The sequence below is a fragment of the Hemitrygon akajei genome, chromosome 8 (genome assembly GCF_048418815.1).
Source record: "Hemitrygon akajei chromosome 8, sHemAka1.3, whole genome shotgun sequence".
Classification (NCBI taxonomy): domain Eukaryota; kingdom Metazoa; phylum Chordata; class Chondrichthyes; order Myliobatiformes; family Dasyatidae; genus Hemitrygon; species Hemitrygon akajei.
The window spans coordinates 174,441,020-175,540,891 of NC_133131.1; the positions used below are offsets into that span (position 1 = coordinate 174,441,020).

At 46.9% G+C, this 1,099,872-nt stretch overlaps 8 protein-coding genes and 1 long non-coding RNA gene across 30 annotated transcripts; 5 read left to right on the forward strand and 4 right to left on the reverse strand.

Annotated features, from left to right (window-relative positions):
- Positions 1-1,820: 1,820 nt before the first annotated feature.
- LOC140732456 (NFX1-type zinc finger-containing protein 1-like) lies at positions 1,821-64,147 on the reverse strand. 3 transcript variants are annotated; one of them, XM_073055134.1, is made up of 15 exons: positions 64,041-64,147; positions 62,404-62,557; positions 54,745-56,126; positions 52,103-52,613; positions 43,475-43,615; positions 40,342-40,487; positions 37,187-37,327; positions 32,894-33,071; positions 22,598-22,712; positions 20,432-20,554; positions 16,817-16,971; positions 13,116-13,258; positions 10,869-10,979; positions 4,327-4,398; positions 1,821-2,201 (listed from the first exon to the last, which is right to left on the reverse strand). In XM_073055134.1, the coding sequence occupies exons 3-14, from the start codon at positions 56,101-56,103 to the stop codon at positions 4,354-4,356; spliced, it is 3,168 nt and encodes a 1,055-aa protein (XP_072911235.1). In that variant the 5' UTR covers positions 56,104-56,126; positions 62,404-62,557; positions 64,041-64,147; the 3' UTR covers positions 1,821-2,201; positions 4,327-4,353. The 3 variants fall into 3 exon arrangements, with proteins under 3 accessions (XP_072911235.1, XP_072911232.1, XP_072911233.1); XM_073055131.1 differs by having other exon boundaries at positions 1,821-2,282; XM_073055132.1 differs by lacking the exon at positions 64,041-64,147 and adding an exon at positions 63,997-64,013 and having other exon boundaries at positions 1,821-2,282.
- A 30,241-nt stretch (positions 64,148-94,388) lies between these two features.
- On the reverse strand, positions 94,389-99,734 carry LOC140732458 (uncharacterized). The gene is made up of 2 exons (XR_012100081.1): positions 99,648-99,734; positions 94,389-96,060 (listed from the first exon to the last, which is right to left on the reverse strand). It is a non-coding gene; the product is annotated as an uncharacterized lncRNA (long non-coding RNA).
- hgh1 (HGH1 homolog (S. cerevisiae)) lies at positions 99,689-126,010 on the forward strand. Of its 2 annotated transcripts, none has more exons than XM_073055136.1 (7): positions 99,689-99,918; positions 102,667-103,241; positions 104,805-104,905; positions 106,128-106,226; positions 113,493-113,584; positions 117,622-117,744; positions 125,613-126,010. In XM_073055136.1, exons 2-7 carry the CDS (start codon positions 102,700-102,702, stop codon positions 125,790-125,792), a joined length of 1,137 nt encoding a protein of 378 aa, XP_072911237.1. In that variant the 5' UTR covers positions 99,689-99,918; positions 102,667-102,699; the 3' UTR covers positions 125,793-126,010. The 2 variants fall into 2 exon arrangements, with proteins under 2 accessions (XP_072911237.1, XP_072911236.1); XM_073055135.1 differs by having other exon boundaries at positions 99,690-99,889.
- Positions 126,011-127,317: 1,307 nt separating this feature from the next.
- LOC140732547 (testis-specific serine/threonine-protein kinase 5-like) lies at positions 127,318-171,424 on the reverse strand. The gene is made up of 8 exons (XM_073055316.1): positions 171,239-171,424; positions 161,815-161,922; positions 158,456-158,658; positions 157,280-157,335; positions 156,506-156,635; positions 146,909-147,024; positions 145,269-145,445; positions 127,318-127,865 (listed from the first exon to the last, which is right to left on the reverse strand). Exons 1-8 carry the CDS (start codon positions 171,422-171,424, stop codon positions 127,459-127,461), a joined length of 1,383 nt encoding a protein of 460 aa, XP_072911417.1. The 3' UTR covers positions 127,318-127,458.
- An 11,741-nt stretch (positions 171,425-183,165) lies between these two features.
- On the forward strand, positions 183,166-342,557 carry mroh1 (maestro heat-like repeat family member 1). 5 transcript variants are annotated; one of them, XM_073055142.1, is made up of 43 exons: positions 183,166-183,233; positions 184,306-184,516; positions 212,108-212,253; positions 215,002-215,133; positions 217,090-217,252; positions 220,880-220,978; positions 222,116-222,267; positions 224,908-225,048; positions 226,856-226,948; positions 230,274-230,352; positions 232,601-232,714; positions 236,736-236,812; positions 243,225-243,347; positions 244,555-244,668; positions 246,925-247,069; positions 248,269-248,306; positions 255,776-255,917; positions 259,660-259,712; positions 261,603-261,716; positions 265,757-265,876; positions 266,481-266,603; positions 271,213-271,359; positions 284,213-284,239; positions 286,754-286,876; positions 289,968-290,047; positions 290,735-290,870; positions 292,817-292,912; positions 293,767-293,871; positions 295,086-295,221; positions 297,273-297,385; positions 301,696-301,848; positions 318,503-318,657; positions 321,501-321,666; positions 322,033-322,235; positions 324,323-324,460; positions 324,709-324,823; positions 329,017-329,163; positions 331,462-331,650; positions 332,292-332,447; positions 334,431-334,565; positions 336,346-336,448; positions 339,382-339,447; positions 341,163-342,557. In XM_073055142.1, exons 2-43 carry the CDS (start codon positions 184,495-184,497, stop codon positions 341,243-341,245), a joined length of 4,962 nt encoding a protein of 1,653 aa, XP_072911243.1. In that variant the 5' UTR covers positions 183,166-183,233; positions 184,306-184,494; the 3' UTR covers positions 341,246-342,557. The 5 variants fall into 5 exon arrangements, with proteins under 5 accessions (XP_072911243.1, XP_072911246.1, XP_072911247.1 ...); XM_073055145.1 differs by having other exon boundaries at positions 244,558-244,668; XM_073055143.1 differs by having other exon boundaries at positions 183,210-183,246.
- Positions 342,558-343,180: 623 nt separating this feature from the next.
- bop1 (BOP1 ribosomal biogenesis factor) lies at positions 343,181-581,865 on the reverse strand. The gene is made up of 16 exons (XM_073055147.1): positions 581,749-581,865; positions 554,331-554,522; positions 552,584-552,706; positions 416,363-416,517; positions 415,540-415,657; positions 397,288-397,389; positions 392,442-392,654; positions 391,699-391,860; positions 390,900-390,980; positions 388,036-388,105; positions 384,440-384,572; positions 369,217-369,397; positions 358,801-359,089; positions 357,690-357,774; positions 350,021-350,128; positions 343,181-343,661 (listed from the first exon to the last, which is right to left on the reverse strand). The coding sequence occupies exons 1-16, from the start codon at positions 581,839-581,841 to the stop codon at positions 343,508-343,510; spliced, it is 2,259 nt and encodes a 752-aa protein (XP_072911248.1). The 5' UTR covers positions 581,842-581,865; the 3' UTR covers positions 343,181-343,507.
- Positions 463,861-488,634, forward strand: scxa (scleraxis bHLH transcription factor a). The gene is made up of 2 exons (XM_073055160.1): positions 463,861-464,562; positions 488,116-488,634. The coding sequence occupies exons 1-2, from the start codon at positions 464,071-464,073 to the stop codon at positions 488,152-488,154; spliced, it is 531 nt and encodes a 176-aa protein (XP_072911261.1). The 5' UTR covers positions 463,861-464,070; the 3' UTR covers positions 488,155-488,634.
- Positions 581,866-582,189: 324 nt separating the features above from the next.
- hsf1 (heat shock transcription factor 1) lies at positions 582,190-759,954 on the forward strand. Of its 12 annotated transcripts, none has more exons than XR_012100083.1 (15): positions 582,190-582,545; positions 644,126-644,234; positions 645,479-645,615; positions 660,035-660,159; positions 663,654-663,729; positions 676,879-676,940; positions 683,315-683,411; positions 684,336-684,469; positions 698,328-698,528; positions 714,928-715,011; positions 726,632-726,737; positions 739,509-739,574; positions 743,576-743,642; positions 750,852-756,870; positions 757,136-759,954. XR_012100083.1 is itself a non-coding variant. In XM_073055148.1 (14 exons), the coding sequence occupies exons 1-14, from the start codon at positions 582,450-582,452 to the stop codon at positions 751,061-751,063; spliced, it is 1,572 nt and encodes a 523-aa protein (XP_072911249.1). In that variant the 5' UTR covers positions 582,190-582,449; the 3' UTR covers positions 751,064-759,954. The 12 variants fall into 12 exon arrangements, 10 of the variants coding, with proteins under 10 accessions (XP_072911249.1, XP_072911252.1, XP_072911253.1 ...); XR_012100082.1 differs by having other exon boundaries at positions 750,852-756,834; positions 756,887-759,954; XM_073055148.1 differs by having other exon boundaries at positions 750,852-759,954.
- Positions 759,955-893,329: 133,375 nt separating this feature from the next.
- LOC140732460 (uncharacterized) lies at positions 893,330-1,057,770 on the forward strand. 4 transcript variants are annotated; one of them, XM_073055138.1, is made up of 25 exons: positions 893,330-901,724; positions 902,988-904,040; positions 908,749-908,911; positions 922,080-922,305; positions 926,686-926,898; positions 929,822-930,025; positions 932,412-932,593; positions 938,151-938,283; positions 939,724-939,777; positions 960,419-960,538; positions 974,297-974,540; positions 977,320-977,453; positions 978,082-978,279; positions 981,194-981,345; positions 988,864-989,023; positions 1,000,028-1,000,136; positions 1,003,224-1,003,357; positions 1,015,060-1,015,171; positions 1,027,495-1,027,721; positions 1,032,522-1,032,555; positions 1,041,757-1,041,852; positions 1,043,601-1,043,776; positions 1,048,237-1,048,472; positions 1,052,531-1,052,588; positions 1,057,259-1,057,770. In XM_073055138.1, the coding sequence occupies exons 1-24, from the start codon at positions 893,354-893,356 to the stop codon at positions 1,052,586-1,052,588; spliced, it is 12,789 nt and encodes a 4,262-aa protein (XP_072911239.1). In that variant the 5' UTR covers positions 893,330-893,353; the 3' UTR covers positions 1,057,259-1,057,770. The 4 variants fall into 4 exon arrangements, with proteins under 4 accessions (XP_072911239.1, XP_072911238.1, XP_072911241.1 ...); XM_073055137.1 differs by having other exon boundaries at positions 1,052,531-1,052,584; XM_073055140.1 differs by lacking the exon at positions 1,048,237-1,048,472.
- Positions 1,057,771-1,099,872: the final 42,102 nt, after the last annotated feature.

Below are 1,099,872 nucleotides of genomic sequence, written 5' to 3' on the forward strand. Positions count from 1 at the left end.
CCATCTATGGAAATGATGTTTCAGCCTCTGACCCTTCATCAGGGCAGAAAGGAAGGGGGAAGAAGCCAGAATAAGGAGGTGGGAGGAGGGGAAGGAGGACAAGCTAGAAAGTGAAGCCAGGTGAGTAGGGGAGGGGGAATGAAGAAAGAAGCTGGAATGTGATTGGTGGAAAAGTTTAAAGGGCTAAATAAGAAGGAATCTGATAGATGAGGACAGTCGGTCATGGAAGAAAGAGGTAGAGGTGGGTAACCAGGGGGAGGTGATAGGCAGGTGAGGAGAAGAGGCAGGGGACCTCTTAAATAGACATATTGAAAAGGTTATGAGCTTGAATGGAGAATCTTGATTGGCACTAGGTAAGAGGAGTGGCACCAGGGGGAGGTGATGGTTAGGTGACAGCTCCCAGTGCCCCTCCTCCTTCCCTTTCTCCTATGGTCCACTCTCCTCTCCTGTCAGATTCTTTCTTCTCCAATCCTTTACCCTTCCCACCCACTTGGCTTCCCCATCACCTATCTTCCTCCCCTTCCCAACTTCTTATTCTGGTGTCTTCTCACTTCCTTTCCAGTCATGAAGAATCTTGGCCCAAATGTCAACAGTTTAATCATTTCCATAGATGCTATCTGACCTGCTGAGTTCCTCCAGCATTTTGTGTGTGTTGCTCTGGATTTCCAGTGTCTGCAGGATCTTGTGTTTATTTCTTCTTGTCCTGATGCAGGGTTCGACCTGAAATGACAACAGTTTCTTTCCTCCCACAGAGGCTGCTCAAACCGTTGAGTTCATCCAGATTCCAGCATATGCACTTTCCTGTGTCTCCCTCGTCCTTTCCTTCTTCTACTCTGACGCTGCCTGACCGGCTGAGTCTTTCAGCAGATGTGGTGTTTTGCTCTTCACCCGGATTGCTTCATCAGGAGAAGGCGTCATCATCGCGTGAACACAATTCCAACACGATCAGGTCCACCAGGTGGAAGTCTTGTTGGGAAATCTTTGGATGACGTAACCCAGGCTGTAGGATAACGTACTGAGCAGTGGATCAGGATCAGAATCACTGGCATGTCGCAAAGTTTGTTGTTTTGCAACAGCAGTATAGTGCAATACACAAAAACAAAAAATTACAATTTAAAAAAATATATACGTATATATAAATTAAGTAGTGCAAAAGAGAAGGGAAAAATACTGAGACGGTGTTCATGGGTTCACTGTCCATTCAGAAATCTGATGGTGGAGGGGAAGAATCAGTGAGTGTGTGTCTTCAAGCTCCTGTACCTCCTCCCTGATGGCAACAATGAGAAGAGGGCATGTTCTGGGTGATGGGGTCCTTAATGATGGATGCTGCCTTTTTGAGGCATTGCCTTTTGAAGGTTCCCTGGATGCTGGGGAGGTTGGTGTCCGTTGTGGAGCTAGCTGAGTTTACAACTTTCTGCCGCTTTTTCCGATCCTGTGCAGCCACTGGATGGGCTGCTGCGGGAAAAGGACTACAGCCACCACTCAACACAGATGGTCTGGGCCCTGTAAACAGGCCCCAAAACATTCCACAGGTACTTTATAAAGCCTTTGACACAGGGCATAGAGGATAATATCAGAAAAGGCTGCAGAAAGTTTCAAAGTAAGCCAGCTCAGCTCCACCACGGGCACTCGCCTCCCCAGGATCCAGGACACCTTGAAAAACTGATGTCTGATAAAGGGGACCCCATCACCCAGGACATGCCCTCTCCTCATTGTTGCCATCAGGGAGGAGGTACAGGAGCCTGAAGATTCACACTCAATGTTTCAGGAACAGCTTCTACTCCTCTGCCAGCAGATTTCTGAATGGACAGTGAACACTTGAACACTGCCTCGCTATTTTCTGCCCCTCATTTGCACTACTTACTTCATTATCTACATCTACACACACTATTCCTTAATCAATGGTTTTTATTACCATGTATCGCAATGTACCGCTGCTGCAAAGCTCCAGAACCTGAGCCGGTGATATTAAACCTGATTCTGAGTATGGAGATGAAGGACGCAGAACATAAAAACATCTACTGATTGTATTTCCTGTACAATGAATAAAGTATACTTGTATATTCAGGAAAAAAAATGGACCCCGTCCACAGTGGGGATGAGATCACCGGCCGTTGATAAGGAAGGAGTGCAGAGCGGTAACTGAGCAAGGCACAACGCCCCTGTAAACTTCAGTATCAGCGTCCGATCGTCTTCTGAATCTTCCGAGAGAAGAGAGTTGGAGAGATTGAAAGCACAGAACACAATGCAGTGGAAGCTCCCAGCGAAGCGACATATCTAAACTGTATAGGGTGCAAAAAAAATAAAAATTATGTGGACTGGGGAGGAGAGGCTTGACAGGCTAGAACTGTTTTCCCTAGAGTGAGGGAGGCTGAGGGATGACTCTATAGATGGTTATAAAAATACAAGGGCCCGCCCTCATGGACACCTCCCAGTCTCCACCCGGCTAATAGGATTCGCCTGCCGCTCACTCCAGACTCGTCACCAGCAGCCTATTTAACCCCAGTTCTCATCCACAGTCCTCGTTCACTCATCGAACCAGCTGGCTCCAGGGTTTGACCTAGCGTCACTCTCTCTGTGTAAAGTTTACCTTGTTCCCTGTCGTGTTTAGTTCCTGTTCTCTCTCGTTCCGTGGCCTCCTGTGGCTTGTTGTTTTGCGATCTATTATTGACGCTATCACTCACCGCTGAATCGTCTCCACTGCTCTGCTTTTGGGTCAAGCCTCCTCTACCTTTCCTGACAGACTGCAGGTTGTCATTGTTTTACAACCCCCACCACCCCCCGGGGAGGAGGGGTGCAGAACTGGAGGGCACAGTTCTAAGGTGAGGTGGGAGGTGGTTAACAAGGAGCAACTTTTTCTACACGGGCTGTCTCTCACAACCCCATTCTCTTGCATTCTCCCCGTAGCCTTTGACACCCTGACCAATCAGGGACCTGACAACCTCCTCTTTAAATACACCCAGTGACTCGGCCTCCACAGCCGTCTGTGTCAACGAATTCCACAGGTTCACCACTCTCTGGCTAAAGAAATAATGGATGCCCACCTACTTTGACTCCCCCATGACTGGAAACATCCTTTCTAAGTCCACTCTATATAGGCCTTTCAATATTCAATGAGATCCTCTCTCATTCTTCTAAACTCCAGCAGGTATGGGCCAGAGCCATCAAACATTCCTCACACACTGACCCTTTCATTCCCAGAATCTTGTAACTGTCCTCGTACCTGCAAATGTACCTGCCTCAACCACTTCCTCTGGCAACTCCTTCCACAATTAACCGCCCTCTAAGCGGAAAAGTTCCCCTGTTAAATTCTCCCCTGTTTAGTTCCTGTTAAATTTCTGCCCTCTGGTTCTTGATCCTCCGAGCCTGGGAAACAGACTGTGTCCATTTACACCCAAGATCAACTTGCACTCTGCTGAATAAGATCCCAGCACCCTCAACATCCTTGTGGATCTCTGCCCTCTGTCCGGTCTAAAGGCACCGTTCCTACAGCAGGGGGAACTAAACTGCAACACAACATGCTGTACTCAGTACCCTGAAGACCAAGGTGCCAAACACCTTCTTTGCCTCCCTGTCTCTCTGCAACAGTTATTTCAAGGAGTCATGTAATTCACACTGGTCCGTTAGGGGGTCAGGAGCAGGGCTGGCTACACTCCTTGCCCCCTCCCCCACCCCAGTTCACGTACAGGCAGCACCAGGTGCACAGAAGCCAGTGCCTGTGCCTCATTGCCGTGTTCCCTGGCCCACCCCCATGCCCCTGCTTTCTCCACTCCCTCCAAACTGTTCCCTAGTTCCGTCCCCCGTGCTCACACCCTCGTGGGAACCCCTGCCACTGTGCCCCCTGTGAGCAGCCCCAGAAAGCACCAGGCAGGGCAGCCCACCTCCCCCTCCCCACTGCCGCGCACCGGCGTGAACCTCACCCCTGCGGACATGGCCAATGGCTTTGACAATCGACTGCCCAGCTGGGCTGTGTCGGGAACGAGCGGATGGTGGGGCCGAGCCGACCAGGGTTGCAGCCTTGATTTGGCTGCAGGAGTCCACAACGGGAGATTTGCAGCACCAGGAGAGCAGGGACAAGGTTCTGGTCAGCATTCCGGGGGCAGAATGGGAATAAGGGAAATACCTGTGCCAAATACAACAGTAAATTAAACTATATTCACGGGTACTGTCTGACTTGCTGAGCTCCTCCGGTATTTTGTCCATTGCTCTGGATCCAGCATCTGCAGAACCTCGTGCCTATTATAAACCTAATTCCGATTCTGCGTGGTTGGACAGTCATGCCATCTTCTGGTGTACTAAACTAATAAGAATAACGTCTCCACTTACCCTGACCTCCTCAATCCTCGTAGCGGATCACAGGCCAGTGGGCACCTGGGAGATCTCGGTCTGCATTTGCTGCTAGAAAAGGTTCAACATACAGAGAAATTTAATCCGAACAGTTTACAGGGTCATGGGCAACACACGTGTGGTGAACTACATATACCTGTCTGGACACGCCCCCCCGCTGACTGCTCCTGTGGTTCCTCCCACAGACCCCGGTATAAAGGCGATTGGAGACACAGCCCCGGCCTCAGTCTCCAGGATGTTGTGTGGTGGTCATTTGCTGCTTGTGCTTTCTTCCAGCCAATAAAAGCCTATATCTCGCCTCACGTCTCCGAGAGTTATTGATGGTGCATCAACACGCAAAACGCCTGAGGAACTTGGCAATTCAGGCGGTATCTATGGAAATGATTAAGCAGCTGAGGTATAGGTAAAGGGCTGGAGAAGGAATCTGATAAGAGAAAGTGGGTCATGGGAGGAAGGGAAGGAGGAGGGAAAGAGGCCACAGGATCAGGAGATAGTTCCTGCTCTTTGTTGCTGGTTTGAAATGTTTAAGAAAATTTCTGGTCAGGCCAATGGCTTAATCATGGCTAATACCAGGGGGATGATGTTAAGGTGTTTGGAGCGGAGGAAAGCATAGGGGGCAGATGTCAGAGGTAGTTTTTTCCTCTTTTTTTAAACACACAGAGTGGTAGCTGCACGGAACGCCCTGCCAGACTTGTGGTAAAGGCAGATACATCAGAGACATTTACGACACTCTTAGTCACATGGATGATAGAAAAATGGAGGGAAGGGTTAGATTGATCTTGGATCATATTAAAAGGTCAGCATAATGTTGTTCTAAGCTGTTAGACAGCACCAGACCACGGGAGTCCTCCCCTTTACACTAGAGACCTGCTGTGGAGGGTGTTGCACAAAGCGATGTATTGCAGAATACCAGTCCACCAGCTGCTTCTGTATTCAGCAGGAGTCCATGTGAGCCCACACACACAGGCTGAGTGTGAGAGGTTACAGCCCACCCGCGCGTGACTGAAGGGGGCTGCTCCTCACATCCAGCTCCGTTTCAGCCCCACATTCCCGATTTCTGGTCGCCCAGTGCACAGAGAGTGGGTCAGTGGAGAATGCCATATCAAACTATTCTTGGGCCAGGACAGGGTCACTGTTCACAGGTTTGCATAATGACCCTGGAGGTTCCACCCGAGCTGACTGCCTACCCCCTCTTTGGGGTCCTCCCAGGGCTGCTGGATGCCTCATCCTGATCAAGAAATCTCTCACTTAGAGCAAAGTACATACATGTCATCACATACAACCCTGAGATCTGTTTTCTTGTGGGCACTCACAGTAAGTACAATAGAATCAATGAAAAGATGGACGAAAAACCAATGTGCAAAGGGCAACAAACTGTGCAGATACAAATAATAATAAGCAAGCAAGCAATAAATATCAAGAACACGTGATGGAGAATCCTTGAAAGTGAGTCCACAAGATGTGGAATCAGTTCAGTGATGGGGCGAGTGAAGTTATCCCCTCTGGCTCAGGAGCCTGATGGTTGAGCTGTAATAACTGTTCCTGAGCCTGGCAGCTTGGGCCCTGAGACTCCTGTGCCTCCTTCCTGGTGACGTACACACAATATGCTGGGGGAACTCAGCGGGCCAGACAGCATCTATGTAAACAGTCGATGTTTCTGGGCAAGAGCCTTCATCAGGACTGGATAAAAAGATGAGCAGTCAGAGTAAAAAGCTGGGAGGAGGGGAGGAAGAGGTACAATGTGGTAGGTGAAGGTGAAACTGGGGGGGGGGGGTGTAGATAAAGAGCTGGGAAGTTGATTGGAGGAAGAGATACAGGGCTGGAGAAGGTGATTTTGATAGGAGAGGACAGAAGGCCGTGGAAGAAAGAAGGAGGAGGAAGAGGAGGAGTACCAGAGGGAGGGGATGGGCAGGTAAGAAGAAAAGGTGAGAGAAGGAAGCAGGAATGGGGAATGGTGAAGTGGGAGGAGAGGCAATTACTGGAAGTTCAAGAAATCGATGTTCATGCTATCAGGTTGGAGGCTACCCAGATGAAAAATAAGGTGCTGCTTCTCCAACCTGAGTGTGGCCTCATCGTGGCAGTGGAGAAGACCGTGGACTGACATGTCGGAATGGGAATGGCAGTAGAGTCAAAATTGGTGGCCACCAGGAGAACCCACTTACTTTGGCAGATGGAGTTTAGCTGCAGAGCAAAGTGGTCTCCAATACATTAGATCTCACTAATATACAGGAGGCCATACCAGGAGGACTAGAAGACCCCAAAAGACTAACAGGTGCAGTGTCGCCTCACCTGGAAGGACTGTTTGGGATGCTGAATGGTAGTGAGGGAGGTGGTGTAGGAGCAGGTGTCGCTCTTACAAGTACCAGGATCGAGTGGGGAGGCTTGAATGGACAAGAAAGTCATTTAGGGAACGATCCCTGTGGAAAACAGAAAGTGGGGGGTGGGAAAGCTGTGCTTGGTGGGATCCTGTTGGAGGTGGCAGAAGTTGGAAGTTTCGGAGAATTATGTACTGGATGCAGAGTCTGATGGGGTGGTAGGTGAGGACAAGAGGAACCCTACCCCTCGTGGGGTGAGGGCAGACGTAAGCATAATGGAAGAGATGTGGTTGATGGTGGAGGAAGGAAAACCCCTTTCTTTGAAGGAGGAGGACTTCTCATTAGCTCTGGAATGAAAGGCCTCATTCTGAGAGCAGATAGAGCAGAGACAGAGGAATTGAGAGAATGGGATGGTACAAGTGACAGGATGGGAAGAGGTATAGTCCAGTTAGCTGTGTGAATCAGTGGGTTTATAGAAGATATCTATAGAAAGACTGTCTCTAGAGATAAAGACAGAGAAAGAAGTGTCGGAAATGGACCAGGTAAACTTGAGGGCAGGGTGGAAGTTGGAGGCAAAGTCAATGAAGTTGATGAGCTCAGCATGGGTGCAGGAAGCAGCACTAAAGCAATTGTTGATGTAGCGATGGAAAAGTGGGAGAGTGATACCGGTGTAGGCTTGGAACATAGACTGTTCCACATATCCAACAAAAAGGCAGGCATAGCTGGGACCCACACGAGTGCCCATGGTGACATCTTCTGTTTGAAGGAAGTAGGAGGAGCCAAAAGAGAAGTTAGTGACAGTGAGGACAAGTTCCAAGACCAAGGAGATGGTGGTGGACTTTAGGAGATCTAGGCCTCATATGGAGCCAGTGATCATTAATGGAGAATGTGTGGAGCAGGTTAAGACCTACAAGTATCTGGGAGTACAGTTAGACGAGAAGCTAGACTGGACTGCCAACACAGATGCCTTGTGCAGGAAGGCACAGAGTCGACTGTACTTCCTAAGAAGGTTGGCGTCATTCAATGTCTGTAGTGAGATGCTGAAGATGTTCTATAGGTCAGTTGTGGAGAGCGCCCTCTTCTTTGTGGTGGCGTGTTGGGGAGGAAGCATTAAGAAGAGGGATGCCTCACGTCTTAATAAGCTGGTAAGGAAGGCGGGCTCTGTCGTGGGCAAAGTACTGGAGAGTTTAACATTGGTAGCTGAGCGAAGGGCGCTGAGTAGGCTACGGTCAATTATGGATAACTCTGAACATCCTCTACATAGCACCATCCAGAGACAGAGAAGCAGTTTCAGCGACAGGTTACTATCGATACAATGCTCCTCAGACAGGATGAAGAGGTCAATACTCCCCAATGCCATTAGGCTTTACAATTCTACCGCCAGGACTTAAGAACTTTTTAAAAGCTATTATTAATGCTTTTTGAGATAGTGATTTAGATGCATATCATATTTTTTACTGAGTTAAGTATTGTATGTAATTAGTTTTGCTACAACAAGTGTATGGGACATTGGAAAAAAAGTTGAATATCCCCATGGGGATGAATAAAGTATCTATCTATCTATCTAGATGGAGGAGAGTGGTGCCGGAGGGAAGATGATTGGGTCTGGTGTCCAGAAAGAAGCGGAGAACTTTGCAGCCTCGCTGGAGGGATGGAGGTATCCAGAAGGATGTGGAGAGCTTTATGGCCCCCCGATGGGGGAGGCAGGTGGAACCTGGCCTGCTGAGTTCCTCCAACATTTTGTGAGTCGCTTTGGATTTCCATCACCTGCAGATTTTCTTGCTTGTGAAGAGAGCACAGCCTGGGTTGTGTGTGCACGTGTGTCCTCGGAGATCTTGACACCCGGGAACCTGAAACTGCTCACTCTCTCCACTTTTGAGTCTTCGACCTACCCTTCCTGAAGTCCACAATCAGCTCTTTTGTCTTACTGACGTTGAGTGCTACGTTGCTGATGTGCCACCACTCCACTAGCTGACATATCTCACTCCTGTACGCCCTCTCGTCACCACCTGAGATTATACCAACAATAGTTCTATCATCAACAAATTTACAGATGGTATTTGGGCTATGCCTAGCCACACAGTCATGTGTATATAGAAAGTAGAGCAGTGGGCTAAGCACATTCCCAAGGTGCACCAGAGTTGATTGTAAGCTAGGAGGATATGTTATCACCAATCCGCACAGATTGTGGTCTTCCAGTTAAGAAGTCGAGGATCCAATTGCAGAAGGAGGTACAGAGGCCGAGGTTCTGCAACTTCTCAATCAGGAATGTGGGAATGATGGTATTAAATGCTGAGCTATAGTCGATGAACAGCATCTTGACGTTGGTGTTTGTGTTGTCTAGGTGGTCTAAAGTCACGTGGAGAGCCATTGAGATTGCATCTGCCATTGACCTATTGTGGCGATAAGCAAAATGCAATGGGTCCAGGTCCTTGCTGAGGCAGGAGTTCAGTCTCATCACGACCAACCTCTCAAAGCATTTCATCACTGTCGATGTGAGTGTTACCAGGCAATAGTCATTAAGGCAGCTCACATTATTCTTCTTAGCTGGTAAGAAGAATACTGGGATAATTGTTGTTGTCATTGCTTTGCTGCTGCTTGTGCATGGGAGGGGGGAGGGGGGATTTGGGGATTCTAACATTTAACTGTCATTCATTCTTTGGGCACTCCTCCATTTTCATGGATGTTTGCAAAGAAAAAAGAATTTCAGGATGTATATTGTATACATTTCTCTGACATTAAATGTACCTATTGAACCCAAAGATCCCTTTGTTCTCCCACACTGCTAAGAATCCTGCCATTAACCCTGTATTCTGCCTTTAAATTCGACCTTTCAAAATGAATTCCTTCACGCTTTTCCAGGTTGAATTCTATCTGCTGGTTCTCGGGCTGTCAATGTCCTGCTGTAATCTAGGCCAACGTCCTAAATTTCTCTACATCGCCACACAGCCTCTTCTCTGTGGAAAACAAGCCCTGCCTGTCCAGTCTCTATCTCCTCAGAACTAAAGTCCTCCGCTCCAGGATACCCAAGCTTGGCCCATTTGCCTATACCCTATGCACTTACCTGTTGTCTTTGAAATGCCTCAACCAGCATCTCGGGGCAGCACTGTTCCATAGCAGTTAGTGTAGCACTTCACAGCACCAGCAATCGCGATCAGGGTTCAATTCCCGCCGCTGTCTGTAAGGAGTTTGTATATTTTCCCCGTGACCAAGGGTGATTCCTTCCACATTCCAAAGGCGTATGCCTTAGGGTTAGTAAGCTGTGGGCATGCTATGTTTGTGACAGGCCACAGCAGGTCCGCAGACTGTGCTGGTCTCTGACATGAACAACACATTTCACCATATGTTTTGATGTACAGCATCTGTAACAAATTAAACTAATCTAATCTAGTCTTTGTTCCACGCACCGACCACACTGAGGGTGAAAATGTTACCCTTCAGGTGCTTTTTAAATCTGTCCTCTCTCACCTTGTGCATTTCAGTTTCAACCCTGGAGAAAAGATTGTGACCATCCACCTTATCTGTGCCCATCTCAATTTTATAAATCTCTATCGGGTCGCCCCTCAGCCTCCTTCACTGACTGTCCAATCTCAAACCTTCCAGTCCTGGGAACATCCATTTGAATTTTTTTCCATCTTAGTATCATCCTTCCCATATGAAGGTGAGCAGAACTGTACACAATACTCCACCGTCTGAGTACTAGAATGGTAGCACGACGTCCCAACTCCAGTACCCACTTCCCTGTCTGACAAAGGTAAGTGTGCCAAGCACCTCCTTCATCTTCCCACCAATGAGCACCCTGACAAGGAGCGCAGACACAAGACCTCCCACCATAAAAGGCCAAACTCTCTTCTTGCTGCTGCCATTGGGCAAGAGGTGCAGGAGTCTCAGGACTCACACCACCGGGTTCAGAAACAGTCATTACCCTACAGCCATCAGGCTCTTGAACCAGAGTAGGTAACTACTCCGAAACTGATTCCCATAGACTCACTTCCAAGGATTTTTACAACTCATGTTCTCAGTATTTTTACTTTGCACTATTTGTCATCTTTTGTACATTTCTAGTCAATGCTGCCACTGATACAGGCAGCGGACGAGGAATCTCCCCCGATACTGGAGTCAGGTGCAGCTCCCTCAAACCTTTCAAACCCACCATCCTCCACCTCCACCCCCACCTCACCGGGGAAGCCTGCCCACTGCTCGTACCTGCTCAACCAGCTGCACAGAGGGAATCTGGTTTCCGATCATCCTCTCAAACAACGAGACATTCAGACCCATCTTGGTTGCGTTCTCATAATCCACCACCTTTGGTTTCAGCTATAAGATGATTCAAGGTTAATTAATGTCATTTCCAGAACACAAGTACACAGCATAACAAAATAATTGTTACTCTGGATCTAATGCAGCATGGAACAAGAAAACACAATAAGATAAAAAACACGATTTTTAAAAAAAACTCAGTTAAGTACACAAGATAGCTTATTTACATAGGCTGATTGTATGTCCATAAAGTGACACTAGGCACAGGAGTGTCTGTACTTAAGGTGACTGACAGGAAATGATAAAGTGGTGGTGGTTGGGGGTGTGGAGGGGTGGGTTAGTGGGTGGAGGTGTTGAACAGCCTTACTGCTCGGGGAAAGTAACTGTTTTTGAGTCTGGTGGTCCTGGTGTGGATGCTACGTAGCCTCCTCCCTGATGGGAGTGAGATAGATAGTCCATGAGCAAGGTGGGTGGGATCCTTCGTGATGGTATTGACCCTGTTCCAGCACCTTTCGGTATACATGTCCTTGATGGTGGGTAGGCCGGTGCCAGTGATGTGTTGGGCCATTTTACAAACCCGCTACAGAGCCTTCCTGCCCACTCCAGTGCAGTTTCCATACCAAGCAGTGATGCAGTTTGTTAGGATGCCCTCCACTGCAAATCTGTGGAATGATGTGAGTACAGATGTGCATCATCCAGCTCTCTTCAGCCTCCTCAGAAAGTAGGGGTGTTGGTGAGCTTTCCTGACTTTGTTCTGGGACCATGAGAGGTTGTGTGTGACGTGCGCTCCCAGGAGTTTGAAACTGCTTGTTGGGCAAGACCAGAAGACCATAAAACATAGGAGCATAATTAGACTATTGAGTCTGCTCTGCCATTTGATCGTGACTGATTTATTTTCCACCTCAAACCCATTCTCCTGCCTTTTCTATACTAATCCAGAACCCATCAACCTCTATCTGAAATTCTTCCAGTGACTTGGCCTCCACAGCCACCTGTGGTAATGAATTCCACAGATTCAACACCTTCAGGTTAAAGAAATTCCCCCTCATCCTTGTTCTAAATGGATGTCCCACTATTCTGAGGCTCTGCCCTTTGGTCCTAGACTCTCCCATACTACTCAGAACGTCCTCTGCACCTTTAGGCCTTTCAATATTCAAAAGGCTTCAATGAGATTCACCCCGTGCTTCCAAACTCCAGTGAATGGAAGCAGCAGAAATGAGTGGGACACCAACTTTGGGACCGCCACCTCGTCCACTGCCCTGTCCCACCTTAGTGTAGCCGGCTTCCCAGGGGTGACTCTCAGTCTTAATGGACTGTTCCACTGTCCTCTGTGACAAGCTTAGGAGTGCCCTTCCACAAACTACGGGAGTTTGGCCCAAGCTATGAGGTTAAATAGGTGAAGGCAGCATGTGGCATGTTGGCTTTCATTAGTCAAGCCATTGAGTTACGGGGCGTTTATTTCATAAAACAACACAAATTAGGCACTTCTGGCTCTTCGAGCTGCACCTCCACTCCCCAGCAACCCCAGAACACCGATTAACCCTAACCTAATCACGGGACCATCTAACCTCCCCAGTATGTCTTTGGAGGGAACTGCAGCACCAGAGGAAAACCCACACATCCCACAGATAGGATGTACGGAGGACTCCTTGTGGAGGAATCCGGGATTGAACTCTTGACAACCCGAGCAGTAATAACATCGCACCAACTTTCCAATAATTTTCAGATGACATGAAAGCTAGCGGTGTGGCTAATGTAGAAGGTCGTCGTAGCTTACTACGGGCCATTGACAGGATGCAGAGCCGGGATGAGAAATGACAGATGGAGTTCAACCCAGGTAAGTGTGAAGTGATTCACTTTGGAAGGTCAAATTTGAAAGCAGTTTACAGGGTTAATGGCAGGATTCTAACCAGTGTGGAGGAACAGAGGGATCTTGGGGTCCATGTCTCTATGGCTCTTGGTACCCTAATCCCAAGTCTATCCCCCAATACAAAATTCTCCACGCTCTCCCCCCTCTGACACACCAACAAGCCTCACACGGGGAGCCTCTCCAGTTCTAGCAGTGAACAGTGTTCAGTCCTTCGAATCCATCCTGTTTTCCAGTAGAATGCTCCACATCTCAGCCCCCATCACTCTTTACCCCCTTGGCAGACCCATGCTATCCCAGATTCCAATCGTCCCCAACACCATTACCTGTCGATCACCAATCATAATGAGGTGTTGGCAGGCTGGAGTGAGGGTGGTCACTACTTGGGCCTCCAGAACCTTGGACACTTCATCGAAGATCACAATGCGCGGCTTAATATGCTGCAGCAGGGTCCTGTGTCTCGCCGTACCTGTGGCACAGAAGGGGTATGGATTTATTTCTTCCACACACTCAGAGTGTATTCAAATCAAAAGTTTCAAAATTAAAGATTCAAGATTATTCATCCTCGTTCTTCAGTACACGAGTTTAAAGGAGAACCAAATGGTTGTTACCCTGGATCCGACACAGCATTAAAAACTACACAATTAGCATAAAAATATAATAATAAAAAGCAAAAATAAAAAACAGAATAAATACACTGGATTCCTGTTAATTGGCCCATTTGTTAATTTTAACTGCCACATTAAGATAATTACAAAGTCAGCTTAGTACCATCTTGAAAATATAGTGAGAGCTAAAGAGCTAATGTCTCAGAAGAACTCGTTCGTGCATTTATTTTTAATTGGCTTGACGACTGTAATGGTGTTTTCACAGGTCTCTGAAAAATCCCTCATTCAGAACGCTGCTGCCAGAGTCCTCACAAAGACCAAGAAAGTAGAACACACCACTCCAGTTCTCAGATCGCTAACTGGCTTCCTGTCCATCAGAGGACTGACTGTAAAATATTACTACTGGTTTATCTGAATGGTCTCGGGCTAAAACACACCTCCCAGCTCTTGCTGCATTATGAGCCTTCCCCATCTCTCAGGTCGCCTGGGGAGGTTCTGCTTACTGTCCCCAGCGTCAAAACTAAACATGGTGAAGCAGTTTTTAGTTACCATTCTCCACATGTCTGGAATAACCTTCCAGAGGATCGCAAGTCTGCCCCCAGTTAAGCTCTTAAATCCAGCCTTAAAACTTTTCACTGTGGCTTTTAGTTAGAATCATTCCATTTATCATATCTACTGTATTTTTGTGTGATTTTATTCTCGTATATATTGTCTGAAATTTGATGTTTGACTTTTATACCTTATTCTATGTAAAGTACTTTGAACTGCCTTGTGTTTGAAAACAGTCATACAAAATTTCCTGTGCTATCTCTGCTAGAATTTTTTGAGGAGATTACAAGTAGGATAGATAAAGGGGATGCAATGGATGTTGTATATTTGGACTTTCAGAAGGCCCTTGACAAGGTGCCACACATGAGGTTGCTTACCAAGTTAAGAGCCCATGGTATTACAGGACAGTTATTGACATGTTTAGAGCATTGACTGATTGGTAGGAGGCAGCAGGTGAGAATAAAAGGATCCTTTTCTGGTTGGCCGACAGTGACTAGTGGTGTTCTGCAAGGGTCAGTGTTGCGACTGCTTCTTTTTATGCTGTATATCAATGATTTAGATGATGGAATAGATGGCTTTGTTGCCAAGTTTGCAGATGATACAAAGATTGGTGGAGGAGCAGGTAGTGTTGAGGAAACAGGAAGGCTGAAGAAGGACTTAGACAGATTAGGAGAATGGGCAAGAAAGTGGCAAATGAAATACAATGTTGGAAAATGCATGGGCCATGCATTTTGGTAGTAGAAATAAATGTGCAGGCTATTTTCCAAATGGGGAGAAAATCCAAGAATCTGAGATGCAAAGGGACTTGAGAGTCCTTGTGCAGAACACCCTTGTTCTATAAGGGTATCTATGGGGTTTGGAGGGATATGGCCCAGCTGCAGGTCAGTGGGACTAGGCAGAAAAATGGTTCAGCACAGCCAAGAAGGGCCAAAAGGCCTGTTTCTGTGCTGTAATGTTCTATGGTTCTAAAGGTTAACTTGCAGGTTGAGACAGTGGTAAGGAAGGCAAATGCCACGTTAACATTCATTTCAAGAGGTCTTAAATACAGAGCAGGGAAGTGGTGCTGAGACTTGGGTATTGTGTATTGGGTATTATGAATAGTCTGGGCTCCTCATCTTAGAAAAGATGTGCTGGCATTGGAGAGGGTTCAGAAAGATGATTCTGGGAATTTAAGGGCTATCATATAAGGAACATTTGATAGTTCTGGGCTTGTACTTGCTGGAACTCAGAAGGATGAGGGGGGATCTCATTGAAACCTTTCGAATGTTGAAAGGCCTTAACAGAGTAGATGTGGAAAGGATATTTCCTATTGTAGGAGAGTCTACAGCAAGAAGGCACAGCCTCAGGATAGGGGGGCATCCATTTAAAACAGAGGTGCAGAGAAATTTCTTTACCCAGAGGGTGGTGAATTTGCAGCTGTGGAGGCCAGGTTGTCGGGTTTATTCAAGGCCGAGTTTGATAGGTTCTTGATTGGACATGGCATCAAAGGTTTCTGGGAGGAGGCCGGGGAGTTGGGCTGAGGTGGAAAAAAAAGGATCAGCCACAATTAAATGTTGGAGCAGACTCGATGGGCCAAATGGTCTAATTTTGCTCTGGGTGCAGAGGAGATTCACCGGGATGCTGCCTGGATTAGAGGCCATAGAAATATAGTAAACCTACAGCACAATACAGGCCCTTCGGCCCACGACGTTGTGCCGAACACGTCCCTACCTTAGAAATTACTAGGCTTACCCATAGCCCTCTACTTTACTAAGCTCCGTGTACCTATCTAAAAGTCTCTTAAAAGACCCTATCGTATCCGCCTCCACACTCGTTGCCAGCAGCCCATTCCACACACTCACCACTCTCTGCGTAAAAAACTTACCCCTGACATCTCCTCTGTACCTACTCCCCAGCACATTAAACCTGTGTCCTCTCATACTAGCCATTTCAGCCTTATGGAAAAAGCCTCTGACTATCCACACAGTCAATGCCTCTCATCATCTTGTACACCTCTATCAGGTCACCTCTCATCATCCCTCGCTCCAAGGAGAAAAGGCCGAGTTCACTCAACCTGTTCTCATAAGGCATGCTCCCCAATCCAGGCAACATCCTTGTAATGCTCCTCTGCACCCTTTCTATGGTTTCCACATCCTTCCAGTAGTGAGGCAACCCGAACTGAGCACAGTACTCCAAGTGGGATCTGACCAGGGTCCTATATAGCTGCAACATTACCTCTCGGCTCCTAAATTCAATTCCACAATTGATGAAGGCCAACACACCAAACGCTTTCTTAACCACAGAGTCAACCTGTGCAGCTGCTTTGAGCATCCTATGGACTCGGACCCCAAGATCCCTCTGATCCTCCACACTGCCAAGAGTCTTACCATTAATACTATATTCTGCCATCGTATTTGACCTACCAAAATGAACCACCTCACACTTACCTGGGTATGAGGATGTCTTATGAGGATGGGCTGAGGGTTTCTCTCTTTGCAGTGAAGGAGGTTGGATAGAGGTGTAACAAGATGTTAAGAGGCACAGATCGAGTGAACAGTCAGAGACTTTGTCCCCAGGGCAAAAATGGCTAATGCGATGGGACATAATTTCAAGGTGATTGGAGGGAAGTATCGGGGGCCCTTCAGAAAAGGCTGTTTCTGTTTTTGCACAAGGGTTGGAGCTGGATCACGCTGCCAAGGGTGGCATCGAGGCAAACACTCCTGAGGCATTTAAGGGACTTTAAGATAGGTATGGATGACAGAAAACTGGAGGGCTATGAGGGAGGGAAGTGTTAAAGATTGATCTTTGAGTAGGTTCAAAGGGCTGCACACTTTTTGGCAGAAGGGTCTGCACTCTGCTGTAATGGTCTAAGGTCTACAGTCTGCTTGTACCTAGAGCCGTCATGCCAAGCACTGCAACCTCGCTCAAGAGCATCACCGTTTCCTCCAGGTCCAGTACAGAGAGGTCCTGTGCCATACTGTCATACAGCTCCAGGTTGTCATTCATGGAGGCATTCAGTTTATCCTGGTAGGCTGTTCTCCATCTCCTGAACAAATAACAGACAGCAAGCTCAGTGAGCACGCAGGAAGAACGATGTTACAGTCTTTGTGCTCATGTTAGTTAGAGTATTAGACCTCACTCACTCAGGGCAGCTCCAGCATCTGTTCGGATGTCCTATCACACACCCAGTGAGGGGTGGAGGCGGTACACAGCTTCCCCAGAATTGCCCCATTATGCACTCCCCGAGTTAGACACAATGTGAAACTCCCTCTGCATCATCCCGTTCAGCATTCCTGGGATTACACACAGAGTGAAACTCCCTCCACACCATCCCATCACACAGTCCCAGGGTCAGACACAGAATGAAACTCCCTCCACACCGTCCCATCACACACTCCCAGGGTCAGACACAGAGTGAAACTCCCTCCACACCGTCCCATCACACACTCCCGGGGTCAGACACAGAGTGAAACTCCCTCCACATGTTCCCGTCACACACTCCCGGGGTCAGACACAGAGTGAAACCCCCTCCACACCGTCCCATCACACACTCCCGGGGTCAGACACAGAGTGAAACTCCCTCCACACTGTCCCATCACACACTCCCAGGGTCAGACACAGAGTGAAACTCCCTCCACACCGTCCCATCACACACTCCCGGGGTCAGACACAGTGAAACTCCCTCCACATCATCCCATCACACAGTCCCAGGGTCAGACACAGAGTGAAACTCCCTCCACACCGTCCCATCACGCACTCCCAGGGTCAGACACAGAGTGAAACTCCCTCCACACCATCCCATCACACACTCCCGGGGTCAGACACACAGTGAAACTCCCTCCACACCGTCCCATCACACACTCCCGGGGTCAGACACACAGTGAAACTCCCTCCACACCGTCCCATCACACACTCCCGGGGTCAGACACAGAGTGAAACTCCCTCCACATTGTCAAAAGGCAGTGCCTCAAAAGGTGGCTTCCATTATTAAGGACACTCACTATCCAGGACGTGCCCTCCTTTCATTGTTACCTTCGGGGAGGAGGTACAGGAGTCTGAAGACACACACTCAATGATTCAGGAACAGCTTCTTTCCCTCTGCTTTCCGATTTCTGAATGGACATTGAACCCGTGAACGCTACCTCACTACTTTGCTCTCTTTTTGCACTAATTTATCCTTCTAAATACAGTTCTTATTGCAATTTTTAGGACTGTACTGCTGCCACAAAACAACAAGTTTCATGACATATGTCAGTGATATCATAGTCTAAAGTTCGGTATGAGGCCCCAAATACCAAGAACTTTCTACAGGGGCATGATCGAACGCATCCTGACTGGCCGAATCACTGCCTGGTATAGGAACTGTACCTCCCTTAGCTGCAGCATAAAAGCCAGGACAGCTTCTTTCACCAGGCCATCAGACTGATTAATTCACGCTGATACAATTGTATTTCTATGTTATCTTGACTGTCCTGTTGTACATACTATTTATTATAAATTTCTATAATTGCACATTTAGAAAGAGACGTAACGTAAAGATCTTTACTCCTCATGTATATGAAGGATGTAAGAAATAAAGTCAATTCAATTCAAGGCATTCCAGTTAGTAGGTTAATTGGTCATTGTAAGTTGTCCTGTGATCAGGTAAGAGTTAAATCGGTGGTTGCCGGGCACCGCGGCCTATTGGCTGGAAGAGCCTGTTCCCTGTTGCATCTCTGAATAAATACTTAATACACCTGACTGTGACCGTTCTGATCCTGCCTGGTAGAGATTCCCAGGCCATCAGTGGCCTCACTGTGACCACGTCAGTGGAAGTAGGGTGGATCGGGTGACCATTTTCCAAGCACCTGTGCTCCAGTGTTATGGTCTTCGCACCTCTTTCCATTCACATACTGACCTGTCTGTCCTCAAGCGCCTCCTATGCCAGGGTGAGGTTAAACACAAGCTGGAGGACTGGCACCTGTATTCTGCCTGGGATGGGCCGGGTTACAGTGGCAGTGGGCGGGGTTCAATTCCCGGCACTGTCTGCAGGGAGTCTGTACATTTTCTCTGTGACCACGTGGGTTTCCTCCGGGGGCTCTGGTTTCCTCCCACATTCCTAAGACGTAGCGGCTAGGGTTAGTGAGTTGTGGGCATGCTATGTTGGCACTGGAAACATGGCAACACTGGCAGGCTGCCCAATGCATCCTCGGACTGCACTGGATGCAGGTGGCACATTTCACTGCACGTTTTGATGGTACGTAACAAATAAAGTTCATCTTTGATTTTTAATCCATAACCTGATGGCGTTCTCCATTTTCAGGCGCCCTTGCCCACTCTGTCCTCCCTCTCTCTCCCCTCCTGGTCTACCCAGTTCTGCCTCCACCCACTCCAGCCCCTATCACACCGTTTCTTTGTTCCTCCACCTGCACCCACTCTCACCTCCCTCACTTGGTCCAACCTCCCGTCCTATAGATTCCACCATTTGCAGCACTCTCTTGCCTCCATCCATCACCTGCCAGCCTCTACTTTCCCCTCCTCTATCTGCCCATCGCCTCCCCTCACCTGGATCCACCCATCACCTGTTTACCCCTCACCTCATTATAGCTTCCACCTCCCAGTCCTGAAGCAGGGTCTCAGTCTGAAACATCACCTATCCATTTCGCTCCCTGAAGCAGGGTCTCAGTCTGAAACATCACCTATCCATTTCCCTCCCTGAAGCAGGGTCTCAGTCTGAAACATCACCTATCCATTTCCCTCCCTGAAGCAGGGTCTCAGTCTGAAACATCACCTATCCATTTCGCTCCCTGAAGCAAGGTCTCAGTCTGAAACATCACCTATCCATTTCCCTCCCTGAAGCAGGGTCTCAGTCTGAAACATCACCTATCCATTTCCCTCCCTGAAGCAGGGTCTCAGTCTGAAACATCACCTATCCATTTCCCTCCCTGAAGCAGGGTCTCAGTCTGAAACATCACCTATCCATTTCGCTCCCTGAAGCAGGGTCTCAGTCTGAAACATCACCTATCCATTTCCCTCCCTGAAGCAGGGTCTCAGTCTGAAACATCACCTATCCATTTCGCTCCCTGAAGCAGGGTCTCAGTCTGAAACATCACCTATCCATTTCCCTCCCTGAAGCAGGGACTCAGTCTGAAACATCACCTATCCATTTCGCTCCCTGAAGCAGGGTCTCAGTCTGAAACATCACCTATCCATTTCGCTCCCTGAAGCAGGGTCTCAGTCTGAAACATCACCTATCCATTTCCCTCCACACAAACTGCCTGATCCATTGAGCTCATCCAGCATTCTGTTTCTTCAGATGAACTGTTGGCCGACTGCACAATGAATTAGCCAATCAGGGGCTAATATGCCTGCTTGAAACTGGGATTGCACTGTGCACTAAAGCAATAGCGAAAATGCTGAGCAAGGAGAATTGGGCAACATCTTGGGAGGATCTAAAATCAGTACTCCTACAGATCTTCCCTTCAGCCCATCAACAGGGCTGCTTTCCCAGTTGCAGTTGCAGGTACCTGTAGAGGCGCCAGCGGTGATCCAGGGACAGATCCCACACGCTTTCGATCTTCTGCACTTCCTCTGCGCTCATGATGCTCTGATCAGTCAAGTGTCTTTGAATGGCCAACTCCTGCTGGTCCCTGCAGGTCGGGAGAGGGGGTGATCAGTGGGGCACCACGCACACCCTTCCCCACCGACGGCCCCTCCCCTCCCGACCAGCCCCAGTCACAGTGGGGCACCACGCACACCCTTCCCCACCGACGGCCCCTCCCCTCCCGACCAGCCCCAGTCACAGTGGGGCACCACGCACACCCTTCCCCACCGACGGCCCCTCCCCTCCCGACCAGCCCCAGTCACAGTGGGGCACCACGCACACCCTTCCCCACCGACGGCCCCTCCCCTCCCGACCAGCCCCAGTGGGGCACCACGCACACCCTTCCCCACCGACGGCCCCTCCCCTCCCGATCAGCCCCAGTCACAGTGGGGCACCACGCACACCCTTCCCCACCGACGGCCCCTCCCCTCCCGACCAGCCCCAGTGGGGCACCACGCACACCCTTCCCCACCGACGGCCCCTCCCCTCCCGACCAGCCCCAGTGGGGCACCACGCACACCCTTCCCCATCGACGGCCCCTCCCCTCCCAACCAGCCCCAGTCACAGTGGGGCACCACGCACACCCTTCCCCACCGACGGCCCCTCCCCTCCCGACCAGCCCCAGTGGGGCACCACGCACACCCTTCCCCACCGACGGCCCCTCCCCTCCCGACCAGCCCCAGCCCCAGTGGGGCACCATGCACACCCTTCCCCATCGACGGCCCCTCCCCTCCCGACCAGCCCCAGTCACAGTGGGGCACCACGCACACCCTTCCCCATCGACGGCCCCTCCCCTCCCGACCAGCCCCAGTCACAGTGGGGCACCACGCACACCCTTCCCCACCGACGGCTCCTCCCCTCCCGACCAGCCCCAGTCACAGTGGGGCACCACGCACACCCTTCCCCACCGACGGCCCCTCCCCTCCCGACCAGCCCCAGTCACAGTGGGGCACCACGCACACCCTTCCCCACCGACGGCCCCTCCCCTCCCGACCAGCCCCAGTCACAGTGGGGCACCACGCACACCCTTCCCCACCGACGGCTCCTCCCACCCACAGAAAAGGTTAGGGAAGATGTCAGGTGTAGTTTTTTAAAAATTACACACAGTGAGAGTGGTGTGTGTGCATTGCCCTACCAAGGGTGGTGGTAGAGGCAGATACATTAGGTACGTTTAAGAGACTCTTAGATAGGCACATGGGTGATAGAAAAAGGGAGGAGTATGTGGGAAGGAAGGGGTAGATTGATCTTGGAGTAGGTTAAAAGGTTGGCACAACATTGCATGCTGAAAGCCCTGTACTGTGCTGTAATGTTCTGCTTCACCCTCTAGAAACAGTGAGGACAATTCCCTGGATTGGGAGATCTATAACTGGAGGGCAGAAATCTTAGAATTAACACCTGGATGAAAGGAGGATCGAGGAACAGGTGAGGTCAATCGAAGTAGGCTTATCTAGGTTGGCACAACACTGGGAACAGAATGGTCGATACCATTCTAGAGTCATAGAACAATACAGCACAGAAACAGTCCTTCAGCCCATCTAATCAGAGCCAGACTACTAACCTGCCTAATCCCATTGGCCTGCACCCAGATCAGAACCCTCCATACCACACCTATCCACATACCCATCCAAATTTCTCTTCAAAGTTAAAATCAAACCAGCATCGATTATTTCCGCTGGCAGCCTGTTCCACACATCACCATCCTCTGAGTGAAGTTTCACCTCACGTTCCCCTCAAACAATTCACCTTTTACCCTTAACCTATGACCTCTAGTTCTAGTCTCATCCAACCTCAGTGGAAAAAGCCTGCTTGCATTTACCCTATCTATACCCCTGATAATTTTGTATACTCCTAGAGAATCTCCCTCATTCTTCTACGCTCTAAGGAATAAAATCCCAACCTATCCAACCTTTCCCTAAATCTCGGGTCCTCAGCAGGTTTGTAAATTCTACTGTTCTAGGCTCCTACTTGCCCATTAAGAAACTTCAGGCACTGGGAGCTGAACACAGACAGGACACCGGTTCGAAGCTGGTGTACCCCAGAGACATTTCGCTACGTTGCGAGCAGCCTCCATGAGCCACGGGCACCGTACCTTGTGTTGGCGTCGATGATGCAGGCAAACTTCTCGCTGGCCCACTGCTCTGCACTGCACGGAGGCGGCTCCCACTCTCCCTCCTCTTCATCAGAGGCCGCAAAGTCGAAGTTAGCTGCAGTGGGAGAGGGAAAGGCTGCGATTGGTTCATCGTTGTGAGAAGCTCATTTTGCATGCTGTTCATGCAGACCAGATCAGTACACGGCGCAATCAGGTAAAACAGTATCAGAATGCAGAAGGAAGTGTCACGGCTACAGAGAAAGAGCAGTGCAGGTAAACAGTAAGGTGCAAGACCATAATAAGGTAGATTGGGAGGCCAGGAGTACATCTCATTATACCAGGAGACAGATCAATAGTCTCATAACAGCTGGATAGAGGCTGTCCTCAAGCCTCGAGGTGCGTATCTTCTGCCTGATGAGGGGGGAAAGGGTGAATGACTGGGTCTGGGTGTTTTTTTTAAAAAGAAGTCCCCCTCTTGGTTTGGGCAATAATTTTATTAGGCGGGTGAAAGTTCTTTATAATGACCCTTTGGCTGCGATTCTCACTAATGGTATTAGGTCGGATAATTTTGGTATTCTGAGGGGTAGCCAGCAGGGCTGCCCTTTATCACCACTAGTGATCGAGCCATTGGCTGAGGCTACTCAGCGAGACCCCAAAATAACTGCTCCAGACATAGGACTAAAGTCACATAAAATTACATTGTATGCGGATGATATTCTAATTTTCTTATCAAACCCTGCTATATCAGTGCACCACCTTAAACAATGCATCAATTCATTTAGCACCTTTTCAGGTTATAAAGTCAACTTTACTAAATCAGAGGCTATGCCTCTGGGGAATCTGCAGCAGGTACCTGACACTCAGGGTGTTTTCCCCTTTAAATGGTCGCAGACAGGTTTTGTTTACTTAGGTATATTTATCACACCTACGTTTGATCAATTGTTCAAAGCTAACTTTACACAGTTATTTGACAAAATCAAACAGGATCTTGAGCGACGGAGCACTCTTCCCATTTTTTGGCTAGGCCGAATATCCTTGCTCAAAATGAACATTCTTCCTCGTCTGCTCTGCCCAATACGAATGATTCTAGTCATTTTTACCCAACAAATACTGAAAAAAAAATTAAATGGCTGGTTTGTTCCTTTCATCTGGAACAAAAAAAATGACCCTGTATTAAAATGTCTAAGTTACAGCTTCCCAGTAGTCTCGGGGGTCTGGATTTTCCAGACATCAAAAAATATCAATTCAGTTCCTTTTTATCTTATGTGGTTGACTGGGTTTGCAGGGACCCCTCCTCAATTTGGCTAGACATTGAAGCTTCACAAGCAAAATGCCCTCTTATTAATTTGCGTTTCTTCAACAAGATGAAATTAGTTAAGGAATATTGTCGCAATCCAATAACAATTAATACAGTCAGGGCTTGGAGGGCGGTGCGACAAATTGAGGGCAACGCAGCAAAAATATCACCCTTCACTCCAATAACCGGCAGTCCAGATTTTCAGCCTGGCATAATGGATTCTGGATTTAAACTTTGGATTTCTAAGTATTTTCCATCTAGGAGATTTGTTTGATGAAGGAACGATGATGTCTTTTAGTCAAAAAGTACAGAAATTTAACATACCCAACAAGGATCTTTTTCGTTTCTTTCAGATAAGAGATTATATACAGAAAAAAACATCATTGTTAACTGATTTCTGTAGTTCTGACATAGAAAAGAGGGTGTTTTGTTCTAAGGGTGAAGTCTCCATCCGTACTTTTTACAGCATCCTGAGGGAATGTTCTTGTGGAGAGGCTGAGCAGCTGGGAAGGATCTGGGAGGAAGAGCTGGGAGTGGAAATTACAGCTGAAACATGGGAAGACATCTGTGATAATGCAAAGAAGATTTCAGTTTATAATAGAACTAAAGCATTGCAACTCAAAATTCTGCATAGAGCCCATCTGACTCCAGATCGTTTCTCAAAATTTAAGACGGGGGTTTCTGCAATGTGTTCTAAATGTGAAGTAAATACTGGAACTCTCACCCACTGTTTTTGGACTTGTCCCAAACTTCAGGCATACTGTTGTGATATTTTGGGTGAAATGGAAAAGATTCTGAAGATGGAGCTTGAACTGGACCCAGTGTCTTTTCTCTTAGGCTTACCCAGCAGTCGTATTATTAACGTACATCAGAAAAAACTTTTTAACATCCTGACTGTTTGTGCGAGGAAGAACATTTTACTTTGTTGGATATCCAATAAGGCCCCTGGACTTTTTGGTTGGCGTAAATTAATCATGGAATGCATTCCCTTGGACTTTTTGACATGTATGGTACACTGAAAAACAAATAATTTTCATAAAACATAGCAACCTTTTCTGCAGTATGTGGATGTAAACCTGTCTGCTATACTAATAAGGGCTTTTGTATAGGATGTTGTGGTGCTGTCTATATTTTGATATTTTGTTCTGACCGCGATTATCTGTGAGGGGAAGAAATATAAATGTATCTGGAAATTGAAAGTTTTGTTATGCTGAGCAAAAAAAAATTAAATTAAAAAAAAGTTCCTCTCTCATATCCTTTCGAAACTGTCTTCCTTTTATCTGAAACCTTATGCCTTCTTGTTTTTGATACCCCCAAGAGAGAGGAATTGGGTGGTGAGGTAGAGATACGTCTCTACCAAAGGAGGTGTAAGGCACTGCCTCCATTCGCTAGCCTCCCTTGGGCAATATGTAGCACCTGCTTAGCTTCCCCCCACCCCCACATCATCCCGCATGGCTGTGGTGAACTACGTATACCTGTCTGGACACCCCCCCGCTGACTGCTCCTGTGGCCCCTCCCACAGACCCCGGTATAAAGGCGATTGAGGCCTGAGCCCTGCCCTCAGTCTTCAGGATGTAGCATGGTGGTCAACTACTGCTTGTTCTTTCTTCCAGTCAATAAAAGCCGATATCTCGCCTCACGTCTCAGAGAGTTATTGATGGTGCATCAATGGCAGTAATGCACACACAGAGGGAAAAGATTCCTACTATCAGTCCAGGTTATTTCTTGAGCGGTTTGATTGGGGCATGACTACACAAGCGCATGCACATCAGCCAGTGAGAACAGCGAGAAGAGTTTAAAAGAAAAGCAGGCAAGAAAGTAAGGAGGCATGGGATCCAAGGGGAAATTGCTTTATGGATCCAGAACTAGCTTGGCCAGAGAAAGCAAAGAGTGGTTGTAGACAGGTCATATTCTACATCGAGGTTGATTACCAGTGGGGTGCCTCAGAGATCTGTTCTGGGACCCCAAAGCTGTGCCAAACGTGTCTGTACCTCAGAAATAACCTAGGGTTACCCATAACCCTCTATTTTTCTGAGCTCCTGCACATCTTCTTTCTTAATATCTCATGCTCAAGCTTTTCAGTCCACTGTAAGTCATCTCTACAATTGCAAGATCCTTTTCTGAAGTGAATACTGAAGCAAAATACTCATTAAGTACCTCTGCTATCTCCTCCGGTTCCATACACACTTTTCCACTGTCACATTTGATTTGTCCTATTCGCTCACGTCTTAATCCTCTTGCTTTTCACATACTTGTAGAATGCCTTAGGATTTTCCTTCATCCTGGCCGCTAAGGCCTTCTCATGGTCCCTTCTGGTTCTCTTAATTTCTTTCTTAAGCTCCTTCCTTTCTTAGCTAAGGGGACCAGAACTGCTCACAATACTCCGTGTGGTTTGACCAATGCCTCAGCATAACATCCTTGCCTACCCACTGCCCTCTGATTCCTGAAGAGTAGTTCCTTATTTTACCCCACCTCTCCTGATATGAATCATACAGTTCTACAGCAAGGAGAAAGGCCCTTCAGCCCATCTGTATCCATGCTGACCAAGATGTATATTCAAGCTAATCCCATTTCCCAGCACCTTGCTCATAATCCTCTAACCTCGTAACATGCAAAAGTCTTACACGCATATATATAGCTAGAGTGCTTAAGACTTTTGTACAGCGCTGTAGTAATTTTATGTTTGGCACTGAACTGCCGTCTCAAAATAAAACAAACTTCATGACCTACGTGCATGACAACAAACCTGATTCTGATATGGGTCCTTTTCGTGGACTGAGAGTTGGGAAGGGGGCAGGGAGAGGGGAATCATGGTCAGGAAAAGGGGAAAGGAGAGGGGAGGGAGCGGGAAGCACCAGTTAGACATTCTGTAATGGTCAACAAACCAATTGTTTGGAATCAAATGACCTTTCCTGGTGTTTCAGGGTTGGATGTATCTGCATCCGCCCCACCTCCAGCACTCTTCCTCTACCACCTGTCCCACAACCCTCCCATAACACTCTACCCTCGCCATTCCCAACATCCTCTGCCCCAGCCAGATTTACAACTCTCTCTCTGCTCCACGTTGACAAATACAGCACTGTGCAAAGGTCTTAGGCACTCTTGCTATATATGTGTACCTAAAACTTCTGCACCGTACTCTACCTGTCCATGTACTACTTAATTGTATCTAATGTAGCTGCCTCTGATCCACCACCCACTGTGTATTTTAAAAAAATGCTCCTCGGGTCTTTATTAAACATTTCACCTCAAATCTATGCCCTCTAATTTTCAATTTCCCAACCTTGTAAAAAAAAAGACGATTCATTCCATCCAAGTCCCTCAAGTTTTTTCTGCCTACGGGATCAGCACTCAGTTTCCTACGCTCCAATGAGCAAAGCTCAAGCTAACCACTCCCTATAACTCAGTTCCTCTATCTTGGCATCATCTTCGTAAAGCCCTTTTTTTCTTGCACTCTTTCAACTTTAAACACATCCTTTTTATTAACAGAGTAACCGAAGTGGAACACTGTGCTCCACTGCACAAGGCAAGAACAAGCTGGAACATTGGAAACTGGAAAATAAACTCAAATGAATAGTCAAAAGTTGCACGCGATTATTCCCAGTTTAGATAGGAACTGTGATTGATTTATTACTGTCACATCTGCCAAGTACAATGAAAAGCTTTCTGCAGGCTGTTCTCACAGATCAGATTATTGCACTCTGCATCCAGGTAGAACAATGCAGAATAAAGTGTAACAGCTGCAGAGAGCGCGCAGTGCAGGCAGGCAATAAGGTACAATATCATATCGAGGTAGACGGTAAGATAAAGAGTCCAACTTGTCATATGAGTAACTATTTAATAGTGATAACAGTGGGATAGAAGCTGTCTATTTGAAGATGCCCTCAATGGTGGGGAAGTCTGACCCCTTCCTTTGCACATTAGAAACACAGAAAACCTACAGCACAATACAGGCCCTTCGGCCCACAATGCTGTGCAGAACATGTACTTACTTTAGAAATTACTAGTGTTACCCGTAGCCCTCTATTTTTCTAATCTCCATGTACCTATTAAGAGTCTCTTAAAAGACCCTATCGTATCCACCTCCACCACCGTCACCAGAATCCATTCCATGCACTTACGACTCTCTGCATATAAAACCTACTCCCCAGCACCTTCAAATTCTGCCCGCTCTCTCGTGATAGCCATTTCAGCCCTGGGAAAAACCCTCTGACTATCCACACGATCAATGCCTCTCATCATCTTATACACCTCTATCAGGTCACCTCTCATCCTCCGTCGTTCCAAGGAGAAAAGGCCAAGTTCACTCAACCTATTCTCATAAGGCATGCTCCCCAATCCAGGCAACATCCTTGTAAATCTCCTCTGCACCCTTTCTATGGCTTCCACATCCTTCCTGTAGTGAGGCAACCAGAACTGAGCACAGTACTCCAAGTGGGGTCTGACCAGGATCCTATATAGCTGTAACATTACCTCTCTGTAACTCTTACCTAGTTTTTTGAACCTTTTATAAGGTCTTCTTCTTGACTAGATTTACAAGTCTTTGTACACCACCGTTCCTGAACCCTACCATTCTTTCCCTGTCTCATTGAAACGTACCTATGCAGAACCCCCACGCAAATATCTCCTGAACATTTGCCACATTTCTTCCATACATTTCCCCGAGAACCTCTGTTCCCAATTAATGCTTCCAAGTTCTGGCATGATAGCCTCATATTTCCCTTTACTCCAATTAAACACTTTCCTAACTTGTCTGTTCATGTCCCTCTCCAGCACTACAGTAATGGAGATAAAATTGTGATCACTATCTCCAAAATGTTCTCCCACTGAGAGATCTGACACCTGACCAGGTTCATTTCACAATACCAGATCAAGTACAGCCTCTCCTCTTGTAGGCTTATCTACATGTTGTGTCAAGAAACTTACTTGAATGCACCTAACAAACTCCACCCCATCTAAATCCTTCGCTCTAGGGACATGCCAATCCATATTTGGGAAATTAAAATCTCCCACCACACCAACCCTGTTATTATTACACCTTTCCAGAATCTGTCTCTCTATCTGCTCCTCGATGTCCCTGTTACTATCGGGTGGTCTATAAAAAATACCCAGTTGAGGTATTGACCCCTTTCTGTTCCTAACTTCCACCCACAGAGACTCCATAGACAATCCCTCCATGTCTTCCTCCTTTTCTGCAGCCGTGACACTATCTCTGATCAGCAGTGCCATGTCCCCACCTCTTTTCCCCCCCTCCCTGTCCTTTCTTAAACATCTAAAGCCTGGCATTCGAAGTAACCATTCCTGCAACACACACAAAATGCTGGTGTGTCCTGACGAAGGGTCTTGGCCCGAAACGTCGACAGTGCATCTCCCTATAGATGCTGCCTGGCCTGCTGTGTCCCACCAGCATTTTGTGAGTGTTGTTTGAATTTCCAGCATCTGCAGATCTCCTCATGTTAACCATTTCTGCTCTTGAGCCATCCAAGTCTCTGCAATGGCCACAACATTCGGAGCAAGAAGGCTCCGAGTGAACTGCTGATTTGTCAGAGCGAAGGGAGTTTTTTTTACTATTTGGGTTAAAGAGAGGCGAGACTGCGCAGGTGCATGACGTCAGCCAGTAGAGTGCGAAAGGTTTAAAAGGAAGACAGCCATATCCAGCGGGCAGCACAGTGAGTGGCAGCAGAGTGGTAGGGCTTTGGCTCAACGGGCTTAGGCAGTAACGGGTTGAGGCGAGGTAGGAAGTATGTGCGTGAGGCCGGTTTTCTGTGCTCAGTGTCAGATGTGGGAGATCCTGGAGTCTCCCAACCTCCCAGACAGCCATATATGCACCAGCTGTGTCGAGCTGCAGCTCCTGAGGGGCCGTTAGGGAACTGGAGATGCAGCTCGATGAAGATGGAGAGGAGTTACAGGCAGGTGGTCACACCGGGGCCATGGGAGACAGACAAGTGGGTCACAGTCAGGAGGGGGAAGGGGAAGAGTCAGGTATTAGAGAGTACTCCTGTGGCTGTTCCCCCTTGACAGTAAGTACTCCTTTTTGAGCCCTGTTGGGAGGGACAGCCTACCTGGTGGAAGCAGCAGTGGCCGTGCCTCTGGCACAGAGTCTGGCCCTGTGGCTCAGAAGGGTAGGGAAGGGAAGAGGAAGGCATTTGATAAGGTACCCCATGCAAGGCTTATTGAGAAAGTAAGGAGGCATGGGATCCAAGGGGACATTGCTTTGTGGATCCAGAACTGGCTTGCTCACAGAAGGCAAAGAGTGGTTGTAGACGGGTCATATTCTGCATGGAGGTCGGTCACCAGTGGTGTGCCTCAGGCATCTGTTCTGGGACCCTTACCCTTCGTGATTTTTATAAATGACCTGGATGAGGATGTGGAGGGATGGGTTAGTAAGTTTGCTGATGACACAAAGGTTGGGGTATTGTGGATAGCGTGGAGGACTGTCAGAGGTTACAGTGGGACATTGATAGGATGCAAAACTGGGCTAAGAAGTGGCAGATGGAGTTCAACCCAGATAAGTGTGAAGTGGTTCATCTTGGTAGGTCAAATATGATGGCAGAATATAGTATTAATGGTAATACTCTTGGCAGTGTGGAGGATCAGTGGGATCTTGGGGGTCCAAGTCCACAGACGTTCAAAGCAGCTGTGCAGGTTGACTCTGTGGTTAAGAAGGCGTATGGTGTATTGGCCTTCATCAATCGTGGAGTTAATTTAGGAGCCAAGAGGTAATATTGCAGCTATATAGGACACTGGTCAGATCCCACTTGGAGTACTGGGCTCAGTTCTGGTCGCCTCACTAAAGGAATGATATGGAAGCCATAGAAAGGGAGCAGAGGAGATTTACAAGGATGTTGCCTGGATTGGGGAGTATGCCTTATGAGAATAGGTTGAGTGAACTTGGCCTTTTCTCCTTGGAGCGACAGAGGATGAGAGGTGACCTGATAGAGGTGTACAAGATGATGAGGGGCATTGATTGTGTGGATAGTCAGAGGCTTTTTCCCAGGGTTGAAATGTTGCCACAAGAGGACACAGGTTTAAGGTGCTGGGGAGTAGGTACAGAGGAGATGTCAGAGGTAAGTTTTTGTACTCAGAGAGTGGTGAGTATGTGGCTGCCGGCAACGGTGGTGGAGGCAGATATAATATGGTCTTTTAAGAGGCTTTTAGATAGGTACATGGAGCTTAGTAAAATAAGACTAGTAATTTCTAAGGTAGCGATGTGTTCAGTACAACTGCTGTAGGTTTTCTAAGTTTCTATGTTCCTAACATCATAGCTCCAAGTACTGATCCACGCTGTAAGCTCATCCGCTTTGTTCATAATACTCTTTGCATTAAAATAGACACATCTCAAACCATCGGTCCGAGCACGTCCCTTCTCTATCACCTGCCTATTCTCCCTCTCACACTGTTTCCAAGCTCACTCTATTTGTGAGCCAACCACCCCTTCCTCGGTCTCATCAGTTTGGTTCTCAGCCCCCGGCAATTCTAGTTTAAAAACTCTCCCCAATAGCATTAGCAAACCTCCCCACCAGGATATTGTTCTCCCTGGGATTCAAGTGCAACCCGTCCTCTTTGTACAGGTCACACCTGCCCCAAAAGAGGTCCCAATGATCCAGAAATCTGAATCCCTGCCCCCTGCTCCAATCCCTCAGCCACGCATTTATCCTCCAGCTCACACTATTCCTATACTCACTGTTGTGTGACACAGGCGGTAATCCCGAGATTACTACGTTTGAGGTCCTGCTTCTCAGCTTCCTCCCTAACTCCCTGTAGTCTGCTTTCAGGATCTCCTCCTTTTTTCTGCCTATGTCGTTGGTACCAAAATGTATCATGACCTCTGGCTGTTGTCATTCCCACTTCATGATATCTTGGACGCAATCAGATACATCCTGGACCCTGGCACCTGGGAGGCAAACTACCATCCGTGTTTCGTTCCTGCATCCACAGAATTGCCTGTCTGACCCAATAACTATCGAGTCCCCTATCACTGCTGCCATCCTCTTCCTTTCCCTACCCTTCTGAGCCACAGGGCCAGACTCTGTGCCAGAGGCACGGCCACTGTTGCTTCCCCCAGGTAGGCTGTCTCCCCCAACAGTACTCAAACAGGAGTACTTATTGTCAAGAGGTACAGCCACAGGAGTGCTCTCTAGCCTCTGACTCCTGCCCTTCCCTCTCCTGACTGTTACCCACTTATCTATCTCCCCAGGCCCCAGTGTGACTACCTGCCTATAGCTCTATCACATCCTCACTCTCCCTGACCAAAGGTCATCGAGCTGCATCTCCAGTTCCCTCACCCGGTCCCTAAGGAGCTTCAGCAGAAGTGGCCGTCCAGGAGGCTGGGAATCTCCCAGACATCCCATATCTGATACCCAGTACAGAATACAGGCCTCACACACATTCCTCCTGTCTGTATTCAACACAGGCAACCTACCTCGCCTCGACCTGTTATCGCCTAAACCCCGTTGAGCCACAGCCTTCCTACTCTACTCTGTGCCCACTCTGTAAACTCTTCTCGCTGTTCGCACGGACCGACGTCCACGCACTTGCGCATTTGTGCTCTGATTAAAGCGCTGAAGAAATAACCAACAACATCCCATGCACCATTGGTCCACAGGACGTGACACACAGGGACTTGGGGGCTTGACTATATTTTTTGTGTGTTTGCTGCTGTCGTATATGTGCTTTTTGTGCTTTGTGCTGTGTATGGCTATTGGTACTGTGTTTTGTACATTGGCCGCAGAGTAATGCCGCTTCATTTGGCTGTATTCATGTCTGGTGAAATGACAATTAATCTTGAACTTGATTCCAGAGTCCTGATGTAGTTTACTCCTCTCCATAGATGCTGCGTGACCTGCTGAGAGACTGGGAGTGGGGTAGGAGTAACCCCTGGGAAATCCAGCCCCTACCCTCAGTAACCCACCGAATAGCCTTGAGGAGGGTTTGAAGACTGGCCAGGTTCCAGACTCCCAGCAGGCATGAGGTCCGCTGGGATGGTGAAGCAGACTTGCCTGATGTGGCTGCCTCTGGCACTGGGTCCGTCAGGTAGTGGTGGATGGGACTGGCCCTTCCCTGTGCCTGTTCTCTGTCCGCATCAGGGTTCCAGTCCGTGTCCATTGGAGGCCAGAGGTGAAAGGGTATCTTCAGCCAATCCAGAATAACCCCGCTCTTCGAGTCACTGAGGGGAATCTGTAGCGTGGGGAAAAGTGCCAGAGAATGTGTGTGTAACTGCCTGTCCAAGGGCTCCTAGTCAAACCCTAACCTTGTCCATGCACCTTCTGTTCTCTCTCCCCATGACCATCCCCTCCCTCGTCATCAAACCTCCTACATTCTCCCCTTAATCTCTCTTCACCATCTTCCCCTCAATTCCTGCAACCATGACCCTCATCTCCCTATCTCCAGACTTCCATCGCCCTTTGTCCATCCCTGGGATCCCTCCTTCCCTCCCCCGAATCCCTGGAACCCCTTACCTCCCTCCCTCTCTCCCTTGAGTCTCCCTTCCCTCCCACCACACCACCAAACCTCCACTATCTTCCCCACCCTCCCTGGGACCTCTCACATCTCTCCGCACCACCTGCCCCTCCCTCCACAGGACCCCACCACTCGCTTGTCCCTCACACAAATCCCCCACCTCCCAATCTTCCTCAGAAATTGCCCATCACTAACCTCCACTCCCTCTTGGGAACAGCTCCCACCCACTTAGCTCCCCACCAATTCTTCCTCCATGAAACATCCCTTCCTACGCACACCGTTCACTTTCCCACGCCAACCTACAAAAGGTGATGCCTAAGGAATGCAGCATCCATCATTAAGGACCCTCATCACTCAGGTCATGCCCTCTTCTCATTGCTACCATCAAAGAGGAGATACAGGAGCCTGAAAACACACTCAATGATTCAGGAACAGCTTCTTCCCACCACCATCAGATTTTTGAATGGACATTGAACCTATGAATGCTACCTCAGTTTTTGCTATTTTTGCACTACTTATTTAACATACAGAAATCTACAGCACATTACAGGCCCTTCAGCCCAAAATGTTGTGCTGACCATGTAACCTACTCTAGAAGCTGCCTAGAATTTCCCTACCACATAGCCCTCTATTTTTCTAAGCTCCATGTACCTTTCTAAGAGTCTCCTAAAAGGCGTTATTGTATCCACTTCTATCAGCATTGCTGGCAGTGCATTCCACGCACCCACCACTCTCTGTGTGATAAACTTGCCTCTAATCCCCCTTGTACCTACTTCCAAGCATCTTAAAACTATGTCCCCTCTTGTTAGCTATTTCAACCCTGGGATAAAGCCGTTGGCTATCTGCACAATCAATGCCTTTCATCATCTTATACACCTCTATCACGTCACCTCTTATCCTCCATCACTCTGAGCAGAAAAGGCCAAGTTCACTCAACCTATTCTCCTAAGGCATGCTCGCCAATCCAGGCAACATCTTTGTAAATCTCCTCTGCTCTATATATAGTATCCACATCCTTCCTGTCGTGAGGTGACCAGAAATGAACACAGTACTCCAAGTGGGGTCTAACCAAGGTCTTATATAGCTGTAACATTACCTCACGGCTCTTGAACTCATTCCCATGGTTGATGAAGGCCAACACACCATATGCCTTCTTAACCACACCGTCAGCATGCACAGCAGCTTTGAGTGTCCTATGGACTCGGACCCCAAGATCCCGCTGATCCTCCACACTGCCAAGAGTTGTACCATTAATATTATATTCTGCCTTCAAATTTGACCTACCAAAATGAACCACTTCACACTTATCTGGGTTGAACTCCCATCTGCCACTTCTCAGCCCAGTTCTGCATCCTACCGATGTCCCGCTGTAACCTCTAACAACCCTTCAGACTATCCACAACACCCCTAACTTACTAACCCACCCTTCTACTTCTTCATCCAGATCATTTATAAAAAAATCACAAAGAGGAGCGGTCCCAGAACAGATCCCTGTGGAACACCACTGGTCACCGACCTCCATGGAGAATACGAACCATCCTTTTCCTTCTGTGGGCAAGCTAATTCTGGATCCACAAAGCAAGGATATCGTTGGACCCCTTGCTTCCTTACTTTCTGAATGAACCTTGCATTGGGTTCCTTATCAAATACCTTACTGAAATCCATGTACATTACATTCACTGCTCTACCTTCATCAATTTGTTTTGTTACTTCCTCAAAGAATTCAATCAGGTGTATAAGGCACAACTTGCCCTTGACGAAGCCACGTTGACAATCCCTAATCAGATTATGTCTCTCCAAATGCTCATAATCCTGCCTCTCAGGATCTTTTCCAACAACTTGCCCACAACTGAAGTAAGAGTCACTGGTATATAATTTCCTGAGTTATCCTTACTCCCTTTTTTGAACAAGGGAACAACATTTCAAAAGCTTTTCTCTTAACTAGATTTTGTACATCCTTTGTACACAATGGTTCTTTTACCCTACACATCCTTTGTACACAATGGTTCTTTTACCTTACACATCCTTTGTACATGTACAATGTCCTGTGCATGTTACTAAAAAGGGCTTCTTTGGTTTGTTACGAGTAGGAATGCTTCTTTGTCTGTTAAAAGTTTCTCTTGCCGTTGTTTCGCTTTAGAATGGCTGATATGGTAATTGTATTCATTTGTTAATCAATGGGGAATGTTATTGTGTTTTGTGAGGCTGGGAACTTGGGGGAGGGGTTGCGCGGGCTTGGGGTGTGAGGAGAGTCCGGAGGGAGACGCCGAGGAAGGAGGACGTGCGCTCGGACGACCACCGGGGAGTCCGAAGTGGGAGTTTTGGGAGGACGACCACCGAGGAGTCGAATGGTTCGCTGGATGAGCTCCACCAATGTGCACTAAACTGACTGAACTTTGATAAGTTGGCGCCTTTTGTTTTTTTCTTGTGTATATATATATATATATTGTATTGCCTAATACTCTTTTAATTTTAGTAAACTCTTTAAAGTGTATTTCATAACGGTATTTGTTGTGGGTTTGATACTATTGGCGGGCGCGAGGCATAAACGCGATTCTCACAGCACCTGCGTGTACGGAAGGTGGGTTGGTGTGTGGCTGGATCTCCTTTTCCCCTAGACATATACCAGCCTGTTGGGTAAGTGTTACATACACAATGGTTCTTTTACCCTACACATCCTTTGTACACAATGGTTCTTTTACCCTACACATCCTTTGTACACAATGGTTCTTTTACCCTACACATCCTTTGTACACAATGGTTCTTTTACCCTACACATCCTTTGTATACAATGGTTCTTTTACCCTACACATCCTTTGTATACAATGGTTCTTTTATCTGCCTCAGTGGAACATACCTATGCAGAACTCCATGCAAATGCTCCCTGAACATTTGCCACATTTCTGCTGTGCACTTCCCTGAGAGCATCTGCTCGCAATTTACGTTCGCAAGTTCCTGCCTAATAGCATACTTCCCCCTACCTCAATTAACTACTTTCCCAAATTGTCTGTCTCTATCCCTCTCCAGCACTATGGTAAAGGAGATAGAATCGTGATCACTATCTCCAAGAGATCTGACGCCTGAGCAGGTTCACTTCCCAATACCAGATCAAGTACAGCCTCTCCTCTAGTTGGCTTATCTACATATTGTGTCGGGAAACCTTCCTGAACACACCTAACAAACTCCACCCCATCTAAACAAACCCCTTGTGCTAAGGAGGTGCCAATCAACATAAGTTAAAATCACCCTTCACAACAACTCTATTATTATTGCACCATTCCAGAATCTGCCTCCTAATCTGCTCCTCGATGTCTGTTACTATTCGGGGTGGGGCTATATAAAAAAATAACACCCAGTAGAGTTATTGCCCCCTTCCTGTTTCTGACTTCCACCCACAATGACTCAGCAGACAATCCCTCCATAACTTCCGCTTTTCTGCAGCCGTGATACTGATCAGCAGTGCCACGCCCCTCCTCTTTTTCCTCCCTCCATGTCCCTTTTGAAACATCTAAAGCCCTGCATATTCAGCTGCCATTCCTGTCCCTGAGACATAAATATATTTAGTTTTGTAATTTATAGTTTTTAAAAGATTAATATGAATTGCAATGTACTGCTGCCACTAAACAAAATTCAAAACAGATGCCAGCGGTATTATGCCTGGTTGTAATTCTGATTCTGAACCCACCATCTTCCCTTTCCTATCCCCATCTTCCCCCCTTTTCCTACCTCCCCAAGACCCAGGCATGCCCTCCTGTCCCCACCCAGCTGTAACAACCCTGAACCGACCCACTGACACACCGTCCCCTGACCAAGGATTCCCCAGCATCACTTACAGAGGGCAACCCCAGTTCCTTTGCATCTGTCTTCATTTCGGGGGCCAGCTCATCGTCCCGTAGGATTCCCAACTGGAGCATCTCCAGGACCTTGGAGCAGTAAGCAATGTCAGCCTTGGTGACTTCAATCTTCTCTTTAATCTGCAACGAGTCAGAGCTGTCACAGGGACCTGGCCTCTTGACGGTTAATGATACATTGTAATTCTACCTGCCTCTAGCATTTCAAAACTGCCCACACCCTGCTCTCTGGAATCTCCTCAAAGTCCTTCCCTCCCTCGCTGGAACAGCTCCTCGCCCACTTCCACTTCCTTCATGAAACAGCACCATGTATAGAGAATTCCTGTTAATTGGGCCATCAATCAGTTGAGGCAGCTTCTTATTTGGGACAACTCTAAATGAATAAAAACTAATCGAGAAAAGAGCCACGATTTGGGACACTATGCTATTTAATTACAAAGGGAGAAGGTTGTTAAAGTTTCTAATTAATGTCAATCGCGTGCTGTCGTCTAGCCGTTAGACACTGCACCTTGCTTAGAGCGATCAGCTTCTGAAATAGTGATCAGTGTGTTCAAAAAGCAGTGATTTTTGTCACTGATAGCAGTAAGACAATTCAGAACAGTTTTGCTCACTTTGGTTTCAAGGAGATGCCAGAAACTACTGGGAGTGAAAATGAAATGATTTCACTACTTCAGCCAGTTAGGAACTACAAAGAATCTGAAGGGATCAGCAATCATCTTGGAATGTCACTATGAAAATGGAGGATACGATCCTCAAAAGCATCATATGAAGGCAATCCATTACCTGCGCTGATTTTGTTCATTTACGGTCAATCAAAAGAATAGGGCTGCATACACCGATGAATTCCTCTGTCAACAACTATTAGAGATCAATACAGTTTCATAGTGTTGTAGTGGTATTGATAGTGTTCTAATTTAAATGCATAATTTGTTACTTAAACGGTAGTTTGTCCTTTTTATATGTTTTTAACCATTTCCAGGAAGCTTAAACTAACTGGGGCAACCGTTTAATTGGGCCAAATTGTACTGGTCTTGTGTCCCAATTAACCAGAATCTACTGTATTGTAAAGGGTTAATCCCCCTCCAGTACATTACAGGGAGTATTGTATATAAATGGCCCGAACATTGTTGAGGATCCCTACCACCCATCCCACAATCTCTCTGACCCACCACCGTCAGGAGCATCAGGACTAGGACTGGGAAACGGCTTCTTCCCTCAGGCTGTGAAGCTAATGAAAACCCTGTCACCACCGAGGTCCCATCACTAGGGCAGTGAGCTGTTTACTGTTTACCTATGTTGAATGCATTTGAATTATATTGTATTAACTGTTTATGATTAATGGTGGCAGGGTGGAAATAAGTCTCTACCAAAAGAGGTGTTAGGTGCTGCTTCCCTCCGCGAGCCTGCAGGTCACCCTTGGATAAGGTGTAGCACCTGCTTAGCCCCCCCGATCAGGGTCACGTGAAGCCTTGGGAGCAGGTGGTGGACAGTCATACGAGCAGCTGGTTATGTGACCACCGACTCCAGGCAATCTCTGAAGAGTATTGCTAATGGCTGGAGTCACCCACCCCTCTTGTAAAGACACTGCCCAGAAGGCAGTGTCGGGAAACCACTTCTGTAGAAAAATTTCCCAAGTACAATCCTGATGAAAGGTCTCAGCCCGAAATGCCACTGTTTATTCACATTAATAGATGCTGCCTGGCCACGTGGCAAAATGAGCCACTGATTCGGATCTTGATAAGTCTTTTATGTAGCACCTTATCAAAGGCCTTCTGGAGATCCAGAAGTAACACATCTACCTGTTGCCCTCTAGCCACTGAATGAATTACATTCTACAAGCTTGTCAAACCGGTCTTTCATGACATCATGCGGAGTCTGCCTGAAGAAAAACCACACACTTCATGCATTTTTGCAGCGATTGACTAAGCTAACTGGCTTGCAGTTACCACAAGACCACATAGGAGCAGAATTAGGACATTCGGTCCATCAAATCTGCTCTGCTACTCCATCATGATTGATTTATTATCTCTCTCAAGCCCATTCTCTTGCCGGAGCAGAGGAGTTTCAGAGGCCGTCCATCGAAACTGGGAGCAAGGTTGGATTGGTCTAAGTGCCGAGCTGGTTTAGAAAGGTCGGGCATGGGCCAGAGCATTGCAGCGGCCACCAGCTGAGGCTCGCTGTATTGCTGTGGCGGGGCTTGGGTCCTGGCGCGGGGTTTGGACAGTCCAGCTAGACCGATAAGGCAGGGTGTCAGGACCGGAGGCGAGGGTTTGGCTCCCTGACGCTTGCTCTCCTCTCCGCTAAGGCTGCTCCAGGCTTCGTGTCTGTCAACTTCATGGTCTGCTGTTCGATGAACCCAGACCGAGGCTGAGGCTGTGGGCCTACTCCGGGCTCCAGTTCTATGGACTCAGCTTGGTTCTGAATGCTGTTGCTTGCTTTTATTGTTTGTGCTATTGTGTTTTTTTTCCATCTCTCTCTGCACATTGGGTGTTGGCCTCTTCTTCTTTAAAATTGTTTTTCTGTAAGCAGATGAATCTCAAGGTTGTATAATTTATACATACCTGTACTTGAATAATAAATGTACCTTGAACTTTGAATTGGCTGTCTGTGACAAACATCTTTCTATGGCAATGAATTCCAAAGTGTCACCACCCCATTCCAAAGGTACGTTCTTGCATTCTGAGACTGCGTCCTCTGGTCATAGGCACCACTACTACCCTCTCAACGTCCACTCCGTACCTGACCAGAGGCTCTCTGTCGGTCAGGGTCGACCATGGATGTAACGTCCTAGCTGTCCAGACACACAAGCCAGGGCGGTACGATATGGAGAGGAAGCTGTTGCCCGTGTAGCAGGCTCCCCCTCTTCATCAGAGACCCACACCGTTTGGTGCCAGCAGTATGGCAGGAGTTGCCAATTGGCATTGAACTCAATGTAGGGACTCCAGTTTCAGATTTTCCCCTCAGGGTTTACTCCTGAAGCCTTTCCCATAAGTGGGAATAGCAGAACAAATGATTTTAAAATGTGATTGTTCCTGCCTCTATCACTTCGCCTGGCAGCTCTCTCCATAAATGACAAGGAGTATGAGAGAGACATTGCCCGATACCCGCAAAAAATTGAGGTGATAAGACAGACCCACCTCTTTGAATCGGCGTCTCTGTAGGGGCGTCAACGTTGCCTGCAGCCTCTTCTTGCGAATGTTCTCCAGCGTGAACTTCTGCAGTTTCTGGCTTTTGCAAACCCCGCCAATCCGCACAATACTGCAGCAGTTAGACTCAAGGAGCCCTGAAGGATTTAAAGAGCGAAAATCAGTGTGGTTCCAAGGAAAGGTGTCCCTCCCTAATGTGGTTGAATTTGGCATGGCTTCATTATTAATCATCGACTCATACAACTACTATGCCAAACCATTAATCTGTCTCTTCCTACCGGGACCACAGTGTGATGAACTACATATAACTGTCTGGACATGCTCCCCCTGCTGACTGCTCCTGTGGCTCCTCCCACAGACTCCGGTATAAAGGCGATTGGAGGCACAGACCCTCCCTCAGTCTCCAGGATGTTGTGTGATGGTCACTTGCTGCTTGTGCTTTCTTCCAGCCAATAAAAGCCTACCTTAACCCACGTCTCAGAGTTATTGATGGTGCATCACACAGCCCACCCACTCCCCCACACCCCTCCCATCCACCTACCTATCCAAACCTCTCTTCAATGTTGAAATCGTCACACATCTACCACCTGCACTGGCGGCTCTCACTCTCCACACCACCACCACCCACTGAGTAAAGATGTTCCCCTTAAACGTTTCACCTTTCACCGAGCCCACGGCCTCCAGTTCTCATCTCACCCAGCCCGAGGGGGAAAAGTCTGCTTGCGTTTGCCACATCTATACCCCTCAGAATCTTGAATAGTTCTATCAAATTTCCAAGGGATAAATTCCAACCTTTCCCTATAACTCAGGTCCTGGCAACACCCTTTGAATTTTTTCTGTACTCTTCCAATGTCATTTGCTTCTTTCCTGTAGGTAGGTGACTAAAACAGCACACAATACTCCAAATTAGGCCTCACCAGTGTCTTATACGATTTCAACATAACATCTCAACTCCTGTACTTCATACTTTGATTTAAGAAGGACCATGTGCCAGAAACTTTCTTCATGACCCTATCAACCTGTGACGATACTTCCAAGAAATTATGTACCTGCATGCCCAGATCTGTCTGTTCTACCACATGCCTCAGTGCCCTACCGCTCACCATGCAAGATCTACCCTGTTGGTCCTCTCAAAGTGCAACACTTCACACCTGTCTGCATTAGATTCCACCTGCCGTTTTTCAGCCCATTTTCTAGCTGGTCTAGATCCCACCTCAAGCTCTGATTGCCTTCGCTGTCCACTACAGCCCCAGTCCTGGTGTTATCTTGTCATAATGTACTGAGACACAGAGAAGCTTTGCTCACCTGCCATCCTGACAGATCATTCCATACCCATCATTGTATGAGGCACAAGGAATTAAGACATACAGATCGAGAGGACAGCCGGAGTCTTTTTCACAGGGTGGAAATGAGTCATATGAGGGGGTATCACTTTAAGCTGATTGGATGAAAGTGTAAGGATTGAGATCAGAGGTTGTTTTTTAGACAGAGTTGTGAGTACATGTAATGCATTGCCAGGGGTGGTGGTAGAGGCAGATACATTATGAATGTTTAAGATACTCTTAGATAGGCACGTGGATGATAGAATTTATTTTGTTTTAATTTAGAGATACAGAGTGGACCAGGCCCTTCGTGCCCTTCAAGCCACATCACCCAGCACCCCAGCGATTTAACACCAGCCTAATCACAAGTGAGTTTACAATGACCAATTAATCTGTTAACCAATGTGCCTTTGGAATGTGGGAGGAAACCAAAGCACCCGGAGGAAACCCCCGCGGTCATTTGGAGAATGTATAAACTGCTTACAGACGGCTGCTGGCACCAAACGGTGTGGGTCGCTGATGGAGAGGGGGAGCCTGCTACACGGGCGACAGCTTCCTCTCCATATCATACCGCCCAGAGAAACCTGTCAAATACTGAAAGGCCTGTAAAGAGTAGATGTGGAGAGGATGTTTCCTATAGTGTGAGAGTCTATGACCAGAGGGCACGGACTCAGATTAGAAGAACATCATTTAGAATAGAGATGAGGAGGAATCTCTTTGGCCAAAAGATGGTGAATCTGTGGAATTCATTGCCACAAATGGCTGTGGATGTGCAGTCATTGAATGTATTTAAAGCAGAGGTTGATAATTTCTTGATTAGTCAGGATGTCAAAGATTACGAGGAGAGGGCAGGAGAATGGGGTTCAGATGGAAAATAAATCAGCCATGATGGAATGGCAAAGCAGACTCGATGGGCTGAATGGCCTAATTCTGCTCCTCTATTTTATGGTCTTATAGGTGTCCCAGGGAGGAAGGTGGGGGGGGGGGGGGGGGTGGGTGTGTGTGTGTGTGTGTGTGTGTGTGTGTGTGTGTGTGTGTGTGTGTGTGTGTGTGTGTGTGTGTGTGTGTGTGTGTGTGTGTGTGTGTGTGTGTGTGTGTGTGTGTGTGTGTAAGATGGTGGGGTTGGGTGGCTGAGTGGGATGAAGAGAGAGTGACTGGGCTGGGAGTCTTGCAGCGTCAGGCAGGATCGGTTATCTGGACACGAGGCCCTTCTGCGGTGGGCAGATAATGACAAAGGTGGATGAGGTCAGTGTGTCTGATGGTGGATATTACTGAATCTTGAAGACAACCTGTACAAGTAAGCACCAGGGTTAGTTGGCTGGTGAAATTGAACTGAAAGGCAAAGCTCCGGAGAAGCTCTCACGGAAGTGAGGTTATGTTGATTGGTTAATTGCTAAATACAAGCTATTCTGCAGATGCTGGAAATCCAAAGCAACACAGATGAGACAGCATCAAACAGTTGATGGTTCGGTTCGAGACTGGTCATCAGGACAGAAAAGGCAGAGGAGAAAAGCCGGGGGAGGGAGGGGAAGAGGGGAAGGAAGACAAGCTGGAACTGACGGGTGAAGCCAGGTGGGTGGGGAGGGTTTAATGGACTAAGAAGCTGGGAGGTGACAGGTGGAAAAGGAAATGGTCTGAAGAAGGAATCAGATAGAAGAAATAAGAGAAGGGTGGACCTGGCGGGAAAGGGAAGGAGGAGCACCGGGGGGAGGTGACAGGCAGGTGAGGAGACAAGAAGTTAATTGATATTGGCTTTATCATTCCCACGTATACCAAGATGGTAAAGAACAGGGGCACCTCACCTTCCAAAAAAAGGTCCAGCTCATGGTCCGTGTGGCAGACGACGAGGATAGGGTTATCCTGCCCCAACCTCTCGGAGTTCTGCCACAGTCCCCGATTGTGAAGAAGCAGTTGCACCAGCTTCAGTTTAACAAAGGTCTTCCCTGGAGAATCAGAATTAGGTTTAAAATCACTGGCGTATGTCATAAAATTTGTTGTTTTGCGGCAGTAGCACATTGTAATACACAATAAAAACAACTTAGTTACAGGTATACAGTATACACTAAACAAGTAAGTACTGCAAAGGGGGGGGAAATAAGATAGTGAGGTAGCGTTCATGGGTTCAGTGTTCATTCAGAAACCTGATGGCTGCGAGGAAGGAGCTGTTCCTGAATCGGTGAGTGTGTCTTCAGGCTCCTGTATCTCCTCCCTGATGAGAAGAGAGCGTGTCCTGGGTGATGGGGGTCTTTAATGATGGATGCCGTCTTTTTAAGGCATCACCTTTTGAAGGTGTTCTAGATGCAGGGGAGGCTAGTGCCTACGATGGAGCTGGATAGGTTACAATTTTCTGCAGATTTTACAATCCTCAGAGGTACTGACACCCAGAAACCACACAGAGAGGCACCATAGAGGTCAGTGCCCCCACCTCTGTCACTGGGATCTTCCCTCCCTAACCACTCCACTGTTCAGCACTCCTCTATTGTCCAGCATGGGAACAAGCCAAACACAAACAAGAGAAAATCTGCAGATGCTGGAAATCCAAGCAACATACACAAAATGCTGGAGGAACTTGGCAGGTCAGGCAGCATCTGTGGAAAAGAGTAAAGTCTATGTTTCGGGCTGAGACTCTTCATCAAGACTGGAGGAAAAAAGATGAGGGTGAAGATGAGGGGAAAGGGAGGAAGAAACTTGAGATGATAGGTGAAACCAGGAGAGAAGAGAGGGGTGAAGTAAAGATCCTGGGAAGTTGATTGATTTAAGAGATACAGAGCTGGAGAAGGGGAAATCTAATAGGAGATGACAGAAGGCCATGGAAGAAAGAAAAGGTGGGAGGAATACCAGAGGGAGGTGATGAGCAGGTGAGGAGTTAAGGTGAGAGAGGGAAATGGGAATGGTGAAGGGGGTGGGGCATTACTGAAAGTTTGAGAAACCAATGTTCATGCCAACAGGTTGGAAGCTACCCAAACGGACTATAAGGGGCTGCTTCTCCAACACGAGTGTGGCCTCTTCACAACAGTAGAGGAGGCCATGAACTGACATGTTAGAATGGGAATGGGAAGTGGAATTAAAATGGGTGGCTAATGGGAGATCCCGCTTGTTCCTCCAGCCATCCTACCAGGGATAGAGCTCCTGTAGTCCTCACCTACCATCTCACCAGGAATAGGGTTCCTCTTGTCCTCACTTACCACCACACCAGCTGCCGCATCCAGCACATAATTTGTCATAACTTCCACCATCTCCAATGGGAGCCCACCACCAAGCACATCTTTCCCTCCCTCTCAATTAATGCCTTCTGCAGGGATCGCTCCCTACATGACTCCCTTGTCCATTCGTCCCTCCCCACCGATCTCCCTCCTGGCACTTATCCTTGCAAATGGAACAAGTGCTACACCTGCTCCTACACCTCCTCCCTCACTACCATTCAGGGCCCTAAGCAGTCCTTCAGATGAGGCAAAACTTCATCTGTGAGTCTGTTGGGGTCCCGGTGCTCCCGGTGTGGCCTCCTGTATATCGGTGAGACCTGACGTAGACTGGGAGACCACTTTGCCGACCTACAGAACAAGCGGGATCTCCCAGTGGCCACCCAATTTAATTCCTCTTCCCATTCCAATATGTCAATCTATGGCCTCCTCTACTGTCACGATGAATCCACACTCAGGTTGGAGGAACACCACCTTATATTCTGTCTGGATAGCCATTAACCTGCTGGCATAAACATTGATTTCCTTGCACTCCCAATAATGGCCTGTCTTCTCCTATCAGATTCCCCCTTCTCCAGCCCCTTATCTCTTTCACCAATCAACTTCCCAGTTCTTTTCTTCACCTCTCTCCTGGTTTCACCCATCACCTTGTATTTCTTCCTCCCCCCCCCCCCCCCCCCCACCTTCTTACTATGACTTCTCATCTTTTTTCTCCAGTCCTGATGAAGGGTTTCAACCAAAAGGATTGCCTGTTTACTCTTTTCTATAGATGCTGCCTGGCCTGCTAACTTCCTCCAGGATTTTGTGTGTGTTGCCTTATCATCTCGTACACTCCTCGAGTTCGAATCCAAGTCGAGCCCCCCGAGCACGCTTTCCATCTTTGCCAGGTTGAGCATCGAGCTTGCCACTCGGCCTTTGTAAAAAATACAAGGGTCGGGTCAGGAACGTTCATACCATGACCCGGTTAATCTGAAAGGAGACCAATCCTGACACCACACGCCAGACAAGAACAGCTGACTGTCGGGTGCAATATGCTTAAAGAAAAAGTTCATTCGTCTCCACCACATCTGTTCCCTGTTCCCAGGACGAGGCTTTCCTTTCAGGATATCAGAGATGTCCTCCTCCTTCACAGGGCAGGGCTTCCCTTTATCCACCACTGATGTTGCCCTCAGCCACATCTCCACGATTTCCAGGACATCCACTCCCACCTCACCTTCCCGACACCTTAACAGTAACAGAGTTCTTCTTGTCCTTACATAACACCCCACGACCCTCCACATTTGAAGTTAGAAACAGGGAGGGAGGAATAACTCCATTGTGTTTTTAATAGACCCCACCCCCCCAAATGGAAACAGAGAAATTGAGGAGCAGATAGGGAGGCAGATTTTGGAACAGTGCAAAAATAATAGGGTTGTTGTGATGGGTGATTTTAACTTTCTGAATATTGACTGGCATCTCCTTAGCACAAGAGATTTAGATGGGATGGAGTTTTTTTTTCAGGTGTGCTCAGGAAGGTTCCAGACACCATATGTAGATAAGCCAACTTGGAGCTATGATGTTGTGGCCATTACAGAGACCTGGATGGTGCAGGGGCAGGAATGGTTACTTAGAGTGCCAGGCTTTAGATGTTTCAGAAACTATAGGGAGGGAGGCAAAAGAGGTGGGGGCGTGACACTGTTGATCAGAGATAGTGTCACGTCTGCAGAAAAGGAGGAAGTCATGGAGGGGTTGTCAACGGAGTCTCCGTGGGTGGAAGTCAGGAATAACTCTACTGGGTGTTTTTTATAGACCACCCAATAGTAAAAGGGACATCGAGGAGCAGATAGGAAGACAGATTCTGGAAAGGAATAATGATAACAGGGTTGTTGTGATGGGAGATTTTAAATTCCCAAATATTGATTGGCATTTCCCTAGAGCAAGGTGTTTAGATAGGGTGGAGTTTGTTAGGTATGTTCACTGAGGTTTCTCGACACAAAATGGAGATAAACCTACAAGAGGCTGTACTTGATCTGGTATTGGGAAATGAACCTGGTCAGGTGTCAGGTCTCACAGTGGGAGAGCATTTTGGAGATAGCGATCACAATTCTGTCTCCTTTACAATAGCATTGGAGAGGGATAGGAACAGACAAGTTAGCGAAATGTTTAATTGGAGTAAGGGGAAATATGAGACCATCAGGCAGGAACTTGGAAGCATAAATTGGGAACAGATGTTCTCAAGTAAATGTATGAAGAAATGTGGCAAATGTTCAGCGATATTTGTATGAGTTTCTGAGTAGGTACGTTCCAATGAGACATGGAAAGGATGGTAGAGTACAGGAACCGTGGTGTACAAAGGCTGTTGTAAATCTAGTCAAGAACAAAAGAAGAGCTTACAAAAGGTTCAAAAAACTAGGTAATGATAGGAATCTAGAAAATGATAAGGTTAGCAAGAAGGAGCTTAAGACTGAAATCAGGAGAGCCAGAAGGGGCCATGAGAAGGCCTTGGCAGACAGGATTAAGGAAAACCCCAAGGCATTCTATAAGATGTGAGAGAATAGGACCAATCAAGTGTGACACTGGAAAAGTGTGTATGGAACCAAAGGAAATACCAGAGGAACTTAATGAATACTTTGCTTCAGTATTCACTACAGAAAAGGATCTTGGCAATTGTAGGGATGACTTACAGTGGCCTGAAAAGCTTGAGAATGTAGATATTAAGGAAGAGGATGTGCTGGAGATTTTGGAAAGCATCAAGTTGGATAAGTCACTGGGACCGGACGGGATGTACTGCAGGCTACCGTGGGAAGCAAGAGGGGAGATTGCTGAGCCTCTGGCAATGATCTTTTCATCATCAATGAGGACAGGAGAGGTTCCTGAGGATTGGAGGGTTACGGATGTTATTCCCCTATTCAAGAAAGGGAGTAGAGATAGCCCAGGAAATTATAGACCAGTGAGTCTTACTTCAGTGATTGGTAAGTTGATGGAGAAGATCCTGACAGGCAGGATTTATGAACTTTTGGAGAGGTATAATATGATTAGGAATAATCAGCATGGCTTTGTCAAAGGCAGGTCGTGCCTTACCAGCCTGATTGGATTTTTTGAGGATGTGACTAAACACATTGATGATAGTAGAGCATTACATATAATGTATATGGATCTTAGCAAGGCATTTGATACCCCATGCAAGGCTTATTGAGAAAGTAAGGAGGCTTGGGGTCAAGGGGACATTGCTTTGTAGATCTATAACTGGTTTTCCCACAGAAGGCAAAGAGTGGTTGTAGACGGGTCATATTCTGCATGGAGGATGGTGACCAGTAGTGTGCCTCAGGGATCTGTTCTGGGACCTCTACTCTTCTTGATTTGTATAAATGACCTGGATGAGGAAGTGGAGGGATGGGTTAGTAAATTTGAGGATGACACAAAGGTTGGGGGTGTTGTGGATAGTGTGGAGGCCTGTCAGAGGTTACAGCAGTACATTGATAGGATGCAAAACTGGGCTGAGAAGTGGCAGAGGGAGTTCAACCCAGGTAAATGTGAGGTGGTTCATTTTGGTAGGTCAAATATGATGGCAGAATATAGTATTAATGGTAAGACTCTCAGCAGTGTGGAGGATCAGAGGGATCTTGGGGTCCAAGTCCATAGGACACTCAAAGCTGCTACGCAGGTTGACTATGTGGTTAAGAAGGCATACGGTGCATTGGCCTTCATCAATTGTGGGATAGAGTTTAAGAGCCGAGAGGTAATGTTGCAGCTATATAAGTCCCTGGTCAGACCCCACTTGGAGTACTGTGCTCAGTTCTGGTCGCATCACTACTGGAAGGATGTGGAAAAGGGTGCAGAGGAGATTTACAAGGATGTTGTCTGTATTGGGGAGCATGTCTTATGAGGGTCGGCTGAGTGAACTCGGCCTTTTATCCTTGGAGTGAAGGGTGATGAGCGGTGACCTGATGGAGGTGTATAAGATGACAAGAGACATTGATGATATGGATAGTAAGAGGCTTTTTCCCAGGGCTGAAATGGCTAGCACGAGGGGACATAGTTTTAAGGTGCTTGGAAGTAGGTATAGAGGAGATGCCAGGGGAATGGGCTGCCGGCGGTGGTGGAGGCGAAAATGATAGGGTCTTGAAGAGACTGCTGGATGGCCATATGGAGCTTAGAAAAACAGGGCTATGGATAAAGCCTCAGTAGTTCTAAGGTAGGGACCTGTTTGGCACAGCTTTGTGGGCTGAAGGGCCTGTATTGTGCTGTATGTTTTTCATGTTTCTATGTTTCTAACTAGAGGAGATGCTGTACTTGACCTGGTCTTGGAAAATGAACCTGGTCAAGTGTCAGTTCGCTCGGTGGGAGAGCATTTTGGAGGTAGTGACCACAAATATATTTTCTTTGTCATAGTGCTGGAGAGGGATAGGAGCAGTCAATTTGGGAAAACATTTAATTGGGATAATATGATGCTATTAAGCAGGAACTTGGGAACATAAATTGGGAGCAGATATTCTCAGGGAAATGCATGGCAGAAAGGTGGCAAATGTTCAGGGAACACTTGCGCTGTGTTCTGCAGAGGTATATTCCATTGAGGCAGGGAAAGGATGGTAGGGTAAAAGAACCATGGTGTACACAGGATGTAAAAAATCTGCTTAAGAAGAGAAAAGCTTTTGAAAGGTTCTAGAAACTAGGAACTGCTAGAGCTCTAGAAAATTGCAAGTGTGCTAGGAAGGAGTTGAAGAATGAAATTAAGAGAGCTAGAAGTGGCCATGAGAAAGCCTTGGTGAACAGGGTTAAGGAAAAACCCCAAGGCATTCTACAAGTATGTGAAGAGCAAGAGGATGAGCCATGTGAGAATAGGACCAATCAGGAGTGAGAGTGCATGGAGCCAGAGGAGATAGCGAAGGTACTTAATGAATACTTTGCTTCAGAATTCACCAGGGAAAAAGACCTTGACAATTGTGCAGATGACTTACAGTGGACTGAAACGCTTGAGTGTATAGACATTGAGAAAGAGGATGTGCTGGAGGTTTTGAAAAGCATTAAGTTAGATAAGATGCCTGGACCAGATGAGGTATACCCCAGGCTACTGTGCAAAGTGAGGGAGGACATTGCTGAGCCGCTGGCAATGACCTTTGCATCATCAAGAGGGACGGGAGAAGTACCAGAGGATTGGAAGGTTGCAAATGTTGTCCAATCACGAACAAAAGAAAATCTGCAGATGCTGTCCTGCCAAAGGGTTTCAGCCCGAAGTGTCAACTGTACTCTTTTCCTAGATGCTGTCTGGCCTGCTGAGCTCCTCCAGCATTTTGTGTGTTGCAAATGTTGTTCCCTTGTTCAAGAAAGGGAGAAAGGATAACTCAGGAAATTATAGACCAGTGAGTCTTACTTCAGTGCTGGGCAAGTTTTTGGAGAAGATCCTGACAGGCAGGATTTATGAGCATTTGGAGAGACATAATTTGATTATGGATAGTCAGCATGGCTTTGTCAAGGGCAAGTTGTGCCTTACGAGCCTGATTGAATTCTTTGAGGAGGTAACAAAACACATCAATGAAGATAAAGGAGTGGGTGTAGTATATATGGATTTCAGTAAGGCTTTTGATAAGGTTCCCCATGCAAGTCTTATTGAGAAAGTAAGGAGGCATGGGATGCAAGGAGAGCTTGCTTTGTGGATCCAGAACTGGCTTGCCCACAGGGTGGTTGTATATGGTTTGTATTCTCCATGGAGGTTGGTGACCAGTGGTGTTCCACAGGGATCTGTTGTGAGACCCCTCCTCTTTGTGATGTTTACAAATTACCTGGATGAAGAAGTAGGTAGTAAGTAGCAGCAAGTTAGTAAGTTTATTGATGACACAAAGGTTGGGAGTGTTGTGGATAGTCTGAAGGGTTGTCAGATGTTATAGCAGGACATTGATAGGATGCAGAACTGGGCTGGGAAGTGGCAGATGGAATTCAACCCAGGTAAATGTGAGGTGGTTCATTTTGGTAGGTCAAATATAATGACAGAATATAATATTAATGGTAAGACTCTTGGCAGTGTGGAGGATCAGTGAGATCTTGAGGTCCGTGTCCATAGGACACTCAAAGCTGATGTGCATGCTGACGGTGTGGTTAAGAAGGCATATGGTGTGTTGGCCTTCATCAACCGTGGGATTGAGTTCATGAGCCGTGAGGTAATGTTACAGCTTTATAAGACCTTGGTTAGACCCCACTTGGAGAACTGTGTTCAGTTCTGGTCACCTCACTACAAGGATATGGATACTATAGAGAGAGTGCAGAGGAGATTTACAAGAATGTTGCTTGGATTGGAGAGCAAGGCTTATGAGAATAGGTTGAGTGAACTTGGCCTTTTCTCCCTGGAGAAGAGGAGGATGAGTGGTGACCTGACGGAGGTGTATAAGATGATGAGAGGCATTGATCGTGTGGATAGTCAGAGGCTTTTTCCCAGGGCTGAAATGGCTAACATGAGGGGGCATAGTTTTAAGATGCTTGGAAGTAGGTACAAGGGGGATGTCAGAGGTAAGTAATCACACAAAGAGTGGTGGGTTTGCGAAATGCACTGCCAGCGATGGTGGTAGAGGTGGATACAGTATGGTCTTGAAAGAGACTTTTAGAAAGGTACAAGCTTAGTAAAATAGGGGGCTATGCAGTAGGGTAATCCCAGGCAGATTCTAGGGTAGGTTACATGGTTGGCACAACATTGTGGGCTGAAGGGGCTGTAATGTGTTGTAGACTTCTATGTTCAACACATCATACTTCAGTTTCTACCATCTGCAAGGGGATCCTACCACCAAACACATCTTTATCTGCCCCCCCCCCACTCTCTGCTTTCTACAGGGATCACTCCCTCTGTAATTCCCTTGTCCATTCATCCCTCCCAACTATCTCCTTCTTAGCACTTATCTGTACAAGTGGCCAAACTGCTACACCTGCCCATTCACCTCCTCCCTCACTTCCATTCTGGGCCTCAAACAGACCTTCCAGGTGAGGCAACACTTCACCTGCGAAACTGCTGGAATTGTCTGTTGTGTCCAGTGCTCCTGATGTGGCCTCCTCTACTTTGTTGAGACCCGCCGCAACGTGGGGGGCTGCCACACCGAGCACCTCCGCTCCATCCGCCGAAAGCGCAGCATCCCAGTGGCCGGCCATTTTAATTCTGATTCCCATTCCCACATCAGTCCATGGCCACCCCCAGCACCACCCCACCCAGAAACACTATGCATAGTGTTAATACTCTGCACACATGCCACCCTGACTGCACCCACGCACCTGTGCCAGGCAAGCCCTCGATGATGGCAAACTCCCGAGTCAGGGCTTTCTGGAGAGCCTTGAGCTGCGACCTGTCAAAGTGCTTCAGCCATGGCACGGTGCGGAGGTCCTGTCTGAAGGGGTTGACCACGTACTTGTTCCCTTCCGAGGGGCTTCCCGCTGGACTGGGTGTGACCCCGCTGTGCTGGACGGGAGGCCTGCTCTTTGTTCCCGACTGCTGCTCTGTCTTGCTGCTTCCCTCCTTCACGATGCTGATAAACTCTTCCAATGCATCCCACGTGCTGTCCCCTTTGGTGACCTCCTCCTCTTCCTCCTGCCTACCAGTCTCTGCAGCAGGGTGACCCACCTCATCCTCTGCACACTCTGCCACCTCTGTGGGAGACTCCCTCAAACCTGTAGCCTCAGAGTCATCCTCAGCAGGGCAGTCGTGCCCCTCCGACGTGCTGATGTGATCCAACTCCGTCCCCTCCTCCTGCACCAGCCCCATGTCCTCATCCAGTCCATCCCACGTCTAGGGGAAAAGGGCAAGATTGTCAATATTAAAGTCAAGTTTATTGTCATACGTACGTATGAAACATAGAATACTACAGCATAGTATAGGCCCTTTGGCCTATGATGTTGTGCCAAATTTTTAACTAAAAATCAATCTAACCCTTCCCTCCCACATATTTAGTTCTATTTTTCTATCCTAAAATGGTCCTGAGAGTCTATTAAATGCCTCCAATATATTTACCTCTACCACCACCCCGGCAGGGCATTGCACACACCCACCACCCTGTGTAAAGTATCTATCTATCTATCTATCTAAACTAACACTACTTGACAGCCCCACCCCACTATTTTAAAATGACACTTCCTTGTATTAGAAATTTCCACCATGGGGGAGAAAAGTCACTCGAGCTACAGTCAGTGGCTACGGTATCGGATACCACCTGTACCTAATAAAGCGGACACTGAGTACTTTTGCAGTCTTCTGCTACTGTAGCCCATCCCCTTCATAGTTCAACACGTTGTATGTTTAGAGATGCTCTTCTGCACACCACTGTTGTAACGTCTGGTTATTTGAGTTACTGTCACATTTCTCTCAGCTTGAACCAGTCCGGCCATTCCCCTCTGACCTCTCTCATTAACAAGGCATTTTTTTGCCAACTGAACCGCCGCCCACTGGATGATTTTCTGTTTCTTGCACCATTCTCTGTAAACTCTAAAGACTGTTGTGCATGAAAACCTCAGGGAATCAGCAGTTTCTGAAATACTCAAACCACCCTGTCTGGCACCATCATTCATTCCACGGTCAAAGTCACTTAGATCACATTTCTTCCCCATTCAGATGTTTGGTCTGAACAACAACTGGCCAAGCGCCAAATAAACAGCGTCACAAGAGGTAAACATTTAATCAAAATCTTTTTGACAAAAACAGTTACACTTTATTCTGCATTATTGTTTTCCTTTGTACTATGTCAATGATCTGATCTGTATGAACAGGTTTTTCCACTGTACACAGAACAATAGTAAACCAAATCCAATCAAAACAAAAGGTGACGATGTTCCGTCAGTGGACAGGGTTCAGAGGAGTTTCACAAGCCCCACCTGCCTGAAGCAACTGGTTTTCACCTGCATTCACCACGTCTGCCAGTAGAAAGGGTTCCACCCACCTTCACCCCTCCCCTTGTCAGTAGAATCATAGAAAATAACACAGACACCAGCCCTTTGGCCTATCTAGTCTGTACCAAACCATTTAAACGGCCTACTCCCATCAACCTGCACCAGGCCCAAAGTCCTCCATACCCCCACTATCCGTGTACTTATCCTAATGTCTCTTAAACTTTGAAATCAAACTTGCATGGACCACTTGTGTTGGTAGTTCGTTCCACACTCTCATGACCTTCTGGGTGAAGAGGTTCCCCTCGTGTCCTTTAAGTTTTTCACCTTTCACCCTTAACCCATGACCTCGAGGTGTAGTCCCAGCCAACCTCAGTGGAAAAAGCCTGCTTGCATTTACCCTATCTATATCCCTCATAATTCTGTAGCCTTCTATCAAATCTACCCTCAATCTTCAACATTCCAAAGAATAAAGTGCTGACCTATTCAATCGTTCCCTATAACTTCAACATCCTTGTACATTTTCTCTGTACTCCTTCAACCTTAATTACATCCTTCGTGAAGGCAGGTGACCAAAACTACACCCAATTCTCCAAATTAGACCCCACCAACATCTTATGTAACATCCCATCTCCTGTACTCAAATACTTTGATTTATGAAGTCCAATGTGCCAAGAGCTTTCTTTACGACCCGATCTACCTGTGATGCCACTTTCAATGAATTATGTACCTGTATCCCCAGATCCCACAGTAGAAAGGGCTCTGCCCACCTCTGCCCCTTCTCCTGTCAGTAGAAAGGGCTCTGCCCACCTCTGCCCCTTCTCCTGTCAGTAGAAAGGGCTCTGCCCACCTTTGCCCCTTCTCCTGTCAGTAGAAAGGGCTCTGCCCACCTCTGCCCCTTCTCCTGTCAGTAGAAAGGGTTCCACATCCCTTTGTTTCATGGTCTCCTGCCCTCTTGTAGCCAATTTCTTCTTCAGCCCTTTGCACCTTCAACTTATCACTTCCCAACTTCTCGCAACTGACGCCCGCAGTCCACCTACCTGGGGTACGCTGCTGCTCCCGAGCAGAGGTTGCATGTCCAAATGGGCGGTGTGCGGTTGGAGATACTGCGGCGGGCGGATGTGGCGTCGGCACCTCACGAGGTACCGCTGGAAGGGGAGGTAGGCAGGCTTCGTCTCCTGCAAACCCCGCAGGACGTGGCGGTAGAGCTCAAAGAAGGCTGGGGACTCCACCATGCAGAAGGTGTGCCGGTAGAGATGGTGGGACAGCTCCCGGTGGCTGGCAGGGAAGCGAAGCCACAGGAAGCCCCGGGCATCTCCTTTGACCACAGTGGCGGGGAAGATCTGCTCGCAGTCGGTGGCGAAGAGGCAGACCAGGGAGCCCTTGGCCAGACGCTTCGGGGGTAAGCCGAGTCTCAGAGTAGCCTTGTACGCGACTCCTTCCCACTGGCAGTCCGGGCCCAGGAGCCGGAGCCTCCGGAAGGCCTTGAGGGCACCGGGCAGTTTGCGGCGCAGGGCAGGTGCGATCAGGCAAGCTGCCAGCCCATCCCTCAGTGGCCTCAACACGTCCTCGCGCAGCAGGCGATAGTGGGCGTCCAGGTAAGCCTGGGTACTGGTGTGGGGTCCCTGCACTATGTTGGGCTGCAGCCAGGGGTCCGGGCCACCCAGCAGTTCTTCAGGTGTGGGGACGATGGGGAGCTGGCTGATGTCCCGGGGACGTGACTCGCTGAAGGTGGCCTCCTCCAGGAACAGATGAGCGGCAGGGGGGAATTGAGCATTGACAGTCTTCCGCAGGTCGCACAGCCGCCACCGGGTGGGCCAGGGGAGGCAGAGTCCCTGGCTCCGGAGCCGCTGCAGCCGAGCGTGCAGCAAGTCAGCCGGCACGTGGACGAGGGGCCGAATGGCCTCGGGGTCGACCAGGATCAGCTTCCGCAGGACGGTCTCTACGGCATCCACCTCCACCTCTACTGCCGCTGCCGTGGCCTCCCCGATCCCAGCCACGAACCGGAGCAGGTGCCGGAGCAGGAAGGAGGAGTGGAGTACTGGCTGGAAGATGGCCAGCAATAGCTCCTCGCTCCCCCCCTCCTCCTCCTGCCCCCCCTCGGGGATCTCCGCCGCCGCCTCCCCCAGTGCCTGGATCAGCAGCAGCACGTCTACCCGCCTCAGCTCCGACGAACCGACGGCTTTCTCCAGCTCGTCCTGGCGCTCCAACAGCAGTGGCAAGATGGGTAACCGCTTCCTCCGGCGGCTCTCCAGCGAGTCCAGCAGAGACCAGTGCTCCGGGGAGGAGCGAGGGTAGCCAGCGCCCCGCTTCGCATCAGATCGGCGGGGGGACTTCTCCGAGGGGTGCCCAAAGCCATTCTCCGGCAGGTCAGTGTGTCCCCGCTTCCGGCTGCCCATCTCAGGCCAGAGGCAGTGCCACTCTGGAAGACAGAAATCAACAAATTGGTTTGTTATTGTTAGATGTACCTCTGAGCTGAGGCCTCCGTCCGCCAGAGTTGACCATGGATATTGTGTCCTAGCTGTCTAGATACACAAGCCTGGGCAGTACGATATGGAGAGCAAGCTGTTGCCCATGTAGCAAGCTCCCCCTCTCCGTGCATCTGATGAACCCAAAGGAACAGCAGAGACCAATACAGTTTGGTACTAGCAGCATTGCATGAGTTGCCAGTCAATTTTGAACTCAATGTAGGACTCCAGCTCAGGATTTTTCCCTCTCAGGGTTTACTCCCAGAGCCTTCCCCATGAGTGGATATGGCCGCGGGGCAGCAGAGGTTTGAGATCAGAGTTTTCCTCCTTCTGGATGAGCTGCCCAAAGCGACTGGCTTTAAGGCGCCAGTAAGCTTCCTTTACCCTTTCTCCTGTCTGTAGAAATGGTTCTGCTGGGCTTAGTAGCTGAGCCACACGTGAAGGCCAGGAGCTAGACTTGGTTGTCAGAAGCTATTTGAGATGCTCGCCATTGAGAGCATTTGATAGGCAGTGAAAGCTTGTCCCCATTACCACCCCCGGCTGTATCAGCCTTAAGGAACCATGTACCAAGGTACAGTGAAGGGCTTTTATGCATCTCTACAATAAAGCAGAGAGTACATTTGGATAAAACAATACAAGAAATTTTAAATTCATCGTCATTATTGGGGTGCCACGACAGCAGGGCAGTTAGCATGACACATTACAGCTTGGGGCGTCAGTGTTCAATTCTGGTGTCCTGTGCAAGGACGTTTGTACATGAGTGCATGGGGTTTCCTCCGGGTGCTCTAGTTTCCTCCCACAGTCCAAAGTAGGTTAATTGTTTAGGTTCTACTGCCATGTCAAAGCCAAACTTGGGTTGGAGGTGCAAGTCCTCAATCTGTCTGGATGGTCTCCAATCTGATGGCATGAATATCAATTTCTCTACCTTCTGGTTCCCCCCTCCGTCTTCTTTTCCCATTGCCCATTCTGGCTCCCCTCTCACTTCACCTGCCCATCACCTCCCACTATTGCCTCTCCTCCTTCCCCTCTCCCCGGTCCAAAATCCTCTCCTATCAGATTCCCTCTTTTCCAGCTCTTCATCTCTTCTACCCATCACCTCCCAGCTTCTCAAATCATCTCCTTCTCCACCCACTCACCTTCCCCTCGCCTGGCCTAACTATTGCCTGCCAGCTTGTCCTCCTCCCCCCAACTTTACTCTGGCTTCTTCTCTCTTCCATTCCAGTCCTGATAAAGGGTCTTGACTGAAAACATTTCTGTTCTGTGCTATGGACTCAGTAGCCCTCCAAAAGGCATCCACAACCAGCAATAATTATTATCCAGGAGAACTGGTATGTCACCAAAGACACTCTAAATTTCTACGGTATACCATGGAGAGCATTCTAACTGGCTGCATCACTGTCTGATATGGAGGGGGGCACTGCAGAGGAACAAAATAACCTGCAGACAGTGGTGAACTTGGTCAGCTCCATCATGGACAATAGCCTCCCTAGCATTCAGACATCTTCAATGAACGATGCCTGAAAAAGGAAGCATCCATCATTAAGGACCCCCAACACTCAGGACATGCCATCTCTCATTGCTATCATCAGTGAGGGAGTACAGGAGCCTGAAGACAACCTCACACAGTAAGTATGCCTGAGCACATACTTCACTATTTTCCTACTATCTACAATATTGTGTAACTCTCAGTTCGGCTAGTGGCTTAATCTAGGGGAAGACAGCCCATGGCACAGCCAAACTTGAGAAATCTTGTTTGGGTGGATGTGTCTCCTGTTCCAAACAGTACTCAATATGAAATTACATGATCGAGCGTTATAATTCTTTATTTGACTATATGGTTAGTAAAGCAACAACAACAAAAAAGGGCCCATTCTCATGAAACAGTCTAACACACAACGTTGGAGCTCACGGTTCAGTCCACTGGTTTCCCATCGACCTCCTCCGAGTATAGCAAACCCTGGGATCCTCGCTCCAAGTCCACTATATCCAGCGGTCTACCAACTCTCGCCATTCCTGTCTTCTCTCCTCATCTCTCCCCGGCAAAAGACCACGAAATCCCTGCTCCCAGACCCACATGCCAAAGCCCTATTACCTCTAGACATAACCCAAACATTGCTGCTACAGAGAAACCATTACCTTAGCAGTGGAACATAAAAGTGCATGGCAATTGCAAAGTACTACTGCAGCAAAGTCAGATTTCATGACATCTGCCACCAATATTAAACCCGATTCTGATCAGATAAGGAACATTAACTAGAAAACATGAATTAACCAAAACAAAAGCCTTTCTTTTTTCAATAAATTAAACAGAACAAATAAAAAAGTCCCTTTTAGCGCAAGGTAGTCATACTGTAGCTGTACTAAGGCGGTGATTAGAGCTGTGCTGGTCGGTCAAAGAACCTGATGGTATGAGACTTCAGGCTTCTGTACCGCCTGCTCGAAGGGAGCTGTGAGAAGCCAGCATGGCCCGGATGCTGGGGATCTTTGATGATGGATGTTGCCAGGGCCTCCTGTAGATACTACTGATGGTGGGGAGGGATGTGCCCCGATGTATTGGGAACATGAACAGGAAAGGCATGGAGGGATGTGGATCATCTGCAGACAGATGGGATTAGTTTATTTTGGTATCATGGTCCGCCAAATGGCCTGTTCCTGTGCCTTAAACTATAAGACATAGGAGCAGAATTAGGCTATCCAGCCAAATCTCTACTTTAGATACCCCCAGTAACTTGGCCTCTCCAGGCGTCTGTGGCAATGAATTCCACAGATTCATCACCTTTGGCCAAAGTATTTCCTCCTCCCCTCTGTTCTAAAGGGTTGCCCTTCTACTGGGAGGCTATGCCTTCTAGTCCTAAACTCCCCCACTATTGGAAACATTCTCTCCTCATTTACTCTATCTAGGCCTTTCAATATTTATAGGTTTCAATGAGAACCACTCCCCCCATTGTTTTCCTAAATTCCAGAGCCATTAAATACTCCTCACATGTTAACCCTTTCCTTCCAGGGATCATTGTCGTGAACCCCCTTTGAACCCTCTCCAATGCCAGCACATCCTTTCAGTTCCAGGTATTTATACAGATGGCATGGAGAGCCACCTATGCAAGCTACACTATTACGGTGGGCCACAATCTAGTTTTTTGGGCAGTTCCAGGAAGTATGTGGTTGACGGAGGGTGCAGACTTATTAATAGACCGAACTGCAATGATCCTGACATTCTCTCTTCGACCTCCTCCCTTTGGGCAGAAGGTACAAAACCCAGAAAGCCCACACCACCAGGCTCAAGGACAGCTTCTACCCTGCAAACTCCACTCAGAAATGTCATTCCTACTGTTTGACCCTCACCAATTCTTATTGCTGGTTCATACAAGCAACCCGTCTGGGCAACTGCTCTGCCCGTGACCACAAGGAACTGCAGAAAGTTGTGTAGACGGCTCAGCACATCACGGAAACCAGCCTCCCTTCCACGGACTCTGTCCACACTTCTCACTGACTCATTAAAGCAGCCAGCATAACCAGTCTCCGCCCACCCCAGACATTCTCTCTTCTCCTTCCTCCCATCGGGCAGAAGATACAAAAGTCTGAAAGCTCGTACCACCAGGCTCAGGGACAGCTTCTATCCCGCTGTTATCAGAATCTTGAACAGACCTCTTCTACAGTAAGTTGGACTGTTGCCTTCACAATAAGTAAAATCTGTTAGAGGGATCACCAGGGTCTCCCTCCCCCCCTATTTGTGAAATTTTCTGGGAACATTGTACATGAAGGGCCTGAAGCACTGTTGAGGATCCCCACCACCCATCCCACAATCTCTCTGACCCAATACTGTCATGAAAGAGGTACAGGAGGATCAGGACTAAGACTGCCAGACTGGGTAACAGCTTCTTCCCTCAGGCTGTGAGACTTATGAATACCAAGGTCTTGTCAATAGGACAGCGAGCTGTTTACTTGTGTTGAGCACTACATACATTTTGAAACACATTTTATTAGCTTGTTTGTGGTAATATTTTGTTCTATGCACCATGTGATATACGTTGTGAAGGTGCGCCAATGTCTGTAGGAACACTCATTTGGTTGTGCTTTATCTATGTATTACGAGGGGTTTGATAGGGTGGATTGAATCTTTTCCCTGTGGAGGGGTGTTCAGGGCAAGAAGGCATGGATTCGAGGTGGGAGGTGTAAAGTGAATGGGAAGGGGGTGAGTTCCCACACAGGGCGTGCTTGGTCTGTGTGGAATGAGCTTCCTGTAGAAGTAGTAGAGGCCAGTTCAGTTGTGTCATTTAAGGTAAAATTGGATAGGTATATGGACAGGAAAGGAGTGGAGGGTTATGGGCTGAGTGCGGGTAGGTGGGACTAGGTGAGATTAGGAGTTCGGCACGGACTAGGAGGGCCGGAATGGCCTGTTTCCGTGCTGCGATTGTTATATGGTTATATGGTCTGTGGAACACACTGTATGAAGCGAGGGTGTGTGAAGGCAGAGACCCTCATAACATTTAAAAGTTTACAGATGTGATTAAATTGTCAAGATCCAGAAGGCTACAGATACGAAGTGGGTAAATAGGATTTGTATGTATACACTCAGAGCCACTTTATTCTGTATCGCCTGTACATGGTCTTCTGCTGCTTAAAAGTCCGATGTGTTGTGCATTCAGAGATGCTCTTCTGCACACCAGTGTTGTAATGTGTGGTTATTTGAGTTACTGTCGCCTCCCTGTCAGCTTGAAGCAGTCTAGCCATTCTCCTCTGATCTCTCTCAATTACAAGACATTTCCACTAATAGATCTTCCAGTCACTAGATGTTTTTTGTTTCTCACACCATTCTGTGTAAACTCTAGAGACTGTTGTATGTGAAAACCCCAGGAGATCAGCAGTTTCTGAGATACTCAAACCACCCCATCTAGCACCAACAATTATTCCACGGAAAAGTCACCTAGATCACATTTCTTCCCCATTCTGATGACTGATTGGCTGATTAGATATTTGCATTAACGAGCAAGTGTACGGGTGTACCTAATAAAGTGGCCACTGTATAGGTGCAAGAGGTAGAAGGAATGGGGTGGGCCGAAAGGCCTGTCTGTCTGCTGTGGAACTTCATGACAGAGCGTTAACGGAAGCAGTCTTGCACGAAGACTCTAATGAACGAAGCAACAAGCAAGGTGCTAGAGGAGACACGCGAGGCTGCAGACGCTGGAGTCCAGAGCAACTCTCAAAATGCTGGAGAGTGGATCAGGCAGCATCCAAACAGGGAAATGGACAGTCGGCATTTCTGGTCGAGACCCTTCTATACTTTTAGATTCAAAGTTAAACATTTAAGGTACATTTATTATCAAACTACATATATGTCAGCATATAGTACCCTCGGATTTATTTCCCTGCGGGCTTTCACAGCAAATCAAAAGAAACATAACAAAATCAAATCATCAAATACCCATCGGGTGAAAAAAAGAACAAATTGCACAAGGGGATAACTCAAAGAACACAACGGACAAGTTCAGTTCAGCATCGTGCTGCTAGCCCAGACCTCATCGGCCGCCCCGATCAAATCGCTCAAAAACAGTAAAAAAGTAACCAGAATCCAGGAACACATCCAACATCACCCCTCCCAAAACAAGTCCACTGCATCACCCATCAATCCCAGGCTCCTGCACTTTCCTCCGACAGTAGCTAGCGAGGCGGGGAGAGGAAGACCGATTGAAACAAGGGCAGGCAGCTCTGAACACCCGCCCAACCAGTGTGCAAAATGCACCAAACTGTGCAAATACAATAATCAAAATAACCAAGCAATAAATATCGAGAAGATGAGATGAAGAGTCCTTGAAAAAGAGTCCATGGGCTGTGGGAACATTTCAGTGACAGAGCGAATAAAGTTCAGTGAATTTATGCCCTTTGGTTCAATAACCTGATGGTTGAGGGGTAATAACTGTTCCTGAACCTAGTGGCGAAAGTTCTGAGGCTCCTGTCTGTACCTTCCTGTTGTCTACAGCGGGAAGACAGCATGGCCCTGGCTGACTGGAGTCCTTGATGATGGATGCTGCTTTCCTGCGATCACAAACAAGAGAAATCCAAGCAACACACACAAAATGCTGGAGGAACTCAGCAGGGCAGATAGTATGGAAAAGAGTACAGTTAACATTTCGGACCGAGATCCTTGGAGAGTTGCGAGGTTGTACAGAGTAGGAACAATTGTTCAAAAAGAGAGAATTTGCAGATGCTGGAAATGGAACTTTTTGCACTCACCTCTACAGCACCAGCACGAACAGTGACTTGGCGTTATTAGCTCTGTGTAACGCCGCCGCCCCTATAAGTACAGATCCCGACTGACGGGCTGCCTCCTGGGTCCTGCTGCCCGACGGCGTCCTGAACAGAATCCTTTTATTCCATTTCTGGTTATCTGTATTTAAAAGGCGAAAAGTTCCCTTTGCAAATATCGTGTTTTCTGTTCTGTTTCGCGTTTAAAACTCTCGGTTTGCAGATTCCCACAGGTGTTTACGCGTGTAAACAACAAAATAGAGAGAGTACGGAGAAGATTTACAAGAATGTTACCTGGGTTTCAGCACTGAAGTTACAGGGAAAGATTGAACAAGTTAGGTCTTTATTCTTTGAAGCGTAGAAGGTTGAGGGGGGACTTGATAGAGGTATTTAAAATTATGAGGGGGATAGATAGAGTTGATGTGGATAGGCTTTTTCCATTGAGAGTAGGGGAGATTCAAACAAGAGGACATGAGTTGAGAGTTAGGGGGCAAAAGTTTAAGGGTAACACGAGGGGGAATTTCTTTACACAGAGTGGTAGCTGTGTGGAATGCGCTTCCAGTAGAAGTGGTAGAGGCAGGTTCGGTATTGTCATTTAAAGTAAAATTGGGTAGGTATATGGACAGGAAAGGAATGGAGGGTTATGGGCTGAGTGCGGGTCAGTGGGACTAGGTGAGTGTAAGCATCGGCACGGACTAGAAGGGCCGAGATGGCCAGTTTCCGTGCTGTGATTGTTATATGGTTATTAGACTGTGGGAGTATGTTTCACTTTTCCTGGGTACTGGGTGCAAGGACCAAGAACCAGGTAAGGTAAGAACTGGAAAAGTCCTCTTCAGCCGGCATATCATTGTGATGTGGAGTTTACCCTGTGTGGGACGGTGCGAGCAAATACAAGCAGGACTGGATAAATCTAAACGGGCAAACTCCCCAAAGGTTATCATGCAGATTAACGGTGGTGAGGGAGGCAAATGCCTCGACAGAGTGGATGTGGGCAGGATGTTCCCTATCGTCTAGGAGCAGAGGGCTCAGCCTCAGAATAGAGGGACGTCCATTTAGAACAGAGAGAAGGAGGACTTTCTTTGGAGAATCTGTGAAATTCATTACCACAGACAGCTGCGGAGGCCAAATAATTGAGTATATTTAAAGCGGAGGTGGATAAGTTTTTAATTAGACAGGGTGTCAAAGCTCGGGGGAGGGGGGGGAAGAAATGAGAATGGAGGTGACCTGTAATCGCGTTGGTTTCCTCCTACAGTTGTACCGGCTGGTAGGTTAATTGGCCACTGTAAATTGTCTCGTGATTAGGCTGGGGATAGGAGATCGCTGGGCGGCGCGGCTCGAATGGTCAGTTCTGTGCTGTATCTCGATAAATACATAAATCGGCCATGATTTGTGGATCCCTCCCAATACGCCGAATGGTCCGATTCTGCTCCTAATGTTCAACAGCAGGAGACAAAGGGAGCTGCGGGCACTAGGACCCAAAGAGAGCAGGGCGTGAAGTAAACACTGAACTCGTGCGAGTTGGAAATGACAAAAATGCGAACCCTCGAGAAATCGAAACGCTTCAGCAAAACAGAAACATACTTGTAAAAATTTCCTGTTACCAAACACCAACCCCGCTCATTTACCTAGTAACTTCTTGGCCGCGTCGATGTTGACATAGTTACCGTGCTCTGTAAGAGGGCTCTGACAGACAAAACTCGGTTTAAAAAAAGCTAACACAATCACCGTTAAAACTCAAACAGTAGTGACAATCGAATAATCAAGAAGTTAGAAGATTAGATTCAAGAATTACAAGGGTATGACAAACCGGATGAGCAAAGTTGCAGCTGATACCAAGATTGGGGGCGTGGTGGATCAAGAATCGAGGTTCCCGATTGCTTAATGTCATTTCCAGTACAACATGTGCAAAGCAGAAAGGAAACACGAGAGATTCTGCAATCCTAGCAACACACACAACATGCTGGAGGGCCCAAAACGTCCACTGCCTGGTCTGCTGAGTTCCCCCAGCATTTTGAGTGTGTTGCGTAGATTTCAAAGGTGGAGGTGGGGGAAACACAAAATGATGGGTGAACGTGGGGCGGGGTGGGATGGCCTAATCTCAAACAATAACGAGGTGGCCTACAGGGAAGAAGCCATCACCCTGACACAGTGGTGTCAAGAAAACAACCTCTCCCTCAACGTCACAAAAACAAAACAGCTGGTTGTGGATTACAGGAGGAATGGAGACAGGCTCACCCCTATTGACATCAATGGATCTGGGGTTGAGAGGGTGAACAGCTTTAAGTTCCTCGGCATAAACATCACCGAGGATCTCACGTGGTCTGTACATGCCAGCTGTGTGGTGAAAAAAGCACAACAGTGCCTCTTTCACTTCAGACGGTTGAGGAAGTTTGGTATGGACCCCAAATCCCAAGAACTTTATACAGGGGCACAATTGCGAGCATTCTGACTGGCTGCATCACTGCCCGGTATGGGAACTGTACTTCCCTCAATCGCAGGTCTCTGAAGAGAGTGGTGCAGACAGCCCAGCGCATCTGTAGATGTGAATTTCCCACTATTCAGGACATTTACAGAGACAGGTGTATAAAAAGGGCCTGAAGGATCATTGGGGACCTGAGTCACCCCAACCACAAACTGTTCCAGCCGCTACCCTCTGGGAAACAGTACCACAGCATAAAAGCCAGGACCAACAGGCTCCAGGACAGCTTCTTCCACCAGACCATCAAACTGATTAACTTGTGCTGACACAACAGTATTTCTATATTATATTGACTGTCCTGTTGTACATAAATTTATTATAAATTACTATAATTGCACATTTAGCTGTAACATAAAGATTTTTACTCCTCATGTATGTGAAGGATGTAAGAAATAAAGTCAATTCAATGAAGTGAAGAGTGGGATGTTGATTGGTGAAAGCGATAAAGGGCTGGAGGAGGGGGAGTCTGATAGGAGAGGACAGAAAGCCATGGAAGAAAGAAAAGGGGGAGGAGCACCAGAGGGAGGCGATGGGAGGGCCAGGAGATGAGGTGAGAGAGGGAAAAGGGGATGGGGAATTGTTACTCCAGATTCAATGTAGCAAAAAGACCCACAATAAGATAATGAACACAATAATAATAATGGTGGCATCCGTTAGTCTCACGAGACCATGGATCTGCGCCTGGAATGGTCTCCAGGGTGCAGGCCTGGGCAAGGTTGTATGGAAGACCGGAAGTTGCCCAAGCAGCAAGTCTCCCCTCTCCACGACACTGATGTTGTCCAAGGGAAGGGCAAGGCCGATACAGCTTGGCACCGGTGACGTCGAGGGAGTTACCAGAACGAGGCTGAAGGCAACGTCGGACTGCCTTAGGGACTCCAGCTCCGGATTTGTCCTCGTTTTCTCCCGGTCTTTCCCATGAGTGGGTATGGCCGCAAGGTTTTAAATCAGAGTTTTCCCTCTCTTAGATGGACTGCCTTCCCAGGCTGATGAGCTCCATCTACCTGAAACAATAATAATAAAAATACAATAAATATAAAAACATAAGCTAGCTTATTTATTGTTTGTACATCCATAAAGTGGTGCTAGGCTGTACAAAGTTGGAGTTTCTTTCAAGGACTCTTTATCTCATATTCTATATATTTATCGCTGTTTATTTATATTTCCAGTTGCCTTTTTCACTCTGGTTGATATTTCATTGATCCAGTTATAGAAGCTATGCTATAGATTTGCTGAGTATGTCCACAGGAAAATGAATCTCGGGGTTGCATGTGGCGACATATATGTATTTTGATAATAAAATTTACTTTGAACTTTGAGTTAATGGGTGGATCAGCCTTACTGCTTGGATAAGTAACTGTTTTTGAGTCTGGTGGTCCTGGCGTGGATGCTGTGTGGCCTCAGCAGGTCAGGCAGGATCTATGGAGAAGAATAAGCAGTTCCGTTTTGGGTCAAGACCCTTCATCAGGACTGGAAAGGAAGATGAAGAAGCCAGAATAACAGTTCAGCACAGACGAGGTGTGCTGAGAAACCTGTTTCTGTGCCGTAGTACAGAAAAAGTGGAGAACAGCAGGTAGAGAATGAACAATGAGTTTAAGGAAATGAAAATTTGTAGCTGTGTCGAATGGGAGGAATTGAAATTGAAACTGAAACTGAAACATGATAGGCAAGACTCAAAACATTCTGCAGGTGTACCATGGAGAGCATTCTAACTGGAGGCAGATGAGAAAAATCTGCAGAAACTTATAAACTCAGCCAGCTCCATCATGTGCACTCACCTCCCCAACATTGAGAACACCCTGAAAAGGTAATGCCTCAAAAATGCAGCATCCATCATTGAGGACCCGCATCACCTGGACATGCCCTCTTCTCATTATCACCATCAAGGAAGAGGTACAGGAGCCTGAAGACGTACACTCAATGTTTCAGGAGCTGCTTCTTCCCCTCCACCATCAGATTTCTGAACACACGAACACTTCTTTGATGTTTCCCCCTCTCTTTTTGCACCACCTATTTAATTTATTTTTATATATACTTTCTGTATTTTACAGTTTTATTATTAATTATTACAATGTGCTGCTGCTGCTGCTGCAAAACAACAAATTTCACGCAGTATGCCAGTGATATTACACCTGATTCAGATTCTGCTATGCTCAAGTTATTCAGTGCACCAAGCAGCTTTTAGGAAGGAGAAGAGAATTAATGTTTCAGATTAAAAACTTTACCGCAGGTTTTGGCATTTTTATTTTGAAACATAGGACAGAAAGACATGATATCCCTGAGACTTTGTGACCAGCACAGACTGTTATTTTCCAAAGTTCCATAGATCACTGGCATCTTTGTATTACTGACTGAAATTTGGGGCAGCCTAGTAGCAGCGCGATTAGCACAACATGGGGTGTCTGAGTTCAAAGTTCAATTCCAGCACTGTCTGTAAGGAGTTTGTATGTTCTCCCTGTGACTGCATGGATTTCCTCCAGGTGCTCCGGTTTCCTCCCACAGTCCAAAGACATACTGTTTAGTTGGTTGGTCATTGTCAATTGTCCTGTAATCAGGCCAGGGTTAAATCAGGGGGTTGCCAAAAGTCAATTGGAATGTGGCACTTAGACCTTAAGATATAGGAGCAGAATTAGGCCATACAGAATCTGAGGCCACAAACCAGGCACGCCCGGGATCCGCTTCAGTTTGCGTATAAGGAGAAGGTGGGAGTGGAGGATGCTATCACGTATTTGCTGCACAAATCACTCTCTCACCTAGATGGGGTCAGTTGTGCTGTGAGGATTACATTCCTTGACTTCTCTAGTGCCTTTAACACCATCCAGCCCAAGATCTTAAAGCACAAACTAACGGAGATGGGAGTAGACTCTCACATGGTGGATTGGATAGTGGACTACTTGACAGATAGACCTCAGTATGTGCGGTTGGGAGACTGTAGGTCTGACACAGTGGTCAGCAGCACAGGAGCGCCACAGGGAACCGTACTCTCTCCGGTCCTGTTCACCCTGTACACATCTGACTTCCAATATAACTCGGAGTCCTGCCATGTGCAGAAGTTCGCTGATGACACGGCCATAGTGGGGTGTGTCAGGAATGGACAGGAGGAGGAGTATAGGAAACTGATACAGGACTTTGTGATATGGTGCAACTCAAACTACCTGCGTCTCAATGTCACCAAGACCAAGGAGATGGTGGTGGACTTTAGGAGATCTAGGCCTCATATGGAGCCAGTGATCATTAATGGAGAATGTGTGGAGCAGGTTAAGACCTACAAGTATCTGGGAGTACAGTTGGACGAGAAGCTAGACTGGACTGCCAACACAGATGCCTTGTGCAGGAAGGCACAGAGTCGACTGTACTTCCTTAGAAGGTTGGCGTCATTCAATGTCTGCAGTGAGATGCTGAAGATGTTCTATAGGTCAGTTGTTGAGAGCGCCCTCTTCTTTGTGGTGGCGTGTTGGGGAGGAAGCATTAAGAAGAAGGACGCCTCACGTCTTAATAAGCTGATAAGGAAGGCGGGCTCTGTCGTGGGCAAAGTACTGGAGAGTTTAACATCGGTAGCTGAGCGAAGGGCGCTGAGTAGGCTACGGTCAATTATGGAAAACCCTGAACATCCTCTACATAGCACCATCCAGAGACAGAGAAGCAGTTTCAGCGACAGGTTACTGTCGATGCAATGCTCCTCAGACAGGATGAAGAGGTCAATACTCCCCAATGCCATTAGGCTTTACAATTCAACTGCCAGGACTTAAGAACTTTTTTTTTAAAGCTATTATTAATGCTTTTTGAGTTAGTGATTTAGATGCATATCATATTATTACTGAGTTAAGTATTGTATGTAATGAGTTTTTGCTACAACAAGTGTATGGGACATTGGAAAAAATGTTGAATTTCCCCATGGGGATGAATAAAGTATCTATCTATCTATCTATCTATTTGGCCCATCAGGTCTGCTCCGTCATTTCATCATGGCTGATCCAATTTTCCTCTCAGCCCCAATCTCCCGCTTTCTCACTGTATCCCTTCACACCCTGACCAATCAAGGATCTATCAACCTCTGCCTTAAATATACATAAAGACTTTGCCTTCACAGCTGCCCATGGCAAGGAATTCCACAGATTCACCACTCTATGGCTAAAGAAATTCCTCCTCATTTCTGTCCTAAAAGGATGCCCCTGTATTCTGAGGCTGTGTCCTCTGGTCTTAGACTCTCCCACCATTTCAAACATCCTCGCTGCATCCACTGTATCAAGACCTTTCACTATTCGATAGGTTTCAATGAGGCCACCCCTCATTCTTCTGAATTCCAGTGAATACTGGCCCAGAGCCATCAAACGCACTTCATACGACAAGTGACTCAATCCTGGAATCATTTTTGTGAACCTCCTTTGAACCCTCTCTAATTTCAGCATATATTTTCTAAGTGGTACAAAACTGCTCACAATACTCTAAGTGAGGCCTCACCAGTGCTTTATAAAGTCTCAGCATTAGATCCTTGCTTTTATATTCTAGTCTTCTTGAACTGAATGTTAACATTGAATTTGCCTTCCTCACCACAGGAGTAACCTGCAAATTAACCTTCAGGAAATCCTGCACAAGGACTCCCAAATCCCTTTGCACCTCCATTTTATTTTTGTATTTTCTCTTCATTTAGAAAATGGGTAACCCTTTCATTTTTTCTACCAAAGTCATGACCATACACTGGTATTCCATCTGCCATTTCTTTGCCCATTCTCCTAATCTGCCTAAGTCATACTGTAGCCTCTCCACTTCCTCAAATCTACCTGTCCCTCCACCTACCTTCATATCATAGAACCATAGAAGATTACAGCACAGAAACAGGCCCTTTGGCCCTTCTTGGCTGTGCCGAACCATTTTTCTGCCTAGTCCCACTGACCTGCACCCGGCCCATATCCCTCCATACACCTCTCATCCATGTACCTGTCCAAGTTTTCTTAAATGTTAAAAGTGAGCCCGCATTCACCACTTCATCTGGCAGCTCATTCCACACTCCCACCACTCTCTGCGTGAAGAAGCCCCCCCCCCAATGTTCCCTTTAAACGTTTCCCCCTTCACCCTTAACCCATGTCCTCTGGTTTTTTTCTCCCCTAGCCACAGTAGAAAAAGCCTGCTTGCACTCACTCTATCTATACCCTTCATTATTTTATATACCTCTATCAAATCTCCCCTCATTCTTCTACACTCCAGGGAATAAAATGCTAATTTATTCAACCTTTCTCCGTAACTCAGTTTCTCAAGTCCCAGCAACATCCTTGTAAACCTTCTCTGCACTCTTTCAACCTTATTAATATCCTTCCTGTAATTCGGTGACCAAAACTGCACACAATACTCCAAATTCGGTCTCACCAATGTCTTATACAACCTCACCATTACATTCCAACTCTTATACTCAATACTTTGATTTATAAAGGCCAATGTACCAAAAGCTCTCTTTACGACCCTATCCACCTGTGGCGCCACTTTTAGGGAATTATGTATCTGTTCTCCCAGATCCCTCTGCTCTACTGCACTCCTCAGTGTCCTACCATTTACCTTGTATGTTCTATCTTGGTTTGACCTTCCGAAGTACAATACCTCACACTTGTCCATAAACAGGGTGAACAAAACTGTACACAGTACTTCAGGGGCTGGCCTCTCCTGTCAGTGCTGCCCTCCAGTGTTCACTCAGTGAAAGACATGTTGGATTGCGCTCGTCTGTGGCTGCACCAGCATGTGATGTGGACTGCTGCACCGTCAGTCTACCGGCCATGACACTCAGGGACTTGTTTTAGTGACCGTATGTTCTTCTATCATAACTATATGTGCTTTGTGCTGTGTGTGACAGTTGGTACTGTGTTTTGCACTTTGGTCCCAGAAGAAAAAAGTCTCACTTGACTGTATTCATGTATGGTTGAATGACAATTGAACTTGAACTTGAAGTGCAGTGTCAATGATATCTAGGACAAGTGCATCACGTCTTCACTCATCTTCACTTGCCCCATCATTGAAATGTTCCCACAACCAATGGACTCACTTTCAAGGACTCTTCATCTCACATTCTTGATAGTTATAGCTTATTTATTTATTGTTATTATTAATTATTTCTTTTTGATGCTGCACAGTTTATTGTCTTCTGCACTCTGGTTGAATGCCCAAGTTGGGCAGTCTTCCATTGACTCTGTGATGGTTATTGGATTTATTGAGAATGCCCACAAGAAAATGAATCTCAAGGTTGTATATGTATATAGGGAAAAATGTAAGCAGACTTTTTCCATTGATCGCAGTTGGGTGAGACTAGAGCTAGAGGTCATGGGTTAAGGGTGAAAGGTGAAATGTTTAAAGGGAACTACTTCACTCAGAGGGTGGTGAGATGTAGAACGAGCTGCCAGTGGAGGTAATGGATACAGGCAACACACAAGAAATGCTGGAGGAACTCAGCAGGCCAGGCAGCATCTGTGGAAAAGAGTACAGTCAATGGTTCGGGCCAAAACCCTTCGGCAGGACTGGAGAAAAAAAGGCTGAGGCCTTGTCCCTCCCTCATAGAACCCTAGAAGATTACAGCACAGAAACAGGCCCTTTGGCCCTTCTTGGCTGTGCCAAACCATTTTTCTGCCTAGTCCCACTGACCTGCACCTGGACCATATCCCTCCATACACCTCTCATCCATGTACCTGTCCAAGTTTTCTTAAATGTTAAAAGTGACCCCGCATTTACCACTTCATCTGGCAGCTCATTCCACACTCCCACCACTCTCTGGGTGAAGAAGTCCCCCCTAATGTTCCCTTTAAACTTTTCCCCCTTCACCCTTAACCCATGTCCTCTGTTTTTTTTTTCTCCCCTAGCCTCAGTGGAAAAAGCCTGCTTGCATTCACTCTATCTATACCCATCATAATTTTATACACCTCTATCAAATCTCCCCTCATTCTTCTACGCTCCTGGGAATAAAGTCCTAACCTATTCAACCTTTCTCTGTAACTCAGTTTCTCAAGTCCCGGCAACATCCTTGTAAACCTTCTCTGCACTCTTTCAACCTTATTAATATCCTTCCTGTAATTCGGTGACCGAAACTGCACACAATACTCCAAATTCGGCCTCACCAATGCCTTATACAACCTCAACATAACATTCCAACTCTTACACTCAATACTTTGATTTATAAAGGCCAATGTACCAAAAACTCTCATTGCGACCCTATCTTCCTGTGACGCCACTTTTAGGGAATTTTGTATCTGTATTCTCAGATCCCTCTGTTCTACTGCACTCCTCAGTGCCCTACCATTTACCTTGTATGTTCTACCTTGGTTTATCCTTCCAAAGTGCAATACAAATAGCTTCCAAAGAGAAGCTAGACTGGACTGCCAACACAGATGCCTTGTGCAGGAAGGCACAGATTCGACTGTACTTCCTTAGAAGGTTGGCGTCATTCAATGTCTGTAGTGAGATGCTGAAGATGTTCTATAGGTCAGTTGTGGAGAGCGCCCTCTTCTTTGTGGTGGCGTGTTGGGGAGGAAGCATTAAGAAGAGGGACGCCTCATGTCTTAATAAGCTGGTAAGGAAGGCGGGCTCTGTCGTGGGCAAAGTACTGGAGAGTTTAACATCGGTAGCGAAGGGCGCTGAGTAGGCTACGGTCAATTATGGATAACTCTGAACATCCTCTACATAGCACCATCCAGAGACAGAGAAGCAGTTTCAGCGACAGGTTACTATCGATGCAATGCTCCTCAGACAGGATGAAGAGGTCAATACTCCCCAATGCCATTAGGCTTTACAATTCTACCGCCAGGACTTAAGAACTTTTTAAAAGCTATTATTAATGCTTTTTGAGATAGTGATTTAGATGTATATCATATTTTTTACTGAGTTAAGTATTGTATGTAATTAGTTTTGCTACAACAAGTGTATGGGACATTGGAAAAAAGTTGAATTTCCCCATGGGGATGAATAAAGTATCTATCTATCTATCTATCTATCTATCTACCTCACACTTGTCTGTATTAAACTCCATCTGCCATTTGTCAGCCCATTTTTCCAGCTGGTCCAAATCCCTCTGCAAGCTTTGAAAACCTTCCTCACTGTCCACTACACCTCCAATCTTTGTGTCATCAGCAAATTTGCTGATCCAATTTACCACATTATCATCCAGATCATTGATATAGATGACAAATAACAATGGACCCAGCACTGATCCCTGTGGCACACCACTAGTCACAGGCCTTCACTCAGAGAAACAATCCTCCACTACCACTCTCTGGCTTCTCCCATTGAGCCAATGTCTAATCCAATTTACTACCTCACCATGTATACCTAGCGACTGAATCTTCCTAACCTCCCATGCGGGACTTTGTCAAAGGCCTTACTGAAGTCCATGTAGACAACATCCACTGCCTTCCCTTCATCCACTCTCCTTGTAACCGCCTCGAAAAACTCTAATAGATTTGTTAAACATGACCTACCATGCACAAAGCCATGTTGACTCTCCCTAATAAGTCCCTGTCTATCTACATACTTGTAAATCCTATCTCTTAACACGCCTTCCAAAATTTACCTACTACTGACATCAAATTTACCGGCCTATAATTTTCCGGATCATCTGCAAAGTTTGGAACAAAACCATCAATTCTATCATCAAAATCACTGATATATAATGTAAAAATAATTAGTCTTCAAAACATAACATAAAAAGAACCCTGTGGAACACCACTGGTTACTGGTAGTCAGTCAGGAAACCCACCCTTTATTCCCACTCTTTGCCTCCTGCCTATCAGCCACTGCTTTATCCATGCTAGAATATTTCCTGTAATACTATGGGCTTGTAGCTTGTTAAGCAACTTTATGTGTGGCACCTTGTCATAGGCCTTCCGAAAATCAGAAGATTTTCCTTTGTCTATCCTGCTTGCTACTTCTTCAAAGAATTCCGACAGATCTGTCATGCAAGACTTTCCCTTGAAGAAACCATGCTGACTATGGCCTATTTTATCATGTGCCTCCAAGTACCCTGAGACCTCATCCTTAATGATCATCTCCAACATCTTCCCAACCACTGAGGTCATACTAACTGGCCTATAGTTCCCTTTTTTCTGCCTCTCTCCCTTCTTGAAGAGTGGAGTGACATTTCTGATTTTCCAGTCTTCCAGAGCATTCCAAAATCTAGTGATTCTTGAAAGGTTATTACTAATACCTCCATGATCTCTTTAGCCACCTTTTTCTAAAACCCTGGGGTGTACACCATCTAGTGCAGGTGATCTACCTACCTTCAGACCTTTCAGTTTCATAAGAACCTTCTCTCAAGATATGGTAACTTCACATACTTCATGCCCCCGACACCTGGAACTTCCACCACACTGCTACTGTCTTCCACCATGAAGACTGATGCAAAATACTTATTCAGTTCATCTGCTATTTCCTTGTCCCCCATTACTACCTCTCCTGCATCGTTTTCCAGTCGTCTGATATCCACTCTCACTTCTCTTTTACACTTTATGTATCTGAAGAAACTTTTGGTATCCTCTTTAATATTATTGACTAGCTTATTTTCATATTTACCTTCTTAATGACTTTTTTAGTTGCCTTCTGTTGGTTTTCAAAAGTCCCCTAATCCTCTAACTTTCCGTTAATCTTTGCTCTATTGCTCTAGCAGTGTGCCAGAGGTCCATGAGTGTCAGGGATCAAGAGTGAGTGCCATTGCTATTACAAAGGAAAAAGTACTAGGCAAACTCAAAGGTCTTAAGGTGGATAAATCATCAGGACCAGATGGACTACATCCCAGAGTCCTGAGAGAGGTTACACGAGGAAATCTGCAGATGCTGGAAATTCAAACAACAACACACACAAAATGCTGGTGGAACACAGCAGGCCAGGCAGCATCTATAGGGAGAAGCACTGTCGACGTTTCTGGCCGAGACCCTTTGTCAGGACTAACCGAAAGGAAAGATAGTAAGAGATTTGAAAGTAGTGGGGGGAGGGGGAAATGTGAAATGATAGGAGAAGGCCGGGGGTGGGGGGGATGAAGTAAGAGCTGGAAAAGTGATTGGTGAAAGTGATACAGAGCTGGAGAAGGGAAAGGATCATGGGACGGGAGGCCTCGGGAGAAAGAAAGGGGGGGGGGGAGCACCAGAGGGAGATGGAGAACAGGCAAACAACTAAATATGTCAGGGATGGGGTAAGAAGGGGAGGAGAGGCATTAACGGAAGTTAGAGAAGTCAATGTTCATGCCATCAGGTTGGAGGCTACCCAGATGGAATATACGGTGTTGTTCCTCCAACCTGAGTGTGGCTTCATCTTGACAGTAGAGGAGGCCATGGATAGACATATCAGAATGGGAATGGGACATGGAATTAAAATGTGTGGCCACTGGGAGATCCTGCTTTCTCTGGCGGACTGAGCGTAGGTGTTCCACGAAACGGTCTCCCAGTCTGCATCGGGTCTCACCAATATATAAAAGGCCACACCGGGAGCACTGGATGCAGTATACCATACCAGCCGACTCACAGGTGAAGTGTCGCCTCACCTGGAAGGACTGTATGGGGCCCTGAATGGTGGTGAGGGAGGAAGTGTAAGGGCAGGTGTAGCACTTGTTCTGCTTACAAGGATAAGTGCCAGGAGGGAGATTGGTGGGAAGGGATGGGGGGGGGGACGAGTGGACAAGGGAGTCGCGTAGGGAGCGATCCCTGCGGAAAGCAGAAAGGGGGGGGAGGGAAAGATGTGCTTGGTAGTGGGATCCTGTTGGAGGTGACGGAAGTTACGGAGAATTATATGTTGGACCTGGAGGCTGGTGGGTCTCCTCGTGTTTGACCTTCTAGCTAGTCCTCCTTCCCCTCTTCACACCTTTTTATTCTGGAATCTTCTGCCTTCCTTTCCAGTCCTGATGAAGGGTCTTGATCCAAAATGTCGACTGTTTACTCCTCTCTGTAGACGCTGCCTGGCCTGCTGAGTTTCTCCAGCACTCTGTGTGTGTGGTTGATGTGCTGGGCAGTTGACTTCTGACTGTTGTTGATTGTATTTATTTCTGACTTCCTCAATCTTTCACTAATGTTGTTGTGTTGTGTAAATTACGTAGGATTTGTTAATTTATGTCAGTCATGTCTGTGATGTTCTCTGTGGCGCTGGTGAAGAGGCATGTTTTCATGGTGATTATACCCTGGGTGCACGTGTTTGGTAGTGGGGTCCCGTTGGAGGTGGCGGAAGTTACGGTGAATTATAAGTTGGACCTGGAGGCTGGTGGGGTGGTAGGTGAGGACAAGGGGAACCCTATCCCGAGTGGGGTGGCGGGCGGATGGGGTGAGGGCAGATGTGTGGGAAATGGGAGAGATGCGTTTGAGAGCAGAGTTGATGGTGGACGAAGGGAAGCTCCTTTGTTTAAAAAAGGAAGACATCTCCTTCATCCTGGAATGAAAAGCCTCATCCTGAGAGCAGATGCGGCGGAGTCGGAGGAACTGTGAGAAGGGGATAGCATTTTTGCAAGAGACAGGGTGGGAAGAGGAATAGTCCAGGTAGCTGTGAGAGTCTGTAGGCTTATGGTAGATATCAGTAGATAGGCCGTCTCCAGAGATGGAGACAGAAAGATCAAGAAAGGGGGAGGGAGGTGTCGGAAATGGACCAGGTAAATTTGAGGGCAGGGTGAAAGTTGGAGGCAAAGTTAATGAAGTCGACGAGCTCAGCATGCGTGCAGGAGGCAGCGCCAATGCAGTCGTCGATGTAGCGAAGGAAAAGAGGGGGATGGATACCGGTATAGACTTGGAACATGGACTGTTCCACAAAGCCAACAAAAAGGCAGGCATAACTGGGATCCATACGGGTGCCCATGGCTACACCCTTGGTTTGGAGGAAGTGGGAGGAGCCAAAGGAGAAATTATTGAGAGTAAGAACTAATTCCGCTAGACGAAGGAGAGTGGTGGTAGAGGGGAATTGGTTAGGTCTGGAATCCAAAAAAAAGTGAAGAGCTTTGAGACCATCTCGATGGGGGGTGGAGGTATATAGGGACTGGATGTCCATGGTGAAAATAAGATGGTGGGGGCCAGGGAACTTACAATCATTGAAAAAATTCAAAGCATGAGAAGTGTCACAAACATAGGTGGGAAGAGATTGAACAAAGGGGGATAAGACAGTGTCAAGGTATGCAGAAATGAGTTCAGTGGGGCAGGAGCAAGCTGAGACAATAGGTCTACCTGGACAGGCAGGTTTGTGGATCTTGGGTAGGAGGTAGAAACTGGAAGTGTGGGGTGTGGGAACTATGAGGTTGGTGGCAGTGGATGGGAGATCCCCAGAGCTGATAAGGTTGGTGATGGTATAGGAGACAATGGCCTGGTGCTCCTTAGTGGGGTCATGATCAAGGGGTAAATAAGAGGAGGTATCAGAGAGTTGTCGCTGTGCCTCGGCCAGGTAGAGGTCAGTTCCTGAGAGAGGTTGCTGAAGAGATAATGGATGCATTGGTCATGATCTTCCAAGAATCACTTGATTCTGGCATGGTCCCAGAGGACTGGAAAATTGCAAATGTCACTCCACTCTTTAAGAAGGGAGGAATACAAAAGAAAGTAAATTATAGGCTAGTTGATCTAACCTCAGTGGTTGGGAAGGTGTTGAAAACTATCATTAAGGATGAAGTTTCAAGGTACTTGGAGACTAATGATAAAATAAATCAAATTTAACATGGTTTTGTAAAAGGAAATCTTGCCTGACAAATCTGTTACAGTTCTTCAACAAAGTAACAAGCAGGGTGGACAAAGGAAAGGCAGTGGATGTCATTTACTTGGATTTTCAGAAGGTATTTGATAAGGTGCCACACAAGGCCGCTTAACAAGATAAAATTCTTTGGCATTACGGGAAAGATACTGGCATGGATAGAGGAATGGCTGACAGGCAGGAGGCAGCGAGTGAGAATAAAAGGGGCCTTTTCTGGTTGGCTGCCGGTGACTAGTGGTGTTCCTCAAGTGTCATCATTGGGACTGCGACTTTTCACATTGTTTGTCAATGATTTGGATAATGGAATAGTTGCCTTTGTGGCAAAGTTTATGGATGATAAGTGGAGGGGTAGGTAGTGCTGAGGAAGCAATGTGATAGCAGTAGGACTTAGACAAATTGGAAGAATGGGCAAACAAGTGGCCAATGGAATACAGTTTTGGGAAATGTATGATAATGCATTTTGGTAAAAGGAACAATAGTGCAGACCATCAACTGAATGGGGAGAAGGTTCAAACATCAGAGGTGCAGAGGGACTTAGGAGTCCTCATGCAAGACTCCCTGAAGGTTGATTTACAGTGAGTCTGTGGTAAAGAGGGCAAATACAATATTAGCACTCATTTCAAGGGGAATAGAATATAAAAACAAGGAGATGATGCTGAGGCTTTATAAGACACTAGTCAGGCCAAACTTGGAGTATTGTCAACAGTTTTGGGCCCCATATCTCAGAAAGGATGTGTTGCCTTTGGAGAGTCCAGGGGAGGTTCACGAGGAAGATTCTAGGAATGAAGGGAGCATTTGAGGAGCATATGAGGAGCATTTGGCATCTTTGGGCCTGTACTTACTGAAATTCAGAAGAATGCAGGGTATCTCATTGAAACTTACCGAATGTTAAAAAGACTAGAAATGATGGATATGGAGAGGATGTTTTCTATGGCGGGAGTATCCTGAACTGAAGGGCACAGTCTCAAATTTGAGGGGCGACCTTTTAGAATGGAGGTAAGGAGGAATTTTTTTAGCCAGAGAGTAGTGAATCTGGGATTGCTCTGCCACAGACTGCAGTGGAGGCTGAGTCATGGGTATGTTTAAGGTGGAAGTTGTTTGTTTCCTGATCAGTCAGGGTATAGAAGAAGGCAGGTATATGGAGTTGACTCGATCTGGAAAAAAAACCATGATGGAATGATGGAGCAGACTCGATGGGCTGAATGGCCTAATTCTGTTACTATGTTTTATGGTCTAATCCATGACCTCTGGTTTTAGTCCTACCCAACCTCAGTAGAAAAAGCCTTCATAATTTTGTATACCTCTATCAAATCTCCTCTCAATCTTCTACTTTCTAAAGAATACATCCCTACCTATTTTATCTTTCCTTGTAACTCAGGTCCTTCAGACACAGCAACATCCTTGTAAATTTTCTCTGCTCTCTTTCAACTTTGTTTACATCTTTCCTGTAGATAGGTGACTAAAACTGCACACAGTACTCCAAAGTAGGCCTCACCAATGTCTGATGCAAGTTCAACATAACATCCCATCTCTGTACAGTACTCAATATTTTGATTTATGAAGGCCAATGTGCCAAAAGCTTTCTTAACATCGCTATCTAACTGTGATGTCACTTTCAACGATCCCAGATCCCTTTGTTCTACCACATCCTCAGTGCCCTACCATTCACTGTGTAAGAACTATCCCGGTTGATTCTACCAAAGTTCAAAACTTCGCACTAGTCTGCATTAAATTCTATCTCCCATTTTTCAGCCCAGTTTTCCAGCTGATGCAGATCCCTCTGTAAGCTATGAAAGCCTTCCTCATTGCCCACTAAACCACCAATTTTGATGTGACCCACAAATTTGCTGATCCAGTTAACCACATTATCATCCAGCTCATCGATATAGATGACAAACAACAAGACCCAGCTCCAATCCTTGCAGCACACCACTAGTCACAGGCCTCCAGTCAGAGAGACAACCCTCTACTACCACTCTCCAGCTTCCCCCACAAAGCCAATGTCTAATTACTACCTCCTCCTGAATGCCCAGTGACTGAACCTTCTTGACCAACCTCCCAGGTGGGACCTTGTCAAGTGCCTTGATTAAGTCCATGTAGACAACATCCACTGCATTGCCTTCATCCGCTATCCTGGTAACTTCCTCAAACTACTCTAAAGGATTAGTTACACACAAAGCCATGCTGACTATCCTTAACCAGTCCATGTCTGTGAGGCCAAATTTGGAGTATTGTGAGCAGTTTTGGTCACCGAATTACAGGAAGGATATTAATAAGGTTGTAAGACTGCAGAGAAGGTTTACAAGGATGTTGCCGGGACTTGAGAAACTGAGTTACAGAGAAAGGTTAAATAGGTTAGGACTTTATTCCCCGGAGTGTAGAAGAATGAGGGGAGATTTGATAGAGGTATAAAAAATTATGATGGGTATAGATAGGGTAAATGCAAGCAGGCTTTTTCCACTGTGGCTAGGGGAGAAAAAAACCAGAGGACATGGGTTAAGGGTGAAGGGGGAAAAGTTTAAAGGGAACATTGGGAGGGAGGCTTCTTCACACAGTGAGTGGTGGGAGTGTGGAATGAGCTGCCAGATGAAGTGGTAAATGTGGGCTCACTTTTAACATTTAAGAAAAACTTGGACAGGTACATGGATGAGAGGTGTATGCAGGGATATGGTCCAGGTGCAGGTCAGTGGGACTAGGCAGAAAAACTGGTTCGGCACAGCCAAGAAGGGCCAAAAGTCCCGTTTCTGTGCTGTAATCTTCTATGGTCTATCAAAATACTTGTATATCTATTTCCTTAGAATACCTTCCAATAACTTCTGACAGCTAATAACCATATAACAAGTACAGCACGGAAACAGGCCATCTCGGCCCTTCTAGTCCGTGCTGGACGCTTACTCTTACCTAGTCCCACTAGCCCACACTCAGCCCATAACCCTCCATTCCTTTCCTGTCCATATACCTATCTAATTTTACTTTAAATGACAATACCGAACCTGCCTCTACCACTTCTACTGGAAGCTCATTCCACACAGCTACCACTCTCTGAGTAAAGAAATTCCCCCTTGTGTTACCCTTAACCTTTTTCCCCCTAACTCTCAATTCATGTCCTCTTGTTTGAATCTCCCCTACTCTCAATGGAAAAAGCCTATCCACGTCAACTCTATCCATCCCCCTCATAATTTTAAGTACCTCTATCAAGTCCCCCCTCAACCTTCTACGCTCCAAAGAATAATGACCTAACTTGTTCAACCTTTCCCTTTAACTTAGGTGCTGAAACCCAGGTAACATTCTAGTAAATCTCCTCTGTACTCTCTCTATTTTGTTGACATCTTTCCTATAATTCGGTGACCAGAACTGTACACAATACTCCAAATTCGGCCTTACCGATGCCTCGTACAATTTTAACATTACATCCCAACTCCTATTCTCAATACTCTGATTTATAAAGGCCAGCATACCAAAAGCCTTCTTCACCACCCTATCCACATGAGATTCCACCTTAAGGGAACTATGCACCATTATTCCTCGATCACTCTGTTCTACTGCATTCCTCAAGCCCTACCATTTACCATGTATGTCCTATTTTGATCAGTCCTACCAAAATGTAGCACCTCACACTTATCAGCATTAAACTCCATCTGCTATCGTTCAGCCCACTCTTCTAAATGGCCTAAATCTCTCTGCAAGCTTTGAAAACCTACTTCATTATCCACAATGCCACCTACCTTAGTATCATCTGCATACTTACTAATCCAATTTACCACCTCATTATCCAGATCATTAACGTATATGACAAACAACAATGGACCCAGTACAGATCCCTGAGGCACACCACTAGTCACCAGCCTCCAACCTGACAAACAGTTATCCACCACTACTCTCTGGCATCTCCCATCCAACCACTGTTAAATCCATTTTACTACTTCAGTATTAATACCTAACGATTGAACCTTCCTAACTAACCTGCTGTGTGGAACCTCGTCAAAGGCCTTACTGACGTCCATATACACTACATTCACTGCTTTACCCTCATTAACTTTCCTTGTAACCTCTTGAAAAAATTCAATAATATTTTTCAAACATGACCTTCCACGCACAAATCCATGCTGACTGTTTCTAATCAGACCCTGTCTATTCAGATAATTATATATACCAGAGTCAGAGTCATTAGCCTGTAATTTCCTGGTTCCTGTTTAGAGCCTTTTTAAACAGTGGAACAACATTAGCTATCCTCCAATCCTCTGGTACCTCATTTGTCGTGAAGGATGTTTTAAATATTTCTGCTAAGGCCCCAGCAATTTCTGCACTTGCCTCCTGTAGGGTCCATGTGATCACCTTATCAGGCCTTGGGGATTTATTTACCCTGATTTGCCTCAGGGTAGCAAACACCACCTCCTCTGTAACCTGTACAGGCTCCAAGAAGTTGATGCCAAGTACAGATGCAATGAATCCTTTTGCTCTTAACATACCTGTAAAATCCCTTAGGATTCTCCTTCATGTTGTCTGCCAGAGCGACTTCATGCCTTCTTTTAGCCTTCTTGATTTCTGTAAGTGTTCTCTTGCATAAGCACCACATTTGTTCCTACCTGTCTGTACCTGCTATGCACCTCCATTGTTCTCTTAACCAGGGCCTCAATATCTCTTGAAAACCAAAGTTCCCTATACCTGTTCTCTTTACCTTTTATTCTTACAGGAACATACAAGCTTTGTCCTCTCAAAATTTCATTTTTGAAGGCGTCCCACTTTCCAAGTACACCTTTGCTAGAAAAAAAATCCACACTTGCCAGATCATTTCTGATACCATCAGAATTGGCCTTTCTCCAATTTAGATAGATAGCTAGATACTTTATTCATCCCCATGGGGAAATTCAACATTTTTTCCAATGTCCCATACACTTGTTGTAGCAAAACTAATTACATACAATACTTAACTCAGTAAAAAAATATGATATACATCTAAATCACTATCTCAAAAAGCATTAATAATAGCTTTTAAAAAGTTCTTAAGTCCTGGCGGTAGAATTGTAAAGCCTAATGGCATTGGGGAGTATTGACCTCTTCATCCTGTCTGAGGAGCATTGCATCGATAGTAACCTGTCGCTGAAACTGCTTCTCTGTCTCTGGATGGTGCTATGTAGAGGATGTTCAGAGTTATCCATAATTGACCGTGGCCTACTCAGCGCCCTTCGCTCAGCTACCGATGTTAAACTCTCCAGTACTTTGCCCACGACAGAGCCCGCCTTCCTTACCAGCTTATTAAGATGTGAGGTGTCCCTCTTCTTAATGCTTCCTCTCCAACACGCCACCACAAAGAAGAGGGCGCTCTCCACAACTGACCTATAGAACATCTTCAGCATCTCACTACAGACATTGACTGACGCCGACCTTCTTAGGAAGTACAGTCGACTCTGTGCCTTCCTGCACAAGGCATCTGTGTTGGCAGTCCAGTCTAGCTTCTCGTCTAACTGTACTCCCAGATACTTGTAGGTCTTAACCTGCTCCACACATTCTCCATTAATGATCACTGGCTCCATATGAGGCCTAGATCTCCTAAAGTCCACCACCATCTCCTTGGTCTTGGTGATATTGAGACGCAGGTAGTTTGAGTTGCACCATATCACAAAGTCCTGTATCAGTTTCCTATACTCCTCCTCCTGTCCATTCCTGACACACCCCACTATGGCCGTGTCATCAGCGAACTTCTGCACATGGCAGGACTCCGAGTTATATTGGAAGTCTGATGTGTACAGGGTGAACAGGACTGGAGAGAGTACGGTTCCCTGCGGCGCCCCTGTGCTGCTGACCACCATGTCAGACCTACAGTCTCCCAACCGCACATACTGAGGTCTATCTGTCAAGTAGTCCACTATCCAATCCACCATGTGAGAGTCTACTCCCATCTCCGTTAGTTTCTCAACCTGCAGACTAGACCTCTGTCTTTGCATATTTACTTTGAAACTATTGGCATTGTGGTCACTGGATGCAAAGTGTTCCCCTACACACACTTCTGTCACCCGTCCTGTCTCATTCCCTAACAGCAAATCCAGTATTGCATGCTGGGACTTTTACATACTGATGAAGGAAACTTTCCTGAACACTTTTGACAAACTCTATCCACCTAGTCCTTTTCCCAGTCAACTTGTGCAAAGTTAAAATCACCTACTATAACAACCTTATGTTTCTTGGAACAGTCTGTGATCTCTCTACAAATTTGTTCTTCTAAATCCCTTGGATCATTGGGTGGTCTATAATATGGCCCCATTAACATGGTCATATCCTTTCTTATTTCTCAGATCTACCTATACCGCCTCACTAGTCAAGTTTGCCAGTCTGTCCTGATGGAGCACTGTTGTGGCATTTTCCCTAACTAGTAATGCCACCCCTCCTCCTTTAATCTCTCCCACTCTGTCATGTCCGAAACAACAGAACCCTGGAATATTGAGCTACCAGTCTTGCCCCTCCTATGACCAAGTCTCACTAATGGCTACAACATCATAATTCCCGGTGTTGATCCATGCCCTGAGCACATCCGCCTTTCCTATGATACTTCCTGCATTGAACTTTGCATATGTACTTGCATAATAAATTTACTTTGAACTATGAACAGCCGCCACTCACTCTTGCACATACTGCACCAGAATAAGTGGATCCCAAATCTACAGCCATCTGAGCACCCACCAAAAGGCAAATCCTTAGGAGAATATCACACCTGATTCATGTGATTGCACTACAATGGACCATTCAGAAATCTGATGATGGAAAATCTGCTATAAATTGGTAAGGGTCAATGGGGACATTCCAAATATCTTTCGCCTCCTGAGGAAGCAAAGGTGTTGGTGCGCATTCTTGGTGGGGACATTAATGTGATTGGACCAAAACAGGCTACTGGTGATGTTCACACCTAGGAACCTGAAGCTCTCAACCTCAACACCATTATAAGGAGCAAACACGAGGAAATCTGCAGATGCTGGAAATTCAAACAACATCACACACAAAATCCTGGTGGAACACAGCAGGCCAGGCAGCATCTATAGGGAGAATCGCTGTCGACGTTTCAGGCCGAGACCCTTCCCGAGACCATTATAAGGATCTGTTATGTTGCATTAAGTCACCCTCATTCAAAGCTTCAAAGGTTAACTGGCTTAAACTGTCTAATCTGTCTTGACAGGATAACCCCCTCATCCCTGGTGAATTTTCTTTGGAGCGACTTCAATGCCAGAATATCCTTTTGTTGACAGTTAAAAGTAAGTTTATTATCAAAGCACTGTATATATGTCACCATATGTAACCCTGGGATTCATTTTATTACGGGCATAGAGTAAATACAAAGAAACACAATAGAATCAATGAAAGACCACACCCAACAGGATGTGACGGTAGGCAAATTGGAGCATATCCAAGTTGCTTCTCAGGTAGGTGCATCAGGTAAGGGGATTATAACTGCACAGTAGTCCAGGTCGGCCTCAACAACACCCGTTCAACTGGAATAGATCCTCATATTCTTAAAATCCAACATCTATTCAATAAATCTGCCCAATGCATCACAGGCACATTCCTCCCCGTTATCGGTAGGATCTGCAGGAAGTGCTGCTTCAAGAAGGCAATATCTATCACCAAAGATCCCATCACCCAGGCGTTGACATCCTCTCCCAGCTACCATTGGGGAGGAGGTACAGAAGCCTGAAGTCCCACACCACCAGGTTCAGGAACAACTCCTTCCCTCCAACCATTCAGTTCTTGAACTAACCGGCACAACCCCAATCACTACCTCAGTAGTAGCAACTCTATGACCACACTAACCACTTTGCACTAAAATTGACGTTTTCTGTTCTCATGGTGTGCTTTCTTGTACTTGTTTTTAGAATTTATACATAATATAGACTTTTCTTGTGATTGTATACTGTACCTCTGATGCTTCATGACAATGATGCATCTGTGCATATGACAATGAACTGAACTTTGACTCAACAGGTCCAAACATTGTTTGCCTTCTTAACTACCTGTTGGACCTACCTGCTAACTTTGAGTGAGTCATACACTAGACATAGAACTATCTGAATACTCATTTCTGGTTTCTGTCCTTTTAGCTAAAATCTGTAACTCCTGGTGGCCACCTATTTCAATTCTCCTCCCCCTCCCATTCTGACACATTGGTCGTTGGCCTCTTCTTCTGCCGCAACGATGCCACACTCAGATTGGAGGAGCAACGCCTCATATTCCATTTGGATAGCCTCCAACCTGATGGCATAAATATTGATTTCTCCAACAACTTCTGTCCTTCTCTCCTTTTCCATTCCCCATTCTGGCTCCTTCTTACTCCTTTTCTTCTCACTTGCCCATCACCTCCCTGTAGTTCCATCCCTTCTTCCCTTTCTCCCATAATTCAATCTCTTCTCTTGTCAGATTCCTTCTTCGTCAGCCCTTTACCTCTTCCACCTATCACCTCCCAGCTTCTTCAATCTTTCCTTCTCCCCCACCCATCCACCTTCCACTCTCACTTGGTCTTACCTATCACCTGTCAGTTTGTACTCCTTCTCTTATGCTGGCTTCTGCCCCCTTCCTTTTCAGTCCTGATGTCCAGCATCCAGGGTCTCGGTTGAAACGCTGAATTTTTATTCCTCTCCATAGATGCTGCCTGACCTGTTGGGTTCTTCCTGCATTTGTGAGTGTTGCTGAAGATAAAATCCACCTCTTGTTCTCAAAGTACAAGGCCTCAGACTACTGAAGTGTCTTCCTTCTTCAGGATGTCTCCTCTTCTGCCATAGATGGTGGAGCCCTGCATACTTTTTCTTCATTTCCTGCACATCTTTCCCTCCCTATTCTGAGGCAGAATAAGGATAGTTTCCTTGGACTTCACCTTTTACCCCACTAACCTCCATATCATTCTTTGCCATTTCTGCCAGTTCCAATGAACCCCAACTGTTATGTTTGTTCTTAATAAGGACTAACTTAGCATGGGTAAACACTAGGTTATTTTACTTACAGAACAGCTTCAGCTCAACATTGAGTGTGTGTGACTAACTCACCATCAAAGCTTCTGATTCCAGTGTGAACCTTCCACATCGCCCACTGGTAACTGAAATTCTTTATTCCGTACCACATCAATACACACCTTCCCCCTTTAAAGAAAAACAAACACAACACTATGTCCTCATAAACCTGCAAGAAATAATAATTCTTTCCAACAAAGATATCTACATTAACTTCAATTGCAATAAGCAAATACAGACCCTTATTCACTCACAACGTTCAATCAGTCTCAGAGGTGGTTTTATGATCCTTTTTGGTAGGCTGTTTGTTTCCACAGATGTATTGCTTTCATTTGCTGCATTGATATTTGTGTCTTTCTGAGAACTCTGATCAACAAGTTCATTTTTACATTTGCTGCTCCCTTTGGTGCACTGACAGGTGACGTGTCACAGCAATGGGTTTGAGTTTGTGGTCATCAATTCACTGGGTTCCTTCTCAGAGGCATCCCTTGCTCCATCTAGATCTAGTAAGAATGTGGAGCCACTTCCTCTTGCACATATCCTTGCATGAACCGTGATTTCAGATTCACAGTTGATCCCCAGGCTTCAGGACTGGTAAGTTTTTTTTGCAGTCTTGTCATGATACTGTTTCTGTTCATCTTCCTCTTTCACTTTAGCCGATTTGATCTTACGGGCTCCTTTAGGTGTCAGCAGGTTTTCATGCACTGGAAGGTTAGTGCATTTGCGCCCATTAGCATTTGGACTGGTGAAAGGCCATTCTGGAGTGGCATACTTCTGTAAATCTTTAGACTTCTGTAGAAACCCTTTCATCCATCTTGTGCTTTCTTCATTACCCTGACTGAAGTATCTGCTAGGCCATTAGATTTTGGGTGATGTGGGCTTGAAATGATATGTTGAAACCCCCAATCGCTGGCGAAGGACTCAAATGCACAGCTCAGCTTGTGGACCATTGTCTGATACCACCTCACATGGAACTCCATGCCTCACAAACACAACTTTCAGGAAGGTGATGACCATTCTGCTGGATGTTAATTGCAGTGTTACAGCCTCTGGGTAATTGGAAAAGTAGTCCATTACAACAACATGACTCTTCCCATTACAATCAGTCAAATACAACTTTGAAGTACAGCCTGTCTGGTACAAGGTATGATGTAAGTGAGTCTGCTTGCTGCTTTGGTCTGTAGGTAAGGCATATTTCACATGAAACAAAGATCTGGCTGATATCCAGTTTCATTCTTGGCCGGAATATCACTTCATGAGTTCTACATTTACATTTTTCATCACCAAGATGCCCTTCTTTTATCTTCTGTAGCATTTTCTTGCATAGCGACACTGGAATCATAAACCTGTTCCCTTTGAAGACCATATCTTCCACCACTGACAGTTCAGTTCTGCATCCCAAATACACATTGGATAGTCATTCTTAGTTGCTGGCCATTCTTTCTGTATTGTATCTTTGAGTACATTCATTCTTTCATCTGTCCCTGTTGTTTTTCTAATCTTCTCTAGTCTATCAGGAGGTGAGAATCATGTCAACATAGGCCTGTATATCTGTGTGAATCTCTTGGTCACTCTTTTCTTTCTTGATGACTGCTCGAGACAAAGCATCGTCATATTTCTGCAGTCTTATCAGCAGGTGCTGTATCCTCAAGGGACAGTCATTCAGTGGTTTGGACATAATTGAGACCAGTGGTTTATGGTCTGTCTCCACTTCAAAGTTTGCCCATAGATGCACTGATGGAACATTTTGGCAAGAAGCTCTTTCTCTATCTGTGCATAATTGACTTTCACACTTGTTAAAGCCCTTGATGCATAGGCCACATGGGTCATCATGCTGCTGCAGTTGTACCGCTCCAAAGCCATGCTGAGACGCATCAGCCAAGATCCTAGTACACCTTTCTAGATCATAAAATTTCAGCACAGGTTCTTCAGTTAGGACTCTTTTCAGCATTTGGAAGCACTCTTCTTGCTCATGAGACCAAATCCACTCATTTTGCTGCCAAAGGAGTGACCTAAGTGGTGCTGACATAGTAGACATTTGAGAGGTGAACTTAACCAGGTAAGTCACCATCCCCAAGAAATATCTCACCTCCTCCTTGTTTTGGGGCCTCTCTATGTTTTCAATGGCTGATGTCTTTCTTAGGTCAGGCTTCACTCTCTCTTCCGATGTGCTATCTCCTATGAAATTCAATGTCTTAACCCCAAACTCACATTTCTCTTTATTTAATTTCAACTTGGCATTCCGTGTCTTGTCAAGCATCTGTCTCGGTCGTGCATCAGGTTCATCCTTGGCGAACCCCCAGACAATGATGTCATGCCTCATGGTCTCGATACCAGGTATATTCTCAAAGGTCATGTTTTATGGTAGACTTCTGGTGTGGACAGAATCCTATACAGTAGCCTAAGAAAGCGATATCTTCCCTGTGGGATGTTAAAAGTACATAGTCTCGAACTTGCCTCATCAATCTTCATCTGCCAAACCCAATCAATGCATTGAGTTTGCTAAGCCACCTGGAACCTGCAATCCAGGACATGATCTCCTCCTGCGCTGGTAAACTAAGATGCTCTTTTTCTTTTGCACCACGACCAGCGAGCTCATCCGATCAGATTCCTCTTCCCACAATTATTGCAGGGCTTTCCATAAGCAGGACACATCTTTGGAATGTGCCTACCTCCACATTTACTGTTTGAGCATACCTCTTTGCTATGCTTTTGCTTTGGGAAACACCCTGTGCACTGCTCCTCTGTTTTCAAAGCATGTATCGGTGTGTCTGCCTTGTGTAACACCTTAGACTGTGCTCATGTGGGTTCTGCTGTCCCACACATATCCACAGAATTTTCCAGTGTCAAATCTTTTTCACAAAGCAATCTTTCTCTGAACCCAATATTTGGGATTCTGCAAACTCTCTTGTGTCTAACTAGTGAGTCTCACAAATCTCCAAACTCACAGCACCCACTCAGTGGGTGAAGCTCAGCTAAATATTGGTCAAAGCTAACAACAGGAAAAGAACTTGTATCTCTCAAATGTGATGTTGTTACTTGAGACACAATATTCCTCAAATTTTCTCATCAGAGTATCCACTGTAAAGGCTGTTTGATCAAGTTGAAAGCTGTCATAAATGTCCAAAGCATCCTCGCCAATTACATGTAGAAAAATAGACGCTCTCGATCTTTCATCGGCCCCTCACACTCTGCTAGCCGCTAACTGTATATTAAATCTCTGTTTGAAGCGATCCCAGTTATCAGTTAGATTGCCAATAAACTGCATAGGTGTGGGAGGACTTAGCTTATCCACGACAGGAACTTTTGGCCTGTTACCAGAATTTCTTGGTGATTATGGTGAACTTTGTAACACTACGTACTCTGTCGCCTCGCTGGTCAGCCTCTCTCCATCACTAGTGTCTCTTTCTCAGTATCTATGTTTAGACCTCGCACTGACTTCTGACACCATGTTAAGTTTGTTCTTAATAAAGACAAACTGAACACAGGTAAATGCTAGAACACTTCATTTACAGAACAGCTTCAGCTCAACACTACATGTGTGTGACTAGCTCACCATCGAAGCTTCTGGTCCCGGGGTGAATCACCCTCATTGCCCACTGGGAACTGAAGTTCTTTATTATGTACACACCTGCCAACAGTTATAAAATAAAGTGAAATATTAAATCGTAAATTTAATTTATATCCTGAGAACTGACTAAAATTAGTCAGTAGACAGAACAAAAATGGTAAAGAAGTTGTAACATTAGATATAAAAAGCAATAAGTCATCAGCATAGAGCGACTCTTTATGGATAGTACCTCTTCTTAAAATACCAGTAATCTCTTTAGACTCTCGAGAAGCAATTTCTAAGGGTTCTAATGCCAAATCAAAAAGCAGAGGGCTCAAAGGACAACCGTGTCTAGTTCCACATTGCAGTTTAAAGGGTTTAGAATTCTGAAGATTAGTAAGAACCTGAGCGGAGGGAAATAAATAAAGTAACTTAATCCAATTAATAAAATTAGGTCCAAAATTAAAATTTTCTAAGGATGTAAAAAGATAATTCCATTCAACTCTGTCAAAGGCCTTGTCTGCATCCAAAGATATCACACATTCCAATATTTCCTTAGATGGACAATGCATAACATTTAATAACGCCATATATTAAAATGGGAATATCAATTTTTATTAAATCCTGTCTGATCATCCAAAACTATAGAAGATATAATATTTTCAAGTCTACAAGCCAACACTTTAGATAAAATTTTAGTATCAAAATTAAGTAAAGAGATAGGTCTATACGAAGAACATTCAGTAGGATTCTTATTCTTTTTGAGAATAAGCGAAATGGAAGCTTTGTAAAAAGATTGCGGTAATCTTCCTACCTTGAAGGAACCTGTAAGGGTAGAACATAAGTGTGGTATAAGCAAGGAGGAAAAAGCCTTATAAAACTCTCCAGAGAATCCATTGGGTCCTGGGGATTTCCCAGAATGCAATTCTCAAATAGCCTGAGCAATTTCCTCCTGAGAAATAGGTTGACCCAATTGCCTAAGTTCATCTATCGAAAGATTAAAATTTTTTTTAAAAATTGTAATATTATCATTAACAGAGTCAGAACTATACAATTCGGAATAAAATTCCCAAAAAGTTTCATTAATTTCAAAGTGATCAGTTGTCATATCCCCATTAATTTTACGTATTTCTTTAATTTGCTGCTTGGCTATAAATGGTTTCAATTGATTAGCCAGTAGCTTACCAGTTCTATCTCCGTGAATATAAAATTGACTTCTATTTTTAATAGCTGTCTTTCAATTGGATACATTAAAAGGAGATCATATTTAGTTTTGGTACCAATACGTCTCTTATATGTTTCAGGATCAGGTAACAAAGCATATTTACAATTCAGTTAGCTAGTTCGTTTCTCTCTTTGTTAGCTTTTTTAATATTTGCAGTATAAGAAATAATTTGACCCCGGATATATGCTTCAAAAGTATCCCATATAATAAGACTAGATGTCTCTTCCAACATGTTTACTTCAAAAAGAAGAGTAATTTGATTCTTCATAAATTTTTAAAAGTCCTCATCAGATAACAGAGTTAAATCGCCAAAAATCTACTTCTAGGGATAGGACCAGGGTGATTTAGAGATTGAAGTACAGAAGAGTGGTCAGAAATAGCAGTCTCTTTATATGCGATTGATCGAATCAATGGAATCATTCGACTGTCAATAAAAAAATAATCAATCCTGGTATAAGAATGATGGACATGAGAGAAAAAAGAACACTCCCTGTCCGTCGGATGAAGAAAAGGCCAAGCATCAAATATACCACATTTAGTTAGAAAGGATTGGATAAACAAAGCTGATTTATTATGTGTGGCTGTCAAAATGATTTATTATGTGTGGCTCGTTTGACAGATGAGCAATCTAATTCTGGATCTAACCAGCAGTTAAAATCTCCTCCCATTACAAGAGAGTAAGTACACAAATCTGGCAGAAATGAAACAAGGCGTTCAAAAAATCCTGGATTGTCTGTGTTGAGGGCATATACATTGGCAAAAACAATCAATTTACTGTCTAAACTCCCTGATACAATAACAAATCGACCATTAGGATCTGAAACAACTTTATGCTGAACAAAGGAAACTGTATGATCTACAAAAATTGTAACTCCACGTGATTTTGCATTAAACGAAAAATGGAATTCCATACTCCTCCACCGAGTAAAAAAACGTAAACTATCACAGCTGTGTATGTGTGTTTCTTGTAAGAAAATAACGGGTGCTTTTAATTTTTTAATAAAAGCAAACACTTTGTTCCGTTTAATGGGGTGATTCAGCCCTTTCACATTCAAACTAAATAAGTTAATATTTCGAACCATTTTAAATACAAATCATCATGTAATTAAAAGATCTGGCCATATGTTATTAAATCTAGAGAGCAAATCGTAAGGTAAGGAAGTCAAACAGGCAATCATATAATTAACCCAACACAGCTCCCAGAAAGAAATAGGCCCTAGCCCCTCCCCCACCCAAAGCCAGATGGCTGACCAATAGACAGTCAGCGAGCTAACAACTAAGTTCCCTCTGTAATGATACCAGCCCCCTCCTTTGTGAGAATTGCAAGAGCCCTAGTGAAAGGGGGGTCAATGACCCGAGAGAGAGCAAGAGAGAGAGAGAAACATGCCGAATGGACACAGGAAATGGAAAGACAGCGACGTGCTGGATACCGCATTCCACTGGGACAAAAGCTGGCGACTGTGGCATTGTTCTCAGGAGACACCTGGGAACTGCAGACGTGCCAACTCGCAGGGACATTGTAAAGCCCTCGGGCAAAGTGGGCTGGTTGAGAGAGAGATTGCATCACCTGCAACCTGATTGACACCTGAGAACCCGTGAGGCAGTATAAAGAAGGGTCTGAAAGAGGACGACCCTCAGACGCACCAAGGAGACACCGAGAAGCACGATACCGCTTCCCGTGGGAACGGGAAGCCATTTTGAAGGAAGCCACGTGCGTTAAATTCCGAATGCGGAGTTTGTGGCTAGAACCAACGGAAAACCGCTTTTATTTAACACCAGGGAAGCCAAATCCTCTGAGGCTGAGGATTTGATTCATAAAGACAACGGCAAGTGTTCTCTTTTCCTAACAATCTCTCTCTCTCTCTCCAACACGTGAAACCAAAAGGGAAAAGCCTGCAGACTTCAGAGTGACTCTTTATATTTCCAATTGGACTCAGTATTATACCCTAGACAACGAAAGAGCTTATTTCTGAGTGATTATTAATGTACCTGCGTTTTAGATTGAGTATTGACGCATGTTATCTGAATGTTTGTATTAACCTTAATTTTTGTGCCCCTTTATTAATAAAACTTTTGAAAATAGTACCATTGGACTTCAACTGACATATCTATCTTTGCTGGTAAGTGAAACCAGTTACTGGTTTCATAACACCTCCCCAAAAGATCCTGTTGACAGAAACCCCGGTCCTTCAAGGTCAATAAAGTCCCTACCAAGACACAACATAAAAAGACAAATAACTCAGTATGCAAAAATACAAAAGGGTCAATTTAAACAAATTCAAAGAAAATTTGGTTATATGGTTAAAACTATATTAAAATAAAGCCTCAAAAAGGGATATAATAAAGACACATAAAAAAGTATATGATCAGCCAAAATGTAAGCTTATTGAAACCTTGTTTCAGATTCATATTAACAGAAGAAAAATTTAATCAAATATGAAATATAAGTTTTAGACTTCAGCCTTCAGAAACTCCTTTGCATCTTCAACTGACTTTATTCTTCTTAACAATCCTTTCTTCAAAACAATACTCAGACAGGTAGGAAACCAAAGGGATGGTTTAAATGCTTTATTGTAAAGTTCTGACATAACTTCTTTATATTTCATACATTAAGCCATAACTTCAGGCGAATAGTCTTCCACAAATCTGACCTAGTAACCATGGAAATCGATCATTCTTAGTTGACGGGTAAGGCGAATTAAAAAGTCCTTAATACGAAATTCATGAAAACTTAGAATGACTGACCTGGGTCTCGCAGCCGACGACAATGGCTTCGAAGTCAGTGAACGATATGCTCAATCGAGCTTTGGCTCAGAAGTGAATAAAACAGGGAATAACTGTTTCAGAAAGTTTCCAAAGAACTTCGTAGGGTCAGTGCCTTTAATTGATTCTTCAAGACCCAGAATTCACAAGTTATTTCTCCTGTTTCTATTTTCTAGACTGATAATCCTTTTCATCATTTTTTCATTGGTAAGGATAACTCCTTGTAGAGTTTAATTGTATCTTCAACACCCTCTTCAAGTGTGATGCACCATCAATAACTCTCGGAGATGGGAGGCGAACGATAGGCTTTTATTAGCAGCAAAACGGAGCACAGCATCTCGGAGACTGAGGGGGGAGCAGTGCCTCCAATCGCCTTTATACAGGGGTCTGTGGGAAGAGCCACAGGAGCAGTCAGCAGAGGGGCATGTCCAGACAGGTATACATAGTTTACCACAAAGTGTCACCAACTTTGCAGTATTTTCCTGAATTCGGTTCTCATGCTCAGTTAAAGTTTGTTGGATTGTATCCAATTTGACAATAAGCCATTGAAACTCCTCAGAAAATTCTGATTTTTGCCGTTTAAGGAAGTCACTGTTGCATCCAGAGTGACTGGGGATTCATCTTGTGTTTCTCTTTCTTTTGCAAAAGCTTTTGTTCTTTTCCCAGCCATAGCAGAACAGTATTAAAGTATTATAATAAGATTTCAAAAAAAAAACAAACTGGTAGGAGACAATAAAGTAAGTAGGGTGGAAGCAATCTAAAACAATGTTAGTCCATCGGCTGGCAACAGGGCTCTGCTGTTCTCCGATTCATCTGCGATATAGGTGCATTCCTGTCCTATAATGGCACATGCACCTCCTTTTTCAGCCAGAACAAAATCGGGGGTCATTCAGTTCTGTAAAACTGTCTGTCGCAGCGCCATCATTTCAGCAGTGATGGCCCTCACCTGATCCTGGATGCCATCCATGGCCTTAGCGGTACTACTGGTCATCTCCTCTAAAACTGCAGCCAGGCTGATGATTTCCCTTGAATTGCTGGTCGCCCCGTAGAAGGGGAAAGCTATCATCCAAAAGCACTCTGGTTGTGAGATTCCTCGCTTTTGCCGTAGGAGGGATGGGTGCTGGTCCAGGGTTTTCAGCATTCCCATGTGGGGTACAAGGTAAGCCAGGAAGCAGCATCCCATCCAATGTCTGCTCTTTTGTTGGGTGTCCCATCGGCTAGCTGTCTCTCCTGGGAGCCACAGGTCGGGTGTCCCCGCAAATCCATTGAGTTCCGTTCTGGGGCACAGTGGTTTGGCCGTTGTATAAATGGCACAAGTGCTATTGCCCAGAAAGCAAGTCCCCTTACCTTCAAAATTACTGTAGCAGATATTACTCGCTGGTTGGTCAAATCTGACAATGGTGGTGGGCCACGATGTCTGACCTCCCCATCGGATGGCTTTTTCCGAGGGGGGGGGAACCATCAAAGCAGAGCACCCACAGTCTCCAATTGCATCACTGGTGCAATTTTGGGCCTCACTAGTCTGTGTCATTAGAAAAGGCCCTGACTGACCATTATTCACTGCTGTTCAGCGGAATGGCTACCCCTATTTTCCCATGGGGAGGAATCACTGCACACACCCAGCAGGCAGGTGAGTTCGTTTCCCCAGAATAACTATAGCAAAGCGGCAGGAAGGTGTTTGGCTTGGTTACTACAATACAAGTACGGAAGATTACAAGTATAGGCAGTAATAGCTTAGTCATGAATGCACACCTTTGACATGTCTTAGATATGTCCATTTTGGAAGTCCTTGTAGTTTGACTGCCGTCCTAGTGGTCAGTAACACTTGGTAGGGTCCTTTCCAGTGAGGTTCAAGCTTCTTTCTAAGATGGTTCTTTACAAGAACAAAGTCTCCTGGGCAAACTTGATGTTCATTTTCCAGTTCCTCTCCTCCCCAGTGGGCCTCCTTCACCTGCGAATGCAAGACCTGGAGAGATTTGGTTAGTGCCAGGGTTCCTCTCCTCCCCAGAGTGCCTCCGAGATGGATTCTTAGAACTGCTTGTACTGGAGCCTACCAGGGAGAAGGCAATTCTAGATCTAAAGTTGTGCAATGAACCGGATTTGATCAGGGACCTCGAGGTAAAGGAACCATTAGGAGGTAGTGACCATAATATGATATGTTTTAACCTACAATTTGAGAAGGAGAAGGGAAAATCGGATGTGTCAGTATTACAGTTGAACAAAGGGAACTATGGAGCTGAGGGAAGAGCTGGCCAAAGTTCAATGGAACAATACCCTAGCAGGGAAGACAGTGGAACAAAAATGGCAGGTATTTCTGGGAATAGTGCAGAAGGTGCAGGATCGGTTCATTCCAAAGAGGAAGGAAGATCCTAAGGGGGAGCAAGGGGCGGCCGTGGCTGACGAGGGAAGCAAAGGGCAGTATAAAAATAAAAGAGAAATATAACATAGCAAAGATGAGCGGGAAACCGGAGGACTGGGAAGCTTTTAAAGAGCAACAGAAGATAACAAAAAAGGCAATACGCCAAGAAAAAATGAGGTACGAAGGTGAATTTATTATGGGGAACCAGGAAATGGCAGATGAGTTGAACAGGTACTTTGGATCTGTCTTCACTAGGGAAGACACAAACAATCTCCCAGATGTAATAGTAGCCAAAGGAACTAGGGTAAAGGATGAACTGAAGGAAATTTATATTAGGCAAGAAACGTTGTTGGATAGACTGTTGAGTCTGAAGGCTGATAAGTCCCCGGGACCTAATGGTCTGCATCCCAGGGTACTTAAACAGGTGGCTCTAGAAATCATGGACGCATTGGTAATCATTTTCCAATGTTCTATAGATTCAGGAACAGTTTCTGCTGATTGGAGGGTGGCTAATGTTGTCCCACTTTTCAAGAAAGGAGGGAGAGAGAAAATAGGGAATTATAGACCAGTTAGCCTGACGTCAGTGGTGGGAAAGATGCTGGAGTCAATTATAAAAGAGGAAATTACAACACATTTTGATAGCAGTAGAAAGATCAGTCCGAGTCAGCATGGATTTATGAAGGGAAAATCATGCTTGACTAATCTGGAGTTTTTTGAGGATGTAACTATGAAAATGGACAAGGGAGAGCCAGTGGATGTAGTGTACCTGTACTTCCTGAAAGCTTTTGATAAAGTCCCACATAGGAGATTAGTGGGAAAAATTAGGGCACATGGTATTGGGGGCAAAGTACTGACATGGATTGAAAATTGGCTGGCTGACAGGAAACAAAGAGTAGCGATTAACGGGTCCCTTTCGGAATGGCAGGCTGTGACCAGTGGGGTACCGCAAGGTTCAGTGCTGGGACCGCAGCTGTTTACAATATACATTAATGATTTAGATGAAGGGATTAAAAGTAACATTAGCAAATTTGCTGATGACACAAAGCTGGGTGGCAGTGTGAAATGTCAGGAGGATGTTATGACAATGCAGGGTGACTTGGACAGGTTGGGTGAGTGGGCAAATGTATGGCAGATGCAGTTTAATGTGGATAAATGTGAGGTTATCCACTTTGGTGGCAAGAACAGGAAGGCAGATTACTATCTAAATGGAGTCAAGTTAGGAAAAGGGGAAGTACAACGAGATCTAGGTGTTCTTGTACATCAGTCAATGAAACCAAGCATGCAGGTATAGCAGGCAGTGAAGAAAGCTAATGGCATACTGGCCTTTATAACAAGAGGAATTGAGTATAGGAGTAAAGAGGTCCTTCTGCAGCTGTACAGGGCCCTGGTGAGACCCCACCTGGAGTATTGTGTGCAGTTTTGGTCTCCAAATTTGAGGAAGGACATTCTTGCTATTGAGGGAGTGCAGCGTAGGTTCACAAGGTTAATTCCTGGAATGGCGGGACTGTCATATGTTGAAAGATTGGAGTGACTGGGCTTGTATACACTGGAATTTAGAAGGATGAGAGGGGATCTGATTGAAACATACAAGATTATTAAGGGATTGGACACTCTGGAGGCAGGAAGCATGTTCCCGCTGATGGGTGAGTCCAGAACTAGAGGCCACAGTTTAAGAATAACGGGTAGGCCATTTAGAACAGAGATGCGGAAAAACTTTTTCACCCAGAGAGTGGTGGATATGTGGAATGCTCTGCCCCAGAAGGCAGTGGAGGCCAAGCCTCTGGATGCATTCAAGAGAAAGTTTGATAGAGCTCTTATAGATAGCGGGGTCAAGGGATATGGGGAGAGGACAGGAACGGGGTACTGATTGTGTATGATCAGCCATGATCACAGCGAATGGCGGTGCTGGCTAGAAGGGCCAAATGGCCTACTCCTGCACCTACTGTCTATTGTCTATTGAAAGGGGGAGGGGGGAGCACCGGAGGGAGATGAAGAACAGGCAGAGTGATGGGCAGAGAGAGAGAAAAAAAAACAAACAACTAAGTATGTCAGGGATGGGGTAAGAAGGGAAGAAGGGGCATTAACAGAAGTTAGAGAAGTCAATGTTCATGCCATCAGGTTGGAGGCTACCCAGCCGGTATATAAAGTGTTGTTACTCCAACATGAGTGTGGATTCATCTTGACAGTAGAGGAGGCCATAGATAGACATATCAGAATGGGAATGGGACAGGGAATTAAAATGTGTGGCCACTGAGAGATCCTGCTTTCTCTGGCGAACCGAGCGTAGATGTTCAGCAAAATGGTCTCCCAGTCTGCGTCGGGTCTCACCAATATATAAAAGGCCACACCGGCAGCACCGAACGCAGTATACCACACCAGCCGACTCACAGGTCTCTCCAATTAAACATCCTATTTTGATTCTTGTTCCTGAAGAGCATGTCCTCATACTTCCCAACATCAAACTCCATTTAGTGAGGGTTATCCCAATCACTCAATCTGTCCATTTCTCCTTGCAAATCGTCCGACACTCCCTCACCACCCCTCCTACAGAGTGACCCTACCTCAGTACCACACCTCCAACAGTGTGACTCTCCCTCAGAACCATCCCTCCCAGTGTGACCCTCCCTCAGTACCACCCCCCAGTGTGAATCTCCCTCAGTAGCACCCCTCCCAATGTGTCACCCTCCCTCAGTATAGTCCCTCTTACAGTGTGACCCTCCCTCAGTACCACTCCCCATGGTGTGACCCTCCCTCAGTACCTCCCCTCCCACAGTGTGACTCTCCTTCAGAACTGCCCCTCCCATGGTGTGACCATCCCACAGTACCTCCCCTCCCACGGTGTGACCATCCCTCAGTACCTCCCCTTCCACAGTGACCCTCCTTCAGAACCGCCCCTCCCACAGTGTGACCATCCCTCAGTACCGCCCTTCCCACAGTGACCCTCCTTCAGAACCGCCCCTCCCACAGTGACTCTCCCTCAGTACTACCCCTCCCACAGTGACTCTCCCTCAGTACTACCCCTCCCACAGTGTGACCATCCCTCAGTACCGCCCCCCCACAGTGACCCTCCCTCAGTACCGCCCCTCCCACAGTGACCCTCCCTCAGTACCTCCCCTCCCACAATGACCCTCCTTTAGTACTGACCCTCCTTCAGAACCGCCCCCCCACAGTGTGACCCTCCTTTAGTACTGCACCTTCGTCAGCGTGACGCTCCCTCAATATTGGTACCCAGCGAAGCGCTCCCTCACGGAAGAACCCACCTACATCCATGTAGAAAGAATACAAATCCCAGAAGACACAGCGGTTACTACTGCGCTTCACTTCCGTCTGAACGCCCGCGCAAATAATTCCATTGGTGAAGGTGGCTATCGATCAGTGCGAATGGGCGGAAATTCCTGTCTGTTGTCGAGTGGTCGCGCGTGTGTGGAGTGAGTGGGTAAGGAAGTGAGGGACTGAGTGGCAACGGTGAGGCGGGGAAATAGGGGTCTGTTAGTCCTTCACCCCGTCTGCTAGTCCGTCTCTCTCTCTATCCCCCCCCCGTCTGCTGAACCCTCTCCCTCCACCCCCCCCCCCCCCCCGTCTGCTGGACCCTCTCCCTCCCTTTACCCTGTGTGCTGAACCCTCTCCCTCCCTTTACCCTGTGTGCTGAACCCTCTCCCTCCACCCCCCCCCCGTCTGCTGGACCCTCTCCCTCCACCCCCCCCCCCCCCCGTCTGCTGGACCCTCTCCCTCCCCTTACCCTGTGTGCTGGACCCTCTCCCTCCCCTTACCCTGTGTGCTGGACCCTCTCCCTCCCTTTACCCTGTGTGCTGAACCCTCTCCCTCCCTTTACCCTGTGTGCTGAACCCTCTCCCTCCCTTTACCCTGTGTGCTGAACCCTCTCCCTCCCCTTACCCTGTGTGCTGGACCCTCTCCCTCCCTTTACCCTGTGTGCTGGACCCTCTCCCTCCCCTTACCCTGTGTGCTGAACCCTCTCCCTCCCTTTACCCTGTGTGCTGAACCCTCTCCCTCCACCCCCCCCCCGTCTGCTGGACCCTCTCCCTCCACCCCCCCCCCCCGTCTGCTGGACCCTCTCCCTCCCCTTACCCTGTGTGCTGGACCCTCTCCCTCCCCTTACCCTGTGTGCTGGACCCTCTCCCTCCCTTTACCCTGTGTGCTGGACCCTCTTCCCCCCTCCCATCTGCTGGTCCCTACCCTTCCCCACTCACCCCATCAGTTGGACCCTCTCCCTCCCCTTACCCTGTGTGCTGGACCCTCTTCCCCCCTCCCCATCTGCTGGTCCCTACCCTTCCCCACTCACCCCATCAGTTGGACCCTCTCCCTCCCTTTACCCTGTGTGCTGGACCCTCTTCCCCCCTCCCCATCTGCTGGTCCCTACCCTTCCCCATTCACCCCATCAGTTGGACCCTCTCCCTCCCCTTACCCTGTGTGCTGGACCCTCTCCCTCCCCTTACCTTGTGTGCTGGACCCTCTTCCCCCCTCCCCATCTGCTGGTCCCTACCCTTCCCCACTCACCCCATCAGTTGGACCCTCTCCCTCCCCTTACCCTGTGTGCTGGACCCTCTCCCTCCCCTTACCCTGTGTGCTGGACCCTCTCCCTCCCTTTACCCTGTGTGCTGGACCCTCTTCCCCCCTCCCATCTGCTGGTCCCTACCCTTCCCCACTCACCCCATCAGTTGGACCCTCTCCCTCCCCTTACCCTGTGTGCTGGACCCTCTTCCCCCCTCCCCATCTGCTGGTCCCTACCCTTCCCCACTCACCCCATCAGTTGGACCCTCTCCCTCCCTTTACCCTGTGTGCTGGACCCTCTTCCCCCCTCCCCATCTGCTGGTCCCTACCCTTCCCCATTCACCCCATCAGTTGGACCCTCTCCCTCCCCTTACCCTGTGTGCTGGACCCTCTCCCTCCCCTTACCTTGTGTGCTGGACCCTCTTCCCCCCTCCCCATCTGCTGGTCCCTACCCTTCCCCACTCACCCCATCAGTTGGACCCTCTCCCTCCCCTTACCCTGTGTGCTGGACCCTCTCCCTCCCTTTACCCTGTGTGCTGGACCCTCTCCCTCCCCTTACCCTGTCTGCTGGACCTTCTCCCTCCCTCCCCTCGTCTGCTGGACCCTCTCCCCCCCCCCATCTGCTGGTCCCTACCCTTCCCCACACCCCATCAGTTGGTCCCTCTCCCCCCCCTCCCCTGTCTACTGGACCCTCTCCCTCCCCCCCCCAATCTGATGGACCCTCTCCCTCCCCCCCCCATCTGCTGGTCCCTCTCGCTCCTCACTCACCCTGTCGGTTGGTCCCTCTCCCACCCCTTCCCCGTCTGCTGGTCTCTATCCATAAGATTATAAAACATGGGAGCAGAATTAGACCATTCGTCCCATCAAGGCTGCTCCAACATTCCATCCCGGCTGATTTATTACCCCTCTCAACCTCATTCTCCTGCTTTCTCCCTGTAACCTTTGATGCCCTGACTAATCAAGAACCTGTCAACCACCACTTTAAAAACACCCAGTGACTTGGCCTCCACAGCCGTTCGTAGTAATGAATTCCACAGATTCACCACCCTCTGGCTAAAGAAATTCCTCATCTCTGTTCTCTCAACCTGCTGGTCCCTCTTTTCCCCCTCATCCCCTGTTGTCCCCTCCCTTCTCAGCCCTGCCTACAGATGCCTTCAAGCCCCAGTCCTTGTCTGCAGGTTTCTCTGCACCCCACCTCCCTACCCCTTGTGCTTGTCATATCTTCATGCATTGCTTCTTCTCGCAAGAGTGTTGGCAACTAAGGGCAGACATGATGGAGATCTGTAAATTTATAAGATACATAGTGGAGTCGTGAATCCGAGTCTCTTCCCCAGGATAGAAACCCCAGAGAACATGATTTTAAAGTTGGGGGTAGTTTAAAGAGCATGTCTTGAGGTACTTCACATCGTGAGTGTAGTTGTGCCTGAAATGGGTTTGGTAGAGTTTAAGAGCCTTGGGTTCCTTAAGGTTGTCATGGCCGTGGGGGTAGTGGTGGTGAGGGGGTGGGGATAAGCTCCACTGTGTCTATAAAAAGTATTTTTATATTATTTAAGCATATTAATTTTTTGATGTATTGCAATGTACTGCTGAAATAACAAATTTCATGGCGTATGTCACTGAAAATAAACCTGATTCTCAGAGAGTCCGTAGGCTGATTGGCCTGTGGCAGTGCAGTAATGTTCTATGCTCCTGGATCTGCCGCAGGTAGACCGACAGCCTTTGGTCGACGGGAGCGCTATGCTGGAAGATTCACAGGCCCAGGAGCTGCTGGGCTTCCTGACGTTGGACACGCGGCCGGACGTGAAGAGCCAGGCCACCCAATATGCGCTGGGTCTGACGGGGAGTGCGGACGGCCGGCGGTTCTTGGCGAGCAATGCTGAAGTACTGAGGGCCCTGCTGACCCTGAGGCGGGACATTTCCCCGGCCGTGGCGAAGGACTGCCACTGTGCTCTTGTCAACCTGTCTGCGGACGAGAGCGTCCATGCGCCCCTGCTGCTTCAGGCCGACCTCCTCCCCTCCCTGCTGAGCAGCCTCTGTGACCCCGACCACGACTTCGCAGACCAGGTCTGCTCCATCCTGTCCAACCTGTCGCGGAGGGAGGACACCGGCAGGGAAGTGCTCCGCGCCATCCAGAGCGAAGAGGTGGGCCTGGCCAAGATCGTGGAGATCTTCTGCACGGACCGCTACAACAAGAAGGGGACACTTCACTACCTCGGGCCTCTGCTCTCCAACCTGACCCAACTCCCAGAAGCCAGGCGGTTCATACTGGATAAGGACAGGTCTGTTGCTTTTCTACGTACTTGTGACAGCATGGTGGCACAGTAGTGTAGTGGTTAGCATGGCGCTGTTAGAGTGTCTGCGATCGCTGATCGGAGCCGATTCCTGTCACTGCCTGTACGTTCTCCCCATGACCACATGGGTCTCTTCCAGATGTTCTGGTTTCCTCCCGCGTTCCAAAGATGTATGGGTTAGGGTTACTGATGTGTGGGCATGCTATGTTGGCATTGGAAGTGTGGCGGCACTCGTAGGCTGCCCCCAGCACATCCTGGCTGCTTTGCTTTGATGTAAACGACACTTTTCGCTGTATGTGATTTAAGAGTTTTTAAAAGGTAACCAAGGATTAGCTAATCTTTCTTTTATCTGTAAATGCCTCTTAAACATAACTATAATGTCCACCGTTTTTACACTGGCAGCTCATTCCACACTGAGTGAAGAAGTTTCCCCTCATGCTCCCCTTAAACTTTCACCCTTAACCCATGACCTCCAGTCTCACACAAACTCAGTGGAAATAGCCTGCTTGCATTTACCCTTTCTATACCCTGCATAGTTTTGTATACCTCTATCAAAACTCCTCTCATTCTCCTGCACGCCAGGAGATGGTAAGGTCCAGCTACGGAAGTCAAAAACAGCTTAGGTTGCCACGGACACATAGCGGTTAGTTCGACGCTATCACAGCTTAGGGCGTTGGAGTCTGGAGTTCGATTCCAACACTGCCTAAAAGAAATTTGTACATACTTCCTGTGAGTTTTCTCTGGATGCTCCGGTTTCCTCTCTCAGTCCAAATATGAACCACTTAATTGGACATTGTAAATTGTCCCATGATTCGGCTGGGGTTATGTAGGTGAGTTGCTGGGCGGTCAGTTGTTGGGCCGAAAGGCTCTGTTCTGTACCTGTAAATAAAACAATACCTGCTTGTACCACTATCATTGACAGGACATTCCAAGTGCCCACACCTCTGTGGGTTTAAATCAAAAGCTTGCCTTGTAATCTCCCTTAAGCTTCTTCAAATGGCAGCAGCGAGAAGAGAGCATGTCTCACCACTCAGGGCAAGTTCTCTTCTCATTGCTGCCATCAGGTAGAAGGTTCAGGAGCCTCAGGGCCCACACCACCTGGTTCATGAACAGGTATTACCCCTCAACCATCAGGCTCTTGAACCAAAAGAGGATAACTTCACTCACCCCAGCACAACTGTTACCACAACCCATGGACTCACTTTCAATGACTCTTCATTTCGTTCTCATTATTTACTGCTTATTTATTATTACTATTATTGCTTTATTTTTGTATTTGCACAGTCTGTTGGCTTTTGCATACTGGTTGAATGTCCAGTTGGTGTGGTCTTTCGTTGGCTTTGTTATTGTTATTATTCTATAGATTTATTGAGTATGCCCATTAGCAAATTAATCTCGGGGTTGTATATGGTGATGTGCATAAACGTCGATAATACATTTGCTTTGAACTTTAAGCTTTCACATCTCACTTTAACTGGGTGCACTGCATTGTGCTGCCATCCTCACCGAGTGTGGTTCCCTCTCCTTCAGCCAGTGTGTTTTGTTCCACAGGTGCGTTGTGCAGCGATTGCTCCCTTACACTCAGTATGAGGGGTCCGGCGTGCGACGAGGTGGTGTGGTGGGCACACTACGAAACTGCTGCTTTGACTATGGTGAGTGTCTCATCTCGCCTTCGTTTCAGAGTGGTCATTGCTCCCGGTCGTCCTGTGAGGAACCTTTTTGAAGATTCCTTTTGTGTACACCTTTGACGTTGATTTTACAGCAGTTTGTGTGACTATAGTCAACTCCTTTTCAATATGTGTACATCAAACATAGACCACTACAGCACAGTACAGGCCCTTCAGCCCACAAAGTTGTGCTGACTTTTTAACCTACGTTAAGATCAGTCCCTCCCACAAGGCTGATCATTTTTCTGACATCTATGAGTCTGTCTAAGAGTTTCTTGCATGTCCTTAATGTATCTGTCTCTACCACCATCCCTGGCAGCACATTCCACACACCCACTGCTCCCCGTGTGTATATATATAAAAAAGCAGCTTACCTCTGATATCCCCCTCTAAACTTTTCTCCAATCAGCTTAAAATTATACCCCCTCGAATTAACCATTTCTGTCCTGGAAAAATAGTTTTTAATTTTAAAAACTATTGCACAGCCCCCAGTGTGTACTCCAAGTGCGGTGCTAAATTAAGCTAAATCTCTTCTGCCTGAATATGATGCACGTTCACATGTCTTAACAGGCTCAATCACCACTCTCCATCACTAACCCCTGGCTCATTAAGGATTTCATAGCTGGGGCAGATCGTGAGGCTCAGCTCCCAATAGCCTCCGACAACCAAGTTCAAATCCTGAGCTTCGCATGTAGCCTAGTTGCTAAGCCTTGTGGAACTGTTGCTACTGACAGGAGAAGGGGCAAAGGTGGGTTACTGGCACGGTAAAACCAGTCACTTTGGCAGATGCTGCTCAGTGGATGGTTTTTGTTTTTCACACTGTTCTTGGGAAATTGTAGAGATTGTTTTGTGTAAAAATCCCAAGGGATCAGCAGTTTCTGAGATACTCATACCACCCCGTCTGGCACCATTGACTGTCAAATAATCACATTTCTTTCCCCCATTCTGGTGTTTGGTCTGAACAACAACCGAACCTCTTGACCATGTCTGCATGCTTTTGTTATTACGTTGCTGTCATGTGATTGACTGATTAGCTAATTGCATTGGCGAGCTGGTGTACCTATTAAAGTGGCCACTGAGTGTATCACTCCACACTCCCTTCGTTCTGTTTCCCACTAAGGCGTTCGTCCCCTGGCCTACTGCTCTAAGTACCATGTCCTCACCAAACCATTCGGCAATTCCTGCCTGTGTTTATCTCCGTTCATAGCCTGTCACGAGTGGTTGCTTGGCAGTGACGTCGACATCCTTCCCTTCTTGCTGCTGCCTCTGGCCGGCCCTGAGGAGCTAAGTGAAGACGAAATGGAAGGTAGGACGTGACAGAAAGCACTGGGAGTTAACAGGGTCTGACCGTGGCACTGTAACTGTTTGGTGTGACGTTATTACAGGTTGCCGTGTCGGAGCTCAAAGTTCAATTCCAGCATCCTCTGTAAGGAAGCTTGTACATTCCTTCACGTCACAGTCCAAAGCTGTACCAGCTAGTGGATTAATTGGAGCAGTAGGTTAGCCTAGGAATAGAAAAATAAAGATGTATTGTTGAGACTCTATAAGGCCCTGGTGAGGCCTCACGGAGTATCATAAGCAGTTTTGGGCCCCTGATCTAAGAAAGAATGTGCTTTCATTGGAGAGGGTTCAAAGGAGGTTCACTAAAATGATTCTGTGATTGAAAGGCTTATGATATGAGGAGTGTTTGATGGCTCTGGGCCTGTATTGACTAGAATTCAGAAGAATATGGAAGCGGGGTGGAGATCTCATTGAAAATTATCGAATGGTGAAAGGCCTTGTAGGGAGGATGTGGAGAGGATGTTTCCTCTGGTGGGAACGTCGGAGGCCCGAGGACACAGCCTCAGAATAGAGGGATGTCCGTTTAGGACAGAGATGAGGAAAGCTAGAGAGTGGTGAATCTGTGGAAGTCGTTGCCACTGGCACCTGTGGAGGCCAGGTCATTGAGTACATTTAAGGCAGAGGTTGATAGGTTCTTGATTAGTCAGGCCATGAAGGAATACAGGGAGAAGACAGGAGATTGGAGCGGAGAGGAAAATTGGATCAGCCATGTGGAGCAGACTCGATGGACCAAATGGCCTCAATCTGCTCCTATATCTTATGGTATTAATTGATCATTGTAAATTGTCCTGTGATTGGGCTGGGGTTAAATCGGTGAGTTGCTGGGCGGCACAACTCAAAGGGGCAGAAAGGCCTTTCCATATTATATCTTGAAATAAAATAAATAGAGAGATTAGAGATTAGTTTTATTTGTCACATATATATCAAATAGAGTGAAATACGTCAACGACCAGTGCAGTCTGTGAAGTGTTGGGAGCAGTCCACAAGTGTCACCAAACTTTCAGCACCAGCATAGTATACCCACAGTTTACTAACTCAGACCCATACATCTTTCAGTGTGGGAGGGATCGGGAGCACCCAGAGGAAACCTGTGTGATTAGAGGGAGAACGTACAGCTTCCTTACAGACAGCGGAGGAATGAACACGTCATAGCACTGTAAAGCGTTATGCTAGCCTGACACTACCGTGCTGCCTCCTTCTATTCTCATTGTCCGTCAGTCACGTCACTGACCCTAACCTGTACGTGTTTGGAATGTGGGAGGAAACTGGAGGACACAGGTCACAGGGAGAAGGTACAAACTCCTCACAGACAGCATTGGGAACTGAACTCTGGTCTTACAGGTGGTTCTGTAATGTGTTTCGCTAGTCACTATGCAACGGTGCCAAAATGTCAAGTGCTGGAGTCCATCAAACATACTGCAGCATTTGAAATTGGGTCCCCTTTTCCTCCATTCTCCCTGAAACATTGAAATCTATGGCCATTAGAGTGGTGAAGCAAAACTGGTTGACTATTTAGATAGTCAGCCAATTTTAGAGAGTTAGATAGAGCTCTTATAGATAGCGGAGTCAAGGGATATTGGGAGAGGGCAGGAACGGGGTACTGATTGTGTATGATCAGCCATGATCACAGTGAATGGCGGTGCTGGCTAGAAGGGCAGAATGGCCTACTCCTGCACCTATTGTCTATTGTCACATATTTCATCGTACAGTGAAAGGGAAGAAGGAGGAGGAGCACCAGAGGGAAGTGATGGGCAGGTAAGGAGATGAGTGATAGAGGAAACAGGAATGGTGAAGTGGGGGGGGGGGGGGGGGCAATCACCAGAAGTTCAAGAAATCGATGTTCATGCCATCAGGTTGGAGGCTACTCAGGCGGAATATAAGGTGTTGCTCCTCCAACCTGAGTGTGGCATCGTTGCGACATTAGAGGAGGCCATGGATTGACGTGTCAGAATGGGAATGGCAGTAGAATTGAAATGGGCAGCCTCCAGGAGAACCCACTTTTTCTGGCAGATGTAGCCCAGTGCTTGATGAAACAGTCTCTCAAAATATGCACTGGTTCTCTCCAATATACAGGAGACCCACCGGGCGCACCAGACACAGTATATGACCCCAACAGACTCACAGTTGAAGTGTCACCTCACCAGGAAGGACTGTTTGGGGCCCTGAATGGTAGTGAGGGAGGAGATGTGGGTTAGGTGTAGCACTTGTTCCACTTGCAGGTGGGGAGGGTTGAACAGACAAGGGAGTCGCTTAGGGAGTGATCTCTGTGGGGGGGGGGGGGGATGGATGAGAGAAGGATGTGCTTGGTGGTGGGTCCAGTTGGAGATGGTAGAAAATATGGAGAATTATGTGTTGTACGTGGAGGCTGGTGGGGTGAGGGCAAGAGGAACCCTATCCCCAGTGGGGTGGCAGGAGTATGGGGTGAGGGCAAACGTGCGCAAAATGGAAGAGATGTGAGTGAGGGCAGCGTTGATATTGGAAGAGGAGAAACCCCTTTCTTTGAAGAAGGAGGGCATCTTATTAGTTCTGGAATGAAAAGCCTCATCCTGAGAGCAGTTGCGGTGGAGACGGAGTAACTGAGAGAAGGGAGTGGCATTTTTACAAGTGACAGGCTGGGAAGAGGTATAGTCTAAGTAGCCATGAGAATCAATGGATTTATAAAAGAAAAAGATGTTCATGTCATCAGTTTGGAGGCTACCCAGACAAAATATAAAGTGTTGCTCCTCCAATCTGAATGTGGCCTCATCGTAGCAAGGAGGATGCCGCGGATAAACATGTCAGAATGGGAATAGACAATAGGTGCAGGAGTAGGCCATTCGGCCCTTTGAGCCAGCACTGCCATTCAATGTGATCATGGCTGATCATCCACAATCAGTACCCCGTTCCTGCCTTCTCCCCATATCCCTTGACTCCAATATCTTTAAGAGCTCTTAATGGAATAGGAAATAGAATTGAAATGAGTGGCCACTGAGAGTAAATTTATTATCAAAGTACAGATAAGTCACCATATATAACCCTGAGATTCATTTATTTGTGGGAATTCACAATGGATACAAAGAAATTGTCCAGAATTCATTGAAAATAGCGGTACAAATAGATGGGGCTGTAAAGAAAGCTTTTGGCACAATGACCTTCATGAATCAAAGTTTTGAGTACAGGAGTGGGGATGTTATGTTGAAGTTGTATTAGACATTGGTGAGGCCTAATTTGGAGTATTGTGTGCAATTTTGGGCCCCTACAAACAGAAAACAGAAACCTAGAAAATCTACAGCACAATACAGGCCCTTCAGCCCACAAAGTTGTGCTGAACACGTCCCTACCTTAGAAATTACTAGGCTTACCTGTAGCCCTCTATTTTACTAAGCTCCATGTACCTATTTAAAAGTATCTTAAAAGACCCTATCATATCCGCCTCCACCACTGTTGCTGGCAGCCCATTCCACTCACCACTCTCTGAGTAAAAAAACTTATCCCTGACATCTCCTCTGTACCTACTCCCCAGCACCTTAGACCTGTGTCCTCTTGTGGGAACCATTTCAGCCCTGGGAAAAAGCCTCTGACTATCCACACGATCAATGCCTCTCATCATCTTATACACCTCTATCAGGTCACCTCTCATCCTCTGTCGCTCCAAGGAGAAAAGGCCGAGTTCACTCAACCTATTCTCATAACACATGCTCCCCAATCCAGGCAACATCCTTGTAAATCTCCTCTGCACCCTTTCTATGGTTTCCACATCCTTCCTGTAGTGAGGCGACCAGAACTGTGCACAGTACTGCAAGTGGGGTCTGACCAGGGTCCTCTAGAGCTGTGAAAAGATTTAACTAAGTTTGAAAGAACATAGAAAAAAATTAAAAGGATGGAGGACCTGAATTATAAGGAAAGATTGAATAGGTTAGGATTTTATTCCTTGGAAAGTAGAAAATTGAGGGGAGATTTTATAAAGGTATACAAAATTGTGAAGGGTATAGATAGAGTAAATGCTAGTAGGCTTTTTTCACCAAGGTTCGGTGAGATTAGAACTAGAGGTTAAGAGTGAAAAGAGTTAAGGGGAAAATGAGGGTAAATATCTTCACTCGGGGCCGTGAGAGTGTGGAATAAATTGCCAGCGCAGGTGTGCACACGAGCTCAATTTTAACATTTAAGGGATAGATACTTAGATGGTAGGGATATGGAGGGCGATGGTTCAGGTTGATGAGACTAGGGCAGTTTAAATGGTTCAGCACAGACTAGATGGGCTGAAGGGCCTGTTTCTGTGCAGTACTTGGACTGCAAACAACAAAGAATCAATGAAAAACTGCATACAAGATGGACAATGTGAAAGACAAACTACTGGGCAAATTCAAAATGATTAATAACGACCATAAGATATAGGAGCAGAATGAGGCCATTTGGCCCATCAAGTTTGCTCCACCATTTCATCATGGCTGATCCAATTTTCCTCTCAGCCCCAATCTCCTGCTTTGTCTCTGTATCCCTTCATGCCCTGACTAATCAAGAATCTATTCACTATGCCTTAAATATACATAAAGACTTTGCCTGTACAGCTGCCTTTGGCAAAGAATCCTACAGATTCGCCACTCTCTGGCTAAAGAAATTCCTCCTCATCTCCATTCTACAAAGACGCCCTTCTATTCTGAGTCTCTCACCATAGGAAACATCTCCAGTTCCACTCTATCAAGGCCTTTCATCATCTGAGAGGTTTCAGTGAGGTCACCCCTTGTTCTTCTGAATTCCAGCACATACAGGCCCAGAGCTTTCAAATGCTCCTCATATGAGAAGCCATTCAATCCTGGAATCATTTTCTTCTTTGAACCCTCTCCAGTTTCAGCACATCCTTTCGAAGATAAGGGACCCAAAACTGTTCACGATACTCCAAGTGTGGCCTCACCAGTGCTTTGTAAATTCTCACCATTACATTCTTGCTTTTATATTCTAGTCCTCTTGAAATGAATGCTAACATTGCATTTGCCTTCCTCACCACAGACTCAACCTGCAAGTTAACCTTTAGGGAATCTTGCACAAGAACTCCCAAGTCCCTTTGCACCTCTTTTTTTTTGTATTTTTTTTCTCCATTTAGAAAATGGTCAGCCTTTCATTTCTTCTGCCACTGTATTCCTGACACTGTATTCCATCTGCTATTTCTTTGTCTATTCGCCTAATCTAAGTCTATCTTAAGCCTCTCTACTTCCTCAAAACTACCTGCCCCTCCACCTATCTTCATATCGCCGCAAACTTGGCCACAAAGCCATCTATTTCAGTATCCCAGTCATTGACATATGACATAAAATAATCGGTTTCAACATGGACCCCTGTGGAACACCAGTCACCGGCAGCCAGCCAGAAAAGTCTCCCTTTATTCTCAATCTTTGCCACCTGTCAATCAGCCACTGCTTTATCCATGCTAGAATCTTTCCTGTAATACCGTGGGTTCGTAGCTTGTTAAGCAGCCTCATGTGTGGCACCTTGTCAAAGGCCTTCTGAAAATCCAAGTATACAACATCAACTGATTCTCCATTGTCTATCCTGCTTGCTATTTCTTCAAAGAATTCCGACAGATCTGTCAGACAAGATTTTCTCTTGCGGAAACCATGCTGACTACGGCCTATTTTATCATCTGCCTCCAAGTACCCTCAGACCTCATCCTTAATTATCGACTCCAACATCTTCCCAACCACTGAGGTCAGACTAACTGGCCTATAGTTTCCTTTCTTCTGCTTCTCTCCCTTCTTGAAGAATGGAGTGACATTTTCCAGTCTTCCAGAATCTAGTGATTCTTGAAAGATCATTACTAATGCCTTCATGATCTCTTCAGCCACCTCTTCCAGAACCCTGGGGAACACACCATCTGGTTCAGGTGACTTATCTACCTTCAGACCATTCAGTTTCCCAAGAACCTTCTCTCTTGTTATGGTAACTTCACACACTTCCTGTCCCTCGACACCTGGAACTTCCACCATACTGCTAATGTCTTTCACCATGACGACTAATGCAAAATACTTATAATAATGGATAAATAAGCAATAAACAGAGAACATGAGCTGAAGAGTTCTGTAGGGTTGGCTGCCTGTGGGAGGACAAATCTCAATTGTATGCATACTTTGATAACCTTGCAGACTATTAGTAGCTCGGGTGGCTATTGGGAAGTTTGATTGATTGCCAAGCTTGACAGAATGTTTACAGACATTGCGGTTCCAATCGAGAAACTAGCATCAGTGCACAGTTCAGGGTGTTGTCTCAGAATGGCAGCTTGTGTACTCCTCTGGGGTCTGGATGGATATTGATTAGACACCGTGATCTGGTTGGCTGGTTGGAAACACTGTGAACGGTTTAGCAGTAGAAGATTCTGATTGGCTAGCTTCGAGAGAGGTCCATTGGAAATGTTTGATTCACTGTCCAGATCCCGAGATTACTGGCGATTCACTGATCGTTGATGCCGTTGTTTCTCTTTTCTCCAGAAGGGTTCTATACTGGATCTGTGTGGACATGTTTGTTGATCTCAGGATTTCGCCAGTAATGTTGGGATGTGGACAGTGTATCACCAGATAAAACCCTGAGATTCGTTGTCTTGTGGGCATACTCGATAAATACAAAGACCACAACAGAACCAGTGAAAGTCTGCACCCAAACAACCAATGTGCAAAAGATAAATTTGTGCAAATACAAAAAAAACTATAATAAATGAGCAATAAATATCGGGACGAGTCCACAAAAGTGAGTTCATAGGTTTTGGGAAGGTTCAGTGTTGGGATGAGTGAAGTTATCTACTCTGGTTCAAGAGGCTGATGGGTCAAGGGGTAATAACCGTTCCTGAACCTGGTGGTGTGAGTCCTGGGGCTCCTGTACCTCCTTCCTGAAGGCAGTAGTGAGAAGAGAGCATGACATGGGCAATGGGAATCCCTGATGATGGATGCTTTTATTCTGGAATCTTCTCTTTCCTCCCACCCCACCCCTACCCCCGCCACTTTCCTGTCTAGTTCCATTGAAGGGCCTTGGCCCAAAACGTCAGTTGTCCATTTCCCTCCAGAGATGTTGCCTGACCTCAGTCTCCCAGTGTTTTGTGTGAGCACTGAGGGTGGGTTGGGACATCAGACCTCATCTTCTGACAGAGGCCACTCTTTGGCCCCACTCGATCTGTTTGCCTGTCTTCACTTTCTGGGAGTAACGAATGTCTGTTAATGATGCCCGTAGACACCCCTGACCTCTGGCCTCTCTCTAACCTGTGACCCAGGGCTGCCCGTGGACCTACAGTATTTGCCCGAGGACAAGCGGCGTGAGGAGGACCCAGATATCCGCAGGATGCTGCTTGAGGCCATTAACCTGGTGCGTATCAGTGGGAGGGGGCAGAGATGTGGGCAGTGACCCCTCACTCACACTGGCTTTCAGCACAACACGTGGAGTGTGTGTGTGTGTGTGAGACGCAGACACACGGGGAGAGGGAGACAAACTATCTCGGTCGGGGGGGGGGGGGGGGGTGGGGAGAGATATCCAACGTCCCAATGCGATGACTGCTTTTGGAGACATTGTACCAGCTCCTGCACAGCAAGATGCCATGTCCCAATGCAATGACTGCTTTTGGAGACGTAGCCAGCTCCTGCACAACAAGATGCCGTGATATACCACACGAGCTGATCTGTGGTAAAATGCAGCGCAGCAACGCAAGCGATTTGAGCAACACCCAGTCAGAGAGCAGAAGCCTGAGAAGACGTTATTCACTCAAGTTCATCGACTGAGTAGAAAAGGCAACGACTCGTGGCAGTTTGGAGTATTAAGCAGTGCCCAATCAGCATTCAGAATTGATAGGCAAGAACAAATTAAAGTAAGGCGGGGGTAAGCAAAGCGCTGTTGTCAGAGTGGACAGAGTTACAGTCTTGAGCTCTTCAAGGTTTCAACAAGGAGAGGCTTCAGTGAGATGAGGCCAAAAAAAAAACTGTAGGTAGAATTTTCTCCCTCTCCCATACACACAATTTCTTGTTTTTCCTTCTTTATACAGTATTTGCTCAGTTAGGACAGTAGAGATGACAGGCAGGATAGTGGAATGCACCCCTTGCAGGATGGGGGAAGGCAGGGAGATCTCCAGTGTCCCTGACCACTACAACTGTGAGAAGTGCATCCAGCTGCAGCTTCCAATAATCCACATTAAGGCGTTGGAGCTGGAACTGGATGAACTCCAAGGCTGAAGGGGTGACAAGTAGGGTATAGAGAGGTAGTTACACCCAAGGTCCAGGACACAGGAAACTGGGTGACAGTCAGGAAGCGGAAAGGGGTTAAATGGCCAGTGCAAGAGTACTGACTCAGAAGAGAAGGTGGGCGAGCCGTGGTGATGGGCAATTCATTTGGGGAACAGAAAGGAGGTTCGGTGGATGAGAACAAGATTCCAAGATGTTGCCTCCCGATGCCATGGTCTGGGTCATCTCCAATCTAGTCCTCAACATTCTTAAGTGTGAGGGTAAACAGCCTGAGGCTGTGGTTCATGTAAGTACCAATGACAGAGATAGGAATTGTGACGAGGTTCTGCAAAGTGAGTTTGGGGAATTAGCTGCCAAGTTAAAGGGTAAGGTTGTGATCTCAGGATTGCTACTCATACCATGTGCTAGTGTGGCCAGAAACAGAAAGATCATAAAGTTTAGCAAGTGTTGAAGGAGTTGGTGTAGGAGGGAGGGCGTAAGATTTTTGGATCATTGGGCTCTCTTCCAGGGAAGGTGAGACCTGTACAGTTGGGACAGTTTGCACCTGAACTGGAGGGGGATTAGCAGGAAGGTTTGCTAATGCTCCACGGTGGGGTTTAAACTAGAACTGCACCTCTACTGCTTTCTCTGGCAGTTTGTTCTGTATATGTAGACCAGCCACTTGGCGAATAAGTTGCCCCTCAGGTTCCCTATTAATTATCTCCCCTCTCACCTTCAACCTGTGCCCTCTGGTTCTTGATTTTCCAATCCTGGGGTAAAGCATGTCTCTGCCACTCATTATTTTATGTGCCTATAAGATCAGCCATCATTCTCCCAAACTCTGATGGAGCAAATTCCAACCTGCTCAACCTGCTGAGGGCCAGTTTGCCAAAAGCCTTTTTCACCACTTTGAGACGTGTGGGTTAGGGTTAGTAAGTTGTGGACCTGCTACGTTGGCGCCAGAAACACAGTGACGCTTGCGAGCTGCCTCCAGCACATCCTCGGACTGCTTTGGTCGGTGACACAAATGTTCACTCCTTATTAAATCTAACCCTAGGTCTTTAGAATGAGGGGAGAAACAGGTGGTAGAGGAGCCTGAAGATACATTCTCAATGTTTTAGGAACAGCTTCTGCCATCAGATTTACAAATGGACTATGAATGCATGAACACTACCTCCTATTCCTTTGTTCTCTTTTGCACTACTTATTTAATTTTAAAAAATGTATTTCTTACAGTAATTTATAGTTTTTTTTATTATGTATTGTGGGAGCAGGCAGCAGTGGAGCTACGTGGCCTCAGTCATAGCAAGGACTAGGCCTCAGGCTGTGGTGTTGCCTGTTTGCAGCTGTCTGGGGAGGTGCACAGTCAGGCACTCTACCAGAGTGCTGGAGTCGGTGTTCCCCCCCCACCCCCACAAGTGTTTGCTTGAAAGAAGATGAGCTGCATTGGTGTTCGCCTGCTGCAACATTCATGGACTTGGGTTCTATATCTGTGTGTGACTGTATTACATTGGCTTGCTGTCCACCGTCTCCGTCAGCACAGGTGCACTGCAAGACCATGCTCTACTCACATTGAACATGCCAGTGTGGCTAAGCACGGCTCCGGCGCCGTATTTAAGTTTGCTGACGACACCACTGTCGTAGGCCGAATCAAAGGTGGTGACAAATCAGCACGTGGGCAGGAGACTGAAAATCCGGCTGAGTCGTGCCATGACAACAATCTCTCATTCGATGTCAGCAAAACTGATTATTGACTCCAGGATGAGGAAACCAGGGGAACATGAGCCAGTCCTCATCGGAGGATCAGAGGTGGAGAGGGTCCGCAGCTTTCAATTCCTCAGTGTTATTTCAGAGGACCTCTTCAGGGCCCAGCAGGTAAGTGCAATTATGAAGAAAGCGCAGCAGCGCCTCTACTTCCTTAGGAGCTTGTGAAGGTTCGATGTGACATCTAAAACTTTGAGAAACTTCCTTAGATGTCTGGTGTAGAGCGTATTGACTGGCTGCATCACAGACTGGTATGGAACGCCAGTGGCCTTGAATGGAAAATTCTAGAAAAGGTGGTGGATACAGCCCAGTCCATCACGGGTAAAACCCTCCCACTATTGAGAGCATCTACATGAAGTGTTGTCACAGGAAAGCAAGGACCCCCACCACCCAAGATGGGCTCTCTTTGCCATCAGAAGGAAAGTACAGGAGCATCAGGACTCTCACCACCTGGTTCAGGAACAGTTAGTACCCCTCAACCATCAGGCTCTTGAACCAAAGGGATTAACTTTGCTCAACTTCACTTACCCCATCTTTGAAATGTTCCCCACAACCTCTGGACTCACTTTCAAGGACTCTTCATCTCATGTTCTCCTTATTGCTTGCTTGTTTGCTAATTTATTTACTTACTATTATTTCTTTATTTTTGTACCGGCATAGTTTCTTGTCTTGTGCATATTGGTGAATGCCCAAGTTCGTGAGTCTTTCATCGATTCTATTATTCTGTAATGGATTTATTGAGTATGCCTGCAGGAAAAGTAATTTTGGTTGATTATGGTGACACATATGTACTTTGATAATAAAACTTACTTTGGACTTGTATATGACCTATGTGCCTTGTGCTTTGTGTGAATGTTGGTGCTGTGTTCTGCACCATGGCCCCAGAGTAACACTGTCTTGTTTGGCGGTATTCATGTATAGTTGAATGATAGTTAAAATTGTCCTTGAATTTGCAATGTACTGTCACAAAACAAATTTCACAACGTATGTCACATCAGAAACTTGATTCTGATGTGTTTGCACATCTAGTTCCCTCGGGTCTGTAACATTCCCCAGAACCCTACCGTTCACTGAACACCCTATCTGGCTTCTTGTAGCCTCGTGGGAAGCTGGCACTAGTCCTGTGTAACTTTGCGTACAGCACCCACGATCAGTTCAATTCCCGCCTCTGTCTGTGGAGTTTGTACGTGCTCCCTGTGACCGCATGGGTTTCCTCCGGCCGTTCCGGTCTCAAAGACCCACAGGTTAGCGTTGATGACCTGTGGGTAAGCTATGTTGGTGCTGGAAGTGTGGTGACACTTAGGAGCTGCCCCCAGCGCATCCTCAGGCTGTGTTGGTTGTTGATGCAAATGGCGCATTTCCCTGCAGGCCTTGATGTACGTGTGACGAAGCTAATCTGTATATTTATCTCTGCTGACTCTGTCGTAGCTTGTGGCGACGAAGAACGGGCGTAAGGTGGTGAGGGACAGAAACACCTACGTGATCCTACGGGAACTACACAAGTGGGAGAAGGAGCCGGACGTTGTGGCTGCTTGCGAGAAGTTGATTGAGGTGAGTTGTTTTGATTCGGCAGTAATATGGTTCAGTGGGTCGCGTTTACCAGGCCTCTGTTACCTACTATGTACGTTATCTGTAACAGCTACTCCCTCAGCCTCTCCCCAGACCCCAGAGTAGACCCCAGCTCTCCTCGTAACTGAAGCGTCCCATTCCAGCCAACATCATTAAGCACAGAAGTGGGCGGTTTGGCCGTCTAGTCTGTGCAAATCTGCCTTGTTCCATCGACCCACACCTGGACCATAGCCCTTCATACCTCTCCTATCCAGGTACTTATGCAATCATCTGGTTGATAGTGTCATAAACTGAATCATCCAATTTGTGGATAACTCTAAGATTGGCTAGCCATTTTAATTCCTCTTCCCATTCCCACATTACGTCTCCCCACGGCCTACCCTACTGCAAATTTAAAGCTAGATGCAGATTAGAGGAAGAGGACCTCGTATTCCATCTTGGCTGCCCCCAACCTGCCTACATCAACGGTGTTGTACTTTATCGTTTATCTGCACTGCACTTTCTTGGTAGCTTTTACACTTTATTCTGCATTGTAATTCTACCTCAATGCACTGTGTGATGATTTGATCTGCATGAACAGTATGAAGACAAGCTTTTCACTCTGGTGGAACGTGACAATAATAAACCAATACTAATACCATTATCAATCATGAGCATGAATGTCGATTTCTCCAACTTCTGGTAACAACTCCCCTCAGCCACCCCACCCCATGCCTTTTTTTTCCTTCTCCCACTGGCATCCGGCACCCATCATCCATCCCTTTCCTTTCCCCAGCCTTCTGAATCTGCCCGTCACCAGCACATTCCTTCCTATGGTTCCCTTTATCCCATGCTTAACCATCCTCTCTTAACAGATTTCACCTTCTTCAGCCCTTTGTCATTTCCACCCATCACCTCCAGTTTCTTACCACTCCCCTACCCTCACCTAGATCCACCTATCACCTCCAGCTTCTTACCACTCCCCTACCCTCACCTAGATCCACCTATCACCTCCAGTTTCTTACCACTCCCCTACCCTCACCTAGATCCACCTATCACCTCCAGCTTCTTACCACTCCCCTACCCTCACCTAGATCCACCTATCACCTCCAGCTTCTCACCACTCCCCTACCCTCACCTAGATCCACCTATCACCTCCAGCTTCTTACCACTCCCCTTCCCTCACCTAGATCCACCTATCACCTCCAGCTTCATACCACTCCCCTACCCTCACCTAGATCCACCCATCACCTCCAGTTTCTTACCACTCCCCTACCCTCACCTAGATCCACCTATCACCTCCAGCTTCATACCACTCCCCTACCCTCACCTAGATCCACCTATCACCTCCAGCTTCTTACCACTCCCCTACCCTCACCTAGATCCACCTATCACCTCCAGCTTCATACCACTCCCCTACCCTCACCTAGATCCACCCATCACCTCCAGTTTCTTACCACTCCCCTACCCTCACCTAGATCCACCTATCACCTCCAGCTTCTTACCACTCCCCTACCCTCACCTAGATCCACCTATCACCTCCAGTTTCTTACCACTCCCCTACCCTCACCTAGATCCACCTATCACCTCCAGCTTCTTACCACTCCCCTACCCTCACCTAGATCCACCTATCACCTCCAGCTTCTCACCACTCCCCTACCCTCACCTAGATCCACCTATCACCTCCAGCTTCTTACCACTCCCCTTCCCTCACCTAGATCCACCTATCACCTCCAGCTTCTTACCACTCCCCTACCCTCACCTAGATCCACCTGTCACCTCCTGCTTCTAACCACTCCCCTACCCTCACCTAGATCCACCTATCACCTCCAGTTTCTTACCACTCCCCTACCCTCACCTAGATCCACCTGTCACCTCCTGCTTCTTACCACTCCCCTACCCTCACCTAGATCCACCTATCTCCTCCAGCTTCTTACCACTCCCCTACCCTCACCTAGATCCACCTATCTCCTCCAGTTTCTTACCACTCCCCTACCCTCACCTAGATCCACCTATCACCTCCAGCTTCTTACCACTCCCCTACCCTCACCTAGATCCACCTATCACCTCCAGCTTCTTACCACTCCCCTACCCTCACCTAGATCCACCTATCACCTCCAGCTTCTTACCACTCCCCTACCCTCACCTAGATCCACCTATCACCTCCAGCTTCATACCACTCCCCTACCCTCACCCCTCACCTAGATCCACCTATCACCTCCAGCTTCTTACCACTCCCCTACCCTCACCTAGATCCACCTATCACCTCCAGCTTCTCACCACTCCCCTACCCTCACCTAGATCCACCTATCACCTCCAGCTTCTTACCACTCCCCTACCCTCACCTAGATCCACCTATCACCAGCTTCTTACCATTCCCCTACCCTCACCTACATCCACCCATCACCTCCAGCTTCTTACCACTCCCCTACCCTCACCTAGATCCACCTATCACCTCCAGCTTCTTACCACTCCCCTACCCTCACCTAGATCCACCTGTCACCTCCTGCTTCTTACCACTCCCCTACCCTCACCTAGATCCACCTATCTCCTCCAGCTTCTTACCACTCCCCTACCCTCACCTAGATCCACCTATCTCCTCCAGCTTCTTACCACTCCCCTACCCTCACCCCTCACCTAGATCCACCTATCACCTCCAGCTTCTTACCACTCCCCTACCCTCACCTAGATCCACCTATCACCTCCAGCTTCATACCACTCCCCTACCCTCACCCCTCACCTAGATCCACCTATCTCCTCCAGCTTCTTACCACTCCCCTACCCTCACCTAGATCCACCTATCACCTCCAGCTTCTTACCACTCCCCTACCCTCACCTAGATCCACCTATCACCTCCAACTTCTCACCACTCCCCTACCCTCACCTACATCCACCTATCACCAGCTTCTTACCACTCCCCTACCCTCACCTAGATCCACCTATCACCTCCAGCTTCATACCACTCCCCTACCCTCACCTAGATCCACCTATCACCTCCAGCTTCTTACCATTCCCCTACCCTCACCTAGATCCACCTATCACCTCCAGCTTCTTACCACTCCCCTACCCTCACCTAGATCCACCTATCACCAGCTTCTTACCACTCCCCTACCCTCACCTACATCCACCTATCACCTCCAGCTTCTTACCACTCCCCTACCCTCACCTACATCCACCTATCACCAGCTTCTTACCACTCCCCTACCCTCACCTAGATCCACCTTTCACCTCCAGTTTCTTATACTTCCCTACCCTCACCTAGATCCACCTATCACCTCCAGTTTCTTACCACTCCCCTACCCTCACCTAGATCCACCTATCACCTCCAGCTTCTTACCACTCCCCTACCCTCACATAGATCCACCTATCACCTCCAGTTTCTTACCACTCCCCTACCCTCACCTAGATCCACCTATCACCTCCAGCTTCTTACCACTCCCCTACCCTCACCTAGATCCACCTATCACCTCCAGCTTCTCACCACTCCCCTACCCTCACCTAGATCCACCTATCACCTCCAGCTTCTTACCACTCCCCTTCCCTCACCTAGATCCACCTATCACCTCCAGCTTCTTACCACTCCCCTACCCTCACCTAGATCCACCTGTCACCTCCTGCTTCTAACCACTCCCCTACCCTCACCTAGATCCACCTATCACCTCCAGTTTCTTACCACTCCCCTACCCTCACCTAGATCCACCTGTCACCTCCTGCTTCTTACCACTCCCCTACCCTCACCTAGATCCACCTGTCACCTCCTGCTTCTTACCACTCCCCTACCCTCACCTAGATCCACCTATCTCCTCCAGTTTCTTACCACTCCCCTACCCTCACCTAGATCCACCTATCACCTCCAGCTTCTTACCACTCCCCTACCCTCACCTAGATCCACCTATCACCTCCAGCTTCTTACCACTCCCCTACCCTCACCTAGATCCACCTATCACCTCCAGCTTCATACCACTCCCCTACCCTCACCCCTCACCTAGATCCACCTATCACCTCCAGCTTCTTACCACTCCCCTACCCTCACCTAGATCCACCTATCACCAGCTTCTTACCATTCCCCTACCCTCACCTACATCCACCCATCACCTCCAGCTTCTTACCACTCCCCTACCCTCACCTAGATCCACCTATCACCTCCAGCTTCTTACCACTCCCCTACCCTCACCTAGATCCACCTGTCACCTCCTGCTTCTTACCACTCCCCTACCCTCACCTAGATCCACCTATCTCCTCCAGCTTCTTACCACTCCCCTACCCTCACCTAGATCCACCTATCTCCTCCAGCTTCTTACCACTCCCCTACCCTCACCCCTCACCTAGATCCACCTATCACCTCCAGCTTCTTACCACTCCCCTACCCTCACCTAGATCCACCTATCACCTCCAGCTTCATACCACTCCCCTACCCTCACCCCTCACCTAGATCCACCTATCTCCTCCAGCTTCTTACCACTCCCCTACCCTCACCTAGATCCACCTATCACCTCCAGCTTCTTACCACTCCCCTTCCCTCACCTAGATCCACCTATCACCTCCAACTTCTCACCACTCCCCTACCCTCACCTACATCCACCTATCACCAGCTTCTTACCACTCCCCTACCCTCACCTAGATCCACCTATCACCTCCAGCTTCATACCACTCCCCTACCCTCACCTAGATCCACCTATCACCTCCAGCTTCTTACCATTCCCCTACCCTCACCTAGATCCACCTATCACCTCCAGCTTCTTACCACTCCCCTACCCTCACCTACATCCACCTATCACCTCCAGCTTCTTACCACTCCCCTACCCTCACCTACATCCACCTATCACCAGCTTCTTACCACTCCCCTACCCTCACCTAGATCCACCTTTCACCTCCAGTTTCTTATACTTCCCTACCCTCACCTAGATCCACCTATCACCTCCAGTTTCTTACCACTCCCCTACCCTCACCTAGATCCACCTATCACCTCCAGCTTCTTACCATTCCTCTACCCTCACCTAGATCCACCTATCACCTCCAGCTTCTTACCACTCCCCTACCCTCACCTACATCCGCCTATCACCTCCAGCTTCTTACCACTCCCCTACCCTCTCCTAGATCCACCTATCACCAGCTTCTTACCACTCCCCTACCCTCATCTAGATCCACCTATCACCTCCAGCTTCTTACCATTCCCCTACCCTCCCCTAGATCCACCTATCACCTCCAGCTTCTTACCACTCCCCTACCCTCACCTAGATCCACCTATCACCTCCAGCTTCTTACCACTCCCCTACCCTCACCTAGATCCACCTATCACCTCCAGCTTCTTACCACTCCCCTACCCTCACCTAGATCCACCTATCACCTCCAGCTTCTTACCACTCCCCTACCCTCACCTACATCCACCTATCACCTCCAGCTTCTTACCACTCCCCTACCCTCACCTACATCCACCTATCACCTCCAGCTTCTTACCACTCCCCTACCCTCACCTAGATCCACCTATCACCTCCAGCTTCATACCACTCCCCTACCCTCACCCCTCACCTAGATCCACCTATCACCTCCGGCTTCTTACCACTCCCCTACCCTCACCTAGATCCACCTATCACCTCCGGCTTCTTACCACTCCCCTACCCTCACCTAGATCCACCTATCACCTCCAGCTTCTTACCACTCCCCTACCATCACCCCCTCACCTAGATCCACCTTTCCCCTGCCAGCTCTTCCTCCACTTTTCTCCCTAACCTTTTTATTCTGGCAAACTCCCCACTCTCCAGTCCTTGATGAAGGGTCTCGAGCTGAAAAGTCGACTGTCCATTTCCCTCCACAGACGTTGCATGGCCTGTTGCTGAGGCCTCTCGTGATCCTTTTCTGTTGAGAATCACTAGCACTAAACCACACGGAGGTTGTAACTGGGAAATGAAGAAGTCTTTATTCACACAGTAAACCTCCAGAAGGGAGAGAGTCCTGACACGATGTTATAACTTTTTCAACTGAAAGAGAACAATAACCGATTAACTACATTTTCACCTGCTAAAGTCACAGACTGAACCTTAACAACTTGAATTAACTCATTAGGTAGATGAGTGGAACCTGCTGTGGTCTGCTGCTGTAGCCCATCCTCTTCAAATATCAATGTGTTATGCATTCAGAGATGCTCTTCTGCACGCCACTGGTGTAATGGGTGGTTATTTGAATTGGTGTTGCCTTCCTGTCAGCTTTAACTAATCTGACAATTCTCCTCTGACCCATCTCATTAACAAGGCATTTTTGCCCACAGAACTGCTGCTTACTTGATGTTTTATTTCTCCCCCTCACAATTCTCTGTAATGTCTAGACCAGGGGTCCATGACATAAAGTAGGGTGGGAAACCCTGCTCTAGAGACTGTTGTGCAGGAGATCAGCAGTTTCTCACTGACTGATCTGGTGCCACCTCGTCTGGCACCAACAAGCACTCCACGGTCAAGGATACTTGGATCCCATTTCTTCCCCACTCTGATGTTTGGTCTGAAAAAACAACTGAACCTCTTGACCATATCTGCATGCTTTCATGCATTGAGTTGCTGTCACACGATTGGCTGGTTAGATATTTACATTAGTGGCCACTGAGTGTAGTCAGGTACATCTACAGAATTTCTTCAATGGCAGCATGTCCCTTTGAATATTCAACGCTGGTATCTGTTCCGAAAGCCAGATACCCAAAATGTACCCCCTTTGTAACAGTTTTGAAGGCTGTCTCCGTGAGTATACAACTTACCGGAAGGTTAAGTGACAAATCAGAACTGTGCCTTAAATGTGCGAATGGCAGGAGCACACAAGAGATTCTGCAGATGCTGGAGATCTAAAGTAACACGTACAAAATGTTAGAGGAATCCAGCAGGTTCGGCAGCATCCATGGAGAGAAATAAACAGTTGACGTTTCGGGCTGGGACCCTTCATCAGGATGTTCAGATGAAGGGTCTTGGCCTGAAATGTCAGCTGTTAATTCCTGTCCATAGATGCTGCCTGACCTGCTGAATTGCTCTGGCATTTGTGCAGGAACATTCATCTGTTGTCTCCCCCTACCAATCGTACAGAGCTGCAATGTTCCACACCCAATGATTGGTTTTCAGTAGCTACTAAGTTTCAGTTGGAAGTTAAATTGTGTACCAGTTTTCTTCCTTAAAGACTGGTTCTTATTTTGGTTCACCCATAATTAGTCATAATTCCAGAACCCCCGACTGTTTTGTAAGACATTCCAGTGTTGTGGGACTGAGGGTGCTGCCCTGTGGGGAGGGCAGTGTCGAGCGAATGCAGCCTTGTTGAATGTGTTGGGAGAGAATCGGTACCAAGGGTAGCAAATGCTGGTGGAACTTAGCAAGTCAGGCAGCATCCATGGACAGGAATCAACAGCTGATCTTTCATCTGGACTCGTCAATGCTGAGGGAGAGAATTGGGGGGTGGGTTATGGGTTGGCCAGTGCTGTGGAAGTACCATCCTGCCAGTGGGATTATCAAATGCAGTCACCAAGGGAGGACAGCAGCAGGTAAAATTAGTATTGCTTTATTGTTGTTACGTGTACCAAAACCCAGTAAAATGCTTGTCTTGCACGCTCTCTCAGACCTCTCCTGGACCCTCTGCAATGCCAGTGCATGCTTTCTTAAATACATGGCCTATCCTTTTGTAGATATGGGGATTAGATGGGCTGAAAGTCCTGTTTTGTGTTGTAGTACTCTATGACTGTGAGGTACGTTATGAAGTCAAGAGTTCATCTTCTTGCACCAGTAAACCATTTTGATCTGCTCCCCATCAGACTGGGCAAGGACCCACTTGTAGAGGTGGGAGATGGCTGCCATCGGTGTCACTGATTTGTCCACAGTCTCCTGGTACCTCCTCCACCCCCCCAGGTGCTGATCTCTGACGAGCCCGAGGCTGGGATGGAGAACCTGCTGGAGGTGAAGATCCCCGAGGACGTGGAGAGGACATTGAGGCGGCAGGACGAGGAGGAGCAGAGGCGCCTCGAGGGCGAGCCTCTTAAGACTGGAGAGGGTGCGCCAGGAGAAATGCCAGAGGTTCTGGAGAGATGACGGTATGCCTGTGTGGAGACCTGCGATAACTTCATGTTCAGAGTGGCAGGTTGGTAGAAGACCTTGGTTTTGTGGATGTTGGGAGGTGACGGTTACCACCCCTGTGTCACAAGCCCCCATCGCTGAAGTTCAGATCCAGCCTAATGTCCCTGGAGCAAGCGGAGATCTCATTTTCCCAAGCTTTGCTGACTGATATAAATAAAATCATTTCCAAACTCTCCTGCCTTCTGTGCTCCTTTCTTCTGTTGATACAGTTCTGGTCACCCCATTATAGGAAAGGTGTGAAAGTTTGGGAGGGTGCAGAAGAGGCTCACCAGGATTATGCCAGGATCAGAGGGCATGAGCTATAATGAGAGGTTCAACAGGATTGGGTTTTCTCTGGAGCAGCAGGGGCCTGATAGAAGGTTAGAAAATTCTGAGAGATGTAAATAGGGTAGGCAGTCAGAATCGTCTTTCCTCAGCTTTCTAAACGAGGAGCAAATTCAGAAAGCAGAGGTGCAAAAGGGACTTTGGCGTCCTAGTGCAGGATTCATTAAAGGTTAATCTGCAGTTTGAGTTGGTGGTGAGGAAGGCAAATGCAATGTTAGCATTCATTTCAAGAGGTCTAGAATACAAAAGCAAAGATGTAATGCTGAGGCTTTAGAAGGCATTGGTCAGACTGCACTTGGAATATTGTGAGTGGTTTTGGGTACTGTATCTAAGAAAAGATGTGCTGGCATTGGAGATGGTCCAGAGGAAGGTTTACAAAAATGATCCTGGGAATTAAAAGGTTAACATATGAAGAACGTTTGATGACTCTGGGCCTGTACGTGCTGAGGTTTAGAAGATTGGGCCGGGGGCGGGGGGGGTCTCATTGAATAACAAAAATTCAAAAGGCCTATATAGAGTGGATGTGGAGAGAATGTTTCCCCTTCTGGGGGAGCCAAAAACCAGAGGGCACAGCCACAGAACATAGTTGAGGAATTTCTTTATCCAGGGGATGGTGAATCTGTGGAATTCATTGCTACAGATGGCTGTGGAGGCCAAGTCATTGGATACATTTAAAGTGGAGGTTGATAGGTTCTTGATTAGTAAGGGTGTCAAACACTGTTCTCTCTAACCTGCACAGCCACGCAGTAGCTGAAATGCTCCCGTGCACATAGCCTTTGATGCTGCGCTCTGGAATTTGAACACAGCTACAAAAAGTCTACGAAATGTGAAAGATTTTCTTTGTTGTACAGTTTGCATTATACTCTTCAATTAATAAAATCAAAAGTATGTTATTTTCCATTTTCATTCTCAATATTCATTGTATATAACAAAAAAAATCTCAAGTGTTGCACAGTCTTCAGGCTGTGCTCAGAACAATGGTTGGTCCACACAGCTGTGAAAATAAGTTATAGGGAACATTACTGTCAAAGGTTACAGAGAGAAGGCAGGAGAATGTCATATGTCTGTGGTGCTACAAGTAAGTCACTCATTGCACCTGGTCATACGTGTACAGTACTTGTGCATATGACAGTGAACTTGAGACACAGAACCCCTATTGGCTGCCAGTTATGCTTTTCTTTATTGGTTAATGTCTCTTGATATAAGAACTGCTGAACAATAACAGATCCATTTCAGACACAGAGGAAGGATCATTAGGGAAGACAGCAATGAGGGGTGGGGGTATGAATTTTCTGATTTAAAACCCTTTCAAGCAGTGGGGTAGGTAATGGGCTAGTGGGACAATGTGGTGGGAGGACTTGGAGAGATCCAGTTGCTGGGTCCATTCCTGGGAACCTGGGACCCTGCCACCCAGTTCCACCTTCCTCACGCAGGCCGACACCGGCCGCTTCCGAGCGCTGGGACAGGTGGGGGTCTTGGAGGCTGCTGGAGGTCTGGGCACCCGGGTGAAGAGTTCACCTGGGCGGCTGGCAGGCGGCTGTCCTCTGGGCACAGGTTGGTGCCGTTCTCCAGGCTGTGCCAGTGGTGTGAAAGGGCCTGGAACCATCTTCCGCAGCGATGCCAACTTCTCCTTCTGTCTGCCAGAGCTGCAAATGACAAGGTCCCTCTTCGCGATTGTGGCCCCTGCCGATGGAAGACTCCCCCCTGTAGCGAGAAGACACCGTCTGTTACTGCTGTGGCCTCGATCGCCATTGAACTGACTGCACAGGTGGATGGGCTGGTACAAAAGCTTTGTAGCACACTTGCCTGAAGTCTACTTTGTCATGTACCTTTGCTGTGTCTGCCACGGGCTTTTCCAGTGGCCACCCCTCACACTCAAATCCATTTCCCATTCCAACACGTCTGTCCATGGCCTCCCCTATTGCCATGATGAGGCCACGCTTAAATTACAGGAGAACACCTCTTATTCCTTGTGGATGGTCTCCAAACTGATGACATGGACAGTGACTTCTGTAACTTCTCCCCGTTCCCCCTTCACTCTTTTAACATTCCCCACTCAGGTTCCTCTCACCCCTTCTTTTCTCCTCCCCTCCCTCTGGTGCCCTTCCTCCTTCCCTTTCTTCCATGGTCCACTCTCCTCTCCTGTCAGATTCCTTCTTCTCCAGCCCTTTACCTCTTCCGCCTTTCCCCTCACAGCTTCTCACTTCACCCCACCCACCCAGCTCTCCCCTCATCTGGTCTCACCCATCACCTGCCAGTTTGCACTTTTACTCCTCCCCACCACATTCTTGTTCTGGCCAGTCCGAAATGTTGACTCTTATTGCCTTCTAAAAATGCCTGAACTGCTGAGTTCCTCCAGGATTTTGCTCAAGAGTGGGGAAGTTCAGCACTGACTAGATGGGCTGAGTGGCCTGTTTCAGTGCTAAATTGCTCTACAAGTCTAAGACTCTATGTTATGTTGCAGCAAATCATAAACAGGAGATTCTGCAGACGCTAGAAACCCAGAGCAACACACACAAAACGCGGGAGGAACTCAGCAGGCCAGGCATCATCTATAGACAGGAATAAACATCCAACATTTTGGGCTGAGATGCTTCATTCGTACTCATAACTGCAACAGATCATTTCAGTACAACAGAACGTCAAGGTAGTACAAGGGAAAGCAAAAACAGAATGCAGAATAAAGGGTTACAGTTACGCAGGAAGTGCAGTGCAGTTGGACAATAAGCTGCAAGATCATAATGAGGTAAATTGTGAGATCAAGAATCCATTTTCTTGTTGCAAGTTGCGCCAGTGTACCACAGCATATTCCTAACATGTAAATATAAATGCAGTGGCCACTTTATCAGGTCTTTGATCCTCGATCTTCTCGTATAGTGGTCTTATAACAGGGAGATAGAAAGTGTCCTTGAGCCTGGTGAATCCTCTGCCCAGTGGAAGGAGAATGTCTGGGGTGGGAGGGGTCTTTGATTATGCTGGGGCAGTTGGAGCTGGGAAGGAGCAGCGCTGTTGTATTATCCCAGCTCAGCCGTCTATTATTATCGTGGTGTTTTTCTCCCTACACACGCTGTCTGATCTGCTGTGCATTTCGAGCACTCTCTGTTTGATTTCCACTTTCATCCACATCTCTGGCCCGCCTTTGGCAGCTTTTACGTCAATCTCTTTACTGTATCTTTAAATCCGGAGTTCCCAATCTTTTTCTGCCATGTAGACTTACCATTAACCGAGGGGTCCATGGACCCCATGTTGGGAAACCCTGCTTGAAGTCAAAGCAGTTCACTCAACTTCACTCACCCCATCACTGAACTGTTTCCATAACCTATGGACTCACTTTCAATGACTCTTCGTCTCATGTTTTCGATATTTTTTATTATTGTTTCTTTTTGTTTTTTGCACACTGGGTGAATGACCAGCAGTCTTTCATTGATTCTGTTATGGTTGTCATCTATAGATTTATTGAGTACATTTGCAAGGAAATGAATCTCAGTTGTATATGGTGGCATGTATGTACTTTGATATTAGCTTTATTTTGAACTTCTACTCTATCCTTTCCCACATCATTGTTTTATTAGATATCTCAGCTGTCGCCTGTTTCCTTTTCCACAGACACCAACTAGTTCCTACAATTTTGGGTTTGTTTCAGATTTCCAGCATCTGCAGGTTTAGATCTTTCAATTACTATCAAAGTGTGCGTTGCGTTCACAAGCCTGCTGTGAGGACTTGCCTTTGAGTGCTCAGACAGAATAATTGTTTTAATGCGGAGAGGCGGGGCAGGACAAAACCTAGCACCCTTCAACTCGTCAGCATCTGGGAAAACTCACCCGGTCAGACAGCATCTGAGGAAGGAAAAGGACACTCAGTGTTTTGGGTCTGAAGTCTCTGGACTCGGACTACACATTCCGCTGTCTCGGTGAAGCAGCCAATGTAAGACCATCAGACACAGGAGCAGAATTAGGCCACCCGGCCCATCGAGTCTGCTCCGCCATTCCATCACGGCTGATCCGTTTTCCCTCTCAACCCCAAATTCCTACTCATCTTCGTTCTAGAAGGATGTCCGTCTTTTGAAACTGTGTCCTCTTGGTCTTGGAACCTCCACCATAAGAAACATCCTCTCCACATCCACTCTTATTTATCAAGGCCTATCACTATTGGATAGGTTTCAGTGAGGTCACCCCTCATTCTTCTGAATTCCAGTGAATACAGGCCCAGAGCCATCAAACGCTCTTCATATGACAAGCCGTTCAAACTTAGAATCATTTTTGTGAACCTCCTTTGAACCCTCTCCAGTTTCAGCTCATTTTCTAAGATAAGGGGCCCAAAACTGCTCACATCACTCTAAGTGAGGCCTCACCAGTGCTTTATAAAGTCTCAACTTTACATCCTTGCTTTTTTATTCTAGTCTTCTTGAAATGAATGCTAACGTTGCATTTGCCTTCCTCACCACAGACTCAACCTGCAAATTAACCTGAAGGGAATCCTGCCCTAGTACCCCAAGACCCTTTGTGCCTCATATTTTTGTATTTTCTCTCCATTTAGGTAATCAAAGATAAAATGAAAAGACTAAAGAAAATCAAGCATACTCAAAGACACCATGCGCCCAGAATATTCTCTCTTATCTCCTCTCCCACTGAGCAGAAAGATACAAAAGCTTGAAAGTTCAAGTTCACGTTTATTGTCATCTGATGTGTGTGTAACACACACACACACACACACACACTTCCCCTCTGCCATCAGATTGAATGGACAATGAACCCATGAACACTAACTACCTCAGTATTATTCCTCTTTTTGCTCTAATCTAATATTTATACCGAATATACTTGCTGTAAGTTATTGCCAGAAAACGACAAATTTCACAACACACACAAAATGCTGGAGGAACTCAGCAGGTCAGGTAGCATCGATGGAGACGAGTACAATCGACCTTTCGGGCCAAGACCCTCTGGCAGGACTGAAACATCAACTGTACATAGATGCTGCCTGGCCTGCTGAGTTCCTCCAAGCAACACGCACAACGTGCTGGATTTCCAGCATCTGCAGATTTTCTCTTGTTTGAAATTTCACAACATATGGCAGTGATATTTAACCTGATTCTGATGCAACAAAGCGAAACAATGTTCCTGCGGACCAAGGTGCACCCACAAAACATATCACACACAGCACCTAAAGCAAAATATTACCACAAATAAATTAAAAATGCATGTACTGTGCAGCACAGGTAAACGGTAAACAGCTTACTGTGCTAGTGGCAAGACCTCGTTGGTGACGGTATTCTGAATACCCACTCAGCGGCAGGAACAGGCCACAGTGACAAGGTTTCCCGCAGGTCGGTGATGCTTGTTTAAGCGCGCAGAAGGGATAAGCGGGGTGGTCATCGTCAGGAATAGGCTCGTGGTGGGAGTAGAAGTGTCAGACTGGCTCACAGCTGTGCAGATTGGTGATAATATCTCCTCTTCGCTGACAACCAACACTGGTGCACCTCGGGTGTGTGCTTAGCCCACTGCTCTACTCTCTATATACACATGACTGTGTGGCTACGCATAGCTCAAATACCGTCTATAAATTTGTTGACGATACAACCATTACTAGTAGAATCACAGGTGGTGATGAGAGGGCGTACAGGAGTGTGATATACCACTAGTGGAATAGTGCCGCAGCAACAACCTGGCACTCAACGTCAGTAAGACAAAAGAGCTGATTGTGGACTTCAGGAAGGGTAAGACGAAGGAACACATACCAATCCTCATAGAGGGATCAGAAATGGAGAGAGTGAGCAGCTTCAAGTTCCTGGGTGTCAAGATCTCTCAGGATCTAACCTAGTCCCAACAGTTATAAAGAAGGCAAGACAATGGCTATACTTCATTAGGAGTTTGAAGAGATTTGGCATGTCAAAGATACACTCGAAAACTTCTATAGTACTGTGGAGAGCATTCTGACAGGCTGCATCACTGGTATGGAGGAGCTACTGCACAGGACTGAAAGAAGCTGCAGAAGGTTGTAAATCTAGTCAGCTCCATCTTGGGTACTAGCCTACAAAGTACCCAGGACATCTTTAGGGAGCGGTGTCTCAGAAAGGCAGCGTCCATTATTAAGGACCTCCAGCACCCAGGGCATGCCCTTTTCTCACTGTTACCATCAGGTAGGAGGTACAGAAGCCTGAAGGCACACACTCAGTGATTCAGGAACAGCTTCTTCCCCTCAGCCATCCAATTCCTGAATGGACATTGAACCCTTGGACACTACCTCACATTTTTTAATACATAGTATTTCTGTTTTTTGCATGATTTTTAATCTATTCAATATATGTATACTGTAACTGATTTATTTATTATTTTATTTTGGTTTTTTATCTTCTAGATTATGTATTGCATTGAACTGCTGCTGCTAAGTTAACACATTTCACGTCACATGCCGGTGATAATATCCTGATTCTGAATCTGAGTCTGAAGGAGGCTTTGGCTCCAGGTAAGCTTCTGTTAGGGTTCATTTTCTCTCTCTCTTGCTGTACCTAGTGTAGTGATTGGCTGTTGTGTGTTCTCCACACTGGATATTGGAGTCCCGGAGACCCAGTCTCCCAGGGGACTAAATCTGCGTGAAATCCATCCGGCTGCAGCTCCTTGAAGACCGTGTTAGGGATCTGGAGCAGCAGCTGGATGACCTTCGGGCTGTACGGAAGAGTGAGGAGATAATCAATCAGAGTTACAGGGAAGTAGTCACCCCGAAATTACAGGAGCTGAGTAGCTGGGTGACTGTCAGGAGAAATGGAAATGTGAATTGGCAGTTAGAGCAAAGCATCCGGTGGCCATTCCACTCAATAATAAGTATACTGTTTTGGATACTGTTGTGGGGGTGACCTCCCAGGGGAATGCCATGGAGACTGGGTTACTGGGACTGAGCGTGGGTCCATGGTACAGAACGGAAAGAGAGAGAAGAAGGGAGTGGTAGTGATAGGGTTTTTTGTGGATGTGAACGGGACACCCGAGTGGTATGTTGTCTCCTAGGTGCCAGGGCCAGGATCCCTAGAGGGAGGGAGAGCAGCCAGATGTCTCGGTACATATTGGTATCAATGACAAAGGAAGGAAAAGCAATGAGGTCCTGGAAAGAGAATTTAGAGAATTAGGCAGAAAGCTGAGAAGCAGGACCTCCCGGGTAGTAATTTCTGGATTGCTGCCTGTGCCACACACCAGTGAGGGTAGAAACAGGATGATTTGGCAGATAAATGTGTAGCTGAGAAGCTGGTGCAGGGGACAGAGCTTCAAGTTCTTGGATCATTGGGGTCTCTTCTAGGGGAGGTATGACCTGTACAAAAGTGACAGGTTGCACCTGAACCCAAGGGGAACTAATATTCTCGTGGGCAAGCTGTTGGGGAGGATTTAAACAAATTTGGCAGGGGTGTGGGAACCAGTGTGAAAGGACTCGGGATAGGATACATGGTAAAAAAGCAAAGATAGTGTGCAGTCAGACTGTCAGATCATGCAGGTAGATGACAGGACAAAATTTCAGCCAGCAGGGTGAGTATTGATGCATTAGGGATGCAGAGTCAAAAAGGGTAGCAAATACAGTACTCAAAGTGTTATCTCAATGCACGGAGTATAAGAAATAAGGTGGGATGATCATGTTGCATTATTGCAGGTTGTCAGATATGATGTTGTGGTCATCACTGAATCGTGGCTGAGGGATGATTGTATTGGGAGCTGAGTGTCCAAGGTTACACATTGTATCGGAGGGGTAGGAAGGTAGGCAGAGGGGGTGGTGTGGCTCTGCTGGTAAAGAATGGCATCAAATCAGAAAGATGTGACATAGGATCGGAAGATGTTGAATCCTTATGGATTGAGTTAAGAGACTGCAAGGGTAAAAGGACCCTGATGGCAGTTATACACAGGCCTCCCAAAAATAGCTGGGATGTGGATCACAGATGACAACAGGAAATAGAGTGGCATGTGAAAAGGGCAATGTTATGATAGTCAAGGCAGATTTTAACATGCAGGTCAATTGGGAAAATCAGGTTGGAAATGGATCCCAAGAAAGTGAAATTGTTGAATGCCTACAAGATGGCTTTTTATAGCAGTTTGTCATTGAGCCTACTAGGGGATCAGCTATACTGGATTGGATGTTATGTAATGAACTGGAGGTGATTAGGGAGCTTAAGGTAAAAGAACCCTTAGGAACCAGTGATCACAATATGATTGAATTCAACTTGAAATTTGATAGGGAGAAAGTAAAGTCTGATGTAGCAGTATTTAAGCAGAGTAAGGGAAATTCCAGTGGTATGAGAGAGGAGTTGGTCAAAGTAAATTGGAAGGAGCTGCTGGCTGGGATGTCAGCAGAGCAGCAATGGTGTGAGTTTCTGGGAAAAATGAGGAAGGTGCAGGATAGATGCAGAATGAATCTGCCATGACTATCATAACATTTCCCTTTTCACATGCCACTCTATTTCCTGTTGTCATCTGTGATCCACATCCCAGCTATTTTTGGGAGGCCTGTATATAACTGCCATCAAGGTCCTTTTACCCTTGCAGTCTCTTAACTCAGCCCATAAGGATTCAACATCTTCTGATTCTATGTCACATCTTTCTACTGATTTGATGCCATTCTTTACCAGTAGAGCCACACCACCCCCTCTGCCAACCTTCCTATCCCTCCGATACAACGTGTAACCTTGGACACTCAGCTCCCAAATACAATCATCCCTCAGCCACGATTCAGTGATGGCCATATCATACCTGACAACATCCCTGTAAGTTTTCTCTGGGTAGTCTCCAGTCCCTTGGCATGAACATTGAATTCTCCAACATCCGGTAATTCCCTCATCCCAGTTTCACTCTGCCTCCTCCTCCAGCTGCCTATCACCTCTCTCATGGTTCTGCCTCCTTCTACTAACCATAGTGCTTTCCCCTTACATTCCTTCTTCACCTTTCCTGCCTATCCCCTCCCTGCTTCCCTTCCCCCACCGCTTGATCTTTCCCCTTACTGGTTTTTCACCTGGCACCTACCAGCCTTCTCCTTCCCACCCTCCCCCCACCTTCTTTATAGGGCCCCTGCCCCTCCCTCTTCAGTCCTGACGAAGGGTCTTGGCCCAAAACGTTCACTGTTCGTTTCCACGGATGCTGCCCGACCTGCTGAGTTCCTCCAGCGTGTTGTGCGTGTTGCCTTGACCCCAGCATCTGAAGAGTACTTTGTGTTTAGTAAATGTGGTATATTTGGACATTCAAAAGGCCTTTGACAAGGTGCCACACATGAGGTTGCTTACCAAGTTACTGGCATGGTTCAGCATTGGCTGATTGGCAGGAGGCAGTGAGTGGGAATAAAGGGATCCTCTTCTGGTTGGTTGCCAGTGACTAGTGGTGTTTCGTAGGGGTTGGTGTTGGGACCACTTCTTTTTATGCTGAATATCAGTGATTTAGGTGATGGAATAGATGGCTTTGTTGCCAAGTTTGCAGATGATACAAAGGTTGGTGGAGGAGCAGGTAGTGTTGAGGAAACAGGAAGGCTGCAGAAGGACTTAGACAGATTAGGAGAATGAGCAAGAGAGTGGCAAATGAAATACAATGTTGGAAAATACAATGTTGTGAAGAGTTTTGGGCTCCTCATCTAAGAAAAGATGTGCTAGCGTTTAAGAGGGTTTAGAGGAGGTTCACAAAGATAGTTGCGGGAATGAAAGGGTTATCATACAAGGAAGGATCTTTACTTACTGGAATTTAGAAGGATGAGGGAATCTCATTGAAACCTTTTGAATGTTGAAAGGCCTGGACAGAGTAGATGTGGAAAGGATGTTCCCCATGGTGGAGGAGTCTAGGACTAGAGGGACTTCCATTTGAAACAGAGATGTGGAGAAATTTCTTTAGCCAGAGGGTGGTGAATTTGTGAAATTTGTTATCACAGGCTGCTGTGGAGGCCAGGTCGTTGGGTGTATTTAAGGCAGAGATTGATAGGATCTTGATTGGACATGGCATCAAAGGTTATGGGGAGAAGGTCGGGGAGTGGGGTTGAGGAGAGGTAAAAAGGATCAGCCATGATGGAATGGCAGAACAGAATCAATGGGCCAAATGGGCTGATTCTGCTCCTATGTCTTATGGTATTCAAAGTCTCACGCCTGAGGGAAGAAGTTATTAGCCAGTCTGACAGTCCTAGTCCTGATGCTCCAATACCTCCTTTCTGACAGTAGTGGGTCAAAGAGATTGAGATGTGTGGAAGGGATCCATGTACCACCAGGCTCAAGAATATCAGTCATCCTGCTGTCATAAGACCATTGAATGGTCCCTGAGTACCACACAAATGGAGCCTTGCACTTTGTAGCTGTAACATTTTATACTGCTTTCTGTTACTGTTTTCCCTTAATGCAATGTTATAATGAATTGATCTGTATGGATGTTAGGCAAGACAAATTTTTCATTTTACCTGGGCACATGTGACAATAATAAACCAATTTGACCTTCATCTGGACAGGAAAGAAAGGGGGAGATTGTCACAACACAGACAGGCCAGCTGCAGAACGGGTAGACACGTTCCAGCAAATTAGTGTTTCATTGTTCTAATGCCGGTTATCCCGGTTTCCTAGCGTGAAGCGACTGAGAATATGAGACTCCCTCCCCCGGATGGGATGCCAGTCTATCGCAAGGTCAATCCCCAGCATTTTGCCGGTACACATTTTCAGCTGAGTGGACTGGAGCAATGTGTGGTTAAGTGCCTTGCTCAAGGACACAACACGCTGCCTCGGCTGGGGCTCAAACTCACGACCTTCAGATCGCTAGTCCAACGCCTTAACCACATGGTCACGCGCCAAGTGGTTAATCCCAGCTATTGAGGAGAAAAGGCAGAAGAAATATGAAGCAGGTCATGAACGCAGACATTCAGTGCTAGACCAGTCAAATCACAAATGTAACCGATATGGGAGACAGTGCCAATCCAGTGCTGGTCTTGTGGCCCATAAACATGCCTGCAGAGACTAAACTCTCAGCACAGTCAACATTGAAATCGATGGGCAGCCGAAGAGGAAGAAGAATTTCACTGTGGTGGTATTTAACAGCTGGATACAACTGAATGGTTTGCTGGGACATTTCGGAGGGCACTTAAGAGTCACTCACATTGCTGTGGGTCTGGAGTCATAGACCAGACCAGGTAAGGACAGCAGGATTCCTCTTCTAAAGGACATTAGTGAACCAGATGGGTTTTTACGACTATCGATATGGTTTCACGATTATCAGATCTTTTTATCAAATTCAAATTCACCATCTGCCATGATGGGATTCAAGCTGATCCCCAGCATGATCCAGTGGTACTTACCACTGCGCCGTATCTCCCCTGTCATCAGCAGTGCTACCATGCAGCACCTGCTCAGCAATAAACTGCTTACGGATGCCCAGTTTGGGTTCCATCTGTTACGAATGTGCCACAACTCTGAGGAGCCGAAGGGTACAAAGTAGCCCCCTCCTTCTTGAGAATCGCAAGATCGCTATTAATTTGGGTCTGGGACCCAGGAAATGAGAGAGAATCCACAAGGTTTTGGAATGTGTCCTGGCCTCAGCGGAAACAAAGCCCCTGATAACGGCCATTGTCTCTTGGAGACAGAATTGTGTATTGAGTACTGTACTATTCATTGAAGCCCTCAGGGGATGACCAGAGTGGGCTGGTTGAGGGATTGCATCATCCCAACCTGATTGACATCTGAGACCCCGTGAGTAAGGATAAAAGAGGGTCTGGGGAACAACCCCTTTAGACGCACCAGGAGAAACGCTAGAAATCCCGTGACAGCGTTTAATAGCGACAGCCGGTGGGGGGCTCGTGTGCGTCCTTTCCCTTTTGCCTGGGATTGGCGGGACTGACCACGGAAGAACGGCTTTAGCTAAAGGAGAGGCCACAAGTGAACGGCCACACCGACGGGACTCCCGAAGGATCGAAGTTATAAAGGTTGGAAAACCCGTAGCGGTACCTGTTCCCATTCTATTCCTATTTCTCTCTCTCTCCAACAAAGTGCAACACAGCGACAACCAAAAGGCTGCAGCCTGTATGAACTGAGTGACTTTTATATTTCCATCGGACAATACAGTATCCCCTAGACAACGATAGAGCTTATTTCTTATTATTATTCTACCCGCACTTCTAGATTTAGTATTGACGATGTATATTATCTGTATGGTTGCACTGATAATAGTCTTGTGTATTTTTACTAATAAATACTGTTAAAAATAGTACCATCAGACTTCAACGGACCTCTCTATCTTTGCTGGTAAGTGACCCAGTTACGGGGTTCATAACAAAGTGGGGATCTCATCTCGGGATTTGATACCAAATTGGAGGGCCAGTGAATCGGGCTTAAGTCCAAACATGGGTCTGGTTGCGCGGGTAGCCAGATGGGAAACTAGCAAAGATGGACGTGGATGAATTTATAGAAAACCCGACTCTGGAGGCGCTAGAGGCGGCCACAAAGTCGGAATTGATAAATATTGCGAAAGGACTAAACCTCGCAGAGGTGAGGTTGTCAATGAAAAAGCGGGAGGTGCGGAGGGCCATAACTCAGTATTATATTGTGAAGAATGTGTTTTCAGCTGAGGTATTGGAAAATATCCCTGAAAAGGCACCAGCTAGTGGGACGGCTCAGTTAGAGTTGGAGAAATTAAGGTTGGAACATGAAATTAAGTTAAAGCAGCTGGAAGCAGCTGAAAAGGAAAAAGAAAGGGCCGAAAAGCAATGGGAGCATGCGCTCCAGCTAAAGGAGTTAGAGGTGAAGAGGGAGCAGGAAAGAGCTGAAAGGGAGCATGAAATTCAGTTAAAACAGCTGGAAGCAGCTGAAAAAGAGAAGGAGAGAGCCAAGAAGGAGAGAGAGTATAGGGAGAAGGAGAAACAGAGGCAACATGACTTGGACATGGAGAAGTTAAGGCAAGAGCGAAGAGCTCAAGGGCCAGACCGAGAGGAGCGGTCTAATGTTAGTCGGGAGTTTAGGTTAGTACCTCCGTTCGAGGAGACGGATGTTGATAGTTATTTCTTGCATTTTGAAAAGGTGGCAGTGAGTCAGAAGTGGCCCAAAGAGCAGTGGGTGGTGTTGTTACAAAGTGTGTTAAAAGGGAAGGCACAACGGGCATATGCGGCATTGTCCATGGAGGAGGAAGAGGCGGAGAATTATGAGAAAGTAAAGGAGGCCATTCTCCGGAGTTATGAGCTAGTACCTGAAGCGTATAGACAAAAGTTCAGAAATTTAAAGAAAGGGTGGAATCAGATGTATACCGATTTTGCCTATGAGAAGGGTGTGCTCTTGGATCGCTGGTGTGCAGCAGAAATAGTGGAAGAAGATTTTTGGCATCTCAGGGAGTTAATTCTGATTGAGGAATTTAAAGGTTGTGTTTCGGATGATATCTGGATGTATTTGAATGAGAAGCCAAATAAGTCCATCTCCGAATTTGCTAGGTTCGCAGATGAATATGCCCTATCCCACAAGACAAAGTTTTCCTCGAATAAAAATTACCAGAGAGACCATGGGAAAGGTAGAGAAAGCCCGCCGGCTGAGGCAGAGATCCCGCCAGGAGCTAGAGGTAAAATTGAGGAGGAGAGGCAAGACGGCAGGAGAGGTCCTGGCTTGACCTGTTTTAATTGTGGAAAGGTGGGTCATATTGCATCTAAGTGCCTTGCTCCGAGGAAGGAGACAGGAAAATGGAAAGCAGCAGTCCCTATAGGATGTGCTGTGGTGATCAGTAAATCGACGAGAGAGCCCCAGGTAGACAGAGTACGAGAAGGGTCTGAGAAATGTATTTCAGAAGGAACCGTGTCTGTGAGAGAGGGAGACCCACCAGTTCCAGTGCGGATCTGGAGAGACACGGGAGCTGAGCTGTCATTGATTAGCAGTAAGGTACTGGATTTTGGTCGCAAGACTGGAGAGGTGGCTTTGAGAGGCATAGGAAAAGGGACAGAAGCGGTGCCCTTGCATAGGATCATTATAAATTGTGAGCTGGTATCTGGACCAGTTGAAATAGGGGTGCGATCAGAATTCCCGAGAACTGATGTAGACATCCTTCTGGGTAACGATTTAGCTGGTGGTGAAGTCTGGTTGGCCATGGAGCTGCCGAGCCAGCCTGTAAGTGTTGAGGTCCCGCCCCTAGGTTCCAAGATCTATCCCGCATGCGCGATCACTCGCAGCATGTCGAGAAAGGCAGCTGAGAACGAGACCAGTTTAAATCCGGCCAGTATCGATTTGGCCGAGACGTTTTTACCGACCCTGTACCAAGAGGGTTTAGAGGGTGGAAAAACGGAGAATAGGAAAGTGAAAGAGAGTAAGGGAGAGGAGGTAGACCTACCCTTAGCCAGGAGGAAATTTATAGAGGCACAAAGTAAAGATGAAAAACAGATAAGGCTGTTAAAAGGTCCAGAGTTGGACATGGATGATCTGTCTGGTTTGGCAGAACTGTTTGAAGAAGTTGAAAATTCTAAAGGTGTTCCTGATAATGAAATGAGGACAGTCCTAGATGAAAAGGATGCCATTACCTTGAAGAAGTCTGCTGGGTTGGCAGATGAGGTTGTTTCAGCCCGCGGGGTTGAGTTTACTCCGGAAGGGAGTTGCCCAGAGAGTAACTGGGAGGATCAGGGAATTTAGAATTTGAAAAGGATATGGGTATTGAAAGCCTGGAAGAGGCAAATGTCCCGTTTGAGTGTGTTCAAGATGTGAACGCACGTGGTACTGAACCTAGTAATGGAGCTCAGAAAAAGTCTGGGGTATTTGATTCAGTTGAAAAGGAATGCAATCCTTGTGGGTCAGATGGACTTGGTTCAGTGAAGAAAGGGTTAACCTTGGTAATAGTGGGAAGTGAGAATTCCCAGTTGTTTGTGTTCGAAGGTGTGTTAAAAGTTAGTGAGGAGATAAAAGGTGGTGATGTGAATCTTATTATTGAAGGAAAAGGGAAAAGTGTAGTTCCTAAATTGAATGAAGAAAATTTAAAGTCTGGATTGATGTCAGAAGCAGCCACCAGGCTACAGAGACAATGGCTTGTTAACACGGTGCCTGCGAATCAATTACAGGTTGAGTTGGAATGTAAAGGTGCCCCACACGCTATTGTTATTCAACAGTGTGCTGTGAAAAAGCAGAATTTGAAATGCTGTTTGAACAAAGAGTTTAAATTGAAAACTAATAGCATGAAGGGTCCTGAAGAGAAAACTAGCAACTTGCTTAAAATTAAAGATTTGTGTGGAAATTTGGAAAATGGTCTAAGTTTGGAACACATTGTTGATAAAATAACTCCTATGAAAGGAGCATGTGAAAGCTTATTCCACACTAGTATACAAGTTAACCAAATGGGAGTTAACTGGAAAAGGGGCGAGGGTTTATGGGATGGCATTTTAAATAACAGGATCCGGTTTTAAGGGATTTTGACAAAGCATGTGAATAATAAAGACAACCCCCATGGAAGATTGACTGTTAAGTTTGAAAGTAAAATAAAGATTAATATTTGCATGAACTTTTGTAGTATACACGTAAGCTAAGATCACAACTCTTTAGTTTTTGTTTGCTGAAGAAAAGGAATAAAAATAGGTAGTTATTAAATTGGAGTCTGATGCTACAAGAATTTATTAAGGCACAAGATGTTAAGATATTAAAGGAAGTGACAATGTAATCGTTAACTGTTTAGATGCTGAATTGAATGTATAACTGTATTACTCTGTAGTGAAAAAAAACTCTTTTGTATTGTGTTAGATTCTAAAATCCTGTAAGACTCTGTATTAATTCATTTTTACTGATGGTAAAAATCTTTGAAGGAAGGGGGTGTTACGAATGTGCCACAATTCTGAGGGGCCGAAGGGTACAAAGTAACCCCCTCCTTCTTGAGAATCGCAAGATCGCTATTAATTCGGGTCTGGGACCCAGGAAATGAGAGAGAATCCTCAAGGTTTTGGAATGTGTCCTGGCCTCAGCGGAAACAAAGCCCCTGATAACGGCCATTGTCTCTTGGAGATGGAATTGTGTATTGAGTACTGTACTATTCATTGAAGCCCTCAGGGGATGACCAGAGTGGGCTGGTTGAGGGATTGCATCATCCCAACCTGATTGACATCTGAGACCCCGTGAGTAAGGATAAAAGAGGGTCTGGGGAACAACCCCTTTAGACGCACCAGGAGAAACGCTAGAAATCCCGTGACAGCATTTAATAGTGACAGCCTGTGGGGGGCTCGTGTGCGTCCTTTCCCTTTTGCCTGGGATTGGCGGCCTCACCACGGAAGAACGGCTTTAGCTAAAGGAAAGGCCACAAGTGAACGGCCACCCCAACGGGACTCCCGAAGGATCGAAATCATAAAAGGAAAGCCGGCAAGTTTCTAAAAAATCTCTCTCTCTCCAACCAAAGGCTGCAGCCTGAATGAACTGAGTGACTTTTATATTTCCATCGGACAATACAGTATCCCCTAGACAACGATAGAGCTTATTTCTTATTGATTATTATTCTACCCGCGCTTCTAGATTTAGTATTGACGACGTATATTATCTGTATGGTTGCACTGATAATATTTTTGTGTATTTTTACTAATAAATACTGTTAAAAATAGTACCATCAGACTTCAACGGACCTCTCTATCTTTGCTGGTAAGTGACCCAGTTACGGGGTTCGTAACACATCAAGGCCACTCAGCTCCTGACCTCATCACCTCCTTGGTCCAAACATGGACCAAAGAGCTAAATACCAGAGGTCAGGTGAGGCAGCATTTGACTGAATATTACATCAAGGTGCCCTAGCTAAAATGGAGTCAATGGGAATTGGGGGGGAAACACTCCGCTGATTGGAATCATACCTGACACAAAGGAAGATGGTTGTGGTGGTTGGAGGTCAATCATCTCATCCTCAGGACATCACTGCAGGAGTTCCTCAGGGAAATGTTCGGGGACCAACCATCTTCAGCTGCTTCATCAATGACCTTTCTTCCATCATAAGGTCAGAAGTGGGGATGTTTGTCTCTCATGACTGCACAATGTTCTGCACCATTTGTGACTCCTCTGATAGTGAAGCAGTTCATACCCAAATGCGGCAGGACTTGGACAAGACCCAGGCTTGGCTTGACAAGTGGCAAGTAACATTCGAGCCACGCAAGTGCCAGGCAATGGACATCTCCAACAAGAGAGTCTCTAACCATTGTCCCTTAACATTCAGTGGCATCACCATCACTGAATCCCTTACTATCAACATCCTAGGGGTTACCATAGACAGGAAACTGAACTGGTCTAGTCATATAAACACTGTGGCTACCAGAGCAGGTCAAAGGCTGGGAATCCTGCAGCAGGTAATTCACCTCCTGACTCCCCAATGCCTGTCCACCATCTACAAGACTCAGGTCAGGAGTGTAGTAGAAAACCCACCACTCACCTGGACGAGTGCAGCTCCATCAACACTCAAGAAGCTCGACACCATCCAGTACAAGGCAGCTCACTTGATTGGTACCCCTTCCTCAAGCATCCAATCCCTCCACCATCGACCAAGAGTCTCAGCAGTGTGTACTATCTACAAGATGCACAGAAACAACACACCAAAGTTCCTAAGGCAGCACCTTCCAGACCCACAACCACAACCATCCAGAAGGACAAGAACAGCGGATACCTGGAAATACCACCACTTGGAAATCCCCCTCCAGGTCACTCACCATCCTGACTTGGAAACATATCGCCGTTCCTTCATTGTCGCTGGGTCAAAATCATGGAATTTCCTCCTAACAGCACCATGGGTGTACCTACACCTCGGGGACTGCAGCGGCTCAAGAAGGCAGCTCATCACCACCTTCTCAAGGGCAACTAGGGATGGGCAATAAATGCCGGCTTGGCTGGCGATATCCACATCCCGTAAATGAATAGATTTTTAACAAGTCTCTTCCTCTCATTTCAGTCTTGTCGAGACTTGACCAAAAGCCCAACAACATCTGAGCTCCTGCTTACCATTGTCCAGGTCCTGGGAAAGAAGACTACTGTTTAACCTGATGAGTCCTGACCAAGGGTCTTGGCCCGAAACATTGACTGCTCCTTTCAACGGATGCTGCCCGACTTGCTGAGTTCATCCAGCCTGTTTGTCCGTGTTTACTGTTTAACCTGATGTTGTTAGGGAATGCTACTGTATGAAGAGGAGAAGAAAGCCCGTAACTCTGAGTGGAGCCATCGGGACGCCGTTGTGACTCGGTTTTTTAGCAGTTGTCATTTTCTTTTGGCAGTTTGTCATTTAGCAGCTGACGGCTTCTTCTTATTTTTATGAGGCCGAGTTGCTAGCTCGACGTTCGACCCAGTGTAGATGGAAAGCGTGTAAGGGGGCCGGCTGGATTCGAACTTGGGAGCCTTCGCTCCGAAGTCCAGTGCTGATGTCAGTATGCCACCAGCCGGCAATGCCACTGTATGGGTGCTAGCTTTAGTTTGACAGTTCTAGTCAGCAGCCCTGTTGGCCTCGTGTTTGTTTTCTCTCTGCACAGTTCCCATTAAAGTCAGTGAAATGTTGACCTACTCAAGTCTCTCACTCTTTCTTTCTTGCTCTCACTCTCTGCACTTGGGCCATCACCGCACAGCTTGTCAGAGGTAACCTGGAGATTGAGGTGGATTGAAGGGGTGGAGCAGGTGATAGGTGGATCCAGCTGAGGAGGGTGTTACATAGATGAGGGTGTGTTGACCTACAGAATATCCATTTACAGCGGCCAGTTAACCCACTGACGCCGTGCGTCTTTGGGACGTGGGAGGACCCTGAAGCACCCGGAGGAAGCCCATGGTTATTTTCTTCATCGTTACAGCGCACGTAGGCCATCCAAGCCCTTCAATTCTCGCACCTAAGCAACCCTGGACAAACCCGATTAACCCTAACCTAATCACAGGACAACTTACCAACCCAGCAGGTCTTTGGACTGTGGGAGGAAACTGGAACACCCGGAGAAAACCCATGCATTCCCTGGGGAGGACGTACAGAATGGCACTGGAACTGATCTCTGGATTCTGGAACGGCCCCAGCTGCAATAGTCATTCTAATGAGATGTCTCATTGAGACTGTGCAGACTCCACACAGACGGCGCTGGGGTCGGGATCCAACCAGGGCTGTCTAGACCGCTGTGCTGCCCTGTTGGGAGGAGTGGCGAGAATGGGCAGTGCAGATGGAGCAGCCCCACCACACTAACCTTTGTTGGCTGCTGCCTTCTCCTGTTTCTTTGGCGGCGACTCAGCCAAGAAGACCCGGACTTTCTGGAAGAGGAAGGATGCGGCCGGGAGCATCCAAGGATGGATGAGGATGTCACTGAGTGTGAGACGGGCTGAGGGTGTCCATTGGAGCATCTTGTTGATGAGATCCTGGCAGGCTTCGAAAGACAGAAAAGGAGTCAGATCGTACCCCGGCAGTGCGGGTGTGGATAATGTTAACACCAAGATGATGTTCGAAAGGACCCTGGTGTCCAAAAACACTGACGTACAGAGGGACCTTGGTGTCCAAACCCACTGACGTACAGAGGGACCCTGGTGTCCAAACCCACTGACATACAGAGGGACCCTGGTGTCCAAACCCACTGACGTACAGAGGGACCCTGGTGTCCAAACCCACTGACATACAGAGGGACCCTGGTGTCCAAACCCAAGCAAATGCTATTTGCTTGTTTATTTTTTTGTTGGCACAATTTGAGTTTTCTTTGTAAATTGGGTGTTTGATTGTGTTCTTTTTTATTGAGTTCTTTTGAGTTTCTCTGGAAAAAAGTACAGTCGACATTTCAGGCCAAGACCCTTCAGCAGGACTGGAGAAGAAAAGATGAGGAGTAAATTTTAAAGGTGGGGGTCGGGAGAGAGAAACACATGGTGATAGGTGAAACCGGGCGGGGAGGGGTGAAGTGAAGAGTGGGATGTTGATTGGTGAGAGAGATACAGGGCTGGAGAATGGGGAGTATGACAGGGAGGACAGAAGACCATGGAACAAAGAAAAGGGGGAGGAGCACCAGAGGGAGGTGGTGGGCAGGTAAGGAGATAAGGTGAGAGAGGGAAATGGGAATGGTGAAGGGGGGGGGGGGGAGAAATCGATGGTATTGCCATCAGGTTGGAGGCTAACCAGATGGAATATAAGTTGTTGCTCCTCCAACCTGAGTGAGGGCTTATCGTGACATTAGAGGAGGCCATGGATTGACATGTAGGAATGGGAATGGGAAGTGGAATTAAAATAGGTGGCCACTGAGAGATCCCGTTTGTTCTGGCGGACGGAGCATAGATGCTCAGCAAAGCGGTCCTCAGTTTACGTCAGGTCTCTCTGATAAACAGGAGGACACACTGGGAGCACTGGACACAGTAAATGGCCCCAACAGATTCACAGGTGAAGTGTCACCCCACCTGGAAGGACCATTTGTGGCCCTGAATGGTGGTGAGGGAGGAGGTGTAGGGGCAGGTGTAGCACTTGTTAGGCACATCGCTGTAATGAGATGAGTGCAATTACAATGTTTTATGTTTAAATTTGCCAATAGGATTAGTGCAGATGGAAGTAAGGTTAGCATGGACTGGATGGGCTGAATGGTCTGCTTTGTGCTGTACTACTCTATGAACTGAAACTTAACATCTCTGTATCATCATCTATGTAATAAACGAAAACGTTCTGTTAGCTTCAACAGTTGCCTGTGCACTGGTCTTCGGTGAATGGCAGTTAAGACACCCCTTGGAAAATGAGGTGTGAAGGTCTAATACAGGAGTTCACAACTCTTTTTTTATGACGTGGAGCCCAGGTTGGGGACTCCTGGTCTAACACCTGCAGGGTGATAGGAGTGACGGGCCTCTTTTCGGAGTGACCTACCTGGTGAAAGTCGATCGTGGTACAGCACACCTCCTTTTATCTCCTCCAATAGTTTGCCAGGCTGAAGTTTGTTGAAGGGAAGTTTACCTGTAACCATGGCATAGAGAATGATTCCCCTGTGGAGAGAGGGTATGATGGGTTAAAAAACACTCCAAATGCAGGGCAAATCCATGGATCAACAAGAGACCATCCCTCCTCTATCTCGATATTTACTTGTTCCATTTCTGATACCTCCTTCCCTTTTCCCGACCTCTCTCTCTCCATCTGTGGAGATGTACGGTTGACGGACATCTTTTATCCCACAGCTATCTTGACGATACCTCTTCCCACCCCGCCTCGTGTAAAATGCTACTCCCTTTCCTCAGTTTTGTCACTCTGCCACATCTGTTCCCAGGATGTTGCGTTCTGTTCCAGGAGAAAACGTCCTCCTCTTTTAAAGAACAGGGTTTCACTTTCCTTCACCAACAATGCTGCCCTCACCTGCAACTCCTCCATTTCCCAAACATCCACACTCACCCCATCTTCCTGCCACCCTAACAGTGATAAGAGTTCCTCTTGACCTCACCCACCACCCCATGAGCCTCTGCATTCAACGCATCATGTTCTGCAACTTCTGCCATCTCCAAAGGAATCCTACCACCAGACACATCTTTACATTCATCCCCACCTCTGTCTCGTCAGCGATCGCTCCCTCCGTGACCCCCTTTGTCCATTGGTCCCTCCCCACTGACCTCCCTCCAAGTACTTATCTCTGCAAGCGGCCCAAGTGTTCCACCCACCTGTTCACCTCCTCCCTCACCTCCCATCAGCCCTTCCACTTCACTGTGAATCTGCTGGGGCTGTTGCTGCCAATCCAGCCTCCTCTACAGAGGTGAGATCAGTCATAAATTGGGGTACTTCTCTGCTTCATTCGCCAAAAGTGAAACTTACTGGTGGTCAAGCATTTTAATTCCCAATCCCATTCCGACATGCTGGTCCGTGGCCTCCTCTCGTGCCACGATGAGGTCACCCTCAGGGTGGGGGAGCAACACTTCATATTGTTTGGGTAACTTCCAGCCTGATGGCATGAACATCGATTTCTCCTTCCTCTCCCCTCCTCTTCTATTCCCCACTCTGACCTCTTGCCTCTTCTCACCTGCCTATCACCTCTCCCTACCTTCCCTCCTCCTTCCCTTTCTCCCATGGTCCACTCTCCTCTCCTATCAGATTCCTTCCTCTCCAGCCCTTTACCTACCCACCCAGCTGGCTTCACCCATCACCTTCTGGCTATCCTTCTGCCCCTCCCTCCACCTCTTTATTCTGGCATCTTCCCCCTTCCTACCCTGTGCTGGTGAAGGGTCTCAGCCTGAAATGTTGACTGGTTATTCCTTTCTCTGAACGCTGCCTGACCTGCTGCCTTTTGCATCTGTTGCTCTGGGTTTTCAGCCTCTGCAGACTTTGTGTTTACATAGCGTGGACTGTTTTAAGCCACACTGAATGCGTATGTGCCGATTGATTTGTCTGGGTGACATACAAATGAATGATTTATCTATGGCAGTAAAAATTTTAAAGAAACATAAAATCCCCACCCTCACCTTATAAGGTCATACAGAACAGAAACAGGTTTACAGAGTCATAGAGCATGACAGCATAGAAACAGGCCTGTCTAGTCTGTGCTGAACAGTTGTAATACTTCCACCAGCCCACATCTGGACCATAGCCCTCTGTACACCTACCATCCATGTATTTACCCAAACTCTCTTATGCGTTACAATCGGATCTGCATGCACCATTTCCGCTGGCAGCTCGTTCCACACTCTCACCACCCTCTGAGTGAAGAAATTTCCCTTCAGGTTCCAGTTAAATATTTCACCTTTCACCCTTAACCTATGACCTCTAGTTGTAGTCTCACCCAACCTTGGTGGAAAAAGCCTGCTTGCATTTACAGTGCCCTATCTATACCACTCAGAAATTTGTATACCTTGATCATTCATTCGCCCACGCTCCAGAGAATGAAGTTCTAACTTACCCAGTCCTTCCCTATAACTCAGCTCCTCAAAATACAGCAATATCCTTGTGAATTTTCTCTGTATTCTTTCAATTTTGTTGATATCTTTCCTTTGGGTAGGTGACCAGAACCACACACAATACTCCAAATTAGGCCTCACCATGAAACATGACATTTCAACTGCCGTACTCATTACTTTGATTTACAAAGACCAATGTACCAAAAGCTCTCTTTACGACCCTATCTACCTGTGATGCCACTTTCAAAAAACTATGGACCTGTATTCCTAGACCACTGTTTTCTACCGCTGTCTTACCCTGGTTTGTCCTCGCAAGAGGGTGACACATCACATATGACAATAAAATTGAAAAAAGCAGCAATCAATCTCTGCCCTCTCCACTAAACAGGCCCTTCAGCCCATCAAGTCTGCTCTGACCATCAGTAGCTTTTTACACCAATCTGACACAAATTTTACTTCATCCTGACTTTGTTCTTAATAACTGCCCCGGATTCCACTCCTCACCCACACACGAGGGGCAACGTACAGTGGTCAATTAAACCACCGACCTGCACGCTGTTGTGATGTGGACGGACACCAGAGCGGTGGGGAAAACCCGCGTGGTCAAAGGGAAAACATACAAACTCCGCGCGGAACACCGGAGGCCGGGATTGAATCCGTGTCTCTGAGATCGTGAGGTAGCAGCTCTCCCCACTGTGCTGACCTCAAGCGCTAGTCCAGAACCAGTGGGAAACTGTGAGAGACTCTGTGATGCCGGAGATTAGATCCAACCGAAATCTGTCTCCTCACACTGAACTGTGTGAGGGAAAGGCCCTTTGGCCCACCATGACTGTGCTGAACCAAATCAGATAATGATCATTAATTCCTGCTGCCTGGACGTGGACAATAACCCTCCACTCTCTGCACAACGTGAGCAACACACAAAATGCTGGAGGAACTCAGCAGATTAGGCAGAGGAAGAAAAGGGTCAACTTTTTGGGTCGAGACCCTTCATCTGGACTGGAAAGGAAAGGGGGTAGAAGTGGGGAGGAACAGAAGGAGTTCCCGGTGACGGGTGAGCCCGAGCTGCTGAGCTCCACCAGCATTTTGTGTGAATTGTCTGGATTTCCAGCTTCTGCAGCGTGGAGAGCATCACTCTCTGGTATGGAGGGGCCACTGCCCAGGATCAAAAAAAGCTGCAGAAAGTTGTAAACTCAGCCGGCTCCGTCGTGGGCACTAGCCTCCCCAGCATCACGGACATCTTCAAAAGGCGGAACCATCATTAAGGATCCCAACGCCAAGGTCCTGTCATTTGTAATGACCAATGTGGGCAGAAATCCTGTGCTGTGCAATTTTTTGCCCAGTGACAACAACAACAACACGTGGACACTGAATAATTTATTCGATAAAAGAGTATAAGTAAGCCAGTTCTAAAATCTGCAGGCAAGTCATCGCAAATTCCACATTGTCAACACCATCCACATCAGAAAACGGAAAAGGAAATGTGATAGTGAAAAATACTTAACATGCCAACGAGGTAGAGGGTGGCAATGTTTTGTGTGCAGTTTAAATCCTTTTGAGCTCTAGCAGCCCCCTTCTCATTGCTACCATCAGGGAGGGGGTACAGGAGCCTGAAGACACACACCCAGTGATTCAGGAACAGCATCTTCCCCTCTGCCATCTGATTTCTGAACACCACCTCACTGTGGTTTCCTCTTTTTCTGAACTACTTATTGAATTTATTTTTTATATATATACTGACAAATTTCACAACTTATGGCAGCGATACTAAACCTGATTTTTATTCTGAATCTCTTGTATTTATGAGTTTTGCCGCACACTCGTGCACCTTTCTGATCGTCTTTTAAATGCCTTTATTGCACCTCTCTCCAGCAGCACCTCTGCACTCTGTGTTACAAAAACTTGCCCCACACCTCAACCCTGAACCCTCCCACCCTAAAGCCCTCTGGTGTCAGACATTTCAAGCCATTTGGTGCCAGCTGACTCCTATATCTAACCTTGTAAACTCGTATCAGGTCTTCCATCAATCAATTGAGAAAAGAACACAAGTTTGTCCATTGTCTCCTTAAAGCACACACCCTCTAATCCAGGCACCATCCCGGTGATCCTCCCCTGCACCCTCTCCAAAGCATCAGCATCCTTCCTGTAATGTGGTGACCAGAACTGTAAGCAATACTCCAGATGCTGCCTAACCAGAGTTACACAAACTGCAACGTAACTCCCCGACTCTGGAGTAACACAGACAAAATGATGGAGGAGCTCACCCTGGGCTTGCCCGGTGAGGAGGGGGGGCTAGACACCCTGCATAACGATAAACAAGACCTGTCAAAGGGCGATGAACCCTCTCGTAGGGTCAATGGCCATCTAGCAAACACGTGCCGTGAAGCGTGGAAGGGCATCCCTTGCATCGAAGCTTGGTCTGGCCATTCACTGCAACAGAACTTCCCGCAGCCGTCTTGGACCCCAGCATGCCGCTGGAAACGGGAGGGGATGTCGAGAGGGTGGGTCTGGACAATAGACAGTAGGTGCAGGAGTAGGCCATTCAGCCCTTCTAGCCAGCACCACCATTCCCTGTGATCATGGCTGATCATACACAATCAGTACCCTGTTCCTGCCCTCTCCCCATATCCCTTGACCCCGCTATCTATAAGAGCTCTATCTAACTCTCTCTTGAATGCATCCAGAGACTTGGCCTCCACTGCCTTCTGGAGCAGAGCATTCCACATAACCACCACTCTCTGGGTGAAATCCAGAGAGTGACAAAGCCTGGCAGCAGAGCTACCAACCCTGCCTGTTGCTGTAAATGACTGAATCCAGACCTTGCGTACACCTCTGTAAGGAAAGCACCACCTCACCATAGTCAATGTTTACGCCCCAACTCTGACTAATCCCAGTGGAGTCAAGGAGGCATTCTACAGTGAGCTGAAAACCACCATCAGTAGCGTGGCAACTTCCGATAAGCTGCTGTTGCTGTGCTCGGGTTGGCAAGGAGTCCACTGTGTAGCCTGGTGTGATTGGACACCAAGGGGTTGGCAACAGTAACGGTAACGGTCTACTGCTCCTCGCGATGTGCACAGAATTCAAACTGTGCATTACTAACACACTGGTCAGATTGCCAGACAAGCTCAAATGCACATGGATGCATCCACGATCTAAAAGCTGGCATCTCATTGACTGTGTCATCACCCGACAACGAAACATTTCTGACGTTCGTATCACCAGAGTTAAGCGTGGAGTTGAGTGCTCAACTGATCATCAAATGGTGTGATTGGGTCTATGTCTATCGATCAAACCTCCATGCAGACTGAATGCTGCCAAGCCACCCAAACAGCTGAACACCACCAAAGTGAAACACAGTGAGATGCTGATGCTCTGAAATCCTCTCTGGAAACTGCTGTAAGCAGACTGGTTGAGAATCCACCGGACGATATTACTGAGCACTGGAATGCCTTCAAAGAAACGGTCTACAGGCTGCCCAGGACACCTTTGGGAAAGTCAAGCGCAAGCACCAGGACTGGTTTGATGAGAGCGACCAATCTGTGCAGGACCTTCTAAGAGCCAAGGCAGCTGCACACCAGGCTCTTCATCAACACCCAAACTCAAGTTCCAATAAACGTGCCTTTTTGAGTGAAAAATCAACTTTGCAGAGGCAGCTCAGAGCTGTGAAAGACCAGTGAACAAGGCCAAGGAGTTACAAGCCTTCACTGACTGTAATGACTCAAGAAACTTCTATGAAGCAATCAAGGTTGTGTATGGTCTATCAAAACAAGGCACCTGACAACTCCTGAGCAAGGACAGTACATCCATCTTCACTGAGAAGTCAGAGCACATGAAAAGATGGCAAGAACACTTCCACGAGCTGCTGAACAGACCAGGAACCATCACCGATGAAGCACTGGGCAGAGTACACCCTCGACTCACCCTCGAGCTAGATGCTCCCCCTACTCTTCACGAGGTCATCAAAGCCATCAAAAGCACCAGCGTCTGACGGTATCACAGCCGAGATCTACCAGAATGGTGGTAACACACTGACATCATGCCTGCACCGGCTGTTCACAAAGTTGTGGGGAGCTGCAGAACTACCACAAGACTTCAAAGACGCATCAATCGTGACCATCTACAAGAACAAGAGAGACAAGAGAGACTGCAACAATTGCCGTGGCATCTCCCTTCTGTCAGTTGCGGAAAAATGCCTCGCGGAGATCATTCTTAGACACTTGGTGTCCAACATCAGTGACAACATCCTTCCAGAAAGCCAGCGTGGTTTTCAAACAGGCCGCAGTACAGTGGACATGATCTTCTCACTGAGGCAGCTCCAAGAGAAATGTGCTGAGCAGCAGAGAAGTCTCTGTCACATTTGTTGATCTAACCAAAAGCGTTTGATACTGTTGGTAGAGATGGCCTGTGGAAGCTCCTACCAAAATTCGGTTGCCCCCCCCACACCTAACCAACATCATCCATCAGTTCCACGAAGGCATGGAAGGCGGCACCAACACGTGTGGTGAGTTGTCAGGCCCATTTCCCGTCAGCAACGGTGTAAAACAAGGTTGTGTTTTGGCTCCGACTCTGTTTGCACTATTCTTCACTGCCGTTCTTCAGGATGCCACACCAGACCTGAAGTCAGAGGGTTGAGTGGGGTCTGGGATCACCTCCCTTTTACCCTTTATATAACTGAAAAAACTTATAGAATCCTGCTTCATATTATTGGCTAGTTTGCTCTCATAGTTCATCTTTTCCCTTCTTAAAACTTTTTTAGTAGCCTTTTGATGGATTTTAAAAGCTTCCCAATCATCCAACTTCCCACTCACTTTTGCTACCTTATATGCCCTTTCCTTGGCTTTTACACAGTCCTTAATGTTCCTTGTCAGTCAATAGACAACAGACAATAGGTGCAGGAGTAGGCCATTCGGCCCTGCAAACCATCACCGCCATTCACTGTGGCTGATCATCCACAATCAGCACTCCGTTCCTGCCCTCTCCCCATATCCCTTGACTCCACTATCTTTAAGAGCTCTATCTAACTCTTTCTTGAAAGCATCCAGAGAATTGGCCTCCACTGCCTTCTGAGGCAGAGAATTCCATAGATCCACAACTCTCTGGGTGAAAAAGTTTTTCCTCATATCCATCCTAAATGGCCTACCCCTTATTCTTAAACTGTGGCCTCTGGTTCTGGACTCCCCCAACATCGGGAACATGTTTCCTGCCTCTAGCGTGTCCAATCCCTTAATAATCTTATATGTTTCAATCAGATCCCCTCTCATCCTTCTAAATTCCAGTGTATACAAGCCCAGTCGCTCCAATCTTTCAACATATGACAGTCCCGCCATCCCGGGAATTAACCTTGTGAACCTATGCTGCACTCCCTCAATAGCAAGAATGCCCTTCCTCAAATTTGGAGACCAAAACTGAACACAATACTCCAGGTGTGGTCTCACCAGGGCCCTGTACAACTGCAGAAGGACCTCTTTGTTCCTATATTCAACTCCCCTTGTTATGAAGGCCAACATGCCATTAGCTTTCTTCACTGCCTGCTGTACCTGCATGCTTACTTTCAGTGACTGACGAACAAGGACACCTAGATCTCATTGTACTTTCCCTTTTCCTAACTTGACACCATTCAGGTAGTAATCTGCCTTCCTGTTCTTGCCACCAAAGTGGATAACCTCACATTTATCCACATTAAACTGCATCTGCCATGCATCTGCCCACTTGCCCAACCTGTCCAAGTCACCCTGCATTCTCATAACATCCTCCTCATATTTCACACTGTCACCCAGCTTTATGTCATCTGCAAATTTGCTAATGTTACTTTTAATCCCTTCATGTAAATCCATAATGTATATTGTAAATAGCTATGGTCCCAGGACCGAGCCTTGCGGTACCCCACTAGTCATTGCAGTCATGGTTGCCTACTCCTGCCATTTGAGAACTTCTTCCTCTTTGGGACATATCTATCCTGCGCCTTGTGAACTACTCCCAGAAATTTCAGCCATCTCTGCTCGGCTGTCATCCCTGCCTGTATCCTTCTCCAATCCACCTGGGCAAGCTCCTCTCTCATGCCTCCATTTTTATTCCATTGCGATTCCATGTGACTTGTGCTTCTCCCTCTCAAATTGTAGTATGAATTCAATCATATGATCACTGTCTCCTAAGGATTCCTTTACATTAAGCTCCCTAATAAGATCTGGATTATTACACAACACCCAATCTAAGACAGCCCTTCCCACAGTAGGATCAAGCACAAGCTGCTCTAAAAAGCCATCTCGTAGGCATTCAACAATTTCCATCTCTTGCCATCCGACGCCAACCTGATTTTCCCAATCCCCTTGTATTTTGAAGTTCCCTGTTACAATTGTGTCATTACCCTTATCACACGCCTTTTCCAGCTCCCTCTGCAATCTCAACCCCACATCTTGGCTACTATTTGGAGGCCTATATGATTCCCATATTTGCAGTTTCTTAACTCCACCCTCAAAGATTCAACATTCTCTGACCCTATGTCACCTCTTTTCAGAGATGTAATTCCATCTCTTACCGACAGAGCCACACACTGCCTATGCCTTCCTGCCTGTCCTTTCAATACAAAGTATATCCTTTGATATTAAACTCCCAACTATGGCCTTCTTTCAGCCACGACTCAGTGATGCCTACAACGTCATACCAACCAATCTGTAATTGTGCCACAACTTTATCCACATTATTCCAAATGCTACGCGCATTTAAATACAGCACCTTCAGACCTGCATTCTTCGCCCTTATGAATTCTACCTCTGTGGTACAATTTAATTCTTTGTTCTGTCTGCACTTGTACCCAATTATTGGCTTGTACTTCATATTTCATCATCTGCTTGTAAACTGCTGAATCATCCTCGGCTCTATCATACAGCTTCCCATCCCCCTGCCATATTAGTTTAAACCACTCCCAACTGCTCTAGAAAATCTGCCTGCAAGAATATTGGTCCCCCCCCAGATTCAAGTGCAACCCGTCCCTTTTGTACAGGTCCCACCCCCCCCCCCCCCCGAGTAGGTCCCAATTATCCAGAAATCTGAATCCCTCCCCCCTGCTCCAATTTTTCAGCCACGCATTTATCTTCCACCTCATTCTATTCCTATTCTCACTGTCGCGTGGCACAGGCAGTAATCCCGAGATTACTACCCTTGGGGTCCTGGTTTTCAGCTTCCTTCCTAACACCCTGTATTCTTTTTTCAGGACCCCGTCCCTTCTTCTGTCTCTATTGTTGGAACCAATACGTACCACTTCTTCTGGCTGCTCACCCTCCCTTCTCAGGATATCGTGGACAGGTCAGAAACGTCTCGTACCTTGGCACCTGGGAGGCAAACTACCATCCGTGTTTCCTTTTTACATCCACAGAATCGCCCGTCTGTCTCCCTGACTATAGAGTCTGCCATCCTCTTCAGTTCCCTACCCTTCTGAGCCACAGGGCCGGACTCAGTGCCAGAGGCACGGCCAATGTTGCTTATATATATATATCTCTATATCTATCTATCTATATATATATAGAGAGAGAGAGAGAGAGGAGAGGAGAGATCTGGGGCTGAGACCCCATCGTTGAGGGCTGGGCAATCTTACATGCTCCAGATGTCGGCCTGGTCCCCTCTGTACCTCAGGCCCTGCAGTATCTCGGGGGCGGTGTAGGGCAAGGAGCCACAGAAGGTGCTCATCAGGCTGTTCCTGCTGCATTTGCTGGCCAGGCCAAAGTCTGGGGGAAGAGGAGGATGTTAACATAGATAGGAGAGGGTTAACCAGGACAAGAGAGGATATGGGAAAGGAGAGGGTTAATAGCAGAGAGGAGTGGGATAACAAGGATTGAAGAGGGTTAATGAGCAGGAGAGGGTAATGAGGAGAGGAGATGGTCAGCGGGGAGAGGAGTTAATGGAGAGGTTAACTCTCCAACTGCCCTTCTCTCTCGCTTGCTATTTCCTCCCTCCCTCTCTCTCTCTGTCCCTCTTTCTCTCCTCCCTCATCCCTTTCCCCCGCATCCATCTCTCACATTCACACATCTGTCAGGCCTGGGCAGCCCTGATTAATCAGTTCCCCACTCCCCGCTGCGCCCGCTCCACCACCCCTCAGTCTGGTCCAGTTCTCTTTGGCGCCTCACCTCTCCCAGACCACCCCTCGCTCCCGTCTGCAGCTCACAGACACTCTTGGAAGCTCGCGCAAACCCTGTTTTTCTCTCTGCAGATGCTGCCTGGCCACTGCATATTTCAGCTCCTGTTCTGGACCCTGGGGCGTGATTCCAGGCACGCGGTTGTCAGGACCACCCCCCTCCCCGATACCTAACCCCACCACGTGGTCTCCAGATGACATGGTGGTGGGGGGGGGAGATGGTCTTTGCTCACTCACCTGACAGTTTGATGAATCCTCGCTCATCCAGCAGGATATTCTCACATTTCAGGTCTCTGGGGACAGAGGTTTCAGCTATAGTTCCATCAGCTCCTCAAACACGCACGCCGTCCAACCCGGCTCAGACAGTCAGCGGGAATGGGGAGCGGCAGCGGGTGTGGGACGCGGGCACCGAATGTCTGTTCCATGGGTATGAAATGTGGGCTCTACTGGCATTATGTGTATGTGTGGTATGACTATACAGGGATGTGTGATTGTACTGGGATTGTGTGCGTGATTGTACTGGGATGTGTGTGTGTGTGTGATTGTACTGGGATTTGTGTGTGTGATTGTACTGGGATTGTGTGCGTGATTGTACTGGGATGTGTGTGTGATTGTACTGGGATTGTGTGCGTGATTGTACTGGGATTGTGTGTGTGATTGTACTGGGATTTGTGTGTGATTGTACTGGTATTGTGTGGGTGTGATTGTGAACTCGGCCTTTTCTTTTTGGAACGACGGAGGATGAGAGGTGACCTGATAGAGGTGTACAAGATGATCATTGATCATGTGGATAGTCAGGCTTTTTCCCAGGGCTGAAATAGCTAGCACGAGAGAGCACAGGTTTAAGGTGCTTGGGAGTAGTACAGAGGAGATGTCAGGGATAAGTTTTTTTTACGCAGAGTAGTGAGTGGGTGGAATGGGCTGCCAGCGATGGTGGTGGAGGTGGATACGATAGGGTCTTTTAAGAGACTCCTGGACAGGAACATGGAGCTCAGAAAAATAGAGGGCTATGGGTAACCCTAGGTAATTAAAGTAAGTACATGTTCTGCACAGCATTGTGGGCCAAAGGGCCTGTATTGTGCTGTAGGTTTTCTATGTTTCTATGTTATTGTACAGGGATATTTGTGTGTGGTTGTACTGGGATTGTGGAAGTGAGAAACTGAGAGTGTACTGTGGATGTGTCTGTGATTGTACTGGGCTAGTGTGTGTGAGATTGTACTAGGTTTGTGTACGAGACTGTACTGGGATGATGAATGTGTTGTGGTCTGTACTGGGATGGGCAGTACCTGCTGGTCTGTACTGGGATGGGCAGTACCTGCTGGTCTGTACTGGGATGGGCAGTACCTGCTGGTCTGTGCTGGGACGAGAGCGTTCAGGAATGACGTGTGGTGATCACGCTGCGTGTGCTGGTACCTGTGGGCAATGTGCTTGGTGTGGCAGTGGGACACGGCCCCCACCAGCTGCTGGAACATCTGCTGGGCCTCGGCCTCACACAGCCCTCGGAGCCGCGAGCGCTCGGCCCTGCGGTTGATGTGTTCCAGCAGGTCTCCCCTGGATGCCAGCTCCAGCACCAGGTACAGACGGCTCGGTGAACGGAAACTCTCGTACAGCTGGATCTGTGGGGATGCGGGGAGAGTCAGTGGGTCCCTCCCCCTCACTGGATCTGTGGGGATGCGGGGAGAGTCAGTGGGTCCCTCCCCCCCTCACTGGATCTGTGGGGATGCGGGGAGAGTCAGTGGGTCCCTCCCCCTCACTGGATCTGTGGGGATGCGGGGAGAGTCAGTGGGTCCCTCCCCCTCACTGGATCTGTGGGGATGCGGGGAGAGTCAGTGGGTCCCTCCCCCTCACTGGATCTGTGGGGATGCGGGGAGAGTCAGTGGGTCCCTCCCCCCCTCACTGGATCTGTGGGGATGCGGGGAGAGTCAGTGGGTCCCTCCCCCTCACTGGATCTGTGGGGATGCGGGGAGAGTCAGTGGGTCCCTCCCCCCCTCACTGGATCTGTGGGGATGCGGGGAGAGTCAGTGGGTCCCTCCCCCTCACTGGATCTGTGGGGATGCGGGGAGAGTCAGTGGGTCCCTCCCCCCCTCACTGGATCTGTGGGGATGCGGGGAGAGTCAGTGGGTCCCTCCCCCCTCACTGGATCTGTGGGGATGCGGGGAGAGTCAGTGGGTCCCTCCCCCCTCACTGGATCTGTGGGGATGCGGGGAGAGTCAGTGGGTCCCTCCCCCCTCACTGGATCTGTGGGGATGCGGGGAGAGTCAGTGGGTCCCTCCCCCCCCCTCACTGGATCTGTGGGGATGCGGGGAGAGTCAGTGGGTCCCTCCCCCCCCCTCACTGGATCTGTGGGGATGCGGGGAGAGTCAGTGGGTCCCTCCCCCCCTCACTGGATCTGTGGGGATGCGGGGAGAGTCAGTGGGTCCCTCCCCCCCTCACTGGATCTGTGGGGATGCGGGGAGAGTCAGTGGGTCCCTCCCCCCCCTCACTGGATCTGTGGGGATGCGGGGAGAGTCAGTGGGTCCCTCCCCCTCACTGGATCTGTGGGGATGCGGGGAGAGTCAGTGGGTTCCTCCCCCCTCACTGGATCTGTGGGGATGCGGGGAGAGTCAGTGGGTCCCTCCCCCCCCTCACTGGATCTGTGGGGATGCGGGGAGAGTCAGTGGGTCCCTCCCCCTCACTGGATCTGTGGGGATGCGGGGAGAGTCAGTGGGTCCCTCCCCCCCCCTCACTGGATCTGTGGGGATGCGGGGAGAGTCAGTGGGTCCCCCCCCCCTCACTGGATCTGTGGGGATGCGGGGAGAGTCAGTGGGTCCCTCCCCCCCCCTCACTGGATCTGTGGGGATGCGGGGAGAGTCAGTGGGTCCCTCCCCCCCCCTCACTGGATCTGTGGGGATGCGGGGGAGAGTCAGTGGGTCCCCCCCCCTCACTGGATCTGTGGGGATGCGGGGAGAGTCAGTGGGTCCCTCCCCCCCCCTCACTGGATCTGTGGGGATGCGGGGAGAGTCAGTGGGTCCCTCCCCCCCCCTCACTGGATCTGTGGGGATGCGGGGAGAGTCAGTGGGTCCCTCCCCCCCCCTCACTGGATCTGTGGGGATGCGGGGAGAGTCAGTGGGTCCCCCCCCCTCACTGGATCTGTGGGGATGCGGGGAGAGTCAGTGGGTCCCTCCCCCCCCCTCACTGGATCTGTGGGGATGCGGGGAGAGTCAGTGGGTCCCTCCCTCCCTCACTGGATCTGTGGGGATGCGGGGAGAGTCAGTGGGTCCCTCTCCCCCTCACTGGATCTGTGGGGATGCGGGGAGAGTCAGTGGGTCCCTCCCCCTCACTGGATCTGTGGGGATGCGGGGAGAGTCAGTGGGTCCCTCTCCCCCTCACTGGATCTGTGGGGATGCGGGGAGAGTCAGTGGGTCCCTCCCCCCCCCCTCACTGGATCTGTGGGGATGCGGGGAGAGTCAGTGGGTTCCTCCCCCCTCACCACTGCCCCTCCCACCCGGTAGAGGAGCCTCAGTGGGACCTTGTACCCCCCCCCACCTCACCCACACAAGAGGGCAAGGAAATGGCAGAAGTGAGTGTTGTTGCTGTTATTAAGGAGGAGGTTCTTGGGAAGCTGAAAGGTCTGAAGGAAAACATTGACAGTCCAGAGTGAAGATGGATGCAAAATACTTATGCCGTTTGACTGCCATTTCCCTGTCCCCCATTACTACCTCTCCAACTGATGGTTTTGTGACCAAGTTGAAGATACGCGGAGGGGCAGTTAGTGTCGAGGAAGCCGAAAGGCCGAGGCAGATTAGGGGAATGGGCAGAGTGGCTGAGAATATAGTGTGGCCATGCACTTTGGTAAATAAAGGCTTGGACTGTTCTTAAATGGCGAGAAAATTCAAAAATCGGACGTGCAGAAGAACCTGGGAATCGGCGTGCAGGATCCCCCAAGGGTTAATTTGCAGACTGAGCGAGGAAGCAGTGACGGCATTCCTTTCTGGGGGACTGTCATCTCACAGCAAGGATGTAATCCTGGAGCTTTATAAGGAATCGATGGGACTGCACGGGGTACTGTCAGCACGCTGGCATTGGAGAGGATGTTCACGAGAATGATCCCAGGAATGAAGGGGTTGTCATATGAGGGCTTTGGATGGCTCTGGGCCTGTCCTCACTGGAGTTTAGGAGAACAAGGGAGGATTTCATTGAAACCTATTGAGTATTGAAAGATAGAGTGGATATGGAGAGGATGTTTCTGAAAGTGAGGGAGTCTAGGAGCAGAGGGCACAGCCACAGAATAGAGGGATGTCCATTTAGAACAGAGATGAGGAGGAACTTCTTTAGCCAGTGGGTAGTGAATCTGTGGAATTTGTTGCCACAGATGGCTCTGGAGACCAAGTCATTGGATATATATAAAGCAGAGTTTGATAGGTTTTTGATTTAGTTAGAGTGTCAAAGGTTGCGGGGAGGGAAAATAAATCAGAGGGAGAGGGGGGCAGAGGAGGGGAGAAGGAGAGAGGGACAGCAAGGGGAAGAGGGAGAGGGAAAACGTCATGGAGAGGCATGGTGGGATAGGAACATATCCCAGAAGCCTCGGCCTCTATCCACAGCACTGAAGTGTGGGCCAATTCTCATCAACAAGGCTGAACGATCAGGCAGAGAGAGAGCAGCTCCTCCAGCGCCTGTGTACACACCTGCCCTGGGCCTAGTCCAGGCTCTGTGACTGTCCCCCATGTCACTTTGCCCAGGGCTGGATGTGGGTGGGGGTGAGGGCAGCGACAGGACAGGCTGGGGATTCCTACCACGTTCGGGTGTTTGTACGTCGTCTGCAGAGCGTTGACCTCCCTGGAGAGGCTATGGCGAGACTGCTGCTGTAGGCTGTGCGAAATGGGCACGACCTTGATGGCCACCTGCCAGTGGGAACGTGCACAGGTTAGGAGGAGCGAGACCACCCCTCCCCACCCCAGCCATCTGGGCTGCAATGCAGAGACGTCGAGCTCTTCTGCACAGAAACAGGCCCCATCAACACACACTCAATGTTTCAGGAACAGCTTCTTCCTCTCTGCCATCAGACTTCTGAATGGACACTGAACTCATCAACACCACCTCAATATTTTGCTCTTATTTTCATTTAATTTTTAAATATATTATTGTAATTTGTGGGGTTTTTTCTGTATACACAGTCCTGCCGCAAAACAGCAAGTTGAATCATTGAACATCGGTGATCATAAACCTGATTCCGATTCCATCCAGACAGAGTCATACAGCACGGAAACAGATCTTTCGGCCCATCTGGGTCATGCCGACCAACATTCCCATCCAACCTCGTCCCACTTACCCATTTTTGTCCCATATCCCTCGAATATTGAAAGGCCTGGATAGAGTGGATGTGGAGAGGATGTTTCTCATAGTGAGGAGTCTGGGACCAGACGGCACAGCCTCAGAATAGAGCAGGGGTTCCCAACCTTTTTTATGCCGTGGCCCCCTACCGTTAGCTGTGGGGTCCGAGGAGCCAGGTTAGAAACCCTGGGAACAGAGGAATGACCCGTTAGCTGCGGGGTCCGAGGAGCCCAGGTTAGAAACCCCGGGAACAGAGGGATGACCCGTTAGCTGCGGGGTCCGAGGAGCCCAGGTTAGAAACCCCGGGAACAGAGGAATGACCCGTTAGCTGCAGGGTCCGAGGAGCCCAGGTTAGAAACCCCGGGAACAGAGGGATGACCCGTTAGCTGCGGGGTCCGAGGAGCCAGGTTAGAAACCCCGGGAACAGAGGGATGACCCGTTAGCTGCGGGGTCCGAGGAGCCAGGTTAGAAACCCCGGGAACAGAGGGATGACCCGTTAGCTGCGGGGTCCGAGGAGCCCAGGTTAGAAACCCCGGGAACAGAGGGATGACCCGTTAGCTGCGGGGTCCGAGGAGCCAGGTTAGAAACCCCGGGAACAGAGGGATGACCCGTTAGCTGCGGGGTCCGAGGAGCCCAGGTTAGAAACCCCGGGAACAGAGGGATGACCCGTTAGCTGCGGGGTCCGAGGAGCCCAGGTTAGAAACCCCGGGAACAGAGGGATGACCCGTTAGCTGCGGGGTCCGAGGAGCCCAGGTTAGAAACCCCGGGAACAGAGGGATGACCCGTTAGCTGCGGGGTCCGAGGAGCCAGGTTAGAAACCCCGGGAACAGAGGGATGACCCGTTAGCTGCGGGGTCCGAGGAGCCCAGGTTAGAAACCCCGGGAACAGAGGGATGACCCGTTAGCTGCGGGGTCCGAGGAGCCCAGGTTAGAAACCCCGGGAACAGAGGGATGACCCGTTAGCTGCGGGGTCCGAGGAGCCCAGGTTAGAAACCCCGGGAACAGAGGGATGACCCGTTAGCTGCGGGGTCCGAGGAGCCAGGTTAGAAACCCCGGGAACAGAGGGATGACCCGTTAGCTGCGGGGTCCGAGGAGCCAGGTTAGAAACCCCGGGAACAGAGGGATGACCCGTTAGCTGCGGGGTCCGAGGAGCCCAGGTTAGAAACCCCGGGAACAGAGGGATGACCCGTTAGCTGCGGGGTCCGAGGAGCCCAGGTTAGAAACCCCGGGAACAGAGGGATGACCCGTTAGCTGCGGGGTCCGAGGAGCCAGGTTAGAAACCCCGGGAACAGAGGGATGACCCGTTAGCTGCGGGGTCCGAGGAGCCCAGGTTAGAAACCCCGGGAACAGAGGGATGACCCGTTAGCTGCGGGGTCCGAGGAGCCCAGGTTAGAAACCCCGGGAACAGAGGGATGACCCGTTAAATGCGGGGTCCGAGGAGACAGGTTAGAAACCCCGGGAACAGAGGGATGACCCGTTAGCTGCGGGGTCCGAGGAGCCCAGGTTAGAAACCCCGGGAACAGAGGGATGACCCGTTAGCTGCGGGGTCCGAGGAGCCCAGGTTAGAAACCCCGGGAACAGAGGGATGACCCGTTAGCTGCGGGGTCCGAGGAGCCAGGTTAGAAACCCCGGGAACAGAGGGATGACCCGTTAGCTGCGGGGTCCGAGGAGCCAGGTTAGAAACCCCGGGAACAGAGGGATGACCCGTTAGCTGCGGGGTCCGAGGAGCCCAGGTTAGAAACCCCGGGAACAGAGGGATGACCCGTTAGCTGCGGGGTCCGAGGAGCCAGGTTAGAAACCCCGGGAACAGAGGGATGACCCGTTAGCTGCGGGGTCCGAGGAGCCCAGGTTAGAAACCCCGGGAACAGAGGGATGACCCGTTAGCTGCGGGGTCCGAGGAGCCCAGGTTAGAAACCCCGGGAACAGAGGGATGACCCGTTAGCTGCGGGGTCCGAGGAGCCCAGGTTAGAAACCCCGGGAACAGAGGGATGACCCGTTAGCTGCGGGGTCCGAGGAGCCAGGTTAGAAACCCCGGGAACAGAGGGATGACCCGTTAGCTGCGGGGTCCGAGGAGCCCAGGTTAGAAACCCCGGGAACAGAGGGATGACCCGTTAGCTGCGGGGTCCGAGGAGCCAGGTTAGAAACCCCGGGAACAGAGGGATGACCCGTTAGCTGCGGGGTCCGAGGAGCCCAGGTTAGAAACCCCGGGAACAGAGGGATGACCCGTTAGCTGCGGGGTTGAAGGAGCCCAGGTTAGAAACCCCGGGAACAGAGGGATGACCCGTTAGCTGCGGGGTCCGAGGAGCCCAGGTTAGAAACCCCGGGAACAGAGGGATGACCCGTTAGAATAGAGGTGAGGAGGAATTTCTTTAGTCAGAGATGGTGAATCTGTGGAATTCATTACCACAGGCAGCTGGGAACGCCAAGTCACTGGGTGCGTTAGTCAGAGCGTCAAAGGTTACGGGGAGAAGGTGGGAGAATGGGGTTGAGAGGGATAATAAATCAGCCATGAGGGAATGGCGGAGCAGACTCGTAGAGTGATAGAAAAGTTCAGCACAGAAACACCCTGTGGCCCATCTGGTCCATACCAAAACCATTTAACCTGCACTGGGACCATCACCCTCCGCATTCCTGCTATCAAACTTCTCAAACGCCGAAATTGAGCTTGCATGCAAAGCCTGCTTGCATTTACCCTATCTATACCCCTGATAATTCTGTATCCCTCTATTAAATCTCCCCTCAATCTTCGACATTCTAAAGAATACTGTCCAAACCTGTGCAATATTTCCTTACAACTCAGGTCCTCCAGGCCTGGCAACATCCTGTAAATTTTCTCTGAAACTGCACACTTGATGGACTGAATTATTCTCCTATGCCTAAACCTTCCCTGTCCGAGTGTCTTTTAAACATTCTTAATGTACTTACCTCAACCACTTCTTCTTTCCATATACTGACCACTTACCGGGTGACAAAGTTGACCCTCAGGTGCCTTTTAAGTCTTGTCCCTGACATGTTAAACCTGTGCCCTCTTGTTCTTCATTCCCCAACCCTGCGGATAAATGCTGTGTGCATTCTCCACGGTCAAAACATAGAGAAATATTGATTAGGAACCTCAACCATCTCCTGTAGCTCCACACAGTGGTGTCTCCTCGGGTCTCTGGGAATGTCTTCTCTGTGTGGTAGAGCTGATAGACCTGGTACCTTCCAGCTTCTGAACCGGGGTTTAATCCCGACCCACAGTGCTGACTGTGTGGTGTGTGAATGTTCAACGTGTGACCACACGTGGGTCCCCCAACATTCTCTCATTACAGCACAGTCCAGGCCCTTCAGCCCACAGTGTTGTACCACGATCAGTCTAACCTTTCCCTCCTACACAGCCCTTCGTTTTTCTTTCATTCATTTGTCTATCTAAGAATCTCTTAAATGTCCCTAATGTATCTGCCTCTGCCACCACCCCAGGCATCATCCCTATACTTTCTTCCAATCACCTTAAAGTTATGCCTCCCTCAGATGAGCCACTTCTGCCCTGGGAAAAGGTCTCTGGCTCTCCACTCAGCTTATGCCTTTTATCATCTTGTACACCTTGATCAAGTCACATCTCATCCTCCTTTGCTCCAAAGAGAAAAGCCCCAGCTCACTCAACCCATCCTCATAAGACACACTCTCTAATCCAGGCAGCGTCCTGGTGAATCTCCTCTGCACCCTCTCTAATCCAGGCAGCATCCTGGTGAATCTCCTCTGCACTCTCTCTAATCCAGGCAGCGTCCTGGTGAATCTCCTCTGCACACTCTCTGATCCAGGCAGCATCCTGGTGAATCTCCTCTGCACCCTCTCTAATCCAGGCAGCATCCTGGTGAATCTCCTCTGCACCCTCTCTGATCCAGGCAGCATCCTGGTGAATCTCCTCTGCACCCTCTCTAATCCAGGCAGCATCCCGGTGAATCTCCTCTGCACCTTCTCTGATCCAGGCAGCGTCCTGGTGAATCTCCTCTGCACCCTTTCTGATCCAGGCAGCGTCCTGGTGAATCTCCTCTGCACCCTCTCTGATCCAGGCAGTGTCCCGGTGAATCTCCTCTGCACCCTCTCTGATCCAGGCAGCATCCCGGTGAATCTCCTCTGCACCCTCTCTGATCCAGGCAGCATCCTGGTGAATCTCCTCTGCACCCTTTCTGATCCAGGCAGTGTCCTGGTGAATCTCCTCTGCACCCTCTCTAATCCAGGCAGCATCTCGGTGAATCTTCTCTGCACTCTCTCTAATCCAGGCAGCGTCCTGGTGAATCTCCTCTGAACTCCCTCTCTGATCCAGACTGCATCCTGGTGAATCTCCTCTGCACCCTCTCTAATCCAGGCAGCGTCCTGGTGAATCTCCTCTGAACTCCCTCTCTAATCCAGGCAGCGTCCTAATGAATCTCCTCTGCACCCTCTCTCATCCAGACAGCATCCTGGTGAATCTCCTCTGCTCCCTCTCTAATCCAGGCAGCATCCTGGTGAATCTCCTCAGAACTCCCTCTCTAATCCAGGCAGCGTCCTGGTGAATCTCCTGTGCACCCTCTCTAATCCAGACAGCATCCTGGTGAATCTCCTCTGCACCCTCTCTAATCCAGGCAGCGTCCTGGTGAATCTCCTCTGCACCCTCTCTAATCCAGGCAGCGTCCTGGTGAATCTCCTCTGTACCCTCTCTAATCCAGGCAGCGTCCTGGTGAATCTCCTCTGCACCCTCTCTAATACAGGTAGCGTCCTGGTGAATCTCCTCTGCACCCTCTCTAATCCAGGCAGCGTCCTGGTGAATCTCCTCTGCACCCTCTCTAATCCAGGCAGCGTTCTGGTGAATCTCCTCTGCACCCTCTCTAATCCAGGCAGCATCCTGGTGAATCTCCTCTGCACCCTCTCTAATCCAGGCAGCATCCTGGTGAATCTCCTCTGCACCCTCTCTAATCCAGGCAGCATCCCGGTGAATCTCCTCTGCACCCTCTCTAATCCAGGCAGCATCCTGGTGAATCTCCTCTGCACCCTCTCTGATCCAGGCAGCGTCCTGGTGAATCTCCTCTGCACCCTCTCTGATCCAGGCAGCGTCCTGGTGAATCTCCTCTGCACCCTCTCTAATCCAGACAGCGTCCTGGTGAATCTCCTCTGCACCCTCTCTGATCCAGGCAGCATCCTGGTGAATCTCCTCTGCACCCTCTCTAATCCAGGCAGCGTCCTGGTGAATCTCCTCTGCACCCTCTCTAATCCAGGCAGCGTCCTGGTGAATCTCCTCTGCACCCTCTCTAATCCAGGCAGCGTCCTGGTGAATCTCCTCTGCACCCTCTCTAATCCAGGCAGCGTCCTGGTGAATCTCCTCTGCACCCTCTCTGATCCAGGCAGCATCCTGGTGAATCTCCTCTGCACCCTCTCTAATCCAGGCAGCGTCCTGGTGAATCTCCTCTGCACCCTCTCTAATCCAGGCAGCGTCCTGGTGAATCTCCTCTGCACCCTCTCTAATCCAGGCAGCGTCCTGGTGAATCTCCTCTGCACCCTCTCTAATCCAGGCAGCGTCCTGGTGAATCTCCTCTGCACCCTCTCTGATCCAGGCAGCGTCCTGGTGAATCTCCTCTGCACCCTCTCTGATCCAGGCAGCGTCCTGGTGAATCTCCTCTGCACCCTCTCTGATCCAGGCAGCATCCTGGTGAATCTCCTCTGCACCCTTTCTGATCCAGGCAGTGTCCTGGTGAATCTCCTCTGCACCCTTTCTGATCCAGGCAGTGTCCTGGTGAATCTCCTCTGCACCCTCTCTAATCCAGGCAGCGTCCCGGTGAATCTCCTCTGCACCCTCTCTGATCCAGGCAGCGTCCTGGTGAATCTCCTCTGCACCCTCTCTAATCCAGGCAGCATCCCGGTAAATCTCCTCAGCACCCTCTCTAATCCAGGCAGCGTCCTGGTGAATCTCCTCTGCACCCTCTCTAATCCAGGCAGCATCCCGGTGAATCTCCTCTGCACCCTCTCTAATCCAGGCAGCATCCTGGTGAATCTCCTCTGCACCCTCTCTAATCCAGGCAGCATCCCGGTGAATCTCCTCTGCACCCTCTCTAATCCAGGCAGCATCCTGGTGAATCTCCTCTGAACTCCCTCTAAAGCTTCCACTTCCTTCCTATAACGAGGCGACCAGAACTGAGCACAATACTCGGTGTGGTCTAGCCAGAGTTCTACACAATATTCCAGTTTCCTCCCACACTTCACATGTGGGTGGGGGGGAGGAACCTGGGGGGAGGTGTTGATGAGAATTAGTAATTCAATTATTATTGCCACGTGTACTGATAATCAGACAAATCATTCCATTCATCAGTACATCGAGGTAACACTAAGGCCAGCAGGAAGCAGAATAAAGTTACAGTTCTGGAGGGAGTGCAGTGCAGGCTGACAATGAAATACAAGGTTAGACGGAGATTAAGAGTTCGCATATTGATGCAATTTCAAAGAAAACAAGACAGTGGCTGTATATCATTAGGAGTTTGAGGAGATTTGGAATGTCACTAAAGACTCCAGCAAATTTCTACTGATGTACCGTGGAGAATGTTCTGACTGGTTGCCTCACCATCTGTATGGAGCTTCCCGTCATGGTCAGATGTGAAGGATAACCAGTCACTTTTATGTGTTGTACCATACTGCTGCAGCAAAACAACCGATTTCACAACATATGCCGATGGTTAAACCTGATTTTGCTGCAAGGGGTCCATTCACAGAGAGGTTGGTATAGGTACATGGATGGGAGGGGTACAGAGGGCTATGGTCCCGGTCGGTGCAGGTCGATGGGATTTAGCCTCTGGGAAATACTGCTTCTTGCAAATGGTGCAGAGGTAGAATGGTTCAGCAGGAACCAGATGGGCCAAAGGGCCTGTTTCTGTGCTGTAGATTTCTGTGACTCAGAGTGGGTTAGAAGCTGTCCTTGAGCCTGGTAGTGTGTGATTTCAGGCTTCTGTACCTGCTGCCCTTTGTATGCAGAGGGAGAGTCTGCATTCCACTGAGGCAGCACAAGGGACAACAATAACAGAGTGGTACGTCTGCAGAGAGAGTGCCGTGCAGGCAGACAATAAGGTGCAAGGGCTGTGACGAGATAGAGGGGGAGATCCAGAGTTCAGCTTCAGAAAACACAAGGTCCGTTCAGAAGCTGGATAATGGCGGGCCAGAAGCTAGCCTGCAGCCGAGTGGGACGTGACCGGAGAGAGAAAAGGGCAGGTTAAAACCGTAAGACACAGGAGCAGAATTAGACCATTTGGCCCATCGAGTCTGCTCTACCATTTCATCATGGCTGATCCAATTTCCCTCTCAGCCCCAATCTCCTGCCTTCTCCCTGTATCCCTTCATTCTGACTAATTAAGAATCTATCAACCCCTGCCTTAAGTATACTCAATGACTTGGTCTCCACAGCCACTTGTGGCAACGAATTCCACAGATTCACCACCCTCTGACTAAAGAATTTCCTCCTTATCTCTGTTCTAAAAGGACGCCCCTCTATTCTGAGGTTGTGTCCTCTGGTCTTAGACTCTCCCACCATAGGAAACATCCTCTTCACATGCACTCAATCAAGGCCTTCCAACATTTGATAGGTTTCAATGAGATCCCCCTCATTCTCCTGAATTCCAGTGAGTACAGGACCAGAGCCACCAAACGCTCCTCATGTGACAAGCCTGGAATCATTTTCGTGAAGCTCCTTTGAACCCTCTCCAATGTCAGCACATCCTGGGGCCCAAAACTGCTCACAATACTCCAAGTGAGGCCTCACCAAGGGCACTGGGGGAATGGTCTCCCTATGACTCCTCACCTTACTGTCTACCTGCACGCTACTTGCTCAGTCACGTTACACGTTATTCTGCAGATGCTGGAAATCTTGAGCAACACACACACAAAATGCTGGAGAACTCAGCAGGTCAGGCAGCATCTATAGAAATGAAGGAACAGTCAACATTTTGTCCCAAGAGGCTTCACAATGCTGCCTGACTTGCTGAGTTCCTGCAGCATTTTGTGATTGTTACACTTTGTACTGCACTGGAAGGCACTCTACGACGATTCGATCTGTATGAACAGCGTGCAAGACAAGGTGTTCCCTGTTAACTCGGAACGTGTGACAATTTTGAACCAATTCCAGGTCTTGATCTGGGAAATGGCAGAGACTAGATGGGCTGAATGGCTATCCAGGTGGGTGGGCTGCTGTCTTCCAGTCCCAGCCTGAACTCTTCCACACTATCCCCCCCTCCCCCTCCAACAGGTGTTCCCAATGTGGCCTGGACTACACTGGAGGGAGCCAGTGGAAACTGGGAGACCACTTCGTTGAACACCTCCACTCCTTTCACAAGAGTTCGCGTTTCCCAATGGCCAACCATTTAATTCCTATCCCCATTCCCACTCCGACATGTCAGTACGTGGCCTCTTCTTCTATCGTGATGTGGCCACTTTCAGGCTGGAAGAGCAATGCTCATATTCCGTCTAGGTAGCCTCTAACCTGATGGCAGGAATATCGGTTTCTCCAACTTCCGGTAATTTCTTTCCCTCCTCTCCCTTCCCTTCTATTCCCTGCTCTGGCCCCCGTTTACCTCTTCTCCTCACCTGCCTATCATCCCCCCTCCCTTCCCTTTCTCCTATGGTCCACTCTCCTTTCCTATCAGATTTCTTCTTCTCTAACCCTTTACCTTTTTCACCCGTCACCGCCCAGCTTCTTACTTCATCTCCCCTCACCCACCCACCTGGCTTCACCTATCACCCCCTAGCTTGTCCTCCTTCCCCTCTTCACCCCCACCTTCTTATTCTGTCATCTCCCCCCTTCCTTTCCTGTGCTAATGAAACACCTCGTTCTGAAATGTTGACTGTTTGTCCTTTTCCATGGCTGCTGCCTGACCTGCTGAATTCCACTCACCCAGTTTCCTTTCCTGTTCTTCAGCCCACTGGCCAGCCGGCCGTTGGATCTGACCTTCTGCAGGGTGGGCGCACCCAGGTAAACCTTGGAGAAAGACCCGGAACCTATCTTCTTCCGGCTCAGCAAGTAGCCCCTCTTTCGGCACTCGCCCACCTCGTCTATCCCAACCTCTGCCGCCTCCGTCATGCCCAGGCCAGTGGGCGGGAGAGGAGGGTTTGAGACGAGGGTGATGGGAGCGTGGCTCGTTCAGCTGACAGTGGCTCCCGGCCACTCGCTCCAGACGGCTAGGTTTAACTGTCACTCTGGTCCAAATGTCTCCACTCACATCGAGGTCCTGCTCGCTGCCTCGTAGCAACCGTTTCCTAGGAGTCCACTTTCCACATTCCCTCACTCTCTGAGGGAAAACAAGAAGATTCCAGAATGTGTGTGTGTTTTTTTTTCTCTCACTGAGGGAACACATTTTAGAATCAGAATCAGGTTTATTATCACCGATATACAGTTAGCAGTGAAATACGTCGTTTTAGAATTGATTCCCCACAGAAATTCTACATTCCATCCTTTGTTGGGACCTTAGACACCCGGCTGTCCCAGGCTGAATCTGTACCGGCCACCACCTTGTGGACGAAGTTCGGCTTGTCACCCAACGAAGCACGCGTACTCAGTGGCCACTTTATTAGGTACACGTGCTCGTTGATGCAAATGTCTAATCGGCCAATCATGTGCCAACAACTCAGTGCATAAAAGCATGCTGATGTGGTCAAGAGGCTTAGTTGTTGTTCAGACCATCTGAATGGGGAAGAAATGTAATCCAAGTGACTTTGGCCACGGAATGATTGTTGGTGCCAGATGAGGTGGTTTGAGTATCTGCTGATCTCCTGGGATTTTCATGCACAACAGTCTCTAGTCCACAATGTTGTGCCGACCCTTAAACCCTGCCTCCCATATAACCCCTCCACCTTAAATTCCTCTATATACCTGATAGAAGGGTGCGAAAAACAAAGTAATTCCGGTGTGTGGCAGTTCTCTGGGTGAAAATACCTTGCTAACAAGAAAGATCAGAGGAGAATGGCCAGACTGGTTCAAGCTGACAGGAAGGTGACAGTAACTCAAATAACCACACGTTACAGCAGTGGTGTGCAGAAGAGCATCTCTGAATGCACAACACATCGAATCTTGAAATGGATGGGCTACAGCAGCTAAACACCATAAACATACACTCAGTAGCCTCTTCATGAGGTACAGGAGCTGCCTAATAACGTGGCCTCTGAATGTAAAACAGCCTTTCCTTCCTTGTGATCACTCGAGTCTAGTGTGGTGTTCCCCTGAGGGATTGTGTATTGGTGGGTCCTCAGGTGATCCAGGATCCACACATTCTAAAGGGCTTCCAGACCTCACAATCCAACACTCGCCACGGGACTTATTCTAGGAGTAACTCCATTAATGATTCCCATCTTCCGGCAGCTCCACTGCTGAGATCCTGATTGGATCACTGGTAGACTAGATCCTCCTGCTTGACCTTACCCCATGGGTGACCCTACCAGGAGCCAAGCTCCAGACGGTATCACTCTCAGGATCTCAGGAACTCTCAAGCCTCTCCACCTCGGAGAAAAGTTCAGCACAGTACAGGCCCATCAGTCCACATTTTCCACCTAAATCGCTCCCGTTTTCTTGCCTTTGAACATTTTCTGTCCATGTACTTACCAAATAATGCAAGCAGGCTTTTTCCATTGAGGTTGGGTGAAACTAAAACTGGAGGTCATGGGTAAAGGGTGAAAGGTGAAATATGGGGCAGGTCAGCGGGAATTTCTTCACTCAGAGGGTGGTGTGGGTGTGGAAGTGATGGATGCAGGTTCAATTTCATCATTTCAGAGAAGCTTGCATAGGTACATGGATGGGAAGGATAAAGAGGGCTATGGCCCAGGTGCAGACCGATGGGACTAAACAGAATAACAGTTCAGCACTGACTAGATGGGCTGAAAAGCCTGTTTCTGTGCTGTACTGCCCTCTGTAGCAGCTTGTCCACCAGCCTCGGCGGGAAACAGCCCCTCAGGACCCTTTTAAATCGATCACTCTGTAGGCCGATAGGTTCTTGATTTGTCAGGGAGTCAAAGGTTACAGGGAGATGGCAGGATGATGGAGTTGAGAGGGATAAATCAGCCATGATGGATGGCAGACCAGACTTGATGGGCCAAATGGCCTAATTCTACACATGTATTATGGTCTAAACCTATGCCCCCAAGATGCTGGTTCTTGGAAAAAAGACCGTGTGCATCACCCTACCTCTGCCCTCATGGTTTTATACACCTCCGTAAGGTCACCCCTTGGTCTCTTATAGTCCGAGTAATAAAATCCCAGCCTGCCCAATGTCTCCCTATACTCAGGCCCTCACATCCGGGCAACGCGCTCGTAAATCTTCTTTCCACCCTTTTCGGCTTAATTTTGCCTTTACTGTGACAGTGTAGGTGGCAGGATGCAGATATGTCTCTACCAAAGGAGGTGTAAGGCGCTCTTTCCCTCCGCTCGCCTGCAGGTCACCCTTGGGCAAGGTGTAGCACCTGCTTAGCCCCCGATCAGGGTCATACGAAGCCATGGGAGCAGGTGGTGGATGGTCATATGAGCAGCTGGTTATGTGATCACCGACGCCAGGCAGACCATCTCTGAAGTGTATTGATAATGGTTGGGATCACCCGTCTTGTAAAGACACTGCCCAGAAGAAGGCAATGGCAAACCATTTCAGTAGAAACATTTGCCAAGAGCAATCATGGTCACTGAGGCCCTGATTGCCCACGTCATATGACACGGCACATAACGATGGTGTCATACGACACGGCATGTAACAATGATGTCATACAACACGGCACATAACGATGATGTCATATGACGCGGCACATAACGATGGTGTCATACGACACGGCATGTAACAATGATGTCATACGACACGGCACATAACGATTACTATAACAGTGTAATGAAAGCTGACAACACTCCCAGTGTGGCCTCAGCAACATCCTATACAACTGCAACATGACATCACAAGTCCTGTGCTCCATGCCCTTTACACTGTTCATGGCACGTCTTTGAGGAAGTTTGGCATGTCACCCAAAACTCTTACAAATTTCGACAGTTGTAAGGTGGAGAGCATCCCAACTGGTTACCTCCCTACTTGGTCTGGAGGGTCCAAAGCACAGGATCGCAAGGTTCGTTGACACAGCCAGCTCATCACGGGCATGACTCTCTCCACCACCAAGAGCATGGCATTCCTCATTAAGGACCCTCACCTCCCAGGTCATGCCCACTTCTCATTATTACCATCCAGTAGGAGGTGCAGGAGCCTGAAGATCCACACTCAATCGCTCAGAGTCAGGTTTCGTATCACTGGCATGTGGCATGAAACAAGTTGCTTTGCAGCAACAGGACACTACACTACAAGTCATAAAAACTGTAAATTACAATTAGCATATATAAAAAATAAACTAGTACACAAAGAGAGGGGAAGCTAGAGATGTAGTAATCGTGGGTTCATTGTCCATTCAGAAATCTGATGGCAGAGGGAAAGAAACTGATGGTGGGGCAAAATTGCCGTCAACGGCATGAGTTGCAATGTAAAAGGCAGACAGAATCGAAAAGGGTGAATACAGGACTGAAGGTGTCGATTCTGAATGCACGCAGTATACAGAATACGGTAGATGAACTTGTAGCACAGTTGCAGATTGGCTGGCGTGATGTTGTAGGCATCACTGAATCCTGGCTGAAAGATCATATCTGGGAGCTTAATGTCCAAGGATACACATTGTATTGAAAGGACAGGCAGGAAGGCAGAGGGAGTAGCGATGCTCTGTTGGTAAAAAACACAATCAAATCATTAGAAAGAGGTAACATAGGATCAGAAGGTGTTGGATCATTGTGGATAGCCCTAGGGAACTGCAAGGGTATAAAGACCCTGATGGGAGTTGTATACAGACCCCCAAACAGTAGTAAGGATGTGGTCTCCAAGTTACAACGGGAGATAGAAAATGCATGTCAAAAGGGCAATGTTACAATGGTCATGGGGGATTTCAAAATGCAGGTAGTTTGGGAAGATCAGGGTGGTGCTGGATCCCAAGAGGGAGAATTTCTAGAGTGCCGAGGAGATGGCTTTTTAGAGCAGCTTGTGGTTGAGCCCAAAGCTTGTGGTTGAGCCCATGAGGGGATCAGGTGTTCTGGATTGGGTGTTGTGCAATGAACCAGAATTAATTAGAGAGCTCAAGGTAAAAGAACCCTGAGGGACAAATCATAATATGATCAAATTCACCCTAAGATTTGAGAAGGAGAAGCTAAAGTCAGATGTATCAGTGTTACAGTGGAGTAAAGGGAATTACAGAGGCATAAAGGAGCTGGCCAGAATTGATTGGAAATGAACACTGTCAGGGATGACGGCAGAGCAGCAATGGCTGGAATTTCTGGAAGCAATTCGGAAGGCACAGGATATATACATCCCAAAGAGGAAGAACTAAAGGTGAGATGACAAACCGTGCCTAACAAGAGAAGTTAAAGCCAACATAAAAGCCAAAGTGTGGGCGTATAAGATTAGTAGGAGGCAAAGATTAGTGGGAAGTTAGAGGATTGGGAAGCTTTTATAAAACAACAGGAGGCAACTAAAAAAGTCATTAAGAAGGTAAACAAATGACAAACAAGAGAAAATCTGCAGATGGTGGTGGAATCTGAAAGTAAGCTAGCCAATAATATTAAAGAGGATACCAAAAGTTTCTTCAGAGACATAAAGTGTAAAAGAGAGGTGAGAGTGGATATCGGACCGCTGGAAAACGATGCTGGAGAGGTAGTAATGGGGGACAAGGAAATGGCTGACAAACTGAATAAGTATTTTGCATCGGTCTTCACTGTGGAAGCCACTAGCAGTATGCCAGAAGTTCGAGAGGGTCAGCGGTCATGAAATATGTGAAGCTGCCATTACTAGAGAGAAGGCTCTTGGGAAACTGAAAGGTCTGAAGGTGGATAAGTCACCTGGACCAGCTGGTGTACGTCCCAGGGTTCTGGAAGAGGTGGCTGAAGAGATTGTGGAGGCACTAGTAATGATCTTTCAAGAACTACTAGATTCTGGAAGACTGGAAAATTGCAAATGTCATTCCACTCTTCAAGAAGAAGGAGATGCAGAAGAAGATAATTACAGGCCGGTTAGTCTGACCTCACTGGTTAGGAAGGCATTGGAGTCGATTGTTAAGGATTTGGTTTTGGGCTACTTGGAGGCACATGATAAAATAGGCCGTAGTGAGCATGGTTTCCTCAAGGGAAGATCTTGCCTGACAAGTCTGTAGGAATTCTTCGAAGAAATAGCAAGCATGACAGACAAAGGAGATTCAATTGATGTTGTGTATTTGGACTTTCAGAAGGTCTTTGACAAGGTGCCACACATGGGGCTGCTTAACTAGCTACGAGCCCGTGGTATTACAGGAAAGAATTTAGCATGGATAAAGCAGTGGCTGATTGGCAGGATGCAAAAAGTGGGAATGAAGGGAGACTTTTCTGGTCGGCTGCTGGAGTCCAGTGGTGTTCCATAGGGGTCTGTGTTGGGACCAATTCCTTTTACATTATATGTCAATGATTTGGATGATGGAATTGATGGCTTTGTTGCAAAGTTTGCAGTTGATACAAAGATAGCTGGAGGAGCTGGTAGTTTTGAGGAAGTAGACTATTGAAGGACAGACAGATTAGGAGAATGGGCAAAGAAGTGGCAGATGGAATTCAGTGTCGGGAAGTGTATGATCATGCACTTTGGTAGAAGAAATGAAAGGGTTGACTTTTCTAAATGGAGAGAAAATATAATGAAATTGAGGTGCAAAGGGACTTGGGAGTCGTTGTGCAGGATTCCCTAAAGATTAATTTGCAGGTTGAGTCAGTGGTGAAGAAGGCAAATTCATTTCAAGAGGACTTGAATATAAAAACAAGAATGTAATGTTCAGACCTTATAAAGCACTGGTGAGGCTTCACATGGAGTATTGTGAGCAGTTGTGGCACCTTCTCTTAGAAAAGACATGCTGAAACTGGAGACGGTTCAAAGGAGGTTCACGAAAATGATTCCAGGATTGAACGGCTTGTCATATGAAGAGTGTTTGATGGTTCTGGGCCTGTATTCAAAGGTTCAATTTAATGTCAGAGAAATGTATACAATATACATCCTGAAATGTATTTTCTTCACAAAACATCCACGAAAACAGAGAAGTGCCCCAAAGAATGAACAACAGATAAACGTGAGAACTCCAAAGTCCCCCCCCCCAAGCTCCCCCCTCCTGCACGTAAGCGGCGACGATCAACAATCCCCCCTCCCCCCTCTGGCAAAACAAAAAGTGCACCCGCTACAGAGCACCAGTGTGAGCTGGGCGACAGCAAAGACACAGGCCTTGCAGTTACCCCAAAGACTATCGCAATTCATCTGGCATTCGGCAGCCCACGGCTTCTCTCCCTCCCTAACAAAGGAGAGGGAGGTGTCCCCCATTTTCACAGCGAGCGGAAGACATAACAACAACCCGCTGGTTTATGATGTTAAAAGGTTTGTTTCGTCGCTTTTTACGAGCTCTGTGCCCAAAGATTGCGAAGGTCTTGGGTTTTTGGGCCCGCGGCGAAAGATTTTCCAGGCGCCTCGACGGCACACGAGTCTCCTGCCGTGACACCGACCCTCGACCCGCCCGTCTCCACAGCCCTGAGATCTGAGGCTTCAAACACTGGGCCGACTCTCAGGCCGACCCCTTGGCGTACTGAACAACGGCTCAGTCTGAGTCCCGAGGACGGGTCCCGTTCCCGCAAAGAACCGAAGTCAGCGTGTAACTCCAGCTCAGGGTCTTCAAAAGAACCCTGAAAGGGAAAAATAGAGATATTAAAGATGGAAACAGAGCTGTTTCTGAAGATGTAAGCAAAGGCAACGCCGTTTGGCATCTGTATTCACTGGAATTCAGAAGAATGAGGGCAATGTCTTTCAAGGCCTTGTTAGAGTGGACGTGGAGAACATGTTTCCAAAGGTGGGAGAGTGTAAGACCAGAGGTCAGAGCCTCAGAATAGAGGGGTGCCCTTTTAGAACGGAGGTGAGGGGGAATTTCTTTAGCCAGAGAGTGGTGAATCTTTGCCACAGGCAGCTGTGGAGGCCAAGTCTATGTATATTTAAGACAGAGGTTGATGGGTTCTCGATTGGTCAGGGCATGAAGGGATTCGGCGAGAGGGCAGGAGATTGGGGCTGAGAGGAAAATTGGATCAGCCAAGATGAAATGGCAGAGCAGACTCGATGGGCCAAATGGCCTAAATCTACTCCTGTGTCTTATGCTCTAAGCTGTTTCTAACATGTTGAGTGTGTGTCTCAGGCTCCTGTACCTCCTCCTTGGTGGTAGCAATGAGAAGAGGGCATGTCCTGGGTGATGAGAGGCCCTTATTGACACATATGACTTTATTGAGGCATCGTGCTGGGGAGGCTAGTGCCCATGATGGAGCTGGCTGAATTTACAACTTTCTGCAGCCTTTTCTGATCCTGTGCTCTGGCCCCTCCATACCAGACAGTGATGCAACCAGCTAGGATGCTCTCCATGGTACATCTGTAGAGATTTGCGAGTGTCCTTGGTGACGTACCAAATCTCCTCAAATTCTTAATGAAATATAGCTGCTGCTGTGCCTTCTTTGTAATTGCAACAATATGTTGGGCCCAGGATAGATCCTCAGAGATGTTAACACCAAGGAACTTGAAACTGCACACCCTTTCCACTGCTGATCCCTCGATGAGGACTGGTGTGTGTTCCCTCAACTTCCCCTTCCTGAAGTTCCTTGGTCTTTACTAATGTTGAGTGCCAGGTTGTTTTGACATCAGTTAACCAGCTGACCTATCTCACTCCTGTTCATCTCCTCATCATCTTCCCGCCATTACAGACATTTACACTACATGCTGCATCCGCAAAGCAAACAGTGTTATGAAGGACCCCAAGCATCCCTCATACAATCTCTTCTCCCTCCTGCCATCTGGGAAAAGGCACTGAAGCATTCGGGCTTTCACGACCAGACTATGTAACAGTTTCTTCCCCAAAGCTATCAGACTCCTCAATACCCAGAGCCTGGACTGACACTAACTTACTGCCCTCTACTGTGCCTATTGTCTTGTTTATTATTTATTGTAATGCCTGCACTGTTTTGTGCACTTTATGCAGTCCTGGGTAGGTCTGTAGTTTAGTTTTTTTTCTGTGTTGTTTTTACGTAGTTTTTGTACTGTGTCATGTAACACTATGGTCCTGAAAAACATTATCTCATTTTTACTGTGTACTGTACCAGCAGTTATGGTCAAAATGACAATAAAAGTGACTTGACTTGAACCCTTGTACCCTACCTTGCTATTCCTTTTCAAATTACTTACTTATTTTGTAATTTATAGTTATTTTATATCTCGACACTGTACTGCTGCCACAAATCGAAAACAATTCACAACAAAGAACATAGAACAGTTCAGCCCAGGAACAGGCCATTCGGCCCACAATGCTGTGCTGAACCAGCTAAAAAGCAAATGAAAAACACTCAAAACGAATCCCTCCTACCTACACCATGTCCCCATCCATCCATCTTCCGCACATCCATGTCTAAATGTCTCCGAAAAGCCTCCGATGTATTTGTCTCTACACCATCCCCAGGCTGCACGTTCCAGGCATCCACCACTCTCCGAGTAAAAAACTTTACTCTCATGTCCCCCTTGAACCTACCTCCTCTCCCTTCAATGCAGGCCCTCTGGTATTAGACATTTCCACCCTGGGAAACAGGTTGTCTCTGTCCACTCTGTCCATGCCTCTCAATCTGGTAAACCTCTATCAGATCCCCCCTCAGCCTCCACCGATCCAGAGAAAACAACCCTCATGATAGCACACGCCCTCTAAACCAGGCAGCGTCCTGGTAAATGTCTTCTGCAGCCTCTCCATCCTTCCTATAGTGGGGCGACCAGAACTACGCAATACTGCAGATGTAGCTTAACCAGAGTTTTACAGAGTTGCAGCACGACCTCTTGATTTTTGAACTCAATGCCTCAGCTAACAAAATAAGCCTTCTGAATCACCTTGTTGATCTGTGTTGCCTCTTTCATGGAGCTGTGAACTTGGACCCCAGGATCTCTCTGCTCTGCAATACTATTAAGGGTCTTGACCTTAACTGTGTCCTGTCTCCTTGCATTTGCCCTACTGAGGTGCAACACCTCACATTTGACTGGGTTAAACTCCACCTGCCATTTCTCAGCCCACTCTGCAGCTGATCTATATTGCACTGTATTCTTTATCAGCCGCCTACACTAGCCACAACTCCACCAATCTTGCAAATTTACTAACCCACCCATTTACATTTTCATCCAGGTCATCACAAACAGCAGGGGTCCCAACACAGATCCCTGCGGAACTCCACTAATTACAGACCTCCAGCTCGATAAGTCCCTTCAATCACTACCCTTCATACAGAAGCCAGTTCTGAAACCGAACAGCCAATTCACAACAGGCACCATGCATCTTCATCTTCTGGATTAGCCTCTCGTGAGGGGCCTTGTCAAACGCCTTACTAAAATCCACGTAGACAACATCCACTGCCCTATCCTCATCAATCTCTCTCCTTCCTCACCTTGTCAAAAAACTCAATCAAGTTGGTAGGATACGACCTGCCACATGTTGGCTCTCCCTAATTAGGCAACGGATTTCCAATGCTCATATATTCTATTCCTAAGAATTTTCTCCAGCAATTTCCCTACAACTGACGTGAGACTCACTGGGCTATAGTTCCCAGGATCTTCTCTTGGTCCCTTCTTAAATAGAGGTACAACAGTAGCCACTCGCCAGTCCTCCGGGACCTTGCCTGTGCCTAGAGAGGGCATGAAGTCATGTGTCAAGGGCCTAACAATCTCATCTCTTGCCTCCTTCAATACCCTGGGGTAAATCCTACCAGGCCCTGGGGACTTATCCACCTTAATACACATTAGGAGGCCCAACACTTGTTCCTCCTTAACCTCTAAATGCCTAAACGTACTTACACACTCAGCATGGATCCCCTCGTCCTCCATATCCTTCTCCTTGGTAAATACTGAAGCTAAATCTCATTAGGTACTTTTCTCACATTCTCTGCATCCAAGCAGATAATCTCCCTTTATCCCTGAGTGGTCCTGTCCTCTCCTTAGTTATCCCCTTACTCTTGATGTGTGTATAGAATGCCTCAGGATTCACCTTAATCTTACTTGCCAAGGACTTTCCATGGCCCCTCCTGGCTCTCCTAATTCCCTTCTTTTCTGGCTCCTTTAAAGACTTTATGTGTTTCATTTGATCCTGACTTCTGCAGCTTTACATACTTCTCCATTTTTCTTCCTGACTAAATTCATCACCTCTCTGGATATCCAAGGTTTTCATCCCCGTCCTTCCTTCTAACAGGAATGTACCGATCCTGTACTCTGTGCAATTGATAGTTAAACACCCTCCACGTGAAAAATACTGTTCCCAATTCTTAGCCCCTGCCTAATGCCCTGTAATTTGCCGTACTGCAATTTAAAACTGTCCCACAAGGACCTGATGCACCATCAATAACTCTCGGAGATGGGAGGCGAACGACAGGATTTTATTAGCTGCAAGAAACGACCACACAACATTTCGGAGACTGAGGGAGGCACAGGCCTCAACCGCCTTTATACAGGGGTCTGTGGGAGGAGCCACAGGAGCAGTCAGCAGAGGGGCGTGTCCAGACAGGTATATGTAGTTCACCACAGGACCATACCTATCCCTATCTACAGTTATCCTGAAAGTTAAGTTGCTGTGGTCACTGTTCCCTCACGCACTGAGAGGTCAATCACTTGGCCAGGCCCCAGTACGCCCCTCCGCAATATGTGGACCGTCCATGTATTGATTTATGAAACCTTCCTGGACACACTTAACAAAATTCAGCCCCATCTAAAGATGGTCCCAGTTTATATCAGGGAAGCTGAAATCCCCCGTGACAACAACCCCGGTATTTTTTACACATTTCCGGGGGGATCTGTGGTATAATCCCAGTGCACCCTTCCTATTCCTGAGTTGTACCCAAATGGACTCAGTGTCTGACCCCTCCATTATGCCTCCTCTGAGTGTAGCTGTGATATTGTCGCTGGTTAATAGGGCAACTCCCCCTCTTTTACCTCCTCCTCTATCTTTTCTAAAACTTCGAAAACCTGGTACATTACTCACCCATTCCTGCCCTTCTCTCAACCAAGTCTCAGAAATGGCCCTAACATCGTAGTTCCATGGACTGATCCATGCTCCAAGTTCAACTCCTTTACCCATAAAACTCCTAGCATTAAAATATACACATCATACCCGCTATCTTGATCTCGCCCTCCGCCACTTTCCCTGACATCTACCTTCCAATCCGACGCTGCCCAGTCAGTAAGACCTGGGGCTCCGGTTCCCAGCCCCTGCAAAATTAGTTTCAACTCTCCCGAGTGGAAAACCTCGCAGCCAGGATACCGGTTCCCCTCCAGTTCAGGTGCAACCCGTCCCTCTCGCACAGGTCACCCCTTCCCCAGTAAAGCTTCCGATGAACCCTCCACCCTCTTCGCAGCCACTCATTCAGGCGTGCCATCACCCCATTCCTACAGTCAGCCGCAGATTACAACGTTACGTATAAATCAGTAATATAATAAATCGGATTCAGGGTAGGGTTAGTAGGGGGATGAAGACGGAGAATTCGCCAGCCTGACTGATGCGGCGCAGCTTGCCTCCGTTCCGTGACCGAGATCCCTCCGGAGCCGGAGCTGGAGCGAAGCCCATAGCCGGAGTCGGAGCCCGGACGTCGTCACCCCTCCGCCACGCTAGGTGGCGCCAGTCGGCGCCTCTCCCGCCAGCATCAAAGATGGCGAGGCTATGACAGTGCGCGAAAGGAGTATGCGCGGGTGCCGGTGCCGCGCCCGTCTCCCCATGATCCCTCACGTGACCCAGGCGATCATGTGACTTCCCTCAGACGCGCTTGCGACCAGACAGAGAAGGTGAGGGTGCAGGGTGAGTGGGGAGAGTGGTTGGAGTGTAGCAGGAGGTGTGGCGGCACAGGGGAGAATGGCTGTGGGGAGCGGGATGATGGGGAGAAACAGACCCAATGGGGGAGAAGCCCATTTGCATTGGACAAACAAGGTAGCGGTTGACAGACAGACACGGACAGGATGGGTGAGCAGGGGGCAAGTACAAAGATAGGTGGTGGTGTGGGGTGCAAACTGCTGGTGAACCAGAGACTGCACCAATAACAGATGAAGATAGAACCAGAGCCGGAGAATGCAAAGGCGTAGAACCTGAGAAGGCACAAACTGTTTTCTAAACAGGGAGAAAATTCAAAAAATCTGAGGTGCAAAGGGACTTGGGAGTCCTTGTGCAGGATTCCTTAAAAGTGAGTTTGCAGGTTGAGTCGTTGTCAGGAAGGCATTCATTTCGAGAGGACTAGACTATAAATGCAAAGATGTGATGCTCTTTAAGGCATTGGTCTTGGAGTATCTGTGAGCAGTTATCCAGGAAAGGTTGTGCTTATGTTGGAGAGGGTCCAGAGGAGTTTCATGGAAATGAAGGGGTTTGATGGCTTTGAGCTGGAGTTTAGAAGAATGGTGGGGGGGGGGGGAGTAAAATATCGTTGAAACTTATGTATGGGAAGGCCCATTAGACATGGAGAGGATGTTTCTTATAGTAGGTGAGTGGAGGACCAGAGACTACAGCCTCAATATAGAGGGACGTCCATTTATAACAGAGATGAGGAGGGATTTATTTTGCCAGAGGGTGGTGGAATTCATTGCCACAGGCAGCTGTGGAGGCCAAGTCATTGGGTATATTTAAGGCAGAAGTTGATAGGTTCTTGATTAGTCAGGGCATTAAAGGTCACGGGGAGAAGGCAGGAGAATAGGGTTGTGAGGGAACCATATCATCAGTCATGGTGGAACAAAATCGATGGGCTGAATGGCTTAATTCTGATCTGATGTCTATGGGATGTGTGGTGTTCAGTGGCTGCAGTATGTGAGCAGAATCCGATGAAACTGGTTGTATTTAACTCTGAATAATTTCAAACCCTTTGCTTTGCAGACGCAGGTGGCAAGAAATGTCCATGTGTGCCCACATGGATGCCCAGTCCTGGCATCTGTCTAAGCATCACGACTCCACCTAACCGTGGGTAAGAGAGTCGGTGCAGCCAGGAGAGAGGATTGGATTGGGGTCAACAGCCAGTGGCGACTGGGAGCAGAAGTCAGAAGCTCGATCGGCGATGTGGGAACAATGAGTAACAGCTACACAGAAAGTGAGTTAGTGTGACAGTGTCACTGTGTGTAATCCCCGTGAAATCAGCTTCCCCTGGGTGTGAGTGTGTGTGACAGTGTCACCGTCTGTACTCCTGTTGAAATCAGCTTCCCCCGGGTGTGAGTTAGTGTGACAGTGTCACTGTCTGTAATCCCGGTGAAATCAGCTTCCCCCGGGTGTGAGTTTGTGTGACAGTGTCACCGTGTGTACTCCTGTTGAAATCAGCTTCCCCCAGGTGTGAGTTTGTGTGACAGTGTCACTGTCTGTAATCCCGGTGAAATCAGCTTCCCCCGGGTGTGAGTTTGTGTGACAGTGTCACTGTTTGTAATCCCGGTGAAATCAGCTTCCCCCGGGTGTGAGTTTGTGTGAAAATTTCACCGTGTGTACTCCTGTTGAAATCAGCTTCCCCCGGGTGTGAGTTTGTGTGACAGTGTCACTGTCTGTAATCCCGGTGAAATCAGCTTCCCCCGGGTGTGAGTTTGTGTGACAGTGTCACTGTTTGTAATCCCGGTGAAATCAGCTTCCCCCGGGTGTGAGTTTGTGTGAAAATTTCACCGTGTGTACTCCCGGTGAAATCAGCTTCCCCCTGATGTGAGTTAGTGTGACAGTGTCACCGTCTGTACTCCCGGTGCTATCAGCTTCCCCTGGGTGTGAGTGTGTGTGTGACAGTATCACTGCCTGTAATCCCGGTGAAATCAGCTTCCCCGGGTGTGAGTTTGTGTGACAGTATCACTGTCTGTAATCCCGGTGAAATCAGCTTCCCCCTGATGTGAGTTAGTGTGACAGTGTCACCGTCTGTACTCCCGGTGATATCAGCTTCCCCCAGGTGTGAGTTTGTGTGACAGTGTCACTGTCTGTAATCCCGGTGATATCAGCTTCCCCCGGGTGTGAGTTTGTGTGACAGTGTCACCGTCTGTACTCCCGGTGATATCAGCTTCCCCCGGGTGTGAGTTTGTGTGACAGTGTCACTGTTTGTAATCCCGGTGAAATCAGCTTCCCCCGGGTGTGAGTTTGTGTGAAAATTTCACCGTGTGTACTCCCGGTGAAATCAGCTTCCCCCTGATGTGAGTTAGTGTGACAGTGTCACCGTCTGTACTCCCAGTGCTATCAGCTTCCCCTGGGTGTGAGTGTGTGTGACAGTGTCACTGTTTGTAATCCCGGTGAAATCAGCTTCCCCCTGATGTGAGTTAGTGTGACAGTGTCACCGTCTGTACTCCCGGTGATATCAGCTTCCCCCGGGTGTGAGTTAGTGTGACAGTGTCACCGTCTGTACTCCCGGTGATATCAGCTTCTTCTTTTGGTGTGAGACTGTGCTTCAATCTGGTATGTTTTTTCTGTCAGGAGCAATATCATAGTACTGTTGTGTATTGAGCTTTGTGTTGCATGTGCACTTTATGTCAGCTTGTGCATACAGTGTGTAGAATACATTTTGTTATTGGGTAGTATTGTTCTTCGTGCCCAGCCGCTGCCAGTAGCTGGCCAGGGCCTGTGCTCTGGATATCGTTCCCTCTCAACTGCGCGGTTGCGTGGTAATTGAACGGCTGCCACGCACATATCTTTCGTTGCCGCACAGCAAAGCAGTTTTATTTTGTGCCTCTATAAAGTGCCATGCAGTTTTCAGGCTGTCTTAATAATTTCTTCTCAGAGCAATGGTTGGTGTGTGCAATTTGAGGGAACGTTGGTTCTGGGCCGCTCTTTCACATTGTGTCCAGGCATCACCCATCTTCTTTGAGTCTCCTCCCTCTCCTAGGGGTGAGGTCTTTGAAGCTTCAGTTGGTGTCTTCGTTGGGATAGCTAGCCCCACGGCCAACTCCTTTCATTTTGCCGCTGTGTTTGGGACTGTCCGTGGCAGGGTTATCTGTTAATGTTACTGTACATTCCCCGTGGGAATTATGTACTGTCTTTTGCACCTTGGTCCTCGAGGGGCAATGTCTTGTTTGGCTCTCTACATTCTGTACATGTATACGGCTGAATGATAACTTGAACTTGATAAGACATAAGATCAGAATCAGGCCTTCTGATCCGTCGTTTCTGCCCCACCATTCCATCATGGCTGATTTATTATCTCGTGCCTTCTCCCTGTAACCTTTGATGCTCTGACTAATCAAGAATTCATCAACCTCTGCCTTGAATATACCCAGAGAATTCTCCTCACACAGCCACCCGTGGCAACGAATTCCACAGATTCGCTCCTCTCTGGCTAAGGAAATTCCCCTTCTTGTCCGTTCTAACTGGATGTTCCTCTATTCCCAGGCTATTCTGTCCGGTCCTTGACTCCCCCCACCATAGGAAGCATCCTCTCCAATCCACTCTAACGAGGCCTTTCAGCATTCGATCGGTTTTGCAGTGTAATCACTGTGATTATTCTGTATGTCAGTATATGAACAAAGAGCAGGACAGGATATTTGGTCCACGATGGAAGTGCCAACCATAATGGCAATTTAAAGCCGTCTCCTCTGCCTGTTCATGATATGTTAGTGTTACAAAGTCATACAACAGGAAGACAGGCCCTTTGGCCCATTCCTCCATGCTGACTGTGTTTATTTTTATTTAGAGATACAGTGCGGTTAGCCTTTCTGCCCCAGAGAGCAGCGCCACCCAGCAACCCTCCAATTTAACCCTCGCCTAATCGCAGGACAATTTACAATGACCAGTTAATCTACTGGTACGTCTTTGGACGGTGGGAGGAAACCGGAGCACCCGGTGGAAACCCACACACTTATGGGGAGGACGCACAAATGTGACCCATTAACTTACTAACCCACGTAGTGGGCTTTTCCCATTGGACAGCCTCCCGGCCCGAGCTCCAGCCTCTAATCCTCTCCTGTCGTTATCGTTGCACCTTCCCCCTTGCATGGTTTCACCTATCACCTGCCAGCTTTCCCCTCCGTGTCACTCTGGATTTCCAGCACCTGCAGAATCTCTTTGGTCCATTGAGAAGGCTTTTAAACATTTGTAATGTTCCCGCCTCAATCGCTGTTTCTGGCAGCTCGTTTCAAACACGCACTGTCCTCTGTATGCAGAAGCCGCTGCCCCTGATGTCCTTTTTAAATCTCTTGCCCTGTCTGTACCCTCATGATCTTCTCTCCCTCGATCAGGTCACCTTTCAATTTCCCAAGTTCTGGAGAATGAAGTCCTGCTCTACCCGACCTCTCCTTGTAACCCAGGGCCCCGAGTCCTGTCAACATCCGTTTTGGCTCTCGTTCTAGTTGAATAACGTCACTCCGATAACAGGGTGCCCAAAACTGTACCCTAGTGGTCACCAACCTTTTTAAGCCCAAGATCTTCTACCTCGGCACTAGTAAAAGGCAAGATCGACCCCAGATCGATTAGTTACATGCATGTGCACCGGGGCAGAAAGGACTGGAAGTAAAACCCCGCAGCCCGGAAGTAGAAATGATGTATAAACACTAGGGGTACCCACCCTTTATTGCACTGCAGACCGGTTTAATATTGACAATATTCTTGTGGATCGGCCGACGGTGGGGGGGAGGTCGGGGTGGGGTGTTAAACACGACGGGAATACACCGATACTCGAAGCAGGTTCCTTGTGTCCAGTCTATTCCGCAATTTCGTTTTTGCGGCTCTCAGCACTTAGCTTCTGTCCCACTTGCTCACGTTTTTCCTGCTGAAAAAACTCAGCGGGTTCGTCTTTAAGTGCAGGGTACTTGGACTCAGGGTACCGAAGCAGTTTTGAGGGCTTCATTGCCTCATTGGACAGCCTCCCGGCCCGAGCTCCAGCCTCTGCCTGCCTGCTACCAGACGCCCTGGCCAGGTGCGACTGGTCGTGGGTGGGGTGAGAGGACAAGGTCAGGGCCGGAGGTCCCCGTACCGGGGCCGCAGTGGTCGCAGTCCGGAGACAGCGACCCAGTGAGCGAGGGGTGCGACAGGGTGCGCACCCGCCCCCCCCTTGTAGAATGTATCGGCCGACAAAAGTTTGTTTCAGCCGATTGTAGCGAGGTAGCTGCTCTGATACTTACGAAACCTTGAACCCGAATTAGGTCGGCTGTGAATATTTTAGCACCAGGTTCTCCACGAACATTCGGTGTGGTGAACAGGTTCAGAGGTGGCGCCCATCTGTCTGCGCTCTGGGCCAGTAGCATCGGTGGTTCTCGCCGGCCGCGCTCCAGGCCAGTTGCATCGGCGGTTCTCACCGGCCGCGCTCCGGGCCAGTAGCATCGGCACTTCCGGCCGGCCGCGCAAGGCGAACACTGGCGCGAGGGTATCACTGCGTTTAGGTGACTGATGACCTCACATGGGTTCAAGTTCAACAGTGGCCATGACGGGAAATGAGGAAAATTTGCAGCTGACTCCTATCGTTTCCTCGCGGCCCGGTGGTTGGGGACCACTGAAGTACACTGTGTAGTGCGTGGCGGGGGAGCTACACGCATGCGCACTGGGCAGAAAGAACGGAATTAAAACTCTGTAACCCGGAAATGATCTCTCAACAGTATTTGAGTATTTATTTTTCTTTTTTTTTGGGATCTACTTGGAAAGTCTCAAAGATCGACCAGTCGATCGCTACTGTACACAGTGGGGCAGCACAGCGGTGTAGCGGTTAATGTAAGGCTTTACCGCTCTGGAGATCGCTGTCTGTAAGGAGTTTGCATGTTCTCCCCGTGACTGTGTCAGTTCTTCTGGTGATCCGGTTTCCTCCGATGTTCCAAAGACGTGCGGGTTGGGGTTACTGAGTTGTGGGTATGCTCTGTGGGTGCCGGAATTGTGCCCCCCCAGCACAATTCTTGCTGGTGTAATTGGCGTTAAGCGAGACATGTCTCTGTATGTTTCAGTGCTGTACTTGGGACAAATAAAAGCTCTTCTCTTGTGCCAAGTTGAGGTCACCCTCAGAGTGGAAGAGCAACACCTTGTATTCCATCAGGGTACCCTCCAGCCTGGTGGCATGAATATCGATTTCCCCTTCTGGTGAACAGAATCCCACCCCCACCCCTATTCCCCACTCTGACATTTTACTTCAACCTGCGCGGGGTCCCCTCCCCCATCCCTTTCTCCTTCTGTCCACTCTCCTCTCCTCTCAGATTCCTTCTTCTCCAGCCCTTTACCTTGTCCAACCCACCTGGCTTCACCCACCACCCAGCTATCCTCCACCCCCTTCCTTTCCAGTCCTGAAACGTTGACTGTTCATTCGTTTCCATACACGCTGCCTGGTCTTCAGAGTTCTTCAGTCCAGCCTTGTACAGCTGCAGTTGCTGTCCTCCGCCTCTATTGGTGATGACCAGGGTGCCGGGTCTGTGGTGGGGAGGGTCTCGGTCTGGAACGTCGACTGTTTATTCCTCTCCATAGACGCTGCCTGACCTGCCGAGCTACTCCAGCATTTTGTGTGTGTTGCTCTGGACTTCCAGCATCTGCAGAATCTCGTGTGTTTGCAGCTTGCCAAATGTCGTTTTCACCTGTGGAGCTTCTTCCAGAGTGTGGGGTAAATTTATTACCAGAGTACATGTACGTCCCCATCTACAATGCTGATGATCATTTCACGTGCGAAGGGGTCCAAACGACTCACTGAAGGGTGCCCAGGAGCTGGAGCTGCCACCACCTCCTACAGAGTGAACCCAGCGATGTGGGTGACAACTCCCAAATGAGCTCAATGCCTTCGATGCTGCTTTGACTGTCAAAACATGAAGGCAGCTTCACGATTTCCCAGGGCCCCCACTGACTGAGATTTCAGTCGGCTGAGGCTGCAGTGAGAAGGGTGAACCCACAGAGAGCGGCCATCCCCGACCCTCGCTGGCGGGCCGTCCCCGACCCTCGCTGGCGGGCCGTCCCCGACCCGCGCTGGTCGGCTGGCTGGGGAGAGTGATTCTTTCTCTCGACCCCTCCCCTCCCTGGCAAACGGCTGTGCAGGCCAAGTCATATTTAAATAGAGATTGACAGGTGCTTAAGGGCAGATAAGGTTTCGAGAAGATTGGGGTTGAGAGGGAAAATAAATCGGCTGTGATGGAATGGCGGAGCAGACTCGATGGACCAAGTGGCCTAGTTCTGCTCCTGTGTCTGATGATCCAAAGATGTAAATTCATTAAACGTGATGCCCTTGCCCATTGTCGGACATAAGCACGAGATTCTGCAGATACAGGAAATCTGGAGCAACGCACACAAAATACTGGTGGAACGCAGCAGGCCAGGCAGCATCTATAGGAAGAGGTACAGTCAACGTTTTGGGCCGAGATCCTTCGTCAGGACTAACTGAAAGAAGAGATAGTAAGAGATTTGAGAGGGGGGAGGGGAAAATCTGAAATGATAGGAGAAGACTGGAGGGGGCGGAGTGAAGCTAAGAGCTGGAAAGTTGATTGGCAAAAGGGATACAGAGCTGGAGAAGGGAAAGGATCATGGGGCGGGAGGCCTCGGGAGAAAGAAAGGGGGGAGGGGAGCACCAGAGGGAGATGGAGAACAGGTAAGGAGTGATTGTGAGAGGGACAGAGACAGAAAAAAGAGAGGGGAAAAAAGGGAATGAATGAATAAATAAATAAGGGATGGGTAAAAAGGGGAGGGGGGCATTAACGGACGTTAGAGAAATCAATGTTCATGCCATCAGGTTGGAGGCTACCCAGCCGGTATATAAGGTGTTGTTCCTCCAACATGAGTGTGGCTTCATCTTGACAGTAGAGGAGGCCATGGATAGACATATCAGAATGGGAATGGGACGTGGAATTAAAATGTGTGGCCACTGGGAGATCCTGCTTTTTCTGGCGGACTGAGCGTAGGTGTTCAGCGAAACGGTCTCCCAGTCTGCGTCGGGTCTCACCAATATATAAAAGGCCACACCGGGAGCACCAGACGCAGTATACCACACCAGCCGACTCACAGGTGAAGTGTCGCCTCACCTGGAAAGACTGTCTGGGGCCCTGAATGGTGGTGAGGGAGGAAGTGTAAGGGCAGGTGTAGCACTTGTTCCGCTTACAAGGATAAGTGCCGGGAGGGAGATCGGTGGGAAGGGATGGGGGGGGACGAATGGACAAGGGAGTCGCATAGGGAGCGATCCCTGCGGAAAGCAGAGTGGAGGGATTCCACGTTTTAATTCCACATCTCATTCCCATTCTGATATGTCTATCCATGGCCTTCCTCTACTGTCAAGATGAAGCTACACTCAGGTTGGAGGAACAACACCTTATATACTGGCTGGGTAGCCTCCAACCTGATGGCATGAACATTGATTTCTCTAACTTCGTTAATGCCCCCCTCCCCTTCTTACCCCATCCCATCCCTTATTTATTTATCTATCTATCCCCTGCTCTCCATCTCCCTCTGGTGCTCCCCTCCCCCTTTCTTTCTCCCTAGGCCTCCCATCCCATGATCCTTTCCCTTCTCCAGCTCTGTATCCCTTTTGCCAATCACCTTTCCAGCTCTTAGCTTCACCCCACCCCTTCTGGTCTTCTATCATTTTGGATCTCCCCCTCCCCCTCCCCCTCCCACTTTCAAATCTCTTACTATCTCACCTTTCAGTTAGTCCTGACGAAGGGTCTCGGCCCAAAACGTCGACAGTGCTTCTCCTATAGATGCTGCCTGGCCTGCTGTGTTCCACCAGCATTTTGTGTGTGTTGTTTGAATTTACAGCATCTGCAGATTTCCTCGTGTTTGAGTAAACATTTTAGGTTCTGCAATCCTTTGTCAGGACTGTGTCAGATTTTGTGCGCGTGTGTCAGATGTCGTTCTGCGCTGGCTACTGCAGCTTGCTGATTCATTAAGAGCGGAATGTGTGTCCTGGTTGGATGGGAGCCTTGAGTAATTAGTGTGGGCGGACTGGATTGTGTCTGCCTGCTTCACTGGGTGTGTGACTGTTGACTTTGTTTTGAGTGCATTGTCACAAGGCTGGGAACAAACAGAGAGCCTGAACCTTCAGCACACACCAAGATTCAAGAGTGTTGAATGTCATTTCCAGTACACAAGTGTAAAGAGGAATGGAATAATTGTTACTCTGGATCCGATGTAGCATGAAAAAACCATTAAGATAAAGAACACAATAATAATGAACCACTGTAAACATAAATACACAAGAGCTTGTATACACAGATTGATTGTCTGTATGTCCATAAAGTGACACTAGGCACAGGAGTGTCTGTACATAAGGTGACACAGGAAATGATAAAGTAGTGGTGGTTGGGGTGGGTTTGTGGGTGGAGGTGTTGATCAGCCTTACTGCTTGGGGAAAGTCACTAGTTGTGAGTCTGGAGGACCCAGCATGGATGCTATGTCACCTCCTCCCTAATGGGAGTGGGACAAACAGTCCATGCGCAGGGTGGGTGAGTGGGATCCTTCATGATGTTACTGACCCCTTTCCAAGTCCTTATACATGTCCTTGGTGGCTGGTATCAGGTCTGCAGTCCTTGTTGAACTGAGCATCGCCTCCTATTTCTCCTTTACCATGCAGATGAAGACCTTTCGGCCCACTGAACCTATACTCGCCCTGGGTGTACACAGAGCTAGGAGGAGGATGAGAGGTGACTTGATAGAGGTATAGAAGATGATCGAGTGGACAGTCAAAGACTTTTTCTCCCAGGGCAGAAATGCCTAATAGCAGAGGGCATAATTTTAAGATGATTGGAGGAAAGCAAAGGTGGGGACGTCAGAGGCAGGTTTTTACACACACAGAGTGGTGTGTGCATGGAACGTGCTGCCGGGGTGGTGAGAGAGGCAGATAGATTAAAGAGACTCTTAGATAGGTTCAAGGATGATAGAAAGATGGAGGGCTATGTGGGAGGGAAGGGTTAGACTGATCTCAGAGTGGGTTAAAAGGTTGGCACAACATCTTGGGCTGAAGGGCCTGTGCTGTGCTATACTGTTTGATGTTCCAGTTGACCTTTCGGCCCACTGTCTATACTAGCTCCTGGTGCATTCTCGGTGGCTCTCTGCATGTAGGTCATTCTCTATCTGAGTGCCAAACAACTCTCCTAGATGCCAGGGGTCAATTAACTCAGCAACTCATGGACATGCAGACTCCACACAGACAGCACTGGAATGCAGAACTGAACAAGTCCACGTGGTTACGGGGAGGACGAGCAGACTCCACACAGACAGCAGTGGAGTTCGGGACTGAACATGGGTTGAACTTGAGTTCGTTGTCATCTACACAGGTCCACGTGGTCACGGGTGAAAAGAAACACTTACTTGCAGCATCACAAACACAGACACGTGGTATAAGCAGCGTTCTCAAGGAAATCAGTTACAACGTATACACATTTTTTACATGAAGAAACACAATTAGAACAATAAAAGATTTTGTTTTAGTGCAAAATGGTTCTAGTGTTGCTAAATGGCAGTGATTCTGGTTGTCAAATCACAGACAGGAGAAAATCTGCAGATGCTGGAAATCCAAGCAACACACACAAAATGCTGCAGGAACTCAGTGGGTCAGTCAACGTCAGTGGAAAAAGGTACAGTCGGCATTTCGGGCTGAGACCCTTCGGTAGAACTTGCCAAAGGGTTTCAGCCCAAAACATCGACTTTCCATAGATGCTGCCTGACCTGCTGAGTTCCTTCAGCATTTTATGTGTGATTTGGGTTGTGATGGTTTTCAAGAACCAGTTGGTTGAAGGGAAGTGGCTGATGCTGAACGTGGTGGTGTGGGACTTCAGGCTTCTGTACCTCCTGCCTGGTGGGAGCTGTGAAGTGGGGGTCTTTGATGATGGATATTGCCTCCTGGTGATACTCCCAATGGTGGGGGGGACTCGTGCCTGTGAAGTTTTGGGCCCTGTCCTCTACTCTGTGCAGCTTCTGACGTTCCTGTTCATTCAAATTGCCAGACAAGACTGTGCTGCAACCAGTCCACGTGCGTTCAACAGCATACAGGGACGCCCATTTATTACAGAGAAGAGGAGGAATTTCTTCAGCCAGAGGGTGGTGAATCTGTGGAATTCATTGACTCCCCACAGTCAGCTGGGGAGGCCAAGTCATTGGATATATTTAAAGAGGAGGCTGATAGGTTCTTGATTAGTCAGGGCATCAAAGTTTGTGAGGAGAGGGCAGAAGAATGGGGTTGAGAGGGATAATAAATCAGCTATGGTGGAATGGACTGGATGGGCCAAATGGCCTAGTTCTGTTCTTTTGTCCTATGGGCTTGTGATTTGCTGGGTGCAGGTTATCTTTGATGTTAACACCCATCCAATGTAGACCGGCACATGGTCACCCTCCTTCCCCTTTCTGGAGTCAATAAACAATTCTTTATTTTTACTGACAATGAGTGAGAGGCTGGTTCCTTAATGTTGTTTTAGTCTAGGGGGGCTAGTGGGGAAAAGCCCCCACTACTAGTTAAATGCTCCCAATGGCGTGCACCTCAATTAGCCACTGACAACCATGTCTCACTCCTGGCCTTCACGTGTGACTCAGCTGCTAAACCCAGCAGAACTGTTTCTACTGACGGGGGAAAGGTGGGTTACTGGTGTCTTAAAACCAGTCACTTTGGGCAGATGGGACTTGGCAGCTCATCTAGGGGAAGGAAATCTCTGCTACCTTGCAGCGATACCCACTCACAGTGAAGGCTTTGGGAGTGAACCCTAACGGAAAAATCTGGAGCTGGGGTCCCTAAGGCAGTCCTACGTTGTTGAATGTTGACTGGCAGCTCCTGAGGCGCCACTGGTCCCAATCTGTATCGGTCTCTGCCATTCCTGTGGATTCGTCCACCGCGTGGAGAGGGGAGCTGCTGAACGGGCAACAGTCTCCTCTTCATATTGTACGGCCCTGGCTGGCATATTGTGTTGGCAGCTCGGATGCACCTCCATGGGTGACTCCGACCAACGGAGGGCCTGAGTGAGAGGTTGTTTTTGTGACACCACTCATCCAGCTGCCCTACCTGAGTGGCGGCAGGTGTAACCACACTGTACCCCACCTGGGGAGCTGCCTCCAGCTGCACACGCACTTGGCATTTGCTGTGCCCATGGCTGCAGAGCAGCCTCCGCTGTGGGAGCTGGGGCGCTTTCAGATCAGCTGAGGATGCCCGCCATTTTCACACATTGCTGAAGACTTGGAACACGAGATTTGTCACGTGCAAAAGTCTTAGCGTATGTAAAAAAAATTATGTAAAGCGAAGACGGTTTCAAAAATAAATGGGAAATTTCTAAATATCAAAAAATTACTATAAAGAGCAGCAAACATTAAGAAAAAGCAAATCAAATCCATGTTTGGTGTGACCACTCTTTGCCTCTAAAACTGCATCAATTCTCTTGGGTACACTGTCGTGCAGATTTGAACAAAAACGGGTTGGTAAATTGTTCAAAGCATCTTGGAGAACTTGCTACAGTTCTTCTGCAGACTTTAGCCGTCTTGCTCGCTTCTGTGTCCAAGTAATCCCAGACAGCGTCGAAGATGTTGCGATTAGGGCTCTGTGGAGGCCATACATCTGAAACTATATAAATGAGGGTGCCTCAGACTTGCATGGTACTGAACATCAAAATGTACAGCAAAATGTATTGTTCAGCTCGATGACCAACGCAGTCCGAGGATGTGCAGGTTTCACCGTACCAACCGAACATGCCCACAACTCACTAACCCAGAGCCGTAGGTACTTGGAGCATCTGGAGGAAACCCACATGGTCACAGGAAAGACGTAGAGACTCAGAGGTGGGAATTGAACCCAACACCCAGTTGGTGTTGCGAAGCGTTCTGCTAACCGCGACGCTACCGTGGCTGGGTTCCTGAGGTTTGAAGTGTTGCATTCAGTTCAGACTCTGTTGGCAGAGCTTGTGAACAGAACAGCACAATACAGGAATAGGCAGTGTTGTGCAGAGCCAATTAACTTAGTAGCTACACTTCTGCCTGCAGATGGTCCATATCCATCCATTTTCCTCACATCCGTGTGCCCGTCTAAGAGCCTGTGCAAAGTCTCTATGGTAGCTGTCTCTACCATCCCCCTGGCTCCCACCTCTCTGACAAAAGAATCTCCTTTGAATTTCCCCCTCAAACCTTTAACGTATTAGATATTTCCAACCTGGGAAAAAGACGCTGGCTACTCCAGGGTTTCTCAACCGGGGTTCCGCAGGAGTCTGTGATTTTTAAAAAAGGAAACACTGTTTTTTGAACTTTGCACCATGGGTGATGATAGTGGTGGGCAGTGACCAGGCAGTCCCGTCAGCGATCTCACTAGAGGTCTCTCAGCCCAGTGTGGCAGTACGCAGTCGTCTGTTTATTTGGTTGAGTCCACTCTCAGTTTTTGACATGAGATAGGAGAGGCCATTGATAATTGGTGAGCGCTGTATTGTACAGAGGGGAGGACAGTAGGCTGATGATTGGTGAGCGCTGTATTGTACAGAGGGGAGGACAGTAGGCTGATGATTGGTGAGCGCTGTATTGTACAGAGGGGAGGACGGTAGACTGATAATTGGTGAGCGTTGTATTGCACAGAGGGGAGGACGGTAGGCTGATAATTGATGAGCGCTGTATTGTACAGAGGGGTGGACGGTAGGCTGATAATTGGTGAGCGCTGTATTGTATGGAGGGGAGGATGGTAGGCTGATAATTGGTGAGCACTGTATTGTACAGAGGGGAGGACGGTAGGCTGGTAATTGGTGAGCACTGTATTGTACAGAGGGGAGGACGGTAGGCTGGTAATTGGTGAGCACTGTATTGTACAGAGGGGAGGACGGTAGGCTGGTAATTGGTGAGCACTGTATTGTACAGAGGGGAGGACGGTAGGCTGGTAATTGGTGAGCACTGTATTGTACAGAGGGGAGGACGGTAGGCTGATAATTGGTGAGTGCTGTATTGTACAGAGGGGAGGACGGTAGGCTGATAATTGGTGAGTGCTGTATTGTACAGAGGGGAGGACGGTAGGCTGATAATTGGTGAGTGTTGTATTGTACAGAGGGGAGGACGGTAGGCTGATAATTGGTGAGCGTTGTATTGTACAGAGGGGAGGACGGTAGGCTGATAATTGGTGAGCGCTGTATTGTACAGAGGGGAGGACGGTAGGCTGATAATTGGTGAGCGCTGTATTGTACAGAGGGGAGGACGGTAGGCTGATAATTGGTGAGTGCTGTATTGTACAGAGGGGAGGACGGTAGGCTGATAATTGGTGAGTGTTGTATTGTACAGAGGGGAGGACGGTAGGCTGATAATTGGTGAGCGTTGTATTGTACAGAGGGGAGGACGGTAGGCTGATAATTGGTGAGCGCTGTATTGTACAGAGGGGAGGACGGTAGGCTGATAATTGGTGAGCGTTGTATTGTACAAGAGGGGTGGACGGTAGGCTGATAATTGATGAGTGTTGTATTGTACAGAGGGGAGGACGGTAGGCTGATAATTGATGAGTGTTGTATTGTACAGAGGGGAGGACGGTAGGCTGATAATTGGTGAGCGCTGTATTGTACAGAGGGGTGGACGGTAGGCTAGTAATTGGTGAGTGTTGTATTGTACAGAGGGGAGGACGGTAGGCTGATAATTGGTGAGCATCGTATTGGATAGGGGAGGACAGTAGGCTGATAATTGGTGAGCACCGTATTGGATAGGGGAGGACAGTAGGCTGATAATTGGTGAGTGTTGTTTTGCACAGGGGAGGACGATAGGCTGATGAGTGTGAAGTGCATTATCCGAGCATCGAATGGACTCCCCTAGCTTGGCCTTTGACGCCAGCATCTCCTTCCCGAATGACCTCCCTCAATTTCCTCTTACGCGCTGCCGATTGACTTATGGGAGCGAACAAACTCTACCAGGGTGTAGAAAATTGGAGGGAAAGTTTCATTCTAAAGATGGTCCAGTGTGGCTATTTTTTAAGAGGAGGTGTGAGATGGAAGTAGAGGGTTCTTCACCTAGGGCTAGGGACAATTCTCATCAGGTTACAATCTCCTGAGTCATTTCACTGCACGAGTGACACAGAAAAGTCTGTCTTTACAATGAAAGCTACTTATCAATAGGTTTTACGTGGACTGGTGATGCAAGTAAAAAAGCTCGGGAAACAAGTTATTTATTAGCAGAACGTATTACCCAGAAAAGGAAAAGTCACACAGTTGGTGAGAACCAGCAGGTAAAATTATAGTGGGTAAAACGCTAGGACAAGATGCAAAACGAGAAATTGAAAAGTTTTCACTCTCAAACAGTACAATAAGTCAACAAATTGATGACATGCCACATGATGTTGAAGAGGTTTTGTGGGATAAACTGAAAAAATGACCGCTTCTCTGTCCAGGTTGATGTGTCAACAGATTTCACCAGAAAATGTCACGTTGCAGCATTTGTAAGATTTGTGTGTGTGTGTGTGTGTCTGTGTGTGTGAGATTCAAGAAACTTTCTCTGTTGCAAAGAGCTGCCTTAAACAAGCCAAAACCAAGATATATTTAATGTCACACAAAATGCTGGTGGAACGCAGCTGGCCAGGCAGCATCTATAAGGAGAAGCACTGTTGACGTTTTGGGCCGAGACCCTTCGTCAGGACTAACCGAAAGGAAAGATAGTAAAAGATTTGAAAGTAGGAGGGGGAGGGGGAAATGCGAAATAATAGAAGACTGGAGGGGGTGGGGTGAAGCTAAGAGCTGGAAAGGTGATTGGCAAAAGGGATACAGAGCTGGAGAAGGGAAAGGATCATGGGATGGGAGGCCTAGGGAGAAAGAAAGGGGGAGGGGAGCACCAGAGGGAGATGGAGAACAGGCAGAATGATGTGCAGAGAGAGAGGAAAAAAAAGTGGGGAGGAACTAAATATATCAGGGATGGGGTAAGAAGGGGAGGGGGGTTCCCTGATCAGTCAGGGTGTCAAAGGTAACAGGGGCAAAGCAGGAGAATGGGGTTGAGGGGGATAATAAATCAGCCATGATGGAATGGCAGAGCAGACTTGATGGGCTGAATGGCCTAATTCTGCTCCTTTGCCTTATGGTCTTATGATCAGTAAGTCTGGTGATGAAAATTAGTGGATAGTGGGGTATTGATCATTATATAGACTAGGGTAGATGGCTACAGGGCAGGGGAGACTAAAATCAGGGAGTGTGGGTATGGGTATGAGGAATCAGATTTAGGTGTATGAGACTATAAGACATCAGAGCAGAATTAACCCATTCGGCCTATCGAGTTTGTTCTGTCATTCCATTATGGCTGATTTATTAACCCTCTCAACCATATTTTCCTACCTTTTCCCCGTAACCTTTAACACCCTGATTGATGAAAAACCCATCAACCTCTGCCTTAAATAAACCCAATGACTTGGCCTCCACAGCTGCCTGTGGCGATGAATTCCACAGATCCACCACCCTCTGGATAAAGAAATTCCTCCTCATCTCTGTTCTGAAGGGATGTTCTTGTATTCTGAAGCTGTGTCCTCCGGTTCTAGACTCCCCCATCATAGGAAACATTCTCTCCACATCTACTGAAATATGTCGTGAAATTTGTTCTGACTTGGCAAGATGAAAAGATTATCATAGGCTACTGTTATGTGCACTCCCCCCGCAGGTAATTTGGTTCACTACTTTATCTCTACCTACTCGGTCTCATTGCTTACAGCTGTTCCTGATAACTTATACCTGCATTGTTCAGCAATTAGCCTTCCACGTCAGGTTGGCCATTACATAATCGCCTGTATATTTATTCATCAGTCGTCAGAAGCACCGTGTTCCCCTCAGAGGAGTTTTAATCAATATCTGAATCCACCTCTCCTGAGAATGCTTGTCAGTACTGTCTGTTTGCTCAGCTCCTGACGTACAGTAACGTGTTGTTGAACAATAAAATCGCCCTTAAGCTCCAGCTACACCAGGACTGGAGTTTACTTGTCTGCATAGCTTAAGGAAACGGGGAAAACTTGTGATCGAGGGCAGAATAGTTACTAACAAAAGTGATCACTGTGAAGCATAATGAGGTAGTGCCCATTCTCCATTCAGAAATCTGATGGCCGAGGGGAAGAAGCTGTTCCTGAAACAGTGAGTGTGTGTCTTCCGGCTCCTGTACCTCCTCCCTGATTAAAGTAATTAGAAGAGGGCATGCCCTAGATGGGGAGGATCCTTCACGACGGATGCCGCCTTCAGGCACTGCCTTTTGACGATGTCCTCGATGCTGAGGAGGCGAGTATCCGTCATGGAGCTGGTTGAATTTGCAACCTTTTCCGATCCTGTGCAGTGGCCTCTCGAAACCAGGCCGGGATGCAACCAGTTAGAATGCTTTTCACAGTGCACCTGTAGAAAGCTACCAGAGTTTTTGGTGACATATCAAATGAAGTATAGCTGCTGTTGTGCTTTCTTTGTGATTGGCTCAGAATGTTGACACCTAGCAATTTAAAACTGCTCAGAATTTCAGCTACTGATATCTCGATGAGGACTGGTGTGTGTGTTTGTGTGATCTGACTTCCCCTTACTGAAGTTCACAATCAGTTCATTCATCTGGCTGATGATGAGTGTGAGCTTGTTGTTAAGAGAAGAAAGATTTATAGTGGACCTGGGCGACAACTTCTTCCAAAACGAGGTTGGTGGGTGTATAGAACAATCTTCCCAGAGGAAGTAGTAGAGGTAGTTGGACAGAAAAGACAAGAGGGATATTTTCATAAGAAATAGAAAGAGATTAGGTATCATTTTTAAAGAGACCAGCCTTATTTGTCACGTGTACATCGATCCAGACAGTGAAATGTGTACCCCACAGTGACCCAGACAGGCTCCTCACTGACCGTATCCCACAGTGACCCAGACAGGCACCTCACTGACGGTATCCCACAGTGACCCAGACAGTTTCCTCACTGACCGTATCCCACTGTGACCCAGACGGGCCCCTCACTGACCGTATCCCACAGTGACCCAGACAGGCTCCTCACTGACCGTACCCCACGGTGACCCAGACGGGCTCCTCACTGACCGTATCCCACAGTGACCCAGACAGGCTCCTCACTGACCGTATCCCACAGTGACCCAGACGGGCTCCTCACTGACCGTATCCCACGGTGACCCAGACAGGCTCCTCACTGACCGTACCCCACGGTGACCCAGACGGGCTCCTCACTGACCCTATCCCACAGTGACCCAGACGGGCTCCTCACTGACCGTCTCCAACAGTGACCCAGACGGGCTCCTGACTGACCGTATCCCACAGTGACCCAGACGGGCTCCTGACTGACCGTATCCCACAGGGACCCAGACGGGCTCCTGACTGACCGTATCCCACAGTGACCCAGACGGGCTCCTCACTGACCGTACCCCACAGTGACCCAGACGGGCTCCTCACTGACCGTATCCCACAGTGACCCAGACAGGCTCCTCGCTGACCGTATCCCACAGTGACCCAGACGGGCTCCTCACTGACCGTACCCCACAGTGACCCAGACGGGCTCCTCACTGACCGTACCCCACAGTGACCCAGACGGGCTCCTCACTGACCGTATCCCACAGTGACCCAGACAGGCTCCTCACTGACCCTATCCCACAGTGACCCAGACGGGCTCCTCACTGACCGTCTCCAACAGTGACCCAGACGGGCTCCTCACTGACCGTCTCCAACAGTGACCCAGACGGGCTCCTCACTGACCGTACCCCACAGTGACCCAGACGGGCTCCTCACTGACCGTACCCCACAGTGACCCAGACGGGCTCCTCACTGACCGTATCCCACAGTGACCCAGACAGGCTCCTCGCTGACCGTATCCCACAGTGACTCACCCAACCTCACTGGAAAAAGCCTGCTTGCATTTACCCTCTCTGTACCCCTCATCATTTTGTATACCTCGATTAAATTTCCCCTCGTTCTTCGACGCTCCAGGGAATAAAGTCCTCACCTGTTGAACCTTTCCCTATGGGTCAGGTCAATCCGGAGCAGAACTCGGTGATGGGTAGCTGATGGCTAATGGGTGCCACAGCGGTTAGCCTGCCACTGCTGCAGCTTGAGTTCAGTTCCGGTGTCCTCTGAGTGGTGTGAGAGGGTTTTCTCCTTCCGCGTACCAGTTAGTTGGCTGTTTGGTCATTGTACGTTATCCTGTAGTTAGGCTCGGGTCAGATCGGGCTGCTGGGCGGCATGGCTCAAAATGCTGCAAGGGCCTATTCCTAGCTCTATCCCCCGGAGTTTAGTCACCTCTTTCTAATGATTATTTAGCGATACAGTGCAGAACAGAACAGGCCCTTTTGTCCCATCGAGCCACACCGTCCTGCTACACACTGTTTTAACCCCAGCCTGATCACAGGATGGTGTTCAAGGACCAGTTAGCCTACTAACCGGTGTGTCTTTGGACTGTGGGAGGAAACGCACGCAGTCACCGGGAGGGCGTACAAACTCCTTACAGAGGCCGCTGGAATTGAGCTCTGAACTCCAACACCCAAGCTGGGATAGGGTCGTGCCAACTGCACTGTTACCATGGTGAAGTACAATACAATGCAGGAAAAAAATCTTAAATTACAATTATAAATATATTATTAAAAAAATAAATGCGTAGTGCAAAAAGAACAAAAATAGTGAGGTGTACTTGGGTATATTGTCCGCTCAGATATCTGCCGGCGGAGGGATGTAGTATCATAGTGTCAAGTGTACAGCACCAAAACAGGCCCTTCGGCCCATCTAGTCTGTGCCGAACTGTTTAAACTGCCTATTCTCATTGACTTGTCCCGGGACCAGAGGCCTCCGTACCCCTACCATCCATGTACCTATCCAAACTTCTCTTTCACATTGAGATTGAGCTCACATGCACCACTTCCACTGGCAGCTCGTTCCACACTCTCACCACCCTCTGAGTGAAGAAGTTTCCCCTCATGTTTCCCTTAGACTTCTCACCTTCCACCCTTAACCCATGACCTCTAGTTGTAGTTCGGTGGGAGCTCCCCTCCCCTCTTTTATTCCCTCACCCTCCCCTCTTTTATTCCCTCACCCTCCCCTCTTTTATTCCCTCACCCTCCCCTCTTTTATTCCCTCACCCTCCCCTCTTTTATTCCCTCACCCTCCCCTCTTCTATTCTCTCCCTCTCCCCTCTTCTATTCCCTCACCCTCCCCTCTCCTCACTTGACTATCATCTCCCACTGGCATCTCTCCTCCTTCCCTTTCTCCTATGTTCCACTCTCCTCTCCTATCAGATTCCTTGTTCTTCAGCCCTTCACCTTTCCCACCCACTTGGCTTCAGCCATCACCTTCCGGCCGGCCTCCTTCCCTTCCCCCACCTTTTTACTTTCCCCCTTCCATTCCAGTCCTGACAGGGGACTCGGCCTGAAAAGTCGACTGTTCGTTTCCATAGACGCTGCCTAACTGCTGAGCTCCTCCAGCATTTTGTACGCGTTGTGGTGGATTTCCAGTGTCTGCAGAATCTCTTGTGTTTAGGATGTACAGAGACTCCTTATAGACAGCGACGGAATTGAACTCTGACGACGCCCCGAGCTGTAATAGTGTTGCACCAACCACTACGCTACCGTGTTGCCCATGGTTTCTGCTCTGTGAATGCCTCTGCATGTCTATATTTAGAACTATAGGTTAATCTGTAACCAGTATCTTGCTCAGGCTAAGCAGAGGGAAGTTGGGGAGGAATTGGGGAAGTACCGGTAACTACAATTTATTTTTAACGTACTGAGAATCTGAGAAGTTTTAATATCCAAAGGCAGCTTGGTTTTCTTGTACATGAGTCATTGAAAGTTTAATGTGCCGGAAGGGGTAAGAGGTCCTACGCGGAGGTTGGAGGGTAGGCAAGAGGCTGAAGTAATTTCTAGGTTACTTCTGGTGCCATGTGCTGGTCAGGGCAGGAACAGGATGATAGTGCAGATGAATCAATGGCTGAGGAGAGTTCTGATAGAGAGGCATAGGTCGAGTGGACAGACTGTATCTCTTTCCCAGAGTTGAAATGTCGAATACCAGAGGGCATGCAATTAAGATGGAGTGGGTAATTTCAAAGGAGATGTGAGGGGCAAGTTGTTTTTACACAGAGAGTGGTGGGTGTCTGGAATGCACTGTCTGGGTGGTGGAGGAGGTAGATACATCAGGGACTTTTAAGAGATGTTTAGTTAGGCACAAGAACGTGAGGGAGGTGGAAGGATGGGGACATTGTGTAGGCAGAAGGGATTAATTAGCTATTTCATTACATATATGATAGGTTTGCCGCAATGTTATGGGCTGAAGGGCTGCTCTCTGCAGAGCTCTGTCTGTGAGACCGCTCTGGGCTTCGTGCCTGCGAGCTCCGTGTGATTTGCCCCGCTGTGTGATGAACTGAGGCTGTGGGGCCTGCTCCAGGCTTCGTGCCTGCGGGCTCCGTGTGATTTGCCCCGCTGTGTGATGAACTGAGGCTGTGGGGCCTGCTCCAGGCTTCGTGCCTCTGGGCTCCATTTTGTTCTGAATGCTGTTGCTTGCTTTTATTGGTTCTATGAATTGTGTGTTTTTCTGTCTCTGCGCATTGGGTGTTGGTCTTTTTTTTAAAAAGCGAAGTATGTGGTAACACATGCGTAGTTTTGGACATGGAGACCTTTCCTATCCAAATGTCTTGGAGTCATACAGAATGAAAGTCCTTTCAGCCCACCTGGCCCCTGCCGACTGAGATTCCCATTGAAGATAGTCCCGTCTACTCTCGTTTGGCCGACGTCACTCTAACGCAGTCTAAACCTTTCCTATCCGTGGACCTGTCAAAATGTTGTTTAAAGCATTGTGACTTTTTTTACACCAAGTGGCGGGTGCATGGAATGCCCTGCCAGGGGTGGCGGCAGAGGCAGATGTAAAAAACATTTCAGAGACTCTTGCATCGGGAAATGGGTGGGAGAAAAATGGAGGGTTATGTAGAACGGAAGGATTGGATTGATCTTGGAGTAGGTTATTGTGGGCCAAAGGGCCTGTTAGGTTCTACATTATATCAGCTTGTTCCATACACTACCACCCTCCATCTGGAAAAACTTAACAAAGCATAAACTGATTAGAACAGGAATAAAAAGGTGTCATGTTGTAATTATATATGGCTTTAGCAACATCCCATCAGGAGTATTGTGTTAAGCAGGAATTCCCAACCTGAGGTCCACGATCTCCTCAGTTAATGGTATTAAAAAAGGTTGGGAACATCTGTCAGCACACACACACACACACACCCCCCCCCCCCCCCCCGGAGGAACTCAGCAGGCCAGACAGCATCTGTGGAAGAGAGAATAGTCGATGTTTTCAGCCGAGACCCTTCATCAGGACTGGAAAAACAAGGCTGAGGTGTCAGAGTGAGAATGTGTGGGGGAGGAGGGGGGAAGAGAAAAACACAAGGTGACGATGGGTGAACACGAGGAAATCTGCAGATGCTGGAAATTCAAACTACAACACACACAAAATGCTGGTGGAACACAGCAGGCCAGGCAGCATCTATAGGGAGAAGCGCTGTTGACATTTCGGGCCGAGACCCTTCGTCAGGACTAACCGAAAGGAAAGATCGGCAGCAGGCCAGTCAAACACACGCACTCTTGTGTCTACAAAGCCACACTGTCGTAGCCCGTGCAGAATGTGGTCTGGCATTGTCCTGCTGAAATAAGCATGGACGTCCCAGGAAGAGACGTCGCCTTGATGGCAACATATGTCTCTCTAAAATCCTAATATACGCCTCAGAGTCAATGGTACCTTCACATACATGTATCTCACCCATGCCGTGGGCACTGATTCACCCCCATACCATCACAGATGTTGGCTTTTGCACCTTTCGCTGATAACAATCAGGATGGTCGTTTTCATCTTTGGCACGGAGAACTCGACGCCTGTTTTTTCCGAAATCTAGCTGAAATGTGGACTCATCTGACCACAGCACAGGATTCCACAGTCTTTCGGTCCATTTGAGATGAGCTCGGGCCCAGAGAACTCGCCGGTGTTTCTGCGTAGAGTTGATGTATGGCTTCCTCCTTGCGTGATACAGTTTCAAGTTGCATTTCTGGATGCAACGACGGACTGTGTTAAGTGACAATGGTTTTCCGAAGTACTCCCGAGCCCAGGTGGCTATAATTGTCACAGTAGCATGACGGTTTCTTAGGCAGTGCCGCCTGAGGGCTCGAAGATCACGCGCATTCAACAGTGGTTTCCGACCTTGCCCTTTACGCACTGAGATGTCTCTGAATTCTCAATCTTTTCACAATATTATGTACTGTAGATGTTGAAAGACCTAAATTCTTTGCAATCTTGTGTTGGGAAATGTTCCTTTTGAACTGACTAACAATTCTCTCACGAATTTTGGCACAAAGGAGTGAGCCATGACCCATCCTTGCTTGCAAAGACTGAGCCTTTGATGAACACTACTTTTATACCCAGTCATGATACCTCACCTGCTACCAATTAGCCTGCTTAATGTGGAGTCTTCCAAACCGGTGTTACTTGAATATTCTGTGCACTTTTCAATCTTATTTTAACTCTGGCCCAACTTTTGTTGAGTGTGTTGCAGCCATCAAATTCTAAATTTGTGTATATTTACAAAATACAATTAAGTTGGTCAGTAAAACTATTGAAAATCTTTTCTTTGTACTTTTGTCAGTTAAATAAAGGTTCACATGAATTAACATGACAGATTTTTGTTTTTATTGCATTTTGGAAAATATCCCAACTTTTCCGGAAATGGAGTTTGTACTTCGGGTCTCACTGATATACAGGAGGCCACACCAGGAGAACCGGGTACAGTAGATGAACACAACAGGGTCACAGGTACAGTGTCGCCTCACCTGGAAGGACTGTTCCAGGAAACTGGCAGCTTCGTTCTCAAAGACAGTGGTGTCTGTCTGGTTAGTGCAGGACTGTTACACACAAGCCTTTTCTTATAAAAATCTAGCTGTCCTTTGATTTAATTAGCTGCTCTTCCATTTCATAACTGCTGAAGATGTTTGTGTTTGTAATTATAATGCTTTAAAAATCTGTGTGATGTTGGAGTTTCATAGGTTAGGTGTTCAGTAACCTGGGGAGACACTTGGCCTAATTCTACTCCTGTGTCTTGTGGAATCTCTGCTTGTCGAGCTGTGCTGTATATGCGGTGGTCGCATGTGGGATCTGATACACGAGCAATGGGGCTTTCCAGGAGAGGGTCCCGCGTGGCTGGTTGTGGGAGGTGGGTGATCTGGCTGTGTTGTCCCCTCTCCTCACTGTCCCCTGCAGCTTCCTCCGTGGCCCCGATTCCGGGCACCCACCACTTTCTGTGTGAAACAGCTTGCCCCGCACATCTATTTACTGCTCTTCTTAAATGCATGTTCTGTAGTTGCTGGCCTGTCTACCCCGGGAGAAAGACAAAACTAGCTTTCGAAACTGTTGATACTGCCTGTAATTTTATAACCTCTACCAGGCTCACAGTAAACTTATTATCCACGCACATATGTCTAACTTCAAAGTAGAATTTATTACCAGAGTACATAAATGTAACCACATCCACCCCTGAGGTTCTTTTACCCAAGGGCATACTTAGCAAGTCTATGGAACAATAACTATAAACATCAGGGACTGTTAACTGTAATCAATCTCTGCAAATGCAAATATAAATAAATAGCCAAAAATAACAAGCATGAATTAACATGTTGTTAACATCCTGTCAGCCTAACATCAGTAGTGGGGAAGATGCTAGAGTCCATTATTAAGGATGAAATAGTGGCATATCTAGATAGCAGTGATAGGATTGGGCTGAGCCAGCATGGATTTACCAAGGGCAAATCATGCTTGACTAATCTATTGGGAGTTTTTCGAGGATGTAACCAGGAAGTTAGACAAGGGAGATCCAGTGGATGTAGTGTACCTTGATTTTCAGAAGGCATTTGATAAGGTCCCACATAGAAGATTGGTGGGTAAAATCAGAGCTCATGGCATTGGGGGGGAAGATATTGACATGGATAGAAAACTGGTTGGCAGATAGAAAGCAAAGGGTAACGGTGAATGGGTGTTTCTCGGTATGGCAGGTGGTGACTAGTGGGGTGCCACAGGGCTCGGTATTGGGACCACAGCTGTTTACGATTTACATCAACGATTTAGATGAAGGCATTGAGAATAACATCAGCGAGTTTGCTAATGATACTAAGCTGGGTGGCAGTGTGACATGTGATGAGGATGTTAGGAGAATTTAGGGTGACTTGGATAGGCTGGGTGAGTGGGCAGATACTTGGCAGATGATGTTTAATGTGAATAAGTGTGAGATTATCCACTTTGGGAGTAAGAACAGGAAGGCAGATTATTATCTGAACAGTGTAGAGTTCGGTAAGGGAGAAATACAAAGAGATCTAGGAGTCCTTGTTCATCAGTCACTGAAGGTGAATGAGCAAGTGCAGCAGGCAGTGAAGAAGGCTAGTAGAATGTTGGCCTTTATTACAAAGGGAATTGAGTGCAAGAGCAAGGAAATCCTTTTGCATTTGTATAGGGCCCTGGTGAGACCACACCTGGAGTATTGTGTACAGTTTTGGTCTCCAGGGTTAAGGAAGGACATCCTGGCTGTAGAGGAAGTGCAGTGTAGATTCACAAGGTTAATTCCTGGGATGTCTGGACTGTCTTACGCAGAGAGGTTAGAGAGACTGGGCTTGTACACGCTGGAATTAAGGAGATTGAGAGGGGATCTGATTGCAACATATAAGATTATTAAGGGATTGGACAAGATAGAGGCAGGAAATATGTTCCAGATGCTGGGAGAGTCCAGTACCAGAGGGCATGGTTTGAGAATAAGGGGTAGGTCATTTAGGACAGAGTTAAGGAAAAACTTCTTCTCCCAGAGAGTTGTGGGAGTCTGGAATGCACTGCCTCGGAAGGTAGTGGAGGCCAATTCTCTGGATGCTTTCAAGAAGGAGCTAGATAGGTATCTTATGGATAGGGGAATCAAGGGATATGGGGACAAGGCAGGAACCGGGTATTGATAGTAGATGATCAGCCATGATCTCAGAATGGCGGGGCAGGCTTGAAGGGCCAAATGGTCTACTTCTGCACCTATTGTCTATAACAAGAGTCTTTAAATGAATGTAGTTATCCCCTTTTGTTCAGGAGCCTGATGGTTGGGGGGTGGGAGCTGTTCTTGAACCTTTGGTGCGAGTCCAGAGGCTCCTGTACCTTCTACCTGATGGCAGCAGTGAGAAAAGAGCATGGCCTGGGTGGTGAGGGTCTCTGATGGTGGATGCTGCTTTTCTACGGCCGTGTTTCATGTAGATGTGCTCAATGATTGGAGGGTTTACCCGTGATGTACTGGGCCAAATCCATTAGCTTTTGTAGGATTTTTTGCTGAAAGGCATTGGTGTTCCCATACCGGGCTGTAACGCAGCCAGTTGGCACACTTTCCACCACACACCTATAGAAGTTTGTCAAGGTTTTTGATGACATTGTCAAAACCCCACAGACTCCTGAGGAAGTAGAGGACTGTAAGGCTTTCTTTGCAATTATATTTATACGATGGGTCTAGGACAAGTCCTTTGAGATAGTGACACCCAGAAATTTAAAGTCACTGACCCTCTCCACCTCTGATCCTCTGATAAGTACTAGCTCATGGACCTTTGGTTTCCCTCTCCTGAATTCTACAATCAGTTCCTTGGTCTTATTGACATTGGCAGCAGTGGGAAGGAGCATGGCCAGGGTGGTGATGGAAGCTGCTCTTCTACAGCAACGTTTCATGTAGCTCTGCTCAATGGTTCGGAGGGTTTTTCCCATGATGTACTGAGCCAAATCCATTAGCTTTTGTAGGATTTTCCACTCAAAGGCATTGGTGTTCCTGTACCAGGCCGTACTGTACCATACAGGAAAGTAATAGAAATACAATAAACTTATGAAAAGTTCGAAATAACAAGTGCTGACAAACCACCAACATGTAAAAGGCAAATCGTGCAAATTGTAGAGTCCTTATAAGTAAGTCTACAGATTGTGTTAATCAGCTCAGAGTTGAGGTGAGTGAAGTTATCCATGTTGGTTCAAAATCCTGATGGTTGAAGGGTAATAACTGTTCTTGAACCTGGTGGTGTGGGACCTTCTTCCCAATGGTGGCAAGAAGAGTAGAGCGTGGCCTAGTCGGCCAGGTTACCCCTTCAGCCTCTGATGCGCCAAAGAAAACAACCCAGGTTTGTCCAGCCTCTCCTCATAGTGAATACTCTCTAAATCAGGCAGCATCCTGGGAGTTTTAAGCAATATTTACACAGGCTGGGAGAGGAGGGATATGGACTGTATGCAGGGGAGGTACCTCATGGGGCAAGCCTTCTTCCACTAGCCCATCAGTGCAATTATGAGGCATTGGTCAGATCCACGGAGCACTGTGAGCACGTTTGGGTCTCTTGTTTTTATTCACTTATTGAGATACAGTTGGGCCACGCCACCCAGCAACTGCTGATTTAACCCTAGCTTAGTCACGGTACCGTTTACAATGAACAATTAACCTACCAACTGGTACATCTTGGACTGTGGGAGGAAACCGGAGCACCCGGAGGAAACCCACACAGTCACAGGGAGAATGTACAAACTCTTTACAGACATTGGCGGGAATTGAACCTCGGTCACTGGTACTGTAAAGCATTGCGTTAACTACTGCATTACCCTGCTGGTCAAGGAAGGTTTGTCTAAGAAAGGTTGTGCTGAGGTTAGAGAGGGTCCAGAGACATTCCAAGAGAATGGTCCTGGAAATGAAAGGGTTAAGGCATGGGGAGCGTTTGTTGGATCTGGGCCTGTACTCTCTGGAGTTTAGAATTGGGGAGGGTGGGAATCTCATTGAAACCTATTGAATATTGAAAGGTCAAGATAGAGTGGACATGAAAAGGATGTTTCCTATAGTGGAGGAGTCTAGGACCAGAGGGCACAGTCTTAGAATAAAAGGACGTCTTAGAACAGAATTAAGAGGAATTTCTTTAGCCAGAGCATGGTGAATTTTTGTAATTCATTGCCAGAGACAGTTTTGGAGGCCAAGTTACTGGGTGCATTTAAAGCAGAGGTTGATAGGTTCTTGATTAGTCAGGGTGTCAAAGGTTATGGGGAGAAGGCTGGTGAATGGGGTTGAGGGGGATAATGAATCAGCCATGATGGGCTAAATGGCCTAATTCTACTCCTGTGTCTTATGGAATCTCTGCTTGTCAAGCTGTGCTGTATACAGGTGTCCCTGGTTTTTCGAACATTCGCTTTACGACAACTTGCTGTTACGAAAGACCTTCATTAGTACCTGTTTTTGCTAACCAGGGGATTTTTGCTTTCATGAAAAAAAGACGCCCGCTTTGTACGTGTGTATACCCCGAGAAAGACTACAATGACCGTGAAGCCTTGTGCGGGCAGTTGTTTGCGCATGCGTGTACGTGCGTATGTGTGTACGTGTGTAGGCGTGTACCTCCCGATTTTTCTCCCCCCCCCCTCCCCCCAAAAATCGATTTTGGCTCGCTGTCTTCCCGATATTAATAAGTGAAACTACACTATCTACAATATTTCTACTTTATATAGGGTATATATTTATCATATCATTCCTGCTTTTACTATACGTTAGTGTTATTTTAGGTTTTATGTGTTATTTGGTTTGATTTGGTAGGTTTTTTTTGGGTCTGGGAATGCTCAAAAATTTTTCCCATATAAATTAATGGTAATTGCTTTTTCGCTTTACGACATTTCAGTTTACAATCGGTTTCATAGGAACGCTCTACCCTCAGGTTGCGGGGGAAACCTGTCTGCGGTGGTTGCTATATAAATGTGGGACCTGACATAGGCGATGGGGCTTTCCAGAAGAGGGTCCTGCGTGGCTGGTTGTTGGAGGTTGTGATCTGACTCTGTTTATCCCTGTGTTGTCCCCTCTCCTCACCGTCCCCTGCAGATTTCTCCGTGGCCCTGATTGACGCCGCCTCCGACAAGGATGAGAGGGTGCGGCAGGAGATCGCCCAGGCCCTGCGGGTGTTGGGGGGACGACACCCCACCCTAGTCCTGCTCACCTGTCACGACTACCTCAGCAAGCACCCGAAGGTAAGGGAGGGGTTGAGGGAGGGGTGGGGGCAGTGTCATCGAAATTAGAATCGGGTGTATCAGGAATGAGAGGGTTAACATATGAGGAATGTTTGACCGCCTTGGACCGTACTCCTTGGAGTTCAGAAGAATGACGGGGGACCTCAGAAACATTTCGAATGTTGAAAGGCATGGACAGAGTGGATGTGGCAAAGTTGTTTCCCATGGTGGGGGAGTCTAGTACGAGAGGACATGACTTGAGGATTGCAGGGCGCCCATTCAGAACAGAGATACGAAAAATATTTTTTAGCCAGAGGGTGGTGAATCTATGGAATTTGTTGCCACGGGCGGCAGTGGAGGCCAAGTCATTGGGTGTATTTAAGGCAGAGATTGATAGGTATCTGAGTAGTCGGGGCATCAAAGGGTATGGTGAGAAGGCGGGGGAATGGGACTAAAGGGGAGGTTGGATCAGCTCATGATGAAATGGTGTAGCAAACTCGATGGGCCGAATGGCCGACTTTTGCTCCTTTATCTTATGGTCTTATTATGGTATTACCACTGACGTATGTCGTTGTTTTGAGGCAACAGTACCATGCAAAATATATTTTGAAAAATAGTGGGCAAAATTAGTGAGGTTGTGATCATTGTCCATTTGTGAATCTGATGGTGGTGGGAACAAAGCGGTTCCTGAAACACTGAGAGTTCCTTCAGCCTCTGGTACCTCCTCCCTGACGGTTGTAATGGGAAGAGGGCATGGCCTGGGTGGTGAGGGTCCTTCGAGATGGATGGCAGCTTCTTGAGTCACAGACTTTTGAAGACGTCCCTTAATGGAACTGACTGAGTTCACAACTTCCTGCTTTTTCGGACCCCCTCCATATCAGACAGTGAAATAACCGGTCAGGATGCTCCCCACTGTACATCTGTAGAAATCTCCTAGAGTCTAAGGAGACATAACAACCGCCTCGGTGGGGGTAGACAAATGAGGGACTTTGGGAACCCTTTTGCCAGCCACCCTCCACTAATGGCAAGATTATAGAAGAAGGCCCATCAAGTCTGCACTGTCTTTCATCTCCATGCAGCCGATTACTAATCAACAACCTATCAGTCTTTACCGTAGTTCAGGGCCTGTTTCTGTTCTGCAGATGATTTTAAAATGGAGATAATTAAGTTGGATGATCAGTCATTTTCCTGGGATAGGGGAGGTTAGCATGAGAGCATATAGGTTTAAGGCCATAAGGCATAAGTGCAAGATTAGGCCATTCAGCCTGTCGAGTCTGCTCCACCATTCCATAATGGCTGATTAGTTATCCCTCTCAACACTATACTCCTGCCTTTTCCCCGTAACCCCCGACACCCTGACAAAGGAAGAACCTATCAACTTCCACCTTAATCTCCATAGCCGTCAGTGGTAATGAATTCCACAGATTCACCACCCTCTGACTAAAGAAATTCCTCCTCATCTCTGTTCTAAATGGACGTCCCTCTATTCTGAGGCTGTGTGATTATGATCAGGGCAAATTGGCTTTGCGGCCTGCCGCCAGTGAACAACGCTGTGTGAACTGAACATTCCTAGACTGTTTCGAGGACTCTGTGCTTTGATGTTTTATCTTCGATATGTTATTTGTCATTGGCGTTATTTGTTTTTTTTGCGTTTTGGGTGTTCGGTGTTTCTTTGGTTCAGGGCTGTCTATGGGAAGTCAGATTTATAAGGGACTCGAGGGCAAGTGTTTTTTTCCCAAAGAGTGTGGTCCGTATATGAAATGAGCTGCCAGAAAAAGTGGTTGAGGCAGGTAAAACTATAACATTTAATAGACAGTTGGGGAAGGTGTGTGGATGGGAAGAGTTTAGAATAGGGGTTCCGAGGCCCATGTACCCCTCAGTAAATGGTAGGGGTCCATGGCATAAAAATGGTTGTGAGCCTCTGGTTTAAAGGGATCCCTGCCAAACACAGGTTAAGTGAGATTAACTCGGGTAGGTAGAACGACATGGTAGTGGATCAGTCTGCATTACGCTTTACAGCGCCAGCAGTTGGAAGGTCAGGTTTCAATTCCCGCTGCTGTCTGTAAGAAGCTTCGATGTTTTTCCTGTGGTCACGTGGGTTTCCTCCGCGTGCTCCGGTTTCCTCCCACATTCCAAAGGCGTATGGTTGGAATTAGAAAGTTGTGGCATGCTATACTGGCACTGGAAGCATGGCGACACTTGTGGGCTGCCCCAGCACATCCTCGGACTCTGTTGGCCATTGACACAAACCGTGCATCTGACTGTAAGATTGATGGGCACACATTTAAGGTGAGGGGGTAATTTCAAAGGAGATGTGAGGGGCAAGTTATTTTACACAGAGTGAGTGGTGGGTGTCTGGAATGCGCTGTATGGGGTGGTGGTAGAGGCAGATACATTAGGGATTTCTAAGTGCTGTTTAGCTAGACGTGGGAAGTGTGAGGGAAATGGAAGGATAGAGACATCGTGTGGCAGAAGAGATTTGTTTAGTTGTGCATTTGATTACTAACTGGTTCGGCACAACATTGTGGGCTGAAGGGCCTGTTCCTGTGCGGTACTGGTCTGTGTTCTAATGTACATGTGACAAATAAAACTAAGCTTGGTCAGTACAAATGAGTTGGGCTGATGGGCTTTTTTCTGCGCTGTATAACTCCGTGATCCACAAGAAAGTTTGGGTCCATCCCTCCTCCACCCTCATGTTTTGACTCTCTGCCCACCCAAACGTCACCACTCCTGGGCTTGGCGTCTCACATCTGCCCGGTCTGTCTCTAGCTGGTCCAGCTTCACCGCATCGTTATCCTGAACGACATGGAGGCCATCGTCAAAGAGACCATAGATCAGTTGGACCAGCCCTTGGCCAGGAAGATCATCTCGCTTGCCTCAGAGGAGATGACCCGATCTAAGGTATGAGTGCCTGTTGGCGTTAATTTCTTGTCACGTGTACCGAGCTATCACAGTCAGGTTCATTATCATTGATGTATCTCATGAAATTTTAAACACAAGAGGTTCTGCGGATGCTGGAAATGTAGACCAACACACACAAAATGCTGGAGGAACTCTACAGGTCAGACAGTATCTGTGAACATGAATAAACTGTTGATGTTTCAGGCCAAAACCTTTCATCAGGACTGCAAAGAAAGGGGGAGGATGCCAGAATAAGAAGGTGGGGGTGGGGAAGGAGAATAGCTGGAAGGTGATGGGTGAAGAGCACACCATCAGAGAGTCGGAGGGTAGCAGATGTCACAGAGGGGCAGTGTGAGAGAGGGTTTCACTGATCCTTTGTCAAAGAGAAGATTTAAATTTCTTCAGGGTAGGCAAACCTTGAGGAGGGTGTTTTGCAACAGCAGGACAGTGCAATACAGAAGACATTACTGTAGGTTACAATAAGAAATGTTAAAAATAATGCAGTGACCTGTGACCTCTGCTCTTTGTGATTTTATAAATGACTTGGATGAGGAAGTGGAAGGGTGGGAGTGCAGATGACGTGAAAGTTTGTGGCAATGTAGATAGTTAGCATAAATATTGGATTCTGATAATTTAATCCAAGCTTCTTTCAGAAGTCAGGAAAAAGGCACAAAACGTGTTGCTTCATGATCATTTTATTATGCGTTGAAAGAACAAAGAGAGTTACAAATGAACAGTGATAGAGATGTAATTGAAGAGCGGGAAAGTCAAAAAGATCATGTCCAGCATGGAGCAAGTCTTTTTATTATACTTAGATCTGAAAACTTTTCAAATTTGTAGATAAGAGTTAAATAATTCGACACCAAGAGAAGCTTCCAGAACCATATCAGTGTAACCACCACGGGACATATTAAACAGCTCATGACATATGTGAGTGACGATAGACCTGACTCTGATATGGGTCTCTGTTGTGGACTGAGAGTTGGAAGGGGACAGGGAGAGGGGAATCATGGTTGGGAAAAGGGGAATGGAGAGGGGAAGAGAGCAGGTAGAGAGACGTTCTGTAATGATCAATAAACCAATTGTTTGGAAGCAAATGACCTTTCCTGTTGTTTCAGGGGTGGGTGTGTCTGCACATGCACCACCCCCCGGCACTTCTCTCCCACCTGTCTCTTATCCCTCCCGCTTCACTCCACCCTCACCACTCCCAACATCCTTTACTTCACCAGGTTTACCAACTTGCTCTCCGCTCCATGTTGACAAATACAGTACAGTGCGGATGTCTTAGACATTATATGTGTGTGTAGGTTTATATATATGTGCTTAATCTTTTGCAGTACTGTACATACTATGAGGACTAGGAAGCATACTAAGCAGTTAGAAAGCGTACTAGGCAGCTACTTGTATACAGGTAATGATGTAAAATACAAGCAGATAATTTTCATTGTTAAGGTGCGAGGAGAATATCAATTAAACAATCAGACCCAACACAGGTTACAGAAGATCACTGAAAGGATGCAGAGCAATGGTAGATAGAGACCAGAGAGGTGAGAGGGTGAGGGGTGAGGATAGATACTCTGTGCAGTGGTGTGGGTCAGTGGGAATGCGAGTTAAAGGGGGAGGGTGTGAGGGTGGGTGGAAGGGGTGAGGCAGGAGGGTGGTTTGTCCAATGGAGACATGAGGGGTGGGGGTTTGCCCTGTGGAGGGATGAAGGGGGAGTGGGTGTGTTGCCCCGCAGATGAGGGGAGGGGTGGGTGGGAAGGGGAGTGGCTGGGAAGGAGACGTGAGGGAGCGGAGGAGGTTGTGAGAATGAGTGGGAAAGGGTGGGAGTTTTGTCCCGCGGATGGAGTGAGGGTGTAGTCATTGGGTGTGAGGGTTGGGCTGGAGACGAGGGGGAAGGTTGGAAGAGTGAGTGGGGTGGGTGAAAATGCTGACCAGTCCCCTCTCTGTGTTCAGGAAGTGGTTCCCGAGTGGCAGGCCTCGGCCAGCCGGCTGCTGGTGGCCCTGGGCTGCAGGTTCATCAACGAGGTGATGGAGGAAGTTCTGCACAAGTTCCAGCCCGGAGTTCTGCCCCACCCCTACGTGGTGCACACTCTGGGCAGCCTGTCCACCGCCAACGGTAAGGCCGTGTTCCCCTCCCCACCTCAGTCACACTCTTGCTCCCGAGTTTCCAGTGTGGTGGTTTGCGAAACGTTTTACGGCATCACCGCTTGGGGTTCAATTCCCGCCACTGTCTGTCAGGAGTTTGTACGTTCTCCCCGTAACCGCGTGGGCTTTCTGCGGGTGCTTCAGTAAAGACGTATCGGATAGTTGTTAATTGTTTCGGGATAAGGACGGGATTAAATGGGGGGTGCTGTCTGGCGTGATTCACTGTGCCGGAAGTGCCAGTTTGGTGCTGTATCCCAATAAATAAATAAATTATACTCCTGTTTAGACCCGGGGTTCCCAACCATTGTTAGGCCACGGACCGGTACCAGTGTTAGGCCAAGGACCGGTGTCATTGTTAGGCCAAGGACCGGTGTCATTGTTAGGCCAAGGACTGGTACCAGTGTTGGGCCAAGGACCGGTACCAGTGTTAGGCCACGGACCGGTACCAGTGTTAGGCCAAGGACCGGTGTCATTGTTAGGCCAAGGACCGGTACCAGTGTTAGGCCAAGGACCGGTACCAGTGTTAGGCCAAGGACCAGTGTCATTGTTAGGCCACGGACCGGTACCATTGTTAGGCCAAGGACCGGTACCATTGTTAGGCCACGGACCGGTACCAATGTTAGGCCACGGACCGGTACCATTGTTAGGCCACGGACCGGTACCAGTGTTAGGCCACGGACCGGTACCAGTGTTAGGCCACGGACCGGTACCAGTGTTAGGCCACGGACCGGTACCAGTGTTAGGCCACGGACCGGTACCATTGTTAGGCCAAGGACCGGTACCAGTGTTAGGCCACGGACCGGTGTCATTGTTAGGCCACGGACCGGTACCAGTGTTAGGCCACGGACCGGTACCAGTGTTAGGCCAAGGACCGGTGTCATTGTTAGGCCAAGGACCGGTGTCATTGTTAGGCCAAGGACCGGTGTCATTGTTAGGCCACGGACCGGTACCAGTGTTAGGCCAAGGACCGGTGTCATTGTTAGGCCAAGGACAGGTACCAGTGTTAGGCCAAGGACCGGTACCAGTGTTAGGCCAAGGACCGGTGTCATTGTTAGGCCAAGGACCGGTGTCATTGTTAGGCCAAGGACCGGTGTCATTGTTAGGCCAAGGACCGGTACCAGTGTTAGGCCAAGGACCGGTGTCATTGTTAGGCCAAGGACCGGTGTCATTGTTAGGCCAAGGACCGGTACCAGTGTTAGGCCAAGGACCGGTGTCATTGTTAGGCCAAGGACCGGTATCAGTGTTAGGCCAAGGACCGGTGTCATTGTTAGGCCAAGGACCGGTACCAGTGTTGGGCCAAGGACCGGTACCAGTGTTAGGCCAAGGACCGGTACCAGTGTTAGGCCACGGACCGGTACCAGTGTTAGGCCACGGACCGGTACCATTGTTAGGCCAAGGACCGGTACCATTGTTAGGCCACGGACCGGTACCAATGTTAGGCCACGGACCGGTACCATTGTTAGGCCACGGACCGGTACCAGTGTTAGGCCACGGACCGGTACCAGTGTTAGGCCACGGACCGGTACCAGTGTTAGGCCACGGACCGGTACCATTGTTAGGCCAAGGACCGGTACCAGTGTTAGGCCACGGACCGGTACCAGTGTTAGGCCAAGGACCGGTACCAGTGTTAGGCCAAGGACCGGTGTCATTGTTAGGCCAAGGACCGGTGTCATTGTTAGGCCAAGGACCGGTGTCATTGTTAGGCCACGGACCGGTACCAGTGTTAGGCCAAGGACCGGTGTCATTGTTAGGCCAAGGACCGGTGTCATTGTTAGGCCAAGGACCGGTGTCATTGTTAGGCCAAGGACCGGTACCAGTGTTAGGCCAAGGACCGGTGTCATTGTTAGGCCAAGGACCGGTGTCATTGTTAGGCCAAGGACCGGTGTCATTGTTAGGCCAAGGACCGGTACCAGTGTTAGGCCAAGGACCGGTGTCATTGTTAGGCCAAGGACCGGTATCAGTGTTAGGCCAAGGACCGGTGTCATTGTTAGGCCAAGGACCGGTACCAGTGTTGGGCCAAGGACCGGTACCAGTGTTAGGCCAAGGACCGGTACCAGTGTTAGGCCACGGACCGGTACCAGTGTTAGGCCACGGACCGGTACCAGTGTTAGGCCACGGACCGGTACCAGTGTTAGGCCACGGACCAGTGTCATTGTTAGGCCACGGACCGGTACCAGTGTTAGGCCAAGGACCGGTACCAGTGTTAGGCCAAGGACCGGTGTCATTGTTAGGCCAAGGACCGGTACCAGTGTTAGGCCAAGGACCGGTACCAGTGTTAGGCCACGGACCGGTACCATTGTTAGGCCAAGGACCGGTACCATTGTTAGGCCAAGGACCGGTACCAATGTTAGGCCACGGACCGGTACCATTGTTAGGCCACGGACCGGTACCATTGTTAGGCCACGGACCGGTACCATTGTTAGGCCAAGGACCGGTACCAGTGTTAGGCCAAGGACCGGTACCATTGTTAGGCCAAGGACCGGTGTCATTGTTAGGCCAAGGACCGGTACCAGTGTTAGGCCAAGGACCGGTGTCAGTGTTAGGCCAAGGACCGGTGTCATTGTTAGGCCAAGGACCGGTACCAGTGTTGGGCCAAGGACCGGTACCAGTGTTAGGCCAAGGACCGGTACCAGTGTTAGGCCATGGACCGGTACCAGTGTTAGGCCACGGACCGGTACCAGTGTTAGGCCACGGACCGGTACCAGTGTTAGGCCACGGACCGGTGTCATTGTTAGGCCACGGACCGGTACCAGTGTTAGGCCAAGGACCGGTACCAGTGTTAGGCCAAGGACCGGTGTCATTGTTAGGCCAAGGACCGGTACCAGTGTTAGGCCAAGGACCGGTACCAGTGTTAGGCCACGGACCGGTACCATTGTTAGGCCAAGGACCGGTACCATTGTTAGGCCAAGGACCGGTACCAATGTTAGGCCATGGACCGGTACCATTGTTAGGCCACGGACCGGTACCATTGTTAGGCCACGGACCGGTACCATTGTTAGGCCAAGGACCGGTACCAGTGTTAGGCCAAGGACCGGTACCATTGTTAGGCCACGGACCGGTACCAATGTTAGGCCACGGACCAGTACCAGTGTTAGGCCACGGACCGGTGTCATTGTTAGGCCAAGGACCGGTACCATTGTTAGTCCACGGACAGGTACCATTGTTAGGCCACGGACAGGTACCATTGTTAGGCCACGGACCAGTACCAGTGTTAGGCCACAGATCGGTGTCATTGTTAGGCCACGGACCGGTACCATTGTTAGGCCACGGACAGGTACCATTGTTAGGCCACGGACCGGTACCAATGTTAGGCCACGGACCGGTACCATCAAGCAGAGAGTCCGTGGGCCCCAGGTTTGAGTGAACCCTAGCCCAGAACAGGCCTTTCCAGCCCTTCTTGCTGCACCACCCAAAAACCCCTTCTGCTCCTCTGGGATGGGAATTAAATGGCCTCCCTGCTCACCCAACATCTCCTTCAATATTCAGTCATCTGCTAGGTGTGTTTTAGTTCTGAAAACACTGACTGCTCTTTCTCTCTCCTCTACACGGTCCAAACAAAGACATCTGACTGTGTGCTGACCTGTTGTTTGATTCCTAGTGTACGGCATGGTGCCCTTCCTGACTGCCATCCTGGGAACGATGCTGCCCATGCTGGGAATGGCAAAGCAAGACTCCATGAAATTGGTCTTCACCATTGGTGAGTGATGGGACAGGCCATAGGGCATTTCCCTCAGGGTGTGACTCTGGGAGAGGGTAATGGGACAGTGTATAGGGCATTTCCCTCAGGGTCTGACATTGGAATTGTGTAATGGGACAGTGTTTGGGCCATTTAGCTGAGGGTCTGACCCGGGAGAGTGTAATGGGATGGTGTGGAGGGAGCTTCATTCTGTGTCAGACCCCAGGAGTGTGTGGTCAGATGGTGTAGAGGGCATTTCCCCCAGGGTTTGACCCCAGGAGTGTGTAATGAGACAGTGTATGAGGCATTTCCCTCAGGGTCTGACCCTGGAAGTGGGTAGTGGGACAGTGCATAGGGGATTTCCCTCAGAGTCAGACACTGGGATTGTGTAATGGGACAGTGTTTAGGGCATTTACCTCTGTCTGATCCTAAGTGTTCATGATGGAATGATGTAGAGGGAGCTTCACTGTGTGTCTGACCCCGGGAGTGTGTGATGGGATGGTGTGGAGGGAGTTTCACTCTGTGTCTGACCCCGGGAGTGTGTGATGGGACGGTGTGGAGGGAGATTCACTCTGTGTCTGACCCTGGGAGTGTGTGATGGGACGGTGTGGAGGGAGTTTCACTCTGTGTCTGACCCCGGGAGTGTGTGATGGGACGGGGTGGAGGGAGTTTCACTCTGTGTCTGACCCGGGAGTGTGTGATGGGACGGTGTGGAGGGAGTTTCACTCTGTGTCTGACCCCGGGAGTGTGTGATGGGACGGGGTGGAGGGAGTTTCACTCTGTGTCTGACCCGGGAGTGTGTGATGGGACGGTGTGGAGGGAGTTTCACTCTGTGTTTGACCCCGGGAGTGTGTGATGGGACGGTGTGGAGGGAGATTCACTCTGTGTCTGACCCTGGGAGTGTGTGATGGGACGGTGTGGAGGGAGTTTCACTGTGTGTATGACCCTGGGAGTGTGTGATGGGACGGTGTGGAGGGAGCTTCACTCTGTGCCTGACCCAGAGAATGTGTGATGGGATGGTGCAGAGGGGACATGGGGATGGGTAAGCAGGACGTGCTGTCTCAGAGAAGGGTTGTTCATCCTTTCCCCACTGCAAGTCTTGTCCTGGTGATCTATGGCCCCCACCAATGCCTTTCTTCCTGACTCACCCCCTCGTAGCCCTGGGCCACTTCAGCGAGAGCATCCTGGAGTACTTGGCAAACCTGGACAAGGCTCCAGACCCGACAGTGAGGAAAGATGCCTTCTCTTCGGAGATCTACACTTCCTACGATGTGCTCTTCAACTTCTGGCTACAGACCAAAGACCCCAAGGTGAGAATCGAACTAATAAAGTAAATAATCATAGGAAATCGTTCAAGTTTATCATCATCTGATGGTAAATATATACCACCAAACGAAATACTCTTCTTCCAGACCATCAAAGGTTCCTCATACGTTAACCCTTTCTTTCCAGAATCATTCTCATGATCCTCCTCTGGGCCCTCCACTCTTTCTTCCCTCCCACATAGCTCTCCATTTGTCTTCCACTCTTTTGCTCTCTCTATCTGTTGGTTGTCTGGCGTTTCTGACGATGACGCAACCTGTGCGGGAGAAGTTTTATAGTAAAAAAGCTTTTGCACTGTGACAGTTCCTCTCTCTCGGCCTCAAAACTATTGGTCCAGTGGTACGAAAAATCATCACAACTGGAGACTTCCTCGGCTGCAGTGGATAGCCATGATGCCTTCTGTGCCTTTCACGCTCCACGAAGCGTTGTAGGACCGCCTTGGCCATTGGATCTGGTCGTTGATCTCATCCGCCCGGTCCGCCGGAACTGGCTTCGCGTGCTGGGGTAGGAGTAGCCCTATCTCACTGGGGTTGGGGGTTCCTGGCTACCCTCACCGGGTTTACCCGCCTGTCGACATGTGGCCACCGTCACATGCAAACAGTTACTTGGGGCCACAGGTGAGAGCTGGGTGGCAGGTGGGGACTATAGGTGGACGAGCTGCCCCTAGGTGGAGCACAAGCCCACCACCAGAGGTGCTACCTCTCCCTGGGCACCCCACACACCTCTACTGATGTATCCACATACCCATCACAGCTGCTGCCACAAAATAACAAATTTCACAACGTATCTCTGTGACAGTGAACCTGATTCTGAAACGCCAAACTGCCCCCGTCAAGGTTAACTTCTTATCAAACCACAGATATGTCACCGTATACAACTGTGAGATTCATTTTCCTGTGGGCAGACTCAATAAATCTATTAACAAAGTAAGTGAAAGACCTGTCCAACTGGGCATCCAACCAAAGTGTAGAAGACAACAAGCTGTGCAAATGCAGAAGAAAGAAATAATAATAATAATAAATAAATAAACAATAAATATCACAAGCAGGATGACAGGAAGCCTGTGAGAGAGTTTCTGAAGCCATTGCAGTGGTGGATTTCCACTCTCTCGATCTCGGAAGTCCGGGTGCTGTGATATGAACAAGCGTCACAGTCTGGGGTCTTCCTTGGTTGCAGTGGGTGACCATGACATCCTCTGAGCCTTGTCGTGCCCTTCGCTCTCCACGGAGAGTTGCAGAGCCGCCTTCCTGGCTGTTGGATCTCACTGTAGATCTCATCCGCTCTGTCCTACCCGACCTCAGTGCCACATCCTTGTGAATCTTCTCTGCACTCTTCCAACCTTATTTACATCTTTCCTGTAGGTAGCTGACCAAAACTCCATATTAGGCTTCTTCAACATCTTGCATAGCGTCCCATCTCCTGTACTCAGTACATAGATTTATAAGGGCCAATGTGCCAGAAGCTTTCTTTACGACCCTGTCTACCTGAGTCTGGAATCTGGATCTTGAATTTCATCTCCTTTCTGATGTGAAGCTGCTGCTTCGAAGCGTACGCAGCACTCGAGGGAGTGTAAGTGTCAACGGACAAGGGTCTGTGGAGAACAGGATTCTCTGGGTGGATTGCTCATAGAGCCAGTATGGACTCGATGGTATCTGAATTGCCTCCTGCACTCTCACCTGTGATTCTGTGCGTACCTGTCCTTGCTCTCTCTGCAGTGATGTTGTGGAGTTATATGGTGCACTAACAGACCCTTTGGGCCAACTGGTCCATTCCAACCAAATTCCCATGCATTGTCTGAGTTTGGCCTGTACCCCTCTAAACTGTTCATGGTCATAGAACAGAAACAGGCCCTTTGGCCCATCTAGTCCATGCTGAACTATTAATATGCTGAGACCATCGACCTGTACCCAGATCATCGCCCTCCATACCTCTCCCATCTATGTACCCGTCCAGACTTCTCTTAAATGCTGAAATCAGCCCCACATTCACCACTTCTACTGGCAGCTCATTCCACACTCTCACCACCCTCTGAGTGAAGAAGTTCCCTCCATTTCCCATTAAACATTTCACACTTCCTGTCCAAGTGCCTTTCAGATGTTGTTGGTGTTCAGTCCTTACCAACGATGGAGCCCACCCAGCAACTTCCAATTCCCTGTGTTCGGCCCACGTCCGTCCACACCTGTCCCTTCCAGTGCTTAGGTGTTTCTTAAATGATACTGATCCACCTGTCTCAACCACTTCCTCTGGTGCCTCATTCCATACGCCTTCCATCCCCTGTATGAAAATGTTGTCACTTAAATCTCTCCTCTCTTACCTTCAGCTTGTGGCCCTGTGGTTCTTTATTCATCAGCCCTGAGAAGCAGACTGTGTCTGTTCACCCTATCTCTGTCCCTCATGATTTAATCCACCTCGGTAAGATCAGCCCTTGGCCTCCTGCACTCCAATGAAAGAAGTCCCAGCGTGGAGCCTCTCTCCATAACTCAGTCTGTCAAGCCCTGGAGCTTCTTCGTAAATCTCCTCTGCACTCTTTTCCTCTCCTGTAGCAGGGTGGGGTTGACAGAGTTTACTGGCCGAAAGGTTGAGATGGTTCCCTAACCTCCCCCCACCCCGTGCATTTGCCTCTCCAGCTGCGGACCAGTGTGGTGGAGGCAGTCGGTCAGATGTCTCACCTGATGCCTCACGACAAGCTGGAGGATCAGCTTCCCAAGCTGATTCCTGGGATCCTCGGCCTATACCGCAAGCATTCCGACTATTTCCACATCACTCAGGTAAGTGCCGGACTGGATCTGCTACCTCCTCAAGTTCTCCAACCCTGACCTGGGTCACCCCCTGTTCTCGATACCCTTCTCCCACCCGCTACTCCTGACCACCAGCAAAACCTCCACCTCATCCTGCCCAAGCACAACCCCATCCAATACCAAGACATGCCCTCCTTCAATTCGCCTTCTCCCTCTCACATTGTTCCCCTGACCATCACTGTCTCCTTGTCCTGTCAAACCCCAATCCTGCCCAACTGCAGGTCACTCCTCCAATTCCCATTCTCCCATCTGCTATTCCTGACCACCCGCTAAACCTTCACCTGCTCCTGTCCAAGCCCAAACCTTCCCAACACCAGGTCCCTCTCTTCTTCTCCTCTTACCACCCACTTCTGACCACCACCTCCTCCATCTTCCTCCCTCCCCACCCATCCTAGATCTTCTCATCCCCTCACTTCCTTTCCAATCCCACCCCCTTCCACCATGACATTGCCTCTCTGGTTTTCTCCCCTCCCTCCCTAATGCCCACTCTGACCTCCTCCAGACCTTCCTTAGTAACCCTAAACCCCTGCTAACAGCATATTACCCTTACTGAAATCCCCTTCTACCAGTCCCCCACCCTCTCCTGAGGACCACAATCCTTTGTCCTGTCCAACCCCAATCTTCCCCAACTGCAGGTCATCCCACCTCCAGCTCCCCTTTCCCTCCCACAAAGCCCAGACCTACTGCAGCTGCAACCTCTCCCAACACCAGGTCACTCCAGCTCCTCTCCCACCCACTGCTGATTTACTCCAGCCCTTCCACTGCTTCCAACATGAGATCAACAACAGTTCTCCCTCCTCCCTCGCTGCTGCTCATCCTGTCCTCCGCCCGCCCATCTTCCTCAACTCCATCAGATCACCCCTCCTTGCTCCCTGGCCAGATTTCCTGCAGTAGCCACGCTTTTCCAAACCAGATAGAGTGGACGTGGAGAGGACGTTTCCTACGGTGGGAGAGTCCAGGACCAGAGGGCACAGCCTCAGAATAGAGGGATGTCCCTTCAGAGTAGAGATGAGGAAATTCTTTAGCTAGAAGATAGTGAATCTGTGGAATTCACTGCCACAGATGGCTGTGGAGGCCAAGTCATTGAATGTATTAAAGCAGAGGTTGATAGGTTCTTGGTTAGTCAGGGCATCAAAGGTTACAGGGAGAAAGAAGGACAATGGTGTTGAGAGGGTTAATAAATCAGCCATGATTGAATGACGGAGCAGACTCGATGGGACGAATGGACTAATTCTGCTCCGATGTCCAGCGGTCACGTCTCCCTTTCCGACACAATACTATTAGAGAGAAAGAGGTTTGTGGGCCTCTGTGTTGACCCTTGCCAACCTGCTTAAAGAAGTTTAAAGGTTAATTTTATTCAGGATTGTCAGGGTAGGGGCAGAGGTGACGGCATGGGGCAGGGGAGGCATGTGTGGGAGGGGGGAGGTGATGGAATGGGAAGGAGGTTGTGGGGAGGTAGGACGGGTAGATGATGTGGACAGGGGCTGCAGGGGACGGAGAGGAAGTGGACAGGAGGAGTGTGGGGAGAGGGGAGGGGGCAGGTGACGGTGATTGCGGGTGGAGAGCGATGCAGAAAGAGGCAGCAGTGTGGGTGGGGACGAGGTGTCGGGGTGTGGGAGGAGAAGGTTGGCAGTGGGGATGTGCGGGGCTGGAGGAGCAATGGTGCAGGCTGGAGATGGGAGGGAGGGGGTGGGCAGAGTGGTGAGATGAATGTGTGGGATTTTCTCAATTGGTCCCTCCCACCCTAACGTTCTCTCGCTGCGTGTTTGCCTCACAGAGCCTGTGCCACGTGCTGGACTCCGCGGTGGAGATGGGCAGCCGCCTGCTGGAGACGCAGATCGACACCCTCCTCAACGCACTGCACCCCCAGGTAAGAGCAGGGCTGTCGTGGGTGGAGCGCAGGGGTGGGGAACAATAACAAGGGGAGGGGTTAACTTTTTCAGGTTGAGTTGGTGGTAAGGAAGACAAAAGTATTGTCATTTCGAGAGGATTAGAATATAAAAGCAAGGCTGTATGTTGAGATTTTATAATCCATAAAACCATAAGATATAGGAGCACTATTCGGCCATTTGGCCCATCAAGTCTGCTCTGTCATTTCATCATGGCCGATCCAATTTTTCTCTCCGCTCCAATCTCCTGCCTTCTCCCCATATCCCTTCATACACTGACCAATCAAAAATCTATCAACCTCTGCCTTAAATATATGTGTAGTTTCTGCAGCAGAGGCAGGCAGAGAATGAGAATGATAGATGGATCAACATCACGGTTAGAAACAGGGGAGGCAACAACCACAATTCGGAGGGTCAGGGACCGTGATGAGTGGAGAGACCTGATTGCCCATGCCGAACGGCAAGGCACCTGAACACACAGTTCCCACAACTGTCTGTGACAATGAATTCCACAGATTCACCACTCTCTGGCTAAAGAAATTCCTTTCATTTCTGTCCTAAAAGGACACCCCTATATTCTGCAGCTGTGTCCTTTGCTCTTAGACTCCCCCACCGTAGGAAACATCCTCTCCACATCCACTCTATCAGGGCCTTTCAGCATTCAATGGGTTTCAATGAGTTCACCCCTCATTCTTCTGAATTCTAGTGAATACAGACCCAGAGCTATCAAACACTCTTAATATAACAAGCCTTTCAATCCCAGAATCAGGAGTCCAAACACAGACTCCTGTGGAACACCACTAGTCACTGGCAGCCAGCCAGAAAAGGCTCCCTTTATTCCCACTCTTTGCCTCCTGCCAATCAGCCACTGCTTTATCCATGCTAGAATCTTTCCTGTAATACTGTGAGCCCATAGCTTGTTAAGCAGCCTCAAAAGCACCTTGTCAAAAGCTTTCTGAAAGTCTAAATGCACAACGTCAACCGATTCACCTTTGACTTTCCTGCTTGTTACTTCTTCAAAGACTTCCAACAGATTTATCAGCCAAGACTTTCCCTTGAGGAAACCATGCTGACTATGGCCCATTTTATCATGTGCCTCCAAGTACCCTCAGACCTCATCCTTAATAGTCAACTCCACCATCTTCCCAATCACTGAGGTCAGACTGACTGGCCTATAGTTTCATTTCCTCTGCCTCTCTCCCTTCTTGAAGAGTGTAGTGACATTTGCAATTTTCCAGTCTTTTGGAACCATTCCAGGATCTGGTGATTCTTGAAAGATCATTGCCAATGCCTCCACAATCTCTTCACCCAACCCTTTCAGAACTCTGGGGAATACACCATCTGGTCCAGGTGACTTATCTACCGTCAGACCTTTCAGTTTCCCAAGAACCTTCTCTCTTGTTATGGTAACTTCACACACTTAATGACCCCTGACACCTGGAACTTCCACCATACGCTAGTGTCTTCCACAGTGAAGACTGTTGCAAAATACTTATTCAGATCATTTGCCTTTTCATTGTCCCCCATTACTAGCTCTCCAACATTGTTTTCCAGCGGTCCAATATCCATTCTCGCCTCTCTTTTACACTTTATGTCTCTAAAGAAACTTTTTGTATCCTCTTCAATATTATTAGCTAGCTCAATTTCACGTTCCATCTTAATGACTTTTTAGTCAGTTTCTGTTGTTTTTTAAAAGCTTCCTAATCTAATTTCCCACTAATTTTTGCCCTCTCTTTGGCTTTTACATTGGCTTTGACTCTCTTGTTAACCGTGTTTGTGTCATCTTTCCTTTAGAATACTTCTTCCTCTTTGGGATGTATATATCCTGTGCCTTCCAAATTGTTTTCAGAAATTCCCACCAGTGCTGCTCTTCTGTCATCCCTGTCGGTGTTATTTTCCAATCAATTCTGGCCAACTCCTCTCTCTTGCCTCTGTAATTCCCTTTACTCCACTGTAATACTGATGCATCTGACTTTAGCTTCTCCTTCTCAAAGTTCAGGGTGAATTTGATATTATTATGACCACAGCCCCTAAGGGTTGTTTTACCTTAAACTCTCAAATCAATTCTGGATCATTGCACAACACCCAATCCAGAATAGCTGGACCCCCAATGGGCTCAATCACAAGCTGCTCTAAAAAGCCATTTCGCAGGCACTCTACAAACTCCCCTCCTGTTACCCAGCACCCACCTGATTTTCCCAATCTATCTGCGTATTGAAATCCCCCATGACATTGCCCTTTTGACATGCATTTTCCGTCCACACGTTCTAAGTTTGCATTGATCAGACTGCATTTGGAGCACTGTGAGCAGTTTCAGGGCCACAGGAAAAGTTGTGCTGCCACGGGAGAGAGTTCAACGGAGGTTCACAAGGAATGAAAGGGTTAACATACGAGGCGTGTTTGATGCGTCTGGGCCTGTACTGATTGGAGTTTAGGAGAATGAGGGGAGGGGGATCTCAATGAAACCTATGGAAATTTGAAAGGTCTGGATAGAGTAGATGTGGAGAGGATGTGTTACTCAGGATATTTGGCATCTGCAGAATCTCTTGTGTGTTAATACAGGTCCATAGTTCCTTGAAAGGTAGGTAGGGTGTTAAAGAAAGCATTTGGCATATTGCCCTTCATAAATCAGGGCATTGAGTACAGCAGTTGGGATAATATTTTGAAGTTTTAAAGCGTTGGTCAGAGTATTGTGTTCAGTTCTGGTCACCTACCTACAGGAAAGATGTCAATAAGATTGAAAGAGTACAGAGAAAGATCACAAGGATGTTGCTGGGACTTGAGGCCTGAGTTGTAGGGAAAGGTTGAATAGGTTAGGACTTTATTCCCCAGAGTGTAGGAGAATGAGGGGAGATTTGATAGAGGTATAGATAGAGTAAATGCAAGCAGGCTTTTCCACTGAGGTCATGTGAGACGAGAACTAGAGGTCATGAGTTAAGGGTGAAAGGTGAAATATTGAAGGGGAACTTCTCCACTCAGAGGGTGGTGAGAGCTGCCAGTGGAAGTGGTGGATGCGGGTTCAATTAGAAGTTTGGATGGGCGTGGATAGGGGTATGGGCCAAGTGTGGGTCGATGGGACTAATCACAGTAACAATTTGGCTCATGTTATATGTGCTGAAGGGCCTGTTTCTATGCAAGTTCAATCCCAGCTTCACCTGGAGTCGCAGAGAGAGCATTCTCTCTGATTCCGGGGAAGTCAGGATTGAACCTGCGACTCTGGGGCAGAGAAGCAGCAGCTCTACCTCCTGTGGCAATATTCCGCCCTCGTTCTATAACTCTGTGATGCGTCTTGTCTCCCCTCCACAGATTTGCACTCCCTTGGAGTACACCAATCACCTGGCTGTCAAGAACCACAATGAAGTCCTTCGCTGTTTCACTGTCCTGGGTAAGAGAATTCTTCAGTGGTTGTCCCCTGGGTAAAAGGGGTCAGGAGCCAAGACCGTAAGACACAGGAGCAGAAGTAGCTGTTTGGCCCATCGAGTCTGCTCCTCCATTCCATCACGGCTGATTTATTGTCCCTCTCAACCCCATTCTCCTCCCTTCTTCCCGAAACCTTTGACAATCTTACTGATAAAGAACCAATCAACCTTTATTTGAAATAAACCCAATGACTTGCCTTCCACAGCTGTCTGTGGCAATGAATTCCACAGATTTCCCCCACCCCCGGCTAAAGAAATTCCCCCTCATCTCTGTTCTAAAGGAACCTCCTTGTATTCTGAGTCTGTAATTCTGATCCTTGACTCTCCCACTATGGGAAACATAATTTCCACGTCCACCCTTACTAGGCCTCTCATTATTTGATTATTTAATAGGCTTTAGTGAGAACCTCCCCCCCCCCCCCCAAAAAAAAAACCTCTTTTAAACTTGGCAAATACAAGCCCAAGCCATCAAACTCTCCTCATAGGTGAACCATTTCATCCCTCAAGCCTGAAGGGGCATCTTTGTGTTGGGCACGTAATTGAGACTGACAGTCCAGTGTAGATTCACCTTCAGGGATGGGATTGGAGGAGATGCTGTCGTCTGCTCCACCATTTTGTAAGATCATGACTGATCTTTAACCTCACTTTCCAGCACTGTCTCCTTAATGTCCAGTTGATCTGCCTTGCCTTCTTCGGAAGAGAATCCCAAAGATTCACTGCTGTCCAGGACGTACCCTCTTCTCATTGCTACCATCGGGAAGGAGGAACAGGAGCCTGAAGACCCACACTGAATGATTCAGGAACAGCTTAGAACATAAAACACAGAACACTACAGGCCCTTCGACACAGTGTTGTGCTGACCTTTTAAACTTTTACCATCAATCAAACCCTCCATTTTTCATGCCTATAGAAGAGTCTCTTAAATGTCCCGAATGTGCACTCTGTGGCCACTTGTGCACCTGCTATCTAATCAGCCAATCGTGTGGCAGCAACTCAATGCATAAAAGCATGCAGACGAGGTCAAGAGGTTCAGCTGTTGTTCAGACCAAACATCACAATGGGGACGAAAAGTGTTTTAAGTGACTCTGACTGCAGAACTGGACTCTCTGACGGTGGTGTCTGAAAAGAGGATGCTGTTCAAGTTGCATGCCATCTTGGACAATGTCTCCCATCCACTCCATAATGTACTGGTTAGGCACAGGAGTACATTCAGCCAGAGACTCATTCTACCGAGATGTAACACTGTGCGTCATAGGAAGTCATTCCTGCCTGTGGCCATCAAACTTTACAATTCCTCCCTCGGAGTGTCAGACACCCTGAGCCAATAGGCTGGTCCTGGACTTATTTCCACTTGGAATAATTTACTTATTATTATTTAATTATTTATGGTTTTATATTGCTATATTTCCACACTATTCTTGGTTGGTGCGACTGTAACGAAACCCAGTTTCCCTTGGGATCAATAAAGTATGTCTGTCTGTCTGAATGATTGTTCGTGCCAGTTGGGATGGCATGAGTAACTCAGAAACTGCTAATCTGTTGGGATTTTAATGAACAACAGTTCCGGAGAATGGTGTAGAAAAACCAAAAGCATCCAGTGAGTGGTGGTCCAGTCGGCAGAGAGGTCGTGTTAGAGAGGTCAGAGGAGAACGACCAGACTGGTTCAAGCTGACAGGAAGACGACCACACTTTACAACAGTGGTGTGCAGAAAGTGAATAGTACAAGATGGCAGGTGAGAGGGAAGGTGGGTGAATGAAGTAAGAAGCTGGGAGGTGATAGATGGAAAAGGTGAAGGGCTGAAGAAGAAAGAATCTGATAGGAGAGGAGAGTGGACCATGGAGGAAAGGGAAAGGGGAGGTGGTGGGCAGGTGAGGGGGAGAGGAGAGGTGAGAGTGTAACCGGAATGGGGAATGGGAAAAGAGAAAAGGGAGGGGAGAGGAATTACTGAAAGTTCAATAAGTTGACTGTTTATTCCCCGCTATAGATGCTGCCTGAACTGGTGTGGTCTTCCAGCATTTTGTATGTGTTTTTCGGGATTTCCAGCATCTACAGAATGTTTGTCTTTACTCTGTGCTGCACTGTGCATGTTCTGTACTTGCATCCGATGGTGAGGTAGGGCCCTGCCCAGAGGTCCTGAACTTGCTTACCCAGTGAAGAGGGCACTTGCAGTGAGCCAGCGGTAACCCCTCTTCTCTGTTCTTCCTGATCTGCAGCCTGTGCCTACACGGACAGACTCATCGCCTTCCTCCTACAGAAGCTGGAGGTCCACAGCGAGCGGGTCCGCATTGGGACGTTGACCGTACTGAAACACCTCATCAACTCTGCCTGTACGTACCTCTGGGCAAGCGGGGCTGGGAGAGGGCTGTGGGGTGTGGTCGGTGCCGATGGATTGCTGCGTCCGGGTGAAGGGGCCTTGCTGGTGGAGCACCATGCCTGGGAAAGGACACTAGGGGAAGAAGTGGTGGTGCTGCTGAGGGAGTACCACGTTCAGCGGGGGAGAGGGGTGTTACTGACAGAGCACCGTGTCCGGGAGGCACGTTGTGAAGGAAGTGCCACTTCCCGATGGGCGGTGCCGAGAAAGCGCCTTGTCCAGACAGGGGTGCCTGAGAGAGAAGGGCCGTTGCCAAAGGAATGCTGTGACTGGGGGAAGATCCTGGGTGAGGACCATATCTGGGTGGAGAGGTGGTGTTGAGGAAGCACTGTGTCCAGGGAGGGGTATCAGGGAGAGAGTGGGCGTTGCCAAGGAAGCACCACGTCTGTCAGGAGCAGAGTAGCTGACAGAGCAACATCTCCAGGGAGTGGGCGGGGCACCATCTACAGGGAGTGGGCGGGGCGCCATCTCCAGGGAGTGGGCAGACAACCATCTCCAGGGAGTGGGCAGACAACCATCTCCAGGGAGTTGGCGGGGCGCCATCTCCAGGGAGTGGGCAGACAACCATCTCCAGGGAGTTGGCGGGGCGCCATCTCCAGGGAGTGAGCAGACAACCATCTCCAGGGAGTTGGCGGGGCGCCATCTCCAGGGAGTGGGCAGACAACCATCTCCAGGGAGTGGGCAGACAACCATCTCCAGGGAGTTGGCGGGGCGCCATCTCCAGGGAGTGGGCAGACAACCATCTCCAGGGAGTTGGCGGGGCGCCATCTCCAGGGAGTGGGCAGACAACCATCTCCAGGGAGTTGGCGGGGCGCCATCTCCAGGGAGTGGGCAGACAACCATCTCCAGGGAGTGGGCGGGGCACCATCTCCAGGGAGTGGTGTCTTGGGGAAAAGGGGTATTGTCGAGAGAGTGCCTCGTTTGGGGAGGGACTTTCCTGAGGTTCTGAGCATACCTGTAGTACATTGGATTCCGGTTAATAAGGCCACATTGGGCCAGTACATTTTGGCTCAAATAAGTGAATGCCCAATTTGCTGAAGTATCATGGAAATAGTTAAAAAGGCATAAAAAAGACAAACTGAGTACAAAATTACATACTTAAATGAAATACAGAATAAATTAGAACACAATCAATACCACTTGGTACTATAAACCTGTAGATTAGTTCCTAATAGTTATTGACAGAGGAATTCACACAGTGTTTGCTGCCGTGTGCTTTTGATTGACTGTAAATGAACACAGTCAGCACTGGCACCAAGTGCAGATGATAGACTGTCTTCATACAATACTGTCAACAATTACATCCTCCAAATCTTCATTTACATTGTAACATTCAAGATGATTCTGGATACCTTCAAATTCTTTAAAGTTCCTATCTTGTTGAAGTAGTGAAATCGTTTCATTTTCACTCTTGGCCATTTCTGGCATCTCCAAACCTGAGTGCTTGAAACCTCGGTGAGCAATTGTCTTGCTGCTTATTTCTCAGCAACTATCAGTGACAGAAATCACTGCTTTTTGAGCACAAGCACAGGTAACTGATGCTATTTTAACACCTATTCTCTAAGTGCGGTGTAGTTTCTAATGGCCACACAAGTGCACGTGACAGTCACTAGTTAGAAATTGTTCGGCAACAGTCTCCTGTGTCAATTAAGCATCATAGTGTCCCAATTAAAAGAAGAGAATCTGGCTATTTTCTTGATTTGTTTTTATTCTTAAGAGTTATCAAGAATAAGCGGCTTCCCTGATTAACTGATGGCTCAATTAACTGGAATCCTCTGTATTATGCTTCAGATCACAGCAGGTAGTTGCCTGATTTGTCCCTTTGAGTTCACAGGTCAAGCCACGTTGGGAGGGAGACAGGAGTGGGGCAATTTATCTGTTGACCCCCGTGACAGCAGTATTGGAGATATGGCTTAGAAGTGAGTGGACCTAAGACCATTGGGCCCGTTGTCTGACCACCATTCATTTATGGCTGATTTTTAAAATTTCATCCCCATTCTTCTTCCCTCTCACTGTAACCTCTGATGCCCTGACTAATCAAGAACCTGCCAATCTCTGCTTTAAATTACCCAATGTCTTGGCATTCACAACTGTCCGTGGCAATGAATGTGGCAGATTCATCGCCCTCTGGCTAAAGAAAATTCCTCCTCAAGCCCATTCTAAAAGGAGGTCCCTCTGTTGTAAGGCTGTGCCCTCTGGCCCTGGGCTCTCCCACCACAGGAAACATCTCTCTACATCCACTCCACCTGGGCCTTTCAGTGTCTGGTTTCCTTGCTGTTTGTCCAACACTGCAGCAACATCTGACTGACTGCAGAAAGATTTCGACAGATAGGAGAATGGGCAAGTAAGTGGCAGATGGAATACAGTGTTGGGAAGCATACGGTCATGCACTCTGGTAGAAGGAATAAAGGCATAGATGATTTTCTAAACAGATAAAGTTCAAAAATCTGAGGTGCAAAGGGACTTGGGAGTCCTTGTGCAGGATTCGCTAAAGGTTAACTTGCAGGTTGAGTCTGTGGTGAGGAGAGCAAACATGATGTTGGCATTCATTTCAAGAGGAGTGGGATGTGATGCTGAGGCTTTATAAGGTATTGGTCAGACCACACTACAGGAATGTGAACAGGTTTGAGCCCCTTATCTAAAGATGTGCTGGCACTGGAGAAGGTCCAGAGGAGGTTCATGATAATTCTGGAAATGATGTATGAGAAATATTTGATGTCTCTGGGCCTGCACTTGCTGGAGTTTAGAAGAATGAGGGGAGACCTACAAACATTGAAAGGCCTAGATAGAGTGGATGTGGAGAGGATGACCACAAAGCACGGGACAATCTGCAGATGCTGGAAATCCAAAGCAACACACACAAAATGCTGGAGGAACTCAGCAGGTCAGGGAGTAAAGTCGACGTTTCAGGCCGAGACCTTTCATCGGGGTGAAGGTTCCTGATGAAGGGTCTCGGCCTGAAATGTTGACTGTACTCTTTTCCATAGGTGCTGCCTGGCCTGCTGAGTTCCTCCAGAATCTTCTGTGTGGAGAGGATGTTTCCTCTGCTGGGTGAGTCTAGGACCAGAGGGCACCACTTTAGAATAGAAGGGCGTCCCTTCAGAACAGAGGCAAGGAGGAATTTCTTTAGCCAGAGGGTGGCGAATCTGTGGAATTCATTGCCAGAGACGGCTGTTGAGCCCAAGCCATTGGGTATATTTAAAGTGGTGAGTTTGATAGCCTCTTGATTAGTCAGGGCGTCAGAAGTTCTGGGTAGGAAAATGGGGTTAAGAAGGGCAATACATCAGCCATGATGGAATGGCAGAGCAGACTCGATGGGCTGAATGGCCTAATTCTGTTCCTCTGTCTTTTGGTTCATTTATCCATGTTTTTAGCTTACTAAATAGATTGATAGGAAAGGCTTAGAGCTGGAGTTCCCAACCTGGGGTTCACAGACCCCTTGATTAATGGTAGGGTCCGTTGGCATAAGAATGGTTGGGAGCCCCTGGTGGGCTGGTGTGAGTTGGGCATCATGGTTGGTGTGGCTGAAGGGCCTGTTGTGTACTGAGTGACTCTGGAAGGCAGAAGTTTTTGGTATAGGGTTAGTGCAGCTGGGTCCTTCGTGGTAAGCATGGACACGATAAGCAGAAGGGCCTGATTCCGTCTCGTGTGACTGTGAAGAAGCAGCCCGCCTGTGGACGTGGGGACAGGCCATTCAGCCCTACTCTACTGTGTTGGCCAGTGGTGCCCATCTAAGCTAGTCCCATTTGCCTCCAAACCAGGGGTTTCTGACATTTTGTTTCATGCCATGGACCATTACCATTAAGGTTGGGAACCCTTGCTCCTATCCATGTCCCCGACCAAGTCATGTGGAGGCTGGCTACTGAAGGGAACTGGTGGCTGGACATCTCAGTCTGTGACAGACTAGGAGATGATTGGATTCTTCTGGTGTTGGCAAGAAGTGGAGTGTTCAATACTGTGTGTATCCAACTCTGCAGCAACTCAACTGGAGGGCAAGAAAATCCTGGTACTGATGGCCATGAAGCTCATAATCCAAGACAACAACAACAACAAGGTAATTGGCATCCCACCCGTGTCCTCTGAGAACTTAGAGCTCTAATCGGACCTGGACTTCCGGTGGCATGGGTCAGGTCAGCGTCCCAGAGCTCTAATCGGACCAGGACTTCCGGGGGCATTGGTCAGATCAGTGCCCTGAGCCCATTTACCTAGCCTGACTCCACAGTGATGTCCTCGGCCAAAAGAGGTCTATACACCTCCAGCTCTATTGTCCCCACAGTTCTGTGGTTTCCACCAATCTACCGAAAGGCAGCATGGTAGCGAAGAGATTAGCGCGACACTATCACTGCTTGAGGCATCAGAGTTCGGCACTCAACCACGGCTTCCTCTGTATGGAGTTTCTGTACGTCCTCCCTGTGGGATGCCTGGGCTCCCTCCCACAGCTAAAGTAGGTTAATTGGTCATTGGAAATTGTCCCATGATTAAGTTAGGGTTAAATCAGGGTTGTTGGGGGCTGCTGGAAGGACCGGCAGGCCTTTTCCATGGTGTATCTCTAAATAAAATAAATTGTAAATAAATAAATATCCTCTTTGTGTGGTAATCCAACCACAAACGAGAAAATCATTGTGTGGGCTCTGATGAGTTTGAGGTGGTTCCCCCACCGACAGTGAGGGGTGTGGAGGAATACTTACTCTCCATCTCCCCGTTCTGAGCATCTCTACAGCACGGTAACAGCCTGGGTGAGTGTGTTTTGTAGGTGACACGCATTGTGAAGGACGGTTAGGGCAGTTGATGGGACCCCGTCAACCTGCTGCTTTGTCCTGCAAGGTGTTGAACTTTTTACAGTCACACTCATCCAGATGTGGGGAGGGCGGGGGATGAGTTCCAACACTGAATAAACTGGTGAAAGGGTCTGGAGGTAGGTTTCATGGACCTTCCTTCCTTCCTCCTTGTTTTATGGCGGTTGGCACCCAGCTTAATGGTTCATTACCGTCACCTTCTGCTCCGGAGTGTGGATCAGACGATAGACTCACATTCTAAATCCCTTCACCCATTCTCTCTCTCTCACCCCCCCCCCCCCCCCCAATCTACACTTTATCCTTTCCTCTTTGGCCATCGTAGTACCCTATTCCTGCTTATCCATCATGTCCTATAAAAAAAACCCTTGTATCCCTTAAGAAAGCTAAATGCACCCTGACCTGTGCCCTCTCACCCATGCTCAGTAACCCTTTTAATGTGAATTCCTGCAGCCCCAATTCCCTTACATTAATTCTCATCATCTCTCCGTATCCCATCCAGAGGGAAGGTTGACAAGGTCTGCACAGACAATAGTTTAAACTTCCAGCCCCTTGAATCTGAACTTCTCCAGTAAGCTGCCATTGAGTTTACAAATGGAGAGGAACAAGTACAATGAAGCATTGCAGGAACATAGTGTCGTATCAAGAGCATTCACAAGAAAACAGAACGGGAAGTTGGTGGTGTTGTGGAAGGTGTTGAAGGTTGTGATTGACGGGATGCAGAGCTGGGCTGACAATTGGCAGATGGAGTTCATTCGGGAAAGTTTGAAGTGATCCACTTTGGAAGGTTGAATTTGAAGGCAGGTCATCAACACTACGTGCCACGAGTGACGTAGGTGATCATGGTCTTGGCAAAGAGCCATCACGAGAAGTAGCTTGTCATTGCCGCCTTCTGGGTAGTGTCTTTAACAAGACGGGTGACCCCAGCCATTATCAGTACTCTTCAGAGATTGTCTGGTGTCAGTGGTCACATAACCAGAACTTGTGATCTGCACCGGCTGCTCATTCGACCGTCCACCAGCTGCTCCCATGGCTTCACGTCACCCTGATCGGGGAGGCTGAGCAGGTGCTACACCTTGTCCAAGGGTGACCTGGAGGCTAGTGGAGGGAAGGAGTGCCTTACCCCTCCTTTGGTGGAGACGAATCTCCATCCTGCCACCCATTGGGTTAATGGCAGAAATCTTAGCAGTGTTGAGGGACCTTGGTGTCTGTGTTCCTTGATCCCTCAAAGTTACCACGCAAGTTAGAAACATAGAAAACCTACAGCACAATACAGGCCCTTTGGCCCACAATGCTGTGCCAAACATGTCCCTACCTTAGAAATTACTAGGCCCTCTATTTTCCTAAGCTCCATGTACCTATCCAAAAATCTTTTTTCCTCCCAATCTTTTTTAATTTTGTCTAAAGGAGCCATTCTCAATCCCAACAACAGACCATAAATATAAGATATTGAACCATTATCAAAAGGTTTCAAATTAAAAATTACATCTATTATGTTCTTATCTGGGCTGGTAGGAAATATATGTAGTTTAGATCTTAAAAAATCTCTAATCTGTAGATATCAAAAAAAAGTGGGTATTTGATAAGTTATATTTCACTGAGAGCTGCTTGAAAGAAGCAAGATTCCCTCCAACAAACAGATCCTGGAATTGTTTAATGCCTAATCTATCCCATTCTCTGAAAAACAGATCGGTCGTAGATGGTTTAAAAAAAATTAGAAAAAATAGGACTAGAAAGGGAAAATCTCAGTAAACTGCAATGTTTTCCAAACTGTAGCCAGATCCTCACAGTGTGTTTAACCACCGAACTGTCAGTTAATTTATTTAAAGATAAAGGAAGAGAGGATCCAAGAAGAGAAATCATAGAAAATTTCGTAACAGAATTGGCTTCCAAAAAGACCCATATTGGACAATCCTCGCGATTAATATAATATAACCAGAAAGTAACATTTCATATGTTAATTGCCCAATAATATAACCTAAAATTGGGTAGAGCAAGGCCTCCAAAAAAGTCTTTTAAAAGACCCTATCGTATCCGCCTCCACCACCGTTGCCGGCAGCCCATTCCACACACTTGCCACTCTCTGCGTAAAAAAACTTAACCCTGACATCTCCTCTGTACCTACTCCCCAGCACCTTAAACCTGTGTCCTCTTGTGGCAACATTTCAGCCCTGGGAAAAAACCTCTGACTATCCACACGATCAATGCCTCTCATCATCTTATACTGTACACCTAAGTTGATAGGGTGTAAAGATGGGGTACAGTGTGTTGGACTTCATTCATCAGGGGAATGAGTTCCAGAGCCGTGAGGTAATGTTGCAGCTCTATAAAACCCTGGTTAGGCCACACTTGGAATATTGTGTTCAGTTATGGTCAACTCATAGGAAGGATGTGGAAGCGTTAGGGAAGGTGCAGAGGAGATTCACCAGGATGCTGCCTGGATTAGAGAGCACGTCTTATGAAGTTAGGTTGAGTGAGCTCGGGCTTTTCTCGTTGGAGTGTAGGAGGGTGAGATGTGATCTTGATAGAGGCGTACAGGTGATAAGGGGCATAAATAGAGTGGGCAGCCAGAAATGTTTTCCTAGGGCAGAGATAGCTAATCCGAGGGGGCATAATTTTAAGGCATTTGGAGGAAAGTATGCGGGGGAATATCAGAGGTAAGTTTTGTACACAGAGTGGTGGGTGCATGAAACGCCCTGCAGGGGTGGTGGTGGAGGCCGATATATTTGGTACACTTTAGAGACTCCTGGGCTCACGGATGATAGAAAAATGAAGGGCTAAGTAGGAGGGGAGGACTGTATTGATCTTAGAGTAGGTTAAGAGGTCAGCACAACATAGTGGGCCAAAGGCCCTGGCCTGTGCTGTATGATTAACGTTTTGCTGGTTGGTTCAAGACTGTACCTCAGGAACAGGTCACTGTAGGTCTCATCTTGCACTGCTCTGGGTTCCGCTTGTGCCTTTGGTTCTTGTTTGCTTTTTCTGGCTTTTGCTGTCTTTGTATCCCTATTGCGTGGTGTAATTTTATGTGAATTTATGATGTGTTGTCTGTACCACGTGCAAGTAAGTTCATTGCATCTGAGCCTACCTGTACTGTGCGTCTGACAATAAACTCTGGCTTTCACCCGTGTCGTGCAGACAAAGCAGACCAGACATTCCCCTGTAAATCCATCGATTGCAAGGCGTTGCCGAACTGCCCCTCAGCTGAGGGTGCCAGTGGGTCAGGCATTGAGTGCCTGCCTGATTCAGTGTAAAGTTATTATCAACGTACTTGTATGTCACAATGTCCAACCCTGAGATTCATGTCCTTGTGGGCATTCACAGTAAATATAAAACATGCAACAGAAGCAATGAAAGACCACACACAACTAGAAAAGCAGCCAGTGTGCAAATACAAAAAGAAAAATGAAATACTATTGACAACAATAGATAAAGAAGCAATAGGCATTGAGAACACGTGATGAAGAGTCCTTGAAAGTGAGTCCACAGGTTGTGGAAATATTTCAGTGATGGGACAAGTGAAGTTGAGTGAAGTTATCCCGTCTGGTTCAAGATCCTGATGGTTGAGGGGTAATAACTGTTCCTGAACTTGATGGTGTGGATCCTGCGGCTCCTGTACCTTCTTTCTGATGGCAGCAGCGAGAAGAGAGTATGGCCTGGGTGGTGGGAGTCTCTGATGATGGACGCTGCTTTCCTGTGACAATGTTTTGTGTGGATCTGCTCGATGGCTGAGAGGGCTTTAACCATGATGGACTGGTATCTAAAGTTCCTCAAAGTTCATAGTAAGTTTATTATCAAAGTATCTATGTCATACAGGTTTCCCCCGCTATTCGAAGGCAGAGCATTCCTATGAAATGGTTCGTAAGCCAGAATGTCGTAAAGTGAAGAAGCAATTAGCATTAATTTATATGGAAAGAATTTGTGAGCGTTCACAGACCCAAAAAATAACCTACCAAATCATGTCAAATAACACATAAAACCTAAAATAACAGTAACATATAGTAAAAGCAGGAATGATCTGATAAATACACAGCCTATAAAATGTAGGAATACTTTTCTGCAATTATTGCAGCACTGTCCACAGTAGCGAAAATCTCACGCAACAACTCACGGCAAAAACTCTCGGCGCAAGCACTCTTGGCAGAAACACACGGCACAAGCGTTCCCGGCAGAAGCACTCTTTCCAGTAACCGCTGCCAAATAATACCAAATAACACATAAAATGCACAGCCTATATAAAGTAGAAATAATGTATGTACAGTGTGGTTTCACTTACTGGAATCGGGAAGACAGTGAGGACACTGATGATGGTGTGTTAGGCTGAGTCGGAGATTGGGGTGGTGGGACACTGGGGTGTCATCTCATCGTCTGTTTCCATCAGGGCAGGCAGGTCATCATCTATGTCTGCCTGCCTCGATGTCGAAGGTTGAGTTTTGTCGTCTGCTGTGGCTGATGTGGAAGGCTTGAAAAACGACAGTATGCTTGACTGCTTAGCCTTGCGCATTTTTCTATCATACAGTTCTTTGTAAACTCAAACCATCCTGCAAATATGCCCTAAACCTACGTACCCTTTCAAAATTAAAGTCATACTTTTCTGCAATCATTGCAACGTTGTCAATCGCAGCGAAAATCTCACGCAATTGCTTCATGTTCAGTTCTTGGATGTCTTCACTTTCAGGCCGTTCGCTACTGCGTTCAGCTTCAATTGCTATCCTTTCCTCTTCATCAGCTCTTCATCTGTCAGTTCTTGGTCATGGGATGCCAAAACCTCTTCAACATCATCTTCGTCAACTTCCACAAGCCAAACTCACTATATCCTTACTTCGTTCACCACAATTGAAACGCTTAATTATGTCTAGTTTTACACTAAGTGTAACACCCTTACGAGCTCTTTTAGGCTTTTCCGATACCTTAGAACTCACCTTGCTAATGGATGCACAAAATAAATCGACATAAAGCGCAGATGCTCACAGGCACATGTTTAAGCAATGCAGTTCTGGGGGAGGAGATGGGATGCTCGGCACACGCTGCCTTTTTTCATAACAGTGAAAACAGGTAACTAATGTAGGTCTTTCGTAACAGCAAGGTGCTGTAAAGTGAATGTTCGAAAAATGGGGGACGCCTGTATATGGGAAGGAGAATGGGGGGAAAAGCTGCTGGTTTATTTATTTAGAGATGCAGTGTGGAACAGGCCCTCGAGCCACGGCACCTCAGCAGTCCCACATTCCTGATTAACAATTTACAATGACCAATTAACCTACCTGGTGCAGCTTTCGACTGTGGGGGATAATCTACATCCAGCAACTCCTTACAGAACGGTGCCGCAGTTGAACTCTGAACTGTGGAACGCCTGGAGCTGTAATAGTTGACCCTAACTACCACGCTGCCAAGGTGTCACATCTTACATTTGACAATAACAGACCAATTCCAATTCCGACATCCTACCTGGTGACCCATTGCTGTTTCTGCTCCTCGGGGCCCTCTGACCTGTTACCCCATGTATCTCCTTCCAGTCCGGTGCTCTGAACCAACCCTCCCCTCAAAGCCCTGTGGTTGATGATGGGGTCCATCTTTCTTAATTTGGGGCATCCTGCCTGGAGCTTGAAGGGACGACAGCACCCCCCCCCCCCCCCATGTGTGTGATGGGAGGGTCGGTTAACGTTCATGTCTCGGCAGGTGAAACGGATGATCGCCCAGGTGATCAGCGCCATGGCCCACCACGACTACCTGGAACTGGAGGGAGGCGAGGCGATGGTCGAGTTTATTATCCAGCAGTGTGCCCTGCCCTGCAGTCCGGGGGTAAGACCTGTTCAACACATCTGGGTGGGGGGTGGCTGGAATCTGTGGCACAATGTGTCCAAGGAATGGCCTTGAGTGAAATTTGTGGAAGCATGGGGGATCACAGAAACAAGGGATTCTGCAGATGCTGGAAATCCAGAGTAATAACACACAAAATGCTGGAGGAACACAGAGGGCTGAGCAGCCTCTATGGAGAAGAATTCCTCCTCTCCTCAGTTATAAAGGGATATTCCTCCATTCTGAGGCTGTGCCCTCTGGTCCTACACTCCCCCATGATAGGAAAGGTCCTCTAAGTCAACTATCTGACAGGTTTCAATGAGATTCTCTCCCCCACCCCCCCCATTCTCTCCACTCCAAGTACAGGCCCAGATGATCAAATGTTCCTCATACGATAACCCTTTCATTCTTGGAATGATTCTCGTGAACCTCTGGTCTCTCTCCAGTGCCAGCACATCCACTCTGAACGAGCCCAAAACTTCTCGCAGTGCTCTGGGTGCGACCTGACCGATACTTTATAAAGCTAAATAACATGTAAATATTCAGTATACGGCGGGTAAAGTTTGTCCCATCTCTCCTCGTAGCTCCCATACACTAAAGGAGGCAACGTGTGTACCTGCTCCACACCCTTCATGTAACTGGGACAACCAGAGCCCCCACACTTGACCAAGGATTAACGCTCTGTCGATCACTGTGACTGAGAACGTAGAGCAGGAACAGACCCTTTGGCCCACAATGTTGTGCCAACCCAATTAAATTAGTAATCAAATGGCCAATTAAATGAATCCCTTATTCCTGCACAATCTGCGTATCCTTCCATTTTCCTCACATTTAATGCCCACTACTCTCCCCTCACATCTCCTTTGAAATTACACCCTCGCATCTGCCCTCTGGTACAGTATTAGACATTTCAACTGCCTGTCTACTCTATCTATGCCTCTCATAATCTTATAAACCCCTATCAGATCCCCCCCCCAGCCTCCTCCAGCACTCCAGAGAGAACAGCCCATGTTTATACAACCTCTCGTTGACCTCTAAACCAGCCAGCATCCCGGTGATCCTCTTCTGCTCCCTCTCCAAAGCCCCGACATCCTTCCTATAGTGGGGTGACCAGATCTGTTTGCAATACTCCAGACGAGGCCTAACCAGGGTTTTATAAAGCTGTCACTTCCTGACTTTTGAACTAACCTTTGGCCTTGCTGGCCCTTAGCAGACGCCGAAACCCCGCACGTACGATCCCGAGGAGGTGACTGAGGAGAACCTGAGGGACATGTGTGACAACATCCTGAACCTGCTCACCACCACCGTGAAGAGGATGCAGGAGGTTAGAGCGCTGACACTGCCCGGCACCCACCTCGTCCCCGGCACCCGCCTCGTCCCCGGCACCCGCCTCGTCCCCGGCACCCACCTCGTCCCCGGCACCCGCCTCGTCCCGTCACCCCCTCCATCACCCGCCTCGATTCGACACTCGCCTCGTTCCCGTCACCTGCCTCGTCCCCGTCACCCGCCTCGTCCCTGATACCCGCCTCGTTCCTGACCCCCCCATCACCCGCCTCGTCCCTGATCCCCCCCATCACCCGCCTCATCCCTGATCCCCCCCGTCACCTGCCTCGTCCCGACACCCACCTCGTCCCCGTCACCTGCCTCGTCCCGACACCCACCTCGTCCCGACACCCGCCTCGTCCCCGGCACCGGCCTCGTCCCCAGCACCCACCTCGTCCCCGGCACCCGCCTCGTCCCGTCACCCCCTCCATCACCCGCCTCGATTCGACACTCGCCTCGTTCCCGTCACCTGCCTCGTCCCCGTCACCTGCCTCGTCCCTGATACCCGCCTCGTCCCTGACCCCCCCCGTCACCCGCCTCGTCCCTGACCCCCCCCGTCACCCGCCTCGTCCCTGATCCCCCCCGTCACCCGCCTCATCCCTGATCCCCCCCGTCACCTGCCTCGTCCCGACACCCACCTCGTCCCCGTCACCTGCCTCGTCCCGACACCCACCTCGTCCCCGTCACCTGCCTCGTCCCCGTCACCCGCCTCGTCCCCGATACCCGCCTCGTCCCTGACCCCCCCGTCACCCGCCTCGTCCCAACACCCACCTCGTCCCTGTCACCTGCCTCGTCCCGACACCCACCTTGTCCCCGTCACCTGCCTTGTCCCCGTCACCCACCTCGTCCCTGACACCCGCCTCGTCCCCGATACCCCCCGCCTTCTCAAGCCAGTGTACTCAGGTGATCTGCTTCCTCCAACGATCGGATGAACGAAGAAATACGAGAAAGTACAAGCAGGAGCAGGCCATTCAGCCCATCAAGCCTGGCCCACTGTTCAACGCGGTGATGGTGATCTGCCCCAGGCCTCAGCCCCTGCGCTTGTTCTACATTGCCCTCGTACCCCTTAGTCCGGACACCCTCCCTGGCCTGGCTCCTCCCTATTTGATCTCTCCTGCCCCATCTGTCTGTGTCTGCCTCACCTGCCCCGTCCATCTGTACCTGACTCATCCCTTGCCCACAACCTACCAGCGCCTGGAATCCACCTGGCCCCTCCCATTCACCCCAGGTGTTTGCCTCGATTCTGTTGCCTCCGTCTGGGCCATGCTACTTTTGCCTACCCTTCTGTCTGCACCCAGTCCCTCCTGCCCCCTCTGTCTGTAAATGGCTCATCTCACGCTCTCCGTCCTGCCATAAGACTATAAGACACAAATCAGCCACGATGGAAAGGTGGAGCAGATGATGGGCTGAATGGCCTGGCCTGCTCCACCATTTCCTCACGGCTGATTTACTATTCTTCTCAACCCCATTCTTCCACCTGCTCTCTCCCCAAACCCTTTAGAGTCCTGACTAAGCAAACCCATCACCCTCCATTTTGAATAAACCCAATGACCTGGCATCTGGGGCGATGAATTCCACAGATTCACCACCCTCTGCTAAAGAAATTCCTCCTAATCTCTGCTGTAAATGGACATCCCTGTATTCTAAGGCTGTGTCGTCTGGTCCTAGACTCCCTCACTATTGGAAACATCCTCTCCACATCCACTCTGTCTGTGTCGTCTGGTTATAGACTCCCCCACTATGGGAAACATCCTCTCCACATCCACTCTATCTGTGTCCTCTGGTCATAGACTCCCCCACTATGGGAAACATCCTCTCCACACCCACTCTATCTGTGTCCTCTGGTCATAGACTCCCTCACTATGGGAAACTTCCTCTCCACATCCACTCTATCTGTTTCCTCTGGTCATAAACTCCCCCACTATGGGAAACATCCTCTCCACATCCACTCTATCTAAGCCTTTCAACAATTGATGGATTTCAACAAGATCTCCTGCTCAATCTTCTGAACTCCACTAAGTGCAGGCCCAGAGCCTTCAAACGCTCTTCATATGTTTGGCCCCTCTTAAGCCCCCAAATCTCTATCTGGATTCCTGCTCCTTATTTGCCTCTGAGGTCAACTGGGTTAAAAGTGCCCACCGTGTACCCAGGCAATGGGGTGGGGGGGTTAGCGATCCTGCGTTGCATGGACTGAAGCCCCTCCCACTGGGCTGGCAGGGCTACACCTCGCTTCCTGCTGACTGTTGTCCTGCTACAGGTGTTGTGGCCGTTCCTCTTGGAGTTTCTGATGCCGGTGCAGTACCTCCAGGCCCTCGGCCCCGTCTGCCACAGCCTGGCCTTCCTGGGAAGCAAGGCTGTGCAAGCCCAGGGCACAAAGCTCTCACCCAGCCACAGGGGACGAGGTAGGTGATGTTAGCCACGGCTCAGCTCTCCAACAGTTTTCTTCCACAGCTCTTTACAGTAGATTCCAACCTCTGGACTCCATGGCAACTGTGGAGGGAGCTTCACACTGTGTCTGACCCCGGGAGAGTGTGATGAGACAGTGCAGAAGGAGCCTCACTCTGTGTCTAGCCGTGTCCCTGTGCTGGGTGTGAGTGAGTGTGTAGATGGAGCCTCACTCTGTGTCTAGCCGTGTCCCTGTGCTGGGTGTGAGTGACAGTGTAGATGGAACCTCACTCTGTGTCTAGCCATGTCCCTGTGCTGGGTGTGAGTGAGTGTGTAGATGGAACCTCACTCTGTGTCTAGCCGTGTCCCTGTGCTGGGTGTGAGTGACAGTGTAGATGGAACCTCACTCTGTGTCTAGCCGTGTCCCTGTGCTGGGCGTGAGTGAGTGTGTAGATGGAGCCTCACTCTGTGTCTGGCCGTGTCCCTGTGCTGGGTGTGAGTGACATTGTAGATGGAACCTTACTCTGTGTCTGAGTTGTGTCCCTGTGCTGGGTGTGAGTGAGTGTGTAGATGGAACCTCACTCTGTGTCTAGCCGTGTCCCTGTGCTGGGTGTGAGTGAGTGTGTAGATGGAGCCTCTGTGTCTAGCCGTGTCCCTCTGCTGGGTGTGAGTGACAGTGTAGATGGAGCCTCACTCTGTGTCTAGCCGTGTCCCTGTGCTGGGTGTGAGTGAGTGTGTAGATGGAACCTCACTTTGTGTCTGAGCCGTGTCCCTGACATCGGAGTTGTTCTGACATCATCTGTAAGGAATCTGTACGTCCTCTCGGTGAAATGCATTGGTTTTCTCCAGATGCTCTGGTGCTCCCACGGTGCAAAGATGTACCAGTTGGTGGGTTAATCATTGTAAGTTGCCCTGTGATTCGATTCGGGTTAAATCGGGAGTTAATGGGCAGCAAGGGCCTATTCCATGTTGTATCTCTGAATAAACAGATGGGGGTCTTCCTTACCCAGAGTTTCTCTCCTTTGAACGTTCGATAGTTTTGGTTTGTTTTTTTTTTGGTTTTGAGTGAGAGACAGATTGATGAATTCTTGTTGGGAAATATTGCTGTAATGGGGCGGTACTGTCGTTTGGTGTGAAATGGGGTTGTTAGTACGATCATTACGACTGAACGTGCTGTGCCTCCTCTTACCTTTCTGTGCTCTCCCTCCCTCTGCAGACCTGCCCACACCTCATGCCTTGTTGACGCGACTTCTGGTGAGTACGTTTTAAAGTTGGGAGTGGGTTGGAAACCCGTGTTTCGGTGGGGGTGGTTGCAGAGTTTCGGAGGGCACAGGAAAGAATGGATTTTTCTTGGATTTCAGAGTCAGGTTTGATATTGTCGGCATATCTAGTGAAATATGTTGATCTGTGGCAGCAGCACAGAGCAGTACACAAAGTAATTATAAAAATATATAAATGACAATAATAAATTATATACCTATAATTAATTGTAGTTGTTTGTATATATAGTATATGGTTTTCTGCCTGAGTAGATATTTGTATTACTGAGCAGGTGTACCTAATAAAGTGGTCACTCTGGGGAAGACAAAGCTGGCTCGAGGTTCAAGGCTGGTTCATTCTGTCCTACAGACATTTGTGTAGAAATGTTAGTGAAAGGAAATCTGTTGGAAAGATTAGCAGAAGGTCGGAGGTTTGGGAACGAAGTAGGTTTACAAAGCACGAACAGATGACTTCAAACAGAAATGGGGGAAGAGTAGACGAGGATAAACTAACATTTAAAAAACACGCAGTAAGTCTCTTCCTTTTCATATCCTTCTATTAATTGAATGCTCCTTAGAGAATGGGAGTGGGAAATTAATCATGTAAGAGAGTGTTGAACAAACGTTTTCTTTCGAGTCAAAGGCTCTGAGGGAATGAACTCTTGGGAGAGGTTGGATAAACGTGGGTTGTTTTCTCTGGAGTGTTGGAGGCTGAGGGGAGATTTGATAGAGGTTTATAAAGTGATGAAAGATATAGAGAGGCAGTCAGAATCATTATTTCCGAGGGTGGAATGGTTAAGTACTAGAAGACGTGCATTTATGGTGAGAGGAAGTTTTAGTTTTACACACAGCAGGCTGCCCCGGATGGCAGCTGAGCAGAATACTGTACAACTGTGGCGACCCACTTTCTGCACAGGCGAACCGGCTCACAAATAGCCAGCGCACGGGGGGAGACTTTGGTAATGCACCTCCGACGTCATTTCCGCCCGGAGAGGGCGGGCGCTAGGGATTTAAATGCCAGCACCGCGAAGTTTGAATAAACTAGTCTCAAAACGACTTACTGACTGCATGTCGTTATTTCAGCACTGTGTGTACATCGCTACACAACGGTCATTTATTCATTGTGGGCCATGTCCTATAACTTGGACAATCGTGGTCTTTCCATGAATGTGATTGTTCTTGGCAAATTTTTCTACAGAAGTAGTTTGCTATTGCCTTCTTCTGGGCAGTGTCTTTACAAGATGGGTGACCCCAGTCATTATCGATACTCTTCAGAGATTGTCTGTCTGGCGTCAGTGGTCACGTAACCAGGACTTGTGATCGGCACCGGCTGCTCGTATGGCCGTCCACCAGCTGTTCCCATGGCTTTACGTGACCCTGACCGGGGGCTAAGCAGGTTCTACCCCTTGTCCAAGGGTGACCTGTAAGCTGGCAGAGGGGAGGAGCACCTTACACCTCCTTTGGTGGAGACGTATCTCCACCCCATCACTCAGACAGTGGGGGCTGTTTTGTGTGGGCAGTTGAGGGACATGGATCCTATTGTAGACAGAATAAATTTGACATTGAATTGAATTGACTTTATTTCTTACATCCTTCACATACATGAGGAGTAAAAATCTTTACGTTATTCTCAGTCTAAATGTGCAACGTGTTTAGTACAGACACTGTGTTCCTGCCTTGCTCTGTGTACACACAACAGTACGACACTGTACGGGCCCTTCAGCCCACGTTATCATGCCGACCCCTTAACCTACTCCAAGATTATTCCAACGCTTCCCTCCCACATTGCCTTCATTGCCCAGCTACAAACCTGCCCGTCCGCTGCTAGTTCCCCTCTCCCCCTTCCCCCCACCCCTGGCTACATCCGCATCAGTGTGGAGAGGTGCCAGGGGTCTCTTCAATCATTAAGGGGTTTGCATAAGGTATCAAATACCACACCCCATTTCCTCATCCTCTGACTCCATACCACATTCAGTGGTTAAGTCCCCTTCAGGTCTCTCCACTGATTATTATTCTGTTCTCCCATTTTGCTGCAGTCCTCCTACTAGTTGTAGGGTCCATGTCAGGCTCTGGGTCAATCTCTTCTACTTTCAATCAGATACCTCTGCTAGTTTATAAGCCTTTTGCAATCCCCTCCTCATGTCAGACACATACTTGAGATCGGTCTTCCGTGGCAAGTCTTTCCCAAAACAGTCTTCAGGCAATCTTGTTTCTTGCCCAAACATCAAACAGTGGACCAAAAGCCCAAAGTGCTGACTCCACTTGTTCCTCTTGCTGATATCCGAGCATGTCTAGCAATGTCCGGTTGAACCTCTCGGGCTGGGGATCACCCTGCGGGTGATGAGGTGAAGTTCTCGACTTCTTGACTCGGAGCGTGCTCAGTAACTGATGTACGAGCCTACTCTCGAAATCCTGTCCCTGATCACTGTGTATCCGTCTGGGGAGACCGTAACGAACAAAATACTGTGGCTGTGGCTGCCCTCTGATCCTTTGTAGGGAAGGCTTAAGCATATCTGGTGTAACGATCAGTAATTCCCAAGACATTTGCCATGTTGTGGAATCAAGCTCTGTGGTAGGAAATCCATATACACCAGATCAAGTGGCCCCACACTCTGCAAGTGGGACAAAGGAACGGCCCTCGTAGGCAGCCTCTTCCTCCGTATGCATCAAATGTGCGACTCGCAGTACTCTTCGACCTTCGGCTTCATTCAGGGCCAGTAGAACCGATCTCTGATTAATCCATAGGTCTTGTCAGCCCCAAATTACTAGAATCATCATGAAGTGATTTCAACACAATCCTCCGATGCTTCTCAGGCAGAACCGGCTGGGAATGCCAAGGCCTGTCTGGAGGGGACGTGACAAGGGTGGCGACCACTTCCCCTGGACTCAACGCAGGCAACTGTTTCGTATTCAGAGCGGGTCAGGTTGCAGTCAGCCGGTGGAATGGCACAACCAGATGATCCACAGCTCCATCCTGCCCAGGCCTTGCGTGATGGAAAACTGGCACATGGCTTTAACTCCAGGGGCAGGAACGCTCTCCCGCTCTCTGTCCAAATCCAGCCCTTCATGCGTATGTCGGGATAACACGTCCGCATCAATGGTCCAACTCCCTGGCCGGTATTTCAGGCTGAAATCATAGGCAGACAACGTTGCCAACCACCGATGGCCTGTGGCATCTAATTTCGCCGAGGTCAGGATATAAGTTAGGGGATTGTTGTCCGTCCTCACCTCAAATTTGGTACCTTAGAGATAGTCACTTAGCTTATTCACCGCAGCCCACTTCAATGGCAGAAACTCCAACTTGTGCATGGGGTAGTTTCACTAGGAGGGAGACAGACTCCGGCTGACAAAAGCAACAGGCCATGATCCTGATACCCCTCGAGCCCCCTCGTGGCATCTGTATGTGCATACGGCCACTGGGATCTGCAAAGCCAGCACTGGCGCTTTCGTCAGCAGCTCCTTCAGCGACTAAAGAGGCCTGTTCACATTTCGCATCCCATCTTGCTCCAAAAGGCTCTGAAGGGCTAAGATAAATTTTACCATCTCTTTTCGTCCTCCTCTCTTTTGACCCCAAGGGAGGTAACTGCACAGAAGCTGATTCAAAGGGTGACTCACTTTGGAGTAGTCCTTCATGAATCTCCAATAGTACCCACAGAATCCAAGGAACGAGCACAGGGCACTCACAGCCTTGGGCTTTGTGTTCACCACTTCTGTCTTAGACAGATCCTTCGCTAGTCCATCCCATGAGACTATGTGCCCAACATAGTGGACAGATGTCTTGTAGAAGTGGCATTTGTCCAGTGACAGTTTTAACCATTCAGCTTTCAGCTGCCTAACACCTTCAGTAGCCTCGCCTGATGCTCCTCCAGGGTGCACACAGCACCTCAAACAAGTTCATATCCCCAACAGTTTTCTCCATGACACATTGGAAAGTTGCCGGTGCTCCTGATATGTCCTGGGGCATTCTATCAAATTGAAGGAATCCAAGGGACTTATGAATTCTGTCTTCTCCTTGTCAGCCTCACTTATGGGTATCTGATAACGCCCTTCCCTTAGGTCCAGCAGACCGAACCACTTTGCACCACTCAAGCCAACCAACACGTCCTCGATTCTTGTGACCATATACTGGTTGGGCACTGTGTGTCGGTTCAGAGCCCATCAATAGTCAACACATCTTCATACCTCCCATTTTCTCTTTCTCAACACCTCAGTGGGGGATGTGTAGAGGGGCTCCCGGACTCAGTGATAGTCCCAGCTCCCTTCAGCTTCTGCAGATGCTGCTGAATATCTTCCATCTATGCTGGTGCTAATCGCCGAGACCTTTCTCTGAAACTCGGATGGTGTGGCGAGTACTCTCGAAACAACCCACATCAAACTCGTCTGTAGAAAGGACATCTTTGAACTTTAACGTCTTCTCTGTCAATCTCCTTTTCCAACCCCTGGGTACCGGGAAGTCACCAAAGTTGAAGACTTGGCTGTCAACTTTCCCGTTCTGGGAGATGATCTTTCTCCTGCTTTTCTCACAGGAAGACTAGACGTTGGAGTCACTGGAAGAAGTTCCTGGTTTGTGCCCATCATCTGGCCTAGGACGGGCTTGCACTTCCTCAGGGTGAATGGACAAGGTTTTCAGAAAGCTCGCTGCAATTCTCTCCTGGCAGGCTCCCACTAGCCTCCTCACAATCAAAGTATTTGTCCCCACAAGAATTAAAGTTTCACCCTTCTCGACCAGGTCCAGACAGACCAACAATAATGTATCAAGGACCTCAACTCCTCCTATATCTGCCCCCAGAATCTCCACATCATACGGGTAGTCATCATTACTCAGGCCCCAGAGCTCTGGGGCACTGTGGTGTCAAATACCAGTTGTTGAAGACACAAAGTACACTGCAGATGCTGTGGTCAAATCAAGACGTACAGACAAGCTGGATGAACTATTTACTAGGATGTTACCTGGGTTTCAGCACTTAAGTTACAGAGAAAGGTTGAACAAGTTAGGTCTCTATTCATTGGAGCGTAGAAGGTTGAGGGGGGATTTGATCGAGGTATTTAAAATTTTGAGAGGGATAGATAGAGTTGACGTGAATAGGCTGTTTCCATTGAGAGTAGGGGAGATTCAAACGAGAGGACATGATTTGAGAGTTAGGGGGCAAAAGTTTAAGGGAAACACGAGGGGGTATTTCTTTACTCAGAGAGTGATAGCTGTGTGGAATGAGCTTCCTGTAGAAGTAGTAGAGGCCAGTTCAGTTGTGTCATTTAAGGTAAAATTGGATAGGTATATGGACAGGAAAGGAGTGGAGGGTTATGGACTGAGTGCGGGTAGGTGGGACTAGGTGAGATTAAGAGTTCGGCACGGACTAGGAGGGCCGGAATGGCCTGTTTCCGTGCTGTGATTGTTATATGGTTATATAACTCAGCAGGTCGGGCAGCATCCGTTGAAGTGAGATCTCAACAAGATGAAGACGGAAATCTCATTTCAACGGATTTGTACCAGTTGTAGAAGGATCTGAACAGTGGAGTAACCTGTGCAAAGTATGGCTCCAGCATAAATACCCTTGATCCACATGGATACACTGGAGCTAGGCTCCACCAAGCCGTCAAGAATGGGGTTTTGCAATTTAGTGTTTTTCTTGATACATTGATTGGAATGTGTCTTCCCCCCCGTAGACGCCAGGCCATTCCCTGACTGGATCTCTCTGAGGTTTCCCAACTTCCTCTTCTTTTTAAGTAACCATCAGTTCACTTTCCAAAGTTTTTCCCATCCTTCACCCTTGAAATGTCCCTCCTCACCCCAGTTGTAACAGACAATACTGGTCGCTCCTCTTTTGAAGGGACCTCGTTCAGTAACAGCCTTCTGCTTAGTCTGTCCCGTCAGGCTCCCTATCGGCTTTGTCATGCTTGGTGACAGCACCAGCCGATATCAACCGAGATACCTCGGCTTTCGATTCTTTCATGAACGCCTGCAAATCCCACTCCTCCGTCGTGTTTTCCTCCTCATGGTGTATGTAGTCCTGACGAAGGGTCTCGGCCCGAAACGTTCCACCAGCATTTTGTGTGTGTTGGTGTTTTCCTCCTCTCTTACTTCTCTGATCAGCTCAACAAACGAGGGAGGGGCACGTCTGACGGGACATTTGGAGGCTGAAAGCAATCGTGTCACGTGACTGTGCGCCCTTCACCACTTGGTCCATCCTTAATTGACTCATAACAGCCTGTGGACGGCCCCTTTACGGCACAAGCAAAGCAGTTACCTCTCTAGCTGAAAAATGCAGGCAGGAAGTTTCTCCTCTTTCTCCTCAAACATGTTCCTAAACCCCACCATTAACTCCATTGGGCTTCCCGTCATGCCAAAAATGCTTTCTAACACTCGCATGTAGCCAGCGGAAGTAGCAAAGGGGTTGTCTGTCTTCAAGGGCTTCACTAACTCAGCAGCCGGACCTTCTCAACTCTCTAGCTGTCGCTGTCTTTTCACATTATCAGAGCACGGCCGCTCAACCAGCGTCTGAGAGGTCCGCTCTGCCCTCGTCTCATATTCCTCCTCCCCCTTGAGAACATCCTCAGCCTACGATAACCGATTCTCCGCCGGTGCACTGTGCCATTAATCCGCCCGGCTCCTAATTGCCGACACCAACTCAGAATTTCCACCCCTTCCTGAAGGACTCCTCAGACAACTCCTTCCCCTCGCTCCGTAGAAACAAGAGCAACTTGTCTTTAAAGTCAGCTGCGGGAAACTCCGCTTCCAACTCGGCACCCTCGCCTACACTTCCCTCTTCTCTGGAAGCATGGACCGCCCATGGCCCCACGCCCCTCTCCCGGGTCCCCGGTAGTGACAGGCAGATCCACACCCATCATGTCATCACTGGTCTGAACTAAAGCGATATCTTTGCCCTCCATTTGGTCAAACTGCCGTTCCACGATCGCTACTTTCCCTAATACTTCAGCGGTACGTAAAACCTTTATCAACAATTCATCTGGGCTGCGAATATCCACCCCGCTCAGAACACAGGACTTAGTTGCAGGCAATCTCATTGAAACTTACCGAATATTGAAAGGCCTAGATAGAGTGGACATGGTGAGGTTGTTTCCTATAGTGGGGGTGTCTAGGACCAGAGGCACAGTCTCAGAACAGAGCATCTCCATTTAGAACAGGGATGAAAAGGAATTTCTTTACCTAGATGGTGGTGAACCTGTGGAATTCATTACCACAGTCGTCTCTGGAGGCCAAGTCATTGAGTATATTTAAAGTGGGGGGGGGGGGATAGATTTTTGATTAGTCTGGGCATCAAAGATTACGGGGAGAAGGCAGGAGAATGGGTTTGAGAGGGACAATAAATCAGCCGTGATGGAATGGCGAGGAGCAGGCTCGATGGGCCAGTTCTTGTGTATTACGGTCAAAGGGTTCTAGACTCTTGCCTGTGTGTTACAGATGCACTGGGTCACCCTCACCTGTGTCTCTCTTTGCCTGCTCAGGTGGTGTCTTCATTCCCCTACCGCGGGAGAGGCCGAGGGGTCCCTGCACTCAGGCTACTGCAAGTACTGGCGCCAATCATTCACCCCCAGCTGGTGGAGGTCTGGAACCAGCAGGTGCCCCCCCTTGTCCAGCACCTGGAAGGTACGAGAATCCGCGGCGGGAGAGGGCTCCAGGAGTCAGAGTCGGAGGGCAGTGATAGGCCCTTTGGCCCATCTATTTTCTGTTGAACTGTAATTCTGCCATCCCATTGACCCACACCTGGACCATAGCCCATCCATGCACCTATATAACTTCTCTTAACCATGCCAATGGAACCCAGATCCTCCAGTTCCACCCTCGGAGTCAGGACAGCGACTCCCAGCCTTTTTTATGCCATGGATCCCTACCACTAACCGAAAGGCCTGTGGACGCCCGTTCTGGGAAGCCCTGTTCAACATTCCGGTGGAGTGGCAGAGTCCGGGGTGAATACCCACTCGTCAGAGACACGATGCACGTCTAGAGGGCATGTCTGACTTCCGGGGGCCTTTACCCTGCCCCACCAGCTCCAGCAGTGTCCACCCTCAAACAGCAGGGAAACCAGCCCAACTCACCCATCCTGGCCAAGATCCCGATTGGCATTCAGCCCGTGTCCCTCTGAATCTTCCCTCTCCAAGCATATTATAAGTGTTGTTGTCGTACCTGCCTCACCCAGTTCCCCTGGTTCCACGTTCCCACCACCCTTCAGCCCTCAGGTTTTAACAGGTGAAGGTGAGCTTCATTTGTCACACATACAGAGAAACAAACACACAGCAAAATGCTTTGTTTGCGTCAACAACCAACAGTCTGAGGGTTTGCTGGGGGCCATGCGCCCAGCGCCCACGTAGCATGCCCGCGACTCACTCACCCTCACTCTGTCTTTGGACTGTGGGAGGAAACCGACGGGGTCATGGGAGAACGTACAAACTCCGGTGGGAATTGAAACCCGGTTAATTCTGGCGCTGTAAAGTGTTATGCTAACCACTGTGCTGTCCCTCTCACCTTAAACCTCCAGCCTCCACTTTTGGATTTGTCTTCTCTGTGGAGAAGACTGCATTCACTATTCCTTTCCCCCTCAATTTTATATCCCTCTATAAGCTCGTCACTCATTCTTCTACATTCTGAGGAAGGAGCCATAGAAAAGTACAGCACATAAACTGGCCCTTTGACCCATCTAGTCCATGCTAAACCATTTAAACTACTTACTCCTATCGGCCTGCCGGACCGGGACCATATTCCCCATCCATGTGCCTATCCAAACTTCTCTTCAACATTGACATTGAGCTCGCATGGACCACTTGTGCTGGCAGCTCATTCCACACTCTCACGATCCTCTGAATGAAGAAGTTTCCCCATCTTTCACCGTTAACCCATGACCTCTGTTTGTAGTCCCACCCAACCTCAGTGGAAAGAGCCTGCTTGCATTTACCCTATCTATACCCCTCATAATTCTGTACACCGCTATCAAATCTCCTGTCAGTCTTCAACATTCCAAGGAATCAAATCTGAACCTATTCAGTTTTCCTCTATAGCTCAGGTCATCCAGACCCGACAACATACTTGTAAATTTTCTCTGTATTCGTTCTTTTTCAATATTTTTATTAATTTTCACTTAGAAGAATACAGAGTACATGAGTATATATATTATGAATCAAAAAGAAGACAGTGTCAACCTGAAATTATTAACCTGCTCAGTTGAGGAAAAACACCAGAGACACGAAATTACCTCTGAAACGGTTTTTATTCAGAGAGGAGTTTCGCAGCCCCACGCACTTCGGGCGTAAGGTAGCCAACTCCCAATTTGTCGGTTTACAAAGGTCATACTTATACCCAAAAGCAGGGCACTACATTCACAAATATGGTTACCGATTCAAATTCATCAATTGATTGGCTATTGCATGGCTAAGCACGCAAAATACTCGGAATAAGACGCAAGCGTAATACTTGGAATAGGAGTGGACGCAAGCAAAACACTCGAAATAGGTATATAGCTCAAAATACTTTGCCGAACACATTGTCTTGTGGTCGCAAGGTTCCTCTTCTTTGTGGTGGCCACATGCTGTCTGGCACCTTAATTTAGCTACCTCTTCCCTGTTCTCCTACACTTCCCCAATGACGTATCCTCTCCCTGGTCCTGTCTACATATTTTGCTACACTTACCCCTTGCCCACCCCTTCTACACGTACACCTTGCCCTCTTCACATTCTCAACAGAATAGTACTGAATACATTATATTTAAATCACACTTGCAATCTCAGTACCCTGTATTCATAATCAAACCCGTACATTAATTAAATTGTAATTTGAATTGCAATAATTTTATTATAAAAAAAGAATCTAAACCCACTACCAAGATCAAAGCTGTTTGGTAAAGAAAGAAAGATGGAAAAAAATCCTTATCACATAGTGATTTACATTATTAGCCAACATCTGTACTTTAACACCAAATCAAAGGTTTTGAAAGTAGTTCAGAAATGGTCCCTGCAATGTTTGAAAGTGTTGGTTAGAATCATGTATTCTTTCAACCTTGTTTATATCTTTCCTGCAGGTAGGTGACCAAACTGCAAAGAGATTCACCTCTCCCTATAACTCAGTCCCACAAAATCCTTGTCAGCTTTTCTCTCTTTCCAGTTAAATGATTTTTTGTTTTTAAATCTGGGTGACTGAAACACTACCTGATACTCCAAGTGCAGTCTTGAACACAAAAAATTCTGCGGTTGCTGGAAATCTACAGCAACAGTGGAGGAACTCATCAGGTCAGGCAGCATCTATGGAGGGGACTGAACAGTCAATGTTTGGGCTGAAGCCCTTCGTCGGATCCTGATGAATGATCTCGGCCTGAAACGCTGAATATTTACTTTTTTCCATAGACACTGCCTGGCCTGCTGAGTTCTTCCAGCAGTTTATCATTGTTGCTCACCAAAATATCGTACCGGCACAGCCATCACTTACTCGTGTACACATTTCACCAGAAAATGTGGGTCCTGGGTCAGCCTCTACAATCACTAATGGACCCAGAAACTGAGGAAAACGTCATACTTGGCTTGAGTCATCACACTGCAACAATAACGTCCCAACTCCTATACCAGCAGTTCACCACCCTCTGCGTGAAGACAGTTCGACCATTGCTGTTATAACTGACCAGCTCTGTACCCTCTGTTAAGACTCTCCCACGAGTATGCCCGACAACTTGTTCAGTACTGAGTCGAAACCAGACTCGCAGGGAGTGCACGTGAGGGATCCGTGTAGCCCACTCCAAAGACGCACGGCTGAGGTGGTCTCATTGAAACTTGAAAAATTCCCTTAAGGGGTTTGGAGTGAGGGATTGTCGCATTGTGGTTAGCATAAGGCTTCAGAGCACCAGCAACCTGGGTTCAATTCCCATCACTGCCTGTAAGGAGTTTGTACATTCTCCCTGTGGGTTTGCTCCGGGTGCTCTAGTTACCTCCCACAATACAAAGATGGATGGGTTATCAGGCTAATTGGTCACACGGTGTAATTGGGTTGGTGTGGGCTTGTGGGCTGGGAATGCCTGTTACCGAGATGTGTCTCTAAATAGAAATAAAGCAAACACTGAATCAGAGTCTAGAACGTGGGCAGTGGTGTCGGAATTGGGGTAGGGCCATTTCGGGTTGAGGGCCTTGGGAATATTTACCTTGGAGGGCTCAGCCAGTGGCAGATTAAGGGATCATTGGGGATTAGAGGATGGAGTGACAGAGGGAAGCGAGGGAGATTGGGATGGGGGGACGATAGTGCTGGGGTGGACAGAGGTGGTGATGAGTGGCGGGTTGGACGTCTGCTTGTCTTTATCCCATTGGTGTGACCTTTCTGCTCCTGGTCTGTGAACCCCGTCCCTTTCTTCCCACAGAGAATTCGGAGGAATCCTTGCCCCAGCGACAATGGGAGGACAAATTGCTGCTGGTGAGTTGGACTGGACCCTGTGCGGCCTGAGCCCATTCCTTCCCCACCCCCCATGCAGGGTCTTCTACCCTCCCTCCCTCTCACTCAGCCCAACCCGTATTTCTCCAGCCCCTTCTGCCCCTCGTCCTCCTCCATGGATCTCCTTTGCTCTTGACCCTCCCGTTTCCCACACCTCTCACCCTCCCCCCCGCTCTCGCTTACCCTTCCGCGAGCACTCACCACTCCGCCATCTCTCTTCTCAGCTCCCTCTCCCCCATGTGAACCCTGTCCCAATTTACCCAGCTCTTTAGACCTTGCCCTCTCCTGCACCCATCTCCGTGACTTGTCTCCCATCTCACCCAGATCTGTAGACCTTATCCTCTCCTGCACCCATCTCCGTGACCCGTCTCCCATCTCACCCAGATCTGTAGGCCTTACCCTCCCCTGTACCCATCTCTAGTGATCCTCTCCCATCTCACCCAGCTCTGTAGACCTTATCCTCCCCTGCACCCATCTCCATGACCCGTCTCCCATCTCACCCAGATCTGTAGGCCTTATCCTCTCCTGCACCCATCTCCAGTGATCCTCTCCCATCTCACCCAGCTCTGTAGGCCTTATCCTCCCCTGCACCCATCTCCGTGACCCGTCTCCCATCTCACCCAGATCTGTAGGCCTTACTCTCCCCTGTACCCATCTCCGTGACCCGTCTCCCATCTCACCCAGCTCTGTAGGCCTTATCCTCCCCTGCACCCATCTCCGTGACCCGTCTCCCATCTCACCCAGATCTGTAGGCCTTACCCTCCCCTGTACCCATCTCCAGTGATCCTCTCCCATCTCACCCAGCTCTGTAGACCTTATCCTCCCCTGCACCCATCTCCATGACCCGTCTCCCATCTCACCCAGATCTGTAGGCCTTATCCTCCCCTGCACCCATCTCCATGAACCGTCTCCCATCTCACCCAGATCTGTAGACCTTATCCTCCCCTGCACCCATCTCCATGACCCGTCTCCCATCTCACCCAGATCTGTAGACCTTATCCTCCCCTGCACCCATCTCCAGTGATCCTCTCCCATCTCACCCAGCTCTGTAGGCCTTATCCTCTCCTTCACCCATCTCCAGTGATCCTCTCCCATCTCACCCAGCTCTGTAGACCTTATCCTCCCCTGTACCCATCTCCATGAACCGTCTCCCATCTCACCCAGATCTGTAGGCCTTGCCCTCTCCTGCACCCATCTCTGGTGATCCTCTCCCATCTCACCCAGCTCTGTAGGCCTTGCCCTCTCCTGCACCCATCTCCGTGACCCGTCTCTCATCTCACCCAGATCTGTAGGCCTTGCCCTCCCCTGCACCCATCTCCGTGACCCGTCCCCCATCTCACCCAGATCTGTAGGCCTTGCCCTCTCCTGCACCCATCTCCATGACCCGTCCCCCATCTCACCCAGATCTGTAGGCCTTGCCCTCTCCTGCACCCATCTCCATGACCCGTCCCCCATCTCACCCAGATCTGTAGGCCTTGCCCTCTCCTGCACCCATCTCCAGTGATCCTCTCCCATCTCACCCAGCTCTGTAGACCTTATCCTCCCCTGCACCCATCTCCATGACCCGTCTCCCATCTCACCCAGATCTGTAGGCCTTATCCTCTCCTGCACCCATCTCTGTGACCCGTCCCCCATCTCACCCGGATCTGTAGACCTTATCCTCCCCTGCACCCATCTCCATGACCCGTCTCCCATCTCACCCAGCTGTGTAGGCCTTGCCCTCTCCTGCACCCATCTCTGGTGATCCTCTCCCATCTTGCCCCCTCGGTGTACCAGGGTTCCTCACCCTCCTTACTGCCTTTCCATCTGGGGTCCCTGATCTCTCTCATGCTGCTCCCTCTCCAGCCCACGCTTGCCTCTTTGCCCCCACAGCTGCTGTCCAGGAGCTTGGAGGCAGTGACTCCTGGCGATGAGGCCTGGTGCTGTCAGCTGAGTGAGGAGATGAGCCGACATCTTCACCAGTACAACGGCTTCCCCCAGGAGAAGGTGAGTGGGAAGCCCTGACATTGGAGCAGGGTGGGGTACTTAACACAGAACAGTACAGGCCCTTCAGCCCACAATGTTGATCGATCTAACCCTTCCCTCCCACACTGCCCTCCCGTTTTCTGTCATCCATGTGATGTCCCTAATGTATCTGCCTCTACCACCACCCCGATATGGCATTCCACGCACCCAGCGTGGAAAATAATCTGCACCCAGCTTGGCAAAATAAACTACTGTGTTTAAAAAAAAAAACCAGTACTTCCCCCCCCATTTTTTCCTCCAATCACCTTAAAATGATGCTCTCTCGTGTTAGCCCTGGGAAAAAATCTCCATCTGGCCACAGATCAGTGATGGGGTGAGTGACGACATCTCCTTGGGTTCAGGAGCCTGATGGTCAAGGAATAATAACTGTTCCTAAAGCTGGTGGCGAGAATCCTGAGGCTCCTGTACCTTCTTCCTGATGGCAGCAGCGAGAAGAGAGCATGTTCTGGGTGGTGGGGGTCATTGATGATGGATGCTGCTTTCCTGCGACAGCCCTCCATGTAGACATGCTCTGTGGTGGGGAGGGCTTTACCCGTGATGGACTGGGCTGTATCACTACTTTTGGTAGGATTTTCCATTCAAGGGCATTGGTTTTTCCGTACCAGGCCGTGATCCGTCCAGTCAGTTTACACATCTATTAAAGTTTGTCAGAGTTTTAGATGTTAACGGAGAAGAAAGCTGTGCTTTCTTTGTAATGGCATTTGTGTGCTGGGCCCAGGACAGGTCCTCTGAAATGGTAATGCCGAGGAATTTAAACTTGCTGACCCTCTCCCCCTCTGATCCTCCAATGAGGATTGGCTTGTGGACTTTTGGTTTCATTTTCTTAAAGTCAATAATCAGCTCCTTGGTCTTGCTGGTATTGAGTGAGAGTTTGTTGTTGTGGCACCACTCAGCCGGATTTTCAATCTCCCTCCTACATGCTGACTCATCACCATCTTTGATTCGGCTAATGGCAGTGGTGTCATCAGCAAACTGGAATATGGCATTGGAGCTGTGCTTGGCCACACAGTCAAAGTGTAAAGCGAGTAGAACAGGGCCTTGCGGTGCACCTGTGTTGATGGAGATTGTGGAGGAGATGTTGCTGGCAATCCGTTCTGACTGGGGTCTGCAGGTGAGGAGACTGCACAAGGAGGTATTGAGCCAAGGTCTTGCTGTTTAATTCCATAAGACATTAGAGCAGAATTAGACCATTCAGCCCATCGAGTCTGCTCTGCTATTTCATCATGGCTGATTTATCATTGGGTGTATTTAAAGTGAAGGTTGATAGATTCTTGATTAGTCAGAACATCAAAGGTTACGAAGAGAAGGCAGGAGAATGAGGTTGAGAGGGATAATAGTTCAGCCGTGATGGAATGGTGGAGCAGACTCAATAGGCTTAGTGGACTAATTCTGTTCCTGTTTTATATAACCATATAACCATATAACAATCACAGCACGGAAACAGGCCATTCCGGCCCTCCTAGTCCGTGCCGAACTCTTAATCTCACCTAGTCCCACCTACCCGCACTCAGCCCATAACCCTCCACTCCTTTCCTATCCATATACCTATCCAATTTTACCTTAAATGACACAACTGATCTGGCCTCTACTACTTCTACAGGAAGCTCATTCCACACAGCTATCACTCTCTGAGTAAAGAAATACCCCCTCGTGTTTCCCTTAAACTTTTGCCCCCTAACTCTCAAATCATGTCCTCTCGTTTGAATCTCCCCTACTCTCAATGGAAACAGCCTATTCACGTCAACTCTATCTATCCCTCTCAACATTTTAAATACCTCGATCAAATCCCCCCTCAACCTTCTACGCTCCAATGAATAGAGACCTAACTTGTTCAACCTTTCTCTGTAACTTAAGTGCTGAAACCCTGGTAACATCCTAGTAAATCGTCTCTGCACTCTCTCTAATTTATTGATATCTTTCCTATAATTCGGTGACCAGAACTGTACACAATATTCCAAATTTGGCCTTACCAATGCCTTGTACAATTTTAACATTACATCCCAACTTCTGTACTCAATGCTCTGATTTATAAAGGCCAGCGTTCCAAAAGCCTTCTTCACCACCCTATCTACATGAGACTCCACCTTCAGGGAACTATGCACTGTTATTCCTAGATCTCTCTGTTCCACTGCATTCCTCAATGCCCTACCATTTACCCTGTATGTTCTATTTGGATTATTCCTGCCAAAATGTAGAACCTCACACTTCTCAGCATTAAACTCCATCTGCCAACGTTCAGCCCATTCTTCTAACCGGCATAAATCTCCCTGCAAGCTTTGAAAACCCACCTCATTATCCACAACACCTCCTACCTTAGTATCATCAGCATACTTACTAATCCAATTTACCACCCCATCATCCAGATCATTTATGTATATTACAAACAACATTGGGCCCAAAACAGATCCCTGAGGCACCCCGCTAGTCACCGGCCTCCATCCCGATAAACAATTATCCACCACTACTCTCTGGCATCTCCCATCTAGCCACTGTTGAATCCATTTTATTACTCCAGCACTAATACCTAACGACTGAACCTTCTTAACTAACCTTCCATGTGGAACTTTGTCAAAGGCCTTGCTGAAGTCCATATAGACTACATCCACTGCCTTACCCTCGTCAACATTCCTCGTAACTACTTCAAAAAACTAAAACTGTTTTGTGATCTAAAACTGCTCACAATACTCCAAATACATCCTGACCAATGCTTCGTAAAGCCTGAGCATTATCTGAAACACAGTGCCCGCCCGAGGGGCTACTGGAATCAGATACAATGCCTACATTGAAGAAGACAGACACAAATAGGAAAGCAGAGGAGGATATGGTAGTAATGTGTGTAAATGGGATAGATTTTAGGGTGAGCATGGATGTGATTGGCCAAAGGGCCTGTTTCTGTACTGTTCCGGCTCTGATCCCTGTTGGGTGGGAATAATTGACGTCCCTGTGCAGGAGGAACTGCTGTATGAAACATTATGTTACACGTTGAATAAGAAATACAGTGGGTTCCGGTTATTTGAGGCACATCGGGACCAGTACATTTTGGCCCAATTGAGCAGCTGCCCCAGTTACCCAAAGTTTCTTGGAAAAAACTAAAAGGTATAAAAAAGACAAACTACCATTTAAGAGTAGCAAATTGTGTATTTAAATGAAATGCAGAATGAATTAGACACTACCAATACTTCACAGTACTACGGAACTGTGTATTAGTTCCTAATAGTTACTGACGGAGGAACTCATCCAGTGTGTACACTGCTGCGTTCTTTAGATTGAACAAAATCAGCACAGGCACCCGGTGAAGATAGTGGACTGCCTTCATACGGTGCTTTTGACAGTTGCACCCTCCAAGTCTTCAATTCCATTGTACCGGTCAAGGTGATGCTCGATACCTTCAAATTCTTTGCACTTCCTAGCTTGCTGAAGCAGTAAAATTGTTCCGTTTTCACTCCTGGCCGATCCTGGCATCTCCAAGCCTGAATGCTTGAAACCGCAGAGAGCAAAACAGTTCTGAATTATCTTACTGCTTATTTCTTGCCAACTATCAATGACAGAAGTCATTGCTGTTTGAACACAAACACACACAACTGGTGCTGTTTTTAAACTGTTCGCACTGAGCACACTGTAGTGTCTAACAGCCACGCAAGTGCACGTGACTGACGCTAGTTAGAAACTGCTCAGCCACAGTCCCCTGTCCCAATTAAGTGGCAGAGTGTCCCAAGTAAAGGAAGGGAATCCCAGCAATTTTCTGGATTAGTTTTTGTTCTTGAAGAGTTGTCCCAAATGAGCCGCTGCCCTAATGAACCGATGGCCCAAGCCACTGTATAAATTAATTTTGCATGAATATTTTGTGTATGAACTTTACTGTTGTTTATAGTATATTGCATTTTACTGCTGCCACGACATGTGTAAACCTGATAGTAATTCTGAGTGCCTGAGCTGTGTGTCAGCATGGGAACGGTGGCTTGTTGACGTTGTCTCCTCACCCCTCACCCTCCCATGCCCAGGGGTTCCTGTACAAATGTGCCGGCGTGGTGCTGCGGCAGAGCGCCAACACCGATCTGGTGAGGAGGCAGCTGATGGAGTTACTGCAGAGTGTGCGGCACGTCGAGGTGTTGGAGAGGGAGGTGAGAGAGGGGAGAAGGGTCCTGTGACCAGGAATGGGGGGGGGGGGGAGAGGAGTGCTGAGGGAGGGAGCGCAGCAGGACAATGTGCAGAGGGGACAGGGAGAGCCGAGGAAAGGGCAGTGGGGAACAAGGGGGCGTTGACGGGTGCGGTGGGGAGGGAGAGGGAGCTCCGCGGGAGGGATAACGAAGGGAGAGGGAGCCCTGTGCTTCAGCTGTTGCATGAGGGAGCTCACTTGCGGAGGGACAGTGAGGGAGCTCTGTGTCGCAGAGGAGGGAGCACCCTGCCTTGTGAAGGAATAGTGAGGGAGCGCCCGGCCTCGAGAAGGGCAGTGAGGGAGCTCTGTGTCGCAGAGAAGGGATCACAATGCCTTGGGGAGGGGCAGTGAGGGAGCTCTGCTGCAGAGGAGTGGTGAGGAGGGAGCACCCAGCCTTGGGTAGGGGCAGTGAGCGAGTTCTGTGCCATGGGAGGGCCAGTGAGGAAAGAGACTGAATTTCCCAGCCGATCTTATTGAGAACTCCTGAGTGATGTTTTCCCAGTCTGCGGGCTCCCGGATGTCCGCATTGACTCCTCACCGGACTAACGCGCTTGACCTGTACCACACAGGGCGTGGCTGTCTGCGTGGGCTTCTGTGCCACCACACACCTGGACGATACCCTCTCCAAACTGGAGGACTTTGGCAAGTCTGACATCTTCAAGAAATCTGCCAGTCTCTTCAACATCCTTAAGGTAGGAGAAGGCAGAAAAGCTTGAAAGCACTTAACCCTGGGCTGAAGGATAGCTTCTACCCCATTGTTACGGCATTTTTGAACTGTCTTAAAGATGAATTCTTGACCGTGCAGTTCTTATCCGTTATTTATTTACCCGCACTGCACTCTCTCTGTAACCGTAACACTTTATTCTGCATTCTGTTTTCCTTTTATACTACCTCAATGTACTTATAAAGCCACAAAACCATAAAATGTAAGAGCATAATTAGGCCATTTGGCCCATCGAGTCTGCTCTGCCATTTCATCATGGCTGATCCATTTTCGCTGTCAGCCCCAATCTTCTGTTTCTTCCCATATCCCTTCAAGCCCTGACCAATCACGAACCTGTAAACCTCTGCGTTAAGTATACATAAAGACAAGGCCTCCACAGCTGCCCGTGGCAACGGATTTCACAGATTCACCACTCTCTGGCTAAATAAGTTCCTCCTCATCTCCATTCCAAAAGGATGCCCCTCTATTCTGAGGCTGTGGCCCCTGGTCTGAAACTCCCCCTCCGTAGGAAACATCCACTCTGTCGAGGCCTTTCAACATTCAGTAAGTTTCAATAAGGTCGCCCCTCCTTCTTCTGAATTCCAATGAGCACAGGCCCAGAGCCATTCAATCCTGGAATCATTTCTGTGAACCTCCTTTGAACCCTCTCCAATATCAGCACATCCTTCCTTAGATGTGGAGCCCAAAACTCCTCTCTAATACTCCAACTGAGGCCTCACCACTGCTTTATTAAGTTTCAACATTAGACCTTGCTTTTATATTCTAGTCCTCTTGAAATGAATGCCAACATTGCATTTGCCTTCCTCACCAGGCTCAACCTGCAAATGAGCCTTTAGAGCATCCAAGTCCCTTTGAGTTTTGAATTTTCTCCCTGTTTAGAAAACAGTTCATGCATTTACTTCTTCTACCAAAGTGCATGACTTCCCGACACAGTATTCCATCTGCCACTTGGTTCCTATTCTCCTGATGTGTTTTAAGTCCTTCTGCAATCCCTTTACCTCTTCAAAATTACCTGCCCCTCCACCTATCTTCATATTGTCTGCAAATGTTGCAACAAAGCCATCAATTCCATCATCCAAATCATTGATGTATAAGGTCAAAAGAATTGGTACCGACACAGACCCCTGTAGAACACTCCTAGTCACCAGCAGTCAGGCAGAAAAGGCTCCCTTTTTTCCCGCTCTTTGCCTTCTGCCGATCAACTGCTGCTTTATCCCTGTAATACCACGGGCTCTTGTTGAACAGGCTCATTTGTGGCACCTTGATTAAGGCTTTCTGAAAATCCAAGTGCACAACATCCACTGATTCTCCTTTGTCTATCCTGCTTGTTATTTCCTCAAAGAATTCCAACAGATTTGTCAGGCAAGATTTTCCCTTGAGGAAACCATGCTGACTACGGCCTATTTTATCATGTGCCCCAAATCTACGTCCTTTCCTTTCTTCTGCCTCTCTCCCTTTCTGAAGAGTGGAGTGACATTAGCGATTTTATAGTCCTGCGGAACCATTCCAGAATCTAGTGATCCTTGAAAGATTATTACTAATGCCTCCACAAATTCCAGACATTGCTGCTCTGCTGTCATCCCTTCCAGTGTTTTTTTCCAATCAATTCCGGTCAACTCCTCTCTCATGCCCCTGTAATTCCCTTTACTCCACTGTAATAATGACACATATAACCATATAACAATCACAGCATGGAAACAGGCCATCTCGGCCCTTCTAGTCCGTGCCGAACGCTTACTCTCACCTAGTCCCACTGACATACACTCAGCCCATAACCCTCTATTCCTTTCCTGTCCATATAACTCTCCAATTTTTAAAAAAATGACAAAATCGAACCTGCCTCTGCCACTTCTACTGGAAGCTCGTTCCACACAGCTACCACTCTCTGAGTAAAGAAGTTCCCCCTCATGTTACCCCTAAACTTTTGCCCCCTAACTCTCAACTCAGGTCCTCTTGTTTGAATCTCCCCTACTCTCAATGGAAAAAGCCTATCCACGTCAACTCTATCTATCCCCCTCATAATTTTAAATACCTCTATCAAGTCCCCCCTCAACCTTCTACGCTCCAAAGAATAAAGACCTAACTTGTTTAACCTTTCCCTGTAACTTAGGTGCTGAAACCCAGGTAACATTCTAGTAAATCTCCTCTGCACTCTCTCTATTTTGTTGACATCTTTGCTATAATTCGGTGACCAGAACTGTACACAAAACCCCAAATTCGGCCTTACCAATGCCTTGTACAATTTTAACATTACATCCCAACTCCTATACTCAATGCTCTGATTTATAAAGGCCAGCATACCAAAAGCTTTCTTCACCACCCTATCCACATGAGATTCCACCTTCAAGGAACTATGCACCATTATTCCTAGATCACTCTGTTCTACTGCATTCTTCAATGCCCTACCATTTACCATGTATGTCCTATTTTGATTATTCCTACCAAAATGTAGCACCTCACACTTATCAGCACTAAACTCCATCTTTCAGCCCACTCTTCCAACTGGCCTAAATCTCTGTGCAAGCTTTGAAAACCTACTTCATTATCCACAACGCCACCTACCTTAGTATCATCTGCATACTTACTAATCCAATTTACCACCTCATCATCCAGATCATTAATGTATATGACAAACAACATTGGACCCAGTACAGATCCCTGAGGCACAACACTAGTCACCGGCCTCCAACCTGACAAACAGTTATCCACCACTACTCTCTGGCATCTCCCATCCAGCCACTGTTGAATCCATTTTACTACTTCAATATTAATACCTAACGATTGAACCTTCCTAACTAATCTTCCGTGTGGAACCTTGTCAAGGGCCTTACTGAAGTCCATATAGACAACATCCACTGCTTTACCCTTGTCAACTTTCCTAGTAACCTCGTCAAAAAATTCAATAAGATTTGTCAAAAATGACCTTCCACACACATCTGACTTTAGCTTCTCCCTCTCAAATTAGAGGGGGAGCTCTATCATATTATGATCACTCCTCAGGGTTCTTTTACCTTAAGCTCTTTAATCAAATCTGGTTAATTACACAACACCCAATCCAGAAGAGCTGATGCCCTACTGGGCTCAACCATGAGCTGCTCTGAAAAGCCATCTTGTAGGTATTCTACAAATTCTGTCTCTTGGGATCCAGTACCAACTTGATTTTCCCAATCTACCTTTATATTTAAATCTCCCATGATTATCGTAACATTGCCCTTTTTACAACACGCACAAAGTGCTGGTGGAACACAGCAGGCCAGGCAGCATCTATAGGGAGAAGCACTGTAAACGTTTCGGGCCGAGACCCTTCGTCAGGACCCTTTGTCCTGACGAAGGGTCTCGGCCCGAAGCGTCGACAGTGCTTCTCCTTATAGATGCTGCCTGGCCTGCTGTGTTCCACCAGCACTTTGTGCGTGTTGTTTGAATTTCCAGCATCTGCAGATTTCTTCGTGTTTGCCCTTTTTACAAGCTTTTTCTATCTTCTGTTGTGATTTGTGACCCACATCCTGGCTACTGTTTGAGGGCCTGTATATAACTCCTATTAGAGTCTTTTTACCCTTGCTGTTTCTGAAGTCTACCCACAAGGATTCTACATCTCCCAATCCTATGTCACCTCTTCTGAAGGATTTGATTTAATCTTTTAGCAACAGAGCCTCCCAACCCCCTCTACCTACCTGCCTGTCGTTTCAGTACAATATGCATCTCAGGATGTTAAACTCCCAACTATGATTTTCTTTCAGCCGCAGCTCAGTGATGTTCACGTCATACCTGCCAACCTCTAACTGCACTACAAGATCATCTACTTTGTTCTGTATACTGCTTGCATTCAAATATAATGCTTTAGTCCCTTTTTGATGTTGTCCCCCGTTAGACTGCAACTCATCCCACTGACTGCCATTTTGCCCTGTCCTTCCTCACAGTCTCAGAACATGCTGCCTCTGCTTGTAAACCAACAGCTCTATCACTCCCATTCCCCTCCCCCTGCCAAACTAGTTTAAACCCTCCCCGACAGCTCCAGCAAACCTGCCTGCAAGGATATTGGCCCCCTTGGGTTCAGGTGTAACCTGTCCCTTTTGTACCGGTGGAACCTTCCCCAGAAGAGATCCCTGCTCCCTGCCCCAGTTCCTCACCTATCAAATCAACCTGTTCTTGCCCTCACTGGCACGTGGCACAGATGGCAATCCAGAGATTACTGCCCTGGAGCTTCTGTTTCTCAGCTTTCTACCTCGCTCCCTAAGTTCTCTCTTCAGGACCTCCCCCTTTTCCTGCCCATATCATTGGTATCAATACGTACCAAGACTTCTGGCTGCTCACCCTCCCTCCTTTAGAATGTCATGGGCCCGATCCGAGATGCCCCTGGGAGGCAACACACCAGCCGGGCGTCTGGAATGATCTTTCTGGTTGGCACGCAAACAGAGCTTGGTACATGTAACAATAATAAACCGCTATCTCTGACAATGTGGTAACCCCAGACAATTGCCCTCCTGCTGGGCCCTCCTGCCCTTACGGTTGGACTGGGACGCCTGAGCACAGGGACGTAGCTGACTGATCCAACTTCTGTGTGCGTGGCCCCTCCGCAGGACAAGTCAGACCTGGACGTGGAGAAGGCGAAGAGTACACTGATCCTGTGTTACGGCTACCTGACATTGCACGCTCCCCAGGACCGGATCCTGTACAGGGTGCAGAGAGACGTCATCAAAAACGTCCTCGGCCACTTCAACACCAAGGTATGAGCTTGCTGTTTCCCAGCTCTCTCCATGAACATCCCAGTCCATCCGGCAGCGTTCCACCAGAAGGCAACTTCTTCATGGGTGCTTGGTGTATGGAACGAGTTGACAGGGAAGCAGTCAAGGCAGATATACTTACAGTGGCAGCTTCACTCTGTGTCTGACCCCGGGAGTGTGTGATGGGACAGTGTGGAGGGAGCTTCACTCTGTGTCTGACCCCGGGAGTGTGTGATGGGATGGTGTGGAGGGAGTTTCGCTCTGTGTCTGACCCCGGGAGTGTGTGATGGGACGGTGTGGAGGGAGTTTCACTCCGTGTCTGACCCCGGGAGTGTGTGATGGGACGGTGTGGAGGGAGTTTCGCTCTGTGTCTGACCCCGGGAGTGTGTGATGGGACAGAGTGCAGGGAGTTTCACTCTGTGTCTGACCCCAGGAGTATGTGATGGGACGGTGTGGAGGGAGTTTCGCTCTGTGTCTGACCCCGGGAGTGTGTGATGGGACGATGTGGAGGGAGTTTCACTCTGTGTCAAACCCCGGGAGTGTGTGATGGGACAGTGTGGAGGGAGTTTCACTCTGTGTCTGACCCCGGGAGTGTGTGATGGGACGGTGTGGAGGGAGTTTCACTCTGTGTCTGACCCCGGGAGTGTGTGATGGGACGGTGTGGAGGGAGTTTCACTCTGTGTCTGACCCCAGGTCTGTGTGATGGGACGGTGTGGAGGGAGTTTCACACTGTGTCTGACCCCGGGAGCGTGTGATGGGATGGTGTGGAGGGAGATTCGCTCTGTGTCTGACCCCGGGAGTGTGTGAAGGGGCGGTGTGGAGGGAGATTCGCTCTGTGTCTGACCCCGGGAGTGTGTGATGGGACGGTGTGGAGGGAGTTTCACTCTGTGTCTGACCCCAGGTCTGTGTGATGGGACGGTGTGGAGGGAGTTTCACACTGTGTTTGACCCTGGGTCTGTGTGATGGGACGGTGTGGAGGGAGTTTCACACTGTGTCTGACCCCGGGAGTGTGTGATGGGATGGTGTGGAGTGAGTTTCACTCTGTGTCTGACCCTGGGAGTGTGTGATGGGACAGTGTGGAGGGAGTTTCACTCTGTGTCTGACCCCGGGAGTGTGTGATGGGATGGTGTGGAGGGAGTTTCACTCTGTGTCTGACCCTGGGAGTGTGTGATGGGACAGTGTGGAGGGAGTTTCACTCTGTGTCTGACCCCGGGAGTGTGTGATGGGATGGTGTGGAGGGAGTTTCACTCTGTGTCTGACCCTGGGAGTGTGTGATGGGACAGTGTGGAGGGAGTTTCACTCTGTGTCTGACCCCACGTCTGTGTGATGGGACGGTGTGGAGGGAGTTTCACACTGTGTCTGACCCTGGGACTGTGTGATGGGACGGTGTGGAGGGAGTTTCACTCTGTGTCTGACCCTGGGAGCGTGTGATGGGATGGTGTGGAGGGAGATTCGCTCTGTGTCTGACCCCGGGAGTGTGTGAAGGGGCGGTGTGGAGGGAGATTCGCTCTGTGTCTGACCCCGGGAGTGTGTGATGGGACGGTGTGGGGAGAGTTTCACTATTTGTCTGACCCCGGAAGTGTGTGATGGGACAGTGTGGAGTGAGTTTCACTGTGTGCCTGACCCCGGGAGTGTGTGATGGGACGGTGTGGAGGGAGTTTCACTCTGTGTCTGACCCTGGGAGTTTGTGTTGGGACGGTGTGGAGGGAGCTTCACTTTGTGTCTGACCCCGAGAGTGTGTGATAGGATGGTGTGGAGGGAGTTTCACTCTGTTTCTGACCCTGGGAGTTTGTGATGGGACGGTGTGGAGTGAGCTTCACTCTGTTTCTGACCCGGGGAGTGTGTGAAGGGACAGTGTGGAGGGAGTTTCACTCTGTTTCTGACCCCAGGAGTGTGTGATGGGACAGTGTGGAAGGAGTTTCATGGGAGTGTGTAATGGGACAGTGTGGAGGGAGTTTCACTCTGTATCTGACCCTAGGAGTGTGTGATGGGGCAGTGTGGAGGGAGTTTCACTCTGTTTCTGACCCCGGGAGTGTGTGATGGGACAGTGTGGAGGGAGTTTCACTCTGTGTCTGTCCCTGGGAGTGTGTGATGGGACGGTGTGGAGGGAGTTTCACTCTGTGTCTGACCCTGGAAGTGTGTGATGGGACGGTGTGGAGGGAGCTTCACTCTGTGTCTGACCCCGGAAGTGTGTGATGGGACAGTGTGGAAGGAGTTTCATGGGAGTGTGTAATGGGACAGTGTGGAGAGAGTTTCACTCTGTATCTGACCCTAGGAGTGTGTGATGGGGCAGTGTGGAGGGAGTTTCACTCTGTTTCTGACCCCGGGAGTGTGTGATGGGACAGTGTGGAGGGAGTTTCACTCTGTGTCTGTCCCTGGGAGTGTGTGATGGGACGGTGTGGAGGGAGTTTCACTCTGTGTCTGACCCTGGAAGTGTGTGATGGGACGGTGTGGAGGGAGCTTCACTCTGTGTCTGACCCCGGAAGTGTGTGATGGGACAGTGTGGAAGGAGTTTCATGGGAGTGTGTAATGGGACAGTGTGGAGAGAGTTTCACTCTGTATCTGACCCTAGGAGTGTGTGATGGGGCAGTGTGGAGGGAGTTTCACTCTGTTTCTGACCCCGGGAGTGTGTGATGGGACAGTGTGGAGGGAGTTTCACTCTGTGTCTGACCCTGGGAGTGTGTGATGGGACGGTGTGGAGGGAGTTTCACTCTGTGTCTGACCCTGGGAGTGTGTGATGGGACGGTGTGGAGGGAGCTTCACTCTGTGTCTGACCCCGGAAGTGTGTGATGGGACAGTGTGGAAGGAGTTTCATGGGAGTGTGTGATGGGACAGTGTGGAAGGAGTTTCATGGGAGTGTGTAATGGGACAGTGTGGAGGGAGTTTCACTCTGTATCTGACCCTTTTTTAAATTTTTAAAATTTTTAAAATTTTTTTTATTACAAAATCCTTTATTACAAATATCGGTGCTATACAATATATACAAAACAGTGGCAAACACAATAACTAAACTACAAATAGACAATAGACATTACACTAAAATGTTGCCATCTTTATCCACGATGGCATTTACACCCCGCGGAGCCCAACGGTCTCGAAACTCCTCTAAGGTCGCCGTGGACTGCGCATGTTCTTTTTCAATATTTACCCGGGCACGAACATACCCTCTAAACATTGCCAGGCAGTCTGCCCGGGGAGATCCTCCCGCCACCCGTTTCCAAGACCCTCGGATGGCGGATTTCACCAGCCCCAGGAGCAAGTTGACTAGGACATCCTCATCCCTCCATGCCCCCTTCCTTACTGGATGACCATATATAAATAGGTTGGGGCTAAAATGCAGCCAGAAGGCGAGAAGCAGCCCACGCAAATATGTAAAAAGGGGCTGCAGCCTCGCACACTCCATGTACATGTGGTACACGGTCTCCTCCAGCCCGCAGAAGTGGCATGCGGGTGGGAGATCCATGTACAAACTAAAAAACTTACTGCAGGGCACCGCTCTATGCAGCACCCTCCAGCCGAGATCCCCCAGGTACATGGGAAGAACCCCCTCGTAAAGGGACTTCCAGTGGGGACTTTCTTCACCTCCGGGTGGAAAGACGGACCGCCATGGTGTGTCGGGATGGTGGACAAGGGCAAGGAAGTCGAGGGTGTGGAGCAGCAACCCATACAAATACCTCTTACTTGCATCCCTGAATGGGACAGTGGGTATCGATGAGAGACGGCTCAAGTTGTGTGGACACGGCTCCCGGAGAAGATTGCGGGGCCTGGGCCCGACAAGCAGCTCGGCCTGAGTCGGTTCACACACCTGAGCCACACTGAAATCCGTTGAGGTAGGGCAAGGTACGGCCAGGACCCCGCCCTCCGCCTGAGGAAGGGATTCCCAGCCTGAGGCGACCATGTTCCAGACTCTCAGTAGGTCCTGATAGAAGCCGGGCAGACTCCGCAAAGCAGTACGGCTGACGCCCGCTGGTGGTAGCCGCATGTCTTCGTGAAGACAGCAGCCCCTCCGGAGGAAGAAAGTCGCCAATACGTGCCACCTGGGAGGGTGCTCGGCGTCCAGGAATCTCTGCAGAGTCCTGAGGCGGAGAGCCACCAGTCGCGTTCGAACGCACACCAGCGACTGTCCGCCCTCTCCCACTGGGAGACTCAAGACCGCTGCAGAGACCCAGTGTTTCCTGTTGCCCCAGAAGAAGTCCACTAACTTCCTCTGCATTCTCGCAACAAACGTGGCAGGAGGGGCCAAGGTGACCATCCAATACCACAACATGGAGGCCACCAGCTGGTTTATGACCACCACCCTGCCTCGATAGGAAAGTACCCTGAGAAGGCCTGACCAGCACCCCAGCCGGGCCAAGACTTTCGTCTCCAGGTCCTGCCAGTTCGCCAGCCAGGTCTCCCCAGAAGGACTCAGGTAGACTCCCAGATAGAGGAGACGTCTAGTGCTCCACTCGAAAGCTCTCATCTCCTCCGGCAGGGAGTCCACCTGCCACTGACCCACTAAGAGTCCGGAACATTTCGCCCAGTTGATCCTAGCGGAGGATGCTGCCGAGAAAACTTCTTGGCACTCGCGCATCCTCCGCAGGTCATTGGGATCTGTCATCATGAGGAGTACATCATCGGCGTAGGCCGACAGGACGACCTCCATGTCTGGTTCACGCAGAACCAGACCCGTCAGCCTTCTCCGTAGGAGGCTCAGGAATGGCTCGACACAGATCGCGTACAATTGACCGGACATGGGGCATCCCTGACGTACTCCTCTCCTGAAGGGAGATCCATTGACCTTAACAACGCACTCCGCGGCAGAGTATAGGAGCCGAACTCGGGCCACAAAATGTGGTCCGAGCCCAAAGGCCTGCAGAGTGCCCACCAGGAAACTGTGGTCTACCCGGTCAAACGCCTTCTCCTGGTCAAGAGAGAGAAACACTGCCCGGGACCCAGTCTCCTGCTGCAGGTGGATCAGGTCCCGTACTAGGTGGACGTTGTCCTGGATGGAGCGGCCCGGGACCATGTAAGATTGGTCAGGTGAATCACCTGTCTCAGTACTGAACCAAGACGGTTGGCCATTGCCCGGGCGAAGATCTTGTAGTCCGCGCACAAGAGGGAGACCGGGCGCCAGTTCTTTAGCAGGCGAAGGTCTCCCTTCTTGGGCAGCAGGACCACAACAGCTCTCCGCCATGAGAGGGACATTTCCCCGGTGGCTAGGCTCTCCCCTAGAACAAGGCTGTAATCGACCCCCAGGACATCCCAAAAAGCCTGATAAAACTCTACACTCAGACCATCTAAGCCAGGGGATTTACCCCTCTGGAGTTGCCGAAGGGCAGTAGACAGCTCCTCCCGAGTCAGGGGAGCATTCAGACGCGCTGCGTCTTCTGGGCTGACCTTTGCTAAATCTTCCCAGACCTCACTGCACGCCCCCGCATTTGACGGATCTGGTGAGAATAAGGACCGATAGAAAGTGCGGACTTCTTTGATAATTTCGCCAGGATCCGTGATGGAGGAGCCATCAGCAGACAGTAGCTCCACCAGCTGCTTTTGAACTCCCCGCCACTTCTCTAACGAGTTGAAGAAGGGTGAGCCGCGGTCCAAATCTTGCAGCATTTGGATCCGCGACCTCACATATGCACCTCGGGACTGCTGAAGCTGCAGATGCCTGAGTGCGTCCTTCTTCTCCTGGTATTCCTGCCACATTTGATGGTCTCCACCGGTCGGACCAAGACGGGACTCTAGGTCAAGCAACGCTCTCTCAAGCCGCTCAATTTCAGAGCCCCGCCTCTTTGTCGACCCCCTAGTGTACTCCCGACATAAAAACCGGATGTGGGCCTTGCCCACATCCCACCACAGCCGTAGGGAGCTGAACTCTCTCCGTCTCTCTCTCCAGGTGGCCCAGAACGCTCGGAATGAATCCCGGAATCGGCTGTCCTCCAGCAGCCGGTTGTTAAAGTGCCAATACCCGGATCCCACCCGAGGGTGCAGAGGAGTAAATTCCATCCACACAAGGTGATGATCCGAGCACGACACCGGCCGCATGGAGGACGCCGACACGCGGGAGACATAAGCCCGAGAGATATACAGGCAGTCTATCCGGGAACCCCCCTCTCTAGATCTTCTGGAGAAGGCGCTAGAGTCGGGTTGAAGATTCCGCCAGCTGTCCACCAAGCCAAAGGAGCCGACTAGCTCCTTTAACCTTTTCGCCGATGCTGGGTCGCGTTGGAGGCCCGAGCGGTCCTCCACCTCGAGGGTACAGTTGAAGTCTCCCCCGAGGATTACGCAGTCCCCAGGATCGATGGAACTCAGCAAGGTGGACAGCTGACAGAATAGGCGCGTCTGCATCACCCCGCGCCTCGGAGCATACACGTTGACAAAATGCAGCGGTACTCCATCAGGTACTCCACAGCCAGGTGGAGCAGACAGCCAGGCACAACATCTTGGACTCCTACGATTTCTGGCCGGAAGGTTGGGGCCAACAGGATCGCCACTGTGCTTGAGTCGGAGCTAAGGTGACTCATGTAGACGCCGCCCTGCCACTCCAGGAGCCAAGCGGACTCATCCCCCGGGGTGGTATGGGTTTCCTGCAGGAAACTCACTGCGTATCTCCCATCCCTGAGGACTGAGAGATTGTTATATCTGCGGAGACAGCCCCTGCTACCGTTTACATTAAGACTAGCTATGGTAAGTTTCATGTCGGGAGCACACTAGGCCTCAGCACCGGTACCCTTCCCGTTGAGAGCGGTGGCGCCCTCAGCCGCACTATCCCGAAGAAAACCAAGAACGTTCTTTGCCTTCCGGGCCCGACTGCTACCATCACTACCCTGTGACCCACCATCTCCCGAAGGACGAGGCTGCTTTCCACCCTGATGTCCCTCACCAGGTCATCCAGAAAGAATTTCAGCTGCCGTCTGTCATTCCCTGACACAGCATTCTTCTTCCCCTTCCCCTTCCCCTTCTGTCCGAGGATGACTCGCAGGGACTTCACCAGCCTCGGCATGCTAGGCCAGCAAAGCGAGGCTAGTTTAGGCCGATGCTTTGCACCCACGGAGGAGTGAATAAACTCTCTGATCTCCTCCACAGGTATCAATGGGGATTTTTCAGGAGGGGTGAGGATGTCCATTGTCTCACTATCAATAGAATCTCCCTCCAACCCCTCACTGCAGACAGATCCCCCGTCTTCCTCCTCATGTGGTGTATAAGGTGGCTGCCCCTGTAACCCACACTGCACAGCGGGTACCTCCCTCATACCTTCCCGCTCCACCGTCGCATCAGTCTTATCCACAGTTGCGACGATGGAGGGAAAATCCCCAGGGACTCCCTGCAGGCCATTAGTTGATGGGGTCGGCATGCAGGTTATATCACCCTCCCCAGGAGACAGGCATGAAGGGGACCCCAGCAGCTCTGGTCCAATGGATTCACCGGCTGCCTGATGCTGACAGTGAGAGAGCTTGGTCTCCTCTCCGCTTGTCCTATTTGATACATTTGCCTCCAGGGAGGCGCTTACTGCTAAGTCCTGGGTGGAGGGCTCCAGGTCTGTTTTAGTTGTACAAACAGGCCCAGCACTAGCTTCCTGCACAACCACACCACCCACCACAGGACTGGTGGCTACATCTGGGGATTCAGGGTTAGACACAACTTCCACCCGGATTCCCACCCCTTTCTGGGATTCCCCCTCATCTACACTCTCTGCCCTCTTGGGGGAACATTCCCTTCTCCTCTTCAAGCCGGAGGAGCACACAGGTGCGAGATTCACCGATGGAGCGTTACTCTCCGCTTCCATCACCCCGCCTGACTGTGCACTTCCCCGAGCCTCCCGCTCCACTTTAGGGCAAATGGGCATGAGCTCTGCGGTCTCGGGGGCCGACTTCTTCATGTGTTTCGATTTCTTCCTCACTTCCCCGCACAGGCTCCACCCCATCCCTCGCCTGAACCTCCCTGCACGTAGCCTCAGGAACAGTCGCCTGAACCACAGGGGTAGGAGCAGAGACTGGAACAGACGTAGGAACAGGGACAGGGTTAGAGACAGGGTCAGGGGCAGGAGCAGGGGCCGGCACAGGTGTAGGAGCAGGAATGGGATCAGGGGCAGAGGTAGCTGGGGCACTAGTTCCCGAAGTGGACTCCCTGGGTTTTTGGGTGTTCGGACAATCCCTCCGAAAGTGCCCCACCTCCCTGCACGCATGGCACCGTGGGCGCTCAGAGCTCCAATACACCTGATAATCTACCCCCTCATGCCGGACAGTAAACCGGCCCTCAACTTCGTCCTCCTTTTCCAGCTTCATGAATACCTGTCGCCGGAAAGAGATTACCGTACGTCTCCTGAATTTGTGCCTGATGGCAGTTATTTCTGACCGTACTTGCCCCAAACGGGCTAGTGCGGGAAGCAGGTCCTCGTTGGGGATGAAAGGCTTTACGTGACCAAGGACGATGCGTTGTGTGGGAGCTGTCACTAGCTCCATCTGTAAAAAGATGTTCTCCACCGTGATCCCTCTACTGAGGGCCCGATGCACCAACTCATTATTCCTCAGATAAAACACTGCCTTCCCGAACTCTTTCTCAGCGGCTAAAACACCATCTTTCCCCAACAAGTCCTCCATAGCCTCCGCGCACTTTTCCAGGGTAGTTCCAGTTCGCAAAATACATTGCACCCCGCGTTCCACCTTCACCGACTGAAACAGGGCGTTGTCCGAGGCTGGAGAGGAAGCCGCCTTTGCATAACTCCCCGAAGGCCTGCGACTCCCTGTAGACTGGTCCGGCATGTTGCTTCTGTGTCCGAATCGAGAATTATATGCTGGTGTTGGTTATAAAGTCTTGGAGCGAGTTGAGTAACTGGCGGGAAAAGTTTGTACTCGACAGTACCTTGCTGGCTCCGTGCCAGAAATTCCAACGCCGGGAAAGGCTCCGTTAGTCCTGCAGAACTTCCAGGCCGTGAGAGGTCGAGACGGCTCAAACGATGTTTTGGCTCCTACACCGAACGAGAATCCCGACGATAGAGATAGAAGGAGGTTGTCCCAATGTCAGTGGGGAGAAACAACGGCGTTTGTCTCCGGTATTTGGAGCGACCTGGCTTCCTGGCGAGTTGCCAGCGGCCACAGCTGGGAGCTACGCAGTTCGCAGCCGTCAACGAACCCCGTCCAAACTGGCAGAAAAACTCCAAACGAAGCTTCCACTCTAAACCAGCCGCTCACTTAGATGTTCAAGAGACGTTTCAAACCAATTTCCAAGAAAATCACGACCTTCATAAAGCAGTTTTTCCTCGATTTCTCCCAGCGCAATCAGAACAGCTCCTCTCTGTATCTGACCCTGGGAGTGTGTGATGGGACGCTGTGGAGGGAGTTTCACTCTGTTTCTGACCCTGGGAGTGTGCGATGGGACACTGTGGAGGGAGTTTCACTCTGTGTCTGACCCCGGGAGTGTGTGATGGGACAGTGTGGAGGGGGCTTCACTCTGTCTGACCCGGGGAGTGTGTGATGGGACGGTGTGGAGGGAGTTTCATACTTTGTCTGACCTGGGAGTGTGTGATGGGACGGTGTGGAGGGAGTTTCACTCTGTTTCTGACCCGGGGAGTGTGTGATGGGACAGTGTGGAGGGAGTTTCACTCTGTGTCTGACCCCGGGAGTGTGTGATGGGACGGTGTGGAGGGAGCTTCACTCTATGTCTGACCCCAGGAGCGTGTGATGGGACAGTGTGGAGGGAGTTTCACTCTGTGTCTGACCCCGGGAGTGTGTGATGGGACGGTGTGGAGGGAGTTTCACTCTGTGTCTGACCCCGGGAGTGTGTGATGGGACGGTGTGGAGGGAGTTTCACTCTATGTCTGACCCCAGGAGCGTGTGATGGGACAGTGTGGAGGGAGTTTCACTCTGTGTCTGACCCCGGGAGTGTGTGATGGGACGGTGTGGAGGGAGTTTCACTCTGTGTCTGACCCCAGGAGTGTGTGATGGGACGGTGTGGAGGGAGCTTCACTCTATGTCTGACCCCAGGAGCGTGTGATGGGACAGTGTGGAGGGAGTTTCACTCTGTCTGACCCGGGGAGTGTGTGATGGGACGGTGTGGAGGGAGCTTCACTCTGTGTCTGACCCCGGGAGTGTGTGATGGGATGGTGTGGAGGGAGTTTCACTCTGTGTCTGACCCCGGGAGTGTGTGATGGGACGGTGTGGAGGGAGCTTCACTCTATGTCTGACCCCAGGAGCGTGTGATGGGACAGTGTGGAGGGAGTTTCACTCTGTCTGACCCGGGGAGTGTGTGATGGGACGGTGTGGAGGGAGCTTCACTCTATGTCTGACCCCAGGAGCGTGTGATGGGACAGTGTGGAGGGAGTTTCACTCTGTGTCTGACCCCGGGAGTGTGTGATGGGACGGTGTGGAGGGAGTTTCACTCTATGTCTGACCCCGGGAGTGTGTGATGGGACGGTGTGGAGGGAGTTTCATACTTTGTCTGACCTGGGAGTGTGTGATGGGACGGTGTGGAGGGAGTTTCACTCTGTCTGACCCGGGGAGTGTGTGATGGGACGGTGTGGAGGGAGTTTCACTCTGTCTGACCCGGGGAGTGTGTGATGGGACGGTGTGGAGGGAGTTTCACTCTGTGTCTGACCCCGGGAGTGTGTGATGGGACAGTGTGGAGGGAGTTTCACTCTGTGTCTGACCCCGGGAGTTTGTGATGGGACGGTGTAGTGGGCAGTTTCACTCTGTTTCTGACCCTCTGAGTATGTGATGGGACAGTGTAGGGGGCAGTTTCACTCTGTTTCTGACCCCGGGAGTATGTGGAGGGACGGTGTGGAGGGAGTTTCATATTGTGTCTGACTCGGGAGTTTGTGATGGGATGGTGTGGAGGGAGTTTCACTCTGTGTCTGACCCCCGGGAGTGTGTGATGGGACAGTGTGGAGGGAGTTTCACTCTGTTTCTGACCCCGGGAGTGTGTGATGGGACGGTGTGGAGGGAGTTTCACTCTGTATGTGACCCTGGGAGTGTGTGATGGGACGGTGTGGAGGGAGCTTCACTCTATGTCTGACCCCAGGAGCGTGTGATGGGACAGTGTGGAGGGAGTTTCACTCTGTGTCTGACCCCGGGAGTGTGTGATGGGACGGTGTGGAGGGAGTTTCACTCTATGTCTGTGTGTGGAGGGAGTTTCACTCTGTCTGACCCGGGGAGTGTGTGATGGGACGGTGTGGAGGGAGTTTCACTCAGTGTCTGACCCCGGGAGTGTGTGATGGGACAGTGTGGAGGGAGTTTCACTCTGTGTCTGACCCCGGGAGTTTGTGATGGGACGGTGTAGTGGGCAGTTTCACTCTGTTTCTGACCCTCTGAGTATGTGGTGGGACGGTGTAGTGGGCAGTTTCACTCTGTTTCTGACCCTCTGAGTATGTGGTGGGATGGTGTGGAGGGAGTTTCATACTGTGTCTGAACTGGGAGTTTGTGATGGGACAGTGTAGGGGGCAGTTTCACTCTGTTTCTGACCCCGGGAGTATGTGGAGGGACGGTGTGGAGGGAGTTTCATATTGTGTCTGACTCGGGAGTTTGTGATGGGATGGTGTGGAGGGAGTTTCACTCTGTGTTTGACCCCCGGGAGTGTGTGATGGGACAGTGTGGAGGGAGTTTCACTCTGTTTCTGACCCCGGGAGTGTGTGATGGGACGGTGTGGAGGGAGTTTCACTCTGTATGTGACCCTGGGAGCGTGTGATGGGACAGTGTGGAGGGAGTTTCACTCTGTATGTGACCCTGGGAGTGTGTGATGGGACAGTGTGGAGGGAGTTTCACTCTGTATGTGACCCTGGGAGTGTGTGATGGGACGGTGTGGAGGGAGTTTCACTCTGTATGTGACCCTGGGAGTGTGTGATGGGACGGTGTGGAGGGAGTTTCACTCTGTATGTGACCCTGGGAGTGTGTGATGGGACAGTGTGGAGGGAGTTTCACTCTGTATGTGACCCTGGGAGTGTGTGATGGGACGGTGTGGAGGGAGTTTCACTCTGTGTCTGACCCCGGGAGTGTGTGATGGGACGGTGTGGAGGGAGTTTCAGTCTGTCTGACCCCGGGAGTGTGTGATGGGACGGTGTGGAGGGAGTTTCACTCTGTATCTGACCCCGGGAGTGTGTGATGGGACGGTGTGGAGGGAGTTTCACTCTGTCTGACCCGGGGAATGTGTGATGGGACGGTGTGGAGGGAGTTTCAGTCTGTCTGACCCGGGGAGTGTGTGATGGGACGGTGTGGAGGGAGTTTCACTCTGTCTGACCCGGGGAATGTGTGATGGGACGGTGTGGAGGGAGTTTCAGTCTGTGTCTGACCCCGGGAGTGTGTGATGGGACAGTGTGGAGGGAGTTTCACTCTGTGTCTGACCCCGGGAGTTTGTGATGGGACGGTGTAGTGGGCAGTTTCACTCTGTTTCTGACCCTCTGAGTATGTGGTGGGACGGTGTGGAGGGAGTTTCATACTGTGTCTGAACTGGGAGTTTGTGATGGGACGGTGTAGGGGGCAGTTTCACTCTGTTTCTGACCCCGGGAGTATGTGGAGGGACGGTGTGGAGGGAGTTTCATATTGTGTCTGACTCGGGAGTTTGTGATGGGATGGTGTGGAGGGAGTTTCACTCTGTGTCTGACCCCCGGGAGTGTGTGATGGGACAGTGTGGAGGGAGTTTCACTCTGTTTCTGACCCCGGGACTTTGTGATGGGATGGTGTGGAGGGAGTTTCTCTCTGTTTTGGACCCCGGGAGTATGTTGAGGGAGTTTCACTCTGTTTCGGACCCCGGGAGTTTGTGATGGGACAGCGTAGGGGGCAGTTTCACCGTCCTGGGAGTACCAGCTGCCTTGGTGGAGTTGTGTGGGAATTTTCTGGTTACATTAACTCTGGGATTTGCTGATTTCCTCTCACTTGTCTCACAGGTTCTGGGCATTAAAGTTGAAACCAAGGTAGAGTGTGACCCCTCAACTCCATCCGTACTGGTTTGTCCTGTGCCTCTCCTCCGGAGGAGATTAATCCTTCCCTCACTCACATCCTGAGCTTCACCCTCTATCTAACCTCTGAACTCTGTCCTGGGATTGTTGTTGGCTCTGCGTTCGAGTTCCCAGCCCATCAGTACTGCCCCACTCCCGCCACATCACTGTCACCCGCCTTGGAATCCGGGCCAGGGCAGAACATTCTGGACATCAATTTAGTCTGAAGTAGGAACACCTGGAGTCAGTGTGGACGGGTGGAGGAGTTCACTCTGGCAGTCCCATTGAGAAAGGAAGACCCGTCTCAGTGGTCTGTTGTGCTTGGAGGAGGCCACTCAATCCATCCTGCCTGTGCTGGCCCTGTGTGAAATTTCCCATCCCAGTCCCATGGTTCTGTAACCCCTCCCTCCCTCCCTCCGCGGCCCACACGCCAGAGCACCGCAAACCCTCCAAGGCTCTCCCCTCTCCCCGTGCCTTCATCCTACCAAAAACCCCTCCCTCCCTTCTCGGCCCACAGGCCAGAGCACCGCAAACCCTCCAAGGCTCTCCCCTCTCCCCGTGCCTTCATCCTACCAAAAACCCCTCCCTCCCTCCTCGGCCCACAGGCCAGAGCACCGCAAACCCTCCAAGGCTCTCCCCTCTCCCCGTGCCTTCATCTACCAAAAACCCCTCCCTCCCTCCTCGGCCCACAGGCCAGAGCACTGCAAACCCTCCAAGGCTCTCCCCTCTCCCCGTGCCTTCATCCTACCAAAAACCCCTCCCTCCCTCCTCGGCCCACAGGCCAGAGCACTGCAAACCCTCCAAGGCTCTACCCTCGCCCCTCGCCTTCATCCTACCAAAAACTCCTCCCTCCCTCCTCGGCCCACAGGCCAGAGCACCGCAAACCCTCCAAGGCTCTCCCCTCTCCCTGTGCCTTCATCCTACCAAAAACCCCTCCCTCCCTCCTCGGCCCACAGGCCAGAGCACCGCAAACCCTCCAAGGCTCTACCCTCGCCCCTCGCCTTCATCCTACCAAAAACCCCTCCCTCCCTCCTCAAGCTCCTGCTCCCAGACAGAGACTCAAGGAGCCGCAGATGCTGGAATCAGGAACGACACAGACCTACTTGTGGAACTCAGGGGGCCTGCGCAGGACGGGCACCATTTCAGGTTGTGCATGGAGAGAATAGACGGGGAGATGACTGGTGCAGTCCGGAGCAGGGAGGAAATCTGCCTGTCTCACCCTCCTCGGGAAAGGCGTGATTGATTTGGAAAACGTGCATAGATGCAGCCAGCAATTGAGGCCCTGAGTTATGGGGGAGGGTTGGGCAGGCTAGGACTTTATTTACTGGTGTAGGAGACTGAGGAGGCCACAGTAAAAAAAATTACCATAAATTAGGATCGGAAGTTGAGCAACAGGGGAGGTGATGTTCATGATCCATTGAGAAATCAGACGGTAGAGGGGAAGAAGCTGTTTCTAAAACATAGTGTGTGTCTTCAGGTTCCTGTACCTCCTCCCTGACTATAGCAATGAGAAGAGGGCATGCTGGCGCTGGGTGATGAGGGTCCTCAGTGACGATTACCACCTTCTTGAAGGTGACCGCGATGCTGGGGAGGCCGGTGCCCATGATGGAAATGACTGAGTTTACAATTCCTGCAGCTTTTTCCCGATCCTGTGCAGTGCCCCCCCTCCCCCTCCATTCCAGACGGTGATACAACCATTTCGAATGCTCTCCACGGTACATTTGCAGGAATTTACGTACTGATTCTCCTCAAACCCTGAATGAAGTACAGCTGCTGGCACGGCTGCATCCAGGGTAGATCCTCAGATGTTGACACCCATAAAGTTGAAACTGCGCACCCTATCCACGGCTGACCGCTCGATGAGGACTGGCACTCTCCCTCGACTTCCCCTTCCTGAGTTCCACAGTGAATTCCTTCAGATCGGATTGCAGTCACAATCATATCGGATGCCACTGGAGCTGCTGAGCTTCCCCAGCAGCCTGTGTGCTTCTCCCTCTCCCGAACATCCTGGATTCGAGGCGGTGAGCCTGGCGTTACCTGCGTCCATCCTGTGAATCCAGGTGGATTGTGCCTCTCCCTGAGGGAGCAGGCTCAATGAAGTCAGCCAAAGAATGCAAGGGTTTAAGGAGCTGACCTACCAGTCCAGACTGGTAACCCTGCCCCACAGCCCACTTCTAACCCAACCCCACCCTTCTCCTGTCAAATGCCCTCTCCAACTGATCCCTGCCCAGGCACTGTTAGAACTCGGCTGAAGTGCCTGGCATGGAACAGGAATGTCCCACACTCCAGAGGAAGGGGTTTGGGGACACCCGATTTATGCAATTACCACTTCTGGGTTCTTTCTCTCCACATCTCTCCAAAGCTTCTTCCTGGACTGTAACCTCTGATGTCTGTTTGCAACTAATTCTCTGCCTGCTTTTCTGTGCTCTGACCTGTTTTGTTGGTTTTGCCGTTGCCTGGGTTGTGATCTCTCCCTCCCGCCCCCCCCAGGATTTGACCATTAAGCTCAGTCTGATGAAGACCCTCACCCTGATAGCCAGGGCAGTGCACGCCTGCGAGAAGACCCACCCCTACACCTTCTCACAGAAGGGGGAGCTGTTGCTCTATATGCAGGTATGTTAGATTGGGATGTAGAGTTGTTACTTTTCACGTTGTTTAACTGTACTGTGCTTGCTTTTATTTTTATATAATCATCATCATTATGTGCTGTCATATGACATCATCATTATGTGCTGTATCATATGACATCATTATATGCTGTACCATATGACATCATTATGTGCTGTGTCATATGACATCATTATATGCTGTGTCATGACACTATCATTATGTGCTGTGTCATATGACATCATCATCATGTGCTGTGTCATATGACATCATCATTATGTGCTATGCTGTACGCGATCGTGGGCTCCATGACCATGATTGTTCTTGGCAACTTTTTCTACAGAAGTGGTTTGCCTTTGCCTTCTTCTGGTTAGTGTCTGTACAGGACGGGTGACCCCAGCCATTATCAATACTCTGCAGAGATTGTCTGTCTGGCGTCAGTGGTCACATAACCAGGACTTGTGATCGGCACCGGCTGCTCCCATGATTTCACCTGACCGTGATCAGGGGGCTGAGCGGGTGCTACACATTGTCCAAGGGTGACCTGCAGGCTAGCGGAAGGAAGGAGTGCCTTACACCCCGTTTGGTAGAGACATATCACCACCCCGCCAGGCTATTTTTATATAATCACCTACACGAGATATAAAATTTGTGTCCTATGGCCACTTTATTAAGTTTTACAAGAACAAAGAATAACAAGAAGCAGGGGTCGAAAAAGGAAAGACCTGACTGAAGAGTAGCTGTGGCTGTCTCATACTCAGACGAGAGATAACACGAATTCCAGTGAGAACAATTCATTATAGAATAGTCAGATTCCCCTGGCGTGAGGCCTCAAGAAGCTTCCTGAAAAAACTATAGAAGCAACTATACCGTTATACATTGGAAAACTCTGCTGAAGAAACTTACTGATTTTCTATAAACATATTACTTCTCAGTAGGAGGTGTCACGCTGCATGAATCTGGCAATTTTGTACTTCCAGTTTATTGTCATTTAACCGTACACGTGTGTATCACCAAATGCAACACTGTCCCTCACACACAACTGTACATGTGTGTCACTAAACGAAACAGTGTCCCTCACACACAACTGTACACGTGTGTCACTAAACGAAACAGTGTCCCTCACACACAACTGTACACGTGTGTCACTAAACGAAACAGTGTCCCTCACACACAACTGTACACGTGTGTCACTAAACGAAACAGTGTCCCTCACACACAACTGTACACGTGTGTTACTAAACGAAACAGTGTCCCTCACACACAACTGTACACGTGTGTCACTAAACGAAACAGTGTCCCTCACACACAACTGTACACGTGTGTCACTAAATGAAACAGTGTCCCTCACACACAACTGTACACGTGTGTCACTAAACGAAACAGTGTCCCTCACACACAACTGTACACGTGTGTCACTAAACGAAACAGTGTCCCTCACACACAACTGTACACGTGTGTCACCAAACGAAACAGTGTCCCTCACACACAACTGTACACGTGTGTCACCAAACGAAACAGTGTCCCTCACACACAACTGTACACGTGTGTCACCAAACGAAACAGTGTCCCTCACACACAACTGTACATGTGTGTCACCAAACGAAACAGTGTCCCTCACACACAACTGTACACGTGTGTCACTAAACGAAACAGTGTCCCTCACACACAACTGTACACGTGTGTCACTAAACGAAACAGTGTTCCTCAGACACAACTGTACACGTGTGTCACTAAACGAAACAGTGTCCCTCACACACAACTGTACACGTGTGTCACTAAACGAAACAGTGTCCCTCACACACAACTGTACACGTGTGTCACTAAACGAAACACTGTCCCTCACACACAACTGTACACGTGTGTCACTAAACGAAACAGTGTCCCTCACACACAACTGTACACGTGTGTCACTAAACGAAACAGTGTCCCTCACACACAACTGTACACGTGTGTCACTAAACGAAACAGTGTCCCTCACACACAACTGTACACGTGTGTCACTAAACGAAAAGGTGTCCCTCACACACAACTGTACACGTGTGTCACTAAACGAAACAGTGTCCCTCACACACAACTGTACACGTGTGTCACCAAACGAAACAGTGTCCCTCACACATAACTGTACACGTGTGTCACCAAACGAAACAGTGTCCCTCACACACAACTGTACACGTGTGTCACTAAACGAAACTGTGTCCCTCACACACAACTGTACACGTGTGTCACTAAACGAAACAGTGTCCCTCACACACAACTGTACACGTGTGTCACTAAACGAAACAGTGTCCCTCACACACAACTGTACACGTGTGTCACTAAACGAAACAGTGTCCCTCACACACAACTGTACACGTGTGTCACCAAACGAAACAGTGTCCCTCACACACAACTGTACACGTGTGTCACCAAACGAAACAGTGTCCCTCACACACAACTGTACACGTGTGTCACTAAACGAAACTGTGTCCCTCACACACAACTGTACACGTGTGTCACTAAACGAAACAGTGTCCCTCACACACAACTGTACACGTGTGTTACTAAACGAAACAGTGTCCCTCACACACAACTGTACACGTGTGTCACTAAACGAAACAGTGTTCCTCACACACAACTGTACACGTGTGTCACTAAACGAAACAGTGTTCCTCAGACCAAGGGGCACAATGCATAAAATAATCAAAGTTAAAAGTAAACTTCAAAGTAAAATTTATTATCAGAGTCCGTGCATGTCACCACATCCAACCCAGAGATTCTTTCTCCTGCAGGCATACTTAGCAAATCTATAGAATAATAACTATAAACTGTAATCATCTTGAACTGTTAATTATAAACAGATATAAATAAATAATGAGCATGAAATAACAGTGTACCAGAGTTCTTAAATGAATGAAATTATCCCCTCTGGTTCAAGGGCCTGATGGTTGAGGGGTAGTAACTGTTCCTGAATCTGGTGGTTCAAGAAGGGCCTGTACTGTGCTGTAGTGTTCTGTGGTTCTATACAGTGGCTATGCCACATTATATAGGGTAGCACTCCAAGATGGTGTAGGGACATAGTCCACTAATCTTCTTCCCGTTCCTTCCTCGGAGGCAGGATTTGATCAGGGCGGAACCAGCGGACAGCCTGAGGACCCCCATCAGACAGCAAGCTATCACCACCTGCACACATCTGCTGTATCCTGCAAAGTGCACCTGTAGGCGTGGGAACCACACGCTGTGGGTGGGGCGGTACCGAGGGAGGGTCGCGCTGTGGGAGGGGCGGGTACCGAGGCAGGGTCGCGCTGTGGGTGGGGGCGGTACCGAGGGAGGGTCGCGCTGTGGGTGGGGCGGTACCGAGGCAGGGTCGCGCTGTGAGAGGGGCGGTACCGAGGGAGGGTCGCGCTGTGGGAGGGGCGGTACCGAGGCAGGGTCGCGCTGTGGGAGGGGCGCGGTACCGAGGGAGGGTCGCGCTGTGGGAGGGGCGGTACCGAGGCAGGGTCGCGCTGTGGGAGGGGCGGTACCGAGGGAGGGTCGCGCTGTGGGAGGGGCGGTACCGAGGGAGGGTCGCGCTGTGGGAGGGGCGGTACCGAGGGAGGGTCACGCTGTGGGAGGGGCGGGTACCGAGGCAGGGTCGCGCTGTGAGAGGGGCGGGTACCGAGGGAGGGTCGCGCTGTGGGTGGGGCGGGTACCGAGGGAGGGTCGCGCTGTGGGTGGGGGCGGTACCGAGGGAGGGTCACGCTGTGGGAGGGGCGGTCAGTACTGAGGCAGAGCGGTGAGAAGGTTGTGTTTTGTCCCTAGTAACAGTAGGTCACCCACTACTCCAGACAGAAGATTGTTTCTCCCTGGCATGTGTAAATCTGTTCTCCTTGACGCTGTCTGCAGTAAGCTGGACCCGCCTCTGGGCGAGGTGGAGACCTTCGAACTGATCAAAACCTGCATGAACAGTGTGTTTGGGTTGCTGCCCCCTGCCATGGAGAAAGGCAAGGACGAGAGTGGACCCGGCCTGAAGGAGAGAGAGGTGAGGAATGGTGGGCAGGGGCTATGAGGGATCCCTACACCATGGGAGGGGGTGGTCACTCTGTGAGAGGGGTGGTTCTGAGGGAGGGTCACACTGTGGGAGGGGAGGTACCGAGGGAGGGTCACACTGTCGGAAGGGTGGTAACGAGGGAGGGTCACACTGTCAGAGGGGTGGTAACAAGGGAGGGTCACACTGTGGGAAGGGTAGTACTGAGGGAGTGTCACACTGGGAGGGGTGGCACCGAGGGAGGGTCACATTGTGGGAGGGGCAGTCCTGAGGGAGGGTCACACTGTGGGAGGGGAGGTACCGAGGGAGGGTCACACTGAGGGAGGGTCACACTGTCGGAGGGGAGGTACCGAGGGAGGGTCACACTGTCAGAGGGGTGGTACTGAGGGAGGGTCAGATTGTGGAACGGGTGGTATTGAGGGAGGGTCACACTGTGGGAGAGGCAGTCCTGAGGGAGGGTCACACTGTGGGGGGGTGGTACTGAGGGAGGGTCAGATTGTGGAACGGGTGGTATTGAGGGAGGGTCACACTGTGGGAGAGGCAGTCCTGAGGGAGGGTCACACTGTGGGAGGGGAGGTACTGAGGGAGGGTCACACAGTGGGAGGGGTGGCACCGAGGGAGGGTCACACTATGGGAGGGGCAGTACTGAGGGAGGGTCAGATTGTGGAACGGGTGGTACTGAGGGAGGGTCACACTGTGGGAGAGGCAGTCCTGAGGGAGGGTCACACTGTTGGGGGGGTGGTACTGAGGGAGGGTCACACTGTGGGGGGTGGTACTGAGGGAGGGTCAGATTGTGGAACGGGGTGGTACTGAGGGAGGGTCACACTGTGGGAGAGGCAGTCCTGAGGGAGGGTCACACTGTTGGGGGGGTGGTACTGAAGGAAGCTCGTTTAGGAAAGTAGCTGTACTGACAACAGCAAAACTGGCCACTTTTTCACCTTTCCACCCTTTCAAACACACGCACACAGACACGTGTACACACACCTCGCCGGTCCTTGGCCCCAAATCTCAGACTCGCAGACATCGGACCTCCAATCTGTTGTCCTTGGCCTGGACTTGGCGCCATCGGGACGATGCGAAGACAAACATTTTGTACACGTTATATATTGCTGCTGCAGTTCTACACTGCAGTCATTGAGTCTGTCCTGTGCACCTCCATCATTGTGTGGTTTGGAGCCGCCACCAAGCAGGATAGAACCAGACTACAGCGCACAGTGAGGACTGCCGAGTGCATTATTGGAGCCTCCCTGCCCTCTATTGTGGACCTGTACTGTTCCAGGTTGAAGAAGAGGGCGGGGAACATCATAAAGGAACTCCTCCCATCCTGCGCACGGACTGTTTGATCTGCTTCCGTCTGGTAGGCACTTCAGATCCCTCCAGACTAAGACTAATAGGCACTGGAGAAGATTTTTCCCTACTGCGGTCACTTTGCTGAACAGTTAACTGTCGGCTAACTATTACTTGGATTGCACTACCTGTATGTATAATCTATATTTTCATTTATATTTATCATTATTATTGTTATGAGCAGAGAGACAACATCTGCCGGAAGTAAATTACTTGTATGTGCATAGGTACTTGGCGATTAAATTCTGATTCTGATTAATCGACTGGAGCCTTTACACTGGGGGGACACTGACCAGTGCAGCAACGGGCAGGCCCTTCGGCCCACAATTAAATTACTGAACCAAATAAATCAGCAGTCAAATGACTAACTGAACTAATTCCTACACAATGTCTGTATTCTTCCATTTTCCTCACGTCGACGAGTCTGTCTAAACAACTAAAACTCCCTAACGTATCTGGGAAGTTGCCTTTACCGCTGGGGCCCATGGTGAGCACCTCCCCTCCCCTCCCCACGTTTGAGGGCTGATGGAGCAGCTCTCCCCGGCAGGGCAAGTGTTTGTCTTGAGCTCTGACGAAGCTGCTGTCACTTGCAGGTCCTCTTTGCCGAAACGTTGACCGCCCTGCAGGACCTCCTGAAGCAAGTCCTCCTGCAGGACCTGAGCCCCGATGGGCTGCAGGCTGTCTTTAAGGTACGGGGAGCCCGAGGAGAGGGGTGGAGTGGTCGAGGGAAGGGGGTCTTCAAGAAAAGAAGGTGACCTGTCTTGGGGTTCCCGCTTGACACCGAACGGGCATTCAGGAGAAGGGTTACAGAGGTCTGGGAGCAGTGAAAATGGGCGGGTTAAGGTGTATCCGCGCCACGCCATTGAGTCAGAGCCTTCGTGTTCAATTTCCATGGCACTGAGGTGGGACACGGCAACAGTTTCTCAAACCTTACCCTCCCCCTCACTTACTGGTCAGCGTACTGGTGGGGAGGGACAGTGATGTGCTGGGAGCAGGGCGAAGGGGAAGGGTATGTATGCTTACCCCTCTCATCCCCTCTCTCCTCCCTCCTCCCTCTCCGTCCTCTCCCTCCCTGTCCTCTCCCTCTTCCCTCCCGTCCTCTCCTCCCTCTCCATCCCTTCTCTTCGCCCTCCCACCTCCCCTCTCTCCTCCTTCCCTCCACCCTTATAACTTCCTTCCCTTCCTCCCTCCCTGTCTCCCCTCTCCCTGTCTCCCCTCTCCCCGTCTCCCCTCTCCCCGTCTCCCCTCTCCCCGTCTCCCCTCTCCCCGTCTCCCCTCTCCCCGTCTCCCCTCTCCCCGTCTCCCTCTCCCCTCCCCCTCCCCCTCTCCCCCTCCCCTCTCTCCCCTTCCCCTCTCTCCCCCTCCCCTCTCACCCCCCACTCCCCCCAGTGTTAGGGTATTGTGGCTGTGCCTTGTTGGATGGACACTTGCGGGCTGCTGGCGGTACAATCCTCACTGATCAGATTTGACACAAACGACCCGTTTCAATGTAGAGGTGACAAAATCTAATCTTCACCTCCTCTCGTCCCTCTGCTCCCCTCAGCACCTCGAGGGTTGGATCATCTCCGCTAGGGACTGGGAGCGGGATCGCGCTGTACTCATCCTCTCCAATCTGCTGGCCTTTTACCTGGAGAAACTCAACGTCCGGGTGAGTGTGACCCATCAGCCCCCTGCGGGACGGCGGTGAGAGGCCGAGCCGAACACCCGAACCCCTCCATCTCCGGGGTCTCAAACCTAGATGTGTCTACTAAAGATGGTGCCTCGGACCGCCGTGTGGGAAAGGTTCAATATGTTAGGAGAATCGAGGGATTTGATGGAAGTGGACAAAACAAGAAGGGGTATAGATAGGGTCAATGCAAGCAGGCTTTCCCCCCTGAGGTTGGGCGGGACTACAACCAGAGGTGATGGGTGAAAGGTGAAATGTTGAAGGGGAACCTGAGGGGGAACTTCTTCACTCAGAGGGCGGTGAGAGTGTGGGACGAGCTGCCCTCAGAGGGTGGGGAGAGTGTGGAACGAGATTCACTCAGAGGGTGGGGAGAGTGTGGAACGAGCTTCACTCAGAGGGTGGTGAGAGTGTGGGACGAGCTGCCCTCAGAGGGTGGGGAGAGTGTGGAACGAGATTCACTCAGAGGGTGGGGAGAGTGTGGAACGAGATTCACTCAGAGGGTGGGGAGAGTGTGGAACGAGCTGCCCTCAGAGGGTGGTGTGGGTGTGGGACGAGCTGCCCTCAGAGGTTGAGAGTGTGGAACGAGCTTCACTCAGAGGGTGGGGAGAGTGTGGAACGAGCTTCACTCAGAGGGTGGGGAGAGTGGGACGAGCTTCACTCAGAGGGTGGGGAGAGTGGGACGAGCTGCCCTCAGAGGGTGGGGAGAGTGTGGAACGAGCTGCCCTCAGAGGGTGGGGAGAGTGGGACGAGCTGCCAGTAGAAGTGCTGGATGCAGGTTCGACTGCAATGTTTAAGTACATGGGTGGGAGGGGTATGGAGGGTGCAAGTGCAGGTCGATAGGACTAAGCAGAATAAGCTTTGAGACAGACTAGATGGGCTGAAGGGCAGTTTCTGTGCTGTAGTGCTTTATAACATTGGGCACACACTCCCAGGGTATAAACACCATGAACATTTGCTCTTGGCAGTACTACCTCAGTGCACTGTTGTAATGAAAGATCGGTATGCTGGACAGGTTTTCCACTCTATATCGTACATAATTTCCCAGTTGAGAACCTCTAAACTCCAAGCTAGTCTTTCTTACGGTTCGTAAGCACAATAGGATGAACTCTTGACCTGACAATCTAGCTTTTCGAGGCCTTTGTACCTTGGTGCACGTGACAACATTAAACTGATACCCCCTCCCACTGTTCCCCAAGGCCATGGTGACCTTCCACAACCTGGGTACAATCATCGGCCGCCTGGTCCCCCGGAGCACCGACCCACTGGTGACGGTACGGCGGAACGCGGTGGAGGGGGTTCACACCCTTCTCTGCATCCAGCAGCGATACGCCGGTGAGTGGGGGGGGGGAAGCAAGGTGGAGTGTTAGTGATTGGAGGGGAGCTATGCGATGGAGGGCGAGGAGGAGGGGGGAGTGGAGGCAGGTGATGCATGGGGAGATCACTGCAACCATCAAGAATTGCAAGTCCCACACCAGCAGGTTCAGGGAGTTGTTACCATCAGGCTGCTAAACCAGCGAGGATAACTTCACTCACCACAACACAGAACTGATACGTCAGCCTACAGACCCCACTATAGAGTCCAATCCACGGCAACGTTTGGCCACTCACATCTGTGTTTCAAACCCAAACTCTCAGCAGGATCAACGAAAGGTTGTTACTTACCACAATCTGCTCCAGCCTCGTGCTTCCAGATTCCCAGACGCTGGTGTTCAGCCAATATGTGGCAGCAAGAGCAAATCCAAGAATTGCCAGTAACCTGGGACCGCCATGGGGTTGTGGTACTTCCCTGATGCACCCCCAGCTCCAAAGGGTCAAATCCATTAGACCATAAGATATAGGAGCAAGGTTTGCTCCGCCATTTCATCATGGCTGATCCATTATTCCTCTCAGCCTCAATCTCCTGCCTTCTCCCCATATCCCTTCATGCCCTGACCAATCAGAATCTATCAACTTTGCCTTAACTGTACCCAATGACGTGGCCTCCATAGCTGCCTGTGGCAATGAATTCCACAGATTCACCACCCTCTGGCTAAGGAAATTCCTCCTCATCTCTGTTCTAAAAGGACACCCCTCTATTCTGAGGCTGTGTCCTCTGGTCTTAGACTCTCCCATCATAGGAAACATTCTCTCCACATCCACTCTATCAAGGCCTTTCACCATTCAACTGCAAATCAACCTTTAGGGAGCCCTGCACAAGGACTCCCAAGTTCCTGTGCACCTCCGCGTTTTGTATTTTCTCTCCATTTAGAAAATAGTCAACCCATTCATTTCCTCTACCAAAGTGTATGACCGTACACTTCCCAACACTGTATTCCATCTGCCACTTCTTTGCCCATTCTCCTTGTCCCCCATTACTCCTTCTGTAGCCTCCCTATTCCCTCAAACTACCTCCCCCTCCACCTTTCTTCGAATCATCTGCAGGGATAATAAATGGTGATGTATATGTACTTGGATAATAAATTCACTGTCTCCTGGTCACAGAAGGGACAGGTGGAGTGCAGGAGATGGTACATTATGTATTCAGACAGTCACTGAATGTCTTCAGACAGGAAAAGAGGTGGAAGAGGCCATTCGGCCCTCTGTGACTGTGCTATTCAGTCCCACCTCATTCCACTTTCCAGCAGAGGCTGACGGCAGGTTTGTACCCAGTCTGGGTCGGGGGGGGGGGGGGGGGTGGGGTCCTGCCTCTCCTCACTCCTTAGATAGAGATCTGGACACTCATCACGGTCCTCATGTAAATCCATGATCCTTGGTGTATCCTTCCTCTCCCAGGAACTCCTGTGTTTCTGTAGCTCTGGGTTTTTACAGGATGGGGTTGCTAGTTCCATGTCCAACCCTCCTCCTCTCACAAACTTATGGACTTGGATAGCAAATTTACTTTCAGCTTTGAGTAGATAAGAAGAGGGCAAGTGTTAAGCATTGAAGTGGGGGACAGTGGGCGATGGAGGGGTGGGAATTGGGAGGGGGAGGTGGTGATGGGGTTGTGGAGGGAATGGGGAAGGGGTAGGTCAGGGGAAGTGGAGAGGAAACGGGCAAGTATTCGTGACTGGAGGGGCAGAGTGGGGAGACGGGAAGAGGGAGATGGAAGGTGGGGTTGCATGGGTGTGGGCAGAGGGCGAGACTGGAGTGGAGCGAGATAGGGGAGGATGCGAAGATGGAGATTTAGGAGCAGGACGGGGGAAACAGCTGAAGAGGGAGAACTGAATGGGGAGGGAGAAACAGGAGTGAGAAGGGCGAGGATAGGAAATGGTGGGGAAGAGGGAAACTTTGGGGAGGCTAACAGGACACGAAGCAATGAATGGGATTGGTCTTTACTTGCAGTCTGAAACCCTCCAACCTCTAACTCCCTCTTTGACACCCCCCCCCCACCTCACTGCCCGCAGGGTTTGCCTCCGACCATCGAGACCAAGATCTGGAACGTCTCCGGACTCTCCGAGACTCCTTGGATTCCTCAGAGGGTGGGGCTCTCTTCTCTACCTGCTCCGAGATTGGGCAGGTGAGACGGGGTGGGGCAGCATGAGGGAGGGTGTCTCAGGTGGCTCTGGGAGGGATCGGGATCCTGCCCGTAGACAAGGTCACAGGTCTGAAGTGACTGGTCGACAATGAGCGGGGAGAGCTTATTGGTGATACAGAGCTCGGTGGCAGTGTGAGACCAGGAGATACTGAGAGGGTATGTTTGAGCTGATTTCATCGACATGGATATAGCAGATGAAAGATCATGTGGAAAACTATAAGAAATGTGGCTAAAAAATAACAAAAAGGGAGTGAGAACTTGAGTTTTAAAGTGGGAGGGGGAGAAATTTAAAGGGAATCTGAGGGGTAAGTTTTTTGACACTGAGGTTAATGGTATAAGAGGAAGATTAAACTCTATTTAGTGCTACAGTACAGAACAGATCCGTCTGGCCCAACCAGCAGCCCCTGATTTAACTCTAGCCTAATCACAGGATTAATTAACCTGATATCTGAGATCATTGCCTCTGGGCCTGTACTGATTGGAGTTTAGAAGAATCAGGTGGAGGAGATCTCGATTTTATCATGGATAAAGCAGAGGCTGATTAGCAGGAGGCAAAGAGTGGGAATGGAGGGAGCCTTTTCTGGTCGGCTGCTGGAGTCCAGTGGTGTTCCCCAGGGGTCTGTGTTGGGACCGATTCTTTTTACGTTATATGTCAATGATTTGGATGATGGAATTGATGGCTTTGTTGCAAAGTTTGCAGTTGATATGAAGGTAGGTGGAGGGGCAGGTAGTGTTGAGGAAGTAGAGAGGCTACAGAAGAACCTCGACAAATTAGGAGAATGGGCAAAAAAAGTGGCAGATGGAATACAGTGTTGGGAAGTGTATGGTCATGCACTTTGGTAGAAGACATGAAAGGGTAGACTATTTTCTAAACGGAGAGAAAATACAAAAAACTGAGGCTTAAAGGGTCTTGGGAGTCCTTGTGCAGGATTCTCAAAAGGTTGCAGGTTGAGTCTGTGGTGAGGAAGGCAAATACAACGTTTGCATTCATTTCAAGAGGACTAGAATAGAAAAAACGATGTAATGAACAGGATTTGATAAGCGATCTTGAAGTAAAGGAGCCATTAGGAGATAGTGACCATAATATGATAAGTTTTTATCTGCAATTTGAGAAGGATAAGGGCAGATCGGAGGTGTCAGTGTTGCAGTTGAACAAAGGAGACTATGGAGCCATGAGGGAGGAGCTGGCCAAAGTTAACTGGACAGATATCCTAGCAGAAAAGACAGTGGAACAGCAATGGCAGGTATTCTTGGGAATAATGCACAAGGTGCAAAATCAGTTCATCCCCCGGAGAAGGAAGGATTCAAAGGGGGGAAAGGGGCCACAGTGGTTGACAAAGGAAGTCAGAGATTGCATAGCATTAAAAAAAAGGAAGTATGACAGAGCTAAGGTGAGTGGGAGGACAGATGATTGGGAAATTTTTAAGGAACAACAGAACTTAACTAAAAAGGCAATACGGGGAGAAAATTGAGGTACAAACGCAAGCTAGCCAGGAATATAAAGGAGGATAGCAAAAGCTTTTTTAGGTATGTGAAGAGAAAGAAGATAGTTAAGAACAATGTTGGGCCCTTGAAGAATGAATTGGGTGAAATTGTTATGGGAAACAGAGAAATGGCAGAAGAATTTAATAAGTACTTTAGATCTGTCTTCACTAGGGAAGACACAAACAATCTCCCAGATGTATGGATGGGCCAAGGGCATAGGGTAACAGAGGAAATGAAACAGATTGACATTAGGAAGGAAACGGTGATGAGTAGACTGATGAGACTGAAGGCTGACAAATCCCCAGGTTCAGGTGGTCTGCATCCTAGGGTACTAAAGGAGGTGGCTCTGGAAATTGTGGATGCATTGGTAATAATTTTCCAATGTTCCTTAGATTCAGGATCAGTTCCTGAGGATTGGAGAATGGCTAACGTTATCCCACTTTTTAAGAAAGGAGGGAGGAAGAAAACAGAGAACTATCGTCCTGTCAGCCTAACATCAGTAGTGGGGAAGATGCTAGAGTCCATTATTAAAGATGAAATAGTGGCATATCTAGATAGCAGTGATAGGATTGGGCCGAGCCAGCATGGATTTACCAAGGGCAAATCATGCTTGACTAATCTATTGGGAGTTTTTCGAGGATGTAACCAGGAAGTTAGACAAGGGAGATCCAGTGGATGTAGTGTACCTTGATTTTCAGAAGGCATTTGATAAGGTCCCACATAGGAGATTGGTGGGTAAAATCAGAGCTCATGGCATTGGGGGGGAAGTTATTGACATGGATAGAAAACTGGTTGGCAGATAGAAAGCAAAGGGTAACGGTGAATGGGTGTTTCTCGGAATGGCAGGCGGTGACTAGTGGGGTGCTACAGGGCTCGGTATTGGGACCACAGCTGTTTACGATTTACATCAACGATTTAGATGAAGGCATTGAGAATAACATCAGCAAGTTTGCTGATGATACTAAGCTGGGTGGCAGTGTGACATGTGATGAGGATGTTAGGAGAATTCAGGGTGACTTGGATAGGCTGGGTGAGTGGGCAGATACTTGGCAGATGACATTTAATGTGAATAAGTGTGAGGTTATCCACTTTGGGAGTAAGAACAGGAAGGCAGATTATTATCTGAACGGTGTAGAGTTAGGTAAGGGAGAAATACAAAGAGATCTAGGAGTCCTTGTTCATCAGTCACTGAAGGTGAATGAGCAAGTGCAGCAGGCAGTGAAGAAGGCTAATGGAATGTTGGCCTTTATTACAAAGGGAATTGAGTACAAGAGCAAGGAAATCCTCTTGCATTTGTACAGGGCCCTGGTGAGACCACACCTGGAGTATTGTGTACAGTTTTGGTCTCCAGGGTTAAGGAAGGATATCCTGGCTGTAGAGGAAGTGCAGCGTAAATTCACAGGGTTAATTCCTGGGATGTCCAGACTGTTTTACGCAGAGAGGTTAGAGAGACTGGGCTTGTACACGCTGGAATTAAGGAGATTGAGAGGGGATCTGATTGCAACATATAAGATTATTAAGGGATTGGACAAGATAGAGGCAGGAAATATGTTCCAGATGCTGGGAGAGTCCAGTACCAGAGGGCATGGTTTGAGAATAAGGGGTAGGTCATTTAGGACAGAGTTAAGGAAAAACTTCTCTCAAAGAGTTGTGGGGGTCTGGAATGCACTGCCTCAGAAGGTAGTGGAGGCCAATTCTCTGGATGCTTTCAAGAAGGAGCTAGATAGGTATTTTATGGATAGGGGAATCAAGGGATATGGGGACAAGGCAGGAACCGGGTATTGATAGTAGCTGATCAGCCATGATCTTAGAATGGCGGTGCAGGCTCAAAGGGCCGAATGGTCTACTTCTGCACCTATTGTCTATTGAGATTTTATAAATCACTGGTGAGGCCGCACTTGGAGTACTGTGAGCAGTTTTGTGCCGCTCATCTTCGAAAGGATGTGCTGAAACTGGAGAGGGTTCAAAGGAGGTTCACAAAAACTTTCCAGGTTTGAATGGCTTGTCATATGAAGAGTGTTTGATGGCTCTGGTCCTGTATTCACTAGAATTCAGAAGAATGAGGGGTGAACTCATTGAAACCCTTTGAATGGTGAAAAGTTTGATGGAGTGGATGTGAAGAGGGAGTTTCCTTGATGGGATAGTCTGGGATCAGAGGACACGGCCTCAGAATAGAGGGGATCCTTTTAGAACAGAGGAGATGAGGAGTTTCTTTAGTCAGAGGTTGGTGAATCTGTGGAATTCATTGCCAAAGACGACTGTGGAGGCCAAGTCGTTGGGTGTTTTTAAAATGGAGGTTGATAGGTTCCTGATTAGTCAGGGTGTCAAAAGTTACTGGGAAAAGGCTGGAGAATGGGGTTGAGAGAGGTAATAAATCAGCCATGATGGAACAGCAGAGCAGACTCGATGGGCTGAATGGCCCAATTCTACTCCTATGACTTATGGAAGTGGCAGATGGAAAATAATGCAGCGGACTGAGAAATGTGGAAAAAATGTAAAAAGAGTCTCGAACTCAAGGGCTTGGGTTTATGGTGAGGGGAGATGTGAGGGGTAAGGTTTTCACACAGGGGTTAACGGAACAGGATGCCAGAGGGCGAGTGGATTAGCTCTATTTGCCTCAGGTACATCACAACATCAGCGCTCGCGGGCTGCACCCAGCACAACCCTCCGATTGTGTTGGTTATTGACGCAGTCGCTGTACATTATGTACATATGACAAATAAAGCTAATGTAAACACGGGTAAAGCATGGATGAAGTGGGCCGAGTGGCCTGTTTCTTTGATTCTGACTCTTTACCTTGTTCCCAGGTGATTGCGAAGACCATTCCCCAGGGACAGCTGCATCCTCTACTCCGCTTGCTCTTCGAGGGTCTGCTAGATCCCCACCCCAACTGCTCCAGCGCAGCCTCTGTCATCATCAATACCATCGTCAGGATCAGGGGCAGCAGCCTCGGTGACCAGGTTAGTGATCAGTGGCCGATGCCAGCTACCAGTAACCGGTTCAGTGAAGGACCAGAACTGTCGGCAAGGTGAAGCAGTGACCGAGAAACCTGGCTGCCGGTAACACGGCAGGACCTTCTCTGTAAGCCCATTGTCCGGCAGGGGCTCGGGCTGCCCAGAACAGCAGGGGGCGCAGCCTCGGAGTGGAGGGACGTCCATTGAGAACAGAGGTGGAAGAGAGGGTGGTGAATGTGTGAAATTGATTGCCACAAACAGCTGTGGAGGCCATTGGGTATATTTAAAGTGCTGGTTGCTGGGTTCTTCGTTAGTCAGGGTGTGAAGGGTTAAGGGAAGAAGGCAGAAGAATGGGTTTGAGGGAAATGGATCGGCCATGATGGAATAGACGAACAGACTGGATGAGCTGAATGGCCTAATTCTGCTCCTGTATCTACTGCTCTCTGCCCTCTGTCTGCTTTTCAAGTTGTCTCCAGGTGTAGCCCATCTGTGAAGACCCTTCCTCTCCCAGGGATGAGGTCTTTGGAGCTTCTTTCGGTGTTTCTGTAGCTCTGGGTTTCTTTGCGATGAGGTTGTGAGCCCCGTGCCTGACCCTCCTCCTCCCACAACTGGGTGAGGACCGTCCACGGGATTTCATGTTCGATGTTTCAGGGTGCAGAACACACTGTAACAGCTACAGAGAGGGTGCAGGCAGGCAGACGGACGAGGGCCACGGAGATGGAGAGTTCACTTCTGTCATTCTAGGGCCTGATAACAGTGACCCTGACCCTCTTGGAAAATCTGCAAACATCGCCCTGTGTTAACCACACTCCCATACTGTGGTAACGTCCAGTGTTCCGTGTACGTAAAACTGATGAGAAAGGCTAATTAGATTCAGATTCCAATTTATCTATTATGTGCATGTTGAAACGTGTAGTTGGCATTAACAGCTCTCACAACCATTTATTCCTTGGAATACTGAAGACTGAGGGGAGATTCAATAGAGGGATATAAAATTGAGGGGTATAGATAGGGTAAATGCAAGCAGGCTTTTTCCACTGAGGTTGGCTGGGACGACAACCAGAGGTCATGGGTTAAGGGTGAAAGGTGAGAAATTTAAGGGGAACCTGAGGGGAAACTTCTTCACTCAGAGGGTGGTGAGAGTGTGGAAGGAGCTGCCAGTGGAAGTGGTGGATACGGGCTGGATCTCAACGTTTGAATCGTTTGTATAGGTACGTGGATGGGAGGGCTATGGTTTGGGTACAGGTAGGCAGTTTAAATGATTTGCCACAGACTAAGTAGAGCGAGGGGCCTGTTTCTGTGCCGTGCATCTCTGTGACTGACCTAAGGGTGTGCTGGGGCAGCCAGCAAGTGTCGTCACTAATTCCAGCACCAAACTAATGTGCCCAGAACATTCAGCAGATCAACACCAGCCGTGACAAAACAATGACAGCACAAACCCCTTTCCACACACACTCACACTCACCCCCACGAGCATTCACACACACACTCACACTCACCCCCACACACCCACGTACATTCACACACACTCACACTCACCCCCACACACCCACGTACATTCACACACCTTCACACTCAGCCCCACACACTCACGTACATTCACACACACTCACACTCACCCCCACACACCCACGTAAATTCACACACACTCACACTCACCCCCACACACCCACATACATTCACACACACACTCACCCCACACACCCACATACATTCACACACACACTCACCCCACACACCCACATACATTCACACACACTCACACTCACCCCCACACACCCACGTACATTCACACACACTCACACTCACCCCCACACACCCACGTACATTCACACACACTCACACTCACCCCCACACACCCACGTACATTCACACACCTTCACACTCACCCCCACACACCCACGTACATTCACACACACTCTCACTCACCCCCACACACCCACGTACATTCACACACACTCACACTCACCCCCACACACCCACGTACATTCACACACCTTCACACTCAGCCCCACACACTCACGTACATTCACACACACTCACACTCACCCCCACACTCACCCCCACACACCCACGTACATTCACACACACTCACACTCACCCCCACACACCCACGTACATTCACACACACTCACACTCACCCCCACACACCCACATACATTCACACACACACTCACCCCACACACCCACATACATTCACACACACACTCACCCCACACACCCACATACATTCACACACACTCACACTCACCCCCACACACCCACGTACATTCACACACACTCACACTCACCCCCACACACCCACGTACATTCACACACACTCACACTCACCCCACACACCCACATACATTCACACACACTCACACTCACCCCACACACCCACATACATTCACACACACACTCACCCCACACACCCACATACATTCACACACACTCACACTCACCCCCACACACCCACGTACATTCACACACACTCACACTCACCCCCACACACCCACATACATTCACACACACACTCACCCCACACACCCACATACATTCACACACACTCACATTCACCCCCACACACCCACATACATTCACACACGCTCACATTCACCCCCACACACCCACGTACATTCACACACACTCACACTCACCCCCACACACCCACATACATTCACACACACACTCACACTCACCCCACACACCCACGTACATTCACACACACTCACACTCACCCCCCACACACCCACGTACATTCACACACACTCACCCCCACACACCCACGTACATTCACACACACTCACACTCACCCCCACACACCCACATACATTCACACACACTCACACTCAGCCCCACACACCCACGTACATTCACATACGCTCACACTCACCCCCACACACCCACGTACATTCACACACATTCACACTCACCCCCACACACCCACATACATTCACACACCCTCACACTCAGCCCCACACACCCACGTACATTCACACACACTCACACTCACCCCCACACACCTACGTACATTCACACACACTCACACTCACCCTCACACACCCACATACATTCACACACACTCACATTCACCCCCACACACCCACGTACATTCACACACACTCACACTCACCCTCACACACCCACATACATTCACACACACACTCACACTCACCCCACACACCCACGTACATTCACACACACTCACACTCACCCCCACACACCCATGTACATTCACACACACTCACACTCACCCCCACACACCCACATACATTCACACACACTCACACTCAGCCCCACACACCCACGTACATTCACATACGCTCACACTCACCCCCACACACCCACGTACATTCACACACATTCACACTCACCCCCACACACCCACGTACATTCACACACCCTCACACTCAGCCCCACACACCCACGTACATTCACACACTCACCCCCACACACCTACGTACATTCACACACACTCACACTCACCCCCACACACCCACATACATTCACACACACTCACACTCACCCCCACACACCCACATACATTCACACACACACTCACCCCACACACCCACATACATTCACACACACACTCACACTCACCCCCACACACCCACATACATTCACACACCCTCACACTCAGCCCCACACACCTACGTACATTCACACACACTCACACTCACCCCCACACACCCACGTACATTCACACACACACTCACCCCACACACCCACATACATTCACACACACTCACATTCACCCCCACACACCCACATACATTCACACACACTCACATTCACCCCCACACACCCACATACATTCACACACACTCACACTCACCCCCACACACCCACATACATTCACACACACTCACATTCACCCCCACACACCCACGTACATTCACACACACACTCATCCCACACACCCACATACATTCACACACACTCACATTCACCCCCACACACCCACATACATTCACACACTCACATTCACCCCCACACACCCACGTACATTCACACACACACTCACACTCACCCCACACACCCACGTACATTCACACACACTCACACTCACCCCCACACACCCACGTACATTCACACACACTCACACTCACCCCCACACACCCACGTACATTCACACACACTCACACTCACCCCCACACACCCACATACATTCACACACACTCACACTCAGCCCCACACACCCACGTACATTCACACACACTCACACTCACCCCCACACACCCACGCACATTCACATACGCTCACACTCACCCCCACACACCCACGTACATTCACACACACTCTCACACTGGCACAGTCACACCCACGTACATTCACACACACTCACACTCACCCCCACACACCCACGTACATTCACACACACAGTCACCCCACACACCCACATACATTCACACACACTCACACTCACCCCCACACACCCACATACATTCTCACACCCTCACATTCACCCCCACACACCCATGTACATTCACACACACTCACACTAGCACAGTCACACCCACGTACATTCACACACACTCACACTCATCCCCACACACCCACGTACATTCACACACACTCACCCCCACACACCCACGTACATTCACATACACTCACACTCATCCCCACACACCCACGTACATTCACACACACTCACACTCACCCCCACACACCCATGTACATTCACACACACTCACACTCACCCCCACACACCCACGTACATTCACACACACTCACACTCACCCCCACACACCCATGTACATTCACACACACTCACACTCACCCCCACACACCCACATACATTCACACACACTCACACTCACCCCCACACACCCACGTACATTCTCACACACACACACACACACACACACACACACACACACACACACACACACACACACACACGCACATTCACATACGCTCACACTCACCCCCACACACCCACGTACATTCACACACACTCTCACACTGGCACAGTCACACCCACGTACATTCACACACACTCACACTCACCCCCACACACCCACGTACATTCACACACACAGTCACCCCACACACCCACATACATTCACACACACTCACACTCACCCCCACACACCCACATACATTCTCACACCCTCACATTCACCCCCACACACCCATGTACATTCACACACACTCACACTAGCACAGTCACACCCACGTACATTCACACACACTCACACTCATCCCCACACACCCACGTACATTCACATACACTCACACTCATCCCCACACACCCACGTACATTCACACACACTCACACTCACCCCCACACACCCATGTACATTCACACACACTCACACTCACCCCCACACACCCACGTACATTCACACACACTCACACTCACCCCACACACCCACGTACATTCACACACACTCACACTCAGCCCCACACACCCACGTACATTCACACACATTCACACTCACCCCCACACACCCACATACATTCACACACCCTCACACTCAGCCCCACACACCTACGTACATTCACACACACTCACACTCACCCCCACACACCCACGTACATTCCCACACACACACACTCACCCCCACACACCCACGTACATTCACACACACTCTCACACTGGCACAGTCACACCCACGTACATTCACACACACTCACACTCACCCCCACACACCCACGTACATTCACACACACAGTCACCCCACACACCCACATACATTCACACACACTCACACTCACCCCCACACACCCACATACATTCTCACACCCTCACATTCACCCCCACACACCCATGTACATTCACACACACTCACACTAGCACAGTCACACCCACGTACATTCACACACACTCACACTCATCCCCACACACCCACGTACATTCACATACACTCACACTCATCCCCACACACCCACGTACATTCACACACACTCACACTCACCCCCACACACCCATGTACATTCACACACACTCACACTCACCCCCACACACCCACGTACATTCACACACACTCACACTCACCCCACACACCCACGTACATTCACACACACTCACACTCAGCCCCACACACCCACGTACATTCACACACATTCACACTCACCCCCACACACCCACATACATTCACACACCCTCACACTCAGCCCCACACACCCACGTACATTCACACACTCACCCCCACACACCTACGTACATTCACACACACTCACACTCACCCCCACACACCCACATACATTCACACACACTCACACTCACCCCCACACACCCACATACATTCACACACACACTCACCCCACACACCCACATACATTCACACACACACTCACACTCACCCCCACACACCCACATACATTCACACACCCTCACACTCAGCCCCACACACCTACGTACATTCACACACACTCACACTCACCCCCACACACCCACGTACATTCACACACACACTCACCCCACACACCCACATACATTCACACACACTCACATTCACCCCCACACACCCACATACATTCACACACACTCACATTCACCCCCACACACCCACATACATTCACACACACTCACACTCACCCCCACACACCCACATACATTCACACACACTCACATTCACCCCCACACACCCACGTACATTCACACACACACTCATCCCACACACCCACATACATTCACACACACTCACATTCACCCCCACACACCCACATACATTCACACACTCACATTCACCCCCACACACCCACGTACATTCACACACACACTCACACTCACCCCACACACCCACGTACATTCACACACACTCACACTCACCCCCACACACCCACGTACATTCACACACACTCACACTCACCCCCACACACCCACGTACATTCACACACACTCACACTCACCCCCACACACCCACATACATTCACACACACTCACACTCAGCCCCACACACCCACGTACATTCACACACACTCACACTCACCCCCACACACCCACGCACATTCACATACGCTCACACTCACCCCCACACACCCACGTACATTCACACACACTCTCACACTGGCACAGTCACACCCACGTACATTCACACACACTCACACTCACCCCCACACACCCACGTACATTCACACACACAGTCACCCCACACACCCACATACATTCACACACACTCACACTCACCCCCACACACCCACATAAATTCTCACACCCTCACATTCACCCCCACACACCCATGTACATTCACACACACTCACACTAGCACAGTCACACCCACGTACATTCACACACACTCACACTCATCCCCACACACCCACGTACATTCACACACACTCACCCCCACACACCCACGTACATTCACATACACTCACACTCATCCCCACACACCCACGTACATTCACACACACTCACACTCACCCCCACACACCCATGTACATTCACACACACTCACACTCACCCCCACACACCCACGTACATTCACACACACTCACACTCACCCCCACACACCCATGTACATTCACACACACTCACACTCACCCCCACACACCCACATACATTCACACACACTCACACTCACCCCCACACACCCACGTACATTCTCACACACACACACACACACACACACACACACACACACACACACACACACACACACACACACACACACACACACACACACACACGCACATTCACATACGCTCACACTCACCCCCACACACCCACGTACATTCACACACACTCTCACACTGGCACAGTCACACCCACGTACATTCACACACACTCACACTCACCCCCACACACCCACGTACATTCACACACACAGTCACCCCACACACCCACATACATTCACACACACTCACACTCACCCCCACACACCCACATACATTCTCACACCCTCACATTCACCCCCACACACCCATGTACATTCACACACACTCACACTAGCACAGTCACACCCACGTACATTCACACACACTCACACTCATCCCCACACACCCACGTACATTCACACACACTCACCCCCACACACCCACGTACATTCACATACACTCACACTCATCCCCACACACCCACGTACATTCACACACACTCACACTCACCCCCACACACCCATGTACATTCACACACACTCACACTCACCCCCACACACCCACGTACATTCACACACACTCACACTCACCCCCACACACCCATGTACATTCACACACACTCACACTCACCCCCACACACCCACATACATTCACACACACTCACACTCACCCCCACACACCCACGTACATTCTCACACACACACACACACACACACACACACACACACACACACACACACACACACACACACACACACACACACACACACACACACACACACACACACACACACACACTCACCCCACACACTCACGTACATTCACACGCTCACCCCCACACACCCAGGTACGTTCACACACACACTCACACTCACCCTCACACACCCACGTACATTCACACACGCACACACACACACGAATATACCCACACACGTGCACACACTCTCACTCCCCTTTCTCTCTCACTCACTCACTCACGCGCATGCTCTCCCTCTCCCTCTCACTCCACCCACAGCTCTACACATCATCATTCCACATCTGGAGAAGGGAGATGCTTATGTGAGAATGCTGTTCTTGGACTACAGTTCAGCATTCAACACCATAATTCCACCCAGGCTCAACAAGAGACCTCGGCCTTCACCCTGCCTTGTGTAGCTGGATCCTCGACTTCCTGTCAGATCACCAGCAGGTTGTAAGAGTGGGCTCCCTCACCTCTGTCCCTCTGATTCTCGATACAGGACACCCTCAAGGCTGTGTACTGTCCCTTCCTTTACTCCCTGTCTACCCATGACTGTATCGTCTCCCACAGCTCCAATCTGCTGATTAAATTTGCTGATGACACTACATTGATAGGCCAAATCTCAAACAATAAACGAGGTGGCCTACAGGGAAGAAGTCATCTCTCTGACACAGTGGTGTCAAGAAAACAACCTCTCCCTCAATGTCACAAAAACAAAGGAGCTGGTTGTGGATTACAGGAGGAATGGAGACAGGCTAACCCCTATTGACATCAGTGGATCTGGGGTTGAGAGAGTGAACAGCTTTAAGTTCTCCTGTGGTCTCTACACACCAGCTGTGTGGTGAAAAAAGCACAACAGTGCCTCTTGCACCTCAGACGGTTGAAGAAGTTTGGTATGGGTCCCCAGATCATAAGAACTTTCTATAGGGGCACAATTGAGAGCATCCTGACTGGCTGCATCACTACCTGGTATGGGAACTGTGCTTCCCTCAATCGCAGGACTCTGCAGAGAGTGGTGCGGACAGCCCAGCGCATCTGTAGATGTGAACTTCCCATGATTCAGGACATTTACAAAGACAGGTGTGTAAAAAGGGCCCTAAGGATCATTGGGGATCTGTGTCACTCAAACCACAATCTATTCCAGTTGCTACCATCCGGGAAACAGTACTGGAGCATAAAAGCCAGAACCAACAGGCTCTGGGACAGCTTCTTCCACCAGGCCATCAGACTGATTGATTCATGCTGATACAATTGTATTCCTATGTTATATTGACTGTCCTGTTGTACATACTATCTATTATAAATTACTAGAAATTGCACATTACACGTTTAGACTGAGATTTTAACTCCTCTTTACTGAGGGATGTAGGGAATAAAGTCAATTCAATTCATTGCCTCTCACTCTCCATCCCCCTCTCTACCCCTCACAGCCTCCCCCCTCCAACCACTCCCCTCTGACCCCCCTCTGCTGCCCCACTCTCTGCCGCCCCTCCCTCTTTCCCCCCTACCCCTCCCTCCTGCCACTCCTGCTCTCTGTCCGGCTCACTCTCTCACTCACTGACAGATCTCTATTCCCTGGCCTGGAAAGGTCAGCAGCCAGACTCGGGGAAATAGAGGGAGGAGGCTCTGTTGTAGGAGTGGACGTTTGGACGTTGATTGGAAATTGCTACGGAGCTTGTTGGTCTGTACTGGTGTCCATCATACCATTCAGGGATCTTGGGCTAATGTTTTTTGTGACTGACTGTATGTGCAATCGTGACTTTTTGTGTGCTCTGTGTGACTGTACGTGGTGTGGGTGTTTTGCACTGTTGCCTCAGAGGAACACTGTTTTGTTTAGCTGTATGCACGCACATCATTGAACTTGACATTCGTAGAGAATCTCAGTCCTTGCTGCAGTTTTGCTTTCCGGACAGCAGGCGGCAATGTTGCTTCAGTTCTCTGGACAAGCATAAGACAGGAGCAGAATTGGGCTATTCAAGCCATTGAGTCTGCTCCGCCATTCCATCATAGCTGATCCTGGATCCCGCTCAACCCTCTACACCGGCCTTCTCACCAAATCTTTTGACCCCTGACCAATCAGGAAACTATCAACTTCCGCCTTAAATCTACGCACGGACTCGGCCTCCACTGCAGTCTGTGGCAGAATATTCCACAGATTCACTACTCTCTGGCTAAAAAAATTCCTCCTTACCTCTGTTATAGTTCTAGATATCCCCGCCATAGGAAACATCCTCTCCACATCCACCCTATCCAGTCCTTTCAATATTCAGTAGGTTTCAATGAGATCCCCCTCTCATTCTTCCAAATTCCAGTGAGTACAGGCCCAAAGCTGCCAAACACTCCTCATATGTTAACCCCTTCACTCCCGGAATCATCCTCGTGAACCTCCTCTGGACTCTCTCCAATGACACCACATCCTTTCTGAGATATGGGGCCCAAAACTGTTGACTATTCTCCAAGTGCAGCCTGACTAGTGTCTTATAAAGCCTCAGCATTATCTCCTTGCTTTTATATTCTATTCCCCTTGAAATAAATGCCAACACTGCATTTGCCTTTTTTACCACAGACTCACCCTGTAAATTAACCTTCTGGGAGTCTTGCACGAGAAATCCTAAGTCCCTCTGCACCTCTGATGTTTGAACCTTCTCCCCATTTACAAACCCCATTTCCAGAAAAGTTGGGATATTTTCCAAAATGCAATAAAAACAAAAATCTGTGATATGTTAATTCACGTGAACCCTTATTTAACTGACAAAAGTACAAAGAAAAGATTTTCAATAGTTTTACTGACCAACTTAATTGTATTTTGTAAATATACACAAATTTAGAATTTGATGGCTGCAACACACTCAACAAAAGTTGGGACAGAGTTAAAATAAGATTGAAAAGTGCACAGAATATTCAAGTATCACCGGTTTGGAAGACTCCACATTAAGCAGGCTAATTGGTAGCAGGTGAGGTATCATGACTGGGTATAAAAGTAGTGTTCATCAAAGGCTCAGTCTTTGCAAGCAAGGATGGGTCATGGCTCACCCCTTTGTGCCAAAATTCGTGAGAGAATTGTTAGTCAGTTCAAAAGGAACATTTCCCAACGCAAGATTGCAAAGAATTTAGGTCTTTCAACATCTACAGTACATAATATTGTGAAAAGATTCAGAGAATTCAGAGACATCTCAGTGCGTAAAGGGCAAGGTTGGAAACCACTGTTGACTGTGCGTGATCTTCGAGCCCTCAGGCGGCACTGCCTAAGAAACTGTCATGCTACTGTGACAATTATAGCCACCTGGGCTCGGGAGTACTTCGGAAAACCATTGTCACTTAACACAGTCTGTCGCTGCATCCAGAAATGCAACTTGAAACTGTATCACGCAAGGAGGAAGCCATACATCAACTCTACGCAGAAACACCGGCGAGTTCTCTGGGCCCGAGCTCATCTCAAATGGACCGAAAGACTGTGGAACCCTGTGCTGTGGTCAGATGAGTCCACATTTCAGCTAGTTTTTGGAAAAACAGGTGTCGAGTTCTCCGTGCCAAAGATGAAAACGACCATCCTGATTGTTATCAGCGAAAGGTGCAAAAGCCAGCATCTGTGATGGTATGGGAGTGCATCAGTGCCCATGGCATGGGTGAGTTGCATGTATGTGAAGGTACCATTGACTCTGAGGTGTGTATTAGGATTTTAGAGAGACATATGTTGCCATCAGGGCCACGTCTCTTCCCGGGACGTCCATGCTTATTTCAGCAGGACAATGCCAGACCACATTCTGCACGGGCTACAATAGCGTGGCTTTGTAGACACAGAGTGCATGTGCTTGACTGGCCTGCTGCCTGTCCAGATCTATCTCCTATTGAAAATGTATGGCGCATCATGAAGAGGAGAATCAGACAACGGAGACCACGGACTGTTGGGCAGCTGAAAGTCTTATATCAAGCAAGAATGGACAAAATTTCCAATTGCAAATCTACTACAATTAGTATCTTCAGTTCTAAAACGATTAAAAAGTGCTATTAAAAGGAAAGGTGATGTAACACAATGGTAAACGTGCCTCTGTCCCAACTTTTGTTGAGTGTGTTGCAGCCATCAAATTCTAAATTTGTGTATATTTACAAAATACAATTAAGTTGGTCAGTAAAACTATTGAAAATCTTTTCTTTGTACTTTTGTCAGTTAAATAATGGTTCACGTGAATTAACATATCACAGATCTTTGTTTTTATTGTATTTTGGAAAATATCCCAACTTTTCTGGAAATGGGGTTTGTAGATAATAGTCTGCACTATTGTTCCTTTTACCAAAATACATTATCATACATTTCCCAGAACTGTATTCCATCTGCCACTTTTTTGCCCATTCTTTCAATTTGTCTAAGTCCTGCTGAAATCACATTGCTTCCTCAGCACTACCAACGTCTCCACCTATCTTCATATCATCTACAAACTTTGCCACAAAGCCATCAATTCCATTATCCAAATAACTGATAAACAACGTGAAAAGTAACAGTCCCAATACTGACCCCTGAGGAACATCACTAATCATTGGCAGCCAACCGGAAAAGGCCCCTTTTATTCCCTTTCACTGCCTCCTGCCCGTCAGCCATTCCTCTATCCATGCCAGTGTCTTTCCTGTAACGCCATAGGATTTTATCTTGTTAAGCAGCCTCTTGTGTGGCACCTTGTCAAATGCTTTCTGTAAATGCAAATAAATGACATCCACTGCCTCTCCTTCATCCACCATGTGTGTTACTTCCTTGAAGAATTCTGTCAGATTTGTCAGGCAAGATTTCCCTTTACAGAAACCGTGCTGACTTTGACTTATTTTATCATTAGTCTCCAAGTACCCTGAAACCTCATCCTTGATAATAGATTCCAACACTTTCCCAACCACTGAGGTTAGGCTAACTTGGCCTATAATTTCCTTTCTTTTGCCTTCCTCCCTTCTGAAATAGTGGAGTGACATTTGCAATCTTCCAGTCCTCCGGGACCATGCCAGAATCAAGTGATCCTTGAAAGATCATGACCAATGCATCTGTTATCTCTTCAGCAACCTCTCACAGGACTCTGGGATGTAGTTCATCTGGTCCAGGTGACTTATACACCTGAAAACCTTTGGGTTTGCCAGCACTATTTCCTTTGTAATAGCAATGACAATCACTCCTGCTCCCTGACACTCACAGATCTCTGGCACACTACTATTGTCTTCCACAGTGAAGACTTTGCAAAGTACTCATATATAACCATATAACAATCACAGCATGGAAACAGGCCATCTCGGCCCTTCTAGTCCGTGCCGAACATTTACTCTCACCTTGTCCCACTGACCCGCACTCAGCCCATAACCCTCCATTCCTTTCCTGTCCATATAACTCTCCAATTTTACTTTAAATGACAATATCGAACCTGCCTCTACCACTTCTACTGGAAGCTCATTCCACACAGCTACCACTCTCTGAGTAAAGAAGTTCCCCCTTATGTTACCCCTAAACTTTTGCCCCTTAACTCTTAACTCCTGTCCTCTTGTTTGAATCTCCCCTACTCTCAATGGAAAAAGCCTATTCACGTCAACTCTATCTATCTCCCTCATAATTTTAAATACCTCTATCAAGTCCCTCCTCAACCTTCTATGCTCCAAAGAATAAAGACCTAACTTGTTCAACCTTTCTCTGTAACTTAGGTGCTGAAACCCAGGTAACATTCTAGTAAATCTCCTCTGTACTCTCTCTATTTTGTTGACATCTTTCCTATAATTTGGTGACCAGAACTGTACGCAATACTCCAAATTAGGCCTTACCAATGCCTTGTACAATTTTAACATTACATCCCAACTCCTATACTCAATGCTCTGATTTATAAAGGCCAGCATACCAAAAGCTTTCATCACCACCCTATCCACATGAGATTCCACCTTCAGGGAACTATGCACCATTATTCCTAGATCATCACCCATTAAGTTCATCTGCCATTTCTTTGTTCCCCCATTACTACCTCACCAGCATCATTTTCCTGTGGTCCAATATCAGCTCTCACCTTTTTACTCTTCATGTAACTGAAAAAACTTTTAGAATCCTGCTTTATATTATTGGCTGGTTTGCCCTCATATTTCACCTTTTCCCTTCTTACAGCTTTTCTGGTTGCCTTTTGTTTGATTTTAAATGCTTCCCAATCATCCAACTTCCTGCTCACTTTTGCTGCCTTATATGCCCTTTCCTTGGCTTTTATGCTGTCCTTAACTTTCCTTGTTGGCCACGGTTGCCTAGCCCTGCCACTTGAGAACTTCTTCTGTGGGACAGATCGTTCCTGTGTGGTGTGAACTATTCCCAGAAACTTCAGTCACCTGTCTGCTGTTGTCCATGCCAGTAGCCTCCTCCAATCCACCTGGGCAAGCTCCTCTCTCATGCCTCTGTAATTCCCTTTATTCCATTGCGATACTGATACATGTGAGTTATCCTTCTCCCTCTCAAACTGCAGTATGAATTCAATCATATTACGATCATACGTTAAGCTGACTAATAAAATCAGGGTTATTACACAACACTCAATGTAAGATGGCCTTTTCCCGAGAGGTTCATGCACAAGCTGCTCTAAAAAGCTTCCAATCATCTCGTAGGCATTCAACAAATTCCCGCTCTTGCGATCCGAAACCAGCCTGATTTCCCCAGTTACAATTGTGACATTGCCCTTATCACATGCCTTTTCCAGCTTCATTTGCAATCTCAACCCCACATCTTGACTACTATTTGGGAGGCCTTTATAAGAGTCCCATAATGTTTTTTTACCCTTGCAATTCCTTAACTCCACACACAAGGATTCAACAATCTCTGACTCTGTGTCACCTGGTACTAAAGATGTTATTCCATCTCTTACCAACATCTCCTAAACATTCCTGCCTGTCCTTTCAGTTCAAAGTATATTCCCTAATGTTAAGCTCCCAACTGTAACCCCACCACTGTTGGGTCAAAACCAAGAGAAGGTAACTTGTTATTGAGAGCAATACGTGGAAAACAGGTGGAACTCAGCAGGCCAGGCAGCACCTGAGGAGGGAAATGTGCAGTTGACGTTTCAGTTTGAAATTCGTCATCTGTCCTGATGACTTGAAATGTTGACTGTCCGTTTCCCTGCACAGATGCTGTCTGACCAGCTGAGTTCAGGATCGGCTCTATCATCAATAATGTGACATTTGTTTTTCTGTGTCAGTAGGACAAAACTCCCTGGAAATGACAAAAGTAAGTAGCGCAGAAAAGAAATGGGTTCAGATATCTGGTGGTGGAGAGGCAGAAGCTGTTCCCAGCTTGTGGTGTCTTCACCATTACACCACTTTCATTCTCCCGTATCTCCAGCATTCTCACTGAGAGCCTGTGTTCAGCAACGGCTCTGCGATCCTCCAGAGTATCCCCGGCACGTAGGGGGACTGAGAGAAAGGCAAGGACGTGGCGCTGAGATGTCACAAGGCATTGCTTAGACCGCACAGAGTGTCGAGGGCTGTTTGGGCTCGGCATTGGAGAAGGGCTGGAAGAGAATGATTCTGGGAACTAAAGAGGTTAGATGTGGGTGTTTGATGGCTTTGGGCTTGGTACTCACTGGCGTTCAGAAAAATGAGAGGGATCTCATTGAAAGCCATCGAATGTTGAAAGTCCTAGTTAGATGTGGGGAGAATGTTTCCCATGGTTGGGAGCCTAGTTCCAGAGGGCACAGCCTCAGTATAAAAGGACGTCCCTTTAGAACAGGGAGGAGGAAGCTTTTTAATGAGAGGGTGGTGAATCTGAAATTCATTGCCACAGATGGCAGGAGAGGCCAAGTCATTGAGTATATTTTAAAGTGGAGGTTGATAGGTTCTTGAGTTGAAGATTACGGGGAGAAGGCAGGACAATGGGGGTTTGGGGGTTGAGAGGGATAGCAAGTGATTGATGGGCTGAATGGACTGGTTCATTTCTGACGCCTTTTGGCTTTGTGGAGGATTTGACTGGACTAAAGGGGAGAAGCCACTCCTTTTGGTAACTCTGTGCAGCTTCTCACGGTCTCACACAGGGCACTTGCCGCCCCAAATCTGTGACACATTGGTTCAGGGCTGGGTGGGGCGAGGAGGGGAGGGGTGAGGGAAGGTGAAGAAGGATGGTGGGAAGTTGGGAAGGAGGGGTTCAGAAAGGAGGGTGTAAGGCTGAGGGAGGTGGGAGGGAAGGAAAGCGGGGTAGGGAGGGGAGGTGAGGCAGAAGGAAGTTGGAAAGGTGAGGGGGAGGGGAGTTTGGAGGATGGGGAGAGGGCGGGGAGGTGAGGTGGAGGGAAGTTGGGAAGGGGAGGGAGGGGAGTTTGGAGGGTGGGGAGGTGGTGTTGGACATTAGCGCCCCTGACCCAGCTCACTCACCCCTGAGGGACGGTCCCTGACTCTGCCGGTTGCCCACAGGTGCCGGACATGATGGTGCGGTTACACTCCCGCCTGGAGTGCATCAGCTCGGAGCAGGTACGGACATCCATTCTACAGACAGTCTCCCTCCTCGCCTCGCAAAACCTGGCGGCCGTGATCTCCTGTCTCCTCACCCACCCGCTGCCTTTCGACAGGTAGGTAACCACGTCCCGTCCTGACCTGGCGTCCTGGGGGGAGAACCAGGTCATGGGGGAAAGGGGGGTGATTGTGGAACTTGGGGCAGGTCAGAAACACAGAAACAATCCCTTCAGCCTAACTCACCCATACAGGGCAGCATAAAAGATTAATTTTATTTGTCACATGTACATCAAAACGCTCAGTGAAATGTAAAAACGCAAACACGAGGAAATCTGCAGATGCTGGAAATTCAAGCAACACACACAAAATGCTGGTGGAACACAGCAGGCCAGGCAGCTTCTATAAGGAGAAGCACAGTCGACGTTTCGGGCCGAGACCCTTCATCAAGACTAACTGAAAGAAGAGATAGTAAGAGATTTGAAAGTGGGAGGGGGGATCCGAAATGATAGGAGAAGACAGGAGGGGGAGGGATGAAGTTAAGAGCTGGAAAGTTGATTGGCAAAAGGGATACAGAGCTGGAGAAGGGGAAGGATCATGGGACGGGAGGCCTAGGGAGAAAGAAAGGGGGAGGGGAGCACCAGAGGGAGATGGAGAACAGGCAAGGAGTGATTGTGAGAGGGACAGAGAGAAAAAAGGAACAAAAAAATAGGGATAAGGTAAGGAGAGGAGGGGCATTAATGGAAGTCAGAGAAATCAATGTTCACGCCATCAGGTTGGAGGCTACCCAGACAGAATATAAGGCGTTGTTCCTCCAACCTGAGTGTGGCCTCATCTTGTCCACTCATCCCCCCCATCCCTTCCCACCGATCTCCCTCCTGGCACTTACCCTTGCAAGTGGAACAAGTGCTACACCTGCCCTTACACTTCCTCCCTCACCACCATTCAGGGCCCCAGACAGTCCTTCCAGGTGAGGCGACACTTCACCTGTGAGTTGGCTGGTGTGGTATACTGCGTCCGGTGCTCCCGGTGTGGCCTTTTATATATTGGTGAGACCTGATGCAGACTGGGAGACCGTTTCACTGAACACCTACGCTCGATTCACCAGAGAAAGCAGGATCTCCCAGTGGCCACACATTTTAATTCCACGTCCCATTCCCATTCTGATATGTCTATCCATGGCCTCCTCTACTGTCAAGATGAAGCCACACTCAGGTTGGAGAAACAACACCTTATATACCGGCTGGGTAGCCTCCAACCTGATGGCGTGAACATTGATTTCTCTGACTTCCATTAATGCCCCTCCTCTCCTTACCCTATCCCTATTTTTTTGTTCCTTTTTTCTTTCTCTGTCCCTCTCACAATCACTCCTTGCCTGTTCTCCATCTCCCTCTGGTGCTCCCCTCCCCCTTTCTTTCTCCCTAGGCCTCCCATCCCATGATCCTCCCCCTTATCCAGCTCTGTATCCTTTTTGCCAATCACCTGCCCTGCTCTCAGCTCCACCCCAGTCTTCTCCTATCATTTTGGATCTTCCCCCTCCCACTTTCAAATCTCTTACTATCTCTTGTTTCAGTTAGTCCTGACGAAGGGTCTCGGCCCGAAACGTCGACTGTACCTCTCCCTATAGATGCTGCCTGGCCTGCTGCGTTCCACCAGCATTTTGTGTGTGAAATGTGTTGTTTGTGTAAACGACAAACACAGTCCCAGGATGAGCTGCACAGCATGCCCACAACTCACCAACCATAACCCGTACGTCTTCGGTCTGTGGGAGGAAACCCACACAGTCACGGGCAGAGTGTGGACAGTGCCACGGCAGGAATTGAACCCTGTCCTTCGATTGCTGGTGCTCTGCAATGTTACGTAACCGTTACACTGGCTTCTCAGCAAGTCCCATTTGGGGCGTCACAGTGGTTAGCACCACGGTTACAGGAGACACGGGTTCAATTCCCGACACTGCCTGGAAAGGGTTTGTACGTCCTTTCTGTGACCGTGTGGGATTTCTCCGGGTGCTCTGCTTTCCTCTCACAGTCCAAAGATGAACCGATTGGCAGGTTCATTGGTCTTTGTAAGTTGTGCTGAGACCAGGCTGGGGTTAAATCGGGGTGGGGGGGGGGGGGGGTTGCACAGATCAAAGGGTCAGAAGGTCCTGTTCCACACTGTAAGTAAGAAATAGACAGACAGACAGACTCCAGTTCAGCCCAGATCCCCCTCAACCCTTCTTCTCCATGGACCTCACAAACAGAAAATCTGCAGATGCTGGAAATCCGAGCAACACACACAAAATGCTGGAGGAACTCAGCAGGTCAGGCAGCATCTATGGAAAAGAGTACAGTCAAAGTTTTGGGCCGAAACCCGTCAACAAGACCAAATAAAGGGTCTCAGCCTGAAATGTCGTCTGTACTTTTTTCCATAGATGTCGCCTGGCCTGCTGAGTTCCTCCAGCATTTTGTGTGCGTTTCTCTCCATGGACCTGTAACTGGCTTTTAAACGTGGGAATTGAACCCACCTTAATCAATTCTGGCAGCTCGATCCACTCTGTGTGGAAGTGTCAGCACTCTTTAAAGTTTACATCTTTCCCCTCTCATCTTAAACCTAGTTTTAGACTCTGCTACTTCAGCAAAAACACGGAGACCATCCACCTTCTCTCTGCCCATCGTGATCTTATAATCTTTTGAAAGGTCGCCCCTCAGCCTCCTTCACTCCCGTCCTGTCCGGTCTCTCCATACAACTCGAACCCTCCAGTCCCGGGAACATCCTGCTGAATCTTTGCTGAGCGACGTCTTTCTTACAACTGGGTGAGCAGAGTTGCACACGATACTCCCGAGTGTGGCCTCACCACAGCGTGCTGTAACATCCCAACCCAGCCCTGGTACTCACTGCCCTGTCGATCTGCCACCCGTTTTCAGGGACAGATGTCCTGGTGTTGAAGCTAACCGCAGTCTCTCTCCCTCTCTTCCCACAGACCCACGGGCGAGATGTGGCGGTCTCTGGCGGTGGACACGAGCCTGACTCGAGCCACGCTGGAGCTGCTGACCGAGCGGCTGGATAAGCATCTGCCGTACGAGGAACGCAGTGAGTCGTTTCTGCGAAAGGATGTGGCCCGCGTGGCCACTCTCCAGCCGCTGGCTGTAAGTCCCCAACTGCCCTCTCTAACCCCCCCCCCCCCCCCAGGGGTTGGAATGGGGTTTGGTGAAGAGGTTAGGATCGGGGTCGTTTGGGGGTCCCATTGGTGTCGTGGGTCAGAGGTCATGGGGCTAGGGTCAGCAGTGGGATCACCGTTGGGTTTTGGAGTCATGCTTAGGTCAGAGGTTGGGTTGGGGTCACAGTCAGATTTGGGCTCATGGTTAGGGTGGGGCCACAGTCAGGTTCAGGGTCATGTTAAGGTCAGAGATTACAGTTGAGGTCGGGTGGGGTTGGGGTCAGGGGTCACTGCAGTTGAGGGTGGCGGTAGGGCTCCCCCTGCACTGAACCCCTGTCATACCACGTCTCCACAGATCACCTGTGCTCTGACCGAGCTCCTGTCCCAGCCTGAGATGCGCGAGGCCGTCGGTCTCCTCTACCCGCTGCTGTTCACCTCCACCCTCCTCCGCGTTGGCTCCACCCTGGGGGTCCGGCTGCCCAAAGACTCACCGAACCAGGCGAAGGAGGGGCGGGGGTCTGTACAGATCCGCTTCCCCAGGACCCTCAATGTCTGCAGGTAAGTGAGAGGGGAGGGTCACGGAGGGAGGCTTGTTGTGTTGACCATCCCGAGGGCTGGTGGGTTCTCTGAGGGTGGGGACGGGTGACAGAGGTGATGTCATCAGCCCAGTGACCCACGAGGTATCCCTGGTATACATTGTCAACGTACCGATACAGTGAAAAGCTTGTCTTGCAAACTGTTCTACAGATCAGATCATTACACAGTGCACTGAGGAGGTAAACCAGAAACGGGGTGTAGCATGGAGTGTAACATTTACAGAGAAAACACAGTGCTGGCAGCCGGTGAGCAAGGTCATAGTGAGGTCAGGAGCCCATCTTCAGCTTTGAATTTATTTGTGTGACCTTCAGGTTCCGTCGGCTGTGTAAGTCTGGGGGAGACAATCCCTGGCCCCACCAAACATGTCAGATCGAGGTGCAAAACCTCCTGCTCGTGTGGATGCTGTGTGATCTGTTCCCCCGTTACAAATCAGTACCACAAAATAACAGACAGTACACCATACGCAATTAAACGATTTAGCTTTATAATTCTTCATTTGACTTAAGGCTTATTAAAGAAAACAAAATGAAAAGGGTCCATTTTAATGAGACAGTCTAGTGTGCACAAGTTGGAGCTCACGGTTTCTCTTCCGCTGGTCCTCCATCGATCTCCCCGGGCTTCGTTGACTTTCGGCCCCACTCCAAGTCCACTCCGTCCTGCTGTCTACGACCTCTCCATTCTGGCATCTTCTCCCTTCATCTCTCACTGAACACAAGACCCAGATCACCTCGGTCTCAGGCACACACAAGAAAAAACTCACTTCCTTTCATTAGACGACAAACAATCCAGAGTCCGCGTTATCTCTAGTCACGACTGAACACTGCTGCTACAGAGAAACCCTACATTACAGTGAAACCTTTACCAGGGTTACATTGGCCACACCTACATTGAAGCACTTAGTGACGACGTCGCTGTATGATACCCTGGGGTGACGGGGCCTGTACTGTGCGATACCCTGGGGTGACGGGGCCCGTACTGTGCGATACCCTGGGGTGACGGGGCCTGTGCTGTACTGTTCAGTGTTTAACAACTTGGATGGGAATGTGGTCGACACGGTTTGGGAATGACAAATGAAACTGGTGGTACAGAGAGAATGAAGTTTGTTAGATTATAACAGCATCCTGATCAACTGGGCCAAGGGATGGCAGATGGAGTTTAGTTTAGATCATTGTATTTTAGGAAAACAAATCAGATCAGGGCAGGACTTGCACAGAGAATTGACGGGACCCTACACAGGGTCTAGAACAGCCTATCCATCTCTATCTGTCTCTCTTTACCGCTAGCTCTCTGTCTATCCAGTGAAACTATGTACTTGCATCTCTGGGTGTCAGTACACAGTGGTGCAGGTGGACCGGGTGCTGAGGAAGGAGTTCAGCTCACTGGCCTTCGGTCAGGATACTGAGCCAGGAGGTGGGACATCATGTAGAAAGCATGGTCCAGATTTGGAGAACTCCAAAGATTCTGCTCTCCCTGCTGGGAAGGGTTGGGGGAGAGCATGATGTGGAGAGCACAAAGATAGACAGCTCGTGTTACAAGGACAGGCTGAGGGGACCTTGTAGCAGAATTTCATAAAGTCCTGAGGGGTACAGGTGATCACGGTCTCTCCCCAGGTAGAGGAGCATTAAACCGAGTTTGGGGGGGGGGGGGGTGTAGGTTTACGGTGAAAGGGGAAAGATTTTAAAGGGACCTGAGGGGCAACTTTGATCAGCCAGAGGATGGTGGGGACATGGAACGAGCTGCATTAGGGACAGGCAGATTAGCAGTACATAAAAGACACGTCCATAGGTGAAACAACACGCACAAAATGCTGGAGGAACTCAGCAGGTCAGGCAGCATCTCTGGAAATGAATGAACAGTTGTTGCCGATTTGGACTGGAAAAGAAGGGGGAAGCTGCCGAATTCAGAAGGTGGGGCAGGGGAGATAGGAAAGGATGTGGGCGAAATGCAGGCAAGTGAATCGGTATGGAGGAGGTGTTAACTCTGTGGGGTCTCCTGGTGAACGCAGTCGTTGCTGAGGGTATTGTGAGTGAGTCCGCTTCGTCTTGCAGCTGTTCAGTGGACGCTCTCCGGGCGGTGATGGTCCAGAGTCAGAATGAGGGGTTACTCCGGATCATGAAGGATGAGGAAGGCTGGGAACAGCTGAAGAGCCCCGACACACACCACCAGGGGGTGGCCATTTTGGCCAGGTAAGTGTCTCTCTCCCACCCCTATACGGCAACTGTGAACCACTCTCCACATAGTCAGTGGTCAGGTAATAGATCAGATGTGATAGAATGGTGGAGCAGATGGGCTGAATGGCCTCATTCTGCTCCAGAGTCTTTACTGAGAGGGACCATGGGGAGGGGCCCTTCCCATCAGCTGGGCTGGGGGCAGTGTTTCAGCACCTGAGGGAGGGAGGATTGGTGTCTAACTGGGGTTTCTGACTCTCCTGCAGGGCCATGGCGAGACACAGCACATCGCACCTGAGCAGCATCGTGGAGAGGCTGGAACCCTTCCTGAACGCACCCTACGAGGGCCAGAGGGTCACCGTGGCTGCCTTCTTCGGAGAGGTGAGTGGGGAATCGGTGGCACGGTCACGGTTTTCGGCGCCAGCGACTGGGTTTGGTCTGTACATCCTCCCTGTGACGGCGTGGCTTTCCTCCGCGGCCGCGCGGGTTGGGGTCTGTGAATTGTGGGGTGTGCTACGTTGGTGCTGGAAGCTTGGGGACACGTGCGGGCTGCCCCCAGCACAACCAGCGAACCTGATTTGATTTAACGCGATTGACTGCGTGTTTCGATATACGCGTGATAAATGAAGGCAAGCATTAAAACCTCTTCTGGGGCTTCAGAGTCGCAATCAGATTTATCATCACTGACATATGTCTTAAGATTTGTTGTTTTGCAGCAGCAGTACATTGCAAGAAATAAAAATTACTATAAATTACAATAAGAAATGGTGCCAAAAGAGAGTGAAATGGTGAGGTAGTGTTTATGGGGTCACAGTCTGTTCAGAAAGCTGATGGCAGAGGGAGGGAGTTACTCCTGACTGGTTGAGTGTGTGTCTTTGGGCTCCTGTTCCTCCTCCCCGATGGCAGCGACGAGACGAGGGCACGTCCTGGGCGGTGGGGGTCCGTGATGATGCATGCTGTCTTCTTGAGGCACCACGTACTTGCTGATCCTCGAGAGGCCTTTTGAGGATGGTGGGGTGGGTGTAGGGGGTGAGGGGGGTTGTGAGTCGGGCGATTGGAATCAGTCCAGTGCTGAGGAAGACGTGAAACTGGATCCCCGGCGAGGACATCTCGGAGTCTCTTGGCCGTGCGGCTGGAAAACTCCACTTGACATTTTCTTGGACACGCTTTCCCCCCTGGATGTTCGGAACCCCGGCCTCTCAGATTTTCCATCTCTTATTAAATACTGCTAGCTAATGCTTTCATCGCTCAGATGTGCTGACTACTCCTCACTGGAGAGTTTAACCCTTTCCAGCCAGGACTTGCTGGGCTGTTGCCGATCATAGCCCCGACCCTCCCCCCTCCCTCCGCATTCCCCGTCGGATCTGCTGCCTCGTTTCTGCCCCACCTGTGGCTTCCGTGGCCCTCCTCACACCTACCACAACCCTCCTCCATTGCCTCCCTCATTGCCACCTGCCCCACCTCTGCTGCCATACAGCGCAGAAGCAGGCCCTTCGGCCCAACTGCTCTGTGCTATTCCCATCTAAGCCAGTCCCATTTGCCTGTGCTCGGCCCATATTGCACTCACCCTTAGTCCCTGTCCAAGTCCCGTTGTGAATGCACCTGGCTCAACCACTCCCTCTGGCAGCTCGTTCCATAGACTGATCACCCTCTGGGCGAACAAGTTAACCTCAGGTTCCTATTAAATCACTCCCCTCCTACTCTAAACCTCTGGTTCTTGACTTCCCAACCCTAGGGTAAAAACTATGCACATTCACCCTGTCTGCCCCTCTTGATTTCATATACCTCGTAAGTCAGCGATGAAGGGTCTCGCCCTGAAACATCCACCATAGATGCTGCCTGACCAGCTGTGCTCCTCAGGCATTTTAACCCAATAAGATAGGAGCAGAATTAGGCCATTTGGCCCATCGAGTCTGCTCCGCCATTTCATCAAAGCTGATCCATTTTTCCTCTCAGGCCCAATCCCCTACGTGCTCCCCGTATCCCTTCACACCCTGACCAATCAAGAATCTGTCAACTTCTGTCTTAAATGTACAGAAAGACTTGGCCTCCAGGACTGCCTGGTGGCATCCATTAGTCTCGCGAGACCATGGATCTGCGCCTGGAATGTTGTCCAAGGACCGATACAGCTTGGCACCAGTGTTGTCGCGGGAGTTGCCAGAACGAGGTTGAAGGCAAAGTCGGACTGCCTTAGGGACTCCAGCTCCAGATTTGTCCTCGGGGTTTACTCCCGAAACCTTTTCCATGAGTGGGTATGGCCTCAAGGCAGCGGAGGTTTGAAATCAGAGTTTTCCTTCTCTTAGGTGGACTGCCTTCCCAGGCTGATGATCTCCATCTACCCGAAGCACTGGTTTTAAGGCACCAGGACCCACCTTTGCCCCTTCTCCTATCAGTAGAAACAGTTCCGCTGAGCTTAGAGGCTAAGCCACACGAGAAGGCCAGGAGTTGACTTGGTTGTCAGAGGCTATTTGAGGCGCCGCTGTGAGGAGCTTGTCCCCACTACCACTCCTCGGCTTGACAACCTTGGAACCACCAGGACTGCCTGTAGCAAAGAATTCCACAGATTTACCATCTTCTGGGTAAAGAAATTCCTCTTCATCTCTGTTCTAAGAGGATGTCCCTCTACTCTGAGGCTGTCCCCTTTGGTCTTAGATTCTCCCACCAGAAGAAACATCCATTCTATCAAGGCCTTTCACGATTCAATAGGTTTCAGGGAGATCACCCTTCATTCTTCTGAATTCCAGTGAATACAGGCCCAGAGCCATCAAACACTCTTCATATGACAAGCCATTCAATCCTGGAATCATTTTCGTGAACCTCCTTTGAACCCTCTCCAGTTTCAGCATGTCTTTTCTAAGAGAAGGTGCCACAACTGCTCACAATACTCCATGTGAAGCCTCACCAGTGCTTTATAAAGTCTCAACATTACATCCTTTCTTTTCTATTCTAGTTCTCTTGAAATGAATGCTAACATTGTATTTACCTCCCTCACCACAGACTCAACCTGCAAATTAACCTTCGGAATTCTTCACAAGCACTCCCAAGTCCTTTTGCAGCTCAGATTTTTGTGCTTTCTCACTATTTAGAAAATAGTCTATCGTGCAAAGTGTGTGACCATACACTTCCCGACACTGTATTCCATCTGCCATTTCATTCTCCCAATCTAAATACTTCTGTAGCCTCTTACTTCCTCAGAACTACCTGCCCCCCACCTATCTTCATATCATCTGCAAACTTTGTAACAAAGCCATCGATTCCATCATCCAAACCATTGACATATAATGTAAGAAGAATTGGTCCCAACACAAACTCCTGTGAAACACCACTAGTCACTGGCAGCCAACCAGAAAAGGCTCCCTTTATTCCCACTCTTTGCCTCCTGCCAATCAGCCACTGCTTTATCCATGCTAGAATCTTTCCTGTAGTACCATGGACTCATAGTTTGTTTAGCAGCCTCATATATGGCACCTGTCTGACACTGTGTCAGCAGCACTGGGGCTCCACAGGGGACTGTCCTGTCTCCCTTTCTCTTCACCATCTACACCTCAGACTTCAACTACTGCACAGAGTCTTGCCATCTTCAGAAGTTTTCTGATGACTCTGCCATAGTTGGATGCATCAGCAAGGGAGATGAGGCGGAGTACAGGGCTATGGTGGGAAACTTTGTCACATGGTGTGAGCAGAATCATCTACAGCTTAATGTGAAAAAGACTAAGGAGCTGGTGGTGGACCTGAGGAGGGCTAAGGCACCGGTAACCCCTGTTTCCATCCAAGGGGTCAGTGTGGACATGGTGGAGGATTACAAATACCTGGGGATACGAATGGACAATAAACTGGACTGGTCAAAGAACACTGAGGCTGTCTACAAGAAGGGTCAGAGCCGTCTCTACTTCCTGAGGAGACTGAGGTCCTTTAACATCTGCCGGACGATGCTGAGGATGTTCTACGAGTCTGTGGTGGCCAGTACTATCATGTTTGCTGTTGTGTGCTGGGGCAGCTGGCTGAGGGTAGTAGACACCAACAGAATTAACAAACTCATTCGTAAGGCCAGTGATGTTGTGGGGGTGGAACTGGACTCTCTGACGGTGGTGTCTGAAAAGAGGATGCTGTCCAAGTTGCATGCCATCTTGGACAATGTCTCCCATCCACTCCATAATGTACTGGTTAGGCACAGGAGTACATTCAGCCAGAGACTCATTCCACCGAGATGTAACACTGAGCGTCATAGGAAGTCATTCCTGCCTGTGGCCATCAAACTTTACAACTCCTTATTTCCACTTGGCGTGATTAACTTATTATTATTTAATTATTAATGGTTTTATATTGCTATATTTCTACACTATTCTTGGTTGGTGCGGCTGTAACGAAACCCAATTTCCCTCGGGATCAATAAAGTATGTCTGTCTGTTGTCAAAGGCCTTCTGAAAATCCAAATACACAACATCAACTGAATCTCGTCTTGCATGTTACTTCTTCAAATAATTCCACCAGATTTGCCAGGCAAGAAGTTCCCTTGAGGAAGCCATGTTGACTATGGCCTATTCTCAGCTGACTCCTTGCCTTCTCGTTGACAGTTACTGAACCATCATGTGACCTGTGATCTGCTCCTGACCGATGCGCTGGTCAGCAGCCTCCTGCGGTGCCTGGTCGATCCTTCCGCTCTGGTCCGGAGGTTATCAATCCGCGGGCTGGGCAACGCCACGGTCGGGGCCCCTGGCAAGGTAGGTTCAGTCACCCCAAACCAAGGCCCTCTGCTATACCCACGCACCAACCTCCACCCACACACAAAAACCCTTTGCTCTGTCCACGCACCAACCCCCTCCCACATACACGCACGCACGCACCAGACACATGGATATGTACACTAAACCCCTCCCCTGACACACCAACCCCTAAACTCTCCCAGCCACACTCCACTCTCCCTCATGCACACCCCCTTGGGGTCACCTCCTCCCACCCTCCCTCACCCATATCGTCCCGTCCTCTGTGGGACCGATGGGGAGCAGTAGAGGGAGTTGGGCTGGGCTTCTGGTTGGGTGGGGTTGAGGGGAGGCCGAAGGATGATCTCGAAGTTTGGGAAGATGTGGGATGGTGGTGAGGCGTAGGGAGTAGTTCTGGACGGAGGCAGTTGCAGTACTGGAGCTGAAGGGGGTTCAGGATGGGGAGGTGAGGGGGGTTCAGGATAGAAGTGAAGGGGGGGTCAGGATGGGGAGGTGAGGGGGGTTCAGGATAGAAGTGAAGGGCGGGTCAGGATGGGGAGGTGAGGGGGGTCAGGATGGAAGTGAAGGGGGGGTCAGGATGGGGAGGTGAAGGGGGGTTCAGGACGGGGAGGTGAAGGGGGGTTCAGGACGGGGAGGTGAAGGGGGGTCAGGACGGGGAGGTGAAGGGGGGTCAGGACGGGGAGGTGAAGGGGGGTTCAGGATGGGGAGGTGAGGGGGGGTCAGGATGGAAGTGAAGGGGGGTTCAGGACGGGGAGGTGAAGGGGGGTTCAGGACGGGGAGGTGAAGGGGGTTCAGGACGGGGAGGTGACGGGGGGGTCAGGACGGGGAGGTGAAGGGGGTCAGGACGGGGAGGTGAGGGGGGGTCAGGACGGGGAGGTGAAGGGGGGGGTCAGGACGGGGAGGTGAAGGGGGGTTCAGGACGGGGAGGTGAAGGGGGGGTCAGGACGGGGAGGACGGGGAGGTGAAGGGGGGGTTCAGGACGGGGAGGTGAGGGGGGTTCAGGACAGGGAGGTGAAGGGGGGGTCAGGACGGGGAGGTGAAGGGGGTCAGGACGGGGAGGTGGAGGGGGGGTCAGGACGGGGAGGTGAAGGGGGGGTTTCAGGACGGGGAGGTGAAGGGGGGGTTTCAGGACGGGGAGGTGAAGGGGGGGTCAGGACGGGGAGGTGAGGTGGGGTCAGGACGGGGAGGTGAGGGGGGTTCAGGACGGGGAGGTGGAGGGGGGGTCAGGACGGGGAGGTGAAGGGGGTTCAGGACGGGGAGGTGAAGGGTGGGTCAGGACGGGGAGGTGAAGGGGGGTCAGGACGGGGAGGTGAAGGGGGGTTCAGGACGGGGAGGTGAAGGGGGGTTCAGGACGGGGAGGTGAAGGGTGGGTCAGGACGGGGAGGTGAAGGGGGGTTCAGGACGGGGAGGTGAAGGGGGGATTCAGGACGGGGAGGTGAAGGGGGGATTCAGGACGGGGAGGTGAAGGGGGGTTCAGGACGGGGAGGTGAGGGGGGTTCAGGACGGGGAGGTGGAGGGGGGTCAGGACGGGGAGGTGGAGGGGGGGTTCAGGACGGGGAGGTGAAGGGGGGTTCAGGACGGGGAGGTGAAGGGTGGGTCAGGACGGGGAGGAGAAGGGGGGATTCAGGACGGGGAGGTGAAGGGGGGTTCAGGACGGGGAGGTGAAGGGGGGTTCAGGACGGGGAGGTGAGGGGGGTTCAGGACGGGGAGGTGAAGGGTGGGTCAGGACGGGGAGGTGAAGGGGGTTCAGGACGGGGAGGTGAAGGGTGGGTCAGGACGGGGAGGTGAAGGGGGGTTCAGGACGGGGAGGTGAAGGGGGGATTCAGGACGGGGAGGTGAAGGGGGGTTCAGGACGGGGAGGTGAGGGGGGTTCAGGACGGGGAGGTGAAGGGTGGGTCAGGACGGGGAGGTGAAGGGGGGTTCAGGACGGGGAGGTGGAGGGGGGTTCAGGACGGGGAGGTGGAGGGGGGTCAGGACGGGGAGGTGAAGGGGGGTCAGGACGGGGAGGTGAAGGGGGTCAGGGTGGGGAGGTGGAGGGGGGTCAGGACGGGGAGGTGAGGGGGGTCAGGACGGGGAGGTGGAGGGGGGGGTCAGGACGGGGAGGTGAAGGGGGTCAGGACGGGGAGGTGGAGGGTGGTCAAGGTGGGAGATCAGACAACGGGATGGTTGGTGGAGCAGTTGGATGGGGGTTTTTGGTGGGGAAGGTGGGGGGGATGTGGAAGTGGGAGGGGTGGTGTGTGTTTGGATGGGGAGGGGGCAGTCAGCATTACCCCAGACCTGTTATTGCCCTCCCCACAGGTGCAGCGGTTCTCCCCCCGGCTGCTGTCGGCCATGGTGGCTGGTCTGGACGAGAAGGACGACCCCGATGACCACATCACCCTGGAGGCCATGTCTGGTCTGTCGAAGGTGCTGAGCCAGCTCCAGGAAACCAGCGTTCAGCCCATCCTCATCAACATCGCCCTCCGCATCCGGCCCTTCTTCGAGAAGGTGGGTGTGGGGTACAGGGCGGGAGACAGACCAGGGTAGGGTGTTCAGGGCCCTGGGGAAGGTGTGCTACTAAGGGATCGAGGAGTGGGGAAGAAGTGCTGGTTTCATCGGTCAGGGTTGGCATGTTATGTTGGTGAAACGCCAGTTGGGATATTGTGATCACCTTTGGTCAGCCCACGATAGGAAAGATGGAAAGAGCACAGAGTACATAACGAGGATATTGAGGGAGGCTGATCAGGCTGAGTGGAGGATATTCCAAACACTCGGGACTGAGTTCTGGAGAGTGGGTTGAGCAAGTTGGGACATTTTTCACGCGTGCAGGAGACTGAGGGTGGATCTTATAGAGGTGGATAAAATCATGAGGGGCAGAGATGGGGGGGTTGAACAGTCTTTCTCCACATGGTTGAGGAATCAAGAGAGAGAGCACAGATCGAAAGTGAGAGGGGAGAGATTTAATAGGAACCTGAGGGGCAAGAGGAAGTGGTTGATGCATGTATGTTAGCTCCTTTCAAAGGGAACTTGGACAAGGTTTAGAGGAAGGGGCCAGTTGGGATCAGCTTGGATGCGAGTCTTGGTCAGCATGGGCAAGATGGGCTGAAGGGCCTGTTGACTGTTGTTTATGGTGACTTCGTTCTCCACAGGACGAGGACCGAGTGCGGGCTGCCGCCTTCGCGGTTTTTGGGAACCTGTCCCGATTCGGGAAGGGAGAGTCGGAGGCCGACTTCCTGGAACAGGTCCACTCCAGCCTGGTCAGCCTGTTGCTGCACCTCAATGACAGCAGCACGGAGGTGGTGAAGGTACTGGTGTCCTGCAGCTGACGGGGATATGCGTGGGGAATGCAGGAGGGACAGGACAGCCTTCCTTTCCCTCTGCAAATGGGAGCTGGGCCACTCTGAAATCTTTGGGTCCTGTATCTAGGGAAGGATGTGTTGGCATTGGAGAGTCCAGCAGAGATTCACGAGAATGATCCCAGGAATGAAACGGTTGCAAATGAGGAGTGTTTGATTGCTCAGGGCCTGTACTCACTGAAGATCAGAAGAATAGGGGGGAGCTGGAGGGAATCTCATTGAAACCTATTGAATATTGAAGTTTCACTCTGTGTCTAACCCCGAGAGTGTGTGATGGGACGGTGCGGAGGGAGTTTCACTCTGTGTCTGACCCCGGGTGTGTGTGATGGGACGGTGTGGAGGGAGTTTCACTCTGTGTCTGACCCCGGGTGTGTGTGATGGGACGGTGTGGAGGGAGTTTCACTCTGTGTCTGACCCCGGGAGTGTGTGATGGGACGGTGTGGAGGGATTTTCACTCTGTGTCTGACCCCGGGAGTGTGTGATGGGACGGTGTGGAGGGAGTTTCACTCTGTCTGACCCCGGGAGTGTGTGATGGGACGGTGTGGAGGGAGCTTCACTCTGTGTCTGACCCCGGGAGTGTGTGATGGGACGGTGTGGAGGGAGTTTCACTCTGTGTCTGACCCGGGGAGTGTGTGATGGGACGGTGTGGAGGGAGTTTCACTCTGTGTCTGACCCCGGGAGTGTGTGATGGGACGGTGTGGAGGGAGTTTCACTCTGTGTCTGACCCCGGGAGTGTGTGATGGGACGGTGTGGAGGGAGTTTCACTCTGTGTCTGACCCCGGGAGTGTGTGATGGGACGGTGTGGAGGGAGTTTCACTCTGTGTCTGACCTCGGGAGTGTGTGATGGGACAGTGGGGAGGTAGTTTCACACTGTGTCTGACCCGGGAGTGTGTGTTGGGACGGGGTGGAGGGAGTTTCACTCTGTGTCTGACCCCGGGAGTGTGTGATGGGATGGGGTGGAGGGAGTTTCACTCCGTGTCTGACCTCGGGAGTGTGTGATGGGACTGTGTGGAGGGAGTTTCACTCTGTCTGACCCCGGGAGTGTGTGATGGGACGGTGTGGAGGGAGCTTCACTCTGTGTATGACCCCGGGAGTGTGTGATGGGACGGTGTGGAGGGAGTTTCACTCTGTGTCTGACCCCGGGAGTGTGTGATGGGACGGTGTGGAGGGAGTTTCACTCTGTGTCTGACCCCGGGAGTGTGTGATGGGACGGTGTGGAGGGAGTTTCACTCTGTGTCTGACCCCGGGAGTGTGTGATGGGACGGTGTGGAGGGAGTTTCACTCTGTGTCTGACCCGGGAGTGTGTGACGGGACGGTGTGGAGGGAGCTTCACTCTGTGTCTGACCCCGGGAGTGTGTGATGGGACGGGGTGGAGGGAGCTTCACTCTGTGTCTTGACTCCTGCAGTCACTATTGAATGAAATACACAGCACTTTGAGGTCTGCGATGTAATGCCAGCTCTGCCATTGATCCCCTTCTTGGAGAGTGTTTCTGGGAATGAAGCCTATGAGGTGTGTTTGATGGCTCTGGGCCTGTTCTCACCGGAGGTGAATCTCACTGAAACCTATTGAATAGTGAAATCGCAGATAGAGCGGATGTTTCCTTTCAGGGGGGAGACAGGGACCAGAGGGCCCAGCCTTATAATAGAGGGATGTCCATTTAGAACAGAGATGGGGAGGAATTTCTTTAGCCAGAGTGTGGTGAGTCTGTGGATGGCTGTAGAGGCCAAGTCATTGTGTATATTTAAAGTGGAGGTTGACAGATTATTGATTAATCAGGGCTTCAAAGGTTAAGGGAAAAAAGCTGGAGATTTGGGTTGAGAGGGATAATAAATCAGCCATGATGGAATGTCAGAGCGGATCTAAAGGTCTGGAAGTCCCATTTGTACTCCTGTGTCTTATGGTCTGTGGTCTCTCCCTCTGTCTCTCAACAGGCCTGTAAATTTGCCCTGCGTTTGATTGGCCCCATCATGGGCTCGGACAACGTCAGTCTAATGTTTCAGAAGCACCTACTGGAGGAGGCACATCTTCACTACGGAGAGTTCGTCAACGATCTGTCCAAGCACATCGTGAGTCGTCTGTTCAGGGGATAATGGAGGAGGGTGCCAACATCCACCCTTGGGTCCTGTGCAACCTTCGTCCCTCAGTCGCACAGACCCCAGGGGCCACTGACTCCATCTCGATGGCAACGTGCTGGTCTTGACAGCAACCCCTTCTCCTGGAGCGGCAGACATTGAGAGGAGATCTGATGGAGGTTTATAAGAGGCATAGATAGAGTAGACAGACAGTATCTTTTTCTCAAAGATGAAATGTTTAATACCAAAGGGCATGCATTTAAGGTGAGAGGGAGTAATTTCAAAGGAGATGTGGGGGGCATTTTTTTAATATAAAGAGAGGTAGTGGATGTGTGGAATGCTCTGCCTGGGGTGCTGGGAGAGGCAGATACATCAGGGACTTTTAAGAGCTGTTTAGATGGGCACATGAATGTGAAGAAAATGGAAGGATATGGTCATTGTGTAGTCAGAAGGGATTTGATGACCAATTTAATTGGATCAGCAGAACATTGTGGGCCGAAGGGCCTGTTCCTGTGCTGTTTGTTTATTTGTACAACTTTGGCCTGAGAAGTTATATCCAATAGTATCACAAACTCCAACTAAACTACTGTTTGCAGAGCAAACTGCCTACATGAGGCCTCCGTTGATCAGGGTCAACCATAGATGTTGCGTCCTCGCTGTCCAGATACACAAGCCTGGGCAGTACGATATGGAGAGCAAGCTGTTGCCCATGGAGCAAGCTCCCTCTACGGCAGAGACCGATGCAGTTTGGCATCAGCAGCATCGCAGGAGTTGTCAGTCAGCGTTGAACTCAACGTAGGACTGCCTTAGGGACTCTAGCTCCAGATATTTCCCTCGGGGTTTACTCCCGAATGGTTTCCCCCTTGAGTGGATATAGCCTCAAGGTAGCAGAGGTTTGAGACCTGATGAGCTCTCAGCCACGGCTGGTGGGCCCCCTCTCCCCGAAGCAACTTGTTAACCCGCCTTTGCCCCTTCTCCTGTCAGTGGAAACGGTTTGCTGCACTTAGTTGTCAGAGGCTATTTGAGACGCACGCCATTGGGAGCATTTACTAACTCCCATTACCACCCTGCCACCCTTAGAGAACCAAACTGCCTATGACTGCCACGCAGAAACCTGATGCAAACTATCTTATTTTATGTATTTTGTGGCGCATCTGTTGGCTTTAGGCCTGTACTTGCTGGACTTTGGAAGAATGAGGGTGGATCACATTTGAACTTATTGAATATTGAAAGATAGAGTGGACATGGAGAGGATGGCCCCTATTGTGGAGGAGTCTAGCACCAGAGGAGACAGCCTCAAAATTGACAGACACCCATTCATAACAGAAATGAGGAATTTCTTTAGCCAGAGGAGGTGGATCTGTGGAATTCATTTCCCCTGTAAACCCCATTCTCGTGCCTTCTTCCCCTAACCTTTCACACCCTGACCAATCAAAAACCTATCAACCTCTGCTTTAAAGATACCCAATGACTTGGCCTCCACAGCCATCCATGGCAATGAGTTCCACAGATTCACCACCCTGCAGCTAAAGAAATTCCTCCTCATCTCCGTTCTAAATGGATGTCCCTCTATCCTGAGGCTGTGCCCTCTGGTCCCAGACTCACTCACTACCGGATACATCCACCATCTCGGCCTTTCAGTGTTCGATAGGTTTTGGTGAGATCCCCCCCGTCGTTCTAACGCAATTGAACCCGGACCCAATCACACAGCCACAGGTGGTCTACGTGAAAACAAAACCACAGGACTGCTTTTGATGCTGTTTTCCCTCCGCAGATCAGTGATTTCCCGGAGAAAATTAACTTCTACGTCATGGGTAATGTCTCATTCTTCAAAAGCAACAGGCCTGAGATCCGAGGAAACGCAGTGATGTTCACAGGTAAACCACCTTAGAGAGAAGGTGGCCATGATAAAGATACGCTGGTACAAAAACACCACACAGCAGTATTCGGAGAGAAGAGGCTTCCATTTGGAGCTAGTCATCTGGGAACTGTGTAAAGGCTGGAATCTGATCAGAGGGTTTGGGTGATTTTTCTGTGCAGTGTTACAGCCGGGAGGGGTATATGGGGTGTCCGGGGAGGGGTGGCACCTCTGGGGCAGCTCACTCCCCTTTGGGCCACACGGGACACTCAGTCTGACCTGTGGCTCCAAGGAGCTGTTTGGATGCGACACTGGCCACGCCCTGCTACACTGCTTTGCCAGGTACAGGTCAGGTCGCTCCCTGGTGAGTTAGGGATGTGCCTATCCTAACGTGCAAAATCAGCTCTGGTGGCCTGGCGGGATGAGACCTCCAACGATTCTGGAAAGCGAAGGACGTGACGAGGCATCAAAGAAGTCGTGGTCATTCACTGTGACCGAGGAAGAGCCAGTTTGTGACGACCGCTCATACCACTGGACACAGACTTCCGAGGTTGAGAGAGTGGAACTGCCCCGTGCAACAGCTTTACAGCTTTACAAATTCTCCCGCACAGGTGTCACTGTCGTCGTTAGATACAATAGGTGCAGAAGTAGACCATTCGGCCCTTCGAGCCTGCACCGCCATTTTGAGAGATCATGGCTGATCATCTACTATCAATACCCGGTTCCTGCCTTGTCCCCATATCCCTTGATTCCCCTATCCATAAGATACCTATCTAGCTCCTTCTTGAAAGCATCCAGAGAATTGGCCTCCACTACCTTCCGAGGCAGTGCATTCCAGACTCCCACAACTCTCTGGGAGAAGAAGTTTTTCCTTAACTCTGTCCTAAATGACCTACCCCTTATTCTCAAACCATGCCCTCTGGTACTGGACTCTCCCAGCATCTGGAACATATTTCCTGCCTCTATCTTGTCCAATCCCTTAATAATCTTATATGTTGCAATCAGATCCCCTCTCAATCTCCTTAATTCCAGCATGTACAAGCAACAACATTACAGTTGGGATCACAAACAGGAGAAAATCTGTAGATGCTGGAAACTCAGAGCACCACACACAGAATGCTGGAGGAACTCAGCAGGCCAGGCAAAGAGAATCAAGACCCGTCCTGGTAAAGGTCTCGGTCTGTAGATGCTCCCTGGCCTGCTGAGTCCCTCCAGCACTGTGTGTATTACATTACCGCTGGGAGTGAGTTGTGTTGGAATTGAGGGGTAACAAATACCCACGTGTGAGGTGCAGGCTGGAATCTAATTGTGGGAGCAGAAGGTTCGAATAGAGGACATCAGATATTCAGGGTTTTGTATGTTGATCTCATCCCGGGGATCTGTATCTCACAGGGGGGTGGGGGAATGTGAGAAAGGACAGGTAATGATACAGAAAGTCAGCAATGAAACATCAAATACCACAGGGCAGAGCTTTAAGGTGAACTCCACATGGACAGTCCCAAGCCTGGCTGGACATGGGGCTGGAAACCCCATCCTGGGAAAACCCACAGCTACAGAAGCTCCACAGAATTTATCCCTGAGAGAGGAAGGATTTTTCATGACACCTGGAATTGAAAGACTGGGTCAGGACGGAGGACTCTGGCGAGATGTTGTTGGTGGCATATGCCCCAGTAGGGGTAATAGGCTTGAGGAGGAGGATACCTTTAAGATGTGGGGTTATTTTTTTTAACACACAGAAAACAGTAGGTGCCTGGAATGTGCTGTCCAGGGTGTGTGGTGGATGCAGATGGGATTGAGGCTGTTCGACAGAGAGGTGACAGGCATGGCATGTAGGGATATGGATTATAGGCAGGTAGATGGGATGAGATTAGACTGGTATTGTGATCGGCACACTCTGTATGTAACCATCAGGTTCCAGCCTGTATCTCCCTCACTTCCGTAACTGGATGAGAAGCACCTGCAGATTTTCTCTTGTTTGGGGTGAGAAGTAGGGTTTTGCATAGACCTCCAACAGTTCAGGCGTTTTGCTTCGTGAACTGAACTGACCCTTTAACCGACTTTAAAATCAATCTAACCCTTCCCTTCCACACAGCCCTCCATTTTTCTATCATCCATGTGCCTATCTCGGTCTCTAATGTGTCTGTCTCTACCATCACCCCCGGCAGGGTGTTCCACACACTCACCATTCCACGTGTAAAGAAATCCTACTTTAACCCCCGGCAGGGTGTTCCACACGCTCGCCATTCCACGTGTAAAGAAATCCTACTTTAACCCCCGGCAGGGTGTTCCACACGCTCGCCATTCCACGTGTAAAGAAATCCTACCTTCACCCCCGGCAGGGTGTTCCACACGCTCGCCATTCCACGTGTACAGAAATCCTACCTTGTGACATTCCCCTCTATACTTCCCTCCTATCACCTCAAAAATCTCGCCCCTTTGTATTAGCTATTTCCACCCTGGGAAAAAGTCTCTGGTTATCCACTTGATCTATGGCTCTTTTCATCTTGTACACCTGTCATCCTCCTTTGCACCAGAGAAAAGCTCTAGCTGCTCCAACTATCTTCGTAAGACATGCTGTCTAATCCAGGCAAATCATAGACGCTGCCTGGCCTGCTGTGTTCCACCAGCATTTTGTGTGTGTTGTTTGAATTTCCAGCATCTGCAGATTTCCTCGTGTTTGATCCTGGTAAATCCCCTCTGTGCCCTCTCTCTAAAGTTTCAAATGAGTTTTATAATGAGGTGACCAGATCTGAACACAGTATCGAATATGCTTTATCAAACTGTAACAATTACCTTGCAGCTTTTGAACTCAATCCCCTGTGTAACCATCAGCATAGACCAATATTGTATAGATGCCCTGGAGTGGAGTGGATGCCTGTGAGATGTAGAGAGCAGTAGATATGTTTCCTCACTGGGTGGTATTTGAGGCTTTTTAACTTTGTGTTTTCCCAGGATTTCTTCTAGGGAATATGTCACAGACCGAGCTTCAGTCAGTGTCCCTGGAGCACGTGTGTGGAGGTGAGTGGTCTCAGCTGCTTTCCTCCCTGGCAAGATCATCTGGTGATTGGGTATATCGTGTACACAGTGGGTATCGGTGGTGAGATTGCCCCGTTTCTCTCCCTCCCCCCTCCCAGGAGGTGTGAGTGGATGGTGATCGTGTACACAGTGGGTATCGGTGGTGAGATTGCCCCAGTTCACCCAGAGGTGTGAGTGCTGAGGTTGCCCCGGAGCAGTGAGTGAGTCACTGACTCTGTGTCTGACCCCGGGAGTGTGTGAGTGTGTGTCCCATCACACACTCCCGGGGTCAGACACAGAGTGAAACTCCCTCCACTCTGTCCCATCACACACTCCCGGGGTCAGATACAGAGTGAAACTCCCTCCACACTGTCCCATCACACACTCCCATGAAACTCCTTCCACACTGTCCCATCACACACTCCTGGGGTCAGACACAGAGTGAAACTCCATCCACACCGTCCCATCACACACTCCCGGGGTCAGACACAGAGTGAAACTCCCTCCACTCTGTCCCATCACACACTCCCGGGGTCAGACACAGAGTGAAACTCCCTCCACACTGTCCCATCACACACTCCCAGGGTCAGACACAGAGTGAAACTCCCTCCACACAGTCCCATCACACACTCCCATGGTCAGACACAGAGTGAAACTCCCTCCACACAGTCCCATCACACACTCCCGGGGTCAGACACAGAGTGAAGCTCCCTCCACACTGTCCTATCACACACTCTCAGGGTCAGACACAGAGTGAAGCTCCCTCCACACCGTCCCATCACATACTCCCGGGGTCAGACACAGAGTGAAACTCCCTCCACACCGTCCCATCACATACTCCCGGGGTCAGACACAGAGTGAAACTCCCTCCACTCTGTCCCATCACACACTCCCGGGGTCAGACACAGAGTGAAACTCCCTCCACTCTGTCCCATCACACACTCCCGGGGTCAGACACAGAGTGAAGCTCTCTCAGCACCAGCCCATCACACATGGATTATGCAGTGAAACTCCCTTCACACGGTCCTGGGCTGGGGTGTAAAGCACCCCATTGGAATGGTACAGGTGAACAAACAGAAGCGGGATTGGCCTACGTGTCGACCTGGGGCTGCGGAGGGATGCAGGGCTGTTGGAGTGAGAGCACAGACCTGTCTTGGGGCAGCTGAGTGAACCTGTGTCTTTGATGAGCGAGTCCAGGCAGTTGCTAGCCGGCTAATGGAGAAGTGCCTGGGGAGGAGGAGGAAGGGCCGATGGTTTATGGGACAGCCGCGACTCCGGGAGCTGTTGTAGGGAGACATGCAGGCACGATTTGTCAAATAAATCTCTCAGAACAAATTAGGTTTTCTCTAATTCATTATAAGCTACCAAAAACATTGTAGGAGGTGGCTAGAAGCAGTCTCAGCGTTTAAACTTCAGTCCTTCTCCTACCCCACTTTCTCCTTTGCTTCTTCTTCATTCCCAGTTTCCTGGGCTCTGTCTTCACCTCCCTCCCTTGCTCTTCCCACCTCCTTTCTCTCCCTATCGCCCACATGTAATCCCTCTTTCCCACTCTCCACTCCTTTCCTTCACCCTACAGCGCTGAGAGGGTGTGTGTGGGAGGGACTGCTTCCATCGCTGATTGATCCTCTGAGCCACCTCACAGTGGAGGTAGCTGAGGCACGAACGGTCACTGGCCACAGTCGGTGAGTAACACTATTGTCTCCCTCTCTCTTCACCAGCCATCGTCATGCTGCTACAGGACGGGGAGCCCAGTGTTCGGATCAAGGCCGCCGAAGCTCTCAGCCTCCTCCACGAACTCTGAAGGCTTATTAGATGGGTCGAGACCACCTCCTGTCTCCCTCTCTCTCCCCCCCCCCCCCCACCCCACCACCTTCGCCTGGAGGTGATGTGTTTGCGGGGAAGGTTGGACAATCCTATGGCCCAGAACCAAAGATTTGACTGAAGCTTCAGAGAATGACCCACTATTGTAATTCTGCCAGTTTCCAGTGTGCCCCAAGTGAGTGTTGTTGGGGATTGGGGGGTCTGTAAATGCTCCAGGCCTCTGCTTGCCCGGTGTCGTGTGCCCACAGTTGTGAATTGACCCACCGAATCTGTCTGTGCCACCTCCTGAGATGGCCTTTCCTTCCCTGACACAGGGCGTGGGACCAGGACTGCCTTTCCCAGTGAGGAGGCCTGGTGGCAGTGATAACAGCCTGGCAGAGGCCTGGCCCCTCGTCCACGGAGACAGTCACCGTTAACATCCGAGTGGTAAACAGTGGCCCCTGCCACCTGGAATCTGAGGAAGAGAGGGGAGTGGGTTCAGCTGCCCCCGTTACCTGTGGAGAGTGGGACTGGATGCTTCAATTGGGCATACCACTGCAGCTGGTCTGAGAGTAGCATGGAGCAGGGAGGGAACAAGTGTTTATCTTCACTGGGGGTGGGGGGGAGAGCACAGTAAGGTGGAAAGATGGGGAATTATTCCCTGTGCCTTCATGTGTGTTACAGGTGAAGGGGGCTTCCACAGAACCTGCAAAGACCATTTTGTGAATTATTCCGAGTCCCTGCCCCACATACCTGCTGTGTTTTACACGTGGGCGAGGCTGCCGACAGGAGCTCCAGAGGCCATTTCACTCATGGGAGAGAGACTGGCGAATTATTCCGAGTCCCTGCCCCACATACCTGCTGTGGACAGGAGCTCCAGAGGCCATTTCACTCATGGGAGAGAGACTGGCGAATTATTCCGAGTCCCTGCCCCACATACCTGCTGTGGACAGGAGCTCCAGAGGCCATTTCACTCATGGGAGAGAGACTGGCCCACATACCTGCTGTGGACAGGAGCTCCAGAGACCATTTCACTCACTGGAGATAGTACCCGTTACTGCCAGGCCTTTTGCGTGCAGGCTTCCCCCCTCGGTGACCTCCAGGCAGCTGTTCCACATGAGATGCCTCCACTTACACCTGGTGTGGGTTTTAAATATTTGAATCTACTAGGGATCAAAGGATGGTACAGAAATAATCTTTAATAATAAAAGAGCTGATTGCAGGATCAATGTAAATCGGAGAAAGTATATGGGTCAAATTATACAAAGATTTAAAATGTATATCTGCTCCAAATATATTCATTTCACAAACAGTGTCTGGCTCAGCTGATATTTCAGGCAGGGTTGTGACCCTCATACCTCTATTGTCGGAGATTGGTCTGAGCGAGGCTCACCCCACCTTACAGTCAGAGGCTTGGCTGAATTTCAGTTACTTATTTAGAGAGATAGTGTGGAACAGGCCCTGCCGTGCTACCAGCAAACTCCAGTTTAACCCTAGCCTAATCATGGGACAAGCTATAATCATCAATTAACCTACTAACCAGTGCGTTTTGGACTGTGGGAGGAAACGCCTGCGTACACAGGAAGGGGGTTTGAACTCGGAACTCCTATGCCCTGAGTTGTAATAGCTCCTGTGGCTGTAACATGAATGTGCTCTCTACTTAGCTGATGAATTGGAAATTTATTGAATTGGCTATGAGCAAGTGATCATGAGAGACTGGAGTAACTCTAGCACAAAGGTTAGCCATTTATTCCTTTAAGTCAGAGATTCTCAGTTCCCTTCATCCTCCGATCCTGGCCTGAGGCAAGGAGGGGAAAAGGGATTTGCAGTTTGCCTGCGAATCTTCCAACCTGAAGAGCTCAGGCCCGTTGGGAATCCAGCACCGACCCTGCTGATTTAAACAGACACCAGCTCGAGAAAGTGTTCAACAGAAACATTTCAGTGGAATCAATCACAGCAGTTTAATAAGAACCACATTTTGGCAATGCAGAGTCCTGCTGTGTTGTGTGGGAAGTCCTGTTCCAGAGAGGGGCAGCACCCGGCACGGGTTGGAGGACAGTAGAGTGAAGCAGCGTCTGCCGGAGGCAGAGGTGTGATTGTGGGCCTGCGTCCAAATGATGATTCCGTTCGTGGGACTGTATCCAGAGGCAGTACGTAACAGATTAGATCCATCTGTCTCCAGGTAACCCTGAAGAAAGGGCTGTCTTCTACTCCCCCCACCCCCCAGAGCAACATCGTGAAGCAGAAGGCTGCGGGGCAAGCACTAGGTGTAGAGGCGGATGGTGCTGTCTGCTCCTGCGGAGAAAACCCACGGCTGGGTGGGATGGAAGATGACGTCCAGCACGCCCAGGTCCCGGGTGATTTCATGGCCCCTCAGCAGCTTCACGGGTGCAATCAGCGGGTTCTGGAGCAGGTCGCTGTAAGCAACAGAGACACTACTCAACACAATATCCCAAGTGTGGTCTGATCAGAGTTTAATGGAGCTACAGAATTAGCTCACGGCTCTTGAACCCAGTCTCCTGACAACTACACCATATACCTTCTTTATCAACTTTGAGGACATGGACCCCAAAGATTCCTCTGTTAGTTACAGTAAAGTACAGCACAGAAACAGGGCATTTGACCCATCTAGTCCATTGCAAGCCATTTAAACTGTCTCCTCCCATCAACCTGCACTGGGATCATAGCCCTCCATATCCCTACCATCTATCCACCCTCACCTTGATAAAATCGAGCTCACATGCACCACTTGTGCTGGTAGCTCACTCTCACAACCCTCTGACTTAAGAAGTTTCCCCTCCTGTTCCCTTAAACTTTTCACCTTTAACCCACCTAGCTATAGTCCTACCCAACCTCAGCGAGAAAAGCATGCATGTATTTACCCTATCTATACCCCTCATAATTGTCTGTACCTCTATCAAATCTCCCCTCAATCTTCTAAGTACCAAAGTAAAAAGTCCTAACCTAGTCAATCTTTCCTTCTAATTTAGGTCCTCCAGTCCAGCTCTTATTTCCACCTTTCTTGTAGGTAGGTGACTAAAACTGCACACAATATTCCCAATTAGACCTCACCGATATCCTATAGAATTTCAACATCCCATCTCCTGTACTCAGTGCTTTTGATTTATGAAGGCCAATGTGCCAAAAGCTTTTGTTACGAACTTATCTACCTGTGCTGCCACTTTCAATGAATTATGGACCTGTATTCCCGGATCCCTTTGTTCTACACACTCCTCAGTGTCCCCCCATTCACTATGTAAGACCTACCCTGGTTGGTCCTACCAAAATGCAAAACCTCACACCTGACTGCGTTAAATTCCATCCGCAGACTCTGTGTCCCTCTCCCAAGTAATACAAAAAGTGCATTTAAGAACTTCCCCATTTCTTTTGGCATCATGCAGAGGGCCAACTTGTCCCTTGCTCTTAACATATCTGTAGGCCCTGAGGATCCTCCTTCACCTTACCTGCTAGGGCAACCTCACGCCTTCTTTAAGTGTTTTCTTGCAATTCTTATACTACACAAGCACCTCATTTGTTCCTACCTGTTTACCTACTATGCACCACTTTATTTCTTAACCAGGGCCTCAGTATCTCTTCAAAACCAAGCTTCCCTACCTATTATCTTTACCTTTTATTCTGACAGGCACGTACAAGCATTGTACTCTTCACAAATTCACTTACCAAGTACACCTTTTCCAGAAAACAGCCTGTCCCAATCCACACTTGCCAGCTCTTTTTCGATACCATTAAAATTGGCCTTCCCTCAATTTACAATCAAAACCCATGGACTCGACCTATCTTTTCCCACATTTACTTTAAATTTAATAGCATTATGATCGCTAAATGCAAAATGTTCTGGCACACAAATATTTTCAACCTTTCCACTATCTGTTCTGAAGTCCCCTGCAACTCTAGCAAGCTCCCCACTTGGACAATAGTCCTCCTCCAGTTCAGATGCAAACTGTCTCTTTTGTAGCAATTCTGAGATCACAATCCTGGAGGTCCTGCCCTTTAACTTATCACCAAGCTCCCTGAATTCACTTTGCAAAAGCTAATCCCTCTGACTACCCATGTCATTGGTACCTACGTGGACCATGACTGTTCACCCTCCCATTTAAAAATACTGAGGACTCGATCTGACATGTAAGACCATAAGATATAGGAGCAGAATTAGGCCACTTGGCTCATCGAGTCTGCTCCACCATTTCATCGTGAGTGATCCAATTTTCCTCTCGGCCCCAATCTCCTGCCTTCTCCCCTTATCCCTTCACGCCCTGACTAATCTAGAAACTTACAACCTCTGCCACAAATATATATAAAGACTTGGCCTCCAAAGCTGCCTGTGGTAAAGAATTCCACAGATTCACCACTCTGGGTAAAGAAATTCCTCTTTATTGCCATTCCATGAAGACGGCCCTGTATTCTGAGGCTGTGTCCACTGGTCTTAGAGTCTCCCACCATCGGAAACATCCTCTCTACATCCACTCTATCAAGGCCTTCCACCATTCAATAGGTTTCAATGAGGTCACCCTCGATTCTCCTGAATTCCAGCGCATACAGGCCTAAGGCTATCAAACACGCTTCATGTGACAAGCCATTCAACCCTGGAATTATTTTCGTTAATCTCCTTTGAACCCTGTTCAATTTCAGCACATGCTTTCTAAGACAAGGGGCCCAAAACTGCTGACAATACTCCAAGTGAGGTTTCACCAGCGCTTCACAAGCCTCAGCATCCTGGTTTTTATATTCTAGTCTCCTTGAAATGAATGCTAACATTGCATTTACCTTCCCCACTATAGACTTAACCTCCAGAGTATTCTGCACAAGGACTCCCAAGTGCCTCTGTAATTCAGATTTTTGTATTTTCTCTCCATTTAGAAAACAACCCTTCCATTCCTTCTACCCAAGTGAATGACCATATACTTCCTGACACTGAATTCCACCTGCCATTTCTTGTAATCTGTCCCAAGTCCTTCTGCAGCCTTTCTACTTCCTCAAAACTACCTGCCCCTCTGCCTATCTTCACATCATCTGCAAAGTGCAACAAAGCCATCAACTGCATTATCCAAATTATTGACATATAACGTAAAAAGAATCTACCGCAACACAGTCCCCTGTGAACAATACTAGTCACTGGCAGCCAGACGGAAAAGCCTCCCTTTATTCTGACTCTTGGCCTCCTGTCATCTTTATCCATGCTGGTATCTTCCCATAATACCCTGGGCTCGTAGCTTAAGCAGCCTCATGTGTGGCACCTTGTCAAAGGCCTTCTGAAAATCCAAGCACACAACATCAACTGATTCTCCTTTGTCTATCCTGCTTGATATTTCTTCAGAGAATTTCAACAGCTTTGTCAGGCAAGATTTTCCCTTGAGGAAACCATGCTGACTGCAGTCTATTTGACCATGTGTCTCTAAGTACCCTGAGACCTCATCCTTAATAACTGACTCCAACACCTTCGCAACCAGAGGTCAGACTGACTGGCCTATGGTTTCTTTTGGTTCTCTCCTTTCTTGAAGAGTGGAATGACATTTGCAATTTTCCAGTCATCTGGAACTATTCCAATATCTAGTGATTTAAAAAAAACATAGAAAACCTTTGGCCCACAATGCTGTGCCGAACATGTACTTACTTTAGAAATTACCTCGGGTTACCCATAGCCTTCTATTTTTCTATGCTCCATGTATCTATCCAGGAGTCTCTTAAAAGACCCTATCGTATCCACCTCCACCACTGTCGCTGGCAGCCCATTCCATGCACTCACCACTCTGTGTAAAAAAACTTACCCGACATCTCCTCTGTGCTACTTCCAAGCACCTTAAACCGGTGCCCTCTCATACTAGCTATTTCAGCCCTGGGAAAAAGCCTCTGACTATCCACATGATCAATGCCTCTCATCATCTTATACACCTCTATTAGGTCACCTCTCATCCTCCGTCGCTCCAAGGAGAAAGGGCTGAGTTCACTCAACGTAATCTCATAAGGCATGCTCCCCAATTCAAGCAACGTCCTTGTAAATCTCCTCTGCACCCTTTCTATAGTTTCCACATCCTTCCCGTAGTGAGGTGACCAGAACTGAGCACAGTACTCCAAGTGGGGTCTGACCAGGGTCCTATATAGCTGCAACATTACCTCTCGGCTCTTAAACTCAATCCCATGGTTGATTAAGGCCAATGCACTTGTACGCCTTCTTAACCAGAGTCAACCTGCGCAGCTGCTTTGAGTGTCCTACGGACTCGGACCCCAAGATCCCTCTGATCCTCCACACTGCCAAGAGTCTTACCATTAATACTATATCCTGCCATCATATTTGACCTAACTAAATGAACCACTTCACACTTATCTGGGTTGAACTCCATCTACCACTTCTCAGCCCAGTTTTGCATCCTATCAATGTCCCGCTGTAACCTCCGACAGCCCACCGCACTATCCACAACACCTCCAATCTTTGTGTCATCAGCAAATTTACTAACAGATCCCTGAGGCACACCACTGGTCACTGACCTCCATGCAGAATATGTCTCGTCTACAACCACACTTTGCCTTCTGTGGGCAAGCCAATTCTAGATCCACAAAGCAAGATCTCATTGGATCCCATGCCTCCTTACTTCCTCAATAAGCCCTGCATGGAGAACCTTATCAAATGCCTTGCTGAAATCCATATACATTACATCTACAGCTGTACCTTCATCAATGTGTTTAGTCACATCCTCAAAAAATTCAATCAGGCTCATAAGGCACGACCTGCCTTTGACAAAGCCATGCTGCCTATTCCTAATCATATTATGCCTCTCCAAATGTTCACTAATTCTGCCTCTCAGGATCTTTTCCATAAAATTACCAACCACTGAAGTAAGACTCATTGGTCTATAATTTCCTGGGCTATCTCTACTCCCTTTCTTGAATAAGGGAACAAGATCTGCAACCCTCCAATCCTCTGGAACCTCTCCTGTCTTCATTGATGATGCAAGGATCATTGCCAGAGGCTCAGCAATCTCCTTCCTCGCCTCCCACAGTAGCCTAGCGTACATCTCGTCCAGTCCCAGAGACCAACTCAATGCTTTCCAAAAGCTCCAGCACATTCTCTTTCTTAATGTCTATATGCTCAAACTTTTCAATCCGCTGTAAATCATTCCTACAGTCATAGAAACATAGAAAACCTACAGCACAATACAGACCCTTTGGCCCACAAGGTCCTTACCTGAGAAATTGCCCAGGGTTACCCATAGCCCTCTGTTTTTCTCAGCTCCATGTACCTGTCCAGGAGTCTCTTAAAAGACCCCATCGTATCCAAGAACCTTTTCCATAGTGAATACTGAAGCAGAGTATTCATTAAGTACCTCTGCTATCTCCTCCAGTTCCATACACACTTTTCCACTGACATTCTTGATTGGTCCTTTTCTCTCACGTCTTCTTGCTCTTCACATACTTGTAGAAGGGTTTTCCTTAATCCTGCTCGCCAAGGCCTTCTCATGGCCCCTTCTGGCTCTCCTAATTTCCTTCCTGCTAGCCTTATAATCTTCGAAATCTCTATCATTACTTAGTTTTTTGAACCTTTCCTAAGCTTTTTTTCTTTATTAGATTTTCAACAGCATTTGTGCACCATGTGTCTGTACCCAACCATCCTTTCCCTGTCTCATTGGAACATACCTATGTAGAATTCCATGCAAATATCCCCTGAACATTTGCCACATTTCTGCCATACATTTCCCTGAGAACATCTGTTACCAATTTATGCTTCCAAGTTCCTGTCTGATAGCTTCATATTTCCCCTTACTCCAATTAAACGCTTTCGTAACTTGTCTGTTCCTATCCCTGTCCAATGCTATGGTAAAGGAGATAGAATTGTGAACCCTATCCAACTCCTTAATGTGGAGTGTTAGATGCTGGAGCTGGATGCACTTCTCACAATTACAGTCGTCAGGGACACTGGCGGTCTCTCTACTTCCCCACATCCCATAAGAAGAGCTATCAGCTATCCTCCTGGCATCCCTATTGTGCTAACTGTGCAAATATAAGGAAAGAAACATTAAATAAACTGGGGAAAAATAAAATCTACTTGCAGTTTTTGCACTCTCTTTCACTAAAGCCTCTAATAAGCACTCTTAACACTGTCCACTCCAACTGTGGCTGCTCCACTTGCCCCTGCCAATCAATCCCAATCGCTAATTGGCTGTTGTCGTGAATCATTACTCAGTTGGCAATCCTGAGTGAGCTATGTCTTCTCACATCTCCTGCCACTGTTCAATAAAAACCCCTGCACCGCAAAGAATCCTGCCGTTAAACTGGTATTCTGCCTTCAGATTTGACGTTCCGAAAATGAACCATTTCACACATTTCCAGATTGAACTCCATCTGCCACTTCTCACCCCAACTCTGCATCTTACCAACGTCCTGTTGTAATTTACAACAGCCTGCTCCACTATCCACATCTCCACCAAACTTTAATATTAGCTTCCACTTTGTTCTCAGACTTGTCTCCATACTGTTCTTCAGCAAACCTCACCATCATTTCAGCCTCTACACCTCCCGCTACCTTGGCAGCTTTAGGTTTTAGACTACCTGTCCTCTGCCTCAGCTCTCCCCTGAACTTCAGATTGTTCACTAAACTTCATCTAGTTTGATTCCAACCTGTCTGGTCCAAACTCCCCGAATTGAGGCCTCTTCCACTCTGTGTGAGACGCACAATTGAACGGGAAGTAGCGGGGAGGGGTAAGAGAGGGACCCACACACACGATACAGAAACTGAGACTAGCATGGAAGAAAAGCGATGTACCTGTACACCATTCCATGGCAGACAATGACCGTGCCATCGTCAGATGCCGAGGCAAAAAGCGGATAATGCCTGTGGAAAGCTACACCTCGCAGAGCTCTCTTGTGATGCCTGTAAAGAAAACAACAAAAATACTGATTTGAGATTGTTTAATGTCATTTCCAATACACAAGCGTTACTCTGGATAATAAATAATTGTTACTCTGGATCCGATACAGCACACAAAAAATATTAAAAAAACACAATAAATATATCCCTTAAATTGAAGCAAGAGGTGGAGAGGGAAGAGGTAAAAGAAGCTCGGAGAGCAGCTGTTTTTTTTAACTGATCGGGGCAAAGAGGCTAGACTGCACAGGCGCGTGACGTAGCGCGCCAAAGGTTTAAAAGAAAGACCGCCATATACAGCGGCCATCGTCGTAGCAGCAATTGTCGGAGTGGACTGAGGCAGAGTGGGACAGCTTGGCTCAATCAAGCTTCGGCAAGAAGAGACAGGTGAGGTTGAATGGGGCACGACTGCGCAAGCGCGTGAAAGTCGGCCTCTGAGATTAGTGGGGGAATTTAAATAGCGAGCAGAGACTGAGGACGAGCTTCACTCCAGGTGAGGTAAGGCCGGGTAAGCTCCTTTAATTAATCTAATTAGATTAGGAGTAGGTAATGGAGGCAGCAGTTAGGGCAGTTGAGTGCTCCATTTGCAGTATGTGGGAAGTCAGGGTGAGCACAGCTGTCCCCGATGACTATACCTGCAAAAGGTGCATCCAGCTGCAGCTCCTGACAAACCGTGTTAGGGAACTGGAGCTGGAACTGGATGACCTTCGGATCATTCGGGAGGCAGGGGCAGAAATAGACAGGAGTTTCAGGGAGATAGTCACCCCTAGGAGTCAGGAGACAGGTAGTTGGGTGACTGTCAGGAGAGGGAAGGGGAATAGACAGGAAGAGCAGAGCACCCCTGTGGCCGTTCCCATCAACAATAAGTATACCGTTTTGGATACTGTTGATGGGGACGACCTACCATGGACAAGTTGCAGTGGTTGCATCTCTGGCACCGAGACTGGACCCTCAGCTCAGAAGGGAAGGAGGGAAAAGAGGAGAGCAGTAGTGATAGGGGATTAGATAGTTAGGGGGACAGATAGGAGGTTCTGTGGAAGAGATCGAGAATCCCGGATGGTCTGTTGCCAGGGTCCGCGATATCTCGGATCGAGTTCATAGTATTCTCAAGAGGGAGGGTGAGCAGCCGGATGTCGTGGTCCATGTAGGAACCAATGATGTGGATAGGAAGAGTGAGGAGGTCCTGAAAGGTGAGTATAGGGAGCTAGGTGCCAAGTTAAAAGACAGGGCATCCAGGATAGCAATCTCAGGATTGCTACCAGTGCCACGTGCAGGTGGGTTTAGAAATAGTAAAGTAGTGCACATCAACATGTGGCTGAAGACATGGTGCAGGAGGGAGGGCTTCAGATTTATAGATAATTGGGCAGTTTTCCAGGGAAGGTGGGACCTGTTCCGGTGGGACGGTTTACATCTGAACTGGAGGGGGACAAATATTCTTGCAGGTAGGTTTGCTAGAGAGGCTCCAGTGGATTTAAACTAGAATGAGGGGGAAGGGGAACCAGAGTGTAGGAACAGATGTATGGGAGAAGGAAGAAAAAGAAGACAGTAAAGTTCTTTGTACTATTAGAGATAAACAGAGAGGAAGAGGTGGAGAATTTCTTAAATGCATTTATTTTAATGCTAGGAGCATTGTAAGATAGATGGATGAGCTTAGAGCATGGATTGATACCTGGAAATATGATGTTGTAGCTATTAGTGAAACATGGTTGCAGGAAGGGTGTGATTGGCAACTAAATATTCCTGGATTTCGTTGCTTCAGGTGTGATAGAGTTGGTGGGACAAGAGGGGAAGGTGTTGCTTTGCTTGTCAGAGAAAATATTACAGTGGTGCTCTGGCAGGATAGATTAGAGGGCTCGTCTAGGGAGGCTATTTGGGTGGAATTGAGGCATGGGAAAGGTGTAGTAACACTTATAGGGGTGTATTATAGACCACCTAATGGGGACCGAGAATTGGAGGAGCAAATTTGCAAGGAGATAGCAGATATTTGTAGTAAGCACAGGGTTGTGATTGTGAGAGATTTTAATTTTTCACACATAGACTGGGAAGCCCATACTGTAAAAGGGATGGATGGTTTAGAGTTTGTAAAATGTGTGCAGGATAGTTTTTTGCAGCAATACATAGAGGTACCGACTAGAGAAGGGGCAGTGTTGGATCTTCTGTTAGGGAATGAAATAGGTCAGGTGACAGAGGTATGTGTTGGGGAGCATTTCGGGTCCAGTGATCACAATGTCATTAGTTTCAATATAATTATGGAGAAGGATAGGACTGGACCCAGGGCTGAGATTTTTGATTGGAGAAAGGCTAACTTTGAGGAGATGCGAAAGGATTTAGAAGTTGATTGGGACAATTTGTTTTATGGGAAGGATGTAATAGAGAAATGGAGGTCATTTAAAGGTGAAGTTTTGAGGGTACAGAATCTTTATGTTCCTGTTAGGTTGAAAGGAAAGGTTAAAATTTTGAGAGAGTCATGGTTTTCAAGGGATATTGGAAACTTGGTTAGGAAAAAGAGAGATATCTACAATAAATATAGGCAACATGGAGTAAATGAGGTGCTCGAGGAATATAAAGAATGTAAGAAGAATCTTAAGAAAGAAATTAGAAAAGCTAAAAGAAGATATGAGGTTGCTTTGGCAAGTAAGGTGAAAATAAAACCAAAGGGTTTCTACAGTTATATTAATAGCAAAAGGATAGTGAGGGATAAAATTGGTCCCTTAGAGAATCAGAGTGGACAGCTATGTGTCGAGCCGAAAGAGATGGGGGAGATTTTGAACAATTTCTTTTCTTCGGTATTCACTAAGGAGAAGGATATTGAATTGTGTAAGGTAAGGGAAACAAGTAGGGAAGTTATGGAAACTATGACGATTAAAGAGGAGCAAGTACTGGCGCTTTTAAAGAATATAAAAGTGGATAAATCTCCGGATCCTCGCAGGATATTCCCTAGGACCTTGAGGGAAGTTAGTGTAGAAATAGCAGGGGCTCTGACAGAAATATTTCAAATGTTATTAGAAATGGGGATGGTGCCGGAGGATTGGCGTATTGCTCATGTGGTTCCATTGTTTAAAAAGGGTTCTAAGAGTAAACCTAGCAATTATCGGCCTGTATGACGTCAGTGTTGGGTAAATTAATGGAAAGTATTCTTAGAGATGGTATATATAATTATCTGGATAGACAGGGTCTGATTAGGAACAGTCAGCATGGATTTGTGTGTGGAAGGTCATGTTTGACAAATCTTATTTAGTTTTTTGAACAGGATGAGGAAAGTTGACGAGGGTAAAGCAGTGGATGTTGTCTATGTGGACTTCAGTAAGGTTTTTGATAAGGTTCTGCACGAAAGGTTAGTTAGGAAGGTTCAATCGTTAGGTATTACTATTGAAGTAGTAAAATGGGAGATGCCAGAGAGTAGTGGTGGATAACTGTTTGTCAGGTTGGAGGCCGGTGACTAGTGGTGTGTGCCTCAGGGATCTGTACTGAGTCCAATGTTGTTTGCCATATACATTAATGATCTGGATGATGGAGTGGTAAATTGGATTAGTAAGTATGCAGATGATACTAAGGTAGGTGGCGTTGTGGATAATGAAGTAGGTTCTCAAAGCTTGCAGAGAGATTTAGGCCAGTTAGAAGAGTGGGCTGAACGATGGCAGATGGAGTTTAATGCTGATAAGTGTGAGGTGCTACATTTTGGTAGGAATAATCCAAATAGGACATACATGTTAAGTGGTGGGGCATTGAAGAATGCAGTAGAACAGAGTGATCTAGGAATAATGGTGCATAGTTCCCTGAAGGTGGGATCTCATGTGGATAGGGTGGTGGTGAAAGCTTTTGGTATGCTGGCCTTTATAAAATCAGAGCACTGAGTATAGGAGTTGGGATGTAATGTTAAAATTTTACAAGGCATTGGTAAGGCCGAATTTGGAGTATTGTGTACAGTTCTGGTCACCAAATTATAGGAAAGATGTCAACAAAATAGAGAGAGTACAGAGAAGATTTACTCGAATGTTACCTGGGTTTCAGCACCTAAGTTACAGGGAAAGATTGAACAAGTTAGGTCTTTATTCTTCGGAGCGTAGAAAGTTAAGGGGGGACTTGATAGAGGTATTTAAAATTATGAGGGGGATAGATAGAGTTGACGTGGATAGGCTTTTTCCATTGAGAGTAGGGGAGATTCAAACAAGAGGACATGAGTTGAGAGTTGGGGGCAAAAGTTTAAGGGTAACATGGGGGAAATTTCTTTACTCAGAGAGTGGTAGCTGTGTGGAACGAACTTCCAGTAGAAGTGGTAGAGGCAGGTTTGGTATTGTCATTTAAAGTAAAATTGGATAGGTATATGGACAGGAAAGGAATGGAAGGTTATGGGCTGAGTGCGGGCCAGAGGGACTAGGTGAGTGTAAGCGTTTGGCACGGACTAGAAGGGCCGAGATGGCCTGTTTCCGTGCTGTAATTGTTATATGGTTATGTGGTTAAGATTTTCTTAAAGGAATATTCCCTGATGAACCTGTTGAAATTCTGTGAGGCGATTTAAGTAGGATGCAGTGGAAGTTGCCACACATGAGGCTGCTTACCAAGTTAAGAGCCCATGGTATTACAGGAAAGTTACTAACACAGTTAGGGCATTGGTTGATTGGTAGGAGGCAGTGAGTGGGAATAAAAGGATCCTTTTCTGGTTGGCTGCCAGTGACTAATGGTGTTCCGCGGGGTCAGTGTTGGGATCACTTCTTTTTATGCTGTATATCAATGATTTAGATGATGGAATAGATGGCTTTGTTGCCAAGTTTGCAGATGATATGAAGATTGGTGGAGGGGCAGGTAGTGTTGAGGAAACAGGTGGGATGCAGAAGGACAGACAGATTAGGAGAATGGGCAAGAAAGTGGCAAATGAAATACAATATTGAAAAATGCACGATCATGCACTTTGGAAGTAGAAATAAATGTGCAGACTATTTTCTAAACAGGGAGAAAATCAAAAATTCTGAGATGCAAAGGGATTTCAGAGTTCTTGTGCAGAACACCCTAAAGGTTAACTTTCAGGTAGTCACTGGTGAAGAAGGCAAATGCAATGTTAGCATTCATTTCAGAGGTCACGAATACAAGAACAGGAATGTGATGCTGAGGCTTTATAAGGCACTAGTGAGGCCTCACCTTGAGTATTGTGAACAGTTTTGGGCTCCTCATCTAAGAAAAGATGTGCTGGCATTGGAGAGGGTCCAGAGGAGGTTCACAAGGATGATTCCGGGAATGAAAGTGTTATCATATGAGGAACGTTTCATGGTTCTGGGTCTGTACTCACTAGAATTTAGAAGGATGGGGGGGGGGGGGGGGGGGGAATCTCATTGAAACTTTTTGAATGTTGAAAGGGCTAGAATGAGTAGATGTGGAAAGGATGTTTCCCATGGTGGAGGAGTCTGGGACAAGAGGGCACAGCCTCAGGATAGAGGGGCATCCATTTAAAACAGATGTGGGGGCATTTCTTTCGCCAGAATGGTGAATTTGTGGAATCTGTTGTCACAGGCAGCTGTGGAGGCCAGGCCAATGGGTGTATTAGGTGGATATTGATAGGTTCTTGATTGGCCATGGCATCAAAGGTTGCGGGGGGGGGGGGGGGTAGGCCAGGGAGTGGGGTTAAGGAGAGGGAAAAATGTATCAGCCATGATTGAATGGCGGAGCAGACTTGATGGGCCAAATGGCCTAATTCTACTCCTATGTCTTATGATCTTATAAATACGTAAGATAGCTAATCTACATAGATTGATTGTATGTCCATAAAGTGACGTTAGCCACAGGAAATGATAAAGTAGTGGTGGGTGGGGGTGTTGATCGGCTTTACTGCTTGGGGAAAGTAACTGTTTTTGAGGCTGGTGGTCCTGGCGTGGATGCTACGGAACCTCACTCCCTGATGGGAGTGGGACAAACAGTCCATGAGCAGGGTGGATGAGATCCACTAGTCCAATACAGAACTGAGTCTGGTGCACTCGAGGGAGAATAAAGCATCGTCTGCCCAGCAGGGTTACAGCAAGCTGGTCCATTACCAGTCCCTCAAAGGTGAGATTAGCTTTATTTGGCATACGTACACTGAAGTGAGTTGTTTGTGTCAATCATCAGCAGTCTGAGGACGTGCTGGAGACAGCTCACAAGTATCACCATGCTTCTGGCACCAACGCAACATCCCCACAACTCACTACCCATCCCACAACTCACTACCCACCCCACAACTCACTACCCTCCCCACAACTCACTACCCACCCCACAACTCACTACCCATCCCACAACTCACTACCCACCCCACAATTCACTACCCATCCCCACAACTCACTACCCACCCCACAACTCACTACCCACCCCACAACTCACTACCCACCCCACAACTCACTACCCTCCCCACAACTCACTACCCACCCCACAACTCACTACCCATCCCACAACTCACTACCCTCCCCACAACTCACTACCCACCCCACAACTCACTACCCACCCCACAACTCACTACCCATCCCACAACTCACTACCCATCCCACAACTCACTACCCTCCCCACAACTCACTACCCATCCCACAACTCACTACCCACCCCACAACTCACTACCCTCCCCACAACTCACTACCCATCCCACAACTCACTACCCTCCCCACAACTCACTACCCTCCCCACAACTCACTACCCACCCCACAACTCACTACCCTACCCACAACTCACTACCCACCCCACAACTCACTACCCACCCCACAACTCACTACCCTCCCCACAACTCACTACCCACCCCACAACTCACTACCCTCCCCACAACTCACTACCCACCCCACAACTCACTACCCTCCCCACAACTCACTACCCACCCCACAACTCACTACCCACCCCACAACTCACTACCCTCCCCACAACTCACTACCCACCCCACAACTCACTACCCTCCCCACAACTCACTACCCACCCCACAACTCACTACCCTCCCCACAACTCACTACCCTCCCCACAACTCCCTACCCATCCCACAACTCACTACCCACCCCACAACTCACTACCCTCCCCACATCTCACTACCCATCCCACAACTCACTACCCTCCCCACAACTCACTACCCATCCCACAACTCACTACCCTCCCCACAACTCACTACCCACCCCACAACTCACTACCCACCCCACAATTCACTACCCACCCCACAATTCACTACCCACCCCACAACTCACTACCCTCCCTACAACTCACTACCCTCCCTACAACTCACTACCCACCCCACAACTCACTACCCACCCCACAACTCACTACCCACCCCACAATTCACTACCCTCCCTACAATTCACTACCCACCCCACAACTCACTACCCACCCCACAACTCACTACCCATCCCACAACTCACTACCCATCCCACAACTCACTACCCACCCCACAACTCACTACCCACCCCACAGCTTTGGAATGTGGGAGGGCACTGAGCCCTTGGAGGAAACTGGCAGTCACAGGGAGAACATGTAAAGACAGCAGCAGCAATCAAACCCAGGCTGCCGGTGATGTATGTGGCGTGCTACCATGCCAGACAGGACAATAAACCGCTTTGCAGAGAGTGGCACTGACCTGAGCACTTTGTAAGGCTTGGTGGAGAGATCCAGGTCGAACCAGGCCAGGCGGCTGTCATAACTTCCACAGATCACATTATCTCCTGTTGAACACATTCAACACTGACTGTTAACTCTTGGCGCATGAGGCTGGGAAAGCTGACACTGACGCAGGTAGAGGGGAGATTAGAAAAGCAAGGCGGCAGCAGCCAAGCAGAGAGGAATAGCCCTGCTGGGGCACAGCGGATGTTAACTGAACAGCCAACATCACTGCAAGTGAGCTTCTTACTACGGGGAAGGAATGCAGGATCAGGAGGCGATTAAGCCCCTCTCATTTATAGAGCCACAGCACAGAAATGGAGCTGCAAATTCTCCAGAAATGGAGTCCAAGATTCTGTAGATGTTGGAAAACCAGAGCAATACACACAAAAAGCAAAATTTCCTAGAAGTCAACCATTTTAATTCCTATCCCCATTCCCATGTTGGTCCACGGCCTCCTCTTCTGCACGATGAGGCCTCTCTCAGATTGAAGGAGCAACATCTCATATTCTGTCTGGATGGCCTCCAACCCAATGGCAGGAGCATCAATTTCTCCTTCCAGTAATTTCCCCTCCTTTTCTTCTATTCTCCACTTCTGGACACTTAGCTCTCCTCCTCACCTGTCTATGGTCTCTCTCTGGGTCCCCTCCTCCTTCTCTTTCTCTCCTATAGATCCACTCTTCTCTCCTATCAGATTCGTTCATCTCCAGCCTTTCGCCTTTTCCAACTATCACCTCCCAGATTCTTACTTCATTTGCCCTCCTCCACCCATCCGGCTTCACCTTCTAGCTGGTCCTCCTTCCCTCCCCCCATCTTTTTATTCTGACATCTTCTCCTTTCCTTTCCAGTCCCGATGAAGGGTCTCAGTCCACAACATCAATTGTTTATTCATTTCCATAAATGCTGCCTGACCTGTAGAATTGCTCCAGCTTTTTGTGTTACACAACGGCTACCATTCTATGTTGGTTGAGGTGGAGTGGGGGATGTACGAGGGACTGCCGGATTTACAGAAGGATGTGAACGAGGAGCAGGAGATGCAGCCCTGCCCCAGCTCAAGGACCGGGAAGGGTCAGTACCATGGAGCCACTTACCCCCAGGGTGGACGGCCATGCTGGACACCCACTTGCAGTTGGTCATCAGTTTCTTGGTGAGTTCCTGCTTGAGGAGGTTGTACACACGGACGTAGCGCTGTGTGGCCACGAAGAAGAAGGGCCGGACAGGGTGGAAACGGACACACTGCACCATTCCTTTGTTCCTGCGGAAAGGGTTCTGACTGCGCCGCCGGCTCAACTGGTGGATGAGGACCTGGGCGTTGCCATTCTCCGGGATAACTGAGGCAAAGTAGTCGCCCTTGCCGTGCCACGTTACCTGCTTCACCAGCTGTGGAGGGAAAGAGAGAGTCACTCTGGGGGCAGCTTACCACCTGCTTATGAGGATAGTCACAAAGCACAGACCGTGCCATCCAATACATCATCTATGCTAATTCCATTTGGTCCACATCCCTATGAACCTTTCCTATCCATGTACTTTAAAGAATTATTTTACACGTTTTTAAAAATGGGGAGAAAGTTCAGAAATCAGAGGTGCAAGGGGACCTTGTGCGGGATTCCCTGAAGGACAATTTACAGGTTGAGTCAGTGGTGAGGAAGGCAAATGCAATGTTAGCATTCATTTCGAGAGGACTAGAATATAAAAGCAAGGATGTAATGCTGAGGCTTTATAAGGCATTGGACGGACCACATTTAGACTACTGTGAGCAGTTTTGGGCCCTTTATCTAAGAAAGGATGTGCTAGCATTAGAGAGGATCCAGAGGAGGTTCATGAGAATGATTCTGGGAGTGAAAGGATTAACGTATTTGGAGCACTTAATGCCTCTCGGCCTGTACTCACTGGAATCTAGAAGAATGGGGGTGGGGGGAAATCTCCCTGAAATCTATCCAATATTGAAAGGCGTTGATACAGTTACTGCGGAGAGGATGTTTCCTTTAGTGTTGGAGTCTAGGACCTCAGAATGTACGGATGTCCATTTAGAACAAAGATGAGGAAGAATTTCTTTAGCCAGAGGGTGTTGAATCTGTGGAATTTACTGCCAAAGATGGCTGTGGAGGCCAAGTCATTGGATATATCTAAAGCAGAAGTTGATCGGTTCTTGATTAGTCAGGGTGTGAAAAGTTATGGGGAGAAGGCAGGAGAGTGGGGTTGAGAGTGAAATGGATCAGCCATGATGAAATAGCAGAGCAGATTTGATGGGCCAAATGGCCTAATTCTACTCTAATTCCGGATGATTGGAAAATTGCAAATGTTACTCCGTTATTTAAGAAGGGTGGGCGGCAGCAGAAAGGAAACTATAGACTTGTCAGCCTGACATCAGTGGTTGAGAAGTTATTAGAATCGATTGTTAGGGATGAGATTAGAGAGTATTTGGAGGCACATGACAAGATAGGCCAAAGCCAGCGTGGTTTCCTAACAAACCTACTACAATTCTTTGAGGAAATTACAAGCAGGGTAGACAAAGGAGATGCAGTAGATGTGGTGTACTTGGATTTTCAGAAGGCCTTTGACAAGGCGCCGGGCATGAGGCTGCTTATCAAGATAAGAGCCCATGGAATTACAGGGAAGTTACTGGCACGGGTGGAGCATTGGCTGATCAGCAGAAAACAGAGCAGGAATAAAGGGATCCTATTCTGGCTGGCTGTTGGTTACCAGTGGAGTTCCACAGGGGTCAGTGTTGGGTCCGCTGATTTTTACGATGTATGTCAATGATTTGGACTATGGTATTAATGGATTTGTGGCTAAATTTGCTGATGATACAAAGATAGGCGGAGGAGTGGGTAGTGTAGAGGAAACAGTGAGCCTGCAAAGAGATTTAGATCGTTTAGGGGAATAGGCAAAGAAGTGGCAAATAAAATACAATGTTGGAAAGTATATGGTCATGCAATTTGGTGGAAGAAATAAACAGGAAGGCTATTATTTAGATGGGGAGAGAATTCAAAATGCAGAGATGCAAAGGGACTTGGGAGTCCTTGTGCAAGATATCCTAAAGGTTAACCTCCAGGTTGATTCTGTTGTGAAGAAGGTGAATGCAATGTTGGCACTCATTTCTAGAGATATAAAATATAAAATCAGGGATGTGGTGTTGAGGCTCTATAAGGCACTCGTGAGACCACACTTGGAGTGTTGTGTGCAGTTTTGGGCTCCTTATTTTAGAAAGGATATACTGACATTGGAGAGGGTTCAGAGAAAATTCACAGGAATGATTCCAGGAATGAAAAGGTTACCGTATGAGGAACATCTGGCAGCTCATGGGCTGCATTCCCTGGAGTTCAGGGGAATGGGGGGGGGGGGGGTGGAATCTCAGAGAAACATTCCGAATGTTAAAAGGCCTGAACAGATTAGAAATGGCAAAGTTATTTCCCATGGTAGGGGATTCTAGGACAAGAGGGCACGACTTCAGGATTGAAGGACGTCCATTTAGAACTGAGATGCAGAGAAATTACTTTAGTCAGAGGTGGTAAATCTGTGGAATTTGTTGCCACGAGCAACTGTGAAGCCAAGTCATTGAGAGTATTTAAGGCAGAGATAGATAGGTTCTTGATTAGCCAGGGCATCAAAGGGTATGGGGATGACTGGAAGAACTGGATCAGCCCATGATTGAATGGCGGAGCAGACTCGATGGGCCGAATGGCCAATTTCTGCTCCTATATGGTCTAATGTCTCATGCTGTTAGTTTACCTGCCTCAGCTATTTCCTCTGATTGGTCTGGAGGTGGAACAAGTCCTTCTCTGCCCCTCAGTTTCCTATTAACTCTTTCCCCTCTCACCCTTTATGCCCTGTAGTTCCTGATTCTCCAATTCTGTGGGAAAGATGGAAGAAACCAGGGCACACAGGGAAAAGCAAGTAGTTGCATGCAAACCCACAGAGACAGTTTTTAGATTTCGAAATGCAACCCAATGAACCCATATGTCCGATTACCACAGCTCGAATACCATATTGATGACACCACGCCTATTGGCCAAGTAGTGATGAATCAGCATTTTGGAGGGAGACTACAAATCTGGCCGAATGATGCCACAACAATAACCGCTCTTTCAAAGTCAGCCAGACCAAGGGCTGAAGAAAACGGGAGGTCCATGAGCCAGTCCTCATTGGGGACTCGGCAGTGGAGGGGGCCAGCAGCCTTAACGTGCTCACTATTATCAGTCCTGGCTCCAGCACGTAAGTGCCATTACGAAGAAAGCACAGCAGCACCTCTACTTTTTTTTTTAGATGTTTGCAAAGAGTTGGTGTGTCACATAAAACTTAGGTAAACTTATATAGATGTGTGGTGGAGAATATACTGACTGGTTGCACCTTGGCGTGGTATAGAAAAACTAACGCTCTTGACCAGAAAACCCTGTAAGTAATAGTGGATATGGCCCAGTGGAACATGGGTGAAGCCCACCACATTACTGAGCACATCTATAGAAAGCAGCACCCATCATCAGGGACCCCCAGCATCCAGGCAATGCTACAACAAGTGTATGGGACATTGGAAAAAAGTTGAATTTCCCCATGGGGATGAATAAAGTATCTATCTATCTATCTATCTATTACTTAACTGCTGCCATCGAGAAGGTTGTGCAGGAGCCACAGGACTCACACCACCAGGATCAGGAACAGTTATAACCCCTCAACTAGCAAGCTCTTTAACCACAGGGGATAACTTCATTCAAATTCACTTGAGAAATCACTGAACTGTTCCCACAACCTATGGGCTCGCTTTCAAAGACTCTTCAACTCATGTCCTTGATGTGTTATTATTTATTTATTATTATTTCTTGTTTTTGTGGTTGTAGATGTTGTGCTTTGCACATTGGTTATTTGTCCATCCTGCTGGGTGCAGAGTCTTTCATTGATTCTGTTGTGTTTCTTGTACTTACTGTGATTGCCCGCAAGAAAAGGTATCTCAGGTTTGTATATCGTACTTTGAAATTTTTACCCTACATCTTAGGAATGTGGGAGGAAACTGGAGCATGTGGAGGATCGCAACGTGGGCATGGGAGAACGTACAAACTCCAGAGGGAACTGAATCCAGATCACTGGTGCCGTAATGGGATTACATTACTGTGCTGCCTCCTGGGTTACTGCACTTCCCCTGCTCCCACTGGGCAGAAGATATAAAAGTCTGAAAGCTTGTACCACCAGTCTCAAGGACAAGTATACACAAGGAACATATGGGGAAGTTACCAGGAAAATTGATGAAGGCAAGGAAGTGTATGTTGTCTACGTGAACTTTACTAAGGCATCTGGCAAGGCCCCGCATGGGAGGTTGGTCAAGAAGGTTCAGTTGCTCGGCATTCAAGATGAGGTACGAAACTGGAGTAGACATTGGCTTCGTGGGAGATGCCAGAGAGTGGTAGTAGATGGTTGCCTCTCTGACTGAAGGTCTGTGACTGGTAGAGCGCTACAGGGATTGGTGCTGTGTCCATTGTTTGTCATCTATAGCAACGATCTAGATGATAATGTGGTTAACTGGATCAGCAAATTTCCAAATGACACCAAGATTGGGGGTGTAGTGGACAATGAGGAAGGCTATCATTCCTCACAGAGAGATCTGGACCGGCTGGAAAAAAAGAGCTGAAAAATAGCAGATGGAATTTAATGCAGACAAGTGCAAAGTGCCGCACTTTGGTCTGACCAAACAAGGGCAGGTCTTACACAGAGAACGGTAGGGCATTGACTAGCGTGGAAGAACAAGGGGATCTGGATATATAGACCCATAATTCATTGAAAGTGGTGTCACAGGTAGATAAGGTCGTAAAGAAAGATTTTGGCACATTGGCCTTCAAAAAGTGATAGTAAACAAGAGATTATCTGCAGATGCTGGAAATCCGAGCAACACACACAAAATGCTGGAGGAACTCAGCAGGCTAGGCAGCATCTATGGAAAAGAGTAAACACGTTTCAGGCCAAGACCCTTCATTGGGACTGGAATAAAAGATGCAGTCAGACTAAGAAGGTGGGGGGAGGGGAGGAAGAAGTACCTGGTGGTAGGTGATAGGTAAAACTGGGAGGGGTGAAGTAAAGAGCTAGGAAGTTGATTGGTGAAAAAGATATAGGGCTGGAGAAGGGGAATCTGATAGGAGAGGGTAGAAGACCATGGAAGAAAGAAAAGGGGGCGGAGCACCAGAGGGAGGCGATGGACGGGCAAGGAGATAAGGTGAGAGGGAATAGGAGATGGGGACTGGTGAAGGAGGGAGGAAGGTGGACCATTACTGGAAATTCAAGGAATCGATGTTCATGCCATCAAGTTGGAAGCTACACAGATGAAATACAAGGTGTTGGTCCTCCAACCTGAGTGTGGCCTCATCGCGACAGTTAAGGCCTTGGATTGACATGTTGAAATGGGAATGGGAAGTGGAATTAAAATGCTTGCCCAGGTAGACCCATTGTTTCAGCTTGTTCCTGCCCCACTGAACTCATATCGGCATACCTCGACTCTGTTTTATCCCCCCGGTTCAGTCTGGAACTTTTCAAGGATTTCAAGTTCCCTCATCCCCATCATCTTAATCTTACTATGGATGTCCAGCCCCTATACACCTCCTCCACCACCAGGAAGGCCTCAGAACACTCCCTTTCTTTCTGGACATCAGACTCAACCAGTTTCTCCAGAACCACCACTCTCCTCCATCCGGTGGAACTTGTCCTCACTCTTAATAATTTCTCCTTTGGCTCCTCTCACTTCCTTCAAACAAAAGGCAGGGCTACACTGGTGGCCATCTCCCACTTTTCCTACACTACATGGTTGACTGCACTGGTGCTGCTTCCTGCACCTATGTGGAGCTTGTCGACTTCATCAACTTTGCCTTCAACGTCCACCCTGCCCTCAAATTTACTCGGTCCATTTCCGACACCTCCCTTCCCTTTATTTATCTCTGTCTCTATCCCTGGAGACAGCTTATCTACTGATGTCTATTATAAACCCACGGACTCTCACATATACCTGGACTTATAACTCTTCCCACTCTGTTTCTTGTAAAACACCATCCCCTTTGCTACTGCATCTGCTCTCAGGATGAGGCTTTTTCATTCTAGAATGAAGGAGATGGGCTTCCCTTTCTCCACCATCAATCTCATCTCTTCCAATTCATGGCCGTCTGCACTCAGCCCATCCTCTCGCCACCCTACAAGGATCCTCACCACCCCATCAGCCTCCGCCCCCAGCACATCATTCTCTGTCATTCCTGCCATCTCCAATGGGAAGCCACCACTAAGCACATCATTCCCTCCACCCACTTCCTGCACGGATCGCTCCCGACACGACTCCCTTGTCCAATCATCTCTCCCCACTGATCTCCCTCTTGGCACTTATCCTTGCAAGTGGAATAAGTGCTACACCTGCTCCTACACCTCCTCCCTCACTACCATTCAAGGCCCTAAACACACCTTCCAGGTGAGGCGACACTTCATCTGTGAGCCTTTTGGGGTCATATACTGTGTCAGCCCATGGTGTCCTCTACTGTCAAGATGAGGCCACACTCAGGTTGGAGGAACAACACCTTATATTCTGTCTGGGTAGCCTCCAACCTGATGGCATGAACATCACTTTCTCGAACTTCTGGCAATGATCCCTCTCCCCCTCCTTCACCATTCCCCTATCCCCTTTTCCCTCTCTCACCTCATCTCCTTGCCCGTCCATCGCCTCCCTCTGGTGCTCCTCCCCCTTTTCTTTCTTCCATGGCCTTCTGTCCTCTCCTATCAGACTCCCCCTTCTCCAGCCCTGTATCTCTCTCACCAATCAACTTCCCACTCTTCAGTTCACCCCTGCCCTCCCGGTTTCACCTATCACCTCGTGGTTTCTCCCTCCCCCCCCCCCCCCCCCCCCCCACCACCTTTCAACTCTGCTCATCTTTTTTTCTCCAGTCCTGATGAAGGGTTTCAGCCCAAAACATTGACTGTACACTTTTCCATCGATGCTGCCCAACCTGCTGAGTTCTTCCAGCATTTTCTGTGTGTAGCCTGGATTTCTAGCATCTGCAGATTTTCTCGTTTCTAATCCTAACCTGCGTATCTTTGGAATGTGGGGGGAAATCAGAGCACCTGGAAGAAAGCCATAGTCATGGGGAGAACATACAAACTTCCTGCAAGCAGAGATGGGGATCAAACCCCAATCAGTAATTACTGGCGGGGTAAAGCATGGCGGTACCATGTCATTAAACCGAAAGGTCAGAACTTTAGATAGCAGGATCAGTGAGGAGGGAGTCAGCAGCCTACGTTCCAGGGGGTTAATATAGCAGACATTTTAGCCCTGGGCCCAGCACATAAATTCTTTAACCAGAGGGTGTTCCACTCTCCAACCTAGCTCTCTCAACCTTTCCTCATAAGACATGTTCTCTAATCCAGGCAGCATCCTCTGCACCCCCTCTGAAGCTTCCTATAATGAGGTAACATGATGCTATTTGGATGTGTTGGAAGATAAGAACCTGAAGAGTAGTGAACTCAGCCCAGTACGTCATGGACACATCCTTCCTCAGCATCTACAGGAGGCACCACCTCCACAAGGCAACATCCAGACCATGTCATGTTCTCACAGCTACCACTGAGCAGGAGGTATAGAAGCCTGAAGTCTCACACCACCACGTTCAGCAATAGCTGCTTCTAGAAGAACCAAAATTGGTTCTTGAACCATTTTGCACAATCCTAACCACTACAGTTTAGCAACACAATGATCACTGATCTAAGATGGACTTGTTTTTTTTTGTTTTAATTGTGTTCTTTCAGCCAATGATGCAGCTGCAAGTAAGTTTTCACTGCACCCATGCATATGTGTACTTGTGCAGATGAGAAAGAAATTCCTTCGCAGCTTTGTTTTAAATATCTGGCTGCTTGCCTTGTAACACCTACCTACAGGAAAGAGGTCAATAAGTTTGAAAGAGAACAGAGAAAATTTATGAGGATGTTGCCAGGTCTGGAGGACTGAATAGGTTAGGACTGAATGCTTTAGAACATAGAAGATGGAGAGGAGACTTGATAGAGGAATACAAAATTATGAGGGGTATAGATAGGGTAAGTGCAAGCAGGTTTTTTCCCCTGAAGTTGGGCAGGACTAAGTGGGAAAGGTGAAAGGCTTAAGAGGAACATGAGGGGGAAACTGCTTCACTCAGAGGGTGGTGAGAGTGTGGTCCACACGAGCTCGATGTCAATGTTTAGGAGGTTTGGATATGTCATGGATAGGAGGGTATGGAGGGTTATGGCCCCAGCGCAGTTCGATGGGAGTAGGCAGTTTAAATTGTGAAGTGGGGGGGGGGGGGGCAATTACCCAAGTTCGAGGCTACCCAGACAGAATATAAGGTGTTGCTTCTCCAACCTGAGTGTGAGAAGATGAGATCATGGACTGACATGTTAGAATGGGAATGGGAAGTAGAATTGAAACGGGTGGCAGCCAGGAGATCCTGCCTTTTCAGGCAGACGGAGCATAGGTGCGATCTTCCAGTCAGACTTTCCCTTCTCGAAGATGAGCTGATAAACCCCATCTGCCTGAAGAGACAGGTTTTAAGGTGCAGTAACCCTGCTTTGCCCCTCTCCTGTCAGTGGAAACGTAAGCCACAGGTGAAAGCAAGAATCTGGACTTGGTTGTCAAGCTATATGAGATGCACACCATCTCAACTAGAGAACATTTAATAGGTAGTGTGAGCTTATCCCCTCATCCCCAGCTAAAACAATCACATAATGTTCTATGTTAAGGCCATGTTGGACGAGGGGGGGCGATGTCGTGAGGCAAGGTACTTTGGACGAGGGAGGGCGATGTCGTGAGGCACGGTACCTTGGAGGGTGAGGTCGTGAGGCACGGTACCTTGGACGAGGGAGGGTGAGGTCGCGAGGCACGGTACCTTGGAGGGTGAGGTCGTGAGGCACGGTACCTTGGAGGGTGAGGTCGTGAGGCACGGTACCTTGGACGAGGGAGGGTGAGGTCGCGAGGCACGGTACCTTGGACGAGGGAGGGCGAGGTCGCGAGGCACGGTACTTTGGCCAGGGAGGGCGAGGTCGCGAGGCACGGTACATTGGACGAGGGAGGGCGATGTCGTGAGGCACGGTACCTTGGACGAGGGAGGGCGAGGCCGCGAGGCACGGTACTTTGGCCAGGGAGGGCGAGGTCGCGAGGCACGGTACATTGGACGAGGGAGGGCGAGGTCGCGAGGCACGGTACTTTGGCCAGGGAGGGCGAGGTCGCGAGGCACGGTACATTGGACGAGGGAGGGCGATGTCGTGAGGCACGGTACCTTGGACGAGGGAGGGCGATGTCGTGAGGCACGGTACCTTGGACGAGGGAGGGTGAGGTCGCGAGGCACGGTACCTTGGACGAGGGAGGGCGAGGTCGCGAGGCACGGTACCTTGGACGAGGGAGGGCGAGGTCGCGAGGCACGGTACCTTGGACGAGGGAGGGCGAGGTCGCGAGGCACGGTACATTGGACGAGGGAGGGCGAGGTCGCGAGGCACGGTACTTTGGCCAGGGAGGGCGAGGTCGCGAGGCACGGTACATTGGACGAGGGAGGGCGATGTCGTGAGGCACGGTACCTTGGACGAGGGAGGGCGATGTCGTGAGGCACGGTACCTTGGACGAGGGAGGGTGAGGTCGCGAGGCACGGTACCTTGGACGAGGGAGGGCGAGGTTGCGAGGCACGGTACCTTGGACGAGGGAGGGCGAGGTCGCGAGGCACGGTACTTTGGACGAGGGAGGGCGAGGTTGCGAGGCACGGTACTTTGGACGAGGGAGGGCGAGGTCGCGAGGCACGGTACTTTGGCCAGGGAGGGCGAGGTCGCGAGGCACGGTACTTTGGCCAGGGAGGGCGAGGTCGCGAGGCACAGTACTTTGGCCAGGGAGGGCGAGGTCGCGAGGCACGGTACTTTGGACGAGGGAGGGCGAGGTTGCGAGGCACGGTACTTTGGACGAGGGAGGGCGAGGTCGCGAGGCACGGTACTTTGGCCAGGGAGGGCGAGGTCGCGAGGCACGGTACTTTGGCCAGGGAGGGCGAGGTCGCGAGGCACGGTACCTTGGACGAGGGAGGGCGAGGTCGCGAGGCACGGTACCTTGGACGAGGAAGGGCGAGGTCGCGAGGCACGGTACATTGGACGAGGGAGGGCGAGGTCGCGAGGCACGGTACCTTGGACGAGGAAGGGCGAGGTCGCGAGGCACGGTACATTGGACGAGGGAGGGCGAGGTCGCGAGGCACGGTACCTTGGACGAGGGAGGGCGAGGTCGCGAGGCACGGTACCTTGGACGAGGGAGGGCGAGGTCGCGAGGCACGGTACCTTGGACGAGGAAGGGCGAGGTCGCGAGGCACGGTACATTGGACGAGGGAGGGCGAAGTCGCGAGGCACGGTACATTGGACGAGGGAGGGCGAGGTCGCGAGGCACGGTACTTTGGCCAGGGAGGGCGAGGTCGCGAGGCACAGTACTTTGGCCAGGGAGGGCGAGGTCGCACGGCACGGTACTCAGGGACAGGACAGCAGCGGATAAGAGTGGAGACCTTGTTGTGCTTGATGATCAGTCGGAATCCTGCATCAAAAGTCTCTCCCTCAGCCACTGTCCACTCCACGGGCTGGGGCGGCTCCTCGTCAGGCTTCTCGAACGATGCGATTAGCTGGTCGGTGGTGTTGTACAATAACTTATCACCCAGACAGGGATTGATGATGATGACAGAGTGTTCACTGCAAAAACAGACAAAACACATACACTCGGTGAAGGCAGCATTCATATACTGCTGGCTCACATTCCCAATGTACGCTCAACACTATTGAGGGATAGTCTACATAGCTTGTCTCTAACCAATGCCGGAGTTTTTTGAGGAAGTTACCAGGAAAGTTGATGAAGGCAAGGCGGTGGATGTTGGATATGTGGATTTTAGCAAGGCCTTTGACAAGGTTTCACATGGGAGGCTGGTCAAGAAGGTTCAACTGCTCAGCATTTAGGAAGAGGAAGTAAACGGGATTAGACATTGGCTCTGTGGGAGAAACCAGAGAGTGGTAGTAGAGGGTTGCCTCTCTGACTGAAGGCCTGTGACTAGTGGTGTGCCACAGGAATTGGTGCTGTGTCCATTGTTTGTCATCTATAGCAACGGTCTGGATGATAATGTGGTTAACTGGATCAGCAAATTTCCAAAAGACACCAAGATTGGGGGGGTGCGTGGACAGCGAGGAACACTATCGCGGCTGGCAGAGGGATCTGGACCAGCTGGAAAAAAGGAAATGAAAATTAGCAGATGGAATTTAATGCAGACTAGTGCGAGGTATGGAGGGGTATGGTCCAGCTGTGGGCTGAAGGGACCAGATGAGCCAAAAGGCCTATTTCTGGCTGTAGTTCTTTACAAGCAACCTCTTCCAGTTCTATCCCCAACACTTCAGCCTTTCAGCAGATGTTTCTGTTGCCCAGTGCTCGTGAATTTTTTTTTGGGTTAGAGAATTCCATATATTGACAAATCCTATGTTCGGTTCCATACACCTTCCCTCCTCATCTGCCTGCAACAGAGGGCAGGGATAAATGAGTCACATTCAAAACGGCATTAAATAAGAGACCATAAGACATAGGAGCAGTATTAGGCTGTTTGGCTCATCGAGAATGCTCTGCCACTCCATCATGGCTGATCCAATTTTCCTCTCAGTTCCAATTTCCTGCCACCTCCCCGTGTTCCTTCATGTCCTGACCAGTCATGAATCTATCAACTTCTGCCTTAAATATACATAAAGACAGCCTCCACAGCTGACTGTGGCAAAGAATTCCACAGATTCACCACTCTCTGGCTAAAGAAATCCCTCATCACCTCTATTCTACAAGGACACCCCTCTATTCTGAGGCTGTATTGTCAGACCTTAGATTCTCCCACCATAGGAAACATCCTCTCCACATCCACTCTATCAAGGCCTTTCAACGTTCGATAGATTTCAATGAGGTCACCCCTGAAATCTAGTGAAAACAGGCCCAGTGACATCAGACGCTCTTCATATGACAAGATATTCAATCCTGGGAACAGTTTTGTGAACCTCCTTTGAACCCTCTCCAGTTTCAGCACATCCTTTCTAAGATAAGAGGCCCAAAACAGCTCACAATCCTGCAGGTGAGGCCTCACCGGTGCTCCTCATTACACCGGTGCTCCTCATTACACCCTTGCTCCTCATTACACCCTTGCTCCTCATTACACCCTTGCTTTTATAGTCAAGTCCTCTTGAAATGAATGCCAACATTGTATTTGCCTTCCTCACCACAGACTCAACATGAAGAAAATGGTCACTTCTTCTACCAAAGTACAAGACCATACACTTTCCAGCACTGTATCCCATCTCCCATTTCTTTGCCCATTCTCACAATCTGTCTAAGTCCTTCTGTAGCCTCTCTACTTCCTCAGAACTACCTGCCCCTCCACCTATCATCATATCGTCAACAAATTTTGCAATAAAGCCATCAATTCTATCATCCAAATCACTGACATATAACATGAAAGGAATCGGTCCCAACACAGATGCCAGTGGAACCCCACTAGTCACCAGCAGCCAGACAGAAAAGGCTCCCTTCATTCTCGCTCTTTGCCTCCTGCCTATCAGCCATTGCTTTATCTATGCTAGAATCTTTCCTGTAATACCATGGACTCAGAGGTTGTTAAGCAGCCTCATGTGTGGCACCTTGTCAAAGGCCTTCTGAAAATCCCAGAACACAACAACAACCGATTCCCCATTGTCTATCTTAGAAACATAGAAAACCTACAGCACAATACAGACCCTTCAGCCCACAAAGTTGTGCTGAACATGTCCTTACCGTAGAAATTACTAGGCTTACCTATAGGCTCGTAAGGCATGACCAGCCCTTGACAAAGCCATGCTGACTGTTCCTAATCATATTATACCTCTCCAAATGTTCATAAATCCTGCCTCTCAGGATCTTCTCAATCAACTTACCAACCACTGAAGTAAGACTCACTGGTCTATAATTTCCTGGGCTATCTCTACTCCCTTTCTTGAATAAGGGAACAACATCCGCAACCCTCCAATCCTCCGGAACCTATCACGTCCCCATTGATGATGCAAAGATCATTGCCAGAGGCTCAGCAATCTCCTCCCTTGCCTCCCATAGTAGCCTGGGGTACACTTCATCCGGTCCCAGTGACTTATCCAACTTGATGCTTTCCAAAAGCTCCAGCACATCCTCTTTCTTAATATCTACATGCTCAAGCTTTTCAGCCTGCTGCAAGTCATCACTACAATCAGCAAGGTCCTGTTCCATAGTAAATACTGAGGTAAAGTATTCATTAAGTACCACTGCTATTTCCTCTGGTTCCATACACACTTCCCCATTGTCACACTTGATAGGTCCTATTCTTTCATGTCTTATCCTCTTGCTCTTCACATACCTGTAGAATGCCTTAGGGTTTTCATTAATCCTGCTTGCCAAGGCCTTCTAATGGCCCCTTCTGACTTTCCTAATTTCCTTCTTAAGCTCCTTCCTGTTAGCCTTATAATCTTCTAGATCCCTAACATTACCTAGCTCTCTGAACCTCTTGTAAGCTTTTCTTTTCTTCTTGACTAGATTTATTACAGCCTTTGTACACCACAGTTCCTGTACCCTACCATAACTTCCCTATCTCATTGGAATGTATCTATACAGAACTCCACACAAATATCCCTTGAACATTTGCTACATTTCTTCCGTTCTTTTCCCTGAGAACATCTGTTTCCAATTTAAGCTTCCAATTTCCTGCCTGACAGCCTCATAATTCCCCTTACACCAATTAAACGCTTTTCTAACATGTCTGTTCCTATCTCTCTCAAATGCTATGTATGGTAAAGGAGATAGAATTGTGATAGCTATCTCCAAAATGCTCTCCCACTGAAAGATTTGACACCTGACCAGGTTCATTTCCCAATACCAGATCAAGTACAGTCTCTCCTCTTGTAGGCTTATCTACGTATTGTGTCAGGAAACCTTCCAGAACACACCTAACAAACTCCACCCCATCTAAACCCCTTGCTCTAGGGAGATGCCAATCGATATTTAGGAAATTAATATCTCCAATCATGACAACTAGAAACATAGAAAACCTACAGCACAATACAGGCCCTTCGGCCCACAAAGTTGTGCTGAAAATGTCTCTACCTTAGAAATGACTAGACTTACCCATAGCCCTCTATATTTAAGCTCCACGTACCTATCTAAAAAGCTCTTAAAAGACCCTATCGTATCCGCCTCCACCACCGTTGCCGACAGCCTGTTCCACGCACTCACCACTCACCACCTGACATCTCCTCTGTACCTACTCCCCAGCACCTTAAACCTGTGTCCTCTTGTGGCAACATTTCAACCCTGGGAAAAAGCCTCTGACTATCCAAATGATCAATGCCACATAATAACACGATTAATGTAATAACTTTGTTACTATTATACCTTTCCAGGATCTGCTTCCCTATCTGCTCCTCAATATCCCTGTTACTATTAGGCAGCCTATAAAAAACACCCAGTAAAGTTATTGACCCCTTCCTGTTCCTAACCTCCACCAACAGAGACTCTGTAGACAATCCCCCCATGGCGTCCACCTTTTCTGCAGCCGTGACACTATCTCTGATCAACAGTGCCACACCCCCACCTCTTTTGCTTCCCTCCCTGTCCTTTCTGAAACATCTAAAACCCAGCACTTGAAGTAACCATTCCTGTCCCTGAGCCATCCAAGTCACTGTAATGGCCACCATATCATAGCTCCAAGTACTGATCCACGCTCTAAGCTCATCCACTTTGTTCACAACACTCCTTGCATTAAAATAGACACATCTCAAACCGTCTGTCTGAGCGTGTCCCTTCTCTATCTCCTGCCTATCCTCCCTCACACGCTGTCTCCCAGCTTTCTCTATTTGTGAGCCAATCGCCTCCTCGCCAGTCTCTTCAGTTCGGTTCCCACCCCTGAACAACTCTAGCTTAAACTCTCCCCAGTAGCCTTAGCAAACTCCCCCCAGTAGGATATTGGTCCCCCTAGGATTCAAGTGCAACCCGTCCTTTTTGTACAGGTCCAGAAATCTGAATCCCTGCCCCCTGCTCCAATCCCTCAGCTCACTGTCACGTGGCACAAGCAGTTATCCCGAGATTATTGCCTTTGCAGTCCTGCTTCTCAACTGCCTTCCTAACTCCCTGTATTCTGTTTTCAGGACCTCCTCCCTTTTCCTACCTATGTCATTGGTACCAATATGTACCACGACCTCTGGCTGTTCTCCCTCCCATCGCAGGATATCTTGGACACATTCAGAAACATCCTGGACTTGGGAGGCAAACAACCATCTGAGTTTATTTCCTGCGTCCACAGAATTGCCTGTCTGACCCCCTAACTATAGAGTCCCCTATCACTACTGCCTTCGTTAAGAACAATGCTGGGCCTTTGAAGAATGAATTGGGTGAAATTGTTATGGGAAACAGAGAAATGGCAGAAGAATTTAATGAGTACTTTAGATCTGTTTTCACTAGGAAGACACAAGCAATCTCCCAGATGTATGGATGGGCCAAGGACATAGGGTAACAGAAGAAATGAAACAGATTGACATTAGGAAGGAAACGGTGATGAGAAGACTGATGGGATTGAAGGCTGACAAATCCCCAGGTCCAGATGGTCTGCATCCTAGGGTACTAAAGGAGGTGGCCCTGGAAATTGCAGATGCATTGGTAATCATTTTCCAATGTTCCTTCGATTCAGGATCAGTTCCTGAGGATTGGAGAATGGCTAATGTTATCCCACTTTTTAAGAAAGGAGGGAGGGAGAAAACAGAGAACTATCGACCTGTCAGCCTGACATCGGTGGTGGGGAAGATGCTAGAGTCCATTATTAAGGATGAAATAGTGGCATATCTAGATAGCAGTGATAGGATTGGGCCGAGCCAGCATGGATTTACCAAGGGCAAATCATGCTTGACTAATCTATTGGAGTTTTTCGAGGATGTAACCAGGAAGTTAGACGGGGGAGATCCAGTGGATGTAGTGTACCTCGATTTTCAGAAGGCATTTGATAAGGTCCCACATAGGAGATTGGTGGGTAAAATCAAAGCTCAGGGCATCGGGGGGAAGACATTGACATAGATAGAAAGCAAAGGGTAGCGGTGAATGGGTGTTTCTCGGAATGGCAGGAGGTGACTAGTGGGGTGCCACAGGGCTCGGTATTGGGACCACAGCTGTTTACCATTTACATTAACGATTTGGATGAAGGCATTGAAAATAACATCAGCAAATTTGTTGATGATACTAAGCTGGGTGGCAGTGTGACATGTGATGAGGATGTTAGGAGAATTCAGGGTGACTTGGATAGGCTGGGTGAGTGGGCAGATACTTGGCAGATTACGTTTAATGTGAATAAGTGTGAGGTTATCCACTTTGGGAGTAAGAACAGGAAGGCAGATTATTATCTGAACGGTGTAGAGTTGGGTAAGGGAGAAATACAAAGCAATCTCGGAGTCCTTGTTCATCAGTCACTGAAGGTGAATGAGCAAGTGCAGCAGGCAGTGAAGAAGGCTAATGGAATGTTGGCCTTTATTACAAAGGAAATTGAGTACAAGAGCAAGGAAATCCTCTTGCATTTGTACAGAGCCCTGGTGAGACCACCCCTGGAGTATTGTGTACAGTTTTGGTCTCCAGGGTTAAGGAAGGACATCCTGGCTGTAGAGGAAGTGCAGCGTAGATTCACGAGGTTAATTCCTGGGATGTCTGGACTGTCTTACACAGAGAGGTTAGAGAGACTGGGCTTGTACATGCTGGAATTAAGGAGATTGAGAGGGGATCTGATTGAAAGATGTAAGATTATTAAGGGATTGGACAAGATAGAGGCAGGAAATATGTTCCAGATGCTGGGAGAGTCCAGTACCAGAGGGCATGGTTTGAGAATAAGGGGTAGGTCATTTAGGACAGAGTTAAGGAAGAACTTCTTCTCCCAGAGAGTTGTGGGGGTCTGGAATGCACTGCCTCAGAAGGTAGTGGAGGCCAATTCTCTGGATGCTTTCAAGAAGGAGCTAGATAGGTATCTTATGGATAGGGGAATCAAGGGATATGGGGACAAGGCAGGAACCGGGTATTGATAGTAGTTGATCAGCCATGATCTCAAAATGGAGGTGCAGGCTCGAGGGGCTGAATGGTCTACTTCTGCACCTATTGTCTTCCTTTCCCTAATCTTCTGAGCCACAGGGCTGGACTCTACCCCAGGTAGGCTGTCCCCCCAACAGTACTCAAGCAGGAGTACAGGCAGTCCCCGGGTTACGTACGAGTTCCGTTCCTGAGTCCGTCTTTAAGTCGGATTTGTACGTAAGTCAGAACAAGTACATTCAGTATTATTTAGCATCAGTTCGTCAAACGTTTGTCTTAATATATAGTATATATTTTACCTTTCCATACATATAAAACGTATGTATTCCAATAATTAAACCACTATGTTGCTTAGTAATAATTGTAGCTTTCATCGGGGCAGGGCGTTTCACATGCTCCATTATTCTCACTTTATCCGTTATCCTTTAAAGTTGTTCCGATCGTTGACCGACTGTAGCCTAACACTTTTCCAATGACCGATGACATTTCACCTCTTTCCAAACGCTTTATTATTTCCACTTTATTTTCAAGTGCAATCGCTCCCCGTCAATGGAACAGAAAAACTGTGGGCGGAGGGTCCCGAGCTACACCGGCTCCCGAGGTCCGCTGGGTCCTAAGGACCACCACACTGAGACAGGATAACTGGGACAAGTGGGGGCTGTGCTGGGTTTGGGTATTTGATCCTCCACAATATTCTGCGTGGGTATTTAAACTGGAGGTGGCAGTGTTTTTTTTACAATGTAGAGTTGTGAGCTTGACATCAACCTGGCACGGATGATACGGGAGTCACTGGATCGACATCAACCCGGCACCGGAGTGGACTGTCACTGGATCGAACCTCTGTTCTCGAGCCTAGCGCTGATCTCACTGCACCACCAGCCGACTGGAACGGGGGGGGGCTGGGTCAGGGTGAATCTTACCAAGAAAAATTTAAGCCAAATACAAAGTTAAACACTCAACACAGTGTCAACGGCAACAACTTAAAATCGCGTACAGCTTCGTGATCCGACTTAAAATGGCAGACAGCGTCCTCCTTCCTCGGTTCGTAAGTACGAGTTGTCTGTAAGTCGGACGTTCGTAACTCAGGGACTACCTGTACTTATTATCAAGGGGTACAGCCACAGGGGTACTCTCTAGTACCTGACTCTTCCCCTTCCCTCTCTTGACTGTGACCTACTTGTCTGCCTCCCGTGACCCCGGTGTGACTATAACTCCTCTCTCTCCCTGACCAGGCGAAGGTCATCAAGCTGCATCTCCAGTTCCCTAACTCGGTTCCTCAGGAGCTGCAGCTCAACACACCGGGTGCAGATATGGCTGTCCAGGAGGCTGGGAGACTCCAGGACCTCCCACATCTGACACCGAGCACAGAAAACTGGCCTCACACACATATATCCTTTCCGCAATTAACACAGGTGAACCTACCTCGCCTCATTACCGTCTAAGCCCCATCACCTCTCACTCCGCTGCCCGCTGGATATGGCAGTCTCCTTTTAAAACTTTTCCTGCTCTACTGGCTGATGTCATGTGCCTGCGCAGTCTTGCCTCTCTTTAGCCCGAGTAGAAAAATGCCGTTGCTCTGGAAATCCTTAGCCGTTCCACTCACAGCCTTCTTGCTCCAAATCTTGCTTGTTATTTCTTCGAAGAATTCCAACACATTTATCAGGCAAGATTTTCCATTGAGGAAAGCAAGCTGACTATGGCCTTTTCTTATCATGTGCCTCCAAGTACCCTGAGATCTCATCCAATAGTCAACTGCCCATCTTTCCAACCACTGAGGTCAGATTAACTGGCTTATAGTTTCCTTTCTTCCGCCCTCTCCCTTCCTGAAGAGTGGAGTGACATTTCCAATTTTCTGGAACCATTCCAGATTCTAGTGATTCTTTAAAGATCAGTACTAATGCCTCCATGATCTCTTCAGCTACGTCTTTCAGAACCCTGGGGTGTACACCATCTGGTCCAGGTGACTTATCTACCGTCAGACCTTTCAGTTTCCCAAGAACCTTCTCTCTAGTTATGGTAACTTCACATATTTCCCTGCCCCTGACAACTGGAACTTCCATCATATGCTAGTATCTTCCACAGTGAAGACATGCAAAGTATTTAGTTTGTCTGTTATTTCCTTGTCTCCCATTACTACCTCTCCATACACAGAATGCTGGAGGAACTCAGCAGGCCAGGCAGTATCCATGGAAAAAAGTACAGTTGACATTTTGGGCTGAGACGCTTGGCAGGACCTCCAGTGGTCCGATTCCCACTCTTGCTTCTCTTTTACACTTTACATATCTGAAGAAACATTTGGTATCCTTTTTAATATTAGTGGCTAGCTTACTTTCGTATTCCATCTTGACCTTCTATGACTTTTTAGTTGCCTTCTGATGGTCTCCCCAATACCCTAACTTCCCACTCACTTTATATGTCCTCTCTTTGGTTTATGTGTTGTCTTTCACTTCTCTTGTTAGCCAGGGTTATGTCATCTTTCCTTTAGAATACTTCTTCCTCTTTGGAATGTATATATTCTGTGCCTTCTGAATTGCTTCCAGAAATTCCAGCCATTACTGCTCTGTCATCATCACGCCAGTGTTCTTTTCCAATCATTTCTGGCCAGCTCCTCTCTCACGCCACTGTAATTCCCTTTACTCCTCTCTAATACTGAAACATTTGACTTTAGCTTCTGCTCTGCAAATTTCAGGGTGAATTTGGTTCTTTTACCTTAAACTCTCTAATCAATTCTGGTTCATTGCACAACACTCAATCCAGAATAGCTGATCCCCTAATAGGCTCAACCAATAGCTGCTCTAAAAAACTATCTCATAGGCACTCTAGAAATTCCCCCTCTTGGAATCCAGCCCCAACCTGATTTCCCCAATCTACCTGCATAATGGCTATTGTAACACTGGCCTTTTGGCATGCATGTTCTATCTCTCGTTGTAATTTGTAGGACACATCCTTACTACTGTCTGGGGGTCTGAAAGCAACTCCCATCAGGGTCCTTATACAATCTCTTCTCCCTCCTGCCGTCTGGGAAACGGCTCCGAAGCATTCGGGCTCTCACGACCAGACTATGTAACAGTTTCTTCCCCCAAGCCATCAGACTCTTCAATACCCGAAGCCTGGACTGACACCTTACTGCCCTACTGTCCTGCTTATTATTTATTGTAATGCCTGCACTGTTTTGTGCACTTTATGCAGTCCTGTGTAGGTCTGTAGTCTAGTGTAGCTTTCTGTGTGTTGTTTTTTTTTACGTAGTTCAGTCTAGTTTTTGTACTGTGTCATATAACACCATGGTCCTGAAAAACGTTGTCTCATTTTCACTATGTACTGTACCAGCAGTTATGGTCAAAATGACAATAAAAGTGACTTGACTTGACTTTTACCCCTGCACTTCTTTAGCTCTATATCCGCGAGGATACAACACCTTCCGATCCTATGTCACCTCTTTCTAATGATCTGATTTTACATTTTACCAACAAAAGAACATCGCCCCCTCTGCCTTCCTGCCTGTCTTTCAATACAACGTGAATCCTTGGACATTAAGCTCCCAGCTATAATCTTCATTCAGCCATCTTTCAGTGATGCTTACAACATCATACCTGCCAATCTGCAAATGTGCATCAAGTTCACCTACATTATTCCATATACTACGTGTATTCAAATACAACACCTTCAGTCCTGTAATCACCTTTTTTTATTTTCTCCGCCTTTTACGTTGCAACTCATCCTGTTGACTGAAATTTTGCCCTATCAACAGCCGCTCCTCTCTACACATTACCTCTGTTTGTAAACCAGCTACCTCATCTTCAGCACTATTACAAACAAGAGAAAATTTGCAGATGCTGGAATCCAAGCAACACACACACAAAATGCTGGAGGAACTCAGCAGGCCAGGCAGCATCTATGGAAAAGTGTATAGTCAATGTTTCGGGCCAAGACCCTCCATCAGCACTATCATCCACCTTCTCTACTATATTTCTTGCATTGAAATATATGCAGCTCATGACACTAGTTGCACTATGATCAACTTTTTGATTCCTAACTTTGTCTGAGGTTTTACCAACATCTACCTCCACTGATTCTGGCATTCTGGTTCCCATCCCCTGCAATTCTAATTTAAACCCCACTGCGCAGCATTAACAAACCTTCCTGCCAGGCCCCAGCTTCCCTGGAAGACAGCCCAATGATCCAAAAAACGTATGCCCTCCCTCCTACACCAACTCCTTAGCGATCTAGGGCTGAGTGCTGGGACACAAGCTATTTACAATCCTGATGACCAATCTTCTAATTTTTCAATCGTTATGGATGAGGATAAACCTGGAGCTGGGGGGGGGCGGGGGAGGATGTTAAATTAGGGAAAAGCTAATTCAATGAAATGCCTAGATAAAGTGGACATTGAGAGGATGTTTCCAATAGTGGGAGAGTCGAGGACCAAAGGGCACAGCCTCAGAACACAAGGTTGTCTATTTAGAACAGAGATGAGGAGGGATTTCTTTAGCCAGAAGATGATGAGTCTGTTGTATTCATTGCCACAGGTAACTGTGGAGTCCAAGTCATTGGGTATATTTAAAGCTGACATCGATAGGCTCTTGATTAGTCAGTGTGTCAAAGGTTATGGGGAGAAGGTAGAAGAATGGGGTAGAGAGAGATAATAAATCAGCCATGATAGAATGGCAGAGCAGACTCGAGGGGCTGAATGGCCTAATTCTGCTTTTATGTCTTATAGTTCAATTACAACAACATCAAGGCCAGTGTTGTAAGCAAATGTTATTGTGTTCACATCTGACATGTGGGAGTTGTTTAAAAACCATCTGGTCAGGATTCAGAAGCTACAGGCTGCTGTAAGACAGACTAGAATGGCGAGGTTCAGGAACTTTGGATAATGAACAACTTTACAAATTATTCACAAAGAGGAAGCAGACGCAAGGTTCAGGAAGCCAAAATCAGACAGGGCCCTTGAGGAATGCAAAGGAAGGGAAGCATTTAAACAGGAAATCAGGAAGGCTAAAGGGGGCCACAAACTGTCCTTGGCAAGCAGGATTAAAGAAAATCCATAGGAATTTTATGCATACATTAAAAATGTGGGTAACTAGCTAGAGGATGGGTCCACTGTGGGGCAAAGGAGGGAATTTAAGCCCAAAGCCAGAGGAAGGGGGCAAAGTACTAAATATGCACTTCGCATCAGTATTCCCCAAGGAGATCACAGAGGACAGCAAGAGCAGAGAGGGTCTGTAGATAGTTGAGGATATGTTAATTAATATCATGCTGGTTGTGGTGTTAGGGGTCCTGAAGAACAGAATAGTAGAGAGGTCTTCCGGGCCTGATGTGAACTGTGTCGAAGGAGGAGTGCATTAGAACAGAGGGATCTGGGAATACAAATCCATAATTCTTTGAAAGTGGCATCACGGGTAGATAAGGTCATAAAGAGAGCGTTTGGCACATTGGCCTTCATAAATCAAAGTAATGAGTACAGAAGTTGGGATGTTATGTTGAAGATGTATAAGACATTAGTAAGGCCTAATTTGGGGTATTGTGAGCAGTTTTGGTCACCTACTACAGGAAAGAGGTAAATGAGATTGAAAGAGCACACAGATAAATTTGCAAGGATGTTACCAGGTCTTGAGGACCTGAGTTCTCAGGAAAGATTGAGTAGGTTATTCCCTGGAGCAGAGGAGAATGTGGGGAGATTTGACAGAGATGCAAGTAGACTTTTTCCACTGAGGTTGTGAGAGACTAGAACTGGCAGTCATGAGTTAAGGGTGAAAGGAGAAACGTTTAAGGGGAACATGAGGTGAAACTTCTTGGGTGGTGAGAGAGTATGGAACAAGCTGCCCGCCAACTGGTAGATGAGATTTTGATTTCAACACTTAAGAGAAATTTGAACAGGTACAGTACATGGATGGGAGAGGTATGGTCTGGGTTCAGGTTGATGGGACAAGGCAGTTTAAATGGTTTGGCACAGACTAGATGGGCCAAAAGGACTGCTTCTGTGCTGTAGTGTTCTATGACTCTGAGAGAGTGGAAGAAGGGGGTGGGACTGGTGGGGGTAGTGCTGGCAGCATACAGGATAGAATCAGCTTAGAGGCATTGAGACAAACCTGGGAAGAGGCAGGGAGTGTACATACACCATCGACAGGGTTTAAACTGCCATCACAGGCAGTGCCAACATCATGGACCACAGGATCTGTTCCTGTGCTGTAGTGTTGTGCAATAAGAGTGAACAGCCTCTCATTTTCTCCATCTGGCATGCCACTTTGCATTGTTTCACTTTGCCTGTTTGTAGCCCTCAAAGCTTCTGTTCTCTCCCAACCCACAGCTCCCCCAGCCTTGGGGTAAATCACAAATAGCTGGGGCTAGTAATTCTTTGAACGTCAGCCAATCTCTTCATGCCTGTATAGCCTGAAGAAGGGTTTCAGGTCTGAAATGTCGTCCGTTATTCACTTCCATGGATACTGCCTGACCTGCTGAGTTCCTCCAACACTTTGTATCTGTTGGTAGCTCAGACAGTGTGCAATGTGTGATTCACGTATAGTTTCTCCCTACATCTTAGCCAACTTATGTCCATTGTCTGCTATGTTTAGATGCATGACCTTCATTTAGGACCAAACTAAAATCATTTTGAATCATAAATTTATTTCATATTATGATCTCTCTTCCCAAAAGACTCCTAAACCAGTTTGACATTGCACTGTGCCAGACCTTACGTAGCCTCTTCTTTCCTCAGCAGACTGATTTAAAAACCATTACACATACACTCCATGAATTCAACCTCCACACATACAGGTTACAATGGTTATTGTATTATCCTTGTTAAATGCATTTTTAATTTCCTGATTTTGTATGCCCTGCATTACCTAAAGGGTGTGGGAATGGACACATGACTCCCACCAAAGTTTCCTGTCCCTGCTGGCTTTTAGCTGCACCAAAATCTATTCCCCTTCTTCATGTTCCGACCCATGATCCTTCCCATTGACTGTCTTTGCCCCATAACTGGGGAAACCAAGCCCACTTTCGCTTATTTCTTCTAAATGTTCATGGAAGGACAGAGTAACAAATAAGGAAGTTTTGCAAAAAGCCGGAATAAGAAGAGAGCTGATATCATCAATCAGGAAACAACAGCTGGGATGTCTCGGACATGTACTGAGGAAAGAGAAGCTCAAACATCTTTCAGTGACGGGAAAAATTTATAAAAGAAAAAGTCTTGTCAACAGTGAATGACATTTGTGAGTCACAGAGGGATGGGCAGGCAAAAGTTTTGAAGAGTTTATTGGAACTTCTTGGTTTAAAGACAGACGGGAGGCCATGATTGCCCACATCACGGCACAGAATAACGATGATTCTAAATGTTATCTTGAAACATTTAATCCCTTTATAGGACTCTTTGCAACTAGGTCTCCATAACAAAGGTTAGATTGCACCCATTTAGTTCCATTGTCTACCTCATGTTAAACACTGCATAAATGCTGTAATGAGCTGTTAATATTGTCACAATGTTGTGCCAATCCTTCAAACTACTTTGAGATCAATCTAACTATGCATAGCTCTCCATTTTACTATCATTCATGTCCCTATAAAAGAGTCTCTTAAATATCCCTAATGAATCTGCCTCTATCACCACCCCGGCACCACCCACCACTCTCTGTGTAAAACCTGCATCTGACAACCTCCTTTGCTTTCCTCCAATCATCTTAAAATTATTTCCACTTTAGGGAAAATCTCTCTGGCTGTCTACTTGATCTCTGCCTCCCATTTTATAAATGTTATTTTTTGACATTAGCTGTGGCTGCAGAAAATACCCAGAGTGAAGCAAGGTCAGTAACTTTCCCCCATTTTTCACTGGCGCTCATTGAAGAGACACTCTTCTCACCAAGGCCACTAACACATATTCTTCCCGGGCAACCTTCAACCTGACGGCATGAACAGTGATTTCTCCAGCTTCCCCGTTACTTCTCCTCACTCCCCTCTGGTATCCCCCCTCCCCTTCCCTTTCCCCTAAAGTCCACTCTCCTCTCCAATCAGATCCCTTTACTTCTTTCACCTATCACCTCTCCTCCCTCACCCACCCTCCCCTCTCCCCCTCACCTGTCACCTTCCAGCTTATACTCCCTCCCCTCCACCCATCATCTTATTCTGACTTCTTCCCCACTTCCTTTCCAGTCCTGAAGAAGGATGTCAGTCCAAAACTGTTCCATTTCTCTCCATAGGTGCTGCCTGACATGCTGAGCTCCCCCAGCATTTTGTGTGTGTTGCTCTAGATTTCCAGCACTGATTTAGTCTGGTCCATCTAGTCCATACCAAATTGTTACTCTGTTAGTCCCATCGACCTGCACCCAGGCCATAGCCTTCCGTACCCCTCCCATCTGTGTAATTATCCAAACTTGCTCTTAATTGAGATCACACCCACCACTTCACACATCTACAAACTCTGTTGTGCTTTTGATGGAGCTGTCCCATTTCAGAATCCCAAAGTAAGGTTAGCACCGTAGGATAGAGAGTAAAGCTCCCTCTGCAGTGTCCCAGGACTGGTACAAACCTTGTCCGAGTGTAATCAATCCACCATTACATTCAATCTCAGATCATTACCCCAAGTTCAGCGACAGGTGAATTTTGCAACCCCCATGAACATGCTCTCTAATGGTTTATTGGAGTGCCATGTCAGTACTTACACAGCCAACGCCACAAGACAGTGAACAGGGTTAGGGTTCCAAGCAATGCTCTTCACAGCTCCTTCCACCTCAATGGTCTTCAAGCAGCGGGCTGTGGCAACCTCCCAGAAGCGAACTGTGTAGTCATCTGAACCTATGAAATGAGGGCAAAATGGTCAGTGCTGAACGTTGGCTCCACCTGTGTGCCAACATCACCAGATTAAAGACACTTACAGCACAGAAAGTAGTCACTGAGCCTCTCTGGCAGCCGAAAATAAACGCTATCTAGCCTCGTTCCACCTGAGCAGTCCTGGTTTATAACCCTGCCCTCATTGGAGCAAAAGAGGCTGAGAGGTGACTTGATCGAGGTGTACAAACTGACAAGAGGCACAGATTGAGTGGACAGCCAGAGATATTTTCCCAGGGTGGAAATGGCTAATACCAGAGGACATACCTTTAAGATGATTGGAAGAAAGTTTACGGTGGATGTCAGAAGTAGGGTTTTTTCCTCAAAACTCAGACAGTGGTGGGTGTTTCTTAAAATTCACTAATATTTCAACCACTCCAGGCAACACATTTCAGTAACCTACTACTGTGTAAGAAACACTTGTCCCTCACATCTCCTTTGAAATGACGCCCTCTCACCTTAAATGCATGCCCTCTGCTATTGGACATTTCAACACTTGGAAACAGATATGGTCTGTCTACTCCACCTATGTCTCTCACAATCTTGTAAACCTCTATCAGATCTCCCCTCAGCTTCCAGCACTCCAGAGAAAACAACACAAGTTTGTTCAAACTCTCCTACTAACACATGCCCTTTGATGTCGGGACCACCCTGGTAAACAACCTCTGTACCCCAACTATCCTCTGTAAAATTGAGCCCACCCTTCTCAACTTAAACCTGTGCCCTCTGGGTGACAGGAGCAAGAACCAGAGAGCACAGTTTAAGGTAAGAGGGGCAGTAAAGTGGAAGGAGCTTAATGGCGCCTAATGGCAACTCCTTTGCTTGCATCTTCGGAAACAGCTCTATTTCTGTCTTTAATATCTCTTTTTTTCCCTTTCAGGGTTCTTTTGAAGCCCCTGACCTGGAGTTACACGCTGACTTTGGTTCTTTGCGGGAATGGGTCCTGCTCTTGGGGTTTCACAACTGGCCGTTATTCGACAGGCCAAGGGTGTGGCCTGAGCTTCCCTTGCCAACGAATGTCCGAGATTTTGTGGCTCTCCGCGGAGGCAGGCGGATCGAACGTCAGTGTCACGGCAGGAGATGAGTGCGTCGTCGTGGGAGTCGGAATATCTATGGCTGTGTGCTTAGGGACCTGAGATCTCGGCACAGAGCTCGGAAAAAGCAACGCAACGGAATTATAACATCGTAAGCCAGCAAATCGTTTGTTATGTCTTCCCTCTTGCTGTGAAATGGAGACACCCCTTATTAGGGAGAGAGAGAGAGAGAGAGCCTGTGGCATGTTGAATACTGGGTGAACGAGTTGCTTTGCTCATGCTTGAGAGCTCGTTGGTGGGGGGGGGATCATTGCTTGCTGCCGCTTATCTGCGGGAGGGAGGGGAGCTGGGGGGGACTTTGGGGTTCTAACATTTAACTGTCATTCATTCTTTGGGGGCACTCCTCTGTTTTTTTGTGGATGGTTGCAAAGAAAAAGCATTTCAGGATATATATTGTATACATTTCTCCGACATTAAATGTACCTTTGAAACATTTAATAGGAGCTTGCTGGAGTGTGCTGCTGGGGAGGTGGTAGAGGCAAACAGGGCAAATACGTTAGTAACATATGGTTAGATTGATCTTAAAGAGTAGGTTAAAGGGGCAGCACAACATAGTGGGCCGAAGGGCCTGCACTGAGCTAAACAGTTCTATGTTCTAGCTTGAGGAGCAGGGATGAGGTGGACAATCCCAGCATAGGAAAGTCTAAAACTAGACAGCATATAGATTTATGATGAGTGTTAAGATTTAATGAGTAACTTTTTCCACACAGAGGGTGGTAGGTATGTGGTTAAGAAAAGTTGAGAAGGATAAGGGCCAAATGCAGGTAAATGGGAGTAACAGACTGGCATGGATGGGCTGATGGGCTGAAGGGCCTGTTTTTGTGCTGTATAACTTAATGAGTCCAATAGCTCATTGCTGAAACTGCAGTTTTATGCAGCTGAAAATCATCACATCAAAAATACATTGTTTAATTTCACAGAAGGGCAATGGTTTGAAAATCTGAATTGAAAACAGAGTAAGTGCAAAGTGTTTGCAGCCAGGCAGGCTGAACTCGAGACACGATGCCATCTGTACTCATTCAAGTGAGATGTTTATCCCAGCTCCCCCTTGCTCCTGATCTTCGACCCCACCCCTGGAGCAGTCGGGTCACCTCCCAGCCTGTTCTCACTCCTGGCACTGGGCGCTGTGCCAGCTGGCACACCAGACATGCTGTCCTCAGCAGGGAAAATGGGGACACTTGCCCCTAAAAGATTAAACACACAACATCATCATTATATGCCAAGTTGTATGACGTGAGCAATTATGGTCTTGACCATGATCATTCTTGGCAAATTTACTACAGAAGTGGTTTGCCATTGCAATTCTTCTGGGCAGTGTCTTCGCAAGATGGGTGACCCCAGCCATTATCAATACTCTTCAGAGATTGTCTGCCTGGCATCAGTGGTCACATAACCAGGACTTGTGATGTGCACCGGCTGCTCATACGACCATCCACCTCACCTCAACCTGATCGAGGGGCTAGGCAAGTGCTACACCTTGTCCAAGGGTGACCTGCTGTCTAGTGCAGGGAAGGAGCACCTTACACCTCCTTGGTAGAAACATACCTCCACCCTGCCATCCAAACAGAAACAAAGGTTTTAATGGGAAGCAAATGATGCACTATGTTTTGATATTATAGTACAATCATTCAAGTATGATGTTCCCCCCAAGGTCAGAACTCTATTGCTGTAGAGGCTGATTGGGGATCCACATAAGCTGGATGTTAGAGTGTTAATGGAGAACACCTGTGTGTGACTTTGCTCAACATGGTGGTTGGGGGGAGGTGGGGCTAAAGCACGGCCAGTCCTTGACGGATCGGGTTCGGGGTCCAGTGACGCGGTGTGCAAGATGATTGGGGACCCTTTACTGCCGTGGTCTTCCTCTGCCTTCACTGTCATTGTGATGCGGCATCATCTTCTGCCAGCTCCACCGCCGAGGTTGTGGTTGGATCGCTTTGTCTGACCTTACCGCCATGGGTGACCCAACCAGGAGCCAAGCTCCACTCTCGGGATCTCAGGAACTCACCACAACAAGGTGAAATTCCGATGTACATGTGACAATAAAGTTAGTCTTTTTAACCTTTATTACAAGTGAACAGATTGTGTTTGAAGAGAACTGGAGGACTCTCTTCTCCAGTTATGCACAGACACACACGACCTTGTGCTGAAGCACTGTTGAATAAAGAACATTACCTCAGACCCCTCAGGATGATTTCAGCGGCTGGAAAGCTGCTGATCCGAGCAGCAGTAGCCACAGAAATGTTCCAACTTCCCTTTCAACACCGTTACTTCCCTGAGCTTGTTGTTTTTACAGCGCTAACTACACAAACGTGGAGGGGAAAGGAATGTGCTGCTACCTGACGCCAGCCACTGGCCGCTGGGAGAGACACTGATGCACCGTACCAGGTTCGTGTGGCCTGTGTAAACCTGTAAGACAGAGAGAGGGCAGGTTCAGTAGGTGAAGGGATACTGAGCACTGGAGGTCCACAACCTGAAAATGAATACATCAAATAAAACCTTGGAGACACAAGAGACTGGAGGTGTGGTGTGCGGAGCAAGAAATAATCTGCTGGAGGACTCAGTGGGTCAGAGGGAAAGCAACAGTAGAGAGAGGTGAGACCCCAGGTCCAGATGAAGGGCCTTGACCTTGAGGTCTATTTTCACCATCAGATGTCCATTTCCTTCCACCGACACTGCCTGACTGACTGTATTCCTCCAGAAGTTCTGCAAAAAAGCCTCAGAATAAAAGGATGCCCCTTTAGAACAGAGACAAGGACGAGTTTCTTAAGCCAGAGGGTCATGAATCTGTGGAATTCATGGCACAGACGACTGTGGTGGCCACGTGATCGGGTATATTTAAAGTGGAGGTTGATAGTTTCTCGGTTAGTCAGGTTACAGGGAGAAGGCGGGAGAATGGGGTTGAGAGCTGACTCTGTTAGCGAATGGCCTAATTCTGCTCATATGTCTTATGGTCTGATGTCTTATTCTTAATCATTTTAAAAATCCAGTTAAAATTCATTTCAAAAAATGAAGAACAGGAACTATTAAAACTGAAGAAGTCAACAAGAGCAGCCTATTGGCTGAGCAGAGTGCTGCAGTCTCTCTGCTCCAAGGACACTGAACATCGCTGTTTGCAGTTTGTATATTCTCCTTGTGACCACACAGGTTTCCTGCCACAGCCCACAGTGAGGCTGACTGACCACTATAGTTACTTCTTCATGTAGATATGGGGCAAAAGGCAGCTGATGGAATAACGTGCATGGATACGGGGTAAGGGGACTGCTCTAGGCAGATTTACAGCTGTGCCATATTCTTTCCATTTCTTGATGACGGACTTAACTGCACTCCAAGGGATATTCAGTGAGTTGGAAATATTCTTGTATCCATCTTCTGACTTGTGCTTTTCAATAACCTTTTCGTGGAGTTGCTTGGAGAGTTCTTTTGTCTTCGTGGTGTGGTTTTTGCCAGGATACTGACTCACCACTTCCAGAGACAGGTGAAATTTTACTACAGTCAAGCACATTGACTGCATACGGTGATCTCCATTTTACTAATTATGAGATTTCTAAAGCCATTTGGCTGCTCCAGTGATGATTTGGTGTGTCATATTAAAGGTGGTGAATACTTGTGCAATCAATTATTTTGTGTTTTATATTTGTAATTAATTTAGATAACTGTAGAGATCCGTTGCTCAGTGTCAAAAAAGCCAAATTTAATATCACCGTGATTCAATGTTGTAGAACAATAAAACATGAAAATTTTCAAGGGAGTGTGAATACTTTTTATAGGCACTGTTGATAGGGAGCTATAGATAGATAAAGAGATCGATAGAGAGATATGGTGGGGAGAGAGAGAGGTAGATAAAGAGAGTGAGAGACAAAGAGATATATAAATAGATACATGTAGATAAAGAGGGTGATAGAGGGACAAAGAGATATATAAATAGATACACGTAGATAAAGAGAGTCAGAGAAATACAGATAGATATACGTAGATAGAGAGATAAAGATAGAGACAGGTAGATAGATAGATAGATAGATGGATAGAGAGAAAGAAGACTGTGCTGACAGTGGACAGACAAGCACCCGGGAGTCTTTGGATGGGTTTTGCAGGATGCAGCAGAAACAGTAGCAGTCAGCCACTGTCCCACATCGCTACAGTCATGTAGTGGTTACAACACAACTGTAGCTTGTCCAGGCACCTCAGAGGGCATTTAACAGTACAACAGGTCACACAGAAGTAAGAGGGAATCACTCAAGAAAGTGAATCGGATTCACAACATTCTGCTACTCTCAGAGCCACTACCACCAACATTAAGAGTCTGATCTACTTTTAACATTGTGATTCTTTTTTAAACAAATAATTTAAACCCCACGGCCATCAAGGTGGGGTTAGAGCTTGCGTCTCTGAATTATCAGTGCAGGCTACTGGAATGCTCCAATGGATAACTCTGCCCTTTAGTGAATTATCTTGCAAGTCTTCACAACATAAGCAGATGCCAACAAGACAACATGAATCCATCTTGTCCAATGACAGAAAGGGTTGTCTGTTACTAATTGTCCATGCCATCCATTCCGAAAGGGACAGCCACTGATAATTGCTCTGGCAGGGTGGAGTCGGGATCTTCTGGGTTTCTTTGAGTTGTCATAAGTCTCCAATCAGCAGCGCTATAGGAAGCTTGACGCAGAGAAAGTTGAAGGTAATCAAAGCCCACCATGCTGCCGAGCTGTCCTGAGGAGGGAGATGTGGCTGTCTCTGGACTGACAGGGTAAAGGCAAGAGGATCGATTGCGTATCAGCCCATGTTTCACCCCTCCCTGATGAACTGTAGCAGAGTGATTGCGAGAATGTGGCAGACATACAAGCAGCTTCCTCTGTGCAGGGGGCTCTCTCTCCCTCTCTTCGAGTGCTTGTGTTTTCATCTCGGTCCCACACTGTCAGCTGCCCAGTGTGCACCATTACCAACATGATCATACTACTCCGACTCCGGTATTGTGGTACATGTAACACCCATCACTTCCAGATTCTGCCTATCTCCCCCTTACACTCTTATACCTGATGCACAGTCTCAACCTGAAATGATGCTGCTTGACCTATTGAGTTCTTCCAACAGTTTATTTTTTCACTTCTGATTCCAGCATCTACAGTCACTTGTTACCTCATCGTGTCACCTTGTCCTCTCTGATGAAGAGAAACCCACTATCATCCATGAAAGTACTCACCAGAGCTTGAGTGGTTGGGAATGGCTGCAGGTCTTTCGGCTTGGGAAGCTTTGGTATCAGATCGTCTGGGTCCACATTCACCTAAGGAAAACCAAGAAAGTTAGTATTCACTCCGGGCTTGGGCAGAGGGTTTCAGTGTGATAATCTTGCTCTGTAAACCTGGGCAGAGAATGCCACAGCAGAGCGGGTGAGCAGCTCTAAGTTGCTGGGTGTCAATGTCTCTGAAGATCTATCCTAGGTCCAACATATTGATGCAATCACAAACAATGTGAGCTGCTGTATTTCGTTAGGAGTTTGAGGAGATTTGGTACGTCACCAAAGACCCTTGCAAATTTCTATCCATGCACTGTGGGGAGTATTCAGATTGCAACACCAGTGGTATGTCGGTGCCAGTGCACAGGATTGGAAAGAGCTGCATAAAGTTACAAACTCAGTCAGCTCCATCACGGGCACTTGCCTTCCTAGCACCGCGGACACCATAATGAAGAACCCCCATCACACTGGACATGCCCTCTTCTCATTGCTACCATCAGGGAGGAGGTACAGGAGCCTGAAGACACACACTCAACATTTCAGGAACAGCTTCTCCCCCTCAGCTGTCAGATTTCTGAATGGACACTGAACTCATGTACACTACCCCACCATTTTGCTCGTTTTGCACTACTTGTGTGGGGACACGTGCGGGTTGCGCCCAGCACACCCATAGAGTGTGTTGGTTGTTAAAGAAAATGACACATTTCAGGGTCCGTTTCCGTGTACTGTACAAGTGATAAATAAACGACTCTACCACCGAACCTACCCGCATCTTCCGCTGTCGCGGACAGAGGTAGAGATCGAGGCACCGCTCGAAGCGCTCGTGGATGAAACGTGAGAACGCCGGCACAGCACGCAAAGATGGAAACTTCTGCGGGAGGAAGTTAAGTTTCCGTTCCTCAGGCTCCTGCTGTTCCCAGGCAAGTCTCTGCAAAAACAGGAGAGTCAGTGAAGGACAGTGACATGGTAGCACAACATTACTACAGAACCAGCGACCGGGGCTCAATCCCCACCACTGTCTGTAAACTCTCCCCGGGTCCATGTGAATTTCCTCCGGGCAATCTGGCTTCCTCCCGTTCCATGAATGCTTGTCAGTGGGTTAACTGGTCACATAGGTGGCAGTGTGGGCTCATTGGGCTGGGAGAGAGGATAGGGAGATGGAGATGGAGTGTGGGAAGGGTGGGAATCAGTGAGGAAGGGGAGAGGAGGAGGAGGAAGGAGAGGGAGGGACGGGAAGAGGAAGGAGATGGAAGAAGCGGGAAGTGGAAGGTGGGGGATGGAATCTCTAACAGAACTGATTCCACAAACTACAGACTCACTTTCAAGGACTCCACAACTCGTGTTCTCAGTATTGGTTAATTTTTATTTGCACAAATATCCCTCAATAATACAGGTGATAAAGAGCTAATATGCCATGGACTAGTTCCTCCATCGGCCTAACTGTAAGGATCATGGAAGTGAAAAAAGTTCCCAATCATTAAGTATTGAATTGGTCCACAATTTCCTTACCTCTTCCTCTGTTAATAAATATTCAGGTGGGGGGTTATAAGACTCTTCGTGCCCTGGAAGCTTCAGCTTTGGAGCAGGAACATGCATCTTATGCCGACCTAGGATTGCATTGGGGTCTTCCTTCGCCCACAGGTCATAGTACCGTGGTGTGTCATCGCGAGGCTTGCGCGGTTTGATCCAGCCCATTTTGATTGCATGCACGAGCTTTGACACCTGTGACGTGGGGAAAAATAAAAACGTTCAATGCATTCACAACTGAAGCTCAGAAGGGAAGAACTGGCAAGTCTGCCGATGTCTCCAGGCCATGAGCTTAGATACTTTTAAAACCAGACAGGCCCAAATTCTCAGTCTACACTAAAATGGCCACTGAGTGTATGTTCATGGTCCTCTGCTGCCGTAGCCCATCTACTTCAGTTCAGTGTGTTGTGCATCAGAGATGCTCTCTGCACACCACTGGTGTAGTGCGTGGTCATTTGAGTTGCAGTTGCCTTCCCGTCAGCTTGAGCCGGTCTGTGTATTCCTCTCTGGCCTCTCTCGTTCACAAGGCTTTTCACCCACAGAAATGCTCACTGGACTTTCATTGCACCGTTCCCTGTAAATTCCAGACACTACTGTGCGTGAAAATCCCAGGAGATCAGCAGTTTCTGGGATATTCAAACCACTCCTTCTGGCACCAACACTCATTCCACAGTCAAAGTCACTTAGATCATATTTCTTCCCCATTGTGATGTTTGGTCAGAACAACAACCGAACCTCTTGATTGCCTGCGTGCTTTTCTGCATTGAGTTGCTGCCACACGACTGGCTGATTAGATGACTGGTGGCCGGCTTCACCTATCACCTGAAATGCGAACTCTTTATTCATTTCCATTGAGGCTGCCTGACCTGCAGCATTTTGAGTGTGTTGGCTGATTAGATACTTGTATTAATGAGCAAGTGTACATGTATACATGTGTAACCTACCAAATGTTCAAAGGACCAGACAGGGTAGATGTGGAGAGAATGTTTCCTATGGTGGAGGTATCAGAACTAGAGGACACAGTCTCAAAATTGAGGGACTACCTGTTAGAGCAGAGGTAAGGAGGAAGTTTTTTAGCCAGAGAGTAGTGAATCTGTGGAATGCTCTGCCACAGACTGCGGTGGAGGCCAAATCCGTGGGTATATTTAAGTTGGAAGTTGATCGTTTCCTGATTGGTCAAGGCTTCAAAGGATATGGCGAGAAAGCAGGAGTATGGTGTATGGAGTGAGATCCGGGATCAGCCATGATGGGATGGCAGAGCACACTGAATGACCTGAACGACCTAATTCTGCGCCTGTGTCTTATACCTAATAATGTGGCCACTGAGTGTATGGTAACCATTGCATACCCCATTCCTTACTTAGACAGAAGGCAGGCTACCTGTTACTCACCTGGGCCGATAACAAGAACTCAAATACCAAATTCCATCCTTGGAAAGACATGAACTGGATCAGAAGATGTGCAATGACAGTAGCAAAATGACAAGAAGCCAATGAAAGTCAAAGTAAATTTACTGTCAAAGTAGTCCCAATAAGAGACTACTAGACAGGTATTTGGAGGAATTTAAGGTGGGGGGGGGGTTATATGGGAGGCAGGGTTTGAGGGTCGGCACAACATTGTGGGCCGAAGGGCCTGTAATGTGCTCTACTATTCTATGTCTATTCTATGTATATGTCATTATACACTACTCTGAGATTCATTTTCACGCAAGCATTTGCAGGAAACAAAAAAAAACAGTAGAATTTATGAAAAGCTATACATAAGCAAAGACTGACAAACATACATAAAACACTGACTGTCTCAGCACTGGCCTCCAGGGACATTCAAGATTCAAGATTGTTTAATGTCATTTCCAGTGTAAAGGAGAACAAAATAATTGCAGCACAAAACAAAAACACATAGGATAAAAACACAATAAATATAAATACATAAGAATGCTTCTATACGTGGATTGACTGTATGTCCATAAGGTGATGCCAGGCCATACATAAGGTGACTGGTGGGAAATAATAAAGTAGTGGTGGAGTTAGTGGGTGGAGATGTTGATCAGCCTTACTGCTTGGGGAAAGTAACTGCTTTTGACCTGGTGGTCCTGGCGTGGATGCTACGTAGCCTCCTTCCTGTTGGGATGGGACAAACAGTCCATGAGCAGGGTGGGTGGGATCCTTCCTGATATTACTGGCCCTTTTCTGATCAGGTTTCACAATGCTGAATGTCTTCAGGGCAAATAGAGATTGAAAATAACTGCATTCTTGGCAGAACAACTTACATCCTGAGTAGTAGATCAGAAAGAGCCTCTTCTCAAATCCCCACTGATGTTTTCACCAGATAACTCAGAGAGGTCAAGGATGAACAAGACAAAGACATCATTTTACAGTAACTAAAATCCTGATCTAAACACTGCCATGCAAGCCTCTTTCTTAATGTCATCAAGACACAGGAGATGATTATCGACTTCAAGAGAACTCGTCCCACTCATACCCCTCTTTGGCACAGCAGTTTCAAACTCCCTGGAGGGCACATCACACACAACCTCTCATGGTCCCAGAACACATCATACACAGTCAAGAGAGAGAGCTCACTAATGGCTCTACTTTCTGAGGAGGCTGAAGGAAGCTGGACAAAGCACATCTACACTCACATCATTGTACAGATTCACACTAGAGAGTACCCTAGCAAGCGGCATCACTGCCTGGTTCTCCTTCACCCTTGTAAACATTAAATAATCTCGAATGGCCACCACCTCAGTCACTGTGTTTATGTCAATGTGATTGATTTAGTTCAGTGCACATTGCAGAGTTTAACTCTGGTGTACGACGGCTGGTCAGCATACAATTGGCAGTGTGCTAAGTTGCATGAAGTCATTTGAGAATCCGTTGATGTGAACTGCAGTTTTCCATACAACTAGTAAAACATAGAGCAGTTGGGCATCTACAGATGGCTATCGCACCATGCTTTTGGCCCAGAGATTCTAACAGCTCATAGCTCACTCTCTCACATAAACGAGGACTAGTAATGGGTGTGTATTGCTACATTAGAGCTAATAATTCCAAAACAATGGGAAAAAAGCCATGAAATCCAAATGTACAGGAGCGTAAAAACAGCAGAGAGTAGTGGACGATGTCGAATGCACCACAGGTCTAATACATCTGTCCTCATGACCGGGAGTATCTACAGGAGGCAACACCCTTCATCAAAGATCCCACCACCCGGCCCATGCCATCTTGCAACTCCCATCGGGCACGAGGTACAGAAGCCTGACTTCCCACACCACCAGGTTCAAGAACAGCTCACTGCAAACATTGGTTCTTGAACCAACCAGCACAACTCCACAGCTCAGCAACGCTGAGACCACTTTGCACTGAATGGGCGTGTTTTTTCTAATTGGATTCTTTTTTTTAAATATAAAAATTGTGTAGGATTTATGTTTAATTTATGCTTTATAATTGTGTTCCTTCTCAGATAATTTTATATAATGTATTTTAAATTTATGTTCTTTCTTGTGAATATTGCTCATCTGATGTTATGTGCCCATGATGCTGCTACAAATAAGGTTTTCATTGAACCTGAGCGGATGATTCTGGGAATGAAAGAGTTAACACGAGGAGCGTTTGTTGGCTCTGGGGACCTCATTGAAGCCTATCGAATACTGAAAGGCCGAGATAGAGTGGACGTGGAGAGGATGTTTCCTATAGTGGGAGAGTCTAGGACTAGAGGGCACAGCCTCAGAATAAAGGGACATCCATTTAGAACAGACCCAGAGATGAGGAGGAATTTCTTTAGCCAGAGGGTGATGAATCTGTGGAATTCATTGCCACAAACAGCTGTGGCGGCCAGGTCATTGGGTGTATTTAAAATAAAAGTTGAATGGTTCTTGATTAGTCAGGTTGTTAAAGGTTTCAGGGAGAAGGCAGGAGAACGGGAATGAGACGATTAATAAATCAGCCACGATGGCATGGTGGAGAGATCTGATGGGCTGAAAGGCCTAACTCTGCTCCGTCTTACATATTCAGCCTTTGAAAGCCAAAGCTGAGCGGCTCACTTGTGCTCCTAATTTGTATGCTTGTACATTTGTAGAAAGCAAGCATATTTACTTGCAATGTTAATGGGTCAAAACCTGTCGTTCTCCCTGGCTGATCAGAAACCTGGAATTTGAGGCCTGATATGATAGCCAGAGCTCTGAGTCTGTGACTCCACTGGGGAAGTCAAAGGCCCAAAGTCTGCAAATCCGCAAGTCCGCAGGAGGCTGGGATTGGAGTACTGGGTGTATGTGAGGGCGGAACAGGGCTTGTTTTGCTGTCCATAAACACAAGTCCACAGGAGGCTGGCATTGGAGTACTGGGTGTATGTGGGGGGGGGGGGGGAACAGGGCTTGTTTTGCTGTCCATAAACACAAGTCCGCAGGAGGCTGGCATTGGAGTACTGGGTGTATGTGGGGGGGGGGGGGGAACACGGCTTGTTTTGCTGTCCATAAACACAAGATTCTGCAGAAGCTGGAAACCCAGCGCAACATACACAAAATGATGGAGGAGCTCAGCAGGCCAGACAGGAATGGAATAAATGGTCAGCATTTCAGGCCGAGACCATTCTCAACCTGAAATGTTGACTGCTTATTCCTCTCCATAAATGCTGTCTGAACTGCCGAGAACCTCCAGCATTTTGTGCTTGGAACAATGGCAGGGCAGAAGCCTTGTCCAATAGTGCTTGCATTCCACCCCCCGCCCCCCAGCTCTTTCAGGAAATGGGCAAGGACAGAACAGGAGGAATCACATAAAAGTTGCTCCTTGACTGCAAAAAAGAAAACAAAAATGGAATTGCTGGATCTTACCTTTTCCTTCTCAATGAGTGATGGAACGAAGCTGCGTTTGTGAGCTGGATGGTTGGTCACAGGGTGAATCATCGTCTCATGGGTAAAGAAATCAATGGAGGGCTACACAAAGAGAAAGTATGAGTGGTATTAGTACAAAACATATTTTCGTGATGACATGACACAGTTTAGAGCATAAACATGAGCAAGTATGCATGCACACTCACCAAAGCCTTTCATTTACCACCAAGAGCTGATGAACAGATGCCCAAATCAGGTTTATTAAGAGAAGAAATGAGGTCACAAGAGAAAGGTGCAGGTGGAATTAGCTGGAAAAGATTTTATTTGACATGTGTGAAAAGTGAGGGAGGATAGAATGAGCTTGAGAAGGAATGAAGAAAGGAAATGGAAATCATAGAGCGGTTTAGTGCAGAAACAGGCCTTTTGGTCCGATACACCCATACCAATTTTTTTTTATCATTTGGAACATAGCACAGTACAGGTCCTTTGTCCACCAAGTTTCCCAACCTTTTAACCTACTCTAAGATCAATCTAACCCATCCCTCCACTTTACTTTCATCCATGTGCCCATCCAAGAGTCTCTTAAATGTGTCTAACGTACTTGCATCTACCATCATCCTGGCAACACATTCCACGCACCCACCACTCTGAGTTAGTAACCTACTTCTGATATCTCCCCTATACTTTCCAATCATCTTAAAAGTTTGAAATATGAACTTTGAAAATTAGCCATTTCTGTCCTGGGAAAAAGTTTCTGGCTGTCTATTCGAGTTATGCCTCTTAATATCTCATACACCTCTATCAGGTCACATCTCACCCTTCTTCGCTCCAAAGGGAAAAGCCCGAGCTCACTCAACCTGTCCTCATAAGATGCTCTCTAATCCAGGCAGCATCCTGGTGAATCTCCTCTGAACCCTCTCTAAAGCTTCTACATCCTTCCTATAATGAGGCGACCAAAACTGAACACAATATTCTCAGTGTGATCTAACCTCACAGCTCTAACTCAGCTCCCTGGCCAATGACGGCCAACACATCACACACCTTCTTAAACACCGTATCACCTTGCGTGACAACTTTGAGGGATCTATGGATGTGGACCCCAAGATCCCTCTGTTCCTTCACACCAAGAAAAATCCTGCCATTAACCCTTTTTTTTTGCACTATCTTACTTTCCCTTTTCTATTTTTTATTTATGATTTATAATTTAAATTTTTATTATATTTAATATCGATTTGTATTCCAGGGAGTGTGAAGCGCAGAATCAAATATCTGTACGCTCTGGTATCAATTGTTTGGCAACAATAAAGTAAAGTATTCTGCCTTCATATTCAAATGACTCAAACCCAGTTCTCAGAGGGCAGTGAAGATTTACCTGCAAGGTTGGTGGGAGCATCAAACAAGCAGAATTGGGAATATTTTTAGTCAGCTTATACCTTCCTCAAAGCGCGCGCACGCGCGCACACACACACACACACACACACACACACACACACACACACACACACACACACACACACACACACACACACACACACACACACACACACACACACACACACACACACACACACACACAGGAAAAAAAGGGACTGGGTGAAGGAGTTGGAAATATCCATTGCCAGCACCGACATCCTTTACTCTATTAAGCACTGAGAGAAATAATTCCTTTCAAAGGTCACCTGCCTCAAGACATTTAGTCTGTCCCCAGGGACCGATGGTTAGACACATTTCACCATCTCCTGGCTATCCTGAGCATTTTTGAAAGAGCAGACTACAAGCATAGGGATGAAGTATGTTCAGAGGAATTCAGTGTAAATTCTTTGGATGGAAATTTTGAACTTCAGCCCAAGTTAAGAGACTATTAAAAAAATGTTGGAGTAACTCTTTAAATTCAGAACTGTTATATGCTCCAAAATTTCAGACATTCAAAGAGAAGCTCTGTAGCCTAACCCACTCCGCTCCTGGTCTGCAGTACTGTAAGCTTTTGCACACTCAGTTATATTTGTAGTGGTTCCTCAAGGCTGTCAAAGCCAGGGTGGTAATGGGGATAAGCTCCCAATACCTACTAAATGCTCTCAATGGTGTGCATCTCAAATAGTCTGGACAACCAAGTCCAGATCCTGGCCTTCACAAGCGGCTGAGCTTTTAAACCCGGCAGTACCATTTCTACTGACAGAAGAACGGTCAAAGGCAGATTATTGGCGCCTTAAAAACAGTTGTTTTGGGCAGATGGGGCTCATCAGCCAATGCTGGCAGCTCATTTAGAAGGAAAACTGATGTCAAACCTCCACTGCCTTGTGGCTATACCCATTCATGGGGAAGGCTTCGGGAGTAAACTCCAAGGGAGAAATCTGGAACTCAAGTCCCCAAGGCAGTCCTACGCTGTGTTCAACGCTGACTGGCAATTCCTGTGATGCTGCTGGTGCCAAACAGTATCAGTCTCTGTCATTCCTTTGGATTCATCAGCTGCGTGGAGAAGGAAAGCCTACTCTCCATAATGCACTGCCCAGGCTTGAGCATCTACACAGCTATGACACAGCATCCATAGTTGAGTCTCATCACTAATGTGATGGAATCTTCTGTCTACACCATCATTTCCAGACTCTTATTTCTCTTTATGTGACAAGATTTCTCCTCTCTTCTAATCGTTTTCAGAGATAGATTTACATTTATTTATCACATGCACATCAAAACATACAGTGAAAAATGTCATTTGCATTAACAACCAACACACAGTAAGTGTCGCCACACATTTCAAATATTTCTAACCATTAACCTAAATTTGTTCCAAGCCCTTGACCTCTTGAAGTCCTTCCCTTTCCCACTCACCTGGGCCTTCAAATCTCTACACACTTGACTTTAAAGAAGGAGGGGCCAAGCGGAGATTTATCAATCTCAGCTATGACTCTTACATGCCAGGAACACCTTTTTAGATCTTCTCGTGCTGTCATTGTTCCTATGACAACCAGTGCCACAATCCTTACTCTAGCTGAGGCTATCAACTCTAGACCACCTTCACCACTTGTACATTCCGTACCTCGGCTAATAAGGGAAAATACCCCATGTTCTTTGACCACATTACCTGTATGGACAGGCACTTTTGAGTGTTCCTCTATATTCATAGAATGGAGTCTACAGCACAAAGCCAGGCCCTTCAGCCCATCTAGTCTGTGCCAAACCATTAATTTGCCTAGTCTCATCCACCTGCACGTAGACCACAGTCTTCCATATCCCTTGCATCCATGTACCTATCCAAATTATTTTTAACTGTTGAAATGTAACTCATATCCATCAGCTGCGCTGGCAGCTCATTCCACACTCTCACCAGCCTCTGAGTGAAGTTATTCCCCTTCACGTTCCCCTTAAACATTTCACCTTTCACCCTTAACTCATGAACTCTGGTAGTAGTCCCATCCAACCTCAGTGTAAAATGCCTGTTTGCATTTACCCTATCTATACCCCTCATAATTTTGTTCACCTCTATCAAATCTCCCTCAATTTTCTATATTCTAGAGAATAAAGTTCATCTTCTATATTCTCTGGGCGATTTCCAGCAATTTTATCCTGTCTTCCCAGTGTTTTCCTTTTGTTAATTTAATTCAATTCTGTCATTTTGCTTCCCATCTACTGAGAAGAACTTAAGAACTAGGAGCAGGAGCTGAGGTTGGCCACCTGGCCCGTCGAGCCCACTGCACCACAAGATCTGGCTGTGGACTCGGCTCTGCCTACTTGTCTTTCTCTCCCTACGATAAGCAGCTTTCCTCCTTGCTGTCTTGCTCGGTATCAAACACCGAGTTGCCACCTTGTAACCTGTGACTGCCTAGCCACAATAGGTGCCTGAGAATTGACATAGAAACATAGAAAATAGGTGCAGGAGTAGGCCATTCGGCCCTTCGAGCCTGCACCGCCATTCAGTATGATCATGGCTGATCATCCAACTCAGAACCCTGTACCTGATTTCTCTCCATACCCCCTGATCCCTTTAGCCACAAGGGCCATATCTAACTTCCTCTTAAATATAGCCAATGAACTGGCCTCAACTGTTTCCTGTGGCAGAGAATTCCACAGATTCACCACTCTCTCATTTTTCCTCATTTGCTCAGTCTCAAACACCAATATAGTCGCCACCTTGTACCCTGTGACTTCTCTGCTCTGCGGAAAACAATCCCAGCGGCTCCGGCCCTCATCCTTGGTCTTGATATGGAAACTTCCCTCCCACATTTCTTTTCTTTCATCCAATTGCCTATCTAAGGGTTATTTTAAATGTCTCTAATGTATCTGCCTCTACCACCACCCCTGGCAATCCGTTACACAGTTATCATGCTGTGTATAAAATCCTACCTCTGATATTCCCCCTGTATTTTCCTAAAATCACCTTAAAGTTATGCCACATACACAAAATGCTAGAGGGACTCAGCAGGCCAGGCAGCATCTATGGAAGAGAGTACAGTCAACGTTTCCGGTCAAGACCCTTCATCAGGACATCAGGGCCCTGATGCAGGGCCTCGGCCTGAAACACTGACCATTCACTCTTTTCCATAAATGCTACCTGACATGCTGAGTTCCTCCAGCATTTTGTGTGCGCTGCCAGAGCTTGGGTGCTGGTGCTTGAACCAGGACCCATGTCTATTCCTCCCTCACCTCCACAGCTGCAAGGTTCCCCACGGCCTTACATTTGAAATTCTCATCTAGCTGTTGAAATTCCCGAATAGCATTGCTTCTTTTTGTCTGTGGAGTCTCCTGCAGCCCCACAAGCCTCCCCAAACCCAGCACATGTCCATATCTTGCCTTCCTTACATACTCCCCACCCAGCGGCCATGCCTCTCTCCCTATATGTAAAACCTACCTCTTTGAACAAGATCAGCAACTGTGATTTATCTCAACCTTCAGTCTCAATGTTCTAACAACATAAAGCACCGTCATTTTTATCTTTATTTATTTTTAGAGGTACAGTGTGGAACTGGCTATCCTGGCCCAACAAGCCACTCCATCGAGCAGCCCACCTATTTAACTCTAGCCGAATTACAGCACAATTCACAATGACCAAAACCCTACTAACCCATAAATCTTTGGACTATGGGAAGAAACCAGAGCACTCGGAGGAAACCCACATGGTTCACATGGAGATGGTAAACTTCTTACAGACAGCACGGGATTGAACTCTGATTAAAGGTCAAGATAATGTCCAGGCAAGAAAGGTCTGCGAAGAGTATAGCTTCCCTTTGCACAGCAGGGAACCAGAGCCATTTTGCATACAGAAACAAGATAAGAATATACCAGAAAGAGTTCAGGGCACACATACCAACTAAGGGACAATTACTGCACTAATTTCAAAGTATTTAGTAGTTTCGTGAGCTGGTGCCAACTTGGAAATAGTCTGCGACTGTGGCATGTAGCCACTTTTGGGGACTCTGCAGTTCGATGTTCAATGTTCTGTGTGTTGTTTGCTCATTTTTCGTTGTTTGCACAATTTGTTCCTTTTTTGGGTGTTTGATGGGCTTTATTGTGTGGGGTTATAATGTTTCTTTGTTTTGTGGCTGCCTGCGGGAAGACAAGGCTCAGGATTGGACACTCTATACTTTGATAATAAATGTACTTTGAAACTTCAACTTTCAAGTACCTTCAGTTGTTGTTAGCTTGTAGTGTCTATTGACTTTTAACACCGGAATTGTGAATGAAGATGGATCTTGCAAGTAAACAATTCAAACATACACAGTTTACCAAACGGTCAATATCCATAACTCCTATCCAATTCTGTATAAAAATGGCATTTCTTTGTTCAGACTTCAGAACAGTGTGGTGATAGGTTCCATGCTGTCCTCCTTGTGCACCAGATTGAGGAATGAGTGAGTCCAATTAATTGACGACGGCACCAGCATATGAAGTTCAAGTCCCAGCACTGACGGAAAGATAGGGATGGAACAGAGGAGGCTAGTTACTTGGGTGGAAGGCCATTGTTGTAGAGAGACGGTGAGTAGGCACAATCATAATTCCACCCCAAGTACAGTACAATTATGGAGAGACACTAACTCCCAGTTAGAGGAAGACTGACAGTGAGAGTGGAAGATTAATGGGAGGCAGTTTTGGACGGGAAGTCAGGAGCGAACACAACAGAGGAAAGCCTCTGCATGTTGAGCTGAGAATAAGTGAACTTGCTAATGTTACCAAAGCTGAGGATGTCACCTTGTACTTTCAAAGCTCTCCAACAGCCTCTAGTGACAGACATCTGCACTGCAACAGCAGAGTGAACGAACTCACCCCAAGTGTCAGGCATGAAAAACAGTACACAATGAAAATTACTGAGCTGAGAGAAGTCAGAGCAAGGAAATATTCCTAAATAGTCAACTGGAAACATTCTTTCCATCAGTTAATTAGTCAACAGGTACGTGCCTGGCAATAAACTTAAGATAAACTATCAGAATTAAGCAGCAAAGGAAGAGACACAAAACGCTAGTGGAACTCAGCAGGTCAGTCAGCGTCTATGGAAGGCAATGAACAGACACAAAACGCTAGTGGAACTCAGCAGGTCAGTCAGCGTCGATGGAAGGCAATGAACAGACACAAAACACTAGTGGAACTCAGCAGGTCAGTCAGCGTCTATGGAAGGCAATGAACAGACACAAAACGCTAGTGGAAATCAGCAGGTCAGTCAGCGTCTATGGAAGGCAATGAACAGACACAAAACACTAGTGGAACTCAGCAGGTCAGTCAGCGTCTATGGAAGGCAATGAACAGACACAAAACGCTAGTGGAAATCAGCAGGTCAGTCAGCGTCTATGGAAGGCAATGAACAGACACAAAACGCTAGTGGAACTCAGCAGGTCAGTCAGCGTCTATGGAAGGCAATGAACAGTTGAAGTTTCAGTTCAGGACTGTAAAGAAAAAGGGGAGAGATGCCAGAAAAGAAGGTGGGAGGAGGGGAAGGAGTACAAGCTGGCAGTGATAGGAGAGAGGGAGGGTGGTAGGGTAGAGGATGAAGGAATTAGCTACACAGTGTTAGGTGGAAGAGGCAAAGGGCTGAAGGAGGAATCTAAAAGGAGAGGACAGTGGACCTCAGGAGACCGGGAAGGAGGAGGGGCACCAGAGAAAAGTGATGGGCAGGCAAGTGCTGGAGAGTATATTGGCTGGACGCATCACAGCCTGGTATGGAAGCAGCAATGTCCTTGAATGACAAACCCTACAAATACCAGTGGATACAGCCCAGTCCATCGTAGGTAAAACCTCTCCCCCAATCACTAAGCACATCAACGTGAAATGCTGCTGTAGGAAAGCAGCATCTATCACCAGGGACCCCTCAACCCCAGGCCACGCTCTCTTTTCGCTGCTGTCATCAGGAAGGTGGTCAGGAGACTCAGAACTCACATCAACAGGTTCAGGAACTGTTATTAACTTTCAACCATCAGGCTCAGGAACCGGAGGGGACAACTTCACATATCCATCACTGAAATGTTCCCACAACCCATGGATTCACTTTAAGGACTCTTCATCTCATGTTCATGATTTATTGATTGATTGATTGATTGATTATTGTTGTCTCTTGCACACTGGTTGAATGCCCAAGTGGGTCCTGTCTTTCATTGATTCTGTTATGGTTATTATTCTGTGGATTTATTGAGTCGGCCCACAAGACAATCAATCTCAGGGTTATACATGGTTACTTATATGTACTTTGATAATAAAAATACTTTGAGCTTTGAGGGAGAGAGGATGGCGCCTTCCAAGCTGCGCAATTAAAATCAGGGAACAGTTCAAACAGGAAGCAATCCACTCTGGCCACTGCTTCGATGCTGGTTGCTGGGTCGAGAAGTAACCAAAACTGATCCACATTCTCGTACTGGTAAGTAGATCACAGGTGAAGTAAACTTGAGCTGTGACCTGCAAATGCTGGGCCTGTGTTTGTCAGGGTTTAGAAGAATGAGGGGGAATCTCATTGAAACCTATTTAATATTGAAAAGCCTGGATAGAGTGCATGTGGAGAGGATGTTTCCTTTAGTGGGAGAGTCTAGAGCAGCCTTTCTCAATGCTTTTGCCTTGGAGGAACCTTTGAAATAATTTTCAGGTCTCAGGGAGACCCTGCGTAAAAATGATTCGACAGCTCACAGTCCACTAGCGAGATCAGTAAGCTGTAGATATAATCCAAAAGTAATTGTCAATGCTCTTTTGAGTAGAGAATGAATTTGTAGCCAACTTTTCTTGAAAAATAAACAGGTAGTTAGGCTTAGCTTACCTTTCTTGAAATTAATCTTTTTCTTTCCCTTTCATAAATCTTAAAAATTCATAAGCTAAGCATAATAAATTTCTGTTAAATAACTAGCTTAACCCAAATTGAGATTTAATTTTTCTAAAGTTAGGCTTAGTAGATTTAATTTAAATAAAGGTTGTAAATTGATTTTAAACATGAAAATTTATTGGCAATGTTGAATAGCAAAGTTACTAGAAACCATAAGCCAAAGTAATATGAATAAAAACATAGCCTAAGACACACTTTTACACAAGACTTTGAACAAAACATTTTCTCACTAAGTGACGTGATCAGGCTCAAATATAGACCTAGCATGTGAAACCTGTGCTTGTTTTTTTGACGTTGATTAAACAAGAAAACAGCACAAAATATGAAAACTTCACAATGTAACTCACTTCTAATCTACACAATCCACCTTTTGTAAGACTTACAATAACAGCATAGTGGGACACCAGCAGCTGAGTAGCGGCATGTCAAAGTTTCTTCTTTAGAATGAAAATTTCCCTCCAATTTTCTACCACACCAGTGGAGTTTGTTCACTCCCATAAGTCAGTCAGTGGTGTGTCAAAGGAAGATGAGGGAGGTAATTCAGGAGGGAGAGGCTGACGTCACAGCCCAAGTTGTGCGAGTCCATTCAATGCTTGGAAAACCCCCTTCATGCTCCTCGTCAGCCTACCGTCCACCCCTCTGTACAATACAGCGCTCACCAATTATCAGCCTACCGTCCTCCCCTCTGTACAATACAGAGCTCACCAATTATCAGCCTACCATCCACCCCTCTGTACAATACAACGCTCACCAATTATCAGCCTACTGTCCACCCCTCTGTACAATACAACACTCACCAATTATTAGCCTACCGTCCACCCCTCTGTACAATACAGTGGTCACCAATTACCAGCCTACCGTCCACCCCTCTGTACAATACAGCGCTCACCAATTATCAGCCTACCGTCCTCCCCTCTGTACAATACAGAGCTCACCAATTATCAGCCTACTGTCCACCCCTCTGTACAATACAGTGGTCACCAATTACCAGCCTACCGTCCACCCCTCTGTACAATACAGCGCTCACCAATTATCAGCCTACCGTCCACCCCTCTGTACAATACAGCGCTCACCAATTATCAGCCTACCGTCCACCCCTCTGTACAATACAGTGCTCACCAATTACCAGCCTACCGTCCTCCCCTCTGTATAATACAGTGCTCACCAATTACCAGCCTACCGTCCACCCCTCTGTACAATACAGTGCTCACCAATTACCAGCCTAGCGTCCTCCCCTCTGTACAATAGAGTGCTCACTGATTATCAGCCTACCGTCCTCCCCTGTACAATACAGTGTTCATCAATTATCAGTCTACCATCCTCTCCTCTGTGTAATACAGCACTCACCATCAGCCTACCTACCGTCCTCCCCTTCGTGCAATATAGCGCTCACCAAATATAAACGGCCTCCCCTACCTCACGTCAAAAACTCAGAATGGACTCAATGAAATAAACACAGTTCTACTGTGCACTGCCACACTGGGCTGAAAGAGCTCTAATGAAATGATAACGGGGCTGCTCGGTCACTGCGAGTGCTAGCATTGTACATCCCGCGGTTCAAAAACCAACATCTATTTTTTAAAATCATTTTCTCTCGCAGAACCCTTGTCAAGAACCAGAGAGCACAGCCTCAGAGTTGAAGGATGTCCATTTTCAAAAAGCGATTATGAGGAATTTCTTTAGCCAGAGGATGGTGAATCTGTGGAATTCATTGTCACAGCTGGCTGTTGAGGCCATGTCATTGAGTTTATTTAAAGTCGAGGTCGATAGGTTCTTGCTTAGTGTGTCAAAGGTTACAGGAAGAAGGCAAGAGAATAGAATTGAGAGGAATAATAAATCAGCCACGATGGAACATGGAGCAGACTCGATAGGCCAAGTGGCTTAATTCTGCTCCTATGCCTTGTGCTCTAAAGATCCCACTAGTGTTTAACCATGATGAGTTCAATCCTAGAAACACAGAAAGCCTACAGCACAATACCACAAAACCGTGCCGAACATGTCCCTACCTTAGAAATTACCTAGTATTACCCATAGTCCTCTATTTTTCTGAGCTCCATGTAGCCATCCAGGGGTCTCTTAAAGACGCCATAGTATCTGCCTCCACCACCATTGCTGGCAGCCCATTCCACGCACTCACCACTCCTTGTGTAAAAAAAAACTTATCCCTGACATCGACTCTGTACCTAATTCCAAGCACCTTAAAACTATGCCCTCTCATGCTGGCCATTTCAGCCCTGGGAAAAAGCCTCTGACTATCCACATCATTCAATGCCTCTCATCATCTTATACACCTCCATCAGGTCACCTCTCATCCTCCGTCGCTCCAAGGAGAAAAGGCCGAGTTCAATCAACCTATTCTCATAAGGCATGCTCCCTAATCCAGGCAATGTCCTTGTAAATCTCCTCTGCACCCTTTCTATGGCTTCCTAATCCTTCCTGTAGTGAGACGACCAGAGCTGAGCACAGTACTCCAAGTGGGGTCTGAGCAGGGTCCTATATAGTTGCAACATTACCTCTTGGCTCCTAAACTCAATCCCACAATTGATGAAGGCCAATGCACTGTATGCTTTCTTAACCACAGAGTCCATCTGCATAGCAGCTTTGAGTGTCCTATGGACTCGGACCCCAAGATCCCGCTGATCCTCCACACTGCCAAGAGTCTTAACATTAATATTATATTCTGCCATCATATTTGACCTACCAAAATGAACCACCTCACACTTATCTGGGTTGAACTCCATCTGCCATTTCTCAGCCCAGATTTGCATCCTATCAATGTCCCGCTGTAACATCTGACAGCCCTCCACACTATCCACAACACCTCCAACCTTTGTGTCATCAGCAAACTTACTAACCCATCCCTCCACTTCCTCATCCAGGTCATCTATAAAAATCACGAAGAGTAGGGGTCCCAGAACAGATCCTTGAGGCACATCACTGGTCACCGGCCTCCATGCAGAATATGACCCGTCTACAATCACTCTTTGCCTTCTGTGGCAAGCTAGTTCTGGATCCACAAAGCAAGGTCCCCTTGGATCTCATGCCTCCTTATTTTCACTATAAGCTTTGCATGGGGTTCCTTGCAATCCTCCACCACTTTTTAGGCAGCAAGTTTCAGACGCCCAACTAAATGCTTTTGTTATCCCCCACTCATCCTTCTACCACTTACTTTAAATCTACCTTCCTGGTTACTGAGGTCTCTGAAGAAAGAAATCTTCCTATTTGACTTGTCTGGGCCCCTCAATTTTACACACCTCAATTACGTCTTGTCTCCAACTCCACTGTTCCAAAGAAAACAGGCATAGCTTATCCAATCTTACCTTGTTGCTGCAATTTTCCAGTCCCGGTAACATTCCTCTAAATCTCCCCTGCACCCTCTCCAGTTCAATCACCCAGTTCAATCCCTGTAATATGGTGGCTAGAGCTACACACAGAACAAAAACTGTGGCGTAACTCACCCTGCATGCAGTTCCAGTATAATTGTCCAGTTCTATACTTCTATTAATAATAGAAAAGCACCCCAAATAATTTTATTTTGAGGTGATTGGAGGAATTTTTAAGGTGACTGGGCATAATTTTTGTGTGACTGGATTCAACGCCTCAGCTAACAAATGCCAAAACACATATGGCTTCTGAATAACTCAGTCAACTTGCACTGCAACCCTGAGGGATCTATGGACATGGAGCCCAAGATCCCTCTGTTCCTGCACACTGATAAGAATCCTATTAACCCTGTGTTCTGGCTTTATCAAAGCCATAAACGAAGAAAATTTAGTATAAAGAATGTATTATTCATTGATTCTGTCATGGTTATGAGATTTAATGAGTATGCCCACAAAAAACAAATCTCAAGGTTCGTATACATAAAGGAGCTTCAATAAAATTTCGATTAAACTTACTTTGAACGTTGAGTCCTCATAGTCCACCACTGTCCTCATACTCGGTGTCTACATTCCCCCCAGTGCTAATGTTAAGGAGGCGTTCTGTGAATTGTATGAGGCTATTAGCGAACTGCAGAACGCACACCCTGATGGTCTGTTTATTGCCGCCAGATATTTTAACCACGTGAACCTTAAGTCAGTGCTCCCCAAATTCCATCAGTATGTGGACTTTGCAATGAGGGGGGAGAACATGTTGGACCCGGTTTACACAAACATCCCGACGTGTACCGGGCGGAGCCCCGCCCCCACCTCGGTTACTCAGACCACATCTCTGTTATGCTAATCCCAGCATACAGACCGCTTGTCAGACGCTCCAGATCAATTCAGAAGCAGGTGAAAAGCTGGCCAGCAGGAGCCATCTCTGCTCTTCAAGATTGCTTTGAGCACACTGACTGGCACATGTTCAGGGAGGCTGCAACCGATGGCGACTCTACCAACTTAGAGGAGTACACGGCATCAGTCACTAGCTACATCAGCAAATGCATCGATGATGCCACTATGGCCAAGATCATCACTACACTCGCTAACCAGAAGCCATGGATGACCGTGGAGGTGCGTGTGCTGCTGAGGACCCGTGACTCTGCCTTCAGAGCAGGCGACAAGGCAGCCCTACCAACAGCAAGGGCCAAACTGTCCCGAGCCATCAGAGAGGCAAAGCGTGCACACGCCCAGTGAATCTACAGCCACTACCAGGATAGCAGCGATACGCGGCGCATGTGGAAGGGCATCCAGGACATCACCAATTACAGGACAACATCACCTGACTGTGCGAGTGATGCCTCCTTCCCAGATGCACTGAACAACTTCTACGCCTGTTTTGAGGTGGAAAATGACGTGGCGGCGAGGAAATCCACCCCTCTTACAAATGACCATAGCCGATGTGAGAAGAACCCTGTGCAGGGTCAACGCACGGAAGGCTGCTGGACTAGACAATATTCCTGGTAGAGTGCTCAGAGGATGTGCAGACCAGCTAGCAGATGTTCTCACTGACATCTTCAACATCTCCCTGAGCAGCGCCACCGTTCCAACGTGCTTCAAGGCCGCCACCATCATCCCCGTGCCGAAGTCTTCACTGTCCTGCCTCAATGACTACTGTCCCGTTGCACTCACATCCATCATTATGAAGTGTTTCGAAAGGCTCGTCATGAGGCATATCAAGACCCTGCCGCCCCCCTCACTAGACACCCTGCAGTTTGCGTACCGTCCCAACCATTCAACAGACGATGCCATTGCCATCACCCTCCACCTGGCCCTAACCACCTGGACAAAAAAGACAGCATCCGTACGTTCGGATGCTGTTCATAGACTTGAGTTCAGCATTCAACACAATCATCCCTCAGAAACTGATTGGAAAGCTGGGCCTACTGGGCCTGAACACCTCCCTCTGCAACTGGATTCTAGACTTCCTGACTGGGAGACCTCAGTCAGTCCGGATCGGGAGCAGCATCTCCAACACCATCACACTGAGCACGGGGGCTCCCCAGCGTTGTGTGCTCAGTCCACTGCTGTTCACTCTGCTGACCCACGACTGTGCTGCAACACACAGCTCGAACCACATCATCAAGTTCACCGATGACACGACCGTGGTGGGTCTCATCAGCAAGAACGAGTCAGCTTACAGAGAGGAGGTGCAGCAGCTAACGGACTGGTGCAGAGCCAACAACCTGTCTCTGAATGTGAACAAACGAGATGGTTGTTGACTTCAGGAGGGCACGGAGTGACCACTCCCCGCTGAACATCGACGGCTCCTCGGTAGAGATCGTTAAGAGCACCAAATTTCTTGGGGTTCACCTGGTGGAGAATCTCATCTGGTCCCTCAACACCAGCTCCATAGCAAAGAAAGCCCATCTCCTACCCCCCATCCTCATCACATTCTACAGGGGTTGTATTGAGAGCATCCTGAGCAGCTGCATCACTGCCTGGTTCAGAAATTGCACCATCTCGGATCGCAAGACCCTGCAGCGGATAGTGAGGTCAGCTGAGACGATCATCAGGGTCTGTCTTCCCGCCATCATGGACATTTACACCACACACTGCATCCGCAAAGCAAACAGCATTATGAAGGACCCCACGCACCCCTCATACAAACTCTTCTCCCTCCTGCCGTCTGAGAAAAGGCACTGAAGCATTCGGGCTCTCACGACCAGACTATGTAATAGTTTCTTCCCCCAAGCCATCAGACTCCTCAATACCCAGAGCCTGGACTGACACCAACTTACTGCCCTCTATTGTGCCTATTGTCTTGTTTATTATTTATTGTCATGCCTGCACTTTATGCAGTCCTGAGTAGGTCTGTAGTCTAGTCTAGGTTTTGTACTGTTTCATGTAACACCATGGTCCTGAAAAACGTTGTCTCATTTTTACTGTGTACTGTACCAGCAGTTATGGTCAAAATGACGATAAAAAGTGACTTGACTTGACTTGAGTGTATACGTCACCCTATACTAACTTGAGATTCATTTTCTTGCAGGCATTTACATAAACAAAAACTGATAAATAAACAACGTGCGAAAGAAGACAAATTGTACAAATAAAAGCAATAAATAATACCGAGAACATGAGTTGAAGAGTCCTTGAAAGTGAGTTTGCAGCTCGTGTGATCAGTTTGGGTGTCACAGGTAGTTTATTTTACACGGTGAACAGTGGATGTGTGGATACCCTGCCAGGGGTGGTGATAGAGGCAGGTACATTAACGAGATTCTGAGATATGCACATGGACGATAGAAAAACAGAGGCCAATGTGGGAGCCGGGTGACAGGGTCAAGATATGTTTCTACTGAAGGTGTAAGGTGCTCCTTCCCTCTGCTAGCTTGCAGGTCACCCTTGTATGAGGTGTAGCACTTGCTTAGCCCCAGATCAGGGTCACGTGAAGCCATGGGACCAGCTGCTGGATGGTTATGTGACCACTGGCACCAGGCAGACAACCTCTGAAGAGTATCGATGTCAATAATGGCTGGGGACCCATCTTACATAGACACGGCCCAGAAGGCGGCAATGGCAAACCACTTCTGCAGAAAAATTAGCCAAGAGCAATCTCGGTAGTGGACTGTGATCACCAACGTCATGGCACATAATGATGACGATGATGATGTGGAAGTAGGTTAAAAGGTCGGCACAGCACTGTGGCTGATGGGCCAGTGCTGTATTGTACTATTCTATGTTCTAAATGTTTTCTTAACCCCCTTATTGATCAGTCTGCTACCTTTAAAACGCCTACCGACAAGTTCCCTCTTTTCCCTGCCTTACTACACCTCACCAAATCCATCTTCCGAATACATCAGTACAGCCCCTTCAGCCCACAATGTGCCGGCCATGAAACTAAACCTATCTAGCTGAATGTGATCCATATCCCTCCATTCCCTGCATGTTCATGCACCAGTGTAAATGCCTTTATCGTCTCTGCTTTCACCACCACCCTTGGAAACACATTTCAGGTGCCCACCACTCTCAGCAAGGGGGCAGACAAAAGTTATCAGAGGCAGAAAGTGCGCTGGACAACCTTGATGTTCCGGTGGGGCTGGGTATGTCAGGGAGGGAGTAGAAAGTCTCTGCGTTGACAAGGCCCCGGTTCTTGACATCAATGAGGAGGCTGTGGGTGCCGAGGAAGTTGGCTCCCAGCAGGGGTGTAGACACCACTGCCAACACAAAATTCCCGCTGAACTTCTGTCTGTCATTGCCATCTCACGCTACCAAAAGTCCGGATGGTGCTGCCGTTTGCAGCCTTGAGAGACGGCCCATGTGCCCCAGTGAGTATGTCCAATTTAGCTGTGAGCAGGCTGCTCACCTGCGTGCCTGTGTCACAGAGGAAACAGAGTCTGTAATGAACAACAAACTGCCTGATCTGCCAACGACCACAGCAGCTAACGGGTGCTGGCCATTCTGTTTCCCGACTCCATAAACCCACAGGGTGGGCGGCACTTCTTAGTTCTCGGCCCAAACCTTGCATGGTAGAGGCACAGGGTGGGAGACCATTGTTGAGCTGTGGCAATCATGTCATGATAAGGTGACGGCTAGGCAGCAAAGTCGTCCAGCCATGTGGTCACACAGGCCCTCTTGGATGATGGAAAACACCTCGCCAGCCTCTCTCGCTAGAGCCTGGAGGTCTTTGAGGGGAGAGCCTGCCAGAGCCAACTGCACCTCGCCTGGTAGTTGTTGCAGGAAAAGCTCTCTGTAGATGAAACACGGCTGTTGGAGGGACAACATGTGGTCCATCAACTCCGACAGCTTGGAGTCGCCAAAGCCAGGCAGAAAGTTTGGAAGTCTCCAGAAGGAGTTGCTTCTCATACCTGCTGACTTCTGGAGGTGCTGTAGAATGCTCATCACCCTGGTCGCTGTACAGCTGTCTCACGCTGTGACAACGTAATATTTTGTGTCAGCGTGCGAGATTCCCTGCACTGCTAAAGTGAACCAAACGGCAACATGTTCCGGCCAGAGTTCAGGGAGCTTAAGAGCAAAGGCGTTTGCAGTCATGATTGTAAAATGAGCGAAATCACTCCGGAATGTCCAGAGGAGCATCAGGGTCACAAAGTAGGAGTGTCGACAAAAATTGACACAAGTGCAATTACTTCTAATGTACACTTAATCGAAACCGTCAACAATTGGTGACTTCATATATATATGAAAATGTCCCATCCCCAAAACATAACAACACACAACGTAACACTTTACAGGGCAACCTTAACCCTTAAGAATTCTGCCTAATGAAATTAAGGAGTCCCGACACTGCCTGTTTATCTTCTCTGGCGAACACAACATTTTATAAACTTCTATCAGGTTGCCCCAGTCTCTGACTCCAGAGAAAACCTTTCCTTATAGCTAATACTCTATAATCCTGGAAAAACCCTAGTGAACCTCTCCAAAGCCTCCACATCCTTCCTGTAATGGGGCGATCAGAACTGCACACTGCACTCCAGATGTGGGCTAACCAAAGATTTATATAGCTGCAAATGACTTCCTGACTCTCATACTCAGTGACGGGGCCAACGAAGGCAAGAATGTCATTAACCACCTTAACCATTTCTGTTACTACTTCAAGAAGCTCTGGACTTGCATCCCAGGATTCTTCTGTACTCAATACTCCCAAGGATCTTGCCATTTATTGCATACTTTCCCTTACACTTCACTTACCAAGTTGCAATACTTTACAGTTTATTTTCTTTGTAATTTGGAGATACAGCTTGGTAGCAGGTCTTTCTGGCCCAACGAGCCCACGACACCCAATTATAGCCATGTGACAAATTAACCTACTACTAGCCAGCAGGTCTTTGGAACGAGAGCACCCGGAGGAAATCCACGTAGGAACGGAGAGAACATACAAACTCCTTACAGATAACAGTGGGAATTGAACCTGGGTCACTGGCGTTGGAAAGTTATGCTAACCTTGTTACTGTGCCACCTGGATAAACTCCATCTGCCATTTTTCTACTCACATCTACAACTAACCCCTCTCCTGTAGTGTCCTTTTACAAGCTTCTTCACTGTCTGTCACATAATTAACTCACTTCATGCAAGGTCCTTGCAGAGACTCAAAAGTTGAACAATACTTCATAGTGTTTGCAACAATGGTCCCATCATAGAGTCACAGAACACTACAGCACAGAAACAGGCCCTCTGTCCTATCTAGTCCATGCTGAACTATTACCCTGCCTAATCCCTTCAACCTGTACCAAGGCCATGTCACTCCATCCATGTACTTACCCAAACTTCTCTTCAATGTTGCAATCAAACCTGCATCCACTGGCAGCTCATTCCACACACTCACCACCCAATCAGTGAAAATACCTCCCCCCCCAAGATTCCCTTAAATATTTCACCTTTCACCTTTAACCCATGACCTCTAGTTCTAGCCTCACCCAACCTCAGCGGAAAAAGCCTGTTTCCATTTACCCTACCTATACCCCTCATAATTTTGTACACCGCTCAGCCCCAGTGCTTTGTTCTAACCTCTGGGTTCCGATATGCAGGCAGGTATCAGGGTCTCACAACCATTTAGAAACATAACTCAAAAAGATTAATTCACACCTGATGTGGGTCAAACTTGGCATCTCCAAACTGTCCCTTCTGAATCCTGTGAACAAGGTCTATTTGTTCATCTGTAAGCCGGATGTCAGTGCCAGTCATCTTATCTGGAACGGTACGCCTGTGGACAAGAAGCAAGCGATAATAGGACCATAGGACATAGGAGCAGAAACAGACCATCGACTCTACTCCGACATGCAGAGTACAAAGTACATTTATTATCAAAGTGTGTATACATTATACAGCCTTGAGATTTGCCTCCTTACAGGCAGCCACAAAACAAGAAACCCAAAAGAACCCATAAAAAAAGACCCAAAGTGCAGAGAGAAAAAAACCACAAATTGTGCAAACAATAAAAGCAAGCAAACAGCATTTAGAATGAAAGTGAGTCCTCAGACACGGACCCCGGAGCAGGCCCGCAACATCAGCCTCAGTTCAGTGCACCGCGGAGTAAACACTGTGGGGCCTGCACACACGAAGCCTGAAGCAGGCCACAGCCTCAGCACAGTGCATCACAGAGTAAACTTCATGGAGCAGCAGGCAGAACAACTGTGGGTTTATTACCCTCTCAACCCCACTCTCCTGTCTTCTCTCCATAACATTTGATACCCTGACTATCAAGAACCTATCAACCTCTGCTTTAAATATATCCAATATACAAATTGCCACCTGTTGCAATGAATTTCACGATTCACCAGCCTCTGGCTAAAGAACTTCCTCTGCATCCCTGTTCTAAAGGGATGTCCTTCTATTCTGCAGCTGTGCCCTCTGGTCCTAGACTGCCCCACTAAAGGAAACAGAATATAAATTTATTCATTATCCATACCAGTAATCCGGATTCTCCATTTTATCCAGAAATTCATCCAGTTCATCCTTATTTCGGATTGGTTTGTAGATCTTTTTCCCATCTAAGTCATATCCAATGTGTGGATAGTCTTTGTACCATTCCATAGGGATATTACCCACAGTATTCCGGATATCCTACGAAAGTGTTGGGAAAATAAAAGACATTTAATTTCATCCAAATAAAAATATATTACTGACACATACAAAATGCTGGAGGAGCTCAGCAGGTCAGGCAGCATCTATGGAAAGGAATAAACAGTTGGCGTTTACATTACAGACTAATAATCATAATTAAAGGCCAAGATCAAAAGTTATTATTCCATCAAATATCATCAACAGTGCCAAGGTTTCCAGCTTCAAGTTCCCAGGAATGAACATCCTGTTCTGGTTCAACCCCGTACATGACACAGCCAAGAACGCTCTCCACGTCCTACAGAGGCTAAATAAATACCTCCTTTCACCCTCACCACATTTTAATTGGCACAACAACTTAAAGCATCGCATCCAGATGCATTACGGTTTGGTGCGGCAATTGCTCTGCCCAAGTTTCCAAGAAACTGCAAAGAATCTTGCACACACAGCTCAGCACGTCACGGAAAGCAGCCTCCCTCTGTGGACTGTCTACACTTCTTGCTGCCTCAGTAAAGAAGCCAACATAATTAAAGACTTCATCCATCCCAGACATTCTCCCTTCTCCCCCCTCCCATCGGGCAGAGATACAAAAGCCTGAAAGCATGCCCCACCAGGCTCAATGACAGATTCTATTCCCATGTTACAAGACCATTGAACGGTTTCCTAGTACGATACGATGGACTCCTGATCTCAATCTGCCTGTACGGCACTTCCCCTGTAACTGTAACACTACATTCTGCATTGTTATTGTTCTCCCCGTACTACCTCAACACACTGTTGATCGGCAAGGCTGGCATGCAAAGCAAAGCTTTTCCCTCTACCTCAGAGCAGTGAAAATAATCGATCAATTTACCAAACTTCCATTAACAGAACAACACCCACAAAGAGCTGGAGGAACTCAGCAGGTCAGGCAGCACCTACAGTGAGGAATGAACAGTCAATATGTCAAGCATTGGCCAGTGTCAGAATTTCTTGTTTGTACAACGTGGACATTGGTCAAGGAGTCTTAATAAGAAATCAGATTTTGTGTTGTTAGACATGGCACTCAAGACGCAAGAACACTGAATCCCTGGCAGAGAATTTATTATATTTACCTATTAGTGACATTTACCGGGAGCTTAGCAGACAAAGGGCCGGAAGCATTGTTGAGGATCCCTAACACCCACCACACAATCTCTCTGACCCACCACCGTCAGGAAGGAGGTTCAGGAGCATCAGGACTAGGGCTGGCAGACTGGGTGACAGCTTCTTCCCTCAGGCTGGTGAATACCCTGTCACCACCGAGATCTCGTCACTGGGACAGTGAGCTGTTTGCTGCTTATCCATGCTGTGCACTACATGCATTTTGAATTATATTTTATTTCATTAACTTTTCATGGTAATATTTTGTTTTATGTGCTACGTCTGATATGTTTTGTGGGTGGACTGTGGTCCAGAGGAACAATTTTTCCTTTGGCTGTATACATGTATGCAGATGCCTTTTGAAAGTTCTGATTGAATCTGCTTCTGCTACCATAATTCTTCAGCAAAATATTATCTACTCTCTCTGCTTTCCTCCAGCAGAATCATCTTAAAACCTGCTGCTCCACCCTTCCTGGTGACAAGCCATCTTGTCACCACCTTCAGCACCCTTGCCTCCACCCAAGCCAACAGGCAATGCCTCTTTTGTATTACCGGCTGCAATTTTACTGAGAACTCTAGACGGTGCTAAATAATGTATTTCACCACACAATTACCTGAGCAGTGTGGCTGGATATTCAACATTCAATTACATGCAACTGAAGCTGAATTCCTCTCAGCCACTGTCAGGTCGATTTTCAATACTCAGAACATGGTGAAGGAAAGCGATTTCTGAAGTGGAACGATGATGCAGTTAACACTCTGTGATGCAAAGCTCAAGAAAATATAGCTGAAAGTAGCTGCAAATGCAGTCTGAGCAAGAGCCGCTGCGGCAGAGGACTAGTCTACACTTGCTATCGGCTGAGGGTGCTCATAACTAGTAGGCAATTAGTGCAACCAGATCCAAAAATACAAAGCAGGAGTGAAGATTCAACTCTCAATGGGTCAGAAGGTGTAAAAGCTTTTGAAATGCAGCTCTTACATCTTACAGGGTTGCTGTAGCACTGTGGAAACTCCCACTTTGATGGTGGCAACGTGCTACATTGCTCAGAGCAGGTGACTAAATTCAGTGGCCACTTTATTAAGTACCTCCTGTACCTAATAACACGGCCACGAGTGTATGTTTGTGGTCTTCTGCTGACCACTGTTGTATTATACGATGCTGCCCCCAGTCTGGCCATTCTCCTTATTAACAAGGCCATTTTCACTGAGAGAACTGCCACTCACTGGATGCTTTTTGTTTTTCCACACCATTCTCTGTAAAGTCCAGAGAGTGTTGTGCCTGAAAATCGCAGGAGATCAGCAGCTTCTGAGTTACTCAAACCACCCCATCTGGCACCAAAGATCACTCCATGGTCAGTCACCTAGATCACATTTCTTCCCCACTCTGATGTTTGGTCTGAACAACAACTGAACCTCTTGACCACTTTTGCATGTTTTTATGCATTGAGTTGCTGCCACACGATTGGCTGATTAGATATTTGCACTAACGAGCAGGTGTACAGGTATACCTAATAAAGTGGCCAAGGAACTCAGCCAGGACCCTTGTCAGAAAAAATGGCTGCAACACACCAAACGTATCGGCACTCCACGAGCTGATACTCTCAAGGGAGAAATATAGCCAATTCCCTCCAAATCATTTCAACAGGATTATTTGAAAGCTCTGGCTTTCCCATAAAGGCAAAATAGAGTGGTGGCTCAGGGCAAACCATAATTTCCCATCCCACTGTCTGATGTAACTTAGGAGAGGCACCATAGTGTAGTAGATAGTGTAAGGCTACTGCAGTGCCAATGTGGGTTCAATTCCCGCCACTGTCTATCAGGAGTTTGAACTTTCTCCCCTTGACCGCATGGTCTTATGGTCTTTTTACACTAGTTATTCTTTATACAAAACCAGTTTAATGCGGTGTATAATTGTACGAAACACCACCAAGACTGACTGCGGAGGGGGGAGGGCTGGGAGTGGGTCTAGCAACCCCCGAGCGATGGAAACACCCGAAGTTCCAAAGACCTCATCCCTGGGACAGGAAGGATCTTCACCTGGAAGACATACAAAGTCACGTGGTAAAAGCAGAAGCCAGAGGGCTGATCGAACTTCGGCCCAGGATAGAGGACTCTGGCGAGCTGTGGGCAGCGGCCTATGCTCCAGGAGGGGCGATGGGCTTAAGAAGTGCAACACAAAATCAGGGTGAGATTGGTTATCAAAGGATTCCTGGTAAATTTATTATCAAAGTATATATCTGTGTCACATAAACAACCATGAGATTCATTTTCCTGTGGATAATACTTAATGGAAGGTATTCTTTCAGATGGTATATATAATTGTCTGGATAGACAGGGTCTGATTAGGAACAGTCAGCATGGATTTGTGTGTGGAAGGTCATGTTTGACAAATCTTATTGAATTTTTTGAAGAGGTTACAAGGAAAATTGATGAGGGTAAAGCAGTGGATGTTGTCCATATGGATTTCAGTAAGGCCTTTGACAAGGTTCCACACGGAAGGTTAGTTAGGAAGGTTCAATCGTTAGGTATTAATATTGAAGTAGTAAAATGGATTCAACAGTGGCTGGATGGGAGATGCCAGAGAGTGTTGGTGGACAACTGTTTGTCAGGTTGGAGGCCGGTGACTAGTGGTGTGCCTCAGGGATCTGAACTGGGTCCAATGTTGTTTGTCATATACATTAATGATCTGGATGATGGGGTGGTAAATTGGATTAGTAAGTATGCAGATGATACTAAGATAGGTGGCGTTGTTGATAATGAAGTAGGTTTTCAAAGCTTGCAGAGAGATTTAGGCTAGTTGGAAGAGTGGGCTGAACGATGGCAGATGGAGTTTAATGCTGATAAGTGTGAAGTGCTACATTTTGGTAGGACTAATCAAAATAGGACATACATGGTAAATAGTAGGGCATGCAGTAGAACAGAGTGATCTAGGAATAATGGTGCATAGTTCCCTGAAGGTGAAATCTCATGTGGATAGGGTGGTGATGAAAGCTTTTGGTATGCTGTCCTTTATAAATCAGAGCATTGAGTATAGGAGTTGGGATGTAATGTTAAAATTGTACAAGGCATTGGTGAGGCCAAATTTGGAGTATTGTGTACAGTTCTGGTCACCGAATTATAGGAAAGATGTCGACAAAATAGAGAGAGTACAGAGGAGATTTACTAGAATGTTACCTGGGTTTCAGCATTTAAGTTACAGAGAAAGGTTGAACAAGTTAAGTCTTTATTCTTTGGAGCATAGAAGGTTGAGGGGGGACTTGATAGAGGTATTTAAAATTATGAGGGGGATAGATAGAGTTGACATGGATAGGCTTTTTCCATTGAGAGTAGGGGAGATTCAAACAAGAGGACATGAGAGTTAGGGCGCAAAAGTTTAGGGGTAACACGAGGGGAAACTTCTTTATTTAGAGAGTGGTAGCTGTGTGGAATGAGCTTCCAGTAGAAGTGGTAGAGGCAGGTTTGATATTGTCATTTAAAAAAAAAAATTGGACAGGTATATGGACAGGAAAGGAATGGAGGGTTATGGGCTGTGTGCAGGTAGGTAGGACTAGGTAAGAGTAAGCGTTCGGCATGAACTAGAAAGGCTGAGATGGCCTGTTTTCGTGCTGTAATTGTTATAAAGTTATATAATCACAGTAAATGTATCCTGCGGTGGGAGGGAGAACAGCCAGAGCTCGTGGTACATATCGGTACCAATGACATAGGTCGGAAAAGGGAAGAGGTCCTGAAAACAGACTACAGGGAGTTAGGAAGGAAATTGAAAAGCAGGACGGCAAAGGTAGTAATCTTGGGATTACTGCCTGTGCTACACATTAGTGAGTATAGGAATAGAATGAGGTGGAGGATAAATGCGTGGCTGAGGGATTGGAGCAGGGGGCAGGGATTCAGATTTCTGGATCATTGGGACCTCTTCTGGCACAGGTGTGATCTGTACAAAAAGGACGGGTTGCACTTGAATCCCAGGGGGACCAATATCCTGGTGGGGAGGTTTGCTAAAGCTACTGGAGAGAGTTGAAACTAGAATTGTTGGGGGGTAGGAACCGAACTGAAGAGACTGGGGAAGAAGAGGTTAGCTCACAAATAGAGAAAGCTTATAGACAGTGCAAGAGGGAGGTTAGGCAGGTGATAGAGAAGGGATGCACTCAGACCAAAGGTTTGAGATGTGTCTATTTTAACGCAAGGAGCGTTGTGAACAAAGCAGATGAGCTTAGAGCGTGGATCAGTACTTGGAGATATGATGTGGTGGCCATTACAGAGACTCAGGAACAGGAATGGTTACTTCAAGTGCTGGGTTTTAGATGTTTCAGAAAGGACAGGGAGGGAGGCAAAAGAGGTGGGGGCGTGGCACTGTGATCAAAGATAGTGCCACGGCTGAAGAAAAGGTGGACGCCATGGGGGGATTGTCTACAGAGTCTCTGTGGGTGCAGGTTAGGAACAGGAAGGGGTCAATAACTTTACTGGGTGTTCTTTTATAGGCTGCCCAATAGTAACAGGGATATCGAGGAGCAGATAGGGAAACAGATCCTGGAAAAGAGTAATAATAACAGAGTTGTCGTGATGAGAGATTTAAATTTTCCAAATATCGATTGGCATCTCCCTAGAGTAATGGGTTTAGATGGGGTGGAGTTTGTCAGGTGTGTTGAGGAAGGTTTTAGTATTGGGAAATGAACCTGGTCAGGTGTCAGATCTCTCGGTGGGAGAGCATTTTGGAGATAGTGATCATAATTCTATCTCCTTTACAATAGCATTGGAGAGAGATAGGAACAGACAAGTTAGAAAAGCGTTTAATTGGAGTAAGGGGAATTATGAGGCTATCAGGCAGAAAATTGAAGGCTTAAATTGGAAACATGTTCTCAGGGAAAAGTACGGAAGGAATGTGGCAAACATTCAAGGAATATTTGTGTGGAGTTCTGTATAGGTACATTCCAATGAGATAGGGAAGTTATGGTAGGGTACAGGAACCGTGGTGTACAACGGCTGTAATAAATCTAGTCAAGAAGAAAAGAAAAGCTTACAAAAGGTTCAGAGAGCTAGGTAACTTTAGAGATCTGGAAGATTATAAGGCTACTAGGAAGGAACTTAAGAATGAAATTAGGAGAGCCAGAAGGTGCCATGAGAAGGCCTTGGCGGGCAGAATTAAGGAAATCACCAAGGCATTCTACAAGTATGTGAAGAGCAAGAGGATAAGACGTGAAAGAATAGGACCTATCAAGTGTGACAGTGGGAAAGTGTGTATGGAACTGGAGGAAATAGCACAGGTACTTAATGAATACTTTACTTCAGGATTCACTATGGAAAAGGATCTTAGTTATTGTAGGGATGACTTGCAGCAGACTGAAAAGCTTGAGCATGTAGATATTAAGAAAGAGGATGTGCTGGAGCTTTTGGAAAGCATCAAGCTGGATAAGTCGCTGGGACCGGATGGGATGTACCCCAGGCTACAGTGGGAGGAGATTGCTGAGCCTCTGGCGATGATCTCTGCATCATCAATGGGGACGAGAGAGGTTCCGGAGGATTGGAGGGTTGCGGATGTTGTTTATTTATTCAAGAAAGGGAGTAGAGATGACTCAGGAAATTATAGACCAGTGAGTCTAACCTCAGTGGTTGGTAAGTTGATGGAGAAGATCCTGAGAGGCAGGATTTATGTACATTTGGAGAGGTATAATATGATTAGGAGTTGTCAGCATGGCTTTGTCAAGGGCAGGTCATGCCTTACGAGCCTGATTGAATTTTTGAGGATCTGACTAAACACATTGATGAAGGAAGAGCAGCAGATGTAGTGTATATGGATTTCAGCAAAGCATTTGATAAGGTAACCTGTGCAATGCTTATTGAGAAAGTAAGGAGGCATGGGATCCAAGGGGACATTGCTTTGTGGATCCAGAACTGGCTTGCCCACAGAAGGCAGTGTGGTTGTAGACAGGTCCTATTCTGCATGGAGGTTGGTGACTAGTGGAGTGCCTCAGGATCTGTTCTGGGACCCTTACTCTTCGTGATTTTTATAAATGACCTGGATGAGGAATTAGAGGGATACGTTGGTAAGTTTGCTGATGACACAAAGGTTGGGGTGTTGTGGATAGTGTGGAGGGCTGTCAGAAGTTACAACGGGACATTGATTGGATGCAAAACTGGGCTGAGAAGTGGCAGATGGAGTTCAACCCAGATAAGTGTGAAGTGGTTCATTTTGGTAGGTCAAATATGATGGCAGAATATAGTATTAATGGTAAGACTCTTGGCAGTGTGGAGGATCAGAGGGATCTTGGGGTCCGAGTCCATAGGACGCTCAAAACAACTGCGCAGATTGACGCTGTGGTTAAGAAGGCATACAGTGTATCGGCCTTCATCAATTGTGGAATTGAATTTAGGAGTGAGAGGTACTGTTGCAGCTATATAGGACCCTGGTCAGACCCCACTTGGAGTACTGTGCTCAGTTCTGGTTGCCTCACTACAGGAAGGATGTGGAAACCACAGAAAGGGTGCAGAGGAGATTTACAAGGATATTGCCTGGACTGGGGACCATGCCTTATGAAAATAGGTTGAGTGAACTCGGCCTTTTCTCCTTGGAGTGACGGAGGATGAGAGGTGACCTGATGGAGGTGTATAAGATGATGAGAGGCATTGATCGTGTGCATAGTCAGAGGCTTTTTCCCAGGGCTGAAATGGTTGCCACAAGAGGACACAGGTTTAAGGTGCTGGGGAGTAGGTACAGAGGAGATGTCAGGTGGTGAGTGGTGAGTGCGTGGAACAGGCTGTCGGCAACGGTGGTGGAGGCGGATACAATAGGGTCTTTTAAGAGACTTTTAGATAGGTACATGGAGCTTACTAAAATAGAGGGCTATAGGTAAGCCTAGTAATTTCTATGGTAGGGACATGTTCGGCACAACCTTCTGGGCCGAAGGGCCTGTAGTGTGCTGTAGGTTTTCTATGTTTCTAAATTTAAGAAATACAATAGAATCACTGAAAGGCCACACCCACCAGGACAGAAAATAGCCAATGTGCAAAAAAACCTAACAAATTGTGCAAATACAAATAGAGAGAAAAAGATGAAATATTAATAATAATTAAATAAGAAATAAATAGTGAGAACATGAGATGAAGAGTCCTTGAAAGTGAGTTTATAGGTTGTAGGAACAGTTCAGTGAAGTTGAGTGAAGTTCTCCCCTCTGAACCCGGTGGCGAGGTCCTGATGACGGATGCTGCTTTCCTACGACAGCACTCTGAGTTGATGTGCTCAGTGGTGGGGAGGGCTTTACCTGTGATGGCCTAGGGCGTATCCACTACCTTTTTGTAGGCTTTTCTGTACAAGGGCACTGAAATATGACATGAAATTTGCAGGTTTGTGACATTACAGTGCAAAGGGATATGCAAAAAATGTGAAAGGCATGACCTCACTGCAAACATTTTTCTTTTGTCCTGCAGGATACCTTTTCTGAGGTAAATTGTGTTAGTTATCACCACAAACAGTGAAGGGGTGAGCGATGGTGAGGGAGTTTGGGGGATGAGCAGAGATGGTGCGCTGCAGGATCATTAGTTAGTGTTCCGATGCCCATACAGTTGGCCCAATAGCGAGGTTGGTTCCGCTCTGGGCACCGAAAGGAGATGTCGGGGACTGAGCAGAGGAGATTTGGTACCCAGACAACCAGCCCTGGTATGAGGTTAGACCGCTCTGGGCACTATGCTGATTTGAATGAGAGTGACTTTGGGCTGGCTGACAAAATCTGGGCCCAGAGCGAGTCGCTGGTCCAGGCCCAGATCCTTTTGCCATAGCCAGGCCACGCTGTTAGACAATTTAAACACTGGCCCAGACAGACTGAAAAGGCAGGGTGTCAGTTGAGACAAGAGTCAATTTTGCTCATTTTCTGCACTGGTCATCTCCATGGTGCTGAGGTTATGAAGACTGCCCTAGCTGCTGTGCTCCATAAGCGAGGCTTTGGGCCTACTCTGGGCTGCGGATCTGAAGACTCAATTTGATTTGGAATGCTGTTGTTCGCTTCAATTCTTTGCATGATTTGTATTTTTTTTCTTTCTCTTGCACATCAAATGTTGGTCTTTTATTTTTATTTTTTTTCTTTAGTTGGGTTCTTTCAGGTTTCTTGCTTTTTGGCTACCTGTGAGCAAATAAATCTCAAGGCTGTATAATTTATAAATGTAATTGAATCTTGAATGTCCAGGCACTGGGTAGAAACAAAACAGGAAAAGCCTCTGCACTCTCTCTGAAGCTTTCAAATCCTTCCTTTAATGAACTAGAATTGAACATACTGTTCTAAGTGTGGCGACACTTGCGATCTGCCCCTAGCACATCCTCAGACTACGTTGGTCGCTGATACAAATGCCACATTTCACTCTTGTGTCGATGTACAGTAGATTGATAAGTCAGTCATTTATTTTTTTAAACATACATACTTAATTACCACTTAATGATTATTACTTGAGAAATATAAATATAAAATTCAGTGGTTAGAATGCTTGTGGAGGTCTAATATGTTCCACAATTCATCAAGAGGAGGCATTTAAACCTTTTCCAATCCTGTGGTTAGTTAATGACCTTTCATTATTTTTAGAAGGAACAATGAAGGGGGAAGTGCCAGAATCAATGGCAATATATTTTTGTGAAAATTCTTTCCGGTCAACACATTTTGATTGACATTGTCAGCTGTCTGGTGGAGAGGTGAAGCAAGTTTAACATGGGTCTTCAGCTCTGCACCACAACGAAATCAGAAATTAGCTTGCCTGCCTGCCCATGTGCACGTGCTCGTAGCAGGGCACTGACCCTAATTCGGCCCCGGCTTCAGCGGGCATTGGACAAAGGGGAAAAGTGTAGTACTGGTGTTCTGCGGTGGAGAGGGTGGGCAGTAGGAATGCATTGGAGCCAAGACATGTTTTTGGCACAGAACAGAACGAGGTTTAATATGAATCCAGCTGTAGACAGGTGTGCTTGATCCAGAGTTGAAATCAAAAGACTGAGCCCTCCAGGTCTGGGCTGTCAATTTGAAAGAAAAGAACATGAATTTTTATAGCAGTGTTCATACACAAATACATTTAGCACACACAGGTGCTTTCTGGAGAGTAGGCACTAAAGTAAAGTAGGAACACAGCAGGTAGTTTAAACTCAAACTTCGATGTTAAAGGTATTAAAATGATCGAATGGGTAACAACAGCCAGAACACCAGGTATACAGATTACCAGGTGAGGTGTCTCAGCCTGAAGCAATGATTATTTGTTCCTCTCCATGACCTGCTGAGTTGCTCCAGCATGGTGCATGTCTCTACGTGTCTGAATTCTGGAGCATCTGCAGAATCTCATGTTTAAGGTGTACAGATTCCCTGGTCCTCGTCAAATAGTGCAATGGAGATTTTTAAGCCCACGTGAAATGGCAGCTAAGAACTGTGGTTAACTTTTCAAGTTGGTGGTCTGCACCTCCAATAATGCAGTGCTTACTCAGTCTCACACAAGCCTGGATTATGGAGTCTGGTTTCTGAAGCGAGACTTGAAAGCAGGAACATTAAAGCTGACCTCAAGGAACACACAGTGCTCTTGGTTCCAACTTTAGAATCATGGTGTGTGTAAATTGCTGAAGGTGGTTAAGAATTTGTGCAACCTGCTATTGGTAGTTATCTCACCAAGCACTGCCATCAGCATGGTCTGCAAGGAGCTCATTCATTGCAGGGAAAAGGAAGCTGACCCTGCCAAGTGGTCACATCCCCTCACGGTACCAGAACCGCGTTATGGCGCGCGGTCCTTTCGGCCTGCCAAATGCCATTAGGTTTGACTGATCTTTCGCCAGCTTCCACACCATTAACACACCTCATTCAGTTTTCCATCTGTAACTACTGCACAAAAACAGTAGAGGAAAATAACTGGAGCTGAAATACAGAGGAAGAATGCAATGAGAATAGTTAGTTAAAGGAATGCCGTACTAAAAGTCAGGAATGATTCATAGTCCTTTGTTAAGCAATGACCTCAACCAAATATTCTTTTAATTATCGTACATGTGGTCTTTTATTCCCTATTCTTGCACTCTAGGTATTCCCATGCCCACCCCCAATAATCTGACCCAAATACTTGGCACAATACCAAACAGAAGAGGGAAAATGTTTCCAGTGCTCACTTGGACACTGCATTAAGAGCAGACGTTGACATTTAACAGTGATGTCATTTAAGTAAGATCTACTGTCCTCTGCAGTAGAACAGTCCTAGAGAAGTGTGAAATGGTTACCAATAGCCAACCAGGGATTAGAAAGTGAGGTTGATTGTTTTAAAAGGACGAGACGGCAACACAGTGAGCAGAGCAGCTGCCTCACCGCTCCAGTGACCTGGGTTCAATCCCAACCTCGGGCTTTGTTTACAGAGAAATATTATCCCTCACATTACCCCCTTTAAATTAACCCAGAAAATAATTTAACCCCACCATGTCTCCTCGGTCTCTGCCTCAACACTTGGTTTGCCCAACACACTGGAAAATGAATTAGCTTTAAGAGTCCCCAGCATGGAAAGAACAGAAAGTGGTGGACACAACAAAGCCCTCCCCACCATTGAGCATATCAAGGAGCGCTGTCACAAGACAGCAGCATCCATCATCAAGGAGCACCACCACGCAGTCAAGCTCACTTGTTGCTGTGGCCATCAGGAAGGTGGTACAGGAGCTTAGGTCCAACATACCAGGTTCAGGAACAGTCATTACCCCTCAACCACCAGGCTCCTGAGCCACCTTCACTCACCACAACACTGATCTCACAATCTATGGACTCACTTTCAAGAACACAACAACTCATTATTTATTCACCTTATTTATTAATTATTTTTGCATTTTGCCTTCCTTTGCACATTGTTTGTCACTCTGTGTTTTCGTTTGTTGTTCTGATGAAACCAAAATTGGGCTTTTTGGCTATCAGACTAAACGTTATGCTTGGGTTAAGCCAAACACTGCACATCATCAAAAACACACCACCATCCCTCCTGTGAAGCATGCTTGTGTCTGCATCGTGCTGTGGGAATGCTTCACTGCAGCAGGCCCTGGAAGGCTTGTGAAGGTAGAGGGCAAAATGAATGCAACAAAATACAGGGAAATCCTGGAGGAAAACCTGATGCAGTCTGCAAGAGAATTGCGACATGGGCGATTTGCTTTCCAGCAAGACAATGACTCCAAAAATAAAGCCAAAGCTACACAGGAATGGCTTAAAAGCAACAAAGTTAATGTCCTGGAGTGGCCAAGTCAGAGTCCAGACCTCAATCCGATTGAGAATTTGTGGCTGGACTTGAAAAGGACTGTTCACTCATGATCCCCATGCAATCTGACAGAGCTTAAGCAGTTTTGTAAAGAAGAATGGGAAAAAATTGCAGAGTCCAGATGTGCAAAGCTGGTAGAGACCTATCCACACAGACTCAAGGCTGCAATTGCAGCCAAAGGTGCTTCTTCTAAATGCTGACTTGAGGCAGGTGAGTAATTATGTAATCCATTATTTTGTGTTTAATAATTGTAATAAATTTAGACCAATTTGTAGAAATTTGTTTTCACTTTGTCTTTTCTGTTGATCAGTATCAAAAAAGCAAATTAAATCCACTGTGATTCATTGTTGTAAAACAATAAAACATGAAATTTCCAAGGAAGGTGAATAGTATTTCTAGGCACTGCGTATGTCACAGTGATTTGTTTTTGAAAACTACGGCACAGAAACAGGCCCTTCAGTCCATATGGTCTGTATTGGACCATTTAACCTGCCCAGTCCCATCAACCTGTACCCAAATTTCTTCTATATATTGAAATCTGGAATTTAGAAGATTGAGGGGGGATCTTATTGAAACGTATAAAATTCTAAAGGGATTGGACAGGCTAGATGCAGGAAGATTGTTTCTGATGTTGGGGAAGTCCAGAACGAGAGGTCACAGTTTAAGGATAAAGGGGAAGCTTTTTAGGACCGAGATGAGGAAAAACTTCTTCACACAGAGAGTGGTGAATCTGTGGAATTCTCTGCCACAGGAAACAGTTGAAGCCGGTTCATTGGCTATATTTAAGAGGAAGTTAGATATGGCCCTTGTGGCTAAAGGGATCAGGGGGTATGGAGAGAAAGCAGGTACAGGGTTCTGAGTTGGATGATCAGCCATGATCATACTGAATGGCGGTGCAGGCTCGAAGGGCCGAATGGCCTACTCCTGCACCTATTTTCTATGTTTCTAAATCAAAATTGCACTTGTGCTGGCAGCTTGTTCCACACTCTCACCACCATCGAATGAAGAAGCTACCAGTCATATTCCCCTTAAACATTTCACCTTTCACCCTTAACCCATGACTTCTAGTTGTAGTCTCACCCAACCTCAGTGGAAAAATCTTGCTTACATTTACTCTATCTATACACCTAATAGTTTTGTATCCCTCTATCAAGTCTGCTCTCAATCTTGTACATTCCAAGGAATAAAAACCTGTTTAATCTTTCCTTGTAACTCAGGTCCTTTGTAAACATCTTTGTAACTTTTCTCTGTACTTTCAATCTTATTTACATTTTTTCTGTTGGTGGGTGATCAAAACTGTATACAATACTCCAACGTATTAGGCCTCACCAACGTCTTGTACAAATTCAACATAACATCCCATCTCCTGATCTCTGAAGGCCAACGTGCTAAAAGCTTTACCTGGGGAATAGCGGCCATACCTCTGGCACCGAGTCTGGCTAAGAAAGGTAGGGAATCAAAGAGGATGGTGGCAGTAATGGGAGACTCAATAGTTACGGGGACAGACAGGCGATCTGTGGATCTGAAAAGGAAATACAGTTGGCAGTTTGCCTCCCAAGTGTCAGGGTCCATGATGCTTCTGAACACATCCACGATACCCTGAAATGGGAGGGTGAGCAGCCAGAGGTCGTGGTACACATTGGTACCATCAACACAAGTAGAAAAAGGGAGGAGGTTCTGAAAACAGAACACAGGGAGCTAGGAAGGAAGCTGAGAAGCAAGACCCCAAGGGTAGTAATCTCAGGATTGCTGCCTATGACACGTTACAGTGAGGATAGGAATAGAATGAGGTGACAGATAAACATCTGGCTGGAGAATTGGAGCCAGGGGCAAGGATTCAGATTTCTGGATAATTGAGACCTCTTCCGGGGCAGGTGTGCCCTGTACAAAACGGCCGGTTGCACTTGATTCTGAGGGAGATCAAAATTCTTGCAGGCAGGTTTACCAGAGCTGAGGATGAACCAGCAGGTTTACAAGTAGATGGGTGTAACGTGAATGTAAGGAGGGACAAGCCAATGACTGGATACAAATCCAGACAGAGAAAAGAGTTAAGTTGTACCACAGAAGCAAATGAAAGGGTGAAGAATGCAGGACTGAAGATGCTGTATTTAAATGTATAAGGTGGGTGATCTCATGGCGCAATTATATGACGCTGTGGGCATCACTGAGTCATGGCTGAAAGGAGGTCACGGTTGGTCGGTTACATCAATTTTCTTGCAGGCATATACAGTAAACACAAAAAACACAATAGACAATCAACGTGCAATAAAAGCCAACGAAAACACCAACAATAAATAAACAGAAAGATAAATAAATATCAAAAACATGAGATGTAGAGTCCTTGGAAGTGAGTCGATAGGTTGTGGGAACAGTTCAGCAATGGGGTGAGTGAAGTCATCCCCTCTGGTTCAAGTGGCTGATGGTTGAGGGGTATTACCTGTTCCTGAATCTGGTGGTGTGTGTCCAAAGGCTCCTGCACCTCCTTCCTGATGGTAGCAGTGAGTAGACAGAATGGCCTGGGTGGTGGGAGTCCTTACTGATGGATGCTGCTTTCCTGCAACAGTGTGACCTCAACCTTTTGAATATCACATGACCCTCGATACACTTTTACAGCACAATACAATTCTGAATCTCAGTAACCAAACCTAAAGGAGGAAAGAAGGCAAAAGAAAGGAAATTATAGGCCAGTTAGCCTAACCTCAGTGGTTGGGAGAGTGTTGGAGTCTATTAGTAAGGATGAGGTTTTGAGGTACTTGGAGACTAATGATGAAATAAATCAAAGTCACCATGGTTTCGAGGAAGTAACAAGCAGGGTGGACAAAGGAGAGGGAGTGGATGTCATTTACTTGCATTTTCAAGAGGGTGTTTGATAAGGTGCCACACATGAGGCTGCTTAACTATGGCATTACAGGAAAGATACTGGCATGGATAGAGGAATGGCTGCTGGGCAGGAGGCAGCGAGTGAAAAGATTCACGAGAATGATTCCAGGAATGGAAAGGTTACCGTATGAGGAATGTCTGGCAGCTCTTGGACTGTATTCCCTGGATTCAGGAGAATGAAGGGCGATCTCATAGAAACATCCCAAATGTTAAAAGGCCTCAACAGATTAGATATGGCAAAGTTATTTCCCATGGTAAGGGATTCTAGGACAAGAGGACATGACTTCAGGATTGAAGGACGTCCTTTTAGAACAGAGGTGGAGATAAATTACTTTAGTCAGAGGGTGGTAAATCTGTCGAATTTGTTGCCATGAGCAGCTGTGGAGGCGAAGTAATTGGGTGCATTTAGGGCAGAGATAGATAGGTTCTTGATTAGCCAGGGCATCAAAGGGTATGGGGTGAAAACAGGGGAGTGGGGTTGACTGGAAGAATTGGATCAGCCCATGATTGAACGGCAGTAAAGACTCAATGGGCCAAATGGCCTACTTCTGCTCCTCTATCTTATGGTCTTATTGTCTAGCTGCATCATGGCTTGGTATGGAAATGCCAAAGTCCTTTAACAGAAAAGCCTCCAAATAGTAGAAGATACGGCCCAGTCCATCACGGGTGAAGCCCTCCCTACCACTGAGCACATCTACACAGAGCGCTGTCACAGGAAAGCAGCATCCGTCATCAGGGGGCCCTCACCACCCACCACCCAGGTCATGCTCTCCTCTAACTGCTGCTACCAGCCCCAGGACCCTCACCACCCACCACCCAGGTCATGCTCTCCTCTAACTGCTGCTACCAGCCCCAGGACCCTCACCACCCAGGTCATGCTCTCCTCTAACTGCTGCTACCAGCCCCAGGACCCTCACCACCCACCACCCAGGTCATGCTCTCCTCTAACTGCTGCTACCAGCCCCAGGACCCTCACCACCCACCACCCAGGTCATGCTCTCCTCTAACTGCTGCTACCAGCCCCAGGACCCTCACCACCCAGGTCATGCTCTCCTCTAACTGCTGCTACCAGCCCCAGGACCATCACCACCCAGGTCATGCTCTCCTTTAACTGCGGCTACCAGCCCCAGGACCATCACCACCCAGGTCATGCTCTCCTCTAACTGCTGCTACCAGCCCCAGGACCATCACCACCCACCACCCAGGTCATGCTCTCCTTTAACTGCTGCTACCAGCCCCAGGACCCTCACCACCCACTACCCAGGTCATGCTCTCCTCTAACTGCTGCTACCAGCCCCAGGACCATCACCACCCAGGTCCTGCTCTCCTCTAACTGCTGCTACCAGCCCCAGGACCCTCACCACCCACTACCCAGGTCATGCTCTCCTCTAACTGCTGCTACCAGCCCCAGGACCATCACCACCCAGGTCCTGCTCTCCTCTAACTGCTGCTACCAGCCCCAGGACCCTCACCACCCATCACCCAGGTCATGCTCTCCTCTAACTGCTGCTACCAGCCCCAGGACCCTCACCACCCACCACCCAGGTCATGCTCTCCTCTAACTGCTGCTACCAGCCCCAGGACCCTCACCACCCAGGTCCTGCTCTCCTCTAACTGCTGCTACCAGCCCCAGGACCCTCACCACCCACCACCCAGGTCATGCTCTCCTCTAACTGCTGCTATCAGCCCCAGGACCCTCACCACCCACCACCCAGGTCCTGCTCTCCTCTAACTGCTGCTATCAGCCCCAGGACCCTCACCACCCACCACCCAGGTCATGCTCTCCTCTAACTGCTGCTATCAGCCCCAGGACCCTCACCACCCACCACCCAGGTCCTGCTCTCCTCTAACTGTTGCTATCAGCCCCAGGACCCTCACCACCCACCACCCAGGTCCTGCTCTCCTCTAACTGCTGCTACCAGCCCCAGGACCCTCACCACCCACCACCCAGGTCATGCTCTCCTCTAACTGCTGCTACCAGCCCCAGGTCCCTCACCACCCAGGTCATGCTCTCCTCTAACTGCTGCTATCAGCCCCAGGACCCTCACCACCCACCACCCAGGTCATGCTCTCCTCTAACTGCTGCTATCAGCCCCAGGACCCTCACCACCCACCACCCAGGTCATGCTCTCCTCTAACTGCTGCTATCAGCCCCAGGACCCTCACCACCCACCACCCAGGTCATGCTCTCCTCTAACTGCTGCTATCAGCCCCAGGACCCTCACCACCCACCACCCAGGTCATGCTCTCCTCTAACTGCTGCTATCAGCCCCAGGTTCAAGAACTGTTATTACCCCTCAACTATCAGCATCTTGAACCAAAGGGAATAATTTCACTCCACTTGCCCTATCATTTAAAATGTTCCCACAACCTGCAGACTTATGTTGAAGGACTCTTCACCTTATGTTCTTGATATTTATTGCTTGCTTATTTATTATTTTGTTTTGAATTTGTACAGTTTGGTGGTTTGTTTCTGCACATCAGTTGATTGACCTGTTGGGTGTGGGCATTCATTAATTCCATTGTGTTTCGTGCATTTACTGTGAATGCCTACAGGAAAATGAATCTCGTGGTGGTATACATGTACTTTGAACTTTGAGGATAAGGCTAGGCAAGTGTTCTTTTCTGCTGTACTACCACCAGCAGCCCACTTGCCATCAAGGACATTGATACAGAAAGGGGCCAGTAACATCATGAAGGATCCCACCCACCCTGCTCATGGACTGTTTGCCCATTCCCATCAGGGAGGAAGCTACGTAGCATTGACACCAGGACCAGCAGATTCACAAAGTTAAGTTTCCCCAGCAGTAAGACTAATCAACACCTTCACTCACTAACCCACCCTGCCACACCCCCAATCACCACTACACAATCATTTCCTGTCACGTCACCTTGTGTATAGACAGTCCTGTGCCTCACATCACTCTATGGACAGACAATCAATTTATGTATACGTCCATTAGACAGTAGGAGCAGAATTAGGCCAATTGTCCCATATGACTGCTCCATTATTCCATCAGTCAATTTATTATCTCTCTCAACCTCATTCTCCTGCCTTCTCACTGTAATTTTTGACATCCTGACTAATCAACAACATATCCACCTCCACTTTAAATATATCCAATGACTTGGTCGCCACAGCTTTCTATGGCAATGAATTCCAGATTCACCACCCTCTGACTAAAGAAATTTCTCCTCATCTGTTCTAAAAAGATGTCCCTCTATTCTGAGGCAGTGTTCTCTGGTCCTGGATTCCTCCTCTATGGACAATATCTTCTCCACATCCACTACATTGAGGCTATTCAATAGGTTTCAATGAGATCTCCCCCTTATTGTGTTTTTTAAAAAAAATTATGTTTTTTTTATCTTATTGTGTTTTCTTTGTGTTGCATTGGATCTGGAGTAATAATTATTTGTTCTCCTTTATATTTGTGTATTAGAAATAACATTAAACAATCTTGAATATCTTGGCTCAGTGATGGGCATTGTTGACATCATATTCAGGACGTGGTCTTGAGGAGAGAAGGGAGGGAAGAAAGATGGGAATAATAAACCAACTAGATTCCAAATTTGATTGCAAGCAATACCCAATTTCCTCTATCCACAGATATTTAATCCAGAACTCTAATGTAAACTGTGCCACAGTCCACCACCTTCATCTAGCCACCATCCCCTCCACCATTTCCTCAGCCAGAAATGTCAAGATTCAATGAAAGCATACAAAGTGTAACAAGTGTTTGCAAACCCTACTCTTATTAAAGTCAGGTGGAATATCTGTGTTAAATTAGCTTGAGTCAGGCTGAAAAATAATCACTGCCATGCAGACATTTCCCTCAAACACCTGGAAAGAAAAATTGATAAAATGCTAAGATCGTTTTTTTCTCCCCCTAATCGACACTGAGGCCGTCTAGACAGCCAGTAACTCAGGCAAAGCTAGTATGCTGATATCTTCAACTTTTGACATCTTTGACAGCTTGACAGGTCGTACGAAGCTGAGGAAGTACCACGAAAAGAAGTTTGTTCGGAGGTCAAGAGAAGCAAAGGGAGGACCCAGGAGTGAAGAGAACAGAGAGTGGCAGATGTCATTGCCACAGACTGCTGCAGAGGCCAAGTCATTAGGTATATTTAAAGCAGAGATTGATAGGTTCTTGATTAGTCAGGGAACCACAAGTTATAGAGAAGGCAGGAGAACGGAGCCGAGGGATAATAAATCACCCATGATAGAATGAAGGAGCAGAATTGATGGGCTGAGTGGCCTAATTCTACTCCTGTCTCATGGTCTTCTAAAAATCCATACGTACAACTTCTGCAGCAATTTCATCCATCACTTTCAAGGACTCTACAGTCATGTTCTCAAAAATTACTTATTTATTATTTGTCGTTTTTTGTTTTTGCACACTGGTTGTTTGCCAATCATTGATTCATTTGCATTTCTTTGCTCTACTTAGAATGCCTGCAAGAAAATGAATCTTTGGGTAGCATATGCTGATACTTACATATCTGATAATAAGCCTACGTTGAACTTGAATGTACAAAGTGAGGAATAGGCATAGGATCGATCATTCCTCCTCAGCAACTACCGTAGTTTCTGTGCAGTATGACTTGATTTGCCATCTTAGTATTCACCACTCATCTGGACCTCATTGCAAACTATGATTCCTCAAAACTAGATTTTCTTACCAACATGTTCATTATTAACAAAGCTGAGCACAGCTTACCAACTTGAAAATCATAGTTCAAAGTAAATTTATTATTAAAGCGCATACATGTCACCATATAAACCCTGAGATTTGTTTTCTAGCGGGCATTCACAATAATACGAAGAAGAAACACAGTAGGATTAATGTAAAACCACACAAAACAACCAATGTGAAAAAGGCAACAAACTGTGCACATACAAAAGAAAATAATAATAAACTAAAAGCAATAAATATCGAGAACCTGAGATGAAGAGACTTTGAAAGTGAGTCTGTAGGTTGTGGCAACACACACAAAATGCTGAAGGAACTCAGCAGCCCAGTCAATATCTATGGAAAAGACCTTTCAGTAGGACTGGGGGGAGAAAAAGATGAATAGATTTAAAAGGTGGGGGGAGGGAAGTGAGAAACACGAGGTAGGTGAAACCGGGAGGAGGAGGGATGAAGTCAAGAGCTGGGAAGTTGATTGGTGAAAGAGATACAGGGCTGGAGGGCGATCAACACTGTTGCACCTCAGGGGTGTGTGCTTAGCCCACTGCTCTGCTCTCTATATACACATGACTGTGTGGCCAGGCATAGCTCAAATACCATCTACAAGTTTGCTAATGATACAACCATTGTTGGTAGAATCTCAGGTGGTGACGAGAGGGCGTACAGGAGTGAAATATGCCAACTAGTGGAATGGTGCCGCAGCAACAACCTGGCACTCAGCATCAGTAAGACAAGAGAGCTGATTGTGGACTTCAGTAAGGGTAAGACGAAGGAGCACATACCAATCCTCATAGAGGGATCAGAAGTGGAGGGAGTGAGCAGTTTCAAGTTCCTGGGTGTCAAGATCTCTGAGGATCTAACCTGGTCCCAACATATCGATGTAGTCATAAAGAAGGCAAGACAGTGGCTATACTTCATTAGGAGTTTGAAGAGATGTGGCGTGTCAACAGATACGCTCAAAAACTTCTATAGTTATACCACGGAGAGCATTCTGACAGGCTGCATCACTGTCTGGTATGGAGGGGCTACTGCACAGGACCGAAAGAAACTGCAGAAGGTTGTAAATCTAGTCAGCTCCATCTTGGGCACTAGCCTACAAAGTACCCAGGACATCTTTAGGGAACAGTGTCAGAAAGGTAGCGTCCATTATTAAGGACCTCCAGCACCCAGAGCATGTCCTTTTCTCACTGTTACCATCAGGTACAGGGTACAGAAGCCTGAAGGCACACACTCAGCAATTCAGGAACAGCTTCTTCCCCTCTGCCATCCGATTCCTAAATGGACATTGAAGCTTTGGACACTACCTCACTTTTTTTTAATATACAGTATTTCTGTTTTTGCAGATTTTTAAAAATCTATTCAATATATGCAATTGATTTACTTGTTTATTTATTGTTTTATTTATTTTTATTATTACTTTTTTCTCTCTCTGCTAGATGATATATTGCATTGAACTGCTGCTGCTACGTTAACAAATTTCACGTCACATGCCAGTGATAATAAACCTGATTCTGAGTCCAATAGGAGAGGACAGAAGGCCATGGAAGAAAGTGGGGGGGGGGGGGGGGGGAAGCACCAGAGTGATAGGCAGGCAAAGAGACAAGGTGGGAGGGCAAAAAGGGGATGGGGAATGGTGAAGGGAGGTTTGGGAAGGGACCATTACCAGAAGTTTGAGAAATTGATGTTCATGCCATCAGGTTGGAGGCCATCCAGATGGAATATGGGGGTGTTGTTCCTCCAACCTGAGTGTGGCTTCATCACCACAGTAGAGGAGGTCATGGATAGACATATTGGAAAGCCCTGTATCTCTTACACCATATATGTCAAACTCAAGGCCCGCGGGCCAAATCCGGCCCGCGGTGGAATTATCTTTGGCCCGCGAGATAATATCTAATTACTATTAAAGCTGGCCCCAGTAATCGAAGCGCCTATGACATATGATATGGCTAATGCTGAGTTTATTCAGGTACCAGGTTTTCAGGGTTTTTAGTGTTTATTCGGCAGTCTTGCTCGGCAGTCTTCTTCATAAGAAACGGAATTTGTAAAGTGAAACACTTTGTAGTTATAGCAGAGACTGAGACACATGAGAGCAGGCTGAAAAAACGGAGGCAACGAAAGCTGTGTTCGCACACGTCCGACTGATCCGGCCCGCATGAAGCTGCATTTTGCTCAATCCGGCCCGTGACCTAAAATGAGTTTGACACCCCTGTCTTACACCAATCAACTTCCCAGCTCTTTGCTTCGCCCCTCTCCCTCCCAGTTTCATCTATTACCATGTGTTTCTTTCTCCTCTACCCCCACTTTTTAAACTCTACTCATCTTTTTTAATTCAGTCCTGCTGAAGAATCTCGGCCCGAAATGTCAACTGTACTCTCTTCCATAGATGTTGCCTGGCCTGCTGAGTTCCTTCAGCATTTTGTTAGTGTTGTTTGGATTACCAGCACCTGCAAATGTTCTCTTGTTTGTCATAGGTTGTGGGAATAGTTCATTGTTGTGCTGAGTGAAGTTATCCCCTCTGGTTCAAGAGAGTGATGGTTGCGGGGTATTAACTATTCCCGAACCCAGTGGTGTGGGCCCTTAATGATGGATGCAGCTTTCCCGCAACAGCGCTCCACTGGATGATCTGAATAAGTCAAGTTCTCCACCCTCCAATCCTCTATCCATGTTAACCACATTACTGGCTCTTGATGCCAGTAGCCCACCTTGAATATCAGAGGTCTAATAAATTTGTTGAACTCATCCTTTCTTTGCTAACATGACTGGACAGACTTGAATTGGTTCAGGTTTCCTGGAGTGCTCTGTTAACACTTTGTTCCAATGATTCCATAAGACCACAAGTCATAGGAGCAGAATCAGGCCATTTGGCCCACCGAGAAACCACCACCATTTCATCATGATTGATTCATTATCCCCCTCAATCCCATGCTCCTGCCTTCTCCCCACGCCCTTTGACATCCTGACAACAGATGATACTGGCATGCAATTCCCAGTTTCCTCTCTCTCTCTCCCCCTCTATCCACTTTCCAATCTAGAGGACACTTCCCAGGACCTAGGAAATTTTGGAATGTAACAACTATGAGCTCAGGCAGCAAGTCTAAGGTCTTCCCTCAAGTCTGCCTCGCCCTTTTTCTTTAATTATATTAACCAATTCAAGGTTTCCACTTTCTCTTTCTCTAGGAATGCTTCTGTTGTGAAGACAGGTAAACAATATTCGGTTAACATCTCTGCTAATTCCTTATCCCTCATTCTCTCTTCATATTTATTAATATTTCACCTTAAAATCCATTCTTTATTCCTTTAACTTCCTTCCGCCTGTATCTTGTTTCTCCATCTATTGATTTCTGCTTTTGAAAATCCACTCAAACCTACTGTTATTCTTCACTATTCTTTTTCATTCAATATAATATCATTAATTTCTTTAGTGAGCCACGGATGGATCATTTTTCCCAACCAGTCTTTATTTCCCAGTGGAATATACATTCAAGAGAATTATAATAGAACTCTTTAAACATGTGCCACTGCTAATCTACCATACCTTTTAATCTAATTTTCCAATCTAGTTTAGCCAAGTCTCCCTCATTCCTCTGTAATTGCCTTTTTTTAAAGACTCCAAGATTTGATGTTGAATTTGTCACTCTAACTGAATGTGAAATTACATCACAATAAGATTACTTTTTCCCAGAGGGCCTTTTACTGAGATTTCTAATTAATTCAGTCTCATTTTCCCATTACCAGATCCAAAATAGTCTGCTGTTTTAATGCATTGTTCTAGGAAAATATCTCGAATGCATTTCTTGAAGATACCTTCAAGTATTCCAGAACTATTGGACAAACTTGGGCTGTTTTCTCCGGAGCGGCAAACACTAAGAGGAGATCTGATGGAGGTTAATAAGATTATGAGAGGCATAGACAGAGTAGACAGACAGCATATTTTTTCTAAGGTTGAAATGTCTCATACCAGAGGGCATCCATTTAAGATGAGAGGGGGTAATTTCAAAGGAGATGTGAGGGGCAAGTATTTTTAAAAATACAGAGTAATGAGTGCCTGGAATGATGGTAGAGGTAGAAACGTTAGGGTCTTTTAGATAGACACATCAATGTGAGAAAAATAGAAGGGTATGGACATTTTGTAGGCAGAAGAGATTAGTTAGCCATTTGATTACTAATTTAATTGGTTGGCACAACATTGTGGGCAGAAAGGTCTGTCCCTGTGCTTCTATGGAACTGTTCTTTATGACTGTTTTCTCCAATTTGATTCACTTAATCCATTCCCCGGTGGTTTACAAGCCCCTCATTATTCCTCAGCTTACAGTCTGACCAACAATACAGCTGTTTAACAATTGACAGACTATTCCCAACCACATTTTCTACCCTATTATATTCCTCCATCTCACCAAAGATGACTCTACTTCCTGAACTGTTGGGTAACTGTCCTGAAGGTCAGCTTTTGTCATTACACCTATCGTCCGCCAATGATAAGGCACCTGCCTCTCCTGAATCCCAACACCCTTCACCCCCCCAAAAAAAAAATCCTTTTCTCCTTTTTCCATTTGGCTATCTTTCAAAAATGTCACTACTGTAGAATATGCAGCTTCCAGCCGAAGCCATTTTATAGGCATGCCAAGATCCAACATATTCCCCCCCCCCCCCCCGTTAACACCATGAATTCATCTACCATTGTTGTCATAAAGACAGAACCTAATACCCACTCTGTCCATACTGATCAGTAAGTACCTAACTAGAGGAATCCTATATACCAGTACCTGGTCTGCAGTATTCTATACTCTGGTCATTCCAATGCTCAGCCAACTTCCACTGCTGCAAGAGTGCCTGTCTCCACCACCCAGTAAGGGAATGCAACTACCTTCTACTGGAAAAGATCTTCGTGCTCCTCAACACCTTTGCTATGGGGGAAATTTTCCTCATATCAACTCAATCTATTCCCCTCCTAATGTTGAAATTAAAGATTAGCTTTATTTGTCATGGAAACAAAGTGAAATGCATTGTTTTGCGTCAACAATCAACACAGTCCAAACATGTGCTGGGAGCAGCCTGCAAGTGTAGCCGTGCTTCCTGGTGTAAATATCCATGACTTACTAACCCTAACGTGTACGTCTTTGAAATGGATGTAAGAGGAAACCCACGAGGTCACAGGGAGAGCGTACACATTCCTTACAGACAGTGAAGGGAACTGAACCCTGTTCTTGCAGCTGGCAGTGTAAAGTGTTATGCTAACTGCTACACTACTGTCTCCCTCAGCCTACCCAGTTCGTCCTTCTGCCATCCTAGGCAACATCCTAGCAAATATCCTTTGCACACTCTCCACGTGTATCACATCTTTACCACAGTACAGCTTACCACAACCTTCCTGTTCTTACATTCAAATGCCTTTTCACCAGTCTTATTTACCTGCACTGCCACCTTCAGGATGTGCATACAAAGATTTCTCTGTTCCTCAGTGTAAGGTCCCACAATTCATTGTGTCGGTCATACCATGATTAATCCTCATGAAGTCAAGACCTCACATTTATCAGAATTAACTCTCTTTGTCACTTACCTTCCCATATTATCAATTGGTCGATATTATTATGTAGCCCACAATTAACATCCTCACTGTCCACAACCCTCGTTTTCATGTCATTTGTAAGCTTATTAATTTACACACCTAACCTTTGCATACAAATTGTGTCACAAATAAGACTGTAAGACACTGGAGCAGAATTAGGCTGTTTGGTCCATCGATTCTGCTCTGTCATTCCATCATGGGTGATTTATTGTCCATCTCAACCCCATTCTCCTATGCAGAACTTTTGATGCACTGACTAATCAAGAACCTATTAACCTCCACCTTAAACTCAATGACTTGGCCTCCACAGCTGTCTGTGGCAATTTACCACTCTCTGATTAAATTCTTTCTCATCTATGTTCTAAGTGGACATCTCTCTATCTGAGGCTGTGCCCTCTGGTCCTGGACTCTCCCACTATAGGAAACATCCTCTCCACATACACTCTATCTAGGGCTTTCAATATTTGACAGGTTTCAATGAAAACCCCCTTATTCTCAATGATTGATGTGTTCAGATAAACCGACAATTAATTCTTACTTTATAAAACATTTTTCCTACTTGGATCCCATTTGCTGCTGCACTATTTCAGTCATATCTTTGGTTTGCTTGTCACATTCTATTGTTCTCTTCAACACAAAGATTCTGCAGATGCTGGAAATCCAGAGTAACTCATGCAAACAGTCGATGTTTCGGGCCAAGACCCTTCTTCAGATCCTGAAATTCCTCTCCATAGATGTTGCCTGAGTTGAATTCTGTTACTATTTTTGCTTTTTTTTAAAAAAAAAAAAGATTTTCACTCATCTGAACCTCTCTCACCTTCAGTTCAAACATTAGGAATCACTAACAAGGGTGTCTGGCGTGTCCTGGAAGGGGTAGCTCCTCTGGTGAAGGGAGTTGTCGTGCTCAATATGGGGCAGCGCACTCACCTTGGGTCCCCACCAGGCACTCTGATGTTATCAACGGGTGGGTATGAGACCGCTGACTCCAAGTACCTGTTTGCATGTGACAGCAGCCACACCCTGGTACACCGCATTGACACTCAGGCTAAACCAGGTGAGGGTAACCCACTGTCTCATACCCCAGTGAGATAGGGACATGCCTGTCCTAACATGTGAAGTCAGCTCCAGAGGACTGGGCGGATGACATCTACAGTGAGATCCAATGGCCAGAAAGGCCACTGTGCAGAGGGAAGGACATGACAAGGCACAGAAGTAGTCATGGTCACCCACCGCAACCAAGGAAGACCCCAGCTGTGATGACTACTTGTACCACAAAACTCGGACTTCCAAGATTGAGAGAATTGAACTGCTCCAATGCAATGGCTTTTTCCACTTTAAAAACTCTCTCACAGGTTTTACCGTCACTGTTCAATACAATGGACAGATCGATCACCCATTAACATCACACCTCAAAACAAAAGTGTTATTCACTGAGCCAAACAATTACAGTATGGATATAAGAGGTAAATAGAACTATTCCTCTTGGCTCCATCAATCACCTAGCCTCTCGTACGTACACTGTCAACACCAATTTTAACATTCCGAACGTCCATCAGCTCCCAAGACCTCTCAAAGCACATGCCTCACATTCACCAACAGCTACAGAGTTCCAGCCCCCTGTACACTCCCCCTTTGGCTTCTCCTGGTTTGGAAGAACATCAATCTTCAGCATGTCAAGGTTCAAGTTCAATCTCCCTCTATTCAAAGCTGAGCACTTGCCTCGGTCTCAGTTTACAAAGAGCAACACCTTATTCCACTTCCTGCAGCTTCATCCACAGAGAACAGTCAGTGGAGCCGAATTTGCAGCAGCTCTGAAACTTCCCACATTCAGTGCACGTATACGCGAGAAGTGAAGTGATGTTAAGCTCCAACCCACTGCCACTTGTTGTAGATCAGAAACTTGCCTTCTAGATAACGCTGAAAAGGATTGAATAATCAGAGGGTGCAGATTAAAGATTAGCTATATTTTGTCACCTATACACCAAAACACACAATGAAAGGTGCTGTTTTGTAATAACGGCCAACACTGTCTCAGGACGTGCTGGGGGCATCTCATGTTGCCATGATTCTGGCACCAACATAGCATGCCCACAACTTAGTTACCCTAACCCTTCGGAATGTGGGAGGAAACTGGATCACCTGGAAGAAACCCACAGGTTACGACTGATGGGAACGTAGCGGTAAGCATGACGCTATGACAACTCAGGGTGTCTGAGTTCAGAGTTCATCTAACTTAACATCTCTTCCAAGGGCCAAACAGCCTCCTTCTATGTGATTTTATGGAATTTATAGTAATTTATGCTAGTGGCATCCCGGTAGCACAGAGGTTAGTATAGCTCTTCACAGCAGCCAGCTGTAAGATCGAGTTCAATTCCTGCCACGCTCTGTACGGAATTTGTACATTCCTCCTGGGCCCGTATGGGTTTCCTCTGGGTACTGAAGAGACCATTTCTACGCTGTATCTCTCTGTGACTCAAGTTTCTCAACCTCAGCCGAGATTGGAGATCAGAATGCTAGCCAGAATTAAAATTCAAAATGCGCCTTACAAATCTCTATAGCTTTGTACTTGTGCTTATTGTTGGACTGCAATTAATTGCATTTCATTTTAAATTGATGAGCTTGATTTTCCAGGTTGGGATGTGAGCCACTTGGCCCCAAAGTGTATGTGAGCTCCTTGCACTTTTCCCCAGAAACACATTCTCTCTTTTCCCACGCCAGCCCTCATCGAGTTGAAGCCAACTCCCCACACACTGCACACCTATGAACCGGAATGAGTGAATACACACTTCAAGGAGAAAAATGTTTGTGTTTTATAATTTAATTAAAAATAAGACAGCCTTCAGGAAGAAATTCCTTTCCTCTGGTAAAAATCAATTGCCTATATTTAGGTCAGAAGTGAACAACGTAGAACTGAGCTCATGGAGAACCAGAGAAATGAAAGGTGTTATGACATCATAACAGATTGCTCTTGCTTTACTGAGACAATAAGCGGAGTAGATTCAGTCCGTAGAGGGGAGATGGGTTCCTGTGATGAGCTGACCCTCGGCACATGGAGAGCAGTCATTATGCATCCAGACAGAATGGTGTATCAATAAAGAATCACTGGGAGGATGCTAATATCTTTCATAGCAACATGTTACCTGGGTCACAAGGTAACAACTACTGACCTCGTCAACTTACAGTACCACGCACTTTTCCTTCATCACCTGCCACCATTCCAACCCCCCACAACAACAGAGAGCACAGAGAGTGGTGGGCAAGCAGCCAGAGGAAGAGGTGGAGACAGGTACAGTTTTGACCTTTAAAATGTACAAGAATAGGAAAGGCTCGGAGGGACATGGGTTAAATGCAGTCAAACACAGTTAGACAACATGGTCAGCACAAGGTTGTACAAGTTTATGTCTTTATAATCAGTTAAATCCACAGCCATTCACATAGAACACTTAAGAGAACAGGACAGGAATATGAGCATTGTGAATGGTTTTGGGCTCCACTTCTAAAAGATGTGCTGGCATTGGAGAGGGTCCAGAGGTGGTTCACAAGGATGATTTCGGAAATGAAAGGGTTATCATATAAGGAACACTTAATGGCTCTGGATCTGTCCTCACTAGAATTTAGAAGGATAAGGGGGGGATCTCACTGAAACCTTTTGAATGCTGAAAGGCCTAGACAGAGTAAATGTGGAAAGGATGTTTCCCATGGTGGGGGAGTCTAGGACAAGAGGGCACAGCCTCAGAATAGAGGGGCATCCATTTAAAACAGATGTGGAGAAATTTCTTTAGCCAGAGGTTGGTGAATTTACAGAATTTGTTACCACAGGCAGCTGTGGAGGCCAGGTCATTGGGTATATTTAAGGCAAAGATTGATAGGTTCTTGATTGGCCATGGCATCAAAGGTTATGGGGAGAAGGCCGGGGAGTGGGGTAGAGGAGGGGAGGGAAGGTTCAGCCATGATTGAATGGCACAGCTGACTCAATGGGCCAAATGGTCTAATTTTGCTCCTTCGTCTTATGCCCTTTGACGTTGATGTCTGTTCTAAACTAAATTACCTGCACATGATCCATATACCTCAATTCCCTGCATAAAAGTGTCTTGAGCACAGTATCCTATCAACTTACCCCATCACTATCAAGGGTCCTTGAGCACCTAACCTATCTGCTATCCATCCTGTCCTACCTACCATTATCCTATCTGCTTCCGCTGCTGTCCCAGCAACCTGTTCCAGTCACTCACCATTCTCTGCAAAATAATTCTTGCTACCTCATTTAAATTCCCCCCTCATCTTACATGCAGTCCTCTTAAAATCGCCTTGCTATCTTGTTTAAACTTTCCCCTCTCACCTTAAGTGCATGTCCTCTAAGTCTTGACAGCACACACTCATACTTACACACCACCAGCAGCAGCATTGATAACATGAACTACTATTCTTGGTCCTGTTCACCGCCCTTCCTTCTCTACCTCCAGTACAGACAGTGCCAAATTTCCCATTACTCCATGTCCATTTTAATAGCTACCTCTGAAAGGGAACTGACAAATTCCATCTGTCTATAGGGGGTCCGACAAACCCAATGCTCATTCAACCCAGATCGAGCAGCAAGACCAAAGAGTACCACGATGATGGCGGTGCGCTCTGCCTCTCTGGGTTCAACCAAAGGTGAAATTGTTCGTCTTTTATATCTTTTTCCACAATTGCATGATTCTGCTGGTTATCAAGAACATCAGTTACTGCAGGTTCTAACCCACTGGTGAGCTGCTGAATCGCGGTGGAGCTGAACTCGTTGCGCACCATTTTGCGGCCTGTTTCAGCTACCCAGTGTCTTGGATGTTTTTCTTGTTGGACATTGGCAATATGGACTACTGCAAGTCTGGTTCACTGCCAAGATGACAGCAGGTTTGCTGAGCAGCCTTGGTTGTAGCACAGACCAGGGGAGGATACACAGGACATGGAAGAGTGTGGTGTCCATGATGGGTTGGGAGTTGGCCCCTTCCATCGGTGCTACCCTCCAGCGTTCGCTCGGTGGAAGAAAAGCTGGACTGCGTTACCTTCTACAGTATGTGCTTTGTGTTGTATATGGCTGTGGGTACTGCGTTCTGCACCTTGGCCCTGGAGGAAAGCTGTTTCGTCAAGAATAAAGGCTTTTGGATGCTTATTGAAAGAAACTTTCGTGAATTCTGCTTTGAAGGCAAGTAACAATAGGAAAAAATAAATCTAATTTCCCCTCACTACTGACTTTCCTGACAAAGGAAATAGGCTTTTCCTGTTCACTCAGCTTAGGCCTCATAATTTTATCCACCTCCATTAAATTTCCCCTCAGCCACCTCTGTTCCAAAGAAAACAACCCTAGCCTAGCTAGTCTTTCTTCAGAACTCTTACTTTCCAGTCCCAGCAACATCTCAGTAAATCTCAACACCCCCTCCACTACTAACACTTTTCCTGTAGATTGGGATATCACTACACATTATTCAAACAGTGGTTTAAATCAACATAATGTCCTTCTTCTTATTCTGTACCTCAGTCTATCCACACAAGGGTCCCAGTTTTTTTTTAACCACTTATACATTCGGTGGCCACTTTATTAAGTATAGGAGTTGAACCTAGTGTGGTCTTCTCTGACTGAAGCCCATCCACTCCAAGGTTCGATGCGTTGTGCATTCTGCACACCACTGCTGTAATAGGTGGTTATTTGAGATACTGTGGCTTTCCTGTCAGTGTGAACAACTCTGGCCACTTTCCTCTGACCTCTCTCATTAGCATGGCGTTTTCACCCACAGAGCTGGATGCTTTTTTTTGTCTTTCACACCATTCTCTGTAAACTCAACAGACTATTGTGCATGAAAATCCCAGGTCAGCAGTTTCTCAGATACTCAAACCACCCCATCAAGCACCAACAATTATTCCACACTTGGATCACATTTCTTCTGCATACTGATGTTTGGTCTGAACAACAACTGGACCACAGCTGCATGCTTTCATACACTGAACTGCTACCACATGACTGGCTGATTAGATGTTTGCATTGATGAGGTGCAGAGGTGGACCAAACAAAGTAGCCACTGAGTGCATATCTATTCCGATACCTTCAGGATGTGGGTGGACACTTCAAGATCTCTCTGTTACTCTGCAGTTTTCAGAGTGTTACATTTTACCTTGCTCTGAAGTGAGGTAACTCTTTGCAGATCCATTAAATTTATTACAATCATTTTTAAAGCTCAATTCTGACTGTCAAAATTCTCTTAGGCAAAAAACCAAATCTCTTCCTCTGCTTTGTCTGCTCTTCCTGTATGTATTACACCACGATTCTTATGATCGAATTCCACTTACCACCTTTCCTAGGATGGAAATGGCTATTATGAGGAGGCATAACTTTAAGGTGACTGGAGAAAAGTATGGGGGGGGGAAGGTAAATGTCAGAGCTAAGTTTATTTTTTTAAACATAGTCAGTGGTGTATATGTAGAACACATTGCCAGTAGAGGCACATACAATAGAGACATTTAAGACTCTTAGATAAGCACATGAATGGTAGAAAAATGGAAGGCTATGTGGGAGGGATGGGTGACAGGGTGGTGATACGTCTCTACCAAAGGAGGTGTAAGATGCTCCTTCCCTCCACAAGCTTGCAGGTCACCCTCAGACAAAGTGTAGCACCTAATGGCCTGGGTCACCCATCTTGTAAAGACACTGCCCAGGTAGAAAAAGTTGCCAAGAACGATCATGGTCACTGAGGCCATGACCGCCCGTGTCATATGACACGGCACATCATGAATGAACGATGTGGGAGGGAAGGGTTGAAGGGCCTGTACTGTGCTGTAGTGGTCTGTGTTTTATGTTCTTACACTCATTTAAGCAAGTACCGGTACCTCAGACAGCACTTTCCCTAAGCACCATGGCCGCCACATTTACAATAACACAAAACCCAACGGATTTGTCTCTGGACAACCTCACCGACTAGCCTTCGGTCTGCAGAACTTGTGTTGTCAAGGGCCAATTCTGGATGTAACTCTTGGGACCCCCGTGTCTTTTGACCTTTCTGAAAGCCACTAATCATTCTGATTAAATTAAATCCCTTTATACTGTCCCGTCACACACTCACAAGGCAGGGACAGCTCTAGTTTGATGCAGAAGGAAGCTCCCTCCACACTGTTCCAATACTTGCATGACAGAAAATGAAGAGATTTGATTTCCTTAATTTTGTGGCAACAATCTATCTCTGCTCCCAACTAAAATAAAGAATTCTCTACAGTAGTGGTCACCAACCTTTTCAAGCCCAAGATCCCCTACCTCGGCACTAGTAAAAGGCAAGATCGACCCCAGATCGATTAGTTACATTCTTGTGCACCGGGGCAGAAAAGACTGGAAGTAAAACCCCGCGACCCGGAAGTAGAAATAATGTATAAACATCAGGGGTACCTACCCTTTATTGCACTGCAGACCTGTTTAATATTGACAATCTTCTTGCGGACCGGCCGACGGCGGGGGGGAGGGGGAGGGTGTGTGTTAAACACGATGGGAATACACCGATACTCGAAGCAGGTTCCTTATGTCCAGTCTATTCCGCAATTTAGTTTTCACGGCTCTCGGCACTTAGCTTCTGTCCTGTGCTGCTCACGTTTTTTCCGCTGAAAAAACTCAACGGGTTTGTCTTTAAGTGCAGGGTGCTTGGACTCGGGGTACCGGAGCAGTTTTGAGGGCTTCATTGCCTCATTAGACAACCTCCGGGCCCGAACTCCAGCCTCCTGCCCATCCGCCACCAGATGCCTTGGCCACATGTGGGGCGAGAGGACAAGGTAGGGGCCTGAGGCCCCTGTGCCAGGGCTGCGGCAGTCGCAGTTCCGGAGAGCGACCGACCGAGCGAGGAGTACGACAGGGAGCAGGCCCGCCCCCCCCTTGTAGGATCTATCTGCCGACAAAAGTTTGTTTCAGTAGATCGCAGTGAGGTAGCGGCTCTGCTACTTACGAAACCCGGAGCTCGAATTAGGTCGTATGCGAATATTTTAGCACCGGCTTCCCCACGAACATTCGGTGTGCTAAACAGGCTCAGAGACGGAGACCATCTGTCCGTGCTCCAGGCCAGCAGCAACAGCACTTCCCGCTGGCCGCACGAGGCGGCCAGTGATCCCTGACACAAGCGTATCACTGAGTTTAGGCAACCAATGCCCTCGCATGGGTTTAAGTTCAACAGTGGGCTGGACAGGAAAGGTGCAGCTGACTCATATTGTTTCCTCGCGGCCCGGTGGTTGGGGACCACTGAATTACACTGTGTAGTGCGTGGTGGGGGAGCTACACACATGCGCACTGGGCAGAAAGAACGGAACTAAAACCCCGCAACCCAGAAACAATCTCTCAACAGTATTTGTGTATTTATTTTTCAAATTTTTTTGGGATCAACCGGGAAAGTCTCAAAGATCGACCAGTCGATCATGATCGACGGGTTGGCGACCACTACTCTACAGTATTGTTATTCTTCTCTGTCCAAGCAACTATGGCCTCTGATAAAGATGGCCTGTGATGAATTAGTAGCAAAAAACTACATAGAGCAGTTAGTTCAATGAGTTCTGAATGAACTAGCGACTCAGAATATAAGGACATCCCTTTAGAACAGAGATGAAGATAAATTTCTTTAGCTAGAGAGTGGTGAATCTGTGGAATTTATTGCGTCAGGCAGCTGTAGAGGCCAAAGTCATTGGGTATATTTAAAGCAGAGGATGATAAGTACTTGATTAGTCAGGGTATGGGGAGATAGCAGGAGAGTGGGGTTAAGAGGGGTAATAAATCAGCCTTGATGGAATGGCGGAGTAGACTATGGGCCGAATGGCCTAATTCTACTCCTATGTCTTATGTACAATAACCATGTCACAAGCACTTGAGTCTTTTGCCATTTGTTCAGGTTCAGAGACCTGACTGAGATACAAGTTGACAAAGACAGTGAGTGGACAGAAACAGAAATTACATTGGAAATCAGCAATTGGAGGAAAACAAAGCCAGTGTGCCAGTAATACCCTGAATGATTGCCTGAGCCTTCATGTCATTCCGAAGTTCAAGCAAGTTGGAAATGCTCCAAAAAGGCTTTAACAGCGAGACAGGGTAAGCTGTGGAAAGAGTAGAAAATCTCTGCCAAGCAGCCACACTAACTAGAGGGCCACTAAGGACTGACACAGAAAGGCAACCAAAACCTTATGAATCTGCGTGATTGTGTACAAAAGAAAAATGAGCACAGAAGCAGTGCAGACAGTCCTTTCAAACCTGGGGCACATTGGCAAGATCCTACATCAAACACACACCATTCAATAATTGTGCTCCTGTAGAGATTAAATTGCCGTTATGGAAGTAGGCAGTAAATAGCGGCAATTCACTTCAGGTCCCTGCATTCCAGAATATTATATAACCAAAAAGCATGTCTTAATAATTGCAGGAAAAACTGTAAGGAAAATTCCTGGCTTCTGTACTTGGTCTGTCCTTGAGAGATGTACTAATTGAAATATGTGCAGTGTGCCTTAATAGAGGCAAAGATATTTAAGCACAATTGCCTGTAAACTCCTTTGGTCAATCAGAGAGCAATTGTAGGTGTTTGTAAACTGCAAACCCAGAGTCAATGACTGCTTTTCCTTCTCCATAGATTGCATCAGATAGAATGAGTAAGCATCACCAGACTCAAAAACAGTTACTTCCCCCAAGCAGTAAGGCTGATCAACACCTCCACCCACCAACCCACCCCTCCACGCCCCCAACCATATCATTTCCCGTCAGTCACTTTATGTACAGACACTCAAAGTATATAAGCAATCTTATTTATTGTGTCCTTTATTGTATTTTTTTGTGCTGCATCAGATCCAGAGTAACAATTATTCCATTTTCCTTTACACGTGTACTGGAAATGACATTAAACAATCTTGAATTTAGAAAGATACGCCCTTCTCTCCCTCACATGCACATGCAGATCATAAGACCAAAAGACATAGGAGCAGAACAAGGCCATTCAGCCCATCGAGTTTACTCTGCTATTTTATCATGACTGATTTATTATCCCTCTCAACCCTTGCTCGGAACATGAAAGGTTCTGTCCTAAACATAACTTCACTATCTCTGCCCAGTCAGTAATGATACAATGACCATTCCAAAACATATAATTATACATAGAAAAAAATTTAAACCACAACCACTTCCTAACCTTCACCTGACAAACAAACCCTCTTTGGATTTCATTCCCTGAATGAGCACGTTTACCAGCAATACACTCTCCCAGAATACTCGCTCTTAAATTGACATGAACAAAAAGGAAAAGCACAATCGTCTCCAGAAGGCCTCGTGATTAGCTACAGTTTTCTCTACACGAGGCAGTAAAGAAATAATATTGGTTTAACTTCACTGAACATCTGCACTTGTGATTAGTATAGGCCGTGTGTATGAGAGCTTCAGACACACGTACTCAAAGAGCAACAGTCCACAAAACAGAAGGAAAGGTTTCTTTGGGGAGCCGAGGGAGGTTAGTTAGCGTAAAATCAAACTTATCCTATTTCCAAAACTCTGGAGTAAAGGTTCCGAGGATTGCTTTCCAAAACCAGGATCTACTAAAGTGACAGAATTAAACCAAGATAATCTGCTAAAAGAAACCCCAATAATAACCAGCAGAGAAATACTAGATGTCGTCATGGCCAAGTACAAGTGATATTGACTGAGAAATGGTGCTGAAAGGTATTAAGACTTCAGAAAAATAGCACTGATGTGTAGAGGAAAAACTAAGTGTTAAAGGCATCACAAAAATGGATGGATACAGTAACTGAAGTCAGAAAGAAACAGAAGGGGAAAAAACCCAAAAATGTCTGCACACAAAGAAAAACCAAAGAGCTTTTTAGAACAGGTTAAAGGGATTTTAAAAGGTGCCAAGAGGGCCCCCGAGCCGAGTGTTTCCCAAGATTTTAAACAAACAATGGCACATTCTTCCCAAATTCTGACAGTAGAAGAGTTGTCAGAGAGGAAATTAGAAACTAATCAAAAAACAGCAATGAATTTGAAGATAAAATAGGTTGTGGTTCCAATAGTGAGCATGCCCTCTGATCAGGTTATGAATACTGTATCTGACATCAGCTTAAAATCGGCCACGGACAGATCACAGAGGCTAAAACAAACCGAATTATACCAAGGGCTGTTAATGCTTTGCTACAAAGTCATTGAGACAATTAATATTTAACACAGCTGAAGTTGTAGGGATACAGGAAAGAAACAGTATCTAATGTGGATTGCTCAAGCAAAAGAGAAGCCAATATTTTTTTTCCAAAATAGATGACAAAGGGTTGCAGAAGCAACATGCAAAGTACAGGTAGTCCCCAAGTTACGAACCGAGGAAGGAGAACGCCGTCCGCCATTTTAAGTCGGATCATGACGCCATCCGCCATTTTAAATTGGATCGCAACACCGTCCACCATTTTAAGTTGTTGCCCTTGACACTGTGTTGAGTGTGTAACTTTGTATTTGGCTTAAATTTTTCTTAGCAAGATTCACCTTGACACCCCCCCCCCCCACCCCACTTTTCCGGTCGGCTGGTGGTGCAGTGAGATCAGTGTCGAGCTCGAGAACCGAGGTTCCCGAGTTCGATCCAGTGACAGACCGCTCCTGAGAGCATTCTCCATCCATACCGGGTTGATGTCGAGCTCGCACTGCCACAGTTTAAATTTCCACATGGAATATTGTGGAGGATCAAATACCCAAACCCAAACCCAGCACAGCCCCCACTTGTCCCATTTAACCTGTCTCAGTGCAGTGGTCTTTAGAACCTGGCTGAGCTCGGGACCTGCCACCCGCAGTGATTCTGTTCCATTGACAGGAAACAATCATGATTGAAAATAAAGTGGAAATAATAAAGCGTTTGGAAAGAGGTGAAACATCATCTGTCGTTGGAAAAGTGAGAATAATGGAGCATGTGAAAGGCCCTTCCCCGATGAAAGCTACAATTATTACTAAGCAACGCAGTGGTTTAATTATTGGAATACATACATTTCTTAAGTGTTTTATATGCATAGAAAGGTAAAATACATACTATATACTAAGACAAACGTTTGACTAACTGACGCTAAATAACACCAGATGTACTTGTTCTGACTTACTTACAAATCCGACTTAAAGACGGACTTAGGAATGAAACTCGTTCGTAACCTGGGGACTGCCTGTATTACACAAGAGGATTCTTAGAGTGTCAGAGCCACGAAATTATCTCACCAATCCTCCCCAAAAGTCATATTGTGCACATCTAAAGTGTTAATCGTGGTAAGACACATCTGTGATGCACTGAACAAGAAAGAATTATAATTATAAACTTAAAGGACAATACATTAATCTGAGGCTCTCTACTGGTCAGGGTTGACCATGGACGTTGCGTCCCAGCTATCTATGTGATACACAAGCCAGGGCGGTACGATATGGAGAGCAGGATGTTTCCCATGCAGCAGGCTCCCCCTCTCCACGCAGCTGATGAATCCAAAAGAATGACAGAGATCATCAGCATCGCAGGAGCTGCCAGTCAGCGTCCTACTCAATGTAGGATGCCTTAGGGATTTCAACTCTGGATTTTTCCTCATGGTTTACTCCTGAAGCCTTCCCCATGAGTGGGTATAGCCACAAAACAGCAGAGATTTGACAGCAGAGTTTTCCTTCTCCAAGATGAACTGCCAACCAAGCCCCATCCGCTCAAAGTGACAGGCACCAGTAACCTGCCTTTGCCCCTTCTCCTGTCAGTAGAAATGGTTCTGCTGGGCTTAGCAGCTAAACCACAAGTGATGAACTTCGCTGTCAGAGGCTATTTGAGACACACACCATTGGGAGCATTTAACAGGCAGTGTGAGCTTACCCCCACTACCTCCCCCGACCATAACAATCTTAAGAATTTTCGGCACGGACTAGAAGGGCCGAGATGGCCTGCTTCCATGCTGTAATTGTTATGTGGTTATAAGCAACTCTTAAGTTGTCAGATAGGGTTGTTATTGCCATTCCAAGAAAAGGAAGCATTAAGGAGTACAAAATAATCTGGTTATACATATCTGTATTATTCTAATTCAAGAAAAGCACTAAATTATCACAGGTAAGCATATAAGGAAGTGGGATGCTCACTAGCTGGGATATACAATGTAGACTACAAGACCATAGGTTCCGATTCAGTGTTATTTATCACATCTACATCAAAACAGACAATGAAATGCATCTTTTTTGTTAACAACCAACACACACAAGGGTATGCTGGGGGCAGCATGCAAGTGTCCACTGCACTATAAGTGGAAGATCCCAAAACCAATAACAGAAGAAATAATAAGTGTTTGTTTAGGAGAGGGGCTTGTGTAATTATAATGCAGAAAATATTGTATAGCTTTACAATGATGAAGGCAATGAAAATTGCAGAGCATATTGAAAGTCCTGATTTAAGGTAAACAAGGCAGGACAGACAAATTCATTCAGGGCTAAAGGAAGACCAACACGAGAAAACCTGCAGACACTGGAGATCCAAAGCAACAGACACAAGATGCTGGCCAGGCAGCATCTATGGAAAATAGTAAACAGTTGATTTTTTGGGTCAAGAACCTTCATCAGGACTCACTTAGGGCTAGAGGATGATTTGTACAGAGGTCAAGTGCTAAGAACAAACTGAAAGAGCTGCCAGCGAAAAGGCGGATGCGGGTTCAATTTCAACAATCAAGAAACATTTGTTTAGGTATGTGGGCAGGAGAGGAATGGAGGGTTATGGGTGCAGGTTGATGGGACTAGCAGAATAATAGCATGGAAAAGATGGGCTGATGGGCCTGGTTTCTGTGCTGTAGTGTTCTATGACTCTGACTCTATGTTTATTGACCTTTTAACCTACTCTTAGATTGGTCTAACCTTTTCCTCCCACACAGCCTTCCAGTTTTCTTTCATCCATGTGTCTATCTAAGAGTCTTTAAAATGTCCCTTATGTATCTGCCTCTCCCACCACTGCCAGCAGGGTGTCCTAAGCACAAACAACTGAGATGCCCCCTAAACTTTCCTCCAAACACACTCTAGGTATCCTCTTTCTACTCCCCCATCTTTTTACTCTGGCTCCTTCCCCCCTTCCTTTCCAGTCCTGACGAAGGGTCTCAGTCCAAAATGTCAACTGTTCAATTCCATAGATGCTGTGAGTTCCTCCAGCACTTTGTGTGTTTTACCTTAAAATGATGTTCCCCGGTATTAGCCAATTCCGCCCTGGGGAAAGAGTCTATGGCTGTCTACTCTTTTGATAGGTGAATGACTAATGTTGCATTGCTTTGGAGATTTCTTGTTCCTAATCTAGAGTAAGACTGAATTCCAACCAGCTACTTAAAATACAGAGAACTCTCATCAAGTATTTGACAGACTAGTACATATCACTGCTTTACAAACCCCTTCAGTCTAAATACACACCTTTCAAGACTGTACAGATAATGGGGAAAGTCTGGAAATAACTAAGATAAATCAAAATTTAAGATTATTTAATGTCATTTCCTGTACACAAGTGTAAAGGAGAACAAAATAATTGTTACACCGGATCTGATGCAGCACATCACCAGAATAAGATGAAGAACACAATAATAATAAAAAACACAATAGATATAAATACTTATCAATTGTATGTCCATAAAATGATGTCAGGCACAGAAGTGTCTGTACATAAGGTGACTCTGACATGAAATGATTGTGTAGTGGTAATTGGGGATGTGGAGGGGTGGGTTAGAGGGTGGAGGTGTTGATCAGCCTTACTGCTCTGGGAAAGTAACTTTTTGAGTGTGATGACTCTGGTGTTGGTGCTATGTAGCCTCCTCCCCGTTGAGAGTGGGACAAACAGTCCATGAGCAGGGTGGGTGGGATCCTTCATGATTTTGCTGGGGGTTTTTTCGGCACCATTCTTGTACATAATAATACAAATTCAAGAACAAATAGTTTTCTTTGGTAGCTTCATACTAAAATATTAATGTGTGAAACTGTTTTCCACTGTTGAATTTTTCAGGCCATTAAGATGTTGAGATGAAGCACACGAAGATATTTAACCACTTTCCAGCACCGAATCAGCGTGTTTGCCACAATCATTGCTAAAATGTTATTATTTAGCTTTGGGAGAACAGGACAGATATCCATTTTAACAGAGTCAGAGATGAGGGAGCGTGGCGCATGGAGAAGCCTTAAAGGAGTCACGGACTGAGCAAGGCACTCCAGACGTCTTCCAAAAGCCTGCAATATCGCTTAAAAATTCAGCTCCTTTGGAAATGCTGCGTTCAGCCCAGGATGAGAGTGTGCGTGCTTAGCCAACAGCTTGGAACTTAAGTTATTCCAAGTAGCTGGGAAAGTTTGTCCAGCCTCTCAGCCTTGACGGCCAGTTGAAAAGCACTCAGGCCCTCTCCATCTTGGAAAGTGAAAAGAATGAGTATCCCTGAACTGGCGCCATGCCACAATGAAAATTCATTAGCATCAGTGCTGTTTGATAACTTGACAACATCACCCTGATAACACAGAATATAGAACACAACAGCACAGTACAGGCCTTTACACCACAACGTTGTGCTGCCTTTGATTCTACTCTAAAATCAATCTAACTCTTCCCTCCCACACAGCTCTCCATTTTTCTATCATCCATGTGTCTATCTAAGAGTCTTTAAAATGTCCCTAATGTATCTGCTTCTCACCACCCCTGGCAGGGCATTCCACACACCCATCACTCTTGTAAAAAGAATCTACCTGTGACATCCCACCCTACACCTTTCTTGTCTAGGAAATTAATTTTGTCTCTGAAAACCCTTTAATCAATGACATGGTGAATCTTTTAACCCAAGCCAGAGAAAACAGTTTGCTCCTGGTCGTCTGTCAAGTCAAGGTTTGAAGATCCAATATTTACCGGGTATAAAAATCTGAATGTAATCTGGCATCGAACAATCATCTATTTACCATGTATTAAGATAATTGGACTATCTTTCTGATCTTAATTAGTCAGGGCATCAAGGTTACAGGGAGAAGACAGTAGAATGGAGTTTAGAGAGATTAAAAATCAGCCATGATTGAATAATGGAGCAGACTCAAAGGGCCAAATGGCCTAATTCCAATTATATGTCTTAAGGTTTTGTTCATGTACTTAAACCAGGTTACTGACCCAGTTACTGAGGTCGTGCATTTTCTGGACACAAAACTGAACACATATTCTGTTAAGACCATAAGATATAGGAGTAGCATCAGGCCATTCAGCACGAGTCTGTTCCTCCATTCCTTCGTAGCTGCTTATTATCACTAGCAATGCTGTTCTCCTGCCATCTCCCCATAACCTTTGATGGCTTTACTAATCACAAACCTATCAACCTCTGCTTTAAATATACACAATGACATGGCCTCAACAGCCATCTGTGGCAATGAATTCCACAGATTCACCACCCTCTGGCTAAAGAAATTAGATAGATAGATAGATACTTTATTCATCCCCATGGGGAAATTCAACATTTTTTCCAATGTCCCATACACTTGTTGTAGCAAAACTAATTACATACAATGCTTAACTCAGTAAAAATATGATATGCATCTAAATCACTCTCTCAAAAAGCATTAATAATAGCTTTTAAAAAGTTCTTAAGTAGTTTTACCCTTGAACTACATTAATACGCTGTTGTAATGAAAGGATCGTTTTGATGGTGTGCGTTACACAATTTTCCACTGTAGCATCATATATGCTGTGTTTTATGATGCAGGCAATCACGTTCTCATGAAGTGGTTTGCCATTGCCTTCCTCTGAACAGTGTCTTTACAACAGGGGTTAGAGGGGTCGCCATGCTTCCAATACCAAACATAATATGCCCACAACAACAAGGTTGAGCTCCCCAATTACACCCATCACCATTACCACTATGTACCATGCCTTATGGCATCATTACACGCCATGTTATATGACATCATCATCATATGACATGGGCGATCGTGGTCTCATGACCATGATTGTTCTTGACAAAATTTTTCTACTGAAGTGGTTTGCCATTGCCTTCTTCTGGGCAGTGTCTTTACAAGACGGGTGATCCCAACCATTATCAATACACTTCAGAGATTGTCTGCTGGCGTCGGTGATCGCGTAACCAGGACATGATCTGCACCAGCTGCTCGTACGACCGTCCACCAGCTGCTGACCCTGACTGGGGGCTGAGCAGGTGCTACACCTTGCCCTAGTGGAGGGAAGGAGTGCCTTACACCAAGGCAGTACCTCAATGCTGTCACTCAGTACATGCAACAATAATAAACTAATTTACCAATTTACACAAGGACATTCCATGCATCTGTCAGTTCCTTCTATCACCACTAACCACTCAACTGACATCACCAAAATCAAACTTATTTATTCCCCTCCAAAGATGCTGCCTAACCTTCTGAGCATCTTGGTCGAAATTATACTGAAGCTTTCAATAAATGCAAAACTCTGCTGGTTACTTAGCACAGCTCAAGCAGGCATATGGAACTTATTTATTTATTTGTGTGGCGGGGTACAGATACATCTCTACCAAGGAGAGTGCAAGATGCTCCTTCCCTCCTCTATCCTGCAGGTCGCCCTTGGGTAAGGTTTAGCACCTGCTTCATCCCCTGCTCAGTGTCATGTGAAGCCATGCGAGCAGCTGGTGGATGGTTGACCGAGCTGCTGATGTCACAATTTCTGGTAATGTGACCACTGATGGCAGGCAGGCAATCTTTGAAGAGTATTGATAATAGTTGGGGTCACCCATCTTGTAAAGACACTACCCAGAAAAAGGCCGAAAAAATTGCCAAGAATGATCATGGTCACTGAGATCATGATTGCCCACGTCATAGGACACTGCGCATACTATGATGGTGATGATTTATTTGTTGATTGATAATAGATACAGTGCAAAACAGACCATTCTGGCCTTTTGAGCTGTGGCACCCAGCAACCCACCAATTTAACTCCAGCCTAATCACAGGACAATTGACAATGTCCAATTAACCTAGTAACTGGCATGTCTTTGGACTGTGGAAAGACACCAGAGCACCTGGTGGAAAGCCACACAGTCACAGGGAAAGGAATGTACAAACTTGCTTACAGAGGATGCTGGAACTTAACTCTGAACTCCATCGCCCCGACCTGTAATAGCATTGCGCTATCTGCTACGGTACCATAGCGTGCAAAAATATGGCTGATGGATAGAATTCTTAAAATTTTATTTATAGATCAATTCATTTATTAATGTTAACAACATCCATTACACTAGTTATTATATCCCTGCAGACGCTATTGCAATGTTTAAAACTGAACAGAAGTAAACAAGAGAATTGGGAGAGGACATAAACACAACAAGGAAGACATAAATCACAAGATCAAATGTGAAAACCGAGCCTTAGAGGAAGAAAGTCTGCATCGTAGCCTCTTGAGCCTATTTAAACTGAATGTAGCCCCTCCTGAGGGGCACCATGGTGAATCGTAGAGGACAGGTGCTGATGTGGAACCTACAGTTCACTACCAAAAACCGGTCCTTTCAAACACATCATATTTCAGGTCAGTTTATGCAACCCACCAGAGAGACCACTTCAAATGAAGTGCGGAGGTTACACAAGCTTTTTTTTCCATTTTACATGTCTTTTGAAGAAGTGTCAGCCACTGAATAACACCATGCTGTTAACAATATCAAAATGGCAGAGAGAAAGAGACAGCTCCATACTGTCCAGCTCCCAGTGTGGATATCAAATCGAACGCTTACCATTTCATTTATTCCAACGACTTTCCCAGATGCAAAGTCTCCATTGTTTTGCAAATGCGACGCAGAGCAGCTTTGCTGCTGATTTCCCTGCTCCCCTGGCCATCACTCTCAAGGAATCAGAACTGATCCCCAATTACAAGCCCTACTACCATCAGCAGTGAAGGATAATTAGAGCAGGAACAAATTTGCTCATAGAATCAGAATCCAACAGAGAGTAGACTTTGCGTATAGTAATTTCTAAGCATAAACTATTCTCCAAACAGTGAAAAAAAATTCAGAAATCAGAGGTGCAAAAGGACTTGGCACAATTCCCTGAAGGTTATCTTGCAGGTTAAGTCGGTGGTAAGGAAGGCAAATGTAACATTAGCATTCATTTTGAGAGGACTAGAATACAAGAGCAAAGGTGTAATGCTGAGGCTTTATAAGGCATTGGTTAGATCACATTTGGAATATTGAGAGCAGTTTTGGGCCCCTTATCTAGGAAAGGATTTACAGGCATTGGAGAGAGTCCAGAGGAGGTTCACAAGAATGAAAGGGCTATTGCATGAGGATGGAGAGGATTTTTCCTGTAGTGGGGGAGTGTAGGACCAGAGAGCACAGCCTCAGAATATAAGGATGTCCCTAGAGGTGAGGAGAAATTTCTTTAACTAGAGGGTGGTGAATCTGTGGAATTTATCAGTTGTGGAGGCAAAGTAATTTATACTTAAAGTAGAGGTTGATAGGCTCTTGATTAGTCAGGGTGTCAAAGATTATGGGGAGAAGACTTGGTGGGTCAAATGGCCTATTCTGCCCCTACATCTTATGGTCTTATCTATGCCTTGCTCAACTACCCCTCAACTCCCTTTATCCCATCCTGCTGACACCTTGATAGGCCACGCTCAGTCCATTCCAATACTTTTCTGAGGCAATTATTCATTTTAACCATGATTCCCAAAGGAAATGCTAGCAGTCGGGTGGGCTCTGTAGCATAACACTTCACAGCACCAGAGGTCAGGATTCACATTCAATTCCAGCCACTGTCTGTACATTCTCCCCATGGCTGCTTGGCTTTCCTCAGCGTGCACATGGGTTAGTAAACTGTCAGCATGCTATGCTGGCGCCAGAAGCTCAGCAGCACTTGCGGGCTGCCCCGGCACATCTCAGGCCCTGATGGTCATTGACATAAAACAATGCATTGCACTGTCTGTTTCGGTGTTACTGTGACAAATAAAACTAATCTTTTGTATCCATTTGACCACATGAGCCATCATGCAAGACCACTGTTTGGTGCCTGCTTAAAACCTTGGACACTGGTTTTAAAATAGAGGGCTATGCGGTAGGGAAATTCTAGGCAGTTTCTAGAGTAGGTTACATGGTTTGCACAACATTGTGGGCCAGAGGGCTTGTAATGTGCTGTAGATTTCTATGTTTCTATCTCCCAGTGGACACCCATTTTAATTCCACTTCCCATTCTGACATGCCAGTCCATGCCCTCCTCTACTGTCATGATGAGGCCACACTCGGGTTGGACAAACACCACCTTATATTCCATCTGGAAAGCTTCCAACCTGATAGCACGAACATCGATTTCTCAAACTTCTGCTGATGCCCCCCTCCTACATCATTCCCTTTACCCTCTCTCAACCTTACCTCCTTATCTGCCCATCATCTCCCTCTGGTGTTCCTCCCCCTTTTCTTTCCATCTTCTATCAGATTCCCCCTTTTCCAGCCCTGTATCTCTTTCCCAGCACTTTACCCCTTCCCCCCACATTCCCGGTCTCACCTATCCCCTAGTATTTCTTCCTCCCCTCCCCCTCCTTTCTAACTCTGACTCCTCATCTTTTTCTCTCCAGTCCTGCTGAGTTCCTCCAGCATTTTTTGTGCGTTGCTTGGATTTCCAGCATCTGCAGATTCTCTTTTGCTTGGGTTAAGTGAACATATTAGGATTCGGGATATTGAAAAATCGTGAGGTACTGTTCACAGGTCCGTTATCCGCCATCAGCTTTCTGAGTGGACAATGAACCCAGGAACACTACCTCACTATTTTTGCACTACTTCTGTAATTTCTTGATTTATATTTCTTTTTGTAATTTACAGGAATTTTTATCTATTGCTCTGTACTGCTGCCACAAACCAACAAATTTCACAACATACAGCAATTCTCTACACAGCAAGTTGTGGACACATAGAACAAACTACCTAGTTGTGTAGTTGAGAGTCATACCTTAGAGACTTTCAAATCTAAACTCAATAATTATTTCAACACACTATGTGGATAGGAATTTGGCAAGCTTTGTTGGGCTGAATGGCCTGTTATTGTCAAAAACTTCCTGATGTTCTAATGTCAGTGACATGTACTACATGGGGAAGAAGAGTGGGAGCAGGTTAAAGGTACGAGGTTTAATCAAAGTGACCTTCCAACACCTCCATCCACTAACCATCCCTCCACAATTTATCATTCTCTGTCAGTCACTCCTGTGCCCAGTGTCACTTTATGGACATACACTTAATCTATGTATAGAAGCTATCAGATTCACTGTATTCTTCACCTTCGCCTGCTTTTTTATACGCTGCATCGGATTGGGAATAACAATTATTTTGTTCTCCTTTACACTTGTATACTGGAAATGACATTAAACAATCTTGAATTATAAAAATATTGGGAATTAGACCAGACATCTTGTGAAAACAAACACAGATTGGAGGAGCAGCTAGCTCAGTTCTGTGAATCAATTTAAGCTTTTAAAACCACAAGGTAAAGTTTTCAAGCTGCGAAGCTGGATTTGAACCAAAACCTCAGGCTGTGATCAGGATAGAAGATGTTGGTTTACTGCATCCCTGACACGGCCAGTGACTACAAACACATGTGAAGTGCCTCAGGGCTGAGAAAAGCCCTGGTAAAGGGTTAAGACGAGAATGGAGCTCCCTGAAACGCCCCCGACTGGACCCCGCCTCCCACTTATAAAAACCTGATCTCCGCGAAGTCTGAAGCACTTGGAGAAAGATAGAGTGACAGAAAGATACAGTGAGAGAAAAAGCAGGGGGAGAGAGAGACAGAGAAAGAGAGACAGAAAGAGAAAAAGAGAGAGAAAGAGAAAGAGAGAGAGAAAGAGAAAGAGAGAGAGAGACGGGGGGAGAGAGGGGGAAGAGGGGGAGGGAGGGGTGGAAAGAGGCAGTGAGGGGAAGCTTGAAAAGAAGTAGCCAGATTAAAGTGGGAAAAGAGTTGTCTTGGTGAGGGAAAGAGGTCCTGACAGTGACCCAAATATGAATTTTTGAAAAGAGTCCCTTTCGTTTTGCCGGATTCTATCTGCTGGGTTTTAAGGGACAAGAGAAAGGGAAAAGCAGGAAGGGCCCTCTGGGCGAGTAAACCCCACTTGAGCACCGATGTCTTTCGCCATGCTGAGATCGGTGCCCAGCCGCTGCCTGTACCCGGAGATCAGCATGCTGTCAGAAGGAGATGAGGAACTCGACAGCGAGAGCTCAGGTTCAGAGACATCTTTCAGCCTGGGACCTTACAGTGGTGCAGGAGGAAAGAGGAAGAGGAAGGCCAGGGTGCCAGGAGTCATTAGACAAAGACAAGCTGCAAATGCCAGGGAGAGAGACAGGACCAACAGCGTTAACATGGCGTTCACAGCCCTCAGGACCCTCATCCCCACCGAACCCGCTGACAGGAAACTCTCCAAAATAGAGACGCTGCGACTGGCTTCAAGTTACATCTCCCACCTGGGGAACGTGCTGCTGCTGGGAGAAGCTGGGGATGGCCAACCCTGTCACACCAGCACGTCCAGCTACTACCCTGGCAGTAGGGTCACTGAGACCGAGAGCAGCCAGCCCAAACAGATCTGCACTTTCTGCCTGAGCAACCAAAGGAGAATGGTATGTACAAACGTTCCTCTTGGTGGTGGTGGGGGGGGGGGGGGGTGGTGGTGAAGCCAGTCATCTTCTAACTTTCAGCCAGGACCGCCTTTGTCTGCACCCAATCTCCGCACAAATAACATGCAAAGCTGCCTTTGATCGCAAGGACCAGCATTGTATTTATTTTTCCCATATGTGTAAAATTTCATTCAACTGGTTACTAGAGAACTGGAGTTTATATTGAGGCTAAGGTAACACAGGGAGCATTGACAATTAATCTTTACTATGCACCTCTGTCCCGAATCTCCGGATAATTTAGATCTATAGCGGCAAGTCTAGAACCAGAGGGCACAGCCTCAGAATACAGGGAGGTCCATTTAGAACGGAGATGAGGAGGATTTTCATTAGCCAGAGGGTAGTGAAATCTGTGGAATTCATCGCCACAGAGCAATCAAGTCATTCAGTATATTTAAAGCAGAGGTTGCTAGGTTCTTGGTTAATCAGGGTATCAAAGGTTACAGAGAGGAGGCAGGAGAATACGACTGAGAGGAATAATAAATCAGACGGAGCAGTCTCCATGGGCTAACTGGTCTAATTCTGCTGCTACGTCTTATAGTCAAAAGTAGCACAGTAAGAGGATTGCCAATTAATCTTGACCATGAGTTTCTACACATCTCTGTCCTGAATCTCCGAATACTTTAAATTGCATTAGGTCTTTGCCTAGTCCTGAGAAATTAACTCTTGCAGCAAGTTTAGAAAACAGTACATTCTTCCTAACAATAGTCAACTATAGTCGATTAGTCCAGGCAATGAATAAATGTAGAACCAAATGCAAGGTGCAACAGGCAGCCTTGAGCACTACTCAGGCTTCACCAAGAATCTCAAACTCTTCAACAATTCTGTGCAAAATGATGCTGCACGAGGATTTAATTCCCAAGCAATTCCGTTTACTGGGGTTGCATTTCCACAGACGTGCCAAGCTAAGCAATTCATTCTCTAAAGTGTGACGAATGTTTAATGCTACATTAAACCCAAGCAGCAGAAGGAATTGTGCCACTATTGGGCATAGCACTGCATTCTCATCTGAGCCAGAGCGTTTGGACTTCTGTCCCATTCAGGATGTCATAATAATACTACTAATAAAAATAATAATAACAGTAATACAAATACAAGCCTAATCCAGTTTTAGAGTCATGCGTCCTATAAATTATATCACGACTGATCCATTATTAAAGGACAATCCATAATAACCATCCAAATACACATAACTTACAGAAATCAATAACGAAAAACACCAGAAATATGCTGAATTAAAAGAGGAAATTGAAAGACTATGGAAATATGAACAAGGTATCCATTGTCCCAATAATAATATCTTCAACCGATGTCATCCCAAAGTCACTACACAATAGCATTAAACAATTAGGTCTCCACTGCAATATTTATGCACATCTCCAGAAAGCCACAAATACTAAACATCACTAGAATAGTCCAAAGAATTCCTAGTAATTGAGAAATGAGTGTGCTTGACTATGCCTGTATCTCAGGTTTTACCAGTTTGAGCTGTGAAAAAAATAAAAATAATAACTTATTCATAGAGCACTTTTCACACAGACAATGTGGTTCAAAGTGCTTTACTATGGGATAAAGTGCAAACATGAAAATAATATAAAAAACACAAAAATAAAAGATGTTAGTTTAAAGCAAGGTTAGATAAATAGGTTTTGGGCTGGTATTTAAAAGTGCCAACTGAGTCTGCATCCCTTATAGTTTTCGGGTTTGAATTCCAGTTTAGGAACGTAGTTCAAAAAAGCTGACCTGCCGATTATCTCTTGATGGAGATTGTTTAAAGTTAAGAGAGCAGCGGAAGAAGACCTGAAAGCCCGAGCAGGATATTAGGGCATATGTTACGCAAGTTGTTAACTCAGCCTCCAATTCTAAAATATCCTATAGTGCTATTTTGAAAAGAGCTGATTTTAACCAAACCCTCTGTCAATGTTTTTGAAACAAACCACGTAGACATCACCATAATACTGACTGTGGGAGCTTTCCATGCACCAGGGGTTGCCACGTTTCCTACATTAACAATGAATATCTGACAGACTATTTTACTGCTGGGAAGTTTTGGAAAATTCAGAAAGGCACAGGGGCAGTAGGGAAGTGCAAACTTTGTTTTTATTTATGCCTTGCAGCATATAATTTGGAGACTCACCACTAAATAGATAATGTAGGTGCAAAAAAAGTTAAGAGATTGGTTATCAGAATATTTTTGATTCAAGTCCTAGTTTAATTCCCCATACCATGCAAGCTTTTTTAAATTTGTCCTTCATCAAGTTTCAAATCAACATGATTGTAACTTGTGGTCGAAAGATGCATGATATCCCAGGGCCTGCGCGTGTACAAACCACGGGAAGATTTCAAGGCAAATTATATGATGCCAACATCGCATACACCACATGTCAATTGGCACAAACAGACCACAACACATCAACTGTCACTCTTAACTGACAGATCTTAACCACCATCCTAAAAAGCAAGAAGGACAAACATCCTCCATTGAAATCTGCACTGTCAGCAGTCACTTGAAGAAAAATTACTGAAATTAAGAGGCCCTATGGATGTGAATGATACAACAGCACAGTTGCAAAATTGAGAGAGACCCCTGAATTGTACTTGCCCTTCGAGCAACTAGCGTAGCGGTTAGTGTGACACTATACAGCTCGGAGTTTGGTGTTCAGTTCTGACATCCCCTGTAAGAAGTTTGTACGTTCTTGTACGTATAGTGTGGGTTTTCCCTGGAGGCTCAGGCTTCCTCTGACAGTCTACTGGTTAGTAGGTTAATTGGTCATTGTAAATTGTCCTGTGATTAGGCTGCTGGACAGTGCAGCTCCTCGGGCCAAAATAAGCAATAAACAATAAAAACAGACAGACCGACAAACAAACAAATAAATACATAAATATCAAGAAGTCCATTGGAACCAGGTAAACTGGTTGGTCAATTTCCCGCAATAACTCTGTATTCTTTGATATTTAACAATTAGTGGGAGCTTGCCACGCACTGCTTGGAAGTTAATGACCACATTTCACCTTGTAGGGACAATATGCAGGGCCCCGACGTGAAATGTTTACCCTTTGCCTCCACAGCTGCTGCTCAACTTGCCAAATTCCCCTCAGCAAGTTTGCTCGAGATCCCAGCATCTGTAGTCTCTCATATCCCAAAAACAATTCATTAGCTTTAAGTGTAGGGAGGAGCCCCGAGACTACAAAAGTCACCACTCAAGAACATGGCACTCTCAGTAAAAATTATTTTGCAGATTATGACCAGATTTAAATTTTAGGTGAGGGCTTGCCATTAAAAATAGACAGAAGCAAATGAGAAATTTGATGGGCTGAATGGTTCAATTCTGCCCTGTCTTACGGTCTTATTTCAATCATCACTTTAGCCCACAGATGTGCGTGAAAGGATGCGCAAGTGGCTCCTACCACATAGGAAAACCTTTGCTTTCCGACCATCAAAATGCTCTATTCTGCTGCTTGGGATCTCATTGAAAGAGCTAGTTACTAATACACCTGACCCTCCAATTTTACAGTCATGGGGTTCTGAATATCACATTGTTCAATTAAGCACACACACACATAAATACAAACATGCAAGCTTTGCATTTCACACCAGCGTCTGCTGGATACTAATAAAATTAAAAATAAGTTTCACTGTGCACAATTTAAGACATTTGAAGTTATGTGCTGGGATTAACATCCTCCTTTTGGTTGATACTTATGATCAGGAATGCACAGACTATAAAGGCAATTAATTCAGATTATTTAATAACTTTTCCAAGCGGAATTAAATAAATGAGAAATATTGCTTTGCAGAAAGTGAGAGAGAACTGGATAGCTCTTTTAAATTGCCAACCCAGTCATAACAGGCCATATGAACCCTTTTAAACTGCTTGGATGTACATTTCATTCTATAAAAATGTCACACTGGCAATTATCCAACAACTCTCGTCCCTTTTAGAATCTCCCAAAGTGCTCTGTATCCACTGAGGTACTTACGAGAAACAGTCATTACCACAAGGAGAAAAACAGAGGCCAGTTAGCATACAATAAAACTCCGGTAACAGCAAAGAGAAAATGACGTGATAACTGTCTAAGGAAGAAATATTGTGCTGAAGGCAAAGAGCCCAGTTCACCAGTTCTTCTTCACAATAATCCAGGTGGAGAGAGCAACCTTGTGCTCAGGTATCATCCAAAAGGTGGCACGTACCTTTGCTCACCTTGCCCTGCACTACAGCACCAATGTAAATTGATTCTGGGCACTGCGACCAGGAATGATGAAGTAAGACCACTGATCTGACACCATAGTACAAGTTCAAATCTTCTGATATATTTGCAACAAAAGGCCATTTCCCCTTTGTGCTTGTTTTGCCAACAGTAAGCTCACAGCTGAGGTTTGACCTCAGCCCCAGAGTACTACACTCATCCCATACCCTCAATCTCCGAAGAAGCAGCTGAGCTCCCACTTGGGACACTCGGAAGCTTTATTACTCTCTGTGAGAAATTTCTTACCTCAGTCTTAGCCCACTGGAGATGCCAGGGGTAGTTTTTTTTTAAACAGAGGCCTCATGGAACACCTTGTCGGGGTGGTGGAAGAGGCAGGTATGTTAGGGACATTTAAGAGACTGTTAGATAGGAAGATGAATGATAGACAAATGGAATGTGAGAGGGGAGTGTTAGATTGATATTGGAGTAGGGTAAAATGTTGGCACAACATCACGTATTGTTCTATGCACAGTCCAGAGTGGCTAACCATTTGTATATGGAAGTATGGATTTGAACCACGCTGCCCCAGCAACTCTTGACAGACCCAATTAACCCAAAAACTAATCACAGGACAATTTACACTGACCAATTAACCTACCCAGTCCATCTGTGGACTGTGGGAGGCAACTGGAGCCCCCGGAGGAAACCACGCATTCCGTAGGGAGGACGTAAAGACAGAAAGGCGCCGGGATTGAACTCCAAACAACAGTACACCCCCGAGCTGTAACAGTGTCGCACTAACCGCTACACTACCCAGGCACCCATTTATATAAAGACTCTGGTCCTTGACACCATGGCCAAAGGAAACATTATCTCTGCACCAACCCTGTACAGAATTTCCCATAATTTTTTAATGAGAATATCAAGAGGTTCAACGAGGCATTTCAGTCATCACTATTACGCTGGCTCTCTAGAGCTTTCCTTTCGATCTCATCCAACCTCCATCCCTCAGATGCCTAGCAACTCCACCCACCCTCACCAAGGGTAATTTACAGTGAGCAATTATCCCTCAATCAGCAGGGCACCCAGGAAAATCCCACACAGTCACTAGGATGATGTGCAGGCTGCAGAGAGCCACCAGTAGTGACGCCTGAACCTGGATCGCCGGTACTGAGGCAGCTGCTCCACCGCTGTGTACCACCATGCAGCTCTTTTTTAAAAACTGAAGGCTTAGTGCAAAGCTCTACAGCACCAGCGATCAAGATTTAATTCTCATTACTGTCTGTAAGGAGTTTGTACATTCTCCCTGTGAGGTTTCCTCTCACTGTCCAAATGGGTTAGTGAGTTGTGGGCATGCTACTAGGTGCCAAAAGCACAGAGACAATTATAAGCTGCCCAGAACATCCCTGATCATTGATGCAGAATGACGAATTTCATTGTATGTTTCAATGTACATGTGATAAGTAAAACTAATCTCAAACTTACAAAAAACTTATCAACCCAGAATCAACTTGCATTCACACAAATCCAGAGCAGGTGAAACAGATGCAAAGGGAGACACGATTTCTTTTCCCAGCTCAATCTGAATCCTTACTTAGTAAGAATCTAATGCTCCCAATATCAATGCTATTGCAAAGAGATGTTGGAAAGATGTGCTTAACTTTCAGCCTACCTTGCCCCAAACTGCTGGAATTATTACACAGCCTATACTTACACATCAGGAAACACGAGAGAAAAATTTAAAACAAACTACTGACACCAGGAGAGATTAACAAAAATGCAGGCTCAGTGGGAATTTTACAGGAAGCATTAGGGGTTGTATCATCTCTGGACTGTACCTCCAGTACATAAAAGTACCAATGCTAAAATCGGAGGGGTGGATTGAGAAGGATTCCACAGACAGACACAAACGTGCTTAGAGGTGGCTCTAGGGATAAAACTCATTTCCAACCTCGATGCTGTTGATCAGTCCATACCTCCTCAATCACATGGAACCTCCGTAGATAATAATAACTCATTTAAAGGCCACTTTTCATACAATGTAGTTCAAAATGCATTAGAATGGGATAAAAGTACAAACATAAAAATAAAAGACAAAAAGGTGCTAGTTGAAAGCAAGGTTAACTAAATAGGTTTTGAGCTGGCGCTTAAGAGTGTCAACTGAGTTTGCATGCCATATAGTTTTAGTTATATTCCACAGTTTAGGAGTGTAGTTTAAAAAACCTCACCTGCCAATTATCTTTCGAGGGAGATTGTTTAAATTTAAGACACTGGCAGATAAGACCCTAAGAGCTCGAGCAGGATTATAAACCAAAAACGATTCTGTGATGTAATTTGGTCCTAGATCATTAAGAGCTTTAAAAACAAGGAAGAGAACTTTATAATCCATTCTACAAAATGAAATTTGGGATTAACTGTATGGTACTGTGTTTCAGACGCAAGCTAATGTAGCAGTAATGAGGTACACAAAACAACACATAAAGCTTGCTCCATGGTCACCTTGCCATACAATATTAATAGAATTCTACACTATTTCGCTACAATTCATAATGACAATAGCTGATCATTTGTTCCCATTCAAGCGTTACCATCAGAATATCAATTTCAAACCTCAGCAGCATTGGGGAAGTAACACAAGTTAGTGGCTAAGTTTTGGTTTAATAGTACCTGCCATAGTAACCTCATAATACTCCTCACTACCTAGTCTACCTTCTCTCACATCATTTATCTGCACCTGGAAAGGGGCAGTCTCCAGGGTTTTCATGCCCTCTCCAACAAAATAAGCAACTGCTACACCAATTTGCAGGCATCTCTTCCCCCACTTCCAGCTTCTCATTTGAATTGCATTTTCTATTTCACTTCCCCGATAACATTTCTTCTGAAGTCCCCAACAAGGAATCACCAGAGAAAACAGAGAATGACAGAAAAGCCATCCACGTACATTTTCAGGAATCTGGGGCAGGCGAGAGGAACATAGACAAGTCAAAAGAAAGCTGATCTTTTCCCTCATTCCTACACCTTGCCAGGGGTGGAGGTACAGGGAGATACAGTATTGTGCAAAAGTCTTAGGCACAAAGTCTAGGATGGAGCTGTCAACATGGAGTGGAGAGCAAGTTTGTAAATTTGACGGAATCAAAGGGAAGGAGGGGTGTGGGTCAGGTGGCAGAGAAGGAATGCCAGGGGTGGGGGGTGGCATGGATGCAGACACACCCAGCCCTGAGACACCACACAAGGGCATTTAAGCCCAAACAATTGGTTTATTGATCATTACACAATGGATCTCTGGTGCTTTCCAGTCCCTTCTCCTTTTCCCAATCATGATTCCTCTCACCCTGCCCCTTCCCACTTTCAGTCCATATCAGAATCAGATTTAGCATCACTCACACGTCATGGTGTGTTTTTTTTAATGGCAGCAATACAGTGCAATACATAAAATTACCACAGTACCGTTCTAAAGTCTTAGGCATATATATAGCTGGGGTGCCCAAGACTATTGCAGAGTACTATACATTAGGGGCATTTAAGAAACTCTTAACTTTCAGATAGGCAATCGGATGATAGAAAAAAACCAGAAGGCTATGTGGGAAGGGAGAGTTAGATTGATCTTACATAGGTTAAGAAGTAGGCACAACATCGTGGGCTCCAGGGACTGGTACTGTACTGCGCTGGAATTTTCCCTGAATAACTCCATGAACCAAGCAGATTCCCATCTACAACACTCAAGGCACGCACATCCACGATAAAATGAAATCACCCTTCATCTCCTATAACACGGTGGGCATGCTATGCTGGTGCCAGAATGAGTGGCAACACTTGCAGTCTACCCTCCACCCCTCCCCCTGTACAGCCTTAGGTGTGTTGGTTGTTATTGCAAACAACACATTTCACTGTATGTTTCGAGATGCACTTGACAAACTTCAATCTTGAATCTATCGTGTGTAGTAAAACTGTCAAAAACATTACTGTTAGCACTTGAGATTACTAATTTCCTTAAAATGGCTCACTGATGTCATCTGTCAAAGTTGAATTTCCCTGTTAAACGTTGTTCAGAATCAGGTTTACTACCACTGGAATGTGACATGAGATTTGTTAACTTAGCAGCAGCAGTTCAATGCAATACATAATCTAGCAGAGAGAGAAAATAATAAAATAATAATAAATTAACAAGTAAATCAATTATGTATATTGAATAGATTAAAAAATGCAAAAACAGAAATACAGTACAGTATATTAAAAAAAGTGAGGTAGTGTTCAAAGATACAATGTCCATTTAGGAATCGGATCTTCCTACGACAATCAGTTTAAGTTTGAACTGTGCGATGTGGTTAAATCAATGCTTTAACAAAGGCTCGTCCAACCGGCAGATATCATAAACACCTGATTTAAGTACGACAGAACAACCAGCCTTTTGTGCTGTAAGCCAAAATGGCTACAAGTTTAGTTCAGAAGCAGACAAAATGACTTGAAAGAAAACGTGCTAACTTAGCAAAGCTTCTCCAACCTTAGGAAGGGATTGGCGACTCACGCGAGTCTCCATTTTGTGCTTGCTTTTTAAATGAATAGAGTTTTCTTGAGCCACTTGGTGAAAGCGTTGGATAAAAATGATGACGGATGAGAACTTGCGATTTGATCACACACCCTACTACATACAGCGGGTAGATTGCAATTTATAAACCATCTGTAGTATTGTCCAATGTGAACTAACCAGCCCATAAAATAATGAACGTGTTCAAATGTCTCTGGCTTTTCCACAAAGGCAACAGTCACTCACAGGGTTTTTAAAGCTCCCATTCAACTCCATAGTTCTAACCCATTTTGTGTGGAGTTTTAAAGGTGTGAAAATAACCAGATTGTCTAGCTTGAAGCAAACTAGGAATACAATTGACCACCTGTACTAATATACATAGTCTATATACATTTCTTGCATATTGTTCAAGGCAGATCTTCAAGCTAGCTATCTTCAAACCACAGTGATGTAGAAAAGCACCATCCGTCCCAGGGCCACTTACAAACCAGAACAATAACAATGAACTCTTGATCTCACTATCCACCTCGTTATGATCTTGCAATTTACTGTTTACCCCTGCACTTTCTCTACAGCTGTTACTCATTATTCTGCATTATTGTTGAAATCGAATCACTTTTATTTTGTAACTCAATTCAGGATTCAAGATTGCTTAATGTCATTTCCAGAACACAAGTGTAAAAGAGAATGAAATAATTATTACTCTGGATCCAATGCAGCACCAAAAAACACAATAAGATAAAGAGCATAATAATAATAATAAAAACACAATAAATATAAATACACAAAATAGCCTATATACATAGATTGATTGGACGTCCATGTGACACTAGGCATAAGAGTGTCTGTACATACAGGAAGTAGTGGCGGTTGGGAGTGTGGAAGGTTGGGTTAATGAGAAGAAAGGTGTTGGGTTGATCAGCTTTACTGCTTTTGTATCTGGTGATCCTGGTGTGGACGTTACATAGGCTCTTCTCTAATCCCAGTCCGTTAGCAGGGTGGCTGGGATTGTTTGGAATCAGAATCACTTAATTGCCAATATGTGAAACATACTAGAATTGAAAATGGTTCGGTGCCAAGCGTAAAACACTGGGCAATACCATAACAGACAACACAATAGCAAACAACAATTTACAAGGCAATAGTGCAAACAGCCACGAGCAACCTACATTAGCAGAACGGTCACGTGCAAACTCAATAAATGTACATATATAAACAGATTAAATAATTATCAACAGAACAAGGAGGACAGGAAAGACCATTTAACGGATGACGTGCAGGGGCAGTTAGGATATTACAGTTGAGTGAGTTTTGTTGAGAAGCTGGAGAGCTACAGGAAAGAAGCTTCATGATGTTACTGGCCCTTTCTCCATCATGTCCTTGATGGTGGGCAGACTGATCGGTGATGCACTGGGCAGTTTTGACTACCCGTTACACTGTGTGATGCATTGTACACATGTTAATCTGTAAGAGCAGTATGCAAGACAAACTTTTCATTGTACTTTACTACCAATTCTAATCTTAATCCTAAGATTTAGAATCCCTACGAAAAGGAATTCAAAAAAGAACAAGCAAAATTGGGAAGTGGGATGAAGTGAGAATCTCTTGCAGAAAGCCAGCACACCACAAGGGCTTCAAAGTGTTATAAAATTTTAAACTTAAATTAAATCTATGTTTTATATCCAACAGCATTAAATTAACATTCAAAGTTAGAAGCAAGTGCACCCAGTTGGCAACCACCATCCCCATACTTTTTGAAATCGTATCCTCAGTAATCTAATGTGTGGAAATCACTTAAAAACAGACCTGGTCAAAATCAAGTGTGGCTCCTTTCCCTCATGACTACACTACAACTAGAGTGACACGTAACTGAGGAAAGCAAGAGGGCCCAGAGACACTAACTGCACAATATTCTCATCTCCAAGTGATTTTTTAAATGGATGGAGAGCCACGTTAAACCAACTAAAGAATTCAGGCTGTTGTTCACAAGGCTGTTTCAACTCTTTAATCTTTGCTGGGCTCAGGTTTGCCAAGCAGGTGCTGGAAGAAAAAGGCTCTACATGGTCAAGATTTAATTAATTTTGTGTCTAGAAGTCCATAAAATATGAGGAGGATAAACCAGATAAGCTAACTTTAAAATAAGAGTTAAAAATGTTCATGCAGTGTAAAGGTTTAGGAGGTAATGCAGCAACAGCTGGCAAACAGGACTAGCTTGGATAAGACATTGGGTCAGCATGGGCCAGATGTGCCGAAGGGCCTATAAAAGTCTATGCTAACAAATGTGTTTTCAGTTCCTCCTTCAGCAGACTGCAAGGATAAAATAACATAGTTCAGAATGGAAAAGATATCTAGAATATCAAATGAACCTTTTTCTACCCTTTGGGATGTCTCCATAACATTTACAGAAGCTAATTGTTCAGGTGTAGGAACTTCACCACTACTTTTTCCCCAAGAGTCTTTACAAGCTTCCTGTTCGGTCACCTGCAGAAGCTATTTCATTCCATAAATTAAGATTCCCTCACCAAAGACTTAAGATATTAAGACTTAAGACTTAGGACCAAAGACTTGAGTGTGGAATGAGCTGCCAGATGAAGTTGTAAATGCGGGCTCACTTTTAACGTTTAAGAAAAACTTGGACAGGTACATGGATGAGAGGTGTATGGAGGGATATGGTCCAGGTGCAGGTCAGTGGTACTAGGCAGAAAAATGGTTCGGCACAGCCATGAAGGGCCAAAGGGCCTGTTTCTGTGCTGTAATGTTCTACGGTTCTATATAACTTAGACAGTGTCATTTTATTTAGAGATACAGCACGGTAACAGGCCTGTCAAGCCTAAAGAGCCCAGGCTATCCAATTATACCCATGTGACCAATTAACCTACTAACCTGTATGGCTTTGGAATGTGGGAGGAAGCCAGAGCACTTGGAGGAAACGCACATGTACACAGGAAGGGCGAACAAACCCCTTACAGACTGCGGCGGAACTGGCCCAGATTGCTGGCACTGTAATAGCGTTACACTAACCGATATCAGACTGATACACAGATACCCTGGGAGGTTAGGATCACGTAGCGGTTAGCGTGGTGCTCTTACAGCTCAGGGCACCAGAGTCTGGAGTTCCGTTGCTGTCTATGAGAAGTTCATATGCCATCCCTGTGAATGTGTGGGTTTTCCCCGGGTGCTTTGATTTCCTCCCATAGTCCAAAGACATGTGGGTTAGTAGGTTAATTGATCATTGTAAATTGTCCTGCCATTAAACTACAGTTAAACAGGTGGGTTGCTGCTCGTTGGGAAGGGCCTACCTGGCACTGTATCTGAAAATAAAAATGAAAAAAAAGATGGGATGTACACTCTCACTCAAACTCATCCATACTGGTTTGAGTAGAATATTAAGATCCAATAATTCAGAGAATATTCCACCATCCTGGTTTCTCCACTCCAGTAATAAGTAATGTTCCCTCTAAGGCGTGCATACGCACACATCTTTTACTACCAGCGCACAAAAGGTTGTCACCCTCTCCCTCATTGGCATGTTAAGTATATCTCATGATCGTACACAATCACATTTCCTTTTGATGTGGATGGTGTTGACAGTGGAGTTTGCAATGATTTGTCTGCAGATTTTAGAACTGACTTACTCATACTGTTTTATTGAAGAAATTATTCAGTGAGCACGTGTTGTCGCGGGGCATAAAATTGCACAGCACAAGATTTTTGCACCCACTGGTCATTACACATTAGAGGGAACATTGGTCATATGAACTCGTTTTTTAAACAATTTAACAACACATAAAAAGCAGTCACAGGGTTATCAGCCTACTGAAAAAGCCCAATGGTTCACTAACACAAGAGATGCTGGAAATCCAGAGCAACACACAAAATACTGCAGGAACTCAGCAGGTCAGGCAGTGTCTATGAAAATACATAAACAGTCATTGTTTCGAGCTGAGGCTCTTCATCAGAACTGGAAAGGAGGGAAAAGAAATAAAGTCGGGGAGGGGAATGGGATTCTATTGCCTTCTGGGCATAGAAACCTGTGCTCTTCTCCTGACTGATTCATAAGAACACGAGGAAATCTGCAGATGCTGGAAATTCAAGCAACACACACAAAATGCTGGTGGAACGCAGCAGGCCAGGCAGATCTATAGGAAGTACTGTCGACGTTTTGGGCCGAGACCCTTTGACAGTCGACAGTGCTTCTCCCTATGGATGCTGCCTGGCCTGCTGCATTCCACCAGCACTTTGTGTGTTGATTCATAAGAAAGCCACTCAGTTGTATCAATACACTGAAAATACCAAAAGGTCCTGCACACATGCACCACAGTGAGAACAGAAGCCTTGTAACCCCCACTGAGGGCCAAAGGCGATAAACAGTAGTAAAAAGTCTAATTAGAGAGGGAAATATATACCAGCTCCTCACCCAATCACCAAAGCTGACCAACAGTACAGACCAAGAATCACCTTATTCGTCATTATACACTTACATGTATTAGGCAGGAATTATAAAGAATAATTACATGAAACAAAGTTATAGGTTGAAGTATGGAAATGGAATAAAATGTACATGAATACCACAATGTATGCCTGTATCTTTTAAAACTGATTTTAAATTTGTCTTCCTCATTTTTAAAGTGCTTAATGGTAAGACTGGAGTACATCACAGAATCGTTTTCATTTTATAATCCTGCTCGAGCTTTCACAGGCCGCCTTCTGCTGGTCTCTCAAATTTAAACAATCTCTCTCAAAAGGATAAATGGCAGGTCAGGCTTTTTGAACTACGCTCCTCAACCGTGGAACTCAATAGCTAAAACTACAAGGGATGCAGACTCAGTTGACACTCTTAACTGCCAGCTCAAAACCTACTTATTTAACCATATTTTAAACATCTTTTTGCCTTTTGAAGCAGACTTGATGGGCCGTAAAGAATGACCTAATTCTGTTCCTATGTTTGATGGTCTCACTATTTTATTTTCATATTTGCTTTTTATCCCATTGTGAAGTTATTTGAACTACACTATCTGTATGAGAGGTGCTCTATAAATAAATTATTATTTACAATGTAAACAGCATTATAAAAAGTGGCTTAAAGTGTTTACAGTGCAGTGACAGGTGAAAAGGGATCACGAGGGTTCTCGTTCCGACAGAGAAATCATTTGTGATTCAGCTTACAAGACATGAAAAGTACTCTGGGACATTTAACACATTGAAATAAAACACTGCTTTCCATTTCCCCTTCTCCCACTGCCTTCATGTATATTTAGAGGTAATCTAAAGGTAACCTAATTAATACACAGGACTATCACTGTTTATTCCCCTTCATTGACACTGCCTGACCTGTTGAGTTCATTCAGCATTTTGTATGTGTTGCTCTGAATTTCCAGCACTTACAGAATCTCTTATGCTTATAATATATAGGATTTATTTTGGATGTGTTCAAAGACCAATTAATTAACATTAAAAACACTTTGGTTATGTGATTGTGACAATCCCTACCATCTTGGATTCAAATAACAGGAGTCTACATTTAGTGTGACTGCACTCCACTAAATGACTGAGGGTCAGACACCATTTTCAGACAGGACTAGTGTGTAATTCTACTTAAGAGTTAGCAGGAAGGGGGAGAAGTGAGAAGTTGCTGCCAGGAAAGAGTGGGTGTGATTACAAATGCACCTGTGTGGGTGCAAGCAAGAAAATCTCAATACAAGAAAGAGTAACAGACCCTCCGGCCCAACGAGCCCACGCCGCCCAATTACACCCATGTGATAAGTAACCAATTAATACGGATTTTGGAATGTGGGTGGAAACCAGGGGGTCACGGGGAGAACATACAAACCTCACAGGCAGTGGCAGGAACGAAGTCCTGGTCTTACAGCGTTATGCCACGATACCAATTTGCCAACGGCAAAATCAAACATGATTTCTTTTCACAAAGCCACTGACTGCTTATTTCTTATCATTATGTTGTTTAGATTTATTTTCTTTTGGAGATGGTGTATTTCTAAATAATAAAAGAAAACAATAAATAACTACAACACAGTAATACCTTCCGGCCCAACAAACTCCTGCTGCCCAATTAAGCTACTAACCCACATGGCTTTGGGATGTGGGAAAAAACCCGGGCAGTCAGAAAAAACCCCAGACAGTCACTGGGAGAATGTACAAACTCCTTACAGGCAGATAACTTCACTCACCTTAAATCTGAACCCACTGAACTCACTTTCAAGTATTCTACAACTCATATTCTCAGTATTATTTATTTATTTGCACAATGTTTTCTTTTATTTAAAAAAATATTTAGTGATACAGCATGGAGTAGGCCCTTCTGGCCCTTTGAGCCATGCCTCCCCAGTTTCCCCACAAACCTGACTAACACTAACCTAATCACGAGACAATTTACAAATACCAATTAACGGAATGGAGGAATGGCGACGGAATTGAACTCTGAACTCCAGAACGCCCTGAGCTGTAATAGCGTCACCCGAATCGCTACGCTACCTTGGCACTCTTGCACATTGATTGTTTGTCAGTCTTTGTGTGTAGTTTTTCACCGATTCTATTGTTTTTCTCTGTTCTACAGCGAATGCCTGCAAAAAAATTAATCTCAAGGGAGGATATGGTGACATATACATACTTTAATAAAAAATCTACTTTGAAATTTGAGAACAGCGACAGAGATAAATACACACACACACACACACACACACACAGAGATATTTCTCTTTTGGAGTAAGGTGACTGATATGAAGGTACTTAATTGGTATCCCAAGACTTGAACCCATTGATCTGGGACACAGACTTAAATCTCACCAGTGGTTGGGAATCAGTTAAACCTCAGTCAGCTAATAAACTAAAACTGAAGTCAATAAAAACTGCACTGTTAATGCACAAAACTGCTGGATTGTCACAAGGCACTGCACGTCCATAAGAAAGACGATGGAATAAAAACCACAGAAATGATCACCAGGGTCTCCCTCCCCCCCGTTAGTGACATTTACCAGGAACATTGCAGACAAAGGGCCAGAAGCATTGTTGAGGATCCCTAACACCCACCACACAATGTCTCTGACCCACCACCGTCAGGAAGGAGGTTCAGGAGCATCAGGACTAGGGCTGCCAGACTGAGTAACAGCTTCTTCTCTCAGGCTGTGAGACTAATGAATACCCTGCCACCACCGAGGTCTCATCACTAGATCAGTGACTACATACATTTTGAATTATATTTTATTCTCTTAATTTTGGTAATGTTTTGTTTTATGTGCTCTATGTGATATACATTTTATGTGCACACCTTGTTTCGTTTGGTTGTATAATGTACGGTCAGATGACAAACTTGAACTTGAAAGGGGGCTGCAGCAGCATTGATAGGAAATTGGCTAAAAGACGAAACAAAGAGCTGGTAAAAACACTTTAAACACTGGAGGAACTCAGTGGGCCAGGCCGAGGTAACAAGAGACCACTTTTCTGACAGGAGGTTAATGCACAGTGGAATTTCTCACAGATCAGTTGCAGGAACATACTTTCTCTTAATAGATATTAATAGTTTGGACGTGGTGTAGAGGTCAAACTTGCAGATGACAGAACTTGCATTTTCAGTAAACTGGGATCAGGTGAACAAAGGGCCTGTTAACAAAGCGGTTAACACAACCCTACTAGAGCTTGGGGCAGCAGAGTTAGGAGTCCTCTGTAAGACCTTTGTACACCCTTCCCGTAGACACAGGTTTACGCCTGGTACTCCGGTTTCCTCTCACAGTCCAAAGAGATAGCGGTTAATAGGTCATTGTAAATCAAGTCACATTTATTGTCATTTCCACCATAACTGCTGGTACAGTACATAGTAAAAATGAGACAACGTTTTTCAAGACCATGGTGTTACATGACACAGTAAAAAAAACTAGACTGAACTATGTAAAAAAAAACACAGAAAAAAAAAACTACACTAGACTACAGACCTACCCAGGACTGCATAAAGTGCACAAAACAGTGCAGGCATTACAGTAAATATTAAGTAAGACAATAGGGCAGTAAGGTGTCAGTCCAGGCTCTGGGTATTGAGGAGTCTGATAGCTTGGGGGAGGAAACTGTTACATAGTCTGGTCGTGAGAGCCCGAATGCTTCGGTGCCTTTTCCCAGATGGCAGGAGGGAGAAGAGTTTGTATGAGGGGTGCGTGGGGTCCTTCATAATGCTGTTTCCTTTGTGGATACAGTGTGTGGTGTAAATGTCCGTGATGGTGGGAAGACAGACCCCGATGATCTTCTCAGCTGACCTCACTATCTGCTGCAGGGTCTTGCAATCCAAGATGGATCCTGTATCCTGTGATTAGGCTTTGGTTACATAGGTGGGTTACTGGTTGACTCGGCTTGGTGGGCTAGAAGGGCCTATTCTTTGGTAGAATTATGAAATTGCTGGCTAGGTGGCAAATGAAATTTAATCCTGAAAAATATGAAATGCTACATTTTGGTAGAAAAGAAAAGGACAAAAATTAGATGGCACAATTCTCAACAGCACAGAAAAGTCTCTTTTGCTGTATGTGCACTGTAGCAGGGCAGGCTGAGAAAGTGGTTAAGAAGCATTTGGGAGCTTGGGTTATATCAGAGGTCAAGAGTAGAAAAGCGAGAAAGTAACATTGCATTTTTAGATTATAGTGTTGACTTCTGAGAAAGATATGCAGGCTTTGAGGAGGATAAAGAGATTTACCAACTTGATTCCGGTGTTGATGGATTTGAGAAGCATAGGAAACAGAAGAGATTGCAAGTCTGATTTTAAAGCACAAAGGGTATGATCAGAGATTAGATAGCAAGAAATAGGGAACATTGAATGAAAGTAACTGACCAAAGTGACAGGAGGAATAATTTATTTTTATATATAAAGTGTGTTTGCGGCTCAGAAGCTCTGCAGGGACAGGAGATGAGGCACTTCCAATTGCAGCGTTCAAAGGTAGCTGGATTAGTATCTGAAAGGAAAGAATTTGCAGGGCTGTGGGGAAAGGACAGAAATAGGATCAGCTAGATTACTCTTACAGTGAGACTATGTGGGCTAGAGAAGCAAAATAGACACTTTCTGAAGAAGAATCCTTATGATTCTGTCTATATTCTGTAAATCAACATATTTCAGAACATATGTACAGAAAGGTGCCAGTAACATCATGAAGGATCCCAGCCTCCCTGCTCATGGACTGTTTGTCCCACTCCCAGTAGGGAGGAGGCTACGTAGCATCCACAACCACCAGACTCAAAAACAGTTACTTTCCCTGAGCAGAAAGGCTGATCAACATCTCCACCCACAAAATCACTCCTCCACACCCCCAATCACCACTACTTTATCATTTCCTGTCAGTCACCTTATATAGACACTCCTGTGCCTAGTATAACTTTACAGACATACAATCAACGTATGTAAGCTATGTTATGTATTTATATTTATTGTTCTACTATAATTATTCTGTTCTTTATCTTATGGGGATTTTTTGTGCTGCACTGGATCGGGAGTAACAATTGTTTTGTTCTCCTTTACACTTGCATACTGGAAATGATATTAAACGATCTTGAATCCTGAATCCTTAAAATACTGAGAAAATATATTTAGGATAAGGTAAAGATTTCCCTTCATAATTGCATTTTTCTTTACTCTACCTCCCAGCCAGGCCCCATTCTAAACTACTTGGATACTCGGTTTATTTACCACACCTTACACATAAGGCATGTATTATGGAAAGATTGGCAGCACTCTTCACCTCTAGCCCTACACCAAATGAATGACAGGATCAGCAATTTGAACTAAATACTGGGCAAGAATTCCCACACAGCTATTAGCTGAAGACGGGCATGAGGTAGGCAAAAATCAGACCACGTAGGCTTCTCACACTTGCCCTCCTGACTTCTGCAGAGCTCAGACACAACAGAGACACAGAGGGCAGGGCAGGCTCAGAGACAGAGACACAGTGACTTCACTTTGCCTCCAGAGATGAAAACTGGCAAACACTCAAGTGGAACAGACTAAAAAAAATCTGACTTTGTAACCTCTTTGTTCCAAAATAAAAGTAGATTTTATTCAGAATATGAAGTATGGTAACCGATCAGGCTGCCAACGATGAGAGATGGACACAAGGTGTTACTCTGCAAGCTTACTGTTGTGAGTAAGCTACGAACTGGATTCGGATCACCATGTTACACAGAAATACCTCCGTTTCATTGCTGGTGCGTCTCAACTTCGTAAAAAGCAGGAAATTCCTCACAACACTGTAACTACCCCCACCCGCTATCCAGTCCCAGAAATTACCCCCTCAAAGTAAAATGAGTACAATCTCATGTCACAGGGAGTGGGGTCAGGACAACATTTAGACAGGCGTTCCTTTGCAAAACAGAACCAGAAAATGCTTTTTAAAATAGTTTACATTTGAGATGTGACCTTTGCTAGCAAGGCAGATTTTATTGAGTGACTAAACAGTAAACGCAGAACGTGGAACTGGAAGGCACGTGCTCTTAGACTGGCTCAGGATAGCTACTCCCCTAGCTGAATCAGAATCCAATTTAACAACACCAGCGTATGTCGGGAAATTTGTCACCTTACAGTAGTAGCACAGTACAATGCAAAACAATAAAATCTATAAATTACAATAAGAAAATTACTGCAAAAAAGGAGAGCAAACAAAAGAGTGAGGTAGAGTTCATAGGTTCATTATCCATTCAGAAATCTGACAGTGAAACGGAAGAAGCTGCTCTTGACACATTGAGTGTGTGTCTTCAGGTTACTGTTCCTCCTCCTTGACGGTAACAATGAGAAGAGGACACGTCCTGGATGATGGGGGTCCTTAATGCTTGGTACCTTTTTGCCTTTTGAAGATGCTCTTGATGCTAGGGAGGCTGGTGCACATGATGGAACTGACTGAGTTTGCAAGGATATTTGCAAACCATTTGAGGTTTTAAATATCTATAACCCTGGCAGCTCCAAATGGTTCATTTTTTCCAGTGTACAGCCCACACATCACCAGATAAATTAAGTTCAACTCCAGTACTTATTGCTGGGATTGGAAACGTGTGGCTATTGAATAAACCAAACTATTTCCAAAGCACTTTCTGTAATGATGTGATCATCAGGGAGGAGATATAGGAGCCTGAAGACCTACATTCAATGATTCAGGAATAGCTTCTTCCTGTATATTTATTATTGTAATTCATAGTTTTATTTAAGTATTACAATGTACTGCTAACGCAAAACAATACATTTCATGACATATGCCAGTGATTGTAAACCTGATTCAGATTCTGATTCTTGTTGGAATGAAGGCCATTCCCTTTCGGAGAGTGTGGTGTGTGACGTTACAGACCCTTAGTGCTAGTCAGTCAACAGCTTCCATACAGCTGAAAATCACTTTTACCACTTTTACTTAGATGCCTTCAGCTCAGATTTGGGTCTCAATTCAGGCCATAATATCCCTATGTCAAAGTAAATTTAGTATCAAAATACATATATATCACCATATACCACCCCGAGATTCATTTCCTTTCAGGAAAATAAAGAAATACAACAGAATTTATGAAAAAAAACTATAAATAAACAATGATTTAACAATGATTTGACAAATAACCAATGTGCAAAAGAAATTATGGAAATTAAAATTTTTAAAAATGATACTGACGTGAAGTTGTATAGTCCTTGAAAGTGAGTCTGTAAGTTGTAGACTACAAAGTAAAAGATTCCGGAAATGCTGGAAACCCAGAGAAACACACACAATTTGCTGGAGGAACTCTGCAGGTCAGGCAACATTTATGGAGAGGAACAACAAGTTGATGTTTTGGTGAGTGAAGTTATCCATGCTAGGTTAGGAGCCGGATGGTTGTGAACCAGGTGGGGTGGATTTTATACCCGCTGCCTGACGTGGAACCGTCTCAAATTGTAAAAATGACACTATAACATGGACATTTGACTTACAGGGGATATACTCAGTGTGTAAACGATTCCACTGTTTGTGTAAATGACCAACACAGTCCATGGATGTGCTGGGCACAGCCTGCAAGTATTGCCATGTTTCTAGCACCAACGTAGCATGTCCACAATTTACTTACCCTAAACTACACGTCTTTGGAAGCTGGGAGGGAACTGGAGCACCCAGAGGAAAGCCATGCAGTCTTGGGGAGACCGTACAAACTCTTTATAAACAGCACTGGGAAATGAACCCCAATCACTGATTGCTCGTTGCAAAGTGATGCAGTAACTGCTAATGGCCATGAAAAGTTTCGCAAAATGTCAAAAGGCACTTCATTTCAGAAAGTAATTCATGCCTTATTATTCAAGAGCAATGTACAATTTATTATAAAGTTATCAAGATCTTGTTGCAACACCCTGGAGTTTGTTATCAAAGTAATACTTTATAACTCAAGCTTCTACCGGAAGCTTTCCACTGAAAGTCAGATAGCAATGTCTGGGCGTATCCGTCACCAGCAACTCCAGAGTGCAGAAGATCAAGAAACTGGAGGATGAAATTCACAAAGGACGCCAGTGGGGGTTCAGTGTCCACTGCGGACTGTAAGGAGCTTACACATTCTCTTGACCATGAGGGTTTCCTCTGGTTTCTACCCACATTCCAAAGATGTAGAGGTTTGGGTTACTGAGTTGTAGGCATACTATATTGATGCCAAGCCATGGCTGACTTATTATCCTTGCCAACCCCATTCTTCTGACTTCTTCCCATAACCTTTAACACCCTGACTAATCAACAGCCTACCAACCTCCATTTTAAATATACCCAATGACTTGGCCTCCACAACTGTCTGTGACAAAGAATTCCACACCCTCTGGCTAAAGAAATTCCACCTCATCTCTGTTCTAAATGGACTTCCCACTATTCTAAGGCTGTGCCCTCTGGTCCTAGACTCTCCCACTATACGAAACATCTACTCCACGTCTACTCTATCTAGGCCAGGGTTTCACATCCTTTTTTATGCCATGGACCCCTACCATTAACTGAGGGGTCCATGGACCCCGTGTTGGGAACCCCTGGATCTAGGCCTTTCAATATTTGCTAGGTTCCAATTTGAATACCTTCTCATTTTTCAAAATTCCAAGGAGTACAAGCCCAGAGCCATTAAACGCTCCTCATACGATAACCCTTTCATTGCTGGGATCATTCTTGTGATCCTCCTTGGGACCCTCTAAAATGCTAGCACATCCTTTCTTAAATGAACGGCCCAAAATTCTGCCGATGGTAAAATAGTGGAAGTCAGCCCCCATGAAGCAGTGGCAGTGGATAGGTCCATTACTGACCTGAATATGTCAGGGTATCAGTTGAGGAGCTACAGGTTTAGCAGGAGCAGGGTGGGCGTGTGGAAGAAGTACAATTGAGAAAACAATCAGTCTGGAATCGCAGACTTCGCACAGAAGAATAAAGCCCAGTTTGAGTGGGGGAGGAATGAAACCAGGAGCCTCTTGTTTTTAAATTAAGTTCTCTTGAGTCTCGGCACGAGCAAGGAAAAGATTTCCAGCCCCATTTTCCGTGCAGCCACAAATCAAACTAACGCATCGCACATGTCTGAAAGCTGAAGAGGTGCGATAGGAGTGTTCAGTGTGTGGGTTTTCCAGCCTCGGCTTCCTGAGCTGTCAAACATCTCCATCAAATTACTCAGGAGATCAAAAAATATTACATCTTGGGACAGAGCAGGAAGAGGAAAATGAAAAAAGTGAGAGCAGAGAGGGAAGGAGAAAAGAAAGAAGGAGATAGCAGGCAAAAGTAAGTGTGTTCACAACCTCCCGCTCAGTGAACAGCAAATACTTTCTTTTTTTTTTGTTAATGTTCACATTTCAGAGGTGAATGGGTTCATTTTAATGTGTTCCAGTTTTAATGTTGGAGACCCTCACAATGCAATGACCAGATTGACACATTAAAGCAGAGGTTCCCAACCTTTTTATGCCCTGGACCCTTACCATTAACCCAGGGCTCCATTTGGAAACCCCTGCATTAAAGGGAAGACAATGGAGAGGTTGAGGGGAGATCTGAAACAGGTTTATAATATTATGAGAGGCACAGATAGCATCTTTTCCCAGCGGTGAAATGCCTGCTACCAGATAGCATGCATTTAAAGTGAGAGGGGGGCAACTTGAAAGGAGATGTGAGGGGCAAGATTTTTTTATATAAAAAACAGAGTGGTAGGTGCCTGAAATGCACTGCTTGGGGTGGTGGTGAAGGCAGATACATTACAGACTTTTAAGAGACATTGAGACAGTCACATGAACGTGAGGGAAATGGAAGGATACCGATATTGTGTAGGTAGAAGGGATTAACTTAGTTATTTGATGATGAATTTAATTGGTTTGGCGGGGTGAAGGGACTGCTCCTGTGTTCTAATAGTACAGAGAAGGGCAGGGAAACTGGATTTCAATTTCCAGCAGGACACAATTAGCCAATAAAAAGCACCTGACTTTCTTCAATCAGTTAGTACAGCTCAGGGAAATCCAGTTCATTTATACTTGGTCAAACCCAGCAGCTTACCCCTCCTATAAGCAGCCAGATAGAAATCCCTCTGCTTACACCAAAGGTACGACCCAGAACATGGGTTCCCCAGCATTTGAGAGGCAGTCAAAAATTAACACCACTGAATGTGGGACAGGTGCCAACGGGGATAAAGGGGGATTTCAGCGAGTTGCTGCAAAACACAGGGGGAGGTTGAGTGACAGCGCCTGGGTGACTCAGTTTTCAGCTCCCTGCAGCTAAGGAGAATCTAGAAATCCAGAAGGCAAAGTCACACTTGTGCCTAATTGAGGGCAAACTCAAAACCGGCTTCCTTTCTTTCTACAGAACAAAGAACGAGACAGAAAGAGCACCATTCGAAATTAACAGAGGAACTTGCAACGTGGCCCACATCGTCGCAAGCTCACTGCAGACTCGGAGTGGAAGGGCAATCAATCGTGCACCCATGCTACGGAAGAAAATTGAAGGAGTATTTGAGGACAATTCTAAAAACCTGCAGCATATTGGAAGTTGAACATAACCTTGACACTTGGGCCATGCTCAATACTTGTCTTACATTTAAAACTGGAGAGCTTGGGAGGTGCTGCAAAGGACGAGAGGCCCCGACCTGTCCCTTCACCAATGTGCCAGAACAGTGATCTGATCACACTGTCGAGCTGCTGCTGAAGAGTGGCCCCAAGGAGAGGAAAACTCAAACAAAAAAATTGACAAAACTACAAAAGTGGCTTTTGCATCGAACTGGAGTACTCACTACACAATTAACTTCACTATCATACGCTGGTTTGTAATGTAATAAATGTAATATAAAACAAAAATTTTGTAAATAAAACAAAAAATTCAACCTGTCACAGCTGGTTTCCTGTCATGGGTTATTGTGGTAATGGCAACACCCCAGTGACCCTGCAGTTCGAAGTTCAGCATCAAGTAATTAATTAATTAACAGTAGTTAATATTATTACAGCTCAGGGACGTTCAATTCTGGCAACATCTGTAAGGAGTTTGCACATCCCACCTGTGAACACATGATTTCCTCTGAGTATATTTAAAGCAAGTTGATTAGTTCTTGATTAATCAGAGCGTCAAAGGCTACAGGGAATGGCAGAGGAGCCTCGATGGGCTGAATGGCCTGATTCTGCTCCAATGTAGAACGTGGCACCAGGGTAGCATAGTGGTTAGCACAGCACTATTACAGTTTAAGGCGACAGAGATCAGTTTAATTCCAGAATCCTCTGTAAGAAAGTTTGTATGTTCTTCACGTGAGGACCTAGGTTTCCTCCGGGTGTTCGGGATTCATCCCACAGTCCAGAGAGGTTACCTGGTCATTGTAGATTAGGGTAAACAGATGGGTTGCTGGGTAGTGCAGCTGTTGGGCTGTTCCACGTTGTATTAAAAAATTACGCTGGGGACCATAATGATAACAATCAAAACATGCAAAATCATCAAGGATCTCTGGAAAGCAAAGATTCTGAAGCCAGTCTGTTCTCCCAGCCACTCTGGGTTTACATTGGGGTGTATTGACAGTAATACTGATGAGAGAGTTCAAGTTCTACCGCAGCAGCTGGACAATTTAAATTCACTTCATTAAATAACTCTAGAAATAAAAGTTCGATGCAGAAATGATGACCAGAAATGATGAAAGTATCGTAAAAACCAATCTGCTTCGCTGAAAGAAACAAGTCTGTGTAGTTGACTGGTAGCTATCATTTGAAATGGTCTAAACAAGCCTCTCAGCTATCACCAATTCCTTCACGTACAGACACACTGACCTGTGCCAACAATGACTTCATGCCACCAATGATGCAGTAACGAAGAACTGCTTACTCAGGCGTCCACAGCAACAAGACAAATGCAATGTTTTCATTCACTTACACAGGACGAGAATGTAAAGGCGAGGATGGAAGCTTTGGTCAGACCGCACCTGGAGAACTGTGAGCATTTTGGTGCTCCATTCCTCAGGATGTGCTGGCATTGGAGAGGGTCCCGGGAATGAAAGGGTCACCATACGAGTAGCTTTTGATGGCTCTGGCCTTGTACTCCTTGCAGTTTAGAAGAATTGGGGGGAGGGCAAGAAGTGTGGGCATCTTATTGAAACTACTGAATATTGGGAAAGATAGGGTAGACGTGGAAAGGACATTTCCAGTACTGGGAGAGTCTAGGACCGGAGGACACAGCTTCGAAATAGAAGGACATTCCTTTGGAACAGAGATGATAAGAAATTTCTTTATCCAGAGAGTGGTGAATCTGTGCAGGCCATCTCATTGAGAATATATGAAGTGGAGATTGATAGGTTCAGATTAGTAAGGGCAACAAAGATTAGCATTAGGGCACTGCGGCAGAGAAACAGGGCTTTCAGCCCATCAGTCAGCATTTACTCCGCCTAGTCCCATAGCCCTCCCACCCATGTAAATTTAGCCAAATTTATAGGGCAGTTTCAGGGAGAATGCAGGAAAATGGGGTTGAGAGTGAAATAAATCAACCATGATAAATGATAGGGAAGACTTTTTGGGCTGAATGGCCTAATTCTGCTCCTGCAGGTCAGGCAGCATTCAAGGAAATGAATAAACAGTCAACGTTTCGGGCCGAGACTCTTAATGAAACATTGACTGTTTATTCCCTTCCACAGATGCTTCCCGACTGCTGAGCTCCTCCCGCATTTTGTGTATGTGTTGCTCTGGATTTCCCAGCATCTGCACAATCTCTTGTGTTTATAATTCTGCTTCTAGGCCTTTCCTTCAGCAACTTCAAATGGTTTAATAATCTGAGGGGTTGATTCTCTCTAAACGAACAGGACATCCCAAGCACCAGGTTTTGGGCCAAAGAATATCTTTTTTTTAAAAACTTCTCCCTTAATATTCTGAATCATTTATTTTCATTTTTATACTTTACACTGATTTTCCTGGCTAACTTCCTAGAATCTATGGCTAGTGGCACAGCAATAAATGTGAAAAATTAATGCCCTCACCAGCATTTATTCTACAGTTAAAATTGTCTGGTCACGATTGCAGAGTTTACTGGGTAATGTTTGGCTCCCACACTCCCTGCTCTGCAAAGGAGACAGCACTTCAAAGGTACATCAATGTCTTTTAAAACACTTTGGAGTATCCTCAGGCACTATATACATTAAAGGTCTCATTAGAAAGAGAAAACTACAAATCTTGAGTAGGAGGGCAAAGAAACCCAAAGACGAATGAAGTCATATAAACGTCAACGGTTAGTAAGTGCAAATTATGCAAAGGCTGTATATTCACACACACAGTACCATAATCATAAAGACTGCCAAAAGCACAGGAGATATGGGACCCCTTTGCTTAAAATACCGCAACAGAGGAATAGGGTCAATCTCAACTGGGGGAGGGCTGGCTCGAGAAGCAAAATCCTAGCTCGCCCAAAAACAACAGGGAAAATTTCTTAAGTTCTGAATGATAATTTCAGCCTTCAATGAAACACCCAAAATTTAGCAATGCAACCATGGTAAACTGGCAATAGCTTTGCACACTGCAGGTTCAATGAAGGCTGGTGACAAGAGTTAGGGTATAGCTTTTAGTGACTCAGTCTAGACAATAATTGAGCAGGACCTCAATGTGTCACACAGTAGTGTGGCGGTTACTGCAATCACTTTGCAGTGCCAGCGATCACTGACTAGGGTCCAGTTCCCACTGCAGTGTGCAAGAAGCTTGCTTGTTCTCCGTGACAGCATGAGTTTCCTCCAGGTACTCCCATTTGCACGGGTTAGGGTTAGTAAGCTGTGGGCTTGCTATGTTGGTGCCGGGAGCATGGCGACACTTGAAGACTGTCCCCAACACATCCTCTGACTGTTGGGCATAGATGCAGAACATCACATTTCACTGTATGTTCTGATGTACATCTGACAACTAAAGCTAACCTTCTTAAGATCATTGCAAATCCAAATCTCTTGCCAAGACACCATGATCTTAAATGACAACTGTTGACTGAAAACACAAAGCTCTCGTGTGAAGTGGATTTGAAAACTTTTTAAAATTGCCATCTCTCCATGAGCACAAGAAAGCAGTTCTCCTGATGGGGAAGAGTACAGTAACCTGGATTATAGCCCAATCTTTCCTTTTGGATTGCAAAAGTGAGTGCAAAGTGCAAAGAGTATAATTTATCTGGAACTCCCTCGGGGGTGGAGAAAGGAGGGCAGGAGGAGGTTTGGGCTGAGAATAGAAGGGAAACAATAAATGGAGTCCAGCATTACCCAGTTTCATTCCCCAATCTCAGTAAAGACGACTACAAAAGGCCTACTTATTTCTGTGCCTATTGTAAAACTGCGTGAAGAAAATTTTAAAAAAGTCAAATCTGTAAATCAAAAGAAAAACAAAATTATCAGCTCAGCCGGACTGCCTACAACTCTCACAGCTTAAGTCAGGGTAAGTGCTTCTGCAGACTTGGAACATAGGCCATTCAGCCCACGGTGTTGTGCCAACCTTTTAACCTACTCCAAGATCAATCTAACCCTCCATTGCCCTTTCATCCATGTGCATATTTGAGAATCTCTTCAATGTCCCTAACGTACCTGCCTTCACCACAACCCTCGGCAACACATTCCACACTCACCACTGTGTAAAGAACCTACTCTGATATCCCTCCTATAGTCTCAACCAAACACACTAATGTTATGACCTCTCATATTAGCTATTTCCACCTTGGAAAACAGGCAATGTCTGTCCACTCTTCTTGTACACCTCTCATCCTCCTTGAGCAAGATCTGCAGTTTGTTGAAGCTTACATCAGCACCCACATGAAACTTAGTGGGTAAAACTGCACCTGATGGTATCAAGCCACACAGAGCTCCAGATTGAACACTGCTTCCAGTTCGACGGATGCAATCAGGCACAGACATGGCAACACTACTGACCCCTCCAAGATGAGGAGGAAACAAAAATAACGTCAAATTCCAACGGACAAGTGGCTGTGTTGTTAACAATATTGGGCTTATATACCAGACCTTCAGCAGTCAAATAGTTAAAAGTTGATTCATTGAAGTGCTGGGACCAGGAGGTGACCACTCCCTGCCTCATGGCTGAAGTTGGCATCAATCACTCAGGATGTGCCCTCTCCTCATTACTACCATCTGGGAGGAGGTACAGGAACCTGAAAACACACATTCAACAGCTTCTTCCCCTCTGAACCTATGAACACTTCCTCATTATTTTGCATTTTTTGCACTGCTTTTTAAAATATATTTCTTATTGTAACTTATTTTTCTCTATTACATTGTAATGCTGACACCAACAATGTACAGTATAGAAACAGCCTTTGGCCCAAATCCTCCATGCCGATCACAGTACTCACCAACTTAGTCCAATATACCTGTATTTGACCTATATGCCCCTAAATAGGTGGTGAGGTGGAACTACATCTCTACCAAAGGAAGTGAGAGGCACTTCTTCCCTCTGCTAGCCCGCTTAGCCCCCACTTCCGACCGGGGTCGTGAGAAGCCATGGAAGCAGGTGGTGGATATCACAAGCCCTGCCAGCAGACAGACAAACTCTGAAGTGTATCGATAATGGCTGGGGTCACCCATTTTGTAAAGACACTGCCCAGGAGGCAATGACAAATCACTTCTGCAGAAAAATTTTGTTAACAACAATCGTGGTCAAAGACCTTGATCGCCTACGTCTTATGACACAGCACATGATGATGATGTCTCTTATCCAGGTACCTGTCCAAATGCTGTTACTGTACCTGCTGCAACCACTTCCACTGGCAGCTCGTTCCATATACACACCGCCCTCCACATGAAGAGGTTTCTTCTCAGGCCCTTTTAAATCTTTTATGTCTCACCTGAAATCTATGACCTCTAGTTTTTAGTTCCCCTCACTGGGGGAAAAAAAGACTACATGCAATTTTACCCACCTCTAATCCATATTCCTTTTGCAACAATGGCATTAAGTACAGGAGATGGGATGCCATGTTGAAGTAGATTTCAGATCTTTATAAGGCTGAATTTTGAGCATTTTGTGCAGTTCTGGTCATCTACCTATAGGCAAAATATCAATAGGCTTGAAAGAGTACAGAGAAGATTTACAAGGACATTGCCAGGACATGAAGACCCAAATTATGGAGCAGGTTGAAAAGATTTCTAATTTTATTCCATGGAGTGGAGAAATACGAGCAGAGATCTTACAAAGGTATACAAAATTGTGAGGGGTATAGAGAGGATGAATGCCTGCAGGTTTTTACCCCCTCAGGTTGGGTGAAGCTAGGACCCGAGGTCATGGGCTTAGGGTGCAAGGTGAAATACAGTGAATTCTGGTTAATTGGGCCGTCAGTTAATTGGAGCGGCCGCTTATTTGGAACAACTCCTAAAGAACAGAAATTAATCAAGAAAATAGCCCGGACTTCCTTCATTTATTTGGGGCACTATGCTGCTTAATTGGGACAGGGGACAGTTGTCATATAATTTCAATTAAGCATAAGTCACACGCACTTGTGTGCCTGTGAGACACCAGGGAGCCAACTGTTCAGACAACGATTCAAAAAGCAGTGGATTTTGATCATTTTGTCTTCAGTCTGACTTTATGCAGGAACACAATGAAGGCAGTCCATTACTTGCACCAGGTGTCTGTGCTGATAGTGTTCATTTACAGTCAATCAAAAGAACACGGCAGCGAACACTGTGTGAATTCCTCTGTCAATAACCATTAGGAACTAATGTATACCGGTAGTTTATAGTATTGTAGTAGAGATGGCAGTGTTCTAATTAGTTCTGTATTTCATTTAAATGCATAATTTGTTACTCAGTTAAATGGTAGTTTTGCCTTTTTAATACCTTTTAGCTATTTCCATGAAACCAGCTAATTAGGGCAATTGCTTATTGGGCCAAAATAGACTGTCGCGATGTGTCCCAATCGATTGTACTGAATGGGAATCTGAGGGGTAGCCGATGGATGAGAGGGGTATGGAGAGCTGTGGCCTGGGTGCAGGTAGATGGGACCAAGTCAGCACAAATGAGATGGACTGAATAGCTTGTTTCTGGGCTGTAGTGCTTGATTCTCCTCAGCGCAGATCTGTAATAACATTTCCTCACTGATTATCAATATGATCTCCTCAAGGATGCATGCCGAGCCAACTGCTTCCTTTATACATGACTGTGTGGCTTCGCACAGCTCAAACACCATCTATAAATTTGTAGATGACATCACTGTTGTTGGAATCTTAGATGGCGATGAGGAGGCTGGTTGAGTGGACAACAACCTTGTACTCAGTATCAGTAAAACCAAGGATTGGGAAATTCAGGAAGGGAAATTGGGGGAATACTGAAGGGTCAGCAATGGAATGAGTGAGCAGCTTCCAATTTCTCAGAGGACCTATTCTCGAGCCAACACATCAATGCAATTACAAAAAAGGCAGCAGCTCTACTTCATGAGGAGTTTGAGGAGATTTGGTATGTCAACAAAGACATCTGCAAATTTCTATTACGAGGGGAAGCATTCTGTCTAGTTGCATGATAGGCTGATATGGAGATTATAGTAAACAGTAATGCAAAGATCTGCAGAGGGTTGTAGACTTAGTCAGCCCTCAACACAGGCACCTTTGAGGACATATTCAAGAGGCGGTGCTTCAAGAAGGCAGCATCCATCATTATTCTGATTCTGATTACACTTAAATGTCCCTAATGTATATGCCGTTTAGAATGTTTGCAGCCTTTTCTGTTTTTATTTCAGTTACAAATATATAGGTCTAAGATTTGCCACAACATACCCACCACCTGGGTTCAGGATTCGGTGTCACAAGTTGAAATCCCACAATGGCAGCTTTCAACTCATTTAATTAAATAAATCTGGAATGGGAAAATCAGTATCAGAAATTGTTACCAGAAACTACACGTCTTGTAAAAAGCCATATGGTTCATGGATGTCCTTCAACAAAACTACGTGGACACACTGTCCTTAGCCAGATCCACAGTACAGTGGCTGACTCCTAACAGGCCTCTGAAATAGTCTTGCTGATACTTTGGCAACCAAGTAAATTTCTCAACGAGCAGAGTGTGGAATCGTCATTATGAACGGTTGTGAGCACATAAACGTACTGTGTATGTCATGCATGTCAGACACGGATAAAACAAAAGGCAGCCAAATCACATCCATGAAATTGGAAGCTCAATGGGAACGACACTCTTGCCACTCAAAACTTTAAGAAAATAATAAGGACCCGATGACTATTCTCGCCTATTTTCATTTCAGATCTCTAGCAATTACAGGGTTTCTAATTAGCCTTCAGATTTCCGTTTGCTCTGTTGAGACACTTCCCTGCTTTACTTCATTATAGGCAACTATAGGGTGAAAAAAAGACCTTGACCTTTGTCCCACCCGCTCCTCCCTTGCCCTCTCTGCAATTTACAACTTGTTTAGACCAAAGGGGATAACTTCACTAAACTGTTCCCACCGAACTGGACTCACTTTCAAGATCTGTATATCTCATGTTCTCAATATTTATTGCTTATTTATTATTAGTATCATTGTTATTTTTTTTCTTTCTTTTTGTATTTAACCATAAGATGTAGGAGCAAAATTAGGCCATTTGGCTCATTAAGTCTACTCGCCATGACTGACCCAACTTTCTCTCTCAGCTTCGATCTCCTGCCTTCTCCCTGTATCCCTACATGCCCTGACTAATCAAGAATCTATCAACCTCACATCCTTGCTTTTCCATTCTGGTCCTCCTGAATTGAACGCTAACATTGCTTTTGCTTTCCTCACCGCTGACTCAACTCACAAACTAACCTTAAGGAAATCATGCACAAGTAATCCCAAGTCCCTTAGTGCCTCCGAGTTTTGAATTTTTCTCTCCATTTAGAAAATAATGTATACTTTTATTTCTTCTACCAAAGTGCATGGCCATACACTTCCTGACACTATATTCCATCTGCCACTTTGCCCACTCTCCAAATCTGTCGAAGTCCTTCTGAGGCTTCTCTCTCTGGACTGCGGGAGGAAACCAGAGCACCCAGAGGAAACCCATACACTCATGAAAAGAACATACTAACTTTCTTACAGAGGACACCAAAATTGAACTCCGATGTCCTGAGCTTCGTGCTAACCACTATGGAGCAGAGTCAGGCCATTCAGCCCATCCAGTCTGCTCCACCATACAATCACAGCTGATTTATTATCCTTCTCAAATCCATTCTCCTGCCTTCTCCCAGCAACCTTTGCCATCCTGACAATCTTTGACAAGCTTTAAATATACCCAATGATTTGGCCTCCACAGCCATCAGTGGCAATGAATTCCACAGGTTCACCAACCCTCTGGCTGAAGAAATTCCTCTTCATGTCTGTTCTAAGTGGATGTCCTTGTATTCTGAGGACATGTCTTCTGGTCCTAGGAAACTTCTCTCCATGTCCAATCTTTCTAGGCCTTTCAAGCTTCTCCTGAACTACAGAAGCTGCTTCAGCTGCCCAGTAGAAAATGCAAATACAACAGTGTAGAAACTCCGCTGGACTTGACTCAATTCCTGAAACTTCTGTTGGGTGCCTCACAGTACAACCAAGAGGCCACACTGCACAAAGTCGCTTCTAAATAGAGAATAAATTTATGCACACAGTTCCTACCATTGAGGTACTGTTCACTGAAATGGCAAAGGATAATCTGTAAATGGGATCCGTATTCTAGAGGTCACACTGCCCTAAATGAAGGATAGAAATGAATGGATCCAGAAAGCACAGTCCATCTCACCACCAAGAAATTAACGGACAAATACCACTGCAGCTCCAAGACCTTTCTGAGCCTCAAACTTAGGTGGGTGTAAGTCAAGGGGGAAGACAGAAGCTCCCCAACTCTAATTATAGAATATGACATTACAACAGGACTAAAACACCTCAAAGGGCAAGGTACTTACAAACAGGTGAGCCCACACAGCAGTCAGTCAGTCAGTCATTCATTCAATCATTTATTTATTTAGCAGTACATCAAAGGATTACACCCTTCCGGCCCTTTGAGCCCCACCGCCCTAGCAACCCCTGACAAACCCCAACCTAATCACAGGACAATTTACAATGACCAATTAACCCACATCTCTGGACTGTGCAAGGAAACTCACACATTCCAAAGGGAGGACTTACAAACTCCTTAAGGATGACTTTGGAATTGAACTCTGGACCTTAATGCCTCAAGCTGTAACAGCTTCCGTTAATCACTATGCTATTGTGGTACCCAATATCACTGGCATATATCATGAAACTTGCTGTTTCGCCACAGTAGTACACTGCCATACACAATAAAAAGCCTATAAATCACACTAGGAAATATAAATATATAAAATTAAATAACTAGTGCAGAAAGAGAAGAAAGGTAGTATTCATGAGTTCATTCAGAATTCTGATGGAGGAGGGGAAGGAGCTGTGCCTGAAATGTTGAGTGTGTATCTTCAGACTCCTGTATCTCCTCCTTGATGGTAGAAATAAGCGAAGGGCATTACCCCTTCTGTTCCTGCTATGTGCTCCGTTACTTCAGGAATAGACAGCTTTGTGTTAAAAAGGTCTTGTCTGACTCCTGGTCATGGATCTGGAGTTAATTAGTCAGGAATAGCACATTGGCAATCTGAACTGTCCTAGTCTGCAAAGCCACAACCCACAGCACTCCTTTCCTGAAACTTCAGCCTCTGAACGCCCGGCGAACATGCTATCACAGACTTCAGTCCCCCGAGTAAACCCTGTGGAAAAATACATCCCGTGGCTCACAGGTAGCACAGGACAACAAGCCAACTCCCAAGACCAACAGCTTATTGTCATCTTACAGGCCCAGATGACAATACCAGGTTGCTCAGTGATCGTCCCCTGCTCCTCCCACCACCCTGCCTCACCACACATTTAGACTCAAGCCCTGCGGGAATTTCCAAGCACACAGCAGCACCAAGCTCCCAAAGTTATTGTAGAGATCATATCTCCAGCAATAATGGGCTCAACTGGCTTTCACTGAAAGCTCGATCCTGGCTGTTACTTCTCCAGCTTGGATATTTTCACTGGAGATTTCAATTAAGATTGGTTTTATATGAATACACTTGAACGCCAGCAAGATTAGATAAGGAAAGTGGGACGAGAAGTATGCATTACTCATGCCTTTCTTACCATGACTAAAAGTTTGCTCATCGAATGAATCTTCAATCAAAACAAAGATCGTTCAGACTTGACGCTCAGACCCAGACGGCAAATAGTCAGTAACACAAGAGGAAGCAAAGAGACAAGGCTCTTGGAACAAGGAATGGTTTACCACATATTATTGAGGCCAAGACTACAACATCACTTAAAGCAAGGAAGAACTTCTGTTTAAAAGCTGCCTTTCTCAACATTAGTAAGTCCCAAAGCACTTTACAGCCAATTTAAATATTTTTTTCCTCTCAAAGTGGATTCATCGTCTAAAGACAGAAAATGACACAATATGGGAGCCCAGTGGGATCCCAAAAAAAATGAGAACAACACAAGTAACAAACCAAAAAGTAGTAAATAGCTCACTGTCCTAGTGATGACACCTCGGTGTGGCAGGGTATTCTTCAGTCTCACAACTTGAGGGAAGAAGCTGTTAGTCAGTCTGGCAGTCCTAGCCCAGAGGCTCCTGTACCTGGACAGCAGCCCTTCGTACCCCTCCCATCCATGTACTTATCCAAACTTCTTTCAAATGGTGCAGGCGAACCCGCCTCCACTACTTCCACCGACAGGATGTATCACACTCACACCATCTTCTGAGTAACGAAGTTCCCCTTTTCAGGTTCCCCTGTTTCAAAAACAGACTTGCATTTATAGAGCAGAACATGCCCGAGTCAACCAAAGTCAGAAGTAAATTAGTGCATCAGGGTAGATTGGCATCCCACCTTAAGACCCTGCAGAGGATAGTAAAAAAACACCTATTTGCACCATTTGCCGGGACCGTTGTATACGAAGGGCCCAAAGCATTGTTAAGGATCTGTACCACCCATCCCACAATCTCTTTGACACACTACTATCAGGGAGGTACAGATGCATCAGGACCAGGACTGGAGTCAAATGACAATACACATGAATCCCTTTTACACACTTGAGACTTGGTGTTGGTGCCAGACCACCAGGAGGACTCGGTGTCACACCGGATTTCTATTTGAAGTCATGCCCAACTCCAAGGAGGTGAAGAGCCTGGAGTGGACAATTTAATAAAAAGATCTCAAGAGACTCGAGACTCTGGACCCATCCAGGGGTCAAAGGTGAAAAACTAATTTGATTCAAACATACAAAAATCATTACATACTATAATGCATTAAATTAAGGAAAACAGTTTCCAGTGCTATGAACTAGTACACAATTTAAGACCATAAGATATAGGAGCAGAAGTAGGCCATTCGGCCCATTGAGTCTGTTCCACCATTCAGTCATTGGCTGATCCAACTCTTCCAGTCAACCTTGCCTTCTCCCCAAACCCTTTGATACCCTGGCTAATCAAGAACCTATCTATCTCTGCCTTAAATGAACCCAATGACTTGGCCTCCACAGCTGCTCAAGGCAACAAGTTCCACAGATTTACCACCCTCTGACTAAAGTAATTTCTTCGCACTCTGTTCTAAATGAACAGACTGTTCAAACCAGAAGTTGTGTCCTCTTGTCCTAGACTCCCCTACCATGGGAAATAACTTTGCCATATCTAATCCGTTCAGGCCTTTCCACCGGTAACATTTGGAATGTTTCTATGAGAAACCCCCTCATTCTCCTGAACTCCAGGGAATACAACCCAAGAGCTGCCAGACGTTCCTCATACTGTAACCTTTTCACTCTTGGAATCATCCTCGCGAATTCAAATTTTCTTTGAATCCTCTCCAATGTCAGTATATCCTTTCTAAAATAAGGAGCTCAAAACTGCACACAATACTCCAAGTGTGGCTTCACCTGTGCCTTATAGAGCCTCAACATCACATCCCTGCTATTATATTCTATACCTCTAGAAATGAATGCCAACATTGCATTTGCCTTCTTCACCACCGACTCAATCTGGAGGTTAACCTTTAGGGTATCCTGCACAAGGACTCCCAAGTCCCTTTGCATCTCCGCATTTTCAATTCTCTCTCCATCTGAATAATAGTCTGCCCATTTATTTCTTCCACCAAAGAGCATGACCATACACTTTCCATCATTGTATTTCATTTGCCACTTCTTTGCCCATTCCCCTAAATTATCTAAGTCTCTCTGCAGGCTCTCTGTTTCCTCAACACTACTTGCTCCTCCACCTATCTTTGTATCATTGGCAAATTTAGCCACAAATCCATTAATCCCATAACCCAAAAAATTGACATACTTCGTAAAAAGCAGTAGTTCTGACACCAACCCTGTGGAACTCCACTGGTAACCGGGAGCCAGCCAGAATAGGATCCCACTCTCTGTTTTCTGCCGATCAGCCAATGCTCCTGTAATTCCACGGGTTCTTATCTTGCTAAGCAACCTCATGTGTGGCACTTTGTCAAAGGCCTTCTGAAAATCCAAGTACAACACATCTACTGATTCTCCTTTGTCTACCCTGCTTGTAATTTCCTCAAAAAAACTGCAGTAGGTTAGTCAGACAGGAGTTAACTTTCAGGAAACCATGCTGGCTTTGGCCTATCTTGTCATGTGCATCCAGGTACTCTGTAATCTCATCCCTAATAATTGATTCCAACAACTTCCCAACCACTGATGTCAGGCTAACAGGTCTATAGTTTCCTGTCTGCTGCCTCCCACCCTTCTTAAATAGCAGAGTAACATTTGCAATTTGCCAGTCATCCGGTACAATGCCAGAATCTATCGATTCTTGAAAAATTATTGTCAACACCTTCACAATCAGGAAACCAAACGGGATCTCTCTGTAGCTCATCTGAAGACCAAACAAGTTATTTATCCACCCCTGCCCACCCCACCCCCAGCACTGTGGCATAATTTTGCACTACACTTTTTGAGTGCCTAGACTAATCGAGATGCTTGGAGAGAGGGTGCAGTGGTGAAGAGATGAACGAGGGATAAGAGAGCTCAGATTACAGATTAACCTTATTTGCCATGTGTACGGTGAAATGTGTCGTCTGCTCCAACAAACAACACAGTCTGACAATGTGTCTTATGGCTGGTGGCAACCGCCATGCTTCCAGTGCCAACACAGTTATGTCCAGAATTTACCAATTTGTATGTCTTTGGAATGTGGGAGAAAACTGGAGCACCAGGCGGAGACTCATGCAGTCATGGGGAGAATGTATAACTTCCTCATAGGAATTGAACCCCAAACACTGGCATTGTGAATCATTACATTAGTAGCACAAGGCAAAAGCAGAGGCACTTAATCCTCAGACAAAGGGCAGCTACTAAATTGTAGTTGAGAGCAGATAGCATGATTTACCAGGAAACTACAGGTCACCTGGACAAACAGCGAAGGAAAGTAATCAGAAACCAGTGTCGCAGACAACAAGCTTTCACTTGGAAAGATCAGGAAATTCACAAAAAGACTAGTTAGGATTTGTTAAAAATACATAACGTGAGCTCGATGAGCTAACCTGGAGATCTCTTAAATATCATCCAAAGGCGATGCCTCAGAAAAGTGGCATGCATCATTAAGGACTCCCATCACCCGGGACGTGCTCTCTTCTCATTGCTAACATCACAGAGGAGGTACAAGAGCCTGAAGACACACACACAACATTTCAGGAAAAGCTTCTTTACCTCCATCATCAGATTTCTAAATAAACATGTCCTCAAGTATTTTGCCCTCTCTTTTACATTACATATTTATTTAATATTTTTATACAAATTTCACAACACACGCCAGTGATATTAAACATGATTCAGATTCATCGCTGTTCAATAGTTCCAAACCATTTAAACAGTGTTTTTTTCCTTCCAATTACAGAACATTTCTCCACCAGTAATATTTCTGCTCATTTAGTTCGTTGAGCAACAATTTGCTGGAGGAATTCAGCAGGTCGTGCATGCAGCACCAGTGGGAGGAAAGAAACCTTCAATGTTCAGAGTGGAAACCCTGTATCAGGACTGAAAGAGGAGAGGCACGATGGCCAGCTGAGAGAGAAGGGAGTGGAGAGAAAGGAGTCCGAGGAGACTGGTGAACTAGGGGGGGGGGGGGGAGGAGGGTATGATGACAAGCAGGTAGTGCCAGATGGGGTAGGTGAGTGGGTGTCACATGAATGATAGATGAGGGCAGGCACAGAGAAAGAGGAAAAAGAACAGATGGATTAAAGTGGCAGAGGAGGAGTGTGAAAGCTGGAGGCTGCTGGAGGGAGACAAGCACCACCAGGATAAATAAAGGAAGTGAGAATGGGAACCATAAGGGGAAAGGTGAACAATAGTTGGAACCAGGTGGGGATGAGGGAGACAAAAACTGTGTGTGGACAGAGCCAGGAGGAGAGAGGGGACAAATAACTTTTTAATATCGCTTTAAAGACTACTATCCCGCTGAAGGGCCTTGGCTTGAAAAGTTGACTGTGTATTCCTCTCCACAGACGCCGCCTGACCTGCTGAGCTCCTCCAGCACTTTGTGTGTCACTCAAGATTTCCAGCATCTGCAGAATCTCTTGTGTTTGCAAGACTATTATCCTTTCTTCACAATTAGCCCTCGCACACATCTGTGTTTCGATAGGGGGAAACGGCTGTGTGGATGCAAAGTTGGCTCAGATTGCGATAAAGCGTGTTGCATTCACACTGTTCAGATTTAGAAGTAATTTGCCAAGGGTCAATTCTGAATCACAACTCAGATAGAGTGGAATTGGAGAAGGAGTTTCCTATAGTTGGTGAGCCAGAGGGACATCCATTTAGAACAGAGATGAGTAGAAATTGTTTTAGCCAGAAGGTGGTAAATCTGTGAAATTTGTTGCTAAAGATGGCTGTGGAGGTCAAGTCATTGGGTATATTTAAAATAGGAGGTTAATAAGTACTTTATCAGTAAAGGTGACAAAGGTTTTTGGGGAGAAGGCAGACTTGACGGGCAGAAGAGCCCAATTCTGCTTTTGTACCCAATGAGTGTGAAAAATTGTGTTTTGAATACCATCAATACAGATCATTCCAAACTTAAGTACGTCATGAGAGAACGAAAGGAAAAAGCAATAACTGAATGCAGAATATAGTGTTACAGTTACCATGACAGAGAAAGTGCAGTACAGGCAGAATAAGGTGCCAGGGCCACAGTGAAGAAAATAGTGCAATCAAAAGTTCATCTTTGTTGAACAACAGGTCTATTTAAGAGTCTTCTAACAGCAGGTTAAAAGCCCTACCATGTTGTGACCCATCTGGATAGTACGCTACCTATGATGCATCTATAAACCATTCAAGGACTCTTCATCTCATCTTCTTGATATATATTGCTTATTTATTAATAAATTGTTATTGATTTTCTTTTCGTATGTGCAGTTTGCCGTCTTTTGCACATGGGTTGTTTTTCCATCTTGTGTGCAGTCGATAGAACATAGAAATTTACAGCATATTACAGGCCCTTCGGCCCACTATGTTATGCGACCATGTAACCAGCTCTAGAAACTGCCTCTATTTTTCTAAGCTTCATGTACCGCTAAAAATACACTATTGTATCCGCCTCTACCACCTTCGCCGGCAGTGCATTCCACTCTCTGCATAAAAAAACTTAACTCTGACATCCCCCTTGTACCTACTTCCAAGCACCTTAAAACTGTGCCCCCTCGTGTTAGCCATTTCAGCCCTGGGAGAAAGCCTCTGACTATCCCCACGATCAAACCCGTTCATCATCTTATACAGCTCTATCAGGTCACCTCTCATCCTCCGTCGCTGCAAGGAGAAAAGGCCGAGTTCACTCAACTTATTCTCATAATCATGCTCTCCAATCCATGATTCTATGGTGTTTTTTTGTATCTACTGTGAATGCCCACAGGAAAATGAACCTCAGGGTTGTATATGGTGATATATATGTACTTTGAACTTTGACCTTTTGGTAGGGGTCAATGGTGACATGCTGATCTGTTAGCCTTTTGAGGAAGGTGTGCCTTGTTGGCCATGGCATCGATGTAGACCAGAACAAGTTGCTGGTGATATTTCACGTCAAACAACAGCTGTCTCACCCCATCTCTCAATCACATGGGACTCGTAAGAACGGGTGAAGCATGCTCAGTTTAGAGAGAGACGAGGCGAATTCCCATCCAGGACGATCCCCACAGTTTTCTGAGCAAAGGGAGGCCAGCACCAGGACTCCTGGCAAAGCACATGGGATCAGAATATATCACCACGGCCATCTGGCGTTGTGCAACTTTCCACTGGGTCCTGGTTCCTTGTTAAAGAGGGGGATCTGTTTTATATATCAACTGAAAAAAATCAATGGAAACAGATACAGTAGTCATGCTACCACGGCACAACACGGCCAAGTAAATCTTAAATGCTGGCCACACGAGGCTGTGGCCTGGTTATCAAGATTAAGATAGAAAACAAGACCATAAGACAAATGACACAGGAACAGAATTAGGCCATTAGACCCATCAAATCTGCTCCACCATTCCATTATGGCTAATTTATTAACACTCTCAACCCCATTCTCCTGCCTTCTCCCCGTAACCTTTGATTCCCTGCCTGAACAAGAACCTGACAACCTCCACTTTAAATATATCCAATGACTTGGTCTTCACAGCTGTTTGCAGCAATGAATTCCACAGATTCACCATTCTCTGAATAAAGAAAATCCTCATCTCTGTTCTAAAGGGATGCCCCTCTATTCTGAGGCTGTGGCGTCTGGTCCTAGACTCCCCCACTACTGTAAACATCCACTCTATCTAAGCCTTTCAATATTCTATACGTTTCAATGAGACCCCCCCCACCCCCATTCTTCTAAACTCCAGCGAATACAAGCCCAGAGCCATCCATGCCTTTCTCATGTGTCAGCCCTTTCATTTCTGGAATCAATCTCATGAACCTCCTCAGGTTCACTGCCCTTCTCACACCTCGATGGAATTCTGGCCATGCTGAATGTACACACGGCAATCCACTTGGAATGTAGCCAGGACTGCAGTAACCAGTGTGGCAAAAAAAGAGGTCAGGAATTGATAATCCGCTTGCAAAGCCTACAGCTTGAACCCTCATCTGTACGTGATGACCTGTTCTGGACCAGGTCAATAACAGCACTTTCAGCGTCCACCACTAAAGACCCTCATCACAGACAGACAGACGTACTTTATTGATCCTGGGGGAAATTGGGTTTTGTTACAGCCGCACCAACCAAGAATAGTGAAGAAATATAGCAATATAAAACAATAAATAATTAAATAATAAGTTAATCATGCCAAGTGGAAATAAGTCCAGGACCAGCCTATTGGCTCAGGGTGTCTGACACTTCGAGGGAGGAGTTGTAAAGTTTGATGGCCACAGGCAGGAATGACTTCCTATGACGCTCAGTGTTACATCTCGGTGGAATGAGTCTCTGGTTGAACGTACTCCTGTGCCTAACCAGTACATTATGGAGTGGATGAGAGTCATTGTCCAAGATGGCATGCAACTTGGACAGCATCCTCTTTTCAGACACCACCGTCAGAGAGTCCAGTTCCACCCCCACAACATCACAGGCCTTACGAATAAGTTTGTTGATTCTGTTGGTGTCTGCTACCCTCAGCCTGCTGCCCCAGCACACAACAGCAAACATGATAGCACTGGCCACCACAGACTCGTAGAACATCCTCAGCATCGTCCGGCAGATGCTAAAGGACCTCAGTCTCCTTAGGAAATAGAGACGGCTCTGACCCTTCTTGTAGACAGCCTCAGTGTTCTTTGACCAGTCCAGTTTATTGTCCATTCGTATCCCCAGGTATTTGTAATCCTCCGCCATGTCCACACTGACCCCTTGGATGGTAACAGGCAGGGGTCACTGGTGCCTTAGCCCTCATCAGGTACACCACCAGCTCCTTAGTCTTTTTCACATTAAGCTGTAGATGATTCTGCTCGCACCATGTGACAAAGTTTCCCACCGTCGCCCTGTACTCAGCCTTATCTCCCTTGCAGATGCATCCATCTATGGCAGAGTCGTCAGAAAACTTCTGAAGATGGCAAGACTCTGTGTTGTAGCTGAAGTCCGAAGTGTAGATGGTGAAGAGAAAGGGAGACAGGACAGGACATCACCTAACACATGCCCTCTTCTCGCTACTACGATCATGATAGAGATACAGGAGCCTGGAGACCCACAACTCAATGATTCAGAACAGCTTCTTCTCCTTTGCCATTTCTGATTGGGAATGGTCAATGAACCCATGAATGCTACCTTATTATCCTGTGTTTCATGTTCTATGTGTCAGAAGGTTCCTTTGCTGGCCCAGTTGAGTCTTGGTCAATGGTGATTCTTCTCAAGTTCAAATGTAATTGTCATTCAACCACACATGAATACAGCCAAACAAAACAGCGTTCCTCTGGGCCAAGGTGGAAATCACAGTACCAACAGCACATATCGTTATGATAGCAGAACAACATACTTTACAAAAAAAAAATCACCCAAGTCCCTAAGTGACATGGCCTGTAGATTGATAATACTTGGGATGTTGTCCTGAATCAACTCGTCTTCCACCGAGCAAACACTGGAGAGCAGCATCAATGGGATCAATTCCATCTTTTTTCTCCAGTCCTGATGAAGGGTCTTGGCCTGAAACGTCAACTGTTTACTCTTTCCCATAGATGCTGCCTGGCCTGCTGAGTTCCTCCAGCATTGTGTGTGTTGCTCCCCCCAATCCAGTATAGATTCTAGCACACTCAGAGAGGCCTCTGCTCTCTCCCACAACACCTCCTCTCCTGGGCAGTTGCAACAGGCAACACTGCAGTATGTCAGGCTAGTCTGCCTAACAACCAAGTCAACGCAGCTTCCCCACCATCAAGGTTAAGTGACCTGGCTTTATCTTAATGGACACAGTCACTGTCTGGCCATGTTACTTGTCCATTATCAGCCCACACCCGAATATTGTTTTGGTCACACCGTACACAGGTACGGTTTGCTGTGAACGGAACTGAGCGTTGTGAAATCAACAGCAGACATCCCCACTTCTGGCCTCATGATGGAAGGAAGGTTACTGATGATGGCTTGGCCCAGGACACAACCCTGGAGTGATGTCCTGGGACTTGGATGCCTGACCCTCACTTTGCAGATGAGTGGATGTTTGAATAATGCAGGAATCGAGGAACAGTGAACGGGTACAGAAAAGGGGTATTGAGGTGAAAACTCCGCAACAATATTATTTAATGGCACAGTGAACATGAGGAACTAAGTGGACTACCCCTGCATACATCTTATAGAACATAGAACAGTACAGACTATTCGGCCCACAACATAGTGTCAACCTTTAACAGACTGTAATATCAATCTAACGCTTCCCTGCTATATCGCATCCACATGCCTATCTAGAGTCTCTGACAGGTGCTGCTTGGCCTGCCAAGATCTTCTGGCCAATATGTTGTTGCTTCAGATTCTGTCATCTGCAGTCTCCAACGCCACCTAACTCTCTCATGATGACCGAACAATGCTCGTGAACTGGTAGACAAACTGCTCTGCGTCTTGGGGAGGTAATGTCAGTCCGCCATTCGAACTGAGCACTGATTATAAGATGGCTGCACCGTACTTGGATCGACGCTTTGGAGAAGGCTCACCAGGATAACAATAAGGAGCGACCGCTGGGGTGCTGGTGCAAGCAGATACAATAATAGCATTTAGACAGACAGATGAATATGCAGGATTTTAAAATTTATTCCAGTCCAACAAACAGCACCAGCCAGCAACCCAGCAATTTAACCTGAGCCTAATCAAAGGATAATTAACAATGACCAATTAACCTACTACATGGTATGTTTTTGGACTGCAAAAGGAGACATAAGCACCTGGAAGAAACCCATGCATTCCTGGAAAGGACACACAAACTCCTTACAGGGAACGCTAGAATTGAACTCCAACACCACGAGCTGTAATAATGTCGCGCTAACCCGCTAAGCTACCGTGGAATGGAGGAACATGGATTGTAGACAGGCAGAAAGGATTAGCAGGATCAGAGTCAGGTTTATTATCATGGACATACTATATGTCATGAAATATGTTGAGCAGCAACAACAAATTAAAATGGTACCCAAAGTTACAGTGAGAAATATAAAACATAAATAAGCAAAAATAAAGAGCAACATGGTGAGATAGTGTTCATGGGCTCATGGACTGTCATGGCAGAAGGGACAGTGATTGCATAACCAAAGGGCATGGTTCTGTCCTGTGTTCTACCTACAGTATGTTTCTCATCATGGTAACAAATTTCACAATGTAACCACTCTGTGACAGGAGGTCGTCACGGCAATTCCCATTTTCATCCGACTGTACTGGATTGCTTTAATAGATGAGGCAAAGGGGGGAGGAAATGCCAAAAAGAATGATCTGGCATGGAGTGTGACAAATTAGCAGGAAGTACTCTTAAAGAACGAGGTCGCTCTGGACTCAATCACCAGGTCACTCCCACCACGCTGCTGTGGTCGGGCTGTGAAAGAGTTAACGTACTGAAAGCCCACATCTGCCTGCACTTGGCAAGTCCGCTGCACAGCCAAGGGCCGGCAGTCTGCGCTCGATCCGAGCTGCAGGTACAGCAGCTGGCGCTGCGCCCGGCGGCTGTCTGGAGAAAGAGGAAGACATTCCCCACCTCTGGAATTTTTTCACTTTCCCAGTTCCTGTCCACTCTCTCTGGAGAGGAGAGAGGTTCCCATTCCTTAACCCCCTCCATCCTACTCTCTCACCCCCTCCTCCTCCTTTCACAATGACGGCAGTGTCTGCTACTTTGCAGGCCCCATGCTCTCCAGTATAACCACACACTCGTTTCTTCTTCCTTCCTCCCTTCTCCCTCGAGGGCTGTATATTTTTTTGCTCTCCTCTTTTCCCCTGCAGCCCCCCCCCCACACACACACACCACCCTTCCAATTGTATTGCAAACCATAACTCCACATCAGAGCACTTTCTCCGAGCGTGCTGCAAGTGCCAAGTACATATTTGATTGATTACCCCAGCAGACGGTTCACCTTACAAATTCAACCAAGAAGCTGCAAAAGAGCCAAAGGGCAGCTGCGGTCAATAAATTGGCTGCTTTAAAATCCTGGGGCGCAGGGGAAAGAAGGTTGGGGGTGGGAGGGTTTAGGGCCACAGGCTGAATCAGCAACTCACTTGTTTCAGTGCCAACTGGGCTCAGCAGGTAAGGGTTCTACTCCCAGAACAAGGTCCCGGGTTTGATCCTCACATCCAACCTGACGCACAGAATCTAGCAGAGAACAGGAGTACCGCACCAGTCATTGAGGTGAGCCATTACATCAAAAGGGCATCTGCTCCTTCAGGTGGATGTCAGAGATCACTCACAGTAGGCCTGTCCTGCCCAACACTCCTCCATTAATGTGAGGTCTTTCCAAATCATCTCAATACTACCTGTGCCACAACGGCTAGGTTTTCAATCTCGGAAGGACCATTGCAGTGCCCGTCACAAGGGTTCCTGCATGGACTCTTACCATTAACCAAGGGGTCCATGGACAGCAGGTCGGGAAAACCCTCCTCTATTATGTTATAACATCATAAGACAAAGGAGTAGAGTTAGGCCAATCATCCCATGGAGTATATACTCCATCATTCCATCCGGACTGATTTATTATCCCTCTCAACCCCATTTTCCTTCCTTCTCCCCATAATCTTTGATGTCCTGACTAATCAAGTATTTATTAACCTCTACTTTAAATATACTCAAAGACTTGGCCTCCACAGCCATTTGTGACAATGAATTCCACAGATTCACTACCCCCCTGGCTAAAGAAATTCCACTTCATTTCTGTTCTAATTGGATGTCCCTCTACTCTGAGGCTGTGCCCTCTGGTCCCAGATTCCCTACTACAGGAAACATCCTCTCAACATCCACACCATCTGGGCCTATCACCATTCAATAGCTGTCAATGCGAACGCCCTCATTCTTCTGAACTCAAGCAGAGGTAGAATGAGTACAAAGCTGGGTTCAATACTGTAAGGTAATTCTATGTTCTCCTATCATTACATGGGTCTTCACAAGATCATAAGACATACTGTACATACCTCTGGGTGTTCTGCTTTCTTGCACATTGTTAATGAGTTAATATGTTAATTAGTCTCATGGGTGTAACTGGGCAGAGTAGGTTCATTGGGCCAGAAGGGCCTGTTACTATGCTGATTATTGGCTACAGGAAGAGGAAACTGGAGGTCCTTAAGCCAGTCATCACTGAGGGATCAGAGGAGGAAAGGAAACAGTCCATAACTTTAAATTCCTCGGCATTATCATTTCAGAGGATCTGCCCTGGGTCCAGCACGCAAGTGCCATTACAGAGAAAGCACAGCAGAGCCTCGACTTTCTTGGAAGTTTGAGATATTTTGGCACGTCACTGAAGATATACTGACTGTTGCTTCATGGCCTCACGTAGAAACACCACGTCCATATCCCTCTATCTTCCTTACATCCATATGCCTATGCAAAAGTATCTTAAAAGCCTCTAATACATTTGCCTTTACCACCATACCAGACAGCATATTCCAGGCATCCAACACTGAGTAAAAAACTTACCCCTCACATCCACCTTGAGCCCACCTCCTCTCACCTTCAACGCATGCCCTCTGGTATTAGACATTTCAGCCCTGAGACGGTACAGGAGCCTCAGGACCCACACCACCAGGCTCAGGAACAGTTATTAGCCCTCAACCATCAGGCTCTTGAACCAAGAGGGGATAATTTCACTCAACTTCACTTGCCCCATCTTTGAAATGTTCCCACAACCTCTGGACTCACTTTCAAGGACTCTCTTCATCTCATGTTCTCAATATTTATTGCTTATTCATGTATTTATTGCCTATTTTTGTTTTGTTTCTTTGTATTTTCTGAGTACGCCTGTAAGAAAATGAAACTCAGAGCCATACACAGTGGTGCTAGAAACTTTGTGAATTTTCTCTATTTCCGCATTAGTATGACCTAAAATGAGATCAGATCTTCACGCAAGTCCTAAAACTAGCTAAAGAGAAACCAATTAAATAAATAATACATATGTCACTTTGAGAATAAATTTACTCTGACTCTCCCCAGTTCATTTTCAGAAACTATTTAATAAGACAAAAAAAAACCCACATTTAAACTTTACCCTTTGTTGAACCTGTATTTAGTAGGGACGTTAAAAGTAACATCTCCAATAATTATACAAGTTAAAGTTGAAATGTACTGTTCTGTCAGATGGCACTGGGACCACCAGTTCATGATTCATTATCAAAAGAGGAACACAGAAATTCATAGCACAATTTCAAAACTCACCAACAAAGTATTTTTCCACATTCCTCCCATCTGACGAGGGAGTAGGCAGCATTAGATTAACAGGAAAATAAATTCTAGACAACTGGGTGCAGAGACACTTTGAGGAGGAAGAACAAGAAGAGCACACCAGCTTGGTCAGCAACAAAGGATTGGGAGAGTTCTGGGAGCTACGATGAAGCCACACAACATAAAAATGGGCCCTTCAGCCCACACTAAACATGACTGCCAAATGAACTTGTCCCATTTGGCAAAACCTGCCGGCTGCACACTCATATCTCAATATTGTTTGCTTGCTCTTTTTATATATAAACTCATTGAAAAGTACAGCACAGAAAAAAGCCTTTGGCCCTCTAGTCTATACCAAAACCATTAAAACTGCTTGCTCGTATAGACCTGCATAATTTCTTTGTTTAACTTGGGTGCCTGCAAAAGATGAATCTCAAGGTCACATATGTATACATACATTGATAATAAATTTACTTTCAAACCTTTCCTCTCAGTGTACCTGTCCAAATGTCTTTCAAATCTTGTTAATATACCTGGCTCAACCACACCCTAGAGTCTGTAAGACCAGCACAGAATTAGGTCATTTGGCCCACCATGGTTGATCCCTTATTCCCCATTCTCCGGCCTTCCTTTGATGCCGTGTCCAGTCAAGAACCTATCAATCTCTGCCTTAAATACACCCAACAACCTGAACTCCACAGCTGCCTGTTTCAACAAATTCCACAGATTCACCACCCTCTGGCCAAAGAAATTTCTCCACATCTCTGTTTTAAATGGATGTCCCTCTATCCTGAGTATGTGCCCTCTTGTCCTAGACCCTTCCCCCACCATGGAAAACATCCTTTCCACATCAACTCTGTCTAGGCCTTTCAACATTCGAATGGTTTCAATGAGACCCCCCCCCCCCCATCCTTCTAAATTCCAGCCAGTACACTCCCACAGCCACGAGACGTTCCTCATATGATAACCCTTTCATTCCCAGAATCATCTCTGTGAACCTCCTTTGGACCCTCTCCTCTGAAAACTTGGCAATAAAGCCATTTATTCCATCATCTAAATCATTTATATCCAGTATAAGTAGTGGTCCCAACACTGACCCCTGCGGAACACCACTAGTCACTGGCAGCCAACCAGAAAAGGATCCTTTAATTCTCACTCGCTGCCTCCTACCAATCGGCTAATGATCTTTCTAACCATGCCAGTAACTTTCCTGTAATACCATGGGCTCTTAACTTGGTAAGCAGCCTCAAGTGTGGCACCTTGTCAAAGGCCTTCTGAAAGTCCAAATATACAACATCCACTGCATCCTCTTTACCTATCCTACTTGTAATCTTCTCAAAGAATTCCAACAGGTTTGTCAGGCAGGATTTTCCCTGAAGGAAACCATGCTGACTTTGTTCTATCTTGTCCTGTGTCACCAAGTACTCCATAACCTCATCCTTAACAATTGACTCCAACATCTTCCTAACCACTGTGGTCAGGCTAACTGCTCTATAATTTCCCTTCTGCTGCCTTACTCTTTTCTTAAAGAGTGGAGTAACATTTGTAATTTTCCAGTCCTCTGGCATCATGCCAGAGTCCAATGATTTTTGAAAGATCATTACTAATGCCTCAACAATCTCTACTGCTACCTCTTTCAGAAACCTAGAGTGCAGTTCATCTGGTCCAGGTCTTTCAGCTTTTTGAGCACCTTCTCCATTGTAATAGTAAGTTCAATCATTTCTCTTCCCTCACACCCTTCAACATTTGGCACACTGCTCGTGTCTTCCACAGTGAAGACTGATGCAAAATACTCATTTAGTTCATCAGCCATCTCCTTGCCCCCCCCCCCCCCCTTATTTCCTATATCTACTCTTGCCTCTTTTATATTTTTACATACTTGAAAAGGCTTTTACTATCCACTTTGGTATTGTTTGCTAGCTTGCTTTCATATTTCATCATTTCCCTCCTCATGATTCTTTTAGTTGCTCTCTGTAGGTTTTTAAAAGCTTCCCAATCTTCTGTTTTCCCACTAATTTTTGCTTTGTTGCATGCCCACTCTTTTGCTTTTACATTTAGCTTTGACTTCCCTTGTCAGCCACAGTTACACTACTTTGCCATTTGAGTATTTCTTCACTTTTGACGCACATCTATCTTGCACCTTCCTCATTTTTTCCCAGAAGCTCACACCATTGCTGCTCTGCCGTCATCCCAGCCAGCAGCTCCTTCCAATTTATCTTGGCCAACTCCTCTCTCATACCACTGGAATTTTCTTTACTCCACTGAAATACTGTTACATCACTTTCACCATGTCAAATTTCAAGTTGAACTCAAGTCATATTGTGATCTCTGTCTCCTGAGGGCTCTTTTACCTTAAGCTCCCTAATCACCTCCGGTTCATTACATAACACCCCCGGTTCATTACATAACACCCAATCCAGTGTAGCTGATCCTCTAGTCGGGTTACAACAAACTGCTCTAAAAAGCCATCTTTTAGGCATTCAACAAACTCACTCTCTTGAGATCCATTACCAACCTGATTTTCCCAAATTAATTTTCATGTTGAAATCTCCCATGACCACTATAACATTGCCCTTTTGACATGCCTTTTCTATTTCACCTTGTAATCTGTGGTGCACATCCCAGCTACTGTTGGGAGGTCTGTATATAACTGCCATCAGGGTCCTCTTACCCTTGCAGTTTCTTAACTCAACTCACAAGGATTCAACATCTTCTGATCCTACTGATTCGATGTCATTCTTTACCAGCAGAGCCACGCCATCCCCTCTGCCTACCTTCCTATCCCTCCGATACTATGTGTAACCTTGGACACTCAGCTCCCAAATACAATCATCCCTCAGTCACGATTCAGTGATGGCCACGACACCTCACCTCACAATCTGTAAAAGTGCAACAAGATCATCCACCTTGTTTCTTATACTCCTGTGCATTGAGATATTACACTTCTGAGTACTGTATTTGCTACCCTTATTGATTCTGTATTCTTAGTGCACTGATACTCACCCTGCTGGCTCCAATTATCCTATCATCTGCCTATCCTTCCTGACTGTCTGACTGCACTCCACCTTTGCTTTTTTACCATCAACCTATCCTGAGTCCCTTCACTCTGGCTCCCACCCCCTGCCAAATTAGTTTGAACCTTGCCCGACAGCTCTAACAAAGCAACCTGTCACTTTTGAACAGGTCATACCTCCCCCAAGAGAGATCCCAATGATCCAAAAACCTGAAGCTCTGCCCCTGCATTAGTTTCTCAGCCACACGTTTATCTTCCAATCGTCATGTTTTTACCCTCGCTGGTGTGTGGCACAGGCAGCAATCCAGAAATTACTACCCAGGGAGGTCCTGCTTCTCAGCTTTCTACCTAGCTCTCTAAATTCTCTTTTTAGAACCTCTTTGCTCTTCTTTCCCATATCATTGGTACCAATATGTACCAAGACATCTGGCTGCTCTCCCTCTTTCTCCAAAATGCCGTGGACCCGATCCCAGATGTCCTTGACCCTGGCACCTGAGAGGGAACATACCATTCGGTGTCCTGTTCACATCCACAGAATCTCCTGTCTGTTCCCCTTACTATTGAGTCCCCTTTCACTACTGCTCCCCTCTTCTCCCTCTTTTCCTTCTGCACCACGACCCACGCTCAGTGCCAATAACTCTATCTCCATGGTATCTCCCTGGGAGATCATCCCCCACAACAGTATCCAAAACGGTATACTTATTATTGAGTGGAATGGTCACAGGGGTGCTCAGCACTAACTGCCTATTAACATTTCCATTTCTCCTGACAGTCACCCAGCTACTCACCTCCTGTAATTTCGGGGTGACTACTTCCCTGTAACTCTGATCGATGATCTCCTCATTCTCCTGTACAAGCTAAAGGTCATCCAGCAACAGCCCCAGATCCCAAACACAGACTTCAAGGAGCTGCAGCCGGATGCACTTCACGCAGATGTAGTTCCCTGGGAAAGTCTGCGTCTCCCAGGACTCCATCATATGAAAAGAGAACCTTATCCAGAGCCAACACCCCTTTCAAGACGAAGCCTGCTTTGGGCCAAAGCCTGGTACTTCTACCCGCACCACTGGCCTACTCCCAACAATGGTCGGTCCGCTTGTCCCTTTTGTTCTTTCAAACAAGCGTCGCCAACCTACGTGAAACTTCGTCACTGTGGCTTGCTCCTGCTGCGGATTGGGCTGGAGTCCTAGAGTCATAGAACACTGCAGCACAGAAACAGCTCTTTCACCCATTAACCCTAGTCTCATCGAGCTGTACCTAGACCACAGACCTCCATACCCCTCCCACCCATGTGCCTATCCAAATTTCTCTTAAGTATTGAAATCGATCCTGCATCCTGCACTTGTGCTGGCAGCTCATTCCACACTCTCACCACCCTCTGAGAGAAGATTCTACTCACGTTCCCCTTAAACATTTCACCTTTCATCCTTAACCCAAGACCACCAGTTGTATTTTCACCAACCTCAGCCAGGTTGTATTTATCCTATCTGTATCCCTCACAATTGTGTATCCCTTTATCAATCTCCCTTCAATCTACTTTGTTTCAGGGAACAAATTCCTAACCTATTCAACCTTTCCCTAAATGTAACTCAAGTCTCAGCAATATCCTTGTGAATTATCTCTGTATTCTTTCAATCTTATTTACATCTTTCCTGTAGGTAGGTGACCAAAACTGTACACACTACTCCAAATGAGGCCTCACCAATGTCTTATACAATTGCAACATAACATCCCATTTCCTGTACTCAATACTTTGATTTATGAAGACCAATGTGTCAAAAGCTCTCTTTATGATTCCATCTACCTGTGACGGCACTTTCAATGAATTATGGACCTGTATTCCCAGATCTCTTTGTTCTACTAGACTCCTCAGTGCCCTATCTACTGCTCACCATGTAAGACCTACCCTGGTTGGTCCTCCCAAAGTGCAACACCTCACACTTACTGCATTAAATTCCATCTGTCATTTTTCAAGCTGGTCTAGGTGGTCCCGCTGTAAGCTTTCATAGTCTTCCACACTGTCCTCTACACCACTAATCTCGGTGTCATCCACAAATTTATTGATCCAGTTTACCACATTATCATCCAGATCGTGATACAGATGACAAACAACAGACCCAACACCGATCCCTGCAGCACTCAACTAGTCACAGGCCTCCAGTCAGAGAAGCAACCATCTACGACCATTCCCTGGCTTCTTCTGCAAGGCCAGTGTCTAAATCCAATTTACTACCTCATTTTGAATGCCGAGCAGCTGAGTCTTTTAGACTAATCTCCCATGCGGGGCCTTGTTAACGGTCTTGCTAAAGTCCAAGCAGACAAAATCCACTGCTTTTCTTTCATCAACTTTGCTGGTAGCTTCCTCAAAAAAACTCTAAGATTCGTTAGACATGACCTACCATACACAATGCCGTGTTGATAGATAGATAGATAGATAGATAGATACTTTATTCATCCCCATGGGGAAATTCAACTTTTTTCCAATGTCCCATACACGTGTTGTAGCAAAACTAATTACATACAATACTTAACTCAGTAAAAAAAAAATATGATATGCATCTAAATCACTATCTCAAAAAGCATTAATAATAGCTTTTAAAAAGTTCTTAAGTCCTGGCGGTAGAATTGTAAAGCCTAATGGCATTGGGGAGTATTGACCTCTTCATCCTGTCTGAGGAGCATTGCATCGATAGTAACCTGTCACTGAAACTGCTTCTCTGTCTCTGGATGGTGCTATGTAGAGGATGTTCAGAGTTATCCATAATTGACCGTAGCCTACTCAGCGCCCTTCGCTCAGCTACCAATGTTAAACTCTCCAGTACTTTGCCCACGACAGAGCCCGCCTTCCTTACCAGCTTATTAAGACGTGAGGCGTCCCTCTTCTTAATGCTTCCTCCCCAACACGCCACCACAAAGAAGAGGGCGCTCTCCACAACTGACCTATAGAACATCTTCAGCATCTCACTACAGACATTGAATGACGCCAACCTTCTTAGGAATCTCTAACCAGTCCCTGTCTATCCAAATATTTATAAATATGGTCCCTTAGAATATCTTTCTCACTACTTATGCCAAGCTCAACAGCCAATAATATTCTGGCTTATTCCTATACCCTTTCTTAAACAACATTACATGTCCTCCAGCCCTCGGGATGTTTTAAATATTTCAGCTAAAGCCCCTACAATTTCTGCACTGGTCTCCCACAGAGTCAAAGCCCTAGGGAGTTATCCACACTAATTTGCATCAAGACAGTAAACACCTCCTCCTCTGTAATCTGTATAGGATCCATGACCTCGCTGTTGCTTTGCCTCACTTCTATAAACTCTGTATCTATCTCGCGAATAAAGTTCAAAAGGGTCAAAGTACATTTATTATCGAAGTACATATACATCACCATGTACAACCCTGAGATTCATTTTGTTGTAAATACAGATGCAAAAAAAAACAATTTAAGATCTCCCCCACCTCTTTTGCCTTTTTACATGGATTACCATTCTTATCTTCCAGAGGACCAATTTTGTCCCTTAGTATCCCTTTGCTCTTAATACATCTGAAGAATCCCTTAGGATTCTCCTTCATCTTGTTTGCTAGGGCAATCACATCTTCTTTTTGCCTTCTTAATTTCTTTCTTAAATGTTCTCTTGCAATTCTTTTACTCCTGAAGTACCACATTCATTCCTGCCTGCCAATACCCCCTTCTAGTTCTTAATCAGGGTCTCCACATCTCTAGAAAACCAAGGTTCCATAAACATGTTATCCTTGCCTTTTATTCTGACAGGAACATACAGACTCTGTAGATTCAAAATTTCAGTATTGAAGGCTTCCTACTTACCAACTACATCTTTGCCAGAAAACAACCTGTCACAATCCACACTTGTCAGATCCTTTCTGATACCATCAGAATCAGCCCTTCTCCAATTCAGAATCTCAGCCTGAAGACAAGACCTATCCTTTTCCATAATTACCTTGAAACTAATGAAATTACGATCACTAGATGCAAAATGTTCCCCTACACAAACTTCTGTCACCTGCCCTGTCTCATTCCCTAATAGGAGATCAAGTATCACAATCTCTCTAGCTGGCATTTCTATGTACTCATTAAGGAAACTGTCCTGAACACATTTGATGAACTCATTCTCATCCAGTCCTTTTACAGTATGGGAGTCCCAGTGAACATGTGGAAAGACAAAATCACCTATTATCACATCCTTATGTTTCTTGCAACAGTCTGGAATTATTCTACAAACTTGCTCCTCAAATCCCGCAGATTGTTAGGTGGTCTATAATTTAACCCCATTAATGTGGTCACAACTTTCTTATTCCTCAGTTTTCCGTAAAGCTTCACAGAAGACCTCTCCAGTCTGCTGTGACGGAGCACTGCGCATGCTGTTTACCCTGACTTGTGCCACCCCCTCCCCATTCTACCACGACTAAAACAACAGAACCTTGCAACACGTGAGCCACCAGTCCTGCCCTTCCTGCAACCAAGTCTCCCTAATGGCTACAATGTCATAATTCCACGTGCTGATCCATGCCCTCAGCTCATCAGCCTTTCCTACAATACTCCTTGCTTTGAAATATGGGCAGCTCAGAACATTAGTCCCACCATTCTCAACCTGTGATTCCTGACCTTGTACGCAGACTTAACAACATTGTTCTCCACAACCACTCGACTACCTCTGGTTCCCATGCCCCCTGAAGTTGATACTTCAGTTTAAAACACCCTGGAGAGCATTAGCAAATATTCATGCTAGCATATTAGTCCCCCCCCCCACCCCCAGTTCAGGTGCAAATTGTTCCTTCTATACAGGTCCTACATTCCCTAGAAGAGAGCCCAATGATCCAAAAATGTGAAGCTCTCCTCCTACACCAACTACTAAGCCACATGTTAAACTGTATGATCTTCCTACTTTTGGCCTCAATATCATGTGGCATGAGTAGCAATCCTGAAATCACAACCCTGGAGGTTCTGTCCTTTAACTTAGCACCTAACTCCCTGAGCTCACTTTGCAGAACCTCAACACTCTTCCTACCCACCTCACTGGTGCCTACGTGGATCACGACCTCTGGTCGCTCACACTCCCACTTAACAACGCCATGGACTCAGTCTGAGATGTCCCGGACACCGACACCCAGGAGGCACCAAACTATCCAAATCATCCAAAGAGCCTCCTTTCTATTTCTGTAACTAATGAATGCCCTATCACCACAGCTCACTTCTTCTCCCCCAACCTTCCCTCCTGAGCCACAGAACCAGACAGTACCTGACACCCAGCCACTGTGACTGCTAGATCATCACCCCCAATTGTATCCAAAGTGGTATACATGTTGTTGAGGGGAATGGTCACAAGGGTACTCTGCACTGGCTACCTATCCCTGTTCCTCCTCCTAATGATTACCCACTTGGGTGTAACTACCTCCCCGTACATCCTGTGCATAAACCTTTCAGTCTCTTGAATTATCCAGAGTTCATCCAGTTCCAGCTTGAACCCCTTAAAGCGGTTTGTTAGAAGCTGCTTCTTGCAGGTGGTCATCAGGGACACTGAAGGCCTCCGTTCCTTTCCACAGCAGCAGGAGGAACACTCAACTATCCTAAACATGAGGAAGTCTGCAGGTGCTGAAAATCCAGAACAACACACACAAAATGCTGCTGGAACTCAGCAGGTCAGGAAGCATCTACGGAAATTAATAAACAGTCACCACTTCAGGCCTGAAGGGGGAAGATGTCAGATTAAAAAGGTGGGAGGAGGGAAAGGAGGATAGCTAGAAGGTGAAGCCAGGTGGGTTACAAAGATAAAGGGCTGGAGAGGAAGGAATGGAGAGTGGAACATTGGATAAAGGGAAGGAGAGGGGACTCAGGGGGAGGAAAGGCAGGTGAGAAGGGGTAAGAGGCCAGAGTGGGGAATAGAAGAGGGGACGGGCTGGGACTGTTTTTAAAACCGCAAGGAGAAATCGATATTCAGGCCGTCATGCTGTCTATACCCAGACAGAATACAAGGTGTTGCTCTTCCACCCTGAGGGTGCACTCATCTTGGAGGTCATGGACCAACCTGCCAGAACAGGAATGGGAATCAGAATTAAATTGTTCGGCCACTGGGTAGTTCCACTTTTGGCAGATGGAGCGGTGGTGCTCGACGTAGCAGTCTGCCAGTTTATGATGGATCTCACCAATGTGGAAGAGGCCACCTTGGGAGCACCAAATACAGTAGATAACCCCAGCAGATTCGCCTGGAAGGATTGTTTGGGACCCTGAATGCAGGAAAATGGGCAGGTGTGGCACTCAGGCCACTTGCAGAGAGGAGTAGCGGGTGAGAGGTTAGTGGGGAGGGACGAATGGCCAAGTGAATCATGGAGGGAGCAATCTTTGTGCAAAGTTGGGAGAGGTGGCAGGTGAAGGTATGGCTATTGGTAGGATTGCTGTCTGGCATCCCCACTGCAATAAGAAAAAAAAAACAAATAATGAAAAAGAAAATCTACATTTCTCTCCACTGAAGTCTCGATGAGCCAAAGCCTCAACACCCTACTCCAATACTGGCCCACTCACACAATGGCCGCTCCACTTAAATCTAACTTCTTTTTATTGGTCTTTGCCAAACATGTAATCAAGTGCAATCCGATGACTCCTCAGGACTGAGGAGCATAGATATAGCCATCTGTGGCAATGAATTTCAGAGATTTACCACTGTCTGGCAGGCACCCACACACCAGCTCTGCAGTTAGCACGAAGAAGATTCAGTAAGGTAATTGTAGAGAAAATAATCCCAAGAAAGGCTAAACACTAGCCTTTTGAATTGATTGGAAAGTACCTTATCAAATGCAGACTAAACTTGTTTCCCATGGTAAGGAGAAAATAGGAAACTCGATCCCACAAAGGAGTGAATGAACGAACACTCCAAGGGATTCAGGCTGGATAAAAACATGGGAACAAAGGCAAGGACAAGTTGACAGTGGCGATGAAGTAGCACTGAATATAACTACCAGTCAGGTTCTGATGGATCACACAGGTGGAAGTTAAATCACTCTTTGAAGACAAGTCCCCTCCTTGTCCAGCCTACACGTAGATCAAACAGTGTTAGAGCAATTCATCTATCACTCTCCTGCCTTTACAGGGGTGTTGCTATGTGCACAGTTATTGCACTTCACACCAGTTCATTGAACCCCTGGGAAATTTCTGGGAGACACAATAAAAAACAATGCCTGAATTCAACCCTTCCTGTGTCATGAAAACCTCTTTTTAATCAAAGAGGGATTTAAACTTCAGTCGGCACCACACTAGCACCTCGGAACAAAGTTTAATATGTGGGTGGGTTAATGAGAGGGGAGGAAGTAGGAGAGGGTTTCCAGTGCTAAATCAGAGTCATAGGAACACCTTGACATTCATCCCCTGAGTCATCCATTTAAGGTAAGTGGAAGGAAGTTTAAAGGGGTTGTCAGAGGTAGGTCTCACGGCGAGCAGTAGGTAACTGGAATGCACTGCTGGGCGTGGTGCTAGAGGTTGATAAAATAGGACAGGCACATGGATGCAAGAAAAATGGAGAGTTACGGGTTGTGGGGGAAGGAAGGGTTCTGCCAAACGTTGTGGACATAGGATTTTAGCACTGTAACTCATGGCAATACTGACAGGCTGCCCCCATCACATCATTCGCTCATGTCAGTTGCTAACACAAAAGGATGCATTTCACTGTATGTTTTGATACATGTGTGATAGATAGATAAATAAACATGACCTCACTGAAACTTATGGAATGTTGAAAGGCCTCGATAGAGTAGATGTGGAGAGGAGGATTCCTATAATGGGAGCATCCTAGACCAGAGGACACAGCCTCAGAATAGAAGGGGCATCCTTTTAGAATGGAGATGAGAAGGAATTTCTTCAACCAGAGGGAAGTGAATCTGTGGAATTCATTGCCACAGAAGGTTGTGGAGGCCAAGTCATTGGGCTTATTTAAGGCAGAGGTTGATAGATACTTGATTAGTCAGGGCAAGAAGGGATACAGGGAAAAGACAGGAGATTTGGGCCGAGAGGGAAAATGGATCAGCCTTGATTAAATAGCAGAGAAGACTCGATGGGCCAAATGGCCTGATTCTGCTCCCATATCTTACGGTCTTATGATCATGGTGTAGGGTTATATTGAGTGGCATGGTAGCATAGCACAATTTAGCACAACGCTATGTAGCTCCAGTGACCCAATTTCAATTCCCATCGCTGTCTGTAAGGAGTTTGTATGTTCTCCCTGTGACCCCACAGGTTTCCTCCTACACTCCAAGGATACGAGGCTTCCTCGGAGAATGGTGGTCATTGATGTAGACAACATATTTCACTGCATGTTTCAATGTACATGTGTGACAAATAAAACTAATCTTTAAACTCTAATCTAATTTTTCTGACAGAGAATGGTGGTTGTGTGGAACGCTCTCCTGGCGCGGTGGTAGAGACAGATATATCAGGGACATTTAACATCATACAGGCACATGGATGATATAAAAATAGAGGGCTCTGAGGGAGGGAAGGGTTACATTGACTAAATCAACACTCCCTTTATTTTTTTAACAACTGTGAGGACCAGCCATTGCTCTGAGCAGGAAATTTTCACATGGCCTGAAAACTGTGCGGCACTTTAAATGCTCTTTATTTGTAATATACATCCTATTAATCAAAATTTTAAAAATTTTGATTTTATTAATTGAAGGGTTAATTAAATACAGTACAAAGAAAATCTTGTATATTTTGTAAACTTTTTCTAGCAGCGTCCAATTACAACTGCGCAACAACAAAGACTGCACAGGAGCATTTCAGTTACTGCACCAGCCGACAGGGAACGGTGGAGCAGGTTAAAAGTTCGGCCCAACCTCGGGCACCAAAAGATCTGTGCTGTACTGTTCTATGTTCTTTCTCTTTACATGGGTCAGCACAATACTGTGGGCAAACAGGTCAGTACTGTGCAACGTATTCCATTCAGCAAAGAGCACGGCTCTCGTTGGCAGCGCAGTTTTACACAGCAGGTAGGCTGCAAGCGAGTGAAGCGGTAGCACTCAGGGTAGAGTGCAATACACTGGTCTCTGTGGTGTACAGTGGGGAAAAGCCACTGGCGAACCACACAGCCCCTTAACTGATTTATGGAGGTTTACTTTTCCCAAGAAAAACAACTGTCAACGGCCTTCCTTTGAGGCAGTTAAACGTCTTATGTCAGCCTGCACCTGGGGCCAACTGGTCAAGTAGTGTAACAGTTCACCAAGGCATTCAACGTCTCTCACCCTGAACGAAAATCAGCTTGACAATACATTACAGTAGCAAACAACGTGACACTGCACTCACGGAAAATGCAGTCACACAACACAAGCTGTGCCTGGGAGAAACAATGGAGACCCCAGGATTGTTATGGGACAGATACCCAGACACCAGCAGCTGGGGGAGGGAAATGCAGGACATTAGTTTTGGCTGCCTTGTAATATAGAGGAAAGATCAGAGTTCAAAGTAAATTTATAATAAAAGTATGTGTATGTCACCATTGTGTACTATGCAAAAGCCTTAGTTATATAAAGACATTTGCATAGTACTGTACACAACCCTGAGATTCGTTTTCTTGTGGGCATTCACAGTAAATGCAAAGAAACACAACAGAATCAATGAAAGACTGCACCCAACAGGGCAGACAAACCAGTGTGCAAATAAATAATAATCATAATAAACAATATTGAGAACATGAGATGAAAAATGAAGGAGCTAAGGAAGTTATGGCACCCAACGGCGACTCCTTTGCTTGCACCTTCGAAAACAGCCCTATTTCTATCTTTAATATATCTATTTTTCCCTTTCAGGTTCTTTGCGGGAATGGGACCTGCTCTCGGGGTTCCATAATCAGCCACTATTCCACAGCCAAAGGCTTGGCCTAAGATTTCAACTCGTTTTCGGAAGCCTGGGATCTTGAGGATCTAGAAACGGGTGGATCGAGGGTCGGTGTTGCAACAGGACCCACCCGTGATCTTTGCAATCTTCAGGCACAGAGCTCGAAAAAAGCAACATCACAACAGACTTTTAACATCGTAAACCAGCGAGTTGCTTGTTATGTCTCCCCACTCGTTGGAAAATGGAGTCACCTCTTTCTCCCTTATTAGGGAGAGAGAGAGAGAGCCTGCAGCACGTCGAATTACTGGGTGAACAATGTACGAGGGGCAATGTACGATAAGTTCGTGGCCTAAGGTAGGAGTCAGTTTTAGAAAACCTAGCACATTTATTTTTCAACATAGTCCCCTCCTACATTTACACACTTAGTCCAGCGGTCGTGAAGCATACGGATCTTGAACCTCCAGAAAGTGCCCACAGCATGGGTGATTGATAAGTTCATGGCCTACGGTAGAACGAGATGAGTTATACAGCTCTCATTACATGCACGTGCAGTTCAACTCTTTGAGTGATTATGCAGAAAGTTTGAAGTTAATAACAGCTCCTTCTACCTTAGGTCACAAACTTATCAATCACCCCGATGATTAACTTCAAACTTCCTGCATAATCAAAGAGTTGGACTGCATGCGCATGTAACAAGAGCTGTATAACTCATCTCCTTCTACCTTAGGCCACAAACTTATCAATCACCCTCGTAGGCTTTGGGGTAACTGTACGTCCGTGTCTTTGCTATTGCCTTGCTCACGCTTGAGTGCTGGTAGCGGGTGTGCTTTATTTTTGCTGGTGGGGGGAGGGGGATTGTTTCTCGCTGCCGCTTACGCAAGGGAGGGAGGGGAGCTGGGGGGGGGGGGAACTCTGGGGTTCTAACATTTAGCTGTCGTTCATTCTTGGGGCACTTCTTTGTTTTCGTGGATGGTTGCTAAGAAAAAACATTTCAGCATGTATATTCCCAAACATGAGGAAATCTGCAGATGCTGGAAATTCAAGCAACACACACAAAATGCTGGTGGAACGCAGCAGGCCAGGCAGCATCTATAAGAAGAAGCACAGTCAATGTTTCGGGCCGAAACCCTTGATCTCGGCCCAAAATGTCGACTGTATTTCTTCCTATAGGTGCTGCCTGGCCTGCTGCATTCTACCAGCATTTTGTGTGTGCTGTCAGGATGGACATTGTACCGTCCGCCCTCTTATCCGTGAGGGATTGGTTCCAGGACCCCTCGCGGATACTAAAATTCGTGGATGCTCAAGTCACTTATTCAACCTGTATCAATGCGGTGGTCCTTAGGACCCAGCGGAACCCCAGACCTTATTTAACCTGTCTCAGTGCAGTGGACCTTAGGACCCAGCGGAACCCCAGACCTTATTTAACGTCTCAGTGCGGTGGACCTTAGGACCCAGCGGAACCCCAGACCTTATTTAACCTGTCTCAGTGCAGTGGACCTTAGGACCCAGCGGAACCCCAGACCTTATTTAACCTGTCTCAGTACGGTGGACATTGGAACCCAAGACCTTATTTGACGTGTCTCAGTGCAGTGGACCATAGGACCCAGCGGAACCCCAGACCTTATTTAACGTGTCTCAGTGCGGTGGACCTTAGGACCCAGCGGAACCCCAGACCTTATTTAACGTGTCTCAGTGCGGTGGACCTTAGGACCCAGCGGAACCCCAGACCTTATTTAACGTGTCTCAGTGCGGTGGACCTTAGGACCCAGCGGAACCCCAGACCTTATTTAACATCTCAGTGCGGTGGACCTTAGGACCCAGCGGAACCCCAGACCTTATTTAACGTGTCTCAGTACAGTGGACCTTAGGACCCAGCGGAACCCCAGACCTTATTTAACGTGTCTCAGTACAGTGGACCTTAGGACCCAGCGGAACCCCAGACCTTATTTAACATCTCAGTGCGGTGGACCTTAGGACCCAGCGGAACCCCAGACCTTATTTAACATCTCAGTGCGGTGGACCTTAGGACCCAGCGGAACCCCAGACCTTATTTAACGTGTCTCAGTGCAGTGGACCTTAGGACCCAGCGGAACCCAAGACCTTATTTAACGTGTCTCAGTGCGGTGGACCTTAGGACCCAGTGGCAAAGATCCGCAGTGTTTCTGTTCACGAAAATAATCACAATCGCGATTGGAAAATAATCACAATCGCGATTGGAAAATAAAGTGGAAATAATAAAGCGATCGGAAAGAGGTGAAGCGCCATCGGTCATTGGAAAAGCATTAGGCTACGTCGGTCAATGATCGGAACAATTTTAAAGGATAAAATGAGAAAGGCTGTGCTCTGATGAAAGCTACAATTATTACTAAGCAATGCAGTGGTTTAATTATTGGGTTTTGGAATTTTGATCCTCCACATCAACCAGGCACGGTGGAGATAGCAATCTGTCACTAGATCGAACTCGGGAACTTCCCGAGCCTGGCACTGAAACATACGTTCTTAAGTGTTTTATATGCATAGAAAGGTAAAATATATACTATATACGAATGCAAATGTTTGACTAACTGATGCTATGTAATACCGGATGTACCTGTTCCGACTTACTTATTAGTAAGAGAACTTCCGATTTTTTTCGATCCCAATCCACGATAACCCATGCACATCCTCCCGTATACTTTAAATCATCTCTAGATTACTTATAATACCTAATACAATGTAAATGCTATGCAAAATAGCTGTTATACTGCATTGTTTAGGGAATAATGACAAGAAAAAAAGTCTGTACATGCTCGAACAACAAGTGTTGGAACAGCACTTCCGGGTTTTCACGATTCGCGGTTGGTTGAATTCGTGGATGCGGAATTCGCAGATAAGGAGGGCCGACTGTATACATTTCTCTGACATTAAATTGTACCTTTGAAACCTTTGAAAAGTCCTTTTACGTGAGTCCATAGGTTGTGAGAACATTTCAACGTTGAGGTGAGTGAAGTTATTCCCTCTGGTTCAAGAGCTTGAGAGTTGAGGGGTTATAACTGTTTCTGAACCTGGTGGTGAGAGTCCTAAGGCTCCTGTATCTTTCTTCCTGATGCCAGCAGTGAGAAGAGAGCATGACCTGGATGGTGATGGTGGGGGGGGGGGGGGGGGGGGTCTCGGTCTCAACAGTCAACAGCAAATGCCATTGAACTGAAAAAAATTGCATTATAGGTTTATAAGGCTGTTACCAGGACTCAAGGGAAGGAATTACAGGGAGAGGTTGGTCAGACGAAGACTTTTTCAGTCAGAGTGCAGGAGACTGAGAGGTAAGTTCTTTACAGAGTGGTTGGCATGTGGAATGCCCTGCCAGGGTGTGGTGATAGAGGCAGATACATTAGGGACATTTAAGAGACTCGTAGACAGACACATGGATGATGGACAAATAGAGGTCTATGCAGGAAGAAAGGTCAGATTGATCTTAAGAGTAGATTAAAAGGTTGGACAACATTGTGGGCTAAAGAGACTGCACAACATTCCATTTCTCCATAAGCCCATTCCACAGAGGAATGCTGAGACTGATCAGAACAGCAGCTTGTCTCACATCAGGCACACAGGAGCACGACTAGATTTCCTTTCCACAGAAGGCAAGGACACCTCACACCAAGATTTCCTCACAACAGACGTCAAGGACACCTCACACCAAGATTTCCTCACCACAGACGGCAAGGACACCTCACACCAAGATTTCTCACCACAGACGGCAAGGACACCTCACACCAAGATTTCCTCACCACAGACGGCAAGGACACCTCACACCAAGATTTCCTCACAACAGACGTCAAGGACACCTCACACCAAGATTTCTCACAACATACGTCAAGGACACCTCACACCAAGATTTCCTCACCACAGACGGCAAGGACACCTCACACCAAGATTTCCTCACAACAGACGTCAAGGACACCTCACACCAAGATTTCTCACCACAGACGGCAAGGACACCTCACACCAAGATTTCCTCACAACAGACGTCAAGGACACCTCACACCAAGATTTCCTCACAACAGACGTCAAGGACACCTCACACCAAGATTTCTCACAACAGACGGCAAGGACACCTCACACCAAGATTTCTCACCACAGACGTCAAGGACACCTCACACCAAGATTTCTCACCACAGACGGCAAGGACACCTCACACCAAGATTTCCTCACAACAGACGTCAAGGACACCTCACACCAAGATTTCCTCACAACAGACGTCAAGGACACCTCACACCAAGATTTCTCACAACAGACGTCAAGGACACCTCACACCAAGATTTCCTCACAACAGACGTCAAGGACACCTCACACCAAGATTTCTCACCACAGACATCAAGGACACCTCACACCAAGATTTCTCACAAGACGTCAAGGACACCTCACACCAAGATTTCCTCACAAGAGATGGCAAGGACACCTTACACCAAGATTTCCTCACAACAGACGGCAAGGACACCTTACACCAAGATTTCTCACCACAGACGTCAAGGACACCTTACACCAAGATTTCTCACCACAGACGTCAAGGACACCTTACACCAAGATTTCCTCACAACATACGTCAAGGACACCTCACACCAAGATTTCCTCACAACATACGTCAAGGACACCTCACACCAAGATTTCTCACCACAGACGGCAAGGACACCTCACACCAAGATTTCTCACCACAGACGGCAAGGACACCTCACACCAAGATTTCTCACCACAAACTGCAAACACCTGGATCAGATCCAGAGTAACATCTGGGATGTCAACAGTTGAAAAGGTGCTCACGCAACAGTCCAAGCTGGCACATGCTGTTTCATTATAAATGAAGTTTAATGGAACGTTGAATTTGAAAGAAGAGTATTAGATTAATGACAGGACTCTTAGCAGTGTGGGAGAACAGAGGGATCTTGGAGTCCATGCAAGTCGATACAGTAGTTAAAAAGGATACGTTGTGATATCCTTCATAAATAAGCGAAATTTAGTTCAAGAGCTATGAGGTAATGTTGCAGCTCTATAAAACCCTCATTAGATCACACTTGGAATATTGGGTTCAGTTCTGGTGTCCTCATTATAGGAAGGATCTGGGAACTTTAGAGAGGGTGCAGAGGAGATTTACCAGGATGTTGCCTGGATTAGAGAGAGTGCAGAGGAGATTCACCAGGACGCTGCCTGGATTAGAGAGGGTGCAGAGGAGATTCACCAGGACGCTGCCTGGATTAGAGAGGGTGCAGAGGAGATTTACCAGGATGCTGCCTGGATTAGAGAGGGTGCAGAGGAGATTCACCGGGATGCTGCCTGGATTGGAGAGGGTGCAGAGGAGATTCACCAGGATGCTGCCTGGATTGGAGAGGGTGCAGAGGAGATTCACCAGGATGCTGCCTGGATTACAGAGGGTGCAGAGGAGATTCACCAGGATGCTGCCTGGATTAGAGAGGGTGCAGAGGAGATTCACCAGGATGCTGCCTGGATTAGAGAGGGTGCAGAGGAGATTCACCAGGATGCTGCCTGGATTGGAGAGGGTGCAGAGGAGATTCACCAGGATGCTGCCTGGATTAGAGAGGGTGCAGAGGAGATTCACCAGGATGCTGCCTGGATTGGAGAGCATGTCTTATGAGGATAGGTGGAGCAAGCTAAGGTTTTCTCTTTGGAGCAAAGGAGGATGAGAGGTGACTTGACAGAGGAGTACAAGATAAAAGGCACAGATTGAGTGGACAGACAGACTTTTTTCCCAGGGTGTAAATGTCAGAGGGAGGTTTTTTTAAATACATAAAGAGTGGTGGGTACATGGAATTAGCTGCCGGGGGTGGTGATAGAGGCAGATGCATTAGGAGCATTTAAGAAACTCTTAGATAGGTACAAGGATGAAAGAAAAATAGAGGGTTATGCAGGAGGGAAGGGTTAAATTAATCCTGGCACATTGTGGGTCAAAGGGGGCTGTAAGGATCCGTGCTCTCTGCTATTTTCAGTAATCACCCTAATATCTGTCCTTCTGATGGAGGAAAGATATAAAGAAGATCTCTTGCAAATTCCAGCTCCAGCCAATAGAATGCCACATCAGGTTGTCCAGAATTGGGAGTCATGTCACCTGGCGGAAGCTCTGAACCACCAACCGTCGAGGTAACGCCTGTCCAACGCTCCACTTCTGATGCTGTCCTGCCCTCTCCAATGCTACCCTCACTGGCACTCTCAATATTTCGACATGACTTTCTCCAACTTTCATTCTCCCTTTTTCCATTCCTCATTCTGGTTACCCTCTCACTCCTCCTCACCTGCCCCTCATCTCCCAGTAGAGACTGGAGCACCTTCGCTCCATCCGAGAAAAAGCGCTATTTCCCAGTGGCCAACCATCTGAATTCCGATCCCCATTCCCATTACAAGTCAGTCTATGACCTCCTCCTGCCATATGAGTTAGTGGAGCAACACCTCATACCCCATCAATGTAGCCTCCAACTGGATTGCACAGACATCTATTACTCCAAATTCCTGTAATTTTTCTGGCTCCCCCTTCCCTCTGCTTCAATTCCTCACTCTGACCCTCCTCTTGACTCTTTTCCTCATCTCCCTCTCCCACCTCCCTCCCTTTCTCCCATGGTTCACTGACCTGCCCTATTACATTCCTTCTTCTTCCACCGATCCCCACCCACCTACCTTCCCTCTCGCCTGATCTCACCCATCGCCTGAAAGCTCCACCTAACTGCATCCCCTCCCCATGTCACCTGGCTTCACCCATTACCTGCCAGCTTGTACTCCTCTCCCTTCCCCATATACTTATTCTGGCTTCTGCCCCCTTCCTTTCCAGTCCTGATGAAGGGTCTTGTCCCGAAACATCGACTGTTTATTCTCCTGCATAGATGCTGCTGCCTGACCCGCTGTGCTCCTCCAGCAAGTTGATCAATAGCAGGCAGGAAAATTTCATAACAGTGTAGATTAATGCCAGCCATATGTTGGAGAACCATTTAACAGAAGTGCTGGTCCTACAGGATATTTCCCTCTCTTCCACAACAGGAAAATGGCAGGCTGGGACGCACGCCGAGTGGCCTTTCAGGTGCCGATGCCCCCGCCACATTAGGAAGATAATATTGGAAGCTGCACAGCGTTAAGGGCTTGAGCACGGTAAGAGTATGTGCTGGAAATCTGAAACTCAGCATGCGCAGAAAGAGAAAGTGAATTTACATCTCAGGTTAAATATCTATTATCCACATGGATGGAAGGTGTTTGAGCTGAATGCTAAATTGGTTTCTCTTTTATAATACAGCACAGGAGCGGAACCTTCAGCCCACAATGTTATATTAAACTAGTAATCAAATGCATAACCAAACTAATCCCATCTGCCTATGTAATGTCCATATTGCTCCATTCTTTGCACAGACATGCCCCTGTATGAGCGTCTGAAATGACAGCATGAGACCAGAAGGCCAAAGGGGCTGAATTAGGCCATTCGGCCCATTGTGCCTGCCTCACCATTCCATCATGGCTGATGTATTATTCTCTCAACACCGTTCACCAGTTTCCTGCCTTTTCCCCATGACTTTTAATGCCCTGACTCAAGAACTCTGGTTTAAATATACCCAATGACTTGACCTGCAATGCCTCGAACATATTTGCCTCCTATATCCTGTTCCAGGCACCTATCACTCCGTTTTAAAAAAACTGGTTCACACATCTCTTCTAGCACTCCAGGAAAATATACTTTGGCTCCAATATAAATACACTGTTTATCTACTCTTCTACACCTCTCAATCTTATAAACTGTGGAGGTAAACTGTGCCCTCTGCCTCAGTAAGGGAGTGGAGACTGCAGATGCTATAACACACACACACTCACACACACACACACACACACACACACACACACAAAATGATGGAGGAAGACAGCGGCAATGGAGCAAAATGTACAATCAATGGCTTCAGGCAGAAGAGACCTGAAACGTCAACTATCCATACCCTCCATAAATACTGCCTGACCCAGAGTTCCTTTAGCACTCAATTAGCTATTGACCCTCTCATTTCACTCCAGCATCTAACACTTACCAACTGACCATTGCTGACGTGCCGTTCAGTTGCTGTATACTTATGGGTAGAAGGAAAAAGCTCTCACTTTCACTGTCAGAGCTCCAGTGGTGATTATGGAAGGGGCCAGATGTGGAGAGGATGTTCTTACAGTGGAAGTCTGGGACCAAAGAGCACAACCTGAGGACAGAGGAGCATCTCCTTAGACCAGAGATGAGGAAGGATTTCTTCAGCCAGAGGGCGGTGAATCTGTGGAATTCACTGCCACAGATGGCTGTGGAGGTCAAGTCACTGGGTATACGTAAAGCAGAGAGTTCTTCATTAGTCAGGACATCAAAGGGAGAAGGCAGAAGAATGGGGTTGAGAGGGATAATAAATTAAGCCTTGATGTAGCACACTCGATGGGCTGAACACCCTGTCTTACCGTGTTTTAGACTACTTGCCTAGTTTCCCTTTTATCTTCATGAAAAAGGGTGTTTGATGATTAGTGTGAGGAGTTTTTATGTTCATCCTGTCACCGTGTGGGTTTTGTCCGGGTGCTCTGGTTCCTTCGCACATTCCGAAGTCGCACGGGCTAGGATTGGTAAGTTGCTGGCGTCGGAAGCACGGCCCCAGCACACCCTCACACTGTGTTGGTCATTGATGCAAACGACACATTTCACCGTACATTTCCATGCACAGTACATGTGATAAATATAGTTAATCGCTGTCTTTGATCTGGTGAATGGATAACTTCAGATTATCCTTTTATTTATTTATGTTTGTTTCAAAATACAAAGTGGAACAGGCCCGTCCAGCCAGCAACCCCTGATTAAACCCTAGCCTAATTAGGGAACAATTCACAATGACCAACTAACTGCATGTCTTTAGACTGTGAGAGGAAAGCCAAGCACCCGGAGAAAACACAAACATTCCACGGGGAGCACATACAAACTTCCCACAGAGGACACAGGAACTAAACTCTGAACTCCAATGCCCCGAGTCGTACTAGCATCATGCTAACCACCACACTATTTGATATGATTTGTAACTTCAGATATTAGAACATAGAATAGTACAGCACAGTACAGGCCCTTCGGCGCACAATGTTATGCCAACCCTTAAACCCTGCCTCCCATATATCCCCCCACCTTAAATTCCTCCATATACCTGTCTAGTAGTCTCTTAAACTTCACTAGTGTATCTGCCTCCACCACTGACTCAGGCAGTGCATTCCACGCACCAACCACTCTCTGAGTGAAAAACCTTCCTCTAGTATCCTCTAATATGAAATATCTTTCAATATTAATTGAAAGAAACATACAGAAGAGCCGGGGATAACTTGTGTACATTTAGTTTCATTTCACTTAGTGAGGCACACATATACGCTGTGGTAGCATGACGACGTATGCCATTCATGTTCTTTTACATCTAACCTGTAATAAAGGCCCACCAGCGCCTTTACTTCCTGAGAAAGCTGAAGAAATTTGGCCTGGCCCCTAAAACCCTCACTAATTTTTATAGGTGCACCGTAGAAAGCATTCTTCTAGGGTGCATCACAACCTGGTATGGAAGTTGTCCTGTCCAAGACCGGAAGAAGTTGCAGAAAATCGTGAACACAGCCCAGCACATCACACAAACCAATCTTCCATCCTTGGATTCACTTTACACCACACGCTGTCGGAGCAGTGCTGCCAGGATAATCAAGGACACGACCCACCCAGCCAACACACTTTTTGTCCCTCTTCCCTCCGGGAGGTTCAGGAGCTTGGAGATTCATACGGTCAGATCAGGGAACAGCTTCTTTCCAACTGTGATAAAACTGTGATATGACTGTCGGGTCATGAACAATTAACCTATTAATCAAAACGTCTTTGGATTGTGGGCAGAAACAGGAGAAATAAAGACCATTAAAAAAGTAGAGGATTACAATTCCCAGAGAATCCTTTATCATTGGGACAGTGACAGTAGTGGAGCGGTTAGCATAATGCCATCACAGCTCGAGGCGGAGTTCAAAGTTCAATTTCGACATCCTCTAAGGAGGCTCTGATCATCCTCTCCGTATCACATGCTACAGAGTCATGACCCAACTGGATCCTGACCCGGATCTGGGCCGTACCTTCCAAATATCCGGACCTGGCTTGCACTACCGTACTTTCCCTTTTCTATTAAAATCTTTATTATATTTACTTTGATTTGTACTCCAGGGAGTGCGAAGCACAGAATCAAATATCGGTGTGATGATTGTATGCTCTGGTATCAATTGTTTGGTGACAATAAAGTAAAGTAGTAGTAATGAACTACGTAAATGGCCAAGAATGCTTCAGCAAACATATTTACAACATTACTCAAATATTACTGAAGTATCACAACACTACCATGGCACCCTACTCAATTAACCTCATTGCCATGCCCTCACTGGGCATCCTTTAATTTCTGTTCATGGGATTGTGCTGTACTTGGCTTCACTGAAAGAAGCTTTGATCGAGGCAAGTACTGTTTAACATATACTCCTTCTTACAGCTTAGCCAGGATACAGCAGATGGCATCCATCTCCACTCTCCCCCAAATGGAGGAGTGATCCCAATTTTAAAATAAAGACCATTAAAAAAGTAGAGGATTACAATTCCCAGAGAATCCTTTATCATTGGGACAGTGACAGTAGTGGAGCAGTTAGCATAATGCCATTACAGCTCGAGGCAGAGTTCAAAGTTCAATTTCGACATCCTCTAAGGAGTCTCTGATCATCCTCTCCATGGAATGAGTGCATTTTTCCTGGCGCTCCTGTTTCTGCCCACAATCCAAAGACGTTTTGATTAATAGGTTAATTGGTCATTGTAAATTGCCCCTTGATTAGCCCAGGGTTAAGCCAGGAGTTGCTGGGCAGCGCAGCTCAAAAGCCAAGAAGGTCCAATTCCGCGCGGTATCTCGATAAATATATCAATAAGTAAAACGAAAAGGAGGAGAATTCCAATTCCCGGATGGTCCCCTTCCTTTACCCGACGAGTCATCGGGAGGCAGTGCTCACGTGCCCGCGTGCGACAAGTGTGCATGTCACCCGTCATGCCCAGACAGAGCGCCTCACCAGCAGCAGATTAGACCATCAATCTGGGATTGAGAGAGAGCCCAGGGAGGGAAGGAAAGTCTGCCACACAGTCAAAACAAGAATGCATGGGGATTCCTAAGCAGCTATCAGACACTGTTTAAACAGCAGAGTAATCAGACTCTCCCCTGACAGCCGTTATGTAATTTCCACTGAAATCTCCTACTCCCCGTTCCTGTGGTGCTCCCCAAGTCTAGCTGCAGCACCCCCCCACCCCCCGTTCTTCTCCACTCCCTGAGGCGCCCCTCGAGAACAGATCGCAGCCAGTTGGTTTCAATCAGGGGAAGCTGATGGGACACACGTGGAAAGGAATGGGAGCTCTGGGAAGCCGGATGAAAGGAAGCATTTAAGAAAACACACACGCACACACATACAACACACAGTAGTGAGTAACAGGTGGCTTGGCCGTCTGTCAGTAACTGCCTGGGCTCACACCTGTGTGCAGTTTCCTCCCCCTATCCTTCCACCCACACCTCCCGCCTCCCTCTCCCACCGCCACGGCTGGCCGTTACATCAGGAGCACGCAGTGAGAGGTTGCCAAAACAAACCATCTCTTCATCTCTGTCAGCAGTGATCTCGGTTAGGGAAAGATCACTCGTCGCTTCCAGTGAAGGAGAAACAAAAGGAAAGCCTCTTACAGAGAGCAACGCACATAAACTGCTGGAGGAACTTAGCAGCTGAGAGGGAAATAAACAGTCAGTGTTTCAGACGGAGACCCTTCATCGGGACTGGGGCAAAATGCCAGAATAGGGTGGGGGGGGGGGGGGAAGGAAGGATGAAGTAAGAAACTGGGAGGTAGTGGGTGGGTAAAGTAAAGGGCCAGAGAAGGAATCAGATAGGAGAGGAGAGTGGACCATGGGGGAAAGAGAAGGAGGAGGGGCACCAGGGAGAGGTGACAGGCAGGTGAAAACAGATAAGAGAGCAGAATGGGGAATTGGAAATGGAGGGGGAAATTACCACAAGTCGGAAAAATCGACGTACAGGCCATCAGGTTTGGAGGCTGCCTTGACAATGTGGTGTTGCTCCTCTTACGTACACATTTCCCAATCGCAGGTACACCCCAGGACCAGCTCTTTACTAAAAGTAAAACTCACTGCCCAGCTGCCTTGCAGTAAAGAGGACAGACCCCTCAAAGCAGTTCCATCGATGACATCCAATATCTCACAAAGCTTCAGGCCAACGCAGGGTGGACAAGGTCACAAAAGGGGGGCGGGGAGAGGTAGAGTTGCACTATTTATTTTTGCAATTTATAGATTTTTAAGTCTTTGCACTGTACTGCTCCTGCAAAACAGATTTCACGTGTTGTGATCCCGATTTGGGCGCCACTAACGAGGTGAAGCGTTGACCATCCTGAATCACACTTGGCAACCACCTTGCTCTCAGATGATGGAAAATTTGGGAATGGGTAAGGAGTGACTTAGGAATGTTGGAACAGAGGAGATTCTCGTGGGACAAACTGTATCCAAGCTGTTCTTGACCTGAAGTGTATTAGTGAGTGAAATACAAACCACCCTTCCCTCCCACATAGCCCTCCAATTTTCTATCACCCAACTCTCTTCAATGTTCCCAAATGTTTCTGCATCTACCACCACCCCTGGCAGAATGTTCCATGCACCCACCAACCTCTGTGCAATAAAAACCCATCTCTGACATCCCAATTTCTAATCACCTTAAATTTGTGTCCCTTGTATTAACCAGTTACACCCTGGGAAAAAGATTCTGGCTGTCCACTCAATCTATGCCTCTTATCATCTTGTACACCCCGATTGTCACCTCTCATCCTTCTTCACTCCAAAGATAAAAGTCTGCCTCACTCAACCTATCCCCGTCAAACATGATCTCTAATCCAGGCAGCATCCTGGTAAATCTCCTCTGCACCCTCTCTAAGCTTTCACATCCTTCCTATAATAAGATGACCAGAACTGATCTTTTGAGTAATGCTGTTTCGTTTGGTTGTATTCTTAGGTAGTCATGTATGTTTGAATGAAGGAGATGACTGGCCAATTGCTTTTCCCAGCTGGAGGACATTATCTGACCTATGCTCTGGGTTTAAAGGAGAAATTTAAAACACCTGAAGGGCTACTTGTCTGCACATGCTTTCTGCTGAGGCATCAGAACCACCCTTGTCCATAGTATGCACTGCTACTGGAGGGAGAAGGGACTCGCGTTACAGCAGCCCCCTCCAGTGGTCATCATGGAGACTGCAACAACAGGGCTCCTTTCAGCTCCACGGCACGGAGAGAAGTGAAGGCTTCAAATCACAGTGCCAAAGCATCACAGGTGAGCCCATCTACCTGGGATCAGCAAGCCAAAGTTGGCCAAGCACTAAACTAAAAAATAATAGGGCAAAAAACTGAGCATGTCAGAGTTGCCCAATGACAATGTTGTTACAGGATGCACAGTTGTCTGGTGACCTACCTGCCTGTAAGGAGTTTGTACGTTCTGCCTGTGACCGCATGGGTTTCCTCCCACATTCTAAAAGACGTACATGTTCGGGTCAGTGAGATGTGGGCATGCTACGTAGGCACTGGATGCGTGGTGACACTTGCGAGATACCCCTAGCAGATTCCCCGACTGTGCTGGTAGCTGATGCAAACAACACATTCCACTGTTTTGATGTAAATATGGCAAATAAAGCTAATCTTTAATCTGTCTTCAGTCCCTCCAGTACAAGCAGGCCACACAAATGATTCATTTGATGCAGTAAATTACTAACAGAAAGGAATCACTGTTCAGGAATGTTTCAGGCCCCCGACTTTGCAATCGAAGCAGGTGAAAGGGCAGAGCTCCTAGTTCCTGGCAACGGCTGACAACTGTTGCAAGGTGGATTAGACAGATGGATTCTAAATGCAGGTTTCACCGAGAGTTGCCCTTTACAGATGTAGCGTATGTGTGGTCATTCAACCTGCTGCTGCCCACGGTGTTGATGCAGGGCCCAAGGTTAGCACTGACCCCCCGAGCACGTGAACAGGCAGACACCCCCCACCATCAACTCCCTAGCGCAATGGAAACAGGCAGCTGCTTCCAGTGAAACCTGATGGCTATTCCAGGAGAGCCCCGCAGCTACTGTGCGACTGAACTTCCGTCAGCTCTGAGACTGCAGGCTACCGGCATGAGGGACTGTCAGGAAGTACCAGACGGATAGCTGCCAGCAATCTATTCCACAATGCCTCGTCACTCACTGACTTCAGACAGATGGAATGATCATTCGGCAGTGAGACCTTCCTTCCGTCAGGACATTTAAAGAGGCACCGGCTTTCAATGCAGCTTTGAAAATTTCCAGGATTGTTTCAGAGAGGGAGGGCAAGGGTAGATACAGAAGGGGCACACGGAATAGCCATTTTATGTTCAAACATACTGCGGTCTCTGCTGGCCCTCACCCTACTCCGAGGAGTGGAGCAGTGCAGCAACAACCAGCCCAAGCCAGCACTCGAGTGAGTATCAATCCTGATCTTTGCCAGGAGAACTTTAAACCAAGGCGTAGTCTTCCACATTTAACGGGTGGGAGGAAGTCTCACACCAACGCCAATGAAACGTACAGTGCAAATCAATTATGTATCCCTCCAGCAAACTCAAAAACGGTTACTATCCCCAAACAGTGAGGCTGATCAACACCTCCGCCCACTAACCCACCCCTCCACACCTCCAACCACCACTACTTTAGCATTTCCTGTGCCTTGTGTCATTTTATGGACATACAATCTATGAATATAAACTACCTGATGTATTTATATTTCATGTGTTTTTTTGTGCTGCATCTGATCCAGATTAACAACTATTTTGTTCTCCTTTACACTTGTGTACTGGAAATGACATCAAACAATCTTGAATTTCAATCAAACTCACTCTACCTGCCATCTTAGATGGGAATCGTGGTTGGTGCAGATTAGTTGGTCTGAACAGCCTGTTTCCATGCTGCTGAGATTGAGTAAGAACTAGTGCCTGCACTTCAGAATTCTGCTAGTATACTTGCACAGTATACTTACTTAATATACAGTATCTTAAAGCATTATTTGAGACACTTTACAGAAATGATTGCATTTCTTTTACTCCCACACACTTTGGCATGAGTTTTAAGTTTTAATTTGTAGAATTTTAATTTAGAGATACAGCACGGTAACAGGTCCTTCAGGCCCAATGAACCCACACTACCCAATCACACCCATGTGACCAATTAACCTAACTCATACGCATCTGGAATGTGGGAGGAAACCCACACGGCCACGGGGAGCAGACTCTTAGACAACGGCAGGAACTGAACTCCAGTCTAATGCTATCCGCGACACTACTGTCCCGAGTTTTGAGCAAAGGATTCAGGTTCAGAATTATATATCACATGTACAACCAAACATACAGTACCATGAAATGTGTCACTGGCGTTAACGAGCAACACAACCCAAGGATGTGTTGGTCTAACACTACACCCCGTGCTGCCCACTTCCCAAGCGGAAGCCTGAAACCTTTAACAAAACCACCTGCAAACAGTGAAGAGACTGGTGTTTTCCCCCACACACAAAACCATTCAGCTCTCTCTCAGCCAACAAGACGTTTCTGCAGGAGCTTTACATTCCTTTCCATTCCCTTCTCACTCCTGCCAATAGGAAGGAAGGACAAGAGCCTCAAGTCCCACACCACCAGGTTCAACTATCAGGTGTCTGAATAACTTCACTCACCGCCACAATGACCAGATTCCTCAACCTATGGACTCACTTTCAAGGATTCTACAACTCAGGGCCTCGGTATTACTTATTATTATTATTATTATTAGTTTTTTTGCATATGCATAGCTTGTCTTTTGCACATTGGTTGTATGTTTGTGTGTAGTTGTTCACTGATTCTACTGCAAATACCTGCAAGAAAATGAATATAGTATATTCGTATATAGTGACATATATACTTTATTAATAAACCTACTGAACTTTGAACATTGGCTGTACAAAACACTGGCTTACCTACTGGTCTCTTCTCTACCCAGAATGACTCCCCTCAACCACCACCCCCTACAAGTCCTGATAAAATGACTCAAAGCCCCTGAGGAAACTATGGAAGTGGACGAGATGCTTGTGCTGAAAACAATGAGGGGTCCAGGGAGTCGTTGGGCGGCCAAAGGAACCAATGTATGTAACTTTAGGAGGAACTGTTCTAGCCTCAGAAATAACAGATGGCTATCCAGTACAGCAAACACCACATAGAAAAGCTTTCAGAAAGGAAAAGTAACCACCAGATGCCTCCTCCAGGGACAGGGGCTTTACAGACAAGATCCTGCACAGCAATCCCACCCCCCCGCCCCCCCACTGCCGATGGAGAGGGCCAGCTGGACTCACTTAAAGGAGAAATTTACACTGCTCATCTGAAAGGTTTCTGACTGAAAAGGCTGTTGGCGCACACAATCTCGGGTTTGATCTTCCCATAATGTTTCCATACACAATCTCGGGTTTGATCTGCCCATAATGTTTCCATACACAATCTTGGGTTCGATCTGCCCATAATGTTTCCATACACAAATCGAACACAGTCAGAACAAACACTCCACTGAAGTTGCCCAAGTTCAACAGCAAGAAGCATCCTTTGCTATTATGTAAAATAGTTCTGTGTTATTTAGAACACAGGACAGGCTCCAGCCCACAATCTAATGTCAACTTTTCAACCAACTCCAAGATCAATCTTACATAGCCCCCCATTTTCCTATCATCCATGTGCCTATCTGAGAGTCTCTTGAATGTCCCTAACAAATCTGCTTTCTACCTCCACCTCTGGCAGGAAACACACCGTGGAAAGAAAATTAACTCTGACATCCCCTCCTCTCCAATCACCTTAAAATGTTGCCCCCTTGTATTAGTGAGGTCTACACTGGGAAAAAGTCTCGGACTGACCACGTGATCTATGTCTTTTATCATCTTATACAACCCTCTCAAGTCACCTCTCATCCTCCTCCTCTCCAAAGCAAAAAGCCCTAGCTCAGTCAACCCATCTTCATAAGACATGCTCTCTAATCCAGGCAGCAAGTCTCCTCTGCACCCTCTCTAAAGCTTCCACGTCCTTCCCATAAATAAGCCATTTCCTTTCAGGGAAAATGTCTCTGGCTGTCCACTCGTCCTAAGCCCCAATCTTGGTATACCCCAAGTTAGCTTATTAACATGTACTTTGTTCAATCTGTTTGCTTATTTGACTATCGTCCAGTGGCAGTTACATCCACAGTGATGAAGTGTTTTGAGAGGCTGTTGAAGTGCATCAGAGCTCCTAACTGAATTGCAACTTGGATCCACTCTAATTCTCCTACCGAGTCAATAGGTCTACAGCAGATGCTACCTCGTTCTCTTCACATACTCCTGGAACATCTGAACAGCTAAGATCCATACGTTAGGATGTCTTTATTGATTACAGCTTAGCATTTAGCACCATCATCCCCATAAAACTAAATCATTAACCTCCAAGATCTGGGCCTCCATATCCCCTTGTGCACTTGGACCCAAGAGTTCCTCACTTGTAGACCCCAGTCAGTTCGGATTGGCAAAAACATCTCCACAATCTGCATCAGCACAGGAGCACTGCCCTTGCTCGACTCACTTTGCCTCTATAACTGTGTGGTTAAGCACAGCTCCGGCACCATTTGCTGATGACAGCACTGTTATGGACTGTACCAAAGGGAGTGAAGCAGCAGCATGCAGGAGGGAGACTGAAAACTGCGAAGATTCGGCATGTCATCTATAGATGTGCAGTGCAAAGTGTGCCAAATGGCTGCTTTACAGCCTGGTACGGGAACGCCAATCTCTTTGAGCAGAAAATCCTACAAAAGGTAGTGGATTCGGCCCAGTACATCACGGGTAAACCCCTCCCAACCGCTGAGCACATCTACATGAAATGTTGCTGTAGAAAAAAAGCATCCATCATCAGAGATCCTCACCACCCAGGCCATGCTCTTTTCTCACTGCTGCCAACGGGTAGAAGGTAAAGAGCCTCAGGACTCACACCATCAGGTTCAAGAACAGCTACCACCCCTCAGCCACCAGACTCTTGAAGAAAAAGGGATAACTACACTCATTTAAGGACTCGGGTACATTGTCATGTTGACGGATGTTAACTTATATCTGCACTGGCACAGTTTGTTTAGTTCATAGTTCCTGATGTTTACAGTTATAGATTTGCGAAGAATGCCTGTAGAAAAAGAATCTCAGGGTTGTGTGTGGTGACATGTATGTACTCTGATAATAAATTTTACTTTGAACTTTATTTCAAAGTGAGTCTGCAGAAGCTGGCCAGGCTTCGTGTCAACCCCTCGTGCTTGCAGCATGAAGTAATTCCTCCTGACTGGCTTCACTCCCTTGTCCCAGACACATCGCCTGTGCTAATTAAACGAACAACCCACACACGTGGGGCCACACTGAGCCTGGTCCTGGGGTAAAAGGACTGTGCATGGGAGAGAAGCAGGACGGAGCTTTTTTTTTGGTTGTTGTTCTGTCGGGCATTGGAATGTGTGGCAACATTTCAAAGTAAGTTTATTGTCAAAGTTTGTACAAGTCACCATATACAATCCTGAGATTCATTTTCTTGCAGGCATTCACAGTAAGTACAAAAAAAACACTAGAATCAATGAAGACCACACACAACAAACAACCAACGTGCAAAGTATAACAAACTGCAAATGCAAGAAGAAAAAAATACATAAATAAGCAATAAATATTGGGGGCATGAAATGGAGAGTCTGACAGAGAGTCTATAAGCTTTGGGAGAGTTCAGTAATGGGGCGAGTGAAGTTACCTCCTCTGCTTCAGGAAACTGATGGTTGAAGGGTAACAGCTGTTCGTGAACCTGGCGCATTCCTTACAGACTGCCCCAGGCTGTGTTGGTTAACACAAATGTCACATTTCACTGCATGTTTCAATGTACACGTGACCAATAAACTTGAATCTTGATCACACACACATCCAGGCACTGCACACCAGGTTGATCAACAGTACCAGCTGCTGTGGTCAAGTGGCCAGACTGCTCTGAAATAGATTCAACAACAAGAAACAGCAGCCATAGGGGGCCACAGTAGCAAGGTGGCTAACGTAACTCTTCACAGCACAGTGACCTGGCTTCAATTCTCACTGCTGTCACCCTCTCCCTGTGACCACCTGGTGCTCCAGTTTCCTCCCACATTCCAAGGACGTACAAGTTATTATGTCGTGGGCATGCTCTAGTGGCATGGTGGCACTCGTGAGCAGCCCCCAGCACATCTCCCTTTCACAAATGACACATTTCACTGCAGGTTTTGATGCATTCTTTACAAATAAAGCTAATGTCTTTATTGTTAAAAATGACAAAGACTGTTTTTGTCCTTCCAGAAGTCTGTTGAATAACCTTGTATTAAAGAATAGCATAACACCGGTCCAGAAGGCCGCCAATTTGATTTCATTTTATTTACTTTAAGATACAGCACTGTAACAGACCCTCCCGGCCCAATCAGCCCACTCTGCCCGATTACACGTGAACAATTGACATACTAACCCAAATGTGGGAGGAAACCGGAGCACCCGCAGGAAACCCACATGGTCACAGGGAGAATGTACAAACTCCTTACAGACAGCGGTGGGAATTGAACCTGGGTCACTGGCGCTGTAATAAAGTTATGCTAACTGCTACACTACTGTGATGTTTTGATCTTTTCACCGAGATGTGACTAAAACAGGAAAGGGGAGCAGAACGGAAATGGACCAGCACACATTCTAACAACAACAAATTTCACAACATATGACAGTGATATTAAACCTGATTCCGATTCTAACAATTTCCCTGTCCCATTATTACATTTCAATTTACATACCTACTCCACCACATAATCAAGACAGAAAGATTAGCTTTATTTGCCCCTTCAAGAGGCTCTTAAGCATGTGAATGTGCAGAGAATGGAGGGCTATAGGCATTGTGTAGGCAGAAGGGACTAATCCTTCCAGGTGAGGCAACACTTCATCTGTGAATCTGCTGGGGTCGTTTATTGTATCCAGTGCTCCCAATGTGGCCTCCTCTACATTGGTGAGACCTGTCGTAAACCAGGGGACCTCTTCATTGAGCACCTCAGCACCATCCGCTGAATGAGGAACTACCCAGTACCTAACGTTTCAATTTGTATTTCCATTCCGATGTCGGTCCATGGCCTCCTCTTGTGCCGAGATGAAGCTACCCACAGGGTGGAGGAGCAGCACTTTATATTCTGTCTACAGCCTCCAACCTGAAGGTGTGAATATCGATTCTCTTTCCAGTAAAAAAAATTTCCCTCTTCTTCAATTCCCAGCTCTGGCCTCTTACCTCTTCTCACCTACCTATCACCTCCCTCTGGGTCCCCTCCTCCTTCCCTTTCTCCCATGGTCCACTCTCCTCTCCTATCAGATTCCTTCTTCTCCGGCCCTTCACCTTTCCCACCCACCTGGCTTCACACCCATCACCTTCCAGCTAGCCTCCTTCCCCCCACCTTTTTTTATTCTGGCATCATTCTTTCCTTTCCAGTCCTGAAGAAGGGTCTCAGCCCGAAACATCAACTGTTTATTCATTTCCATGTATGCTGCCTGACCTGCTGAGTTCCTCCAGCATTTTCTGTGTAATTAGTTTAATTAGATCGGCACATCATGGGCCTGTATTGTATGTTCTAGCCAAGATGATACTGGGTCGATCCAGTGGCCTCGTCTGATGGTGTTTTAGACCTCCATTGGTTCTAGCTGTCTACCTGATATACAGGACAGTATGGGAGCTAGAGCAGTGCGAGATGCAGAGCAAGCTGTTGCCTATGCGGCAGGTTCCCCTACTCCATGTAGCTGATGAAACCAAAAATAACAGCAGAGATCGATACAGTTTGGCACCGATGGTGTCATAGGAGTTGTCAGTCGACATTGAAGTCAACGTAGGGACTCCAGCTCCAGATTTTGCCTTGGGGTTTACTCCAGAAGCCTTCCCGACGAATAGGTCAAGGCAGTGGAGGTTTGAGATCAGCTTTTCTTCTCCTAGACGAGCTGCCAACCGTGGCTGACAAGCCCCATCTTCTAAACATCACTGCACACCAAAATTAATCTTAGCAACAATAAGACAGTTAAAATTCAGATAGCATAACCATCAAACCGTGCACAAGGGATAAAGAAATTTATACAAGTGTCTTGACAATGTCAGCATTTATCTAATACAACCTCTGATCTCACTACTCAGACCAAGATTAATACCACAGAGGTTTTAAAACTATGGATCTTTAGACAGCAACAGTTAACTTCCTGACAGGAATCAGAGAGTCTGTTGAAACTATAACAAAGAACTGAGTGAAGGTGGGAGGAAAGGGGGAGTGGGGAGGGGGTTAAATTTACCAATGGGAAACCAGACTAAACAGATCCAAAATGTGCAGACATCCTCAGTGCCGGCAGGGGACAGGCCCGCAACACTAGTCCCAAGGAGAAACAGTACAAAGGGAACACCTAATCCGGCAGCGTTAAGCTGCTGACATCAATCCCCACAGGAACCACAGCCGAAACATGACAAGCACACCATCTCCCCACAAGTCTGCAGTGAAACCAGATGTCAGGAACAAACACCTCAGCACTCAGGAATGAAGGCACACAGCGGGTGTGGGCAGCCACCACAACACTAATGCCAATACATTCAGAAGCCCCAAAGCAGCTAAGGGCAGCGAGACCAGTGTCAGGCCCTGCAAATATCTCCAATGACAGCTCGCGGGTAGCCAAACCGCTAAGTGTAGGCTGTTTTTGGCCTCAGCTTTGATTGGAGATACAAGCCACAAAGGCGGCTCTCGGCTTTAAGGAGCATTACTGGGCTTGAACTCAGAGTTTAGAAGATTGACGGGGGAGATCTCATTGAAACCTATCAAATAATGAAAGGCCCAGATAGAGTGGATGTGAGGAGGATGCTTCCTGTAGTGGGGGAGTCTAGGACCAGCAGCAACAGCCCGAGAATAGAGGGACATCCATTTGGAACAGAGATGACAAGGGAATTCTTCAGCCAGAGGGTGGTGAATCTGTGGAATCGATTACCACAGGTGACTGTGGAGGCCAGGTCACTGAGTATATTTAGTAATAGTGTCAACGGCTACTGGGAGCAGGCAGGAGAATGGGGTTGAGAGGGATAATAGATCAGCCATGATGGAATGGCGAAGCAGACTCGATGGGCTGAACAGCCTAATTCTGCTCGTCTTATGGTCTTATTCTGAGAGTGTGGGGCACGTGAACACAGCTGGAGGCGTCACTCAGCATCTGGGGAGGTGGGTGGGTGGAGGGAGGTGATAGGTGAAAGGGGTAAAGTGCATTCGACATGGATATTGGGCTACAGTAGAACTGCCTAACATTCCCACCATGAAGACCCACCTGACAGTCAAAGCTGCACAGAGAGGCACGCAATGAAAAATATCAGCTGCTCCACGAATAAGGGGAGAGAAAATTATCACAGAAGCAGACAACAGGCAGCTGCTCCCCGCCTCCCCACCGAAAAAAAATGTCTAAAACTCAATTTTACATCATTGATGGTAACATGCAGGATTTATTGTTAAAAAAGAATTCAACAACGCCACGGTCCTGTAGCAGTTATCGTGGTACTATTACAGCTCGGGGCCGAGTTCAGAGCTCAGCCCAATATCATCTGTAAGCAAGTTTGCACGGTCCCGCCGTGTGCGCATGGCTTTTCTCTGGGTGCTCCAGGTTCCTCGCACAGTCCAGAGATGCAGCAGTCGGTAGGTTAATTGGTCGTTGCACATTGTCCTGTGATTAGACTAGGGTTAGATAGGTGGGTTGCTGGGCGGTGTGGCTCAAAGGGCTGGCAGGGCCTGTTTTGTGCTGAATCTCTAACTAAATAAATAAATAAAAGCAGAAATGACAAATGGGGGGGGGGGGGGATTATATTGTCAGTATGGTTCTGCTGGTGGCCTCATCACAAAGCCCAGCCTGACTCCGAGTCTAACACAGCACGGATATAGGCCCTTCGGCCCACTGAGTCCATGCTAACTATGATGCCCATCCATACAATCCCAATTTCCTGCATTTAGCCTATATCCCTCTAAGACAAACTGTTTCTTAAATGATACTAGTTAGTATACCTGCTCAACCACCTCCTCTAGCAGCTCATTCTATATACCCACCACCCTCTGTGTGAAACAGTTGCCCCTCAGGCTCCTTTCAAATCTTCCCCCTCTCACCCCACCACCACCTGTTTTAGGCCTCCCTTACCTTGGGGAAAAGACTGTTACTGCTCACCTTATCTGTACCCCTCATAACTGTAAATGTTTCTAAAAGGTCTCCCTTCATTGTGTCCTCACCTCTGTAAGGCCACCACACATTCTCCTACATTTCAAGGAGTAAGGTGTTAGCCTGGCCAGCCTCCCTCTATAACTCAGGCTCTCTAATCCTGCCAATTATTTTCTGCACTCTTCCCTGTGGAACCGCATCCTTCCTATGACAGGGTGATCACAAACGTGCACAGGACTGCAAGACTGGAGTACACCTCACTCCCCCAGCACAGAGCAATGCTGCAGTATCAGTCTCTTTAACAACTTCTACACACCACAGGACGCATCGAGGTAGTGGGGAAAAGTGTAGGGGAGATGTCAGACACATCTTTGCGTAAACACAGAGTGAAAAGTGGGGTGTGGTGTTTGAGGCGGATACATTAAAAGACTTTTAGATAGGCGCATGGACAACAGAAAACTGGAGGGCTATGTGGGAGGGAAGGGTTAGATTGATCTTAGAGTAGGCCTGGAGATACATCTCTACCAAAGGGGGTGTAAGGCACTCCTTGCCTTCGCTAGCCTGCAGGTCACCCTTGGGGAAGGTATAGCACCTGCTTAGCCCCCGATCAGGGTCACATGAAGCCACGGGAACAGGTGGTGGACGGTCGTACGAGCAGCTGGTGCAGACCACAAGTCCTGGCTATGCAACCACTGACACCAAGCGTCAGTCTGTGAAGAGCACTGATAATGGCTGGGGGTCATCAGTGTAACAGAGGCACTGCCCTGAAGAGGGCAATGGTAAAACAGTCTGTAGAAAAAGTGCCAAGGACAATGGTTCTGGAAAGACCATGATCGACCAAGTTATGTGACGCAGCGCATAACAGAAGATCAGTAAGGTTAACACAACAGATGATTCCAGGAATGAAAGGGTTATCATACAAGGATTGTTTGATGGCTCTGGGTCTGTGCTCACTGGAATTCAGAACGATGAGGAGGCATCTCATTGAAACCTTTCAAATGTTAAAAGGCCCAGACAGAGTAGATGTGGAAAGGATGCTTCCCATGGTGGGGGAGTCTAGGACAAGAGGGCACAGCCTCAGGATAGAGGGGTGCCCTTTCAAAACAGAGATGCAGAGAAGTTTCTTTAGCCAAAGGGTGGTGAATTTGTGGAATTAATTGCCACATGCAGCTGTGGAGACTGGGTCATTGGGTATATTTAAGGCAGAGATTAATAGGTTCTTGATTGGACATGGCATCAAAGGTTACGGGAGAAGGCTGGGAACTGGGGTTGAGGAGAAAAAAAGATTAGCCATGACTGAATGGTGGAGCAGACTTGATGGGCCAGATGGCCTAATTCTGCTCCCAGGTCTTTGTACCGTGCTGGACTGTTCTGTGTATGAAATCACCTTTGGTGGTGTGGTTGACATCAAAGATTCCATGGACCCACTGCCAGGAGTTTGCTCTTTCCTCAAGGCCAACATTATTCCCTCAGCCTTCAACACCACTGACAGATTCTCCAAATTCATATATTGCTGGCTTGAGTAGTTTCAACCTCCTGGATGTCAACATCTCTGAGAATCTATCCTGGGCTGAACATATTGATGCAGTTACAAAGAAGGCACAATAGCAGCTATTTTTCATTAGGATTATTCTCACATTTCTACAGATGTACCGTGGAGAGCATCCTAACTGGTTGCATCACTGTCTGGTATGGAGGGGCCAGAGCACAGGATCAGAAAAAGCTGCAGAAAGTTGTAAACACAGTCAGCCTCCCCAACATCCAGGACACCTTCCAAAGGCAATGGCTTAAAAAGGCAGCATCCGTCATTAAGAACCTCCATCACCCTGGACCTTTTCTCTTTGCTACCATCAAGGAGATACACACTCTCTTTGCTTCAGGAACAGGAGCTTGAAGACACACGTTCAATGTTTCAGGAACAGCTTCTTCCCGTCCTTCACCAACTTTCAGAATGGACGATAAACCAATGAACACTTTCTCGGTATCTTTTTTAAACTTTCCTCCTCTCTTTTTGCATTACTTATTCAATTTATTTTCATTTACAGAAAAATATTTACTGTAATTTATGTTTTTATTTCTATGCATTGTACGATACTGCTACAGCAGAACAAATTTCACGTCATATGCTAGTGATATTAAACCTGATTCTTATTCTGACCTTTTATGATTATTTCTTATTGTGTTATTTTTGTTCAGTATTAGATCCAGAGTAACAATTATTCCATTCTCCTTACATTTGTGTACTGGAAATGACATTAAACACTCTTCAATAATCTGGTCTGGCCATCGATGCAGGTTCAAATGTAAGTACTGGCCAAGGAAGCAAAAAACGCTCCTGGCAGATATCATGACACAAAATGGTAGTCTGTTTTCACATTCTATCGACGGCTCAGCAGAGCTCATATTTCTTGCAGTAGTTGGTAACATTTCATCTTCCCCACATCATTCTGGTACAATTCTACACTGCCATCATAGAGAGCCTTTACTCAAGTCAGCCATTACTGTCTGGCTTGACAATACACTCAGACCTGCTTAATGCTGAGGATGCGTTCCTTGTAAGTGGAGCTCTATGTAAATCAGCGCTATGCGGGGTTATTATAACATCACGTAAATGGACACGTGTACCTGATTAAAAGAAAATCAAGCCTGAGATATATGCATAATTATATCTATATATATGTATATAATTTGTGGAATGGCAAACACGCAAATAGCCCTATCCTGTACGTCAGTGGCACAGTAACACATCGCAGCAGTGGTGGAGGGAAGCGGGTGGTGGTTACATCTTAGAGGAGGGACCAGGTGTGGGTTATCGTCTAACTTTGGCTTCTTCTTCAAACATTTGACTGCCTTTTCTTAAGTCTCCCCTCATGGAGCAGTTCTCAGTAGCAGGAAATCATGTCATCTCTTTGTCTTATTGCTTCGCTCCTAGTCAGGGTCATTATCGATGAACTGATCCATGATTTGAGTGAGGAATTTTGTGGTGAAGTTTCTTACTGGTCTTTCTTCTTCTCCATCCGTGTCCTCAGATTCACCCAGGAAGAGTTGCTCTGCCAATTCTCGAAGCTTTTCATCGTTGAGGCTCTCACCATGAAAAATCAGTAAATCTTCACTATCAACCTGATGCTCACCAGCTTCCAAACGCTGTATCACTTGCAGTTTCACATCCGTGCTAATGCTTCTCCTAGATATCTTAGATATACTACCCTCACTGCAAGTTACAGGTCATTTTCCAGATAGTATGGGTGAAAAAATGGAATAAATTGGCGAGAGAGCAAGAATGTTTACACACGCGGGGGAGGCAGAGCGTGAACTGATATGTGATTGGCAGGGAGGGGCTCAGAGTGTATGTAAAGCGCACTCACTGACTGATTAAATGTTTACTGTAATGGCAACCACCAGAGAAGTTTTACATGTGGTTTAGAATGAATTCTTGTCATTTAAAAAAATTTCAATAAAGAATTGAAAAACCACGTTGTAACAAATCAGCACTATGTGGGGTCCAAATGTGTACGATATACGAAAACTACAGAGAACTGTCAGGTCAGCGCAAAAGGTAACTGGCTGCAATCTACCGTCACTACAGGACAAGTGGGCAGAAAATATCATTGCAGACACTACCCAGCCGGCAAACTGCCTGTTCCCTTCTGGAAAGCGCTAAAGGGCTATTAAAACAAAAATTTCATGCCATCCTAATAGTTTCTTCTACTAGGCAGTTAATCTGATCAACCACATCAGTTGTCCCCCACTCCTCCCTATCTATTAACCTCAGTCACTGTACTGCAAACACTTCAATCACTTTTTATAATGTTGTTTAGATTGTAAATACATGCTTGTATTTATGCACATATTATTCCATTTCCATACTTTAACCTCTAACATTACTTTTTATATAATTCTTTATAATCGTTGAACGTTGTTTTTTGTTGCATGTCACACCCTAACCAATGCACCACAGCAAATTCCTACTACATGTAAATATACTGTATAAGGCGAATAAAGTTGATCTTGCATTTCCATCTGGATTTTATGTTCAATCGACAGCCTCGTGACTCAGTTAATGGGGCTCACTGAATCGCAGCTGCAACAGAAGGTGCAGTTATTAAAAATGACCGCTTGGACAATGCACCAGGAAACAATACAAGCTGCAGCTACTACAGGAGGAAAGTCAGCAGGGTGGAAAGAGCAAAGACAGAGGCCAGGATTCCCCAGCCTAATCTTTTATTACTGGAAGCTTTCAACTGCAGGAGACTCAGGTTTTAGAGATTTCAGAGCTAAAATAAGCAACTGCAGCTCAAACATCAAACCACAATTAGCACCATCAAGAAAGAAAACCCATTTCTTTGTACCTCTTCATCCGAGCTGTCCTCCTTGTACTCATCCACAGGAGGGGTCAACCCCGACTGCTCTGGCCGCAGGGTGCTGTCTGACTCTACCAAGTTTCCGCAGCTTTCACCTTCCTCTTTCCTGACCTGGGACAGAAACATAAGAAAAATTAAAGGAGGCTGGAATTAAAGTGCTTGTGGGATCAAAGACTATGTTGTGCAGCTGTCTATTTGCTGATATGCCCGTACTGTCAGACATTACCCTGTGAACCAGCACAAACAGATTAATCTCCAGAGGGAGAGCTGTCCTAGATCAGAATGAGGAAAGCAACATTCCTTGGGACGGATTCCAGGTTTATTGTTACATCTGGCATACAAGCAACAACGGCATAAGTTTATCCCACCATCACATTCAAATTCCAAGTCAAGTTTATTTTTCCTAAGTATGAGTTTAACTCCGTCATGGACTGTCCCAAGTCCGGCTGCGAGAGGAGAAGGGTTGGGCATGGGACTAGTAACGCCATCCTGCAAAAACCCTTGAGCTACAGAAACGCAAACAGAAGCTCTAAAGACTTCATCCCTGGCAGAGGAAGGATCTTCAAAGATGGGCTGTTCCTGGGGACTACTTGAAAGACTGGCCCAGGACACAGGACTCTGGCAAGCTACTGTCAGAACCCTATGGCCCAGTCGAAACTGATGTTATCTTTAAATATCATAACTAATCTGAATGGTTTAAACTGAATCACAGGAAGCCAGTTTTCACCTGCAGCAAACTTACAAAACAAAGCATGTGGCTGATAAAAAATCACCACAGATCTCTTCCTCAGTTAGACTCTCAGAAGCTCCATTATAGGAGATGTCTTATCGATATCAAAGAGCCAATGGATCCTGTCCATAAGCTCAGGACCCACACTTCCTAGGGGGAAAACATATATTAACGCTGCTGTTTTAGACATTTAGGACAGATACAAGATGGTAGGAGTTTAGAGATATATGGGCAAACAGAAACAATTTGTAATGGATGAGTTATTTATTTATTTCTTTAGAGAAACAGTGCAGAACAGGCCTTTCCAGCTCAACAAGCTGCACTACTCAGCAACCAGTTAACCCTAGCCTAATCACAGGACAGCTTACAAATCAGAAATCAACCTACGAACCCGTACGTCTTTGGAAGGAAACCGACACGCTCACAGGAAAGACATACAGACTCCTTACAGATAGTGTTGGCATTGAACTCCAAACTCTGACGCCCTGAGCTGTAGCAGCATCACTGTGCTACCATGAAACTGATTCGGTGCTCTACATCAGCAATGTGGATGGATGAAGAAGGACATCGAGACTCCAGGTCTCCATTCTGTCCAGTGATGGGGATGGTAACAAAGGGTATCCATGGATGTCAAGCTGTCCCAGGATCAGACGTCAGTACAAGCAGGAGGCACAAGGGCTGGTGAACCCCAAACTCGAGCTCCCATCAGCAATTAGCCCAGTGGTAGATACCTAACACCGAAGCCTGGAAACTGCAAACTGAAGGCCCAGAGGCCTGGAGTTGGGTGTGTCAGTGGGAAGGAGGAAAGGGACTTGTTTTGCTGATGTTTTACTGCTTCTTGTGTTTTGCTTCGTTCTGTGCCCAAGACTTTTGCACAATACTGTATAAAAAAGAAAAATTAAATAAGTAATACAAAAAGAGAGGAAAAATACTGAGGTAGTGCAAAAAGTCTTAGATATAGAGTACTGTACACATGATAAATAAATCAATCTGAATCTACCTCACCTTGATATCCTTCTTCACACTATTCTCTTCAACTCCACTGTCACTGTCTTCATCACTCTCGTCCCCCTCACGGTCATCTTCCTCATCGCTGCTGTCACTCCCTGAATCCTCCAGACCAGAAAACATGCTCTCTTCACTGTCTGACAGATCACCGGCATCCTCATCAACTGCTGAGCTTTCAAAGATGGGAAGCTGCAAAGTAAGATCACACATAAAAATTCAAATAGAAGTCACAGATAACTTGTGGCAGAGCTAAAAATAAGCAGAAGCAACAACTCAGCAATTATACATTACACTAATTGATGATCAACTCAAAATGAGAGAGATTTCCTGCTCCAGGGAGAAAAAATTTCCCAGAAATCTGCAGAAATTTAGCAGCTTCCTTGAGGGTTTAAGCTTTATTTTATTTAGAGATACAACATGGAACAGGCCCTTCAAGCCTCAACGCCCAGCAATCCACCAATTTAACACTCGCCTAAGGGTTCCCAGCCCTTTTTATGCCATGGAGCCATCACCATTAACTGAGGGGCCCATGGACCCCAAGTTGGGAAGGAACCCCTGCCCTAATCATGAGACAATTTAACCTTGTAACCAGTACATCTTTGGAATGTGGGAGGAAACAAGAGCAACTGGAGGAATCCCACGTGCACTTGGGAAGGAACATACAAATTTGTTTATAGAGGATGCTGGAATTGAACTCTGAACTCCTACGCCCTGAGCTGTAAGTGTTTTGTAAAATGCTGTCCAGCAGACCATTGTAATCCAGAGGCATAAGAAAATGCAGACACTGGAGATCTGGGAATTCAATAGGTCAGGCAGCATATGGAGAGGGGAATAAACAGTCGACGTTTTAAGTCAAAGGGTCTCAATCCAAAACATCAACTGCCCATTTCCCTCCATAGTTGCCGCCTGACTCGATGAGTTTTTCCAGCTCCTTGGTGAGCACTGTTGAGACCACTGTGATTCATCCTGTGCAAGCTGAATCATCTGCAGCTCAACATCAGTAAGACAAAGGAGATGGTGATGGACTTTAGGAAGACTGTTACTGTTCCCTGTTACTCTTGATGGTGAGGATGTGGACGTGATGAGGACCTACATGTACCTGGGGGTGCACCTGGATGATTGACTTGAGTGAAGCACCAACACAGAGGCTGTGTACAAGAAGGGCCAGAGTCACTGTACTTCCTGAGGAGACTGAGGTCCTTTGGAGTGTGCAGGTCTCTCCTTCACATGTTCTACTGGTCTGTTGTTGCCAGTACAATCTTCTATGTGGTGGTGTGCCACAGCAATGGCATCACACGGGTAACGTCAACAGGCTCAATAAACTGATTAGAAAGGCTGGCTTTGTTATAGGAGGCTATGGTAGAACAAAGGACCCTACGGAAAATCCTGTTAATTCTGGACAATGTTTCTCACGCCCTGCATGCCACCTTGGCTGAACAGAGGACCACTTTTAGTAATAGACTAAGATAACTGTGCTGCTATAAAGAGCACTATGAGGTCATTCTTACCCTCGGCCATTAGGCTCTATAATGAGACAACCTATTGACAGGGAAGCGATAACCCCCCTCCTGCAAGACTGCTTAAAGTAACTTATTTATTTATTTTTCTTACTTCTCTTCTAACACTGTATATCTGTGAACTTGTACTGTGTCGCTGTAATTTCCTTCAGAATCAATGGAGTATTTATCTATGCATTTAAAGTGTTGCAATTGAACCCAAATCCACCAGCTGAACTGACATTGTAGCTATGGCCTTACAGCCATCATGCTCCTGACCGGCTATGGTGCTCAGCTGGCTCCATGGACGCGATTCTCTTTCGGAGACTCTGCAGTTCATATTCTGTGTGTTATTTGTTTACTTATTTTTAAAATTGTTTACACAACTCGTTCTTTTTTTGCACAGTGGATGCTTGTCTATCTTTGTGTGTTTTTTTTAAAAATGGGTTCTATTGTGTTTCTTTGTTTTGTGGCTGCCTGCAAGAAGATAATAAATGTACTGCGAACTTTAAATTCCACTAGCATGCTTCAATGAGTGCCTTAATAGGATCATGACCTGGTCAATCTCAGGATCAAAATTATTTCAAAACGGCCTTTCCACTTTAACACTCTCCTGTACTGGTTTCCTGTCAGCATCAGGTAAAACACACATCCACTGTAGGGGCACGACCATCATCTGTTGAATCTCAGGACTGAAGTTGATTCAGACCACAATTCCACTACCTTTTCTAAGCATGCAGCATTGAAGATGGAAACCAGTCATGCCAAGAGCTGATCCTGCACTAATCTACATCGGATGAAAGTGACTAGCACAGACCAGGCACACTCGTTTTGAGTAACACACATTGACAACAGCTTATGGAACTTGGTCCTCAACTGCAAAAGGACTCAAAGCTGAGAATATGAAGTAATGAGGAACAGAATTAAATAGGGAGGATGCAATTTGTAGACATTCCCGTAGAAACAAAACATGGGCACAAATTAAATAATAACAACTGGGAGCTGAAGTAGCCCATCTGATCTTTCAAGCCCCCATATGTCAGTCATGTAAAATTATAGCACACAGGCCCTTCGGCCCACAATAATGTACCAACCTTTAAACCTACTCTAAAATCAATCTAACCCTCTTCTCCAAGTAGCACTCCATTTTTCTATCATCCATGTGCCTATCTAAGAGTCTTTTAACGTCCCTAATATATCTGCCCTTATCACAACCCTCAGCAGCACATTCCACGCACCCACCATTCTCTGAGTAAAACAAAACTACCCCTGACATCCCCCCTAATCTTTCCTCCAAGCACCTCAAAATTATGCCCCCTTCATGTTAGCTATTTCTGCCCTGGGGGGGAAAAGGTCTCTCTGGTTGTCAACTCATTCTATCCCTCTTATCTTGTACACCTCTATTGTCACCTCTCATCCTTCTCCAAGAAAAAAACTCTAGCTCGTTCAACCAATATTCATAAGACACATTCTCTGATCCAGGCAGCATCCTGGTGAATCTCCTCTGCACCCTCTCTAATCCAGGCAGCATCCTGGTGAAACTCCTCTGCACCCTCTCTGATCCAGGCAGCATCCTGGTGAAACTCCTCTGCACCCACTCTGATCCAGGCAGCATCCTGGTGAATCTCCTCTGCACCCTCTCTAATCCAGGCAGCGTCCTGGTGAATCTCCTCAGCACCCTCTCTAATCCAGGCAGCATCCTGGTGAATCTCCTCTGCACCCTCTCTAATCCAGGCAGCGTCCTGGTGAATCTCCTCAGCACCCTCTCTAATCCAGGCAGCATCCTGGTGAATCTCCTCTGCACCCTCTCTAATCCAGGCAGCATCCTGGTGAATCTCCTCAGCACCCTCTCTAATCCAGGCAGCATCCTGGTGAAACTCCTCTGCACCCTCTCTAATCCAGGCAGCATCCTGGTGAATCTCCTCTGCACCCTCTCTAATCCAGGCAGCATCCTGGTGAATCTCCTCAGCACCCTCTCTAATCCAGGCAGCATCCTGGTGAATCTCCTCTGCACCCTCTCTGATCCAGGCAGCATCCTGGTGAATCTCCTCTGCACCCTCTCTAATCCAGGCAGCATCCTGGTAAATCTCCTCTCTCTAATCCAGGCAGCATCCTGGTGAATCTCCTCTGCACCCTCTCTAATCCAGGCAGCATCCTGGTGAATCTCCTCTGCACCCACTCTGATCCAGGCAGCATCCTGGTGAATCTCCTCTGCACCCTCTCTAATCCAGGCAGCGTACTGGTGAATCTCCTCTACCTCTCTAATCCAGGCAGCATCCTGGTGAATCTCCTCTGCACCCTCTCTGATCCAGGCAGTATCCTGGTGAATCTCCTCTGCACCCTCTCTAATCCAGGCAGCATCCTGGTGAATCTCCTCTGCACCCTCACTAATCCAGGCAGCATCCTGGTGAATCTCCTCTGCACCCTCTCTAATCCAGGCAGCATCCTGGTGAATCTCCTCTGCACCCACTCTGATCCAGGCAGCATCCTGGTGAATCTCCTCTGCACCCTCTCTAATCCAGGCAGCGTACTGGTGAATCTCCTCTACCTCTCTAATCCAGGCAGCAATCTGGTGAATCTCCTCTGCACCGTCTCTGATCCAGGCAGCATCCTGGTGAATCTCCTCTGCACCCTCTCTAATCCAGGCAGCATCCTGGTGAATCTCCTCTGCACCCTCTCTAATCCAGGCAGCATCCTGGTGAATCTCCTCTACACCCTCTCTAATCCAGACAGCGTCCTGGTGAATCTCCTCTGCACCCTCTCTAATCCAGACAGCATCCTGGTGAATCTCCTCTGCACCCTCTCTAATCCAGGCAGCATCCTGGTGAATCTCCTCTGCACCCTCTCTAATCCAGGCAGCATGCTGGTGAATCTCCTCTGCACACTCTCTAATCCAGGCAGCATCCTGGTGAATCTCCTCAGCACCCTCTCTAATCCAGGCAGCATGCTGGTGAATCTCCTCTGCACTCTCTCTAAAGCTTCCACATCCTTCCTATAATGAGGCAACCAGAACTGAATACAATAGTCCAAGTGTGCAGCAACTCCAGCTCCCTTTGAACATCAGCAGTTCCCAATCTGTCATCAGTTAACAGATAATCTGCTTTTTGGTTTAGTGCAGCGCAGCGCGGCAATGATTTCATTATTTCACAGCACGTTTTGTCTGCCCTTCTCTAGCCCACTCGATCAGCTCAGCAATATCTCCTTGTGGCCTCTAAACAACCTCCTCTCTATTCACAATCTCACATGGTGTTGCAACAGCAGCAAACTCGAACAGGTGACACTTCAGTCAAATTCATGTTGTGGATTGTAAATGGCTGAAGATCAAGCACTGGTCCTCATAATGTCCCACTGATCCTGACAAAGACATTAGGCAGAGTCAGGGAGCACTTCAGTATAGAAACAGGCATTGTGGCCCACATGGTCCAAACTGTTATTCTGCCTAGTCCTGGCAACCCACACCTGGACCATACCCCTCCCATCTACATACTCATCCAAACGTCGCAATCAAACCCACATCTATCACTTCTGCTAGAGGCTCACTGCACGCTTAAACCACTCTCTGAGTGAAGAAGTTTCTCTGCAAGTTCTCCTTAAATATTTTACCCTTAACCCATGACCTTTAGTTCTAGCCTCACCCAACCTGATTAGAGAAAAGCCTGTTTGATTTTACCTTTTTATTTAAACCCCTCATAATTTTGTATACTTGTATCAAATTTTTAGAGAATAAAAGTCCTAACCTATTTACCTTTCCCTCTAACTCAGGTCTTGAAATCCTTTCACCATCCTTGTAAATTTTCTCTGTACTATTTCAACCTAATTGACATGTTTCCTGTAGGTAGGTGACGGTAACCAGAACTGAACACAATACAGTCGGCCCTCCTTATCCACGGATTCCGCATGCGCGAATTCAACCAACCGCGGATCGCGAAAACCCAGAAGTGCTCTTCCAGAACTTCTTGTTCAAGCATGTACAGACTTTATTTCTTGTCATTATTCCATAAACGATGCAGTATAACAACTAGTTACATAGTATTTACATTGTATTAGGTATTATAAGTAATCTAGAGATGATTTAAAGTATACGGGAGGATGTGCGTGGGTTATCCTGCATTGGGATTTTTAAAAAATCAGAATTTCTCTTACTAAGTAAATCGGAACAGGTACATCCGGTATTATTTAGCGTCAGTTAGTCAAACATCTGTCTTAGTATATAGTATATATTTTACATTTCTAGGCATATAAAACACTTAAGAACGTATGTTTCAGCACCGGGCTCGGGAACGGAAGTTCTTGGGACTCGGGACAGATTGCACCCCTAGTGCGCTCTCCACCATGCCTGGTTGATGTGGAGCATATATGTCAAACTCAAGGCCCGCGGTGGAATTATCTTTGGCCCGCGAGATAATATCTAATTACCATTAAAGCTGGCCCCAGTAATCGAAGCGCCTATGGCGTATGATATGGCTAATGCTGAGTTTATTCAGGTACCAGGTTTTCAGGGTTTTTAGTGTTTATTCGGCAGTCTTCTTCATAAGAAACAGAATTTGTAAAGTGAAACACTTTGTAGTTATAGCAGAGACTGAGACACATGAGAGCAGGCTGAAAAAACGGAGGCAACGAAAGCTGCGTTCGCACGCGTCCGACTGATCCGGCCCGCATGAAGCTGCATTTTGCTCAATCCGGCCCGTGACCTAAAATGAGTTTGACACCCCTGATGGAGGATCAAAAACCCAAAACCCCAAAACCCAATAATTAAACCACTGCGTTGCTTAGTAATAATTGTAGCTTTCATTGGGGCAGAGCCTTTCTCACTTTATCCTTTAAAATTGTTCCCATCATTGACCAACTGTAGCCTAACACTTTTCCAATGACCAATGGCTTTTCACCTCTTTCCGATCGCTTTATTATTTCCACTTTATTTTCAATCGTGATCGTGATTATTTTCGTGAACAGAAACACTGCATTCAGAGCTCTGGCGCTGGCTCCCAATATCCACTGCACTGAGACAGGTTAAAAGGTCTGGGGTTCCGCTGACCTATTGGGAGTATAAAAATTGCATTGTTTGCTGTGTAACCAAAACTATGTAGTCAGCTTTGAACTTGCTATTTGCTAGAGAATGAAATCTTAAGAATGTAGAAGACAATGGTGTGTTAATAAGAGGTAGCTAAGAGATGTGGATTAGGTAGTCTGAGATTGCTATTTGCTATGCATGAATCCAATTGAATGTAGAAGACAATGGTGTGTTAATGAGAGGTAGCTAAGAGATGTTTTGCTTTGAACTTGTTTGCTGTGTAACCAAAACTATGTAGTCAGCTTTGATGTAGATTATGTAGTTTGAACTTGCTATTTGCTATGCATGTACCCAACTTAGTAGGAGAATGAAATCTTAAGAATGCTGAAGACAATGGTGTGTTAATGAGAGGTAGCTAAGAGATGTAGATTAGAACACGATTAAGTCAATAGGTAGAAACAATAGTGGCGGATGTACTTGTGATACGCAACTATAGACCGATTGGATATGCTAATACAACTAAACCAGGAGATTGCTATAAAAAATGCTGTGTCCAAGGATCGGTGGGCAATCGGCGACTAGCTCAATGACTGTCTCAGCTTTGATTTGCAAATTAAAGTTTAATACTTCTTGAAGAATCTTCTGCGTCTCCTGGTCGTTTGTGGGGCATGAGAAACCACGACAAGTCCTAAGGTCCACTAGATTGAGACAGGTTGAATAAGGGACTTGAGCATCCGCGAGGGGTCCTGGAACCAATCCCCCGTAGACTGTACTCTAAATTCAGCCTCTCCAACGCCTTACACAACTTCAACATCATATCTCAACTCCGGTACGCAACACAAGAGATATTCTTTTGTCTTTGTTAACAGCTTTTTCTGCCCTGTACGTTGCCCCCAATTCCACATGCTCTGAATTGCTTGACCTGAGTGAAACATTACTGAGTACAGTGAAAAACCTGCCTCACAGAACATTTATACAGATGACGTCATTACAAAGAAAATTGGAGTAAGAACCTGCACAGTTGGGGTTTGGAAGGCCTACGGTCCAGGAGCAGATCGAAGGGACTGGGCAAAATGACAGCTCGGCACAAGGGCCTGCCTGCTTCTGTGCTGGAATGCTCTATGACTCTCAAACAGTGCATGAGGTAGTACTATAACAGAATGCAGAATAAAGTGTTACAGTTGTAGAGGAAGTACAGTGCACATGGAGGCCAAAAGAAGGTAGACTGAGAAATCACTTTTAACGATCAAGGAGTTGATTTAAGAATCTTTCAAGAGCATGCCCTTAAGCCTGGTAGCACGCACTGTCAGGCTTCTGCATCACCTGCCAATGGGAGTGAGAATGTGCAGAGTGAATATGGTTTTGGTTATGCTGGCTGTTTTACCGACACAGTGAGAAATGTAGACAGAATCTATGAAAGGGAGACCGTTTTCCATGAATCTGTAAAGCAGTCACATCCTTTGGTTCCCGACAAACTTCCCTCTCACAGATCCCTGCCAATTATGCTCAGCGGAATAAATGCTTAGTAGTCCAGGGAGAAACTATACAACAACAGGAAAAGTTGTAACTTTGCTAAAAGTTGGGCACAAAGTGGAGATAGACACAATGGCTCGAGATCAAATTTGTAATTTTGAACAAAACACCGGTTGTCAAGCAAAACAAAATTTGGAAAATTGCAGTAAGGTAAATGGAAGAGGAAATCCACAGAGAAATTAAAGGAATGAACAGATACGACAATTATTGTTCCGGAGATTCAGATGGATTGGGCAGAGGAACATTAAATGGAGAAATGGGAATGAAATTCCGAAAACATCCACAAAAGTATGCGAGTGGGCTGGAGGTGTTGCCAGAACCAGCTGAAGAGTAAGGAAACAGAAGAGAGACCAGCTGGGAATTATGACTGCAGCACACGAGATTGGAAGGGGCCACACGGTAACGCAATGCCATTACCCGCCGCTGACTGTAAGGAGTTTGTACGTTTTCCCTGTAACTGTGTGGGTTTCCTCATGTGAAACTGGTCATGAGGGTATAATTAAGTGGCGTGGGTTCACTGGGCCAGAAGGGCCTCTTACTGTGTTGTATCTCTAATGAAAATCCAATTTACACAGAGGAAGCAGTCACAGTATAAAGCCATGATTGGATCAGATATATTAATGAGGGAAATGAACTAGAACGATAAGATACCACAGGGCTATGCAACAATAGGAAAAGGTTTCTTGAAAAGTCTAGTTGTGAAGACAGAAAATTAACATTGCATTAAAAAAATGCAGAAAAAGTATTCATGTCGAATGCGAGGTTAGGCTGAACGAGCTAGCGCTTTTCTGTTTGGAGCGAAGGAGGATGAGAGGTGACTTGATAGAGGTGTTCAAGATGTTAAGAGGCAGAGATAAAGTAGACAACTAGAGACTTTTTAACCAGGGAGAAAAATGGCTAAAATGAGGGGGAATACTTTTAAGGTGATTGGAAGAAAGTATGGGGTGGGGGAGCTTAAGGTTTACACAGAGAGTGGCGGGTGCATGGAACACTCTGCCAGTGTTAAAGAAGAAACTGAATAAAACTTGGGAGCCCAGCTTCTTATAGTTACCACAGTTTATTGCACACCCTCTGCAGGAGTTTGAGACCCAGTTGTCAAAGGGAAGGCACGAAGTACTGCCACCATCCGACAAGTGGACCCACTCTCTCCAGTTACAGCCGTATACTTATACATAGTAAGCCCCATACATTACCTTTGCAAGATGTCATTTGAACTGGTACGCCCACCTAATCTATTGGTGCGAAACTTAGTGACAGATAAGAAGAGTCTGCTAGATCAAGGTTTAATTACAGATGGATGTGCTGTCCAGTCCTTATCAGTTATCCCCTTTGCTAGGCCCTGACTTAATTACAGATGGATGTTCATTCCTGTCCTTATCGGTGAGTCCTCCTCCCCCTACTCAAACGAGGGTACAGTGTACAATGTTATCAAACTCTCAATGTCTCTCTGCAAACCAAGGGAGAACTAGTATAAGCTGGTTTTAGCTGACTGCTGAAGACAGAGTTTATTTCAGTTCAAAAATTCCTATTCAGACCCAATTATTCTTTTAGCCGAAGGTTACATAGGTTCAAAATGATTTTTTTTATATCTCCAATTCCTTATCAGAGATAGTGTAGAGGCAGATACATTAGAGACATTTAAAAGACTCTTAGATAGGCACATGGACGATAGAAAAATGGAGGGCTATGTAGGAGGGAAGGGCTAGATTAACCCCTTGGAGTAGGTTAAAACGTCAGCACGGTATTGTGAACTGATGGGCCTGTACTGTGTTCATATCTTACAGGGCTCCACAACAATAAGTAAAGGTTTCTTGAAGACTGGTCGCAAAGATAAAAATTTTACACTCTATTAAAAAGGTACAACAATAGTACTGAAATATTCATGTTGAATATAAGGGACAAATTACACAGATCTAATGAAAGGGAAATATTTGGAAGCAAGCATCTGAGAGATTTCAAGAGGAACAGATCTCACTGCACTACAGCATCAGCCTGGAATTGTGTTCTCATGTTTCTGGAGTAGGACTTGAACCCAAAAAGCTTGAACTCAGGAGGAAGGAATACAACCCACTGAGCCAGAGCAGACATCACAACATCCGTTCAACGCACAAGTATGCATTCCGACACTACTGCAGAGCTTTATTTTGATGTGCTCTCTTAATTTCACATTTGGCAAAAAGTACCGGAGGACAAATCAAATCTCCGGGCACTAACAGAGTAACCCTACACCCTGAAGGAAGAAACACTCTCACACTGTCTCCTTTCCTGTAGGGAGGGAGGGTGTGTGTGTGTGTGCGTGTGTGCGTACGCACCCTTAACTCCTGGTGGAGTCGTCGGGGCACCCTCATGACAAGCTTTTTGCACCGATCTTTTTGGTGATTGCTCATTGTACGGCGTGTCTTGGGCATCTGAAACCTGGCGGAGCCCATCCCTCTCCAGGTCTCTTTTTTACGATGTCGAGTTGCTAGTTCGACGCTCAACCCAGCACGGATGGAGAGCGTGCAGGGGAGCTGGCCAGACTCGAACTCGGGACCTCTCGCCGAAGTCCAGCGCTGGTGCCACTACACCACCGGCTAGTAATCACAATCAAATGCTCAGAGGCTTTTCTCCAAAACGTTTTGGACCTCTCACAGACAGAATGATCTTGGGCAAAACACTATTGGTTTATATTCAACAATAGAGCTAACCAGTTTATTTTATTTAGAGATGAACCCCAGAAGAAGCCCTGCCAGCCTGTGCCACCAGCAACCCCCGATTTAACCTTAGTCCAATCATGGGACAATTTAAAACAACCAATTAACCTACTAACAGATATGCCTTTGGAGTGTGGGAGGAAACTGGAGCACCTGGGGGAAAGCCACACATTTCACAGGAAGAACATACAAACTTTCGTACAGACGGTGCCAGCATTGAACTCTGAGCTCTGAAGCCATGAGCTGAAATAGCCTCATGCCAACTGCTATGCTACCGCAGTGCCCCTTTCTTGCTTTCAGCAGAAGTATTGTTCATTGTCCTTAAAAAGCAATCCCCTCTGGTCAGAGAAATGAGCATGTTCCACAGACTACTGAATCTTAGTAATTAATTTGAACACATCTAAAAAAATAGTAGCTTTCCAACTCATCCGAGTGGGTGCAGCAGCCTAGTTTTGCAAGCCCATATGCCATTCTATTCTCCACCAATACAAACAAGAGACTTCCACACACTTCAGAAGGTACAGACTCATATTTACTTAGCTCCCACAGAAATTTCATAAGACATAGAACAGAATTAGGCTTGTTGGCCCATCGAGTCTGCTCCGCCATTCCATCATAACCGATTTATTATCCCTCTCAACCCCATTCTTCTGCCTTCACCAGATAACTTTTGACACCCTGACTAATCAAAAACCTATCAACCTCTGCTTTAAATATACACACTTACTTGACCTCCACAGCTGTCTGTGGCAATGAATTCCACTGATTTACTACCCTCTGGCTGAAGAAATTCCTCCCCATTTCTGTTCTAAAGGTTCTCCTTTCCTAACTGGCCTTACACTATAGGAAACATCCACTCTGTCGAGGCCTTTTAATATTCGGCAGGTTTCAGCATGTTCCTAAGGTTGTCATAGCCAGGAGTGGGAGTGGGGATAAGCTCCAGTTGCTTCAGGCAGGTGGGGCTCATTCGCCTTGGACAGCAGCCCACCTAGGAGATAGAAAACTCTGATTTTAAACACCCGCTGCTTTGTGTTCATACCCACTCATGGAAAGGGCTTCGGGAATAAACACCAAGGAAGAAATCTGGAGCCGGGGTCCCTAAGACAATTTGATGTTGTTTACAACTTCACTCTGGCAACCTCTGTGACGACACCGGTGTCAAGCTGTATCAGCGCTTGCCCTTCCCTTGGACGACATCAGTGACATGGAGAGGGGGAACCTGCTGCATGGGCAACAGCCAGTTCTTCAAATCTTCCCAGCCAGGCTTGTGCCCTGGAGAGGACACAGCCCACCAGAGGCATAAACCCATGACCCCTGGGATCGACGGCTACCAACTACCGTAGATTCCGGATTATAAGCCACTACTTTTTTCCCACATTTTGAACAGCTTTGAACTCTGCGGCCTATAATCCAGAGCGGCTAATACATGGTTTTTTTTTCATGCCGCCTCGTAAACATTTTGCCTCGTAACAGTAGACCAATAAAATTGATGAGTAGTTCACAGAGGTCCAATGAAATTGTACGATAAATCAAGCGCACTTTCACAATTAAATTATTGTAAATCAGTCATTTGTACTCACCCTCATCAACATGGAAAATACTCGAAGCAAGACCCGAGCGCGTCAGACCCGATTAGACCCGATCGCAATGCGCAAGCGTCAGACCCGATTAGACCCGAGCGCATTGCGCAAGCGTCAGACCCGATTAGACCCGATCGCAATGCGCAAGCGTCAGACCCGATTAGACCCGAGCGCATTGCGCAAGCGCGTCAGACCCGATTAGACCCGATCGCATTGCGCAAGCGTGTCAGACCCGATTAGACCCGATCGCATTGCGCAAGCGTGTCAGACCCGATTAGACCCGATCGCATTGCGCAAGCGTCAGACCCGATTAGACCCGATCGCATTGCGCAAGCGTGTCAGACCCGATTAGACCCGATCGCATTGCGCAAGCGTGTCAGACCCGATTAGACCCGATCGCATTGCGCAAGCGTCAGATCCGATTAGACCCGATCGCATTGCGCAAGCGTGTCAGACCCGATTAGACCCGATCGCAATGCGCAAGCGTCAGACCCGATTAGACCCGATCGCATTGCGCAAGCGTGTCAGACCCGATTAGACCCGATCGCAATGCGCAAGCGTCAGACCCGATTAGACCCGATCGCATTGCGCAAGCGTCAGACCCGATTAGACCCGATCGCATTGCGCAAGCGTGTCAGACCCGATTAGACCCGATCGCAATGCGCAAGCGTCAGACCCGATCGCATTGCGCAAGCGTCAGACCCGATTAGACCCGATCGAAAACGCTGCTTTTAAGTTAAAGTCGATCAATAACTTTTCCTGGTAGGCTGCAGTATATATATTTTTACCAGTCGCTAGGAGATATTGGAATGTTGTTCGTGCTGTTCAGTAAAAAAGTATATGCAACGTAATTTGTGTTACCGATACGTATGTATATTTAAAAGTAGCGGTGCGGCCTAAAATCCGGTGCGGCCTTTACAATTAAAAAATTGATTTTATTTCTAAAATTAGAGCCTGCGGCTAATAATCAGGTGCGCTCTGTAGTCCGGAATCTACGGTAGGTTTCAGTAAAATCCCCCTTCATTCTCATTAAGTAATTTCCTAAGGAAAATATTTCAAGGTGCCTTTTAAAATAGGAAATAAGCAAGAAGAGCAGACCAGAATTGGGACGTGTTAGAACATAGAAATCTACAAGTTGGGCATTAATTTGCCCAAAGCAGCCAGATGAACATTAATTTGCCCAAAGCATTTGAAGAGAGTTCAATGGCAAACAGCATTTGTGAATAAGTTGGTGCAATCTGGAATGCAAGTCCTTTTACTGGAAACAAGACTGAGCAGCAACTTTCAGAAGGGATTCAGGTAAGTACTTGTCTGGGAAACATTAGCACACTCAGGAACGTGGATCAGGAGCAATGGTACTAATTCAATAACTTAATAGATTAAGGTCAAATTTCAAAGTAAATTTTATTATCAAAGTACGCATATGTCACCACATACAACCCTGAGATTCATTTTCCTGTGGGCATACTCAGCAAATCTATCAAACAGTAACTAAAACAGGATCAATGAAAGAGCAGAGTGCAGAAGACAACAAACTGCAAATATAAACAAGAACATGACATAACAAGATAAAGAGTCCATAAAGTGAGATGATTGGTTGTGGGAACCTCTCAAGTAAGTGCAGTTAACCCGATGGCTGTGGGATAGAAACCGTTCTTGAACCTGGTGGTGCCAGTCTGAGGCACCTGTACCTTCTACCTGATGGCAGCAGTGAGAACAGAGCACAGCCTGGGTGGCGAGAATCTCTGATGATCCATCTCCCACCCCCCATCCTCATTACATTCTACAGGGGTTGTATTGAGAGCATCCTGAGCAGCTACATCACTGCCTGGTTCGGAAATTGCACCATTTCAGATCGCAAGACCCTGCAACAGATAGTGAGGTCAGCTGAGAAGATCATCGGGGTCTCTCTTCCTGCCATCACAGACATTTACACCACACACTGTATCCACAAAGGAAACAGCATTATGAAGGACCCCACGCACCCCTCATACAAACTCTTCTCCCTCCTGCCATCTGGGAAAGGCTCCAAAGCATTCGGGCTCTCACGACCAGACTATGTAACAGTTTCTTCCCCCAAGCTATCAGACTCCTCAATACCCAGAGCCTGGACTGACACTAACTTACTGCCCTCTACTGTGCCTATTGTCTTGCTTATTATTTATTGTAATGCCTGCACTGTTTTGTGCACTTTATGCAGACCTGGGTAAGTCTATAGTCTGGTGTAGTTTTTTTCTGTGTTGTTTTTACATAGTTCAGTGTAGTTTTTGGACTGTTTCATGTAGCACCATGGTCCTGAAAAAGTCTTATTGTTACTGTGTACTGTACCAGCAGGTATGGTCGAAATGACAATAAAAAGTGACTTGACTTGACTTGCTTTACTCGGCAATGTTTCACGTAGAGGTGCTCAAAGGCTGGGAATAAACATATAGTGAAATGCATTGTTTGCATCAAATCAAATCAGAAAGGATTATGCTAGGGTCACACTTCTGGTGCTTACAGCTTACTGACCCTACTGTCTTCCGATTGTGGGAGGAAACCAGAACATCCAGAGGAAAAATCACAGACTCAAGAAAGAGAGTGCCAGGAATCAAACCCCGACCAGTGATCACTGGCTCTGTAAAGCAATTGCACTAACCAGTAGTTACTCAAGCAGCAAGTCTCCCCTCTCCATGCCACCGATGTTGTCCAAGGGAAGGGCAAGGGCCGATACAGCTTGGCACTGGTGTTGTCACAGTAGCTGCCAGAACGAGGTTGAAGGCAACGTCGGACTGCCTTAGGGACTCCAGCTCCGGATTTGTCCTCAGGGTTTACTCCTGAAGCCTTTTCCATGAGTGGGTGTGGCCGCAAGGCAGCGGAGGTTTGAAATCAGTTTTCCCTCTCTTAGATGGACAGCCTTCCCAGGCTGACGAGCTCCATCTACCTGAAGCACTAGTTTTAAGGTGCCAGGACCCACCTTCACCTCTTCTCCTGTCAGTAGGAACTGTTCTGCTGGGCTTAGAGGCTAAGCCAACCGAGAAGGCCAGGAGTTGACTTGGTTGTCAGAAGCTATTTCAGGCGCACACCGTGAGGAGCTTGTCCCCACTACCACTCCTCAGCTTGACAACCTTGGAACCACTAGTGATAACTAACCATTAAATTAACAACACACACACAATGTGCTAGAGGACCTCAGCGGGTAAAGTAGCGTCTATGAAGGGGAATAAACAGTTGACGTTTCGAGCCAGGACTGGAAAGGAAGGGAGCAGACGCCTGAATAAGAAGGTGGAGCAAGGAGAAGGCATACAAGCTGACAGGTGACAGGTGAGACCAGGGTCTGTCTCAATGCTTCTTAAATATTGCTGTTATAACTGCTTAGACCACCAGGCCATTCCAAACACCTACCACTCTGTGCAAACAAAACCGATCTCACACATTTTCCATTCTGGCTCCCCTCTGACCCGTTCTCTTCTCCTCACCTATCATTACCTCTGTCTGTTGTCCTTCCTTCCCTTTCTTCAATGGTCCACTCTCCTCTCTCATCAGATTCCTTCTTCTCCAGTCCTTTACCCTTTTCACCTACCTGATCCCAGCTTCTCACCCTCCCACCTTCCCCCTCACCTGGTCTCACCTACCACCTCCCCTCCCTCACCTTCTCATTCCTGCCATCTGCCCCTCCCTGAAGAGTCTGTGGAATCTCTTCTGATTATGACCAGAAGTTTGTTTCCAGCCTGTGAGTTCCAACCTTCCCACAAAACCTCACTTTGCAAGAAGGGACTTGCCCCCTCCCAACCACTCAGTTCTCTTCCACATTCAATGTATTTGAATGAATGAAGCATTGGAGAACCATACCACACAGGACGAGGCCCTTCAGCCCACCAGATCTGCAGTGACCAGGACGCCAACGTAACTAATCCCAACTTGCCTGCTCATTTCCATTCGCTGCTTGTTCATGTGTCTGTCTGAAACATTTGCTGTTGCAGTTGCTCCACTACCATCACTGCCACTGATTTCCAGGCACTTATCAAACTCTGTGTGTAAAAAATAAATAGCCCGCACAGCACCTTTAAGTCTTCCCTCTCATCTTGAACCTTGATATTCCCGCGATGCCCCACATTATTTTATATCCCTCTATCACAGGGTTTCCCAACTTGGGGTCCACAGACCCTTTGGTTAATGGTTGGGGTCCATGACTTAAAGATTGGGAACCCCTGTTCTATCAGGTCACCTCTCAGCCATCGACACTCCAGAGAATACGACCCAAATTTGTCCAGTTTCTCTTTATAGATAACACACTCCAATCCAAAGAATATCTGGGTGAACCTCTTCTCTCCCTTCTCCCAAAGCAATTTCAAGTTCAATTGTCATTCAACAATACATGAATACAGCCAAATGAAACATTATTACTCTGGGGCCAAGGTGCAAATCACAGCAGCAACAGTCATAGACAGCACAAAGCATATTTAGCACTTATAAGGAGTAGACATAGTCAGAAAAAAGTCATCCAAGTCCTCGATTGTCATGTCCTGTACATTGATGGTGCACAGGAGTTGTCGGCAAGAACAAGCCTGCAGCTGTCTGATCAGCATGAGCTAGTGCAGCCACAGACCTATGCAATCCAAATGACCACCGACAGGAGAGACCAGCCCCTAACCCAACATGGATGCCTGCCACACCATCTCCTCAACAACTTTCAATTCCCTGGCCCTGACTGCCTCACTTTCAGCATGGATGTCCAGTCCCTATACACTTCTATCCCCTATTAAGAATGCCTTAAAGCTCTCTGCTTCTTTCTCGACAACAGACCCGACCAGTTGCCTTCCCACCATCTTCCTCCACCTGGCAGAACTGGTCCTACCCTCAATTTCTCCTTTGACTCCTCCCACTTTCCCCAAACCCAAAGGTAGCCATGGGCCCCAGCTATGCCTGCCTTTTCATTGGCGACGTGGAACTGTCCATGTTCCAAGCTGTCGCTGGTAATGGTCCCCAACTTTTCCCTCGCTACACTGACAACTGCATTGGTGCTGCTTCGTAACCCATGCTGAGCTCAGCAATTTCATCAACTTTGCCCCCAACTTCCACACTGCTCTTATTTATCTATTTCCATAGATACTGCCTAACCTGCTGAGTTCCTCCAGCATTTTGTGTGTTGCTTTGGATTTCCAGTGTGCAGTGAAATGATCTGTGTGACAGTATGCAAGACAGCGTCTCACTGTTCCTAGGTCATGTGACAATAATAATCCAATATACTTTACCAAATTCCTTTTGAAAACCTGGATATACTAGCTCTACTGTTCTCTCCTTATTTAGCCTCCTAGTTAGATCTTAAGAATAGTAGACCTGGCAATGACTTTTCAACCTTAAACCCTGCTTAATAACAAATTCAAACATTTTTTAAGAATAACTTATGTCAAGCTAATTATTCGCAAATCCCTATTTTGTTCCTTCCTCTCTTTCATATGCAAGAGTGTTTACATCATAAACATGAGAGTCTGCAGATGGTGAAAATCCAGAGAAATGCACATAAAATGGAAAGGAATAAATAGTTGATGTTTTGTTCCTGATAAAGGATCTCAGCCTGAAATGTTATTCCTCTCCATAAATGCTGCCTGACCTACTGAGCTTCTCCAGCATTTTGAATGTTTACATGTGCTCCAATAAGCTACACCAGAATTAAAAGATTTAAAAGACCATTATCAACACAACTACTACCTCTGAAACCTCCCCTTTTAGAATGCTAAGACACAGGGATCTTATCAAGTCCCAAGCCCCTTAATTTCTCTTTAATGACATCAGTCATCACAAGTGGCTTACGGGAAAATAAAGAAAAACAAGCTAAAGGAACCTAGTGAGTCCTCTGAGCACGTGGGAGGGAAGGGAGTGAGTCCTCCGAGCACGTGGGAGGGAAGGGAGTGAGTCCCCTCCGAGCACGTGGGAGGGAAGGGAGTGAGTCCACTGAGCACGTGAGAGGGAAGCGAGTGAGTCCTCCGAGCACGTGAGAGGGAAGCGAGTGAGTCCTCCGAGCACGTGAGAGGGAAGCGAGTGAGTCCTCCGAGCACGTGAGAGGGAAGCGAGTGAGTCCTCCGAGCACGTGAGAGGGAAGCGAGTGAGTCCTCCGAGCACGTGAGAGGGAAGCGAGTGAGTCCTCCGAGCACGTGAGAGGGAAGCGAGTGAGTCCTCCGAGCACGTGAGAGGGAAGCGAGTGAGTCCTCCGAGCACGTGAGAGGGAAGCGAGTGAGTCCTCCGAGCACGTGAGAGGGAAGCGAGTGAGTCCTCCGAGCACGTGAGAGGGAAGGGAGTGAGTCCTCCGAGCACGTGAGAGGGAAGGGAGTGAGTCCTCCGAGCACGTGAGAGGGAAGGGAGTGAGTCCTCCGAGCACGTTAGAGGGAAGGGAGTGAGTCCTCCGAGCACGTGAGAGGGAAGGGAGTGAGTCCTCCGAGCACGTTAGAGGGAAGGGAGTGAGTCCTCCGAGCACGGGAGAGGGAAGCGATGAGTCCTCCGAGCACGGGAGAGGGAAGCGATGAGTCCTCCGAGCACGGGAGAGGGAAGCGAGTGAGTCCTCCGAGCACGGGAGAGGGAAGGGAGTGAGTCCTCCGAGCACGTGAGAGGGAAGCGAGTGAGTCCTCCGAGCACGTGAGAGGGAAGCGAGTGAGTCCTCCGAGCACGGGAGAGGGAAGGGAGTGAGTCCTCCGAGCACGGGAGAGGGAAGGGAGTGAGTCCTCCGAGCACGTGAGAGGGAAGGGAGTGAGTCCTCCGAGCACGGGAGAGGGATGCGAGTGAGTCCTCCGAACACGGGAGAGGGATGCGAGTGAGTCCTCCGAGCACGTGAGAGGGAAGGGAGTGAGTCCTCCGAGCACGTGAGAGGGAAGCGAGTGAGTCCTCCGAGCACGTGAGAGGGAAGCGAGTGAGTCCTCCGAGCACGTGAGAGGGAAGCGAGTGAGTCCTCCGAGCACGTGAGAGGGAAGGCAGTGAGTCCTCCGAGCACGTGAGAGGGAAGGGAGTGAGTCCTCCGAGCACGTGGGAGGGAAGGGAGTGAGTCCTCCGAGCACGTGAGAGGGAAGCGAGTGAGTCCTCCGAGCACGTGGGAGGGAAGCGAGTGAGTCCTCCGAGCACGTGAGAGGGAAGCGAGTGAGTCCTCCGAGCACGTGAGAGGGAAGGGAGTGAGTCCTCCGAGCACGTGAGAGGGAAGGGAGTGAGTCCTCCGAGCACGTGAGAGGGAAGGGAGTGAGTCCCCTCCGAGCACGTGGGAGGGAAGGGAGTGAGTCCTCCGAGCACGTGAGAGGGAAGCGAGTGAGTCCTCCGAGCACGTGGGAGGGAAGCGAGTGAGTCCTCCGAGCACGTGGGAGGGAAGCGAGTGAGTCCTCCGAGCACGTGGGAGGGAAGCGAGTGAGTCCTCCGAGCACGTGAGAGGGAAGGGAGTGAGTCCTCCGAGCACGTGAGAGGGAAGCGAGTGAGTCCTCCGAGCACGTGAGAGGGAAGCGAGTGAGTCCTCCGAGCACGTGAGAGGGAAGGGAGTGAGTCCTCCGAGCACGTGGGAGGGAAGGGAGTGAGTCCTCTCCGAGCACGTGAGAGGGAAGGGAGTGAGTCCTCCGAGCACGTGAGAGGGAAGGGAGTGAGTCCTCCGAGCACGTGAGAGGGAAGCGAGTGAGTCCTCCGAGCACGTGAGAGGGAAGGCAGTGAGTCCTCCGAGCACGTGGGAGGGAAGCGAGTGAGTCCTCCGAGCACGTGAGAGGGAAGGCAGTGAGTCCTCCGAGCACGTGAGAGGGAAGGCAGTGAGTCCTCCGAGCACGTGGGAGGGAAGCGAGTGAGTCCTCCGAGCACGTGGGAGGGAAGAGTGGTGTAGTTACAGGTCTACATAGTCCCTGCATCAGGACTATGAGATCTTCACCATCATCTTTTTTTTAAATGACCTCTGAAGTGAAGTCTGATACAAAATATTTTACATCCTCACCACCCATTATTCCACTTTTTTATTTCCAAAGGTTTCTTAAGGTCGTCATAGCCAGGGGCTGGGGGAATAGTGGGGATAAACTCCCACTATCTATTGGGGTGTATGGGGTGCCCAGGGAGGGGTAGCACCTCTGGTGGTGGGCTTGTGCTCCACCTAGTGGCAGCTTGTCCACCTATAGTCCCCACCTGCCACCCAGCTCTCACCTGTGGCCCCAAGTAACCGTTTGCATGTGACGGTGGCCACATGTCGACAGGCGGGTAAACCCGGTGAGGGTAGCCAGGAACCCCCAACCCCAGTGAGATAGGGCCTCTCCTACCCCAGCACGCGAAGCCAGTTCCGGCGGACTGGGCGGATGAGATCAACAACTAGATTAGCAGTTACCAACCTTTTTAAGCCCAAGATCCCCTACCTCGGCCTTAGTGAAAGGCAAGATCGACCTACTAAATCGGTTAGTCACATGCATACGCACCAGGCAGAAAAGACCGGAAGTTAAACCCCGCGACCCGGAAGTGGAAATAATGTATGTACACCAGGGGTCACCATCCTTTTTTTGCATTGACAATATTCTTGCAGACTGGCCGGCGGGGGGGGGGGTGTTAAACACAACCGGAATACAGCGATACTCGAAGGAGGTTCCTTATGTCCAGTCTATTCTGCAATTTAGTTTACGTGGCTATCAGCACTTGCTTCTGTCCCGCTTGCTCATGTTTTTTTCCACTCAAAAACTCTACGGGTTTGCCTTTAAGTGCAGGGTGCTTGGACTCAAGGTACTTGAGCAGTTTTGAGGGTTTCATTGCCTCATCAGACAGCCTCCAGGCCCGAACTCCAGCTCCCACTCACCCGCCGCCAGACGCCTTGGCCAGGTGCAGCTGGTCGTGGGTGGGGTGAGAGGACAAGGTCAGGGCCGGAGGCCCCTGTGGTGGTCGTAGACCGGAGAGAGCGACCAACCGAGCGAGGAGTGTGACAGGGCATGCGCCCACCCCCCTTGCAGGATCCATCGGCCAACAAAAGTTTGTTTCAGTAGATCGCAGCAAGGTGGCTGCTCTGCTACTTACAAAACCCCGAGCCCAAATTAGGACGTCTGCAAATATTTTAGCCCCGGGTCCCCCACGAACATTCAGTGTGGTAAACAGGTTTAGAGGCGGCGCCCATCTGTCCGTACTCTAGGCCAGTAGCATCGGCACTTCCTGCCAGCCGCCCGAGACCAACCAGTGACCCCTGGCGCGAATGTATCATTGCATTTAGGCGACTGATGACCTCGCATGGGTAATGACCTCACATGCATTCAAGTTCAACAGTGGGCATGACAGGGAATGAGGAAAGGTTCAGCTGACTCAAATCATTTCCTTGAGGCCCGGTGGTTGGGGACCACTGAAGTACACTGTGTAGTGTGGGGGCGGGGGAGCTACACGCATGCGCACTGGGCAGAAAGAACGGAATTAAAACCCCGCAACTCGGAAACAATCTCTCAACAGTATTTGTGTATTTATTTTTATTTTTCTTCGGGATCTACCGGGAAAATCTCAAAGATCGACCAGTCCATTGCGATCGACAGGTTGGCGATCTCTAGACCAGATCCAATGGCCAAGGCGGTCCTACAACGCTTCGTGGAGCGTGAAAGGCACAGAAGGCATCATGGCTATCCACTGCAGCCGAGGAAGTCTCCAGTTGTGATGATTTTTCGTACCACTGGACCAATAGTTTTGAGGCCGAGAGAGAGGAACTATCACAGTGCAAAAGCTTTTTTACTATAAAACTTCTCCTGCTCAGGTTTTTCTCCAAGCAGTTCTTTAGCTGCACAGACAAAAATCATCGTCGGAAATGACAGACAACCAGCACGTCTACTAAATGCTCCCAATGACTGGCATCTCAAATAGTCTCTGACAACCAAATCTAGCTCTTGGCTTTTACGTGCGGCTTAGCTGCTAAGCCCAGCAGAACCATTTCTACTGACAAATTACTGGCACCTTAAAACCAGTCATGGTTGGCAGTGCATCTAAGAGAAGGAATACTCTGATCTCAAACCTTCGCTGCCTTGCGGCCATACCCACTCACAGGCAAGACTTCGGCAATAAACCCCGAGGAAAAAATCCAGAGCTGGAGTCCCTAAGGCAGTCCTACGTTGAGATCAACGCTGACTGACACCACCGGTGCCAAACTGTATCAACCTCTGCCATTTCTTTGTATTCATCAGCTGTGTGAAGGGGGGAAGACTGCCACATGGACAAGCACTTTCTCTCAATAATATACTGCCCTGGCTTGGGCATCACGTAGCTATTGAGGATGCAACATCCATGGTCAACCCTGACCAATGGATGCCAAGGAACCCAGTTATTTTAGCCATTCTCTTCCATTTGGTTACAAACATTGAAACTATTTGCCCTTGAATTGATTATTGACTGCAATATTAAACTGCACAAACTACGTTTATCAGTACTAGACTCAATTTTCTACTTTGTTCTGTGGTCTTGAATAGGTGGCTATGGAGGCAAGGTCATTGGTGTGAAAGGTTAAGGGGAGAAGGCAGGAGAATGGAGCTGAGAGGGAAAATGGCTCAGCCCTGATGAAATGGTCGATCAGTTTAGATGGGCCAAATGGCCTAATTCTGGTACTATTTCTTATGGTCTTAAAGAAAGGAGTGACATTTACAATTTTCCAGTCCTCCAGAGCCATTCCAGAATCTAGAGATTCTTGAATTATTACTAAAGCCCCCACAATCTCTTTAGCCACCTTTTTCAGAGCACAGTCCATCTACCTCGAGACTTTTCAGCTTGCAAAGCATCTCTCCTTAGAAACAGCAACAACACTCACTTCTGCCCCCTGATGTTCTTCAATTTCTGGCATTACGCTAGTGGCTTCCACAGTGACGACTGATGCAAAATACTTAAATTTGTTCACTATTTCTTTGCCCTCCATTACTCCCTTCCCAGCATAATTTTTCCACAGTCTAACATCCACTCTTGTTTCTCCTTTACCCCTTATACACCTGAAAAAATGTGCTTGTATCCTCTTTTACTTTATTGGCTAGTTACCTTTATATTTCATCTTTTCTCTTTATAGTTTTTTTAGTTGCCTTCTGTTGGTTTTTAAAAGCTTCCCAATCCTCCACCTTCCTACTAATATGTGCAGTATTATATGCTCCACTCTTTTGCTTTTAGGCTGTGTTAAACATCCCTAGTCAACCACAGTTGCCTCATTCTCCCTTCAGAATATTTTTTCATTTTTGGGATATATCTATCCTATGCCTTCCAAATTGTTCCCAGAAACTCCAGCCAATGCTGCCCTGGCGTCATTCCTGCTTGTGTTCCCTTCCAATCAACTTAGGCCAGCTCCTCGCTCATGCCTCTGTACGTCCCTTTACTCCACTATAATATGGACACATCTGATTTTAGCTTCTCCCTCTCAAACAGCAGGGTCAATGTTATCATTTTATGATCATGGTCTCCTAAGGGTTCCTTTACCTTAAGCTCCTCCACAACACACTTGTTCCCTTATCACTATCTTCCATTTCCCATCTCCCCCTTGAACAATCTCCTGCACCAGGATACCACAGTCAGTTTATCCACTCTCCTTACCATCTCAGAACAACAATATCATGTACTGACAATAAGTCTTCAATTCAAGAGGACTAAAGTTTAAAAGCAAGGATGGAATGCTGAGGCTTTATAAGGTACTGGTCAGACCACACTTGTGAGCAGTTTTGGGCTCTTTATCTAAGAAAAGATGTGCTGGCATTGGAAATAGTTTAGAGGAGGTACACAAGCTTGATCCTGGGAATGAAAAGGTTAATGTATGAGGGGTGTTTGATGGTTCTGGACCTGGACTTGCTGGAATTCAGAAGAATGAAGGAGCGGATCTCATTGAAGCTTGTCAAATATTTGAAGGCTGATAGAGTGGACATAGAGAGACTGTTATCGAGGACCAGAGGGCACAGCCTCAGAATACAAGGACATCCTCTTAGAACATCATTGTGAGTCTAGGGGCCTGTACTGTTCTATGTTCTAAATGGTGATAGAGAGAGATCTGGGAGTGCTAGTGCATTGTTCACAAATGCAGTCACAGCAAGTAATCAGGAAAGTGTGCAAAATATTACCATTTGTTGCCGTGGAAACTGAATACAAAAACAGCAAAGTTATGCAGGGCATGCAGGAGTCCATACCTGGAGTACTGTGCATAGGCTTAGTCTTATTTCAAGGAAAGAGACAAAGAATCTTACCCCTTGTGGGAGTCTTTAGATCCGTTCCTCAGACATTATTGAAAACAGAATTTAAAAAGCCAACAAAATAGATACAGTAGATTCCAGTTAATTGGGCTATTGGTTAATTGGAACAGCTGCTTATTGGACAGCTCTTAAACTACCAAAACTAATCGTGAAAATAGCCAGGATTCCCTTCGTTTATTTTGGACACTATACCACTTAATTAGGACAGGAGACTGTTGCCGAACAGCTTCTATATAGCGACAGTTGTATGAGTTTGTGTTATGTTACCCATTTGGGCTGAGGGATGCTGATTCAAAAAGCAGTGATTTTTCTTTTATTTTGACTTTATGCAGGAGGGCTATCCATGATCAGCACTAGGCGTCTGCATTGATTTTGCTCTTTTACAGTCAGTCAAAAGAACAGTTTTATAGTACGGTAGTGGTATTCACAGTGTTCTAATTTGTGCTGCATTTCACTTAAATACATAGTTCGTTACTCAGTCATATGGCCGTTTACCTTCGTTATAGCTTTTCCATGAAACTTGGGCTAATCAGGGCAGCCACTTAATTGAGCCAATACATATTGGTCCTACGAATCCCGATGAAGGGTCTTGCCTGAAACGTTGACTGTTTATTCCCCTCCACAAATGCTACCTGACCTGCTGAGTTCCTCCAATATTTTGTGTGTGTGCGTTGCTCTGGATTTCCAGCATTGACAGGATCTTGTGTTTACACCTTGTATGTATAATTTGGCATAGCAAAAGGAGATTATGCTAGGACTCTGAGAATTCTAGTTAGACTGTAACTTGAGTATAGCATAAAGCTCTGCCCACTACATTAAAGAAAGACAGGATTACACTGGAGAGTGTGAAGAGGAGTGTCTAGACATTCCATACATGGCCTCCTCTACTACCATGATGAGGCCAAACTCAGGTTGGAGGAGCAACACCTTATATACCATCTGGGTAGCCTCCAGCCCCTTGGCATGAAAATCGAATTCTCCAACTTCCAATAATTCCCTCCCTCTCCCTTCACCCATCCCAGTTTCACTCTGCCTCCTCTTCCAGCTGCCTATCACTTCTCTCATGATTCTGCCTTCTTCTACTACACAGTGCATTCCCCTTGAATTCCTTCTTCACCATACCTGCCTATCCCCTCCCTGCTTCCCCTCCCCCACCCCTTGATCTTTCCCCTTACTGGTTTTTCACCCGGCACCTACCAGCCTTCTCCTTCCCACCCCCCCCCCCCACCTTCTTTACAGGGCCCCTGCCCCCTCCCTCTCAGAGTCAAGGGTCTCAGCCAAAAATGTTGCCTGCTCGTTTCCACGGATGCTGCCCGACCTGAGTTCCTCCAGCGTGTTGCTTTGACCCCAGCATCTGCAGTGTACTTTGTGTTTAGTGTCTAGACATTGGCAGGACTGAAAATTCTAGTAACAGAATCACATAGCACAGAAATAGGCCCTTTGGCCCAACTGGCCCATACCAACCAAAATGCCCATCAAGTTTTTTCCATCTGACCACATCCCTCTAAACCAGGGGGCCCCAATCATTTTTATGCCATGGACTAATATCATTAAGCAAGGGGTCTGTGGACCCCAAGTTGGAAACCCTTGCTCTAAACCTTTCCAACCCACAAACCTGTCCAAGATACTTTTAAACGTTCTTAAAATAGCTGCTTCTATTATTTCCTCTGGCAGCTAATTCCACAGAGATAGCCCTGAGATGAGGCTCAGAGATCAGGGGGCTCTTCCCCCAACAGACCCAGTGCTCATGTTGTTACTGGGTGGGGGTGTAACCTGTTAATGTCAGAGAGAAGGCCAGTGCATTTCTCCATTGTTGGAATTCAACATCACACCTTTAGAGTGGGCGCAAGTCACAAACCTCCACCATTACCCTCCCCTCACCCACCTCAGCAGGGGAAAGAGTGCATAAGTGTAACAGCAGGAAGACTGAATATTTGTCATAACAGAAATCTCTCATTCAATGTCAGCAAGACCAAGGAACTGATTATAGAAGCAACACACACAACATGTTGGAGAAACTCAGCAGGCCAGGCAGCACCTATGGGAAAAAAGGTACAGTCGATGTTTCAGGCCGAGACTCTTCAGCAGAACTTCTGCCTGGCCTGCTGAGTTCCTCCAGAATTTTGTATGTGTTGCTTGGATTTCCAGCATCTGCAGATTTTCTCTTGGTTGTGAACAGATTTTAGGCTTCAGGAGAGGGAAAGCAGAAATCCAAGAGCCAGTCCTCAAAGGATCAGAGATGGAGACTGTTAGCAACTTTAAATACCTGGGTGTTACTATTTCAGAGGACCTGTCCTAGACCTAGCATGCAAGTGCAAGTGCACAGAAAGCACAACAGTGCCTCTACAGAGATCTGGCATGACATCTAAAACTTTGACAAACTTCTATAGATGTGTGGTGGAAAGCATATTCATTGCTTGAATGATCAGAAGTCGTAACCCTAACCACACTTAAATAGTAAGTAGTCAGATGCGTACTTCAAGAGCCATAAATTGCAGAGATATGGACCCAGAGCTACAAGGTAAATTTAGATAGAATATCTGGTTTTCAACATTCCCTTTGTATACCTGAAATCTTCCACGATTCTACTGCATAGTTTTAACTGGATATATAATTTCTCATGAATTTTGTTAGAGTGAACTTTGGCATCCAGTCATTCTGGAAATCCACCAACATTACATCCCCAGATCGGGCCAATTTCCAATTATTTGAATTCCTCCGGGTCGCCACTCAAAGTCTTCAATCTAATAAAAGTGGGAGCGAATCTTCCTTCGCAACAAAACGGCACTTTAACAAGCCAAGTGGCAATCGCATGTTCGGGTCGCAGACCCACGCCGGAAACTTCCAATACGAGTCTCCTTACGTCTTCTCCTTCCAACCTCCTCCCCACACTTCCATCAGAGATCATGAATCAACTCACACAAATTCACAGCCACCAGCAACTACTCACCTGCTCCTCGGGCTCCAGCGCTGGAGCTGACCTCTTATTTCCCCCGCTCTTGCCGCCACTTCTCCCAGCCACCGACATGCTTTCCGCCGCCATCTTACTAGAGGAATGTTGCGGCCTCGGAGAAGGCAGGTCAGAGGTTAACCGCCGGCCGGTAAATTTTATGGAGAAAAATTAAAGTGTTATCAAAGTATTAAAGTGCAATTTATGGCAAGCAGACTCATAGAAAGTATAGTGATAAATATTTCTATATATATTTTAGTTAAAATATTTTAAGACAAAGGTCAAAGGTTAATATGATTTTCTCTTTTTAAAATGAAGCACAATATGGGAGCCGCAAGAGTTAAATAAATTTATTTATTTTCGATATATAAATAAAATAAGAAAGGAGCTGCGGATAATTTGAGGTAAAAATAATCGACAGTGGGGTGTTGAGGGGGAAGGGCGCCAAGTTGCTGCGTGAGTAAGATGGCGGTGGTTGCCGGGGAGTGTGCTGGGGCAGGTTAAGCACAGCGAGTCAGGGCTCCGTGAACGTTGTTTTCTTTTGCCCTTCATTTTATTTCACTCAGTAACTGTGCGTTTTGGAAGGCTGCAAGGTCGGGCAGAGGTGCCGGGCGTTGAGAGCGGCCTTACAGCAGTTTCCCTCGGTCCCCTCTTCTGCCCCAACCCTGGGCTCCAGGCCCCGGGCCTCTCTCGGATTCCGGATGGATGGGCACGGCAGCAATGTGCCCGCCTTCCTCACCAAGCTGTGGACTTTAATCGAGGATCCTGACACCAATGAATTCATCTGCTGGAGCGCAGTAAGTGTACAGAGGCTGGGAATTGGGTGCAAACAAATAGGAGTGTTCGGCGTTAAACTCCCAACAAACCTCCGGGATTGTTTTTACATTGATCAGGTTTATCAGCTGATGAGACAACTTTGACTAATCCGTTTGGTCGTCGATAAGCGTATTTTTAAAGTAATGGTCTTTCGTTTTACTGAAGTTTCCGCACTTTAGCCGCTGTAGTTGTGGAGAGGTGTGAAACTTTTCTTTTACCAAATAGGTTGGATCAGCGGATTCAGTGTAAGAATCAGAATCAGGTTTATTATCACTATCTTATAGGCTATGACATTTGTTTTGCGGCAGCAATATAGGTGAAACAGAAAGCTTAATTGGTACTGCATACACGGGGTTTAGTATAATGATGTAATTCATTGCTGAAACAGGCCTGAAGAACTGGCTGACATGTTCTTATCCCTTGTCACGTGAGGGGAATGAAAAGCTGATGAACTGATTTGCAGACAACACCCCTCAAAAGGGTTATGTGCACAGTTCGGTGGCACTGCAGTATTTTAAAGAGCTGATTACATTTATAATATTGCAAGATTTTTCTCTCCAGCAATTTGCTGAGTGCTGTTTTAGTCTCAATTTTTTTTTTGCAAGTTATTAGTAAGAAGGCTAAGGTTTAAGAGAGAAAAGAATGGTTTGGGAATATGCTATCTGCCCCCCCCCCCGTGTTTGTTCAGCAATTAATTAAGGTAGAATCAAAGTGAAAGCTAAATTTATTATCGAAGCATGTGTATATCGCATGTGAGTTATTTTCTTGCGGGCATTCACAGTAAAAGCAAAGAACCACTGAATCAGCAAAAGACAGACAAATCATCCATGTGCAAAAGTCAACAAACTGCAAATACAAAGAGAATACTGCTCTCAGTACTACAAGTGTGGTCTGACTCCAAGTCTCAGCCTTACGTATTTTAGCCCTCTCAAAAGGAATGCTGACATTGCATTTATCTAATTTCCATAATATCTGTAAACCTTATTCCATTTACAATAAAACAAAATAATATTGAGATAAGTCAAAGATGAGATTCTACAGATGCTGTAAATCTTGTGCAACACATATACAGTGGCATGCAAAAGTTTGGGCACCCCGGTCAAAATTTCTGTTACTGTAAATAGTTAAGTGAGTAGAAGATGAACTGATCTCCAAAAGTCATAAAGTTAAAGAGAAACATTCTTTTCAACATTTTAAGCAAGATTAGTGTATTATTTTTGTTTTGTACAATTTTAGAGTGGGAAAAAAATGAAAGGAGCACCATGCAAAAGTTTGGGCACCCCAAGAGATTTGAGCTCTCAGATAACTTTTACCAAGGTCTCAGACCTTAATTAGCTTGTTAGAGCTATGGCTTGTTCACAGTCATTGTTAGGAAAAGCCTGGTGATGCAAATTTCAAAGCTTTATAAATACCCTGACTCCTCAAACCTTGTCCCAACAATCAGCAGCCACGGGTTCCTCTAAGCAGCTGCCTAGCACTCTGAAAATTAAAATTAATGATGCCCATAAAGCAGGAGAAGGCTATAAGAAGATAGCAAGGTGTTTTCACATAGCCGTTTCCTCAGTTCATAATGTAATTAAGAAATGGCAGTGAACAGGAACGGTGGAGGTCAAGTTGAGGTCTGGAAGACCAAAAAAACTTTCTGAGAGAACTGCTCGTGGGAGTGCTAGAAAGGCAAATCAAAACTTCCATTTAACTGCAAAAGACCTTCAGGAAGATTTAGCAGACTCTGGAGTGGTGGTGCACTGTTCTACTGTGCAGTGACATCTGCACAAATATGACCTTCATGGAAGAGTCATCAGAAGAAAACCTTTCCTGCGTCCTCACCACAAAATTCAGCATCAGAAGTTTGCAAAGGAACATTTAAACAAGCCTGATGCATTTTGTAAACAAGTCCGGTAGACTGATGAAGTTTTAAAATAGAATATTTTGGCCACAATGAGCAAAGGTATGTTTAGAGAAAAAAGTGTGCAGAATTTCATGAAAAGAACACCTCTCCAACTGTTAAGCATGGGGGAGGATCGATCATGCTCTGGGCTTCTATTGCAGCCAGTGGCACGGAGAACATTTCACTGGTAGAGGGAAGAACAAATTCAATTAAATACCAGCAAATTCTGGAAGCAAACATCACAGTGTCTTTTTTTTTAAAAAAAGCTGAAGATGAAAAGAGGATGGCTTCTACAACAGGATAATGATCCTAAACACACCTCAGAATCCACAATGGACTACCTCAAGAGGCGCAAGCTGAAGGTTTTGCCATGGCCCTCACAGTCCCCCGACCTAAACATCATCGAAAATCTGTGGATGGACCTCAAAAGAGCAGTGCATACAAGACGGCTCAAGAATCTCACAGAACTAGAAGCCTTTTGCAAGGAAGAATAGGCGAAAATCCCCCAAACAAGAATTGAAAGACTCTTAGCTGGCTACAGAAAGTGTTTACAAGCTGTGATACTTGCCAAAGTACTAAGTACTGACCATGCATGGTGCCCAAACTTTTGCTTTGGGCCCTTTTCCTTTTTTGTTATTTTGAAACTGTAAAAGATGGAAATAAAGAAGCTTTCTTGCTTAAAATATTAAAGAAATATGTCATCTTTAACTTTATACCTTTTGGAAATCAGGTCATCAGGTTACTTGCTTAGCTATTCACAGTAACAGAAATTTTGACCGGGGTGCCCAAACTTTTGCATACCACTGTAAAATGCTGGAGGATAGATAGAGCAAGCTAGGGATTTTCTTTTTGGAGTGAAGGAGTCGAGTGGTGACTTTATACATGATGATAAGAGACATAAGAGTGGACAGTCAGAGCTTTTCCCAGGGTGGAAATAGCTGATACAAAAGGGCATAATTTTAAGGTGACTGGATGGAAGTATAGAGGGAATGTTAGTTTTTTTTATATACGGTGCATGGACTGTGCCGCCAGAGGTAATGGGAGAAGGCAGATACATTTAAGAGTCTCTTAGATAGGTACATGGATGATAGAAAAATGGAGGGCTATGTGGGAGGGAAGGTTTAGACTGATCTTGGTGTAGGTTAAAATATTGTGGCACGATATTTTGGGCCAAAGGGCCTGTACTGTACTACAATGTTCTAAGTCAGAAAGTCGGGCAGCATCTACCGAGGGGAATAAATAGTCAACGTTTTGGGCTGAGACTCACAATGTTGCCCCATGCCACAAGATCATCATTGTCTTACAAGTACATCACCTGTTTCCAACCATGGGCCCTGAGTAGTTTGTAGATAAACATGCTTACAATAATGTGGGCAATTAATGTGCTAAATTGAGAAGCTGCTGTTGTTTTCCTTGGTACTGAGAGTTAAAAGGTAAGCAGGATTATAATGGGTTTAAACAGGATATGTGGAAATTAACTATTTACATTGGTGGATGGTTCAAGGACTTGGTAGCACATATTCAAAGTGAAGAGCAAAACAATCAGGGAAGATGTACGTCAATATACATTCGTGCACTTTATTAGTGACAGGGATGAAACCTGTGTGCTCTTCAGCTGCTGTTTTTTTTGTTTCTCATGCCATTCTCTGTAAACACTAGACTCTAGAGTTTAGAGTTTTCTACCTTTTTTTATGCCATGGACCAATAGTGTTAAGCAAGAGTCCATGGGTCCCAGGTTGGGAATCCCTGCTCTAGAGACTGATGCGCTTAAAAATCTCCAGCAATCAGCAGTTTCTACGGTGTTTAAACCATTCTGTTTGGCACCAACGATCATTCCACAGTCAAAGTTATTTGGATCACATTTTTCCCCATTTTGATGTTTGGTGTGAACAACTGAACCCTTTGATCATATCTGCATGCTTTTATGAATTGAGTTTCTGCCACATGATTGACTGATTAGGTATTTGTAGTAATGAGCAGGTGTACTTAATAAAGTAGTCTTTTGACTCATGATGCCAGTCTAAACATCCCACTTGCTTGTACATGGACCATAGCCAGCTATTCCCTTCCTGTTCGTACATCTCTATCCAAATGCCATTTAATCATTGCTGTAGTGTTTGCTTCTACCACCTTCATGAGGCCATGGTGTGTTGACCTTCATTAGTTGGGGGATTGTTCCTATTAGGTTCCTGCTTTTCCAGATACAAACCTTTGTTAATAATCTTGGGCCAGTTGTCTCAGTGAGTGCATCCCCAGGAGAACTGGATAGATGTCACGGAAAGAGTGGATGGGATTTAATTGTTCTGAGGTGTGGACTTGATGAGCTCCATGGCCACTTGTAGTGCTTTAATTGTTCTGAGTACTGTATAATTATGGTTTATGAGATCTCTGGGACGTAAGGTAGTCCTGCCAGTTCTGACCCTTGTGAAGAAAATACACTTTAATAAAAACTTGCTTGCCCTTGGGCTGAACTTCAGACAAGTAGAAGCATGTCAGTTTGGGAACCTGTCCTGAATTTCCTCAATCCTACTTCAGCTTTATTGTTCTGATGCCTCATTTGAACTAACATTATTACTTCAGTAACAGTTCAGTTCTAAATTAAACAATTTTAGAAATACAAGTTTTACTTTTCCCTGTTATATTTTTGTTAACATGGGCTTTAGAGCAAAAGTAATTTTTGAATCATGTGAACAGGTTTAAATATAGAAATTAGATAAGAGTGGACAGTAACATAATTAGAGCGATAAATGCTTTGATCTGCAAAATACAATCTGTCCAACATCCTTCCTCTCTCATCTGGATCTCTGCTGATTTCTACTTGTAACTCTAATTCCAATGAACATTTGATCAGCTTCATATGCAATAAATTCCAGATACTCCCAAGAAAAGTGTTTATTAATGACGTGATGCTTCTATCATCCATAGAAAGTTGGCATCGGCACCTTCCAAACAAGTTTTTTTTGTGGCTTAATCAGATTTTATGTTTGCTCAAAACAATACTTCAAACAAAAATATGGAAATGAATAGATCTGGATATTGATTAAAGGTAAAAAATGCCAGGCATTGTGGGAGAATTCATCTGTTGCTCAAAATAGTTACATCATAGGATCTTTAATTTCCTTCTGAGAAAGCAGATGAGGATTTTTTTTTTAGCATCTCAGCCAACAGATAGCATCTTGAAAATGCACCGTAGAGCTGATTCATTGGCTCAGAATTTTGTAGGCATAGCCCAATCTATCACGGGTAAAGCCTTCTCACCACTGAGCGCATCTACATGGAGCAGGAAAGCAGCATCCATCATCAAGGACCCCCACTGTCTAGGACATGCTCTAATCAGGCTACTGCCATCAAGAAAGTGGTACAGGAGCCTTGGGACTCTCACCACTAGGTTCAGGAACTGTTATTACCCCTCAACCATTAGGCTCTTGAACTCAAGGGGATAACTTCACTCACTGCAATATTGTACTGAACTGTTCTACAACTTATGGACTCAATTCCAAAGACTCTTCATCTTGTGTTCTTGAGATGTATTGCTTATTTATTATTATTATTATTATTTCATTTTTTTCTTTGTATTTGCAGTTTGTTGTCTTTTGCACATTGGTTGTTTGCCTATCATGTTGGGAGCCGTCTTTCATTGATTCTGTTGTGTTTCTTGGACATACTGCAAATGCCCACAAGAAAATAAATGTTAAGCGTTATCTATGGTGACATGTATGTACTTCAGACTTTTTATTGTCATTACTAGAATGGAACTTGGGCTCAAAATCTTCTATCCAAGTGACAAAACATCTCTCTTCATTGTTTTTACTGGGGTGTAGTGTGATATTGTTTCTGATTTGGTTCTTACAGAAGCATCTGCATGATGCTGAGCTGGGGCACATCATCAGTGATGTTACCTGCGGTTGTCAGGTGTTTCGGGTCTTTCAACATCATACACCCTCGCCCAGGCGACCTGACCGGGGTTGATCAGACCCCGGCCTGTGCCCTAGCAGCAACCCACTGATCTGCCCTCTTTATCCAGAGCCATCTTGATGCTTTCTCTGCTGCATCTGTGGTGGTAGAAATGGCTCTCCTTCCCTCTCCCATGATCCCAAGTGCAGCGTATACTTTGCAGAGCAACAGGCCTGCAAAGCCACAACACCCGACCTCCACGGGCCAACATCAAGCCTCAACAAGTCTCTAGTTTGAGTTACTTGTTGCTAACTTTGCACAGGACTAGATTTTACTTTGCATCAATTGAGATTACAAGTGAAAGCACTTGTAATGAAGGAAAATGTGATACTACTGTAATTAAACCTCACTTGGCCTTAAAGGAAAAAGGTTTCCATTTGCTGTTCTCAAAATATACCAAATATTTGAAACATATCTTTGCTTTTCATGTTTCTCGCTTCGTTGTATTCACAGTTTTATCAACACGTAACTGTTTATCAGAATCAGGTTTATCATCACTGACATGTTGTGAAATTTTTTGTTTTGTGTCAGCAGTGTAGTGCAATACATGAGGTAGTGTTCGAGGGTCGGTTTATTGCCCGTTCAGAAATCTTGTTGTAAAAGGAAAGAAGCTTTTCCTAAAATATGTGAGTGTGTGTCTTCAAGCTCCTGTACTTCCTATCTGTTGGTAGTAATGAGAAGTGGGTATGCCCTGGCTGATGGGAGTCCTTAATGCTGGATGCTGCCTTTGTGAGGTATCACCTTTCGAAGAGGTCCTCAATGCTGGGGAGGCTAGTGCACAATTTGGAGCTGGCTGAGTTTGCAAGCTTTTGCATATATTTATTTATCATGGAGGTACTATATTAAAGATAATATTAAAGTACACAGGGAAGGAATCAGTAAAGATGGGAGGGAGTGGAGCACATCCAGCTTTCCCATAATTGCTCTTGACTGAGGGCAGCATATATCACCCAATTTTGATGCTGAGATGCAGCTCCTATATTGCTTGCTTCTCCACAGGTGTTGTCAAGTGGACTTCAGGATTATGACACACTGACTCTGAACGACCTAGAGACGTGTTGAGTTGAAGGCAGTATAATTCCAGAGAAGTTAGTGGATTTTTAGCCCGAAGTCCTGTCTAAGAGAGAGACACTTAAGTAATTGATGGATTATTCCATGGTATCCTCCAGTCTATTCACACTGCAAGTATGGTGTGTGGCAATCCAAGGGGGTGAATACCAATTGGCAGAGCAGTTCCATTCTTAATAATTGTGAGCTTTTTGTATGATGAGCTTTCTGTATTCCTTTAGGTGACTGGACCTGAACGTTTAGATGGTAAAGGGTCACCCACAGAAAACCATAAGATACAAGAGCAGAATTAGACCATTTGACTCATTGAGTCTGCTCTGCTATTTCATCATGGCTGATTCAATTTTCCTCTCAACCCCAATCTCCTGCCTTCTCACCAAACATGATGTTCCTGACAAAGTTCAATCAATGGTGAAAACTGCAAACCCTGCATCCCACTTAAAAAAAGCTTTAATTTCATCGTAATCATAGTGATAGTGTTATTGTGTGAATGTGTTTTCTCTACTTCCATAAGTTTATAATCATGGGATTCTACAGATGCTGGGATGGACATTTTGGGCTGTGAAACTTGAGGACTGGAATAGCGGGGGGGGGGGGGGCAGGGAGTGGAAGGAGGACAAGTGTGAGAAGGTGATGAGTGAAGCCAGGTGGGTGGAGGGAGGGGGGATGAAGTAAGAAGCTAGGAGATGATTGGTGGAAAAGGCAAAGGGCTGATAAAGAAGGAATCTGATAGAGAAGAGAAAGGGAAGGAGGAGGGGCACCTGGAAAGGGGATAGGCAGTTGAGAAGAGGTGAGAGCTCACATTGTGGAATTGAAGGGGGAGATTTATTCCCCATTTCTTTGTTCCATACTTCATCCAAGCCCCGGCCACGAAGCTGATCAGTTACCTTCATGGTTGACATGAGATGACCCTTCACGGCTTTCTGGTTGTTGAGTGAGGAATGTTTCTATTAGCAGTTAGAGAACTGGGGGCATAGACTAAAATCAGCAGAAGTCAGGACTGTGAGGTGGTGAAGAGAAACGTGTGGCAAAAAATTGGCAGATGGAATACAGTGTTGGGAAATGTATGATAATGCATTTTGGTAAAAAGAACAATAGTGCAGACTATTATCTAAATGGGGAGAAAATTCAAATAACAAAAGTGACACCCAGAAGACTAATTCACTGGTTGAGTCAAGGGGAATAGAATATCAAATCAAGGAGATAAGGCTGAAGCTTTATAAGACACTAGTCAGGCCACGTTTGGAGTATTTTTACTAATATTGCACCCCATATCTCAGAAGATTTGTTGTCATTGGAGAGTGTCCAGAGGCAGTTCACGGAGTGATTCAGGGAATGAAAGGGTTAACATGTGACGGGTGTTTGGCAGGTTTGGGCCTGTACTCATTGGAATTTAGAAGAACACTGGGGGATCTCATTGAAATCTATCAAATATTGAAAGGACTAGATGAGGAATTGAATTGACTTTATTTCTTACATCCTTAACATACAGGAGTAAAAATCTTTATGTTACATGTCCATCTGAATATGCCATTTATAATAATTTGTAATTAGAATCAGGTTTATTATCACCGGCATATGTCGTGGAATTTATTAACTTAGCAGCTGCCGTTCAATGCAATACATAATATAGAAAAAATAATAAATTACAGTATCAATTACAGTAAATAGTATGTACAACAGAACAGTCAATATAACATAGAAGTACAATTGTATCAGCATGAATTAATCTGATGGATGTAGAGAGGATGTTTCCCAGGGCGGGGGCATCCAGAACTAGAGGGCACACTCTCAAAATTGGGGGGGTGACCTTTTAAAACAGAAGTAAAGAGAATTTTATTTTTAGCCAAAGAGTGGTGAATCTGTGGAATGCTCTGCCACAGACTGCAGTGGAGGCCAAGCCCAGGGGGTATATTCAAAACAGAAGATGATTGGTCGGGGCATCAAGGGAAATTGTAAGAGGGCAGGTGTATGGGTTTGAATGGGATTTGGGATCGGCCGTGATGAAATTTCAGAGCAGACTCAAGGGGCAGAATGGCCTAATTCTAGACCTATGTCTTTTATGGTGTGCCGAGAGCAGTTATGACCTGAAACCTGCTCCCTGTAAAGGTGATGGAAACAATTGATGGTAACTCAATTGTAATTAGATGGGCATGGGGGAAGCAATTTACAGAACCACACGAGTGGATAAGATCATAAAACATAGGAGCCGAATTAAGCCATTCAGCCAATTAGGTCCATTCCATCATGGCTGATTTTTACACATCAACCCCATTGTTCTATCTTTTCCCCCAAAACATTTGATGCCTTGACAAATCAGTAACTTACCAAACTCTACTTTAAGTATACCCGATGTCTTGGCCTCCACAGCCATCCATGGAAATGAATTCCAGAGATTCACCACCCTTTAGCTAAATGAATTTCTCCTTGACTCTGTTCTGAAGGGGCGTCCATCTATTCTGAGGCTGTGCCTGTGGTCCTAGACTCCCCCACTATAAGAAACGTCCTCTCCAGATCCACTCTATCTAGGACTTTCAATATTCAATGGGGTTCAATTCCCCCTGCCCCTATTCTTCTAAGCTGCAGCAAGTACAGGTCCAGGGCCATAAAATGCTCATACATTAACCCTTTCATTCCTAGGATCATTCTTGTGAAACTTCTTTGTCCTTCTCCAATACTAGCACATCCTTTCTTAGATAAGGGGTTGAAAACTACTCACAACACTCCCAAATGCTGTCTGATCGATGCCTTATAATGGGCAGTGAGACTCTGATCACTGAAGGAGGAGCGGACACATGTGCTTCCTCTGCTAGAATTCTGTGGATACCCTTTAATTGAACAAATAGCTTACTGATTCCTAATAAGCCAGTTCTGGACAGTTACAAACAGAACATCAATTTGGAACAGGATGGTGAGTTAGAAATATTAACTGGGTTTATGACAGCTGATGTAAATTATTTATACTGCTATTTTAGGATGATTATTGCTGGGGGGTGAATCAGAGTTACCACACAGGCTGCCAACATTTCTGTGACATGATCCAAGCAAAGAGTGCAAAATGTTTCAGGTAATTATGTCAATCACTGATTTCAATTTTTCACCCCCATTGTTTTCGTATACTTTTGCACGGTTCAACAAAACAACTATATTTTATACATTATAAACTATACAGTTTTATAATTTACATTTCACTCATCCCCATTCAGATCTCAAACATGATGCATACAGTCGGCCCTCCTTATCCGCGGATTCAACTAACTGTGAATCGGGAAAACCCGGAAGTTCTCTCTCCAGCACTGGTTGCTTGAGCATGTACAGACTATTTTTTCTTGTCATTATTCCCTAAACAATACAGTATACCAACTATTTACATAGCATTTACATTGTATTAGGTATTATAAGTTATCTAGAAATGACTTAAAAGTACAGGCAGTTCCCGGGTTATGAATGAGTTCCATTCCTGAGTCCGTCTTTAAGTCGGAACAGGTACATCCGGTATTATTTAGTGTCAGTTAGTCAAACGTTTTTCTTAGTATATAGTATATGTTTTACCTTTCTATGCATATAAAAACACTTAAACATACGCATTTCAATAATTTAACCACTGCGTTACTTAGTAATAATTGTAGCTTTCATCGGGCAGTGCCTTTCATATGCTCCATTAAAATTGTTCCAATCGTTGACCAATTGTAGCCTAACGCTTTTCCAATAACCGATGGCGTTTCACCTCTTTCCAATCGCGTTATTACTTCCACCTTATTTTTGGTCGCAATCGTGATTATTTTCGTGAACAGAAACACTGCAGATTCAGAGCTGCGCCGCCAGGTCCTAAGGTCCAGTGCATGGAGAGACATTAAATAAAGTCCAGGGTTCCGCTGGGTCCTAAAGACCACTGCACTGATACATGTTAAATAAGGGACTTGAGTATCCACGAATTCTGGTATCCGCAGGCGATCCCGGAACCAATCCCTTGCGGATAAGGAGGGCCAACTGTACATTCTAAAGATTAGCTTTTTTTATCACACATATGTACATCCAAACATCAAAACGTACAGTGAAGTAGATTATTTGTATTAATAATCAGTCTGAGGATGTGCCGGGGATAGCCTGTAAGTGTCGCCATGCTTCCGGCACCAACATTGCATGCCCACAGCTTATTAATACTAACCCTTACATCTTTGGAATGTGAGAGGAAACCGGAGCACCCAGAAGAAACCCGCCTGATCAAAGTAGGACCAGACAAGCTCCTTACAGGGAGTGGTGGAAATTGAACCACAATCTTCCAATCATTGGCACTATCAAGTATTGCACTAAACACTATGCAATACTTTGCAATCATGTTGCCCACTGTTCTTGAAACTTCATGAAAGTTCATGGCTTCCAGAAAATAGCTCGTCATGCTGACGGTGGAAAAGAAGGCAAATGGTATGTTTGCCTTTGGTAGTTAAGAGTCAGAAAATTACATTGGAGCTTTATAAAACTGCTTGGGTGATGTAGAGTATTGCATTCAATTCTGGTTGCTCTAATATGGGAAGGAAGTGGTGACATTGGAGAGGTTGCAAAAGAGGTGTATCAGGATGCTGCCTGGATTAGAGGGCATATGCTGTAACGAGAGGTTGTTTTCTCTGGAGCAGCATAGGCTGAGGGTAGACCTGAGGGGAAAAAAAGAGGCACTGGCAGAGTATATAGTTGGGACTTCTCCCTTGAGTATAAATGTCCAATAATAGAGAGCATGTATTTAAAGTGAGAGGGGGCAAGTTCAAAGGAGATGTTCCAATACAGAGTGCCTGGATTGTGCTGCCAAAGTGGTGGTTGAGGCATTTAAGAGACTCTTAGGCACATGAATATGGAGGGATATAGTCCATGGGCAGCTAGAAGGGTTCAGATGTTTACAGCATCATAGGCTAAAGAGCCTGTTTTCTTTACTGTTCTACATATTGAATCTCTATCTCCTTAATGCTAATGGCAGTTTTAATTGGAAGTGTAACACATGGACAACAGCCTCTGTTTGAATGTTTAGTCTGTGCTTTGATAGCTGATGTTGATCAGGCTGATAAGAGTTGCTATAATTGATTTCAGCTTTATCTGTGAAAAGAGAAATGTTGTGGATTCTGGTTAATTGGGGCACATCGAGTCCTGCACATTTTGGCCCAATTAGGCAAAGTTACATGGAAATAGTTTAAAAAAAGACAAACCGTTTAGTGAGTAACAAGTTGTGTATTAAATTAAGTACAGAACAAATTAGCACACTATCAAATCTAACGGTGGTTGTCCGCTATATCCAGCAGTGACAAAAATCTATGCAGGAGAGTTTTTATAGTGGAAAAGCCACTGGAGCAGTTCCATTCTCTCGACCTTGGAAGTGTGGGTCCAGTGAGACAAGTAGACATCACAACTGGGGTCTTTCCTGGTTGTGTTGACATCTGTGCCTTGTCCTGCCCTTCACTCTTGACGTGGCATTGCTGAACGGTTGGATCTCGTGTTAGCTCTTGTCTGCCCATCCTGCTGGAGCTGACTTTGCATACAAGGCCAGGCATGTCCCTCTCTCACTGTGGTATGAGACCTACCGGCTACTCTCAACTGGTTTAGCCCACCTGTCGAAGTGGCGTACCGAGTTGTGGTCACTCGCATATTACTTGAAGCCACAGGTGAAAGCTGAGTGTCAGATGGACACCAAAGGTAACATTCAAAATGATTGATACCTTCAAATTCTTAGTAGTTCCTAACTCACTGAAGTAGTGAAAGAGTTTTATTTTCAGTCTCAGCCATATCTGGCATTTATGCGTGAAATCGCAGTGAGCAAAACAGTTCTGAGTTGCCTTGCTGATTGTTTTTCACCAATTATCAGTAACAAAAATAAGAAATAGGAGCAGGAGTAGGAGTAGGCTAACTGGCCTGTCAAGCCTACTCCACCATTCAATAAGATCATGACTGATCTACTTCTTGATCACAGAGCCACAAAACTGTTATTTTAAAAACTGCTCGCACTAAGCAAGATGCAGTTTCTGATGGCCACATAAGTGTACTTGACTGATTCTAGTTAGGCCATGTTCAGCAAGTCTCTTATCCCAACTTTGCAACATAGTGTCCCAAATGAAGGAAATCCAGGCTATTTTCTCAATTAGTTTTTTGTTTTTTAAGAGTTGTCCCAAGTAAGCAGCTGCCTTAATTAGCCCATCGCCCAATTAAGCAGAATACTGTAGCGATGTGCTACACACAGCGCTGAAATAACGACACGCAGTCAGTAAGTCGTTTCGAGACTAGTTTATTCAAACTTCCTGGTGCTGGTATTTAAATCCCTAGCGCCTGCCCTCTCCGGGCGGTTTGCCTGCGCAGAAAGTGGGTCGCCACATAACCCCCCCCCCCAATGTCCTCAGTCTGGGTGGGACTCTGTTTGGGAGGTCTGCCTCTGCGCCGCGGTGCCTGAACCGCGACCGGCTGCGCCAAGTCCACATGGGCTGGTTTGAGTCAGTCCACCATGAAAACCTCCTCTTTCCCCCCAATGTCCAGAACGTACGTGGACCCGTTGTTGTTGATCACCCTGAACGGCCCATCATACGGCCGCTGTAGCGGCACCCGGTGTCCGCCCCTTCGTACAAACACAAACTTACAGTTTTGCAGTTCTTTGGGTACATGGGTCGGGGTCAGTCCGTGCTGTGAAGTTGGTACGGGGGCCAGGTTGCCGAGCCTTTCGCGTAGCCTGTCCAGGACTGCTGCAGGTTCTTCCTCTTGCCCCCTTGGGGCTGGTATGAACTCTCCCGGGACGGCCAGGGGTGCACCGTACACCAACTCGGCCGACGAGGCGTGCGGATCCTCTTTGGGCGCTGTACAAATTCCAAGCAGGACCCAGGGAAGCTTGTCCACCCAGTTAGGTCCTCTCAGGCAGGCCATGAGAGCCGACTTCAAGTGACGGTGGAAGCGTTCCACCAGTCCGTTCGACTGTGGGTGGTAGGCAGTTGTGTGGTGCAGCTGTGCTCCCAACAGGCTGGCCACAGCTGACCACAGGCTGGAGGTGAACTAGGCGCCTCTGTCGGAGGTAATGTGGGCCGGTACCCCGAAGTGTGCTACCCAGGTTGCAATCAGTGCTCGGGCACAGGAATCGGCAGATGTGTCGGTGAGCGGGACCGCCTCTGGCCACCTCGTGAACCGGTCTACCACCATTAGGAGGTACCGTGCTCCTCAGGACACTGGTAGGGGGCCCACGATATCCACGTGAATGTGGTTGAATCTCCGGTGGGTGGGTTCAAACTGCTGTGGCGGGGCTTTAGTGTGCCGCTGTACGGCACTGCGTGCACGTTCTGGCCCATTCACTGACCTGCTTGCGAAGTCCGTGCCACGCGAACTTGCTGGAGACCAGCCGGATGGTTGTCCTGATAGATGGGTGCGCCAAACTGTGTATGGAGTCGAAAACCCGCCACCTCTAGGCTGCCAGGACGATGGGGTGAGGTTGGCCGGTAGCCACGTCGCACAGGAGGATCCTATCCCCTGGGCCTACGAGAAAGTCCTGCAGCTGCAAACCCGAGACTGTGGTCCTGTAGCTGGGCATCTCGTCGTCTGCCTGCTGCGCCTCCGCCAGTGCTGCATAGTCCACCCCCAGGGACAGGGCCTGGACAGCTGGTCTGGAGAGTGCGTCCGCCACGACATTGTCCTTTCCCGAGACGTGCTGGATGTCCGTCGTGTACTCCGAGATGTAGGACAGATGTCGCTGCTGGCGAGCCGACCAGGGATCGGACACCTTCGTGAACGCGAAGGTCAACGGTTTGTGGTCTGTGAACGCGGCGAACAGCCTGCCTTCTAAGAAGTACCTGAAATGCCGGATTGTCAGATACAGTGCCAACAGCTCCCGGTAGAAAGCACTGTACTTGAGTTCGGGTGGTTGTAGGTGCTTGCTGAAAAACGCCAGGGGTTGCCAGCGACCCTCGATGAGTTGTTCCAGCACCCCACCGACTGCCATGTTAGCTGCGTCCACTGTGAGGGCGGTAGGGACGTCCATTCTGGGGTGCACTAGCATCGCGGCGTTTGCCAAGGCTTCTTTCGTTTTAATGAAAGCGGCGGCGGAGTCCTCATCCCAGGTAATGTCCTTGCCCTTACCCGACATCAGGGCGAACAGGGGGCACATGATTCAGGCAGCTGAAGGGAGGAAACGGTGGTAGAAATTTACCATACCCACGAATTCCTGAAGGCCTTTGATTGTGTTGGGTCGGGGGAAATGGTGGACTGCGTCTACCTTAGCGGGCAGAGGGGTTGCCCCGTCTGTAGTGATCCTGTGGCCCAGGAAGTCGATGGTGTCGAGCCCGAACTGGCATTGTCAGGCCATATTCACTCAGTCGGGCGTAGAGTTGACGGAGGTGGGACAGATGCTCCTGACGACTGCTGCTGGCTATGAGGATGTCGTCCAAATAGATGAAAGCGAAGTCCAGGTCGCGTCCCACCACGTCCATTAACCACTGAAATGTCTGTGCGGCATTCTTTAGGCCGAATGGCATGTGGAGGAACTCGAAAAGGCCGAAAGGGGTGATGAGTGCCGTTTTGGGGACGTCGTCCGGATGCATCGGGATTTGATGGTATCCCCGGACGAGGTCCACCTTGGAGAAGATCTGTGCGCCGTGCAGGTTTGCTGTAAAATCCTGAATGTGCAGCACAGGGTAGCGGTCCGGTGTCGTAGCCTCGTTCAGCCTGCGGTAGTCGCCGCATGGTCTCCAGCCCCATGTTGCTTTAGGCACCATGTGCAGGGGGGAGGCCCATGGGCTTTCGGACCGCCGTATGATCCCCAATTCCTCCATCTGCTTGAATTCCTCCTTTGCCAGGCAGAGCTTTTCCGGGGGGAGCCTTCATGCGCGGGCGTGGAGGGGTGGTCCCTGGGTCGGAATGTGGTGCTGTACCCCGTGTCTGGGCATGGCTGCCGTGAACTGCGGTGTCAGAATCGATGGGAAGCCCGCCAGGAGTCTGGTGAATTCGTTGTCCAACAGCGTGATGGAGTCCAGGTGTGGGACCAGCAACTTGGCTTCACCCAGGGAGAACGTCTGGAAAGTCTCAGCATGTACCAGTCTTTTCCCCTTGCAAGTCGACCAGCAGGCTGTGAGCTCGCAAGAAGTCCGCACCCAGGAGTGGTTGGGCCACCGCGGCCAGTGTGAAGTCCCACGTGAACCGGCTGGCGCCGAACTTGCAGGTGCCGTAGGTCCGTATCGTGCTGCCGTTTGCAGCCCTCAGGGTGGGTCCTGGCTTCCTGTTGCGGGTGTCGTACCCCGTCGGGGGCAAGACGCTGATCTCCGCTCCGGTGTCGACCAAGAAGTGGCGTCCTGACTGTTTGTCCCAGACGTACAAGAGGCTGTCCTGGTGGCCAGCCGCCATAGTCATTAGCGGCAGCTGGCCCTGGCAGGGCGGGCGACAACGGCGGGCTTTTGTGCCCTACCGCTGGTGGTAGGAACACCACTGTTCACTGGTCTCCTCACTCCTGGCTCTGTGTTGTGTGCGCCCCCCTGCCAGGCCAGGTCTGGTCCACTGTTGGGCGCGTGGCCTGGTAATCTGACCGACGGACGCCACGCTCTCCCTCTTGGCTTTCCACAGCACGTCTGCCCGGGCCGCCACCTTCCAGGGGTCGCTGAAATCTGCATCAGCCAGCAACAGATGTATGTCCTCGGGCAGTTGCTCCAGGAACGCTTGCTCGAACATGAGGCAGGGCTTGTGTCCGTCAGCCAGGGACAGCATCTCGTTCATCAATGCTGATGGCATTCTGTCTCCCAAACCGTGCAGGTGAAGTAGGCGGGCACCCCGCTCACGCCGTGAGAGGCCAAAGGTCCAAATGAGCAGCGCCTTGAATGCTTCATATTTGCATTGTTCCGGGGGCGACTGTATGAAATCCGCAACCTGGGCAGCCATCTCCTGGTCGAGGGCGCTCACCACATGGTAGTAACGCGTGGAATCAGAGGATATCTGCCAAATCTGGAACTGGGCTTCTGCTTGGCTAAACCACACGCGTGGTCGCAGCGTCGAGAAAGTCGGCAGTTGTAGCGAAACTGCGTGAACAGATGAAGAGTCGGTCATCTTTGGTCCAAATCTCGTTTGGACCGTCGGGGTCACCAATGTAGCAATGTGCTACACACAGCGCTGAAATAATGACACGCAGTCGGTAAGTCATTTCGAGACTAGTTTATTCAAACTTCCTGGTGCTGGTATTTAAATCCCTAGCGTCCGCCCTCTCCGGGCGGAAATGACGTCAGAGGTGCATTACCAAAGTCTCTCCCCGCGCACTGGCTATTTGTGTCGCCTGCGCAGAAAGTGGGTTGCCACAATACACAATATTTGTGTCCTTGCTCTTAGCCAGTACTCCTTGTTACAAATGCACATCTTTTTCAAGAGAAACTTGGCACTTGATTGTGATGCTTTCTGAGACTACCAGAATGCCAAGGTAGAAGTCAAAAATACCTTGCAATACTCTCCATGGCAAGGAGGAGTAAGGTAATGGAGCGGTGAGCACAGTGTTATTACAGCTCAGGAGTCAGAGTTCAATTACAGCGCCATCTATGAGAAGTTTGTATGTCCTCCCGATTACCACATGGGTTTCTCTGGGTGCTCCAGTTTCCTCCAACAGTCCAAAGGCATATGGGTTAGTAGGTTAATTAGTCATTGTAAAGTGTCCTGTGATTGGGCAAGGGTTAAGTAGATGTGTTGCTGGGCAGCATAACTCGAGGAGCCTGTGCTGAGCTATATCTCCAAATGAAATTAATAAATTTGCAACAGTACAGGTTGAACCCTATTGTTGCAAAGATCTTCACATAACTGGTTCAGGCTGGGTGCATTGAAGGATTTGAAGCACAACTGTTCCTTTGTCCATCCCTGATTGTTCTGTCTAAAGCTCAGTTTATTCAGCATGCATTGATAATAAGTGCAAATCTTGTTTTAGTGAGCTTTATGTACTTATCATTACCATAAAAAGACTTAGCAGGGTAGGGACTGGGAGCATGTTTTCCTCATCTGAGCAATCTAGAAGCGGAAGCTTCAGGATAAAGGGGGTAAGCCATATAGGCCTAAAATGAAACATTTCCAAGTCAAAGTGGTGTGCATTTTGGAGGGGAACCTACAGTTGTTGAGCTTCCATGCAACTGCTAGCATGAACCTATTGATTGTGAGGTTCAGGGATTGAGAGATAATGTCAGTAGTCATAGATTTATTTAGCATGGAGCCAGGTCCCTCAGCACAGCTGGTTCGTTCTAATCAAGATTCCTGTTTGGCTATATCATTCCAATCCATGTACCTGTCCAACTGTCTTTTGAAAGGTGTTATTGTAGTCTGGGAAATTACTGCAGTACATTTTGTGGGTGGTCCCCACCATATGTTGGGTGTTGAAGGGAGTGAATGTTTCTGTTGGTGGTTGGGATTCAAATCAAGTGAGCTACTTGGTCTTTTTGTCCACCTTCTTGAGATGTTGGAGCAGCACTCATCCAGGCAGGTGGTGAATATTGCCCTTCTGACATGTCTTTTGGATGGTGGGAAGGTTGGAGTCCAACCTCGTCAGTCCTGGAGGACACTCAGCCTCTGGTCGTCACTTGTCATAACAGTTTCTATGCATTTGTTCCATTTGTGTTTTCAGTTAATGTCCTATTCTTGTGTTTTGCAAGGAGCTCTTTCTGTTGTAATAAGACCATAAGTTATAGGAGCAGAGTTAAGCCATTGGGCCCATTGAGTCTGCTCTACCATTTCATCATAGCTGATCCAATTTTCCTCTCAGCCAATCTCCTGCCTTCTCACGTATCCCTTCATACCCTGACTAATCAAGAATCTATCAACCTCTGCCTCAAATATACATAAAAACTTTTCTTCCACAGCTGCCTGTGGCAGAGAATTCCACAGATTCATCACTCTCTGGCTAAAGGAATTCTATCTCATCTCTGTTCTAAAAGGACGCTCCTCTATTTGAGGTGGTGTTCTGTGATTTTGGACTCTCCCTTCATAGGAAACATCCACTCCACATCCACTTTATCAAGCCCTTTCAGCATTCAGTAGGTTTCAATGAGTTCACCCCTCATTCTTCTGAATTCTAGTGAATACAGGCCCAGAGCCATAAACGCTCTTCATATGACATATGAAATCCTGGAATCATTTTCGTGAACATCCTTTGAACCCTCTCCAGTTTCAGCACAGTCTTTCTAAGATAACTGCTCGCAATACTCCCAAGTGAGGCCTCTGGCACAATTTTGTATTCTAGTCCTCTTGAAATGAACGCTAACATTGCATTTGCCTTCCTTACCACAGACTCAATCTGCAAATTAACCTTTAGGGAATCCTGAACAAGAACTTCCAAGTCCCTTTGCGCCTCAGTTTTTTGTATTTTCTCACCATTTAGAAAATAGTGAACCTTTTCATTTCTAGTACCAAAGTGTATAACCATACAGTTCCTGACACTGTATTCCATCTGCCATTTCTTTGCCCATTCTCTTAATCTGAGTCCTTCAGTAGCCTCTCTGCTTCCTCAAAAGTAGCTGCCCCTCCTGCTATATTCACACCGTCTACAAATTAGGCAACAAAGCCATCAATTCATTCATCCAAATAATTGATTTTTTAAATGTATTTTTTTTAAAGAAGATCCAATACAGACCCTTGTGGAACACCTCTAGTCACCAGCAGCCAACCAGAAAAGGCTTCCTATATTCCCACCCTTAGCCTCCTGCCAATCAGTCACTGCTTTATCCGTGCTGGAATATTTTCTTTAATACCATGTTCTCATAGCTTGTTAAGCAGCCTCTTGTGGTACCTTGTCAAAGGTCTTCTGAAAATCCAAATACACAACATCAAGCGATTCTCCTGTTGATCCTGCTTTTTCCCTTGACAAAACCTGCTGACTGCTGCCTATTTTATCATGTGCCTCAAAGTACCCTGAGATCTCATCCTTAATAATTAACTCCATCATCTTCTCAACCACTGAGGTCAGACTAACTGGCCTACAGTTTCCTTTCTTCTGCATCTCCCTTCTTGAAGAGTGGAGTGACATTTCCAATTTTCCAGTCTTCCAGAAACATCCCAGTATATAGTATGATTATTAATAGATTATTACTAATGCCTCTGTGATATCTTCAGGCCCCAGTACCTTCTGATGGCAGCAATGAGAGAGAGCATCTTAGGATAGACATAAGATATAGGAACAGAATAAATCTACTCAACCCCATTCTCCTGCCTCCTCCCCATAACCATAAGGTATAGGAGCAAAATTCCTCTCAACCCCAATCTCTTGCCTTCTCCTATATCCCTTCATACCCTGATCAATCAAGAATCTGTCAGCCTCTGCCGCAAGTATACCCAGTGACTTGGCCTCCTCAGATACCTGTGGCAAAGAGTTCCACAGATTCACCACCCTGTTGATGTTCCTCCATTCTGAGGCTGTGCCCTTTGGTCCTAGACTCGCCCATTATAGTAAACATCCTCTCCACATCCACTCTGTCTAGGACCTTAATATTTGACAGTTTTCAATGAGATCCCTTCTCATTCTTCTAAACTCCAGAGCTATCTAATGCCAGCACATATTTTCTTACACAAGGGTCCCAAAATGGCTCACAATAGTCCCAAGTGCTGTCTGACCAATGCCTTAAAGCCTCAGTATTACATCCTTCCTCTATATTCTAGTCCTCTTGAAATGAATGCTAATATTGCATTTGTCTTCCTTACTACCGAATCAACCTGTAAGTTAACCTATAGGGAATCTTGCAGAAGGATTCCCAAGTCCGTTTGTAGCTCTGATTTTGTTTTTTAATTTGTTCCTCATTTAGAAAATAGTCTATACCTTTATTCCTCCTACCAGAGTGCATGACCATACACTTCCCTACACTATAATCCATCTGCCACTTCTTTGCCAATTCTCCCATTTGTCCAAGTCCTTATGGAGATTCCCTGCTTCCTCAGTACTAACTACCCCTGTATTTATCTTTATATTGTCTGCAAACCTAGCCACAATGCCATCAATTTCATTATCCAAATCCTTGAAAAGAAGCCATCCCAAAACGGACTCCTGCGAAGCACGAGTAATCAACTGCACCCAAACAGAAAAGGCCCTCTTTATTCTGACTGTTTGACTCCTGCCAATCAATCGTCTATCCACACTGGTTTCTTTCCTGTAACACCGTGGGTTCTTAACTTGTATGGCACCCTGTCAAAGGCCTTTTGAAAATCCAGGTAAACAACATCTGCTCTTCTTTATCTATCCTGGCTGTTATTCCTTCAAACAATAAGTTTAAGAGCTGAGAGGTACTGTTGCAGCTATATAGGACCCTGGTCAGACCCCACTTGGAGTACTGTGCTCAGTTCTGGTTGCCTCACTACAGGAAGGATGTGGAAGCCATAGAAAGGGTGCAGAGGAGATTTACAAGGATGTTGCCTGGATTGGGGAGCATGCCTTATGAGAATAGGTTGAGTGAACTCGGCCTTTTCTCCTTGGAGCGAAGGAGGATGAGAGGTGACCTGATAGAGGTGTATAAGATGATGAGAGGCATTGATCGTGTGGATAAGTCAGAGGCTTTTTCCCGGGGGAAATGGTTGCCACAAGCGGGCATGGGTTTGAGGTGTTGGGGAGTAGGTACAGAGGAGATGTCAGGGGTAAGTTTTTTACTCAGAGTGGTGAGTGCGTGGAATGGGCTGCTGGCAATGGTGGTGGAGGCAGATACGTTAAGGTCTTTTAAGAGACTTTTGGATAGGTACATGGAGCTTAGAAAAATAGAGGGCTATAGGTGAGCCTAGTAATTTCTACGGTAGAGACATGTTCGGCACAACTTTGTGGGCCAAAGGGCCTGTATTGTTCTGTAGGTTTTGTATGTTTCTGTGTAATTCCAATAAATTGTTCAAGCAAGGTTTCCCCTGAGGGCCTTTGGCCTACTTTACCATACACCTCCAAGTACACCGAAACCTCATCCTTAATAATGGAATCGAACATCTTCCTAACCACTATAGGCCAGTGAGACTAACCTGCCTACAAGTAGATAATGGGTGTAACATGAATGTAAGGAAGGACAATCCAATGGCTGGGTAAAAATGCAAACAGATCAAAGAGTTAAATTGTACCAAAAAAGCAAAATTCAAAAAGGGCAAAGAATGAAGGATTAAAGGGGTTGTAATTAAATGCGCAAAGCGTTCAGAATAAGGAGGACAAACTTGGCACAATTACAGCTTGGTTGGTATGACATTGTGGACATCACTGAGTCATGGCTGAAAGAAGGCCATGACGGGAGCTTAACATCAAGGAATATACTTCGTATCGAAAGGACAGGCAGGAAGGCATAGTGGTGAGTGGTGTGGCTCTGTTGGTAAGAGATGGAATTGCATCTTTAGAAAGAGCTGACAAAGGGTCAGAGAATGTTGAATCATTGTGGGTGGAATTAGAAATTGCATGGGTTTTTTAATAAATAAATAAATTATGGGAATCATATATAGCCTCTAAATAGTAACTAGGATGTGGGGTTAAGATTGCAAAGGGAGCTGGAAAAGGCATGTAATGAGGGTAATGTCATAATTGTAATGGGGGACTTCAATATGGAACGGAATTAAGAAAATCAGGCTGGTGTCAGATCGCAAGAGAGAGAATTTGTTGAATGCCTACGAGATGGCTTTTTAGAACAGCTTGTGCTTGAGCCCACTCGGGGAAAGGCCACCTTACATTGGGTGTTAAGATCTGGGGTATTACTCATTAGGGGGCTTAACATAAAGGAACGCTTTGGCGGCAGTGATCATAATATGATTGAATTCATACTGCAATTTGAAAGGCAGAAGTACAAGTCACATGTACCAGTATCATAATGGAATAAAAGGAATTATGAGAGAGGAGCTTGCCCAAGTGGATTAGAGGGTGATACTGATGGGGATGGTAGCAGAGCAGAGATGGCTGAAGTTTCTGGGAATAGTTCACAGGGTGCAGGACAGATAGGTCCCACAGAGGAAGAAGTTCTCAAAGGCAGGGGTAGGCAATTGTGGCTGACAAAGGAAGTTAAGGACTATGTAAAAGCCAAGGAAAGGGCATACAAGGTAGCAAAAGTAAGTGGGAAGTTGGATGATTGGGAAGCTTTTAAAATCCATCAAAAGGCAATTCAAGAAGCTATAGGAAGGGAAAAGATGAAATATGAGGTCAGACTAGCCAATCTTGAGGCAATATCCCTAGTTCAAGTCTCACCTACTAATGGAAACAACTTTTCTACTTCTGTCTTATCTATCCCTTTCAAAGGATATACTGGCTTTGAAGGCAGTGGAGGTTCACCAGGTTGATTCCAGGGATGAAGGGGTTAACCTATGAGGAGAGGTTGAGTTGCCTGTGACTGTACTCTCTGGAGTTCAGAAGAATGAGAGGGGATCTTATAGAAACATACTAAATTTTGAAAGGGATAGATAAGATAGAAGTAGGAAAGTTGTTTCCATTGGTAGGTGAGATGAGAACTAGGAGACATTGCCTCATGGTTCAGGCGAGATTTAAATTGGAGATGAGGAGAAACTTTTTCCCAGAGAGTGGTGAATCTGTGGAATTCTCTGCCCAGGGAAGCAGTTGAGACTTCTTCACTAAATATATTTAAGGTACTGTTAGATAGGCTTTTACATAGTAAGGGAGTTGAGGGTTATGGGGGGAAAAGGCAGGTAGATGGAGCTGAGTTTGCGAACAGATCAGTCATGATCTTATTGAATGGACGGGCAGGCTTGATGGGCCAGATGGCCTACTCCTGCTATTTCTTACGTTCTTATGTTAATTGTGGTAGGACTTGGACAAATTGGAAGAATGGGCAAAAACGTGGTAGATGGAATACAGTGTTGATTGTATTATATGATAATCCATTTGGGTAAAAGGAACAATAGTGCAGGCTATTACCTAAACGGGGAGAAAATTCAAACATCTGAGGTACAGAGGGACTTGGAAGTCCTCGTGCAAGAATCCCAGAGGGTTAATTTACAAGTTGAGTTTGTGGTAAAGAAGGCAAATGCAATAAAAACTCAAAATGCTGGCAGAACTCAGCAGGCCAGACAGCATCTATGAGAGAAGGTAATGATGACGTTTTGGGCCGAAACCCTTCATCAGGAGTAAAAGATCTGAACTTCTTCAGTATAGGCATCACTGGAAGAGGCTTCACAGTAGTGAATTCAAAGGCAACACGAGTGAATGATGCTGGAAATAAATAAAAACACAAAATGCTGGCAGAACTCAGCAGGCCAGACAGCATCTATTGGAGGAGGTAGTGACGATGTTTCGGGCCAAAACCCTTCATCAGGAGTAAAAGATCTGAACTTCAGTTTGGCATTTATTTCAAGGAGAATAGAACATGAAAGCATGGAGGTAATGCTGAAACTTTATAAGGCACTAGTCAGGTTGCACTTGGAGTATTCTCAACAGTTTTGGGACCCACGTCTCAGAAAGGATGTGGTGTCATTGGAAAGAGTCCAGAGGAGGTTCATGAGGATGATTCTGGGAATGAGGGGGTTAACATATGAGGAGTATTTGGCAGCTCACTGGAATTGAGAAGAATGCATGGGGATCTCATTTGAAACCTGCTGAATATTGAAAGGACTAGATAGGGTGGATGTGGAGAGGATGTTTCCTATGATAGGGGTATCTGGAACTAGAGGGCATAGCCTCAAAATTGAGGGACAACTCTTCAGAAGAGTGGTAAGGAGGAATTTTCTTTTAGCCAGAAAGTAGTAAATCTTTGGAATACCCTGCTGTAGACTGTGGTGGAGGCCAAGTCCGTGGGTAATTTTTAAGGTGGCAGTTGATCGTTTCCGGATCGGTCACGGCATCAAAGGATATGGCAAGAAGGCAGGTGTATAGAGTTGAGTGGGATCTGGGACCAGCCGTGATGGAATAGACGAACAGACTGGATGGGCTGAATGGCCTAATTCTGCTCTTCTGTCTTTTAATTTCTTTTCTTCTGCCTCCATTCCTTCTTGAAGAGTGGAGTAACATTTGCCAACTTCCAGTCCTGTAGAACCATTCTAGAATCTAGTGATCCTTGAAAGATCATTACTAATGCCTCCACAGTCTCTTTGTTTTTCGACCTTTTTCAGAACTCCGGGGTGTGGTTCATCTGGTCCAGGTGACTTGTCTACCTTCAGATCTTTCAGCTTCCCAAGCATCTCCTTATTAATAGCAATGACACTTTCTTGTCCCTCTGACAGTCTTGAATTTCTGGCATACTGCTGTTGTCTGCCACAGTGAAGGTTAATCAAAAATACTTAAGCTCATCTGCCATTTCTTTGTCCTCAGTTTCTACCCCTCTGGCATCGATTATTAGCAGTCCAATATCCACTCTGGCCTCACATTTATTCTTTATATATCTGAAAAACTTTTGGTATCCTCTTTGATATTATTAGCTAACTTGCCTTAATATTTCATCTCTTCCCCCCCCCCCCCCATGGCTTTTTAGTTACCTCCGTTGCTTTTTAAAAGCTTTCCAACCCTCTAAATTTCTACTATTTTTGCTATGCTATATCTGGCAGCGATGCTTCACTACCAGATGAACTCAACGCCTTGTATGGCTGCTTTGAAAGGGAGAACACAACTACAGCTGTGAAGATCCCTGCTGCATTTGATGACCCTGTGATCTCTGTCTCAGAGGCCAATGTTAGGCTGTCTTTAAAGAGGGTGAACTCTTGCACGGTGGAAGGTTCTGATGGAGTACCTGGTAAGGCTCTGAAAACCTGTGCCAACCAACTAGCAGGAGTATTCAAGGACATTTTCAACCTCTCACTGCTACAGGTGGAAGTTCCCACTTGCTTCAAAAAGCCAACAATTATACCAGTGCCAAAGAAGATTAATGTGAGCTGCCTTGATGACCATCGCCCGGTAGTGCTCACATCGACATTGATGAAATGCTTTGAGAGGTTGGTCGTGACTAGACTGAACTCCTGCCTCAGCAAGGACCTGGACCCATTGCATTTTGCTTATCGCCACAATAGGTCAATGGCAGATGCAATCTCAATGGCTCTCCAGACGGCTTTAGACAACCTGGACAACACAAACACCGATGTCAGGATGCTGTTCATCGACTATAGCTCAGCATTTAATACCATCATTCCCGCATTCCTGATTGAGAAGTTGCAGAACCTGGGCCTCTGTACCTGCCTCTGCAATTGGATCCTTGACTTCCTAACCGGAAGACCACAATCTGTGCAGGTTGGTGATAGCATATCCTCCTTGCTGACGATCAACACTGTTGCACCTCAGGGGTGTGTGCTTAGACCACTGCTCTGCTCTCTATATCCCATGACTGTGTGGCTAGGCAGAGCTCAAATACCATCTATAAATTTGCTGACGATACAACCATTGTTGGTAAAATCTCAGATGATGACGAGAGGGTGTACAGGGATGAGATATGCCAGCTAGTGGAGTGGTGCTGCAGCAACAACCTGGCACTCAATGTCAGTAAGACGAAAGAGCTGATTGTGGACTTCAGGAAGGGTAAGACGAAGGAACACATACCAATCCTCATAGAGGGATCAGAAGTGGAGAGAGTGAGTAGTTTCAAGTTCCTGCGTGTCAAGATCTCTGAGGATCTAACCTGGTCCCAATATATAGATGTAGTTATAAAGAAAGCAAGTGGGCTATACTTCATTTAGAGTTTAAAGAGATCTGGCGTGTCAACAAATACACTCAAAAACTTCTATAGATGTACCGTGGAGAGCATTCTGACAGGCTGCATGACTGTCTGGTATGGGGGGGCTACTGCACAAGACTGAAAGAAGCTGCAGAAGGTTGTAAATCTAGCCAGTTCCATCTTGGGTAATAGTGTACTAAGTACCCAGGACATCTTCAGGGACGGTTGCTTCAGAAAGGTGGCATCCAATTTTTTTTTTTATTGACTTTTCAAATAGGTTACAGAAAGGAAAAAAAATTATCAACCCTTCTCCCCCTCCCCTTAACCCCTTCCCCCCAACATATCCCTATAGAAAAAAAAGACAACAAAAAAGAAAGAAAGAATGCCTGGATATCGGAAGATCCCCACATGCTCCACTGAGTTCATAATAGCTTTAATATGTATATTTATTTCTTTCCCCAGATAACCAATAATTTTATCTTCAGAGCACCTATATATTTAATCCTATTTTTTTGTAAATAAGGGCGCCAAATTTTCAGACATATTTCATATTTATCTCTTAAATTATAAGTAATTTTTTCAAGTGGAATGCAGCTAAAAATTTCATTCTTCCAACGATCTATACTTGAGTATGAATCCGATTTCCAAGTAACTGCAATAGCCTTTTTGGCTACTGCCAATGCAATTTTTATGAATTCTTTCTGATATTTATTCAATTTGGATTTCAATTTTATCCCTTCAATATCACCTAGTAATAATAATGTTGGATTACGTGGAAGTTGTATTCCAATAATTTGTTCCAGTAAAACTCTTAAATCCAAAAAGGTTGAATTTTAAAACAAGACCAAGTAGAGTGTAAAAAAAAGTACCAATTTCTTGATTACATCAAAAACATTGATCAGATAAATTTGAGTTTAATCTATTTATTTTTTGTGGTGTAATATATATTTGATGTAAAAAGTCATATTGTACTAATCTTAGTTAAACATTTATTGTATTTGTCATACTGTCAAGACATAATCTTGACCAACTTGTTTCATCAATTTTAGTATTCAAATCTGTTTCCCATTTTTGTCTTGACTTATGAATTCCTTGTTTAATTGCCTGTTTTTGAATCAAATTATACATACCAGAAATAAAGTTTTTAATTTTTCCTTTATGAATTAAAGTTTCTATTTCATTAGGTTTCGGCAATAACATTGTTTGACCCAGTTTATCTCTTAAATAAGCCCTTAATTGGAAATAACAGAAAAGAGTGTTATTTGATATTTTATATTTATTCTTTAATTGGTCAAATGACATTAATATACCTCCTTCAAAACAGTCTACTATATATCTAATCCCTTTGTGAAACCAGTTATATAAAAGTTGATTATCCATTGTAAAAGGGATAAGTTTATTTTGAGTTAAAGGTCTCTTTGCTAATAAAGATTTCTTTATCTCATCATCGACATTTATCTTATTCCATAAATCAATCAAATGTTTTAGTATAGGAGATTCTTTCTTTTCCCGTATCAATTTAGATACCCATTTATATATCAAATCTTCTGGTATATTTTCTCCTATTTTAGCTAATTCTATTCTAATCCATGCCGGTTTATCTTCATCAAAACAAGATGCAATAAATCTAAGTTGATTTGCTTTGTAATAATTCTTAAAATTTGGTAATTGTAACCCTCCTAGGTCAATTTTCCATGTCAGTTTTTCCAACGATATTCTTGACATCTTACCTTTCCAAAGGAATTTCCTCACATTTATTTAACTCTTGAAAAAACTTCTGCGGTAATTGTATTGGTATTGTTTGGAATAAATATTGTAATCTAGGGAATATATTCATTTTTACAGCATTGACTCTACCTATTAATATTATTGGTAACATTATCCATTTATCAAGATCCTCTTGAATTTTTTTCAATAATGGCAAATAATTTAATTTATATAAATGCTTTATATCATCATCAACTCATACCTAAATACTTTATACCATTTATCGGCCATCTAAATTGAGTTATTAATCGACATTGACGATAATCTCCTTTAGTAAGGAATAGAATTTCACTTTTATCCCAATTTATTTTGTACCCTGATATTTTCCCATATTCTTCCAATCTAGAAGATAATTTACGCAACAAATGTAATGGGTTAGTTAGATAAATCAGAACATCATTAGCAAATAAGTTCATCTTGTATTCCTCCTGATTAACTCTGAAACCCATAATATCTGAGTCAGTTCTAATTAATTCAGCTAATGGTTCTATCGCCAACACAAATAAAGCAGGTGATAATGGACAACCTTGTCTAGTTGACCTTGTTAACTGAAATGATATTGAAATTTGGCCATTTGTCACCACTTTAGCTTTGGGGTTAGTATTTAAGGTTTTAATCCATTTTATAAAAGATACTCCTAATCCATATTTTTCCAATACCTTAAATAAAAAATCCCATTCCAATCTATCAAATGCTTTTTCTGCATCCAAAGCAACTGCCACACTCATTTCTTCCCTCTTTTGTGCCAAATGAATTATGCTAAGTAACCGAGTTACATTATCTGCCGATTGTCTATTTTTAATAAATCCTGTTTGGTCCATGTGTATTAATTTTGGTAAGTATTTAGATAATCTATTAGATAAAATCTTTGCTATTATTTTATAGCCCGTGTTCAACAAAGAAATAGGTCTATATGATGTTGGCTTTAAAAGATCTGTCTTTTTTTGGCAATACTATTAAAATAGCTGTCGAAAAAGATTCTGGAAGTTTATGCATTCTTTCTGCTTGGTGTATTAGCTCCATAAAAGGAGGAATTAATAAATCTTTAAACTTTTTGTAAAATTCAGGCGGAAAACCATCTTCTCCTGGAGATTTATTACTCTGAAGTAATCCTAGAGCTTCTTCGACCTTTTAACGTAAAAGGCACATCTAATCCCTTCTTTTCTTCCAAATTCAATTTTGGGAGAGTTATTTGTGATAAAAACCTTTCTATTTCAACAATATAATTTTGTGATTCTGATTGATACAGTTCAGAATAAAAAAAATTTAAAGTTTCATTGATTTTTAAAGGTTTATAAGTAATTTTATTTACACTTGTTTTAATTGCATTTATCGTTTTGGAGGCCTGGTCTGTTTTTAACTGCCAAGCAAGAATATTGTGTGATCTTTCAGCTAGTTCATAATATCTCTGTTTAGTTCTCGTAATTGCTTTTTCTGTTCGGTATATCTGAAGTGTATTATATTGCAGCTTCTTATTAACAACTTTGTTTTTCTTCTGTCATGTATCTTTGAGATTCTTTTTCTAATTTTGTAATCTCTTTTTCCAATTGTTCTATTTCTACCATATATTCCTTCTTAATTTTAGAAGTATAACTTATTATCTGGCCTCTCAAATATGCTTTCATCACTTCCCATAATATAAATTTATCATCAACTGAATGTGAGTTTGTATCTAAAAAAAACTGAATCTGTTTTTTCATAAAATCACAAAAATCTTGACATTTTAATAATATTGAATTAAATCTCCATCTGTAAATTGATTCCTCCTTATCCATCATTATCATTGTCATTATCAAAGAGGAATGATCTGACAATATTCTTGGTTTATATTCCATGTTTTTCACTCTGTCTTGAATATTCGCTGATAGTAGGAAAAAATCTATCCTTGAATAAGTTTTGTGTCTATTTGAATAAAATGAATAATCTCTTTCTGTTGGGTTAATTCTTCTCCATATATCAATAAAATTTAAATCTTTCATCAATGATAAAGTTAATTTTTCTACTTTTGGTTTTGTAACAACCTTTGTTGACCTATCTAAAACTGGGTCTAGACAAAAGTTAATGTCTCCACCTATTAATATTTTATCGTGTGCGTCAGCCAAATTCAAAAAAGCCTCTTGTATAAATTTTACATCATTTTCATTTGGTGCATAAATATTCATAAGAGTCCATAGTTCTGAAAAGATTTGACAGTATAATTACATCTTCCTGCAGAATCAATTAATATATTTTGTATTTTAATTGGTAAAGTTTTGTTGACCAAAATGCAACTCCCCTCGCTTTTGAATTAAATGAAGCTGCTATAACATTTCCGACCCAATCTCTCTTTAATTTCTGATGTTCTATCTCTGTTAAATGTGTCTCTTGTATAAAAGCTATATCTATTTTCATTTTCTTAATGTATGTTAAAATTCTTTTTCTTTTCACTGGTCTATTAAGCCCATTAGCATTAAAACTTTAAAAATTCAGTAAATTAGTCATTATTTTTAACGGGGTTACTCCAGTCTATAATATATAATATTTGAACTCTCATAGTATCTTGGGGAATTATTTTAAAATTCTCCATGTTGCTATGTGTCTCCCCTCTGATCATCCAGGCAAAGAAAGAAAGATAAAAGAAAAGTAGATTTTAAAGAAAAAAAAACCCTGCTAATGTTGTGAATGGGGAAAAAAACACAACATTACCCCCCCCCCCCCCCATTGTGCGGGTCATGGCAAACGCCATGATCCCGTAGCGATCAATCCGAAGTTCCCCCAGCTCCCCCGTAACATGTAAAAAGTATATATAAGAGAAGAAAAAATAATATCACTACTCTCAATTAATATTTCTGAAATTTTTACCTTTCTTTACTGTGTCTAGCAAATATTTGGAAGTTATTGTGCAAACTCCCCTGCATCCCGATGATCAGTAAAAAATCTTCTTTTACCGTCATCCAAAAAAATTAACAGTGTTGCCGGGTGGCGCAATATAAATTTATAACCCTTTTCCCATAAAACTTTTTTCGCTGGGTTAAATTCCTCCTTTCTCTTCAAAAGGTCATAACTTATATCAGGATAGAAAAGAACTGCTTTCCCTTCTATCATCAGTGGCTCATTTCTCTTTCTGGCACATTGGGCAGCCGCCTTCAGGATCTTTTTATCTTGATATCTTAAGCATTTTATCAAGATTGGTCTTGGGTTTTTATCAGGTTGAGGTTTTGTTCTTAAGGCTCTGTGGACCCTTTTGATTTCAATCAACTGGGTTCCCTCTTCCATTTCCAAATTTTCCGGGATCCATTTTTGAAAATTTTTTATTGGATCCTCTCCCTCTATCCCTTCTTTAAGATCAACAATTTTAATATTATTTTGTCTACTAAAATTTTCAAGCACGTCTATTTTTTCCAATAGTCGTTTTCTTTCTGATGTCCAGGCAAGAATATTATCTTCCTTTTTATTTACTCTATCAATAGTGTCTCCCGTTATTTCTTCCAGCTTTTTAACTTTCTTGTCCGTTTTCTCCTGTTTTTTCACCATTTTATCATAGTCCATATTTTTAATATCTTTAATTATTTTTAATGTTTTTAATTCTTTTAATTCATGCATTATTTGCGCCAAAGCTTCTCTTATGTCTCCAGAATATCTTCCACCTCCAACCTTTTCCTGTTGTTCTTCTTTTACCTCCTCATCTTCATCTGTATGTTCCAGAGAATCCGAATCCTCTTCGGGTTCATTTTCACTTCCACTTCCAATCGTAGCTGGGATTTGTAGTTCAAATTGCTCATGTTTGCGCATGCCCTTTCCTGCACGCACGCGCAGTTCCAGTTGTTCCTTCTTGGAAACTGTTGATGTTGCGGCCGATTCCTGTTCTATATCACCGGAGGTAAGATGCACTTGAGTCTGAGACTTCTTCATGGTGGCCGGCCCAGCTTGTAATGTCTGCAAAGTAGAAGTTTTCTTCTTTGTCTGTTTAGAAGGCATATCTAAGGAAAATCCTGAGTAGTTTAGAGGTAGTTTTTAGAAAATATTTACTAACTTTTCTTCACTTAAACATTAATTTATTAGTTTTTTTACGGGAGAGCTGGATTCCACATCTCGATCCTACGTCATCATGTGACGTCCCCCACATCCATTATTAAGGACCTCCAGCACCCAGGGCATGCCCTTTTCTCACTGTTACCATCAGGTAGGAAGTACAGAAGCTTGAAGGCACACACTCAGCGATTCAGGAACAGCTTTTTCCCCTCTGCCATCCAATTCCTAAATGGACATTGAACCCTTGAACTCTACCTCATTTTATACAGTATTTCTGATCTTTGTATGTTAATCTATTCAATATACATGATTGATTTACTTGTATATTATTTTTATCTTTTTTTTCTTATATGTTGTGTATTGCATTGAACTGCTGCTGCTAAGTTATCAAATTCCACATCTCAATGCTGGTGCTAATACACCTGATTCTGATTCTCTTTTGCTTTTATGCTGTCTTTGACTTCTCTTGTCAGCAACGGTTGCATCATCCTCACTTTAGAATATGTACTTATTTATCTTTGGGATATATCTCCCTCCACCTTCTGAATTTCCCCCAGAAGCTCCAGCATTGCTGTTCTACCACCATCCTTGCTGGGGTCCCCTTCCAAGCAACTTTGGCTATCTTCTCCCCATCAAACTGCAGGCTGAACTCTATCATAATATGATCACTGTCTCCAAGGGTTCCTTTACCTTAAGTTCATTAATCAAATCTGTTTCATTATACAACACCCAATCCAGAATTGTCTTTCCCCTAGTGTGCTCAACCACAAGCTGCTATAAGAAATAATTTGTCGGCATTCTGCAAATTCCCTCTTGCCATCCAGCATCAACCTGATTTTTTTTCCAATCTACCTGCATATTGAAATCCCCATGACTATCATAACATTTATTTTTATTACTTGCCATTATTATATCCTATTGAAATTTTACATCCCACACCCTAGCCACTGTTCAAGGGCCTGTATACAACTCCCTTTAGGTTTATTTACCCCTGCAGTTTCCTAACGCTGCCCACAAGGATTCTACCAATACCATGTCACCTGATTTGAGTTTTTAAACCACAGAGCCACCCTACTCCTCTGCATACTTACCTATCCTTTCGATACAAGGTGTATCTTCTGATGTTAATCTTGGATGGTCTTTCAGCCTCAGCTCAGTATATATCCATGTACATCCAAATATAACAGTCTTGTTCTTGTATTCATCAACTTTTTGCATGGTGAGGATCCTTAATAATGGATGCCCCCCTTTTTTTTTAGGCATTGCTTATTGAAGATGTTCTTGATGCTGGGGTGGCTTGTGCACATGATGGTGCTGGCTAAGTTTACAACAGTCTGCAGCATTTTCCAACCCTGCACACTAGGATTGCCATGCGCAGAGGGTGTCACTAGAATACTACAGCACACTACAGGCCCTTCAGCCCTCGATGTTGTGCCGACCCATATATTCCTTTTTAAAAAAAGTACTAAACCCACACTACCCCGTAACCCTCTATTTTTCTTTCATCCATGTACCTGTCCAAGAGGCTCATAAATACCCCTAATGTTTTAGCCTCCACCACCATCCCTGGCAAGTCATTCCACGCACCCACAACTCTCTGTGTAATTAAAAAAAAAACCCAAACAAACAAACAACTTACCCCTGATGTCTCCACTAAACTTCCCTCCCTTAATTTTGTACATATGCCCTCTAGTGTTTGCTGTTCGTACCCTGGGAAACAGGTACTGGCTATCCACCCTGTCTATGCCTCTCATAATGTTATAGACCTCTATCAAATCCCCTCTCATCCTTCTATGCTTTAAAGAGAAAAGTCCCAGCTCTGCTAACCTTGCCTCATAAGACTTGTTTTCCAATCCAGGCAACATCCTGGTAAACTTCCTCTGCACCCTCTCCATAGCTTCCACGTCCTTCCTATAATGAGGTGACCAGAATTGAACAAATACTCTTAAGTGCGGTCTCACCAGAGATTTGTAGAGTTGCAATATGACCTCTCTATTCTTGTACTCAATCCCCCTATTAATGAAGCCTAGCATCCCGTAGGCCTTCTTAACTACTCTATAAACCTGTGCAGCGACCTTGAGGGATGTATGGATTTGAACCCCCAAGGTCCCTCTGTTCATCCACACCCTTAAATAACCGACCACTAACCCTGTACTCAGCCTTCTGGTTTGTCTTTCCAAAATGCATCACCTCACACTTATCTGGATTGAACTCCATCTGCCACTTTTCTGCCCAGTTCTGCGTCCTGTCTATATCATCTTGTAACCTTCAACAACCTACAGCTCCATCCACAACTCCTCCAATTTTCCTGTCATCCGCAAACTTACTCACCCATCCTTCTGCCTCTTCATCCAGGACATTTATAAAAATCACAGAGAGCAGGGGTCCCAGGACAGATCCTTGCAGTATTCCACTAGTCGCTGACCTCCAGGCAGAATACTTTCCCTCCACTACTACCCTCTGCTTTCTTCCTGTAGGCCAATTTTTTATCCAAACAGCCAAGGTTCCACTGATCCCATGCCTCATGACTTTCTGGATGAGTTTCTTGTGGGGAACCTTGTCAAATGCCTTGCTAAAATCCATGTAGACCACATCTTCCGCCCTACCCGCATCAGTTTGTTTTGTTACCTCCTTTTAAAAAAAACTCAAAGATCATAGCTACTGCTCCAGCTATCTCTTCTCTTTTCTCACTTCCCACAGCAACCTGGGGTATATCACGTCCGGCCCTGGAGACTTACCAATCTTAATATTTTTAAGAAAATCCAACACTACTTCTTCCTTAGTCTCCATGTTGTCCAGCACACAGCTCTGTTTTATTTCGACCTCACCCTGATCAAGGTCCTTTTCACTTGTGAATACTGAAGCATATTCATTTAGGACCTCCCCAACCACCTCTGTCTCCAGGCTCATGTTGTCTTCTTTATCCTTTAGCGTCCCCACCTTCATTCTTGTCATCCTTCTGTTCTTCACATATGCATAGAACACCTTGGGGTTCTCCTTAATCCTACATGCCAAGGCCTTCTCATGCCCCCTTTGAACTCTCCTAAGTCCTTTCTTAAGCTTTCTTAATATATACAGTGGCATGCAAATGTTTGTGCACCCCTGGTCAAGATTTCTGTTGCTGTGAATAGTTAAGTGAGTAGAAGATGAACTGATCTCCAAAAGTCATAAAGTTAAAGATGAAACATTCTTTTCAACATTTTAAGCAAGATTAGTGTATTATTTTTGTTTTGTACAATTTTAGAGTGGTAAAATGAAAGGAGCACCATGCAAAAGTTTGGGCACCGCAAGAGATTTGAGCTCTCATAACTTTTACCAAGGTCTCAGACCTTAATTAGCTTGTTAGGGCTATGGCTTGTTCACAGTCATCGTTAGGAAAGACCAGGTGATGCAAATTTCAAAGCTTTATAAATACCCTAACTCCTTAAACCTTGTCCCAACAATCAGCAGCCATGGATTCCTCTAAGCAGCTGCAAATAAATGATGCCCACAAAGCAGGAGAAGGCTATAAGAAGATAGCAAAGCATTTTCAGGTAGCAGTTTCCTCAGTTCATAATGTAATTAAGAAATGGCAGTTAACAGGAACAGTGGAGGTCAAGTTGAGGTCTGGAAGACCAAGAAAACTTTCTGAGGGAACTGCTCATAGGATTGCTAGAAAGGCAAATCAAAACCCCATTTGACTGCAAAAGACCTTCAGGAAGATTTAGCAGTCTCTGGAGTGGTGGTGCACTGTTATACTGTACAACGACACCTGCACAAATATGACCTTCATGGAAGAGTCATCAGAAGAAAACCTTTCCTGCATCCTCACCACAAAATTCAGCATCAGAAGTTTGCAAAGGAACATCTAAGCAAGCCTGATGCATTTTGGAAATAAGTCCTGTAGACTGATGAAGTTTAAAAATAGAACTTTTTGGCCACAATGAGCAAAGGTATGTTTGGAGAAAAAAGTGTGCAGAATTTCATGAAAAGAACACCTCTCCAACTGTTAAGCATGGGAGTGGATCGATTATGTTTTGGGCTTGTGTTGCAGCCAGTGGCACAGGGAACATTTCACTGGTAGACGGAAGAATGAATTCAATTAAATACCAGCAAATTCTGGAAGCAAACATCACACTGTCTGTTTTAAAAAAAAAGCTGAAGGTGAAAAGAGGATGGCTTGTACAACAGGATAATTGATCCTAAACACACCTCAAAATCCACAATGGACTACCTCAAGAGGCGCAAGCTGAAAGTTTTGCCATGTTCCTCACAGTCCCCTGACCTAAACATCATCGAAAATCTGTGGATGGACCTCAAAAGAGCAGTGCATGCAAGACTGCCCAAGAATCTCACAGAACTAGAAGCCTTTTGCAAGGAAGAATGGGCAAAAATCCCCCAAACAAGAATTGAAAGACTCTTAGCTGACTACAAAAAGCATTTACAGGCTGTGATACTTGCCAAAGGGGGTGTTACTAAGTACTGACCATGCAGGGTGCCCAAACTTTTGCTTCGTGTTCTTTTCCTTGTTTTGTTATTTTGAAACTGTAAAAGATGGAAATAAAAAAAGTAATCTTGCTTAAAATATTAAAGAAGTGTGTCATCTTTAACTTTATGCCTTTTGGAAATCAGGTCATCTTTTATTTGCTTAGGTACTCACAGTAAAAGAAATTTTGACCGGGGTGCCCAAACTTTTGCATATCACTGTATATGAAATGAGCTGCCAGACGAAGTGGTTAAGGCAGGAATAAAAGACCTGTTAAAAGACACTTAGACAAGTACATGGGTTCAAAGGTTCATTTATTATCAAAGTATACAACTTGAGATTTTTCTCCGGGTAGGAAAGATTTGGAGACATATGGGTTAAACACAGCAAATGGCCAGCTTATTTGGCATGGACAAGTTTACCAGTGATCTTTTTTTCCCCCGTGCCATAATACCCTGACTCTGTGAATACCTGGCCTCAGCACTCATCACTGTGGTACCCATTAGACATTATTGCAAAAAATACCTTTTTTTTAAAATCCTTTTTCCTATTTGTACTGTGTCAGCCCCCACTCTCCAATCTCATGGTCTTTAATTTTACACACAGTCTTCGAATGTAGAATTTTATCAAAGGATTTCTGAAAATCCAAATGCCATCACTATATTCTTCACTCAGAGAGAGGTGGGAGTGTGGAACAAGCTACCAGTGCAAGTGGTGGATGCAGGGTCGATTTCAACATTTAAGAGAAACTTGGATAGGTACATGGATGGGTGGGGTATGGAGTGCTGTGGTCGATGGCATTAGGCAGATTCATGCTTTGGCACAGACTAGATTGGCCACAGGACTTGTTTCTATGACTATATTCAATGCTCTCTCATCCTTATTTTGAGGGGAGAAAACAGGAATTATCAAATGTAATGTCCCTTCCATTAATCTATTTTTGACTTCACCTAACATTGATTTTTTTTAATAAATGATTTGTTATCACATCCTTTGCAATGAACTTTAGCGTATTATATGGAATATTGAATATCCAAATTCTAATTTCCCATTTTGAAACTCGGGTGTTATTTATGTTATTACCCCAGCACTTTAAGTTTATATCTTTTTTTATAAGATGTCACCTATTCAACTTTCCAATAAATCTCACAGGTACAAAAGGAGTGTGGAAGTGGGGTCAGAGTGTGGGAAGCAAACCATCTGTTGAGCCAGGTACTAAACCATTGGGATTTCTTTATAGTTGGGTAATAGGTTACTCGGCTTTCCAAAGCAAGGGGGCAGGATGACAGAAGGACTCTGTCACAGCAGAGTTCAGAACACCAGAAAATATTACTGACTCACTTCAGTAGAATGGACAAAAAAAGGATTTTTTTTTTAAGTCAATATGCATTTCAGTATATTGGTTCCTAGGACGTAGAAAATGCACCATGGCAGCATAACAAATAATTGGGAAAGAAAATAGTGTTGGACATGTGAAATGTGTTTGAACAAAACACACAAAATGCTGGTGGAACGCAGCAGGCCAAGCAGCATCTATAGGAAGAAGTACAGTTGGCGTTTTGGGCTGAGACCCTTCTTCAGGACTATCTGAAAGAAAAGATAGTAAGAGATTTGAAAGTGGGAGGAGGGGGAAATCCTAAATGATAGGAGAAGACAGGAGGGGGAGGGATAAAGCTAAGAGCTGGGAAGGTGATTGGCAAAAAGGATACAGAGCTGGAGAAGGCAAAGGATCATGGGACGGGAGGCCTAGAGAGAAAGAAAGGGGGAGGGGTTCACCAGAGAGAGATGGAGGACAGGCAAGGAGTGATTGCGAGAGGGACAGAGAGGGGGGAAAAAAAGGAGAGTGGGGAGGAAGAACTAAATAAATAAGGAATGCGGTAAGAAGGGGAGGGGGGCATTAAAGAAAGTTAGAGAAATCAATGTTCATGCCGTCAGGTTGGAGGCTACCCAGACAGAATATCAGGTGTTGTTCCTCCAACCTGAGTGTGGCTTCATCTTGACAGTAGAGGAGGCCATGGATAGACATATCAGAATAGGAATGAGACGTGGAATTAAAATGTGTGGCCACTGGGAGATCCTGATTTCTCTGGCAGACAGTGCGTAAGTGTTCAGCAAAACGGTCTCCCAGTCTGCGTCGGGTCTCACCAATATTGGTGATTGATAATACCTATAGAGAGATAGTGGACAGCACTTCTGGGACAATCCCCCTCAGAAATCGATATATCATTTTAGATACTGTTGGAGAGGTTGACCTGACAGAGGAAGACCACAGCAAACGGGACTCTGGCACTCTGCCCAGAGCAGTGATCAAGAGAGCAAAGAGAAATGCCGTAGTTATAAGGGATTCCATAGTGAGGGGAACCGACAAGAGATTCTGTGAGCTGGACAAGGATACCCGGGTGGTGTGTTGCCTCCCTGGTGCCAGGTTGTGGGATGTCTCCGATCGGGTCCAGAGTATTCTGAGAAGAGAGGGCAAGCAGCCAGAAGTCTTGGTACATGTTGGTACCCATGACATAGACAGAAAAAGAGAGAAGGTCCTGAAGGAAGATTACTGGGAGCTAGGAAGAAAATTGAAAAGCCAGACCTCCAGAGTAATTATCTCAGGATTACTGCCTGAGCCCTGCACTAATGAAGGTAAGAATAGCAGAATTAAGCAGATGAATGTGTGGCTAAGTAACTGGTGCAGGGGGCAGGGCTTCAAATTCTTAGATCATTGGGATCCATTTTGCGGGAGTTATGACTTATACAAAAACGATGGGTTACACCTGAACTCAAAGGGTACTAATATCCTGGCGGGATTGTTTAATATAACTGTTAGGGAGGGTTTAAACTAAGTTGGCAAGGGGAAGGAAACCAGGGTGTTAGGGTCGAGGAAGAGGAAAATAGAAATAAGTCAAAGATGCTGAGCAGCAAAGATAGCAAGAAGGACAGGCAGGTGAATAGACAGGATAATTTGCTGTGCGATAGAAATATAGCAAAGTCGGTAACAGATACTGATCTAAATGTACTGTACTTAAATGCACGCAGCATTAGAAATAAAATGGATGACCTTGTTGTACAGCTACAGGCTAAAAGATATGACATTGTGGCCATCACCAAATCATGGCTAAATGATGGATGTGATTGGGAGCTGAATGTCCAAGGATACACAGTGAATAGGAAAGATAGGAAGGTAGGTAAAGGGGGTGGCGTTGCCATGATGGTAAGCAACGATATCAAATCACTAGAAAGAAGGGACATAGGATCAGAAGTCCTTATGGGTCGAGTTAAGAAATGGCAAGGGTAAAAAGACACTAATAGCAGTTATATACAGGCCTCCCAAACAGCAGCCGGGATGTAGACTACAAGTTACAGCTGGAAATAGAAACAGCGTGTCAGAAGGAAAATGTCAAGATAATTATGGGGGATTTTAATAAGCTGTCTGGGCAAAGTACTGGAGAGTTTAACATTGGTAGCTGAGCGAAGGGCGCTGAGTAGGCTACGGTCAATTATGGATAACTCTGAACATCCTCTACATAGCACCATCCAGAGACAGAGAAGCAGTTTCAGCGACAGGTTACTATCGATACAATGCTCCTCAGACAGGATGAAGAGGTCAATACTCCCCAATGCCATTAGGCTTTACAATTCTACCGCCAGGACTTAAGAACTTTTTAAAAGCTATTATTAATGCTTTTTGAGATAGTGATTTAGATGCATATCATATTTTTTTACTGAGTTAAGTATTGTATGTAATTAGTTTTGCTACAACAAGTGTATGGGACATTGGAAAAAAAGTTGAATTTCCCCATGGGGATGAATAAAGTATCTATCTATCTATCTATCTATCTATATGAAAGTGGATTGGAAAAGTCAGGAAGGTACTGGATCTCAGGAAAGGGAGTTTGTAGAATGCCTACGGGATGGCTTTCTGGAGCAGCTTGTCCATAAGCCCACCAGGGGATCGGCTGTTTTGGATTGGGTGCTGTGTAATGAACCTGAGGCGATTAGGGAGCTAGAGGTAATGGAACCCCTTGGAAGTAGTGATCGTAATATGTTCGAGTTCAGTTTCAAATTTGAAAAGGAGAAGCTGGTATCAGGTGTATTGATATTTCAGTGGAACAAAGGAAATTACAGTGGTATGAGAGAGGAACTGGCCCAAGTTGATTGGAAAAGTAAGCTAGATGGAGGGGCGGTAGAGCAGAATTGGATGAAATTCCTGCAAGAAATAAGGAAAGTGCAGGAAAAATATATTCCAAGAAAAAAGAAAATCATGACTGGAAAAATGACAAAAATGTGGCTAACGAGAGAGGTTAGGGCTAAAATAAAAGCAAAAGAGGCAGCATACAAGGAAGCAAAAATTAGTGGGAAAATTGAGGACTGGACGACTTTTAAAAACTTACAAAAGGCAACTAAGAAAATCATTAGGAAAGAAAAGATGAATTATGGCCAGAAGTTGGCAATTAACATTAAAAAAGGATACTGAGTTTTTTTTTAATATATGAAGAGTAAGAGTGACACGGGTAGATATAGGACCAATTGAAAATGATGCTGGAGAAATTATAATGGGTAACAAAGAGATGGCAGGGGAACTAAATGGTTGAGTGGCAGAGCAGACAATGGGCCGAATGGCCTACTTCTGCTCCTTTGTCTTGTGATCTTAGGTCTTCCAGCATTTTGAGCAACTTCTCCTTTGTAATAATGACTACACTCACTTCTCTTCCTTCACACCCTTCGACATCTGGCACAGTGCTCCTGTCTTCCACAGTGCAGACTGATGCAAAATACTCATTTAGTTCATCAGCCATCTCCTTGTCCCCTGTTGTTATTTCTCCGGCCTCGTTTTCTAGCGGTCCTATATCCACTCTCACCTCTTATCTTTTACATACTTGAAAAAGCTTTTACTATCCACTTTGTTATTGTTTGCTAGCTTGCTTTCATATTTCAGAGTAATGTAGAAAACGTACGGCACAATACAGGCCCTTCGCCTCACAAAGTTGTTGTGCTGAACATGTACCTATCCAAAAGTCTCTTAAAAGTCCCTATCCTATCCACCTCCACCACCATTGCCGGCAGCCCATTTCATGCACTCACGACTCTCTGCGTAAAAAAACTTACCCCTGACATCTCCTCTGTACCTACACCCCAGCACCTTAAATCTGTGTCCTCTTGTGGCAACCATTTCAGCCCTGGGAAAAAGTCTCTGACTATCCACACGATCAATGCCTCTCATCATCTTCTACACCTCTATCAGGTCACATCTCATCCTCCGTCGCTCCAAGGCGAAAAGGCCGAGTTCACTCAACCTATTCTCATAAGGCACTCTCCCCAATCCAGGCAACATCCTTGTAAATCTCCTCTGCACCCTTCCTATGGCTTCCACATCTTTCCTGTAGTGAAGCGACCAGAACTGAGCACAGTACTCCAAGTGGGGTTTGACCAGGGTACTATATAGCTGCAACATTACCTCTCGGCTCCTAAATTTAATTCCATGATTGATGAAGGCCAATATACCGTATGCTTTCTTAACCACGGAGTTGACCTGTGCAGCTGCTTTGAGCGTCCTGTGGACTCGGACCTCAAGATCCCTCTGATCCTCCACAGTGCCAAGAGTCTTACCATTAATACTATATTCTGCCATCATATTTGACCTACCAAAATGAACCACTTCACACTTAACTGGGTTGAACTCCATCTGCCACTTCCCAGCCCAGTTTTGCATCCTATCAATGTTCCGAAGGGTAAGGGTCCCAGAACAGATCACTGAGACACTCCACTGGTGACCAACTCCATGCAGAATATGACCTGTCTACATTCTTTGCCTTCTGTGTGCAAGCCAGTTCTGGATCCACAAAGCAATGTCCCCTTGGATCCCATGCCTCCTTACTTTCTCAATAAGGCTTCCATGGGGTACCTTATCAAATGCCTTGCTGAAATCCATATACACTACATCTACTGCTCTTCCTTCATCAATGTGTTTAGTGCTCAGAAAATTCAGTCAGGCTCATAAAGCAAGACCTGCCCTTGACAAAGCCAAGCTGACTATTCCTAATCATATTATACCTCTCCAAATGTTCATAAATCCTGCCTCTCAGGATCTTCTCCATCAGCTTACTAACCACTGAGGATAGACTCACTGGTCTATAATTTCCTGGGCTATCTCTACTCCCTTTCTTGAATAAGAAGGGAGCAAGGAAGCAAAAAGGAAATTATAGATCTGTTAGCTTGACATCGATGGTTGGGAAGTTGTTGGGGTCGATTGTCAAGGATGAGGTTACGGAGCACCTGGAGGCATATGACAAGATAGGCAGAACTCAGCATGGTTTCCTTAAAGGAAAATCCTGCCTGACAAACCTGTTGCAATTTTTTGAGGAAATTACAAGTAGGCAAGACATGGGAGATGCAGTGGATGTTGTGTCTTTGGATTTTCAGATGGCGTTTGACAAGGTGCCACACACGAGGCTGCCAAACAAGATAAGAGCCCATGGAATTACGGGAAAGTTACATACGTGGATAGAGCGTTGGCTGATTGGCAGGAAACAGAGTGGGAATAAAGGAATCCCATTCTGGATGGCTGCCAGTTACCAGTGTTGTTCCACAGGGGTCCGTGTTGGGGCGGCTTCTTTTTACGTTGTATATCAATGATTTGGATTATGGAATAGATGGCTTTGTTGCTAATGATACAAATATAGGTAGAGGGGCCGGTAGTGCTGAGGAAACGGAGAGTCTACAGAGAGACTTGGATAGATTGGGAGAATGGGCAAAGAAGTGGCAAAACAGTCGGCCCTCCTTATCCGCGAGGGATTGGTTCCAGGAACCCCCACGGATACCAGAATTCATGGATGCTCAAGTCCCTTATTTAACATGTATCAGTGCGGTGGTCTTTAGGACCCAGCGGTGCAGCTCTGAATCCGCAGTGTTTCTGTTCACAAAAATAATGACGATCACGATTGAAAATAAGGTGAAAGTAATAAAGTGATCGGAAAGAGGTGAAACGGAAAGATCGAAAAGAGGTCATTGGAAAATTGTCAGGCTACAGTGGGTCAACAATCGGAACAATTTTAATGGAGAATGTGAAAGGCCCTGCCCCGATGAAAGCTACAATTATTACTAAGCAACACAGTAGTTTAAATATTGAAATACATATGTTTCTTAAGTGTTATATGCATAGGAAGGTAAAATATGTACTATATACTAAGAAAAACATTTGACTAACTGACACTAAATAATATCGGATGTACCTGTTCCAACTTCAAATCCGACTTAAAGATGGACTCAGGAATGGAACTCATTCATAACCCAGGGACTGCCTGTACTTTAAAGTCATTTCTAGATTACTTATAATACCTAATACAATGTAAATGCTATGTAAATAGTTGGTATACTGTATTGTTTAGGGAATAATGACAAGAAAAAATGTACATGCTCAAGCAACGAGTGCTGGAGAGAGAACTTCCGGGTTTTCCCAATCCGCGGTTGGTTGAATCCGCGGATAAGGAGGGCCAACTGTACAATGTTGGAAAGTGTATGCACTTTGGTAGAAGAAATAAACGGGCATACTATTATTTAAATGGAGAGAGAATTCAAAGTTCTGAGATGCAACAGGATTTGGGAATCCTCGTGCAGGATACTCTTAAGGTTAACCTCCATTTTGAGTCGGTGGTGAAGAAGGCGAATGCAACGTTGGCATTCATTTCTAGAGGAATAGAGTATAGGAGCAGAGATGTGATGTTGAGGCTCTGAGGCACTGATAAGACCTCACTTAGAGTACTGTGCAGTTTAGGGCTCCTTATTTAAGAAAGGATGTGCTGACATTGGAAAGGGTTCAGAGAAGATTCCAGGAATGAGAGGGTTAACATATGAGGAACGTTTGATCGCTCTTGGACTGTACTTGTAATTTAGAAGAATGGGGGGGGGGGAACTCATAGAAACATTTTGAATGTTGAAAGGTATGGACAGAGTGGATGTGGCAAAGTTGTTCCCATGGTGGGGGAGTGTAGTACAGGAGGACATGACTTGAGGATTGCAGGGCGCCCATTCAGAACAGAGATGCAAAAAAAAATTTTCAGCCAGAGGGTGGTGAATCTTTGGAATTTGTTGCCACAGGTGGCAGTGGAGGTCAAGTCATTGGGTGTATTTAAGGCAGAGATTGATAGGTATCTGAGTAGCCAGGGCATCAAAGGTTATGGTGAGAAGGCGAGGGAGTTGGGACTAAATAGGAGAATAGGTCAGCTCATGATAAAATGGCAGAGCAGACTCAATGGGCTGAATGGCCGACTTCTGCTCTTTTATCTTATGGTCTAAAGGAACAACATCTGCAGTCCTCCAATCCTCCGGAGCCTCTCCCATCCCCATTGATGATGCAAAGATCATCACCAGAGGCTTAGCAGTCTCCTCCCTCGCTTCCCATAGTTGCCTGAGGTACATCTCACCCAGTCCCGATGACTTATCCAACTTGATGCTTTCCAAAAGCTCCAGCACATCTTCTTTCTTAATATCTACATGCTCAAGTTTTTCAGTCTGCTGCAAGTCATCACTACAATTACCGAGATCCTTTTCCATAGTGAATACTGAAGTAAAGTATTCATTAAGGACCTCTGCTATTTTCTCCGGTTCCGTACACACTTTCCCACTGTCACACTTGATAGGTCCTATTCTTTCACGTCGTATCCTCTTGCTCTTCTCATATTTGTAAAATGCCTTGGGGTTTTCCTTAATCCTGCCCGCCAAGGCTTTCTCATGGCCCCTTCAGATTCTCCTAATTTCCTTCTTAGGCTCCTTCCTAGTAGCCTTCTAATCTTCTAGATCTCTAACATTACCTAGTTCTCTGAAGCTTTTGTAAGCTTTTCTTTTCTTCTTGACTAGATTTATTACAGCCTTTGACACCACAGTTCCTGTACCCTACCATAACTTCCCTGTCTCACTGGAACGTACCTATGCAGAACTCCACACAAATATTTGAATATTTGCCATATTTCTTACGTACTTTTCCCTGAGAACATCTGTTCCCAATTTAAGATTCCAATTTCCTGCCTGATTGCCTCATAATTCCCCTTACTCCAATTAAAAACTTTTCTAACTTGTCTGTTCCTGTCTCTCTCCAGTGCTATTGTAAAGGAGAAAGAATTATGATCTCTTTCTCCAAAACGCTCTCCCTTTGAGAGATCTGACACCTGACCAGGTTCATTTCCCAATACCAAATCAAGTGCAGCCTCTCCTCTTGTAGGCTTATCTACATATTCTGTCAAGAAACCTTCCTGCACACACCTAACAAACTCCAACCCATTTAAACCCCTTGTTTTAGGGAGATGCCAATTGATATTTGGGAAATTAAAATCTCCCATCATGACAGCTCTTATTATTACACCTTTCCAGGATCTGTTTCCCTATCTGCTCCTCGATATCCCTGTTACTATTGGGCGGCCTATAAAAAAAACACCCAGTAAAGTTAGTGACCCCTTCCTGTTCCTAACCTCCACCCACAGAGACTCCGTAGACAATCCCTCCATGGTGTCCTCCTTTTCTGCAGTGGTGACATTATCTCTGATCAACAGTGCCACACCCCCACCTCTTGCCTCCCTCCCTGTCCTTTCTGAAACATCTAAAACCCAGCACTTGAAATAACCATTCATATCCCTGAGCCATCCAAGTCTCTGTAATGGCCACCACATCATAGCTCCAAGTACTGATCCACGCTCTATGCTCATCCGCTTTGTTCACAATACCCCTTGCGTTAAAATAGACACATCTCAAACCTTCGGTCTGAGCACGTCCCTTCTCTATCACCTGCTTATCCTACCTCTCGCACTGCCTACAAGCTTTCTCTACTTGTGAGCTTTTGAAGATATCTTCTTCCCCAGTCTCTTCAATTTGGTTCCCACCACCCCCCAGCGATTCTAGTTTAAACTCTCCCCTATAGCCTCAGCAAACCTCCCTGCCAGGATATTGGTCCCCCTGGAATTCAAGTGCAACCTGTTCTTTCTGTACAGGTCACACCTGCCCCAAAAGAGGTCCCAATGATCCAGAAATCTGAATCCCTGCTCCAATCCCTCAGCCACGCATTTATCCTCCACCTCATTCTATTCCTATTCTCAGTGTCGCATGGCACAGGCAGTAATCCCAAGATCACTGCCTTTGCCGTCCTGCTTGTCAACCTCCTTCCGAACTCCCTGTAGTTTTTTTTTTCAGGACCTCTTCCCTTTTCCTACCTATGTCGTTGGTACCAATATGTACCACGACCTCTGGCTGTTCTCCCTCCCACTGCAGGACATCTTGGACATGATCTGAAATATCCCAGACCCTGGCACCTGGGAGGCAAACTACCATCCAAGTTTCTTTCCTGCATTCACAGAATTGCTTACCTGACCCCCTAACTATAGAGTCCTCTATCACTACTGCCTTCATCTTCCTTTCCCTACCCTTCTGAGCCACAGGGCCAGACTCTGTGCCAGAGGCATGGCCACTGTTGCTTCCCCCAGGTAGGTTCTTCTCCCCCCCCCCCCCCAATAGTACTCAAAACAGGAGTATTTATTGTCAAGGGGTACAGTCACAGGGCTACTCTCTAGTACCTGACTCTTCCCCTTCCCCCTCCTGACTGTGACACTCATTTCTATCCACTCTTTATTTGCCTTTGAGACAGCAAAATTTTTTCACAAGTAAGATCTTATTTAAAAAGAAAGCTTCTGTAGCTGTGTAAATGTGTATTGCAAGGGCAGTAGATATGTGATTAGGATTAGTGAGCTTTGGTCATGATACGTTGGCGCAGTAAGTGTGGAAACACTAGTGTGTCAATGTAAATGTGACAAATAGAGATAAACTTTTTATCTTCCTTTCTAACTGGATACCACTGAGCACAGCCTCTGCCAGGTCTTTCCAATCAATTTGCACAATAGTTTGTTTTCATGCTTCCTTAAGGGATGTGGACCATTTGGCCCATCGAAGTTCTTAGTCCTATTCTCCAAAATTAATGTATTTCATACCTACTCGTTAACTCTTTCCATCTACCTGGCATAATTTAACGAGACAATTTCCTAAATTCTAGTTAATTAGGAGGAAAACCAAGCACCCGATGGAAATAAATGCAGTCATGTATAAAGTCCACACAGAGTCAGAGGTCGGATCAAACCTGGGTCACTGGAACAGTGAAGTGGCAGCTCTTCATGTGATGTCTCAGAGGCGTGACAGGGAATATGGTGATTGACACTGATACACAAGGTGAATCGTGTGTCACTTCAGAGAGTGGACTAAGAATCTGGAGTTACAAGAAAGGACGTCAGGAAAGCCTTGTGTATATTTAGGATAATTTGCTAACAGATTATTTTAATTCCTGTTTTGTGGATTTGATCTCCCTTCCCCCCCGCCCCTCTGAGTTGGTCATCAGTTAAATTGACCAGTCTCACTATCCCTTCATTGATGCATAGCATTAACCAAGAATGGCAGAGTAAGATAGGTTTGAAGTATACTTGCTTCTTTCTTGGTGGCAGTCACAAAGTACAGTATATGCTTACAATAATGAGCCAATTCCAATTAAAAAGTATAAAACATTGCTCTTGCACGTGTTGAAAGGAAGCTTTAGGGAATTAGCATATGTCAAGTTTAGGCCAGACTAAACATTACATTTGACATTGAAAATTGCTGTGCGTGTGGTGTCGAATGAAAATTATTTAATGAAGTTACAGCTGATGAATTCCATGCCTCAAGAGATCTGCTTAATCTCGTTCAGACACCCTTCTCCCTCATCAGTTGCTGCAGCACAAAAGGAGCCAAATTTACCATTGAATCCACCCCAACTCGTTGCAGATGAATTCATTGAAGCCCTGCACCTCCTGCAACTCTGTTTGATATTTTGTCTCAAGTGCCATTCCCAAGCCCTGGCTGTTTGCACCACCCTTGCAGTTGATGAGTTCCAAATCATGATCACTCCCTCTTTTAGAGAGGAAAAGTTCCACATATACCCTTATAGTACCTTCTGTTTGTCTCTTAAAATCAGTGCCCCTGCTCATGTGCTTCTACCGTGATAAAGCCACTCTCAGGTGGGAGGAGCAACATCTTATTGAGGTATCTCCCTTGATCCCTCTTTATCTCTTATAGGTGGGCTCCAACCTGATGGCATGGGAATTGATTTCTCCAAATTCCGGTAGTTTTTTTCCACACTCCTCTTCATTCTTAATTTTTCTACACTGGCCTTCTTATCTCTTCTCCCCACCTGTAAGTTACCTACCCCTGGTTCCCATCCTTCCATTTCTCTCATGATGCACTCTCCTCTCTTATCAGATTCCTTCTTCTCCAGCCCTTTACCTTTTTCACTTACCACCTCCCAGCTTCTTACTTTATTTTCCCCTGCCCCATCTGGCTTCACCTATCACCTAGCTTGTCTTCCTTTCCCCTCCCTCTCCCCTTCTTATTCTGGCATCTACCCCCTTTCTTTCCAGTCTTGATGAAGGATCTCAAATCAAAGCATTGAGTGTTTATTCATTTCCATAAATCAGAATAGGGTTTAATATTACTGGATTAGGTCATAAAATTTAAGTAGTCCAAAAAAACTCAGATGGCAGAGGGAAAGAAGCTGTGCCTGAATTCAGGCTTCTGTACCTCCTCACTGATGGGATCAGTGAGGAGGGAGAGCATGTTCTAGGTGCTGGTCCTTGATGATGGAAGTCACTTTTTAGGCACTGCTTCTTGAAGATGTCTTGGTTACTACAGAGGCTAGTACGTTTTGCTGAAACTGACTAATTTTACAACTCTCTGCAGCTTGCTACAATCCTGTGCAGTAGCCTTCCGTCCCCCATACCAGACAGTGATGTAACCACTCAGAATGCTCTCCACAGTACATCTATAGAAGTAAAAACCAAAATTCCTCAAACCCCTGATGAAATATAGCCACTGCCTTGCCTTTTTGTTTGTTGCTGCATCAATATGTTGGGACCGGGAGAGACCCTCAGAGATACTGACATGCAAGGTCACTCTCTCCACTTCTGATCCCTTTGAGGATTATTTTGTGTTCCCTCATTTTGCCTTTTCTGAAATCCACAGTCAGTTTTTTGACATTGAGTAGAAGATTGTTATTGTGACACCACTTAACTAGCTGGTATATTTCGCTCACTTACACCCTCTTGTCACCATGTGAAATTCTGCCTGACTTGCTGAGTTCCTCCAGTATTTAGTTTGTATTTTGGATTTCCAGCATATCTGCAGAATCTCATGTGTCTGTGTACTGTAAACAGTTTTCCCTGATACCTGGTTGAAGCTCATCAGTGGGCAGCTCAGTTAAAATCTTCCACCTTCTTTGTATCAGAGAATCGCCACATTTTGTCCATTCTAACCTTTTAATTGAAATTCTTTCTCTGAAACCATTCCAGTATTTCTGACTTGTTCTATTACCTTTTCAACTTTTTTCTCATCATGTCACATGCCAGAGGGAGGGAGGCGAATGTTGTCCCCTTGTTCAGAAAAGGTAGTAGGGATAGTCCGGGACTATACAATATAGACCATACACTATACTATATAGACCAGTGAGCCTTACGTCTGTGGTGGGAAAGCTGTTGGAAAAGATTCTTAGAGAATCATGGTCTGACCAGGGACAGTCAGCATGGCTTTGTGAAGGGTAGATCATGCCTAACAAGCCTGATAGAGTTCATTGAGGAGGTAACCAGGCATATAAACGAGGGTAGTGCAGTGGATGTGATCTACATGGATTTTAGTAAGGCATTTGACAAGGCTCCACACAGTAGGCTTATTCATAAAGTCAGAAGGCATGGGATCCAGGGAAGTTTAGCCAGGTGGATTCAGAATTGGCTTGCCTGCAGAAGGCAGAGGGTCGTGGTGGAGGGAGTACATTCAGATTGGAGGGTTGTGACTAGTGGTGTCCCACAAGGATCTGTTCTGGGACCTCTACTTTTTGTGATGTTTATTAACAACCTGGATGTGGGGGTAGAAGGGTGAGTTGGCAGATGACACTAAGGTTGGTGGTGTTGTAGATAGTGTAGAGGATTGTCGAAGATTGCAGAGAGACATTGATAGGATGCAGAAGTGGGCTGAGATGTGGCAGATGGAGTTCAACCCGGAGAAGTGTGAGGTGGTACACTTAGGAAGGACAAACTCCAAGGCAGAGTACAAAGTAAATGGCAGGATACTTGGTAGTGTGGAGGAGCAGAGGGATCTAGGGGTACATGTCCACAATCCCTGAAAGTTGCCTCACAGGTAGATATGGTAGTTAAGAAAGCTTATGGGGTGTTAGCTTTCATAAGTCGAGGGATAGAGTTTAAGAGATGCGATGTAATGATGCAGCTCTATAAAACTCTAGTTAGGCCACACTTGGAGTACTGTGTCCAGTTCTGGTCGCCTTACTATAGGGAGGATGTGGAAGCATTGGAAAGGGTACAGAGGAGATTTACCAGGATGCTGCCTGGTTTAGAGAGTATGCATTATGATCAGAGATTAAGGGAGCTAGGGCTTTACTCTTTGGAGAGAAGGAGGATGAGAGAAGACATGAGGAATAGACAGAGTGGACAGCCAGCGCCTCTTCCCCAGGACACCACTGCTCAGTACAAGAGGACATGGCTTTAAGGTAAGGGGAGGGAAGTTCAAGGGGGATATTAGAGGAAGGTTTTTCATTCAGAGAGTGGTTGGTGCATGGAATGCACTGCCTGAGTCAGTGGTGGAGGCAGATACACTAGTGAAGTTTAAGAGACTACTAGACAGGTATATAGAGGAATTTAAGGTGGGGGGTTATATGGGAGGCAGGGTTTGAGAGCCGGCACAACTTTGTGGGCCGAAGGGCCTGTAATGTGCTGTACTATTCTATGTTCTATAATAAAGCTGATTCTGATTTGCATTATCTACTTGCACTGCACATTGAAGTCCTTTTTTTCCTCGGTACTCCCTTTGACCTTGCTATTCACTATTTATTTATTTTGTAATTTATAGTAATTTTATATCTTTGCTCTGTATTACTGTATTAGTGAGTTTATTGAATGCCTTTGAGAGGGCTTTTAGAGCAGTTTGTTGTTGAGTCTACTAGGGGATCAGCTATACTGGATTGGATGTTTGTGTGAGAATGCAATTCTTTGACTACAGTTCAGCATTCAACACCATAATTCCCTCCAGGCTCGACGAAGGTCAGAGGCCTCGGCCTTCATCCTGCCTTGTATAGCTGGATACTGGTTTTCCTGTCAGATCGCCAGCAGGTGGTAAGAGTGAGCTCCCTTACCTCGACACCTCTGAACCTCAGCACAGGTGCCCCCACAGCACCAATCTGCTCATTAAATTTGCTAATGATACTACATTGACTGGCCTTATCTCAAATAATAACGAGGCAGTTTACAGAGAAGAAGTCATCACTCTGTCACAGTGGTGTCAAGTAAACAACCTCTTCCTCAATGTCACAAAAACAAAGGAGCTGGTTGTGACTCAGGAGGAATGGAGACAGGCTAACCCCTATTGATATCAACGGATCTGGATTTGAGAGGGTGAACGGCTTTAAGTTCCTCAGCATCTACATCACCGATGATCTCACGTGATCTGTATGTACCGACTGTGAGGTGATAAAGGTACAAAAGTGCCCCTTTCACCTCAGACGGTTGAAGAAATTTGGTATGGGCCCCCAAATCCTAAGAACTTTCTACAGGAGCACAATTGAGAGCATCGCTTCCAGGCATGGGAACTATACTTCTCTCAGTCGCAGGTTTCTACAGAGAGTGGTGTGGACAGCCCAGCGCGTCGGTAGATGTGAACTTCCCACAATTTAGGATATTTACAGAGACAGTTGTGTAAAAAGGATCATTGGAGACCTGAGTCACCCAACCATAAACTGTTCCAGCTGCTTCCATCCGGGAAACGGTACCGCAGCATAATGTCAGGACCAACAGGCTCCGGGACAGCTTCTTCCACCAGGCCATCAGACTGATTAATGCTGATACAATTGTATTTCTATGTTATATTGTACATACTATTGTATCATACATCCTGTTGTACATACTATTTATTATAAATTACTATAATTTGAACAGTTTGACAGACGTAATGTAAATGTTTTTACTCATGTATATGAAGGATGTAAGAAATGAAGTCAATTCAATTCAGCAAACCAACACATTTCACGAAGTCATTGTTTTTAAATATTTATTTATTAAATTTTAGAAAATTACAAAGAATAAATGTGGTGATAAAATAGTGAGAAAAATAATATTAACCCTCCCCCCTCCCCTTAACCCTTATCTAAAGAAAGAAAAAAAGGACAGAAAGATTGCCTGGATATTGGAGGATCCCCACATGCTCCATGGAGTTCAGAATAATTTTAATATTTATTTTGACTTTCCCCAATTACTTTATAATTTTATCTTCAAAGGACCTATGTATTTAATCCTATCTTTTGTAAGTATGGGAGCCAAATTTTCAAAAATATATTCATTTCTTAAATTGTATGTAATTTTTTTCAAGTGGAATACAACTATGTATTTCATTATTCCAACAGTCCATAGTTAAATATAAATCAGATTTCCAAGTAACTGCGATAACTTTTTTGGCTACTGCAATTGCAATTTTAAGTTTTGGTATTGTCCCTTCAATGTCTCCTAATAAAAATAATACTGGACTATGTGGGAGTTGTACTCCAGTAATTTGTTCCAATAAAAGTCTTAAATTTATCTAAAATGGTTGAATTTTAAAACAAGACCAAGTAGAATGTAAAAAAGTACCAATTTCTTGATTACATCGAAAACATTGGTCAGACATATTTGAATTTAATCTATTTATTTTCTGTGGTATATATAATTGATGTAAAAAATTATATTGTATTAATCTAAGTCGAACATTTATTGTATTTCTCATACTATCAGAACATAATCTTGACCAGTTTTTTCCATCAATTTTAACATTCAAATCAGATTCCCATTTTTGTCTTGATTTATGAATTCCTGATTTAATTGTCTGTTTTTGAATCAAATTATACATACAAGATGTAAATTTTTAAATTTTTCCTTTTTGAATTAATATTTCTATTTCACTAGGTTTTGGCATCAACATTGTCCCAGCTTTTCTCGTAAATAAGCCTTTAATTGAAAATAACAGAAAAGAGTGTTATTTGATATTTTATATTTATTTTTTAATTGCTCAAACGACATCAATATACCTCCTTCAAAACAATCACCTATATATTTAATCCCCTTTTGGAACCAATTATTTAAAAGTTTATTATCCATTGTAAAAGGAATAAGCCTATTTTGAATTAAAGTTCTTTTTGCTAATAAAGATTTCTTTATCTCATCGTCCATATTTACCTTATTCCATAAATCAATCAAGTGTCTTAATATAGGAGATTCTTTTTTCCCGTATCCATTTGGATTCCCATTTATATATAAAATCTTATGGTATGTTTTCTCCTATTTTATCTAATTCTATTCTAATCCATGCCGGTTTTTCTTCATCAAAAAAAGACGCAATAAATCTAAATTGATTTGCTTTATAATAATCCTTAAAATTTGGAAGTTGTAACCCTCCTAAATCAAATCTACATGTCAATTTTTCCAATGATATTCTTGACATCTTTCCTTTCCAAAGAAATTTCCTTACATATTTATTCAGTTCTTGAAAAAACTTCTGAGGAAATTGTATTGGTAAAGTTTGGAATAAATATTGCAATCTAGGAAATATATTCATTTTTACAGCATTAACTCTACCTACCGTATTAATGTTATTGGTAACATCATCCATTTATCAAGATCCTCTTTTTTTTTAATAATGGCAAATAATTTTGTTTATATAAATTTTTTACATCATTATCAACTCTAATACCTAAATATTTTATCCCATTTATTGACCACCGAAATTGAGTTACTAATCGACATTGATTATAATTTCCTTTGGTAAGGGGTAAAATTTCACTTTTATCCCAATTTACTTTATACCCTGATACTTTCCCATATTCTTCCAATCTAAAAGATAATCTTTGCAAAGATTGCAATGGGTTTGTTAAATAAATCAAAACATCATCAGCAAATAAATCAGCAACCCTTGATGTTGTGACAACCTTTTAACCTATTCCAATATTACTCTAATGCTTCTTGTCTCATTTGTTTTAATCTCCCTTTTTTAAAGTATTTTTCACCCTATGGTGCAAGGCTACTTTCCATGCTATCAACAGCTCTACCAGCTCTAGCAACTCCATTTTAATCACTTTCTTATTCTAAAGTGACATCCTTGAGTTGATTTGGGTTGCAATGTTCAAATGATCAAAGTATATATGAGTCACCATATACTACCCTGAGATTCATTTGTTGTGGGTATTCTCAGTAAATACCAAGGAACAGAATGGAATCAATGAAACACCATATCTAACAGGACAGACAAACAACCAGTGTGCAAAAACAAACAACAAACTGTGCAAATAGAAAAAGAACCGAAAATAAACAATATAATAATAAATATTGAGGACATGAGATGGAGAGTGCTTGAAAGTGAGTATCTAGGTGTGGGACAACACACAAAATGCTGGTGGAATACAGCAGGCCAGGCAGCATCTATAGGAAGAAGTACATTCGACGTTTTGGGCCAAGACCCTTCATCAGGACTAATTGAAAGAAGAGATATTAAGAGATTTGAAAGTGGGAGAGGGAGATCTGAAATGATAGGCGAAGACGGGGGGGGGGGGGGGATGAAGCTAAGCTGGAAAATTGATTGGCAAAAGGGATACAGATCTGGAGAAGGGAGAGGATCATAGGGTGAGAGACCTAGGGAGAAAGAAAGGGGGAGGGGAGCACCAAAGGGAGACGGACAGCAGGCAAGGAGTGACTGCGAGAGGCACTTGAAGGATGTAAGAAATAAAGTTTGTGACACTTCTCACACTTGGAATTTTTTCAATAATTTTAAGTTCCCTGGCCCCCCACAGCCTTATTTTCAGCATGGATGTCTAGTCCCTATATACCTCCATCCCCCACCAGGAAGGTCTCAAAGCTCTCCGCTTCTTTTGGATTACAGACCTAACCAGTTCCCCTGTACCACCACTCTCCTCCGTTTAGTGGAATCAGCCCTTACTCTTAATAATTTCTCCTTTGGCTCCTCCCACTTCCTCCAAACCAAAGGTGTAGCCATGGGCACCCGCATGGGTCCCAGTTATGCTTGTCTTTTTGTTGGCTTTGTGAAACAGTCCATGTTTCAAGCCTATATGGGTATCCGTCCCTCTCTTTTACTTCGCTACATCGACGACTGCATTGGCGCTGCTTCCTGCATGCATGCTGAGTTCATTGACTTCATTAACTTTGCCTCCAACTTTCACCCTGCCCTCAAATTTACCTGGTCCATTTCCGACACCTCCCTCCCCTTTCTTGATCTTTCTGTCTCTATCTTTAGAGACAGTATCTACTATAACCCTACAGACTCTCACAGCTACCTGGACTATTCCCCTTCCCACCCTGTCTTTTGCAAAAGTGCCATCCCCTTCTCGCAATTCTTCCGTCTCCGCCGCATCTGCTGTCAGGATGAGCCTTTTCATTCCAGGACAAAGGAGATGTCTTTTTTTAAAGAAAGGGGCTTCCCTTCCTCCACCATTAACTTTGTTCTCAAACGCATCTCTCCCATTTCACGCACGTCTGCTCTCACCCTATTCTCCCACCACCCCACTAGGGATAGGGTTCTCCTTGTCCTCATCTACCATCCCACCAGCCTCTGGGTCCAATGTATAATTCTCCGTAACTTCGGCCACCTCCAACGGGATCCCACCACCATGCATTCTTTCCCTCCCCACCCACCCTCCTGCTTTCCACAGGGATTGCTCCCTACGCAACTCCCTTGTCCATTCATAACCCCCCATCCCTTCCCACTGATCTCCCTTCCGGCACTTATCCTTGTAAGCAGAACAAGTACTACACCTGCCCTTACGTTTCCTCCCTCACCACCATTCAGGGCCCCAGACAGTCCTTCCAGGTGAGGCGACACTTCACCTGTGAGTCAGCTGGTGTGATATATTGTGTCCGGTGCTTCTGGTGCGGTCTTCTATATATTGGTGAGACCTGACGTGGACTGGGAGACCGTTTTGCTGTACACCTACGCTCTGTCCGCCAGAGAAAGCAGGATCTCCCAGTGGCCACATGTTTTAATTCCACGTCCCATTCACATTCTGATATGTCTATCCATGGCCTTCTCTACTGTCAAGATGAAGCCACAATCAGGTTGGAGGAACAACACCTTATATTCCATCTGGGTATCCTACATGAACATTAATTTCTCTAATTTCTGTTGATGCCCCCCTCCCCTTCTTATCCCATCCCTTATTTATTATTCCCCCCTTTTTTTCTTTTCTCTCTTTTTTACTCTGCCCCTCTCACAATCACTCCTTGCCTGTTCTCCATCTCCCTCTGGTGCTCTCCTCCTCCCTTCTTTCTCCCTAGGCCTCCCATCCCATGATCCTCTTCCTTCTCCGGCTCTGTATCCCTTTTGCCAATCAACTTTCCAGCTCTTAGCTTCATCCCTCCCCCTCCTGTCTTCTATCATTTTGGATCTCCCCCTCCCCGTCCCACTTTCAAATCTCTTACTATCTCTTTGTTCAGTTAGTCCTGACGAAGGGTCTTGGCCTGAAACGTCGACTGTACTTCTTCCTAGGTTCCACCAGCATTTTGTGTGTGTTGCTTGAATTTCCAGCATCTGCAGATTTCCTCGTATATAGGTGTGAGAACAGTTCACTGTTGGAGTGAGTGAAGTTATCCCCTCATTCAAGATCCTGATTGTTGGGGATGTCGTTGCTGATAATAAAATAACTGGACCTAGAACGCATGCATTCTGACAACTCAGCCACACTTTATTTTACCTCTGCACAAGCATGGCCTGTCATTGACACTGTTTTGAAACCGGGGCAGAAAAACGCTATTTTTTATACAGAATTGGCTAATCAGTTACAGGTATTGATCATTTGGTAAGTTGTATACGTTTGTATTCCTTACTTGCGAGATCAGTGGCCATTCACAATAGTTCAAAGTACATGTATTATCAAAGTGTGTATACATTATAGAACCTTGAGATTTGTCTCCTTAGAAAGCCTTAGAAACAAAGAAAGCCAATAGAACCTATATATTTAAAAAAATCAAATACCCGATGTGAAGGGGGGGGGGGGGGATGACAAATCATGCAAAGGTTAACTGCAACCAAATAGTGTTCTGAACTGAAGCCAACAGAATCCAAGACCCATAGTTCAGTGTAGAACAGAGTAAACATGTAGATGAGTAGAAGTGTTAAATGTCAATATAAACTACAGATCACACTTTAAAGTTAGTAAAGCAATTGTTCCTGAGTTGTTGGGTGTGTTTTACATTCCTCTGTTATTGCTGTCTTGTCTGGGTTTGACTACATAACCCTTCAATCATCCTCGCCTGGATGTTGGATTTAGAACTTGCCTTACCGCATCTCCCACCAGGAGTAAAATTCTTACCAAATGAAAAGTGAGGGGTGGAAATATTGAAAGCCGAGAGCAGGGAAGTGAAGACTGCCCCCAGGTGCATGGAGACAAATTGCCTTTTGAACTGAATCTGATCTGTGGAATTCTTAATTTGCAGCTTGAGACCTGTGAGATTGTTTCCATTGTGTTTCTTTTAATCTACTGTGAATGCGATAAGATGAATCTCAGGATAGTATATGGTAACATATAGTCACATACTTTGATAATAAATTTACGAATAAACTTCAGAATCAGAATTATTATCACCAGCATATGACGTGAAATTTGTTAACTTAGCAGCAGCCCAGTTCAATGCAATGCATAATCTAGCAGAGAGAAAAAAATAATAAATAATAATAATAATCAATAAACAAGTAAATCAATTACATATATTGAATAGATTTTAAAAATGTGCAAAATCAGAAATAGTGTATTTTTTTTTAATAAAAGGGAGGTGGTGTCCAAAGAATCAATGTCCACTTAGGAATCGGATGGCAGAGGGAAAGAAGCTGTTCCTGAATCGCTGAGTGTGTGTCTTCAGGCTTCTGTACCTCCTACCTGATGGTAACAGTGAGAAAAGAGCATGCCCTGGGTGCTAGAGGTCCTTCTGGGTACTTTGTAGGCTAGTACCCAAGATGGAGCTGACTAGATTTACAACCTTCTGCAGCTTCATTTGGTCCTGTGCCTCTGTAACAGACAGTGATGCAGCCTGTCAGAATGCTCTCCACTGTACAACTATAGAAGATTTTGAGTATATTTGTTGACATGCCAAATCTCTTCGAACTGCTAATAAAGTATAGCCACAGTCTTGACAGTCTCAGAGATCTTGACACCCAGGAACTTGAAACTACTCACTTCCTCCACTTCTAATCCCTCTTTGAGGATTGGTATGTGTTCCTCTGTCTTACCCTTCCTGAAGTCCGTAAACAGCTCTTTCGTCTTACTGACGTTGAGTGTCAGGTTGTTGCTACAACACCACTCCACTAGTTGGAATACCTCACTCCTGTGCGCCCTCTCATCACCACCTGAGATTCTACCAACAATGGTTGTATTGTCAGTAAATTTGCAAAGCATTCTCAGTTTCAGTGTCCAAATTTTAAATCGCTTTTAGGTGACTGGTTTATTTAGAAACTGTTCTCCGCATGACACTAAGAATTTGGACAAAATAATTAGCTTCTATCTCGACTGAGCAGGGATGCAGTTGGAAAGATATCTAAAGCACTGGAGGCTGAAAACTGGCAGCAGGTTATTTCCAATATGAATGATTCCGGGAATGAAAGGGTTAGCATATGAGAAGCATTTGATGGCTCTGGGCCTGTACTCACCGGAATTTAGAAGAATGAGGTGGTGGGTGGAGGTGGTATCTCATTGAAACCTATCAAATATTGAAAGGTCTAAACAGAATAGATGTTGAAAGAATGTTTCCTTCAGTGGAGGAGTCGAGGACATAAGGGTACAGCTTCAGAATATAGGGACATCCATTTAGAACAAAGATGAGGAAGGAATTTCTTTAGTCAGTGGAATTCATTGCCATGGATGGCTGTGGAGGCTGAGTCATTTGGTATATTTAGATGGAGTTCAATCGGTTCTTGTTTAGTCAGGGCGTCAAAGGTTACAGGAGAAAAGGTAGGAGATTGGTACTGAGAGGGAAGTGGATTAGTCATGATGGATTGTTGGGGCAGACTCGATGGGCAGAATGGCCTAATTTCCCCTATCTCTTACATAGAAACTTAGAAAGCCTACAGCACAATACAGGTCCTTTGGCCTACAAAGTTGTGTCGAACATGTCCCTATCTTAGAAATTACTAGGGTTACCCCAGCCCTCTATTTTTCTAAGCTCCATGTACCTATCCAAAAGTCTCTTAAAAATAATGGTGCATAGTTCTCTGAAGGTGGAATCTCATGTGGATAGGGTGGTGAAGAAAGCTTTTGGTATGCTGGCCTTTATAAATCAGAGCATTGAGTATAGGAATTGGGATGTAATGTTAAAATTGTACAAGGCATTGGTAAGGCCAAATTTGGAGAATTGTGTACAGTTCTGGTCACCGAATTATAGGAAAGATGTCAACAAAATAGAGTACAGAGAAGATTTACTAGAATGTTCCCTGGGTTTCAGCACCTAAGTTACAGAGAAAGGTTGAACAAGTTAGGTCTTTATTCTTGGGAGCGTAGAAGGTTGAGGGGGGACTTGATAGAGGTATTTAAAATTATGAGGGGGACAGATAGAGTTGACGTGGATAGGCTTTTTCCATTGAGAGTAGGGGAGATTCAAACAAGAGGACAGGAGTTGAGAGTTAAAGGGCAAAAGTTTAGGGGTAACACGAGGGGGAATTTCTTTACTCAGAGTGTGGTAGCTGTGTGGAACAAGCTTCCAGTAGAAGTGGTAGAGGCAGGTTCGATATTGTCATTTAAAGTAACATTGGATAGGTATATGGACAGGAAAGGAATGGAGGGTTATGGGCTAAGTGCAGGTCAGTGGGACTAGGTGAGAGTAAGCATTCGGCACGGACTAGAAGGGCCGAGATGGCCTGTTTCCGTGCTGTAATTGTTATATCGTTATATGGACCCTATCCTATCTGACTCCACCACCGTTGCTAGCAGCCCATTCCACGCACTCACCACTCTGCGTAAAAAAAAAAAAACAACAACTTACCCCTAACATCTTCTCTGTACTTACTCCCAAGTACCTTAAACCTGTGCCCTCTTGTGGCAGCCATTTCAGCCCTGGGAAAAAGCCTCTGACTATCCACATTATCAATGCCTCTGATCATCTTGTACACTTCTATCAGGTCACCTCTCATCCTCCTTCACTCCAAGGAGAAAAGGCCGAGTTCACTCAACCTATTCTCATAAGGCATGCTTCCCAATCCAGGCAACATCCTTGTAAATCTGCTCTACACCCTTTCTAGGGCCTCCACATCCTCCCTGTAGTGGGGCGACCAGAACTGAGCACAGTACTCCAAGTGGGGTCTGACCAGGGTCCTATATAGCTGCAACATTACCTCTCGGCTCCTAAATTCAATTCCACGATTGATGAAGGCCAATACACCATATGCCTTCTTAACCACAGAGTCAACCTACACAGCAGCTTTGAGCGTCCTATGGACTTGGACCCCAAGATCTGTCTGATCCTCCACACTGCCAAGAGTCTTACCATTAATACTATATTCTGCCAATATATCACTTACTGTACAAACAAGCTGGATGAACTCAGCAGATTGGGCAACTTGTTTGTACGTATCGATTTGACCACAGCATCTGCAGTGTACTTAGTGTTTAATATCTCTTACTGTTATCTCTATCTGTTATCCTCGTTGATTTTGTTTTAGCTCATTGGCTTTAAATGGACTGTGAATATGATTCAATTGTGCATGTGTTTTGGAAAATAAAATCACAGTTGGTGCTTCATCATTTAGGGTCTACCTCCTTTTCTCATACTTCCTCTTTTATCTCCACAGAGTGGCAATAGTTTCCATGTCTTTGACCAAGGACGTTTTGCAAAAGAAGTGCTTCCAAAATACTTCAAGCACAACAACATGGCCAGCTTTGTGCGGCAGCTCAACATGTGTAAGTGGTGACAAATCTGGGCTTGATTTTGTTTTTCTAACTGAAGGTGTTCAATTGACAAGAGTGACCACAGTGCATTCTGGTTAATTGGGACCAGTACATTTTGTCCCAATTAAACGGCTGCCCCAATTAGCCGAAGTTTCATGGAAATAGTTAAAACTTTTTTTTAAGAAAAGACAAGCTTCCATTTAACACAACAGTTCAGGCAGCATCTGTGGAAATGAACAAATTGTTGAAGATTTGGGCCAAGGCCTTTCTTCAGGACTGGAAAGGAAAGGGGAAGATGCCAGAATTAGAAATTGGAGGGGGGCAAAGGAGGACTAGCTAGAAGATGATAGGTGAAGTCAGATAGGTAGAAAAGGTAAAATGCTGGAGAAGTAATCTGGTAAGAGAAGAGATTGGACCATGTGAGAAAAAGGAGAAGGAGAGGTACCAGGAGGAGGTATTAGGCAGGTGACGCGTGGCCAAGTGGTTAAGGCCTCGGTCTAGTGATCTGAAGGTCGCTAGTTCGTGCCTCAGCTGAGGCAGCATGTTGTGTCCTTGAGCAAGGCACGTTGCTCTGTGACGAAACTGGTGCCAAGCTGTATGGGTCCTAATGCCTTTCCCTTGGACAACCGGTGGTGTGGAGAGGGAAGACTTGCACCATGGGCAACTGCAGGTCTTCCATACAACCTTGCTCAGGCCTGTCATCATTGAAAATCGATGAACAGCCAAAGAAGAAGAAGAAGTTAGGCAGGTGAGGACGAGGTAAGAGGCCATAGTGGGAATAAAGGAAGAGGAAAGTGGGGGAGAAGGGGAAACCAATGTTCATGTTATCATGGCCCAAAACGTCAACTGTACTTCTTTCTATAGATGCTGCTTGGCCTGCTGCGTTCCACCAGCATTTTGTGTGTTTTGATTTATGTTATCAGGTTGGAGGTTACCTAGACAGAATATGAGGTGCTGCTCCTCCAACCTCATCGTGGCCAAAGAATCAGAGAATCAATCAGCTGCCTTTGCTTTGTCTCCGCATACAGCTCGGAGAATGGAAGCCTGCATTATGTTTCAATGTATGTATTGAGAAAGTATTTAACAGAGAAATTAGATGTGTTTATCTAACAGAATCCAAGCAGAGTTCCACTTTACAGGGGTCATCGGATCTGATGGTTTAGCATTACGCTGTTATCCCTGGGAATGATGAGCAGGTGACTGGGGACAAGCAAGTAACTACTCTAATGTTGTTTCTTCTCACCATGAATATCTAGATGGCTTCCGTAAAGTTGTGAACATTGAACAAGGTGGCCTTGTGAAGCCGGAGATGGACGATACAGAGTTTCAACACATGTACTTTATCCGAGGCAAAGAACACTTACTGGAAAATATCAAGAGGAAGGTGACAAATGTAAGTGCAAGTTAAGTTTTGATGCATTTTCATCTCTCCTCATTGTTTGTAAAGTGTTGGATTTCAACTTTGCCTGCTAGAGTTTGTCCTTGAGAGCCACAGAACTTATCGCGATTCTGTCCTCGCTGTTTCTTTCCAAACCAAACCTCTGCTGCTCACTGCATCAGCCACTACAAACACATTGCTCTATGACTTGTAAGATTCCATGCTTGGCTGACATTGAGTTTCTCTGGAGGAATGATTATTATTTACTTATTGAGCTACATCGCGTAATAGGCCCTATGAGCCGCAATACCTAGCAATCCCCGATTTACTTACTTATTGCTTGTTATACCACTGGCATTTAGGGCAGCACTGAAGGTCTGTACTGTCTCACACAGATATAGAAGGATTCTTCACTGCTGTTTCTGTAACTTTTTGATCCGGTATGGTGTTGGTGGTGAGTTGAATCTCCGAATCTGGAGGACCAGTAGACCACTCTTAGTTTGGACTTTGCCCTTTGACCTGTTTGGCATTGTTGACCCTACCAACAGCCGAAGCACAAGGCCATGACACTAGCCAGCATAGCTCTGGGTCATTGAGGCATACAAGCCTCCAACCCCTATGACAAGGTCGTGGTCCTCTTGGAGAAATTTCTGATTTAACCCTAACCTAATCACAGGGCAATTTACAATGACCAATTAACCTCCTAACCATTACATCTTTGTAATGTGGGAGGAAACTGGAGCACCTGGAAGAAACACACACATTCCATGGAGAAAATATACAGATTTGCTTATAGAGGATGCTGAGATTGAACTCTGAACTCTGACACCCCAAGCTGAAATAGTGTCTCACTAACTGCTACGCTACATGGCACCAATAGTATCTTTCTTATTGCAAGGATACTTTTAATTCTAATTTGTGTTCATGCAACACAAGAAAGAATAGAATATCTTGTGGCGACCCACTTTGTGCACAGGCGAACCGGCTCACAAATAGCCAGCGCGCGGGGGTAGACTTTGGTAATGCACCTCTGACGTCATTTCCGCCCGGAGAGGGCGGGCGCTAGGGATTAAATGCCAGCGCCACGAAGTTTGAATAAACTAGTCTTGAAACGACTTACGGACTGCGTGTCGTTATTTCAGCGCTGTGTGTAGCACATCGCTACAATCTTATCATTATTGTGGAAGTTCGGAATTTGTTAGAAACACAGAAAACCTACAGCACAATGCAGGCCCTTTGGCCCACAAATTTGTTCCGAATATGTTCCTACCTTAGAAATTACTAGGCTTACCCATAGCCCTCTATTTTTCCAAGCTCCATGTACCTATCCAAAAGCCTCTTAAAAGACTCTATCATATCAGCCTCCACCACACTTGCCCGCAGCCCAATCCACACATTCACCACTCTCTGAGTAAAAAGCTGACCCCTGACTTCTCCTCTGTACCTACTCCCTAGCACCTTAAACCTGTGTCCTCTTGCGGCAACCATTTCAGCCCTGGGGAAAAGCCTCTGACTTTCCACACGATCAATGCCTCATCATCTTATACACCTCTATCAAGTCACCTCTCATCCTCCGTCGCTGCAAGGAGAAAAGGCCGAGTTCGACCTTTTTTCATAAAGCATGCTCCCCAATCCAGGCAACGTCTTTATAAATGTCCTCTGCACCCTTTCTATGGCTTCCACATCCTTCCTGTAGTGAGGCGACCAGGACTGAGCACAGTACTCCAAGTGGGGTCTGATCAGGGTCCTGTAAGTTTTACTTTCTGTCAGTTGTTGGTGTTGCATGAAAGTAAAGTAACAGGGCTGGAGCTATCCAAGAGGTGACTTTATTGTTCTATTGCCAATGAATTTGATTTGTCATTGTCATTCAATTCACTACTGAAAGGGCATTTGCCACTGAAGAGCTGAATAATTCCTTCACGATACTAAATCAAAATAGCAAATGATTCTCCTGTAACTCTGAGTAATTTCTCCCTCCTAGCCACTTCTCTCTATTTCCATTCCCCTTTCTAGCTCCCCTCTTACACCTTGTTTTCCTCGTTGCCTGCCCATCGCCTCCCTCTTGTTCTCATCCTTCTTCTCATTCTCCCGTGGCCAACTCTCCTCTTCTATCAGATTCATTCTTCTCCAGTCCTTTACCTCTTCCACCTATCGTAAGACCATAAGATACAGGAGCAGAAGTAGGCCATTTGGCCCATCAATCCTACTCCACCATTCAATCATGGGCTGATTCAGTTCTTCCCGTCATCCCCACTCCCTTACCTTCTCCCCAAACCCTTTGATGCCCTGGCTAATCAAGAACCTATCTATCTCTGCCTTAAATGCACCCAGTGACTTGGCCTCCATAGCTGCTCATGGCAACATATTCCACAGATTTACCACCCTCTGACTAAAGTAATTTCTCCACATCTCTGTTCTACATGTACATCCTTCAACCTGAAGTCATGCCCTCTTAGAAACATAGGAAACCTACAGCACGATACAGGCCACTTGGCCCACAAAGTTGTGCCGAACATGTCCCTACCTTAGAAATTACTAGGGTTACCCGTAGCCCTCTATTTTTCTAAGCTCCATGTACCTATCCAAAAGTCTTTTAAAAGACCCTGTTGTATCCAGCTCCACCACCGTTTGTCATAGACTCCCATACCAAAGGAAATAACTTTGCCATATCTAATCTGTTCAGGCCTTTTAACATTCAGAATGTTTCTATGAGATTCCCCCCTCATTCTCCTGAACTCCAGGGAATACAGCCCAAGAGCTGCCAGACGTTCCTCATACGGTAACCCTTTCATTCCTGGAATCATCCTCGTGAATCTTCTCTGAATCCTTTCCAATGTCAGTATATACTTTCTAATATAAGGAGCCCAACACTGCACACAATACTCCAAGTATAGTCTCACGAGTGCCTTAGAACCTCAACATCACACCCCTGCTCTTATATTCTTGAAATGAATGCCAGCATTGCATTCACCACCTTCACCATTGACTCAACCTGGAGGTTAACCTTCAGGGTATCCTGCCCAAGGACTCCCAAGTCCCTTTGCATCTCTTCCCATCTAAATAATAGTCTGCCCATTTATTTCTTCCACCAAAGTGCATGACCGTACACTTTGCGACATTGTATTTCATTTGCCACTTTATTGTCCATTCCCCTGAACTATCTTAAGTCTCTCTGCCGTCTTTCTGTTTCCTCAACACTACCTGCTCCTCCACCTATCTTTGTATCATTGGCAAATTTAGCCAGAAATTCATTAATACTATAGTCCAAATCATTGACATACATTGTAAAAAGCAGCGGTTCCAACACCTTTCAACTTCTCACTTCATTTCCCCTCCTCCCCCCCACCCATTCATCTTCCCCTTCACCTGCTCTCACATATTACCTGCCAGCTTGTACTCCTTCCCTTCTCTCCACCTACTTATTCTGCCTTCTTTCTTCTTCCCTTCCATTCCTGATGAAAGAGTTTCAGCCCAAAATATCAAATGCTTATTCCTTCCATAGATGCTACCTAACCATTTTGTATAACACACACAAAATGCTGGTAGAACGCAGCAGGCCAGGCAGCATCTATAGGAAGAAGCGCTGTCGACATTTTGGGCCGAGACCCTTCGTCAGGACTAACTGAAAGGAAAGATAGTAAGACATTATTTTGTCTTAATTAAACCATTTTGTGTGTGTGTGTTGCATTCTTCCCTCTTCCATAAGAAGACAGAGGAGCAGAATTAGGCCATTCAACACATCAAGTCTGCATCGCCATTAGATTTTGGCTGATTTCCCTCTCTGCAAGAGTAAAAAGACCATAATGGGAGTTATGTGCGTGCCTCCAACAGTAGCCAGGATGTGGGCTACAAATTACAATGGGAGATAGGAAAGGTATGTCAAAAGGGCAATGTTACGATAGTCATTAAGTATGGTCAATGCAGGTAAATTGGGAAAATCAAGAGCAGGAACTTGCAGAATACATATGAGATGGCTGTTTGGAGCAGCTTGTGGTTGAGCCCAATAGAGAAAATGTATTTCTATATTAGGTGTTGCGTAATAAATAGGATTTGATAAGGGAGCTTAAAGTAAAGGAACCTTTTGGGAAGCAGTGATCATAATGTAATAGAATTCTCCCTACAGTTTAAGAGAGTGTATGACTATTACAGTGGAGTCAAGGGTCCTGCTGAAGAGTTTCAGCCCAAAACATCAACTGATTCGGAGCAAGAAGGCTGTGGGTAAACGACTAAGGATTTCTGGACTGTAGGCAGTTTTACTACTCGGAATAAAAGAGAGACAAAACTGCGCAGGCGTGTGACATCAGCCAGTAGAGTGGGAAAGGTTTAAAAAGAAGACTGCCATATCCAGCGGGCAGCGGAGTGATAGGGCTTTGGCTCAACGGGCTTAGTGGGTAATGGGATGAGGGGAGATAGGTTTAACTGTGTTAATAGCAGAAAGGAAGTAGTATGTGTGCGAGGCTAGTTTTCTGTGCTCGGTGTCAGATGTGGGAGGTTCTAGAGTCTCCCAGCCTCCTGACAGCCGTATCTGCACCCGGTGTATTGAGCTGCAGCTCCAAAGGGACCAAGTTAGGGAACTGGGGATGCAGCTCGATAACCTTCGCCTGGTCAGGTGGTGATAGAAAAGAGTTATAAGCAGGTGGTCACACCGGGGCCACGGGAAACAGACAAGTGGGTCACAGTCAGGAGAGGGAAAGAGAAGAGTCAGGTATTAGAGAGTACCCCTGTGGCTGTACCCCTTGACAATAAGTACTTCTGTTTGAGTACTGTTGGGGGGCACTACCTACCTGGGGGAAGCAACAGTGGCTGTGCCTCTGGCACAGAGTCTGGCCCTGTGGCTCAGAAGGATAAGGAAAGGAAAAGGGAGGCAGTAGTGATACGGGACTCTATAGTTAGGGGGTCAGACGGGCAATTCTGTGGACGCAGGAAAGAAACTCAGATGGAAGTTTGCCTCCCAGGTGCCAGGCTCCAGGATGTTTCAGATCGCGTCCAAGATATCCTGCAGTGGGAGGGAGAATAGCCAGAGGTTGTGGTACATATTGTAGTGTGCCACAAATTCAAGACTGTCGGGACAGCAATGAGTTGTTACGGATCCCGTAACTGGATCACTTACCAGCAAAGATAGAGAGGTCCGCTGAAGTCTGATGGTACCATTTTTAAACGTTTTTATTTATAAAGGGGCACAAAAGTAATGTTAATACAAACGTTCAGATAACATATGTCGTCAATACTCAATCTAAAGCGCAGGTATAGTAATAATCAATAAGAAATAAGCTCTATCGTTGTCTAGGGCTAATGTATATATTGTCCGCTGTATATCTAAAAGTCTCTTGCGGTCACTGCAGTCCCACCAGCTGCCGTCTTTTGGGGTGTCGCGGTGGTGCACTTTGTTGGAGAGAGAGAGATAGAGATTGAATGGAACAGTTACCCGGCGGGTTTTTCCAACCTTTATGAGTTTGATCCGTCGGCATCTCGTTGGGGAATGGCCGCTCACTTGTGGCCTCTCCTGTAGCTAAGCCGTTCTTCCGTGGTGAGGTCGCCAATCCCAGGCAAGGAAAAGACGCACACGAACCCCCCCCACCGGCTGTCGCTATTAAACGCTGTCACAGGATTTCCAGCGTGTCTTCTGGTGCGTCTGGGGGGCCATCTTTACAATCCCTCTTTTATCTGAGCTCTCGGGGTCTCAGATGTCAATCAGGTTGGGATGATGCAATCTCTCTCCGTCTCTCCACCCACGTTGCCCTGAGGGTATACACGTAGTACAGTTCCCAATTCACAAAGGTGTCTCCACGAGACAATGACCACAGTCGGCAGCTTTTGCCTCGCCGTGAAACGAGGGACACCGCACGTATCTCTCTCTTCTCTTGGGTCATTGACCCCCCCCTTCACTAGGGCTCTTGTGATTCTCACAAAGGAGGGGGCTGGGGTCATAACAGAGTGTAGTTGGTATTATGGAGGAAAAGATGCTTGGAAGATAGATAAGTCAACTGGACCAGATGGACTTCACCTCAGTTTTCTGAAAGAGGTAGCTGGACAGATCGTGGAGGCATTAGTAATGATAGGATCTTTCAAGTATCACTACATTCTGGCATGGTTCCAGAGGACCGGAAAATTGTATGTGTCACTCTGCTCAAGAAGGGAGGGAGGCAGAAGAAAGGAAATTATAGGCCAGTTAGCCTGACCTCTGCTTTAGAAGGTGTTAGAGTCAATTCCTAAGAATGAGGTCTCAGGGTTCTTGGAATAATGTGAAAAATAGGCCAGTAGCATAGTTTACTTAAGGGAAAATGTTGCCCGACAAATCTCTCGGAACTCTCTGAGGAAATAATAAGCAGACCTGGTCAGCAACTGTCAGCAGGCTGGATGGAGAGCGACGTGTCTCCTAGTGGAGATTGGTTGTAGGGGATTTGCAGCCTGTTCCTTAGCTTAGAGCCTTCAGCAATTTGGGCATCGAGGGAGAGAGGAAGAGGAGAGCCATCCGCAGTACCACCGATGCAGCAGAGAGGGCCTCAAGATGGCTGTGGCTCAAAAGAGGGGAGCCATGGAGTCATAAGTAGCTCGCCATCTGGACACAAGCTGGGGTATGATCAGCCCCGGCTGGGTCACCTGGAGGAGGCTGTATGATATTGAAAGACCCGAAACACATGATGATTCCAGAAACATCACTGAAGATGTGTCCAGAGACATCAGTAGATGTATGTACACAACAGAAGAGACAAAGGAGAATCAGTGGATATCATGTACTTGGATTTTCAGAAGGCCTTTCACAAGATGCCACGCATGAGGCTGCTTAGCAGAATTAGAGCCCGTGGCATTACAGGAAAGGTACTAGCATAGATAGAACATTGGCTGATGGCAGGAGGCAAAGAGTGAGATTTAAAGGAGTCTTGTCTGATTGGCTGTTAGTGACTGGTGGTGTTTCACAGGGTTGGGTGTTGGGACAGCTTTTTTTTCTATGCCAATAATTTGGATGACAAAATTGACAGCTTTTTGAGCAACACACACAAAATGCTGGTGGAACGCAGCAGGCCAGGCAGCATCTATAGGAAGAAGTACAGTTGACATTTCGGACCGAGACCCTTCTCCAGGACTAACTGAAATAAAATATAGTAAGAGATTTGAAAGGGGGAGGGGGAGATCCGAAATGATAGGAGAAGACAGGAGGGGGAGGGATGAAGCTAAAAGCTGGAAAGGTGATTGACAGTAGGGATACAGAGCTGGAGAAGGGAAAGGATCATGGGACAGGAGACCTAGGGAGAAAGAAAGAGGGAGGGGAGCACCAGAGGGAGATGGAGAACAGGCAAGGAGTGATTGTGAAAGAGGCAGAGAGAGAAAAAAAGGGGGTGGGGAATAAATAAAGGGATGCGGTAAGAAATGGAGGAGGGGCACTAACGGAAGTTAGGGAAATCAATGTTCATGCCATCAGGTTGGAGGCTACCCAGAAGGAATATAAGGTGTTGTTCCTCCAACCTGAGTGCAGCTTCATCCATGAAAGGCATGAAAGGTTACGAGAGAAGGCAAGTGAATGAGGTTGAGAGGGAAATGGATCAGCCATGATAAAATAGCAGAGCAGGTCAATGGGCCAAATGGCCTAATTCTGTCCCTATGTCTTATGGTCAATTATAGTGGATTCTGGTTAATCAGGTCAGCTGCTTGTTTGGGACAACTCTTAAAGAATAACAACTAATCAAGAAAATAGCTGGGAATAAACAATTCCCTTTGTTTATTTGGTACACTTTGGGGCAAGAGACTTGTCAAACAGTTTCTAACTAGCATCAGTCATGTGCTTAGAGCAAACAGTTTTTAAATAGTGTCAGTTGCATGTGCTTGTGTTCAAAATGCAATGTTTTTTTGTCACTAATAGTTGGGAAGAAATAAGCTGGAAGACATTTCAAACTATTTTGCTTTCTGCATTTTCAAGTATTCAGGCTTGGAGGTGCCAGAAATGGCCAGGAGTGAAAATTAAGTAATTTCACTATTTCAGCAGGTTAGGAACTACAAAGAATTTGAAGGTATCGACAATCATCTTGAATGTTACAATGAAAATGAAGATTTTGGAGGATGCAGTTGTCAAAAGCATCGTATGGAAGCAGTCCATTATCTGTGCTAAGTTTCTTATGTTGATTTTGTTCATTTACAGTCAAATCAAAAGAAAATGTCAGCATACACTGGATGAATTCCTCCGTCAGTGACTATTGGGAATTAATACAGTTTTATAGTACTTTAGTAGTATTGTTAGTGTTCTAATTTGTCCTGTATTTTATTTTATTACATTTTCTTTTTTATACATTTTTAACTATTTCCATGAAACTCTGGCTAATCGGAGCAGCCACTTGAACCGAAATGTACTGCTGCTGATTTTTCCCAATCAACTGGAATTGACATGACATCCAAAGCTTAGACAAACTTATATAGACGTGTGGTGGAGAGTGTGTTGATTGGCTGCTTCATGGAAACACCAAAGCCTTTGATCGAAAAATCCTACAAAAAGGGAGTGGATTTGGCTTAGTACATCATGGGTAAAGCCCTCCCAACCATTGAGTACATCTACATGAGATACTGTCATAGGAAAGCAGCATCCATTATCAAAGATTTCCATCATCCAGGGCATGCTTTTTTTTTCTCACTGCTGCCATTAGGTAGAAGGTACAAATGCCTCAGGACTGGCACCACCAAGTTCAAAACCAGTTTCTATCCCACAATCATCAGACTCTTGAACAAAAGGGTAATGACATTCACTTGCCCCATCATTGAGATGTTCCCACAACCAATCATCTCACTTTATGGACTCTTTATTTTGTTATCTCATGTTCTCATTATTTATTGCTATTTATATTTACATTTGCACAGTCTGCACTCTGCTTGACCTTTCATTGATCCTGTTATAGTTACTATTCTATAGATTTGCTGAGTATGCCCACGTGAATATGAATCTCTGTGTTATAAATGGTGCCATACATGTACTTTTTACTTTGAACCCACTGTACATCTTTCCTCCACCAGTCTTTCTCGTGTTAAATGAAAGGAAGCAAGAGAGAAAAGATGAAATAGCCAAGATGAGTTAGGTCAGTGTACATACACAGGGATGCGATGTTTGTGCATTCTTTGCTTCTGTGCATGTATGAAAATACTGGAACAAGGACTTTCATGAACTGCTGATCTGTGAGTTTTCTTCTACTCTTGATTGGAGCTCTGGAAATTCTGTTCCAGATGAGAAAATTCTGAAATGCCTGAAAACTCTTGTATGTTGGGTCACTGCTGATCTGCAAACCTTTGCACGCATAAACTGGTGAAAATGTTTTTGCTAGTTTTCCGAAGACAGCCCTCACCCTCTCCAGAAGAACTATAAGGTTTGGCTAACTTTAAAAATGTTGATAAGCTAAACGGAAGCAAAAATAGACGGTGCTATACCGACCTCGAGAAATACTTATTATAATGTGGATTTTATATTACTCAATTATTTTTTATTCATTCACTTCTTTTTCCCCACCTAAATGAGAAGATATATATATATATATATATATATATATATATATATATGGGAGGAATAAACAGGGAAATCTTTTCTGTGTAATGGATATAGATTTTTTTCACGTACATTTATGGGTACTGTAATGAGGGCCCTCAACTCACAGGTAGGAGGGGCTATCCCCCACAGCTAGACGTTTCCTCTAGCTCAACCCAGGGTCATCTACTAGAGACCTCAGCCTTGGAATCACACCTTCGTTGCCTTTTCTTTTATTATTCATGTTTCTTGGTTCTTATTTGTTCAGGGAGTAGATCGATTAAGTTTTATTCTGCTAATTTTAATGATATATTGACAGTTAAATACGCATGGCTAAGGACAAAGGAAAATTCATTTCTTTTAATGTCAATGGGCTGTTAAATCCAATCAAATGTAGTAGTATTCTATCCAAAATGAAAAAAAGAACAAACCCATGTAGTATATTTACAGAAAATTCACTTAAGTGATAATGAGCATGGAAAACTAAAGATAGTGGGCTTCACTAATTTGTTTTTCTCCTCATACAAATCAAGACATAGGAGAGGAATTGCTATTCTTATCTCAAACAAACTAAATTTTGAAAAAGTATTCGAAATGGGAGACGAGGGCAGATATATTCTGGTAAGGGGGAATATAGATGGAAATTCAGTTACTCTATTGAATATATATACGCATCCCCAGGAAGTGATATTAGTTTCTTTCAGAAAATTACTAATATTATGGTAATGAAAACAGAAGGTCTCCTGATATGTGGGGGAGACTTAAATTTACAATTACAACCAAAGTTTAGACTCTTCCAATAGAAAAACCTATGAAACAAATTCCTAACATAAGAAAATTAATACTCTTTTTGAGGATGTTGGTCTAATTGATATATGGAGGGACCTTTTCCTCAACAGAAGGGATTACACTCATTATTCTGCTCCCCATTCTGTATATAAAGAGTAGACTATTTCATAACATTTGGGAAAAGATAAAGACAAAATAAACACCTGTGGAATTGGGACAATAGATGTAAGTGACCATGCACCTATATATTTATCTATTGATTTTGATCTACAACCAAAGAATGCTATTTGAAAACTAAATTCATGTCTACTCAATGATCCCTACTTTAAGGAACAAATTACAAAAGAGATTGGTCTTTACTTAGAATTCAATGATAATGGAGAGGTTTCACCTCCCATTCTATGGGATACTCTGAAGGATGTTTTAAGAGGGAAAATTATAGCGATATCTTCATGTAAGAGAAAAAAAAAGGAATAAACATTAGAGGAATTACAAAATAGGCTGAAGGAACTAGGAAAAAAAACACAAATTGAGTTTGGCACAGGATACATTAGAGGAAATTAAAAAGATTAAGAATGAAATTAATAGTTTGGCTACACAAGAAATCAGGAAAAATTTCATGTTTCTGAAGCACATTATGAAAGTGGATCTAAGTCTATGAAAATACTGCTGTGGAAACTGGAAAAAAAAAGAGCAGAAAATATAGAATTAGGGATCCAAGAACAAAAATGATTAAAAAAAAATAAGTTAAGTGAATTTCAAGAAGCTTTTGAAGTGTTTTACAAAACTATATTCCAAAGTTCTGGGGGAAGCATAACTCAAACTGACACCTTCCTGAATTCTCTAGAGTTACCCACTTTAAGTGAAGAACAAAATATAACGATGACTGCTGACACAACTGAAGTTGAAATAAAAGCTGCAACTAGTAGGCTTAAGTTAAGCAAGTTACCAGGATCAGATGGGTATATGGCAGAGTGGTACAAAGAATTTAAAAATGAGTTAATTCCTGTCTTACTCCCCACTCTGAACTGGGCTCTAAAAAAAGGCACAAGTGTCACCCAGCTGGAAGGAAGCGATAATCTCAGCTATACCGAAAGAAAGCAAGGATAAAATGGAATGTGGGTCATTTAGACCAATATCCGTTCTTAATGTAGATTGTAGATATTTACCTCCATCATGGCCAAACGATTAGAAGAGTTTCTACCCATACTAATACATAACTATCAGACAAGTTTAATACAACGCCAAACACAAGACAATATACGAAGGACACTTCACATTATGGATCATATACAAAAAAATAAAATCGAAGCAATAGTGATAAGCGTGGATGCTGAAAAGGTATTTGATTCGGTTAATTGGAATTTTCTTTACAGAGTTTTACATAGATTTGGTTTCCATGACACAATTATTAAAACTATAAAGGTACTATATGACAACCCTACTGCTAGGATTAAAATCAATGGAGTCTTACCCTAGAAAGAGGCACGAGACAGGGTTGTGCATGGTCACTGCTGCTCTTCACATTATATCTGGAACCATTAGCTCAATACATCAGACAAAATGAATATATTAGGGGAATTACTATTAAAGGGACAGAGCATAAATTGGCCTGTTACGCGGATGACATTTTGATCTATCTAGGGCAACCAACGTACTCTTTACCTAAATTGATGCAATCCTTTGAGCAATATGGTCAATTATCAGGATACAAGATCAACATAGATAAAACCTAATTACTTTCATATAACTATAGCCCACATACAGTAATTGAAAGTATATATCCCTGGGCATGGCAAACAGTCTTTCAAATATTTGAGCATCATTATGCCAAAAGATTTGGCAAAATTATCAGCCCATATATAAAAAAAATTAAGGAAGATGGAACCTAATCCCTTTCTTTAGTCTCAGTTCAAGGATTGAATCTATTAAAATGAATATACTGCCCAGACTATTATATCTCTTTCAGACCCTACCAATAGAGATTAATCAAAATCAATTCAATGAATGGAACAAAATGTTATCAAGATATATTTGGCAAGGTAAAAGGCCCAGAGTTCTCAAAACTTTGCAATTAGCCAAGGAAATGGGGCCTATCTTCTCTTAGAGATTATTATTTTGCAGCACAGTTGAGAGCTGAGATATGTTGGTGCAACCCATCATATGACGCTCAATGGAAAAACATCCCCATCCCCATACAGGCAATTTTGGCTGACAACAACCTGCAAAGGTACATTCAGCCTTTCTCTATAACTTGGGTCGCCAGGTCCTAGCGGCAGCTTTGGTAAATGACCAGCATCCTTTTCTGAGCACTGTTCTGCAGGATAAATTCGTATATCTTTGGCAGAATCTCACACTTAAGCCCTTGTCTCCCAAGATTTGTTTTGGACCAAAACTAGCATTTTTTAGAAGGTAGGCCCAACTCTAGACAGATTCTTAGGAATCAAAACCAATCTGTAAGTACCAAAATCTAGAGGAACAGAGAATTTCCTGTGACTGCTGCTTTAGGGTTATTTATAACATGATTACTTGTCTCACTCTGGGCCTTCTTCTGGTTAAAAGGTCGGCACAACATCATGAGCTGAAGGGCCTGCACTGTGTTGTGCTCTGTGTTATAGTTTTTAATCTGACAATTGGTGTGCATGTAACCTGGACCCACAACACCTCACTAGTCAAGAAGGCACAGCAGCATCTGCACATTCTGAGGAAATTAAGGTGTACAAGGCTTCCCCCCCCACCCCCCACCCCCATTCTAACAACTGTTCACAGGAGCAGCTTTGAGTATCCTTTGTCCTATCTTGCATCATTGTGTGGTACAGAAGCTGCAAGGCATTAGAGCACAAGACCTTACAGAGGATAGTAAAGATCAGCAGGGTCCTGTGACATTTACAGCAAGTGTTGTATATGAAGGGCCAGAAACATTGTTGAGGATCCCTACCACCCATCCCACAATCTCTCTGACCCACTACCGTCAGGGAGGACATACAGGAGCATCAGGACCAGAACAGCCAGTCTGGGTAACAATTTCTTCCCTCAGACTGTGAGACTAATGAATACCCTGCCACCACCGAAATCTCATCACGAGGACAGTGAGCTGTTTACTGTTCACCTATGCTGCAAATTGGATACATTTTGAATCATAATTTATTAACTTACTTGTAATATTCTGGTTTATGTGCTGTGTGTGATATGTTTTGTGGATTCACTGTGGTCCGGAGGAATGTTGTTTTGTTCAGTTGTTTGTTTAAGTGCAGTCAAACGGCAATAAACTTGAACTTGACTTAACTTAAACTTGACAGTTCACAAGGGACTACACACTGGTTGTCAAGCACCTTGCTGTTTGCATTGCCTTGGCTCAACACTGACCTCTTCAGACCAGGAGTTTTTCCAGTGTGTGTCCTGCAATTCATATCAAATCAAATTTAATAATCATTCAGACCATATGTGGATACATCCGAGTGAGACAGCGTTCCTCTGGGTCCCAGGTGCATAACACACATTCAGAGTGTTAGTGAGAGAGAGAGAAACACACATTATACAAAACAAAACACACATATAGTCCAAGTCCCTGAGCAACGTGCAAATTGACGGTGCAGTTCCAGCAATCTAGCCTGTCCTTCTGCCAGTCAAACACTAGAGGGCAGCACTGACAGGAAAGGCCAGATCCCAAGTGAGCACAGACCCCATGCTAAACCCCCTCCAGCATCATCTCACCTGGACTGCAGTAACAGGTCAGCCCACTTGCACCCTTGCCCTCACTACAACCAAGGCCATGCTGCTGCCTCCTTGTCTGTCTCCCCAGCAAACGAGGGAAATAGGCCTGCAGTATCTCTTGTTATCAATGTCCAACAGGATCTTGCAATCGCAAGAGAAGCATCCAAGACTGTCACTAACAGTTACACTGCGTGTTGAGTTTGAGCAACAACTCTGATTAGCAGGCAGCAACACGAACTGTACTGATGTCAGCCCCTCCAAACATTCTCCATTCTTTAACCTGGTTTACAGTATTTCCCTCTTGTTTTTGAATAATGTTTTTGTCAACACTTTTGTGTATTTGCACCAATCACTATGTGGATGGACCCTTACTGGCTACTTCATTTGGCAGCATTGTCTTAAGTTAACGGAACTTTTTTTTCAAACTTCCAGATATCAAATGTAAAGCCTGAAGAGCTGAAAATGCGTTCGGATGATGTCAGTAAAATTCTGAGTGACGTCCAAATCATGAAAGGGAAGCAGGAGACACTGGATGCCAAGCTCATGACCATGAAGCAGTAAGTAATTAAATGGGAAGGAAGTGTACAGGAAATGGCAGGAGCTTAGGGAGCTCCGATGTGCAGAAGGATTATAGGGTGTGCGTCCATGGTACCACAAAAGTGACAACTTGAGTACATAAAGAGTGAAAAGAGAAATGTATAGCATACCTGCTTCATTGGTCAGGGCACTGAGAATAAAACTTGTGTAAGTCAAGTTATTGCTGTTTAAAACTTTGTTCAGGCCATATTTATGCATATTCTGTGCAGCTTTTGTTATCTCATTTACAGCTAGGAGGTGGAGGCTTAGGAGAGGAAACCATGGTGGAGATGTGTTGATTTTAATGCAAGGAGTATTGTCGGTAAGGCGGGTGAGCTTAGACCATAGATTGGCACATGGAATTATATAAAAATGCAAGAGAATACTAGGGAAAAATCTGGAGAGCTAAAAGAGGACATGAGGTTGCTCTGGCAAACAAAATGAAAGAGAATCCCATGAGCTTCTGTAGTTGTATTAAGAGCAAAAGCATAGCATGAACAAAATTGGTCCATTTCAAGATTGGCAGGGTCATCTTTGCACAGAGTCGAAAGAGGAAGAGGAGATCTTTAACGAATTTTTACTTTTGTATATGCTCGTGGGACTAAAACTGACTTTAAAACTGAGGCAATAAAAAGATAGTGAAGTCAAGGACAATATTCAGATTACAGAAGAGATGATGTTTGCTGTCTTGAGGTTAATCAGGGTGCTGACAAAGTATGAACTGGCTTTGTGGGAGGCTAGTTCAGAAATTGCAGAGGACTTGTAACAGATATTTCAAATAATCCTAGCCACAGGTGGACTGGAGGATACCTATTCATTATTAATGGATGGTTGGTAAGAATAAACCAGGAAATTACAGGCCAGTGATCCTGATGTCAATATGGGTAAATTATTGGAAGGTATTTTAAAGGACAGGATATACACTCAGTGGCCATTTTGTTAAGTACATTCTATACCTAATAAAGTGACCACTGGATGTATGTTTGTGGTCTTCTGCTGCTGTAGCCTATCCATTTCAAGGTTTGATGTGTTGTGTGTTCCGAGATGCTCTTCTGCATACCACCATTATTTCAGTCACCTTCTGTCCATTCTCTAACCTCGCTCATTAACAAGGAATTTTTGTCCATCGAATTACCACTCATTGGGTGTTTTTTTTAAATTGTGTGTGAAATGCTCAGGAGATCAGCAGTTTCTGAGGTACTCAAACTACCCTGTCTGGCACCAACAATCTTTCCATGTCAAAGTCACTTAGATCACATTTTGTCCCTAATCTGATGTTTGGTCTAAACAACAACTGAACCTCTTCACCATTTTTGCATGCTTTAATGCGTTGAGTTACTGCCATATGAGTGCCTGAATTGATGTTTGTATTAACGAGCAGGAGTACCTAACAAAGGGGGCACTGATTGTATAAATCTTTGGGTAGACAAATTAGCAATAGTCAACATGGCTTTGTGCGTGTTAGTCATTTTTAATCAATATTAGGGTTTTTCAAAAAGGTTATCAAGAACATTGATGAAGGAAAGACGGTGGACATTAACAAGGGCTTTGTCTAAAACCCACAGGGGAGGCTGGTCCAGAAGCATAACCTTCCAACTCTTGAACTCTGTTTCCTGACTAATAAAGGCAAGAATGCTATATAATAAACAGAAGAAATTCTGCAGATGATGGAATTTCAAATCAACCACACAAAATGCTGGTGTAACTCAACAGGTCAGGCAGCACCTATGGAAATTAACAAACAGTCCATGTTTTGGGCTGCGACTCTTCTTCAGGACTGAAAAGGAAGGGGGGAGACCCCAGTTTAGCTAGAAGGTGATCGGTGAAGCCAGGTGGATTGGAAAGGTAAAGGGTGGGAGTGGAGGGAATCTAATAGGAGAGTAGAGTGGTCCATAAGAGAAAGGGAAGGAGGGTGGGTGCTGGGGGAGGTGATAGGCAGGTGAGAAGAACTAAGGCCAGAGTGGGGAATAAAAGAAGAAGTGGAGGAGCGGAATTGTTTTTAGCAAAAGGAGTAATTGATGTTCATACCATCAGGTTGGAGGCTATCCAGATGGAATATAAGCTAACACACAAGATGCAGCATCTGCAGATTTTGTCTTGTTTGTGATTGGAATATAAGGTGTTGCTCTTCCACCCTGAGAGTGGTTTCGTTATTGCGTAAGAGCAACATGTCGGAAAGGGAATGGGAATCGGAATTAAAATGCTTGGCCACTGGGAAGTTCTGCTTTTGGCAGATGGAGTGAAGGTGCTCAACAAAGTTGTACCCCAGTTTACAACAGGTCTCACCAATGTAAAGGAGGCCGCATCGGGAGCACCGTATACAATAGACAACCCTAGCCATGCCTGGAAGGACTGTTTGGAGTCCTGAATGGAGGTGGGGGAAGAGGTGAATGGGAGATGTAGCACTTTGGCCACTATGTGACTTCTTTACCACCCTATCAACATGAGTAGCCACTTTTAAGAGGCTGTGAACTTGAACCCCAAGATCTTTTTGCTCGGGAATATTAAGAGTCTTGTGTACTGTCTCTTTACATTTCATCTCCCAAAGTACAACACTTCACATTTGGTTGGGTTAAACTCTCATTTCGTTCAAAATATTTACAGTCCTATTGATGGTTTAAGCTGTGTTCCAAAGCTAAGGGAGCTACAAAGACCAAATTAAACTGCGGCACGTGAGGCTACAGATGCTGGAATGTGGGGCAACACAGACAATACTGGAGAACTCAGTAGGTCAGGCAACATCAGTGGACAGAATTGAACAGAGAATATTTTGGGTTGCTAGATCCAACTGTTTAATTGTTATTTTCTTTGCAGCTTAACTTGTATATTTTAAGTTGTTTTTATTTGCAAGTAACTGCTTAATATGTGTCCTAGTGGTTACAGTATGTATATTCAATTGTTCAATGTGTCCCCTAGTGGTTACCTTTGTATGATTCTGAAAAGCTGTGGAAACTTCTGGTGCTGCATTATTTGAATAGGGGTTTTCTGGCTCGTTCTTGTCTGCCAAATAAAATAGCTGACCGTGTAGCTGTGCCATCTTTTTTCTTTTTGCTTCCATATTACTCTTAAATTAGTAGACCTCTCTCACTCCCTATTTTTCAACTCTTTGTTCTATCAATGCTTAATAAAGCGATTGTGAAGTACCAAGTTTTGTGCCTCCTCTTTGACTTCTGAAAGAATCTTGAATTAAAATATTAGAATTAGCAGGGTCGAGACTTAGAAATGTCAGTCCAGTCCAGATGAAGGATCTCAACCTAAAATGTCAATTGTTCATTTCTCCCACAATATTAAGGTGGTTTTGCCCTGGTTATAATTAAATTAAAGTGCCTGGGTCAGGTGCATCTTGGTACCATTTGGAATGTTATCCTGCCATTGGATTGCAAATACAATTATAGGCCCTCATTTTGATCTTGTGCCATCTGTTTTGTGATGACTTTCTAGCATTGCTAACGTTAATCTTTCTTGGCATTTTCAGTGAAAATGAAGCATTGTGGCGCGAAGTGGCCAGTCTTCGGCAGAAACACGCACAGCAGCAGAAAGTCGTAAATAAGGTGAGGCATTGAGGAAATTATTTGGGGAGAAGGGCATGCAAAATAAATGATTGGAGATGATGCTAGGACAGGTAAGAAGAATGCACAAAGCTTTAGCTTCTCTTGGCAAAAGCACTGAATGGGATTTGCAGTAGTTTATTCCACAAAAACTAATGTATGTATTCTTAAGGTTATCTTGGTTAGTTAAGCTGTGACCTATATAAAAGCAGCAATGTAATACTGAGGGTTTAATGTACGTCCTGCATTGATCAGACTGCACTTAGAGTATTGTGAGGAATTTTGGGCCTGTTATCAAAGAAACGATGTGCTGGCGTTGGTAAGGGTCCAAAGGAGGTTCACGAGAATGATTTTGTAAGGGTTAATGGATGAGGACCATCTGGACTTGCTGAAGGAAGAAATCTCAGGCACCAGTGTAGAATGACATTGTTGGTTCAAAGATGATGGAGGAACTGAAAGAATGGAATAGATTCCATACAGTAGACAAGATGGGGGTCTGTTCCTCCTCCCAGGCAGTATTTCCTCTTTTACAAGACTTGTACAAAGTGTCTCATGAGATGTCTACCCGAGGTCTCAAGATGGCGCTTATGGAGTGAAGCGGTTTTAGGCTTTGCTCCAATCCTTTTACTTTTTTTTAACCTACAAACACCCCCTAATTGATCTTTTTATACCTATTCTAAAGGGGTTTAAACGTATGAAATTTTTTTCAACTGTTTGAATCATTTTCAACTCGCTGAAATGTCTAGACCAAAGGAATCGAAACAGACGAAAGAACCGTTAACTTTAGAAGCAATTGTGAATCTTATGGACGACAGACTTGGAAAACTGGAGAGTAAATTAACCGCAAAGCTTTCTACGTTCGATGAAATTTTAAAGACATTTGACGCAAAACTTCAAGCACTTGCATTGGATTCACAGAAACAACAAGCAAGTATTTTAGTTTTTGAAAAAGCTGCTCGCCAGAGAGATCGTATAATTGAAACTTTGCAACAACAGCAAACTTCGACTTCTCAACAGATGGATCGTTATAAATCTAAAATCACTGATCTTGAAAACCGCTCTCGAAGACAAAATCTCCGGTTAATTGGGATTCCAGAAAAATTTGAGAACGGCGATCTCACTGTAATTTTTTCCAAATTTTTAATGGATGTCTTTGGCTCAGAAGTACTGGATTCCCCTCCAATAATCGACCGTGCACATCGCATTTCTCGTTTTCATTCAGATTCAAGTTTGAAACCACGACAAGTAATTCTCCGGATCCATTATCCTCATACCAAAGAGCGTTTGATTCGGGCTGCCCGGAAAAAGGGTATGATCAGCTTTCAAGATTTCAAGATTTCAAATTCCGTATTCTGGAAGACTACAGTCCCGAAGTTTTAAGGGCAAGAATGGCTTTTAAATCGGTTATGTCGGAAATTCATCAGGAAGGCTACAAGCAAGCGCTGTTATTTCCAGCACGTTTGAGAGCTACTCTCAAAGATGGAACTTATCGGCTGTTCAAATCTCCAGTGGATGCTCAAAGATTCCTTGAAGAATAACATTTTATTGTTTCTATGGGTTGACTAATGTAATAATTAGTTTATAGATTTGGATCTTTTATAAAATGATGTTTTTTTTACGTGATGGCTTACACGTTTTTCTTATACACGGTAAAAGTCCGTTTTTGGTTTATTCTGAGTTTGTTCTTTTCATATTATTAATCTGTTAGTTTTGAAAGTAATTCATTAGGGTTTTCTTTTAAGTTCGTATACACTTTTTTATATTTTTAATGTTTAAATATTAAGATTTTTAAAAAAATAAAATGTTGTTTCTTCTTCCCGAAAGACCTTAGTGCTTGGAACGTCACATCTGTTTTGAGGTGTCTGAATAAGTTTAAGGACTTTCTTTTAAAACACTAATACAATATTATCCCTATATGGGGTTAATCATTTTAATTTTTTTTTTAAATCCTTTTGTTTTATATATATATATATATAATACTAATTTTATATTTTAATTTTTGTTATTCCAACCCTTTCTTATAATATGGGTGGTTTGTATCTTTTATTCAACTTTTTTTTTGTTTGAGTTGCCTTCTTGAGACATGGGGGTAATTTTAGTGTTAGATTGCTTGCTTGCCTCTTTTTGGCTTTTTTCCTGGGGTTTTGAGGGTGGAGGGAGGGGGATTTTTCTTTTTTCTTTTTGCTTGCTTTATGCTTAGTTTTACTTCATGGGCTCATATGAAACTACAAAAATGGTTGCAGTGTCATGACTTCCGGTTCCTCCTTGAACTTACTTCCCTCTTCCGGATTCTTGAGTTTATCTTTTTTTTAACCTTATATGTTAATTGTAATAAATATTGTCAATATGGATAAGATTAATAATTTTGTTTCTTGGAATACTAATGGTTTAAATCATCCGATCAAATGGAAAAAAATATTCAAAGTATTCCATAGAATGAATGCTAATATTATCTTTGTACAAGAGACTCATGTGAGGAAGGTGGATAGTCAGCGCTTTTTTAGGTTTTGGAAAGGCCAACAATATCACTCGAATTCGCATGCCACAGTAAGAGGCGTTTCCATTTTCATAGATTCTTCAACCTCCTTTATACACCATGAAACAATTTCAGACCCACAAGGTAGATTTTTGCTTATTACCGGTCTACTTTTTAATCAAAAAGTTGTTTTAGTTAATGTTTATGCTCCAAATACTGATTGTCCTTAATTTTTTAAGTGTCTATTTACATCCTTTCCCAATTTGAATCAGTACATGCTGATAATGGGTGGGGATTTTAACTGTTGTTTAAACCCTTCGATGGATAGATCTAAGCCCACCCAAGCTCTTACGAATAAATCAGCCTCTCTTATTAATTCCTTTATGACTGATTCAGCAATTTTTGAAATTTGGCGTTTTTTACACCCCAGTGACAAAGAGCTTTCATACTTTTCTGATGTTTATCATAATTATTCAAGAATTGATTACTTTTTCATTGATCACCGTTTACTTACAGATGTTATCGATTGTAAATATGACTCTATTACCATTTCTGACCATGCACCTTTGAAGTTATCTATTAAGATAATGGATTCATCTATTAATGCTAAATCTTGGAGGCTCAACTCTATTTTATTACAGGACTTAGACCTTGTTAATTTTATTAAACAACAAATTGATTTGTTTTTCTCAACAAATTCTACAGCAGAGATCTCTAGTGGAATTTTATGGGACACTTTTAAAGCATTTATTCGTGGACAGATTATTTCATACTCTGCTGGAGTTAGAAACGAACTAATTCTAAAATATTAACATTGGTTGATAAAATCAAAGCAATTGATAAGATTTATTCAGTGACCCCCAGTAAAGAACTTTATAAAGAAAGAGTAGAACTTCAAATGGAGCATAGTTATTATCCTCTTCGATTGAAAATCAGTTAATTAAATCTAGAACCCAGTTTTATGTACATGGAGATAAGTCTGGCAAATTATTGGCTAATCAATTGAAAACTGCTTCGGTTAAACGACAGGTTATTAGGATTCGTAAACAAGATGGCACTCTGACGATTGACCATAAAGAGATAAATAAAGCCTTCCAAGATTTTTATAATTCCTTATATCAATCAGAATTTGTTGAGGATTCTTCTATAATAGGTGAATTTTTAAGAAAATTGAATATTCCAAAATTAACAGTAAAGGATTAGTGTATTCCTAGATACACCTATTACGGAAACTGAAATAAAAAAGGCTATTTTTTCAATGAAAAATGTAAAGCTTCTGGTCCGGATGGTTATACTACAGAATTTTTAAAATCCTTTTCCTCTATACTTTCTCCTTGGCTTTGTAAAATTTTTAAAGACGCGTTAATTATAGGCAAATTGCCACAATCTTTTTATGAAGCCTCTATTTCTTTAATTCTTAAAAAAGATAAAGACCCTATTGAATGTGCATCCTATCGGCCTATATTCTTGCTGAATACGGATTTTAAGATTTTTAGTAAAATTTTTGGCTTCTAGATTAGAAAATATATTACCTCGAATTATTTCTGAAGATCAGACTGGATTTATTAAAAACCGCTATTCATCTTTTAACATTAGAAAATTAATTAACATTATTTATACTCCTTCACCCAAAATACCAGAATGTGTCATTTCCTTAGATGCTGAAAAAGCATTTGATAGAGTTGAATGGCCATATTTATTTAATACATTGCAGCATTTTAATTTTAGTTCGAAATTTATATCATGGATTAAATTAATATATTATAAACCCTTGGCTTCGGTCTTTACCAATAATCAACGATCTCCTTTTTTTCAGTTATTCCGTGGTACAAGGCAAGGCTGTCCTTTAAGTCCTTTACTATTTGACATTGTTTTGGAACCTTTGGCTATAGCCATTCGTGAATCACCTAATATTTTGGGTATTACTCGTGGGGAGGGGATGTATAAGTTATCATTATATGCTGATGATTTGTTACTATACATATCCAACCCTGAGAGATCTGTTCCTGCTATTTCGTCCTTGCTTGCTCAGTTTAGTAACTTTTCTGGTTAACCATATAACAATCACAGCACGGAAACAGGCCATCTCAGCCCTCCTAGTCCGTGCCGAACTCTTAATCTCACCTAGTCCCACCTACCCGCACTCAGCCCATAACTCTCCACTCCTTTCCTGTCCATATACCTATCCAATTTTACCTTAAATGACACAACTGAACTGGCCTCTACTACTTCTACAGGAAGCTCATTCCACACAGCTATCACTCTGAGTAAAGAAATACCCCCTCGTGTTTCCCTTAAACTTTTGCCCCCTAACTCTCAAATCATGTCCTCTCGTTTGAATCTCCCCTACTCTCAATGGAAACAGCCTATTCACGTCAACTCTATCTATCCCTCTCAAAATTTTAAATACCTCGATCAAATCCCCCCCCTCAACCTTCTACGCTCCAATGAATAGAGACCTAACTTGTTCAACCTTTCTCTGTAATTTAAGTGCTGAAACCCAGGTAACATCCTAGTAAATTGTCTCTGCACTCTCTCTAATTTATTGATATCTTTCCTATAATTCGGTGACCAGAACTGTACACAATATTCCAAATTTGGCCTTACCAATGCCTTGTACAATTTTAACATTACATCCCAACTTCTGTACTCAATGCTCTGATTTATAAAGGCCAGCGTTCCAAAAGCCTTCTTCACCACCCTATCTACATGAGACTCCACCTTCAGGGAACTATGCACTGTTATTCCTAGATCTCTCTGTTCCACTGCATTCCTCAATGCCCTACCATTTACCCTGTATGTTCTATTTGGATGATTCCTGCCAAAATGTAGAACCTCACACTTCTCAGCATTAAACTCCATCTGCCAACGTTCAGTCCATTCTTCTAACCGGCATAAATCTCCCTGCAAGCTTTGAAAACCCACCTCATTATCCACAACACCTCCTACCTTAGTATCATCGGCATACTTACTAATCCAATTTACCACCCCATCATCCAGATCATTTATGTATAATACAAACAACATTGGGCCCAAAACAGATCCCTGAGGCACCCCGCTAGTCACCGGCCTCCATCCCGATAAACAGTTATCCACCACTACTCTCTGGCATCTCCCATCTAGCCACTGTTGAATCCATTTTATTACTCCAGCATTAATACCTAACAACTGAACCTTCTTAACTAACCTTCCATGTGGAACTTTGTCAAAGGCCTTGCTGAAGTCCATATAGACTACATCCACTGCTTTACCCTTGTCAACATTCCTCGTAACTTCTTCAAAAAATTCAATAAGGTTTGTCAAACATGACCTTCCACGCACAAATCCATGCTGGCTACTCCTAATCAGATCCTGTCTATCCAGATAATTATAAATACTATCTCTAGGAATACTAGGTCTATAAATTGCTAGTATAGGCCTGTCAGTTTGACAGCAGTGGTGGGTAAATTAATGGAAAGTATTCCTAGAGATAGTATTTATAATTATCTGGATAGACAGGATCTGATTAGGAGTAGCCAGCATGGATTTGTGCGTGGAAGGTTATAAATTGAATTTTAATAAGAGCGAATTATTTCCATTAAATATGCAAGTTCCAATTTATAAACATTTACCATTTAAAGTTGTTACAGATTATTTTACTTATTTGGGTATTAAAATTACTAAAAAACATAAAGATTTATTTAAAGTTAATTTTTTACCTTTAATTGACCAAATTAAGCAACTTGCTACCAGGTGGTCTCCATTATCTTTGTCATTGGTTGGTCGAATTAATGCTATTAAGATGATGGTATTACCCAAATTCTTATATTTATTTCAAGCATTACCAATTTTTATTCCTAAATCTTTTTTTGATATTATTGACTCCAAAATATCTTCTTATCTGTGGCAGAATAAAAATCCTAGACTAAGCAAAAAATATTTACAGAAACCTAAGAAGGAGGGCGGTTTGGCTTTGCCAAACTTGAGATTTTACTATTGGGCAGTTAATATACGATATTTAATATTTTGGACACAAGAATCGACTATAGCAGCTTGCCCACAATGGGTAAATTTGGAATGTAAATCTGTACAAGACTTTTCATTGTTTTCAATTTTAGGATTTTCACTTCCTTTTTCTTTATCTAAATTGAATAAACAAATAACTAATACTGTAGTCAAATATACATTGCGAATTTGGTTTCAATTTCGTAAATTTTTTGGTTTGAATAAGTTCATTTTATCAAGCCCTATAATATCTAACTTTTTTTTTCGGCCCTCTTTTATGGATCAAGCTTTTCTTTTATGGAAAACAAAAGGTATAACATGTTTTCGTGATCTGTTTTTGGATGATAGCTTTATGTCCTTTGAACAGCTATCTAATAAATATAATTTACCTAAAACTCATTTTTTTTAGATATTTGCAAGTTAGAATTTTTTTGTATAATGAGTTACAGTCTTTTCCGAAACTATGTCCATTGGACATTACGGAAAGAATTTTAGCTCTGAATCCTTGTCAAAAGGGTTTAGTAGCTGTCATTTATAATATGATCATGAAAATACAGCCAGAAGTATCAGAAAAAATTAAGAAGGAATGGGAAAAAGAACTTCATTGTCTTATACCCACTGAGCAGTGGGAGAAATTTTACAATTAGTCAATTCTTCTTCTATTTGTGCTAAACATGCCCTAATACAATTTAAGGTTGTACATAGAGCTCATATGTCTAAGGATAAACTTGCTCAATTTTATTCTTATGTTAATCCAACCTGTGACAGATGTCATTCTGATGTTGCTTCATTGACCTATATCTTTTGGTCTTGCCCTTGTTTGCAAACTTATTGGAAAGATATTTTCAGTATTATTTTAATAGTTCTGAATATCAATTTTCAACCGCCTCCTATTACTGCAATTTTCAGTTTACCAATGGTGGATAATATTCGTTTATCCTCCTCATCTCGACGAATGATTGCATTTGTTACATTAATGGCTAGAAAATCTATTTTATTGAATTGGAAAGAAATTAATCCTCCAACTATATTTCAGTGGTTTTCTCAAACTATCTCTTGTTTGAGCTTAGAAAAAATTAGAAGCGTTGTTTTTGATCCTTCAGTTAAATTTGAAGAAACTTGGAGACCATTTATTCAACATTTTCATATGAGTTAAATTGTCTTTTCCTAAACCTCACTTTTATTATCCTTAATTATTTGGATGGAGGTTCGGAGTTATTGGCACTACTGTATATATTTGACATTATGCAATGGCCCATGTTGGTTAGTGTTCCCCCCCCCCCCCCCCTTTTTTGGGTTTTTTAAAAATTTCTTTTGTTCATAAATACTATGAGTTTGGGAGGTTATATATATTGATTATCATATATTTGAATGCCTACTTAAACTATTAACTATGTACTCTCAAACTCTCTGTATTCTTATTTCATTTATGTTTGCTTAAAAATTAATAAAAAGATTTAAAAAGAGATGTCTACCCATCCATCACAGATGACTTGTCGCTTAACTGCATTTAATTTATCTTTTTAAAAGCTTAAGATTACCTTTATTTGTTACATGTACATCAGAACATACAGTGAAATGCATTGTTTTGCGTCAATGACCAACGTATCCAGAGGATGTACTGGGAGCAGCTAGAAGGAGTCACCACACTTCCGACACCAACATAGCATGCCCACAGCCTCCACATTCATTAGCTCACCCTTGGCAATTTCCACCAAATCCAACAAGTTTCCACCCTAGAGATTCACTCGCACTTCTGATCTGCTAGAGATACAGTCTCTTCTGCATTGAAAATACTAAACACAGATGCAGAGCATTCTGTTCAAACCATAGCATTGAGCCTGTAATTGGCCATCCCACTCTTGTCACACACAAAATGCTGGTGGAACGTAGCAGGCCAGGCAGCATTTATAGGAAGAAGTAAGTCGACATTTCAGACCGAGACCCTTCGTGTTCATGGGTCCAATGTCCATTCAGAAATCTGATGGCAGGGGAAAGAAGCTGTTCCTGAATTATTGAGTCTGTACGTTCAGACTCCCTATATCTCCCCCCTGGTGGTAGCAATGAGAATGATGGATGCCATCTTTCTGAGGCATTGCCCCTTTGAGATGTTCAAAGTAAGATTTATTATCAGAGTACACCACGTATAACCCTGAGATTCTTTTACTGTGGCCATACTTAGATGCTGGGGAGGCCAGTGCCCATGATGGAGCTGGCTGACTTTACAACTTCCTGTAGCTTATTTCAATCCTTTGCAGTTTCAGACAGTGATGTAGCCAGTTAGAATGCTCTTCATGGTGCACTTGTTTATGTGTCATGTTTAATTGCATCCAACGATCTGGGATTTGGATTTAACTGATAATGGAACCCATACTTGTTCATCGTCTTAATGTGATAGTAGTATCCTTGGCATGTTAACATGGAATGGGAGTCTTCATTAAAATTACCTTTTGAAATTGGGCAAAACAAAATAGTGGGACATTGGTGGGGTTTGGAATTGATAATGGACATTTCCTTTCAGCAAACTCATTGAGTCCCTGTTGCACCTGATGACCCTGTGATCTCTGTCTCAGAGGAAATGCTTTGAGAGGTTGGTCATGACTAGACTGAACTCCTGCCTCAGCAAGGACCTGGGACCTGGACCCATTGCAGTTTGCCTATTGCCACAATAGGTCAACGGCAGACACAATCTCAGTGGCTCTCCACATGGCTTTAGACCACCTGGACAACACAAACACCAACATCAGGATGCTGTTCTTTGACTATAGCTCAGCATTTAATGCCAGCATTCCCACAATCCTGATTGAGAAGTTGCAGAACCTGGGCCTCTTACCCCCCCCCCCCCCCCCCGGCAACTGGATCCTCGACTTCCTAACTGGAAAACCACAATCTGTGTGGATTGGTGATAACATATTCTCCTCACTGACGATCAACATTAGCACACCTCAGGGGTGTGTGCTTAGCCCACTGCTTCTACTCTCTATATGCACATGACTGTGTGGCTAGGCATAGCCCAGATACCATCAATAAATTTGCTGATGATATAAACATTATTGGTAGAATCTCAGGTAGTGACGAGAGGGCATATAGGAATGAGATATGCCAACTAGGGGTGGTGCCGCAGCAACAGCCTGGCACTCAACATCAATAGGACAAAAGAGCTGATTGTGGACTTCAGGAAGGGCAAGACGAAGGAACTCATACCAATCCTCATAGAAGGATCAGAAGTGGAGAGAGTGAGCAGCTTCAAGTTCCTGGGTGTCAAGATCTCTGAGGATCTAACCTGATCCTAACATATTGATGTAGTTATAAAGAAGGCAAGACAGTGGTTATACCTTATTAGGACTTTGAAGAGATTTAGCCTGTCAACAAATACACTCAAAAACTTCTATAGTTGTACCGTGGAGAGCATTCTGACAGGCTGCATCACTGTCTGGTACGGAGGGGCTACTGCACAGGATCAAAAAAAGCTGCAGAAGGTTGTAAATCTTGTCAGCTCCATCTTGAGTACTAGCCTACAAAGTATCCAGGACATCTTTAGGGAGCGAATCTTCATCCATCTTCAGAAAGGCAGCATTCATTATTAGGAACCTCCAGCACCCAGGGCATGCCCTTTTCTCACTGTTACCATCAGGTACAAGATACAGAAGCCTGAAGGCACACACTCAGTGATTCAGGAACAGCTTATTCCCCTCTGCTATCCGATTCCTGAATGGACTTTGAATCTTTGGACACTATCTCACTTTTTTTATATACAGTATTTCTGTTTTTGCACATTTTTTAAAAATCTATTCAATATATGTAATTGATTTACTTGTTTATTTATTATTATTTTTATCTTTTTCTCTGCTAGATTATGTATTGCACTACTGCTGCCAAGTTAACATATTCATGTCATATGCCAATGATAATAATTCTGATTCTGAGTCTTTAATCTCATGAGCTGCTAAAAATGTAATGTCAATGTTCAAAGTAAATTTATTATCAAAGTACATATGTGTCACCATAGACAACACTGAAATTCATTTTCTGGGGGAAATTCATAGTAAATACAAAGAAACACAAAAGAATCAATGAATCTACTCTATGGCAACATAGCAGTTACCGTGATGCCATTACAGCACAGGGCGTCAGAATTTGGAGTTTATATCCAGCATCCTCAGTAAGGAGTTTGTGCATTCTCCCAAGGAATGCATGACTTTTCCTCATGTTTTCCAGTTTCCCCCCACAGTCCAAAGGCGTAGCAGATAGGTTAATTGATCATAGTAAATTTCCCATGATTGGGTTAGAGTTAATCAGGGGTTATCGGCGGTTATTGGGCAACGTGGCTCAACGGGCTGGAAGGGCCTATTCTGTGCTGTGTCTTTAAATTTAAAAATGCATGCATCAAGACAGACAAACAATGTGCAAAAGAACTGTTCAGTGTTTGGGTGAAAATCTGGTAGGAGAGCCTTTTCTTAGCACTTCGGAGAAGTAGGCAATTACTGTAAAGTCTGAAACTGGCTTTCTTATCCATATTTGTGGCTGTGGATGCCAGGTAAGTAAGATGGAGGTCCATTACAATAAGGCACACTTCATTTCATGACAGTGGTTGTTTGGCAATATTTGGTTCAGACGAGTCGGTAGATGGGATTATCTCTGAGATTAGCCAGTTTAATGTGTAGCAATGTGGAATATTAGATCAGTTGAACTTGAGAGGTGAGTTACTTCCTCTTGGGGTGGGATAGAAAAGATGTTGCAGTATTTACCAGGAAGATAACCTAGCAGAGGTTGGTGTGTTTATGGAAAATTGCATTATGGTTGTTTCGGTTTCAAATATGGGGTGTACTCCATCAAATGGATAATAGGTTGGTAGTTCCATATTTAAGACCAAATTACTTACATTCACAACAATGACAATGTATTGAACAAGCTGCCTGAAGTCATGGGACCAGTACCTTGTTCTGAAAGATCTGCTGGGTAATTTCATTAGCACTTTTAACCTTGGGATTAAGCTTTATAACTGTGATATTGGAAAAGGTGATCAGTTTAATAGTCAGCCATTTATTTGAATTGCATGGTTTTCAATACTATAAACAAATGAACCTTCTGCACCCTTTTTCTCCATTTTCCTCAGAGTGCCACACCAGGAGCACTGAAGCCTGGCACTGCACAGGATAAAGCAGCCTGTTTAATTGGCAATCTCTATCCTTAACATTGACTTCCAGCATTACTTGCATCTACAGAATGATTTGCCCAGTCTTCCTCAACTCCACTGAAATCAACTAGATGTTTACAAAACAGCGGGCAAGTGACCTGCAAGTCCCCTCAAAGTTGTATACCACTCTAACATGGAAATACCTTATTGTTCCTTCATGGTTACTGGGTCTCCTTACCGAAATTCATGATAATTCATGTGATACGGTTCAGGGGAGGTGGCTTACCACCATCACCTTGAAGGGGAATTGAGGGACCAGGCAGTAAATGCTGGCCATGACAGTGACTCCCACATCCAAAAATGAATAAAAGCATTAGCTGATCAGCTGACATCTTTTTGATTAATGTGTGAAATTTCTAATTTTTAGACTATGTTGCTAATGGCACTTCCCAACGGACTCTCCATTATCAAGGCGGCTGTCCTGTGACTTCAGCTGAGCTGAGGGTGTGTGGCGCAGGTTCACCTTCCACTCCTATCTTTAAATCTTTGGGTTGGGGTGGTGCGTGGGTTGCAATGGCAGGAGGGTTGGACCCACAGAGAATTATGCAGTCAGTTTAATGGACTTGCTAGTTTGCATGGCATGACGTTTGGGAGAAGACAACTGTTTGGGGGATTTTGCCTTACAAGAAAGGTTAGTTTGGAGGTATCCCACCCTGTGAGGTCTTGTGTAGGCAGTGGGGTGTCTGGGACTGAGAAAAGGGGTCTTTTTGATGGGACACAAAGTGACTATGATGGGTGAGTGTGCCACGGTAGGCCAGATTACAGCAGTAGTTGTCACGCCCTTATTGCTGTACAACCTTTGCATTGATTATTCGTTACTCAATGTGGTAAGCTGGTTGTAAGTGGGTTAGTTACCAGGGTGAGCCAACTGAGCAAAGTGCTGATGAATTATGGTAGCATAGCAGTTAGCAAGATTCTATTACAGCTTGGGGTTTTGGTTTTCGGAGTTGAATCCCGGCATCCTCTGTAAGAAGTTTGTATGTCCTCCCGTGGAATGTGTGAGTTCCCTCCATGTACTCCAGTTTCCTCCCACAATCTGAAGACTTACTCATTAGTAGGTTAATTGGTCATTGTAAATTGCCCCGTGATTGAGCTAGTGTTAAATCGGTGTGTTGTTGGTGGCAGAACTTGAAAAGCCAGTGGGGCCTGTTCCACTCTGTATCTCTAAAGAAATAAATTATGATCAAATGGGTATGGAATAGCACTGGATGATTTTATTTTCCCAGGGGAGGTGGGTGCTCCGTAGTCGTATATCGGTCCAACTTAACGTTTGCACTGAGTTCACCAAACAACTGTGTGTGGAGAGCCATGACCTGAAGGAAAATGTGCGATTGGATTTATAGGTGGAGATGGGTCTATGTAAGGAACAGGATTCTTTCAGTCTGGGACTAAGAAGGGATCCGTTTGATGGCACAGAATGGCTATGATTTGGATTGGTGCTTGCTTTTACACAGAATTGTAACTTTTTAAATTTCTTTTTTTTCTTCTTTTGCAGCTAATTCAGTTTCTGATTTCACTTGTGCAGTCCAACAGAGTCATTGGCGTGAAGAGGAAAATGTGAGTCTGAGCTCAAACAGTTTTTCACCGTTCCACAATACATGCAACAATAATAAACGAATAATATATTGGTAGCATTTTGATACAGGAATGAAATTAATGTCTTTTGTTCATTGTGTGGACAGCACTATAATTATTAATGGAAAGCTGTATTGACGCATTGGGGTGCCACAGGAGCATAGCAGTTAGCATGACTCTATTACAGGTCAGGGCGTCAGGGTTCAGAGTTCAATTCTGGTATCCTCTGTATGAAAGTTTGTATGTTCTTCCTGTGTGCACGTGAGTTTCCTCCAGGTGCTTCAGTTTCCTCCCACTGTCCAAATACGTATCTGTTAGTAGATTAATAGGTCATTATAAATTGTCCTGTGATTAGGCTGGGGTTAAACAAGTGGGTTGTTGAGTGGTGCAGCTCGTTGGGCTGGAAGGGACTGTTTCATGCTATACTCCGAAATAAAAATAAAATTAACTTGTTTGCCACAGGTTGTGAATGTCAGAAGGGGGTCTCTCTAGTTTTGCCACAGAACAGCAATGATACTGTAGGGAGTGATGTAGAAAGTAAAGGCACTGCCATGTTTTCTTCAGAGTGATAGTCTACCAACATTTGAATTAAAAGTTCAAAGTAAATTTATTGTCAAAGTACATATATGTCTCCATATACAACCCTGAGGTTAATTTTCCTGTGGGTAATCACAGTAACTACAAGAAAGACAATGTAATTATTGAGACCTCGCCCCAACAGGATGGACAAACAAAGTGCAAAGGACAACAAACTGTGGAAATACAAAAAGAAGAAAAATAAGTAAGAATAAATAAGCAATAAATGTCGAGAACATCAGATGAAGAATTCTTGAAAGTGAGATAATGGGTTGCGGGAACAGCTCAATGAAGGGGTGAGTGCAGTTATCCCTTCTGGTTCAAGAATCTGAACCTGGTGGTGAATCCTGAGGCACCTTCCTGATGGCATCTTGGGTACTAGCCTACAAAGTACCCAGGGCATGCCCTTTTTTCACTGTTACCATCAGGTAGGAGGTACAGAAGCCTAAAGGCACACACTCAACGTTTCAGGAACAGCTTCTTCCCCTCTGCCATCTGATTCCTAAATGAACATTGAATCCTTGGACACTACCTCACTTTTTTTTAATATACAGTATTTCTGATTTTTGCGTGATTTTTTATCTATTCAATTTATGTATAATGTAATTGATTTACTTATTATTATTTCTTCTATATTATGTATTGCATTGAATTGCTGCTAAGTTAATAAATTTCACGTCACATGCCAGTGATATTAATTCTGATTTTGAATCTTCACAATCTTCTAAGAAAGTAGAGGTATTGCCATGCTTTCCCTGAAATAGTACTTACATGCTCGAGTCAGGACAGATCCTCTGATACGATAATACCAAGGACCTTCTCCATCGCTGATCCTCCAATGAGGACTGGCCTATGGACCTCCAGTTTCAGTCAATAATCAATTCCTTGGTCACTTGGAGTATTCCCACTTGGATCAATACCCTACTTGGAGTGCTGTGCTCAGTTCTGGTTGCCTCACCACAGGAAGGTTGTGGAAACTATAGAAAGAGTGCAAAGGAGATTTACAGGGATGTTGCCTGGATTGGGGAGCATGCCTTATGAGAATAGGTTGAGTGAACTTGGCCTTTTCTCCTTGGAGTGATGGAGGATGAGAGGTGACCTGATAGAGGTGTATAAGATGATGAGAGGCATTGATCATGTGGATAGTCTGAGGCTTTTCCCCAGGGCTGAAATGGCTAATACGATAGGGTCTTTTAAGAGACTCCTGGATGGGTACTCGGAGCTTAGAAAAATAGAGGGCTATGGGTAAGCTGAGGTAATTTCTAAGGTAAGTAAGTACATGTTCAGCACGCATTGTGGGCCGAAGGGCCTGTATTGTGTTGTAGGTTTTCTGTGACATTGAGTGAGAAGTTCAGATACAAAATGCTAGAGGAACAGAGCAGGCCTGGTGGCATCTATGAAGAAAAGTGCAGTCAAATTTTCAGGCTGAAGTGTCGATCGTACTTCTTTCCATAGATGCTGCCTGACCTGCTGAGTTCCTCCAGCATTTTGTGTGTGTTGCATGGATTTCCAGCATCTGCAGATTTTCTCTTGCGTGAGAAGTTGCCGTTGTGGCACCACTCAGCCAGATTTTCAATCTCCCTCCTTTGTGCTGATTCTTCATCACCTTTGATTCGGCCTATGATAGTGCTGTCGTCAGCAAATTTAAATATGGCATTGGAGCTGAGCTTAGCCAACTGTCATAAGTTTAAAGCGAATAAAGCAGAGGGATAAGCACACGGCCTTGGGGAGCTCCTATGCTGATGGAGATTGTGGAGCAGTTGCTGTTGCCAAGCAGAACTGACTAAGGTCTGCAAGTAAGGAAATTGTATTAATCAATCTCTCAAGGAGATATCAAGGCCAAAGTCATGAAGCTTATTGATTAGTTTTTAGGGGGTGATGGTTTTGAATGCTGAGCTGTAGTCGATAATTAGTATTCTGATGAATGCATCTTTGCCATACAGATGTACCGGGGTTGAGTGAAGAGCCAGTGAAATGGCATCTGCTGTTGAACTGTTGTGATGGTAGGCAAATTGGAGTGGATCCAAGTCGCTTCTCAGGCAGAAGTTGATATGTTTCATTACCAACCTCTCAAAGCACTTCATCACAGTGGATGTAAGTGCTACTGGTTGATAGCCATTGAGGCAGGATACCATGTTCGTAGGTACCAGTATAATTGGAGACTGCTTGAAGCATGAGGGTACCTCAGACTGCCAAAGTGAGCAGTTAAAGATAGGTAGATAGATAGATAGATAGATACTTTATTCATCCCCATGGGGAAATTCAACATTTTTTCCAATGTCCCATACACTTGTTGTAGCAAAAACTCATTACATACAATACTTAACTCAGTAATAATATGATATGCATCTAAATCACTAACTCAAAAAGCATTAATAATAGCTTTAAAAAAAGTTCTTAAGTCCTGGCAGTTGAATTGTAAAGCCTAATGGCATTGGGGAGTATTGACCTCTTCATCCTGTCTGAGGAACACTCCAGCCAGTTAATCAACACAGGTCGTTACTATTTGGCTAGGTATCTCATCTGGCTGGATTTTTTCCATGGGTTCACCTTCATGAAGGATGCTCTCACATCAGCCTTGGGACTAAAATTACAGGGCACTGGAAACTGTGGGAGTACATGTTGGCTCCTCAAATTTTTGACGGTCAAAGTGAGCATAAAAGGCATTGAACTCATCTGAGAGTGAAGCCTTGTCACTTGGTTTCACTTTGTAGGAGGTAATGCCATTCAAGCCCTGCTGCAGTTGTTGGGTATCTTTCAGTGATGTGTATGTACAGTATGTGTATTTGAAGTGTATGGTAATGTAGAAACTTGTTGATTCCAGTAGAGAAACATATGCACACAGTTTCTGAAACAACACAAGCCTCCACAGAATGATCACTAACATATGCAGTGAAGTTTGTTGTTTTGCGGCAACAGTAGAGTGCAGAATGTAAAAGTTACTATAAATTAACAGTTCCTAAAACCATGAGGGTTCTTCATGATGGATTCCACCAATTAAGGATATCCTTGATGGTGAGGAGACTAGTCCCATGGTAGAGTTGACTGAGTTTGCAACCCTCTACAGTTTTGTCCTCAGTCCTGTGCATTGATGTCTCCCTGCTAGGCAGTGATCTAACCTGTCAGTAGAAATGCATTGCTCGTTTGCAGCTGCTAACCTCCTCTGTTACATCAGGTTGTTCCTGATGTTTTGCTGAAGTGATTTATGGCTTGTTGGATTTCCCTCAGTTTGTGGCATACATCAGTTCCATCATCCCTTTGCCTAGTAGCTAGGAAGTGGTTGAAGCAGGTACAATCATCATTTAAGAAGTACTTGCAAAGGTACATATAGTGGAAGGGTTTAAGGATACAGAATATTACAGCACAGTATAGGCTATTCGGTCCCTGATGTTGTCAATGTCACCTACTCTTAAGATCATTCTAACCCTTCATTTTTCTGTCATCCATGTGCCTAAGAGTTTTTCACTGTCCCTAATGTATCTGCCTCTGGCAAGACATTCCATATACCCACCACTCTCTGTGATTTAAAAAATACTTAACTGCTGACAACCACCACCACCACTCTCCCCCCCCCCCCCCACCATTTGCTTTCCTCTGGTCGCCTTAAATTATGCCCTCTCATATTATCCATTCCTGCCCTGGGAAAAATGCCCTGCTGTCCAGTTGATCAATGCTTCTTATCTTGTACACCTCTATCAAGTCAGCTCTCATCTTCCTTCACTCCAAAGAGAAAAACCCTATCTTGCTCAACCTATCCTCATAAGACCTGATCTCTAATTCAGGCAGCATCCTGATAAATCTCCTCTGCACACTCTGAAACTTCCACATCCACCCTATAATGAAGCAACCAGAACTGAACACAATATTCCAAGTGAATTCTAACTAGGGTTTAATGGAGCTGCAACAGCACTTGAACTCCATTTCATTGAAGGGCAACACACCATACTCCTTCGTAACAACCCTATCAATTTGTGCGGCAGCTTTGAAGGATCTACAGATATGGACTCTTAAGGTCCCTCTGTTCCTCCAAACTGCCAAGAATCCTGCCTTTAATCCTGTATTCTGCCTTCAAATCTGGCCTTTCAAAATGAATCACTTCACACTTTTCAGGTATTGAGCTCATCCTAACTCTTCTCAGCCCAGCTGTGTAAGCAATCAATGTCCTGTTGTAACTACAATAACCCTCCCACCAACTATCCAAAACTCCACTAACCTTCATGCCATCTGCAAGTTTACTGACCCAACCTTCCCCTTCCCAATCCAAGTTATTTATAAAATTCACAAAGAACAGGGGACCCAGAATAGATGCCTTTGGAACACCATTGGTCCATATACGCCATATGCACTGCTCTACTTTCATCATTTTGCCCTTGTTACCTCCTCAAAGAATTTAATCAGTTTTGTGAAGGATGATTGTCCCTCACAAAGCCATTTGACTATCCATAATGAGACTATGCTTCTCCAAATACTCATAAATCCTATCCTTCTCCATTAAAGTGCTCACCACTAATTAAGACTCGTTGGCCTATAGTTCCCATTGTTATCCCTACTCCCTTTCCTGAACAAAGGAATAACATTTGCCACTCTCCAATTATCTGCTAACACTCCGGTGAGGACGCAGAGGTCGTTGCCAAAAGTAAGGCAGTCTCTTCCCTCATTTCTCATAGTAACCTGAGGTATATCTTATCTGGCCCTCTGCGTTAACATCACCTTCCTGCTAGAATTCCTTCCACACCCCCCACCCCACCACCACCACCACCTTATTCTGCTGTCTTTCCCCTTTCCTTTCCAATCCTGACAGTTTATTCATTTCTATAGACGCTGTATGGCCTGCTGAGTTCTTCCACATTTCAGAATCAGGTTTAATATCACCAGTATATGTCATAACATGTGTATGTTGCTCTGGATTTCCAGCATCTGCAAAACCTCCTGTGGTTTTGGAGAAAAGCTGGGTTAATGAAATCAGAACATATAACAGTATGGCATGGGAACAGACCTTTGTCCCATAATGTCTGTGCTGACCATGATGCTAATTTAAAGTGATCTAGTCTGCCTGCAAGTGGTCTATATTCCTCCATTCCCTGCCTTTTCATGTGTCTTTCTAAATGCTATTCAATGTTATTGTCCTGTTTCCACACTTCCCCAGCAGGTAAATTGAGGTACAGATTTGCTAATTGACTGTCAGCAAAGGTTTATGGGCGGATTATTGTCAACCTCACTCTAACTATAACCCAATGCTATTTCATCTTTTTTAAAAATCTCCTCTTCCATATTCAAAGTCGATACACAGAGAGAGATTTTAAAGTTTAGTTAAAAACTTTTGTTGCGATTAAGTCAACGAGCGCAAGATGTTTGAATTTGATGTGTGGTGTCACAGTAGTGTAGTGGTCATCGTAATTTTTTACAATGTCAGCTGTAAGATTTTGGTTCAATTCCTGCCATTGTCTTGAAGGAGTTTGTATGTTCTCCCTATGACCATAAGAGTTTCTTCCCTCAAAGATACAGGGTTTGTGTTAGGAGGTTGTGGAGAAGTTGTGCTGGTGCCAGAAGCATGGCAACACTTGGTGACTGCCCCCAGCACAACCTTGAACTATGTTGGTTGTTGACACATACAGTGCATTTCACTATATTGATGTCTTGGTGTATGTGTGACTAAGCTAATCTTTAATATTTATCTTTAATTTGGTTTTGAGTTGATTGCTAAGGTAATGTATGTTTGTGTGTCCATGTAATCTTTGAATATCAAGTATTCAAAGTATATGTTTTTCTCTTTCTTCCAGGCCTCTAATGCTAAATGACAGTAGTTCAGCGCATTCCATGCCAAAGTACAGTCGCCAGTTCTCATTGGAACCCTTGCAAGAATCAACGGTACTGACAGTAAGTGCTGGAATCACGTGGAGCATCTTCGTCAATACTTAATTGATTTCATGCCGAGTGTACATGTATAATTGTCCACAGTCAGTTGATGAAACTCCACAAACTAGTGACAGAATCAGACTCTTAAGTATGTTAGTGATTATTAGAACTTAGAACAGTACAGGCCTTTTGGCCAGTGATGTTTGCCAGACTCTTTAACCTACTCCAAGATCAATCTAACCCTTCCCTTCCATATAGCCCTCCATTTTTCTATCATTCATATAACTATATAAAAGTCTTATAAATGTCCCTAATGTATCTACTTCTACCACCACCCCTGGCAGCATGTTCCATGCACTCTCCATTTACTGTGTTTTTATTAAAAAAAACAATAAAAATTTATCTCTGAGATTCCCCCCACCCCCTGTACTTTCCTCTCAAAATCTTAAAGTTATACCCCCTTATATTAGCCATGCTTCTTATCATCTTCTACTCGTCTATCAAGTCTTCTCTTATTCTCCGTTGCTACAAAGAGGAAAGCCCTGGCTGTACAGCAGTGTGAGCCTGGAATATTGACCAGCTGTCGGGGGTTCAAATCAGCCCTTGACAATTAAGGAAAATCTACTGCTTGTATCAGTAATTGTAACCACAGTCTTTCAATGTGTTGCAAACAGGTTCAATTTTAACAGTCGATTTTGTTCATAAATCAGGAAAATACCCAAAATTGGAGGGTAGTCACACAAACTATTTATATTTAAGGCAGAGTTTGATAGACTGGAGCTGAGAGGAAAATTAGATCAGCCATGTTGAAATGGCAGAGCAAACTGAATGGGCTGAATGGCCAAATTCTGCTCCTATATCTAATGGCCTTATGATTTAAATGTTATATTCTGACTGGGGCCGTGTCCACAGCCTCTTTATCCTTGTCTATGCTTTCGATTACAGCAGACTTGTGCAAACTTCCCAGGAAACAACTGTTATGCACCAGACAGCACTTTGTCATCTGGTCCAATTATTTCAGACATTACGGACCTGGCACAGTGCAGCCCTGCACCCTCCCCATCTCTTAATGTGGAAAGGTGAGTATGTCAACACCACCAGATGTTAGGCTGAATCTTTCTCCAATGCCTTTTGTACATTGGCTTTATATCACATATTGGCTGAATTGATGGTCAAAGTAATGATTTTCATTATGATGTCAACTCCCTTTCTGGGGAGAACTACCATCTGGGATGCAATTTATCATGTTATCAGAGATAATAAAAGATATTCAGTGCATGGTTCATAATTCTCACAAATAGCCAATTTGTACAATTATAGTCAAAGTAATTTAATTATCAAAGTACATATATGTTACCTTGAGATCATGCTCTTGTGGGTATTTACGGGCAAATAAATACAATAGAATTTATGGGAAAAGTATGCATCAACAAAGACTGACAAACAACCAACAAGCAAAAGAAGACATTGTGCAAGGGAAAAAATAAATAATACTGAGAATGTGAGTTGGAAAGAGACCTTGAAAGTGATTCTGTATGTTGTTGAATCAGTTCATTGTTGATGTGAGTGAAGTTATATCTCACTGGTTGAGGAGCCTGATGGTTGTAGTGTAGTAACTGTTCGTGAACATGGCGATGTGGGTCTGTACCTCCTGCCTGATGGTAATAGTGGGAAGAGAGCATGGATGATGGGGGTCCTTGATGTTGGATACTGCTTTACTGCGACACTGCTCCTAGTAGATGTACTCAGTGGTGGGGAGGGTTTGGCTGTGTTGGACTGGACTGTCTCTACCACTTTCTGTAGGCTTTTCCGTTCTAGGGCATTGGTGTTTCCATTCCAGGCTGTGATGCAATCTGTCAGGGTACTCTCCACTATGCAAATTTTTGGTGGCATGCCAAATCATGCAAACTTCTAAGACATTGTGCTTTTATTCTTGTGGTGGATTATATGATCTTTTAAGTTAATTTTGTCTTTATTTTAAAAATGTTGTTACTTAAGCATGATAGTACAGCAAACTCAGAATACTGTGGCTGTGCCAACTCTTTAAAAGAACTTTCTTCCCAAACAATTTCTTCTCCTGGTCCAGTTCCTTTTCAAAACCAATTCAGGCAGTAAAATCCGTGTTTGTTGCTTTTATTTTTAGAAAAATCTCAGTCTCCTTTACATGTTGGTACCAAAGACATAGGTAGAAAGAGGGAGGAGGTCCTGAAGAGAGAATTCAGGGAGTTGGGTAGGAAAAGCAGGACCACCAGGGTAGTAATCTCAGGATTGCTGCCTGTGCCACGTGCTAACAAGCGCAAGAAGAGCATGATCAGGCATATTAATGCTTGGCTGAGAGACTGGTGTAGGGGACAGAGCTTCAGGTTGCTGGATCATTGCAGTCTCTTCTGGAGGGGTGTGGGGGGAGATACAACCTGTACAAAAAGGATGGGTTACACCTGAACCTAAAGGGGTCCAATATCCTAGAAGGCAGGTTTAATAGAGCTGTTAGGGTTAAAACTAATTTGGCAGGGGGGGTGGGAACCAGAGTGATAAGGCTGAGGAAGGGGAAGGGCATTAAATTATAGATAGCCTGCAACAGAAAGGGCAGGCAGGAGATGAGGCATAATCACAGCCAGTGGGATGAGTTACGGGGCAATAGAGGTGTGGTGCAACAAATGCTGGACGGTAAGTGTTATATTTGAACGCACGCAACATAAGGAATAAAATAGACAATCTTGAAATTCAGCTACAGATTGGCAAGTATGACATTTTTGGCCATCTCTGAAACTTGGCTAAAGGATGGCTGCCTTTGGGAGTTGAATGTCCAAGGATATACGATGTATCGGAAAGATAGGATAGTAGGCGGAGGGGATGGTGTGGCCCTGTGTATAAGAAATAATATTAACTCATTAGAAAGGGATGATATAGGATCGGAACTTGTAGAGTCTCTATGTGTTGAGTTAAGAAATGGCAAAGGTAAAAGGACCCTAATGGCAGTTGTATACAGGCCTCCAAGCAGCAGCCGGGATGTGGATTACAAATCACAGCAGGAGATTGAAAAGGCGTATCAGAAGGGCAATGTCATGACAATTAAGACCTACAAGTATCTGGGAGTACAGTTAGACGAGAAGCTAGACTGGACTGCCAACACAGATGCCTTGTGCAGGAAGGCACAGAGTCGACTGTACTTCCTTAGAAGGTTGGCGTCATTCAATGTTTGTAGTGAGATGCTGAAGATGTTCTATAGGTCAGTTGTGGAGAGCGCCCTCTTCTTTGTGGTGGCGTGTTGGGGAGGCAGCATTAAGAAGAGGGACGCCTCACGTCTTAATAAGCTGGTAAGGAAGGCGGGCTCTGTCGTGGGCAAAGTACTGGAGAGTATAACATCGGTAGCAGAGCGAAGGGCGCTGAGTAGGCTACGGTCAATTATGGAAAACCCTGAACATCCTCTACATAGCACCATCCAGAGACAGAGAAGCAGTTTCAGCAACAGGTTGCTATCGATGCAATGCTCCTCAGACAGGATGAAGAGATCAATACTCCCCAATGCCGTTCGGCTTTACAATTCAACCGCCAGGAGTAAGATATGTTAAAGTGCCGGGGTTAGGACTCAATGTATTTAAGTAAACTACTTAAGAACTTTTTAAAAGCTATTATTAATGCTTTTTGAGAGGGTGATTTTAGATGCATATCATATTTTTACTGAGTTAAGTATTGTATGTAATTAGTTTTGCTACAATAAGTGTATGGGACATTGGAAAAAATGTTGAATTTCCCCATGGGGATGAATAAAGTATCTATCTATCTATCTATCTATCACTGGGGATTTTAACCTGAAAGTGGATTGGGAAGACCTGTTCCGTAGTGGATCTCAAGAAAGAGAATTTGTAGAATGTCTAAGGGATGGCTTTTTAGAACAGTTTGTCGTTGGGCCCACTAGGGGATTAGCTGTGCTGGATTGGGTGTTGTGCAATGATCCGGAGGTGATAAGAGAGCTTAAGGTTAAGGAACCCTTAGGGAAAAGTGATCACAATATGATCGAACGCAAACACGAGAAAATCTGCACATGCTGGAAATTCAAGCAACACACACAAAATGCTGGTAGAACGCAGCATCTATAGGAAGAAGTACAGTCGATGTTTCTGGCCAAGACCCTTCCAATATGATCAAGTACACTTTGAAATTTGAGAAGGAGAAACTAAATTTCAATGTGTTAGTATTTCAGTGGAATAAAGGAAATTACAATGGCACGAGAGGAGAACTGGCAAAGTTGACTGGAAAGGGACACTTGCAGGAAGGACAGAGCAGCAATGGCTGGAGTTTCTGTGAAAAATAAGGGAAGTGCAAAACAGATTATATTCCAAATAAGAAGAAATTTTCAAATGGAAGAAGGACACTTCCATGGCTGACAAATGAAGTCAGAGCCAAAGTAAAAGCAAAAGAGAGGGCATACAAGGAAACCAAAGCTAGTGGGAAGGTAGAGGATTGGGAAGCTTTTAAAAACTTGCAGAAGGAAACTAAGAAGGTCATTAGGACAGAAAATATGAATTATGAAAGGAAGCTGGCGACTAATATCAAAAAGATACTAAAAGCTTTTTTAAGTATATAAAAGATAAAAGAGAGTTGGGGGTAGATCTAGGACCTATAGAAAATGACGCTGGAGATATTGTAATGAGAGATGCAGAGATGGCAGAGGAACTGAACGTATATGTACAATGTCCGGTGTATGTTACTAAAAAGGGCTTCTTTGGTTTGTTACGAGTAGGAATGTTTCTTTGTCTGTTAAATGTTTCTCTCGCCGTTGTTTCGCTTTAGAATGGCTGATATGGTAATTGTATTCATTTGTTAATCAATGGGGAATGTTATTGTGTTTTGTGAGGCTGGGAAATTGGGGGAGGGGTTGCGCGGGCTTGGGGGTGAAGGGAGTCGGCAGGAGAGACGGACGAGGAAGGTGGACGGGCACTGGACGGCTCGTAGGACCACCGGGTGGTCTCAAGGGTGACGACGTGGCTGTCGGATGATTCATTGATTGAGCTCCTACGATGTGCACTACACTGACTGAACTTTGATAAGTTGGCACCTTTTGTTTTTTTCTTTCCTTGTATATATATATATTGTATTGCCTAATACTTCTTTAGTTAATGTTAGTAAATTCTATAAAGTGTATGTCATATCGGTATTTGGTGTGAAGTTGATACGGTGAGCGGCGCGAGGCATAAACTCGATTCTCACAGCACCTGCGTGTACGGGAGGTGGGTTGGTGTGTGGCTGGATCTCCTTTTTCCCTAGACATAATCCAGCCTGTTGGGTAAGTGTTACACATATTTTGCATCAGTCTTCACAGTGGAAGACACCTGCAGTATACCGGACATTCAAGAGTGTCAGGGAAGTGAAGGATGTGCAGTGAAAATTACAGCTGAGAATGTGCTGAGAAAGTTTAATGGTCTGAGGGTGGATAAATCTCCTGGACCTGATGGAATGCACCCTTGGGTTCTGAAGGAAGTAGCTGGAGAGATTGCAGAGGCATTGACAATTATCTTTCAAGAATCGATAGATTTTGACATTGTACCGGATGACTGCAAAATTGCAAATGTTAATCTGCTATTTAAGAAGGGTGGGAGGCAGCAGAAAGGAATCTATAGACCTGTTAACCTGACATCAGTGGTTGGCAGGTTGTAGGAATTGATTGTTAGGGGTGAGATTATGCAGTACCTGGAGGCCAGTGTTAAGATGGGTCAAAGCCAGTGTGGTTTCCTGAAAGGAAAACCCTGCCTGACTAACCTACTGCAATTTTTTGAGGAAATTACTAGCAGGGTAGACAAAGGAAATGCAGTAGATGTGGTGTACTTGGATTTTCAGAAGACCTTTGATAAGGTGCTGCGCGTTAGGCTGCTTAGCAAGAGCCCATGGAATTACAGGGGAGTTACTAGCATGGTTGGAGCATTGGGTAATCGGTAGAAAACAGAGATGGAGGAGCGGGTAGTGTTGAGGAAACAGAGAGCCTGCAGAGAGACTGAGATATTTGAGGGAATGGGCAAAGAAGTGGCAAGTGAAATACAATGTTGGAAAGTGTATGGTCATGCACTTTGGTAGAGAAAATAAACAGACAGACTATTATTTAGATGGAGAGAGAATTCAAAATTCAGAGATGCAAGGAGATTTGGGAGTCCTTGTGCAAGGTATCCTAAAGGTTAACCTGCAGGTTGAGTCAGTTGTGAAGAAGGTGAATGCAATGTTGGCATTCATTTCTAGAGGTATAAAATATAAAATCAGGGATGTGGTGTTGCGGCTCTATAAGGCACTTGTGAGACCACACTTGGAGTGTTGTGTGCCGTTTTGGGCTCCTTATTTTGGAAAGGATATACTGACATTGGAGAGGGTTCAGAGAAGATTCATGAGAATGATTCCAGGAATGAAAGGGTTACCGTGTGAGGAACATCTGGGAGCTCTTGGGCTGTATTCCCTGGAGTTCAGGAGAATGAGGGGGGATCTCATAGTAACATTCCGAATGTTAAAAGGCCTAAACAGATTAGATATGACAAAGTTATTCCCCTTGGTAGGGGATTCTGGGACAAGAGGGCACGACTGCAGGATTGAAGGACATCCATTTAGAACAGAGATGTGGAGAAATTACTTTAGTCGGACGGTGATAAATCTGTGGAATTTGTTACCAAGAGCAGCTTTGGAGGCCAAGACGTTGGGTGCATTTAGGGCAGAGATAGATAGGTTCTTGATTAGCCAGAGCGTCAAAGGGTATATGATGAAAGCAGTGGAGTGGAAATGACTGGAAGAATTAGATCAGCCCATGATTGAATGGCAGAGCAGACTCACTGGGCTGAATGGCCTAGTTCTGCTCCTATATACCTTGTGGTCTTTAGCTTCCCATGACCATTTGTCAAAGGAGCAGAATTAGGCTTTGAGTCTTCTCCACTATTCAATTACTATGATATGCTATCCCCCTTAACCCCATTTCCTCCTTTCTTTCCTTTAACCTTTGATGCCCTTACTAATCAAGAACCTATCAACCTCTGCTTTATATATACTCAATGATTTTCCCTCTACAGCCGTCTTTGGCAAGTTGCATTACAGGTCCAGAGCCATCAACCTCTCCTCGTACATTAATCTTTTCAATCCTGGGATCATTCTTGTGAACCTCCTCTGGGCCCAACACCAGCACTTCCTTTCTTAGATAAGGGGCACAAAATTGCTCACAATACTCCAAATGATGTCCGACCCAGTGCCTTATAAAACCTTTATATCGTTGCTTCCTTTATACTTATTCAAAATCCTTAATCTATGATCTTTTCTATTCATAAAAGTAAAGCTTTGATTGACCCCCTTAACTAATTCTGCTCTGAGAAGAAAGAAAACTTCTATTTGTAATGTACGTTAGATTCTGATATGTTAATCCAAGGTTCTTTCAAAAGCCAACAAGGAAACACAGAACTTGTTGCTTCACGACTATTTTATTAAGCATTGATGGAACAAAGGAAAATTGAAATGGACAATGATGGAGGTCTATTGAGTGAAAGGACTGAAAAAAGAATTAAGATAATGCTGCCTTGCAGGCAACTATTTTTATACCTATAGATAAGAAAGAAATCCATTCAAATTTGTAGATAAGTCAACCAATTAAAAAGCCCCTATCAAATAAATGCAGCACCAAGAGAGGCTTCCTGAATCATGCCAGTATAAGCCCTAGGGGACACATTGAACAACTACAAATACATGTTGTATTGTGACTACAAGGAAGCATATTGAACTGTTACGTGCAAAAGAATTACTTAAAACACAAGCAGATAATTAATTGTTAATTTGCAAAGAAAATAACAAATCCAACATGTACTTGCCCTCTGCCCCTGTTCCTTTGTTTATAGTTCATGGTTCAAGTTTAATTGTCATTCAACCATACACGAATACCCATGAATACAACCGAACAAAACAGCGTTCAAAAGTTGATTTATTATCAATGTATGCCATATACAATTCTGAGATTCCTCTTCTCCAGTTAGCCACGAAACAAAGAAAACCATAGAAGTGAGTTCAAAGACAAACGGCGAACACATCATCCACACACAAAAAAAAAGCAATAAGATCATAACCTCACCCGTCCCCACACAAAATGCAACAAACCCTCCAGGGCCAAAAAACAAACCACAGTAACATGGTTCCAACGGTCATACACTGCACAAAGCACATAGAGCACGTATAAGTTAGCAAGCACGTAAGATATCAGTAAAATATAGAGTTGTGGCGACCCACTTTCTGTGCAGGCGAACCGGCTCACAAATAGCCAGCGCGCGGGGGGGGGGAGAGACTTTGGTAATGCACCTCTGATGTCATTTCCACCCAGAGAGGGCGGGCGCTAGGGATTAAATGCCAGCGCCGCAAAGTTTGAATGAACTAGTCTCGAAACGACTTACCAACTGTATGTCGTTATTTTAGCGCTGTGTGTAGCACATCACTACATTGGTGACCCCGACGGTCCAAACGGGATTTGGACCAAAGATGACCGACTCTTCTTCTGTTCACGCAGTTTCGCTAAAACTGCCGACTTTCTGGACGCTGCGACCACGCGTGTGGTTTAGCCAAGCAGAAGCCCAGTTCCAGATTCGGCAGATATCCTCTGATTCCACGCGTTACTACCACGTGGTGAGCGCCCTTGACCAGGAGACGGCCACACAGGTTGCGGATTTCATACAGTCGCCCCCGGAAGAAGGCAAATATGAAGCATTCAAAGCGCTGCTCATTGAGACCTCTGGCCTCTCACGGCGTGAGCGGGGTGCCCACCTGCTTCACCTGGACAGTTTGGGAGACAGACTGCCATCAGCATTGATGAACGAGATGCTGTCCCTGGCTGACGGACACAAGCCCTACCTCATGTTCGAGCAAGCGTTCCTAGAGCGACTGCCCGAGGACATACATCTGCTGCTGGCCGACGCAGATTTCAGCGACCCCCGGAAGGTGGCGGCCCGGGCAAACATGCTGTGGAAAGCCAAGAGGGACAACGTGGCGTCCGTCGGTCAGATTACCAGGCCACGCGCCAACAGTGGACCAGACCAGGCCCGGCAGGGGGGTGCACACAACACAGAGGCAGGAGTGAGGAGGCCAGCGAACAGTGGTGTTTCTACCACCAGCGGTGGGGCACAAAAGCCCACCGTTGTCGCCCGCCCTGCCAGGGCCAGCTGCCACTAATGACTATGGCGGCTGGCCACCAGGACAGCCTCTTGTACGTCTGGGACAAACAGTCAGGACGCCGCTTCTTGGTCGACACCGGAGCGGAGATCAGCGTCTTTCCCCTGACAGGGTACGACACCCGCAACAGGAAGCCAGGGCCCACCCTGAGGGCCGCAAACGGCAGCACGATACAGACCTAAGGCACCTGCACAGTGCAGCTGCAGTTCGGCGCCAGCCGGTTCACGTGGGACTTCACACTGGCAGCCGTGGCCCAACCACTCCTGGGGGCGGACTTCTTGCGAGCTCACAGCCTGCTGGTCGACTTGCAAGGGAAAAGACTGGTACATGCCGAGACTTTCCAGACGTTCTCCCTGGGTGAAGCCAAGTTGCCAGCCCCACACCTGGACTCCATCACGCTGTCGGACAACGAATTCACCAGAATCCTGGTGGACTTTCCATCGATTCTGGCACTGCAGTTCACGGCAGCCATGCCTAGACATGGGGTACAGCACCACATTCCAACCCAGGGACCACCCCTCCACACCCGCGCACGAAGGCTCCCCCCAGAAAAGCTCCGCCTGGCGAAGGAGGAGTTCAAGAGGATGGAGGAATTGGGGATCGTACGGAGGTCCGACAGCCCATGGGCCTCCCCCCTGCACATGGTGCCCAAAGCAGCCGGGGGTTGGAGACCATGCGACGACTACCGCAGACTGAACGAGGCTACCTCTCCAGACCACTACCCCGTGTCGCACATTACAGGACTTTGCAGCAAACCTGCACGGGGCAAGAATCTTTTCCAAAGTAGACCTCGACTGGGGGTACCATCAAATCCCGGTGCACCCTGAAGACATCCCCAAAACAGCACTCATCACCCCGTTCGGCCTGTTCGAGTTCCTCCGAATGCCGTTCGGCCTGAAGAATGCCGCACAGACGTTACAGCTGCTAATGGACGCGGTGGGACGCGACCTGGACTTTGCGTTCATCTATTTGGACAACATCCTTATAGCCAGCAGTTGTCGTCAGGAGCATCTGTCCCACCTCCGCCAGCTCTACTCCCGCCTGAGTGATTTCGGCTTCAAGATCAACCCAGCCCAATGCCAGTTCGGTCTCGATACCATCGACTTTCAGGGCCACAGGATTACCAAAGACGGGGCAACACCTCTGCCCGCCAAGGTAGACGCGATCTGCCACTTTGCCCGGCCCAACACGGTCAAAGGCCTGCAGGAGTTCGTTGGTATGGTGAACTTATACCACCGTTTCCTCCCCTCAGCAGCCCATATCATGCGCCCTTTGTACACCCTGATGTCGGGTAAAGGCAAGGACATTACTTGGGATGAGGAGGCTGCGGCTGCTTTCGTTAAAGCCAAGGAAGCCTTGGCAGATGCCGCGATGCTGGTGCACCCCAGAATGGACGTTCCGACCACCCTCACGGTGGACGCATCCAACACAGCAGTCGGTGGGGCGCTGGCAACCCCTGGCGTTCTTCAGCAAGCACCTACAACCACCCAAACTCAAGTACAGTGCTTTCGACCTGGAGCTGTTGGCACTGTATCTGGCAATCCGGCATTTCAGGTACTTCTTAGAAGGCAGGCCGTTCACCACGTTCACGGACCACAAACCGTTGACCTTCACGTTCACGAAGGTGTCCGATCCTTGGTCAGCTTGCCAGCAGCGACATCTGTCCTACATCTCCGAGTACACGATGGACATCCAGCACGTCTCGGGAAAGGACAACGTCCTGGCGGATGCACTCTCCAGACCAGCTGTCCAGGCCCTGTCCCTGGGGGTGGACTATGCAGCACTGGCGGAGGCGCAGCAGGCAGACGACAAGATGCCCAGCTACAGGACCGCAGTCTCGGGTTTGCAGCTGCAGGACTTTCTCGTAGGCCCAGGTGAGAGGACCCTCCTGTGCAACGTGGCTACCGGCCAACCTCGCCCCATCGTCCCGGCAGCCTGGAGGCGGCGAGTTTTCGACTCCATACACGGTTTGGCGCACCCATCTATCAGGACAACCGTCCGGCTAGTCTCCAGCAAGTTCACGTGGCACGGACTTCGCAAGCAGGTCAGTGAATGGGCCAGAACGTGCGCGCAGTGCCAAACAGCCAAGGTGCACAGTAAAGCCCTGCCGCAGCAGTTCGAACCCACCCACCAGAGGTTCGACCACATTCATGTGGATATCGTAGGCCCCCTACCAGTGTCCCGAGGAGCGCGGTACCTCCTAACTATGGTAGACCAGTTCACGAGGTGGCCAGAGGTGGTCCAGCTCACCGACACATCTGCCGATTCCTGCACCCGAGCACTGATCGCAACCTGGGTAGCACGCTTCCGGTTACCGGCCCACATTACCTCTGACAGAGGCTCCCAGTTCACCTCTAGCCTGTGGTCGGCTGTGGCCAGCCTGTTGGGAGCACAGCTGCACCACACAACTGCCTACCACCCACAGTGGAATGAACTGGTAGAACGCTTCCACCATCACTTGAAGTCGGCTCTCATGGCCCGCCTGAGAGGACCTAACTGGGTGGACGAGCTTCCCTGGGTCCTGCTTGGAATTCGTACAGCACCCAAGGAGGATCTGCACGCCTCGTCGGCTGAGTTGGTGTACGGTGCGCCCTTGGCCGTCCCGGGAGAGTTGATACCAGCCCCAAGGGGGCAAGAGGAAGAACCCGCAGCAGTCCTGTACAGGCTACACGAAAGGCTCGGCAACCTGGCCCCCGTACCAACTTCACAGCACAGACGGACCCCGACCCATGTACCCAAAGACCTGCAGAACTGTGAGTTTGTGTTTGTACGAAGGGGCAGACACTGGGCACCGCTATAGCGGCCATACGAGGGGCCGTTCAAGGTGATCAACAACAACAGGTTCACGTACGATTTGGACATTGGGGGGAGAGAGGAGGTTTCATGGTGGACCGACTCAAACCAGCCCATGTGGACGGCGCAGCCGGTCAAGGTTCAGGCACCGCGGCGCAGAGGCAGACCTCCCAAACAGAGGCTGATCCAGACTGTGGACATTGGGGGGGGTGTATCGCCAGTTCTGGGGGGAGGGTTATGTGGCGACCCACTTTCTGCGCAGACGAACCGGCTCACAAATAGCCAGCGCATGGGGGGAGACTTTGGTAATGCACCTCTGGCATAATTTCTGCCCGGAGAGGGCGGGCACTAAGGATTAAATGCCAACGCCGCGAAGTTTGAATAAACTAGTCTCGAAACGACTTACCGATTGCGTGTCGTTATTTTAGCGCTGTGTGTAGCACATCGCTACAGAGTCACACTAAATGTATTATTTAGTATTGTAGTACAAGATTCTAAGGCCATGAATGTTACAAAAATGTGCAGTTGAACACAACATGACTCGTCTTCTACTGATAGCTTTGGAGGGCTGTGGGGGGGTGGCGGCAGCATTGACTCCAGCTTGGATGCCATGCCACACTGCCTCCAGTGGAACGCAGCAACTCAGACACTGCTGTCTCGGCGGCTGTACACAGCCAACACCGCAGCTGAAGGCCTGGTCCTTGATAATGACCGAAGCCACGCAGCTCCACACTCTCCACCTCTGCCATTCGCTAACAAATCAGTAAATCGGACTTGCAGCATTCTATATTAATGATGTCCAACAGGGTCTTACAATCACAAGATAAGTAACTAAGATGATCGCTTATGGTTAGAGTGCACAATGCCTTTGTGCAATGACACGATCTGCACCAAGCTCAACTTCTTCAGTTTCTTTGCCAATGATCAACTTGCTGATAGCGTACTTGACGTTATTGATGTCCAACAGGATCTTGCAATTGTTTTTTTAAAAATGTTCAAAAGGACAACAGCACCTATAGTTGACCCCGTAAAAGCTGATGCAATCAAACGTGCTGCCATCTTACTGGAAGTTTATAAAACTGAAGATCATTTTTTAATGCAATCTCCTTGACCTGTCCTGGCACATATAGAGCCAAATGTGCCAAAAAATAAAAAAGTGGTCAAATCTGCAATTGTAATTTGCCTTCAGTACATGGAAGGTATCCTTCTCTCCTCTCCTCTTTTGCCAATCTTCTCTTGTCTGTGTATTAAACATAGTTTTCTTAATCTCCTGTTCATGCTGCTGACACTTGACTATACTGCTAGATCCAGTTCCAACCAAATCATCAAGTCACACAAAAGTGGTCAGCCTTGTTGGCCAGAAGGAACTACAGTCTGCAAATCAGTGGATCCGGGTGAATCACGGGCAGGGGAAGTTGATGAATTACAAAATAGTGGATTCGAATGAATCAAGGACAGGGGAAGTTGACAAACCAATTGTCTTTGTTTTCCCCCCCATTTTGTGGACTCAGAACAGATTTTTGTTGATTAGAATTGATAATCTAATCAGAGCAATTGAATGTGGACACATGGACCTTCAGGTAATGACCTGCTAAACTTGAGACCATTCTCAGATGAGTAGATAATTATTATGTGAAGTGCCAGACCTACTGAAAAAGCAATCTGTAATTCTGTCTGGGTTGCTGAGTTTAACTGATTTGCACCAGTCAGAGTTGTAAGACACAAATGCACAAGGTTGGGGGGGGGGGGGGGTTGTCATCCTGGACTAGAACTAGTAAGAAGGTGACCTTGAGCCAATGGGATAGAGATCCACCAGATCAACTGATGAGGAACACTATAAGAATCAGGAGCTCCAAATACCTAATGGCGGTAACTCTGCAGGAGACCAACTATTGCGAATGTGAGGTGCCCCAGACACATGGAGATTCAAAACAGGACTACGAGGAACATGCAGCCAGCAACAGAAACTCTTTTTTTTTACTGGTAATGTCTTTTCTGTTCTCTGACTGTTCATGGGAGATCAGGAAAACTTAGTTGGTGTGCACACAAGGTATTTAGTGTATAAATTAATGTACTGGTTATTTTAGAAGTAAAGGTACTTGTCAGTAAGTACAGAGCTCACTGTGCCTCACTTATTATTACAAGGGGTAATTCTTGTAACAGCCTCATCAACAAACACAGTGAGCCGGCATACAGAGAGGAAATAGAGCACTTATAGAATGATGTGAGCCCAACAATTTGAGACTCAATGCAAACAAGACTAAAGAGATGATTGTGGACTTCAGGAAGGTGCAGACTGAACACTCCTCACTGCACAGACACGGGTCCTTGGTGGAGAGACTTTGGAGCACCAGTTTCTGTGAGTACAAATAACAGAGGATCTCACCTGGTCCCTCAACATCACCTCTTTAGTCAAGAAAGCACTTCTTGAGGAGTTTGAGATTCACCCCTTCCCCTGCCCCTTTCTAACCAATTTTTACAGGAGCACCATCGGGAGTGTCCTGACCATCTGGTATGGGAATGCCAAGGCATGTCCTTACAAAAGATAGTGAGGACTGCTCAGAGGATTACTGCAGCTTTCTTCAACCCATCCGATATACTTACCAGGAGTACTGCATTCTCAGGGCTCTTAGCATTGTCAATGCACCATACCATTTGTCCAACAATCTCTTTGACCCCTTACTATCAGACAGGAGGTACCATAGTATTAGGGCAAGAACTGATGGGGAAAAAAGCCTTTTCCTGAGGGAGCAACACTGCTGAACTCCCTGCCACCATGCAGGTTTCAACATGCATGAAGTGCCAGTATTGTTACAGTGTTTACATTTTAACTTGTGACATAAATGTAGCTTATTATTTGTTAATTTATTTGTGGTGGTACTACTTTGTGTTGTGTATTGTGGTCCACAGGAATGCTGATCTGGCAGTAAACAGTTGAAATGAGAATAAATTTGAACTCGTCTCTTCCAGAAGTAGTCCTCTGCTCCATATTAAAGAAGAGCCCCCAAGTCCAACAGCTCATCCGGATATTGAGGTTGTCACTGTAGGCACCAGCACTGAAGAGCCACTCTCACCATCAACCTTCATCGATTCCATCCTTGAGGATAACGATGCCGGCACAACACAACCACAGCCTGAGGACCAATGTCTCAGTGTGGCCTGTCTTGACAAGTAAGGACAAACTATATTAAGTAAAATTCCCTTGCCTTCACAATTCAGTAACTTCAATATTCCTCTCCTTGAGTGGCTGTATATGGTGTTTAGCTGCCATTTACAAGTGAGGCTTACTGAATGATCTGCATACTGTAGGAACACATCTATACATTCAGTGGTCAGTTTATTAGGTACATCTGTGCACCTTGTTTATGCAAATATCTAATCAGCCACTCGTGGCAGCAATTCGGTGTATAAAGGCATGCAGACATGGTCAAGAGGTTCAGTTGTTGTTCAAACCAAACATTGGAAAGGGGAAGAAATGTGATCTAAGTGACTTTGACAATGGAATGATCATTGGTGCCTGAAGGAGTGGTTTGAATATCTCAGAAACTGCTGATCTCCTGGGATTTTCACACACAGCAGTCTGTTTACAAGAATGGTGCAAGAAACAAAGCACATTGGCAGTTTAGTGGGTGAAAATGGCTTGTTAATGAGCGAGGTCAGAGCAGAATGACCAGACTGGTTGAATCTGACAGGAAGGTGACTGTAACTCAAATAACCACATGTTACAACAGTAGTGTGCAGAAGAGCATCTCTGAATGCACAACACATCGAACCTTGAAGTGGATGATCTACAGCAGCAAAAGACCATGGACATACACTCACTGGTCATCTCATTAGGTACCTCCTGTACCTAATAAAGTGGCCACTAAGTTTATATTTAACTCTGTTGTGTGTTTGAAGATGGGGTGAAAAATAAACAAGCTTTAATTTTCCTGCAGTCTTACTGGAAATGTACATTAATGGTCTTTGGACCAGGCTGAACTTGGATCAATCCATTAGAGAATGACAAACACGTGAGGCGTACATGACTAACAAGTGTGGAATAGGCTTGGCCATCAAGGGAGCAGAACTATACCCTAGCAGTTACTGGCATTGAGAGCACAGGAATTGGGAAAGACAGGAAAGCGAGCCTTCATCTAACCCTGGATTTATTTATTGAGATACAATGCGGAATAGGCCCTTCAAGCCACAGCACCCATCAGTCCCTCGATTTAACTCTAGCCTAATCGCTGGACAATTTACAATGATCAATTAACCTACTAACTGTTAAGTCTTTGGATTGTGGGAGGAAACTAGAGTGCCCAGAGGAAATCCACAGGGTCACAGGGAGAACATACAAACTCTTTACAGGCAGTGGCGAGAAGTGAGCCCAGGACACCGGTACTATAAAACGTTGTACTGTGGTTGATAGGCTCTTGATTAACAAGGGTGTTAAAGATTACAGGGGGAAGACAGAAGAATGGGTTTGAGAGGGAAAATATATCAGCCATGATGAAATGACGGAGCAGACTCAATGGGCCGAATGGCCTAATTCTGCTCCTATGTCTTATGGTGTTATGGGTGTGGAGAGACCTTGGAATGTGTGGTGCTGGTTAAAAGATATGATCCAAGGCATACTCCGCTGAGGTTCCTCACAAGCACTTCACACCGGCTGTGTAATTGAAATACACCAATGAACTTCGCTTTGCAACAGAGGCCCATTAGGCCCATTGCATTGATACCAGATAGATGTACCCAACTCACTTCCTGTCACTTGATATCAAAATCGACAGCTGAGGGTTCTTCAGGTACACTTGGAGGTGTGGAAGTTGCAGCAAGGTGAGGGTTAAGTAGGGTGCAGTCAACCCAAAAAAGAAAAGTCTTCCAAGTGCATAGCTTTTCTTTCCACAAATGGTATATGGAGACTAGATAAGAATGTACCAGAAAGATTCAAGGAACACACCCCAACTCAGAGGTAATTACTAACTTCAAAGTATTCCTCCCAGTTTCACCTGTCACCTTGTGTTTCATTCTGCCCTTCCTCACCTTTTAAATCTATGCCTCGAATTTTTTTTTCCAGTTTGCCAAAGAGTCTCGGCCTGAAATGTCGACTGTACTTTTTTCTATATATTCTGCCTGGCTTGTTGAGTTCACCCAGCATATTGTGGTGTGTGCGTGGATTTCCAGCACCTCTTGTTTGTAACTTTAAAGTACTGGTCGATCTTTGAGACTTTCCCAGTAGATCCCAAAAAAAAGAAAAATAAATACACAAATACTGTTGTAATGTGAGCATTATAAAAATAAGTAACACTAATTTGAATAATGGTAATATAGCAATACTCCCGCTACGGAAAGCTGTTTGGTAAAGAGAGGTAGTTTCCGGGGTTGTGGGGTTTTACTTCCGTTCTTTCAGCCCGGTGCGCATGTGTGTATAGCCCCTCCGCCATGCACCACGGTTCAGTGAAAACCTCTATGTTAAATATTGGTTTTGCTGTCCCAGATAAAGTTGTTCCTTTGGGCATGAAGTTGTCGAGTGGTCCTTTTTCAAAGTAGAAGTTACTACAAGTAAATTATGCCTGATAAACCTTTTGATGCAAAAGCAAATTTAACCCCTAGAGCGCATATGTGAGTCATTTTTAACCCACACTTAGTTGCTTTCCCTGGTTATTGTGTTTCTCTTGTTCCACTGCCCAGCGTCGTGCGTCACATGTGTGCTGACATCATGTGACTGCTGTATTTTTTCAGCGTAGCTTGTGCTGCATCAAAGTGACCGATCAGATTAGATAAGAGTACAGACTGTCGCAAACATCAATACACGGCACTCACTGGTGATATCCTGCAAGGTAGCTAGCTAGCATGGCGGAGGCTCCACGAAAGAAGGCGAAAATGTACAAATTCCATCCAGAATGGGAAGAGGAATTTCTGTTTACCTTGGTGAAAGACAAGTGTGTACGTATGTTGTGCCACCAATCACAAGCACTGACGAAGAGAGGGAATGTGGAGCAGCACCACAATACCAACCACCAGAAATTTAGACACCTACCCCCCAAAGAGCGCAATCCGTGCCAGGAAAGCTGAGGAGCTGAAATCGGGGTTGAAGGCCCAGCAGTTGTTTTTCACAGAACATCCTGCACAATACATACTGCTTGGCCCTGCAACAGTGACAAGGAGGGCAGAGTCACTGTCAGAGGACGCAGATCGACAAGTGTTAAAGGACTTGTCACTCTGTGAATATTTTTCACTACAGTTCGATGAATCCCTGGATGTAATGCAAACAGCTCAGCTTGTTGTATTTGTCAGAATGGCTTTCCAGGACTTTACAACAAAGGAGGACTTCGTCACTCTTTTGCACTTAAAGGAGAGAACGAGAGATGAGGATATTTACAATGAGTTTAAAAACATATCCGTGAAAATGACATCCCCATTCATAAACTGGTGGCAATTACTATTGATGGGGCCCCAGCAATGGGCGATGTGCGCGTTGGTTTTATAGTACTGTGCCATAATGACCCTAATTTTCCCGACTTCCTGGATTATCACTGTGTGATTCATCAGCAGGCCTTGGCTGGGTCATGGACTTTTCTCATGTAATGACACTGGTGGTCAAACTGATAAACTTGATTCGAGCAAAAGCGCTTCAGCAACGCTTATTCGAGGTGTGATTGGATGAGCTCGATACCACTTACAGAGACTTAATTCTTCATGCTGATGTTCGGTGTTTGAGTCGTGGCAAAGTGCTGCAACGATTTGCTGACTTGCTGCCTGAGATATAAAGACTTCTCTGTCGACAAGAAACGAGGAACACAAGGAACTGTCAGATGATGCGTAGTTACTGGATTTAGGGTTTCTGACAGACCTAACGGCTAAATTAAATGCACTTAACAACGAGCTTATGGGAAAAGACCCAACACCTGCCCCACATGATAAGAGCAGTAAATGCATTTCAGGCCAAGCTCGGTGTTTGGATTTCAAATTTAAAGAACAGGAGCCTGACACATTTTCCCAACTTGGAGAAAATGTTACAGGCCATCAAGAAAAATGCTTTTTGCCCTAAGCAGTACTGTGCTTACCTAGACAAGCTAGACAATAGAGTTCGATCGGCGTTTTGGGGAGTCAAACCTCATGAAAGATATTGCTGCATTTATTTCAAACCCATTTCTGTCGATCGATATAGAACAGATAGCAGCCAAATTCCGGCAAGTATTTGGTGTGCCAAGTGATATTGAAATGGAAATACCGGTAATTGATTTGCAAAATGACAACAAGCTTAAAGCAAGATCAAGGGACGGTGACTTTTGGGGGCTTGTCAGCAGGGAGAAGTCTCCTCATCTCACCACGGGTGCACTAAAAGTCAGTGCCTACTTCGGGTCAACTTATCTGTGTGAAATTGCATTTTCACAGATAAAAATTATTAAATCTAAGTACAGGAGCTATCTTACTGACAGACACCTCACAGGCTGTCTCAGACTGGTTGTCTGTAGTTATGAGCCAAATTTCAGGGAACTAGCAGAAAGTATTCAGCCCTAGTCATCACACTGAGTGCAACAGTCAATTTTTATTAATTTATTTTTTGTGTTGAAATAAAATTAAATAATGAAACTTAGAATTAAACGTATCAAGTATTGTAATATTCTTAAAGAAAGACAGCTATGGCCTGTTTGATATGCTAGATACAGTGTTTTCTTGGTTGAATTAATTTGAAAGTTTGACAAAAGCATTTGATGTAATTCAAATACAATTAGCCCAGATAAAAGGCCTCAAGTTGGAAGTACAATCTGAGCTGTTGTTTCTCTAAATGATTTAGTAAGTAGATCTTGCCTTTCACCAAGGCTGAGGTAGGGGATCTTGGGCTTAAAAAGGTTAGTGACCACTACTTTAAGTTATCATCAGTTGTCTGCTTGTAGTGTCTATTGACTTAACACCTGTATTGTGAATGGCGATTGATCTTGCAAGTAAGGAATTTGAATGTATAGCTTACAAAAGGATAACATCAGTTACTGCTAGTCAGTTCTGTATAAAAATGGAATTTCTCTGTTAAATCTTCAGAACAGACAGACAGACATACTTTATTGATCCCAAGGGAAATTGGGTAACAGGCCAGGCTGTTCTTGTGCACAACTAGTAAATAAATTATGGTTGTGAAATGAGTGCAAGTTTTCAGAATCTAGTTAATTGGCAATGGCAGACACATTTGTTTTTAAATGTGACCATTTCTTACTCCATCGGCATTTTAAACAGTGAGTTTTAAAACCTTTCTTCATTTCCCCTACTCCTACCAAGTACTGTCCCCTTTGATTTTTGACCCACGACTTAGGGAGCTACTTTCTTTTCTGGTCCTCTCAATATTATACACCTTGGTTATCTTCCTCTGTTACCATTAAAACAACCTCCACCTTCTCTTCTTCCTTCAAGTTAAAATTCTCCAGTCCCAGTAACATTGTTGTAAATCTCATGTATAATCAAGTTCAAGTTCAATTGTCTTCCAGTGGGAGCCTGCCTGCAGGGCTTGGTATGCCCATCATTCCTCTGTTCTCTCCCACTCCCCCTCCAGCATCTCTTCTTTCCATGGGTGGCTGTAATAAGTAACAAAGAGGCATGAGGTCCTGGTCTGTGCACCAACTGAGGCCAAGCAGCTCCCACACTGTCTGACTCATCAATTAACCTGATTTCCAGTGTCCAACTGTGATCACTAAAAAATTTAAGACAAACATTTGCAGCATTTGTCAGACCCATAGAGGACGCTGCAGCCAAGCGTGTCATCATCTTAACAGGAGCCCGTTTGACATTGTTGTTAAATCTGTACAGTTTAGCTCTTCCCTAACAAGTGTTGTGTTGCTTGCTGTTCTCCTCATCTTTTATTTGGTGTCTCACTTTACTGGCTTTTTACCCACATCTTGCCCTCCTGCCCTTTAAGGATTTGGAGATACAATTCCAAGATATTCACCTCCTGTTCCTCCACTGACCTCAGAATCTCATGTCGCTGTAACATATCTATAACCCTTCGCTTAAGTGGTGCTCCCCAAATACATTGCCCCACATTTTGGGATTATTATATTTTCTGTCCATTTGGACAGATCATCAAGCCACAGCTGGATGAAGTAGTGAAGAAGGCGTATAGTATGCTTAGAGTCATAGTGCACTACAGCACACAAGAAGGCTCTTCAGCCTATCTAGTCCATGCCAAACTGTTAGTCTGCCTACTCCAATCAATCAGCACCTGGACCATAGCCCTCCATACCCCTCCCATCTGTGTGCCTATCTAAACTTCTCTTACATGTTGTAATTGAACCCGCATCCACCACTTCCGCTAGCAGTCCATTTCATGCTCTCACCACCCTCTGAGTGAAGTTTCCCCTTAAATATTTCACCTTTCACCCAAAACGTATGACCTCTATTGGCCAGGGCATAGAATATAGAGCTGGCTATCATGTTATAACTTTGGTTACGCCAGAACTGGAACAGCATGTGTGTTTCTCATTGCATGCTGTATGAAGAATGTGATTGTGCTGGAGAAGATCCAATCACAAACAAGAGAAAATCTGTAGATGCTGGAAATCTTAGCAGTACACACAAAATGCTGGGGGAGCTCAGCAGGCTGCCTAGCCTTCCTAGTTGCTCCAGCATTTTGTGTGTGGTGCTGGAAAAGCTGCTGAGGAGATTCACTAGTATCTTCCCTGGAAGAGAGAATCACTTTATAAAGAGAGACTGAATTGGCTTTGTTTAGTTTCCCTGGAGAAGAGGAACCTGAGGGGTGACCTTATGGGGGTATATAAAGTTTTGAGTTGAATAGATATTAAAAATCTTACACCCATGTTGTAGGTGTCTTAAAAAGAGGGCATAAGAAGAGATCAGTGTTTTCTACACATTTTTTGGTGCACTGCCTAAAGTAGTGGTAAAGGCAGATACTCTCACCACAATTAGGAGGCATTTAGTACTTGAATAGCCAAGTATAGAAGAGCATAAGACATGGGAGCAGAATTAGGCCATTTGGCCCATCGATCTGTAGTTTTGAATGCAGGCTAATGGTGTTAAAGTAATGCAATGGGTGGTACAGACAAGTTGAATAAAGGGCCTGATTCAGTGTTATATGACTGATTTGTGCCCTCACTGCTTACCACTGAGCCAATCTTTAGATCTGATTTGCCATTCCAGAGAATCTCATGTTTCTTCATTTGAATAGCCTCTTATTATAGGATTTTGTAATCCCACATGGGTATTGATTCGTCAAAAAAAAATTCAATTAGGTTAATCTTCCCTTAATAAATACATGCTTACTGTTCCAGATTAAACCCTGTTTTCTCCAAGTCAGAGAGCAAACTTACTATCAAAGTCTATATATGTCACCATATACAATATTGTGCAAAAGGCTGAAGCCATTTTATTGTATGTAGCTAGGGTACTTAAGACTTTTGAATAGTACGGTAGTAATTTTGTATATTGCACTGTACTGCTGCTGCAAAAAACATATTTAATAACATGAGAGATGATAAACCTGATTCCGATACAGATCTCCATTGTGGACTGAGAATGGGAAGGGAGCAGAGAGGGGAGAATCATGGTTGGGAAAAGGGGAAGGAAGAGGGGAGGGAGCAGAAAGCACCAGGGAGACATTATGTAATAATCAATAAACCAATTGCTTGGAATCAAATGATCTTGCCTGGTGTCTCAGGGCTGTGTGTGTTTGCACTAATGCCACCACCCACCCCTGGCACTCCTCTGCCACCTGTCCCATGCCTTCCTGTGGCACTCCAGCCTCTCTATTCTTAACATCCTTTGATTTTGCCTGATTTACAAGCTCACGCTCAGCTCCACAATGATAAATACAATACTGTGGAAGTCTTAGGCACCCTAGCTATACAGTACCTTTAAAAAGTGTTCACCCTCCCTCCCCCTCGGAAGTTTTCATGTTTTATTGTTTTACAACATTGAATCACAGTGGATTTAGTTTGGTTTTTTTTGGAACTGGGGCAACAGAAAAGATGCTTTCGTGTGAAACTGAAAACAAATTTCTAGAAATTGGTTTAAATTTATTAAAATTGTTAAAGACAAAATAATTAATTGTATAATTTTTTCACCCGCTTCAAGTCAGTATTTAGTAGATGCACCTTAGGCAGCAATTACAGCCTTGAGTCTATGTGGTTTATAAAAAACTGATAGCCTCATTTTCCCCTAACTCCAATTAAACACTTTCCTAACTTGTCTGTTCCTATCCCTCTCCAGTGCTATGGTAAAGCAGATAGAATTATGATCACTATCTCCAAAACGCTCTCCCTTTGAGAGATCTGACACCTGACCAGGTTCATTTCCCAAAACCAGATCAAGTACAACCTCTCCTCTTGTAGGCTTATCTACATATTGTGTCAAGAAACCTTGACACAATTTGTACAGGATACAGGAACAGTGGTGTAAATCTAGTCAAGAAGAAAAGAAAAGCTTATGAAAGGTTCAAAAAGCTAGGTAGTGATAGAGTTCTATAAAATTATAAGGCTAACAGGAAGGAACTTAAGAAGGAAATTAGGAGAGTCATAAGGGGCTATGAGAAGGGCTTGGTGGACAGGATTAAGGAAAATCCCAAGGCATTCTACAAATATGTGAAGTGCAATAGTATAAGACATGAGAGAATAGGACCATCAAGTGTGACAATGGGGAAGTGTGTATGGAACCAGAGGAAATAGCAGAGGTATTTAATGAATACTTAGCTTCAGTATTCACTATGGAAAAAGATCTTGACGATTGTAGGGATAACTTACAGCAGACTAAAAAGCTTGAGCATGTAGATATTAAGAAAAAGGATGTGCTAGAGCTTTTGGAAAGCATCAAGTTGGATAAGTCACCAGGACCGGACAAGATGTATCCCAGGCTACAGTGGGAGGCAAGGGAGGAGATTGCTGAGCCTCATCAATGATCTTTGCATCATCAATGGGGACGGGAGAGGCTCTGGAGGATTGGAGGGTTGCGGATGCTGTTCCTTTATTCAAGAAAGGGAGTAGAGATACCCCAGGAAATTGTAGACCAGTGAGTCTTACTTCAGTCGTTGGTAAGATTATGGAGAAGATTCTGAGAGGTAGGATTTATGAACATCTGGAGAGGCATAACATGATTATGAATAGTCAGCATGGCTTTATCAAAGGCAGGTCGTGCCTTATGAGCCTGATTGAATTTTTTGAGGATATGACTAAACACATTGATGAAGGAAGAGCAGTAGATGTAGTGTATATGGATTTCAGCAAGGAATTTGACAAGGTATCCCATGCAAGGCTTATTGAGAAAGTAAGGAGGCATGGGATCCAAGGGGACATTGCTTTGTGAATCCAGAACTGGCTTGCCTACAGAAGGCAAAGTGTGGTTCTAGACAGGTCACATTCTGCATGGAGGTTGGTGACCAGTGGTGTGCCTCAGGGATCTGTTCTGGGACCCCTACTCTTTGTGATTTTTATTAATGACCTGGATGAGGAAGTGGACGGATGGGTTAGTAAATTTGCTGATGTCACCAAGATTGGGGGTGTTATGGATAGTGTGGAGGGCTGTCGGAGGTTACAGCAGGACATTGATAGGATGCAACACTGGGCTGAGAAGTGGCAGATGGCGTTCAACCCAGATAAGTGTGAAGTGATTCATTATGGTAGGTCAAATATGATGGCAGAATATAGTGTTAATGGTAAGACTCTTGGCAGTATGGAAGATCAGAGGGATCTTGGGGTCCGAGTCCATAGGACACTCAAAGCTACTGCACAGGTTGAATCTGTGGTTAAGAAGGCATACAGTGTATTGGCCTTCATCAATCGTGGGATTGAGTTTAGGAGCAGAGACGTAATGTTGTAGCTATATAGGACCCTGGTCAGACTCCACTTGGAGTACTGTGCTCAGTTCTGCTCGCCTCTCTACAGGAAGGATGTGGAAACCATAGAAGAGGTGCAGAGGAGATGTACAAGGATGTTGCCTGGATTGGGGAGCATGCCTTATGAGAATAGGTTGAGTGAACTCGGCTTTTTCTCTTGGAGCGACAGAGGATGAGAGGTGTACAAGATGATGAGAGGCTTTGATCATGTAGATAGTCGGAGGCTATTTCCCAGGGCTGAAATGACTAGCACAAGAGGGCACAGTTTTAAGGTGCGTGGAAGTGGGCATAGAGGAGATGTCAGGGGTAAGTTTTTTATACAGAGAGTGGCAAGTGTGTGGAATGAGCTGGTGGAGGTGGATACAATAGGGTCTTTTAAAAGACTGCTGGATAGGTACATGGAGCTTAGAAAAATAGAGGGCTGTTGTAACCCTAGGTAATTTCTAAGGTAAAGGCATGTTTGGTACAGCTTTATGGGCCAATGGGCCTATATTGTGCTGTAGGTTGTCTGTGTTTCTATATCCTTTGATGTTAAGCTCCCAACTGTGTCCTTCTTTCAGCTCATAGTTATAGCCTTCAGCAGACTGAAGCTCATGGTTCATCTCCAGCTTTTGGTTTGGATATGTCCGGTATGTTCTCGAAGGCACACGCAGGTCTTGATGAACTCTCAGTGACAATTAGTAGATGATTCCCTGAATATTGTCCAGTCCACTGATTGAAACAGTCCTTTGTGTTTTTTCACTTCCCTTCATGCTCCTCATTGCTGGTGCTATAGTCCTCAATCTCTGCTGGTGTGCCAGAAGTAGAAGTACAGCCTGGTGATTGGACCTGCCAAAGTGCAGGCATGGGATGATACGGTAAACATTCTTGATGGTGGTGTAAAAGTCATCAAGTGTGTTGGTGCCTCTGGTTACACAGGTGATGTGATGGTGGTAGTTGGTCAGGCCTCTTCAAGATGGCCTGGTTGAAATCCCCTGGAAATCTCCTGGGAAGGCTTCAGAGTGATTTGTGACTCCTGATCACAGTGCTCAGCTTGTCCAGTGCCTGCCTGACGTTGGCCAGAGGTAGAATGTACACCACTACCAGGATGATTGTAAAAAATTCCCTCAACAGATAAAATGGATGATATTTGACTGCTAGCTGTTCAAGGTCAGGTGAGCAGGACTGAGACAGAACCATCATGTCTGTGTTTACCAAAATAAGTTGATCATAAATCCGCTTCCTCTGGCTTAAAGAGGCTCCGTGGTCCTGACAATGCGGTGGATGAAATGCTTGCTGTCTTGAGGCAAGTTAGGGTGGTGACAAGGTGTTAACTCAGATCCTGTAGGAGGCAAGTTAGGGACCTCGCAGAGATATTTAAATCATCCTGAGCAACAGGTAACATGCCAGAGGATTGGAGAACAGCCAGTGTTGCTCCACTATTCAAGAAAGGTTGTAAAAATAAACCAGGAAGTTGTAGGCCAGTGAGCATGGCATCAGTCATGGGAAAACTGTTGTAAGGTATTCTAAAGAAGCAGATATATGAGTATTTGGATAGACGAGGACTGATTAAGGATAGTCAGCATGGGTTCATGCATGGTAGGTCATGTCTAACCAATCTTACTGAGTTATTGAGGGGGGGTACCAGGAAAGTTGATGAAGGCAAGACAGTGGATGTTATCTACGTGGACTTTGGCAAGGCATTTAACAAGCTCCCACATGGGAGGTTGGTCAAGAAGGTTCAGCATTCAGGATGAGGTAGTAAATTGGATTAGACATTGACTTTGTGGGAGAAGCCAGAAAGTGGTGGTAGATAGTTGCCTCTCTGACTGGAGACCTGTGACTAGTGGAGCACCTCAGGGATCAGTGCTCAATCTGTTGTCGTTCTTCATCAAGAGCAATGATCTGGATTATAATGTGGATAACTGGATCAGTAGATTTGCAGATGATACCAAGATTGAAGATGTAGTGGACCATGAGGAAGACTCAACCTGGACGAACTGGAAAAATGGTAGATAGTGTTTACTGCAGTCAAGGGTGAGGGTTTGCACTTTGGTAGGACCAGCCAGGGTAGGTCTTACACAGTGAATGGTAGGGCACTGAGGAGTGTGGTAGAACAAAGGGATCTGGGAATACAGGTCCATAATTGATTGAAAGAGTTGTCACAGGTAGGTAGGTTCATAAACTTCATAAATTAATGTATTGAGTACAGGAGATAGGATGTTATGTTGAAGTTGTATAAGACATTGGTGAGGCCTAATTTGGAATATTGTGTGCAGTTTTAGTCACCTACATACAGGAAAGATTTAAGTAAGGTTGAAAGAGTACAGAGAAAGTTTACAAGGATGTTGCTGGGTCTGGAATACCTGAGTTATGAGGAAAGATTGAATAGGTAAAGACTTTATTCCTTGGAACGTAGAAGATTAAAGGGAGATTTGATAGAGATATAGAAAATGATGAGGGGTATAGATAGTGGAAAAAGCCTGCTTTCCTTTACCCTAGGTCATGGGATAAGGGGAACTTCTTCACTCAGAGGGTCATGGGTGTGAAATGTATTGTCAGCACAAGTGAACCATGTGAGCTCAATTTCAACGTACAATTTCAAGAAGCGTGGCTAGGTACCTGGAAGATAGAGAGGGTCTATGGTCCTGGTACAGGTCAATGGGAGTAGGTAGTTTAAATGGTTCAGCACAGGCTAAATGAGCCAGAGGGCTTGTTTTTGTGCTGTACTTTTCTATGACTCTATAAATTCAACCCAGCTAACTGAATCATTAGTCTATCAATATGGCAGAAACTGAAGTATTCTTCTGTTCCTGTCTTTCCATCTTTCAAGGTGGTTTGCATTTCCCTCTTTATAAAGATTAAACATCTAAAAATTAGCTTCATTTTTTGCATGTATATCAAAACTCGTGTCCTTTTGACAAATCAGTGAGGATTGTGCTACAGGCAGGCCAAAGATGTTGCCATGCTTGCAGTACCAACATAGCATGCCCACAACACAGTAGCCCTAATCCATATGTTAAATTCTGGATTTCCAGCATCTGCAGAATCTCTTGTGTACTGCATATAATTTATTCGGCTGGACCCTGTATTTGCCTACAAGCTCTACAAATTCTTTTCAGGAACTTGTGCAATCAGCAGTGGGATTGAAAGTTAGTGCTGTTTTCTCACCAATGCCTCTACCTTTGAGCAGGCTGAAGAGAGCTGTGGTATGCACATCTATACTCACAAAGCATCCCATCACTGCATGGGAGGGAAACTGCACTGCTGCAGATAAGGATACTTTACAATGTTAGTCAAAACTGTTAAGTGCATCACTGGCAGCAGTCGACCCACCATCAAGGATGTATGTACGGAAAGGTTACAGGGAAATGGCAAGTGAATGAGGTTGAGAGGGATGGAATGATGGAGCAGAATAGAGGGTCCAAATGACCTAATTCTGCTTCTGTGTCTTCTGATCTGAGTGCAAGTGAAGATGAGTACATTTACATTATGGTTAAGTACCTAGATATGCAGCCTCATGCCTGAGCCTTTGACCCAGGGCCCACCAAACTGGTGGGGAAGTTAAAATCAAGTAACAAGTAAATTTGGATTTGTTAATGGTGATGATGACACTGATGCTATTAGGTATTCAGAAAGAGAAAATCTACTGCCTTTGGCTAGGCTAGCTTTAATGTCCAACCCCACCCGTGCAATCTCTGAAGTGGCCACTCTGATCAGTGGGACAACTAAAAGTGAAGAATAAGTGCCTGCATTGCCAACAAACAGATCCCATGAACACATGATAAAGCTTTGAACTTCTATAAGTCAGCAGTTTGACCTACACTAGAGCACTTTATCCAGTTATGGATTCTGAGCCTTAAGAAAGATGTGAAGATCTGAGACGGAAAGAACTATAAGGAGTACCTGCCTCTATTGAGGTGTTTAGCAGAAGAGCAAAAGATAAACTTTTCCTTACCAAGTGGTTGTGGTCTGCAGTGTGCTGTCTGTTGATAGCGAGACCTTGTTTAATCAAGATTCAAAATATTAGCTCTCTTTGTCACATGTACATCAAGTTATATAGTGAAAAGTGTTGGTTTGCGTCAACAACCAACACTGACGATGTCCTTGGGGCAGCCCAGCAAGTGTTGCTACACTTCAGGCGGCAACATAGCAACTCACCAGAGTTAACCCACATACTTTCATAGCAACTCACTAACGCTAACCCACAGACTTGCATAGCTACACACTAACGCTAACCCACAGACTTGCATAGCTATTTACTAACCCTAACCCGTATGTCTTTAAACGTGGGTGGAAACTGGAACACCCAGAAGAAACTCGGTCACAGGGAGAATGTACAGATAGTGGCAGGAATTGAACCCTGATCTTAGAGCTGGAGTTGTAGTGTTACCTAACTCACACCCATGAGCTCTAAATCTGCCTCTGAAAAAGAAAAGCATAATGAAAAAATTTTGCTGTGGTAGAGTTAGATAATGTCAATAATGGATTGATTTAAGAGTAAACACAAGAAAGCCTACAGATGCTGAAAATCCAAAGCAACACACAAAATGCTGGGGAGCTCAGCAGGTCAGGCAGTGTCTATTGAAATGAATAAACGGTCAATGTTTCGGGTCAAGACCCTTCCTCAGGACCTGTAAGAAAGGGGGGAATATGTCAGAATAAGACAGTGGTGGGGGAGGAGGAAGGAGGATAGCTAGAAGGTGATAGGTAAAGGCAAGTGGCTATGAAAGATAAAGGGCCAGAGAGGAAGGCATCTGATAGGAGAGGAGTGTGGACCATAGGAGAAAGGAAATGAGGAGAGGACACGGGGAGGTGATAGGGAGGTAAGAGGCCAGAGTAAAGAATAAAAAAAGGTGGGAGGTGGAGGGAATTTTTTACCAGAAGGAAAAATTGATTTTCATGCCATCAGGTAGGAGGCTACTCCGGCAGAATATGAGGTTTTGCTCCTCCACCCTGAGGGTGACCTCATCTTGGCACATGAGGAGGCCATGGACTGACATGTTGAAACAAATGGGAATTGGAATTAAAGTGTTTGGCCACCGGGAAGTTCTGCCTTTGGTGGATGGAGCGGAGATGCTCATCTAAGTGGTCCCCCAATTTACGATGGGTTTCACCGATGCAAAGGAGGTTGCATCAGGAGCACCAGACTGAATAGGTGACCCCAGCAGATTCACAGGTGAAGTGTTGCCTCGCCTAGAAGGTCTGTTTGGAGTTGATGGAGGAGGTAAATGGGAATTTTAGGCTCTACTTTTGCTGCTTGCAGTGATAAGTGCCAGAAGGAAGATTGGTGGAAAGAGACAAATTGTCAAAAGAATCAGGGTGGGAACCACACTGTGGAAAGGTGGGGGGAGGAAAAGATGCATTTTGCAGTTGGATTCCTTTAGAGATGGCAGAAGTTGTGGAGAATGATGCGTTGGATGCGGAGGCTTATGAGATGGTAGGTGAGGACTAGAGGAACTTTTATCACTGTTAAGGCAGTGGGAAGAAGGAGTGAGCGCAGATGTTTAGGAAATGTGAGTGAGGCCAGCATCAGTGGTGGAGGAAGGGAAACCCTGTTCTTTGAAGGAGGTCATCTGATAACCTGAAAAGGAAAGTCCATCCTGGAGCCGGATGTGGAGATGAGGGAACTGAGAAAATGAATAACAGTTTTACAGGAGGCAGGGTGGAGTTGATAACTAGGAATCAGGTTATGAAAGATGTTGGTCGACGGTTTGTCTCCTGAGTTTTGTGCTTTAGACTAGACTATAGTGGTATATGAAATATTTGTCTAATTACTTCCTGTGTTAGAACAATTCATAGAACTTACTGTAACAAACACTTAAGGCCAATTTGATTTAATCTCTGAACTGACAATATCTGGTTATTCTCACTATGCATTGTGAATGGTGACTTTAATTCCATTTAATTAACATTCTCAGTTGTAACGAGAGATGGCAGCATAATGTACTGCAGGTTGGCACACAACAGTTGCAGCATCCTGGAACATAGCTGCATTTACTCACGTATACTGTAAATCCAACAAGAGTCTCGATTTTAATTCTTTTACTTGTTTACCCCACCAGTGACAAACATCTTCACACATTAGTTCAGGCCATTCAAGCCAAGTGGTCCATTTAAGTAGAATATGGGAACTGTATTCATTTACAGATCATAGTCATTGCTGGCAAGGCCAGTATTCATTAACTATTCCTATTTGTTCTTAAAGGCAACTTGCCTCTTTTTAAATTGCTCTTAACCATTGATACAACTGAGCAACTCCTGACCGTTGAATCGTGGTTAAGCAGTTCTGACTCTGATAAAGCGTCTCAGCCCAAAACGTTGACAGTTCATTCTACTCCATCAATGCTACCTGATTTGCTCCAGTTCCTCAAGATTGTGTGTTGCTTAAGATTTCTAGCAAAGAATCTCATGTTCAGATACCAGTTGTGTCAATGCTTGTAGTCATTGTTCAGACTGCAACAGTTCGGGAAGGTTACTCATCAACTTCAGAGCAACTAGTGGTGGTGTGAAGGGATGGGCTAGCCAGCGACATCCACATCGTAGGAACAAGCGACCTAATTATTTTTAAAGATGGGCCTCAGTGTCTTGTGGTATACACCACATCAAAAAGCACATGCTATTCTTTCCTAATATCCAAAAATACCATTTTATCACCTTCACAGTGAAATAATGTTTGCATAAGGTTTGGAGGATGCTGATGTGATTTGGGAAATGGTGGCTGTTCCTTCTGCAGTGTAGTGCCTCCCATGATCTTCTGTTTTTATCTTTCAGTTTGATTCAAGCCCAGCAGATGTCAGAAGTCAATTGCGTTATCTCCAGTCTTTCCTCTTCTACTCATCCCAGAGCTCTGCTAGGGTTAGCACTTCTATTATGCTGCACTCTCATAGATATGCACAACGTGTCTCACTACAAAATCTCCAGCTTGAGTGCAGTGGGTTTAGCAAAGGGAGGGAGGACTTGCACCTAATTGAGCTTTCTAACGCACCCTCTTGGCAGGGTTGTCAAGAGAATCAACGGGGTTGAGAGGGATAATAAATCAGTCATGACAGAATGGCAAAGCAAGCAGACACAGTGGGCCAAATGGTCTTAAACTCCCTCAATTCAACATCTCACTGTTCCACCAGTGATAGGTAAACACTCACGATTCTTTCTGTGAAAACCCATTGGGAGCTCGAGACAATAAAATTTATAATCATGGAGTGTCAGTGTTCGACATTCAACAAATCTATAATTGTCAGTCCTCCTTTTGAAGGTGATTTGAGGTTGCAAAATGTTCTCTCATAGACACGGTGATGTATTATCAAGAGAAAATGCAGTTTTCCTGTTTATTATTTTTTAGATACGCTGATGTTGTGCAATATCTCGTATTAGTTGTGTGTGCTTAGTATATTCTGATCGCTCTCTTCAAGTTGTGCACTCTTTAAAGTGACTCTTCATCACTGTTATACTTGCACCAATTTTGATGAGCTATGAATAGGTATTTCCTTGCGATGTCCAGCATGACATCTGTTTTTAATGTTAGTTCACATTTCCTATCTCATTTGTGATTATATAAACTTTCCAGGAACCCAAGAGATCCTGACCAACCTTTTTCTCCCAACATTAATCTCTTCATGAAAAAGTAAATCTGCAATGAACATTAATAAAGTTGTGGAGTTTTCTTTTATATCTGTAATACAGCCCCCATGAGGACTTACTCCCTCTGACTTTGCCTCAGTCTTCTTCAATGCCCAACCCCAAGATGATAGTAATTCAAATAAAGGACTTCTCCTCCTCTTCCACAGTTATTAACTGCATGGCCTTTTACCTTAGTAATGCATGGCTTCAATCTCTGCTTTTTATGGCTGCTTTTTATTCCATATGTTGTCTGCTTATGTTCATATTTCTATGTATGTTTGATGGTCTCTTTATGAATTGGAGAGAGAATGTAAACAGCAAGGACTTTTAGGCTTTTAACATGACACTGTCTTGATAATTATAACATGTATTCCTGTACAAAATCTTTTTTTTTTTGTTAAATTGTTTGGGCCACTTTTGGTGGGTGGTGCTCTACACTCAGTTACTCCATGGAGAATAGACTCAGAAGTCACAGGAACAAGAACAAGCCATACTTGAGGGCATCAAGTTTGGGAGTAGGAACATCATGTTGGCAGATAAAGTCATCAAGCACTACAGCACAAAACCAGGCCCTTCAGCCCATCTAGCCAATGACAAGCTTTTATTCTGCCTAGTCCCACCAGGACCATACAGTGGTGCTAGAAAGTTTGTGAATCCTGTAGAATTTTCTCTATTTCTACATAAATGTGACCTAAAATGTGATCATCTATTCACGTAAGTTATAAAATTTTATAAAGAGAATCCAATTAAATAAATAACACAGAACATTATACTTCTTCGTATATTTATTGAGAAAAATGTTCCAATATATTCTATTTATTTGTTGGAAAAAGTATGTGAACCTCTGGGGTAGTGCTTTCTACAAAAGCTTTTTGGAGTTGGGTGTTCCAATCAATGACATGAGGTCGGAGGTGTGGGTTGTAGAGGTGCTCTGCCCTATAAAAAAGACGCACAAAGTCAGGTTACTGATAGAGCCTGCTCTTCTCAAGAAAGATCTGTTTATGTGCACAATGCCTCCGCCAAAACAACTTTTGGAGGACCTTAGAAGAAGAATTGTAGAGAACCATGAAGCTGGAAAAGGCTGCGAAAGCATTTCTAAAGACTTGAGTGTTTCATCAGTCCACAGTAAGAGAAATTGTCTCCAAATGGAGGAAACTCAGTACTGTTGCTGCTCTCCCTAGCAGGGAGCATCCTGCAAAGGTCACACCTAGAGCACACTGTCCAGTGCTGAGCAGAACTCTGGGAGTAACAGCAAAAGACCTGCAGAAAGCTCTAGAACTTGCTAAAGTCTCTGTTCACGTGTCCAGTATAATAAAAACACTGAACAAGAATGGTATTCATGGAAGGACACCACGGAGGAAACCACTGCTCTCCAAAGCAAAACACTGCTGTACAACTTAAGTTTGCAAAAGACCACCTGTATGTTTTACAGTGCTTCTGGGACAATGTTCTAAGAACAGATGAGGAGGTCCTGCAAAGAGAGTTTAGGGAGTTAGGTGCAAAGTTGAAGGACAGGACCTCCAGGGTTGCAATCTCAGGATTGCTACCCATGCCATGTGCTAGTGAGGCTAAAAATAGGAAGCTAATGCAGCTAAATTCGTAGCTAAGGAGTTGGTGCAGGAGGGAGATCTTCATGTTTCTGGACAATTCCCTTGTTCCAGGGAAGGTGGGACCTGTTCCGATGGGACGGGTTGCACCTGAACTGGAGGGGGTCTAACATCCTTGCAGGAAGGTTTGTTAGTGCTGCTCCAGGGAGTTTAAACTAGATTTGCAGGGGGAGGGGAACCAGAGTGTCAGAGCAGATAGTGAGGTGGAGGAAGATAAAGGTCATGTGAGAACTGCAAGTATAGTGCATGGAGTAAAGCCAGATCTAACAGGGAAAGAGAAACAGAATAAAGGATGTAAAGGTAGTAAGGTAGAAGGGCTAAAGTGTGTGTACTTCAATGCAAGAAGCATCAGGAATAAAGGTGATGATATGAGAGCTTGAATACATACATGGATTTATGATGTAGTGGCCATTACAGAGACTTGGCTGGCACCAGGACAGGAATGGATTCATGGATTCTCAATATTCCTGGATTTCAGTGTTTTAAAAAGGATAGAGAGTTGGGGGGAGGGGGGGAAAGGAGGGGTGGCATTACTGGTCAGGGATACTATTACAGCTACAGAAAGGGTGGGTAATGTAGCAGGATCCTCTTTTGAGTCAGTATGGGTGGAAGTCAGGAACAGGAAGGGAGCAGTAACTCTACTGGGGGTATTCTATAGGCCCCCTGGTATCAGCAGAGATACCGAGGAGCAGATTAGGAGGCAGATTTTGGAAAGGTGCAAAAATAACAGGGTTGTTATCATGGGTGACTTTAACTTCCCTAATACTGATTGGCACCTGATTAGTTCCAATGGTTTAGATGGGGCAGAGTTTGTTAAGTGTGTCCAGAATGGATTCTTGTCACAGTATGTAGTGGAATGCCATACTAGATCTAGTATTAGGTAACGAACCGGGTCAGGTCACAGATCTCTCAGTGGGTGAGCATCTGGGGGACAGTGACCCCTGCTCCCTGGCTTTTAGCATTATCATGGAAAAGGATAGGATCAGAGAGGACTGGAAAGTTTTTAATTGGGGAAGGGCAAATTATGAGGCTGTAAGGCTAGAACTTGTGGGTGTGAATTGGGATGATGTTTTTGCAGGGAACTGTACTGTGGACATGTGGTCGATGTTTAGGGATCTCTTGCAGGATGTTAGGGATAAATTTGTCCCAGTGAGGAAGATAAAGAATGGTAGGGTGAAGGAACCATGGGTGACAAGTGAGGTGGAAAATCTAGTCAGGTGGAAGAAGGCAGCATACATGAGGTTTAGGAAGTAAGGATCAGATGGGTCTATTGAGGAATATAGGGTAGCAAGAAAGGAGCTTGAAGGGGCTGAGGAGAGAAAGAAGGGGGAGCAAGAAGGGGGCATGAGAAGGCCTTGACGAGTAGGGTAAAGGAAAACCCCAAGGCATTCTTCAATTATGTGAAGAACAAAAGGATGACAGGAGTGAAGGTAGGACCGATTAGAGATAAAGGTGGGTAGATGTGCTTGGAGGCTGTGGAAGTGAGCAAGGTCCTCAATGAATACTTCTCTTCGGTTCCAATGAGAGGGAACTTGATGACAATGAGGACAATATGAGTGAGGTTGATGTTCTGGAGCATGTTGATATTAAGGGAGAAGAGGTGTTGGGAGTTGTTAAAGTACATTAGGATGGATAGGTCCCCGGGGCCTGATGGAATATTCCCCAGGTTGCTCCACGAGGCAAGGGAAGAGATTGCTGAGCCTCAGACTAGGATCTTTATGTCCTTGTTGTCAGGAAACATGGCTTCAAGTGGACAGGGCCTGGGAAATGAATATTCAAGGATATACATCTTATCGAAAGGACAGACTGACTGGCAGAGGGGGTGGGGTGGCTCTGTTGGTGAGGAATGATATTCAGTCCCTTGCGAGGGGAGACATAGAATCTGGGGATGTAGAGTCAGTATGGATAGAACTGAGAAATTCTAAGGGTAGAAAGACCCTAATGGGAATTATCTACAGGCCCCCAAACAGCAGTCTGGATGTAGGGTGTAAGTTGAATGAAGAGTTAAAATTGGCATGTCACAAAGGTAATGATACAGTTGTCATGGGGGATTTCAACATGCAGGTAGACTGGGAGAATCAAAATGGTACTGGACCCCAAGAAAGGGAGTTTGTGGAGTGCCTCCGAGATGGATTCTTAGAACTGCTTGTACTGGAGTCTACCAGGGAGAGGGCAATTCTAGATTTAGTGTTATGCAATGAACCGGATTTGATCAGGGACCTCGAGGTAAAGGAACCATTGGGAGGTAGTGACCATAATATGATATGTTTTAACCTACAATTTGAGAAGGAGAAGGGAAAATCGGATGTGTCAGTATTACAGTTGACAAAGGGAACTATGGAGCTATGAGGGAGGAGCTGGCCAAAGTTCAATGGAACAATACCCTAGCAGGGAAGACAGTGGAACAAAAATGGCAGGTATTTCTGGGAATAATGCAGAAGGTGCAGGATCGGTTCATTCCAAAGAGGAAGGAAGATCCTAAGGGGGAGTAAGGGGCGGCCGTGGCTGACGAGGGAAGTAAAGGGCAGTATAAAAATAAAAGAGAAGAAGTATAACATAGCAAAGATGAGCGGGAAACCGGAGGACTGGGAAGCTTTTAAAGAGCAACAGAAGATAACAAAAAAGGCAATACGCCAAGAAAAAATGAGGTACGAAGGTAAACTAGCCAAGAATATAAAGGAGGATAGTAAAAGCTTCTTTAGGTATGTGAATAGCAAAAAAAATAGTTAAGACCAAAATTGGGCCATTAAAGACAGAAACGGATGAATTTATTATGGGGAACAAGGAAATGGCAGATGAGTTGAACAGGTACTTTGGATCTGTCTTCACTAGGGAAGACACAAACAATGTCCCAGATGTAATAGTGGCCAAAGGAACTAGGGTAAAGGATGAACTGAAGGAAATTTATATTAGGCAAGAAACGGTGTTGGATAGACTGTTGAGTCTGAAGGCTGATAAGTCCCCGGGACCTGATGGTCTGCATCCCAGGGTACTTAAACAGGTGGCTCTAGAAATCATGGATGCATTGGTAATCATTTTCCAATGTTCTATAGATTCAGGAACAGTTCCTGCTGATTGGAGGGTGGCTAATGTTGTCCCAATTTTTAAGAAAGGAGGGAGAGAGAAAACAGGGAATTATAGACCGGTTAGCCTGACGTCAGTGGTGGGAAAGATGCTGGAGTCAATTATAAAAGAGGAAATTACGATACATTTGGATAGCAGTAGAAGGATCAGTCCGAGTTAGCATGGATTTATGAAGAGAAAGTCATGCTTGACTAATCTTCTGGAGTTTTTTGAGGATGTAACTATGAAAATGGGCAAGGGAGAGCCAGTGGATGTAGTGTACCTGGACTTCCAGAAAGCTTTTGATGAAGTCCCACGTAGGAGATTAGTGGGCAAAATTAGGGCACATGGTATTGGGGCAGAGTACTGACATGGATTGAAAATTGGCTGGCTGACAGGAAACAGAGTAGTGATTAGCGGGTCCCTTTCGGAATGGCAGGCTGTGACCAGTGGGGTACCGCAAGGTTCGGTGCTGGGACAGCAGCTGTTTACAATATACATTAATGATTTAGATGAAGGGATTAAAAGTAACATTAGCAAATTTGCCAATGACACAAAGCTGGGTGGCAGTGTGAAATGTCAGGAGGATGTTATGAGAATGCAGGGTGACTTGGGACAGGTTGGGTGAGTGGGCAAATGTATGGCAGATGCAGTTTAATGTGGATAAATGTGAGGTTATCCACTTTGGTGGCAAGAACAGGAAGGCAGATTACTATCTAAATGGAGTCAAGTTAGGAAAAGGGGAAGTACAACGAGATCTAGGTGTTCTTGTACATCAGTCAATGAAAGCAAGCATGCCGGTACAGCAGGCAGTAAAGAAAGCTAATGGCATGCTGGCCTTTATAACAAGAGGAATTGAGTTATAGGAGTAAAGAGGTCCTTCTGCAGCTGTACAGGGCCCTGGTGAGACCCCACCTGGAGTGTTGTGTGCAGTTTTTGTCTCCAAATTTGAGGGAGGACATTATTGCTATTGAGGGAGTGCAGTGTAGGTTCACAAGGTTAATTCCCGGAATGGCGGGACTGTCATATGTTGAAAGATTGGAGCGACTGGGCTTGTATACACTGGAATTTAGAAGGATGAGAGGGGATCTGATTGAAACATATAAGATTATTAAGGGATTGGACACACTGGAGGCAGGAAGCATGTTCCCGCTGATGGGTGAGTCCAGAACTAGAGGCCACAGTTTTAAGAATAAGGGGTAGGCCATTTAGAACAGAGATGCGGAAAAACTTTTTCACCCAGAGAGTGGTGGATATGTGGAATGCTCTGCCCCAGAAGGCAGTGGAGGCCAAGTCTCTGGTTGCATTCAAGAGAGAGTTAGATAGAGCTCTTATAGATAGCGGGGTCAAGGGATATGGGGAGAGGGCAGGAACAGGGTACTAATTGTGTGTGATCAGCCATGATCACAGTGAATGGTGGTGCTGGCTAGAAAGGCCGAATGGCCTACTCCTGCACCTACTGTCTATTGTCTATTGTCCACGGGAATGGTACTGGAGGATTGGAGGGAGGCAAATGATATCTCCTTGTTAAAAAAAAAAGGTAGCAGGGATAGTCCAGATAATTACAGACCAGTGAGCCTTACATCTGTGGTGGGAAAGCTGTTGGAAAAGATTGTGTCTAACAAGCCTGATAGAGTTCTTTGAGGAGGTGACCAGGCATATAGATGAGGGTATTGCAGTGGATGTGATCCATATGGATTTTAGTAAGGCATTTGACAAGGTTCCACATGGTAGGCTTATTCAGAAAGTCAGAAGGCATGGGATCCAGGGAAGTTTGGCCAGGTGGATTCAGAATTGGCTTGCCTGCAAGAAAGCAGAGCATTGTGGTGGAGGGAGTACATTCGGATCGGAGGGTTGTGACTAGTGGTGTCCCATAAGGATTGGGACCTCTACTTTTCGTGATTTTTATTAATGACCTGGATGTTGGGGTAGAAGGGTGGGTTGGCAAGTTTGCAGACGACACAAAGGTTGGTGGTGGTGTGGATAGTGTAGAGGATTGTCGAAGATTGCAGAGAGATATTGATAGGATGCAGAAGTGGCAGATGGAGTTCAACCCGGAGAAGTGTGAGGTGGTACACTTTGGAAGGACAAACTCCAAGGCAGAGTACAAAGTAAATGGCAGGATACTTGTTGGTGTGGAGGAACAGAGGGATCTGGGGGAACATGTCCACAGATCCCTGAAAGTTGTCTCACAGGTAGGTAGGGTAGTTAGAAAGCTTAGGGATGTTAGCTTTCATAAGTCAAGGGATAGAGTTTAAGAGTCGCGATGTAATGATGCAGCTCTATGAAACTGTGGTTAGGCCACACTTGGAGTACTGTGTCCATTTCTGGTTGCCTCAGTATAGGAAGGATGTGGAAGCATTGGAAAGGGTACAGAGGAGATTTACCAGCTTGCTGCCTGGTTTAGAGAGTATGCATTATGATCAGAGATTAAGGGAGCTAGGGCTTTACTCTTTGAAGAGAAGGAGGATGAGAGGAGACAAGATATTAAGAGGAATAGGTAGAGTGGACAGCCAGCGCCTACTAGACAGGTATGTGGAGGAATTTAAGGTGGGGGGTTATATGGGAGGCAGGGTTGGCACAACATTTTGGGCCAAAGGGCCTGTACTGTGCTGTACTGTTCTATGTTCTATAAGAGTTGAACTTTTTGGCAGAAATGCACATTGCTATGTTTGGAGGGAAAAGGGCACTATACACCAACACCAAAACTTTATACCAACTGAAAAGCATGATGGAAGGAGCATCATGTTTTGAGGCTGATTTGCCTCAAAATATGATGCTTTACCTAGACAGCTTACAATCATTGGAGGGAACAATGAATTCAAAATTGCATCAAAACATTTTGCAGGAGAATGTCAGGATAGCAGTCTGTCATCTGAAGCTTAACAGAAGTTGAATAATGCAATAAAAATGATCTGAAAGACAAGAGTAAATGAACAGAATGTTTAAAAAGAAGAAAATTTGTCTTTTGGAATGGCTCAGTCAAAGTCCTGACCTTAATCCTATAGAAATGCCATGGAAGGACCTGGAGCAAACAGTTCTTGCAAGGAAGCCCACCAACATCCCAGAGTTTTGAAGCAATATTGTAAGGAGGAATGGCCTAAAATTTCTCCAAGCCGATGCGTTTGGTTGAAGTTATTGCTTTACAAGGGGGTCAGACCAGCTACTGAAAGCAAAGGTTCACATACTTTTTCCAACAAATAAATGTAATATTGGATCATTTTTATCAATAAATATATAAAGAAGTGGAAGTTTTTGTGTTATTTATTTAATTGAGTTCTCTTTATTTAGTTTTAAGACTTACATGAAGATCTGAGCAATTAACACAAAATGCTGGAGGGACTCAGCAGGCTAGCAGCATCAATGGAAACAAGTACAGTCGATGTTTCAGGCCGAGACACTCTGGCAGGATTTCCAGCATCCGCAGATTTTCTCTTGTTTGTGAAGATCTGATCATACTTTAGGTCATAATTATGCAGAAGTAGAGAAAATTCTACAGGGGTCACAAACTTTCTAGCTCCACTGTAGCCCACTATGCCTCTCTCATCCATATACTTATCCAAATTTATCTTCAACCTTACAATTAAGTTTGCAGCTATCAGCTCATTCCATATCTGCACCACCCTCTGAGTGAAGAAGATCCCCCTTGGGTTCCCCTTAAATATTTCCCTTTTCACCCATAACCTGATCTCACCCAACTTGAGGGGGGAAAACCTACAAGCATTTGCTCCATCTTTAACCCTCATTATTTTGTATACTTCTTTCAAATCTCTCCTCATTCTCCTTCACACCAGGGAATAAAGTCCTGACCTATTCAACCTTTCCCGATAACTTAGATTACAACTTAGATTTATTGCATCTTTTTTTGATGAAGATAAACCAGCATGGATTAGAATAGAATTAGACAAAATAGGAGAAAATATACCAGAAGATTTTTTTATATAAATGGGAATCTAAATGGATACGGGAAAAGAATCTCCTATACTAAAACATTTGATTGATTTATGGAGTAAGATAAATGTTGATGATGAGATAAAGAAATCTTTATTAGCAAAGAGACCTTTAATTCAAAATAAACTTATCCCTTTTACAATGGATAATCAACTTTTATATAACTGGTTTCACAAAGGGATTTGATATATAGGAGACTGTTTTGAAGGAGGTATATTAATGTCATTTGACCAATTAAAGAATAATTATAAAATATCAAATAACACTCTTTTCTGTTATTTCCAATTAAGGGCTTATTTAAGAGATAAACTGGGTCAAACAATGTTATTGCCGAAACCTAATGAAATAGAAACTTTAATTCATAAAGGAAAAATTAAAAACTTTATTTCTGGTATGTATAATTTGATTCAAAAACAGGCAATTAAACAAGGAATTCATAAGTCAAGACAAAAATGGGAAACTGATTTGAATATTAAAATTGATGAAACAAGTTAGTCAAGATTGTCTTGACAGTATGACAAATACAATAAATGTTTGACTAAGATTAGTACAATATAACTTTTTACATCAAATATATATTACACCACAAAAAATAAATAGATTAAACTCAAATTTATCTGATCAATGTTTTCAATGTAATCAAGAAATTGGTACTTTTTTACACTCTACTTGGTCTTGTTTTAAAATTCAACCTTTTTGGACAAATTTAAGAGTTTTACTGGAACAAATTATTGGAATACAACTTCCATGTAATCCAACGTTATTTTTACTAGGCAATATTGAAGGGATAAAATTGAAATCCAAATTGAATAAATATCAGAAAGAATTCATAAAAATTGCATTGGCAGTAGCCAAAAAGGCTATTGCAGTTACTTGGAAATCGGATTCATAATTAAGTATAGATTGTTGGAAGAATGAAATTTTTAGCTGCATTCCACTTGAAAAAATTACATAATTTAAGAGATAAATATGAAATATTTCTGAAAATTTGGCACCCTTATTTACAAAAGATAGGATTAAATATATAGGTGCTCTGAAGATAAAATTATTAGTTAAGTGTTACATAGTTATCTGGGGAAAGAAATAATTATACATATTAAAGCTATTATGAACTCAGTGGAGCATGTGGGGATCTTCCGATATCTAGGCATCCTTTCTTTCTTTCTTTCTTTCTTTCTTTTTTCTTCTCTTTTTTTTCTATAGGGATATGTTTGGGGAGAGGGGGAGAAGGGTTGATAATTTTTTTTTCTTTCTGTAACCTATTTGAAAATTCAATTAAAAAAAAAGTTTTAAAAAACCTTTCCCAATAACTCTGGTCCTCAACTCCCAACAGCATCCTTGTAAATCTTCTCTGTACTCTTTCAATCTTAGAGCACAGGAGAATGAGGGGTGTCCTCAGAAAATCCATGTAATCATGATAAGGTTATGATACGGTGGATAAGCATAGTCTTTTCTCCAGGGTCAGGGGTTCTAAAATGAGAAAGAACAGTTACAAGATAAGAGGAGAAAGAACTGAGAGACCCAAGAGGTAACTTGACACAGAAGGTAGTAAGTAGCTAGAATGAGCTGCAGAGGAAATTCTTGTGGCCAGTGCAGTTGCAACATTTAACAGGCATTTGGCTAGGTGCTTGGGGGATAATGGGCCAAACTTGACCAGCAAGGAAGATGCTGTGGTTGGAATGGAGCAGTTGGGCCAAAGGGCCTGTTTCCATGCTGTATTACTCTGACTCCTGTGCCGTTTAAAGACAACTATCCCATCTTCTTTTGGTCCTGAATCCCTTTTGCCGTCTCCTCCCTTGGTATCTTTTATTCTGAAACTATGATCCCCCAAGTATTAGAATGTTAAATTTATTATCAAAGTACATATTGGTTACCATATACAATCCTGAGGTTTAGTTTCTTGCAGTAAGTTAGCTTCTGCCATCTGTTGGGTTTTCAGTATCAGCTCTGCTCAGGATTGTTCACTCTCCAGAGGATAGCTACTGCACAAGGACAGTGTGAGGGAGGAAGCTGGGGCATTCTCACCCACAGCCACTGGCATGCTGTGCAGTATGGTAGTAGCAGTGTAATACACTGGATGAATATGCTGCTTTATTTAAATTCACACAGGACATTTTGTGCTGCTTGGAATCTTAAAGGTGAGGAGAGTGATGAAGTCGTCGTGATATAAAACAGAAAATGTCTAAATGTCTATCTGTTATTTAATAAAAGTATTTCTTTTTTCTTTACATGTCCAGAAGTGATCTGTATAATCACTTGGATCGAATTGATTCCAGCCTGGATAACCTACAGAACTTGTTATCAGGACAGACTTTCAGCATGGAATCCAGCACTCTGTTAGATGTAAGTTTGTTTGTGATGTTTCCAGGTTATTGAATGTCAACTGATGTGGAGAGAAAGGTAACAATCCCTTCTACAGGCTACCACATTCACTTCCTCTGAACCCAGCTGCAACACAGTGGGTTGCCTCTCTCTGAGCCAGATGACCTTGTTACTCCCAAGGCACCAGCACACGATCCAGACCAATGTAACATGGTAGCATAGCGGTTAGTGCAATCACTTTACAGTGCCAGCGATATCCAGTTGGCATTTGATTCCTGCCACTGTCTGTAAGGAGTTTGGGCATTCTTCCCATGGCCATGTAGGCTTGCTCCAGGTGCTGTGGTTTCCTCCCATATTACAACGATATACAGATCAGGGTTAGCAAGTTGTGGGCATGCTATGTTGGCATCAGAAGCATGGCAACACTTGCAAGCTGCTTCCAGCATAGCCTCAAACTGTGTTGGATGTTGACGCAAGAGATATATTTTACTGTGTTTCAGGGTGCATGTGACAAATAAAGCAAATCTTATTTTAGCCAATACAGCCAGAAAATGGCTGCCAGATTTTCTAACTGATGTGACTTTATTTATTAGCATTCTATAGCATTATTTATAATTGCAAATTCTTATTCTGGCTAACCATAGACCAGAAGACATAGGAGTGGAATTAGGTGATTTAGGCCATTGAGTCTGCTCCATCATTCAATCGTGGCTGATCCTCTTTTCCCCTCCTCAGTCCCACTCCCCAGACTTCTCCCCGTAACCTTTGATGCTGTGTCCAATCAAGTACCTATCAAGCTGTGCCTTAAATACACCCAACGACCTGGCCTCCACAGCCGCCTGTGGTAACAAGCTCCACAAATTCACCACCCTTTGGCTTGAGAAATTTCTCTGCAATGGATGCCCCTGTATCCTGAGGCTGTGTCCTCTTGTCCAAGACTCCCCCACCATGGGAAACATCCTTTCCACATCAACTCTGTCTAGGCCTTTCAACATTCAAAAGGTTTCAATGAGATCCCCCCCCCATCCTGAATTCCAACGAGTACAAGCCATTAAATGTTCCTCGTGTGATGACCCTTTCATTCCCAGAATCATCTTTGCTCTCTTGAAGTGAATGCTAACATTACATTTGCCTTCCTCACCACTGACTCAACCTGCAATTTAACCTTTGGGGTGTTCTGCACAAGGACTCCCAAGTACCTTTGCATCTCAGATTTTTAGATTTTCTCCCCGTTTAGAAAATAGCCTGCACATTTATTTCTACTACCAAATTGCATGACCATGCATTTTCCAACATTGTATTTCATTTGCCACTTTCTTGCCCATTTTCCTAATCTGTGTAAGTCCTTCTGCATCCTCAACACTACCTGCCCCTCCACCAATCTTCATATTAAATGCAAACTTGGCAACAAAGCCATCTATTCTATCATCTAAATCATTGATATACTGCATAAAAAGAAGTGATCCCAACACCAGCCCCTTCGGAATACCACTTGTCACTGGCAGCCAACGAGACAAAAATCCTTTTATTCCCACTCACTGCCTCCTATCAATCAGCCAATGCTTCAACCATGACAGTAACTTTCCTGTAATACCATGGGCTCTTAACTTGGTAAGCAGCCTCATGTGTGGCACCTTGTCAGAGGCCTTCTGAAAGACTAAATGTACAACATCTACTACATCCCCTTTATCCTACTTGTAATCTCAAAGAATTCCAACAGGTTTGTCAGGCAGGCTGAAGGAAACCATGCTGTCTTTGTACTATCTTGTCCTGTGTCACCAAGTACTCCATAACCTCATCCTTAACAATTGACTTGCATGCCAGAGTCCAATGATTTTTGAAAGATCATTACTAATACTAATTTAGAGTATTGTGTGCAGCTTTGGTCACCTAATTACAGGAAGGATATTAATAAGGTTGAAAGAGTGCAGAGAAGGTTTACAAGGATGTTGCTGGGACTTGAGAAACTGAGTTACAGAGAAAGGTTGAATAGGTTAGGACTTTATTCCCAGGAGCGTAGGAGAATGAGGGGTGATTTGATCGAGGTGTATAAAATTATGATGGGTATAGATAGAGTGAGTGAATACAAGCAGGCTTTTTCCACTGAGGCCAGGGGAGAAAAAAACCAGAGGTCATGGGTTAAGGGTGAAGGGGGGAAAGTTTAAAGGGAACATTGGGGGTGCTTCTTCACGCAGAGAGTGGTGGGAGTGTGGAATGAGCTGCCAGATGAAGTGGTGAATGCGGCTCACTTTTGACATTTAAGAAAATCTTGAACAGCTATATGGATGAGAGGGGTTTGGAGGGATACGGCCCAGGTGCAGGTCAGTGGGACTAGGCAAAAAAATGGTTCGGCACAGCCAAAAAGGGCCAAAAGGCCTGTTTCTGTGCTGTAATGTTCTATGGTTCTAATACCTCCAAAATCTCTACTGCTACCTCTTTCAGAGCCCGTGGGTGCAGTTCATCTGGTCCGGGTGACTTGTGTACCTTTAGGTCTTACAGTATTTTGAGCACCTTCTCCCTTATAATAGTAACTGCACTCACTTCTCTTCCCTCACAGTCTTCAACATCTGGCACACTGCTAGTGTCTTTCAAAGTGAAGACTGATGCAAAATACTCGTTTAGTTCATCTGTCATTTCTTGTTCCCTGTTATTATTTCTCTAGCCTCATTTTCTAGTGGTTCTGTATCCACTTACATCTCTTATTTTTTACATACTTTAAAAAGTTTTTACTGTCCATTTTGATATTGTTTGCTAGCTTGCTTTCATATTTCATCTTTTCCCTCTTAAAGATGCTTTTACTTGCTCTCTATAGATTTTCAAATGCTTCCCACTAATTTTTGCTTTGTTGTATGCCCTCTGTTTTACCTTTACATTAACTTTGACTTTCCTTGTCAGCCACAGTTGCACTATTTTGCCATTGGAGCATTCCTTTGATTTTAGAATACATCTATCCTGTGCCTTCCTCATTTTTTCCAGCAACTCGCACCATTGCTGCTCTGCTGTCATCCCTGCCAGCAGCTCCTTCCAGTTTACTTCTGCCAAATCCTCTCTCATACCACTGTAATTTCATTTACTCCACTGAAATGCTGCTATGTCAGACTTTATTTTCTTGCTATCATATTTCCAGTTGAATTCAGTCAAATTGTGATCACTGCCTCCTGACAGTTCTTTTACCTTAAGCTCCCTAATCACCTCCAGTCTATTACATAACACCCCAATAGTTGACTCCCTAGTAGGCTCAACAGTAACTGTTCTAAAAAGCCATCTTGTGTGTATTCAACAAACTCACTCTCTTGAGATCCATTACCAACCAGATTTTCCCAATCAACCTGCATGTTGAAATCTCCCATGACTATCATAACATTGCCCTTATGACACACCTTTTCTGTTTCCCACTGTAATCTGTGGCCCACATCCCAGCTACTGTTGGGAGGCCTGTAAACAACTACCATCAGGGTTCTTTTACTCTTGCAGTTTCTTAGCTCAACCCACAAGGATTCCGCAGCTTCCAATGCTACGTCACATCTTTTTCCAGCAGAGCCACGCCACGCCCTTCCGCCTACCTACCTTCCTATCCCTCTGATACAACGTGAAACCATGGACATTTAGCTCCCAACTATAACCATTGTTCAGCCATAGTTTAGTGATGGCCACAACAATTTCTAATAGTGCAACAAGATCATCCACCTAGTATCTTGTACTCTGAGCACTGAGATATAACACTTTGCAGTTATATTGAAGGCAAGTCAGCGACTATACATCATTAGGAGTTTGAAGAGATTTGGTAAGTCAACAACTACACTCAAAAACTAATATAGATGTACTGTGGAGAGCATTCTGACAGGCTGCATCACTGTCTGGTATGGAGGGGCTACTGCACAGGACCAAAAATAGCTGCAGAGGGTTGTAAATTTAGTTGGCTCCATCTTGGGTGCTAGCCTACAAAGTATCCTGGACACCTTCAGGGAGTGGTGTCTCAGAAAGGCAGCGTCCATTATTACAGACCTCCGGCAACCAGGGCATGCCCTTTTCTCACTGTTACCATCAGGTAGGAGGTACACAAGCCTGAAGGCACACACTCAGCAATTCAGGAACAGCTTCTTCCCCTCTGCCATCCGATTCCTAAATGGACATTGGACCAGTGAACACTACCTCACTTTTTTTTACTATATATTATTTCTGTTTTTTGCATGATTTTCAATCTATTCAGTATATGTATACTATAATTGATTTACTTATTATTTTTTATCTTCTATGTTATGTATCGCATTAAACTGCTGCTACGAAGTTAACAAATTTCTTGAGACATGCCACTGATAATAATTCTGATTCTGATATGCTACCCTTTTTGATTTTGCATCCTCAATGCGCTGGTCCTCACCCTGCTGGCTGTAGTTTTGTCCTATGATTTACCTGTCCTTCCTACAGTCTTACTGTATACTATCTTTACTTTTTTTTACCATCCATCCTATCCTGAGTCCCTTCGCCTCTTGTTCCCACACCCCTGCCAAATTAGTTTAAACCTCCCCAACAGCTCTAACAAAACTGCTTGTGAGAATATTGGTCCCCTTTGGGTTCAGGTGCAACCCGTCACTTTTGTACAGGTTATACCTTCCCCCAGAAGAGATCCCAATGATCCAAGAAGCTGAAGTCCTGCCCCCTGCACCAGCTTCTCAGCCACGTATTAATCTGCCAAATTATCCTCCTGGCACACCTCACAGGTAGCAATTCGGAAAGTACTATCTTGGAGATCCTGCTTCTCAGTTTTCTGCCTAGCTCTCTAAATTCTCTCTTCAGGACCTCTTTGCTTTTCTTTCCTATGTGATTGGTACCAATATGTACCGAGACATCTGGCTGCTCCCCTCTCCCTCCAGAATGCTGTGGACACGATCCATAATATCCCTGACCCTGGTACCTGGGAGGCAACATACAATTCGGGTGTCCCGTTCATGTCTTTAGAATCTACTGTCTGTTCCCCTGACCATTGAGTTCCCGGCTTCTCCCTCTTTTCCTTCTGCCACAGATCTATGCTCAGTACCAGTAACCCGATCTCCATGGCATTCCCCTCGGAGGTCATCCCCCACAAAAGTATTATTGATGAGAATGGCCACAGGGGTGCTCTGCACTAACTGCCTATTCACTTTTCCATTTCTCCTGACAGTCACCCTGCTACTTGTTTCCTGCAGTTTAAGGGTGATTAATTCCCTGAAACTTTGATCGATTATCTCCTCATTCTCCCGTACAAGCTGAAGGTTATCCAGCTGCTGCTGGATCCCTAAAGCAGTCTTCAAGGAGCTGCAGCTGGATATACTTCATGCAAGTGTAGTTCCATGGGAGACTCTGGGTCTCCAGTCCTGCATGATGACACCAAATCAGCAGATTGTTCAACTGCAGCTCTGTGAATTCTATAGTTGAAACATCAGCCAAACTGAAGTTTGCTTTTATCCTTTTCAAAGTTCAAAATAGATTTATTAACAATGTACATATATGTCATGCTGAGATTCATTTTCTACTCTAAATCCATAATCAAACAATAACTATAATAGAATCAATGAGACTGTACTAACTTGAGCCTTAAACTGGTGTGCAACAATATGAAAAGAAATAAATTTTATATATATATATATATAAATAGATAGATAAATAAGCAAGCAAGCAATAAGTATTGAGAACATGAGATGAAGAGTCCTTGAAAGTGAGTCCGTAGATATTGCAGAGGGATGCAGGTTCCTCCTTGGTGATTTTCTGACTGACTAACCTCCCAGAGGGTTAAGGTCTATCTCTTGTTCATCTTAAGTTGAAGATTTACTGTATCTGATATTTCACCTACGCTCAACCAAAGCACACCTCTGTCAGAGCAGTCAAGTTTTAGTGGCTTTTGTTTAATAAATCATTCATTTCATAAAATCAGCAAAACTCTTGAAACAATTGGCAAGCTCTCATTAATGTATTAAATGCAGTTTTATCATAATGGGTTCCACAGTAACATAGCAGTTAGCGTGATGCTATTATAGCCCGGGAATTGAAGCTCAGTTCTGGCGCTGTCTGTAAGGAGCCCCTGTACGTCCTCCCTGTGGAATGTGTGGGTTTTCCCCCAGTTGCTCTTGTTCCCCCTCCACAGTCCAAAATACATACAGGTACGTAGGTTAATTGGTCATTATAAATTGTCCTGTGACCAGGTTAGGGTTAAATCAAAATTGTCAGGGGTTGCTGGGGCAATGCGACTCAAAAGAGCTGCAAGGACCTACTCAACACTGTATTGCTAAATAGATATTCATATCATAGAAGCGAACAACATAGGAACAGGCATTTTCGGCCACCTCATCCCTTATGCCCATGTTAGATCCATACCCCTTGACACCTTCCCATCCAAGTAAGTGTCCAAATGCCTTTTTACTTATTGCAATTGTATCTGCCTCCATCATTTCCTCTGGCAGCTTGTCCCACATAATCACCATTCTGTATGAAAGCTTACACTTCACATCTTTAAATGTCTCCCCTCTCACCTTAAACCAGTCCCCTCTAGTTCTAGATCTAGTCCCAAGATCTTAAGGCACAAACTAACGGAGATGGGAGTAGACTCTCACATGGTGGATTGGATAGTGGACTACTTGACAGATAGACCTCAGTATGTGCGGTTGGGAGACTGTAGGTCTGACACGGTGGTCAGCAGCACAGGGGCGCCGCAGGGAACCGTACTCTCTCCGGTCCTGTTCGCCCTGTACACATCAGACTTCCAATATAACTCAGAGTCCTGCCATGTGCAGAAGTTCGCTGATGACACGGCCATAGTGGGGTGTGTCAGGAATGGACAGGAGGAGGAGTATAGGAAACTGATACAGGACTTTGTGATATGGTGCAACTCAAACTACCTGCGTCTCAATATCACCAAGACCAAGGAGATGGTGGTGGACTTTAGGAGATCTAGGCCTCATATGGAGCCAGTGATCATTAATGGAGAATGTGTGGAGCAGGTTAAGACCTACAAGTATCTGGGAGTACAGTTAGACGAGAAGCTTAACTGGACTGCCAACACAGATGCCTTGTGCAGGAAGGCACAGAGTCGAATGTACTTCCTAAGAAGGTTGGCGTCATTCAATGTCTGTAGTGAGATGCTGAAGATGTTCTATAGGTCAGTTGTGGAGAGCGCCCTCTTCTTTGTGGTGGCGTGTTGGGGAGGAAGCATTAAGAAGAGGGACGCCTCACGTCTTAATAAGCTGGTAAGGAAGGCGGGCTCTGTCATGGGCAAAGTACTGGAGAGTTTAACATCGGTAGCTGAGCGAAGGGTGCTGAGTAGGCTACGGTCAATTATGGATAACTCTGAACATCCTATACATAGCACCATCCAGAGACAGAGAAGCAGTTTCAGTGACAGGTTACTATCGATGCAATGCTCCTCAGACAGGATGAAGAGGTCAATACTCCCCAATGCCATTAGGCTTTACAATTCTACCGCCAGGACTTAAGAACTTTTTAAAAGCTATTATTAATGCTTTTTGAGATGGTGATTTAGATGCATATCATATTTTTTTACTGAGTTAAGTATTGTTTGTAATTAGTTTTGCTACAACAAGTGTATGGGACATTGGAAAAAAAGTTGAATTTCCCCATGGGGATGAATAAAGTATCTATCTATCTATCTAGTTCTATATGACCCTGCCCTGGGGAAAAGGCACCATCTATGCTCCACAATTTTATAAACTTCTGCAAGAACCTGTATAATTGCAAATTTCTCATCTTCTAAAAGTGAGGAGTGTTAGGAAGTAAATATGGTATAGAATTAAAAATGGCTTCAGCCTCCCATGTACCAGCGAGAATAAAATGACGTTGTGCCCTCCTATGTACAAATTGATGTTATGGCAACCTTTCAACCCACTCTAAGATCAATCTAAGTGTCTCTTAAATATCCATAATACATCTGCCTCAAGCACCACCCCAGCAGGGTGTTCCATACACTCACCACTCAGTGTAAGTATTTGAATATTACCTCTGACATCCCTCCTGTACTTCCCTCAAATCACCTTAAAATAATGCCTCCTGCCCCCTCCCCAATATTAGTCATTTCCATGCTGCGAAACGGTTCTGCCTAGCCCCTTGAACTATACTTCTTAACTTGTACATTTCTATCAAATCATTTCAGCTTCCTTTGCTCCAAAGAGAAAAGCCCTGGCTCGCTGAACCTTTCCTCTCTGGTTCAGGCAGCATCCTGGTAAATCTCTGCACCTCTCTAAAGCTTCCACATCCAAATATAATGAGGCAGCCAGAACGGAACATAATATCCCAAGTGTGGTCTAACCAGGGTTTTATAGAGCTGCAACATTTTACCTCAAATCTCTTGAAGTCATTCCCCTGATTAACAAAGGCCAACACACCATACTCTTCCTTAACAACCCTATCAACTTCTGTGGCAACTTTAGGCATCTATGAACATGGATCCCCAAGATCCCTCAGTACCTCCACACTGCTAAGAATCCTGTCATGAACCCTGTATTCTGTATATCACACTATAGCCTTCAACCTTTTGCACCATCCACACAGCAAGTCATCTGCAAACTTACTAACACACGGTTCCACTTCCTCATCAAAGTCATTTATAAAAACCACTAAGAACAAACAGGAATCCCAGAACAGATCCCTGTGGAACACCAGTAGTCACTTATCTTAAGGCAGAATACTCTTTTATCTACTAGTACCCACTGCTTCTGAGAGCAAGCAATTCCAAATCCACAGCCAATTTTCCCTGGATCCTCTGTGTCATGACTTTCTGGATGAATCTACCATAGGAACCTTGTCAATTTCCCCCCCCCCCCCCCCCCAACTAAAAACTATATACACCACATCCACCTTCATCAATTTGTTTGACGCCGCCTTAAAACTCAGCATGGAACAGGGCCTTCCAATCCACCAAGCTGTGCCACCCAGCAACCCACCAACTAACTCTAGCCTACTTACAGGACAATCTGCAATGACCAATTAACGCACTAACCAGAGCACCCTTGATAACACTCCTGTGGCCAGGGAGCCCATAATGATCACAATAAATGCTCCAAGTCTCTTCCCTTCCTTCCCATAGTAACCTGGAGTATAATCTGTCTGGTCCCAGAGACTTACATGTTCAAATATTTTTCAGAAGCTCCAACACTATCTCTTTCTTAACCTCAATGTGCTCCAGCAAGTTAGTCTGCTCTACACTGACCTCACATTCAAAGTCCCTCATGAACATTAAGGACCTCCTCTACCCTCTTCTACATCCAGGCACATTTCCTCCTTTATCCTTGAGCAGTCCTACCTCACTCCAATCATCATCCTATTCTTCATATACAGTACATGTAGAACACCTTGGCGTTTCCTTAATCCTCAACAAGGCTTTCTCATGCCCCTTCTAACTCTCCCAAGTCTCTTCTTAAAGCTCCTTACTTGACTACCTTGTAACTCTCAAAGAACCCAATACAAGGGAGAAGGTGCTCAAAAAGCTGAAAGACCTGAAAGTACATAAGTCCCCTGGACCAGATGAACTGCACCCTAGGGTTTTGAAAGAGGTAGCATAAGAGATTGTGGCAGCATTAGAAATGATCTTTCAAAAATCATTGGACTCTGGCATAGTGCCAGAGGACTGGAAAATTGTAAATGTTATTCCACTCTGTAAGAAAGGAGGAAGGTGGCAAAAGGGAAATTATAGCCTACTTAGCCTGACCTCAGTGGTTGGGAAGATGTTAAGGCTGATTTATACTTGTGCATCGCATCGATGAAGTAGGTATCGCGTACCCTACGCCATACCATATACAGTAGGGTGACGTGCACCTCTCCAGAAAAGTTACTCACGCGTCGCCATGTCACAGACTGCAACAATTGTGATTGGTCCGCTTGGTAGCATTGCATTTCCTCCTACACATTTCTGGTTGCTTCTTCTTTGCCATGTTTGTAGATTGTGCGTATACTGATGCGAATTAGATGAACCAAACTGTCTAATCTACCTGCCGACTTGCAAAAATGTTTGAAATGCATTTCCTCATCCATGTCTCTCACGAAGAAACTCAACACTGGCATAGAAACCCCACCACCAACTAGCGTTTTGGCGCACATCAACGCATGCTCGCTACGGCATAGAGTGACACAGAAGTGTAAATCAGGGTTACGGCGTAGGCTGCGGCGTAGCCCGTACGCACAAGTGTAAATCAGCCTTTAGATTTAATTGTTAAGGATAAGGTTATGGAGTACTTGGTGACACAGGACAAGATTGGACAAAGTCAGTAAGGAAAATCCTACCTGACAAACCTGTTGGAATTCTTTGAGGAGATTACAAGTAGGATAGATAAAGGGGATGCAGTGGATGTTCTATATTTGGACTTTCAGAAGGCCTTTGACAAGGTGCCACACATGAGGCTGCTTACCAAGTTAAGAGCCCATGGTATTACAGGACAGTTACTAACATGGTTAGAGCATTGGCTGATCAGAAGAAGGCAGTGAATGGGAATAAAAGGATCCATGTCAGGTTGGCTGCCAGTGACTAGCGGTTGGTGTTGGGACCACTTCTCTTTATGCTGTATATAAATGATTTAGATGACGAAATGTTGCTATGTTGCCAAGTTTGCAGATGATATGAAGATTGGTGAAGGGGCAGGTAGTGTTGAGGAAACAGGTAGGATGCAAAAGGACTTATGTAGATTAGGAAAATGGGCAAGAAAGTGTCAAATGAAATATAATGTTGGAAAATGCATGGTCATGTACTTTGGTAGTAGAAATAAATGTGCGGACTACTTTCTAAACGAAGAGAAAATCCAAAAATATGAGGTGCAAAGGGACTTGGGAGTCCTTGTGCAGAACACCCCTGAAGGTTAACTTGCAGGTTGAGTCAGTGGTGAGGAAGGCAAATGCAATGTTAGCATTCATTTCAAGAGGTCTAGAATACAACAGCAGAGATGTGATGCTGAGGCTTTATAGGCAGTGGTGAGGCATCACCTTGAATATTGTGTACAGTTTTGGGCTCCTCATTTTAGAAGAGATGTGCTGGCATTTGAGAGTGTGCAGGGGAGGTTCACAAGGATGGTTCCAGGAATGAAAGGGTTATTATACGAGGACTGTTTGATGGCTGTGGGTCTGTACTTGCTGGTATTCAGAAAGCTGAGAGGGGATCTCATTGAAACCATTCAAATGTTGAAAGGCCTAGACAGAGTAGATGTGGAAAGGATGTTTCCCATGGTGGGAGAGTCTCGTCCATTCAAAACAGATGCGGAGAAATTTCTTTAGCCAGAGTGTTGTGAATTTGTGGAATTTGTTGCCACATGCAGCTGTGGAAGCCAGGTCTTTGGGTGTATTTAAGGCAGAGATTGGTAGGTTCTTGATTGGACACGGCATCAAAAATTATGGGAAGAAGGCTAGGAAATAGGATTGAGGAGGAGAAAAAAAAGGATCAATCATGATTGAATGGCGGAGCAGACTCAGTGGGCCAAATGGACTAATTCTGCTCCTATGTCTTATGGTCTTATAACCCTGTCTAATTTTTGCCTTCTAAGCCTTAAGTGCGCTTCCTTTCTCCTCTTGACTAAATGTTCCACTTCTCTCATCAAACATGGTTGCATCACCCTCCTATACTTCCCTACCTCAAAGGGACAAACCGTTTTGGAATCTTATTGTTGTCCACAGAATCTTCTGTCTGGTCCCCTAACTAATAAATCCACTATCACTATTTGTGTCTACTCTCTTCTGAGCCACAGAGCCAGTCTCAGTACCAGTGACCTGCCCACTATGGCTTTCCCTTGGTAAGTCAAACCCTCAGCAGAATCCAAAGCAGTGTACTCGTTTGAAGACAATGACCACTGGGTACCCCTGCACTGTCTGTCTTTTCCCTTTCCTCCTGACAGTTAGCCAGCTATCTGCATCCTAGTTGTGACTGTACGTCAACCTCTCAGCCTTCTGAATGGTCCATAGTTCATCTATCTCCCTGTTGTGGCCAGTCACACCACTTGCAAGTGGAATCATGAAGGACAGTGGAGGTCTCCCTGATTCTCCACATCATACAAGAGGAACATACCATATCTCTGCCATTCCAACTGTCCACCTGATCATGAGGCAAAGAAAGAAACCTTAATTGCACCACCTGTTCCAAAATGGCCACTGTGCTATGTGCCTCTGTTAGGAAACTTACCAGCAAATCAGAGACCTACATTGTTTCGAAACTCACACCTCTTGTTCCATGTGTCATCTCCTGATGAGTAAAAGTTTTGAGATTTACCTCATTATCTAAATTATTGCCACATTAACTTCTTTTATTGCTCTGTAATGCATTGAGGAACCATAATTACTAAGGTTTTCTTTGATACTGTCTCATTCAATAACTGCAGATTATCCCACTGAACCAGTGATTTGGCCACCAATAACATGAGCAGTTAGAAATTTTGACAATGCTGTCATTAGTCATATCCTATGAACAAAATGTTAGTGAAGTATGTTAGAACTTCCTTCTGTGGGTTATGAGTTCAAATCTCACTCCAGAGTAGAATGGTAAAAGGATTGCTGTGCTTTCCAATGAAGCTGCTGACATTCGGAGGTGTAAAAGGGAAATTGGAAATGTAGGGTAATTTTCTAGATTTCTAAATATCTGTGGCCTTGTTTCCCAGTGGTGGTTGTCACTCGTGTCCAACAATGACAGGAGACCTGTGCAGGAGAGTTTTTAAAGTGGAAAAAGCCATTGTGCCGGGGCATTTCCACTCTCTTGACTTTGAAAGTCCAGGTCAGGTGGCACAAACATTAACTTGATATCACTGCATAAAGCTGTTGGTCTCTTATCTGCAGCTGTTCAGTCCCTCACCGTCTGCTGTCGATCTGAATTTGCCAGACATGGAAGGCAACCTTGCTGCAGTAAGTACCTAGCAGTTTGCTTCAAGCTTTGTGCTAAATGAAAGAGGCAGAGACAGGCCGTGGTGGGAAAGTGGGGAGGCAGATTGTTTGGATCCTGTCTTCTCTAAATGCTGAGAGCTTTCTTCCTTATTAACCTTTTAGTTAACTGTTGTTAACTAATTTTCTGTCCATTCCTGTTTTTGCTAATGAGATGATTTTTAGGTGTGGGAATCTTTTTTTACTTTCCATGCTATTGAGATTTGAGATCAGTATAATCCTGTCAGTTAAGTAAGCAGTACTACACAGCCCACCTAACCTCTCTCCACTCACCCTTCCCATTTCCTTGTTTCTTCTTGAACTTGCTACCATTTTGCCTGTGACATGTCCTGTCTCTATCCCTCCCTCAATTCATTTGTTATGAAAGCTCTCATCTGTGTCCTCATTACCCTGAGATGTCACATTTTCCCCATTCGCTCTGAACATCTAACCTTTATGCCAAATGGAACTCATAATCATACCTGTACTTGCTCTCCCACACTGGCAAAGTCCCAGTTTGAAATCAAAATCATTTGTCTTTGTTTCAGTATCTTCATGTAACCCACAGATAATTTGAATTGGCCTTTGAATGTTCCCCAGTTTAATTGCTCCATCATTGGTAACCACATCTCCCAATGTCTCTTTTCTTAAATTGCTCCTTAAAACCTGTCTCTCTGACCAAGCTTCCAGTCACCTATCCAAACAGATCCTCTCTGGCATGCTTTAAAATGATAATAATTGCTCTCTTGCTGCAGTAGAGGCTCCAATAAAACATGCTTCTGTTGTTAAAGGTTACAGCTCCAGTTAGAGATCATTTTTTGGGCCATTATAGCCTGAAATTATCTTAGATACTGTTTGATCTTTCTTGCCTGCCTTCTTTTTAATTGTCAAATACCCTGCATTTGGTTTTGGGTCTGCTCTACTACAAATATAGAACATAAAACACTACAGCTACAATGTTGTGCCAACCATTTAACCTACTCTTAAAGATCAATTTAACCTTCCCTCCTACGTAGTCCTCTGTTTTTATATCATCCCTGTGCATATCTAAGAGTATTTTGAAATACCCTAATGTATCTGCCTCTACCACCACCCCTAGAGAGTATTAAAAAAAACAGTTAAGAAAACACTACCTCTGACACCCCCCTCCCTATACCTTAAAACTATGCCCCCTTGTATTAGCTGTTTCCACCTAGGAAAATGTCTCTGTCTATCCACGATCTATGCCTCTTATCAAGTCACCCTTCATCCTCCTTCCTCCTAGAGAAAAGCCTTAGCTCGCTCATACTATCTTCATAAGACATGCTCTCCAATCCAGGCAGCACCCTGGTAAATCTCCTCTACACTTTCTCTAAAGCTTCCACATCCTTCCTACACACCATTCCTATTGTGGTCTAATCGGTATAAACCAGGTTCTACAGATACTGAGTATCTGTGAGTATCACCACCTTCCAAGCACTGACACTACTGCCTGTCTTTGTCTTATGCCTGGGCACAGTGGCTTCAAGAATATGTCTCAAGTTGCAGTCAATAGTTTGATTTTCCTCTCAAACCACAACAAATCTGAGCAAGACTGTATGCAGTCTACTCTGGCTAATACGAGAGGACATGATTAAGGTGGTTGGAGGAAAGTATAGGTGGGGTGTCACAGGTGTTTTTGTTATGTCATGTACCCCGTGACAGGTTAAGGAACCAGCAGAAATGGAAAACACTTTGGAGTCCAGTATTGCTACTAACTAAGGGTATTTATTAGTAACTACGCAATACAGTAATATCAATTCAGATATATTAAGCAGGTTAGCAATGATTAAGTGTGGAAATAGGAAAACCAAGCTTCTTCAAGCCTAGGGGTGAATAGATACAGTCTTATGGTGATGAGTAAAGTTCAGTTCAGTTCATGGTATGGAATTGAGTAGTGATGGAGAGAGAGATGTTTAGTTCTTCAGGTGAGCTGATGCCATCAATCTTCCCATTGTCCTCCGAAATCCTTTAGAAGTCACTGACTGTGACCACAACAAAGGGGACCGTTCTTCCGTGGTGGAATTATCAACCCAGGCAAGGGTTGGACACAGGAATAACTCCCCACCGGTCACACCCTTTCACACTGATCGATCCTCCAAAACCCACCTTTTCCGTGGGCACAACAAAGCTCATTCAGTGTCCAAAACCATGTGTCTGTAGGTCTATCAGCGGACCTTCTATTTATCTCACCATGCTGAACACCAGCTGTCCATCAAATAACACTGTGTAGCGACGTACTACATACAGAGCTAGAAATAACGACACGCAGTCGGTAAGTCGTTTCGAGACTAGTTTATTCAAACTTTGCGGCGCTGGCTTTTAATCCCTAGTTCCTGCCCTCTCCAGACGGAAATGACGTCAGAGGTGCATTACCAAAGTCTCTCCCCACGTGCGGGCTATTTGTGAGCCAGTTCACCTGCACAGAAAGTGGGTCGCCACAGCAGCTCTCAGTCACCATGGCAACTCACGAGCTGCTCGTTGCTCTCTGTAAGAACTCACAAGCAGGCAGTGTCCTTGTATATTCAAAACAAGCTTTAGAGTTCGTTTAGACACCATCTCAAGGCAGGCTTCGTCCCTCTCTCTCTGTAAGAATACAGAAGCTGACACTGTCCTTGTTAAAGTGTAAACATGCTTGCAGAGAAACCGTAACACCATCTCTGAGCAGTCTTTGCCTCTTTCTCTCTCTCTCTGTAACAGCTCAAACAGTGTCCAAAAGCCAGTCTCATTCTCCCAACATTTTAAAGTGATAGTGTCAGAATATGAACCCTAGGGGTACATAACATTTACACCAAGTGGTGTGCAGAGAATGCCCTGCCAGTGGTGGTGATAGAGGTACTCTTAGATGGGCACATTGATTATAGAAAAATGGAGGGCTATGTGGGAGGGCAGGGATAGATTGATCTTAGAGTTGGTTCAAAGGTTGGCACAACATCTTAGGCCGAAGGGCCTGTACTGTGCTGTGATGTTTTATATTCTAAAATGTGAGCAATCAACAAATACCTAATGGAGCCCCAAGGAGTCATAAAACTCAACAACTCATTAGAGATTGTTGTCTTTGGTGTAACTTTACACAGAATATTACTATTTCTATTTACTATTTCTATTTACTATTTCTATTTCTATTTCTTTAAAATGTACTTTAAGTTCAAAGTAAATTGAGCAATCAACAAATACCTAATGGAGCCCCAAGGAGTCATAAAACTCAACAACTCATTAGAGATTGTTGTCTTTGGTGTAACTTTACACAGAATATTACTATTTCTATTTACTATTTCTATTTAATTTCTATTTACTATTTCTATTTCTTTAAAATGTACTTTAAGTTCAAAGAAAATTTATTATCAAAGTACTGTATATTTGTCACCATATACAACCATGAGATTCATTTCTGTGCAAGCATTCACAATAAATCCAAAGAAAGATACAATAGAATCAATGAAAAACCGCACCCAACAAGACGAACAGACAGCCAATGCGCAAGAGACAACAAACTGTGCAAGTATGAAAGAGGAAAACATAATAATAATAAAGTATTAAATATCAAGAAAATGAGATGAAGAGTCCTTGAAAGTGAGTCCATTGGTTGTGGGAACATCTTATGATGGGGCAAGTGAAGATGAATGAAGTTATACCCTTTGGTTCAAGAGCCTGATGCTTCAGGGGAAATAACTATTCCTGATCTTAATGCTATGAGTTCTGAGATTCCTTTACCTTCTTCCTGATGGCCATAGTGAGAGGAGAGCATTGCCTAAGTGGTGGTGGGGGGGGGGGGGGGGGGTCTTTGATGATGGATGCTGCTCTCCTGCAACAACACTACATGTAGATGTGCTCAATGGTGCAGAGACCTTTACCCGTGATGGACTGGACCGTATCCGCTGCTGCTTGTAAGATTTTCTGTTCGGGGTGTCTCCACTTTATTGAGATGTATTTAAGAATTTGTCCATGTTACCCCTATCTCTCCACAGATGCAGGATCTATTGGGCTCACAGGAACAGAGATATTCAGAGACACAAACAAACACAGAAGATACAGGTAATGTAAAGACCACTGAATGTCAATAAACCTAAGGTCAGATTTGTCCCAAATACTCACTGGTTTGAATCAGAATTTCTTCAGTTTCTTGTAGATGGCAAGATTTCTCATTATCTGGTTTTCTTCTCAAGGCACTCTACAGCTACACAGGAGTTATAGAATGCCTTGTAAAAGTATTCAGTCCCCAACCCTTTGTTCACCTAACTAAATATTACAACCAGGGGATTTAGATCAATTTAACTGATAATTTTTATTTGTGAATCACATGTTCCTTTTTCACAGTAGAGCCCAAAAAGCAGGAAAAATTGTAAAACGTGAAAAATTGACAATTCCTCCTTGCAAAATTGCTCAAGTTTTGCCAAGTTAGTTGGAAGTGGTGGTGGACAGCAATCTTGTGATCATGCCAGAGATAGAACATAGAACATAGAATAGTACAGCGCATTACAGGCCCTTTGGCCCACAATGTTGTGCCAACCCTCAAACCCTGCCTCCCATATAACCCCCCACCTTAAATTCCTCCATATACCTGTCTAGTAGTCTCTTAAATTTCACTAGTGTATCTACCTCCACCACTGACTCAGGCAGTGCATTTCACGCACCAACCACTCTCTGAGTGAAAAACCTTCCTCTAATATCCCCTTGAACTTCCCTCCCCTTACCTTAAAGCCATGTCCTCTTGTACTGAACAGTGGTGCCCTGGGGAAGAGGCGCTGGCTGTCCACTCTGTCTATTCCTCTTAATATCTTGTACACCTCTATCATGTCTCCTCTCATCCTCCTCCTCTCCAAAGAGTAAAGCCCTAGCTCCCTTAATCTCTGATCATAATCCATACTCTCTAAACCAGGCAGCATCTTGGTAAATCTCCTCTGTACCATTTCCAATGCTTCCACATCTTTCCTATAGTGAGGCGACCAGAACTGGACACAGTACTCCAAGTGTGGCCTAACTAGAGTTTTATAGAGCTGCATCATTACATCGCGTCTCTTAAACTCTATCCCTTGACTTATGAAAGCTAACACCCCATAAGCTTTCTTAACTACCCTATCTACCTGTGAGGCAACTTTCAGGGATCTGTGGACATGTACCCCCAGATCCCTCTGCTCCTCCACACTACCAAGTATCCTGCCATTTACTTTGTACTGTGCCTTGAAGTTTGTCCTTCTAAAGATGTTCAATCAGGTTAAGGTCAGGACTCTGACTGGGCCGCTCAAGAACATGAGTTTTCTTCATTTGAAGCCACTCACTCCATGGTTGCTCTTGAGATATTGTCCTGCTGGAAGATGAACTTCCTTTCCAGTTTAAGCTTTCTAGCAGATGCCAGCAGGTTTTTATCCAAGCTCTTTACATCAATCCTGAATAGATTTCCAGTCTCTGCTGCTGAATAGCATCCCAATAGTATGTTGCTACCTCCACCATACGTTACAGTAGGGATGGTATTACCTGGCTGATGCACAGTATTGGATTTATACCACACGTACTCCTTAGTGTTGAGGCCAAGAAATTCCACTTTCATCTCATCTAACCCCAGGACCTTCTTCCACATCATGTGTTCACGGTATGTGTGATGTAAATCTAATACTGCGTATAGCCAGGTAACACCATCCCTACTGTAACTACGATATGCTACTATATGAAGGTAGCATCATGCTATGGGGATACTCTTCAGCAGCAGGGACTGGAAATCTGGTCAGGACTGATGGGAAGATACTGGTTCAAAAACGTGCTAGCCTCTTTTGGAAAGCTTAAACTGGGGAGGAAGCTTCTTTTTCAGCAGGACAACGACCTAAAACACACTGCCAGAGCAACCATGGAGTGACCATAAGACATAGGAGCAGAATAAGGCCATTTGGCCCATCAAGTCTGCTATGCCATTCAATCATGTTGATCATTTTTCCCCTCCTCAGCCCCACTCCCCGGCTTTCTCCCTGTAACCTTTGATACCGTGGCCAATCAGGAACCTATCAATTTCTGCCTTAAGTATACCCATCAATCTGACCTCCACAGCTGCCTGTGGTAATCTTCATATCATCTGCAAACTTGGCAACAAAGCCATCTATTCCATCATCTGAATCATTGATATACAGCATAAAAAGAAGCGAACCCAACACTGACCCTTGCAGCAGCAACTGGAAAAGGGACCTTTTATTCCTATTCGAAGGCTCCTACCAATCAGCGAATGCCCTAGCCATGCCAGTAACTTTACTGTAATACCATGAACTCTTTAATTTGGTAAACAGCCTCATGCGTGGCGCCTTGTCAAAGACCTTCTGAAAGTCCAAATGTACAACACCACTGTATCCCCATTATCTATCCTTCTTGTAATCTACTCAAAGAATTCCAACAGTTTCATCAAGCAAGATTTTCCCTTAAGGAAACCATGCTGTCTTTGTGCTATCTTGTCCTGTGTCACCAAGTACTCCATAACCTCATCCTTAACAATTGACTTCCATGCCAGAGTCCAATGATTTTTGAAAGATCATTGCTAATGCCTACACAATCTCTACTGCTACCTCTTTCAGAGCCCGAGGCTGCAGTTCATCTGGTCCGGGTGACTTTTGTACCTTTAGGTCTTACAGCTTTTTGAGCACCTTCTCCCTTGCAATGGTAACTGCACTCATTTCTCTTCCTTCACACCTTTCAACACTTGGCACACTGCTAGTGTCTTCCATGGTGAAGATTGATGCTAAATACTTATTTCATTCATCTGCCATCTCCTTGTCCCCAGTTATAATTTCTCTGGTCTCATTTTCTGGCAGTCCTGTATCCACTCTCATCTCTTATTTTTTTATATACTTTGAAAAAGCTTTTTCTATCCACTTTGATATTATTTGCTAGCTTGCTGTCATATTTCATCTTTTCCCTCCTAATGATTCTTTCAGTTGTGTTCTGTAGATTTCTAAAAGTTTCCCAATTCTCTATCTTCCCATTAATTATTGCTGCAAATGAAGAGAATTGATGTCCTTGCGTAGCCCATTCAGAGCCCGGCCTTAACCTGATCAAACATCTCTGACAAGACCTCATGATTGCTGTCCTTTGCTGCTCTCCAACTTAACTTACACAGCTGGAGCATTTTTGCAAGGAGGAATGGGCAAATCTTGCTCCATCACATTGTGCAAAGGTAATAGAGACTTATCCAAATAAAAAGACTACATGACTGTAATGGTTCAACTAAGTACCGAGCAAAGGGGGATGAATACTTTTGAACTGCTAACATTCAGTTTTTGAATTTTTAGTTTTTCATGCTTTATATTTTTCCCTGTTTTTTGGGGATCTACTGTGAAAAAGGAACATGTGATACACAAATAAAAATTCTCAGTTGAATTGATGAAAATCCCTGGTTCTCATACTCATTTTTGTAAATAAATGTTTGAGGGCTGAATACTTTTCACATTTACTACTTATCTTGGGAGTCTCAGCAAAAATTGTCATAGAGCAGTTCAGCATGCATACAGGCCCTCAGCCCAAGGAGTCCATGACATTCACAGTGCCTACTCACCTGGTCCTAGTTTCTTGGCTACAAGCCGATATCCTCATATCTATCCAAATTCTCCTTAAATGGTATCTCCCTCTTCCTCTGGCAGTTCATTCCATATATTCATCATTCTCTCCAAGGGAAAAGTCCTTCAGGTCCCTTCTTAATCTTTCCCTTCCTGCCCTAAATCAGGGATTCCTAACCTTTTTTATGCCATGGACCAATACCATTAAGCAAAGGGTCCATGGACCCCAGGTTGGGAGCCCCTGCCCTAAATCTATGCCCCATAGTTTTGGGTCTTCCAACCTGGGAAAAGACTGTGTACCTTATCAATCAATGCTTCTCATCATTTTAAACATTTCATTCCTAATTCTCCAAAAATGGACACATTGTAATAAACCAGAGTGTAATTAGTTACCAGTCCGTTTACACTAATTAGGGAGTTGCTCTTCCTACCTCTCTTTCAGTAGTGCATCTCAGGTTCAGAGTGTAATTAGTTACCAGTTAGTTTACACTAATTAGGGAGTTGCTCTTCCTACCTCTCTTTCAGAAGTGCATCTCAGGTTCAGATTCAGATTCATTTGTCACATGCATTGAAACATGAAGTGAAAAATGTCATTTGTATTAACAACTGACACAACTAAGGTTATGCTGGGAGCAGCCCGGAAGTAGCACCTCACATTCTGACCCTAACATAGCATGTCCACCATGTCCAGCTCAGCAATGCAAGCAGCAGAACAAGCTCTTTACCTTCCTCCGTACCGCCCGCCCACGCATCCACTCACACATACTGTCCTTGAGAGGGACTAACTTCTGACCTTAGTGCATCTCTTAAACTTTTAATAATTCTTCCTACTGAACTTTCCCCAAATTAATGCTGCCATTATCATTAAGTTTAAATTTTGTCTTGCAGCAAAAGATTAGAAGTTTGAGTGGGAACTCTTTTTTTTAAATTATGATCCACATTTTTTGTTTAAAAATTCCAAATCAAATGAAGTCTCATTTTAAAATCTCATCTTTCATGTAATACACCTATATAAGGGTACAGGATGATAAGCGGCATTGATAGAGTAGACAGCCAATGCTTTTCTTGGAGTAGGTTAAAGCGTTAGCACAACATTGTGGGCTAAAGGGCCTGTATTATGCTGTACTGTTCTATATTCTGTAATTCAGTTTCGACACCCACTTTAAATTGCATGCACAAATGCAAGACTGATGATTTTAATGGTTTACTGTTCAGCTTTTGCATTTCCTGTGCATTTTGAAAACACCCTTCTCTTGTCTTCAGTGACTTCAAACAAAAAATCCATGGTAAATCTGAAACAAATATTGGGTGGCTGGAGGTATAGGAGATTTGAGTGTGGAGTATAGATAAAGCCAACTTAAAGCATCCAGGCCATTTCTGAGATGTATTACAACTAAGAGGGTCAAAATAACATTGGAAGCATTGCATACCTCATCTCATGCCAGCCCCAATGGCTGGTCCCTGCTTCAACTCCACCCAATCACCTTATCTTTAACCCCTTAAAGCCCAAAGATCTATGGATGCCAGCCTCAAAGGTACTCACCGCCAGAACATCCTCAGTCTGTGGGATAAAGATTTCCAAAAACTCCCAAACCTCTTGGTAAAGAAATCCCCTACCCTGTATCCTGGGACGAAGCTGGGACTCTCCAAATTACTCAGCGTCCACTCCTGTCAATCTCTCGGAGAACACAAGACCCTCAGGCATACAGTACCTCCAGGCTCGCAGCTCGGATCACCCTTTTCTAATTACAGTGCCTATAAAAAGTATTCACTGCCCTTGGAAGTTTTCATGCTTTATTGTTTTAAAACATTGAATTACAGAGGATTTGGCTTTTTTGACGTTGATCAACAGGAAAACAGAAACAGAAAAGGGTTTCTCTGTATTTTGCTGCATTAATTTTACACTGTAACTTCATAAGCCTTCCAGGGCCTGCTACAGTGAACCAACCCCACAGCACGATGCAGCCACCACCATGCTTCACGGTAGGGATGGTGTTTTTTTGATGATGTGCAGTATTTGGTTTATGCCAAACATAGCATTTAGTTGATGGCCAAAAAGCTCAATTTTGGTGTCATCAGACCATAGAAACTTCTTCCAGCTGACTTCAGAGACTCCCACATGCTTTCTGGCAAACCCTAGCCAAGATTACCTCTTGAGTTTTTTTTCAGCAGTGGCTTTCTCTTTGTCAATCTCCCATCTCAGCCACTGAAGTTTGTAACTCCTCCAGAGATGTCATAGGTCAGTAGGTGGCCTCCCTCACTAGTCCCTTTCTTGCATGGACACTCAGTTTGAGAATGGCCTGCTCTAGGCAGATTTACAGCTGTGCCATATTCTTTCAATTTCTTGATGATGGACTTAACTGTACTCGAAGGGATATTCAGTAAGTTGGAAATTTTTTTGTATCCATCTCCTGACTTGTGCTTTTCAATAGCCTTTTCGCAGAATTGTTTGGAGAGTTCTTTTGTCTTCATGGTGTAGTTTTTGCCAGGATATTGACTCACCAGCAATTGGACCTTCCAGACACCGGTGTATTTTTACTACAATCAATTGAAACACCTTGAGTGCACACAGGATTCTCCATTTAACTGATTATGTGACTTCTAAAACCAATTGGCTGCTCCAGTGATGATTTGGTGTGTCTTATTAAAGAGGGTGAATACTTATGCAATCCATTATTTTGTGTTTTATATTTTTGATTAATTTTGATCACTTTGTAGAGATCTGTTTTCACTTGGACACAGAAGAGTTTTTTTCTGTTGATCCGTGTCAAAAAAAGCCAAATTAAATCCATTGTGATTCAGTGTTGTAAAGCAATAAAACATGAAAACTTCAAAGGGCGGTGAATACTTTTTATAGGCACTGTATATTTTGCAAATATACAAAGGATTGAAGCTGGCTTTATGCTTCAGCTTAAACATCAGCTTATCCTCAATTAAACATTAAGGGCTGAATTTCCACAGAGTCTGAGTGTTGTATATAATGTTTCCACTCCCCATCGGATTTATGGATTATGCCACACCTTGATGTGATCAAGCTCCTTGTTTCCAGTGAGTGTTGTGTATCTTGTTTAGAATACAATACAGTTGTCTCAGGGTCCCGATCAGCAAGTCACCCTCAACTGTAACTGTCAGAAACATTGTCTAGTGCTGTTTGAGGTCAGAGTCAGGTTTAATATCACTAGCATATATCGTGAAATCTGTTGTTTTGTGGCAATACAGCATAAATCAAACACTATAAATTACAATAAAAAATATATATTAAATAAGTAGTGCAAAAAGAGAACAAAAAACAAATAGATAGTGTTTGTGGGCTCATTGTCCATTCCTGGATGCTGGGGAATCTATTGCCCGTGGTGGAACTGGCAAAGTTTGCAACTTTCTGCAGCCTTTTCCAGTTCTGTTCAGTGCCCCCTCAATATCAGACAGATCAAGTGGATTCAAGGGTTTTTCATTCTCCACATATTCTCATTTTTCTGGATTGATCATAAGCAGGCTGCCATTTTCCTCTTTCTGCCGTGGGATGGGAGTGTGCTTTTTGCAGTATTGCTTTCAGATGTACTGATGCTATTCCTGTCACCCTGGTGTCTGACTCTTGACCACCACTGGCCCTCTTGATATCGCCATGTTGTTGCTTTCAGCCCTCTTCATCTGTTGACCATTTCTGTCTCCCTCTACAATGCAGTAATTTGTTTTATGCCCCCCGTTTGTCCAGGAAAACAGGTTGTCCAGTACAGTGCACCACCTCTGCTGCTGGTCGACTCCAACTCCAATGATGCAGGAGACCTCCCTGTCTTATTTGAAGCTGGAGATTCTCCGTTTTTCACAGCAGAAGAGAACCTGAATCCAGAACCTACGGACGAAGACCCACTCTCCCTCCTATCAAGCACTGACCTGACACACACGAAGGACCCATCCGTCTCCTAACTATGGGAGAAACTCTCTCCCCTGCTTTCTCGCCACCCCTGCCCCCCCCCCCCCCCCCCCCCCAAACATGCTGGAATGCTTGGTCGGCCCATAGCTTTCTGCTTCAGGAACGGATGCAGATGCAGTACGAAGGAGTGAAACAGTATCTATAAATATTTCATTTTGACGACCAGTTTGTGTTACTAACCTGAAACTCTCATGGCAAGAGCATATTATGACAGGGAAGAGAGTCATAGGGTTTCTGCTCCTGTTGTGATTAAGGGCAAGATTGATTGCAGTGGCAATTTTATGGTCTTGTTATAGTCCACCCCACACACCACCCTCCTCTTGGGAAGCAGGTTGATCTCTATCCTAAGAGCATCAGGTTCTGGCTGAGGGCAATTCTGAAACCACTCTGATTTTTGTCCTGGGTGAGGAACAATAATTTGCTGTCTTGTTTAATTCACTTCTGTTCTGCCCCTCTTCTCCACTCCTCCTTCCCCAAACCCTGCCTTCATTGTCCTTGTTCTTGTATATTTACACGTTAATCCAGTTGCTGAATACTGAAGATGTATTTTTGATTCATATATTATTAAAAAAAAAATTTTTTAAAAGTCAAGTAAATATTTCAGCTTGTACTCTAAATCCTATGATGCTGTGGTAGAAAGGAGGTTTATTTTTTTATACATTATATTTTGGAAGCTTGTAAAAGGGTTTTGTGAAAAATCAGAAATTGGAATAGGGAGGGTGTTGGAATCTGTTATAACAACTTGTAACCCATGTACATCTCGTATCCACTTCCCACTCTGAAACCTGCACATATACTCACCCAGAGTGGGGTGAGTTCAAGCCATTGAACTCAACTCAATGTTCTTTCTATCACTAGCTTAGTTAGAGGGAATTAAAGGGTATGTTTCCCAGTATTTTGAATTTTTAAAAAATTAGATCTTGGTGCTTACACTTATAAAGCATAGTTTCAACCAATGCTTGTTCACCCCACCCCCACCCAGTAACTTTGTCTGTCAGGTTAGTTCTGTGCAAAGGAGCGTAAGTGGCATTTTTCAAAGAACATTTTTCACACCGTCCTGACCGTGATTGAACTTGCACCCTGCTATCATTGAACTGGTCATGCCATTTGATGCCCAGTCGTGTTTGTTTGTATGACCTTGCATTATACAATTTGTCGGTCCACTTGAGAATGGCTCAAGACTGTTCAGGACTTTCCCAGAGTAGGGCAGAAGAGGTTTGACAGGGTAGGTAGGTTGGATGGATGAGCAGTTTGGCACGCCTGTGTTTTTGCCTTGTGCTCCATCAAAGCGACTTGAAATATTTGAAGCCATCCAGGAATTCTGCACAGCCCCAAGCCAAAGATATATCACTGACGATATGTTTTTTTTTCTGAAAATGTTTAGAGATGTGTTCATGATACAGCTCAGAATATCTGCTTCATAAGTCTGGTGCCAGATGTGGAAACTATGGTACTCCCATTGTAATTGCCTAACCATTGGTGGAGCCTTGTGCTGGTGATGTCCACCAACAGAGGAAGGTCCTGCTGTTGGTTTGCTTGTTCCACCAATAGGTGTGTCTGCTGGGCATTAGCTGCACTTCCCAACGTGTTTATTGGCTGCTCTAACTTGGAAATGTGAAGGCGTTGCTGTGCAAGTAAGCTCTTCTGTTGTTTGCTGTTGCCCAGAGGTTTCGTTGTTGGTTAGTGTGTGTTTAGTTCAATTAACAAAGAATCATTAATGATAAACTTTGAATATAGAGTTTCATGGTCTTCCTCATTCGCATTGTCACCCTTTAATCGTAACAGCATTGTGACTGAAATCATGCACTTTGTAATGAAGAAATCGTCATAGAGATGCGGAAAACAGACCCTTCAGTTAATCTTGTCCATTTGACCAAGTTTTCATTTACCTGCTAGCTTGTTGCATTTACCTTCCACATCCCTTTAAACCAGGGATTCCCACTGTGGGGTCCAAGGACCTCTTGCTTAATGTTATTGGTCAGCATAAAAAAGGTTGGGAACCTCTTCTCTAAACCTTTCCTATCCACATACTTGTCCAAGTCATAGAGCACTACAGCACAGAAACAGGACCTTCAGCTCATCTAGTCCTTACCAAACTGTTATTCTGCCTAGTCCCATTGCGCTGCACCCAGACCATGCCCTTCCATCCCTTCCTATCCGTATATCTCTTAAAGAATGAAATCAAACTCACATCCATCACTTCTGCTGGCAGCTTGTTCCACACTCCTACCACCCTCTTGAGTGAAGATGTCATCTCACACCTTTCACCCTTAACCCATGACCTCTGGTTCTAGACTCAGCCAACCTCGGTGGAAAGAGCCTGCTTGTAAACCCTATCTATACCCTTCATAATTTTGTATACATCAAATCTCGCCCCATTCTCCTGCACTCCAGGGAGTCTGGATACAATTAAATGTGCCTTCTAAAGAAGCCCCTGATGTAAGTGCATAGTAATTTCAGCAAGTGTCTTAATTACCCACATAAAGTGCCAAAGCTGCATTACTCTGCTGCCATTCCCTCCTCCTCTTTCTCTTTCCGCCTTCCTGCCACCTCATACCTTGCTACTTTTCCTGAGCCCTGAACAGTTAGGGGCTGGTCCATTTATTGGCAAGTTGCCCTGAGGTTGCAGCTCAGCCCAGCAGGGGATGTATCTTCATCCAGAAAAGGGAGGGGTGAACCACTTAGGTTTTCAGTCTGGCAGAATGTAGTCATTTCATTTCTGGTTAAGCCACAAACTGGATTTTAACAATTCTTTTTCCTCGGATTGTCACATTGGAATATAAATTTAACAACACTTGGCTGCTTGTCCAGATCAAAACATATGGTCTATTTAATGAAATCTGTAATTTAAGACTGATGAAACTACAGTATTCCTCCCTCTGGAAATGAAAATGTTGTAAAGCAGGAGTTCTCAACCTTATTTATGCCCTGGACCCTTACCATTAACTGAGGGATTCATGGACCCCAGGTTGGGAATCCCTGTTCTAGAGGTGTTGGGAGAGGTGGGTGAGGATAAAGGCTGTTTCAAGTTGGAGCCCCAAATTTGCCTTAATTGGTCATTATAAATTTGTGAGTGGCACTGGGGGTGGATGAGGAACACTAGCCAGAAAGGCAAATTAAATATTTGAAGGTCTTTAGAGAAAGGGCAAGAGTGCAAAGGCATGTGGTTACCCAGGAGCTCACCACAAGTTTCTGGATTGCCGGGTGGCATGAGCATCTCTGGGGTTGTTAGAGATTTTTGTGATTAGCAGTTCAGCTCAGTGCCTATTGGTTGCTTGCAGTGCTGTAAGTGGTGGCAGAGAAAACAATGTCAGTAGATTCAGGATTCGATTCATTAATCACACACAAAGCATACAGTGAAATTTGTTGTTTGCACATTCAAGCAGCACACTCATTGAGCATGTGCTGGGGGTGGCCCACAAGTGTTGCCAACACAGCGTGCCCACAATGTTTAGCAGCACAACATCAAAACAAATCCCTTCCAATATAATTGTAGTTCCTAATTAATTTTGAAAGAAGATGCCCATGATCTGTCTCTGTATTGCTGCAATTCACGTGCTGACATTACATCGATCTGTAGACATTATGAAGCTGCAGGCTTGTTACCCAGCAGTAGAGAGGGGACAGTGATATGTTTTCCAGAGCTAGATGATAATATGGTTTTGAGGGGGTCTAAATGTGGTGTTTACATGCACATGCTGCTAACGACCTTCTCTGATGTACAGAAGAGACATCACAGAAGCCTTGGCTAGTTGTTAAACACAAGAGATACCGCAGATGCTGGAAGTCCAGAGTAATACAGAAAATGCTAGAGGAACTCAGCAGGTCAGGCAGGATCTGTGGAGAGGAACAAACAGTTCCAGTTTCAGGCCTCACTCTGAAATGTTGATAGCGTATTCCCCTCCGTAGATGCAGCCTGACCTACTGAGTTCCTCCAGCATTTCAGAATGGTATGTTAATCTTCTTTGGGGTTACTGGAGTTGCACTCCGTCCAGCCATTGAGAGAATTCCATCACATTGTGGATGAAAAGACTCCAGGGAATTTGGTGCTGATTACTCAGCTCCTCTCCTGTTTGCATAGCTTACATGGCTGGTTGTGTCTCCCAGGTGCTTGAGGTGAGGTGTTTAGATTCTTGGTAGAATCAACACACAAAATGTTGGAGGAACTCAGCAGGTCAGACATCATATGTGGAGGGGAATAAATAGTCAGCATCTGAGACAGTTTCTCAGGACTGAGCCTGGACCCAAAACATCAACTGCTTATTCCACTCCTTAAATACTGAGTTCCTCCAGCATTTTGTACGTGTTGCTCAAGACATCCAGCACCTGCAGAATCTCGTTTTTTTAATGTTATCCAGTTCCTTTAGGCTTAAATGCTTCATTATCAAGGGCATAGCAGATGGAAGTGAATATTGAGCAGTCGTCTTATAGACATCAGCACTTCTAGTGCTGAGATAGAAAGAGGCTTGTTAATGGCAGAGGACACCATGTGTCTCAGTATGATTCTACCAATCCTGCCATGCTGTCCTTGTTGTTCCGAGAGTTTGAATCCAAGGAGATGTTGGGTCATGGAGTCAAATGGTGGGAGGAAATGGACTTCATGCTGGGCCATGGCACCACACAGATTCCTCCATTTGTTCAGAAGGCATGGTTAAAAGTTGATGGTTACATCCAGTTCCAGTGATAGATCGATCCGGAGTGGTCTTGCTGTTGTTTTATGGTTGTATTTTGTCAGGAGATGTTTACGGTTGAGACATCTGCTGTGCCATTTCAGGCGACTAAGAAGGGTCACCTATAATATTTTTGAGATCAAACTCATGTTTAGGCCAGCATCTGACCCGGTCTTCTTTCCCATCCACCGCCACCCCCCCCCCCCCCCCCCCCCCATATAAAGGTGGGTGATGTATCCAGCCTCCCCTTTTCCTGCGCTTGGAATGTGTGGCAGGACACGTATGGAGGGATCTTTTCTTTCCTTACCCTACTGAGGTGTTGGTTGGGGGGGGCGGTCACAGGCAGAAATTTTATTCTATTACTATCCCATTCTGTCCGTACCCTGGAGTAGGGAGGGGTGGCAGTTCACTCTGTATCTGACCCATTCATGTCCCTACTCTACTGGGGTATTGGTTTGGGCAGGGTGTGGAGGTGATCGGTAGTTTTATTCTGTTTCTATCCTGTTCTGTCCCTACCCTGGAGGTAGGGAGGGGTGGCAGTTCACTCTGTATCTGACCCATTCTTGTTCCTGCTGTGGATATGTTTAGTGGGACAGTGTAAAGGAGTTTTACTCTGTATCCAGCAATAAATACTGTAACAGGCTTTTTATTCCAGATTTAATTAACAAACATTTAAATTCCACAGTGGTATTTACATATGGTTTTCCCCAGAGTTCAGATTATTCGCTCTTTGACTTAACTCTTGATCCAAAAGATGTTTATTTTGACCCTGTGCACTCCCTCAGCATCCACAGGCATGCGGTGAATTCCAGTTCCACAGAGCAGATAGAGTTTCAGCCCTGCCTGGAAGCTGATCTCCAGGGCAGAAGGAGCATGCTGCAACCAGTGAAAACATCTTTAGATGGTCTCTGGGGTGCCAGAGTTACATAGAGGTTAGTGGGGATGCTATTACAGTTCAGCATGTAAGGTGTTCATAGGTTCTTTTCCGTGGGTTTCCTCTGGGTGCTCTGGTTTCCTCGCAGTCCAAAGGTATATTGTTTAGTAGGTTAATTGTCATTGTAAATTGTCCCGTGATTAGGCCAGGGTTGAATCATGTGTAGCTGGGCTGGTGTAAATTGTCCCGTGATTAGGTCAGGGTTGAATCAGTGTGTAGCTGGGCTGGTATAAATTGTCCCGTGATTAGGCCAGGGTTGAATCAGTGTGTAGCTGGGCTGGTATAAATTGTCCCGTGATTAGGCCAGGGTTGAATCAGTGTGTAGCTGGGCTGGTATAAATTGTCCCGTGACTCGTCCAGGGTTGAATCAGTGGGTAGCTGGGCTGGTATAAATTGTCCCGTGATTAGGCCAGGGTTGAATCAGTGTGTAGCTGGGCTGGTGTAAATTGTCCCATGATTAGGCCAGGGTTGAATCATGTGTAGCTGGGCTGGTGTAAATTGTCCCGTGATTAGGTCAGGGTTGAATCAGTGTGTAGCTGGGCTGGTATAAATTGTCCCATGATTGGGCCAGGGTTGAATCAATGGGTAGCTGGGTCAGTGCAGCACTTTGGGCCAAAAGAACCTGTTCCGCACAGTATCCCTAAGTAAAAGAAATAGCTGAAGAGCAATCTGGATTCTCTGAAGCCAGAGGGGGTGGTGCTGAGTGTTGTTCCAGGTGAAGTGTCCAGTAGCCTAACTGCCCATGTTCACTGTAGTAAGTCCCCACCAACTGCTGACCCTTTCCAGTCATTTAACTGAACTTTGGCCATCCTTGCAGCTATCTCAAACACTGACCAGTGAATTACCTCTTGCCGTTAAGTCTGCATGTGAATTAGTGTCTGATTGTGCCTCAGTTCCCAGACACTAGTGTACTACTGATGGCCTAGTTATCAAAGGTATCATCTGGTCCCCTTTACCTCCTTGAGGGGGTGTCTCCTTCCTCCGAATACTGTTCCATTCCTGTGTTGGTCACTAGGTTCCAGTACCAAAAATGTGATGGTATCCTGTCTGGTATTAATCTACATGAATGAAAGAAAGCTGATAGAGTCATGGAGCACTACAGCACAGAAACAGGCCCTTTGGCCCTCCCGCCTAATCCCAAAGCCCTCCATACCCCTTTATACTTGCTGTTACAGTCATTAGAGTTATTGAGCACTACTATAATACAGAAAGGAGCTTTTCAGCCCATCTCATCTATGCTGAACTGTCATTTTGCCTCATCCCATCAAACTGCACCTGGACCCAGGCCCTTCATCTGTGCTGAACTGTTACTCTGCCTCATCCCATCAAACTGCACCTGGACCAGAATCCTCCCATCCATGTGCATTTCTAAAGTTCAAGCTGATCTGAACTTTACTCCACTTTACAACCCATTTCCGAAGCCCTTTGAGACTTTCAGACTAAAGTTTAATATTGGCATTCTGATTTGAGATTTTTAAGTAATTCCAATATGTAAAAACAAACACACTGTTACATGTCTGATATGTCAGGAGAGTAAACTATTAGGTAAGCAAATGAAATGGCAGTCTTTATTTGCAAGGGTCTCAGAGTATAAGAGTAGGAAGTCCTGATTTGTGTACAGTTTTGATCTTCACAGTCTAAATGAACACGGATTCAGTGTGAAGAGACTGGAGTACCATCTGGTACAGAGCATTGCCATGCTCTGCCATATAATGATTAAAGTTCTTGTTTTACCATAACGTCACTAACCTGTTCTTCATGAATTTCAATTAGTACCTAAAAAGCGTTTGAGCTCGGTCTTGAACTCCACAGTCCTCTCAGTGGGAATTTCCAAAGATTCACCACCCCATTAAATAAATTTCTCTTTCATAAATGCCCTCCTCTTCTGCCATTAACATGGTGATTTTTAATTATCATTCACATCTCAGTCCTGAAGAAATTTGAATGGTTTGTGATGAGATATTCCTAAATTCCCAAATGTAGGTAGATCCCTGGGATATTAGAGCTGTTTTCACACTGAACAGTATGGGCTTGTGTTTCTCAAAGTCTCAAACAACAAATTTTGATCGTTCAGAACAGGGACCTAACAGGTCGGTTGAGGAGATGGGTGTCAGTGTTTTCTATGTCTCTGGGGCCTCAAACTAGGGCAGTTTGAACAGTGGGGCAGCCTAAAAGTGAGAGAGGGTGTAGATGAGTATCAGGAAACTGAAGCTGTCCCTCTCCCTCTGCCCTACCCACGGGAACAGTTCACAACCTGTTGAAGTTGGAAACAGGCCTGTGCTTTCTCAGTCACCCTGGAGCAGGTCCTGACCACCACTCCCCTCACCCGTGGTTATGATCCCTGCAGAATCAGTCAGACCTTCAGCTTGCTGTAGTGCATAGACCTGTGGATCAAATGCCACCTTGTTGACAAGAGGAGTGTTCCAACTCTTTCATTTAAATGTTCCTGGGTGTAAGCGGATTTGATTTTATTCTTTCTAATATCTAACAGGCGGGAATTGGTCATTTGACCATAAGACATTAGGAGCAAAATTGGACTGATTTATTATCACTTTCAACCCCATTCTCCAGCCTTTGCCTTGTAACCTTTGACACCCTGACTAATCAAGAACCTATCAATGTCTGTTTTAAATGTACCCAATAACTTGGCCTCTATAGCTGACTGCGGCAATGAATTCCACAGAACCACCACCCTCAAGCTAAAGAAATTCCTCCTCATCTCTGTTCTAAAGGGATGTCCTTCTATTCTGAGGCTGTGCCTCTGGTCCTAAATTCCCCACACCACCATTCCTGTTGAAATTAAAATTGATGTGAACTTGTCTTTGACTCCATTGTTACCACCTGTTCCCAAAGCCTTTTGGACCCCCCCCCCCCCCCCTTTCCCCGCAGACCGAAAATTAACAGTGGCTTTCTGGTGATTTGAGATATTAAAATCCAGTATGCAAAACAAACATCCTCTTACATTGGTGGTCTTCCAAATTAGCCAGGCACCCACGTCTACATTCCTACACACCTTACGTAGACTATCCACACACCATATTCTACCTTTGGACATGACACTGCGTTCCATGTAGCACTGTCCTTGTTTAGTTCCTGTGGCGGATGGCAAATATATATCTCAGACATTCAGTCTTCAATATTGTATTTAAATGCTTTAAATCCAGATCCCTTGAGTGAGTGAAGGGATTCTGAAATGTAGATAAATTGTAAGTGCAACTGTTTTATGTGATAATAAAGATGGTTTTATATATAATCTATCCTTAAAGAGGGAAAAAACAAAGCGGTTCTTTGTTCCTCTGATTTTAGAATGAATGATTTTTGAATGCTTGGATACAGAAGGTTATAGTCTACGAGGTTCACCAATTCACAGTAAATTTATTATCAAAGTAATATATGTCACCTGTACACTACCCTGAGGTTCATTTTCTTGTGGGCATTCACGTCAAATACAAAGAAACACAATAGAATCAATGCAAAAACTGCACACAAAGATGGACAAACAACCAATGTGCAAAAGACAACAAATTGTGCAAATACAATAAAAGCACAAAATAATAATAAATGCTGAGAACATGAGGTGTAGAGTCCTTGAAAGTGAGTCCATAGTTTGTGGAATCAGTTCAATGCTGGGGTGAGTAAAGTTGTCCTCACTGGTTCAGGGACCTGATGGTTGAAGGGTAATAACTGTTCTGAACATGGTGATGTGGGTCCTGAGGCTCCTTCATCTCCTTCCCGATGGCAGCTATGAGAAAAGAGTATGACCTGGATGGTGGTTTCCTGCAACAGCACTATATGTAGATGTGCTCAATGGTAGGGAGGGCTTTCTACCCCAGCCTTCTGGGTTTTGCAGAGTTTGGATAGCAGGCACCCAATTTGTAATAGATAAGTTCAAGTTTAATTTTCATTCAACCATACATGAATACAGCTAAACGAAACAGCGTCTCTCTGGGGCCAAGTACACTTAGTTCGTATAAGATGGCAGTAAACATACAATCACACAAAATATATAGCCCAAGTCCCTGAGTGTCATGTGATGAGGATTGTTGGACATAGAGAGTTGGGCTTTTTTTGTGTGTGGCTATTTACTGTTATATGTGCTATATGCAAATCTACAGTAAGAAAAAGGTCACCACTTGCATCTCGTTTGGCTGAGATGTTTAAGGGGGTTATTGCCAACACAGCAGTTAGTGCTGATACTTCAGAGCTCCAGAATCTGAATTTGATTCTGGCCTCCGGTGCTATCCGCATAGAGTTCGCACATTCTCCCTGTGTCTGCATGAGTTTCTCCCATATTCCCAAGGATGTACAGGCTGGTAGGTTAATTAGTGAAATTTGCCCCTGGAAAATAGGTCATGAATCAATTGGGTGTGTGAAAAGTTTTTTTTTTAAAGTTTAAATATTTTTGCAGATAACAGAGAAACATGTATTCTGGGGAAGGGAGAGATTGAGTTTGCAGGGGCTGGCATGGATTTGATGGGCTGAATGGTCTTGGTTGTACTTGAATAGACCCCTCAGTTTTGGGGTAAAGCAGCCCTGTGCACTCTGTTTCCAGCCTATTATTATTCCTCAGCTACACTCACTGTACAGTAGCACAGCTATCTCAGCCACTGCCCAATCATCAGACACCCAGATTTGTTACAGTGAGCCAAATCATTTAGTATCCAGTGGTCAGTTGAAACCAATCCCAGGCTGACTTTCACTGATTGGTGTTGTCCCAGTCAAGGATTCAATTGTTCAGGAATAAACTATCTAAATAGTCGTAATTGGGAGTGAGAGTTTGAGTTGAGATTTGAGACTGGTGTAGTTTTATCGAATAAAGGGTTATTTTGAATTTCAGCTTGTTCTACTGTCTGGCTTCTGGTCTCATCTGTAGTTATATTCGGCAAGTGAACACAACAAATTGGTGATCAGGTGCTATATTATATTGATTAGGCAATTTCATCAGAAGACATGCATGCAAATTTACGACAGCAGCAGGCTCAATTTAAGAGAGCACAGATGAAGCTAATTGAAATGTTAACCAGCAGGTTGTCAGGGAGTCCAATGACATCGGTGTGAAACACCAAACAGAACTCGTGAGTCAGTTGTTGCGTCCATTTCCAATTTCCAGCTTGATGCCACTTTGGGATTACATTTGAATCATGGTTCAAGCACTACGAAGATGTATTCTGGGACAAGTTCACCAGTAAAGACAATTCCTGGAATATGTGCACTTTGCTCTGAAAATTTGGTACTTAATGCTATTTCAGCATCATTCTGCCTAAGAACTTGTGTGACCTATCATTTGATGAAACTGTCCAACAACTAACAAGCAATTTTGGAGATTTCAGTGTCACTACCATTGCCTAAAACTCATTAAACAAGACACTGATAACTTTATTACATATGCCAGTATCGTCAATCCCAAATATGAAAAGTTGAAGCTGAGAAACATGACTGAATCACAGTTCAAATGTCTGATTTTTATTTGTGGACTTGGTGATGTAGATATTAGTGAACAGTTCCTGGCCAGACTAGAGCAACACCCTGACAGGACTCTACAAAGCTGTTGCTCAAGAATGTCAAGATTTAGAATCATAGAAAATAGGTGCAGGAGTAAGCCATTCGGCCCTTCGAGCCTGCACCGCCATTCAGTATGATCATGGCTGATCATCCAACTCAGAACCCTGTACCTGCTTTCTCTTCATACCCCCGATCCCTTTAGCCACAAGGGCCATATCTAACTTCCTCTTAAATATAGCCAATGAACCAGCCTCAACTGTTTCCTGTGGCAGAGAATTCCACAGATTCACCACTCTCTGTGTGAAGAAGTTTTTCCTCATTTCGGTCCTAAAAGGCTTGCCCTTTATCCTTAAACTGTGACCCTTCGTTCTGGACTTCTCCAACATCGGGAACAATCTTCCTGCATCTAGCCTGTCCAATCCCTTTAGAATTTTATACGTTTCAATAAGATCCCCCCTCAATCTTCTAAATTCCAGTGAGTTTGATCAACTTGAAACATGATTCCAACCTGGTTGAATAGACCAAGGTCAATGCAGTGTCCAGTGGCCCGGACGTCATCACTCAGGGTCTCCAACCGACCAAACATATTTTGTTAGAACTGTGGTGCACGGCACTATGCAAGAAAATAAGAAACATGCTGCAAATGCCATTGCTGTGGTCACAGAGTAGGTTTTGTTGTCAGTGGAACACAAGGACAAGAAGTTTCAAACTCCACGAGGAACTTAATGTCATGTTCAAAATGGACTTGGCCCGTCAGGAGACAGTACGTCAACGTATTTATCAACAAACAGTTGGTGAAGCTACAACTCGGCACGGTGTCAGACATCACCTTCATTTCCAAATGCACATGGCAGGAACTAGGGTCCCCATCAATCACATCAACTCATCATTCCACCTGCAGTGCATTGGCTGGAACCCTCCAGCTGTGGCAAACTCCACTGCATGGTGAAGCTGAATAGTAATCAAGTCAATGGTGTGTGTTACCGAACAGAGCAGCCAGATATGAATGTCCTTGGCATTGAATGGATGGACAAGCTTGATCTCTGGAGCATCCCTCTATATGAAGATATTGGCTGTTTAAATCATGTCAGTCAACACCATATCACCATCAGTAGCTGAGACCACACAAATGCAACAGCATTATGCAGCAGTATTTCAAGGAGGTGTAGATTGCTGCACCAAACTCCAAGTAGAACTCTACCTCCACCCAGCCGCAAAGCCAGTCTTCTGTCCCAAAATACCAGTACCATATGCAGCCTTACCAACCATGGAGCAAGAGCTAGATCGGCTGCAACAAGTTGCTGTGATGAAAGCTCTCAACTACTCACCTTGGGCAGCTCTGGAGACATGCCAATACCATTACCAGTACCAGTAAGTCTTTCCACAAAATTGAATGGTGGTTGCTTCTTTGCAAAGTTGGACTTGGTTGAAGCCTACCTCAAGGTGGAAGTGGCAGAAAAATCACAAGAGCTTCTCGCCATTACTGCACGTAAGGGGTTTTCCTCCGCCTTTCCAGCACCTTGTGGATGCCATGCTGAGTGGTATTCGTGTTGCCGCTTACTTCACCAACATCATTGTAATGAGCACCGAGTTTTGAACAAACTACAAGACTTTGGGTTACAACTTCAGGCAGAAAAGTGTACCTTCATGCTGACTTCAATCAAACATTTGGGATTCATCATAGGTGAGTATGGACATCGCCCATATCCTGAAAACATCACTGCTATTTTGAAGATGCTGTCACCATCAGATGTCAGCACTTTACAATCATTTTTGAGCATGATCAGTCATTATTCAGCATTTCTTCCACCAATGCACAGGCTGAGAGAGCCACTGAATGTCCTACTCAACAAGAGGGCCAGGTGGAAATGGTCCAAACAATGCCAAGGTGCTTTGGATCAGGTGAAAAAACGCTGTCTTATGGCCTTCTCTTGAATATTTTTTCCCTGGGTTCTCAATCATCATTGCAATGGATGCAACAACTTTGAAGTGAGAGCAGTCATATTCCATATCTTCCCTGATTGCTCCAAAAAAGCTGTCATGCATACAGCCAAATCAATGGACCAATCAAGAAGGAAGCCCCAGGAATCATCTTTGCTCTGAAGAAATTTCACAAGGTGCATTATGGCAGACTTTTCACTCTCCTTACTGATCACAAACTACTGTCGTCCATCTTCGGATCTAAGAAAGGAATCACAGCATATACAGCCAACAGTCTGCAACAATGTTATTAGCCAATGGTTTCAAAATGAAAAACACAGCAACTCAGCATCTTGGTCAAGCAGATGCCCTCTCCAGAGTTATGAATTGGCAAGTTAGTGAAAATGAAAACACATTTGTAACTATGATTTCATAAGACATAGGAGCAGAAATAGGCTATTCGGCTCATTGAATATGCTGCGCCATTCAATCATGGCTGATCATTTTTTCCTCTCAGTACCACTATCCAGCCTTCTCCTGATAACCTTTGATGCCAAGACCAAACAAGAACCTATCAGCTCTGCCTCAGATACGCCCAATAGCCTGGCCTCCACAGCTGTCTGTGGTTACAAATTCACCACCCTCTGGCTCCAGTAATTTCTCTGCATTTCTGTTTTAAATAAATGGCCCTCTATCCTGAGGCTGTGCCCTCTTGTCCCAGATGCCCCCACCAGGTGAAACGTACTTTCCACATCCAATCTGAGTCAAAAGGTTTCAATGAGATACCCCCTCATCCTTCAAAATTCCGGTGAGTATAGGCCCAGGGCTATCAAACATTCATCATATGATAACCCTTTCATTCCAGGAATCATCCTTGTGAACTTCCTTTGAACCTTCTCTAATGCCAGCACATCTTTTTTCAGATGAGGAGCCCAAAACTGTTCACAATACTCAAGATGAGGCCTCACCAGTGCCTTATAAAGCCTCAGCATCACAGCCCTGCTCTTGTATTCATGACCTCTTGAAATGAATTCTAACATTGCATTTGCCTTCTTTACCACTGACTCTACCTGCAAGTTAACCTTTAGGGTGTTCTGCACAAAGACTCCCAAGTCCTTTTGCATCTCAGATTTTTGGATTTTCTCTTTGTTTCGAAAATAGTTTACACATTTCTACTACCAAAGTGCATGACCGTGCATTTTCCAACATTGTATTTCATTTGCCACTTTCTTGCCCATTCTCCTAATCTGCTTAAGTCCTTCTGCAGTCTATCTGTTTCCTCAACACTACCTGCCCCTCCACCAATCTTCGTATCATCTGCAAACTTGGCAACAAAGCCATCTATTCCATCATCTAAATCATTTATATACAGCATAAAAATAAATGGTCCCAACACCAACCCTTGAGGAGCACCACTAGTCACTGGCAGCCAACCAGAAAAGGATCCTTTTATTCCCAATTGCTGCCTCCTACCAATCAGCCAAAGCTCTAACCATAACTGTCCTGTAATACCATGGGCTCTTAACTTGGTTAGCAACCTCATGTGTGGCACCTTGTCAAAGGCCTTCTGAAAGTCCAAATATACAACATCCACTGCATCCCCTTTATCCTACTTGTAATCTCCTCAAAAAAATTCAAACTATGCTGACTTATTCCAATCTTGTTCTGTGTCACCAAGAACTCAATAACCTCATCTTTAACTATTGACTCCAACATATTCCCAATCACTGAGGTCTGGCTAACTGGTCTATAATTTCCTTTCTGCTGCCTCCTTCCTTTAGTACAAGGTGGAGTGGCATTTGCAATTTTCCAGTCCTCTGGCACCATGCCAGAGTCCAATGATTTTTGAAAGATCATTTCTAATGTTTCTGCGATCTCTGCCGCTACCTCTTTCAGAACCCTAGGGTACAGTTCATCTGGTCCAGGTGACTTATGTACCCTTAGGTTTTTCAGCTTTTTGAGCACCTTCTTCCTTGTAATAGTAACTCCACTCATTTCTCTTCCTTCACACCCTTCAACATATGGCAGTATTTCTTCGTTTTTGGAATATATCTATCCTGCACCTTCCTCATTTTTCCCAGAAACTCAAGCCATTGCTGTTCTGCTGGCATCTCCTTCCAATTTACTGTGGCCACTCCTCTCTCTCATACCACTGTAATTTCTTTACTCTGAAATTTATTTCTGAAATACTGCTACATCAGACTTTACTTTCTCCCTATCAAATTTCAAGTTGAGCTCAATCATATTGTGAACTTTGGCTCCTAAGGGTTCTTTTACCTTAAGCTCCCTAATCACCTCTGATTCATTACATAACACCCAATCCAGTATAGCTGGTCCCCTGGTAGGCTCAATGACAAACTGCTCTAAAAAGCCATCTCGTAGGCATTCAACAAACTCACTCTCTTGAGATCCATTGCCAACCTGATTTTCCCAATCGACCTGTATCTTGAAATCTCCCATGACCATCTTAATATTGCACGTTGTAATTTCTATTGCGCATTGTAATCTGTGGTCCGCATCTAAGCTACTGTTGGGAGGCCTGTGTATAACTGCCATCAAGGTCCTTTTACCCTTGCAGTTTCTTAACTCAACCCATAAGGATTCAATATCTTCCGATCCTATGTCACAATCTTCTATGATTTTATGCCATTCTTTTTCAGCAGAACCCCACCACCCCCTCTGCTTACCTTCCTGTCCCTCCGATACAACGTGTAACCTTGCACATTTAGCTCCCAACTACAACCATCCTTCAGCCACGATTCAGTGATGGCCACAACATCATATCTGACAACCTGTAATAGTGCAACAAGATCATCCACTTTATTTCTTTTACTCCATGCATTGAGATATAACGCTTTGAATACTACATTTGCTACCCATTCTGATTGTGCATCCCTGATGCACTGATACTCACCCTACTGGCTGCAATTTTGTCCTATCTGCCTGCATGATCTGACAGTCTGCATACTATTTTTGTTTTTTACCATCCGTGCTATCCTGAGTCCCTTCACCTCTGGTTCCCACACCCCTGCCAAATTAGTTTAAACCTCCCCAACAGCTCTAACAAACCTGCTTCTGAGAATATTGGTCCACCTCGGACTCAGGTGCAACCTGTCCCTTTTGTACAGGTTATATCTCTCCCAGAAGAGATCCCATTGATTCAAGAACCTAAAGCCCTGCCCCTTGCACCAGCTTCTCAGCCTCACACTTATCTGCCAAATCATCCTATTTCTACCCTCACTGGCACATGGCACAGGCAGCAATCCAGAAATTACTACCCTGGAGCTCCTGCTTCTCAGTTTTCTGTCTAGCTCTCTAATTCTCTTTTCAGAACCTCTTTGCTTTTCCTTCATATGTCATTGGTACCAATATGTACCAAGACATGGATGCTCTCCCTCCCCCTCCAAAATGCTGTGGACACGATATGTGTCATCCCTGACCCTGACACCAAGGAGGCAGCATACCATTCGGTGTCCTGTTCTTGTCCGCAGAATCTCTTGTTCCCCTGATTATTGAGTCCCCTATCACTACCACTCCCCTGTTCTTCCTCTTTCCCTTCTGTACCATGGACTCATGCTCAGTGCCAGTAACGTGGTCACCATGGCATTCCCCACAATAGTATCCAAAGTGGTATACTTATTATTGAAGGGAATGGCCACACTGTGCACTAACTTCCTATTCACATTTCCATTTCTCCTGACAGTCACCTGCCTTCTCGCCTGCTGCAACTTAGGGGTGACTACTTACCTGTAACTCTGATCAGTTATCTCCGCACTCTCCTGTACAAGCCGAAGGTCATCCAGCTGCTGCTCCAGATCCCTAATACGGATTTCAAGCAGGTGCAGCTGGACACGCTTCACACAGATGTAGTTCTCTGGGAATTGAAGTAATTGATTGTGAAGTCCTCCGGGTTGTATCGGATGCTGCTAAAGGTCTTCCAGTCGCCGTCAACAAGATCAGAACAGAAACAGCTGCTGATCTTCAGCATATCTCCAGATACCTCATTGATACTGTACTCTTCTATCAACTGCGCTCTTGCCTAATGTTTGGAGAAAGAATAGTAATCCATGAATACTTCAGCCAAATGTACTGAAACATTTCCACCTTGGTCACCTGGGCATCAATCAAATGAAAGCCCTGACAAGAAGCTTTGTGTACTGGCTGGGCATGCATAGATGCAGATATCACATCCATACTCAATGTTCTATGGCAGCAAAGAATCCTAGTGGAGCCGATCCACAACCATGGCTTCAGTTGAGTCGAGAATAAATTAACTTCACTGGCCCAATCAATGGGTGTACCCATCTTGTCCAGGTTGATGCCAACTTCAAATGCCCAGAAGTATTACCTATGTAGTCAACAACAACAGAGGCGATCTTCAGTCGCTTTGGAATTACAGAAATGCTTGTTTCTGACAGCAGTACTCAATCCAGTTCACAGAAGTTTGCTGCATTCTGCAATTATTCACACCCCTCACCCCCATATCATCCACATTCCAACAGCCAAGCAGAGAGGTTTGGATGCCTTCAAACAGTCGCCTCTGAAATCAAGAGGAGAAGGAGCATCATCCGAGGTGCTCAGCACATTTCTACTGACATAGTGAATTACATCGCATCCAGGCCTTGATAGAAAGTCTCCATCTCAAGCACTTTTGGGAAGAAAACTGCGCACAGTGTTGGAATCGATGATGCCACAGCATCCAACATCTGAGTCAGCAGATGGTCAGGTGCACAGAGACAGCCACATCGACCTTTGTTCATGAGTGAAATCACTCAAACCCAGAGCTGCGGTGTGGGGAAGATGGTATCACAAGGGCAAAACTCCTGGGTACCAGGTCAGATTGTCAAGCAGTTGGGAAGTGCTACATGAAGTTATCATAGGTGGACATCGCTGGCATCACCACATCCGCCAGCTGTAGCCATGTGCCCCTGGAGATTCATCAAGTTCATCGGGTAGATCTTCAAACACAGAGCTGGACCTTCATCTCCTCCTGGTAGAGTTCAAGTTGCCCCCAACTGAACCAATCACCAGCCGCCGCACAGTGGCAAGCACCACCACGACAAGTAACAACTAGCAAACCACTAAGAAGGACTGATAGCCAGCATAAACCGGTTGTTGCTTTTCAAATCAATCCGCAGCTCAAATCCTGCAGATAACCAGCTTCAAGAGGGAAGTGAGCCAAAGCAATGAGTACCTAGTGGTCAGCTGAAACCAAACCCAGGCTGATGTTCACTGTTTGGTCATTGTTCCAGGCAAGGACTCAATTGTCCTGGAGTAAACCATTTAAATAGTCAAACGTACTGAGGTGTGTGAGATTGGGTTGAGACTGGTGTAGTTTTACTGAATAAAGGGTTATTTTGAATTCCAGCTTGTTCTGCTGTTTGGCTTCGAGTCTCATCAGTAGTTACAGGTGAACAAACACAACAAAGCTCAATCCCAATCTCCAGTGCTATCTGTGTGGAGTTTGCATGTTCTCACTGTGACTGCATGGGCATTCCCTGGGTGCTCCAGTTACACAGAACCAGGACCTTCAGACCATCTAGTCTGTACCAAACTATTAATCTACCCAGTCCCATCAACTTGCACCCAGACCATAGCCCTCCATACCACTCGCATCCAAATTTTACTTAACTGTTAACCCATGACCTCTAGTTGTAGTCTCACACAACCTCAGTGGATAAAGCTTGCTTGCACTTGCCTTATCTATACCCTTCATAATTTTGTAAACTTCTGTCATTCTCCTTCACTTTAGGGAATAAAGTTCAAACCTATTCAACTTTTCCCTATAATTCAGGCCTTCAAATCCCAGTAACATCCTTGTAAATTTTCTCTGCACTTACTTACATCTTTCCTGAAGGTAGGTGACCAAACCTGGACACAATACTCCAAATTAGGCCTCACCAGTATGAAGGCCAATGTGCCAAAATCTTTCTTTACAACCCTATCTATATGTGATGCCATTTGCAAGAAATTGTGAATCTGTATTCCCAGATCTCTATTCTATCTCAGTGCCCTATCTCTCACTGTGTAAGACCTAACTGGTTGGTCCTCCCAAACTGCAACACCTCACACTTGGCTGCATTAAATTCCATCTGCTGTTTTTCAGCTGGTCCAGAACCAGATCCTGCTCCAAGCTCTGACAGTCTTCCATGCTGTGCACTACACCCCCAATCTTGGTGTCATCTGCAAAATTGCTGATCCAGTTTTTGTGATGTGGAGTTTCCTCCCATATCCCAAAAATTTGTGGAGTTGGTAAGTTAATTAGCCAAAGCACTTTGCCCCTATGTGTAGGTTCATGATATAGTCTGGAAGGAGTTGAAAGTAACGTGGCAGGAATATTAAAAAGAGGATCTAGAGAGCAAGGGAAAAAGGAGAGGAGGAGGAGGAGGATGAGAGGTAACAACAGAAGTGTACAAAATGGTACGAGGCATAGGTCGAATGGACAGCCAGAAACATTTTGCCAGGGTAGAAATGGCTAATATGAGGAGGCATAATTTTAAGGTGATCGGAGTAGAGGGGAATGTCAGAGGTAGTTTTTTTTTAATGCACTGCCAGGGGGTTGGTACAGGCAGATACATTGGGGGCATTTAAGAGACTCTTAGATAGGCACATGGATGATAGATAAATGGAGGGCTATGTGGGAGGGAAGGATTAGGTTGATTTTAGAGTAGGTTAAAAAGTGGCATGCATCGTGCTGTCCTGTGCTATAATGTACTGTAGAATTATTGAGTGCTTGATGCTGATGCAAACTGGGTGGGCTTGTGTAGCTCACACAAGAAATTCTGCAGCTGCTGGAAATTTTGAACAGGTCTGGCGAAGGGTCTTGGCCCAAAAGATCAACTGTTCATACCCCTCAACAGACACGGCCGAACCTGCTGAGTTCCTCCAAGGGTCACTACACCACCCCCCCCCCAAAATCCAAAGGCATTGGAGCAGAATTAGGCCATTTGGCCCATTGAGTCTACTCCACCATTCCATCATGGCCACTTATCATCCTTCTCCTGCCTTCTCCCCATAACCTTTGATGCCCTTACAAATCAAGAGCCTATCAACTTCTGCTTTACATACCCAATGACTTGGCTTCCATAGCCATCAGTGCAATAAATTCCACAGATTCACCACCCTTAGGCTACACAAATTACTCTTCATCTCTGTTCTCAATGGACGTCTCTCTATACTGATGCTGTGTCCTCTGGCCCTAGACACTCCCACTATAGGAAACATCCTCTCCACATCCACTTTATCTAGGCCTTTCAATATTCAATAGGTTTCAATAAGATCTCCCCTCATTCTTCTAAACTCCAGCAAGTACAGACTCAGGATCATCAAAAGAATGATTCTCATGAACCTCCTCTGGACCGTCTCCAATGCCAGCCTCTTAGATAAGGGGCCCAAAACTGCTCACAATGCTCCCAAGGGCAGTCTGATTGATGTCTAATAATGCCTCGGCATTTTATCCTTGCTTTTATATCCTAGTCTTCTCAAAATGAATGTTAACATTGCATTTGCCTTCCTTACCACTGTCTCAACCTGCAAGCATTAGGGAATCCTGCAGCTCAGTCCCGCCGCACCACGGGCTTTTGAATTTTCTCCCCATTTAGAAGCCGCACAACAGTTGCACTGTAAAGTTACAGTGGTGGCTGTGACATCCAATGAAAGATGGTGTAGAAAGACAGGATAAGTGCTTTATTAATCTACACAGATATACCACAAAGGTGGCATTTAGTGAGGAGGAGGAGGAAACTCACAGAATGGTGGTGCCTAAAACATCACCTGGAGAGAGTGCTGCTTAAGTCTGGATGAAATCCAACTGACAGATCTATTTGTAAACACAAGATTCTTCAGGTGCTGGAAATACTGATGAAGGGTCTCAGCCCGAAACATCGACTGTTTATTCCATTCAGTTAAGTTCTGCCTGACCTGCTGAGTTCCTAACAGATCTGTTCTGAGCTTATTTCATGTACATTCAAGATTCAATATTGTTTAATATAATTTCCAGTACACAACTGTAAAGGAGAATGAGGAGTCTTCCTGTCTCTACAGTGTAGTTTCTGAACCATGCAGTGATGCTCTCTATCCTTAACCAAGATGGCACCAGAGCTTGGCGACCCATTACATGTCCCTCTCTGCAGATCTACTCATTACTTTTATTATAATCATTCTGCATTGTTGTAATGAACTGATCTGTGTGAACAGTATGTAAACCAAGGGTTTTTATTAAACCTCAGTACAGGTGACAACTGAATACCTGCTGTCCGGTACAACAGGGTCAAGGACCTTTACTCCATCCAACCTGGCCATTATTTGTGTTTCTAGACTCATTGAGCATAGAAATAGGCCCTTCCGCCCATCTAGTCTGTGTTGGACTGTTATTCTGCCCACTCCCATTGACCGGCACCTGAACCATAACCCTCCGTACCCTTCCCATCCAAACTTCTCTGAAATGTTGTAATCAAAGCAACATCCACCACTTCCCCTGGCAGCTCTTTCTACACTTGCACCTTCCTCTGAGCTTCTGTCTTTCCCTTTCTGTTTGTTTTTGTTGTGTTTTAAGGTATTTTTAAACAAAACAAAATACTGTCTCCAGGTTTCCGCCCGAAAAGTTGACTGTACCCTTCTCCTAGATGCTGCCTGGCCTGCTGAGTTCCTCCAGCAGTTTGGATTTTCAGCATTTGCAGATATTCTCTTGATTACTTGACTAGAATGCAGTAAGCCATCTGCTCCCTTTCTTGGGCCACCTGGGCCTCCTTGTATCCTTTGAAGAGGGCTGGGCAGTTACCTTGGATGGATCCACTCCAGTAGTAGAGACAGGCCCTGGAGATCAGTGTGGAGGGCCCCAGACTCAATTTCTAGTGCAGTTTACTGTCATCCAGTTGTACACACATAGGACAATGTTCATCCAGACCAAGGTGCACGACATATTTAAGTCACATATACAACATAAAGTTAAATTACCACAAGCAAGCAACAAATAATAAGGTGTATTTATGACTGAAGTTAAAAAGTAAACAGTATAACTCTGCTGCTGCTTCCTACGTGATGATACGTGGGTGGTGATGGAGTCCAGTAGACTCATGGCCTGAAGTAAGAAGCTGTTTCCCATCCTATCAGTTCTTGTCCTCATACCTCCTGCCTGATGGTAGGGGATCAAAGAGATTGTTGGATGGATGAGAGGGATCATTGACAATGCTAAGTGCCCTATGTACACAGTGCTCCTGGATAAATATCTCTGATGGGTGGAAGAAAGACCCTGATGAAGTTTTGAAAGGGAGAACACAACTACAGCTGTGAAGATCCCTGCTGCTCCTGGGGACCCTGTGATCTCCGTCTCAGAGGCCAATTTTAGGCTGTCTTTAAATAGGGTAAACCCTCGCAAGGTGGAAGGCCCTGACTGTACCTGGTAAGACTCTGAAAACTTGTGTCAACCACTGGCGAGAGTATTCAAGGACATTTTCAACTTCTCACTGCTATGGGCGGAAGTTCCCACTTGCTTCAAAAAGGCAACAATTATACCAGTGCCTAAGAAGAATAATCTGAGCTGCCTTAATGACTATCACCCGGTAGTGCACAAATCTACAGTGATGAAATGTTTTGAGAGGTTGGTCATGACGAGACTGAACTCCTGCCTCAGCAAGGACCTGGACCCATTGCAATTTGCCTGTTGCCACAATAGGTCAACAGCAGATGCAATCTCAATGGCTCTCCACACAGCCTTAGACCACCTGAACAACACAAACACCAATGTCAGGATGCTGTTCATCGACTATAGCTCAGCATTTAATACCATCATTCCCACAATCCTGATTGAGAAGTTGCAGAACCTGGGCCTCTGTACCTTCCTCTGCAATTGGATCCTCAACTTCCTAACCGGAAGACCACAATCTGTGCGGATTGGTGATAATATCTCCTCCTCGCTATCAACACTGTTGCACCTCAGGGGTGTGTGCTTAGCTCACTGCTCTACTCTCTATATACACATGAATGTGTGGCTAGGCATAGCCCAGATACTATCAATAAATTTGCTGACGATACAACCATTGTTGGTAGAATCTGAGGTGGTGACGAGAGGGCGTACAGGAGTGAGATTTGCCAACTAGTGGAATGGTGCCACAGCAACAACCTGGCACTCAACATCAGTAAGATGAAAGAGCTGATTGTGGACTTCAGGAAGGGTAAGTCAAAGGTACACATACCAATCCTCATAGAGGGATCAGAAGTGGAGAGAGTGAGCAGTTTCAAGTTCCTGGGTGTCAAGATCTCTGAGGACCTCACCTGGTCCCAACATATCAAGATAGTTATAAAGAAAACAAAACAGCGACTACATTAGGAATTTGAAGAGATTTTGTATGTCAATAAATACTGTTACGAACCCCGTAACTGGGTGACTTACCAGCAAAGATAGAGACATCCGTTGAAGTCTGATGATACTATTTTTAACAGTATTTATTAGTAAAAATACACAAAAATAATATCAATGCAAATATACAGATAATATATGTCGTCAATACTAAATCTAAAAGTGCGGGTATAACAATAATCAATAAGAAATAAGCTCTATCGTTGTCTAGGGGATAATGTATTGTCCGATGGAAATATAAAGTTCACTGCAGTTCCACAAGCTGCCGTCTTTTGGTTGTCGCTGTGTAGTAATTGTTGGAGAGAGAGAGAATAGGAATAGAATGGGAACAGTTACCGCTACAGGTCTTTCCAACCTTCCTTTATGGTTTCAATCCGTCGGTGTCTCGTTGTCGTGGCCGTTTAAGTGTGACCTTTCCTTTAGCTAAACCGTTCTTCTGTGATGAGCCCGCCACCCAGGCAAGGGAGGACGCACACGAGCTCTCATCGGCTTTTGCTATAAAACGCTGTCCCTGGATCTCTAGAGTTTCTCCTGGTGCATCTAAAGGGGTGTTCCCCAGATCCCTCTTTTATCCTTACTCACGGGGTCTCAGATGTCAATCAGGTTGGGATGATGCAATCCCTCAACCAGCCCACTCTGGTTGTCCCCTGAGGGGTTTCAATGAATAGTACAGTACTCAATACACAATTCCGTCTCCAAGAGACAATGGCAGTTATCAGTGGTTCCGTTCCGCTGATGTCAGGACACATTCCAAACCTTGTGTATTCTGGGTGTCTCTCTCTCATTTCCTGGGTCTCAGACCCAAAATAATAGTGATCTTGCGATTCTCAAAAAGGAGGGGGCGACTTTGCACCCTTCGGCCCCTCAGAGTTGCTTCACCTTCGTAACACCCCCTTCCTTCTAGCATTTTTGCCACAGGTAAAAATTAATTAATACAGAGTCTTACAGGATTTCAGAATCTAACACAATACAAAAGAGTTTTTTTCACTACAGAGTAATACAGTTATACATTCAATTCAGCATCTAAACAGTTAGCAATTACATTGTCTTCCTTTAATATCTTAATATCTTGTACCTTAATAAATTCTTGTAGCATCAGACTCCAATTTAATAACCACCTATTTTTATTCCTTTTCTTCAGCAAAACAAAACTAAAGAGTTGTGATCTTAGCTTACGTGTATATTACAAAAGTTCATGCAAATACTAATCTTTATTTTACTTTCAAACTTAACAGTCAATCTTCCGTGGTGTTGTCTTTATTATTTACATGTTTTGTCGAAATCCCTTAAAACCGGATCCTGTTATTTAAAGTGGCATCCCGTCAACCCTCGCCCCTTTTCCATTTAACTCCCACGTGGTTAGCTTCTATACCAGTGTGGAATAGGCTTTTGCATGCTCCTTTCATAGGAGTTATTTTATCAACAATGTTTTCCAAACTTAGCCCATTTTCTGAACTTTCACACAATTCTTTATTTTTAAGCAAGTCGTTAGTTTTATCTTCAGGACCCTTCATTCTATTAGTTTTCAGTTTAATATCTGCAAGCGATCCCTCTTTGTCCAAACAGCATTTCAAATTCTGCCTCTTCACAGCACACTCTTGAATAACAATAGCGCGTGGGGCACCTTTACATTCCAAATCAAACTGTAATTGATTCGCAGGCACCGTGTTAACAAGCCATTGTCCCTTCAGCCTGGTTACTGCTTCCAACACCAATCCAGATTTTAAATTTTCTTCATTCAATTTAGGAACTACACTTTTCCCTTTCCCTTCAATAATAATATTCACCTCATCACCTTTTATCTCCTCACTAACTTTTAACACACCTTTGAACACAAACAACTGGGAATTCTCACTTCCCACTATTACCACGGTTAACCCTTTCTTCACTGAACCAAGTCCATCTGACCCACAAGGACTGCATTCTTTTTTAACTGAATCAAATACCTCAGACTTTTCCTGAGTTTCATTACTAGGTTCAGTAACACGTGCATCCACATCTTGAACACACTCAAACAGGACATCTGCCTCTTCCAGGCTTTCAATACCCGTCCCCTTTTCAAATCCTAAGTTCCCCTGATCCTCCCAGTTACTCTCTGGGCAACTCCCTTCCGGAGTAAACTCAACCCCGCGGGCTGAAACAACCTCATCTGCCAACCCAGCAGACTTCTTCAAGGTAATGGCATCCTTTTCATCTAGGACTGCCCTCATTTCGTTATCAGGAACACCTTTAGAATTTTCAACTTCTTCAAACAGTTCTGCCAAACCAGACAGATCATCCATGTCCAACTCTGGACCTTTTAACAGCCTTATCTGTTTTTCATCTTTACTTTGTGCCTCTATAAATTTCCTCCTGGCTAAGGGTAGGTCTACCTCCTCTCCCTTACTCTCTTTCACCTCCTTATTCTCTGTTTTACCACCCTCTAACCCCTCTTGGTACAGGGTCGGTAAAAACGTCTCAGCCAAATCGATACTGGCCTGAATTAAACTGGTCTCTTTCTCAGCTGCCTTTCTCGACATGCTGCGAGTGGTCGCGCATGCGGGATAGATCTTGGAACCTAGGGGCGGGACCTCAACACTTACAGGCTGGCTCGGCAGCTCCATGGCCAACCAGACTTCACCACCAGCTAAATCGTTACCCAGAAGGATGTCTACATCAGTTCTCGGGAATTCTGATCGCATCCCTATTTCAACTGGTCCAGATACCAGCTCACAATTTATAATGATCCTATGCAAGGGCACCGCTTCTGTCCCTTTTCCTATGCCTCTCAAAACTACCTCTCCAGTCTCGGGACCAAAATCTAGTACCTTACTGAGAATCAATGACTGCTCAGCTCCAGTGTCTCCAGATCCGCACTGGAACTGGTGGGTCTCCCTCTCTCACAGACACGGTTCCTTCTGAAATACATTTCTCAGACCCTTCTCGTACTCTGTCTACCTGGGGCTCTCTCGTCGATTTACTGATCACCACAGCACATCCTATAGGGACTGCTGCTTTCCATTTTCCTGTCTCCTTCCTCAGAGCAAAGCACTTAGATGCAATATGACCCACCTTTCCACAATTAACACAGGTCAAGCCAGGACCCCTCCTGCCGTCTTGCCTTTCCTCCTCCTTATTTTTACCACTAGCTCTCGGCTGAATCTCTGCCTCAGCCGGCGGGCTTTCTGTACCATTCCCACGGTCTTTCTGGTTACTCTTATTCAAGGAAAACTTTGTCTTGTGGGTTAGGGCATATTCATCTGTGAACCTAGCAAATTCGGATATGGACTTATTCGGCTTCTCATTCAAATACATCCAGATATCATCCGAAACACAACCTTTAAATTCCTCAATCGGAATTAACTCCCTGAGACGCCGAAAATCTTCTTCCACCATTTCTGCTGCACACCAGCGATCCAAGAGCACACCCTTCTCATAGGCAATCTCTACATTCGTCTGATTCCACCCTTTCTTTAAATCTCTGAACTTTTGTCTATAGGCCTCAGGTACCAATTCGTAGGTCCGAAGAATGGCCTCTTTTACTCCCTCATAATTCTCAGACTTCTCCTCCTCCAGGGACAACGCCGCATATGCCCGTTGTGCCTTCCCTTTTAACACACTTTGTAACAACGCCACCCACTGATCTCTGGGCCACTTCTGATTCACTGCCACCTTTTCAAAATGCAAGAAATAACTATCAACATCCGTATCCTCGAACAGAGGTACTAACCTAAACTCCCTACTAACATTAAATCTCTCCTCTCGGTCTGGCCCTTGAGCTCTTCGCTCTTGCCTTAACATCTCCAGGTCCATCTCATGTTACCTCTGTTTCTCCTTCTCCCTTTGGTTTTCAGCTCTTTCCCTCTCCTTTTCAGCTCTTTCCTTCTCCTTTTCAGCTGTTTTAACTTAATTTCATGCTCCCTCTGCTTTTCAGCTCTTTCCTGCTCCCTTTTCAGCTCTAACTCCTTTAGCTGGAGCTCATACTCCCTTTTCCTCTGTTCCATGTCCAGCCTCAATTTCTCCAACTCTAACTGAGCCATCCCACTAGCTGGTACCTTGTCAGGGATATTTTCCAATATTACTGCTGAAAACACATTCTTCACAATATAATACTGAGTTATGGCCCTCTGCACCTCCCGCTTTTTCATTGACAACCTCACCTCTGCGAGATTTAGTCCTTTCGCAATATTTATCAAGTCCGACTTTGTGGCAGCCTCTAGCGCCTCCAGAGTCAGGTTTTCAATTAATTTGTCTACGTCCATCTTTGCTGGTTTCCCGTCTGGTTACTCGCACAACCAGACCCAAGTTTGGACTTAAAAGCCCGATTTACTGGCTTTTTTGGTATCAACTCTCGAGACGAGGCCCCACGTTGTTACGAACCCCGTAACTGGGTGACTTACCAGCAAAGATAGAGACATCCGTTGAAGTCTGATGATACTATTTTTAACAGTATTTATTAGTAAAAATACACAAAAATAATATCAATGCAAATATACAGATAATATATGTCGTCAATACTAAATCTAAAAGTGCGGGTATAACAATAATCAATAAGAAATAAGCTCTATTGTTGTCTAGGGGATAATGAATTGTCCGATGGAAATATAAAGTTCACTGCAGTTCCACAAGCTGCTGTCTTTTGGTTGTCGCTGTGTAGTAATTGTTGGAGAGAGAGAGAATAGGAATAGAATGGGAACAGTTACCGCTACAGGTCTTTCCAACCTTCCTTTATGGTTTCAATCCGTCGGTGTCTCGTTGTCGTGGCCGTTCAAGTGTGACCTTTCCTTTAGCTAAACCGTTCTTCCGTGATGAGCCCGCCACCCAGGCAAGGGAGGACGCACACGAGCTCTCACCGGCTTTTGCTATAAAACGCTGTCCCTGGATCTCTAGCGTTTCTCCTGGTGCGTCTAAAGGGGTGTTCCCCAGATCCCTCTTTTATCCTTACTCACGGGGTCTCAGATGTCAATCAGGTTGGGATGATGCAATCCCTCAACCAGCCCACTCTGGTTGTCCCCTGAGGGGTTTCAATGAATAGTACAGTACTCAATACACAATTCCTTCTCCAAGAGACAATGGCAGTTATCAGTGGTTCCGTTCCGCTGATGTCAGGACACATTCCAAACCTTGTGTATTCTGGGTGTCTCTCTCTCATTTCCTGGGTCTCAGACCCAAAATAATAGCGATCTTGCAATTCTCAAAAAGGAGGGGGCGACTTTGTACCCTTCGGCCCCTCAGAGTTGCTTCATCTTCATAACAATACACTCAAAAACTTCTGTAGATGTACTGTGGAGAGCATTCTGACAGGCTGCATCACTGTCTGGTATGGGGGAGGGGGGGGCACTACTGCCCAGGACCGAAAGAAGCTGCAGATGGTTGTAAATTTAGTCGGCTCCATCTTGGGTACTAGCCTACAAAGTACCCAGGACATCTTCAAGGAGCGGTGTCTCGGAAAAACAGTGTCCATTATTAAGAACCTCCAGCACCCAGGGCATGCCCTTTTCTCACTGTTACCATCAGGTAGGAGGTACAGAAGCCTGAAGGCACACACTCAACGTTTCAGGAACAGTTTTGTCCCCTCTGCCATCCGATTCCTAAATGGACATTGAAGCCGTGAACAGTACCTCACTTTCTTAACATTATTTCTGGTATTTGCATGTTTTAAAATCTATTCATTATACATATACTGTAATTGATTTACTCCTTTGTACTTCTGGATTATGTATTGCATTGAAATGCTGCTGCTAAGTTAACAAATTTCACAACACATGCCAGTGATAATAAACCTGATTCTGATTCAGAGCAGACTGATCTCCCACTCACAGAACTGGCTGCCTGAAGCTCAGGACTGTAGGGATGAAGCGCAGCCATGGCTGGAGGAACAGCCCCTTGGAATACTCAAGTGATATCAATCTCACCCCAGATTCCTTCCTAAAGGACAAGGACTCTCTGCTAGACAGATCTCCTCTGGGGACCCCTAGATGCCAGATGGCTAAACAGGCTACTAGAACACACAACAGTACAGCCCATGATGTGGTGCAACACCAATTAAATCAATAGTCAAATGGCTATAATTAAACTAATTCTTCCTGCCTACACAATGTCAATTTCCTTCCAATTTCCTCATTGTGTCTATTTAAACAGTTCTTGAAAGTCTGTGTTTGCTCAGCGCTGCCCTCGGGTGTTCATTCAGTGGAAGAACAAGCTGGACCAGGACAACTTCAGAATCAGGTTTTATTGTCACCAGCCTGTGACGTGAAATTTGTTCACTTAGCAGCAGCAGTTCAATGCAATACATAATCTAGCAGAGAGAGAAAATAAAATAAAACATAATGATAATAAATACACAAGTAAATCAATAACGTATATTGAATAGATTAAAAATAAATGTGCAAAAACAGAAATACTGTATGTTTTTTTAAAAAGTGAGGTAGTGTCCAAAGCTTGAAGAATGGTATGTGTTCCTTCGTCTTACCCTTCCTGAAGTCCACAATCAGCTCTTTTGTCTTACTGACGTTGAGTGCCAGGTTGTTGCTGTGACACCACTCCACTAGCTGGCATATCTCACTCCTGTACGCCCTCTCGTCACCACCTGAGATTCTACCAACAATGGTTGTATCGTCAGCAAGTTTATGGATGGTATCTGGGCTATGCCTAGCCACACAGTCACGTGTATATAGAGAGTAGAGCAGTGGGCTAAGCACACACCCCTGAGGTCCACCAGTGTTGATCATCAGCAAGGAGGATATGTCATCATTAATCCACACAGAATGTGTTCTTCTGGTTAGGAAGTTGAGGATCCAATTGTAGAGGGAGGTACAGAGGCCCAGGTTCTGCAACTTCTCAGTCAGGATTGTGGGAATGATGGCATTAAATGCTGAGCTGTAGTCGATGAACGGTATCTTGACGTAGGTGCTTCAGTTGTCCAGGTGGACTAACATCGTGCGGTGAGCCATTGAGATTGCGTCTGCCATTGACATTGTTCAAAGTTCAAGGTTCAAAGTAAATTTCAGAATCATATTTAATATCACCAACATATGTCATGAAATTTATTATCAAAGTACATACATGGACCAGCTGGTAGTGAGGTCGCATCAGCTCTGGACTGCAAGGCAGACGGTCCTGAGTTCAAACCCGGCCGGGTCCCACCCTGGGCAGCAGTATCTGTGTGGAAGAAAGGCCTGGTGATCCGTATCCTGCCATGAAACCCTGTGGACCCTATGGTCCATGAGGTCACGAAGAGTCAGACTCAACAACTGAGCAACAACAACAAAATGTATGTCACCATTTACAACCCTGAGATTCATTTTCTTATGGACACAATAAATCTATAGAATAATAACCATAACAGGATCAATGAATGACTGCCCAACCAGCACCAGTGGTGTTGCAGGGGTTTCCATTCAGGGACTCCGGTTCCGGGCTTTTCCCTTGGGGTTTACTCCCATGAGTACACCTTCCCCATGACTGCGTATAGCCACAAGGTTTGAGATCAGAGTTTTCCTGTAAGTGACACACCAACTACAGCTGACAAGCCCATTTGCCTGAAGTGACTGGTTTTAAAGTGTCAGTAACATGCTTTTGCCCCTTCTGTCAGTAGAAACAGTTCCGCTGGGCATGTGAAGGTCAGGAGCTGGACTTGGTTATCAGAGGCTATTTGAGATGCATGCTACTGCAACATAGAAACATAGAAAACCTACAGCACAATCCAGGCCCTTCGGCCCACAAAGTTGTGCCGAACATGTCCCTACCTTAGAACTACCCAGGCTTTACCCAGAGACCTCTATTTTGCTAAGCTCCATGTATCCATCCAAGAGTCTTTTAAAAGACCCTATCGTATCCACCTCCACCACCGCCACCGGCAGCCCATTCCACACACTCACCACTCTCTGCACAAAAAACTTACCCCTGACATCTCCTCTGTACCTGCTTCCAAGCACCTTAAAACTATGCCCTCTCGTGCTAGCCATTTCAGCCCTGGGGAATAAGCTTCCGATTATCCACACAATCAATGCCTATCATTATCTTGAACACCTCTATCAGGTCACCTCTCATCCTCTGTCTCTCTGAGGAGAAAAGGCCAAGTTCACTCAACCTATTCTCATAAGGCATGCTCCCCAATCCAGGCAACATCCTTGTAAATCTCCTCTGCACCCTTTCTATGGTTTCCACATCCTTCCTGTAGTGAGGCGACCAGAACTGAGCACAGTACTCCAAGTGGGGTCTGACCAGGGTCCTATATAGCTGCAACATTACCTCTCGGCTCCTAAACTCAATCCCACGATTGATGAAGGCCAATGCACTGTACGCCTTCTTAAAGAGTCAATCTGCGTATCAGCTTTGAGTGTCCTATGGACTCAAACCCCAAGATCCCACTGATCCTCCAAACTGCCAAGAGCCTTACCATTATGCTGTATTCTGCCATCATATTTGACTTAACAAAATGAACCACCACACACTTATTTGGGTTAAACTCCTTCTGCCACTTCTCAGCCCAGTTTTGCATCCTATCAATGTCCCGCTGTAACCTCTGACAGCCCTCCACAATATCCACAACACCCCCAACCTTTGTGTTATCAGCAAATTTACTAACCCATCCCTCCACTTCCTCATCCAGGTCATTTATAAAAATCAAGAAGAGTAGGGGTCCCAGAACAGATCCCTAAGGCACTCCACTGGTCACCAACCTCCATGCAGTTATGACCTTATCAAATGCATTGCTGAAATCCATATACACTGCATTTGCAGCTCTACCTTCATCAATGTGTTTAGTCACATCCTCAAAAAATTCAATCAGGCTTGTAAGGCATAACCTGCCTTTGACAAAGCCACGCTGACTATTCCTAATCATATTATGTCTCCAAATGTTCATAAATCCTGCCTCTCAGGATCTTCTCCATCAACTTACCAACCACTGAAGTAAGACACAATGGTCTATAATTTCCTGGGCTATCTCTACTCCCTTTCTGGAAAAAGGGAACATCATCCGCAACCCTCCAATCCTCCAGAACCTCTCCCGTCCCCATTGATGATGCAAAGATCATCGCCAGAGGCTCAGCAATCTCCTCCCTCGCTTCCCCCAATAGCCTGGGGTACATCTCGTCCAGTCCCAATGGCTTATCCAACTTGTTGTTTTCCAAAAGCTCCAGAACATCTTCTTTCTTAATATCTGCATGTTCAAGCTTTCAGTCCACTGTAAGTTATCTCTACAATTGCCAAGATCCTTTTCCATAGTGAATACTGAAGCAAAGTATTCATTAAGTACCTCCGCTATTTCCTCTGGCTCCATACACACTTTTCCACTGTCACACTTGATTGGTCCTATTCTCTCACATCTTATCCTTTTGCTCTTCACATACTTGTAGATTGCCTTGGAGTTTTCTTTAATTCTGTCCGCCAAGGCCTTCTCATGGCTCCTTCTGGCTCTCCTAATTTCATTCTTAAGCTCCTTCCTGCAAGTCTTATAATCTTCTAGGTTCATATCATTACCCAGTTTTTTGAACCTTTTGTAAGCTTTTCTTTTCTTCTCGACTAGATTTACAACAGCCTTTGTACACCAGTTCCTGTACCCTACCATCCTTTCCCTGTCTCATTGGAACATACCTACTCAGAACCCCACAAAAATATCCCCTGAACACTTGCCACATTTCTTCCGTACATTTCCCCGAGAACATCTGTTTCCAGTTTATGCTTCCAAGTCCCTGCCTTATAGGGTCATATTTCCCCGTACTCCAATTAAACGTTTTCCTAACTTGTCTGTTCTTATTCCTCTCCAATGCTATGGTAAAGGAGATAGAATTGTGATCACTATCTCCAAAATGCTCTCCCACTGAGAGACCTGACACCTGACCAGGTTCATTTCCCAATACCAAATCAAGTACAGTCTCTCCTCTTGTAGGCTTATCTACATATTGTGTCAAGAAACCTTCCTGAACACACCTAACAAACCCTACCCCATCTAAACCCCTTGCTCTAAGGTGATGCCAATCGATATTTGGGGAATTAAAATCTCCCATCATGACAACCCTGTTACCCAGTAGAGTTATTGACCACTTCCTGTTCCTAACTTCCACCCACAGAGACTCTGTAGACCTCCATAACTTCCTCCTTTTCTGCAGACGTGTCACTATCTCTGATCATCAGTGCCACGCAACCACCTCTTTTGCCTCCCTCCCTGTCCTTTCTGAAACATCTAAAACCCGGCACTTGAAGTAGCCATTCCTGCCCCTGCACCATCCAGGTCTCTGTAATGGCCACAACATCATAGCTCCAAGTGCTGATCCACACTCTAAGCTCATCCGCTTTATTCATAATACAACTCACATTAAAATAGACACATCTCAAACCATCGGTCTGAGCACATCCCCTCTCTATCACCAGGCTTTCTCTATGTGTGGGCCGACCTTCCTTTCCTCTGTCACTTCAGTTCGGTTCCCACCCCTCAGCAATTCTAGTTTAAACTCTCCAAGTAGCCTTAGCAAACCTTCCTGCCAGGATATTGGTCCCCTTCAGATTCAAGAGCAACCCGTCCTTTTTGTACAGGTCACCCCTGCCCCAGAAGAGGTCCCAATGATCGAGAAATCTGAATCCCTGCCCCCTGCTCCAATCCCTCAGCCACACATTTATCCTCCACCTCATTCTATTGCTATACTCACAGTCACGTGGCACAGCCAGTAATCCCGCGATTACTACCTTTGAGATCCTGCTTCTCAACTTCTTTCCTAACTCTCTGTAGTCGGCTTTCAGGACCTCTTTTCCTTTTCCTGCCTATGTCATTGGTACCAATATGTACCACGACTTCTGACTGTTCTCCTTCCCACCTCAGGATATCGTGGACGTGATCAGAAACATCCCAGATCCTGGCATCTCGGAGGCAAACTACCACCCCTGTTTCCTTCCTGTGTCCACAGAATCACCTGTCTGACCCCCTAACTATAGAGTCCCCTAACTCTGCTGCCTTCCTCTTCCTTTCCCTACCCTTCTGAGCCACAGGGCCAGACTCTGTGCCAGAAGGGAGCATTTTATAGGTAGTGGGGGCTTACTCTCACTACCCCCACTTCCGCTGCTGTAACAGCATTAAGGAACCAAGTTTTTGAATTATGGTTGAATGATGTGGGATTGGTGCCTGAGGAGGGGATGGTAGGTTGAAGATTAGCTTTATTTGTCACACGTACATTGATGCAGAGTGAAATATGTTGTTTGCATCAATGACCAACGCAGGCCGAGAATGTGCTGGGAGCAGCCCGCAAGTGTTGCGGCTTTTCCGGTGCCAACATAGCATGTCCACAAGTACAACTCAGCTTCTCGATATCATTTATTTATTATTTGGTTTTTTTTTGGTATTTGCAGAGCTTGTTCTTTTTGGTTGTTTATCAGTCCCTGTGCAGTGTTTCATTGATTTTATTGCATTTCTTTGTGAATGCATGCAAGTAAATGAATCTCAGGATAGTATATGGTACGTTGGCTTGTTCCTTTTCTCATCTTGCGGCACATTGGGTGGTGTTTTTGCCATTTCCGTAGCATTGGACTGTTTTTTACGAGGCCAAGTCGCTAGCCAGATGCTCAACCCGTCACAAAGAAAACCGTGCAAGGAGCCGGCCGCCCTGAGATCAGGACCATTCGCCTCAAACCCCAGCTGTCTTATAAACAGTACCTACTTTGACAATAACTCTAACCCTAACCTTTTAATCGCTCAAGCAACACACACAGAATGCTGGAGGAACTCAGCAGGCCAGGCAGCCTCTATGGAAAAGAGAACAGTGGAAGTTTCAGGCCGAGACCCTGCAGCAGGACTGGAGGGTAAAAGCTGAGGAGTAGATTTAAAAGGTGGGGGGAGGAGAGAGAAACACAAGGTGATGGGTGAAACCTGAGGAGGGTGAGGGGTGAAGTAGAGAGCTGGGAGGTTGATTAGTGAAAGAGATACAGGGCTGGAGAAGGGGGAGTCAGATCGGAGGGAGCAGACGGCCATGGAAGAAAAACAAGGGGGAAGGAGCACCAGAGGGAGGTGATGGGTGCACAAGGAGATGAGGTGAGAGAGGGACAAGGGAATGGGGAATGGTGAAGGGGGGGTGCCTATTAACGGAAGTTTGAGAAATCAATGTTCCTGCCATCAGGTTGGAGACTACCCGATATAAGGTGTTGCTCCTCCAACCTGAGTGTGGCCTCATCACGATAGTGGAGGAGGCCATGGATAGACATATCGAAATGGGAATAGAAAGTGGAATTAAAATGGGTGGCCACTGGGAGATTCTGCTTGTTCTGGTGTACGGAGCGTAGATGCTCGGCAAAACGGTCTCCCAATCTAGGTTGGGTCTCACCGATATACAGGAGGCCACACCAGGAGCTCCAAACACAGTAAATGACCCCAACAGACTCTCAGGTGAAGAGTCGCCTCACCTGGAAGGACTGTTTAGGGCCCTGAAAGGCAGTGAGGGAGGAGGGGTAGGGGCAAGTGTAGCATTTGTTCTGCTTGCAAGTATAAGTGCCAGGAGGGAGATCCGTGAGGAGGGATGAATGGACAAGGGAGTCATGTAGGGAGCAATCCCTGCGGAAAGCAGAAAGTGGGGGCAGAGGAGGGAACGATGTGCTTGGTGGTGGGATCCCGCTGAAGATGGCAGAAGTTCTGGAGAATTATGTGCCGGACACAGAGGTTGGTTGGGAGGTAGGTGAGGACAAGAGGAACCCTATCCCTGGTAGGGTGGTGGGAGGATGGGGTGAGCGCAGACGTGCGTGAAATGCAAGAGATGCAGTTGAGGGCAGTGTTGATGGTGGAGGAAGGGAAGCCCCTTTTGTTGAAAAAGGAAGACATCTCCTTCGTTCTAGAATGAAAAGCCTCATCCTGAGAGCAGATGCAGTGGTGACCGAGGAATTGAGAGAAGGGGATGTCGTTTTTACAAATAACAGGGTGAGAGGAGGTATAGTCCAGGTAGCTGTGAGAGTCCGTGGGTTTGTAATAGACTGTCTATTAGCTATTAGACTGTAGATAAGCTGTCTCCAGAGACAGAGAGATCGAGAAAGGGGAGGGAGGTGTCGGAAATGGACCAGGTGAATTTGAGAGCGCGGTGGAAGTTGATGAAGTCAGTGAGTTCAGCATGGGTGCAGGAAGCAGCACCAAGGTAGTCATCGATCTAGCACAGGAGAAGTGCAGGATGGTCACCAGTGTAGGCTTGGAACACAGACTGTTCCACGTAGCCGACCCATACGAATGCCCATATTTGAAGGAAGTGGGAGGAGCCAAAGGAGAAATTATTTAGAGTGAGGACAAGTTCCGCTAGTCGGAGGAGAGTGGTGGTGGAGGGGAACTGGTTGGGTCTGGTGTCCAGAAAGAAACAGAGTGTTTTGAGGCCTTCCTGGTGGAGGATGGAAGTGTGTAGGGACTGGACACCCATACTAAAAATAAGATGATGGGGGCCAGGGAACCTGAAATTGAAAGGATGCCGAGCATGTGAAGTGTCGCGGATATCGATAGGAAGGGACTGAACCAGGGGGGATAAAACAGAGTCGAGGTATGCCGATATGAGTTCAGTGGGGCAGGAACAAGCTGAAACAATGGGTTTACCTGGGCAAGCGGGTTGTGGATCTTGGATAGGAGGGAGAAACGGGAGCTGCAGGATGCGGGAACTATGAGGCTGGATGGGAAATCCGCAGAGTCAGTAAGGTTGGTGATGGTGTGGGAGACAATGGCCTGGTGTTCCTCAGTGGGGTCTTGTTCAAGGGGTAAGTAAGAGGAGGTGTCTTTTCCATCTCTCACCTTATCTCCTTTCCCACCCATCGGCTCCCTCTGATGATCCTCTCCCCTTCCTTTCTTCCATGGCCTATTGTCCTCTCCTATCAGACCCCTCTTCTCCAGTCCTGTATCTCTTTCACCAATCAACTTCCCAGCTCTTTACTTCATCCCTCCCCCTCCAGGTTTCACCTACTACCATAGAACCATAGAAGATGGTTTTTGGCCTTTTGGCCCTTCTTGGCTGTGCCGAACCATTTTTCTGCCTAGTCCCACTGACCTGCACCTGGGCCATATCCCTCCAAACCCCTCTCATCCATATACCTGTCCAAGTTTTTCTTAAGTGTCAAAAGTGAGCCCGCATTCACCACTTCATCTGGCAGCTCATTCCACACTCCCACCACTCTCTGGGTGAAGAAGCCCCCCCTAATGTTCCCTTTAAACTTTTACCCATTCACCCTTAACCCATGACCTCTGTTTTTTTCTCCCCTAGCCTCAGTGGAAAAAGCCTGCTTGCATTCACTCTATCTATACCCATCATAATTTTATATACCTCTATCAAATCTCCCCTCATTCTCCTACACTCCGGGGAATAAAGTCCTAACCTATTCAACCTTTCTCTGTAACACAGTTTCTCAAGTCCCGGCAACATCCTTGTAAACCTTCTCTGCACTCTTTCAACCTTATTAATATCCTTCCTGTAATTAGGTGACCAAAACTGCACACAATACTCCAAATTCGGCCTCACCAATGCCTTATACAACCTCACCATTACATTCCAACTCTTAATCTCAATACTTTGATTTATAAAGGCCAATGTACCAAAAGATCTCTTTACGACCCTATCTACTTGTGACGCCACTTTTAGGGAATTATGTATCTGTACTCCCAGATCCCTCTGTTCTACTGCACTCCTCAGTGTCCTACCATTTACCTTGTATGTTCTACCTTGGTTTGACCTTCCGAAGTGCAATACCTCACACTTGTCTGCATTAAACTCCATCTGCCATTTTTCAGCCCATTCCTCCAACTGGTCCAAATCCCTCTGCATGCTTTGAAAACCTTCCTCACTGTCCACTACACCTCCAATCTTTGTATCATCAGCAAATTTGCTGATCCAATTTGCTACATTACCTTGTGTTTCTCTCTCTCTCCCCTCCCCAACCTTTTCACTCTACTCCTCAGCTTTTCTCTCCAGTCCTGCCGATGGGTCTCACCCGAAACGTCGACTGTACTCTTTTCCATAGATGCTGCCTGTCCTGCTGAGATCCTCCAGCGTTTTGTGTGTTGCTCAGATTTCCAGCGTCTGCAGATTTTCTCCTTTGCCTTTCTATGAATTGGTCACATGGGTGTAGTTGTGTGACACAGGCGCATTGGGCCAAGGGATCTGCTACTGTGCATTATCTCCAAATAAAACAATGAATTTTGAAAGAATCTTTGGGAACCAGTTATAGGTGGGTGACTGAGTAAGGAAAAGCCATCGACAAAAGCAGGCAGGGAATTTAAACGCACAATGCCACAGCCGTGTAGCAGTTAGAGAGATGCTTTTACAGCTCGGGGCGTCAGAGTTCAATTGTCCCACTGTCTGTAAGGAGTTTGTACGTCCTTCCCATGAATGCATGGTTTCCTGCACAGTCCAGAGATGTACTGGTTGGTAGGTGAATTGGTCATGGTAAGTTGTCCCATGAGCAGACTGGGGGTTAAGTCAGTGGGAACTGGGCCAGAAGGACCTGTTCCACATGGTAGAGCTAAATAATTCTTTTAAATAAACAAATGATTTATTTGCAAGAGCGTCTTTAATGAGAAAGCTGAGCATGACAGACTGAGGAAACACATATGATAACAACAGCATTGCGATATGGGTACGGGCCTGAGCATTGGCTCAAGTGGCCAGAGTTCACCAACACCATCAGTTAATAAACTACAGCAGAATTCAGCAAAATCAATCCTAGTCAACAATCACACAGCCTCACGACTACTCCTCTCTCACTCTCTATCACATGTACTGATCACCACTGACCACTTACTATTCAATACTTTTGTGGGAACAGAGTGATAGGGCTGAGGATGGGGCAGTTGGTGTACAAGTCAATGCAGTTGATATGAGACTGTGGGCAGACAGGCAGATGATAGGGCAAAATGGCAGTCAGTGGGAAGAGTTAAAGTGTGATGAGCAAAATTGAAACGAGTGATGAACACAGGACTGACACTTGAATGCACGCAGTGTACAGAATAAAGTAGATGATCTTGTAGTGTAGTTAAAGATTGGCAGGTATGATGTTGTGGGCATCACTGAGTCATGGCTAAAAGATGATCATAGTTGGAAGCTTAATGTGCAAGGATACACCTTGTATTGAAAGGACAGGTGGGGGGGGGGTGGCTCTGTAACAAAGCATCGAATCAAATCCTTAGAAAGAGGTGACATTCAGTCAGAAGATGTAGGATCCTTCTGGGTAGAGTGAAGAAACTGCAAGAGTAAAAAGACCCTGATCAGAGAGATATACAGGCCTCTGAACAGTAGCCAGGATGTGGGATACAATTTACAACAGGAGAGAGAAAAGGCATGTTATAATAGTCATGGGGATTTCGATATGCAGACAAACTGGGAATGTCAGATTGGTGCTGGATCCCAAAAGAAGACTGACGGGGAATGTCATTGAAAGGCCGAGAGAGAGTGGACATGGAGAGTCTAGGACCAGAAGGCACAGCCTCAGAATACAAGAACACCCCTTTAGAATAGAGATGAGGGAGGAATTTCTTTAGCCAGAGGATGGTGAATCTGAGGAATTCATTGCCAGAAACAGCAGTGGAAGCCAGTCATAGAGTATATTTAAAATGGAGCTTAATGGGTTCTTGATTAGTCAGGACATCAAAGGTTACGGGGAGAAGGCAGGAGAATGGGGTTGAGAGGGACAATAAGTCAGCCATGATGGAATGGTGGAGCAGACTTGCTGGGCCAAACGACCTAATTCTGCCCCAATGTCTTATTGTTTTATGGGTATTCATCCAAGACATGGGTTCAAATCCCACTACAGCAATTTGAGTGAATACTTTTGAAACTACTGGATTACTTTTTGATTAACAACTGAGATCTGGTCCAAGTGTAAAGACAGACCAGTAAGGATTCTGGAGTGGTTGAGGGCCAAGTCCCATGTCTCCATGTCCGGAAACACTGCAGCCTCTCTGCTTTCCGCATGGCACTCCAGTGAAGGAACTGTGTCCCTGCCCAAGCCCAATGCAGATAGAGAGAGAGTGAGGGATCCGTGGTGATTCTCATCCAGGTTGGGAGTGCAGCTAAGGTGATGCTCGGTTACTGAATGCAGTGACACAGTATTTTGTGATAGTGAAGCCTGACAGCTCGAGTCAGCAGCAGATGTCTCAAAGTCTTCTCTCTGAAATAAAAACAAGATGCGCACTGATCAACGTAGTCTTCTATTCTAATGAATAGTACAACACAGAAACATGCCCTTCGGCCCACCACGTCTGGCCTAACCACAATGCCAAATCAAAATAATCTCTTTTGCCTGGACTTTCATTCATGTGCCTGTCTAAAATCCTGGTAAGGGCCACGATCGTATCTACCTCTCCCACCACTCGTCACTTTGAGAAAAGCCCTTCCCCGCACATTCACTTATTTCCTTTAAAAAAAACTTTCTCCATCTCACCTTAAAACTCTGCCCTCTAGAAAACAGAACATAGACCAGTCCAACACAAGGAGAGGCCCCTCGGCCCACACTGTTGTGCTGAACCAAGTAAATTAATAATCAAATGGACAACTGATCTAATTCCTTCTGCCTGCACAATGTCCCTTTCCTTCCATTTTCCTCACGTTCATGTTCCTATCAAAATGTCGAGTAAAAGTCACTAATGTATCCGCCTCTACCCCCACTCTCTGTGTAAAAAACCTGCCCTTCTCATCTCCTTTGAGATTACCCCCCCCCCCCCCCCCTTAAATGCCTGCCCTCTGGTACTCGACATTTCAACTCTGGGAAAAAGATACTGTCTGTCAACTCTGTCTATGCCTCTCATATTATAAAACTATCAAAAACACGAGATGTAACTGCAGATACTGAAAATCCAAAGCCACACACACACACACACACACACACACACACACACACACACACACACACTCTCTCACACACACAGACACTCACACACTCACACACACACACTGACACACACACACACACACACACTCACACACACACTCTCACACACACAGACACACACACTCTCACACACACTCACACATCACACTCACACATCACACACTCACACACACTCACACACACACTCACACACACTCACACTCACACTCTGCTGGAGGAGCTCAGCAGGTCAGACAGTCGATGTTTCAGGCCGGGGCTCCATCAGGAATGAGCCGCTCCTCAGCCTCTGATGCTCCACACAAAACAACCTCATTCAGTTCTGCCGCTGTCTCTAAGGAGTTGGTATGTTCTTCCCACAACCGCTTGGTTTCCTCTGGGTGCTCCGGTTTCCTCCCACAGTCCAAACTAGATTAACCGGTCACGTGCGTGGAATTGGGCAGTGTGGGGCTCACTGGGTCCGAAGGGCCAGTTACCCTCCAATCCAGGCAGCATTCAGGTGAACCTCTTCTGCATCCTCTCCAAAACCTCGACACCCTTCAATGGGTTGACCAGAACTGGGTACAACGTCCCGGTGCAGCCTGCCCAAGGTTTTATACAGCTGCAAGGTGACCTAATGACTCGAAAATACTAGGCCAAAGGTTGCCAGCCCAGGGTCTGCAGAACAAGCGGTTAATGGTAGAGGTCCGTGGTATCAAAATGGTTAGGAGGCCCTGTTCTAGGCCCATGGCCACGTGGCTTCTTTACCACTCTCTCTACTTGATTCCCACTTTCAGGCAAGTGTGGACTTCGATCCAAATATTTCACTGTACATTCTGGCTTCCTAATAACGGAAAGAGGCCCATCACTTAGGTCCTGGCTACTTGGAGTATTGTATTCAGTCTAGTGACATCATTATGGGAAGGACGTGGAAGCTTTAGAGAGGGTGCAGAGGAGATTCACCCGGATGCTGCCTGGATTAGAGAGGGTGCAGAGGAGATTCACCAGGATGCTGCCTGGATTAGAGAGGGCGCAGAGGAGATTCACCAGGACGCTGCCTGGATTAGAGAGGGTGCAGAGGAGATTCACCAGGATGCTGCCTGGATCAGAGAGGGTGCAGAGGAGATTCACCAGGACGCTGCCTGGATTAGAGAGGGTGCAGAGGAGATTCACCAGGACGCTGCCTGGATTAGAGAGGGTGCAGAGGAGATTCACCAGGATGCTGCCTGGATCAGAGAGGGTGCAGAGGAGATTCACCAGGATGCTGCCTGGATTAGAGAGGGTGCAGAGGAGATTCACCAGGATGCTGCCTGGATTAGAGAGGGCGCAGAGGAGATTCACCAGGATGCTGTCTGGATTAGAGAGGGTGCAGAGGAGATTCACCAGGATGCTGTCTGGATTAGAGAGGGTGCAGAGGAGATTCACCAGGATGCTGCCTGGATTAGAGAGGGTGCAGAGGAGATTCACCAGGACGCTGCCTGGATGAGAGAGGGTGCAGAGGAGATTCACCAGGATGCTGCCTGGATTAGAGAGGGTGCAGAGGAGATTCACCAGGACGCTGCCTGGATGAGAGAGGGTGCAGAGGAGATTCACCAGGACGCTGCCTGGATTAGAGAGGGTGCAGAGGAGATTCACCAGGATGCTGCCTGGATGAGAGAGGGTGCAGAGGAGATTCACCAGGACGCTGCCTGGATGAGAGAGGGTGCAGAGGAGATTCACCAGGACGCTGCCTGGATTAGAGAGGGTGCAGAGGAGATTCACCAGGACGCTGCCTGGATTAGAGAGGGTGCAGAGGAGATTCACCAGGATGCTGCCTGGATGAGAGAGGGTGCAGAGGAGATTCACCAGGATGCTGCCTGGATCAGAGAGGGTGCAGAGGAGATTCACCAGGATGCTGCCTGGATCAGAGAGGGTGCAGAGGGGATTCACCAGGATGCTGCCTGGATCAGAGAGGGTGCAGAGGAGATTCACCAGGATGCTGCCTGGATCAGAGAGGGTGCAGAGGAGATTCACCAGGACGCTGTCTGGATCAGAGAGGGTGCAGAGGAGATTCACCAGGATGCTGCCTGGATGAGAGAGGGTGCAGAGGAGATTCACCAGTACGCTGCCTGGATTAGAGAGGGTGCAGAGGAGATTCACCAGGACGCTGCCTGGATTAGAGAGGGTGCAGAGGAGATTCACCAGGACGCTGCCTGGATGAGAGAGGGTGCAGAGGAGATTCACCAGTACGCTGCCTGGATTAGAGAGGGTGCAGAGGAGATTCACCAGTACGCTGCCTGGATTAGAGAGGGTGCAGAGGAGATTCACCAGGATGTTGCCTGGATCAGAGAGGGTGCAGAGGAGATTCACCAGGATGCTGCCTGGATGAGAGAGGGTGCAGAGGAGATTCACCAGGATGCTGCCTGGATCAGAGAGGGTGCAGAGGAGATTCACCAGGATGCTGCCTGGATCAGAGAGGGTGCAGAGGAGATTCACCAGGACGCTGCCTGGATTAGAGAGGGTGCAGAGGAGATTCACCAGGACGCTGCCTGGATGAGAGAGGGTGCAGAGGAGATTCACCCGTACGCTGCCTGGATTAGAGAGGGTGCAGAGGAGATTCACCAGTACGCTGCCTGGATTAGAGAGGGTGCAGAGGAGATTCACCAGGATGCTGCCTGGATTAGAGAGGGTGCAGAGGAGATTCACCAGGATGCTGTCTGGATTAGAGAGGGTGCAGAGGAGATTCACCAGGATGCTGCCTGGATTAGAGAGGGTGCAGAGGAGATTCACCAGGATGCTGCCTGGATGAGAGAGGGTGCAGAGGAGATTCACCAGGATGCTGCCTGGATTAGAGAGGGTGCAGAGGAGATTCATCAGGATGCTGCCTGGATTAGAGAGGGTGCAGAGGAGATTCACCAGGACGCTGCCTGGATGAGAGCGGGTGCAGAGGAGATTCACCAGGATGCTGCCTGGATTAGAGAGGGTGCAGAGGAGATTCACCAGGATGCTGCCTGGATTAGAGAGGGTGCAGAGGAGATTCACCAGGAAGCTGCCTGGATTAGAGAGGGTGCAGAGGAGATGCACCAGGATGCTGCCTGGATTAGAGAGGGTGCAGAGGAGATTCACCAGGATGCTGCCTGGATTAGAGAGGGTGCAGAGGAGATTCACCAGGATGCTGCCTGGATTAGAGAGGGTGCAGAGGAGATTCACCAGGATGCTGCCTGGATTAGAGAGGGTGCAGAGGAGATTCACCAGTACGCTGCCTGGATTAGAGAGGGTGCAGAGGAGATTCACCAGGATGCTGCCTGGATTAGAGAGGGTGCAGAGGAGATTCACCAGTACGCTGCCTGGATTAGAGAGGGTGCAGAGGAGATTCACCAGGATGCTGCCTGGATTAGAGAGGATGCAGAGGAGATTCATCAGGACGCTGCCTGGATTAGAGAGGGTGCAGAGGAGATTCATCAGGACGCTGCCTGGATGAGAGAGGGTGCAGAGGAGATTCACCAGGACGCTGCCTAGATTAGAGAGAGTGCAGAGGAGATTCACCAGGACGCTGCCTGGATTAGAGAGGGTGCAGAGGAGATTCACCAGGACGCTGCCTGGATTAGAGAGGGTGCAGAGGAGATTCACCAGGACGCTGCCTGGATTAGAGAGGGTGCAGAGGAGATTCACCAGGACGCTGCCTGGATGAGAGAGGGTGCAGAGGAGATTCACCAGTACGCTGCCTGGTTTAGAGAGGGTGCAGAGGAGTTTCACCAGGATGCTGCCTGGATTAGAGAGGGTGCAGAGGAGATTCACCAGGATGCTGCCTGGATTAGAGAGGGTGCAGAGGAGATTCACCAGGATGCTGCCTGGATTAGAGAGGGTGCAGAGGAGATTCATCAGGACGCTGCCTGGATTAGAGAGGGTGCAGAGGAGATTCATCAGGACGCTGCCTGGATGAGAGAGGGTGCAGAGGAGATTCACCAGGACGCTGCCTGGATTAGAGAGGGTGCAGAGGAGATTCACCAGGACGCTGCCTGGATGAGAGAGGGTGCAGAGGAGATTCACCAGGACGCTGCCTGGATTAGAGAGGGTGCAGAGGAGATTCACCAGTACGCTGCCTGGATTAGAGAGGGTGCAGAGGAGATTCACCAGGATGCTGCCTGGATTAGAGAGGGTGCAGAGGAGATTTACCAGGACGCTGCCTGGATGAGAGAGGGTGCAGAGGAGATTCACCAGGATGCTGCCTGGATTAGAGAGGGTGCAGAGGAGATTCACCAGGACGCTGCCTGGATGAGAGAGGGTGCAGAGGAGATTCACCAGGACGCTGCCTGGATTAGAGAGGGTGCAGAGGAGATTCACCAGTACGCTGCCTGGATTAGAGAGGGTGCAGAGGAGATTCACCAGGATGCTGCCTGGATTAGAGAGGGTGCAGAGGAGATTCACCAGTACGCTGCCTGGATTAGAGAGGGTGCAGAGGAGATTCACCAGGATGCTGCCTGGATTAGAGAGGATGCAGAGGAGATTCATCAGGACGCTGCCTGGATTAGAGAGGGTGCAGAGGAGATTCATCAGGACGCTGCCTGGATGAGAGAGGGTGCAGAGGAGATTCACCAGGACGCTGCCTGGATTAGAGAGAGTGCAGAGGAGATTCACCAGGACGCTGCCTGGATTAGAGAGGGTGCAGAGGAGATTCACCAGGACGCTGCCTGGATTAGAGAGGGTGCAGAGGAGATTCACCAGGACGCTGCCTGGATTAGAGAGGGTGCAGAGGAGATTCACCAGGACGCTGCCTGGATGAGAGAGGGTGCAGAGGAGATTCACCAGTACGCTGCCTGGATTAGAGAGGGTGCAGAGGAGATTCACCAGGATGCTGCCTGGATTAGAGAGGGTGCAGAGGAGATTCACCAGGATGCTGCCTGGATTAGAGAGGGTGCAGAGGAGATTCACCAGGATGCTGCCTGGATTAGAGAGGGTGCAGAGGAGATTCATCAGGACGCTGCCTGGATTAGAGAGGGTGCAGAGGAGATTCATCAGGACGCTGCCTGGATGAGAGAGGGTGCAGAGGAGATTCACCAGGACGCTGCCTGGATTAGAGAGGGTGCAGAGGAGATTCACCAGGACGCTGCCTGGATGAGAGAGGGTGCAGAGGAGATTCACCAGGACGCTGCCTGGATTAGAGAGGGTGCAGAGGAGATTCACCAGTACGCTGCCTGGATTAGAGAGGGTGCAGAGGAGATTCACCAGGATGCTGCCTGGATTAGAGAGGGTGCAGAGGAGATTTACCAGGACGCTGCCTGGATGAGAGAGGGTGCAGAGGAGATTCACCAGGACGCTGCCTGGATTAGAGAGGGTGCAGAGGAGATTCACCAGGACGCTGCCTGGATTAGAGAGGGTGCAGAGGAGATTCACCAGGATGCTGCCTGGATTAGAGAGGGTGCAGAGGAGATTTACCAGGACGCTGTCTGGATGAGAGAGGGTGTCTCACTGAGGACAGGTTGAGCTGGAGCTTTTCCCTTTGGAGTGAGGGGGTTTGATAGGGGTGTACAAGATGATAAGAATTGACAGCCTATGCCCATATCCCAGGGTGGCAAGGGCTAATACGAGAGGATGTACTTTTCAAAGTTGATTGGAGGAAAGTTTGGGGCATGCCAGAAGTAGGTTTTTTGCACCGTCTGGTGGGTACATGGAACGAACTGCCAGGGGTGGTGGTAACGGCAGATACGTACATTAGGAGCATTTCAAAACTCTTAGATAGCACATGGATGGTTGAAAAAACAGAGGATTGCATAGGAGGGAAGTTAGAGAGATCTCGGAACAGGTTAAAGGGTTGGCACAACATGATGGGTCGACAGGCCTGTACTGCATTCCACTGTTCTATGTTCTAAAACCAGCTTTTACTGGGCTGTAGGGAGAGGCCAAGAAGAATTTACTGGAATGGTCCCACACTTGAAGAACATCAAAACCTCAATTCAGCAGAGAAACGCTACTCACTGTTAGCAAGTGTGAATTCAATCATCTGCAGGGAGAGAGAGGAGAGAGCAGTGAAAATCTGACCAAAGAGAGAGGATGTCATTCAGCTGTTCGTCACAGTAACCCCTGCCACCTTCCCCAAAGCTCAACGGATTGAGCTGCACTTGCTGACTCACTCAGGCATTTTCACGCACAGCAGTGCAACTCACAACTGCCCCGGGAGAGTTTAATGGGACGGTGTGGAGGGAGCTTCACCCCGTGTCTGACCCCGGGAGTGTGTGATGGGACAGTGTGGAGGGAGCTTCACTGTGTGCCTGACCCCGGGAGTGTGTGATGGGACGGTGTGGAGGGAGCTTCACTCTGTGTCTGACCCCGGGAGTGTGTGATGGGACAGTGCGGAGGGAGTTTCACTCTGTGTCTGACCCCGGGAGTGTGTGATGGGACGGTGCGGAGGGAGTTTCACTCGGTGTCTGACCCCGGGAGTGTGTGATGGGACAGTGTGGAGGGTGCTTCACTCTGTGTCTGACCCCGGGAGTGTGTGATGGGACGGTGCGGAGGGAGTTTCACTCGGTGTCTGACCCCGGGAGTGTGTGATTGGACGGCGTGGAGGGAGTTTCACTCTGTGTCTGAGCCCGGGAGTGTGTGATGGGAAGGTGTGGAGGGAGTTTCACTCGGTGTCTGACCCCGGAAGTGTGTGATGGGACGGCGTGGAGGGAGTTTCACTCTGTGTCTGAGCCCGGGAGTGTGTGATGGGAAGGTGTGGAGGGAGTTTCACTCTATGTCTGACCCCGGGAGTGTGTGATGGGACAGTGTGGAGGGAGTTTCACTCTGTGTCTGAGCCCGGGAGTGTGTGATGGGACAGTGTGGAGGGAGATTCAGTCCGTGTCTGACCCCGGGAATGTGTGATGGGATGGTGTGGAGGGAGTTTCACTCTGTGTCTGACCCCGGGAGTGTGTGATGGGACAGTGCGGAGGGAGTTTCACTCTGTGTCTGACCTCGGGAATGTGTGATGGGACGGTGCGGAGGGAGTTTCACTCGGTGTCTGACCCCGGGAGTGTGTGATGGGACCGTGTGGAGGGTGCTTCACTCTGTGTCTGACCCCGGGAGTGTGTGATGGGACGGTGCGGAGGGAGTTTCACTCGGTGTCTGACCCCGGGAGTGTGTGATTGGACGGTGCGGAGGGAGTTTCACTCTGTGTCTGACCCCGGGAGTGTGTGATTGGACGGTGCGGAGGGAGTTTCACTCTGTGTCTGACCCCGGGAGTGTGTGATTGGACGGTGTGGAGGGAGTTTCACTCTGTGTCTGACCCCGGGAGTGTGTGATGGGACGGTGCGGAGGGAGTTTCACTCTGTGTCTGACCCCGGGAGTGTGTGATGGGACGGTGTGGAGGGAGCTTCACTGTGTGCCTGACCCTGGGAGTGTGTGATGGGACGGTGCAGAGGGAGCTTCACTCTGTGTCTGACCCCGGGAGTGTGTGATGGGACGGTGCGGAGGGAGTTTCACTCTGTGTCTGACCCCGGGAGTGTGTGATGGGACGGTGCAGAGGGAGTTTCACTCTGTGTCTGACCCCGGGAGTGTGTGATCGGACGGTGCGGAGGGAGTTTCACTCTGTGTCTGACCCCGGGAGTGTGTGATGGGACGGTGTGGAGGGAGCTTCACTCTGTGTCTGACCCCGGGAGTGTGTGATGGGACGGTGTAGAGGGAGTTTCACTCTGTGTCTGAGCCCGGGAGTGTGTGATGGGACGGCGTGGAGGGAGTTTCACTCTGTGTCTGAGCCCGGGAGTGTGTGATGGGAAGGTGTGGAGGGAGTTTCACTCTATGTCTGACCCCGGGAGTGTGTGATGGGACAGTGTGGAGGGAGTTTCACTCTGTGTCTGAGCCCGGGAGTGTGTGATGGGACAGTGTGGAGGGAGATTCAGTCCGTGTCTGACCCCGGGAATGTGTGATGGGATGGTGTGGAGGGAGTTTCACTCTGTGTCTGACCCCGGGAGTGTGTGATGGGAAGGTGTGGAGGGAGTTTCACTCTGTGTCTGACCCCGGGAGTGTGTGATGGGACAGTGTGGAGGGAGTTTCACTCTGTGTCTGACCCTGGGAGTGTGTGATGGGACAGTGTGGAGAGAGTTTCACTCTGTGTCTGACCCTGGGAGTGTGTGATGGGACGGTGTGGAGGGAGATTCAGTCGGTGTCTGACCCCAGGTGTGTGTGATGGGACAGTGTGGAGGGAGTTTCACTCTGTGTCTGACCCCGGGAGTGTGTGATGGGACAGTGTGGAGGGAGTTTCACTCTGTGTCTGACCCCGGGAGTGTGTGATGGGACGGTGTGGAGGGAGTTTCACTCTGTGTCTGACCCCGGGAGTGTGTGATGGGACGGTGTGAAGGGAGTTTCACTCTGTGTCTGACCCCGGGAGTGTGTGATGGGACAGTGTGGAGGGAGTTTCACTCTGTGTCTGACCCCGTGAGTGTGTGATAGGACAGTGTGGAGGGAGTTTCACTCTGTGTCTGACCCTGGGAGTGTGTGATGGGACGGTGTGGAGGGAGTTTCACTCTGTGTCTGACCCCAGGTGTGTGTGATGGGACGGTGTGGAGGGAGTTTCACTCTGTTTCTGTCCCCGGGAGTGTGTGATGGGACGTCTTGGAGGGATTTCTGTCTCTCACCCTGTAATTCACTCAGCAAGTCTGATGTCTTCAAGGACGTGATGGTCAAGGACCCGGTCATCAGCTGCAAGAGGAAAGAAATGTCTTGAACAGCCATCCGAAACTCTGGTGGAATCTCTACCTCCTGTGAGTCAGGAAGCCCTCCCCATTTGGGTTAACCCCTTTCCAGCTAGACCTGAAGGCCTACAAGTTACAGCTTGTGCAGTGCTCAATTGTTAACCCCTCTACTCCTGGTCTCTCCTACCTCCCCCACTCAAGATGCTTCACTGTGTTTGACCCCGGGAGTGTGTGACGGGACGGTGTGGAGGGAGTTTCACTCTGTGTCTGACCCCGGGAGTGTGTGACGGGACGGTGTGGAGGGAGTTTCACTCTGTGTCTGACCCCGGGAGTGTGTGACGGGACGGTGTGGAGGGAGTTTCACTCTGTGTCTGACCCCGGGAGTGTGTGACGGGACGGTGTGGAGGGAGTTTCACTCTGTGTCTGACCCCGGGAGTGTGTGACGGGACGGTGTGGAGGGAGTTTCACTCTGTGTCTGACCCCGGGAGTGTGTGACGGGACGGTGTGGAGGGAGTTTCACTCTGTGTCTGACCCTGGGAGTGTGTGACGGGACGGTGTGGAGGGAGTTTCACTCTGTGTTTGACCCCGGGAGTGTGTGACGGGACGGTGAGGAGGGAGATTCGCTCTGTGTCTGACTCCGAGAGTGTGTGACGGGACGGTGTGGAGGGAGTTTCACTATGTGTCTGACCCCGGGAGTGTGTGATGGGACGGTGTGGAGGGAGTTTCACTCTGTGTCTGACCCCGGGAGTGTGTGACGGGACGGTGTGGAGGGAGTTTCACTCTGTGTCTGACCCCGGGAGTGTGTGATGGGACGGTGTGGAGGGAGATTCACTCTGTGTCTGACCCCGGGAGTGTGTGATGGGACAGTGTGGAGGGAGTTTCACTCTGTGTCTGACCCCGGGAGTGTGTGATGGGACAGTGTGAATGGAGCTTCACTCTGTGTCTGACCCCGGGAGTGTGTGATGGGACAGTGTGGAGGGAGATTCACTCTGTCTTACCCCGGGAGTGTGTGATGGGACGTTGTCGAGGTATGGAGACAGTCCTCAGTCTTTTCACCCTGTAATTCATTTAGAAGGTCAGAAATTGAACGGATTCTTACCTTCTTCAAGGACCAGGGTGCCAACTGGAAAAGGAAAGGAAAGCCTTGAGCAATAATTTGATGGAATTTCTACGTCCTAAGTCAGGAAACCCTGCCCATTTGGGTTAACCTCTTCCCACCAGGATCGGTAGCCCTGCAGGTCACAGCTTCTCCAGTGCTTTTAACAACTCTGTTCATGGTTGTTACCTCGGGCTCCAACCCTTGCTGTGGTCAGGCTGTCGGCTAAACTCATCGAGCCTCAGTGAGGATGGTGGCAAAGCCAATCGGAGTGCGGACCGGAGGAGCTTCATCGTGCAGGAGGGTTGGAGAGCTACTGGTCCATTTCACCAATTGCCTCCTGTATAGATCTCTTTGGAGGTGACTGGGCCTCATTAGTTCTGAGGCAAAGAGAGTAAGGATAGAGTTAGGATAGTGATAGGAGCCTCGATAGAATGGAGCACTGATAGATGTTCCTGTGGCCATAATCGAGACTTCAGGATGGTGTGTTGCCTCCCTGGTGCCAGGCTGAAGGATGGCCCACAGCAGATGCTGGACCTTCTGAGAGGGAGGTTGCGGCCCAATGACAAGGCAGGAGCAGGGATGAGCTCCTGCAAAGGGGTTTTAGGGAGCTCGGTTGGAAGTTAGAGAGTAGGACCTCATTACAGGAGTGACGTAGAGGTGAGCTCCAAGCAAACATTGGACATCGGGAACATTTGAATGTTTTTCCCAGCGTAGAAACGTCAAGTTCTGGAAAGAATGTATTTAAGGTGAGGGGGGAAAGTGGAGAGCAGGTTTTACAGACACGGAGTGGTAGGACCCTGGGGTGGGCTACCAGGGGTTGTTTTGCAAGCACATACAATCGAGGTGTTTAAGTAACGGTTCAATGGGCACAGAGGATTGTGGTTCATTATTGCAGGAAGAGGAGAGTTAGTTTAATTTGGCATCATGTCCAGCACAGACATGGAGGGCAGAAAGGCCTGACCCTCTGAGGTGCAAAGATACAGCACAATACAGGCGGTCTGGCCCAGCGAGCCTGCGACGCCCAGTTATACCCACGTCAGCAGTTAACCTGCTAACCCAGTAGCCAGGCTAACACACCACCTCGGTATTCCACCACGGAGAATCTTACGTTTCATGGAACTCGGCACAGTGGCCGGCAGAGTAACGCAGTAGTTAGCGTAACTCAGTGTCAGCCACCCAGGTTCAACATTGCTGCCTGGCAGGAGTCTGTACGCTCTGCCCGTGACCGCGTGGGTTTCCTCCGGGTGCCACCGCACAGTCCAAAGGCATGCAGGTTAATGGGTCATGTGGCTGTAATTAGGTGGTGCAGGCTCATCGGGCTGGAACGTCCTGTTAATGTGGTGTAGCTCCAAATTAAATTTTTATAAAATTGATTAAGTTGATGCTGAAATGTTTGCACAGGTGGGGGAATCTCAAATGAGGAGTCATTGTTACACATTTGTGTGTAAAACTGAAGTGTTTCAGAACTTCATGGAGGGTGCGGAATCTCTGGAATTCTCTCCCGAAGGAGGGATGGTGCAAGCTGGATCATTTGGGTGATGTGGAAAGAGGAAGTAGTTCAGTTTTCAAAAGATCACAAAGTTGAGGGGCACAGGGAATGGCGCTGGAGAAAATCTACCACGTTCACATTAAATTGTAGGCTAGGCTTGAGGGGACGAGTTGCCTCCTGTTCCAGTGAAAGTGCAGAGACACGTTGTGAATCCTGTTACTCACCCCGCTTCTTCGTGCGGACAGATCTTCCCCCTCTCCTGTGACCTGGAAATTGAAAGGATGTGAGTGCTACCCTCAACACTGTCTCATGGACTCATGCCTGTATTCACTCCACATTCCTCCTCCTCTGACTGCCCCAACACCTCCCAACCTCCCACCACTGCTGGGCACACTCCACACACTTCATGGCTACCAGCGAGAACCAAGGTCACTCAAAGAACAGGAACAGGCCTTTCGGCCCTCATGTCTGTGCTAACCGTGAAGACAACCCGATCTGCCTGGAGATGATCCACATCCCTCCATTCTCTCTCATGATCTCGGTATTATTTATTTACTTTTCCTTGTATTTGCAGAGTTTGTCTTCTTTTACACATTGGTTGTTTGTAATTTTTCATTAATTCTTCAGTTCTATTTCTTTGTTGCTAAGTGAATGCTGGCAAGAAAATGAATCTCAGGGTTGTGCATGTTTATACCTCGATAATAAATTTATTTTCAACTTTGTCTAAGCCCCTCTTGGACTTTGTTGTTGTATATGCTTCCACCTCCTCCCTCGCCAACACTGCCTGACACTCACCACTCTGTGTATTAAAATAATCCACCTCCTCCCTCGCCAACACTGCCTGACACTCACCACTCTGTGTATTAAATTAATCCACCTCCTCCCTCGCCAACACTGTCTGACACTCACCACTCTGTGTATTAAAATAATCCACATCCTCCCTCGCCAACACTGTCTGACACTCACCACTCTGTGTATTAAATTAATCCACCTCCTCCCTCGCCAACACTGTCTGACACTCACCACTCTGTGTATTAAAATAATCCACCTCCACCCTCGCCAACACTGTCTGACACTCACCACTCTGTGTATTAAAATAATCCACCTCCTCCCTCGCCAACACTGCCTGACACTCACCACTCTGTGTATTAAAATAATCCACCTCCTCCCTCGCCAACACTGTGTGACACTCACCACTCTGTGTATTAAAATAATCCACCTCCTCCCTCGCCAACACTGCCTGACACTCACCACTCTGTGTATTAAAATAATCCACCTCCTCCCTCGCCAACACTGTGTGACACTCACCACTCTGTGTATTAAAATAATCCACCTCCTCCCTCGCCAACACTGCCTGACACTCACCACTCTGTGTATTAAAATAATCCACCTCCTCCCTCGCCAACACTGTCTGACACTCACCACTCTGTGTATTAAAATAATCCACCTCCTCCCTCGCCAACACTGCCTGACACTCACCACTCTGTGTATTAAAATAATCCACCTCCTCCCTCGCCAACACTGTCTGACACTCACCACTCTGTGTATTAAAATAATCCACCTCCTCCCTCGCCAACACTGTCTGACACTCACCACTCTGTGTATTAAAATAATCCACCTCCTCCCTCGCCAACACTGTGTGACACTCACCACTCTGTGTATTAAAATAATCCACCTCCTCCCTCGCCAACACTGTCTGACACTCACCACTCTGTGTATTAAAATAATCCACCTCCTCCCTCGCCAACACTGTCTGACACTCACCACTCTGTGTATTAAAATAATCCACCTCCTCCCTCGCCAACACTGCCTGACACTCACCACTCTGTGTATTAAAATAATCCACCTCCTCCCTCGCCAACACTGTCTGACACTCACCACTCTGTGTATTAAAATAATCCACCTCCTCCCTCGCCAACACTGTCTGACACTCACCACTCTGTGTATTAAAATAATCCACCTCCTCCCTCGCCAACACTGCCTGACACTCACCACTCTGTGTATTAAAATAATCCACCTCCTCCCTCGCCAACACTGCCTGACACTCACCACTCTGTGTATTAAAATAATCCACCTCCTCCCTCGCCAACACTGTCTGATACTCACCACTCTGTGTATTAAAATAATCCACCTCCTCCCTCGCCAACACTGTCTGACACTCACCACTCTGTGTATTAAAATAATCCACCTCCTCCCTCGCCAACACTGCCTGACACTCACCACTCTGTGTATTAAAATAATCCACCTCCTCCCTCGCCAACACTGCCTGACACTCACCACTCTGTGTATTAAAATAATCCACCTCCTCCCTCGCCAACACTGCCTGACACTCACCACTCTGTGTATTAAAATAATCCACCTCCTCCCTCGCCAACACTGCCTGACACTCACCACTCTGTGTATTAAAATAATCCACCTCCTCCCTCGCCAACACTGTCTGACACTCACCACTCTGTGTATTAAAATAATCCACCTCCTCCCTCGCCAACACTGTCTGACACTCACCACTCTGTGTATTAAAATAATCCACCTCCTCCCTCGCCAACACTGCCTGACACTCACCACTCTGTGTATTAAAATAATCCACCTCCTCCCTCGCCAACACTGCCTGACACTCACCACTCTGTGTATTAAAATAATCCACCTCCTCCCTCGCCAACACTGCCTGACACTCACCACTCTGTGTATTAAAATAATCCACCTCCTCCCTCGCCAACACTGTGACACTCACCACTCTGTGTATTAAAATAATCCACCTCCTCCCTCGCCAACACTGTCTGACACTCACCACTCTGTGTATTAAAATAATCCACCTCCTCCCTCGCCAACACTGTCTGACACTCACCACTCTGTGTATTAAAATAATCCACCTCCTCCCTCGCCAACACTGTCTGACACTCACCACTCTGTGTATTAAAATAATCCACCTCCTCCCTCGCCAACACTGTCTGACACTCACCACTCTGTGTATTAAAATAATCCACCTCCTCCCTCGCCAACACTGCCTGACACTCACCACTCTGTGTATTAAAATAATCCACCTCCTCCCTCGCCAACACTGCCTGACACTCACCACTCTGTGTATTAAAATAATCCACCTCCTCCCTCGCCAACACTGCCTGACACTCACCACTCTGTGTATTAAAATAATCCACCTCCTCCCTCGCCAACACTGTGACACTCACCACTCTGTGTATTAAAATAATCCACCTCCTCCCTCGCCAACACTGTCTGACACTCACCACTCTGTGTATTAAAATAATCCACCTCCTCCCTCGCCAACACTGTCTGACACTCACCACTCTGTGTATTAAAATAATCCACCTCCTCCCTCGCCAACACTGTGTGACACTCACCACTCTGTGTATTAAAATAATCCACCTCCTCCCTCGCCAACACTGCCTGACACTCACCACTCTGTGTATTAAAATAATCCACCTCCTCCCTCGCCAACACTGTCTGACACTCACCACTCTGTGTATTAAAATAATCCACCTCCACCCTCGCCAACACTGTCTGACACTCACCACTCTGTGTATTAAAATAATCCACCTCCTCCCTTGCCAAAACTGTCTGACACTCACCACTCTGTGTATTAAAATAATCCACCTCCTCCCTCGCCAACACTGTCTGACACTCACCACTCTGTGTATTAAAATAATCCACCTCCTCCCTCGCCAACACTGTCTGACACTCACCACTCTGTGTATTAAAATAATCCACCTCCTCCCTCGCCAACACTGCCTGACACTCACCACTCTGTGTATTAAAATAATCCACCTCCTCCCTCGCCAACACTGTCTGACACTCACCACTCTGTGTATTAAAATAATCCACCTCCTCCCTCGCCAACACTGCCTGACACTCACCACTCTGTGTATTAAAATAATCCACCTCCTCCCTCGCCAACACTGCCTGACACTCACCACTCTGTGTATTAAAATAATCCACCTCCACCCTCGCCAACACTGTCTGACACTCACCACTCTGTGTATTAAAATAATCCACCTCCTCCCTCGCCAACACTGTCTGACACTCACCACTCTGTGTATTAAAATAATCCACCTCCTCCCTCGCCAACGCTGTCTGACACTCACCACTCTGTGTATTAAAATAATCCACCTCCTCCCTCGCCAACACTGCCTGACACTCACCACTCTGTGTATTAAAATAATCCACCTCCTCCCTCACCAACACTGTCTGACACTCACCACTCTGTGTATTAAAATAATCCACCTCCTCCCTCGCCAACACTGTCTGACACTCACCACTCTGTGTATTAAAATAATCCACCTCCTCCCTCGCCAACACTGCCTGACACTCACCACTCTGTGTATTAAAATAATCCACCTCCTCCCTCGCCAACACTGCCTGACACTCACCACTCTGTGTATTAAAATAATCCACCTCCTCCCTCGCCAACACTGCCTGACACTCACCACTCTGTGTATTAAAATAATCCACCTCCTCCCTCGCCAACACTGCCTGACACTCACCACTCTGTGTATTAAAATAATCCACCTCCTCCCTCGCCAACACTGTCTGACACTCACCACTCTGTGTATTAAAATAATCCACCTCCTCCCTCGCCAACACTGTCTGACACTCACCACTCTGTGTATTAAAATAATCCACCTCCTCCCTCGCCAACACTGTCTGACACTCACCACTCTGTGTATTAAAATAATCCACCTCCTCCCTCGCCAACACTGCCTGACACTCACCACTCTGTGTATTAAAATAATCCACCTCCTCCCTCGCCAACACTGTCTGACACTCACCACTCTGTGTATTAAAATAATCCACCTCCTCCCTCGCCAACACTGCCTGACACTCACCACTCTGTGTATTAAAATAATCCACCTCCTCCCTCGCCAACACTGTCTGACACTCACCACTCTGTGTATTAAAATAATCCACCTCCTCCCTCGCCAACACTGTCTGACACTCACCACTCTGTGTATTAAAATAATCCACCTCCTCCCTCGCCAACACTGTCTGACACTCACCACTCTGTGTATTAAAATAATCCACCTCCTCCCTCGCCAACACTGTCTGACACTCACCACTCTGTGTATTAAAATAATCCACCTCCACCCTCGCCAACACTGCCTGACACTCACCACTCTGTGTATTAAAATAATCCACCTCCTCCCTCGCCAACACTGTCTGACACTCACCACTCTGTGTATTAAAATAATCCACCTCCTCCCTCGCCAACACTGTCTGACACTCACCACTCTGTGTATTAAAATAATCCACCTCCTCCCTCGCCAACACTGTCTGACACTCACCACTCTGTGTATTAAAATAATCCACCTCCTCCCTCGCCAACACTGCCTGACACTCACCACTCTGTGTATTAAAATAATCCACCTCCTCCCTCGCCAACACTGTGTGACACTCACCACTCTGTGTATTAAAATAATCCACCTCCTCCCTCGCCAACACTGTCTGACACTCACCACTCTGTGTATTAAAATAATCCACCTCCTCCCTCGCCAACACTGTCTGACACTCACCACTCTGTGTATTAAAATAATCCACCTCCTCCCTCGCCAACACTGTCTGACACTCACCACTCTGTGTATTAAAATAATCCACCTCCTCCCTCGCCAACACTGTCTGACACTCACCACTCTGTGTATTAAAATAATCCACCTCCTCCCTCGCCAACACTGTCTGACACTCACCACTCTGTGTATTAAAATAATCCACCTCCTCCCTCGCCAACACTGCCTGACACTCACCACTCTGTGTATTAAAATAATCCACCTCCTCCCTCGCCAACACTGTCTGACACTCACCACTCTGTGTATTAAAATAATCCACCTCCTCCCTCGCCAACACTGTCTGACACTCACCACTCTGTGTATTAAAATAATCCACCTCCTCCCTCGCCAACACTGCCTGACACTCACCACTCTGTGTATTAAAATAATCCACCTCCTCCCTCGCCAACACTGTCTGACACTCACCACTCTGTGTATTAAAATAATCCACCTCCTCCCTCGCCAACACTGTCTGACACTCACCACTCTGTGTATTAAAATAATCCACCTCCTCCCTCGCCAACACTGTCTGACACTCACCACTCTGTGTATTAAAATAATCCACCTCCTCCCTCGCCAACACTGCCTGACACTCACCACTCTGTGTATTAAAATAATCCACCTCCTCCCTCGCCAACACTGTCTGACACTCACCACTCTGTGTATTAAAATAATCCACCTCCTCCCTCGCCAACACTGTCTGACACTCACCACTCTGTGTATTAAAATAATCCACCTCCTCCCTCGCCAACACTGTCTGACACTCACCACTCTGTGTATTAAAATAATCCACCTCCTCCCTCGCCAACACTGTCTGACACTCACCACTCTGTGTATTAAAATAATCCACCTCCTCCCTCGCCAACACTGCCTGACACTCACCACTCTGTGTATTAAAATAATCCACTTCCTCCCTCGCCAACACTGCCTGACACTCACCACTCTGTGTATTAAAATAATCCACCTCCTCCCTCGCCAACACTGCCTGACACTCACCACTCTGTGTATTAAAATAATCCACCTCCTCCCTCGCCAACACTGCCTGACACTCACCACTCTGTGTATTAAAATAATCCACCTCCTCCCTCGCCAACACTGCCTGACACTCACCACTCTGTGTATTAAAATAATCCACCTCCTCCCTCGCCAACACTGCCTGACACTCACCACTCTGTGTATTAAAATAATCCACCTCCTCCCTCGCCAACACTGTCTGACACTCACCACTCTGTGTATTAAAATAATCCACCTCCACCCTCGCCAACACTGCCTGACACTCACCACTCTGTGTATTAAAATAATCCACCTCCTCCCTCGCCAACACTGCCTGACACTCACCACTCTGTGTATTAAAATAATCCACCTCCTCCCTCGCCAACACTGCCTGACACTCACCACTCTGTGTATTAAAATAATCCACCTCCTCCCTCGCCAACACTGTCTGACACTCACCACTCTGTGTATTAAAATAATCCACCTCCTCCCTCGCCAACACTGTCTGACACTCACCACTCTGTGTATTAAAATAATCCACCTCCACCCTCGCCAACACTGCCTGACACTCACCACTCTGTGTATTAAAATAATCCACCTCCTCCCTCGCCAACACTGCCTGACACTCACCACTCTGTGTATTAAAATAATCCACCTCCTCCCTCGCCAACACTGTCTGACACTCACCACTCTGTGTATTAAAATAATCCACCTCCTCCCTCGCCAACACTGTCTGACACTCACCACTCTGTGTATTAAAATAATCCACCTCCTCCCTCGCCAACACTGTCTGACACTCACCACTCTGTGTATTAAAATAATCCACCTCCTCCCTCGCCAACACTGTCTGACACTCACCACTCTGTGTATTAAAATAATCCACCTCCTCCCTCGCCAACACTGCCTGACACTCACCACTCTGTGTATTAAAATAATCCACCTCCTCCCTCGCCAACACTGCCTGACACTCACCACTCTGTGTATTAAAATAATCCACCTCCTCCCTCGCCAACACTGTCTGACACTCACCACTCTGTGTATTAAAATAATCCACCTCCTCCCTCGCCAACACTGCCTGACACTCACCACTCTGTGTATTAAAATAATCCACCTCCTCCCTCGCCAACACTGTCTGACACTCACCACTCTGTGTATTAAAATAATCCACCTCCTCCCTCGCCAACACTGTCTGACACTCACCACTCTGTGTATTAAAATAATCCACCTCCTCCCTCGCCAACACTGTCTGACACTCACCACTCTGTGTATTAAAATAATCCACCTCCTCCCTCGCCAACACTGTCTGACACTCACCACTCTGTGTATTAAAATAATCCACCTCCTCCCTCGCCAACACTGTCTGACACTCACCACTCTGTGTATTAAAATAATCCACCTCCTCCCTCGCCAACACTGTCTGACACTCACCACTCTGTGTATTAAAATAATCCACCTCCTCCCTCGCCAACACTGTCTGACACTCACCACTCTGTGTATTAAAATAATCCACCTCCTCCCTCGCCAACACTGCCTGACACTCACCACTCTGTGTATTAAAATAATCCACCTCCTCCCTCGCCAACACTGCCTGACACTCACCACTCTGTGTATTAAAATAATCCACCTCCTCCCTCGCCAACACTGTCTGACAATCACCACTCTGTGTATTAAAATAATCCACCTCCTCCCTCGCCAACACTGTCTGACACTCACCACTCTGTGTATTAAAATAATCCACCTCCTCCCTCGCCAACACTGTCTGACACTCACCACTCTGTGTATTAAAATAATCCACCTCCTCCCTCGCCAACACTGTCTGACACTCACCACTCTGTGTATTAAAATAATCCACCTCCTCCCTCGCCAACACTGTCTGACACTCACCACTCTGTGTATTAAAATAATCCACCTCCTCCCTCGCCAACACTGTCTGACACTCACCACTCTGTGTATTAAAATAATCCACCTCCTCCCTCGCCAACACTGTCTGACACTCACCACTCTGTGTATTAAAATAATCCACCTCCTCCCTCGCCAACACTGTCTGACACTCACCACTCTGTGTATTAAAATAATCCACCTCCTCCCTCGCCAACACTGCCTGACACTCACCACTCTGTGTATTAAAATAATCCACCTCCTCCCTCGCCAACACTGCCTGACACTCACCACTCTGTGTATTAAAATAATCCACCTCCTCCCTCGCCAACACTGCCTGACACTCACCACTCTGTGTATTAAAATAATCCACCTCCTCCCTCGCCAACACTGCCTGACACTCACCACTCTGTGTATTAAAATAATCCACCTCCTCCCTCGCCAACACTGTCTGACACTCACCACTCTGTGTATTAAAATAATCCACCTCCTCCCTCGCCAACACTGTCTGACACTCACCACTCTGTGTATTAAAATAATCCACCTCCTCCCTCGCCAACACTGTCTGACACTCACCACTCTGTGTATTAAAATAATCCACCTCCTCCCTCGCCAACACTGTCTGACACTCACCACTCTGTGTATTAAAATAATCCACCTCCACCCTCGCCAAAACTGTCTGACACTCACCACTCTGTGTATTAAAATAATCCACCTCCTCCCTCGCCAACACTGTCTGACACTCACCACTCTGTGTATTAAAATAATCCACCTCCTCCCTCGCCAACACTGTCTGACACTCACCACTCTGTGTATTAAAATAATCCACCTCCTCCCTCGCCAACACTGCCTGACACTCACCACTCTGTGTATTAAAATAATCCACCTCCACCCTCGCCAACACTGCCTGACACTCACCACTCTGTGTATTAAAATAATCCACCTCCTCCCTCGCCAACACTGCCTGACACTCACCACTCTGTGTATTAAAATAATCCACCTCCTCCCTCGCCAACACTGCCTGACACTCACCACTCTGTGTATTAAAATAATCCACCTCCTCCCTCGCCAACACTGTCTGACACTCACCACTCTGTGTATTAAAATAATCCACCTCCTCCCTCGCCAACACTGCCTGACACTCACCACTCTGTGTATTAAAATAATCCACCTCCTCCCTCGCCAACACTGTCTGACACTCACCACTCTGTGTATTAAAATAATCCACCTCCTCCCTCGCCAACACTGTCTGACACTCACCACTCTGTGTATTAAAATAATCCACCTCCTCCCTCGCCAACACTGTCTGACACTCACCACTCTGTGTATTAAAATAATCCACCTCCTCCCTCGCCAACACTGTCTGACACTCACCACTCTGTGTATTAAAATAATCCACCTCCTCCCTCGCCAACACTGCCTGACACTCACCACTCTGTGTATTAAAATAATCCACCTCCTCCCTCGCCAACACTGTCTGACACTCACCACTCTGTGTATTAAAATAATCCACCTCCTCCCTCGCCAACACTGCCTGACACTCACCACTCTGTGTATTAAAATAATCCACCTCCTCCCTCGCCAACACTGCCTGACACTCACCACTCTGTGTATTAAAATAATCCACCTCCTCCCTCGCCAACACTGTCTGACACTCACCACTCTGTGTATTAAAATAATCCACCTCCTCCCTCGCCAACACTGTCTGACACTCACCACTCTGTGTATTAAAATAATCCACCTCCTCCCTCGCCAACACTGTCTGACACTCACCACTCTGTGTATTAAAATAATCCACCTCCTCCCTCGCCAACACTGCCTGACACTCACCACTCTGTGTATTAAAATAATCCACCTCCTCCCTCGCCAACACTGTCTGACACTCACCACTCTGTGTATTAAAATAATCCACCTCCTCCCTCGCCAACACTGTCTGACACTCACCACTCTGTGTATTAAAATAATCCACCTCCTCTCTCGCCAACACTGCCTGACACTCACCACTCTGTGTATTAAAATAATCCACCTCCTCCCTCGCCAACACTGCCTGACACTCACCACTCTGTGTATTAAAATAATCCACCTCCTCCCTCGCCAACACTGTCTGACACTCACCACTCTGTGTATTAAAATAATCCACCTCCTCCCTCGCCAACACTGTCTGACACTCACCACTCTGTGTATTAAAATAATCCACCTCCTCCCTCGCCAACACTGTGTGACACTCACCACTCTGTGTATTAAAATAATCCACCTCCTCCCTCGCCAACACTGTGTGACACTCACCACTCTGTGTATTAAAATAATCCACCTCCTCCCTCGCCAACACTGTCTGACACTCACCACTCTGTGTATTAAAATAATCCACCTCCTCCCTCGCCAACACTGTGTGACACTCACCACTCTGTGTATTAAAATAATCCACCTCCTCCCTCGCCAACACTGTCTGACACTCACCACTCTGTGTATTAAAATAATCCACCTCCTCCCTCGCCAACACTGCCTGACACTCACCACTCTGTGTATTAAAATAATCCACCTCCTCCCTCGCCAACACTGCCTGACACTCACCACTCTGTGTATTAAAATAATCCACCTCCTCCCTCGCCAACACTGTCTGACACTCACCACTCTGTGTATTAAAATAATCCACCTCCTCCCTCGCCAACACTGCCTGACACTCACCACTCTGTGTATTAAAATAATCCACCTCCTCCCTCGCCAACACTGCCTGACACTCACCACTCTGTGTATTAAAATAATCCACCTCCTCCCTCGCCAACACTGTCTGACACTCACCACTCTGTGTATTAAAATAATCCACCTCCTCCCTCGCCAACACTGTCTGACACTCACCACTCTGTGTATTAAAATAATCCACCTCCTCCCTCGCCAACACTGCCTGACACTCACCACTCTGTGTATTAAAATAATCCACCTCCTCCCTCGCCAACACTGTCTGACACTCACCACTCTGTGTATTAAAATAATCCACCTCCTCCCTCGCCAACACTGTCTGACACTCACCACTCTGTGTATTAAAATAATCCACCTCCTCCCTCGCCAACACTGTCTGACACTCACCACTCTGTGTATTAAAATAATCCACCTCCTCCCTCGCCAACACTGCCTGACACTCACCACTCTGTGTATTAAAATAATCCACCTCCTCCCTCGCCAACACTGTCTGACACTCACCACTCTGTGTATTAAAATAATCCACCTCCTCCCTCGCCAACACTGCCTGACACTCACCACTCTGTGTATTAAAATAATCCACCTCCTCCCTCGCCAACACTGTCTGACACTCACCACTCTGTGTATTAAAATAATCCACCTCCTCCCTCGCCAACACTGCCTGACACTCACCACTCTGTGTATTAAAATAATCCACCTCCTCCCTCGCCAACACTGCCTGACACTCACCACTCTGTGTATTAAAATAATCCACCTCCTCCCTCGCCAACACTGTCTGACACTCACCACTCTGTGTATTAAAATAATCCACCTCCTCCCTCGCCAACACTGTCTGACACTCACCACTCTGTGTATTAAAATAATCCACCTCCTCCCTCGCCAACACTGTCTGACACTCACCACTCTGTGTATTAAAATAATCCACCTCCTCCCTCGCCAACACTGTCTGACACTCACCACTCTGTGTATTAAAATAATCCACCTCCTCCCTCGCCAACACTGCCTGACACTCACCACTCTGTGTATTAAAATAATCCACCTCCACCCTCGCCAACACTGTCTGACACTCACCACTCTGTGTATTAAAATAATCCACCTCCTCCCTCGCCAACACTGTCTGACACTCACCACTCTGTGTATTAAAATAATCCTGCCCTGCAGATCTTCATAAAACTTCATTCCCCTCACCTTACTCAGCCTGCCTCAGTGAAGCAGCCAGCATCATCAAGCTCCCACCACCCGGATATTCTCTCTTCTCCATCCTCCCGTCAGGCAGAAGATACAAAAATTTCAGCAGAAGTATCATGAGGTTCAGGGATGGCTCCAGCCCCACTGTCATCAGACTCTTGAATGGAACTCTCATATAATAAAGATGAATTCTTGACCTCGCACTCTGCCTCGTCATGACCTCACAGCTTACGGTCTGGCCCACTGCACTTTCTCTGGAACTGTGATACTACAAGACCATACGACATAGGAGCAGAATCAGGCCATTTGGCCCATCGAGTCTGCTCTGCCAGTCAAGGATCATGGCTGATCCTTTTATTCACCTCCTCAGTTCCACAGCCTTCTCTGCATAACCTTGGATGTCGTGGCCAATCTCTGCCTTATATACTCCCAATAACCTGGCCTCTACAGCTGCTTGTGGTAACAAATTCACCATCCTCTGGCTAAAGAAATTTCTCTGCATCTCTGTTTTAAATGGACGTCCCTCTATCCTGAGGCTATGTCCTCTTGTCCTAGACTCTCCCACCATGGGAAACATCCTTTCCACATCTACTCTTTCTAGGCCTTTCAACATTCGAAAGGTTTCAATGAGATCCCCCCTCATCCTTCTGAATTCCGATGAGTACAGGCCCAGAGCTACCAGAGCTACCCAATTTATTTTGGCCATCTCCTCTCTCATACCACTCTAATTTCCCTTACTCCTCTGAAATTCTGCTACATCAGACTTTACTTTCTCCCTATTGAATTTCACGTTGAGCTCAATCATATTGTGATCACTGCCTCCTAAGCGTCCTTTTAACTTAATCTCCCTAATCACCTTCTGGTTCATGACATAACACCCAATCTGGTATAGCTGGTCCCCTCAGAGTCTCAACAACAAACTGCTCTAAAAAGCCATTTCAGAGGCAAAGCAAAACCTGTTCTGTTCCTTCTCACTGTAACTATGGACTGACCTGTCTGGATGACATGTACAGCGTATGTGGGACAGTAAAAAAACAAATTACCAATGACTCACAGAGAGACAGACTGGATAAACTGGCCTTGCCCTCCTTAGAGCAGAGATTTAACACAGACTGGATGGGCTGAACGGCCTTCCTCCTGGGTCTGGCATTCACCATATACAGCCATGAGATTCATTTTCCTAGGGGCATTCACAGTAAATACAAAACTAAAATCAATGGAAAATGATACGAGCTGTCGAGTCCCCGAAAGTGAGTCCATAGGTTGAGGAATCAGTTCAGCGATGAGGTGAGTTATGTTATCCATACTGGTTCACCTGATGGTTATAGGGTAATAACCATTCCTGATGTGGGACCTAAGGCTTCTGTAGTTACTGTTGATGCATAGTGCCCTGCACACACTGTGCCCAGTATCCGGGCAGATTCCTGCCTTCCGGAATGCTAAAACCGGACGTGCAACATACCTCGCAGAAAGTCATGGTAGTCGTAGTGGCCGAAAGTGGTATCTGTCAAAGAGATGAGAGTGGGTGAACAGAGACAGTTTCTCTCCCCACCGACCCATCTGGCCGCATTTGGCCCCTAGCCCTCTAAGCCCCTCCTATCCACATACTTTTCGAGAAGCATTTTAAATATTGCTAATGTGCCTGCCTCAGTCACTGTTTCTTCAGCTCATTTTAAATACATACCACCTTTTGTGTGAAGAAGATGCCCCTAATATTCCTTTTAAATAGAGAAATAGACCACTACATCAGAGAAACAGGCCCTCTGGCGGATCTAGTCCATGCCAAACTATTCTGTCTATTCCCATCGACCACCACCTGGATCATAGCCCTCCAAACCCATCCCACCTATAGCTTCTCCCATTTACCCTGTCTGTACTCATCAGAATTTTGTACACCTCCACCTAATCTCACCTCAATCTTCTACGCTCTAGTGAATAAACTCCTCGTCTTTCCCTATGACTCAGGTCCTCAAGTCCAGACAACATCCTTGTAAATTTTCTCTGGACTCTTTCAATCTTATTGATATCTTACCTGTTGGTAATTGACCAGAACTGCCCACATTCAGAGATGTTCTTCTGCACACCACTGTTGTAATGTGTGATTATTTGAGTTACTTAAGAACTTTTTAAAAGCTATTATTAATGCTTTTTGAGATAGTGATTTAGATGCATATCATATTTTTTTACTGAGTTAAGTATTGTATGTAATTAGTTTTGCTACAACAAGTGTATGGGACATTGGAAAAAAGTTGAATTTCCCCATGGGGATGAATAAAGTATCTATCTATCTATCTATCTATCTATCTATCTATCTACTGTCACCTTCCTGTCAGCTTGAACCAGTCTGGCCGTTCTTCTCTGACCTCTCTCATTAACAAGGTGTTTTCACCCACAGAACTGCTGCTCACTGGATGTTTCTTGTTTTTCGCACCATCCTCTGTAAACTCTGGAGACTGTTGTCCCAGGAGATCAGCAGTTTCTGAGATACTCAAACCGCCCCATCTGGCACCAACAATCAAGTCAAGTAGATCACGTTTCTTCCCCACTCTGATGTTTGGTCTGAACAACAACTGAACCTCTTGATCATGTCTGCGTGCTTCTAGGCGTCGAGCTACTGATGGCTGATTAGATTAACGAGCAGGTGCACAGGTGGCCACTCAATAAACCCCTGACCCACCAGTCACTGACCATTTGCTCACGTCAGTGGGCGTACACAGGAAAATCCCAACCAGAGGGCAGCGGCATGAGCCGGGATCGGACACCGTAAGGCAGGGGTCACCGACCTGTTTTTCACCGCAGACCGGTTAACATTGACCATATTCTCGGCCGACCGGGGGAGGTGTTAATCACGACCGGAATATAGGTGATAAGTCACTTATAACTGGCTAATACACTCAGTTTCGTTTCTAAAAGGGTTTATCTAACAAATTTAATATTAAACACACAGCACATATTTTCCTTGCATGAATGTAGTGATAGGTCAATTACAACATCATAACATTTTAAGTAACATTTGGATATTAAACACACAATACATATTTTCCTCATGTGAACATATAAAATCATTGCAACACACCAGTGAGAGGACAAGGTCAGGGCCGGAGGTCCCCGTACCGGGGCCGCGGCGTCGCAGTCCGGAGAGAGCGACCGAGCGAGTGAGCGAGGAGTGTGACAGGGTGTGTGCCTGCCCCCCTTGTAGGTAGGTAGGATCTATCGGCTGACAAAAGTTTGGCTCGAGGGATGACTTTCAGTAGATCGCAGCGAGGTAGCTGCTCTGCTACTTATGAAACCCTGAGCCCGAATTAGGTGTCTGCCAATATTTTAGCCGGGTTCCCCACGAACATTCGGTGTGGTGAACAGGATTAGAGGCGGCGCCCATCTGTCCGTGCTCCAGGCCAGTACCAACAGCACTTCCCACCGGCCGCGCGAGGCCAACCAGTGATCCCTGGCGCGAGGGTATCACTGCATTTAGGGGACTGATGACCTCAGTGGCCAATGACTTCACGTGCATAATAACCTCGCGTGCGTTCAAGTTCAACAGTGGGCGTGACAGGGAATGAGGAAAGGTGCAGCTGACTCATATCGCTTCATATCACCAAATCATATCGTTTTCTCACAGCCCGGAAGCACGTGCTTTGTGGCCCGGTACCGGTCCGCGGCCTGGTGGTTGGGGACCGCTGCCGTAAGGCAGTAGTTCTGGGGAAGGGGCCTCAGTACTCCTGAAGAGATACGGTCACTTTCTACCCGAGATACAAGCGGAAGCGGAAGAGCATTCTTACCATCAGAGGAGTAAAGACAATCCTCAGAGGAAGCTGCAGAAGGAAAGAATATCATGAGAATCAGCCATGGCAATCCTGCCACCCCTCCCCCCCCAGAATTCACACTTGGAATCCAACCCACGATTACCAGCGCTTAGAATCCACTCCCGGGAATCTGCTCTAGGAATCCGTCTCCAGGAACTTACGCCTGGAATTTCTCTCTGGGAATCCATCCGGAACCGAGGACCACCGGCAGTTCTGGGAAACCAGAGCCAGAGGATACACGGACAGCGTATCCAGAGATACCGGCCACGTGACAGACGCACTGCCACCTGGCTGGTCGGAGGACACACCACATGCCAATCAACATTTGGTCCCTCCCAACTAATCATTGCACACCTAAATTATTGGTCACCTTAATTGGATTATCTCACCCAGCCCCATGCTTTACAAGGTGAGACTTGCCCTGGCTAGCCCTCTCTTACAGACCACCAGATTGGAGGTAAGTGCATTGATTTATGTTTGGGAAGGTCTATCGTTTGTCCTGGTAAGGGAGCCGCAGCTATCCAAGGTCAAGGGGGATAGCTGTCGTTGTGCTTTTCCCTTGTTCTTTGTCTGTGTAACCGTACCCTGTCCCCACACCGCTTCCTGTGTATTGTAGTTGCTTGTGTTGACCCGACTTCCCCTTGTAAATAAATTCCTTATTATTAAAACTGTGTGTGTCCAGGCCTCTACTGTTGAGACTCAAAGAACCAGTTATTTTCCATCACAACAGACAGTAAGGAGTGTAGGGGTCTGAGGGGTCAGCAGGGTTGGCAAACCTATGGCACACATGCCCAAGATGGCAAGCACAAACATTTTGTGAGCCCTGGGCATGCAGTGCAGCCCCCCGCCCCCGATTCTTCACACCCCACCCATAGTAAAAAGTCTTTACTACTAAATGAAGCAATAAATGATTTTTAGAACCCAAGAGCAGTGAGAAGTTTTCCACAGGAAACACTACCCAGATGTTTGTGAGAGCACGGAACAATGGACGATACGTTTTGGGCCTGTACTCACTGGAGGTTAGAAGATCATGGGGGGGGGGGGGGTCTCATTGAAACCTATTGAATATTGATAGGCTTAGGTAGAGTGGACATGGAGAGGATGTTTCTTATAGTGGGGTAGTCTAGCACCAGAGGGCACAGCCTCAGAATAGACAGACATCCCTTTAGAACAAAGATGAGCAGGAATTTTATTAGTCGTATAGTGGTGAATCTGTGGAATTCATTGCCACAGACAGCTGTGGAGGCCAAGTCATTGAGTGTATTTAGGGTCTTTATTAGTCAGGGCATCAAAGATTATGGGGAGAAGGCAAGAGAATGGGGTGGAGAGGGATAATAAATCAGCCATGATGGAATGGTGGAGCAGACTCAATGAGCCAAATGGCCTAATTCTCTCTCTACACCCATGACTGTGTGGCTAGGCACAGCTCCAATACCATCTATAAATTTGCTGATGATACAAACATCATTGGCATATTGGAGCGAGATATCCCAGCTAGTTGAATAGTGCCACAGCAACAGACTGGCACTCAACACCAGTAAGACCAAAGAACTGATTGAGGACTTCGGGAAGGGTAAGGCAAGGGAATACATACCAATCTTCGTAGTGGAGAGAGTGCGCAGGTGGTCCGTATATGGAGTGAGCTGCCAGAGGAAGTGATTACAGGAGGTACATTAACAACATTTGAAAGACACTTGGACAAGGTAGATGGTTTGGAATGGTTATGGGCCAAACACAGACGAAGGGGATTAGCTCAGGAAGGCAATTTGGTCAGCGCTGATGAGGTAGGCTGCAGCTCCTGTTACCGTACTAGGAAATTCCATTCCCTTCTCCCAACCCCAGGAAAGGAAATATGGAGACTATTACTCACAGCAGTCAGTGGATCGATAGTGCCTGTCATGACCTGGAAATAGAAGAACTCACATCAAATCTGAGCCCCAAGAGTTTATCCCCACCTCAACCCCTCTCCGTGCCCCATACTGAGATCCACAACATTCCCTCTAACGTCTTATACAGCTGCATCACTCAGAGCACGGCCACAAAACTGCATGGTGCTTTAAATGTTTGTAAATGCTTACCTTGAATGTTTAGAATGGAAATTGGAAAAAAAAAATCACACACTTTTGGTTTATTTATTATAATGAAACACAGTACAACAGAGAACATCTTTCCCATTTTGTAAACTTTTTGTAGCTGCGCAGCAACAAGGGGTACGTGCGCGGGAGCGTTTCAGCCACTGCGCGGCAACAAGGGGTACGTGCGCGGGAGCGTTTCAGCCAGTGCGCGGCAACAAGGGGTACGTGCGCGGGAGCGTTTCAGCCAGTGCGCGGCAACAAGGGGTACGTGCGCGGGAGCGTTTCAGCCAGTGCGCGGCAACAAGGGGTACGTGCGCGGGAGCGTTTCAGCCAGTGCGCGGCAACAAGGGGTACGTGCGCGGGAGCGTTTCAGCCAGTGCGCGGCAACAAGGGGTACGTGCGCGGGAGCGTTTCAGCCAGTGCGCGGCAACAAGGGGTACGTGCGCGGGAGCGTTTCAGCCAGTGCGCGGCAACAAGGGGTACGTGCGCGGGAGCGTTTCAGCCAGTGCGCGGCAGCAAGGGGTACGTGCGCGGGAGCGTTTCAGCCACTGCGCGGCAGCAAGGGGTACGTGCGCGGGAGCGTTTCAGCCACTGCGCGGCAGCAAGGGGTACGTGCGCGGGAGCGTTTCAGCCAGTGCGCGGCAGCAAGGGGTACGTGCGCGGGAGCGTTTCAGCCAGTGCGCGGCAGCAAGGGGTACGTGCGCGGGAGCGTTTCAGCCAGTGCGCGGCAGCAAGGGGTACGTGCGCGGGAGCGTTTCAGCCAGTGCGCGGCAGCAAGGGGTACGTGCGCGGGAGCGTTTCAGCCAGTGCGCGGCAGCAAGGGGTACGTGCGCGGGAGCGTTTCAGCCAGTGCGCGGCAGCAAGGGGTACGTGCGCGGGAGCGTTTCAGCCAGTGCGCGGCAGCAAGGGGTACGTGCGCGGGAGCGTTTCAGCCAGTGCGCGGCAGCAAGGGGTACGTGCGCGGGAGCGTTTCAGCCAGTGCGCGGCAGCAAGGGGTACGTGCGCGGGAGCGTTTCAGCCAGTGCGCGGCAGCAAGGGGTACGTGCGCGGGAGCGTTTCAGCCAGTGCGCGGCAGCAAGGGGTACGTGCGCGGGAGCGTTTCAGCCAGTGCGCGGCAGCAAGGGGTACGTGCGCGGGAGCGTTTCAGCCAGTGCGCGGCAGCAAGGGGTACGTGCGCGGGAGCGTTTCAGCCAGTGCGCGGCAGCAAGGGGTACGTGCGCGGGAGCGTTTCAGCCAGTGCGCGGCAGCAAGGGGTACGTGCGCGGGAGCGTTTCAGCCAGTGCGCGGCAGCAAGGGGTACGTGCGCGGGAGCGTTTCAGCCAGTGCGCGGCAGCAAGGGGTACGTGCGCGGGAGCGTTTCAGCCAGTGCGCGGCAGCAAGGGGTACGTGCGCGGGAGCGTTTCAGCCAGTGCGCGGCAGCAAGGGGTACGTGCGCGGGAGCGTTTCAGCCACTGCGCGGCAGCAAGGGGTACGTGCGCGGGAGCGTTTCAGCCAGTGCGCGGCAACAAGGGGTACGTGCGCGGGAGCGTTTCAGCCAGTGCGCGGCAACAAGGGGTACGTGCGCGGGAGCGTTTCAGCCAGTGCCCGGCAACAAGGGGTACGTGCGCGGGAGCGTTTCAGCCAGTGCCCGGCAACAAGGGGTACGTGCGCGGGAGCGTTTCAGCCAGTGCCCGGCAACAAGGGGTACGTGCGCGGGAGCGTTTCAGCCACTGCGCGGCAACAAGGGGTACGTGCGCGGGAGCGTTTCAGCCAGTGCCCGGCAACAAGGGGTACGTGCGCGGGAGCGTTTCAGCCAGTGCGCGGCAACAAGGGGTACGTGCGCGGGAGCGTTTCAGCCAGTGCGCGGCAACAAGGGGTACGTGCGCGGGAGCGTTTCAGCCAGTGCGCGGCAACAAGGGGTACGTGCGCGGGAGCGTTTCAGCCACTGCGCGGCCACGCCCCCACACAACTGAGACGGAACACTGCAGATCCAAATATAATTTCCCCTCCATTCTGGCTAATATTCCCACTCAACCCCCAGTTTCCAGGCAATCCCCCACCCGCTCACCCTTCATCCTCTCCCTCCTCCACCTGCTCCCCAAGCCCTTCCCAACTAAGTCTGGGTGTTCCGGCCGCTGGTTTTGAATCCCATGCCTCCTTGATTCGCTGTGGTTTTCAGGCTCCCGGATGTGTTACCCCATAGCTCCAGTTCTCCATCCCTTAAACCAGTAACAGGGAAAACTCTCTATCCACTGTGACCCCAAAGGTGGCCAGTCTACCTCATGCTATTGTCCTCCATATTGTTCGATTGAAACCTCTCCATCTTGGCTCTGAATGAACGTGGCCAAGCCTCCCTGTAGAGAATTCCCACAATTCACCTGAGGGACCTGTGATAGCTGGATCCAGGGAAGGAGAGGTTATAGATAGATGGGGGAGGGGAGAGTGGGAATGGGTGGATCCAGGTGAGGAGACGATGGGCAGATGGAGGAGGGGAGAGTAGAAAGGGAGGCAGTGGCTGGCAGGTAAGAGAGAACTGCAGATGGGGGGAATCTCACAGGAGACGAAGGTGGGATACAGGACCAAGTGAGGGAGGTGGGGACGTTATATAAAATCTTGATAATAAATTGACTTTGAATTTTGAAATGAGATTGTTTCCAAAAAAAACCCCCTCATCTCCATTCTAAAAGGACGTCCCTATGTTCTGAGGCTGTGCCCTCTGGACCTGGACTCCACCATCCTCTCCACATCCACTCTATCAAGGCCTTTCAAAATTCAGTAGGTTTGAATGAGATCCCTGCACCCCCCACCCCCATTCTTCTACATTTCAACAGGCCTAGAACCATCAAGCGCTCCTCATACGATAAGCCTTTCAATCCCAGAATCTTTTTTTTGTGAACCGCCTCTGAACCCTCTCCATGTCAGCACATCCTTTCTTAAATGAGGGGCCCAAAACTGCACACAAAACTCCAAGTGCGGTGTTGCCAGTGCTTTATAAAACCTCAACATCACACCCCTGCTTTTATATTCTATTATTCTAATATATTCTACTAACCATCTCCCCTCTTACTCCTCCAGAGCCGTTGATGGGGATCAGCCCCGAATGTCAACTCCATAGTTGCTCCTGACCTGCGGAGGCCCTCCAACATTGTGTGTGTGTTGCTCAAGATTCCCAGCATCTGCAAATTAGAGGCATTTAAGAGACTCTCATATAGACACATGGATGATAGAGAAAAAAAAGAGGGTTATAGAGGAGGGAAGGATTAGAGTGATCTTGGAGTCAGTTAAAAGTCAGACACAACATTGTGGCCGAAGGGCCTGTACTGTGTTGTAACGTTCTAAGTTCTTGTGTCTCGTAGAACTTTACCGCACAGTACACTTTTGGCCAAGATGTTGTGCCAACCTTTGAACCTAATCAAAGTTCAGTCTAACCCTTCCTTCCCACGTATCCCTCTCTTTTCCTGTCTACGAGTCTCTTAAATGCACCTAATCCATCTGCCTCGACCGCCACCCCAGCAGCACATTCCACACACCCAACACTCTGTGTAAAAATCTTACCTCTGGCATCTCACCTCTAGTTTCATCCAGTCACCTTAAAGTTATACTCCCTTGTACTAATCATTTCCAGCCCGGGGAAAAGCCTCTTACTGTCCACTCGATCTGTGCCTCTTACCATCTTGTACACCTCCATCAAGTCACCTCTCCTTCACTACAAAAAGCCCGAGCTCACTCACCCTTAGTCAGGATGGAACTGAAATATCAGCTGTCCATTCCCCACCCCCCCCAGACCTGCTGAGTTGTTTGTGATTGGGGTGGGGTCCGTTGGGATTACTGGGATTTGGTGTGGAGTAAACCCGGTGTTATTGGGCTAGGTGGGTTTTACTGGGGGATGGTGTTGTTTGTGATTGGGGTGGGGTCCGTTGGGATTACTGAGGGATGGTGTTGTTTGTGATTGGGGTGGGGTCCATTGGGATTACTGGGATTTGGTGTGGAGTGAGCCCGGTGTTATTGGGCTAGGTGGGTTTTACTGGGGGATGGTGTTGTTTGTGATTGGGGTGGGGTCCGTTGGGATTACTGGGGGATGGTGTTGTTTGTGATTGGGGTGGGGTCCGTTGGGATTACTGGGATTTGGTGTGGAGTGAGCCCGGTGTTATTGGGCTAGGTGGGTTTTACTGGGGGATGGTGTTGTTTGTGATTGGGGTGAGGTCCGTTGGGATTACTGGGATTTGGTGTGGAGTGAGCCCGGTGTTATTGGGCTAGGTGGGTGTTGTTTGGGATCGGTGAGGTTGGGAAAGCCCAGCTTCACGGGAATCTTTCTTTACCTTTACTTCGTTTACCTCCCTCCGCAGCAGCCTGGAGGGAGACCAGCAGGACCAGCAGAACACAGCAGATGACCGACCTGCAAAATGACAGACTCATTAGAAAGCGGGCGCCACCTCAACATTTCTCTGTGGAGTGCCACGTTAGCATTCCTTTCGAGAGGTCTGGGCTGTAACAGCAGGGATATAATGCAGAGTAACACAAACAACATGTTGAAAAAACATAGACCATAAGACATAGGAGCAGAATTAGGCCATTTGGCCCATCGAATCTGCTCTGCCACTCAATCATGGCTGATCCTTGTTTCCCCTCCTCAACTCCAGTTCTTGGCATTCTCCCCGTAACCTTTCATGCCCTGTCCAATCAAGAACCTATCAATCTCTACCTTAAATACACCCAACGACCTGGCCCCCACAGCTGCCTGTGGTAATAAATTCACCACTCCCTAGTTAAAGAAATTTCTGCACATCTCTGTTTTAAATGGACGCCCCTCGATCCTGAGGCTGTGCCCTCTTGTCCTAGACTCCCCACCATGGGAAACATCCTTTCCCCATCTACTCTGTCTCAACCTTTCAACATTCGAAAGGTTTCAATGAGATCCCCCCTCATCCTTCTGAATTCCAGCGAGTACAGACCCAGAGCCATCAAACATTCCTCGTATGATAACCCTTTCATTCCCGGAATCATCCTTGTGAACCTCCTCTGGACCCTGTCCAATGCCAGCACATCTTTTCTAGGATGAGGGGCCCAAAACTGTTCACAATACTCAAGGTGAGGCCCCACCAGTGCCTTATAAAGCCTCAGCATCTGTGGAAAGGAATAAACAGTTAACGTTTCAGAACTCATTGATGAAGGATCTTGGCTCAAAACGTTGACTCTTTATTCCCCTCCATAGATGCTGCCCGACCTGCTGAGTTCCTCCTGCAGTTTGTGTCTGTTGCTTTGGATTTCCAGCGTCCACAAAAACTTCTGTGTTTAAGAGGTAATGCTGAGGTTTTACAAGTATGGTGAGCAGTTCTGGGCTCTGTATCTCAGTCCGAAGGAGGTTGGTTAGAACAGTCCTGGTGGTGATGGAGCCAGATACAACAGGGTCTTTTAAGAGACTCTTAGATAGGTACATGGAGCTTAGAAAAATAGAGAGCTCTGCAGTAGGGAAATTCTAGGCAGTCTCTGGAGTAGGTTAAACACACACAAAATGTTGGAGGAACTCAGCAGGTAAAGCAGCATGTCTGGAAATGGAAAGGGTGGGGAAGGGGCCTGCTGGAAGGTGATTGGTGAAGCCAGGGAGCGGGAAAGGTCAAGGGCTGGAGAGGAAGGAACCTGATAGGAGAGGAGAGTGGACCAGGGGAGAAAGGGAAGGAAGGAGGAGGGGACCCAGGGGCCAGGTGATAGGCAGGTGAGGAGAGGCCAGAGTGGGGAACGGGAGGGGTGGGCAGAGGGAGATGTGCACGCCATCGGGTTGGAAGGTACCCAGACGTTGCTCCTCCGACCTGAGCGTGGCCTCATCTCGGCACAATAGGAGGCTGTGGACCGATGAGTCAGGAGGGGAATGGGAGCAAGAAATTAAAACGTTCGACCACTGGGCAGTCACGTTGGCGGATTATGGTGCGCGGGAGCCCACTTCACGATCGGTCCCACCGATGTAGATACATCAGGCGACCCCAGCAGACGGCCTCGGCTGGAAGGGCTGTTTGGGGCGGGAGGGAGGTTTGTCATTCAACCGCACGCACGAATGTAGCCAAACGAAACAGTGTTGCGCTGGGGCCAACGCGCCAGTGGTTCGCTGCCCGGTGGTGGAGATGGCCCGGGGTCCATCCCCGGGAACGTGCGGACGGAGATACCCACCTGGATAACATGGTGTCTCTGTGAGCAGGAGGCGATGTCCAGGACGCACAGCCTTCCCTCCGATGCCGCTTTATAGCGGGCTTTATGTCTGTCTGCCGGTGTCACTTTACACGGAACAGGCGCCCTCGTGAAAGAGGCTCCGTCTGAAGACAGACAGACTCCTGTCGGTGGGGAACAATGGGGACACAGTCCAGTTCCAACCTCGTGCGTCAATGGGATTAACAGGACCGGTTAAATTAAATTCCTGAGTTTGCATAGCGTTCCCCTGACTGGACACCTGACCTCACGGCCGCTGAGTTAGCCAGGGAGTTCGGAGGGAACATAGAACAGGGCAGGCCCTTCGGCCCACGATGTTGTGCTGATCCTTTAACCTATCAATTTAAGCTTTCCCCACATAGCCCTCCATCTTCTATCATCCATATGCCTAAGAGTCTCTTAAATGTCCCTAATGTATCTGCCCCTACCCACACCCCGGGCAGGGCATTCCACACACCCACCGCACTGTGCAATAAAACCTATCTCTGACATCCCGCCCTATACTTCCCCCAATCACCTTAAAACTATGCCCCCTCGTATTAGCCATTTGCACCCTGGGGGAAAGTCCCTGGTTGTCCACTGAAAGCCTCTTATCATCTTATACGCTCTATCGTCACCTCACATCCTCCTCCTTTCCGAAGAGAAAAGCCTGAGCTCACTCAACCTATCCTCATAAAATCTACTCTCTAATCCAGACAGCATCCTGGTGAATCTCCTCTGCACCCTCTCTAATCCAGGCAGCATCCTGGTGAATCTCCTCTGCACCCTCTCTAATCCAGGCAGCATCCTGGCGAATCTCCTCTGCACCCTCTCTAATCCAGGCAGCATCCTGGTGAATCTCCTCTGCACCCTCTCTCATCCAGGCAGCATCCTGGCGAATCTCCTCTGCACCCTCTCTAATCCAGGTAGCGCCCTGGTGAATCTCCTCTGCACCTTCTCTAATCCAGGCAGCATCCTGATGAATCTCCTCTGCACCCTCTCTGATCCAGGCAGCATCCTAGCGAATCTCCTCTGCACCCTCTCTGATCCAGGCAGCATCCTGGCGAATCTCCTCTGCACCCTCTCTGATCCAGGCAGCATCCTGGCGAATCTCCTCTGCACCCTCTCTGATCCAGGCAGCATCCTGGCGAATCTCCTCTGCACCCTCTCTGATCCAGGCAGCATCCTGGCGAATCTCCTCTGCACCCTCTCTGATCCAGGCAGCATCCTGGCGAATCTCCTCTGCACCCTCTCTGATCCAGGCAGCATCCTGGCGAATCTCCTCTGCACCCTCTCTAATCCAGGCAGCATCCTGGCGAATCTCCTCTGCACCCTGTCTCATCCAGGCAGCATCCTGGTGAATCTCCTCTGCACCCTCTCTAATCCAGGCAGCGTCCTGATGAATCTCCTCTGCACCCTCTCTAATCCAGGCAGCATCCTGGTGAATCTCCTCTGCACCCTCTCTAATCCAGGCAGCATCCTGGTGAATCTCCTCTGCACCCTCTCTGATCCAGGTAGCGTCCTGGTGAATCTCCTCTGCACCCTCTCTGATCCAGGCAGCATCCTGATAAATCTCCTCTGCACCCTCTCTGATCCAGGCAGCGTCCTGGTGAATCTCCTCTGCACCCTCTCTGATCCAGGTAGCGTCCTGGCGAATTTCCTCTGCACCCTCTCTGATCCAGGCAGCATCCTGATAAATCTCCTCTGCACCCTCTCTGATCCAGGCAGCATCCTGGTGAATCTCCTCTGCACCCTCTCTAATCCAGGCAGCGTCCTGGTGAATCTCCTCTGCACCCTCTCTGATCCAGGTAGCGTCCTGGTGAATCTCCTCTGCACCCTCTCTAATCCAGGCAGCATCCTGGTGAATCTCCTCTGCACCCTCTCTAATCCAGGCAGCATCCTGGTGAATCTCCTCTATACCCTCTCTAATCCAGGCAGCATCCTGGTGAATCTCCTCTGCACCCTCTCTAATCCAGGCAGCATCCTGGTGAATCTCCTCTGCACCCTCTCTAATCCAGGCAGCGTCCTGGTGAATCTCCTCTGCAACCTCTCTAAAGCTCCACGTCTTTCCTACGATGAGGCGGCCACAATATTCCGTGTGTGGTCTTTTACAAAGCTGCTACATTTCCTCACAGCTCTTGAACTCACGCCCCTGACTTATGTCCAACACACCGTACGCCCTCTTAACTAGCCTATCAATTTGGAGCAGCAACTCTGGACGTGGACCCTGAGACCCTGCTGGACGTCCACACTGCATGTGAGTGTTGCAAGGGGATAACCTCAAGTATGATGTGCACATCACAGGGACACGGATGAGGCTGCTTTCAAAGTCAGACAGCTCCGCTGTCATCGGGTTGGCTGGTGGCTTAGTGGCATCAGTGCCGGACTTCGGAGAAAAGGCTCCAGAGTTCGATCCCAGCCGGCTCCCTTGCACACTTTCCATCCGTGCTGAGTTGAACATCAAGCTAACAACTTGTAAAAACAGAAAGCCTGCTGAAAAACCGCCATCGCGACAGCGTCCTGATGACTGCACTGGGAGTTGAGGGCTTTTGTCGTCCCCCTCCTCTGTTATCGGGCTCACCACAGCAACCTGACGATTGCCCGATTAGAGATATCCCCTTTGTCATGGAGTTGTACAGAATGGGCCCTTCAGCCCAACTCCAGTGTGCTATCCCTTTTGCCCATCTACACTCCTCCCATTTGCCCACATTAAGATGGCAATCTTTCATGTCTTGTCTATTCAAATATGATGGTATCAGACTGCAGCACCTCCTCAGGCAACATATTCCAAATATCAACCACTCCCTGTGTAAGAACACTCATGCTTCTTCGATCCTCGTCCATCTCTCTCTAAATCGGTGTTTTCGTTACCCCTACCAGGGAGGCCCCATGTGCCACCTAGGCACTGAGGGTTCAGATTGCGACCAGGGAGAAAGGATTCTGACCGTTTGCCTTCCTCTGCCCCCTCTCGTATCTCCCTCAGTCAGGCCAGCTCTTGAACCAGAGGGCATAACTTCACTCACCCCAATGCTGAACCCATAGATTCACTTTAAAGAACTTTTCATCTCATGTTCTCGATATTTATTTATTATTATTTCATTTTTTCTTTCTTTTTGCATTTGCGCAGTTTGTTGTCCAGCCTGTTGGTCGGTCCTTCATTGATTCCGTTACGGTTACTGGATTTACCGAGTATGCCCACAAGAAAATGAATCTGATTGGTGACATGTATGTACTTGTGGGATTCGGTGAAAACTAGAGTTAAGATTGGATCAGCCATGATCTTGTTGAATGGCGGAGCAGGCTTGAGGGGCCGATTGGCCTACTCCTGCTCCTATCTCTTATGTTCTTATGTACTTTGATAATGCATTTATTTTGAACGTTGAATCCTCAGCCTCTTTCACTGTGGGACTACAAACCCAGCCTGCCCGATCTCTCCCCATCACAGAAGTCTTCGAACCCAGACAATAAACTAGTGAATCACCTCTCCCCTACACCCATGACTGCTCAAACACCGTATAAATTCGCTGATAGCTCAGCACAGCTGTTGTCTCAGATGGTGACGGGGCGTATGGGAGTGAGAGAGCTCAGCTGGTTGAGTGGCGTCACAACAACAACCTTGCACTCAAGACCAAGGAGTTCAGGAAGGGGAAATCGAGGGTCCACACACCAGTCCTCGGTGAGGGATCAGCAGCGGAAAAGGTGAGCAGTTTCATATTCCTGGTTGTTAACCTCTCTGAACAGCTTTCCTGGGCCCAACATATTGATGCAGTTACAGGAATGACAGCAGCTATGTTTCATTAGGAGTTTGAGGAGATTTGGTTTGTCACCAAAGACTAGCAAATTTCTACAGATGTACCATGGAGAGCATTCAAACTGACTGCATCACCGTCTGGTATGGAGGGGCCAGAGCATAGGACTGGGAAAAGCTGCAGACAGTTGTAATCTCAGCCAGCTCCATCATGGACACTGACCTCCCCAGCATCTTCAAAGATTCAAAACAGTGGAATCTATCATTAAGGACCCTGTCACCCAAGGCATGCCCTCTTCTCTGTGCTACCATCAAGGAGCAGGTACAGGAGCCCAAAGGCTTAGCAGTTTAGAACAGATTCTTCCCCTCTGCCATCCGTATAGACAATGAACCCATGTACACTGCCTCACTACACCCCCCCCACCTTTTTGCACGACTTATTTGATTTAATTTTCCTTTTTTATATTCCTTGCTACAATTTGTATTGCATTGTCCTGCTGCTGCAAAGAGATGCCAGAGAGTTAAACCTGATTCTGATTAAGGACAAGGAATTTGCTGTGGAGTGTTGGTCAGGGTGTGACAAGCAACAAAAAAAACAACATTCAACAATTATAAAGAATATTTAAAAAACCAGTAACGTTTGAGCTTAAAGTGTGGATGTGGTATAAAATGTGACTAAATACACCAGCATGTATTTTCCAGGAGGGAGCTCTTGCAAAAGGCAGTTTGCTGGGTGGGTGGTGTCCTCAGGGATTTATTCTGCCCGCTCCCCTGTCCAGGACACACATGTCCTGCAGTGATGGTCGACTGCAGACAATGACCTCCTCAGCTGTCCTGACAGCTCACTTGTTTCTCTTTGAGCAGATGCTGCCTGACTAGCAGAGCATAAACACAAGAGAGTCTGCAGATGCTAGAAATCTAGAGTGCTGGAGGAACTCGGCAGGTCAGGCAGCATCTATAGAGGGGAATAAACAATCAACGTTTTGGGTCAAAACCCTCATTATTCCTTTCCATTGACACTGCCTGACCTATTGAGCTCCCCCATCGTTCTGTGTGTTACCCTGACCTGGAGCTCCCCCATCATTCTGTGTGTTACCCTGACCTGGAGCTCCCCCCGTCATTCTGTGTGTTACCCTGACCTGGAGCTCCCCCATCATTCTGTGTGTTACCCTGACCTGGAGCTTCCCCATCATTCTCTCTATGTTACCCTGACCTGGAGCTCCCCCATCGTTCTGTGTGTTACCCTGACCTGGAGCTCCCCCATTGTTCTGTGTTACCCTGACCTGGAGCTCCCCCATCGTTCTGTGTGTTACCCTGACCTGGAGCTCCCCCATCGTTCTGTGTTACCCTGACCTGGAGCTCCCCCATCGTTCTGTGTTACCCTGACCTGGAGCTCCCCCATCGTTCTGTGTGTTACCCTGACCTGGAGCTCCCCCATCGTTCTGTGTTACCCTGACCTGGAGCTCCCCCATCGTTCTGTGTTACCCTGACCTGGAGCTCCCCCATCGTTCTGTGTGTTACCCTGACCTGGAGCTCCCCCATCGTTCTGTGTGTTACCCTGACCTGGAGCTCCCCCATCGTTCTGTGTGTTACCCTGACCTGGAGCTTCCCCATCATTCTCTCTATGTTACCCTGACCTGGAGCTCCCCCATCGTTCTGTGTTACCCTGACCTGGAGCTCCCCCATCGTTCTGTGTTACCCTGACCTGGAGCTCCCCCATCGTTCTGTGTGTTACCCTGACCTGGAGCTCCCCCATCGTTCTGTGTTACCCTGACCTGGAGCTCCCCCATCGTTCTGTGTTACCCTGACCTGGAGCTCCCCCATCGTTCTGTGTGTTACCCTGACCTGGAGCTCCCCCATCGTTCTGTGTTACCCTGACCTGGAGCTCCCCCATCGTTCTGTGTGTTACCCTGACCTGGAGCTCCCCCATCGTTCTGTGTGTTACCCTGACCTGGAGCTCCCCCATCGTTCTGTGTGTTACCCTGACCTGGAGCTCCCCCATCGTTCTGTGTTACCCTGACCTGGAGCTCCCCCATCGTTCTGTGTTACCCTGACCTGGAGCTCCCCCATCGTTCTGTGTGTTACCCTGACCTGGAGCTCCCCCATCGTTCTGTGTTACCCTGACCTGGAGCTCCCCCATCGTTCTGTGTTACCCTGACCTGGAGCTCCCCCATCGTTCTGTGTGTTACCCTGACCTGGAGCTCCCCCATCGTTCTGTGTGTTACCCTGACCTGGAGCTCCCCCATCGTTCTGTGTGTTACCCTGACCTGGAGCTTCCCCATCATTCTCTCTATGTTACCCTGACCTGGAGCTCCCCCATCGTTCTGTGTTACCCTGACCTGGAGCTCCCCCATCGTTCTGTGTTACCCTGACCTGGAGCTCCCCCATCGTTCTGTGTGTTACCCTGACCTGGAGCTCCCCCATCGTTCTGTGTTACCCTGACCTGGAGCTCCCCCATCGTTCTGTGTTACCCTGACCTGGAGCTCCCCCATCGTTCTGTGTGTTACCCTGACCTGGAGCTCCCCCATCGTTCTGTGTGTTACCCTGACCTGGAGCTCCCCCATCGTTCTGTGTGTTACCCTGACCTGGAGCTTCCCCATCATTCTCTCTATGTTACCCTGACCTGGAGCTCCCCCATCGTTCTGTGTGTTACCCTGACCTGGAGCTTCCCCATCATTCTCTCTATGTTACCCTGACCTGGAGCTCCCCCATCGTTCTGTGTGTTACCCTGACCTGGAGCTCCCCCATCGTTCTGTGTGTTACCCTGACCTGGAGCTCCCCCATTGTTCTGTGTGTTACCCTGACCTGGAGCTTCCCCATCATTCTCTCTATGTTACCCTGACCTACTGCGTGATTCCAGCATCTTTTGTATTTTGATTAAAAAAACAATAAAATGTTGGCTGTCCTGGTGGTAGCAGCAATGAATTCTCAGTACTGGTCTTGGCAGTGAATTAGCCCCTGTGTCTAGCCTACCTCTCCACACCTCCACAATCACAGAACATTGCTTCATTCTACAAAGCACGGATTGTCCAAGGTGCTGCCTCATTCTGACTAGCAGGAACATCAAAGCCCCTTTCACCTTTGGATTAATCTGCAGCTTTGGGATGATCCTCTCTCGGAGAAACATGAGAAATTCCAGAGCGATTTGTGAAAGATGAGGAGATGCGGTGGTGGTGGGGGGGAGGGGTATGTGAAGAACACGTGTGTATACCTGTCTCCTGACCCCAATACATTGACCACAGGAGTTGGGCAGTTATGGTGCAGTTGTATCAGCTGTAGTTAGGCTGCCCCTGGACTCCTGTGTGCAGGTCTGGTCTCCCCACTGCAGGATGAATTTAGAATCAGGTTTATATTATTGACATACACTTAGTAGCCGCTGTATTGTGCACCTCGGTGGCCAGTGAGTTCTGTATGTTTGCAATCTTCTTCTCTTGAAGGTTTACAAACAGAGGCAATGTGTAGTGAGGTGACGCTGTTGATGGGGCAAAATTGCATCAACAGGGTGAGTAGTGGTACATTTTTACATTCTACATGGTCTTGCTCTAAAATTCAACCTTTTTGGACAAATTTAAGACTTTTATTGGAACAAATTACGGGAATAAAACTTCCTCATAATCCAATATTACTTTTACTAGGTGATATTGAAGGGACAAAACCAAAACTCAAACTTAATAAATATCAGAAAGAATTTATAAAAATTGCGCTGGCTGTAGCCAAAAAGGCTATTGCAATTACTTGGAAATCAGATACATATTTAAGTATAGATTGTTGGAAAAAAGAAATCTATGGCTGTATTCCATTAGAAAAAATTACTTATAACTTAAGAGATAAATATGAAACATTTTTGAAAATCTGGGGCCCTTATTTACAAAAGACAGGATTAAATATATAGGTGCTCTGAAGAGAAAATTAATGGCTACTTGGGGAAAGAAATAAATACATATACTAAAGTTATTAAGAACTCCATGGAGCATGTGGAGACCTTCCAACAACCAGGCACTCTTTCTTTCTTTTTTTTCTTTCTTTCTTAATTTTTTTTATATAGGGAAGTTAGGGGGGAGGGATTAAGGGGAGGGGGGAAGGGTCACATATCCTTTTTTCTTCACTTGTAATCATTTAAAAATTTAATTAAATAAAATTTAGAAAAAAAAAAAAACAGGGTGAGTTGCAATGTAAAAGGTGGACAAAATCAAAATGGGTGAGTACAGGGCTGAACGTGCTGTATTTAAATGGCTCAGTGTACAGAATACGGTAGATGAACTTGTAGCACAGTTGCAGATTGGCTGGCGTGATGTTGTAGGCATCACTGAATCCTGGCTGAAAGATCATAGCTGGGAGCTTAATGTCCAAGGATACACATTGTATTGAAAGGACAGGCAGAAAGGCAGAGGGGGCAGCGTTACTCTGCTGGTAAAAAATGAAATCAAATCATTAGAAGGAGGTGACATAGGTTCGTAAGGTGTGGAATCATTGTGGATCGAGCTAAGGAACTGCAAGGGTAAGAAGACCCTGATGGGAGTTGTATACAGACCCCCAAACAGTAGTAAGGATGTGGTCTCCAAGTTACAACGGGAGATAGAAAATGCATGTCAAAAGGGCGATGTTACCACAGTCATGGGACATTTCAATATGCATGTAGATTGGGAAAATCAGATTTGTGCTGGATTACAGGAGGGGGAATTTCTCGAGTGCTTATGAGATGGCTTTTGGAGCAGCTTGTGGTTGAACCCACTAGAGGATCAGTTAGTTTGGATTGGGCATTGTACAATGAACCAGAATTGATTAGAGAGCTTAAGGTAAAAGAACCCTTAGGGGTAAGTGATCATAATATGATCAAATTTACCCTGAACTTTGAGAAGGAGAAGCTAAAGTCAGGTGTATCAGTATTACAGTGGAGTAAAGGGAATTACAGAGGCATGAGAGGGGAGTTGGCCAGAATTGATTGGAAAAGAACACCAGCAAGGATAACGGGAGAGCAGCAATGGCTGGAATTTCTGGAAGCAATTCGGATGACAGGATATTGTAGGGACATGTTAATTTCATTATGCAGAATTCACCCAGACTGTGAAGGGTTAAGTTCACCGTGTTTGTAACGTGTTGCATTGTATGTTATTACATTTTGGGGTGGGTTGTTGTGTGCATGTGTATGTGTGTATATATATACAAACGTATATACACACGACATCGCCAATTGTTGGCAGTTTCAATAAAGTGTATGTTAGAAGTAATTACACTCGTGTCGATTTTTGTCGACACTCCTACAATACATACATCACAAAGAGGAAGAGGTATTCTATAGGAAAGATGACACAACCGTGGCTCACAAGAGAAGTCAAAGCCAACACAAAAGCCAAAGAGAAGGCATATAATTGAGCAACAATTAGTGGGAAGTTAGAGGATTGGGAAGCTTTTAAAAACCAACAGAAGGCAACTGAAAAGGCCATTGGGGGGGGAAATGATGAAATATGAAGTTAAGCTAGCCTGTAATATCGAAGAGGATACCAACATTTTCTCACATATATAAACAGTAAAGGAGAGGTGAAAAAATAGAAACAGAATCAGGCCAATTGGCCCATCAAATCTGCTCCCCCATTTCATCATGGCTGATCCAATTTTCCTCTGAGCCCCAATTTCCTGTCTTCTCCCTGTATCCCTTCACACCCTGACTAATCAAGAATCTATCAACCTCTGCCTTAAATATACATAAAGACGTGGCCTCCAGGGCTGCCTGTGGCAATGAATTCCACAGATTGACCAGTCTCATTTTTGTGAATGTCCTTTGAACCCTCTCCAGAGTCAGCACATCCATAAAGGACCCAAAAATGTTCATGACCAGTGCTTTATAAAGTCTCAACAGTACATCCTTGATTTTGTATTCTAGTCCTCTTGAAATGAATGCTAACATTGCATTTGCCTTCCCCAACAGACTCAACCTGCTAATTAACTTTTAGGGAGTCCTTGACAAGGACTCCCAAGTCCCTTTGCTCCTCAGCTTTTTGTATTTTTTCTCCATTTGGAAAATAGACAACCCTTTTATTTCTTCTACTGAAGTGCATGACCCTACACTTCCCAACACTATATTCTATCTGCCATTTCTTTGCTCATTCTCCTAACCTGTCTACGTCCTTCTGCAGCCTCTTCACTACCCACCCCTTAACCTTTCCCCATATTGTCTGCAAAAAGGGCCTCTCTATTCCCAGTCCTTGCCTCCTGCAAATGTCAGTCCACTCTTCAAAAAGGGAGAGAGGCATAAGAAAGAAAATTATAGGCCTGGTTGCCTGATCTCAGTGGCCGAGAAGATGCTGGAATTGATTGTTAAGGATGTGGTTTCAGGGTATTTGGAGGTACATGATAAAATAGGCCATAGTCTGTATAGTTTCCTCAAGGGAAAATCTCGCTTGACAAATCTGTTGGAATTCTTTGAAGAAATAACAAGCAGGATAGACCAAGGGGAATCAGTTGATGTTGTGTACTTGGATTTTCAGAAGGCCTTTGACAAGGTGCCACAAATGAGGCTGCTTAGCAAGCTACGAGCCCATGGTATTACAGGAAAGATTCTAGCATGGATAAAGCAGTGGCTGATTGGCAGGAGGCAAAGAGTGGGAATAAAGAGTGCCTTTTTTGGTTGGCTGCCGGTGACTAATGGTGTTCCACAGGGGTCTGAGTTGGGACTGCTTTTTTATGTTATATGTCAATGACTTGGATGACAGAATTGATGGCTTTCTGGCCAAAGTTTGAGACGATAAGAAGATAAGTGGAGGGGCAGTTAGTTTTGAGGAAGTAGAGAGGCTATAGAAAGAATTAGACAGATTTAGAGATTGGTCATAGAAATGGCAGATGGAATACAGTGTTGGGAAGTGTATGGTCAAGCACTTTGGTAGAAGAAAGGCAAGGTAGACTATTTTCTAAATGGAGAGAAAATACAAAAAACTGAAGTGCAAAGGGTCTTGGGAGTCTTCGTGCAGGATTCCCTAAAGGTCAATTTGCAGGACAAGTCCACGGTGAGGGAAGGCAAATGTGAGAGAACTAGAATATAAAAAACAAGGGTGTAATGCGGAGACTTCATAAAGCACTTGGAATATTGTGAGCAGTTTCCATTCTATTTATTTATTTCATTGAGATACAGCGTGGAATAGGCCCTTCTGGCCCTTTGAGCCTTGCTGCCCAGCAACCCCCTGAGAGCGTAAGACCAGAGGACACAGCCTCAGAATACAGGGGCTTCCTTTCAGAAAGGAGATGAGGAGGATTTTTGTTTTTTAACCAGGGGGTGCTGAATCTGTGGAATTCATTGCCGCAGTCAGCCATGGAGACCAAGTCATTTGGTATATTTGAGGTGGAGGTTGATAGATTATTGATTAATGAGGGCTTGAAGGGATACAGGGAGAAGACAGGAGAGTGGGGCTGAGAGGGAAATGGATCAGCCATGATGAACTGGCAGAGAAGACTCGATGGGCTGAATGGCCTAATTCTGCTCCCATATCTTATGGTCTCATGAAGCTTTAGCAATAATTACAGCTTGGTCTTTAATAACAGTAACAAGATGCGTCTCGCACGTGCATATACCAGGCGCCTCGCACACGCATGAGGGATCACTGACACCTAGTGGGCTGACAATTCCAGTTAGGCCGGAACCAGCACAACCACCGTCTCCGGTGCAATCACCACCGGCACCTGTGGAATCACCACCGGTGCTATGTAGATCGCAGCGACAGATTTGACCACCTGATAGACTTAACCTGTAAATATACTTGTCAGAAACTTTGCCCCATGGGGACTCTCTTTTAAAACAAAGGTGGGTGAATGTGGTGAACTACATATACCTGTCTGGACACGCACCCCCCCCCCCCCCCCCGGCTGACTGCTCCTGTGGCTCCTCCCACAGACCCCGGTATAAAGGCGATTGAGGCCTGAGCCCTGCCCTCAGTCTCCAGGATGTAGTATGGTGGTCAATTACTGCTTGTTCTTTCTTCCAGTCAATAAAAGCCGATAACTTGCCTCCCGTCTCAGAGAATTATTGATGGTGCATCAATGTCCAATGGACTCGGACCCCAAGATCCCTCTGATCCTCCACACTGCCAAGAGTCTTACCATTGATACTATATTCTGCCATCATATTTGACCTACCAAAATGAACCACTTCACACTAATCTCTCAAAAGGTCAATGTTATGGTAGTCATGGGAGATTGGGAAAATCAGGTTGGAAATGGATCTCAAGAGAGTGAGTTTGTTGAATGCCTATGAGATGGCTTTTTAGAACAGTTTGTCATTGAGCCCACAAGGGGATCAGCTATACTGGATTGGGTGTTATGAAATGAACCGGAGGTGATTAAGGAGTTAAGGTAAAAGAACCCCAAGGATCCAGTGACAACAATATGATTGAGTTCATCTTGAAATTTGATAGGAAGAAAGTGAAGTCTGATGTAGCAATATTTCAGTGGAGTAAAGGAAATTACAGCGGTATGAGAGAGGAGTTGGCCAAAGTAAATTGGAAGGGGATGCTGGCTGGGATGACAGCAGAGCAGCAATGGCGTGAGTTTCTGGAAAAAATGAGGAATGTGCAGGATAGATATATTCCAAAAATGAAGAAATACTCAAATGGTAAAATAGTACAACCATATCTGACAAGGGAAGTCAATGCTATTGTAAAAACAAAAGAGAGAGCATATGACAAAGCAAACGCAGGCCATCTCTGCATGCAACACTTTGATCTATGAAGACCAATGTGCCAAGCACTTTGCTTATGACCCTATCAACCTGTGATGCCACTTTCATTTCATTTTTCAATCTTTTTATTGATTTTCAAATAAAGAATATACAAATCGGAGGAGGAGTTTAGCAAACAGATAATATAAAAGACATATAAACAGCAATAATAAAAACAAAGTATATAATGTCAAAATCAAATAGGTAAAATATTATGCTGTTATATATACAATAGTCAAAAAAAAACTACAACTCCTCATAGTAATCATTAAAAAAAATTGGAGATTTTATTGATAAGGAAAAAAAACCCACTAACTAAACTGAAACAAAAAAAAAAGAGAAAGAAAAAAAGAAAGAAAAAGAAAGATTGGGCAGTCCAATTGAGGATTAAAAAAAAAGAGAGAGAGAAAAAAATCCTTCCAGTCATCTCCGAACCTTCATGGACAAGGATTTTCCCCAAAGTGAATAAAGAAAAATAAATAAATAAAAATAAATTAAATCATGTGAAAATATTGAATAAAGGGTCGCCAGACTTGTTCAAAATTAAAGGATGTATCAAATGTCCGGCTTCTAATTTTCTCCAAGCTTAGACATGACATAATGGAGGAGAGCCAATAAAAAACAGTAGGTGGGTTAGATTCTTTCCAGTGTAGCAAAATAGCTCTCCTAGCCAGTAAAGTTGAAAAAGCTATCACATGTTGGGCGGAAGCAAACACTTTGCTTGCTTCCTCTGGAATAATCCCAAAAATTGCTGTAAGTGGATTAGGTTGAACATCCACATCTATAACTTTAGATAATATTCCAAACACATCCCTCCAAAAATTGTTTAAGCTTACACATGACCAAAACATATAAGTTAGAGTAGCCACTTCTGCGTTACATTTGTCACAAATAGGGCTTATATTAGGAAAAATATACTTTCAATGAATTAGAAACATAGAAAACCTACTGCACAATACAAGCCCTTCAGCCCACAAAGTTGTGCCAAACATGTCCCTACCTTAGAAATTACTAGGCTTACCTATAGTCCTCTATTTTACTAAGCTCCATGTACTTATCCAAAAGTCTCTTAAAAGACGCTATCATATCTGCCTCCACCACCGTTGCCGGCAGCCCATTCCACACACTCTCTTTCAATATTTTTATTAATTTGTACATAAAAGAATAGAGACTACAAGAAGATGTACAAGTCAAAAAAAGATAAAATAATACCAAATACCTTATATTTGAATCACACTTTCAATCTCATTACCCTATATTCACGTAAATTAAATTAAATCGTAATATTGAAATGTGATAATTGTATTATACAAACAAAAGAATCTAAGCCCACTATCAAGATCGAAGCTGTTTGGTAAAGGAAGAAAAAAAAGGGAAAAAATCCTTATCATATAGTGAAATATGTTATTAGCCAACATCTGTACTTTAACAGCAAATTAAAGGTTTTGAAAATAGTTCAGAAATAGTCCCCTCCAAAATAAAATCTTTTCCTCCAACAATACCAAATAAGCCAGTTAAAGGGTTAGGCTTAAAATTTACTTTGAAAAGTACAGAGGAAGTTTGGAATACTTCCTTCCAGTATCTTTCAAGACTTGGACATGTCCAAAACATATGAATTAGTGAAGTTTCTCCATTGCTTCATCTATCACAATAGGGAGATATATCCAAATAAAAACAAGACAGCTTATCCTTGGTCACGTGGGCCTTATGGACCACTTTAAATTGTAGGAGGGAGTGGCGGGCACGTAACGATGAAGTGTTAACCAATTTAAAAATTTCATTCCAAGTTTCCTCAGAAATTGAAGTCTGTAAATCTTGTTCCCAAAAATTTTTAATTTTGTTGAAAGGAGCATTTCTCATTCCCAGCAACATGCCATAAATATTGGATATTGAACCATTAATGAAAGGTTTCAAATTAGAAATCACATCTAATAAGTTCTTACCGGGACTTTTAGGAAATATAGATAATCGAGATCACAGAAAGTCTCTAATTTGTAGATATCGAAAAATGTGGGTTTTTGGTAAGCTATATTTGGCTGACAATTGCTCAAACGAAAAGAGACTTCCTCCAACAAACAAATCCTGGAAGCATTTAATACCCAATCTGTCCCATTCTTTAAAAACTAGATCGGTCATAGAAGGATTAAAAAAACAATTAGAAAAAATGGGACCTGAAAGAGAAAATCTCAATAAATCAAAGTATTTTCTAAATTGTGCCCAGATCCTCAAAGTATGTTTAACTAGCAAATTGTCAGTTAGTTTACATAAAGATAAATGAAGTGAGGATCCATTAAGAGAAATTATAGAAAATTTATTAACAGAGTTAGCTTCTAAAGAAACCCATACCGGACTGTCCTCACAGTTAATATAATATGTCCAAAACGTAAGATTTCATATATTGACTGCCCAGTAATAAAACCTAAAATTTCGTAAAGCTAAACCTCCATTCTTCTTAGCTTTTTGAAGATTTAGTCGAGAATGTTTGTTTTTCCATATATAAGAAGATAGAATAGAATCAAGAGAATCAAAAAAAGGATTTAGGAATAAAAACAGGTAAGGCCTGAAAAAGGTATGTAAATTTAGGTAAGATATTTATTTGAATAGAATTAATTCGGCCAATCAACAATAACGAGAGGGGTGACCAATTTGATAGTGCCCTTTTCACATAATTCAATAGGGTAAGAAAATTTTCTTTAAGTAGGTGTTTATAATTCTTAGTAATTGTTACACCCAAATAGGTAAATTGATTTCTTACAATTTTAAATGGAAGAAATTTAGTATTAAATTAAATACTAAATTAAAATACTAACCTCAGTGGCTGGCCACCAGGCCATTGTCTCCCAAACTATCGCTGATCTTATTAGCTCTGGGGATCCCCCATCCACTGCCACCAACGTCACAGTTCCTGAACCCTGCCCCTCCCATTCCCCGTACCACGTATTGGAAAGCAGCTCCTATCACGTGCATTTCCTCAGTCTGTCGTGCTCAGCTTTAGTATTTCTTTAGAAATTTAGTATTTTAATTTAGTATTAATTGATACTAAATTATTCAAAGGAAAAAGTTCACTCTTACATAAATTCAGTTTATATCCTGAAAACTGGCTGAAACAGGAGAGTAAAGAAAGCGCAGGAGGTAACAAAGTCTCAACATTAGAAATAAAAAGCAATAGGACATCAGCATAGAGTGAAACTTTGTGGGTAGAACCTCTCCTTAAAATGCCAGTGATATCACTAGATTCTCAAAAAGCAATGGCTAAGGGTTCTAAGGCCAGATCAAAGAGCAAAGGGCTCAAAGGGCATCCTTGTCTGGTTCCACGCTGATGTTTAAATGGTTTGGAATTCTGAAAATTAGTAAGAACCCAAGCAGAGGGAGATAAATAAAGTAATTTGATCCATTGAATGAAATTGGGCCCAAAATAAAATTTTTCTAGGGTTTTAAATAAATGATTCCTTTCAACCCGCTCGAAAGCCTTCTCAGCGTCTAAGGATATCGCACATTCTGATATCTCCTTAGAAAGAGAATGGATAACACCACTCACCACTCTCTGAGTAAAAAACTTACCCCTGACATCTCCTCTGTACCTACTCCCCAGCACCTTAAACCTGTGCCCTCTTCTGGCAACCATTTCAGCCCTGGGAAAAAGCCTCTGACTATCCACATGATCAATGCCTCTCATCATCTTATACACCTCAAGTCAGTGGCTCACTGGGCCAGAAGGACCTGTTCCACAAGGTTATTATTGCTAAAAAAAAGTATATTGCTAAGTATACCTTTATTGCTAAATAATTCTTTTAAATAAACAAGACAAATGATTTATTTGCAAGAGCGTCTTTAATGAGAAAGCTGAGCACGACAGACTGAGGAAATGCACGTGATAGGAGCTGCTTTCCAATACGTGGTACGGGGAATGGGAGGGGCAGGGTTCAGGAACTGTGACGTTGGTGGCAGTGGATGGGGGATCCCCAGAGCTAATAAGATCAGTGATAGTTTGGGAGACAATGGCCTGGTGGCCAGCCACTGAGGTCAGGCTACCTGGCCTATAATTTCCTTTCTTTTGCTTTCCTCCCTTCTTAAAGAGTGGAGTGACATTTGCAATTTTCCAGTCCTCCGGGACCATGTCAGAATCAAGTGATTCTTGAAAGATGATGACCAATGCATCCGTTATCTCTTCAGCAACCTCTCTCAGGACTCGGGATGTCGTCCATCTGGTCCAGGTGACTTATCCATCTGAAGACCTTTCAGTTTGCCTGGCACATTTTCCTTTGTAATAGCAATGGCACTCACTCCTGCTCCCTGACACTCACGGGCCTCTGGCACACTGCTAGTGTCTTCCACAGTGAAGACAGATGCAAAGTGCCCATTAAGTTCATCTGCCATTTCTTTGTCCCCCATTACTACCTCACCAGTGTAATTTCCCAGTGGTTCAATATCAACTCTCATCTCCCTTTTATTCATTATATAACTGAAAAAACTTTTAGTATCTTTCTGTATATTGTTGGCTAGTCTGCCCTCATATTTCATCTTTTTTCTTCTTGTGGCTTTTTTAAATTGCCTTTTGTTGGATTTTAAAAGCTTCCCAATCATCTAACTTCTCACTCACTTTTGTTACCTTATATGCCTTTTCCTTGGCTTTTATGCTGTCCTTAACTTCCTTTGTCAGCCACGCTTGCCTACCCCTGCCATTTGCGATCTTCTTCCTCTCTGGGATATATCTATCCTGCGCCTTGTGAACTATTCCCAGAAACTTTAGCCAACTCTGCGGTGCTGTTATCCCTGTCAGTATCCTCCTCCAATCCACCTGGGGAAGCTCCTCTCTCGTGCTTCTGTAATTCCCTTTATTCCATTATAATACTGATACATCTGACTTATGCTTCTCCCTCTCAAACCGCAGTATGAATTCAACCATGTTACGATCAATATCACCTAAAGATTCCTTTACATTAAGCTCCCTAAGATCTGGGTTATTACACAACACCCAATCTAAGATAGCCTTTCCCTGAGTGGGCTCAAGCACAAACTGCTCTAAAAAGCCATCTCGTAGGCATTCAACAAATTTCCTCTCTTGTGATCCGACACCAACCTGATTTTCCCAATCCCCTTGCATTTGATAGATAGATAGATAGATACTTTATTCCTCCCCATGGGGAAATTGAAGTCCCCCTTACAATTGTGACATTACTCTTATCACATGCCTTTTCCAGCTCCCGTTGCAATCTCAACCCCACATCTTGGCTACGATTTAGAAGCCTATAAATGATCCCCATAATGGTATTTTTTACCCTCACAGTTTCTTAGCTCCACCCACAAAGATTCAACATTCTCTGACCCTCTGTCACCTCTTTCTAAAGATGTAATTCCATCTCTTACCAACAAAGCCACACCACTGTCTATGCCTTCCTGCCTGTCTTTTCCATACAAAGTATATCCTTTTATATTAAACTACCAAATATGGGCTTCTTTCAGCCACGACTGTGATGCCCACAACGTCATACTAACCAATCTGTAATTGCGCCACAAGATCGTCCACCTTATTCCGAATGCAACACACATTTAAATACAGCACCTTCAGTCCTGCAGTCTTCACCCTTTTGAATTTTGCCTCAGTGGTGCAATTTAACTCTTTGCTCTGTCTACATTGGTACCCAATCATTGGCTTGCCCTTCCTTACATTCATAATACACCCATCATCTGCCCAGGACCCAGGACATCTTCAAGGACTGGTGTTTCAGAAAGGCAGCATCCATTGTTAAGGTCCCCAGCACCCAGGGCATGTCCTTTTCTCACTGTTACCATCAGGAAGGAGGTACAGAAGCCTGAAGACACACTCTCAGCGATTCAGGAACAGCTTCTTCCCCTCTTGTGGTGAACTACATATACCTGTCTGGACACACCCCCTGCTGACTGCTCCCGTGGCTCCTCCCACAGACCGCTGTATAAAGGCGATTGAGGTCTGAGCCCGGCCTCTCCGTCTCCAGGATGTAGTATGGTGGTCAACCACTGCTTGTTCCTTCTTCCAGTCAATAAAAGCCGATACTTCGCCTTTATGTCTCAGAGAGAGTTATTGATGGTGCATCACCTCTGCCATCCGATTCTTAAGTGGACATTGAACTTGTGAACAGTACCTCACTTTTTAACATAAATCATTTCAGTTTTTGCATGATTTTTAGTCTATTCAATATAAATATACTGTTCGTTCTTTCTTTCTTTCGCTATTCATTCATCTTCTAGATTATGTATTGCATTGAACTGCCGCTGCTAGGTTAACAAATTTCACAACACATGCCGGTGATAATAAACCTGATTCTGATTCTGATTTTGCTTGTAAACCCACTGGCTCATCCTCAGCTCTATCGTCCTGGTTCCCATCCTCCCGCCTTATCCGGTTAAACCACTCCCAACAGCTCGAGTAAACCTCCCTGCCGGGTAGTCCTCCTGGAATTCAGGTTCAATCCCTCCTTTTTGTACAGGTCACACCCGCCCCAGAGGAGGCCCCAGTGATCCAGAAATCTGAATCCCTGCCCCCCCCCACCTGCTCCAATTCTCCAGCCACGCATTTATCTGCCACCTCATTCTATTCCACTCCTCACTGGCACAGGCAGCTATCCCGAGATTACTGCCCTCGGGGTCCTGCTTCTCAACTTCCTTCCTCACTCCCTATATTCTTTTTTCAGGACCTCCACCCTTTCTCTACCTATAGTCCGCGAGCCAGGACCCCAAATTTGGGCCACCGGTACCATCTGGGGAGAGTGATTCTTACAGTGATTTTTGGCGAGGTATATGCCCCTAGAGCTGGAAAATACGTGACAGCATTGCAGCGGTGGTGGCTTTCTGCGTGTCTGAATGCTGGAACTATCAAGCGTTGCTACATAGCAGCTGAGCACCGCAGTGCGTTCCTGGACAGTTAAGGGAGATGGTGCAAGGCAACAAATCAGAGCTTTAACATGCGGAGCTACAGCGGCCAAGAATCCAGAAAGATGAGGGAGCGGTTTCAGCAGTGGTTAGCCTCGTACGTGAATGGGTTAACCCATTTGCAGAGAAGCGGGACCTCATTAGCATCTCTACGGCAAAGGCAGCCCCCAAGGACATTGCCTCTGACCTGATGAAGGCGTATGAGATTGGTGAGCAATGCTATGCAACCTTCAAGGATGAGAGACTAGGGGAAGACCCACCAGCAAAGAAATACCATGACCCAATGAAAACCAACAAGCTGAAAACATTCAGTGATATGTGAGAAGTGAAATCAAATGGGAGGGCGATCATCTTGAAAGCAGACAGCTCTTTGTTTGGACATATCATAGTGATGGCACAAGGGCGCAGTCTACGTATGGGGGATATCCTTTCTCATCCCCTTGGACCATTGCCCTGGGTCCTGTCCACACCAGAAGGATCGCTGAGAAAGACAAATAAAGCTACTTTAGCCACAACCTTGCAGAAAAATGTAGCAGTAGAAGAGCAGCTCCCAGGAAACTCTGCTACAGTGGTTGATGGAATGAACTTGGTCCAAAGAGTGAAAGGTGATCAAGTTACTTTCAGAGATGTTGCCACAACGATTCTGGGTATGGCTGTGAGGGAAGGCAGTCAGAGTAGCAGAATAGATGTTGTGTTCGACACATACAAGGAGAACTCTATCAAGAATAGTGAAAGATCTCTATGGGGTGAAGAGACTGGTCATGAGTTGCAAGGTATCACAGGCAGTGAGGAGATGGTGAGGCAGTGGCGGAGCTTCCTGACCAAAGTCAGTAACAAAAATAGTCTCATTAGCTTCATAGTCCATGAATGGAGGAAGGCGGAGTACAGAGCAAAGCTACAGGAGAAGATTCTGTATGCAGCTGTGAATGACAAATGTTACAGAATCACATCTCAGGACAGTGAGGAAGTGTCAGCTCTTCAGTGTCAACAATGGCCGCCTACTTCTCCACACTGTCCATGCCACAAGAGAGGGATTAATCTCCAGTGATCTGCTCAGAAGACACAGATGTCTTTATCATGTCTTTAGCATTTTGTGACAAGATTGAGGACCCATTGTTCCAGAAGTGTGGCACTAGAACCCGTACAAGGCTTGTAGACATCAGGAAGGTTGCTGCCACTGTTGACATAGAGGTTTGTTGGTCTCTCATTGGGTTGCACACATATACAGGATGTGACACTGTAAGGGCTTTTGCAGGCAAAGGGAAGACAAGGGATTTAGTTGCTTCAGGTGTGATAGAGTAGGAGGGGCCAGAGGAGGAGGTGTTGCATTGCTTGTCCGAGAAAATCTTATGGCGGTGCTTTGGAAGGATAGATTAGAGAGCTCCTCTAGGGAGGCTATTTGGGTGGAATTGAGGAATGGGAAAGGTGTAGTAACACTGATAGGAGTGTATTATAGGCCACCTAATGGGGAGCGTGAGTTGGAAGAGCAAATGTGTAAGGAGATAGCAGATATTTGTAGTAAACACAAGGTGGTGATTGTGGGAGATTTTAATTTTCCACACATAGATTGGGAAGCTCATTCTGTAAAAGGGCTGGATGGTTTAGAGTTTCTGAACTGTGTGCAGGATAGTTTCTTGCAACAATACATAGAAGTACCAACTAGAGATGGGGCAGTGTTGGATCTCCTGTTAGGGAATGCGATAGGTCAGCTGACAGATGTATGTGTTGGGGAGCACTTCGGGTCCAGTGATCACAATAGCATTAGCTTCAATATAATTATGGAGAAGGACAGGACTGGACCTAGAGTTGAGATTTTTGATTGGAGAAAGGCTAACTTTGAGGAGATGCGCAAGGGATTTAGAGAGAGTGGATTGGGTCAAGTTGTTTTATGGGAAGGATGTAATAGAGAAATGGAGGTCATTTAAGGGTGAAATTATGAGGGTACAGAATCTTTATGTTCCTGTTCGGTTGAAAGGAAAGGTTAAAGGTTTGAAAGCGCCATGGTTTTCAAGGGATATTAGAAACTTGGTTCAAAAAAAGAGGGATGTCTACAATAGATATAGGCAGCATGGAGTAAAGGAATTGCTCGAGGAATATAAAGAATGTAAAAGGAAACTTAAGAAAGAGATTAGAAAAGCTAAAAGAAGTTACTAGTTTGGTTTGGCAAATAAGGTGGAAGTAAATCCGAAAGGCTTCTACAGTTATATTAAAAGCAAGAGGATAGTGAGGGATAAAATTGGTCCCTTAGAGAATCAGGGTGGTCAGCTATGTGTGGAGCCGAGGGAGATGGGAGAGTTTTTGAACGATTTCTTCTCTTCGGTATTCACTAAGGAGAAGGATATTGAATGGTGTAAAGTGTGGGAAACAAGTAAGGAAGTTATGGAACCTATGACAACTAAAGAGGTGGAAGTACTGGCGCTTTTAAGAAATTTAAAAGTGAATAAATCTCCGGGTCCTGACCAGATATTCCCCAGGACCTTGAGGGAAGTTTGTGTAGAGATAGCAGGAGCTCTGACGGAGATCTTTCAGATGTCATTAGAAACGGGGATTGTGCCGGAGGATTGGCGTATTGCTCATGTGGTTCCATTGTTTAAAAAGGGTTCTAGAAGTAAGCCTGGCAATTATAGACCTGTCAGTTTTACATCAGTGGTGGGTAAATTAATGGAAAGTATTCTTAGAGATAGTATTTATAATTGTCTGGATAGACAGGATCTGATTAGGAGTAGCCAGCATGGATTTGTGCGTGGAAGGTCATGTTTGACAAACCTTATTGAATTTTTTGAAGTAGTTACGAGGAATGTTGACGAGGGTAAGGCAGTGGATGTAGTCTATATGGACTTCAGCAAGGCCTTTGACAAAGTTCCACATGGAAGGTTAGTTAAGAAGGTTCAGTCGTTAGGTATTAATGCTGGAGTAATAAAATGGATTCAACAGTGGCTAGATGGGAGATGCCAGAGAGTAGTGGTGGATAATTGTTTATCGGGATGGAGGCCGGTGACTAGCGGGGTGCCTCAGGGATCTGTTTTGGGCCCAATGTTGTTTGTAATATACATAAATGATCTGGATGATGGGGTGGTAAATTGGATTAGTAAGTATGCTGATGATACTAAGGTAGGAGGTGTTGTGGATAATGAGGTGGGTTTTCAAAGCTTGCAGGGAGATTTATGCCGGTTAGAAGAATGGGCTGAACATTGGCAGATGGAGTTTAATGCTGAGAAGTGTGAGGTTCTACATTTTGGCAGGAATAATCCAAATAGAACATACAGGGTAAATGGTAGGGCATTGAGGAATGCAGTGGAACAGAGAGATCTAGGAATAACAGTGCATAGTTCCCTGAAGGTGGAGTCTCATGTAGATAGGGTGGTGAAGAAGGCTTTTGGAACGCTGGCCTTTATAAATCAGAGCATTGAGTACAGAAGTTGGGATGTAATGTTAAAATTGTACAAGGCATTGGTAAGGCCAAATTTGGAATATTGTGTACAGTTCTGGTCACCGAATTATAGGAAAGATATCAATAAATTAGAGAGAGTGCAGAGACGATTTACTAGGATGTTACCTGGGTTTCAGCACTTAAGTTACAGAGAAAGGTTGAACAAGTTAGGTCTCTATTCATTGGAGCGTAGAAGGTTGAGGGGGGATTTGATTGAGGTATTTAAAATGTTGAGAGGGATAGATAGAGTTGACATGAATAGGCTGTTTCCATTGAGAGTAGGGGAGATTCAAACGAGAGGACGTGATTTGAGAGTTAGGGGGCAAAAGTTTAAGGGAAACACAAGGGGGTATTTCTTTACTCAGAGAGTGATAGCTGTGTGGAATGAGCTTCCTGTAGAAGTAGTAGAGGCCAGTTCAGTTGTGTCATTTAAGGTAAAATTGGATAGGTATATGGACAGGAAAGGAGTGGAGGGTTATGGGCTGAGTGTGGGTAGGTGGGACTAGGTGAGATTAAGAGTTTGGCATGGACTAGGAGGGCCGGAATGGCCTGTTTCCGTGCTGTGATTGTTATATGGTTATATGGTTATAAGTGCCCTAAAACTTCTGACCAGCAACAGGGAAACTCAGGACACATTCTTAGAGCTGGGTCAGGAATGGGACCTCTCCCTAGAACTGATGGGCAAACTGGGGGTATTTACATGTCTCCTGTTTGCCCCAAAAGCCTCAACCACCAAGGTCAATGAGCTCAGGTATCACCTTTCTGTGCCAAAAAAGGTGAAATCAAAAGTCATCGACTCCCCCCATGCAAGGACTGCTTAACAAAACATGCACAGCGAGCCAACTACCAGGCTGGTATATGGAGAAGATGCTTGGAGAAGGACCCACAAATGCCAAGCCCTGTTGGCAGAGGATGGAAAATGGAGAGGGAAGAGGAAGCTGAACAGTTGTTGGTGCACTGGATAGAAGGCCAGCCAGCACCCGATGCCGTCCTGGATCGACTGGCCTGTAACTGTCCAAAATAATGTTCACTCCCAAGATTTGTGTGTGTTGCAAATGGCCTCAGGTGTACTGACATGTGTAGACTGGCAGACTGTGAGAACCAGGCATCCACCTCAGAGAGAGTGGGAAGTTCAGATGAAGATGTGGAAGCCGTGGAAAACTATTATTATTAATAGGTTATGAAAGTATGGAAAACAAAGTATGGAAAGCAGTCTTTGATTAAATATATTCATTTTACAACCAAATGGGGCCTAGGTTATGGCCATGTGGAACCCCACATTTGAATTATTGTACTGTAATTCTATATGCTATGACGAAAGCTTAAGATTGTTTTGATTTGATACAACAATATGGAAAATATCATGACATAGATAAAATTCCAGAAATCTCTCCAAATGAGGTGTTTTACCTTTTGAGGGGTGGGTAACATTTTTTGCTGTACTGATGTTAATATGGAATATATACAAAAAGTGATTACTTATTTGAATTCCTGAACAAATTCTCTACAAATCCATGTGATTATATGTGTCCTGGGTTTTTACTGACTTTTCCAAAATAAACAACAGACAAATATCTTTCTGAAATGAAATGTTTCACTCTACTGAAATTGGGCACTGTACTGTGAGTGTCACCAATGACATAGTTTTCAGTGTAGAATTTCCTAGCAACATTTGATGAAAAGTGCTTGAACTCAGCTATCATTGTGACAAATTTCAATGTTGAGGGATCACTGATGACAAAATACTACTAGGTTGAATATGCATGTTGTACTTTATATTGGCCACTTCTCAGAAATGCCTACAGTATTTTAGGGTAGTGTTAGAAAATGCATGATACCACACCTAAAGCCACTGCTGGTGCAATGCTATCATATATTTTCTAACTCTAGAGATGAACACCTTGCCAAAAATCACCATGAGCATTATTCCCCCTCAGATGGTACCGACCAACCCTACCGGCTATGTCGTTGGTACCAATATGTACCACGACCTCTGCTCAGCCTCCCATTTCAGGATATTGTGGCAGAGGCAGATACAATATATTACAGGTTCTTGTTTAAACACGTGGGTGATAGAAAAATGGAGGGCTATGTGGGAGGGAAGCATTCAATGGATCTTAAGAGTAGGTGAAAGGGCCAGCATAACATCGTGGCCGAATGGCCTGCACTGTCCTGTGTTCTTTAAGAGCTGGGGAGTGAAATTTAAATTATCAGATAGTTTAGAGGGACATGGGACGAGCTCAGAGTTGGGCCGGATGGTGTGTTTCCCTGCTGTACGGTTATATAAATATTTAACTGGTCGGTTCATTAGAGGGAACGGGCTCATCGGCAGTATCCAGTGTTTGGGACTGGCACCTGGTGCCGCTGCCACCCTCTCCCCGCTGCGCTGCGGGGGCAGCCCCGGCTGGGACGTCCCGTTCTGCCGCAGCGAGCGCGCATGTCTCACCCAGTCACTTGACCGAGACGCTGCTGGTCCGGCTGCGCTCGGCACCGGTCCGGATTTCACCCTGCTGGTCCGGCTGCGCTCGGGCGAGGGGAGCCCACTCGGCACCGGTCCGGATTTCACCCTGCTGGTCCGGCCGGTGCTTCCCTGACAGCACCGTCGCCTTTCGCTGGGTCCCGCGTCGCTACAGTGGCCGCCCTCCAGTAAGTACTTCAGGGGCGGTGGGCATCTTTGGGACGACTCCTTATCGGGGTGGGGGGGGGGTGTGGTCACTTAAAAAGGAGTTTTCCTTGGCATGGCATCGGCTAAGCCAACTGGAGCGTTGAGGGCAGGATGGGAGGGAGCCAGGTTTTTCCAAGGGTGAACTTCACTTATTGCATATATTTACATATAATAGGAATTTACTTTCAAAACATAAAACGCCACAGCGCGGGAACAGGCCACTTCCCCACACACTGTCTCGTCAAAACCAACTAAATTAGTAATTAATTAAACCAGTGCATGTATTAGGAAATGCACCATACAAATTTACAGATGCGTTGGCACAATAAACATCATTCCAACAGTTCTGCAGAATTATGTAAAAAATGGAGGGAGTATTCTCCACAGGCGATATCAAAGACAATTGGAGAGTTTAAATCCAGTTTTTAAAAATATGATGGCAAAAAGATGGTCTTGGGTGGGGGGGATGAGTTGACGTTAATCTAGCTAGTTAATGAGGTACTTTGAAGATAAGAGCAGTGTGGGGTCAGAGGCCATTGGACGCTTTGACCATGCTGCTGATACTGCGTGTGTTTCTCACTGTTTTATCTCAGCAGTTTCAGTTTCGTTTCTCATGTTCAGAGATCTTAGCTATAGCAGCTTCCAGCCCGGAGTGAGTGGCAGGGTGGTGGTGGGGCACAGGAGAGACTCAGTCATAACAAACTTCCCCACTCAAATCAGATGTGTTTTGCTTCCGAAATTGTGCTTGGTTGAGGTATCAGGAGCTGTGCATTTCCACAGTGGGTGTATTCATTGTGCGTAAAACGTGCCAGGATGATTCACAGCAGCATCTAATTCCTGGCTTGGTGCCACATGAGCTGAGTCGAGATTGTTTAATGTAAATTCCTGTACACTAGTGTAAAAGGGAACAGAACTAACCAGGAGACCACATTCTGTGCAGAAACAACACCTCCACCTCACTGACGGTCAACAGTGGCGCACCTCAGGGGTGTGTGCTTAGCCCTCTGCTCTACTCTCTATATACACATGACTGTGTGGCCAGGCATAGCCCAAATACCATCTTTTTTAAAAATTTGCTGATGATACAAACATTGTTGGTAGAATCTCAGATGGTGAAGTGAGGGTGTACAGGGGTGAGATAATGCCAGCTAGTGGAGTGGTGCCACAGCAACAACCTGGCACTCAATGTCAGTAAGACAAAAGAGCTGATATTGGACTTAAGGAAGGGTAAGACGAAGGAACACATACCAATCATCTTAGAGGGATCAGAAGTGGAGAGAGTGAGCGGCTTCAAGTTCCTGGGTGTCAAGTTCTCAGAGGATCTATCCTGGTCCCAACATGTCGATGCAGCTACAAATCAGGCTCGACAGAGGTGATATTTCATTTGGAGTTTGAGGAGATTTGATACGTCACCAAAAACATTCGCAAATATCTACAGTTGCGCTGTGGAGTGCATTCTAACTGGCTGTGTCACTGTCTGGTATGAGGGGGGCAGGCGACTACACAGGATTGAAATAAGGTGCAAAGAGTTGTAAACTTTGTCTGCTCCATCATGGGCACCAGCCTCCCCTAGTAGCAAAGACATCTTCAAAAGGTGATGCATCAAAAAGGACCCCGATCACCCAGGACATGCCCTCTTCTCATTGCTACCATCAGGTAGGAGGTACAGGAGCCTGAAGGCACACAGTCAGCGACTCAGGAACAGCTGTCATCAGATTTCTGAACAGACATTGAACCCATGGACACTACTTCTACTTCTTTACTTCTATTTTTACTCTATATAGTTACATTAAATATATAGTTTCTGTAATTTACTGTTTGTCTCTATTATTGTGTGTTGCTCATATTGCCGCAAAGACAACAAATCTCAGAACGTATGCCGGTGATATTAAACCTGACTCTGATTCTGATCATTGTTACTCTGGATCAAATGCAGCATTAAAAAAATCACAAAGGATGAAGAACACAAAACCTAGTGGATTCGGCCCCGTCCACCACGGGTAAAGCCCTCCCAACCATTGAGCACATCTACATGAAATGCTGTTGTGGGAAAGCAGCGTCCATCATCCAGGTCACGCTCTCTTCTCACTACTGGCATCCGGAGGAAGGGTCAGGAGCCTCAGGACTCACACCACCAGGTTCAGGAACAGTTATTACCCCTCAACCATCAGGCTCTTGAACCAGAGGGGATAACTTCACTCGGCCCCATCATTGAAATGTTCCCACAAATGATAGACTCACTTTCTTTTTTTTTGTAATTTATTTTTTATTGAAGTTCATCATCAAACAAACATTTCCATAAGATGTATTTCAGACATTGTACATATATATCATATAATCATATATATCACAAATCTCCACAAAGTATTTATCTGAGGTATACACTTATAGAAGAGAGAGGAAAGAAAGAACAAGCGAAAGGAAAGAACTATGTACAAGTAGGGAGTGATTTTTTTTTTACAACATATTCATTGATTTGTGAGAATAAAATCAGGCCTGTGAGGCATTATGTAGTTAAACCATTTTTCCCAGTATGAATCAAATTGTTCCAGCTTATGATTAACAGATGCTGTTATCTTCTCCATTTTGTAAATGTCCATTGTAATTTCCATCCATGTATTTAAAATTGGGCTCTCCTGTGATAACCATTTCCTAGTAAGAGTCTTTTTACCAGCCACCAACAGTATATTCATTAAATATTTATCTCTTTTCAACTATTCTTGAGGTATATATCCAAAATATATGGTCTTACTCTCTAAGGGTATTTCACATTTAAAGATGTCTTGTAGGGCATTGTGTATCCCCCTCCAATAGTCTTTGATAACAGGGCAGTCCCAAAAAATATGATAATGGTTTGCATTTTGATTTCCACAATTTCTCCAGCAAACAGGGAGGTTACTATCATAATAGGATTTCTGAGAGGGTGTAATAAAATATCTTATCAAGTTTTTCCATCCAAACTCCCTCCATTTCTGTGACCTGGTACACTTCCATTGATAGCTCCATATTATTGTCCATTCTTCCTCAGATATAATTATCCCTCCTTCCTTCTCCCATTTTGTTTTAATGTATGAAGTCGAATGTATTTTAAGATTTGACAAACCCTTATACACGCTTGAAATGATTCTACTATCGTTATCTGAATTATATGCTTTTCTAAACAGCTCTATCAAACACGTACTTGCCTTGGTTACATTTTTAACCATCCTATTAACATATTGTTGCTTCTGTAAATACTGATAAAAGTCTTGTTTTTCTAATGTGTTTCTCATTAAGCATTTTAAAACTGAACAGTGTTCCTTCTTTCATTATATTGCAAAGAACTGTTATTCCTTTAGCTGTCCAGTCCTTAAATCTAGCATCCAGTTTATTCGGTGTAAAATCCGAGTCATATGCATACCATTTAAGAATTGCAATATCTCCCTCTAGTTTGTATTCTTTTATAAAGTTTTCCCTATTTTAAGAGTCCATTTCACCCATGGGTTATCAATAGTGTTTATGTACCTTTGTAGGTTGTTATCAGCCAAAATTGCTTGTATGGGGATGGGAAGTACCCGCTCCTCAATGTTTTTCCATTGAGCGTCATATGATGGGTTGCACCAACATATCACAGCTCTCAACTGTGCTGCAAAATAAGAATCTCTAAGAGAAGGCAAGCCCCATCCCCCCTTTTCCTTTGCTAATTGCAAAGTTTTGAGATGAACTCTGGGCCTTTTACCCTGCCAAATAACCTTGATAACATCTTGTTCCATTCATTGAATTGATTTTGATTAATCTCTATTGGTAGGATCTGAAAGAGATATGATAGTTTGGGCAGTATATTCATTTTAATAGATTCAATCCTTGAACTCACACTAAAAAAAGGAATTAGGTTCCATCTTATTATATTTTCCTTATTATTTTATATATAGGCTGATAATTGCATTCTGATAATTTTGCCAAATCTTTTGGCATAATGATGCCCAAATATTTGAAATACTCTGTTTGCCATGCCCAGGGGTATCGACTTTCAATTTATCTTGGTTGGCTATAGTTAAATGAAAGTAATTGGATTTTATCTATGTTGACTTTGTATCCTGATAACTGACTATATTGTTCAAAGGATTGCATCAATTTAGATAAAGAGTATGTTGCACACACAAAATGCTGGTGGAATGCAGCAGGCCAGGCAGCATCTATAGGAAGAAATACAGTCGACGTTTCGGGCCGAGACCCTTCGTCAGGACTAACTGAAAGAAGAGATAGTAAGAGATTTGAAAGTAGGAGGGGAGGGGAAAATCTGAAATGATAGGAGCAGACAAGAGGGGGAGGGATGAAGCTAAGAGCCGGAAAGGTGATTGGCAAAAGGGATACAGAACTGGAGAAGGGAAAGGATCATGGGACGGGAGGCCTAGAGAGAAAGAAAGGGGGAGGGGAGCACCAGAGGGAGATGGAGAGCAGGCAAGGAGTGATTGTGAGAGGGACCAAGAAAAAAGAGAGAGAAAAGAGAAAAAAAATATAAAATAAATAAAGGGATGGGGTAAGAATGGGAGGAAGGGCATTAATGGAAGTGAGAGAAGTCAATGTTCATGCCATCAGGTTGGAGGCTACCCAGACGGAATATAAGGTGTTGTTTCTCCAACCTGAGTGTGGCTTCTTCTTGACAGTAGAGGAGGCCATGGATAGACATACCAGAATGGGAATGGGCCGTGGAATTAAAATGTGTTGCCACTGGGAGATCCTGCTTTCTCTGGCGGACCGAGCGTAGGTGTTCCACGAAACGGTCTCCCAGTCTGCGTCGGGTCTCACCAATATATAAAAGGCCACACCAGGAGCACCAGACGCAGTATACCACACCAGCCGACTCACAGGTGAAGTGTCGCCTCACCTGGAAGGACTGTCTGGGGCCCTGAATGGTGGTGAGGGAGGAAGTGTAAGGGCAGGTGTAGCACTTGTTCCACTTACAAGGACAAGTGCCAGGAGGGAGATCGGTGGGAAGGGATGGGGCGGGGGGGACACGAATGGACAAGTTACTTCCAATGGGATCCCACCACCAAGCACATCTTCCCCTCCCCTTTCTGCTTTCCACAGGGATCACTCCCTACGTGACTCCTTTGTTCTCTGGTGCTCCCCTCTCCCTTTCTTTCTCCCTAGGCCTCCCGTCCCATGATCCTTTCCGTTCTCCAGCTGTGTATCCCTTTTGCCAATCAACCTTCCAGCTCTTAGCTTCACCCAAATCCCTCCGGTCTTCTCATTTCGGATCTCCCCCTCCCACTTTCAAATCTTTTACTAGCTCTTCTTTCAGTTAGTCCTGACGAAGGGTCTCGGCCCAAAACGTCAACTGTACTTCTTCCTATAGATGCTGCCTGGCCTGCTGCGTTCCACCAGCATTTTGTGTGTGTTGCTTGGATTTCCAGCATCTGCAGATTTCCTTGTGAAAGAGTATGTTGATTGCCCCAGATAGATCAAAATGTCATCCGCGTAACAGGCCAATTTATGCTCTGTCCCTTTAATAGTAATTCCCCTGATGTCTTCATTTTGTCTGATGTATTGAGGTAATGGTTCCAGATATAACATGAAGAGTAGCGGTGACCATGCACAACCCTGTCTCATGCCCCTTTCTAGGGTAAGACTATTTGATAAATATCCACTGATTTTAATCCTAGCAGTAGGGTTGTCATATATTGCCTGTATAGTTTTAATAATTATGTCATGGAAACCAAATCTATGTAAAGCTCTGTAAAGAAAATTCCAATTAACCGAATTAAATGCCTTTTCAGCGTCCACGCTCATCACTGTTGCTTTGAATTTTTTGTATATGATCCATAATGTAAAGTGTCCTTCATATATTGTCTTGTGTTTGGTGTTGTTGTATAAAACCTGTCTGATCGTTATGTATCAGTATGGGTAGAAATGCTTCTAATCATTTGGCCATGATGGTGGTAAATAATCAGATATCTACATTAAGAACGGATATTGGTCCAAATGACCCACATTCCATTTTATCCTTGCCTTCTTTCGGTATAGCTGAGATTATCGCTTCCTTCCAGCTGGGTGGCATTTGTGCCTTTTTTAGAGCCCAGTTCAGTGTGGGGTGTAAGACAGGAATTAACTCATTTTTAAATTCTTTGTACCACTCTGCTGTATACCCATCTGATCCTGGAGACTTGTTTAATTTAAGCCTACTGATTGCAGCTTTTAATTCAACTTCAGTTATGTCAGCAGTCATCGTTCTATTCTGTTCTTTGCTTGAAGTGGGTAACTCTAGAGAATTCAGGAAGGTGTCAATTTGGGTTATGCGTCCCCCCCGGAACTTTGGAATATAGCATTTTGTAAAACACTTCAAAAGCTTCTTGAATTTCACTTAGCTTATTTTTTAAAATCATTTTTGTTCTTGGATTCCTAATTCTATGAATTGTATTTTCTGCTATTTTTTTTCAGTTTCCACGCCAGTATTTTCATAGATTTTGATCCATTTTCATAATGTCTCTGTTTCAGAAACATTAAATTTTTCCAGATTTCTTGCGTAGCTAAACTATTGATTTCATTACTAATTTTTAAAATTTCTTCTAATGTATCCCGTGCCAAAGTCAATTTGTGGTTTTTCTATTTCCTTCAGCATATTTTGTAATTCCTCTAATTTTTTATTCCTTATTTTTTTCTTAGATGAAGATATTGCTATAATTTTCCCTCTTAAAACAGCCTTCCCATAGAATGGGAGGTGAAACCTCTCCATTATCACTGTGGATTTTAAGTAGAGAGCAATTTCTTTTTTAATTTGTTCCTTAAAGTACAGATCATTGAGTAGACTTGAATTTAGTTTCCAAATAGTATTCTTTGGTTGTAGTTCAAAATCAACAGATAAATATATAGGTGCATGGTCACTTACATCTATTGTCCCAATTCCACTGGTGTTTATTTTGTCTTTGTCTTTTCCAAATGTTATGAAATAGTCTATTCTTTATATACAGAATAGGGGGCAGAATAACGAGTCTAATCCCTTCTGTTGGGGAAAAGGACCCTCCATATATCAATTAGACCACTATCCTCAAAAAGTGTATTAACTTTCTTATGTAAGGATTTTGTTTCATAGGTTTTTCTATTGGAAGAGTCTAAATTTGGTTGTAATTGTAAATTTAAGTCTCCCCCACATATCAGGAGACCTTCTGTTTCTGTTACTATAATATCAGTAATTTTCTGAAAGAAACTAATATCGCTTCCTGGCGATATATATATTCAATAGAGTAACTGAATTTCCATCTGTATTTCCCCTTACCAGAATATATCTGCCCTCCTTATCTCCCATTTCGAATACTTATTCAAAATTTAGCTTGTTTGAGATAAGAATAGCAACTCCTCTCCTATGTCCTGATTTATATGAGGAGAAAAACAAATTAGTGAAACCCACTCTCGTTAGTTTTCCATGCTCATTATCACTTAAAGATACTACACGGGCTTGTTCTTTTTCCATTTTGGATAGAATTTTTCTGCGTTTGATTGGATTTAACAGCCCATTGACATTAAAAGAAATGAATTTTCCTTTGTCCTTACACTGACAGTTAAATACGCATGGCTATCATTAAAATTAGCAGAATAAAACTTAATCGATCTACTCCCTGAACAAATAAGAACCAAGAAACATGAATAATAAAAGAAAAGGCAACGAAGGTGTGATTCCAAGGCTGAGGTCTCTGGTAGATGACCCTGGGTTGAGCTAGAGGAAACGTCTAGCTGTGGGGGATAGCCCCTCCCACCTGTGAGTTCAGGGCCCTCATTGCAGTACCCATGAAAGTAAGTAAACAAATCTGTATCCATTACACAGAAAAGATTTCCCTGTTTATTCCTCCCATATATATATATATATATATCCTCATTTAGGTGTGGTAAAAAGAGTGAATGAATGAATAAAAAAGAATAATTGACTAATATAAAATCCACATTATAATAAGTATTTCTTCAGATAGGTATAGCACTGTCTATTTTTACAATGGACAATAGACAATAGGTACAGGGGTAGGCCATTCGGCCCTTCAAGCCAGCACCGCCATTCACTGTGATCATGGCTCTGTGACTGCTTTGAATCGGTGGACTGGTTAGTGTTCAAGGACTCGGCAGCTAACCTTGATGAGTATGCCTCAGCTGTCATGGACTTTATCTGGAAGTGCACAGAGGACTGTGTGTCTCGCAAGACGATCCGGGCATTCCCTAACCGGAAGCCTGGATGAATTATGAGATCCAGTCCCTTTTGAAGGCTAGAGCTATGGCTTTTAGGTCCGGAGATACCAGTCACTACATGGAATCCAGGCGTGAACTCCGGAAAGCCATTAAGGCGCCAAGAGGCAATATCGAGCCAAGTTGGAAGCCCAGGCTAACCAGAGGGATGCCAGTAGACTATGGCAGGGTCTAAATGAGATCACTGGGTGCAAAGAAAAGGCTGGAAATATCAATAACTGTAGCACTTCTCTTCCTGATGAATTTAACGTATTCAACGCAAGATTTGAACAGAAGAGGAGCGTCCCGCCCCCTCTGGATGAACCGGACCTGGTGGCATCAAGATTCATCGTCACTGAGGAAGACGTTAGAAGAGCCTTCCTGAAGATGAATCTAAGGAAGGCGACGGGCCCAGATGGCGTCCCGGGATGGGTTCTCCAGGCCTGTTCAAACGAGCTAGCTGGAGTGTTTGCTGACATCTTCAACTGCTCCCTGCTTCAGTCTAAGATCCCCTCGTGTTTTAAGAAGGCAACAATAATCCTGGTGCCGAAGAAAAGCAAGGTGGCATGCCTGAATGACTACCGACCTGTGGCTCTAACATCAATTGCTATGAAGTGCTTCGAGCGATTGGTTATGGCACACATCAACCATAACCTACCGGTCAACCTCGATGCTTTGCAATTCACCTACCAGATCAACAGGTCAACGGCAGATGCCATCTCTCTGGCACTACCTTCCTCCTTAGAACACCTGGAGAATAAAGACGCATATGTAAGGCTCCTTTTCATCGACTACAGCTCTGCCTTTAATACCATCATTCCAAATAAACTGATTCCTAAGCTCCGGAACCTGGGTCTCAGCACTCAGATCTGCAGCTGGATCTTCAACTTCCTCACAGACAGGACCCAGGCTGTAAAAATAGGGGACAAGCTCTCCTCTACAATCACTCTGAGCACCGGTGCCCCACAAGGCTGTGTACTCAGCCCCCTGCTGTACTCACTGTACACCCATGATTGTGTAGCCAAGTTTCCATCAAACTCAATATATATGTTTGCTGATGACACCACAATTGTAGGCCGTATCTTGGGTAATGATGAGTCTGAGTACAGAGAGGAAATTAAGAACCTGGAGGCATGGTGCGAAGACAATAACCTATCCCTCAACATCAGCAAGGCGAAGGAATTGGTTGTTGACTTCAGAAGGAGTAGCGGACCGCACGACCCCATCTACATCGGTGGTGTGCAGGTGGAACAGGTCAAAAGCTTTAATTCCTCGGGGTGAATATCACAAATGACCTGACTTGGCCTAACCAAGCAGAGTCCACTGCCGAGAAGATCCCACCAGTGCCTTTACTTCCTGAGAAAGCTGAAGAAATTTGGCCTGTCCCCTAAAACCCTCACTAATTTTTATAGATGCACCATAGAAAGCATTCTTCTAGGGTGCATCACAACCTGGTATGGAAGTTGTCCTGTCCAAGACCGGAAGAAGCTGCAGAAGATCGTGAACACAGCCCAGCACATCACACAAACCAATCTTCCATCCTTGGACTCACTTTACACCGCACGATGTCGGAGCAGTGCTGCCAGGATAATCAAGGACACGACCCACCCAGCCAACACACTTTTTGTCCCTTTTCCCTCCGGGAGAAGGTTCAGGAGCATGAAGATACGTACGGCCAGATTTGGGAACAGCTTCTTTCCAACTGTGATAAGTCTGTTGAACGGATCCTGACCTGGATCTGGGCTGTACCTTCCAAATATACGGACCTGACTTGCACTACCTTACTTTCCCTTTTCTGTTTTCTAATTATGATTTATAATTTAAATTAAAATTTTTATTATATTTACTTCGATATGTACTTCAGGGAGCGTGAAGCACAGAAACAAATACAACTGTGATGATTGTACGCTTTAGTATCAATTGTTTGGTGACAATAAAGTATTTGTATTGTATTTGTATATCCTGATATTTTTCCGCTGTGATCTTCCCTCCTGGTCAAGCAGTTTACCTTCTTGTTGATTTATTATTTTTATCTTCTTACTTAGCATCTGTTCCACGTTTTGCACGCGATCTTCCACCTTCTCAATTCGTGTCTCTGCCACCGCTATTTTTTGATTGAGGTTGGCGAGCTCTGACTTGATATCATTTAGTTGCTGTTTTATATCTTTCTGGAACTCCCGTAGCTCTTCCAGAATTTTTATCATATTCGCCTGAACGAGGCGCAGCGTCCGCCTCGCTAGCACGCGGTCGGGTTGGAGAGCCGCTCGCTGCACTCCTCTCGGCCGCAGTCTCCGCAGTGATGCTTTTTTATCTCCATTCTTTTTCCCCATTCTTGCCCCCATTATCAATTCAGATATTTTTGAAAGGTCTTATATTTGATGGATTAACGGGGCAAAATATGCGTTTTTCCGGAGGAGCTATTGACTTAAGCTGCCATTCTGGATGATGATGTCACCGGAACCGATGGACTCACTTTGAAGGAGTCTTCATCTTATGTTCTTGATATTTATTGTTTATTTAATAATAAGAATAAATATCTTCCTGAACACCAGCATACCTCAAGGCTGTGTCCTGAGGCCTCTTCTGTACTCCCTTTTCACCTATGACTTCATTCCTGTACATGGTTCTAACCCCATAATCAAGTTTACAGACGACAGCACAGTGTGGTCGGCCTGATCAGAGGGGATGGTGAGACGGCCTACAGGGACGAGGTCCAGCACCTGTCCACGTGGTGTGCTGACAACAACCTGGCCCTTAACACCCAGAAGACCAAGGAGATCATTGTGGACTTCAGGCGTGCTAGGTAGGAGCCACACTCACATCCCTATCTACATCAACTGAGCTGCAGTGGAGCGTGTATCAAACTTCAAATTCCTTGGTGCCCGCATTTCTGAGGATCTCACCTGGTCCCTGAACTCCTCCATCCTGGTCAAAAAGGTGCAACAGCGCCTTTATTTCCTGCGGAGCATCAAGAAAGCTCACCTCTGTCCCAGGATACTGACGGACTTTTACCACTGTACCATTGAGAGCATACTCACCAACTGCATCTCAGTGTGGTATGGCAATTGTCCCGTATCGGACCGCAAAGCACTGCAGCGGGTGGTGAAAACTGTCCAGTGGATTATCGGCACCCCATTGCCCACCATTGAGAACATCTACCATAAACACTGCCTGGGCAGGGCAAAAAGCATTATCAAGGATGCACCTCACCCGAACCATGGATTTTTACCCTCCTCCCATCCGGTAGGTTCTACAGGAGCCTCTGCTCCCACACCAGCAGGCACAGGAAGAGCTTCTTCCCTGAGGCTGTGACCCTGCTGAACCTCACGTCACAGTATTGCACCCACATTGTACTGTCTCAGTACTTTTATATTTGTGTGCTGGAGCACTTACTTTTTATTCACAGTTATTTTGTAAATAACACTATTCTTTGCATTTCTGGTTAAATGCTATCTGCATTTCATTTGGCTTTGTATCTGTACTTGGCTCGACAACAATAAAGTTGAATCTAATATTAATATTAGATTATTAATACTAATATTAATATTATTATTGTTTCTTTGTTTGGTATTTGCACAGTTTGTTGTCTTTTGCAGTCTGGTTGAACGCCGAGTTAAATGGTCTTTCATTGATTCTGTGATAGTTACTATTCTCTGGATTTGCTGAGTATGTGCACAAGAAAATAAATCTCAGGGTTGTATATGATGATATAGAAAACAGTAAAAATATGAACCAGGCATTACATATGTCTTTGATAATAAAAATTTACCTTGAACTTTAATAGTGAAAAACACAATAAATATAAACACATAAGATAGCATATTTATTCACTTACTTTATCTGTCCATAAAGTGACGCTAGCCACAGGAGTGTCTGTAAATCAGGTGACTGACAGGAAATGATAAAGTCGTGGTGGTTTGGGGTGTGGAGGGGTGGGTTAGTGGGTGGAGGTGTACATCAGGTGACTGACAGGAAATGATAAAGTCGTGGTGGTTTTAAATCTTTCTCCTTTAACTTTGAACAAATTGACTCTAGTTTTAGGCTTCCCTATCCTGGAAAAAAGACTGTGATTATCCCCCTTAGAGAGGGTACAGAGGAGATGTACCAGGATGCTGCCTGGTTTAGAGAGCCTGTCTTATGAGGACTGACTGAGCGAGCTGGGGCTTTTTCCTTTGGAGCGACGGAGGATGAGAGGTGACTTGATAGAGGTGTACAAGATGATAGTTGGGTAGTCAGAGACTTTTTCCCAAGGCAAAGATGGCAAAAACAAGGGGGCATAATTTTAATTGATTGGTGGAAAGTATGGGAGGGGGGTGATGTATCAGGGTAAGATGTTTACAGAGTGGTGGGTGCATGGAATGTTCTGTTATTGATGATGGTAGAAGCTGGTACTTTAAGATAGGCACATGGATGATAGAAAAATGGAGGGTTATGTAGGTTGGAAGTTAGATTGATCTTTGTGTGGGTTAAAAGATTGTAGCAGCATTGTGGAACAAATGTCCTGTACTGTTCATATTACTTTTCACCCTTATGGTTTTACAAACTGCTCCCTCCCTATCCAATCTCTCCTCATCACTCAAGCTTTCCAGTCCTGGCAACATCCTCATCAATCTCTTTTGCCCCCTCTCCAGCTTAATGACATCTTGCCTGTACAAGGCAACCAGCTGAGGTCTTCCCAATGCCTTGTGCTCCATCTTGTGTTCGGTGCCCTAACGGACGAAGGCAAGCATACCGAGCACTTTTCATCAGCCCTCCTGTGCCTCTGAGCGCAGCCACACGAAATGCTGTCGTCGGAAAGCCGCATCCATCACCAGGGACCCCCACCACCCAGCTCATGCTCTTCTCACTTTTGCCAGCAGGAAGGAGGTACAGGAGCCTCAGGACACAAACCACCAGGTTCAGGAACAGTTATTACCCCTCAATCCTCAGGCTCCTGAACCAGAGGGAATAACTTCACTCAATTTCACTTGCCCCATCACTGAACTATTCCCACAACCTATGGACTCACTTTCAAGGATTGTTCATTTCATGTTCTTGATATTTGTTGCTTATTCATCTGTTGTTATTATTTATTTATGCTTGTACTTGCACAGTTTGTTTTATTTTGCAGTCTGGTTGCTCGCCCAAGTTGGCGTTGTCTTTCATTGATTCTGTTATGGTTATTATGTTACTGAGAATGCCTGCAAGGAAATCAATCTCACAGTTGAATATGGTGACCATGCGGTGGGCTCTCCCTCCCCACGTCACTGATGTAGTCCAAGGGAAGGGCAAGCGCTGATACAGCTTGACACCAGTGTCGTCACAAAGGTTGCCAGAGTGAAGATGTAAACAACATCAAACTGCCTTAGGGACCCGGCTCCGGATTTCTTCCTCGGGGTTGACTCCCGAAGCCCTTCCCATGGGTGGGTATGGCCGCAAGGCAGCTCCTAGGCGGGCTGCTGTCCAAGGCTGATGGGCCCCACCTGTCCGAAGCAACAGGTTTTGAGGTGCCAGTGGTCCGTCTTTGTCCTTTCTCTTGTCAGTAGAAACAATTCCACCGGGGCCAGTAGCCAAGCCACACGTGAAGGCCAAGAGTTGGACTTGGTTGTCAGAGGCTGTTAGAGTCGCACACCATTTGGAGCACTTTATAGTGGGAGCTTATCCCCACTACCACCCCGGCTATGACAACTTAAGAACCTTTAGGCTATCTATAAACTGTAGTTGTGTGTTTTTTATAATTGTGTTATTTTTGTGCTGCATCGGATCGGGGGTAACAATTATTTTGTTCTCTTTTTACACCTGTGTACTGGAAGTGACATGAAACCATCTTGAATCCTGAGACTTGAATCTAGACACCTCAGTATCTCTGTTCTACAACAATTACCATTAACTGTGAAAGCTGTGCCTTGGTTTAACCTACCAAAGTACATCACCTCCAACAGCACAAATGAGAATTGGGTAAAGAATGGAAGGAGAGAAATGTGCAGAAAGAATGATGGTGTTCAACACACTCCCGTTACCTGAACGGCTCTGGTGTCGTAGAGTGCTAGAGGAGTACAGCATCGAAACATGCCCCTCGTCCCCTCGGCCTATCAAACCATTTCAATTGCCTACTCCCGTCTACCTGCATCCAGACCATAGCCCTCGTTACCCCTACCAAAGAAATGGCAGATGAGCTTAATGGGTACTTTGCATCTGACTTCACTGTGGAAGACACTAGCAGTCTGTCATTGCTATTACAAAGGAAAAGTGCTCGGCAAACTGAAAGGTCTTAAGGTGGATAAGTCACCTGGACCAGATGGACTACATCCCAGGGTACTGGGAGATGTTGCTGAAGAGATAACGGATGCATTAGTCATGATCTTTCTTTCTTTCTTTTTCAATCTTTTTATTGAATTTTTCAAGAACAGATACATAATGGTCATAATAGTACAAAGGGAGTGGAATTACATTGTTGGTAATTAACATGTGAGTAAAAACTACAGGTAACACCAATATAATTAATCTCCCAAACCCTTGATATAAACAAGATACAAAAAAAAAGGGAAAAAAACCCCAAATTGAAAAATCAAAAACAAAATACTAAACGCAACTAAAACTAAACTAAACAAAGCTGGGCTATTCTATTACATCAAATAAAATCATTCGTGTTGTCAACTCCACTCCTCTACTCAAATTAATAAATAATATAAAGGAATGGGAAAAGGTCAAATGACATTCTGTGAAGGTATTGAATAAAAGGCCTCCAAGTTTCTTCAAATTTAACGGAGGGATCAAAGGTACCACTTCTAATTTTTTCTAAGTTTAAACAGGATATGGTTTGGGAAAACCATTGGGATGTAGTTGGGGGATTCATCTCTTTCCAATTCAATAAAATAGATCTTCTGGCCATTAAAGTAGCAAATGCTGAAGAGGGCAGAGCAATCATTGGTAAACCAAAAATTGCAGTGATAGGGTGAGGTTGTAAATCAATATGCAAAACTATAGAGAATGTATCAAAATATATTTCCAAAATTTTTCTAAAAGAGGGCAAGACCAAAACAGATGAGTCAGAGAGGCTACCTCCGATTGACATCTATCACAAATTGAATTTATATGAGAGTAAAAACGAACTAATTTATCTTTAGACATATGAGCCCTGTGCACCACTTTAAATTGAATCAACGTATGTTTAGCACAAATAGAAGAAAAATTAACTAATTGAAAAATTTTCTCCCATTTCTCCATAGGTAAAGAAAGTTGAAGTTCCTTCTCCCATTCATTTTTAATTTTAGAGAGAGCAGTTTGTGGAAGTAGGTCATTTTCTTCGGCAGTTTAACGGGGGCACGACTGAGCAAGCGCGTGTAAGTCGGACCGTGAGGCAGCGGGAGTATTTAAAGAGAACAGTAGACAGAGCGAGCGACAGAGTAGAGGGAGACAGAGTAGGAAGGCTTTGTCTCAAGAGGCTTCGACGAGCAGAGGCTGAGGACGAGCTTCACTCCAAGTGAGGTAAGGCTGGGTAAGTTCCGGGTAAGGAGAACGTTTCAAAAGTTGAGGCAAGTATTGGGTAGGTCATGACAGCTGAGATCGGCCCCCTGGTTTGTTCATTATGCAGCATGTGGGAAATCACGGATAATTCCAGTGTCCCTGACGACTATGTGTGCAGGAAGTGTGTCCAGCTGCAGCTTCTGGCAGACCGCATTGAGCGTCTGGAGCTGCGATTGGATTCATACTGGAGCATCCGCGATGCTGAGAAAGTCGTGAATAGCACATTCAGTGAGTTGGCCACACCGCAGGTAAAGGCTACACAGGCAGAAAGGGAAGGGGTGGCCACTAGACAGCATAGCAGTAGGCAGGTAGTGCAGGAGTCCCCTGAGGTCATCTCCCTCCTAAACAGATATACTGTTTTGGATACTGTTGGGGGAGATGTCTCATCAGGGGAAGGCAGCAGCAACCGAGTTCATTGCACCATGGGTGGCTCTGCGGCACAGGAGGGAAGGAAAAGGAGTGGGAGAGCTATAGTGATAGGGGATTCGATTGTAAGGGGAATAGATAGGAGTTTCTGCGGCCGCAAACGAGACTCCAGGATGGTATGTTGCCTCCCTGGTGCAAGGGTCAAGGATGTCTCTGAGCGACTGCAGGACATATTGGAATGGGAGGGTGAACAGCCAGTGGTCATGGTGCACATAGGTACCAATGATATAGGTAAAAAATGGGATGAGGTCCTACAAGGTGAATTTAGGGAGTTAGGAGATAAATTAAAAAGTAGGACCACAAAGGTAATAATCTCTGGATTACTACCAGTGCCACGTGCTAGTCAGAGTAGAAATAGGAGGATATTTCAGATGAATATGTGGCTTGAAAAATGGTGCAAGGGGGAGGGATTCAAATTTCTGGGGCATTGGAACCAGTTCTGGGGGAGGTGGGACCGGTATAAACAGGACGGTCTGCACCTGGGCTAGACTGGAGCCAATGTCCTAGGGGGAGCGTTTGCTACTGCTGTTCAGGAGGATTTAAACTAATGTGGCAGGGGGATGGGAACAAGTGCAGAGAGACAGAGGGGTGTAAAATGAGGGGAGAAGCAAAAAGTAGTAAGATGAAAAGTAAAAATGGCAGGCAGGCAAATCCAGGGCAAAAAGCAAAAATAGCCACTTTTCAACATAATTGTATAAGGGCTAAGAGTGTTGTAAAAATAAGCCTGAAGGCTTTGTGTGTCAATGCGAGGAGCATTCGTAACAAGGTGGATGAATTGAATGTGCAGATAGTTATTAATGAATATGATATAGTTGGGATCACAGAGACATGGCTCCAGGGTGACCAAGGATGGGAGATCAACATCCAGGGATATTCAATATTCAGGAGGGATAGACAGGAAAGAAAAGGAGGTGGGGTAGCATTGCTGGTTAGAGAGGAGATTAACGTAATAGAAAGGAAGGACATTAGCCTGGAGGATGTGTAATCAATATGGGTAGAGCTGCATAACACTAAGGGGCAGAAAACGCTGGTGGGAGTTGTGTACAGGCCACCTAACAGTAGTAGTGAGGTTGGGGATGGCATTAAACAGGAAATTAGAAATGCGTGCAATAAAGGAACAGTAGTTATAATGGGTGACTTCAATCTACATATCGACTGGGTGAACCAAATTGATAAGGGTGCTGAGGAAGAGGATTTCTTGGAATGTATGCGGGATGGTTTTCTGAACCAACATGTCGAGGAACCAACTAGAGAGCAGGCCATTCTAGACTGGGTATTGAGCAATGAGGAAGGGTTAGTTAGCAATCTTGTCGTGCGAGGCCCCTTGGGTAAGAGTGACTATAATATGGTGGAATTCTTCATTAAGATGGAGAGTGACATAGTTAATTCAGAAACAAAGGTTCTGAACTTAAAGAAGGGTAACTTTGAAGGTATGAGACGTGAATTAGCTAAGATAGACTGGCAAATGATACTTATAGGGTTGACGGTGGATATGAAATGGCAAGCATTTAAAGATTGCATGGATGAACTACAAGTGTTCATTCCAGTTTGGCAAAAGAATAAACCAGGGAAGGTAGTGCACCCGTGGCTGACAAGGGAAATTAGGGATAGTATCAATTCCAAAGAAGAAACCTACAAATTCGCCAGAAAAAGCAGCACACCTGAGGACTGGGAGAAATTCAGAGACCAGCAGAGGAGGACAAAGGGCTTAATTAGGAAAGGGAAAAAAGATTGAGAGAAAGCTGGCAGGAAACATAAAAACGGACTGTAAAAGCTTTTATAGATATGTGAAGAGATAAAGATTGGTTAAGACAAATGTAGGTCCCTTACAGTCAGAAACAGGTGAATTAATCATGGGGAACAAGAACATGGCAGACCAATTGAATAACTACTTTGGTTCTGTCTTCACTAAGGAGGACATAAATAATCTTCCGGAAATAGTAGGGGACCGAAGGTCTAGTGAGATGGAGGAGCTGAGGGAAATACATGTTAGTAGGGAAGTGGTGTTAGGTAAATTGAAGGGATTAAAGGCAGATAAATCCCCAGGGCCAGATGGTCTGCATCCCAGAGTGCTTAAGGAAGTAGCCCAAGAAATAGTGGATGCATTAGTGATAATTTTTCAAAATTCCTTAGATTCTGGATTAATTCCTGAGGATTGGAGGGTGGCTAATGTAACCCCACTTTTTAAAAAAGGAGTGAGAGAGAAACCGGGGAATTATAGACCAGTTAGCCTGACATCGGTGGTGGGGAAAATGCTAGAGTCGGTTATCAAAGATGTGATAACAGCACATTTGGAAAGAGGTGAAATCATCGGACAAAGTCAGCATGGATTTGTGAAAAGAAAATCATGTCTGACGAATCTTATAGAATTTTTTGAAGATGTAACTAGTAGAGTGGATAGGGGAGAGCCAGTGGATGTGATATATTTCGATTTTCAAAAGACTTTTGACAAGGTCCCACACAGGAGATTAGTGTGCCAACTTAAAGCACACGGTATTGGGGGTATGGTATTGATGTGGATAGAGAATTGGTTGGCAGACAGGGAGCAAAGAGTGGGAGTAAACGGGACCTTTTCAGAATGGCAGGCAGTGACTAGTGGGGTACCGCAAGGCTCAGTGCTGGGACCCCAGTTGTTTACAATATATATTAATGATTTAGACGAGGGAATTAAATGCAGCATCTCCAAGTTTGCGGATGACACGAAGCTGGGCGGCGGTGTTAGCTGTGAGGAGGATGCTAAGAGGATGCAGGGTGACTTGGATAGGTTAGGTGAGTGGGCAAGTTCATGGCAGATGCAGTTTAATGTGGATAAATGTGAGGTTATCCACTTTGGTTGCAAGAACAGGAAAACAGATTATTATCTGAACGGTGGCCGATTAGGAAAAGGTGAGGTGCAACGAGACCAGGGATCTCCCTGTGGCCACACACTTCAGTTCCACAGACCACTCCCACTCCAATATGTCTGTCCATGGCCTTCTCTACCGTCAAGATGAGGCCGCGCGCAGGTCGATGGAGCAATACCTTATCTCCCGCCTAGGTAGCCTCCTTCCTGCCGGCATGAACATCCAACTCACAGACCTCAGTTGATACCCCTGCACCTCCTTACCCCCATCTCTATCTATTATTTTAGTCTGGTTCTCTTTCTCTCTATTTTTTCCCCCCTCACTATAATCTCCCCCCAGCCCTACCTTTCTTTCTCTTTTATTTCCCATAATTCTCCACCTTCCCCCTAGCCCATTTCCCTCCAACCTATCACTTCCTAGCTCTCTACTTCATCCCCCCCCCCACTTCTTATCCCCCCTTGACCATCCCATGTTACTTCACTCCTGATGAAGGGTTTCGGCCCGAAACGTCGTCACTTCCTCCTCCCATAGATGCTGTCTGGCCTGCTGAGTTCTGCTAGCATTTTGTGTTTTTATTTATTTCCAGCATCTGCAGATTCACTCGTGTTGCCTTATTATCTGAATAGTGGCCATTTAGGAAAAGGGGAGATGCAACGAGACCTTGGTGTCATTGTACACCAGTCATTGAAGGTGGGCATGCAGGTACAGCAGGCGGTGAAAAAGGTAAATGGTATATAGGCATTCATAGCAAAAGGATTTGAGTACAGGAGCAGGGAGGTTCTACTGCAGTTGTACAAGGCCTTGGTGAGACCGCACCTAGGGTATTGTGTGCAGTTTTGGTCCCCTAATCTGAGGTAAGACATTCTTGCCATAGAGGGAGTACAAAGAAGGTTCACCAGATTGATTCCTGGGATGGCAGGACTTTCATAGGAAGAAAGACTGGATCGACTAGGCTTATACTCACTAGAATTTAGAAGATTGAAGGGGGATCTTATTGAAACGTATAAAATTCTAAAGGGATTGGACAGGCTAGATGCAGGAAGATTGTTTCCGATGTTGTGGAAGTCCAGAACAAGGGGTCACAGTTTAAGGATAAAGGGGAAGCCTTTTAGGACCGAGATGAGGAAAAACCTCTTCACACAGAGAGTGGTGAATCTGTGGAATTCTCTGCCACAGGAAACAGTTGAGGCTGGTTTATTGGCTATATTTAAGAGAAAGTTAGATATGGCCCTTGTGGCTAAAGGGATCAGGGGGTATGGAGAGAAAGCAGGTACAGGGTTCTGTGTTGGATGATTAGCCATGATCATACTGAATGATGGTGCAGTCTCGAAGGGCCGAATGGCCTACTCCTGCACCTATTTTCTATGTTTCTATGTTATCGGATATATCTGGCTGCATATTCATAATCATATCATAGATGATTGCAATTAAACCCTTTTGATAGGGGGTTAAGCCTAAAATTTTTTCCATGATATCAGTTAGATATGAAATTGGAAAAGTAGGTAACATTTTATTCAAAAAATTTCTGATCTGTAAATATCTAAAAAAATGGGGTCTGGGCAAATTATATTTATTAGACAACTGTTTGAAAGACATGAAAGAGTTATCCAAAAATAAATCACGAAAACATATTATACCCTTTGTTTTCCAAACCAAAAGGCTTGATCCATGACAGAGGGTTGAAAGAAAAATTAGATATAATAGGACTTGATAAAATAAATTTATTCAAGCCAAAAAATTAACGAAACTGAAACCATATTCAAAATGTATGTTTAATTATTGGATTAACCACTTGTTTATTCAATTTGGAACGAACCAAGGAAAGCGAGATCCCTAAGATGGAAGCCAATGAAAATCCTTGTGCAAAACTACATTCAAGATTAACCCATTGTGGACTAACATTAATATCCACACCTTGTGTCCAAAATATTAAATATTGAATATTAATTGCCCAATAATAAAATCTTAAATTTGGCAGTGCCAGGCCACCGTTCTTTACAGTACCCTGCAGCTTCGGTACTTACCAATAATACAAGACCCCCTTCTTTTCAGTTGTTACCTGGCACTAGGCAAGGTTGTCCTCTTAGCCCATTGTTATTTGATATTGCCCTGGAACCATTAGCTATTGCTATTTGTGACTCGCCTTCTATTTTTGGCATTTCCCGCGGACATGTGATGCACAAGTTATCATTATATGCAGATGATTTGCTATTATATATTTCAAATCCTGAGAAATCCATTCCTGCTGTTATATCCTTGGTCACTCAGATTAGTAACTTTTCTGGTTACAAACTGAATCTTAATAAGAGTGAACTTTTCCCTTTAAATATGCAAGTTCCAATTTATAGACGTTTACCATTTAGATTGGTTACAGATTATTTTATTCAACTAGGTGTTAAGATTACTAAAAAACATAAGGATTTATTTAACGTCAATTTCTTACCTTTAATAGACCAGGTCAAACAATCGCTTACTAAATGGTCCTTACTATCTATATCATTGTTTGGTCGAATCAATGCTATTAAAATGATTATTTTACCTAAATTTTTATGTCTTTTCAAGCAGTACCAATCTTTATTCCTACATCCTTTTTTGATACTATTGATTCTAAAATTTCGTCTTGTATATGGCAGAATAAAAATCCTAGGCTAAGTAAAAAAATACTTGCAGAAATCATGATCTTTCAAGAATCACTTGACTCTGGCATGGTCTCAGAGGACTAGAAAATTGCAAATATCTTTCAGAAGGGAGGAAGGCAAAAGAGAGGAAATTATAGTCCAGTTAGCCTAACCTCAGTGGTTGGGAAAGTGTTGGAGTCTATTAGTAAGGATGAGGTTTCGGGGTACTTGGAGACTAATGATAAAATATGTCAAAGTCAGCATGGTTTCTGCAAAGGGAAATCTTGCCTGACAAATCTGACAGAATTCTTCGAGGAAGTAACAAGCAGGATGGACAAAGGAGAGGCAGTGGATGTCATTTACTTGCATTTTCAGAAGGCATTTGACAAGGTGCCACACATGAGGCTGCTTAACAAGATAAAATCCTATGGCATTACAGGAAAGATACTGACATGGATAGAGGAATGGCTGACAGGCAGGAGGCAGCGAGTGGGAATAAAAGGGGCCTTTTCTGGTTGGCTGCCAGTGACCAGTGGTGTGCCTCAGGGGTCAGTATTAGGACTGCTGTTTCTCACATTTCTGTCAGTGATTTGGATAATGGAATTGATGGGTTTCTGGTAAAGTCTGCTGATGATACGAAGATAGGTGGAGGGGTAGGTAGTGCTGAGGAAGCAATGCGATTGCAGGAGTTAGACAAATTGGAAGAATGGGCAAAAAAGTGGCAGATGGAATACAGTGTTGGGAAGTGTATGATAATGCATTTTGGTAAAAGGAACAATAGTGCAGACTGTTATCTAAATGGGGAGAAGGTTCAAACACCAGAGCCACAGAGGAACTTAGGAGTCCTCCTGCAAGACTCCCAGAAGGTTAATTTACAGGTTGAGTCTGTGAGAAAGGAGGCAAATGCAACGTTGGAATTTATTTCAAGGAGAATAGAATATAAAAGCAAGGAGGTGTTGCTGCGCTTTTATAAGATACAAGTCAGGCCGCACTTGGAGTATTTGTCAACAGTTTTCGGCTTCATATCTCGGAAAGGATTTGTTGTCATTGGAGAGTGTAGAGGAGGTTCACGAGGATAATTCCGGGTAAGAAGGGGTTACATATGAGGAGGAGATTTGTGGAAAATCCTTCTGAAGAAGTTGGTGGAACGACCCATAGAATATAAAATATAGAACAGTCCAGGCCCTTCGGCCCATAGTATTGTACTGACTCTACATCAAGATCAATCTAACCCTTCCTGTTTGTCTTTCATCTGTTGCAAACTAGATTTCTGCCTAGTCCCATCGACAGGTACCTGAACTATTCTCCCAATACCCCTCCCATTGCTGTACTTATCCATATTTCTCTTTGATTGCAGCATTTAAGAGAAATTTGGATCAGTACATAGATGGAATGGACTGGAAGGCTGTGGTCACGGTGTAGGTTGATAGGACTAGGCAAAAAAACAATTCCAGATTGTATAGATGGGCCAAAGAGCCTGTTTCTGTGCTGTAATACTCTGATTCTACATGTCAATCCAGAGTACCTTAAATGTCTCTAACATATCTGGGTATATACCATCCTTAGCAGCACTTTCCACACACACACACACACACACACACACACACACACACACACACACAGACACACACACAGACACACACACACACACACACACACACACACACACACACACACACACACACACACACACACACACACACACACACACACACACACACACACACACACACACACACACACACACACACACACCCCCCCCCCCCCCCCCCTCTCTGTGCAAAAAAATACCCTTAAAGTGACGCCCACTTGTATTAGCCATTTCCAGTCTGGGGAGAGAGTGTCTGGCTGTCCACTCGATCTGTGCCCATCGAGGGTTCGTCAAGATGAAGTGTAAACTCTTTCTCTTTTCACAGATGATGTGTGACGGTGGCGAGAAGCTGAATTGTCAAATCTCTGCTCGATTTCCTCCCCAGCTGTAGCCACTGTGGGATATCGATAACAGCTTGTGGCTGGGACTATGGTGTGTCATCGCTTGAACAGCGATGGCCTTCCTCGTTATCATCTCCGGCGGATTGGCCGTAGACCTTCGCTGCCCGACATCACCAACTACATGGAGTAGGTAGAACAGCAAGCATGAAGCCCAAAGCCACAAGATCAGAATCTGTTACCAAAGTGGGGAAGATGGAGGGATGTGGACGTGGTGTGGGCAGAGAGGATTAGTTTAGTCGCCATTGGGTTACTAATCTAATTGGTTTGACGCACCATTGTGGGCTGAAGGGCTCGTTCCTGTGCTGTACTGTTCTGCGTTCTATTACAAGACACAGGAGCAAAATTAGGCCATTTGACCAAATGAGTCTGCTCCACCATTCCACCATGGCTGATTTATTGTCCCTTTCGACCCCATTCTCCTGCCTTCTCCCCGTAACCTTTGATGCCCTGACTAATCACAAATCTATCAACCTGCTCTTTAAATAAACCCAATGACCTGCACTTCACAGTCACCTGTGGCAATGAATTCCACAGATTCACCACCCTCTGGCTAAAGAAATTCTTCCTCATCTCTGTTCTCAAGGGAGGCCCCTCTATTCTGAGGCTGGGCCCCCTGGTACTGGACTCCCCCGCCCCCCACTATGGAAACATCCTCTCCACAGCCACTCCCTTGGCGGTTTAGAGGCGTAATAACTCATGCGTGATTGAATGGCAGCATAGACACGATGGGCCAAAAGACTCGATCTGCTCCTGTCTCATGGAGACAGATCAGACAAGAACGAGGGCTCGTCAAGTTAATAAAGAATGAAAAATTAGAATATGTGATCAAATTAGAGTTATGAAGATGGATGGGAAGAGTTTCCAAAGATTTTTTAAAAAGCAAATTAGTGACTATTGGCAATGGACAGAAGGTGAGGTGATGATTTTTACAAAAACAAACTAAAGGGCGATGTGTGATGAGAGGGTTAGATGACTCTGAGGTTAAATTGTCGTAAAACACCAGGGCAGAAGGGCCTCAAAGTGCTGAAGTTTGTGATGTTATCCCTCCCTCCCTCACTCGCTTCCTCACTCCTTCGTGCTCTCTTCCTCCCTCCACCCTCCCACCTACCCTCCACCACACTCTCCCTTGCTGCCCCCTCCCTTGTCATCCCATTGTCACCCCATTCCTCACTCCCTCCGTCCACCCCTCATTCACTCCCTCCATCCACCACTGACTGACTCCATCCATTCCTCACTGCCGCACCGCTGACCAATCGTCTGTTTAACCCCAGCCTGATCCCAGGACAATTTACCATGACCGATTAACCTGCCAACCGGCATGGCTTTGGACAGTGGGAGGAAACTCGCGTGCAGACGGGGAGAATGTTCCCGCTCTTTGCAGGCAGTGGCATGAAATAACTCCACCTTGCTGCTACTGTAAAATGTTCTGGTCACCGTGACACGACCCTGCTGCCTTGTGAGAGGTGTGGACCGGCTGGACAGTCACAGTCTTTGTCCCCGGGGTTGGGGAGTCCAAACCTACAGGGCACGGATTCAAGATAAGAGGAGGAGGATTTGAAAGAGACCTGAGGGGTAACGTCTTCACGCGGAGGCTAGTGGATACCTGGAATGAGCTGATGGAGGAAGTGACAGGGAGGCGTAGTGGCCAGTGTACTGTGCCAGGGAGCAGGATTGAACTCCTGCTGAATGTGTTCATGGGTTTCCTGCAGCTGCTCGGGTTGCCTCCCAAAGGCCTGCAGGTTGGGGTTAGTAAGTTGTGGGCTGTCCCCAGCACATCCTCTGACCGTGCTGGTTATTGATGGAAACTCCACATTTCACTGCATGCTTCAACGTTCGTGTGACAAATAAAATTAATCTTTACTCGCTTGCACAGAAGGTGGGATCTGATGTGATCTCCTCTCTTCTCTCACCCCCACCCCTTGTAGCTTCACCAAGCGGGTCACCCTGATTGGACGGAACAGCAAGGTGGTTGATTACGTTCTGAGCTCTGCCAGTGAGCCGCAGAAGAGGTGTATCTCTCGGACCCATGCCCGTGTGATCCGCTCCCCCTCGGGTAACCAGCACCGGTTGGTGGACTCCAGCTTTACCGGCGTCTACGTCAATGACCGGCGTCTGGACGGTGAGTGCAGCTGGGACTCAGTGCTACCGACAGGCTGAACTATAGTTAATGGCTTCTTCTGCAAAATTTAATTGTCAATTTGTAAACATCATTAAGTCCTTCTATTAGTGGCATCTGTTACTGAATATTGACTGGATGGCATGGGTAGTGTAATCCTTTACAGCACCTGTGACCAGAAATCAACGGTTCGATTTAATGTCTGAAAATATATACAGTATCCGACTTAATTCTTACTCTTCACAGACAGCCACAAAACAGAGGAAAAGCCCTGAAGGATGAATGGCAGGAAACGTTGGAACCCCAAAGCCCCCCTCCCCTTCCCATGCACAAACAGCAGCAGAAACATCAGCCCTCCCCCCGCTGTAACAAAAGCATCAACGCCCCCCCCATCATACACGCAATAGCAACATACCACCTCCCTCATTAACGAGAGAGAGAGAGAGAGCCTGTTTGAGATGTCGAAGCGTTGAGGTGGACAACGGTTTTTGGTGCACTCTGGGCCATAAGACATAGGAGCAGAATTAGGCTATTTGCCCCATCGAGTCCACTCGGCCATTCAATCACAGCTGATCCTTCTCCCCCCTCCACCTTAAACATGCCCAACGACCTGGCCTCCACAGCTGCCTGTGGTAACAAATTCCACAAATTCACCACCCTCTGGCTAAAGAAATTTCTCCACTTCTCTGTTTTAAATGGACACCCCTCTATCCTGAGGCTGTGCCCTCTTGCCCATGAGTCCCCCACATGGGAAACATCCCTTCCACATCTGCTCTGTGTAAGACCTTCAACATTTGAAAGGTTTCAATGAGATCCCTCCTTATCCTTCTAAATCCAGTGAGTACAGACACAGAGCCATCAAATGCTCCTCATATGATAACCCTTTCTTTCCCAGAATCATCCTTGTGAACCTCCTCTGGACCCTCTCCAACACCAGTACATCTTTTCTTAGATGAGGAGACCAAAACTGTTCACAATACTCAAGGTGAGGCCTCACCAGTGCCTTATAAACCCTCAGCATCACATCCCTGCTCTTGTATTCGTGACCTCTTGAAATGAATGCTAACATTGCATTTGCCTTCCTCACCACTGACTCAACCTGCAAGTTAACCTTCAGGGTGTTCTGCACAAGGACTCCCAAGTCCCTTTGCACCTCATATTTTTAGATTTTCTCTTCGTTTAGAAAGTAGTCCGCACATTTATTTCTACTACCAAAGTACATGACCATGTATTTTCCAACATTATATTTCATTTGACACTTCCTTGTCCATTTTCCTAATCTACATAAGTCCTTTTGCATCCTACCTGTTTCCTCAACACTACCTGCCCCTCCACCAATCTTCATATCATCTGCAAACTTGGCAACAAAGCCATCGATTCCATCATCTAAATCATTGATATACGCGCACCAGTTAGTAGGTACTGGTCACTGTAAATGGTGAATTGTAAACTTGTACCAGTACCAGTATACCTATATATTTATATATACCTATATATAGTATTATATACTGGTTTATATATATAAATAATACCTATAATAATGGTATTATAAATAAATAAATAATATATATATATATTAATATAAATAATACCTATAATAATATCAATGTATATATGTAATTATTATAGGTATTATTTATATAATTATTTACTAAATTAATTTACTAAATAATTACTGAATATATAGGTACTGGTCTCTGTAAATGGGGGAGGAAGAGGGAGGAAGGGATTCTGACCCTCAACACAGGTGCCCCCAGGGTTGTGCCCTGAGTCCCCTTCTCTACTCCCTTTACACCTACGACTGTGCTGCCACACACAGCTCCAATCTGTCAATCAAATTCACAGATGACATGACTTTGATTGGCCTTATTTCTAGGGGTAATGAGACAGCCTACAGAGGGGAGGTTGACACCCTGACACAGTGGTGCCAGGATAGCAACCTCTCCCTCATGTCCAAACAACAAAAGAGCTGATTGTGGATTACAGGAGGAAAGGAGACAGGCTCACCCCGATCAGCATCAATGGGTCTGCAGTTGAGAGGGTGAATAGTTTCAAGTTCCTGGGTATACATGTCACTGAAGATTTCATCTGGACTGTACACACCGGCTGTGTGGGGGGAAAAAAGCACAACAGTGTCTCTTCCACCTCAGGTGACTGAAGAAGTTCGGCTTGAGCCCCCAAATCCTCAAGATCTTCTACAGGGGCACCACTGAGAGCATCCTGACTGGCTGTATCACCGCCTGGTACGGGAACTGCACCATCCTTGATCGTTGGGCACTGCAGAGAGTGGTACGGACAGCCCAGAACATCTGTGGCTGTGAACTTCCCTCTATTGAGGACATTTACAGCAGCAAATACAGAAAGAAGGGGTGGAAGATCGTCAGAGACACCAGTCACCCCAACCATAAACTGTTTCCACTGCTTCCGTCTGGCAAATGGTACCTCAGCATTAAAACCAGGACCAACAGGCTAGGGGACAGCTTCTTTCTACAAGCTAGTAGACTTACAAATTCATATGTCTGTACATTGTGACGGAGTGATAACAGAAAGATTTTTACTCCCTCACGTTGCGGGATGGATGTATAATTTAAATAAATTCTAATTGAATCTGTGCCCTCTAGGTTTGGACACCGCATCCCTGGGGAGAAAATTGATGATTGTCTAGCTGGTCATGCCTCTCACGAGGCAGTGTGGTCGTGTCGTGATTAGCACAATGTTTTACAGTAGCAGCAACACGGAGTTATTTCCTGCATCTGCTTTTGAATGTGGGTTGGGGAAATGGTGTAGTGGCCAGTGTGGTGTAGTGGCCAGTGTTTGCTGGTTCCTGGAGGTTGTTGTAGCGGAGAAGGGGGTGCGCAGGGGAGAGGGAGGATTAGGGTAATGGGGATAAACTCCCGCTACCTATTAAATGCTCCCAAGTAGCCTCTGACAGCCAAGTCCAGCTCCTGGCCTTCATGGGTGGCTTAGCTACTAAGCCTGAAGGAACCGTTTCTACCGACAGGAGAAGGGGCAAAGGTGGGTTACTGGGGCCTTAAAACCAGTCATTTCAGGCAGATGGAGCTTGTCAGCCGTGGTTGGCAGCTCATCTAGGAGAAGGAAAATTGATCTCAAACCTCTGCTGCCCCTGAGACTCTACCACTCATGGGAAGGTTTCGGGAGTAAACGCCGAGGGAAAATTCCGGAGCTGGAGTCGCTAAGGCAGTCGTGTGTTGAGTTCAACGCTGACTGGCAACTTCTGCAATGCTGCTGGTACCAAACTGCATCATCTCCACTGTTCCATTGGGTTCATCAGATGGGTGGGGAGGGGGAGCTTGCTACATGGGCAACAGCTTGCTCTCCATATCGTACTGCTAGGATGCAACCTCCATGGAGGCCTCATAGTGGTGTTTGCTATGCAGTAGCAGTGATGAGGGTTCAGTTCCCGCCGATGCCTGTCAGGAGTTTGTTCGTTCTCCTGTAGGTTTCCTCTGGGTGCTCTGAATTTCTCCATCTGAAGATGAACTATTTAATTTATTGAGATGCAACACTGAGTGGTGCTGTTGTTGTGTGAATGGAATCACCGGAGAGAGTTACTGGTAGGTACAAAGCAGCTTCTTTATTCAGCAAAACCAGGTACAGGTGGCATCATATGGAGATGCTTTCGGTGGAGAGGTCTGCTGGCCCAATGTGGGGCTCGATATTTATTTGCTAAACACAAAGGACAATTCCATATTTACAAAGTATCGGCAATGCTTTCTTTTGAAGCTACATACAAACTTCACACCTTCTGATTCACATCCATGCCACAGACGCCAGCAGGTCTGTGGACTGGGATTCCCGGCTTCTAGGAATGCATTGTTCCAAATTAAATCCACAATACATCGTCAGGGAACTGAAGACTGATAGCCAAAGCCATTTGCTAAATGTAAATGACCCAAACCCAAAATTCACTCTAACAGGTGCCGTGCAGAAATCTCCAATTTAACCCTTGCTTAATCACAGGACCATTTACATTGACCAGTACCTACTAACTGGGGCGCGCCTTTGGATTGTGGGAGGAAACCGGAGCACCTGGAGGAAACCCACATGGTCACAGGGAGAACGTACAAACTCCTTGCAGACAGCGGTGGTAATTGAACCTGGGTCGCTGGTACTGTAACTGTGTTGTGCTAACCACTACCGTACCTTGCCACTACTAAAAGATTAACCTCTCATCATCTTATACACCTCTGTCAGGTCATCTCTCGTCCTCTGTCACTCCTAGGAGAAAAGGCTGAGTTCACTCAACCTATTATCATAAGGCATGCTCCCCAATCCAGGCAACATCCTTGTAAATCTCCTCTGCATCCTTTCTATAGTTTCCACATCATTCCTGTAGTGAGGCGACCAGAACTGAGCACAGTACTCCAAGTGGGGTCTGACCAGGGTCCTATACAGCTGCAATATTACCTCTTGGCTCTTAAACTCAACACACGATTGATGAAGGCCAATGCACTGTATGCCTTCTTAACCACAGAGTCAACCTGTGCAGCAGCTTTGAGTGTCCTATGGACTCAGACCCCAAGATCCCTCTGATCCTCCACACTGCCAAGAGTATTATCATTAACACTATATTCTGTCATCATATTTGATCTACCAAAATGAACCACCTCACACTTATCTGGGTTGAACTCCATCTGCCATTTCTCAGCCCAGTTTTGCATCCTATCAATGTCCCTCTGTAACCTCTGACAGCCCTCCACACTATCCACAACACCCCCAACATTTGTTTCATCAGCAAATTTACTAACCCATCCCTCCACTTCCTTATCCAGGTCACTTATAAAAAATCATGAAGTGTAGGGGTCCCAGAAAAGATCCCTGAGGCACACCACTGGTCACTGACCTCCATGCAGAATATGACCTGTCTACAACCACTCTTTGCCTTCTGTGGGCAAGCCAGTTCTGGATCCACAAAGCAATGTCCCCTTGGATCCCATGCCTCTTTACTTTCTTAATAAGCCTTGCACAGGTTACCTTATCAAATGCCTTGCTGAAATCCATATACACTACATCTACTGCTCTTCCTTCATCAATGTGTTTAGTCACATCCTCAAAATATTCAATCAGGCTGGTAAGGCACGACCTGCCTTTGACAAAGCCATGCTAACTGGTCGTAATCATATTATACTTCTCCAAATGTTCACAAATCCTGCCTCTCAGAATCTTCTCCATAATCTTACCAACGACTGAAGTAAGACTCACTGGTCTACAATTTCCTGGGCTATCCCTACTCCCTTTCTTGAATAAGGGAACAGCATCCGCAACCCTCCAATCTCCAGAACCTCTCTCGTCCTCATTGATGATGCAAAGATCATCACCAGAGGCTCAGCAATCCGCTCCCTTGCCTCTCACAGTAGCCTGGGGTACATCCGGTTCGGTCCTGGTGACTTATCCAACCTGATGCTTTTCAAAAGCTCCAGCATATCCTCTTCCTATCAATTATCTACATGTTCAAGCTTTTCAGTCTGCTGAAAACCTTCCTGAACACACCTAACAAACTCCACCCCATCTAAGCCTCTCACTCCAGGGAGATGCCAGTCAATATTTGGGAAATTAAAATCTCCCACCACAACAACCCTGTTATTATTACACCTTTTCAGAATCTGTCTCCCTATTTGCTCCTCAATGTCCCTGTTACTATTGGCTGGTCTATATATTAAAAAAAACACCCAGTAGAGTTATTGACCCCTTCCTGTTTCTAACTTCCACCCACAGAGACTCTGTAGAAAATCCCTCCATGACATTCTCCTTTTCTGCAGCCGTGACACTCTCTCTGATCAGCAGTGTCACGCCCCCACCTCTTTTGCCTCCCTCCCTGTCCTTTCTGAAACATCTAAAGCCTGGCACTCGAAGTAGCCGTTCCTGCCTGTGTCATACAACACGGCGTGCAATGACGTCATGCGGCACGGCGCGTAGTGATAATGGTGATCATCTCTAATTGGGAGCTCGGCCTCATTGTTGAGGACATTGGAAGCGTGGTGACACTGGCGGATTTGCCTCCGGAACATCCTTACACTTGGTTAACGTAAATGACGCATTTCATTGGATGTTTTGATGTACATGTAATCTTTAAGATACTTTAATCTTTATTTTCCCACTGAACCATTCAATTAGTTGCATCCTTTAACTTTCTGCCAGGATTCTCAGTTAGATCGCAGCCAGGAATCCTGCAGTGCTGTGTGTTGTCACGAGGTGCCTTTACCAGGCGTGTAGACACACGGACCTCTTCACGACTGCAACTCATGTTCTCGGTTACTTTTTTATTTGTTCATTTGGTTTTCTTTTGCGTGCTGGTTGTTTGTCAGTCTTTGTTTATGTAGAGCTTTTCATATCTTTATTTTCCTGTAAATGCCTGCAAACAGAATGAATCTCAAAGAAATACTTCCTCAGTGGCCGCTGTTTTGTGGGGAAGGAGGGATTTTGGGGGGGTGGGGGGTCAATGTGCCTGATCCATTTTGTTCTTTTTTCTTTTGCACGTGGGTTGGAGAGATTTGTGCTGCATTTATTTACTTTTCTTTCTTGGTGAATTGAAGAATATTAAGAGTTACATACTTTGATAGTAAATGACCTTTGAACCAGAATGGAGGCTTGACTACTGAAAGGCTTGGCTCTTCCATAGGTTCCTTCATCAAGCCCTTAACTCCATCGTGGGCACTCACCTCCCCACCTTCGAGGACACCTCAAATGGCGATGCCTTAAAAAAGCAGCATCCCATCACCCAGGCCATGCCCTCTTATCGCTATCATCAGGGAGGAGGTACAGAAGCCTGAAGACACAATGTTCAGGAACAGCTTCCTGCCGTCTGCTGTCAAATTCCTGAATGGACAGTGAACGCATACACACAACCTCACTATTGTTTGCTTTCTCATTCTCTTTTTGCTCTACTTTAATTACATATAATAAACATGGCAAGCACATGTACCTAAGGAATTGAAAACAAAGGATTTTGCTTCCTGAATACTTAAGGTGTATCTTATGGGTTTTGGGCTGCTGATCATGAAAATCACCATCGAATTTCCCTATCACACAACGTTTGTTTGAAATCACCTATACTTGTTATTTCAATTCATAATTAATGTTGCCCACAATCTAAGCTGAAAAGTTTTCCATCTTGTCTGGGCATGCGTGCTGGATAGCAGGACGGGTTTTAGAAAGGCTATAAATTTCTGTGATGGATTTTGGCATCAGTTGTTCTGAGAAATATCTGTCTCAAATCTCAAAATTCAGGAAGGCATTTTCGTTGGCCCACAAATCAAAGAGGTCATCAATGACAGACAATTTGAAGAACTTCTAGTGGGACCGGAGAAAATCACGTGGAAGGCATTCAAGGACGTTGTTGAAAATTTTCTGTCAGCTACAGAACACCGAACCATGCGCAGCTGGTTGGCAACATGCTTCAAGCATACAAAACCATGAAGTACAACATGTCACTAAAGATTCATTTTCTGCGTTCCCATTTAGACTTCTTCCCTGCAATCCTGGCGCGGTCAGTGACGAGCACGGTGAAAGATTTCATCGGGATATTGTGGCCATGGAGAAGCAGTATCCCAGGGGAGCTGGAATCCATCAGTGCTGACTGATAATTATTGGACACTTAAATGAGAAGCCTCAGACACTGACTACAGACAAAAGTCATCAACAAAACAGTTTTCGCTTAGTTGAACTATGGCAAAGCATCAGCACTGTTATGTAATTAAACGCATTATATTCAATATAAGTTAATTTCTTGTTTCTCCAGACTCCTACGTGATACACATAGTTTGAAATTATATTTGTGTTTAGCTTCAAGCGATCTATCATCAACAAAAAAATTAAGAGGAAGCAACACTTTATAAAAAGTTTGTTGTCCAGTATTATCAATTTTCTTTGATTTGGAATATGCAGGAATGGGGTGGGGGTGGGTGGGTATAGATTGAGGGCAGGCAGAAGGGATTAAGTTAAATTTGGCATCAGATTTGGGGCACATGTCCACGTGCTGTGCCGTACTGTTCTGTTTTGTGTGATGAGCGAACTTACCTCGGTTACCCCCTGCCTCTCTCAATCTCCTCTCCCAGGTGACGTGGTCCTAAGCGAAGGAGACACCGTGACGTTTGGCCATCCCCAAAGTTCTCAAGTGGACCGAGGAGAGAGGGTGCGGCAGCCGAACTCCGAATTTTACTTCATGGTAAACGAAATGTGTTTGGTTGGAACAGACTATTAAGTGTAATGTGAGTCACTGGAACATTCCTGACAGCAGACAGAGCCTCATTCTCAGTGAATCCCATTCCTTTGTAAGGTCTTTGCAAGAACCTCAACCGAGGTTTTAAGCTAATTTGGCAGGGAGATGGGAACCAGAGCGATGGGGCAGTTGGTATACAAGTAGATGCAGTGTGTAGTGAGACTGAGGAAGGACAGGTAAATAATGGGGTAAAATTGCAGTCAGTGGGATGAGTTGAAGTGTAACGGGGACAAAATCAAAAAGGATGATGAATACAGGACTGAAAGTGTTATATTTAAATGCCCGCAGTTTACAGACTACGGTAAGTTATTTTTTTATTTTTTTTTATTAGTTTTTCAAAACATTTTACAAAATTAAAAACCCCAAATCCCAATGAGGAGCATTAATACAGAGCAAGGTTAAGCATACAATATCAATATGCTACAGAGGAAGAGAATTTAACAAAAAAGCACCTAAATTAAAGACAAGTGAGCTTAGTGTCCTCCCCAAACCCCACAACACAAGAAAAAAAAACAATTCCAGACCAACCACCACACAATATAGAGAGTATAAGTCCGGACAGTCAAACTCCCAGACTGTGAATACGTTTAGCAACAGAGGATAATAATGCCTACTACCAGAAAAGAAAGGGAGCTGAAAGCAAGGGACCGAAAAGGAAAAAAAAAACCCTAGTCAAGAGGAAGGTTATGAAAGTAGTCGATAAAAGGCCCCCAGATCTTATGGAACTTTAAATCCGAATTGAGAACTGAATAATGAACGAATATGAGTTTCTTGGAGGAAAGCAATGTCAGCTTTGAGTTGTTTAATATGTGAGAATACCTTCCTCCTTTTAACAGGGTGGTTCAGTCCCTTTACATTCCAGCTCACAAATTTAAGTGCACTGGCCATTATCAATTACTAATGCATAAAAGGCAGCAGGCATATAAAAAATCAAGCGGTACAATAGCAGTCTGGGAGCAGAGATGTAAACATAGATTCGTAAGGTCAAAATATAAACATGTCCTAAGCAATAAAGAAATGTTGGAACTGGAAAATCCACCCCACCCACACAACCCAGAACTAGACGGCTACCAAAACAAGTAGCTAGCTCTACCAAAGAAATTAACCCAAATACAACTTCCAGGTCTGTGTCATTGACAGCAGTTCCATATAAATGCTATAACAAACAGTAACTAGTTTATGCACTAGGAAACATAACTACAGATTAGAACACCTTCTGCCGAGATATACAACTTAATACAGAGAAAATCGGAAGAAAACCAAAACTAATCTACCCGCGAAATATTATAGAAGGATAAAGTAAGAGAAAGGGAAAAAAAAGGTAAGAAGGAAAAAGAAAAAAAAGAGGAAGGGGAAAATTGTAAATTCAAGACGAGTATTTATCAACCGTTTACCGAGAAGGGAGAAAAAAACATTCAGAGAATGGAAAAAAAGGGGAAGAAGAAAAGAAAAAGATAAAATAAATAAGTATTTAAAACAGAGGAAAAATAAATCAGCAGTTGAACTGTGAACCGACAAACAGGGAGGCCTTCACTTGTTACGTATTCGGGCAACAATAATATAGATGAGTTAGGCAAGGGGTTTTATAACGAATAACACGTTTATTAAACACTGATAACAAACCCCCTTCAAAAGTAAACAAACCCAAACAATGATCCGAGCTCAGCTGCTCAAACAGTCCTTAATAGCGTTGCAGTCCCAAACAGTCTTCAAAGCGGTATTGAAAAGAACTCAGTTCGTTAAAACGGTATGCCGAAAGAAAACAGACTTTAAAACGATATGCCGACAGTTCAAAAGCTCACGGTACTTTTAAAAGGAGAGACTTTTTAAAGCGATGTAAATTCTCTTCCACGTCGATGTCCTTCGATTCCCAGCGTCGAACTCCCACGTCGAATTTTATTAAATATAACAACTTAAAGTGACTGACCTTCCTTCCACAATATTCTCAATCTCCCGCTTGTTCTTGGCAATGTTTGTCTACAGTAGTTTCCCATTGCCTTCTGGGCAGTGTCTTTACAAGACGGGTGAGCCCAGCCATTATCAATACTCCAGAGATTGTGGGGTGCGGGCTGAGCAGGTGCTACACCTTTGCCCAAAAGTGACCTGCCGGCTAGTGGAGGGAAGGAGGGCCTCACACCTCCTTTTGTAGAGACGTATCTCCACCTTGCCACCCAATGTTTGATGTACAGATGACAAATGAAGCTAACCAGTCAATGAGATGTCGGAAAGGTCCGTAAATCCATCTTTTGCAGTATTTATGTTGTAACTTGGAGTAATTTTCGCGCCTTGCTCCTGTTGCAAACAGCAAACATCATAACGCACATCAATGATAATCCCCTGACTCTGATAAAGGCTGGTTGTGCCTTTATTTTCAGTACTTGAGGAAGAAAAATGACTCTAGAGATCAGACTTCAAGCAGTGGTACCTTTATTCAGCCTGAGATCTGAGACCCAAACATGGAGAGCTTGCAGAAATTTGCAAGACTCTAAATTACAGACCGATTTCAGCATAGGTTATCAGCCTTTGCCACTCCAGAGAAAACAGCCCAACTTTGTCCAGCCTCCCGTTATAGCCCGTGCCCTCTAAACCAGGCGGCCTCCTGGTAAACCTATTCTACATCCTTTCTAAAGCCCGAAATCCTTACCGTAGTGGGGTAACCAGAACTGTATACAATACTCGAGGTGTGGCCTAACCAGGGTTTTATAAAGCTGCAAGATAACCTCCTGACCTTTGAACTCAGTGTCTTGACTAATCAAAGCAACCCTGCTGTGTACCTCCTTAACCACCCTATCGCCTTGTGTTTCCAGTTTGAGCTGTGTGACTGCGAGCAGGAACGAGGCCCGGTACCAAGCTATGACTCCACGCCTTGCACCACACCAACGGTAAGAAACCGAGCTCAGCTATCGATACTTACGATGTAGAGGCAGGCCATTTGGCCCATCGGGTACCTGTGGTTCCCAGCTGGCTAATTCCTTTCAGATACCATAACGTCAAGGCCACAATTGCCTCCAGCCAGCCCCTATCACCATCTCAGTTTTCCTCTTCAATCTGACTGCCACTTCTCATGTATATCCACCCTTGCCCCCCTCACCATTTACCCTGGGTGTCTCCTCTCTGTCTTTCAGTCCGGATGGAGTGTCAGCTGTCCATTTCCACCCAGAGATGGTGCCTGGCCTGCTGAGCCAGGACAGAGCAAAGCACGAATTGCACTGACTGGGTGAAAAGGACACCTCTCTCCTTTCCCGGACAATACTAGTGAGCATAGAACACTACAGCACAATGCAGGCCCTTCGGCCCACAATGTTGTGCTGACATTTTAACCTACGCCAAGATCAATCTAACCGTCCCTCCCACATAGCCTTCATTTTTCTATCATCCACATGCCTGTCTCTTAAATTCCTTACTGAATTTGCCTCTAGTATCACCCCAGCAGGACATTCCACACACCCACCACTCTCTGTGGGGGAAAACATTGCCTCTAACATACCCCCCCTATACTTTCCACCAATCACCTTGAATTTATGCCCCTTGTATTAGCCATTTTCACCCTGGGAAGCAGTCTCTGACTGTCCACTCAGTCTGTGTCTCTTGTCTTGTGCACCTCGATCGAGTCTCCTCTCATCCTCCTCCACTCTAAAGAGAAAAGCCCTGACTTACTCATCCTATGCTTAGAAGATATGCTGTCTAATCCAGGCAGCATCCTGGTGAATCTCCTCTGCACCCTCTCTAATCCAGGCAGCATCCTGGTGAATCTCCTCTGCACCCTCTCTAATCCAGGCAGCATCCTGGTGAATCTCCTCTGCACCCTCTCTAATCTGGGCAGCATCCTGGTGAATCTCCTCAGCACCCTCTCTAATCCAGGCAGCATCCTGGTGAATCTCCTCTGCACCCTCTCTAATCCAGGCAGCATCCTGGTGAATCTCCTCTGCACCCTCTCTAATCCAGGCAGCATCCTGGTGAATCTTCTCTGCACCCTCTCTCATCCAGGCAGCATCCTGGTGAATCTCCTCTGCACCCTCTCTAATCCAGGCAGCATCCTGGTGAATCTCCTCTGCACCCTCTCTAATCCAGGCAGCATCCTGGTGAATCTCCTCTGCACCCTCTCTAATCCAGGCAGCGTCCTGGTCAATCTCCTCTGCACCCTCTCCAATCCAGGCAGCGTCCTGGTGAATCTCCTCTGCACCCTCTGTAATCCAGGCAGCGTCCTGGTGAATCTCCTCTGCACCCTCTCTAATCCAGGCAGCATCCTGGTGAATCTCCTCTGCACCCTCTCTCATCCAGACAGCGTCCTGGTGAATCTCCTCTGCACCCTCTCTAATCCAGGCAGCGTCCTGGTGAATCTCCTCTGCACCCTCTCTCATCCAGGCAGCATCCTGGTGAATCTCCTCTGCACCCTCTCTAATCCAGGCAGCACCCTGGTGAATCTCCTCTGCACCCTCTCTAATCCAGGCAGCGTCCTGGTGAATCTCCTCTGCACCCTCTCTGATCCAGGCAGCGTCCTGGTGAATCTCCTCTCTAAAGTTTCCACCTCCTTTCTGCAGTGAGGCACCCAGAGCAGAACAGCTGCATTTTTGTCATTGTGAACGAAGTCCAATCCGGTTTAGGACAGACTTCTTTCCCGAGAGGGAGTTACAAATGAAGGGTTTGCTCCTGTAGTGAACGCCCTTCAACCTATCTAGTCCCATCGAGCCGCACCTGGACCAAACTTCTCTAAGATGTTGAAATCGAACCGGCATCCACCACTTCCAGACTCTCTCCATCCTCTGAGTGAAGAAGTTCCCCCTCATGTTCACCTTTCACCCTTAACCCATGCCCTCTAATTATAGTCCCACCCAACGTTAGAGGAAAAAGTCTGCTTGCATTTACCCTGCTTATACGCCTCATAATTTTGTATCCCTCTATCAAATCTCCCATCATTCTCCTGCGCTTCAGGGAATAAAATCCTAACCTATGAAACCTTTTTTTAAATAACGCAGGTCCTGGAGTTCCGGCAACGTCAGCTGTCCTTGGATGGGTGGGAATGGCCGGCAGCTCGCCCTGGTCAGGGCAATCCTGCAGGATTCGAAGCCACGACGGATTGTCACTCCACACCAGTGGCCGTGTCCACCCAGGAGAGGGGTGAAAACAGAACCCAAGTCAGCATGGTGGTGGCTGCTTTCTCGCCCGCGGACCGAGTCTCTCTGCGGGGTGAGGCCCGTGCCAGTGCCTCACCCTGTCCGAGCAGCACGGGGACTGCACGGGTTGAAATCCAGGGCCGCGGCCGAGAGCCTGCGCTGGAAACGGATAGGGCACCTCCCGCGGACGCTGGAGCAGCGCGTGTGACTGAACCAACCCTGGATCGCATTACCTCTGGGAACTTTACCCAGCGTCAGGGGAAGGGCGTGCAGATTCAATTCACAGAGCAAGACAGCACCCTCAAACGAGAGGCACCGGCCACTCGGAGAGCAGAGAGCTCCGTGCCGTCCGTCGGTGACGATTGTGAGGACTCGGCTTTGTCCGACTGGCCAGGCCGGCCTCACCCGAGCAGGGAGGGCGATCTAGTGACGGGCGTCATCTCGGGTGCTCCCCACCGAGACTGGGAGGAGACGGCTGTGACGGACTCTTTACCCCCCCTCGTGAAAAGCGAGGGGCGGCACGATGCTGTGAGAAATCCCTCGGAGGGCACCCTCGTTGAGGGCAGTGCTGCACCCGAGCAGTCACTTAGTGCCCAAAGCCTAGAAATTCTGGAAGACCCTGACAACAGACTGAGAGGTGCTTGCCAGAGCAAAGGCGTGCCCGCTCGAAGCTCCCTGCCAGAAGGTGGAATTGCAGAGGGCACAGCAAGACGTCGAGAGAATGAGGGTTTGCTTGGTTACCCTCACAAAGCATTTGTGGGTCCAGCTCATGGAGATGATGTGCTCCCTCAGCCCATGGATGTCCGGTTGACTCGTCTGGAGCAACTGACTGACGCAGGGACGACTGCAGACGGGATCACTGGTGGCAATGGTTCGGCCTGTGAGAGAGAGGAGCGACTGTCATCAGACAAATTCCACCAACCCGCCATTGTTCTCAACCGTGCTGAAGCCGTCCTGGGGACAGAAACTTCCGACTCTCTGCCTGGAGATACTTCAAGCACACCCTCAGAAAAGGATGGGAGTTTGATTAATTCGGAGATGCCAAAAGGACGTGGGATCCTGGTGGAGTCACAAGGTCCACACAAGCTGGAGGCTGTATCTGTGGGGCAGTCCGGGTGGGCAAAGCGAAGAAGAGCGGGCTCGTCCTTTGTGAAGGAAATGGGAACAGCTACTGACACAACTCGGGCCGAATGTACAACACTGGACAATTCTGTGCCAAAACCTTTCTCACCTACCTTTGCCTCAGAGACCAAACTTGCGTCAAAGTTGCCCGTTGAATTGGCCAAGACCAATGACAGTGTTCCGGTTACCACCCTCCCAACATTCGGCCCTTCTGGCCCGGGTGAGAAGGAAAGGCCGGTGATTCCCTCCTGCAAATCACCTGTGGGACCACGGGGAGGAGTATGGGATCAAGTCAGCACAGCCACGGATCCCCCGGAAGGAGAGCACGGATGCAGGACGCGTGCAGAGGAAGCCAGAGCCCTTGGGGAAAGTGAGACCCACAGGAGGCCACCAAGGCCTTCAGCTGATGTCGATGTGGAGGACATGAAAGCTCAAGGTGAATTAAAACTGCTTGACCAAAGGGCCCAGGAAATGGACACAGAGGCGGAGATGGAGGTGGACTCATCTTGCGGAGTGGAGGCGGGTACATTGCGGGAGGCAGCAGAGTCACAGGAACTGGAGGTGGGCGCGTCGTGGGGTGTGGAAACAGAAATGTCACAGGAAATGGAGACCAGAGTGTCACCGGAGATCGAAACGGGTACATCGCGGGAACCGGAGATTGCGGAATCACAGGAAATGGAGGTGGAAATTTCTCATCAGACGGTGATCAGTGTACCGCGGGGAATGGAGACGGAAAGGTCTCAGCAGATGGAGACTGGTGCATCTCTGGAGATGGAGATGGGTGGGCTAAGAGGAGACCTCAAATCTGACGGTAACTTGGAAGGGACAATTCACCTGAAAGCTCCTCTGGAATTGGAGATGGCGAGTCACGGGCGAGTTGAAGGTGGGGGAAGTGCAGCTGGTGTGGATGTAAAGCGGTGTGGCCCTAATGGAGAAGAAGATGATTCTGATGGCAAGGAGGCCTCTGAACTGCTCCACCTCTCTCTAAGAGTTGATGCAGAGGAGATTGGAGAGACCATGGACAAGAGTATGGAAGTAGACATGGTGTCTGAATGTGCAGACAGGGATGTGGATGTGGCCAACGTCAGTCTGGCAGCAGTGGCGAGCAAGATGGCTTTGCCACGTGGGGGAACCATCGCCTCGGCAACCAGGTTGGACTGTGAAGTTATCAGTAAACCCATCTCACCCGAGCCTTCTGCATCTGTTGGACACAAGGGCCTCACTGACACAGGCAAGACAGGGCTGTGTGGTAGTCCTGATGAAGACAGTGGAAAGGTCCGTCTGCCCGAGGATGATGGGCAGGAAGTGTCATCCCAGGTGGAGATGGGTTACTCCCGGGCTGTACCGAGAGGGGATGGAGAAATATGCCAGGTCCCGTGCTTATCCTCAGCACTCGCAGCTGGCTGCTGTGAGGCTATGGGGACGGGGGCCGACGGAGACCCTAACACTGCTGTCCCGTTTGTTTGCTGGCCTACCCCAAAAATAGGGCAGGGTGGGGTGGGAGGTCCACTGGCCCTGGGGAGGCCGGGCAAGGTTCTCGGAGGAGAACCTGGGAACCGGGAGGGTCCCATCGTTTGCAACCCAATGTTGGAAAATCCCATTGTGTCTGAAAGGGCATCTGAGACCCCCACACCACCGGATCCCACCCTCTCTGAGGAAGGATCTGAGACCCCCACACCACTGGATATCACCCTCTCTGAGGAAGGATCTGAGACCCCCACACCACCGGATCCCACCCTCTCTGAGGAAGGATCTGAGATCCCCACACCACCGGATCCCACCCTCTCTGAGGAAGGATCTGAGACCCCCACACCACCGGATCCCACCCTCTCTGAGGAGGGATCTGAGACCCCCACACCACCGGATCCCACCCTCTCTGAGGAAGGATCTGAGACCCCCACACCACTGGATCCCACCCTCTCTGAGGAAGGATCTGAGATCTCCACACCACCGGATCCCACCCTCTCTGAGGAGGGATCTGAGACTGAAACATTACTGGATCCCACTGTCTCTGAGAGGGGATCTGAGACCCCTACATCACCTAATCCCACCCTCTCTGAGGAAGGATTTGAGACCCAAACATTACTGGATCCCACCGTGTCTGAGAGGGGATCTGAGACCCCCACATCACCTAATCCCACCCTCTCGGAGGAGGGATTTGAGACCCAAACATTACTGGATCCCACCGTGTCTGAGAGGGGATCTGAGACCCCCACATCACCTAATCCCACCCTCTCTGAGGAAGGATCTGAGACCCAAACATTACTGGATCCCACCGTGTCTGAGAGGGGATCTGAGACCCCCACATCACCTAATCCCACCCTCTCTGAGGAAGGATCTGAGACACAAACATTACTGAGTCCCATCGTTCCTGAGAGGGGATCTGAGACCCCCACATCACCTAATCCCATCCTCTCTGAGGAAGGATCTGAGATCCCCACATCACCTGATCCCACCCTCTCTGAGGAGGGATTTGAGACCCCAACATCACTGGGCCCCACCACCTCTGAGAAAGAATCTGAGACCCCCACATTGCTGAGTCCCATGGTCCCTGAGGGGGGACCTGAGACCCCCATATCACTAGGCTCTACCACCTCTGAGGGGGAACCTGAGACCCCTATATTACCAGACCCTACTGCCCCTGAGAAGGAAGCTGACCTCCCAAAATTGCAGGATTCCTCTGTGTCAGAACAGGGATCTAATCCTCTCCTGTCACAGAGTCTCATCGACTGTGAGAGAGGAACTGGCCCATTTGCCCCAGGGAGTCCTACCGACTCCAGTACCACCACAGTGCAGGGCTGTACTGTTGCCGAAGAGGGAGCTGGCATTCCCACCCCAGGGGAACCCACTGTCCCTGAGGGGGTAAACAATATCACAAGGTCCAAACTGGAGATCAACTGCTTCATATCGCGGGGTCTCACAATTACTGTGGGAGAATCGGACATCTCTGCCCCACGGGGTCCTGGTGTCACTGAGGGAGAATCGGACATCTCTGCCCCACAGGGTCCTGGTGTCACTGAGGGAGAATCGGACGTCACTTCCCCACAGGGTCCTGGTGTCACTGAGGGAGAATCGGACATCTCTGCCCCACAGGGTCCTGGTGTCACTGAGGGAGAATCGGACATCTCTGCCCCACAGGGTCCTGGTGTCACCGAGGGAGAATCAGACATCTCTGCCCCACAGGGTCCTGGTGTCACTGAGGGAGAATCGGACATCTCTGCCCCACAGGGTCCTGGTGTCACTGAGGGAGAATCGGACATCTCTGCCCCACGGGGTCCTGGTGTCACTGAGGGAGAATCGGACATCTCTGCCCCACGGGGTCCTGGTGTCACTGAGGGAGAATTGGACATCTCTGCCCCACAGGGTCCTGGTGTCACTGAGGGAGAATCGGACATCTCTGCCCCACAGGGTCTTAGTATCACTGAGGGAGAATCGGACATCTCTGCCCCACAGGGTCCTGGTGTCACTGAGGGAGAATTGGACATCTCTGCCCCACAGGGTCCTGGTGTCACTGAGGGAGAATCGGACATCTCTGCCCCACAGGGTCCTGGTGTCACTGAGGGAGAATCGGACATCTCTGCCCCACAGGGTCCTGGTGTCACTGAGGGAGAATTGGACATCTCTGCCCCACAGGGTCCTGGTGTCACTGAGGGGGAAATCAGAGCCTCCACACCACCTGCTGCCGATATGGAGGAACATTTTGGGAGGAAGGCCATTATACTTTCTGATTACAGGGGTGGAAGTTATCCTCAGTTGAACCAAACCTCGCCGGGTGGTGAAACCCTTCCTTGTGACGGCTTTCCAGTGGCTGGGACGACGACGGTAGAGCAGAGGGTGGTGGAAGACGACCCCCACTGGCCCAGTGGCATTGTTCCGGATGAATGGCTCCTGGCTTTCGACGCACGGTTGCATTTGAGCACCGCGCTTGCGGGGGAACTCGTGCCCGAGAAACGAGAGTCAGCTTCGAGCGAAGTGGGCACGTCCTTGGCTGCGGGGTTGATCGACCAGCCAGGGCAGAGTGTGGCCGGCGCTGGAGAGGGAAAGCTGGTGGGAACGAATGAGTGCCGGGGATCTGGGGCTTCCCCGTTCCCATCGGGTGTCGTGGGAGTGGCGGGAGGCAGTCCAGTAGATCCTGGTGACCTCCAGGGGACTGAACCTCAAGAGGATGCAGTCTGGCGCTTGCCCTCGGATGCGAAGAGGGAAGGAGGGAGGCCCGGGGTGCTGGAGCCAGAACTAAGTGATGCAGCGATCAGGCACCTGGAGTATCCAGTTGTGGACTTGGAAGCACCTCCCGCAACTGGAGCCGGAGGAGAGGATGCATTCTCTGGGACTGAGCGGGTGGAAGACGAGCAAAGCAGGAAGGACCACGTGTTTGGCGGCTCAGAGCGTGGGTCCAGTGACCCGGCTGCCCCTGGGTGTGTGCTGGAAACAGAACTACATCAGGCGTGTCCCGGCGATCCAGGTACCCAGGGGGAGAGAAGGTTCCAGCCTTCAGTTACTCACTTTGCCAGCGCTCCAAGTTCCACGTGGGATACCAACGAGGAGAGAAACATCTGCAAGGCATCGACTGCTGCAGGAGTGAAGCTCGTTCCTGGGGGCTCGGACAATCAGGGACTTGTGGACGGGAGGTACGGGGAAACAAATGGAATTCGAGCTTCAGGACCATCACCTTCATGGGTACCACAACTCCAGCAGGATTGGTCATCCGGAAGCCGGAAAGAGCCACCTCACACAGCACCTGACTCTGATGGTCACTTCTGGGCCTGTACCGAGGCAGTGCCAGCTTCGACGTCAGGAAAACCCCAGGCAGAGGTAGAAAAGGGTGTGGATGCCACAGAGGGGTCTCTGGGTGAGAAAGGTGAGGAGGGTGGCATTGGAGCTGTTAAGACAGCTTCATGTTACTCAGACCTTGCCCATGACACGAGAGACAGGGGCCAAAGCTCGCAACTGCAGCTTACGCCAGAAAAACCAGAAGAAGACAGTTCGAAGAAGTGTGGACCTCCAGATAGAGAAGGTGGGGGCATGGACACTTGTGAGTCTGGGCAGGCGGGCAAGAGAACCGACTTGGCTGGTGAAGGAAAAGAATCTTTGTTCTCTGAGGTACATCGGGCCAAGTCCATGGATGGTGTAGAATCAGAAACAATGGATGTGGCTCACCGAGATCGGGGCAGGAATTGGGCTGAATTTGCAAGCAGAACTGATGTGGAGTTGGACCCTGGAGATGACTCCAGCCGTGTCAGACTGAACCCAGAGTGTCCAGACCCGCAGCACTCTGAGATTAAGCTGGAGGAGGAGGACATGGCGGGCAGCTGGACATCAGATGGCTCCAGACATCTTGGTTCTGTGGCACTAAAGAGACCTCGTGAAACTGAGGCAGCAGATTCCAATTCCAGTTTTGCACCCAGTAAACGGAAGTGCTCTGATCAGCAGGTCCGGTCTGGGAGGAGAATAAATCTGAGTCTGCAGTCCTTCTCCAGGCAGCTGAAGCAGTGTCGAGCCAACTACATCGGCAGGGTGGTCCGCCAGTTCTTTGCTGAGTACAGGCCATCTTGGGAGCACAGACTTCCTAAGCTCGCGGTGGTGAACCGGCAGGGTGAGGTGGCGAGAATCGTTAAAGGCTTCTTCGAATCTCTCAGCGCCCAGTGCGAAGCTGAGGTGGTCGACGGGCCTCAGCACAGCATGACGTCCTCCGGGAGCAGTCAGCGACCCGGCCACTCGGGCTTAGAGTCAGGGGAAGACCAGATGGAAGTGTCCGAGAACCAGGAAAGGCAGATTGAGAGGCTCTGTGAGATTGGTCCAGGGCCTGCCCTTACGCACGCGACTAATGATAGCAAGGCAACGGTCTCCCAGGCAGCAGAATGCGGCCTGCCTGTCTGCCATGCGTCTGGTGGGATAATCGGAGACTTGGGAACGTGCCTTCTGCCAGAAGGCAGTGACGTGACCCAGGAGTCGGAAGCTGCCCAGGAAAATAACCGGGATGCAACCCCGGACCTTCTCAAGCACTCTCCCCACCTCGGTCAAAACACATGTGGCACCACCCAGGTAGAGGAGAACTCTCCAGCTGAGGACTTTGAGTCTCCCTTCTGCTTTGCAGAAGGCAGAAAGGTTTACACGGAGGCTCCCAGCTCACACGAGGTAGGACCCATCGCCCTCCCCTGGTTTTCATCCATCGCTGAATCCCCTGGGGCGCCCGGACATGACGGATGTAATCAACTCCAGAGCTTGATGCTGAAAGGGACCTCCTGTGATGTCAGTGGAACTGAGGAGATGGCTCGTGATGGAAGGGAGTCTTTGGTATTGAAAGCACCTAATACACCTCTGAAGCCAAGTAGCTGTATCCTTGTAGACAACGTTGAGGGATCCCAGAGAGATCGGAGCCCTTTCCGCCCAGCTGAGCGGACCGCGGACTTGGCTAGGGGTGATAGATCCAGTTCAGGTATATTGGCTTGCTTACCTGCCCTGTGTCGGGACAGTCCTGCTCCCCACCCGACCGACCCCAGTCAGGTGATGGAACACGGTGACCCTTGTCAGAGCCGTGAAGGCATGAACGGTCTTGGTGTAGAACAGCCATCATCTCCTGGCTGCTGTAGGTTGGCTCAGTGCGATGGTGTGGACGGTTATTACGCAGCCCAGTTAGGCTGTAGCAACAATCAGACCAAACCTGACAATACAGCAGAACCTCCTGCCCCTGGCGACACTCATCTGGGTCGTAGCGATGACGTGATTGAATCTGTCAGCCTGGCAGAATCATCAGCCCTCGATGACAATTTTCCCGATCGTACCAACAATAAACTTGAACATATTGATGTGGAACCATCTCTTCACCTCGGAAATCTTCAGGAAAGTGACAGTGGCATCAGTCACAGTGTAGCACAACCTGGCAGCAATGCCCTGGGTTTTAGTGACAAAGAGACTGAGTCCGTTAATGCTAAAGGACAACCTGCTGATAGTGACCCTGCTCTTGGTCTTAATGAAGATGAATCTGAACTTGGTAATAGTGTACAGCCATCAGCTGTGGACAGCAGTGACGCGGGCCGTGGTGACGGCATGCGTCAACCTGATCATGTGACAGAGTTATCAGTTCTCAGCAACAACGTCCTGGATCTAAGTAAGGATAAAATTGCAGGACCATCAGCTCATGGCAACAGTGAAGATGAAGTCGAACCTGTTAATATTGCAGAAACACCAGCTCTCGACAGTAACGACCTGAGCTGTTGTGACAATGTGGTTGAACTTGTTATAACAGGATCACGAGGTCTTGATAACAACGCCCTGGGCCTCAGTAATGATGAAATCCAATCCGTTATGACTGTAGAGCCCCCAGCTCTGGATAGCAGCAACCCAGGTGGTAGTGACAATCTGGTTGGACCTGTTAATGTGACAGAACCACCAGCTCTGGACGACGATGATCTGGGTCACAGTGATGATGAAACTGAACTTGTTATTTCTGCAGAGCCACAAGCTCTGTTCGGCAGTGATGTGGGCCATAGTGACAGTGTAATTAAAGCTGTTAATGTAGTGGAATCATCAGGTCTCAATGACGATGCCCTGGGTCTTAGTAACGATAAAGCTGAACTTAGTAATATTGCAGAGCCACCAGCTCTTGGCGATAGTGATCTGGGTCGTGGTGAGAATGAAGCTGAACCTGTTGTTACTACGAAACCACCTGCTGGTGATAGCAATGCCCTGGGTCATCGTGACGATCAGGCTGATCCGGTTAATGTTGAACGGTTATTCCCCCACCGCAATAGCCTAAATCACAGCAACACCAAGATGGAAAGTGATGATACCACAAAAAGGTCATGTCTGGACTTGGGTCATAACACCAGCTCTGTTGATGTGTCGGCTCTTGGCCACGGTTCTCCAAGCAGCCTTGCAGGTGTAGGGTCGGCAGCTGCTCTGGGACGTTCAACAGAATGGCAGGAAGTCGCGGATGGTCTTCCAGGTGCTAGAGGTTGCGTTGCGCGGAGTGACCGTGCCCTACTGAGACAGAGTCACAGGAAAAGCTGGGAGCTGCCAGACTCTCACAGCCCTGATCAGGAAGGGACGATGGGCTGCAGATCACCGTGGGAACACGAGTCCGGTGTGGCACGATCCCCTGGCCGGCCAGCCGAGCTACAGCTCAAAAACCCTTTGACGACGGCAGCTTGGAGCACCAACATGGAGGATCCAGCCTGGAGTGAGACCTTGTCCCAGCCGAGGTGGGGAGGGGGTCTTCACGTGGGAAGGACCAACTCAGAGGAGACAGCACACCCGGAGACCCCCGGAGAGCCCGTAGCCTGCCAAGGTAGGTTCGATATGGACTGGGGAGCACGGGGTGACTTTGTCAGTGGCTCTTGGGGAGGCTTAGAAGCAGCTGGTGAGAGGCTGGCAGCTCTCAAAGTGAGGAAGGGTCTCAGAACTGAGGGTTGAAGACCATAAGACATGGGAGCTGAATTAGGCCACTGGGCCCTTCGAGATGACTCTGCTAATTCATCATGGCTGATTTATCATACCGCTCAACTCCATTCTCCTTTACTGCCCTTGCTAATCAAGAACCTATCAACCTATGCTTTAAATATACCCAGTGACTTGGCCTCTACAGCTGTCTGTGGCAATGAATTCCACAGGTTCACCACCCTCTGGCTAAAGAAATTCCCCCTCATCTCTGTTCTAAATGGGTCGTCCTTTTATTCTGAGGCTATGCCCTCTGGTCCTCGACTCTTCCCACTGTAGGAAACATCCTCTCAATGCCCACGCCAAGCCTTTCAATATTTAATAGGTTTCAATGAGATTCCCTCCCCCCCCCCCCAATCTTCTAAGCTCTGGTGGGTACAGGCCCAGAACTATCAAACGCTCCTCACACATTAACCCTTTCAATGCCAAGTTTATTCTCATGAACATCTTCTGGGTTCTCTCCAATGTCAGCACACCCTTTTTTAGATAAAGGACCCAAAACTGCCCACGATACTCCAAATGCAGTCTGATCAATGGCTTCTAAAGCCTCAGCAATACATTTATGTTCTAGTCCTCTCAAAATGAATGCCAACATTGCACTTGCCTTCCTCACCAGTAGGTTAATTGGTCAGATGGGTGTAATTGGGTGGGACGGGCCCGTTAGTCTGGTGGGCCTGTCAGTGTGCTGTATCTCAGAGTGGAAACTTACTGTCCTCATCTCCTCTAGTTTAGTCCAGCTCTGATAATGGAATAGTTTCCTTCTGTTTACCCCATCTATTACCCCTCATAATGTTATACCTCTTCATAAAAGTGTCCTTCACATTCTCAGGGGCCGGTGAGACTGTGGAAGGAGCAGCCTGCGGAAGTGGTGGACGTGGACACATGTTCAACATAGAGGAGATATTAGGATGGGAGGGGTGTGGGTGTGGAAGGCAGCGGTCCCTGGGGCAGGAATAACAGCTCAGCAGGGACTAGATGGGCTGTACGGCCTGTTTCTGTGCTGTAGTGCTCTAGGACCCTAGTCTTTATTTCAGCTTAACAGCAACTGCGTGTTTTTGCTCTTTCTGCCCCTTCTAATCCTGTTTTTCCCCCTCCCCTTATTTCTTTCTTGCAGTGCCTCTTGCAGTGGACGTGAAGATAGAGAGAGATGGTATTCCCACTGATGGGGTGAATACTAGCCCTTTTGACCACGTCCCACCCATCAGCGTGCCAGTGACCAGGAACCATCAGTACGTCTCCCCCTCATTGACAGAAATCCGGGCTCCTCCAGGTACCCAGGGTAGGGAGCAGCCAGTTCACCCGGCTGTGGACACTACTAGGCATGATGCTGGGGGTGCCAAGGAGGTTGTCCCCCACAGCTGGCATCTTCCGTCCAGCGGTCCAGATCCTCCAGCCTGTCATCCTCCACTGGCAGCTGACCACAGCATCTTGTCACTGACCAGCAGGAGGGCTGGTGACCCAGGTGCCAGGATGGGCAATGCCAGCGCTTCACTGAGCAGTGGAATCCAGAAGCCCATCAAAAAGGAAAGTGGGAGTGGCAGGGAGGCTGGTGACCATGCCTGCGGGCAGTGGGCAGTGTCCGGCTGCCTTACCGAGCCTCCTGCAGGCTTTGCCGCTCCCTCTGGGGCTCGTTCTGCTACCGACCACCCCCAGAGGGGCCTGGGGTGGTGCCCCCCTGCTGGCCATCCCGACCCCTGGCATTCCACCTCCCCTCCCACCAAGGTCCTTTGCCCCCAGAGCCCCCCCAGCAGGCCCAGGCACAAGTCTGAGGCTGACCTCCTCTCCCCCTCCCGGTCCCAGTACCCCCTGCCTCCCACAGATCGCCACGAGGTGAGGTGTCTCTCCTGTGGATCTGCCGGTGAGAGGTTGTTCCTGCCGGCTGAGGCAGTGTGTTCTCAGGATTTGGAGGAGAGGCAGCATTCTCAGCAGAACACCTATAACCTCTCACCCGGCCCTGTGAGATCCAACATGACGGGGCCACCTCCCAGCCGGACAGAATTCCGCCTGTCCCAGAGCGAGCACAATCCCTGCCCCGGCCGGAATCCTGCTGGGCACGACGTGGCGGCCGGAGCCAGCTGCTGTTCAGAGGCGATGGACGGAGGTCTTCAGAGATCGGAGTTCGCGGCGCACTGGGGCAGAAAGGACGAGGAAGCCTCGCAGCGGTCAGGTGAGAGCAGCGAGCAACTCCATCCTGGCAACCGGGTTCTGTGGCCAAGTGCGGTCTTACCCGTCCAGTCACAGGCCGTACCTTCTCTTCCCAGAGACAGAGCGGACTTGGAGAGGATGGGGAGTCACCGCCTCAGAAGAGAGGGACGTCCCTTCAGAACGGAGATGAGGAGGAATTTCTCTAGCCAGAGGGTGGTGAATCTGTGGAATTCATTGCCGTGGACAGCTGTGGAAGCCAAGTGGCCTCCGTCGGTCGTGGTCGACCATGGGTCCTGTGCCTCTGGTAGTCACTGGGAGTGGCTTCTCCAGGGTGCAAGCCAGGGCAGAGTTGATATGGAGATCCGTCTGTTGCCCGTGCAGTGGGACCCCCCTGTCCACGCTGACGACCGGTCCGAAGGAACGACGGAAGTCGATACAGTTCGGTGCCAGCAGCATCGCAGGAGTTGCCGTGCTGGTGCTGGGTACAGCAGTCAGCCGCCTTCGGGACACCGACTCCGGATTTTTCCTCAGAGTTTATTCCCAAAGCCTTTCCTGTGAGCGGGTATAGCCGCAAGGCAGCGGAGGTTTGAAATCGGAGTTTTCCCTCTCCTAGATGAGCTACCATCCGTGGTTAACAAGCCCCATCTGCCCTGAGGCCAAGTCATTAAGTATATTTAATGCAGAGATTGATAGGTTCTTGATTAATCAGGGCAAAGGTTACAGGGAGAAGGCAGGAGAGTGGAGTTGAGAGGATAATAAATCAGCCATGATGAAACAGAAACATAGAAAACCTACAGCACAACACGGGCCCTTCGGCCCACAATGCTGTGCCAAATGTACTTACTTTAGAAATTACCTAGGGTTACCCATAGAGATCCATGTACCTATTCAGGAGTCTTTTAAAAGACCCTATCGTGTCCGCCTGCACCACTGTCGCCAGCAGCCCATTCCACGCACTCACCACTCTGAGTAAAAAAACTTACCCCTGACACCTCCTCTGTACCTACTTCCATTGTAAAACTGTGCCCTCTCATGTTGGCCATTGCAGCCATGGGGAAAAAGCCTCTGACTATCCAAACGATCAATGCCTCTCATTGTCTTATACACCTCATCAGGTCATCTCCCATCCTCCATTGCTCCAAGGAGAAAAGGCCGTGTTTGCTCAACCTATCCTCATAAGGCATGCTCCCCAATCCAGGCAATATCCTTGTAAATCTCCTCTGCACCCTTTCTATGGCTTCCACATCCTTCCTGTAGTGAGGTGACCAGAACTGAGCACAGTACCCCAAGTGGGGTCTGACCAGGGTCCTATATAGCTGCAACATTACCTCTCGGCTCTTAAACTCAATCCCACGATTGATGAAGGCCAATACGCCGTACGCCTTCTTAACCACAGAGTCAACCTGCGCAGCCGCTTTGAGTGTCCTATGGACTTGGACCCCAAAATCCCTCTGATCCTCCACATTTTCAAGTCTTACCATTAATGCTATATTCTGCCATTATATTTGACCTACCAAAATGAATCACCTCACACTTATCTGGGTTGAACTCCATCTGCCACTTCTCAGCCCAGATTTGCATCCAATCAATGTCCCGCTGTAACCTCTGACAGCCCTCCACACTATCCACAACACCTCCAACCTTTGTGTCATCAGCAAATTTACTAACCCATCCCTCCACTTCCTCATCCAGGCCATTTATAAAAATCACTAAGAGTAGGGGTCCCAGAACAGATCCCTGAGGCACACCACTGGTCACCAACCTCCATGCAGAATGTGACCTGTCTACAACCACTCTTTGCCTTCTGTGGGCAAGCCAGTTCTGGATCCACAAAGCAATGTCCACTTGGATCCCATGCCTCCTTACTTTCTCAATCAGCCTTGCATGGGGGTCCCTGAATCGCTGATTGTGTGCCTTCAGGTTTCTGTACCTCCTTCCTGACAGTAACAGTGTAACGAGGGCTTGTCCTGGGTGGTGGGAGTCCTTGATGAAGGACTCAGCCTTTCTGAGACATCACTCCTTGAAGATGGAAGATGGAGCTGACTAATTTTACAACTTTCTGCAACTTGATCTTGTGCATTAGCCCCCCCGCCCCCATACCAGACAGTGAGGCAGCCAGACAGAATGCTCATTCTCTCCGTACGTCTGTAGAAGTTTTTGAGTATTTTAGGTGACGAACCCAATCTCCTCAAACTCCAAATGAAATGTAGATCAGATATCGGCGGAAAAATGGAAGGTGATGTTTAACCCGACCAAAAGTGAAGTGTTTCACCTTAGTAGGTCAAATGTAAAGAGATCGTACACTGTTAAGGACAAGACCCTTAATGGTGTTGATAAGTGCAGGGGTCTTGGGGTCCAAGTTTATAGTTCCCTAAAGCGATTACACAGGTTGATAGCGTGGTTCAGAAGGCATTTGGCATTCTTGCCTTTATTAGTTGAGGTGCTGAGTTCAAAAGTCAGGAAGTTATGTTGTGGCTTTATAAAACTCCAGTTAGGTCGCATCTGGAGTATTGCATACTGTTCTGGTCTGGTTGTTTTGCGGCTGCTTGTAAGGAGATAAATCTCAAGGCTGCATACTTTGAACCCCACCATAGGAAGGATGTCGAGGCTTTGGAGAGGGTGCAGAAGAGGTTTACCAGGTTTCTACCTGAACTAGAGAGTATGTGCTATATCAAGAGGTTGAACAAACTTGGGTTGTTTTCTCTGGAGCGGCGAAAGCTGAAGAGAGACCTGATAGAGGTTTATAAGATTATCAGACAAAGTGTAGACAGACAGTATCTTTACCCAGGGTTGAAATATCTAATATTGGAGGGCATACATTTAAGGTGAGAGGGGGTAATTTCAAAGGAGATGTGAGGGGCAAGTTTTTCCACAGAGAGGTGTGGGTGCCTGGGATGTGCTGTCTGGGGTGGTGGGAGAGGCAGAAACTTTAGAGACTTTTAATAGATGTTTAGATAGACACATGAATGTGAAAAAATAGAAGAATATGGATGTTGTGTAGGCAGAGTGGATTAATTTAATTGTCCATTTGATTACAAATTGAATTGGTTCAGCACAACATTGTGGGCCGAAGGGCCTGTCCCTGTGCTGTACTGGTCTACATTCCCACCAGAAGCATGGTGAGATTTCCTTTCTGCTTTCCTGGAGAGAGTGTAGAGCAAGCTGTCAGAAGAAGTGATGGATGCAAATTTTATTGCAGCATTTAGATCTTGAGTGGTGCTAGGAAGTTTGTGAACCCTGTAGAATTTTCTCTGTTTCTGCATAAATATGCCTTAAAATGTGAATCAGATCTTCATAAGTCCTAAAACTAGATAAAAGATAATCAGATTAAATAAATAACACAGAAAAGAGTATACTTGTTCATTTATTTATTGAGAAAATGATCCAATATTACATGTATTTGTTGGAAAAAGTATGTGAACCTTTGCTTTCAGTAACTGGTGTGACCCCTTTGTACAGCAATAACTTCAACCAAATGTTTCTGGTAACTGTTGATCAGTCCTGCACGTTGGCTTGGAGAAATTTTATGCCATTCCTTTTTACAAAACCGCATTAACTCTGGGATGTTGGTGGGCTTCCTTGCATAAATCATTTACTTCAGGTCCTTCCACAGCATATCTATAAGATTAAGGTCAGGACTTTGACTCGGCCACTCCAAAACACAAATTTTCTTCTTTTTAAACCATTGTGTTGTTGATTTACTCTTGTCTTTCCAATTAATGTCCCGTTGCATTATCCAACTTCTATTAAGCTTTAGGTGACAGACCGCTACCCTGACATTCTCCTGTAAAATGTCTTGGTACAATCCTTCAACGATTGTAAGCTGTCCAGACCCTGAGGCAGCAAAGCAGCCCCAAACCATGATGCTCCTTCCACCATGCTTCACAGTTGGGATGAGGTTTTGGTGTTGGTGTGCAGTGCCCCTTTTCCTCCAAACATAGTAGTGTGCATTTCTGCCAGCAAGTTCAACTTTTGTCTCATCTGTCCACAGAACATTGTCCCAGAAGCATTGCAGAACAACTTGCATGAAGATATGATCATATTTTACATCACATTTATGCAGAAATGGAGAAAATTCTACAGGGTTCACAAGCTTTCTCGCACCACTGTATATAAGACATATCATCAAGTCTACTCCACCATTCCATCTTGGCTGATTTACTATTCCTTTCTATCCCGTTCTCCTGCCTTCTCCCTGTTACCTTTGACGCCCTGTCTAATCGAGAACCTATCGACATCTTTAAATATACCCAGTGACTTGGCCTCCACAGTTGTCTGGCAATGAATTCCACAGGTTCACCATTCTCTGGCTAGAGAAATTCCTCCTCATCTCTGTTCAAAAGGGACATCCTTCTATTCTGAGGTATCCTCTGGTTCCAGACTCTCCCACCATAAAAAACATGCTCTCCACATCCACTCTGTCTGGGCCTTTCAGTATTCGATTGAGGAACATGGATGAGAGCTGTATGAAGGGCTATGGTTCAGGTATAGGTTGAGGGGAGTAGGCAGAATAATAGTCCAGCACAGACTAGATGGGCTGAAGGGCCTGTTTCTGTGCTGACTTCATGACCCTTGTGGGCTGCCCCCAACGCGTCCTCGGATTGATTTGATTGTTGACACAAACGACACATTTCACTCGGTTTTGGTGTATGTGTGACAGGTAAGCTAATCCGAAGTGTACATCTGAGATGGGGTGATGTCTTTAATACGATGTTTTTCCTCTTTGCCAGACGACGACGACACGGGTTTTGTCCCACCATCACCGGTGCATTGCTGGGCTAAATCTGACGAGGACATCAGCTTCCAGCTGAGGGAGTGCAGCCTGCTGCTACAGGACGTCTGGGAGGCGCTGGAGGCTGAGGGGGTCGGCGAGCAGCACGTGTCTGAGTGGAGGTGAGAACCGAGGAAACGGCCACGGTCAGGAAGAGCTTGGGGTGTGGGCTCCGTGTCTCTGCAAGGATATGCTGGCATTGGAGAGAGCCCAGAGGAGGTCCATCAGAACGGTCCTGGGAATGAAAGGGTTAACGTGGGAGGCACGTTTGATGTTTCCAGGCCTGCATTTGCTGGTGTTTAGAAGAGTGAGGAGGGGACCTCACTGAAACCCTGTTGAATATTAAAAAGCCGAGATAGAGTGCTTGTGGAGAGGATGTTTCATATTGTGGGTGAGCCTAGGACCAGAGGGCTCAGATTCAGAATAGAAGGGTTCTCCATTAGAACGGAGATGAGGAGGAATTTCTTCACCGAGTGTAGGCTTTGTTTTGTTGTGACAGCAGTACACAGTAATCGTGAACTATAAATTACAGAACTGTGCAAAAGTCTTATGCACAAACCTGTAGCTGGGGTGCGTAACACTTTTGAAAGGTACTGTATTTGTCGGCAAGTTTGTAAATCTGTCAGGAGCAAAGGATGCTGGGAATAGAGAGGGTGGCACACTGTGGGAGGGGGTGTGGGACAGGTGCAGACACACCCTGAGATATAAGGCAAGGTCATTCAATTCCAAACAATTGTTTTATTGATCATTACAGAATGTCTCTCTGGTGCTTCCCGCTCCATCCCTTCTCTTTTCCCCTTCTCCCAACCATGATTCCCCTCTCCCTGTCCCCTTCCCACTCTCAGTCCACAATAGAGACCCATGATCAGAATCAGGTTTATCATCACTCACATATGTCATGAAATTTGGTTTTTTCTGCTATAGCAGTACAGTGCAATGAATAAAATTACTACAATACTGTGCAAAAGCCTTGGGCGCTCTACCTATATATTGGGTCTAAGACTTTTGCACGGTACTGTATTTACAGTGCCTATAAAAACTATTCACCCCCCTCCCCCGGAAGCCTTCATGTTTTGTTATTTTAGAACATTGAATCACAGTGGATTTAATTTAGTTTCTTTTGACACAGATCAACAGAAAAAGACTCTTTTGTGTCAAAGTGAAAACAGATCCCCACAAAGTGATCTGAATTAATTACAAATATAAAACACAAAATAATTGATTGCATAAGTATTCACCCTCTTTAATGTGACACACCAAATCATCACTGGAGCAGCCAATTGGTTTCAGGAGTCACAAAATTAGTTAAATGGAGATCACCGTGTGTAATCAAGGTGTTTCAATTGACTGTAGTAAAAATACACCGGTATCTGGAAGGTCCAACTGCTGGTGAGTCAGTATCCTGGCAAAAACTACACATTGAAGACAAAAGAACACGCCAAGCAACTCCACGAAAAGGTTATTGAAAAGCACAAGTCAGGAGATGGGTACAAGAAAATTTCTTGCAGAGAGTGGGCCCAATAATGCAGAGCGACGAGATTATTGTGGCTTCTTTCAGATAAGACCCTGGATCAAGAATCTGACTTACAGTCACACAGGAGTCACATAAAAGTCACTGAATATCAAGTTGATCGTCAAGAAATGGAGAGAATATGGCACAGCTATAAATCTACTTCGAGCAGGCCGTCCTCAGAAACTGAGTGAGCATGCAAGAAGGGGACTAGTGAGGGAGACATCAAGAGACCTGTGACAACTCAGGAGGAGTTACAAGCTTCAGTGACTGAGATGGGAGAGACTCACATACAACAACTGTTGTCCGGTTGCTTCACCAGTCACAGCTTTATGGGAGAGTGGCAAAGAGAAAGCCACTGTTGAAAAAAAAAACTCACATGAAATACTGTTTGCAAGACAGTATGTGGGAGATTCTGAAGTCAGCTGGAAGAAGGTTCTATGGTCTGATGAAAGCTTTTTGGCCATCAGACTAAATGCTATATTTGGTATTAAGCCAAACACCACCCATCATCAAAAACACACCATCCCTACCGTGAAGCATGGTGGTGGCTGTTTCATGCTGTGGGGATGCTTCACTGCAGCAGGCCCTGGAAGGCTCGTGAAGATAGAGGGTAAAATGAATGCAGCAAAATACAGGGAAATCCTGGAGGAAAACCTGATGCAGTCTGCAAGAGAACTGTGATTTGGGAGAAGATTTGTTTTCCTGCAAGACAATGATCCCAAGCATAAAGTCAAAGCTACACAGGATTGGCTTAAAAACAACAAAGTTAATGTCCTGGAGTGGCCAAGACAGAGTCCAGACCTTAATCCAATTGAGAATTTGTGGCTGGACTTGAAAAGGGCTTCCTGTGTGACTGTAAGTCAGGTTCTTGATCCAGGGTCTTATCTGAAAGAAGCCACAATAATCTCGTCGCTCTGCATTATTGGGCCCACTCTCAGCAAAATTGTGGGCACATCTCTCTGTTTTGAGACAGATATTTCAGATAAAAACAACGGTGCATGCCCACCAACTTTAATCATCTGCTCACGAGTGCATGTACAAGTATATCATACCATCCCCCTTTTCATCAAAACAAAGAAAAGGAACAATTGTATTAACAACTAAACTCAATTTCTCTGGAGTCTGCTTTCCAGTATATTTTCATGGAATTAACTTTCAAAGCATTCATTAATCATGCCTTATGTCTCTTACACCTGTCACAAATACATACCACTCATTATTTCTGTTTGTATGAGCATGTATACAAATCATAAAACAGACTAAAATTCGACTTTAACTTCAAACTACAAACTACACAACCTCAAATAGGACAAGGTCCTTCTTTTAGTATAAACAAGACATTAAAATGCCAAATAGTGTCACAGACTTATTGTTCAATTGTTCATGCAATTATTCAATGTGGGACAAAGTCTTCTAGATATTGTGGCCTTTCCACTGTACAGCCAGTTTTTACTGTTTTGTCCAAGTCCTGTTGTTTATTATTTGCATGTTTCAACGTTTGTGTTAGTGTTTGTGTTGTGTCATTAACCTCTGCTAGTGTTTGTGTGTATTTGATGTGGTCGGCACACTGTGGTCATTGTCATTGGCCTCTGCTAGTGTTTGTCTGTGTGCATTTGATGTGGTCGGCACACTGTGGTCATTGTCATTGGCCTCTGCTAGTGTTTGTCTGTGTGCATTTGATGTGGTAGACACACTGTGGTCATTGTCATTGGCCTCTGCTAGTGTTTGTCTGTGTGCATTTGATGCGGTAGACACACTGTGGTCATTGTCATTGGCCTCTGCTAGTGTTTGTCTGTGTGCATTTGATGCGGTAGACACACTGTGGTCATTGTCATTGGCCTCTGCTAGTGTTTGTCTGTGTGCATTTGATGCGGTAGACACACTGTGGTCATTGTCATTGGCCTCTGCTAGTGTTTGTCTGTGTACATTTGATGTGGTAGACACACTGTGGTCATTGTCATTAGACTCTGCTAGTGTTTGTGTGCATTCGATGCGGTAGACACACTGTGGTCATTGTCATTGGCTTCTGCTAGTGTTTGTCTGTGTGCATTTGATGCGGTAGACACACTGTGATCATTGTCATTGGCCTCTGCTAGTGTTTGTCTGTGTGCATTTGATGCGGTAGACACACTGTGGTCATTGTCATTGGCCTCTGCTAGTGTTTGTCTGTGTGCATTTGATGTGGTAGACACACTGTGGTCATTGTCATTGGCCTCTGCTAGTGTTAGGCTGTGTGCATTTGATGCGGTAGACACACTGTGGTCATTGTCATTGGCCTCTGCTAGTGTTTGTCTGTGTGCATTTGATGCGGTAGACACACTGTGGTCATTGTCATTGGCCTCTGCTAGTGTTTGTCTGTGTGCATTTGATGCGGTAGACACACTGTGGTCATTGTCATTAGACTCTGCTAGTGTTTGTGTGTGTGCATTTGATGCGGTAGACACACTGTGGTCATTGTCATTGGCCTCTGCTAGTGTTTGTCTGTGTGCATTTGATGCGGTAGACACACTGTGGTCATTGTCATTGGCCTCTGCTGGTGTTTGTCTGTGTGCATTCGATGCGGTAGACACACTGTGGTCATTGTCATTGGCCTCTGCTAGTGTGTGTGTGTGCATTTGATGCGGTAGACACACTGTGGTCATTGTCATTGGCCTCTGCTGGTGTTTGTCTGTGTGCATTCGATGCGGTAGACACACTGTGGTCATTGTCATTGGCCTCTGCTAGTGTTTGTCTGTGTGCATTCGATGCGGTAGACACACTGTGGTCATTGTCATTGGCCTCTGCTAGTGTGTGTGTGTGCATTTGATGCGGTAGACACACTGTGGTCATTGTCATTGGCCTCTGCTGGTGTTTGTCTGTGAGCATTTGATGTGGTAGACACACTGTGGTCATTGTCATTGGCCTCTGCTTGTGTTTGTCTGTGTGCATTTGATGCGGTAGGGACACTGTGGTCATTGTCATTAGACTCTGCTAGTGTTTGTCTGTGTGCATTTGATGCGGTAGACACACTGTGGTCATTGTCATTGGCCTCTGCTAGTGTTTGTCTGTGTGCATTTGATGCGGTAGGGACACTGTGGTCATTGTCATTGGCCTCTGCTAGTGTCTGTGTGTATTTGATGCGGTAGACACACTGTGGTCATTGTCATTGGCCTCTGCTAGTGTTTGTCTGTGTGCATTTGATGCGGTAGACACACTGTGGTCATTGTCATTGGCCTCTGCTAGTGTCTGTGTGTATTTGATGCGGTAGACACACTGTGGTCATTGTCATTGGCCTCTGCTAGTGTTTGTCTGTGTGTATTTGATGCGGTAGACACACTGTGGTCATTGTCATTGGCCTCTGCTAGTGTTTGTGTGCATTTGATGCGGTAGACACACTGTGGTCATTGTCATTGGCCTCTGCTAGTGTTTGTCTGTGTGCATTTGATGCGGTAGGGACACTGTGGTCATTGTCATTGGCCTCTGCTAGTGTTTGTCTGTGTGCATTTGATGCGGTAGACACACTGTGGTCATTGTCATTGGCCTCTGCTAGTGTCTGTGTGTATTTGATGCGGTAGACACACTGTGGTCATTGTCATTGGCCTCTGCTAGTGTTTGTCTGTGTGCATTTGATGCGGTAGACACACTGTGGTCATTGTCATTGGCCTCTGCTAGTGTTTGTCTGTGTGCATTCGATGCGGTAGACACACTGTGGTCATTGTCATTGGCCTCTGCTAGTGTCTGTGTGTATTTGATGCGGTAGACACACTGTGGTCATTGTCATTGGCCTCTGCTAGTGTCTGTGTGTATTTGATGCGGTAGACACACTGTGGTCATTGTCATTGGCCTCTGCTAGTGTCTGTGTGTATTTGATGCGGTAGACACACTGTGGTCATTGTCATTGGCCTCTGCTAGTGTTTGTCTGTGTGCATTTGATGCGGTAGACACACTGTGGTCATTGTCATTGGCCTCTGCTAGTGTTAGGCTGTGTGCATTTGATGCGGTAGACACACTGTGGTCATTGTCATTGGCCTCTGCTAGTGTTTGTCTGTGTGCATTTGATGCGGTAGACACACTGTGATCATTGTCATTGGCCTCTGCTAGTGTTTGTCTGTGTGCATTTGATGCGGTAGACACACTGTGGTCATTGATCTCAGTTGTTTGACCTGATTTTGCCTGTTCATGTCTGATTAGCTTTTCAGGCATCTTTCGTAGATGTGTGCGATTACGTCGGTAGATCCCAGAAGGAGTTTGAACTACATTTGAACGCTCATCAAGGCACTGACACGCAATTGCTTTCTCTCAATTCTTTTTACCTTGCGCCAGGGGTTGCATGCGCGCGGTATCCCCTTCGTCGAGTGGGGCAACATTTTTGGGTGATTTGTTGTCACCTCTCTCACCTAGAGGGGGTCAGTTGTGCTGTGAGGATTACATTCCTTGACTTCTCTAGTGCCTTTAACACCATCCAGCCCAAGATCTTAAGGCACAAACTAACGGAGATGGGAGTAGACTCTCACATGGTGGATTGGATAGTGGACTACTTGACAGATAGACCTCAATATGTGCGGTTGGGAGACTGTAGGTCTGACACGGTGGTCAGCAGCACAGGAGCGCCGCAGGGAACCGTACTCTCTCCGGTCCTGTTCACCCTGTACACATCAGACTTCCAATATAACTCGGAGTCCTGCCATGTGCAGAAGTTCGCTGATGACACGGCCATAGTGGGGTGTGTCAGGAATGGACAGGAGGAGGAGTATAGGAAACTGATACAGGACTTTATGATATGGTGCAACTCAAACTACCTGCGTCTCAATATCACCAAGACCAAGGAGATGGTGGTGGACTTTAGGAGATCTAGGCCTCATATGGAGCCAGTGATCATTAATGGAGAATGTGTGGAGCAGGTTAAGACCTACAAGTATCTGGGAGTACAGTTAGACGAGAAGCTAGACTGGACTGCCAACACAGTTGCCTTGTGCAGGAAGGCACAGAGTCGACTGTACTTCCTTAGAAGGTTGGCGTCATTCAATGTCTGTAGTGAGATGCTGAAGATGTTCTATAGGTCAGTTGTGGAGAGCGCCCTCTTCTTTGTGGTGGCGTGTTGGGGAGGAAGCATTAAGAAGAGGGACGCCTCACGTCTTAATAAGCTGGTAAGGAAGGCGGGCTCTGTCGTGGGCAAAGTACTGGAGAGTTTAACATCGGTAGCTGAGCGAAGGGCGCTGAGTAGGCTACGGTCAATTATGGATAACTCTGAACATCCTCTACATAGCACCATCCAGAGACAGAGAAGCAGTATCAGCGACAGGTTACTGTCGATGCAATGCTCCTCAGACAGGATGAAGAGGTCAATACTCCCCAATGCCATTAGGCTTTACAATTCAACCGCCAGGACTTAAGAACTTTTTAAAAGCTATTATTAATGCTTTTTGAGATAGTGATTTAGATGCATATCATATTTTTTACTGAGTTAAGTATTGTATGTAATTAGTTTTGCTACAACAAGTGTATGGGACATTGGAAAAAAGTTGAATTTCCCCATGGGGATGAATAAAGTATCTATCTATCTATCTATCTGTCATTGTCGGCCTGCTGCTGGACGCGTTGTTTCATACGCTCGAGTTCGCATACAGCTCTGGGTTCCAGTAAACTGGCTGTTGTAGGCAGGAGCGTGTGTGTGTGTGTAGCGATTCATCAGACGCTGGGCAGGATTCGTGCTGAGCCCTTGCGAAGGTGTATTGCGATGGTCTAGAAGTGCGAGGTAGGGATCTGCTCGCAATTTGTTGCTCTTTGTGAGGATCCGCTCAGCTGCTTTAACTGCTGATTCAGCTTTTCCCTTCGCTTTGCTATTTCCGGGACTGACTGCTACACAAGTGCTCAAAATCCCATTCTCGTGCAAATCTGTGAAACTCCGCTGACATGTATTGTGGCCCATTATCACTAACCACTTGTGTTGGGCTACCATATCTCACAAAATAATCCTTCAATTTGCAAATAATGGCTGCGCTGGTCATATTGCAGAGAAGACCTACCTCGAAGAAATTGCTGAAGTAATCAACGGTGACGAGGTACTCTTTTCCTTCGAATGTAAATAGGTCGGAACCTATCTTTTCCCATGGCCGAGCAGATACCTCATGACTCATAAGCGATTCTTTCTGCTGACTCATTTCGTATGTGCGACAAACATCCCATGTAGCGATATATTGCTTGATGTTGCTGCTCATGCCTGGCCAAAACAGACATTCGTGTGCAAGTCTGAGGTATGCCCAAGTGTGACGAATGAATTCTTTCCTTCATTTGCTTTCGCTCACTTTGTGGTATGATGGCACGCTCACCTTTGAAGATTAAGCCGTCTTGGACTGCGAGCTCATCTCTATAGCTATGGTAAGGTGGTAGCGCGCCACGCTCGCTCGGCCATCCGCTGAGGATTACGCGTTTCAACATCGTGTCATCTTTCGCTGTTTCTATGCGAATCTGCTCTGGATGCTCATCACGGATTGGCAGGTGGGATAGCATGTTGACTTGGTCGAAGCTGTTCTCCCGGCCTGGAGTACCGCTGACTGCTCGCGATAGTGTATCCGCGAGGTGCATGAGCTTGCCTTGACCGTAGGTGAAGTCGAAATCATAGCTCTGCAGGCGAAGAAGCTTTCCCTGTAGGTGCTTTGGTGCCTTCACCAACGGCTTCTTAACTATCATTTCCAGCGGCTTGTGATCGCTGAGTACTCTTGTGAAGCGGCCAAAAGTGTATTGATGAAAACGCTCGTGTGAAAACAATTGCGAGCATTTCCTTTTAATGTACTTCTGTGTCCGTTAGCGCTCTGCTTGCATATGCGACCGGGCGCCCTTTCTGGAGGAGTGCTGTCCCTCGGCCTTTGTTGCTGGCGTCACATTGGATGGTCAGCTCTTCCTTTGAATTGTAGTATGTTAACACCGGTACTTCGGATACCATCGCTTGATCTTGCAGAAAGGGTTTTGCTGCTCAGCTGACCACTCCCATGCTACATCTGGCTTTGTCAGCTGTCCTATTGGCTCAAGGATATCTGAGAGACCTGGTAGAAAACGGCTCAGGTAGTTGACAAATCCGATCAATCTCTGCACTCCCTGCACATTTGTGGGTGCCGGTATGTTGAGAACGTCAGCGACCTTTATAGTATCAGGCTGAAGTCCGTCACTTGTGATGAGATGCCCCAAAAGGGTATCTCTGTCGCTCTGAAGACAGATTTGTTCTTGTTGAGCCTGATATGCTGCTCTGCATAGCTGTAATAGCTGCTCAAGTTTCACATCATGATCGGCGATTGCTCTTTCCCTGCGTTCCCCCTTTTCCGTACACCAGAATGGCGTCCGCGACGCCGATCACTCCTGGTAGTCCTTCCAGTGCCTGATACAGTCTGTGCTGGAAGATCTCTGATGAAACATTGGTTCCAAACGGAAGTCTGAGCCATCTATACCGCCCGAAAGGTGTGCTGAAGGTGGTGAGCAGGCTTGATTCACTGTCCAGTTTCACTTGCCAGAATGCAGAACTCATATCAAGCTTGCTGAAAACCTTAGCCTGGTCGCGATCTGGCAAAATGTCCTCTATCACCGGATGGAGGTAGTGTTCTCTCCTCAGCGCTTTGTTCAATGGTCGAGGGTCAATGCATATACGAAGATTGCCGTTCTTCTTCTCTGCAACCACTAGCTGCTAACCCATCTTGTAGGTTCATGGGCTGGAGCTATCACCTTGCGGTCTACCAGCTGATCGAGCTCAGCTTTCACTTTCCGCTTCATAGCGGGAGGTAGATGTCGTGGGGGGTAACACTGGGTTGAACTTCCTCATCATTCTGCAGGTGGGCTGCACCCGGAAGCTCCCCGAGCGCATCATCGAACTCCTCTGCATAGCGGGAGGTAGACGTCGTGGGGGGTAACACTGTGGGCTGCACCCGGAAGCTCCCGGAGCGCATCATCGAACTCCTCTGCATAGCGGGAGGTAGATGTCGTGGGGGGTAACACTGTGGGCTGCACCCGGAAGCTCCCGGAGCGCATCATCGAACTCCTCTGCATAGCGGGAGGTAGACGTCGTGGGGGGTAACACTGTGGGCTGCACCCGGAAGCTCCCCGAGCGCATCATCGAACACCTCTGCATAGCGGGAGGTAGACGTCGTGGGGGGTAACACTGTGGGCTGCACCCGGAAGCTCCCCGAGCGCATCATCGAACACCTCTGCATAGCGGGAGGTAGACGTCGTGGGGGGTAACACTGTGGGCTGCACCCAGAAGCTCCCCGAGCGCATCATCGAACACCTCTGCGTAGCGGGAGGTAGACGTCGTGGGGGGTAACACTGTGGGCTGCACCCGGAAGCTCCCCGAGCGCATCATCGAACTCCTCTGCATAGCGGGAGGTAGACGTCGTGGGGGGTAACACTGTGGGCTGCACCCAGAAGCTCCCCGAGCGCATCATCGAACACCTCTGCATAGCGGGAGGTAGATGTCGTGGGGGTAACACTGTGGGCTGCACCCGGAAGCTCCCCGAGCGCATCATCGAACACCTCTGCATAGCGGGAGGTAGACGTCGTGGGGGGTAACACTGTGAGCTGCACCCGGAAGCTCCCCGAGCGCATCATCGAACTCCTCTGCATAGCGGGAGGTAGATGTCGTGGGGGGTAACACTGTGGGCTGCACCCGGAAGCTCCCCGAGCGCATCATCGAACACCTCTGCATAGCGGGAGGTAGACGTCGTGGGGGGTAACACTGTGGGCTGCACCCGGAAGCTCCCCGAGCGCATCATCGAACTCCTCTGCATAGCGGGAGGTAGATGTCGTGGGGGGTAACACTGTGGGCTGCACCCGGAAGCTCCCCGAGCGCATCATCGAACACCTCTGCATAGCGGGAGGTAGACGTCGTGGGGGGTAACACTGTGAGCTGCACCCGGAAGCTCCCCGAGCGCATCATCGAACTCCTCTGCATAGCGGGAGGTAGATGTCGTGGGGGGTAACACTGTGGGCTGCACCCGGAAGCTCCCCGAGCGCATCATCGAACACCTCTGCATAGCGGGAGGTAGACGTCGTGGGGGGTAACACTGTGAGCTGCACCCGGAAGCTCCCCGAGCGCATCATCGAACTCCTCTGCATAGCGGGAGGTAGATGTCGTGGGGGGTAACACTGTGGGCTGCACCCGGAAGCTCCCCGAGCGCATCATCGAACACCTCTGCATAGCGGGAGGTAGACGTCGTGGGGGGTAACACTGTGGGCTGCACCCGGAAGCTCCCCGAGCGCATCATCGAACACCTCTGCATAGCGGGAGGTAGACGTCGTGGGGGGTAACACTGTGAGCTGCACCCGGAAGCTCCCCGAGCGCATCATCGAACTCCTCTGCATAGCGGGAGGTAGATGTCGTGGGGGGTAACACTGTGGGCTGCACCCGGAAGCTCCCCGAGCGCATCATCGAACTCCTCTGCGTAGCGGGAGGTAGACGTCGTGGGGGGTAACACTGTGGGCTGCACCCGGAAGCTCCCCGAGCGCATCATCAAACTCCTCTGCATAGCCTTCCTCTGGTGTGCATTGTTTTTCTGTGAGTGTCGATGCATGCACCCTGTGAAAGTTGCCATCATTGACCGTAATTCAGCTTCATTTGTTGGCTGGCCCTGTTTCCCAGCAATGGTGTTAAAGTCGTCAGCGACCAGGACAAATTCGACAGAATACTTGCGGTTCGTCATTGGGTTACGCAATTTCACTCTGCACATCCCTTCTGCATCCATGGTGGTCTTGTTCCACACCAGCAGCTTCTTGTGCATTGCCTTAGTGTGTGATCTACCCCCTCCAAGTATTTCCGGGGTCAAATATTAATGTTCGCCCTGCTATCAACTTGGAAGTCTGTTGGCTTTCCATTGATGAGCATCTGTGCGAATACGTCATGCTTTGTCTTCAAACTGTTGACCGCCAGTATGACATTGTCGATAAACTCGGTGCTGCTGTCACTGTGGGTTTGGTCATCGCGTTGTGCTTCCACCTCACGCACGGGCTTCTGCTGGCATACCTTTGCAAAGTGATTTCGAATGCCACAGGCCTTGCACGCCTGTCCATATGCTGGGCATTGTTGCTTGTCTCTTGCATGTTCCGTGCCACAGTACTTGCAAAGGTTCACTTTGCTTCTGTGGCTGTTCAAGGTGCCTTTTGCTCTGGCTCCACCACTAGCACTCACCTTCTGTCCAGGATGCTTTGAACCCTTCTTGTTAGCACGAGGTTTAATCCCATGGACAGTAGCGCACCCACTATCTGCAGCTGTGCTGAATGCTTGTAGGTGTGATTCAGCCAGTACTGTGCTTTTACGGATGTCAGTGCAGTTATTGAGCATTGGATTTCTCTCTTGTAAAAGACATTTTCTGGTTTGGGAGTCGTAAATGCCCAGTACGATCTTGTCTCTCAGCAGATTGTCTGACATACATGAGCAAAAATTACATGTCTTTGCAAGAGATCTAAGGCTAGCAAGAAACGACTCAAAGGTCCCACCTTGATCTTGTTGCCACTTGTTGAACAAATACCGTTCACACGCCTCATTTTTCTCACCGATAGCATATCTGTCAAATGCAGCTAAAATCTTTGTGAGGTCTTGTCCTTCAGCCTTATCTGCGAACACAAAACTGTTGTAGACCTCGAGTCCTGATGGTCCAATTGTATGCAATATTAATGCCATCTGGTATGCTGGAACTTGATTGTGCAGTTGTGCTACGACGCTGTAGTTAATCCACATCTGCCGCCATGTCCTCCATCTGTCTATCAGTCCGTGGTTGACCATCACGGGTGGTGGCGGGCGAATGCCGCTGACTGGGGGAGGACTTCTGGCCCGACCATGGTTCCCCGGCACGGTGTCACCCACGGGTGCTGGGTGCCACTGAGATTCTGCTGTCTCACCTCCAGGCATTGCGAGTGCACCCGTCTCTATTTGTGGCTAGTTTCTCGTCTCGGTTGACATTCTTCTACTCTTACACTCACCCTCCGATGTTTCAGAGTTGCGCTGTTATTATGCTGCCAACTGCAAGTTGAAAACACTGGGTGCTGCGGTTGTGAAAAGCAATTTTCCGAGCACCATGGCTGCCACCATGTTTCAAGACAGATATTTCAGATAAAAACAATGGCACATGCACACCAACTTTAATCATCTGCTCACGAGTGCATGTACAAGTATATCATACCACTCTCACCCCGCCACCTTGGTGCCTGCTGCCTCACGAGAATGACCCCGGAATGAAAGGTTTAGCGTACGAGGAGCTTTTGAAGCTCTGGAGAATTGTGAGCAGTTGTGGGGCCCTTTATCTGACATTGGAGAGGGTCCAGAGGAAGTTCCTGAGAGTGACCCTGAGAATGAAAAGATTAACGTATGAGGAGCGTTTGATTTCTCTGGGTCTGTTCTCACTGGAGTTTAGAAGAATGAGGGGGAATTTCATTGAAACCTATTGAATATTGAAAGACCTGGATAGAGTGGATATGGAGAGGATGTTTCCTATGATGGCGGAGTCCAGGACCAGAGGACACAGCCTCAGAACAGAGGGATGTCCATTTAGAATAGAGATGAGGAGGAATTTCATTTGCTAGCGGGTATTGAATCTGGAATTCATTGCCAGAGATGGCTGTGGAAGCCATGTTACTGAGCATATTTAAAGCGGAGTTTGATGGGTTCTTCATTAGTCAGGTGGGGGGGTTGAGAGGGATAATAAATCAGCCATGATGGAATGGTGGAGTTGATGGGTTGAGTGGCCTAATTTGCTGCTATGTCCTCTGCTGTATCTTTCTCAATACTGCTCCCTCTCTTCCTTGCCTCGCCCTGTCTAAAGGGAACAGATCAAGGAGCTGCAGGAACAGACGGTGCCTCCTCTGACCTATGTGGCTGTGGTGGGAGACACGGGCTCGGGGAAGAGCAGCCTGCTGAACGCCCTGTTAGACGAGGAAGGTGTCCTGCCCACGTCGGCCATGAGAGCCTGCACAGCCGTGGTTGTCGAGGTGTCCCACAACGCCAGCTCGCGCTGCTTCAGGGCTGACATCGAGTTCTTCTCCGAGGAGGTGAGAGTGGCGACTTGCATGAAGGGTTCATGTCAACTGCACCACTACACTGGAAGCGTAGTTTATTATTGTCACATAGAACAGTACAGGCCCTTCGGCCCACAATGTTGTGCTGAACTTTTAACCTGCTCCAAGATCAATCTAACCCTCCCCTCCCACATAGCCCTCGTTTTCCTATCACCCATGTGTCTATCTAAGAGTCTCTTAAATGCCCCTAGTGTATCTGCCTCTACCATCACCCCAGGCAGGGCATTCCACACACCCATCACTCTTTGTATTTAAAAACAAAACCTACCTCTGACATCCCCCTATACTTTCCTCCAATTACATTAAAATGATGCCCCCTTGTATTAACCATTTCCATCCTGAAAAAATTCCCTGGCTGTCCACTTGATTTCTGCCTCTTATTGTGTTGTACATCTCTATCTTGGCAGGGTGGAGACACATCAGACAGACAGACATACTTTATTGATCCCGAGGGAAACTGGGTTTCGTTACAGTCGCACCAACCAAGAATAGTGTAGAAATATAGCAATATAAAACCATAAATAGTTAAATAATAATAAGTAAATAATGCCAAGTGGAAATAAGTCCAGGACCAGCCTATTGGCTCAGAGTGTCCGACATTCCGTCAAACGTCAGGAGGTGTAAGGCGCTCATTCCCTCCGCTGGCCTGCAGGTCACCCCTGGGCAAGGTGTAGCTCCAGCTCAGCACCCCCCCCCACCCCCCGCACCCGATCAGGGTCACATGAAACCCCTGGGCAAGGTGTAGCTCCAGCTCAGCACCCCCCCCCACCCCACCCACCCGATCAGGGTCACATGAAACCCCTGGGCAAGGTGTAGCTCCAGCTCAGCACCCCCCCCACCCCACCCACCCGATCAGGGTCACATGAAACCCCTGGGCAAGGTGTAGCTCCAGCTCAGCACCCCCCCCACCCCACCCCACCCACCCGATCAGGGTCACATGAAACCCCTGGGCAAGGTGTAGCTCCAGCTCAGCACCCCCCCCACCCCACCCACCCGATCAGGGTCACATGAAACCCCTGGGCAAGGTGTAGCTCCAGCTCAGCACCCCCCCCACCCCACCCACCCGATCAGGGTCACATGAAACCCCTGGGCAAGGTGTAGCTCCAGCTCAGCACCCCCCCCACCCCACCCCACCCGATCAGGGTCACATGAAACCCCTGGGCAAGGTGTAGCTCCAGCTCAGCACCCCCCCCACCCCACCCCACCCGATCAGGGTCACATGAAACCCCTGGGCAAGGTGTAGCTCCAGCTCAGCACCCCCCCCCACCCCACCCCACCCCACCCGATCAGGGTCACATGAAACCCCTGGGCAAGGTGTAGCTCCAGCTCAGCACCCCCCCCCCCCACCCCACCCGATCAGGGTCACATGAAACCCCTGGGCAAGGTGTAGCTCCAGCTCAGCACCCCCCCCACCCCACCCCCCACCCACCCGATCAGGGTCACATGAAACCCCTGGGCAAGGTGTAGCTCCAGCTCAGCACCCCCCCACCCCACCCCCCACCCACCCGATCAGGGTCACATGAAACCCCTGGGCAAGGTGTAGCTCCAGCTCAGCACCCCCCCCCACCCCACCCCCCCACCCCACCCGATCAGGGTCACATGAAACCATGGGAGCAGCTGGTGCAGATCACAATCCTGGTTATGTGATCACCGACACCAGGCAGACAATCTCTGTAGAGTATTGATAATGGCTGGGGTGACCTGTCTTGTAAAGACACTGCCCAGAAGAAGGCAGCAGCAAACTACTTCTGTAGAAAAATTTGCCCAGAGTGTCCGTGTCATACGACGCAGAATATACAATGAACATACAACATAGAAATCTACAGCACGTTACAGGCCCATGGAACCTACTCTAGGAACTGCCTAGAATTACCCTACCGCATAGCCCTCTGTTTTCCTAAGCTCCATGTCCCTATCTAAGAGTCTGTAAAAAGACCCTATCGTATTCGCCTTTACCACTGTCACTGGCAGCCCATTCCACGCACCCACCACTCTCTGTGTGAAAAACTTACACCCGACATCTCCTCTGTACCTGCTTCCAAGCACCTTAAAACTGTGTCCTCTTGTGCTAGCCATTTCAGCCCTGGGAAAAAGCCTCTGACTATCCACACGATCAAAGCCTATCATCATCTTGTACACCCCTATCAGGTCACCTCACCCTCTGTCACTCCAAAGAAGAAAGTACTAGTTGATGTACTGAGACACGGTGTGAGATACATCCATACAAACCATTTCATTACAACAGGGGCATTGAAGCATGAACGTTTCAGAGACTCTTAAATAGGGTGGATAGTCAGTCCCTGTTTCCCAGGGCACCAATAGCAAACACCAGAGGGCATATGTACAAAATTAAGGGAGGGAAGTTTAGTGGAGACATCAGGGGTAAGTTGTTCGTTTGTTTGGGTTTTTTTTAAATTACACAGGGGATTGTGAGTGCCTGGAATGACTTGCCAGGGATGGTGGTGGAGGCTAAAACATTAGGGGCATTTAAGAGCCACTTGGACAGGCACATGGATGAAAGAAAAATGGAGGGTTATGGGGTAGTGTGGTTTAGTACTTTTTTTAAGGATTATATGGGTCGGCACAGCATGGAGGGCTGAAGGGCCTGTACTGTGCTGTAGTGTTCTGTGGTTCTAGGTACATCCTGTAGATTCATTGAGGGCTCTTTAGGAGCCATTCAGCCCATTGAGTCTGCTGTCAGTTCCATTCCCCTGCCTTCTCCCTGTAACCTTTTACTCTCTGACTAATCAGGAACCTATCAACCTTCACTTTAAATACACCCAATGACTTGGCCTCCACAGATTCACCACCGTCTGGCTAACGGAATTCCTCCTCATCTCTCTTCTAAAAATCTTCGTAACCAATCTACCTGGTGACGATCTTATGCCTAATGGTCTGGCTGCACTGTAATGGTGACTGACACTTCATTCTGCTATTGATTTCCCTTGTACCACCTCGATACACCATCAGAATGTAGATCATAGAACAGTACAGGCCAGTCAGCCCATCATGTTGTGCTGGCCCTTTAGCCTCAGTCGAACCCTTCCCTCCCAGGACAGCAGTGGGCCTGTACACACTGGAGTTTAGGCAAACGGGGGTGGGGGTGGATCTCAGTGAAACTGATCGAATATCAAGAGGCCTAGATAGAGTGGGTGTGGGGAGGATGTTTCCAATACTGGGTACATCTAGAGCCAGAGGACACAGCCTCAGAATGCAAGGGCATCTCTTTAGAAGAGAGATGAGGAGGAATTCCGTTAGCCAGACGGTGGTGAATCTGTGGAGGCCAAGTCATTGGGTGTATTTAAAGTGGAGGTTGGAAGGTTCTTGATTAGAGAGTAAAAAGTCAAGAGTCCATCGTATTATACTAGGAAGCCGTTCGATAGTCTTTAAGCATCAGGATAGAAGCTGTCCTTTCTGTTTTTTTATCTTTTTGTCACATGCATCAAGATGCACAGAAAAGCTTTGTTTCGTTTGCCGTCTGCGCAGATCATTGCTAACGTAAGGCATCAACAGAGTAGCAAGTGTAAAGCAAAATAGAGTGTGGATTCTGGTGTAAGGCTTACAGAGCATGGAGATGAATAAAGAGCGAGGGCCGTGACCAGGTAGACTGAGATTTCAGGGGCTCCATGGTTAGTTGTGGTGGTTAGCCAAGCTAGTGTCCAGGGTTCAGATCCCATCAATGCCTCTAAGGAGTTTGTATGTTATCTCCAAGAACGCGTGGGTTTCCTCTGTAAGCTCCTGTTTCCTACCACTGTCCGAAGACGAACCGATTGGTAGGTTGATTAGCCATTTTAACTTGTCCCACGATTAGGCTAGGGTCGCTGGACAGTGTGGCGTGACTCGAAGGGCCTGTTCCACTCTGTACCTCAATAAATAAATAATTTATCTTTTAATGTGCGAGAGTCTGACGCAGAGGGGTGGAAGCTGTCCTTCAGCCTGGTGGTGTTAGTTGGTAAAAGGATATTGTTTGATACACATAAATGATTTAGACTAGGATCTAGCTGGACTTGTTAGTCAGCTTGCAGATGACTCCAAAGTCAAGTTTATGGTCACCTGCACAAGTCCACATGTAATGAAAATCTTGCTCGTGGCAGGATCAGAGCATCAGATAAGCAGCAGTAACTAGAAAGGCATAAATTATACAAATTATTACAACAAAACACAATTAGACTTTTTTAAAAAAGTCCATTTGAGTACAAAGTGGTGCAAGTGTTCTTAGCTTTGCTAGACTGTACTGATTAGGGTTTTTGGAGTTCCTACCGGATGAGGTTGTTATCACCATGCCCAGCCCGGAATTGGGACTGTCCATGGCGGAGTCCCGGTTTGTGTTAATCCCTCTCTGTCTGCGCTCAGGAATGGAATAAAGAACTGCTCTCGCTGCTCAGTGACATGACTGACAAGAAGGGGCGATTGAAGAAACGGCGACCGGACCCTGGTTCTGAGGCCAGTGTGGCGTACAGCCGTGTCAAGGCGGTCTACGGACGAGTCCTCCCGTACCCAGAGCTAGCGCAGATTCGGGAAGTCACCCAGTACCTGGGGACAACAAAAACGATCAGCGAAGTGCAGGTGGGTGAATGTTTTCTCTGCCTCCATCTGCACCCCACCACATCGTTCAGTTTTCCTTCCCCAGCCCGCATCGGTCCATTCTTTGCTCAACATGTCCCCACTACATCATTCAGTCTTCCTTCCCCAACCCACATCGGTCTGCTCTCTGCTCAACTTGTCCCCACTACATCATTCAGTCTTCCTTCCCCAACCCACATCGGTCTGCTCTCTGCTCAATGTGTCCCCACTACATCATTCAGTCTTCCTTCCCCAACCCACATCGGTCTGCTCTCTGCTCAACGTGTCCCCACTACATCATTCAGTCTTCCTTCCCCAACCCACATCGGTCTGCTCTCTGCTCAACGTGTCCCCACTACATCATTCAGTCTTCCTTCCCCAACCCACATCGGTCTGCTCTCTGCTCAACGTGTCCCCACTACATCATTCAGTCTTCCTTCCCCAACCCACATCGGTCTGCTCTCTGCTCAACGTGTCCCCACTACATCATTCAGTCTTCCTTCCCCAACCCACATCGGTCTGCTCTCTGCTCAACGTGTCCCCACTAATTCATTCAGTCTTCCTTCCCCAATCGGCATCGGTCTGCTCTCTGCTCAACGTGTCCCCACTACATCATTCAGTCTTCCTTCCCCAACCCACATTGGTCTGCTCTCTCTGCTCAACGTGTCCCCACTAATTCATTCAGTCTTCCTTCCCCAACCCACATCGGTCTGCTCTCTGCTCAACTTGTCCCCACTACATCATTCAGTCTACCTTCCCCAACTCACATCGGTCTGCTCTCTGCTCAACGTGTCCCCACTACATCATTCAGTCTTCCTTCCCCAACCCACATTGGTCTGCTCTCTCTGCTCAACGTGTCCCCACTAATTCATTCAGTCTTCCTTCCCCAACCCACATCGGTCTGCTCTCTGCTCAACATGTCCCCACTACATCATTCAGTCTTCCTTCCCCAACCCACATCGGTCCATTCTTTGCTCAACATGTCCCCACTAATTCATTCAGTCTTCCTTCCCCAACCCACATCGGTCTGCTCTCTGCTCAACGTGTCCCCACTACATCTTTCAGTCTTCCTTCCCCAACCCACATCGGTCCATTCTTTGCTCAACGTGTCCCCACTACATCTTTCAGTCTTTCTTCCCCAACCCACATTGGTCTGCTCTCTCTGCTCAACGTGTCCCCACCCCATCTTTCAGTCTTTCTTCCCCAACCCACATCGGTCTGCTCTCTGCTCAACGTGTCCCCACTACATCATTCAGTCTTCCTTCCCCAACCCACATCGGTCTGCTCTCTGCTCAACGTGTCCCCACCACATCATTCAGTCTTCCTTCCCCAACCCACATCGGTCTGCTCTCTCTGCTCAACGTGTCCCCACCCCATCATTCAGTCTTCCTTCCCCAACCCACATCGGTCTGCTCTCTGCTCAACGTGTCCCCACTAATTCATTCAGAGTATTCCCCAACCAGAAGCCCTGGATGAACCATGAGATTTGAGAGCCAGATCAGAGGCAGTCAGGTCTGGAGACCAAGGAAGTTACAAGAGGTCTAGGTACGATCTCTGGAAAGCTATCCCATGGATGAAGTGTAAATCCCGGACCAAACTTGAATCAATGAGCGATGCTGGACAGTGGTGGCAGTGCTTGAATGTTATCAGCTCATATGAAGTTAAATCAAACGACAAGGGAGACAGCAGCTGTCAATTGGATCCTGGATTCCCCCTCTTGCCGACCCCAGGCAGTTTGGATTGGCAACAACATCTCCTCCCTGGTCTCCATCAGCACAGGTACACCACAAGGCTGGGCTGTGTGCTTATCCCCCTGCTCTACTCGCTTCACGCCTCTGCCTGTGTGGCTGAGCACCGCTCCAATGCCATATTCAAGTTGCAATGGCTCCGCTGTCGTAGCTGAATCAAAGGTGGCGATGACTCCGTATGTAGGAGGGAGAATGAAAGTTATGACAGCAATCAGTGTCTCCAAGACCAAGGAAGTGATTATTAACTTCAGGAGAGGGAAACCGGAGGCCAATGAATCAGTCCTCATCAGAAGTGGAGACCGACAGCAACTTTGAATTCCTAGATATTACTAGTTTGGAGAAACTGTCCTGGGACCAGCCTGTAAATGCAATTATGAAGAAAGCACAGCTGTACCTTCTACTTCCTTTGGAGTTTGTGAAGATTCGGCATGACATCTAAAACTTTGACAAATTTCTATAGATGTGTCGTGGAGAGTATATTGACCAGCTGCATCACAGCCTGGTTTGGAAACACCATTCCCTTGAACGGAAAATCCTACGAAAAGTAGTGGATGCGGTCCAGTCCATCACGGCTAAAGCCCTCCCCACCACTGAGCATATCTACATGGAGTGCTGTCGCAGGAAAGCAGTGTCCATCATCAGGGACAAACCCCACCCAGGCCACGCTCTCTTCTGGCTGCTGCCATCAGGAGGAAGGTACAGGAGCCTCAGGACTCGCACCACCAGGTTCAGGAACAGTTATTACCCCTCAACCATCAGGCTCTTGAACTGGAGGGAATAAATTCAGTCTGCTTGCCCCATGAACTGTTCCCATAGCCTATGGACTTATGTTCAAGGTCTCTTCATCTCAGCTCTCTATAACTTATTGCTTAAGTATTATTATTTGAGTTTTGTAGTTGCACAGTTTGTTGTTTTTACACACATTGGTTTTGTCCGTTTCTGTTGTGTGTGGTTTTTCACTGATTCTACTGTGTTGCTTATATTTACTGTGAATGCCCGCTAGAAAATGAATCTCAGCATTGTATGGTGATGAAGATGTACTTTGATAATAAAGTTACTTTGAAATAAGCTATCTTAAAGCTTCTCTTCACACGCTGGTTGTTGCCTCGTGTAGTTCTGAGGTCTGATCTGTGGCCTTTATTTTTTTAACTTGCCTCTGTGCACTCGCTCACCTTCAGGTCGGTGCTTTCCGCTCCAAAGTGCAGCCCTACATCGACTCCCGCAACGATTCCTCGAACAGCAGTGGGGGAGAGTTCTGGCCCATTGTCAAGAGGGTGCGTGTCCAAGTGCCAAACTCGCCGGTGCTGCAGACTGGCGCTGTCCTGGTCGACCTACCCGGTGTCAGGGACTCCAACGCTGCGAGGGACTCCGTGGCCAAGGAGGTGAGTGGCTGGGACCCCTGTCGTCACTGTGGCTGTGCTTCGGGGTGCTTGGGTCACGTATAAGCATGTAATGCTGAGGTTTCTAAGGCATTTGGAGTATTGTGAGCAGCTTTTAGGCCCCTTATCTAAGAAAGAATGTGCTGGCATTGGAGAGGGTCCAGAGGAGGTCCATGACAATCATCCCAGGAATGAAAGGGTTAATGTATGAGGGGCATTTGATCAACCTGGGGCTGAACTCAACGGGGTTTAGAAGAATGCAGGGGACCTCATTGAAACCTATTGAATATTGAAAGGTCTAGACAGGGTGAATGTGGAGAGGATGTTTCCTCTTGTGAGAGAGCCTAGGACCAGAGGGCACAGCCTCAGCGCAGAGGGATGTACCTTAAGAACAGAGATGAGGAGGAATTTCTTTCTGCAGAAGTTGGTGAATCTGTGGAATTTGTTGAGGAGATGGTTGTGGAGGCCAAGTCTTTGAGTATATTGAAAGTGGAGGTCAGTAGGTTCTTGATTAGTCAGGGATCAAAGGTTACATGGAAAAGGCTAGAGTCCGGGATTGAGGGGGAAAATAATTCAGCCATGATTGAATGGTGGGGCAGTCTCGATGGACTGAATGGCCCAATTCTGCTCCAAAATCTTGTGTTCTTATGGTCTAAAGCTTGAGATGATAGACATGTGTACACCTCTCTCAAATCCTGAGGGGCAGGGAGGAGGCGTGGGTGTTGGCTGTTAGCCCTCCTCAGTCTGTTCATCATATTCACACATCTCCTACTGGGTCCTCTCTCTCCACTGTCCCATCTGCCCTACCCATCTCCTTTTGCTTGGTTCCATGCTCCATCACCTTTCTCTATGAGATTCCATCTTCTGCAGTCTTCTGTTGCTTCCACGCAAAATATCCACCCTCTATCACCATTCCCACTCTCCCCTCCTCCATCTGCCCATGGTCCCTCCTCCCCTCGACTCACCCATCACCTCCCAGTCTGACACCGTTCCCACTCTCCGCTCCTCCATCTGCCCATGGACTCTCCTCACCTGGAACCACCCATCACCTCCCAGTCTCTCACCGTTCCCACTCTCCCCTTCTCCATCTGCCCATGGTCCCTCCTCACCTGGACTCACCCATCACCTCCCAGTCTCTCACCGTTCCCACTCTCCCCTCCTCCATCTGCCCATGGTCCCTCCTCACTTGGACTCACCCATCACCTCCCAGTCTGTCAACATTCCCACTCTCCCCTCCTCCATCTGCCCATGGTCCCTCCTCCCCTCCTCACCTGTACTCACCCATCACCTCCCAGTCTCTCACCGTTCCCACTCTCCCCTCCTCCATCTGCCCATGGACTCTTCACACCTGGTCCCACCCATCACCTGCCAGTCTCTCACCGTTCCCACTCTCCCCTCCTCCATCTGCCCATGGTCCCTCCTCACCTGGACTCACCCATCACCTGCCAGTCTCTCACTGTTCCCACTCTCCCCTCCTCCATCTGCCCATGGACTCTCCTCACCTGGACTCACCCATCACCTCCCAGTCTCTCACCGTTCCCACTCTCCCCTCCTCCATCTGCCCATGGACTCTCCTCACCTGGACTCACCCATCACCTGCCAGTCTCTCACCGTTCCCACTCTCCCCTCCATCTGCCCATGGACTCTCCTCACCTGGACTCACCCATCACCTGCCAGTCTCTCACCGTTCCCACTCTCCCCTCCTCCATCTGCCCATGGACTCTCCTCACCTGGACTCACCCATTACCTCCCAGTCTCTCACCATTCCCACTCTCCCCTCCTCCATCTGCCCATGGACTCTTCACACCTGGATCCACCCATCACCTGCCATCCCTTCCCTTCACCTCTTTATATCGTTCTCTCCCCTCTATCGTTCAGTCCAGGTGAAGGGCCTCGGCCTCAGCATGCCGTTCATACAGATTATTTCACCACGTCCGAGCACTGAGGTAGTTCAGGGGAATGCAGTAACAGAGTACAGAATGTAAACACGAGATTCTGCTAAAGAAGGGTTGTGGCCAGATACGTCAGCTGTTCATTCATCTGCATGGGTGCTCCCCAGCCTGCTGAGTTCCTCAAGCGTTTTGTGTGTGTGGTTGCGGTTTGCAGATTAAAGTGTTATGCTTACAGAGAGAGTGCACTGCAGGCAGGCAAGAAGGTGCAAGGCCATCACGAGGTAGATTGCCAGGTCACCAGTCCATCGCAGCGTACTAGAGAACCATTCAGCGGTGGGATGAAAGCTTTCCTTGAGCCTGGTGCTACGTGCTGAGGAAGGGATTTGCCAGGTGGGAGGTCTCGGGCCTGGACGTCCCTTTTGGGGGGGGGGGGGGGGAGGGCCGCGGATCGTGACCGCGTACTAATGATGACTCCATTGTACTTCTCTCGAAATCAGTACCTGAAGACGTGCAACGCGGTGTGGATTGTTGCCAACGTGACCCGAGCAGTGGATGACAAGACGGCCAAGGAGACCCTGGATGAGAGTCTCCGGAGGCAGCTGCTGATGGACGGTCAGTTTGGCTGCATCGCCTTCATCTGCACCAAGACCGACTGCCACAATGTCACTGAGATCATGAGGTATGGCCAGGGGCGTCACTCGGAGGGCAGGCCGTTGACCGAAAGCGTGCGTGTGTGTGTGTGATAGAGTGCCACGACTCGGAAACAAGCCCTTCAGCCCATTTAGTCCATGCTAAGCTGTCATTCTGCATAGACCTTCCACCCATGGACTTACCCAAACTCCTCTTAAATATTGACCAAATCCGCAGCGACCACCTTTGCTGGCAGCTCGTTCCACATTCTCACCACCCAATGAGTGGTATCCCCCAGATTCTCTTAAATATTTCACCCTTAACCCATGACCTCTAGTTCTATCTCACCTAGTCTCAGTGGAACAAGCTTGCTTACATTTACTCTATCTATACCCGTCACAATTTTGTATACCTCTATCAAATCTCCCCTCATTCTCCTACACTCCAGGGAATAAAGTCCTAACCTATTCAACCTTTCCTTATACTCAGGTCTTCGAGTCCCAGCAACTTTCTTTTACATTTTCTCTGCACTCTTTCAATCTCACTGATCTCTTTCCCGTAGGTAGGTGACAAAAACTGCACACAATACGTCAAATTAGGCCTCACCAGTGTCCCATACAGCGTCAACATAACATCCCACTCCTATACTCAGTGCTTAGATTTCTGAAGGCCACTGTTCCTTGAGCTTTCTTTATGAGCCTGTCTACTGTGACACCACTTTCACAAAATTATGGATCTGTATTCCCAGATCCCTGTTTTCCATGGCACTCCTCAGTGCCTTGCTGCTCACCGTGCAAGTCCTACCCTAGCTGGTCCTTCCAAAGTGTGACATCTCACACTTGTCCGCATTAAATTCCATCTGCCATTTTTCCATCTGGTCCAGATCCCTCTGCAAGCTTTGAAAACCTTCCTCACTGCCCACTACACCTCCAGTCTTGGTGTCATCAGCAAATTTGCTGATCCAATTGACTACATTATCATCCAGATCATTGAGAGAGATGACAAACAACAGTGGACCCAGCACTGATCCCTATGGCACACCACTAGTCACAGGCCTCCACTCAGAGAAGCAATCCTCCACTACCACTCTCTGGCTTCTCCCATTGAGCCAATGTCTAATCCAATTTACTATTTCATCCTGCATGTAAAAGACTAGACTAGATTGTAACAGCAAGGGTGTGATACTGAGGCTTTATATAGCCATATAACAATTACAGCATGGAAACAGGCCATCTTGGCCCTTCTAGTCCGTGCCGAATTTATAAGGCATTGTCCAGACTGCATGAAGTATTATGGGCAGTTTTAGGCCCCTTATCTAAGAAAAGATGTGCTGGTATTGGAGAGGATCTAGAGGAGATTCAGGAGAAATATCCTGGGAATGAAAGGGTTAACATCGGAGGAGTGTTTGGTGATCTGGGCCTGTCCTCACTGGAATTTAGAAGAATGGGAGGGAATCTCATTGAATGACCCTGATAAAGTAAACATGGGGAAGATATTTCTTATCACGGGGAGTCCCGGGTCAGAGGGCAGAGCCACAGAATAGAGGGATATTCTTTTAGAACAGAGATGAGGAGGAAATTCTTTAGCCAGAGGGTGAACAATCTGTGATCCCTAATCAGGCCCTGACTGTCAAGTTCTTGTATATCTTGTCTGTTAGAATACTTTCCAATAACTTGCACACGACTGACGTCAGGCTCACTGGCCTGTAGTTTCCTGGCTAATATTTAGGGCCTTTCTTGAATAGCATTAGCTATCCTCCAGTCCTCACCAGTGACTGAGGACCTTTTAAATATCTCTGCTGGACCCCTGCAAATTCTGCACTTGCCTCCCGCAGGGTTTGAGGAAACACCTTGTCAAGCCCTGGGAATTTATCCACCTAGTTTGACTCAAGACAGCAAGTGCCTGCTGTTAGGAAATCCGAACATGGTGCATAACCTCCCACGCACTTCGCCTCAGCTTTATAGACTCGGTGTCCATCTCCCAAGTATAAACAGATGCAAAAAAAAATTCAATTTAAGCTCTCCCCCATCTCTTTCAGCTCCATTGAGAGATGACCATGGTGATCTTCACATGGACTAATTTTGTCCCTTGCAATCCTTTTGTTCTTAGTGTACCTGTAGAAGCCCTTAGGATTCTCCTTCATCTATAAGAGTGAGGCATCAACTTCATGGACCCTGTAGAGATTACAGAGGAGGAGGTGTTTGCCACCCTGAGGCAAATCAGGGTGGATAAATCCCCAGGGCCTGACAAGCTGTTCCCTCGGACCCTACAGGAAACAGGTGCAGAACTTGGCGGGACCCTAGCAGAGATAATTAAATTATCTCTAGCGACAGGAGGGGTACCAGAGGATTGGAGAACAGCCAGTGTTGTTCTGCTGTGTAAGAAAGGCTCTGAACAGAAACCAGGAAATTACAGGCGGTGAGCCTGACAACATTTGTGGGGAAATTACTGGAAGGTATTCTAAGGGACCGGATATGTGAGCATTTGTATAGATACGGACTGATTAGGGATAGTCACCGTGGCTTTGTGTGTGGTAGGTTATGGCTAATCAATCTTACAGACCTCTTTGATGAAGTTACCAGGGAAGTTGATGATGGCAAGGCAGTGAATGTTGTCTACATGGACTCTACTAAGGTATTTGACAAGGTCCTGCCAGGGAAGTTGGTGAAGAAGGTTCAGTCACTGCTCACTCAGGATGAGGTAGTAAATTGGATTAGTCATTGGCTTTGTGGGAGAGACCAGAGAGTGGTAGTGGAGGGGAGGGTTGCTTCTCTGACTGGAGGCCTGTGAGTGATGGTATGCATCACAGGAAAACAGGGTCCCAAAGAAAACTTTTGGCAGATTGACCTTCATAAATCAATGTATTGGGTACAGAAGATGGGATGTTATGTTGAAGTTGTACAAAACATTGGTGAGCTCTAATTTGGAGTAGTGTGTACAGTTTCGGCCATCTATCTACAGAAAGGATGTAAGTAAGATTGAAAGAGTACAGAGAAAATTTACGAGGATGTTGCCGGGCCTGCCATACCCGAGTTATGTTGGCGTGTGGCCAAGTGGTTAAGGCATTGGTCTAGTGATCTGAAGGTCGCTGGTTCGAGCCTTGGCTGAGGCTGCGTGTATGTCCTTGAGGAAGGCACTTAACCACACATTGCTCTGCGACGACACCGGTGCCAAGCTGTATGGGTCCTAATGCCCTTCCCTTGGACAACATCGGTGGCATGGAGAGGGGAGACTTGCAGCTTGGGCAACTGCTGGTCTTCCATTTAAAAAAAACCTTGCCCAGGCTTGCGCCCTGGAAACTTTCCAAGGTGCAAATCCATGGTCTGTCGAGACTAACGGAGGCCTACATGCCTGAGTTATAAAGAAAGGGTGAATAGGTTAGGATTTTCTTCCTTGGAATAAAGAAGATTGAGGGGAGATTTGACAGAGCTGTACCTACAGAGGTATATACAGTTATGGGGGGGTATAGACAGGGTAAATACAAGCAGGCTTTTCGACTGAGGTTGGATGGGACTACAACTAGAGGTCATGGGTTAAGGGTGAAAGGTTTAAAAATAATATGAGGGAAAACTTCTTCACTCAAAGGGTTGTGAGAGTGTGGAATAAGCTCCCAGAGCAAGTGGTGCATATGAGCTCAGTTTCAATGTTTGGAAAAGTTTGGATAGGTACATGGATAGTAGGGGTATGGAGGGCTGATGTCCCGGTGAGTAGTCAGCTTGTGCTTGACCCTACTCGGGGAAAGGCTATCTTAGATTGGGTGTTGTGTAATAACCCAGATCTTATTAAGGAGCTTAACGAAAAGGAACCCTTAGGAGGCAATGATTATAATATGTTTGAATTCATACTGCAATTTGAAAGAAACAAATAGTACATGAGTCACAGGTATCAGTATCACAATGGAATAAAGGGAATTACAGAGGCATGGGAGAGGAGATTGCCCAGGTGGATTGGAGAGGATACTGGCAGAGATGACGACAGAACAGAGGTGACTGATGTTTCTGGGAATAGTTCACAAGGTGCAGGATAGATATGTCTCACAGAAGAAGTAGTTCTCAAATAGCAGGGTTAGGCAACCGTGGCTGACAAGGGCAGTTAAGGGCTGCATAAAAGTCAAGGAAGGGGCATATAAGGTAGCTTTTAAAATCCAACAAATGGCAACTAAAAAAGCTATAAGAAGGGAAAAAGTGAAATATGAGGGAAAAGTGGCCAATAACATAAAGCAGGATACTAAAAATCCCGCTGCTTCAAGTTGTTTCCTCGTCTGTTGCAGCAGCCAAGCGTTGTCCTGGGCCCCACCTGTACACAGCACAAGCCAGCCATCCTGCACCTGTGAGACACTGCAAAAACAGCAGCCCAGCAGGCAGTTCAACAGCTCAGCTCCAAAGGGGAAGTTACAAGCTGTTGGTTGCAGTCCCTTTCGATGAAAAGTGTAATTAATAAAGTAGCTAGCAGTTGCATTTGCTATCAGCAAGTTGTCACTGTAGTCCACCAGCACCACGTTAAACCAGAATCAAAAACTATCGATCAGAGTTCGACATGAGAGATTTAACAGGAACACGAGGGTCCGCCGTCGCACCCAGAGGGTGGTACCTATGTGGAATGAGATGCCAGAGGAAGTGACTGAGGGAGGGACATTAACATTCAAAAGGCTCTTGGACAGGTACATGGGTTGGAATGATTTTGAGGGATATGCGTCAAACACGGCCAATGGGACCAGCTTGGATGGAGAAAATTCAAAGTACTGTATATATGTCACCACATACAACCCTGAGATTCATTTCCGTGCAGGCATTCACAGTAAGTACAAAGAAACACAGTGGAAACAATGAAAGACCACGCACAACAGGGACAAACAACCAATGTGCAAATGACAACAAACTCTGCAAATGCAAGATGAAAGAAAATTGAGCAATTAAGATCAAAAACACAAGATGAAGAATCAAAAGTGAGTCCATAGGTTGTAGAAACAGTTTCAGTATCCGCTCTGGTTGAAGAGCCTGATGGTTGAGGGGTTTCTGAACCTGGTGGCGAGAGTCCTGAGGCTCCTGTACTCTCCCCCCCTCCCCCCTTCGATGGTGGCAGCAAGGAGAGATGGTGGGCCCCGATGATGAATGCTGCTTTCCAGCGACCGGTGTGGACTGGTTGGACCGGTGGATGTGTTTCTGGGCAGTCTGACTCCATGGTATAGTTCAGGGTGCAGGCAGCAGTGAAGTGAAGGAGTGTCAGCTTCAGATCTGAGGGTGGCGGTGTAGATCAGCCTTACTGCTTGGGGAAAGGAACCTTTTTTCAGACTAGTCCTGGTGTGCCTACTACATAGCCTCCTCCCCGATGGGAGTGGGGCCAACAGTCCATGAGCAGGGAGGGTGGGATCCTTCATGATATTACTGGCTCTTTTCCACCATCTTTCTACATATATATGCCCTTGATGGCAGGTAAGTTGGTGCCAGTGATGCGTTGGGCAGTGTTAGCTACTCAATGTTGAGCCTACTTCTCCGCCGTACCGAGCAGCGACACAGCTTCTCAGGACACTCTCCACACAAGCCAGCAGCAGACGGTGGGTTGGCACTCAGGCTTGCTATGGGTTGACTTGCTTTCTCCTTTGCCAGAGCTCTGTCTATGACTGACGCCTGCAGCTCCCTGGAAGCTCAGATTGCCGAGCTGAGGCATCGGATTGACCGGAAGCAAGAGGACCACAAAGCCTGGAAATTGGAGCTGGAATGGTTACTGTCCAGCGGTGAGGTAATCGACACTCAGAAATGGCTTTGCGTGCCCAGGGTGTGCCCTTGAATGAACACTTGCAGTGGTGCCAGGAATTTTGTGTGCCCTTTAGAACGTTCTCTATTTCTGCATAAACATGACCTAAAATGCTCTCCACGGAGCGTTGCAGAGCCACCTCCTTGGCCGTTGGATCCCAGTCCGCCACAGCTGACCACATTCCTGAGCAGGCATATCCCGGGGTCACCGGGGTATAAAGCTGCCGGTTACTCTCGCCTGTGGAAGTGGTGTGTGGTTGCTGTCGCAAGCTTAGAGCCATGGGTAAGAGCGGAGTGTCCAGTGGGGACCAAAGATGAGTGAGCTGCCCCACAATAGACACGACAAGCCCCTTCACCAGACGTGCCACCCTCCCTACAGACATACCTAGAACAGTACAGGCCCTTCGGCCCACAATGTTATGCCAACCTTTTAACCTAACCTAAGATCAATCTAACGCTATCCTTCTACATAACCCTCTATTTCTCTTATCCATGTGCTTATCTTAAATGCCCCTAGTGTATCTGCCTCTACCACCACCTCTGGCTGGGCTTTCCACACATTCATCACCCTGTATATATAAAAAAACAATCTACCTCTGACATCCCTCTGCACTTTCCTCCAATCACGTTAAAATTATGCCCCCTTGTATTACCATTTCCACCCTGGGGAGAAGTCTCTGGCTGTCCACTCGATCTATGCCTGTTATCATCTTGTACACATCTATCAAGTCACCTCTCATCTTTCTTCACGCCAAAGAGGAAAGCCCCAACTCACTCAACCTATCTTCATAAGACATGCTCTCTAATCCAGGCAACCTCCTGGTAAATCTCCTCTGCACCCTCTCTAAAGCTTCCACATCCTTCCTGTAAATGAGGCAACCAGAACTGAACCAATACTCCCAAGTATGGTCTAATCAGAGTTTTATAGAGATGCAACATTACCTTGTGGCTCTTGAATTCAGCCATCTCCTGACCAATGAAAGCCAACACACTGTACACTTCCTTAACCATCCTATCAACTTGCGCTGCAACTTTGAGGGATCTATGGATGTGGAAACCAGGATCCCTCAGTTTCTGCACACTGCCAAGAATCCTGCCATTAACCCTGTACTCTGCCTTCAAATTTGACCTTCCAAAGTGAATCATTTCACACTTTTCCAGATTGAACTCTATTTGCCACTTCCCAGCCCAACTCTGCATCCCGTCAGTGTCCCAGGACAACATTCTACACTATTTACAACTTCGCATCATCTGTAAACTTACTAACCCACCTTCCGTTTCCTCGGCCAAGTCATAAAGCTCACAAGAATTCTACGATGAATCGGGCAGTTGCTAGTTGGCTCAGGCTGTCAAGCCCTCGTGCTTTCTTGAGGATCATTTATTATCCAGAGGAATTCCTACAATGATGTTTTTCTTTCGTCTCTAGAATGGAAAATTGGCCGAAAAGCAGGAACTGGCTATCAAACAGCTGGAAGCGGACGTAAGTGTTTCTATCATTGTCCATAAGACATAGGAGCAGAATTAAGCCATTGGGCCATCAGGTCCATCTCGTTCACCATTCCATCATGGCTGATTTATTATTAACCCCATTCTCCTGCCTTCTCCCATAACCTCTGACGCCCTGACAAATCAAGAACCTATCAACCTCCACTTTAAAAATACCCAATGACTTGGCCTCCCCAGCCATCAAGAAATCCAAACATCAGAGATGCAGAGGGACTTAGGAGTCCTCATGCAAGACTCCCAGAAGGTTAATTTACAGGTTGAGTCTGTGGTAAAGATGGCAAATGCATTATCATACGTTTCCTGACACCTTATGCAGAATGCTACTAGCGTTTAAGTATAGCACCTTCAGTTCTGCATGCTTCACCCTCTTGAATTTTTCCTCTGGTACGATATAACCCTTTGCTGTGTCTCCATTTGTACCCTTCTGGGCCGATGCTCGACTGCTCCCATACCAGATGGAGATGCAACTTGTCAGGACGCTCTCAATAGTGCTCCTGTAAAACAGTTAAGATGGGAATGGGGAGCCTTGCTTGCCTCAGTCGTCTTAGCTGCGAGGCACTGCTGTGCCTTCTTGTTCAGGGAGGTGATATTAAGGGACCTGGTGAGAACTCCCGGGATCTTGGTGCACTTTACTCTCTCTGTGGAGGAGCCATGTATTTGTAGAGTGGGGTTGGTTTGTCTGCACATTTCTGAAGTCCACAATGATTTCTTTTGCCTTCTCCACATTCAGGCTTAGCTTGTTCTTCTCACACCAATCCACCAGCTGCTCCAATTCCTCTGATTGCTGTTGCATAGTCTAATGGTGGGGGAAACCATATCTGATATGCACTCAGTAGCCACTTTATTGGGTGCAGGAGGTGCCTAATAAAGCAACTACTGAGTGTATTTCTGTACGTTTGTGGTCTTTTCCTGCTGTAGCCCATCTGCTTGTGCCTTCAGAGAAGCTCTCTGCACACGATGGGGTTGGCCGAGTTACTGTCACCTTCCTGTCAGCTGGAACCAGTCTGGCCGTTCTCCTCTGACCTCTCTCATTGACAAGGTGTTTTCCCCACTTGAACATGGATGTATTTTGTTTCTCAAACCATTCTCTGTAAGCTCCAGAGCAGGGGTTCCCACAACCAATCCCTTTAACGGAGGGGTTCGAGTACCCCAGGTTGGGACCCCTGCTTTAGGGACTGTTGTGTGTGAAAGACCCAGGAGATCAGCGGTTTCTCAGATACTCAGACCACCCCGTCTGGCACCAGCAATCATTCCTCGGTCAAAACCTCTCAGAGCACATTCTGATGTTTGGTGAGAACAACAGCTGAACCTCTTGACCGTGTCTGCATGCTTTTGTGTATTGAGTTGCTGCCGCATGACTGGCTGATTAAATGTTTGCGTTAATAAGCAGGTGTGTCTAATAAATTAGCCACTCTGTATTTATTATGGTTCTCTGAGAAAGCAGGCATACAATCAGAGAGTGCATAGCCAGAAAGAATGCCCTTTGACCCATGCGTGTCCTTACTGACCAAGATCTCAGTTCAAACTGCTCCCATTTCCTTGCACCTGGTGGCATGGCATGGTATCGTAACAGCTAGCCAAACGCTAGTACGGTGCTTGTGACCCAGCTCCAATCCCTCTACTGTCTACAAGGTTCTTCCCGTGACCCTGTGGGTTTCCTCTCACCAGCCAAGGATGTACTCGTCAGTAAGTTAATTGACCACATGGTACAATTGGCCGGTGTGGGCTCGTTGGGCCAGAAAAGCCAATTACTGTGCTGTATCTCTAAATAAAATAAAAGCTATTCCCTCTAATCCCTCTACTGTCGAGATGAAGCCACACTCAGGTTGGAGGAACAACACCTTGTATACCGGCTGGGTAGCCTCCAACCTGATGGCATGAACATTGACTTCTCTAACTTCTGTTAATGCCCCTCCTCCCCTTCTTACCCTATCCCTGATATATTTAGGTTTTTTTCCCCCCTCTTTTTTTTCATCTCTCTCTGCCCATCACTCTGCCTGTTCTCCATCTCCCTCTGGTGCTCCCCTCCCCCTTTCTTTCTCCTGAGGCCTCCCGTCCCATGATCCTTCCCCTTCTCTAGCTCTTGTATCCCTTTTGCCAATCACCTTTCCAGCTCTCAACTTCACCCCACCTCCTATGGTCTTCTCCTATCATTTTGCATTTCCCCCTCCCTCCACTACTTTCAAATCTCTTACTATCTTTCCTTTCAGTCAGTCCTGACGAAGGGTCTCGGCCTGAAATGTCGACAGCACTTCTCCCTATAGATGCTGCCTGGCCTGCTGCGTTCCACCAGCATTTTGTGTATGTTGCTTGAATTTCCAGCATCTGCAGATTTCCTTGTGTTTGCTATCCATCTAAGCTCTGGTTATCCATATACCTGCCCACATAATGTACCTGCCTTTATCATTTCCTCATTCCATACATCTGCTGTCCACTATGTAAAGAGCGTTGCCAGTAAACAGGCAAGGAAGCTCGTCAACGCCTCTCCTTCCTCTGGATGCTGAAGAATTTCTGCACGTCCCCTTTGACCCTCACCAATTTTTATCAATTCACCACAGAAAGCATCTAATCTGGATCTTGAAATGGCAGATGCTCTGCCTGTGACTGCGTGAAACTGCCGAGTTGTGGACACAGTTCAGCAAATCAGAGAAACTGGCCTCCCTTCAGAATGGCAGACAGTGGTGAGGTACCACAAGGCTCAGTGCTGGGCAGTGACTAGTGGGGTACCGCAAGGCTCAGTGCTGGGCAGTGACTGGTGGGGTATCGCAAGGCTCAGTGCTGGGCAGTGACTGGTGAGGTACCGCAAGGCTCAGTGCTGGGCAGTGACTAGTGGGGTACCGCAAGGCTCAGTGCTGGGCAGTGACTAGTGGGGTACCGCAAGGCTCAGTGCTGGGCAGTGACTAGTGGGGTACCGCAAGGCTCAGTGCTGGACAGTGACTGGTGGGGTACCGCAAGGCTCAGTGCTGGGCAGTGACTAGTGGGGTACCACTAGGCTCAGTGCTGGACAGTGACTGGTGGGGTACCGCAAGGCTCAGTGCTGGGCAGTGACTGGTGGGGTACCGCAGGGCTCAGTGCTGGACAGTGACTGGTGGGGTACCGCAAGGCTCAGTGCTGGGCAGTGACTAGTGGGGTACCGCAGGGCTCAGTGCTGGGCAGTGACTAGTGGGGTACCGCAAGGCTCAGTGCTGGGCAGTGACTGGTGAGGTACCACAGGGCTCAGTGCTGGGCAGTGACTGGTGGGGTACCGCAAGGCTCAGTGCTGGGCAGTGACTGGTGGGGTACCGCAAGGCTCAGTGCTGGGCAGTGACTGGTGGGGTACCACAGGGCTCAGTGCTGGGCAGTGACTAGTGGGGTACCGCAAGGCTCAGTGCTGGGCAGTGACTGGTGGGGTACCACAAGGCTGAGAACTGGGCAGTGACTGGTGGGGTACCGCAAGGCTCAGTGCTGGGCAGTGACTAGTGGGGTACCGCAAGGCTCAGTGCTGGGCAGTGACTGGTGGGGTACCACAGGGCTCAGTGCTGGGCAGTGACTAGTGGGGTACCACAAGGCTCAGTGCTGGGCAGTGACTGGTGAGGTACCACAGGGCTCAGTGCTGGACAGTGACTGGTGGGGTACCGCAAGGCTCAGTGCTGGGCAGTGACTAGTGGGGTACCGCAAGGCTCAGTGCTGGGCAGTGACTAGTGGGGTACCGCAAGGCTCAGTGCTGGGCAGTGACTGGTGGGGTACCACAGGGCTCAGTGCTGGGCAGTGACTGGTGGGGTACCGCAAGGCTCAGTGCTGGGCAGTGACTGGTGGGGTACCGCAAGGCTCAGTGCTGGGCAGTGACTGGTGGGGTACCGCAAGGCTCAGTGCTGGGCAGTGACTGGTGGGGTACCGCAAGGCTCAGTGCTGGGCAGTGACTGGTGGGGTACCGCAAGGCTCAGTGCTGGGCAGTGACTGGTGGGGTACCACAAGGCTGAGTGCTGGGCAGTGACTAGTGGGGTACCGCAAGGCTCAGTGCTGGGCAGTGACTGGTGGGGTACCACAAGGCTCAGTGCTGGACAGTGACTGGTGGGGTACCACAGGGCTCAGTGCTGGGCAGTGACTGGTGAGGTACCACAAGGCTGAGTGCTGGGCAGTGACTGGTGAGATACCGCAAGGCTCAGTGCTGGGCAGTGACTAGTGGGGTACCGCAAGGCTCAGTGCTGGGCAGTGACTGGTGGGGGTACCACAAGGCTCAGTGCTGGGCAGTGACTGGTGGGGTACCACAAGGCTCAGTGCTGGGCAGTGACTGGTGAGGTACCACAAGGCTGAGTGCTGGGCAGTGACTGGTGAGATACCGCAAGGCTCAGTGCTGGGCAGTGACTAGTGGGGTACCGCAAGGCTCAGTGCTGGGCAGTGACTGGTGGGGTACCACAAGGCTGAGTGCTGGGCAGTGACTAGTGGGGTACCACAAGGCTCAGTGCTGGGCAATGACTAGTGGGGTACCGCAAGGCTCAGTGCTGGGCAGTGACTAGTGGGGTACCACAAGGCTCAGTGCTGGGCAGTGACTGGTGGGGTACCACAAGGCTCAGTGCTGGACAGTGACTAGTGGGGTACCGCAAGGCTCAGTGCTGGACAGTGACTAGTGGGGTACCGCAAGGCTCAGTGCTGGACAGTGACTAGTGGGGTACCACAAGGCTCAGTGCTGGGCAGTGACTAGTGGGGTACCGCAAGGCTCAGTGCTGGGCAGTGACTGGTGGGGTACCACAAGGCTGAGTGCTGGGCAGTGACTAGTGGGGTACCACAAGGCTCAGTGCTGGACAGTGACTAGTGGGGTACCACAATGCTGAGTGCTGGACAGTGACTAGTGGGGTACCACAAGGCTCAGTGCTGGGCAGTGACTAGTGGGGTACCACAAGGCTCAGTGCTGGGCAGTGACTAGTGGGGTACCGCAAGGCTCAGTGCTGGGCAGTGACTGGTGGGGTACCGCAAGGCTCAGTGCTGGGCAGTGACTAGTGGGGTACCACAAGGCTCAGTGCTGGGCAGTGACTGGTGAGTTACCACAAGGCTCAGTGCTGGGCAGTGGCTGGTGGGGTACCACAAGGCTCAGTGCTGGGCAGTGACTGGTGGGGTACCACAAGGCTCAGTGCTGGGCAGTGACTAGTGGGGTACCACAAGGCTCAGTGCTGGGCAGTGACTGGTGGGGTACCACAGGGTTCAGTGCTGGGCAGTGACTGGTGGGGTACCGCAAGGCTCAGTGCTGGACAGTGACTGGTGGGGTACCGCAAGGCTCAGTGCTGGGCAGTGACTAGTGGGGTACCACAAGGCTCAGTGCTGGGCAGTGACTGGTGAGTTACCACAAGGCTGAGTGCTGGGCAGTGACTGGTGGGGTACCGCAAGGCTCAGTGCTGGGCAGTGACTGGTGGGGTACCGCACGGCTGAGTGCTGGGCAGTGACTAGTGGGGTACCACAAGGCTCAGTGCTGGACAGTGACTGGTGGGGTACCGCAAGGCTCAGTGCTGGGCAGTGACTGGTGAGGTACCGCAAGGCTCAGTGCTGGACAGTGACTAGTGGGGTACCACAAGGCTCAGTGCTGGGCAGTGACTGGTGGGGTACCGCACGGCTGAGTGCTGGGCAGTGACTAGTGGGGTACCGCAAGGCTCAGTGCTGGGCAGTGACTGGTGGGGTACCGCACGGCTGAGTGCTGGGCAGTGACTAGTGGGGTACCACAAGGCTCAGTGCTGGACAGTGACTGGTGGGGTACCACAAGGCTGAGTGCTGGGCAGTGACTGGTGGGGTACCGCAAGGCTCAGTGCTGGGCAGTGACTGGTGAGGTACCGCAAGGCTCAGTGCTGGGCAGTGACTGGTGGGGTACCACAAGGCTCAGTGCTGGGCAGTGACTGGTGGGGTACCGCAAGGCTCAGTGCTGGGCAGTGACTGGTGGGGTACCGCACGGCTGAGTGCTGGGCAGTGACTAGTGGGGTACCACAAGGCTGAGTGCTGGACAGTGACTAGTGGGGTACCACAAGGCTCAGTGCTGGGCAGTGACTGGTGGGGTACCGCAAGGCTCAGTGCTGGGCAGTGACTGGTGGGGTACCGCACGGCTGAGTGCTGGGCAGTGACTAGTGGGGTACCACAAGGCTGAGTGCTGGACAGTGACTAGTGGGGTACCGCAAGGCTCAGTGCTGGGCAGTGACTGGTGGGGTACCGCACGGCTGAGTGCTGGGCAGTGACTAGTGGGGTACCACAAGGCTCAGTGCTGGGCAGTGACTAGTGGGGTACCACAAGGCTCAGTGCTGGGCAGTGACTGGTGGGGTACCGCAAGGCTCAGTGCTGGGCAGTGACTGGTGGGGTACCGCAAGGCTCAGTGCTGGGCAGTGACTAGTGGGGTACCGCAAGGCTCAGTGCTGGGCAGTGACTGGTGGGGTACCGCAAGGCTCAGTGCTGGACAGTGACTGGTGGGGTACCGCAAGGCTCAGTGCTGGACAGTGACTAGTGGGGTACCACAAGGCTCAGTGCTGGACAGTGACTGGTGGGGTACCACAAGGCTCAGTGCTGGGCAGTGACTAGTGGGGTACCACAAGGCTCAGTGCTGGGCAGTGACTAGTGGGGTACCACAAGGCTCAGTGCTGGACAGTGACTAGTGGGGTACCGCAAGGCTCAGTGCTGGACAGTGACTAGTGGGGTACCACAAGGCTCAGTGCTGGGCAGTGACTAGTGGGGTACCACAAGGCTCAGTGCTGGGCAGTGACTGGTGGGGTACCACAAGGCTGAGTGCTGGGCAGTGACTGGTGGGGTACCACAAGGCTCAGTGCTGGGCAGTGACTAGTGGGGTACCACAAGGCTCAGTGCTGGGCAGTGACTAGTGGGGTACCACAAGGCTCAGTGCTGGGCAGTGACTAGTGGGGTACCACAAGGCTCAGTGCTGGGCAGTGACTAGTGGGGTACCACAAGGCTGAGTGCTGGACAGTGACTAGTGGGGTACCGCAAGGCTCAGTGCTGGGCAGTGACTAGTGGGGTACCGCAAGGCTCAGTGCTGGGCAGTGACTGGTGGGGTACCACAAGGCTCAGTGCTGGGCAGTGACTAGTGGGGTACCGCAAGCCTCAGTGCTGGGCAGTGACTAGTGGGGTACCGCAAGGCTCAGTGCTGGGCAGTGACTAGTGGGGTACCGCAAGCCTCAGTGCTGGGCAGTGACTAGTGGGGTACCGCAAGGCTCAGTGCTGGGCAGTGACTGGTGGGGTACCGCAAGCCTCAGTGCTGGGCAGTGACTAGTGGGGTACCGCAAGGCTCAGTGCTGGGCAGTGACTAGTGGGGTACCGCAAGGCTCAGTGCTGGGCAGTGACTAGTGGGGTACCGCAAGGCTCAGTGCTGGGCAGTGACTAGTGGGGTACCGCAAGGCTCAGTGCTGGACAGTGACTGGTGGGGTACCGCAAGGCTCAGTGCTGGGCAGTGACTAGTGGGGTACCACTAGGCTCAGTGCTGGACAGTGACTGGTGGGGTACCGCAAGGCTCAGTGCTGGGCAGTGACTGGTGGGGTACCGCAGGGCTCAGTGCTGGACAGTGACTGGTGGGGTACCGCAAGGCTCAGTGCTGGGCAGTGACTAGTGGGGTACCGCAGGGCTCAGTGCTGGGCAGTGACTAGTGGGGTACCGCAAGGCTCAGTGCTGGGCAGTGACTGGTGAGGTACCACAGGGCTCAGTGCTGGGCAGTGACTGGTGGGGTACCGCAAGGCTCAGTGCTGGGCAGTGACTGGTGGGGTACCGCAAGGCTCAGTGCTGGGCAGTGACTGGTGGGGTACCACAGGGCTCAGTGCTGGGCAGTGACTAGTGGGGTACCGCAAGGCTCAGTGCTGGGCAGTGACTGGTGGGGTACCACAAGGCTGAGAACTGGGCAGTGACTGGTGGGGTACCGCAAGGCTCAGTGCTGGGCAGTGACTAGTGGGGTACCGCAAGGCTCAGTGCTGGGCAGTGACTGGTGGGGTACCACAGGGCTCAGTGCTGGGCAGTGACTAGTGGGGTACCACAAGGCTCAGTGCTGGGCAGTGACTGGTGAGGTACCACAGGGCTCAGTGCTGGACAGTGACTGGTGGGGTACCGCAAGGCTCAGTGCTGGGCAGTGACTAGTGGGGTACCGCAAGGCTCAGTGCTGGGCAGTGACTAGTGGGGTACCGCAAGGCTCAGTGCTGGGCAGTGACTGGTGGGGTACCACAGGGCTCAGTGCTGGGCAGTGACTGGTGGGGTACCGCAAGGCTCAGTGCTGGGCAGTGACTGGTGGGGTACCGCAAGGCTCAGTGCTGGGCAGTGACTGGTGGGGTACCGCAAGGCTCAGTGCTGGGCAGTGACTGGTGGGGTACCGCAAGGCTCAGTGCTGGGCAGTGACTGGTGGGGTACCGCAAGGCTCAGTGCTGGGCAGTGACTGGTGGGGTACCACAAGGCTGAGTGCTGGGCAGTGACTAGTGGGGTACCGCAAGGCTCAGTGCTGGGCAGTGACTGGTGGGGTACCACAAGGCTCAGTGCTGGACAGTGACTGGTGGGGTACCACAGGGCTCAGTGCTGGGCAGTGACTGGTGAGGTACCACAAGGCTGAGTGCTGGGCAGTGACTGGTGAGATACCGCAAGGCTCAGTGCTGGGCAGTGACTAGTGGGGTACCGCAAGGCTCAGTGCTGGGCAGTGACTGGTGGGGTACCACAAGGCTCAGTGCTGGGCAGTGACTGGTGGGGTACCACAAGGCTCAGTGCTGGGCAGTGACTGGTGAGGTACCACAAGGCTGAGTGCTGGGCAGTGACTGGTGAGATACCGCAAGGCTCAGTGCTGGGCAGTGACTAGTGGGGTACCGCAAGGCTCAGTGCTGGGCAGTGACTGGTGGGGTACCACAAGGCTGAGTGCTGGGCAGTGACTAGTGGGGTACCACAAGGCTCAGTGCTGGGCAATGACTAGTGGGGTACCGCAAGGCTCAGTGCTGGGCAGTGACTAGTGGGGTACCACAAGGCTCAGTGCTGGGCAGTGACTGGTGGGGTACCACAAGGCTCAGTGCTGGACAGTGACTAGTGGGGTACCGCAAGGCTCAGTGCTGGACAGTGACTAGTGGGGTACCGCAAGGCTCAGTGCTGGACAGTGACTAGTGGGGTACCTCAAGGCTCAGTGCTGGGCAGTGACTAGTGGGGTACCGCAAGGCTCAGTGCTGGGCAGTGACTGGTGGGGTACCACAAGGCTGAGTGCTGGGCAGTGACTAGTGGGGTACCACAAGGCTCAGTGCTGGACAGTGACTAGTGGGGTACCACAATGCTGAGTGCTGGACAGTGACTAGTGGGGTACCACAAGGCTCAGTGCTGGGCAGTGACTAGTGGGGTACCACAAGGCTCAGTGCTGGGCAGTGACTAGTGGGGTACCGCAAGGCTCAGTGCTGGGCAGTGACTGGTGGGGTACCGCAAGGCTCAGTGCTGGGCAGTGACTAGTGGGGTACCACAAGGCTCAGTGCTGGGCAGTGACTGGTGAGTTACCACAAGGCTCAGTGCTGGGCAGTGGCTGGTGGGGTACCACAAGGCTCAGTGCTGGGCAGTGACTGGTGGGGTACCACAAGGCTCAGTGCTGGGCAGTGACTAGTGGGGTACCACAAGGCTCAGTGCTGGGCAGTGACTGGTGGGGTACCACAGGGTTCAGTGCTGGGCAGTGACTGGTGGGGTACCGCAAGGCTCAGTGCTGGACAGTGACTGGTGGGGTACCGCAAGGCTCAGTGCTGGGCAGTGACTAGTGGGGTACCACAAGGCTCAGTGCTGGGCAGTGACTGGTGAGTTACCACAAGGCTGAGTGCTGGGCAGTGACTGGTGGGGTACCGCAAGGCTCAGTGCTGGGCAGTGACTGGTGGGGTACCGCACGGCTGAGTGCTGGGCAGTGACTAGTGGGGTACCACAAGGCTCAGTGCTGGACAGTGACTGGTGGGGTACCGCAAGGCTCAGTGCTGGGCAGTGACTGGTGAGGTACCGCAAGGCTCAGTGCTGGACAGTGACTAGTGGGGTACCACAAGGCTCAGTGCTGGGCAGTGACTGGTGGGGTACCGCACGGCTGAGTGCTGGGCAGTGACTAGTGGGGTACCGCAAGGCTCAGTGCTGGGCAGTGACTGGTGGGGTACCGCACGGCTGAGTGCTGGGCAGTGACTAGTGGGGTACCACAAGGCTCAGTGCTGGACAGTGACTGGTGGGGTACCACAAGGCTGAGTGCTGGGCAGTGACTGGTGGGGTACCGCAAGGCTCAGTGCTGGGCAGTGACTGGTGAGGTACCGCAAGGCTCAGTGCTGGGCAGTGACTGGTGGGGTACCACAAGGCTCAGTGCTGGGCAGTGACTGGTGGGGTACCGCAAGGCTCAGTGCTGGGCAGTGACTGGTGGGGTACCGCACGGCTGAGTGCTGGGCAGTGACTAGTGGGGTACCACAAGGCTGAGTGCTGGACAGTGACTAGTGGGGTACCACAAGGCTCAGTGCTGGGCAGTGACTGGTGGGGTACCGCAAGGCTCAGTGCTGGGCAGTGACTGGTGGGGTACCGCACGGCTGAGTGCTGGGCAGTGACTAGTGGGGTACCACAAGGCTGAGTGCTGGACAGTGACTAGTGGGGTACCGCAAGGCTCAGTGCTGGGCAGTGACTGGTGGGGTACCGCACGGCTGAGTGCTGGGCAGTGACTAGTGGGGTACCACAAGGCTCAGTGCTGGGCAGTGACTAGTGGGGTACCACAAGGCTCAGTGCTGGGCAGTGACTGGTGGGGTACCGCAAGGCTCAGTGCTGGGCAGTGACTGGTGGGGTACCGCAAGGCTCAGTGCTGGGCAGTGACTAGTGGGGTACCGCAAGGCTCAGTGCTGGGCAGTGACTGGTGGGGTACCGCAAGGCTCAGTGCTGGACAGTGACTGGTGGGGTACCGCAAGGCTCAGTGCTGGACAGTGACTAGTGGGGTACCACAAGGCTCAGTGCTGGACAGTGACTGGTGGGGTACCACAAGGCTCAGTGCTGGGCAGTGACTAGTGGGGTACCACAAGGCTCAGTGCTGGGCAGTGACTAGTGGGGTACCACAAGGCTCAGTGCTGGACAGTGACTAGTGGGGTACCGCAAGGCTCAGTGCTGGACAGTGACTAGTGGGGTACCACAAGGCTCAGTGCTGGGCAGTGACTAGTGGGGTACCACAAGGCTCAGTGCTGGGCAGTGACTAGTGGGGTACCACAAGGCTCAGTGCTGGGCAGTGACTAGTGGGGTACCACAAGGCTCAGTGCTGGGCAGTGACTAGTGGGGTACCACAAGGCTGAGTGCTGGACAGTGACTAGTGGGGTACCGCAAGGCTCAGTGCTGGGCAGTGACTAGTGGGGTACCGCAAGGCTCAGTGCTGGGCAGTGACTGGTGGGGTACCACAAGGCTCAGTGCTGGGCAGTGACTAGTGGGGTACCGCAAGCCTCAGTGCTGGGCAGTGACTAGTGGGGTACCGCAAGGCTCAGTGCTGGGCAGTGACTAGTGGGGTACCGCAAGCCTCAGTGCTGGGCAGTGACTAGTGGGGTACCGCAAGGCTCAGTGCTGGGCAGTGACTGGTGGGGTACCGCAAGCCTCAGTGCTGGGCAGTGACTAGTGGGGTACCGCAAGGCTCAGTGCTGGGCAGTGACTAGTGGGGTACCGCAAGCCTCAGTGCTGGGCAGTGACTGGTGGGGTACCACAAGGTTCAGTGCTGGGCAGTGACTAGTGGGGTACCACAAGGCTCAGTGCTGGGCAGTGACTGGTGGGGTACCACAAGGCTCAGTGCTGGACAGTGACTAGTGGGGTACCACAAGGCTCAGTGCTGGGCAGTGACTAGTGGGGTACCACAAGGCTCAGTGCTGGGCAGTGACTGGTGGGGTACCACAAGGCTGAGTGCTGGGCAGTGACTGGTGGGGTACCACAAGGCTCAGTGCTGGGCAGTGACTAGTGGGGTACCGCAAGGCTCAGTGCTGGGCAGTGACTGGTGGGGTACCACAAGGCTCAGTGCTGGGCAGTGACTAGTGGGGTACCACAAGGCTCAGTGCTGGGCAGTGACTAGTGGGGTACCGCAAGGCACAGTGCTGGGCAGTGACTAGTGGGGTACCACAAGGCTCAGTGCTGGGCAGTGACTAGTGGGGTACCGCAAGGCTCAGTGCTGGGCAGTGACTAGTGGGGTACCACAAGGCTCAGTGCTGGGCAGTGACTAGTGGGGTACCACAAGGCTCAGTGCTGGGCAGTGACTAGTGGGGTACCGCAAGGCTCAGTGCTGGGCAGTGACTGGTGAGGTACCACAAGGCTCAGTGCTGGGCAGTGACTGGTGGGGTACCACAAGGCTCAGTGCTGGGCAGTGACTAGTGGGGTACCACAAGGCTCAGTGCTGGGCAGTGACCAGTGGGGTACCGCAAGGCTCAGTGCTGGACAGTGACTGGTGGGGTACCGCAAGGCTCAGTGCTGGGCAGTGACCGGTGGGGTACCACAAGGCTCAGTGCTGGGCAGTGACTGGTGGGGTACCACAAGGCTCAGTGCTGGACAGTGACTAGTGGGGTACCACAAGGCTCAGTGCTGGGCAGTGACTGGTGGGGTACCGCAAGGCTCAGTGCTGGGCAGTGACTAGTGGGGTACCGCAAGGCTCAGTGCTGGACAGTGACTGGTGGGGTACCACAAGGCTGAGTGCTGGGCAGTGACTGGTGGGGTACCACAGGGTTCAGTGCTGGGCAGTGACTAGTGGGGTACCGCAAGGCTCAGTGCTGGGCAGTGACTGGTGGGGTACCGCAAGGCTCAGTGCTGGGCAGTGACTAATGGGGTACCACAAGGCTCAGTGCTGGACAGTGACTAGTGGGGTACCGCAGGGCTGAGTGCTGGGCAGTGACTGGTGGGGTACCACAAGGCTCAGTGCTGGACAGTGACTAGTGGGGTACCACAAGGCTCAGTGCTGGGCAGTGACTAGTGGGGTACCACAAGGCTCAGTGCTGGGCAGTGACTGGTGAGGTACCGCAAGGCTCAGTGCTGGGCAGTGACTAGTGGGGTACCGCAAGGCTCAGTGCTGGGCAGTGACTGGTGGGGTACCGCAAGGCTCAGTGCTGGGCAGTGACTGGTGGGGTACCGCAAGGCTCAGGCAGTGACCGGTGGGGTACCACAAGGCTGAGTGCTGGGCAGTGACTGGTGGGGTACCGCAAGGCTCAGTGCTGGGCAGTGACTAGTGGGGTACCGCAAGGCTCAGTGCTGGGCAGTGACTGGTGGGGTACCGCAAGGCTCAGTGCTGGACAGTGACTGGTGGGGTACCGCAAGGCTCAGGCAGTGACCGGTGGGGTACCACAAGGCTGAGTGCTGGGCAGTGACTGGTGGGGTACCACAAGGCTCAGTGCTGGGCAGTGACTGGTGAGGTACCACAAGGCTCAGTGCTGGACAGTGACTAGTGGGGTACCACAAGGCTGAGTGCTGGGCAGTGACTAGTGGGGTACCACAAGGCTCAGTGCTGGACAGTGACTGGTGGGGTACCACAAGGCTCAGTGCTGGACAGTGACTAGTGGGGTACCACAAGGCTGAGTGCTGGGCAGTGACTGGTGGGGTACCACAAGGCTCAGTGCTGGACAGTGACTAGTGGGGTACCACAAGGCTCAGTGCTGGGCAGTGACTGGTGGGGTACCGCAAGGCTCAGTGCTGGGCAGTGACTAGTGGGGTACCGCAAGGCTCAGTGCTGGACAGTGACTGGTGGGGTACCACAAGGCTGAGTGCTGGGCAGTGACTGGTGGGGTACCACAGGGTTCAGTGCTGGGCAGTGACTAGTGGGGTACCGCAAGGCTCAGTGCTGGGCAGTGACTGGTGGGGTACCGCAAGGCTCAGTGCTGGGCAGTGACTAATGGGGTACCACAAGGCTCAGTGCTGGACAGTGACTAGTGGGGTACCGCAGGGCTGAGTGCTGGGCAGTGACTGGTGGGGTACCACAAGGCTCAGTGCTGGACAGTGACTAGTGGGGTACCACAAGGCTCAGTGCTGGGCAGTGACTAGTGGGGTACCACAAGGCTCAGTGCTGGGCAGTGACTGGTGAGGTACCGCAAGGCTCAGTGCTGGGCAGTGACTAGTGGGGTACCGCAAGGCTCAGTGCTGGGCAGTGACTGGTGGGGTACCACAAGGCTGAGTGCTGGGCAGTGACTAGTGGGGTACCACAAGGCTCAGTGCTGGGCAGTGACTAGTGGGGTACCACAAGGCTCAGTGCTGGGCAGTGACTGGTGGGGTACCACAAGGCTCAGTGCTGGGCAGTGACTAGTGGGGTACCACAAGGCTCAGTGCTGGGCAGTGACTGGTGGGGTACCGCAAGGCTCAGTGCTGGGCAGTGACTGGTGGGGTACCGCAAGGCTCAGTGCTGGACAGTGACTGGTGAGGTACCACAAGGCTGCGTGCTGGACAGTGACTAGTGGGGTACCACAAGGCTCAGTGCTGGACAGTGACTAGTGGGGTACCGCAGGGCTGAGTATGGGCAGTGACTGGTGGGGTACCACAAGGCTCAGTGCTGGACAGTGACTAGTGGGGTACCACAAGGCTCAGTGCTGGGCAGTGACTAGTGGGGTACCACAAGGCTCAGTGCTGGGCAGTGACTGGTGAGGTACCGCAAGGCTCAGTGCTGGGCAGTGACTAGTGGGGTACCGCAAGGCTCAGTGCTGGGCAGTGACTGGTGGGGTACCGCAAGGCTCAGTGCTGGGCAGTGACTAGTGGGGTACCACAAGGCTGAGTGCTGGACAGTGACTGGTGGGGTAACGCAAGGCTCAGTGCTGGGCAGTGACTGGTGGGGTACCACAAGGCTCAGTGCTGGGCAGTGACTAGTGGGGTACCACAAGGCTGAGTGCTGGACAGTGACTAGTGGGGTACCACAAGGCTCAGTGCTGGGCAGTGACTGGTGGGGTACCACAAGGCTCAGTGCTGGACAGTGACTAGTGGGGTACCGCAAGGCTCAGTGCTGGGCAGTGACTAGTGGGGTACCACAAGGCTGAGTGCTGGACAGTGACTGGTGGGGTACCACAAGGCTCAGTGCTGGACAGTGACTAGTGGGGTACCACAAGGCTCAGTGCTGGGCAGTGACTAGTGGGGTACCACAAGGCTGAGTGCTGGACAGTGACTGGTGGGGTACCACAAGGCTCAGTGCTGGGCAGTGACTAGTGGGGTACCACAAGGCTCAGTGCTGGACAGTGACTGGTGGGGTACCGCAAGGCTCAGTGCTGGGCAGTGACTAGTGGGGTACCACAAGGCTCAGTGCTGGGCAGTGACTAGTGGGGTACCACAAGGCTCAGTGCTGGGCAGTGACTAGTGGGGTACCACAAGGCTGAGTGCTGGACAGTGACTGGTGGGGTACCACAAGGCTCAGTGCTGGACAGTGACTGGTGGGGTACCACAAGGCTCAGTGCTGGACAGTGACTAGTGGGGTACCGCAAGGCTCAGTGCTGGGCAGTGACTAGTGGGGTACCACAAGGCTGAGTGCTGGACAGTGACTGGTGGGGTACCGCAAGGCTCAGTGCTGGGCAGTGACTGGTGGGGTACCACAAGGCTCAGTGCTGGGCAGTGACTGGTGGGGTACCACAAGGCTCAGTGCTGGACAGTGACTAGTGGGGTACCACAAGGCTGAGTGCTGGGCAGTGACTGGTGGGGTACCACAAGGCTCAGTGCTGGGCAGTGACTAGTGGGGTACCACAAGGCTGAGTGCTGGGCAGTGACTGGTGGGGTACCACAAGGCTGAGTGCTGGGCAGTGACTAGTGGGGTATCGCAAGGCTCAGTGCTGGGCAGTGACTGGTGGGGTATCGCAAGGCTCAGTGCTGGGCAGTGACTAGTGAGGTACCGCAAGGCTCAGTGCTGGGCAGTGACTAGTGGGGTACCGCAAGGCTCAGTGCTGGGCAGTGACTAGTGGGGTACCACAGGGCTCAGTGCTGGGCAGTGACTGGTGGGGTATCGCAAGGCTCAGTGCTGGGCAGTGACTAGTGAGGTACCGCAAGGCTCAGTGCTGGGCAGTGACTAGTGGGGTACCACAGGGCTCAGTGCTGGGCAGTGACTGGTGGGGTACCGCAAGGCTCAGTGCTGGGCAGTGACTAGTGGGGTACCGCAAGGCTCAGTGCTGGGCAGTGACTGGTGGGGTACCACAAGGCTCAGTGCTGGACAGTGACTGGTGGGGTACCGCAAGGCTCAGGCAGTGACCGGTGGGGTACCGCAAGGCTCAGTGCTGGACAGTGACTGGTGGGGTACCACAAGGCTCAGTGCTGGACAGTGACTGGTGGGGTACCGCAAGGCTCAGGCAGTGACCGGTGGGGTACCGCAAGGCTGAGTGCTGGGCAGTGACTAGTGGGGTACCACATGGCTCAGTGCTGGACAGTGACTAGTGGGGTACCACATGGCTCAGTGCTGGACAGTGACTAGTGGGGTACCACAAGGCTCAGTGCTGGGCAGTGACTAGTGGGGTACCACATGGCTCAGTGCTGGACAGTGACTAGTGGGGTACCACAAGGCTCAGTGCTGGGCAGTGACTAGTGGGGTACCACATGGCTCAGTGCTGGACAGTGACTAGTGGGGTACCACATGGCTCAGTGCTGGACAGTGACTTGTGGGGTACCACAAGGCTCAGTGCTGGGCAGTGGCTGGTGGGGTACCGCAAGGCTGAGTGCTGGGCAGTGACTGGTGGGGTACCACAAGGCTCAATGCTGGGCAGTGACTGGTGGGGTACCACAAGGCTGAGTGCTGGACAGTGACTGGTGAGGTACCGCAAGGCTCAGTGCTGGACAGTGACTGGTGAGGTACCGCAAGGCTCAGTGCTGGACAGTGACTGGTGGGGTACCACAAGGCTCAGTGCTGGACAGTGACTAGTGGGGTACCACAAGGCTCAGTGCTGGACAGTGACTAGTGGGGTACCGCAAGGCTCAGTGCTGGGCAGTGACTGGTGGGGTACCACAAGGCTGAGTGCTGGACAGTGACTAGTGGGGTACCACAAGGCTCAGTGCTGGACAGTGACTAGTGGGGTACCGCAAGGCTCAGTGCTGGGCAGTGACTGGTGGGGTACCACAAGGCTGAGTGCTGGACAGTGACTAGTGGGGTACCACAAGGCTCAGTGCTGGACAGTGACTAGTGGGGTACCACAAGGCTCAGTGCTGGGCAGTGACTGGTGGGGTACCACAAGGCTGAGTGCTGGACAGTGACTAGTGGGGTACCACAAGGCTGAGTGCTGGACAGTGACTAGTGGGGTACCGCAAGGCTCAGTGCTGGGCAGTGACTGGTGGGGTACCACAAGGCTCAGTGCTGGACAGTGACTAGTAGGGTACCACAAGGCTCAGTGCTGGGCAGTGACTAGTGGGGTACCACAAGGCTCAGTGCTGGACAGTGACTGGTGGGGTACCACAAGGCTCAGTGCTGGGCAGTGACTAGTGGGGTACCACAAGGCTCAGTGCTGGGCAGTGACTGGTGGGGTACCACAAGGCTCAGTGCTGGGCAGTGACTGGTGAGGTACCGCAAGGCTCAGTGCTGGGCAGTGACTAGTGGGGTACCACAAGGCTCAGTGCTGGACAGTGACTGGTGGGGTACCACAAGGCTCAGTGCTGGGCAGTGACTAGTGGGGTACCACAAGGCTCAGTGCTGGGCAGTGACTGGTGGGGTACCACAAGGCTCAGTGCTGGGCAGTGACTAGTGGGGTACCGCAAGGCTCAGTGCTGGGACCCCAGTTGTTTACAATATATATTAATGATTTAGACGAGGGAATTAAATGCAGCATCTCCAAGTTTGCAGATGACACGAAGCTGGGCGGCGTTGTTAGCTGTGAGGAGGATGCTAAGAGGATGCAGGGTGACTTGGATAGGTTAGGTGAGTGGGAAAGTTCAAGACAGATGCAATTTAATGTGGATAAATGTGAGGTTATCCACTTTGGTTGCAAGAACAGGAAAACAGATTATTATCTGAACGGTGGCCGATTAGGAAAAGGGGAGATGCAACGAGACCTGGGTGTCATTGTACACCAGTCATTGAAGGTGGGCATGCAGGTACAGCAGGTGGTGAAGAAGGCAAATGGTATGTTGGCATTCATAGCAAAAGGATTTGAGTACAGGAGCAGGGAGGTTCTATTGCAGTTGTACAAGGCCTTGGTGAGACCGCATCTAGAATATTGTGTGCAGTTTTGGTCCCCTAATCTGAGGAAAGACATTCTTGCCATAGAGGGAGTACAAAGAAGGTTCACCAGATTGATTCCTGGGATGGCAGGACTTTCATATGAAGAAAGACTGGATCGACTAGGCTTATACTCACTGGAATTTAGAAGATTGAGGGGGGAATCTTATTGAAACGCATAAAATTCTAAAGGGATTGGACAGGCTAGATGCGGGAAGATTGTTTCCGATGTTGGGGGAAGTCCAGAATGAGGGGTCACAGTTTAAGGATAAAGGGGAAGCCTTTTAGGACTGAGATGAGGAAAAACTTCTTCACACAGAGAGTGGTGAATCTGTGGAATTCTCTGCCACAGGAAACAGTTGAGGCCGGTTCATTGGCTATATTTTAAGAGAAAGTTAGATATGGCCCTTGTGGCTAAAGGGATCAGGGGGTATGGAGAGAAATCAGGTACAGGGTTCTGAGTTGGATGATCATACTGAATGGTGGTGCAGGCTCGAAGGGCCGAATGGCCTACTCCTGCACCTATTTTCTATGTTTCTCTGTGTAAACTTCTCACTGCCTCAGTAAAACAGCCAGCATAACCAAAGATCCCCTCCTACGCCAGACATCCTCTCTTCTCCCCCTCCCATCAGGCAGAAGGTACAAAAGCTTGAAAGCATATACTGTCCCACCAGACTCAAGGACAGCTTCTACCCCACTGTAATAAAACCATTGAATGGTCTCCTCGTGCAATAAGATGAACTCTTGACCTCACAATCGACCTGGTTATGACCTTGCCCACCTTGTCTGCCTGCACTGCACTTTCTCTGTAACTAAAACTCTGTTCTACATTCTGTTATTGTTTCACCTTATTCTACCTCAGTGCTCTGTGTAATGATCCGATCTGTAGGACCAGAATGCAGGAGGAGTTTTTCACGGTACCTCGGTACTTGTGACAGTAATAAACCCACATACCAAGTTGTTCTTCAGCCTCTTAAACTTTTCACCTCTGACCCTAAATCTATCCCTCCAGTTTTTGATTTCTAATGCTGGAAAAAAAAATTGCTTATCCCCTCTATGCCCATTGTGATCTTAATGTACTTGTACAAGATGACTCCTCAGCCTCCAACTTACCCTTAAAAGGGAAAGGAAATCAGCCATATGTGAATGGTGATGGGCCGAATGGCCCAATTCTACTATGTTTTTTGATCTACTGGTCATACATCTCTGGACTGTGGGAGGAAACCGGAGCACCCGGAGGAAACCCACACGGTCACGGGGAGAACGTACAAACTCCTTAAAGGCAGCGGTGGGAATTGAACCCTGATCTTACAGCTGTCACTGTAAACCGTTACCCTAACCGCTAGGCCACCATGCTGTCTCTAGCACAGAGTTCAGCAGCCCAACACCAGCTTCTGGGAAACACTTCAGCATTCTTCTGTCCAGCCTGAAAGTACCAGCTCACCAACACAATCCCAGGATCTTCAGTGGCGCCAGTTTCCAGCGATCATCAGTCAAGTCCATATGGCAAATCCTTCAAAGGAGGAGTTCAGCCGAGACCCACTCTGCTCTCCCAGTGGGTGACGAGGGTGCTGGGGAGCTGGAGGTATCTGGCAAGACAGAAGATCAGAATCAGAATTAGGAGGGGTATTGTTAGGGTAAATGTAAGCAGGCTTTTTCCACCGAGGTTGGGTGGGAATACAACCAGAGGTCATGGGTTAAGGGGGAAAGGTGAGAAGTTTAAGGGGAACACGAGGGGAAGCTACCTCACTCAGAGGGTGGAATGAGCTGCCAGTAATCGATTTCAACGTTTGAGTGAAGTTTGGATAGGTGCGTGGATGGTAGGGGTCTGGAAGGCTGTGGTCGTTGCAGGTTGATGAGAATAGGCAGTTTAGATGGTTTAGCATAGACTAGATGGGCTGAAGGGTCAGTTTCTGTGCTGTGCTTTTCAATGACGCTGTGTCTCTAATCAGAATTTCTTTATTGCCAGTCTGTGAAACAGAGTAGAATTGATTGTGGTTCAGTGCCAAGCATAAAAACACAGGACAATACCGGAACAGACAGGACAACAGTGCAAACAGCCATGAGCAAACAACAATCAGCAGAGCGGTCACATGTGCAAACAGCAATAAATGTGGACAGACTCAATGATTATCAAGAGCAGGAAAGACCATGTCACGGATGTTGCGCAGGGACAGTTGCGGTTTTGTTGAGAAGCTGGAGAGCTACAGGAAAGAAGCTTCGCAGATGAAGAGTAGTCCTGGTAGTGATAGATTCGTGGTGTCTCCCCGATGGCAATTTGGTGAATAGGAGACTGCTACGGTGGGTGGAGTCAGCAGTAAATTCTTCAGATCTTTTCTTCGCTCCCACGATGAAAAGGTCTTTTGAAGCCAGTAGCTGGAGCAACGCAGCAGGTCAAGCAGCATCTACGAAGGAGAAATGGATAGTTGACGTTTTCAGCTGTGATGCTTCATTCTTTCGCTCATTTGTAGTTAGCAGGGTGCTGTGATCCTGAAATTAGGAGTTCTGGTCCGACATTTTGCTCTTTTTCTCACAGTTGACTAGACTCCACCACGAGGAAGGCAAGAGGCAGAGGGAACTCTCCTTGAATGCCATCAGGGCCCGAAATCACTTCTGCAAGCAAAAGATTTGCCTGAATTTCAAGAGAGGGCTGCAGGTGAGTGCCCAGGTTGAGCAGCTGAGGTAAGGTACGAAAGTCAGGGTTGGAATAAGCTCAAGTTTATTGTCATCTGACTATCCATATGTACAACCAAATGAAACAACGTTCCTCCGGACCATTGTGCACCCACAAAATATGTATCACACTCAGCTCATCAAACAAAATATTGCTAAAAATAATTTAATAAAACATCATTCGAAGCACTGGTAAACAGCAAACAGCTGACTGTCCTGATGCCGAGACCCCGGTTGTGACGGGGTATCCAACTCTCCCGGTAAATTTCACAAAGCGATGGGGTGTCGGCTGGGTGGGGGGACCCCGGTTGTGACGGGGTATCCAACTCTCCCGGTAAATGTCACAAAGCGATGGGGTGTCGGCTGGGTGGGGGGACCCCGGTTGTGACGGGGTATCCAACTCTCCCGGTAAATGTCACAAAGCGATGGGGTGTCGGCTGGGTGGGGGGACCCCGGTTGTGACGGGGTATCCAACTCTCCCGGTAAATGTCACAAAGCGGTGGAGTATCGGCTGGGTGGGGGGGACCCCGGTTGTGACGGGGTATCCAACTCTCCCGGTAAATGTCACAAAGCGGGGGGGGTGTCGGCTGGGTGGGGGACCCCGGTTGTGACGGTATCCGACTCTCCCGGTAAATGTCACAAAGCGGTGGGGTGTCGGCTGGGTGGGGGGGACCCCGGTTGTGACGGGGTATCCGACTCTCCCGGTAAATGTCACAAAGCGGTGGGGTGTCGGCTGGGTGGGGGGACCCCGGTTGTGACGGGGTATCCAACTCTCCCGGTAAATGTCACAAAGCGGGGGGGTTTCGGCTGGGTGGGGGGACCCCGGTTGTGACGGTATCAAACTCTCCCGGTAAATGTCACAAAGCGGGGGGGTGTCGGCTGGGTGGGGGGACCCCGGTTGTGACGGGGTATCCAACTCTCCCGGTAAATGTCACAAAGCGGGGGGGTATCGGCTGGGTGGGGGGACCCCGGTTGTGACGGGGTATCCAACTCTCCCGGTAAATGTCACAAAGCGGTGGGGTGTCGGCTGGGTGGGGGGACCCCGGTTGTGACGGGGTATCCAACTCTCCCGGTAAATGTCACAAAGCGGTGGGGTGTCGGCTGGGTGGGGGGACCCCGGTTGTGACGGGGTATCCAACTCTCCCGGTAAATGTCACAAAGCGGTGGGGTGTCGGCTGGGTGGGGGGACCCCGGTTGTGACGGTATCTGACTCTCCCGGTAAATGTCACAAAGCGGTGGGGTGTCGGCTGGGTGGGGGGACCCCGGTTGTGACGGGGTATCCGACTCTCCCGGTAAATGTCACAAAGCGGGGGGGTGTCGGCTGGGTGGGGGGACCCCGGTTGTGACGGGGTATCCAACTCTCCCGGTAAATGTCACAAAGCGGTGGGGTGTCGGCTGGGTGGGGGGACCCCGGTTGTGACGGGGTATCCGACTCTCCCGGTAAATGTCACAAAGCGGTGGGGTGTCGGCTGGGTGGGGGGACCCCGGTTGTGACGGGGTATCCAACTCTCCCGGTAAATGTCACAAAGCGGGGGGGTTTCGGCTGGGTGGGGGGACCCCGGTTGTGACGGTATCAAACTCTCCCGGTAAATGTCACAAAGCGGGGGGGTGTCGGCTGGGTGGGGGGACCCCGGTTGTGACGGGGTATCCAACTCTCCCGGTAAATGTCACAAAGCGGGGGGGTATCGGCTGGGTGGGGGGACCCCGGTTGTGACGGGGTATCCAACTCTCCCGGTAAATGTCACAAAGCGGTGGGGTGTCGGCTGGGTGGGGGGACCCCGGTTGTGACGGGGTATCCAACTCTCCCGGTAAATGTCACAAAGCGGTGGGGTGTCGGCTGGGTGGGGGGACCCCGGTTGTGACGGGGTATCCAACTCTCCCGGTAAATGTCACAAAGCGGTGGGGTGTCGGCTGGGTGGGGGGACCCCGGATGTGACGGGGTATCCGACTCTCCCGGTAAATGTCACAAAGCGGGGGGGGTGTCGGCTGGGTGGCGGACCCCGGTTGTGACGGTATCCAACTCTCCCGGTAAATGTCACAAAGCGGTGGGGTGTCGGCTGGGTGGGGGGACCCCGGTTGTGACGGGGTATCCGACTCTCCCGGTAAATGTCACAAAGCGGTGGGGTGTCGGCTGGGTGGGGGGGACCCCGGTTGTGACGGGGTATCCGACTCTCCCGGTAAATGTCACAAAGCGGGGGGGTGTCGGCTGGGTGGGGGGACCCCGGTTGTGACGGGGTATCCGACTCTCACGGTAAATGTCACAAAGCGGTGGGGTGTCGGCTGGGTGGGGGGACCCCGGTTGTGACGGGGTATCCAACTCTCCCGGTAAATGTCACAAAGCGGTGGGGTGTCGGCTGGGTGGGGGGACCCCGGTTGTGACGGTATCCAACTCTCCCGGTAAACGTCACAAAGCGGTGGGGTGTCGGCTGGGTGGGGGGACCCCGGTTGTGACGGGGTATCCAACTCTCCCGGTAAATGTCACAAAGCGGGGGGGTGTCGGCTGGGTGGGGGGACCCCGGTTGTGACGGTATCCAACTCTCCCGGTAAATGTCACAAAGCGGTGGGGTGTCGGCTGGGTGGGGGGACCCCGGTTGTGACGGGGTATCCAACTCTCCCGGTAAATGTCACAAAGCGGGGGGGTGTCGGCTGGGTGGGGGGACCCCGGTTGTGACGGTATCCAACTCTCCCGGTAAATGTCACAAAGCGGTGGGGTGTCGGCTGGGTGGGGGGACCCCGGTTGTGACGGGGTATCCAACTCTCCCGGTAAATGTCACAAAGCGGTGGGGTGTCGGCTGGGTGGGGGGGCCCCGGTTGTGACGGGGTATCCAACTCTCCCGGTAAATGTCACAAAGCGGTGGGGTGTCGGCTGGGTGGGGGGACCCCGGTTGTGACGGGGTATCCAACTCTCCCGGTAAATGTCACAAAGCGGGGGGGTGTCGGCTGGGTGGGGGGACCCCGGTTGTGACGGGGTATCCAACTCTCCCGGTAAATGTCACAAAGCGGTGGGGTGTCGGCTGGGTGGGGGGACCCCGGTTGTGACGGGGTATCCAACTCTCCCGGTAAATGTCACAAAGCGGGGGGGTGTCGGCTGGGTGGGGGACCCCGGTTGTGACGGGGTATCCAACTCTCCCGGTAAATGTCACAAAGCGGGGGGGTGTCGGCTGGGTGGGGGACCCCGGTTGTGACGGTATCCAACTCTCCCGGTAAATGTCACAAAGCGGTGGGGTGTCGGCTGGGTGGGGGGAACCCGGTTGTGACGGGGTATCCAACTCTCCCGGTAAATGTCACAAAGCGGGGGGGTGTTGGCTGGGTGGGGGGACCCCGGTTGTGACGGGGTATCCAACTCTCCCGGTAAATGTCACAAAGCGGTGGGGTGTCGGCTGGGTGGGGGGACCCCGGTTGTGACGGTATCCAACTCTCCCGGTAAATGTCACAAAGCGGGGGGGTGTCGGCTGGGTGGGGGGACCCCGGTTGTGACGGTATCCAACTCTCCCGGTAAATGTCACAAAGCAGTGGGGTGTCGGCTGGGTGGGGGGACCCCGGTTGTGACGGGGTATCCAACTCTCCCGGTAAATGTCACAAAGCGGTGGGGTATCGGCTGGGTGGGGGGGACCCCGGTTGTGACGGGGTATCCGACTCTCCCGGTAAATGTCACAAAGCGGGGGGGGGTGTCGGCTGGGTGGGGGGACCCCGGTTGTGGGGGTATCCGACTCTCCCGGTAAATGTCACAAAGCGGTGGGGTGTCGGCTGGGTGGGGGGACCCCGGTTGTGACGGTATCCGACTCTCCCGGTAAATGTCACAAAGCGGTGGGGTGTCGGCTGGGTGGGGGGACCCCGGTTGTGACGGGGTATCCAACTCTCCCGGTAAACGTCACAAAGCGGTGGGGTGTCGGCTGGGTGGGGGGACCCCGGTTGTGACGGTATCCAACTCTCCCGGTAAATGTCACAAAGCGGGGGGGTGTCGGCTGGGTGGGGGGACCCCGGTTGTGAGGGGGTATCCAACTCTCCCGGTAAATGTCACAAAGCGGTGGGGTGTCGGCTGGGTGGGGGGGACCCCGGTTGTGACGGGGTATCCAACTCTCCCGGTAAATGTCACATAGCGGTGGGGTGTCGGCTGGGTGGGGGGGACCCCGGTTGTGACGGGGTATCCAACTCTCCCGGTAAATGTCACAAAGCGGTGGGGTGTCGGCTGGGTGGGGGGACCCCGGTTGTGACGGGGTATCCAACTCTCCCGGTAAATGTCACAAAGCGGTGGGGTGTCGGCTGGGTGGGGGGGACCCCGGTTGTGACGGGGTATCCAACTCTCCCGGTAAATGTCACAAAGCGGTGGGGTGTCGGCTGGGTGGGGGGGACCCCGGTTGTGACGGGGTATCCAACTCTCCCGGTAAATGTCACATAGCGGTGGGGTGTCGGCTGGGTGGGGGGACCCCGGTTGTGACGGTATCCAACTCTCCCGGTAAATGTCACAAAGCGGGGGGGTGTCGGCTGGGTGGGGGGACCCCGGTTGTGACGGGGTATCCGACTCTCCCGGTAAATGTCACAAAGCGGTGGGGTTTCGGCTGGGTGGGGGTACCCCGGTTGTGACGGTATCCAACTCTCCCGGTAAATGTCACAAAGCGGTGGGGTGTCGGCTGGGTGGGGGGACCCCGGTTGTGACGGGGTATCCAACTCTCCCGGTAAATGTCACAAAGCGGTGGGGTGTCGGCTGGGTGGGGGGACCCCGGTTGTGACGGGGTATCCAACTCTCCCGGTAAATGTCACAAAGCGGGGGGGTGTCGGCTGGGTGGGGGACCCCGGTTGTGACGGGGTATCCAACTCTCCCGGTAAATGTCACAAAGCGGGGGGGTGTTGGCTGGGTGGGGGACCCCGGTTGTGACGGTATCCAACTCTCCCGGTAAATGTCACAAAGCGGTGGGGTGTCGGCTGGGTGGGGGGAACCCGGTTGTGACGGGGTATCCAACTCTCCCGGTAAATGTCACAAAGCGGGGGGGTGTTGGCTGGGTGGGGGGACCCCGGTTGTGACGGGGTATCCAACTCTCCCGGTAAATGTCACAAAGCGGTGGGGTGTCGGCTGGGTGGGGGGACCCCGGTTGTGACGGTATCCAACTCTCCCGGTAAATGTCACAAAGCGGGGGGGTGTCGGCTGGGTGGGGGGACCCCGGTTGTGACGGTATCCAACTCTCCCGGTAAATGTCACAAAGCAGTGGGGTGTCGGCTGGGTGGGGGGACCCCGGTTGTGACGGGGTATCCAACTCTCCCGGTAAATGTCACAAAGCGGTGGGGTATCGGCTGGGTGGGGGGGACCCCGGTTGTGACGGGGTATCCGACTCTCCCGGTAAATGTCACAAAGCGGGGGGGTGTCGGCTGGGTGGGGGGGACCCCGGTTGTGACGGGGTATCCGACTCTCCCGGTAAATGTCACAAAGCGGTGGGGTGTCGGCTGGGTGGGGGGACCCCGGTTGTGACGGTATCCGACTCTCCCGGTAAATGTCACAAAGCGGGGGGGTGTCGGCTGGGTGGGGGGACCCCGGTTGTGACGGTATCCAACTCTCCCGGTAAATGTCACAAAGCGGTGGGGTGTCGGCTGGGTGGGGGGACCCCGGTTGTGACGGGGTATCGAACTCTCCCGGTAAATGTCACAAAGCGGGGGGGTATCGGCTGGGTGGGGGGACCCCGGTTGTGACGGGGTATCCGACTCTCCCGGTAAATGTCACAAAGCGGTGGGGTGTCGGCTGGGTGGGGGGACCCCGGTTGTGACGGGGTATCCAACTCTCCCGGTAAATGTCACAAAGCGGTGGGGTGTCGGCTGGGTGGGGGGACCCCGGTTGTGACAGTATCCAACTCTCCCGGTAAATGTCACAAAGCGGTGGGGTGTCGGCTGGGTGGGGGGACCCCGGTTGTGACGGTATCCAACTCTCCCGGTAAATGTCACAAAGCGGTGGGGTGTCGGCTGGGTGGGGGGACCCCGGTTGTGACGGGGTATCCGACTCTCCCGGTAAATGTCACAAAGCGGGGGGGTGTCGGCTGGGTGGGGGGACCCCGGTTGTGACGGGGTATCCAACTCTCCCGGTAAATGTCACAGAGCAGTGGGGTGTCGGCTGGGTGGGGGGACCCCGGTTGTGACGGGGTATCCAACTCTCCCGGTAAATGTCACAAAGCGGTGGGGTGTCGGCTGGGTGGGGGGACCCCGGTTGTGACGGGGTATCCAACTCTCCCGGTAAATGTCACAAAGCGGTGGGGTTTCGGCTGGGTGGGGGGACCCCGGTTGTGACGGGGTATCCAACTCTCCCGGTAAATGTCACAAAGCGGTGGGGTGTCGGCTGGGTGGGGGGACCCCGGTTGTGACGGGGTATCCAACTCTCCCGGTAAATGTCACAAAGCGGTGGGGTTTCGGCTGGGTGGGGGGACCCCGGTTGTGACGGGGTATCCAACTCTCCCGGTAAATGTCACAAAGCGGGGGGGTGTCGGCTGGGTGGGGGGACCCCGGTTGTGACGGGGTATCCAACTCTCCCGGTAAATGTCACAGAGCAGTGGGGTGTCGGCTGGGTGGGGGGACCCCGGTTGTGACGGGGTATCCAACTCTCCCGGTAAATGTCACAAAGCGGTGGGGTGTCGGCTGGGTGGGGGGACCCCGGTTGTGACGGGGTATCCAACTCTCCCGGTAAATGTCACAAAGCGGTGGGGTTTCGGCTGGGTGGGGGGACCCCGGTTGTGACGGGGTATCCAACTCTCCCGGTAAATGTCACAAAGCGGTGGGGTGTCGGCTGGGTGGGGGACCCCGATTGTGACGGGGTATCCGACTCTCCCGGTAAATGTCACAAAGCGGGGGGGTGTCGGCTGGGTGGGGACCCCGGTTGTGACGGTATCCAACTCTCCCGGTAAATGTCACAAAGCGGGGGGGTGTCGGCTGGGTGGGGACCCCGGTTGTGACGGTATCCAACTCTCCCGGTAAATGTCACAAAGCGGGGGGGTGTCGGCTGGGTGGGGGGACCCCGGTTGTGACGGGGTATCCAACTCTCCCGGTAAATGTCACAGAGCAGTGGGGTGTCGGCTGGGTGGGGGGACCCCGGTTGTGACGGTATCCGACTCTCCCAGTAAATGTCACAAAGCGGGGGGGTGTCGGCTGGGTGGGGGGACCCCGGTTGTGACGGGGTATCCGACTCTCCCGGTAAATGTCACAAAGTGGTGGGGTGTCGGCTGGGTGGGGGGACCCCGGTTGTGACGGGGTATCCAACTCTCCCGGTAAATGTCACAAAGCGGGGGGGTGTCGGCTGGGTGGGGGGACCCCGGTTGTGACGGTATCCAACTCTCCCGGTAAATGTCACAAAGCGGTGGGGTGTCGGCTGGGTGGGGGGACCCCGGTTGTGACGGGGTATCCAACTCTCCCGGTAAATGTCACAAAGCGGTGGGGTGTCGGCTGGGTGGGGGGACCCCGGTTGTGACGGGGTATCCGACTCTCCCGGTAAATGTCACAAAGCGGGGGGGTGTCGGCTGGGTGGGGGGACCCCAGTTGTGACGGGGTATCCGACTCTCCCGGTAAATGTCACAAAGCGGGGGGGTGTCGGCTGGGTGGGGGGACCCCGGTTGTGACGGTATCCGACTCTCCCGGTAAATGTCACAAAGCGGTGGGGTGTCGGCTGGGTGGGGGGACCCCGGTTGTGACGGGGTATCCAACTCTCCCGGTAAATGTCACAAAGCGGGGGGGTGTCGGCTGGGTGGGGGGACCCCGGTTGTGACGGTATCCAACTCTCCCGGTAAATGTCACAAAGCGGGGGGGTGTCGGCTGGGTGGGGGGACCCCGGTTGTGACGGGGTATCCAACTCTCCCGGTAAATGTCACAAAGCGGGGGGGTGTCGGCTGGGTGGGGGGACCCCGGTTGTGACGGGGTATCCAACTCTCCCGGTAAATGTCACAAAGCGGTGGGGTGTCGGCTGGGTGGGGGGACCCCGGTTGTGACGGGGTATCCAACTCTCCCGGTAAATGTCACAAAGCGGGGGGGTGTCGGCTTGGTGGGGGGACCCCGGTTGTGACGGGGTATCCAACTCTCCCGGTAAATGTCACAAAGCGGGGGGGTGTCGGCTGGGTGGGGGGACCCCGGTTGTGACGGGGTATCCAACTCTCCCGGTAAATGTCACAAAGCGGGGGGGGTGTCGGCTGGGTGGGGGGACCCCGGTTGTGACGGGGTATCCAACTCTCCCGGTAAATGTCACAAAGCGGTGGGGGTGTCGGCTGGGTGGGAGGACCCCGGTTGTGACGGGGTATCCAACTCTCCCGGTAAATGTCACAAAGCGGGGGGGTGTCGGCTGGGTGGGGGGACCCCGGTTGTGACGGTATCCAACTCTCCCGGTAAATGTCACAAAGCGGTGGGGTGTCGGCTGGGTGGGGGGACCCCGGTTGTGACGGGGTATCCAACTCTCCCGGTAAATGTCACAAAGCGGGGGGGTGTCGGCTGGGTGGGGGGACCCCGGTTGTGACGGGGTATCCGACTCTCCCGGTAAATGTCACAAAGCGGTGGGGTGTCGGCTGGGTGGGGGGACCCCGGTTGTGACGGGGTATCCAACTCTCCCGGTAAATGTCACAAAGCGGTGGGGTGTCGGCTGGGTGGGGGGACCCCGGTTGTGACGGGGTATCCAACTCTCCCGGTAAATGTCACAAAGCGGGGGGGTGTCGGCTGGGTGGGGGGACCCCGGTTGTGAGGGGGTATCCAACTCTCCCGGTAAATGTCACAAAGCGGTGGGGTGTCGGCTGGGTGGGGGGACCCCGGTTGTGACGGGGTATCCAACTCTCCCGGTAAATGTCACAAAGCGGGGGGGTGTCGGCTTGGTGGGGGGACCCCGGTTGTGACGGGGTATCCAACTCTCCCGGTAAATGTCACAAAGCGGGGGGGTGTCGGCTGGGTGGGGGGACCCCGGTTGTGACGGGGTATCCAACTCTCCCGGTAAATGTCACAAAGCGGGGGGGGTGTCGGCTGGGTGGGGGGACCCCGGTTGTGACGGGGTATCCAACTCTCCCGGTAAATGTCACAAAGCGGTGGGGTGTCGGCTGGGTGGGGGGACCCCGGTTGTGACGGGGTATCCAACTCTCCCGGTAAATGTCACAAAGCGGGGGGGTGTCGGCTGGGTGGGGGGACCCCGGTTGTGACGGGGTATCCAACTCTCCCGGTAAATGTCACAAAGCGGTGGGGTGTCGGCTGGGTGGGGGGACCCCGGTTGTGACGGGGTATCCGACTCTCCCGGTAAATGTCACAAAGCGGTGGGGTGTCGGCTGGGTGGGGGGACCCCGGTTGTGACGGGGTATCCAACTCTCCCGGTAAATGTCACAAAGCGGTGGGGTGTCGGCTGGGTGGGGGGACCCCGGTTGTGACGGGGTATCCAACTCTCCCGGTAAATGTCACAAAGCGGTGGGGACGAGGGCTTCGGTGTTTTTTACTGTCAAGTACACGTGTGCAGTGAAACAACTGCTTGTATCAGCATCACAGACACATGGCAAATTCAACTCTACATCGAAAAACTGGGAAGGCGTTGCACTTAGTGGATAGTGCTGGAGGAAATGTATTGAAGAGCGAGCTGTACTGCATGAGAATGACTTCCACTGTGTTACAAGAATCACCCCTTGTGATAATGATCAATGAGGCACAGAGAATCTGAATTTATTGACAAGTAACTTTAATTGCCTCAACTAAAAAGCATGTGGGATCACAAACTGTCTCCGTGTGCACCCTACTAGAACCCCTGACCCTCCACGAACAGTCTATGCAGAGTAAAGGTATTACTCAGGAAAGGTGTCTACACTGACCCAGCATTTCTCGTGGCCCCGATCTCCACGTGTCCGTGGGGTCCTCCTTATCTGTGATGGTTGGTCTCTGCCTGCTGGAGAGTTATCGCCCCTGTGTATTTGGAACTCCTGACTCTTGTACTGTTCCTCTTCAAGTGAACTGGTGGATCTGCATCCCATTGGCTCAAGGTCACCTGACCTACCTGGGTCACCATCTTACTGGTTCTAGCCCGGGCTACAGCCGACATTGTTCAACACACACAAAATGCTGGTGGAACGCAGCAGGCCAGGCAGCATCTATAGGGAGAGGTACAGTTGACGTTTCGGGCCGAGACCCTTCGTCAGGTGTTCCCTGCCTGGCCTGCTGTGTTCCACCAGCATTTTGTGTGTGTTGCTTGAATTTGCAGCATCTGCAGATTTCCTCGTGTTTGTGCCAACATTGTTCTCTGGTTTCTGCCCCCACCCTCAGCCTCATGGCTTTGTTCCTTGTAGTTCTGACAGTCCAAGCCAGTTAAACTAGGTGAACCAGACAGACTCTAACAAGATTAGATTGCTACTTTGGTAAGTCTGGCATTTTACATAATAAATATCTACTCCTCTGAGAACGGTCTCAGATTTAGCAGGTCATTGCCTGAAGCTGCTTGTGTCCACATTCAGTTGCTCTGAAGCAAGGATCAGTCCAGAGTCACACCCAGCTACTTGCCTGAGAATAGTATCAGATTTAGCAGGTCATTGCCTGAAGCTTCATTGCTCAATATGGCAGCATTCCCGTGAAAATCATCAACGTCAGTTATAAATAATCATTAACAAATTTCCATGTGCGCTCTCAGTCTGGGCAAGTGCTGAAAACTGTGAGGCCTGACCCTGAGGGTTTTGACTTCAAAAATGACTGACTAAATCTGATCAGACAGTGCTATTGAGAGGGGCAGTACTGAGGGAGGGTCACACTGTGGGAGGGGAGGTACTGAGGGAGGGTCACACTGTGGGAGGGGCGGGTACTGAGGGAGGGGCGGTACTGAGGGAGGGTCACACTGTGGGGGGGCGGTACTGAGGGAGGGTCACTATGGGAGGGGCGGTACTGAGGGAGGGTCACACTGTGGGAGGGGCGGGTACTGAGGGAGGATTACACTGTGGGAGGGGAGGTACTGAGGGAGGGTCACACTGTGGGAGGGGTGGTACTGAGGGGGGGTCACACTGTGGGAGGGGCGGGTACTGAGGGGGGTCACACTGTGGGAGGGGTGGTACTGAGGGAGGGTCACTGTGGGAGGGGCGGTACTGAGGGAGGGTCACACTGTGGGAGGGGCGGTACTGAGGGAGGATTACACTGTGGGAGGGGAGATACTGAGGGAGGGTCACACTGTGGGAGGGGTGGTACTGAGGGGGGGTCACACTGTGGGAGGGGCGGGTACTGAGAGAGGGTCACTGTGGGAGGGTTGGTACTGAGGGAGGGTCACACTGTGGGAGGGGCGGGTACTGAGGGAGGGTCACACTGGGAGGGGAGGTACTGAGGGAGGGTCACTGTGGGAGGGTTAGTACTGAGGGAGGGTCACACTGTGGGAGGGGCGGGTACTGAGGGAGGGTCACACTGGGAGGGGAGGTACTGAGGGAGGGTCACACTGTGGGAGGGTTGGTACTGAGGGAGGGTCACACTGTGGGAGGGGAGGTACTGAGGGGGGTCACACTGTGGGAGGGGAGGTACTGAGGGGGGGTCACACTGTGGGAGGGGCGGTACTGAGGGAGGGTCACACTGTGGGAGGGTTGGTACTGAGGGAGGGTCACACTGTGGGAGGGGAGGTACTGAGGGGGGTCACACTGTGGGAGGGGCGGTACTGAGGGAGGGTCACACTGTGGGAGGGGCGGTACTGAGGGAGGGTCACACTGTGGGAGGGGAGGTACTGAGAGAGGGTCACTGTGGGAGGGTTGGTACTGAGGGAGGGTCACACTGTGGGAGGGGCGCTACTGAGGGAGGGTCACTGTGGGAGGGGCGGTTCTGAGGGAGGGTCACACTGTGGGGGGGTGGCACTGAGGGAGGGTCACACTGTGGGAGGGGAGGTACTGAGGGAGGGTCACACTGTGGGAGGGGCGGTACTGAGGGAGGGTCACTGTGGGAGGGGCGGTACTGAGGGAGGGTCACACTGGGAAGGGAGGTACTGAGGGAGGGTCACACTGTGGGAGGGGAGGTACTGAGGGGGGTCACACTGTGGGAGGGGAGGTACTGAGGGGGGTCACACTGTGGGAGGGGCGGTACTGAGGGAGGGTCACACTGTGGGAGGGTTGGTACTGAGGGAGGGTCACACTGTGGGAGGGGAGGTACTGAGGGGGGTCACACTGTGGGAGGGGCGGTACTGAGGGAGGGTCACACTGTGGGAGGGGAGGTATTGAGGGAGGGCCACTGTTGGAGGGGCGGTACAGGGGGAGGGTCACACTGTGGGAGGGGTGGTACTGAGGGAGGGTCACACTGTGGGTGGGGTGGTACTGAGGGGGGTCACACTGTGGGAGGGGCGGTACTGGGGGAGGGTCACACTGTGGGAGGGGCGGTACTGGGGGGTCACACTGTGGGAGGGGTGGTACTGAGGGAGAGTCACACTGTGGGAGGGGAGGTATTGAGGGAGGGCCACTGTTGGAGGGGCGGTACAGGGGGAGGGTCACACTGTGGGAGGGGTGGTACTGAGGGAGAGTCACACTGTGGGAGGGGTGGTACTGAGGGATGGTCACACTGTGGGAGGGGAGGTACTGAGGGAGGGTCACTGTGGGAGGGGAGGTACTGAGGGAGGGTCACACTGTGGGAGGGGCGGTACAGGGGGAGGGTCACACTGTGGGAGGGGTGGTACTGAGGGAGAGTCACACTGTGGGAGGGGAGGTATTGAGGGAGGGTCACACTGTGGGAGGGGTGGTACTGAGGGAGAGTCACACTGTGGGAGGGGAGGTATTGAGGGAGGGCCACACTGTGGGAGGGGTGGTACTGAGGGAGGGTCACACTGTGGGAGGGGAGGTATTGAGGGAGGGCCACACTGTGGGAGGGGCGGTACAGGGGGAGGGTCACACTGTGGGAGGGGTGGTACTCTGATTGGCACTACCCCTCCCATGGTGTGACACTGTCTCTGTACTCTTTTCCACAGAAGCTGCCTGGCCTGCTGAGTTCTTTTGTGTCTTGCTCTGATTTCCTGCATCTGCAGATTTTCTCCTCCTTGTCACCACGTGCAGTGATTACACAGGCTTAAATCAAGTTGGTTTATCATTGTCACATGCCAATACACTGCGAATGACTTGATCTGGCAAGATTTTCACTGTACCTCAGTTAATATTAAACCATAGAAAAGTATGACACAGAAACAGGCCCTTTGGCCCATCTAGGTCATACTGAACCATTTAAACTGCCTCGCGGCAGTGATCTGCACCCGAACCATAGCCTTTCATATCCCTACAATCCAAGTACCTATCCACACTTCATTAAATGTTGAAATCCAGCACTTGCACTGGCTGCTGGTTGCACACTCTCGTGGCCTTTCTGAGTGAAGTTTCCCCCTGGGTCTCCTTTAAACTTCTCACCTTTCACCCTTAACCCATGACCTCTAGTTGTCGTCTCACCCAATTTCAGTGGGAAAAGGCCTGCTTGCGTTTACCCTATCTATGCCCCTTCATAATTTTGTATACCTCTATCAAATCTGCCCTCAATCTTTACATTCCAAGGAATAAAGTCCTAACCTATTCATCTTTCCTTATACCTCAGGTCCTCCAGTCACTGCAGCATCCTTGTTCATTTCCTCTGTTGTCTTTCAACTTTATTTACCTGGTTGCTGCGGGGAGTAGCGGAGAGAGGAGGATTCTTTCCTCAGCAGAAGACTCCCCTTAATGTTAGATTGGCTCCTCCGTCGTACCAGCTCGCCCCAGTGTCTGTCTGCCATCGGTGCACGTTGCCCAGCTGACTGCGTTCTCCCAGGTTGTGATGTTTGTTTTGGTGCGTTTAGGATCTGAAATGCCAGGCCAGAGATGAAGACACGGATTCTGATGAGGATCAGGAGGAAAGTGATGAGGACGAGGACGAGGATGATGTATGCGAAATGTATCCCATGGAAGATGGACCAGGCCCAGACCCTCCCGTGGGCACCCAGCTGCCCGTGTTCACGGTCAGCTCCACCGAGTACCTGAAACTGCGCGACAAGCTTCAGCGGGATGGACCTCCGCGGGTCTTTCACAACATCGAGGACACAGGTCAGACCTTCCTGAGCCTGCCACCCTCGCTGGGGCTTGGACAGGGGGTGGGGGTGTGAAATAAAGTCAGGAAATGCTGGAAGTATCCAGTCAGGACAAGGACCAAAGATAATCCTCCAGGTTCGAGACCCAGATCTGTCAGACCTGAAACGTTAACTTTCTTTTCTCAGAGACCTTTTAAATTTATTTTTAATGTTTCATTTAGAGAACAGTCCCTTCCGGCCTAATGAGCCAGGCAGCCCAGCAATCTCCACTTATCTACCCCTTGCCTAGTCACAGGACAATTTATAGTAACCAGTTAACCTACTGCCTGTGCGTCCTTGGACTGTGGGAGGAAACCCATGCGGTCACGGGGAGAACATGCAAACTCCTTATGGGCAGCGCGGTATCGAACTCTGAACTCTGATTCCTCGAGCTGTAATAGTGTCAGGCTAACCGCTACGTTACAGTGGAAACCCACTGCTGAGGGTTTCCAGCTTTTGTTTCGGATTTCCAGCTTCTGTGGATGTTTTGACTCTCAGATTGGGGTGTCTGGGTTAGTTTAGGTGGCTGTTTAAACCAAGGCTCCTTTGCTTCTTCAGATCAATGTTGAAGTTCCCTGGCTGTTCCATGAGGGGATAAAAAGGATCCCTTGATTTCTGGGGTAACATAAACATCGGAAGTTAGGTTTACCGGTGGTGGGATCCATTTTGCCAGTGAAAGCAGATAAAACTGTAAGAGATTCCAAAGGTGCCTGGAACGTTGAGCAACACACACAGAAAGCTGGAGGAACTTGGCAGGTCAGGCAGCGTCCATGAAGGGGAATGAAACAGTCAACGTTTCGGGCCAAAATCCTTCATCAAAAAAGTTGTCCCCACCTTTAATGCAGATCACCCGAGGTAATTTCTTGATTTTTCACATTGTCTTCAACCTGAGGGCATGAACATCAATTTCTCTAACTTCTGGTAATTTCTCTCCCCTGCACCTTCTGTCTTTCTCTATTCCCCATTCTGCCCCTCCTCTTCCTTCCCTTCCTCGCATGGGCTACTCTCCTATCCTATAGGATTGCTTCTTCTTTAGCCCTTTACCCTGTCCACCAATCAGCTTCCAGCTTCTTGCTTCACCCCCCCCCCTCCCTCTCCCCCACCTTATTCTGGCATCTTCCCCTTTCCTTTCCGGTCCTGGTGAGGAGCCTTGGCCTGAAACATCGACTGTTTATTCCCCTGACCTGCAAGGTTCTCCCAGCTCTTGGTGTGTGTTGCTAGGAAACCGAAGGATGTAGAGACGAGTACAGAGGGGACAAAGTCTGTACCTTCGTATTCCCCACATCCTCTTTAACTACAGGAACCTTTACCCGTGATTGCCCATGTGCTGGAGGTACCCCTAGTCTCAGCTTCCAGGAGCTTGGAACATTGTGTTCAGCTCTGGTCCCCTGACTATAGGAAGGATGTGGAGGCCTTAGAGAGGGTGCAGAGGAGATTTGCCCCAGGATGCTGCCTGGATTAGAGAGCATGTCCTGTAGGTTGAATGAGTCCTGTTCTAAGCCATTCAATATTTGATAGATTCAATTAAATTCCACCCCCCCATCTCATTCTTCTGATGGGACCAGCCTACCTGAGTGAATCATTTGCCCCTGTTTGACCCACATCACACCCAACTCCAGGTAAATGTCCTTTAAGTGTTTTTATACCAGCTTCACCCCACCCATTCCTCTGACAAGCTCGTCCCATATACACACCACCCCTCTGAGCAGAGACGTTCCCTCTCAGATCTGTTTTAAATCTCTCTCCTCTCACCTTAAACCCCAAAACCTGAAGAAGAACAGCGCCATGCCGTTGCAGCTGGGGGTGTCGGAGTTCAGAGTTCGGTTCCCACGTCGTCTGTAACCAAGTTTGTACATTTGCTCCTGTGACCGTGTGGGTGCTCTGGTTTTCTCCCACAGTCCAAAGACCTACCAGCTTTTTACTTAATGATAAAGCGCGGAGTAGTTCTTTCGAGCCCACCACCCCACCCCAACAACTCCTAACAACCCTGATTTAAGCCTAACTTAATCAAGGGACAATTTACAGTGGCGAGTACGTTTTTGGACTGTGGGAGGAAACTGGAGCATGGAAACCTGCACGTTCCACAGGGTGGACGTACAAACGCTCCTCACAGAGGACGCTGGAGTTGAACTCTGAACCGAGACGCCCCGAGCTGTAATAGAGTCGCGCTACCGTGGCGCCCCTTCGGCAGGTTAATTGCTCTTGTGGTTAGGCCTGGGTTAAAATCGGTTGGTTGCTGAGCAACGTGGCTGAGTGGGCTGGAATATCCTGTGCTGTGCTGGGGCAATCGATCAATCAATCAGTCAATCAATAGACAGATGGGCAGCCTTCGCATTCACCCTGAATAATGGCCCTCATGATTTTACATCTTGTGATAAGGACGCCTTTTCAATACCCTATCTTTGTGGGAATAAGTCTTCGCCTAATAAACAGCTCCCTGTAACTCAGGCCCTCGAGCCTAGGAACAGTAGCGCAGTAGTTAGCATAATCGATTTACAGTGCCATTGATTACGGATCAGGGTTCGATTCTCTCCAGTGTCCGTAAGAGTTTGTACGTTCTCCTTGTAACCGCGTGTGTTTCCTCCCACATTCCAAAGATTGGTGGGTTAGATGCTGCCTGGCCTGCTGAGTTCCTCCAGCATTTTGTTTGTGTTGCTTTGATTTGCAGCACCGGCAGACTTTCTCTTGTTTGTGAAGCCCCAGTTCATTGGCTTGGGAACGCTGATGCCAGCTTCCTTCCCTTGGTTTCCCCACAGAGATTCCCGCCGTGCAGAGATTCGTCCATCGGATCACGCTGGCCAGACGAGCGCTGGGCACTGAGGTGGTCATCCGCAAGTTGGCCACCTTTGTCAGTCACGTCGTGAACTACCTGACCAATCGCAGAGCCCAGGTACGGGGGGGGAGGTGGGGGTGGGGGTTGTGGAAGGGGGCAGCGAGAGGACCCACACCAACATGTCGGTCCTTGGACTGCTCCGCTGCTGCGATGAAGCCAGACTCGTAGCACCTCGTATTCCATCTAGGGAGCCTCCATGATGGCATGAACGTGGATGTGGCCCAAAACATAGACTTTACTCCTTTCCAAAGACGCTGCCTGACATGCTGAATTCCTCCAGCATTTTGTGTGTGTTGAAAAAGATTTTAAAAATCAGCTTTATTTTATCACACGTGTACATCAAAGTGATGTCTGTGTCAAAAACCAGCGCAGTAGGGGGATGTGTTGGGGACACCCAGGGAGTTCACGCCCTGACCGTAACCCGTGGACTGTGGGAGGGAACAGGAGCTCCCAGAGGAAGCCCACGCGGTCACGGGGACAATGTACAAGCTCCTTACAGGCAGCGGTGGGAATTGAACCTGTGTCGCTGGTGTAATAGTGTTGCACTCGCCACTATGCTGGCTTCCAGCAACTGCAGCATCTCGTGAGGAGGAGGGTGCTGGAATTGAAGGTGAGGCCACTGTATTGTATGCGCTTGTCCCTCCCCGGCCCCGGACTGAGTTTCACTGTGGATATCTCTCCGCAGAGTGCCTCCCTCCAGGCAAAGATGCGCGAGGCCGTACGACACTGCCTAGTACGCGTCCGAGAGATATTCCAGCAGGCGGCTGAGGATTGCAGCCGGAAAATCGAGGGCTCGTTTGCAGAAATCAAGACACAGCTGAGCTTTGGGAAGAAGATGGCGTTGAAGAACAGTTTGGACACCGTGCTGCGCTGGGGTTCACGGGTCAGTGGGCTGTGTTCCGAGCTGGAGTCCGGATTCCCGACCGACTCACAACCAATCACCTCCTGTGTTCAGTGGACAGATGGTCTATCATATCAGTGCTAGTTCCCCTCGTAGACCTGATTCATTCCGAGACTAATCCCCGTAGCCCCGTCTCAAAGCTCAAATACTCTCACTGTCCCACTCTCTCCCCACAGTCCTGTATCAGTCCCCACACTAATCCCACTGTCCCACTCTCTCCCCACAGTCCTGTGTCAGACCCCACATTAATCACACTGATCGACACTCTCCCCACAGTCCTGTATCAGTCCCCACACTAATCCCACCATCCCACTCTCTCCCCACAGTCCTGTGTCAGTCCCCACACTAATCCCACCATCCCACTCTCTCCCCACAGTCCTGTGTCAGTCCCCACACTAATCCCACTCTCTCCCCACAGTCCTGTGTCAGTCCCCACACTAATCCCACCATCCCACTCTCTCCCCACAGTCCTGTACCAGTCCCCACACTAATCCCACTGTCCCACTCTCTTCCCACAGTCCTGTGTCAGTCCCTACACTAATCCCACTGTCCCATTCTCTCCCCACAGTCCTGTGTCAGTCCCCACACTAATCCCACCGTCCCATTCTCTCCCCACAGTCCTGTACCAGTCCCCACACTAATCCCACTGTCCCATTCTCTCCCCACAGTCCTGTGTCAGTCCCCACACTAATCCCACTGTCCCACTCTCTCCCCACAGTCCTGTGTCAGACCCCACACTAATCCCACTGCTCGACTCTCTCCCCACAGTCCTGTATCAGTCCCCACACTAATCCCACCATCCCACTCTCTCCCCACAGTCCTGTGTCAGTCCCCACACTAATCCCACTGTCCCACTCTCTCCCCACAGTCCTGTGTCAGTCCCCACACTAAACCCACTGTCCCACTCTCTCCCCACAGTCCTGTGTCAGTCCCCACACTAAACCCACCGTCCCACTCTCTCCCCACAGTCCTGTGTCAGTCCCCACACTAATCCCACTGTCCCATTCTCTCCCCACAGTCCTGTGTCAGTCCCCACACTAATCCCACTGTCCCACTCTCTCCCCACAGTCCTGTGTCAGTCCCCACACTAATCCCACCGTCCCACTCTCTCCCCACAGTCCTGTGTCAGTCCCCACTCTCTCCCCACAGTCCTGTGTCAGTCCCCACAGTAATCCCACCGTCTCACTCTCTCCCCACAGTCCTGTGTCAGTCCCCACACTAATCCCACCGTCCCACTCTCTCCCCACAGTCCTGTGTCAGTCCCCACACTAATCCCACTGTCCCACTCTCCCCCCACAGACCTGTGTCAGTCCCCACACTAATCCCACTGTCCCACTCTCTCCCCACAGTCCTGTATAAGTCCCCACACTAATCCCACTGTCCCACTCTCCCCCCACTGTCCCACTCTCTCCCCACAGTCCTGTATCAGTCCCCACACTAATCCCACTGTCCCACTCTCTCCCCACAGTCCCGTGTCAGACCCCACATTAATCCCACCGTCCCACTCTCTCCCCACAGTCCTGTGTCAGTCCCCACACTAATCCCACCATCCCACTCTCTCCCCACAGTCCTGTGTCAGTCCCCACACTAGTCCCACCGTCCCACTCTCTCCCCACAGTCCTGTGTCAGTCCCCACACTAATCCCACTGTCCCACTCTCTCCCCACAGTCCTGTATAAGTCCCCACACTAATCCCACTGTCCCACTCTCTCCCCACAGTTCTGTGTCAGTCCTTACACTAATCCCACTGTCCCACTCTCTCCCCACAGTCCTTTGTCAGTCCCCACACTAATCCCACTGCCCCATTCTCCCCACAGTCCTGTGTCAGTCCCCACTCTCTCCCCACAGTCCTGTGTCAGTCCCCACACTAATCCCACCGTCCCACTCTCTCCCCACAGTCCTGTGTCAGTCCCCACACTAATCCCACCGTCCCACTCTCTCCCCACAGTCCTGTGTCAGTCCCCACACTAATCCCACCTTCCCACTCTCTCCCCACAGTCCTGTGTCAGTCCGCACACTAATCCCACTGTCCCACTCTCTCCCCACAGTCCTTTGTCGGTCCCCACACTAATCCCACCGCCCCACTCTCTCCCCACAGTCCTGTACCAGTCCCCACACTGTTCCCACCGACCCACTCTTTCCCCACAGTCCTTTGTCAGTCCCCACACTAATCCCACTGTCCCACTCTCTCCCCACAGTCCTGTGTCAGTCCCCACACTAATCCCACCGTCCCACTCTCTCCTCACAGTCCTGTAACAGTCCCCACACTAATCCCACTGTCCCACTCTCTCCCCACAGTCCTGTGTCAGTCCCCACACTAATCCCACTGTCCCACTCGCCCCCCACTGTCCCACTCTCCCCCCACTGTCCCACTCTCTCCCCACAGTCCTGTATCAGTCCCCACACTAATCCCACTGTCCCACTCTCTCCCCACAGTCCTGTGTCAGTCCTTACACTAATCCCACTGTCCCACTCTCTCCCCACAGACCTTTGACAGTCCCCACACTAATCCCACTGCCCCATTCTCCCCCCACAGTCCTGTGTCAGTCCCCACACTAATCCCACTGTCCCACTCTCTCCCCACAGCCCTGTGTCAGTCCCCACACTAATCCCACCGTCCCACTCTCTCCCCACAGTCCTCTGTCAGTCCCCACACTAATCCCACTGTCCCACTCTCTCCCCACAGCCCTGTGTCAGTCCCCACACTAATCCCTAACACAGGGTTTGCTGGGGTCCTGGTTTGTCAGGTATCAAAGGTTACAGAGGGGTCACTGGAGAATGGGTTGGAGGAAAATGGACGGACCAGCTGGCTGAGTCTGATATTCCGATTCGAGTCCCTGCTCAGGGCGAGTCCAGAGCATCTCATCCACTGGACTCTCTCTGCTTCCCTTCTGCAGCCTCCCAGTGGCCTTCCGTACCCAACCTACAAGGCAACGTGTAGTCGTAACGGGACCTTCTCGTCCCCCGCGTGTGGAGCCATCGACTTCAATGAGGAGCTGAGCCGGCCGCTGCTCACCCCTCTGCAGATGGTGTGGAACAAGCAATTCAAGTAAGGGCTGGGGCTGGCGCAGAGTGCGGGAGGTGGACGTGGGCAAGGGTTATTGGGCTGGGGCAGAGTGCGGGAGGTGGACGTGGGCAAGGGTTATTGGGCTGTGGGAGAGTGCGGGAGGTGGACATGGGCAAGGGTCATTGGGCTGTGGGAGAGTGCGGGAGGTGGACGTGGGCAAGGGTTATTGGGCTGTGGGAGAGTGCGGGAGGTGGACATGGGCAAGGGTTATTGGGCTGGGGCAGAGTGCGGGAGGTGGACGTGGGCAAGGGTTATTGGGCTGTGGGAGAGTGCGGGAGGTGGACATGGGCAAGGGTCATTGGGCTGTGGGAGAGTGCGGGAGGTAGACATGGGTGAGGGTTATTGGGCTGTGGGAGAGTGCGGGAGGTAGACATGGGTGAGGGTTATTGGGCTGTGGGAGAGTGCGGGAGGTAGACATGGGTGAGGGTATTGGGCTGTGGGAGAGTGCGGGAGGTGGACGTGGGCAAGGGTCATTGGGCTGTGGGAGAGTGCGGGAGGTGGACGTGGGCAAGGGTCATTGGGCTGTGGGAGAGTGCGGGAGGTGGACGTGGGCAAGGGTCATTGGGCTGTGGGAGAGTGCGGGAGGTAGACATGGGTGAGGGTTATTGGGCTGTGGGAGAGTGCGGGAGGTAGACATGGGTGAGGGTTATTGGGCTGTGGGAGAGTGCGGGAGGTGGACGTGGGCAAGGGTCATTGGGCTGTGGGAGAGTGCGGGAGGTGGACGTGGGCAAGGGTCATTGGGCTGTGGGAGAGTGCGGGAGGTGGACGTGGGCAAGGGTCATTGGGCTGTGGGAGAGTGCGGGAGGTGGACGTGGGCAAGGGTTATTGGGCTGTGGGAGAGTGCGGGAGGTGGACATGGGCAAGGGTCATTGGGCTGTGGCAGAGTGCGGGAGGTGGACGTGGGCAAGGGTCATTGGGCTGTGGGAGAGTGCGGGAGGTGGACGTGGGCAAGGGTCATTGGGCTGTGGCAGAGTGCGGGAGGTGGACGTGGGCAAGGGTCATTGGGCTGTGGCCGAGTGCGGGAGGTGGACATGGGCAAGGGTTATTGGGCTGTGGCAGAGTGCGGGAGGTGGACGTGGGCAAGGGTCATTGGGCTGTGGCAGAGTGCGGGAGGTGGACGTGGGCAAGGGTCATTGGGCTGTGGCAGAGTGCGGGAGGTGGACGTGGGCAAGGGTCATTGGGCTGTGGCAGAGTGCGGGAGGTGGACGTGGGCAAGGGTCATTGGGCTGTGGGAGAGTGCGGGAGGTGGACGTGGGCAAGGGTCATTGGGCTGTGGGAGAGTGCGGGAGGTGGACGTGGGCAAGGGTCATTGGGCTGTGGGAGAGTGCGGGAGGTGGACGTGGGCAAGGGTCATTGGGCTGTGGGAGAGTGCGGGAGGTGGACGTGGGCAAGGGTCATTGGGCTGTGGGAGAGTGCGGGAGGTGGACGTGGGCAAGGGTCATTGGGCTGTGGGAGAGTGCGGGAGGTGGACGTGGGCAAGGGTTATGGGGCTGTGGGAGAGTGCGGGAGGTGGACGTGGGCAAGGGTTATTGGGCTGTGGGAGAGTGCGGGAGGTGGACGTGGGCAAGGGTTATTGGGCTGTGGGAGAGTGCAGGAGGTGGACTTGGGCAAGGGTTATTGTGCTGTGGCAGAGTGCGGGAGGTGGACATGGGCAAGGGTCATTGGGCTGTGGCAGAGTGCGGGAGGTGGACATGGGCAAGGGTTATTGGGCTGTGGGAGAGTGCGGGAGGTGGACGTCGGCAAGGGTTATTGGGCTGTGGGAGAGTGCGGGAGGTGGACATGGGCAAGGGTTATTGGGCTGTGGGAGAGTGCGGGAGGTGGACATGGGCAAGGGTCATTGGGCTGTGGGAGAGTGCGGGAGGTGGACGTGGGCAAGGGTCATTGGGCTGTGGGAGAGTGCGGGAGGTGGACGTGGGCAAGGGTTATTGGGCTGTGGAAGAGTGCGGGAGGTGGAAGTGGGCAAGGGTCATTGGGCTGTGGGAGAGTGCGGGAGGTGGACGTGGGCAAGGGTCATTGGGCTGTGGGAGAGTGCGGGAGGTGGACGTCGGCAAGGGTTATTGGGCTGTGGGAGAGTGCGGGAGGTGGACGTGGGCAAGGGTTATTGGGCTGTGGGAGAGTGCGGGAGGTGGACATGGGCAAGGGTCATTGGGCTGTGGGAGAGTGCGGGAGGTGGACATGGGCAAGGGTCATTGGGCTGTGGGAGAGTGCGGGAGGTGGACATGGACAAGGGTCATTGGGCTGTGGGAGAGTGCGGGAGGTGGACATGGGCAAGGGTCATTGGGCTGTGGGAGAGTGCGGGAGGTGGACATGGACAAGGGTCATTGGGCTGTGGGAGAGTGCGGGAGGTGGACGTGGGCAAGGGTCATTGGGCTGTGGGAGAGTGCGGGAGATGGACGTGGGCAAGGGTCATTGGGCTGTGGGAGAGTGCGGGAGGTGGACGTGGGCAAGGGTCATTGGGCTGTGGGAGAGTGCGGGAGGTGGACGTGGGTAAGGGTCATTGGGCTGTGGGAGAGTGCGGGAGGTGGACATGGGCAAGGGTTATTGGGCTGTGGAAGAGTGCGGGAGGTGGACATGGGCAAGGGTCATTGGGCTGTGGGAGAGTGCGGGAGGTGGACATGGGCAAGGGTTATTGGGCTGTGGAAGAGTGCGGGAGGTGGACGTGGGCAAGGGTTATTGGGCTGTGGGAGAGTGCGGGAGGTGGAAGTGGGCAAGGGTCATTGGGCTGTGGGAGAGTGCGGGAGGTGGACGTCGGCAAGGGTCATTGGGCTGTGGGAGAGTGCGGGAGGTGGACATGGACAAGGGTTATTGGGCTGTGGGAGAGTGCGGGAGGTGGACGTGGGCAAGGGTCATTGGGCTGTGGGAGAGTGCGGGAGGTGGACATGGGCAAGGGTTATTGGGCTGTGGGAGAGTGCGGGAGGTGGACGTGGGCAAGGGTTATTGGGCTGTGGGAGAGTGCGGGAGGTGGACGTCGGCAAGGGTTATTGGGCTGTGGGAGAGTGCGGGAGGTGGACATGGGCAAGGGTCATTGGGCTGTGGGAGAGTGCGGGAGGTAGACATGGGTGAGGGTTATTGGGCTGTGGGAGAGTGCGGGAGGTGGACATGGGCAAGGGTTATTGGGCGGTGGGAGAGTGCGGGAGGTGGACGTCGGCAAGGGTTATTGGGCTGTGGGAGAGTGCGGGAGGTGGACGTCGGCAAGGGTCATTGGGCTGTGGGAGAGTGCGGGAGGTGGACATGGACAAGGGTTATTGGGCTGTGGGAGAGTGCGGGAGGTGGACATGGGCAAGGGTTATTGGGCTGTGGGAGAGTGCGGGAGGTGGACGTGGGCAAGGGTTATTGGGCTGTGGGAGAGTGCGGGAGGTGGACATGGACAAGGGTTATTGGGCTGTGGGAGAGTGCGGGAGGTGGACATGGGCAAGGGTTATTGGGCTGTGGGAGAGTGCGGGAGGTGGACGTGGGCAAGGGTCATTGGGCTGTGGGAGAGTGCGGGAGGTGGACATGGACAAGGGTTATTGGGCTGTGGGAGAGTGCGGGAGGTGGACATGGACAAGGGTCATTGGGCTGTGGGAGAGTGCGGGAGGTGGACATGGACAAGGGTTATTGGGCTGTGGGAGAGTGCGGGAGGTGGACGTGGGCAAGGGTTATTGGGCTGTGGGAGAGTGCGGGAGGTGGACGTGGGCAAGGGTCATTGGGCTGTGGGAGAGTGCGGGAGGTGGACATGGACAAGGGTCATTGGGCTGTGGGAGAGTGCGGGAGGTGGACATGGACAAGGGTTATTGGGCTGTGGGAGAGTGCGGGAGGTGGACGTGGGCAAGGGTTATTGGGCTGTGGGAGAGTGCGGGAGGTGGACATGGACAAGGGTTATTGGGCTGTGGGAGAGTGCGGGAGGTGGACATGGACAAGGGTCATTGGGCTGTGGGAGAGTGCGGGAGGTGGACATGGACAAGGGTTATTGGGCTGTGGGAGAGTGCGGGAGGTGGACGTGGGCAAGGGTTATTGGGCTGTGGGAGAGTGCGGGAGGTGGACATGGACAAGGGTTATTGGGCTGTGGGAGAGTGCGGGAGGTGGACGTGGGCAAGGGTTATTGGGCTGTGGGAGAGTGCGGGAGGTGGACGTCGGCAAGGGTCATTGGGCTGTGGGAGAGTGCGGGAGGTGGACATGGGCAAGGGTTATTGGGCTGTGGGAGAGTGCGGGAGGTGGACGTGGGCAAGGGTTATTGGGCTGTGGGAGAGTGCGGGAGGTGGACATGGGCAAGGGTCATTGGGCTGTGGGAGAGTGCGGGAGGTGGACGTGGGCAAGGGTCATTGGGCTGTGGGAGAGTGCGGGAGATGGACGTGGGCAAGGGTTATTGGGCTGTGGGAGAGTGCGGGAGGTGGACGTGGGCAAGGGTTATTGGGTTATGAGAGAGTGCGGGAGGTGGCATGGGTGAGGATTATTGAGACTGAGAGTGCGGGATTTGGGCGAGGGTTATTGGGTAATGGGAGAGTGCGGGTGGTGGTCGAGGGTTATTGGGACATTTCCTCTGTCCCTCTGATCCCCCCTTCCTCCGTCCCTCTGACCCCCCATTTCCTCTGTCCCTCTGACCTCCCCTTCCTCTGTCCCTCTGACCCCCCTTCCTCCGTCCCTCTGACCCCCCTTCCTCCGTCCCTCTGACCCCCCATTTCCTCTGTCCCTCTGACCTCCCCTTCCTCTGTCCCTCTGACCCCCCTTCCTCCGTCCCTCTGACCCCCCTTCCTCCGTCCCTCTGACCCACCTTCCTCCGTCCCTCTGACCCCCCTTCCTCCGTCCCTCTGACCCCCCCCTTCCTCCGTCCCTCTGACCCCCCCTTCCTCCGTCCCTCTGACCCCCCTTCCTCCGTCCCTCTGACCCCCCATTTCCTCCGTCCCTCTGATCCCCCTTCCTCCGTCCCTCTGACCCCTTTTCTCCGTCCCTCTGACCCCCTTTCTCCGTCCCTCTGACCCCCTTTTCTCCATCCATCTGACCCCCCTTCCTCCGTCCCTCTGACCCCCCCTTCCTCCATCCCTCTGACCCCCCATTTCCTCTATCCCTCTGACCCCCCCTTCCTCCGTCCCTCTGACCCCCCCTTCCTCCATCCCTCTGAACCCCCCTTCCTCCATCCCTCTGAACCCCCCATTTCCTCTGTCCCTCTGATCCCCCCTTCCTCCATCCCTCTGATCCCCCCTTCCTCCGTCCCTCTGATCCCCCCTTCCTCCGTCCCTCTGACCCCCCTTCCTCCGTCCCTCTGACCCCCCATTACCTCTGTCCCTCTGATCCCCCCTTCCTCCGTCCCTCTGACCCCCCTTCCTCCATCCCTCTGACCCCCCATTTCCTCCGTCCCTCTGAACCCCCCTTCCTCCGTCCCTCTGACCCCCCTTCCTCCATCCCTCTGACCCCCCATTTCCGACCCTCTGATCCCCCTTCCTCCGTCCCTCTGACCCCCCTTCCTCCATCCCTCTGACCCCCCCATTTCCTCTGTCCCTCTGAACCCCCCTTCCTCCGTTCCTCTGACCCCCTTCCTCCATCCCTCTGACCCCCCATTTCCTCCGTCCCTCTGAACCCCCCTTCCTCCGTCCCTCTGACCCCTCTTCCTCCATCCCTCTGAACCCCCATTTCCTCTGACCCTCTGATCCCCCTTCCTCCATCCCTCTGACCCCCCCATTTCCTCTGTCCCTCTGACCCCCTTCCTCTGTCCCTCTGACCCTCCATCCCTCTGACCCCCCCTTCCTCCATCCCTCTGACCCCCCCCCTTCCTCCATCCCTCTGACCCCCCCTTCCTCCATCCCTCTGACCCCCCTTCCTCCATCCCTCTGACCCCCCATTTCCTCCGTCCCTCTGACCCCCCTTCCTCCATCCCTCTGACCCCCCTTCCTCCATCCCTCTGACCCCCCTTCCTCCATCCCTCTGACACCCCCATTTCCTCCGTCCCTCTGACCCCCCCATTTCCTCCGTCCCTCTGACCCCCCATTTCCTCTGTCCCTCTGACCCCCCTTCCTCCATCCCTCTGACCCCCCATTTCCTCTGTCCCTCTGATCCCCCTTCCTCCATCCCTCTGACCCCCCTTCCTCCATCCCTCTGACCCCCCATTTCTTCTGTCCCTCTTACCCCCCCTTCCTCCATCCCTCTGACCCCCCCATTTCCTCTGTCTGACCCCCCCTTCCACCGTCCCTCTGACCCCCCTTCCTCCGTCCCTCTGACCCCCCCTTCCTCCATCCCTCTGACCCCCCCATTTCCTCTGTCCCTCTGACCCCCCTTCCTCCGTCCCTCTGACCCCCCTTCCTCCGTCCCTCTGATCCCCCTTCCTCCATCCCTCTGATCCCCCTTCCTCCATCCCTCTGACCCCCCATTTCCTCCGTCCCTCTGATCCCCCTTCCTCCATCCCTCTGACCCCCCTTCCTCCGTCCCTGACCCCCCCTTCCTCCGTCCCTGACCCCCCCTTCCTCCGTCCCTGACCCCCCCTTCCTCCGTCCCTCTGACCCCCCATTTCCTCCGTCCCTCTGATCCCCCTTCCTCCATCCCTCTGACCCCCCTTCCTCCGTCCCTCTGACCCCCCATTTCCTCCGTCCCTCTGACCCCCCTTCCTCCGTCCCTCTGACCCCCCATTTCCTCCGTCCCTCTGACCCCCCCTTCCTCCGTCCCTCTGACCCCCCTTCCTCCGTCCCTCTGACTCCCCTTCCTCCGTCCCTCTGACCCCCCTTCCTCCATCCCTCTGATCCCCCTTCCTCCGTCCCTCTGACCCCCCATTTCCTCTGTCCCTCTGACCCCCCCTTCCTCCGTCCCTCTGATCCCCCATTTCCTCTGTCCCTCTGATCCCCCTTTCTCCGTCCCTCTGACCCCCCTTCCTCCATCCCTCTGACCCCCCATTTCCTCTGTCCCTCTGATCCCCCCTTCCTCCATCCCTCTGACCCCCCTTCCTCCGTCCCTCTGACCCCCCTTCCTCTGTCCCTCTGACCCCCCTTCCATCCCTCCGTCCCTCTGACCCCCCCTTCTTCCATCCCTCCGTCCCTCTGACCCCACCCTTCCTACGTCTCTCTGTCCCCCTGACCCCTCCCTCTCATGCTCTTCAGCTCCCTCAGAGAGGAAAACATTTAAAAGGGAGCAAGAGGTAATTTCGTTATGTCGCTTGTTAGTTGGGTTGAGGTATCAGAGAAAGTGATTGAGCTGGTTACAGCAGTCACCTCCGAAGGGAACTTGTACATGGTTTGTACAGGACTGCAGGCAGTTTGAGGGATGTGGGCTAAACGGAGACTAATGGGACCAGCTGAAGGGTCTCGGCCCAAAATATCGACTGTACTCTTTTCCATAGAGGCTGCCTGGCCTACTGAGTTCCTCCAGCATTTTGTGTGTCTTCCTCAGGTTTCCAGCATCTGCCGATTTTCTCTTCTTTAGGACCAGCTTTGTCGGGGATGCTGGCTGGCATGGATGTGTTGGGCCGAAAGGCCTGTTTCCCTGCTGTGCCACACAGACTAACCCCTCTCCCCCTCTGCCCGCTCCTTCCTCCCACAGTATCTCCATCCCCCAGCACCTGGAGAAATTTAAAGTGGACGTCCTGGAGAAATTGGAATATTTCTTCTCTGATTTGCTGCAGCGAGTGAGACAGATTGAAGGCGACATTCGGCCCGTCAATCATATTCAGTGGCAGCAGCTGTCGGCAGTGCGTGCCAAGGTCAGTGAGTACAGCAGGCTGAGCCTCACTTATCAGCCCTCTCTCCTCCCGAGCTGTCCAGTCCAATGACCACACTCACCCTGACCATCGTCGTTCATGTGGGTGGGGAGGAATCAGTTCATTAGCTTCACTAATGACCTATACCCCTGCATCATGATAGAAACATAGAAAACCTACAGCACAATACAGGCCCTTTGGCCCACAATCCTGTGCAGCCCTTGTTCTTACTTTAGAAATTACCTGGGGTTACTCATAGCCCTCTATTTTTCTAAGCTCCATGCACCTGTCCAGGAGTCTCTTAAAAGACCCTATCATATCCGCCTCCACCCCCGTCGCCAGCAGCCCATTCCACGCACTCACCACTCTGTGTAAAAAAACTTACCCCCGACATCTCCTCTGTACCTACTCCCCAGCACCTTAAAACTGTGTCCTCTTGTGCTAGCCATTTCAGCCCTGGGAAAAAGCCTCTGACTATCCACACGATCAATGCCTCTCATCATCTTATACTAGGTAAAATCATAATTTTCACAACATGGATATGACCTATTAAAGAAAGAGTAAGTGCATTCCATCTAGAAAATAGTAATTTCATGGAGTCTACTAGAGGAACTATATTAGTTTTATAAAGATCTTTATATTTTTTAGTAATTATAATACCTAAATATCTAAATGTATTAACAATTCTAAAAGGAATATCAATGTACTAACAGGAGCATTTAATGGAAACAATTCACTTTTATTCAAATTAAGTTTATATCCTGAAAAATTTCCAAAATTTTCCAAAATGTTTCCAAAAGATCAGGAATTGATTCCTCAAGATTCGAAATAAAAATCAAAAGATCATCTGCATAAAGAGAAATCTTATGTATGGTTCCATTTATAGAAATACCATGAATGTTTTTGGCCTCCCGTAATGTTATAGCTAAAGGCTCCAATACAAGATTAAATAATAAAGAGCTTAATGGACATCCCTGTCTAGTACCACGAGAAAGTGAAAAGAAAGAAGACCTATAATTGTTAGTAATGACAGTAGCAATAGGGTTCTTATAAATCATCTGAATTCATCTATTAAAATTATTACCAAAACCAAATTTTTCTAATACTTGGAACAAGTATGGCCACTCAACTCTATCGAATGCCTTCTCTGCATCAAGAGAGATTACACATTGAGGTTGCTTAGATAATGGTGAATAAATAATGTTCATCAATCTCCGAACATTAGAGAAAGAGTAACGGCCTTTAATAAAGTCCGTTTGATCCACAGAGATAATTTTAATTAAAATATTTTCCAAGCGATTAGCCATTATTTTAGAAAGAATTTTTGTATCCACATTTAATAGCGAAATAGGTCTATATGATGAACATTCAGCAGGGTCTTTATCTTTTTTAAGAATTAAGGAAATAGATGCTTCATAAAAAGAAGAAGGTAAATTACCCTTCTCAAAGGATTCGTGAAACATTTCCAAAAGATACAGAGAAAGTAATCTTCCAAATTTTTTGAAAAATCCCATCGAATAACTATCAAGTCCGGGAGCTTAACCTGATTGCATTGATAAAATAGCTTTCTGAATTTCATGTTCGGTAATTGGAGCATCAAGCATCAGTTGATCTTCATCAGAAATTTGTGGAAATTTAATCTTATGTAAAAAGCTTCCATTTTGGAGGAATCTGCAGGAAATTGAGATCTATAAAGATCAGAATAAAAATCTTGAAAAGTATTATTAATATCCTCATAGTTACTTACTATATCTCCATTGTTTTTATGAATCTTTAAAATTTGTCTTTTAGCTCTAAATGTTCTTAGTTGGGAAGCTAAGAGCTTATTATTTTTATTCCCAGAGATATAAAATTGACTTCTCAATTTAAGCAAATATCCTTCAATAGGATATGTTAATAATAAGTTATACTGTGATTGTAGTTCTACTCTTCTTTTAAATGAAACAACATTTGGAGAGATTGCATTAATGTTATCCAATTCTTTAATTTGTTTAGAAATTTTATCTAATTCCATTCTTGTTTGTTTCTTCAATTAGCTATATATGATATAATTTGACCATTTAAATAAGCTTTCAATGTATCCCAAATTAATAACTTGGAGACGTTTCCTATATTATTAAAGAGAAAAAACTCTTTTATCTGAGTTTTATACACCTCTATCAGGTCACCTCTCATCCTCCATCGCTCCAAGGAGAAAAGGCCAAGTTCACTCGACCTATTCTCATAAGGCATGCTCCCCAATCCACGAAACATCCTTGTAAATCTCCTCTGCACCCTTTCTATAGTTTTCACATCCTTCCTGTAGTGAGGTGACCAGAGATGAGCACAATACCCAAGTGGTGTCTGACCAGGGTCCAATACAACTGTAACGTTACCTCTAGGCTCTTGAACTCAATCCCATGGCTGATGAAGGCCAATACACTATATGCCTTCTTAACCACAGTTAACCTGTGCAGCTGCTTTGAGTGTCCTATGGACTCGGACCCCAAGGTCCCTCCGATCCTCCACACTGCCCAGAGTCTTACCATTAACACTATATTCTGCCATTATATTTGACCTACCAAAATGAACCACCTCACACTTATCTGGGTTGAACTCCATCTGCCCAATTTTGCATCCTATCAATGTCCTGCTGTAACCTCTGACAACCCTCCACATTATCCACAACACCCCAACCTTTGTTCATCAGCAAATTCACTTAACCCATCCCTTCATTTCCTCAATCAGATAAATTTATAAAAATCACGAAGGGAAAGGGTCCCAGAACAGATCCCTGAGGCACACCAGTGGTCACTGGTCTCCATGCAGAATATAACCCATCTACAACCACTCTTTGCCTTCTGTGGGCAAGCCAGTTCTGGATCCACAAAGCAATGTCCCCTTGGATCCCATGCCTCCTTATTTTCTCAATAAGCCTTGCATGGGGATATCTTATCAAATGCCTTGCTGAAATCCATATACACTACATCTACTGCTCTTCCTTCATCAATGTGTTTAGTCACATCCTCAAAAAATACAATCAGGCTCGTAAGGCATGACCTGCCCTTGACAAAGCCATGCTGACTATTCCTAATCATATTATGCCTCTCTAAATGTTCATAAATCCTGCCTCTCAGGATTTTCTCCATCAATTTAACAACTACAGAAGTAAGACTCACTGGTCTATGATTTCCTGGGCTATCTCTACTCCTTAAATAAAGGAACAACATCTGCAACCCTCCAATACTCCAGAACTTCTCCTGTTTCCTCATTGATGATGCAAAGATCATTGCCAGAGGCTCAGCAATCTCCTCCGTTGCCTCCCACAGTAGCCTGGGGTATATCTCATCCGGTCCTGGTGACTTATCCAACTTGATGCTTTCCAAAAGCTCCAGCACATCCTCTTTCTTAATGTCTATGTGCTCAAGCTTTTCAGTTCACTGTAAGTCATCCCTACAATTGCTAAGATCCTTTTCCATAGTGAATACTGAAGCAAAGTATTCATTAAGTACCTCTGCTATCTCCCCCGTTTCCATACACACTTTTCCACTGTCACACTTGATTGGTCCTTTTCTCTCACGTCTTATCCTCTTGCTCTTCACGTACCTGTAGAATGTCTTGGGGTTTTCCTTAATCCTGTCCGTCAAGGCCTTCTCATGGCCCCTTCTGGCTCTCCTAATTTCCTTCTTAAGCTCCTTCCTGCTAGCCTTATAATCTTCTAGATCTCTGTCATTACCCAGTTTTGAACCTTTGGTAAGCTCTTCTTTTCTTCTTGACTAGATTTTCAACAGCTTTTGTACACCATGATTCCTGTACCCTACTGTCCTTTGCTTGTTTCATTTGAACATACCAGTGCAAAACCCCACGCAAATATCCCCTGAACATTTCTTCTGTACATTTCCCTGAGAACATCTGTTTCCAATTTATGCTTCCAAGTTCCTGCCTGATAGCCTGATAGTTCCCCTTACTCCAATTAAACGTTTCCCTAACTTGTCTGTTCCTATCTCTCTCCAAATCTATGGTAAAGGAGATAGAATTGTGACCACTATCTTCAAAATGCTCTCCCACTGAGAGACCTGACACCTGACCAGGTTCATTTCCCAATACCAGATCAAGTACAGCCTCTCCTCTTGTAGGCTTATCTACATATTGTGGTAGGAAACCTTGAATACACTTAACAAACTCCACCCCATCTAAACCCCTTGCTCTAGGGAGATGTCAATCAACATTGGGGAAATTAAAATCTCCCATCACGACAACCCTGTTATTGTTACACCTTTCCAGAATCTGTCTCCCTATCTGCTTCTCGATGTCCCTGTTACTATCAGGTGGTCTATATAAAACACCCAGTAGAGTTATTGACCCCTTCCTGTTCCTAACTTCCACCCACAGAGACTCCATAGACAATCCCTCCATAACTTCCTCCTTTTCTGCAGCCGTGACATTATCTCTGATCAGCAGTGCCACACCCCCACCTCTTTTGCCTCCCTCCCTGTCCTTTCTGAAACATCTAAAACCTGGCACTTGAAGTAGCCTTTCCTGCCCCTGCACCATCCAGGTCTCTGTAATGGCCACAGCATCATAGCTCCAAGTACTGATCCATGCTCTAAGCTCATTCGCTTTGGTCGTGATGCTTCTTACATTAAAATAGACACATTTCAAACCATGGGTCTGAGTGAATCCCTTCTTTATCACCTGCCTATCCTCCCTCTCACACTGCCTACAAGCTTTCTCTATTTGTGAGCCAACCGCCCCTTCCTCCGTCTCTTCAGTTCTTTTCCCAACCTCCAGCAATTCTAGTTTAAACTCTCCCCAATAGCCTTAGCAAACCTTCCCACCAGTATATTGGTCCCCCTCGGATTCAAGTGCAACCCGTCCATTTTGTATAAGTCAGTCCTGCCCAAAAGGAGGTTCCAATGGTCCAGAACTCTGAATCCCTTCCCCCTGGATACTTCCATCAAATCTCCTCTCAATCTTTGATGTTCTAAAGAATACAGTCTTAACCTATTCAATCTTTTCACATAACTCAGGTCCTCCAGACACAGCAACATCATTGTCAATTTTCTCTGTACTCCTTCAACCTTACATCTTTCCTGTAAACCTGCATGCAATACTCCAAATCAGTCCTCACCAACATCTTGTATATTTTCAACATAACGACCCATCTTCTGTATTCAATACATTGATTTATGAAGGCCAATGTGCCAAAGGCTTTCTTTACGACTCTATCTACCTGTGATGCCATTTTCAATGAACTATGTACCTGTATTCCCAGATCCCCTTGCTCCACCACACTCCTCAGTGCCCTATCGTTCAATGTGTAAGACCTACCCTGGTTGGTCCTAACGAAGTGCAAAACCTCACACTTGTCTGCATTAAACTCCATAAGACAAAGGAGCAGAAGTCGGCCATTCGGCCCATCAAGTCTGCTCCGCCATTTCATCATGAGCTGATCCAATCTCCTCTTTAGTCCCATTCCCCCGCCTTCTCACCGTAACCTTTGATGTCCTGACTACTCAGATTCCTATCAATCTCTGCCTTAAATATACCCAATGACTTGGCCTCCACTGCCGCCCATGGCAACAAATTCCATAGATTCACCACCCTCTGGCTAAAAATTTTTTTTCACATCTCTGTTCTGAATGGGCGCCCTTCAATCCTCAAGTCATGTCCTCTCGTACTAGACTCCCCCACCATGGGAAACAACTTTGCCACATCCACTCTGTCCATGCCTTTCAACATTCGAAATGTTTCTATGAGGTCCCCTCTCATTCTTCTAAACTCCAACGAGTACAGTTCAAGAGCGGTCAAACATTCCTCATATGTTAACCCTCTCATTCCCAGAATCATTCTAGTGAATCTTCTCTAAACCCTCTCCAATGTCAGCAATCCTTCCTTAAATAAGGAGACCAAAACTGCACACAGTGTTCCAAGTGAGGTCTTACCAGTGCCTTATAGAGCCTCAACATCACATCCCTGCTCCTGTACTCTATTCCTCTAGAAATGAATGCCAACATTGCATTCGCCTTCTTCACCACCGACTCAACCTGGAGGTTAACCTTAAGGGTATCCTGTACGAGGATTCCCAAGTCCCATTGCATCTCAGAACTTTGAATTCTCTCCCCATTTAAATAATAGTCTGCCGGTTTATTTCTTCTACCAAAGTGCATGACCGTACACTTTCCAACATTTAATTCATTTGCCACTTCTTTGCCCATTCCCCCAATCTATCCAAGTCTCTCTGCAGACTCTCTGTTTCCTCAGCACTACCGGCCCCTCCACCTATCTTTGTATCATCAGCAAACTTAGCCACAAAGCCATCTATTCCATAATCCAAATTGTTGATATACAACGTAAAAAGAAGCAGCCCCAACATGGACCCCTGTGGAACACCACTGGTAACCGGCAGCCAACCAGAATGGGATCCCTTTATTCCCACTCTCTGTTTCCTGCCAATCAGCCAACGCTCTATCCACGTATGTAACTTTCCCGTAATTCAATGGGCTCTTATCTTGTTTAGCAGCCTCATGTGCGGCACCTTGTCAAAGGCCTTCTGAAAATCCAAATCGCAACATCCACTGCATCTCCCTTGTCTAGTCTACTTGTAATTTCCTCAAAAAATTGCACTAGGTTTGTCAGGCAGGATTTTCCTTTAAGGAAACCATGCTAAGTTCTGCCTATCTTGTCATATGCCTTCAAGTACTCTGTAACCTCATCCTTGTCAATCGACTCCAACAACTTCCCAACCACCGATGTCAAGCTAACAGGTCTATAATTTCCTTTTTGCTTCCCTGCCCACTTCTTAAACAGCGGAGTGACATTTGCAATCTTCCAGTCCTCCAGAACCAGGCCAGAATCTATCGACTTTTGAAAGATCATTGCTAATGGCTCCGCAATCTCCACAGCTACTTCCTTCAGAACACGAGGGTGCATTCCATCTGGTCCAGGAGATTTATCTACCCTTAGACTATTCAGCTTCCTGAGTACTTTCTCTGTTGTAATTGTGACTGCGCATATTTCTCTTCCCTGACACCCTTGAATGTCCGGAATATTACTGATGTCTTCCTCAGTGAAGACTGATGCAAAATACTCATTCAGTTCCTCCGCCATCTCCTTATCTCCCACTACAATTTCTCCAGCATCATTTTCTGTCGGTCCTATATCTACTCTCACCTTTTTCTCTTTATATACTTGAAAAAGCTTTTAGTATCCTCTTTGATATTATTTGCTGGCTTCCTTTCATAGTTCATCTTTTCCCTCTTAATGACCTTCTTAGTTCCTTTTGTAAGCTTTTAAAAACTTCCCAATCCTCTGTCTTCCCACTAATTTTTGCTTCCTTGTATGCCCTCTGCTTTGCTTTTACTTTGGCTTTGACTTCTCTTATCAGCCACGGTTGCATCCTTTTTCCATTCAAAAATTTCTTCTTCTTTGGAATATATCTGTCTTGCACCTTCCTCACTTCTCGCATAAATTCCAGCCACTGCTGCTCTGTCGTCCTTCCCGCTAGTGTCCCTTTCCAGTCAACCTTGGCCAGTTCCTCTCTCATGCCACTGTAATTTCCTTTACTCCACTGAAATACCGACACATCGGATTTCGGCTTCTCTTTCTCAAATTTCACAGTGAACTCAATCATGTTGTGATCACTGCCTCCTAAGGGTTCCTTCACTTCCATCTCTCTAATCACCTCTGGTTCAATACACAATACCCAATCCAGTACAGCCGATCCCCTAGTGGGCTCAACAACAAGCTGTTCTAAAAAGCCATCCCTTAGATATTCTACAGATTCTCTCTCCTGAGATCCAGTGCCGACCTGATTTTCCCAATCCACTCGCATGTTAAAATCCCCCACAATTATCATAACTCTGCCCTTTTGGCAAGCCTTTTCTATTTCCTGTTGTAATTTGTAGTCCACATCACTGCAGCTGTTTGGAGGCCTGTAGATAACTGCCATCAGGGTCCTTTTACCCCTGCGATTTCTCAGCTCAACCCATAAAGATTCTGTACCTTCCGATCCTATGTCAATTCAATATTCCATCTGTATTTTTCCACCTGATGCAGATCCCTCTACAAGCCATGAAAGCCTTTGTCACAGACCACTACGCCCTCAATCTTGGTGTCATCCGCAGATTTGCGGATCCAGATAACCACGTTATCATCCAGACCATTGTTATAGATGACAAACAACGACAGACCCAACACCGGACCCCGTAGCAAACCATTTGTCAAAGGCCTCCCATCAAAGGGGCAACCCTCTTCTTCCATTCTCTGGCTTCTCCAGCAAATTTGCCACCTCCTCCTCAGCGCTCTGTACAGTGTCCATGAGGTTGATGCTGCTTCTCTTCCCTTCTATGGACTCCGTCCGTCTCTCCCGGGTAAATACAGATGCAAGGAATGCATTTAAGGTCTCCCCCAACTCTTTTGGCTCCAAACATAGATTACCATTCTGGTCTTCCAGAGGACCAGTTTTCCCCCTTGCAATCCTTTTGCTCTTAACATACCTGTAGAATCGCTTAGGATTCTCCTTCACCTTGTCTGCCAGGGCAACCTCGTGCCTTCTTTTAGCCCCCTTCTTTCTTAAGTGTTCTCTTGTATTTCTCATACTCCATAAGCACCTCATTTGTTCCTACCTGCCTAAACCTGCTATGTACCTCTTTTGTTTTCTCTTAACCAGGACCTCAATATCTCTTGAAAACCAAGGTTCTCCACACCTGTTATCTTTACCTTTTGTTCTGACAGGCACATACAAGCTTTGTACTCTCAAAATGTTGTTTCCAAGTACAGCTGTGCCACAAAACAGCCTGTCCCAATTCACACTTCCCAGAGAATTTCTGATACCGTCAAAAATGGTCTTTCTCCCATTTCGAACCTCAGCCCACAGGCCAGACTTCTCACTTTGTTCATGTTTACTTTGAAACGAATGGCACTGCGGTCACTGGATGCAGAGCGTTCCCCTACACAAACTTCTGTCGCCTGTCCTGTCTCATTCCCTAATAGCAGATCCAGTATCACACACTCTCTTGTGGGACCTCTACATGCTGACTAAGGAAGCTTTCCTGAACACACAAATAAACAAAACTCCGATAGTCTGTGTCCAGTGCCTGATTATCCTTTGGGTTCCTCCAGCTTCTCGTTTGGAGAGTTCTGTCCTGGAGGAGCAGTGAGTCCCCGATGATCAGTTCTTAGTCAGTCATCTTTGTCTGAACTGTCCACAGAGTGCAGAATAGTACAGCCCAGTACAGGCCCTTCAGCCCGTGATGTTCCTCTTCTTTCTTCTTAAGCTCCATCATGCCTACTGGGTCATAGAAATCCGACAGCAGCTTGCCCGAATCCTCTCTGCTGGGACAGTCTTTAAGGTTGTCCGCAAGTGTAACTCATACTTTAGATCCCTCCTCTCCCAGGAGCTTAGTGTTTCTGTAGCTCTGGTTGTTTTTAATGGGATGTGGTTGCTAGCCCTGTGGCCAACCCTCCCCCTTTGCAGCCGTGCTTGGGGAGTTGTATCAGCCTGTCCGAAACCTACTCCACAATCAATCTAACCCCTCCCTTCTACACCATCCATGTTGAATTGACTTTATTTCTTACATCCTTCACATACATGAGGAGTAAGAAGCTGTCCCGGAGCCTGTTGGTCCTGGCTTTTATGCTGCGGTACCGTTTCCCGGATGGTAGCAGCTGGAATAGATTGTGGTTGGGGTGACTCAGGTCCCCAATGATCCTGTGGGCCCTTTTTACACACCTGTCTCTGTAAATGTCCTGAATAGTGGGAAGTTCACATCTACAGATGTTCTAGGCTGTCTGCACCACTCTCTGCAGAGTCCTGCGATTGAGGGAAGCACAGTTCCCATACCAGGCAGTGATGCAGCCAATCAGGGTGTTCTCAATCGTGCCCCTGTAGAAAGTTCTTGGTCCTCGATTTGACATCTTCTGTCCATGTGGCTGTCCATGTTACTTGTGCCTAACGTGTCACAAATTTGCTGGTCTAGTTTACCACATTATCATTTGAATTGTTAGTGTAGATGATAAACAACGACAGACCCAGCATCGATCCCTGTGGCACTCCACTAGTCACAGGCCTCCAGTCAGAGAGGCAGCCCTCTACACCACTCTGTAGTTTTGCCTGTGAAGCCAATGTCAAACCCAGTTGACTACTTCACCCTGAATGCCAAGTGACTTATCTTTCTGGACCAGCTTCGTATGCAGAACTTCGTCAAAAGGCCTGCTAAGTCCACGTGGACAGCATCCACTGCCTTCCCTTCACCGACCTTCCTGGAAAATCTGTACAGGATTGGCTAGACATGATCTTCCACACACAAAGCTATGTAGACCACCCCCAATTGGGCCGTTATCCAAATACCGATATATCTCGTCCCTTAGAATACCTTCCAATAATTTACTAATGGCTGATGTTAGGCTCACTAGCCTATAATTTCCTGGCTTATTGTTAGAGCCTTTCTTGAGCAATAACCTTGATACCACCTCCCAGATTGCAGCAGTGGAGAGACCATAACCTGGCTGACGGGTGAAGCGCTGGCACAAAAAAGCAGCATCCACCTTCCAGGCCATGCTCTCTTCTCGTGACTGTCATTGGCAGGAGGCCCAGGAGCTTCGAGGCCCCACACCACCAGGTTCAGTAACAGTTGTTACCCCACAGCCGTCAGGCTCCTGAACCAGTGTGGATAACTCCATTCACCTCAAATCTGAACTGATTCCACAACCTGTGGACTCACTTCCAAAGATTCCTGCAATATTCTCAGTATTATTTGCACATTGGTTATTTGTCCACCTCCTGTGTAGATTTTTCACTGGTTCTGTTTCTTTTTGTTTTACTGGGATGCCCACAAGAAAATTAATTTCAGGGATTGTATTTGGTGACCTGTAGGTACTTTGATAATAAAATTTACTTTGAACTTTGGTAATAAATCTGATTCTCCAATATTTTCTGCTCCATCTTTCCCCCTATCTCTTCCTGTATTCGTATACCCCTTTCTGTACACCTCCTCCCTCTCGCCCTCTCTCTCCCCACACTTACAGCTGGAGAACTTTGCCATCTTCCTCATCAACGACATCTCTGCTCGGCAGCGAAGCATCTCCCGCATCCTCACTCCAACCGTGCAGAATAGGATGACGCCAGCCTACTCGTGTAAGCTGCCTTTTACCGAGCCCACAGAACACAGGTTGTTGGGGGGGTGGGTGAGCAGAGGCAGACCCTTTCGAGGCCTGTGGTGAGACAGAGGAGGTGCCGTTTCCACAGTCAGCCCCCAGCACCTGCATGATTTCTGAGCTGTCGTCGATGCCAGACCCTGTCGTACTGTAAACAGGCAGCTCAACTTCAGGGACTGAAGAACAGTAGCCGAGTTGAGAATCAAAAGGGCGGTACCAGGGGAGGGTCACACTGTGGGAGGGGCGATGCCGAGGGTGGGTCACACTGTTGGGGGGGGGTGGTAATGAGGGAGGGTTACACTGTGGGAGGGGCGATACTGAGGGTGGGTCACACTGTGGCAGGGGTGGCATTGAGGGAGGGTCACACTGTGGGAGGGGCGATGCCGAGGGAGGGTCACACTGTGGGAGGGGCGATACTGAGGGTGGGTCACACTGTGGGAGGGGCGGTACCGAGGGAGGGTCACACTGTGGGAGGGGAGGTACCGAGGGAGGGTCACACTGTGGGAGGGGTGGTACCGAGGGAGGGTCACACTGTGGGAGGGGAGGTACTGAGGGAGGGTCACACTGTGGGAGGGGTGGTACTGAGGGAGGGTCACACTGTGGGAGGGGCGGGTACCGAGGGTGGGTCACACTGTCGGAGGGGTGGTAATGAGGGAGGGTCACACTGTGGGAGGGGTGGTACTGAGGGAGGGTCACACTGTGGGAGGGGGCGGGTACCGAGGGTGGGTCACACTGTTGGGGGGGGTGGTAATGAGGGAGGGTTACACTGTGGGAGGGGCGATACTGAGGGTGGGTCACACTGTGGCAGGGGTGGCATTGAGGGAGGGTCACACTGTGGGAGGGGCGATACTGAGGGTGGGTCACACTGTGGGAGGGGAGGTACCGAGGGAGGGTCACACTGTGGGAGGAGCGGGTACCGAGGGAGGGTCACACTGTCGGAGGGGTGGTACCGAGGGAGGGTCACACAGTGGGAGGGGCGATGCCGAGGGTGGGTCACACTGTGGGAGGAGCGATGCCGAGGGTGGGTCACACTGTTGGGGGGGGCGGTAATGAGGGAGGGTCACACTGTGGGAGGGGCGATACTGAGGGTGGGTCACACTGTTGGGGGGGACGGTAATGAGGGAGGGTCACACTGTGGGAGGGGCGATACCGAGGGTGGGTCACACTGTTGGGGGGAGGGTCACACTGTGGGAAGTATTTGCTGTGGGAGGGGCAGTATTGAGAGAGCAAGGTCCTGTAGGAGAGACTATACTCATTCAGAGGGGCGGTGCCTCAGGTGAGCTGACTGTGTTGGAGTGTCTGTGCTCAGAACACACTACTGTATGTTGTCAAGGGGCTGTCTCACCCTGGTGGGCGGTATTGAAGTCACTTCTTGAGCAGGAGCAGTGTAAAATTGTTCTCCATCGATACTATCGAAAGATGATAGGGGTTGGTTGGGGTCGACCACGTATAAGTTGTGTCCCAGCTGTCTGTGTTGTACACAAGCCAGGACTGTACGATACGGAGGGCAAGCTGCTCCCCTCTCCACGAGCAGGTGAACCCAGAGGAACGGCAGACACTGATACAGTTTGGCAGCTGCGGCGTCACAGGAGTTGCCGGTCAGCGTTGAACTCAACGTCAGACTGCCTTAGGGATCCCAGTTCCAAATGTTTCCTCGGGGTTTATCCCAAAGCCTCCCCTGGGGTGGGTATAACCACAAGGCAGCGGAGGTTTGAGATCAGAGTTTTCCTTCTCCTAGATGAGCTGCCAACCACGGCTGACGAGCCCCATCTGTAGAAACCGTTCAGCCAGGCCCAGTAACTCGCCTTTGCCCCTGTTCCTGTCAGTAGAAACCGTTCAGCCTGGCCCAGTAACCCGCCTTTGCCCCTGTTCCTGTCGGTAGAAACAGTTCAGCCAGGCCCAGTAACCCGCCTTTGCCCCTGTTCCTGTCGGTAGAAACCGTTCAGCCTGGCCCAGTAACCCGCCTTTGCCCCTGTTCCTGTCGGTAGAAACCGTTCAGCCTGGCCCAGTAACCCGCCTTTGCCCCTGTTCCTGTCGGTAGAAACCGTTCAGCCTGGCCCAGTAACCCACCTTTGCCCCTGTTCCTGTCGGTAGAAACCGTTCAGCCTGGCCCAGTAACCCGCCTTTGCCCCTGTTCCTGTCGGTAGAAACCGTTCAGCCTGGCCCAGTAACCCGCCTTTGCCCCTGTTCCTGTCGGTAGAAACCGTTCAGCCAGGCCCAGTAACTCGCCTTTGCCCCTGTTCCTGTCAGTAGAAACCGTTCAGCCTGGCCCAGTAACCCGCCTTTGCCCCTGTTCCTGTCGGTAGAAACCGTTCAGCCTGGCCCAGTAACCCGCCTTTGCCCCTGTTCCTGTCGGTAGAAACCGTTCAGCCTGGCCCAGTAACCCGCCTTTGCCCCTGTTCCTGTCGGTAGAAACCGTTCAGCCTGGCCCAGTAACCCGCCTTTGCCCCTGTTCCTGTCGGTAGAAACCGTTCAGCTTGGCCCAGTAACCCGCCTTTGCCCCTGTTCCTGTCGGTAGAAACCGTTCAGCCTGGCCCAGTAACCCGCCTTTGCCCCTGCTCCTGTCGGTAGAAACCGTTCAGCCTGGCCCAGTAACCCGCCTTTGCCCCTGCTCCTGTCGGTAGAAACCGTTCAGCCTGGCCCAGTAACCCGCCTTTGCCCCTGCTCCTGTCGGTAGAAACCGTTCAGCCTGGCCCAGTAACCCGCCTTTGCCCCTGCTCCTGTCGGTAGAAACCGTTCAGCCTGGCCCAGTAACCCGCCTTTGCCCCTGCTCCTGTCAGTAGAAACCGTTCAGCCTGGCCCAGTAACCCGCCTTTGCCCCTGCTCCTGTCAGTAGAAACCGTTCAGCCTGGCCCAGTAACCCGCCTTTGCCCCTGCTCCTGTCAGTAGAAACCGTTCAGCCTGGCCCAGTAACTAAGCCACACGTGAAGACCAGGAGCTGGGCCTGGTTGTTCAGAGGCTGTTTGAGCTGGCTTCAGGTTACTGTGGGGTCTTGCTGTGCAGGCTTAGTGTGGATCTGATGTAGCTACCGAACGCTCGGTCTGTTAACGCTCCCAATTCTTTGCAGCGTGCGCGTTGGAGAGCGGTCCTCGCTGCTTTGACCGGATGAAATCCCAAATGGAGAAGCACGTCCAGGAGAACAAGGAGCAGATCTTCTCCGGCGCCTCCCGCAAGCTCACAGACCAGCTGGATCTCTTAAAGGTGAGGGGCCCGTGGTGTTGGGGCGGGCTGTCACTTTCAATTCCTTGGCGTTATCATTTCGTAGGGTCTGTGCTGGGACCAGCACGTAGGTGCCGTGACAAAGAAGGCATGACTGTGCCCCTACTCTCTTAGAAACTTGCACAGATTCGGCACGTCATCTGAAACTTCGACCAACTCACAGCCTGGGGTGCAAACACAACGCCCCGGAATGGAAGAGGCTACAAAAGGTAGGGGATACAGCCCAGTCCGTCACAGGAAAACTCCTTCCCATCACTGAGCACATTTACGAGGAGTGTCGTCGCAGGAAAGCGACATCCATCGTCAAGGACCCACCACCCAGGCCGTGCTCTCTTCTTGCTGCTGCCGTCGAGCAGGAGCTACAGCGGCCACGAGTTCAGGAACAGTATTTACCCTCCCACAACCATCAGGTTTGTACCAGAGGGGATAACTTCACTCTCCTCAACACCAAACTGATTCCACAACCTGCGGACTCACTTTCAACGATTCCACAACTTCTGTATTATTTCTTAACTTATTTATTTAATGATTTAGATATGTTAGATATTTAGATAAGTTAGATATGGCCCTTGTGGCTAAAGGGATCAGGGGGTATGGAGAGAAAGCAGGTACAGGGTTCTGAGTTGGATGATCAGCCATGATCATACTGAATGGTGGTGCAGGCTCGAAGGGCCGAATGGCCTACTCCTGCACCTATTTTCTATGTTTCTATGTTTCTTATGATTTTATTTGCAGATTGTCTTCTTTCGCACATTGGTATTTTGTCAGTCTTTGAGGGTAATGTTTCTATTGCAATTCTATCTTCTACTGTGAATGCCTACAAGAAATTGGATCTCAAGGTTGTATATGGTGACATATATGTACTTTGAGAATAAATTTGGGCCATAAGACTATAAGATATCTGAGCTGAATTAGGCCATTTGGCCCATCGAATCTGTTCTGCCATTTCATCATGACTAATCCTATTTTCCTCTCAGCCCCAGTCTCCTGCCTTCTCCCTGTATGAGGAGAGTTTGGCAGCTTTGGGCCTGTACTCACTGGAATTTAGAACAATGTGTGGGGATCTCATTGAAACCTACCAAATGTGGAAAGGACTGGATAGGGTGGATGTGGAGATGTTTCCTGTGATAGGGGTATCCAGAACTAGAGGGCACAGCCTCAAAATTTAAGGTGACCCTTTAGAACAGAAATAAAGAGGGATTTATTTAGCCAGAGAGTAGTGAGTCTGTGGAATGCTCTGCCACAGACTGCGGTGGAGGCCGAGTTCGTGGGTATATTTAAGGTGGAAGTTAATCGTTTCCTGATTGGTCAGGGTATCAGAGAAAGCCGGTGTATTGGATTGAGTGGGATCTGCGATCAGCCATAATAGAATGACGGAGAAGACTAGATGGGCTGAATGGCCTAATTCTGCTCCTATGTCTTATGGTCTAATAGTCTTATAGCCCATCATGCCCTGACCAGTCAAGAATCTGTCAATTTCTGCCTTAAATATATGTAAAGACTTGGACTCCTTAGCTGCCAGTGGCAGTGAATTCCACAGATTCATAAAGAAATTCCTCCTCATCTCCTTCCTGAAAGTAGGCCCCTCTATTCTGAGACTGTGTCCTCTGGTCTTAGACTCTCCCACCATAGGAAACATCTTCTCCACAGGCACTCTGTCAAAGCCTTTCACCATTCGATAGGTTTCAATGAGGTCACTCTGAATTCCAGTGAATACAGGCCCAGGGCTATCAAGTGCTCTTCATATGACAAGCCTTTCAATTCTGGAATCTTTTTGGTGAACTTCCTTGGGCCCTCTCCAGTTTAAACACATCCTTTAAATAAAAGATAAAGGAGTCCAAAAGAGCTTATAATACTCCAATTGAGGCCTCACCAGTGCTTTATAAAGTCTTGACATTACATCCTTGCTTTTCCATAAGACCATAAGATATAGGAGCAGAAGTAGGCCATTTGGCCCATCGGGTCTGTTCCGACATTCAATCACGGGCTGATCCAATTCTTCCAGTCATCCCCACTCCCCTGCCTTCCCCCCCATACTCTTTGATGCTCTGGCTAATCAAGAACCTATCTATCTCTACCTTAAACACACCCAATGACTTGGCCTCCACAGCCGCTCGTGGCAACAAATTCCACAGATTTACCCCCTCTGACTAAAGTCATTTCTCTGCATCTCTGTTCTAAATGGACGTCCTTCAATCCTGAAGTCGTGCCCTCTTCTCCTGGACTCCCCTACCATGGGAAATAACTTTGCCATATCTAATCTGTTCAGGCCTTTAAACATTTGGAATGTTTATTCCTATATATTCCATATATTCCTTTGAGATCCCCCCTCATTCTCCTGAGTCCAGGGAATACAGTCCAAGAGCTGCCAGATGTTCCTCATACGGTAACCTTTTCTTTCCTGGAATCATTCCCGTGAATTTTCCCTGGACCCTCTCCTTTCTAAAATAAGGAGCCCAAAACTGCACACAATACTCCAAGTGTGGTCTCACGAGTACCTTATAGAGCCTCAACACCACATCCCTGCTCTTATATTCTAATCCTCTAGAACTGAATGTCCACATTGCATTCATCTTCTGCACCACCGACTCAAGCTGCAGGTTAACCTTTAGGGTATCTTGCACAAGGACTCCCAAGTCCCTTAGCACCTCTGCATTTTGAATTCTCTCCCCATCTGAATAATCGTCTGCCCATTTATTTCTTCCACCAGAGTGCATGACCATACACTTTCCAACATTGTGTTTCATTTGCCACTTCTTTCCCCATTCCCCTAAGTCTCTCTGCAGGCTCTCTGTTTCCTCAACACTACCGACTTCTCCACCAATCTTTGTATCATCGGCAAACTTAGCCACAAATCCATTAATCCCATAGCCCAAATCATTGACATACATCGTAAAAAGCAGCAGTCCCAACACCGACCCCTGTGGAACTCCACTGGTAACCAGCAGCCAGCCAGAATAGGATCCCTTTATTCCCACTCCCTGTTTTCTGCTGATCAGCCGATGCTCCAGCCATGCTGATAACTTCCCTGTAATTCCATAGGCTCTTAACTTGCTAAGTAGTCTCATGTGTGACACCTTGTAAAAGGCCTTCTGAAAATCCAAGTACACCACGTCTACTGCATCACCTTTGTCCACCCTATATAACCATATAACAACTACAGCACAGAAACAGGCCATCTCGGCCCTTCTAGTCCGTGCTGACGCTTACACTCACCTCGTCCCACTGGCCCGCACTCAGCCCATAACCCTCCATTCCTTTCCTGTCCATATACCTATCCAATTTTACTTTAAATGACAATACCGAACCTACCTCTACCACTTCTACTGGAAGCTCATTCCACACAGCTACCACTCTCTGAGTAAAGAAATTCCCCCTTGTGTTACCCTTAAACTTTTGCCCCCTAACTCAAATCATGTCCTCTTGTTTGAATCTCCCCTACTCTCAATGGAAAAAAGCCTATCCACATCAACTCTATCTATCCCCCTCATTATTTTAAATACTTCTATCAAGTCCCCCCTCAACCTTCTACGCTCCAAAGGATAAAGACCTAACTTGTTCAGCCTTTCCCTGTAACTTAGGTGCTGAAACCTAGGTAACATTCTAGTAAATCTTCTCTGTACTCTCTCTATTTTGTTGATATCTTTCCTATAATTCCTGCTTGTAATTTCCTCAAAGAATTGCAGTAGGTTTGTCAGGCAGGATTTCCCTTTCAGAAAACCATGCTGGCTTTGGCCTATCTTATCATGTGCCTCCAGGTACTCCGTAATCTCATCCCTAACAATTGATACACATGATACAAGGCACAACAAAGACTCTTCTTCCTCTGAAAGCTGAAACAGGCCAAACTCCCACAAAAGCTGTTGCTTAACTTCTACAGCAGCACAATTGAAACCATCCTGACCAACAGCGCCACCGTGTGGTGTGCCAGCTGCACAGCCGCTGAGTGACAAGACCTGCATCGTGTGGTGAAGGCGGCCCAGCGAATTGTCAGGATGGAGCTCCCAGGACTGGACATCATCTACTCCAGCAGACTCGGGAGAAAAGCAATCAGCATAACCAGAGACACCGCATACCCCGGCCACTCCCTGTTCGACCCGCTGCCGTCCAGCAAAAGGTTCAGGGCACTAAAAGCCAGAACAAATAGACTGAGGAACAGCTTCTACCCCAGAGCTGTGGCCTCCATCACACCACTCCCACAGAACAATGACTGAAACTGTGAGCACACACAAGGACTCAAATACTCGCACTAACGGCACTTTGTGCATTACTGTGACATTCTGGTGCTGCTGCAACTTATTTTCTGCTACTTATCTATCGTTTTAATAATACTAATACTAATACCGTTTTTCTATTACTGTCTTGTTTTTATCTACCGCTTTGTTTGATTGCCTGAGAGGAAGCCAAACAGAGTTTCATTGTATCTATGTATAATAACAATAAAGATCATTCAATTCAATTCAATTCAATACCAACAACTTCCCAACCACTGATGTCAGGCTAACAGGTCTATAATTTCCTTTCTGCTGCCTCCCACCCTTCTTAAATAGCGGAGTAACATTTGCAATTTTCCAGTCATGCAGTACAATGCCAGAATCTATCGATTCTTGAAAGATAATTGTCAATGCCTCGGCAATCTCTCCAGCTACTTCCTTCAGAACCAGAGGGTACATTCCATCAGGTCCTGGAGATTTATCCACCCTCAGACCATTAATCTTCCTGAGCACCTTTCCAGACCTTTTCTTCTTGAATTGAGTGCTGATATTGCATTTGCCTTCCTCACCACAGGTTCGGCCTGCAAATTGACCTTTAGGGAATCCTGCACGAGGACTCCCAAGACCCTTTGCACCCCAGTTTTTTGTAGTTTCTCTCTATTTAGAAAATAGTAAGCCCTTTCTTTCCTTCTACCAAAGTGCATGACCATGAACCTCCCGACACTGTATTCCATCTGGCGTTTCTTTGCCCATTCTCCTAATCTATCGAAGTCCTTCTGTAGCCTCTCTACTTCCTCAAAACTACCTGTCCCTCCACCTATCTTCATATTGTCTGCAAACTTTGCAACAAAGCCATCAATTCCATCATCAAATCATCGAAATATAACGTAAGAAGATACGGAACTAACACAGACCCCTGTGGAACACCACTGGTCACTGGCAGCCAGGCAGAAAAGGCTCCCTTTATTCCCATTCTTTGTCTCCTGCCAATCAGCTACTGCTTTATCCAAGCTAGGATCATTCCTGTAATACCATGGGCTTCTGAAAATCAAGGTACACAACATAAACTGACTCTCCTTTGTCTATCATTCTAGGTATTTCACCAAAGAATTCCAACATACTCAGAACCATAGAACATTACAGCACAGAAACAGGCCTTTTGGCCCTTCTTGGCTGTGCTGAACCATTTTTCTGCCTAGTCCCACTGACCTGCACCTGGACCATATCCCTCCATACACCTCTCATCCATGTACCTGTCCAAGTTTTTCTTAAATGTTAAAAGTGAGCCCACATTTACCACTTCATCTGGCAGCTCATTCCACACTCCCACCACTCTCTGTATGAAGAAGCCCCCCCCCCCCCCACCCCACAATGCTCCCTTTAAACTTTTCCCCCTTCACCCATGTCCTCTGGTTTTTTTCTCCATTAGTCTCAGTGGAAAAAGCCGGCTTGCATTCCCTCTATCTATACCCATCATAATTTTTTATACCTCTATCAAATCTCCCCTCATTCTTCTACACTCCAGGGAATAAAGTCCTAACCTATTCAACCTTTCTCTGTAACTCAGTTTCTCAAGTCCCGGCGACATCCTTGTAAACCTTCTCTGCACTCTTTCAACCTTATTAATATCCTTCCTGTAATTTGGTGACCAAAACTGCACACAATAATTTTGTTTGACAAGATTTTCCCTTGAGGAACCCATGCTGACTACAGCCTATTTTATCACCTTGTCCTCACCTACCACCCCACCAGCCTCCAGATCCAACGTAACTTCCACACCTCCAATGGGATCCCACTACCAAGCAGATCTATCCCTCCCCCCCCCCTTCTGCTTTCCACAGTGATCACTCCCTACATGACTTCCTTGTCCACTCGTCTCTGTCCCCCCCATCCCTTTCCACCGATCTCCCTCCTGGCACTTATCCTTGTAAGCAGAACAAGTGCTACACCTGCCCTTACACTTCCTCCCTCACCACCATTCAGGGCCCCAGACAGTCCTTCCAGGTGAGGCGACACTTCACCTGTGAGTCGGCTGGTGTGGTATACTGCGTCTGGTGCTCCCGGTGTGGCCTTTTATATATTGGTGAGACCCGACGCAGACTGGGAGACCGTTTCGCTCAACACCTACGCTTGGTCCGCCAGAGAAAGCAGTATCTCCCAGAGACCACACATTTTAATTCTATGTCCCATTCCCATTCGGATATGTCTATCCATGGCCTCCTCTACTGTCAAGATGAAGCCACACTCATGTTGGAGGAACAACACCTTATATACCGACTGGGTAGCCTCCAACCTGATGGCATGGACATTGACTTCTCTAACTTCCGTTAATGCCCCTCCTCCCCTTCTTACCCCATCTCTGACATATTTAGTTGTTTGTTTTTTTTCTCTCTCTCTGCCCATCACCCTGCCTGTTCTCTCTCTCCCTCTGGTGCTTCCCCCCACTCCCCCTTTCTTTCTCCCGAGGCCTCCCGTCCCATGATCCTTTCCCTCCTCCAGCTCTGTATCACTTTCGCCAATCAGCTTTCCAGCTCTTAGCTTCATCCCACCCCCTCCGGTCTTCTCCTATCATTTCGCATTTCCCCCTCCCCCCCACTACTTTCAAATCTCTTACTATCTTTCCTTTCGGTTAGTCCTGACAAAGGGTCTCAGCCCGAAATGTCGACAGTGCTTCTCCTTATAGATGCTGCCTGGCCTGCTGTGTTCCACCAGCATTTTGTGTGTGTTGTCAATTTTATCATGTTGCCTCCAAGTACCCTGAGCCCGCGTTCTTAATAATCAACTCCAACATCTTCCCAGTCACTGAGGTCAGGATAACTGGCCGATCATTTACTTTCTTGTTCCCCTCTCCCTTCTCAAAGGGTGGAGTGATATTTGCAATTTTCCAGTCTTCCAGAACCATTTCAGAATCCAGTGATTCTTGAAAGATCATTACTAATGCCTCCACAATCTCTTCAGCCACCTCTTTCAGAACCCTAGGATGTACACCATCTGGTCCGGGTGACTTATCTACCTTCAGACCTTTCAGTTTTCCATGAACCTTCTCTCTAGTAAAGACAGCTTCACACATTTCATCACCCCTAACACATGGAACTTCCACCACATTGCTAGTATCTCCCACAGTGAAGAGTGATGCAGAATACCTTTTCAGTTTGTCAGCCATTTCCTTGTCCCGTTTCTACCTCTCCAGCATCGTTTTCCAGCGGTCCGATATCCACTCTCGCCTCTCCTTTACACTTTATGTATCTGAAGAAACCTCTGGTATCCTCTTTAATGCTATTGGCTAGCTTACTTTCGTATTCCATCTTTACCTTCTTAATGACTTTTTTAGTTGCCTTCTGTTGGTTTAAAAAAATTTCCTGATTCTCTCACTTCCCGCTAATTTTTATAAGCCCTCTTGTTGGATTTTTTTTGGTTTGGGGTTCTCTTGTTAGCCACGGTTATGTCATCTTTCCTTTAGAATACTTCTTCCTCTTTGGGATGGATATATCCTGTGCCTTCCGAATTGCTTCCAGAAATTCCAGATCAAGATCAAATCCTGTGTCATGCATCTGTAATTCCCTCTACCCCACTGTAACACTGATACATCTGACTTTAGTTTCTCCATCTCAAATCCTGTGTCATGCGTCTGTAATTCCCTCTACCCCACTGTAACACTGATACATCTGACTTTAGTTTCTCCATCTCAAATCCTGTGTCATGCGTCTGTAATTCCCTCTACCCCACTGTAACACTGATGCATCTGACTTTAGTTTCTCCATCTCAAATCCTGTGTCATGCGTCTGTAATTCCCTCTACCCCACTGTAACACTGATGCATCTGACTTTAGTTTCTCCATCTCAAATCCTGTGTCATGCGTCTGTAATTCCCTCTACCCCACTGTAACACTGATACATCTGACTTTAGTTTCTCCATCTCAAATCCTGTGTCATGCGTCTGTAATTCCCTCTACCCCACTGTAACACTGATGCATCTGACTTTAGTTTCTCCATCTCAAATCCTGTGTCATGCGTCTGTAATTCCCTCTACCCCACTGTAACACTGATACATCTGACTTTAGTTTCTCCATCTCAAATCCTGTGTCATGCGTCTGTAATTCCCTCTACCCCACTGTAACACTGATACATCCGACTTTAGTTTCTCCATCTCAAATTTCAGGGTGAATTTGTTTATATTATGATCACTTCCCCCTAAGGGTTCTTTTACGTTAAGCTCTCTAATTAATTCTGGTTCATTGCACAACACCCAATCCAGAATAGCTGATCCCCTCATGAGCTCAACCACAAGCTGCTCTAAAAAGCCATCTTGTAGGACACTGGAAATCCATCCTCCTGTAATCCAGCACCAACCTGATGTTCCAAATCTACCTGCATTTTGAAATCCCCCATGACTATTGTAACATTGGCCTTTTGGCATGCGTTTTCTATCCCCCGTTGTACTTTGTAGGACACATCCTTACTACCTTTTGGGGGGGGGGGGTGTCTGTATACAACTCCCCTCAGGGTCTTTTTACTCTTGTTGTTCCCTAGGTCTAGCCACACCTTCTGACCCTATGTTACCTCTTTCTAATGATTTGATTTCATTTTTTACCAACAGGGCAATGCTGCCCCCTCTGCCTTTCCGTCTGTCCTTTCGAAACAATGTCTATCCTTGGACATTAAGCTCCCAGCTGTAATCTTTCAGCCAGGATTCAGTGATGCCTACAACTTCATACCTGCCAATCTGTAACTGTGCTACAAGTTCATCTACCTTATTCCGTATACTGAGCGCATTCAAATACATCTTCAGTCCTGTACTCACCCTTTCCTACGATACTTCTTGCATTGAAATATCGGCAGCTCAGGACACTAGTCACACCATGCTCAACCTTTTGATTCTTAACGTTGTCTGAGGTCTTACCAACATCTTTCTCCACGACCACTCCACCACTCCACTAACTGTCCTGGCAAGTTGGTTCCCATTCTGCTGCAAATCTCGTTTAAACTGCTCCCGCCCCCCCTCCCCAGTGCATCATTAACAAACCTTCCCACTCAGATATTAGTCCCCCTCCATTTCAGGTGCAAACTGTCCCTCCTGTACAGGTCCCACCTTCCCTGGAAGAGAGCCCAATGATCCAAAAATCTGATGCCCTCCCATCCACACCAACTCCTTAGCCATGTATTAAACTGTATAATCATCCTAGTTCTGGCCTCACTAGCACGTGGCACAGGTAGCAGTCCTGAGATCGCAACCCTGGAGGTCCTGCTCTTTAACTTAGCACCAGACTCCCTGAGCAGAACCTCGTCCCTCTTCCTACCGTGCCATTGGTACCCATGACCTCTGGCTGTTCACCCTCCCAATAAGAATGCAGAGGACTTGATCAGAGATATTCCAGACTCTAGCATCCAGGAGGCATCTGGGAATCTCGTTCTTGCCCACAGAACCTCCTGTCTGTTCCCCTAACTACCAAATCCCATAAGACATCGGAGCAGAATTAGGCCCTAGCCCATCGAGTTTGCTCCGCTATTCAATCATGGCTGATTCTTTTTTATCTAGTTTTCAACCCCATTTCACGGCTGCCTCCCTGTAATCTTTGATGCCATGTCCAGTCAAGAACCTATCAATCTCTGCCTTAAATACACCCAACAACCTGGTCTTCACAGCTGCCCGTGGCAACAAATTCCACAAGTTCACCACCCTTTGGCTAAAGAAATTTCTCTGCATCTCTGTTTTAAAAGGGCGCCACTCTATCCTGAGGCTGTACCCTCTTGTCCTAGACTCTCCCACCATGGGAAGCATCCTTTCCACATCTACTCTGTCAAGGCCTTTCAACATTCGAAAAGTTTCAATGAGATTTCCCCTCATCCTTCTGGATTCCAGCAAGTACAGACCCAGAGCCATCAAACGTTCCTCGTATAATAACTCTTTCATTCCTGGAATCATCCTTATGAACCTCCTCTGAACCCTCTCCAATGCCAGCACATCTTTTCTTAGATGAGGGGCCCAAAACTGTTCACAATACTCAAGGTGAGGCCTCACCAGTGCCTTATAAAGCCTCAGCATCACATCCCTGCGCTTGTATTCTAGACCTCTTGAAATGAATGCTAACATTGTATTTGCCTTCCTCACCACTGACTCAACCTGCAAGTTAACCTTCAGGGTGTTCTGCACAAGGACTCCCAAGTCCCTTTGCATCTCAGATTTTTGGATTTTCTCCCTGTTTAGAAAATAGTCTGCACATTTATTTCTACTACCAAAGTGCATGATCATACTTTTCCAATATTATGTTTCATTTGCCACTGTCTTGCCCATTCTCCTAATCTGTCTGTCCTTCTGCATCCTACCTGTTTCCTCAACACTACCTGCCCCTCCACCAATCTTCATATCATCTGCAAACTTGGCAACAAAGCCATCTATTCCATCATCTGAATCATTGATATACAGCATAAAATGAAGTGATCCCAACACCGACCCCTGCAGAACACCACTAGTCACTGGCAACCAACCAGAAAAGGATCCTTTTATTCCCACTCGCTGCCTCCTGCCAATCAGCCGATGCTCAACCATGTTAGTAACTTTCCTGCAATACCATGGGCTCTTAACTTGTTTAGCAGCCTCATGTGTGGCACCTTGTCAAAGGCCTTCTGAAAGTCCAAATATACAACATCCCCTTTATCTATCCTACTTGTAATCTCATCAAAGAATTCTAGCAGGTTCGTCAGGCAGGATTTTCCCTGAAGGAAACCATGCTGACTTTGTCCTACCTTGTCCTGCGTCACCAAGTACAGTTTACAATGACCAGTTAACCTACTTGGTACGTCCTTGGACTGTGGGTGGGAGCTGGAGGGCCTGCGGAAATCCCACATTTTCCACAGGGAGGACATGCAGAGACTCGTTCCAGAGTTCACTGGGATCGAGCTCTGAACTCCGATGTCCCGAGCTGTGATAGCATCACCCTTACCACTGCACTACCGTGACACCCCCATTTTATGTCCCTGTAACTGTAAGATGGATTCTTGACCTCACAATCTACCTCATTCTTTATTAGTTTGTCTGCACTGCGCACTCTCTGTCACTGTAACACTCTGCATTCTGTTATTGTTTTACCTCAGTGCTCTGTAATAATCTGATCTGTACAAACAGTGTGCAGGACAAGCTTTTCACTGTGACAATAATAATCCAGTTTTGACTGCATTGCACTTCATGACCTCCTGACACAGGAGCGGTGATCGAGAACCATCAGCCCTTTTCATCAAACACTGTCCACAAGTTGATGGTAAACACTACCACTGTGTGGTGGGAAGAATTGGAATTATTTGTTAATTTGTTTGGGTAACATTACCTTGTCTTGTGTGTGAGTTATACACTGTGTTGTGCACCTTGGTCTGGAGGAACGTTGTTTCCTTTGGTGGTATATGTGCATATGGTTGAAATGACAATAACCTTGAACTTGGATAAGGTGAATTAACCATCGTCTCTCTTACTGTTTAGCAAGAAATCCACTCTCGCCTGAAGCAATTTCTGGATGAAATCTGCAATGAATTGATGGTGCAGTTTGAACCGCTTCTGAGGCCACTACAGATAATCGATGAAATTATCCCCAGTAAGTAGAGGGCTTTGACGAACACCTCCACTCTGTCCGCCGCAAAGTCAGGATCTCCTGGTGGCCACCATTTCAATTCAACCTGCCATTCCCAATCCCATTCCAATGTAACACTTACCCAACAGGCTGGTATATGTCTAGGGGAAAAGGAGATCCAGCCACACACCAACCCCGCCTCCCGTACACGCAGGTGCTGTGAGAATCAAGTTTATGCCTCGCGCCCGCACACACAGTATCAAACTCACACCAGATACCGTTATGAAATACACTTTAAAGAGTTTACTAAAACTAAAACAGTACTAGGCAATACAATATATATGAAAGGAAAGAAAAAAAACAAAAGGCGCCAATTTATCAAAGTTCAGTCAGTTTAGTGCACATCGTTGGAGCTCAACCATCGAACCATTTGACCCCTCGTCGCTTGCCTCCGACCTCCACGTCTTCGCACCTGGGACCATCCCGGTGGTCAACCAAGCAGTGCAGCGCACGTCCACCTTCCTCGGCGTCTTCCTCTCGACTCTCCTCGTAAGACCGTGAAACCCCCCCCCCCCAAGTTCCCAGCCTCACAAGACAAAATAACATTCCCCATTGGTTAACAAATGAATACAATCCCCATATCAGCAAGTCTAAAGCTAAACAACTGCGAGGGAAACACTTATCAGACAAAGAAGCATTCCTACTCTTAACAAACCAAAGAAGCCATTTTGAGTAACATACACAGGACATTGTACACCAACGTGTCGAGAGTGAACATCCTTTTAGAACAGAGATGGGGAGGAATTTCTTTAGCCAGTCAGTGGTGGATCTGTGGAATTCTTTGCCAAAGGCAGCAGTGGAGGCCAAGTCTTTATGTATATTTAGAGCAGAGGCTAATAGATTCTTGATTGGTCAGGGGATATGGGGAGAAGGGACTGAGAGGTCATTGCATCAGCCTCGATGGACCAGTGACCTATTTCTGACCCTATGGTCGTGTGATCTTGTGTCAGTCCATGGCCTCCTGTACTGCCACAATGAGGCCAGACTCAGGTTGGAGGAGGAACGTCGATTATTCTAACCCCTGGTCATTTCTTCCCCTTCTCTCTATTCCCTTTCACAATTGTGGTTCACCTCTCATCCCTTCTGGTCTCACCTGCCCATCACCCCCTCTGGTGTCTCTCCTCCTGTTCTTCTTCCAATGGTCCCCTCTGCTCTCCTCCTCCAGTAAATTGCCTTTTTCCCCTATCACCTCCCTGCTTCTTAGGTTACCCGTAAGACTTGAGCAGAATTTGGCAATTCACCCATCGAGTCTGTCCTCCCCACTCCACTTCTTTCCACCTATCACCACCTAACTTGTCCTCCTACCCTCCCCCACCCCACCTTCTCATTCCAGCTTCCTTCCCCTTCCTTTCCTGTCCTGAGGAAAGTTTTCAGCCAGAAACATTGACTGCTTATTCATTTCCGTAGGTGGTGCCTGACCTGGGGGGGGGGGGGGGGTGGGATTAGTGGCGTTTGCTGGGGGGTGTTACATATAATGCAGAGTAAGAACCACAACGGGTAGAGAATTGGTTGACTGCTAGGAGGCAAAGAATGGGAATAAAGGGGGCCTTTTCCGGTTGTCTGCCAGTGACTCAGTGTTCCACAGGAGTCTGTGGTGGGTCTGATTCTTTTTATGTTATACGTCAGTGAATTAGATGACAGAATTGATGGCTTGTGGCTAAGTTTTCTGACAATGTGAAGACAGGTGGAGGGGCAGGTAGTTTTGAGCAAGTAGAGAGACTACAGGAGGACTTGGATTAGGAGAATGGGCAGATGGAATACGGTGTCGGGAGGTGTATAGTTATGCGTTTAGGTAGAAGAAATGGAAGGGTTGTCTATTTTCTAAATGGAGAGAAAATACGAAAAATCTGAGGTACAAAGGGACTTGGGAGTCCTTGTGCAGGATTCCCTAAAGGTTAATTTGCAGGTTGAGTCAATGGTGTTACGTACCCCGTAATGGGTTAAAAGAACAAGCAGAAATGGAACATGCCTGGAGTCTGGTTTTGCTATAAACAAAACACTAGTTTATTAGTACCTACATAATCTGGTAATATAAAACCAGATAAATCATACAGGTTAGCAGAGTTTATGCATATATAAGTGTGGAAATATAGAACCCCAAACTTCTTCAAGCTCAGATGGTAAATGATACAGTCTTACGGTGGTATAGGAATGAAGTCAGTTCAGTTTGTGATATAGAGTTGAGTAGATTTGAGGAGAGAGAGAGAGAGAGAGAATTTCTTTTCCAGGTGAGCCGATGCCGTCGATTCTCCCACGTTGTCCTCCAAAGTCCTGTTAAAGTCACCGACTGTGACCACACAGAAGGGTATCCTCTTCATGCGGTAAAGCTATCAATGCAGGCAAGGGTTAAACACACTGATAGCCTTCCACCGGTCACTCCTTTTCCACACTGCGAGCAAAACCCACCCTTTCATGGGCACTCAATGCTCATCCGGTGTCTGTGTCTTCCATGTGTCTGTCTGAAAAGCCAGCATATATCCCAGACATGCTGAACGCCCCGTCCATTATATAGCTCTGCCCTTCCATCACCATGGCAACTCACGAGCTGCTCAGTGATCTCTCTGAATCAGTGGCACACACTCTCTCTCTTTTTAAAGGCACAGTCCGTAACGAATAAACCTTAGGATCTTGTCACAGTGGTGAGGAAGGCAAATGCAATGTTAGCATTCATTTCAAGAGGACTAGAATATAAACACAAGGATAAAATGCTGAAGCTTTAAAAGGCTCTGGTGAGGCCTCCCTTGGAGTATTACGAGCAGTTTTGGGCCCCTTATCTAGGAAAGGGTGTGCTGGCATTGGAGAGAGTCCTGGGGAGTCATGAGAAAGATCCCAGGAATGAAAGGGTTAACCTGTGAGGAGAGTTTGAAGGCTCTGGGCCTGTACTCACTGGAGTTTGAAAGAATAACAGGAGCCTCGATAGAGTGGATGGAAAGAGGATGTTTCCTATGGTGGAGGAGTCTAGGACCAGAGCGCACAGCCTCAGAATAGAGGGGCGTCCCTTTAGAACAGAGATGAGGATTTTCTTTATTCAGAGAATGGTGAATCTGTGGAATTCATTGCCTCAAATGGCTGTGAAGACCAAGTCATTGGATATATTTAAAGTGGAGGTTGACAGGTTCTTGTTTAGTCAGATAATCAAAGGTTACGGGGAGAAGGCAGGAGAATGGGGTTGAGAGTGTTAATAAATTAGCCATAATGGAATGGCGGAGCAGACTCGATGGGCTGAATGACAATAATCATGTTTCTGTGTCTTGTGTCTTACAACAGAGTAGTATGATTGAGTGTTTTAATGAATCACATTAGCAACGGTAAACGTTGTGCATCTTACAGTGTGGGAGTGACAAAAGCCTTTGCTGTAAGAGGGAGCCCAATTAATTCACCGCATGATTGATCAACCACATACACTACGCACTCAAAAGACTATACCAAAACGAAGAGTGCCTCCCGCACCCTGGACGTCCAGTCAATTTGCCTGCGCGTTCGATCGGTCGCCTGCACCCTGGTCACATTCTCACAGTCAATCTGATACGATACACTTGGCCAGAAACAGCAGTACTGATTATCCCCCTCCATAGACACTCAGAATCAGAAACAGCAGTACTGTGTGATTTGCTGAGTTCCTCCAGAACTCTGTGTGTGTGTGAGTGTGTGTCTGTATGTGTGTGTGTGTGTGTATGTATGTCTGCGTGTGTGTCTGTGTGAGTGTGTGTCTGTGTGTGTGTATGTCTGCGTGTGTGTGTGTCTGTGTGTGTGTATGTGCGTGTGTGTGTATGTATGTCTGCGTGTATGTGCGTGTGTATGTGCCTGTGCGTGCTACACTGGAAGAATAAGGTCCTGTCGTGGGTAAGTGTTATTTGTGCAGGGTGTGTGGTAGGGTGGAGTGTTCATCACGAACATGGTGAGTCAAACGTTTCATGATAGATAGATAGATAGATACTTTATTCATCCCCATGGGGAAATTCAACTTTTTTTCCAATGTCCCATACACTTGTTGTAGCAAAACTAATAACATACAATACTTAACTCAGTAAAAAATATGATATGCATCTAAATCACTATCTCAAAAAGCATTAATAATAGCTTTTAAAAAGTTCTTAAGTCCTGGCGGTTGAATTGTAAAGCCTAATGGCATTGGGGAGTATTGACCTCTTCATCCTGTCTGAGGAGCATTGCATCGATAGTAACCTGTCGCTGAAACTGCTTCTCTGTCTCTGGATGGTGCTATGTAGAGGATGTTCAGAGTTTTCCATAATTGACCGTAGCCTACTCAGCGCCCTTCGCTCAGCTACCGATGTTAAACTCTCCAGTACTTTGCCCACGACAGAGCCCGCCTTCCTTACCAGCTTATTAAGACGTGAGGCGTCCCTCTTCTTAATGCTTCCTCCCCAACACGCCACCACAAAGAAGAGGGCGCTCTCCACAACTGACCTATAGAACATCTTCAGCATCTCACTACAGACATTGAATGACGCTAACCTTCTAAGGAAGTACAGTCGACTCTGTGCCTTCCTGCACAAGGCATCTGTGTTGGCAGTCCAGTCTAGCTTCTCGTCTAACTGTACTCCCAGATACTTGTAGGTCTTAACCTGCTCCACACATTCTCCATTAATGATCACTGGCTCCATATGAGGCCTAGATCTCCTAAAGTCCACCACCATCTCCTTGGTCTTGGTGATATTGAGACGCAGGTAGTTTGAGTTGCACCATATCACACTGGCTCCATTGCCCCAAGTTTAGGAATCCCCAGATATTGTTGAGGTAGAATTGGAGTTGAACAGCATTTCATTCCTCTGCTCCCTTTCAGGATGCTTCTGCACCACAGTAACATCCCGTCTCTCCCCATCACCACTCATTAAACCATAAGCTGTGGGAACAGACGTGGGCCCCTCGATCCTTCTCTGCATTCAGCAGAGCAGTGGCTGATCCAGCATCTCCCATGCACTCCATAATGTACTGGTTAGGCACAGGAGTACGTTCAGCCAGAGACTCATTCCACCGAGATGCAACACTGAGCGTCATAGGAAGTCATTCCTACCTGTGGCCATCAAACTTTACAACTCCTCCCTCGGAGTGTCAGACATCCTGAGCCAATAGGCTGGTCCTGGACTTATTTCCACCTGGCATGATTAACTTATTATTATTTATGGTTTTATATTGCTATATTTCTTCACTATTCTTGGTTGGTGTGACTGTAACAAAACCCAATTTCCCTCGGGATCAATAAAGTATGTCTGTCTGTCTGTATCACTCGTCCTCTTTTCTGCCCTTTCACCCGAAGCCCCTGAATCTTATCCGAGGATCGTCACCTTGTCATGGTGAGATCCCGAGAGCGACGCGGTCTGGAGCTTGGCTCCTGGTAGGGTCACCCATGGCGGTAAGGTCAGACAAAGCGATCCAACCACAACCTCGGTAGTGGAGCTGGTAGAAAATGATGACGTATCACAATGACAGTGAATGTGGAGGAAGGTTACAGCAATGAAGGGACCCCTAGCCATCTTGCACGCCATGTCACTGGACTCTGACCCCGATCCGTTAAGGACTGCGTGATGGTTGGTTGTGCGTCAGACTGCATAGACTCTCAGTCATACAGAGGCGTTCTCCATTAGGGGAATACCCCCATGGGAGAACATCACTCTCGACTTGCATGATTGCAGTACTAAACCCCTGAACCTTCACTGATTAGAAATCTATTTATTTCATCCTTAAATAAACGCTCACTTGCTGAACTCTCTGTATCAAGAAGTTCCATTCGCCCTTCTGAGGGAAGAAATTCTCAGTTATCAGTCACAACTAGATCAGGCCATCAGACTCACTGGCCAGAAACCATCTCAGTAATCAGAAACAGATCGGGTTGGGTATCACTGGAGCAAGTTGTGAATGAAATGTGTTGTCCTGAAGAAAGGAAGAGCTGCTACAAGAGATTGGGGCTGAGAGGATCAGCCATAATGACATGGCGGAACAGACTCGATGGGCCAAATGGCCTCATTCTGCTCCTGTATCTTATGGTCTTAAATAAGTAAGCAGTGTCCATGGTTTCACGGACCGTTTGGAAACCTGATGGGGGAGAGGTAGAGGCTGTTCCTGAAACATTGAGCGAGTGCCTTCAAGCTCCTTTACCCCCTCCCTGATGATAGCAACGAGAAGAGGGCATGTCCTGGGTGGTTGGGTCCTTAATAATGGATGCCACCCTTTTAAGGCATCACCTTTTTAAGATGTCCTGGATGCGGGAGGTGAGGGGGGTGTCTAGTGCCCAAGATGGAGATGGCTGACTTTTCAACTTTCTGCAGCTCTTTACGATCCTGTGTAGTGGCCCCTCTGTACCAGACGGTGATGCAGCCAGTCAGAACGCTCTCCATGGTACATCCGTAGAAATTTACCGGAGTCTTTGGTGATGTTCCAAATCTCCTCAAGCTCGTTGTCTAGCTCCCTAAGAGTCCTGTTACAGTAAGGTTACCTCTCATTCTTCAAAACCCCATTGAGTTTAACCCAGTTTTTAATCTGTTCAACCCAGGGATTCCCAACCTTTTTTATGATGGATCAGTACCATAAAAGAGGGGTCCATGGACTCCAGGTTGGGAATCTCTGGTATAACCAATAAGAATCTGATTCGTTATCGCTGACTTAAATGATGTGAAATTTGTTTGTTTCGTGGCAGAGCAGAGTGCAATGACATAAAATTACTCAAAATTTCAAAAGTAAATAAATAACATTATTTATTACATTACATCCTTGCTTTTATATTCTATTCCCCTTGAAATGAATGCTCACATCACATTTGTCTTCCTCACCACAGACTGAACCTGCAAATCAACCTTTAGGGAATCCTGTACAAGGACTCCAGGTCCCTCTAGAACACTGGAACACTACAGCACAGTACAGGCCCTTCAGCCCTCGATGTTGTACTGACCCATATATTCCTTTTTAAAAAAGTACTAAACCCACACTACCACATAACCCTCTATTTTCCTTTCATCCATGTACCTGTCCAAGAGGCTCTTAAATACCCCTAATATTTTGGCCTCCACCACCATCCCTGGCAAGTCATTCCAGGCACCCACAACCTTCTGCGTAAAACACTTACTCCTGATGTCTCCCCTAAGCTTCCCTCCCTTAACTTTGTCCCTCTGTACCCCATCTTTTTGTATTTTCTCTCCATTTAGAAAATAGTCAACCCTTTTCATTTTTTCTACCAAAGTGCATGACAATACATTTCCCAACACTGTATTCCATCTGCCATTTCTTTGCCCATTCTCCTAATCTGTCTAAGTCCTTCTGTAGCTTCTCTACTTCCTCAAAACTACCTGCCCCCGACTTATCCTTATATTGTCTGCCAACTTTGCAACAAAGTCATCGATTCCATCATCCAAATATTGACATGTAACGTGAAAAGAATCGGTCCCAGCTCAGACCCCTGTAGAACACCAAGAGTCACTGCCAGCCAGTCAGAAAAGGCTCCCTTTGTTCCCACTCTGTGCCTCCTGCCAATCAGCCACTGCTTTATCCATTCTAGAAGTTTCCTGTAATACCATGGTCTCGTAGCTTGTTAAGCAGCCTCATGTGTGGCACTTTATCAAAGGCCTTCTGAAAATCCAAGAACACAACATCAACCAATTCTCCTTTGTTTTTCCTGCTTATTATTTCTTCAAAGAATTCCAACAAGTTTGTTAGACAAAAAACTAGAGGAGAATCTGCTGACTGTGGCCTATTTTATCACGTGCCTCCAAATACACTGAGACTTCATCCTTAATAATCGACTCCCAACATCTCCCAGCCACTGAGGTCAGACTAACTGGCCTATAGTTTCTTCTGCCTCTCTCCCTTCCTGAAGAGGGGAGTGACATTTGCAATTTTCCAGTCTTCCAGAACCATTCCAGAATCTAATGATTCTTGAAAGATCATTACTAATGCCTCCTGAGGTGTACACCATCTGATCCAGGTGACTTATCTACTTTTCAGTTTCCCAAGAGCCTTCTCTCTAGTTATGGTAACTTAGCACACTTCATGATCCCTGACACCTGGAATTTCTACCATGCTGCTAGTGTCTTCCACAGTGAAGACTGATGCAAAATACTGTTCAGTTCGTCCGCCATTTCCTTGTCCCCCATTACTACCTCTCCAGCATCGTTTTCCAGTGGTCTCACTCTGGAAGTTATCCGCTCTCACCTCTCTTTTACACTTTATGTATCTGAAGAAACTTTTGGTATCCTCTTTAATAATATTGGCTAGCTTACTTTTGTATTCCACCTTCACCTTAATTACTTTCTTTTGTTGCCTTCTGTTGGTTTTTAAAAGCTTCCCAATCCTCTAACTTCCCACAAATTTTTGCTCTATTATATGCCCTCTCACTGGCTTTTATGTTGGCTTTGACTTCTCTTGTTAGCCACTGTTGTGTCATCTTACCTTTAGAATGCTGCTTCCTCTTTGGGATGTATCTCTCCTGTGCCTTCCAAATTGCTTCCAGAAATTCCAGCCATTGCTGCTCTGCCGTCATCCCTGCCAGTGTTCATTTCCAATCAATTCTGGCCAACTCCCCCCTCATGCCTCTGTAATTCCCTTTACTCCACTGTAATACTGATACATCTGACTTCAGCTTATCCTTCTCAAATTTCAGGGTAAATTTGATCATATTATGATCACTTACCCCTAAGGGTTCTTTTATCGTAAGCTCTCTAATCAATTCCAGTTCATCGAGCATCACCCCATCCAGGATAGCTGACCCCCTCATGGGCTCAACCACAAGCTGCTCTGGTTTTCCCAGTCTACCTGCACATTCAAGTCCCCTGTGACTATTATAACATCGCCCTTTTGACATGCGTTTTCCATCTCCTGTTGTAATTTGTGAGCCACATCCTTGCTACTATTTGGGGGTTTGTACACAACTCCCATCAGGGTCTTTTTACCCTTGCAGTTCCTTAGCTCGATCCAGAATGATTCCACACCTTACAACCCTTTGTCACCTCTTTCTAATAATTTGATTTCATTTTTTTACCAACAGAGTAACGCTGCCCCTTCTGCCTTTCTGCCTGTCCTTTCGAAACAATGTGTATCCTTGGACATTAAGCTCCCTGCTGTAATCTTTCAGCCATGACTCTGTAATGCCTACAACTTCATACCTGCCAATCCGCAACTGTGCTGCAAGTTTATCTACCTTATTCCATATACTGCGCTCATTCAGGTTCACACCTTCAGTCCTGTACTCGCCCTTTTTGATTTTGTCTACCCTTTATGTTTCAACTCACCCTGTTGATGCAATTTTGCCCGATCAACAGCCTCTCCTCACTACACATTGCCCCTGTTTGTAAACCAGCCACCTCACCTTCAGCACTATGATCCACCTTTCCTACGATACTTCTTGCATTGAAATATGAGCAGCTCAGGACACTAGTCACACCATGCTCAATCTTTTGATTCCTGGCTTTGTCTGCGATCCTACTGACGTCTGCCTCCACAAACTCTCCACTAACTATTCTGGCACTCTGGTTTCCATCCGCCTGCAACTCCAGTTTAAACCTCACTGTGCACCATTAATAAACCTTCCGGCTAGGATATTAGTCCCCCTCCAGTTCAGGTGCAAACCATCTCTTCTGTTCAGGTCCCACCTTCCCTGGAAGAGAAACCATGGATCCAAAAATCCTGCCAAAGGGTCTCAGCCCGAAATGCCAACTGTACTTTTTTCCATAGATGCTGCCTGGCCTGCTGAGTTCCTCCAGCATTCTGTGTGTGTTGCTCAGACTTGGGGCATCTGCAGATTTTCCTCTTGTTTGTGATGCCCTCCCTCCTACACCAATTCCTTAGCCATGTAATCTTCTTATTTCTAGCATCACTATCACGTGGAACAGGTAGCAATCCTGAGATCCCAACCCTGGAGGTCCTGCCCTTTAACTTAGCCTGTGTAGAACCTCGTGACTCATCTTACCCATGTCATTGGTACCTACATGGACCACAACTTCTGACTGTTCACCCTCCCTCTTAAGAATGCTGAGGACTCAGTCTGAGGTATCCCTGATCCTGGCACCCGGGAGTCAGCGTTCCATCTGGGAATCTCATTCCCACCCACAGAACCTCCTGTCCATTCCCCTAACTAACAAATCCCCTATCAATACAGCATACCTCTTTTCCCCCACTTCCCATCTGAGACACAGTGCCAGAAACCCAATGTCTGTGGCTTTCTTCTGATAGGTCAACCCCCCGACATATCCAAAGAGATGTAGCTGTTGTTGGAGGGGGGATGGCCACGGGGGTGTGCTGCACTGGCTCCTTAACCCCTTTCCTCTTCCTGACTGTCACCCAGTTTCCTGTGTCCTGCACCTTGGGTGTAACTACCTCTCTATAGTTCTATCACCCCCTCAGCCTCCTGAATGATCCGGAGTTTATCCAGTTCAGCTCCAACTCCTTAACATGGTTTGTTAGAGGCTGTAACTGGATACACTTCTCGCAGTTGTAGTGGTCAGGAGGACTCTGCCCACTCTGACTCTGTCCACTCCAACCCTGTCCACTCAGACTCTGTCCACTCAGACTCTGTCCACTCAGACTCTGTCCACTCTGACTCTGTCCACTCCGACTCTGTCCACTCCGACCCCGTCCACTCCGACCCTGTCCACTCCGACCCCGCCCACTCCGACCCCACCCACTCCGACTCTGCCCACTCAGACTCTGTCCACTCAGACTCTGTCCACTCAGACTCTGTCCACTCTGACTCTGTCCACTCCGACTCTGTCCACTCCGACCCCGTCCACTCCGACCCCGTCCACTCCGACCCCGCCCACTCCGACCCCGCCCACTCCGACTCTGCCCACTCCGACTCTGTCCACTCCGACCCTGCCCACTCCAACTCTGTCCACTCTGACTCTGCCCACTCCGACTCTGTCCACTCTGACCCTGCCCACTCCGACTCTGTCCACTCCGACTCTGTCCACTCCGACTCTGCCCACTCCGACTCTGCCCACTCCGACTCTGCCCACTCAGACTCTGTCCACTCCGACTCTGTCCACTCTGACTCTGCCCACTCCGACTCTGTCCACTCTGACCCTGCCCACTCAGACTCTGCCCACTCAGACTCTGTCCACTCCGACCCTGCCCACTCCGACCCTGCCCACTCCGACCCTGCCCACTCCGACCCTGCCCACTCCGACCCTGCCCACTCCGACCCTGCCCACTCCGACCCTGTCCACTCCGACCCTGTCCACTCCGACCCTGCCCACTCCGACTCTGCCCACTCCGACTCTGCCCACTCCGACTCTGCCCACTCCGACTCTGTCCACTCCGACTCTGTCCACTCCGACTCTGTCCACTCCGACTCTGCCCACTCCGACTCTGTCCACTCAGACTCTGTCCACTCAGACTCTGTCCACTCTGACTCTGCCCACTCTGACTCTGCCCACTCTGACTCTGCCCACTCTGATTCTGCCCACTCCGACTCTGCCCACTCCGACTCTGTCCACTCCGACTCTGTCCACTCCGACTCTGCCCACTCCGACTCTGCCCACTCAGACTCTGCCCACTCAGACTCTGTCCACTCCGACTCTGCCCACTCCGACTCTGCCCACTCAGACTCTGTCCACTCCGACTCTGTCCACTCCGACTCTGTCCACTCCGACTCTGTCCACTCCGACCCTGCCCACTCCGACCCTGCCCACTCAGACTCTGCCCACTCAGACTCTGCCCACTCCGACTCTGTCCACTCCGACTCTGTCCACTCCGACTCTGTCCACTCAGACCCCGTCCACTCCGACCCCGTCCACTCCGACCCCGTCCACTCCGACTCTGCCCACTCCGACTCTGCCCACTCCGACTCTGTCCACTCTGACTCTGTCCACTCTGACTCTGTCCACTCAGACCCTGTCCACTCTGACTCTGTCCACTCTGACTCTGTCCACTCTGACTCTGTCCACTCCGACTCTGTCCACTCAGACCCTGTCCACTCTGACTCTGTCCACTCTGACTCTGCCCACTCTGACTCTGTCCACTCTGACTCTGTCCACTCAGATGACGGTCACTGCAATGATGGCCACAGTGCTTGCCCTGCCTTCCTTTAATTTGCTGTTGCTAATCAATCCCAAACACCAATTGGTCAACTGGTCAGTTCTCTTTTCCACTGTAGCGACCCACTGCTGCCTGTTATCCTCGGGCAGTGGACCTGATTGAAGCCCCCTCCTCTCCAAACTTCCGTTGTCCGGATTGCTCACTGGTCAAAGCTCTTTTTGTTTTGGTCTCGACCCAAAATGTCGACTCTTTACCCCCCCCTCCGTACACTTGATAACCGCTTATTGTTTCTTTCTCCCGGGTAGAGCTGATCAGAATCTGTAAGAGGATGACTGCTGTGTGTGCGAAATCCCAAGTGGACTTCAGTCTGCCCAAGATTGAAGAGAGCGACGAGGAAGCAGAACCTGCCACGATCCTGAGGAAGCCGGTGGCATCGGAGACCCCGCCACTCCAGGAGCTGGAGAAATTCCTGGGCAAAGTCAAGATGATGAGAATAAATCAAACGGATGTCAATCCGACAGATCCTGTTGAGGTTCCTGCCATTGTTTTTCAATTATCCCTTCTGCATTCTTTCTATAATTAGTCAACCAGAGCTCAGCACAATATTCCAGGGTTTTATACAGTTGCAAAATTACCTCACTGTCTTGAACTCAATCCCCAGCTAATGAAGGACAATACACCACACCTTCTTAACCATCCTATCAACTTGCATGGTAACTTTGAGGGATCTATGGACATGGACCCTGAAGATCCCTCTGTTCTTCCTCCACTTTGCTAAGAATCCTGCCATTCACCCTGTACACTCCTTTTAAATTTGGCCTTCCAAAGTCAATCACTTCACATTTTTCCGGGTTGAACTCCATCTGTCACTTCTTAGACCAGCTCTGCATCCTGTCAATGTCCCATTGTAACCTAGGACAACATTCTACACTATTCACAACTCCACCAACCATCATGTCACTTACCTACCTTTATGCCTTTCAGAACCTCACTTCCTTCATAGTGTTGATATGCTCCAGGATATCACTGGTCCATTGGTGAATTCCTAGCGTCCAAGTCCTTCTTCACCTTAAATGTAGACGGGAAGTATTCATTTAAGACCCTGAACATTTGTGTGGTTCTGCACATAGATTACAACACTTTCCTTTGCAATCTTTTTACTCTTAACACCTCCCTGCAAAGATATTGGTGTTCCTCCAGTTCAGATACATCCCATCTCTTGTGTGGTCATCAGTGTCCTGAAGGAGATCCCAGTTGTCCAGGTAGCTGAAGCTGACCCTACAACACCACCCTTCAGGCATTGCTCATTCCTTTCATTTCCACATTGCATCAGAATAATCTTGTGGTCACAATGCTAGAGGACCTGTTCTTTAAATGCCTATACTTACAATGCAAGACCCCATCTCCTTTCCTGCCTACTTTGTTTATACCAATATGGACCGTGACCTCTGGTTGCTCACCATCCACTTTCAGAATGTCCTATACCAACTCGGGCTACCTTATGGGTTGTGTTGAGCTTAGGGCTTGTGGGTGGGGTTGGACATGGATCGTATAAACTCTGAGTGGTGATCTTTGACTTCCTTGTAACCTGAGGGCAGTGGATCTGTGACCTGTGAGTGGATTTGACCCTTTGGACTGGGGTGGGTGGGAGGGGCTGACCATTGATTTTGTGGGCTTTGGGGTAAGAGTTGGCCTGGTGAGCTTTGGATGGGGGCATTTGATTGTTGACCTGGTGAGCAATGGGGGTGGGAGTTTACCACTGACCTGGTGGGCCATGGAATGGAGAACTTGACAGTTGACCTGATGGACTGTGGGTGGGGGAGTTGACCGTTGACCTGGTGGACTGTGGGTGGGGGAGTTGAACGTTGACCTGGTGGACTGTGGGTGCGGGAGTTGACCGTTGACCTGGTGGACTGTGGGTGGGGGAGTTGACCATTGACCTGGTGGACTGTGGGTAGGAGGTGTTGAACATTGACCTAGTGGACTGTTGGTGGGGGAGTTGACCGTTGACCTGGTGGACTGTGGGTGCGGGATTTGACCATTGACCTGGTGGACTGTGGGTAGGAGGTGTTGAACATTGACCTAGTGGACTGTTGGTGGGGGAGTTGTCCGTTGACCTGGTGGACTGTTGATTAGGGATTTGACCGTTGACCTGGTGGACTGTGGGTGGGGGATTTGACCATTGACCTGGTGGACTGTGGGTGGTGGGAGTTGTCTGTTGACCTGGTGGACTGTGGGTGAGGGAGTTGACCGTTGACCTGGTGGACTGTGGGTGGGGGAGTTGAACGTTGACCTGGTGGACTGTGGGTGGTGGAATTTGACCGTTGACCTGGTGGACTGTGGGTGGGGGAGTTGACCGTTGACCTGGTGGACTGTGGGTGGTGGAGTTGTCTGTTGACCTAGTGGACTGTGGGTGGGGGAGTTGTCTGTTGACCTAGTGGACTGTGGGTGAGGGAGTTGACCGTTAACCTGGTGGACTGTGGGTGGGGGATTTGAACATTGACCTGATGGACTGTGGGTGGGGGATTTGACCATTGACCTGGTGGACTGTGGGTGGGGGAGTTGTCTGTTGACCTGGTGGACTGTGGGTGGTGGAATTTGACCATTGACCTGGTGGACTGTGGGTGGGGGAGTTGTCTGTTGACCTGGTGGACTGTGGGTGAGGGATTTGACCGTTAACCTGGTGGACTGTGGGTGGGGGATTTGAACATTGACCTGATGGACTGTGGGTGGGGGATTTGACCGTTGACCTGGTGGACTGTGGGTGGGGAAGTTGTCTGTTGACCTGGTGGACTGTGGGTGAGGGAGTTGACTGTTAACCTGGTGGACTGTGGGTGGGGGATTTGAACATTGACCTGATGGACTGTGGATGGGGGATTTGACCGTTGAGCTGGTGGACTGTGGGTGGGGGAGTTGTCTGTTGACCTGGTGGACTGTGGGTGAGGGAGTTGACCGTTGACCTGATGGACTGTGGGTGGGGGATTTGACCGTTGACCTGGTGGACTGTGGCTGGGGGAGTTGACCGTTGACCTGGTGGACTGTGGGTGGGGGAGTTGAACGTTGACCTGGTGGACTGTGGGTGGGGGATTTGACCGTTGACCTGGTGGACTGTGGGTGGGGGAGTTGACCGTTGACCTGGTGGACTGTGGGTAGGAGGTGTTGAACATTGACCTGGTGGATTGTGGGTGGGGGAGTTGACCATTGACCTGGTGGACTGTGGGTAGGAGGTGTTGAACATTGACCTAGTGGTCTGTTGGTGGGGGAGTTGACCGTTGACCTGGTGGACTGTGGGTGGGGGAGTTGACCGTTGACCTGGTGGACTGTTGGTGGGAGAGTTGACCGTTGACCTGGTGGACTGTGGGTGGGGGAGTTGACCATTGACCTGGTGGACTGTGGGTAGGAGGTGTTGAACATTGACCTAGTGGACTGTTGGTGGGGGAGTTGACCGTTGACCTGGTGGACTGTGGGTGCGGGATTTGACCATTGACCTGGTGGACTGTGGGTAGGAGGTGTTGAACATCGACCTAGTGGACTGTTGGTGGTGGGAGTTGTCCGTTGACCTGGTGGACTGTGGGTGAGGGAGTTGACCGTTGACCTGGTGGACTGTGGGTGGGGGAGTTGACCATTGACCTGGTGGACTGTGGGTAGGAGGTGTTGAACATTGACCTAGTGGACTGTTGGTGGGGGAGTTGACCGTTGACCTGGTGGACTGTGGGTGGGGGAGTTGACCGTTGACCTGGTGGACTGTTGGTGGGAGAGTTGACCGTTGACCTGGTGGACTGTGGGTGGGGGAGTTGACCATTGACCTGGTGGACTGTGGGTAGGAGGTGTTGAACATTGACCTAGTGGACTGTTGGTGGGGGAGTTGACCGTTGATCTGGTGGACTGTGGGTGCGGGATTTGACCATTGACCTGGTGGACTGTGGGTAGGAGGTGTTGAACATCGACCTAGTGGACTGTTGGTGGTGGGTGTTGTCCGTTGACCTGGTGGACTGTGGGTGAGGAAGTTGTCTGTTGACCTGGTGGACTGTGGGTGAGGGAGTTGACTGTTAACCTGGTGGACTGTGGGTGGGGGATTTGAACATTGACCTGATGGACTGTGGATGGGGGATTTGACCGTTGAGCTGGTGGACTGTGGGTGGGGGAGTTGTCTGTTGACCTGGTGGACTGTGGGTGAGGGAGTTGACCATTGACCTGATGGACTGTGGGTGGGGGATTTGACCATTGACCTGGTGGACTGTGGCTGGGGGAGTTGACCGTTGACCTGGTGGACTGTGGGTGGGGGAGTTGAACGTTGACCTGGTGGACTGTGGGTGGGGGATTTGACCGTTGACCTGGTGGACTGTGGGTGGGGGAGTTGACCGTTGACCTGGTGGACTGTGGGTAGGAGGTGTTGAACATTGACCTGGTGGACTGTGGGTGGGGGAGTTGACCATTGACCTGGTGGACTGTGGGTGCGGGATTTGACCATTGACCTGGTGGACTGTGGGTAGGAGGTGTTGAACATCGACCTAGTGGACTGTTGGTGGTGGGAGTTGTCCGTTGACCTGGTGGACTGTGGGTGAGGGAGTTGACCGTTGACCTGGTGGACTGTGGGTGGAGGAGTTGACTGTTGACCTGGTGGACTGTGGGTGGGGGAGTTGAACGTTGACCTGGTGGACTGTGGGTGCGGGAGTTGACCATTGACCTGGTGGACTGTGGGTAGGAGGTGTTGAACATTGACCTGGTGGACTGTGGGTGGGGGATTTGACTGTTGACCTGGTGGACTGTGGATGGGGGAGTTGACCGTTGATCTGGTGGACTGTGGGTGGGGGAGCTGAACATTGACCTGGTGGACTGTGGGTGGGGGAGTTGACCGTTGACCTGGTGGACTGTGGGTGGGGGAGCTGAACCTTGACATGATGGACTGTGGGTGGGGGAACTGAACATTGTCCTGGTGGACTGTGGGTGGGGGAGTTGTCTGTTGACCTGGTGGACCGTGGGTGGGGGAGTTGACCGTTGACCTGGTGGACCGTGGGTGGGGGATTTGACCATTGACCTGGTGGACTGTGGGTGGGGGATTTGACCGTTGACCTGGTGGACTGTGGGTGGGGGAGTTGTCTGTTGACCTGGTGGACTGTGGGTGGGGGAGTTTACCTGCTGGGCTGTGGGTATGGGGATTTGACTGTTGACCTGGTGAGCCATGGGTGGGAGTAGTTGACCTGGTGTAGTGTCAGCAGGGGGGAGTTTACTGTTGACCTGTGAGTGGGGGGGATTTAGCTCGGACAGTGCTGTCTCCCTATCTAGTTATTTTCCTTCCAGTCATTTGGTATGTTCCCTCTCTTTTCCATAGATATCGGCAAACGAGGTGGTTCTCAAGTACGAAGGTCAGTCTCAGTCGTTACATACACTGGGTTTGCTGAATTGTGGTTTAGCTCTGAGGGGTGAGGTGTGCGGGCAATGCCCTCTCCCTGGAGGACCACTGTACATCATTCCGGGGTTTGTGATCGGGGTTTGTTGTGACTGAGGCCAGTTGGCGTGATACCAGGGGAGAGAAGGTGGGAAGGACACATTGGGTTAGAGCAGGGGTTCCAAAACCTTTTTATGGCATGGACCCCTACTGTTATCTGAGGCAGATTCATTGGGGGCATTTAAAAGACACTCAGATAGGCACATGGATGATAGAAAAATGGGAAGTTATGTGAGAGGGAAGGGTTAGATTGGTTTTAGAGTAGGTTAATGGGTCAGTGCAGCATTGTGGGCCGAAGGGCCTGTACTGTGCTGTGCTGGTCTATGAGGGGCAACTTACTTTAGACATCTATGTTGAACAAGCTGCCAGAGGAAGTGTTTAAGGCAGGTACAGTAAAAGCTTTTAGCAGACAGTTGGAAAGTTTTAAGGGAAGTGGTATGCAGGGCGGCATGGTGGCACAGCGGTAGCAACCCCAGTTCGATTCTCACCACCGTCTGTAAGGGCTCTGTACGTTGCCCGTGACCATGTGGATTTCCTCCGGGTGCTCCAGTTTCCTCCCGCATTCAGAGAGCTGTGGGCATGCTATGTGGGGCCGGACGTTTGGCGACGTGGCGCAATCCTCACTGCTTTCATGCAAACGGCACATTTCACTACATGGTTCGATGTACACACGACAAATGACACTCATCTTCTCATCCTTAATCTCTGTTTGGGATGAGGTTAAAAGTTATATAACCATAAGGCTTAGGAGCAGGATTAGGGTGTTTGGCACACTGAGTCTGCTCGGCCATTTCGTCATGGCTGATCCATTTCCCCTCAGCCTCATTCTCCTGCCTTCTCCCCGTGCCCTGACTATCAACCTCTGCCTTAGATACACCCAGCTGGTAGACTTCCCCACCATAGGAAGCATCCTGTCCCATCCACTCTGTCAATACCTTTCACCATTGGGTAGGTTTCAGTGAGATTCCCCCACATCTTTCTAAATTCCAGTGAGTACAGGCCCAGAGCCATCAAACACTCTTCATATGACAAGCTTTTCATTCTCAGATAATTTTTGTGAACCTCCTTTGAACCCTCTCCAATGTCAACCCATCCTTTCTTAGATAAGACCATAAGACATAGGAGCAGAATTAGGCCATTCAGCCCATCGAGTCTATTCCGCCATTGCATCATGGCTGATCCCGGATCCCACTCAATCACATACACCTGTCTTCTCACCATATCCTCTGATGCCTTGACAAATCCTGAAATGATCAATTTCTGCTTCCCACTTAAAATTTACCCACGGACTTGGCCTCCATCGCAGTCTGTGGCAGAGCATTCCACAGGTTTACTACTCTCTGGCTAAAAAAATTCCTCCTTACCTCTGTTCTAAAGGGTCGTCCACAACGTCAAACCCACCGATCCCTAATTGCGCCACAAGTTCGTCCGCCTTATTCTGAATGCTATGTACAATTAAATACAGCACCTTCAGTCCTGCATTCTTCGTCCTTTTGAATTTTGCCCCTCTGGTACAATTTAACTCTTTGCTCTGTCTGCATTTGTACCCAGTCGTTGGGAAAAGAATGCTAATATTGCATTTACTTTCCTCACCACCAACCTAACCTACAAGTTAGCCTTGAGGAATCCTGCACGATGCCCCTTTGCACCTTGGATTTTTGAATTTTCTCATTGTTTAGAAAAAGTTTGCGTCTTTATTCCTTCTATCAAAGTGCATGACCACACACTTCCCAACACTGTATCCCATCTGCCACCTCTTTGCCCATTCTCCCAATCCTTCTGCAGTGTCTCTACTTCCTTGACGCTATCAGCCCATCCACCTATCTTTGTATCATCCACAAACGTGGCCACAAAGCCATCAATTCCGTCATCCAAATCATTGACGTACAACGTAAAAATCAAGTGGTTTCACCATCGACCCCTGTGGAACACCAGTAGTCACCAGCAGTCAATAAGAAAAGGCTCCAATTATTCCCATTCTCTCAGCTAGTTATCTATCCATGCTAGTATCTTTATTGAAGACCTTCTGAAAACCCAGGTACAGAACATCCACAGATTCTCCTTTGTCTATCCTACTTGTTACTTTCTCAAAAAATTCCAACAGATTTGTCAAACAAGATTTTCCCTTGGGAAAACCATGCTGACTTTTGGCCTATTTTATCATGTGCCTCCAAGTACCCCGAATATTCATCCTTAGCAATCAACTCCAATCAAGTCAAGTCACTTTTATTGTCATTTCAACCATAACTGCTGGTACAGTACATAGTAATAATGTGACAGTGTTTTTCAGGACCATGGTGTTACATGACACAGTACAAAAACTAGACTAAACTACGTAAAAAACAACACAGAAAAAAACCCACACAGCTACACTAGACTACGGATCTACCCAGGACTGCATAAGATGCACAAAAAAGTGCAGGCATTACAATAAACAATAAACAGGACAATAGGGCAATGTCTTCCCAACCACTGACGTCAGGTCTATAATTCCCTTTCTTCTGTTTTTATGTTTGCTTTGACTAATCTTGTCAGTCACGGTGGTGTTACCCTGCCTTTAAAATACTTCTTCCTCTTTGGGATGATTATATTCTGTACCTTCCCAATTATTTCCAGAAACTCCAGCCATTGCTGCTCTGGTGTCGTCCCTGCTAGTGTCCCCTTCCAATCAATTCTGGCCAACTCCTCTCTCATGCCCCTGTAATTCCCTTTACTCCACTGTAATACTGAAACATCATTGTTTAGCTTCTCCTTCTCAAAGTTCAGGGTGAATTTGATCATTTTCTGATCACTACCTCCTAAGGGTTAGTTACTTTAAGTTCCCTAATCAAATCTGGTTCATTACACAAAACCAAATCCAGAATAGCCATTCCTCTAGTAGGCTCAGCCACAAGCTACTCTAGAAAGCCGTCTTGTAGACATTTTACAAATTCTGATTTCCCCAGTCTACCTGCATACTGAAATCCCCCATGACTATCATAACATCGTCCTTTTGGCATGTATTTTTTTAATCTCCCATTGTAATTTGTAATCCACGCCCTGGCTAACGTTTAGAAGTCTGTATAATGTCCTATCAGGGTCTTTTTACCCTTGCAGTTTCTTAATGCTGCCCACAACGATTCTACATCTTCCAGTCCTAGGTCACCAACAGAGCCGTGCTTACCTGCATGTCCTTGCAATACAAGGTGTGTGCAAACAGTAGCTGGCATGCGGACCACAGATTACAACAGAATGGCAGGCAGTGACTGGTGGGGTACCGCAAGGCTCAGTGCTGGGCAGTGACTGGTGGGGTACCGCAAGGCTCAGTGCTGGGCAGTGACTGGTGGGGTACCACAGGGCTCAGTGCTGGGCAGTGACTGGTGAGGTACCGCAAGGCTGAGTGCTGGGTAGTGACTGGTGGGGTACCGCAAGGCTCAGTGCTGGGCAGTGACTGGTGGGGTACCGCAAGGCTCAGTGCTGGGCAGTGACTAGTGGGGTACCACAAGGCTCAGTGCTGGGCAGTGACTAGTGGGGTACCGCAAGGCTCAGTGCTGGGCAGTGACTAGTGGGGTACCGCAAGGCTCAGTGCTGGACAGTGACTGGTGAGGTACCACAAGGCTCAGTGCTGGGCAGTGACTAGTGGGGTACCACAAGGCTCAGTGCTGGGCAGTGACTAGTGGGGTACCACAAGGCTCAGTGCTGGGCAGTGACTGGTGGGGTACCGCAAGGCTCAGTGCTGGGCAGTGACTGGTGGGGTACCGCAAGGCTCAGTGCTGGACAGTGACTGGTGGGGTACCACAAGGCTCAGTGCTGGGCAGTGACTGGTGTGGTACCGCAAGGCTCAGTGCTGGACAGTGACTGGTGGGATACCGCAAGGCTCGGTGCTGGACAGTGACTGGTGGGGTACCGCAAGGCTCGGTGCTGGGCAGTGACTGGTGGGGTACCACAAGGCTCAGTGCTGGACAGTGACTAGTGAGGTACCACAAGGCTCAGTGCTGGGCAGTGACTGGTGGGATACCACAAGGCTCAGTGCTGGGCAGTGACTGGTGGGGTACCACAAGGCTCAGTGCTGGGCAGTGACTGGTGGGGTACCACAAGGCTCAGTGCTGGGCAGTGAGTAGTGGGGTACCACAAGGCTCAGTGCTGGGCAGTGAGTAGTGGGGTACCACAAGGCTCAGTGCTGGGCAGTGACTAGTGGGGTACCACAAGGCTGAGTGCTGGGCAGTGACTGGTGGGGTACCACAAGGCTCAGTGCTGGACAGTGACTGGTGGGGTACCACAAGGCTCAGTGCTGGGCAGTGACTGGTGGGGTACCACAAGGCTCAGTGCTGGGCAGTGACTGGTGAGATACCACAAGGCTCAGTGCTGGGCAGTGACTAGTGGGGTACCGCAAGGCTCAGTGCTGGACAGTGACTAGTGGGGTATCGCAAGGCTCAGTGCTGGACAGTGACTGGTGGGGTACCGCAAGGCTCAGTGCTGGGCAGTGACTGGTGGGGTACCGCAAGGCTCAGTGCTGGACAGTGACTGGTGGGGTACCACAAGGCTCAGTGCTGGGCAGTGACTGGTGGGGTACCACAAGGCTCAGTGCTGGGCAGTGACTGGTGGGATACCACAAGGCTCAGTGCTGGGCAGTGACTGGTGGGGTACCACAAGGCTCAGTGCTGGGCAGTGACTGGTGAGATACCACAAGGCTCAGTGCTGGGCAGTGACTAGTGGGGTACCGCAAGGCTCAGTGCTGGGCAGTGACTGGTGGGGTACCGCAAGGCTCAGTGCTGGGCAGTGACTGGTGGGGTACCGCAAGGCTCAGTGCTGGGCAGTGACTGGTGGGGTACCACAAGGCTGAGTGCTGGGCAGTGACTGGTGGGGTACCGCAAGGCTCAGTGCTGGGCAGTGACTAGTGGGGTACCACAGGGTTCAGTGCTGGGCAGTGACTAGTGGGGTACCGCAAGGCTCAGTGCTGGGCAGTGACTAGTGGGGTACCACAAGGCTGAGTGCTGGGCAGTGACTGGTGGGGTACCGCAAGGCTCAGTGCTGGACAGTGACTGGTGGGGTACCGCAAGGCTGAGTGCTGGGCAGTGACTGGTGGGGTACCACAAGGCTCAGTGCTGGACAGTGACTGGTGGGGTACCGCAAGGCTCAGTGCTGGGCAGTGACTGGTGGGGTACCACAAGGCTGAGTGCTGGGCAGTGACTGGTGGGGTACCGCAAGGCTCAGTGCTGGGCAGTGACTAGTGGGGTACCACAGGGTTCAGTGCTGGGCAGTGACTAGTGGGGTACCGCAAGGCTCAGTGCTGGGCAGTGACTAGTGGGGTACCACAAGGCTGAGTGCTGGGCAGTGACTGGTGGGGTACCGCAAGGCTGAGTGCTGGGCAGTGACTGGTGGGGTACCACAAGGCTCAGTGCTGGACAGTGACTAGTGGGGTACCACAAGGCTGAGTGCTGGGCAGTGACTGGTGGGGTACCGCAAGGCTGAGTGCTGGGCAGTGACTGGTGGGGTACCGCAAGGCTCAGTGCTGGGCAGTGACTAGTGGGGTACCACAAGGCTGAGTGCTGGGCAGTGACTGGTGGGGTACCACAAGGCTGAGTGCTGGGCAGTGACTAGTGGGGTACCACAAGGCTGAGTGCTGGGCAGTGACTGGTGGGGTACCGCAAGGCTCAGTGCTGGGCAGTGACTAGTGGGGTACCGCAAGGCTCAGTGCTGGACAGTGACTGGTGGGGTACCGCAAGGCTCAGTGCTGGGCAGTGACTGGTGGGGTACCGCAAGGCTGAGTGCTGGGCAGTGACTGGTGGGGTACCACAAGGCTGAGTGCTGGGCAGTGACTGGTGGGGTACCGCAAGGCTCAGTGCTGGGCAGTGACTAGTGGGGTACCACAAGGCTGAGTGCTGGGCAGTGACTGGTGGGGTACCACAAGGCTGAGTGCTGGGCAGTGACTAGTGGGGTACCACAAGGCTGAGTGCTGGGCAGTGACTAGTGGGGTACCACAAGGCTGAGTGCTGGGCAGTGACTGGTGGGGTACCACAAGGCTCAGTGCTGGGCAGTGACTGGTGGGGTACCACAAGGCTCAGTGCTGGGCAGTGACTAGTGGGGTACCACAAGGCTCAGTGCTGGGCAGTGACTGGTGGGGTACCGCAAGGCTGAGTGCTGGGCAGTGACTGGTGGGGTACCACAAGGCTCAGTGCTGGGCAGTGACTGGTGGGGTACCACAAGGCTGAGTGCTGGGCAGTGACTGGTGGGGTACCACAAGGCTGAGTGCTGGGCAGTGACTAGTGGGGTACCACAAGGCTCAGTGCTGGGCAGTGACTGGTGGGGTACCGCAAGGCTGAGTGCTGGGCAGTGACTGGTGGGGTACCGCAAGGCTCAGTGCTGGGCAGTGACTGGTGGGGTACCACAAGGCTCAGTGCTGGGCAGTGACTAGTGGGGTACCACAAGGCTCAGTGCTGGGCAGTGACTAGTGGGGTACCACAAGGCTCAGTGCTGGGCAGTGACTGGTGGGGTACCACAAGGCTCAGTGCTGGGCAGTGACTGGTGGGGTACCGCAAGGCTCAGTGCTGGGCAGTGACTAGTGGGGTACCACAGGGTTCAGTGCTGGGCAGTGACTAGTGGGGTACCGCAAGGCTCAGTGCTGGGCAGTGACTAGTGGGGTACCACAAGGCTGAGTGCTGGGCAGTGACTGGTGGGGTACCGCAAGGCTCAGTGCTGGGCAGTGACTAGTGGGGTACCGCAAGGCTCAGTGCTGGGCAGTGACTAGTGGGGTACCACAAGGCTGAGTGCTGGGCAGTGACTGGTGGGGTACCGCAAGGCTGAGTGCTGGGCAGTGACTGGTGGGGTACCACAAGGCTGAGTGCTGGGCAGTGACTAGTGGGGTACCACAAGGCTGAGTGCTGGGCAGTGACTGGTGGGGTACCGCAAGGCTCAGTGCTGGGCAGTGACTAGTGGGGTACCGCAAGGCTCAGTGCTGGGCAGTGACTAGTGGGGTACCGCAAGGCTCAGTGCTGGACAGTGACTGGTGGGGTACCGCAAGGCTCAGTGCTGGGCAGTGACTGGTGGGGTACCGCAAGGCTCAGTGCTGGGCAGTGACTGGTGGGGTACCGCAAGGCTCAGTGCTGGACAGTGACTGGTGGGGTACCGCAAGGCTCAGTGCTGGACAGTGACTGGTGGGGTACCGCAAGGCTCAGTGCTGGGCAGTGACTGGTGGGGTACCGCAAGGCTCAGTGCTGGACAGTGACTGGTGAGGTACCACAAGGCTCAGTGCTGGGCAGTGACTAGTGGGGTACCACAAGGCTCAGTGCTGGGCAGTGACTGGTGGGGTACCGCAAGGCTCAGTGCTGGGCAGTGACTAGTGGGGTACCGCAAGGCTCAGTGCTGGGCAGTGACTAGTGGGGTACCGCAAGGCTCAGTGCTGGGACCCCAGTTGTTTACAATATATATCAATGATTTAGACGAGGGAATTAAATGCAGCATCTCCAAGTTTGCAGATGACACGAAGCTGGGCAGCGGTGTTAGCTGTGAGGAGGATGCTAAGAGGATGCAGGGTGACTTGGATAGGTTAGGTGAGTGGGCAAGTTCATGACAGATGCAATTTAATGTGGATAAATGTGAGGTTATCCACTTTGGTTGCAAGAACATGAAAACAGATTATTATCTGAATGGTGGCCGATTAGGAAAAGGGGAGGTGCAACGAGACCTGGGTGTCATTGTACACCAGTCATTGAAGGTGGGCATGCAGGTACAGCAGACGGTGAAAAAGGTAAATGGTATATTGGCATTCATAGCAAAAGGATTTGAGTACAGGAGCAGGGAGGGTCTACTGCAGTTGTACAAGGCCTTGGTGAGACCACACCTATAGTATTGTGTGCAGTTTTGGTCCCCTAATCTGAGGAAAGACATTCTTGCCATAGAGGGAGTACAGAGAAGGTTCACCAGATTGATTCCTGGGAAGACAGGACTTTCATAAGAAGAAAGACTGGATCGACTAGGCTTATACTCACTGGAATTTAGAAGATTGAGGGGGGATCTTATTGAAACGTAAAAAATTCTAAAGGGATTGGACAGACTAGATGCAGGAAGATTGTTTTCGATGTTGAGGAAGTCCAGAACGAGGGTCACAGTTTAAGGATAAAGGGGAAGTCTTTTAGGACTGAGATGAGGAAGAACTTCTTCACACAGAGAGTGGTGAATCTGTGGAATTCTCTGCCACAGGAAACAGTTGAGGCCGGTTCATTGGCTATATTTAAGAGGAAGTTAGATGTGGCCCTTGTGGCTAAAGGGATCAGGGAGTATGGAGAGAAAGCAGGTACAGGGTTCTGTGTTGGATGATCAGCCGTGATCATACTGAATGGCGGTGCAGGCTTGAAGGGCCGAATGGCCTACTGCACCTATTTTCTATGTTTCTATGTTTCAAACAGTAGCTGGGATGCGGACCACGGATTACAATGGGAAGTAGAAAAGTGTGTCGACAATGCAATGCCATGATAGTCATGGGAGATGTTAACATGCAGGTAGATGGGTAATGGATCTGGAGAGTGAATTTGTTGAATGCCTATGAAATGGCTTTTAAAGCAGTTTGTCAGATGAAGTACGGAGCCATCATCACTGCTCTAACAATGTACTAACAGATGGAAATGGAGTCATCATTGAAGAATGAAAAAGAAGAATCTTTCCTGATATGCATCTCATCCATTCCTGTTCCCACCAAAGCCTCCCCTCTCTAACGCTGCACCATTCATAAAATGGCCTGCCTTATTTTTTATTTTCTGTCAGTCATACCACACACACAGTGTTTGTGTATATGTGTGTGTGTGTGTGTGTGTATATACATGTGTATGTATGTATATATATATATTTATATATTTGTGTATATTATATTTGTGTATAAACTTTTTAAATTTTTGTATTATAAATTGCATTGTACTGCTGCCACAGAAGAACAGATTTCACAGCATATGTCAGTGATAATAAACCTGATTTTGGACAAAACGATGGCTTGGATATGGCTTCTTGGTCAGCACAGACCAGTCAGGCGGAGGGGCCAGTTCCCGTGCTGTACTACTCGATGGACAGAGGTGACGTGGGAGTGTGAAAGGAAATGTTTCTCTGCCTTGACTCCCCTTTCTGTCTCTCTCTCTCCTGCCAATCCCAGAGTGCGAGGAACGTGTTCCATTCCATTTCCTCTCTTCCTGCGAGTTCTGTGTTGGCATACCCTTCCTCATCCTGACCCACAGACTGAACAGCAAGGGTGAGTAGTGGGCATGTGAGGGCCGGGGTGGAGGGGGCAGAGGTGTGGGGTGGGTAGGAGAGCGGTTTTGGTAAGTGGGCGGTAAAGGCAGGAAGTGGGTGGGATGACGGGGAGTGGAGCTGAGACAGAGAGCTAAGCTTTCAGCTGGAGACAGTGGTGAGGAAGGCAAACACGATGTTAGCATTCATTTCAAGAAGGCTAGAATATAAAAGCGAGGATGTAACTCTGAGGTTTTATAAGGCACTGGTCAGACAGTACTTGGCGTGTTATAAGTGTTGGGCCTCTTACCGAAGGAAGGATGAGCTGGAGAGTCCAGAGGAGGATCGCGAGAATTACCCCGGGAATGAAAGGGTTAACGTGAGGAGCATTTGATGGAAGGGTTCACGTGAGGGGCATTTGATGGAAGGGTTAATGTGAGGGGCATTTGATGGAAGGGTTAACGTGAGGAGCATTTGATGGAAGGGTTCACGTGAGGGGCATTTGATGGAAGGGTTAATGTGAGGGGCATTTGATGGAAGGGTTCACGTGAGGAGCATTTGATGGAAGCGTTAACGTGAGGGGCATTTGATGGAAGGGTTAACGTGAGGAGCATTTGATGGAAGGGTTCACGTGAGGGGCATTTGATGGAAGGGTTAATGTGAGGGGCATTTGATGGAAGGGTTAACGTGAGGGGTATTTGATGGAAGGGTTAATGTGAGGGGCATTTGATGAAAGGGTTAACGTGAGGGGCATTTGATGGAAGGGTTAATGTGAGGGGCATTTGATGGAAGGGTTCACGTGAGGGGCATTTGATGGAAGGGTTCACGTGAGGGGCATTTGATGGAAGGGTTAATGTGAGGGGCATTTGATGGAAGGGTTAATGTGAGGAGCATTTGATGGCCCTGGGCTTATAAGTGCTGGGGTTCAGAAAAATGCGGGGAAACCTATGGAATATTGAAAGGCAACACGAGTGAATCTGCAGATGCTGGAAATAAATAAAAACACAAAATGCTGGCAGAACTCTGCAGGCCAGACAGCATCTATGGGAGGAGGTAGTGACGACGTTTCAGGCTGAAACCCTTCATCAGGAGGAATATTGAAAGGCCTAGACAGAGTGGACATTGAGAGGATGTTTCCCATAGTGGGAGGCCCAGGGACCGGGGGCACAGCCTCAGAATAGAGCAGAGATTAGGAGGAATTTGTTCAGCCAGAGGGTGGTGAATCTGTGGAATTCATTGGAGGCCAAGTTACTGGATATATTTAAAGTGGAGGTTGACAGGTTCTTGATTAGTCTGGGTGTCGGAGGTCATGGGGAGAAGGCTGGAGAATGGGGGTTGACTGGGATATTAAATCAGCCATGACTGAATGGCCTAATTCTGCTGCTGTGTCTTCTGATCTTACGGAGAGGGTTTTGCAGCAGGGGGTGAGATATGGTGAGGTGAGGGTGGGGGGATCTGGAAAAGGAAATGCAGGTGAACAGTTAAGAACGCTGTTGCCTTGGAGGGGAGGTGGATTTGGATGTGGGAGATAGTTGGGAGGAACATCTCAGGATAGGTCTATGGAGATCTTCCGGGGATCGGTGTGGGAGTGAGAGAGATGGGATTGGATGTGGGGAATGATTTGGAGTGAAATCCCAGGGCGGGTGTGTGGGGACTTGTTGGGATCAGTACAGAGGGCTCCAAAGTTCCCCTGGCTCCTTCCTGACCCCTATTTACCTTAAAGGTTCCTTCAGTTGCCCTGTTTTTCTGTTTGCTGCCTCCCCCCTCCAGGCCTGGAGCGGATAGATGTGGTGGTCTTGGATGACGAGCGGATGTCCTCGCCGTTTGCCCCGTGGATGGAGGTGCTGACGGACCGGTGGCAGCAGGTGTTCCGGCGTCTCGAGCTGCAGCAGGGCGTCCAGAGGCTGCAGTCTCTGCGTGTCATATACCAGGGTGCTGACAACAAGGTACGTCTCTGGCCCATCGTGACAAAGCTCAGAGTTTCAGACGAGGGGTCTCGGCCTGAAACGTCAGCTGTTTGTTCCCCTCTGCAGATGCTGCCGAGTTCCTCCGGCACTTTGTGTGTGTTACAGGGGTTTCCATGTGACGGTGTGAAGCCGTACACATTAGCAATTACCCCCCCCCCCCCCCACCACCGTGAAGTGAGTGGTTGTATCATTGGTCAAACAACACAGAAATAAGCCCTTCGGCCCAACTGGTTCATGCTATCCAGGATGCCCATGTAAACTAGATTAAAGAGTAACTTTTTTTGACGTTGATACATTGAAAGATACTGTGAAATGTGTTGCTTTGTGTCAGTGACCAACACTGTCTGATGACGAGCTGGAGGCAGCCCGCTTCTGGTGCCAACAGCACGCCCTCAACTCACTAACTAACCTGTACGCCGTTGGACTGTGGGGGGGGGGGGGAACCGAAGCATCCGGAGGAAGTGCATCTGGTCACAGGGAGAGCTACAGACTCCTTACAGACAGCGGTGGGGAATGATCCCCAATCACTGGCGCTGGTAAGCGTTGCACTAACCGCGAAGGTGCCAAGCCACCCCATTTGTCCAGGTCTCTCTGACCAGCCTCAACCACCTCTTCTGATTCTAGCTTGTACTCCTTCCCCTGGCCCTACCTTCTTATTGCCCCTTCCTTTCAGTCCTGATGAAGGATCTCAGTCCGAGATGTGGACTCTATGTCCCCCTCCGTAGCTGCTGCCTGGCCCATTGACTGCCTCCCGCTCTCTGTATGTGCTGTTCTCGTCCCCTGCACCATACACCCAACATCCTCTCTGTGAAGAAATTGCCACTCGGGTCCTTCTCTCAACCTCTCACCTCAGTCGTTCACCTCTCAACCTCTCACCTCAGTCGTTCACCTCTCAACCTCTCACCTCAATCGTTCACCTCTCAACCTCTCACCTCAATCGTTCACCTCTCAACTCAATCGTTCACCTCTCAACCTCTCACCTCAATCGTTCACCTCTCAACCTCTCACCTCAATCGTTCACCTCTCAACCTCTCGCCTCAGTCATTCACCTCTCAACCTCTCACCTCAATCGTTCACCTCTCAACCTTAAACCTCCGCTTCTAGTTTAAAGTTTCTCTTCCCTTGTGGGGGGGGGGGGGGCCGGGGAAGAAGGACTGTGAGGTTCATACTTTTGATGTCCTTCATGATGTTATGTTGAAATTATATAAGATGTCGGTGAGACCTACTTTGGAGTATTGTGTGTGGTTTTGGTCACCCACCTACAGGGAAAATGAAAATAAGATTGAAAGAGTACAGAGAAAATTTACATGGTCGTTGCCAGGATTTGAGGGCCTGAGTTATGGGGAAAGGTTAAATAGGTTTGGTCTTTAATCCCCAGAGTGTAGGAGTTTGAGAGGAGATTTGATAGAGGGTATAGATAGGGTAAATGCAAGCAGGCTTTTTCCACTGAGGAGGGGTGAGACTAGAACTAGAGGTCCCATAGGTTAAAGGGGAAAGGTGAAATATTTGAGGAGAACCTGAGGAGGAGCCTAACTCGGAGAATGGTGAGAGTGTGGAATGAGCTGCCAGTGAAGGTGATGAATGCAGCATTTAAGAGAAGTTTGCATAAGTACGTGGATGGAAGAGATGTGAAGAGCTATGGGACTAGGCAGATTAATGGTGCAACATGCACTAGATGGGCCAAAGGGCCTGTTTCTGTACTGTAGTGACCTATGACTCTATGATTTTCTGCACCAGTGGTTTATTATCCAGTGTAGTAATGTGCAGATGAAACCCTGGGCCAGGATGGTGTGGAATCAGAGAGTTAGTCACCACAGAGACAAGTCCTTTGGCCCGCAGCGTTCTCACCAACTGAACGACCTGCCCTCGAGATAAGGCATTGGTCAGACCGCACTTGGAGTATTGTCAGCAGTCTGGGCCCCTTACCTCAGAAAAAATGTGCTGGCATTGGAGAGGGTCTAGAGGAGATTCATGAGAATGATCCCAGTAATGAAAGGGTTAACATATGAGGAGCATTCAGTGGCTCTGGGCCTGTGCTAAATGGAGTTTAGAAGAACAAGGAGTGTTCTCATTGAAACTACTGAATGGTGAAAGGCCTCGATAGAGTGGATGTGGAGAGGATGTTTCCTGTGTGTGGGGGGGGGGGAGTTTAAGACCAGAGGACACAGTCGCAGAATAGAGGGACGTCCAATTACAACAGAGATGAGGAGGAATTTCTTTAGCCAGATGGCTGGTGAATCTGTGGAATTCATTGCCACAAATAGCTGTGGAGGCCAAATCATTGGGTATATTTAAGATGAGGTTGATGAGTTCCTGGTTGATTAGGGCATCAAAGATTACAGGGAGAAGATAAGAGAATGGGGTTGAGAAGGATAATATATCAGTCATGATGGAATGGCGGAGAAAACTCGATAGGCCAAATGGCCTAATTCTGCTCCTGTGTCATGATCTTGTGGTCTTCTGCTGTAGTCCATTCACTTCAAGGTTTGACATGTTGTGCATTCGGGGATGCTCACCACTGTTGTAATGTGTGGTTATTTGAGTTACTGTCACCTTCCTCTCAGCTTGAACCAGTCCGGCCGTTCTCTGAGCTCTCTCATTAACAAGTTGTTTTCACTCACAGGACTGCCACTCATTGGATTTCCTTTTGTTTCTCACACCATTTTCTGTAAACTCTAGAGACTGTTGTGCATGAAAATCCCAGGAGATCAGTTTCTGAGATACTCAAACCACCCCGTCTGGCACCAGCAATCATTCTTCCCCATTCTGATGTTTGGTCTGAACAACAACTGCATCTCTTGACCACATTTGCATGTTTTTATGCATTGAGTTGCTGCCACAGGATTGGCTGATAAGATTTGTGCAATAATTTGCAATACACTGTGTATATTTAAAGTGGAGACTGACAGGTTCTTGATTAGTCAGGGAGTCAAAGGTCACAAGGGGAAGGCAGGAGAATGGGGTTGAGAGGGATGATAAGTCAGCCATGATGGAAAGTCTGAGCAGATTTGATGGGCTGAATGGCCTAATTCTGCTCCAGTGTCTTAGGAGTAAAGGAGGGGGTGGCAGAGTGGAGATGCATCTCTACCAAAGGAGATGTTTGGTGCTCCTTCCCTCCGCTGGCCTGCAGGTCACCCTTGTACAAGGTGTAGCATCTGCTTAGCGCCCGAGCAGGGTGACGTGAAGCCATGGGAGCTGCCGGTACAGATCACAAGTCCTGGTCATGTGACCACTGACGCCAGGCAGACAATCTCTGAAGAGTATTGATAATGGCTGGGGTCACCCGTCTTGTAAAGACACTGACCAGAAGAAGGCAATGGCAAACCACTGTCGGAAAATTTGCCAAAGACCGTGATCGCTCACGCCATACAACATGGCACATAATGTGATGATGTCATACGACATGGTACATGTTTATGTCACAGGACATGGCACATGATTATGATGTCATATGACATGACACATGACAGTGATGTCATGACACAGCACATAATGATGCTGATGGTCTCATGGCTACCCTGTGTGTGAACATGCCACAGTAAGAACTATTCATTGGAAGAATAAGAATGTTCCAATCATGTAGATCTTTAGGAGGATCCCACCAGGAGTACTGTGTACAGTTTCACTCAGTCCTGATGCTGACTCTCCCTCTGCCTCTACAGACGCTGCCTGACCCACTGAGTTCCTGCAGCTGATTGTTTTTTAAACTCCAGGTTGCAGCATTGGGCATTCTGATTCTGCACCTCTGTAACTACACATAGGAAATAAACCGACCGTTTGCACAGGACAATCAGTTTGTGGACGGCACTCAGAAGCTGGGGGAAATCAATATTTATGCCATCAGGTTGGAGACGTTACAAGACTCACTGGCCTGTAGTTACCTGGCTTATCCTTGCTGTCCAGTCATCTGCTCCCTCACCCGTGACATGTCTTTGGGTCGTAGAACGTAGGCCAGTTTTGCATGGTACAGGCTCTTTGTTCCACATTTTTTGTGCTAACCTTTTAACACTCAGTTAATCTCGCCCCTCCCTCCCGCATACCCTCCATTTTTCTATCATCCATGCACCTAAGAGACTCTTAAATGCCCCCAAGTGCCTCAATCACCAGTCCTGCCAGGGTGTTCCACTCACCAAGCACTCTCTGTGTGAAAATCCTACCCCGTGCTCCCTCCAATCACCTTAAAATTATGCCTCATGGTATCAGCCGTTTTGGCCCTGGGGAAAAGTCTCTGGCTGTCCACTCTGTCTGTGCATCTTATCTTGTACTCCTCTCTCAAATCACCTCTCATCTTCCTTCACTCCAAAGAAAAAAGCTCTGGGTCGTTCAGCCTATCCTCATCAGACACGCTGTCTAATCCCGACAGATCCTGGTAAATCTCCTCTGCACCCACGTGGTCCGTGAGTAAATCTCTCACAGAGCTGCTTTCTGTCTCCCCTCAGGTGCCGAATAAAGAGGAAATGTTCTCTAATTGGCCAGGACCGAATGAGGGTGCTTCAACCTCAACCTCCTCCTCCTATACCTATCTCAACAGTTTTTCTCAGAGCAGGAAGAGGCCATGGTGTGAGATGGACCATCCGGAATTACCTCCTAAGGGGCAGACTTCATGGCTCGTCAACACAGCACAGAAACACAGAAACATCAGCACAGAAACCCAAACACTGCCCCCCGTATTGAAGTGAGTATTGTGACCCTCCCCTCACCGAACCCTGCCCTGAGTCCTCAGCATCTCTTCCCCATCAACCCTCATCCCCACCCTCCTCGCTCACTCGATCCTGGCCAATGCCCCTCCCATCCCTGTCATCCAAACCTAGCTATTTCACTTGCCCCCTCCTCCTTCCCAGGGTTCTTCCTCTTCCCTGTCCACAAACTCGTCCTTCGCTGGAGATTTCTTACACCTGGTAACATCTGCTCCTCTTCTCACCTTTCCCCTCTGTCTATCTCCTCCTCCCCCCAACCCTAGATAGAGTGGATGTTTCCTATAGTGGGGCAAACAGTGACCAGAGAGCATAACCTCAAAATAGAGGAATGTCCATTTAGATCAGGGATGAGGGAGAATTTCTTCAGCCAGAGTGTGGAATTCATTGCCACAGACGACTGAAGAACAAGTCAATGGGTATATATGTAGCAGTGGTTGATCAGTTCTTGATTAGTCAGAGTGTCGGAAGTTATGGGGAGAAGGCAGGAGAATGGGGTTGAGAGGGATGATGGAATGGTGGAGCTAGTGGTCTAATTCTGCTCGATCTGTGTGTGGTGTTCTCCAACCAGAGAGTGAGTGGGTGAAAGCGGGAAGTGTGGGGTCTTGCACTTGTGGAGGAGGATTCTAAAGGTGAGTTGAGCCGGATTGCAGAGGAGTGAAGAGCAGGACGTGTTCCTGTACATGAATCACAACAGGTTTGTCGATGTTGCCGCAAGTACTTCTTAAAGAAGGCAGCGTATTGATGTATTGTCCTGATGAAGCGGCATTCTCCCAGACGATTCGGGAGGCAGAGGTGCCAAGCACGTGCAGGCTGCGGGATGGGGCACGAGCCCATCTTCCACTCCATTTTGCTGATTAAACAATGAGGGAGATTGAAACATTGAGATGAATGTGTAAGTTTGGAGTTCATTTTGATGCTTCAGCGCTCTGAGGTATCCGAGAGGATTCCGGGGGGCAGAGAACCTCATGGAAAGCAGGCTGCGGGAGGGGTCACAAGCAGATTAAAGCAACGAGGGATATTGAAACATTGAGGCAATTGTGGAAGGTGAGCGCTTGCTGCCTGCCTTTTGATCACTGGGGATTGCTCTGCTATGGAGAGGGAAGAGCCTGTTATAGACTTTTTTCAGTCTTATAGTTTTTTATTTTCTGTGTTTTTCACCCCATCTTTCTTTTTTTGTTAGCGGAGGGGGATGTGGGGGTTGATATGTCTTCTGTTTTGTTCATTTTTGTTAGCGGAGGGGGATGTGGGGGTTGATATGTCTTCTGTTTTGTTCATTTTTGTTAGCGGAGGGGGATGTGGGGGTTGATATGTCTTCTGTTTTGTTCATTTTTGTGTGGGAGGAGGGATTTGGGGGTTGATGATCATGCTGTTTCCTGTCTACCTGGAGAAGAAGAATTTCAGTCTTGTATACTTTGATAATAAATGAACCTTGGAACTGTCCTGTTGAAGGGTCTTGGCCAGAAGCATTGACTAATTGTTCCCCCCTATAGATGCTGCCTGGTTTGCTGAGCTCCCCCAGCGTTTTGTGTGCATTGCCCGAGGTTCTCAGCCTCTGCAGAATCTCTTCTGTTTATAAATGGCGAATTAGCCTTTGCATAATGGGTTTGGGGTTTACAAATGGAGAGGTATCAGAACACAGAGCGTAGAACAGTACAGGCCCTTCAGTCCACAATGATCAGCCAATTCTTTAACCTAGTCCAGGATCAATCTAACGCTGCCCTCCACATCTTTCTACCATCCATGTGCCTGTCTGAGAGGCTCTAAAAGTCCCTAATCTACCTGCCTCCAGCAGCACGATCCACGCACCCACCACCTTCTCTGTAAAAAGTTGCTTCTGACATCCCCCCCCATACTTCCTCCAACCTCCTTAAAATTATGCCCCCTCGTCTTAGCTAAGAAAAAGTCTCTGGCGGTCCACTCGATCTCTGCCTCTTACCACCTTGTAGGCCTCAATCAAATCACCTCTCATCCTCCTTTGCTCCAAAGAGAAGAGCCTATCTAGACTCCAGATAGTGTGCAGTTCTGGTCTCCGTACTGGAGGAAGGATACACTGGCTTTGGAGGCAGTGCAGAGGAGGTTCACCAGGTTGATTCCAGGGATGAAGGGGTTAACCTATGAGGAGAGGTTGAGTCGCCTGGAACTATCCTCTCTGGAGTTCAGAAGAATGAGAGGGGATCTTATAGAAACATGCAAAATTATGAAAGGGATAGAAGTAGGAAAGTTGTTTCCATTGGAGGGTGAGACTAGAACTAGGGGACATTGCCTCAAGATTCAGGGGAGAAGTTTTAGGACGGAGATGAGGAGAAACTTTTTTTCCCAGAGAGTGGTGAATCTGTGGAATTCTCTGCCCAGGGAAGCAGTTGAGGCTTCTTTACTAAATATATTTAAGATACAGTTAGATAGATTTTTACATAGTAAGGGAATTAAGGGTTATGGGGAAAAGGCAGGTAGATGGAGCTGAGTTTATGAACAGATGAGCCAAGATCTTATTGAATGGCCGGGCAGTCTCGATGGGCCGGATGGCCTACTCCTGCTCTTAATTCTTATGTTCTTATGTTCATAAGATATGACTTACCTTCTTAAACACGCTCTCTAATCCAGGGAGCATCTTGCAGTGTGGCAGCTTAGTGTTTGCACAATGCCGGGCTTAATTCCTGCCACTGTCTGCAGGGAGTTTGTCTGTTTCCCCGTGACCATCTAGATTTCCTCCGGGTGCTCCAGCTTCCTCCCACAGTCCAAAGACGTACCGGTCACTAGGTTAATTTATAAATTGTCCCGTGACTAGGCCAGTGATCAGTGATGGGTGGACAGCGTGGCACTGTATCTCGGTAAATAAAACAAGTAAATCTCCTCAGCAAACGAGAAAATCTGCAGATGCTGGAAATCCGAGTGACACACACAAAGTGCTGCAGAAACTCTGCGGGACTGGCAGCGTCGACGGAAAAGTGTAAAATCGGCGTTTCAGGTGGAGGCCCGCTGGCAGGACAGGGGAGAAAAAGCTGAGGAGTCGAGTTAAAAGGTTGGGGAGGGGAGAGAGAAACACAGGTGGTAGGTGAAACCTGGAGGAGGAGAAGGGGTGAAGTGAAGAGCCGGGAAGTTGGTGAGAGAGACAGAAGGCCATGGAAGAAAGAAAGGTGGGGAGGAGCAGCAGGGAGAGAAGGTGGGCAGGCAAGGAGATGAGGTGAGAGAGGGGAAAGGGGCTGGGACATGGTGAAGGAGAGGGGGCCATTACCACAAGTTCAAGAAATTGATGTTCATGCCATCAGGTTGGAGGCTACCCAAACGGAATATACGGTGGTGTTCCTCCAACCTGAGTGTGGCCTCATCACAACAGTGGAGGAGGCCGTGGATGGACATATCGGAATGGGAATTGGAAAAGGAATTAAAACGGGTAGCCACTGGGAGATCTCGCTTGTTCTGGTGGACGGAGCGTAGATGCTCGGTGAAGCAGTTTCCCAACCTACACCAGGTCTCACCAATATACAGGAGGCCACACAGGGGCACCAGACACAGTATATGACACCAACAGACTAACAGGTGAGGTGTTGCCTCACCTGGAAGGACTGTTTGGGGCCCTGAATGGTAGTGAGGGAGGAGGTGAGGGGCCGGTGTAGCACTTATTCCACTTGCAAGGATTAGTGCTGGGAGGGAGATCAGTGGGGAGGGGCAGATGGACGAGGGAGCGATCCCTGCAGAAATCCTGGCATAGAACAGTACAGTACAGGAATAGGCCCTTTGGCCCTCCATGTGCCAAACCAGCTAAAAATAAATAAATAAAACGAAGACTAACCCCTCCTGCCTACACACTGTCCACATCTCAACATCTTCATTCATGTGTCTGTCTGTAGAACATTGCTCAGCCTATAGACCTACCCTCTAATCTGGATCATGTATTGATCCAGATTCCGACATCTTCAGTCTCCATTTTAATCATGAGGCTGGCACTCCCTCGCCCCTACCACCCTCTCCCCCAGCAAGGCTCCAGAGCACTGCCCCTGTCACAGTTGAGGATTCACTCTTCTCTCTCCCCCCTCAGGAAAGAGAAGAGGGACTGTGTGGACCCTGGCCTCCCTCCGAACAGGGAATACAGGTAGGTAGGTACTGATGTGTTAAGCTGGTAGGCTCTCTCTGTCTCTCTGTGAGACACCCTCACTCCCTCCCCCACCAACACATGAACTCCCCTTCAAATCCTCTGTCAGAATTCCAACCTCTCTCTCCTTTTCCCATCTCTCTGCACGGATTTGCTCATGAAGGCACATGCCGTCAGGAACGTCGAGGGGGGGAGCAGTAACTCTGCCTGCACCTGGGAGCCACAGTTCGCTTTGTACGGACTGGGATTGTTTAATTTAAGAGGGGGTGTTAACATCTCAGTGCATCCTTACTCCCTGTGCTGCACTCCCTCAGTACCACCCCTTTGTTTCACAAAGCTATAAATGTTTATTTACATCACAAATGCACAAGGTCCAACTAATCAGTATTTACAAAACACTGAATATACTCAGATTGAAATATAGTTACTACTGTCTGTAAAACAGTCAATACCCCGTGGAGCCCATCCTTCACGGAAATCCCCCAATGTGCACATGGCGACCGCGTGCTCCCTCTCCAAGAACAGCCGGGCACGGATGTATCCTCAGAAAAGGGGCAGGTTGTCGCCCTCTATTTTCCACCGCCTAGACCCATGAATGGCCATCTTGACCAGTCCCAGGAGCAAGCCCACCAAGAGATCCTCCTCTCGCCCACCCCCTCTGATCTGGGTGATCATAAATGAGGAGTGTGGGACCAATGTGCAGCCAGAACCTCAGCAGCTCTCTGAGACACACAAACAGGGGCTGCAACCTCTCACATTCTGTGTACGCATGGTACACTGACTCTCCACCCCCCCCCCGCCCCAGAATGGACAGGTGGACAGGAAACCTGCTCAGGGACCTGTTGAACGGGACTGCCCGATGCAACACCTTCCTCCCCAGGTCCCCAGCGTACAGAGACTTCCACTGGGGACCCCCTCCGCTGCCGGACGGTAACACGGACCGCCCTGTGACCCTCTCCAGGAGCCTCTTGAACTGACACCGATCCTTACGGGTCACCTCAGCTCCCCTCTCCTTCTTTTGGAGGATCATGTGGATCGACTGGACGACCCCTCCCAGACCCGACCAGGTATCAGTGGCCAACGGGGCCTCGAAAGGTTTCTTTCAGTAATCCCGCACGAACTGTCGGATCTCCTCCAGAGAGAGACGGGCTGTGACTCGGTGCTGGGGTTGAGGAAGTCGGCCATCTCGGCCTCAAAAAAGTCCTCCTTATGCCCCTCACTGGGTCCAGTTCTCTCATCCCCCTCCAGGCAGCCGTTGTCTACACCTGATGTGACCACCTCACTCCTCACCCTCACCCGACCACGGGCTCTACCTCATCCCTCACTCCTCATCCTCACTGTAGACCCGACCATGGACTCTACCTCATCCCTCACTCCTCACCCTCACTGTAGACCCATCCACAGGCTCTACCTCATCCCTCACTCCTCACCCTCACTGTAGACCCGACCACGGGCTCTACCCCATCTCTCACTCCTCACCCTCACTGTAGACCCGACCATGGGCTCTACCCCATCCCTCACTCCTCATCCTCACTGTAGACCCGACCACGGGCTCTACCTCATCCCTCACTCCTCATCCTCACTGTAGACCCGACCATGGGCTCTACCCCATCCCTCACTCCTCACCCTCACTGTAGACCCGTCCACGGGCTCTACCCCATCCCTCACTCCTCACCCTCACTGTAGACCCGACCACAGGCTCTACCCCATCCCTCACTCCTCACCCTCACTGTAGACCCGACCATGGGCTCTACCCCATCCCTCACTCCTCACCCTCACCCGACCACGGGCTCTACCCCATCCCTCACTCCTCACCCTCACTGTAGACCCAACCACGGGCTCTACCCCATCCCTCACTCCTCACCCTCACTGTAGACCCAACCACGGGCTCTACCCCATCCCTCACTCCTCACCCTCACTGTAGACCCGACCACGGGCTCTACCCCATCCCTCACTCCTCACCCTCACTGTAGACCCAACCACGGGCTATACCCCATCCCTCACTCCTCACCCTCACTGTAGACCCGACCACGGGCTCTACCTCATCCCTCACTCCTCATCCTCACTGTAGACCCGACCACGGGCTCTACCTCATCCCTCACTCCTCACCCTCACTGTAGACCCGACCACGGGCTCTACCTCATCCCTCACTCCTCATCCTCACTGTAGACCCGACCACGGGCTCTACCTCATCCCTCACTCCTTACCCTCACTGTAGACCCGACCACGGGCTCTACCTCATCCCTCACTCCTCACCCTCACTGTAGACCCGACCACGGGCTCTACCCCATCCCTCACTCCTCACCCAAGCACGGGCTCTACCCCATCCCTCACTCCTCACCCTCACTGTAGACCCGACCATGGGCTCTACCCCATCCCTCACTCCTCACCCTCACTGTAGACCCGACCACGGGCTCTACCTCATCCCTCACTCCTCACCCTCACTCTAGACCTGACCACGGGCTCTACCTCATCCCTCACTCCACACCCTCACTGTAGACCCGACCACGGGCTCTACCCCATCCCTCACTCCTCACCCTCACTGTAGACCCGACCACGGGCTCTACCTCATCCCTCACTCCTCACCCTCACTGTAGACCCATCCACAGGCTCTACCTCATCCCTCACTCCTCACCCTCACTGTAGACCCGACCACGGGCTCTACCTCATCCCTCACTCCTCACCCTCACTGTAGACCCGACCACGGGCTCTACCTCATCCCTCACTCTTCACCCTCACTGTAGACCCGACCACGGGCTCTACCCCAACCCTCACTCCTCACCCTCACTGTAGACCCGACCACGGGCTCTACCCCATCCCTCACTCCTCACCCTCACTGTAGACCCGACCACGGGCTCTACCCCATCCCTCACTCCTCACCCTCACTGTAGACCCGACCACGGGCTCTACCCCATCCCTCACTCCTCACCCTCACTGTAGACCCGACCACGGGCTATACCCCATCCCTCACTCCTCACCCTCACTGTAGACCCGACCACGGGCTCTACCTCATCCCTCACTCCTCATCCTCACTGTAGACCCGACCACGGGCTCTACCTCATCCCTCACTCCTCACCCTCGCTGTAGACCCGACCACGGGCTCTACCCCATCCCTCACTCCTCACCCAAGCACGGGCTCTACCCCATCCCTCACTCCTCACCCTCACTGTAGACCCGACCATGGGCTCTACCCCATCCCTCACACCTCACCCTCACTGTAGACCCATCCACGGGCTCTACCCCATCCCTCACTCCTCACCCTCACTGTAGACCCGACCACGGGCTATACCCCGTCCCTCACTCCTCACCCTCACTGTAGACCCAACCATGGGCTCTACCCCATCCCTCACTCCTCACCCTCACTGTAGACCCATCCACGGGCTCTACCCCATCCCTCACTCCTCACCCTCACTGTAGACCCGACCACGGGCTATACCCCGTCCCTCACTCCTCACCCTCACTGTAGACCCGACCATGGGCTCTACCCCATCCCTCACTCCTCACCCTCACTGTAGACCCATCCACGGGCTCTACCCCATCCCTCACTCCTCACCCTCACTGTAGACCTGACCACGGGCTATACCCCGTCCCTCACTCCTCACCCTCACTGTAGACCCGACCATGGGCTCTACCCCATCCCTCACTCCTCACCCTCACTGTAGACCCATCCACGGGCTCTACACAATCCCTCACTCCTCACCCTCACTGTAGACCCGACCACGGGCTATACCCCGTCCCTCACTCCTCACCCTCACTGTAGACCCGACCACGGGCTCTACCCCATCCCTCACTCCTCACCCTCACTGTAGACTCATCCACGGGCTCTACCCCGTCCCTCACTCCTCACCCTCACTGTAGACCCGACCCTGGGCTCTACCCCATCCCTCACTCCTCACCCTCGCTGTAGACCCATCCACGGGCTCTACCCCATCCCTCACTCCTCACCCAAGCACGGGCTCTACCCCATCCCTCACTCCTCACCCTCACTGTAGACCCGACCACGGGCTCTACCCCATCCCTCACTCCTCACCCTCACTGTAGACCCGACCATGGGCTCTACCCCATCCCTCACTCCTCACCCGCACTGTAGACCCGACCATGGGCTCTACCCCATCCCTCACTCCTCACCCTCGCTGTAGACCCATCCACGGGCTCTACCCCATCCCTCACTCCTCACCCAAGCACGGGCTCTACCCCATCCCTCACTCCTCACCCTCACTGTAGACCCGACCATGGGCTCTACCCCATCCCTCACTCCTCACCCTCACTGTAGACCCATCCACGGGCTCTACCTCATCCCTCACTCCTCACCCTCACTGTAGACCCGACCACGGGCTCTACCTCATCCCTCACTCCTCACCCTCACTGTAGACCGGTCTGCTCCTGATGTGGTACTCCACTCCCAGAATCTTCTGGCAGTCTCCAAAACGGCTCCTTGGTGATTTTGTAGCAAATTTTCAATTTTAGGAGAGAGAGCTGTGATACTGTGAGCCTCCCTCAGTACCACCCCTCTGACAGTGACCCCCCCAGCAGTACCTCCCCTCCATCATTACTGCCCCCTCCCACACTGGTGAGATTTTTGACCCACTGAGTTATGACACTTGAAGGGGTTTGGGGATGAACTGGTCTTCGGTGAGCCTGAAGGAAGGTTTGATCGATTTGCCCTCTCTGCAGATCGGAGCCCCCTGTGTTAGAGAAGCAAGACTACAAGTACCCCACAAGGGGAGACTTCGACAACGCCTAACCAGTATATTCAGCCGTCCGTCCACTCTCCGGATCCAAGGGTGACCATGTATACCGGAAAGCAGCCTCCTCCATCCCAGGCCTGTGCTCGGCCGATGTTTCTGCAAGGACCCTGCACTGTTATCGTTCTGGCAGGCCAAAGGGGGGATAATGCCAGGCTATTCTTGGGGGCTTGATTCTGGCTTCAGCTTGCTCCCAGCGGTATGTTATCAAACTGCTGAATCTCATGCAGTGCTGTGCAGATTTTTTTCTGCTTCTGCCTGTCTGCTGGAAGAGTTCTGCAGCAAGGTCCCGGGTCAAACGGGTTGACATAGTTCCATGCCCGGGCAAGGAGGAGCACTTGTTCAGTTTTTGAATTTTTACTTTTTCATACTTTACAATTTTCCATTTTTTTGAGCTCTGCTGTGAAAAGGAACTTGTGATTCACAAATAAAGGTTTTCAGTTAAATTGATCAAATTCCCTGCTTGTAATGGCTAACAGGAGGGGACGTAGCTTTAAGGAGCTTGGAGGTAGGTACCGGGGGATGTCAGAGGTAAGTTTCTCACACACACAGAGTGGTGTGCGTGTGGAATGCACTGCCAGCGAGGGTGGTGGAGGTGGATACATAGGGTACATGTAGCTTAGAAGAATAGAGGGCCTTGTGGTAGGGTAATTCTAGGCAGCTCCTAAAGTAGGTTACAACATTGTGGGCTGAAGGAACTGTAATGTGCTGTAGATTTTTATGTTCTAACACTTATTTATGTGAACAAAGGGTTGGGGACTGAATATTTTTACAAGGAACTGTACATATAGACAACCAAATGAAATAACGTTCCTCCATCCTACAAAACATACACCACACACAGCACATAACACAAACTATTACCACAAGTAAGTTGATAAAATATAATTCAATGTGCATGTAGTGCACAGCAGGGGCAAACAGTAAACAGCTCACTGTCCCAGTGACGAGATCTCGGTGGTGACAGGGTATTCACCAGCCTGAGGGAAGAAGCTGTCACCCAGTCTGCCAGCCCTAGTCCTGATGCTCCTGACGGTGGTGGGTCAGAGAGATTGTGTGGTGGGTGTTAGGGATCCTCAACAATGCTTCTGGTAAATGTGACAAATGGGGGTGGGGTGGCTTCATCGTGGCAGAAGAGGGCACCATGGACTGATGTATCAGAACAGGAATGGGGATTGGAATTAAATTGGTTGACCACTGGGAATTTCTGCTTTTTGGGGGATGGAGTAGAGGTGCCCTACAGAGTCATCCCCCAATTCACACTGGGTCTCACCAGTGTCGAGGAGGCCACATAGACAATTCCAGCGGATTTGCAGGTGAAGTGTTGCCTCACCTGGAAGGACTGTTTGGGACCCTGAATGGAGGTGAGGGAGATGAACAGTGAACACCTTGTTTGGGACCTGGCTTTTCAGGTTGCAGCCTGCATTGACACACTCCCCTGCATCCCACGGGAGCCTCTGCACAATCACAGTCTAGACCATGGTTGCCCAGTTGTTGCTGAAGTGGTCCTGATGAAGGGTCTCGGCCCAAAACGTTGACTGCTCATTTCAACAGATGCTGCCCGACCTGCTGAGTTCATCCAGCTTGGTTGTAGGTGTTGATTTGACCGCAGTGTCCTTTGTGAGACCTGCTGACTGCTGGCCCACCGGCAGATGTGTTCCCCAAGCTTATGGACTACACTTCAGTCAGTGATGGCCCTCTGTTGGTTGGACTTGACCATGGATGTTGCATCCTACGTGATACAAAACCCAGGGCAGGACAATCTGGAGAGCAAACTTGCCTGGCTGATGAATCCAGAGGAACGTCAGAGACCAATTCAGTTTGGTACCAGCAGTGTCACAGGAGTTGTCAGTCAACGTTGAACTCAATGTAAGACTGCCTTAGGATCCCCAGCTCAGGATTTTTCCCTCGGGGTTTACTCCTGAAGCCTTCCCCATGAGTGGGTATAGCCACAAGGCAGCAGAGGTTTGAGATCAGAGTTTTCCTTCTCCTCGATGAGCTGCCGACCACGGCTGATGAGTCCCATCTGCCAAAGCGACTGGTTTTAAGGCGCCGGTAACCCGCCTTTGCCCCTTCCCCTGTCAGTAGAAACTGTTCCACCGGTTTAGAAGGGTACAGGCCAGGAGCTGGACTTGGTTGTCAGAGGCTATTTGAGACACACTCCATTGGTAGTGGGAGCTTGTCCCCACCAAACCCCCGGCTCTGACCAGAGCAACAGTTCTCGGTGGTGGTGCCCTGAGCAGACTCGTGGAGCAGAGGCGTACAAGTGCATTGTGTAAGTATAAAGTATAAAGAGAGCAAAATAGTGAGGCCGTTCCCAGGGCTTCATAAACAATTTAGGAAGCTGATGGTGGAGGGGAGGAAACTGTTTCTAAAACATTGAGTGTGGGCCTTGAGGTTTCATGCCTCCTCCCTGGTGGTTGTAATGAGAAGAGGGCATGTCCTGGGTGGAGGGGGTCCTTCGTGATGGATGCCGTCTTCTGGAGGCATCGCCTTTTGAAGATGTCCTCAGTGCTGTGGAGGCTGGTGCCCATGATGGAGCTGACCGAGTTTCTAACTTTCTGCTGCTTTTTCTGATCTTGTGAGGCGACCCCTCCACACCAGACAGTGATGCAATCAGTTAGAATGCTCTCCACGGTACACGTGTAGAAATTTTGTTTGATATACCAAATCTCCTCAAATTCCCAATGGAAAAGTGGAGCATAAGACACTCGAGCAGATTTAGGCCATTTGGCCCATCGATTCTGTTCCAGTTTTCCATCGTGGCTGATTTATAATTCCTCTCAACCCCATTCTCCTGCCTCCTCTCTGTAACATCCTCTCTGCACCCACTCTATAGGCCTTCCAATATTTGATATTTTTCTATGATCTATTCTGGTAAGTACAGGCCCAGAGCCATCAAACACAGCTCGTATGTCAACTCTTTCATTCCCAGAATAATTCTTGCCAACCTCCTCCAGACTCTCTCCAATCTAGTACATACTTTCTCAGACAGGGTCCGAAACTGCTCACAAGTGTGGTTTGACCATTTATGAAGCCTCAGCATTACATCCTTGCTTTTGTATTCTAGTCCTGTTGAAACTGAGATCAGTAAAAAGAGCAAGGTAGGTCAACGTACTCCTGGTTCACTGCTACAACTGTACGCAGACTGAACTTGCCGGGTACTCCCGTATTCTCTGATGTTCAGGGACGAGGTGAGGTTGCTCTTTGTTTTGGGACTGGCGAGGAAGACCTACTGAAGACTTATCTGAAGTACGTGTCTGATATGAGAAGGGAGCTGAAAAAGGCTTATGAATTAGCTGAGGTCTCAGCTACCAAGCGGAATTAATGAAATAAGAGGAGGTATGATCAAAAGGTGGGGTTTTCCCAACTCATGCCAGGAGACCGAGTCCTCATAAGGAATTTGGGGCTACCTGGGAAGTATAAGTTGGCTGACCGCTGGGCGGTTACGCCCTATGTGGTGGAGAGTCAGATGCCAAATGTACCGGTTTTCTGGGTGAAACCAGAGGATGGGAATGGGCCTGTCAAGATTCTCATTGGAACCACCTTCTACGTCTGGGACAAGAGGTGTGTGTTGACCCAGAGCCTGACATGGACCCTACTCCTAGTAAGAGGACTCTGTGGTGACCTGGGGGGACTGAGGGACCAGCAGTGGGAAGGATTAGACTGGACCCCACCTCTGAATGTGATACAGACTCTGAGGAAATAGGGGTGTGGTTTACGCTGCCCTTCGCAAACTCCCCAATAATTGATGAAGAAGTTCCCAACCCTTCTCATGCCAAGGCGGGTGAAATGGGCAGAACTGGCAGTGGACAGGCAGGTTTGCAGGTGGATAATAACGGGACGCTGGACTCTGAAGTAACTGGGCATGAGATCGAGCTCAGCCAAGTGACAAGGGGCCCTGAGTTGTCGGGAGACTCAAGTAATGGGCAGGCAGGGCCTCCGCAGGTAGACAGGAAAGAGCCCAGGGAGTATCTGAAGCCAAAGAAGTAGATGATGGGATAAGGAGGTCCCAAAGAGTCAGGAGACCCCAGACTGACTGGCCTATGTCATACCCAGTGAACAGACTGTGGCACCTATCCCTTTGGTGAGCTATGTCACAGCCATTTACACCAGGGTTGGACTTTGTACTGTGTATGAAGGGGTGACACATTATCTCAACGTCATGAGGACATGACTAACTTGGTGGAGGGAGAATGTAACACTCAGGAAAAGGTTTCACTGCTAACATAATGGTCTTTCTGTCGAAGCAGTGTTGGAGTTATGGTTAGAGATTACAGATGCTTCGGAATGTGAGCTGGGGCTCTTGTTCAGCGGGAGATGAAGAGCGAAGACGCTGGTGAGAACCGGACGTAGGATATGGGGAGATCATGATTCAATGGAGCCGGATGGCAAGGTCGATTGAGGATTGTGAATTGAGCTCCAGCTGGTGCACATTTGACTCTTTAATTACAATCGGCCCTTTTTGTCTTTACTAACCCTTTAGTTAAGATTCACAAATATAATTCATTTCCTTCCTATTTTTTCTTGGCATTGAGTTGTAACAGGGCATCCAGGCAAAGCGGAGGTCAGGGTGGGAGAGCTGTCTCAATCTCACGGGGCTGGCGGGACCGGAGTGTGTCTTCCTAGACTTACACAGCCAAGGAAACCAGCGGGGCTTCACAACCTTAACACTTAATGAAGTTCTCCTGGTGCTGCTAAAGTTGTTGCCCTCACACTGACAGCATAACTCCCTCAGCTCCACCCTCACTCTGACATTCCCCCCTCCCCTTTAAGATTAAGGCAGAGGTTGATAGATTCTTCATTAGTCAGGGCATGAAGGGATACAGAGTGGGGTATCTGGGAAAGGGTGGGTTTGAGAGAGTGAGGGTCAGACTGAGAGAGTGAGTGTGGGACTGAGGCAATGAGGGTGTGAGACTCTTGGAGTGAGGGTGGGACTGAGGGAATAATGCTGTCAGAGTAAGGGTCTGACTGATGGAGTGAGGGTGGGACTGTGTGGCACTCAGAGTGAGGTTTGTTCTGAGGGAGAGACAACATCAAACTAAGGTTACGGTTCTTACTGTGCTGTGAGAAATCTATGATTCTTTGCATGAAGTAAGTGCAGTTTCCTAAGAGCCAAGTTAACCAGGGAGGAGTGACACGTTGTGAAGAGCAATGTGACCTTGCACGTGGACGTTCAGATGCTACAGGAATTTCATTTGCATTCCTCCTCCACCAGGGAAGGACCACATGTGTTGTAAAATGGAGGGAGGATATGGCTGTGTCACTGGACGATTTTGGAAATCACAGACTCTGGGTAGTTTGGAAATGACACTATCAGACGGGGTATGCATTCTAGGATCTCCAGGTAAGTATGGCTAGAAAGTTCATGGAGTCACCATCCTTCAGTGCTCTCTGGGAATGGGAGTGATGTCAGGAGACGGATTGAGAGTAACAAACCCAGAATGATGCCAGGAGACAGAGATTGCAGAGTAACAAACCCAGAATGATGTCAGGAGACGGATTGAGAGTAACAAACCCAGAATGATGTCAGGAGACGGATTGAGAGTAACAAACCCAGAATGATGTCAGGAGACGGCTTGAGAGTAACAAACCCAGAATGATGTCAGGAGACGGATTGAGAGTAACAAACCCAGAATGATGTCAGGAGATGGATTGAGAGTAACAAACCCAGAATGATGTCAGGAGACGGATTGAGAGTAACAAACCCAGAATGATGTCAGGAGACAGAGATTGAGAGTAACAAACCCAGAATGATGTCAGGAGACGGATTGAGAGTAACAAACCCAGAATGATGTCAGGAGACGGATTGAGAGTAACAAACCCAGAATGATGTCAGCAGACGGATTGAGAGTAACAAACCCAGAATGATGTCAGGAGACGGATTGAGAGTAACAAACCCAGAATGATGCCAGGAGACGGATTGAGAGTAACAAACCCAGAATGATGTCAGGAGACAGAGATTGCAGAGTAACAAACCCAGAATGATGCCAGGAGACGGCTTGAGAGTAACAAACCCAGAATGATGCCAGGAGACAGAGATTGCAGAGTAACAAACCCAGAATGATGCCAGGAGACGGCTTGAGAGTAACAAACCCAGAATGATGTCAGGAGATGGATTGAGAGTAACAAACCCAGAATGATGTCAGGAGACGGATTGAGAGTAACAAATCCAGAATGATGCCAGGAGACGGAGATTGCAGAGTAACAAACCCAGAATGATGTTAGGAGACGGATTGTGAGTAACAAACCCAGAATGATGTCAGGAGATGGATTGAGAGTAACAAACCCAGAATGATGTCGGGAGACAGAGATTGCAGAGTAACAAACCCAGAATGATGTCAGGAGACGGATTGAGAGTAACAAACCCAGAATGATGTCAGGAGACAGAGATTGCAGAGTAACAAACCCAGAATGATGTCAGGAGACGGATTGAGAGTAACAAACCCAGAATGATGTCAGGAGACAGAGATTAAAAAGTAAGAAACCCGGAATGATGCCAGGAGACAGAGATTGCAGAGTAACAAACCCAGAATGATGTCAGGAGACGGATTGAGAGTAACAAACCCAGAATGATGTCAGGAGACAGAGATTGCAGAGTAACAAACCCAGAATGATGCCAGGAGACGGATTGAGAGTAACAAACCCAGAATGATGTCAGCAGACGGATTGAGAGTAACAAACCCAGAATGATGTCAGGAGACGGATTGAGAGTAACAAACCCAGAATGATGCCAGGAGACGGATTGAGAGTAACAAACCCAGAATGATGTCAGGAGACAGAGATTGCAGAGTAACAAACCCAGAATGATGCCAGGAGACGGCTTGAGAGTAACAAACCCAGAATGATGTCAGGAGATGGATTGAGAGTAACAAACCCAGAATGATGTCAGGAGACGGATTGAGAGTAACAAATCCAGAATGATGCCAGGAGACGGAGATTGCAGAGTAACAAACCCAGAATGATGTTAGGAGACGGATTGTGAGTAACAAACCCAGAATGATGTCAGGAGATGGATTGAGAGTAACAAACCCAGAATGATGTCAGGAGATGGATTGAGAGTAACAAACCCAGAATGATGTCGGGAGACAGAGATTGCAGAGTAACAAACCCAGAATGATGTCAGGAGACGGATTGAGAGTAACAAACCCAGAATGATGTCAGGAGACAGAGATTGCAGAGTAACAAACCCAGAATGATGTCAGGAGACGGATTGAGAGTAACAAACCCAGAATGATGTCAGGAGACAGAGATTAAAAAGTAAGAAACCCGGAATGATGCCAGGAGACAGAGATTGCAGAGTAACAAACCCAGAATGATGTCAGGAGACGGATTGAGAGTAACAAACCCAGAATGATGTCAGGAGACAGAGATTGCAGAGTAACAAACCCAGAATGATGCCAGGAGACGGATTGAGAGTAACAAACCCAGAATGATGTCAGGAGATGGATTGGGAGTAACAAACCCAGAATGATGTCAGGAGACGGATTGAGAGTAACAAACCCAGAATGATGTCAGGAGACGGATTGAGAGTAACAAACCCAGAATGATACCAGGAGAAGGAGATTGCAGAGTAACAAACCCAGAATGATGTCAGGAGACTCATTGAGAGTAACAAACCCAGAATGATGTCAGGAGACGGATTGAGAGTAACAAACCCAGAATGATGCCAGGAGACGGATTGAGAGTAACAAACCCAAAATGATGCCAGGAGTCGGATTGAGAGTAACAAACCCAGAATGATGTTTGGAGACAGAGATTGCAGAGTAACAAACCCAGAATGATGCCAGGGGACGGATTGAGAGTAACAAACCCAGAATGATGTTTGGAGACAGAGATTGCAGAGTAACAAACCCAGAATGATGTCAGGAGACAGAGATTGCAGAGTAACAAACCCAGAATGATGCCAGGAGACGGAGATTGCTGAGTAACAAACCTAGAATGATGCCAGGAGACGGATTGAGAGTAACAAACCCAGAATGATTCCAGGAGACGGAGATTGCAGAGTAACAAACCCAGAATGATGTCAGGAGACAGATTGAGAGTAACAAACCCAGAATGATGTCAGGAGACAGAGATTGCAGAGTAACAAACCCAGAATGATGTCAGGAGACGGATTGAGAGTAACAAACCCAGAATGATCTCAGGAGATGGATTGAGAGTAACAAACCCAGAATGATGTCAGGAGACGGATTGGGAGTAACAAACCCAGAATGATGTCAGGAGACGGATTGAGAGTAACATACCCGGAATGATGTCAGGAGAAGGAGATTGCAGAGTAACAAACCCAGAATGATGTCAGGAGCTGGATTGAGAGTAACAAACTCAGTATGATGTAAGGAGACGGCTTGAGAGTAACAAACCCAGAATGATGTCAGGAGACAGAGATTGCAGAGTAAGAAACCCAGAATGATGCCAGGAGACGGATTGAGGGTAACAAACCCAGAATGATGTCAGGAGACAGAGATTGCAGAGTAACAAACCCAGAATGATGCCAGGAGACAGAGATTGCAGAGTAACCAACCCAGAATGATGCCAGGAGACGGACTGAGAGTAACAAACCCAGAATGATGTCAGGAGATGGATTGAGAGTAACAAACCCAGAACGATGTCAGGAGACGGATTGAGAGTAACAAATCCAGAATGATGCCAGGAGACGGAGATTGCAGAGTAACAAACCCAGAATGATGTTAGGAGACGGATTGTGAGTAACAAACCCAGAATGATGTCAGGAGATGGATTGAGAGTAACAAACCCAGAATGATGTCAGGAGATGGATTGAGAGTAACAAACCCAGAATGATGTCGGGAGACAGAGATTGCAGAGTAACAAACCCAGAATGATGTCAGGAGACGGATTGAGAGTAACAAACCCAGAATGATGTCAGGAGACAGAGATTGCAGAGTAACAAACCCAGAATGATGTCAGGAGACGGATTGAGAGTAACAAACCCAGAATGATGTCAGGAGACAGAGATTAAAAAGTAAGAAACCCGGAATGATGCCAGGAGACAGAGATTGCAGAGTAACAAACCCAGAATGATGTCAGGAGACGGATTGAGAGTAACAAACCCAGAATGATGTCAGGAGACAGAGATTGCAGAGTAACAAACCCAGAATGATGCCAGGAGACGGATTGAGAGTAACAAACCCAGAATGATGTCAGGAGATGGATTGGGAGTAACAAACCCAGAATGATGTCAGGAGACGGATTGAGAGTAACAAACCCAGAATGATGTCAGGAGACGGATTGAGAGTAACAAACCCAGAATGATACCAGGAGAAGGAGATTGCAGAGTAACAAACCCAGAATGATGTCAGGAGACTCATTGAGAGTAACAAACCCAGAATGATGTCAGGAGACGGATTGAGAGTAACAAACCCAGAATGATGCCAGGAGACGGATTGAGAGTAACAAACCCAAAATGATGCCAGGAGTCGGATTGAGAGTAACAAACCCAGAATGATGTTTGGAGACAGAGATTGCAGAGTAACAAACCCAGAATGATGCCAGGGGACGGATTGAGAGTAACAAACCCAGAATGATGTTTGGAGACAGAGATTGCAGAGTAACAAACCCAGAATGATGTCAGGAGACAGAGATTGCAGAGTAACAAACCCAGAATGATGCCAGGAGACGGAGATTGCTGAGTAACAAACCTAGAATGATGCCAGGAGACGGATTGAGAGTAACAACCCCAGAATGATTCCAGGAGACGGAGATTGCAGAGTAACAAACCCAGAATGATGTCAGGAGACAGATTGAGAGTAACAAACCCAGAATGATGTCAGGAGACAGAGATTGCAGAGTAACAAACCCAGAATGATGTCAGGAGACGGATTGAGAGTAACAAACCCAGAATGATCTCAGGAGATGGATTGAGAGTAACAAACCCAGAATGATGTCAGGAGACGGATTGGGAGTAACAAACCCAGAATGATGTCAGGAGACGGATTGAGAGTAACATACCCGGAATGATGTCAGGAGAAGGAGATTGCAGAGTAACAAACCCAGAATGATGTCAGGAGCTGGATTGAGAGTAACAAACTCAGTATGATGTAAGGAGACGGCTTGAGAGTAACAAACCCAGAATGATGTCAGGAGACAGAGATTGCAGAGTAAGAAACCCAGAATGATGCCAGGAGACGGATTGAGGGTAACAAACCCAGAATGATGTCAGGAGACAGAGATTGCAGAGTAACAAACCCAGAATGATGCCAGGAGACAGAGATTGCAGAGTAACCAACCCAGAATGATGCCAGGAGACGGACTGAGAGTAACAAACCCAGAATGATGTCAGGAGACAGATTGAGAGTAACAAACCCAGAACGATGTCAGGAGACGGATTGAGAGTAACAAACCCAGAACGATGCCAGGAGACGGATTATGAGTAACAAACCCAGATTGATGCCAGGAGACGGATTGAGAGTAACAAACCCAGAATGATGTCAGGAGACGGATTGAGAGTAACAAACCCAAAACGATGTCAGGAGACGGATTGAGAGTAACAAACCCAGAACGATGTCAGGAGACGGATTGAGAGTAACAAACCCAGAATGATGTCAGGGGACGGATTGTGAGTAACAAACCCAGAATGATGTCAGGAGACGGATTGAGAGTAACAAACCCAGAATGATGTCAGGAGACAGAGATTGCAGAGTAACAAACCCAGAATGATGCCAGGAGACGGCTTGAGCGTAACAAACCCAGAATGATGTCAGGAGACGGATTGAGAGTAACAAACCCAGAATGATGCCAGGAGACGTATTGAGAGTAACAAACCCAGAATGATGTCAGGAGACAGAGATTGCAGAGTAACAAACCCAGAATGATGCCAGGAGACGGCTTGAGCGTAACAAACCCAGAATGATGTCAGGAGACGGATTGAGAGTAACAAACCCAGAATGATGCCAGGAGACAGAGATTGCAGAGTAACAAACCCAGAATGATGCCAGGAGACGGCTTGAGAGTAACAAACCCAGAATGATGCCAGGAGACGGATTGAGAGTAACAAACCCAGAATGATGTCAGGAGACAGAGATTGCAGAGTAACAAACCCAGAATGATGTCAGGAGACAGACTTTGCAGAGTAACAAACCCAGAATGATGTCAGGAGACAGACATTGCAGAGTAACAAACCCAGAATGATGTAAGGAGACAGAGATTGCAGAGTAACAAACCCAGAATGATGTCAGGAGACGGATTGAGAGTAACAAACCCAGAATGATGTCAGGAGACAGAGATTGCAGTGTAACAAACCCAGAATGATGTCAGGAGATGGATTGAGAGTAACAAACCCAGAATGATGTCAGGAGACGGATTGAGAGTAACAAACCCAGAATGATGTCAGGAGATGGATTGAGAGTAACAAACCCAGAATGATGTCAGGGGACGGATTGAGAGTAACAAACCCAGAATGATGTCAGGAGACAGAGATTGCAGAGTAACAAACCCAGAATGATGTCAGGAGACAGATTGAGAGTAACAAACCCAGAATGATGTCAGGAGACAGAGATTGCAGAGTAACAAACCCGGAATGATGCCAGGAGACAGCCTGAGAGTAACAAACCCAGAATGATGCCAGGAGACGGATTGAGAGTAACAAACCCAGAATGATGTCAGGAGATGGATTGAGAGTAACAAACCCAGAATGATGTCAGGAGACGGATTGAGAGTAACAAACCCAGAATGATGTCAGGAGACGGATTGAGAGTAACAAACCCAGAATGATGTCAGGAGATGGATTGAGAGTAACAAACCCAGAATGATGTCAGGAGATGGATTGAGAGTAACAAACCCAGAATGATGTCAGGAGACGGTTTGGGAGTAACAAACCCAAAATGATGTCAGGAGAAGGAGATTGCAGAATAACAAACCCAGAATGATGTCAGGAGCTGGATTGAGAGTAACAAACCCAGTATGATGTCAGGAGACGGCTTGAGAGTAACAAACCCAGAATGATGTCAGGAGACAGAGATTGCAGAGTAACAAACCCGGAATGATGCCAGGAGACAGCCTGAGAGTAACAAACCCAGAATGATGCCAGGAGACGGATTGAGAGTAACAAACCCAGAATGATGTCAGGAGATGGATTGGGAGTAACAAACCCAGAATGATGTCAGGAGACGGATTGAGAGTAACAAACCCAGAATGATGTCAGGAGACGGATTGAGAGTAACAAACCCAGAATGATACCAGGAGAAGGAGATTGCAGAGTAACAAACCCAGAATGATGTCAGGAGACTCATTGAGAGTAACAAACCCAGAATGATGTCAGGAGACGGATTGAGAGTAACAAACCCAGAATGATGCCAGGAGACGGATTGAGAGTAACAAACCCAAAATGATGCCAGGAGTCGGATTGAGAGTAACAAACCCAGAATGATGTTTGGAGACAGAGATTGCAGAGTAACAAACCCAGAATGATGCCAGGGGACGGATTGAGAGTAACAAACCCAGAATGATGTTTGGAGACAGAGATTGCAGAGTAACAAACCCAGAATGATGTCAGGAGACAGAGATTGCAGAGTAACAAACCCAGAATGATGCCAGGAGACGGAGATTGCTGAGTAACAAACCTAGAATGATGCCAGGAGACGGATTGAGAGTAACAACCCCAGAATGATTCCAGGAGACGGAGATTGCAGAGTAACAAACCCAGAATGATGTCAGGAGACAGATTGAGAGTAACAAACCCAGAATGATGTCAGGAGACAGAGATTGCAGAGTAACAAACCCAGAATGATGTCAGGAGACGGATTGAGAGTAACAAACCCAGAATGATCTCAGGAGATGGATTGAGAGTAACAAACCCAGAATGATGTCAGGAGACGGATTGGGAGTAACAAACCCAGAATGATGTCAGGAGACGGATTGAGAGTAACATACCCGGAATGATGTCAGGAGAAGGAGATTGCAGAGTAACAAACCCAGAATGATGTCAGGAGCTGGATTGAGAGTAACAAACTCAGTATGATGTAAGGAGACGGCTTGAGAGTAACAAACCCAGAATGATGTCAGGAGACAGAGATTGCAGAGTAAGAAACCCAGAATGATGCCAGGAGACGGATTGAGGGTAACAAACCCAGAATGATGTCAGGAGACAGAGATTGCAGAGTAACAAACCCAGAATGATGCCAGGAGACAGAGATTGCAGAGTAACCAACCCAGAATGATGCCAGGAGACGGACTGAGAGTAACAAACCCAGAATGATGTCAGGAGACAGATTGAGAGTAACAAACCCAGAACGATGTCAGGAGACGGATTGAGAGTAACAAACCCAGAACGATGCCAGGAGACGGATTATGAGTAACAAACCCAGATTGATGCCAGGAGACGGATTGAGAGTAACAAACCCAGAATGATGTCAGGAGACGGATTGAGAGTAACAAACCCAAAACGATGTCAGGAGACGGATTGAGAGTAACAAACCCAGAACGATGTCAGGAGACGGATTGAGAGTAACAAACCCAGAATGATGTCAGGGGACGGATTGTGAGTAACAAACCCAGAATGATGTCAGGAGACGGATTGAGAGTAACAAACCCAGAATGATGTCAGGAGACAGAGATTGCAGAGTAACAAACCCAGAATGATGCCAGGAGACGGCTTGAGCGTAACAAACCCAGAATGATGTCAGGAGACGGATTGAGAGTAACAAACCCAGAATGATGCCAGGAGACGTATTGAGAGTAACAAACCCAGAATGATGTCAGGAGACAGAGATTGCAGAGTAACAAACCCAGAATGATGCCAGGAGACGGCTTGAGCGTAACAAACCCAGAATGATGTCAGGAGACGGATTGAGAGTAACAAACCCAGAATGATGCCAGGAGACAGAGATTGCAGAGTAACAAACCCAGAATGATGCCAGGAGACGGCTTGAGAGTAACAAACCCAGAATGATGCCAGGAGACGGATTGAGAGTAACAAACCCAGAATGATGTCAGGAGACAGAGATTGCAGAGTAACAAACCCAGAATGATGTCAGGAGACAGACTTTGCAGAGTAACAAACCCAGAATGATGTCAGGAGACAGACATTGCAGAGTAACAAACCCAGAATGATGTAAGGAGACAGAGATTGCAGAGTAACAAACCCAGAATGATGTCAGGAGACGGATTGAGAGTAACAAACCCAGAATGATGTCAGGAGACAGAGATTGCAGTGTAACAAACCCAGAATGATGTCAGGAGATGGATTGAGAGTAACAAACCCAGAATGATGTCAGGAGACGGATTGAGAGTAACAAACCCAGAATGATGTCAGGAGATGGATTGAGAGTAACAAACCCAGAATGATGTCAGGGGATGGATTGAGAGTAACAAACCCAGAATGATGTCAGGAGACAGAGATTGCAGAGTAACAAACCCAGAATGATGTCAGGAGACAGATTGAGAGTAACAAACCCAGAATGATGTCAGGAGACAGAGATTGCAGAGTAACAAACCCGGAATGATGCCAGGAGACAGCCTGAGAGTAACAAACCCAGAATGATGCCAGGAGACGGATTGAGAGTAACAAACCCAGAATGATGTCAGGAGATGGATTGAGAGTAACAAACCCAGAATGATGTCAGGAGACGGATTGAGAGTAACAAACCCAGAATGATGTCAGGAGACGGATTGAGAGTAACAAACCCAGAATGATGTCAGGAGATGGATTGAGAGTAACAAACCCAGAATGATGTCAGGAGATGGATTGAGAGTAACAAACCCAGAATGATGTCAGGAGACGGTTTGGGAGTAACAAACCCAAAATGATGTCAGGAGAAGGAGATTGCAGAATAACAAACCCAGAATGATGTCAGGAGCTGGATTGAGAGTAACAAACCCAGTATGATGTCAGGAGACGGCTTGAGAGTAACAAACCCAGAATGATGTCAGGAGACAGAGATTGCAGAGTAACAAACCCGGAATGATGCCAGGAGACAGCCTGAGAGTAACAAACCCAGAATGATGCCAGGAGACGGATTGAGAGTAACAAACCCAGAATGATGTCAGGAGATGGATTGAGAGTAACAAACCCAGAATGATGTCAGGAGATGGATTGAGAGTAACAAACCCAGAATGATGTCGGGACGGATTGAGAGTAACAAACCCAGAATGATGTCAGGAGACAGAGATTGCAGAGTAACAAACCCAAAATGATGTCAGGAGATGGATTGAGAGTAACAAACCCAGAATGATGTCAGGAGATGGATTGAGAGTAACAAACCCAGAATGATGTCGGGACGGATTGAGAGTAACAAACCCAGAATGATGTCAGGAGACAGAGATTGCAGAGTAACAAACCCAAAATGATGTCAGGAGATGGATTGAGAGTAACAAACCCAGAATGATGCCAGTAGATGGATTGAGAGTAACAAACCCAGAATGATGTCAGGAGACAGAGATTGCCGAGTAACAAACCTGGCAATGTGCGATCATCTCTAATGAGTGAGGGAAAGATGCAGAGATTTAACAGGTGCCGAAAGTAGGTCTTCTGAGGATCGGCTGAGCAAGGTAGGGCTTATCTCTTTAAAGCAAAGGAGGATGAGAGATAACTAGATGGAGATGTACAAGATGATAAGAGGCAGAGATTGAGTGGACAGCCAGACTTTTTCATAGGGTGAGAATGGTTAATACATGGGGTGGGGGGAGGAGGGCGTACTTTTAATGTGATTGGGAGTAAGTATAAGTGAGTGGTGGATATCAAAGGTAGGTTTTTACGCAGAGTGGTGGGTGCATGGAACAGACTGTGGGGGTGGTTGTAGAGGCAGTCAGATTGGGGACATTTAAGATACTCTTAGATAAGCACATGGATGATAGAAAAATGAAAAGTTACGTAGAGTGTAAGTGTTAGATTGATCTTCGAATAGAGTAAAAGACCTGTTCTATTTTCTGTATATTACTTGGCCTATTGAAGATATGACCGATAAACCAATCCAATATTTTGTTTTTACAGAAGTTGCAGGGACTTTGGTGACAAGCTATGGGTCCTGAGTGACTAACAGCTCCACCAAGCTTTCATGGAGAAATGAGTCTGGAAGGAGACTGGATATATATCAGTGGGGTGGATTCTGGTTCATTGGTCTGTCGGTTAATCAGGGCAGCCGTTTATTTGGGACACCTCTTGAACAGCAGAAAACAGCCAGGATTCTCTTCATTTATTCGGACTCCACATCGTTCATTTGGGGCAGGAGATTGTTGCTGAGCAGTTTCTGACTAGCGTCAGTCACGTGACACTACAGCATGCTTAGTGCAAACAGTGTTTAAATAGCATCACTTGTGTGTGTTTGTGTTCAAAAAACAGTGATTTTTGTCACTGATGGTTGGTGAGAAATGAGCAATAGGACAATTCAGAACTGTTCTTGTTCAGTGCAGTTTCAAGCATTCAGACTTGGAGATATTAGAAATGGCCAGGGGTGAAAATGGAACAATCTCACTACAGCAACAAGCTAGGAGGTGCAAAGAAATTGAAGGTATCGACAAACATCTTGAATGTTACGATGAAGATCTGAAGGATGCAATTGTTGACAGCGTCGTATGAAGGCAGTCTGTTATCTGACTAATTTTGTTCATTTACGGTCGATCAAAGGAGCACAGCAGTGTAAACTGGTGAATTCCTCCGTCAATAACTATTAGAAATTAATACACAGTTTTATAGTACTGTAGTAGAATTGGTACTGTTCTAATAAGTTCTGTATTTCATTTAAATATATAATTTGTCATTCAGTTAAATGGTCCCACATGGGGGGCTCCAGAAGCAGGAGAAGCCAGAGAGGGGTAGTGGACGATTGCCTCTCTGACTGGACACCTGTGACCAGTCAGTGCCACAGCGATCAATGCTGGGTCCTTTGTCATCTGAACATTTTTAATTTGCTTTTTGTGTTTCCATAGTTTATTGTCTTTGGCACATTGGTTGTTTGTCTCAATTGTATGTGGTTTTTCATTAATTCTGTTGTGTTTCTTTGTATTAACTGTGAATGAATGGTGACACACAGTACATGGACTTTGATAAACTGGGATGACACCAAGATAGGGGCATGGTGGACAGCAAGAAAGGCCATCAAATCTTGCAGAGGTTCTGGACCAGTAGATGGAATTTAATCCAGGCAAGCGAGAGGTGTTGAACTTTGGGATGATAAACCAGGGTAAGACATGACACACAGTAAATAGCTTAATACATTATAGAAACATAGAAAACCTACAGCACAATACAGGCCCTTCGGCAAAAAATGCTGTGCCGACCATCTTCTTACTTTAGAAATTACCTCTCCTCCTACTGGCATTGCATGGAGTAGACGTGTTTCTCGAACGGCTCCGTTCTTTTTAAATTACTGAATCCAATCTGCTTTGAAAACTTGCTCTTGGAGAATTATGACGACTCGTGCTGAAACTTCTAAAAAAGAAGAGGATCCTTCCGTGACTATGGAGGCTATTGTGGAGCTAATCCGGAAAACTCAGAGCGAAACGTCTGAACAACTTTCGGATGTGTGTTTTAAAAGTTACCACAGAGCTTAAACAAATGGAGATTCTGCTGCAGACTATTCAAAAAACTTTACAGGAACATACTACACAGATTCGACAACGTGAAGATGCTCTAATGAGACTCGATACTAAGATGGATGAGTTGGGAAAGTTCGGAGATAAACAATTGAAAATTGTTAAATCTTTAAGACAAAAGATTGTCACCTTGGAGAATAGATCAAGAAGGAACAATATACGAATGGGTCTTCCTGAGTTGGTCGAAGGCAATCGACCTTCAGAATTTTTTCAAAGCGGTTATAAAGTTAGTTTGTTTTCTGATATTTTGGATACTCCACCAAGAATAGATCGAACTCACCAAGTCCCAGGTTTTAGATTCTCTTCTCAACAAAAACTTCGACCTGTGATACTGCTTTTCATGACTTCCAAACAAAAGTTACTATAATTCTCCAACCTCATCGGTTAGGTATGATTAACTTTGAAGATTATAAGATAAGGTTGGTCAAAGATTATTTGCTAGAGGTGTTAAATGAATGTTTTAAGTATAAAAAGGTTGTGTCTGAGTTATATAACAAAGGCTATAAACCTTCACTAAATTACCCCGCTTGCCTCAGGATTATTTTGAAAAATGGACCTTCTAAGTGGTTTCTTTCGATTGAGGAAATGCACAATTTTCTTCAGGCCGAATCAAGGCCAGAAGATTCATTGTTTAATACTGTACCATATAAACTACGCTTCCTTAGTTTGACCGATGCTTTGCTGTTGGAATTTTGTAGTCGAATGGTTTAGTATGCCTTTGGAACAATTCTTCTATTCTCGTATACTCTCATAATTAGTTTCTGTTCTTATTGTATTTTCTTTGCTGAGTTAATTTTTTTTTTCAACATGACACTTTGACCTCTTCTTTTGAATATTATTTAGTCTATCAACTCCAGAGGTTTAACTGTTTCATGGTCCCTCAGATTGGCTGATCAATTCGTTGCAATTTTGCAGTTTATTTGTTTATTACTTCTTTGAACAATTCTATTTTTTCTTTCGACATATTTTCATAAATACTCCTTTTTTCTCGTATTTTTATTTTTGCTGTTTAGAAAATTAATAGACTTAACTTCAGTAAGTTTTCTTTGAAATTATTCTTTGCAAACACCATGTTTTGGAATTTTTTTAGTTCTTTTGAAGGTTATTTGTTCTAGGTTGAAATTCATTCTGTACTAATCTTTTCCTCTCTTGGAGCTCTGCCAGTAGGATGTTGTGGGTGGGATTTATCAGTAGATTAGCCTTCGTCCTCTCGGGTGATTTTTTTTCTTTGGGAGGGGTGTGGGCAGGAGTGGGCTGTTTTCTTTCTTTTTCCTTTTTATCAGCTGTTTGATTATCCCCGCCTCATCTATTGCTTGGTTAAGTATTTTGAATTTTAAGGTTTGGATTTTTGGTATATTCCATTGGTTTATATGTTTAACCTCTGTTTTAAACATATTTAAATGGTACACAATATTAATTTACTTAGTTTAAATGCGAAAGGTTTAAACCACCCTGTGAAATGCAATAAGGTTTTTATCTACATTAAGAAATTGAATGCTTCAATTATTTTTTTTACAAGAGACACATGTTTGCAGATCTGACTGTGGATGTTTGTTCAAGTGTTGGAATGGTCTAGCTTTTCATTCTTCCTTTCAAGCCAAGGCCAGAGGTACTTCGATTCTGATTGACAATTCAGTTGCCTTTGTTCAACATGATGTAATGTCTGACCCCAATGGGTGATTCGTTATAGTCTCAGGGAAATTAGATAACAAACTAATGGGTTTTGTTAATCTCTATGCTCTGAATATAGATGATCCCAGCTTTTTTGAATGTTTTTTTTTTTTTTTTACCAGACTTAAATTTGTACTCTTTAATCTTGGGAGGTGACTTTTATTGTTGTCTTGATCCTGTTTTAGACTGTTCGTCTCTGAAATGATTGGATATTAGTAGATCTGCCTCCTTTACCCAATCTTTTCTAATGAAATGAAACATTTTTGATATTTGGCATTTTTTACACCCAATAAGTAGAGAATATTCCTTTTATTCTCATGTTCATCATACCTATTCCAGGATTGATCATTTTTTTGTTGATAGTCATTTGATACCCTCTGTTCGATCCTGTGAATATAAAGAAATTGCTGTTTCAGATCATGCCCCCGTCTTTTTATCTTTAAATCTTCAAACAGATTTTGGCATTTTAATCCAATTTTGCTATTGGATAAGGTTTTAAGAAAACTTTTAAGAGAGTCAAATTACTTTTCTCTTTGAAGAGAATATGCTAGATGGCACTTCTAGCCTTATTATTTGGGATGCTTTCAAGGCTTATATTGGAGGCCAAATTATTTCCTGTACAGCAGTATTAAGGAAAAAGCTAAAAAGGAGAGAACTGATTTAACCAATCAGCTGAAACATTTAGTTCAAATATATACATCTGATCCAGATCCCATCTTATATAAAAGACTTGTTGAAGTTAATACTAAATATGATCTGCTCTTAACTTACCCTGTTGAAACTCAACTTTTAAAAGATAAAAATTAAAAGATAAATTTTATGTTCATGGTCTCTGCCTCCCGCTCACAGACATGTGAGACATAGTCACTTTCTGTCCACCTTTAATCTCTCCCTTTTCCGACTTAAACTTTGAAATTTCAACTTCATTCAGTTGGATCTGTAGAGCAACAGTTACAATTATGGCTACTTTAAGGGCACCAGGTGAAATCCAGACCCAGCCAATGGAAAGTCTAAAAAAGCTGACAAGTTCTCGGAAGAACCCCCTTGGGTGATGAGATTAGAGTCTCAAATCAGCAGTATCGGCACTGAAATAACTTGACTAAAAGAGAAATTTGAAGAAAAAATTGACTCTCTGAGCCTGGATCTTAAAGAAGTTAGTTGAAATGTGGCTGACCTTTCTTCTCGTTTGGAAAAGGCTCAACAGTGAATTCTGGATCTGGAAGCTCGGTCGCGTCGGAATAATATTCAGATTGTTGGATTAAAAAATAAATCAGAACCTACCGACACATTGGATAATTTTGCTAAAATGTTTCAGTCTTTATTTCCGGAGGTTTGTTTGCAACTCCCGGAGATTGAAATGACTCACAGAACTGGTGCTTTAAAACTTTTGAATGAAGGTAAAAACAGGCATATTGTTGTGCATTTTCTCTGTTTTAGAGACAAGGACTGCATTATTAAGCTTGCAAGAAAACAAAGGTTGTTTCAATTTCAAGGTTCAGAGATTCGCTTTTTTGAAAATTTTCCACGCGAACTTGTCAAGAAGCGTGCTGGATTTGCCTTGGCTATGAGATCAGCTTATCAAAAAAAGCTCTCCCCATTGTTACAATACCCAGCCAAATTAAAGCTTTTTGTCAAAAATTCTGGAGCTCGTATTTTTGATGATCCAGTCGAAGCATTGCATTTTATTAACTCTTTGCCTGACGAGTCTGAAGCTTGAAGTTTGAATTATCTACAACACGTTGATTATTTCGTGGCATAAAGAGTGATGAAATTGGAAGATTTGATGGTTATAGAAAGTCTTTACCTTAAGATGTATTTTTATCTCTGAATAAGACTGGTTTGGATGGTTTTAACCTCAGAAGACATAACGGGAGAACTGTTGAAAGACTGTAGATAATTTTGAACCATCTAGAATTTTTTCTTTGCAGCATTTAAATGAACTTTTTTTTTTGTTCCGTAAAGATTTTGTAAGGATTACTTGGATTTCGTTACGTTTTAAAGATAGATTGGATAATTTAAAGATGGCGATTGTTTTTCTTTTGTGCAAATATTTCAAGAATTGTTTTGGGTGTGTTTTTCTTCCCTTATCTAATATTATGAAGGTTACTTTCAAAATTGAAGGTCGTTTTGTTTTACAAAAAAAACACTGTTCCTTCCAATTTAATTATATTGTGATACATGTCAACTGTAATTGAGTTTTATGTTCGGTAGAGGGAGACAGAGATTCCTTTTTTCATTTTTATTATTTAGGTAGCTGGAGTTTATTATCGCTTCTTTGCTTTTCTTGTGGATTGCGTCGATTGATATCAACATTTCTGGGCTTTTTAGTTTGGGTGGGGTTTTTTTTCTTTTTTTATCCCCATTATGGAATCCTGGAGCATACACAAATTATTATTATTGTTGTTCATCTGCAATCTCAGGATTGCTACCTGTGCCACGTGCGAGTGAGGCAAGGAACAGAAGGATTATACAGATTAATACGTGGCTGAGAGGATGGTGCAGGAGGGAGGGCTTCAGGTTTGTAGATAATTGGGCTTTGTTCCAGGGAAGGTGGGATTTGTTCCGAAGGGATGGTTTACACCTGAACTGGAGCGGTACTAACGTTCTTGCAGGGAAGTTTGCTAGTGCTTCTTGGGGGGGGGGGTTTAAACTAAATTGAAAGGGGGCGGGGATCCAGAATGTGAGAGAGGATAGCGAGAGGAAGAATAAAGGACAGGTGGGGACTACACGGTTCCGGAATATTAAGTGTGTAGTAGAGGAAGGTGGGGCGGAACAAGTGATAAGAAGGACTCCTGTACCGAGGGATGGTCTGACGGAACATGGAGTTAAATGTGTTGAAAGAATAAGTAAATTTAGGAAGGACAACAAAATTCTAGGGGTGTATAGCCCGATGGGAGTTCGGGGAGCTGGGTTAAGCACAATAGGCAGCGATTCAAACAGAGAGAGGAGAAATGGGTTAAAAATTCTATATCTGAATGCACGAAGTGTCAGAAATAAGGCGGATGAGCTTGAAGCCCAGGTGCAAATGGGTAACTATGATGTTGTTGGGATAACGGAGACATGGCTGCAGGGAGATCAGACCTGGGAAATGAATGTACAAGGGTATACGTGCTATCGTAGGGACAGAAATGTGGGCAGAGGGGGTGGGGTGGCCCTGTTGGTGAGGAATGAGATTCAGTCCTTTGCAAGGGGGAACATAGGGTCAGGAGAAGTAGAGTCTGTGCGGATAGAACTGAGGAACAGTAAGGGCAAAAGGACCCAAATGGGTGTTGTCTACAGGCCACCAAACAGTAGCATGGATATTGGGTGCAAGTTGAATAGGGAGTTAGCATTGGCATGTGGCAAAGGTAATGTCGCAGTAGTTATGGGGGATTTCAACATGCAGGTGAACTGGGAGAATCAGGTTGGTGCTGGACCACAGGATAGGGAGTTTGTAGAGTGCCTACGGGATGCATTCTTGGAACAGCTTGTACGAGAGCCGACCAGGGACAAGACTATTTTGGATTTAGTGTTATGTAATGAACAGGATTTGATAAGCGATCTTGCAGTAAAGGAGCCATTAGGAGGTAGTGATCACAATATGATAAGCTTTTATCTGCAATTTAAGAAGGATAAGGGCAGCTCGGAGGTGTCAGTGTTGCAGATGAACAGGGGAAACTATGGAGCCATGAGGGAGGAGCTGGCCAAAGTTGACTGGACGGATAGCCTAGCAGAAAAGACAGTGGAACAGCAATGGCAGGTATTCTTGGGAATAATGCACAAGGTGCAAAATCAGTTCATCCCCCCGAGAAGGAAGGATTCAAAGGGGGGAAAGGGGCCAGAGTGGTTGACAAAGGAAGTCAGAGATTGCATAGCATTAAAAAAAAGGAAATATGACAGAGCTAAGGTGAGTGGGAGGACAGATGATTGGGAAGTGTTTAAGGAACAACAGAACTTAACTAAAAAGACAATACGAGGAGAAAAAATGAGGTATGAACGCAAGCTAGCCAGGAATATAAAGGAAGATAGCAAAAGCTTTTTTAGGTATGTGAAGAGAAAGAAGATAGTTAAGAACAACGTTGGGCCCTTGAAGAATGAATTGGGTGAAATTGTTATGGGAAACCGAGAAATGGCAGAAGAATTTAATGAGTACTTTAGATCTGTTTTCACTAAGGAAGACACAAGCAATCTCCCAGATGTATGGATGGGCCAAGGACATAGGGTAACAGAGGAAATGAAACAGATTGACATTCGGAAGGAAACGGTGATGAGTAGACTGATGGGACTGAAGGCTGACAAATCCCCAGGGTGACTTGGATAGGCTGGGTGAGTGGGCAGATACTTGGCAGATGACGTTTAATGTGAATAAATGTGAGGTTATCCACTTTGGGAGTAAGAACAGGAAGGCAGATTATTATCTGAACGGTGTAGACTTAGGTAAGGGAGAAATACAAAGAGATCTAGGAGTCCTCGTTCATCAGTCACTGAAGGTGAATGAGCAAGTGCAGCAGGCAGTGAAGAAGGCTAATGGAATGTTGGCCTTTATTACAAAGGGAATTGAGTACAAGAGCAAGGAAATCCTCTTGCATTTGTACAGAGCCCTGGTGAGACCACACCTGGAGTATTGTGTACAGTTTTGGTCTCCAGGGTTAAGGAAGGACATCCCGGCTGTAGAGGAAGTGCAGCGTAGATTCACAAGGTTAATTCCTGGGATGTCTGGACTGTCTTACGCAGAGAGGTTAGAGAGACTGGGCTTGTACACGCTGGAATTAAGGAGATTGAGAGGGGATCTGATTGAAACATATAAGATTATTAAGGGATTGGACAAGATAGAGGCAGGGAATATGTTCCAGATGCTGGGAGAGTCCAGTACCAGAGGGCATGGTTTGAGAATAAGGAGTAGGTCATTTAGGACAGAGTTAAGGAAAAACTTCTTCTCCCAGAGAGTTGTGTGGGGGTCTGGAATGCACTGCCTCGGAAGGTTGTGGAGGCCAATTCTCTGGATGCTTTCAAGAAGGAGCTAGATAGGTATCTTATGGATAGGGGAATCAAGGGATATGGGGACAAGGCAGGAACCGGGTATTGATAGTAGTTGATCAGCCATGATCTCAAAATGGCGGTGCAGGCTCGAGGGGCCGAATGGTCTACTTCTGCACCTATTGTCTATTGTCTATTTTCGACTATCTTATCCTGACATGCGTCTAACTACTCTTTTTAGATACAAAGTCTCATGGTGATATCTAAACAGTTAAATGTTTTAAGTTGGAATGTTCATGGTTGGAATCATCCTATTAAGCGTAAGAAAACATTTAAAATTATTAACTGATTCCGACCTGATATAATCTTTGCTCAAGAGACACATATCAGGTTATGTGATAAGAATCAATTTTTTAAATCTTGGGACGATTCTCAGTTTCATGCAAACTCTCAGAGTAAAATTAGAGGTGTTTCTATTTGTATTGATTCCAATATCCCTTTTAATCAGGAGGATGTTATAGCCGACATTAATGGTAGATTTTTGATTGTTAAAGGATTAATTTATAATATGAAAACGGTTTTGGTTAATATTTATGGACCAAATGTAGATGATCCATTTTTTAAAAAAAGCTTTCTTTGCTCTTACCTGATTTAAATGAATATGTGTTATTAATGGGTGGTGATTTTAATACTTCTTTAAATCCTTTAATGCAGGGGTGTCAAACTCATTTTAGGTCACGGGCCGGATTGAGCAAAATGCAGCTTCATGCGGGCCGGATCAGTCGGACGCGTGCGAATGCAGCTTTCGTTGCCTCCGTTTTTTCAGCCTGCTCTCATGTGTCTCAGTCTCTGCTATAACTACAAAGTGTTTCACTTTACAAATTCCATTTCTTATGAAGAAGACTGCCGAATAAACACTAAAAACCCTGAAAACCTGGTACCTGAATAAACTCAGCATTAGCCATATCATACGCCATAGGCGCTTCGATTACTGGGGCCAGCTTTAATAGTAATTAGATATTATCTCACAGGCCAAAGATAATTCCACCACGGGCCGGATTTGGCCCGCGGGCCTTGAGTTTGACATATATGCTTTAATGGATAAGTCATCACCCAAACATCAACTCCCTAATCGTTCTGCATCACTTATTTTTTTTCTTTTTAATTGATTATGGTCTAATTGAAGTTTGGGGGCATATGCATCCTAGTGATAGAGAATACTGTTTTTTCTCACATATTCATAATATATATTCAAGAATCGACTATTTTATAGTTGACCTTTGACTTCTATTTAATGTTCAGAAATGTGAGTATGATGCGATTGCTATCACTGATCACGCTTCTTTAAATCTAATATTTGAACTGAAAGATGTTGCTTTTACCAGACCATTTTGGCATTTTCCAGAACACTTGTTACAAAGTTCAGAATTTGTTGAGTTTATTGAAACTCAGATAAAAGATTTTTTTTCTCTTTAATAATACAGGAAACGTCTCAAAGTTAGTAATATGGGATACATTAAAAGTCTATTTACGTGGTCAGATTATTTCGTATATAGCTGAACTGAAGAAACAAACAAGAATAGAACTAGATAAAATCTCTAAACAAATCAAAGAATTAGATAACATCAATGCAATTTCTCCAAATGTTTCATTTAAAAGAAGAGTAGAATTACAATCATAATATAATTTATTATTAACATATCCTTTTGAAGGATATTTGCTTAAATTGAAAAGTCAATTTTATATTTTTGGGGATAAAAGTAATAAGCTCTTAGCTTCCTAATTAAGAGCAGCTAGAGCTAAAAGGCAAATTTTAAAGATTCATGAAAATAATGGAGATATAGCAAGTAACCATGAAGACATTAATAATATTTTTCAAGATTTTTATTCTGATTTTTATAGATCTCAATTTCCTGCAGATTTCTCCAAAATGGAAGCTTTTTTACATAAGATTAAATTTCCTCAAATTTCTGTTGAAGATCAACAGATGCTTGATGCTCCAATTACTGAGCATGAAATTCAGAAAGCTATTTTATTAATGCAATCAGGTAAAGCTCCTGGACTTGACAGTTATTCGGTAGGATTTTACAGAAAATTTGAAAGATTACTTTCTCCATATCTTTTGGAAATAGTTGATGAATCCTTTGAGTAGGGTAGTTTACCTTCTTCCTTTTATGAAGCATCTATTTCCTTAATCCTTAAGAAAGATAAAGATCCTACTGAATGTGCATCATATAGACCTATTTCACTATTAAATGTGGATGCAAAAATTCTCTCTAAGATAATGGCTAACTGTTTGGAAAATATTTAAACTAAAATCATCTCTATGGATCAAACGGGCTTTATTAAAGGCCGTTACTCTTTCTCTAATGTTTGGAGATTGATGAATATTATATACTCACCAATATCTAAGCAACCTCAATGTGTTACCTCTTTCGACGCAAAAAAGACATTTGATAGAGTTGAGTGGCCATATTTGTTTAAAGTATTAGAAAAATTTGCTTTTGGTAATAATTTTAATAGGTGGATTCAAATGATTTATAAGAATACTTTTGCCACGATTATTACTAATAATTTCAGATCCTCTTATTTTCACTTTCTCATGGTACTAGACAGGGATGTCCATTAAGACCTTTATTATTGAATCTTGTATTGGAGCCTTTGGCTACAACACTATGTGAAGCCAAAAATATTCATGGTATCTCTATGAATGGAACCATGCATAAAATTTCTCTTTATGCAGATGATCTTTTGGTGTTTATTTTGAATCCTGAGGAATCAATTCCTAATCTTTTGGAAACACTAATAAACTTTGGTACATTTTCAGGATATAAACTTAACTTGAATAAAAGTGAATTGTTCCAATTAAATGCCCCTCTTTTTATATATAATGATATTCCTTTTAGAATTGTTAATACTTTTAAATATTTAAGTATTATAATTACTAAAAAATATAAAGATCTTTATAAAGCTAATATAGTTCCTTTAATGGACTCCATGAAACAATTATTTTCTAGATGGAATCCACTTACTCTCTCTTTAATAGGCAATATCCATGCTGTAAAAATGATGATTTTACCTAGATTTTTATATATTTTCCAAAATATACCTATCTTCTTAACTAAAAATTTTTTTGATTGAACTGACTCTCTTATTTCTTCCTTTATTTGGAATAATAAAAGACCAAGAATTAATAAGTATCATTTACAAAAATCTAAAAAAGATGGTGGACTTGCACTTCCTAATTTAAGACTGTATTATTGGGCTGTTAATATTAGACAATTATGTTTTTGGCTATATTGGCTCGACAAGAGCCAAAAACCACTATGGGTTGATTTGGAACTAAAAGCTGTTAAACAATTTCATTTAACTTCAATATTAGGAGCTCCATTACCTCTACAACTCTCTAAAATGCCAAATTTAAATCTTTACCCTGTTATTAAACAGTCCTTACGGATGTGGTTTCAATTTCACAATATTTTTAATTTTAAGCAATTCAAGTTGTCTAAATTTTTGATATCAAAACTTTTTATTTAAACCTTCAATAACTGATCCCATTTTTCTCCTATGGAGAAATAAAGGGATCTGTTCTTTTACAGATTTATTTTGTGATGGTCGATTGATGACTTTTGAAGAGCTAATTAACAAATATTCTCTCGCTCATACACACTTTCTGCAATATCTTCAGGTTAGACATTTTTTACAACAATATTTATCTAAGTTTCCATGTTTGCAAGAATCTGATTTGTTGGATACCATTTTGAAGTTGAATCCTTTAGTAAGAGGTTCTATTAGCAGAATTTATAATTTAATTTTGTTACAAGAAGAGAACCTCTCACTAAAGATTAAACAAGATTGGGAGAAAGAACTTAATATGACCTTTGTTAATGAAGATTGGTTGCAAGTTTTGAAAAATGTAAATTCTTCTATATGTGCCAACCACTGTTTAATTCAGTTTAAAATTGTTCACCATTATTAGTTAACAAAGGAGAGACTATCTAAAATATTTCCTAGTATAGATAACCACTGTGATAGGTGTAAAACTGAAGTAGCTACTTTGTCACATACATTCTAGTCATGTTCTTTATTAAAACCATTTTGGAAATCTTTATTTTCTACTATTTCTAAAGCTCTGAAAGTTAATTTACAACCTAATAGACTGACTGTTCTACTTGGAATAGTTTCGCATCATATTCAGGGTATTTCATCTTCAGATCAACATGTAATTGTATTTGTTACATTATTGGCAAGAAGGGCCATTTTATTAAAATGGAAAGATACCTCTGTCCTTACATTAATTGAATGGTTTTCTCAAGTAATGTTATGTCTCAGTTTGGAAAAAATTAGTAGAACTTTTGATCCCCGATTTGATTTTGAGAGAAGATGGGGCTCTTTTGCCAAATATTATCATTTAATTTGAATTATTTTATATGGTTTCCTTCCAATCTTATTCTATATAAACATGATTGGCGGTTGATGATTCTTTTTCTTTATATATATATATATATAGATGATGGTAAGACGTATTGCTCCGAGGGTTGATTCCTAATGGGTTTTTTCCATTTTTTTTGTAGTCAGTGGGGTTTTTTCCCTTAGTTAGATGGGGTTCTTTTTTTTCTTTCGTTTCTTTACATATAATTTTTTTTCATTTTTATGTTGTTATGAGGGATTGGCAGACCTGATGGAAATGGGGTGCAGAGTTTACCATTCCCAGCCCCCCCTCCTGAGAACTACGAACTATTGCTGTTGCTATGCTGCTACTGAGAGAGAGAGATAAAGCCCAGGCAAGAACGTCAGCTATAGATAAGAGAGAGAGAGAGACTGTTGATTTATTGTATTTTGACTCTTCCTGGATTATTTACCTTTCACTACAAGGACTTCACTTTGCTCGTTAACATTCCTCAGGAGACAGCAGGAGTGGCCTGATTTAATGGACACGGTCATTCAGAGTTGATGGATAGCTGAGACCCCGTGAGTAGGGATAAAAGACAGGTCTGGAGAGACACCCCTCAGAAACACCAGTGGACACTGACTGAGTGTTGTGAACCCACAGGAAGATGGGGGCTTCAGAGACCGAACCAGGAGATCGGTCACAAAGCTCACAGTGTTATGGCAGCGCCGGTGGGGACTTGTGTGTGTGTCCACTCATGCCAGAGTGACGAGTCCACCACAGAAGAACGGTCTAGCTGAAGAACAGAGGGGTCATAACTGAATGACCACAACGATACGACGGAATCAGAAAGCAACAGAAGGTTTGCCTGCTGCAGCTGTTACATCTTGCTCGCTCTCTCTCTCTCCAACGATTACAACACAACAACCATAACTACCTCAGTACGTATGAACTGAACTGAACTTTATACTTTTCTATGACAATTCATTTACCCCTAGACATCGATAGAGCTTGTTTATTATTGTTTATTATTATTCCTACACTTTTAGGTTTATTATTGCTAACTTGTTTTATATGTATATTTGCATTTTTGATACTGTATTGTGTAGTTTACTAATAAACACCTTTAGTTTTGGTACCACCAGACTCCAACGGATTCTTCTTTCTCTGCTGGTCTGACACCCAGTTACGGGGTACGTAACAATATATTACGATCAGGTTTTATTTTCATCAGCTTTATTAATTGTATATATATTAATTTGTTGATGTTTTGTATCATCTTATAGCTGTAGAAAATTATGTACCAATAAAAAGATTCTAAAAATGAAAAATGAAAATTATGTTCATGGTGATAAAACGGGCAAACTTTTGGCGAATCAACTTAAAACTTTAATAGTTAAATGTTAAATTAAGGAAATCTCCAAAGCAAGTGGTGACATAACTTCTGATCAATTAGAAATGATACTTTTAGAGAATTTTACTCTAAACTGTATAGCTCTGATTCCCCTAAAGCCAATTTTGCTATGAATAATTTTCTAGATCGTTTAAACATTCCCTCACTTTCTGAGGTTAATTGAAAATGGTTAGATCAACCTTTTTCTTCTGAGGAAATTGCTTGGGTTGTCCACTGTTGAATTCGGGGAAGGCTCCCGGTCCTCATGGATTTTCTGGAGAGTTCTATAAGGTGTTTGCTCCTTTGGTTATCCCTCACTTACTTTCTGTTCTTTCTGACTCTTTTCAATTAGGCAGGTTGCCACAATCCTTTTATTACACCTCTATTTCACTTATTCTCAAAAAGAATAACGATCCAACTGATTGCTCTTCTTACAGACCTATTTCTTTACTTAATGTTGAGGCTAAAATTTTATCTAAACTTTTGGCTCATAGGATGGAAAACATTCTGCCTTCAATTATATCTGATGATCAGACCGGATTTATCAAAAATCATTATTCTCATTTTAACATTCGTCATTTACTGAATGTTATTTATTCTCCTTCTAAAGAAACTTCGGAATGCTTGATCTCTTTAGATGCTGAGAAAGCCTTTGACTGGGTTGAATGGAATTATTTATTTAAAATATTAGAAAAATTTAACTTTGGGTCCAATTTTATTCAATGGATTAAATTACTTTATTTATCTCCCACTGCACTGGTTCTTATTAACTCTCAGAGTTCTAAACCATTTAATCTCCAACGTGGTACCAGACAAGATGTCCTTTGAGTCCTTTGCTTTTTGATTTGGCTTTAGAGCCTTTAGCCATCACGTTTCGTGAATCTGTTGACATCTCGGGTATTTTAAGGAGGGGTATCACTCATAAGTTGTTGCTTTATGCTGATGACCTTTTGCTCTACATCCCTAATGTGAAGTCCTCTCTACCCTCAGTACTTTCTTTGCTTTCTGAATTTAGTCAGTTCTGAGGATAAAAACTTAATCTTCATAAGAGTGAACTTTATCCTTTGAATAATTATGTAACAGTCAACTCTGACCTTCCTTTTAAAATAGTAAGAAATCAATTTACTTATTTGGGTATAACAATTACTAGGAATTATAAATCTCTTTTTAAAGAAAACTTTATCACTCTTTTGGAGTATGTTAAGAAGATACTATCAAACTAGTCTCCTCTTTCTTTATTGCTGATTGGATGTATCAATTCTATTAAAATGAATATTTTGCCTAAATTTTTATATTTATTTCAAGCCCTATCTGTTTTTATTCCTAAATCCTTTTTTGACTCTAGATTTGATTATATCTTATTTATGGAAGAATAAAACCCCCTGATTAAACAAAGTTCATCTTCAGAAAACTAAAAAAAAATGGGGGATTAGCCTACCCAATCTTAGGTTTTACTACTGGGCAGTCAACATACGCTACCTTACGTTTTGGTTATATAAATTGTGAAGACTGTTCAGTTTGGGTTTCCTCATAAGTTAATTCTGTTAATAAATGTTCTATTATTTCTCTTCTTGGTTCTTCAATTCCTCTATTCTTGAGTAATTTAACTGATAATTATGTAGTTAAACATTCTTTGAGGATTTGGTTACAATTTAGAAAATTCATTGGGTTATTTGGTTTTTCACTCTCTAGTCCAATTTTTTCTAATTATTTTTTTAAAGCTTCTTTGACTGATGTAGTTTTTAAAGAGTGGAATAGACTAGGTATTAAATGCTTTCAGGATCTGTTTGTTGGAGATAGTCTTTCCTCATTTCATCAACTATCTATTAAATATAATCTTCGTAAAGCTCACTTTTTAAGATATTTATTAATTAGAGACCTTGCATTCTCAACTTCATACATTTCCTAAATGTCCAGATAAGAATCTAATTGATACAATTTTTACTCTGAAACCTTTTCATAATGGATCTATTTCCAATATTTATAGTATGTCGTTGGCAATGAGAAACATTCCGTTAGACAAAATTAAAAACCTCTGGGAACAAGACCTACAGATTTCAATTGATGAGGATACTTGGAATGAAATTTTTAAACTTGTTCACACCTCTTCATTATGTGTGTGTCACTCTCTTTTACAATTTAAAGTGGTTCATAGAGTGTATATGACTAAAGATAAGCTCTCTCGTTTTTACTCAGATTTTTCTCCATGCTGTATTAGGTGTAATGTCGAAGAGGGCTCTCTAATTCATATGAATTGGTCCTGCCCACAGCTTGATAAATTTTGGAAAGAAGTATTTCAAACTTTCTCGGAGCTTTTTAAAGTAAACTTTAAACCCAACCCTCTGACTGCCTTGTCCGGCATTGTTGGAGGAAATGATTTTACTCTTAAGCCGAATGATTTCCATATTTTGGTTTTTATTTCTCTTTTAACCAGAAGGGTTTTGTTGCTTAAATGGAAAGATGCTGCTCAGCCTACTCATGCCCATTTGGTTAATTGATGTTATGTTTAAATCTAGAGAAGATTAGCTGTTCTATTTCTGTACCTAGGGAAGATTTTTTCACATTATGGGGACCTTTTTGGAACTACTTTCAAATCTTCAACTTGTTCAGCAATGATGATGACTATTACAGGTTTGAATTTACGACTATATGTCCAGGACTTTTTTTTCTTTTTACCAAACAGCTGTTTTTTTTTCCTCTGGTTTTTTGTTATGGGGTTTTGATTTTGTTTTAACTTAGAATAAAATATACCTTTTCAATATTACGTTTAATTTACGATACACAGATATGGGGCATTTCAACTTTGTTTCTGTTTTCATAATATCATAATGTATTTTGTGTTTGTCTATGCAAATAATCAATAAAAATATTGATAAAGAAAGAAGGAAATTACCTAGGGTTACCCAAAGCCCTCTATTTTTCTAAGCTCCATGTACCTATCTAAGAGTCTCTTAAAAGACCCTATCGTATCCACCTCCACCACTATTGCCAGCAGCCCATTCCACTCTCTGCGTAAAAAAACTTACCCCTTGGCATCTCCTCTGTACCTACTTCCAAGCACCTTAAAACTGTGCCCTCTCATGTTAGCCATTGCAGCCCTGGGAAAAAGCCTCTGACTATCATGATCAATACCCCTCATCCTCCGTCGCTCCAAGGAGAAAAGACAGAGTTCACTCAACCTATTCTCATAAGGCATGCACCCCAATCCAGGCAACATCCTTGTAAATCTCCTCTGCACCCTTTCTATAGCATCCTAGGGAGGCATATAGGGAGGCAACCAGAACTGAGCACAGTACTCCGTGGGGTCTGACCAGGGTCCTATATAGCTGTAGTGTTACCTCTCAGCTCTTAAACTCTATTCCACAGTTGATGAAGGCCAATAGACCATATGCCTTCTTAACCACACAGTCAAACTGCGCAGCTGCTTTGAGTGTCCTATGGACTCGGACCCCAAGATCCTTCACACTGCCAAGAGTCTTACCATTAATACTATATTCTGCCATCATATTTGACCTACCAAAATGAACCACTTCACAGCTATCTGGGTTGAACTCCATCTGCCACTTCTTAGCCCAGTTTTGCATCCTATCAATGTCCCGCTGTGACAGCCCTCCACACTATCCACAACAACCCTAACCCACATAGAAAATTGGTGGGTAAAATCAAAGCTCAGGGCATTGGGGGGAAGGCATTGACATGGATAGAAAACTGGTTGGCTGATAGAAAGCAAAGGGTAGCGGTGAATGGGTGTTTCTCGGAATGGCAGGTGGTGACTAGTGGGGTGCCACAGGGCTCGGTATTGGGACCACAGCTGTTTACCATTTACGTTAATGATTTGGATGAAGGCATAGAAAATAACATCAGCAAATTTGCTGATGATACTAAACTGGGTGGCAGTGTGACGTGATGAGGATGTTAGGAGAATTCAGGGTGACTTGGATAGGCTGGGTGAATGGGCAGATGGCGTTTAATGTGAATAAGTGTGAGGTTATCCACTTTGGGAGTAAGAACAGGAAGGCAGATTATTATCTGAACGGTGTAGAGTTGGGTAAGGGAGTAATACAAAGAGATCTCGGAGTCCTTGTTCATCAGCCACTGAAGGTGAATGAGCAAGTGCAGCAGGCAGTGAAGAAGGCTAATGGAATGTTGGCCTTTATTACAAAGGGAATTGAGTACAAGAGCAAGGAAATCCTCTTGCATTTGTACAGAGCCCTGGTGAGACCACACCTGGAGTATTGTGTACAGTTTTGGTCTCCAGGGTTAAGGAAGGACATCCTGGCTGTAGAGGAAGTGCAGCGTAGATTCACAAGGTTAATTCCTGGGATGTCTGGACTGTCTTATGCAGAGAGGTTAGAGAGACTGGGCTTGTACACACTGGAATTAAGGAGATTGAGAGGGGATCTGATTGAAACATATAAGATTATTAAGGGATTGGACAAGATAGAGGCAGGAAATATGTTCCAGGTGCTGGGAGAGTCCAGTACCAGAGGGCATGGTTTGAGAATAAGGAGTAGGTCATTTAGGACAGAGTTAAGGAAAAACTTCTCCCAGAGAGTTGTGGGGGTCTGGAATGCACTGCCTCGGAAGGTAGTGGAGGCCAATTCTCTGGATGCTTTCAAGAAGGAGCTAGATAGGTATCTTATGGATAAGGGAATCAAGGGATATGGGGACAAGGCAGGAACCGGGTATTGATAGGAATTGATCAGCCATGATCTCAAAATGGTGGTGCAGGCTCGAAGGGCCGAATGGTCTACTTCTGCACCTATTGTCTATTGTCTAACCTTTGTGTCATCAGCAAATTTACTAATCCATCCCTCCACTTCCTCATCCAGGTCATTTATAAAAATCATAAAAAAGGGGCCCCAGAACAGATCTCTGCGTCACCAACCTCCATGCAGAATATGACCCGTCTACAACCACTCTTTGCCCTCTGTGGGCAAGCCAGTTCTGGATCCACAAAGCAATGTCTCCTTGGATCCCATGCCTCCCTACTTTCTCAATAAGCCTTGCATGGGGTACCTTATCAAATGCCTTGCTGAAATCCATATACACTACATCTACTGCTCTTCCATCAATGTGTTTAGTCGCATCCTCAAAAAATTCAATCAGCCTCGTAAGGCACGACCTGCCTTTGACAAAGCCATGCTGACTATTACTAATCTATGGAAGTTGTGGATCTATGGAATGCTCTGACTCAGAAGGCAGTGGAGGCCAGTTCTCTGGATGCTTTCAAGAAAGAGTTAGATAGAGCTCTTAAAGATAGCGGAGTTAAGGGATATGGGGAGAAGGCAGGAACGGTTATAGATTGTGGATAATCAGCCATGATCACAGTGAATGGTGGTGTTGGCTCGAAGGGCCGAGTGGCCTACTCCTACACCTATTGTCTATAATCATTATGCCTCTCCAAATGTTCATAAATCCTGCCTCTCAGGATCTTCTCCAACAACTTACCAACTGCTGAAGTAAAACTCACTGGTCTAGAATTTACAGTAATTTCTCACTGGTCTATAATCTCTACTACCTTTCTTGAATAAGGGAACAACATCTGCAACCTTTCAATCCTCCAGAATTTCTCCTGTCCCCATTGTTGATGCAAAGATCATCGCCAGAGGCTCAGCAATCTCCTCCCTTGCTTCCCACAATAGCCTGGGGTACATCTCGTTCAGTCCTGGTGACAACCAACTTGATGCTTTCCAAAAGCTCCAGCACATCCTCTTTCTTAATGCCTATATGTTCAAGCTTTCAGTCCATTGTAAGTCGTCCCTACAATCACCAAGGTCCTTTTCCGTAGTGAATACTGAAGCAAGGTATTCATTAAGTATCCCCGCTACCTCCTGCGGTCTTATCCTTTTGCTGTTCACATATTTGTAGAATGCCTTGGGGTTTTCCTTAATCATACTCGCCAAGGCCTTCTCATGGCCCCTTTTGGCTCTCCTAATTTTCTTATAATCTTCTAGATCTCTATCATTTTTTGAACCTTTCATAAATTCTTTTCTTCTTGACGATACTTCTTGCCTTTGTACACGATTCCTTATCTTACCATCCTATGCAGAATTTCACACAAATATTCCCTGAACATTTCCCATATTTCTGCCGTACATTTCCGAGAACATCTGCTCCCAATTTATGCCTCTGAGTTCCTGCCTGAGAGCCTCATATTTCCCCTTACTCCAATTAAACGTTTCCCTAACTTGTCTGTGCCTATCCCTCGCCAATGCTACTGTAAAGGAAATAGAACTGTGATTACTATCTCCAAAATTCTCTCCCACTGAGAGACCTGACACCTGACCAGGTTCATTTCCCAATATCGGATCAAGTACAGCCTCTCCTCTTGTAGGCTTATCTACATATTGTGTCAAGAAACCTTCTTGAACACACCTAACAAACTCCACTTCATCTAAACCCCTCGCTCTAGGGAGATGCCATTTGATATTTGGGAAATTAGAATCTCCCATAATGACAACTCTTACTATTACACCTTTCCAGGATCTGTCTCCCTATCTGCTCCTCGATATCCCTGTTACTAGTGGGTGGTCTATAAAAACACCCAGTAGAGTTACTGATCCCTTCCTGTTCCTAACTTCCACCCACAGAGACCCTGTAGACAATCCCTCTATGACTTCCTCCTTTTCTGCACCCGTGACACTATCTCTGATCAGCAGTGCCACGCCCCCACCTCTTTTGCCTCCCTCCCTGTCCTTCCTGAAACATCTAAAGCCTGGCACTCTAAGTAACCATCCCTGCCCCTGCACCATCCAGGTCTCTGTAATGGCCACAACATCATAGCTCCAAGTACTGATCCACACTCTAAGCTCATCCACTTTATTCATGATACTCCTTGCATTAAGATAGACACATCTCAAGCCATCAGTCTGAGCGAGTCCCTTCTCTATCACCTGTCTATCCTCCCTCACACCATCTCCAAGCTTTCTCTATTTGTGATCCAACCACCCCTTTCCTCCGTCTCTTCAGTTCAGCTCTCACCCCCCCCCCCCCCAGCAATTCTAGTTTAAACTCTCCCCAATAACCTTAGTAAACCTCTCCGCCAGGATATTGGTCCCCCTGGGATTCAAGTGCAACCCGTCTTTTTTGTACAGGACACACCTGCCCCAAAAGAGGTCCCAATGATCCAGAAATCTGAATCTCTGCCTCCTGCTCCAATCCCTCAGCCACACATTTCTCCTCCACCTCATTCTATTCCTATTCTCACTGTCACGTGGCACAGGCAGCAATCCCGAGATTACTACCTTTGCGGTCCTGCTTCTCAGCTTCCTTCCTAACACCCCACCCTGTAGTCTGTTTTCAGAACCTCTACCCTTTTCCGACCTATGTCGTTGGTACCAATATGTACCACGACCTCTGGCTGTTCTGCCTCCCACTGCAGGATATCGTGGATGCAATCAGAAACATCCCCCCGGCACCTGGGAGGCAAACAACCATCTGAGTTTCTTTCCTGCGTCCACACAATCGCCTGTCTGACCCCCAACTATAGAGACCCCTATCACTGCTGCCATCCTCTTCCTTTCCGTATCTTTCTGAGCCACAGGGCCAGACTCTGTGCCAGAGGCACAGCCACTGCCTCTTCCCTCAGGTAGGCTGTTGCCCCCAACAGTACTCAAACAGGAGTACTTACTGTCAAGGGGGAACAGCCACAGAGGTACTCTCTAATACCTGACTCTTCCCCTTCCCCCTCCTGACTGTGACCCACTTGTCTGTCTCCCGTGGCACCGGTGTGACCACCTGCCTGTAACTCCTATCACCTCCTCGCTCTCCCCGACTAGACGAAGGTCATCGAGCTGCATCTCCAGTTCCCTAACGTGGACCCTCAGGAGCTGCAGCTCGACACATCTGGCGCAGGTGTGGCTGGACTTCCCACATGCGACACCCAGTACAGAACACTGGCCTCGCAGACAGACTTCCTATTCTTCACAAGTAGTTTACCTCACTTCGACCCATTATCGCCAAAGTCCTCCTACTCCGACTCCCTCTACTCCAGCACCCACTCTTCAAAGCTGTCTTTTAAAATTCTTCCCGTCGGTCTGCCTCGCTGACACCCACACGCCTGCGCAGTCGTGCCTCGATCAAACCGCTGAAGAAAAAATGATCTCCTTTTAAATTCTTCCCGCCGGTCTGCCTCGCTGATGTCCACGTGACACACACATCGAAACATCCAGTGAACTGCATCACACACAGTCTGTGGATTGTGCTGGGGACAGCCGCCAGTGTCACTGTGCTTCCAGAGCCAACATAGAGTGTCAACAACTTTGTACAGTCCTTGACCAGTGCATCTTTGGAATGTGGGAGGAAACCGCAGCAGTCGGCAGAAACTCACATGGTCACGGGGAGAACATAGAAACTCCTTACAGAAAGCAACTGGAATCTTACAGCTTGTGGTGCGAACTGTTATACTAATGAGCCTCCCGTCAACATTGGGCCCGAGCAATGCGGTAGAACAGAGATCGATCTCTGGGAATGTAGATCCATAATTCATTGAAAGTGGTGTCACAGCTAGATAGCTTAATAAGGAGAACTGCTGGTACATTAAAAATCAGAGTAATGAGTACAGGGGTTGAGAGTGAAATTTAAAATGTTGGTGAGGCCTAATTTGGAGTATTGTGTGCAGTTCTGGTCACCTACCTACAGGAAAGATATCAATAAGATTGAAATAGTACAGAGAAAGATGTCTTGAGGATCTGAGTTATTGGGAAAGACTGAATAGGTTAGGACTTTATTCCCTGGAGTGCAGGAGAATGAGGGGAGACGTGATACAAGTACACAAAATTATGAAGGGTATAAATAGGGTAATTGGAAACAGGCTTTTTGCACTGAGACGTACAAAAAAGCTGGATGAACTCAGCAGGTCAGGCAGCATCCGTTGAAAGAAGCAATCAATGTCAGGATGAAGGGGCTCGACCCGAAACGTTGACTGCTCCTTTCAACGGATGCTGCCCGACCTGCTGAGTTCCTCCAGCTTTTTTGTACATCTTGATTTGACCACAGCGTCTGCAGTGTACTGAGGTTGCGTGAGACTAGAATTAGAGGTTTTCGGTTAAAGGTGAAAGGTGAAATACTCAAGGGTAACTTCTTCACTCAGAGGACGGTGAGAATGTGGAACAGCTGCCAGTGGACACGGGCGCAATTGCTAAGAGAAGCACATGGATGGCAGGTTGTGGGAGGTTATGGTCCAAGAGTGTGTTAATGGGACTAGGCGGAATAACAGTTCAGCACAGACTAGATGGGCCGAAGGGGCTGTTTCTGTGCTGTAGTGCTCTATGACTCTAAGTCACAAGGGCCTGGTGAGTGTATCCTGGATGTTGAAATTAGTGGCAGTGGACGTATTTGTCATCAGCTTCCAAATCCCAGTGATTCTAGAAAGTTCTCACAGATCAGGTCATTGAGGAAGAGTGAAGATTTGAGAGAACTGAGTTGTGTTAGTAAACTGACTCCATGGCCAGGAGTAGTTTTATTGACCGGAAGCCTGTGATCAGCAGTGTTCTGTAGAGATCAATGCTGGGGCCTTGGATTCTGGTTAACTGGGTCGGCAGCTTATTTTGGACAACTCTTAAAAGACCAAAACCTAATTGAGAAAATAGCCAGGATTCCCTTCATTTATTTAGGACACTGTGTTGCTTAACTGGGACTGGACATTGTTGCCAAACAGTTTCTAACTAGTGTCAGTCACGTGCACTTGTATGGTCATTAAACAATAGTGCTTGGAGTGAACAGCTTTTAAGTAATGTCAGTTGTGCTTGTGTTCAAAAAGCACACACACATTTGTCACAGATAGTTGACGAGTAATAAGCAATAAGACTATTTGGAACTTTTGCTCACTTTGGTTTCAACCATACAGTCTCGGAGATACCAGAAACGGTCAAGAGTGAAAATCAAATGATTCCATTACTTCCATAATTTAGGGACTATGAAGAACTTCAAGGTATCGGCAATCATCTTGAAAGTTACAATGAAAATGAAGGTTTAGAGGATGCAATAATTAAATTTATATGAAGGCAGTCCATTATCTGCACTAGGTGTCTGCACTGATTTTGTTCATTTACAGTCAATCAAAAGAACACGGCAGTGAACACTGAATGAATTGCTCTGTTGATAACTATTAGATACAAATACAGTTTTATAGTTTTGTCAGTGTTCTAATTTGTTCTGTATTTCATTTAAATGCAAAATGTGTAACTCAGTTAAATGGTAGTTTTTTTACACCGTGATGAAATGGTGGAGTGGTGTAATTCTACTCCTCAGCCTTATGGTCTTATCAGGGTTCAATTCCGCCTGCTGCCTGTAAGAGGTTTCTACGTTCGTCCTGTGACCTTGTGGGTTTTGTCTAGGAGCTCCAGTTTCCTTCCACATTCCGATGATGTATGGTTTAGGGTTAGTAAGTTGTGGACATGCTAGCCACTGGGCAGGGCGTTCAACAGCAAGTCCCTCCATCCTGTTGCAAAGTGGGAATAGCAGGGACAGTAGTCTTCTCTCTTGGAACAAAGTGACCAACAATCTCCTTGCCTGCATCTGTCCTGGCAGCAGACATCTCATAAAAACTGTTAGGCCACATCATGTGGAGTACTGTGTGTGCAGTTGTGGTTGCCCCATTACCGGAGGATGTGGAGGCTTTCGAGAAGGTGCAGTAGAGGTTCCCCTGGATTAGAGAGCATTCGCTATAGGGAGAGGCTGGATAAGCTCCAGTTATTTTCTCTGGAGCATTGGAGGATGAGGGTGAGACTTGATAGAGGTGTGTTACATTATGAGATGCATAAATAGATGGTCAGTCTTTATCCCAGGGTGCAAATGTCAAGGATTAAAGGAGATGTTTCTGGTGGGTACCTGGAACGTGGTGCTGGGAGCTGACACAATACAGACACATGGATATGCAGGGGATTGAGGGGTCTGGACCATGTGCAGGCAGAAGGGATTCATGTCACTTGGTATTGTGTTTACTGCAGACATCATGGGCTGAATTCCCATGCTGTACTGTTCTGATAGCACACAGAATGGTACAGCACAGGGACAGGCCCTTCAGCCCACAATGTTGTGCTGAACCAGTTAAATTAGTAATCACACGGCGAACTCTCTTCTGCCTACACAAGGTTCCAATCCCTCCATTTCCCTCACCTACATCTCTTCTGCCTACACAAGGTCCCAATCCCTCCATTTCCCTCACCAATGACACAAAGGTTGGAGGTGTTGTGGATAGCGTGGAAGGCTGTCAGAGGTTACAGCGGGACATTGACAAAACTGGGCTGAGAAATGGCAGACGGAGTTCAACCCAGCTAAGTCTGAGGTGGTTCATTTTGGTAGGTCAAATATGATGGCAGAATATAGTATTAATGGTAAGACTCTTGGCAGTGTGGAGGATCAGAGGGATCTTGGGGTCCATGTCCATAGGACACTCAAAGCTACTACGCAGGTTGACTCTGTGGTTAAGAAGGCATATGGTGTATTGGCCTTCATCAATCGTGGAATTGAATTTAGGAGCAGAGAGGTAATGTTGCAGCTATTTTGAACCCTGGTCAGACTCCACTTAGCGTACTGTGCTCAGTTCTGGTCACCTCGAGCATCTCTGTCTTCAAGACTGCTTTAAGCACACAGACTGGCACATGTTCAGGGAGGCTACAACCAATGGCAACTCTACCAACTTATGAGGAGTACACAGCGTCAGTGACCAGCTACATCAGCAAGTGCATTGATGATGTTACTCTGTCCAAGACCATCACTATACGCGCTAACCAGAAACCATGGATGACCGCAGAGGTGTGTGCGCTGCTGAGGGCCCATGACTCCGCCTTAAGAGCAGGCGACAAGGCAGCTCTAACAACAGCGAGGGCCAAACTGTCCTGAGCCATCAGAGGGGCAAAGCGTGCACATGCCCAGCAAATCCACAGCCACTTCCAGGACAGCGGTGACATGCGGCGCATGTGGAAGGGCATCCAGGACATCACCAATTACAAGACAACATCACCTGACTGTGCGGGTGATGTCTCCCTCCCAGATGCACTGAATAACTTCTACGCTCATTTTGAGGCGGAAAATGACGTGGCAGCAAGGAAGTCCACCCCTCCTACAAATGACCAGCTGCTGTGTCTCTCCATGGCCAATGTGAGGAGAACCCTGTGCAGGATCAACCCACGGAAGGCTGCTGGACCAGACAACATTCCTGGTAGAGTGCTCAGAGGATGTGCAGACCAGCTAGCAGATGTTCTCACTGACATCTTCAACATCTCCCTGAGCAGTGCCACCATTCCAACGTGCTTCAAGGCCGCCACCATCATCCCCGTGCCAAAGAAGTCTTCAGTGTCCTGCCTAAATGACTACCGTCCCATTGCACTCACATCCATCATCATGATGTATTTCGAGAGGCTTGTCATGAGGCATATCAAGACCCTGCTGCCCCCCTCACTGGACCCCCTGCAGTTTGCGTACCATCCCAACCGCTCAACAGATGATGCCATTGCCACCACCCTCCACCTGGCCCTAACCCACCTGGACAAAAAAGACACGTACGTTCAAATGCTGTTCATAGACTTCAGTTCAGCATTCAACACAATCATCCCTCAGAAACTGATTGGAAAGCTGAGCC

Bases quoted from the DNA above. Each gene is read 5' to 3' on its own strand.
- bop1 (XM_073055147.1), bottom strand. From the start codon at position 581,841: ATGGCGGCGGAAAGCATGTCGGTGGCTGGGAGAAGTGGCGGCAAGAGC. The intron at 554,523-581,748 runs GTGAGTAGTTGC...CTTACTTTGCAG, and splicing joins CGCTGGAGCCCGAGGAGCAG to CTTCCCATCTTTGAAAGCTC. The intron at 357,775-358,800 runs GTAAGTGGCTCC...TGTGTTCAACAG, and splicing joins CATGGCCGTCCACCCTGGGG to GAGATAATGTGATCTGTGGA.
- LOC140732460 (XM_073055137.1), top strand. From the start codon at position 893,354: ATGCCAAAAGGACGTGGGATCCTGGTGGAGTCACAAGGTCCACACAAG. The intron at 926,899-929,821 runs GTGGGTGAATGT...GCTCACCTTCAG, and splicing joins AAACGATCAGCGAAGTGCAG to GTCGGTGCTTTCCGCTCCAA. The intron at 1,027,722-1,032,521 runs GTTCCTGCCATT...TCTTTTCCATAG, and splicing joins ATCCGACAGATCCTGTTGAG to ATATCGGCAAACGAGGTGGT.
- mroh1 (XM_073055142.1), top strand. From the start codon at position 184,495: ATGAGTAACAGCTACACAGAAA. The intron at 290,871-292,816 runs GTGAGGAATGGT...TGTCACTTGCAG, and splicing joins CCGGCCTGAAGGAGAGAGAG to GTCCTCTTTGCCGAAACGTT. The intron at 293,872-295,085 runs GTGAGTGTGACC...CTGTTCCCCAAG, and splicing joins TGGAGAAACTCAACGTCCGG to GCCATGGTGACCTTCCACAA.
- LOC140732547 (XM_073055316.1), bottom strand. From the start codon at position 171,424: ATGACGGAGGCGGCAGAGGTTGGGATAGACGAGGTGGGCGAGTGCCGA. The intron at 161,923-171,238 runs GTGAGTGGAATT...TCCCACTGGCAG, and splicing joins AGAACAGGAAAGGAAACTGG to GTGGCCATCAAGGTCGTGCC. The intron at 158,659-161,814 runs GTAGGAATCCCC...GCATCCCCACAG, and splicing joins CGTACAAACACCCGAACGTG to ATCCAGCTGTACGAGAGTTT.
- scxa (XM_073055160.1), top strand. From the start codon at position 464,071: ATGTCTTTCGCCATGCTGAGATCGGTGCCCAGCCGCTGCCTGTACCCG. The intron at 464,563-488,115 runs GTATGTACAAAC...TTCTTTCTACAG, and splicing joins TGAGCAACCAAAGGAGAATG to AACAAAGAACGAGACAGAAA.
- LOC140732456 (XM_073055134.1), bottom strand. From the start codon at position 56,103: ATGGGCAGCCGGAAGCGGGGACACACTGACCTGCCGGAGAATGGCTTT. The intron at 43,616-52,102 runs GTGCGTGGGTGC...CTGATTCTCCAG, and splicing joins CGAGGGCTTGCCTGGCACAG to GGAAGACCTTTGTTAAACTG. The intron at 22,713-32,893 runs GCAAGTCTGCTT...CTCCCACTGCAG, and splicing joins GCCAGAGGCAGCCACATCAG to CTAACTTCGACTTTGCGGCC.
- hgh1 (XM_073055136.1), top strand. From the start codon at position 102,700: ATGCTGGAAGATTCACAGGCCCAGGAGCTGCTGGGCTTCCTGACGTTG. The intron at 104,906-106,127 runs GTGAGTGTCTCA...CTCCGTTCATAG, and splicing joins AAACTGCTGCTTTGACTATG to CCTGTCACGAGTGGTTGCTT. The intron at 113,585-117,621 runs GTGCGTATCAGT...ACTCTGTCGTAG, and splicing joins TGCTTGAGGCCATTAACCTG to CTTGTGGCGACGAAGAACGG.
- hsf1 (XM_073055148.1), top strand. From the start codon at position 582,450: ATGGATGGGCACGGCAGCAATGTGCCCGCCTTCCTCACCAAGCTGTGG. The intron at 582,546-644,125 runs GTAAGTGTACAG...TTATCTCCACAG, and splicing joins AATTCATCTGCTGGAGCGCA to AGTGGCAATAGTTTCCATGT. The intron at 676,941-683,314 runs GTGAGTCTGAGC...TCTTTCTTCCAG, and splicing joins ATTGGCGTGAAGAGGAAAAT to GCCTCTAATGCTAAATGACA.